This window comes from Onychomys torridus, chromosome X (genome assembly GCF_903995425.1).
Source record: "Onychomys torridus chromosome X, mOncTor1.1, whole genome shotgun sequence".
Lineage (NCBI taxonomy): Eukaryota > Metazoa > Chordata > Mammalia > Rodentia > Cricetidae > Onychomys > Onychomys torridus.
The window spans coordinates 106,541,766-107,695,198 of NC_050466.1; the positions used below are offsets into that span (position 1 = coordinate 106,541,766).

The following is a 1,153,433-nucleotide window of genomic DNA, read 5'->3' on the forward strand; positions in this document are numbered from 1 at the left end:
ATACCCTTACACGAAAAAGACAGAGAAAGATTTGCCTTCATGGTACCTACTTATAATAATTCTCAGCTGGTTAAGAGATCTTAATGGATGGTCCTCCCACAGGGAATGTTGAATAGCCCAATTCTGTGCCAATATTTTGTACAACAGCAATTGGAAGTGATACATAAAAATTTCCTAAATCTATAATTTATCATTATATGGATGATAATTTACTAGCTGACTCAAGTACAGATACTTTAGAAAGAACGTTTGAAGAAGTAATGAAAATTTTGCCTTTGCAAGGATTACAAATTGCTCCTGAAAAGATACAAAGAGGAGATTCTATTAATCATTTATAATATAAAATAGGGCTACAAAAAATTAGACCCCAAAAGGTGCAAATTAGGAGAGATTGATTACATACTCTTAATGACTGTCAAAGATAATTTGGAGACATTTCTCATCCAAAAACTATTGTTGGGGTAAAAAATGATGAACTGAATAATTAGCTCAAAACATTAGAGAGTGGCAAGGACTTCAATAATCCAAGAAAATTATCACCTAAAGCTGAGAAAGAATTGGCCTTGGTAGAAAAGAAAGTGCATGAAGCACACGTGGTTTGTATCAATCCAAAGCTGGATTGCATTTTGGTTATTTTACCCTCTAGGCATTCTCCTACAGGAATATTAATGTGGAGGGAAGATATTATATTGGAATGGATATTTTTACCTAATAAACTGAATAAAAAATTAAAAACTTATGTGGAAAAATTCTCTGACTTGATTTTGAAAGGAGAATTGACACTGTCAATTAGTAGGAATAGACCAAGCAGAAATTGCCATACCTTTAACTAAGGAAGACATTGAAAAATTATGGACAGAAAGTGAAAATTGGAAAAGAGATTGCAGTAATTTTGGGGAGAAATTAACAGCAAATATCCCAAAAGTGATAGAAGTGACCTTATAAAGAGAGCTGATTGGATATTCACTCGGATTGTATGGGGAAAAAAACCCATATCTGGAGTTTATACATTTTATACAGATACAAAAAAACATGGAAAGGCAGGTTACAAATCAGAAATTTTAAATAAATTGGGTCAAAGTCCTTATAATTCAGTTCAAAAATCAGAATTGTATGCTATTCTGTTGGTATTAATGAATTTTTCAGAACCTTTAAACATAGTTACTGACTCTCAGTATGCTGAAAGTGTGGTATTACAAACTCCCTGTATCATGCCAGAAGAAAGAGCCATCTTCTGATATGGGACAGGAGAAAAACCAAAATTATTAAGGCACTATTCTATTTCTACTAATCTCAATTGATTTTTAACTGCAGAAAGACATTTGATTGTAAAGGCTGGTCAGTTAAACCAATATGTATATTTAAAAGGTAACTTGACTTCAAAATTTGGATCTAAATATATGTTTCTTTGGAAAGGAGACTCTGCTTTTGTTTCCACAGGAAGCAAGAGGCTATGAATTTGTTCCAGATTAAGATACATGAGGTTTGACCAGCCAAGACTGCTGAAAGATCCCTCGATGACACCATGGCCTAGTTGATCCAACATCTATAACAGTTTCAAGGCAACTGGCTCAGACAATATAGCTTCACAAAATACTCTATAATCCTAAAATTTTCTTTATGTCCCCATAAGAATACAATGCCCTCATCTAGCAGGAAGTAGTATGAGAAACTATGCCCAAATTCCCAACTATACCATTCTGGCTTTGGAGATGAAATTAAATCACTCCTTCTCTAAATGCAAGCATATTGCTATAAGAAAAGGTTGAGAGACTCTTCTTTCCCATATCAGAAAAGCCCTCTGGTGTAGGGCAGAGAAAAAACAATGTTTTTTATTTAAAGCAGGATGATTATAAATACATCTCTTTGTAAACAAGGAAAAGGGGATATAGATATGATAGGATAAAAGGTTAGATTAATGAACCTACTTTTAAAGAACAACAACTTGTTTAGAAATATTTTACATTGCTATGGATTTTAGTTTATTCATACAAATTTAGAGTTAATTTTGCTATACTGTATATATATATTTCTACTCTTGTTTGGGGTATTATGTTTATTTAACTCATTTAGATTGTAATGGATAATTAGGAAATACAGATTAAAATTATTTTACTATAATATTCACTTATAGTCATGTAATTTTAGTTTTCTAGGTTTATATAGATATATTTCAGAGAGTTTGGTGGTCTTCAAACACTTCAAATCCTATAGTATATGACATTTAAAATATATTAAAAAATAGACTTTCTGGACAGTGAGACATGTCTGCTCTTGGCAGCACTGATTTACTTCAGAGAAGAGGATGGGCATCAAAGACACTGTATATGGAGATTATCTTCTTGGCAAAAATAGAAATTCGGACAAGAACCTGTTCTTGCCTAGACTGCTTGAAAAATGTTTCGACTGGACTTGCAGGACCCATAGAAAGGTGGCCGCTGAACTTTGCAAGATGAAATGGTCCTTGAGGTTCCTGCTTCACAGAGGAATTTGCCAGACATTCCACAGGACACAGAAAACAGTGATTGAGCAACTCTAGGCCTGTGGATTAAAGAGAGATGCCCCAAATTTATAGAGGAACTTTGGATGTCTGTCAAGGCTGCCAGATGCCTCTGTCTACTCACACAAGACTCCAGAAAGTTGCTTGTGTCTTCCCATTTCTCAGGTAATATTATATCCTTCCAAGTTGTTTGATGTAGTTGAAGCCTAGATAGTTATAATTTCCTTAGTTATGATAAAAGGTAAGTTAGATTTGAAACCTTATACTCATAAATATAGGATAGGATAACTTCTTTAATTTTGCCAAATACAAATAGACTAGATATTATAAATAGACTAGATATTGAAACTATATTTCTTTCTTGATAATTGTTTTGTTATATGTAATTTTACTATTTTAAAGTTAAAGTCTTCCTTTTTGAAAAAAGTAACATGGGAAGTGCTGGGAATGTCTTTGTATATGCTGTGAAGGTGTTGCTCTGATTGATTGATAAATAAAATACTAATTGGCCCATAGCAAGGCAGGAAGTATAGTACAGGCGGGATAAGGAGAGAAGAGAATTCTGGGAAGTGGAAGGCTGAGTCAGGACACACTGCCAGCCACCAGTGCCATGAGAAGTGAGATGTAAAGTACTGGTAAGCCACAAGCCATGTGGTCACATATAAATTAATTGAAAGGAGTAATTTAAGAACTAGATAGCAAGAGGCCTGCCATAACCATATAGTTTATAAGTAATATAAGTAATATAAGTAATATAAGCGTGTGTTTACTTGGGCTGAGTGGCTGCAGGCCCAAACAAGACTGGAGAAATCTCCAGCTACAAGGTAACAAATATTATAAATACTAAACTCAGCAAAAAGATACACGTCTTAAGAAATGGAAATCTTATAAATAAAGATGTATACATTTGAAATTAAAAAGGTTGAAAAGACTGAAAGATTAGATTGAATATAGAAAGACTAATATATGAGTTTGAATTTGGTCCTTGGAAAAAGGAGATTCAAACAAAATAAACACAGACCACTCTTAAGATACTTAGGATATGATTAAATGAACAAGTATTTTTAGTTTCCACATATTAAAGGAGGATAAAGAATAAAGACAGCATATTCAGTGAAATATTAGCTGAAAATGTCCCCAGTCTTAGAATAGAGCCAAATAGTCAAAAGAAGTATGTAGAATACTTTGACTTTGTCAACCTCGATCAGTCTAATTTTAGGCAAGTTTATTGTAGGCCTATTTAAATCATAGTACAATTTGAGAAAATGTTTCCAGGCAACAGTCATTCTAATTCCAGGTGCATAATAAAACTTAAGGTGTGACTACTAGGAACTCTTCTACAAAGGACATATGACTCTGAATATAGTTGGAGGTTTTCTATCCCAAAAGATGAAAATTTGGAGAGATGAATTACAGACTCCTAATGACTGTCAAAGAATATTCATAGACATTTCCCATCTATGAACTGTTGTTAGAGTAAAAAAGGATGAACTGAGTAATTTTTTCAAAACCTTACAAGGTGTCCAGGACTTAAATAGTCCAAGAGAATTATCAGCTGTAACTGAGAGAGAAAATTGGCCTTAATGGAAAAGAAAGTACAGGAAGGACATGTGGATCATTTGGAACCAAAACTTGATTGCATTTTGGTTATTTTACCCTCTAAAAATTTTCCTACAGGAATTTTAATGCAGAGGGAAGATATTATGTTGGAATGGGTATTTATATCATAAAAATGGATGAAAAATTAAAAACTTATATGGAAAATATCCAAGACTTGATTTTAAAAGAAAAATTGATACTTAGTCAATTAGCAGGAATAAACAGAGCAGAAATTTTAATACCTTTAACTAAGGATGACATTGACAAATTATGGGCAGAAAGTGAACCTTGACAAAAAGCTTGCACTAATTTTTGGGGAGAGATTAAAAGCAAATATCACCAAAGTGATAGAATTCAACTTTTAAAGAGAGCTGATTTGATTTTTCCTCTCATTATATTGTAAAAGCCTGTATCTAGAGCCCATAAATTGTATACAGATGCAAAAACAAGAAAACACAGATTACAAATTAAAAAGTTCAATAAATTGGTTTAAAGTCATTATAAATTGGTTCAAATATTGGAATTATATGTGATTCTGATGGTATTGGATTTTTCAAAATCTTTCAACATGGTTACTGGCTCTCAGAATGCTGAAAAAGTGGTCTTATATGTTGAGAGTGCAGAATTTATCCCTGATGAGTCAGAATTAACTTTCTTATTCAGTTACAAGATATAATCAGGAATAGGAAGCATCCCAAACATATAACTCCCCTCTGATCCCATATGGGTCTGCCAGGCCCTCTGACACAAGGTAATAATGAGATCAATAAACTATTGATAATATGAAATGTGCTGGAGGCCTCAGAATTTTATTAAAAAAAATAATGTCAATAGTAAGGGTTTAAAAAAGGATGTTTCCATAACCTGGAAACAAGTCAAAAATTATAAGGAAATGTCCTACTTGATCTTTTTACTGTCAGACTACACTACCAGCAGGATGTAACCCAAAGAGTACTCAGAGGAATGAAATCAGGCAGATGGATGTGTTTCACTTTGTAGAATTTGGAAAACTGAAATATATACACCATACCATTGATACTTATTCAGGATTTGAATGGGAAACTGCTCTGAATTTTGATAAAGCTGATTTTGTAATCATGTATTTGCTAGAAGTTATGGCTATCATGGGTATACACATGCACAAATTCATACTGACAATGCTTCAGCATATGTCTCCATTAAAATGAAACAGTTTTTTTTGTTTATTACAATATAAAGCATATTACAGGTACACCACATATTCCTACAGGCCAAGCAGTCATAGAAAGTACAAATCAAACTCTAAAGGATATTCTAAATAAAAAGAACAGGGTAACAAAAACCCCTAGAAATAGATTACATAATGCTCTATTTACTTTAAATTTTCTCAGTGCTAATGAGAAAGGAACAACAGCTGCAGAGAGACAATGCATAATGGAAAAAAACTACAGAGTTAAATCAGCCTACAAACTTTAAGCATGTGCTAACCTCAGAATTGAAACCAGGATATGTGTTATGTTGGGGACAAGGTTTTGCTTTTGTTTCTACAGAAGAAAAGCTATGATTACCATCAAAATTTATAAAGCTTCTATTTGAACAAGAGAGAAATCTTAATTAAAAGATGTGATAGTTCATCAACCAGCATGATCATTCAATTAAAATTAACTGACACCACTAACAAATGCTTTTTATTTAATCAGATATAACTTGCCAAAAGGGAACCGCCCCCCCAAAGTTAGGGTTGGGGAAAGGTTTTTGTTTCTGTTTTTCAGGGGAATGAAGGCTAAGAAATCTGAAGAAAACTGGACAAATGAGTCATCTGAAGAAAAGGGACATACCAATCAGAAAAAATACCCCAAGGAAAAGAGTAAATTGGCCTACTGGTATATCACAAATAAAATTTTGTAAGTATTTCTAAATGTTTGTTTCAGTTCTTCTCTACAGATATTTAACACAAATTTTCTATATGTAGTCCCCGTTCAATTAAAAATTAAAGCTGGGTTTGGAGTTTGAGAATGGCTCTCTCTCTAAACCCAAGAATATTTGTTAAAAGGAAAATGCAAAATCTCTATTTCATGTGTCAGAAGAGCCACCTGGTATGGGATAGAAGAAAACCAAAATTAAGGGACTATTCTATTGCCACTAATCAAAATTCTTTGGTTCTATTTTGATTCTTCAAACTTTCCTTAAATATGAATTTTATGTCAAACTTTTATAAGGTTAATACACACACACACACACACACACACACACACACACACATATATATATATATATATATATATATATATATATATATATATATATATATATATATAAACATTTTGCCATGATATTAATGGTCACATAGAATACTAATTAATTCTAGAAAAAAGCTTCATCTAGCTGCCTGTACATGTTTTCATCTTTTAGTCTCTATCAGTTTTCTGCAGGGAATCATGACCATGCCTAACAGCAAATTTGAAGTCTCCAAAAAGATGATGTGGCCCCACAATGGTGATCCCACATGGACAATAACATTACCACTGAGCTGACAAACATCACCCAAAATTCAGCTTTGGACTACAAACTGCTCAGGATAATTTCATGATGGCTAGCTGAGATGATCCAGGCTCACAAACTACTGGAGCAAGGACTTGAGATAAGCCCTGCACTTGTGCATTATTCAAAACATGGACAACAAATGATATAGCCACCTCTCCCAATACTTGACTATTAACCCAAAATTTTTCTTTTCAGGATTGCCTATAGATGCCTTTGCCCACAAACAGCAGGAAGTGATTTTAAAAACATGATGCCCATATTCCCAAGAAGTGGAGTTGGTGGTTTTTTGGTTTGTCAGTGGATTTTGTATAATTGTCATTGTCTGGGATGTTTAGTTACAAGTTTTTATTGTTAACCATCAGTAAAAAGACTAAACAAAGGAGATTAGATTTAAGGTTCTTGTTTGAACAAAATGAAAAAGAAAAAAAAGATATAGGTAAGAGGTTGATTACTGAATCTACTCTGAATAATCAGATATAGAAATAATAAAATAAAGGGTAGACTACTGAATCTACTCTGAAAAGAAAAAAGAGAGGATATAAATATATAGATAAAAAAGTAGATTATTGAATATACTTTTAGAAAGGCCACTAATGGTTTTACATTGGATTGGATTTTTATATATTGTATACAAGTTATGTATATTGATACAAATTTGAGATTGATTTTGTTAGAAAATTCTGTATATTACCAACTATTAGGATATAAAGAAATGAAAGTTAGTAGTAGTTAGTCATTACAGTCGAACTTGTAGTAATATCAGGAATGTTTTCAAGGTCAAATGGAGATATATTTTAGATAGGTAATCTTCAAACCCTTCAGATATGTACAGAATACGGCATTTAAGATATTTCAATAATATTTAGATGTTTTTCCTTTTTTATGACTATGAGACATATCTGCTCCTGGCAGCACCAATGTACTTCAGAGAAGATATGGGCATTGAAGAACTCGTCATGGAGTTAACATTCACTTTGCCAAAAGTTAGCCACTGGACAAGAAAGTGCCCTTGCATCAACTGCTGACAGTATGCTAACCAAAATGGACAAGCAGGACACACTCTTACACAAAAGGACTACTGATTCTTTCAAAAACAAGTGTGGTTGTAGCTTTGGCAACAGGCCTTCTCTGAGGCCAGGACAATATGGTACCATTGCTAAAGTGGCTTTGCAATCAGAAAAAGGTACAGTGTCCCCTTTTTTTGAAGGCAGTTGAGCAGGCAGTGGACTGATAGCTCCTGGTGTGCTGTGGAACATTAGCTGGGATGGTTATTCTTGAAAGAGTAACTAGGCTGACGGAGTCTGTCCTCTCAATTGTAGACTGGCATTTAATAAAGGAGATAAAGCTACCCACAGGCCGAGAAGAATGAGAAGCCAAATTCCAAAAATACCAGCAATTTCCAGAATTTAAAATCCTGACTCATGATATGACACTGTGGAATTGAGTTTATCTGGTACATGGAATACTTAAATACAATGTGAGGTTGGGGTGTAGGCCTTGTGTACATCTTGCTTCACAAATGAGTCTGTCAGATATGCTAAGCCTATAGGCTAAAGATAATGTTCCAATGTTGCATAGAAACCTTGGGGGGCTGTCCAGGCAGCTGGCTGTTTCTGTCATAACTCATTTTTTTGAAAGCCATTTGTTTGCACTTCCAGTTTAATTAGGTAAGATTATTTCCTTCTCAGGTGTCTGAGGGAATTGCAGATTAGATAGTAAAGAAAATTCAGAAAAGACACTCACTAAGAGGTGTAAAGTATATGAAATTGAAAGACATCACAAGAGAGTTTTCTATTGGTAGTATAACTTAAGATAGAGAGTAAAATAGGTACATTTTGGACTCACCAAAATAGGATAGATAATGGAATATTTTCAATGAATTTGTCAAACACAAATGGACTAGAATTTGTTGACATATTTATGCATGTATAAATTGTACAGTTATTGTACGTACTGTATATAGTTTTTCTTACATTAGTTATAACTTTTTATTTTTTATTAGACAAAAAGGGAGAAATGTAGTGATGTATAATGTCCCCCAATATACTTTGTCTCCCAATAAAATTTACCTGGGGATCAGAGGAAAAAGCCAGCAACTATAGTAAACAAAAGTCATGCAATGTTAGCACATGCCTTTAATCCTTTTTCTTGGGTGGCAGGGTTCCGTCTGGATCTATGTGAGTTCAAGGCCACACTGGAAACAGATCCAGGTGTGGTGGCACATGCCTTTCATCCCAGCACTAGTTAACCATGGGGGTCTAGACGTCTCTAAAGACAGATAGGATATGACAGAGCTGGGAAGAAAGAGGAAGTGATGTAGCTGGACTGAGAGAGCAAATCAGATAGCAGAATAGCAAGGCATATAGACATGGGTAGCCAGGAAGTCTCAGTTTTTGAAGCTGCAGAGTTGGTGATGTAAGTTGAGCTATGGCTTTCACTATTTCTTTGATGGCTTGGGTTTTCACCGCTACAAGACTGTTTAGAAATTGGTCACATCTGAGGGTAGATTCTGTAGCTAGAAGGCCTAGAATCTAATGTGGTTTGTGTTGTGTAACATAGAGACAAGCAAGTTATAAAGTAAATGTGATATCTCACTTAGAGAATGAATCATGATTCACTATTAGGGAGGGAAGAATTTGGAATCATTCTTGGGTATTAGTGTGAGGTCTGTCCCTACGGATAGCAAAAAGGTCACCAGATCTTTAGCAACCTCTACTATCAGCTTTGTGCATGAAATGAAAATATTGATTTTTACCTCCTCCATTGAGGAATCAATCCTGAGTGATTGACATTCCTGATTGTCTTAGGTGTCTCTTTGAGTATAAGGCCCTAATGTCCTCTATATATTCTATACTTAATTTTATTAAAAATAAAAGTAATACCTTTCTCTAGACTATAGTAGATCAGTAAGTCATTTTCAAGAAAATTTCCAATAGAATAGCAAAAGGTTTCCTACCACAGGTTTGAAAAAATTGGAGTAAGTTATTCTGATGGGTTTGCTGTGATTGAAAAAAGCACAGGGACAAATAGCCAAACCAGTAGAAAGACAAAAACTGTGAACCAATGGCTGAGGAGCCCCCCTGGAACTGGATCAGGCCTTCTGGATAAGTGAGACAGTTGATTAGCTTGAACTGTCTGGAGGCCCCCAGGCAGTGGAGCCAGGACCTGATCTTGACACATGGGCTGGCTTTTGTGAGCCTGGGGCATATGCTGGGACACTTTTCTCAGCCTTGGTGTAGGGAGGAGTGAACTGAACCTGCATTGGCTGAGTCTCCCAGGCTGGGCTGACTCCCAGGGGAGACCTTGCCTTGGAGGAGGTGGGAATGGGAGGTAGATTGGGGGACAGGACTGGGGGTGGGAGGAGGGAGGATGGGGGAATCTTTGGCTGATATGTGCAATTAAGTTAATTATAAAATAAAAATATTTTAAAAAATGGAGTAAGATGTTGTGCTATGAAATAACCTTTTGGTATACTGTGAAGATGTTTTCCTTTCATTGGTTTAATAAAGAGCCAACTGAGCAATAGCTAGATGGAAAGAAGCTAGGCAGGTAAGTTAGACTGAGAGAAAGCTGGGAAGAAGGAGCATGGTGTCACCAGCCAGAATCAGAAGAAGCAAGTTATGAACATGCCATTATACTGCCTAGTTAGTAACAAGCCTGAACTATTGGCCAAATATTTATAAATAATAATAGGTCTCTGTGTGGTTATTTTGGAGCTGGCTAGTGGGGCAGAATATCCAGCCCACAAATGGTACCCAACATCTGCCATCTACAGCCTCACAAGACCTTAGATAGCTTTAAAAAATTCTAAACACACAAAACTGTATCCAAGCATGGCTTCCTTGTCTGATATCTCTCCTGCCATCTGTGGTACAGAGACACATGTTCTTACTGGCTTGAACAATCACTGGAAGCCCCTCCAGCATGCCATGACCTAAGCTGTGTGGTAGCTTTAAGATAATTGATTATGTAGGAACAAAAGTTTACAGATACAAAGTAGAGACAAATCCAGTAAGACAAAATCACTACATAGGTTACAGTGTATTTAAAAATGTACATAGCCTTGGGAGAGAAAGAAGATAGACAGTCGTAGAATTTTTTTGTTTGTTTTTTGTTTTGTTTTTCGAAACAGGGTTTCCTCTGTGTAGCTTTGTGCCTTTCTTGGAACTTGCTTTGGAGACCAGGCTGACCTCAAACTCACAGAGATTCACCTGGCTCTGCCTCCTGAGTGCTGGGATTAAAGATGTGCACCACTACCACCTGGCTGAAAAAAATAGTTTAAAATAACAAAGTCTTTAAAGAGAAAAATTTAAAAAAATAAACCACATAGAAATGGAAAATAACAGTGAGTCTGGATACTGTATGCTATTATGATGTCCTTAATTTTTTTCATTGCTGATACAAAAACAAAAATTGCTTAAAGACATTGTATTATAAAAACTACTAAATTAAAACAACCGTGTATATTTTTAAAATGTCTTGACTTCAAAATGGAAGTCAAAAGATGTGTTGCTTTTGGGAAAAGTTTATGCTTTTATTCCCACAGAAAATGAAAGGCTGTGGAATCACTCAGGGTTAAGGAAAATCAGGTTTGAATGATGAAGACCCAATGAAAATCCTGACTACAGACATAAATAAATAAACCTAGAAAAACTATAAGATATGTAATATATATTTTACCTATTCTAACATAAAAAAACATTATCTTTGCCTAACTTGTGTACAACATGAAATCTATACTTGTATTAATGCAGATATATTTGTTACCTTTGAAAGTTTTTGTATTTCAGAGCAAGAGGACCAGACATCAACAGAAACTAATGACTCAAGTGATCCAACATCTCAGAGTACTGCTATTGCAGTTTCTTCAGAGTTCTGCATCCAGAACAGTTTCAAGGCTGCTGGTGAGATTTTTCAGACTCACAGACTTCTCCAGCCAGGACGTGGTAATTATCCTGAATTTCTCAAGGTCCCCCAAATGTTAATTGAATCCATAAGAATCTGTTAAGAGTATCAGTTGGTTTATTAAGATATAAAGTGAGGAGAAATACACTCAAAGAACAAAGAAAACAGCCATCATCATCCTTCATTCTCCCAAGGGGTGAATGGAACCAGCCATCTGGTTTCTGACCACCACAAAAGAGACCAAGTGTGCACCTCCTTCTCAACTTTAATCATTCATGTACCTAGAAAATACATGACTCTATGAGGCCAGATACTGCAAGATCTTTGGTGGAGCAAATTCCTATGACATTTTCCCTTTTTGTCTAAATAAGAAGGTTCTAAACCTAATACAAATCTATATACAATAAGAACAGTTATAAAATATTGTCTAGAAGAAAGAAAAGGTAATAATATATAGAAAATGTAACTACAACCTAAAAGAACATCATCAAGCAAAAAAAAAAAAAAAAAAAAAAAAACATATAATAAAGTCCAGGCCAAACGTAATTGGCAAGTCACAGAGAAAATTGTAGGATTATGGAGTAGTCCATCAGGGTAAACCTCTGAGCCAGTTGCCTTGAAACCATTCTGGATGTTGGATCATCTGGGCAATGGTGTCATCGGAGACCTTTCAGGTGGTCTTGGCTGATCAAACCTGATGTATCTTAATCTGGAACAAATCCAAAGCCTCTGGCTTTCTGTGGAAACAAAAGCAGAGACTCCTTTCCAAAGCAACATATCCTTATATCCAAATTTTGAAGTCAAGGTACCTTTAAAATTTACATATTTCTTTAACTCAACAGCTTTTACGATCAAATCTTTTTTTGCAGTTAAAAATCCCAAAGACAACATAAACCAGATTCTCTGTGTAATATCCATGTTTGTAAGACTGAAATGCTGCTGTGGCTGCTGGCTCCACCCACCTCAGCTTCCCAACATGGCGGTGATACAGGTTACTGCCAGCTCTGGGTCTGGAGCCATGTGTACCATCAACTATCAGAAGCAGTTCTATCAAAGCAGCGCATAGCCCAGAAATCTTTTTTTTTTTTTTTTTTTTTGTAACTAGCAAAGGCTAAATCCACCATGAAGCAGAGTAAGGTGTCGCTTATAGATTCCTCATTCCCGCCACACTGCAGGTCAGACGCACATGCCAGGAACCCGCCATAGTAGCTGAAACCGGCAGGCTGCCGCTAACTTGAGAGAGACAACTAGCAAGCTGTTTTTAGCTCCGTTTTAGAATCTTTTTTTCAGGTTTTAGGTGGAAATTCTTGCCCCACATTGGGCGCCATTTGTAGTTAGAGTTTTCCTGCCTGACCCAGTCAGGACAAATCTCTCTTACCCACCAGTCCCATAGTCGCTCAGACCCAACCAAGAAAGCACACAGAAACTTACATTGTTTAGAAACTGTATGGCCGTGGCAGGCTTTTTGTTATCTGCTTCTTCTATCTTAAATTAACCCATTTTTGTTAATCTATTCTTTGCCACGTGGCTTGTGGCTTACCAGTGTCTTTACACGTTGCTTCTCATGGTGGCAGCGGCTGGTGGTGTCTCTCTCCAGTCTTCTGCTTCCCAGAATTCTCTTCTCTCTTGTCCTGCCTATACTTCCTGCCTGGCCACTGGCCAATCAGAACTTTATTTACACAGAGCGATATCCACAGCAAGGAGGCCCCCAGGCAGTTGGACCTGGACCTGTCCTTAGTGCATGAGCTTGCTTGCTGAAACCTAGGGCCTATGCTAAGAAATTTTTTCAGCCTTGGTGCAGAGAGGAGGGGACTGGACCTGCCTCACCTGAATCTTCCAGGCCAAGCTGAATCCCCACAGGAGAACTTGCCTTGGAGGAGGTGGAAACGGGCTGGGTGCTTGGGGTGGGAGGAGGGAGGACAGGGGAATCTGTGGCTGATGTATAAAATTTAAAACACATAATAATAATAAAAAAAGAAAACCAGCTGAGACACCCAGCCTACAGGGACTGAGCAGATGCTTTGGCTTTCCATTCACAACTAGCCATTGTTGGACTGTAGCCTGTAAGTCTTTCCATTAAATCCCATGTGTGTGTGTGTGTGTGTATGTGTGTGTGTGACATGTAAACATACATATATATATGGAGAGAGACATTCATTCCAAAATTGTATGCCACTAGAGACCATGATAACAGGAACGAGAACAATTGAAGAAGCTCTTTATTGGTGATCTGAGCTTTGAAACACAGATGACAGCTTAAGAGAACATTTTGAGAAATGGGGCACATTTATAGAGTGTGTGGGAATGAGATATTCCCCAAACAAAACATGCCCGGGGCTTTGGTTCTGTGACCTACTCTTGAGTTGAAGAGTTTTTCATTAATTCTGTTGGCAGAAGAAATCTCATAACAGCCAAATATAGACTTTCTCCTATGGCTATTAATGGTAACTCTAATGAAGATTTATAATGAAAAGGAGCAAGCTGAGTGGGGTAAGTTTCAAAACGTAAATTTTGCAGAGGAAAGAGCACCAACAAGTGGAATGGAACTAAGTCCTGTGTTCAAGGAGATAAATGGATTCAGACATGGAATAAAGAGAATGATGACCTCACAACAAGATCCTACCCAGCTAAATTTCTAACTGAAGGAAAGCTTAGAGCTGGGTGTGGTGTGGCACACCTTTAATCCCAGCACTAGGAAGGCAGAGGCTGGTGGATCTCTGAGTTTGAGGCCAGCATGGTAAACAGAGCAAGTCTCAGACAGCCAAGCTTAGGCAGTGAAAGACAGAAAGCTGGTGAAGATGTAATTGAATGAGGGGTACATGTTTCAGCCCCAATGAATAGCAGAACATGGTAGCTTCGGCCACATGGCTCTGGCTTTAGAACTAAAGATAGAAGAAGGGAGTTATGGAATAAAGCCACTGAGGCCAGAAATGTGTCAGAGGTGTCCCTGAATGGAGGCCTAGTAGAGAGGCCATTGCATGAAGCTGTGATGTTGAATCCTGCATTGCCTTGGAGAACCCAATATGTTAGAGATGTCAGAGCCTAGGGATACCTATCAAGAAGAGCTGCTAACAGGGAGTGGAATCAGCCCAAGAGAAAGAAGTGTGTTGCAGTCAACAAAGCTGAATGGAGTTGGAGATATGAAGAACATTTTGACATCAGACATGGAGATGCAGAGTTTGGATTTTGACCAACTGGTTTTCAGTCTTGCTTTGATCCAGTATTTCCTTACTATGTTCCCTTCCCTATGTTTTGGAATGGTATTATAAATCTTGTGCCATTATATGTTGGAAGTATGTGATCTGCTTTTTGATTTTGATTTTTACAGGGGGATTACAGTCAAGAGATTGCCATGCATCTCAGAAGAGACTTTGAACTTTGAAACAAGTTTGAGATGGAGACTTTTGAAGTTGAACTGAGTACATTTTTCCCATTATTATTTAGTTCTAAGCCTTTGGGGCCCACAGAGTGGAATGTGGTGGTTTGAAAGAAAATGGCCCACAAAGGGAGTGGCACTATTAGAAGGTGTGACTTTGCTGGAAGAAGTGTGTTACTGTGGTGGAGGGCTTTGGTGTCTCTTTTGCTCCAGCTTCTTTCAATGTGATAGTCAGTTGACTTCCTGTTGCACTGTCAGCTCCAGCACCACCTCTGTACACCGTCATGCTCCCCATCATGATGATAATAGACTGAACCTCTGAAACTGTAAGCCAGCCACTTGAATTAAATGTTTTCCTTTATAAGAGTTGCCATGATCGTGGAGTCTCCTCACAACAATAAAAACCTTAACTAAGAAAAAAAACAACAACAAAAAAAACATACTTCATACTACTGTACAATAGAACACAAACACTATTTTGCACTAAGGATCTGTAATGTACTATCCATTAATCACCATTCCCTTTCTTCCAAAAAAATCTATTGTTGACAATTACAACTTTTTTGTGTATCTCTTCATGTCTTTATTTCTTGTTCAATTTCAAGCACAATTTCACTTGATACATAGATCAAAGTTGGTGAGTTTATTTTTCAATAAATGTGTTTAATATTTCATTATTCTTTATTCTATTCTATTATAGATTTTGAAAAAAAGCTTGAAGTGATTCTGTGATTATTTTATAATAGGTAAAGCCTATCCCTCTTGGTGCAGCATGTTTAGGCTGGTATATTCATATGCTTTACTTTGGTAGGCTACTTAAAATAGAAATCAGAGGCTGACATGATAGCTCACCCATTAAGTATTCTTACTGTTCTTACAAATTACGAGAGTTTGTTACTCAGCAGCAATATCAGGAGGTTCAAAACTATAAAGGTAGACCAAGGGGAATCCATATCTTTTTCTGTCCTCTGGAAATACCAACATATGTGTGCATATAAATCATTAAAACACATAAATAAAACTTGAATTAAATAAAAACTTAATTTCCACATTTCTTCAGGCTAGGAAACCCAACATTGAGATGCAAACATGTTCATTTTCTTTTGAGGTCCATTTACTAGTTCTACAGTATCATTTTTGTTTTGTGTCCTCAAGTCATATAAAGGGCAAATAAAGCTCCATTTTTGCCTATCATTTCTTATTCATGGGATCTCTGTCCTTGGAACCTAGTTGCCTTATAAATGCCTCACTCCTAACATAATGCTATTAGTAATTAGATTTTAACATTTGAAAAGGTATAGAAGACATGAAACTTGAACCCAAAATACATGATTTTAAAATTTTCATTAATTTTTCTTGTCATTTTATATAATATGATAATTTGTGCATATGTTGTTACATTTATTTCCCCTGCAGTTTTTGAATATTTAGTTTCATATTGTTTTGTGTTTTCTTATTATTTTTTAAAAAATCAAGAGTTGCTCACATATTCTTTTTCTTTTCTTCTTACGCAGTTCTGATTGCAAGGATGTTATACTTTTTTAATTATCCCAGGTTTTTTAGCTATTACGGACAGAAATTTTCCCTTTTTTGGCCATACATTCAAATTTGGAAATGGTTTTATAGATGCATCCTCAAATTCATTGATATTTTTATTTTAGATCTTTACTAATCATATGTTTATAATGAGTGTTATTTCTTTCATCTTTTGCATTTTCATTCTACTTATATTACTCATTATTTCTTGAATGTTATATATGTTTTCTAGTAATGTTCCAACCTTACTCATCATATTTGATTTATATGATTTATTACATAACGCTAATAATCAAATATTTCTCATTTATGCTTATTTTCACTCTTAATATTTTGTATGTAAATACCTAGCATTTGTTTTGTAGTCATTTGGTGAAATAATGTGCTTTGAGTAATTATAATAGGACTGTGATGGCTAAACTTGGTTGGCAACTTAACTACATTTGGAATCAAATAAAATCCAAGCATCTGAGGAATTTTCTTTATTAGATCATTCGAGGAGAGAAGATCTACCCTAAGTCTGGGCCACATCTTCTTTGGTAGCCCATATAGAGGAATATGGAAGAAGAAAACTTTTGTTATTTGTCTGTTTGCCATCACATTCATTGTCAGTATCAACTATCCTGTTCCTGAGTTATTCTTTTGCTGGTATGAGAATTTACTTCTTTAGGATTCCAATGTAAACTGAAGACCAGCATCTTGGATTTCTAGACATCCAGGATCATGGACTTAACAACTGTTTAAGGTGCTGGAACATCGGAGAATTAAACCAAAAAATGAGGCAGACTAAAGTCTCAAGCAATAGCCAACTTTATTCAGAGTACCATGTAATTTATACTCTGATAGTTAAGAAAGACTACCTATGAAAAGTTCTCATGAGTTAAAGATTTATATCGTAAGGACAAGCTACATGTGGCAAAAATATGTTTTTCTATAGAGGCATACAAAACAAATAACAAGAGCCAGTTTCAATGAATAATCTAAAAAAGATTCACTTCTATCTATTCCTGGGAGGAACATGAAAGCACATTCTAAGAACAACTCCATGTTTTGTAAAAAATGAGTCACAAGACTCTTGTCTTGTTTCCTTAGAGATTTCTCACATGCACTCAGAATTCTCCTTATTTGACTCTATTCTTGGAATGTGTTTCAACAAACAACCACCAAATACTTTGCATTTCCATCAGGAGACAGCCATTATTGAATGATTGGACCACAGCCTTTGAGAGATTCTAAGAAATCCATATTTTTTTCCATTCTATCAAATCTGTTTCATGAGAGATCCCTTACTAAACAGAGGTAAACAGTCCTTTAACAGAAGGATTTGTATTTACTGCATGAAAAATTATTCTGTGCATCTAATTGTATGTAGCTATAGTTGAATGCAGTAATAATTTTTATTTTATATAATTCCTTATAGTATTTGTCCTTTGTAGTTCTTTCATCTGTAATGTATTATCCATTATACAAGAAATAGAGTTTATTTTGGTAAGCTGTAGAGGGGCAGAATACATTCTGAACTCTTATTATTTGATCTCAGCTATTAGGATACATTTTAGATTGCAGTTCTCATAGTGGTTTATCACTTCTCCTTGGATGAGAAAAACACACAAACTTTATGTTTTTTTTTCTTTTTCTCATGACAATTGTTCTAATTTGAACATCCTGAGTCTTTGAATATGATACAATTATTTGTCTGAAATTTGATTAATTTCAAGCTGTCAACAAGATCTCCTAACACTTTGAGATTACTGTGGTGGTTTGAATAAAATTATCCCCCATTGGCTCACAGTGAATGTCATTATTAGGAGGTGTGCACTTATAGTAGAGGATGTGACTTTGATGAAGGAAATATATAGTTGATTCTTTTTAACACTTTTGTCTTTTCTCTTTGGTGGCCCACCACCCAGCTCCCAAATAAAGACACACACACACACACACACACACACACACACACACACACACACACAGAGAGAGAGAGAGAGAGAGAGAGAGAGAGAGAGAGAGAGAGAGAGAGAGAGAGAGAGACAGAGAGAGAGACAGAGAGAGAGACAGAGAGAGAGACAGAGAGAGAGAGGTTTATTCTTTCTTGTGAATGTTTGGTTTGTTTCTAGCCAGCTTTTCTTAACTTCAGTTATCCTGTTTATTGTTTGCCTTTGGCTTTTACCTATTCTTACTTCTATGTATCCTACTTTCACTCTTACTCCATGGCTAGCTGTGTGGCTGAGTGGCTGGCCCTTAGGGTCCTCCTCTCCTTGTTCTCTTGCTCCTTAAACCTTCTGCTCTTTTTCCTCTTCCATTTATTCTCTCTGCCTGCTAGTCACACCTATCTTTCTCTCTTGCCTTGCTCTTGGCCACTCCGCTTTTTATTAGAACAATCAGGTGTTTTAGACATGTACAGTAACACATCTTCACAGAATTAAACAATAGAACATAAGGAAATGTAAAACAACTTTACATCATTAGACAAATATTCCACAACATAAGCAAATATAACACATCTTAAAATAATGTTCTAGCTGGGCGGTGGTGGTGCATGCCTTTAATCCCAGCACTCGGGAGGCAGAGGCAGGCAGATCTCTGTGAGTTCGAGGCCAGCCTGGTCTCCAAAGTGAGTTCCAGGAAAGGCACAAAGCTACACAGAGAAACCCTGTCTCAAAAAACCAAATAATAATAATAATATTCTATAACAGAAGTGTTACTGGGGGGGTGACATTTGAGGTTTCAGATGCTCAAGCCAGGCCCAGTGGCTCATTCTCTCTTCCTGCAGCATGTGAATCCAGTTGTAGAACTCAGCATGCTCTCTAGCACCATGTCAGCCTGCAGGTTCCATGTGTCACAGTATGACAATAATGAACTAGATCTCTGAACTGCAATCCAGTCTCAATTAATGGTTTCCTTATATTAGTTGCTGTGGTCATGATATCTCTTCACAGCAACTGAAATCCTAACTAAGACAGTTGCAGTATTTCCTTTATGTGCATGAATGATTGTCTATCAGACAGTCTGACACTCAGATTACTAATTTCTAACATTATCCACTTCATTATATAAAATGGTATAATATTTGTATATCACTGGTTTACCTTCTTCTATACATTTTAAATCATGCCTAGATTATTTTATGATAGCACAATGGAAATGGTTGAAACAAATGTCTATATGTATCTTCAGTACAAGAAATTTGTTTCAGTTAGTTTTCTTCAGCAGTTGCAAGAATATTATATATAGAATCAAATATGTGTAATGTACAGATGTGGAAGATGTGCATATATTCCCAATTCTTAAAAGCAATTCATAATAATTATTATTATGAAAAATTATTATAAAATGTATTGTAGTGGGATTTTATTCAATTCTGTGTTTGAGTTATCACAAAACAACACTTAAGTTTAAGAGATCAGCAAATTTGTTCAAGTTCTCATAATTAGGAACTTTCAGAACATTATTGTAATAATTATCATTGCTGTAGGTTGTCTCTTAATTTTAATTTGAAAATTAACAAAAATTTTGTCTATCTAGGCTATTATTGAAAAATTTAAAGTGATTAAGTGATGAAACTGTGCATAAGTATACTATTTTAACAAGTAATTAATTCATAATTTATTCATCAAGTTATTATGAATATGCAATTTAATTTTTGATTAAGACATTATCTCCTAGATACTAATAACTTAATAACTAGCTAGAAATCAGCTATTGTATAAAATAAACTTTAGGGATTCGATGTATCTTCTAATGCTATTCCTCATCTTAAGAAACTAGTAAGACTCAGAGAAAACTTCATGAACAAATAAATATTTCAGAGACTTACATTATAAATTTGTGTTATCTATTATATGGTATCAAAAATTGGCTACCTTGATAATAAAATAACATGTAACATTTTATGTATGTGTACTAAAATGTGAGAAGGAGTTAAACAGAAAAATGAAGGCAAACTAGGCCAAGGGACTCATAATAAACTATAAAAGTCCATGGTATTACAATATAAATATTCATGTATAAAGAGTGAAGAGACAATTTTATTCATATTAATAACTTCTCTCTTTGAGAATTTCATAGCAGGTATTTTGGTCATATTCACTCCTTCCCCAAAAGCTTCTAATATCCACCCTTCTTTACTCAGCCGACACTGTGTACTCCTTTAAAAATACCTCAAGTATAATTTGTGATGCCTATATACTCTTAACTGTGCAGCCATCCAATAGAGTGTAGTGATCCTACATGAGATCACACACACTTAACAAAACCTGCAACTCATTCTCCCAACAGCCATCAATCAACAACAATATCTCTACTGGTGATGGACAACCACATGTTTACTTCCACTCTTCATGCAATGATTTTGTCTGGCTTGAGCTTGCTCAAGAATTGTGCATGCTGTCACTACCACTGTAGGTTAATATGTGCACCAGATCTCTTGTATATGGAAAATCCTTTTTTTCTTCTAGCCATTTACAATCTTTGGCTCTTACAAAATTTCTGACCCTTCTTCAGTAGTGCTGCTTTAGCCTTAGAGAAAGGGCAAGTGATGTACAAAGTGCATTTAGGACTGAGCATTTAGATAGCACTCTTTCTTTTATTCTCTGCACCTTGACCAGTTGAGTGCCCAGAGTTAAAAGCCATTTACTACAAAAAGGAGCTTATATGATAAGAGGTGAGATGTGCATTAAACTGTATGTATAATGAAAGATTATAAGGCATTGATTTAACATTATGTGTATTTAGCAAATAGTAGCAGTAGGTTCTCCCCTAGAGCATCCTGATAATGTCAGGTATGTGCTTTTGTTGAGATGACCTTAAATTCAATCAGACAGCAGTGAGTTACTCCCATGACCATGATTTGGACCACTATTGCCCCACTGGGTGTGAGTTTCCCAGCCAGTCATTATAGAGGCTTGCAGGGAACACAGCTGGGTAAGAATGATGATTAATTTTTCCCTTAAATACTATACATAGCATCATTCAGCCCCATGCAAACTAGCCAGTAGTGATGTGGCTTCTAGATAAGTACCACCTTGTTTTCTCCAATTTTTATCACTCAAATACTTAGGTGTCTTCAGAAATAGGATCTTACCATCAAATTCTGGATGCCAAGCAAGGGCATTGCCATAATGTAATGAGAACTATGGTACCTTACTGGCCAAGTACTACAATAGAAATAACCTATTGATGGAACTGGGTTTTTTATTAGGGACATCATAATCATGTTGTAGATTAACTCAATTAAAAATCTTTCTATATGCCTGTTTGTATATTTTAAGGAGGTATATATAATAGTTGATCTTCATGTGACTTCTTTGAAAGGTCTTAATAATTAATTATCTGTCCTTATAATTGTCTTTTCAACTATGCCCTCACATTTACCACACAATTTAACCATTTTCATTCAAATGTTGTCCTTTATCCTTTTATACCACTGATTTTCTCTCCTCTTCCTTAAAAGTTCCCCAATATCCTTGGTAATATTCTAATCTCTACAGATATTCTAAATGACACATGCATATCTGAAGATTCAAAGCTAATATCCACAAATAATGAATTTGCCTTTCTTAGTCTCAGATATTTCAAGCAGCATTATTATTTACACCTCCTTACAATTTTCTGTGAATTTCATTAATTTGTATTTCTTAACAGCTGAATAATATTACACTGTGTAAATGTACTGCATTTTCTTTTTTATTATATTTGTGTTTTAATTTTACACATCAGCCATGGGTTCCTCCCCCTCCCACCCCCACCTCCATTTTTGCCCCATCCCCTCCCCTCCATCCCCATCTCCTCCAGGGCCAAGACTCCCCTGGGGATTCATTTAAACCTGATAGAATCGGTACAGGAAGGTCAAGTTCCCTCTTTCCAGGCTGAGCAAAGTGTCCTTGTGTAAGCCCAAGGTTCCAAACAGCCAGCTCATGCACTAAGGACAGATCCTGGTCCCACAGACTGGATGCCTCCCAAATAGTTCAAGCTTTTCAGTTGTCTCACTTATCCAGAGGGCCTGATCCAGCTGGGGGCTCCACAGCCTTTGGTTCATAATTCATATGCTTCCATTCTTTTGGCTATTTGTCCCTGTGCCTCTCCAATCTTGGTCTCAACAATTTACACATTTACAGTCCCAACTTTTTCTCAACAATTGGACTCCAGGAGCTCCACCTGGGGCCTGGCTTAGGATCTCTGCATCCACTTCCATCAGTTATTGGATGAGAGTTCCAGCATGACCGTTTGGGTGTTTGGACATCTGATCACCAGACTAGGTCAGATCAGGCTTTCTCTCAACCATTGCCAGCAGTCTATAGAGGATGTATCACTGTGGATTTCTGAGGACCTCTCTAGCACTCGGTCTTTTCCTGTTTTCATGTGGTCATCATTTATCATGGTCTGTTATTCCTTGTTCTCCATTTTTGTTCTTGATCCAGCAGGGATCTCCTGCTCCCCTAAGCTTTCTTTCCCTCAAATCTTGTCCTTCATTACTCCCACTATCGTCCAGGTTGTTCATGTAGATCTCATCCATTTCTTTGTCATTGGGTGATCCCTGTGTCTTTCCTAGTGTCTTGTTTCCTAGGTAACCTCCCTGGAGTTGTGTAGCAGTCTTGTCATCTTTGTTTTACATGTAGTATCCTCCTATGAGTGAGTACATACCATGTTTGTCCTTCTGAGTCTCGGTTACCTCACTCAGGATGATTTTTCCTAGATCCATCCATTTGCCTGTAAACTTCATGATGTCATTGTTTTTCTCTGCTGAGTAGTACTCCATTGTGTATATGTACCATAATTTATTTATCAATTCTTCAGTGGAAGGGCATCTAGGTTGTTTTCAGGTTCTGGCTATTACAAACAATGCTGATATGAACATAGCTGAGCAAATGCCCTTGTGGTATGATTGAGTATTCCTTGGGTATATGCCCAAGAGTGCTATACCTGGGTCTTGGGGAAATTGGATTCCCAATTTTCTAAGGAAGCGCCATATTGAATTCCAAAGTGTCTGTACGAGCTTGCATTCCCACCAGCAGTGGAGGAGAGTTCCCCTTGCTCCACATCCTCTCCAGCATAAGCTGTCTTCTGTGTTTTTGATCTTAGCCATTCTGACAGGTGTAAGGTGGTATCTCAGAGTCATTTTGATTTGCATTTCCTGGATAATTAGGGATGCTGAGCATTTCCTTAAATGTCTTTCAGCCATTTGAACTCCCCCTGTTGAGAATTCTCTGTTTACTTCTATAGCCCATTTCTTAATTGGACTGTTGGGCATTTTGATGTCTAATTTCTTGAGTTATTTATATATTCTGGATATCAGACCTGTGTCAGATGTGGGGTTGGTGAAGACCTTTTCCCATTCTGTAGGCTGTCTCTTTGTCTTGTTGACCGTGTCCTTTGCTCTACAAAAGCTTCTCAGTTTCAACAGATCCCCCACTGATTGATTGTTTCTCTCAGTGTCTGTGCTACCTGTGTTATATTTAGAAAGTGATCTCTGGTGCCAATGCGTTCAAGAGTACTTCCTACTTTCTCTTCTATCAGGTTTAGAGTAACTGGATTTATGTTGAGGTCTTTGATCCACTCGGACTTAAGTTTTGTGCATGGTGACAGATATGGATCTATTTGTAGCCTTCTACACATTGACATCCAGTTATGCCAGCACCATTTGTTGAAGATGCCTTCTTTTTTTTCATTGTACATTTTTGGCTTCTTTGTCAAAAATTATATGTTCATAGGTATGCGGGTTAATGTCAGGGTCTTCAATTCAATTCCATTGGTCCACATGTTGGTTTTTATGCCAGTAATATACTGCATTTTCATTCTGTAGTCATCAGTTGATGGATATCTAAGTTTTTTTACATATCCTAAGTATTGTGAATAAAAATAACAGCAATGAGCTTGGATGACCAGGTATCATTGTAGTAGGACATAGAGTCCTTTGGTTCTATGTCCAAGCATCATATAAATAGACTATATGGTAAATCTATTTCATGCTTCTTTGAGGAAACTGCACTTTGATTACCATATAGGCTGTAGCAAATATTACCTCTCTAAGAGGTAAATGAGTGTTTTCCCTTGATATCTATGATAGCATTTGCATGTAATTGTTTTTGTGTGTTAATCATACCCAAACCGAAGATACAACAAAAAATAAAATTATAGATATCTCTGATGAATGTGTAAGAAAAGATTTTCAGTAAAACACTTATAAACTGAATCCAAGAACACACTGAATGATTATCCATCATGATCATGCTGACTTCATCACAGAGATGCAGGATTATTCAACACAGGTAATCAAAAATCTATCACATAAATATAATATAGAAGACATCATATAATCATCTCATTTGATGCAGAAAAGACCTTTGACAAATAACAACATCGCTTCATTATAAAATTCCAGAAGAATCTAGAGAGACTGGGGAACAGCTCAACATAAAGAAATATACAGCAAGCCCATAGCCAACATCTTGTTAAACAACAACAATAAAACTCAAAGCATTTTCACTAATATCCAAAGAGACTATTTTAGTATGAAAATTGTAAATTGTATTTGCGGAGGGTAGTAACAATGAAGGAGGCCAGATTGGGTGAGTATAGATGAATTTTTAAATGGTCTTATTAAAAAATAATGGAGCCAAACATAGGGGTAAAATTCTGGGAGATCAGGGAAATAGGAAAAGCCACCAGTCAACCTTAACTAACCAATTCTACAGCTTTCAAATGTGAGCTAATTCCTGTCTACCCACACCTTTATATGCCTTGCTTTTCTGCCCTCTTATTGGCTCTTAGCTCAGCTACCTAAATTCCTTGTTACTGTCTGTCAATACAGACCTCCAGATCTCTATGGTTGGTACTGGGATTAAAGGTGTGCATCACCACACTTGGATCTGTTACCTAGTATGGCCTTGAACACATAGAGACCCTGCATAATAAGTGACCTAATTAAGAGTGTATGCTGCCTGAATTTGTTTACTTTAAATGGTTGGCCTTTTCTCCTGATCTCCAGGAAAGTTTTATTAAAGCACAAATAAAATATCACCACATTTCAGCACAAATAAAGTATTACCACAACTGAGAGTAAAGCGAAAAGGACCTTGTGTACAAAGAACAGGCTATAGTTAAATTGATTAGGATCCAGTACATGTGTTCATACAAAAAAGGATTGAAATGTATTTTTGCTTTACATAGTCTTTTCCAGTAGCAATAAAAAAACATAGTTCAGGACTGAAAATTCCTATAGTTAAGACTACATAACTGAACAGTACATATGGGAGATTTTATTTAATTTATCAAGTACAATCAGAAGTCAAAGATGGAAGGTGTATTTAGAGGTTAAATAGATGAGTTAGAAGAAGGACTTAGTTTATATATTATAAAGAAGAGGTATAACCATGCATGACTTCATAGGATTTTCTTGGTGGTAACAATAAACATGAAGTTCATACATGATAGGAAAAATACTTTCTTTATATGTATTTTATCCAATTTATTTTAGAATAATAAACATTTGCTTATTTTATAGAAATCTATTGCATATCAAACTTCAAGTGACTTAAAATGCAATAGTAGTACAATTAGTGCAAATTCCCTGTCATAAATTACTACTAATCAGTTTGGGGTATTTTTTTTTATTTTCCTCTAATCTTATTCTAAAAGGGTTAAGTGACAGGTGTAGTGGACAACCAACTACTATGATTCTGCTTAATGAATGTATTAATAAAATGACTCATAACAATGTGTTAATATGTCCATAGATCAGTACATCATTCAACCCTCATCAGACAAGTGTCTTCTTGTAGTTGATCAAAATTAATGCAGAAATCCATAATTGGGCAGTTTGCAGAGAATGAGATTTTTTGAAGTGATGTGTCCTAAATGGGATGTCTTCATCAAAACTCTCTTCTTCAATGGTCAGTTGAAATACCATAAGTGAAATGCTAAAAGAATAAAATACAATGTTTGTGTTTTGATATTGAAATGTAGCTCAAGAGTCATATACTAATGAGATAATTTCCAGGTATTTGGGGAGGTAGTAGAAACTTTGAGAAGTGAAGCTCAATGGAGAAAGCTTATCTTGGATAACTGAAAGAATGCATCTGAAGGAAGTATCTAGTCCCTGACCTCTTCCTACATGTATCTTTGCTTCTGGCACACTATGAGATGAAGAGTTCTGTGATGTCATTTGCTCCTTGTAATCACAGTGCTTTACCTGCTGTTGCATAAGACTAGAAGCAACAAAACCAAATGACCATAGACTGACACCTCCAAACTCTGAGCCATAGTATATCATTTCACACTTCAAGATGTTTTATCAGGTATTTCTCACAGTAAGTGGTAATACTGACAACTGGGTCAATATCTTAACAACTTATCTCTGATAATCTTTTGTGAAAATGCTAAAATTCTGAAATTTAATAACAGTTCAGTTTGGTATGTATTAAGAAATCTTAGGTTGTTTTTTAAATCAAATACTGCTATGTCAAAATGATAAAATGTAACTTACTCAATATATAAATAGTGTTTCTGCACGTTCATGTGTTCATTGGTCCAATTACTTTTATATTGTTTAATTTTCCCCATGGTTACCATTTTTTTCTGACTTAAAACTTTTGATTTAGTAACTTTTATTAAAAACTAGGCTTCATGCTTCAACTCATATGTGTTTGAAAATTCCTTCTATATTTATTAGAAAAGAGTAGCATGTAGTAAAAAGCAAATGAATAATATATCCCATTTTAAAAGTTTAAATAACGTCTATCTGCCCCAGCATTTGGGTAATTTAGATGTCAACCTTGATAACTACAGAAAATGATATATGGCCAATTAAATGAAAATCAATATGCAATCAATATGTCATTGATCTCTCAGAATATTGAGGTTACAGAAGCCACTCCCTCCTTTCACACAGGAGAAGTGAAATAAATATAGAGAGTAACAATCTATAGAAAAAGAAGCCCACAGATTCCATGCTGGGAAATAAGTAGATAACTCAATGATAGGATATTTGTCTATCATACTCAAGGCACTGAATTTAATCCTCAGTGTGTGTGTGTATGTGTGTGTGTGTGTGTGTGTGTGTGTGTGTGTGTGTGTGTGTGTGCCTGAAACAGAGGAAGACAGAGACAGAGATACACACAGAAAAACAGAGAGAGACACACACATAAACAATATATTTTCACTTTGCAAGCCCAGGGTGGGTAAACTGTATTTAGTAAGTTTCAGAATATTTCCAATAAAATACTTGGAGTAATTATGATAAAATTTGGGGATTCCTTCTACATATCTACCCAAGTTTTATCTCTGATAATAGAAGATGATCAAAGAAAGAATAGAAAATAAATTTAAAAAACAAAAAAATGGAAAATCCTAAAATTGAAATTTAAAGGATGTAAATATGAAAATCATCAGATCAGAATTGCTACAATGTGTGGGAAAACAGTGATCAATTTTATATATTTGGTCTGGAGAGATAGCTAAGCTGTTAGTAGCATTTGTTCCTCCTACAGAAGCCTCAAATTCAGTTCCTAGAACACACATCAGGCAGCTTACACCTTCATATAACTGCTGTGGAGCTAATGCCCTCCACTTGTACTGCAGACAAGGGTGCATATATACATATACAGACAAAGACATAAATACAAAATAAACCTTAAGGAAAATTCTGTGTGTGTGTGTGTGTGTGTGTGTGTGTGTGTGTGTGTTTGAAGGCAATATTGGCAGAAAGCAAATGAAGATGGAACAAAAGAAACATTTGAAGCCCAAGGAAATAACATATTTTTAATTTATATATATATATATATATATATATATATATATATATATATATATATATATATATATATATAATATTTGAACTGGGAAAACACGAAAAGAAAAGACCTTTCTGAAAATCATTTTTCTTAGAGAGGAAAAGCAGTAAAAATTACATTAAAATATTCCCTAGGCAGTGTGAAAACACAATAAATACAGTGAAAGCACAGTGGATTAGGAAAAGTTGTGAGAATAAATATCAACATAGAAGTATGTATTCACCAAAATTATAATCCAAGAATGAAAGTCAGATTAGACTTTTAAGAAATTTCTTTTCAAAAATTGAGGCAACATATATCTCATGGACTTACTTTATATGATACTCCTTAAACTTTTTCAAACATAATGAATATAACATAGTTCAGAAAACTGGAATAAAAGAAAACATTTGGCCAGATATGATATTGCATGCCTTCAATCCTAGCACTTCAATCCCAGCACAATCGGAGGTAGAGGCATGCAGATCTCTATGAGTTTGAGGTTAGCCTGGTCTACAAAATGAGTTCCAGGTCATACAGGGCTATTATACAGGGAATCACTATTTCAAAAAAACAAACAAACAAACAAACAAACAAGCAAACACACACAAAAAAAAAGAAAAAGAAAAAGAAAACTAAAGAACAAAAAATAAACATTATAAAATAAAAATATAATGTAAGTTAAAACATGTAAGTATTCTTTTTGAGGCTTAAAGTGATGTGCTAAAAATAAAGCAAAAAGTACATTTCATTTGAGGAAGCTACAATGAATGTTCCATTTGAGTACTTGGAAATAAAGACAATGTAAAACACATATAAAATTATTATTCCATAATTGTTTTTCTGCTATTTTCAATCTAAATTTGTCTGTTTTTTTGGTTTTTTTTTGTTTTTTTTTTTTAAACAGAGGATGGCAAATATATCTCTGATAACACATGAGTATAAGCCTTACTTTTATGTTTTGCACCTGAAGATGTTTGTTTAAAATATTTAAGGACTAGGTGATAAAGATTTTGCAATAAGATAACTGTAGCAAAACAACTAGAACTATGTACAGAAACTTTGTGAGCAACAAGAACAGCAGTAATTTGAACAAAATAATATTGACCACAGCCACTTATTGTGAATTACATTAGAGATAACAGTTAGGGCTATGTTGCTTTGCTTGAGAGTGAAAAGAAGAAAAATAATTTTGCTTTTGATCAACCACAGGATGACAAAACTAAACTGCAACACTGACATATAAGCAAACACTATTAAGAGTATTTTGGAGCTGGGCAGTGGTAGCACATGCCTTTAATTCCAGCACTTGGGAAGCAGAGGAAGGTGGATCTCTGTGAGTTCAAGGCTAGACTAGTCTACAAATCAAGTTCCAGGACAGCTAGAGCTGTTACATAAAGAAATTCTGTCTCAAAAAAAAATTGGAAGTATGCCCAAATTAGTGAATTATTGTACAAAGAGGATGCTAAAGGCTGTCATTACAATTCTTTGTACAATAAATTGGAATAGTTCAAACATGGAATTGTCATCAAGCTTAGTGTAAACAAGGACTTGTCTATTGAAAATAATGGAAAGACTGCCTAATTTTTAAATCACTGAACATTAGAGGAGATGAATTTCTAGAGACTGTTTTCTGTATTTATATTATTGTACAAATGAGCTATGTGAATGCTGATAATCTAATCATATAAGTAATCTTAATGATCTAATAGGTAACAGCAAATTTGTGAAATAAGAGCAGTTCAAGCAATATTACCTCTGGATGTAATAAAATATAAAAACAATGAAATGGGAGAGATGAAAGGTTTTGTTCTACTTGTGAAATGGTATGGTGTTACTGGAAATGTAGGTGTTTAAATTTTTTAATTTATTTAAATTATTTTGAGATATGGTTCTATTCATATCAAGCTATATTTAAGTCATTACATAATAGAAGGAAATCTCAACTCATTTTTGATAGTAATAACTATAGCAAAATATTTATATAATTATATGTTTCTCAACAAGAGGAAAAATGAAATAATAAAATTTTACCCATACCTGAAAACATATTAAAAGACTTGAACATAGAAATAGATGAAAAAATTACAAAATAGTATAAAATGCCATAGCATTAATTCAGCCTTATTAAAAATCACAATAAACATCAATATTTAAAGTAAAACAATTGCAATATAGAGACTCTATTATTGGATAAAATAGTGTAATTGCATATGGCTTGCAAAAAATGCAACTTTAAATACATATGGAAAGAGAGAAGAGAAAGATATAGAAAAAGATGTCCATTTTGTGCAGTATTTTGAATTAGAGAACATCTCACTTGTAACTGTGGATGTCCTAGAACTATTTATGTAGAAGAGTCTTGGGGGAAAAAAGAGCTCTGCCTGCTTATACCTCTGATGCTGAAAATAAAGGCATGTGCAGTTAATCAACTATAAGAGTGCAAATAGATGCAGCCACTGTGGAAATCAGAGAAAACAGTCCTCAAAATGCTAAAAATAAATCTTTCAGTGCTTGGCATATGTCCAGAGGTCTTGGCATTGTACTTCATTGATAAGTGTTCAGTCATGTTTATTGTCACTCTACTCACAATAGCTAGGAAATGTAAAAATCCTAAATAACCTTCTGTTGATAAATGAATAACAAAATGTGGTACATATGTACAAAGAAATACTATTCAGCTTTAAAAAATATGAAATTTGCAGGTAAATTAAACAAAGTAGGAAGTATAACATTGATATAATACAGATCCAAAAAGACAAATGATACATGCTGTGTCTTATTTGTGGATGCTAGCTCTAAAACTTTAGATATGAGTACATAACCTAGGATATCAACGGATATTGGGAAACTGTAAAGGTACAGAAGTGGAGGAGCAAGAGCCTTAGAGAAAAAAAAAACTAGTAAGAGACAGTTGCTACAGAAAAATTAATAGGAAAAATGGGTTGGGGAAACTTACCTGGGAATGGGAAAAAAATGGAGAGGGAAGGAGGGGGGATAAATAACACTAATGCTATATGAATAATCCATAGAATATTATATTGTGTTATTTAAAATTACATACAAAATATATACATTTATGCATGCATACATATCAACATACATACATAACTTATGATACTTGTGGTAATAATGCTACTCACTGAAACCATAGACTATCTAAAAAAATAAACGTAGTTCCAGGCCTCAGGGGAAAACTCTTTTTGGGTTAGTAGTCAGGGAATCCAAATTATTCACCAGACTCCCCAACACTACAGGCTAATGGAATTTCTCTTGGTGCATTACAGAAAAGGACACAAGCCCCTATTGCTGAAAATGCCACACACTTCAGACACAGGACTTGAAGGAATTAGTCTGGAACTGACCTGGAAGCCTGCTCCTGGAGGACTAGCTCTCATAGTATTAGAAGGAGCCATGCACGCTGCAAGAAATAAAAGCAATAAATAGTTTTCCCTTGATATAACTGCAAGATGGAGAATTCCCTGGACTGCGTAGTGAGACATAGTCTTAAAAATAGAGAGATCACTTTCCTGTGACTTCAGCATCCCCCTGAGACACAGAATCCACCTGCTATGATTGGACCAAGAGGTGAGTGACTCTTCTCCCACCCAGAAAGTGCTACCTCAAGTATCCAGGCTCTGAGACACAACTTGTGTCCCCCCAACCCCCACCCATCTCTGTACCAGTTGCAGGCAAGCAGGGAAGACTCCTGCTGGTAGGCTTCCACACCAACATCCCCCATCAGACTCTACAATCTACAAGACCCACTCCTTACCCAAAATTCACCTATACCCCTGCAAACTCAGGGGCTCTTTGAGACACAGAATCTGCCAGCTCTGATTGGAACAAGGGCTACAATTTGACCAAGAGTGACTCTCTGAGATACAAACACAGCAAGCACAGATTGGACCAAGAGCAGCTCCCTCAGACACAGACACTTACTGCACCTATTGGAAAAAGAGACAGATAGATGCCAGTGCAAAAATACATACAACAAAATGAAGAACAATATGGCACTTAGCAGTTCTCCAACAGCAATACCTGAACATTTCAACATAGAAGAAGCAGAAGTAAGCGTCCTTAAAAATAAATTTATGAAGATGACAGAAGCTTTTAAAGAGGAAATGAAAAAAAAAGTCTCTAGGAATAAGTTACTCAAATGCTGATCTTTCAGAAAGAAATAACCATACATTTGTGTAAAGAATGAGGAAATATTTGTCATTGTGTCTTTCAACCAAAGTGTTTATATATGTATTAGAGAAGAATTTGTGGTTATCTCTGACTTTGCTTAACTTTCCAAATCCTTGAAGACTGATTCTAACTTTTAATTTAACTAAAAAGAATTAAAATTTTATTTTTGCAAAGAAGAAAACTCATTTCCAGATCTAAAGTATTCTGGCATAAAATTGTAACATATTGTGCATGATGGTATGTAGAGATCATGGTGTAAAATTTTCAGATCAGATTTTTATGACAAATTTATATAATGCAAAAGGATATTTAAAACTCACAGAATGAGTCCTCTTATTGCTGCCTGTATGTGTGCACACATAAATTTAGAAGGTAATTGTGGTAGGAGTATAGTTGAAAAATTAGAGAAGACTCAGCAGGGTGGATTTGATCAAAGTACATTACTGTATATATGAAATTCCCCAACAGTTAAAAATATATGGAGGCTAAGTGTTCAGGAGATGGCTCAGTAATAAATACTGCTTATTATCTAAGCATGAGGACCTTAATTCCATATACATACCACCTACATAAAGAGCTCCAATTTGGTCTATATTCCCCATGTTATGGTCAATATAAATATAAAATACCCTGGAGCTTACAGGTGAGCCAGTCTAGAAAAATTAAAAATATCTAGGTTCAGTATGTAATCTTGTGAGATAAATGAGGCAAATAAAAGAGAATACTCTGTGTCATCTTTTGGGTTCTGCACACTCAAGTGTGTAATATACAGAAATTAAACTTTATTTCTCCCTCTCTCTTTCTCTCACTCTTCTCTCTCTCTCTCTCTCTCTCTCTCTCTCTCTCTCTCTCTCTCTCTTGCTTGAAGAAGAAAAAAAGAATCTGTATCCTGCACATTCTTCTCCATTACTAGTCAATTGAATTTACCTGGTTCTACCCTCGACAAATATATCCCCACAACCAGACATAGTCCATGTCTCAAATCCAGTGACCTCACCTAGTCTGGACAATCCTGCTTGTTTCACTGCCAATACCTAGGCTTCTCTTGGGAACTTTCATATCTGCTTCTCAAACCACATATCTCTCTCACAGCAGTCCATCATCTACATTCAGCCTGATCGACCCACACGTTCCAGAATAGGACCAATATCCCCATCCTATAAACCAGTACAGCACCTTCACTCCACTTAACTTCATTTACCCAAGCCATTATCATCCTCTAGTCCCAACTGATCCATACCTTCTCTATTTGACCTTGAATGTCTCTGTCAATATCAGACACAGAACAAAATGAAAAGTTCACATTTCTAGATCTCTCCCCCAAAATACAAGAAATATGAAACATCAAGTAGTATCTCTCCTTTAAAACCTACCATTCAAGTAAAAATGTTTGCCCTTGAGAATTAACTAAACAAAGGCCAGTACACAGAATTTAAAAGAACATTCATAAACTTCATGACATAATTCAAGGTTTTTAAATAATACAGAAAGAAACAAATTAATGAGGTCATGAATAAGGAGCTTAAAAAGAATAAACACCTTAGCAGTGTCCAAAATAAACAAAAAAACAAAAACAAAACAAAAACAAAAGGATAAGACTAAGATAAATGATGTAGACAATCCAGGATTGAAAATGTAATTGAATAAAGAGATAGAAAGAAACATTGAAAACTATTCAAGCTGAAATGGAAACAGAATAAAAAATATGGAATAATCCAATTAGAAAACTCAAAGGAATATATTATGAGTAGAATAAACTAAGCAGAATATAAAATGTCAGGAATTAAAGATAAAGTAGAAGATGTAAATTAAAAAAACAAGGAACATGAAAGGAAAGGAAAATACAGGAACTGTGGGCCATCATGGAAAAAGCAAATCTTCAAATCAAAGGCTTTGATAAAGGAAAAGAATTCTATGTGAATGGCATAAACCAGATCATCAATAATCTCACAAGAAAATGCTTCCCCAAACAAAGGAAAAAACATGTGGATACAGACACAGAAAACACCACAAAATGCAAAACACACAAGACCAGAAAAGAAAATTACCATTGTATATGATAGTTAAAACACTAAGTATACATAAGGAAGAAAGTGTATTGAAAGTTGTAAGAGAAAAATCCCATGCCACACACAAAAACACAACAGAGTACTAGCTGATGTCTATGGAATTTTTGAAAACCAGAAGAGGTAAGAGCAATGGACTCCAATTTCTGAATGATCACAAATGTCAACCTAGATTAATATATCCAGAACATTTTTCCACCATAGTTGAAAGAGAATAAAATCATCCCATGATAGAAACAACCTAATCCATTGTATCCAAAAAAGCAGACCCAAAGCAAATACTATAATCAATATTTGAGGCTGAAAAGAGGAATTAGCATAGTTAAGAGAATGTGTAAAAATATGAATCCATAATTACTAAAACACAAAATACTACTAAGAACACAACAGCAAAAAATTACACCACAGTGAGTGCAATTATCAAAAGCTTTTCAATGATAACTTTAAATAACAGTGCCCTCAATTGATCAATAAAAAGACACAGGCTGACTCAACGGGTCATGAAACAAAGCCCATCCATGTGTTATCTATAAGAAATAAATCTTAGATTTAATGAAAGGTACTGCCTAGAATAAAACATTTCACAAAAATATTCCAATAAAATGGAACCAGGAAGCAAGCAGACATTGCTATTTTAATGCCTTGCAAAAAAGATTTCAAAAAAATCTAATTGGAAGAGATTAAGAGGGACAATTATTGCAATCAAGTTACAGTTACCCAAGGAGACATTACTTTCCTAAATATATATGCACCAAACTCTGTTGCATCCAATTTTATTAAAAATATACTACTGAATATAAAGACACAGATTGACACCAGCACATTAATGGTACATAAATTAAATACTCACTTTCTCAAACAGACAGGTTATATAAACAAAAAAGCAGAGAAAATTCAGAATTAAATAACACCATACATCAAATGGACTTAACAGATATTTATAGAATATTCTACTCAAAATGCAAGGAAAATGCATTTTGTTCAGCAGCACAGGAAAATTTATCTAAAATAGGTCACATCCAAAGTCAATAAACTCTTAACAAACTCAAAAAGATTGAAATTCTGTGTAACCTATTTGACTACAATACAAGAAAATACAATATCAACAGCAAGCAAGTATCTAGTATACACAGACACATGGACATCAATTAACACATTACTGAATGATGAATGGGTCAGAGAAGAAGTCAAGGAAGAAAAAAAGCTTCTAATAACTGAATGAAAATGAAAAGAGAACAAAATCTTTGAGATACATAGAAATTAGTGCTAGGAGGGAAATTTACAGCTCTAAGTGCCTACATAAAAAATAAAATAAAATAACATGGATAAATTAGTTAATAATGCAACTCCAAGTTTCGGGACAAACAAGAACAAATTAAATCTAAACTAAATTAACAGCAATAAATAACCAAAATAAGAGCAGAAACTAATGAAATGCAAACACACAAAATGATACTAACTGTGGTGGTATTGTGTTCCCCAAAATAGTGTGCACCCTAATAAACTTACCTGGGGTCAGAGATAGAACAGCCACATATTAAACATACAGAATAGGCAGTGGTAACACACGCCTTTAATCCTAGCGTTCCAGAGGCAGAAATCCATCTGTTCAAGGATATAGCCAAGCATGGTGACTCACACCTTTAATCCCAAAAAGCAAGCCTTTAATTCCAGAGAGTGATGGCAGAAAGAGAAAGACATATAAGGTGTGAAGACCAGAAACTAGAAGCATTTGCCTGGTTAATCTTTTAGGCTTTGGAGCAGCAGTTCAGCTGAGGTTCATTTGGATGATGACTCAGAAGCTTCCAGTCTGAGGAAACAAGACCAGCTGAGGAACTGGTGAGATGAGGTGGCTGTGGCTTGTTCTGCTTCTCTGATCTTCCAGAATTCACCCCAATACCTGGCTCTGGTTTGATTTTATTAATAAGAACTGTTTAATATTCATGCTACATCACTAACAACAGGTTCTTTGAGAAGATGAACAACATTGACAGACCCATGACACAACTAAGTAAATTAAATAGACAACCCAAGTTAGTAGAATCAGAAATTAAGAGAAGAATATTATAGCAAACAGAAATGAAATGAAGAATAATATAAATTTAAATACTATTAAAAACTTACACTCTACTGCATTGTAAACCTGCAAGAAATGAATGAATTTCAAGATTCAACCAAAATACTGAGATTAAACCAACAAGAATTCAGCAAACTAAACAAACCAATAAGAAAAGAGGTGACAGAAATAGAAAAAGGGATACAAATAGGAAAAAAAGTCAAACTACCAGTATTTGCAAATGATAATATACATTAGAGATCCCAAAAACTCTACCAGAAATATCTAGAAATAATAAACAAATCTAGCAATTTGGCAGAATATAAATTCAACTTTCACAAAATATTAACTTTTCTATACAACAAGAGCAAACAAACAGAAAGAGATCATATACACACTCCCACTCAAAATAGTGATCAAATTAACCATGGATGTTAAGGACTCTTACAATGAGAACTTTAACCCTCTGAACAAAGGCATACAGAAGTACACTAAGAAATGAACATGATCCCATGCTCACAGATTTGTAGAGATAATATTGTAAAAATGTCAATTTTACCAAACACTATTTGTACATTAAATACATTCCAAATCAAATTTCTATCTAATTCTTCTAAGAAATAGACAAAGGCTATTCTAGAATTCATTTTGAATCACAAAAGACACTAGATAGACAAAACAATCCTAAGGGATGTGTTGTGGGGGAGGGAGTCAATCTTTGAAAAATTAACATTTCAGATGTTCAAGACATATTACAAAGCCATTGTATTGAAAACAATAAGATACCCATACAAAAACAGAAATGTAGACCAAGGGAACAAATTTGATGATACAAACATGGTTATACTTTAGCCATGCCATTTTTGACAAGGATATCAAAATGTATGCTGGAGTAAAGAATGCAACTTCAACAAATGTTGTTGGGAAACCTGGATGTCTACATGCAGTTGAATGAAATTAGACCAATATCCACCACCTTGCACAGAGGCTAATTCAAAATGTATCAAAGAACTAAGTGTGAATTCTGAAATACTTGAAAAAGAAGGTATTATCTGTTGTTGGTTGTTTTTACTCTTTTGGGGCACCCACTACCCGGCTCCCAAATATATCATACACAAAGGCTTATAAATGTGTGGCCTTAGTTGGCGTGTTTCTAGCCAGTTTTTCATAACTTAAATTATCCCATCTATCTTTTGTCTCTGGGCTTTTAGTGACAGCAGAAAGCAGAAAGATATATAAGGTGTAAAGACCAGAAACCAGAAGCATTTGGCTGGTTAAGCTTTCAGGCCTTCAAGCAACAGCTCAGCTGAGATTCTTTCTGGATGAGGTCACAGAGGCTTCCAGTCTGAGGAAACAAGATAAACAGATGCTTCTCTGATCTTCCAGCATTCACCCCAATAACTTGTCTCAGGTTTGATTTTATTAATAAGAACTGTTAAGATTCCTGCTACATTTCTTTGCAGCTAAATAATCTACCAGGTGAAGAGGAATCCCACAGAATTTGAAAGAATCTTTAAAATCTATCTGATGGATGATTAATATCTATAACATATAGATAAATGAAAATTCAAATTGTGAGATAAAATGACCCATTTAAGAAGATGGCCAGGGACATGAACAGAGGGTTTTCAAAAGAAGAAAAAAAAGACTGAGAAATAACCCCTAAAATTTTCATTGTCCAAATTAATTAGAGAAAAAAATAAAAGCAAAAGGTGACTTCATCTTATTGTATTGAGAACGGCAAATATCAGCAATACCACTCACAACATTATGGGTAAGGTGTATGGAAAATGGAATTGTCTTTAATTCATGGTGGGACTGCAGTCTTGTGCAGTCACTATGAATGTCAGTGTGCAGAATTCTCAAAAGGCTAAAAATAAATCCACCGTATGATCTAGTTATATAACCAAAGGACTTGGTATTACACTTCACAGATACTTGTTCATGTTCAGTGGTGCTTTATTAAGAAGAATTAGAAAATGGAAACAACCTAAATGTCCTAAAACTGATAAATGGATAAATGAAAATGTGGTATGTATATATTATACACTGCAGAATACTTTTCAACTGTGAAGAAAATGAAGTCATGAACTTTGCAGGTAAATTATGGAACTAGAAAAGATTGTATTGGGTAAGGTATCCTGTAACTTGAAATTGTCTCTGGTCTAGCCCAGCACCAAGGTCCCACAACTGCTGTTAAAATTCCTGTGTCCCACCCAGTCCTACAGCCACTCAGACCCAAGTAAATACACAGATGCTTACATTATTTTTAAACTGTAAGGCCCACTGGCTCAGGCTTCACACTAGCTAGCTCTTACATCTTAAATTAACCCATTTCTATAAATGTATACTTTGCCACGTGGCTTGTGGCTTACCAGTATCTTTAAATCTTGCTTCATCCGGTGGTGACTAGCAGCGTCAGCCACACTCTCCTTTCTTCTCTTGGATTTTCTCACCTGGCTCCATCCTGCCCTGCCCTAGGCCAATGCAGCTTTATCTATCAACCAATCAGAGCAACACATATACACAGCATACAGAAAGATATCACACAGCAGTAACCCAGACCCAGAAAGAAAAAAAATGCCACATTCTGACTCATCTGAAGATCCTAGCTCTAAATCTTCAGATATAAGTGCAATTCTCAATTCACATCAAAGAAAATTCTCATTGCAACAGATGAACAAAAAATGATACCCAATAATAATGCAAAGCAATAGAGCCAAGTCTCAATGGAGAGATGTACAATACAAGTTGTGAACCAAAAGTTAAAAGATCATTATGAAAGAGGTAATAGAAAGACTATACGAGCCAAAAGATGAGGAAATTTTCCTTCGAATTGTGATTTCTAGTACTATCAGAAGTTACATCCAGAAAATATCATCAACACAATTTCCTAATTATATGCTAAACAAACACAATAACGTGCAACATTCAAAAACAGATGTGAGTAAGCTCAGGATGCTTCATTCCTATACAGAGGACTACAGGTAACTAAAGAATGCTGAGAGAGGGAGAAATACTCTTCCCCAGGGAAGACTATACCAAATGCTAATTCTGTACCATATGATCAGCCACCAAAACACATTTACAAGTAACTTTATACAGACAGAGATGTTTATACTCATGTATTTATAAATATGTATTATATTACATATATTATAACATACATATATAATAACAACAACTAATTTAATAAGAGTTCATGATTTGAACAAAGAGCAAGGCTTTGGATGGAAGAAAAGTGAAGAAAGAAATTTGGTAATTATATTATAATCTCAAATATAAAGGAACTAATTTAGAAAAAGGAAAAATAGAAAGTAAAATTGAAGTGATCACAATTAATAATAGTATTTGTTTAAGATGAATATTTCCTTAAGATAGAAATTTAGAAACTGAACTCCAAAGTATATAAAAAAAACTCAAGAAACTAGACATCAAAATACTGAACAATCCAATCAAAAAATGGGCTAAAGAGGTAAACAAAGATTTCTCAAAAGAAGAATCACAAATGGCTGAAAGACATTTAAAGAAATGCTCAACATCCTTAATCATCAGAGAAATGCAAATCAAAATGACTCTCAGATATCACCTTATACCTGTCAGAATGGCAATGATCAAAAACGCTAATGACAGTCAGTGTTGGATAGGATGCAGAGTAAAGGGAACACTCCTCCACTGTTGGTGGAAATACAAACTTGTACAACCACTGTGAAAATCAGTATGGCAGTTTCTAATGAAATTGGGAATCTATCTATGTCAAGACCCAGCCATATCACTCTTGGGCATATACCCAAGGAATGCACAATGATACCACAAAGATACATACTCAACTCTGTTCATAGAAGCACAATTTGTAATAGCCAGAACCTGAAAACAGCCTAGATGCCTGTCAACTGAAGAATGGATTAAGAAAATATGGAACATATACACAATGTAGTACTCCTCAGCAGCAAAAAACAATGACACCATGAAATTTGCAGGCAAATGGATGGAATTAGAAAATATCATCCTAAGTGAGGTAACCCCAACCCAGACAGACAAACATGGTATGTACTCACTCATACATAGATTCTAGATGTAAAGCAAAGAACAGTAAGACTGCAACCCACAGAACCAGGGAGGCTATATAGCAGACAGGACCCTAGGATGAATGTGCCTTATAATAAGTTTTGGTTTTCCTCAATTACTGGGCAAGCCTCAATGAAACATATCACTAATAGAACAAGAATTTATACTGTATCAAGCTGATATTAGAAAAAAATTAATTAATGATAAAAAATAAAAACGATAGAAATTGTTTTATCTATAATATAAAGACCATAATATATTAGCACGTTTTGTATCTTTCTCTCATATATCTCAACCAAAGTTCCCCCTCCTTTCACTCCTTTCATTTCCCCACTCTTGAACTCCCTTTCTGTAAGCTACTGTTTTATCCCGCTGATGGTGTCTTTTGCCTTACAGAACCTTTTCAGTTTCATGATGTCCCATTTATTAATTACTGGTCTTAGTGCCTGTGCAATCAGTATTCTCTTCAGAATGCCAATGTATTTAAGGATATACCCCACTTTCTCTTCTGTGGGTTCAGTGTATCTGGTTTTATGTTGAGGTATTCAATCCACATGGACTTGGGTTTTGTGCAAGATTATAAATATGGATTTATTTTCATTCTTCTACATGCTTACATCTAGTTAGACCAGCACTATTTGTTGAGGATACTGTCTTTTTTTCCAGTGTGTATTTCTTGCTTATAAATAAACAATCATGTGTACATGTGTATGTGAATTTATATCTGAGTCTTCTATTTTATTCCCTTGACCTACCTGTCAGGTTTTATGCCAAGACCATGAAGTTTTTATAACTATATCTCTGTAATAAAACTTGAAATCAGGGATGGTTATACCTCCAGAAGTTATTTTATTGAAAAGGATTGTTTTTGCTATCCTAACTATTTATTTCTCCATTTGAAGCTGATTATTGTCATTTTGAGAATAAGAATTGTGTTGTTATTTTAATCAGGATTGTACTGAATCTGTAGGTTGCTTTTAGTAGAATGGCCATCCATTTTTGCTGTGTTTATCCTACCAATCCATGATCATGGGAGATCTTTCCATTCTCTGATATGTTCTTTGATTTATTTTTTAATGACTTGAAGTTTTTATGATACAAGTTTTTCATTTGCTTGGATAGAGTTACCTCAAGATACTTTATGTTATTTGAGGTATTTGAGGCCACAGTGCAGGGTGTTGGTTCTCTTATTTCTTTCTCAGTCCATTTGACATTTGTATATAGGATGGCCACTGATTTTTTTTTAGTTAATCTCACATCCAATCACTTTGCTGAATGTGTTTATGAGGTATAGAAATTCCCTGGTAGAATTTTGAGGATCACTTATATATGCTATCAAATCATCTGCAAATAGCAATATTTTGAATTCTTCTTTTTCAATTTGCTTTCACATGATCTTCTTCAGTATTTTTATTGCTCTAGCCAGAACTCCAAGTATTATATTGAATAAATATGGAGAGAGTGGACAGCCTTGAGTTATTGTAATTTTTGTGGAATTGACTGTTTTTTTCTGAATCGAATTTGATGTTGGCTACTGGCTTGCTTTAAATTGCCTTTATTATCTTGAAGTATGTCTCTTGCATTCTTAATCTGCCAAACATTTATCATGAAGTGATGTTGGATTTGCCCAAGGCTTTTTCAGCATCTAATGGGATTATTGTGTGTGTGGGGCCATCACTCACTCCCACATTTTCCCACACTACTCTTGAGTAGAAGCAGCAGAAAATCCTAGATAGAAGGTTACAGGAGAGAGAAAAAGATAGAAAATACAGGATAGCCTCAAGAGGGCTTGGATCCTAATCCAGTGGACCCTGACTGTCTCTGCCCTAGGGTTTCTAAGAAATGCCAAGGGGTGGAATGAAAGAACCCCCCCAGCACAGTCAAATGCAGACCATAACAGACACCTGAAACTTGGGCCTGTGGTACAGTCATCCTCTTTATGCATACCTGTTGGGTAAAGCCTAAATGGGCTCCAACAGGTCCCCCTTTCTTAATATGTAAAATAACAACTCCACATTAAGAGCATGCAGCAATCTCCATAGTTGTCACACCTCCCAGTAGAGGAGCAGAGGATGATAAACATGGCATTTCTTTTTTGGAATGGGTATAAGGTGACTACAACAGTCTTAGCTACATCAAGCCCTTTCTAAATCAAAAACTATTGATGCAACTGCATCAAACTTAAAGATCCCCTTAGCTTTGTTATTAGCATTAACAGGTTAACATAATTTTTACATAAATATTGCTATACATCGTTAAAATTCCCTCAATCTTACATCTTAAAGCAAACTCTTAATAGAACTATTTGAATTTCTTGTTAATAAAACATAGGATAAACTTCTGTTGAATTCACATCAAACGTAAATACTTCCTTAACTTCACCATATGATAACTTTAGCATAAACAGTACAATTCACAATTATAAATCCTACATTCAACTTACACACCTACATTCAAAAATAATTTCTTAATAGAACTATACAAAATATAACATTAATTCACTCAAGTAACACGAAAGTATTTTTTTTAACTAAATAGACTGAGGAATATTAACATTTCCCCTTTTCTTTATAATTTTTGAAATTCAATCTCAAGCCTAGTTAGAAAAAAAACCCAAACTTCTCTATTTAAACAGTTCCATTTTTAAGACAAAATCAGTTTCATAAATCATCAGCATTGAGTCTATGTGCATAAGTAAATTCAAACTGTCCCATTGTAATGAAATCACTACTGTACATTTCATTTCTTAAGTTTAAAAATTCAAAAGAATAAATTCTGAGCACTCTAAATCAGGGCATGGCTTGTCAGATGCCCTTAAGTCTGTGTATAGCAAACAGTTCCAAATATTAGGAATCCCATAACCTAAACTTTTTCAATTCAAGCAAGTCTCTCTGAAATTTTGGTTTCAGCTACTGCTGCGTTTTTCAGTCTGCAGCCTTCTATAACTGGCCCACTCCCAGACCATGTTAGAGAGCTTCTCCTCACAGCCACATGGGTTCAAGGCTCCTTCAGCTGCCACAAGCTGAACTGTGGCCCTCCCATAGCAACCCCAGCTTTAGGAGGTTCCCATTACCTGCTTTGCTGATGGTCCAGGTGCTCAGCAAACTGAATCCTGGAGCATTCAGTGGTTTCTGTAGATTCCCAGTCTGGCTGTTCAGCCTGGAGCATGCTCTCACTTTCAAAGCTTCTTGGGTTCCTTTGTCTTTCAGCTGATCATCCAGCACTGATATCACTCAGCTCTTGGAAAGAGTTTGGTCTCTGCAGTCTCTCACAGCTCACAGCTGCTCACTGTTCACCTTTCCTATGGCATGGCATCTCTGCTGGGCTTTCCAAACTGCTACCAGCTGTTCGCCTTCCTCGTGGCATTGTGTCTCCATTTTGCTACTCACCATGGCTTTTTCACAGCAGACAGCTTGCAGACCCTCATCATTAGTGCTGGTTCTGCTTTTGTGGGTTCTTTGTGTCTGCTTCTTAGAATGTTTTGATGTTCTATGTGATCTCAGCCCTGGACACCTGGCTGCTACTTTCTGAAGCTGGCAGTCTCTGAAGTTGCTTTTTGCAGTAGTTATTGGTGGCTTTTGGGACTGCCAAGTTTGTAGTCTAGTATGGACACTGTTTTCTGCTTCCTAGGTTGGGAACTCCTACTCTAAATTACTTTTTTATTAAACCTTCATCATATAATCCCTCTATTAAACCTTGCTGTGTCCCAAGACCTAAAGCCTATATCCTACATTAACATATTATAAACACTTCTTATTTAAATTTACATTTACAACAAGCATGGCCATTTACTCAATTATTTACATTAAGCATTTAGACTCACATTTAACTTTTACCACAAACTCATATTCAATATATACTTATTTATACTTCTTACAAGCTTATACTCTTAAAGAAACTCTATAGGACTAACTTAGCAAATATATTTCTTATATTCATACAAGTTTATACTCTTAAATTTTATAGGGCTACCTTAGCAAATATACTTCGTAAATTAAAGAAACTCTGTAGATTTATTTTACTACTTATATTCATAAGAACTACTAAGCAACACCTTTATAGGGCTACCATTAGCAAATATCTAACTTAGCAAACACCTAAAAGATTTCTTAACACCTAGAAGAGATTTAAAAAAGATTTCTTAACACCTAGAAGTTATTTAAGAAAGATTTCTTAACATTTACAAGAGATGTTACATTATCTTCCAATAAGACAGAGAATAATTTTCTTTGGACTTCATTTCAAACCCAAAAGAGTATAAAAAGAGAAGAAAAAAACTTATAAGGAATATTCTGTTTCTGAATTGCTCAGCTAGTCATTCCATCACAGTCAACTTCCCATCAGGAGAAGATTTTTGTCTAAGTTGGAGTGGGGTTTCATACTTACATCATTCATCTGGTTCTCCTGCTAGACTATTTGTCTTGAAAGCATAATGTATTTCTAAGTTACTTAATTGTTCTTATAGGTAGCTCTTTGTACAACATAATATCATTGTTAAGATTGTAATCCTTGGGGTAAAGTTATTTTTAGCTAGGGACTGACCCTTTACCCAAATTTATAACAGCTTCCCTGTGCCATAATTCAGACTAACATTTCTATTATAACAGAAAAGTTACTAAAAAGCCTCATCTTAGGCTGAGGGTGAAATTCCCATCTTGAACGGCCATGAAACTCATTGCAAAAACCTATTGCACAGCTATTAAGCAATATAAGGTATTTTCTCAAAGGAGCCAAAAGCCACACAGCTTGGAGCTCTGTATCCTGTCAGCCGACATTCAACAAACTCTCAGACATTTTTTGTTCTATGTTCTGTATGTTTAATGCTTTTATTATTATGTGGCAAGGGGAATTTCTCTTCTGGTTCAATCTATTTGGTGCTCAGTAAGCTTTTTATACCTTCATGGACATTTTTTTTTCTTTAGGTTAGGAAATTTTTCTTCTATGGTTTTCTTGGACTTTGTGGTAGGATTTTCTTGTTCTTGTATTCCTATTTTGCTTAGGTTTGGTCTTTTCATAGTGTCCCAGATTTCCTGGATATTTCATGTTCATCAAATTTTTTATATTTAACATTCTCTTTGATGTGTCTATTTTCTTCTATTGTATCTTCAACACATGAGAGTGTCTCTTCTGTCTCTTTTATTCTGTTCATGGTGCTTCTATTTGTAGTTCTTGTTTGCTTACCAAATTTTTCAGTTCTAGAATTCTCTCCTTTTTTGTTTTCTGTTTCCATTATCAGGTCTTTGGGAGCTTTATTCATTTCCTTCAACAGTTTGCTTTTTCTGGGATTTATTGGCTTCCTTTAAGGGATTTATTTATTTCTCCAATGTTTTGTTTGTCTTTTCCTAAATTTATTTAAGAGATTCATTCATTTCTCTTTAAGGGCCTCTATCACATTCAGAAAGTTGGTTTTAAGGGTTTTTTCTTGTATGTTAGGTGTACCGGAATAGTCAGGACTTGCTGTAGTAGGATAGCTGGGCACTTCTGGTGACATATTGCCTTGGCTGTTGCTCATTATATTTTACACTGGCATCAATGAGGAGAGGTAGGATTGGCAGGCATTTAGAGGGTGTTGATTGATGATGGGTGACCTACCTTGAGATCTGGCTGCCTCTGTGGCCTCTGGAAAAGCAAGTGGCCTCTGCCAATCATTAGTATTTTTAATGAAATATATTAGTTATACAACTGACTTTTGGTTCAGAATAACTTAGAGTTCTAAGTTGTACTGTGTGAGAAACACAAACTATGCATTCTTTTATTTCTTTTTAAAATTTACACTAAGTAGTAAGTAATTAATAGAATATTCAAAATATTAGTATCTCTACTACATGGTATATTTCATATAAATGTATGATGAAATCAAGTCCAAAATAAAAGGCTTGTCTAATTAGTTTTATTTGCCTTATTGATGTGAAAGCACACATAAGTATGTTTTAAATATGTGCTACTGTAAATACGTGTTGAAACTAAATGCAAATTCCTGCTTAATCTTTGTAGGTTACTTTATTTCAATGAAAGTTAACAAGGACACAGAAATAAATATTTTAAAGTACATCTTTTAGAAGGCTTTCCACAGGATTTTGAGGTTCATCAAGAAAAGAAGACCAATGAACGAACCAAAAATAAGTACATGATGCACATAAAGAGGCATGACCGAATAGATTGGAAGATACTTATAAATACATGAAAGATATTTGAATCGACCAAAAAGTTAAGAAGATATTTCTGAATGTATCAAATTAAAAAAAAACATTGAAGATGAGTTTCAAAAGTAGCAGAAGAAAGGGATATCATTTTGAGGACATGGTAATATGTACCACATGCTGTTATGGAAACCAGTGTGAAAATTTCTCAAAAATCTAGGAATAGAATTACCATAACTCCCAGCTATAACTCTCATGGTCTTATACCCCAGGGATTCTATATTTGACCACAGAGATACTTGTACATCCATGTTTATTACTAATCTATTCACAATATCAAGGAAATAGAACCAGCCTAGATATATTATCAACAGCTGCATGGATAATATATGTGGTACATAAACACATTATTATTTATAAATATACTTAATATTTTACTCTTAAGCATAAATTTATAAAATAATATTTGTTATTATTTATATTATAAAATATTGCTTTATATTATTTAATAAAATAAATATAAATATATAAATACAGTATATTATTCATTTTTTTAAGAAAAAGTGATATTGCAGGCAAATATATGGTGCTGGAAAAAATATGCAGACTAAGGTAATTCAGATATAGAAGCACAAGTTTCACATATTTTCCCTCATGTGTGTCTTGGGTTTGAATTTTAAGATGTCTGGGTTTCGTTTGAAGGTTGTGTCTGTGGAGTAGAGGAGGAAGGAAGGGAGAAATTCTAAATGTATCTGAAGTGATTGGGAAGGAGATGTCTTATGGGAGGACATTGAAACACAACACATACTCACAACTGCTTGTAACTCCAGATACAGGGGATTCAATACCTTCTTCTTACCTCAGCTATGACTGTACTAATCTGCCTTCACATGCACAATCTTTATCTCCCTCCCCAAACACACATATAATTAAAAATAAAAGTGAAATTTACAAAAGACCCACAAAAATACCATTAAGTTTGCTTTGTGTTGGCCATCTACTGATCGACCTGCTCTTAAATATGGTTAATAACCCCAGTGACTCTCCATCTGTATTAATTACAGATATCTTCTTGGTTAGGGGTGGAAGTCCCTGTCCACTTTCCTCTCTCAGTACTGAGACATCATCTGACTGGAACCTGTGCATACTGTCACAGTCTCTGTGAGTTCATATGTGCATAAGTCATGTAGTATCTGTAGGATGTTTTTTTCCTTGGAGTCATTCATAATCTCTGTTTTCTAATCTTACTGCCTTTTTCTTCTGCATAGCTCTACAAGTGAAGTAAGTCAGCAGGTAGGGAGGCTATGTTGGGGGGCTTGAGGAGAGGGGAATCTATTATTAGACTATATTGTATGAAATAATTTTTTTCAATAATAAAAGGCATCAAAATCTTCTAGAAAATAGTTTGAACAGAAATAACCTGAATATATGAATAATACCACTCCCAGACTCCATATTTTTGTCAACCAAATTCACAGTATCAGATATGTGATAGCCTCCTATACATTGTTAGTTAGGAAAATATCAGAGGATTCTCAAACTGTTCAGGTTATTGACATTATTTTTGTTTTCACAGAAAAACTGGATAGTAAGATTCCATTGTTTAACAAGCACACTTTAGATATAAAACAAAGATGTCAAGTTTGAGCTGAGTTGGCATCTTCCTCTTTGCTAGCTAGTACTCATAGCACTGAACAAGACTATGTATGGTGTGGCTGGAGAGAAATCATTAATGGCTTTGCCTAGCTGCGGACATTTCATGCTATAGTTCTGAACTTCTAGGTACAATATTCCCATTGTTGAAATAATGGCATAAATCTTCTATGGCTAACAAAACTCTTTTTAATAGTATTTGAAGCCTACAACATGTGACAGAATATATATGGTCCACTACCTATGGCCATTGAGGCTGCAGGGGTTAAAAGGGAGTCTACCTCTGATGCTTTGTGGGATGGACATCATTCAGAAGTCAAATAGCCTTCTTTTTTGTTTGTTTGTTTTCATTTTTATTTAAAATTATTCATTTTACATAATAACCACAGATACCCCTTTCATCCCTCCTCACACTCCCCTTCAGGCTCTTCCAAACACCTGACCCCCATCTTCTCCTACAAAAGAATAATGACTCCAGTGGGGAGTGGGCAAGCCCTGGTACTTTTAGTTGAGGCAGGACCAAACTCCTCCTCCCTGCATCAAAGCTGAGCAAGGCTGATCCTGCTGCCAGGGGCCCCTCAAACAGACCAAGCTTCACAACTGTATCACCATATACAGAGGGACTAGTCTCGTTTCCCAGCTGTTGATCTAAAGTTCATGAGTTCCTACAAGCTTGGTCCAGTTGTCTCTGTGGGTTTTCCTATCATGATCTTGATCCCCTTGTTCAGATAATCCCTCTTCTCTCTCTTTGGCTGGACTCCTGGAGCTCAGCCTGGTGCTTGGTTGTTGTTTGTACATACAAAGCAGTTCCTTTCTCTTAGCCTTAGTCACAGAATCTTTTTTTATGGTGGGTGTTGGGTAAAGATTAATCGGTCAAAGTGTTAAGAATTAGTGGCTGTTGGGTATTCAACACTATTAGGAACACCTTTGTCACCTGCTCCAACTCTTATGGGATAACAAAGAATAGGGACATGAAAAGAATGTAAGAACCAGAGCATGGCAAAACTGCCATGAATCACTATCTTTCTGGATATGACATGGCTGCTATGATTATGATAACATGGTGAATGTGATTTCATATTCAAGATGTAGGTAAAAATTAAAAATCCATGAAAATTGGAGACTATAACAGTTTAGGAGAAGATCAACAGGATTGAGAGGGGATAAAAGAATGCACACAACATATGCATGTGTGAAGTTGTAAGAAATGTAAAAAGAATTAGTAAAGAGAGCTTTTAAGTCTTCCTAATGAGAAAAAAAGACAAAGTCACTAATTTTCTTAGTGATATTTGGTTTTGTTTTGTTTTATTTTTATTTTTTATATCTCAAGTAATCATTGCAAATACACTGACTGTACTGAGCCTTGGAACCAGAACAGACAAAAACAGTTTAGCAACAAAATGTATATAGCACCTTTATCTCTATGTTCTAAATTAGTATGAACTAGTATTCAAGCATGCACAGGAGTGGAACATAGTGAAAAATACAATGTACCTCAAAAGGGTGTTAGAAATCAAATTGAAACAGAGCTCATTTCAATTTAGAAGTAATATATGTAAACATTCTAATGGTCATTTCAGTATGATTGGAGCCACAAATAGGTAAATAAATAGACCAAGAGGAAAGTTCCTCATTAGTAATGAATAACTATTAGTCTTAATGGTACTTCAACTTAATGCAATTTAAGCAAGTGCCATTCTACTCTTAAGACAAAAGTTTATGAAAATAAATTAGAGGAAAATTGGAGTTACAATGAGATCACTTTAGTCAATTACAAGAATTCATATATCCTTTAAAAGCAACATAAGTAGACATGCCAAAGTGGAGAGGAACATACTACAAGATCTCATCAAAACACAAAGAACTATGAACAACAAAGGAATATGATATATATGAATGCAATAACAATAAAGAAAGAGGCCATTGATTTGAAAGAGAGCAAATTGGGGAATATGGAAGGGTTGGGAGGGAGGAATAGAGGGGATCAATATTTAATTATGTTATAATATTAAAATAAAAAAGAATACTAGATTAGATTAGCAATTCTATTTAAATTTCAATATCTTTAAATGTATTGTGTTTCTAGAGCTTAGGTATTACTCCAAATCAATAAGAAATATTTATGTTTATACTGTGATTATAAAAATAATGAATAATTTTACCAAGCTAATGACAATCACATTAATTTGAATGTGAGTTTTCTCCCCTGATCATTTGGATTAGTTTACTTTAAATTTCTGGAAGTTTTCATGTGGTCATTTATCAAGAATACTATTGAGGCTTTCTGATATCATTTGTACTACAATTAGTTTAAAGGGAACACTAAGGAAATACATAATTATAATAAAATACTAATATAAAATTTCATCATTTTATTAAGACAGTTTGGTTATGAAAATCCAGCATAACATATCATAATCATTCAAAAACAAATAGAAGAAATACAGTTTCATTTTATTATTCTGAAAGAATCTTCTCTTTCAGACTATACTACAAATACTAACCAATGGAAAAATACAAAGGAATTCAGAGACCTAATGAAAAGGGATGATATATTTAAACTGAAAAATATAATCTGTAATTATTATAACTACTATTATATATAACAAGATGAAATAAGATTGATTACATAATGTGTATTGCATAAAATATGTACATAGTGACTATTACATACTATGTAAATCAATAGGCAGGGATATTCAAAAGAATCCTACAACCTTTCACAGAATTTTATTGAGTACTAAGTATTCATATTTATATGATAGAGATTTGTGGATCAAAAACATTTGGGGGAAAGAATTTATATAATACTCTAAAAATATGAATGTAACATTAATTCATTTTCTTTCATTTGTATGTCAGGAAAAAAAGAATTTTTTTCTACATCATCTGCTTATTTTTAAATTTATTTTTTAAATCTATAGATAAATATAATTCATATTTTCTATTTTATGAGTTCAAATATTTTCTCAATTCATGGAAATTTTCATATATACCCCAACATTTTCCATAATCTCCTATCCATTTCAACACATCTCTGAAGTTTTCTCTTTTATTTTTCCCCATTGAGTCTAGTTTCTGTTGCCCAGTTAGTCCTGGGAGTAGAGCCTGTCCTGGTATGTAATGTACGTATAAGGTTTCACATAATTAGAAAAGGCTAATTCTCCCTCTCCTAGCAGCTACCAATTGTCAATATCTCCTTAGAGATATTGTCTTAAAAAACAAAACAAAAAAACAAAAAACTGTAGCACAAATTCTAATTGGTCTTAATAATAAAAACCTGCAGTCAGAGATTGGGGTAAATGATGAAAGATCAGAGAGATGAAGGAGCAAGCCACAGCCACTTACTACTTCACCAAATCCTTAGCCTGAAAAGGGCCAAGCTTCTGTCTCTGCCTTGCCTTATTACTTCCTCTCTCAGGCCAGCCATGTCACTTCCTGTATCCCCCTCCCAAATGCTGGGTTGAAAGGTGTGTGCCACCACTGCCTGGACTCTATGGTTAACTAGTAGCTAGCTCTGCCCTCTGATCTCCAGGCAAGCTTTATTTGTTAGAGACAAGCAAAACATCACAACAACAACAACAAAACAAAGAATAACTCTTAATGACTTGTTACTATAACTATAGATCAGAGCATCCCTCAACCATCATCAGAGAAGTTTCTCATTGTAGGAGCTAGAAATTAATACTGGGATGCCTCAATATTCAGTGTACAAAGAATTAGAGACTGTGAATTTCTCAGTTCTAAATAGAACATACATTTCATAGTCCTTACACCAAGACTCAAAGATCTTCAAAGAGTGGTGGACACTTCATGTTGGAGGTGGTGGATAACTTCAAGGAAACAGTATTTTCCAGGCATAACAGGAAAATTGCATATATGAATACAAAGCTATTGTAATAGCATGGAGAAGACCTTCACAAACTCCAGCCAGATATTTTAAGGTCTTCTTTTTCTTCAAGATTGGTTGGGCACCAGTCCATGAGGACAAAGGGTCAGAAGAGGTGATAGAGAGCTTTGTATTTGGCCTATGAACATGGAGTTATCTCTCTGGGAGCCAGCTTCAGTGAGTCAGCTCAACTTTATTCTAGAGAGAGGAGAAATTTAAAGGATGGGGACAATGGCTGGGGCATTACCTAATTTGCATTAAACAGCATACTCCTATCATAAGGCTCCTACTACACTCTTAGTTATCATATGTAGAATCATGGTCCTATCATAAAGCTCCTAGCACAATGTCTAATTACCATATGGGCAGTAGGGGGAAAGCTTCTGCAAGGAACTTCCTTTATACTAGAGTTAAGCCACAATGCTTCAACTCTACCCAGAACTATAGATAACCAAGGAAAGCTGGCATCCGGAAATAGGGTATTCCTAAGGAAAAAACACACCAATTATTTGTCCAATACCTAACAGACAACCCTGAAAACATACATTCAGAAACATTATAAGGACTTAACAGGTTATATTGAGGAATATATATGTATAAATATGTATATATATGCATAAATTAATAATTATTGAAAAAAGAGGCCAGGACTTTGAAAGAGTGGGGAAGGGTATATGGGAGGGTTTGTATATAGGGAATGGAAGGGAGAAATGTTTAAATTATAAACTCAAAAAAAAAAAAAAGAAAGAAAAGCAATCCAAACCAAACCTAAGTAATGATATGTGTTTTAAATTTCATGTTTTTGCTCATCCACTTTAAAAATTTTGATTGATACAAAGTAACTACTCTTCATATTATAGGCTACTATGTGAAGATTTGAGATAGCTATTCTCTCTCTTCTCTCTCTCTCTCTCTCTCTCTCTCTCTCTCTCTCTCTCTCTCTCTCTCTCTCTCTCTCTCTCTCTCAAGCGGGAAGTTACTTAGCAAGGTTCCGGGTTTCCTAGCGCCCCGCCCGCCCTGCCCTCCCTAGCAGAGCTATAAGATCTTGGTCCCTTGGTTTCTTGGTTGCTCTGTCTGGCAGGAAGCAACCCTTGTATATGGGTCCACACTGTGTTTGCCTTTGGCGCATCTGACCTCCTCTGCTGACTCCGCCCAGCATCTGTCTAGACTCGCCTCGCGTCAGAGCAGAACTACAGCACGGCTGCCAGTCAATCCCTCCGGACCTGCGGATAGCCTCAGACTGCAGAAATCACCGCGCCTCACTCGGTCCGTACCCAGTGGGCATCTTGGGGATCTGGGCGGTCTCCGGTTCCCTATGCGTGTGTCTGTGTGTCTGTCTCTCTATGTGATCCGCTCCCAGCAGCCTGCCTACCGAACCCAGCGCACCAAGTGTTTTGTGTGCCATTTCACTGACGCTGAGCGGCCTTAGTGAGCACACAGCATGCCTGACCCTGGCTGGGGGAGGAATATACACATTTGGCCCCTGCAAGGGATTGCTGGCATCTGGCATTTTAAATCCACAGGAGCTACGGGGCCTATGGTTTTTTTGTTTGTTTGTTTTTTGTTTATTGTTTTTTTCAGAAATCCAGTCCCAAGGAGGCCTCTGTTGCCAAAGCTGGATGTGGGGAGCCAGCCAGATCCTTGATGATTTCTTTAGTTTTAACGGGAAAGGGGATATTACATTCTTAATGCAGGCTTTTGAAACCAATTTGAAATCTGAAGGGGTGAAAACCTGTAAGTCCTCTTAGGGAGAACAGACTGCTTTTTGGGTTGCCTTTTTGTCTGATAACATTTATTCTGAGCCTGCTGACCAGCTGTTTCTGAACTTCATTTTCTCAGCCTCAGCCTCAACAGTGATCTGAGTCTGCTTTTAGCTTCCCTTCGCCTGCCTTGGTTTGTTTCTGTTCAAGAACAGCTGTTTGGCCCCTAGATTAGAGAAAGGCGCCACCTCCCCCTCTCCCAAGAGATCCTCTTCTAAGTGTTCAGAGATGGGGAGTGGGGAACCTAATACTGCTGGCAAGAAAAAGAAGTACCTCAAAGCTGCCCTGTATGTGGGTGACTTGGGCCCTGATGTCACAGAAGACATGCTCTATAAGAAATTCAGACCTGCTGGCCCTCTACGCTTCACTAGAATCTGCCGTGACCCGGTGACCCGCAACCCCCTGGGTTATGGTTATGTTAACTTCCGCTTTCCTGCAGATGCTGAGTGGGCCTTGAACACAATGAATTTTGATTTAATTAATGGTAAACCATTTCGCCTCATGTGGTCACAGCCAGACGACCGCTTAAGAAAGTCTGGAGTTGGAAATATATTCATCAAAAACTTGGATAAATCCATAGACAATAGGGCCCTATTTTATTTATTTTCTGCTTTTGGGAACATTCTTTCCTGTAAAGTCGTGTGTGATGACAATGGTTCTAAGGGTTATGCCTACGTTCATTTCGATAGCCTTGCTGCTGCCAATAGGGCTATCTGGCACATGAACGGAGTTCGACTCAACAACCGCCAGGTGTATGTGGGCCGATTCAAATTTCCTGAAGAGAGAGCAGCTGAAGTCAGAACCAGGGATAGAGCAACCTTTACTAATGTTTTCGTGAAAAACTTGGGAGATGACATGGATGACGACAAACTAAAGAAACTGTTCAGTGAATGTGGGCCAACTGAGAGTGTTAAAGTACTAAGAGATAGCAGTGGGAAATCGAAAGGCTTTGGATTTGTAAGATATGAGACACATGAAGCTGCCCAAAAAGCTGTGCTAGACCTGCATGGTAAGTTAATAGACGGGAAACCCCTATATGTAGGGAGAGCACAGAAGAAAATTGAACGCTTGGCTGAGTTAAGGCGGAGATTTGAAAGGCTGAAATTAAAAGAAAAAAGTAGGCCTCCAGGAGTGCCTATCTACATTAAGAACCTGGATGAGACCATCGATGATGAAACACTGAAGGAAGAATTTTCTTCATTTGGATCTATTAGTCGAGCCAAAGTGATGATGGAAGTGGGACAAGGCAAAGGGTTTGGGGTCGTCTTCTTCTCTTCTTTTGAGGAGGCTACCAAAGCAGTGGATGAGATGAATGGTCGTATAGTAGGATCTAAGCCACTGAATGTCACTCTGGGCCAAGCCAGGCACAGGTGGTGAGCTCTAGCTGTTGGGTACTTAACTTAAGCTCCTTTGTAACACAGGGTGATTTTCTGCAAATTCACAGGTGTTTGTTGTTTTTTGTTTGGTTGGTTTTGTTGTGTGTGTGTGTGTGTGTGTGTGTGTGTGAAACCTTATTTTGGAAAGGGTACATAGAAAATCTTGTTCATTTTAGTGAAGAACATAATTTTTTAATGTAAAATTGTCATTTTGTAGTTTTTTTTTTTTTTTACATAATCTCTATCCTTAGGAATTCAGAGAAAAGCTTATTCCTCTTCAATTTTTCTAAATTGCCTAAATGAGGCAATTCATTATATTTCTGTCTTTATTACCATAATATTAATTTAATTTCTTCCATGAACTTATTCTTAGCATTGTCCTTATTTTGAATTTAGCATAATGAAAAGTCACCACTTGCTTTTTTGAAAATTCATCAAAGAATGGGGAAATGTATATGAGTCACTTAAAATTACTGCATTTAAAATTATTACTTAAAAGGAATATTTTTAAATATTCTCTAAAATTATATGCAAATTCTTTTCTTTATTTATTTGTATTAGTTTTCCTTTATAAATATATGGGAACATACTACACATTTGTTAGTATCTTTGACTAATTATTGGAAGTGGTTTTTATTAATGCCATGCTCTTGTTTTGCAACCAGTGCTTTTAGGAACTGTTGCATTGATAAATGGCTCTTCAAAATCTGATGGTGTCTTAAAAATCTTTTCCAAGAGATTTAATGTTTGAAAATATTCTAAGAACTATCTTTAATAGTTGTTTTCCTAAATGCATATAGTTCATACCTACAAGTAGACTATGTTAAATTAGCAAGAAAATTTAATAATGCATTAACTCATTTTTACCTTTAAACATTTTCAGCTACTGCTGAAAAACTAAAGACCTGTTGTTTCTTGTAAACTTTGAATATATCCATGTGCAAGCATTGACATTTGTTTCATTAAGGAACAGGTTTTCTCTTGATTACATCATATTTCTTCATCCATTCTATGAGAATTTTAACACCAAATAATTCTCCTTTGCTGTTTCAGAACATTTAAAGTAAAACCTGCTGTTTCCAAACATTAAGGGAAATAAATTGTTCTGCAGCTTCTTCAAGAACCATACAATTTCTAAACTACAAATTTTCCACATTTCTTTGAAGTAACCTCTTTCTCATCACTTTCAGCTTTCAATCCATGTAACACTTATCATCAGAAAAAACATCTTTAAAAATTAGAAAAATTGCCAGGCGATGGTGGTACCTGCCTTTAATTCCAGCACTCAGGAGGCAGAGGCAGGCAGATCTCTGTGAGTTCGAGGCCAGCCTGGTCTACAAAGTGAGTTCCAGGAAAGGTGCAAAGCTACACATAGAAACCCTGTCTTGAAACAACCAAAAAAAAAAAATTAGAAAAATAATCAAATTGTGTGAAACTCGAAAAATTGTCTTAGAATATATGATTCACTAATACAACAGATCCAATCACAAGAACATGTTTGATGTTTCTTCTCAGTTGACTGTTTTTATTGTTTACATATGAATCTTCATTTTCATTAATAATATAAATTAATTATATAATTTTAAAACTTATCTTAGCTCTTTGATCATTAAAAGAAAGTAGGATATTTCTGTGTAATGATACCCAATTATGTGTATATACATAGCCTAGTATTTTCAAAATGAAAATCACTGATTTGCTAATTATAAATATAATACATAATCATAATTGTGAAACATGTAAACATATAGAAGAAGCCCATTCTCAATTTTAGTATGTACTTTTATATTTTTTCTTAGGTATGCACACATTTTTACAAAATACAATATGTACTGTTTTATATTTTTGTTTTACATTAAACTGTAGTCAACTTTTCATACCAATAAATATTGATATTGATATCATGATTTTAAGGACTTCATAATTTTCCTTAATATGGATATTGAATTAGATTTTTGATTCAATGTTTTTGAAAATTTGTAAACTACACTGTGCTGAACATCTCTTTCTGGAAACATAGTACATTATAAGTTTGACAAAACTTCTATAATGTGTATAAATTAAAATCTTCCAGAGAATTAAAACACAAAATAGATATGTCACCAAATTTTTTAACATACTCAACATGTATTATGCATATAAATTTATAGGGAAACAAAAATCAGAAGACAGTATTTTCATGTTTGATATTCCTACTTTATATTATTGCAACTGTCAAAATACAGAAAATTTTAAATAGATAAAATGGCAATTATATACCATATGCTGTATTCATTTCAAACACTATATTTTCTTGAAGATTTACCTATTTTTATTTTATATCATTGGCGTTTTACCTATATGTATGTCTGTTTGAAGTTTCAAGATCCCCTGAAAATGAAGTTACAGATAGTTGTGTGGTGCTATGTGAGTCCTGGCAGTTGAACCCTGCTCCTCTGGAAGAGAAGCGAGGGTTACCCGATGAGCCATAACTCCAGCCCCAAATATCATTTTAAAACCATAGGTATAAGCACAAAACATCACTTTTAGCCTGATTCTTTAAAAAGTTTAGATGTAATACAAATCTAGGAAGAGTTCTAGAAAGTAAAAATAATTAAATTTAATAAATGATTTTGAAAAATAATATTTAAAGTGTGACTATATTCTAAAGATCAACCTTTATAAATTACAGGCTAAATTAAGGAATTCTAGGAAAAGATACAATAGAGATAATGAGGATATAGGTAAACATTTGAAAAAATTGAAAATTCAATATCTGAAAACCATGAGGAAAATATATATTAAAGGTAATGTCTATTTGAATAGAAACATCTGATTGGTTTTTCAATCTTGTGCTTAAGTTTTAGCTACATATAATAGACTTCCAAAAAGCAACAATGTTGCCAAACATTTTGAAAGCTTATTGCCCAGTATTTTGTTAAGAATTGACTGTTTAATACAAGTTTTGTTTTGCTTAAGTGTTCAATGTTGTCACTTGGCCAAATTTTAAATATGCCAGGAAGAAGGAAATTAAGAATATTACTTTGTGATTACATGCCATCATCATAAAGTTTTGGGGAGGGGAATCTTTTGTACATGAGAGTTTACACAAACTTTTGCTAATTTATTACCAACGACTAAGGAAATTTTTGGCTTGGACGGGTAGAAGCAATAATAATTATTTCTTTAATTAAGAGGTTGGAAATGGATTAAATATCATCTTTCTTGCAAATAAATAACCTAATCTAATAGAAATGTGTCTGTAAATGACTGAGGAGAAATGAGTGTGTTTAACACCTAAAATACACTATTCCACAAACCATTAATGAATGCATTAATAACATAAGAGATACCCTTTCATCTGGTTACTTTTCAGTTCTCCTCTTGATATTTAATGAGTATATGGAAATGTAATTGAGAACTGAAAAAATATTTATATTGTTTTATGTTTTTGCTGTTGAATTGTCCTCCTTTTAATGTTAAGGTTTATCAATGATCTCTATTATTTTACCATACTGTGTATCGATGATTATTCACCATTTGATTGATAAGTATATCATGAATGTAAAGCCTGTAATAATTGCTAAAATTTATAAAATTATTTGTAGAGCAGTACTTTTTATATGTTAATGACATGTTGTATAAAGACCAATCAGACTCCACAAATTCTTACTTCTGTGCTGAAATACTTAATGACAGTAACACCTGAGTAAGTAGTACTTGCTCCTCTGAAATTAGTTAATCCTTATATAGTCACAGTACTGTTTACTTCTCTTAAATCATGCCCTAACAAATGATTTCTTAGATACTCAGGAGAGTTAGTGTATCCCAACATAGCTTCAGAAGGTCATCATCAGTAGGTTAGAAAAAGCCTAGCTATAAAAGTAAATCTGAAAATGTAAAGACTTGATGCAATCCATATACTGAAGCTTATAATTCTTGCTTTCCAAAGACTTATTTATTTTAATTTTGTGTGTGTGAATGTTTTGTCAGCATGTGTGTATATGTGCCACATGTGTGCCTAGTGGTTATAAGGGTCAGAAAAGACCATTATATCCTTTGAGATTGGAATTACAGATGGTTATGAACCACCATATGGGTGCTGGGAACTGAACCCAGGTCATCCACAAGATCAACAAGTGGTCTTAAGCACTGAGTCATCTCTCCAGCCTCCAGTCAACTTTCTGGGTTTTTCTTTTCTTTAAGTTAGTGTCTCATAGCTCTGACAGACCTGGAACTCTTTATGAAGACCAGGGTGGCCTTGAACTCACAGAGATCCACCTACCTCTGTCTCCAGAGTGTTAGAATTAAAGCTGTGCACCACCACGCCTGGATTTCTAATTCTTATAATGTAAAAACATAACTCCAAGTACTTTAATCCTCAAAATTCAGAGTCAGTTTTGTTAAAATATGTCTTATTTGACAGGGAAAATGACTTTTCATTAAATTTATCATACAAAATTTGGGGCCTTTTAAAAAATGTTCTTAGTTCTTTAGGGATCTCTAGTATAAAAGCATGAATGCTGATATTATATGGCATGATTTTCTCAGTCATCAGACTATTTTTTTTAGAACTAATCATTAAACAAAATATAGCATATAATAAAATATTATACCTTTAGGTATTAACTTTATGTTTCCAAAGGGGCATATTTTGCTTTTGAAAAATAAAGATCTTACTAAATCAATATCTGATACTATTTAAAAAATAAATTTAAGCTAATATATATAAAATGGCAAGAAATTTTTTTAGAGTCACTTATCATCAACAACTTTGCATATTCTAAATTCTTGAGTAAAACAGAGAAATTTACATCCTTTTCTGTTTTCTGTTTCAGAAAACCCCAAGTATTTAAAGTAATGGATATATTATACAATATATTATACTTTAATATTATTTACAGAGAAAATACTTTTATTGCAGTCATAAGACTAAGGTCATGTTAAAAAGTTGTTGTTTACATATCCCAAACAAGTCAATTAATTTTTTTCCAGACAAGAAAAACAGAAAAACCAAGAATGCATTTCTTTATTCTGTATAGAGAAAAAAGAAAAATTTATTAATTGGCAAAAATTAAAGGATACAAATAGTCATTTGAATATTATAAATGTAAATGGATATTGTAAGGACAATAAATTTCTGTCTATTTTGGTGTCTAAGATTAAACATCAAGAAGAGCTTCCATTCAATTTCTATAGTTATTCTTATTCTTCATGTAACTACTAACATTGATCTTAAACCTCAGGAGTATTTCTTTTATAAGTGAATTTCTTTAAAAAATGACTGGTGCTAATCTACTCTTCACTACTCTTTTACCTCCATTTACCTAACCTCATCCACCCTGCAAATTCTCAACGTTATATTGAATTTTTCTGGTTAATGTAGTTTTTCTAAACATGACCTCAATTTTTAATTTGTAGCATGTATGTGATACTGTGCACCTTTGCTGAGATGTTTTTTAAGATTTGCATGTTAAGAAACAGTAGATGCCAGGAAACTTGTCTACTGTTTATATGTGAATAATGTATTTAACTAAAGATGTACTCTTAAAAGAATGTATATTCAAAAATAATAACAATTAAAAAAATAGCAAATAAATGGGATCTGCCTTATATTGTGGTTTCATAATGCATGCATGGGATAGAATATCTGAATACCCAATAATATATTATATGTGCATATAACGTGTGAATTATTTAAGGCATGAAAGCATATACAAGAGGTGCTGATAAGGAAGTGTTCATCATGTTTTGTGATGTGGTAACTAGGCAGTGAATTTGCCTACCTACATGCAGGCTTTATTTGTTTTATAATGTCATAACATATTAATGTGATCCACTCAGACAAAGAATAAAAACACATGAAAAGATATTATTTTGAAACTTCTGTTACAGTTTGTTCCAACTAAAACAAACCAGAAAGGAAAGAAAGCCACATATTCACAAGGTATGTCTTTTTCTTGAATACCAAAATAAACAGTTTTACCTTAGGCAGTATGACTTCCTTAGATGAATGGGTTATGTTCACTAATTCTTAGTTCTGATACATGCCTAAATGTTAAATATTTTAATGCTAAAATACAAATATTTCTACATAATAACTTTTATAATGCATATACATTGAAAAAAAGTAACACAACTTTCTCTAAAGGCAGTATAAGTCACAGAGATAATTTATGAGAGACAAATAATTGGTTAATTGAAATATTATTTTCAATCTTTGGCCAAGAACTTTGAGTTTTTACTAACACTAAAACTGATCTTAGACTACATGTATTTATAGTTACCTTTTTTAAGAGATATTTATCTTGTATAATAAGTGAAGCATATCTGTCATTTGGGTTTCGAAAAGAAATTTAAAATGTCATTAAGTGAATTAAACAATGTGGAATCTGTCTTTAGAAGTCCTTGACTAGTTAAGGACACTATATAAATGACTTAGATAAGTATAAGGAATTCCTTAATTAAAAGAGGAGTTCCAGTAAATTTAATTTTTATGTATTGAAATCTCAAACCATGATTTTAGCATTGAGAAAATGTAAAACATAACTTTGTAAGGCAATAGTTGACATATTGTCCTCAAATGGAGAACATTCATAGAATACATGAAAAAAAAATCCACAATACTAAAGATGAGCCATTTGAATTTTTTATAACATCACCATAGCTGAAACGGTAAATAAACATGTAGTAAAAAAGAGTAAAAGAGAAAATATTAGATCCCTAAATATATGAACAGTTTGGCTGATATTTAAACCTTCATTCAAGGAGACCAGCATTTTACAATAGAATTTGTTTCAGAAGAAGTGTTATTTCTAATTTATTTATTTCCTAATCCAATGCTTTCTTGACTTATTATTGAGTTAGTCTACCAATAATTTCTAATTTCTAAAGACAATTCTGAAATTTTCTATCATATTATTTTTAATGAAAAAAAAAACTATTTTGTTGTTTGTAATGGGATGTCCCTAAACTTGCTCTTTCCAGGGTACATTGGCAAATGAAAAAATAGATGAGAGCAAAAATAGTATATTATGCTTATAGAAAACCCATATTTCAAGACAATTGGGATCAAAGGCAGTGTAGCAAATTTGAAATACATTTGTAAGGAAATTAGATGGACAAACAAATTGATGAATGAAACAGTTGGCAGATACGTAAAAACATACCTTCATGTTCTTTTTCTTAATCTCCTTATCTTTTTCAGGAATAAGCTTGACTCCAACATTACATTTCTGGTGTCATTTTTATTTCAAAAACTAAATTCTGTGTTTCTTTTTGCCATATTTATGTATTGTTTGTAGCCCTGTGTGGGTCAATATTATGGTGTTTAGAAATCTCCATTGAAGAAAACATTCCATCACATTTCAGTTTAGTCTCAGACAAATTCTTAGGTCAAAGGTAGAAGGCATCCATACCTTTGCCAAAATATCATAGAAACTGTCTCTTGTTGAGTTGTTAAAATTGTTTTTCTCTGAAACCCCTTGAACAGACCTCCACAATCTGTAAAACATGAAGTTGAGAGGAGGACCTATTGTAGGGCTCCAACAACTTGGAGAGGGTAAATGAGAGGTCAAATACAATAGGAATGCATGGCATACCTCTCTGAAATTACTCAAGAATAAATAAAAGATAAAAATGTTTTACTTTCTTACTGTAATTGTAGCTGTAGGGTACTCATTTTATAAGTTAAACTAAACAAATCTATTTACTTTTTATGTTTTGTAATAATAATAAAAGTGTTATAAACATTTTATATCACTATTCATCATATAAAAAACAAGAAAACTACAACTTACTTTATAAGTTTATTTTAGTTTACTAGTTTTAAAAAATTATTTACTTTTCTTTGTGTATGTGTACCTATGTGCCTTCATGCTCACATGTATTTGGTACTAACAGAAGCCAGAATAGAAAATTGTATCCCATGTAATTGATGTTACATATGGTTCTGAATGACCTGATATGGGTGATTGGAACTGACCTCAGGTACTGAGTATATGTTATTAAATATTGAACCAACTACAGGTTGCCTGCAAATCAAGATGTAAAAACTCCCAGCCCTTTCTCTAGTGCCATGTCTACCCACATGACACCCTGTTCCATTATGATGATAATATACAGAACCTCTGAACTGTAAGCTAGCCATCATAATTAAATATTTTCTGTTTTAAGAGTTATGGTCATGGTTTCTCTTAAAAGAAATAGATAACCTAACTAAGACACTTAGCATTCTCCTCTGAGTATTTATCCCTGAATTCCTCAACTGTGTTATAAACTATTTTCTTTTTATCTGATGCTTAGTGATGAGAAGTAGACTTGAGAGCAGTAAAATGGTGATGCCAGGGTGGCATTCTTGCTACTGAGTGTTTTGTGTGTTACAAACCACTTTTCTCTGATCCATGAAATTTCATTGTTGACTATCAGCACATTGTGGGGTCATAGTAAAGGAAGCACTTGTTTAGGTAAATCTAAACCACTTTAGATTACTGTTAGTCTTTGCAATCTTCTGTGTGGTTAAGGTTCTTCCTTGAGAATATTATGCTCTGCTGCTATTTGATCATTTTGGAATGTAAATACTTACATAGTTTGTGCCATCTCCCAGAAAGCAGTCAACTAGTGCTGCACATGTGTAGTCACATAAGGCACTCCAGTTATAAGGAAGTCACACTTAGTTTCAAAATGTAAACTCATTCTAAATAAAATATAGCTGGGGTGGGCATGATGGTCCTCACCTTTATTCCCAGAATTCCAAGGAATAGACAAGGCAGATTTCTATGAGTTTAAGGCCAGCCTTGTCTACATAGTGAGTTCCAGGACAGCCATGGCTGCTTAGAGTGACTCAGTCTCAAAACAAAAACCAAAAAAAAAAGTACATAAAATTGGATAAGTAAAATTAAAAAGTTAGTTAATTAGTCATGATGAGAGATCAAACACTCTGAATAACAACATTTGTTGCCTTCAATTACTTTATTTTTAATTACAATTTATGGGGTTGGTGGTGCAAAAATGCCATAGCACACGTGTGGACATCAGGGGGCAACCTTGGGGAACTGGTCCTCTCCATCTACCTTTGAGTTCTGAGGTTTGAACTGTGGTTTTCTGGTATGCTTAGCAAATGTTTTATCTGCTGAGTCATATTTGTGGCTCCCAAAATTTTTCACAGTTGAGATTATCAAGAAAAAAGGGGAAAACAGAATCAGTTACTAATATTCATATTAAAATTCAAAATGATAAGAAAGGTATAATATCAATGAGTCTGTTTTAAGTTTATCACATTGCAGCTTGCATGTTTCAGCTTACATTAGAATACTTATCTCCAAATTAAAATCAATTTTGGATAACTTGCCATACAGCTTTGTGTACTTATAAGGTTGAATGAAATTTGCTGATGAGAAATAATCAATGTAGGACAATCTAGTTTTTAAGACCCTTTCCAGTGAAAGAATCCCTAGTGGCTGAAAAAGAAAAAAAATGAATTTTAGTTAACACTGGTAATTTGATTGCTTAATTTAATTTCAAAAGAAATCTAGAATCCCGAGTTTTAAGTTAATCTACCTAAAATATAAGGTTGAGTGTTGCAGGTAATACTGTAAAATGTAACAAAAGTTTTCAGGGTCTTCACAGTTATATCTCATTGCAAAAACAACTGTTGTCTTTTATTTCACAAAGTATTTTAAGGTAAGATTACTAAATTGTAATGGAAAATAATTCTTTAACAATCTACATAAAATTTAGGTTTTTTTTTTATATGGCTTTTGATGTGAGCATTGCATCTTCCCAGTTAGCTCCAAAGTTAAGTAACAAAACCAAAACATAGTAATTACATTAATTTAGTACTCATTATATGTCAGGTTACTTAGGTTTTTATTTAACGTTAAAAATGTAGCTCTATCCTGCTCATCTGGTAACTCTGGCAACTCCCTTCCTCAAACACATCCAGCTGTAGACTTTTCAAAGCAGTGGTAGTAATCTAATTCTCACCTGGCAGTCCTCAAAAATGAATTGCAGTAATACATCTGTGAAATCTCATGGGTTTTCTTCTTCTCACCAGGTCATTTTAGAGGTATATCATACACAATACCCCATGCGACTGAGCCTTAGTCAAGCAATACAAAAACTTGCACATGCTCAATTCCTGAGTTAATTTTTCCCTCTCTCATACTTCCCCTACTCACTTGTGCTTCTTGGAATTAAGTATAACGTGACAACTTATATCCCAAGCAGTGTCTCAGGGAAATTTTGATTGAAAAACTGAAAGTGAGCCTGTACTTGGTTGTTTTTTACTCTTTGCTTTTTGGGGGCCAGGCACCAAGCTCCCAAATAAATACACGGAGACTTACTCTTACTTATGAATGTCCAGCCTCAGGTTACCTTGTTTCTAGCCAGCTTTTCTTAATCATCTCATCTACCTTCTGCATCTGGGCTTTTACATTTTTCCATTCTAGATGCCTTTCTTTCTTTCCCATTTTGTGGCTAGCTGTGGAGCTGGGTGGCTGGCCCATGGCATCCTTCTCTCCTTCTCCTTTGTTTTCACGCCTTGCCTGTTTCTGCTTCTTCTATTTAAACTCTAAACCCACCAGCCCTCCCATTTCTCTCTCTTGCCTAGCTATTTGATGTTCACCTCTTTATAGACCAATCAGGTGTTTCAGACAAGCAAAGTAACCCATCTTCATAGAGTTAAACAAATGAACATAAAAGAATGCAACACATCTTTGTATCATTAAACAAGTATTCCACAGCATGAACAAATGTAAGACATGTTCAACTAGTATTCCACAGCATTTGGCTTTGATTTTATTTGCCTCTAAATAAAAATGAGAGGTTTTAACTTTAATATAGTAAAACTATATACAACAAAAACAGTTATCAAGAGTTGCATTTACAATATACAGTTTAGAGAAAATACTCCATTATTAATCTTATCTTATTGATTCCAATGTTTTATACCTAATTTACTTTCTATCATAACTAAGAAAAGCAATAATCCTAACTATTTAGTCTTTTTTTAAAGACACCTAATCAACTGTGTATTCTACAGACAAAATAATTTAAGAGATCTGATGAACAAAAACGTTGGACAAGGTAAGTGAGACCACAGATATGGTTTAAAATAGATGAAGATTTTTACACTAGAAATCTAATTCTTTCTGGCACTAGCATGTATGATTAATTAATTTCATGCTTTATATAGAACTTTTAGGCATTCCCTAGTACCAGAAAAAATTGATTCATTTTTCCCAATAATATTGAAAATATATGAATAAAAATAACAGTTTAGTCCAACAAAAGTGCCCAAGTAAAGATGGTAGGTTCACAGTTGTGTCCTATCCTGGAATGAAGGGATTACTTTACTCCTAATGTGTACCTTGTGTTTTCTGAATGGTTAAGCAGAGAAATATAACTGTTAAATATTAGTTTCTGTTTTTCTGTGTGCATACACTGTTACTTACAGGTATAGCATCTTCTTAGAAACAAATATTCCAGCAGAAGCAACATCTGATAATAGAACCAACAAAATGAGGCTGCACATTCTCACACCTCCTCAAGCACAATGATACTAATGTCACTCCATAAGATACTACTGATGATGCCACTGCTGATCCTGATGATATCACCAGTGATGTTCTTGATGATGCAACTGATAATCCTTTTTTTTTTCTTTTTAGTTGCTGCTAAAGCTGATTATTATTCTCTGCATTTCCTTTTTCTTTAATTTGATGCTACCAGCTGCAAAAAATATACGAAGTAGGATTTCAGCTGATTGTGACAAAGCTTATACCTGGAAGAAACCAAGGGCCTTCCAGAGGTCAAACTGATGCTCAAGGAGTCTTGGTGATATCTCTCCAAGCTATCTGCCATTTTTTCTGCAGGATGGAGGAAATTGTGCTTGGTCACTAGGCAACCTGTGTATAGCTAGATGCCCCTGGTGATAGTTAAAGGGAGATCTGGAATTAGAGGTAAGATTTGGGAAAGGAAGAAGTTAAGCTTAATTGGCACATTCACCAGACCTTCTCAAATGGGTCATTTGGATGCATAAATCTGTTCTTAGAGATTACAGAGGTATCTCTGAGAAGGTGCTTTCCTCCATCTGGGCATGTAACTGGACAGATGCTGCCAATGATGATAATTACAATGAGGCTTGAACTGGGGTTCTGGCTGTGCATAGATGTCAGTGCACGAGGTTATCTAAATATTTCTTTATTAGAGGGGAAATTATGCCCAATAAATGATGGAAAGCTACACTAGCACACAAGAAACTCCTAGCAGGAAACGGTTGATAATCAAAAGCAATAATCCTAACTATTTTGTCTTATCTCCATCAAAGACTCCAGAAGCATGTACCTAACAACAGAGAAACCTGGATTCCTGGAGAGTCATGCAAAGATCTTCTGCAATGTTGAGGCATCTCTTTTTGGCTTAAAGGCCTAGAATACAATGCAGACTTTTTAGTGAAGCAAGAAATTTGAAGGACTGCCCTGAATTGTATTGGCAACTTCATCAGTTGCTTTCCTCTGTGTCCTGCAGATTATCTGGCTGATTCTTCTATGAAGCAGGAATCTTGAAGAATGGCCTGCATTATTTTAGCAAAGTGCAACAGTCTTTCTCTATGTCTCACTTTTCCAGATACAGCATACTGTCAGGAGTCAAGGCGAGAGCAGTTTCTTGCCCAAATGGCTACACTTGGCACATTGAAAGCAAACTGCAAATGGAGTTTCTTCAGTGTCTATCATCCCTTTATGATGTAAATTGGTGCAGCCAGGAGCAGGTGTGTCTCATTGCCATGAAAAAATTATGATATTAAACATCTTTAAATGCCATATTCTTTTGGCCTTTGAAGTGTTTGAAAATCATCTGTCTAAAATATACCTGTTTAAACTTCCAGACATACCTAAAGTGACTACAAGATAGATTATAATAGATTAACTACTAACCTCATTTCTTATTCATTGCATTTAAAAATGAACTGCATAAGCACAATACTCCAAACAAATGTAAAAACATATATACAATGTAATGAGGGTAACTTAAAATTTGTATCAATATACCAAATCTATGCCAATACAAAACATCTGAGATTAATAATTGTCTTTTAGTTCTATATTCCAATATTCCCCTAAATGAAAACAAGCATCCATAATCCACAAATAACCAACAACCACCTACCCCATCTCTTGGGAATGTGAGAATACTCTTCTTTAGACTGCTTCTTGTTGTCTGTGGGCAAAGGCATCTTAAGGTACCTGAGATAACTGAGATAATAACAATGTCCTGGGAAGACCAACTGTATGCTTTGTCTATATTGTCACTTGTCAAGATTCAGTTCCATATCAATCCAAAGGAATCCAGAGGCTCTCATTTCCTGTGGAAACAAAAGCATAATCACTTCTCCAAAACATTTTTTACTTCCATTTGACACATACATATTTTGACTTCCATTTTAAAGTTAAGGCATTCCTAAAGTATACAGGCTGGTTTATTTCTACAGTTTCTCTTTCAATCCCATGTCTCTTAGAGGCTGTCCTTTCCTTATCAGCAATCAAAAAATTTAAAATCAACATGATAATAGGAACCAGACTCCCTGTGAATTTTCCATTGTCATGTGGCTTTTCATCATTTATATTATTTTTACTCTCTTTAAAGACTATTATTTTAAAATGATTTATTTCTTTCTGTGACTATCTATATCCTCTCTTAAGCCAACATACATTTTTACCACACTGGAAACTGTTCTGAGGTATTTTTCCACTTCTGGACCACTTTTACTGCATATCTCCTTTTTTATTACTTCTTTTCCTTTTCTCTTCTCCTATTTATTTATTTCTTTACCTACGAGCCCCACCCATTTCTCTCTCCTGCCTAGTTACTGGCTGTTCCAGCTCTTTATTAGACCAATCAAGTGTTTCAGACAGGCAAAGTAACACAGGTTTACTGAGTTAAACAAATGCAACATAGGAGAATGCAATACATTTTTACTTCATTAAACAAATATTACATACCATAAACAAATGTCACACATCTTAAACTAATATTCCACATTAGCCAGTTCAAATAATTTGTCAGAACCTGCAGAACCAAAAAATGACATAAAATCAACTTGAATTTAGATCATTATAGTGCCCTAATGTTTATGTTCATTAAATCATGTCACTTTGCATCCCTTTTATAGAACTTGATTAAAACCAACATAAGACCAACCCTCAGCTCCCTTCTGCCCCAGAACTCCCATCTGGACCAGAGGTGAGTGCCTGGGGTTATAGTCAGAGAGGCAACTGCCCCTGGGTCCCACTGCTAGACACAGGGGATTCCTGGAGGACCTGACCAACTTGGCCCCAGTTTCCAGCCAATTGGCAGGCCCTGCAGGAAGGCTCGCCTTTTCCAAGACTGCAGGCAGACACAGCAGTCTCCACACCCAGCCCCCAAACTCATTTGCCCCAGGCTCCATCCACTTCCTGAGAATCAGAGACCAACCCCCAGCTCCCATGTGGAACAGAGGTGAGTGCCAGGGGTCATAATGAGAGGCAACTGCCCTTGGGTCCCACCAATGGACACAGGCCATCCCAGGAGGACCTGCCTAACTTGGCCCAAGTTTCCGGCCAATTAGTGGGCCCTGCAGGAAGGCTCCCCTTTTCTAAGACTGCAGGCAGACCCTGCAGACTCCAAACCCTGAGCCCACACCCATCTGCCAGAGACCCCAGCCACTCCCTGAGAATAAGAGACCAGCCCCAGCTTGCATCCTGCCCTGGAACTCCCATCTGGACCAGAGACCAGAGGAACTCCCATCTGGACCAGAGAGAGGCTCCCTAAATCTGCCAGCTCTCTCTGGACCAAGTACACTAATAAGACCAAGAATGAACCCACAAGGAGATGGGTAGATGTCAAGGCAGAAGTACATACAACAAAATAAAGAGCAATACAGCATCACAAGAACCTAGCCCTTCTCCAACAGCTAGACCTGAACATCACAGAATGGAAGAAGAAGAAGAAAACAACCTTATAAGTAACATCATGAAGAGGCTAGAGCCTTATATAGAAGAAATCAAAAATCAAGTAGAGGAACAGACAAACAAAAACTAGGAAGAATGCTATTAAAAAAAAAAAACTTGAGGAAAGGACAAATAAAGCAGAAGAAAACAATAAGTCCTTGAAAGAAAATCATGAAAAAGCAAGGGAAACAGTCCAAGAACTGAAGAGGGAAATAGAAAAAATGAAGAAGACACTAGCAGAAGGAATGCTGGAAATAGAAAATCTGAGTAAACAAACAGGAACTTCAGAGGAAAGTATAACCAACAGAGTGCAAGAGATGGAAGAGAGGATCTCTGGTGTTGAAGATACGGTAGAAAAAATAGATTCATCAGTCAAAGAAAACACTAAAACCAACAAAGTCAGGACCCAAAATGTCCAAGAAATTTGGAACACCATGAAAAGACCAAACCTACGAATAATAGGGATAGAGGAAGGAGAAGAATACCAACTCAAAGGCATAGAAAATATATTTAACAAGATCATAGAAGAAAACTTTCCCAACTTAAAGAAGGAAATGCCTATGAAGATAAAAGAAGCATATAGAACACCAAACAGACTAGACCCCACAAAAAGTCCCCTCGCCACATAATAATTAAACAACTAAACTTACAGAATAAAGAAAGAATGTTAAGGGCAGCAAAGGAAAAAGGCCAAGTGACTTATAAAGGCAAACCCATCAGAATAACACCTGATTTCTAAATGGAGACTTTGAAAGCCAGAAGGACCTGGACAGATATAATGCAGACACTAAGAGACCATGGATGCCAGCCTGGACTAATATACCCAGCAAAACTTTCAATCATCATAGATGGAGTGAACAAGACCTTCCAAGACAAAACCAGATTTAAACAATACTTATCCACAAACCCAGCCATACAGAAATCACTAGAAGGAAAATTCCAACCTAAGGAAGGCAGATACACCCATGAAAACACAGGCAATAGATAACACCACAGCAGTAAACCCCAAAGAAGAGAAGTATACACACACTACCACCAAAAAATAAAAATAATAACAGGAACGAACAATCACTGGTCATTAATATCCCTTAATATCAATGGACTTAATTCACCTATAAAAAGACACAGACTAACAGAATGGATATGAAAACAGGACCCATCTGTCTGCTGCATACAAGAAACACACCTCAAATTCAAAGACAGACATCTGCTAAGTATAAAATGCCGGGGAAAGACTTTCCAATCAAATGGTCTTAAGAAGCAAGCTGGTGTGGCTATAGTAAAGTCCAGAAAAACTAAAATCAATCCAAAGAGATGATGAAGGACATTACATACTCACCACAGGAAAGATCAACCAAGATGAAGTCTCAATTCTGAACATTTATGACCCAAACACAAGGGCACCCAAATACATAAAAGAAACATTACTAAGGCTTAAATCACATATAAAACCCCACACATTAATAGTGGGAGACTTCAACACCCCACTTTCACCTCTGGACAGATCAGCCGAATTGAAACTTAACAGAGACATAATGGTCTTATCTCATGTTATGACTGAAATGGACTTAATTGATATCTACAGAGCACTCCACCCGAACAAAAAAGAATATACCTTCTTCTCAGCAGCCCATGGAACCTTCTCTAAAATCAACCACATAGTTGGCCACCAAGCAAATCTCAACAGATACAAAACAAATGGAATAACCTCCTGTGTTCTATCGGATCACCACGGTTTAAAGTTAGATTTCAACAACAGAAAAAACTACAGAAATCCTACAATCTCATGGAAACTGAATAATGCTCAACTGAATCACCAATGGGTTAAGGAAGAAATAAAGAAAGAAATTAAAGACTTCCTAGAGATCAATGAAAATGAATACACCACATACCCAAACTTATGGAATACTATGAAAGCAGTGCTAAGAGGGAAATTCATAGCACTGAATGCACACATAAAGAAGCTGGAGAAATCTGAAGCTAGTGACTTCACAGCACACCTGAAAGCCTTTGAACAGGAAGAAGCAAAGTCTCCCAGGAGGAACAGACACCAGGAAAATACCAAATTGAGTGCTGAAATCAATAAAATAGAAATAAAGAGAACAATACAAAGGATTAATGAAACAAAGAGTTGGTTCTTTGAGATCAACAAAACAGACAAGCCCTTATCCAAACTAACCTAAAGATAGAGAGAGAGCATACAAATTCACAAAATCATAAATGAAAAGGGGGACATAACAACAGACAATGAGGAAATCCAGAGAATCATCAGGTCCCACTTCAAAAACCTCTACTCCCAAAAACTGGAAAATCTAAAAGAAATGGATAATTTTCTGGATAGGTACCATATACCTAAGTTATATCAAGACCAGATAAACCATTTAAATAGTCCAATAACCCCTAAAGAAATATAATCAGTCATTAAAAGTCTCCCAACCAAAAATAAGCCCTGGACCTGATGCATTAACTGCAGAATTCTACAAGATCTTCAATGAAGACTTAATACCAACACTCTTTAAATTGTTCCTCACAATAGAAGCAGAAGGTATATTACCAAACTCCTATGAGGCTACAATGACCCTGAATCCTAAACCAAACAAAGATGCAACAAAGAAAGAGAACTACAGACTGATCTCCATCATGAACACTGATACAAAAATACTCAATAAAATTCTGGCAAACAGTCTCCAGGAACACATCAAAACAATTATCCACATTGATCAAGTAGGCTTCATCCCAGGGATGCAAGGGTGGTTCAATATACGAAAGTCCATCAACATAATACACCATATAAACAAACTCAAAGAGAAAAACAACATGATCATCTCACTAGATGCAGAAAAGGCATTTGACAAAATCCAACACCTGTTCATCATAAAGGTCTTGGAGTGATCAGGAATACAGAGAATATACCTAAACATAATGAAGGCAATCTACAGCAAGCCAAAAGCCAACATCAAATTAAATGGAGACCAACTCAAAGCAATACCACTAAAATCAGTAACAAGGCAATGATGTTCCCTCTCCCCATAGTTATTTTATATAGTACTTGAAGTTCTAGCCAGAGCTATAAGACAACATAAAGGGATTAAGGGGATAAAAATTGGAAAGGAAGAAGTCAACCTTTCCCTATTTGAGGATGACATGATAGCATACATGAGTGACCCCAAAAATTCAACCAAGGAACTGATAAAGCTAATAAAAACCTTCAGCAACATAGAAGGATACAAGATCACCTAAAACAAATCAGTAGCCCTCATATATACAATAGACAAACAGGCTGAGAAGGAAATCAGAGATATATCACCTATTACAATAGCCACAAATGATATAAAATACCTTGGGGTTACTCTAACTAAGCATGTGAAGGACCTCTATGACAAGAACTTTAAGTCCCTGAAAAAGAAATTGAAGAAGATGTCAGAAAATGGAAAGATCTCCCATGCTCATGGATAGGCAGGATTAACATAATAAAAATGGCGATCTTACCAAAAGCAATCTATAGATTCAATGCAATCCCCATCAAATTACCAACACAATTCTTCATAGATCTGGAAAGAATAATACTCAACTTCATATGGAAAAACAAAAACCCAGGATAGACAAAAGACTCCTGTACAATAAAACAACCTCTTGAGGCATCACAACCCCGACCTTAAGCTCTATTATAGAGCTACCATAATAAAAACAGCTTTGCACTGCATAATAAACAACATGTGGACCAATGGAATCGATTGAAGACCCTGACATTAACCCGCACACCTATGAACACATAATTTTTGACAAAGAAGCCAAAAATGTACAATGGAAAAAAGAAAGCATCTTCAACAAATGGTGCTGGCATAACTGGATGTCAATGTGAAGAAGGCTGCTAACAGATCCATATCTGTCACCATGCACAAAACTTAAATCCAAGTGGATCTAAGACCTCAACATAAATCCAGTTACTCTAAACCTTATAGAAGAGAAGGTAGGAAATACTGTTGAATGCATTGGCACCAGAGATCACTTTCTAAATATAACACCAGTAGCATAGACACTGAGAGAAACAATCAATCAATGCGACTTGTTGAAACTGAGAAGCTTTTGTAGAGCAAAGGACACTGTCAACAAGACAAAGCGACAGCCTACAGAATGGGAAATGTTCTTTTCCAAACCCACATCTGACAGAGGGCTGATATCCAGAATATATAAAGAACTCAAGAAATTAGACATCAAAATGCCCAACAGTCTAATTAAGAATTGGGGTATAGAACTAAACAGAATTCTCCACAGAGGAAGTTCAAGTGGCTGAAAGACATTTAAGGAATTGTTCAACATCCCTAATTATCTGGGAAATGCAAATCAAAACGACTCTGAGATACCACCTTACACCTGTCAGAATGGCTAAGATCAAAATCACAGAAGACAGATTATGCTTGAGAGGATGTGGAGCAAGGGGCACTCTCCTCCACTGCTGGTTGGAATGCAAGCTTGTACAGGCACTTTGGAAATCAATATGGCGCTTCCTTAGAACATTGGGAATCCATCTCCCCCAAGACCCAGGTGTAGCACTCTTGGGCATATAAGCAAGGAATGCTCAATCATACCACAAGGGCATTTTCTCAGCTATGTTCCTATTAGCTTTGTTTGTAATAGCCAGAACCTGGAAAAAACCTAGATGCCCTTCAACTGAAGAATGGATAAATTATGGTACATATACACAATGGAGTACTACTCAGCAAAGAATAACAATGACATCATGAGGATTGCATCCAAATGGATGGATCTAGAAAAAAATCATCCTGAGTGAGGTAACCCAGACTCAGAAGGACAAACATGGTATGTACTCACTCATAGGAGGATACTAGATGTAAAACAAAGATGACTAGACTGCTACAGAACTCCAGGGAGGCTACCTAGAAAACGGGACCCTAGGAAAGACACAGAGATCACCCACTGACAGAGAAATGGATGAGATCTACATGAACAATCTGGAAAACAGTGGGGATAATGAAAGGCAAGATTTGAGGGAAAGAAAGCATAGGGGAGCAGAAGATTCCAGCTGGATCAAGAACAGAAAGGGAGAACAAGGAATAACAGACCATGATAAATGAAGACCACATGAGAACAGGAATAGGAAGAGTGCTCAAGAGGTCCCTAGAAATCCACAATGATATATTCTCTGTAGACTGCTGGCAATGGTTGAGAGAAAGCCTGATCTGACCTATTCTGGTGATCAGATAACTAAACACCCTAACCATCATGCTTGAATTCTCATCCAATAACTAATGGAAGTGGATACAGAGATCCTCAGCCAGGCCCCAGGTGGAGCTCTAGGAGTCCAATTGTCCAGAAAGAGAAGGGACTGCAAGAGTGTGAATTGTTGAATCCAAGATTGCAAAGGGCACAGGGACAAATAGCCAATTGAATGGAAGCACATGAATAATTAACCAATGGCTGAGGAGCCCCCAACTAGATCAGGCCCTCTGGATAAGTGAACCAATTGTATAGCTTGATCTGTTTGGGAGGCACCCAGTCTGTGGGACCAGGACCTGTCCTTAGTGCATGAGCTGGCTGTTTGGAACCTTGGGCTTACACAGGGACACATGCTTAGTCTTGAAGGAGGGGACAGGACCTGCCTGTACTGAATCTACCAGGTTTAAATGAATCCCCAGGGGTGTCTTTGTCCTGGAGGACATGGGAATGGAGGGGAGGGGCTGGAGGGAAGTTGGGGTGGGGGCGGATGGGGAGAGGACAGGGGAACTCATGGCTGATGTGTAAAATTAAAACACATAATAATAATAATAATAATAATAATAATAATAATAATAATAATATAATTAATAAAATATAAAATATAAATAAATAAAACCCACTTAAGCATAATGTTCTCAATTTTGTTCCTATAAAACACACACTGTATCTCTATATATTTATACATAAAGTAACAGAAGCATGGATAAAATGGATTTGGTGTTTTAGAAAGTGTGATGCTTTTGTAGCCAGGTATGTTGGCCCATACCTATATAACCAGACCTCAGAAAGCTGAGGAAGGAAGATTGAAATGAGTTCAAGTCGAGTCTAGTCTGTACAATAAGGCCCTCTATCAAAGAATACATGCATACACACACAGAACAATACATAATGTCATTATAATTATAGTTCAAGAGTGAAGAATTACTATAGAAAAAAAACTAGAGATATTTTTACTAATAAAGATATATCTTTATTCTATATATAATTAATATGTCTATATATTACCAGTTTCCATAATGTAACTGGTAGAATATTTTGGCCAAGCAGTATTATAACAATCCTTTAAACCCAGCATTCAAGAAGCAGAGGCAAGAGGATCTCTGAATTTGATGCCAGCCTGGTATACAGAGTGAATTCCAAGGCAAACAGTGCTATAGTGAGAGACCCTGTTTCAAAAGAAAAGAAAAACAAAAGAAATTTCTGTTTATAATAACATTACACATATTCATGCATAGAATTTCAATGAGAGAACTGAAAAAAAATATTTTAAGATGTATTGGATTCCTCATTTATATTCTGTCAATTTCTCAAACATCGCATCAATTATCACACTTGATATCTACAAAGGGTACAATTGTCCTCTAAAAACAGCATTTAAAAGTTTTGAGATTTCCAGTTTGTAGTCTAGGATGCAAGAAATTCTATCCTCTGACATGCCTTCTTAACAGCTAAATGAAACAAAATCAGAAAAATAAAAACAAAAAACAACCTAATCAAAATGGGAAGGCAATCATTCCTTTTGCTGCTGTTTTGTTTTTTGAAATTATATTTTTGTTTTTGCTTTCTGTTTTTAATTTTTGTTGATTTATGTATTTATATTTTGTCTGTTTATTTCTTGTTTTGTTTTTTAAAAACATGGTTTCTCTCTGTAGCCTTGACTTTCCTGTAGACCAAGCTGACCTATAACTCAGAGAACCACCTTTCTCTGCCTACTGAGTGTGTTTGGACTAAAATCATGCACCACTACCACCAGGCAATAAAAGCCAATCACTATTGAAATCACAAGAGAAATTAAGTCACTCGCATAAACAGTTCCCCCTCCAGTTGGAGGACTAAATAGTATGGGCTTTAGAGATAGCTCAGAAGTTGAGAGCACTCACTGATCTTCCAGAGAATAAAGGTTTGATTCCCATATCTACATAATAGCTTACAAATGACTACAACTCCAGTTCCTAGAGAATCTGATGCTTTCTACTATCCACTTAGGGTATCAAGTATGCACATGGTACAAAGGCATACATGCAGGCAGAATATCTATACACATAAAATGAAGAATATTACATTTAAAGGTAAAATAGGTAGAGAATCACACCTTACATGTGTAGAAATCAACCAGAAATCCTTTCAAGGATATCTATATTATAAAAGAAAACTAAAGTTATAATTGGCAAGTTGCCGACACTTTTGTATGTGCAAACATGAAAGATATTATTTTATAGGAACTCAGTAATAGGCACAAGTTTGTGTTCTAACATCCAGAACATCTCCTACTTCACCACAGTAAATATCAAAGGCATAAATATCTTAGACAAGGAAGGAAAATAATCATTCTGAAATGTATGAGATCTCTTGGTCATTTTTATTCATAAATACCACAGTCAGGAAAAATTATTTTATCAATACTGGACCTGCTGGACTTATTACAGAGTTCAATATGCTGAGGAAAAAGGAATTATCAATTTCAGCCAGTTCTAGCCTATCATTTAGGGAAAGAGAAACTCACAACTCTATATACATTCAACCATCCTGCAGACCTATTAGGAGGAAACTGAAAAGGCCTGTGTAGTTCACACATGTTTACCAAAAGATTGCTACTTTACTATAGGAGTAAAGAATACTTCCCATTTCTCTATTCATTTCTTCCTGCTGTATTACTGAAGGTTTACATCTTCTAGTTCATTTATCTAGTACATGATGGTGCATTTCTCAACACCAGTGAAAATATAGGCCAAATTAAAATGTAGAGGAAAAGTATATGTTGGAGTGATTTTAAAATTAACAAAGCCTACACAGAAAAGCAAAGAATTATTTTTTGAATAGTCGATGTTTAAACAATTTGGCATCCACTCCACAAAGATTTATTTGAGACATACATCATACACTTTTGACAAAAAATTGACACAAAATATATTATAGAAATAATGTAGAGGAGAAAATTACAATAGGCAATATAATAGAAAATAAATATAGCCACGGGCATATCAATGAGTTTTCCATATAAGACAAAATAAAAAGTGTGTAAAATATTTATTAGCTAGTTTCCATTCAAATTAAAATTATACATTTCTGCATTGTGCAAATCAATGTAGATGCAAGAAGAAACATAAGATGATATTTTCCAAGGAAACAGTTCATAAACAACTATTATTCAAATTTACAGAGAGAGAGACAGAGAGAGAGACAGAGAGAGAGAGAGAGAGAGAGAGAGAGAGAGAGAAACAGAGACAGAAGCATCCAGAGAGAGGGACAAAGAGACAGAGACAAAGGTTGAGACAGAGTGAGTGATAAGAGAGCTAGAGAGAGAGAGAAAGACAGAGGGAGAGAACAGTTTAAAAACATAATAAGAAAATTAACAGCATGAATTTAATATCTAAGGACTTATAGAACAGTCTCACAGATGATAGATACAGGAAGGTTGGTTTTACTTGTGGGAACTCCAACATAAAATGTCATTAGGGAATTGAAAACCAAAGTTAAAATGTATTGCTTGTACACTGAATGGCAATGCCAAGAGACAAGACAACAAAAAAATTTGGCAAGAATTTGGAGCAACAGGAATTTTCATTCATTTCTAGTGTGAAAGAAAATGACACAGCACTTTATAACCATTTTCACAATTATTCAGGATACATTATGTGAGAAAAGCAATTTGTTTCAATAAAAATAAAAAATGCCATAAATTTTTTTAAAAAAATGCCAGTAGGAGGTATCTGATGAAGACATCTGATTTAGGACTAAGTGTTCCAAAGTCTCTATCTACACACTGTCCAATTCTGAGTCTCTGTATTAATTTCTATGTACTGCAGGATAAAGGTCCTTTGTTGATGGCCAAGTGAGATAATGATCTATATTGAATGTAATTAGGGACAATGGTATTACTACATTTCTTTATCATAACAATATTATGTGATTTTTCAACTAGGTCAATGACCTAACTCATCTCAGGTTCTTGGCTACCCAAGTAGTGCCACCATGGATTCCATCTTTTGTGACCCATAAATCCAATAATACTCAGATAGTGGTTGGTTTCTCCCACAACTTTTGTGTTACTATTGCCATAGCATGTCATAAAATCACATCATCATTGTAGATAGAAAGGTTTGTAGCTGGGCTGGTCTTTTCCTTTCACCTTTTGTAGCATGCAGACTTCTTTCCAATATTGTGAACACTATTCACTGGGGGTGAAGATTCCAGTTAGGTACCAGCTTAAATTGTATGTGTTCAATGAAGATTGTAGGTTTTGTCTTCAGAAACATGGCATTATCATCAGTTTGTAGAAAGTAACCAATATACTTGGCAATAGATTGAGTTGTGTGGGGACATTCCTGAGGCCATTTTGACCAACAAATCAAATATAAACCATTCTTGGTACTGGAGGTTTCACTTTCTGGTGAGAGAAGTCTAATAGGTCTTGATTATCCCATTATTTGATGATTATTTTTAGATATCTTTTATGTACATTTTTTTCGGAAGCTTCTATTGTAGTAGGTTTCTGCATGACCCATCAAATGCTTCTTAGTTTTAAAACGATTATAAGAGCCAGTGGGGCTGGAAGACACCAAGGAAGTAATGCTTTTCAGACACAACAGATCTGCTACACATATGAATTCCCAGAGACTGTGGCAGCATGCACAAGGCCAGCACAGGTCCAAGCCAGATGAGGTCCTAGTACTGAAAGAGATCCCACCCCAACCAAGAAGCTTTCTCCAATCAGCAACTACTCACAAAGGGAAAAGCATTGTCTACGATGGACTATTGCTTGCCTAACAGTCCAATTAAGAAAGGGGCTATAGAACTAAACAGAGAATTCTCAACAGAGGAAACTCAAATGGCTGAAAGACATTTAAAGAATTGCTCAACATCCCTAACTATCCAGGAATTGCAAATCAACATGACTCTGAGGTACCACCTTATACCTGTCAGAGTGGCTAAGATCAAAAACACAGAAGACAGCTTATGCTGGAGAGGATGTGGAGCAAGGGAAACTCTCCTCCACTGCTGGCTGGAATGCAAGCTTGTACAGCCACTTTGGAAATAAATATGATGCTTCCTTAGAAAACTGGGAATCCATCTTCCCCAAGACCCAGCTATAGCACTCTTGGGCATATACCCAAGGAATGCTAAATCATACCACAAGGGCATTTCCTCAGCTATGTTCATATCAGCATTGTTTGTAATAGCCAGAACCTGGAAACAATCTAGATGCCCTCCAACTGAAGAATGGATAAAGAAAACATGGTACAAATACACAATTGAGTACTATTCAGCAGAGAAAAACAATGACATCATGAGGTTTGCAGGCAAATGGATCTAGAAAAAAATCATCCTGAGTGAAGTAACCCAGACTCAGAAAGACAAACATGGTATGTCCTCACCCACAGGAGGATACTAGATGTAAAACAAAGATGACTAGACTGCTACAGAACTCCAGGGAGGCTACCTAGAAAACAGGACTCTAGGAAAGACACAGGGATCACCCAATGACAGAGAAATGGATGAGATTTACATGAACAACCTGGACGAGAGTGGGAGTAATGAAGGGCAATGTTTGAGAGGAAGAAAGCTTAGGGGAGCAGCAGATTCCAGCTGGATCAAGAACAGAAAGGAAGAATAAAGAATAACAGACCATGATAAATGAAGACCCCATGAGAACAGGAAGAAGCAAAGTGCTAGAGAGGTCCCCAGATATCCACAATAATACATCCTCTGTAGACTACCGGCAATGGTCCAGAGAAAGCCTGATCTGACCTAGACTCTTGATCAGATGGCCAAACACCCTAACTGTCATGCTTGAACTCTCATCCAATAACTGATGGAAGTGGATGCAGAGATCCTCGGCTAGGCCCCAGGTGGAGCTCCAGGAGTCCAATTGTCGAGAAAGAGGAGGGACTGTAAGAGTGAATTATTGAGACCAAGATTGGAGAAGCACAGGGACAAATAGCCAAACTAATGGAAGCACATGAATTATGAACCAAAGGCTGTGGAGCCCCCAGCTGGATCAGGCCCTCTGGATAAGTGAGACAATTGAGTAGCTTGAACTGTTTGGCAGGCACCCAGGCAATGGAACCAGGACCTGTCCTTTGCGCATGAGCTGGCTGTTTGGAAACTTGGGCTTACACAGGGACACTTTGCTCAGCCTGGAAGGAGGTGACTGGACCTGCCTGTACTGAATCCACCAAGTTGAATTGAATCCCTAGGGGATTTTTGGGCCTGGAGGAGATGGGGATGAAGGGGAGGGGCTGGGGGGAATGTGGGGGCGGGAGCGGGAGGGGGAGGACAGGGGAATCCATGGCGGATACACAAAATTAAAACACAAACATAATAAATTAAAAAAAAAAAAACAACCTGAGATCTCAATGCATATGTGTTATTTATACATTAGGTCCATTTTTACAACTGCAAATAAGTAAAATTTAAATGTATAATATATAATAATAGAAAATATAGGAATAAATAATTCCAAGGAGGAGAATATACTAAAATTCATTGGTATTCATAGACATTTGAGGAAATATGAAATCACGTATACACACCATGGTATTCTGAATGAGAATGTCATCATGGGCTCATATATTTGAATATTTGGAAGCAAGTTGATAGAATTGTTTGTGAAGGATTAGGGGGAAGTGTGTTGGAGAAAGTGTGTCAGTGTGGGTAGGCTTTGAGATTCCAAAAGCTCCGCTGACTTTTAAATTGACTTGGTATCCTGAAAGAAATTAATACATATAACCATCAGGTGAGTGGATAAGAATGCAAACAGGCAAGGAAGATGCTTTCTACAGCCAAAGTATCAGCCATAAATCCTGGTTCCCTCATTTTCTGGCAGCACAAGTTTGAAGGAATTAATTATCTTTAATACATCAATACTTTTTATATGTTTAATGAAGATAAGAAAAAGTATTTGCTGAGAGGAATAACTTAATCTCTTTAAAAAGTCACAGACTAAAACTTAATATAATGTAATCATTCAAATCAATAATGGTACTTCATATGTGGGTTCAGGTTTCCATTGAAATTGCAAAAAAAGTATATTCAAAATTATGAGAAAAAAAGTAGAACTTTTAAAGAAAATATTGTTAAAATTTTTCCTATATTAATATTTCTGTGTCGCATGTAAATTCATAATCTATTCTCTCACCTTTTACCAAGATAAGTGTTTGATAATGAATTTGAACTGTTTAGGGAAACCCCAGGCAGTGAGACCAGGACCTGTCCTTAGCCCATGATTCGGCATTTTGGAGCCTAGTGCCTATGCTGAGACACTTTGCTCAGCCTTGGTACAGGGAGGATGGGACTGGACTTGCCTCAGCTGAATGCACCAGGCTTTTCTGACTCCCCAGGGGAGACTTTGCCTTGGAGGAAATGGGAATGGGGGGGGGAGTTGGGTGGGAAGGTCGGGGGTGGGAGGAGGGAGGACATGGGAATCTGTGGTTGATATGTAAAATAAATAGAAAAATCTCTTAATTAAAAGAAAAGAGAAATCGCCAGGTGGTGGTTGTGCATGCCTTTAATCCCAGCACTCAGAAGGCAGAGGCAGGTGGATCTCTGTGAGTTTGAGGCCAGCCAGGTCTCCAAATCAAGTTCCAAGAAAGGAACAAAGCTACACAGAGAAACTATGTCTTGAAAAACAAAACAAAACAAAAGAGAAATCTAAATATCATTCATGTATTTAGAAATGATATCAATATACAAAATTTGTATTATATTCCTCCTATGTATCATGGCTATTAAATTCTACAAAAAAAGAATGTTAATAAATTTTTATAACTGTGATTTGGGTGAGCTAACACAACATATTCGCAAATTCATGCTAAGTAACTAGGCCATTGAACATTAAATTTACTCAAAATACCATCATTTTTGTATGTGCTTGTGTGTGTGTGTGTGTGTGTGTGTGTGTGTGTGTGTGTGTGTGTGTGTAAGAGAGAGAGAGAGAGAGAGAGAGAGAGAGAGAGAGAGAGAGAGAGAATGAAAATCCACAGTATGTGAGTGCATTGTAAGTGAACAAAGGAGAAAATGTTTAAACTCAGAGTAAAGGTATATGCAGACGAGACATACAATCAAACGTGCGTTCTACAAATATTTAGTGACTATTTAATGTATAATATCTGACAATTAAGTAATAAACATCCAACCAAAATCCATGATTGGAAAAATTAACCTATTGCTTGTCAAAAAAGACAATGAAACATACAAGGCAAACCTATGGAATATAAACAATAAAACAGGGAATATTTGTTCACAATCTGAATTTTAAAAGTGTCTCCAAAATTGGCACTCTTATAAAAGGGGAAGAAAAAATATCCAAAGTTTCTGTGTAGTTTACTGTATTCTTGGTAGGAAATGTTTGATTATGTAGAGATTCAAAAAACATACAGCTTTTCAAGTTTGAGTAAACAAGCTACTTATATTACCTGAGTGTCTAATTTCAAGAGATCCATCTGGCTCCAATGTTTTTCTTTCTCCCTTTCATGTCTTCACTTCAATTTGAGAACTGTTTGCTTGAGCATGCACAAAGTGCTTGACATGACACTCAGCACGAAATGGTTGTTTTTAGAGATCACAGAGATGGCACGCTCCCTACCCAGGAGGCTGACTGTACCAGGAAATAACTTCTTGTCCAGATGTCAGCTTATGTGAAAATGGCTCATAGAATTTGTGTCATCATTTGGAGCTTTGGAGATCTGCTCCTCTGAATGTTAAGTAAGTCCTGCACCAGTTAAGAATCTCTATGGAGGGAAATTGTTCTAATTTACTTGAGAAATAAAATCAGTATATTTCAAACTCTGTATGTGAAAGTATGCTGAAACTACACAATTAAAATCAGTTTTGGAATAGAGGAAAGGAAAACAAGATAATAATTCAAATTTTGATCAATCTAACTCTTGTTTAATAAGTAAGTAATCTAAACAGAAATTTGAATTAAACAATATAAGCATAGAAAAAGGTATATAAAATTCATTTCTATGAACGAATACTTACATTGTTATTGTGGAGCACAATGAAAATTTCAGCAAATGTATTAAAAAACATGGATTTGCACTGAATGTTTGGCAGAACAGGTCATAGATTCTAAATGATCAAGATGGGACAAACCAATATTATGTTAAAGCTCAGATCTCAAATTGGAGAATACAGTACATGTGATTCACATTTACCTTAAAGCAGTGTCTATGTTATTCTTGCCTATTGAACCACATTTTCAAAACAGCACCATAGAAATTATGTTATTTGCTACTTTTCAACAAATACAAAAACTCCAAAACTACACTATTTTGTGCATATTTAAGTATACAATATGTGATAAGATACAATGTCTATGTATATTTCATAATAAAATCGCAACTGTAAGAGAATAAATTACACATATATTGCATCACATGTGTATCCATTTTTCTTCCAGTGTCAAGGACTGCTCTCCTGTACACATTTTAAAATTTCCTCAATATATTACCTATCCTCAAACACATTCATTTCATTTACTGTACTTTATAATTTTAAAGCTGTTTATTCAAGATGTTTATTATATTGCTTTGCCTACATTTTCCCATTTTCTCCTTCTGCAATAACTCTCAAATTACTAGTTTTATTCTCTATATATTTGACTTAAGAAAATGTCTTCTAGAAATTAGAATGACATCCTAGCCAAACTGTCCTGGAAATAAAATAGATCAGAGTACATATCATTATTACTAACCTGCCGATAATTGTCACGGTAATAAAGTCAAGATAATCTGTACCTCCTTAAGTTCCCTTCCACCTGTCTTATATCTGCATCTCAAAACAAATGTGGTCTTGTTTTCTACTTGTTTCATTAGTAACAACACAAAGGCCCATAAATTATCACTTCTCTTGTAATGCAGCTTTAGTTTAAAGAAAATAAAAATTGGTAATGAAATTTGCTGCAGAAAGTTCATGTCAAATGTTATATTGAAAATCTAAAATGAGTTTGTGAAATCTTCTTCAGTGTTGGTCCATGATATTCAGTTTCCAAGCAAAAAAAGATAAGCTGTTTATCTGTTGGGAAAGTTAAGAAAATGTTGCTCTTTCTCTTGGCTGAGTGTATGCCTTCAGAAATGTTGTATGCTAAAATGATTATTCCATTACAATTCTGCATTAAGATGAACTGAGCTATAAACATAGCTGTGTACATGCATTCATAATTGTAAATAGCCAATCACATTCATTTGCAAAGGGATGAGAGCATATTAATATAACATGAGAAGAGAAAAGGTATGCCTTTGCGAAATTAATTGGAAAATTATTTGAAGTTAGTGGTTGACAATTTTACTTAATATGAGGAATAACAAAGTAATTTGTGACACAACTGTTCTATTTTTCAGTGAAACATATTTATGTTAGACTAGAAGTGGAGAAATCAATTATAACATGTGATGATTATCTTTATTTTGAATATGAATAGATTTAGAATCACTCAGTACATTGGTGAAGGATTGACACGTGGGTCTACACACAAGTGTTTCCAGATTAACTAAAGTGAAGTTAAAATAGAATTCAAGTAGGTCGCACCATCTCATGGGTTGGAAGATGTCTGGACAGAACTAACAATGAGAATGGCAAAGTAGGCAAAGTACCCCCTACTCTTTATCTGTTCCACAAAGCCTTCCTTTGACAAGGCAGACTGAACTTTCTGAAAATATGAGTAAAAATTATGGGCCCAAAACTTTCTTCCTGTGAATTGCTTTTGTAAAGAATTTGGTCACAGAGATGGGGAAATTAAGTAATAGATAACAAAACAAATGTTTCTCTGAAATTATAAAAAAAAAAGTAGAGGGAGAAGTCACTGTATTGCAACATCTGTTTCAAGCAAGAACGTGGTTTTGAAAAGATACTGGATTGGGAAACTGGAGAGATACCTCAGTGGATACATGCATTTACTGGACATTCAGAGGACTAGCATTTGATTACCAGCACCCATAGAAGGCAGTTAACAATTATTTATAACTCTGCTCAGGAGACTCTAGCTCTTACTTGATTCCACAGACACACATACAGAAATACACATAAACAGATATTCTTTTTCTCGTTATCATTTTATAAGAATATAATTGTATCTTTTTCTCCATTCATTTTCCTCCTCCCAACTCCTCTCATAGCTACCACTTTGCTTCCTCCTAAATTTCTGCCCTCCTCAACAATTACCTAGGGTAAGGCAAAACACTACTGGTATAAAAAAATTCATATAAAATAACTCCTTGTGATATTCTACTATACTCATAGATCAATTCTTTATGCAGCAATCATGAGAGAAACTTCCTCCTACAGCAGATAAGAACAAATTCAGTTACTCACAGCCTGACATTACTACTGCAAGAGAATCCAAATGTTATTTCTCCATCAAATCCCTCCCCTCAGAGATCAGGGAACGCTATGGTGGAGGAATAAATAGTGTGAAAGCTAGAGGGGATAGAGGATGCCAGGAGAACAAGACCATGTAAATCAACTCTGCAAGACTAATATGAACTCATAGAGAGTGAAAAAACAAGAACAGGACCTACAATGATTGGCACCCGGTCAACTGCATATATTATAGCTTTCAGATTAATATTTTTATGGAACTCCTGAGCATGTGAATGAGTGGAAATTTGATTCTCATGTCTGCTATTTTCCTTCACTTGGGTAACCTTGTCCAGAATTGATGTGAAGGTTTTGCTTTAATTTAATTTAGTGTATTTTATTTTGTCATGTTTGATTGTTATCACTTAGAAGCCTGTTCTTTTCTAAGGACAAACAGGAATGGAGTGTAACTGTTGTATATGGGAGGTGAGGAAGAACTGCAAGGAGTAGAGGGAGAAGAACCTATGTTTAGGATGTATTTTATGAGAAAATGATCAATTTTAAAAAATGAAAAAAATAAATTCGAAATTACGCTTATTCAGTAAGGTGTGAGTTTGTTTTGTATTAGCCATCTACTTCTGGGTGTGAGCCTGGCCTTGAGACTGGTTTGTATAACCAGTGAGACTCCATTGGAGAAAGTAAATTTATTTGCTTTCAAGTGTTTATAAATTAGAGGCAGATTCTGGGTTAGAGACATAGTCTTGTATCCATGTGACTTCTTAACACTGGGACACCACCAATCTCAAACTGGTTCAAGATGCCATAGTCTCCATGAGTTAATCATTCATGTTCTGCTTAGAATGACATTCCTTTATGACTTCCATCTTGAACTCACTGACACAGTAAAATACCTGAATAGAACACAAATAGCATTGAGAACAGAAATTATTAAATATAACCTTGTGAAATTGAAAAGCTTCTGTATGATAAAGGGTACAATCACTTGGACAAATCAGCAGAATACAGAACAGGAAAAACTACCATATACACACCAGGTAAAGGGCTAATAACTGAAATATGTAAAGAACTCAAAAAACTTGACATCGATTAAACAAATGATCAAATTAAAAATGGGGTACAGATCTAAACATAGTACTCTAAAAAGAGGGAAAATGGCTGAGAAACACTAAGAGAAATGTCCAACATTCTTAGTTATAATGCAAATGCAAATCAGTCAGAATGCCCAAGTTCAATAAAATAAAGGCAGCTCATCCTGACAAAGATAAAGAATTAGGGGAAGGCTCATCCATTTCTGGTGGGAGAGCAAACTTGTGTAGTCACTATGGAAATCAGGGTGTAAGATACAAATCTATTTACTTCAAGAACCAGCTATATCACTCTTAAACATATACCCAAATTTTGCTTCATCCTACCACAAGGACACTTGCTCAACTATGTAAACAGTTGCTCTATTTATAATATCCAGAAATTGTGAAAAAAAAAAAAAAAACTTGATGTCCCTCAACAAATAAACGGATAAAAAATGTGGCACATTTACACAATGGAGTATTACTCAGCTGTTATTAAAAGAATGAAATTCTCAGATAAATGGATGGAGCTAGGAAAACATCATCCTAATTGAGGTACCTCAGACCCCTAAAATATGGAATGCATTCATTTACAGAGTATTCAATAATCAGGCTACCTACAATCCATATAACCACAGACCTTAGGGATAGAGAAGAGAAATAGACTGAGGCTTGTTTCACCCTGGGAAGGGGAAACAGAATAGGTAGCTATGGATAGATGGATGGTGATGGGAATGAAATGGGAGGATCAAATTGGGAGGGGAGAGAAATGGAAGGTTAAGGAAGAAATACAATAAAAGATAGCTAAAACTATGGACTGTTTATGGTGTCATATGGAAATCTAATACAGTAGAAGCTTCCTAAAATGTAAACATATATGCAGGAAATCTAAATGGAATAGCCAAAAAAGAAGGATGATAGGGCCCCAAGTAGAGCTCTCTTGTCAAAAAATGAAATCCACAGTTACAATAGTGGATAATATCTAATCAAGTTGAAGGACAAAGAGGCCTGCCTCATGGAAACCCATAACAATCCAGGCTATTTCTATGGCTTTTAGTTTCTCTCTACAAACTGATGCCACATTGCTGAAGATAACACCTACTTAGCTTATTGAATATGAAGAAGCCAAGCTTAAGCCCACATATAAATTTACCATAATCAGTTAGTGTTCACAGTGCTATAAAAAGCTCTACACATTACAAAAGGAGAAAGGTAACATCAATCCAGTTAGAAATACTTAGATCTCTCCAGCATAATCTGTCTTCTGTGTTTTTGATCTTCTCCTTCACTGCAGGTGGGAATGTAAGCTTGTACAGCCATTTTGGAAATCAATATGGTGCTTCCTTAGAAAATTGGGAATCCATCTCTCACAAGACCCAGCTATAGCACTCTTGGGCATATACCCAAAGAATGCTCAATCATACCACAAGGACATTTGCTCAGCTATGTTCATATCGGCATTGTTTGTAATAGCCAGAACCTGGAAACAATCTAAATGCCCTTTAACTGAAGAATGGATAAAGAAAATATGGTACATATACACAATGGAGTACTACTCAGCAGAGAAAAGCAAGGACATCATGAGGTTTGCATCCAAATGGATGGATCTAGAAGAAATCATCTTGAGTGAGGTAACCCAGACTCAGAAAGACAAACATGGTATGTACTTACTCATAGTAGGATACTAGATGTAAAACAAAGATGACTAGGCTGCTACACAACTCCAGTGAGGCTATCTAGAAAATGAGACCCTAGGAAAGACACAGTGATCACCCAATGACAGAGAAATGGATGAGATCTACATGACAACCTGGATGAGAGTGGAAGTAATGAAGGGCAAGATTTGAGGGAAAGAGAGCTTAGAGGAGCAGGAGATCCCTGCTGGATCAAGAACAGAAAGGGAGAACAAGGAATAACAGACCATGATAAATGAAGACTACATGAGAACAGAAAGAAGCAAAGCGCTAAAGAGGTCCCCAGAAATCCACAATGATACATCCTGTGTAGACTACTGGCTATGGTCGAGAGAAAGCCTGATCTTACCTAGTCGGGTGATCAGATGGCCAAACACCCTAACAGTATCAGGCCCTCTGGATAAGTGAGACAATTGAATAACTTGAACTCTTTGGGAGGTACCCAGGCAGTAGGTCCCAGACCTGTCCTTAGTGCATGAGTTGGCTGTTTGGAACCTTGGGATTACACAGGGACACTTTGCTCAGCCTGGAAGGAGGGAGCTGGACCTGCCTGTACTGAATCCCCCAGGTTGAATTGATTCCCCAGGGGATTCTTGGCCCTAGAGGAGATGGAGATGAAGGGGAGGGGCTGGAGGGAATGTGGGGGCAGGGGCAAGAGGGGAAGGACAGGGGAATCCATGGCTGATATGTAAAATTAAAACACAAATATAATAAATAAAAAAAAGAAATCCTTAGATCTACAATGGTGACCTTACTTATTGTTACAACAGAGGCACAAAAGTTGTAGAAGTAACCAATCACTATCTGTTTGTATTTAAAGTCTGCTCCATGAAATGCAATCCATCTGTTACACTGTATTTTTTCTATCACATGTTATATTCTCATATAAAGGAACATATAGATTTTACACATTTTATTGTATGTTTTAAACTCATGATATTTTCCTAAACAATGACCATTTTAAACTCATTTTATTTCTAATGATTTGCCTCATTATTCATCAATTAGGATTTGTATTACAACACTTTCATAATCCCTATAGCCCAATTGCTAACATGACTAAGTTTTCAACAATCTATATTGCAGCAGCTAAAGTTCTGCTTTAGCATTCACTTCATTGTCTTTATAAATGTCCTGGATTCTGACCTGACTTACTCGCATATCTTGTTTTTACAATTAGCATTAGAATTTCAAATATATCTAAATTTTCTTTATGAGAGCTACATGTTGAACCAAATTTTAATAAGCAGGTTTATTCAACAATTAGATGAATAGAATCAGATATTGTTACATAATTTTCTGTCACATACAACAATAATGAGAAATTTAAAATTTAAATGCTTTAATTTTCTGTACTTTAAAATTCCTTCCCTACTATTTTTTACTTATATAGCTCATGGACTCTGGCCTGTCAGCTGGGGAACATGCATTGGACCAAACTAGACCCCCTAATTGTGGGTGACAGTTATGTGGCTATATCTGTTTGTGTAGTGGAACCTGGACTTATCCTGAGTGAATGAAATGGCTTTTTAGAACACATTTCCTAAGGTGGGATACCTTGCTCAGCCTTGACACTGGCAGGAGGGACTTGGTCCTGCTTCAACTTAGTATGTCAGACTTTGATGACTTCACAAAGGAGGCGTTCCCCACTCTGAAGAGTGGATAGTGATGGGATTGGGGGAAGGTGGGCAGGCAAGAGTAGGTGAGGGAGGAGAAACTGGGATTGGTATGTAAAACTTAAAAAATAAATAAATTAATTTTAAAAAATAGAATCCTAAAAATAACTGAATAAATTTGTGTGTGCATGTGTGTGTGTGTGTGTGTGTGTGTGTGTGTGTGTGTGTACATGCGCGCGCGCAAGTGTGTGCATGTTCATGCGCTCTTGTGTGTATTCAGAAGAGCCAAAGATGCCTTGGGTTTGGACCCTAATCTGTTTTATCAAAGTACTTTCTAACAGAAATTGGAAAGATAAACCCAAATGTAAATATTCCTCATTTGGGATCATTCTTAAGGCTATAATAGAATCGTGAGGAGGAGATTCACACTATGAAGATTATGGAAAATGACAATATTACATATTTTATAAGAGTGTTTTCCATAAGCAATGTATTTTAAGGGTATGATAAAAATATAAACAAAAGAAAATATGAAATTCAAAAACATAAGAGAGAGTCATAGGACAATTTACAGAGCAAAAGATCATGGTTGAAACGTCAAAAATGTGGAAAAATAACACACATTGTACATATTGTATATGAAATAAAAGTAAAAATGATAGACACTTATTTATGATTCGCAATTTCATATAAATATAGCATAATGAATTCAAGGGCTTTGATTTATTTTGTATACCATTGTAGTGTATGTTAAACATGTGTAAAAATGATTACTTAAAACATACCATTACCTGATAACATCCATAATGTATAGAAATGTATATGGAAGAAAAACATTCTACACTCTCTGGTACTTTCAGTTATATTTTTAGTGACTCTTATTGGCTTTTAATGGAATGAAAATAAGAATGAAATAATTGTGTAAAATGTGTAACTACTCTACATTGATGTCTCTGTGAGGTTTTAAAAATATCCATTAGAATAATGTCTACAAAATAATGCATGAGGTAAACTAGAAGAAAGTTATTTTATTAAATACAAAAGATACATAGATAAATGTCATTATTTTTGTTTTGTGCATTTTCTATCCATTTATTTTTGTTCACTGGTATAGTAGAGAGTTCTATACTTAAGTATTTATGATCCAATTGTAAAAAAATTTTAACAAAATATATCTGACAGAATAGAAATATCCAAGTTGTAATAGGAATCAGATGTCAAGTGTAAAAATAATCCAATAGAGGCTGGGTGATGATTGTGCACACCTTAAATCCCAGCATTTGGGAGGCAGAGGCAGGTGGACCTTTGTGAGTTCAAGGCCAGCCTGGGCTACAGAACGAGATCCAGGAAAGGCACAAAGCCACACAGAGAAACCCTGTCTCGAAAAATCATATAATAATAATAATAATAATAATAATAATAATAATAATAATAATACAATAGAATTGAATAATGATATGAATAGACAATCAACAAACAAGTAAAATATATATTTTAAAAAGCTCCTTACTATCAGTCATCAGAGGAAAATGAAAAAAACACTGAGATCACCTTACTTAATTTAGAACAATTATCAAAACCAAAAAATGTAACAAGTGTTAGTAAGAAATCAGGAAAAAAAGAAGAAATCTTGTACATTATGAGTTGAATGTAAATTAGAATAGCTATTATGGAAAATATTATGGATTTTCTTCCAAAAGTTCAAAATAGAAGTACTATGTCATTCAGCCATCTCTGTATTTGGTATATAACCAAAAGAATTTAGTCAGTATGGTCAAACACATACACTCTCATTTTTCTGTCAGAACTGTATATAATAACCAAACTATGCAAATAATTATTTGATTAAATTATTTAGATATCAAATATTCTGAAACATAAAATCAAATCTTCTTTGAAACTCAACAATCAAATGTAGTTCCTATCTGAGTACAAACTGATTTTTAAATCTTCATCAAATTCATACTGAAACTTATTTACCATTGTGACGGCATTGGTAAATAAGACTTGTCAGAAATGATTAAATCATGTGAGCTACATTTTCTCGAATGTACTAAGACCATTATTGTGAACTGGGTATGGTCTTAAGAAGCAAGCTGGTATAGCCACCCTAATATCCAGCAAAATAGACTTCAAACTAAAATCAATCAAAAGAGATCAAGAAGGGAATTACATGCTCAGCACAAGAAAGATCCACCAAGATGAAGTTTCAATTCTAAACATTTATGCTCCAAACACAAGGGCACCCACATATATAAAAGAAACATTAATAAAGCTTAAATCATATATAAAACCCCACACATTAATAGTGGGAGACTTTATCACCCCATTTTCACCTCTGGACAGATCTGCCAAATCAAAACTTAACAGAGAAATAAAGGACTTAACAGATGTTATGACTCAAATGGACTTAATCGATATCTACAGAACATTCCATCCTAACAAAAAAGAATATGACTTCTTCTCAGCAGCCCATGGAACCTTCTCTAAAATCGACCACATACTTGGTCACAAAGCAAATCTCAACAGATACAAAATGATTGGAATAACCTCCTGTGTTCTATTAGACGACCATGGATTAAAGTTAGATTTCAACAACAACAAAAACTACAGAAAGCCTACAAACTCATGGAAACTGAATAATGCTCAACTGAATCACCAATGGGTCAAGGAAGAAATAAAGAAAGAAATTAAAGACTTCCTAGAGATCAATGAAAATGAATACACCACATACCCAAACTTATGGGACACTATGAAAGCAATGCTAAGAGGGAAATTCATAGCACTAAATGCCCATATAAAGAAGTTGGAGAAATCTCACACTAGTGACTTGACAGCACACCTGAAAGCCCTTGAACAGGAAGAAGCAAAGTCTCCCCGGAGGAAGAGATGCCAGGAAATTATCAAATTGAGAGCTGAAATCAATAAAATAGAAATAAAGAGAACAATGCAAAGGATTAATTAATGAAACAAAGAGTTGGTTCTTTGAGAAGATCAACAAGATAGACAAGCCCTTATCAAAACTAACCAAAAGACACACAGAGAGTATCCAAATTAACAAAATCAGAAATGAAAATGGGGACATACAACAGACAAAGAGGAAATCCAGAGAATCCTCAGGTCATACTTCAAAAACCTCTACTCCACAAAACTGGAAAATCTAAAAAAATGGATACATTTCTGGATAGGTATCACATACCTAAGTTAAATCAAGACCAGATAAACCATTTAAATAGTCCAATAACCCCTAAGGAAATAGAATCAGTCATTAAAAGTCTCCCAATCAAAAAAAGCCCTGGACCAGATGGTTTCAGCATAGAATTCTACCAGATCTTCAAAGAAGAGTTAACCCCAATACACTTTAAATTGTTCCAAAACAGAAACAGAAGGAACATTACCAAACTCCTTCTATGAGGCTACAATTAATCTGAATCCTAAACCAAGCAAAAATGCAACAAAAAAGAGAACTACCAACCAATCTCCCTCATGAACATTGATGCAAAAATACTCAATAAAATTCTGACTAAAAGACTCCAAGAACACATCAAAACAATTATCCACCATGATCAAATAGGCTTCATCCCAGGGATGCAAGGGTGGTTCAACATATGAAAGTCCATCAATGGAATGCACTATATAAACAAACTCAAAGAAAAAACCCACATCATCATCTCACTAGATGCTGAAAAGGCCTTTGACAAAGTTCAACACCCCTTCATGATAGAGGTCTTTGAGCGATCAGGAATACAGGGAACATACCTAAATATAATAAAGGCAATCTACAGCAAGCCAACATCAAATTAAATGGAGAGAAACTCAAAACGATTCCACTAAAATCAGGAACAAGTCAAGGTTGTCCGCTCTCCCTATATTTATTCAATATAGTACTTGAAGTTCTAGCTAGAGCAATAAGAGGACATAAGGAGATTAAGGGGATACAAATTGGAAAGGAAGAAGTCAAGCATTTGCTATTTGCAGATGACATGATAGTATACATGAGTGACCCCACAAATTTGACCAAGGAAATGATATAGCTTATAAACACCTTCAGCAACATAGCAGGATACAAGATCAACTACATAAGAACTGTACATGGTCCTTATATAAGTGTCATTGTTCCATCTTTTAGCTCTCTTTCACACTTTTTTACTATGTGTGGGTTTCTTTCATGTGACAAGATGTATACTCACTAGATTCTGGCATCATTATCTAGTCTCCAAAATAGAGAAAAATAAATTAATTTTCAAACTGTCACATATATAGTATTCTATTTTAGCATTAGACAATTGGATAACAATATGGGTTATTAACAAACTGATAAATATTTATTTGTAAATATGAAGTTTCAAACAAAGTTATGAATGAATCTACAAGTATAAAAAATTTTTAAATGTTGAATATTAAGATGATTTAAAAATGTTGAAATGAATTCTTATGTGACTTAGAGGTACAAATTTTGCCTGTCTTTATCAAAAAATAAACATCAGTTTGAGCAGCACTAATTGTCATATAGTCCAATGGTTTATAACTTGATTATTATTTAGCATTGTTTTACTGGACAGTTTATTTAGTTCTTGGACCACAGTTATTCATTCATAAAATGAGATTATGACAAATACTACTTAGTTCCCTGGGGTGTTATGATTAAACAGTTAAAGACCGTTGTAGGATTTACTTAAGCCTTAAGAACTACTGTGTAAATGTAATATGGCATTAATTCTATGAATTGTGTGTTTTTCAGAGAAAGAAGAATCAATCACAGATTTATTAAGAGAAACTGAGGTTTATTATAAGGATTTGATATACTATGGTATGAAGACTGAAAAAACTTATTATGTACTCATTATATGAGTGATACCTATGTAAATAGGGGGTATAAATTCTTGTCTGATCATGGAGGCATGAGCATCTGTAGTGCTCAGGGCAGCTGAAAGAAAGAAGAATAGTATTTTCATAATCAGAGAGAAACAATCCAATCTTACACTAACTTTTTGTACACATTGGTCTTCAGTGGTTATAAAATGTGTACATATCCACATTGAAAAGTGATTACAAATGGATACATTGTCCAGAAATATTCTTAGAGATAGGTTTAGTGGAATTATAGGGTATACTGTTCATCACACTTGTAGAGAGCTGCATACAGCCATGCCTCAAAGATGGCGCTGGCTTCTGCCCTCTGCCTTCCTGACGGTGAGCGCTCTTTGTGATAAACAACTCCATATTTGGCTAAGGCAAAGATTCTGGCTTGCTTCTGCGCACCTGGACCTATTGTTAGTGCCCATGTGGCATATCAGGGTTGGCTACCCAGTGATTACTTAAGGCTGTGAGGGGGTTTCTCTGGGGTCAGAAGATTGTTCAAGGTTCCTGAATAAATTGCTGAAAGAAGAGCCTGGTGTTGCGTCTTCCTTGCTGGTCGAGGTGGTCCCGGCAAGTGGTGCCCTGTATGGGGAATTCCAGTTGCTTTCAATGAGGGCTCAGAACTTTTTGAGGTCAGTGTGGTGCACCGGTAAGTTCCCAAGTAAAGTGGGAATCCGCGACAAAAGCGGAAACCTTTTTGCTCTTCTCTGTAGATAAAGAGAGAGCAGAATAAAGAGCTGGTCGATAGGCGAGCTAAAAATGAAAGTGAAAGGTTGTCCAAGAGGTCAGTAATTTAGCTATGGGTGCTTCTTCTTTGCACACAATTTTTTTGGCTCTTTACGAGCTACTGTATTCAAAAAAATTAAAACTAAAGAAGAGTACCTTAGAGAGATTTTTGCAGGAATGTGACATCGTTGCCCCATGGTTTGCCATTTCTGGAAGTCTAACGATATCCTCATGGGATAAATTGGGTAGAGATTTAGATTTTGCCTTTGAACAAGGAATGCTTAAGAGTGGGGTAAGACCAGTCTGGGAATTGGTAAGAGGCTGTCTTGAGGATCAGCATTGCAGTGAGGCAGTAGAAAATGGTCAGGCTGCTTTGGAGATGTTGCAGGAGGAGAGATCAGAAAAGGCAAGCAGTGAAAAGGGACAGAGCAAAGGGGGATTATACCCTGACCTTGCTGAGATAGAGATCCTGAGTCTACAGACACAGAGGAGGAGTTGATGTCACTCATAGAACAGATGAAAAGGACAAAGATAAGAAAAAGGAAAAAGAGGGAGGAGAAGGAAGATCCAGACAGAGGAGAATGCTGTGCGCCCCCAGAATGCCATGCCGCACCCTAGGCTCCTCCTCCCTATGCGGAGGGCCCCGGAAATGGTAGCTCCAGATGCTCTTTCAGCTCTGGATGCTCTTTTAGCCCGGAGGTATGGAAAGCAGTCAGAACTGAGTTGCGCCTAGCCTACCCAGTGTTTCAAGACCCACAGGGACAATGGTATGAGGAGCCCTTAGATTTTAAGGTGATAAAATCCTTGGCCGAGTCTGTGCGGACCTACGGGATGACAGCCTCTTTCACAATTGCCCAGGTGGAGGCCTTGAACAGGCATTGCATGACACCCAGTGGTTGGAGCAGGCTTGCATGAGCGTGCTTGAGCCCAGGCCAATACTTATATTGGAAGGCCTTCCTGATTGAGTTTGCTAATGAAGAGGCTTCGGCCAATCAAGCTGCGGGGAATGCTGCTTGAGACAGAGACATGCTGCTTGGACCGGGGCGATTTGCTAATCTACAGACGGGTTACCCTGTTCAAGTTTATGAACAGATTAATAAAATTGGCATTAAGGCATGGAAGGCCTTACCAAATAAGGGCAAAGTTAGCGGTAACCTCACAAAAATTTTGCAGGGCCCCATAAGGCCATTTTCGGACTTCGTCGCCCATATGGTTGAGGCCGCCGGCAGAATTTTTAGGTACCCGGATGCAGCTATGCCACTGATTAAACAGCTTGTTTATGAGCAGTGCACCAAGGAATGCAGAGCCGCCATAATCCCGTGTAAGAATAGAGGACTGGAAGCATGGATGAAAGTTTGCAGAGAGCTAGGCGGACCATTGACCAATGCTGGCTTGGCTGCGGCTGTAGTCCAGTTAGCTCAGAGTAAAGGGGGTCTGATGATGGTCAACCAAAGGATTGACCTGGTTCAAGAGCAAATTGACACCCTTTGGCAGATTGCCCACCTTGGCTGTCAATGGAAATATGCTGGGTTGTGTGTGACTAGTATCCAGTATGAAAACTTTGCCCATGCTACAAATCTATCTAAACAGTTGTCCAGTTATCTTTTAGGCAATTGGACGGGAGAATTCGACAACCTGATGGAACAGCTGGGGTGGCTATCATCACGGTGAACTCGACCCAGGTGGACACCGGACTGGTAGAGGGATTATCCTCGTGGATCTCTGCTGCCATGGACCATCTTAAGGAGTGGGTGGGTCTGGAAGCTTTGACAGGACTCCTGGTGCTGGCCTCCCTAGTATGCCTGTGGTGCATTTGCCAGATCAGAGGTTCTCAGCTTTGCAATGCAGCCATGATTATCCAAGTCTTTACAGCCATCAAAGCAGGACAGTCCCCTCATGCCTGGTTGGCCACCTTAAAAAACTAACCTTTTCTAAGCACAGGATGCGAGGCTTGAGCACTGCACTTGGGGTCCGCAGAGATTTCAGGCCCCAAGAAGAACATGCCTGATTGCATGTGGGTTGATACCTTGCATTCCCACCTCTGTAAAAAAGGGTATCGGATGGGTCTGGTCCCCATCGGATGGACGACACATGAATGAGGATCAGCACAATGTCCTTGGTCCACTCTACTCTTGCATGTTGCTTTATAATAATTAAGGAGGAACTGTAGAGAGCTGCGTACAGCCACACCTCAAAGATGGCGCCGGCTTCTGCCCTCTGCCTTCCCAACAGTGAGCGCTCTCTGTGATAAACAACTCCATAATTGGCTAAGGCTGAGAATCTGGCTTGCTTCTGCACACCTGGACCTATTGTTAGTGCCCACGTGGCGTATCAGGGTTGGCAACCCAGTGATTACTTAAGGCTGTGAGTGTGTTTCCCCGGGATCAGAAGATTGTTCAAGGTTCCTGAATAAACTGCTGAAAGAAGAGCCTGGTGTTGCGTCTTCTTTGTTGGTAGTTGTGGTTGCGACAACACTAGTTGGCACAAAAAAAAAAAAAAAAAAAAACAAAAAAAAAACAAAAAAAAACATCACATACCACATAAGTAGAAGATGAAAGCTTAATTAAGGTGGTGTGGAATATTAATTTAAGATTTGTTACATGTGTTTATGCTGTTTAACATTTGTTTGATGATGCAAAGATATGTTATATTCTTATATATTGCATTTATTTAATTCTGTGAAGCTGTTGCTTTGCCTGTCTAAAACACCTGATTTATCTAATAAAGATGTGAATATCCAATAGCAATGCAGGAGAAAGGATAAGCATAGCTGACAGGCAGAAAGAATAAATAAGAGGAGAAATTTGGGAATAGAGAGCAAAAGAAGAGGACACAATTGATCAGCCACCCAGCTTCACAGTAAGGCATGGAGTAAGAAAAAAAGAAAGGTATATAGAATAGAAAAATGTAAAAGCCCAGAGGCATAAGGTAGATGGGATGACTTAAGTTAAGAAAATCTGGCTAGAAATAAAGCAAGCTAAGGCCAGGTAAGTAAGAATAAGATTCTGTGTGATTTATTTGGGAGCTGGGTGGCTGATTCAAGACCAAAGAGTCAGGGTATTAAAAAAAAATCAACATTAAATAAAACTTTACTAAGTATCAATAAAAACAAAAATTAAAATACAAATATTCCACTATGCATTTTCCATAGGACAAATCTAACACAATGATGTAAGATTAATGTTAATGTATTACAATTCTAATTCCATGCAAAAATCAAGGATGCATCTGTCAAATTGACCTGATGTAGAAAAAAAAACTGTCTAACTACCACTCTTTACAATTCTATAAATGTTTAAACAAAAGTTATTGTTTCAGTATTCTATGGACAAGAACAAGGTACATTACATATGCCTTGTAGCATAATGAATTTCCAGTGCTTATTAATTTTTCTCATACATTTGTGTGGTGAATTAGAATACCAATAATGGCAATGCATACTTACATAGAATAGTGATTTTTTTCTTTTTACATGATTTCTATTGTTATTTTTTACATCATGACCACAGTTTCTCCTTCCTCCTCTCCTTCCAGTCTTTGCTCCATACCTTCACTCTATACACCCCCAATTCAACAACTCCTTCAGAAAAGGGTAGGCCTCCTGTGGATATCAACCAAACATGCCATATAAAGTTGAGGTAAGACTAGGCACCTCTCCTAGTATTAAGGCTCAACAAGGCAACCCACTATGAGGGATAAAGTCCCAAAAGCCATTAAAAGAGTCAGAGACAGTCCCTGCTCCCACTGTTAGGAGTCCCACAAGAAGACTAAGCTCCACAACTTTAATATGTATGACGAGGGCCTATGTCAGTCCCATGTAGGCTCCCTGGCTGTTGGTTCAGTCTCTGTGAGCCCCATGAGCCTAGGTAGTTGATTTTGTGAATTTTCCCATGCTGTCCTTGACAAGTTCTCTTTAATGTTTGGCTGTGAGTCTCTGCATATATTTCCATCAGGTGCTGAGTGAAGCCTCTCTGATGACAATTGAGCTAGGCACCAACCTCTGAACATAACAGAATATCATTAGCTATCACTTCACTGACTTTTTGTGCCAGTCATGTTAGGTTCTATCCTTGGTCTTAGGGCCATTCAGCCACCGGGTCCTGGCACACAAGGCAGTATCAGAGTTGGGTTCCCTCTCCTAACATGGGTCACAGGCTGGAACACTGGTTGGCCACTGCCACAATTTCTGTACCACCTTTACCCCAGCACATCCTGTAGATAAGGCAAATTGTAGGTAAAGATTATATGGCCAGTTTGATGTCCCAATCCCTCCATTGGAAGTCTTACATGGTTAGAGGAGATGACCAGTTCAGGCTACATATTCCTTATTCCTAGGAGTCTTATCTGGGGTCACCCTTGTAGATTCATGGAATTTTTCTTTTTATAATTTATGTGTTTTGTTAAGTACCTAAAACTTATTAAAAAGGCAACAGATTTCATTATTTTACCATAATATAATTTTAATGAACAGGGTATATCATGATAAACTCTAGTGGCAGACACTATGTATTTTATATTCTAGTGATAGATACAGACATATAACTATAGTTTAGAGTTAAATGTTATAATAATAAATTTTTACTACAAAGGGAAAACAAAGAAGGGACATCAAACCAAGACATCAAGACAAAAATGCCAAGGGAATTTTTATAGAACTGAAATTAAGGTTTTGAATGTGATAGCCACATTATCTGGACATAGATTCAGAAGAAAACAGGAATATTATTTTAAACATGTCCTCTAAGTTCATTAATTTGTAGAAAAGAAGAATAAATAAGAATGATGTATGAGTCAGATACATTCAGAATGACCAGAGGCAAATGGTGAGGACTGGGGAAAAGACAGGTTTTAAAGAATAAGTGGTTGATACAGGAAATATTAGGCAGATATTAAAGACCCTAATAAGTCACTGGACTTTATATAACTATAATGGGAAACACATCAAGAAATGAGTTATGTGACAAACACAAGAAAGAAGTAGTCTTCCATAGATGTTCTTGAAACTACTAATTATTCACTAATGTAGGGGAAGGGCAGTCATCAAGAAGTATTCTGAGGAATAAAAATAAGAAAGTTGGAGGAGAAGGAGTATATAATTAATTGGGACAAGAGAATAAATAATGGAAATGATGAAAAGGATGTGGCAGGCTGAGAAGTATGGTAAAAGAAATTGATGCAGGCAACTTGTGCAAGATAGACAATTTTATTTAGAGTCTGATGTCAAGTCTTGTAGAGACTGTGATAGCATGGACAGGATCTTCACTGGTTGAAACCAGACAAAATCTCAGCACAGAGAAGGGGAAGTGGAACAAAATTCCAACTATTAACCAAAAAGCTATTTGCAATTAATACCTGCTAGAAAAGGAAAATTAACTTTTTCCAATGGAGTGTCACTGAATATATCAATCACACTCCAGGAACAGCATCATCTAGAAATAGTTGACCAACACAAAAGGACTGCATATTTGTGTTTATGTGATTTTACTTTTTTTGTTTATGGGGGGGGTGGTATTTTTTGTCTTATGGGGTTTGTTCTAATATATTGTTGTTTTTGAAAAAAAAAACATACTGTTGGATGGTTACAAACATAGAGAAAATCTGGGAAGAGTTGGAAGAAAAGAATATTACCAAATATATTGAATGAAAAAAAACCTGTCTTTTCCAATTTTTAGTGTAATTTGTTCATGTTAATTTCCTCAGTTTAGATCATGTTTACTGAATTGTTTTATAATCATTTTGTTATGTATTTTGTTGATATAAACACTATATTTTGAATTTTGAATTAACTTCATAGATATTTTGGGTCTGACTTTAGCAAATTATTCCAAGAAATCAATTTTGTGGTAAATTTCCCCTCCAAAAAAAAGATCCTGTGTATATGATAATGTTTCTGCTTATAAAATGTTCTAAAGAACAAGAATATAAGTACTTTAGAAAATAACATTGTGTCATATTTTCTATGAATATTATGGCTTCCTTTTGTGTAAATTTCTGAATATCATACTTTAAGATGATTTGAAATTATTTTCAGTTAGGAAGATTTAGGCCTCGGGGTTTTGTTTGTTTGTTTGTTTGTTTGTTTTTTTCGAGACAGGGTTTCTCTATGTAGCTTTGGAGCCTGTCCTAGAATTCACTCTGTAGACCTGGCTGACCTCAGGTTTTTATGTTTCTTTGGTTCTCAGACCTCCACAGGCTTCTCTTTATATGTTGAACACAAATAAAATTAGATACATCTGTGAAATATTTGCTCATCAAGGTGAAGATAAAAAAGTTCCAAGTATTTCATATTTAAATGTTGGTGAATCATGTGCCATTATAAGACAACTGTTCATAATTCATATTCTGTAATTCATTCATGTTCTCTGACATGGTTCTTCATTAAATAGCACCAATCATCTGTAAAATTATTAAGCAAACAATAGACTCATTACCCTTTCATTCTGGAAATATTTCAATTTGAATTTATTTGTGATACTGTAATCAATTTCATACTTTGGCATTTTTAATTAAAAAAACCATAAGCATACTGTCTCTCCTGAAAACCAAGCAGTGAAAAACTAAATTTTGTTTCCTTTCCATGCTACACTATTTGCCACCTTAACTTCACAAATTTTTTGAAACTATACTTTATAACTGTCTTAATTTTCTTACAAATAATTTCTTTACTTCTCACTATGTATGGTCCATTCTGAATGAACTGATTTGTTAGCAACTGGCTGGGCAGTTCCAACAATTCTCATTCTTCATTAGACATTGGAGGAATGCCCACCTACAACCTTGTCCACATCTCATTTTAAAAGTTTTCTTTTGTAGTAATACTTCAGTCTTCTGATTACTCTTCTACTCATCTCCCATTTAGTTTAACCACGTGTAAACTTGCCCATCTCCATCTTTAGCTGTAGCGCTTCTTAACTCTTTGTTTCTATTCTGCTACACATTTTCTCCAGATGCTGTGAATTACCACATACAGACTGATGACTGCCTCTCCAATTTTTGGCCCTGCTGCCTCTTTCAAGCTCCAAACTCATTTTCACCATATGGTTTGGCATGTGTCTCCTTGTGAATATCCCACTAGGATCCTAAATGTGACATTTATAATATCAAACTGATCTGACTCACCCAACCTGTTTTTGCCTGGTTTCCGATCCTTATTTATTTAGTTCTTACCTTTAAAGCCATTCCATTAGAAATTACACAAATTTTAATTCTTTCCTTTCATTTAATCCCTCCTCAAGTTTGATAGTTTATATGTTTGTTTCACAATTACCTATCGATACATTTGTTCTATTAAGTAATACTTCACACCATTAATAATTGAAAGTGTCATGGAATTTACAATTATGTATTTTACTTTATCTTGGGGGACATTTCTCTACAGGTAATGTTATGCTGTCATTCAAATAAGAAACATTTCTGGTCTCTTCACTATACAAACTTTTCAGGCACTCCTTTTCAGGCACGTTAGGTATTCAGAACCTACAAATTTTCAGGACCCTTTGCTATTATATCCTTCTGTTCACTGTACTTTCTGACTACAAGTACCTCCTTTTTTATCCAAATTATATCTAATGCCAGGCATAGTATTTGGTGCTTCCTGAAGTGTACTAAACATTTATAATCCAGCCAAAATACCATCCTTCCCAATAAACATTCTGAGAAATTGTTATCCTATATTTCTATATTTTATAACATTTTGCTCCTACATCATCTATAATACTTTTACTTAAGTTTTGGTAGCTGTTTCATCAAGACAACATTTCAAATACTTTGGAGTACAACCTTATAGTGCATAACATTAAAAAGTATGGAGGTAGTAAAACTGCTACTGAAGATAAGAAAAAATGGAATGAAATATGAACAAAGTATAATCACTAAATTTATATTGAAAAAATTCTATTGTAAACAAGGAATTGAATAGCAGTAGGGAAAAATCAGTGTATCATTCATAGTGAATTCATGCCCCTTACCACAAAGCAAATGGCATTTCTTACCTCTCATTTGTGTCTGTAAGACAGAGGATATATATAATTTTTATTTTCAATCACAGTAATAGTGATATAGCTTCATGTAAATATAATTTAAGATATGGCTTGACTTTTGTTTTCATGATGTATTTTCATATATTCCAAAATGCCATGATGTTAAAAACTATTATTAAGAGCTGTTTGTATCATGGGAACAAGAGATACTATATGGATGGATAGACTACTGGGGAAAACAACTGGATTCAGAGGCCTCTTGAATGAGCTATAAATCTAGTGCAATGGAAATGCCCAGGAATCTATGACAGTGACCCTAGCTAAAAGACTCCTAGTGATGAGGGATACAGAGCTTGACCCAGACACCTCCTGTAACTAGACAAGGCTTCTTTCTCATACTGGGATTGGAACACCAACACAGACACAGAACCTTCAAACATACAATTTACCCTGCCTACAAGATATGCTTGGGGTGAAGGTGGGACAGACATTATGGTAGTGGCCAACAAATGACTGGTCCAGCTTGAAACCCATATCATGAGAGGGAACCCATCTCTGACACATCCTGGAAGACCAGGACCCAGAAGAAGGATAGCTAGGAGAACTAGTATAGAACCAAACAAGACTGGTTAAAAAAATCAATGAAATGATTTGTAATGTTATTCTGCTATATTCTTATTCTGCTATATTCTTAGATTGCTGCCTAACCCAACTGTCATCAGAGAGGCTTTATCCAGTGACTAAGGAAACATATGGGGAGACCCACAGGCAAACATTAGGCAGAGCTGAACTAATTGTGTAAAAGGGGAAGGAAGGATTGTAGGAGCCAGAGGGGTCAACAACACAAGGAATCCTACAGAAACAGCTAACCTGGCCTCATAGGGGTTCACAGAATCATCAACTGGAGAGGTTTGAGGACTGATCTATGCCCTCTGCACATATGTTACAATTGTGTAGCTTGATATATATTCCTGTAGGACTCTTACCAGCTGGAGCAGGGGCTGTCTCTGCCTTGGTTATCTGCTTTTGCAACCTTTTCCTCATACTGTGTTGCAGTGTCCAGCCCTAATAGAAAAGGAGGTGCTTAGTCTTACTGAAACTTATTATGGGAGAGCTGGTTAATAACCATGGGGGAGCTTCACCTTTTTGAAGAGAAAGGAGGAGGAAAGGATGGGGTTAGAATGGAGGTTGGGCAGAGGGACTGGGAGAAGAGGAGGGAAGGAGGGGAAACTGTTATTGGGCTTGAAAAAAAATTAATAAAAAAGTTATTGCTAATAATAAAAAAGAGCTATTTGTACTCTTAGAATCTCATCAATATTAGTTAGTCTCTAAATTTATTACTACCCTTGAGTGTTACTTCCTAGGCCTCAGATGTAATGCATTCAAAATAACTAGTGTGGGAGTGTGGGGGTGAAGAACAATTCTTTTGTCTTGGTTATGCTCCCTTGTCTATAAAGTCAGTCTTTACTGCTCTCTTTACCTATTTTCTTTCAAGAGTTTCTAATTATCCTGAGCCAGTGAGAAAATTCATAGGTATTAAATTAATAATTTGAACAATTCTGATCATAGTTTAGTTAGTTTCATCAAATAAAATTGCCTTTTAATGGCAATTTGCTCTCATGGCACATTATCAAAATATCTTTTTGGATCAAATATCTTATATTTCATCAACTGAAATTTTCCATTTGCCTTTGTATTCAGTAAAAGACTTAGCTGCTAAGTCTGAAAAGTCACAATTGTCTGTGTCACTCACATCTTTTCATGTATTACAAGGAAGGACACTGTCATCTGTCTTTTTGCCAGACACTCTTTTTGGGAATACTTGAGAGACACAAATGATCTCTCCACCTAAGGAAAAGGAAGACTTGCTTACTATCTACTATAATAAGGAAAATGTCTCCCATCTGTGCAAAGACCAGACAAGTTTATAAACTACAATAAAGAATTCACATACTCTAAGGTCAGTATTATTTTACTGTAATGCAACCAGTTCTATGTTTAGGTATTATGTGCATGTTTAAACAGCACCCAGGGGAAGCAAGGCTTAGTGATGTAGCTGTAGTGTTACCACTTTGGCTATTGTTATTGCCATTAGTGATAAATTATTTTATTGATTCAGAACCTCATTTGTGAAGCTACTCTCCATGAAACAGTATCAAACTAAAACATAACCTTCTAAGTTGAGTAAAATTTTAGAGTTCTCAGGTATCTCCATATCCATGAGGATACACTTCAGCAGAGAAAGGAAAGGAGAAACATCTCCTATGAAAGATTGTCATACAAAAATATGTAAACATAAATATATTATTTAAATTTTCCACTTTCAAAGTCCTTATCTATGGACAACTTACCTAGCTAGTATTATTCAAAACTTTTTTTGGGTATTAACTTAATGATTTGAATCATGATATAATTTCTTTTCAGTTGCCCTCTGCATTTTCATGCTATTTTAAGATTACTTGAAAGAAGATCCTGAAAGGAAAGAAAATCTACCTATATACCTGTATTAATAGGTTCATTGAGACTTGTCTGCACTTAGTATGTACTAAACAATTGTTTTCTCAGAGATTGTGCAAAACATTATTTAGCTCATGGAAAGAGATTAGAATTGTGTGCATGACCAATACTGTGGCAAACATACTTTCTGTAATTCCTTTTGTATGTGGCATGGCATTTTTTTGCAGGCTGTGAAATAAAACATAACAACACTAGGCCTAATTTCTGTACTCTTGGGTTTAACGTTGGAAGTACTTTTCACCTCCTGTCATGTTTACTTTGCAGGAATCTATAAACACATACAACCTGGTTTTCTGAAAGTGTCGCACTGTTAAAAAAAAATTGGGAGGAAATTGTTGAGGATAAAATCACCTGTCAAGCCTTTTACTGCTATCAAAATAATTGAGTAACTGTGTGTTACACTGGTGATGTTGTAGTTATTGCTGTGGCCACTATAGTTTTGTAAATATTCCTTTGTCAGTATGATGCCATCTAAACCATAAGACATTGCATTTCAATAGGAAAAGGAACACATAGTGACAACCGTAATTCTGAATTCACTTCATAAATATGTAAATGTCCAACTTAAGAATCAATAGAAATGATAAGTGAAGTCATATGCAGGAAATAAGTTAATTCAATGCTTTTCTATGATGACTTACTTAAACAATGACACATGTAATTGTCATTAAAATTTTGTTGATATTTGTTAATTTCATATAACTTAAAGTAATTTATTTGTAAAAAAACTTATGAAGTAATAGCTAAAATTTACATATTTAAAGATAAAGAGAATAAATTAATATGAAGGTGACAGGATTTTAAAGAAATAATTGTGTACCTATTAAGAGGAGGAAAACTTTCATATGAAAGTTTTATTTATATTTTCTATTAACATTCACATTGTATTCATTTGTTTACATATTACATAATTTCACTTATCTTACATATTTGAAACAGAACATGAACTTCTGAAGTTCTTATTCACTGGAAAGAAAACAGCTTTGATATTGTCAGACTCATTACATGAGTAAGTTAGAATACAGATGAAAGACCAATGGAGAGAAATATTCCAACTCCTCATTTTGCAAGGCCTTTATACTTAGGAAACCAGTTAGATGTAAGAGCTCATGTTCACATAAGCAGAGAGATATGGTTTTGATTTGCACCAGTGTAAATCACAATTTCCAAATTCACGACTTTGATGGTCTTTGGCTTGAAAATAGGGAAATTGTGTTGGTTAAGGTAATGCTTAACTTCCTTGTGTGCTTACAAAACTGATAAAAAAAACAAGTCTGTGCTTCAAAATACAGGAAATCTAGAGAGGAGAAATTAGCATTTTATTTTATAATCCATATCTGTTGGTTAAGAATGAGATAAAGGAAAGTATATTACGTATATCTATTTAGTAAGCAGTCATCACAGTTTGCAAAGGTTTGAATTTTAGTTACCCTTAAGTCATGTGGCAAAAGACCTCAACATTTTGATAAAATTAAACAATATATGCCATAAATTACACTGTATTTAAACATTAGTAATAAATTGCATGCATTTTATAAAAAAGCAGAAATCATTTAACTTTATTGACAAAGGGAAATCAACAATCAGAATTTATATTGATACAAATATATAATAATCAAACAATTAAAATATCAAAAATCTTATACAACATTAGAGCCTTAATATTATATACCCCAAGGGCTCAGGAGAGAGAACTATGAATGGCAAGAACTATTTTCGAGAAATAGAATCTCAGCACACAGAGCTTTTAGTCCAGTTATTTATTCTTCCAAATCTTCTTCCTCCTTTCTGTGCTCTTGGAGTCCCAGTATATATACATTTACAAGCAGTAATCCCTTGACAGTGCAAAGCTAGGCTTCCCAGGTCAAACGGAGGGGTGATAAGAATCACAGAGAGGGGCAGTAATTGTTAATTATTATTTGCAACCCAGAAGGGAAGTGACTAATGGGGAAATGAATTAACTAAAGGCTAAATTTGGGTAATATCTAAGAAGAGGGATCTTATGTGCTCAACTATAATCTTAAACATGATTGGTAGAAAATGTTAACAATCTGTAAGTTCCTAGGTCAATGGGAGAGAGAAAAACTGTCTTCTTTTTTCCTGTGGCTCCTATCTGTCCAAACTATCTGAAGTTTTTCTGCAGGGTGGGGGAAAGTGTGCTCAGTTGCTAGGCAACCTGTGTACAGCTAGATGCCTCTGGTGATAGTTAAAGGGAGATCTGGAATTAGAGGTAAGATTTGGGAAAGGAGGAAGTTAAGCTTAATTGGCACATCAGCCAGGCCTTCTCAAATGGGTAGTCTGGACACTTAAGTCTGTTCTTAGAGAGTACAGAAGTATCTCTGATAAGGTGCTTTCCTCCATCTGGGGAAGGACCTGGCCGGATGCTGCCAATGATGATAACTACAGGGAGACTTGAACTGAGGTTCTGGCTGAGCATAGCTGTCAGCGCAGGTTATCTAAATATCCCTTTAGCAGAGAGGAAATGGTGCCCAATAAATGATGGAAAAGCTACAATAGTACACAAGAAACTCATAGTAAAAACAGCTGATAATCAAAAGCCAAATATCACCAAGGCTCCTTGAGCCTCAGCTTAACCTCTGGAAGGCTCTTGGCTTCTTCCAGGCTTAAGCTTTGTCATAATCAGCTGAAATCCCACTTTGTGTGTGTGTGTGTGTGTTTACTTAATATTGTTACAAATAAATTTAAGCAAGAGAGTTATGACTTCAAATATTCATTAGATTCTGACTATGTATGAATGTATTTATAATATATTTAGTTGTCTACTAATCATCATTCATACCTCTGCATTGCTTAGTTTTCTTTCCTTTCCCTTAATAGAATAATAAAACTGAAAATCAGGAGGGACCCTAGAAGTTAGCTAAGTACACATGATTCTGCCTCTACTATGTGGTTATCCAACTTTTGCTTAAAGGAATTAAGATATTAGATTCAAACAAAGAATGAATGCAGAAATAGAGATTTTTACCTAATGTGAATTATTCTACAAGAAAGACACATTTGGTGAAGACAAAATAAATATTATGTAGAAATCATAAATATGCCCATTAAGAAAGGTAATGGGTGATGGATAATCTTGGCTGTAAACTTGATTACATCTTCAACTGAATAAAATACAAGCTGTTTGGTATTCCTTTAAGAAAATTTCTTGATCAGATTATATGAAGCAAGAGGACCCACACTAAATGTGGGTGATAACTGTTGGTAGTATCCTAGGTAAAAGAACATGGGAAAAGACACTGCTTTTTCAGTGTTTGCCCTTACTCTAACTGGCACATTCATCTATCCTGTTATATGGGAAAAGGTTGCAGAACCTGGAAGGCATCAAACTCTTTTCCAAAGCAACATTTTATGTAGTTTATAATGATTTGTGAGTGTTAGTTATGACACATTCTTGTCAGTGTGAACCAGTAACTCTCTTATATTCCAGCCATTGTATTGACTGGATAATAACAGTTCCAATTAGTACTTCTCATATACATAATGGAATTGAACACTAGTGATATATTTTATTTTATTCCATGTTTGTGGTTGTATGGATCCATCCCAGGATTAGAGAAGTTTTTGGAAACTTCACTATATATTAGAGTTCCTGGTAACCATACAATTATTTTAATACATCAATATAAAATAAAATGAGATGAATAATAAATATAGAAATGTGAATACATGTTAGATTCTACAAATTTATAACTTCAATTTTATTAATTAGAAGAAAAACTATATGCAATACTGAATCTCTCTTGTCTGAACCATTATTTTTTCAGAATATTCTCATAGATTTTGCCTAGTATTATTTCTCATACACAGTATGAATACCCATGCTCATATATAATTTTAACTTTTTATGTGTATGAGTATTTTAACCTGTATATATGTCTATGTATCTATCATATGCAATCAATGTATTATGCCGCAAGAAACCAGAAGAGGACATTGCACCCCATGGAACTGGAATTACACACAGCCACTATGTGGGTTGTGGAAATTGAGCCTAAGTCCTCTGAATGAGCAGCCAGTTCTTTCAACCACTGAACCATCTCCATATCCCTAGTCTATCACTTTTATATTTGTGTATCTGGGGGTAATTTATGAAAATATGTTTCCTATATCTTAAACAATTATCAACTTTTTAAAATATTTTTATTTTATAATGAATTTAATTTTATATATCAGCCTAGGATTACCCTGTCCTCATTCCTCCCATCCTCCAGCCTTCCCCTCCAACCCATCCCCCATTCCCACCTCCTCCAAGGCAGGGTCTCCCCTGGGGAATCAACTCAGCCTGGTAGATTCAACTGAGGTAGGTCCAGTCCCCTCCTCCCTACACCAAGGCTGAGCAAATAGTCTCAGCATAGACCCTAGATTCTAAAAAGCCAGCTCAAGCACTAAGTACATGTCCCAGTCCCACTGCCTGGGAGCCTCCTAAACAGTTCAAGCTAATCAACTGCATCACTTATCCAGAGTGTCTGGTCCAGTTCCATGGGGGCTCCTCAGGTTTTGATTCATAGTTCATGTGTTTCCACTAGTTTGGTTTTTCCAACCATGGTGTCCATATCTCTTGCTCATACAATCCCTCCTCTCTCTTGCTGATTGGACTCCCAGAGCTCCACCTGGGGCTTGGGTGTGGATCTCTGCATCTGCTTCCATCAGTCACTGGATGAGAGTTCTCTCATGACAGTTAGGGTGTTTGGCCATCCAATCACCAGAGCAGGTCAGTTCAGGCACTCTCTCACCATTGCCAGTAGTCTATAGTGGAGGTATCTTTGTGGATTTCTGGGGACCGCTCTAGCATTCTGCTTCTTCCTATTGCCACACGGTCTTCATTTATCATGGTATCTCTTTACAATGAACAATTTTTCACTCTTACCTTCAAAACTTTTGCTATTAGCAAATTGACTTATTAAATATTAATAATATTAATAATTATTAAAGTATTCATAGTCTTTACTTATTTCATCTCTTTTCCATGTTCATTCACACTTGCTTACAAGAAAGGAAGTATAACAAAATGAGAAAGTGAAACATTAAATATTTTTCTCTAGTTTGAGCAAAAAGAGGCATTTTAATATTCCTAAACAAAATCACATATATGTTCCATATTTCTTTTCATAAAACACTAGATATTATACCATGGAGAATTACATTAATTATACTCATGTTCTTAAAATATAAGAAATTAAATGTTAGCCAGGTGATGGTGGCACATGCCTTTAATCCCAGCACTTCAGAGGCAGAAGCAGGCAGATATCTGTAAGTTCAAGGCCAGCCTGGGCAACAGAGTGAGTTCTAGGAAAGGCACAAAGCTTCACAGAGAAACTTTGTCTCAAAAAATCAAAAAAAAAAAAAAAAAGAAATTAAGTGTTATCATTTTGGTTATCTATATATGGTAATACGTAGTAGGATTACTACTCCTCTATTCCATTTGAATTAAATCATAAAAGATACATTTATGAAATTGTAAACATAGTTAACTATTTAAATCTTAAGGCCTTTCCATACAATTTATGTGAATGTCATTATCTATGCCTGATCATGCAGTGATAGAAGAAATATAGATATGTAATGAAATATATGCTTGGTATGTGTAAGTAGAAATATAACTTGACTTTCTGATTATAAAGTGTTGACATTTGGGATGCATTATTTTTGACATTCAACATAGTATTACTTTCCTCTTTTGAGTATTCTGAACACAAAAAGAGACACCCTTCTCTTTAAAAAAAATTAACTCTAATAACTGCAGCTGCAGTATCTTATTGAATAAAGCACACTGATCTTTTATTTACTTACAAAGCATACACCCTACTTATAAATATAAGAATGTTACTACTAATGTTACCATTAGAGCAGTGTTATCCAATGAACTCAGAATTTTATAAGGACAAAGATATAGGTGAAAAAAATTAGTGACCTGAAAATAAGAATCAAAAACTACTGTTGATATTTACATATTATGCTTTCTTCTTTTTCAAGGTTGCCTTTCTAGGACACCATTAAGAATGAGTATTCTTTTTTTTCCCTTAATCCTAAATACTCTTATTTCTTCCTCTCCTTGTTATTGAAAGGAACAACATCTGTTCTCACTGAATTTTCTTGTTCATCATAAAGTTTAATATGACAGTTTCGAAGTCCAGACACAAGGCTGTATGGAGCAGTCCACATTTGGGTGTGTTAACTAATTAGAACATCTGCTCATCATGCTCCATTTCTACTATAAAGTGAACATAGTCCATTACATGAGGAAAATTTCCAGTTTGTTTGGCACAAACCAATATAGTTTGTGACTGAATACAAGTCTACTTGCACCCATGTAATGGAAATTGAATCAACATATATGTATTAAATGATTATTTTTTAAAGATAGTTTAGATTGGTTTAAAGAGGAAAGAAATTTCAAGATGTGATCTTGTGTCCTCCAGCTGTTTGTAAATCAGTGAACTATAAAAAAGTTGATGAGAACATCTACAATGTAAAGATGGGCAGATTTTTCAAGTAATATAAAATTGGTTTGGTGGCTTTTTATTACATTTTTATTTTCATATGTGTGTGAACATGGGGATGTTTTGACACACATGTAATAATCCAAGGAAAATTTGTATAAGTCACATCAAACCTTCCTTCCATGTGTTTTCCAGGAATCAGAGTAAGGTTTTCATGCTTCACAACAAGCTCAGTTACCTGTTAAGACATAGTCCTAGAGCTCAAAATACTTTTGAAGAACAAATCATATAAGGTATTAAATTTATACCTGAGGATACTTGGGAAAGTGGATTAATTATGTAACGAATGTTCCATTTTTAAGAAATTCATAGTTTAAACTAGTTGTAATGAAGGTATATAAGTGACAAGTATAACAGTTAAATTTGCTTGAAGTGTGATGCATATGTCAACATCCAACAGTGGAAAAACAAATGAACTTTTAATTTTGATAAGCATATATTTTTAACACACACACACATTTGTGCACCATATTCTCATTCTTCCATTTTCCTATATACCCACCTTCTACTTTCATGACAAATTTTAAAACATGTAGATTCTGTGTATGAGAAAATTTTCTAAAGTATTTGTCCCTCTGAGTCTAGCTTAGTTGCTTATTTTTGTCTTATAGTTCCTGAAAAAATCTCATAATTTTGTTCACTTTTATAAATAAATAATAATCTATTTAATATACACATAGAACATCTTCAATTTTATTTCTACAATACAACTGTCAAAGGCTAACTTCTTTAACTTATATAAAAAAACTATTATAAATAAAAATAGAAGTAAAAAGATCCTAAGAATGGACAGATGTGATTACCAAACACTACATAGTAAAATAACCACCAAATGGCACATAAAAAGAAGACAGATGATTGGGAACAAAGCTCAGTATGTTAGTGTTTGCCTTAATTTTAAGTGTCACATACTAAACTAGTATTAACGGTAATTATTGAAATAGTGTTTGCAACCCAGCCTCAAATTAGTCAATAAAAATTTGGTAAACTACACTTGTAAATTTTCTATATATTTGGTATCTTATTTAGGGTTTCTATTGCTGTGAAGAGACACCATGACCACAGCAATTTTTATAAAAGAAAGCATTTTACTGAGTGGCTTAAGGTTCAGTGTTTCAATCCAATACCAACATGGTGAGATATGGAATGGTACAGGGAGACATAGTGCTTGAGAGGTAGTTGAAAGTTCTATACCTTGTGCAGGAAACAGGAAGTTGTCTGTCTCAGTACATATATGAGACTTCAAACCCTGCCTCCAAAGTGACACATTTCCCCCAACAAGACCACGCATACTCTACCAAGGCCACATCTCCTAATAGTACCGCTCCATTTTGGGGACATTTTATTTCAAACTACTACATTTGGGACCAAATATATAGAACAAAGGTAACACTTATAAAAGAAAGCATTTAATTGGGGTTTGCTTATAGGTCAGAAATTTAGTTCATTGCCATCATATTGAGGAGCTTGCAGGGAGACATGATGCTCGAGTAGTACCTGAGAGTTCTATATCTGCATTTGTAGTAGGTTGTTTGGATCTCTTTAGTCTTTGGGGGCCTGTCCTCTGGCTCCCTAATAAATACATAGAATCTTATTCTTACTTATAAATGTCTGGACTCCACTTTGCTTATTTCTAGCCAGATTTTCTTAAATTATTCTGTCTACCTTTTGCCTCTGGGCTTTTATCATTCTCTATTCTATATACCTCACTTTCTGTCATACTCTATGCTGTGCAGCTGTGTGGCTAGGTGTCTGGCTGTGGTTGATATATTATGCACTCCAATTAAATTAACTGGGAGGGTCATAGAACAGAATAGCCACTATATTAAACATAGGTTTAGGCAGTCGTAGCACACACCTTTAATTCTGGCACTCAGGTGGCAGAGATCCATCTGGATCTTTGTGAGTTCAAAGCCACACTGGAAACAGCCAGGAATGGTGACACATTCCTTTAATCCCAGGAAGTGATGGCAGGAAGCAGAAAGGTATATAAGGTTTGAGAACCAGGAACTAGAGCCTTTGTTAAGCTTTTAGGCTTTTAGCAGCAGTTCAGCTGAGATCCATTTGGATGAGGACACAGAGGCTTCCAGTCTGAGGAAATAGGTTCACTGAGAAGTTGACAAGGTGAGGTTAGCTGTGGCTGGTTCTCTCTGATCTTTCAGAATTTACCCAAATACCTGACTCCCGGGTTTGTTTTTATTAATAAAACCATTTAAGATTAGTGCTACAGCCAGGCAGTGGTGGCACATGCCTTTAATCCCAGTACTCAGGAGGCAAAGCCAAGTGAATCTCTGTGAGTTCGAGGCCAGCCTGGTATACAGAGTGAGTTCCAGGAAAGGCACAAAGCTACACAGAGAAACCCTGTCTAAAAAAAAAAAAAAAAAAAAAAAAAAAACAACTAGTGCTACTACTGATAGCTTTCTCTCCTTCTCCTCTTCTCACTCTCCCCCCCTCTCTTTCTCCTTCTGCTTCTCTGTGTCTGATATCAAAGTGCTCTGCAGATCTACAACATCTTTCAGGTTTGGTGACCACAGCACACTTCATTTTATTGGGTTGGTTCCACACCTGTGAGCAGCTCTCCTTGTCAGGTATCCCACCCTTCTAGCATCTTGAGGTCTTCAAAACAATCCAGGCTTCATCTTCACAGCTTCACAGAGAGGCCTTTCTTGGCCTCCATGCAGGGACATCCCTGATCCATGCCTGGCCTTAGGGGAATTCATTATGAAAGGGGGGAGATTTGACAACCCCCTTTTCTTTATCCTTGACTCTAAAACCAGAATCAGGTAGCCAAATCTGCCAAGTCCTGCTGCTTATTTGGGACTGGAACATGGCCCTCTCAATCAATTCTATTTTAATTCTGGTTTCCACTGCTTGGTTTTCTTTAGTTCTTTTTCACTAGTTGGAAGTGCACTTGTGTGTAAGGTCATTAGGAAACTCCTCCTTTTGTTCCATTCATCATCCAGCTTTTCTTTAAACTTTTTTATTTCTCTGAGCATGTGACATATTTCAATGACACTTTCTGTTGTTCTTTTTCTCCTCAAACTGTATATTTGAATTTTTGCCTTGCTTGTTGGTACCTTTTCATTAGAGATCTGCTTAAGAGGAGCCTCTAAGAACCACAAGACATAGTCAATACTAAGCTGTCCAGAAATCTGTTCTGCCAATGTCATTAATCCAACTCTTCAATTTAGTCTCAGGCAGATATTTTGGACAAGGTCAGAAAGCAGCCAAATTCTTCACCAAAATATCAAAAGAATGGTTTCTATGTCATTTACTAATATTCTTCCCCTCTAAAACTTCTTGATTTCAAATTGCCCTCAGAATTGTCTGCTCTGCTTCTACTAATATGGTCCTGATTAAATAGTTCAATGACTTTCCTAATCCAAATTCTAAAAGTCTACATTCTGCCAGTAAGTTGTATGATCAGGCCTATCACAGTAATACCCATTCCCTGGTATTAACTTCTGTTTTAGTTATGGTTTCTGTTGCTGTGAAGAAACACCAAGATAAAGGCAATTCTTATTTTAAAAAGACAACGTTTCAAAGGTTTAATACATCATCATCATAATGGCAGGGAGCATTGTGCAAGCACGTAGACTTGATGATTGAAAAGTAGCTGTGAGTACTACAGATGGATCAGAAGGCAGCAGGAAGAAAGAGTCTTTGGGCCTGGCTTGTGCTTTTGAAACTTCAAAGCAAACATCTAGTGACATACTTTCTCTAACAAGGTCATACATCCTAAACTTTTAAAATAGTGTTACACTATAAATATCCAAATATACAAACCTATGAGGGCAATTTTATTGAAATCAAAGTTCTCAAATTTATATATTATTATACCTCTTCCTTACTTAGTCTTGTATACCACATGCGTAATTGAAGAAACACATAATTTTTGTGTAGTTGTTTTTGTTTGTATATTATTGTTTATTTATAGATTCTTATTTTGTGTTGCATGATCTTATTCTGTAGCACAGGCCTTCTTTGAACTTACTTTGTGGATGAGGCTAAATATAGACTCAGACTCATCACTTTCATGTCTCAGTCTCTTGAGTACTGGAATTGCAGGTAAGATTCACAATACCTGGCTTATGAAGCTGTTTTGAGAGTCTTTACTTCTAAAACAAGTTTTTGTTCTTGGAAAGTCACCAAAATGATGTTTTCTGCACATAAGACTGATTAATGAGTTGAAAAATCTCAGTTGTAGTGGCATTAAGTGACGCTACAATATAGTAACATTTTAAATAATTTCAAAAATCTGCACATAAGACTGATTAATGAGTTGAAAAATCTCAGTTGTAGTGGCATTAAGTGATGCTACAATATAGTAACATTATAAATAATTTCAAAGTAAAGAAAAAAGTAAATGAAAATACACAAGTACAGAATATTCAATACAGTCAAGATGATAAATCTTGCCTTGTTGTCACTGTTGATTCTCATAATATATTTATTTCACTAGACTAATTCAATATGTTTTTGCTAAGTTGCTAAGTGTCACCTTGATATTCAGGGGTTTTAATATTTTCAAATGACCTCAAATATAATTGAAATGTTTCTAAGGTGGTACCATGGGAAAGTTTAAAGGATTAGCTCCTATCTGAACATCAGAAAATGTACAATAAAAAGATATTGTCTGGTTCATTTCTGTAGCTGGCATACATTGTAAAATCCATATTTTCTTCTTACTATTAAAAGAACACCTGTTTTTTTCTTATATGTGGATTTTAGGTTTTAAGATTTAGAGAAGTGTGTCTCATCTAGAATATCCACAGATGTTAGATAGTTTGTAAGGGACTAGAGAGAAAGAAGGGCCCTTACAAGGAAGGGAAAATAGAATATAGTGTTCTAAAGGGATAAAGATTACATGTAAAAGAAAATATAAGAGATAAGGGGAAAGTGATCTAGAGGCCCACAGAGGTTTCCTAATGAGATCTGAGCTTGCCTTACCCAGCAGGGATGCATGAAAAGATGGCTTCACCACGTGCATGTGTGGTTACCAGATGATTGGGAGGGTGTGAATTTTGCTGTGCTAGGGGGAGGTCTTTTGCTCCACCCCTTGTCATTCCTATAAAAAGCCCTTTAGAAGAGACAGAAGGGGCTAGTGGATATTGATCCAGGTCCTCCCAAAGCCTTCCTGTGTTTCTGTCTGTTTCTTTCCCATATATATATATATATATATATATATATATATATATATATATATTTTACCTAAATATTTCTCATCCCTCTCTCAAGAGTACCCTGGGGAAAAAGTATGAGTGGTTATCCCACAAAGGGAGGTCAAGGGAAAGGAGAAAATATCAAGAGGGATTACAAACATCAAAGATGCTTTGAAATGCCATGTGGAAGCTTCCTAAAACATATAGAAGTAATTTAAATGGAGTTACCATGTAGTAACATGGGGAAAAACTTCTCCAACTAGATACCATATGTTACCAAGTAAAACACCCAGTACTTGACATGGATGCTGTTTTGGGGGTACCTGGATACAGTGGTTCTGTAGGTGTCCCCTAAACATTAGTGACCATTGCTGGTTCAACTGATTGCCATATACAAAGTTATTAAGAGGCCCTATTGCTGAAGACAGTACTTACTAATGTCATTAAATAAAGGAAAATCAATTTGGTGCCTAACTAGAAGCATCTTTACTACCTGGCATTCATAGAGGTGAAAGATATTTTAAATGCTACTAGTGGAGGAAAATAATCAGAGCTATGAATCCTGTGACATGCAACAGTGACTTGCCTGCAAAATATACTGGCATAAAAATCGATGCACATAGGTGAAGTTTTCTTGTCCCAACTTCTTGATCACAAATAATCACTCAGAGCCCTAATATTACTCAAACATATTTAGTTAATAGCTCAGGCTTTTTACTAGCTAACTCTCACATTAAATTAACCCATTTCTCTTAATCTATGCATTGCCGCATGGATCATGACTTGTTACCTCCTTTCTACATGTCCTTTTTTTTCCTTTGTTTTTTGTTTGTTTGTTTGTGGCTGGCTGGAATCTCCCTGACTCCACTTTCCTTCCCATCATTCTTAGTTTGGATTTCCTGCATGACTTCCTGCCCAGGTATTAGTGAGATTTTTTATTAACTAATGAGAGCAATACATATTCATAATATAGAAAAGGTCTGCACAGTATTTCCCCCTATTTTTCTAATTAAAAAAGAAGGTTTTAACCTTTACATAGTAAAACTATGTACAACAAAACCAGTTACTAAGAAAGAATTCCAGTAACAATATCCAATCCATTTGCATTTCACAAACTTAGAAAAAATACTTAATTTATCTATCTTATCTTGGAGTAGGCAGAAATTTCTCTTCCACCTGCCTCTTCCCAAATACCCAGAAGCTGCTTCCCAAATAATTGACTCAGAGACTTAATATTACTTGTAAATGCTCAGCTGGCATCTCAGGCTTATTGCTAACTACCTATTACACTTAAATAAACCTATAATTTTTATGTTTAGCTTCTCTGAACAAGTCAAATGTTATATTCTTATTTTACTTTTTCTTGTATGTGTATGTGATCACATGTGTGAATGTGAGTGTGAATGCTTATGAAGGCCAGAGGTCAAGGACAGGTATCTCCTTCATTGTCTTCATATATTTGATAAAAGGTCTCTCACTGAATCTGGAGCTCACCAACTGTCTCAGTTGGCTGAACAATAAGTTTCTGTAATCCTCCCATCTCTACCTTTCCAGCATTAAGGATGAAAGATCACATTTCTCTCTCTGGCTGTTTATGTACATGCTGTGCATCTTAACTCATGCTTGTATTGCAGGTACTTTACTGAGTGAGGTACCTTCGGAGTGCTTAAGCTTCTATTTACTGTGTTTTACAAAGCTATATAAAAGTTACAGAAAGTGTTGAATACACACACACACACACACACACACACACACACACACACACATACATATATATACATAGTTATAGTTATAGTTAGTTGTAGTTATAGTTATAGGCATGGTTTCCACATTTTTTTCTTACTCAATCAATATTATATAAAATCTTGGGACTTACGCAAATAGTAAATAATTACATTCTGTGATAAAAATTAAGTGTTTCATATTTCCTATTTTTACATTTTTTATTATATATGTTTAAAACATTTCTGTGTGTCCTATTTGTACATAGTTTTATTTGAGAAGAAGCTCGCAAGCAAATAAATGGATGTGTTCCTAAATAGCACAAATTAAACTTGTTGGGAAGTAAGAAATGACTGAGGACTGATGATATAGTATGTTGATGATTTGTTTCTATTGATAAAGAAAATATCATTGTACTGAAACTTCAACACATATTGCTTTACTCTACATTTTGTCAATAACAATAATTTTATACTATTGCATTTCTAACTCATATATTGAGAAATTGGCTCAGTATCATTAGTTATAATATATCAAAGTATATACTATATTAATATTGCTAGGAATAATAAGAATTAGACAAAAAGACACTGCTATCTATTCAAAATTGATGGTGCATAATTGGTCAGATGTATTCTCATGGCTTTTATTAAATTGACTCAGTATGTATCCAGAGGCACAAGTATCCTTACTTCAGAAGGGAAGAATCTCAGACTGGATGTAACCTGCTATAGAATTTGATGAAATAAAGCTGTATATGTGTATTTCTATGCAGATGCTATTGTTGTTGAGACTCACTTTTGCCCATACTAAACAGTACTCTCAGAGTAGGAAAATTATCATTTGTTGAATGCTGTAAAACTAAGTAGAAAAGAGAAGTAAATCATCCTGTGATTAAATTAATATGATTACTTCATGAATGAAGCATAAGTTGAATGCTTATATTCTAGTACAAATTTCAATAAATAGCTGTGTGCATAGTGGGTTGCTGTTACTAATTCCTGGTAACTTGTTTTATAAGTATTTTAATCTACAATTACAGTTTATGGTTCAATATTAATTTGAAAGAAAAATCTAAGTGAAATTCCCAAGTAAAAACTAGGGATTAAAAAATGATAGCTGGAAAATAGTCCCCTATATACCTGACTACTTTAATTTGCATGTTTTATAGGCTGTGGAACAAATCAATAGCCCATGATCATAATAAAGTACATTTTTATTTAACATAACTTCAGTGCCAAGGTGTTTTATTTCAAGTATACATAGGTGGGTTATTTACAATCATTCCTTGCAAATTAAACAGGCAACCAGCCATTCCTTTACATTGTTCAATAAAAGCAAATTGCACATTTGAAAGATTTGACTCTACCTTTCTTGTTAACATTATCATCTCATAATCAACCCCTGACCCAGGGTCTGTGAGCCAATATAGAGCACTATCCTCTAAGTGGGAGATACTAGCTCAAGCAAAGCATTAACAATAATTAAGTTTCAGGAAATTATTATTAGTTTACAATGTTGAGGCTTGAGCCAAGGTCTTGAGCATGCTGGGCAAAGGGCTATATTCTGAATACAGTAGTATTTTGATTATAATTTAAGCCTAACACCAAGAAAAGGTATTTTTCTCAAAAGAAGTTTATTGACATGGAATTAGTTAAAAAGATATCAGTTCTTGACAACTTTGTCATGTGAAATGACCTCCTTTAGTTGGCAGGACCTGGAAAGATTATAGTATGAAAAATAGGGCTTCTAAAAGAATAAGATTTTAAATTATTTGCTTTTACAACGTTTCTTTAGTGCTATTAATACTAATAACTGAATGTCACTTAAAACAATTTTAATAACACTTAATGAAAATCATGGCCAGGTGGTGGTGGCATATGTCTTTAATCCCAGCACTTGGGAGGCAGAGGCAGGCAGATCTCTGTGAGTTGAGGCCAGCCTGGTCTACAGAGTGAGTTCCAGGAAAGACGCAAAGCAACACAGAGAAAGCCTGTCTAAAAAATAAGAAAGAAGGAAAGAAAGAAAGAAAGAAAGAAAGAAAGAAAGAAAGAAAGAAAGAAAGAAAGAAAGAAAGAAGGAAGGAAGGAAGGAAGGAAGGAAGGAAGGAAGGAAGGAAGGAAAGGAAGGAAGGAAGGAAAGAAAGGAAGGAAGGAAGGAAAGAAGGAAGGAAGGAACATAGAAAGAAAGAAGGAAGGAAGGATAATAGAAAGAAAGTAAGTAAGAAGGAAGGAAGAAGAAAGAAAGAAAGAAAGAGAGAGAGAAAGAGAAAGAAAGAAAGAAAGAAAATCATGGATCTTGTAAATATGTGTTGGAAAAATTGGTAAAGTATAGCCATATAGTTTTAACATGAAATATTCACTGAACATAATGAGACGTAGCTCAAATTTACATACTATAACAGTTATATTCACATCCTCTAAACTACTTTCTAGTGTTATTCATGAGCATAAGCATTTTGAGATACATTTGGTTTCTTGAATATGACGTTTTGTATGAAATAATTTTAATTCAATTCAAAATGTATTAATATAAAAATGGGCCATATGGGTAGCATTTTAGACATAAATAGTTAAAATAAAATCATTGCTTAAGGATACCTAACAGAAGACTGATGAGAAATAAAAACAATGTCATCAGAAAATGATGGTTTTTTTCTCCTCTTTAAATTTATTATATTTGTGTTTTAATTTTACATATTAGCCATGGGTTCCCCTGTCCTCCCCCATCCCGCCCCCACCCCCACGTTCCCCACAGACCCTCCCCTCTATTCCCATCTCCTCCAGAGCCAAGACTCCCCCAGGAATTCATTTAAACCTGGTGGATTCAGTACAAGAAGGTCCAGTCCCCTCCTTCAAGGCTGAGCAAAGTGTCCCTGTGTAAGCCCAAGGTTCCAAACAGCCAGCTCATGCACTAAGGACAGGTCCAGGTCACACAGCCTGGGTGCCTCCCAAACAGTTCAAGCTATTCAATTGTCTCACTTATCCAGAGGGCCTGATCCAGCTGGGGGCTCCACAGCCTTTGGTTCATAATTCATGTGATTCCATTCATTTGGCTATTTGTCGCTGTGCTTTTTGCAATCTTGTTCTCAACAATTCACGCTCCTATATTCCCTCCATTTCTCACCTACTGGACACCTGGAGCTCTACCTGGGGCCTGGCTGAGGATCTCTGCATCCACTTCCATCAGTTATTGGATGAGAGTTCCAGCTTGACTGTTAGGGTGTTTGGCCATCTGATCACCAGACTAGGTCAGATCAGGCTTTCTCTTGACCATTGCCAGCAGTCTACAGAGGATGTATCATTTTGGATTTCTGGGGACCTCTCCAGCACTCTGTCTATTCCTGATCTCTTGTTGACTTCATTTATCATGGTTTGTTATTCCTTGTTATCCCTTTCTGTTCTTGATCCAGCTGGGATCTCCTGTTCCCTTAAGCTTTCTTTCCCTCAAATCTTGCCCTTCATTACTCCCACTGTCGTCCAGGTTGTTCATGTAGATCTCATCCATTTCTCTGTCATTGGGTGATCCCTGGGTCTTTCCTAGGGTCCCATTTTCTAGGTAGCATCCCTGGAGTTGTGTAGCAGTCTAGTCATCTTTGTTTTACATCTAGTATCCTCCTATGAATGAGGACATACAATGTTTGTCTTTCTGAGTCTGGGTTACCTCACTAAGTATGATTTTTTTCGAGATCCATCCATTTGCCTGCAAACCTCATTATGTCATTGTTTTTCTCTGCTGAGTAGTACTCCACTGTGTATATGTACCTTATTTTCTTTATCCATTCTTCAGTTGAAGGACATCTAGGTTGTTTCCAGGTTCTGGCTATTACAAACAAAGCTGATATGAACAAAGCTGAGCAAATGCCCTTGTGGTATGATTGAGCATTCCTTGGGTATATTCCCAAGAGTGCTACAGCTGGGTCTTGGGGGAGATGGATTCCCAATTTTCTAAGGAAGCACCATATTGATTTCCAAAGTGGCTGTACAAGCTTGCATTCTCACCAGCAGTGGAGGAGTGTTCCCCTTGCTCCACATCCTCTCCAGCATAAGCTGCCTTCTGTGTTTTTGATCCTAGCCACTCTGAAAAGTGTAAGGTGGTATCTCAGAGTCGTTTTGATTTGCATTACCCAGATAATTAGGGATGTTGAGCAATTCCTTAAATGTCTTTCAGCCATTTGAACTTCCTCTGTTGAGAATTCTCTGTTTAGTTCTATAGCACATTTCTTAATTGGACTATTGGGCATTTTGATGTCTAATTTCTTGTGTTCTTTATATATTCTGGATATCAGCCCTCTGTCAGATGTGGGGTTGGTGAAGACCTTTTCCCATTTTGTAGGCTGTTGCTTTGTCTTGTTGACTGTGTCCTTTGCTCTACAAAAGCTTCTCAGTTTCAACAGGTCCCATTGATTGATTGTTTCTCTCAGTGTCTGTGCTACTGGTGTTATATTTATAAAGTGATCTCCTGTGACAATGCATTCAAGAGTACTTCCTACTTTCTCTACTATCAGGTTCAGAGAAACTGGATTTCTGTTGAGGTCTTTGATCCACTTGAACTTAAGTTTTGTTCACAGTGGTAGATATGGATCTATTTGCAGCCTTCTACACATTGACATCCAGTTATGCCAGCATCATTTGTTGCAGATGCTTTCTTTTTCCATTGTACATTTTTGGCTTCTTTGTCAAAAATTATATGTTCATAGGTGTGCGTGTCAATGTCAAGGTCTTCAGTTTGATTACATTGGTCCACATGTTGGTTTTTATGCTAGTACCAAGCTGTTTTTATTACAGTAGCTCTATAGTAGAGCTTGAGGTCGGGGATGGTGATGCCTCCAGAGGTTGTTTTATTGTACAGGATTCTTTTGGCTATCCTGGGTTTTTTGTTTTTCCATGTGAAGTTGAGTATTGGTCTTTCCAGATCTGTGAAGAATTTTGTTGGTAATTTGAGGGGAATTGTGTTGAATCTGTAGATTGCTTTTGGTAAGATTCCCATTTTTACTATGTTAATCCTGCCTATCCATGAGCACGTGAGGCCTTTCAATTTTCTGATATCTTCTTCAATTTCTTTTCTCAGGGACTGAAAGTTCTTATCATATAGGTCCTTCACATGCTTAGTTAGAGTAACCCCAAGGTATTTTATATCATTTGTGGCTATTGTAAAGGGTGATGTATCTCTGATTTCCTTCTCAGCCTGTTTGTCTATTGTATATAGGAGGGCTACTCATTTTTTTGAGTTGATCTTGTATCCTGCTATGTTGCTGAAGGTTTTTATTAGGTTTTTGTCTTGGGCAAATGGGTGTGGGGGCAGGGTGTGGAGATTGCAGGGTCTGCCTGTGGTCTTGGAAAATGGGGAGCCTTTCTGCAGGGCCCACCAAATGTCCAGAAAATGGGGCCATGTTGGGCAGATCCTCCCGGGATGGCTGGTTCCCAGTGGTGGGACCCAGGGGCTGTTGCCTCTCTGCCTATAATCCCAGGCACTCACTTCTGGTCCAGATGGGAGTTCTGGGGCATATTGGGAGCTGGAGCCTGGTCTCTGAGTCTTAGGAAGTGGCTGGCGTCTTGGGCAAGTGGGTGTGGGGGCAGGGTGTGGAGACTGCAGGGTCTGCCTGCAGTCTTGGAAAAGGGGAGCCTTCCCACAGGGCCCACCAATTGGCTGGAAACTGGGACCAAGTTGGGCAGGTCCTCCCACGATGGTGCCCAGAGGTGGGACCCAGGGGCAGTTGCCTCTCCAATTATAATCCCAGGCATTCACCTCTGGTCCAGATGGGAGTTCCGGGGCAGATCAAAATTTATAAAATTTAAAAAAAGAAATTCTCGATCTTTTTAAACCATCTCACCTAGTCTAAGAATGAATTATAAAAATAAATCAATAATTCCTCAGCTATATAACTGTCATTGTTCTTTTAATATATTTAATAAAATCATAAGTACTATCCAAAATTGTTGGTACCCTAACATATTAATCTAAATAATTTTAAAGAAAAATTTTTCATATACAATTCACTAATTCCCATTAGTTTTTAATGTTGATAAACAATTGTTAATATAGCTGCTGTTGGGACTACACATTTTGTACTTGTTAATAGGATAATCAGTTATGACAGGCCACTGAGATTTGAAGATGGGTACATTTATGATTTTTATGTAGTAAGGATTACCTGTGAGGTTTGAGGGTTTATTTCACAAAAACTCACAATAATAAAATTACTTCCTGTTTTTAATGTAGTTGAAAACTTAATTATAATCCTTAAATAAACGACTTTAATAAAAATGACAGAATATTTCATGTTTACGTTGTAAAATCTCTTTTTTTTCTGATACAACCTCCATTATTTCCAGCGACCATTGATACTAAAGTTTCATTTGGCTAGAATACTACCAATGAGAGTGCCCCTAATGAGTGACAGTGTTTCAAAGCATCATAGTCATCCTAGCTTGGTTGAGTTCATAAAAGTCATTTGTGACCAGATAACATATTACATAGAAATAGTAGAAATTTTACTATAGCGTATTACTGACAGTGAAGTACCACTAAATAAACTGCTTCACAAGCAGTGTTTGACCTGTAAATGATCCAAATTATGGTCATGTGATAATAATGAGGCACCATCACTAATTCATATACTATAAGAAGATTTAAGATGGCAAAGAACATGGATCAAAACATAAAATTCCAAAGTGTCTGGAAGGAATTGGAGGAAGGTAGATTTAGAAAACTCATTTTTGGAAAGCCAACATCAAGCTATTTGTGTGAAGAAAAGTAACAGTGTTATATCAGTGTTCTCATCTAAAAATCCAAGTTCAAGATGAGTTGTTTTTTTTTTTTCAAAATCAAGAGAGTCAACCTTTCTTTTTCCTTAAAATTTTGTAAGTTGAAGTTAGTCAGGAAGCTATATTAATGTAATGGCAGAATTTGTCCTAGGCAAGAAGGTCATGAGACCAAGGCCTATAGTGGATTACAAAGAGAGAAACATAGAAGATTAAATTACAGAAACTTGTAGAAGTAGTGGTGTGTGTGTGTGTGTGTGTGTGTGTGTGTGTGTGTGTGTGTGTGTGAGTGTATGTGTGTGTGTGTGTGTGTGTGTTAGATAGAGAGATAACTAATGGATTTCATTACTCAGTAGTGGCATCTGAAGAAATAACTAATATGCAAAGGTAGGAGATAAAGGATATTTTTGGAGAGCTGCTGACATACAAAAAGACAGAAGCATAAGAAAGAAATATAATATATTGAAGGTTTTATGGAAAGTGTTTATTAGCATGTGTTCACAGAGGAATTTGCATATATATAGAGAGAGGCAGATAGATTATCACTGTGTAGCCCAGCCTTGCACAAAACTTGATTTCTTCCTGCCTCAGATTCCTGCAATCTAGAAGTACAGGTATTTGACACCATGTCAGGATTGGCAGAGATTTTACACGTACCTAAGAAAGAATACAAATCAGATTATATGAGCTATCATACACTAAGATAAAATGTTCATCATATGATTTCTATTTTTAAAAGTTCACTAAGGAATTAAACTGAAGAGAAACTAGAGAAGGCCAATATTAGAAACAGAGGAACTGGATACATGTGTTTTTTGCCTTAGTTAGGGAATTTGGAAATGTGAATGCAGATTGCATAAATCTTTAAATATAGAATTCATCAGTTGTGTTGAGCAGAGGTGAGGTGACAGAAGAAATTATTGAGAAAACAACTAGGTTTCTCTCATGAATATATGGTGAAATTAATATTCAGAGCAAAGATTATGTTTAATTTCAAACTGAATGCATTGAACTGTAAGCAGGTAGTAACAAGAGATGTATTGGAAATGGAAATACCACAAGAGAGATATCAGAATATCAACCACTTTAAGAGATATTAGAACATAGATTCTTGTTGTGGTCCTAGTTGAGGATGAAATGACAACATTGCACTGGTACCTCTGCTGTCGTAGATGGAGAGATAATCTTTTGCTGAACTGTTTTTTGTTTTTGTTTTTGTTTTTTTTGTCCCACAGATCATTGTCAGAACCTCATATATGACAGACTAATGCTATAGCACTGGACTGTATCCTAGCCCATAAATCATACTCTAAAAATTGATATATCACATATATCACACCCCCTCCTTCAAAGGCTCAGGGATCCTTTTGGAACAGAGTTCAGAAGCTCTGTAAAACCAGAAGCAGGGCGTCATCATAAGTACATAGAGTCTTCTGTACATATTAGTTCAGCTAAGCATATGAACTTGCAGAGGTTGTAACATCCTGCACAATATCTGTATAATCCCCAAACAGACAAAATCCTAGCATAAAGGGGTGGGGGAGTTTCATGAAAAATCTCACACTTAGCTTTGGATCTATTGTCAGTTGTTAGTGAAAAGGAAGAGTCAGATTTCTCTAAGAGTCTCTTCCTTAGTAAGTTGATCACACTCCCGTGAAATGCCACACATCTATGAAAATTCAGGCCTGTACATATTGGTCCTGATAGGGAAAAAGGAACACAAAGTTATGGGGGTGGGAAAGGATGATGAATCTGGGAAGAGTTGGGGAGTGACTATGATCAAACATTTTTTGGAAAAGCAATAAACATGAATATCTTCTACCATTTATTTATTTAAAATTTATATTACTTTTCAGTTATTACTTAGAGCATGTGCTCTTTATTTATTTACATTTCTGTTAACTGATTTAATCATTTGTGTGTGTGTGTGTGTGTGTGTGTGTGTGTGTGTTTGAAACATACATACTCTCTGTCTGTATCCTAAACTGGTCAGGATTTTGTGATTCTCCTTCTTCGGCCTCTGGTGTACTGTCTTTGTAGACTTCTAGTCCCACACATAGGTCTTCTAGTCGTTCATTCAATTTCTACATTCATTTATTTATTCATTGCATTTGTATATGTGCGTGTTTGTTGGCACAAGCCATGGCACATAGAGTAGGTCAAGGAAGGGTTTACAGAATTGTTTCTCTCCTTCTACAATTTGTGTCCCAGAGATTAAAGCCAGGCATTAAAGCTTGGCATAAAAACATTTACTGACTCAACCACCTTCATTCTATCTTTTATTTTCCCAAAGAAGACATTGATGTCACTGATTGGAAATTTCCCTTCATTTCTAATAAAATTTTAATTTTTCTTTTGGATACCTTACTATGTTGTCATACTTGTCTGGAACCCACTGTGCAGCAAAAGAAGACTGCAAACTTGTGTTGGCATGATGGGAATGGTTCATTGCATGCAACTGCCTTTTGTGGTAGAAAATATTATAACATATCTTAATTTATAAAAGAGACATTCAATATGAAATTGTTACTGCTTTGTTTTTTTCATATTGTACCAATATTTTGTTATAATAATTTAAGCCTACAATAACACTGAAAGAATTTGAAAATGAAAGCCCCTGTGAAGGTTAAATAATCTCCAAGTTCTATGAGTTTCATATGATCTGATTGTGTATCCACTGGAATGATTCATAATTAGCTCTTTCATACATTCAAAATCAGCTTGTAGAAACAATTAATGAAATGGTCAAAACTACAAGCTATATAAGATATATTTGCTTTTCATGTAGTAATTTTTAACTAGCTTTTTCTGCTATGATAATCAAATCATATCTAATAATTCTAATGCCTATAGTCAAGGGTGTAACCGAATATTTCCTGTGTCCTAGCCTGCTGGCTGTTGGGACAAATCTCTCCTACTTGTGTCCTCCAGTTAAACACACAGAGACTTATATTAATTATAACTACATGAACATGGCTCAAGTTTTTGCTTCCTAGCTCTTATATCTTAAATTAGTCCATAACTATTAATCTATGTATTGCCACATGTTCCATGGCTTCACCTGCGTCCCATTACATGTTGCTCCTTGGGTGGCTAACTGGCATCTCTCTTTGCTTTCTTCTGTCTCTCTCTTTGAACTTCCTACCTACCTCTAAGCTGCTTTGCCATAGGCCAATTGGATTTATTTATCAACCAATCAGAGCAACACAACTGGGAGTGGGACCAGAATTTACCCCTAGTGCAGGAACTGGCCTTTTGGAGCCCATTACCTATGGAGTAATACCTTGCACAGCCTTCATACAGGCATGATCCCGCCTCAACTTGATATAGCAGACTTTGTTGATTCTCCATGGGAGACCTTAGCCTCTCTGAAGAGCTAATGCAATGATGGAGTTGGGGGAAAGGTGGGAGATTAGCAGGAGGAAGGAATGGAAGGGGAACTGTGGTTAGTATGTAAAATGAAAAAAAAAATTAAAAAAAATAAAATAAATAATAAAAAACAAACACCCTCCTGTCTAGTGGAAGCATGCCAGGCTGAAATGCCTCCTCCAAACCTTGGTGGACTCCAGTGGGTGTCACTGCAAAGAGAGAAGAGGTGATGATAGATGGAAGTAATGGAGGAGTAGACATGTGTGTGTGCTGTGGAAAGAGGTAGTATTGGTGATGTGACAGTGGTGACAGGCACAAAAGAGGGCTGAGGTTGATGGTGAATCATGTCATTTATCAGTGGGGTCTATCAGATGGTGTGGAGTAGCCCAGAGCTTAAGCAGAAGCAGACTCATCTCTCCATTTCCACCCCCTCAACAAGCTTCCCTGATGCTAGATCACTCTAGCTCTGAGCAATGACTGAGGCCTGAGATAAGGAATAGTCCACTTTCTAGATGGCACCTGCTGGAAGAACCAACATACCACATGATGCAGCTGAATGTCACATATGGGTCAGTGGCCCTGATGTGGCCAGAGTCAAGTTAATGTCCAATGATCATATTGCCACCTAACGCCATACAGATGTTCATTACTTGCACTATAGCCTGAATCTATATCAATGTTCATGAGCCATGATGCCCATGGGGACCATACTGATCTAAGTGTCCTGTGCTGCCACCTGAGACCATGTTTACGTCCCTGCCCATGCTGTTGCAGTTAACTATGTCTGTGTCCATGGTCTTAATGCAGCCCGGTCTGTTTAGATCTCAGTGGCTTGTCCTACCACCAAAGTCCATAGAGATGACTACAATATGTGCTGCAACCTGATACTATGATGATTTCTGCAGGCAGTGCTGCCACAGGGGGCCACACCAATGTGGGTAGCCTATAATGCCACCTGGGACATGGTGATGTCAAGCCTATGCTGCCACTGAGAATCATATCTGGGTCAGTGGTCTTTTGTTTTATATCCCTATGGTAGTCTCCACTCCTTGCTCTCCTTCTAGTCTCTCCCCTTTCTGTTCCCATCCCCCCATCCACTCCTCCTCCCTTTCTGTTGAGGAAAGGGGAGGTCTCCCATGGATATCAACAAATATGTCATATCAAATTACAGTAGTACTAAGCATATCACATATATTAAGGCTGGACAAAGTGACCCAATATAAGGAGTAAGGACCCAAAAGCCAGTAAAAGAGTCAGAGACAGCCCCTATAGCCACTGTTACAAGTCCCTCGAGAGTACCAAATTATACAACTGTCACATACATGCAGAGTATGTAGGTCAGTCTCATGCACTCTTTCTGGTTTTCAGGGGACATTGGACTTACTGCTGTTTGGTCTGTTTATCTCTGGGGGGGGGGATGTCCTGTTGCCACCAAAGTCCAGAGGGATGTCTTTTGTCTAGCAGAGGCCTGAAGCTACTTTAATGTACTTAATTCCAGTTCCATCAGAGGGCCTTGTCTGGGTACATGGCCCTACTGCAAACCTGAACTCTTCAAATGCTTTCATTTGGAGTATTATAAATACTTGGAATATTTAGAAAAACTTATTATTGGCATAATTCTCTGTAGAATATTTTATATTATGATAAAATAAGGTAACTAACAGATTCAAAGGATTAGCCAAGGACATGTGTAACACCCATGGTCCTTGTGAGAAAATGCTGATTTCTTCCATACTTCAATAGATTTACTAAAAGAGAATTTATATATTAGATATTTTAGAATATTGGTGGCCATGAAAACAAGATGAACATAACTATTTTATAGGACAAGAAGTTGCAAAAAAATCTGGTAAAAATAACTACTTAACAAAAGGTTTTTATTTTAATATATCCATTTGTCACTCATACAACAAATAAAACAACCTTAAAGAATTGTTCTTTCAGCCAGGCCATGGTGGCGCATGCCTTTAATCCTAGCACTCAGGAGGCAGAGGCAGGCAGATCTCTGTGAGTTCAAGGCCAGCCTGGTCCACCAAGTGAAAGGTGCAAAGCTACACAGAGAAATCCTGTCTCAAAAAATTTCTTTCATATATCACATTAATCACTTGGTATAAAATATTTGGAGCATTCATAGAAAGGAGATTGGCACACTTGGTATGTAATTGATGGTCAATGAATATTTACTGATAAAATAAATGCAAGCATGAACATACTATCAATGTGATGATAGAGATTTATCCTGTTATCAGACTAGCATATTATCTCCAGTGGTTAATTATAATTTCATCCACTGTGAAACTCTTACAAAAATCCAAATAAATGAAGCTGTTTGATCCTGTACTTTCAGCCTCTAAGACTGCAAGTTTAAGGATTTCTGAGCAACAATTGGTAGTTTGAGGCTACTTAGGTAAGAAAGGATAGATTTACTTTTTAAGTGTGGCTATTAAACTCAGTGGATGACCACATACACATAAACACACACACACACACACACACACACACACACACACACACACACACAGCACTAATTGAAAATAGTGGGATAAGAAATGGTACTCATGGTTTAAAAAGATGTTTTGAGAAGTCACAGAGGGTGTTTAATGGGGAGTAGAAGTGACTGTTATAAAGATACAATATGTACCTGAATATATTTTTATTTTTTTATTTAATACAATTTTAAAATGTAAATATATTTGAGCATATTCTTCCCTTCCTCAAAATTCTTCCAGATCTCCCCTCCCTACCCACCTAACTTTAAGTTCTTTCTCAAAACAAAGACCAAAGCAACAACAAGACCACTCAACACCACGAAAACAAACTAAAATACCACCCCCCAAAATGAAAGCAACAAACAACAACAAAAATACCAAACTGTACCAAATAAAAGCACAAAACAACTGTGGAGGTCACTATACACTGATCAACCACTCCTGAACATGAGGCAGACCCTGGTTGCTATATCCAGCAGGCATAAATGACAGTTCATTTGTTAACCTTTACACTAGTGGCTAGGTTTTAATTCATTCTTTAAACAAAAATAAACTAAAATAAAATATAATGGGATAAAACAGAAACTATCATATCACAGTTTGAGAAGACAAACTAACAGAAGGAAAAGAGCCCAAGAGGATGCATAAGAATCAAAGTACCATTTGCTCACACATTCAAGAATCCTATAAATGTATGAAAATGGAAGCCATAATATATATGCAGAAGACACACTACAGAGCACTGCAGTCCTTGTTCATTCTGCTTCTATATCTGTGAGTTCATATGAGCTTTGCTCATGTTGATTTAGAGTGCCTTGGTTTTTTGGCATTCTCCATCCCCTCTGGCCTTTACTATCTTTCTCCTTTCTCTACTGTTTGGTTCCATGAGCTCAGCAGGAAGAGCTCTTGTGGAGACATCCCCATTAGAGCTGTGTTCCAATGTCTCTCTTTCCTTGTGTAATATTCCATTGTGGGTCTCTGTATTTTGTTCCCTCTGTATGTTGCTCCAGGAAGAAGCTTCTCTGATGACAGCTGAATAAGACACTGATCTAGCAGAATATCATTAAGGGTCATTTAATCCATACACTTTTTTACTTTTTAAGACCAATAGTATTTTGTTTTACCTTAGGTCTCTGATCTATCTAGTCTTTGGCTAGATAGTCTCTATCTCCCTCTCCCATCTCTACTTTATCTTCAAATTCAACCACCCTTCCATACATACCAATCTATTATATTTCCCTTTCCTAACAAGATCTATCAATTCCATCTAGTCCCTTAATCAAATGTTCATCACGCATAATCATCAGGAAAACTCAAATAAAAACTACTTTGAGAATTCATCTTCTAACTGTCAGAATGGCTAAGATTAACAAAGCAAGTGACATATCATGCTGACTAGAATATCAAGTAAGAGGAACAGCTATATACTGGGGATGGGAGTGCATACTTGTTCAACCACTGTGACAATCAGTATAGTGGTTCCTCAGAAAGATGGTATCTATCTACCTCAAGTTTCAGCTATACTACTGTTGGGCATAAACTCAAAGGATGATTGATCCTAACACAAGGACATTTGCTCAACCATGTTTATTGCTGCTTTATTCATAATAAACATAAGCTGGAAACCGTTTATATGTCCCTCAACAGAAAAACAGATAAAGAAAATGTGGTGCATTTATACAATAGAGTATTACTCAGCAGTTTAAAAAATAACATCAAGAAACTTGTAGGGAAATTGATGGAACTAGAAAAAAAAAAAAACATTCATCCTGAGTGAGGTATCCCAGATCCAGAAAGAAAAATATGGTATGTATTCACTTATATGTAGTTGGAGACCTTCTCTCCAGCCCCCACCAAGCCCTGTTATTCTGACAGCCCACTTATAAAATAAACACACAGACATTTATATTATTTAAACAGCTTGGCCATTAGTTCAGGCCTATAATTGTCTAGCTCTTACTCTTTTATTTAGCCCATTTCTATTAATCTGTACTTTGCCATGTTGCTCATAGCTTACCAGTATCTTACATCTTCCTAGTCATGGCATTGGCTGGCAGTGTTTTTCCCCAGCCTTTACTTCCCAGAATTCTCCTCCTCTTTGTCCCGCCTACCCTATCCTTCCTGCCTGGCAACTGGCCAATTAGCACTCTATTTTACCCAATCAGAGAAACACATTTGACATACAGAACATCCCATGGCACTTATATGTGGATAGACATTAGCCATTAAGTCAATGATTTAAAAAAAAAGCCATAGTACCTATTTCAAATTTTTAAAGAGTAAAAATTCATGAGGCTTAGTAGAAATAATGGTTTTCGACTGAGATATATTATTGATCTTATATTTGAGACTTTATGTATTTAAGTTACTTTTTGATGAGTGATTTGCCAATCTTCTTATAGTTTACAACTGTGCTCTTATGGTAGATTACAGATTGATGTTTAGGGATTCTACTGAGCTACTGCCTCACAAGAATATGCCACTGTTTTTGTTTGGCTCCCTTAACCTTTTTGCATTAATTTTTATTACAGTATATTTATATTTACTGTGTTTCCTCCAACTAGGTTTTGAGTGTTGAGTTCATTGATATTGGCAGATTCATCTTGATAATTCTAGTGCACATCACCACAAAATATTAACAAAATAAATGATTATCAAATAAAGTTCTAAATTTCAATATGATGCAACAAGCACAAACCAAATGCATATTAACTCATTTCAGGACAGTTTCTAATATCCCTCTTTTGTATTTCACATTGAGGAATAGAGTAAGATTCTGATTTTTTGGGTATATGGCTGCAATTAGTTGTTAAAAAAAAACACATGGAACAGAGTTGGCTATTATAGTAGAGGATTGTATGCGTTAAAATTAAACCATCACAGTGTAAAATTCTTTCCTTTAAAGAACTGGTTTTCCCTTAAAAGCCATTAAAGTCACTTTAAAAATTTGCTTTATGATATAAACATTAAAATATTTCTGTAGTATCAAAACTTAAAAATAAAGAAAAGTAATTTTTAAAGTAGATAAGTGTAACTAAATCAGTTAAGCAGTATACTACATTATTTAAAAACATTGTGTATATACATGCTTTTCTATGTTTTTCCTACATATTAGTCAAATACAAGGATATAGAGGATTCAAGAGGACAGACTACATAAGCACTAAACGCCATTCACATGCTATTCATCTTTTGATTTCAGGAAATCAAAGGTGTCCTTCATACCAGTGTTGAGTGAATGAGAATGTGGTCTTGAATAAATCACTCACAAATTCCATGCTAAACTAATCCCCCAATAGCTCCCAGTGGTCACATACATCTCTTACACAAATCTCTACAATGCTTGACTGGCCTCTTGGGCCTCCCACACCTTAGAAAATGGGCCAGTGGGACATTTTCCTATTTTTAAGAGAAAAAAAGAACTCCCCAAATTTTGACTAAATAGCATATTATCTCTGCCAGGCACATAAATGCAATAACTACTGCAGCTGAGCCAATGGGCCTATTCTTACTAGGGAAAGATCATTTATTTTCAACATTTCTAGAAGCTCAGGTTAATTACACCAGTCACACTGTCACATTTTTGTTACTAATTACCTAATAATAAATGCCAGAAAGATACATTAATTTTTTTACTGATTATAAGAAATAATAATACTTTAAAATTGACATGCTGACATTATTATTAACAGTAAACAATTTTTAAGATTAAACTTCCTAAGTGCATGTGAAAATAAAATGCTTTGGTAATTAAGAGAACAGTAAAGCAAATGTCAATCTTCTTGACAATTTCTATTTCAAATGCATAAATATGAAGTGAAGTCAGAATCTGCTAATATTTTTCAGAATACATGAAGAAAAAGAAGATATTTTCAGTTTTGTTTCTAAGATTTTCTTAATTTGAATGTTTGATATTATTTTGCATTTATACATTTTCTGTTTGTTTTCTATGTGTCCATTACCTTAAATACCTGAGTCATAAATGATATTCAGTATTCTATTTACTCTTAGCCTTTATATTGTAAATGTTCCTTATTTCTACTAAATGGCAGCATAAACATTGGAGAGTCTGAAAATTAATAAATTTGAGGAAAATTGCCTGAGGAATAAGAAGATAGAAATGAAAATTGGCCAAGAAGTAAACTGAAGCTTTGCTCCTCCCATTGGCTCTAGAAGTACTCTGAGCACAGGAAACAAATCAAACTTCTTTTGCTCAATGTACTCACAAATGAAATAGCCCTACTGGCTTCTCAATTTTCTGGGCTATAGAAGAGTTTAAATGGTTGATGGTTACTCTCTAGGGTTGGAAACTGTACAAAGTAAAAGAAAACAAGAGCCAATGACTTGATGATTAGTGTCAGAATGCAAAATTTAAATAAAAATGCATGGGAAATGACCAAAGTAAAGTAAAGAATAAGAAAGAATGGGCAGAAAGCAGGAAGTACTCCCAGATTAACCCTCAGATAACAAAGGGAAATTAGTGCTGCTATTTTAATGTATATTTGTATTTATGAAGGAAGCTAAGCTTACCTCCATTGTTTCTATTTCTGCCTGAGGATATTCTCAGTCTTAGAGTTTAAGCAATGTTTGAAATGTGTGTGTGTGTGTGTGTGTGTGTGTGTGTGTGTGTGTGTGTGTATCTTCTATAGGATCCAATTACATATGAAGGCAATCCTAGCAATAAAAACATGATAAAGGAACATTTTATTAGATAACAATATGTATATTAGATTTTAGGTTGTCTTCTTTTACTGTCTTTAAATTATATTCAGGACTGTAATGAAATCTTATTCCTGGAAAAAAGTAGATTTCAGTTTGGAGATTCTTTATTACTATCTTGGACTAAAGAATATCTTTCTGCCATGTGGTTTCAGTTGCTTTGTGCTGAAGAACTATTTTTTATGATGTTTCCAAATGTTAATACTTAATATCAGAGAAAGTTATACACTTTTGGCTTCTGTTTTTTTTTTTCCTAAGTATGAAGTGTATCTGTGGTGATACTGCGTTCCCCACCATATTGTGCACCCTACTAAACTTATCTGGGTTCAGAGAACAGAACAGCCACTAGATATAGAGGCCAGAAAATTGTGGCACACACTCCTTTAATCCTAGCATTCCAGAGACAGAGATCTGGATCTCTGTGAGTTTAAAGCCACACAGTACCAGCCAGGCATGGTAACAAGAGCCTTTAATCCCAGGAAGTAAAGACAGGAAGCAGAAAGGTATTTAAGGTGAGAGGACGATGAACTATGCTGGTTAAGATTTTAGGTTTTGAGTTCAGCTGAGATACATTCTGGATGAGGACTCAGAGGCTTCCAGTCTAAGGAAACAGGATCAGCTGAAGAACTGGCAAGGTGACATATCTGTGGCTGGTTCCATCTCTCTGATCTTTCAGAATTTACCCCAATACCTGGCTCCCTGTTTTGTTTGTATTTATAAGACCTTTTAAGATTCCTGCTCCATGTACCTAAGAATGATATATTTTATTGGTCACAATCCATGGATGAATATTTGATTTTAAGTAATTACTTCTACAAATCTCTACATCTTGCTTTCCTGAAAAATTATAAATGGATACAAACTAGTAGCTTTTCATTTTATCAATAATTAAAGCAGAGTCCCGGTTACCACTTTCATTGTGTCTTCTGACAATACCCAAACATGTATACCCAACTTGATACCTAAAAGTGGAACAAGTAAAGAACAATGCAGGTAGCTCTTCAATCTACATCACTCAAGATTATTTATTTACAACTAAATTGCATACCTACATTATTAAATGAACCATTCTATGATAAAACAATATCACAGAATTTGTTTAAAAATTGACAGTGAAAATCATGCTGCAATTAGTGTTTTATAAAAATATTCACAATTCTGTAGCTACTAAAATGTTCATTATTCTTGTTCTATTGAAATATTTCTCTAATAGAGCTCTTGAGCATATACATCTGTGTGTATACATAAAGATTGATACAGAGGGGAATGAGATTAAAATAATATCTTCATTGTATTGACATGAGTAATACTGGTTTTATTTTCATTGTGGCCTTCTTGACAAAATGGTAACATTTTATATGTACCAAAATAAATTTTGTGTTTTTAATAGATTTTTTTCTAAAAGGGATTCAAATAAAGACAGAAGAAAAATTTTTCATTTTGAAAAAATGTTATAGTACCAGATGTATAAATTTACAAAATAAATTAACCAGAGTAAAATTCATTATTAGTGGTAAAAAATGCAATTTTAACTCTCCTTGTTGAAGTATGTTCATAGTTATACTACCCAAGTGGTTCCATAGTAAAGTAAATACATTTTATTTTAGGGATGTCATAAGATATGTGCTAAATTAATAATGTATTAATTGTTAATCATATGTTTTAAAGAATCTACCAACAAGATCACTCTGTCCTTATGATCTTTATGTAAGACATCAGGATGTCTTTATATATGCTATGAATATGTGTTTCTCTGATTGGTTGATAAATAAAACTACATTGGCCTATGGCAGAGCAGGATGGAGCCAGGCAGGAAAATCTAAGAGAGACAGTGGGATGAGAAAGGAGAATGAAGTAGACTCTGCTAGCTGCAACCAGGAGAAGCAAGACGTAAAGTACTGGTAAGGCACAGCCCTGTGTCAAGGTACAGATTTATAGAAATGGGTTAATATAAGATATAAGAGTTAGCTAGCAAGAAGCCTCCCATGGCCATAGTTTAAAAATAATATAAGCCTCTGTGTGCTTATTTGGGTCTGAGAGGCTGTAGGACCACACAGGACATAGGAAAACTTCCAACTTCATGTAATTAACAGTTTAATAATTTACAGCAGGTCATAATTTTCCTGTCTTCAATGGTTTCCTTTAAAAGTTGTGTCTACTCAATTCTTTTTTCTATATACTCTGATTTAATGAGTACATGTAGGGCTTTCTTTTAACCAGCATTCTGTGATTAAATAATTTTATAAGGAAATTGAGTAAGATTATGCATCAGTCACCAAAACATTGCCTGATATTTAACTGAACTTTCATAATTCAAAATACATTGTTTGCTATGCAAAGTTCCCTAGCAAGCAGATATTAGCATCTACCCATGTTTGTAGGTCAGAACATGAGAAAAAAAAACCTTGTGGGACCTAAACTACTGGGCTATTTATTTAGAACATTTAAGGTATACCAAAGGAAACATTTGTTCCCACAGTTAAACATCTGGTAAGAGAAGCATTTAACTAGAATGTTAATGAAGGGACTCAGAAAAGTTAGAAAGGCTATAATGTAAAATACACTATCTTGTGGGTTACATTAATTAATATAAGAGCTATGAAGAATTTAAACCAATATACATATCAATACTACTGAATAAAGGAATATTTCACAGTGAAACAAAATGCTCAGACTCAGACCTATCTTCATTAACTTATTAATGTTTCCACCATGTGTTTTTACTACTAAATCAAAGTTGATACAACATGTACTCTCATACAAATGCGTTCTTCACAGTTTACCCTGAGGAGATTATGAACCTTGGATTACTAGGGCAAATGGAAATAAAAAATTTGACAGAGATAATCTGCTGGTTTTTTGTTCTCTCTCTCTCTCTCTCTCTCTCTCTCTCTCTCTCTCTCTCTCTCTCTCTTTCTGTGTGTGTGTGTGTGTGTGTGTGTGTGTGTGTGTGTGTGTGTGTGTGTGTGTGTTTGTGTGTGTGTGGGTATGTGTGAATTGTGCATATGTGGGGAAGGGTGCATCCTTGCTACAATATGGATGTGGAAATCAGTGCACAGCTTTTAGGAGCCAGTTGATTCGCTACTTTCACAATTTAGGTCCCATAGATTAAACTCAGGCCATCAGGCTTGATTATAAAGCACATTCAATTATTGAACTATCTTTAAAAACAAACATTTGTATATTTATTATATTTTATTTTAGACATGTGAGTGTTTTGCCTGCTCATGACTGGTTCTCACAGAGGTTAGAGGATGGCATTAGATCATCTGAAAGTGAAGTTATAGATGGTTGTGAGCCCCATTTGTCTCTAGGATTATGACAGTCACTATTGGTTGTAGGAGTGGTAAACCAATCCTAGAGCCTCTGTAAGAGTAACAATTGCTCTTAACTTCTGAGATATCTTCAGCTCACACTGAGCTGTCCTAATGTCCCATAGAATACTGAGATTTAAAATATTATGGAATTATGACAAAAATATATAGAGATAATGAAAATGGAAATAGATTATTGAACAACAGCTACTTTCATTCAATACACCACTCCAAGCTCACATTTTTTCATAGAAAGAACATGGATAACTAATATATAATTTCATAATTCACAAGTCTCTACACTGAGTTATGAATCCAGAACTTTACAATTATATTAAGTATATGACAGTCCATGTTTCTTCTACCTGGAGCAGAAATTTATGGCAAAATAATGTTCTTACTCCTATAGTGAATGTTCACTTGAAAGTACATTGGATACAATGTAATAATATAGAGATTTTTGCACTTCCTTAGAGAGTTTCTATAAAATTAGAGTTAGGCTGTTAGATTAAACAGTCTAGAGGAGCATGACAAACATTTTAAATTTAATATCAAATGATCCTGAATAATTATTCCAAAGAAATAAATCACTCCAAGTCTTATTTTCAAAAATTCCCTTTCAGAGTCCTGTTCACTATATACAAGTGGCAACTTGAAAAAAAATGGTGACCTAGTAGAAATTGTCAAAGGCATACTTCCTGGAAAACAGAAAGAAATCCATCAATATTTTGTATTCTATGAAAGAGTTTAACACAAAGAAATATATTCACCACATGTTTTGGGAAAAAAAAACTCATAGATGAGTATTTGTTTACCTTTGACAAGACAAGCATAGACTTGAGACTCCAGTTGGTGATGGTTAATCTTGGTTGACAAATTCATTGAATCTCATATCAATTAAGAGATTTCAGTATCTCCAGGGTGAAGACAGCCACTGTTGAACTACCTACCATGCACTGCATGAGCCAATCTACTAAATCTCTCTAGTAACACATAACCCATTGACACTATTCCCCACACTTTCTGCTGTAAATGATTAACTGATATGCATCTCTCTACAGAAAAGTTTACACAAAAACTCATTAATGTGGTGTAACAAGTATTAGCCTGTACCCTCCAATGATGCAACTGAATTTTGGACCACTCTCTTGGCTAGATTATTGTCACTGATGCAAACTAGGGTTATCTGGGGAAATATAATCTTAATTGAGATTTTCCTGTTAAGCAAGTCTATAGGGTATTATCTTGATCAATAATTTGTGGGGCCTAGCCTACTGTGTGTGGTATCAATACTAGCTAGGTAGTCCTAAGGTCTATAAGAAAGCTATATGATATATCCAGGGAGAGCAAGTCAGCAAGCAGAACTTCACCATGGCTTCTGATTCAGTTCTTTCATCCAGGTTTCTGACTAGATTTCCTACTCCAGCTTCCCATAGGAGTTTGACCTGTAAGATGAAGTAAATTTTTTATTCCCTGAGTTCTTTTGCTCATAATGATACCTTAAAACAATAGAAACCTTAGGTAAGCCACCTTACACCTAGGTGTAAAAGGCAAAAAGCAGAGTGACCATCTCATTTTGGCATAACCATCTCCTCAGCAGTCCTTTCCAAGGCAACCACAGTCAGATGCTTTTTGCCTCTTACACAGTGAAATCAACTCACCAGTTGGTTTGACAGCCTCACATTAGAATATATCCAGTACAGTTTTCTCACCCTTGTAAAAGAAAAGTCCCTGTGTTTGGCATTCGAAAGTTTCAGTCTTTCATAATTTTCCCTTTATTACAATAGTCATCCTCCATTCATGCATAAATAAAGTTTTCAAGTCTGATTTTTTAAAATTTGGTAATAATTACCCATTTCACTAAGTACACCTCACCCTTAATAATTAGTACTATAGACATGTGCTGAAAATCAGAAAATTCAGTCAACCTTGTAACATTCTGTATCTCATCATTTGGGCAAACTAGTATAATTCTGCTTAAATAATCTATCTAGAAAAATTGTTTATTTCTGTTAGATTCCTGTGAATATAAACAGTTTATAATTAAGGACTTGGCTCAACTCACATATGTGTGGTAGAAAAGTTAGCGATATTAATCAAATTATTGCTTCTGCATAGATGAGATGACACCTCACAAAGTATCAAAAATATTTGAAAATTCAAATAAAATTATATATTTTGTTGTGTGCTCATTATTTATAATTTGCTTTTTAATTTGTTATAATTTCTTATTTTATGTCACAAAATTATTTAATTATTTGATCAGGAAATAATCCTATGAATTAATAGACTGTAGTAAAAGTCTTTTCGATGACTAATACAGTTCTTGCTATTGTATTAATGTAAACATGAAAAAAAAAACAGTTGTTTAGAACTAAACTACTGATTGCTTTATTGTTGTAGTGTTTATTAAGTTTACAACATTGTTTGAGTATACTTAAATACTTGGCAGTGGTTTTCCAGAATTGGTGATTACAATATCCAGCTAAAAATGTGAAAATAAGAAGTGCAATTTTAGTTTTCATTTGTGGTCTATCACTGTAATTAAGAAGATAAAGCTGTGAGCCAGGTGTGCTACCTCACTTATATTCTTCAGCACTTCAGAGGCTGAGAACAAAAATCTACCTCAGTTTTGATACCAAGTGTGGCTAACTAGAATTGAGGCGATCATGATCTATAAAGTAATCTTAAGTTTCAAAAAACAAAAAACACAAACACAAAGAAAGAAAAATGAGAGAGAGAGAGAAAGTCAGAAAGAGAGAGAGAAAAAAGAAAGAAAGAAAGGAAGGAAGGAAGGAAGGAAGGAAGGAAGGAAGGAAGGAAGGAAGGAAGGAAATATAAGGTGTGGCTTACAACTAATAAAGAGAAGACATTGTAGGGATTGAATTTAATTCTGTCAGGTTTCCCAGAAATGTTCCCTACATCTTCACTGTTTTTTTAACCACATTAATGAGTTGAGAGTGGAGAAACAGATAGTGACCAAGAAATATTGAAGATATTTTACCATAGTTAGAGACAGAGAAGAGAAAGAAATATCAGTTATTGTGTGAATTAGAAAGGCCACCAAATGGAGCTTAGCAGGAAAGGCAACTTACATCCAGGCCTTAAAACCTGAGTTCAATGTCTTGAACACACAAAGCAGGGAAAAGACTATTCCTGCAAAGTATCCTGTGGTCTCCATATGCATAGGATGTTATGGGTCATCCTTCCTTTAAATAAACAAACAAACAAACAAATAAATACTCATATGAATGAATGAAAAACAAACAAACAAATAAATGTAGGGAACAAAGCAATGGAAAAAGAAAGACTAACAAAGAAAATGAAAAAGTAAGCGTAGACACAGTTTCTATTCTGACACATAAAGACATTGAAAATCATTATATGTCTTTATGACACAGTTACACTGTTCCTAAGAATGTGGTGCAACATTCCTATAATTCCAGCACATGGAAGGAAGAGGCAGAAGGTGTTCAACTGGCCATCATACTTGGCTATGTAGAGAGTTCGAGGGCAACTAGGCTGCATAGTGAGCAATAAAAGTGTAGCTCAAAAGTAGAGGTCTGGTCTAGCATTTGCCATATCCTGAGTTTGATTCATCAGAATTAAAAAAAAAATAAAGACAAAACATTCCAGCATTTAGACCGGAAACAGATAAAAATCCACTTACTTCATAACAGATTGTATTAAGTGTCTGAAGGCTGGGTCCTTAGCCAGGAGTAAAACGCAAATACAAAAATATAATTGAAAATTCAAAATACATAGGTTAGAACTGTTACTCAGATGATATAGTCCTCTCCTATCATGCACAAATCCATGGGCTCATGCCCCAGCATTCCACAAAATGGGTGCAATGAAGGGCATTAAGAAGTTCTAGATACTCTATTATATATGGGATTGAGGCCAGCCTGTAAATGTAGGTGATTTCACCTCATTTTAACCACAAAAAAAGCTACTGTGTAGTTATGACACAAGACTCAAATGATTCAAGTTGAATCTGACATAAAGTCCTCTTTCTTGTGGTCTAAATGCTGTGGCTTGAGAAAAATACTATGCAAGCTGCCAAGGGAAGAAAGCAATCAAAGAGTACTACCAATCTCTGTAACACCTGTGAACCGCAAAAATTACCATCATTAAGATATGCATAAAGATGCAATAATAGGCATTACATGTTGATGGTAATCCACAGCTTTCTAATTTGACTTAAGGGTCACACAGCAGGAGAGAAATAATGTCTACAACTGGAAACCTAGCCAACTTTCCCAGGGCAAGTGAGGCTATGGACCTCAGAAAAGCATCTACAACCTCCATTTAGCTAGACCAGCACAATCCATTGTGACATTCTAAATCTTATGCATATAGCCATAGATAAGTGTCATCAAAGAAGTCTCTCTTCACATAAAATGGAGACCATCACAGATAACCACAACTGGACAAAATGCAGCAATCAACAGAAAGTGGAAAACCCAGTCCTAAAGGACACAACTCAACACAGCTCCTACATTTCTAATGCCAGGAAAACAAAAGGAGCAGGAACATTCTAAGAGCCAGGATACCAGAAAGTCTTCTGTGAAATAGTCTTCTCTTAGAAATGGCTGCATGACCAAAACTAGAAAAATGGCACTATAAAGACAATTATTAATATGGAAGGGGGATATTTGCAATATCCCACCATAAAACAAAGAACTCCAATCAACTAATGACTGCTGGGAGAAGTAGAAATATTAGCCTCTCTCAGGTATAAGCTCTGTTATTGGATGTCTAATGCACAGTGGTCAGCTTTGAAACTATATATAGACCATCCACAAAACCAGACTCAGCAAGTTGTATTTATATAGTTATTTGTGCATACAAATGCATACAAACATAAATACAAACACATATGTGTGAAACAATTACATTATAGCGGCTATTAAAATTAGAACATGGATGAGCATGGAAATTATTTAAAGAGGGTAGCTGGGAGGGGTTAAAGTGAGAAAAGGAAAAAAAAGTGATGTTTTATCTCTCTTTGGCCAAGTGTGATTTTATGGTGTGTGTGTGTATTTCAAAACTTGTGTTTTAACTAAAACTTCTGTCCAAGGATAAAACCGTTTACAATATACAAATTGAAAACTATATTTCTTTCATATAGATTTCAATATAATTTTCTTAGTTCTCAAAACATGACATGTTTTCTCTAGGATACATTTAGTTATTACATTTTAGTATTTAAGATATTATTTTGAGGGTACAGACAGAAAGAGAAGCATGGTGAGGCATAACCCCACTGTTACTCTCAAACTTTAAACCAAAATAAAAAATTACATTATTATAAATAATCAAAAAGTTATTAAACTAAAGAATAGTTAAAGGCATAAAATAGCCCAAATGTAATGTTTGAAATTTCCAAAGAAGCTAGTTAGAATCTCTCCAGATGATATTAAGAACTCTGTGTAAATTTTCTTGAAATTCTAATAGTAATATTTTTAAAATGACAGTTCTAGAGTCATACTAACTCACTTTTGTTTCTTTAGCTAAATGCTAGAATGCTTGTATACAACACCTGGATTCATTAGCATTCCAAGCTGCTGTTCTTACTACATAAGAGCAATGCTCTGTAAATAACCAGTTTGTGTACTGATGTCTAATATAAACTTTAAAATAAAAAGTATGTTCATAACAAAGTACTATTATGTAAAGTTGTGGGTGTGGGTGTGTGTTTGTATGTGTGTGGTATTGTAACAATGGAGTATTTAGTGACAAAACCCAAGTTTCTCAGTTGTATTTAAAGTAAAGGGTAAAGATAAGGCAAGGTTCTTACTACAGACCACACATTGATTTTAGAAACAAGCCTCTTATACTTTAAAAGTTAGTAGTTTCTGTTAACAGGCTTCCTTTGTCAACAGTTATAAACTGCTTCATAATTAATTACCTGAAAGAGATATTTCACCTTCTAATCAGTATTCAATATTTGAGTGATACAGAAAGCTACTATCTAAAGCTCATATACACCAAATATTCAAAATTATAGCTCATTACTGAACTATCTCTATCAAGAGTACACATTTTATTTAACTTGCATTTGTTTTAGGTGTAATACTTCTTCCAAGTTAAATTTATTTTCTTAGAGATCTACCTTACAATTGGTTTTGTAAACATTAGGAAGAAAATATGAAACTATAAAGCTAGTAATCATCCTGATTGAGGTAACCCAAACTCAGAAAGACAAATATGGTATGTACTCACTCATAGGAGGATACTAGATGTAAAACAAAGATGACTAGACTGCTACACAACTCCAGGGAGGCTACCTAGTAAACGGGACCCTAGGAAAGACACAGGGATCACCCAATGACAGAGAAATTGATGAGATCTACATGAACAACCTGGACAAGAGTGGGAGTAATGAAGGGCAATGTTTGAGGGAAAGAGAGCTTAGGGGAGCAGGACATCCCAGGTGGATCAAGAACAGAAAGGGAGAACAGGAATAACAGACCATGATAAATGAAGACCACATGAGAATAGGAAATAGCAAATTGCTAGAGAGGTTCCCAGAAATCCACAATGATACCTCCACTGTAGACTACTGGCAGTGGTTGAGAGAAAGCCTGAACTGACCTAGTCTGCTGATCGGATGGCCCAACACCCTAACTGTCGGTGCTAGAACTCTCATCCAATAACTGATGGAAGTGGATGCAGAGATCCTCTGCCAGGCCTTGGGTGGAACTCCAGGAGTCCAATTGGCGAGAAAGAGGAGGGATTGTAAGAGTGTGAATTGTTGAGAACAAGATTGGAAAAAGCACAGGGACAAATAGCCAAACTAATGGAAAGATATGAACTATGAACCAAAGGCTGTGGAGCCCCCAGCTGGATCAGGCCCTCTGGATAAGTGAGACAGTTGAGTAGCTTTAACTGTTTAGGAGGCACCCACACAGTGGGAACTAGACCTGCTGTCCTTAGTGTATGAGCTGGTTGTTTGGAACCTGGGGTTTATGGGGGAACACTTTGCTCAGCCTGGAAGGAGAGGACTGGACCTGCCTATACTGAATCTACCATGTTGAGCTGAATCCCCAGGGGAGTCTTTGCCTTGGAGTAGATGGGAATTGGGGGAGGCGCTCAGGGGAAGGTGGGGTTGGGGACAGGATGGGGGGAGGAAAGTGGAACCCATGGCTGATATGTAAAATTAAATTAAATTTTAAAAAAGACAGAGATTCAAACAGAAAACTAGTTAATTAAAAGGTAAGAATGTGGTATATAGGAAGATTTGGATTGGGGGAAAGAGAGTGCAGAAAATGATATATGTCTATTATAATCACAAAAAAGTAAAAGAATTTGTCTTTTTTAAAGCCAAGAGTGTCTAGCAGGGTGTAAGTCAGAGGTTTCACCAGTTTTCATATTCAAGTGAGGAGCATTGGCTCAAAATGATTTGTATGTTCGTGGAATCCAGAACTGAGAAGGAAACTGTTGAAATGTAATATAGGACAACTGTGAAGAAAATCATTTCAAGACCCAGTGATTAGGGCTCTACCCCTTGAATAGATCACAGTTATTAATTCAGTCAATAGATCCATGGGATTTGTCAGGTGTGAGATTGTTTCAAAAGCCAGTGTTCTTAGTTCTCTTGAATATTCCATACGGCTCAGAACATAATTTTCTACACTTCCTAAGACTATACAAATAACATTACCTTTTTTACTTTGATATCTACTACCTAAACAAGCCTCCTTTCTTTATAATTAACTATGCTGCTTATTGTTTTTTTTCTAATCTTGAAACAAACTAGAATCATCTGGGAAGAGGGAATCTCAACCAAGCAAATGCCTCTATCAGATTTGTCTGTCTGTGGGCAGGTCTGTGGGCCATTTTATTGAATAATGATTGATGTCGCAGGATCCAGCTCACTGAGAGCAGTGACACTACTGAATACGGGGTCCTGGTTTTTAAGAAAGGTAGCTGAGAAAGACAGGGGGAGTGAGGCAGAAAGCACTGATCATCTATGGTCTTTTCTCCAGGTCCTGCCTCCTGGTTGTGCTAGAGTTCCTGTTCCAACTTTCCCCAGTGATGGACTGAGATGTGGAAGCCTAGGCCAAATAAACCCCTTCCTCCTCAGACTTTCTTTTAGGCCATGATCTTTATGGTCTTTCATCACTGCAGTTGAAAGAAAATGTGAACATTTTACCCTGTTGGCATCATTGTATTATTACAAAGAGAAAGTAGATTAATACAGCCCTAAACTATATTTTTAGTATCATTCTATCTCTCCCCTCCATATATTATATAGTTCAGCTAGCATTTTCTGCTACCAAGATCCATTTGTCTCCTCTCATGCTCTTCCTTATAACAGGTACCCTTGCCTCCCCCCTTTTTTTCGAGACAGGGTTTCTCTGTGTAGCTTTCCGCCTGTCGTGGATCTCACTCTGTAGACCAGGCTGGCCTCAAACTCACAGAGATCTGCCTGCCTCTGCCTCCCAAGTGCTGGGATTAAAGGCATGCACCACCACCGCCCACCATACCTTTGCCCTTTTATCATAGTGATTTTCAAAGGAATGTGAACTGGAATCTAAAGAGATGAGTTTACAAATAGAATTATTAGTGAAACAATTATCACTTTTATCCCAATTCATCACAACCAAAACCCAGCTTATCTGTGACTTTATAACATTTTAGTCATAAAGAACAATGTCATAAACCAGTGTTTTTCACCTGTGAATTTTCTAGAGAATTTTATATTCCATCAGAATACAATGTTATGGGCATCAGTGTTTGGAACGTTTCTGGAGGAGACATAAAGAAGTCTACTCACCTCATATAGGCAATTTATGATGAACCAAAGAAAAAATTCCATCAAAGTCCAACTTAGTTAACTAATTAAGTTACTAGAGTTACTTTATAGGAGTATGGGTCAAGGGTTGCTTACAGGGAGCATGTGCGACACAAGGGCAGTGGCATCACCAAATATCCCCCCTCACACCTGTTATGGGTGACAACACATAAAATATTTACTGCCGGGGCCCTCAGGTAGCTCTGCTGAATAGAAAGGCTCCTTTTCTCCAAATGATTTACTGCTCCTGTAATCGTGTATTATTTTGAGTCAGGTTAGTTTCAGGAATTCCCTCAAACTTTTGAGTCATTTACTTCTTTAGGCCCATAAGTCTCCTCCCTCCCAAATGGATGTTTCACATTACAGGAAATTGCTACGAATCATCTGCATATGGATCAGCATCTGACCTCTTACAAAAAAAAAAAAAAATGTCTGATAGCTTCTCAAAATTTTTTTTTTTTTTTTTTTTTTGGTTTTTCAAGACATGGTTTCTCTGTGTAGCTTTGGCGCATTTCCTGGAACTCACTCTGTAGCCCAGGCTGACCTCTGCCTCCTGAGTGCTGGGATTAAAGGCGTATACCACCACTGCCTGGCAGAATTTCATTTGTGAAGTAACAAAAATTGATTTCACATTAACATCAATTGAATATATCTCAAGGAAAATGTCATTCATAATCTATTCTCTTATTGAATATCATTACTTGTCATTTGGTTTCAAATTGTTAAAAGCATCTATTTTAAAAATGAACAGAGGTGTATTTAATATGAAATTATCAGTAATTAACACACTCACACAAATATTGTTTCACTAATCAGGACTTTATATGCATGAAACTGGTAGCATTCAAAAGTATAAAAAAATTAACCTGTGTTTGGCATGGTATGAGACTTAAACATTTTTGAATTCTGACTAATAATTATAAATATACATTATATTGTCTTTATTTATATATTAATAAATGGACATTTTGCAAAGTGAATTAAAGCAATAGGAAAGACATGAATATTCAATGATTCTACTTATTTACCACATATAGAATATTAAAAATTTGAAGAATTGAACGACCCCTAGGAACTGAGGGCAGAATAAAAGGAAAAATTGTAAACAAGACATAAAATTTCAGTTGTACAAGATTAATACTTTTAATATATAATATTATGCTTAGGTTAACATTATTGTGGTTTAATATTAAAATAAAATTTTAGTTAGGAAATTAAAACTCATATGAAGAATTATTAAAAATATTACTTCCATAACAGAAACTAGAAAACACTCTGCACATCAAAGGTATTATCATAAAGGCACATTATAATATTAAGAGTTTGGCTAATTGTATAGCATATGTTATCTCATTTCAAGTGTTTAACAAAACTACATACAGTAAATTTATGGTAATTTTACTCAAGAAATACAATGATATAATAGCACAATAAATAAAATAATTCATTTATTTTATATGCAAGAACATATATATTACAAACAGAGGCCAGAGAGTATGTTGAATCCATTGGAACTGATTTATAATGGTCTATGTACTATCATGTGTTTTCTGGGAACAAAACTCAGTCCTGTACAGGAACAGCATGTACTCTTAACTACAGAGCCAACAATCCATCCCCTTTTTAATTTTTTTAAAATATGTACAATAATTTTATCTGGAAACTACTAGTAGGCATGAAATATTTGTAGTAATTACTATTCTCAAAATAACAGAATTATTATTAGAGAAAATAAAATTGTAAATTATCCATATTGCCCTGCAAAAAAAACCCAGCTACATTATTTTAAATACAATAGTAATATTTTTGGAGAAATCAATGTCTGCAGAATGAAACTACTTACCAGATTCAAAGCTAAAAGTTAGAATAACCATGCTTAAGTATAGACAGGAAAAAGTGCACCTATTTTTCTTATTTCAATAAGGAAATATAGATCAGTTTTGCCACCTAAAATAAAAAAACCAACATTCACAGAAATCTCAGAATATGCAGATTGGTTGTTTGGATTATAAGAAGAATTGAGATATTAATGTGTCACAGAAAATGTTCAGTCACTGTGAAACAACATGTATCTGACTATATGTATTTGAAGGAATGTATTATTTAGATATTCTTAGATATTCTTAAATATAAATATATATATATGGTTATAAATGTAACATGTTTAGAAGTTTAAATTTTTTGTTACTTAAGATATTAGTTAGTGAAGAAGTTGAAGGTTTCTGAGAATCTTACTGTATATTGATTTAAAAACATTTAAAAGAAACCTTTGACAAGTCACTAGTGTGAGATTTGTCTAGCTTCTTAATGTAGGAAGTACTCTTGAACACATTGGCACCAGAGAGCACTTTCTAAATACAACACCAGTAGCACAGATACTGAGAGAACAATCAATCAATGGGACCTGTTGAAACTGAGAAGCTTTTGTAGAGCAAAGGACACAGTCAACAAGACAAAGCGACAAACTACAGAATGGGAAAAGGTCTTCACCAACCCAACATGTTACAGAGGGCTGATATCCAGAATATATAAAGAATTCAAGAAATTAGACATCAAAATGCCCAACAGTCCAATTAAGAAAAGGGCTGTAGAACAAAACAGAGAATTTTCAACAGAGGAGGTTCAAATGGCCAAAAGACATTTAAGGAATTGATCAACATCCCTAATTATCAGGAAATTGCAAATCAAAACGACTCTGAGATACCACCTTATACCTGTCAGAATTGCTAAGATTAAAAACACAGAAGACAGCCTATGCTGGAGAGGATGTGGAGCAAGGGGAACTCTCCTCTACTGCTGGTGGGAATGCAAGCTTATACAGCCACTTTGAAAATCAATATGGCACTTTCTTAGAAAATTGGGAATCCATCTCCCCCAAGACCCAGCTATAGCACTCTTGGCTATATACCCAAGGAATGCTCAATCATACCACAAGGGAATTTGCTCAGCTTTGTTGATATCAACATTGTTTGTAATAGCCAGAACCTGGAAACAACCTAGATGCCCTTCAACTGAAGAATGGATAAAGAAAATATGGTATAATGTTGTACTACTCAGCAGAGAAAAAACAATGACATCATGAGGTTTGCAGGAAAATGGATGGATCTAGAAAAAAATCATCCTGAGTGAGGTAACCCAGACTCAGAAAGACAAACATGGTGTGTACTCACTCATAGTAGGATACTAGATGTAAAACAAAGATGACTAGACTGATACACAACTCCAGGGAAGCTACCTAGAAAATGGGACCCTAGAAAAGACACAGGCATCACCCAATGACAGAGAAATGGATGAGATCTACATGAACAACCTAGATGACAGTGAGAGTAATGAAGGGCAAGGTTTGAGGGAAAAAAAGCTTGGGAGAGCAGGAGATCCCAGCTGGATCAAGAACAGAAAGGGAGAACAAGGCATAAAAGACCATGATAAATGATGACCACATGAGAACAGGAATAGGCAGAGTGCTGGAGAGGTCCCCTGAAATCCACAATGATACATCCTCTGTAGACTGCTGGCAATGGTCAAGAGAAAGCCTGATCTGACCTAGTCTGGTGATCAGATGGCCAAACACCCTAACAGTCAAGCTGGAACTCTCATCCAATAACTGATGGAAGTGGATTCAGAGATCCTCAGCTAGGCCCCAGGTGGAGCTCCAGGTGTCCAATAGTTGAGAAAAAGGAGGGACTGTAAGAGTGTGAATTGTTGAGCCCAAGATTGGAAAAAGCACAGGGACAGAGAGCCAAACAAATGGAAGCACATGAATTATGAACCAATGGCTGTGGAGCCTCCAGCTGGATCAGGCTCTCTGGATAAGTGAGACAAGTGAATAGCTTGAACTGTTTGGGAGGCATCCAGGCAGTGGGACCAGGACCTGTCCTTAGTGCATGAGCTGGCTGTTTGGAACCTTAGGCTTACACAGGTACACTTTGCTCAGCCTGGAAGGAGGGGACTGTACCTGCCTGTACAGAATCCACCAGGTTTAAATGAATCACCAGGGGAGTCTTGGCCCTGGAGGAGATGGGAATGGAGGGGAGGGGATGGGAGGAAGATGGGTGTGAGTGCGGGAGGGGGGGAAGACAGGGGAACCCATGGCTGATGTTTAAAATTAAAACACAAATATAATAAGAAGAAGTAAAAAAGAAAAAAATATATGAATATGGGAGTAGAACTGTGTACACAAAGGAATGGACTAGTAATAGGGTCAAGGAAAGATAAGTGAGTATAAGAGGATGAATATGATCAAAGTATATAATTACTTGCATGAAAAATCTCATAATAAAACCTATTGTATTATACAGTTAATAAATGTATCATAATTTAAAAAAAACATCGATCACAAAATAGCTGGTTAATTACTCAACTTTAGATTTCTCATGTTTTATTGTTTTGGGTCATAGTGATTGTGCACTTTGGTATTATTCACTTTGTTAGGCATATACCAAATTTTGAAGTTGATTGACTTTTAGTACACTGCTTAATTGTATACAACTAGTAAATAATGGAACCAAATACCTTTAAGTTGTGGTTTTTGAGAAATTCATTTTCCAAATATTTTCATATAATTTAATACGTTCAAATTTATCCTTTCAGAGTGTACAATTCTGCATATTTACATATATTCTCAAAGTTACTTGTTTGTTTGTTTGTTTTCATGACAGGGTTGCTGTGTATAGCCTTGCGCCTTTCCTGGAACTTGCTTTGGAGACCAGGCTGGCCTTGAACTCACAAAGATCCTCCTGCCTCTGCCTCCCTACTGCTGGGTTTAAAGGCACCACCACCTGGCGATTTTGTCAAAGTATATATGAGGACACAATGTTAATGGGTAGGGAGATGCGAGTGGATTGGATGGAGTGCATATATTACAGAAATAGAATTTATACAATTCTCAAAGTTTAATAACACACAAAAATTAAATAGAATTTCAAAAATATCCATCTTCTTTTAATCAACAATGTACATATGGCACATGAAATCCTTCTTGTGTAATCCGAAAGAGCAAAATGCTTGACTTTGATGTTATTTACATTAGCAGACATGCGGCTTTTTTTTTTACCAATTCTTGTTTTAAGTTCTTTTAAATAAAATGTTTCTGGGATGAATTAATAATAGTTCATTAAAATTTTTTGGTTGTTGAAATGATTCAACTTAAACTTTAGTATAGATGATTTAACAAAGTATGATCTTGCTGATGACGTTCTCCTACAGCAAACTATAAAATTGTTTAAAAGAAAAGATTCACTAAAGAAAAGCAAATCATGAAAATAATATACCTACCTAAATTTCTGGTGCAATTATAGATTCAATATAGATGCCTGTAGTTTTCTTATGTTGTTGTTATGTTATAAAATGCTATTTAATTCCAGAATATTTTTATGAGAATCTGAATCATGTGAATTCATTCCCTCGTTCTTCATTCTCTTTGCCATTGTTTACCACTAATTTAACTTCTATATCTGTAAATAATTTACATTTATATAATTAGTTTTATAATTTATAGGATCATTCATTTTGAGCTTCTCTTACATAACATAAAGATTTCAAGATGTATATACAGCATGAGTACTTTCTTCCTTTAAATACTGAATAAAATTTCATTACACAGATATTCCTTTTATTTATCTATTCATTACTTGATGGACATTAGAATTTTTCTGCTTTTGAATGTTGATTGATATTTCTATGAGCATAAATGGACAAACTTTTATATTGATTTATGTTTTCAGTTATCTTGCATATATATACAATATATCTTATATATATTTGTTGTATATATATCTTGATATGTATTTGGTATATATATAAATTTTTGGCTATATACAATATTGTACTTAACCCTTTGAAGAACTTGAAAACTGTAACAATCCAAAGTAATTTTTAAAACAGATTAATATTTATAAAATGTGTTATTTTTATAAAAAAAATTTGGTAAAATTAATATTATTTGCCAAAATATGTTGCTGTAGAAACAGGAAACATTTCATAATAGGACAGTTCACAGTCTTTCTTCCTTTAATGTGATGAAGCTACTTCTAACCAGAGAAACAAAAAAGGCAGAGATCATCTAACTGGTGACATTTGTCAGTTCTTTCCAAGGGAATAATTTTAATCCATCACTTTATAATTCACTAAGGGATCTCTTGCTATGATTGTTCAAGTTTTATTTCCTTATATATGAGAGTATAAATACAATTATTTTAGATTACAAGCTGTATGGACATCAAAGGAGCTTCACTGTATGTGTGGCCATTTTCTTTGTTCCAGTACATAGACATCTTAAGGCCCATTTACTCTTGTAGTACATATGTGTAACCCAGTCTTTTAGAGGGTAATAAAGGGTAAGCATGAGTTAAGGATTTTTGTCAGCTACACAGTGAGTTTGGGGACATCTAGGGCTATCTGTGGCACTGAATTAAAATAAAACAGATTTTAAAATGACCCCCCCAAAAAAAGCAAAACTAAACAAGCAAAATGACAAAATTTTAAGTAAATTGTACTAAATCCATGATAATCATTTTGTTCTTTTTGTATTTTTTTTTCTTTTTCTGCTCATGTTTTCTTTAAATGAACCTATTTAGCTGATAGCAAGTGACTAATTAAAACATGAGCTAATTTCTGGTTGTGAGCCTAGACTTTGATGGCTGAGTTATCCCTCCAGCCCATCCTCTGTAGACTGCTGGCAATGGTTGAGAGAAAGCCTGATCTGACCTAGTCTGGTGATCAGATGGCCAAATACCCTAATAGTCGTGCAGAAACTCTCATCCAATAACTGATGGAAGTGGATGCAGAGATACTCAGCCCAGCTCTAGGTGGAGTCCAGGTATCCAATTGTCAAGAAAGAGGAGGGACTGTAAGAGTGTGAATTGTTGAGACAAAAATTGGAAAAAGCACAGGGACAAATAGGCAAACGAATGGAACCACATGAATTATGAACCAAAGGCTGTGGAGCCCCCAACTGGATCAGGCCCTCTGGATAAGTGAGACAATTGAATAGCTTGAACTGCTTTGGAGGCACCCAGGCAGTGGGACCAGGACCTGTCCTTAGTGTATGAGCTAGCTGTTTGGAACCTTGGGCTTACACAGGGACACTTTGCTCAGCCTGAAAGGAGGGGACTGTACCTGCCTGTACAGAATCCACCAGGTTTAAATGAATCCCCAGGGCAGTCTTGGCCCTGGAGGAAATGGGAATGGAGGGGAGGGGAGGGGGGAAAGGTGGGTGTGGTGGTGGGAGGGGGGAGGACAGCAGAACCCATGGCTGATGTGTAAAATTAAAACACAAATATAATAATAATAATAATAATAATAATAATAATAATAATAAAAGAAAAGGTAGTACATATACACACTCAGCAGGAAAAACAATGATGTCATGAAATTTGCAGACAAATGGTTGGAACTAGAAAATATCATCTTGAGTGAAGTAATCCAGACTCAGAAGGTCAAACATGATATGTACTCATTCATAAGTGGATACTAGATATAAAGCAAAGGACAATCAGACTGCAACCCACAGATCAGGGAGGCTATGTAGCAAGGGAGACACTAGGATGACTGAGGCTAATAATAAGCTTTGGTTTTGCCCAATCACTGGGCAAGGTTTAGTGAAATAATTCACTATTAGGATAAAAATTTGTACTATATCAAGCTGATCAAAAATATGCTGACTGTACTTTCAGGAGGGGAGGCTAAAATATTTTTAGATTGTGGATTAGCCTATAGAAAAATGTCAACTGTAATCAAACAGTGAAGGGGAAGATGAATAGGAATCTCACTTACACAACTTAATTAAAACATATCTCTCTGAACAGATGAAGATAGGTTTCTTCTGAATCCCTGAATCTAATCAATATTTATATGTATAATTAATTCAGCTGTTATTTGACTTAAAAGGGCTCATTGAGAAATATTATCATTATTAATATTTTCTACAGAAGAAATATTTTCCAATTTCAAATAAAAAATATATTTGCCTGGTGGGGGTAAACATGAGCTAATATGACAATGTGAAAAAAAAATTCATGATAAGACTGAGATTTAAAAAACACTATCTTTTTTTTCTCTTTCTGTTTTTTTTTAAATTTTTAGTTTATTGGGTGTGATGGCATGCACCATTTACCCCAGCAGAAACAGAAAGATCTCTGTGATTTCAGAGCCAACCTGGTTACATTGTGAGGCCCAGGTAAACTAGAGCTATATTGTCAGACCAAGTCTCGAAAACATAAAATAACATTTTTCGTATTAAATCTTTATGAGGGCAATGCTGATCCTGGAGCCAAATTCTTAGTGGTCTTTAACAACACATGGCAGTTTATCAATATAATTTGCATTACAAGAAATATTAAAACCCACAACTGAATGAGATGTGGTAGAAAATTTTCAAAAACATATTTTCCCAAAATGCAAGGGACTCATATTTTGATAATCTATCCTCCAGTTTTAGTGTCAAAAATTTAATGTTAAATATACAAAAGAAACAGAACCCCAAACATTATGGACAAGTGTATGGGTGATCTAAAAGACTAATAGTTTAGAGTTTTTATCAGCATTCTGCACATGGAAAGAGAACTTATCAATAAAACTATTTCATCAGATATTATTGTTGTGTAACATGGGCTACTACTAAGTGTCATTAACTGCAGTGGTACAATAAGGTGTTTCTTAACATTGAAAAATAACAAACTGTTACACTTCAGTATGTCCACAACGATGCTAAGACCTCAGTGTGACTCAATTTTAAAAATAATTTCATTTTTCTAGTAAATTTTACCATTACTTTAAATGATGAAAAATATATGATAGAAATGGAACTCTATTAGTTCAGTAAATAATACCAACTTTACAGTGATAGAGTTAAATCAATAACAAGCCTACAGATGAGAATTATTTGCTAGATATATAATGGATAAATGATTAATACATACATACATACTTACATGCATATATATGTACATAATTCATATATGTACCAAAAAGACCTAATAATCTATTCAATCAATATGAATAAGTAACTAAAAGGAACAACTAGTTCTCAAATAATGAAGTACAAATGGCCAATAAACATAAAAATATATTCAATGTTAGTTTAGAATGCATTAAGGTATAATGTTGGTCTATATACTTAGTATTCGATTCTTTTCTAAGGTCCCTGATATCACTAGCCCCAAGTTTTTCACTACCAAGAATCATTTACCTAGTGCTTAGTGGTCCTTAAGTCCAATTACACAGCTGTTGGTTGCCATCCCCAAGTAAGTGACACTGATTGCATCTTTATGTGTATCTTAGCATGCTGGTCACTATGGTTCATAAGTTTTATACCTGGGTAGGACTATTTAATTGCACCCCTCTCTTGGCAGATTGCACAGGATTTTTTGAACCATGGAAGCTAGACTGCAGAAAAGAGTGCTTCCAGTCAGATCCAGTTTGAATCAACTGAGTCATGTACCCACAGATTTAGCTATCACCCCTCCTCAATGAAGCTTCTCTTAACAGCAAATGGAGATCAACACAGAAAAGCAAACCAAGATAGAATGCAGAGGTCAACAGATTGTGGGGAGCCCAGCCCCAACAATTACATGTACATCAGAACACTTGCTTTTATGGCACAGGGATTATCACAGAAAAGAGGGAAGAAAAATATTAATAGCTAGAATACTAGGAAGTCTACTGTGAAACAGCTTTGTAACAGTGTTCTGTGCTGTTGTTCCCTTTGGGGGAGTGGGTCAAGTAGGCACAGAGTCAACAACACATACTCTGGTAGAATTTTGAAACAACAAACTCACTTTATTCAGGAAGAGCCAAGCCTTTTATACCCTCCACCCCACCCTGGGGGAAGATCTGATGAATATACATCTGCTAGAGTGACATGGCTTCCTTTTATTGGTCCAGGTCATCTCCAGATCATGTTTCAGCTGCTGTTGCTAAGGTCCTTAGGCAGACCCCGGTTGGTTCTCAGAAAGTATCTTTTTTCTTTGTCTGGGCCGGTTGGCCCTCTAGCTTGTTAGGGATGAGTCATCCCATACAGCTTCTCTTAGAAATGGCTTCATAGAGAATACTGTAAAAATAGTAATAGCAATAGACATGTTGACAAGGAAGGATGGAATTTTTGTTGGGTCCCAACCCTAGACAAAGGAGTACTAGCAACTACTGAATGTTAGGTGAAGGAAAAATAGCATGTCTTAGTAAAATCCCTGTCATTAGTTATGTCACACAGACTGGTCAGCTTTAAAACAATTTGTACAACAAAGACAAAAATGGACTGATATATATATATATATATATATGTGTGTGTGTGTGTGTGTGTGTGTGTGTGTGTACATGTACAAATACTTCACACAAACACATAATAAATACAATAAAAATAAAAGAGGATATCAACTGAGAATGGGTGCATATGGGAGAGCTATACAGGAAGATACCTGGAAGGGAATGGAGGGAGAAAAAGGAAGAATGGAGTGATAGGTGATGTCATTCTGTATGCTGTGAATATGTGTTGCTCTGATTGGTTGATAAATAAAGCTGTTTGGCCAATGGTGAGGTAGAATAATGTTAGGCAGGGCATTCCAACTAGAGAGAAAGAAAAACGAAAAGAGAGAACAGAGGACACTCTGCTAGCTGCCACCAGAAGAAGCAAGATGTAAAGGAACCAATAAGCTATAAAATATAGATTTATAAAAATGGGTTAATTTAAGATGTAAGAGGTAGCTAGAGTGAAGCTTGAGCCATTAGGCCATACAGTTTGTAATTAATATAAGTGTCTGTGTGTTTATTTGTGTCTGAGTAGCTGCAGGACCATAGTTTGTGAGAGCCAGGAGGGACCAGAAAATTTTTCAGCTATAGGGGAGTGAAGTTATTATATCTCCACTAAAAATATTTTTCATGGAAGAAAAAAAATTGTGACACCATTTTACTGCACTAAGAGTTTCTGCTGACAAGAAAATAAGTGGCAAGAAAAAGATGATGTTAATGGTGAATATGAGAAAATGTAAACCTTGTGTGCTTCTGTTCAGAATCTTAAATGCTTTAGCCACTATGGAAGTCAGAATGAAAATATTTCAAAGAGTTACAGATAACAACTAAAACTGTTATATGCCTAAACTATAATCCTCATGGGTATTTACTCAAAGCACATTAAGTACCATGTCACAGATGTATCTGCACATTCATGCTTAATGCAGAACTATTCACAGTAGCCATGTAATGGCATCATCCTAGTTATTCACCAACAGGTTAACTGAAAAAAAAATGCTGTATGTACAAATGAAATTTTAGTCAACTGTGAAAAAACAAATTTCTGTCAGTCTTAAGAGAACTTATTCAATAGAATATCAAAATATTAAATGAATTAACTAGACTAAAAATAACTCTTTTTTTCTGTTTTTTTTTTAATTTTTTGTTGGAGTTAGGTTTTCTCTTTGTAGCCTTGGCTGTCATGGAACTCACTCTATAGATGAGACTGGGCTGAAACTCAGAGATCCTCCTACCTCTGAATCCCAAGTGCTAGAATTAAAGGCATGGAAATAACTCATACGTTTTCTCATGTTCATAGATTTTAGATTTTCTACACAAATGAAATATACATATATGCTTTTATATATGTAAAATATACATAACAAGAAATTAAAAGTAAGTGGAAAAGATGGAAAAAGTCAGGAGTGTACAGGTGTGAATTCTCTCAAAATGAATGGTCTACTTTAGTGAAATTACTTTATGAAATTCATCCTATGTATGATGCATATAGACCAGTAAAATAATTATAGACAGATAAGCAAGGTGATGATTATGATTAATAGATGTGGTTAGGCTTAATAACATGATTAATTTCTCTACTATTCATATATGTATTAAAACATCAAGTTGTATGACTTAAATGAACATAATCAATATTTTTTATGAATATTAGTAATGACAAAGAAAAGAAAAAAAATCTATAGAATTATAATGTAAACTTCATTGAGGACACAAACATATGGAACTTCAGCACATATAACAGTGTCTGACACGTGGTAAGCACCTAAATAAGCATTGACATTACAACATTATGCAAACATGAATCAGAAATTTTTTAACAATGATATATTAAGTATTTCTAGCATGAATCATTAAAAATTAGAGTGACTGGAATGAAATGCAGTATTTGAGCTGGATTTGGTGAAAATATCTGTGATTCCTGGATATGGGAGGTTTAGTTATGAGTTATTGTGAGTTCAAGATGAGCCTGTACTATATAACATAGCCTTGTCTGTAGAAAACAAAATTTTAATCCAACATCAAAGAGGACAATCCATAAGTTTACATAGGGAATAATTACATATTAAGGTAGAATTATGCTAAAATTGTTTTTTAACATGGATTAACAGCATTATTGGCAATATTTAAATATAAAAACACAATTAGTAGACTATGGTTCAGTTATAATGATGAAGTAATAAGATTGAGAAACAGTTTATCAAAGTCAATACTGTTACAGGATTAGTTTTATACTCTACTGTGAGAGCAGATGCCTTGGATATGAGTGGGTTCATATATTTTGACTATGCTTTAAAGATTTGTCTATTTCTCCACATTTTGATTCCCATTTCTGAAACAAACAGCCTAAAATCATCATGTAATGCTAATTTGCTAAATAATTCCAAGTTAATTCATTTAGAAAATATCTTTTGAGAAGAAATACCACTTTTTGAAAGTAGGAAATTTCATTTTTATGAATAAATATTAATAGTCCTTTCATTTGTAGAAAAAATTTCAGTCTGTAGAAGAGGTGTATACCTAGTATAGGTCCTGCACATGCATTGCTCTTTTTCCTATTGTTAAAAGTTTTAACACTGAGTTGTACATTTGTCAAAAGTTGAAAGTTGCCATTGGTGTATTAATGCGAACTAAATGAAATAATATTTTAATGATTGTGCTCATATTTTTTCATAAATACCCAAACAATTTTCTGAAGATTATGTCCTAAAAGTCAAATAACCTCAAAGTACTTAATAATTTAAACATTTGTTGCCTGACTTCCAGTGAACATTCTTTAAAATAATCAAATGCGCTGGACCAGAGGTGAGTGCCTGGGGTTGTAGTCAGAGAGGCAACCTCCTCTGGGTACCACCACTGGGCACCAGCCATCCCGGAAGGACCTGCCCAACTTGGCCCCAGTTTCCAGGCAATTGGCGGGTCCTGTGGGAAAGCTCCCCTTTTCCAAGACCACAGGCCCACCCTTCAGCCTCGACATTCTGCCCCCACAACCATCTGCCCAAGACCCCAGGCACTTCCTCAGACTCAGAAACCAGCCCTCAGCTCCCATCCTCCCTGGAACTCCAGTCTGGACCAGAGAGCCCCCAGCTACCATCAGCACCGGGACTCCCATCTGGACCAGACCTTCCATCCTGTCCTGGAACTCCCATCTGGACAAGAGGAGATCCTATCTTGACTAGATAAGGAGACTCAAGGGACATCCTGAGACTCAGAGTCCAGCTCCCCAGCTCCTATCCGGCCAGCACTCTCATCTGGACCAGAGCTCCCATTTGGCCCAGAGCTTCCATCTGGACCAGAGAGAGGCTCCCTAAATGTGTAAGCTCTGTCTGGACCAAGTACATTGATAACACCAAGAATGAACCCACAAGGAGATGGGCAGACATCAAGGCAGAAGTACATGCAACAAAATAAACAGTAATACAGCATCACCAGAACCTAGGCCTTCTCCAACAGCTAGACCTGAACATCACAGAATGGAAGAAGAAGAAGAAGAAGAAGAAGAAGAAGAAGAAGAAGAAGAAGAAGAAGAAGAAGAAGAAGAAGAAGAAGAAGAAGAAGAAGAAGGAAATAACCTTATAAGTAATATTATGAAGAGACTAGAGCCTTATATAGAAGAAATAAAAAATAAAGTGGAGGAACAGACAAACAAAAAATGGGAAGAATTCTATAAAAAAAAACTAGAAGAAAAGGACAATTAAAGCAGAAGAAAAAAAATAAGTCGCTGAAACAAAATCATGAAAAAGCAAGGGAAACAGTCTTAGACCTGAAGAAGGAAATAGAAAAAATGAAGAAGACACTAGCAGAAGGAATGCTGGAAATAGAAAATGTGAGTAAAATACAGGAACTTCAGATGCAAGTATAACAAAGAGAAAGCAGGAGATGGAAGAGAGGATCTCTGGTGTTGAAGATACATTAGAAGAAATAGATTCATAAGTCAAAGAAAACACTAAAACCAACAAAGTCATGACCCAAAATGTACAAGAAATTTGGAGCACCATGAAAAGACCAAACCTACAAATAATAGGGATAGAGGAAGGAGAAGAATACCAACTCAAACGCACACAAAATATATTTAAAAAGATCATAGAAGAACTTTCCCAACTTAAAGAACGAAATGCCTATGAAGATACAAGAAGCCCATAGAACAACAAACAGATTAGACCCCCAAAAATTCCCGTTGACACATAATAATTAAACAACTAAATTTACAGAATAAAGAAAGAATATTAAGGGAAGCAAAGGAAAAAGGCCAAGGGACTTATACAGGCAAACCCATCAGGATAACACCTGATTTCTCAATGGAGACTTTGAAAGCCAGAAGGACCTAGACAGATATAACACAGACACTAAGAGACCATGGATGCCAGCCTAGACTAATATACCCAGCAAAACTTTCAATCATCATAGATGGAGTGAACAAGACCTTCCAAGACAAAAACCAGATTTAAACAATACTTATCCACAAACCTAGCCCTACAGAAATCAGTAGAAGGAAAATTCCAACCTAAGGAAGGCAGATACACCCATGAAAACACAGGCAATAGATAACACCACAGCAGTAAAACCAAAAGAAGAGAAGTACACACACAACTACCACCAAAAAATAAAAATAATAACAGGAATGAACAATCACTGGTCATTAATATCCCTTAATATCAATGGACTTAATTCACCTATAAAAAGACACAGACTAACAGAATGGATACAAAAACAGGACCAATCTTTCTGATACATACAAAAAAAAAAAAAACATACCTCAAATTCAAAGACAGACCCTCCTAAGAATAAAAGGCTGGGGAAATAATTTCCAATCAAATGGTCTTAAGAAGCAAGCTGGTGTAGCCATCCTAATATCCAGCAAAATAGACTTCAAACTAAAATCAATCAAAAGAGATGATGAAGGACATTAAATACTCTTTGCAGGAAAGGTCGACCAAGATGAAGTCTCAATTCTGAACATTTATGCCCCAAACACAAAGGCACCCACATATGTAAAAGAAACATTACTAAAGATCAAATCACATATAAAACCCCACACATTAATAGTGGGAGACTTCAACAACCCACTTTCACCTCTGGACATATTGGCTAAATTGAATCTTAACAGAGACATAATGGTCTTAACTGATGTTATGGCTCAAATGGACTTAATAGATAACTACAGAACATTCCACCTGAACAAAAAAGAATATACCTTCTTCTCAGCAGCCCATGGAACCTTCTCTGAAATTGACCACATACTTGGCCACAAAGTAAATCTCAACAGATACAAAACAATTGGAATAACCTCCTGTGTTCTATCAGACCACCATGGTTTAAAGTTAGATTTCAACAACAACAACAACAACAACAAAAAAAAAAAACTGCAGGAAACCTACAATCTCATGGAAACTGAATAATGCTCAAATGAATCACCAGTGGGTTAAGGAAGAAATAAAGAAAGAAATTAAAGACTTCCTAAAGATTAATGAAAATGAATACACCACATACCCAAACTTATGGGACACTATGAAAGCAATGCTAAGAAGGAAATTCATAGCACTAAATGCCCACATAAAGAAGCTGGAGAAATCACACACTAGTGACTTAACAGCACACCTGAAAGCCCTTGAACAGGAAGAAGCAAAGTCTCCCATGAGGAACAGATGCCAGGAAATTATCAAATTGAGAGCTGAAATCAATAAAATAGAAATAAAGAGAACAATACAAAGGATTACTGAAACAAAGAGTGGGTTCTTTGAGAAGATCAACAAGATAGACAAGCCCTTATCCAAACTAACCAAAAGATAGAGAGAGAGCATCCAAATTAACAAAATCAGAAATGAAAAGGGGCACATAACAACCATGAGGAAATCCAGAGAATTATCAGGTCATACTTCAAAAACCTCTGCTCCACAAAACTGGAGAATCTAAAAGAAATGGATAATTTTCTGGATAGGTACCACATACCTAAGGTAAATCAAGTCCAGATAAACCATTTAAATAGTCCAATAATCCCTAAGGAAATAGAATCAGTCATTAAAAGTCTCCCAACAAAACAAAGCCCAGGACCAGATTGTTTAACTGCAGAATTCTACCAGATCTTCAAAGAAGACTTAATACCAATACTCTTTATATTGTTCCACACAATAGAAGCAGAAAGTATATTACCAAACCCCTTCTATGAGGCTACAATTACCCTGATTCCTAAACCAAACAAAGATGCAACAAAGAAAGAGTACTACAGACTGATCTCCCTCATGAACTTTGATGCAAAAATACTCAATAAAATACTGGCAAACAGATTCCAAGAATATATCAAAACAATTATCCCCCATGATCAAGTAGGCTTCATCCCAGGGATGCAAGGGTGATTCAACGTATGAAAGTCCATCAATGTAATACACCATATAAACAATCTCAGAGAAAAAAAAAAACAAAACACATGATCATCTCACTAGATGCAGAAAAGGCATTTGACAAAATGCAACACCCCTTCATGATAAATGTTTTGGAGCAATCAGGAATACAGGGAACATACCTAAACATAATAAAGGCAATCTACAGCAAGCCAACATCCAACATCAAATTAAATAGAGAGAAACTCAAAGCAATACCTCTAAAATCAGGAACAAGGCAAGGTTGTCCTCTCTCCCCATACTTATTCAATATAGTACTTGAAGTTCTAGCCAGAGCTATAAGACAACATAAGGAGATTCATGGGATACAAATTAGAAAGGAAGAAGTCAACCTTTCCCTATTTGCAGATGACATGTTAGTATACATGTGTGACCCCAAAAATTCAACCAAGGAACTGATACAGCTAATAAAAACCTTCAGCAATATAGCAGGATACAAGATCAACTAAAACAAAATCAGTAGACCTCCTATATACAATAGACAAACAGGCTGAGAAGGAAATCAGAGATACATCACCCTTTACAATAGCCACAAATGATATAAAATGCCTTGGGGTTACTCTAACTAAGCATGTGAAGGACCTATATTGACAAGAACTTTAAGTCCCTGAAAAAAGAAATTGAAGAAGATGTCAGAAAATGGAAAGGCCTCCCATGTCATGGATAGGCAGGATTAACATAGTAAAAATGGCAATCTTACCAAAAGCAATCTACAGATTCAACACAATCTCCATCAAACTACCAACACAATTCTTCACAGATCTGGAAAGAATAATACTCAACTTCATATGGAAAAACAAAAAAACCAGTATAGCAAAAAGAATCCTGTATAATAAGACAACCTCTGGAGTCATCATGATCCCAGACCTCAAGCTCTACTATAGAGCTACCATAATAAAACCAGCTTGGTACTGGCATAAAAACCAACATATGGACCAATGGAATTGAATTGAAGGCCCTGACATTAACCCGCACACCTATGAACATACAATTTTTGTCAAAGAATCATCTTCAACAAATGGTTGTGACATAACTGGATGTCAATGTGTAGAAAAAAATAAAAATCAAATGCAACTGTTATTCATGTAATACAAAAATTACAAGACAGGCAAATTATGAAGTTTTAAATTACATGAAATATTAATTTTGCCTTCTTTAAATTGTATACAGTTGCAAACATTTTTCAAATTTTAATTGAGCAATTTTTTTTTCTTTGTAAATTTGGAAAAATGAAGAGGAAGATACCAATCTTGTTACTACCTACATTTCTGTGCCTGCTTTTGGCAACATTTTGGGCAAGGCCCTATTGGTGCCCTTTGTGGGGCAGTGGTGCAAGCACAGGCTCTATACATCCCAACCACAGTTTACTCTAATCCCCATCAACCTTCCCTCTCCTGCATATCCATGCTTCCTTCATTTCCCTGCAGAAAAGATTAGATTTCCAAGAGACTACAGCTAGGCAGAACAAAGCAAGATACAATTATATACAGCAAAAGTGCTCATATTGTGGATGAGTAGGCAACTCAGTAGGAACAATGTGTTTCTAGGAACACACAAAAGAGTCAGACACCCCAACTCACAATATTAGGAGTTCTGTTGTTTGGTATTTTGATTGCATTCTGACAATACATTTGCTAGCTACTAGTTTACCAAAATTAACCATAGAGGTTTTGGAGGACTGAAGAAAGAGAAACAGGAAGTAGTAGGGTAGGACTTAAAGAGGGACTCAACCCCTGGCTTTGCAGTCACTGGAGCTGCCACCACCACTAACTGGCATTTCTTCCCTCACTCCAAGCCATCTGAGATAGTCTGGAATTTCTAACTTGCAGCCTCTTTACAACAGACTCCAGCAGCTGCTGGTTCCTGGTCCCAAACTCAACAATTGCCTGTGATATGGATTCATAACATGCCTCCATGGTTGAGCATGGTTGCGGGACCTAGTCACTTCTGCCTAGTCATTTCTGGGTCAAAATATCTTGTGTGACCAAGTCCCTGTGGCTTTGTGTGGTTGCAGAAAGTACAACCATGGTCTTTTTTGGCTATGGTCAGGCCCTATCACAGGCCTAAATTTCTAGCCATCTCCCAAGTCTGTAGTTTGAGATGGTGCATCCTGATGCTGTTTGAGAGCAGCACATTTTTCCAGCTTGACAAAGCAGTAGACACTGTTGTGGATTCCCAGGGAATCCTAGCCTCACATGGCATATTCTCCTGCTTTACAGCTTACAAGCCTTTTGGCAGCCTGTGCCTGGTGAAGATCTGTCCTTGGCCTTAGGGATGCCTGGGGCCTTGGCTCTGGATTGTGGGTTTTTGTTGTTGCTGTTGTTGTTTGTTTGTTTGTTTATTTTGTTTTGTTTTCTGCCTCTCTGCTCCACACATGGGAAATAAAGGTTCCAACCCCATTAGTCCTACCTTTCCCCTAGGCTGTCTTCTTGAGGCTTTATAACCTCTCAGCTTAATGCCTTACTTAAAGATTCCTAAGCTTATCCATCTCTGTACTAAGAGATGGCCAAAATATGCTTTAGAAAATAACAAAAAATGGCCACTGAGCAGCTCCTTAGATCCCAATATTTTATGGGAATTATCTAATTTCTGCCATTGAACAGGCAAATGGAAAGAGTTGCCCTATATCATAACTTTCTTCTTTCTCAGTTGTAAGCCTTCTCTTCTGGAGTCCTTCTCTCCTGCTCATGTGCTCCTAGCTATGCCTAAACTGGAGGATTCTCTGACTCCAGAATCTCTGACTCTAGATCCTGCTAACAAACCTCCACCTATCCAACCTCCGGCTCCCACCCCTACTGCTAGGGCATCTGTTCCTTCAGCTCCTCTTCTGGATTCCTCTTCCTCTAAAGCTGTTTCTTCCTCAGGATCAGCCATTTCCAAAGGCCCTGCCCTGGCTCCAGCCTTCATTCCTCCTGCCACTCATTATCAAACTCCAAAAGGGCCTGATTCCAGCCATTCGAACCTGTCAACTCCCCATGACGGTGGGCTCATTTTAAACTTGAGTGGAGGCATACCTGTTTTCTAATAAGCAGGCCCAGACAGTTGCAGGCCTCCTCTGAGAAATTATTCCTCGGTTTGGGGTTCCTGCTTCTCTTCAGTCTGACAATGGCCTGGAGGTCATCTCTCAGATTTCCTAGACACTAGCTAAGGCTCTTAACATTCCTTGGCATTTTCATATCCCATACAGTCCTCAATCCTCAGGAAAGGTGGAGCATACCAACCGGTCTTTAAAAACTATTCTTACTAAGATGTCACAGGAACTTCACCTCGACTGGGTAAGATTATTCCCTCTGGCTCTTCTCTGGCTCAGGGCTCTTCCTAAAAAGCCTCTTTCAATTTCTTCATTTGAACTAATGTACAGAAGGCCAGTTCTAAAAAAAATGTCTTTTATCCAACCCTCCAGCTGTTCCAGATATCATGTTAACTCCCCTGCTATGTCACCTAAGGTCTATCCAATGGAGCTTCACAGATCATTCCTTACCTCAGCCATGTGACAACACTTGCCCACCTCCAATCCACATTGGGGATCAGGTTCTTCTTTTCCCTCCAGGCCAGTGCCCTTCACCCCTTTCCCCTAAGTGGCAGGGACACTTCAAGGTAATTCTTGTGACTCCTACAGCTGCTAAACTCAAGGGCTTTTCCCACTGGGTCCACCTGTCTCATTTAAAACCTTTTATCTCACCTCTATCCCCAAAAAAGTCTCTCTTCATATACAGCAACAAGAACAGTGCCTTGTTCTCTCAAGCTCCAGAGGACATCAGGATCCACTGCCTTGTCACCATTTACAGAGGAATAAGATATCACCCTTCCTTTCCCAACTAGGGCCACACAGAGCCAGAGGCAAAAGGACCATCAGAAATATCCAGGCAGTAAGGAAAAAATGTATGTAACAGTCTATCATTGTTAAATACTCAGCAACTGATCACCTGTGTTTCCTGAATGCTAAACTAGTAAAGGGAACAGGTGCGTTAAAAGAACTACCTCTAATAAAGCTTGTCTCAGATAAAAAATTAAGCAGAGTACTAAAACACCATGTCATAATAATTACTAATTCTCTCACAGCTACTTCTTAACATGTCTCCATCTGGACAGGCTGGATTTACCTCAGATAAATGTCAACTCCAAAAAAATAAAATAATAATGATTCTTTTCTCACTAAGCTTTTTCTATGTCACCAGTATCTTGTTAGACAAAAGGTTCCCAGCCACACCATAAAGAATGGACAGCTGCAGAACAAGGGACAACAGAACTACATCCTAGGACTCCCACCATCATCCCAGGACTTCAGAAGCTACTCTCCCCATTTTCTCAAGATCCAACTGATGTGCACAGTTCAGCCAGAAGCAGTCTTTGAGAGAAACAATGCCCATACTCACTCATCCTCCATTTTTTTCTTTAAAAAAAAAAAGAGTCCGGGATGATATGGATTCACAACACGCCCCCATGGTTGGGCATGCTTGCACGTGCCAGGCAAGACCTAGTCACTTCCAACTAGTCATTTCCCCGTCAAAACGTCTTGCTTGACCAGGACCCCATGGCTTTGCATGGTTGTGTAAAGCATGCAGTGCAACCAGTTGATCTATGCACATGCATGGAATAGCCACATGGGCCTGTGTGCACAGGTGCAGCCTAGACTTTTTAAGCTGGCGCCATGAACCCAGTTCCATCTTTACTCAATTGTCTTTTCCACAGGTCTGTGCACTTCTCTCTTTACCTTATCTTAATAAAATTCTTGTTAGTGGATTCTGTCATGTTTTGTGATGTTTCCTCGCAAGGTAAGAGTTCCGCAAATAACCAACAGGATGTGCTCCAATTGCCATCTGAGTTAGCCACCCACTGACTGCCCACTCTGCCTGTAGGTGGCCCTTGTGCCCTCACTTCCTGCCACATATGCTACTTCCACAGGCATATTCCAGTGTCTGCTTTTTAGGTGGCTGGCTCCCTCTCTCTGTTGTTTGTGGGCTTCACTGGCACCCATTCATCAGGCCTCTGTCACACCAGGTCAGTCACCTCAATACCTGTTGGGGCTTCTGTTTTTTGCCCTGACCACCACACACTCTCTTCTCCCAGCTATGTGTAAGCAGCAGAAACTGCCCTCAGCCAGTCTGGGCACTGCCTATGTTCTCTGTCAAGCCATGCTTCAGAAACAGTCAGCCTTAGATTTCACTGTCATCATCAGAAGATCTGGTGAGACACCTGGGAATTCTTGCAGGGATTAGATTTTTTAAAAAAGCTTTTCCCTATGTTAAAAATGGGACATATTATAATACATCAGGTTAGGTCTCTATATAGTTCCACAATGGATGCTGTGAAAGTGGAACAATTAAATGAAGAGATAATCAACTTAGCTTAGATTGACATAATATCAATTATAATCACAATCATTTTGGTAATTCTTGTTTTATCCCATAAAAAGATGTTTGATATTAGTGTAAAATATGAAAAGCTGACTGATACGATATAATCTTTAGAAAAAATACTAATTAAATTAAGCAAAATATTCAGACATGTACAGAGGAATTTAGAATAGAAGCTATTGCATCATTACATTATGATACTGAAGAGGATCTTCCCAAAATTATCAGAAAACCAAACTTAATGTATCCAGTTACCATTCAAGAATGACCACCAGGTCATAGACAACTTCAAGGCTATTCAGTAGTTAACTGGGATCCTATAGAAATGTTTGATTTGAAGAGATTTAAGGGATAGATAGTTTAATATGGTACTCACTTACCTTTTGCAAAGTAGATATTAAATTCATGGACCACTCAGAAGAGAATTATTCACAGATTGGAAGATTTTAGATATAGCAGTATTGGAAGCTGGTCCTCAGTTACAGAGGAAAGCATGGTACAGAGACAAAACTAAGGTCATGGAACATCAAGGTTGAGCTAGAAGCTGTGAGATTTCCCAGTATCAAATCTTCCATTAGGGTCATTATGCTGAATTGGAAAGATAAATTACATTTGATGACCACACATTGGCTCTATGCCATACAGAAGCTTTGAATGTTTGGGCAAGATTGAAGAAAAGATAATTAAGCCATTTACAAAAATTATACAAGGCCCAAAATAAGTCTTCACTAACTTTTTACAAAAACTGACTTCAGCTGTAAATAGAATGATATAAGATCCAGAAGTTAGATTGGAGCTCATGCTTATGATGATAGATAGGATAGGAAATTTCTAAAAAGTTTAGAAAAATCAAAAGGTTAGTTGTTTTAATTGTGATAAACCAGATCATCTGAAGTGGGACTGTATGTAAGGCATTCTTAGGAACAATGTTTTTGTACAGGCAATCCAAACAGAAAGCCCCAGCCATCTGAAATATGCTGAAAGTATGGCAAAGGCTGACATTGGACTAACAAATGCAGATCAACATGAGGAAGACAAGGTAATCCTTTGTCATTGAGAAATGCCTTAGGAGGCCTCTAGCAAGCCCACATGTCAAATTTGGTTCAATCATTTCATGTTTACCATTGGGGAAACTCCTCCACAATGCAATTAAAAGACTTAATGCCTGTTCTGAAAAACTGTACTGTTCTGGAAGACAGAATACCTTTAGAAGATAAGACAAAATTTTCAATACAAATTTAAATCAAATATTTTGGCAAACTTCTATAAATGATCAAGGACTAAAGTTAAAATATAAATTAATGGCATTGAATTTGAGGGTTTGGTAGACACAGTTGCAGATGTAATAATAACTGCACCAAAATCTTATCATTAGAACTGGCCTCTCCAGGAGGTAAACATTAAGCTTTTGGGATTGGAACTTTATGGCAGGTAAAACGAAGCACAAGATGGTTTGAGTGTATAGCCAGAAGGACAGACAATAAAATAAAAGCCATATGTAGCTAACATAGAAATGAATTTATGGAGATGGGGTATGTTACAGTGATTGAATACCCAGATTAACATTCCTCTAATCTCAGAAACTAACCATAAATTAAAGTATGTTTCTGAGAAAAATATTGAAAGTCATCATAAAGAACAGTCAACAAACATTCAGGTTGTACATAAGCAGGGGACAACAGCTGTTGATCTTTCAAAGGTATTAATAGGCCTACATTTAAAATAGTTAAATGACAAGTCTTTCTGGTTGGAGCAATGGCTTTCAACATTAGAAAAATTACAGGTATTAGAACAGCTGGTATAAGAGCAACTAAGTGCTCAACATGTTGAAGAATTGATCAATCCTTGGAATTCTCCTATATTGGTCATTAAAAGTATCTAGACAATGGAGAAAGGTAACAGATATAAGAGCTGTTAATAAAGTGACTCAACCAGTGGGCTCTTACAGCCTGGAATTTCTTGCCATCTCTATTAATTAAAGAATGGTTCATTACAGTGATTGATTTAAAAGGCTTCTTTTTTACTATACCTTTACAAGTACATGATAGAGAATAAAATTCCCTTTATGATGCCTACTTATAATAATTCCAAACTTGTTAAAAGGTATCAATGGAAAATTCTTGCACAAAGAATCTTAAACAGCCCTACCTTTTGTCAATATTTATACAATAGCCATTGGAAATAATTCATAATAAGTTACTGCATCTATAATTTACCATTTTAGGGATGGTGCCTTATTAGCTGATTCAGATCCAGATACCTTAGAGAAAATATTTGAAGAAGTAAAGAAAATTGTGTTTTATGGGAAATAAAAATTGCTCCTGAAAAAGAAATACAAAGAGGAGACTTTAATAGCTACCTCGGATATAAGATATGTTTGAAAAAATAATCAACCCCAGAAAATATAAATCGAGATAGATCAATACTAACTCTTAATGGTTTTCAAAAATTACAGAAAGATATTAACTGGCTATGGCCCACAATTGGACTGACAACTCATGAACTAAGTAATTCTTTCAAACCTTACAAGAATAAAAGCACCTAAATAGTCCAAGAAAATTATCAACTGAGTCTGAGAGAGAATTGTTTTTTCTACAAAAGAAATTACAAGATGCATATGTAGATCATTTGGATCCAGAGCTTGAGTGTATTGGTTATTATCTGGTTATTTTACCCTCTACACACTCTCTTGTAGGAATTCTAATGAAGAGATAAGATAATACCTTAGAATGGATATTTTACCATCAACAAAGTAAAAATTAAAGGCCTATGTACAAGAGGATTCTAAATTGATTCAGAAAGGAAAATTAAGACTTCACCAATTAGTAAGAATAGACCCAGCAGAAATTGTAGTACCTTTTATTAATGTTGAAATATCCTCATTATGGACAGAAAATGAACATTGTTTGCAGTAATTTTGGGGGAGATTAGCAACATATATTCCAAATGCAAGAGACTTCATTTTATGAAAAGAACTAATTGGATTCTTCCTCATATTGTATGGGGAATACTGATTTCTTAAGCATCTACATTCTATACTGATGCAAACAAATCAGGATACGCAGGATATAAGTCAGGAAATTTAAGTAAATTGGCTCAAAGACCTTATGGTTCTGTTCAAAATCAGAATGATACACTAATCTCATGGAATTATGAGATTTTCCAGAACCTCTTGATATAGTTATTGACTTTCAACATGGAGAAAGAGTTATTGTTGTGACATACTGTGTCCCCCAATATATTGTGCATCTAATAAACTTAGCTGGGGTAGGAAACAGAACAGCCACTAGATAGACATGGAGGCCAGAAAATGGTGGCACACATGCCTTTAATCCTATCAGTTGGGAGGCAGAGATCCTTCCGGACCTCTGTGAGTTCAAAGCCACACTGGAAACAGACAGGCATGGTGACTCACACCTTTAATCCCAGGAAGTGATGGCAGAAAGCAGAAAGGTAGAAGGCATGAGAACCAGAAGCTAGGCTGGTTAAGCTTTTAGTCTTTTGAGCAACAGTTCAGCTGAGATCCATTTGGATGAGGACATAGAAGCTTCCACTCTGAGGAAACAGGATCAGTCGAGGAACTGATGAGGTGGCTGTGGCTTGTTCTGCTTCTCTGATCTTCGAGAATTCACCCCAATACCTGGCTTCAGGTTTGATTTTATTGATAAGACCTGTTAAGATTCATGCTACAAGTTATTTTTACATATTGACAGTGCAGAAGTTTTTCCAGATGATTTAACTTTAATTTTGTTATTCACTCAATTAAAAGAAATAAACAGAAATAGAAATCATTCCTTGCATATGACACATACCAGATTTCATATGGGTCTACTATGCCCTTTTTCGCAAGGTAATGATGAAATTATCAGCTATTGATAGGAAACATGCTAGAAGCCTCAGAATTTCATAATAAACCCCATGTTAATAGCAAGTGTTTGAAAAAAATATTTTTCTATCACTTGGCAACAAGCCAAGGAAATTATAAGGAAATGACCTACATGTTCTTTGTACAACCAAACTGCACAGCCTTAAGGAAGTAATCCAAAGTGTATTCAAAGAAATTAAATTTGGCAAATGATTGTGTCTCGCTTTTCAGAGTTTGGAAAATTAAAATATGTATGTCATACCATAGATACATATTCAGGATTACAATGGGCAATTGCATTGAGTTGAGAAAAGCCTCATTCTGTAGTTACAAATTTATTATATGTTATGGCCATCATGGAGATATTTGTACAAATTAAGACTGACAATGTTCTAGCATATGTCTCTAGTAAAATGAAACAGTCTTTGCATTTTACAACACAAGGCATATTATAAGTATATCACACAATTACACAGGGCAAGCAGTTATGGAAGGATATAATCATACTTTACAAGATATGCTTAATAAACAGAAAGGGGAAATAAAGATCCCACAGGTCTATATTGCACAATGTTTTACTAACTTTAAATTTTTGAAATGCTGATGAGAAAAGAACAACAGCTATGGAGAGACAGTGCATAATAGAAAAAAAACTGCTGAATCAAATCAGCCTATATTCTTTAAAGATGTTTTGACCTCAGAATGGAAAACAGGATATATGTTTTTTTTTTTTTTTTGGAGAAGAGGTTTTGCTTTTATTCCCATGGGAGAGAAATGCTATGTATACCATCAAAATTGATAAAGATTAGATGCAAACAAGGAAGATCTCTTGATTATAAGAAGTGATACTTAACCAAATGGCATGTCAATTAAATCTAATCTAACTTGTAAAGACTAATGACTTTCATTTGATCAGATATTATCTGCCAAAAAGGAAACTCCCTAAAGTTGGTGTTGGGACAGGGTTTATTTTTGTCTTTCCTGGCAAATAAAAGCATCCAACTAAAGAATATGAAGACCACTGGACAAATGAGGTTTCTGAAGAAAAAGGACAATTCATCCAGAGAAAAGGTCCCCCAAAATAGATTAAATTGGACTAATGTTATAGCATATTCCCAACAGAATAATTTTCATAAATATTCCCAAGTATTTGCTGCTGTTATTTACAGACATATAGGGCATGCAGCCTTTATGCAGTCCCAGTTCAAGTAAAATTTAAAGTTGGCTTTGGAGTTGGAGAACAGCTTTCTTCTTCTCCAAACTCAAGCATGCTTGTTTAAAGGAAAATCCAAATATCTGTCTCATATCAACAGAAACACCTGGTATGGAAAATAAAGAAAACCAAAATTAAGGGACTATTTTTCACCACTAATTTCATCATCTTTTGGTTTTATTTTGACTCTTTATAACATTTTTAAAGTGTAACTATTAGATATAGCTATAAGGTATAAATAAATGTATAAATATTATCTCAAAATTTATATATATTTAACCTTTTTTGTGATGTTAATGGTCATATAGAGTACTAATTCTCGAAAAAGGCTTAATATAACTTCCTATACATGATTTGGGGCTTGAATTTGAATCAGGTAACTGAAGTTTGTGTACACTGCATAGAATTAATAAATTGTGGTCCCTTAACCTCTCCTAGATCTGCTGCATATGACATTTAAAATGTTTAAGTTTTTTGCACTGAACCATGACTATTGCTCACAGAGATTTTTGAGGTCTTCAAAATGATGATGAGGCCCTACAAAAATTCCACCTGGATCATGTTAAAGCCACTAAGCTAATATATATCACCTCCAAATCAGCTTTGGACTCAAACTGCTGAGTACAATATCAAGGAGGCTAGCTGAGATGCACTACTCTAGCCACAACTTCAGATAAGCCAAATACTTTCCCATTATACAGAGGCTGGCAACGAATTACACAGCTAGCTCTCCCAGCACCTGACCATTATCTCAATTTTTTAGGGTTCCCTGGAAATGCTGTCAACCATCCCACCAGCAAAATTAGGAAACAATATAGAGAATACAATGCTCACATTCCCAAGAGGTGGGATGGGTAATTTTTGGTCATTCAATGGGTTATGGATATTTATCATATAGGGAAGTTGGTTACAAATTGTTATTGGTAATGGTAAAAAAAAAAGGGGGTTGACCAAAGGAGATCAAATTTGGGAATCTCATTCTGAAAAGAAAAAAGGGGGGATATAGAAATGATGGGATAAAAGCATAAATTATTAAATCTAATTCCAAAGCTGAGGAGCCCTCAAATGGATCTGTCCCTCTGGATAAGTGAGACAGTTGAATAGCTTGAAATGTTTGGGAGGCACCCAGGCAGTGGGACCTGGACCTGTTCTTAGTGCATGAGCTGGCTGTTAGGAATCTGGGGCGTATGCAGGGCCACTTTGCTCATCTTGGGAGGAGGATATTGGACCTTCCTGGACTGAATCTACCAGGTTGAGCTGAATCCCCAGGGGAGTCTTGGCCCTGGAGGAGATGGGAATGGGGGGGTGGGCTGGGGGGAAGATGGAGTCAGAGGCAGGAGAGGGTAGGACAGGGGAACCCATGGCTGATATGTAAAATTAAATTATAAAAAAAGCATCTTAAATATTTTACATAGTTATGGAATTTTTGCATATTGATACAAATTTAAGGTTATTTTTATTATACTACATATTATGTTCTACTCTTTTTTTCTTATTGAGAAATTTTCTATTAATTTTACATACCAACCACAGATCATCCTCTCCTACCTCCTCCCACTCCCAGCCTACCATTTCCCACAACCTACCCGCAATTCCCACCTCCTTCAAGGCAAAGCCTCCCATAGGTAGTTAGCAGAACCTGGTACATTCAATTGAGTCAGGTCCAAGCTCCTCCCCTTGCACCAAGGCTGCACAAAGTATCCCACCATAGGTATTGGGCTCCAAAAATCCCACTCATGTACCAGGGATGGATCCTGATCCTACTGCCAGGGGCCCCCTAAGCAATTCAAGCTAAACAACTGTCCTATGCAGAGGGCCTAGTCCAGTCCCATGGGGGTTCCACATTTATTGAGCCACAGTCCATTAGTTCCCACTAGGTTGGCCTGGCCATCTGTATATATTTTCTCATTATGACTTCAATGTTTCTTGCTCATAGAATCCCTCCTCTCTCTAATTGACTGGACACCTGGAGCTCTGCCTAGCTCTTGGCCATGGATCTCTGCATCTGCTTCCCTCAGTTACTGGATAAAGGCTCTATGATGACAGTTATTGTATTTATCAGTCTGATTACCGGAGTAGGCCAGTTCAGGCATCCTCTCCACTATTGCTATTATTCTAAAGTTGGTTCATCCTTGTGGATTCCTAGGAAATTCCCTAGCATCCTGTTTCTCACTATTCCTATAATGACTCCATCTTTCATGGTATCTCTTTCTTGGATTCTCCACTCTGTCCCTTTTCCAGCCCAAATATCCTACTCCATGTTTTCATCACCCATCCCAACCCTCTATTCCCACCCCACCCCTGCACCCTCAGTTTGCTCATGAAGATCTCATCTATTTCTTCTTCACATGGTGATCCATGTCCTCCTTGTTAGCTTGCTTCTCTAGAGTTGTGTGTTTTAGTTTGGTTATCCTTTGTTTTACATCTAGTATCCACTTATGAGTGAGTCTATTTCATGTTTTTCCTTCTGAGTCTGGGTTACCTCATTCAGGATGATATTTTCTAGTTACATCTGTTTACCTGCAAATTTAATGATATCATTGTTTTTGTTTTTGTTTTGTTTGTTTTTTGTTTTGTTTTGTTTTTTGCTGCTGAGTAGTATTCCATTATGTACATGTGCCAAATTTTCTTTATCATTTCTTTGGTTGAGAGGCATCCAAGTTGTTTCCAGGTTCTGACTATTATGAATAATGTTTTTATGAACATAGTTGAGCATGTGTCCTTGTGGTATGATTGAGAATTCCTTGGGTATATGCCCAAGAGTACTATAACTGGGTCTTGAGGTAGATAGATTCCCAATTTTCTGAGAAATCACCATACTGATTTCCAAAGTGGCTTTACAAGTTTGCATTCCCACCAACAGTGGAGGAGTATTCCCTTTGCTCCAAGTCTTCTCCAACATAAGCTGTCATCAGTGTTTTTGAATATAGCCATTCTGACAGGTGTGAGATGGTTTCTCAGAGTCACTTTGATCTGCATGTCCCTGATGACTAAGGATATTGAGGAATTCTTTAAATGTCTTTCAGCCATTTTAGCTTCTTCTGTTGAAAATTCTCTGTTTAGATCTGTAGCACATTTTTAATTGGACTGTTTGATATTTCATATCTAGTTTCTTGAATTCTTTATATATGTTGGTGATCAGCCCTATGTCAGATGTGGGGCTCTGTAGTCTGTTGTTTTGCCTTATTGACCATGTCCTTTGCCCTACAAAAGCTTCTCAGTTACAAGAGGTCTTATTTATTAATTTTTGCTCTCAGGATCTGTGCTATTGGTGTTATATTTAGGAAGTGGTCTCCTGCGCCAATGCTTCAAAGACTGCTTCCTACTTTCTCTTCTATCAAGTTCAGTGTAACTAGATTTATATATTTCTACTCTTGTTTAAGGTATTTTTGTATAATGATACAAATTTAAAGTTATTTTTATTATGCTGTATATATGCTTCCACTCTTGTTTGAGGTATTTTTATATATTGATACAAAATTAAGGTTATTTTTATTATACTATGCACATACTTCTACTCTTGTTTAAGTTATTTTTATATATTGATACAAATTTAAGGTTGTTTTTGTTAGAACATACTGTGCATGTGTTTCTACTCTTGTTTAAGGTATTGCCCCCATTCAGGTCATTTAACAATGTTATGTAAATTTCTAGTCCTTGAAAATTGTTATTACAAATTATTTGAGATAATAAAAAATGCTGGTTAGTTATTAGCCACCTATTACAATCAAACTTGTAGTCATGTTATATATGTTTTCAAGGTCAAACAAGAATGTATTTTAGACAGAGAGATGGTCTTTAAGTACTTTGAAGATCTTCTGAATATGGCATTTTACATATTTTAATAACAAAGTTTTTCATGACAATGAGATACATTTGCTCCTGGCAGTACCAATCTACTTCAGAAGAGGTCATAGGCATTGAAGAATCTCTATATGAAGTTTGCTTTATTTGTGGCAAAAGTTAGCCACTGGGCAAAAATAACCTGCCCTTGCCTTGAATGCTGGCATTGTACTGTCCAAATTAGACAAGAAGCACACAAAGAAAGATACTTCCAAACTTTGCCAAGACATCCAGAATAGTCCTTCAAAATTCCTGCTTTACAGGAAAATCTGTCCGATATTCCAGGCCTGTAGGCACAATATGTGGGCAGCTCTATGAACCGAAGAATGTCCTTTCCAGTTAACCATGTATGGTTTGAGCCTCTTCAATGCAGATCTGCTGGATTCTTTTGGTTTCAGCCTACTAATCTTGTCACTGCTTGTTCTGTCTGAATATCTCTCAGATATATAGTCAATTTCCAGGACTTCCTGAAAAGTTTTAATTATTTATTTCCCAAGTTTAAGGATCTTCTTTACAATATGGAATGCTTTATCTCCCCTTGGAACATCTGTATATTGAAGCATGCCCCTCCAATGAGGACAGTACTTCAGTGTAAATTGCAAAACAAAACAATACCATTTAGAGATTTGGGGAAAAATATTGCCATTGAATTATGTGAGTTTAGATTTTTTTGGTTTATCTTGTAGGGTCATCTTTTACATTTACAAATTTTATTTCTTAATTTGGTCATATAATGTGTTTTGCTTAATATTTTGTTTCTAATTATAAAAAGTACTAATATCATGTATGTATAAAACTGATCATGCCAGCCAAGATCAAAATCTGTTTCAAAGCAGATCAGAATTGTAGTCTTGTGAACCTTTGTAGTTAGAGCTTTCCTGCCTGGCCCAGTCAGGACAAATCTCTCTTACACGCCAGTCCCACAGTCACTCAGACCCAACCAAGAAAGCACACAGAGACTTATATTGTTTACAAACTGTATGGCCATGGCAGGCTTCCTGTTATCTACTTCTATCTTAAATTAACCTATTTCTATTAATCTGTACTTTGCCACGTGGCTTGTGGCTTACCAGTACCTTACATCTTGCCATGGCGGCGGCTGGTGGGGTCTGTCCTCCCCAGCCTTCTACCTCCCACAATTCTCTTCTCTGCTTGTCCCTCCTATACTTCCTGCCTGGCTACTGGCTAATCAACATTTTATTTATACAGAGTGATATCCACAGCAAACCTTGTTAATATACCCTTTTATGGAAAATATAGAAAAACTAAAATACTTTTGAAAATGGAAAAATTAAATATTAGCAACAGGTGTAAATAGCTAAAACAAAAACTTGTGAGAAGAAATCTCTGAATGAGAGATTCATTGACTATAAAATCAGATTGCTGCTTACCTCAAGTACTGATAGAGAATAAGAGTTATTTCTACTCTTTTGTAGAGTGATTAGTTGACAAGACACATTAAAATTCCAAATTAATTACAAAAGAGGAGTGTATTATTTGCAAAATCAGAAAAGATCATATTTTGATGAGGCAAAAATGATAATTACTCAGATTGTCATTTTCTATTGTGAACATGTATGTATTATCATACTATATCCCATAAAGATGTATAAACAATTACATGTCAGTGAAAGAAACCGTCCCCTTAAAATGGATGAGTAAATTTAAATTTGAACACCTTTTTGCTTGTTGAAATTATGCAAATGGTTAATTTGATGATATGATTATATCATAAGTAAAATAAATATGTTTCAAATTCCAAATGAGACCAAATTCTTTTTTCTTACTTGATAAGGAATTTTGACTGTGTGTTTGTGTGTGTGTGTGTGGTAGGTAGGAATTAATTTACACTTCAAAAGGAGTTGGCATTTCATTGTATATTGAGACAAATATTTTAAGACAAAATCTTCCACTCTACCACATTCATGGAAATATTGTTTAAGAAAATCAGCTCTCTTAACTTCCAAATATTGCTTAATTGTTCTTTAAACATTTCAGAACAGATAGCAAAAGTTTTTCAATTGTATGTTACAAAGTATACGAAAGAAAAGATGAACATCACCCAACTGGATAAGCAAACCAACTTTCTCATTTTTGTTAAAAGTTACTCCATATAATATGCATTGCTATTCCATCTGCTCATCTGTGTAGTGTGCTCTTTTAGAAAGTTTTGATAGTATTGATTTAGAGAACATTACAGATTCTCCAACTCACCAAAGGCAAAATATAGTTAAACAAAGGATTAGGATGGTTAATCTTTTTTTTAAAGTAGCAGTAAATATTTACTGGTGGGAGCTTTAGTTTCCTTGTTTTCAAGAGTTAGTACCTCTTGCCTATCTATACATTTTTAGAAAATGCATATCCAGTATAAAAAGATTACTTTTAAATTGCTGTGTATCTATTCACAAATTAATATAATAAATTATTTCAATTTTTATTTATATCACATGCTCATTATTGTCACCTATCTTACATAAACTATAAAATTCAGTGTTACAAATTATAATTCACCATCACATGGGATTTAATTATGTAAGATCCTGTATGGATAAAACAAAGGATTGGCTTAATTTTCAACCACTTCTCCATGGTAGCAGACAGAAACATATCTTGTATCATTTAACATCCATATTTTTTCCTGTCCAAAAAGGCTTGAAAACAGTAACTAGAGGACTCAATTATTGAATTGCTGAGTTATAAAGATTCTTTAGAGATATAAGCCAGTAGAATTCATAATTCCTCCGTGATATTAGTTTTTGTTTAAAACACATTTTATGTCATTGATAAAGCATAGGCCAAGAGATACAACTTCATTGTGAATAAGTAATCTCTGAAATAATTCAATGGCATTTTATTATAATGGTATTTTCTATAATAATTATTGTGTTAGATTTAAAACTTTGTAAAAGATTCTACATTCTTTCTTAATTTACTGGATGCTAAATATTTTCAAGATATTTTAGACTTTGATAGATTGAAATGACAGCATTGAAAGTTTAGGGAGCTTCAGTTCATGTGGGTTAGATCCCTTGACCATACAGGGGAGAGAGCAGCATGCAATCAGGCATGGTACTGTATCAGTAGCTGAGAACTTACACCTGATAGGCAGGCAGTAGGCAAAGAGAGCAAGTAAGACAGGGCCTGGCATGGGCTTTTGAAACTTCAAAGCTAGTGACACACCTCCTCCACAAAGACACCTCTCCTCCAACAAAGACACAACTCTTCCTTTCCAAATCAGTTCTGCCAATTTGTTACCAAGTATTCAAATATATCAAACGTATATATCTATAAACCATTCTCACTTAAACCACCACAACAGACTTTTAAAATGACATAAAAGTATAGCAGAAAATACTTATTAATTCAGTGAAAAAGAGAAACTGAGGAGGAGTTAAGAAGAGGTAATAGAGAGGGTGAATATGATCAAAATAAGCAATAGGCATGTGTGAAAATATAATAATGAAATGTTTTTTAAACCATTTTTGTGTGACAAAAAGGAAAAGCAACACATACTTTTGTTTAAAAGAAAACCGATGGTCAAAAATATTCTGAAAAATCTCAACATTCCTGTCAAATGAATACATTCAAAGATTATAATGGAAAAAAATGTAGGTTGTGTAGAAATGTTATTCCCCTGTATGACAACACTGTCTACATATATTATCATGAGAAAAAGAGAGAACAATTCCCAGTTACAATATTGTAGCCACTATGAGGAAAAATCTTTCTCAGGCTTTCCAGTATTTACAAAGGCAAATATAATACAAGTGTTGATGTGCTTGGCTCTTCCTCTTTGTGGGGTGTTAGGCTTGACTTTCTCTTTCCTTAAGTTTGTTCATATTATATGGTTTTCTTTTCCCAGTGGTACTCTTTGGCCTTAAACTCCTTGTGAAATACTGAGTGAATTTTCTGACACCTAATTTATACTCAAGAAATTATTCTTTTTTGTGGTAATTGGATTTTCATCTTTTTTTAAAAGGTACACAGTGTTAATATCAAGTTTTCATTTTTAAATTATGTAGAGGTGGTTATTTTATGTAAACATGACCATGAGTATGCTTAACATTTGAAATGATGGAAAATCTGTGTCATTTTATATTAGATGCCTCTGAGGGAAACAAGAGAGAGAAATTTAATAGTCACTTGAGACATTGTAAGTACACACACACACACACACACACACACACACACACACACACACTGATTTTGTGGTTATCTCTGGAACATAAATATTTAACACTATGCCCACATTTATGTTACATACTGTATTGAAAATTTTAAATGTTTCCCACATGTACTTAGATATTTCATAAAGCTTATAAATTTAGTTTTGTGCATAATCTCTTAATTATCAAAAATGCAAGACACGTTCCAGTGAAGTTTAATAAAATTAAGTTGTTTGTAGCCTTACAAATCAAAATAAGCACAATTAATTCTACTTCTCTCAGTACTGGATACTTTTCTTTTTATATACTCTTAGCCTTCTAGAAACTTTTTTGAACTTCCATAACATTTTAGTTTAAAATCTAGACATTTCTCTGGGTGCTATAATACAAGGAACCAGTTAATTATCCAGTAAAGATTAAAGGAGCTGTGCGATATGAAATTTAATTAAATTGCATATGATTGCTTAATATGTTGAGAACCATTTCTACAGGCAACCAAAATTGTAATTTTGTATAGATAATGCGGTATTGCTTTATCTTACATATCTGTATTTTGTACTGACTCATGAAGTCTTTACTCCATTTTAGTGTAATCTCTTCCCTGTCAACTGGTAATGCTATTTCTATAACCATCTTCTTTTTTACTTTAACTATAATACTTGTCCTGATGGTTTTAATAATTCAGAAGTAAATGTTTAATCATCAGAGTATTTCTAATGTAATTTGATCACCAACATTGAAAACTTCTCCTCATTTCCCTGATTAAACAACAGTACATTTTAGACATTTATGAGACTCAGTTCTCTATTAAAGTTACTGGTTGCTGTGAATTCTCCATCTACACATATACACTTGTTTGCACTGCCCTCTATCTATACTTCACAAAATGTACTCACCAACCACTGCCACATGTTTGCTAAACTGACAAAGTATACTTCAGGGAAAATTGGATAAATAGATACTTGTTATTGTGTTACTAGAGGCATGTTGTAGTTTTCTAAACTGTTCTCTCCTAGTGGCTCAGGTAAACCTAATACAAGTTGCCTGAATTTCAACTCATGAGCATGAAATAATCTGGTCACACTCAAATCAAACAACCTGACCACGTCAATTTTTTTTTTGTCTTTAAAGTAATTCTAGGCACTGTGTACAGTAACTTCAAGTACATTGCTGCTAACTTCATTTCAACTATTACTTAAAAATATACTAAATTATCAAACAATGAAAATATAAAATCTCGCATGAACCTTCTTAAAATATTATTAATTAAGCTCAAGATAAAACCCAAGGGTTTATAATACCTCTTTGCTATGCAGCACTTCTAGATATAATTTTTATTTTAGAATGATTATTTTATTATTTTGTAGTATACAGAACTTTAATCTGGATTCAACAATTTAATCACAATAGCAGAACCCTGTCCTGGTTTGAGTGACAATGACAACCACAGGCTCATATATTTGATTGATCAGTCCCCAATTAATGGAAGTGATTTGGAAAGATTATGAGATATGGCCTTTTTGGGAGAGGTGTGTCACTGGGCATGGGTTGTGTGGTTTTAAAAGCCCAGAAAAAGCCGTGTGTGTGTGTATGTGTGTGTGTGTGTGTGTGTGTGTGTGTGTGTGTGTGTGTGTGTGTTGTGCTTTTAAATAAGATGTAAGCTCTCAGCTACTGCTCCAGTAACATGCCTGCATGGTATGCTTCCTACCATGATGATCATGGACTCTAACCCTCTGAAACTTTAAGCAACCTCCCGTTTTAATGCTGTGGGATATTGTACTGTGTTCTGTGAATATTTTCAAGGTACAGTCCATCACTGTGGAGAAGTCAAAGCAACAGTAGCTTTAAACAATTTGCCACATCAATTCAAACCACAGGTAAAAGTAATCATTGGATACTTGATGTCAGTTCATTTTCTTCTTTTTACACAGTCCAGGATTCTAGCATACGAAATTATACTACCACTTAAAGGGTAGATCATCCCACCTCAACTAGTTTTGTCAAGAGATCTCTCACAGGCATTCTCAGAGGCCAACCTAAATTTGAAAATATGTCATTGATGTTCCCATAAACTTGCCCCTTAGTTGATTCTAGATCGTACTAAGTTGATAATTAAAAGTGACCATCATACAGTCAAGGGCTTCTCCCTTGGAGACAGAATGTTTTCCTAGTTTGGGTTTCACAAGAGATAGTGTCTGAAAGGGTTTCTCCAACATTTGCTAGCTCTATATATTGTATAAACAAAAATTTAGTCACATTTAGACAAATTCTTTTTTTTTCTTGACCATACTTAGCTGATTTTCCAAGAAAAATACTTTGTTTAATGCAAATTAAAATTACTAGCAATTTATTGATTTATCAAAGTATACATTTACCTTTTTCTGGGTTCATCCTAGCCATCTTTCAATTAGACTGATATGAGTTATAGTAATACTAATTCATGTTGGCATGGACTTTTCCTGACTTAAATCTAAGATTGAATGCTTCCCTTCTAAACAGATTCTAAATAATGCTAAAGAGATTGTCTTTTCTGTCTTTATAGGATCGTGGCAAGAACCAGAAAAAAAATCAGCATCTTTGAAACATTTTACATATCCATTCACAGACTTACCCATGAAATCATTCCAATTCTTCCACATTCCTTTTTGAATTTAGAGAGGGGAAAAAGAGACTATAATTTAAGATAGAAGAGAGAAGTATGAATTGAAGTGTTTTGAGCTATTCTGTTCATAGTGACAATTGGAAAAGTTGAGTTAAATTTTCCAAAAATGTACCTGAGATTTCCCACACTTCAAAACTCTAACATTGTATATATTGTTAATGATTTCTTTAAAATAATAAATTGGAAGATGCTTTTATACCTATCTAGTAAAACATGATGCAGTCAGTATTCATTTTTAACTAACTAAACCCAAATTTAGGACAAATTGGATTTGCTTCTCAAGGTCTCTATTCTTGGTTTTGTAAGTTGGTATGATTGATTGCATCTCATAACACCTAAGTACACACTAAGATAAAATACTTATAAAAGTTATAGATGTACTGTATGAGCCAATCTACATAAAACATTTTCTGAACTATTGAAGGTCATTTTAATGTAAGGTAACAAATTCATCATGTCTTGGGCCTTTATGATGGTGAATCTTGATTGTCAACTGGAGTGTATTTGGAATCACTATGGAAACAAATCTCTAGGCATTTCTTTTAAGGATTTTCGATGTAAGATTAGTTGATGTGAAAAGTCTCATCACAAATACGGACAAAACTGTTCGATGGTTTGGTTTCTACACTGAGAAAAAGAGAGAAATCAACCTGAGTAGAAGCATTCATCATTTTCTATTTTTATTTTTTGATTGTGGACACAATGTGACCAGCTGGACTTCTGCCACCATACCACCACCACTACGATTGGCTATATTCTCTTGTATTATGAAATAAGATAAATACTTCCTCCATTAAGTTGCTTTTGCTCATGAATTTTGTTGCAGCAATGTCTAAAGAGAATAATACAACTCTGCTTATATCTCCAAGTAGGTAATACTTACCTTATTTTCCTGCTTTCCTCCTTTAGTGCTTGCAGCACCTCTGCTCACTAAACACATAGATATCATTTCTGCCCCCTTCATTTTGAATAGATTACTTTCTCCTGAAATGTTCTTCATTATGGTCTTTATATAACTGGATTTTTCTTGCTGTATTTCTCAGCTTAATCAAAGTTAATAGAGCATGTGTTTAAGTGTTTTTGCTACCTAATTTCAAAATTATCCAAAGGTTCATTTACGTATTGATTACCTCAAGCTAATTGTAAATCTTTGTTTCCTTATTTATGAAATTTGAAAATTATTATTATATAAAATATTTTTTAGATTACTTTGTCAATATTCAGAAACAGAAAATAGTATATACAATTACTGATCTTGGGACCTGAGGCGATCTATGTACATGCTCAGTCAATGTGCTCTATCCTCAGCCATATATTTTAATTTTTAAAACTTTATTATTAAAAAGGAGTTGCAAATAAAAATTAGCAAACAAAAATTATCCAAAATATCTAATTCAACTACTATCAATACAATTATAGCACCTATTCAGACTGGAAGCTGTGGAGCTTTAAATCTGATTTTATACTTTGACTTCTATCTTAGTTAATGTTCTGTTGCTGTGAAAAGACACCAAAACCAAGGAAATTTATAGAAAGAAGCATTTAATTGGTGTTTGCTTACACTTTAGGTGTAGTCTATGACCATCATGGTAGGAGTTACTGCAGTAGGCAGGCAGACATGGCACTGGAGCAGTAGCTGAAGGTTTATATTATGATCCACAGGCAGGATGTAGAGAGACACCAGGACTGGACCTGCCATGAGCTTTTGATACCTCAATTCCCAATCCTTGTGACATACCTCTTTCAACAAGGCCATACCTCCTAATCTATCCTAAACATTTCCACCAGGTGGGTCCCAAACATGGAAATGTATTAGCTTGTGTGGTAACTTCTCATTTAAACTACGACTACTCCCAAATATATGTTCATGAGCTTATCAACCACCATGATCGAGTCAGGACTATAAAAACAGTGAGCAGTGAGTTTTTGTGGGAGACCTGCCCCCATTTTTTACAGGGTTCCTATGAGGAGAGAGGGAAATGAAATGTTAGGTAGAATGATAGGCCTAGTAGACTAGAGGAATGACAGAAACACAGAACTTTATTCAAAAGAGCTTTTTATAGCAATGCCACGGAGAAAGGAAAAAACTTCTCCCTTGCTAGATATAACCAAGTGTAGTCATTGACAAATACCTGGTACCCAGGTTCACGGTCCAATCATCCTCTTATTCAGTCCTGGTGAGACCTCTGCAAAATTTATATCCAAATGTGCACTGCCTGCATCTAATTCTTCCTCATCTCTTTTTAAATATCACTTCCTCTCATTCTTCAATAGCTCCCTATTCAAACTTTTAGTATATGTTTTCATTTCATACCTAATACTTATTATTATTCTATCTTACATACCTGTCGGCTTTAATATTCATTTTGTTAGTCTTTCCTTTCCAATAGATTCTGTGATCCAAGAAGTTATAGGAAACTTAAAATGGAGTGTCTTCATTCAAGACTTCAAAATAGCTAGGTGCTCAATAAACATAAATCATTTAATGTCTGTTCACTGTACCTTTCTGATTAAGAGTCAGAGAAAGTATTTTCTTCATTGAAACAATGTCACTTTGTGTCAAGGTTGAGGTTTCTTGTACTCTTAATGAGTCAAGGAAAAGATCATTGGTAGCAATGTATTAAAATGTCATTTCTTCTTCTCAGGCTTTTTTGATAACATAAAATTATTTTAAACAATTTAAACTTCATTTCTTTCATTTATCAGTCTAGGAAGAAAGTAGAAAAAACACCACATGGATAAAAATAATAGAGGACTTTTGCTTCAATAGCCCTTAGTCATATTTTTTCCTATAAAATTGGAATTCAAACTAAACATACCCAAAATATGAGCATTTAAAATCACAAAATATTATTAAACTTCTTTTATATGTACATAGCTTTTAATATATCTATTATCTTTGACAAATTTTCAAAATTTCTTAATTCCTGTGATGGCTCCATTACAGCTAACCATTGTTAGACAGTATATGTATATCAGCATAATTATCACTTATTTTCTGCTTTCAACATGGAGACTATCTGCATGTTTTGTTCAGTCATATTTCCTATCTTGAAATGTTAGATATGCCATTACTCTGTGATGGATTTGTAGTGCCCTTTGAGATATTGAGATTTATTTTTATACCTCTAATGCTTAAAATCTGTGACAATTACTTGTTTTATATATTTTGAAAAGTGTAACGGAGAGTCAAGAAATTGGAAAGATAATTACTCATTTTATTCATTAGTAAACATACTGTCTTGCCTGAATAAAAATATCTCCTGTAGCTATATAGGGAGTAGCATTATTGGAAGTGTGGCCTTGTTGGAGTAACTGTGCCACTAAAGGTGTAATTTAAGGTTTCAGATGTTCAAGCCAGTCCTAGTGGCTGAATATTCTTGCTGCCTGAAGATCCAGGTGTACAATTCTGAGCTACCTATCCAGCACACTATCTACCTGCACACCACCATTCTTCCTGCTATGATTATAACAGACTAAATCTCTGAACAATAAACCAGACTCAATTAAATGTTTTCCCTTCTAAGAGTTATTGTGGTCATGGTGTCTCTTCACAGCAAATAGAAACTCTAAGATACATACTGAACTAAAAACAGAAACATACATATATTTATGTTGTATTATGTGTATTTATTTTTTAATATAAAACCTATATTATCTACTATTAAATGTAAAAGAAAAAAATCTGAAAAAATAAATGACATAAAAATAAATGTTGAAGAACATATTGCTTACATAAGAAATTCAAAACCCATTTCATCTTGAATATTATATGATAATATACCTGCACTTCACAACCACAGTATTTTGAACACAACAACTTGAATCACAATTAATTACACAGGAGAAAGAAGTATGTGGTCAGATCCTTGGTCAGAATGAATCTTAGAACAAATTTTAAAATTATCTGTCATCCAAGGAATTGCTTTTACCATTAAGCAAGAAATTCAGGCTATGAGGTCAGCAAACTATAAAGTTATTATGGAAGTTGGAACATATAATTGTAAAATATTGAAAGAATGTTGCTTTTTCTTGTCCTCAGGAGTCCTGTAAATGGAAAATATACTTTTAAATTTCCACTAACTGTAGTACAATATTTTAAATATTTAAAGTTTAAATTTAAACAAATTACATAAAATAGGATGAGGAATTTTTTATTCTTTAATTATTTTGTACTCAATTAAGATGAAGCATAAACACATTAGCTTATTATTTTTAATGATAATTTCACAGGTTATACAAGATAACTGAGGAAATTAAGTTTATGTAGAAATTTATTTTTCAGATAAGGAGAAGACATAATCATTGTATTTCACTTTCCAGTTATAACTTTAAATGGGTAAAAATAAAAGAAGGAGAAATATAATGAAAATATGGAAATTTTTTTGAGTTATTAGCACTCTAAGAATAAAAAATAAATAAAACAATTATTTTGGTGCACTACGAAGTAAAAGTTATATTTGTGGCCTTGAGTTGAACAGGAGAAATTATATATAGCTCTGCATATGAAACTAAGTAACATGACTCACTTATGGAACATAAGAAACTCTTAAGTTCAAGTGGAATGCTTATTAGAGGAGACATTCCTGTTGCATAGACTAAATATTTGTAATGCTAATTATAAAAAGATTACTATTACTTTGACTATAATAGGACACCTGAAATCCTTTAGGCATTAAAAGTATGGGCTCAAAATGTGTATATCCCTTTGTTCTGATTGCATGGCTATATTTCATGTTTTGCTACAGGGTGACTATGGAAGATAGAATTGATTAATGTCTTACTTAGAGTTTCTATTACTGCACTGAAAACATTATTACCAAAAAGCACACTGGGGAGAAAAAGGTACTTGACTTCCACTTTGATATTGCTGTTTATCATTTAAGGAAGTCAAGACAGTAACTAAAACAAGACAGAAACCTGAAGGCAGCAGCTGATACAGAGAACATGGAGGGGTGTGGCTTATTGAATTGATTCCCATGGTTTGATCAGCCTGCTTTCTTGTGGAACCCAAGATCACCAGACCAGGGATGTAACCACCCACAATGGGCTTTGCCCTCCACTATCAATAACTAATTTAAAAATGCTTTGTAGCCAGAATTTAGGGAGGCATTTTCTCAATTAATTTTCCCTCCTTTCCGATACCTCTGGTTTGTTTTTCAAGATGACATGAGACAAGAAAGCATAATAAGATAGGAAGACTTTAGGAGATCTTATTTAGAAAAAAATTCTTCATCAAAATATTTCACAGATGTTGTGCTGCAGAATATTTGTTTAACTATGCAAAGATGTGTTGCAATTCTTTAACCGTGTGAAGATGTGTTACATTTGTTTATGGTGTGGAATATTTGTTTGACTATGTAAAGATGTGTTGCATGTAGACAAATTTCTAAGCAGTCTTATTAAATTTAACATAAAAAAAAAAACAACAACATGGAGCCAGAAATAGGGGTGAAAATCAGACAGAGATCAGAGGAATCAGGAACAGCCCGCTAACCTTACTTCACCATGCCTCAACTTCCAAAGTGTGAGCTACTTCCTGTATTACCTGTGCCTTTATTGCCTTGCTGTTTTGCCCTCTCATTTGCTATCTTAGCCCAGCTACCTTATTTCCTTGCCACTGCCTGTGTGTACAGACCTCCAGGATTCTGTGGTTGGTACTGGGATTAAAGACATGTCATCATGCTTGGTTCTGTTCCCTAGTATGGTCATGAACACAGAGATCTAGACAGATTAAGGGTATGTGTTAATATTTCATGACTTCTGTTTTTACTAATAGTGGCTGATCTTTATCCTCTGATCCTAAGATAAATTTTATTGGGGGATGCAGATAAATTATCAGCACAATTGCATTTGTTTAATTGTGTAAAGGTGTGTTGCTCTTTTACCTTACTGGGTTAAGGCATCCAATTGGTCTAATAAAAAGTTGAAAGGCCAATAACACAGGAGAAGATATAAGCAAGCTGGACTTCCAGGCAGGGAGAATAAGTAGGAGGAAGAATTTAGGTTTGAGGGATAAAGAAAAAGAGACACCAGAAAGATCCAAGGGGCCAGCCAGATAGACATGGAGGAAGCAAGAAAGCAGGGCATTCAGAATGAAAGAAAGGTAAAAAGCCTTGATGCATAGTTTAGATGAATAGAAACAGGTTAAAATTAAGTTAAAAGAACTAGTGGGACAAGGCTAAGCTACTGCTGAGCATTCATAAAATAATAAGTCTTCATGTCTTTATTTAGGAGCTGTTTGGTGGCCTAAGGAAAATGCCAACTACAATGTTAATGAATATATATATATATATATATATATATATATATATATATATATAATTGGTCAGTGTCTTAGAGTCTCTATTGCTATGGCAACATTTACAAAAGAAAACATTTAATCGGTACTGGCTTACTTTTCAGAGATTGAGTCCATTATCATCATGGGATAAGCATGGAGGCATGCAGGCAGACATGGTGCTAAAGAGGTACTTGGGAGTTCTAAATCTTGATCCACAGGTAGCAGGCTTAGACTGCCAAACTAGGCTTGATTTGAGCATCTGAGACCTCAAAGCCTGCCCCCATAATGACACACTTTCTTTAAAATGTAATACCTACACCAACATGACCATACCTCCAAATAGTGCCACTTTGTATGGTCCTATGGGGGCCATTTAAAATCAAAACAACACATTACTCTCCCTGGTCCCTATAGACTTGTAGTCATGTCATAACGTATATTGCTTTTAGTTCAACTTCAAAAGACCCTATAGTCTATTACAAAATCAGCACTGATCAAAAGTCCAAAGTTCAAAGTCTTTTCTGAGACTCAAGCAATCTCTTAATTTATAGAATTAAGATATATCATGTTAATTATATATATATATATATATATATATATATATTCTCTTAATTTATATAATCCTCTATAAATCAAAATCAAGAAAGCAAATCACATAATTCTAACACATAATGGCACATAATGAACATACATAACCACTCCAGGGAGCATAGTGAGGAAATACTGGACCAAAGCAAGACCAAAAACCAGCTGGGCAAACTCCAAACTCTGCATCTCCATGTATGATGTCAAAGTGCTTTTTAGACCTCCAACTACTTCCAGCTTTATTGACTACAGCACACTTTTTTCTCTTTGGCTGGATCAACACCTTTAGCAGTTTTCCTTGGCAGGTGTCCCACAACTATGGTGTCTCAAACATATTGGGGTCTCCAAGGCAATCCATGTTTCACCTTCATGGCTTCACATAATGGCCTCTCTAGGCTTTCATTCAGTAATGCACCTAACACACACCTGGCTTCAGTGGTTTTCCTTAGTCATGGAAGCAGATTCTGTAACCTCTTTCTTCTTTCCTTGACTGTGAAACCAGAACTATGTAGCTAAAGCTGCCAAGTTCTGCTGCTTACAGGGGCTGAGACATGGCCATCTCATTCAATTACATCTTCACCGGTTTTCTGATCTCAGTTGTTTCCTTCATTGCCTAACTTGGATGTCCTGACATTCAATCTGTAGACCAGGGTAGCCTAAAACTTAGAGATCTGCTTGTCTCTATCTCCAGAGTTCTGGGATTTTACCACACCTTTTTACACATTAAGCTTAGCTATGTGTGATCTTGCCCTGAGGTCACCACTTTTTTATTCAATTTAAAACTGTGCAATTCCTTAATCTGTTTATCTTCTTGAATGCAGGACATAGCTCCATTTCATTTCATAGTGCCCCATTTCTCCTCAAATTACACATTTTGTATTTCTTCTTACTCAGCTTGCTCCTTTTTCATTATAGATCTGCACAAGAGTAATCATTGATAACCATACAAAAGGTTCTATACTAAGCTGCTTGAGATTTCCTCTGTCAATGCAACTTACTCAAAACATTTCAATTTAGCCTCAGACAGATTTTTCAGACAAGGGCAAAAACAGCTACATTCTTCACCAAAATTTCCTAAGAACAGTCTCAAGGCCATATACTAACTTTCTTCACATAGTACCACATTCTTCTCTAAAACTATTTAGGTCAATGCCCCATAGTTCAATAAGCCTCAGCACCACTATCTTCCATGCTCTTCCTAGGATAGCCCACTAAGCCTTGCTTAAAGCATTCAACTGATTTCTGAATACTAAATCCCAAGGCCCACATTATTCCAAAAACGAAACACAGACAGGCCTATCACAGCAATACCTCAGTCCCTGGTACAAACTTATATCTTAGTTAATGTATGTATTGCTGTGAAGAGATACAATGATCACAGCAACTCTTATAAAGCAAAACATTCAATTAAGGTTAAATTACAACTCAGAGGTTTAGTCCATTACTGTATTGGAGAAAGCATGGACACATGCAGGCAGACATAATGCTGGAGAGGTAGCTGAGAGTTCTATATCTGGATCTGCAGGAAGCAGGAAAAGACTGCCACACTAGACCTGGCTTGAGCATCTGAGGCCTCAAAGGCTACCCTCAGTGACACACTTCTTGTAAAAGTCTGTACCAACTCCAACAAGGCCACACTTCCTAAGAGTGATACTCCCTATGGGCATATGGGGGCCATTTTTATTCAATCCACCTCAATTAGAGTGAATGAGTGGGTCCCTGCTAGTGTATGACAAGGAAATGAAGGACTTAGATATAGGCATGAAAGCCCAGTGCATATTGACTTTGTCATCCTGGATCAGACTTTCAGGAGTGTAATGCCAAGTGGTTCACTGCCAACATATTTAAAACACAGTACAATTTGGAAAAAGGTCTCCAGGCAATAATTAGTCCATTCCAGGTTCACAATAAGCTTAAGATATGATTACATGCAGACTCTTTTATAATATATGTTTGAATAGGAGGGCCTAGAATCTAATATGGTCTCTGACTAATAGCACAGAGGTCAGCAGGCATTAAGTATACATGACATCTTCCCTAAGGATGGGTAAGGAGAGAAGGGTCTGAGATAATCATTCTGGGGAAATTGGGTAAAGTTTATCTCCACAGTAAAATGTGGGCAAGATCTCCCTCCACAGACAACAAAAAGATCACCAGGTCACAAACAGCTTCCACTCTTACCTTTCTGGATGGAAAGCAAGTATTTGGTTTTTATCTCCTCCACTGAGGAGACACCTCTGAGTGATTAACATCCCTGTGTCTTTAGTGCTTCTCTGTGAGTGCAAGGCCTCTGTGCCTGCAAGAATAGAGGTCACGTACTCTGCAATCATGTTTGGCTCTGAGTCTAAATATGTGAGATCAATCTTCCCAAGTCTATGATATATAAAATTAAATAATACAATAAGTCTTTTTATTTCAAATATATATATAAACCTACTAAGCAAAATGTAAAAGGGAAATTACTGTTTATTTAAAAACAAATGCATAGATTGTATTCTTTAAATTAGGCAGGAATGTTTCTCCATGCATTTCACAGAAAGATAGCTAAAGTATCATTACAGTGTAAATCACACATTAATATTAAACATTACTGGACTCTTGCATGACTGATCAACATAGAGTGATGTATATGGCTCAGGAAAAAACTCACATGTTCTATAAACATTTTAAAGAAGTATTTCAACAAATAAACCACAAGAAATAGGACACTCTTCTTACTATTTCACACAGACTGATAGTGAATTTTATATAAGCTCTCTTATGTCTATGAAAGTCCATAATAGTAGCTCATGAATTCTATTGGCCAGGAAAATGGCATACTAGATTACTTTTCTTATAAATGTCAAATGTCAAGACTGAACAGGGAAAGAGCCAAATATATATATCACAAGAATGTCTATCTTATCATTGTTAAATATGCTAATGTAGCACTGCAATTCTCTTCTTACATTCAACCCTATTTCTTTATTATGAATATTTTTTTAAGAATGAAAGTTGCTGAAATGTTCTCTTTTTTTTCCTTTTTTTAAAAAATTTATTATATTTCTGTTTCAATTTCACACATCAGCCATGGGTTCCCCTGTCCTCCCAACTCCTGCCCTTGCCCTACTTTCCCCCCATCCCCTCCCCTCCATTCCCATCTCCTCCAGGGCCAAGACAGCCCTGGGGATTCATTTAAACCTGGTGGATTCAGTACAGGCAGGTCCAGTCCCCTCTTTCCAGGCTGAGCAAAGTGTCCCTGTGTAAGCTCAAGGTTCCAAACAGCCAGCTCATGCGCTAAGGACAGGTCTGGGTCCCACTGCCTAGGTGCCTCCCAAACAGTTCAAGCTATTCAATTGTCTCACTTATCCAGGAGGCCTGCTCCAGCTGGGGGCTCCACAGCCCCTGGGTCATAATTCATGTGCTTCCATTCCTCATTTTTCTGGGTTTGGTGTAGGGAAGAATCTGAGATAAGATTGTAAATTCATTTATTGATTTGATGTTCTTTTTTATATATGAAAATGCTTGAGATCATTCATTCTGTCAGTATTGCATGAGAATTTAGAATAGTAAAATTATTCATCCTACAGAAAAACTTCCTGGTGCAGTATATATTATATCTTAGATTTGGTAATTCTTCTAGGACAAATAAATTGACTTCACTATCTGACTAGTTTCAGTCTGGCTTAAAATTCCTCAATAGAGGCCAAAATTATTAAATAAAGTGAATATTAAATATTTGAAAAATGTTTATTTCTATGTATTTTTTATATTTATGAGTTAACAAGGAAAAGTTGTATTTGTTCCATTAAATTTAGGAGGAACAAAAAGGGAGGAATTTATGAAAGCATTGGAATTCTTGTGGCTCTTTTTTTGCACTTGTGTTACTATCAATGTTTTGCAATGAGCAACATAAAATGAAAGCTGAACATTCTAGCACATTCCTAAAATTTTGGGAACTAAAGACAAGAAGAGAAAGAGTTCAGGTAATATTTTGTGACACGGAGATTTTGAGGACAGCCATATGGAAAACTATTAACACCTCATAAAGAATCAGATAAAAGAACACATAATAATGTAGTCTTCTTGTATTTGTCTTCAATGAATACTCTCTCTCCAGGCCAATTACCACTTTGATGTGTGCTATGTGTGAATAATACTTAATGTATCATTTACAATCTACTTTCTCAGCTATCTATCTTAAAAGAGTGTTGATTGTGAAATCTCAACTGCCACAAGAGTCAAGAATAGATCCTAATTATTGTATCCTTTATGACTCAGCAAGAGGTTGGGCTTCTAAACTTAGACATAAACATTTGCAGATTGGTAATGTTCATGTTATGAGAAATATACCCTAGGCCATAGGCATATCTTTAGTTCTATAATTTGGCTCCCAGTCAAGTAGTTTTTATTATACTTTCATTCCACAAAGTGCTAGTTTTTCATTTCTCTGTCTCCTAATTCATCTTCATGTCCTGCTTGCTCAGGAAGTTGTGTTATAATACTCAGTGTGTAACATTCTTTTTACTAGAACTCTGGTAGTAATTATATCTGGGCAAACTAAGATTTATGAACAGTAATCAGTACAATGTTCAGAGTGAAGAGATGAATGAGGCAATACATTTTTTAAAAAGTCATCAATAAAAATTCTATAATTGTGGTTTTAAATTAAATATAACTAATATATTTGGAATTACATAATTTTTTCATGTATAGAAAAAAGTCCTTGAAAATCTCTAGCTTTTCTTACTAGAATATTGAGTAGATCTGAATCCTAGTTAGTTATAATTTCCCATTATTAATGCTTAAGCCAAGATTTCCTAGGAATACTATTGCATGCAAAATTAACACTTTATGTTTAATTTAGTAGTTTATGGGTGTGGCTGACTTGAAATCATGAAGCTGTTGAAATAATAATTTTAAATTGTTTCCTTTGATTATCAGAATGTCTTTATTATTTTGCATTATTTTTAGATACTCATGTTTAAATAATTACACCTGGTTACACGTATAGATACACATATAGAAAAACACACATAAACATATATACATATGCGTTGATATATCTAGTTCAATTTGTTTTTCTAAATTATATTTCCTTCTCTTATGTTAATTTTGTAATAGACAAATTACACAAAGCATTAGACTTTGATTACATTTTTAGGAACCATAAATTTTTCATTTCAAGATTGTTTCATGCTCTTGTAACATACCTGAGGAAGAGAATCTCAAAAGAAAAGAAATCCAGATTGTATCAAAAGATATAATTTACATGTTTAAAGTAACTCAGTGACCACATAGTCTTTCTGTTTTTAAAGAATTTATAGATTTGTTAATAAGAACATTTTTATAGTACCCTATGAGTGTGTTTCTTTGATTGCTACATCTCTGAGTTAAAGTGAACGCATTGCATTGTTTCAAATACTTTTTTTCTAAACAAATTTTAAGCAGAAGCATCCTTTTAAGAGTTTAGTTTCTCCAAATGGAAAAATTTGAAGCATAATCATTGGGCTGATTTTTTTAACCATTTTAATCAACTTCAATTATATATTCTGGATAGACTAAAATTAACCAATTATCCACATTTGTATAACTGTATATTCTTGAATCACACACAAGAACTTAACTCTGGTGAGATTTTGGATAAAATTAGTCCTAATCCAGTACATCTAAGTTCAAGATCTGAGGAAACAATACAGGATATAAATGCTTCTGCAGATGTTTTAACTTCACTTAGGAAATCTCTCTCTCTCTCTCTCTCTCTCTCTCTCTCTCTCTCTCTCTCTCACACACACACACACACACACACACACACACACATAAACACACAATATCCGTATTTATAATAAAAATGACAAGACTGCTAAACTGCATAAAGCTTCAGTAGTCAAATCTGGTTACATAAGACATTCAAGGCATGGTAAGATTAGTTATATTTTTTCTCTTACAGTCAGTTTAAACATAATAGGACAGCAAATTCAATACACTCTTAAATGACCACAAGAAGGATCAACTTGCCCACAATTTCCATCAATAGTTTAGTCTCTTTGAATTTAACATATATATATTTTAGAAAAATGTTCACTACACTTGCTGCCACAAGTTAAGCAGCTTTCTTCTGCTGTCATTTTATTTATATATTCATTCTCAAAATAACAGGGCAAAGACATCATGAACTAAAACCTCTGAAAATATGGGATAAAAAGCTTTCCACTTTTCTCAAATATTTTTTCAACTTTCTTTTTTATTTATTCTTTGTCACATTTACCTGATGCATTATCCTCCCATTCATTTCACCATCTCTGTCCTTACAACTTCCACCCAAAATAAAATAAAAAAAAATTAAGAGAAAAAAGAAGAAAAAAATCAATCTTGTCATGTTATAATACTGATAAACTGTAATAGTCATATTTGACAAAATATTTAAGGACAAATGTCTTGATTGACTTGACATCATCACCAAATTTTCAGCTCATCAGTTTATGGAGATGTTTACTGCACAGTACCATAATATTTTTACTGAAATAAAATTGACATACTGTATAATTAACTCTTTAAATGTAGAGTTCAAGCTTTTAATATATTCACAGATGTGTTTAGTCATGACTATAGTGAGTTAAAAATATTTACCTCTTAAAAATAAAGTACTTAGGAACTGGAGAAAAGGCTCAGTGGTTAAGGAGAGTTCTACTTCTCCAGATGTCCTTATTTTGGTTCTTGGTATCCACATGGAGGCCAAAAATCATCTATGTTAGAGAATCTGATGCATTCTTTTAACCTCAAAGTTTACTAAATGCTAATGGTGAACTTCCAACCATTTAGGCAATACATCAATGGTAACAACATAATAATAAATCCTAAAAAGACCTTACTTCACTAACAACCATTGTTTTTATGGTTGCATCCGTATTTACCACTTTAGAGATAATGGGACCTGGTAAAATAGAGCCAATCAATGAGGTGGACTAAAGTTTGATGAAGTTTTCAACTTTATTCAGAGCATAAGACAATGATAATTTGATGGTTAAGATGAGTCACATGATAAAAGTATACTAACACAAGGCCATGTGGTAGACAAGCTGCATGCTGTGCAATAATCCTTCTGTATGCTGTGTGGATATATGTCACTATGATTGGTTTAATAAAGAAGATAACTGGCCAATAGCTTAACAGGATAAAGTTAGGGAGGAAAGCCAAAGTGAGACTGATGGAATGAAGATGTTTGCAGTCAGATGAGATGCCAGCAAATGGTGGAAGAAGCAGGGCAGGTAGAAAATGAGGTAAGACATGAGACATGTGGAAAAGCATAGGAAAGAAATATGGATGAATTTAATTGTAGGAGTCAGGTAGTATCAATAAGCTATCAGCTGATCATTTGTAATTAATATTAATCCTCTGTGTAGGTTATTTAGGAGCAAGTAATCAGGACAGAAAAAAAAAAACTTCATCTACAAATGGCACCCACCATCTGGCTTAGATTCATATAAAACATAAAAATATTTTAGAAGGTTCTAAACACTCAAAACAGAGCCATATGCAACTTCTAAGTCTAACAGTCTCATGCCATCAACAATGCAGAGACCTATCACCTGTGAGATGGAGTCAGCCACCAACCACCATGAGCTAAGTGGTGTGTTGGGTTCCTGAAGTCTCTCACATAGCCCATGGTAAAGAGAGGCTTCTCCCAGCCACTTCCTGCTGACTTGAGAGCTCTGCTACATGGCAAGTTTAGGGCTTTTGCTCATGAAGTCAGAAAAGGTTAGAAATATGCATTAAAGACATATTGAGATTAAAAAAAACGCTAAATGGGTTACAGTGTGTTTTAAAATATACATAGGCTTGGTGAAGAAAAGAAAAATGTGTAGAAAAAGTCCTTAAAGAAATAGAGTGATAAAAAAATATAATAAGCTATGTAAAATGGGAAATACACAGAGAGTATGGATCTTGCATGTTATTTTGTGGTCTTTGGATATTTTCGTTGCTAAGGGACACTGGATTGCACAAACTGCTATATTTAACCAACCTATATATTTTAACAGTATCTTCACTTCAAAATGTAACTCAAAGGAGCTGTTACTTTGGGGGAGAGGTTATGATTTTATTTCCATAGGAAATGAGAGATTCAGTCTGGGTTAAAGAAAATCAGGTATGATCGAGGAAATCCTGACTATAGAATAAAGATATAATTTAGAAGAACTACAAGACACATGATGTATAATTTACATGCTCAAACACATAACAAAAAACTCACCTTTGGCTGACTTGTATACAATGCACAGTCTATACTTGTATTAATGCAGATATGTATGTGCTGTTTTTAAAAATGGTAGGAAAGAGATCCACCCTGGAACTCCTGTCTGGAACAGAGGTGAGTGCCTGGACTCACACCCAGAGAGGCCCTGGGCACTAGCCATTCCAGGGAAGACCTGCCCAACTTGGCTCCAGGTTCTAGCCATAGGGAAGGACTCCCCAACCCCACCAGGAAGGTTCCCCCTCTCCAAGACCCTCCATGGACACTACAACATCCACGCCCTGCCCCCACACCCATTGGCCTGAGACCCCAGCCACTTCCTGAGAATTAGAAACCAGCCCCCAGCTTCCATCCGGCCCCAGAACTCCCATCTAGACCAGAGGTGTGTGCCTGGAGTTATAGTCAGAGAGGCCCCTGCCTCTAGGTCCCACCCCCGGGCACCAGCCATCCCGGGAAGACCTGCCAAATTAGCCCCAGTTTCTGGCCATTCCTCTGGCCCTGCAGGAAGGCTCCCCTTTTCTGAGACTGCAAGCAGACACTACAATTTTCACACTCTGAGACTCAGAGACCAGCCTCCAGCTCCCATCCCACCCTGGAGCTCCCATCTGGACAAGATACAGAGATCCCAGCCACTTCTGAGACTCAAAGATTGGCCCCCAGCTCTCATCTGGACCAGAGCTTCCATCTTGCCCTGGTGCAATATTCTGGACAAGACATGGAGACCCTAGTCATGTCCTGAGACTTAGAAACCAGGCCCGAGCTCCCAACTGTCCTGGAACTCCCTTCTGGACCAGAGCTTCCATCCTGTCCTGGAACTCCCATCTGGACAAGAGGAGCTCCCATCTGGACAAGATACAGAGACCCCAGCTACTTCATGAGACTCAGAGACCAGCACCCAGCTCCCATCCAGCCAGCACTCCCATCTGAACCAGAGCTCCCATCCGACCCAGAGCTTCCATCTGGACTAGAGAGAGGCTCCCTAAATCTGTCTGCTCTATCTGGACCAAGTGCACTGATAAGACCAAAAACGAATCCATGAGGAGATGGGGAGACATCAAGGCAGAAGTACATACAACAAAATAAAGAGTAATACAGCATCACCAGAACCTAGCCCTCCTCCAACCACTAGACCTGAACATCACAGAATGGAAGAAACAGAAGAAAACAACCTTAAAAAATGACATCATGAAGAGGCTAGAGCCTTAAATAGAAGAAATCAAAAATAAAGTGGATAAACAGACAAACAAAAAATTGGAAGAATGCAATAAAAAATTAGAGGAAAGGACAAATAAAGCAGAAGAAAACAATAAGTCACTGAAAGAAAATAAAAAAAAAGCAATAAAAGAGATGAGGGAAATAGTCCAAGACCTGGAAAGGGAAATAGGAAAAAATGAAGAAGACACAAGCAGAGGGAATGCTGGAAACAGAAAATCTGAGTAAATGAACAGGAAATTCAAATGCAAATATAACCAACAGAATGCAAGAGATGGAAGAGAGGATCTCTGGTGTTGAAAATATGGTAGAAGAAATAGATTCACCAGTCAAAGAAAACAATAAAAGCAACAAAATCATGACCCAAAATGTCCAGGAAATCTGAGACACCATGAAAAGACCAAACCTACAAATAATAGGGATAGAGTGTGGTGGTATTGTGTTCCCCAAAAAATCGTGTGTTCCCCGAAATAAACATATCTGGGATCAGAGAACAGACAGCCACTAGATACAGAGCCACAAATGGTGGCTAGAAAATGGGTCAGAGCAAGCCATAGCAGAAGTTGGACAGTGTTGGTGCATGCCTTTAATCCCAGCACTTGGGAGACACAGTTAGCCAGATCTCTGAGTTCAAGGCCAATTTAGAAACAGCTAAGCATGGTGACACATGCCTTTAATCCCAGGGAGTGATGTAGAAAGTAGGAAGATATATAAGGTTTGAAAACCAGGCACCAGTGTTAGTTAAGCATTTAGTTAGTTAAGCATTTGGCTGGTTTAGCATTCAGGCTTTGGAGCAGCACTGTTCAGCTGAGAGCCATTGGGATGAGGACTCATAAGCTTAAGGCCTGAGGAAACAGGATCACCAGAGGAACTAACAAGGTGAGATAGCTGTGGCTTGTTATGCTTCTCTGGAAAGATCAGCAAATTGAAACTTAACAGAGAAATAATGGACTTAATTGACTCAAATGGAATTAATCGACAGCTACTGAACATTCCACCTGAACAAAAAAGAATATACCTTCTTCTCAGCACCCAATGGAACCTTCTCTAAAATCGACCACGTACTTTGCCACAAAGCAAATCTCAACACATACAAAACAATTGGAATAACCTGCTGTGTTCTATCAGACCACCATGGTTTAAGGAAGAAATAAAGAAAGAAATTAAAGACTTCCTAGAGATCAATGAAAATGAATACATCACATACCCAAACTTATGGGACACTATGAAAGCAGTGCTAACAGGGAAATTCATAGCACTAAATGCCCACATAAAGAAGCTGGAGAAATCTCACACTAGTGACTTGACAGAACACCTGAAAGCCCTTGAACAGGAAGAAGCAAAGTCTCCCAGTAGGAACAGACGCCAGGAAATTATCAAATTGAGAGCTGAAATCAATAAAACAGAAATAAAGAGAGCATTACAAAGGATTAACAAAACAAAGAGTTGGTTCTTTGAGAAGATCAACAAGATAGAAAAGCCCTTATCCAAACTAACCAAAAGACAGAGAGGGAGCATTCAAATTAACAAAATCAGTAATGAAAAGGGGGACATAACAACAGACAATGAGGAAATCCAGAGAATCATCAGGTCATACTTCAAAAACCTCTACTCCACAAAACTGGAAAATCTAAAGAAATGGATAATTTTCTGTATAGATACCACATTCCTAAGTTAAATCAAGACCAATAAACCATTTAAATAGTCCAATAACCCCTAAGGAAATAGAATCAGTCATTAAAAGTCTCCCAACCAAAAAAAAAAAGCCCAGGACCAGATGGTTTCACTGTAGAATTCTACAAATCTTCAAAGAAGACCTAATACCAATACCCTTTAAATTGTTCCACACATTAGAAGCAGAAGGAATATTACCAAACTCCTTCTATGAGGCTAAAATTTCCCTGATTCCTAAACCAAACAAAGATGCAACAAAGAAAGAGAACTACAGACTGATCTCCCTCATGAACACTGATGAAAAAATACTCAATAAAATACTGGCAAACAGACTCCAAGAACACATCACAACAATTATCCACCATGATCAAGTATGCTTCATCCCAGGGATGCAAGTGTGGTACAACATATGAAAGTCTGTCAATGTAATACACCATATAAACAAACTCAAAGAAAAGAAAAAAATACATGATCATCTCACTAGATGCAGAAAAGGCATTTGACAAAATGCAACACCCCTTCATGATAAAGGTCTTGGAGCGATCAGGAATACAGGGAACATGGCTAAACATAATAAAGGCCATCTACAGCAAGACAACAGCCAACATCAAATTAAATGGAGAAAAACTCAAAGAAATACCACTAAAATCAGGAACAAGGCAAGGCTGTCCCCTTTCCCCATACTTATTCAATATAGTACTTGAAGTTCTAGCCAGAGCTATAAGACAACATGAGGAGATTAAGGGGATAAAAACTGGAAAGGAAGAAGTCAACCTTTCCCTATTTGTAGATGACCTGATAGTATACATGAGTGACCCCAAAAATTCAACCAAGGAACTGATACAGCTAATAAAAACCTTCAGCAACATAGCAGGATACAAGATCAACTAAAAAAGTCAATAGCTCTCCTATATACAATAGACAATCAGGCTGAGAAGGAAATCAGAGATACATCACCCTTTACAATAGCCACAAATGATATAAAATACCTTGGGGTTACTCTAACTAAGCATGTGAAGGACCTATATGACAAGAACTTTAAGTCCCTGAGAAAAGAAATTGAAGAAGATGTCAGAAAATCGAAAGACCTCCCATGCTCTTGGATAGGAAGGATTAACATAGTAAAAATGGCGATCTTACCAAAAGCAATCTACAGATTCAACGCAATCCCCATCAAATTACCAACACAATTCTTCACAGAACTGGAAAGAATAATACTCAACTTCATATGGAAAAACAAAAAACCCAGGATAGACAAAAGAATCCTGTACAATAAAACAACCTCTGGAGACATCACCATCCCTGTCCTCAAGCTCTACTATAGAGCTGCCGTAATAAAAGCAGCTTGGTACTGGCATAAAAACTGACATGTGGACCAATGGAATCAAATTGAAGACCTGGATATTAACCTGCACACCTATGAACATAAATTTTTTGAAAAAGAAACCAAAAATGTACAATGGAAAAAAAGAAAGCATCTTCAACAAATGGTGCTGGCATAACTGGATGTCAATGTGTAGAAGGCTGCAAATAGATCCATATCTGTCAACATGCACAAAACTTAAGTCCAAGTGGATCAAAGACCTCAACATAAATTCAGTTATTCTGAACCTGATAAAAGAGAAAGTAGGAAGTAATCTTAAAAACATTGGCACAGGAGATCACTTTCTAAATATAACACCAGTAGCACAGACACTGAGGGAAACAATCAATCAATCAGACCTGTTGAAACTGAGAAACTCTTGTAGAGCAAAGGACATGGTCAACAAGACAAAGCAACAGTCTACAGAATGGGAAAAGGTCTTCACCATCCCCATATGTGACAGAGGGCTGATATCCAGAATATAAAAGAACACAAGAAATTAGACATCAAAATGCCCAGCAGTCCAACTAAGAAATGGGCTATAGAACTAAACAAAGAATTCTCAACATAGGAAGTTCAAATGGCTGAATGACATTTAAGAAATTGCTCAACATTACTAATTATCAGGAAAATGCAAATCATAATGACTCTGAGATACCACCTTACACCTACCTGTCAGAATGGCTAAGATAAAAACACAGAAGAGAGCTTATGCTGGAGAGAAAGTGGAGCAAGGGGAACCACTGCTGGTGGGGATGCAAGCTTGTACAACCACTTTGGAAATCAATATGGTGCTTCCTTAGAAAATTGGGAATCCATCTCCCCCAAGACCCAGCTATACTACTCTTGGGCATATACCCAAGGAATGCTCAATCATACCACAAGGGCATTTTCTCAGCTATGTTCATATCAGCATTGTTTGTAGTAGCCAGAACCTGGAAACAACCTAGATGTCCTTCAACTGAAAAATGGATTAAAAAAATGTAGTACATATACACAATGGAGTACTACTCAGCAGAGAAAAACAATGACATCATGAGATTTGCAGGCAAATGGATGGATCTAGATACAATTATCCTGAGTGATGTAACCCATACTCAAAAAGATGAACATAGTATGTATTCACTCATAGGACGATACTAGATATAAAACAAAGATGACTAGACTGCTACACAACTCCAGGGAGGCTACCTAGAAAAGAGGACCCTAAGAAAGACACAGGTATTGCCCAATGACATAGAAATGGATGAGATCCACATGAACAACCTGTATGAGAGTGGGAGTAATGAAGGGCAAGGTTATCGAGGTGTAGGGTCCTGAAACTCCCAGTTGGGTAACTGGCACCCTGCTTGATGATCTTGACCAGATGTCCTCCCTATGCTGATTCCCTGCCAGTCTCCACCCTCCTGAATGCTTAGGGGACATTCCTTCTTTGTGTATACTGCATTTGGTGTAAACAGCTTAGATGCAAGAATGTAGAACATTCATTAGCAAACTTCTGCCCTATGTGGGTCTTCCATTTTTCTGTAAGACTATATTTAAGATTTCCTCCCTCCTTCAATAAATGGCATTTGGCATCCTGCTGGCAGGAATGATTTGCTGTCTCTTGTCTCTGTTTTTTGATCCACAGTCCCTTGCTCAGACATGGTGAATGGGTGGTGGTAGAGTGGGCACTACAGCAACATCGAGGGAAAGAGAGCTTAGGGGAGCAGGAGATCCCAGCTGGATCAAGAACAGAAAGGGAGAATAAGGAATAATAGACCCTGATAAATGAAGACCAAAAATGAGAACAGGAAGAAGCAAAGTGCTAGAGAGGTCGCCAGAAACCCACAATGATGCATCCAACTGTAAACTACTGGCAATGGTTGAAAGCCCGATCTGACCTAGCCTGGTGATCAGATGGCCCAACTCCCTAACCATCATGCTTGAACTCTCATCCAATAACTGATGGAAGTGGATGCAGAGATCCTCAGCCAGGCCCCAGGTGGAGCTCCAGGAGTCCAATTGTGGATAAAGAGGAGGGAATGTAAGAGTGTGAATTATTGAGACTAAGATTGGAAAAAGCACAGGGACAAATAGCCAAACGAATGGAAGCACATGAATTATGAACCAAAGGCTGTGGAGCCCCCAGCTGGATTAGGACCTCTGGATAAGTGAAACAATTGAATAACTTGAACTGTTTGGGAGGCACCCAGGCAGTGGGACCTGGACCTGTCCTTAGTGCGTGAGCTGGCTGTTTGCAGCCTGGGGCATACGTGGGGACACTTTGCTCAGCATGGAAAGAGGGGACTGTTCCTGCCTACACTGAATCTACCAGGTTGAGCTGAATCCCCAGGGGAGTCTTGGCCCTGAAGGAGATGAGAATGGAGGGGATGGTCTGGGAGGAAGTCGGGGGCGGGATGGGGGAGGACAGGGGAACCCATACTTGATATGTAAAATTAATACACAAATATAATTTTAAAAAATAGAGTTATATGGGAAGGAGAAAAATAAATGAATGAATGAATGAGTGAGTGAGTGAATGAATGAATGAATGAATAAATAAATAAATAAATAAATAAATGAAATGATAACAAAATAAATTGTATGAATGAGTCACACCATACAGCAGGGCCCATGTAGGAGGTTTATTGAGGGGAATGGGAGAGAGAACTAGACAGGGATTGGTCCCTGAGGATGACGAAGGGAAAAAGAATGGAGATGGGAAGTGGGCAAGGCTCACCTCTTATAAGGAAACATAGCAAACGCACACAGAGGTGTTCTTAGTGGCTGTGGCTGAGATATATTCTGTCAGGAATCTAAGGGCAGTCCAGTACAGATGCCTAAATGTTAACAGTATGTTACCATTAAAAGTTCATGTATTTTCAGAGCAAGGGGACCAGACAGCAATAAAAGTACCCTAGGTAATGCAGCATCCAAAACAGTTTCAAGGCTGTTGACTGAGGTGATCCAGCCTCACAGAATATTATAACCAAGACTTAACAAGTATCGGGATTTTCTTAAGGTTTCCCCGAAGATGTCAGTTCCCCAATCAACAGGAAAGTATTCTAGAGAAGTACACCCACATTCCCCCAAAATGAGTCATAGGTGTTTATTATCATTTTAGGGGTGTTGGTTACAAGTTGTTATTGATCATGGTCAAGAAAAAAGCTAAACATAAAAGTTAACTTCAAAGATCTCTTCCTAAAGAAAAAGCAGCATATGTTATAGAAATGAGAGGATGAAAAGGTAGATTATTGAATCTACTTTAGTCCAAATAACAATTATTAATCTTAAATACTTTACATTTGTATGGATTTTGGTTTATTGATATTAATTTAAAGTTAATTTTGTTATAATATTTGAATGTTTCTACTCATGTTTAAGTATTACATTTAAGCAGCTCATTTAAAAATGTAATGTATAATTATTGTCAGGGTGCATCATGCAGCTTGAGCCAGTTGAAGAAAGAAGGCACTCCAAGACAAAATTTTAATACCTATGTGACAGCAGAAAAGTCTAGCTTTTTTGGTGACCTGAAACTTAAATCATCATACAAATGCATATTTACTGAAAGTTACAAAAGTATTTCTTCATACTAAGTTCCCTAATCTTAATTTACAACTCTTACTTAAGGAGAGCATCAAGCCCCCAAGACTCTAGTCCTTTATTATGTATTGTTTGCAATACACAATATTGCAAGAGCCTCAGGTGCCTGAGGCACCTTGTGACCAAAGTCATAGGATGATTGCAAAGGATCTTCAGCAAAACAATAACTGTTGTCCCCTAGGATTTTTCATGGTCAAAGTACTTTTAAATATAGCTGTTCCTGCTAATATCCTCCCTATACAGTGATTCTGTTAAATCTCTACAACAATTAACAAATACGGATTAATAGTCATTTATAATAGTCAAACTTATAGTCATGTTAGGTATGTTTTCAAGGTCCCACACAGATATATTTAGACAGATAGATGGTCCTCAAAACACTTCAAAGACCTACAGAATATGACATTTAAAATGTTTAATAACCTAAGGATTTTCATGACAAGGACATGTCTGCTCCTAACAGTACTAATCTATTTCAGAGAAGATGATGGGCATCAAATAAATTCCATATGGAGTTTGTTTCCTTTATGGTAAAAGCTAGCCATATGGATAAAAAAAAAATGGTCCTTGACTCAATTGCTAACAACATACTGTCCAAACTGGACCAGCAAGACACAAAAATGTCGACTGCTTAACTTTGTCAAGACAAGGTAAGGCAGTCCTTCAAAATTCCCTGATTCACAGGAAAGTCTGTCAGATGTGTTAGGACTGTAGGGCACTGTTGGATGCCACCACAATACATGACTGTCCAGGAAGTCTGATATACCTGTCATTAGATAGCATTTTATCTTTCTGGGGTCTTTGTTGTAGCTAAGGACTAAATAGTTAAACTTATAGTTTTCCTTAGTTATGATAGAAAGCAAGCTAACTATAAAACTTTAGACTCACCAAGACAAGATAGGTAATAGAGTATTTATTCTAATTTTGCCAAATATAGATAGACTGGATATTGTAACTATATTTCTTACTGAATAACTGTTTTTGTTATATGTAATTAGACTAAATTAAAGTGAAAATTTTCCTTTTTAATTAGACAAAAAGGTGGAAACACTATGGAATAATCCTTCTTTATATTGTGTGAATATATGTCAATTATGATTGATTTAATAAAAAAGGTGACTAGACAATAGCTGAACAGGATAAAGTTGGGCATGAAAGCCAAACTGAGAATGATGGGATGAAGAAGGTTGAAGTCAGAGCAGATGCCAGCCAGATGTGGAGGAATCAGGGCGTGTAGAAAATGAGGTAACAAGCCATGAGTCATGGGTAGTAATAAGCTTGAGTTATCAGCTAACTCGATTTATGATTAATTAATAATTAATTACAATTTATTTTATAATTATAAATTTAAAATTAATATTAATACTCTGTATAGATTACTTGAAGCAGGCAATTGAGACAGGTAAACTTTGCCTGTAGCTGCATGCAGCAAAAAGCAAATTTTGCATAAAGGCATATAAATATATAATAATAGCCAGTTGTAATGAATAATCTGAAGTAAACTCATTTCCTATCTGATACATGTGGGAGAGTCACAAAAGCATAATCAAAGAACAATTTTGTATTTTTGAAGAAACTGAGGTCACATGGGGCTTATTTTGATTTTTTGGAGTTTTCTCACAAGCATTCAGAAATCTCATATGACTCCATTTTTGTCCTGAAAATAATACTGTTCTTCTTTATCCAGGAAAATTCCATTGTATACAACAGACTATTTATTCCTTTGCTGTTGTTCACTTATATTGTTTATATTGCAACAATAAACATTAATATGCTAGAATGTATGTGAGATATTAATTTGGAGGTTTATGGATAAATACTCAGGTGTGACTATTAGTGCGTTACGTAGTGTTGCATTTTTTAAGGAACATCCATACTGAATTTCATAGTAGCTGAACTACATTCAGACAAATATCATGTGTTTTCTCTCATAAGTGGCTTCTATATTTTACACAGATACATTAAATCATGTATGTATTTATGACACTGAACAGAAACAAAACTGTCTAAAAAGGAAAGGGAGACTAGCAAAAGAAGAAAATGTTGAGAAAGGGAAATATAGAATAGCATGGAAAAATACACTCAACATATATATATATATGTGTATATATATATATACATATGTATATATATGTGTGTGTGTGCATACATATATATGAACTCTCCTTATATAACACTATATAATTTTCAATGAATATTTGACAAAATAAACATATCTCATAGAGGTTAAAAGATTAATTTGGTATATGTTCTTATGTAAGTGGCTTTTTTAAATTGCCATTATTTTATAAACATTTATTGATATTATATCACACAGTAGGCTTCAATTCCTTGCTTCATCTTAATATTTACTATTGCTTTCTTCTAATAGATTTATATTTTTATTTTCATCATTATAGTTTTACCTATTATTGAAAATATCATTTTTATCATATTATATAGTCTGGACACCCTCATGAATAGTCAGTCATAAGTGTGGACATATTTCTGCATATTCTTATTTATAAATATTCTGTGTCAATACTTGTGCCCATATCATACTTTCACCATCATCATTGCATTCTCATAAATTTTTGAAAAGGGAAAACTCATTACTAGAATTTTTATTTTACAGGTTTATTTTAGAATAATCTGGGTCTCAAGCCATCGCAGTAGTAATTTTAAGATTAGAATTTCTGATTCTCTGAAGAAGCCAGCTGGCAATGCAATTTGATTTATAGTATCTGTAGAACAATTTGGTTAAGTATTGTCACTATAGCAATGTTTATTCTTCTGAACAAGGAACATAGAATAGTTTTCCTTTTGTTTAGGTCTTTCTTGATTTATGGCATTAATATTCCATAGTTTTCATCATTTGAAATTTGTACTATCTTAATTTTTTCTCCGTAAGTTTTGGGTTTGTTTTTAATGTGAATTGAATTATTTCCTTAGTTTAATTTTCTGCTTTTAAAATTGACATTATATAAGAAGGTAACTTATTTTGTATACTGCTCTTATATCCTGTAGCCTAGCTAAGCTTCTAAAATTTTTAATGACTTCTTTATGATTTTCTTATCATCTGTTAAGAGAAATAGTATTTCCTTCTAATCTTAATGTCTTTTATTCTGTTTTCATTTTAACTTCCATGACTAGACTAGGTAATTAAATTTACTAGGGGTGGAAGAATTGGACATGTTTGTAGTGTTTTTGATCTTAGGGAGAAATATCTAGCCTTCAACGGCTAAATATGATGATACTTGGAGATTTTCTTCTTGATAATTTGATTAGTGTTTTTTCATGAAAGTTTTCTAAGTTTGAAAAAGTCTTGTGAATTTTGTTTTTAAATTAAATGGACATGCATTTTTTACTAGGTCATTTCCATATACAGAGTCATGTTGTGGAATATTTGTTTATGCTGTGGAACATTTGCTTTAAAACAGCAACTACAAAGTCATCAAAATTCATTCTCCCACTAATTCATCTACCATATCATGTCTAATTCTTTATTTATTTATTAGATTCAAGTTAATCTCAGTTTGTTTTGGGTTTTTACATCTACACTTATAGAATTGATTGACATGAATAAATCTATGATGCCTTTTGATTTCAAACCAAAGTAAAACTTCTCAAAAAAGTTCATAAATACATATTCCTATTACACATTTGTTAAGAATTAATAACTTTTGAACATCTACAGAATGCCATTGTGAAGCCATCTGGTTGTGAAGACTGTGTACTCTGTATGAATGAGCATCCATAACATGAAGACAGCCATGTCAATACCAGTGTCTCATACCAGTGGTAATGGGCACACCTTCACTGGATCAGGACCATGGTAATGGCAAGACTTTCCCTGGTCCCAATATGGATATTGATAGAGGGTGCCTAAAGCACTAATCACAGCTTCCTTCTAGATAACTGCATCCTGAGACTGTTCACCTTCAAAGACTCAACACTTCCTTCCTTGTTCAGCTGTATATAATAAATATGCAGAGTATTAGGGCTGTTGATGCATCACTATCGTAAATAACATTGTCCACCCAATCCCAGGTTTCCTCTCTGTGTGCCTGTCCGTTCTTTATTCCCTGTTGCCCAAGTCAAGTCAGTCCAAAAGCTATGTGGGTACTGAGTGTTTTCTTCATGGTTATACAGAAATTTAGAAAAATTGTCAAGAAGATAAAGATAAAGACAAAGAAAAAAAAGTGATTTTTTTTTTTTCTCAAGCAACCTTAGTTTTGACAATTCACCTGAATGATGTAGGGAATTCAGTGAAGTGTTATACTTTGGATTTATTTCAGTGAAATAATAAAATTTTAAAGCAGATAAGCTAGGGCACTGTTTTACAGAGTTCAGGAGATTTCTGAACTCATAATTTTTGGCCATCATATCCCTATAGAGCTGCAGTTCTCAACCCATGGTTCTTGACCCCCTTGGGAGACCAAATGGCTCTTTCACGGGGGGTCATATGTTAGAAATCCTGCATATCAGATATTTATATTACTATTTATAACAGTAGCAAAATAATAGTTATGAAGTATCAACATGAATAATTTTATGGTTGGGGGTCACCACAACACGAATAACTGTATTTGTTTGTTTGTTTGTTTTTGAGACAGGGTTTCTCTGTGTAGCTTTGTGCCTTTCCTGGAACTCACTTTGGAGACCAGGCTGGCCTCAAAGTCATAGAGACCTACCTGCCTCTGCCTCCCAAGTGCTGGGATTAAAGGTGTGCACCACCACCTCCTGGTGAATAACTGTATTAAAGGCTCGCAACATTAGAAAAGAGAACCACTGCTGCAGAGTATTGAAATTAATTCATTCTGAACAAACCTATAACAGCAAATACTTTATTTTCAAATAGGAAACACATACAAATATTTTTTTTTCAGTTCTTATTAGAGGTTAGTCACATAAAGCGCACTTACCACATTCTTAGGTTCTAACCCCTTTTGTTGTTTTAGCATAATATGATTATTCTAGAACTTTTGAAATTACAATTCACATTGTAAAGCATAATGCTAGACTGTGTGGGTGGCAAAAGTCTTTGGGTAAACTAAGATACACTTAACCTGTCCATAATGATATTACATGTGCCTAGAGATCAAAGACTAGTGATATCTGTCAAGGTAAGGTAAATTTTTCATTGTGTTTCTTCACAATTATTTTTATTGGTGTAATAATGTTAGCCTTCTCATTTTGTATTCCATTAATTTGAGCCACTATTCTTAATCTCTTATTCTAAGTAGATAAAATTTTGTCCACTTTGTCTCAATTGCCTTTCCATTTTATTGACTTCTTCATATTGCTTTCCTATTTTGGATGCAATTAATTTCGGCACATGCTTCATTATCTTATGCTTGCCTTATGGTGTGTTGTTCTTTGTCTGCTACCTTAAATAAAATAATTCATTTTATATTTTTGGTTGTGAGCATAGCCTTTAATGGCTGAGCCATATCAATAAAAAATACTCATTTTAGAGTTTTCTAGTTAATATAGTCATCAATAGTTATAAATCTCACTCCATGGATTGCTTCAGCTGCATCCTATAAATTTGATGTATCTTCAAGTTATTCTTATCCAAATATTTTGTGTTAACTGTTAGAATTACCCTTTTATGTATTATTTGGCAATGTGTGAGATAATTCCCATGTATTTGTGAGTTTTCCAAAAATTCCACAAATGGTATTTAATGTTATGTTCCTATGCAATTATATTTGATTATTTATATCTGTTTAATTTAGTAAGGGTGTTATGGGAAATTTGTAAACTCCGTGAAGATATATTTCTGTGATTGCTGTGATAAAATTTGGCCAATAGCGAGCTATGCAGGAGAGTATAGGAGGGATTTTCAGGCAGAGAAAGAATACTGCGAAGAAGAAAGGTGAAGTTCCCAGCTTGATGTGGATGAAGTAGATGAGCAGTATGAAGATAAATTAATGAGACTCAAGGAAGAACGTAGATTAAAAATATGGGTTATCTAAGTTATGAGAACTACTTAGCAATAAACCTAAGCTAAGGCCAAGCTTTTATAATTAATAATATGTCTATGTGGTATTGTTTGTGGGCTGGTAGAAAGTATTACTACATAAGGGTTTTTATAGCATCTAATATGTTTTATATAATAGAGACTCTGCCATATTTGCATTGAAATAATGTGTATTATATTTTAATGATGCTGTGTTGCTTAAATGTCTTTTGAATCTACTTGAACCTTTATCCTGTTTAAGTCTTTTACTTACTTACAAACCTTTTTTCCTTGTTAATATATCCATTACTGAAAGTAGTATAGTTTTCAAACTGTACTATTAAATTGACTGTTGCTTCTCCCATTTTTCTCAGTACTTGTTTTATGTAATTTGAAGCTATATTGTCATCACTTATAAGTGTATGATGATTTTTGCATGTGTGTTATAATGTGCTCAGTCTAATTTTTAGAAAGATTTTTGTATTTCAAAGGGTATGGTACAACATACATTTCTGTCATCTTATTTTCAATGTATTTATATTTTTTACATAAAATGTGTATAGTCTAGGCAGGACAAAATATATACGCTATTTTTATTTGGTTGCAATGTTTCCCTTTGGATTGAGTTAATTATTTCATTTATTCTCAGTGTTATTGGTATAGATAAGTTTCCATCTGGTATTTTACTGCACCCCCCCCAAACAAGTCTCTGTAGCACAGTATTCCTTTATAGCTATCTTTTCTATTGAGTGAATATTTATTATACAATTTAACTCCAGAATTGAATCCCAGCCCTTTTTTGATAACTTATTGATTTTCATAATTGATTCAACATTATACTTCCTTTTACTTTATTCATTCTTTCATTTAAGTCTGTGCATATATTTATAGCAGCTACTTTCAAATCATATGAGAAATTTGACTGTTTAAATATAATTTCTGTTGTCTGCTGCTTTTCTGGTATATATGTGTAACTTTTCATAATATAATCAATTGTGATATTTTACTTAAATATTTATCAGGTTATTAAAAACAGGGGACAAAAGTATGCAGATCGGCCATGAGATATATTAATATATATATATCACAGTTAGAGGTCAAGTGGCCAATTATGCCTCTTGAGAAGCAAGAAATCCTGGTGAAACTTATGGTGGAAAAATGCTATTTGCCTGAAGAGAAAGTCATCAGACTCTTAAAATTTTCTTTAAGGACATGCTTCTACTGACCATCTATGAATCCATGGGCTCCATCTCCTAAATATTCTACTACTCCGTGTATTGTCATTTAAAAAAAAAAACAAAAAACAAAACAAACAAACAAAGAAACAAGACTTTATTTATTGGACTTTAGAATGATACTTATCCATACCATAATTCTTCCAACACATCCTAGGCAGAGTGTTAAATTTCTGGTGTTTCTCTCAGGAACATGGAGATTCATGAATATTAGCACTCACCTTTATGATATTGACAAGGACAGTAGTACTGATTAGGCTTTTCTCTAAATCTCCCTGACTACATTACTGCATCAAATGCTGGCACTTACTTTACTGTTTTTCAGAGATATAAATTCTAATATGAATTGTTTCAATCTAAACTCGACTTACAAGGTGTTTTCTGAACTGCTATTGTTCTCTCACCAGGAGGGCTTACCCTGCTTATCTTATTTTCCTGTTGTACTGAAAATTAGCAGGCCTCCAGTCTTTGATTTAGAGTCATTAGGTCCATGAATCTGCTTCGAATTGCTTTTACCACACCTCCACTATTCTTCAGGGAGAGCACATTTGGGTTTAAATTTCACTAAACTGTGTTGCAAATGAGGTCAGTTCCTAGGAGAAGGGATTAGGAATCAACTGATATACAGCCTGCTTTCACCCCAGGCAAAATCTGTGAGCCAGGCTTGCAGAGCTGGGAATGGGGGAAATGTCAGCCTGCTCCATCTCTCAGCTATAGGGATAAAGTGTTCAGTTGAATGAAGAATCATAAGCTTGAAATTCTTTCAGTTTAGTCCTATTATAAAGGCAGTACTTCACTAGCAAAGCCAGAAGTGTGGCTTGCTAAGCTCTACCCTATCAGTAGATCTTATCCAAGTTAGAACCTGTGTTCTATTGGTAGAGAAGGCTAACTGTCATCTTTTGCTAAATTCATTTGATGTCTAATCTAAGTAACAAGCATCAAAGACAGGATGAAAATGCTGTATATGTTTTTTGGGGGAAGAACACCTTCAGCTGGCAATTGGGAGGAGTGATAACAAAGATTCTTTGCTGTTGACATTTACAACGTAATTTATGCCTCGTTCAACAGGAGTAAAGGAATAGAAAATGAGTTGTTGTGGTTTATATATAGTGTATTTTCACTATTTCCAGTTTTTTAAAAAATAGAATTATTTTCTCAGGTAGATATGTTTTTATTTGCTATTTGCTCATGGTATCCTTTCCAGTGACTTAAAATTAGTCTCTCTCTCTCTCAATATATGTATATTATATAAGAAATACATAATTTCTTGCTAATCAGTGTGACAAATAACTGATTAGAAACAACTTAAAGGAGGAAGGGTTTATTTTGTCACATAATTCTGGGACACAGCCTATCCTGACAAGGAAACCAGGGACCCAGGAACTGCTACCAGTTATGCCAGCTACAACTTGCTCAACTTCTAATAGAGCAGTCATCAAATAAAATTAAATGCAAACATTCGTCTGGCTTTGTCCCTCATCCATTTCCCTTCAGTCTGACACTTTCTCTAGCTTGTCTGATAGTGCTATTCATATTCTGCTCCTATCTTTTGTCTATAATTCTTTCTGGAAACACCCTTACTGACATACACAAGGTGTGCCTTCAAAGGCAAATTGGCAACGAAGATTAAACATAATATTACAATTAAATGATTTATGAAAATGCACTTCAGTAAGTAAGCTGACCATCTCATGCTATCATTTTCATTGTTAACCTATTTACTAGTGACTTTCACTGTATATAAAGGGAAAAACCAGTATGTTTTGATCATCATGATAGTAAACATGTACTTATCAAATTGTTGTGCATCTCATTTTTATTGTATTATCTTTATTGCTTTATTACAATGGACATAGACTGAAGAAAGGTGCAAGCCTTACCTTTTTCTTTAATTTGCAAAATACTATATTTATTATATATTGTTAACATATAAAAACATATGTGATGTTGTGAGGACTACAGGGATAGCTCAGTGGTATATATGGAACTAGTATGCATGAGGCCCTAGTATACATAGGCACCACAAACTAAGGGAAGCAAAGTAAAAATAAATATAAACACAGATATGAAATGAAATAATTTAAATATTTGATCATTATACTTCAATGCTCTTAAAAGTCTTGGAATCTTGTCTTTGAAAGGATGTTTTATATGCTAATTATAGGACAGTTTTTGTGGGTACCTGGAGTAATTCAGTATGGAGTTTGCTGTCAAGAGGACCAACAATGTAACTAGTAGGTAAAAACTTTCAGTCCTGACACCATGCCTTCAAGTGTATAGAAGGACAGATGTAAAGTGGATCAACATGATTAGTTATTTAAATAACAATACTTTCATAATAAAATTTCCATATCACTCCAAGGGAACAGAGTTTAAGGAGCTTAAGGTATCAGTATGGTAGCATGTTTTGGGAGTACCTAAAACATTCATGTGCCTTCCCTGTCCTCCATGACTTACCTTATCCCTTATTTTATCTGACAATTATTAGAGTGTACTAATTTTATACATCATTTGTGTTGTTCCAGTTGTTTTTTCACAGAAGTACAGTATAGAGTTTGAATAGTATAAAAATTTGAATTATTTTTTCCTATTCATTCTGCTCTCAATTCTGAGGTAACAAATTGTGTCAAAATAACTTCTACCACCCAACTTCGGTATGTATATGGTTTCTGCACTATAATGATTAAAATATGAATGCATAATAAGGATTTTTGTTGTTAATTACATTGTTTCACTGACAAAATATTTAGTGAATCTAATGAATATATATAAGATAGCACTGAGCTTTTGTACAAGTTGTTTTAACTTAAAAAGGAAAATAGACACAATTTTCGTCAGTAAAATCTTCAGTGGACTATTTGAAGAAATAATTTTATTATGTAACAGCATGATATAGTACTTTTAGACCACCAAGTGCACAGAAATGATGCCTAACTCATAATTTTCAAACAACTCACAGAGAGATACAAATGAAGAATAATAATTAATAATAATAAACATGAAATTTTAATAGTAGAAAGTAAATGAAAATCAAACTAATACATCATGTTCAAGCCTGGCTAAGATGATATAGATCTCTTTTACTTTTTCTCCAATACATACAACACTTTTCCCTACATATAATACAAAAAGACAGTCAAAGAACTGTGAAAAGGTTTTGAGAAGATGTATTGGTTTGAGACTCCAGACCTACTAGGAAAAACACAGCAGCATGGCATCACACCATTTTCTACAGAACACATGAAGAAGATTGAGTGTCTGGATTTTCTGACCTCAGAGATTACATCATAGATAGATCATCCCTTCACTCAACAACATAATAATTGAATCAGGCACCATCCCCCAAAGTCCTTAGTTCATAGATCCAGAAACAATATGTAGACAAAGGAAATAATTTTTATTTCTGCAAGTAAATATAAAATTCATGTTTATCTTCAATATAATTCATCATGTTGCTTAATATGGAACAGAGGGTCAATTGCTTTGAAATTTAACTGCTTTAATATATTTCCCTAAAGCAACAGTTTCATGGTAAGTCATATGCTGAGGGTAGGAATTGCCCCAATAACATCAAATGGCAGATTACAGAAAGTGGTTGGTTCCTCTCATCATTTTTGCGCCACTATTGTAGCAGTTGTCCCTGTCTTGTCAGATGATTCATTATTGTAGTACTCAGGGCTCACAGCTGATTACGATTAATTATTTTTCTCCTCTGATAGCATGCATAACACCTTACAGCATTATGAAAGTTAGTCCTTAGAGATGAAGCTCCCAGGTCAGTGTCAGTTTGATGTTTCCATGTTCTAAGATATAAAGTGCATGCTTTCTTCATCAATAAAATCTTGTCTTCAAGTTCTGTTGGATGGCAAATTACAATAGCCTATAATGTTTTAGGGTCTATGGGATCTCATTATCTAGCAGCCCACACATATAAGTAACCCACTTCTGGCTTTTTATGTGTTAGCCTCTGGTATATAATGCAGACATCATTGTCCAGTTATAAAGTAAAGCAATGAATGATTTTATAGTAGTCAGTTTTCATATGACTTTTTCAGAAAGTCTTTATTGTTATTTTTTTGTTCATAAAAGCTAATATACTTGATAAATTCAAATTGAAGCTTTTATTTGTATGAAAATATATTTTTTCAGAAAATAATTTTCATGATAATTTACCTTGAAGGTGTAAAAGATGATAATATGCTAGATCCATAGTAATAACATTAATATCATTAGCAAGAAAAAATTTAAAATATAATTGCATTACCAGAATATTTTACATTTTACCTCAACCCATATTTATCTGTGTGAGTTGTTCCTTATTTTTCTTTTTGTAAAACTACAAGAGAATATTGGATAAAATTTATTTCCTCAGCATGTTGCATATTTCAAGACTAATTGTCATGTCAGAGCCATCTGCTAGCATAATTATACACAACAGTCCAGCAGTTGTCCAGCTGTTCCTATCATGCAGTGTATTCAATAGTTCAATAGGCTGACAGTGAAATGGCAAAAGCAATCGAGACAGCTGTAGCTGTAATACAGTTGGGAGTAAGGAAAAGGCCATATTAGCTACTTATTGCCTTAGTATCAATAACAAAAATGTCATTTATGTTACAAATTAGTCTATGTTGCAAGTTTATAAGGGATGTCTGTTGTTTGTTCATTGTGAGATTTTTCACACATTTGTAATCACATTGAATTGATTTCCTATCCTATATACTGGCTACCATACTTCCACTTTAAGACAAGTCATTTGACACACTGAGAACAAAGTACTTATAGAAACCTCCCTAAAATTTCATGCAACAAACTCTCAATAATCCAAAATATATGGAGCATTGAGTATCATCCTTAGAACTATTCTGAACTAAAACAGAAATTCAAACTTTCGGGATACCTTTTTTAATAAATTTTTCTTTCATTAGATACAGATGTAACACATATTACTAGATGAAAAGGAGCATGATATGTCTTGGCAAGATATATGATAAGAGATGACTCATTTAGGACAACTATCTGACTAGTTTTTAATACAATGTCATGCCCTTCTGAACAGATGAGATCTAGTCTCTATACCACTATCAACAACTTTTTCCAGGAAGATCATCAGGCCTATAATAATGTTTGCTTCTTAGTCTTGTGTTTATATGAAGCAGAGTTTTGCCACAAGATCACTGAGAATTTGTCTATTAAGGAGAAGACTCCTGGCACACTTAATACAAGTTATTATTTGAAAGAGAAATGTATCTTAAAAATCTTGTGTTTGAATATTTGATCATCAGCTTATGACATAGCTTTTGGCAGTTATGAAAACTTTAGGAGATGAGGCCTGGCTGGCATAGGTGGCTTGTTTCAGACACATATTCATCCTGACATTACCCCTAGATGGATAACTTTCTGCCTTTGTTTGCAATTGCATGTGACAAAATACTTTACCTTCATGTTACTATAACTGCCATACACTTCCACCACCAGGGATTCCTTGCTGCTTTGAAGTATTTACTGTGTGTAATTAGGCCAAATCAAACATCTCCTTCCTTAACTTGCTTCTCTTAGTTGTTTGGTATCAGCAACCTAAAAGTATCTAATGCATAGGTATTTTATTCTAGACCAGATATTGGCCTATTGGCTGAAAAAAAATGTTTTCTTTGGCTGATCATTCAGAGAGATCAAAATTAGGTAATGATTAAACCATTTCTGCTAAGAATATGTAAATAATTTAAGGTGATCTACACAAATTCTTGCATAACAGAAGGTATTTTCTCCCAGAATCTGATATATATAAGAACTTACTCATATCCACTTATGAGTGAATACAAACCATGTTTGTCTTTCTGGGTCTGAATTACCTCACTCAGGATGACTTTTTTTTTCCTGTTCAATCGATTTGCCTGCAAATTTCATGATGTCATTGATTTGTACCACTGAGTAACTCAATTGTGTAAATGTACATTTTCTTCATATATTCTTTGTTTGAGGGGTATACTCACTCATAGGTGGAAAGTAGATTATAGCAAAGGATAACCAGACTACAATCCACAGCCCTAGAGAAACTAGGTAAGAAAGAGGACCCTAAGAGGGCCACATGGATCACCCTGGATAGAGGAAATAGATGAGATCTCCTGGGAAAACTGGGGGCAGGGGGAAGGGCGTAAAAATAGAGGATAGGAGGAGGGAACATGGGATTGGGAGGTTGAGTTGAGAGAGGGATAGAGAAGGAGAGTAATTAAAGAGATATCATAGTAGAGGCAGCCATTATGGGGTTAAGGAGAAAACTGGTGACAAGGAAAATCCCAGCAATCCACAAGGATGACCCTAGCTAAGGCCCATAGTAATAGTGGGGAGAGTGCCTGAGCTGGCCTTCTCCTGTAATCAGAGTGGTGACTGCCTTAATTATAATCACAAAAACAGATACAGAGACCTATAGCCAAGCATTGGGCTGAGTCCCAGGAGTCCTGTTGAAGAGAGGGAGGAAGGACTCTAAGAGGCAGAGGAGTCAGGATCATGACAGGGAAACCCACAGAGACAGCTGACCTGACCTTATGGGATCTCACAAGCTCTAGACCAACAGCTAGGGAACCTGCATGGCACCAACTTAGGTCCTCTGTATATGGGTGACAGTAGTATAGCTTGGTCTGTTTGTGGAGCCCCTAGCAGTGGGACCAGGACCTGTCCCTGATAAATGAGCTTACCTTTTGTAACCTATTCCGTGTGGTGGGATAACTTGCTCAGCCTTGATGCAGAGCTTAGTTCTTCCTCAACTTGATATGCCAGGCATTGTTGACTCCAATGGGAGGCTTTATCCTTTCTGAGTAGTGGACTGGGTTATAAAGATGGTGGTGGGAGGGGACAGAAGGAGAGGAGAGAGGAAAAATTGTGTTTGGTATGTGAAATGAATTTTAAAAATTAATGAAAAAGAACTTACTCATGAATATATAATTAAAATCTGTTGATATCATTGTGATAACTGGAGCTGACTCCTGAGAAGTCAGTAACATTTTAAATTATAGATTATTTTAATTAATTCTTTGAAAATTTCATACATGCATTTCATGTGTTTTGATCATTCTCAAATCCCCTAACAGACAAAGAAATAGAAAATTTTCAAATGTGGAAAACAGTGACTATAAAAACATGGATATTTCAAAGTACTAACACTGTACTAAAAGTCAGCATTTACAAACTTAGAAATAGTTTATAGCAAACCTTGGTTTTTACTTTAGCTCCTATCTCTGTCTATCCCAAATGTTTTTGTTTTGTTTTGTTTTTTAGGACATAAAGACTTTTATGAATGTTTATAAAATTGGTACAATAAATCAACAAACAAGTAGGATACTAGATTTAGAAATAAGAAATATTATTCTGCTAAATAACGATGAAAGCATATGATCAAAATTTAAAGGCATAATGATGAAAGATGTCTAGGGACAAGCCTGATATCTGTGATTTCAGTAACACAAAGCATGACTAATATAGGCCAGGTGTAGAGGGAAACATTATAAAGTAACAGGAAAACAAAATACATTTGAAGTATATCCTATAGAGCTCATTCTAAATCCTCAACAATAAAACCAGTTAATAATGTCAAGGTCCCCTTTGATTTAGTATGATACATACTAGATGAGGGACACTTTATTTGGTTATTTTATTTGATAAAATTTGGTGATTTCAAAGTGCTCAAAGACATAGTAGGGGTAATTTAGTCTATGGCACTGGCATAGAAGGTAATAAAATATGCAGTAGCCAAAAACTTCACAGACTTATGTCACCATAAATGTAAATTAAGACTGATAAAACAGAGCTCTTTCAGATATGAATAAAATAGCATTATCTCATATCTATGCTTTTTCTCTATTAAGTACAAAGGAAAAAGACAACAAAATGTCTATACAAATTAGAAAGATAATAAGTAGTTAAAGACTTTGGACTGACAAATTTTATCCCAAAGAAAGGAATTATTATAAATAGAATTTTTTCAGCTGTTCTCCTCAAATGTTTTCACACACTAATCTCTGAACCTGTAACTATGTTGCTGTGCACAAGTTTTCAGATGTGATTAAATTAAGATTCCAACAAAGTCCCTATATGAATGATACAAGTGGGCAAAACACAGAAGGTGATAGAGCAACAGAAACACAAATGGGAACAACATAGGACAATGTGTCAAGGAATATAGAAAATTCTAGATTCCAAAATAGAGGAGTATGCTGTCTCTTAGAGCCTCTATTGCATATGCAATTTTTTTTGAAAATTTCTTTTTCTCAGTGCTAGAGACTTAACCCAGGGCCTTTTATTTGCCAGGCAATCTAACCATGGAGCTAAATCTTCAATCCCTTGGTCTCTGCCATTGTAATCCATTTTATATTTCTTTTTTCTGTAACTGTAAGATAATCATTCATTGTTGCTATGTTTTTGGTAATTTGTTCTCATAATTTAGGAAATGTAATAGAGTGATCCAAAACCAGTATTTCCTAACCTTGACTTAGCTATGCAAGGCAGCCCAAGTAATCTGATCATTCTTCATTTAATAAAGCCCTTTTACAAAACCAAGTCTTTTGTGCATTTCTATATCAGAATGTAACAGATTGGGTAACTTATAATGAAATAATATTTAATCTCCCATAGTTCTGAAGGTTAAAAAGTCCAAGATTGAGGGGCTTGGGATCTTGCAAAAGCTTTATTGTTACATAATCCATCTATGGCAGAAATCAAAATGTAAGATGGAGGAAGGGAAGAAAGTATTGAGAAAACAATACTATAGTCTACTATGTTGAAGAAAACAAGAGATAAAGAGCAGAAGAGGCCGATTGTAAAAATCATGTTGGTGCATTTTGAAAGTAGACTGAACCCTTTCTTTGTACTACATTTTTATTTATTTTTTAGGGTTGTGCTTGTTGATTGAGATTTTTAAGTTCTAACAATGTATTTATTACTCTTAGAGATTTATTTTGACTGGACTATGACACCGAAGTAGAAGTTCTCATGAAAGACAAACTTCATTACTTGGTAATCTGTCCTTAGTGCTTTTCTCTGGTTTGCTTGGTTCTCTTGGTTCAAGAAAATAAAAAAAAATTCTTTATTCAATAACATATGTTGTGGATCAAGAAATCCTGCTTCACAGGAAAATCTTGTTTGTTGTTCCCACTACTTACTTGGATGATCTAATCCTTTTACTCTTCATGCAGAATATGAACAGCTATTTCTGTGGCCAAGCAATTCTTATAAAAAGCATGAAGTTTACCTTCATTTTACACCTTTTGAGAACCAGTGGATGGAAAAGAAATACTTAGTGAAAAAGATTTGTTTATTTATTTATTTATTTTTTTATTTTTTTAGGGAGAAGTGGCAAGCATGACCTGGTAGACCACCTCAATGACTGCATGATGAAACTTCACAGAAGGACCATGTGTAGATAGACGTATTAAACACATGAGTAGGAAAAATCTGGGTGTAGCTTGAAAGACATGTTTTGTAAATGAAAGCCAATGAAAATGAAAATGAATACCCTAAATAGAGTCTCTTGAACAGTAGTTTTCAACCTGTGGGTCATGACCCCTTTCAGGTCACATATTAGATACCTTGCATATCAGATATTACAACATAAGAGTAGCAAAAACTTATACTTATGAGGCAGCATAGAAAATAATTTTATGGTTGGGGTCACCACAACATGAGGAACTGTATTAAAGGATCAAGGCATTAGGTAGTTTGAGAACCACTGCTTTAAAACATCTCCATCATACTCTATCATAAATATTACAGAGGGTGAAAGGACCAACTGGACAATGTGGTTTGTGGAAATGAACATAACAATGTGCTTTAGTGAAAGCCACACCATCCAAGGCAATGAATGATAAATTCATGAGTTGACTTGGTACTTTATAGTGTTCTTCACAGCAAAAGTCTTAGCTGAGCAAAGCAGCATCTTTGTCACCAAGAACACCTGGATCTGCTGGGATGGCTACTTCCAGTATCTGGTTGAGGCAGTCATCATAGATGCTGGACTCTGTGAGACACAGCAAGAAGATGCTATGTTCTAGTTCCCTGTCAGGATTATGATAAAAAAGTGTCCTTTATGTAAACAGGAAATCTGTGAAGCAGGTAGATATATGCAGAGCATGTGGGTTGGTTGTTTCATTTTGACTTGTTTTGTCAGACTGACACAAGCTTAGATATATCTAGAAGAGAGAATATTAATTGAGAAAATATCTACAGGATATAGGCCTATACACAAGTGTATCTAGTGTTATTTTGATGAATGATTAATGTACTATAGTGCCCATCACATTGTGGACAGCATCTTCTCTGGACAGGTATACCTGGGTTATATAACAAAAGTAGTCTGAGTAAGCCATGAGGAACAAGTTAATAAGCTTCATTCCCCCATAGCAGATTCTCCTTTAGTTCCTGTTTCCAAGTTCCTACTTCAAATTCTTTCTTTGATGCAGGACTGTAATGTGAAACGATGAAGAAAATAAACCCTCTGGCCCCAAGTTGCTTTTGTCATAGTGTTTTATCACAGCAATTTAGTATCTAAGATAGTCTCTGTTGATATAACATTCTGAGTTATCAGTGAATTCCCAGCTATACCAGATCTCAGTGTCTCTTCTGATGTGGCTACCAGAAGGTATGTCATTTATAGCCACACTGAATTTTACAGTTTCAGTTCCTCCTGTTGCAGGGCTAGTTTTCTCTCTTCCATCAAGAAGTTTCAGGAAACTTTGTAATCAGTTTTCAGGGCTAGAAGTATGACAGATTATTAAGCTAGCTGCCAAGATAATCACCTGCCCATTTGTGTTTTCTACTCGGATACATTTCCTTTGACATGAGATAAACTATTTTAGATGACTAATGATAAAGTCAATCTTGAAGGAAAAACTGTCACTCATGTACTCAAGGTAAAATATCTCAAAACTAATATATTGAGTAAAGTTAGGTTTAGTATGTTTTAAGGCTTTGATGTCAATACTCAGGAGGCAGTGGCAGGAAGAGCTCTAAGTTCAAGGACAGCATTGACTATATGGCAAGACCCTGTGTAAAAAATAAAATTATATCACTGAATTCATAAATTGATTCACTGTACTTTTATTTTTTAAACACAACACCAATTTTGTAAGAATTTAAAAGAAAAATCCCAGGGTGAGGAAGCAGTAAAATCTCAGTGGCTGCACAAAGGAAGATAGAGGAAGAGCAAAGGGGAAAAAAGCCAAACTATTTAAGCTGATATGGAGGTCAGATACATGGCTAACACATAGCTACTTGTCAGGGTGGGAGGCTCTAGAGGAAGAAAGGTATGAGAACCTAAATTGATGTAGAAATTATGGTGTTAAGAAAAGCACTTTTAGAAAAAAAGAAAGAATAAAAGGACAAGTTACACTGTGATCCACAAGCTTCTGCATTCGAGGTAAGTATTCTGGGAAGGACAAGTACAGTATCTTATTAAAGGACTACTTATTCTGCCTACCTCTTTACCACAAGAATACCTTCCTAGGGATGGTCCTTTAGCCAGAATAACTGAACCAACTCAACTGGAAAGTAAGGTCTCCACCCAAGCCAGGGCACATATCCTCATGAAAAGCAGGTTAGTTTGTCAGTTCTTTGTGTCAATGTTTGTTTTTATTTTATCATTATTGCCTTGAAGAGGTAAACCTAAAATCACTTAAGAACAAAATCAGGGATTAGTGGTCTCAAACAATTTAGTCATCACTGGCCTCTGGCAAGGATGAGGCTCTCAAGAGACCCAAAGTTCTATCTGTCTTTTCACTAATAAATAAATAATATTTTTCTTTGGAGTCTTTTACCTATATTGCCAAAGGACTTTGTACCTCTTATTCTCTTCATTCCTCCCTTATATACAATTTGAAAAATTACTAACCAACACTTTTTCTTTCATTGTTGCTTTAGTTTCCTAAAAGGTAAGAATCTTATTTGTACCATCATTCTACCTCAGCCAGCAGCTAGCATAGTATTCCAACTTCTGTTACATTAACTTGTTTCATTTTTCTTGCTCAAATAAATTTTTTCAACCTAAAGTTTAAACTATATAATACTAAAAAGTAAGAAAATATAGGCAGGATAAGCAGACAAGGAGAATTCTGGAAAGAGGAAGACTGAGTCGGGAGACTCCAGCCCTCCATCCAGGGAGCAACATGTAATGGCATACAAGTAAAGGCATGGAACACATTGTGAGCTATAGATTAACAGAAGTTGGTTGAGTTTAAATGTAAGAGCTAGTCAGTAGTAGGCATGAGCTAATGGCTGAGCAGTTTTAATTACTATAAGCCTCTGTGTGTTTACTTGGGTCTGAGTGGCTGTGGACTAGACAGAATACAGGAAAACTTCCAGGTACAAATAGTGCCAAAACATGGGACCTAAAACCTGAGAAGGCTTTAAAAAAAGATTCTAAAATGGAACTAAAAACAGCTTCCTAGTTCTGTCTCTTAGGCCAGCCATGAGCTACAGTATGGTGGGCTCACAGTGGCATGTGGGTTTGAGTGCAGCATAGCAGATTTCCACCGTGGTACACAATTTTGTCTCCAAGCTGCACAGTGCACTGGGTCTTGACAGGTTTAACTTTTGCTAGTACAATAAAATAGGTTTCTGCGCTACACACTGCTGAATGGAAGCATAGACCCACTGCTTCCCATAATCAGAGGTGAGCCTGATTCCCAGAACTGGCAGTAAACTTATTTCTGCCATGTTGAGAAGCTGAGTTGGGCATAGCCAGCTGTCAAAGCTTCTATTTCAGTCCTAGTAATGCTGTAGTTTAAAACAATTGATTCACATTGCAAATTCAGATGAAAATAACTCCAAACAGTTTACAGTGTGTATGAAAATGTGCATAGGCTTGGAAGACAGAGGAAAATGAATATAGACAGTTATATAAAGAAATAGAAAGTCTAAAAAAATAAAGTCTTTAAAGAGAAAATAAAAGTAATATAAAATAAGCCACATAAAGATGGATATTACACAGGGAGTCTGTATTATATTGTCTTTGGGATTTTTAACTGCAGAAAGACATTTAATTGTAAATGCTGTTGAGATAAGTGTATACATTAAAGGTATCTGGATTTCAAACTTTTTGTCTAAGGTTACATTGCTTTGGAAAAGAGGTTATTCTTTTTGTTCCATAGAAGATGAGAACCTGTGGATTGCTTCCAGACTAATATGGTTTGACCAGCCAGGACCTGCTGAGAGGTGTCCAATGGCACCAAGGTCCAGATGAGCCAACAACCAGAATGGTTTCAAGACAACTGGCTAAGATAATATACCCTTACAGACTATTCTAGTCAGGAATTGACCATAATTCTCAATTTTCTCAGGATACCCATTAGATTGTCAGCATCCCCAAACAGCAGGAAGTTGTAAGAGAAGCCCAAAGTCCCAAAATATTGTTAATTATGTTTTTTATTTAAAAAAGGTTAATTATAAATGCAATAACTTTCTGTAGAAGAAAAAGGGATAGTAGAGATATGATAGTTTAAAGGAGTAGATTCAAGAACCTACTTTTAAAAAGCAACAACTTTTTGAAAATGTTTTACATTGCTATGAAATGTACTTTATTGACACAAATTTAAAGTTAATTTTGTTAGACTGTATGTATATTTTACGTACAATTTAAGACATTATGTTTATACAACTCATTAAAAATTGTAATTTATCATTAAGAAATTGATGAATAGTTAACCATCTGTTAATCAAAATGGTAGTCAAATTAGTTAAGTTTTCTAGATATACATAAATATATTTCAAATAGGTAGGTAGTCTTCAAACACATCAAAGATCTATAGAATATGGAATTTATTTTAAAAACTTAGACTTCCTGGACAGTGAGACACATCTGCTTCTGGCAGCATTGATTTACTTCAAAGACAAAGAAGGGCATTGAAGACACTCCACATAGAGTTTATCTTCTTGGTAAATGTTAGCCATTTGGGCAAGAACCTGATCTTGCCTGCACTGTTTGACAAAATGTTGTATTAACTGGGCATGCAGAAACCATGGAAAAATGACCACTGAATTTGCCAAAACAAGGTAAATGGTCCTTTAATTTCCTGCTTCACAGAGGAGATTTTCAGACATTCTACAGGACACAGAACAAAGTGACTGAGAGATTAGCACTATTGGCTGAAGATGGATGCCCCAGTGTTACAGGAGAACTTTGGATTATTGTCCAGGCAGGGAGCTGTCTCTGCTATTTCCAGAATTTTGGAAGTTGCTTACAACACATTTTCTGTTTACTTAGGTAATATTGTATCCTTCTGAGGTCTTTGATGTAATTGAAGACTACATAGTTATAATTATGGTTTTCCTTGTTTTTTCTCCTTTTTTTATTTATTATATTTGTGTTTTAATTTTACACATCAGCCATGGGTTCCCATGTCCTCCCCCTCCCACCCCTGCCTCCAGCTTCCCCCCCAGCCCTTTCCCTCCATTCCCATCTCATCTAGAGCCAAGACTCCCCTGGGGATTCAATTCAACCTGGTGGATTCAGTACAGGCAGCTCCAGTCCCCTACTTCCAGGCTGAGCAAATTGCCCCAGTGTAAGCCCAAGGTTCCAAACAGCCAGCTCATTCACTAAGGACAGGTCCCAGTCCCACAGCCTGGATGCCTCCCAAACAGTTCAAGCTATTCAATTGGCTCACTTATCCAGAGGGCCTGATCCAGTTGGGGGCTCCACAGCCTTTGGTTCATAATTCATGTACTTCCATTAGTTTGGCTATTTGTCCCTGTGATTTTCCATCTTGGTCTCAACAATTCACATTATTACAGTCCCTCCTCTTTCTTGAAAATTGGACTCCTGGAACTCCACCTGGGGCAGGGAAGAGGATCTCTGCATCCACTTCCATCAGTTATTGGATGAGAGTTCCAACACGACTGTTAGGGTGTTTGGCTGTCCTTACTTAGGTAGATATAAAACCTTGGACTCACAAATATAGGATAGGATATTTGATTTGATTTTGCCAAATACAAATAGGCTAAATACTATAATTCTCACTTGGTAACTGTTCTAGTCTATGTAATTTTACTATGTTAAAGTTAAAACATTCCTTTTTGATTAGACAGAAAAGGGGAGGTGCTGTGGGATGTTCTGTATGCTGTGATATGTGTTGCTCTAATTTGTTGATAAATAAAATGCTGATTGGCCAGTAGCCAGGTGGAAATTATAGATGGGATAAGCAGACAAGGAGAATTCTGGGAAGAAAAAGGCTGAGTCAAGAGATGCCAGCCTACAGTCCAGGGAGCAGCATGCAATGGCACACAGGTGAAGCCATGGAATATGTGGCAACATATAGATTAACAGAAATGGGCTGAGTTTAAGTGTCAGAGCTAGTAAGTAGTTAGCCTGAAACAGTTTTTAATGAATACAAACCTGTGTGTTTATTTGGGTCTGAGTGGCTGCCGACCAGGTAGGACACAGGAAAACTTTCAGCTACAGGAAAAGAGGAAATAAAGAAAGAATAAAAGAAAGGAAGAAAGAACATTCAGTCCTTTCCTGTGTTCTTTTGTCTATCTTAAATTACAACAAAGTTCAAATCATTCCTGAAATTTATTTTAATTTAATGTCACACTGATAGATAAAATAGTAAGTCATGTCCTAACAGAATTTCATGTTGAAGAATTTTTATATTTTCCTCTGTAAATACTAACCCAGCTTCAGTAAAGAGATGTGGCACTACAGATATGCATGGAGAAAAAATGGAATCATAAACACACCCCCTTTTGAAGAAAACAATTAGTTTCTTTTTAAATTGGCCCAGCATTTTACTGTGCTTCTACTGGTTGTTTTTGTTGTTGTTATCTTGTTTGGTTTTTTGTTTGTTTGTTTTCTGAGACAGGGTTTCTCTGTGTAGTTTTGTGCCTTTCCTGGAACTCGCTCTGAAGACCAGGCTGGCCTCTAAATGACAGAGATCTGCCTGCCTCTGCCTCCTGAGTGCTGGGATTAAAGGCATGCAACATTGCCACCCAGGTACTGTTTGGTTTTGTCTGTCAGTTTGACACAGCTAGAAACATCAGAGAAGAAGGAAACTCAGATAAGGAACCATGACATCTAGCTGTAATGCCTTTTCTCAGCTAGTGATCAATGGGGTAGGGCCAGGCAATGGTTAGTGGTACCATCCCTGGACTGCTGTTCGAGGGTTTTATAAGAAAACAGAATTAGAAAGCCAAAGAAAGCAAGCCAATAAGCATCTCCACTCTATGGCTTCTGAATAAGCTCATGCCTCCAGGATCCTGCTCTGTTTGAGTTTATCTCCTGACGTCTTTTAGTGATTAACAGCAATGTTGAGCTGTAAGCCATCTAAACCATTTCTTTCTCAACTTGTTTTTTGGTCAGGTATTTTGTTGCAGCGATAGAAACACTAAGAAATTGTTAACAGCATAGTGAGGTATTGCTATGACAGCCATCACTATGTTTTTGGAGGATTGTGATAGGATTTTGGAAATTTAGGCTAGAAGAGCCATTGAGTGTTAAGATTACTGTGGTATGTTTTGAGGGAACATGGAAGATAAAAATATTGAGAACAGGGTAGAGGATGGAGGCTGGCTTGTGAAGTTTCAGAGGGAAGTTTAAAGACTCTATCAGGGCCATTTGCTATTTTGAATTAAGATTCTGTGGTTCTGGTCAGCTGTAGTTGAAGAATCAGCTACAATTACCAAGATATCACAACCACTAATGCAAAACTTTGATGCTGGGATACTTGATACTGGCTAGCTGGAACTAAGAAATTGGCAATGTCTAAAAAGAAACCACCATCCTTATGAATTCCTGGGCATATCCCTAGCAACAAGTTTCTCCCTAACCCCCTAATGGTTTCCACTATCAAAATATCTCTTTCATTACTATTCCTCTCTGTCCCTCCTTCCACTCAGCCATCTCAGTCCCTCCTGTTCATATTCCCCACCCCAATAGCCACAGTGCGTTTCAATCTTACAAAGATGGATATTACACAGAGAATCTGGTTTATGTTGTCTTTGGGATTTTTAACTACAGAAAAAGATTTAATCATAAAAGGTGTTGAGTTAAATAAATATATAAATTTTAAAGTTACCTTGACTTCAAAATTTGGATATAAGGATATGTTGCTTTGAAAAGGAGTCTCTGCTTTTGTTTCCACAGAAAGCCAGAGGCTATGGATTTGTTCCAGATTAAGGTACATCAGGTTTGATCTGCCAAGACCACCTGAAAGGTCTCCGATGACACCATGGCCCAGATGGTCCAACATCCGGAATGTTTTCAAGGCAACTGGCTCAGAGGTTTACCCTCACAGACTACTCCATAATCCTAAAATTTTCTTTGTGTCTCCATAAGATACAGTGCCTCACTCAAGCTGGAATTGGTAAAAAGAAACTATACCCAATTTCCCAAAATTATCAAGCTGGCTTTGGAGATGGAATTGGCTCACTCCTTCTCTAAACCCAAACATATTGCTAAAAGAAAAGGTTAAGAGATTTTTGTGTCCCAAATCAGAAGAGTCCTCTGATGTGGGACAGGAAAAAATCAGTATTTTTATTTAAAGAAGGTTGATTATAAATGTGATCTCTTTCTAAAGAAGAAAAGGGGATATGATATATATATATATATATATATATAATAGGAAAAATGGGTAGATTAAGAAACTTACTTCTAAAGAGCAACATCTTGTTTGAAATGTTTTACATTGGTATAGATTTTAGTCTACTGATACAAACTTAAAGTTAATTTTGTTATACTGTGTGTATATTTCTACTATTATTTAAGGTATTATGTTTATATAGCTCATTTAAAATTGTAATGTATAATTAAAAATAGATTAATAATTAATCATCTATGATAATCATACTTGTAGCCATGTTAGTTAAGTCTTCTCGGTATACATAGAGATATTTCAGATAGATAGGTAATCTTCAAATAATTCAAAGACCTACAGAATATGGCATTTAAAATATTTTTAAAATTTAGATTTTTCTGGACAATGAGACATGTCTGCTCCTGACAACACCAATTTACTTCAAAGAGGAGGATGGGCATTGAAGACACTTCATATCTTATTTTCACCATGGCAAAATAGCCATTTGGGCAAGAAACTGTTCTTGCCTGGACTGCTTGATCAACTGGATGCAGGACCCATAGAAAGGTGACCACTAAACTTTGCTTGACAAAATAGTCCTTCAGGTTCCTGCTTCACAGAGAAAACTGCCAGACATTCTACAGAATACTAAAAAAAAGTAACCAAGAGACTCTTGCACTTTGGGCTAAAGACAAATGCCCCAACTTTACAAAGGAACATTAGGTGACTGTCCAGGCTGCCAGCTGTCTCTGTATACCCTGCAAGATTCCCGAAAGTTGCTTGCATCCTTCTCCCGGTTCTCAGGTAATATTATATCCTTCTGAAGTCTTTGAGGTGGTTGAAGACTAGATAGTTATAATTTCTTCCACTATGATAAAAGATAAGTTAGATATAAAAACTTAGACTCATAAATATAAAATAGGATATCTTCTTTAATATTGTAACTATAATTCTTGCTTGATAATTGTTTTGTTATATGTAATTTTACTATATAAAAGTTAAAACCTTCCTTTAAAAACAAAGAAAAGGGGAAGTACTGTGGATATTGCTCTGTATAAATAAAATGCTGTTTGGCCAGTGGCCAGGCAGGAAGTATAGGCAGGACAAGAGAGAAGAGAATTCTGGGAGGTGGAAGGCTGGGGCAGAGAGATGCTGCCAGCCACTGCCATGACAAAAAAGATGTAAATGGTAAGCCACGAGCCAGGTGGCAAAGTATAGATTAATAGAAATGGGTTAATTTAAGATAGACGAATTAGATAACAAGAAGCCTGCCATGGCCATATAGTTTGTAAACAGTGTAAGTTTCTATGTGTTTACTTGGTTGGTTCTGAGCATCTATGGGCCTGGCGAGTGAGAGAGATTTGTCCTGACTGTGAGTTAGGCAGAAAAACTCTAGCTACACTGGTTATCCTTTACTTTGTGTCTAATATCCATTTAAGAGTGACTCCTAGCAATAATGGAGAGAGTACATTACCTTACCTTCCCTTATAATCAGAGTAATGACTACCCTAACCTACATCCAGTAACTGATGGAAATAGATGCAGTGATTCACAACCAAGCACTGGGATGAGCACTTAGACTTCAATCGAAGAGAGGGAAAGGAGATCACAGGAGAAAGTGAGGTCAAGATCATAATAGGGAAAACCTCAGAGACAACTGACACTCACTGGTGGGAGCTCACAGACTCTGGACTGATATCTGGGCAACCTGCATGAGACCAAACTAGGCCCTTTGAATGTGAATGACAGTTATGCGGCTATATCTGGGGAGCCCCTGGCAGGGGGACCAGGACTTATCCCAGGTGCATAAAATGGCTTTTAGGAACACATTTCCAAGGGTAGGATACTTTGCTCAGCCTTGCCACAGGTGGGAAGGGCTTGATCCCTCTTCAACTTAGTTTGCCAGACTTTGTTAACTCCCCAAGGGAGGCCTTACCTCCCTGAGGAGTGAATAGAGGTGGGAAGGGGGAGGTGTGGTGGCAAGAGAAGAGGGAAAAGGTGGAATTAGGATTGGTATAAAAAATGAAAACATTTTTTTTAATAAAGTAAAAGAACACAACATCACTGAGATGAAATCTTCTGGGAAGGGTTTCCTAAGAGCACAGAGAAGTTGTGTTCCACAGTTGGCCATGTGTCTACCTTGTTTTGGCAGCAGGAATTGGCAATGTGTATGCATCACCCATATGGTACTGGTTTTGCAGGTATGAAGAGCTCATGAGGAGCAGCTGAGGCTTGACATTATGAGAGTCCAAGAGACAGGCCATTCATGAATGTGCAACCTAGTAGCAGTTGAAGGCCCAGGACTGAAGGGGTCATGCAAAGAAGTTGAGGTTTGGCTCCATGGAGAGAGCCTATGAGAGGTTATTGGTGAAGTACAGCCCAGTTGTAGCTAGGTATCCAGCAGTTTAGAGATGACAGTACCATGGGAATACCACCAAGAACAACAGCAGCAGTGGAATGAACCTAGTTGGAGCCTAGTGGACAAGCTGTGTGTGCTGCAGAAGGCAGAGCCAGAGAAGTGACACAAGCCCTTTGGGGGAGTCCAGAAGATCATGGGTCTATCCCGAATCATTGAACTTTGAGTTACTTATACTGTTGGAGTTTGGCTTTGCTTAGATTAGATTGTGACAGTAACCTGGTTCTTTCCTCTTGAAAAAAAAGATTTTAATTTTGATTTTTAAAGGAGCCCACAGCTGAAAGAATCTAACTTTTAAAAGATAGTGGATATTTAAGAGAATAAAATTTTAATGTGTCTGAATTTGTAGACTGTGGGTCTGTTAAGATTATGATTTTAATGTGAGATCTTAGGGAGGAGAAAGAAAGGGAGAGTTGTGGCTTAATAGTGATAGCTTTGTCGAGTTGGCAAAGGATCAGCTGTGCCAAATAGTTTTGGGTGTCAAACAGACACAAGCTAGATTTATCTTCAGTTGTGGAAAGGCTTCCATGAGATACAACTATAAGCCATTTACTCAATTAGTGATCAGTGTGAGAGGATCCAGACCATGGTGATTGGAGCCATCCCTGGGCTGCTGGTTCTGGGTTCTTTAAGAAGGAGGGCTGAACAAGCCAGGGGAAGTAAGCCAGTAAACAGCACCCTTCAATGGCCTTTGCATCAGATCCTGCCTCTGGGATTCTTCTCCGTTTGTGTTCCTGTCCTGATTTCCTTCAGTGATGAACAACAATGTTGAGGTGTAAGCCAAATAAACCTTTCATTCCAACTAGCTTTTAATTTGTGATATTTTGTTGAACCCTAACTAAGACAGTACAGTGTTCCAATTTAACCAAACTTGAACTTCTTTCATCAAGGAAATTTCAGAATGGTTTCTGCATTGGGTTTGGGATATAACAGAGCAGAAATCATCTTTCTCACTACAGTCATGCAGTATTCCAGAATCAGAATAGGAGAACTTAACGTAGGTCTTTCAAAATTCTTGTGCATTCTATTTTTCATTTCTTATTGAGTCAATCATCACTTATCCCTTCTTTTTCATAACAGATATCTAGATGCCTTGGAGCTTGAGGACTCATAACTTACTAACAGTTATTAAGGTGTTACTTAATAAAACAAAACTTGCAAATGGGTGGAGATATCAAATTCCGTACTCAGCACCATCAAAAGTGTATCCCTACCAGTATGTTGTTTCTGAAGTTTCCCTGCAACATTAATTTTACAGCAGAGTTGTGGTGGTATTGTGTTCCCCAAAATATTGTGCAGCCTGATAAATTTATCTGATGTCAGAGAACAGACAGCCACTAGATACAGAGCCAAAAATGGTGGCTAGAAAATGGGTCAGAGCAAGCCATAGCAGAAGCTGGGCAATGGTGGTGCACGCCTTTAATCCCAGCACTTGGGAGGCAGAGCTAGGAGGATTTCTATGTGTTCAAGGATACATCCAGCATGGAGACACATGCCTTTAATCCCAGAAAGTGAGCCTTTCATTCCAGGGAGTGACAGCAGAAAGTAGAAAGATATATAATGTAGTTAGAGTTTTCCTGCCTGGCCACTGGCCAAATAGCATTTTATTTATACAGAGTGATATCCACAGCACTTCCCCTTTTCTTTTTTTTTTTAAAAAGGAAGGTTTTAACTTTTACATAGTAAAATTACTTATAACAGAACAATTATCAAGCAAGAATTACAGTTACAATATTAAAGAAGATATTCTATCTATCTTATATTTGTGAGTCTAAGGTTTTATATCTAACTTATCTTTTATCTTAATTGAGGAAATTATAACTATCTAGTCTTCAACCACATCAAAGACCTCAGAAGGATATAATATTACCTGAGAACCGGGAGAAGGATGCAAGCAACTTTTGGGAGTCTTGCAGGGTAGACAGAGACAGCTGGCAGCCTGGACAGTCACCTAATGTTCCTTTGTAAAGCAAGAGAATTCTGGGAAGTAAAGGCTGAGGCGGAGAGACATTGCAAGCCGCTGCCATGAGAAGCAACATGTAAAGGCACTGGTAAGCCACAAGCCATGTGGCAAAGTATAGACTAACAGAAATGGGTTAATTTAAGATAGAAGAACTAGATAACAAGAAGCCTGCCATGGCCATACAGTTTATAAGTAATATAAGTCTCTGCGTGCTTACTTGGTTGGGTCTGAGCATCAATGGGCCTGGCAGGTGAGAGAGATTTGTCCTGACTGTGGGCCAGGCAGGAAAACTCTTACTACAATATAAAGCGTGAAGACCAGAAACTGAGGAACTGGTGAGGTGAGGAAACTGTGGCTTGTTCTGTCTCTCTGATCTTCCAGCATTCACCCCAAAAACTGGCCTCAGGTTTGATTATATTAATAAGACTTTTTAAGATCCCTGCAACATAGAGCAATGGGGTACATAGATTATATTATATCCTTGGCATCTGACCATGAATGCTGCAAAGTATTTCTATAACTTAATAAGAAAAATCCCATCCTAACCTCTTGAGTTGTTACAGCCCAGCAATATATGCATATATGGTCTGTGTTGTAGTGGTTCAAACAAACTCCTTCAATGTTGAAAGCTGTTATATCCATCAGCTGTAAAAGTACTCTGCTCTATCGAACATGTTAGTAGAGTGTTAGTAGAGCAGAATCTTTCACTAGAATATTCAATGACATCCAAAGAAAGATGATTTTACACACATTGTAAATTTACAGTTGATTATGCTAGATGAGTAGAAAATATAAAAGGGGTTTTAACATCTGTAAATGTTTGATTTTAATCAGTTGCTCAATGGGGGATTTGAAGTCTAATTACTTAGATGCATGTTTTATAAAAAAAAATGCCTATTTGGATACACAGTATACAATACATACTGTACCATAACCATTAAATATTGTTGATTACAGTTGCTATAGGCAGAAAAAATGATTCTAACTTTTTTATTTTCTTTTGTGTGTATGAACATTTCATAATCAGCTGTTTGTGGTGGTTTGAAAGTACATAGCCCCCAAAGGGAGTGGCATTATTATGAGGTATGACTTTGGACGAAGTGTGCCACTGGGGGTGGGCTTTTATATTTCTTTTCCTCAAGGTTCTCCTGGTGTGAGTCAGTCAACTTCCTGTTGCCTGCAAGATATAGGGCACTCAGCTATCACTCCAGCACCATGTCTGTTCACATCCTACCATGTTCCCCAAAATGTTGATAATGGGCTGGACCTCTTAAACTGTAAGCAAACCTCCTCAATTATATGTTTTTGTCACATATTGCCATGGCCATGGTGTCTTTTCACAGCAAAAACCAACCAACCAACAAACAAAAAAACCTATCTGAGACACAATTATTTTTTTGTATCTCCTATCTTCCAGTCATCACTGTGTGATATGGTACTAAAGCCACTAGAGCTATTTTGATTAATAATTGTGAAGTTGATACTTAATGCCATGAATATTGGTAGAGATAAAAATAGCATAAGCATATAATTTACCATTTTAATAATGTGAGTTATAAACTGAAGAGATTCAGATTGATAACAACATTTTAAAAAAGGATTAAATTGTTCAAGGTAGAGAGGAGTTGGACTTGGCCTTATTTTCAGAACTTCATTTACTTATTTATTGTGTATGTGGATTTGTGTGTATATGAGTAGGAATATCAGAGGACAGCATTGAAGAAGTTGATTCTTTCCTTCCACCATGTGTGTCCTAGGAATTCAACTCAGGTCATGAACTTAGGTGCCAATGAATTTAACCAGTGACCCAACTCATCAGCCTTTCTTAAATCACTTATTGCTTTTATTTCTTTAACGTGTGTGTGTGGGGGGGTACATATGAACACACATATAGAAGTCAGCATATTTACAGAAATCCATTGTCTCTTTTCTGGGGTGGATCCTGAAAATCAGGACTATCCATCCAGACAAAAAGTACCTTTAGCTGCTGAGCCATCCACTGGCCTCTATTTTAAAAGCAGGACAATTAGAAGCTTTACAGTTGGTTAGTAGACGTTAACTTTTAGATAAGTAACATAAATAATAAATAATAAATAACCATAACGTGAAAGGAAGACTAAGGGAAAAAATAGAGTAGTGGACTAGGGATTGGGAAGAGGAAGAAAACAGAGGGTGTGAGGTGAGTTGGGTCAAAATACCTGTTATACTTTATGTCAATTGTATCTATAAAGACTAACCATATTTAAAATGAACATATACAAATAAAGAAGACTAACTGTTTTTAGAATAAAAAATAAAAAAATCTTTCTATAAGTTTCATTTTAAAACATATACATGTTAATGAAGTAGATATGCTCTCATAGCAGTAGGTCATAGAAACATTGATAAGAGTGTAGGAAATAGGAGAGATTTAACATCTAACTGCATATTTATATACCCAAGGTAAATGCGAACTTGGTTATGAGAATGTAGGGAAAATGATATCATTTTAGGCTTTACAAGTCTCTTTGATTTAATTTTGTATGAGTCACTGTATTTTATCTTTGACAGATAATAACCCAATCACATCTCTCGTATTATCCAGGGAGGCTTCTAGATTTAGGATATTAAAAATGGAGAAAGTATTAAAAAAAAACTGGTAAGTAGATACAAACCCCTAATGGTTTAGCTTGTCATTTTTTTCCCTCTTTCCTGTCTGAGACAGAGATGCAACTCTGCTGCATTATCAAAAAATTAAATCAAAAATTAAAACATCAGGGAGTCTGAATGTCTGCTTCCAGGGACACAACACTTAGTCAATATGGTTTGGTTCTGCTCAGGGAGATTTTGCTTTCCTGCAATTTGCAACCATCTCTGTTACATTATATCTAAAATAAAAAGGGACCATATGACAAAAATGAGCTACATATCTTGGCACCTCTGTCTCAAGTTCTGTTTAATCTTACTATCAATTAAATATATACCATACAACTTTAATCTTTGTTGCCACCACTCTTTTAACAGCTTTACATTTAATCAGTCCTATAATATAATTTTAAGAGAATAAAGATGTAAGTATTAAAAAATTTGGGAAACTATGCAGCCAAATAGAAAATACATAACCAAAACATGTTTAAATGTATCTTGCAATATGATTTGTAATTTCTATAAGAAAGAGAATAATAGCAAAATATCAGTGTCAGGATAAAAATTGAATAAGAACTTCTAAACATAAAGGGTGCCTTAGTAACATACAGAAATAACAGATAACATAATAGAATATTCACCTGAATTGAGATTACCAGTAGAACAAGCAATTAACCACAGCAAACAAGAAGCACTGCTAAATATGTGCAAATGAACTCATTTTCATCTGTTTACATTGATAATTTTCCATAATATTTGCACTAAATGAGTATAAGAAATATTGTATAATTCTACACCTCAAGTCAATTTCATGTAAAAATAATCAGTTTCATTTAAATGTGAACATGATTTTCACTTTGTTGATATATTCTCTTAAAACACACCCACACATATAAAACTTCATTTGTATGCCTGTTCAAGAAGTTCTGAGTTCAAGATGTAAGCTTTTTTTTTTTTTAAATATCACCAAGTGCAATAAGACCTAATTTTCAGAATATGGCTTGCAGATTGCCTAAAGAGAAATACAGTGAACTCAAAGTTGAATTAAAAACAAACAGAATTAGTTAAGAATTAATTTTATAAAAAAGAATTCTTACTGATGCTATATTTTAAATATATTTAATTGTAATCTAACTACTTCTGAAAGTATATGTTATTAAGTGACAAGCATTTTCCTGACAATGTAAATAACTTCGTTAGTAATAAAAGATAGGTAGATATTCCTAACAAATTTAATAAGTGTTTCATTTATATACATACATTTGCACAAACACAAGCACATATATACATACATCAATTGAAGTAATAAGCATGAAATTTTAATATTATTTCCAACACATCACTTGTTTTTCTATTCTGATTTTTCAATTAAAACAATATAACTATATGCATTAATGATACTTACCATTAATGTACAATTATCAAAACTCATACGAGAAAATAAAATTGCTTGTAGGTTTTAAATAAATTAAAGTAAATGTATTTTGAGCAAAAAGTGAAGTAGACATTTGAGACTGTAGACATAGATTTACAGTTCCCAACATGTAGAAATCAGGATTCAATTAATCTCACTCTCCAACACACTTCCTAAAGATTTAGAAGGACGGTTGGAACTAGCCTCTACGAATACAGTGAATATTCCCTCTAATGATTAGTAGTGTTCTTGCTTGATGTTCTCAATATGCACCAACCCTAAGTTTTTTTTTTCTTTTTATCCTCAAGGGCTTGGGAGTTATAGCTGAAATACTTTATAAAATGTTATCCACCAAATTTATAAGCATATATACAAATTAAAAAAATATGGTTAACTCATGCACTAAGGCCCTGGAGGAGATGGGAATGGAGGGGAGGGGCTGGGGGTAAGGTGGGGATGGGGGTGGGAGGGGGGAGGACAGCTGAACCCATGGCTGGTGTGTAAAATTAAAACACAAATAAAATAAATAAAAAAAGAAGAAAAAATATGGTTAAAACTGTCCATATAAGGGTGGATAGTTTTATCTTTACCTGGAGTAGAATTTTCCTATTTGATTTACACTTGCCCTCAGTTCATTTCCTCTTTACAGCCCCATGTTCAAGCTATAAGTGATTTCATATAAAACTGCAACTCGATGTATATTAATTCCCTTTTATTTTTCTATGTTCTGAAGAAAATGGTATGTTGATCAATACAGAAATAAAATCACCTTTTTCAGTCTGATTTTTTTATTTTATAATTTAATTTAATTTTACATATCATCTATGGGTTCCCCTGTCCTCCCCCCTCCTGCCACCGTCCCTGCCTTCCCCCAAGCCAACCCCCATTCCCATCTCCTCCAGGGCAAAGACTCCCCTGGTAGAATCAGTCCAGGCAGGTCCAGTCCCCTCCTCCCAGGCTGAGCAAAGTGTTCCTGCATAAGCTCCAGGTTCCAAACAGCCAGCTCATGCACTAAGGACAGGTCCTGGTCCCAATGCCTGAATGCCTCCCAAACAGTTCAAGCTATTCAACTGTCTCACTTATCCTAAAGGCCTGATCCAGTTGGGGGCTCCTCAGCTCTTGGTACATAGTTCATGTGATTCCATTAATTTGGCTATTTATCCCTGTGCTTTTTTCAATATTGGCCTCAACAATTCACACTCTTATAGTCCCTCCTCTTTTTGCCAATTGGACTCCTAGAGCTCTTCCTGGGGCCTGGCTGTGGATCTCTGCATCAACTTCCATCAGTCATTGGTTGAGAGTTCTAACATGACAGTTAGGGTGTTTGGCCATCTGATCACCAGACTAGGTCAGATCAGGCTTTCTCTTGACCATTGCCAGCAGTCTACAGAGGATGTATCATTGTGGATTTCAGGGGACCTCTCCAGCACTCTGCCTATTCCTGTTCTCATGTGGTCTTCATTTATCATGGTCTGTTATTCCTTTTCCTCCCTTTCTGTTCTTGATCCAGCTGGGATCTCCCACTCCCCTAAGCTCTCTTTCCCTCACCTTGCCGTTCCTTCATTACCCCTACTCTCATCCAGGTTGTTCATATAGATCGCATCCATTTCTCTGTCATTGGGTGATCCCTTTATCTTTCATAGGGTCCTGTTTTCATGGTAGCCTCCCTGGAGTTGTGAGTAGCAGTCTAGTCATCTTTGTTTTACATCTAGTATCCTCCTATGAGTGAATACATACCATGTTTGTCTTTCTGAGTCTGGGTTACCTCACTCAGGATGATTTTTTTCTAGACCCATCCATTTGCCTGCAAACATCATGATGTCATTGTTTTTCTCTGCTGAGTAGTACTCCATTGTGTATATGTACCATATTTTCATTATCCATTCTTTAGTTGAAGTACATATAGGTTGTTTCCAGGTTCTGGCTATTGCAAACAATGCAGATATGAACATAGCTGAGCAAATGCCCTTAGGGTATGATTGAGCATTCCTTGGATATATGCCCAAGAGTGGTATAGCTGGGTGTTGGGGGAGATGGATTCCCAATTTTCTAAGGAAGTGCCATATTGATTTACAAAGTGGCTGTACAAGTTTACATCCCCACCAGCAGTAAAGGTGAGTTCCCTTTGCTCCACATCCTCTCCAGCATAAGCTGTCTTCAGTGTTTTTAATCTTAGCAATTCTGATGGGTGGTCCTTTTGATTTGCAATTTCCTGATAATTAGGGATGTTGAGCAATTCCTTAAATGTCTTTCAGCCATTTGAACTTCCTCTCTTGAGAATTCTCTGTTTATTTCTGTAGCCCATTTCTTAATTGGACTGTTGGGGATTTTGATGTCTAATTTCTTGAGTTCTTTACATATTCTGGATATCAGCCCTCTGTCAGATGTGGGGTATGTGAAGACCTTTCCCCAATCTGTAGGCTGTTACTTTGTCTTGTTGACTGTCCTTTGCTCTACAAAATCTCAGTTTCAACAGGTCCCATTGAATGATTGTTTCTCTCAGTGTCTGTGCTACTGATGTTATATTTAGGAAGTGACCACCTATGCCAATGTGTTCAAGACTACTTCCTACTTTCTCTTCTATCAGGTTCAGAGTATTTGGATTTCTGTTGAGGTCTTTGATCTACTTAGACTTATGTTTTGTGAATGGTGACAGATATGGATCTATTTGCAGCCTTCTACACATTGACATCCAGTTATGCCAGCACCATTTGTTGAAGATGCTTTCTTTTTTACATTGTCCAGTTTTGGCTTCTTTGTCAAAAATTATATGTTCATAGGTGTGCAGATTAATGTCAGGGTCTTCAATTCAATTCCATTGTTCCACATGTTGTTTTTTATGCCAGTTCCAAGCTGTTTTTATTACTGTAGCTCCATAGTAGAGCTTGAGGTTGGGGATCATGATGCTTCCAGAGGTTGTTTTATTGTACAGGATTCTTTTGGTATCCTGGGTTTTTTATTTTTCCATATGAAATCAAGTTTTATTCTTTCCAGGTCTGTGAAGAAATGTGTTGGTATCTTGATGGGGATTCCATTGAATCTTTAGATTGCTTTTAGTAAGATGTCCATTTTTACTATTATGAGCATGGGAGATCTTTCCATTTTCTGATATCTTCTTCAATTTCTTTTTTCAGGTACTTAAAGTTCTAGTCATATAGGTCCTTCACTTGCTTTGTTGGAGTAACCCCAAAGTATTTTATATCATTTGTGGCTATCGTAATAGGTGATGTATCTCTCATTTCCTTCTCAGCCTGTTTGTCTATTGTATATAGAAGGGCTACTGATTTTTTTTTAGTTGATCTTGTATCCTGCTATGTTGCTGAAGGTGTTTATAAGCTGTATCAGTTCCTTGGTTGAATTTTTGGGGTCACTCATGTATACTATCATGTCATCTGCAAATAGGGAAAGATTAACTTCTTCCTTTCCAATTTATATTCCCTTAATCTCCTTATGTTCTGGCTAGAACTTCAAGTACTGTATTGAATAAGTATGGGGAGAGCCAACAGCCTTGCCTTGTTCCTGATTTTAGTGGTATTGCTTTGAGTTTCTCTCCATTTAATTTGATGTTGGCTGTTGGTTTGCTATAAATTGCCTTTATTATGTTTAGGTATGTTCCCTGTATTCCTGATCACTCTAAAACATTTATCATGAGAGGTTTTTGAATTTTATCAAATGCCTTATCTGCATCTAGTGAGATGATCATGTGTTTTTTTTTTCTTTGAGTTTGTTTATATGGTGTATTACATTGACGGACTTAGGTATGTTGAACCACCCTTGCATCCCTGGGATGAAGCCTACTTGATCATGGTGGGTAATTCTTTTGATGTGTTCTTGGAGTCTGCTTGCCAGTATTTTATTGAGTATTTTTGCATCAATGTTCAGATAGAGGATAGGCATTCATATAAACACAAATAAAAATAAATATTAAAAAATATATTATGAATCCTAATGTTAGCCTCCCTTTATTAGGCTTAGTAGAACATCACAACCATATGAAATAATAGTATAACACTTTTATTTGAGATTAAATTTCAATTTTGTATTTGTTTGAAATTATAATGCTGATGGCACAGGCTTTTAATACCAGCACTCAGGAGGTGGTGACAGGTAGATCTCTCTGAGTATGACACCAGCCTGGTATACAGAGCTAGTTCCAAGACAGCCAAAGCTGCACAAAGAAACCCTGTCTCAGATGACAAAATAATAACAACAAAAAGTATAATACTGTCAACCTTTTAATTTTACTCCTACATACTTGGGAAGATGACTTGCAAATGACAAAAAATCTGAATTATTGGTTGATAATAATACATTCTGTTCTTGGAAACATTTTAAATTATAAAATATTCTCAGATTAACACAATAAAACATTAAAATGAACTATAATGTCCAATCATTTTTGATAGCTCTGTAAGATAAACACAGGCTTAGAAAATACATGTAACTTATATGATTTATATTAATATAGGATGTATTTATGTGCAATCAATATATTTCTCCCTAAATATGTATATATGTATGCATGTATGTATGTATGTATGTATGTATCTATCTATCTATCTATCTATCTATCTATCTACATTTTTGTTATGCTAAGAATAGTTCCCACACCCTTTCATATGCTATGTATGAGATCTACCAGAAATATACATAATCAGTTTCAGAAATTATATATTTATTATAATGACAGGTTTGTTGTTGTTTTTGCTCTTTTGGAGGCCCACCACCCATCTCCCAAATAAATCACACATGGAGGCTTATTCTTACTTATGAATGCCCAGCCTTAGCTTGCCTTGTTTCTTGCCAGCTTTCCTTAACTTAAATCATCCTGTCTGTAGATGAATTACTAAATGGTCTTATTAAATAAAAAACATGGAACAAAGTGTAGGGGTAAAAGACATAGAGAGATCAGGGAAATAGGGAAAGCCACCAGCTAACCTCACCTCACCAACTCAGCAGCTTCCAAAGAGAGCTACTTCTTTTCTACTCACATTTATGTGATTTTCTGTTCTGTTCTCTCATTGGCTTTCTTAGCCCAGATACACCACTTCCTTTTCCTACATATCTCTGTCACTTTCTGTCTTCTCTACAGACCTCCAGACCTTTATGGTTGTGTTATCACACTTGACTCTGTTCCCTAGTGTGGCCTTGAACACACAGAGATCCTGCCTACTAAGTGATAGGATGAAGAGCATGTGCTTCCACAGCCTCACTTGTTTGTTTACTTAAAATGGATTTCTTTTCCCTTTGATTCTACATACAAGCTTTATTAATTAAAGTATAAATAAAATATCACCACACCTTTTGCCTCTGGGATTTTCCCTTTTCTTACTTTTGTGAATCTTACTCTTTCTCTGTGGCTGGCTATGTAGCTGGGTTGCTGGCCTCTGGGCCTCCTTTTTCTCTGGGTGCTTCTTTTTTTCCCCAGATTTCTCCTTCCATTTATTCTCTTTGCCTCCATGCCCTGCCTATCTTTTCTCCTACCTTGCTATTGACCGTTCAGTACTTTATTGACCACCTGGTTTTTTAGACAGGCACAGTAACACAGCTTCACATAGTTAAACAAATGCAACAGAAACAAAAGTAACAAACCTTAAAATAACATTCTATAACACATTATAAATAATTAAGCACAATTCTTTTCATATACAGATCATATGGTCTCTCCATTATAAAACATTTTTCTGGAACAATCACTTTTAGCAGCATTCTCTTATTGTACAACTAACTAGCTGTACAACATAACTTCGAAATTGTACTTGGATTAATATGAATACAGCTTAACTGTGTTACATGCTATGCCTCAACCAATAAGTTTCCTGAAGCTATGCTTTAAGTGAATAGTCATTTATACTTTTGGAGTAATGAATATTTACATTGAAATTATTATTTTCCATAAAAATTCCTTCTCTGCCATTGTTGTAGGTCAGTTACTCTGAGGTTAGATTTGTCAAAACATACCAAGTAATACCAAGGAGAATTTAGAAGTTTATTACATGGTTGACCCATAGTCTCAAATGTTTACATTTCTGTGTCATTTGGAATAGCAAAATAGAAAATTAGTTATATTCTCTTCCTGCCCATTTTATTGTATGAGTACTAGTTCAGTATATAGCACAACCTACTGGTGAAGCTATTAAAACCAGTAACCAAACCCAACAAATGATTAATTTAAAATGCAAAAAGAGTACACTCAAGCCTCCTTCCTCAATTCCAGATTAATCTAGGCTATGCAGTAGCAATGTCCTGTCTCAAAATAATGGAAGAAGTAGAACTATAGCTGGGGACTTCATTTATTAGGTAGAGTGCTAGCTGCTTAGTAGGGAAATGGAGCATCTTTTGAATAGTATAATACGTAGGATAATAAAGTTTTATCATGAAAAATAGTATTCCAAATTAGGTTAATTCACCTTAATACCATAGGATATATTCATTCATGTGTTCACTCATACAATTACTTTACAACTTCCTATTAGCAAATGTTACTAACAGTGGGTGAAGTGGTTTCAAAGACAAAATGGGAGTTATTGCCTGTAAAAATGTATGAAAGATGAACTATATTTTTAAAAATACTCTGATAGTTTTGAGCCTGATTGGGATACCTATTATTCTATGTTGAGGGGTTCTCTGGTGGTCAAGTGACTAAAAGTTTGCTTTTGTTGAAAGTGGTTATAAATTAATTATTTACTTTACTTACCAGTCCCTTTCAGCTAATGCTGTACTTCTAAGTAAATATTTCATATAAATTCTACATTAAACATTATAGCAATAAAAATAATTGGTCTCAGATCAGATGTCATGGCCTCTATAATTTTTTAGGTCATCCCTTTATATTACTTGCCCTTCCCCCAATACACAATCATTTTCCTGGAAGTTTCATTTACTATTCAAATGATATTCAGTTTTTAAACTTATTCTTATATGACAAGAAAGGAAGACCTTCTACACTTTAATGTTTAGTTCTCGTAACATTGTATCTTATCAGTGAATACTGAAATGCTATTTGTATTTTGAGTTTCACATGCACTTTTGTTTATGACAATATTTTTTCTCTTTACAGTCATTCTCATTTTTTCACCAATGAAAAATGTATATTAATGTCACATTTAATTTTATGTCACAAATAAGAAGCCCTGTCAAATAAAAAAGGAGCAGGTAAAAAGAACATATTTCACTGAAAGCAACATTGAAAATAATAGAGTCCTAGTGAAATAGAAATATTTTCTTATGTGTTTTTTCTCCTGATTCACTGAATCATATAAGAGATATTTATGAGCACCTACTATATTTCTAAACATAGACTGAAAAACATGTCTTTATGAAGAGTACACACTTGAAGAAAATAATACAAACTATATATACATATATGCATTTATACATAGTCTACTAGAAAATATAAGTATGAAAAAAATGAAGCAGTAGAGAGGAACTGGGTGTTTAATTATAACACAGTGAGTAAAAATTTCACTGACATAATACGATCTGAGAAAGGATCATGAGGCAAGAAAGGGAGTTTTATGGTTGTTTGCAGGAACAGCATTTCCTGAAAGCATATCAGCTTTGTAAGAAAATCAAGGAATCCAGTAAAGATAGAGTGAGCAAACAAATTTAAAATTGAAGGGATTCAGAATGAAGAATCTTGTTTAGGCTTTCACTTTTGTGAAAATGAAAAATTGTTGGAAGATCTTTCACAGATAAATGATATGATCTTGCATGCTTCAAATGGTCAAAACAAAATTTAGAAAACCTTATCACTAATAGCACAGTTCTTTTATTTTTCAGTCTCACTTGTATTATCTGCCAATCCCCCTTTAATTGAAAATCAATTATTTTCTCATATATCTTGATTATAGTTTCCCCTTCCTCTACTCCTGGCAGTTCCTCCCACCTCCTCTCCAGATCACTACCTTTCTGTCTCTCATTAGAAAAGAACAGGCTTCTAAGGGATAATACCCAAACATAACAAAGTGAAATATAATAAGATGAAGCAGAAACCATCACATTTATGTGAAGGCAAACTAATGTAAGGAAAAGAGGTTAAGAGAAGGTATAAAAATCAGAGACACACTGGTTCTCATAGACAGAAGTCTCAAAAAACACTAAAGTGAAAGCTATAATATATGTGTACAGGACCTGGTGTAGACCCATGTCAGCCCTGTGCATGATGCTTCAGATTCTATGAGTTCATATGAGCATTTCTCAGTTGATTCAGAGGGCCATCACCTCCTGCTTTCCTCTATTTTCTCTGGCTCTCAGACTTTCTGCCTCCTCTTTAGAGGGGTTCCTTGAGCCCTGAAGTGAGGAATTTGATGGAGACATCCCATTTAAAGCTATGTGTTCCAAGGCCCCTCCCTCCTTCCTTCACTTCTCTCTCTCTTTCTCTCTCTCTCCCCCTCTCTCTGTCTCTCTCTCTCTTTCTCTGTCTCTCTGTCTCTCTGTCTCTCTGTCTCTCTCTCTGTCTCTCTCTCTCTCTCTCTCTCTCTCTCTCTCTCTCTATATATATATATATATATATATATATATACATATATTTATTTATTTATGTTTGTGTGAATGTGTGTGTGTGTGTGTGTGTGTGTGTGTGTGTGTGTGTGTGTGTAATGTTTGCCTGTGGATATCTGAATTTCTTCTGCCATCTTTTCCAATAAAATTGGAATCTTTGTTCATATATTTGTTGGGATAACTGTTCGGTCTCAAAGAAACCTGGGACAAGTCTCACCTAGTACCTTAGTTGCTCCCAGCACTTCTCACCCAGGCCCCTATCCTAAACTTCTTCCTCCTAGGTGTTGGGCTTTCACTTCCCTTCCTTCAGTCTCTGATCACTTTGTAACCTCAGCTGTGTAGATTACCTGCTCTCTTTGATCCTGGCATATTCCACTCCTCAATCTTTTTTGGTCCACTTGCCCCCTCTCTTTTTTCTCAGTCTCCCCTGACATTCTTTCATGGCTTGGTTTCAGCCTGGATTCTTCCAGATGCCTCTGGTTGTTCTCTCCCTCCTATCTGCAATAAACTTTATGCTTAACCATACCTAGGAGCAATCATGTCATCATTTTGTCATTCAATAACCACTGCATTTTCCTGACAGTTGAATTATGTTCTGGTATTTCAATTTTTCTGTTACTAGAGTATGCAAATTAAATACAAATACATAATAACATTATCAAAATTATGAATTCAAACCTTCTAATGATGTTCATATTACTACATTGTAAATTATGGCATAGTCATAGGCTTATATAAAATACAGCTATATATAGAAGAGAATTCAATTTCTTATCACCCTTATCATCAGCAGTGTGCACAGTGAAGCCATAAGAACTAATGAACCTAAGTTTATATTTACTAAAATGTTTAAGTATATGTTTTAGAAAGGGTAAAATAAAACAATTTTTGTTAATTTAGAGTTATTTGGGAACACAAATATATTAATGTTGCTTGTCTATGATTTTGAAATTTTGAATACAATGACAATAGCATATTTAACACTATAACAGCTATAATTTTAAAAGATAAAAACAATCTTTAATCTTTATCAATACATTTTAAAGGAAAAACAGGACAAAAATTATTGAAAGATCTGATGATATTCAGTAGAATTTTCTTGCATTCTTGCCTTTCCTTATTAGTATCAACATTAATTCTGATGTGCAAAGACATCTGCGGTGATATTTTATTTGTGCTGTTACAAATAAAACTTATCTAGGGATCAGAGGACAGAGACACCCACTAAATTAGACATAGAGGCCAGACAATGGTGGCCCACACCCTTAATCCTATCGCTCATGAGGCACAGATCCATCTAGATCTCTGTGAGTTCAAGGTTACACTGAAAACAGAACCAGAAAGTGGTAGTACACACCTTTAATCCCAGGAAATGCTGGCAAGAAGCAGAAAAGTATATAAGGTGTGAGGACCAGGAACTATAGGCTTTTGATCAGTTCTACTGAGACCTTTGTTCTGTTTCTCTGATCTTTCAGCTTTCACCCCAATATTTGGCTCCAGGTTTGTTTGTTTTTTTATTACTAGGACAGTTTAGCAATTCGTGTTACAGACATTGAGGTATTCCAAGCAGAGTAATACTGATTTATGCACTTGATGTATACGTTAGGGAAGAATTTATGAAATTCAAAATATGAGAGAAATATCTAAACCCACCATTATGAGAAAGAAATTTACAAATCAAAAAACTCTGAGATACCACCTTTCACCTGTCAGAATGGCTATGATCAAAAACACTAATGGCAGTCTATGTTGGAGAGGATGGACACTCCTAGACTGTTGGTGGGAATGCAAACTTGTACAACCACTGTGGAAATTAGTTTGGTGGTTTCTCAGAAAATTGGGAATCGATCTACCTCAAAACCCAGACATACCACTCTTGAGCATATACTCAAGGAATTCTCAATCATACCACAAAGATACATGCTCAACTATGTTCATAGCAGTATTATTTGTAATAGCCAGAACCTGAAAACAACCTAAATGCCTGTCAACTGAAGAATGGATTAAGAAAATGTTGTACATATACACAATGGAGTACTACTCAGCAGAGAAAAACAATGACAGCATGAAATTTGCAGGCAAATGGATAGAACTAGAAAATATCATCCTGAATGAAATAACCCAAACCCAGAAGGACAAACACGGCATGTACTCACTCATAAGTAGATACTAGATGTAAAACAAAGAACAATCAGATTGCAACCCACAGAACCTAACAAGGACTGTAGGGGTCCAGCCCCTTGATAGTCCCCTCCAAGGGTCTGGGAAGAATCTACAACCAGCTGATAATTAATCTTTGATGAAAAGAAATAAATCTATGTACACAAAACTCATTAGCCAATATACTTTATTATTCTGTTTCAGTTACTCTGCTCTCATATTTAGCTTATTTCTTGCCTGATTTCTCTCTACATTTATCTGTGGACCCTTCTAGGTTCTATCTTAATTCCTTCATCTAGTTCTGCCCTTTCTAGTTTCTCATCCATCTTGTTCTTTCCCATATCACCTCCTATCCCATCTCCTTCTCTCTCCTCATCTGGCTCTTCTTCATCTTCCATCTCATTCCCCTAGTACTCTCTTCTAGCCCTTCAATCTAGTTCTTCTCCATCTTAGTTTGTTCCTCTCAAGTTCTTACCCATCTTGTTCTTCCATTCTCTTTTCTTCTCTGTGTCCCCATGCCCTGGGAGTACTGGTATATATACACTTACATGGAGTAATCCCTTGGCAGTGCAAAGCCAGGCTTCCATGGTCAAATGGAGGGGTAGTAAGAATCACACACAGGGGAAATAACCATTAATTATCATTTGCAATCCCAAAGGGAAGTGACCAATGGGGAAATGAATTAACTAAAGGCTAAATTTGGATAATAACTAAGAAGAGGGATCTTATGTGCTCAACTGTAGTTTTAAACGTGATTAGTAGAAAATGTTGAGAATCTGTAAGTTGCTAGACCACTGGAAGAAAATAAAACTGTCTTCTTTTTTCCTGTGGCTCATATCCGTCCAAGCTATCTGTCATTTTTCTGCAGGGTGGGGAAAAGTGTGCTCAGTCACTAGGCAACCTGTTTATAGCTAGATGCCTCTGGTGATAGTTAAAGGGAGATCTGGAACTAGAGGTAAGGTTTGGGAAAGAAGGAAGTAAAGCTAAATTGGCACATCTGCCAGGCCTTCTCAAACAGGTAGCCTGGATGGTTAAGTCTGTTCTTAGAGAATACAGAGGTTTCTCTGATAAGGCACTGTCCTCCATCTGGTGATGGACCTGGCTGGATGATTCCAATGATGATAATTACAAGGAGGCTTGAACTAGAGTTCTGGCTGAGCATAGCTGTCAGCACAGAATGTTATCTAAATATTCCTAGAAGTGGTTAGGTAAGGAGTTAAAGGTCTATAAAGTTAGTAAGGCTGTGAGAAAGGAGGGTCCGAGCTAAATTAGGAAAAGCTATTAGTAAAGTCCACCTGACCTAGGTGATGTCTCCTTGAGAAATTTATGTTAAATCAGGAGACTTGCATTTGAACTGTTATTAAAGCTAGTCCTTGAAACTGGCCCAGGGAGATATCTGATTACAGAGAAAGCCTTTCCTGAGGCTGTTCTCCAAATACCTGGAATGTGTATGTCCAGAGAGTGATCAGTCCACACTGTTAGCCCTTCTTAGGGAAGAGTCAATTGGGAAAACAATGAAGGCACACATGATTTCCATAACAGAAGACAGCTGATATATAACGAGCCAAATAACACAAAAAACTACTTGGAATTTGGCTTCCTCTGGAGAAATTCCCTGATCCCTCCAGGTAGTGATTTAGCCATAACTAGCTGAGTTCTTATGATATATTCCTGCAGCCCACAGCAAAAACCAAAGATGCTATATAGCAGGGGGGACCATAGGATGACCATGGCTTATAATAAGTTTTGGGTTTAATCAATTACTGGGCAAGCCTCAATGAAACATTTCACTATTAGGATAAGAATTTACACTGTATCAAGCTGATAATAGAAAAATAAATAAATAAATAAATAAATAAATAAATAAATAAATAAGGAAAAAAATTTGAATATTATACTTTAACAAAAGACGGAATAGCCCTGATACAGGTGGAAAGACATGAAAAGAAGACAAAGAGGAAAGAGATCCACATTGAAGTCCAATTAAATCCTAAATAGAAACATTTAAAGCTAATTTATCTAAGGGGTCAGCTTTTGCGGTACATATGTTTTGGTCAACTAAAGGCTGTGTGACAAAATGAAAGGTGTTATATTAAAGTAGATAGCTTTAGCATATGCTTTATGTTAGTTTAATTTAAACTCTAAAAAAAGAGGTATACAAGAGTTTATTAACTGATAGTAAAATTTATTCAGAAGTGTCAATTAGCATGTATTTGATGAATACATATATGTGAATCTTAAGTGGGTAAGTCAACCAAGCCAGTCTTTTAACTTGCCTCTGTGTATAAGCAAGCTACTTCCTCTATTAGTTTTATTTATCAAATTTTATAGGTTTCAATGCTCATGGCCAAAAATTCAACATGAAAAGAAGCCAAAAATGTACAATGGAATAAAGAAAGCACCTTCAACAAATGGTGCTGGCATAACTGGATGTCATCGTGTAGAAGGCTGCAAATAGACCCATATATGCCACCGTGCACAAAACTTAAGTCCAAGTGGATCAAAGACCTCCACATAAATCCAGTTACTCTGAACCTGATAGAAGAGAAATTAGGAAGTAGTCTTGAATTCATTGGCACCAGAGTTCACTTTCTAAAAATAACACCAGTAGCACAGACACTGAGAGAAACAATCAATCAATGGGACCTGTTGAAACTGAGAAGCTTTTGTAGAGTAAAGGACATGGTCAACCAGACAACACAACAGCCTACAGAATGGGAAAAGTGCTTCACCAACGCCACATCTGACAGAGGGTTGATATCCAGAATATATAAAGAACTCAAGAAATCAGACATCAAAATGCCCAAAAGACTAATTGAGAAATGGGCTATAGAACTAAACAGATAATTCTCAACAGAGGAAGTTCAAATGGCAGAAAGACATTTAAGGAATTGCTCAACATCCCTAACTAGCCAGGAAATGCAAATCAAAACTACTCTGAGATACCACCTTACACCTGTCAGAATGGCTAAGATCAAAAACACAGAAGACAGCTTATGCTGGAGAGGATGTAGAGCAAGGAGAACTCTCCTCCACTGCTGGTGGGGATGCAAGCTTATACAGCCACTTTGGAAATCCATATGGCGCTTCCTTAGAAAATTGGGAATCCATCTCCCCCAAGACCCGGCTGTAGCACTCTTGGGCATATACCCAAGGAATGCTCAATCATACCACAAGGACATTTGCTCAGCTATGTTCATATCAGCATTGTTTGTAATAGCCAGAACCTGGAAACAACCTAGATGTCCTTCAACAAAAGAATGGATAATGAAAATATGGTACATATCCCCAATGGAGTACTACTCATCAGAGAAAAACAATGACATCATGAGGTTGGCAGGCAAATGGATGGATCTAGAAAAAATCATCCTGAGTGAGGTAACCCAGACTCAGAAGGACAAACATGGTATGCACTCATTCATAGTAGGATACTAGATGTAAAACAAAGATGACTAGACTGCTACACAACTCCAGGGAGGCTACCTAGAAAACGGGACCCTAGGAAAGACACAGGGATCACCCAATGACAGTGAAATGGATGAGATCTACATGAACAACCTGGACGAAAGTGGGAGTAATTAAGGGCAAGGTCTGAGAGAAAGAAAGTTTAGGGGAGGAGGAAATCCCCCTGGATCCAGAACAGAAAGGGAGAACAAGGAATAATAGACCATGATAAATGAAGACCATATGAGAACAGGAATAGGCAGAGTGCTGGAGAGGTCCCCAGAAATCCACAATGATACATCCTCTGTAAACTGCTGGCAATGTTTGAGAGAAAGCCTGATCTGACCTAGTCTGGTGATCAAATGGCCAAACACCCTAATGGTTGTGCTGGAACTCTGATCCAATAACTGATGGAAGTGGATGCAGAGATCCTCAGCAAGGCCCCAGGTGGAGCTCCAGGAGTCCAATTGTCGAGAAAGAGGAGGGACTGTAAAAGGGTGAATTGTTGAGACCAAGATTGGAAAAGCACTGGGACAAATAGCCAAATGAATGGAAGCACATGAATTATGAACCAAAGGCTGTGGAGCCCCCAGCTGGATCAGGCCCTCAGGATAAGTGAGACAATTGAATAGCTTGAACTGTTTGGGAGGCACCCAGTCTGTGAGACAGGGACCTATCCTTAGTGCATGAGCTGGCTGTTTGGAACCTTGGGCTTACACTGGGACACTATGTTCATCCTGGAAGGAGGGGACTGGACCTGCCTGTACTGAATCCACCAGGTTTAAATGAATCCCCATGGAAGTCTTGGCCCTGGAGGAGATGGGAATAGAGGGGAGGGGCTGGGGGGAGGGGGGGGGCAGGGACGGGAGGAGGGAGGACAGGGGAACCCATGACTGATGTGTAAAATTAAAATACAAATACAATAAATAACAAAAGAAAGAAAATATCTGTAGGGTACTACTAGCACTCTGAGATATTTTTAAATTTGAAGATGAACTTTAGGAACTTAGTGATATATGCTAAAATGAGTAGAATATTACTAGAGTGACATAATTTCAGAAATTTGATATGAGGATAATTCTATGTGTTTTGAAAGTCTCTAAATGTGCATTCAAAGTTACATACATCCAGTACAATGATGGTAATGTGTAAATTTGAATCTAATCTCAAAAACTGACTGTATGTCTAGACATTTTAGCTCACCTATGTTTTATGTAATGTTAATATGAAAAATGGGAGTTGAATCTACTTATATTTTTATAGTTGATATTAATGGGATATATATGTAGTTGAAAATTTTACTCTGTCCTGCCTATTCCCACAGCTACTGAGACCCAAGTAAATACACAAAGGCTTATATTACTTATAAACTGTATGGCCTAAAGACTCAGACTTCTCACTAGCTAGCTCTTTCATCTTAAATGAACCCATTTCTATTAATATATGTTTTGTCATGTGTTCCATGGTTTTACTGGTCTGCTGCCATCTTGCTCCTGGGCAGCTGGCTGGTGTCTCTACCATTCAGCCTTTTTCTTCTTGTCTCTCCCCTTGAATTTCCCACCTGGCTCTAAGCTGCCTTGCCATAGGCCAAAACTATTTATTAGTCAACAGGAGCAACACATATTCATAGCATAGAAAAAAAGAAATCCCACATCACTTCCCCTTTTCTGCCTAATCAAAAGGAAGGTTTTAACTTTAACATAGTAAAACTATATACAACAAACCAATTATCAAGCAAGAATTAAAGTTATAATATCTAATCTATTTGTTATTGGCAAAATTAAATAAAATATTCTATTGATCCTACATTTATGAGTCTAAGGTTTCATATCTAATTTATCTTTTATTATAACCAAGGAAAATTATTATAACTATCTAGTATTCAACCATATCAAAGACCCCAAAAGGATATAATATTACCTACGTAAATAGGAAATTCATTATAAGCAACTTCCAAAAATTCAGAATGAGAGACAGCTGGTTGCCTGAACAGTCACCCAAAGTTCCTCTGCCATGTTGGGGTATCCATCTTCAGCCTATATGCCTAGAGTATCTCAGTCATTTTCCCTTGTGTCCTGTAGATTATCTGGCAGTCTCCTCTGTGAAGCAGGAACCTAAAGAACCATTTCATCTTGCAAAGTTCAGTGGTCACTTGCCTATGGGTACTAAATGTACATTTTATGGAATATACTGCCAAGCGGTTGAAAAAAGGGCAATTTTTTGCCCAGTGGCTAACTTTTGCCACAAAGAAAGCAGACTCCATAATGAGTTTCTTCAATGCCTATAAGCTTCTCTGAAGTAGATTGGTGCTGCCAGGAGCAGACATGTCTCAATATCCAGGAAGTCAAAATTCTTAAAACATTTTAAATGCCATGTTCTGTAGGTCTTTGAAGAATTTTAAGATTACCTACCTAATTTAAATATATACATGTATAGATAGAAAACTTAACTAATGGGACTACAAGTTTGATTATTATAGATGATTAAATACTAATCTGTATTTCTTAATATATTACAATTTTAAATGAGTTGTATAAACATAATATCTTAAACAAGAGTAAAATGTACATATATTGGTGAAATTATTAAGGCCACTCTACATAGTTAAAAGGGAGGTTTATTTTGTGGCATAACTTACAAATGAAGGGATAGGTAGGTTGTAGGATCTGGCAAAGTTATGGCACAGTTGGCAGTGTTCTCTTGAGAACTCTTCTCCATCTACCTTCAGTGTCCAGGGTCCAGGCACCAAGAGCTCCTTCTCATTTGGATTCTGGGTCTTCAGCGTCCTCTCTCAGTCCCACCTTATAGGCATGACCATTACCGAAGCCTCAACGGGGTTTGGAACTTCCAGGCCAAGGCTGGAATGGCTACCCACTACATACATATAGTATAAAAAAATTAACTTTAAGTTTGTATTAATAAACCAAAATTCATAGTAATGAAAGTATTTTAATCTAGTTGTTGCTCTTTAAACGTAGATTCAATAATCTACCCTTTTATCCTACCATATCTTATATCCTATATTTCTATATCATATCCCCCTTTCTTCTTTTAGAAAGAGATTGACTATGAGCAATAACAATTTGTAACCAACAGCCTAAAAAAAGAAAAACATCCATAATCCATTTTTGGGAATGTAGGCATAGTGTTCTAGGCTACTTCCTGCTGATGGGGGATGCTGGTAGTCTTATGGGGATCCTAAGAAAATTTGAGATAATGGTCAAGTTCTGGGAAGATGGCTATAACCTTTGTTGATAAGTACCATCTGTTAAGGTTCAATAGGTATGGATTGATCAAATCTTATTCATTTTATCCTGGAACAAATGCATAGCCTCTTGCTTCCTGTAGAAACATAAAAAGAGCCTCCTTTCCAAAGCAACATATCTTTAGATCCAAATTTTGAAGTTAAAATACATACATATATATATATATATATATGTGTGTGTGTGTGTGTGTGTGTGTGTGTGTGTGTGTGTGTGTATGTGTATGTGTGTGTGTGTTTAACTGTGCAGCCTTTACAATCAAATGTCTAAAATTATCAGATGTTACTAGACAGATTCTCTCTGTAATATCCATTTTTGCATGACTTACTTTTTATACTACCTCTACTGTCTCTTTAAAGACTTTACTTTTTAAAACTATTTCTTTATACCACTGTCTATATTTATTTTCTTCTCTCTTCCAAGCCTACATACATTTTTACATACATTGTAAACCATTTACAGTCTTCTTCTATCTGAATCTGTCTTATTGTGAATTCATTGCTTTAAAATGCAGCATTACTAGGACTGAAATGGCCGCTTTGACTGCTGGCTCTGCCCACCTCAATTTTCCACTCTGGAAGTCCTATGTACCACCCACCCTCAGAAGTAGTGGGTCTATGCCTCCATTAAAGCAGCATGTAGCCCAGAAAACTTTATTTTTTTTTTTGTCTGTACTAGCAAAGGCTAAATCTACGACATACCATAATATGTGGCTTGGAGATGCGTCTGTGTACCTTGGCAAGAATCCTCCATGCTGCAGGGCAAGCCTGTATGCCATGAATCTACCATAGAGTATTTCAAGCCCACAGGCTGTGGCTTGTCTGATAGAAACAATTAGGAAGCTGTTTTAGCTCCATTTTAGAATCTTCTTTTTAAACCTTTCTCAGGTTTTAGGTAGAAACTCTTGCCTCAAGTTTTGGAACCATTTATAGTTGGAAATTTTCCTTTGTGTCATCTGGTCAGCAACCACTCAGACCCAAGTAAACACACAAAGGCTTATATTATTTACAAACTGTATGACCATTAGCTCAAGCTTATTACTGACTAGCTCTTACACTTAAATTAACCCATAATTCTTATTTATGTTTAGCCATGTGGCTTGGTACCTTTTCTCAGTTCTGCCTTGTCATCTTGCTTCCTCTGTGTCTGGCTAGCAACTCTTAACTCTGCTCTTCTTCTTCCCAGAATTCTTCTCTTCTGCTGGCTCCACCTATACTTCCAGTCTGGCTACTGGCCAATCAGTGTTTTATTAAACCAGTGTACAAGGCATTATTCTACAGCATTTTAAAAAAAAGAAAATGGGATGTGCTATGAATGTCTTTCTGTATGTTGTGAATAATGTGTTGCTCTGATTGGTTGATAAATAAAGCTGTTTGGCCAATGGTGAGGCAGAATAAGGTTAGGTGGGACATTCTAACTAGAGGGACAGGAAGAAGGCAGAGAGATATGTCAGCCACCACTACAGGAGAGCAACATGCCAACAGACTGGTAAAGCCATGGAATACATGATAAAACATAGATTAATAGAAATGGGTTAATTTAAGATATAAGAGTTATCTAGCAAGAGGCCTGCCATAGACCACAGAGTTTGAAAATGATATAAGCCTCTGTGTGTTTATTTTGGTCTGAGCTGCAGGACCTCAGGGTCGTGGGAGCCAGGAAGGACCAGAGAAAAACTGCAACTACAGTAGGTACTGTGGTTTCTTGTATTGTTTGCCTTTTTTAAATTTTTCAACACAAATTGTCTTTATAGTTCTGAGTACTGAAGCCATGGGCTCACACATTCTAGTCAAGTGCTTTAGCCATGACCCACATCTGCATTGTCCCCTTTTAATTCTTTAATGTAAGATCAGAAACATAGTAAGAGTTCAGCAAGTACTTAACAAACTTAAGAACTCTAAAAGCAGACATTATGTGTTGTTACTGCAAGTCCTTCCTAATACTGTGGTATGTCATGTGAAATAAAATAAAGTCTCAAAATAGTAACTAAAAATAGTGAGTTTTCATGGTAGAATAAACAGTGCAAACATTTTTCTTAGGAAAATATGTTTAACTCCCATTTTGTGAGTTTGTTTTTGTGGCTGTAGTAGACACATAATAAAACTATTCAAGCACATTCCTTAGCAGTTTACAATGTAGATGCAGATGAAGCTAGATTATGCAATAGTATGAAAAATATGCAATATGAAATTGCATGCTTTTCTGTGTATAGACTGAAATTTCCCTTAGTTGGATTTTTTAAAGATAGTCATTTAGATTGCTGGAGTTAAGCAAAAAATCTGCAAAAATCTAGAATATGCAATTGAAGCTATACTTTAAAGAGTGATGCTAGAAATCTAAATTTCAGAAAAAGACTCATAAGCCAAGATGATCAGAGTACATGCATAAAATAATGGAAGAACTAAATAAAGATTTTATACACAAATCTTAAAAGGTCTTAAAAAAAAATAAATGGAGCCAGATACTGTGGTGAAAGCTGAAAGATAAGAGAAGCAGACTAATCCACAGCCAACATCGCCTCACCAACACCTCAGCTGATCCTGTTTCCATGAATCCTCAGACTAAAAGCCTCTGAGTCCTCACCCCTGGAGATCTCAACTGAACTGCTGCTTAGTTTGTGTTTCCTCATGCCTTATATACTGTTCTCCACCAGCCATGTCACTTCCTGGAATTAAAGGTGTGTGTGCTTTACAAGCAAAGGCATGAGATCTCAAGTGCTGGGATTAAAGGCATGTGCCACCACTGCTTGACTCTGTTCATAGTGTGGCCTTGAACTCACAGAGATCCAGACATATCTCTGCCTCCTAAGTGATAGGATTAAGGGTGTATGCCACCACCGTCTGGCATATATATCTAATCTACTGGCTGGCTCTGTCCTCTGATCCTCAGATACGTTTATTAGGGTACACAGTATAACTCCACACCTATTAATCTTCTGCTCATGCAATTTTATCTGTTTTCAGAGTTCCATAAGCTCCATATTTTATCCCATTATTCCACTCATCCCCTCTTTAATGATATGAATGGAGCTATATGAGCATAATTATTTACATCATAATATTCCATAATATTTAGTTACTTAGTAAATCTTACATTAACATAACAAAACATCTATTCTAAACTTATCGAAAACTTATTTTTTGTGATACAGTGTTTGGACTTCAGTGAGGCCACATATCGTGTCAAGGAACACAAAAAATACCTTGTGGCAGGAATGTAAAAGAGAAAGTACAAGTGGCTAAGATACTGCTGTATTTCAGGCCCCATCCATCCCTCCCACTGCGTTTCTTCCCCCTTCCCTCAATTAAAGTATCCATAAGGTCCTAATAGTATCAAACAGGAGACTAAACCTTTATCAAGCAGGCCTTGGTGTACCATAGGTTGGTGGGGTGGGTGTCTTTAAGATCGAAATTCTAACAATGACTTTATTTTTTTTCCTTACCCATTGTAATAGGAAAAGAAATAATTGGCCCAAACAATTATTTTTCTCCAATAAAACATGAGATGAGATATTCTGATTAACTACCTGTTAGAGTAATTCCTAGTGTACAAATACATTTTCTATAATTCACAGAAATTCTCAAGGTTTTGTGACTTCAATGGATGAGTTGTCAGTTTTCTTAATGATGCATATAAATGATTACAGGTATAGTTCCTGTTTTTTTTTTTAAGCAGACCTTATAGATATTGGTGAAATTATTAAGGCAACTACACTGAGTTAAAATGGAGGTTTATTTGTGGGGTAACTTACAAATGAAGGGATAGGTTGCAGGGTCTGGGAAAGGTATGGCGCAGTTCAGCAGTGTCCTCTGGAGAACTCTGCTCAGTCTACCTCCAGCGTCCATGGCCCCAGAACCAAGAGAGGCCTCTCCTCTTGATCCTATGTCTTCAGTGTCCTCCCTCAGCCTCACCTTGTGGGCGTGACCATTACCAAAGCCTCAATGGGGGTTGGAACTTCCAGGCCAAGGCTGGAATGGCTACCCACATATCTTAGAAAGAAATTTATACATCACATCAGTGTTAACAAATGTGACATACATTCCTCACTCATCAGTATTGCTTTATGCTCAAACCATACATCAACTTGCTTCACATCAGTTTGGTTTGTTGTTTTTCTGAGTAATTGTTAGTCATGAAAATTTCTCTTAGTATATGTAAATCCTACTTTATTTTTATTTAAAGTGGATAAATTGAAATATAAAGCAGGTAGAATCATATAAGTCTTTAAACAATTCTATTAAACAAAATTTATAACTATTTTTTGCATTTTTAAATAAAATAATTCACCTTAAGGGAAAATTCATCATCAAAGACCCAGTTTCTCATAGATTTACCTTTGGCATACTGAATAATGTTAGAAATGAAGAAGAGGGAGGTAGAATTTATGTTTTAATTATTTTTTATGTTCCCATTAAAATGTGTTTGTTTTTATTATTTTATTGTGTGTTTATCATGTATGTGGGGAACACACAAACTACAGTTTGTGCATGTAGGTCAAAAGGCAAATTTATGGAGTCTTTTCTCTCCTTTCACCTTTAAGTGGATTTAGGATATAGAACTCTAGTGATAAAGCTTGTATGGCAAACATCTTTACCTGATTAGCCATCACACTAACCTAAGATTAGGATTTTAGAAAAAAATGCATTTGCCATCAAATTATTCTTTAAAATTCACAATTAATATTAATCTATGGAAATATTAAGAGGTAAAATAATTCAAAATTTTACTTTCCTACTCAGACACATAAAATAATGCTAAAACATGCTACATTTCAGTTTACTTTGGATGAAATAGATTTTCAATATCAAGAGAAGAAAACAATATATTTTCATGTATCTATATATCTAAGATAACTTCAACATTGTGTTAGACACTCACATTTCAAAAATAAAAGTACCACCCATCTGCCCCGGAACACCCCAGAGGTGAGTAACTGGGGTTATAGTCAGAGAGGCAACCGCCCCTGGGTCCCAACCCTTGGCCAAAGTTTCCAGCCAATTGGCAGGCCCTGTGGGAAGGCTCCCCTTTTCCCAAGACTGAGGCAGACCCTGCAGACTCCACACCCTGCCCTCACACCCATTTTCCCAAGACCCCAGCCACTTCCTGAGACTGAGAGACCAGCCCCCAGCTCCCATCCGCCCCGGAACTCCCATCTGGACCAGGGACCAGAGAGAACCTCCAGGTAGACACTAAAACCACGCCTTGCCTCCACACACAGCTGCTGGAGACCCCAGCCACTTACAGAGACACAGGGACCAGTGTCCAGTATTCCATCCTGTCACAGATCTCCCATCTGGACCAGAGAGCCCCCAGCTCCCATCTGCCCTGGAACTCCCATCTGGACCAGAGCTTCCATCCTGTCCCGGAAATCACATCTGGACAAGAGAAGCTACCATCTGGACAAGAAAAGGAGATACCAGGGACTTCCTCAGACTCAGAGTCCAGCCCCCCAGCTCCTATCAGGCCAGCACTCTCATCTGGACCAGAGAATCTCCCTAAATCTGACAGCTCTGTCTGGACAAAGTATACTAAAAAGACCAAGAACAAACCCAAAAGGAGATGGACAGACGCCAAGGCAGAAGTATGTACAACAAAATAAAGAGCAATACAGCATCACCAGAACCTAACCCTTCTCCAGCATCTAGACCTGAACATCACAGAATGGAAGAAGAAGAAGAAGAAGAAGAAGAAGAAGAAGAAGAAGAAGAAGAAGAAGAAGAAGAAGAAGAAGAAGGAAACAACCATAAAAGTAACATCATGAAGAGGCTAGAGCCTTATAAAGAAGAAATCAAAAATAAAGTAGAGGAACAGACAAACAAAAAATGGGAAGAATGTTATAAAAAACTAGAGGAAAGGACAATTAAAGCAGAAGAAAAAAAATAAGTCCCTGAAAGAAAATCAGGAAAAAGCAAGGGAGACAGTCCAAGACATGAAGAGGGAAATAGAAAAAATGAAGAAGACACTAGCAGAAGGAATGCTGGAAATAGAAAATCTAAGTAAACACACAGGAACTTCAGATGCAAGTATAACCAACAGAATGCAAGAAATGGAAAGGAGGATCTCTGGTGTTGCAGATATGGTAGAAGAAATAGATTCATCAGTAAGAGAAAACACTAAAACCAACAAAGTCATGACCCAAAAGGTCCAAGAAATTCAGGACACCATGAAAAGACCAAACCTACGAATAATAGGGATAGAGGAAGGAGAAGAATATCAACTCAAAGGCACAGAAAATATATTTAACAAGATCATAGAAGAAAACTTTCCCAACTTAAAAGAACTAAATGCCTATGAAGATACAAGAAGCCTATAGAACACCAAACAGACTGGACCCCCCAAAAAAGTCCCCTGGCCACATAATAATTAAACAACTAAGTGTACAGAATAAAGAAAGAATATTAAGGGCAGCAAAGGAAAAAGGCCAAGTGACTTATAAAGGCAAACCCATCAGAATAACACCTGATTTCTCGATGGAGACATTGAAAGCCAGAAGGACCTGGACAGATATAATGCAGAAACTAAAAGACCATGGATGCCAGACTAGACTAATATACCCAGAAAAACTCTCAATCATCATAGATGGAGTGAACAAGACCTTCCAAGACAAAACCAGATTTAAACAATACTTATCCACAAACCCAGCCCTACAGAAAGTACTACAAGGAAAATTCCAACCTAAGGAAGGCAGATACGCCCATGAAAACACAGGCGATAGATAACAACACAGCAGTAAACCCCAAAGAAGACAAGTACACACACACTACCACCAAATAATAAAAATAATAACAGAAACAAACAGTCACTGGTCATTAATATCCTTTAATATCAATGGACTTAATTCACCTATAAAAAGACCCAGACTAACAGAATGGATACTAAAACAGGACCCAACTTTCTGCTGCATACAAGAAACACACCTCAAATTCAAAGACAGACACCTCCTAAGAATAAAAGGCTGAGAAAAGACTTTCCAATCAAATGGTCTTAATAAACAAGCTGGTGTTGCCATCTTAATATCCAGCAAAATAGACTTCAAACTAAAATCAATCAAAAGGGATGATGAAGGAGATTGCATACTCATTGCAGTAAAGATACACCAAGATGAAGTCTCAATTCTGAACATTTATGCCCTAAACAAAAGGACACCCACATATGAAAAAAGAAACATTACTAAAGCTTAAATCACATATAAAACCCCACACATTAATAGTGGGAGACTTCAACACCCCACTTTCACCTCTGGACAGATAGGCCAAATTGAAACTTAACAGAGACCTAATGGACTTAACTGATGTTATGGCCCAAATGGACTTAATCAATATCTACAGAACATTCCACCCAAACAAAAAAGAATATACCTTTTTCTCAGCACCCCATGGAACCTTCTCTAAAATCGACCAGATACTTAGCCACAAAGCAAATCTCAACAGATACAAAATAATTGGAATAACCTCCTGTGTTCTATTGGACCACCATTGTTTAAAGTTAGATTTCAACAACAGAAAAAACTACAGAAAACCTACAATCTCATGGAAACTGAATCATAGTCAACTGAATTACCAATGGGTTAAGGAAGAAATAAAGAAAGAAATTAAAGACTTCCTAGAGATCAATGAAAATGAATACACCACATACCCAAACTTATGGGACACTATGAAAGCAGTGCTAAGAGGAAAATTCATAGCACTAAATGCCCCCATAAAGAAGCTGGAGAAATCTCACACTAGTGACTTGACAGCACACCTGAAAGTCCTTGAACAGGAGGAACAGATGCCAGGAAATTATCAAATTGAGAGCTGAAATCAATAAAATAGAAATAAAGAGAACAATAGAAAGGATTAATGAAACAAAGAGTTGGTTCTTTGAGAAGATCAACAAGATAGACAAGTCCTTATCCAAACTAACCAAAAGACAGAGAGAGGGAGCATCCAAATTAACAAAATCAGAAATGAAAAGGGGTACAAATCATGAGGTTAGCAGGCAAATGGATGGATCTAGAAAAAATCATCCTGAGTGAGGTAACACAGACTCAGAAGGACAAACATGGTATGTACTCACTCATAGGAGGATACTAGATGTAAAACAAAGATGACTAGACTGCTACACAACTCCAGGGAGGCTACCTGGAAAACAGGACCCTAGGAAAGACACAGGGATCATCCAATGACAGAGAAATGGATGAGATCTACATGAACAACCTGGATGAGAGTGGGATAAATGAAGGGCAAGGTTTGAGGGAAGGGAGGCTTGGGGGAGCAGGAGATCCCAGCTGGATCAAGAACAGAAAGGGAGAACAAGGAATGGTAGACCATGATGTATGAAGACCACATGAGAATAGGAGTGGTTAGAGTGCTGGAGAGGTCCCTTGTGGTATGATTGAGCATTCCTTGGATATATGCCCAAGAGTGCTACAGCAGGGGCCACAGGGATCACCCAATGACAGAGAAATGGATGAGATCTAGATGAACAACCTGGACAACAGTGGGAGTAATGAAAGGCAGGGTTTGAGGGAAAGAAAACGTAGGGGAATGGGAGATCCCAGCTGGATCAAGAACAGAAAGGGAGAACAAGGAATAACAGACCATGATAAATGATGACCACATGAGAACAGGTATATGCAGAGTGCTGGAGAGGTCCCCAGAAATCCACAATGATACATCCTCTGTAGACTGCTGGCAATGGTCTAGAGAAAGACCTAGTCTGGTGATCAGATGGCCAAACACTGTGATGGTTGGGCTGCCACTCTCATCCAGTGACTGATGGAAGTGGATGCAGAGATCCTCAGCCAGGCCCCAGGTGGAGCTCCATGTGTCCAGTTGTCAAGGAGGAGGGACTGTGGGAGCGTGAATTGTTGAGTCCAGGATTGGAAAAAGTACGGGGACAAAGGGCCAGACAAATGGAAGCACATGAATTGTGATCCAAAGGCTATGGAGCCCCCAGCTGGACAAGGCCGGCTGAATAAGTGAGATAGTTGAGTGGCTTGGACTGTTTGGGAGGCATCCAGGCTCTGGGACCTGGACCTGTCCTTAGTGCATGAGCTGGCTGTTTGGAACTTGAGGGAATGGAGGGAATGGACCTGCCTGTACTGAATCCACCAGGTTTAAATGAATCCCCAGGGGAGTCTTGGCCCTGGAGGAGATGGGAACGGAGGGGAGGGGCTGGAGGGAAGGTGGGGGTGGGGGCGGGAGGGGGAAGGACAGGGGAACCCATGGCTGATGTGTAAAATTAAAACACAAATATAATTTAAAAAAAGGGAAAATAAACAAATAAATAAAAGTACCTAAAAGTTGGTACTATTTGTATACTGCTGAATAGGTTGTTATTTTACTTTTAGAAACACTGAATAGGTTGTTATTTTACTTTTAGAAACACACATTCATATACTCTTAAACAAACTGTGAAAGAAAGAGAGATGAGCTTGAGAGAGAGCAAAGGACATGGAAGGAAAAAATAAAACGCAGAAAATAATCTGACTATATTTAATTTAAAAACTCAAAGGTGTTTTTGAAAAGATGAAACCTATGTTTTAGACACATTTGATGCCATTATTATTTGATATCACTATTATTGAACAATAACTTAAGTAACAGTGATATCTTTGATGTTCTAAGGCACTTACTAGAAAATTATTCCATTGTAATGGATATTTTTCAACAATCATAATAATACATCATAGTTCATAATATAAAATTATTCCTCAAAGTATATCAGCTTTTGTTTGGTATTTTTGAAACTTATTGTAATACTATCATTTTCTATTATACAAACATATAAATTACAAAGAAAATTCATTTTTCTATACTTCAAGCCTTCAAGTAGAAGCAATGATTACTTCAGTGATGCAACAAATAATTTCATACTTTAATTTTGTACACAGTAAGTTATTCTTGACATGTGGAAATGTAGGTCTTTACATTAACCACTACCTTCTTCAATAAGGTTGAGAGCAACACAAATCTATAGTTACACATACACACACACACACACACACACACACACACACACACACACACACACATTTATGAGAATTTATCATGACTATTTGACAAAACAATGTCAATAGGTTCTCTACTGTGGCCTGTGGCTTCCATAGCCAATTGCATCCAATTGAGAAAACAGATGTTACTTTGTAAAACAGTTATACTATTTTTGCAGTAATGGATACATTTTGATTTGCAAGTTGGTTTTGTAGCATACAGGGTCACATGTTAGGTAAGACTGTTGTGTATATCCTTCTGTATAAATAAAATGCTGATTGGCCAGTAGCCAGGCAGGAAGTATAGGCAGGACAAGCACAGAAGAGAATTCTGGGTACAGGAAGGCTGAGTCAGGAGACGCTGCCATGAGTACCAACATGCAAGATACTGGTAAGCCATGAGCCATGTGACAAACTATAGATGTATGAGTTAAAAATCTGTATAGCAAAAACAACTATTTTGTGGATGAAGAGCCAATCATAGAGTGAGGTAAACTGCTTTCAAACTATACATCTAACAGAAGATTGGTGTCCAGAATATACAAGTTATGAAAAAATAAAGAAGGAAAAAATGATGGAATGAAGGAATGAAGGAAGGGGGAGAGAGAGAGAGAGAGAGAGAGAGAGAGAGAGAGAGAGAGAGAGAGAGAGAGAGAGAACCCTAAAAACTAACAACCTAATTGAAAATGAAAAACCAATATGTACTATGGATCTTAACAGAAAGTTCTCAAAAGAAGAAATGCAAATGGCTAGTAAACATTTGAAAAAAGTGTTCAACATCCTTGGAAAAATGCAAAATAAAACTAGTTACTTTAAGAATCCAATTCTCTCCTCAGTCTTGGTCCTCGAGGACATGGGTATGGAGGGGAGGGTCTGGGGGGAAGGTGGGGGTGGGGTTGGGAGGGGGGAGGACAGGGGAACCCATGGCTGATGTATAAAATTAAGACACATAATAATAATAATAAAAAGAAAAAAAAAGAAAAGAAAATAACAGTGTGAAGCCAGTCTCACTGTCTTCTCTTATATCCTTTCTACCCACTCTTTCAAAGACTTCCATGAGGCTTGAGGGGTTGGCTCCAATGTCTTATTTAGGACAGAACCTTCAACACTTTTTCATTCTCAGCATTTTGGGTATCCACAGGTCTCTTCATTCACTTCCACCCTCTACCAAGAAAGTTTCTTATTAATTCCAAGAGTGACTTTTTATATGGGTCTAAACATAAACATACAAAATATGATTTCATGCTATATCAATTTAGCAACAGTAGTAGAATGCTTTCACTTCAGAACTAAAATTCCCTCACTCATTTTTTTAACAGATTTAGAATACTAAGCATGGATTGTCTCTCTTTGAGTGGACCTCAAATCCAATAAATGTGTCTTTAGTTATCTTCACTAAATTCTTGCTGCTATTGCTCTATTGCTCCAGCAGGCATACCATACCTAAAAGGTTGTTATTGTAGTTCATAGAGTTCACAGATGGGCAAGTCCTTCAATGACTTTACTCTTTAGCAATCTGAATACCACTGTCAGTCATCATGAAGACTATCTAACTCAGTTCCTGCTTGATATCTTTGTACCTTGATTTAAGTGTATGTGAGATATTCAACTATAGATGAATTTCTAAAGGATCTTATTAAATAAAAACTTGGAGCCAAATATAGAGGTGAAAGCATTAGAGAGATCATGGAAATAGGGAAAGCTACCTGCTAACCTTACCTCACCAACTCTGCAGCTTTCAAATTTGAGTTACTTCCTACATACCCACATCTGTATGCCTTGCCTCTGCCATCTGATTTGCTCTCTGTCCAGCTACATCACTTCCTCTTTCTACAAAGCTCTGCCACTTTCTGTCTGTCTGTACAGAACTCCAGACCTCCAGACCTGCATAGTTAACTAGTGTTGGAATTAAGGCATGTACCACCACACCTGGCTCTGTTTCTGGTGTGGCCTTAAACATACAGCAATCCTGCCTGCTAAGTGATAGGATTGAGGGTGTGTGCTACCATTGCCTGACTTCTTTGTTTATTTATAATGGGTGGCCTTTTTCCTCTGACCTCCAGGCAAGCCTTATTTATTAAAGTACAAATAAAATATCACCACATTCAGCAGTAACATCATATATGGTAGCTCTGGTGGGAAACCAAGAGTGATCACTAAAGCCTAATTTGTTTAGAGATGTCTGGGGCTTCCCTGACCAAGAACTCCAGTGGTGGTATTGATCATTTGACACTAGAGTTTTGATTTACTATCCATTACTAGTAGGACTAGCATTTTTTTAACCATATGGGGATTTGGCTTCAAATTCTTTATGTTTTTAATTGGGTTACCATATGATAGACTTTTTAGTGGTGTCTTTACATTCCCTTCATTTTTGTTAACCACTGTATCCTTGACTCTGACATATGCCCGCTCTTGTCTGTGTTTGAAGATTTCCACTATTCAGTATTCCTCCTCTCCCACCTCATTTTATTCAGGTACTATCATCTCCCCTCACTGAAGGAAACCTCTAACCCACAATGTTTCCTTTTTGGTTTTCTGGATTCCAGATTTACTACAAGTTATATACATAAAAACTGAATATGAAGCTATGATCCACATACTAGAGGAAAAAATGTAGTGTTTGTGTTTCTGGGCCTGGGTTACCTTGTTCAATATAATTATTTTAGTTTCACTCATTTATTTGCAAAAAAACATGATTTCATTTTTCTGCTAAAGTAAGTGATGTTTCATTGTACCACATTTCTCATATTGTTTCACTAGTTGATGGACATCTTGGTTAATTCCATTTCCTATTTATTGTGAATTGAGTCTCAGTGAACATGGATGTTCAATATCTCTTTAATATAATATAAAGTCCTTTTGAGTATATGGCCAGGAGTATTAGATCTGGAAAATACTGTATTTTATATCTAGTCTTTGTCAAAAATCAGGTGGTCTTGTAGCTGGACCTGTGATTTGTGTATCTATTTTTGGGCCAGAACCATGCAGTTATGGCTACTATTTTTTTAATAACTGGAAATTAGATATGGAAATGTATCCTATAGTATTCTTTTTGTTCAGTCTTTAGCTATAAATTGTATTTTGTTCTTCTTTATAAATTTTATTGCTATTTTCTAAGTCTGTAAAGAATGGCCTTGGGATCTTGATTAGTACTGTTTTGAATCAACGTATTTTTTGTTTTTACAATATCGCCATTTTCACAATATTTATTCTTCTAATACATGATCATCTTCTCATATCTTCCTCAGTTATTTTCTTTAGTGTCTTGAATACATTATTACAGAGATTTAGAAAATTACTTATTCTTCCCTCATACAAATCATCCCAGCCACAGCTTCCCCTCCCTCCACTCCTCCCAGTTACCCCCACCTTCCCTCTCCCCAAGATCTATCCCCACCCCTTTCTTCCCTCAAAAAATAGCAGGCCTCCAAGGGACATCAACCAAAAAACAAGATGCAATAAGACCAGGTACAAACCCTCACAACAAGGTGGAACAAAGGATCCAAGTACAAGTAATAGGGTCTTAAGAACAGTCAAAAGAGTCGGAGACACCCCCAGTCCCACTGTCAGGAGTTGCCCCAACAACAACCATAACATATACACAGAGAACCTACTGGAGACTCATACAGGCCCTGTGGTTGCCACTTTAGTCTCTGTGAGCCCCTATAATCCCTGCTCAGTTAATTGTGTTGTTGCCAACCCCTCTCGCTCCCACAATTCCTCCTCTCCCTCTTCCATGGGATTTGCAAAGCTCTGTAGGGAAAGGGTGATGGAGACCTCCAACTCTAGGCTCTTTCTCAAGCTAATATCTGACTGTGAATCTCTATACCCATTCCCATCACCTTCCAGAGGAAACCTCTCTAATGACAACTGGGCTAGGCTCCAGTACATGAATATAAGAGAACATCATTAGGAATCATTTTGTTCATTCAGTTGTTTGTTTATTTGTTTATTACAAGTAGTGTTTGATTTGAACATAGATCTCTGGACTATCCAGCCTCAGGTTCCTGGTCATCCAGGCAGTGTCAGGCATGGGCTCCTGATCACAGCACAGGGGTAAAATTAGACCAGTCAGTGGTCAGCCACTCCTACAAGTACTGTACCACCAGATGGCTCAGGGATTAAGAAACACTGTCTGTGCTTCCAGAGGACCAGCATTCAATTCCCAGCACCCACACATGACAATTCACAACTGTCTATAACTCCAGGAGTTCTAACACCCTCACACAGTTCTAAATGCAGGCAAAAATGCCAATAAACATTATGGAGATTTTTATTTCCTTAGTTACATTTATTACCAGGGGTTTTACTTTTGGATAGCTATTGTGAACTTGATTATTCCATTGACTTCCTTTTCAGCTTGATTAAAATTGGTTAATAAAAAATCTTTTGCTAATTGCTGTGTTAATTTTGTATCCTGCAAATTTATTGAATGTGTATATAAGCTCTAAGAATTTTTGGTGGCATCTGTAAGGTTTCTTATGTATACAAACCTATGTTCTTTAAAAACAATATTTTGGCTACTTTGTTTCCAATTTGTATACTTTTATTTGCTTCTCTTGTCATATTGCTCTAGCTTAGTCATTCTCAACCTTCCTAAAGCTGTGACCCTTAAATACATGTTTCTCATGTTGTGGTGATTCCCTAACCATAAAATCATTTATGTTACTACTTCATAACTCTGATTTTGCTACTGTTATGAATTGTTATGAATATCTGTGTTGTCCAAAGGCAACCCCTTTGAAAGGGTCATTTGACCCCAAAAAGGGTTATAATGTACAGGTTGAGAATAGTTGCTCTAGATAGTACTTCAAGCACTATATTAAATAAAAGTGGAAAGAGTGAACACAATTGTCTCTTTCATGATCTTAGTGATAATGCATTAAGTTTGCCTCCATTCAGTTTTATATTGGCTATATGTTTTTCATATATAGCCCTTATTATGCTTAGGTAGAGTCCCTCAGTCTTGAACCTCATTGTAGTTGTTTTTTTCACTCTTTGCTTTTGGGGGGCCTGTCACTCCACTCCTAAATAAATACAAGAAGGCTTATTCTTACTTATGAATGCCCAGCCTTAGCTTGGCTTGTTTCTAGCCAGCTTTTCTTAAGTTATCCTGTCTATATTTTTGCCTCTAGGATTTCACCTTTCTGTATTCTATATGTCTTACTTTACTTCTTACTATGTTGCTGGGTGCAGCTGGGTGGCTGGCCCCGGGAGTCCTCCCCTCCTTTTCCTTTTCTAGCTACCCTCCTTCTTCCTTCTATTTATTCTCTCTGCCTGGCAGCCCTGCCAGTTTCTCTCTCCTGCCTAGCTATTTGCCATTCAGCTCTTTAATAGACCAATCAGGTCTTTTAGTGAGGCAAAGTAACACAGCTTTACAATTATAACAATTATTTTATTTTCTACTTTTGTTATTCAGTGCCTCATTTACACATTAATAGTGTATTTCTAATCTGCATGTACTCCATTGCTCTCTCTCAAGTCCTTGGCCTCTCTGAGCACTCATAACTATAAATGTTCTCCTTAGGACTGCCTTAGAAATGTTCCAGAAGACCTAATAGGCTATGTCATGCTTTCACTTGTTTCTAGTTATTTTAAAATTTCCTCACTTAGTCTTAAAATGGACCACTGAGTCCAAGTGTGTATGTAGCTCCTGACATTTCTCTTGTTCTTGATCTATATTTTTATTCGTTGAGCTATAATCTGACAGGATATGAGGCTTTCTGTCTTTTGTTATTTTTCTCCTTTTATATTAATTATATTTGTGTTTTCATTTTAAACATCAGCCATGGGTTGCCCTGTCCTCCCCCTCCCATCCCTGCCAGCACATTCCCCCCCATCCCCTCCCCTCCATTCCCATCTCCTCCTGGGCCAAGACTCCTCTGGGGATTCAATTCAACCTGGGCAAGGTTCAAGTGAAAGAGAGCTTAGGGGAGCAGGAGATCCCAGCTGGATCAAGAACAGAAAGGGAGAACAAGGAATAACAGACCATGATAAATGATGACCACATGAGAACAGGAAGAAGCAAAGTGCTAGAGAGGTCCCCAGAAATCCACAATGATACATCCTGTGTAGACTACTGGCAATGGTCAAGAGAAAGCCTGATCTGATCTAGTCTGGTGATCAGATGGCCAAACACCCTAACTGTTGTGTGGAACTCTCATCCAATAACTGATGGAAGTGATTGCAGAGATCCTCGGCCAGGCCCCAGGTGAAGCTTTTGGTATTTGTTAAGGCTTGCATCATGACAGTTCCATAAGAAAAATATGTATTGTCTCAAAATAATAAGTGACAAGCCTGAAGCCCAACATTATCTTAAATGGTGGGAAATAAGAGAATTTCCTCTCAAATCTTGAATGAAACAAGGGTGCCTATTCTCTATACTTCCATTCATTACTGTACTGACCATCTTAATGAGAGCAATAGGAAAAGAAAAAGACATATAAATAATAAGAATAAGAAAGGAGGAAGTAAAGTCATCACTATTCATGATTGACAGGATTCTGTACTTCAAAGACCCCACAAGCTATGCAGGAAAATAGTTATGTCTAATAAATAATATCAATAAATTTGAAGGATACAAAATCAACCCGTAAAAACAAGTAGGTTTTATACATACAAATAATATACTTGTTGAGAAACAACCCAGGAAAATATTTCATTCACAACATATCAAATACAGTTACCAAGGACAAAACTTAACCATGGAAATGGAAGATCCCTGTGATGAAAACTTTAAGACATTCAAAAAAGAAGCCAAAGAAGAAAGCAGACAATTAAAAGACCTTCTATGATCCTGGACAGGTAGAATTAATACTGTGAAAATGGCTGTATTACCAAAAGTGATGGATGGATTTAATGAACTTGCCACCAAAATTTCAATCATCTTCAAAGACCGAGATAGTGATCCAATAATTCATAAGGAAACAAAAAGAACATGAAGAGCCAGAGCAATCTGGAATTGTTGCATTATTGTATCTCAAAATATACAGCAAAACTATACTGAAAAAGCTAACCTGATCTTGAAAAAAAAAATAAAGATGTGTAGTCCAATGGAACAGACTAGAAGACCCAGAAATACACACAGCTACAGCAACCTATTTTTTAAAAATAGTGTGAAAAATACACTCTGTGGGGGAAAAACTGTTCAAAAATTGCTCTGGCAAAATGTCCATGTTTATTGCTGCCCTTTTCATAAAAACAAAAACAAAAATAAAAATATTCCTAGATGTTGATCTAAAGATAAATTAGCAATAAAAATATGTGTTATATTCCTAACAAAATTTTATTTCAGTGCCAAATTACTGTATCCATGAAGTTTGTAATGAGAATTAACCTGGAAAGTATTATATTAATGGAAGAAACCCAGACTCTTTCATACTGAAACTCTAACATATAACATATGTACAATGGACTTTAGGCTATGAAACTAGTACAGATAATATGAGAGTGGAAAGATGTATTGTGGAAATGAGAAAAAAGAAATACGTTATATGAAATTAGAAATGAGGCTGTACATGCATGGAAGAGTATGGTGGGGAATGGTGTACCCACAGTAATTTTGAAATTCTTCTCCTCTCTGGGAGAGCTGTTACTTCTTTGCTCTGCTGAGGAAGTTTCCCCACAGAGAGCCATTACTTCTCTGCTCCACTCTGCTAAGGGATTTTCCCTGCAAATATGTAGCATTTCTGTTGTTGCCCCAGCAAAAATTGTTACACTCTATTCTACTCCACTCAGTTGAAGGAAGGTCACCCAAATGTCATTCAAGATATTCATTGGGAGGGAGGAATCCAGGAGAGTGGGGGCCTCTGCCAGGGTTTAAAAAATGATGGCCCTCAATTTAACAGGTACAGGGTTTATATGGGGGTTATTGGGGGTGGATTTTTTCCAGGATGAAGATTTTCAGGATGGGAATTGATCATATTTCATTCCCTTAGCTTGGACCAATTCAGAGATTGGCTGGATTTCATGTTCAGGGATTAGTTGGTTTCATGTTCAGGGATTGTTTGGTTTTCCTATTCAGTGATTAGTTGGTTTTCATGCTGAGTTGATCAGTGGAAGACTGTGTTTCTCTTGCTCTGGTTTCAGGGTCTAGGTGTGTTTAGTTCACTGTCCCCTTTTAACCTTTAGGATCTGGTTTCAGGGCTAATGAATTGGTTCTGGTCTCAGGGTCAGGTTGCGTTTCTTTGGCTCTGATTTCAGGACCAAAGTGTGTTTCCTGGGCTCTCATTTCAGGGTCAGGACATGTTTCTTTGGCTGTCCCTTTAACCCTACAATGCATATGCTAATTAAAACATTAAAATATTTTTAGATTTTTTAAAAATTATTAAGACAGTTTTTGAATGCATGTATGTATATGTAGCACTTGCATGCCAATTGATTGAAGAAGCCAAGAGAGGGCACCATATCCCATTGAACTGGAGTTACAGAGGGTTGTGAAGAGCCATGTGGGTGTGGGGAATTGAACCTGGGGCTTCTGAAAGACCAAAAAAAAGTGTCATTGTCTGCTGTGTCCACCTGGCTCCTGCAGCCACTCAGACCCAAGTAAACACATAAAGACTTATATTACTTATAAACTGTGTAGCCGTGGTAGGCTTCTTACTATCTAATTCTTATATCTTAAATTAACCCATTTCTATTAATCTATAAGTTGTCATGTCACTCATGGCTTACTGGTATTCTTACATCTTGCTTCTCATGGCAGCAGAGGCTGGCTGTGTCCCCTGACATAGCCTTCCAGTTCTGAGAAATCTCCTCTCTGCTTATCCCTCCTATACGATACTTCCTGCCTGGCTACTGGCCATTCAGCATTTTCTTTATTAATCAGTCAGAACAACACATTCACAGCATACAGAAAGACAACCCCAGCAGAAACATCTGTCCTATCATTAATTAAACCATTCAAGAAGAGAAACTTAGAAAGACTATACAAAGGCTTTTACAAGCACAAAAATAGAGATTGCATTTTAACAGTTGAAATCAGCTTCTACTGCCAGGTGGTAGTGGCACATGTCTTTGATCCCAGCACTGGAGAGGCAGAGGAAGGCAGATCTCTGTGAGTTCAAGGCTAGCCTGGTCTACAGAGCGAGATCCAAGATAGGCTCCAAAGCTACACAGAGAAAACCTGTCAAAAAAGCCCTGCCCCCCAAAAAGAAGTAATCAGCCTCCACATAGGGAATTTTGAATGCTACCAATGTCAATAATCAAACATACTCATTTAGAATAATAATGATAAAAATGTTTATCCTTTGGAAATTAAGCTTATAATCACTTAAAATATTTTGATATCATAATCAATGTTTTAAGGTTCCTAATGTGAGACATTTACTAAAAACATATTGGATAATTATTCATCTGTTATATGATAGAATTGATAAAATAGGCTTCTTGCATATATATATATATAAAGAAGTTTTAAAAATTATTTAACATGACAAAAATTAACATAACTGCTTCCCTCAAATACTTGCCCTTTTCACAATAGACAAAGCCATCTGTGAATAGATCTTTCTATAGTTTTATATCATTGGATAATTGGCAAAATTACAGAAACTATGAAATAAATACAGTTGTTAGAATCAAAAAGAACCTGTCAATTGTATAAAAGATATGGAAATTCTATCTTTAACACTGGGGAAATACTATACTCTGTGTTTTCAAAGCCAATTGAAAAATCAAAAATTGTTTCCAGGTCCTGGCTGTTATGAATAATGCTGCTATGAACACAGCTGAGCAAAAGTCCTTCTGATATGATTGAGCATCACTTGGATATATGCCCAAGAGTGGTATCTTTGGTTCTTGAGCTACATTGATTTCCAATTTTCTGAGAAACCACCATACTGATTACCAAAGTGGCTGTACATGTTTGCACTCCCACCAATAGGGGAGAATTGTTCCCCTTGCTTCACATCTCCAACATAAGCTGTCATCGGTGTTTTTGATCTTAATCATTCTAACAGGTGTAAGATGTTATCTCAGAGTCATTTTGATTTGCATTTCCCTGATGTCTAAGGATGTTGAGCAGTTATTTAAATGTCTTTTGGCCATTTGAGATTCTTCTGTTGAGAATTCTCTGTTTAGATCTTTAGCCCATTTATTAATAGGATTGTTTGGTATTTTGATGTCTAGTTTCTTGAGTTCTTTATTTATTTTGGAGATCAGCCCTCTGTCAGATGTGGGATTGGTGAAGATCTTTTTCCATTCTGTAGGCTGCCATTTTGTCTTATTTACCATGTCCTTTGCCTTACAGAATCTTCTCATTTTCAGAAGGCCCTATTATTAATTGTTGCTCTCAGTGTCTGTGCTACTGATGTTATATTTAGGAAGCGATCTCCTGTGCCAATGCATTCCAGGCTACGTTCTACTTCCTCTTTTATCATGTTCAGTGTAGCTGGATTTATGTTCAAGTCTTTGATCCACTTGGACTTGAGTTTTGTGCATGGTAAAATCTTCTATATGTTGACATCTAGTTACGCCAGCACAATTTGTTGAAGATGCTTTCTTTTATTCATCCAAAGAATGGATAAAGAAAATGTGGTACTTATCCACAATGGAGTATTACTCAGCTATTAAAAAACAATGACATAATAAAATTTGCAGGGAAATAGATGGAACTAAAAAATATCATTCTGAGTGAGGTAACCCAGACTCAGAAGTATACACATGGTATGCATTCACTCCTAAGTAGATACTAGATGTAAATCAAAGGATAGTCGGACTACAACTCAGAGCTCCAGAGAAGCTAGGAAATAAGGAGGACCCTAAGAGGGATTCGTGGATTGCCTTGGGAAGGGGAAACAGATAAGATCTCCATGAGTTAACTGGGGGGCAATAGAGGGGAAGTGATGGAGGATGAGAACATAAGGGAGTGGGATGGTTGGGCTAGAAGAGGGAATGAGTGGGAGAGCAATGAAAGAAATATCTCAGTAGAGGGAGACATTATGGGGTAAGAGGCACTATGGAAATTCCAAGGAATCCACAAGGAGGACCCCAGACTAGATTACTGCCAATAGTGGTGAGAGTGCCTAAACTGGCCTACCCTGGTAATCAGATTGGTAAATACCTTCACTGTCATCATAGAACCTTCATCCAGTAACTGATGAAAGCAGAACTAGAGATCCACAACCAAGGACCAAGCCGAGCTCTAGGAGTCCAGTTGAAGAGAGGGACAAAGGATTATATGTGCAAGAGCGGTTAAGACCAAGGTGGTAAAATCTACAGAGACAAGGGAACCAAGCTTGTAGGAACTTAGGAACATTAGAAAGACAGCTGTGGAAACTGCATAGGTCCAGACTAGGACCTCTGCATATGGTAGACAGTTGTGTAGCTTGGTCAGTTTGAGGTGCCCTGGCAGTGGGATCAGGATCTACCTCTGTTGCATGAGCTTGCTTTTTGGAGCTCACTAACTATGGTGGAATGTCTTGCTCAGACTTGATGGAGGAGAAGGGGCTTGGTCCTTCCTCAATTGAATGTACCAGGCTTTGCTGACTCACCATAGAGGAGGCCTTACCCTTTTAGAGGAGGAGATAGGAGGTGAGAAGGAGTCTGGGAGGGAGCAGGATGAGGAATGATAGGGATAATCTGTGGTTGATATGTAAAAATGAATAAAAATTTAAATAAAGAAATCAAAATTTGGCATTCTGAAATACTACAAAATAACAAGAAGTCTTCAAAATGGCATCAAGTTGTGATCATTTTTTAAAATAAAACAGGAATAATAATGAAAGAAAGTTCATTAAATATTTCATGTGTATAAACTCACTTAATTCTTACAATAGCCTTTTGATATTAATATGGCCATCATACCCATCTTTCATCTGAGAAAAAGAATGATCCAAAAATGTGAGATAAGACTCAAACTGGCTGTTTCCACATTCAATTGTTTAGAAACTGTAATTCTAACTAAAAATAATCATTTTAGAAAATTCAACTACTGAACATTTGTACAACAAAGTATATAATAAATATCTAGGAGAGTATAGCCAAAGGTATATTTTCTAAATAACTATATTCTAAGCAGTGCTTAAATCATGGCCTAGTATGATAAGGTAAAGCATTAAGTATGGTAAACATTCTCTAAGCTCCCACATTATAATCTCTCTTTTTTTCCCCTATGAGAAACCTAAATCACTTTTCAGTGTTGGCAAAAATACAAAATATCAATGACTTGATGCCTCATCAAGTTCACATAATAAATATGGCCTAATCAAGTAAGAAAATTGTTTGTAATATACTATTTTAAAATACAAAGCATTAGTTGTTTATATTTCCCTAGGAAAAGTCACTCAAAATGTCATCTTTCACTGGAAAGATTTCTCTGTATATAAAAACATTCACCATATAGATCTGTGGACCTGAATTCTATTCCTAGGATTGAAGATAGAAGACAGAACCAATACATGAACGTTGTCCTCTAATCTCCATATGCATACCATGGCAGACATATGTACACACTCATACACATATATAATATATACACAATAATAAAAAAGTATATATATATATATATATATATATATATGAAGAGAGAGATATTATTGAGATCATTATGGATTATCCTCTTTTAATGTGTGTGTGTATGTGTGTGTGTGTGTGTGTGTGTGTGTGTGTGTGTGTGTGTGAGAGAGAGAGAGAGAGAGAGAGAGAATTTGTAGGTGCCCAAAGAAGCTAAAGAGAGTATCAGATATCCTAGATCTAGAGTTACAGGCAATTTTAAGCTACCCAATATGAGGCATGTAAACAATTCCTCTGTGAGAATCACAAGCACTCTTAACAGATGAGACATCTCTCCATCCCCAGACAATTGTCTTAATTAAATTATAACCCAAAGGCAAAGAAGAATATAACCCAAATAACCCAAAGAATTATAACCCAATAAAAGAAGGATGGAAAGTATGTTATGTTCTCCAGATACAGAGGCTGCAAATTTTATTAGTGGTGTAGCCTTAGTAATAGCTGACAAGCAAATATTCACCAAAAGTATACTATTGAATAAATTATACTTATCATATTACAACATTGCAAACATTTGCACTGTTTCTGCATTCTACTAAATGTTTCACATTTATCAATTCATTTATTCCTCAGGGAAAAGCTCCCTATGAAATATCTCCTGTTATAATCCTGATTTTTGTATTAGAAAGGATAAAAACAGTATGTTTGCATAATTCAAGATATTTGAATAGCATCCTTTGTTTAGAGAGTCTAAATTATGTTATTTGGTATGCTAATATTTGTAACTATTTTTTCTGGGTGGTACATGTTGCATTTGTCCTTATGAAAGAATTAAAAATTAAAAGTATATTTATATATCATATGTTTGGATATTATGTATATAAAATAATATAATGCAATAATTACATATATATGAACATCCAAATTCTCAGACTTATTGAACTTACTTCATAGCTTTACATAGGCATTACATTGCTCAAGTGCATCCACTTCATCTTGTAATTAAGCATTTAAGGACTCCATGCTCAAGTAAATTTTTCTGTTATCTGCCTCAATGTAGAGTAGAGCTAAAGAAGTTCATGATTACCTGCAATTTTCTGGTGAGTTTATCTTGTTTATTCCACTTTTTATTTTTATTCCTAATGCTAGCACTCTAAGACATGTCTTTTATTTAATGTGATCAAATATGATGGTTTTACAACTAATCTTTTCCATTTTAAAAATGGTTCATTCAATGGGTGTTAACAGTGTGCTTACAAAGTGCCAGTGATGAAGATACAGTAATAAACTCCAGAATCATCTCTACATGTCCCTTTGTCTACAGAATTTAAAGATTGGGAATATCTCCAATTAAAACCTAAAACTTTTATGGAGAACATTGTAGTCCTGGTGGCATAACTTCCTTTAAACGTGTATGTGTGTGTGTGTGTGTGTGTGTGTGTGTGTGTGTGTGTGTGTGTGTGTGTGCATTTACATTTATATAGACTTATATATACATTGTATACACTTTTAAGTAAGTACAAAATACTAAGATCCCTTGATACGATATCAAACATCTGTAGCACGAATTTAAAAAGTCTTATTAATAAGAACAAATCTGGAGCCAGGTATTGGGGTGAATGCTAGAAGATTGGAGAAGCAGAACAAGACACAGGCACCTCAGCTTGCTAATTCCTTAGCTGATCCTGTTTCCTCAGACTGGAAGTTTCTGAGTCCTCATCTGAGTCCTTATCCAAATGGATCTCAGCTGAACTATGCTGGTCAAAAGCCTAAAAGCTTAACCAGCTCTAGATCCTGGTCTCCCACCTAAATACCTTTCTGCTATCACTTTTTAGGATTAAAGGCATGTGTCACCCTGCCTGGCTGTTTCCAATGTGGCCTTGAACTCACAAAGATCCAGAGGGATTTCTGCCTCTGGAATGCTGGGATTAAAAGCATGAGTGCCACCATTTTCTAGCCTCTGTATCTAGTGGCTGTTCTGTTCTCTGACCCCAGATAAGATTATTAGGGTGCACAATATTTTGGGGAACACAATACCACCACAAGCATCCCTGGTATTAGTTGTCTATCCTTCTCCTTCTATATTGACTGCCCACCTTTTTCTCCAAAGAGTCCCTCTCCCTATTTCTGCTTCATAACTGTATCTTGCTGCTGTCTTCCCAAGCCCCTTCTTTATCCAAGATCACTTGATACATTCCTGGAGTCTTCTGTTCCTCCATGATGTATACTTACACATGAACATTAGAAGCTAGGTATCACAGATGAGAGAGAACATGTAGTGCCTGTTGTTTCTGGATCTGTGTTTCCTATATCAATATAATATTTTCTAGATCCACCAATTTACCAGTACATTTCAGGATTTAAGGTTTCTTTACAGCTGGACATGATTCAATAGTGTATACTTTCCTAATTTTCATAATCCATTCATCAGTGGAAGGACTTTGGGTTTTTTATATTTCCTACCTATTGTAAACAGGGTGACAATGATCATGACAGAACAAGTATCCATTGGGTATAATGCTGAGTCTTATCTGAGCATGTCAAGAAGTAGGACAGCTGAATAATATGGTCTATTACTTTGTAGGATTTAGAGGAGTCTTTATAGTGATTTTAAGAATGCCTGCATCAATTTCCATTCGCACTAATAGAGAATGAGGCCACTCCTTTCTCCACAACCACCCCAGCAGTTGTTGTCATTTGCTTTGTTGATCTTTTCTATGTTGACTGGCGTAAGAGGAAATCTTAGAGTTGTCTTAATTTGCATTTATTTAATAAACTAAATAAAATAAAATAAAAGGAAATAATTTGGAGGAGAGAGGGAACTATCAGGAAAATCACAGAGGCATGAGAGTATAATGGAACTGAATAGTTAAATAACGTATTTGAAATACAAATACCATTATGTCATTATCACCTTGGGACACAAATATGTACTAACAATAAATTTTTAGAAATCTAAGTGAATAAATTTTCAGAACTATACACAGCTTTTATATATTTAGTGTGCTTTTGAATTTGCATTTTGTAGAATTGTATATACCTTTGAATTTAATGCATTTTGTTTTGCAGAAAGTGAAAAAATGAAGACACTTTGTTTTTGGTTGCTGATTTTATGATTAAATCATAATATCCATAGAATTAAACACTTTTAAGAAGTAAAACTATACCTCCTGTTTTCTTGTGCTTCAAAATTGGAGTAATATTTTAGAGACAACATTTAAGTCTAACATTTAACAAAACTCAGGCATTAAAAGTTATTTCAACATTTTAAATTGGAAACATATAGCTTTGAGACTCCTTAAAACCTTTCATTTGTTACTTGTGTGCATAGAATGTCTATGTACTCATCATATATTGCTTTGTTTTAGATACTCAATTCTTATTTTTTGCCTCTTATTTTTCATTTAATAACTAGATGCAACAAAAGTGACCCTGTAGATGAGAAGAAATTTTGCAGGTTTGTGCATTCTGGTAAGATATATTTAATAAATATGTAAATCAATCAATTTATCTCTCTCCTCAGGCAGAAAAATTGTATGAATTCATGAGCATCATTTTAAATTCTATTAAGTGAAGCAAAAGTATTTCTAGGGAGTATTGAAGAAAATGCTTAAATCTTGCATTTGTCCTATGGACATACACTATTGGTACCATCATATAAAGCTATTTATTCTAAATTCAGAAACAGCAAAACACACATAAAACCTCACATTATTTACTGTTTCTAGCAGATGATAAGCAAATGCAACAATATTTAGAATTATAATATGCTAGTTTAGTCTAGTCTGGCACATGCAGTAAACACTTAATATCAACTCTTTTCTTTGGATTTTAACAGGCAGAATATTTGTGTAATGTAATACAATTGGCAGGCTTACATATTTTGCATCATGTAAAATATAAAAACTTGTACAAAATATTTGTAAACTTTCAAACAAACTCTCTCTACATGAACAAAATATCTGAAATATTGATTTTGAACATATCAGTAAGAAACAAATGAGGTAGACAGCTAAGAAAAATGTACAAACTAAAAAAGCCTTTTCCTCAAAATTTCACTAGTATTTTAAATAGTCACAGTTATATGGCATGGATTACAGACATTTCTATGTAGTTTTTCAGGTCTTCTTTGAAAGGCTTGCTGTGTAAACATGCATGAATTCTATACATGAGGTTATGAATTCAATTATCTAACCTTGATGTTCTCTCATATTTTTAATAATGTGAAGACATAAAATTAAGTCAAGAAGAAAATTATTCTATGATATGGTTATTTACAAAATAAGAACTATGATCATAATGGATTAGATTGATGGTCTAGGTCAGTGGTTCTTGACTGGGTCATGACTCCTTTAGCAAACGTCTGTCTTCAAAAGCTTGTACATTGCAATTTATAACAGTAGCAAAATTACAGTTATGGAGTATTAATGAAAGTAATTTTATGGTTTAGGGCCACAACAATATGAGGAATTATAGTAAAGGCTTGCAGCATTAGGAAGATTGAAAACCACTGTTCTTGGTAGTTAAATATTTTATCAGATCAAAGCATGCTTTCTGGCATAGACAGGTTTCTAAGTACTACGTTTGTGGACTAGATAGCCAGAAATAATGCATTGTACTTGGAGGTGCATTATGGATATAGTGTGCTACTGAAAAAGTACTGCCCCACTCCTGAGACTTTACCAAAACTTGCAGATTTTAGGGCAATACAGATGATAGTAGTAGTAATAAGAAATAAGAATGATTTCTCTCCTTTTTTTGTTTACATTTGAGAACTTTGCCTTAAATTTCCAAGGCCAATAAATGGAAATCTGGAGAACTATCAAAATCTGGTGATTCTTGTCTTCACGGGCTTTGTATTTTGCTCTACATATTAATTTCTTAAAAAAACTTAACATTCAATTAACTGCTTAAATGTTTTTAAACTTAAAGATTATTAGATATTTGAGAATTTCATGCAGCATGTTTTGTTCATTTTTCACCTTCTCCCCAGCTTCTCCAAGAACCATCATCTCTCTCTACCTACCCAACTTTGTGTGCATTTTAAAAAATTTCATCAAGTCCAGTTTGTGCTGTGGATATATTCTTCGATGTGTGACAGTCTCCTGGATCATGGTCAGCTTACCAAGAGCTACACTATGAAAGAAAACTGCTCTCCCACTTTCAGTAGCTATCAGTTTCCAATAGCTCCTCTGCTAGGGGTGGAACCTCATATTCACTTACACTTTCCATGCTTGGATTTGGTATGAATTGAGTTGGCACAGCTCTTGTGGATGTTGTCACAACCTCTGTGAGTCGAACATCTGCAGATTCCCTGTTATGTCTGGAAACACACTGTTTTCTTTTAGCCACCCACCACCTCTGGCTTATAGTCATTTTGCCTCTCCCTCCTGTAATAATTCCTGAGCCTTAGAAGGAGAGGATATAGTATAGATGAGTAATTTAAAGCTGAGAATCCTTCAGTCTCTTATTTTCTGCACCTTGACAAGTTTTAAGCTTCTGTGCTAATTACCATATACTGCTTCTCAGATGAGGGTTGAGAATCGGTATATGGGTATAAATGTAAGTCATTACTAATCAGTTTAAGATTATATGCATTTAGAACAATAATAATGATACATTCTCCTGCATGACTTGCATAGCCATAGGTTCTTGGTCCAACAATAGTGCCAGGAATGGGTTCCAGCTTATAAGGCAGAAGTTAAACACAATCAGAAAGTGCTTACTCCTATGAACTCTGTGTGATAATCATATCAGAGGACATGTCTTACCAAGCTAGTCAATATTGTAACTTACAGGATACACAACTGTGTATTATCAATGAGTACTGTTTTCTTCTGGTAGCATATAAGACACCTTTCAGCACTATAATATCTAACCAGTAAGGATAAAGCTTCCAGGTCAGCCCCACTTTTATCTCTTCATATTCTATTGCTCAAGTATGTGGTGCCTTCAGCAGAAGGTCTTACTCTCACAGTCTGCAGGATAAATAATACCATTGGCAATGACATCTGTGGGTGTCACCGGCTAATGACTCCAAAAGCAGTAGCCCATTTCTAACAATATGCTTTTTATTTATTATCCTGTGGATTCTAGTGGGACATTATCACTCCTTTATAGGTAATTCCATTTTAATGATAAAGGGATTATAAATAGAAGAAAAAAGAATTCAAAATATCCTTATTTGCAGATCCTATGGTTCTATATATAAAACACCCAAAAGAGTCCATCAGTAAATTCCTATAGTTGATAAACACATTCAGTAAAGTAGTATGATAAAAATTAAAACAAACTCCAGTATTATTGCTATATAAAAATGGTAAACATACTCAGAAAGAAATTGGGGAAATAATAACTTTCACAATAGCCTCAAAAATATCTTGAATTCCAACGAAGGGAATGAGAGAATTGTACAATGAAAACATTAAGAAACTGAAAAAATATTAATAAGCTACTAGAAGATAGACCTCGTGGTAGTATGAATGTGAATGATCTAATAGGCTCAGATGTTCTGATACTTGGTCCACCATTGGTTGTGCTTTTTAGAGGTATTATAGGGGGCTTGGTATTTTGGGAAGGAGTATGTCACTAGAGGTGGAACTTGAGAATTTAAAGATTCACACCATCCCATTTTATTCTCTGCACCTTGCTTGTGGTTTGAGGTGTGTGCTCTCAGCTTGCTTCTGTAGTACCATGCCTATCATGGTAGTGACTTATTCTTATCCTAGAATCATAAGCCCAAATAAACCATTCCTTTTTATGTTGCCTTGGTCATTATGTTCCATCACAGAAACAGAAAAGTAACTAAAACACACTCTATACCCATTGTTCAGTAAGATTTAATATTGTGACAATGGCTATCATACCCAAAATACTGTACACATTCAATTTTTAAATTTTTTATGTGTTCTCTTTGCAAAAATGTAAGTTTTCTTGGCTTGAATGTTTGAACTTTTAAGAAAAACTGATTAATGTGGGACTGAATTCTATGATATAATCAAGTTTATTAACAGATTATCAAATAGGTACATTCATGACAGAAAACAGAACTGAGGCACAATACTGATTGAATTGTAGGTGTGCTGCCATTCCGCCCAGGAGAGCTGGAGCCAAACTGCCAGCCACACTTCTCTGCTGCTCCTACATGCCCAAGAGAGAGCAACACACTCTCCTCTTGAATTTTGTTGTTTGTTTGTTTTTGGTTTTTCAATAATAGGGTTTCTCTGTGTAGCTTTGCACCATTCCTAGAACTAGCTCTGTAGCCCAGGCTGGCCTTGAACTCACAGAGATCCACCTGCCTCTGCCTCCCAAGTGCTGGGATTACAGGTGTGTGCCACCACCGCCCAGCATCCTCTCAAATTCTTAAAGGGTCACATCAAAGAAAACCATGCCCATAGGGCCAAACTGTTCCCATAGGTCATTGGTCAAAATGACAAAATTCCCACACAACTGATCATTCTTAATGTGTTGAGCAACAATAATTGAAAATGTTTATGTATTAAATGAGATGTTGGCTGTGAGTAAAAATAGGGTTCAAGACATACTCTAGACCAAGTAAGCTCACACATACATGTAATCATAGGAGCACAAGAGGTTAAGGAAGGACAATAATTTACTGCTAGACTAGGTGATATAGTGAAAGAACAATATCCAAAGGGCAACTTGGTGAAATAAAAGGGTTATTCTAAAATATTTGTCATGATATGGGGGTAAGCAGGCATGCACATTGTACATAGACAATAGACATAAAGGTAGACAAGATACTCACGAACAAAAAATAAATTAAGAAGAAACAAAACATATCCAGGAAGTTATAGACCCTACAGGGATTTACTTCTGTTGTCTAGCAAACCTGATATAATAATGTGAAACTACTTCTAAATGTGTATGTTTATACCCATAGTCTACTAAGGCTACTCAAAGCTTTAATCAGAGAGGCTTCTCTTTACAGTAAAAAGTGGATAGCAGGCAGGTGAAGATGTAAATCAATGAGGGAGGTCATGTTCCAGACCCAGTAAACTGTAGTATTTGGCAGCTTTGGCTATGAAGTTCTGGAATCAAGGGTAGAAGAAAGGGGCTATGGAATTTGCCTCCTCAACTAAGGAAAGCAAATGAGGCCAGGCATGTTTCTGGGCGACTTCTGAATGGAGGCCTTGAGAGGTCATTGCATAAAGCTATGAAGTTGAAGGCTGGATTACCTTGGAGACCCAAAGATGTTGAAGATGCCACTGCTGTGGGATACCTGCAGAGGAAAGCTGCTAACAAGAAGCAGAAATAGCCCAAGAGAAATAAATTTTTGCAGTCAACAAAGCTGAAAGGAGTTAGAAGAGCTCTTTGACATCAGACATGAAAATGCTGAGTTTAGAGTTTGCCCAGCTTTTTTTCTGGTCTTGCTTTGATCCAATATTTCCTCACTATTCTCTCTTCCCTATGATTTAGAATATCAGTTTATATCCTGTGTCATGATATGTTGGAAGAATGTGATCTGTTTTCTTTTTTTTTAGTGTACAGGGGATTACAGTTAAGAAACTGATTGAAGTTGGGCAGTGGTGGCACACGCCTTTAATCCCAGCACTCAGGAGGCAAAGGCAGGTGGATCTCTTTGAGTTCAAGGCCAGCCTGGTCTCCAAAGCAAGTTCTAGGAAAGGCACAAAGCTGCACAGAGAAACCCTGTCTCAAAGAAACAAAAAAAGAAAAGAAAAGGAACTGAATGAGTCTCAGAGGAGACTTTGAACTTTGGATTTTAAAAATTGTTGAGACTCTGATAGACTATGGAGACTTTTGAAATTAGAATGAACACATTTTTCATTATGTTGTGTTACAAGCTTATGGGTTCAGGGAGTGGAATATAGTAGTATGAATGCAATTGGTCCCCATAAGTTCATAGAGAATGAATTATTAGGAAGTGTGGATGTGTCTGAGTAGGTATGGCCTTGTTGGAGGAAGTGTGTCACTGTGGAGGCAAATTTTGAGATCTCATATATACTTAACCCATGCCCAACACCTCAGACTAATTCCTGTTGCCTGTGTAAGATGTAGAACTCTTAGATAACCCATCAGTACCAGGTCTTCCTGCATACCACCCTGTCCCACCATAATGGTAATAGACTGAAACTCTAAACTGTAAGCCCCTCAATTAAATGTTTTCCTGTATAAGAGTGGTCAAGGTCATGTTGTCTCTTCCTAATAATAGAAACCCTAACTAAGAGACAATAAGATTGCCTTAAGAACAGAATGGGGAAATGAGCTGTGATTTTAAATTAGTTGTTTTCTAAACTGTGAGTCAAGAGATAGGTTAGATGCTTTTGTCAGGGCCTTGGAGTATTTTTATGGGCAGCAGACTTCCTGAAACTGTGAGACTATTTTATGGCTTTTGTTTTATGAGGGTTCCTTTTAGAGGGGGCCTTAAAAGGGATGGTAAGGAGACAGGAGATGGTATAGATGAGAGAAATTAGTATGTATTCTATATGTGTAAAGAACAAATTTATTTATTAAAGGAAGCACTATGTTTCCAAATCTTAGAATGAACATCTAAAAACATGCTGTTGTCCTACATGTCATTTTATAAAAATAAGGACATGCTTTCAGAGCTCAAGTCTAGACTGCAGTGCAGCTTTATAACTGCTTACATCTCTACCATGGTAAAATAGAAGGGGAAGCTCAAAGGGAGTGCTCGAAAAGTCCTTGTAATAATTATTTAACTTATCTGGCAGCAGCCAATGTCTTATATTTTTATTCGTGACCAATGACTTCTTATACTTGCACCTAGTTCTTTCTCTCAGAAAGAGTGCTAATGGACCTTCACTGGCTTAGGTACAACTTATGGCAACTTGACCATTACTGTAGCGTTAGGACCCTAATTATGTATTCTTCTTGTTGGCCATGAACAATCCAGACTGTGGTAATATTTGTACTTTTGACAAATTCATTCACTACCACAACAGAAAACAAGGCCACTTTTTTTAAGAGCATGTTAGTCACAGAGAGTACAATGAATAAAGAAGGCAGCATTCTGTCCCCAGGTCACATAAGAAAATAAATGGATTCAGTACAGGCAGGGAGTCCCTTCCTTCCTGTACTGAATCTACCAGGTTGAGCTGAATCCCCAGGGGAGTCTTGGCCCTGGAGGAGATGGGAATGGGGGGAACGGGATGGGAGGAGGGTGGGAACGGGGGCAGGAGGGGGGAGGACAGGGGACCCATGGTTGATATGTAAAATTAAAACAATATAATTTAATAAATAAACAAACAAACAAATAAATAAATAGATAGATAGATAAATAGAGACAGAGAAAAAAATAAAGAGAAAGGGAAATTGATAGCATTAACTAAACACACACACACATACACACAAATAAAATAAATTTTGGAATGTAAAGATCTTAAAGACTCATTTAAAAGAAGTTTTGGAAGGAAATTCAAGAGTTGAGATTAATGGTGTCATGAAAGGATTATCAGATTCACATTTTGAGATCTTTTATCAAAAAAATTAAAAGTCAGTAAGAACTAGAAAAGTTCTGAGAGTAACAGAAATAAGTTAACTTTCTTTGTTTGGGGGAAATTAAAGAAAATAGATGGCTAGATGAAGCATTATTTACTATTATTTGTTATTAGAGTAAAACAAAGAATATCATACAAAATGTATTATAATACATTTAGAGAATTCTTTACTTAGTGAATGTTAAAGATACATTATTTGATAATAAATTTAATGGACACCTGCTATAATTCTTTTCATATTTGCAGATAATGGTAAATATGTATTTGGCATAACCACAAATGTTATCTAAATTCATGGAGTATCAGTTTTTGTTCTGCCATGGATACAAAAAAATACTAGTAGTAATAACACAAGGGGTCATGTGGTTGATATATTGTGCACCTCAATAAACTTAACTGGGGGTCAGAGAACAGAACAGCCACTATATTAAACATAGGTTTAGGCAGTGGTAGCACACACCTGTAATCCTAGCATGCTGGAGGCAGAGATTCATCTGGATCTCTGTGAGTTCAAAGCCACACTGGAAATAGCCAGGCATGGTGACACATGACTTTAATCCCAGGAGTGATGGCAGGAAACAGAAAGGTATATAAGGTGTGAGGACCAGGAACTAGAGCCTTTTTAAGCTTTTATTTTTTAGCAGAAGTTCAGCTGAGATCCATTCAGATGACGATTCAGAGGCTTTCAGTCTGAGGAAACAGGATCAGCTGAGGAATTGGCAAGGTGAGGTTGGATGTGGTTTGTTCTGTTTCTGATCATTCAGCATTCACCCCAGTACCTGAACCTAAAGAACTCCTATATTTCTTTTTCATGTTCATAGAAGGGCCAGTTAATTAATACTGGGATTAACAGTCATGCATGTCTGGAAAGACTATTTTAAGAGATGACTTCTTTATTGATAAACCAAAACCAAAGATAACAAAGGATGATAACTACCAGCATAAAGCAAAAAAATATAACATCTAGTGTCCAAGAAAACATAGACATGTAAATTAATGTACAAAAACATTAAGAGAATAATTTTAATTCTACACAGAGAGAAAGGAGGAAGAATAATAACAATAATATATGACCAAATTAACATAGCAAAAGATTTTAAATTTATTTTATTGATTAATTTTCCCAGTCTGATCAGAGTTTCCCCTCCCTTCTCACACATTAGTCACCCCAAACCTCCTCTCATCACCTCCTCCACTTCCTTTCTCTTTAACAAAGGGCAGACCTCCCTTGCATATCAACTAGCCATGGAATATCAAGATGCAATGAGACCAGGCATCACTTCTATTAAGGCTGGATGAGGAATCCCAGAAAGAAATAATTGTCTCCAAAGCAAGGGGTCCTGAAAGGTAACAGAGTCAGAGACAGCCCCCTGATCCCATTGTTAGGAGTCACACAATAAGACCAAGCTTCACAACTGTAACATACATGCAGATGGCCAAGTTCAGTCCCAGGAAGGTTCCCTTGTTGGTAATTCAGCTTCTGTGAGCCCACATGAGACCAGGTTAGTTGATTCTGTGGGTTATCTTGTGGTGGCCTTGACCCATCAGGCTTCTACAATCCTTCCTTCCCCTTTTCCACAGGATTCCCCAAGATCTACCTAAGGTTTGTGTGGTGATATATTGTGTCCCACAACATATTATGCACTCTAATAAACTTATCTGGGGATCAGAGAACAGAGCCAGTCACTAAATTAGACAGAGAGACCAGGCAGTGGTGGCACATACCATTAATCCTATCACTCAGGAGGCAGAGATGCATCTGAATCCCTATGAATTCAAGGCCACATTGGAAACAGAGCCAGGTGTGGTGGCACACACCTTTAATCCCAGCACTTGAGATGTCCTCTCTTTGCTTGGGAAGGACACAAGCCTTCAATCCCAGGAAGTGATGGCAGGAAGCAGAAAGATATATAAGGCATGAGGACCAGGAACTAGAAGTTTTTTCGCAGCAATTCAGCAGAGACACTTTTTGGTGAGGACTCTCAGGCTGAGGAAACAGGATAAGCTGAGGAGTTGGTGAGGTGAGATTGGCTGTGGCTCATTCTCTGATCTTTCAGCTTTCACCCCAATATCTGGCTCTGTTTTTTGTTGTTGTTGTTGTTGTTGTTAATAAGTCCTTTTAAGATTTCTTTTACAGGTTTGGCTGTGGGTCTTTGCATCTTTTTCCATTTGTTGCTGAGTGAAGCCTCTCTGGTGACAATTGGGCTAGGCAACAATCACAGAGTATATCAGTGTATTATTAGGAATCATTTCATTGACTATTGGTTTTTTGTTTTTTGTTTGTTTGTTTCTTTGTTTGTTTTTTGACAGTCACAGTTGGTTCTATCCTAGAACTCTGAGCTGTCCAGTTTCTGGGTCATAACCCTTAGGGAGTGTCAGGGGTGGGCTCTCTCTCGTGGTATGGGTCTCAAACTGGACCAGTCATTGGTTGGCCATTCCCATAATTTTTGGGTTGCATTTACCCCTGCATATCTTGTTACCAGGGAACATTGTAGGTCAAAGGTTATGTGGCTGGGTTGAGGTTCCAATCCCTCCACTCTAAGTATTTCCCGGTTACAGGAGATGGCCAGTTTAGACTCCGTATCCCCCACTGCTAAGAGTCTTAGCTAGGGTTACCCTCATAGATTCTTCGGAGTTTCTATTTCAACTCAGAAATGTCCCTGATTCCAGTTGTCTTTCTCAGTACTCTCTTCCTCCATTCTCCTCCCAGCTGATTGCTACTGATCCCATGCCTGTCCCCCTCATCCAGAACCCTCTACCCTTTCCACCAGTGATGTCTATTTTATTTCACTTTCATAGTGGGATTCATGTTTCCAACCTTGAGGCCACCTTGTTACTTAGCTTCTTTGGAACTATGGATTATAGCATGGTTATCCTTTATTTTATGGTTACTGTCCACCTATAAGTGAATATGTACTCTGTATTTCTGAGTCTGGGCTACTTCACTCATGATGATATTTTCTAGTTCCATCAATTTGCCTTAGAATTTCATGTCATTGCTTTTAACACCTGAGCAATGTTCTATTGTGTAAGTGTACCACATTTTCTTTATCCATTTTTTGGATTGTTTCCAGTTGCTGGCTATTATGAATAAAGCTGTATGAACATAATTGAGGAGGTGTCCCTATGGTTGATAGAATATCCTTCGGGTATATGTCCAAGAGTGGTCTAGCTGGGTCTTGAGGTAGATAGATTCCCAATTTTCTGAGAAATCACCACATTGATTTCCAAAGTGGTTATACAATTTTGCATTCCTACACAAACAGTAGAGGAGTGTTCTGTTTGCTTCATATCCTCTCCAGCATGAGTGGCCACTTGTGTATGTGTGTGTGTGTGTGTGTGTGTGTGTGTGTGTGTGTGTGTGTGTGTGTATGTGTATGTTTAATCACTCTGACAGGTGGAAAACGGAATCTCAGAGTCATTTTGATTTAGATTTCTCTGACACCTAAGAATGTTGAACATTCCTTTAAGTGCGTATTGGCCATTTGATATTCCTTTGTTGAGAATTCTGTGTTCAGAACTGTATCCCATTTTGTAATTGGATTATTTGGTTTGTGAATGTCCACTTTCTGGAATATATATATATTGGAAATTATCCCTCTGTTGGACATGGGCTGTTGTTTTGTCCTTTTGACAGTGTCCTTTGCCTTTCAGAAGCTTCTCAGTTTCATGAGGTCCCATTTATTAATTTTTGATACAGGAAGGTGTCTCCTGTACCAGTCTGTTTAAGGGCATTTTATGCTTTTTCCTCTATCAGGTTCTGTTTATCTCACTTTGTGTTGAGGTATTTGATTCTATTGGACTTGAGTTTTGTGCAGGGTGATATACCTGGATCTATTTGCATTCTTTTACATGCTGACATCCAGTTATGCCATCAACATTTGTTGAAGATGTTTTCTTTTTCCACTGTAGAATTTTGGCTCCTTTGTAAAAAATCATATGTCCATAGGTGTATGGATTTCATCTGGGTCTTTGATTCAATTCCATTGATCCACCTATTTTTATACCAATACCATGCAGTTTTTATCACTATAGGTTTATAGTACAGATTGAAATCAGGGAAGGTAATAACTCCAGAAGTTTGTTTATTTGATTGTTTGTTTGTTTGTTTGTTTGTTTATTATACAGGATAGCTTTTGGCTATCCTGGGTTTTTTTGTTGTTTGTTTTGTTCCGTGATCATGGGACATCTTTCCATTTTCTGATATCTTCTTCAATTTTCTCCTTCAAAGACCTGAAGTTTTTGTCATAAAAGTCTTTCACTTGCTTGATTAGAATTACCCCAAGATGTTGGGAAATATTTGATCACATTGTGAAGCCTGAGTTTGCATTTGTGTTAATTCAATAAAAATAACCTTGAGTCAGTAGGCTGAGTTAGCAATTAGTTGACAGAAATAATCAAAGAGACTCAAAAGGCATCTGGGAGAGAGTCATAGGAAGTAGAATGGTGAGATTTGGATTGATGCAGCTTTTTCTGGTTTGTTGAAATGGAAGCAAGAGTCTTCTGTTGGTACTTGCAAGGAGAAAGGGTTAGGTAGTTTCTGCTCTGCCTATCTGAACTTGCAGGTTTTTTTCCCAGTCTTTGAATCTCAAGTCTTTCTTTCTGTCTGTCTTTTTTTTTTTTTTTGAGACAGGGTTTGTCTGTGTAGCTTTGCACCTTTACTGGAACTGGAACTTGTTTTGTAGACCAGGCTGGCCTCGAACTCACAGAGATCTGCCTGGCTCTGCCTCCCGAGTGCTGGGATTAAAGGTGTGTGCCACCAATGCCCAGTGAATCTCAAGTCTTATTCATAATTATAATGATACAACTTTAGTTGAAGCCACCTTTAGTGGCAGCCACAGGGCCTGTGCCTGAGGAAGCAAAATTCTCCCCAAGCTAAGGCCTCCAGCCAGGCCACTGCTAGGGAAGCAGGCTGGTAACTTGGGAGTTGCAATTGTTTGGTAAGCTAGTAGTAGCTTAAGGCACAGTCACTTAAAACAACACCAAGATATTTTATGTAATTTCTGAGTACTGTGAAAGGAGTTGATTCCCTGAGATCTTTGTCAGTACATTTTCCATTTGTGTGTAACATTGCTACTGTTTTTAGTTACTGTTCAATCCAGTTATTTTGCTGAAAGTGTTTATCAGCTGTAGGAGTTCCCTGATACAATTTTTGTATCTCTTATGTATAGTATTATATCATCTTCAAAAAAAGAAAAAAAAAAAAAACAACTTTGACTTCTTCCCTTCCAATTTGTATCCCCTTGAATTTTTTTTTGTTGTTGTCTTATTGCTCTAGCTAGAATTTCAAGTACTATATTGAGTAGATATGGGGACAGTGGACAGCTGTATCTTGTTCTTGATTTTAGTGGAATTGCTTTGAGGTTTATCTCCATTTAATTTGATGTTGGTTAAAGGTTTGCTATAAATTGAATTTATTGTGTTTAGATATATCCCCTGTATCCCTGATCTCTCTAAGACATTTCTGATGCAGGTATGTTGGATTTTGTCAAAGTTTTTTTTCAGCAACTAATGAGAAAATCATGATTTTTATTTCTTTCAGAATTTTTTAATATGATGGATTACATTGACAGTTTTTCATATGTTGAATCATCTCTGCATCTCTTGAATAAAGTCTACTTGATCATGGTAGATGATCTTTTTGATGTTTTTGGATTTGGTTTCTGAGTATTTTATTTACTATATATTTTCAAGATTGTTCATGAGGGAAGTATCTCCATAATTCTCTTTCTTTTTGAGTCTTTGTGTGGTTTGGGTATCAGGCTAACTGTGACCTCATAAAATGAATTTGGCAATGTTCCTTTTGTTTTGGTTTGGCAGAAAAGTTTCAAGAGTATTGATATTAGCTCCTCTTTGAATGTCCCATATAATTCTGTGCTAAAACCATCTGGCCCTGGGTGTTTGTTTGTTTGTTTGTTTGTTTTGAGTGGGAAACTTTTAATGAGAGTTCCTATTCCCTTGGGGTTATAGATCTATTTAAATTGTTTATCTGATCTTGAGCTCCATTATCTCTCTGTTTAAGTTTAATTTTTTTTGGATGACCTGTACATTGGTGATAGTAGAGTATTGAAGTCTTGCACTATTAATGTGTGAAGCCTCATGTGTCATTTAAGCTTTAGTAATGTTTCTTTTGCAGATATTATTGCCTTTGTTTTGGGGGTAAAGATGTTAAGAATTGAGATATACTCTTGGTGATTTTTTTTCCTTGATGAGTATCAAATGTCCTCCATTTCTTTTAAATGGTTTTGGTATGAAATAATTTTTGTTATTTAGAATAGCTACACCAGCTTGATTCTTAGATTCAGTTGCTTGGAAAATATGTTTTCAACCCTTTATTTTGAGGTAATGCCTATCTTTGGTGTTGAGGTTTGTATCTTATATGCAGCAGAAGGATGGGTCATGTTTTACTGTCCATTCTGTTAGCTTGTGTCTTTTAATTAGGGATTTGAATCCATTAAAATGGAGACATATTAATGACCAATGATTGTTAATTCCTATTATTTTGTTGTTGGTGGTGGTAAAGTAGTGTGTGTATGTGATTGTGTGTGTGTCCCTTCTTTGGATTTTACTGGTGTGAGATAATTTATTGCCTGTGTTTTAATGCATGTAGTTAACCTCCTTGGGTTTCAGTTTTCATTTTAGTACCTTCTGTAGGGATAGATTTGTAGACAGATGTTGTTTAAATTTGACTTTGTCATGAAATATCTTGTTTTCTCAATCTATGGTGATTGAAAATTTTGTTGGGTATAATAGTCTGGGATGGTATCTATGGTCTCTTGGAGTCTTCAACACAACTGGCTGTCCAGGCCCTTCTGGCTTTTGATATTGCTATTGAGCAATCAGGAGTAATTATAATAGACCTGCATTTATATTACTTGGCCTTTTTTACATAGAAACTTTCAATATTCTTTCTTTATTCTTTATGTTTAGTGTTTTGTTTGTATGATGAGGGGATTTAATTTTATTTTTCTGTTCCAATCTGTTTGGCGTTCTGTTAGCCTTTACCTTTACTAATTCTTTAAATTAGTAAAATTTTCTTCTATGATTTTGTTGAATCTATTTTATGTGCCTTTGATCTTTGATTCTTCTCCTTTTTCTATTCCTTTTATTCTTAAGTTTAGTCTTCACATTATGTCCTAGATTTTCCATTTCCACAATTCAGCCAGTTTGTGTTTTCTTTATTGATTATATTTCCATTTTCAGGTCTTCAATGACTTCCTCCACCTGTTTGTTTTTTCTTGGCTTTATGGGCATTCTTTAATGGATGTATTTATTTCCTTTTTTTTTTTATCTTTGCCTTAATTTCTTTAAGGGATGTTTGCATTTGCTCCTTAAGGATCTCCAGCATCTTCATAAAGCTGGTTTTCAGGTCATTTACTCATGCTTCTGGTGCATTGAAATGTTCAGGTCCTGCTGTCATAAGATAGCTGGGTACTGGTGGTGCTGCATTGCCCTTTCTGTTGTCAATTATGTTCTTACACTGTATTTATGCACCTGGATTTGGGATGATTATAGGCCTAGGTGTTGATTCCTGTGTTCATCTTTGTTGATAGGTGTTTTGTTCCTTGGTTTCTGGTCTTCTGGCCTAAGTGTCAATGGTTCTAGTGAGTCTTTACATCCATTATGTCATCTCCACTGAAGTTTTCAGCCCCTTCAAGACTTCTGGTGTTTTTGGTGCCGATGTTTCCCCTGTGGTCCCAATTGCTAATGTGGCCTCTGGGGTTTTGTTACATGGTTGGCTTTTGGGATTCCTGGTACAATGTAGTGTCCAATACAGCAGAAGTTTTCTGCAGAAGTGGAGGCCTGAATATGCACGCCATGGGACTGGGATGAAACCTGGGTTTATTGAGAGGGATTTAAGGAGTGTTAGTGGGTGGAGGGTGGTGTCTTGCCTTGGGTCCCTAGATCAGGCCTGGCCTCTGGTACAGCTGAAATTTTCTGTTGAGGATTTATTTTTAGAAAGAACACAGAAAAAAATTTGATGAATAATAATATAGGAGACCTATCAATTTTTGTTCAATCCTTTTCATAAAAGCCTAACTTGAATGTAAAGTTTCCTAAATAAGTTTTCCATTATATTACATTTTTTCAAACCTCATGTACATTTTCAACATTAAACCATTCATAATAAAATGCAATTAGTTTAAGATATGCACATAATTTTTAATTGTTTTATTTAACCATGTTATTTTTTTTAAGTTTGTACACAATAAAGGAAAAACATTAACAAATTCAGCAGGTAAAAAAAAAAGTAGTAATTTAGAGCCATTTTCTAGAGTTGTTTTTTTTTTTAACTTCTATATATATGTCTGTATTTAAATGTGTCCCCATGCCCAGTGAAGACAGAAGGAGGCATTGGATGTCTCAGCAGTATTTATAGGAGATCATGATCCAGTATAACCACTATACCATCTTTCTGACCTTTATAAACCCATTTTTTGTATTATTATATTTATGTTTTAATTTTATACATCAACCATAGGTTCCCCTTTCTTTCCCACTCCTGCCCACACCCCAACTTCACCCCAGCCCAGACCCTCCATTCCCATGTCCTCCAGGGCCAAGACTCCCCTGGGGATTCAATTAAACCTTTTGGATTCAGTACAGGCAGGTCCAGTCCCCTCCTTCCAGGCTGAGCAAAGTGTCCCTGTGTAAGGCCAAGGTTCCAAACAGCCAGCTCATGCAATAAGGACAGGTCCTGGTCCCACAGCCTGGATGCCTCCCAAACAGTTCAAGCTATTCAATTGTCTCACTATCCAGAGGGCCTGATCCAGCTGGGGGTTCCAGACCCCTTGGTTCACAATTCAAGTACCCCCATTTGTTTGGCCATTTGTCCCTGTGTTTTTTCCAATCTTGGTCTCAACAATTCACAACTGTTAGGGTGTTTGGCCATCTGATCACCAGACTAGGTCAGATCAGGCTTTCTCTCGACCATTGCCAGCAGTCTACAGTGGATACATCATTGTGGATTTCTGGGAACCTCTAGAGCACTCTGCCTGTTCCTGTTCTCATGTGGTCTTCATTTATCATGGTCTGTTATTCCTTGCTCTCTCTTTATGTTCTTGATCTAGCTGGGATCTCCTGCTCCCCTAAGCTTTCTTTCACTTAAACTTTGCCCTTCATTACTCCCACTGTTTTCCATGTTGTTCAGGTAGATCTCATCTATTTCTCTGTCACTGGGTGTTCCCTGTGCCTTTCCTAGGGTCTCGTTTGCTATGTAGCCTCCCTGAACTTCTATAGCAGACTAGTCTTCTTTGTTTTACATCTAGTATCCTCCTATGAGAGAGTACATACCATGTTTGTCCTTCTGAGTCTGGATTACCTCACTCAGGATGATTTTTTTCTAGATCCATCCATTTTCCTGCAAACCTCATGATGTCATTATTTTTCTCTGCTGAGTAGTACTCCATTGTGTATATGTACCATATTTTCTTTATCCATTCTTGAGTTGAAGGGCATCTAGGTTGTTTCCAGGTTCTGGATATTAAATACAATGTTGATATGAACATAGCTGAGCAAATGCCCTTGTGGTATGATTGAGCATTCTTTGGGTATATGCCCAAGAGTACTACAGCTGGGTCTTGGGGGAGATTGATTCCCAATTTTCTAAGGAAGCGCCATATGGATTTCCAAAGTGGCTGTATAAGCTTGCATCCCCACCAGCAGTGGAGGAGAGTTCTCCTTGCTCCACATCCTCTCCAGCATAAGCTGTCTTCTGTGTTTTTGATCTTAGCCATTCTGACAGGTGGTATCTCAGAGTTGTTTTGATTTGCATTTCCTGGCTATTTAGGGATGTTGAGCAATTCCTTAAATGTTTTTCAGCCATTTGAACTTCCTCTGTTGAGAATTCTCTCTTTAGTTCTATAGCCCATTTCTTAATTGGACTATTGGGCATTTTGATGTCTAATTTCTTGAGTTCTTTATATATTCTGGATATCAGCCCTCTGTCAGATGTGGGGTTGGTGAAGAACTTTTCCCATTCTGTAGGCTGTCACTTTGTCTAGTTGACCATGTCCTTTGCTCTACAAAAACTTCTCAGTTTCAACAGGTCCCATTGAATGATTGTTTCAATGTCTATGCCACTGGTGTTATAATTAGAAAGTGCTCTCCGGTGCCAATGTGTTCAAGAGTACTTCCTACTTTCTCTTCTATCGAGTTCAGAGTAACTGGATTTATGTTGGGGTGTTTGATCCACTTAGACTTAAGTTTTGTGCATGGTGACAGATATGGATCTATTTGCAGCCTTCTACACATTGACATCCAATTATGCCAGCACCATTTGTTGAAGATGCTTTCTTTTTTCCATTGTATATTTTTGGCTTCTTTGTCAAAAATTATATGTTCATAGGTGTGCAGGTTGTCAGGGTCTTCAATTCTATTCCATTGGTCCACATGTCAGTTTTTACGCCAGTACAAAGCTATTTTTACTGCAGTAGATCTAAAGTATAGCTTGAGGTCGTGGATCGTGATGCCACCAGAGGTTGTTTTATTGTACAGGATACTTTTGGGTTTTTTGATTTTCCATATGAATTTGAGTATTATTCTTTCTAGATCTGTGAGGAAATGTGTTGGTAATTTGATGGGAATTGTGTTGAATCTGTAGATTGCTTCTGGTAATATTGCCATTTTTACTATGTTAATCCTGCCTATCCATGAGCATGGGAGATCTTTCCATTTTCTGACATCTTCAATTTCTTTTTTCAGGGACTTAAAGTTCTTGTCATATAGGTCCTTCACATGCTTAGTTAGAGTAACCCCAAGGTATTTTATATCATTTGTGGCTATTGAAAAGGGTGATGTATCTCTGATTTCCTTCTCAGCCTGTTTTTCTACTGTATATACAAGGGCTATTGATTTTTTTGAGTTGATCTTTTATCCTGCTATGTTGCTGAAGGTTTTTATTATCTGTATCAGTTCCTTGGTTGAATTTTTGGGGTCACTCATGTATACTATCATGTCATCTGCAAATAGGGAAAGCTTGACTTCTTCCTTTCCAATTTGTATCCCCTTAATCTCCTTATGTTGTCTTATAGCTCTGGCTAGAACTTCAAGTACTATACTGAATAAGTATGGGGAGAGGGGATAGCCTTGCATTGTTCATGATTTTAGAGGTATTGCTTTGAGTTTTTCTCCATTTAATTTGATGTTGGCTGTTGGCTTGCTGTAGATTGCCTTTATTATGTTTAGACATGGTCCCTGTATTCCTTATCGCTCCAAGACCTTTATCATGAAGGGGTGTTGGATTTTGTCAAAGGCCTTTTCTACATCTAGTGAGATGATCCTGTGTTTTTTTTTTTTTCTTTGAGTTTGTTTATATGGTGTATTAAATTGACGGCTTATATATGTTGAACCACCCTTGCATCCCTGGGATGAAGCCTACTTGATTATGGTGGATAATTGTTTTGATGTGTTCTTGGAGTCTGTTTGCCAGTATTTTATTGAGTATTTTTGCATCAATGTTCATGAGGGAGATCGGTCTGTAGTTCTCTTTCTTTGTTGCATCTTTGTTTGGTTTAGGAATCAGGGTAATTGTAGCCTCATAGAAGGAGCTTGTTAATATTCCTTCTGATTCTATTTTGTGGAACAATTTAAAGAGTATTGGTATTAAGTCTTCTTTGAAGATCTGGTAGAATTCCGCAGTGAAACCATCTGGTCCTGGGCCTTTTTTAGCTTGGAGACTTTTAATGACTGATTCTATTTCCTTAGGGGTTATTTGACTATTTAAATGGTTTATCTGGTCTTGATTTAACTTAGGTATGTGGTACCTATCCAGAAAATTATCCATTTCTTTTAGATTTTCCAGTTTTGTGGAGTAGAGGTTTTTGAAGTATGACCTGATGATTCTTTTGTTTTCCTCATTGTCTGTTGTTATGTCCCCCTTTTCATTTCTGAATTTGTTAATTTGGATGCTCTCTCTCTGTCTTTTGGTTAGTATGGATAAGGACTTGTCTATCTTGTTGATCTTCTTAAAGAACCAACTCTTTGTTTCATTAATCCTTTGTATTATTCTCTTTATTTCTATTTTATTGATTTCATCTCTCAATTTGATAATTTCCTGGCATCTGTTCCTCCTGGGAGACTTTGCTTCTTCCTGTTCAAGGACTTTCATGTGTGCTATCAAGTCACTAGTGTGAGATTTCTCCAACTTCTTTATGTGGGCATTTAGTGCTATGAATTTCCCTCTTAGCATTGCTTTCATTGTATCCCATAAGTTTGAGTATGTGTTGTATTCATTTTCATTGATCTCTAGGAAGTCTTTAATTTCTTTATTTCTTCCTTAACCCATTGATGATTCAGTTGAGATTTATTCAGTTTCCATGAGATTGTGGGATTTCTGTAGGTTTATTTTTTTTTCTGTTGTTGTTGTTGAAATCTAACTTTAAACCATGGTGGTCCCATAGAACACAGGAGAATATTTCAATTGTTTTGCATCTGTTGAGATTTGCTTTGTGGCCAAGTATGTGGTCAATTTTAGAGAAGGTTCCATGGGGTGCTGAGAAAAGGTATATTCTTTTTTGTTTGGGTGGAATGTTCTCTAGATATCAATTAAGTCCATTTGAGCCATAACATCAGTTAAGACAATTATGTCTCTGTTAAGTTTAATTTGACCGATCTTTCCAGTGTTGAAAGTGGGGTGTTGAAGTCTCCCACTATTAATGTGTGGGGTTTTATATGTGATTTAAGCCTTAGTAGTGTTTATTTTACATATGTGGCTGCCCTTGTGTTTGGGGCATAAATGTTCAGAATTGAGACTTCATCTTGGTGGATCTCTCCTGCGATGAGTATGTAATCTCCTTCATCATCTCTTTTGATTGATTTTAGTATGAATTCTATTTTGCTGGATATTAGGATGGCTACACCAGCTTGCTTCTTAAGACCATTTGATTGGAAAGTCTTTTCCCAGCCTTTTATTCTTAGGACGTGTCTGTCTTTGAATTTGAGGTGCGTTTCTTGTATGCAGCAGAAAGATGGGTCCTGTTTTCGTATCTATTCTGTTAGTATGTGTCTTTTTATAGGTGAATTAAGTCCATTGATATTAGGCAATATTAATGACCAGTGATTGTTCGTTCCAGTTCTTATGTTTATTTTTTGGTGGTAGTTTGTATGTACTTGTTCTTTGGGGTTTACTACTGTGGTGTTATCTATTGCCTGTGTTTTCAAGGGTATATTTGACTTCCTTAGGTTGGAATTTTCCTTGTAGTGCTTTCTGTAGGGCTAAGTTTGTGGATAATTATTGTTTAAATCTGGATTTGTCTTAGAAGGTCTTGTTCACTCCATCCATGATTATTGAAAATTTTGCTGGGTATATTAGTCTAGGCTGACATCCATGGTCTCTTAGTGTCTGCATTATATCTGCCCAGGTCCTTCTGGCTTTCAAAGTCTCCATCGAGAAATCGGGTGTTATGCTGATGGGTTTGCCTTTATAAGTCACTTGGCCTTTTTCCTTTGCTGCCCTTAACATTCTTTATTCTGTAAATTTAGTTGTTTAATTATTATGTGGCTAGAGGCCTTTTTGTAAGTCTAGTCTGTTTGGTGTTCTATAGGCTTCTTGTATCTTCATAGGCACTTTCTTCCATAAGTTGGGAAAGTTTTCTTCTATGATCTTGTTCAATATATTTTGTGTGCCTTTGAGTTGGTATTCTTCTCCTTCATCTATCCCTAATATTTGTAGGCTTGGTCTTTTCATGGTGTCCCAAATTTTTTGGACATTTTGGGTCATGACTTTGTTGGTTTTAGTGTTTTCTTTGACTGATGAATCTATTTCTTATAACCTATCTTCAACACCAGAGATCCTCTCTTCCATTTCTTGCATTCTGTTGGTTACACTTGCATCTGAATTTCCTGTTTGTTTACTCAGATTTTCTATATCCAGCATTCCTTCTGCTAGTGTCTTCTTCATTTTTTCTATTTCCCTCTTCATGTCTTGGACTGTTTCCCTTGCTTTTTCATGATTTACTTTCAGGGACTTACTGTTTTCTTCTTCTTTAATTGTGCTTTAATTTTTATTGCATTTTTCCCATTTTTTTTTGTCTGTTCCTCCTCTTTATTTGTAATTTCTTCTATATAAGGTTCTAGCCTCTTCATGATGTTACTTATAAGGTATTTTCTTCTTCTTTTTTCACTCTGTGATGTTCAGGTCTAGTTGTTAGAGAAGGGCTAGGTTCTGGTGATGCTGCATTGCTCTTTATTTTGTTGTATGTACTTCTGCCTTGACATCTGGCCATCTCCTTGTGGGTTCATTCTTGGTGTTATCAGTGTACTTGGTCCAGACAGAGCTGACAGATTTAGGTATTCTCTCTGGTCCAGATGGAAGCTCTGGGCTAGATGGGAGCTCTGGTCTAGATGAGAGTGCTGGCCAGATAAGTGCTGGGGGGCTGGACTCTGTGTCTCAGGAAGACCCTGGAGTTTCCTTATCTCATACAGATGGGAGCTCCTCTTGTCCAGAAGGGAGTTCCAGGACAGGTTGGAAGCTCTGTTCCAGATAGGAGTTTCTGAGTAGATGGGAGCTGGTGGCTGGTCTCTCAGACAAATGGGTGTGGGGGTAGGATGTGGAGACTGCAGATTCTGCCTGCAGTCTTGGAAAAGAGGAGCCTTCCTGCATGGCCTGACAAATGGCTTGAAACTGTGGCAAAGTTGGGCAGGTCCTCCCAGGATAGCTGGTGCCCAGGGGTGGGATACAGGGGCAGTTGCCTTTCTGTCTATAACCCCAGGCACTTATCTCTGGTCCAGATGGGAGTTCCTGGGCAGATGGCAGCTGGGGGCTGGTGTCTGAGTCTCAGGAAGTGGCTGGGGTCTTGGACAAATGGGTGCGAGGGCAGGGTGTGGAGACTGCAGGGTCTTATAAACCCATTTTTAAATTACAACCAAGACACAATGATCTTATTAATTAAATTCCTCTATATCTTATATAGGTACTAGACTTGTTCCATTAGACCTTATGAATTTAAAAAAACTTCCCTATTTAATCATGTAGTTTCAAATAAATAGTTTTTTAGCTGTTTGTCATATACTTCTTGAAGTAATTCTCTCTCTAATACACTAAATTTATGCTCTCCATTACAGTCTCTCCAAACTTATCCTTAATCCTTATGCTATAGTCTGCCAGTCTAAGACTCTCTTACTTGCCCATCTCTGTCCCTTAGGGACTCAGCTTCCTGGTGTAGACCCAGAATCACCAGTGGTCTTCTCCAAGCCAACTTTAGCCATCTTCGTGCCTTGATGCTCTGCAGCAAACTGGCAATGTTGTACATTGTCATCACAGACATAAAAATTGGATATGACCCAGACCTCCTCCCTATCAAGAACCACATTGACACTGACACTACTCTTACCTTGGATTCAGGGACCCCCCACAGCCACAATATTGGCCTGAACCCAGAAAGGGCAACAACATCCAAAACATGGAACACCCATCCAACAGAGACCAGATATCCACAAGAAACCTGTCAAATGTCATAATTCCAGATTCTTAGATCTCAGCACAAAAACACAAACATGAACCATGGAGACAATAGGTTTCCTGCAAATGAAAGCAAGACTGTTGTAACAGTCCCTGAGAAAAGCAATTTATAATAAAGCACAAGACAAGGACTGCAAAATAGTAGCTATGTATATGTTCAATGACCTTAAAGAGGATATGAATAAATGCCTTAATGAAGTCTGTCCAAACACAAACATCTGAATAAACTAATGAAAACAATTTAAGAAATGAAACAAGACTTTAACAAAAAATAGAATCACAAATAGCCTAAAACTAAAATTGGAAATGAAAAACTTAGAATGCTAAACAGAAATTTTAGGGAAAGGGGATGGAAAAGGCATTCCAAGCAAATGGAAGCCATAAGCAAGCAAGTATAGGTTATATTAATATCTGACAAAATAGACTTCAAAGAAAATCTAGTTACAGAAGATATGAAGGAAACTACATATTCATTAATGGAAACACCCACACAGAAGATATTAAACTTCTAAAAAGGAATGCACCAAGCATAAGGGTATTCAATTTCATAAAAGAAGCACTATTACTGTTAAAATTATATATTGGCCTTCACACAGTAATAGTAGATGACTACATATATTACCTCACTCTTGTAACTAGGCAGGCCATCCAGACAAAAATTAAACAAAGTAATGCTAGAGATAAATAGCACTATAAATCGAATCGACATACCTGGCTACACATACCCAACAACTACAGAAAATTCCACCATAATGTTGTTTCTTTTCAGCAGCTTATTGAACTTGATCCAAAACTGAGAATACATTATGACACATACTATGACACCACAGATACTAGAAAATGAAAATAACATCCTGTATCCTATCTGACAACCATGAATTAAAACTAGTTGAAAAGAGAGATATTATAACAGACACCAAGGGAAATCATAGAAACATAATAATTGAAAATACTGCATGTTAAGCAAAACTGGAAGAACTAGAAAGAAGGTTTGATATATGAGACTTAACAAATTTAAATTAAGATGAAATAAACAGTTTAAGGAGACTACTATCCCTTAGTAAAATAGAAGCACTAATTAAAATCTCCCAATCAAGAAAGTCTCAGGGCCAGATGGATTCAGTGATAAACTCTACCAGAACTTCAAGGATGAATTAATGCCAATACTCCTCAAATCACTCCCTCATCAAGACAGAAACTAAAGGAGTAGGTACATATCCTAATTATTTTCATGAAGTCACTATTACCCTGTAAACCAAACTACACAAAGTTATAACAATAAGAAAATTATAGACTTATCGGTAAAGTTATTAAGGTGACTACACGTAGTTAAAAGGGAGGTTTATTTTGTGGCATAACTTACAAATGAAGGGATAGGTAGATTGTAGGGTCTTGCAAAGGTATGGCACAGTCCGGCGGTGTTCTCTGAAGAACTCTCATCAGTCTACCTCCAGGGTCCAGTGTCCAGGCGCCAAGAGCTCCTTTTCATTTGGATCCTGGGTCTTCAGCATACTCGCTTGGCACCACCTTGTAGGCATGAGCATTATCGAAGCCTCAATGGATGTTAGTACTTCCAGGCCAATGCAGGAATGGCTACCCACTACATAGATTAATCTGTGACTGAAAAGTGGACCAATGGAATTGAATTGAAGGCCCTGACATTAACACGCACACCTATGAACATATAATTTTTGACAAAGAAGCCAAAATGTACAATGGAAAAAATAAAGCATCTTCAACAAATGGTGCTGGCATAACTGGATGTCAATGTGTAGAAGGTTGCAAATAGATCCATATCTGTCACTGTGCTCAAAAATTAAGTCCAAGTATGTCAAAGACCTCAACATAAATCCAGTTACTCTGAACCTGATAGAAGAGAAAGTAGGAAGTACTCTTGAACACATTGGCACTGGAGAGCACTTTCTAAATATAACACCAGTAGCACAGACACTGAGAGAAACAATCAATCAATGGGACCTGTTGAAACTGAGAAGCTTTTGTAGAGCATAGGACACGGTCAACAAGACAAAGAGACAGCCAACAGAATGGGAAAAGTTCTTCACCAACCCCACGTGTGACAGAGGGCTGATATCCAGAATATATAAAGAACTCAAGAAATGTAGTATGAATCTTAAAGAGTCTTATTAATAAAACTCAAACCCAAGGCCAGTTATTGAGGTGAATGCTGGAAGATCAGAGAAGCAGAACAAGCCACAGCTATCTCACCTTGCTAGTTCCTCAGGTGATCCTTTTTTCTCAGGCTGGAAGCTTCTGAGTCCTCCTCCACATGAATCTCAGCTGAACTGTCCTCAAAAGCCTGAATGCTTAACCAGCCGAATGCTTTACTCACTACATGCTTTTTTCTCCTTAGTTCCTGGTCCTCACGCCTTATATACCTTTTTCTTTCTGCCCCCACTCCCTGGGATTAAAGGCGTGGGTCACCATGCTTAGCTGTTTCTAAAGTGGCCTTGAACTCAGAGATCTGGCTAGCTCTGCCTCCCAAGTGCTGGGATTAAAGGTGTGTACCACCACCGCCCAACTTCTGTTATGGTTTGCTCTTCCCATTTTCTAGCCACCATTTCTGGCTCTGTTCTAGTAGCTGTCTGTTCTCTGACCCCAGATATGTTTATTTTGGGGAACACACAATATTTCAGGGAACACAATAGCCACCACAAAGAAATTAGACATCGAAATGCCCAACAGTCCAATTAAGAAATGGGCTATAGAACTAAACAGAGAATTCTCAACAGAGGAAGTTCAAATGGCTGAAAGACATTTAAGGAATTGCTCAACATCCCTAATTAGCCAGGAAATGCAAATCAAAACAACTCTGAGATACCACCTTACACCTGTCATAGTGGCTAAGATCAAAAACACAGAAGACAGCTTATGCTGGAGAGGATGTGGAGCAAGGGGAACACTCCTCCACTGCTGGTGAGAATGCAAGCTTGTATAGCCACTTTGGAAATCCATTTGGCGCTTCCTTAGAAAATTGAGTATCCATCTCCCCCAAGACCCAGCAGTAGCACTCTTGGGCATATACCCAAGGAATGCTCAATCATACCACAAGGGCATTTGCAAAGCTATGTTCATATCAGCATTGTTTGTAATAGCCAGAACCTGGAAACAACTTAGATGACCTTCAACTGAAGAACTGATAAAGAAATTATGGTACATATACACAATGGAGTACTACTCAGCAGAGAAAAATAATGACATCATGAGGTTTGCAGGAAAATGGATGGATCTAGAAAAAAATCATCCTGAGTGAGGTAACCCAGACTCAGAAGGACAAACATGGTATGTACTCACTCATAGGAGGATACTAGATGTAAAACTAAGATGACTAGACTGCTACACAACTCCAGGGAGACTACCTAGAAAATGAGACCCTAGGAAAGATACAGGGATCACCCAATGACAGAGATCTACATGAACATCCTGGACAACAGTGGGAGTAATGAAGAGCAAGGTTTGAGGGAAAGAAAGTTAGGGGAGCAGGAGATCCCAGCTGGATCCAGAACAGAAAGGGAGAACAAGGAATAACAGACAATGATAAATGAAGACCCCATGAGAACAGGAATAGGCAGAGTGATGGAGAGGTCCCCAGAAATTCACAATGATACATCCTCTGTAGACTGCTGGCAGTGGTGGAGAGAAAGCCTGATCTGACCTAGTCTGGTGATCAGATGGCCAAACACCCTAACTGTCATGCTGGAACTCTCATCCAATAACTGATGGAAGTGGATGCAGAGATCCTCACCCAGGCCCCAGGTGGAGCTCCAGGAGTCCAATTATCGAGAAAGAGGAGGGTCTGTAAGAGCATGAATTCTTGAGACCAAGTTTGGAAAAGCACAGGGACAAATAGCCAAACAAATGGAAGCACATGAATGATTAGCCAAAGGCTGTGGAGCCTCCAGCTGGATCAGGCCCTCTGGATAAGTGAGACAATTGAATAGCTTGAACTGTTTGGGAGGCATCCAGGCAGTGGGACCTGGACCTGTCCTTAGTGCATGAGCTGGCTGTTTGGAACCTTGGGCTTACACAGGGACACTTTGCTCAGCCTGGAAGGAGGGGACTGGACCTGCCTGTACTGAATCCACCAGGTTTAAATGAATCCCCAGGGGAGTCTTGGCCCTGGAGATGGGAATGGAGAGTATTGGATGGGGGGAAGGTGTAGGTGGGGGTGGGAGGCGGGAGGACAGGGGAACCCATGGCTGATGTGTAAAATTAAAACACATATATAATAAAATGTGTTTTAATTTAAAAAGAAGAAAAACAAATTTCAATAAAATAGTTGTGAAGTGAATTCAAGAACACATCAATGAGGTTGTTCACTATTAACAAGTTGGCTTCGCTCCAGATATACAGGGATGGTTCAACACATGTAAAGCAATAAATGTAATATATCACATAAGCAGAATGAAATAAAAAAACATGATCATCTCATTACATGCAGAAAAGGCTTGTAACAAATACCAACATCCCTTTATGATAAACATCCTGGAAAATAAGGATAAGAAGGGCATATTGCAACAGAATAAAAATAATTTACAGCAAGCCTACAGCAAACATCATTCCAAATAAAGATAAAGTCAAAGTAATTCTACTAAAATCAGGAAAAAGACAGAGATGCCTAACCTCTCCATTTCTATTCATTGTAATACTCAAAGTCTTAGCTACAGCATTAGGCAATTGAAGGAGACTAAGAAGAGACAAAGAACACAAGTACAAATCAAAGTTTATGTGTATATGATATGATTTTATACATAAAATACCCTTAAATCTGAGGGGATAGCTCTACATCTGATAAACACTTTCAGCAAAATAGAAGGATATAAAATTCACAAAGCAAACATCAGTAGTTCCCTATATATAAATGACAAACTGACTGAGAAAAAAAAATTAACAAAATCATACTTTCAAAATAGCCTCAAATAAAAATACCTTGAGATAACTCTAAACAAACAGAAGACTTGTATAATATAAACTTTAAGACATTGAAGAAAACATCAGATGATAGAAATATCTCCCATTCTCGTGAATCAATTGACTTAATATTGAAAAAAAGACTCTCATACCAGAAATAATCAATAGATTCAATACAATTCTAATCAAATTTAAAGTTGCAGTCAAAGGATTTTCTACCATACCATTAGTAATTGTCAAGGCAAAACATTCTACTAATACTAGTACAGTAGAAATGATACCCTAAAGGCAACTTTACACCCATGAATGCTGTGAATTTGTGAAAATGCAAATTTATTTGAAAGCAGAAAGCCTGAACTAAGAATAGTGCTGAAGGGATTCCTACCTGTGAAACAATTGCCTTGGAAAATGTTCTTCTAGGATAAGTGTGATGTCAAAACAGGAACAACGTATCTTGGAACTTAATGGGAGGACAAAACATAGACCTTAAGGTTTCTGTTTGTACTTAAAGAATAAGTTCCTAACTCAGACAGTGATGGTACAGGCCTTTAATCACTCAAGAGGCAGAGCCAGGTGGATCTCTGTGAGTTTGAGGCCAACCTGGTCAACAGAGTGTGTTCCAGGATGGTCATGGCTACACAGAGAAACCCTGTCTTAAAAAATAAAACAAAACAAAAAGAATAAGTTTCTGTTTGTCTTTTGTTAATTCCTTGAAATTAAATTTTCTGTAGTAGTTAAAGAATAAGTTCTGGTTTCTTAGATCTGATGTAAACTGCAACACATCTTTTTCAACCTACACTAAACTTGCTACTCAATTTATGTAATTTGTATTCTTACCTTTGTGTATTTCCTTTTATAGTATTTTTCTAACAATGCATAACAGACAACTATCTCACTCCTTATCTCTCCCATAAAAATCACCTCAAGAGGCCAGCAGCAACTTCTCTTTCAAATTCTGACTTAGCAAGGGACAAGTGGCTGGCCAGTCCTGGGTGCACCACAAAATACAGTTTGCTTAAATTGGGCAATCATGAATTTGGTCTTTTCTCCTTGCAATTCTCAAATTTAACATTGGTTCACAAAGGGAACTACAATTATGGTCAAAAGCATACAGACTTTATTCCATGGTGACTGAAGACATGGCAGTATTAGCCATATTTATTTGAATGAATGATTCGGGATCTGGGATTCCTTACATTCTTATACCACTGATTCAGATAGTTACTAATGCCAGGCAATATGTAGTAGGGTCAGAGTCTATAAGTATGTACTAAAAGGCCATTTTATTACTTTTGAAAGGGAAATCTAGGCAGGAATGAAAACCCCAGGATGTTAGAAATGTCAGAGTCTTGAATTTACTTCTGAGGAATGCTGCAGGTCTGGAGTTGAGTCAACCTAAGAGACAAGATATTTGTCCTCTAGAGAGGAGTTATAGGTATGTCCAAACCATTTAGAAGCCAGACAATGTAAGCAGTACCAAATGCCTAGGAGGGGAGAGGTTATAGAAGGGAAGTATTATTACTTCGACTATCAGAAGTAGTAGTAATAATAGCAAGAAAAGCACAGGATAAATATTCTAATTTCAAAAGGGACTACTTAGGACATAGTAGAGAAACACTGGACTAAAATATATCAGGTCTATTATATATTTGAAGTATGTAATTTAATTTGTTTGTTTTAATTTAATTTATACAATTAAATAATTGTCTTGTACCTAAGAAGCCATTTTATTCTTTATATCAGTTTGAGAACAGTTAAAAACTAAAGAGACTTTAGAAGATGGAATGGAAATATTTTGCATCATAAATTGACCATGAGACTTATTTTGGGGGGGAGTCAGTGGCACAGCAGTGTGATTTTGGTATGAAATGCCCACCCACTATATTGCTCATGTGCTTGAGCACTTGGTCTGTCAATTGGCTCTGGGTGTGAAGTTTGTGAAACTTTAGGAAGGTAGAGTCTTGCTAGATAAATTGGGTCACTGAGAATAGACCTGTTGTTTTATAAGTTGACCTCATTCTTGTCACTCTGTACTTTTTGACTATGAAGGCAAAGTGACCAGCAATGTCATTCAATTTTTCTCCTGATTTTGTTGTGATCATGGATTGGATATGCTTGAAATATAAGCCAAAATATACCACTTTTAAGTTGCTTTATGTCACATATTCTGTCATAGCAATTAGAAAAGTAGCTAATACTAGAAGACTAGCATAGTCACCCTTTATACATAGACAAGGAAGAATTAAAAATAATAGCTAGTAGTACTAGCTCCTACAAAAATTGAAGTTATCATCATTTCTATAGTTATCATCACTGTTAACTCATATTGATTAATCCATTCATATTATTATATCAAAGTACCTAAGACATAGCACTTTCTAAAGAGTGTACATTTGCTTCTCTCAGTTTGGGAAATGGGAAAGTCTGATTGTCAATTAAAGGCTGATCTTTGCTTCCCAAACAGAACATTATTGGCATATTCTATGGAAGACAGAAATGTTCTTTCCACATTCAACATAACACTAAGTGGCAAGTATGCCTGATGATGAGTAAAGCCTGTTTCATAACAGCTTAATTTCATTTATAAAAGAGGAAGACATCATGTCCTAATCATCTGTTAACAGTCACATAGAATAATGCTATCATATTTCAGCAACTAAATTTTGGAGAAGAAGCATTCACATTACAATACTATATTTACTCATGCTCTGAATTCTATACATATCAATTCACTTGAACCTCAGAATTACCATTCTCATTTTTATGTAACATATATAATCTGAAGTAAATGAAGATTTAAATATTCAAAATTGCATTAGGCATGATAATAAAAGTATTGATCATAAATACTGCCAGTATAAACAGAAGAGATAATAAGAAACTGAGAGTCACATCACAATTTTCAATAAATACCACACAGATAGCCATTTTCATAAGAACAGGCCATATGATGTGGTAGATCACAACAGAACAAAATGGATGGTTTTATTCCTGTTGAGATGATGCAGATTGATACTATAAAAATAAGAAATATTTTAATTAATTAATTAATTAATTTTACAGGCTGGCCACAGCCTCCTCACCTCCCAGTCCCTCCTCCCCATGCCCCCTTCCATTACCAATCTCACTTTATTCCTCCTCTATTTCTGTTTATGAAAAAGCAGGTCTCCCATGATTATCAACAAAACATAGCATATCAGGTTGCAGTAAGACTATGCACCTCCCCATGTATTAAGGATTATGCAATGGGAAAAAAAGCATCTTCAACAAATGTTGCTGGTCTAACTGAATGTTGGTATGTAGAAGAATGCAAATCAATCCATATCTCTCACCGTGCACAAAACTCAAGTCCAAGTGGATCAAATACCTCAACATAAATCCAGATGCACTGAACCTGATAGAAGAGAAAGGGGGGAATAGCCTTGAACACATTGATACAGGTGACAAATTCCTCAACAGAACACCAAACGCACAGACACTAAGACTGAAAATTAATAAATGAGGCCTCATGAAACTGAAAAGACAAACGGCACAGTCAAAAAGTCAAATAGCCCACATGTGACAGAGGGATAATTTCCAAAATATATAAATAATACCAGAAACTGAATACCCACAAACCATATAACCCAATTAAAAATGGGATACAGATCTAAACAGAGAATTCTCAACAGAGGAATATCAAGTGGCAAAGAAGCACTTAAAGAAATGTTCAACCATGGTTGGGGATATAGCTTAGTGGCAGAGTGCTTGCCTAGCAAGCACAAGGCCCTGGGTTCAATCCTCAGCTCAAAAAAAAAAAAAAAGAAAGAAAGAGATATTCAACATTCTTAGCTGTCAGGGAAATCCAGATCAAAATGACTCTGAGATCACATCTTACAGCTGTCAGAATGGTTAAGATAAAAAACAGAAGTGACAGCTTATGCGGGAGAAGATATGGAGCAAGGGGAACACTCCTCCACTGCTGGTGGAACTACAAGCTTTTACCACTGTGGACATCTATGTAGTGGTTTCTCAGAAAACTGGAAATCAGTCTACCACAAAACCAGCTATACTGCTTTTGAGCAAATACCCAAAGGACGCTCAATTATACCACAAGGACACTTGTTCAACTATTTTCATAGCAGCTTCATTAATAATAGCCCAAGCAGGAAACAACCTAGATGTCCCTCAACAAAGGAATGGATAAAGACATTGTGGTACATTTACACAATGGAGTATCACTTGGCTGTTAAAAAAATGACATCCTGAAATTTGCAGACAAATGTATGGAACTAGAAAAATCATCCTGAGTGAGGTATCCCAGACCAAGAAATGCAAACATGTTATTATGCACTCACTCATAAGTGGATAATACATGTAAAATAAAGGATAACTATGCTGCAATCCACATACCCAGAAAGTCTAGATAACAAGGAGAGTTCAAGGGGGTACACACAGATCTTCCTGGGAAGGAGAAATAGAAGAGAGTTCATGAATAGACTGGTGTCAGATGTATATGGGAACATAAGCAATAAAATTGCAGGGTAACTGAGGGGGAGAGTACTGAAGGAGACTACTGGAAAGGGGAGCATTTCAGGGTCAGGTAAAAACCTGGCTCAAGGAAATCTCCCAGAAATCTACAAGGATGACTCCAGCTAAGACTCCTAGTAGTAGCAGATAAGTAGCCTGAATTGGCCATCTCCTGTGAACAGATTGGTGCCTATGTCATCCAGCAACAGAGGAAAGGGATATAGATGCACAGCTAAACATTAGGGAGGGTTCAGGGAATCCTGGAGAAGATGAAGAGAAAGAATTGTAGGAGCCATGGGGATCAATGACACAGCAAGAAAATTCACAGAATCAACTAATCTGGACTCATAGGGGCTCACAGAGACTGAACCAACAACCAGGGAGCCTGCATGTGACTGATGACCTAGGCACTCCATATATATGCTACAGTTGTGTAGCTTGGTCCTCTTGGGGGACTCCTAACTGTGGGAACAGGGGCTGTCTCTGCCTCTTTTACTGGCTTTTGGGACCCTGCTTCTCATACTTGGTCACCTGGCCCAGCCTTAATATATGAGGAGGAAAAAAATATTAAAGTTCATCTAGGAACAAAATGACCCTTTCCACTAACCACACATTATCTTATATATGTTTATATTAAGGAAATTCCAAGAGTTAGAAGAAATTACTTTGAAATGTCTGACAGAACCATAAATGCAACTAGATGGAGGACAAACAAAGTTTTTGTTTCTCAGAGCTACACAGTCATAATCGTGAAAAGTAATTTGAATGCTATGAACCCAACTGTTGGCCTCTTCCATGAAATAGTAAAATACAGATTTTTAACTTTAAATTACCAATGTTTCATCATTCCCCATTTCAAAAGGCATGCAAGCATATCCTAAATTGTAATTTTGTCAGTTTCATTTGCTTATAAAATTCTAGACCTATAACAGAACTCCATTTCTTAAAACATTTTCTAAATGGAAATATGCTACACTTATTTTAATTCTAATAAATTAAAACACAAGAAAGTTGATTGTAAATCTCATAGAAAATATCACCCCATAAACAAAACTGGCCCAAAACAATAAACTCATGAGGCATTTGTCACTCAAAAAGATATTAACTCAGTTAAACACCTCTGTTCTTCTAAAAGGAAAAAAAGACCAGAAAAGAAAAATAAGGAATCAAATCTTCCATCAAATTCTCCACTCTGGGAGAATTAGCAGATTATTATGTATTTCAATAATAGGTATTCATACAACAGCAATGATTTGACTAGTTTTATTTTGTTTATGTGGCATTTGTACTAAAAATATCAATATTTTATGCAACACCATAAAATATTAAAACAGCTTATTTGCTAAAGAAGTAAATCTTTCTAAATGAATGTCTACAAATCATAGTAGTGCAGCTTTAAATTGTGTGACTCTTTTGTTTCTTAATATCTTTTCTATATTTGTATAACTTCATATCATCTGCAATTCCTACTGAAGAGTTGATGTTTAAGGTATTAATTGTACTACCCAGAGGCATCATCCTGAAAATAAAGTCTGTAAGAGAGAGCAAAAAATAGTCTACTATGGAACAGTGAGGAGAAGAGCCTGGTTAGTGTTTAGGTACACAAAAGCAGGCTTTCATCAAGCAGATACTGAAGAAAATTTTTCATAATTATCTGTGTTCTTCCTCTTTTCCTCTCCAGCATAGAAATTTCTCATTTGTAACTGAAGCACCTTCCTCTCCACTCAGTCCCCACAAAGCCCATTTTTTAACAAACAACTTACACAGATTTATTACTATCATCATCTGAGGTATTTCACACACAGTCTTGCCCTGAAATTCTAGTTTTCAGAATTTGTTCATGAATATATATTGACTATTTCTTTTCCTGATATTGTTAATTATCATGCAAACTACTACATATAAAGTATGGACAGAAAACAGAGGGAGAATAAGTTAAAGCCTAACTGCCTTGAGTATTCAAGAAGGATTTCTCAGAGAAAGTGAAATTTAAAACTAGTCTTTGATGATTAAGAATGGTCTCCTCAATGCAAGAAACCCACAGGGACCTAAAATACAGTAAAGGTTGTTTAACATACTCTCCATACAGTATCTGAGACTGGACTCTTTTTTTGTTGTTTGCTTGTCTGCTCATTTTAATTCATTGAAAATATATTTTTTCATACAACATGTTTTGATTATGTTTTTCCCTCCTCCTCTCACATCCAGATACATATACTACACTTCCTGTCTCTCTTAGAAAACAAACAAGCATCTAAAGGATAATAACAAAATAAAATACAATAAGACAAAACAAAACAAACAAGTCTTAATAAGATAAAACAAAGAAGAAAATGAGCCATTGGAAAAAAAAAGGAAATATAGACACACACACACACACACACACACACACACACATTTGTACATACAGAAATCCCATAAAAACATAACACTGAAAATTACTGCATATTTTAAGAATAATGCATGGTGTGTGTGTGTGGTGTGTGTGTGTGTGTGTGTGTGTGTGTGTGTGTGTATGTATGTGTGTGTGTTATGTGTGTATGTGTGTGTATGTGTGTGAGTGTGTGTGTACACTATTAACATAACAGCTAATAGAGTGCTTTCTGGTTCTGCCCTTTACTCCTCAGATAGCATAATTGGCACATGGTCAAATGGAAAGAAAAATGCCAATTTATATGGGTATATTTATAACATAACTATTTGATTTAACACAGAATCATCTGATAAGCTATAAGAACAGTCAGAAGAAAGTGAGACAGCTCAGTTTAGAAAAATACAAAATAAACTGCTGCTTTTAATGATTTTTTTGTAATGTAATGTTTTAATATTTGTTCCCTAAAGGAAGAGACCTTTCTTCTTAGTTATTTTTGTATTAATGTGAAGGAATGTCATAACCAAGGCAACTTATACAGAAAAATTTTGAGAGCTTGTTTACAGTTTCAAACAATGAGACCATGACTATCACAGTGGGGAGCAAGGCAATAGACAGGCAGGCATGGTGCTTGACTGATAACTAAAAGTTTGCATCTTATTTACAAGTTGAAAGCAGAGAGAGAGAGAGAGAGAGAGAGAGAGAGAGAGAGAGAGAGAGAGAGAGACTGGTATGGGCTCTTGTTTATATTTTAAAAACTTAATAATTTACAGTATGTACTTTCAGTCCCTTAGTTCTTTGGGTGATTTAAATGATAATGGACTTTGCAGGCCCATCCATTTGAATACTTGGTTCCTACTTGGTGGAACTGGTTGGAAGGGATTAAGATGTGTGGCCTTCTTGGAGGAATTATATCATTTGGAGGTAGCTTTGAGGTTTCAAAAGACTCACAGCATTGCCTTTGTCATTCTCCATTTGTATACTACTTGGAGATCAAGATGTGACCTTTCAGCTGTTCCTGCTGTCATACCTTTGCTCTACCATTATGAACTCTAATTTTCTGAAACCATAAACCCAGTCAAATACTTTATTTTATATTTTACCTTTGTCAGGGTATTTTCTCACAGCAATAAAAGTTAACTAGAACATAAATTGTTACTAAAACAATCCACTGGTTTTTCTACATTCCTCACTATTGTGAAGCACCTACCTAAATAAAACAGTTGAATCGCCTTTTGAAGACACAGTTACAGCATCAACTAAGTGGCAGTAGGGTAGAAGGCTGGGGTAGGGTTCTCCAGAAGGCAGTATATGATTTGACTCAACATGCAATATATGGTTCAGTTTCTTCCACAATCTTGACTCATCAATCCAAGTATCAAGAGGTGGAAATGGGAATGAGGTTCCATTCATTATTACCTTTAGTGTAGGAAAACTTTTACTTACTGTTCCTGTGACACTAAAAGTCTAAGCAATCCTCAAGAAGCATTAACACCTATTCTGAAATACTAGTAGTTAGATATATAATGCATTTGAATTTGGAAATATCATAGTAATATTAGGCCAATTGTGGGCTAGTTATTGTTTTCATTTAGAAGCAAATCACAACATAAAGTTATATGATTGTATATCAAGTTGACAAGAGCTGACTTATTATGGCTAATCTTAATTGTCAACTGCACTATATCTGTAATCATGAAAAACACAAGCAAGCACATCTCTAAAACAATTCTTTCATTGGATCATTTGAGTTGGGAAGACCTACCCTAAATCTGGGCTCCATCTATGGTAGCAGGTCACATAAAAGGACACAAAAGAATAAAGCATTTCACTTTTGCTTGTTTATCCTCACTCTCACTGACTACCATAACGTAGCTATCAGAGCACTGAGCTATTACTTACTAGAATTTTCCAGACAGTAGTGGCACATGACTTTAAGCCCAACACTTGTGAGGCAGAGGCAAGCAGATCTCTGAGTTCAAGGCCATCTTGGTCTACAGAGCAAGTCCCTGGACAGTCATGGATACACAGAGAAACCCATTATCAAAAATATAAAAGTAGGAAGATGAAGAGGAAAAGAAATAAGCCAGAATTCAATGTGTGAAAAACTTTGGTTGCTTTCACAACATTTTTGAAGTAGAAATAAAAATGATAGCAAACATGATATTTTGCCCAAAAATATAGCCATTTCAAGTTTTTAATTAATAACAAGCATTAATTTCTATATTTAAATTATATGTCTTATTCATAGAGTCATGATACTACCCAGTACATGTCAGAAAGCTCATTTTTGGTTCACTCATAAGAAATTAATTCAGGAGAAGAGACAGAAAACTTTTATCATCAATTTTGCAAATCAAATCAAAGTATTGTACAAATAAATGCATAGATGAAAACTGTGCACTATTTCTTGTAATACATATCCAGATGTTTAATTAACTACTTGTGGTGTTTTAAATGAAAATGACCCCCACAGGTCCATAGGGAGTGGCACTATTAAGAGATATGGCCTTTTTGGAGTTGGTGTGGCATTATTGGAGGAAGTGTCACTGGATTGGGCTTTGCGATCTCAAATGTTCAAGCCAGGTCCATTATCTTACTCTCCTTCTGCTGTCTGATGATCTAACTGTATAGCTCTCAGATACATCTCCATCACCATGTTTGCCTGCATATGATCATGCTTCTGGCCATGATGGCACTCGGCTAAGACCTCCAAATTGTAAGCCAGCACCAATTAAATGCTTTCCTTTGTAAGAGTTACCATGGTCATGGTGTTTTTTCATAGTGATAGAACACTGACTAAGACACTAAATAAATGTCCAAAATATCTGCCTGACAATATTTCTAAACATACACACAAATATGTATGTATTATACACACACACACACACACACACACACACACACACACACACACACAAACTAGCCTCTTCCAAACAACTATTGAATTACTGAATTTATAAGAATTTAAGGGTTGGGGATTTAGCTCAGTGGTAGAGCACTTGCCTAGCAAGCACAAGGCCTTGGGTTTGATCCTCAGCTCAAAAAAAAAAAAGTCTTAAAAAAAAATCAAATAATACATGGGTTGGGGATTTCGCTCAGTGGTAGAGCACTTGCCTAGCAAGCACAAGGCCCTAGGTTTGATCCTCAGCTCAAAAAAAAAAATTAAATGTTTAAATATTTGCGTATAAGCTTTAATAGTCATTTTACTCTCTGTTCACTGAAAAAAAAAGGAAATGTTAATAATTGTTAAGTTAATGCTATAAACTTGAAAGATATATGATGGTAACACACGATCATTCCTGTTTTACTTATGAAGACATAGAAATTTCTTATGTGTTATCTACAAAGATGAACATGAGGCAACAATTGATTGAAAACTACTTTGTAATTCTCTCCTATCAGAAAATTACTTATCCAGGTAAAAGGGCCAACATGAATGTGAGAACAAATGTCAGGGACCAAGATGTCAGGAACCAAACATGAACCATGGAAAAGTACTAGCTAGGCCAGAGAACAAGTTATAAGACCACTGTTCTTCCCCAGAGCAGTAACACCTGTTTACTAACCAGAGGCTCCCAAAGATAAGAAGACATTCTACAGTCAGGTGCCATGACAACCAAACGTGAAGAGCATTCCATGGGCAGGTAGCCTAGCAACAGAATAAATGGCCCCTGACCAGTGACCTTAGCTGACATCCTACAGTTGTGCAATCTGCACGTCTCCCATGTTCTGTACCCCTTCCACATCCCTTCCCCTTCCCTCCTTCCTGCCCCCTCCCCTCCTATGCTATATAAGCCTTGTGGAGGAAAATAAAATTTGCAGCTTGATCTGAATCCTGTCTTGCTGTCGGCCCTTGTGTCCCCTGTTCCTTTCATTTCCTCCCACATGTGGGTTGCCCCCCTTGAAACCCCACTGGCCAGGACAACTAACAAGTTTTCTTAGGCCCATATAATCATTTAGCAATCTGTAATAGCATATATAGGAATCCAGTTATAAATGAGAATAAGGCCTTCTGTTGAAAATGCCTCAGAAGGCTGTCAAGCTCTAATTTCATCCATTTTTGCCTTCATAACATAGATATCCTACTGGCTACAAGGAATAGTGTTCATACTTTTCGGAGTGATTAAAAGACACAGAGACATACTTGAAGAAAAGATATTCTTTCATTCATGAATGAAAATCACTTGCTAGAATTAATAAAAAGCAGTAATTCTTATCATTGACATAATTAAAGCAAATATCTATTGATAAATTCATAATTCAAAAACCATGTTCATGTATATCACCTCACTTGATTTCCAAATAAATGTGTAAGAAAATAGTGTTTTCTTTTAAAGAAGTGTAAGTACACATCTCTTTTTTCTACTATACTTGAGCTACTATGTAATGTAATGAGGACCAAGGAACATGATTTCAAATCTGTATTTTAGGGGTTAAAAGTATACTGCCAGGCTGGAGAGATGGCTCAGTCGTTAAAGGCTAGGCTCACAACCAAAAAAATATACTGCCAAGAATCTATTAAATTTATAAATACTGCCCCCGCCTTTTTATAAATCTTCCATTTAACAAACTAACAGCTTATTTTGAACATGTACCCAATTGTCCTCTAAAGTAACAACTATGAATAAGTAGCTCTCTATTTCTCAAGCAATCAAAGCATATTACAGAGAATTTTCAACTGATGCTCCAATATCCTAACAATAAATACTATTTGATTGATAACACTTTCTTTGGATGTTTGTGCAAGATAAAGTTAGTAACTGATGAAGGGACCTTTGAGAACTCCAAAGCTTATTTGATTCCTATTTTATATTTGTCTCATAAAATCATGTCAGTTTTTCTAGTACTGCTATCAAGTTTAGTAGTCAGGGACAGTGTTTTACAATAAATCATTTTTAAGTTCTTTTTGAAATCCTTAGTTTTGCATCCAGCATAGAAACCTGAAATGGTAAAACTAGAATAAATCTCTCTCAGATGTCTTCTATTGCAGACCTGCAGCATTTTTGACATATAGGCACTCAGGTTACAATTCAGGAATTGTCCTCGGTTTAACAATTCTAAATTTATTCTAGCAGAGTATAGAGAGCAAAGACTGAATATTATATTTAAGTTTATTGCATACTTTTAAGCCTTTGTACATTTGAAGGCAATTTGAATTTAGAAAATACTAACAATATAAGAAAAAAAAGTAACAATGTAACAATAACCAATAATATTTTCCTGAGTGCAGAGTTTACGAAAATTTAATTATAGACAACTTAGACATTCAGAACTGCCAATAACAGTATAAATGCATTCATACTCTCTAATTAAAGAAGAAGAATGATTCAGTATAGGCAGGTCCAGTCCCCTCCTTGAGCTGAATCTCCAGGGGAGTCTTAGCCCTGGAGGAGATGGGAATGGAGGGGAGGGGCTGGGGGGAAGGTTGGGGGTGGTTGTGGGAGGGGGGAGGAGAGGGGAACCTATGGCTGATATGTAAAATTAAAACACAAATATAATAAAAAATAAATAAAGAAAGAAAGAAGAAGAAGAAGAATGAGGGGCCATTAAAATTGCTCATCAAAATTGAAAATAAATGATTACTTCATTCTCATTCTTTATGGTCAATGTGATTTTGTTTCTTTTAAAAAGTTAGAGATGAAACAATCAGTGTGAACATCCAGAAGTAAATTGCTAATTATCACATTATGACCCAACTTCTCCTAATACAATGAGTCTATAGGAAACCTTAAAAATATGTTGTAAATGAGACAGTGATAACATTTTCAAGGAAAATCCTTCTGTCTTGTGTTTTGAAGAGTTTCCTTCTGTGTGCATCATTGCTGTAGCTAGATATGTTGGTGAACCACAGAACACAAAGTATAAGCAAATGTGCATTTAGTGGCATCACAACAAAAGAGAACATATTTTCTCCTTTGAAATAGTACGTGTGCTAAGACTCTGAAGAAATCATTACAAGCTTAAATACATGTAAAAAGTGATACCTTAACATAAATGCCATTCATGATTCTGCTTCATTAGGAGCAACTGAGACTTTCAAAAGTCTACATTTCTACCAGAGACTGAAAAAAAATCAAGTAGTCTCTACTTATTTAACTGCTTCCTTAAGTGTGGGTAAAGCTCAGATCAGCTGCTTTATAAACTATGCTTCATTTAATGACCTATGTATAATTAGGCTTAGGTGGTTGGGAGGGTAATTCCATTTTAAAATTGGTACACTTTCAAAATATTGAAAATTTGCATGACATTATTTCTTTTTAATGGTTTCATAAATATCCAAGACTTCCTATTTTCAACATGGTCATATTTTGTCTATTATTACCAAAAAATAATGAAGGTGATGACAGCAATAAATATGTATTCAATAAAATTGGAAATTAGATTAAACAAATTAGTAATATACTGTTTTATTTTATATGAAAAGGCCTAATTTACTGATATGATGGCTAACCAAATAATTAAGTATAAAATATATTTATGAAAAATGTTCTGCAAAGGAAAAGTCATTTCTTATCAATTTAAAAAGTTTAATATTTTTTCAGCCATGCAATAAAATTATTCAAAGTTTAATGTCTACCAGACACTATTAGACATAGCTGTTTGTTAAATACACCATTCATCCTGGATTATAAAAAATAACTAGTTGAGATCTGATTCTTAGGCTTTAGCACCATTTCACTTTGAAATAATCTTTTCCATTTGTATCTTTTCAGATTTTCCCTCCTTCTCTTCTGTTGGTTCATTTTTATATCAAATATAAATCTTCTATAGTCAATAACAACCCTAAAATCATGTGTTCAACACAGGAAGGTAAGACCATTTTGTTCACTATTCGTTTGATGACATGGGAATCTCTATTTGTTCTTAGAAACTTCTGTGACTATTAATAGGAGGAAGTACTCTTGACTTTTGTATCATATCCTCCTAAGAAAGATTAGGCTCATTATTTCCTCCACTATAAAAAACAGTACAGGTTACTGAGTCTGAACTGCCTATCTTTTATAGCCAGGCAAGACTTCCGGTGGTGGCCAGGTTTACAATAAATCAAGTTCTTGGCTGAGAGGGTCCCACAGAGATTCCTGAACAACCCAGGCTTTTGCAAGAACAAAGGGTTGTTCTCTGACAACAGATAGTATGGCTTCATTGCCAAGGAAAACATACTACTCATTGAATGTAGAGAGGTAGAATTGGTGCCTGTATGAAGCTTTCACCCCTAGGTTCTAGTCTCTTTGGTGTGATAGGGTACTCTGTAGGCTACTGAAAATGAAACTTGAACACCAAGCCAGGCACAAAACTTTTGACCTATAAGCTGTCCTGTCTGCAAGATGTGCTGGGGCAGTGGTGGCACAGAACTTGTCAGCATGGCCAACCATTGTCTTGTTTAACTTGAGCATACTCCATGAGAGGGACTCAATGCCCCACATTACCTGGAAGGCTAAAAACAGGAGACTGGATAGTCCAGAGACCTAGGGTTGCATTAAACACAATTGGAAAAAAATCAATAGAATGAGATTTAATGGTGTTCTGCTATATTCACACTTTGGTGCCTTGTCCATTCCTCATCAGAGAAGCTTCCTTGGTCAGCAGATGTATTGGGGGATTTATTAAGGCAACACCATGTAATTGAAAAGGTTTATTTTGGGGTAACTTACAGCCAGTAAAGGGGCTGGTTACAGGATCCGTGAGAGGTGGAGTGTAGTCTAGTGGTGTCCTTTGGAGAACTTCGCTCAGTCTAGTATATAGCATCCAGGATCACAAGAAACCAACAGAGCCAGTGCATCTGGATCACGGGTCTTAAGGGCTGCTGTCTTGGCCTGCCTCAGAGTCAGGTCATAGGTAGGCATGTTAGTTACTGGAAGCCTCACTAGGGGGGCAGTACTTCCAGGTCAAAGCTGGAACAATTACCCACTACTACACAGATTGGAGCAGGAACAGAAACTCAAAACCAGCTATTATGCAGAGAGTCTAAATTGGAGGTCTCCATTGGGTACCTCTGAAAGCTTGGAGAATCCCTCAGAAGAGGGAGGAAGATTGTAGTAGCCTGAAAGAATGGAGGATACCAGGAGAACATGGCCTATTGATTCAACTAAGTCAGGCTCATATGAGCTCACAGAGACTGAGAGATGGCAAGCATAGGAACACATGGGTCTGCTCCAAGTTCTCTGCATATATGTTGTGTCTATTAACTTGGTGTTTTCATTGGATTCCTATCAGTGGAAGAGGGATTTTTTTGCCTGTTCTTGGAACTGCTTTCTTCCTATTGGGCTGTCTTGTCTAGTTTGATATGAGGGGTTTTTCCACGTCATTTTGTATATTGCTTTTCCTTCTGTTTGGTTGTTGTCTGTGGTAATATTTTATTTTTGCTCTAACACATTAAACTTATCTAGGGATCAGAGGACAGAGCCAGTCACTAGATTAGACACAGAGGCCAGACAGTGGTGGCGCATACCCTTAAGCTTATCACTTGGGAGGCAGAGATCTGCCTCGATCTCTGTGAGTTCAAGGCCACAATGGAAACAGCCAGGCAGTGGTCGCATACACCTTGAATCCCAGGATTTGAGATCTCATGTTTTGCTTGGGAAGAACACATGCTTTTAATCCCAGGCAGTGATGGCAAGAAGGAGAAAGGTATATAAGGCATGAAGACCAGGAACTAGAAGCTTTTTACCAGCAGTTCAACTGAGACTCTCAGGGGTGGGGACTCAGAGGCTTTCAGTCTGAGGTTTCATGGAAACAGGATAGCTGAGGAGTTGGAGAGGTGAGGTTGGCTGTGGCTTGTTCTGTTTCTCTGATCTTTCAGCTTTTACACCAGTATCTGGCTCTGTTTTTGGTTTTTTATTGTTTGTTTGTTTGTTTGTTTTTTTAAATAATAAGACCATTTAGAAATTAGTGTTAAAGTTGTCTCTGGAGGCCTGCTACTTTCTGAAAACAAACGGAGAGGGAGTGTATCTTGAGAAGGGTGGGATGGAGCTTGGAGGAGTGGAGGGAAGGGAATCAATGATTGGAATGTATTGGAATCAATTTTCAATTTTAGCAAAGCCAATAAACAAGAAAACAAACAAAAGAACAAACAAACAAAAAATACAGGAAATGTATAGCTCTTGTCACAAAGGAAACCGGTTGCAGAGACCAGAATCAATCTCCATCATTATTTTCCCTGATTAACTAATATCAAAAGCATCTTACTTTTCTGCCATACACATACACAATTATAGCTTTTAAAAAATTTATTATAGTAAAAATTGAATTTTAATACTAACAGTAAGTTTGCCCTTGTAACATATTCCATAGCTCATAGTTTACCCTAGCATTTGTTATAATAGTATATAATATGTAATGTAATGTAAATATGGTGAATTATTCTCATAGGCAAAAATAATAATTTTCAAATATGTGCATTTAAAGATAAGTAAATAACATGAGGAATTAACACTTTACTCTTAGTAGTGTATATTTAGAAATAAATATTTCCATGTCAGAATTGTTACAGCAACATCTATTTCAGAATCTTTCTCTTTTTTCCCCTGCCAGATGGATCCCACTGTTCATGTTTGAATCTGGGACAGTTTAAAAGCCTATCTCCCCCTTCCATCTGACTGTGATCTTTCCAGGAGGGAAGACAATTCTATATCAAGAACAGTAAGGCATCATATTTTCTGTCTTTCAAAACACTCTGGGATAGTAGAACAAAGGAACAGTTAGGTAGAAACAAATTAGTTCACAGGACTGAATTTTTTTTTATGAATTCTTAAATGCAAGAATGGAGTTTGGTTTTCACTGAATAATATATGGAACACATGCAAGGCTTTCCCCACACCTTTTGAAATCCCTTATCTTTGCCACTATAATGCTAGATAAATATTTGTAAATAGAGCATTTTGCCACGTAAGTGTTTTTCTCCTGAGTATAAGAATTCAAATTAAAGACTATTGAAAATGAAAGCATATTTTAAGTTTGGAGAATGTAATTAAAATATCAGATTACATATGATCTCTGCATTGAAATATAAGTAATTAAGACAATTAGAGTGTTATAGCCATAATTTTCCCCAGTAAAATTGAATTGATCATGAAAACACCATTCTACATACTTCCACTGTAGACTACTGGCAATGGTCGAGAGAAAACCCAAACTGACCTAGTCTGGAGATCGGATGGCCAAACACCCTAACTGTCATGCTAGAACTCTCATCCAATAACTGATGGAAGTGGATGCAGAGATTCTCGGCCAGGCCCCAGGTGGAGCTCCAGGAGTCCATTTGGCGAGTGTGAAATGTTGAGACCAAGATTGGAAACAGCATAGGGACAAATAACCAAATTAATGGAAACACATGAATTATGAACCAAAAGCTGTGGAACCCCCAACTGGATCAGGTCCTCTGGATAAGAGAGATAATTGAATAGCTTGAACTGTTTGGGAGGCACCCAAGCAGTGGGACCAGTACCTGTCCTTAGTGCATGCATGAGCTGGCTGTTTGGAACCTGGGGCTTATGTGGGGACACTTTGCTCAGCCTGGGAGGAGGGGACTACCTAGACTGAATCTACCAGGTTGAGCTGAATCCCCAGTGGAGTCTTTGCCCTGGAGGAGATGGAAATAGGGGGAGGCTGGGGGGAAGTTGGGGGCAGGGGCGGGAAGGGGGGAGGACAGGGGAACCCATGGCTAATATGTAAAATTTAATTAAATAAAAAAGGAATTACACTCTTTGCATGTAGATATCTAGATTTCTAAATATCACATATTAAGAATTATTGAACATTTTCCTATGTGTACTTGGTAATCAAGTGCTACTTTGAATCTAATAAATAAACAGAATAAAAACAAAAAGAAAAGAAAAGAAAATACCCTTTTACAAATATTCATATAAACCTTCACAGGGCCATAGTATAGGATTTGAATTAGCATCTTTTTCTAAATGGTAAAATACATCATGTTCACCATTTCTCAATGAGGAAATGTATTATTGTGTCATTTATTGTATTATTGTTGCTCAGAAGTTCTTGATTTCCTTCTACTGGTTATTGTAAGTTCACAAAGAAGCTCAAATTCCTCAACCCTTCCTAATTGCATCTTAAATAATTGACTTTTCAAGAGAAAACTAATAAAGTTCATTTACATTTAGTCTATTTTTTATTTAGTTATTGTTTCAGTTCTGGTAAGGAAAAGAATCAGTTCATTGGTTTAAATTACTTGTATAATCAGAGTAAAGCACAGAGAGAGCTGGAGTGTGTGTGTGTGTGTATCTCTCTCTGTGTGTGTGTGTGTGTGTGTGTGTGTGTGTGTGTGTGTGTGTGAGAGAGAGAGAGAGAGAGAGAGAGAGAGAGAGAGAGAGAGAGAGAATATGTATAAGAAATATTGTAGAATAACAAGGAATCAATTTTTCCAGGGCTCCACTTCAGTGTCCAAATAATATTTGGCAATGTGCTTAATTTAAATGCTCATTATATGTTTGAGATGTGTTTCAAATTATATGTGTTGCCAAATTACTCGAAATTTGCTTTTTAACTATCAGGTAGAAGAAAACACTTTCTCAGGTGAAAGAAGAAGCAATGTTTCACAATCAGTGAAAAGAACATTCTATTACATACCCTACTGCTCCAAGTCATATTAAAAGACAAATATGTAAACTAACATAGAATTAACACCATGCTTCTTAAATGGCAAACAGTGTAGACAAATTTTGAAATAGCCTTATTAAATAAGAAACACAGAGCCAAATACAGGGGTGAAAGACATAGAGATCAGAGAAATAGGAATAGCTACCAACTAACCATGGTTCACCACACCACTGTAGCTTTACTAAGTGAAACAGCTTCTTCCTGTCTAATGTGCGCCTTTATTGCCCTGCTGTTCTGCCTTATCATTGGCTCTTAGCCAAGCAAACTCACTTCCTCATCACTGCCTATCTGTACAGACCTCCAGGTCTCTATAGTTGGTACTGGGATTAAAGGTGTGTGTCAACAGGCTTGGCTGTGTCATTGAACACACAGAGACTCTGCCAGCCATATGATCTACATAAGGGTGTGTGCTACCAATGCCTGACTTTTGTTTATGGCTGGCTATGTTCTCTGATCTCCAGGCAAACTTTATTTATTAACATACAAATAAAATATCACCACAATTCAGCACAAATAAAAATATCACCACATTTCCCCTTTTTCGTCTAATAAAAATAAAAAATAAGAAATTTATAACTAATAAGAAAAACTAGATACAATAAATATAACAACATATAATATATACAAGCAATAAATACAATGTCTATTCCATTTGCACTTGACAAATGCAGAGAAAATATTCCATTATCTATTCTATTTTGGTGAGTCCAAATTATACCTAATTCACTTTCTATCCTAACTTGTATTACCAACAGAAAACTACCTTATGATGTCCTTCAAACTTATACACTTCACAACTCTTTAGTGAGTTTCTTTTCTAAAATTTCTTAACAAGAAAAACTATAACTTTATATCTCTGCTTAACCATTAAAACACCTAATGTGACTACATGTTTAATTGTAATGACTACTAACTTTCATTTTTTATTTCCTAATAGTTGTTAATGATAGCATTCAATGGTTAGCAAATTGCATTACATTGTTAAATGAACTGTATAAATACAATATCCTGAACAAGATTAGAAATATATGTACAGCATTTTTAACAATATCAATCTCAATATATATAATTTGTATATAATATATAAAAATCCAATCCAATGTAAAGTATTTAAAACTAGCAGTTGTTTTAAAAGTAGATTCAATAATCTATCTTTTTATTTATAACATATCTATATCCTCTCTTTACTTTTCAGAGTAGATTCAATAATCTACCCTCTATTCTATCATTTCTATCTTTCTTTTTAAACAAAAAAATTAAATCTAATCTCCTTTGTTTAGCCCTTTTCCTAACCATTAACAACAACTTGTAACCAACCCTCCTAAACAATGACAACTATCCCAAACCTGAAAGACCCAAAATTACACCTGCCCCACCCCATCTCTTTGGGAATGTTGGCAGCATGTTCTTAAAGTTGCTTCCTGCTATTTTTGAGCAAAAGTATCTCTAGGGGATCCTGAAAAGAAAAATTTTGGGTTAATTGTCAAGTCCTAGGAAAGGTAGCTATATCATTTGTTATTCGGTTTCTGCATAATGCCAAAGTTCAGGGCTTATATCAAGTCCTTGTTCAAGTAGTCTGTGAAACTGAGTCATCTCAGCTAGCCATCTCAAAATTGTTTTGAACAGCATTGGAGTCCAAAGCTGATCCTTGGGTGATGTTTGTCAGCTTAGTGGTATTATTACTACCCACATGAAATCATGTAGCCCCATCATCTTTCTGAACACTTCAAGTTCACTGTTAGGCCTGGTCATGATTCCCTGCAGAAAACTGGTAGAGACTCAAACACAAAAACATGTATAGGCAGCTAACTGAAGCTTTTTTTCTAGAATTAATTATTACTCTGTATACCATAGATGACCAAAGGATATTTGTCTTTGTTTAGGTTTTTGGTTATAAATTGTTATTGGTCATAGTCAATATCTTTCTAAAAGAAGAAATGAGAATATGATATAGATATGATATCATGGGGCAGTGGTGGCACATGCCTTTAATCCCAGCACTTAGGAGGTAGAGCCAGGTGGATCTCTGTGAGTTCGAGGCCAGCCTGTTCTAAAGAGTGAGATCCAACACAGGCACTCCATCTTGAAAATCAAAAAAAAAAAAAAAGGATATAGAATATAGATATGATAGAATGGAAGGGTAGATTATTGAATCTACTTTTAAAGAGCAACAACTTGTTCAAAATGTTATGCATTGCTATGGATTTTAGTTTATTCATACAAATTTAAAGTTAATTTTGTTACATTATATATATATTTCTACTCTTGTATAAGGTATTATGTTTTTGCATCTCATTTAAATTGTAATGGATAATTAAGAAATACAGACTAATATTAGTCTTCTGTGATAATCAAACTTATAGCCATGTTAGTTAAGTTTTCTAGGTATACATAGATATAATTCAGTTAGGTAGGTAATCTTCAAATACTTCAAAGTTGTACAGAATATGGCATCTAAAATGTTTCAAAAACTTAGATTTTCTGGACAGTGAGACACTCCTGCTTCTGACAACCCTAATTTACTTCAAAGAGAAAGATGGGCTTTGAAGACACTCCATATGGAATTTATCTTCTTGGCAAAAGTAAACATTTGGGCAATAAACTGCTCTTAACTGGACTGCTTGACAAAATGTTGTATTGACTGTGCATGCAGACCCATGAAAAAGTGACCACAGAACTTTGCAAGGCAAAATGGTCCTTCAGATTTCTGCTTTGTCGAGGAAACTTCAATATATTTTACAGGACACAGAGAAAAGTGACTGAAAGACTCTAGGCCTATATGGCTGAAAATGGATGCTCCAAAGTTACAGGGGAACTTTGGGTGATGGTCCAGGCAGCTAGCTGTCTCTGTCATTATAGATTTTTTGGAAGTTGCTTACAGTGCTCTTCCTGTTTACTTAGGTAATATTGTATCCTTCTGAGGTCTTTGATGTAGTTGAAGACTAGATAGTTATAATTTTCCTTGGTTATGATAAAAGATAAATTAGATATAAACTTTAGACTCACAAATATGGGATGGATAGAATTTTTTAAATTTTATAAAATACAAATAAACTAAATATTATGACTGTAAATCTTGCTTGATAACTCTTTGTTATATGTAATTTTACTATATTAAAGTTAAACCGTTCCTTTTTGATTAGACAGAAAAGGGGAGGTGCTCTGAGATGTTCTGTATGCTGTGAATGTGTTGCTCCGATTGGTTGATAACTAAAATCTGATTGGGCAGGAGCCAGGCAGGACATATAGGCAGAATAAAAAGACAAGGAGAATTCTAGGAAGTGGAAGGATGAGTAAGTAGACACCAGCTCGCCATCCAGGGAGTAGCACATAGGTACAGTCATGGAACACATGGCAACCTACAGATTAACAGAAATGGGCTGAGTTTAAATGTAAGAGCTAGTCAGGGGTAGACCTGAGATAATTGTCAAGCAGTTTTAATTAATATAAGCTTCTGAGTTATTATTTTATAAGTGGCTGTGGGGTCCATGGGGCTAGGCAGGACTGGAAAAACCTTCAGCTACAAAACAGACTCCATGAATAGCTCACATTCCAAGATAAAAATATAAATCCATACACCTATGCATACATGATGTTTTTTTTTAATAAAGCCAGAAATACATACTCTAAAAAAGAAAGCCTCTACAACAAATAATGGTTGAACTGGATGTCTGCACATAGATCCATATCTATCACCCTATGCAAAATTCAAGTCCAAGTGGATCAAAGAACTAAACTTAAAACCAGACTTACTGGACCAACCCCCAGCTATTGTCTGCCCCGGAACTCTCATCTGGACCAGAGGTGAGTGCCTGGGGTTATAGCCAGAGAGGCAACTGCCCCTGGGTCCCACTTCTGGACACAGGCCATCCCGGGAGGACCTGCCCAACTTGGCCCCAGTTTCCAGCCAATCGGCAGGCCCTGCAGGAAGGCTCTGCTTTTCTAAGACTGCAGGTAGACACTGCAGTCTCCACACCCTGCCCCCACACCCATCTGCCAGAAACCCCAGCCACTTCCTGAGAATCAGAGACCAGCCCCCAGCTTCCATCCTGCCCTAGAACTCCCATCTGGAACAGAGACCAGAGGAACTCCCATCTGAACAAGAGGAGCTCCCATATGGAAAAAATAAGGAGACCCCAGGGACATCCCAAGACTCAGAGTCCAGCCCCCCAGCTCCTCTCCAGCTAGCACTCTCATCTGGACCAGAGCTCCCATCTGGCCTAGAGCTTCCATCTGGACCATAGAGAATACCTAAATCTGTCAGCTCTCTCTGGACCAAGTACACTGATAAGACCAAGAACGAACCCAAGAGGAGATGGGCAGACATCAAGGCAGAAGTACATACAACAAAATAAAGAGCAATACAGCATCACCAGAACCTAGCTCTTCTCCAACAGCTAGACCTGAACATCACGGAATGGAAGAAGAAGAAAACAATCTTATAAGTAACATCATGAAGAGGCTAGAGCCTTATATAGAAGAAATCAAAAATAAAGAAGAGGAACAGACAAACAAAAAATGGGAAGAACGCTATAAAAAAACTAGAGGAAAGGACAATTAAAGCAGAAGGAAACAATAAGTCCCTGAAGGAAAATCAGGAAAAAACAAGGGAAACAGTCCAAGACCTGAAGAGGGAAATAGAAAATATGAAGAAGACACTAGCAGAAGGAATGCTGGAATAGAAAATCTGAGTAAACAAACAGGAACTTCAGAGGCAAGTATAACCAACAGAATGCAAGAGATGGAAGAGAGGATCTCTGGTGTTGAAGATACGGTAGAAAAAATAGATTCATCAGTCAAAGAAAACAATAAAACCAACAAAATCATGACCCAAAATGTCCAAGAAATTTGGGACACCAAGAAAAGACCAAACCTACAAATAATAGGGATAGAGGAAGGAGAAGAATACCAACTCAAAGGCACACAAAATATATTTAACAAGATCATAGAAGAAAACTTTCCCAACTTAAAAGAACTAAATGCCTATGAAGATACAAGAAGCCTATAGAACACCAAACAGACTAGACCCCCCAAAAAAGTCCCCTCGCCACATAATATTTAAACAACTAAATTTACAGAATAAAGAAAGAATATTAAGGGCAGCAAAGGAAAAAGTTCAAGTGACTTATAAAGGCAAACCCATCAGAATAACACCTGATTTCTCAAAGGAGACTTTGAAGGCCAGAAGGACCTGGACAGATGTAATGCAGATACTAAGAGACCATGGATGCCATTTTAGACTAATATACCCAGAAAAACTCTCAATCATCATAGATGGAGTAAACAAGACCTTCCAAGACAAAACCAGATTTAAACAATACTTATCCACAAACAGAACTCTACAGAAAGCACTAGAAGGAAAATTCCAACCTAAGGAAGGCAGATACATCCATGAAAACAAAGGAAATAGATAACACCACAGCAGTAAACCCCAAAGAAGACAAGTACACACACACTACCACCAAATAATAAAAATAATAACAGAAACAAACAGTCACTGGTCATTAATATCCCTTAATATCAATGGACTTAATTCACCTATAAAAAGACACAGACTAACAGAATGGATATGAAAACAGGACCCAGATTTCTGCTGCATACAAGAAACACACCTCAAATTCAAAGACAGACACCTCCTAAGAATAAAAGGCTGGGAAAAAACATTCCAATCAAATGGTCTTAAGAAGCAAGCTAGTGTAGCCATCCTAATATCCAGCAAAATAGACTTCAAACTAAATTCAATCAAAAGAGATGATGAAGGACATTACATACTCATCACAGGAAAGATCCACCAAGATGAAGTCTCAATTCTGAACATTTATGCACCAAACACAATGGCAGCCACATATGTAAAAGAAGCATTACTAAAGATTAAATCACATATAAAACCCCACACATTAATAGTGGGAGACTTCAACACCCCACTTTCACCTCTGGACAGATCGGCCAAATTGAAACTTAACAAAGACATAATGGACTTAACTGATGTTCTGGCTCAAATGGACTTAATCGATATCTAGAGAACATTCCACCCAAACAAAAAAGAATACACCTTCTTCTCAGTACCCCATGGAACCATCTCTAAAATTGACCACATACTTGGCCACAAAACAAATCTCAACAGATGCAAAACAATTGGAATAACCTCCTGTGTTCTATCAGACTACCATGGTTTAAAGTTAGATTTCAACAACAGAAAAAACTGCAGAAATCCTACAATCTCATGAAAACTGAATAATGCTCAACTGAATCAGCAATAGGTTAAGGAAAAAATAAAGAAAGAAATTAAAGACTTCCTAGAGATCAATGTAAATGAATATACAACATACCCAAACATATGGGATACTATGAAAGCAGTGTTAAGAGTGAAATTCATAGCACTGAATGCCCACATAAAGAAGAGAAAGTAAGGAATAGCCTTGAATGCATAAGCACAAAGATAACTTCCTGAACAGAACACTTATAGAGCAGGCACCAATATCAACCATTAATAAATGGGACTTCATAAAACTGAAAAGCTTCTTCATGGTAAAGGATACCATCATTTGTGCAAAGCAGCAGCTTGTGGAATGGAAAAACATTTTTTAACAAATCATGATTTTTACACAACTGATGAACATAGTGTCCAAAACTTGTAAATAACTCAAAATATTGTATATCTGGAAAAGAAATAACCAAATTAAAAATGGGGCACATATCTAAACAAATAATTCTCAGAAGAGAAAACTCAAATGGCTAAGAAACATTTAAGAATTGTTTAAATCCTTAGTCATCAAAAAAATGTAAATAAAAACTTCCTTAAGATATCATTTTACACCTGTAAGAATGGCTGAGAACAATAAAAATGATGCATTTTGTTCTATTAGCTGTGTTTGTTTTATCTTACTATATTTTATTTTATTATTATCCCTTAGATGCCTGTTTGTTTTCTAATGAGAGCTAGAAAGGGGATAGATCCATATGTGAGAGCAGGTAGGAAAGAACTTGGAGGAGAAGAAAGAGGACAAATCATAAACAGGTTATATTTGTGATAATATTTTTTTGAGCTGAAACATGGTGATATTTTATTGTGATTTAATAAATAAAGCTTGCCTGGAGATCAGGGGCTAAAGGCCAGCCATTTTTAAGAAAACAAGAAGTCAGGCAGCACGTGCCCTTAATCTAATCACTTGGCAGGCAGGGTCTCTGTATGTTCAAGGCCACACTAGGGAACAGAGCCAAGTGCCATGACACACTCCTTTAATCCCAGTAAAAACCACTGAGACCTGGAGATCTGTACAGACAGACAGGAAGTGACAGAGCTGTAAGGGAAGAGAAAGAGAGATAGCTGGGCTAAGATAGCCAATGAAAGAACAGAACAGCAGGGCAATAAAGGTGTGGGTACACAGGAAATAACTAACTTGCATTTGGAAGCTACAGAATTGGTGAGGTAAGGTTAGCTGGTGGCTTTTCCTATTTCCCTGATCTAAGGCTTTCACTTCTATATTTGGCTCTGTGTATTTTATTTAATAAGACCATTTTAGAAATTTGTCTACATGTATTGTATGAAAAAATCTATTTTTGATAAAAGAAAAATATCAAAAATATGGTATCATTTATTTGTTTGGTGAGCATTTCAAACCAGATCATACTCTATTCATAGTATATATAATCAGAATTGAGTTGGTATATGAATTATATGTTGTATATAAACAAATGTATGTTATATGTTTCATGTTATGGGGAATCATTCACAATAATCTGAATTAACAGTACAGTTAAAAAGTATGAAGCACTTATAAAAGTGTTTATACTTATGTTTTTCATTAAGACATCTGTAATTTTCTTCTTTACAACATGATTCTACAAACCAAACATAATCTTTGAAGCTAAGTTAATTTGTGTTAATCTTGGATGTGTAATTTCTATTATTAATCTCATAATTGGTAAGTCTCCTTGGTATTCAGAGTGTGTATGTTGAATATCAAGAGTAGAATCACCTGAGAAATCCATAGGAATTTTAGAACCTTAGATCTTATCCAGAATGAATAGAATCATAACCTGTCTCAGGTGATTGTTTGCCCTTAACAATGCAACAGAAAGATTTTCTAAGCCTGTCTTTCTGCATCTCTATCAAGTAATGATAGTTCTTACAGGACTGCCTCAGAGGTCATAAATCGGTGAAATTAGCTTGCATGTGAAAGTATCAAAGTCTTAAACAATGTTATAATGTATCTTAGTGATAGATTCAAGGGTGGAGAAATAAAGCAGTAGGAAATGGATTGTAGGTAAGTAATTAAGTGTGTCCTTAGTAAACAGCTGAAAGAAGGAGACTGTTGTACAGTTATTTTCTCTGCATTTAAAAAATTCCTTCCTGGAATGAGCCCCAGGAGGCAAACAAAATGTATAAGTTTCTGGAATTTCCTAAAACTTTCATGATTCACCAGGTCCTTGCTCAATGTTATATAAGCAATACAAATTGCTAAGGAAAAGATACTCTCTAACCTGATGAGTTTGCCTGCAAGTTATACAGGGATCTCCTCATCCATGCTGGAAAGGCCTTTTCACTGATATAGCTCTAATGATTCCAAAAAATTCACTGATTCACTAAGCTGGAAATGATGGGATTGTTACTCTGGTCTGTTCTCTATTTCCTATCTAGGTTGAATACATGTTTGTTCTTATCTCTCCAGAAAAGGTCATAAAATAAGGAAAATGGAAGAAAGTTAATTATAAGAATTAAGAAACTGTAAATTTGTATAATGGATACTTTGTTAGCATAAAACAAATCTTTGTAAACAAAAATTAATAAGGGTAACAAATTTGAAACACTATACAATAATGTAAAGTTTTTTGTGTATGTTAATAAATTCATTGAGGCTTTATCTTCATCCCCATACAAACAAAACCAATTGGGACACTTAAAATGTAAAACAAGTCTCAGGGACATGTTAAAAAAGGGGAGGAGGTCATTCTAATAAATATAAGTAAAACTGAACATCATACCTTAATGTAATACTTTCTTATTCTGTAGTAATAAATTAATGAAAACTTGACGACTTGAAACAAAATTCATAGTTGTGCTTCTCAGAGATAATCCATCCTTGATTTATGGCCACATCATTGTTTCCGTGGTCATATTGATTCTTTTTCCATTGGTCAACTGTCCATCCCTCTGTCTCTCTCTTATATGTATATGTTTTATTTCATTTAGATTCCATATAAAATAATCCATCATAATTTTCTTCTCTCAGAATCTTTAACTCACATCTTTTGCAAGGGAATACATTGTTCACTCTTTGGCCATGTAAGATAATATCCAGAGGATCTATGTATGAACATATGCATATTGTGGAGTCCATTGATTCAGCCTGCCATAAGGTACCTATAACAACCTTTGGACCTATTCTTTCCTATTAAATTAGAAGGATTCACCCTGGCCATAGTGCATTTGTGCAGTCTATAACATTTAAAACTGGTACTTGCTTTCTCTGTAAAGTATCCTGCGCCTCACTTTCCTTTATATCACATTCTCTTAGGTTCTTTCATGCTTTTCTTACAATTTTGGAGCTTGTATTACTTTAAACCTTTTTTTATATGTCACACATTTCCTAAACTAAGAAATAATTTGACAGAATAAAGAAGGGTAAGAATCATTATTATAACCATAATTTATTTATTTATAAGATTCACAGTTCTTCAAGGACCATTTCTTTTTATCTATGGCTTTATTTATTTATTTACAGTTTCTACACTATGATACCTAAACTTCAAACTCTCGTGTTACTTTCAAACTCTTAACCTGCATGTATCCACTTGTTTAGTATACATTTCTATCTTAAAGGTCAAAGCATACCAAAGCAGAGGGTGATAATATCCATTTCCCACTCCCTTGTTGTTTATTTTTTCCTATCTTTTCAATGTGAGTATATGCTACCACCAACTATGTTCACTAGCATTCAACTCTTCCTTCCCATCTTTACATCCATTACTATATTTGCCGATTTTACTCTTGCTATCATAAAGTACTCTGACAAAAGCAATTTAAGGGAGAAAGTGATTATTTGACTTATTACATAAGTCCATAATCGTGTAGAAATTACGGTATCAGGTGTTTGAGGCAGTTGATCCCATTGCATTCACATACAGGGAGAGAGGGAGATGAATAATCATACTCATTCTTAAATTTTGATTTCTGTAAGCTTTCTCTAGCTTCTCTTTGATAATCATAAATGCTCCCTCCCTTCCATTTCTGACATCTCATCCTAATTCACCTCACAGTTTTCTGTTTGTTTGATTTGTTTTTTTTTTCTCCATTTGGACAAAACAAAAATCTCCCTGTTGAATTTTGGGTCACTGACCTCTCATGTATCACTTTCATCAATCCACATATAGACATGTAGTGTAGATACTGTTTAAATGTGCTCTGGGAACGTACTGCAGGACCCTCAATATTATATAATCCACAACAATGCTGCTTTTTAAATTTCTTTAGTTCTGAAAATAGACTCTATTCCCATCATTTGAAGAACATAATAGGAGTATAAATGATATTTTAGCATGAATGAATAAACGAATAACTGAAAAATGCCAAACAGAAAATATTAACAAATTCCAAAATTTTTTAAATGTATCCTTTCTGACAGTAACCACACTAAGTTTATTTGCTATAGTATCTCAGATCCTAGCAAACACTCTTTGGTACAAACTTTGGAAGTTCCAATTTCATAGACTAATAAGCTGAGGCAATTAAGGGCAAAGTAAAAAGAAAATAAATATTATAACCATTATTGAGATATATGGAATGGCACTCTAAAATATAGATCTTTAACCATTATTTTGCAAATAGTAAATATCAGTAAAATTAAATATATCATACATCAGATGCTGGAACTCAGGGACATATTGATTCACTACATTTCAAAATAGTTAATGAACAACTGCATGATATATTAGTCCCTGCACTGCTTATATGTGAGGATAAGTTCTGAAGAAAATATGTTTCACCAGGGAATAATGTATTGTTTAATAACTAATGAGAGGCTAACAATTTGTGTTTGTGAATAAACTGTACTTAAACACTTGCACATACAAAGTGAACTCTTTTAAAACTGGAATCCAATAATTTAAAAATAACATTGGCAAGATCTTTTTCAAGTTTTATTTTATCTCATAAATGTGATGGTATATGACTCTATACCAAATGGAGGTCCACTAATAGATACCAAAGTGAGAACTTCCAAAAGAATTCTTTAGTCAGTAGACTGTGCATTTCAGAAGTTTTATATACTATAGATGTAACATTCAGTGTGACCTATTACAGTTCTGTTAGTTGTAATGATAAAACCATGAGATTCTTCTTGGAAAATCCCATTAGAATGCCAGGAGACTTGTCTTCTCCTTCTGTCTTTCCTGGAAGATGTATCTTTTCTTAGAGCAGAGATCATTTATCTGTGAGTTCTTAAGTCTAAATGCCTGATTCTGTAAAGTTACTAAGCACTGAAAACACTCAGTTTAATTATTTTCTAGTATCTCTTTCAGACAGCTTGACAAAAGCAATACATAATAACCTCTCTTTTCCTTGTTGTTAAGAAGTGGAATACTAAAGTGTGAGTATTGTTTACATAGAGTCACAGACTTGACAAAATAAGAGGATCTTGCCTCTAAAAGTCATAGCATTGAGTAAAAACCCCTTTTGGAATATCTGTATTATGCCATGTTTGAGCAGGAAATTACCAGTATGACATGAGTAGACAGTGTGTTCACAGAGTATTAATTATAAAGCAGTGCTAATTGAATAATACATGACAGTTATTAAGAGGATATTTTCAAGAGCTTATATGCCATGATTCAACTGCCAATCAGTAATAAGATATTATACTACACAGCCTCGGTAAAATGAATTGTCAGTAGCAGTGATCAGAATATGTTATGGTTATCTGGCTTCAAAAATCATGATCCATACAGGGTGTGAGCAAAGGATAATAAAGCATAAGCCAGCAGAAAGAAAAACAAATCTGTGCAGTTACAAACCACATTTCTGGTATGCTATTTGTGTGGATGTTGGGCACAGAGCTACAGAGGACAGAATAAAGCCTTGCCAAGAGGTCCCTCATATGATTTGTTCTTTCCTCTTCAGGCATTATGTAAAATAATAGGAAATATCAAATTTCAGAATTACTAACCAAGCAAATAACAGCTTGTGTACCTCCTGAGTGAAGGAGAATAGAAAAAAATGTTTTTAGAGAAATATGGTTTTGATGAATGTTAGTAAGCAAAAAGCAGTCAGGCATGCCACAAATTCAGGAAGCATCATATTTACTAAGTATTTATTTTTAGCTATGGCATCACTGAAATGAATGCACTAAAAAGGAAAAATATGAAACTAAAAATGGTATCATAGTTACATGCTTTATTCTTATCAAAAAAATTCCATTAACATCGACTTACAGTATTTCCCTGAAATATAAAACATCTCTCTCTTAGTTAAAGGTCTTTTAACCACCAAGGCCATGGCATAGAAAAGTTTCATCATAATGTTATTAAGGAACTGATACATTTTAGAATAGGTGGGTTATTAGAAATATAATGTAGGGGTTCTACATTAACATAATTAAGCAGTTTTGAAAATATATTCTAAAAATTGATTGATTAGTATAATTTCTACATTACATTATTTTTTTATTATCCATGATTATAGTTGTGTCACCAAAGGAGTTCACAGAAAAAAATACTGTGCTGCTTCCAAGAACACACTTCTTCACAAGGAAAATAAATTCAAATAAAAGACTGACTGTATGAGATAGTGAATCCAGGTTGCTTTGAAATGAAAAGGACGTTACAGATCTAGACACCCCTAGAAATTTTTCAAAGGGAGTAAATTTGATCTCTAGCATATATCCCATTTGTCCATTTAGGTAAAGCAGCAGTATCTTGGGGAACACAGATTTACAAGGTCAACAAAAACAAAACAATAAAAGCCATTGTCAAGTATGGGTTCCTGTCAGACAGTTCAGATTTCATAATATGAAGTTACAAATGTGATAGAGGTGTTAATGAAATAGCTTGTTGCCATTTGTCCAAAGCAGGAAGACGTTACTGATGCTTGTACATGAATAGACAAATCATGCATTATTACCATAGGATTATCCAGCAACATTTTTATAAGGGCATGAAACTGGTGCTTCTGAGGTAGGGAGGAGATATTCAATGCATAACATTTTATAAGGGATTAGTCACGTAACAAAAGGGAGTACATTTCTTTCCAGAAAGCTCTGCTCCATAAATATATCACATCCATAGGAGAAAGCAGAGCAAAGAAACCCACAAACTAGGTATGCATTGACAGTATATTACTAACAGTTGAGACATGTTTAATTTCTGGTCTGGCCCTTTAGTCTTACCTTTGATCCTGTCTTTTATGTTTACTTCTCTATACTTATTTAAGCATTAATATTGACCCCAACTTTTAATAAGGAAATTACTTTAGGAAAACCTAAACTATGAAAAATGTGAAATATAGCCAGGTAGTAGTGGTATACACCTTTAATCCCAGCACTCAGTAGGCAGAAGCAGGCAGATCTCTGTAAATTCCAGGCCAGCCTAGTCTACATAGTGAGATCCAGGACAGGCACAGAAACTACACAGAGAAACCCTGTCTCGAAAAACAAAACAAACAAACAACAAAAAAAAACAGTAAAAATGTAAAATATATTTACTTGGCAACTGTTTTTTGCAACTCAAATTTCACTTTCCTACCACTGCACCAACATACCCAAAACACACATAGACTTCATTGAAATTCATAGTTCGGTTTCTCAGAGATAATCCATCCTTGATTTATGGCCATATCACTGTTTCTGTGGTCATATTGCTTCTTTTTCCATTGGTCAACTGTCTATCCCTCCTCTCTCATATATATATTCATATATTCATTTAGGTTCCATATAAAATAATCTATCATAATTTTCTTCCCTCAGAATCTTTAACTCACATCTTTTGCAAGGGAATACAGTGTTCACTCTTTGGCCATGTAAGATAACAACCAGAGGATCTGTGCATACGTGGAGTAGCTTGATTCAGCCTGCTGGGATTAAAGGCATGCACCACCACCACCTGGCCAAAATCTATTTCTAAAACTATCACTGAAACCAGGTCCACCTCTAAGTTTTCTTTATTTTGTTTATAAGTATATAAAATACTACAAAGTTATGACTATCTGTATTTATTTGAAAAGTCACTGATGAGTTAATAAGCAATCATTCTCCAAAAGAAAATAAACAAATCTCTGGGGAGATAATGGAAAGTCTTTAGATCATAAGAATTATAAAAATATTTTGGGAATTGTATATACAGAGCACACCTCTTGTGATTTCAAGCTACAAGCTACATACTGAAGTTCAGAAATGGAAAATCAAAAAGTCATTATCTAGTACCCTCCCTTGACAATATACATAGTGCTCATATTTTGACAGGAGCTGCAAATACACAATTTTCCATGAATTGGTTTACAGTATATCTATAATGACTAGATATTTTTAGTAGGGTTACTAAATTACACTGATCTTGATTGAACATGGATTACCAGCTTTGTAAATACAAATTTGTAATGGATAACAAAGTAAAATTGAATATCTCTAGCATGTTAATTAAGTAAAGGCAAATACTATATGTTATATAAGTACATAATGTTCTAAATATTCAAATTGAAGACTTTGCTTGAGGAATTGGAAATCAGTTACAATGAAACTATGATAATGTACTAAAAAATAGCCAATGAAAATGAACAAGTCAAAGACTTCTCATTAGAAAATACATATATATTGATTATGCAAAGTCAATACTGTGATATCCATACTAATGAATGGGGATAATCACATAGAAGATTCACCGAAAAACACTTTAACCATCTTTGATTTTGTTTTCTTGCAGCTAGATTTGTTAAATTTATTTGATTTATTTCTGTCAATAATTTTGTTTGAATAAGGACTTTACTCTGTAAAGAAGACTGGCCTAGGTATTCATTATGTAACTCAAGATGGCCTTGAACTTCTTTCAACCTTTGAAGTTGTGAGATTATGCAAATGGATCATTATTCCAGACTGGAAGTAGGTTTAAATACTGTGACTCTACTATAAAACCTTTCCCTTGTAAATCAAGTTTGGAAAGCCAATCAACTTCCATATTTTAAATAAAATCCTCACAATTCTGTGCACTACAGTTTGGAAGGCACATGTTACAAACAGAACACTCTGCCCTAAACTGGAGGTCTCTATCAAACCCTCCCATCAGAGCTCAGGAAACTTCTGCAGAAGAGGAGAAGAAAGAAGTTTAAGAACCAGAGGGAATGGAAGACACCAGGAGGAAAAGGTCCCCTAAATCGACATGAGCAAAGCTCATTTGTACTCACAGAGACTGAAGCAGCAAGCACAGTGCCTGCAAGGGTCTGCACCAGGACTTCTGCTTATGTCCTATGGCTTCCAGTAAGGTGTTCTGATGGGACTCCTGAGTGAGTGGACAAGTGGCTCTCTGATTTTTGTGCCTTCATGGAGTGCTTTTCCTTCTGTTGGTTTTCTTATCTAATTTTGATGTGATAGTTTTTGTTTTATCTTATTATATTTTATTTTGTTACATATATTTTATTGATTGTTTGGGAATTTCACATCATGCACCATGATCCCACTCATTTCCCAGTCCCTCTGTATCTGTTCTCTACACTTGAAGCATCCCCCCTCAAGAAAAATTTAAAAAGAATTACTAAAAATAAGAAATAAAAAAATAAAAATGCAAATAAGAATATAAAAAAACAGAAACAAAAAAGAAAACGAGACAAAACAACAAGAAAACCATCTTGCTTGTCTATCTTTCCTGCCCCTCCACCACCTGTTCATTTGTCAAAGTGGCATTGGGAGATGCTGTGTATCATGCAGTATACCCTTTTGTCCAAATAGCTTTACTTGCAAATATTCATGTGTAATGTATTGTTGGTAAAGTTCAAGAACTCTGACTTCTGGTATACCATGAATACTGACAGGGCCCTCACTGAAACTCCTCTTGAATATCCTTCTGTTGACCCTAGTCTATCCTGAGGCTATGAGCTATGATTCTGCAGGACCAGTCCTTCCACATGCTCCAGCAGGTCATAGATGGGATAGATGTTGGGGAGTGCCAACTCCAAGCCCTGATGTGTGCCTGAGTAGTAGCTCAGTTGGTCAGTCCTGGCTGGTGGGACCATCCCCCTCAGATGAGTGACAGAATCAGCACTTCCATACCTGTGGAGAGGGGTAGGGACAGCTTTCTCAAGTGTGTGGGGCCAGCTCTCCAATGAAGGGAGAGCCAGCTTTCCTATACCAGGGTCATCAGGTCCCCTATTCCAGAGCTGAAATGGGTAGAATCAGCTCTCGGGGTGGGGGAGGGTTTCTCTTGGCCAGTTACGGGTAGGTCCAGCTCAGCATGGCTCTAGCACTTCAACACATGATTCTTATGGGCCCTTGTGGTAACACCGCAGACCCCAGTGGCAGCAGGACCATGGATCCATACATGAGTAGTAGCATAAGCTTGGGCACAGATGTCACCATGTCCCTGGGTAACAGCACAGGCCTCTTATATCAGCATGTGCCCAGCAGTATCATGGTCCCTGGACTCCAACATTGTCCCTGGTGGTGGCACAGCCTTTGAGAGTAAAAATAGCCATAGACATCAACTCAGACCCTGGCTATGGTAGTGCCATGGGCCCAGACATGGCCTTTTGCAGCAACTCAGGCCTGGATGACTCCATGGCCCAGGAAGGCAGTGTAGGCTACTCAGATCAGCATAGCTCTGGTAGTGGCTCATCCTTTGGACCCAACATGGCCACAGGTGCATCCTTGTGGCCTTTGGTGGCAACACAGGGCATGGACATCAGCACAGACCCCAGTTGTTATTTTGTAATATTTTTTAAATGAACAAATGAATGAAAGAAAGAAAGGAAGGGAGAGAGAGGGGGGAGGGAGGAGGAGAAAACCTAGCCACATGGGTAAAGGTTAGCAACTGGATTGTCATTTATACCTGCTGGGAGAGGGAAAATCAATTTTCTCCAATAGAGTGACACTGGGTATATAAACCACATGATTTTCCAACTCTTTTGATGAACTTACAACCTTTGATTTACTATCAATTTCATTTCCCCGCCTTTTGTCCTTGACTGCTTTTTAGGCTCACATTGTAGCATGAATCTTAAAAGGTCTTAATAAAAACAAGCCCGGAGCAGGGTATTAGGGTGAATGCTGGAAGATCAGAGAAGCAGAACAAGCCACAGCTACCTCACCTTGCCAATTCCTCAGCTGATCCTGTTTCCTCAGACTGGATGCCTCTCAGCTGAACTGTGCTCCTCTAAAGCCTAAAAGCTTAACCAGCCTAGTTTCTGGTTTTCACGCCTTATATACTTTTCTGCTATCATTTCCTGGTATTAAAGGCTCACTTCCTGGGATTAATGGAGTGAGTCACCATACCTGGCTGTTTCCAGTGTGGCTTTGAACTCACAGAGATCCAGATGGATCTCTGCCTCTGGAATGCTAGGATTAAGGGTGTGTGTGCAACCATTTTCTGGCCTCTATGTCTGTCTAGTGGCTGTTCTGTTTTCTGACCCCAGATAAATTTATTAGGGTGAACAATATTTTGGGGAACAAAATATCACCACATTCACATACTTTCTTCAGTATTTTGAAATCAATATTTTATTCTTCCCAGTGCATCCTACTCTCTTTTTTTTTCATATTTCCCCTCACAGATCTCAACCTACTGTGTGAATTGGATAGGTCACTCAATATGTCTGAGCCCCACTTTCATCAAATGAAGATTGGGGACCAAATTATTTATTCCCTAGAGTTATTAAAAAGTTTTAATTATTAAACATTCAAAGCAATTTGTACAGTGAATATAACCGAGAAAGAATAGGACTGCTTTCCAAATCTATGTTTACATGCTTTCTGGAGGACCCTCCATGCTGACAACTATTTTTTTAAGCCATCTTTTAATTAATTATTTTATTATTTGAAATTATGATATAATTACATCATTTACCCCTTTCCTTTTCTCTCTTGCCCCCCAGACATATGTACACTGCTCCTTTCTCTTCTTTTCTTTCCTTTCCTTTCCTTTTCTTTTCTTTTCTTTTTGACTTTTATTGATTCTTTGTGGGTTTCACATCAGGAATTCTGATCCCACTTATCTCCCTATCCCTTCAGATCCACCATCTACCCTTGCAACCTCCTGCACAAAACTCACAACAAATTTAAAAGAAAAACCAAAATCCAAACAAAACAAAGAAACAAAACAAAAATAAAAACAACAACAACAAAAATCTTGTCATGAAAGCTGCAGTGTGGCTGTTGAATCACAGTTTACCCTTTAGTCTGTTTATCTTGTCTTACAAACGTTCTTTAACAGGAGTCATTGGTCTGACACGAGGCCTCTGGGTTTTGCTACACCATCAATAATGGGCTCCACTGGGTTTTTCTTGAATATCCTGTAGTCCTGCTGTTTTGGACCTGTAGGTCCATCCCCTTCACCTGCTCCAACAGTTCAAAGATGTAGTGGATGTAGGTGTGGGCCAATTCTTAGGCCTTGTTCTGGGCCTGGGTGGTAGCTGGGTTGGTCAGCCTGCTAGATTTCCCACATCATCACTACCCAGATGAGCTCTCTAGTACTGCTATGGCACAATTTCCTTCTTGTTGATTAAGCCTTATGTCCAATTAAAGAGCTCTTGGTTAACACCAAGGTATACATGCCACTACTGAACCATTAGCTTTATCATGCCATGTCTGTCATTTTTGTGTTTCATAGACACCATACCTGGGTGTCTATGCTTTGTGCCTTCTGGTTCTAATCCTCCCCCTCATTCCTTTCCTACCGTTCCTCTATCATTAACCAGAATCTGCCTCCTCAAATATAATGATTAAGTTGAAGAATTAACCATTAATTAAGAAAAACAAATGAAGGAAAACTTACCTATTCTCATTAGTTTTGCTTAAAATAGGACATAAATTTAGAAAACAAACAAACTGGGGCTGGGGATTTAGCTTAGTGGTAGAGTGCTAGGCAAGTGCAAGGCTCTGGGTTGGTTCAGTCCTCAGTTCTTGGGTGGGGGGAGACAAAAATCAAACAAACAACAACATCAACAAATAATCCACAGCTTCTATTTCTCTGTAAGTATTAAAAGTGTTTGCTATTGAAGATAGCTTAAGACTCTTACAGCCTGGCAGTGATAATTGGGTAATACACATTTATTCCCCCCTACACATTCCCCTATAGAGACTCAAAAGTCCTTTTTATTGCCATAATAGGTCTCTAAATTTGTTTTTTACTTGTAAAGATGGTGTATAAACTAAAACTCAAAGCCATCCCTATGCAAACTAAGCTTCTTTTGATATATTCCATGGAAGAATGAAGTATAAACAATAATAAACTTCTGTTTTTCTTTTGTTAATCTGTCTTTTATAGCAAGGGTCCATTCCAACAAAGAACTGAAGAGGGTTATTTTTTTCCTTACTACAGATGCCATCCTTGCTCTGTAGTCCAGCTCTTCATCCTCAGATTTTACATTTCTGCTACCACTATTTTTTTTTTCTGGTTTTTCAAGACAGGGTTTTTCTGTGTAGCTTTGTACCTTTCCTGAAACTCACTTTGTAGCCCAAGCAGGCCTTGAACTAACTCATAGAGGTCCAGCTGGCTCTGTCTCCTGAGTGCTGGGATTAAAGGCTTGTATCACCACTGCCCAGCCTCTATTAGCACCATTACCACTAACTAGATACTGGAATTAGAGTTCCATCAACTTGTACATTCAATGGTGACTCAGATCTCAACTTATCGTAATTACCTCTTTTAAAGGAAAGTATTCATATAGATCCTTTCCTTCCCACTAGCAAATGACAAAAATCAAACAAGGTTCTTTTTGCCACTCTTATCTGAATACATTGTGCTAGTCACTACCAAATAATCTCCCAAAATTAATTTCATTATATAATTTTTATACTCAACATTTTTCAATTAACACCTACCATATGTCTTTATATTCTTTAAAATCTGGCTTTTACTTTTATAGTCATAACTCCAGATTTATAATATGAATTGTTATTTCTATAATTAGAATGGTATATTATACATTATAAATATAGCATCGTTTAAATTTTATGGTCTAATATAATAAACATAAATATTTAAGTAACTTGTAAATAATTATAATATATTGCATATTTTCCCTATACCAACTTACAATACACTGCACTGTTTATAGTGAATATCAGACTATTTTATATTGTTGCTTATGTTTTGATAGAGTAATTGATATCTTTAGCTCTGCACTTAATTTTATAAGGGATAACAATTTTATAAAATTGAATATTATCTAAAAGATAGTCTTTGAAAATAACATTTATGGTAATATTTAATCAAAATCACATACTAGATCATGTTACAGTACAAAGTACATACCTTTCTTGTGTAGTGCAAAATTATCCTTGTTCTTCATTCCAAACTCTCTTGTCAACTATGACATCAGGCTTGTATCTGGAATTCAGTGAGCATTTGCTATGCTCTACATTAGTAACTTTCAATTTAGGGAAATCTTGTTTCTCAGGGAACATTTGCAAGTTTTTAGTAGTATTTTAGACTGTTTCAACTGTGAGGAGGGTAAAGTTACTGGCATCTAGTGATGTAGAAGCATGGAATATTGTTAAATGTCACTCCCTGCTCAAAGTAAATCTTGAATGTGATTTTTCAACTCCACTTTAACAGAAATGTTGAAGATAAAAAATTTTTGTTTATACCCACTGGCCAGGAAAATTAGTTACTTCTTTGTTTCTGAATCAATAGAGATCTATTTTTCTTACTTAGATATAGGTAATTGTCCTCTGTCTATTGCATTCACCACTCTCTAGTTGTTAAGATAATTCTCTTCATTAGTTAGAAAGATCCAGTGTTGACTTGATGCCCTGGTAACTGGGATTTTGCCCTGAATTTTGTCTTGAGCACCACAGTGGTTCAAGAATTAAGAGTGTGTGCATGTTATTCATTCCACAGATGTTGTTAAAAGTTTGTAGAAGTAATTCTAAACAGTCTTATTAAATAAGAAACACGGAGTCAAATAAAGAGTTAAAAGCCCAAGAGGTCAGAGCACTAGCGAATAGCCTTTAGCTTACCAGTTGCTGCTGTCCTTCCCTTGAGAGAGAGACCTTCTCCTGTGTGACCCATCTTGTCATTGCATTTCTGTTCCTTCTTCTTATTGGTTGTAAACCCAACCACATGACTTCCTCATCACTGCCTGTCTATACAGACCTCCAGGTCTCTCTGGTTGGTGCTTGGATTAAAAATGTGTGTCACCTTGCTGGCTGTGTCCTTAAACACAAAGAGATTTTGCCTGCCATGTGATCAGATTAAGGGCATGTGCTATGACTTCCAGACTTCTGCTAAATGGCTTGCTATTAGCTCTGACACCCAGGCAACTTTATTAACAAACAAATAAAATTACATTTCAGCACAAATAAAATATTACCATAAAAGTTGGTCTCTAATATCTCAAAACTGACCTCACTGTTAATTGACACTTCTTTTATTATTGCAAAGTTTTGAAATTTTCATTTTTGTGCTGCACCCATCTTTAGTGTTTTTTTACTTGTTACTGGGATTTAAATTGTCAGTGTATTGAAAAGTTTTCATTAGAACATTTTTTGACAATTGTCCGCCGTATAATCATTATCTGGGTTAAATATTTTACTACAATGGAATGTTAAAAATCCTTTTCCCCACATTTATGATACATCTGATGTGAGTAGCTGTAATATCTTTGTTACTTTTTCAGCTACTTTCTTAAATGATGCAGAAGAGGGAAATGTAACAGAACATGTAGATTGGTTTGCATTCATGATTTGACATTTCCCAAATAAGTTTTTCAGTTTTTAAAAATAATGACAAATAATTACTTTGGTATTTCTATTCAATTGTAACTAAAGGGTAATTTTCTAAAGAAGTAATGGTAAGTATAAGCAAAAAGAAACCAAAGGGTAATAAATAAACAAAACCCTTGAAGTTCCATTAGCAAAATGAGCAACAAAATTTTCAAGAAAGAAATGTAAATTTTCTTTAACCAAACCATGTGCAAGTTTTGAACAGTTTTCCATTAATGCTTATTGAAAGCAGTTTATTGTTTTAGCTGTTGTGACTGCCCCACAGTGGTAAACTTAAACATCAATGAATATGATTTCAAAAATTTTGATTTTTGAGACAAAGAGGAATCATTTTTACTTTCGTTTTTGTGTCATATTTATCATCAATATGTATATAGGACTAAGCCAACATAATCCAAAATCACATTCTTTACAGTGGTTATTAAAGAACTGAAACATGCTCTTTTGAATGTTATGTTTTCCTTCTAAACAGCAGATTAGATAAAATGAAATAGAGACTTACAATAGCAAATGAGTATGATTTAGAGAACAAGTCAGTTATTGAATCTTATGAATAAGAATTGATGCCTACACATAAATTCATAAATGACAATGTTTTGGTGTGGGCGCCTAAATGCCTTTGTACAAATGTTATTTTAAATACCACCATAGTCTATCTAACTTGAGTGCAATGCTTTATGTATGTGTCATCGCTCCTATGTTAGAGTATAGTATAATTTAGATATATTGGCTTGTGATGACTGCATAACAGAACTGTCTTTGCAATAATAATACTTTATAAAATTTATCTCATCAGAGCACTTAGGATGTTTTCATTTTAGTGTATTCCATTAAAAATAGAATTTTCTTCTTCTTCAGAGTCTCTTAAGCAATAATGTCATCAAGTTATGCCTAGACTTGGGTTTGATTATGTTTTAAAACTATGCATAAGAATTTTAAAGATATGTTTAAAAGTTCAATGTGTTGTTCACCACAAGAGTTCGTATTTCAGGAGTTTATACCATAGTAGTATTTTCTTGGAAAAAGCTCAATTCTATATATATTCTTATAAAATAGTAAAAATAATTCACATGAAAAATCTGTTTGTAAGGTTCAGTACTATAGCTGGTGATATAGCTCAGTGGTATAGCAGTTATATGACAGGGAAGTTTGACAAAAATAAAAAAGTATTAAAAAGCAGTCATGCCATTATACTCATTATTATATTTAATTGTTTTCTATTTCTGTGTCAAAAGTGACTCTGAGGATGCTGAAAAGATGGCTGAGTGGCTAAGAGCCTTGGGGACTTTTGCATAGGCCCTGAGTTTTATTCCTAGCACCCACAACAAGCAGATCACAAACTACCTGTAACTCCAGTTCTAGAAGGTCTAACATCCTCTTCTGACTCATGAATATTGCCACTCATGTGCAGTGAGTTTACTGCAACACACACACACACACAAAAAAAAATTAAACATAAATTTTATTCTGAGCAGTAACTGAAAGTTTCAGTTAACTTTGAAAATACAAAATACCATAGTTGAATGGAATACTATCCCAGTTTTCAACTTAAATGCTGAAATACTGTGTTACTATAATACAGAGATACAAATGGGCAAATACAGATAATGATTCAAAGTGTAAGACATTTTATATTTGCCTATGTCCATGGTAGAGTAAAAATGTTGTGCTTTTATTTAAATGGAAAATTTTTCGGAAATATCCCCTTAGCCTCAGTTTTGCAATTTTCTTTTCTTTCTTTCTTTCTTTCTTTCTTTCTTTCTTTCTTTCTTTCTTTCTTTCTTTCTTTCTTTCTTTTTTTGAGTACTTTTAAGTTACAAATGACAAGAGTTATAGCCTCCCTTATTTTGTAAATAATTTAATTACAAAACTTGTGTTTATAGTTGATGAGTTTAGGTGTTAATCTAACCCCCTCTAGCTTTGATTGGCAAGAGCTAAAGGACGAACCAGTGAATTACCATCTCTTTTCAACAAGCAGAATGTTAGTTTTAAGAAGTACTTAAAGACATTTACAATTATAAACCTTACCTAAAAATCTGTTATGGAAGTGATAATCTCATTAACAGACTAGCAATGAAAGCACTCTTAATGATTTTCTGTGAAAGTGATTAGAGGAGAAACAAGAAGTAAAATTGCAAAGGAAAACAACCATGAGAACCCAGAAATTTCAAATAAGACTTGTTTTAGGTCAGTGGAGTCATTAACAGTTGTCCCAACTGCCCCTGAAATTAATGTTACTTGGATCAAACAAGGAGAATGTGATTTTTAATTTGTAAGACTATCCTCTGCTTTTTGGTGTATTGTCATAAGTTAGTAGAAGAAGCTACTATTGGATCCTAACACTTCCTCATATGATTTGTAAAAAAGTAAATAATCCCCCTTGAGTTTTCTGGTGCTCCAAAAAATTGTATCAAGATGGAAGTTAAAAATAATTCTTCCTTATAATCTGAGGGAAGTTCATTCAATTTGTTTCTGTGCCGATGGCATAAAATCTAGGTGCTGACCAGTCTGTACTATGGGGGAATGTCTGCCTTCAAAGCTCAATAGGTCATTGGTAGAATTCACTTCCACATAGCTGGAGGAGTGAGGGCACCAGTATCAGCGAAGGTTGTATCAGTTACTCATGTGTCACATATAACTACCTCCATTTTCAAAGCCAGAATAGTCATGCTAAATCCTCCCTGTTCTTCTGTATTCTCATACCCTCTTATGTGATGTGCAATTAAAATTTTCTGCTTTCAAAATAGTTTTGCAATTTTGTCAAGAACACCTACATAATTATTTTTATCATTTATTCAATTGAATTATGACATTAAGTATAATGGCAAAAAACAATTATTGTTTGAATAATTTGGTCACAAAGATCTTGAATAGGACTCAGAGGGTAAAAAAGGCCTCTTGGAAATTTTGATTGCTATAACCCTCCCTAAATCTAAAAATACACTTGGAAGGTGTACTACTTGATTTATTCTCCCACTTTTCCAAATTCTTAATTGCTTGTGTGATGAACAATTGCACAATTATACTCAGTAGCACTGAGGCGGTTTTAGAAACCTTGCACTTACTATTTGGCATTTTCTTTCCTTGAGATCGTTTCCTGCACCTCCCAACCCTATTCATTAAAGATATTCTATCCTTGCAGTACATCTCTTCACTTCCTTATAAATTCTAACATTCGTTTTACTTGACATCTTAATCTATACTTGATAATTTACAAATAATTGTTGCTGTGGAACTCATCACTGTACTTAATTTATTTCTACTCCTTAATACATATTCATCCCAATGAATTATGCCATTCGAATGGATCTTAGTTGATAATTTATTTATTTATTTATTTATTTATTTATTTATTTATTTATCTATGGTTTTTCGAGACAGGTATTCTCTGTAGTTTTGGAGCCTTTCCTGTACTAGCTCTGTAGACCAGGTTGGCCTCGAAGTCACAGAGAGACACCTGCCTCTGCCACCTGTGTGCTGGGATTACAGGAATGCGCCACCACCGCCTGACTAATTTATTTATTTTTTAAGGTACCCCAAAAGTCATTAGCACATAAGAATTAATTATATGCTTTTGCCTTATTTTTTCTATCCAATAAGAAAGATTGATTGAAAAACTATAATGCTGCTGCTAAGATTGTTAATATTTATGGAATTCTGTGACTGTGTATTAATGAGAAAAGGATAACCAGTCGAGAAAGAATTTGAGATATTAGTATCAGGACGAAGGACTCTTAGAAAAGCATAAATATTTTAATAGATGTAGAACAGTTTAAACCACATATGTGTTAAGGTAGTGTGATCTTTGTGGTTGATTATTCTGGGAATTAAAAAAAAATTCATTTAATTCACCTCTAATGTTGTTCAACTTACAGTTGACTTAACTTTGAAACATGGAGAATGCATCGTTTCTGGATGGAAGATAACATATATACTTTTTACTCATAAGAAATTGGTGAAGAATACTCAAATTACCATGCAAATGTTATATGATTATAATCCATTCTCATACAATGAACATTCCAATTTTCCTTTGAGACACTGAAATTCATAAATACAGATGTTTATGCCATCCACCTTAACAGGTTTGTTAAGTCTACTACTACAGCATCTTCGGTTATCTGTGACAGAGAAATGACATAATTAAAAACATACATTGAAAACTCTGGCAGCAATGTGCGTTTTCATTTCTGAACATATGTTACAAATTAAGAGTGTACTCTGGTCCAAAAAGCACTCCTTTACATTTAAATTTAGGATCAATCATTTATAATTTTGACCCTGTTCCTATAAACTCTGCTATACAGCAGATTTACAGTTTATTTATCAAGTAAACGAGGATACAGACCTAGATGCTTTTCAATATCTCAGTTAATATGGACTATGGTAACACAATCATGGCTGTTGATAAGTATTTTGACAAAAGTAACATTGTCATATGTGTGTAAAATGTTAAGTCAATAAAAAGAACATGGTGTGGTTTAGGATAAACTTTTAGAGTTAAAAGAATAGAATTGCTGTCCTAATTCTACCAGCAATGAAGTGCAATTCTGGTTCGTTTATCTCTTTCAATATAGTTTCCTTTTCTTGAAAAGTGGGGTAATATTTCTATAACTACATAATAGTGTTATATCTTCAGTATCAATTCAGGTAAGACATAGGTTCTGAAATGCTCAAAAGCAATAATAAATAAATCTTAGAAAGTTTTTTTATTCTGTCATTCACAAAATAGGCATGATGTTAAGAAGAATGAACCATATATGTATGTATGTATGTATGTATGTGTGTGTGTGTATATAATGTGATATATATATGCTATATATTCAATACATTAAAATATATTATGTGAAAACATGCCTTCTGTTTTGAAATATCTGTTTAAACTAACAAAACTAAAAAGTACTAGTCTCTAAATTATATTATATTATATTAATTTCTAAGGAAAAAATAAGTATGCTTCTATAGAAACGTTTTTATCTCATTTGAGTTGTTTGCCCTTTGACTTTCATAATTTAAAAGATAAGAACAATGAAAGTTGTTTTTGCAAAATGTATTTATTTTTTATTTCTATTTTAAAGCTTAGCAATCAAAGCAGCTAAATCAATCCTTCATGTAAATTATCATTATAGAAAACAATAACTTCTAGTGATCTCATCATATGAAGTTACTATTATCTCAATAAATGACAATGAATTAAATTAATTATTAATAAATATTTTAATAAATAAGTAATTACTAAGAAATGTCAAATCAATACTGATATCAATAAGAAGCTGTCAGTCAAATTATGTTTGCCTATTTCAGATTTAGTATTTTGTATCATTCTAAATTATAGAGCTAAATTTGTGACTGTGGACTTAATTGGATTGTGTAATACTCCTAAAATAAACTTTAAAATGTTTGATTTTAAATGAGATTAAAAATAGGTAATAGCATAATTCAAACAAGCTATGCAGTCAATGAATAAGCTCTTCTGATGAGCCCAGCAAATTTTGCACATAAATTCAGAATTTCAGCTTGAAAGAATTTTTATTTATTTATTTTTCTAATAAAACTATGTATACCTAAAAGGCACTATTCTATTCAATTAGAAACATAATTTAAAAACAAAGTGAAAAACTACTTCTGTGTCAGGTTACTTTTAGAAAAATAAATACATGTAAAATGTTTAAACAAGACTGATACTGTAAATTCCTTTGTTTTACAAGAATGAATTTTGTTAATAGAATAAAATTACAAAGGTCATTAATCTATTCAGTATTTTACTTCCTGCAGAAAGCTTAGTAAGAATACTAAAAATAAGTTTTACTTTCACTATGCTGAAAACTACAGTGGCTTAAACACATGACTTTACTAAGGATATTTACCTGTTGACAGCTATAATCACCTAGTACAACAATAATTTCTAAAACAAAATAAGTTTATGTGCATTTACTGAATTCATATGCTCAACTGTGTGGAATATGTTGTCATTTACCTTCATATCTGTAAATAATTTATTCTCTGAAAGAAACAAATGAAAAGAAAATTAATTAGAAAATGATGACCATATAAAATGAGTTTTACTTACACTGTGACTCACACCTGATGCACATCAGACTGTGGCCCCACAAAATATTCCACTTGCACACTAACAATATTTTGAGCCAAGAACACCTTAAAATAAAACAGACACTGGAGAATCTATCTTCCCTCTATTTGACAAGAAGCAGGGCATAAAATTCCTTTTCACAATGAGATTCTTCATGTGTAAATAAAATTTCCACTCATTGATTCCCCTTATTTTTCTGGACAGAAAAAAAAAGGAGCACTTTTATCACCACAGTTGGTATCAAGACAATCCACATAAACAGTTCTTTACTTCTGTTATTGTCTTGCATATGGGTGCTACTCCTTTTTCCCATACATTCATTCCCTGGAATGCAACATGCCAATAATCTCGGGAGTACAGCTTGGCAAATAAACAATATAACACAAGTTGATGGTGAGACTTAGGACGGGAAATAAATGAACAATTACATATAATGATATTATGAAAAAATTTAATTAGATTACATGTAATTTAAAAGTCATTACACTTTGACCAAGTAACCAGTATTGTAGAAGTAATCACAACAGATAAATTGTGTACATTTATGTTTGGAATTATTTATTTGTTAACATTCTTTTCTAGAATTCCATACTAGAATAATGTATTTAAATAATCACTACCAAATTTTTTCCTCATCCAACTCTTCCTGTGCCCTGCTCTTTCTCAGGTTTGTAACCTTTTCTTCTTTAATTTTTACTTTGCACACACACACACACACACACACACACACACACACACACACACAGCCTACTGAGTCCATTTAGTGTTACACAGATATGTATGTAATGTGTATAAGGTTGACCAATTGTGATTTGACAATCCACCAGGGGGCTTATCTCTGGAAAAGACTGATTCTCTCACTCACAGCAGCCACTAATTGCCTGTAACTCAGTATCTTGTCGCACTGTCTTATGAGATTCCCTTCCCATTCCTCATCAGCATGCCTAAAGTGTGGGGGACCAGCCCCTGTCTTTTACAGGGTTCCTATGAGGAGGAAAGAAGGTTAAGAAATATTAGGTAGAAAGAGAGACTTAGCGATAAGAAGGAAGATAGAAACACAGGACAGCTTCAGGAGGACCTGGGTCAATGGCTTAGGACTTTATTCAAAAAGGCGTTTTATAACAATGCCAAGGGGCAAGGCAAAAGGCCTCCCCTTTGCTAGATACAGCCAAGTATAGCCCCTTTCAAACATCCGGTACCCATGCCTGTGGTCTAATCATCCTTTTATGTAGTTCTGCTGGGTAAAGCAAACTCAGATCTCACTAGGAAAACCCTGTGGGCTCCCACACTAAATGTGTCCTTGTTCAGGTTTTATTTAGGCAGCCATGTTGTTGAGCTATCATGGTTAAAGCCAGGACACAATCTCACAATGAATTTCACAATCTTCTGGCTCTTGCAATCTTTCTGCATCTTCTTCTCCAATTTTCCCTGACATTTAGGTGTAAGGGGTTGTGTTGTAGATGTAACAATTGTGTCTGTGCACCCCACGATTAGCTATTCTCTACATTTTGACCAGTTGCGTTTTCTGTAATGGTCTCTGTGAGCTGCAAACGGAAGAGTCTTTGATGAGGACTGAGAGCCATGCTTATCTGTGCATAGAAGAGTAAGCATTTAGAATCTAGTTAGTAATTAGGCTGGTCTGTAAACTTGTAGTAATATGCTGTCCTCTACGATCCAAGACATAACTAGACCTGGAAAGCTGGGCAGATTTCCAGTACTAGGAATTTACCTCCTTTTGTACTAGCTTCAAGTCTAATTAGACAACTGTTGGTTATCATCAGGAGTGCCACTGATTACCTTTAGTGATATATTGCCATGCTGGTTATTGTTGTGCTTCATGGGCATCAAAGCTGGGAAAGACTATAGATTGCTTTTCTCTCTTTCTCTCTTGGCAGTTTGCTTTTAGGACAGTTCCAGAATGTCGAATTATTTCTTAATGTCTCCAAATTTTTCATTCTTATATGTGAACATCAATATTAGGAAATATATTATTTCAAGTGCTGAAATTCAAATTAAAATACTGCAGCTTTTATTAGATTGTGAACATTTGGAATAGAGCTCTTTGTTATGTATTAAAACAAGTGATTTACTGTTCTACTGTACACAATTAATTTTCTCCCAACATAGTAGCACCAGCTTTTAATTTCAGCACCTGAGAGGCATATCAGGCAGATTTCTGTGAGTTTGAGGCCAGCTAAGGATATAAAATGAGATCCTGTTTCAAACAGCAAGAAGACAGCTAAAAAAAAAAAAGCAAAACAAGTAATCTATATTTATTATTTTGTGTTCTTTTTCAATAGGAAAAGAAGTTACCATTTCATAAAGTGAGTTCAAAAGTACAATTATAGATTTCACTGGAAAAAAAGAGAGGATAAAAGACTCCTCAGGCAATTAGTTTGAAAAATTGTGAATTAGAAAATATAACTATATTTCTTTGCTATATATCTCACAGCCTTTACAACTAATGTTAATTATTAGCCTATGGAAAATGTTCCACAAAACATAATTTAACTGCATTGCTTAGCTAACAAGTGTTTATCAACGTTAATATGGTTGTCTGAATGAATACTTCATGAAACTTATAAAACAAACTGATTAATCTGCTTTAGTCTTCATCAGGTGGGTATAGATAACAGCAAAATGATCAATGAGCCAAACAAATCAATTTCCCAGTTTTTAATAGGTCCAAGTACAATTGGCAATGCTACATTTACTTGGCCTCTGATATGGAAACAAATATTTTAAAATGGAAAAAATTGATTAAATTCCTTAAGTTTTCCTTTTTTGGTGAACATAAATACATAGTATTTTCGCAATATTCATCATTTCTGGTATCTGTCATCCTTATATTTTGAGGTATTCCTAACATCTTTTACATTTATCATTACTATGAATACTTGACCAGTAGACTGCAGAATGCCAATTTATGATATTCTCTGAATCTATGAACAAGTGCCAGGAGAAATAAAAGAGAATTCTTTCTCCGATTGTCATTGTGATTTCAGAGAGTGTTAGCACATTTTCAGCATACTTGCTTAATAGTCTGCATTAGTTTTAACAAGCCAGGTTCAAGAAGAACCTTCTTGTTTCAAACTTAGAGTTTGTCATTATTTTGAGATTCATTAGTTTAATTAGTTATAGCATTGTACTAATGAGTCGAAGGCCACTGACTTCAGTCACATATAGGTCAGTTAATTCTGTACAAAAATAATATGTTTCCACCCACATTAGGCCATTTGCCATTAACAAAGAATCTAACGAACATGTATTATTTTTAATCATAAAAGATATCTATTACCACTCTGAAAAACAATAAAACATGGAAAACACACAGACATAAAGACACACACACACACACACACAGAGAGAGAGAGAGAGAGAGAGAGAGAGAGAGAGAGAGAGAGAGAGAGAGAAAGAGAGGTGAAAAATTTCCAGATTTGACTACCTTTCAACTGATGCTCTATTCTAATTAACACAAGTAAAGTTGCTTTTTCTCTTAATTTACAAGTCTAAACATTTTTAATTGTAATATAATATACACAATACTACAGCAAACACAAAGAGCAAAATACTCAAGGGCTAGTGCTGCTTTCTGAAGTTTGGTGACTCTATAGTTTTATAAAGGAGTTCCATACACTTTATTTTACTATACAAAGCATGATTTTATTCTCTTCTCAGAGCACATTGTAAATAAAACAAAACTGCAAGACTGTAACTGAAATATGGGAAATAATTGCAATCATTTTCTATTTTTGTCATTTAAAATATCAAAAATGACATCTGCTTTTGAGAAAAATTTTAAGCTTGACAAATACTCCTTTTGTGTTAATTACAATATATTTATCAGTTCAAAATGGAAAAATATCTAATCTGAGAGTGAATTGTCAGCATATATGTAAAAAAGAAGGACCAACTTGATAATTTTCAATTTTGTGTGCAAGATGTAATTACATTTCATTTTGTTTCTTAGGAATTTTATACATCTTTTAAATATGACATATACTTAAACAGTACACAATTTAAAGCATATGAATTATTTGTTTTTGGAAATTCCCACCTAATAGCGTCAGAACACAATGGTTCACAATTTACTGTAGCTACTGTCCATGGTGTAATTCAGAGTCATCATGGATACCAATCTCTCTCTGGATATGTGTTACCTCACATTAGGTACTTTATAACCATCCATTTTCAGATGGGACTGTTGTAATATAGTGTTTGTGCTTAAATGGTTGACATTTTATTTAATAATGGCTTGAATGAACAATGGTAGCAGCACAAATATGCCAAAGATATGTCATATAGTATTTCTTTTAAATAAAAAAGTTGATTTTGATAGCCAGTTGTAGTGATACATATTTATAATACTTGAATCTTAGAGGATGAATCAGGGCCATCTTGGATTACATAGTAAGGCTCTTTAAAATTAAAACAAGTATTTTGAGAGAGAAGGACCATATTCTAAGGGTTGTCATGAGAAACTTGTGTAACTTTTATTAAAAAATACGTTTTGAAATAGGCAAAGAGGTAATTTCTGTGAGATTGGTAAATTCTGTATTACTTGCTAAGCCCCATACTCTTTACATGTTAACCTGGTCCAGCTGTGGAGAGGATCATGTAACATTCACACGTTGTTTTTCCAATAAACAGGGAGTTCAGAGCCCTACTTTGTCTATCATTATCTTCTTTTTTGTCAGCTTATGACCTTAGCTAGCTGCTGGCCAGTTTTGCTACTCACTGACTGACCTTGCAGATATTGTTTGTCTCCACCCTTGGTTAGTGTAAAACCAGCTATTGATCAAACTATGCTCTCTTGTTCTCCCATCCTTGTAGCAAATTTGTAGTTTTTTCCACCCTGGTCATTGGCTCTTACAATCAACAGAAAACTATCTCCTTTGTCATTACTAAGACTCATATATTAATCAAGCACTACAGAAAAGTAGAAAAGATAATAGTACAGTATTTAGTATTACCTATAGTTCAACAAGTCAACTGTGGAAAGTAATTTAACACACAAACATAAAACACATATACACACACACACATACACACACAGAGAGACAGAGAGAGATGGGGGAGAGAGAGAATCATTATCATTGCTATTAATTTTGGACTTTACTAAAGATCCTGAAACTTCTCAGAGAAGATACACACAATCTTTTGTTTAAATGTCACTGAATACTTACATTCTGGGATAAATGAAAGTAGTTACTGATTTTTTTTCCTGTGGTTGTACTTAGCATATATAATCTAACAACCACAGCTATAAAGCATTGACTAAAAATTATTTTAGAAGAATACCTTGAGATCTCTGAAATGAACAGTATAATTATAAATATTGTTTATACAATAATGAATTTAATAAAGAGGTAATGAATGAACAATGCAGTTCTTTCCTACTCTTTTCACTCAGAGATTCCTTTACATTTTTTGTAGTGTTAAGGGATATTAAAATATTTCTGCAAGTTGTTCCATCAGATGTTTTTATGTTCAGTATCTTATTTACTCCCCCCAATAATTCTCAGACTAATTTTACTTATCACTATATATTTATTGAATTCAGACTTTAGAAAAATCTAAGTAGCTTACCAAATGACATACAGCTAGGATAGTACAGAATCATAAATTGGATTCGAGCTTTGTTAACTAGAGTAATACATACCAAGTATGCTCATGTTCCCTATGCTGTAAAACTATGCCCCACAAAGGGATATTGCTGTGGATATTGCTCTGTATAAATAAAATGCTGATTGGCCAGTAGTCAGCTAGGAAGTATAGGTGGGACAAGCAGAGAAGAGAATGCTGGGAAGTGGAAGGCTGAGTCAGGAGACACTGCCATGAGTACCAACATGTAAGATACTGATAACCCACGAGCCATGTGGCAAGGTATAGATTTATAGAAATGGGTTAATTTAAGATGTAAGAGCTAGCTAGCTAGAAGCCTGAGCCATTAGGTCAAACAGTTTAAATAATATGAGAGTCCCTGTGTTTATTTTATAAGTGGGCTGCGGGACTGCCAGAACTTGGAATCACAACTTCTAGACAAAACTACTATACATTAGTGCAAGACTAGTATCATTGGAACCCCTTATTATGCCACATGTAAATAATCCATTAGTCCATTTCCATGTACAAAATTTAGTCTTCACATCTCAAATGTTTTTATACTCAGTCTGGTCTGTTTTGGACAGCAGCACATCCAAAGTAAGATGAATGTTAACAGCATGGCATAGCAAGCTGCTAAGCATTTAACTTATTATAATGGGATGCCAAGGTTGAAGAGTCAAAAGCACTTTTAAATCTATCTAGAACTGTGGTTCTCAGTCTCCCTAATGCTACAACACTTTAACACAGATCCTCATGTTGTGGTGACCCCCAACCATAAAATTATTTCATTGCTACTTTATAACTGTAATTTTGTTACTGCTCTGAATTGTAATGTAAATAACTGGTGTGCAGGATATCTGATATGTGACCCCTATGGCTTATGTCCCACAGGTTGAGAACCACTGACCTTGAAGAATTTTCATACTATTTCAAGTAAATTCCTTAGGTCTGGAGAGAATCTTCAGCCCATAAATGTTAAGGCTCACAATCAAAGGACAAAAGAGTTCACTTGCTTTTGATGGAGAGCCATTATATACATATATATATATATATATATATATATATATATATATATATATATATATATATATAAAATAAAGAGGTGTCCCACTTAATAAGTGTGGTTATCACCTCCAAACACTACAATCTGCTGAACATCAATTTTGTACTCTGATGCCCCTTAAAGGTCCTTGATGACCATATAAACAACCTCATGTCTTCTTCCTTCTTAGTTCCTCCGTTTTATTGACCACTTCTCTACCTGAAGTTGGGACCAAAGAGATTAAGGTGTTTAGAAGTTTAAGGATAGAGTTTGGGCACCAATTGGATTTCTCCACACCTTGCTAAAAAAAAGGTAACACTATTTTTGTCTATCCAAAGTCTAATTATTGTGAAAGGAGAGGTTTCTTTTTCCAGCTAGCACTTCTATTTCTTCTCCTACCAGTCTCCAGAGGAATATTTTCCTACATTGTAGCATTTGTTCAAATTGAAAGTATCATGGGATAAGTTGTTACAATTGTGGTAGTAAAACTGAAGGAGAAAGAAAATAAAAGAAGTTTAAAGGATACTTACTCTATTCTTTCCCTCAGGACTCAGAGTATGCCTACTTTTTATGTTCCATTTTCTTGCTTTGAGACAGAGTAAAATTTACTAGATCTTAGATAAAACCCGGGGCAAAAGATTACCTTCTATTTTTCTTTTTATTTATTAAAAATTAACAAAATATAAGTCAAGTTAATTTTATTAAAATTTTATTGAACTATAATTTTTTAACTGAAATTATTGCTTCTGGTTAGAATAAATATATTTTTTAAAGTACACTCTATTTGACAATTGTGTTGGTCTACATTGAACATCGGGTCCACATAGTTCTGTAAAATACAGCAGGTGACATACTTCCAAGAAATTGTTAATTTATCTTATTTTTTAAATTGGCTGTGTATAAAGACATTTGAATAAAGACTAGCATGACACAAAGTTAGAAATAAAATTAAACTTAATAAATGTTTTAGTAATGTTTACTCCTTCATGAATAATTAGTTTATAACCTTAGTTGGAAAAATATGGATTAATATGTTCAATACTCAATCAAAAGTACATAATTCTTGAGGCTAATAACTAAAGAGAGAGATCCACATTATTTTTTCAATCAGTGGACCTGATTAAGAGATACCTTACAGCTCCTACACAACTTATCTTGTAAATGTTCTTTAAATAAATGTAGATTTCCATATTTGCATCCATGCTTGTCAGAACACAGTTAAAACATGTTGTCGCAGTTCTGTCTTCCAACTGATCCCTGTAAAAAAAGTCAAGATATTAATAATTCATAAGTTTAAGATGCCTGGAACCCTATGTCACTTTATAACTTTATGACTTTGTAATTTTAACTATATGTTATTTTATGTCTACTTTTTATGATTGGTAATTTTTCAAGTATTGTTCATGTTCATCTTTTGAAGAACAAATTATAATTGATAGAAGTGTGGGCATTAATTCAGTTACAGTGTTCACATGTAATTAAGAGCTTTGAGTAACATACTTTACTCACTATGATGAATGGCAGAAGTCATACCAGCATACTGATCTACATCAGGATCATACACAGAATATACTGTCCAAGAAAGCAAAACTGAAAATACGAAGCTAATATCACAGGATATTGAAGTTATTTGTACCCCTCTACTTAGAAATGTGTCCTATCAAGATCATAATCCTGAGGTAAGTAGAGTATTTTTGTTCCATCATTGAATTCAGGGCTTCATAGAAAGGGGCAGGTAGATGCTAGGCAGTTTGCCCATGCTCTGAGTAACAAAATATGATTTAGTACTAGATATTAGCATATGCTCACATTACTGATAGAGATAAGGGTGATAATTAATCTTAAATATCAACTTGCTAGGATTTAAGTTCAACATGGAAACAAATTCTGGCCATGTTCAAGGAAAGTTCTAGGTTGGGTTAATTGAAGTGGAAAAACCCATCATAAAATCACCCTTCTATGGGCTGAGGTTCTGTAATAATTAGAGAGAAAAAAGTGAAGCTGAAGTCCCAGCATCCATTGACCTCTTATTCCTGTCACCGATGCTCCAATCTGCCTGTTTATTTCCATTGTTTGATTTATCCCTTCCAATTGTTAGAAAACAGAACAAACCAAAACAAGCAACCAGACAAACAAACAACAAAAATCCTCTTTTTTTTTCTTAAATTGTTTTTGTCACAGCCATGAAAAAGGTAATAAATTAACTGTCTGACTGTAGAAAGTCAACAACTAGAGATAGTATGGACAGTAAAGCTCAAATTTGTTGAGTTTACCACAAGAAAACTAAACATTACATAAAAAAAAAAACAGTTACAAAAAGATGTAAATTTCAGAATGAATGTTGGCTCTCATCCCAGAACTAGCAAAGATGATAATAAATTGATATTAATATTCAAAGTGTAATGGATATACACAGCTTTTCATTTTCATAGTCACTTTTTTGTCATACATTTATCCCTAAAAAGATTATAATAATTGTCTATGCTCCAAATCCTTTACCTTTGCTATCTAGCCAGTCAAAGAAGATAACCACAGGAGTCTTAATACAAAGTCCAATTGCATTTGTGGATTCACTGCTCTTTAGTAAAAATTTAACACATCTTTCTACACAAAAATGAACTGAATCATCATTGTTTGCCTTTTGTGAAAAGAAATAGAAACTGAATATTTAAGACTAACTTCATTTTCACAGTTAGAACAAGTTTAGTTTTATGTTTTGGTTCTTACAGAAACTGACATTCAGCTGTTTTAATAGTGAAGAAATAGAAACTGTTTAATTTGAAATTAAAAACATTCTTGTGTTGCATGTGTTATCTAGTCATTTAAAATCTGGTGTCTGAACTACTCAATGAAAAACAGTTCAAAATAGCCATCCATTAATTACCCTTTTTTTGTCTAAATCACAGCCATAATTATTTTAGAAGGTATTTTGACCTTTTACATATTTTTCAGTAACACACACTATAATTGTTATCCTACACTATAAAATAGAAATAATTTCACAAGCCACAAAAAGTTAAACCTGCTTAGCTCATAGTAATATCATAGAAATAAAGAAACATAAGAAGTAAAGAAGGCTTGGAATAGTCTGGGATTAGTCTAAGAATCTTGATGTCTTTTCATCAGCCTCAGGATGCTGGTTTGGCAATGTGTGACTGTTTTCCAGTGTGTGTGTGTGTGTGTGTGTGTGTGTGTTCCTAAATGTAAACCATTGTCTGATACCCACTTTACTAAGGAGATAGCTAGGTCAGAATGTTGGCAAGATGAAAAAAAAAAAAAACTTCCCCAATATTAAACAAACAAAAAGAATAGAATTCAGTTTTACTAAACAGCCAAACTGCCTTGCATTTTTCTTTCTTTTTTACCTCATGACACTTAGCTAATGTCCTTCCTAAAGAAGTAAAGATAGAAGTTGTAAATAATATTCTGAATTTTTGACTCTTCAAAGAGACAATATTTTCCTGTGTTTCTGTACTGATAGCACAACTAATTACCACACAGAATTTGAAGTTGCATTTGATACAGTGTAGAAAAGTGTGAGTACAATACAAGAAATACATTCTTTAGTGGAAAACAGAAACCATTAGAATTCATTCTTACTGGCAATAATTAGAGTCTTGTGCTTCAGCAAAGTTCAGTTATACACACAAGGCTGTCATTTCCTGAGCTTAGGAGAAAAATAATCTAGGCTGCAGCTTTTGTCCACTCCAAGTGTCAAACTGTTCAGACCTGAAGGGAAGAGACTCTTAGATGACCTGATCACTCACAGTTATAGTTATATATATAACTATATATATATAGTTATAGTCGGTTATGGCTATATGGCTATACAAAGCTTTCTTCCCTGAGAAACCCATTATTGGATTTTTCCTTGCCCCTCCTACTTCAGCATTTTGTTTTTAGAATGGAGAACCGATTCAAATGTTTCCCACATAATTGCCCAAGTACTATTTCAAATGTGGTAGTGCCCAGAGAAAAGGAGGGAGGCAGGGGGAGAGAAAGAAAGAAGGAAAGGAAGGAAGGAAGGAAGGAAGGAAGGAAGGAAGGAAGGAAGGAAGGAAGGAAAGAGAAGAAAGAACCTTACAAGTTATATCCAGGAGGGAATCGAGAACTGTGAGTTTCATTTCACAGGTATGCCTTTTCAAATTCTAACAATCTGTAGTGGTGGAGAGGGGGATGGGTGTTAGAAGACGATTTTTCTAAGCTTTCACTAATAGCACCCTCTAGTGTCTTCAGTTAAGCTATGCATACGATTCATACGATTTTCAGCTATGTACAGAAAGGGAAAAAATTCTGCAGCTAAAACTACTAGCACTGTAGGGGGCTGTAAAAACAAGATTTCTTCCATATTTAAATTCAGCAGGAATTCACTTGCCTTTTTGTGTACTTGTACTGCTCTCAGCCTTACTTTGACTTGTAAAGTGTAAACAGTTTCTAAACTTTTCAGAACATTTGTACATACTTTATCATTTGTGAATATCACAGCTTTATCCTAATGCTAGTATGTATCTTTATTACCGGCATTTTGAAAAATGACAACTCCTTAACATAGTGTCAGGCAGTGCTGAAGATATTGGGTATATTATCTTTAAAAAATTACATATGTATATTTAGGTGGGTAATGTTATCCTCACATTTAAATGAATGAACAGAAACTTTTTAGAAGACAACTCTGCCACTAAATATGTTTTAAAAGTCTACATATATACTTTTAATTTTTTCTGCAGTTACATTACAATTATGAAAAAGCAATTACTTTGAATGATAGCTTCATTCAAACAATTACTCAGAATATGGGCATTGTATAGTGACATTGATATGCAATATTGAGATATTTCATATATGTATGTGAATGTTCACATTTTAAGAAATCTTCAAAATTGGCTACAAATTTTATGCTCCCAGAATATCTCAAATTGAGAATCACATTTCATGAGCTCAGCGGTCACATGTGGAAAGTGGCTATCTTGCTGGACAATACTGTCCTGGAGGTTAATTTGTTTGCAACCATACAGTTAGAAAGTGGCAGAGCTCTGACTACCTGTTTAGTCTACTACTAGTACTGTTCTTTTCTTAACCATTAAACATCATTGTCTGCTAATAATTGCAATTGTTACTGAATTAATATTAAGCATGGAAATATGGAGAATAATCTTGTCCTCCCTTATCTACTTTCCAAATAGCCATTATTATCTATTAACTATTATTTATGCACAATGTTCAGTAAGAGTTGTTTAGTACAACACAAAATGGCTGGAATTTTGTATAAAGCAGCTATCATGTAAGAGACACAATATGTTTGCTATGATTGATTGGAATGGTCAGTCAAGTGTGTTTTTCTCTGCATAGTGATAACATAGGAGGGCAAATTACTCAATATGCAGTGTTTTAATGTAAGGGAAACTGAAATAAAAGAAATTCATTGTCCTCACTAATCTCATATAAAAACCAGATTTTGCAGAGTGATTGACATATATTTTAACAGGCAGTACCAATAGTCATTCCTTTACTAGGAGAGCATGGCTGTTCAATCCTTCTTAAAATTAACATTCTTTCCCAGTATTCAATTCTCCCAGATCTGAGAAACAGCTTTACTCACTGAAGTTTAAAAAAGAAATCTCTTTGATTATCTATATAACCATACAATACTATAATGGCTAAAGTTAAGATAGTAAGCATCTTTCCATACTTGCAAGGTATAGATTATCATAATTACACTTTCATAAGCATAGCAGAATCATCATTCAGGCTTTTAATTGGAACACTGAAGAAATGCAATAAATATAACACTTGCTTTCTTTCATTTCCTTCAACAAAGACATTGGCACCGTATCTTTTATACTTTTGAAGACTTAGTTAATTATATGATTGCCTGTAGAATTTACAAGAAAATTATGAAAGCCTATAAGCACACAATCTGAAAACCATATGTGAGTGGACAGCACAAAGTACTGCAAACAGTATATTTTGGGTTTTACAACTCTAGATTCTATAGCTATAAAATATTAGGCATTTTATCTATTCTTATTTCCTTTCATGTTAAAAAAATATTTAAAAAAAAGAAAAGAAAAAGGAGAAGCTAATAATATCTACCTCACGGAGTAGTTTTTTGATGATTAATGGGGCTATTTAATAATGCAGTAAGTCCATCAATTCATTTAGAAAAGGAGAGCCCTTCTCTCTGCAGGCATAGCAAGGTCCTCATCAGTTCTTTCAGAGTTAGAATTCAGTTTGCTTTTGCCAGGTGTCCTAGCTTCTGCTTATTCCATTGCTCACTGGTGCCACCATCAGTCAGAATACAGGCAAAGAGAAAATGGGGAAATTTCTTTCATTATTTTCAGATGTGGATTTCTGTCAGTCTTGTCAATAAACTGCATTTTTTCTCAGATGATTTTCTGGGTTACTTAGTTCAACTTATAGGGTCTCCTAGGTCTACAAGCAATGCTTCTACTCCACAGAGATGGTTTTCTTTTGGACTGTCCACATAAAATAAAATAGTGCACTTTACACTACAGAAGAATACATATTAACTATAAAGCATTCATTTGGCCAAATGTAAGGATAGTCCACTCTGAACAGAATGCCAGAAACTAAGCTGTTCAGCTTAATGTCCCGTGAAAATTGCCTGTGTTTTATGAGTATCAGTTTAGGAATTATAAAACAGACTTATTAATATTAACAACATTATTCTGTCATGATGATAGCTTTAAGAACAGTGAATGACTAGTTCTCTCCCTTTACACCAAATTGAGATGGAAATCTTAAGAAACAAATTGATTGATATCTACTATAGGTGTTATGGAGAATTATTTGTGCTTTGAAAGTATGCCCATGACATAGCTTTTTCACATTCTTCTGGATCAGTGATTTTATTTTCACTGAGTTACTGCCATCCCCTATTACAGTGTCACCCAACAGCGCAACATCCAAGAGGAAGAACAGTAACTATTTGACAGCATCTGATTTCATCCCTACACATTTAAAAATAAATAAATAAATAAAGGAGCTAGATACTATGAATAATGAAGTCAGAGGTACAACAGGTATAAAATGTAACAGTAAAGTGTCTTCCTGGACCTGTACTTTCTTGTGTTTTATTTCATTTCATGCAGACTTCATTCAACTGGCATGCTAAGGCTTTCTCTTAGCAGAGGCTTTGGGTATGAGAAAAAATGCCACAGGAAAAATGATTTTTGAGGAATGTTTGACGCAATTTGTAAGATAAAAATAAAAAAAAAACTACAACTGGAAATTGGAAAAGGTTTAGGAAAATAGAGTAGGGCACAGTGGAGCAATAAAGATTTGTGGATTCATAAAGATTTGCCCTTAAGAGAACTTTCTTGGAAAAAAAAAAGCTGTTTTGAGAAAATCAACTAATAATAACTAGCAGACTATTTCCTTTTTTCATATTCTGTTCTTTTGCAGATGCAATCTCTCATGCTATTTTCCCTTCAGTATACAAAAGTAAAACTGAATACTAAGCTTTTAGTGCCTGAAAGCAGCGTACTTTTTCTTTCCTCAGAAAAAAAAAAGCAAAAAGAGCTTTCCTTTCAAAACCAAAGTAGAACCAGAAATGTAAGTTTTCTTCATATTAATCAAAGAAAGTAGATTATTTTCTAAAATGCACACTTTTGTACATAATAATACAGACAATTCACCTGTCTCATTCTCTCATATAAGGACTTTCTCCTTGAAATAAGAATCGGAGATGTCTGGGTGTTATTACTTGTTTTGATCCCAATCTATAGGTAAGGAATTAGCTATTGCTTCTTGATACTCATTATATTTCTGAGCCAATACCAGACAAGGTGTCTCTTGTTGCTTTAGTGCTCTTGGGAAATCTGACACCCCATGCCAGCCAGGCTTCACCAACTGGGCTGCCAAGCTTATTGGCAAGCACTGGGCTTGCAGCTCCAGGCCGGGATCTTCCTTGTCTGGTATCATTTCTTGCCTCTCAAACGTGCTGGTGTTCACAGTGTGATTCACCAACTACAGGGCAACAGACACTGACCGACCTGCTTAATGCTACTCTTAGTTGCTCTCTGGGATAGCCAAATGAGGATTTTTCTCCTCAGACATTCTATCTCCACTCCACCCCACCCCACAATGGAGGATGAGTGTGTACCTAGGCAGCTGAGGTATCAGAGACCGTTCACAGTTGAATATGATATAATTAGAAACAGGCACTTGGCTCAAACTGCAGGTTCTTCTGGCTCTTGCCCCTACTTCCACTAGTGTGCCCTAAGTACCTTTTGTATGAGAAAATGCTGCTGCTGGGTGCCGGTTCTCTAGCTGGACTCAGGGGAGCCAGAGGAATCTAGAGAAAAGCACACAGACCAAGAAAAAAAAAAAAAAAAAAATATATATATATATATATATATATATATATATATATATATATATATCAAACTTCTGTAAGATAATGTAAAGGAGTGAAACTTAAAGTGCAAGGAGAGAGGGACCACCCGCAGGCAGGAATGCATGCCCTTCTTATTTTGCTCTGTGCGTTCCACTAAGCCTCCTGTCCCATAAAGGAGCGTGTAGGCTGTGCGCATTTCGCTTTCCTCTCTGGGCCGCAAGCGTAACTTCCCAAGCTTACCTCAATCTCGCCCCCGCACCGCTCCTGGGGTTCAGCGTCCGCTGGGAGAGGCCGCCTCCTGTGCTGGAGTGGGATGCGGGGTGCCGGGAGTGGGGACAAAAGGGGGGTACCCAGCAGTTGGTGCTGCGCCATCCCCTCCCAGCAGGCGGCTAGGGCACTAGTTCACTCCTCTTCCCCCGCCTTCTATTCGCTCACCCCCCTTTTGTCCCCCTTCCACCCCTCCTGTCTAGTCCCTCCCCCTCGCCATTGAAAAGGGCTGGCTTGGCAGTGGCTCCTTGCAGTCGACGAACTGTCTGGGCGGGAGGAGCTGTGAGCCAGAGCAGCCAGCAGCGGCCCGCGCAGCAAAGCGGAAAGGCAGACTACCAGAGTGCACCGAGTGGCAGCAGCAGAGGCGACTCAGGCGACACCGGCAGCCCAGCTAGCCCGGGCGGCCCGACTAGCCTCACAACCAGCCTCCACGACAAACAGCTGCTCCGCGGACTGCGAGCTGTGGCGGAAGATCCCGCTACAGCAATCGCAGTCTACGTGGAGCAGGCGGAAGCCTTTTTTCTCCTTTTTCGTTCCCCTCTTCATTCTACTCAAGAGGAGTCTTAACAGGAGGTAAGTATTGGGTCCGGGTGCCAGAGCCGCTGATGCTGGGGATACATGGCATGTCCTGCACTTAGGACGTGGAGATTGCCTGTGCGTGGGATCTGGACAGTTGACCACAGCACGCTTTTAGAGATGCTGCTGGTGCCCTCCCTTCTGGGTTCTGTTTCCTAGAGGTAAGAGAAAGCGCAAATCCCAGAGGTGAGCTCCTTCAGAAAATCTTTTGGCACTGCCTCCTCTCCGTTTGGTTACTTTGCTAAAACTCTCACTTTTGTCAGAAAAGTGTCCGCGCATGAATTTCCTTGAGATTGGCTGTGCAAAAAGGTCTTTCACTTTAACTGATTCTGCCAGCTTCAACGAAGATGAATGAAACTCTGATCGTGAAAGTGTGGGGATGCAAAGTTGACGCCCCAGACTGTTGGAGGAGGGGGGTGTCCCCTGGAATGGTTCCAGATGAGAGGCAATGCCCAAGCAGCAAATCCACGGTGGACGCTGGAAGCAGGCTCAGATGCGCTCCTCTCTCTGGGGGCTCCAATTTGAGTCCCAGTTTGATAGCACAAACCCCTGGGGGCCAGACCCTGGCTGCAGGACTTGGGAAAAGAATGAGTGCAGCAGGGGGCTCAGGGTCCCCCTGGTTTGGTCTTCTTGGCGCTCTACCTATTCTGGGACCTAGTGGATGTGGAAATGGTAGATGTGGGAAATTCTGCCCCCTTTTTATAAACGCAACTTCTTATAAAGCAGCGTCTGAAAACCGGTGTTCCTTTCTCATTGGGGGAAATAAAAAGACTTCCTAAGTCAAGCCTAGCATAAAAGGTTTCCTTTTTCTCTAGAGAAATGACTTGGGATTCCTTAGCCAAAAGAACGCCCACCTATGTCATAAATACATGGCATTTTCCAAAAGAAACGCAAAAGCAGTTCCCTCCACAAAGGAACGATCTTCCAAGAGCATGTACAAAACGGCCCCCCTTTGCAAAAATGCCTTTTGCTAAGAGCGTCATTGGAAAAGGTGACTTTAAAAGGTGACCACATTGCTTTGGAGATTTTGGAAAAGCGCAGCGACTGTCTAGCTCAGGTTGGGGACACTACCTCCCTATGAGCAGAGTCACAAAGCGACTTGTCCCTGAGGTGTCAATGTCCCAGAGTGCACAGCAGGATCCGTTTCCCTGTCTCCCCTGAGGAAAGACTTTTTAGGGCTTAGTGAAGATGGCCCCTTTGCTGCCTGTGATTTATTCAGGGCTCTACTGGGTTAGCTGCCTTTGCAGCTTGGGGTTCAGGGCACTGGGATGCTATCCTGGAGTATGTGAGCGCGCGCCTGCAGGCGGGCACTCGCCTCTGTGAGCAAAGTGCCCTTCCAAAATGTTCTTTCAGGGGCTGGAAGTCCAACATTGCGCCACTGCGGCACCCACCCACAAAGTAAATCCGGGAGCGAAGTAGGGCTAGGACAAAAGAAAAAAAATAAAAAATAAAAAAAAAGAAAGAAAGAAAATTAAAGGACAACAGCAACACACAGTAAAAACAAAAACGTAATGCTGTTCTTTCCCCCATTATGAGGAAACTTTCCAAAGGCAGATTTATACTGGCCTAAGGGCTGTTTCTGTGCAGTGGACCTAGTGTAGAAAAAAGTGGTTGAGAATCTAGGCCATGTGCAAAGGGGGCTGGAAGAGGAGAGAGTGATGAGGACAGAGGAGCCCTGTGCTGTGGTCCTACCACTGCAACCAGGAAACAACCTGAGGAGCAGTCTGGGAATTTGAAACACTGAGCACAAAAGAAGAAGGCTCTAGGTGACTTAAAGAGACTGCTTTCCTTGTCTTCTATTTAGAAAAAAAAGATAAAGAAAAGAAAGGAAGGAGAGAGAGAGAGAGAGAGAGAAAAGAAGAAGAAGAAGAAGAAGAAGAAGAAGAAGAAGAAGAAGAAGAAGAAGGAGAGAAAGAAAGAAAGAAAGAAAGAAAGAAAGAAAGAAAGAAAGGAAGGAAGGAAGGAAGGAAGGAAGGAAGGAAGGAAGGAAGGGAAAAAGAAAGGAAGAAAAAGTAAAACAAGCATGACTTGGGACTGAAAAACTGGGAATGGGGGAAGGGTGCGCTTGCTGGCACCGCTACAACTTTGGAAGACAAGCACTTTTAATCTTGTTTGAAACAAATTCTCACGGTCTAGACGAGAGATAGCCTCAGGTCTGTCTTTGCCAGTGTGTGCTGGGGGAGGAGGTATTTGAAAGCCAGTGAAAGTAACTGATAGTATGTATCCATGTTTCACCTTTCTTGTCTTTGGTTTATTGGAGGCAGAGCATACAGTGTGCAGGCGGTTTTGAGAAAGAACCGGGAGATGGACAAGCCAGGGTCTAAGTCTACCTTTTTCCTGATGCTAAATTAAGAACTGCCGCGCCCAGCTCGAGTTCGGGTGCTGCCGCCAGGGCACCGAGTTTGCCAAGCGGCTAGCAAGCGCCTCCTCCAGAAAGCCGCAGGAACACAGTTCGTGCAGGGGTCCTCCTCATCCTGGCAGCCCCTCCTTTTCTGGCAATGATGTCAGCGGCCACGGCAAGGCTCCGGCTGAGACCAGTGCAAGCAGTAGTGCCGGTCGAGGGCTCAAGCAGGCCAATCTGCGGGTCGCGCTCCGCGTGATTAGCCGCCCTGAGTCCCTAAGCTCCCTTCCTGCGGAGCCTACCCCCACTCGCAGCACCTCCCAGAGGCACCCGGAATCCCTAAGGCGTGCCAAGGTGCTGCCTTGCCCGCTGCGCTTTTCGAAAGCAGGCTTCAGATCCTGGTGTGTGGGGGTTCCCCTCCCTCCTTCCAGCTGCTCTCTGTTCTTTCCAGTTTTGGGCTTTTATCTTTTTTTATTCACACCGAATTTCTGAATTTAATGGTCTAGTGGCAAGTTAGAGGGCAAGGTACTAGGTTTGAAATCTATGAATCTGTGCGCTCCCGCCCCTCCAACCACATTGGGTGATTAGTAAGGATGTAGGAATATCTTTATACCCCTCCCCTGGTGTCTGTCTCTGCCTGCAACCTAAGGAAGCGAGTTCGTGTGTGTGTGTGTGTGTGTGTGTGAGTGTGTGTGTGTGTGTGTGTGTGTGTGTGTGTGTGTGTGTAGGGGGGAAAGGGGGCTCCTTTTCCCCCCGGAGATGAGGAGATGGGGCGGTGGGGGAGGGGACCAAGGTGAATGCTCTGGTGCGGAGTCCGGTGACCGAAAATACTAGGCTGGAAATAGGAAGTTGAACACTGAAATGTTTTTGGCTCTGTAGCAGCACGCAAGAAGCCGCTGTGCTTTTTATTCTAAGGCTGTGGAGTCACTTCTGTGGACCAACGCGCCAAATTGGGAAGATTCCTGAATAGGATTTTTTACTAGACAGAAGCCCGCTGTAGCTTCCTTTTATAGCTTGCTCCAGTCCTTTTGAGGAACAACACCCCACTTTCCTGAAAGCAAAGCGAATGCCTTTTCCAAAAGATTGTGAACAATGTATTCTTTAGCTCCAAGAGAAGGGTCCTAGGGAGCATTTGGAGAAGGTCAAACAGGGCAAGAGGGAGGGGACACAGGCTGGGCTTGTGGACACTAACTGAAGCCTACAGCTGTCACATTCCTGCGGAAATCAGATTCCAGGGGATCACAGCAAACTGTTTATCTGCTGTATTTTTCTTTGGAGGCAGAAGGGAACTGTGCAGTAGCGAATTCGTCTGTTTTGTAAATGTGGGGTTTCTATCCCCCCTCCTTTTCTTCCTTCCTTAAATACAAAGCGTCCTTTACATGATACATTGCTTCCTCAAACTTAATAGTTGCTGTGCATTTTAAAAGCAGGAAGAAGGGAACTCATATCAAGCATTAAACCAAGTGTGTTTTCTAGAGCTAAATCATCTACTAAAGACCCACCATTCCTTTATCACCCAAGTGCTAGTCTGATGGATGTCCTTAATGTTGGCTTTCTGAAGCTGGAAGGCCTGGCTGAGAGGATTTCAGGTTTCATATTATCCCTTTCCTAGTACTCAAACATTTAGGAAAGATAGAAATTCCTGATCATAAGCGTCTTGAGTGTTGGTGGCAAGAAGATACATGGCAAGGGATTTTAAAAGCAGAGTGTTGTCCATTTTCTTCACGCAAGCAGTCCACAATGGCCTTCAGACAATATTTAGAAGATTCTTGGGGAGCACAAGAAGGCACACAGACAAGGAGACTTTATAGAAACCAATGGCTTTGAACTACACTGAGGAAATATGTATGGCTGCCACGTTTTCTATTAGTGGGAAAGGAAAATATTCAGGGGATAAAGACCTGAAAGCTAATTCCCTCCAATAATCTTGGTATGCATATTTGAAAGGAGGTGTCATCCATTTATTTATTCTTTGAGAAATTCACAAACATAAATTAGTTCAACTATTGTGCCAGACAAAGTGTCAAGCTCTTAGAATCCAAAAGAGATTATGAGTAATTTGCCCTGGGGCTAATTGATCTTAGGAGACTCTCATAAAGGTACAATACAATGTGATAAATATTCTAATTGTGCATAATGGAGGAAGAAATGGATATTTTTGCTAGGAGGTTAAAAGGTTTATTTAAAAAATATCTTCTTGACTATAAGCAAATAGCCATTGCTAGTCAGTGGCTAGCCAAGTAGATATGGATGGTTATACTGAACAAAGTAGTGAGGAAAGGGTGGTGGCAGTGATTTATGGCTTACTGTTGAGTTAACAAGTATGTATAATTCTGTAATTTGTAGATTCTGGCCTTTTTGAGTTTTTGTTTTTCAGGAAAATGTGCTAATAACAATAAAAGAAAGAACAAAATATCTTGCAGTGGGTGGTTCATGAATTGCTGCTTATTTTCTTTAAATTCTGATAAATAAATCGATGCATTTCAATAGCAAATGGAGACCAAAAAGGTGAGAAGCTTTTGTAATAGCCAGAGCACAGAACATAAGACGAGAAAAGAAATGCTCATATCATTTGACACATCACACTCTCCAGTCCCATTTTATATATTCTTCATCTTCTACCAAAAGGAAAGTACCTTTTGTTGTAGACATCAGCATTTCTTCACACACTTTCAAGTACAGTTTTGCCCAACCCTACTTACTCCATTTTTCACACACATTCTTGGATCATCTCAGCACCCTACATTATTTCTTTAGTTAACTACTTCAGCTTTCTCCCTAGTGCACAGTTTAGACTTTCTGAAATCTTCTTTCTTTTCCTTAGACACTAGCAAGCAATTATATCTTGTTTCCTTTTCATGTTTTCTTTCACTGCTTTATCTCTGTATTAATTAACACCCTAAATTCTCTCGTACCCTACTGCCCATTAGCTACCTTAGCATTTTCAGTAACCTAAAAGGAGCTTTATATAAATTAATAGTTGATTATTTACAAATTTGTCAAATTTTCTTCACTAAGAAGGTTTTTGTCTCCGTGTCTTTTGCTGCTGTAATTTCAAACAGGGTTTTTAGTGGAGTCCCTCCAATTTATTGTATTTTTATTATGTCTGCAAATACCTATTTTCTGTTGACTGCAATTAGGGATTTAATGGTGTGAATTAGGGAGTACTCCAACTTTTCTGAATTGTTCACTACACATTGTTCACACTGTTGCTTTAGGTTGTATCCTTCTGGTGTAGCCTTTTAGTTTTCTTGTGTGGGCCTTTCATTTTATTCATTTTAGTAATTTTTAAAAAAAATTTCCTGCTCCCTTTCCTTAGTGCAATTGTTGTAACAGCATAAGTTTATATATTTGGAGAGGGCATCATCATCTTCAGGATCCCAGACAAGATTTTAAAGCCTTTACCAATTTTTGCTTCTATCAACATATGCAGTTACCATGACCAGAAATAAAGGAATCCTTTTGTATATAAAAAAGACAGAAACAAAACACTATTCTTATAAAGTTTCTTGATATGTGGAAATAAAATGAAATAATTTGCATATTACTCTACATTGTATAAGTTTAGCTCAATGTTGTTGGGAATTAGTAGGGAAGAAAATAAATTGCCTTACAAACACTTTTTTTTTCAGAAAAGACATGTGAATTTTACCTTGGCTAAAATAAAAATATAATAAGTACATTTATTTATACTTATTAACTTTATATTATCACATTCCACATTACATGTCATCGTCTGAGCAGAGTTCTGTTGTTTGAAGACTTTATTGATCATTTAGTATCCAGAATGAAGAAAAATAGGTAAGATTCCCTGATATTATAGATTGCCTTATAATATTTAAATTGATCATACTTGAAAATGATATGATTATTTGGCTGAAGTTAATCACAAAAGGCATATCTCAAAAACATGGTTTGAGAAAGGAAAATGTCACTGACTTATATGACATTTTTCTTCAAGATTTATAACCTGTGCATTATTAATGATAAAGCACAGACTTAGCAATAGAGGAAAACTAGTTTAGTTTGAAAGTGTCTTTGAAGTTTCAGTTGCATGCATATAAAGATTGAATTTTTATAAACAGCCAAATAAAAATAAAAAGCTGGGCATCTTTCATTACAGATTAGAATTAAAGGAGTGAGTTGCCAAAATCATAAATGTTTCTATTATCTTTTACATTATGACAAGTCTTCAACTATTCAAGAATTTAAAGGGCCATTTTTATTATTTCTAATGGTATAAATATTGATCAGTATAATTTTTTAAACTAAAAATGATCATGACAATAGTTGTTCCTTCCAGCACAAATAGAAAGAATGGTTTCTTTACCTAATTCACACATCTCAAATGTTGACAATTATACAATAAAAAAGAGCAAGTCAAAAATAAGAAGAGATATGCTTGGAATAAGAATTTTCCTTATTGAATTTAAGTTGTTTTTATAATCTAACATATCTTTTAGATTGACAATAGTAAAATTAGTTTTAATATAAAATGAAAGCTCACTTCCTTTTTAACCCTTTAGTATTATAACGCAAAACTGAAATTCAAAATGATTTTGCAGTTCATTTGCTAACCTCACATAAAATTAAACTCAAGTATTGCTTTCTGCCACAAATTTGATTCATTCTCTTTGCTAACACCTTCAATATATACAGTATTCTGTATATTTAGTTATTCTAAAATAATTGCCCATTGTCATAACACATAAACAGAAGAGAAAAAGGAAGGCATGGTTATTCCCGTTTTTGCTGTCAGGTCAGACAGGTGAAATTAGTTAGAACTATCTTGTCATTCAAAGGTAAAGGGATTTCTGTTATTCGGTCTTCAAGCCAGGACTTTTTCCAGCATTTTCCCTTGCTTTTCCTATTTCCCTGAGTTTATTTTATTCATGTTCTGGTTGTAAAAAGCAAAAAGCAAACAAACGAACCAATAAAAGCCTTAGATTAAAAACTAAAAATCTCAAAAATGTGTACCTTCATGTGTATTAAAACAAATTTGTCACATGGCTGCTTCCTTTTTATTTTCAATCCAGTTAGTGCCTTGATCTTGTGAAAGTATATCATAAAATAGTAGGATTATTGACATGTTAATCATATACATTCCAGACATTTAGACATTCACTTCAATTTATTTATAGGAAGAATTGAAATTCTGACCCTTTGTAATACCACTACATTAAGTTTGAGTTTACTTAATGTGGCAAATGTTTAATGTTACATCTTAATTCACAGTGCTTATAAGACATCTGTATGTTTTCACGAGATTTATTTTTGGGGGAAGTTGTCAATGGTTTTTAAGTAGTGTTTTGCTTTAGACATGTCATTTTGAAGCCACATGAATGTTAATTACTTGTTTGTAGGTTTGTATCATATCCAACAAAAGACACTAAGCTTCAAGTATTCAAATCTATTGTTTTGTCTTCAGGATTACAAACATTTTCCTCTGGATTTCTATATGGTAAGTGAGAGTGGGATATTTACTTAAATTATGTGAACATCAGGTATTTTATAATCTATGAGTGTGTACAGGGTAGCTTTGAGCAAATAACTTCAGTTCCCTGAACTAGTTTCCTCCAATGGAAAATGAAGAAGTTGTAAATTACTTTAAGGGTCTTTGCAATACTTTAAAAAAAAAGTCTTGTGGTGTTTCCCAAAAGACAACATATACAACAACATTCCTTCTTGTTCTTTGGCTCTGTAAGCATTACTACCTTCACTGCATTGACTCTTTAACCATTGATAACGAAAGTGCTGTGACTTATTTAGCATTATAATGCATTGCATGCAGGAGATGGACAGGACTGCAAAGGATGATGGCCCTTAGATTTAAGAAATTAATGGCTTTGAGGAGTTTACATGGCAGGTCAGGAGCAATTAACATCGGCAACAAAAAAGTAATGAATAGTCAAATTAAATTGAATTAAACACACATTCATTGAATGTCACTTTTTACAGTATAAAACACCAAGCTTAGAACATGTTTCAGAGACTGGAAACGGTAAAGACCAGAAACACTGAATCCAAAACCTTCAGCATATGCATGTGGAATGAGTTCTCTAGGTGTTCATATAAGGTATTGCATGATAGACAGATGAATCCAGTTCTTATGCACATGTGTTTCCTACTTCCCTGTGGGTTTAGAATTCCAAAACACTATTGTGTATGAGTTTTTAATTAGCTTTGCTCAAATGCAATTATAAATTTGCTATCTTATCAGAAGTTAAATATCTGGCTTTATTAAGCTAGGCAATTTCCTATTCTGACTCAGATCTGTGTTCCACACTTTCTTTTAAATTGAGAACATTTATTGTTCTTGCATTGTATATATAATGTATTAAAAAACACTAAATGATGTCTTGACATCGAGGCCAAATGAGTAAAATATTAGCATATTAAAATATATAAATATTTAAATTAAACATGATAGGAAATTATTTCTTACAGATAGCTAAAATAATTGTTCCTGTAAGAATGATTTTATTTTTATAAGTGCATATTTACTACACAGTCATAAATATACATTTTTATGAAGTTTTGAATATAACTTTGAAGAGATTTTGAGTGAACTTTTCTAAAATTTTATCATTCAGTATGCCAAAGTGTACACTGAATGTTAGAGAGTATCTGTCAGGCAAAAACTTAGGCAGGCTAAATATTTCAAAGCAAAGTTTTCCTTTTCATCCATGAATAACCTTGAGCAGCTGTATTTTCCTTGGAGAATGAGGAGAAAGGGAGAGAAAACAGGAATTCAAATGGAGAAGAAAGATAAACCAGAGTGTTAGGTGATAGGCCTTGGATTTCAATCTAGTGTGAAATATGCAATCCTTTTGAAACTACATGTGTTGGATTCTCTGTTTCTCACTTTAAATATAACATGTTTAGAATGCCTTAAGTTTTATATGACCGTAGTTTACTAAGTTAAAAAACTTCCCAACATAAGATTACATTACATTTAAAGAGACGCTTAGGAAAAGGTACTAAACACACACACACACACACACACACACACACACACACACACACACACTCAATAGCACTATAGAAACAAGCAATATAAAAATTTTTAAGGATTTAAGAATACTGCATCCCCATTGTTTTTCTCTTTAGATCAGAAAATACTGCTCTCTTGAAGTGTTTTAGTCCTCCTTTGCTTTCAATTAGGACCAGTTGTAGAGCTGTCCTTGTCTGCAAGTTTTTTTCTTAGTCACTAGATACAGTAGATCTAACAATCACTAGACATAATAGTTAAACTAGACACTGTCCATTTTATGAAGTGAAGGAAAGTGAAGCATAATTATATAGGAGGTAGATTATAAATCCATTTAACATCACACACATTGTAAATGTCTCATAATTGTGTGCAAGAGTAAACAAATTTGGAATGTGTGGCTAATGCTCCACAAAATGTATAGCTGTAAAAGAGTAGCTGTAGCTGTAACAGCATTAAAATACTTTAAGAAATACAGCCAGTAGACAATTTGTAATCAATCAAGATCACTGCTAATGACTTGTTATTTTAAACTCCAGTTTCTTGGAAGGTATATTTTATTTCTGTTCTCAAACTTTAATGTGCAGACCAATTATCTAGAAATAGCGTTAAAATGCATATTTTGATTCAGTATCTTCTGGTTAAGACCTGGAATTTTGTATTTCTGAAGAACACTGTGGGCATGTTGATCCTGCTGCACCTCAGCCCACACAGAGTAGAAAGGAGCCAATTTATCATCACATAAACATGACAAAGGTGAAGCTAACCAAAAATAATATAATTTCAAAAATAGGCCATTTGAGTTATTTTTCAAAGGATCACACATTTAAAAATCAAAGAAATGTATGATTATTTGCATTTTTGATGAAGTTGATCTTAATCTTTGGTCTAAGTAATTTAGTTGAAGATCTCATCAGATTGCTTGTAGATCCTATGCTTAACTTTTCATCAGCTCCACATGCGTGCATTTATATAGCTTGGAAACTGAGAAGCATGGAACACACATTGTCAATTATTTGCCAATATTTTAAAAAATTCCAAAGGAGTCTGAAACCTGTAATGATTTTTTAGCAGGGTAGAGCTCCTTGAAATACTTATTGATTGTTATTATTTAGTGTGTGCATGTATGTGTGTGTGTATGTTTGCGTGTGTGTGTGTGTGTGTGTGTGTGTGTGTGTGTGTGTGTGTGTGTATGTTTTCATCATGTAATGTGTATACAAATCAGAAGACAGCTTTCAGGAATCGATTCTCTCCTACTATTTCAGTCTGGGTTGTGAACTTTGGTCATCAGGCTTCACAGTAAGTACCTTTACCCATATTTTCTATCATGCTAAAATATTTTAAATAAATGTTTCACTCAGTCATTTATGTTTCAGAGCAGCCAATTGAATTTTCATACCTCTAACTTAACACTTTTATTTCTTTACTTTTTAAAATCAGTATCTGACACTTTGTAGTCAATAGACACCAAAAGAGTCAGTGAAAGGATTTATATGCAATTTTCGCTATTTTCCCCCAAAAAGAAGAAAATCCTAAAAGCTGTGAACAAATGATAAATTAGACAAACATTAGTTTTGCCACAACGAGGCTTCTGTTTTAAAGCATAGCACATAGCTCCTGAGTTGAACCTTCATTCCTTATCAGTCTATAAAAGAAAAGTCCACAGTCCATTTCTTTATGTGCACCTTATCTTAGTACACAGTAGCAATGTTAAAGTGAAGCAACGGCAGTCATCACACCCTTCTAAAATAAGTCAAATATAAATGTTTAAGCTGTGTTTTGGGCAAAGCACAATGTGTTCTGGCAGTGTTTAAGAAAATGATTGAAAAAATTATCACTTCAAAGATGATGCTGTCTAATTTTATGACACCACAAGTCACCATCTTCCCTGTGAGACCATTTGTCTTTCTGGAGCTCAGATACTGTAATAACAACAGCAGAGCTTGTTTGTTAGCGACTTGAAGATCTCTGTGAACTATAGGGCCAATTGGATTAAAATGTTTTTTGCAAGTGCTAAATGAACTTGGATGTCTGCCAAAATCGCCTTGGATTTCATTACTCTTAACATTACTTAATAATGCTAAGAATAAACTGTTTCCATGTTTCTGCCTGGGAGATTAGAACAGCATAAATACCATATATCTTTTGTTGCAAATAAAGTTTAATTTATATATTTGACACTGTAAGAGATCACTAACAATGTTTAACTGAAGAGCAATTACAATGGCACTGCAATAAAAGTAATGATTTCTTTTCTGAAAAAATATTAATATATTGGACTTTGATTGACCATGGGTAACTGAATCCATGGATACCAAAACCATGGAAAAAAATAATACTGTTGTACTTGAAATAACATCTCTTTGTAACAAGAAATTACTGTGCTGACAGCTGGCTTAAACTGTATGAACAATTATATTATTATTTTAAAATAAATTTTAATTGATTTTATAGTATTCCAAATTTCATCTCATCTGAATCTCTCACAATAATTTTATGACACAGGTGTTTAAAATACTTTATATTTTGAGAAAAGTAACACAGACCTACTTTTTAAGACCCCATACTTTTTAAGTGTCAGAGACAGAGAATAATATTAATTCTTTCAGCTTATGCAATACTCTTTATGTCCAGATAAAATTAAGTAGCTATACATATCAAAAAAAATTACAATGTTCTTAATGCTTTGAGAGTTTTAAATTTATATAGAAATCATGAAGATAGTTAATTGATTTGTTTACTTATTCATTTTTTTTTTGAGACAGCATCTCAATCTGTAGCCCAGGACTGCTTGGGGACTCACTATATAACCCAGGCTGACTTTGAACTACAGGTAATCTTCTTGCCTTGAGTCCCCATGGGTCTGGATTTCAGGTATGAGTCATTCTGCCCAGAACCTTGAGTTTTATTAGGAGTAATTAAGGTAAGATCCCCAGCCTTAGAAATTTACAATATGTGCTAACGTAAGTGTATAATAAACTAGAAAATAAAGATGCAATCAAACTGAATGAGGAAAAATTGTCTAGTTTAAAATGGGTTCAGAAATCAACTCCTTAGTGTTTTTGTTCTTTGTAAAGATAAATTCATTTGAGAGAGTAGGTCTGGCAGACAGTATTTGGGAGGAAAAAATAAAGAAAATATATTACAGCTATGGATTAGTACACCATGTGTTTAAAACAAAACAAAGCAAATAACATGGTAGTGTGTGTGTGTGTGTGTGTGTGTGTGTGTGAGTGTGTGTGTGTGTGTGTGTGTGTGTGTGTGTGTGTGTGTGTATTCTAAAGCTGTGGTTTGGCAATGCCTGTAACCCTGAATACTGGGAGGTTTCACATTTTTTTTATTTTAGTTTAAACATGTTTAAGAATTGCCATTGTATAGAATTTCAGTCCCAATTGTTAACCATGTAGGGTGAATAATTTCACCCACTGGGAAATCATACTATGTTTTCCCTTGGAAGAACCAATTATTAGAAGGTTTCACAAAAATAACTTTTGTTGACAGAGAAGCAAGCCTTGTTTAGTTTCTTTAATGAATCTCATGAGATAATTAGTACATTTAGAAGTATAAATGATGGTGTATATTCTAAGTGCTATTAACTGCCTACCCCTATTATAAAGTTTCTTTAAAAGTACAATTCATTTAGGCAACACTGTTATTAATATTTAGTTATGAACATGTTCTTTACATTTTAAGGGCCAGTATATTAGTAATTAATATTAATATCCACCCCCACTTTTTTTCTGTTTCCTTTTTTCCAAATGAGGAAACAGGGTTTCCTACTCTGTCAAATATCTTCCTTAGTTCACTATGTGGCTTTAAGATAAAGCTGAAATTTATGTAGATGTTTGCTTTGCAATGCAGATTGTATTATAGGTTAGAGATAATTTATTCTTAAAATGTTCAGTGATGTAATTCTTTTAAAAGAAGAAAAGAAAAATAAAAGATATATTTAATATATAAAGAATGTAGGGTAGGTCTAATATTTTCCTGCAGAAGAAAACCTTCTAAATTGAGATATCAGGGTTTGACCAAAATAGCAGTGTTCTGAATTAATTCATAAATAACAATATTTTACGTTTTCTCTTCTCATTAGTTGTTGGCTCTGAATGGAGAAAATATAAACTACTTCAGTAAAAGGAATGTTTCTAGGCATCATGTAATACCTCCAAATCTCCAATTTATTTTATTTAATTATTTATTGTCTTTAGTTCAGTCATTGATGGGAGATTTTTGTCATTGAATACACTATGTGGTGTTTTAAAATAACAATAAAAATAAATATACTGTTTAAATGTAAGGAGGCATTACACTTTCTTAAGGTCTATGATTTTCAAGTAGGATTCATATATACCAAAAGTTAAAAAAAAATATCTCTTACTGACAGTCTGGAATAAATAAAATGGATAATTTTGCTTTTCAGTCTATCATAGTATCACCTCATTTACTATAATATATACAGTATGTAAATTAAAACAATTGAAGGTAGAATGATAATATAACCTGAAATATTGCCAAGTGTTATAGTAATTATAGGTACAGATTTGAATAGTACAGTTTATTAGATAGCATATAATGGGTGTTTTTAAACAAATACTTAAAAATGTTTAACACCCCTCTGAATAAAATCTAAACTGTATAAAGATACTATAATTTGTTTAGAGTAATTTTGATATTGAATGATAGATAAATTTCCCGAATTTTCTTTTATGTGGCAATTAAAAGTTTATTGAAATTTTCCATAGCTGCATTGTAATGTATAGTTCTTCAATGCATGAGAGTTTTGTACACATCCCAAACCAACTTTTTTAAAAAAGCTTTTGTTTCTTTGTTTTGGTTCTTTTTCTTTCCTTTTTGTTTGTTGATATAGGGTCTCCCTGTCTATTTCAGACCAGCCTGTAGCTCACTATGTAGACAAGGTTAGTCTCCAACTTGTAGCTGACGTTTTAGCCTTTTAAGTGTCTTACTTACAGACTTGTCCCTAACCATCACCATCATTCATCACAATTTTAATCACCTGCCTCTGTTACTTAAGACACCCTTAATATATTGGTTTAAAGTTTTAATCTACAGTATAAAAATTACTGTTCTTTCAATGTACAGATTTTATGTTTTGCTTATTTACAGAAAATTAAATATTTTCCTTATTTGAAAGGTGTTTTTCCCCTTGCTAAAAATGTCTAACACATTAGGCTTTTAATAGACGAAATGAACAAAGCTGCAAACTTTTGCTCAGCAAGCACACCTTCAAAGGTCATGCTTTATTTAAAATACAAATTCACATCTTTTGGTTAAATGGAAAACTAGGCAGCCTCGGTTATATTTTGTTCTACTTGTATCTGTTTGATTGATACTTTGTTTTACAGTTGCAGACATGTAGCTCAGTGTTAAACTGTTGGTATAAAATGAGCTCTACTCTGACTTCAGTTCTTAGACTTGGGGTAGCAGGTAGGGGTAGAAGAAAATGAAAAGAAACTATATCGTTATCAAAAATTTAAGGCGTTTTCATTATCAACATAGAGAATAGTAAGTAGAATACTTACTGATCTGTTTGCTGTCCTCCTCTCCCCTTCCTCCCATCACCTTCCCTGTACCCCAGGCTTAGATTTATTTTATATAGTATAGATTTTTTACAGAAAATTAACATTTTAAATATCTTTAATTTGACATTCAGAGAAAAAATTCTTTTATTTTCGTGTTGAAGTGGTAGGGCACTTACCTAGTGCAGAAGAATTTTTGATACATGAATGTTTTTAAATTTTATTAAATTTATTAAAGGCAAAATTTTACTATGCGGTGAAAAACATCCCTGGATGGATTTTCTTTTTTCAGAAACTACTGAAAATAAACAGGTAAAGTTAAAAAATGTCAGATGACTGTAAGGAAGTAAAAATTATCAATATCATTTTTTCTACTCACTTGATATGCGAGTTCTCAAAACAAATACTCAGAAACTGAAAATTAAATGTTATTTGATTACATTTCCAAATGTACTAAAAGAGATACTCTTCCCATTTTTAATATTACACACTTATGTATTTTAGTTGGTTCAAATTAATCACAAGCTTCTTTTGTTCTTTATTAGATCTTAGATGCCTATACATATGCCTCTGGTAGGAGAAGATTTCCTAATTCTCTTCATTTTATAAATAAGTACATTGAGACTTACCAAAATGTACAATGACAGTAAATGGCCATGTCTCAAATCCTTTTTACTTAATGACTTTGCTTTTAGCCAGAATAAAAAAATAAACGTTTACTTTTTGTTTACATAATAGATACAATTATTTGAATTTTTGACTATGGACAATGACACTCTATTTGTTTTTCTCTGGACACGTTTTATTTTCTGTTCACTTGTCATTCTATAGAATACCATGTCTTGAGGAAAAACAACCACATTGTTTATACTAAATATTCTTTTTCTTCTGAGTACCCTAATTGTAGAAGAAATATTCTGTCTGTAAAACCAATATGATTTAAAATTTTAGGAACAGTCTGTAAAATGTGCACACACATACTTCAATGGTCTAATGTAAAACCTAGATTTCTCCTTTCTTTGGTCTATTTTTGTTGTAGTTTGTATAATCATGTTGAGATAATTAAAATCATAGCTACCTTTTGATCTTTTTCAACAAAGATCATTGCATTTTTATTTCATTTGTGTTAGGAGATTGCCTTGTTTGATATAGGGGTGCTTAACTGTGTTTACTTCTAATGGGTTTACTTGGAAATTTTTAAGTTTTTTATAACAGATTTCAATTCTAATTCCTGTTCAGAAATTCTGATATACTACAACACTGGGATAAATACAGGAGGGACAAAATCTCTCATAGCATTAAATGACCAAGTAAGTAACATTCTCTTAAACAGTCCTTGTGCATAGTGCCACATCTAGTTGAATCAATTATTTTCAATGATTTTCTTTCAAGTTAATTGCTGGTTTTATTTTTATATAGAAATTAGACTTATTTTCCAAATACCAGTTTATATTTTACTTAGATCAAATATAATGCAACAAATCTTTATTGTTTAATCATATCCTTAAGGTTTATTATCTAGGAATGAAAATTGTGAGTCCTAGATACTAATCAAAGATTAGCTAATAAAATATCTTTTGTTTGCTTCACTTTATTATTATTTTTTAAATTATTTTTTAAGTTTTTCTTTTGTTGAAAAGAGGTTCTTTTTCTTATACAATATATCCTGATTAGTTCCCCAACCCCTCTACTCCTTCCAGTTCCTCTTCATCTCCCTGCACCTCTGGATCCACTTCCTTTCTATCTCTCATTAGAAAAGAGCAGGCTTCTAAACAATAGGTGTAACACAAATCTTAAAATGTCTTATAATAAATAATACAGAGCCAGATATTGGGGTGAAAGCTGAAAGATCAGAGAAGCAGAGCATCCAGCCACTAGCTTACCTCTAAGAAATCCTCAGCCTCAAGAGAGGGAGTTCCTGTTTCCTCATTCCTTACATAATTTTCTGCATTCTGCCTTGGTACTTCCTGGGATTAAAGGAGTGTGTCAGCACTGCTTGGTTCTCTCTCTCTCATGTAGCACTGTGTGGCCTTGAACTCACAGAGATCCAAATGGAACTCTGCCTCTTGAGTGATAGGCTACAGGTGTGTGCCACCACTGCCTAACCTCTATGTCTAATTTAGTGGCTAGCTCTGTCCTCTGATCCCCTGGTAAGCTTTGTTGGGGTACACAATATATCGCCAAAGAGGTTTTTTTCGTTTTAAATAATTAACATTATGATGCAATAATTGTTTAAAATGAATACAAACACAGATGAACACAGATGCCTCAGCTTTGTAATTACAAACAAGGAAACTCAGTGCTGTGAAATATTGTCCAAGTAGACTCTAATTCTGGATGTAAGCATTATATTTTATTTACTGTACTGATACAATAAAATCTTGGAAGAAAAATCTCCAGTGTCACCTTTTAAAATTTGTGTTACATAATTGCCTTAAAATTAGGTCTAGGAAAGTACTTAAAATTTTTGTTTCTCTTATAAATATTCTGTGTTTCTTTCGTACAAATTCTTTAATATACAATATATATGGAATTATATAGTAAAATAAAAAGCATGTGTATTAAGAGCAGATTTTGAAAAACATTTAGGTCCCATTTATTATATTTTTTCATCAGAAATCTCCAATGAATAGATTTTCAAAGCTTCTCTTGTGTCTTGGGCAACAGCTCAGAAATTAAGATCTCTTGCTCCTCTTAGGACATTTTTTTGACAATCCACATACACATTGGGTGACCCACAACCATCTCTGACTTCAACTCAGGTGATCCAATGACCTCCCCTAATCTCTCTTAGGCACCCACACTCATATGGTATGTAGGACACACACACACACACACACACACACACACACACAACAATAAAATCTGGAAAAAATACATCGCTTAAGATTTTGATTAGCTATTTTTTATTTATGTTTTTTTTAATTATCTGAAAAAGTTCTCAAATATGTGAGCATTTAAAATTGAATATTTAGGACAATATTTCAAACATTTTATAGATATTTGAGGTAAAGTCATCATCAAGCAAACATAAATCATTTTATTTTATGACGTTTAAACAGTTGTGATTTCTATTATTCTTAGGTTAATAATTTAATAATCTGTCATAAATCTGTATTGCATTGTTAAATAAAAGATCACATTTCTTTTGAGAACTATGCTGGCCTTTCAAGAATGTAAGAATGACTTACTAAATCAAATGGCTGCTCTTAGGAGTGACACACCTCAAATTGTTTGGTGTATGTGGTGAATGTGAATCTGACATAGCCCTCTAAAGATTCACATGAGAAAGGATCTTTTAGGCCTATCATATGATTTATTACTCAATAGCTATATATATTTTCCTAGCTAAAAAGGAAATCTACACTGGTCAGTAATGTAGTTTCTGATTAACTGTTGATATAAACACAAAATTTAAGAACTCAAATATATGAGTTTTCAATGTCTTTTGACATTTACTAGTCATGTTGAACACTGATGTGTTTTCATCAGTTAATCTCTAAATTAAGTGTTATATATAAAGTCTTTAAAAATCTGATGAGATATTATAACAGTTTTATATGTTTTTAAATAATTTTATAAGTACTTTTTTAGAGATATAATATGCATATATTAGATATTAGTATCTATGGATATATATATATATATATATATATATATATATATATATATATATCCATACATTTTTATACCCCCATACATTTTTACATTTTTACTTAGGCACATGGTAGTTACACACATATTTGTAAGTAGAAATTACAATTAGCATGAGTAAAAATCAAGGAATAACAAATTAATTTTAGTTAGCATCTACAAAATCGATTACAAATACCCTGTAATTCCTCCTCACTTGTAGCTCTCTAATGCCAGAGTAGTAAAGTCCACACATTATACACCAGGGGGAATTAAAATGCCTATGAATGTGACAAAAATGTACAATTTATATTATGTGCTTGGTTTTTTAAAGGAAACTCTTATTTCCCTATATTTTAAATTTGTTTCATTTTTTTCTCAGTCATTTTGCCGATACACACCCAGAAGACTGTTGGGAACACACACACACACACACACACACACACACACACACACACACACACACACTGTTATATATGCTTTTGTTAAAGCAAATATTATAGTGTATATATATGAACTAACAATTTAGAGATAAATGATATAAGATAAATGATTTATTATAATAAAAAAATGACTATGTATCATAGGCTAGAGTGATGGCTCAATGGTTAAGAGCACAAACTATTCTCCTAGATGACATTTTAGTTCCAAGTAGCTATGTTTGGAAATTCACAACCACCCACAGATCCAACTCTAGGAAACCAAATACCTCTGACCACTAATGGCACATAGACACACACAGGAGCACATATAGGCACTTAATTAAAGCAAAAGCAAATATTTATAAACAAATGGCTCTGTAATTTAATGTTTATGTTTCAATTCTTTCTTCATCTGCTATGAATGTACATGTGTGCACCATGTGAATGGTGTGTTGGTGTCATTGATAAAATAAAAGACAAATCCAGATAAAACATTGTATTCCAAGTGAGTGAAATAACTAATTACGATTTTCCAAAATAACTTTTGTCCTCTCTGTTACTTGGATAAGATAATTGGTTAATCATAGTACCTAGAATTAATAAAATTAAATTAAATTAAAAAATAAACTTTCATCAGTAAAAGTCACAAATTTCATTTGGAGTTTCATAAATACAATATTTTCTTCAAAGATTTGTCATAAGAATAGAGCCCAATGAGACAGAAATTCTTGCAAAAAATGTGGTTTTAAAATTAGAAATATTTGGACATATAATCTAAAGTTGGACAGATATTTTGTGATACATAACATTACATAAACAATTTTTTGTAAAAGTATTATACTTAGGTAAATTCATTGTGCTCTATTTAAACATTAGATTTAAAGAGTGTCTTTTTATTTATCTATTTATTTATTTTTTGAGCTGAGGATCGAACCCAGGGCCTTGGCTTGCTAGGCAAGTGCTCTACCACTGAGCTAAATCCCCAACCCAAGAGTGTCTTAAAAAAAAACATTCGTTCACATCCAGTGTTCCATCTAACAAATTAGGAAGCTTACAAAGCAATGAAAGTAAAAGGAGTTTAGGGCAGGCAAATATATGTGAGATCAAAACATGTTGCAAAACTTTATGTGAGTAAAACAATACATTTCTAATTCATTAGAATATATACTATCACATTAATCATAGGCTGCCTAGAAGTATGGATTCCTAGAGTAAACATACTTGTTGGAATTCAGATAATGGTCTTCCTTCAATTATGATAGGTACTCTGTCCTTCAAAGCATTCTGCAAGGGAAGTGAATGATGCAGTTATATTCATGAAATTGTTCACCCTGAATGCATACATTAGAAAAATATGGCGAAACATGCTTATTTAAATGTTATTGGCAGTCTATGCTCTACCACAATGGAAAGAAGCCAAGGTTTTCTTCTTTCTTATCTTTGTCATCTTTTAGTTTGACATGCTATATTCAGTTCAGACTAACATTTTTAATCCTTTTTATTTCACGATCATCTTTACCACAACTTTTATTTTGATTGTCTGTAATAAAATTTAGATAAATACTTTTTCTTTGCTTATATAAACATTAAACTTCTCACCTATATCAATATTACTGCATCAAGTAGGCTGACATATTTTGACAGTTTCCCCCATGTTTATTAACGAATACCTGTATTAAAATTTTGTCCTACACTTTTAGTTTGTGGATTCCTCAGCTATTTGGAACTAATCTTCCATAATTAAAATAATGATTCATGTAGGAAATTGAGTACTGAAAAATCTTGACTAATTATTGAGAACATATTGAGTTAAAACCTATAAAAATCATTTCTGATTTTAAAAAAATCTATTGTTCTGCATAGTTCCATCTACTAATTAAAGTTGTAGTTCAGAAGATTTACTGAAAAGAAGAAAAATCCTATTTTACTGTTGGCATCTAAATTATTGTAAGTTATCATTGGAGATGATTCTGAACATTCCACATACATGCAAAATTTCAAGGTCATTACATAAGGAAAATTACAACTAGGGAATTCTTTATGAATAATGCATATTTATGGAGAAAGTAAGATTTGTAAAGTTGATACTTTCTGATCTAATTTTAACACAAGTACCCCAAAACAAAACATAATTCTATCAAATGTTCTTCGTGAAAATGACTCAGTTATGGTACATCAATTTTAATGATGATTCCATTAAAATGAATACATCTGCTAAATATATTGTACTCTTTGTTCATAAGTTTTAAGAACAGATGTGTATTTCATTTGTATTTTATTTTAATAGGATTGATAATTACAGATATTTGCTATTGCCTCTATAATCTTGGTACCAGGATTTCATATAATCTTGAGTAGAAAACCATTGAATAGCCTCATTATTTTCTGCTATATATCAATAGCAGGGATATTAATAATGGGCATCATTTGCTGAACATAAAAAAATTAAACTTTTTGAATTGGTGACATATTGGCAACAGTAGTAAGTACAAAAGAAAGATATGCTTTCTTCACCGTTTAAGAAATGTTGGTGTAAGTCTGGTGTAGTGGTACAAGCATGTTTAATTCAAGCACTGAGTAGGAAATGTTAGATGAACCTTTGTGTATTTGAGTACAGCATGGACTACATAGTGCTTTATAGGCCAGCAAGGTCTCATATGGTGAGGCACTGTCTGAAAAAGGAAAGAAAAGAAAAGTAAGAAAGAAAGAAATGAATGGGAAGAAAAAGAAGTGTGATGTTTCTCATTTGGCAGAGTATAAATTTTTAAAAAAATATTTAGCAACTTCAAACATTTTACTTTTAAGTGAAAGCATTAAAATTATATTAAAAGTATGTCATGAAAATTATCATATTAATTAATATTTTTGTGGTAATTCAGAATATTATATATTTATAAGAACAATATTAAAGTTGAAAAACAGTTATGTTTTACAAGGTTCTGTTAATTTATTGTTAACTATTATTGATCTAGGAAAAAATACCGTGATTTTAAAGTGTAATTATTTTGTCAGAGTAAAATCTTGTAAGTCTTTATATTACTTTTACAGTCTTTAGCTAAGTCATATATTTATTGACTTATTGTAGGAAATTCTATTTTAAAAGAAGAATTGCTGCACCATGTACATGGGTTTAGAATTCCCTTCTTACAAGGAGATATTTAAACTTTAGAATAGAAATGTTATGTTCACTTCAGTGTTGCTTATTGAGTATATATATTTAGATGAATTTCATATTAAAATAAATGCTCATGACAAGTGATATAGTACAGAATAAATGGAATACCCCCTCCCCACAACAAAAAGGAGACACATGATTTGTTAATAGGAAAATGACATCGAGTAAGTGAATGGCTGAGAAAATTTTTCTTGAATAATTTAGAATGTTTTTTGTGAATAATTTAAGAAAATATAAAATACAGAGATCAGAAAGTGACAGGGAAAAGAAAGGGAGTTATTCAAATTTTATTTAAATTGATTGTGAAGACATATAATTGTGTATTTTGAATTACTTACCATGAATAGTTTAAGGGGTAACTAATTTTTGAAAATTCCTCACTTTTTCCTATTTATCATATGTCAAAATTAAAAATTGCTAGATGAATAATAAGGAGTATGAAATGGAGTGAACTACTTGTGCATGATGAAAAAAAATCCACTTAAAGGATTTTGTTTCCACTAAAAAAAAATCATTTGTTTTTCTTTTCTTTCTCTTATATTTTTTTAAAGAGCATTGGCACTTGGTGTTTCTCACCTTTTGTAACTACTTGTGCATGATGAAAAAAATCCACTTAAAGGATTTTGTTTCCACTAATATATTATATATATATTTGTTTTTCTTTTCTTTCTCTTATTTTTTTAAGAGCATTGGCACTTGGTATTTCTCACCTTTCGTAGATGTGACAACTCTCCCAAATATCTCCAATTCTCTAAATGGGGATGTATCATGATCTCCACAATACACTTGTTTAAAGATTGTAGTCCAAAGAAATCTGAAACCACAAAAGAACTATTTCTCAAGATAATAAGTAAGAAGGGATAGAAGTTTCAGTTTCTTCATCTGTGGGAACAATGTTCCCTAATATTAGAAACTATTAAGTCCCTGAGGTTATGGGAATTTTTATCTCACTGAAAATGAAGTACCCTGTGCAAATTACTTTTGCATATGCAATATACAATTTCACTTTAAAATTTATCTAATCTTGTAGAGAAATAATTGGCAATGTAGAAATTTGTACTCATTGAGTCCAAGAACAATAATAACAACAAATTACTCAGCAGTTTTTTTTATTCTTTATTCCTTTTGCTATTTTGTAAACTGTACCCATGGCATTGCACTTGATTGTCAAATGCCCTACTTTTGGGGGATATCGGCTGCTGAGAAACGTTTATACTTGTGACAGTCACAAGTCTCTGAGTAGCATGTAATTACCCCTAATAGGTTGCCTTTATTCTATCATACCACAACATCTAATCATGAGCACAATGTTTTACTGATATGCTCTATACAATGTGTGAATAAAGATGAAAACTTGTGATGGGTGGTGGTCGCGAGGCCAGCCTTGGCAACCCAGTAAGTTCCAGGAAAGGCATAAAACTACACAGGGAAACCTGTCTCGAAAAACAAAAAAAGGATGAAAACTTTCATTATCAATTTATCATTTTAAAAACTTAGGAATTTAAAGAATCAGAGAGAGGAGTAATAAGGTAAATTATCTTAGTTGAAAAATGTTCTAATACTTTAATTTTTAAAAATCTCTGTAAATTTTATCAATGGAGGGGCATTCTTTAACCAGTACTCATAGTAACCAGATTTAATAAATTAAGTTCAGATATTTGATTATACCACTGGAAGGAAGTATCTTTTAGCTGATAAGTTACTTTATTCTTTGCTCATTTGCTTTCTCTGATTTTTCTTCAGTTCTATTGGTGAAACCTTATTATACATATTTTGAGCTCTTTTTTTTTTTCTTGTTTTTTTGAGACAGGGTTTTTCTGTGTAGATTTGTGCCTTTCCTGGAACTCACTTGGTAGCCCAGGCTGGCCTCGAACTCACAGAGATCCACCTGGCTCTGCCTCCCAAGTTCTGGGATTAAAGGTGTGCGCCACTACCACCCGGGGAGCTCTTTTTATTGTTGAGAGTTTTTATTAACCTTAAAATCATAGAAGTAATTTTTTCATACACTTGGAAATACTTATGGATCTTTCTCTTTAAAAATAATTATCTTGTGTTTTATATAAATATTCTTTGTAAATATTCAGAATCTTGTGAATAAAAATAATAGAATTTCAATAACTGAACTAGTGAAAAATGTAACTCAAACAGCAAAAAGTAATTTACAAATATAGCCTAAACTTTCATACATTCTTTAGGAATACCACAGTTTCAATTGTTATAACTTTAAAATTGAATGATCTTTCCAGATTTTATATATAATATATAATATTTTTGATTATTTTCTCAACACTTTGCAGGAAATTTGTTATAATTCTGTACCTGATGTTCAGGACTTCATCTAACACGCAGAATTACAAACATAAATATGCATAATAAGTAAGTTATTTTGAGTCACCTTTCAGTTATACAAATTTACAAGTAAGACAACCAGTTATCAGGGCTAAAATATAAAAGGCCAAAACATTAACAATGTTTTCAATTCCACATATATTGCAATAAGATTTATCCAAAAGTAATCTATTCTCTAAAAAAATGTTAACAGTACTTTGGTTACTACTTTGACCAAATACAGTGCAACTTTGTCTTGAATTTCACATCAGCTATCATTAAATGTTATGTATGTATCTGGCTATTTGGAAATGTGTCAGTGGGTAAAGTGCCCTCTGCAAAAGTATGAAAACATGGGTTTTCATCAGATCACCAGGACCCAAAATGAAAGCCCAGCACTACAGTTTGTATCTGTAACACCAGAACTGGGGGAGCAGAAACAGTTCAGTGACATGACTCACTGGTCAGCCAGTCTAGGTAGCCAAAATGGCCCTTTCCAGTCTCACAAAGAGACATTAACTTAAATAAATAAGTGGAGAGCAGTAGAAGGCATGGACCATTGACCTCTGCCCTCCACATATTCATGCTTAGGGGAGCATATGCACACTTATTCTACACATATGCTTATGCACAAAACACATATATTTAAGGGATCATTGAGTTACTTACTCGTTAAAGTGATATTTATAGACAAATTTTTCTTTAACATTTAAAATGAAAAGCATTAATCCCATGGAAATGTTGCATTATGATCAACTAAAAGTAATTTAAAAGTATAAATTAGTCTATATTCATATATATGAAATTAAACATCTGGATGAAAAAATTGTATGTGTGTGTGTGTGTGTGTGTGTGTGTGTGTGTGTTGTGAAAACAAGAAAGCAATTAGAAATGTAGTATTTGAATTACCCCATCAACTAAAATAGATTTGAGTTTCCAAGTTCATAGAGATATATTTAGAGGTCAAAAGATCCAAAACATAAGAATCTACCAATAAAATGTACCCACAACCTCTTGTCATTCATACACCATTCTAAAAAGAAGATACCTGTGTAACAACAATGCCTAAGTTTCAAAATGACCTTCCTGACTAGTTCAAAGAATATTAAATTTAAAAGTTGTAAAAACTTCAGTTTGAGTATTTCATACATGTAGTAATGAAATACTGCATCTATGTTAGTCAAATATCATAAATGTCATGGTAATTCATAATTGCCTCCAAAGTAATATTACTAAATTGTTATTTATTCTCTCAGTCCAGATGTGCAATTTATCAGGAAAACAACGTTAGCCCATTACAAAAATGACTTTATTTAAAACAAAAAGTACTGGAGAGATGATTCCCATCACTTCCAGAGGGTGGGAATCCCAGCACCCATGTCAGGTGGCTCACAATCATTTGTAACTCCATTAGGAAATTTCATACCCTATTTTGGCCACTATGAATATTACACCTAAGCAGGGCATAGACATACATGCAGATAAAACACCTATGTATGTATCTTTTATGAATTAAATTTATTTATTTTATATCCCAACCATAGTTTCCCTTCTCCTCTCATCCCATTCATGCCCCCACCCCTTTTATGCCCCCATCCACGTCTCCCCCTTTTATGTTCATAAAGGAGTAGGTCTCCCATGGGAATCACCAGTCCTGGCATGTCTAGTTCACATAATACTAAGCACCTCCCCTTTTATTAAGGCTGGGTAAGGCAACCATTTACTTAAATAAGGTTGGACAGGTTATATCCACCTGTAATCCAGTTCCAGGGTTTTTGATGCCTTCTTCTTTCCGCTAAGGGCACTCACACACACGCGTCACATACAGAGACACAATTGAACATAAAATATAAAATAAAACAAACAAAAACCCAAAACTATTGTTACTACTTCCTACACTTTCACATAATGTTCAAATTGATGAGCGTATTAAATGGCACATTCTTTGATAAAATTCTTATTTTTAAAACAATGAAAATGTTCTTTTAGTTCTTATTTTGGAAGTGTTTCAAAATGATTTTTTATTTTCATTTGGTGAGCATTAATTTAATGAAGTAAAAGAAAACAACAATACCTTTTGCAGTTACTAAGGAATTCAAATATTTACATGCTAATAAATGTATTTGAAAACAATGCCTGAAAGAGCCAAGCATTGGTAAACAGAAACCAATGTTCTAGTTTATGATACTTGATTAACTAGTATCATAGATAATGTTATATTGTAAGAAACTCTACTTCCTCATAGTATTTTGGTCTTTGTTTTCTTTTAGATTAATACAGAACACAGTAATGGTTTTGTTTAAGTCATTCACTTAGGACAAACTAAAGCTGTTACTTTAATAATAATTACTTACAATAATAATCCTTTGTAGGAATTAAGATAATATATACATTTGTTTATGTTTAGCTACATGTTACACAACTAGGAGGGAAGGCTATACAGATGTAGAGGTCACATTAAGTGTATGCTACGTCAACATTTATTATGTTTCTTTATAGCAAAACTAAAATTGCTATGTAACATATGATGATAAAACTTTAATCATAATTAAGTTTATAACAGACAATTTCACTTTACAAAAGTCTCATTTGAAATATTCTCTTAGTTTTGATGTTTTTAAATACGCATTTATTTTCCTGATCTTAACATTAAAATTATTTTATTCATGTGTATGTTTGGGTCATGATTGTATGGGTGTTCACAGAAGTCAAAAGATGGACTCACATCTTCTGGATCCAGAATGGTAGGTGGTTGGGAGCCATTGAGTGTACCTGTTGGGAACTGAGCTCTGGTCCTTTGAAAGAGCAACAAGTTCTCCTGGCTGTTGAGCCAAATCTCCACCCCTCCTAACACTACTATATGCATTCTTGATATTAACATCTTCAACAATGTGGGGCTGAAAGTTTTGGCCTTTCCTTCTTCTTTGTCTTTCTTCAGAGTTAGATGCCATTCTCTTCTATATTGAAATCTTTTTTTCCTTCTAATCCCCCTTTTTGTAATTTTACTTACTTAAAAATTAAAAAGCTGGGCAGTGGTGGTACATACCTTTAATCAGCACTTGGGAGGCAGAGGAAGGCGGATCTCTGTGAGCTCGAGGCCATCTTTGGCTACCAAGTGAGTTCCAGGAAAGGCACAGAGAAACCCTGTCATGAAAAACCCAAAATAAATAAATAAATAAATAAATGAATGAATGAATGAATAAATAAATAAATAAAAATTCTCCATAAATGATCCGTTAGTTTCATTTCACCAAAATTTTCTCATTATGTGGTTTCTTCATTCCACTTTTCTCTTCTCTGTGCCACTTAATATATTTGTAACAGAAACTTAGTTAGGGTAATTAACATACCAGATTTTAGTAAAAATTGGTCCTATAATAGGTTGAATTGGTATTTCTGATAAAGCCTTCATACAACTATTGATTAACAGAGCTAGTAAATATGGATATTTGAATGATTTGTAAATACCAGAAATTTGATTACCAAGAATATATTTTAAATATTAATATTTATAATAAACTTGTGCATGTTGTTATATATTTCAAACAAATATTTTGTTATTTCTCCTGCAACAGAAACATGATATAACTCTTTGCATACAAAAAGGTGCTTAGAATGCGTAGATCAGCTGGGCAGTGGTGGTGCAAGCCTTTAATCCCAGCACTTGGGAGGCAGAGCCAGGTGGATCTCTGTGAGTTTGAGACCAGCCTGGTCTACAGAGTGAGCAGGACAGGCACCAAAGCCACACTGAGAAACCTTGTCTCAAAAAAAAGAAAGAAAAGAAAAAATGTATACATCATCAAGTGGATGGATGGATGGATGGATGGATGGATGGATGGATGGATGGATGGATGGGTCTGGAAGGAAGAGTATTAGCAAAGCTAACAAAACATATTTCCTTACATACATTCATGCACACTTCAAGTTAAATACAGAAATCAAAGTATCTCTGAACTTTACTATCCAATATCTTAGATGCAAGTTGTATATGACTTTGGAAATTAATTGAAAGAAAATTAAATCAAAAAAATCACCTTCTAAGATGTACTACTAAAACTTCAAGTGATTGAGTTAATAGGTACATGTGGTCATCATATTCAACTATGTAGACAAAGAAAGTTTCTGATTCCCGAAAGTTGTATTGGATACAAGTGCTCTAAAAATTTTAATGGAGCACAATATTTTTTAAATATTTGTCTATGTATCATCTATCTGTCTACCTATCTATCTATCTATCTATCTATCTATCTATCTATCTGTCTGTCTACCTACTTACCTACTTACCTACCTACCTATCTACTTATGTAGTACCTATCTAAGGAAGAGGAATGGCTGAGCATACCGCTGTGTATCAGTTGAAAAGCTGCAGTAGTTGGTTCTTTTAATCTACCACATGGATCCTCTGAATGAAACTAATGTCACCATAATTGAATCCATGTGCCTTTACCCTCTAGACCATACTTCTAGTTCTACAAATGAATTTTTTATGAAAAACAAAAGAATAAAACAATAAAAAGTTCTAATTTTCTAAATAACTATAATTTGTAAGCATTTACAATGCAAGCAATTATCCCTCCAAAGAGGAAGGGTTATATTAGTATTATTCTCCAAAAAATACTGTGGATTTTTTACATTCAAGGTCAGCCCATAGTAGCATTAAAAACAGTGTTTATACTAACTGCTTCTTTTTCCAAGATCTAAAAGTGGGCAAAAACTTTAACTTATTTTTTAAGTTCTGCAAATAAAACAAATTAGGGTACCCTACACTAAAACAATATCCCTCCATCGTGGGTTACTTACTTCTAAAATTTAGATTTTTGAGTTCATAAAGTCCAACCAAAGTGTTTGGCCTACAATGAGAAAATGCTTTGTGAGTGAGGAAGTTTCCACAAATCGCATAGAAGACATGTCTTGCCTTATCTGCTCTCAACTTTATAGTCTTGTGAGAAGCTGAGAAGCTTGGTTGATATGTTTTCCTATCCTCTTTAAATATATATACTGTCCTTCTCAGACAGTATGAATTTGTATCAGCAGACGTCATAAGTAAGAGGATTTTTGTGAGGGAATAAACTTGATATATAGATTGTTGATAATTCTTAGTGGCAAAATATTTGATTAATATTTAAGGAAGTTCTAACCATTATGTTGTAGAGGAGATGTAGTGCAACAACAATAAATCCCACAAGTTGGAGTAAATTTCTATGTGGACCTACACAATCAAATATAGCATCCTTTCTAAGGAGTTAATTATGAGAAAAGATTAACACTATCCTCTTCTTGAAGGAAAACAATGATGATGAGAAGATCCTTCTGGGGCATGCAGGGATGTCTTTAGGTCTATTAAATGTAGTGATAATTTCAAGAAATGACTGTTCTCCAAACAAATGCTTTGTAGGTTATGAGCATCTTCAATAGAAGAATTGTCCTTCCTTCTTTTTTCACTGATACCTGGCATATAAAATGCATTCCCTGAATGCATACACATGAGAATTGCCAAATATCAGGACATGATTGTACTGATGATTGATAATTAGAGAAAATGGGTAGAAAATACATTAGTAATTTATGCTCCAATCTAAATTAATAGAACATGTGTGGTGCTCTAGTTTTACTTTGAATTAGCATTAGCACTGTGTTTGAAATAGGATCTCATTGCTTAGCCCAGGCTGGCTTGAAATTCACAATCATTTCATTGCAGCTTCATGGATACTGAAATCAGAGGCATGAAACATTATGCCTAGGTGGGATTATACTAGATTAAACTACAGTTGTAAATTACATTCAGTACCATAAGATGTTATAAGTCATTCCAAAATCTTCTATATTTCTTAGAATTTGTAATTAATGATTCTTCCAGTGTACAATTTCAAATGTTTCACAATATTTATAAAGTAGTAGGTTCACATATTTTTGAAAACAATATATTTTACTTCCTTTTCACGAATCTCTATTTTTATTTTTTGTTTCAACCTGTTATAGGGAAGTGAATTATATGTCTATCCCTTTCTTATGATGTTTAGATTCTATGAAAACTCTAAACACTCTTAGTCATTTCAATTCTTTCCAAGTTTTTTCAAATAGCCTCTTTCATATCTTATGTTCCTCAATTTCTAGCATCATCATCCTTTACAAATGATTCATGGCCTGTCAAAAGTAATTGGAATATAAATTATAGCATAATGAGTATAGAAAAAGCAGATTGAAAGCTTGAAGCTTAATCATAATTTGGTTGTATTAATTTTCATTTCATTTCATTTCACTTAATCCATAAAACATTATATGGAATATGAATATATATATATGAATATATATATATATATATGAACATATATATATATATATATATATATATATATATATATATATACATAAAACGAAAGAGAAACGAAGTTAATAGAGGTGGATTGCAAAACTTTAGGTGTCATGGTGCTTATTTTATTAGTAGTGCTTTTCATTAGTATAGTGGATCCAAGTTAAAGAGGTAAGTTTTTCTTAAGGAAGTTAGGTCTATTAATTCACTTCAAAAGATATTGTATGTACATTTCAAGGGTTAAGGGAGAAATGATAAGAAAATATACCATTTGAATGTAAATAACATGCAGTAACTATTAATGAATTTTTTTCCAATTAAAGTTACTAAAACTCCCTTCATTGCTACAAGACTGCTGATTGCCTTCACAATAGTTGTTCTGTCTTAAATGCACATCTCTTACTCTTATACAATTACAGTTAACATTTTCTTTACTGTTATGATTATCCTGCCATTTTCCACATATTATTAACCTAGGGAAGACTATTAATGGAAGTGAGTTTTGAATTGAATTTAAAGAAATGAGGACTGTGAATCATCAGAATGATGTTGAAAAAGTCATGGCTAGGAAGTGTTGGCTAAGGTATAAAGGACAGACCATAGATTACAAACTAAAGAAGATGCTTATGTTTGTAAGAAGCTGATTAAGGACTTTGAATACTACACTGAACTGTGGATTTATAATTTTCAACAGGCAATAAATATAGTTACCTATCATCATTTTCTGTCATTTCATTTTATTTTATATAATACATGTAATATTTTGCAAATAATTGATATTTATTTTCCAGTATCAAAGGCAAAAATAGTTTGTAGAAAGTACTGGTTGGATAGGTAATCTGTTTTTGAATTGTTTTTCATAAAAAACTCTTTTCTTCTTATTAAAAAATGAGGTTGAGAAACTTCTTATGTCAAATCTGACTCATTTTAACAGTTCCTCTTAAAAATTAGCAGCTGTAATTAGTGGAAATTTTAAAGGTGTAAGATTGTAGCTGCTAACAGTTACAGGTTTTAATCATCTTTTTTAAATTTAAAGGGATCAACTTTATAAAAGTGGAATTCTTCCTCATCATTTGCAGTATAAATAATGATGACATAGCTCATAAATTGTTTGCAAATACTATTTCAAAAATCACTTCATTTTTATATTTTTAACACAATGCTATATCACTAAGTTTTAAGAAATACTAAAATAACCCTTTAAAACAATGTTTTACTCCTACCAACTTTCTGAAAAATTGAAAACTAAAATTATCCAGTGATCTTATGTATGTTTAGAGTTTCAATAATATAATAAGTAAATACAAGCATTTATAAACAAATTAAAATAGTGTTTAAATATATCCATTGAGAATGTATTTATTGAGTGATTTCAATCATTTTTAATGAGATTTCATTAACTCATTTAGCAAGAAATATATCTTATAAATGGAAAACAGTTATTAATTTTTTTAACATTATAAATAAAAGAAGTTTGACTAACACAATTTTTGATGGCAATAGTCTTAACAATACCACACATGTTCTGTCAATCCCCAATGCCCACAGCAGTGTCCCTTCATGATGTTTGTCATCAATAGCTCAGGCATATATAAAAGGGAATGATCAGAGCCTAGGATTGGGCCAGTCTTACTCTTTTATCACAAGCCACTTTAAGTAGTACAGGAAGTCTATCAGCTTCTTTTGAGGTCAGTTTCAATGACCCCACCCCTCATAAAGAACCCACTACCTCCCCGAGTCACCACACTGAGGACTAAGCTTCTTCTGTATGAGACCCAGGGGCAACAAACTCTCCCAGCCATTGCAGTTTGTCGAAGTCATTGCCTTGGAACTAATTTGGTGAAAGGAGAGGCTCCCATTCTTTTTATATCCATTATCTACATCTTCTGGATTTTCAGAGAGGTGCAGTGGATTCAGAGTATCTAGGTTCTAATACTGGTTGTTTTGAGGAGGATGAGCTTAATCATGTTATTTATGATCTTCCAGCTTCATTGTCCTTCTCTGTAACATGAGAATAATTGTCTTAAAACAGGCTCTTCATTCCAAATTACATGAAAAAGAAAAGTTAAAATAAAAAATGATTTTAGAACTCAACTTAAAATTACTATCTAAAAAAATTAATTCTTTAAATTTAAACATATTTTTATATCAATTAAGATTAAATAGGCAGCCAAATACAAAGTTTTCCGGCTTTGCATGTGAAATCATGAAATAAAACCTCTTAAAACTACAGCACTGTTCATAATATAGATCTGTTATACAAATAATAATATGATATTATAAAAGTATATTTCAAATGTAGACTGCTGCAATAAATAATTTTACACATGAATCTATACATTTCTCATCTTCAGTCAGAGTAGTGACACATTATTGGTGAAATTATTAAGGCCACTCCATGTAGTAAAAAGGGAGGTTTATTTTGTGGGGTAACTTACAAATGAAGGGAATAGGTTGCAGGTTTTGGGAAAGGTATAGCGCAGTCCGGCAGTGTTCTCTGGAGAACTTTGCTCGGTCTCTCTCCAGCATCCAGGGTCCTGGAACCAAAAGAGGCCTCCCCTCTTATTCCTGGCTCTTCAGTGTCCTCTCTCAGTCCCGCCTTGTAGGTGTGACCATTACTGAAGCCTCAATAGGGGTTGGAACTTCAAGGCCAAGGCTGGAATGGCTACCCTCTATAACACATAGCATGACTAAATGATTTATCCAAAGACATATATACCTAAATATATAATTAACAGAGACTAGGTAAAGTGGCTTTAATTCTCTAGTTGAGAGCAGAGACAGGTGTATCTCTGTGAGATCAAGGCCAGCCTGATCCATATATAGCAAGATCCATGCCAGCCAGGTCTATATAGTAGACCCTGTCAAAGCAAAGCAAAGCAAAGCAAAGCAAAACAAAACAAAACGAATTTACAACTTATCATAAAGGGGAGAGAGAGTTCAGTGGTTCAGAGCACTGGATGCATTTCCAGAGAACCTGAATTTGAGTTTCAGCTCCCACCTTGTGGCTCATAATCATCTGAATTTCAAGATCCAGGGAGTCTGACATCATATTCTGGCCTTCAAGGGAACCAGGTGTAGACATACAGGCAGGCAAAATACTAACACATAAAAATATAAAAATTTAAAAATACTATAGTTGACTTTTAGTATATGAATTTGAATGTGATTATTTCCCCCATGGAATTAACTTTGTTTCTTTATATATACTTTTTTGTTGTTTAATAAAAGCAACCATATTTTTATACTGCTGGAAGTTTTCTAATTTCTTTACATACATGAATTAGTTGAGTCTTAACAGTAAGGCTCTGAAGTAGATACTATTATTATATTATATAGTATCATTCTATTTTAAACAGAGGCACAGAAAACTTGGGTGACGTTTGAAACCACACAACTAGCAAGCAGTAGATATTGGATGCACAACCAATCAACCAACACAGCAATAGCAATAGTCTATGATGCAAAATCTCAACAGAAATTATAAATTTCATCTTCCCCCAGGGGTACAGGGTGTTTTTGGCTATAGTTTGTGTATAATAGAGTTAATAGTCTTCAGGTTTTAGGATGGAAAATTAGCAACTGTTTTGGTTTTAATGTCAGACACATTTAGAAGTAACTTTAAATGAATGGTCTTGCTACAACTCATGCAAATCCCTGAAGGAGTGTGTTTTGTCTATAGTACACAATAATGTTCCTAAGATAGTTACAAAAATTATATTATTATTGAGTCCTTTCCCTCATTGTATACAAAAAGAATTTTCATTTATTGTTAAAAATAAATTAACAAGTCAAAGAATATTCATAAATACATTTCTGAATTTACTTCCTTTTTATTTTTAAGGTGGAATTAGCTACCAATTGTTTTATATACTTAATAGTACCTGTGTAAACACAATTGATTTTACACTTTATCATTAATGTGACATATAACACAAAAAATCTTCATTTTCTCTATTTCTTTTTCCTTTTGCATTTGGATTCAAATTATAGTTTGGAAGACATATGACTAAAATTGTGCCCTATAAGAAAATGTATTTTGAACGATTGATGTATTAACATATTGATATATGGCAAATAAATTGTTAACTATAAATTAATCTGAGAAAAACATTATAGTATTATATATAGTAGATATTGAAAAGTTAAAAATAATTGTTCATATAATTAATGTAAATATAAATTTACAAAATTTCAGATAAAATTTCAATTAAAACTATTTTAATAACACATATTCCCCCAATTTCTTCTACATTTGTTTGTAATTTTCGAATATGAAAAATAAATAATTAGTGATTTGTATAAGAATGATTTCATTTCCAATTCAAACTGTGATATCTATCACTAATGATTCAATTAATTTTGTGTAAGTTCTTTAAACTCACTTAGCCATTTCCTCTATGAAATACTATAACCTGATGAAATAAGTCCATACACAATAAGACAAAAAGGGTAAATTATTGGTATTCATTAATATTGTATATACATCACTTGAAGATTTGGGAGGTTCTATCTGTGTAAAGGTAGAAATATGAAGAAACTGATAAAAAGAAGCAGCTACTTTCTGCATATTCAGAAAAGAAATAGACCATGTGGTCTCTGGGGTACAAGAGAGAGTGAAATTAAAATTGCTTATGACACAAATTAGTAGTTGAGTTTGCATAGTTCTATTTCATAGGTGCTTATTTATAGTTTGCAGGCATGTCTGAATCTGCACAAGGCAAGATAGTGATAAATTTATAGAACTATGTATTAGGATAACTATGGTGTGATCCTCCAATTTCCTACATGAAAGTTGGGAAGAACAGTGATTTGTTTATGCTTGCTTGTTTTTTATCCACTGAATGAGTTCCTTGACCATTTCATACATGTGTCTAATGCATTCTGATGACTCTCACTCCCTGTCTCTTTTATATTCTTCACACTTGTCATCTTCCCATCTCACTACAAGTACCTTTCCCATCCTTTGTTTTTATTCTTTGTGAACTACTGATTTTAACCAGCGCCTTCTGTGTGACTATGGTTTGGAACTGTCCTGTGAAGATTGGTGGGCTCAGTTTGTGTATAAAACTGAAGACAATGACTCTCTCTCCCACAGGGTTCATCAGTAGCTATTATTTCAGCAGGGAGCAGTATGGCTCCATGAGTACCCTCGGTTTGGTCCATGATTATCTATTGACTGGCACAGTCTCATGTAGTCCCTTTCAAGAACTGCTGGGGCCTACATTCTTTCTGTTCCTTCTTTGGTGGCAAGTTTCCCTGAACGTTAGAAAGGGTGGTATAAATCACTTGTTTGTTACTGAGTATTCAATGTCACTTTCTCTAAGCACATTGAACAGCCATATGTCTCTGCATTTATTGCCATTCACCTTAAAAGAATTAATGATGTCTATGATGCAACAATGCATCAATCATGTCCTTGGTGCTACAAATATAATGATTATGATGGTGGTTAATCAGAAGAAAATGGTTAGTAATTCATACTTTCATAGATTATAATAAATACACTAAAATGATTAGTTGTATTAGTGCATTACTTAGTAATTCTTTCTTTCTTTTACTTCTTTCTTTAGATTTGAACATCTCATATCACAATCTCATAGATTTTATTTGGATCAATAATATTTTATGAAATTCATTTTATTTTTAGCCATTATTTACTCATATCTATTCAAATGAATTTTTCTCTCCAGAGTAAGGCATGCAATATACTTTTATTTTCTTTATTTTATTGTAATATGATATATTCTGATTATGGTTTGCCCTCTACTTACTACTCCCCATTCCTCCTCACCTTCTCTCCTAGCTAGAACCACACATAGTTTGATTTTTAAACTGAAAATTAAGAAGAGTGTTGTAGAAAAGGGAAATTCATAAATACAATGAAAGTTCTGTCAGTTTTCCAGCCAATTGTAGTTAAACACTTACATTACCAGTACGTGCAAGGTTGAGACAGGAGAATTGCTGCAAGTTCAATGTCAAATTTGGCTACACAGTATGCTGTAGATTACCAAGGGTTACATAAGCCTTGTATCAAAATTTCTTAAAAAAATAACTTTTCCAAGGTCTCATATAACAACAAGTACTACTTTACAGCAGAAAATATCATGTATTAGAAACTTCTTTAAGCTGTGGAAGTTTCCAGGCCTGATACAAGTGAGAAAAAAGTCAAAAGAGCCAATCAAAAGTAATATTGTAAGAAATTAGGGTTATAGGTAATAACATAAATGTACCAACAGAGAAAGAAACTCCCTAAACATGCTTATTTGTGATGATGAATGGTAATTGAAAGTTCATATTTTTATTAGCATATATTAATTATAAAAGACAGTGGGTTTCATCATGGCATTTTCACAGATGTATACCATTTTTACAACTTTTACAAAAATGTGAAAGGCATTAAAGTTTCCAGAATTTTTCTCATGTGGAAATTCAGTTTTATTACATTTATTATTACATTTCAATTTAATAATTCTATATGTATGAATTTTAAAGGACATTAAATGTAATGGGGGATTTTACTCTACTGAATTAACAAGTTGTCAATGTCACAAAAAATAGTTCTCCCTAATACTTTCAAGATTTAATATAAGGAAAATGGTGCTCATTCCTACGTAAATCAACAGTTTTACTGTAGCATTTCAGTTTAGACTACATTTTGTTGCTCACCTAAGAATAAAGTGTCCTCCTTATCATTTTAATGTCCTGGGTCCATGCACAAAAAATGGTGACATCTTGATCTAAGAACTTTTTAGTAGAACTTTCTGTGATGGTAGAAATATTATATAATCCATATTGTACAATATTATAAGCCTTAGCCAGATTCAGCTAAGTGAAATAATTAATTATGAATTTGAGGAATATTGATAAATCAACAAGGTATTTGTTTTAAGTATTAACCTTGAAAAAGGGGAAAAAAGCTTAAGAGTAGATATACTAAAAATTTCTAAATTGTCTTTGTGTGAGAATATTTGTATGTACTAGGTCCTCTGCACAAATGCTGTGGGTGTTTCACTTGGGGGCATTTGTAGGACTCCTAACAGTGGGAATAGAGGGGTGTTTCTGACACTTGTGCCAGATTTTGGGCCCCTTTTCCTCCTCCTGAGTTGCCTTATCCAGCCTTGATATGAAGGTTTGTGTTTAGTCTTATTGGGTCTTGTTATATTGTGTTATGTTGATACCCCTGGGAGGCACGCTCTTTTCTGAAGGTAAACAGGGGAGAGGAGTAGTGGATTTCTGGGGAGAGGGGAGGTGGGTAGAAGATGAAAAGAGTGGAGGGAGAGGAGGATGCATTCAGGATGTATGAGTGAAGAACAAATGAACCAAAAAGATCATTATAATTGTATTTTATAGCTCTAGATGAACCCAGCATGTGCACTTATTTTACAAATAAAGAAGAGATAAGTAGTGTTTAACTCATAGTTGCTATACTCATTTTAAATGTAGAATTCTGATTAGTTTTATTCATAATTCAAATGTGTCATTATTGAAGATATAATAAAAATTTGTTATTAATGCTTGCATTGACCGTTTAATATTCTGTTTTTTACAATTATTTACTAATTAAAATAAAAATATCATCATTAATCAGCTTTATTTTTCAGAAGACACAAACAAAACAAAAACAAAAAACCTACAGAAATATCATTTTTAATGTTTAAGTGATTCAGAACTAATAGGAGAGTAGCTGTTACTGAATCTGTAATAGTTTATAAAAAAATGTTTATGCAGTTTATAAAACAGGCAGTAAGACTCATTTAAAAAGTGGCCAGGTCTTTTTTGACTAGTGGTATATTATGTTCACTTTCTGAAAATGGATAACATCACTCCAAAGTCATTTTGCTAAGGAGAGCTTCATTGTGTCCCCAGGGAAATAAATGAATGTGGAAATTAAAGATGAAATTCTTCCATCTATTGCTGGAAACAATCCCATGATAGATATTCCCTATCTCACTATCAGTATTTTAACTGAATTTGTTTCACATGCTGTCAGATGCAATTTTGCCTTAAATTGCCATTTCCAAAATTTTGGTAATACACTTCATTTGAATTTGAACTACTGATATTTTAAAATCGTGATTTTGAAAAATTAGTAGCTGACATAGAGAAAAAATATTAAGTCCTGCTGTAGTGTGCGAGTTGATACAGGAATAATCTGATAAAATACTTTGAGCAGATATTGTAATAAATCCATTGTGTTTAGAAAACTGTGCAATTAATAAAGAAACGTAATTGTTTTCTCTATATAGGTAATTTGAACACTGATGTACTAAATAAAATATAAACCATGTTTCTGTTCAGAACTATATTATTTTAATGATAAGTATCTAGACTCATTATAGGCTACTCAACAAACACCTAGTGAAGTACCAAATCTATTTCAAAAAAATCCATACATAACAAGTATCTAAAATTGTAGTGTCTGAAACTTTTTGTTGTTAAATAGTACTGCTTCCTACCGCGTGACTTATTGTTTGATATTCTATGATCATTATATACTTAAGAAACATAGGCCAGGTTTCAATTTTGTTTCTATTGATCTTTTGTTTTGCATGAAGGCATCTTACTTTTATACATGGAAGAATTATTAACCTGTACCCTTTTATTAGTGAAACAATTGAATAGCTTGAACTGTTTGGGAGGCACACATGCAGCGGGACCTGGACCTTTCCTTAGTGCATGAGCTGGCTGTTTGGAACCTTGGGCTTACACAGGGACACTTTGCTCAGCCTGGAAGGAGGGGACTGGACCGGCCTGTACTGAATCCACCAGGTTGAATTGAATCCCCAGGGGAGTCTTGGCACTAGAGGAGATGGGAATGGAGGGGAGGGCCTGGGGGGGAGTTGGGGGCAGGTCAGGGAGCGGGGAGGACAGGGGAACCCATGGCTGATGTGTAGAATTAAAAAACAAATATAATAAATAAAAAAGGAGGAAAAAATAAGGCAATCATTTGGAAAAGATTATCAAATGTGAAATAGATTTATAACTGTTTATAATATAGAAATTCTATTCTTATAAGATTTAGATATAGTATATACTTGTTATAAAGTTTAAATTAGTAACTGTTTGAAATCAGTCATGCTTCAATTAACTTAAATATTTAATTAGAATAATTAAAGTGGAATAAACTTATGCTATCATTTTTATTTTTAACTCAAAATTGATTTATTACAAAATATCTTGTACTTATTTGATACTAGAATGATCATAACAAAAATTCACCTCAAGAGTGAAGAAGAATGTAATGAATATTTGCTATCTTAAAATACATCTTCAATTCATCTGCAAAATGATATCTTAACAACTCTCCAATTCTGATATGAAATTAATATGGAAAAGAAATCATTATAAATTGTCCTGTAAGCACTGATATCCATTGATTTTTACAGATTTTTCAAACCATACTAGATAACATCATATTGACACTCAAGTGTTCAAATGAAACAATATTTGATAACCATTTTAGTGAAGAAAGCAAACATTATTGGAATCCATTTCTCAGAGAAAATTAAACCCAAGTGTGACAATTACACGTCTAAAGTGGAATACAATAAAAGATCATTTTATAAAATAAAATTTAATGAAAATATCATTTTATATAATTGTTCTTCAATACATCTTTCAAGTGAATGTATCAAATTTTAGAGTTATACATGAAACACTTGAGTCAAATAGAGCAGCTGAATACCTGACCCTACTTTGCAATTGTCATTCCCTTTGATACAATCATGTTTCTTTCTTGTTGCCATTTTACTTTATCTCAATGTGCTTACTTTTCTTCTCAATACTGAGAAACACTTTATTGTTTACTGAGTGTTCCAAGGAAGTTTTCTTGTTCATAAGAACATGAACAAATAAGCGATTACATCGTACCTTGTGGATTTTGAAGGGTATGTTTTGCCTTAAGATAATGTAAAAATAATGTGATTGATGGGAGCCAAGTAGAATTAGGAGAATTAACAACATGAGTATGTATGTTTTTTCTTTTAGGAGCTTTTATTTATACAATTTTAACAGCCTGTTACTATAGCAAGTAAACTAGTCATTCACATACAACTAATTAAAATATACTGAAAATGAGATTAACATTACAATTTGGGAAAATGTTTTATTCTAATAAACATTTGAAGAGTTTTGTTTGCAGGTAGGTGCTTGTAGACCTAGCCACATAGAGGGCTAAGACACAAGGTTTTATTAAATAAACAGAAATTAGAGGCCGGCTCACAGAACTTTAAAACCCTGGAATTCAGACCCTGTTTCCAAATAAAGTAAAACATGTTTGTATGCCACTTTGTGATTTATACTTTCTAGAATTGGGAAAATGAGTGGCCTTGTCCCCCTGTTTACTTTCTTTTTGGATTTGAATTCCTGAGACCTTAAAATGAATATTCAGTGTTGCATGTTGCATTACATTTTACATTTTTGAAAGTGCTTATTTAATTATGCTTTTGTTTGCTTCTCGGGATTCTTGTCTATGCACAACATTGCCAATACAACTACAATGTAGCATGTGTAAGTGACTATATATAAACAGCACAGGTACTGCTGTGCCAGGGAGAAGTTTGAAATTCTCTTCCTTATTTTGTTCTGCTTACCATATTAATTTCCAAGATTAACTTTAGTCTGTGGCATGAACAGTTTGGACGGGAATAAAAGTAAAATCTACGGCTGGGCGGTGATGGCACATGCCTGTAATCCCAGCACTTGGGAGGCAGAGCTAGGCAGACCTTTGTGAGTTGGAGGCCAGCCTGGTCTACAGAGAGAGATCCAGGAAAGGTGCAAAGCAACACAGAGAAACCCTGTCTCAAAAAACAAAAACAAAATAAAAAGTAAAATATAAGAATATATTTTCTTGAAGAGAGAAAACTACAGGCATATGTGTAAGCAAATATTTCCTGAGTATCTGCTTTAAATGTATCAAACTGAGTATCTGAGTTAAATGTATCATACTTTCCTAAATGTGGGCCATGTCTGACTCTTCATATGTATGTTTAGCCACAATGTTCCAGTAGTGGTCATTTCATGAATTATTAAATCAACCTTTTCAAGGAAAATGTTTAAATTAACAGTAAAATTTTCAATTATTAAATGTAAGTGGTAGCATGAAAAATTTGAGACTGAGGTTTTTAAACATGAGTATCCACACTCTTGTAGAGTAAGTTTTGAGTCCAGTATACCAAAATTGAAGACTTAAATAAAGATACTAGTAGGTTAATATTATTAAATATGAACTGTAGGAAAGTAGGAATATTGTCTGTTTTGTTCACACAAGTCTTCTCAGTACACATAACTATGTTTAGCATAGAAAGTTTAATAGTTACTGATTTAGAGAAAAACATCTCACAAGTTCGTATTATTAATTACTAACTAGAGAGTAGATATCTTCTTTAGGTTTTCTATTTTTTTCTTTACTAGAAGTACAGAAGGCTTATTTCAACTTGAATAAATTAGAGTCATAAGATGTAGGTTTCATTAAGATATAGAAGCTTATATTGGCTGCATTGGCTTACATTTTATTAGAGTATATTAATTATACTTAATTACACAATAATGGCTTTCATAATGACATTTTCATTATGTACATCCACTTAAGGTTTAGAAATTAGTATTGTCTTTTTTTCCTACACTTCTTTCTAGGTTTTAAAACCCATGAAAGAATTTCAAATACCTAAACCCATTTTAAAACGTTTAGTTTGACAATGATATTGTAGGTTACTTGAAAAAAGATTTAGACTGGATTGGGAAATTAGGAGTTCATGGAATTATGCCATTGTCTTAATTATTTTTTTTTCTTGTGTAGAGATAGTGCAACAAGTATGCAGTGCTTTAAAAAACAGTCTGTATCATTCTTCTGCCAATTGTAATAATGTGTAATATCTAGGGGTAGGATAAGAATAGAGTGGTATTCTTAATTCCATCTTCCACTGCCCCATTTTTATAGTGCTTATGTTTGCATAATATTTATAAAATCATCACTCAGACATACACTTTTAAGTGTCCTAGATTCAGTGTTTAGAGAATACATACATGTGGACCTGTAAGTTCATGGTATCAACATAGTGTTTTTAATCACACATTCATAAAAATATAAAAAACCAGTAGTTCAGAGATCAAATCTATATTGTGTAATTCAGTGCTCATCATTGACCAAATGATGCTAAAAATAGAAGAATGCAGACCATAGACTTTTACTGTTGTTTACTAAGATAGAGCATACCTTCTGTATTCATGGTGCTCAGTGTTATATATCAGTGATTTATAAATGATACCAACATCTAAACAAACAAAAATGTTAGATATATAATGTATATTTCAGAGGTTCTATGATTATAACTTAAAAATTATTTCTTTAAAACACACATAGTTGAAGTTAACTATTGCAATTGTTACAATATATTTGCATATTCTATTACTGATTGAAAATGGAAAAGATTCATTTTTCTCAGTTCATGTCATTCACCATTTGCATATGGTTATATATTTTAAATGCAGATGTCTAACCATGTAGCAGGAAAGGGTAATAGCACATTTTCTGGCTGTTCTATTCACACAAAAAGCTATTTATATCATGTCTTCCTGTGTTTCAAATCATTGCTGAAACATTGTTAATGTTGCTAATTCCTAATAAATATTGAGAACAGTATTAGATTCCTGCCTGCACCAGTATTTCCTGTAATGGAATTTTAAGTGTATCTGTCCACTGATCTTTTAAAACTGATGCATGCTCTAACAACAGCATTTACTCATATTTATTTATAAAAGTGTAATATTTGATGGTGTTTAGTGCACTGGTGTAAATATTTCCTATTTTATTACATAAAATGTCACTTAATATATAACCATTAAGATTATATCAAGGAGGTCAAATTGACAATAGAAAACAAGGACTGGGTGAAAAACAAAAAAAAAATATAGAAATCTAAATTAATTGTCAAATTTTATCAAAGAATTAGAGAAATGGAGACTGAGGAGATGCATAAAAGCCCATGATTGTTTGCCTTGCTGCTCTTCTAGAAGACCCAACTTTGATTCCCATCACCCGCATTCAGCAGTTCACAATCACCTGTTATTCCAGGACTAGGGGGATCTAATGTCTCTGACTTTTGAATACATCTACACTCACATGCAAATAAACACACACACACACACACACACACACACATACACACACACACACACACACACACACTTAAAAGTAATACAAATAAATACTAAAAATCAGAGAATTAAATTAGGTTTCAAGATTTTCCACAAGGAAAAAATGAAAGCAAGAAGAAATTATATGGGATTCACTTTTTTGGAAGATTTATTTCTCTTCATTTTATGTGTATGGATTTTCTGTCTGTAGTGATGAAGGTAGTGTCTGCAAAACCCAGAAGACTGTTTTAGATCCCTTGGGACTGGAGTTACACATAGTTGTGAGCTGCTGTGTGAATGCTAAGATAAAAAATAAACCCAGCTACTCTGTAAGAACAACAAGAGGTTAAGTGATCCTAACCTCTAAACCATCTCTCCAGTCTCTCATTTTTTTTTTTAAATAGTAAAACAAGATTAAAAAAAAAAAACCCAGCATACCTGAATTGGACAAAACAAACCAACAGAAGGAAAAGAGACCAAGAGAGGGCACAAGAAACAGAGACTCACTAGTTTGCATACTCAGAGAACCCATAAAAACACTAAACTGGAATCCATTAGTATATTCAGAGGACCTGGGGCAGACCTGAGTAGGCCATGTACATGCTACCTCAGTCTCTGTGAGCTCCTATGTTCTTTGATGATGTTGATTTAGAAGCGCTTTGTTTTCTTGGTGTCCTCCATTCTCTCTGGCTCTTATATTCTTTCTGCCTCCATTTCTGAGGTGTTCTGTGAGCTCTGAGGGGACGGTTTTGATAGAGATATCCCATTTAGTACTGAATGTTCCAAAGTCTCTTTGTTTCTGTCTCTCAGGACTGAATGTTACAAAGTCTCTGTCTTTGTTTCTGTCTCTCTCTGTCTCTGTGTCTCTGTCTCTCTCTGTGCCTCTGTCTCTCTCTGTCTCTCTCTCTGGCTGTGGGTCTCTATATTTGTTCCCATCTGCTGCAACAGGAAGCTTCTCTAATGACTGCTGAGCTGTTATTCATTTGTTCATTTAGCTGAACAATAGTACTTGGTTTTCCCTTAGGAAAATCTGGAGTCTACTCTCAGGTTCTTTGTCAACCAATTTGCACTGGGTATGCGTTCCATCTCATGGAGTGGGCTTTAATTTAAATCGAATATTGGTTACTGACACAAACTTTGTGCCACTGTTGTACCAGCTGGTTACTTTTGTTGCTCAAAGGCTTTGTAGCTGGGTTGGTGTTCACCCTTCTTTTTTAGCGTGTACAGATACCTTCCTATACCATGAATACTAGTCCGCAGTGGTGAGGTTTCTAGGTGGGCACCAGATCAAATTCTCTGTATTTAATGATTTGTGTAGGTCTTGGTAGAGTACAACTTACAGCCTTTGCAATAGTCTTCATTGTTTGGAGGTTCCCATGGTAATATTTAGGCCAACAACTCAATTTTATGTTACCCATTCCAAGTATATATTTTAGGAAGCTTCTGCTATTTTTTTTTTTTTTGAGCTGAGGATCGAACCCAGGGCCTTGTGCTTGAGCGCTCTACCACTGAGCTAAATCCCCAATCCAGAAGCCACCTTGGCCCTCATCTACTTTGAGCTCTGCTGCACTCTATTTTTTTTTTTTTTTTTTTTTTTTGAGCTGAGGATCGAACCCAGGGCCTTATGCTTGCTAGCAAGCTCTCTACCACTGAGCTAAAACCCCAACAGGAAGCTTCTACTATTTTAGGTTTGCAAATGACCTTTCAAATGGCCCTAATTTTAGTTTTTCCTCCCTGTATTCCCTTCCTGTTCCTGTTTTACCTCCCCATCCCTGTTTGATTCTCCTGTTTCAGTCTACCCCCTTCATCCATACATAATATTTGCTTTATGGTATGGAGGGATGAGCTATATATTATCAAAAGAAGATTTGATCAAACTGTGATTAGCATAAGTATCGTCTGATATTTTTTGTGGTTTACATAATCAATAACACTACTTTCTGCTATCTTTATATAAAAAGTACTTGTTTAATTTTCAAAACTTGTCCAGCTATTCTTTAGTTTGTCTATTCTTATGCCATTTTATAGCATAAATATTCATTTTCCAATGAAGAAATATAAACTCTCAAATTCACAACATATTAAACCCATATCTCTTATTAAGTATTTGCATGTTATTTAACAGGCCTATATTTCTAATCATAATATGTATTCATAAACTTTTTGTCTTATTCCTATATTCTCTCAGCATCCTCAAATGTAGGAGTTTCACTCTTCCATGAAATAAAAACAGAAAACAAAAAACTATTTTTCATAAATTCCTAAACGAACAGATATATTTATAGCAATCTGAAATTTTTATAACTGTAATTTATATTTATTGCTTTCTTCACCCCCAAAAATAATCAAAACCTCTTTACATGTAATACTTTCTCCCTTACATTTAGATATTTTTTACTTAACTCATTTTCTATCTTAGACGATTTTTGCTTTGAATTAAGAATCAAACAAGTCCTTCATGTGTCAATATATTTTGCCAAATTTCATTTGGACAGTTGTACATTTTTATGAATGGAACTGAAAATATGGAATACTATATTAAATGCTTATTGACAGTAAAATAATTGTGTTTGAAATCATGAGTAAAAAATAACAATGCTTTTATGTGATTCTAACAAATGCCCTTTTATTTTTCCTTAACTGTTGAATTAAATATTAAATTATTTGTATTTTCTTTAAATATCTTAATATATTAAAATATATACACATCTTCCACAGTGGACACAGATCTTAATAGCCCATCTCTAAATTGTCATAGGTAATTCTTCATTTATCTTTTTACTCTAGAAATGCATATTAGGTGATACAAATTTGCCATTTAAGTATCACTAGTGTTAATATTTCATTTAATGATCTGAACTTAAAACATTTAGTTAACATGAACATTTGTGGTTGGATTTGTGATCATGTCTTTTTTCTCTCTCTCCTTCTTTTGTCTCTCTTCCCTCCCTCTCTCCTTCCCTGTGTTTTCTTTGTCAGTATACTGTGGGCGGACAAACAGTACCTGTGCTATCGAGACTGGTATGGACTTGTTGTCCGGGACGTATATATTTGCGGTCCTGTTAGCATGCGTCGTCTTTCAGTCTGGCGCCCAGGAGAAGAATTACACGGTCCGAGAAGAAATGCCAGAGAACGTCCTGATAGGCGACTTGTTGAAAGACCTCAACTTGTCGCTTATTCCCGACAAGTCCTTAACCACTCCTATGCAGTTCAAATTGGTTTACAAAACCGGGGATGTACCTCTGATTCGGATTGAAGAGGGTACTGGTGAGATCTTCACTACTGGCGCTCGCATCGATCGTGAGAAATTATGTGCTGGAATCTTGTTGGATGCCCGTTGCTTTTACGAAGTGGAAGTTGCCGTTTTGCCGGATGAAATTTTTAGATTGGTTAAGATACGCTTTCTGATAGAAGATATAAATGATAATTCACCGTTATTCCCGACAACTGTCATCAACATATCAATTCCAGAGAACTCGGCTATAAACTCTCGATATTCTCTTCCGGCAGCCATTGATCCTGACATCGGAGTAAATGGAGTCCAAAACTACCAACTAATTAAGGTGCGTTTAAAAAAAACCATGTGTTAAAGATATTAACTTCCTTATAGAGTATAAGACCTTTTTGAACTAATGAGTAAATTTTCATCTTAACTTTTCAATATTTATGCAAAGCCACCTAGACAAAATTCACTAATATGCATTTTTCAGTCACACCATTTTTTTTAACCTGCTCTGTGTATATATTTGTAGATGTAATTCTGCCATGTTGGGCGCCAAATGTAGAGGTAATTCTAAACAGTCTTATTAAATAAGAAACACAGAGCCAAATAAAGAGTCAGAAGATCAGAACAGTAGCCAAGAGCTAAGACCACCCTATCTTACCGCTCCCAGTCGTACTTCCCCTGAGAGAGAGACCTTCCCCTCCTCACTTAAAATTGTGTGTTTAGGTGAAGTTTATGACAGAACCATGACTAGACAGATTCAAAGTCAGATAGCAAATAGTCTGTTGTTGTTGTTGTAGCTACTTCTCCCACAGAATACACACCACTTTCCTGACAGGATATTTTTTTTCAAGCCAAAGTGCATTCAGTTAATGCCACCCATGCCATAGTCATTTTTGTGCCAAGGGCATTATTTTTATTCCATTCTCATTATTTTTAACAAGCACAATGTCCTCCAATTAACCTCTATAATTTTGACATCTTTTCAAGTGCTAAGATTAAACTTTTTTTTTTACTTTCTTTAAAATTTACCATGAAATGGTAGATATAGTCTCACTATACAATTGCAGTAACTTGCAGAAATGTGTCATATAATTTCTTTCTGCTTCAGAACACATGACACAACAAAATAATTATATATTGTACCTAAAGTAATTGGGCATTTGCATAGGACCATGAACAAATGCTGTTTAGAGTTCTTGTTAAAAATAATGAGTTCTGATTCATCAATAAATTTTAGTAAATTTTACTGTTTGAAAGTAAGTAGGCCAACAATAATAAATTCTAGAAGACTTGCTGTCTTACAACATAGGTTGATATTTAATATTATTAGTGTTAATCTTATCTATTTTATTGAATACCAGAGTAGCAAAATTGCAGTTGGTCATAACTAAGGTAATATAAGATATATATGTAAAAGTCAAATATCAGAGAGAAAATAAAGAAAAATTGTAGGGAAATTAACTAACTGAAATTAAAAGTAATGATGAATATTTATTAAATGTAAAAATATTTATAGAATATAAAAATCAGCACAGAATGGTAGTAATACTTATGTAAATGTTTTATTAAAGTTTGGGTTTATATTATTCCATGATTTTATGTATTCTCTGGCACAAACCAGGAAAGTATTATTATTCCATCTTTATTTTATGTAAAAAAATGTGTCTTAGAATGGTAATTCTCCTACAAGTTGCAAGTAGAGTGTTTGATGAAAGCATGATGTTTTTCTGCTTGATTAAAAAAATTTTTTTCATTTATAGAATAACCAGTTTTAGAACTAAATTAGTTATTTAGGTGATATTGGTAAGGTTAATTTTCTATCTTTTAAACTGAACATAATAATTTTAAAGAAAATAAATAAATACAGGATTCTTTAGAAAAAATCTAAACGTGAAACTTATTTCTCTGCTTTAAACAATATAACGTCATTTGAATTCCCATGAATTTAATTTTCAAATATATTTTTCCTTAAGCTGCTTGAAAATTGCTATATCTATCTATCTACCTATCATCTATATGTGTGCATCTATGCAAAACATATGTATACTCAATCCACCAATAAAAGAATTAAGCTGGATCTAAGAAATTAAAGTATCTCTATCTGTTTAGGTTTCACTTTTTTAAAATTATAATACCTTTTATTCCTAAAACTCCTTTGCATTTTCTAGGTTTTATTGACAGAGAAGTCAACATTTTCACAAACAGTAACACCCCTATGGCGCCCTATCTCACACAGGATATGGACAAAAAACAGAGAGACACACTATTTCCTGTTTGAAACTCAGGAAATAGTGTGTGTGATGAAGTTACATATGTCTACATTTATTTTGCCTCTGATTTCCATTTTTTTTTTTTTTTTGGTAATGTGCCAGGAGTAAACAAACTTCTTATACAAGCCTAAGGCAGTGAGCTGATTGGTTCTCTTGACAGAAAATGACAGTGTTTAAACTACAGTTGTTTTTTTGCATAAAAGAGCATAAAGTCCAAATTTACCCCTGATCATCCCAATCAAAGCACAGATTGTTTATATCAATCTCTAAAGCATTGTAATTTTTTCTATCAACCCAAAAGAGTAGAGTCTGTTTTATGTAAAGCATTTAGGCTCTTATTTTTATGTATATATATCTTTCCCATTGATAAGAACCTTAACTTGCATGACTACAAATAACTATAGAGTTAACATTTACTGTAACATATGCTCTCTGAAGTTAAAAATTTATTTTCTGCAATAAGATTTAGTGATGTTGATTTAAAATTATTGATGAATCATCAAAATATGTTGTAGAGGTAAACATTCAACATTTATTTTTTCTTTTCAAAGAAGTAATTTTATTTAAATGTATCTCAATGTGTCATGTAATACCAAATGGGATAAAAGATTCACTAACGATATAATAGGCAAAATATACAACAAATGGCATGTGTAAATGTTTTTAGAAAACTTATAGATGTTATTTGCTCCTCAAGAGTCTCAGAAGAGTTTCAGTACAAATATATCCTCATTTATTAACTATAAAATAGTGTACTTCGACATTTATTCTTTCAGATTTAATATTGCTTGAATTCATATTCTTTAGTTCTATGATGTGTGGATTAACATTTCTGATCTCTGTTGAACAGAAGTAAAAGAGGGCTATTAAATGCTAATGACTATTAGGTCCCTAAAAGCTAGAGTTATTATCAAAGTGCACCTCCAGTGGGGAAAACCAACAGCATAAAATTCATTGTGTTCATAAATGGATCTTTATTAGTGCTGTCAGTTTTTATTGAAGGGAGAATGCAACACTGATAAGATCAAGTAACTTTTGACTTCATTGCAATTATCAAAGTCCTGGTTGGTATTCATAGTCCAATAATGACTTACATTAAATACACTTGTTATTAATAGTCCCACATGAAACCATATATGTTAGACAATCAATTCAGTAATTTATAAATCAAGACTTTGAAGATCAAATGCATTCGTAAATCTTTTTGGATTTCTCACATAATGATTTTTAATTTAGTATTAGTAAGTAAATATAAGAAACTACTAAATATTACTATTAGGTAAAGACTTTTTAATCTCTTATTCTTGTTCATCTAGTATATAAATGATAATTAATTTAGTGCTGAAATTGAGTATTAAAATATTTTAATATTAATTTTATTATTAAAACCTTAGAAGTAAAAAAAAAATTACCATTACCAAAATTAAACAGATCCAAACTGTGTACATCTTAATGTACAATGCTTAATTTTTAATGAATGCCAAAAGGAATCACTTATTAGCTAAGACACAAATGCACTGACACAAGGACTGAGGCAGTGGACTAGCTATTAAATGCTAAAACAACAGAAATAAAAAAGATATAACTATATTTAAAGAAGAAAAACCTTACTTGGTACATAATTCTTTAATTATAACAAAGTTTTTTTTATCACAAAGTCTGGTTAACACTCAGATTTGGTCAATGATAACAATTGGTACAGGAAATGTACCAATGTAGGTAATATGTTTGGTACAAATTATTCCTTTTGTTTACCATTCTAGCAGCTATAACAGTATTCTTCTGTAGAAATATGAAATGAAGTATGCTATTTTAGTCTTAGCTCAAAAAATCAATGTAAGCTGGGTGGTGGTGGTGCATGCCTTTAATCCCAGAATTCAGAGGCAGACCAAGGTGGATCTCTGTGAGTTAATATATTGAGTACAATTTTTATATAAAAAATTCTGAATTTTATATCACATGTGTATGTTTTATGCAATAAGATAATTCTGATAAAAGTTATGATTTCATTTATGCTTATTCTATAAAATGGTTGATATAAATTTGTGTTTTTATTATAATATGTGGGTTTAGACATGGTTTTGACAAATATTTTCTTTAGCTGAAAATATAAACTGAATGTAAAAAGCTCTCACTTAAAAATAAAACACTAGGGTCTTGAGAGATTGCTCAGCATTTAAGAGCACTGGGTGCTATTACAGAAGACCCAAGTTTGGATCCCAGCACCCATATGGTGTATCACAACAATCCATAACTCCAGTTCCAGAGGATTATGACACCTTCTTCTGACATTTGTGGGCACCACGAACATGGTGCCCAGACATACATACGGACAAAATACAATATACCTAAATCTAAAAATAAGAAAATAAAATAAAATCCTAGATCCAGAGCCTGTGGCTCATTGAATAAAGTGCTTGCATGCAAGTTTAAGTATATAAGTTGGAATTCCCAGACTTCATGTAAAGTTGGATTACTTCTATGATAAGATGCTCAGGGGAAGCAGGTGAATCCATGGAAACTTTAGGGCCAACCAGCTTGGCATGTACAATGCCAACCAAGTGACAATGTCCAAATTAAAGTGGAATCTGAGGAATGAGACCTGAGGTTTTCCTTGCACTTTGACACATGGATCATTGCATGTGCATTCCTTCATTCACAAGCACACCTACACATATATGCATGTGTACTAGCATACCCACAGACAAAAATTCTAAATACTAAATAAATTAATAGCCTTCCTTTTCATTCATTCATCTTGAGTTTCCTGAAACTAAATAAAAATATGAATAAAGAAATAGCATAATAGATCAACTTATCTGCATTAAGTATAAATATGTTTTAATACAGTTTTCTAGGAAGTGCCTTTTAGTTCACAGGTACAAGGCACACCCATAGAGGACAAACATGGACGTCAATTTATTCTAATAACATACAAGCTACTTTTCTTAAATAGTATTGAAATGTTGAATATTCACTGTTCTTTTGCTTGTGGAATGCACATCTTTGCCAATCTTACTCCATAGAAATGTTACAAAACACTTTATCTAGAAATGTTAACTCATCCTGAATAGAGAGCTATGTATATCAGAATAGAATACATGCATTCACATATTTTTGCAAAATGAACACATGTACCCTTACACTATAGCAACTAAATTACACAAACATAGATATTTAAATATTTTGCATTTATTGTACAACATTGCAGATAATTACATGTGATTAATCTTAAAAAACTGTTTCTTATTTTTAATATATTGGAAGACAGTTTAATGGTATGATGTTGTAATTGATACATGTACAGATCTCTATATTTATAGGTTAACTAAGAAGAATATCATGGAGTATGCATTTATATGATAGAAAGACATTAGAAACAAGAAGTATAAGTTTGGTTTCATTAAATATAGTAAGGTAAAGAGTGATTTTCATTATCAAATCTAACCTTGTCTTTAAAATGTCATTGAAACCTGGATTACATGAAGAGTACTAACAAGAATAATTGATATTCTTTTGTTTCTTATACATGTATAAGTATGTGTATATATACAGTTTATTTGATCACTTCAAATGAATGTATTTAAAAAGAGTATGACCACATATTCTGTCTTATTGTATCAATAAATAACCATAAATACCTTAGCACAATTCCAATGATATAAATTCAAACCAGTTAATGAGCATCTAATGCAAAAGTCTTGAGAGAGAAAAATAAGTTTGAAAATAGTCATTATCTCCATGGAGCTTAAATGATTTGCAGTATAGAAACTACTATCTTGTATTAATGATAAGTAGGAAATATTTATTTTAATGAATGAGTACTTTCTCTTGGACTATTCATACTGTTATGTTTGTAACCTTCAAAATCAAAAAATACATCAAATTTCCAAATCTACTTTTACCTATTAAGATTTTCACTAAGTATCTTCAGAAATTACTAGCTTTACAATTATAGTAGTGATATTTTGTTGACATATTTGTGAAGAATAATTTTGAGCTAAGACATAAATACTGTTTTGATGATAATAACAATACCTGTGACAGTATTAATAAGTAATTTAGCCTATTACCTTAATTTTCAAATTTATCTTTTACTCCAATTATTCTACCACATACTCAAGAAAAATAAAATATATTTACCTTAAAATAGTGATTAGTTTATAGTAACTAATAAAATAATATTATTTCAAATTTTCTGAATCATTTGAAGAAAAGTCTTCTCTCCACAATAGTTTTAATGTATCGCTTAAGATTAGCCATTGCTAACTTTTTCTGAGATTTGATGCTTTATATTCTTTCAAAAGAGTATTATGTAATCTAAATTTACTTTTTCATACATATTTTATGTATGTGTATAAAGAAAAATTTGACAGCATTGTTTTCATTCTCAATCAATGACACTGGCTCCACATTTACTTTTGGAACTAATTCAAAGTAAAAAAATAACTTCCATTTACCTCCTTTAGCTTAACTCTTGAATCAGATGTCTACTTCTCTTCGTTTGTCTCTTCCTGTCCTTCCTTGCCATATGATTCTGATGTTGTTAATATTAATACTTTTCCATAGACTGCTTCTATCATCTGGAACTGCTTTATTTACATCTCATTCATATGCCATGTTTTAAAAAAATCATATTTTCTCTCTTGTATTTTCTTTTATCACTGTGTGAACTTTTTGTTTTTGTTTTCCTATCTTTTTCCTTATAAGTCTAGTCACAATTATCTTTTCATAGTGTATTTCATGGAGAAGTATGTAATGGTGTGTTTGTATTTTATATCTCTGGTCACTCTCTGGAGCACCCTGGAAAGCAGCTGCAGCACCTCCCAGGTTTCCAACCCCTCGGGCTGGGCCAGTCTCTGGAGGCTTGTGCCTGTCAGGGCTCTAAATGGAAAACATTATGCACATTGTTTTTCAAAATTTGGCATCATCAGTACTACATTATGCTAACATTTCTTCTTGGTTTATGAGAGGACCACTGTGTCCTTGAGGATGATGGTTTACTTAGAAGGAGCCTCTTAAAACAGTCTGGCAAGGGAAACACAGATTAAATGTCCAGAACCAAACGTACAATAGAACAATCAAGGCTTTGTTGTCTGTAATGAAAATCGTAAAATAAATGGTGAACAGAAGAAAAAAGTGGTCTTCTAAATAACTCCAGGATACATAAATTTTAGAAAATGTTTTAATGGATTATAAATAAATTAAGAACTGTAGAATTTTATAGATTACTTTCATTTGAGAGTTATGTTTTAAGTTGCTGAATGATTATGTTAATGAATATGAGTCCATATAGATATAAAAATATGGAAAATAAAATTTAAAGTCTAATAAATATTCCATTAACTTCCAGAAACTCAACTCCCTTTACTAATACATAAATGTAAAATGAAGAAAGGCTAGAGAAGGTAGTTGAGTACAAAAAAGATTATAAGTTTCTGGTGTTAATTATTTCATTTTTTAGTGATCTCACCCTGTTTTTTCTCTTTGTAGTTAAGTATTTTAAAAATTTTGTTCTTCTAGAAACATTTAAATCTTTCAACTTAGCATGAAGAGAGTTATTACTATGGTAACAACTACAAATAGCCATACCATCCCACCAAACATACTGTTTATCTAAATTGCAGTTCCAATGGGGAGGGGAGCTTTTCAAGTGAATATAGAAATGACCACAATGTCATCTTTAATAGTTTAGGAAACATAGTAGTAGCATGAGAATATCTTTTAGTAGAAGCTCTTATGGGACTGGAAAAGTAAAAATGTCATTATTGCTGACAAAACATGTATTTCTTTCTTGGAACATTGCTATCTGGTTTCTGCATGAGCTAAAGCAGTGTATCCATCTGTATATTTAAGAATATGACAGTTTCTCTCAATTTATTTTATTTAAAAGCTTTCCATGAATTTTCACACGATGGAACTTTTGCTTTAAACCCTCAGTAGTGTTTGTTTAAGATCAAACTTCTAACCAGAATAAACAGAACATGTCGAGCTCTCATGAGGAAAACTATTGAAATTTGTATGCATGATAACTAAATTAATAAAACTAATGCTATTATGTCTTTAAGTCTTTGAAATCTTTTTTTGAAATTATTTAACAGATTAGACTTCTTGATAAATATTGGTATATAACAATATAATTATACTGTTGGATAACTAAGGAATTTCATTTATTCTCCAATTAGTGTATTTAATATGATATTCTTATCTATACCTATTTTTAATAAATCTCAAATGTAAAGATTTAGGATAACCATGCAACTCCTCCTTGTGGAATTATTTTATACATGTATACTTGTTACTATTTGTCAACTTGCCAGAAACTGAGACACCAGAAAAAGGGAACCCCAATTGAAGAATCGCCTTCATTGCATTGGCTTATGGGTGTATCTTCCAGGTACAATCTTGAGTGGTGGTGGATATTGGAGGACACAGCCCATTGTGGGCAATGCTGTCCCTGGGCAAGTTATCCTAGATTGTGGAAGAGAGCTGGCTAAGCATGAGACAGCCATGGAAAGCAAACCAATAAGCAGCATTCTTCCATAGTCTCTGCTTCAGTTCCTGCCTTCAGGGTCATGCCTTAGTTCCTTCCTTGGTTTCCTTTGATGATGGACAATAACCTATGAGCCTTGTAAAGCCTTTCCTCCCCTAAGCTACTTTTGATTGTGATATTTATGACAACAACAATAAGTCACAAAACAGTGACTAGCCTTACTTCAATAATGATAAATCTCAAGATAGCATTACAAAGTTAAGTTTTCATTACTGGACAACAATTCACTTTGTCAAAAAATGATTATTTATTATTCTCGTGTTCATCTTATGTAACAGCATCTCAATTAGAATGCATAAAGATACTAGAAAACACAAACTATTGTTTATATAACTTCATTAATTCTTACCAAGTATGGATGTGTTGACAATTATATTTTTAACTTTTTATTGATTCTTTGTGGATTTCACATCATGCATCCCAATCCTACTCATTTCCCCATCCCCTCACTTCCACTCTCTGCATTGCAACCTGAAACAAAATTTAAAAGTAGAACTAAAAATTAAAAAAAAAAAAAAAAGCAAAAACAAACAGACTAACAAAAAAACCTTGGCAAGGAAGATATAGTGTGGCCTAATGTGTCATACAGTATACCTTTTATTTTGTTACAGGTATTGTTAAGTTTCTTAGGTATGTGACTGCAACATGATTTCATGTTAGTTTATTCATCACTGTTAATGGTGCCATACTGCGTTAGTATTTATTTTTGCTGATTAGTAGCCTTTTTGTTTCCATTTACAGTGTATTATAGGGAGATTTCTTCAATGTTTGGCTTTCTAAGAAATATGTAGCTGTGTGCTTTCTTATGTGGTTAGTGATTGAAACTGAAAATAATAATGTGACTTCCTATTTGTAGTTGTCAGTATTTGTATTAAAAGATAACTGCTTATTTTGATATTTGGTTGGGAAGTACTTATTCTTTTGTTTAATTTTTGCTAAATGATTTTTCTGCAGTGTATTTAAAACAATATTTCTAAGAGAGTTTAGACTCAATGTGCAGACTAAAGAAATAATCAGTTTTATCCTTTGTATTTGTTTTGGTGTATATATAGTTACCTTTCTTTGATGCTCACTAGATTATCTGATATTCATTTGCATTCTGTAAAATAAGGATGACCATATAGTAGATCCTCTAACCAACTCAGCATTTTTAAATCTAAAATTAAACAGGAATAATCATAATATTTATTTAAAATATTTCAAATGCCAAAGTTCAGCACCTATTTCTGCTTTTCAGATTTACGTTCCATGAAGTCTTCTTTCTGATACTCTCATTTACTTTAAGGTAGAGAATTACCATCTCACATGGGTAAAATCAACTCTTGAACTAACTTCACCCATACCTTCATGTAGCCAGAAATTTTCCTGGTCCCACCTGGCTTACAGTCACTCAAATCCAAATAAACACACAAACGCTTATATTAGTTAAAACTGTTTGGCCTAATGGCTCAGGCTTCTGCTAGCTAGATCTTACACTTAAATTAACCCACAATTTTTATTTGTGTTTAGACATGTGGTTTTGTACCTTTTCCAAGTTATGCCTTCACATTTTGCTTCTCATGGCAGCAGTAGCTGGCTGTGTCTCCTGACTCAGCCTCCCACTTCCCAGCCTCCTCTTACTCTTATCTTGTCTATACTCTACTTCCTGCCTGGCTACTGGCCAATCAAACTTTTTTTAATCAATCAATCAGAGCAACACAATCACAGCATACAGATATCCACAACACTTTCATTTTATCTTAGAACTACAACACTAAGGCTGGATTATCTCCCATTAATAAAAGATTAGCTTGTGAAAATTATCTAGAAGCAAACAGGTTGTGATTGAAGTTACATAGGGTAAATCCTTTTATGAACTAACATTGTTCATCTCATGTAGTGCTCAAAATGCTAAATAGGCAAGAAAGTGACACGCAAAGCAGACATAATTGCATTAATAATTACTTTAGTTTATGTACAAGATTTTCATTCCCCTCATCATGATTCAAGCATACAAAGACTGTCTTGCTTCTATACACTGACTCACTAGACATCTGGCAGAGATCTAAACAATGATAATTTTCAGATGTTTAATGTAATTGACCTTTTCCTTTCCACATTTTTCTAAGTTGCTATTTATCATAAGAGCATTTGACTATAGCCCAAATAGAAGACAACTTACAGAATTGCTTGACCTTCATTTCCAAATAATAATTGCATATTGATCCAAGAGATTTGAGTAGTTTTTAATAGAAAAAAAGAGATGTTGACTTCATCATAAATATTTGTACAAATGATTTATATTTCTCCTCATTATGCTGGTTTGAAGATAATAGATATCACTGATCCATAACCAAGTTTGTATCAAAGTTATATTCAGTACTTTTTCTCCACTAATGGGCATTTCAAAATATGAGGTCACTGATACCAGTCACAATGCAATTCAATTTACATCATGTGTTTTGGTTTCCTTAGTGGATTTCCTCACATTTTCTCCCTCAGGGATTTGGATATTATACATTACACATATTACATAGATAATCAGCACTACACATAATACATGCATCTCATATACTATTGTCATTCTTAAAACTATTCCTTAGTGGTAAGTTTTAATTTCATTCCCAAAATGTTGTGTAAATTTTGACTGATTGAATGCAGAATTATATTTTAGTCACAAATGTTCCATGTCAATAAGATCTTTCCTCAGACATTGTTCAGAAGTTGAAATGATTAAGTGAATTTGTAAACACATTTCAAGTATAGTTACTTCAAATTCATCTTTATTCTTAGTGGCACTTTGACTGCTTCAATATAGTTCTCATAAAAATAATTGGATTTAGTTCAAGTACATGTCTAGCTAATATAGTTAATGGTAGTTACCACAAACCTAGATAACTCTAGTGATAATAAAATCAATTAAAGTACAAAAGGTGATAAAGAGTTCACTTACATTGATAATATAATGGCCAAAAATTTTACTTATTGTTAAGGTACTTAGCTTTACATCAATTATTTATTTTTCTCTTAGCAATTTTCCAAATTACAAAATGCATTTTTATCATGGCAGATGTTTATCATCTTTTTAAATATAAATATTTACTAAATATTTACTTATTCACTCTCATTCATAAGATATGCTACATTTTAAAACATATACCCAAGAATTGTAATTTTCTTGAGAATTTGTTATTGAATTAAATTAGCATATAGTAATCCAAACACAACCTCTAAGTTTGTCATATTCATGTTATTGTATTATGTAGATTTCCGTGTGCATGTGAATATGTGTGAGTAATTTAGCACAACACTGCATAATTTATGCATTCCAAGCATAATCAATTGCACCATAATTGAATGGCAAATAATTGTACATCAATGAAACACATCTATCTTCATATTTACTATCATTTAAAACAACTAAAAGATTCTAGAAATTATTTACTTCAGCAAAGTTAAGTGAAGATTAGAAGTTTTTGTTCAATTCACATCAGTGCTAGAATACCAATTTCTTTGGTTTTCATTATAAAAAGAACATCTTTTACAAAGTGTGGAGTTATTTTTGTGTAAGAGGTTAAGTCAAAAGAAATAGGTGTATTGCTAGTTAGAGCAGTAGTAACCTTTTTACTTAAATTATTTGTTTTTTGAGAATTTCATATGTGAGTAGTAGACACTTTTGAACAGACTTTTGAGTTGGACTTTGAATGGAGTCAAAATGTCAGTGTAACAAGGCAATTATAAAGAAATGACTGTTTTAGAGGTGTATATTACAACAGCTAAATATCCTTTGGCATATTCTTGATAATCTGGATACATTTGTTTAAACCATTTTTCATACAACTGCTGATAACTTATTAAGGCTGGATTAGTAATAAGAAAGTGTACTTAGCTACAGTTTTAACTTCTGCACTAAGTCCCAGTGGTAAAGTAGAAATGTTATTTTATTTTTATCACATTTAATACTTTAAACTACTATAAGAATCTTGTTTGTTAATTTTTTTATATTTCCAAATTTTATTTAATAAATTTAATACCATAAAAACTCTTCTAGACATTATGACTTAGAACTCCATTTTTGAGAACATGCTATTCAAGATATATGACTTTCCACATACATATCAGATACTTTCCTATGATGATGAAAATTACATTTCTCCTCTTTTAAATTAAGTCATGTATTACTCATTAATCAAAAATAGATTTTACTATTTATAACATTAAATTTGTAAACTTTATTAACAGTGGATCATAAAAGATAGAAAACTCTACTTCAATAAAGAGTTAAATTAAATATAATTTCCCTACTAACTTCATATTCTTAAAACACTTATTTTATAACCCTTAACTGCCAAGAGTTGTCACATTTTTTGACATTTTTGACAGCTCTTTAGTAGAATAAGGGAGAGTTATTGCTATAATAGGTAAAGGATGAACTAGATCAGCTTTGTAGATTTCAAAACAGTAATAATTCCACTGGCTTGCTAATGTCTTCATTATATTCTGTAGCAGATGAGTATTATTTCTCAAAAATTAATTAGGCATAATGTTAAGTCTGCAAAATTTTCCATATTTCATAAGTACAGTGCACTGACTGTATCTATAAGTTGTTCAGTAGTTCAAAATAAAATATAACCTGAAAAAATAAAATATTATAAAAATTAGATACAAACTGAGGTATTTAAACTATTGTGGTTTTTGTAAAAATTTTCACATTCATATGCATTCACTATTTTTTGTTGTGAAATAGTGTAAGTCAGGCATGGTAGTACACATTTATAATCCAAACACTTAGGAGGCTTAGGAGACTTCGACAAGCACCTGGAACTACAGAGTAACACCTTGTCTACATAAATGAAATAACAACAAAATAAATTAAGCTAATATGATATTTATCTTTAAAAATTATAAAATGAATATATTGGAGATTTGATCATGTACAGGGAAATACCCTCTGTGCATATATGCACATTCTTTAGTTTTCAGTTATTTTCTCATTTGATTCAGCTTTCCCTGAAATGGTCTAAAATTGTAAATAACTTTAAGTTTTAAAAATGTAGTTGAAATCAAGATACCTATATACTAAATCATTTTTCCCATTTTTAAAATAGGGTTATCTAATAAACTAATCAAATTTACTTGAATTCAATATTATATTTTACATGTGCAATGAAAGCCACCACACCTACTGTTAAGGTACCATGTTTTAGGACTTTTAAGTGGTATATTCTTTGGTCATGCAAATAAATTACTTTGTTAAAATAATTAGTTTGACTGGCATTGAAATGGTTAATAGGTAAGCACAATTGCTATCAAGCTGGATGACAGTCTGATTCCTAGACCCACATGTTGGCTAGAAAGAAATGAATCCCTCCCAAAAATTGTCCTCTGATCTTGTAAATTAGCAACATGCACCCATTCCAACATATACACACAGCAAAGTGAACATAGGTGAATAAAAATGAAAATTATTTTTTTTGTTCATTATTATACTTGTTATATCTTATCTTATATCTGTTAAAAATTCTCCTCCTAAAAGCCCATTTGCATGTTCATAAAATTATCACTTAGGTATGGTTGACTACAGGTTTTTCAAATGTTCTATTAATCAAAATATAAGAAAAATCTAAACAAAACCATGTTTGTTATAGTCTGCTTACTCTCCTTAAAATTTATGTTTGTACCAATAATCCTCATAAAAAATTATTCTCCACTTAATTTTTCTTGATTATCTCCAGTTCTGCATTAGAACCTACATTTTCAATTTCAGTAGTACAGAATTCAGAGTGAATTTGTCTTTAAATACAATTAAGTATTTTCTTCGGTCTGAAGTTCTTACTTTGTTTATTCAAGGATTTTCATCCTTGACATAATTGACATTTGTAACTTTGTATCTTTCTTTTGTATTGGGACACAGAATGTCTTTTGCACTGGACTAAGTTTAGCAGCATTGTGGACTTCTGATTACTGCATCCCAGCCACATTCTCTTATCCAGTTATGACAAACAAATGTGTCCAAGGTTTACAAAATATCTTTTGTAGGGAAACGTTTATAAAAATATCTTCCCATTTTTTGTGATATTAAAATACTTTGAATTTTATAGAAAAGGGGGCATTTGAGGGGTAATATGGAAACCCAATACAACCCCCCCCCACACACACACACACATATGAAGATGATTCAAATTACATCATCAAATAATGGGGAGGCAGATTCCCAACTGGCCTCTTATCAACAAACAAAATATTCAGTACCTGGATTTGGTTGCAGTAATTGAGATATTGGACAAAGGGTCCCCATGGAAATTCCCAAATAACCCAGGCTGTTGCCAAGACTACAAATGTCTTTTCACAAACTGATGGAAAGGTCCCATTGCTACAAACTACATCTCCACAACACAATGACAATGAAAGAACTGAGTCATTGTCTATACAGAGCCTTTACTTGTACATTCTAGTTCCATTGGTACAGGAAGGTATATTTATAAAATATCCTTTACTAATCTGTTTTCCAAATTTAGAAGACAATTTCAGAGAATAATTGCATACATTAGTGTATTTCTTTATATATGTGTTCAGTTCAACATTATAAGAGTTCAACTAGTAAAAGGAGGATTATTTCTTCATTAGGAAGTTTACTTTTCTAGTTTGATGTCATGATTTCACAAGAGTTATTGGTATTATTAAAATAGCAAACCTTGAAAAAGTTTCTTAAACTTGTTAATATGTTTAAAAAGTGAATTAGGCAAATTAAAATGTATCTGAAGATTCAGTATGTGAATGAAGCACATAAATTTATATCAGTGTGTAAAACAACCAATATAACTGTTTGCTCAAAAATAAACATTCATTAATCTAGTACATTTGAAACTATGTTTATTTAGGAAAATATACTTCACTTTAGAAGTTTTATTTTAAGTAATTTGCAGAAATTTCATGGATGTTATTATTATATTGGAGATTAAAGAATACAGTAAAATTAAGGCATAAATAATTTTTTGAGCAAAAAATAAATATTTGGCATTATAAAATATTACCACTGATAAGAATTCAAACCGATCATGATTATAAATTACTTATAAAAATCAGTGTCATACTTTATAGTGTTTATTGAAATTAAATACTTATAGTTCATTTAATGCATTTATGATTCTATAAACATGAACATTAGCTATGCTTCTAGACTACAGATGGTGTTTTTCATATTATGGTGTTGCTTTACAAGTCTAATACATATCAGAGTTAGATATTATCTGAGAAGATAGGAGACTTTTGTGGGTTTTATTTCTTGTTGCTCTGCAAGAACACCTGACATAAACAGTTATAGAAGGAAGGGCTTGTTTTAGATCATAATCTGTCATGGTTCAGTCATATGATGGCAGCAGATATATGTGACAGATGACCTAGTTCATGGTAGAAAGCAGATACAGAATGAGGATCTAGCATCTACTTCAAATGTTTGCATGAGTGACCAAACTATTCCAGCTAAGTATCACCTCCCAAAGTAGCAATAACAAATATGGAAAGATCATTCAAATCATGATTCCATGGAGGAATATTTCATAATAATACCATTGCAGTGCTTCCAAAGTAGTAAGAAACTGTAGATCATATTGGAGTAGTTCTTCTTTGCCCTGGATTAAAGCACACAAGAACCAGGAAAGGGGGTTAAAAAAACAAAAAACAAAAAACAAAAAACAAACAAAAAACTCTGAGAAATTCCTACTTTAATTTGCTATAGAATTAGAGTCACTCCATACCCAGAAAAAATGAATTTCCCATGCCAAGTATAATCTTTTTTTGAAGGAATAAAAAAGATAGATGCGGTACATCGAGCATATCAAATGCACAAGAAATTGGGTGAGTGGGTGAGTCTCTTTTCAATTGTGTAGAGGTGGAATCACTCAAGAGCTGAGTACAGTGATACAAATCCCAGAAATCAGAAGGTTGAGGCAAGAGGATGGACATTAGATCAAGGCTAGTCAGAGCTTCATAGTAAAACTGTCTTCACCACAATAAAAACAAATAAAACAAGCAAATAAAGAAAAACAAAAGCACGGAAAATGAAAGATGGAAGGAAGGAAACTGAACCCTGTGACTTTTAAGGAAAAGTATTGTGGTAAAGCTTTAGATCATGGAACACTATTTTTCCTACTCCTGAAAATATCATCTTATTGACTTTCTTAATCAGAAATTGTCTCTGACATTGTCTCCAGGCATCTTAAATGTTAACTATTCATTATTAATAAACAAACACTTAGTTCTACATCAAAGTTTATGAAGCTTATGAAACATTTTCTTAACAGACTTAACTTTACAATTTAGATAAAACTAATTCTTATATTAGTTACTGATTTAATGATAGTTCAAATTAAGGGTATTACACATGGAATGTTTCTAAACTATTTTAGATTATTTTAACTATTTTAGATTATTTTATATTATTTTGTATAATTTCCCAGTTGAAAGAAAAAATTTAAGACAAACAAAAAAGTGTAGTGTATAATTTAATTACCTAGCATAGTGAATAATATTTTGTGAATTTGACTCATCCACAAAAATGTTATAGTTCAGAAGTAATAGAGTAGTACTAAAGATAGCATGGAGGAGATCCTTAAAATATTTTATAATTCAAACTTAATTATGCAATTTCACTTCCTTCCTTCAAATTCTTCCTAAGTCTCACTCTACCTCTGCTCCCTCTTAAACTCATGGCCTCTTAAAATTTTTTTTTTTGTTACAAGTTACATACATGTTACATGTTACTTGTTTCTTATATGTGGTTAAATATATAAAGTAACTTGCTGAGTCTATTTTAAGTTGCATGTATGAATATGATTGGTAACCATTTATGATTCTCATACCTAGCGAATATTTTAGAATCTTATGTACCTCTCCATCTAGGGGTAAGGCCCCATGAGCTTACATCGATCCCATTTGGCATGACAGCTGTTGTCATTGTTAAGGTCTTGTTTAAAAAACCATATTGTTGAGATTCTACAAGTCTTATTTTAATTAAGAAAATTTTCATTCATTTTACACACCAATCAAAGATTCCCCCCTTCCCTCCTCCTGCCCCCCAGCTTCCCCTCCCATTCCACCCCTTATTCCCTCCCAGAAGAAGGCAAGGCATCCCATGTGGAGGCACATTCTGTAGACCCAATTTCAAGCCCTTCCCCCTGCCTCAAGGCTGCAAAGGGTGTCTCATCATAGGCAGTGGGCTCCACAAAGCCCTCTCATGCACCAGAGATGGATTCTGATCTGATGGCCAGCCCCCCAACCACCACCAAGCAGATCAAGGTACACAACTGTCTCACCATGAAGAGGGCCTAGTCCAGTCCCATGTAGGCTCCACAGTCATTGATCTGACTTTCATGAGTTGCTTCAAGTTTTGAAGTTTGGTTTGGTCTTCCCAGATGGTTTCCCCATCATGATCCTGATGCACTTGCTCATAGAATCCCTCTTCTCTCTCTTTGACTGGACTCCTGGCTGTGGATTTCTGTATCTGCTTCTATCAGTCATTGGAGAAAATTTCTGTGATGGCAGTTAGGGTATTTACCAGTCTCATCTCAGGGGCAAGCCAGTTCAGTTCAGGTACCCTCTCCACTATTGTTAGTAGCTCAGCCTGTGGTCATCCTTGGGGATTCCTGGCAACTTCCCTAGTACTGGGTTTCTCTCTATCCCTATGATGTCTTTCTCTATCATGTTATCTCTTTCACTGCAACCCCCTCCCTTCCTATTCCAGTTCAACCATCCTATTCTCTTATGCTCTCATTTGCTATGCCCTACCCTCCATTGCCCATCCCTCTTCCCCAGTTTACTCATGGGGATTTCATCTATTTCCCCTTCCCAGGGTGTTCCATGTATCTTTCTTTGGGTTTTCCCTGTTAGTTAGCTTCTCTGGAGTTATAGGTTGTTGCCTGATTACTTTTTGCTTTATATCTAGTATCCAATTATGAGTGGGTACATACCATGTTTGTCCATCTGAGTCTGGGTTACCTCACTCAGGATATTTTCTAGTTCCATCCATTTGCCTGCAAGTTTCATGATGTCATTGTTTGTCTCTGCTGCATAGTAATCCATTGTATATATGTACCACATTTTCTTAATCCATTCTTCAGTTTTGGGGTATCTAGGTTGTTTCCAGGTTATTGTTATTATACATAATGCTGCTGTGAACATAGTTGAGCATAGTCCTTGTGATATGATTCAGTATTCCTTGGGTATATGCCCAAGAGTGGTATAGCTGGGTCTTGAGGTAAATTGACTCCAACTTTTCTGAGAAACTGCCATACTGACTTCCAAAGTGGTTGTACCATTTTTCACTCCCACCAACAGTGGAGGAGTGTTCCCCTTGCTCCACATCCTCTCCAACATATGCTTTCTGCAGTGATTTTGGTCTTAGCCATTCTTACAGGTATAAAATGGTTTCTCAGAGATGTTTTGATTTTCATTTCCTTGATAATTAACGATGCTGAACAATTCCTTAAATGTCTTTCAGCCATTTGAAATTCTTCCTTTGAGAATTCTCTGTTTAGCTCTATAGTTCATTTTTTTATTTGGATTGTTTATTATTTTGATGTCTAGTTTCTTGAGTTTTTATATTTTAGAGATAAGCCCTCTGTCAGATGTGGCATTGGTAAAAATCTTTTTACATTCTGTAGACTGTCATTTTGTCTTATTTACTGTGTCCTTTGCCTTAGAGAAGCTTCTCAGTTTCAGGAGGTCCCATTAATTAATTGTTGTTCTCAGTGTCTGTGCTACTGGTGTTATATTTAGAAAGTGGTCTCCTGTGTCAACAAGATCAAGACTATTTTCTACTTTCTCTTCTCTTATCAGGTTCAGTGTGATTGGTTTTATTTTGAGGTTTTTGATCACCTTGGACTTGAATTTTGTTCATGGAGATAGATATCAATCTATTTGTAATCTTCCACGTGTTGACTTCAAGTTATGTCAGCATCGTTTCTGTAGTTCTAGATATTCTGGAGGCTAAATCAGGGGAATCTCTTGAGCCCAGGACTTCTGGACTGTGTCAATATGGTGAACTTCTTGGAGCAGTAAGAGGATAGGCCACCAGGTTCAAAGAAACCTGTGTGGATAGCTTAATGTTCTAGAATCAGGAAGTAGAGATTTATTGTTTTGTTTTGCTTTTTTTTTCATTTCCAGTAAAGTTTATTCAAATTACAAAGATTATCTATTGTAGGAATCAGTTTGACATCATCTTATTCTTTTCTTTTTATTATGTGTTTTATTATTTAAAACAGTTTTTGAATTTAAATATATCTTGATTATATTCTTACTCTACTTTAAGTCCTTCCAGATTCTCTCACGGTCCCAACCCACCCAACTTATAGTTCTTTTTTTAAAATTCACAACAAAATCTCAAAACACAATACAAAAAAACCCAATAAACCAATAAAACAATAACCCCTAAAAATATCAAAATGTAGCAAAATAAAGGCACACAAAAAATCGTGGCATTAATTTTTCTTTTCTTTTTTTTAAATAACAATTACCTGATATTTATCTCATGCTCAGAACTATTCATAATACAGAGTTCTTGTTTGGATTTCTGACAAAAATGTCAATTACCTTCAGTGAGTTTCAGTATCCTTTTTGGATAAAGAAAGCTATTACATACTTAAAGAACATTCAATTATTAGTGTTTAGTGATGTGACATATTATGTTTCTGTATTCTTGTAAACTCTGCTCATCTAACTTTTGAACAAGGGATGATATTTTAAAAGGAGCTGACTAGCAGCAATTAGGAATGGCATTTCATTCAATTAAACTATCTAGGGGTAAAAATACAAGCTTGGAGTTATATTCTTTAAGAGAAAATACTTTCAAGTAAAATGTAACAGTAAAATTTCTGGTTCTTGTATAATTTCGTATCAAATATTGACATAGTAAAATAATTTTCAGAGTTATGAGTATGCTTAACCTTTGTAATTCTTAGAGTCAGTGAGGAAAGAGTATAAGAGAGGCAAATATTACAAGCAAGAATTAGACCTTGGAATTAGCATACAAACTCATCAAATATTGTGAGTTTCCTTCTAGGTTCATTTCTTTTCTATATCTCACATTTGGTCATTTCCATATTTTCCCTTTTTCTGCTGTCCTGGGACTCAATATTTAGCTCAGGTTACCTTGGGATTGACAATCCTGCCTCAGGATCCCAAATGCTGTGTATAAGACATGCAACAACATGCCTAGATTTACTGATTTTCTGTAAGTAAACATCTATATTTCCAAAATTAAGTAAAGAATAAACAAAAAGATAAAGGAATGAAGAGGAATCCAATGAATGACTTTGTTAAATTTTTCATCAGGCAACAATATTCATTCCAGTAGCAGCATTGTGTAGTTGTTAATACATAAATAACTTTCAATTTGAAGATATATTATCAATCATATGTTTATTGGTTTAATAGAGTGAGCAGTGGTACATACCCATAAAATGATAGAACTTAAAAAATATTCAAAACTTTTTAAAACTACGTATTCACTTCCAAAAGGAAATTACAAGTCTTTAAAATAAATTTACAGTGAAAGAATTTCTTTGTAATAACACTAAAAGAGGTTGAATAATATTAAGTGAACATTTTGTTCATAATAAGCTTTGCTAAATACAGGTAACAAAATGATGATGTAGGTTATTATAAGCACTATATGACTTTACCCAAATTAGCACTATTACTATGAATATTTTAGCTCAAATTCATTTTGAAAAATAGGGATTTGTTTTCTTACACATTATTCTGTTCCCTTAACTCTAAATGTAATGTAAAAAGGACTTTGTGGTTTCAGAATTATTGACATATATATGACTAACAACTCAAGCTAATTTGTTTAAAATCCATTTAGCTGTATTTCTCTTCGCAGTGCTATAAATGAATGGTAAAAGAAAGACTCTAGAAATAGTGCATAGAATATAAATGGCAACATGCTATCGAATATTTAAGCAACAGTTATTATTATCTCTAAAAGTTTTAGATAACTTACAGAAAAACAAGACAATTATAGAGGAAGAAAAGGAATTTCATTATAGTATCCTCCATTGTAAATGAGAATGTTTAGTATATTTCCCTACTGTTTTTTGAAAGTGCCATTTCACTTTAGTTTATCTATTTCAAACTGTTCTGTAACCTAAAGTCATTTGTTCTACACAAAGATGTATTAGTATATGTAAGAAGAAAAAAAACAACTTTAAATTCAGTATATTTTTTAATAAATCTTGCAGTAGCAAAAGCTGAGGAGGGAATTTTTAGTCTTGTCACCACCTTTTCTTGATCTACAGAGTAAATTCCTTTATTTAATCAGTTTTAGAATCCAGTCTCTTTGGAACTATTTTTAGTACTTACTGGCACTGTATGCATTTTCTGGGCAACTGTACCAGATTTATGATACTGAAAGTGCTGGGTTATTTATTACCTTCCAATAAGCAATGAAGTGATGTTATGCACATGCATGTCAAAAATACTATAGTTTACCACAATGGTTGGGCTACTTCTTTCCCAGAACAGTAGGCAAAATTTGGTGTTTGCATCTATTACTTTTCAAAAGCAGAGGTATGTCTCTTGGGAATTTCAGTTCGGCATCAACTTTGAGTTCTCTGATTCTATAAGATTCTGCATAGAATTAAACTCACTCAAGTTTATCATTTTATTTATTTTAGCATGTTTTTTTCTGTTGGTCTGACGTGTATTTGCAACTCCAAAGCTCATTTTTTAAATCAAATAGGAAATATCACTCACTGATTAAATAAAGACTTTTTGTATTAAATGAGTTTTTTTTAAGACCATAAAATAAATGTTCTTGATCTTAATTAGAACTGGTGATTTTATGTACTTGAAATCAATGTAATTTATTGTATCAAAATCTAAAAACTCATATTAATTATTTCATTTAATGTCATTTTCTCTAAGTTTAACATATTGCTTGGACGTATAGTTCTTTAAAAGACATACACTTTAATATTTCATAAGCAATGCCCTTGCCACAAATTACAAATATCTGTCATAATTTCAACACAAATGTTTATAAAATGGTTTATAACTTTATTAGTTATTAATACTTTTGCATTTATTATACCCTTATCAGAAAACCAAAATTATTTCAGAGAATAGTGCTCTATATAATTTTAATAATGTAAAATGCATAAACATATAAGTATACACATAATGAATATACCTTTGTCTACATTGATGAGAAAATTATTTTGAAATGAAAATTAACCAAGGGCTGCTAGCTCTCCTCCTGTCTTTTAAAATAAGATCAATATTTAGAACTTACACGTTTATAACTAAAACAGATGGTTAATGTGTGTGTTATATCCTTACACATTGTATATATAAACAATGATTTTTTTAAATTTTACACTGTGCTTGTATATCTTAGTATATTAAGGTTTAAATAATTAAATAAGTGACTTAGTGATTCACTCACATGACATTTAAACATGAAGGTAGGAAGTCATATTTAGTCACTAAAATATTTGAGGAAAAGTATTATGTTTTCAGTAGATTTTATTTTTGTAAAGAAAACTATTTTAGAGGCTGGAGTGATGGCTCATCAGTTAAGAGTGCTTAATTAGAGTGTGCAAGTTCATTTCCCAGCAACCATGTCTGTTAACTCCAACTTCAGATGTATCTGAAGATCCTTGCCTCCATGAGTACATACCAACACACAGATACACATACATATAATTAAAAATATGAACAATATAAAAATAAAAGATTACATTTTTGAACCATATAGTTTGATGATGTAAATATGATGTCTGCATGATCCACCACAATAGCTATTAACCACATGGAGCTGTTGAAATCCCAAAATGATTTAAAATTATTGCACAAAAAAGGAACTGATTTTAAATTGTTTCTAATTTTAATGAATTAAAATTAAAATTTAATACTTCATTAACATTGAAAATTCACTCGTTAAGAAAAAAAACAGGAAGCCGGGCGGTGGTGGCACACACCTTTAATCCCAGCACTCGAGAGGCAGAGGCAGGTGGATCTCTGTGAGTTCGAGGCCAGCCTGGTCTCCAAAGTGAGATCCAGGAAAGGCACAAAGCTACACAGAGAAACCCTGTCTCGAAAAACCAAAAAAAAAAAAAAAAAAAAAGAAAAGAAAAAAACAGAAGAGCAATAGCCATGACAATGATATCCATCAACTAGTATGTTTATTTTATCACCCCAAACATTACAAAAACTTGTCATATGTATGTTATAATTTCATTTAAAATAAATAAATGACAGTAAGAATGTTCTTGGAAATTTAACTTCATTTAATCTTTATGAAAAAGGAACCCAACTCAAATTTTAGATAGACTAAAATCTAAATATATATGCAGAAAATGCATAAATATACAAGTGTAGTAATTAAAATTTTAATAGTTTGACCAGTGTATACTTAAGTTCTAAGTGGAAAAGTTGCATTTGAAATGCATTAACTTTGGAATATATTTTTCTTTGAAATAGCATTATATGTTAGTTATTCCTTATAATACTCCCATTAAATAATATTACTTTGTAATATAGCTTTATAACTTTTATTAAAAATTCAATAAGTGTATTATTTTTCTGAAATCAGTACCATCTTGTTTGTTTGTTTGTTTGTATAAGGCAGGGTTTCTCTGTGTAGCTTTGGAGCCTCTCCTGGAACTTTCTCTGTAGACCAGGCTGACCTTGAACTCACAGAGATCTGCTTGCCTCTGCCTCCAGAGTGCTGGGATTGAAGATGTGCATGACCACTGCCTGGACTCAATACCATTTTTAAATACTTTGAAAATCATTGATTATTATTCACTTTGTACATTAATTATTACTGTATTTTAATTATTTTTACTTACCACCATATGTCCCATACCCAGAAAAATCTCATGACCATTTTAGGGAATCACTACTGATATACCTACAATCAATAGAATAGAATTGAGAATCGAGAAATTTTATAACTTGCAATTATGAAGCATTGAGAATTTAAGCCTTTCTAAAATTCTTCTTGAATATCATCACAAAAAAATATTTACTAATTATCATGTGTCCCTAATTTTATCTTTGTTAATTATAATAATCTTTATAATTATTAATATATCACATTCTTATAAAACATTTTTATTAAAATGTTCCTGATAAATAATAAATTTAATCTTGCTAATTTTACACGATATATAAATAAAACATGAAAAACACTTTCTTTCCTATAACAAGAAATCTCAATAAAATGTAAATTGGATGCTTATTTTAATTTCATTTATTTTAAAATGTTGCATCAATTATTTTATTTAAATATGTGATTTAAAAACAAGACAGTCAATAATAGCTCCATTATCATGTGAAACTTCAGGGACAATCCTTGTGAAAATTCTGGAAATGTAAATAATTTATGTAATAAGTGACATTTACTATCAAAAGATGCCTTGTATTGAATATATTAAATAATTTATTACATTGTTTGTGTTCATAATGTTAACTGTAAGCCAAGTTGAAATTCAGAGCTATAATTTTCTGGTATTTGTTTCAGAGAATATCCTACTGTCCTATGGATCTTAGAAGTTGGAAATCATTTTCATTACATGAGTTAGCATATATTTGATTATAATTTACAATCATGTGATATTGTATATTAATATAATTCACATTGTGTGTCATTCCATGTTTTCCAGGGTCAAAATATTTTCGGTCTTGATGTCATTGAAACACCAGAAGGAGACAAGATGCCTCAGCTGATTGTTCAAAAGGAGTTAGACAGGGAAGAGAAGGATACCTATGTGATGAAAGTAAAAGTTGAAGATGGCGGCTTTCCTCAAAGATCCAGTACAGCTATTTTGCAAGTAAGTGTTGGTGATACAAATGACAACCACCCAGTCTTCATAGAAAAGGAAATTGAAGTCAGTATACCAGAAAATGCTCCTATAGGTTCTTCAGTGGCACAGCTTCACGCCACAGATGCTGACATCGGTGAAAATGCCAGAATTCATTTTTATTTCAGCAATTTAGTCTCAAACATTGCTAAGAGACTGTTCTACCTTAATAGCACCACTGGACTTATCACTGTCAAAGAACCACTGGATAGGGAAGAATCACCAAGCCACAAGTTGCTGGTTTTGGCAACTGATGGTGGATCAACACCAGCAAGTGCTATGGTGCTGGTCAATGTTACAGATATCAATGATAACATCCCATCAATTGACATAAGATACATCGTCAATCCAACCAATGGCACTGTGCTTCTTTCAGAGAATGCTCCGCTTAACACAAAAATTGCTCTCATAACTGTGATGGATAAGGATTCTGAACATAATGGTAGGGTGACATGCTTCACAGATCACGAAGTTCCTTTCAGATTACGTCCAGTATTCAGTAATCAGTTCCTCTTGGAAACTGCTGCATTTCTTGACTTTGAGTCTACAAGGGAATATGCCATCAAATTACTCGCCGCTGATGCTGGCAAACCTCCTTTGAATCAGTCATCCATGCTCCTGATCAAAGTAAAAGATGAAAATGACAATGCTCCAGTTTTCACCCAGTCTTTCATGAGCCTTTCTGTTCCAGAGAATAATTCTCCTGGTGCACAGTTGACAAAAATCAGTGCAACAGATGCAGACAGTGGACGCAATGCTGAAATAAACTACCTGTTAGGATTTGATGCACCACCTGAATTTGACCTGGATAGCCGTACAGGCATCCTGACTGCAGTGAAGAAACTAGATAGAGAAAAACAGGAAAAATATTACTTTACCGTCCTGGCACAGGACAATGGAATTCCACCCCTAATGTCCAATGCCACTGTCTTTGTGACTGTTCTTGATCAGAATGATAACAGCCCAATTTTCACTCACAATGAGTATAACTTCTATGTCCCTGAGAACCTTCCAAAGCATGGCACAGTAGGGCTAATTACTGTGACTGATCCTGATTATGGAGAGAATTCTGCAGTTACTCTCTCCATCTTAGATGTGAATAATCAATTCACTATTGATCCACAGACGGGTGTCATCCGGCCAAATATTTCATTTGACAGAGAAAAACAAGAATCCTACACTTTCTATGTAAAGGCTGAGGATGGTGGTAGGGTATCACGTTCTACAACTGCTAAAGTAACCATAAATGTAGTTGATGTCAATGATAACAAACCAATTTTTATTGACCCTCCTTCCAATTACTCCTTTGAATGGGTTTTACCATCCACCACACCAGGCACAGTCATCTTCAAGGTTGTTGCAACTGATGATGATATTGGCATGAATGCTGAGCTTCGTTACAGCATTGTTGGAGGAAACACAAAAGGACTGTTTACGATTGAACAAGTATCAGGCAACATCACACTGAAAGAGAAATGTGTTGTTTCAGATCTTGGTTTACACCGAGTGATAGTCAAAGCTAATGATTTAGGACAACCCGATTCTCTCTTCAATGTTGTAAATGTCAATCTGTTTGTGAACGAGTCAGTGCCCAATGCTACACTGATTTATGAACTGGTGCGCAAAAGCATCGACTCTCCTGCAACTCAAAATACTGAAACAACTAATTCACCCTCGCCAACAACCGACTATGTCAAGATTGTGGTTGCTATTGTTGCTGGCACCATAACTGTTGTCCTAGTGATTTTCATCACTGCTGTAGTAAGATGTCGTCAGTCACCACACCTTAAGGCTTCTCAGAAAAACAAACAAAATTCTGAATGGGTTACTCCAAACCCAGAAAACAGGCAAATGATTATGATGAAGAAGAAGAAGAAGAAAAAGAAGAAGCATGCCCCCAAGAACCTGCTGCTTAATTTTGTTACTATTGAAGAAGCAAAACCGGATGATGCTGACAATGACAGAAACAGTGTCACACTAGACCTTCCCATTGAGCTGGAAGAGCAAACCATGGGCAAATACAACTGGGGCACTACACCTACTACATTCAAGCCTGACAGCCCTGATTTGGCTAGACACTACAAATCTGCCTCTCCTCAGCCTGCGTTCCAGATCCAGCCTGAAACGCCCCTGAACTCAAAGCACCACATCATTCAGGAACTCCCTCTTGACAATACTTTTGTAGGCTGTGATTCCATCTCCAAGTGCTCTTCCAGCAGTTCTGATCCCTACAGTGTTTCTGAGTGCAGCTATACAGTGACAACCTTCAAGACTCCTGTGTCTGTACATGCCAGACCGGTAGGTAATCCAAGTTCCTAAGTAATATTTCTAACGTATTCTCGTACTTTTCACTTGACATAAAATTATGAATACCATTGATTTCTAGGAAATATCAAAACAGTCATATTACACACAATATTCAAATAGTAATATGAATTCGTTTAAATTTGGTAGACAAAAAATGAATGCTAAATTAGGAAGTTTTGGTACAGACTGGTGATTATAAGGGTAATTTTGTCTGTAGGTGGCAGTGTAATGCTTCTTGCTAGAGTGCATACTACAAAAATTGCATAATAAAGATTACAGCACTACCCCCTTTACCATCTTATTTGTGAGAATCAGAAAATCCTGGACGTCTTGTCCCCTAGGAAACCTTTTTCAAATCTGATAAGCAGCTCTCAATTCAAATGGTTTTGTGAATCATAGCTTCATGTGGGCAAAAATGTAGATGTCCAATGTATTTCAATGATACTAACATATCCGCTTCATCTTCACTTTGATATCATGCCACCAACTCTCAACAATGAAGAGTATCATATTCATAATAGGAATGGAAGATATGTGGGCTCATCAAATTTTCATTCACATGGTAAAGCTTTGAAACAGGTTTATAAAGCAGAAGAATGCTCATTCTCATCTTGCAGACAGAGAATGAGATAGGCAAGCATATTTAATTTAGATTACCAGTTAAATATTTGTATATTTCAAGATCCTTCAGGAAATATTCTGAGAAGATAATGACTTTTGGAAAATTGAATATGTTTGCTTTGCCTAATGGGCACAAAGGGATATAAGAGCATATTAAGAACCAAGAAATCTCTGCACAATAATCTAAAGGCCAATACATTTCTGAAAACAAGAGATAATACACTGCTTTTTAAATTAGTATTCCAGAGAGAAATAAGTACAAATTTAGCTAGAAATTCATGAGTAAATTAAATGGTTAAAGTAAGTTATATCCTTAATAAAGTTAAGTGGTGGAATTTATCTACGTTTTTTCTCTAAAAGTCATGATACTGTTGATTTTATTGTTTCAACTGGGTAACACAATAAGTTAGTAAGCTCATTTGCAGTTAATAAACATTTTTTAACTTATTCAGGCTTAATATAACGGTTACAAAATCAAAAATATATTATTTTTCATTGAAAGTTACAGATTCTAAAAGAAACCTACCAGATTCAAGAAAAACAGTGCAAATAATTGATCATAATTTGAGGAACAGTTTGAATACGAAAGATCATTGGTGATATATGCAATTGAAAAGTAGAATGATATTAATTTTTTTCTCTTAATAATACCCTGAAGGTAAGGTATTAATTACACAGTAGGTCTGTTTTTATTGCAATAGACCCACCATTGCATGATGTTACAAAGATAAGAGAACTCTACTCATTGTGTAGGATTCCTGTTATGGTTTGAATGAAGTTAGAGTGGTTTTATTATTTTGGATGAGTTCCATGATTCTTCACATCAATGACAAATGTACTAGATGGCTAATATCTTCAAAGTGTGTTCTTGCTTATATTTAACCATTCAAGTTGGAACTCCAGTTTTCTGGTTATTACCACTAATATTCTTTTTATTAGGATTATTAATTATTATCTATTATTAGTAGTACTTTAATACTATTTATTTTTCTACAGACAATTTTTTCTGAGCTAATTTTCCCACTTGCTTAGAAAAATGTATACTGAGTGATACATATCCTAATCATAAAACAAATGCCTTAGTGAATTAGGCAAAGAATAAGAAGTGCCATTGAAAAGGGATTATTGATTTTCATTAATATTTTACTAACAGAATGGTCTATCTTAGAATCAAATGACTATTGTGATTTTTTCACAACTTAAAAACTAAATTAACTGTGTATTTTATGTCAGTGATTACAGTTATTTTTTTCCTTAATGGATATCTTCCTCATATGACTTGGATCATTGCAGCAATTTAACTTAGACCATTAAACTCATCTGAATAGTTGCATTTTGTTCTACCTGTGCAATGCTTGTTGCACTTTTTGCATTTAATTTAGAACCAATGTCAAGAGAAGTGCCTTATATTCACTGGTACTGAAGGAAGATAGTGAGATAAATAAGCACAGAAAAATGAGCTTATGTAAACATTCACATTCCCTCAGTATTAAGAAAGACCAAATAAAGTTAGGAAATGTGTCAGGCTATAATTTTTTTTTAAAGAAATCACTGTTGCTTGAGAAAATTCTGGTAAAATGGATTAAAATATTTCTACCAGAAGAAGGCAGAACACATTGCAATTTATGTCACATAAATTGAGTAATATTTTTCAAAAAGAAGGCTTAGGGTGATACTTGCACTTAGCTGATTAGTCAACCATTTAGAAATACGCATGTGGAGAAAAAAGGAGTTCTAGTGGAATTTTACATTTTAAAATGAAAGTATACACTTTATTTAGCTTTATTCTGATTCCGGTATTTGAAAATATTTGGAACATTGGCTATATATCATTAACCTATTGAACAGAATCTCTTATATCTGAGAAATAATTTGTTTTGTTTGTCATCAATTTCCGTTTGGATTATGGAAGGATTTTTCTACATACATGTAGTAGAAATGTAGAACTTGAAATTGAAGAGATAAAAATTCTATAAACTATCTTCTATTAACATCATTAACCAGTTTTATATTGTCATTTTGGTATGATAATAGAAAATTGTAGGAATAAACAGTTATTTTAGAATCAGCTTTGTTAATTTTTACATAAAAAGATGCATTTGATAAGCACAGTATTGATTAATATAGCTCTCTTCTTCAAATAATACAGTAAAAGCAATAAATATTAACAATAAAGAGATGAACAAAAATAAAGGTACCATTTTCAGTGTCTTCTATATACCAATCTTGTCTTTTTATTTTTTATTATACATTTTTTGAGATATATTCTTTCTATGTAGTATAGGCCTGGCTGTCCTGAAACTTCATTTTTTTTCTACTCCCTCACCTGTAATGTTCCATGAAATTCTGTGATTTGAATTGAGATACTCTCAAACCCCAAACTTTTCCAGATAATATAAAGTGTATAAAACAGTGAGGGACAAGTGAGATGTTTCAGTGGATTAAGTGCCTATGGAGCAAATATAAGGACTCAAGTTTAGAACCCAGATCATATGTAAGAAACTCTACAATGCCACTTGCTTGTTACTATAGAACTGGGTTAGTGGATGGAGACAGGCAGATCATCAAAACTCTTTGGCCAATCAGTGTAATCAAATTGATGAGCTCCAGGTTCATTGGCACATGCTCTTTCACAAAATGAAAATGGAGAACAATAGAAGAAAGATACCTGATACCCCCATCTGGCTTTCACATGAATACCCACAAACATGCACGTGCACCCTCAAACACAGGTACAAATATCCACACTAGTAATTTGTGTAAAACATACACGTGCAGAATAGTGGAATATTTGGATAGCTATCATTCATAAACATATGCATGCTATAGATAACACATTAGACTAAGCCTGAGATAAGACTGCCAATCACTGTTGAATTCAGTGACATTGATTCTGTGTATCAGTATCTTAGCATGTCAATTATAGCCACGTAGCATGACTGACAATGGCAGTCATACAACACATTCATCTAATTTTGTTAACGTTATTTTTCTTGCCCTAGACTGATTCCAGGATAACAACTACTGAAGTCTGCAGTGAGATATAATTTTCTAGGAATAACATTATTCTATTCCTTTCACCAAATATTTCAGTGATTTGTGATTTCAAAATTTGGCCAAGATCATTAACTTTGTAATTTGTATTTCTTCACAAAGTCAAGCCAAACAAAAAAAAAGACCTTAAAAATTAAGTACCACATAAACATGAGCTTTATATAGCTGTAAATTGGAAGCATAATTTTAAAGGTAAATTAAAATTTCTGGAAGAAGAAATTCATTGCTATAGTAGATTTTCAATATTGCCTTTGTTTGCTTGCTCTGAATGATAATAATTGTGATGTAATGCAATGTCATATTTGTGTACATACTGGTGGGTATATATCATTTGTGAAATATGGAATTACTTGTCTTGTGATCATTGAAGACTTTAAACATCATCTCTTGGAGTTTGGAATTCAAAGTGAACTATTAATCCAAAAAATCCTCTGAAAGGTATCCATGGTAAGAAAAAAAAAATTAAGGCAAACTAAATCAAAACTACAACAACAACAACAACAGAAAAGTAATCTGTAGACCAACATTTTGAAAACATGTATTATCATTGTCACCAAGAAAACTGCTATTCTTATCTCTGCATTTAAAGTGAAGGAAATTCTGTGAAGATTGCAAAATTCTTTATACTCCCTATTTTTATGTTTCTGTTACTAAGAAACGTAATTCCATCCATATGAGAATAGAAACAAAAATCATACATCAAAATGATTGCATCTGAATTTTGAAAATCTCGAGGAAAAAATTGTGATACTAGACTATCATTTGAATGGATTTATTTTATTTATCTGGTATTAAATTATTGAATACACACCATTGCATTGAGTAATTTGCTATTAAAAGTTTGTCTCTTTTCTCAGTGATTTGATTAGCTACTGTTTTGCAAAAATAATTGAATGCCTCAGATGTTTTATACTCTATTTTTTATTTGAGAAAGAATGACAGGACATGTTTTTATTACATGTTCTTCAAGGTTCTTGTGAATTACTAACACTACCTACAGAATTAGAACAAAAGTTCAAAATCCCTCATTAAATTTTGGTATAAAATGGAAGTATAAAGGACCATATAGCATATAACATACACTTTTAAATTCTTCTTTCAAATTCTAAATTGTATATTTACATGGAAGGACATGAGTATATGACTATTATTCTTACATATGTACATTAAAATTAGTGTGTTATACGAAGTATTTCTTTTGTGATGATATTTAGAAGAGGGTAGTGCTCTATTTAAGGTTTCAGTTTAATATGGTTCTCAGATATTTAATATTTGGTTAGTAGTTTAAATTCTGATGATACTAGATTAATTGAACACATATTATATATGATTGTTTAAAATTTGTATTGTTGATTATAATGATGGGAAGCACAATGATTTGATTAGTAGTTTAAAATGTTGTGCTCATTATAGTATTATATTTACTTATAAATTATTTTTGACAATTATTAAATATTTGACAAATATTAAATTTTGTTTTATATAATAGAAAGTGAATTACTTTTGATGGTCTCTATGTTCTCATTTTACATATAATCAAGAGAATGACAGAAAGATAGGAAATATTAAAGACTAATTGCAATAAGTAAATATACTTTTTAACTGACTGCATAAATCATAGCCAGATTAATTGATAAGCTGAAATTTGAAGTATTTTTGGCACTGTTGTCATTCCAAGAAAGGCAGAAGTGAGAGGCAGGCAGATCTCTGTGAGTTCAAGGCCAGCCTGATCTACAGAGTAGGTTCCAGGATAGGCTCCAAAGCTATACAGAGAAATCCTGTCTCAAAAAAACCAAAAATAAAATAAAAGTAAATACTCTAAGAACTCTTTTGTTTAAAATCCATATTGTATAAACCAAAACTAAAATTTAAATTTGTTTATTTTTTAAAGTAAGATATTCAAGCTACTATATTTCTAAAATTATCTTGTGTTCCATATTGAAATACATAACTTACAAAATCATGTCAGTTTCCATTATTTATGTTTCTATTTTCCCTGGTAGTCACCCTGACCACCTTGCAAATAAAAGTGGATGCATTTTCAAGAAATCGTTTAAATTTAGATTTATTCAACCATTGTTTTGAACAATATTTACTAATATTATAATTTCAACACAAAATACTCCTGCCACATCTTCTATTTAGACATTCCCACTCAAGTGTCATTAGACATTTCACTTATTCCCATTCGACATTCCCACTTAAGTCACATTCTCATTAGACATCCCCACTCAATTCCCATTAGATATTCCCACTCACTTCCCATTAGACATTCCCACTCAATTCCCATTAGACATCCCCACTCATGTCACATTACCAATAGACATTACCACTCATGTTACATTCCCTTGGACTTCCCCACTCAAGTCCCATTAGACATTCCCACTCAAGTCATATTCCCATTAAGCAATTTGGACATTCCCACTCATCACATTTTATAAATACTTCCGATAGGTTTTCCTATGTAGTAGATCTGTCCTAGATTTCACCAAGTTGAGTTTCATATTAAATACTGTTTAAGTTTCAAACATATTCAAAGGTGCTGTAATGACAAATTTGTATAAAATTTGTTATTTAAAAGAGCTATTATGCAATTTTTCATAAAATATGGGCAGCTGCATATGACAGGTGTGATTCAATATGGTATTTATAATTAGTAGTGAGTTTTTAAATGCTAGCCATAGGCTTTTAAGTTTGTTTTCTGTGTAATACACATTTGTTTTAGACAACTGTACAGTTTATTTATTTATTTATTTACTTTATTTCTTTTTTCAAGACAGGGTTTCCCTGTGTAGCTTTGTGCCTTTCCTGGAACTCACTTAGTAGCCCAGGCTGGCCTTGAACTCACAGAGCTCCGCCTGGCTCTGCCTCCCAAGTGCTGGGATTAAAGGTGTGTGCCACCACCGCCTGGCAAGAACTGTACAGTTTAGATATGAATAATTTTATTTGTCTTTATTTCATACTATATCAGGAAGTTTATTACAGCTTACTTGGTATTTTACATCGAAAGTTCATTAAGTTTGGGAAAAGTGACTTTACAGTTATAATACTATTATCTGTGCAACTTTGGCAGCACATATACTAAAATTAGAATGATATAGCAAAGATTAGCATTGCCCTAGTATGAGGATGACACATAAAAATTATTTTAGTTAATATTATGAACTTTATATAGATGGTTTTACCACATTATAAATATTTCCTTATTTATACTTATAGGTATATGATCAAACTCAGTAGCTGATAGTGTAATATACAATCATGATAAATATCTCCTCCATGAAACTAACCATCCTTCAGTAGAAATACCAAATCTTGAAGAAAAACTTTTTTCAGTTAAAAAGAAAACCATGCCAATTTCTTGAAAAAATTCCCTTATTGTACACAACCAAATTATTTCCAACACATCTCATAACACTGTTTTAACTTTTCTATATTCTAGATATTTTCAATTAGAATTGTTTTAGCTCTCCATTTGTAAAGGTCTTATTAGTTTTGATGATGTACAAATTAACCATTCCCATCTAAGTAAGATTGATACTTGCTTTGTGACATAAAACAATTACATTGTATTAGATATCATGTAGTCAAACTGACTTAGTAATGAAAATAAAACCCTTAAATGGATTATCAGAAATAGTTGCACTGTTCCCACTTATTTTAGAAACATATATTATTCACTAATTTATTATGCAAAATGTTATTCTTTTTGAGATATGGTTGACTTTTAAAAACAATATATGCTTTTGACCATAAGACCACAAAAATAGGTTGCAAGGTTTTTTTTTTTTTTAAATAATTTCTCAATTGGGGAGTAGTTCAGATTGTACTGTGCTTTCTCCACAGTGGTTACTAAAAAAAAAAAAAAAATGTCAACTGACACAAGCTATAAGTTTTAAAACTTCATGAAACAAAAACATATTTATTATTCCTTTTATTATATGTCTGATATGTCCTTAATTACAAAATCAATGAAGGGATCATTTCAATATTATGTTAAAATTGAAGAGAATTGATCATAAACACTTTTTTATACAAAATATTGCCAGCAGTTCAATAGCTTTTCAGTTCCTTAACCTTGACGTAATAAGAAAAATCACCAGCTCTTATGTCAAGTAAACAGAAATGTTTGCTTATACTCATGGTTTGAATTAAACACAAAAATGTTACATACACTCTGCATAAACAGTTTGTGAGCTACTGAATTTCATAATATCTTTTCATTTTGTCACTCAATTATTCAAGATTATGTGTTAGGTAGCATCATTTATGATGTTCAAATATAATAATTGCATTTATTTTAGAGATTTATTTATTTGAGAGTGTATTGAATTCCTAGTTGGCATCATGGCTACATGTATATGCTAGCCAAGGAAAACTGAAGACAAAATACAATCAATATTCAGTACACAACGAGGTATTTTTCTCAACATCACATAATTTTTAACTTTATAAATACATGAAGTTTATATACAGGATTGTATAGTAATACGATTTTACAGATGAAAATATTTAGTATGCTACATAACCTTATCATTGTTTGACTCTAGAGTAATTGGTAATATTTAACAACAAAATTTCATATGGTTCCACAACTCAATTAAACATGTAAAATTTTGTTTTTCTTAAGATTAAAACATGTATTTTAAAACATAAAGTTGATGAAAAGCTTATGATTAAGTCTTCCTACATTTGAAAACTGATAGATATACATCAATCTTACATTTAGTAATTGATATACCTGCTTATGTGTCCAAAGGAAATACCATTTTATTTTGATACTTAGTAGTTCTAGTACACTATAATTAAACTAGCTTAGTATATGTATAAGCACTTATCTGTGTATGCATGTTTATTTTTTTAAGTTTCTAGGAGAAAAAAGTGACATAAATTCAGATTTAAGACAACTCTTCAAAGACAATGCATATACATTCATAATATTATTATCTTTCCAGATTGTTATCCCTTAGTTCCAAAATATGATAATCCTATTTCATTCACAGCATCCCATTTATCACATTATATTTCAAAAAGACTCATATGTTATTCAGTATTTTCTGAATATGTGTTAGTGTTTATTTTTCCTTTCATCTAAGGTACTAGAATTTGAAGTAACTGTAGTACTTTTCTCTATGAAGTTTTCCTCTTTAATTAAACATTAAATACTCAATAATAATTAAGTAGTATGAATAAAGTTATATTTTGATACCTAAATATTGAGGATTCAATTCTCTTATGCAAAACAAAGCTAAATTCACCTTTGTTAATGTCTAATTTCTGCTCAATTTAATGATTAAAATCCAAGTGAATTTTAACATTATTACTGTTATTTATATTAACCCCAAATTTAATGCAGTGTAAACAAGAATGTAGTAGTTCTCTGTACAATATTAGATTAGCACATTCATATGTCTATATTATTAGTGGTTTAATTTCTACCTTCTTCAATAGAGTGTGGAATCTACTTTTCATCATCATATACATGCTTTCCTCTGTATATACACATACTCATTTTTGTGTACATTTCAGCATGGGATATGGATTCACATATATTACAGGAATATTTATGAGGATATAGCTAGTATTCACATAGGGCAATGTGTATAATAATCGTCATTTGTGTCTTTTGCATGGAATTACTACTAAAAATGTCACTTGAAAAACTGTATGTTACAGGTGTGGAAATCAAATATATATTAGTATTCCCAAGTTTTAGTTTATACTTTATAATTGTGCTGTTAAAAAGAATAAATAGAATTGTATGAATATATTAAAAAGAGTAGAATAGAAGTTTCTTTAACTGCAATACTTTTAGATACTAATACTTTATTGTATTTGATGCAATTTCAGTAACTAAACTGTATGTAATCTTTACTGAATAAAATATCTATAAATAAATTTTTGTCTGCATTGCAATATCTCATCTTCTGATATTTTTTGATGCACCTGTTGCAAGCAAGAGCTAATTGTTTTATTAACATCACAATGAATTTTAAAATACTTTTAACATAATAACTTCTACATTCTTTATGATATGACTCATTTTCTGTGAAGAATTAATTGGAACTTTATGCATCAACATCTTTGTTTATCAGCAATTTGAGGTAATTGATCTGTTTCGCTTAATTTCAAACAATTATATTGATAGTATTAATTTGTATTTACTAGAATTTTACTTGTAATTTTTTTGTTATTTATTATATTTGTGTTTTAATTTTACACATCAGCCATGGGTTCCCCTGTCCTCCCCCTGCCCGTCCCTGCCCCCACCTTCCTCCCAGCCCCTCCCCTCCATTCCCATCTCCTCCAGGGCCAAGACTCCCCTGGGGATTCATTTTAACCTAGTGGATTCAGTACACGCAGGTCCAGTCCCCTCCTTCCAGGCTGAGCAAAGTGTCCCTGTGTAAGCCCAAGGTTCCAAACAGCCAGCTCATGCACTAAGGACAGGTCCGGGTCCCACTGCCTGGGTGCCTCCCAAACAGTTCAAGCTATTCAATTGACTCATTATCCATAGGGCCTTATCCAGCTGGGGGTTCCACAGCCTTTGGTTCATAATTCATGTGCTTCCATTCATTTGCTTATTTGTCCATCTGCTTTTCTAATCTTGGTCTCAACAATTCACGCTCTTACAATCCCTCCTCTTTCTGGACAATTGGACTCCTGGAGCTCCACTTGGGGCCTGGCTTAGGATCTCTGCATCCTCTTCCATCAGTTATTGGATGAGAGTTCCAGCACGACCATTAGGGTGTTTGGCCATCTGATCACCAGACTAGGTCAGATCAGGCTTGCTTTCGACCATTGCCAGCAGTCTACAGAGGATGTATCATTGTGGATTTCTGGGGACCTCTCCAGTACTCTGTCTATTCCTGTTCTCATGTGGTCATCATTTATCATGGTCTGTTATTCCTTATTCTCCCTTTCTGTTCTTGATCCAGCTGGGATCTCCTGCTCCCCTAAACTAACTTTCCCTAAAACCTTGCCCTTCATTAGTCCCACTGTTGTCCAGGTGGTTCATTGATTTTATTTTATTTATATTCTTTTGTGTTTTTTGTTTTGTTTTTTTTTGTTTTTGTTTTGTTTTGTTTTGTTTTTTGACACAGGGTTTCTCTGTGTAGATTTTATCCCTATCCTGGATCTCGATCTCTAGACCAGACTGGCCTCAAACTCACAGAGCTCTGCCTGGCCTGCCTCCTGAGTTGTAAGATTAAAGATGTGTATCACCACCCAGATTTGTTTATATCTTTAAATATTGGTAGAATAGTATCATATTTTTGAACTCTTTGTTTGATAAAACATGCCTAATAATTGAGTTTATCATGAGTTAAAGTAAAAAGAGTGATATATTTCTCAATAATTACTGGAATACAATGTGATGCATGTTGACCTTAGTGAAAGATAGATGATAGAAGATTTGAATATAGCTCAATGGCTTCTGCTGTTGTGAAGTATCCCCTGGTGTAGCCTAAGTTGTTTAACTGCAAGTATTTTAAAAGAAAAAGCAACAAAGCAAGACCAATCAATAATATTTTGTTTCCATTGAAGAAATATTCCAGAATAGAATAGGATTAAAAAAAACACAAAACAATTTTGACAAAATACAAAAGCAGAGTTTACTACAATAATTAAGTGTGTGTGTGTGTGTGTGTGTGTGTGTGTGTGTGTGTGTGTGTGTATAGTTAATTGCTTTGCAGTGTGAGTCCTGAACACCCAATGACGATCCCAAATTAAGAAGCAGCATATGGAAGCAATAGTTACTTCTCCTCAGTCACATGCAAGTAATAATTAAATCCTTTATGTCTTACCTCTAAAATCCATTCACATTTGTCCCTTAGTCACTTTCTTTTTCTATTTTCTTCACAAGTTACTCATTCTAAACCAACACGTGTTACTCATTGCTTTTCATTGTGCAATTTCTAGTGTTCCCTAATACTCTTTCTGTATCAGAAATACAATAAAATTGTATCTATAACAGACAGTTTTATCTTTCTCTTACATGAAGAGTGAAGATTAAACCATGTCTTTTCAAAGAATTTTGAAGTCTTAACTATATCTACATGGGCATACAATTTCCAACCACCTAGTGTATCTTAAAGTATTGACCCCACTATTCCATTTCCCTAACAATGCCATCAAATTTGATGACCTTATAAATTTGTATAGTTTTCAATAATTTCTTTGTGAATTTAGGTTAAGACAATTCTTCTGGGCAACTACAATAGCTTCATATGCTCAGTGAAGTTAATGTACAGTTTTATAGATTAAGAAAGTTACAAGTAAATTTAACAGCCTAGAGAATGCAATCAAAATTGTTACCTGAGAGTCAATGAAAACCAAAAATTTTAGGTGACACAATATCACTGCATGTCTTCATTAATTCTAGTAAGATTTTAATATAAATTTCCAATGTTTAATTCTTATTTCATGTTTTTGAATTATCCTCAGTTAGCATCAAATAAAAATATCCCCGTTTGTTTATCTGTATCTATTTCTTATCTGAAGGGATAAGAGAAGTATTTAATAAAAGATGCATCATTGTTTCTAATTTCTTCAAAGAAAATTATATTTAAGCAAATTTGTATATATGTATGTGATAATAATCTTAAATGAAGTTAATAGAAATTAAATTTATTTCCTCATTTAGAAAGCAAAAGTAGGAAGAAGAAAATTATATTCTCCTGTAAATGCATTTTTTACTTGGATTTAGAGAGATATTTTTCTTGAATTATTTTTAGAATGCTTTCTAGCCTCCGGGCTATTTTATACTGACCAATTTACATTTTACCTTTCAGGTCTGTCAAACACATATAATTTTTTATGAAATATATGGTCACATCTGTGATCAGCTGTGATTTCTGACATTGAATGGAACTTTACTGTCCCAATCTCTGACAAATGATTGTATCAGGCCCTGGGGAAAAAGATGCTTTCATTAAGTACCTCTTTTATGTAAGATAGAGGGCTTGTCACTTTCCATATGTGATTTTATTACTGTTAGTAAGCGGTGGAATAAGAGCCTTTGTCAAAATCATAATGACTCCTTTTTCCTTTCACAAGACCACATCACAGTTTTGGCAAAGCTGTACCTCCTAGATCTCTTGATTTGAAATCCAAAGGCTTTGTTCATCTTTTACTTTCTGGTTCATTTCTAAATTTTTTATAATCTGTCAACCAGTTCAAGCCGACTGTCTTTCTCTTCCTTGGCCTTTCTTCCACTTGGTCTCTTCCACTAAAATGTGGCAGGTGATATTGGTAATAAGTATTTGTAGTAGAAGTTTATAAAGTTCACAAGAACTAACTAATCTTAATTCAGGAATTAATATTATTAATATGTGACATGAGACATAATTAATAAATATCAGTTGATAAAATGCAAATAATAGGTAATATATAATTACTTCCACCTATTACCCCACTCCAGGGATGTACATTTTTTAATTTGATAGCTACCTAAATTATTTCATTGATCTTCACATAAATGCACTATTGAGAGACTCATCATCTGTCCATTGTACCTTTCCATGTATAAAGCATGATTATGTTTTCAAATGCTCTGAATTTCACAGAAATTAATGTAAAGCAATTTCATCCAGGAATTTGTAAAAGAAATATTTTAATGCATTCAATATAGCTAAGACATACAGGTACAAATAAGAAATGTAAATCAAATAAGTCATCATGAATTTATAAAGAGTATTATATCATTAATTCAAGAACCTGTTTTTTCTTTATACTTTAATAATTTTAAAATAGTTTAAAAAGTCTATTATAAACAGTAAATATTAACAGCACTCAATTATTCGTTTTTAGTATTTTATATTTTCTCTGTCCTGTTGTTTTACACAGAAGGCTGTATAAGCAACATTAGTAATTTAGAGCAAAAGTAATAATTGCACTTCCATCAATTTTCTGTATGATTTAACAAGTGTTGGAACTTTAAAATATTTTATTATCATATCATCAGAGCGTAATTTCTCTAGTAAATAATATGTAATTAATATGTAATTATTTATAATTTTCTTAGTGTCTATATAATACATACTACTTTCAAAAAATGAATTTTACAGAAAAACCTGTTAAAAAGTTTGAAGCTGCCTGCCACTGGTGGCACAGGCCTTTAGTCCTGGCACTCAAGAGTAGAGGATCTCTGTGAATTCAAGGCTAACCTGGTTTACAGAGTGAGTTCCAGGACAGCCAGAGCTACACAGAAAAGTCCAGTCTCAACAAACAAAACAAACAGACAGCAACTCATTATTTGAGGCTGGAGAGATGAGTCAGTGTTTAAGCACACTGGCTGCTCTTCTAGAGGACTTGAGTTGAATATCCATCCACGCACATGGCAGCTCATACTTGTCCATAGCTCCAGTTTCAGGACTTCTAACACTCCCACAGAGACATACATTCAGGCAAAACACCAATGAACATAAAATAAAAATAAATTTAAAAAAGAGAACAACACTCTTGCTCTAAACCTAGCTTTTAAAAAATAGTTTAGAATTGTAGTCATTAATGTAATTAAGATTCAACACCTAAATAAGAAATTATGTTTAATTAATAAAATACTTATTTAATACATGGTATTTTGACTTTCTTTTTAGTGAGTTTGTTTCTCTGTGTTAACTGTTAATTGTTTAATTAATACTATAAAATAGTCTTCTCAGGTTTTGAAAAACATGGTGGCTTCTTCTACCACATTTTTAAAAATTAGTTTAATTGTGGTACTACACAATTAAAAAAAGTAAAGAAAAAAACAACACTGGAAAAAGCCTTACCATTTTTAGTGGCATTACTTCTGAAATTTCTGTACATTGCTTATAATTCATTAATTCTTATTCACTATACATATAATTAATCTTGTGTCTGCTTATCTTAAAACTATTGTTTCAATAAATTCATATAGTAGAATCATATAGGTTATGATTCAATGTACATGCAGTATCTTTAAATTGTTGAGTCAAAAATTTGATACTAAAAAGTTAGCAATCAGAAAAATTATATCCAAGATGACCTAGGAACCCACAGGCCATTCCATCAAGGGAACTAGATCAGTGCCTTGCTCAACCATCATTAGAGAAGCTTCCTTCTGCAGCAGATGAGAACAAATACAGAGACCAATAGCCAGACATTATGCAGAGAATAAGAGATCTTGAAACACTGAGTCCTAAAAGGGATGTCTCCATCAAATCCTTCCCCTCAGGGCTCAGGAAACTCTGTGGAAGAGGAGGTAGAAAGACTGTAAGAGTCAAAGGGAAGGGAGGACACCAAGAAAACAAGGCCCTCTAAATCAACACTTACACCCGGTGAAAGACCTCCTCTAACAAGGCCAACCCTAATCTTTTCCAGAGTAGTTCTACCAGCTAGGAAACAAGTATTCAAACTTATCAACATATGTGGGTCATTTGCATTCAAACTACCACATTCCTACTTGACTCCACAAAATGAGAGTTATAAATCAGTATTGCCAGTAAATACAATTAGCATATTCACATAAAATATACTATTATATGCATGTGCACAAACTATTAAAATAACAAAGGCAAATATAAATAGAAATAATTTATTTAAAATCATCATTTCCAGTTTTCATAAAATTAATCCTTAAATATTAAGGTAAATTATAAAATAAATTTGATTCCTAACATTACTTGGGGGCCTTAACTATTTATTTACTTTGATATAATTTGTGCCCAAGAAGTATGGAATCCAAACTACAAGTTCTATTTTCTTAATTTATATTTTTTATTAACTTGAACAGCATTCTAATTTCATAAATATTAGAAGTACAATTATATAGATGATTTAAATCTTACAACTAAATAGAAAAATCTTACATGTAAGCAAATACAGCTGATTGGGTCTTCTGTGAAGTAAGTAACTCAGGAACAAGATTCAGGAGACTAGTAAATTCTCTCTCTTGGTGATCTTTTCTGAGTTACTATCATACATTCTCAATACATATTACTGAATTCACTTGTACTTAAACACTGGCATTCTCAAGAAATATATACAATCAGATATGTACTAATGTGCACATAGTTGATGCCATATGTGGAGGTCTATTTGCTTGAATTTGCTGTTAGCATACTTTAATAGCCTTTATTTGCCATTTCAAACAAATATGTTCTAACTCAAGCAAATGAAAGATTCTAGTTATGTCAGTAGCTTCATCTCTTCCTTAATAGGATTCTTAAAACTTCATTAACTTGAAGTGATACATTTTTAAATCCTATTTAAGTTGATTTTATATTTATTTCGCAAGTCTGTAAACACAAAGAGATTTTCATTCAACATGAAATAATGAAACTGCTAAGTGAGAAAATTGAATCTTACCTCCAGAGGTTGTTTTAAAAATAATTAATTGATTATATGTACAGAAAAGCTACTATAGACACCTAGAGAGTCTGAACCTATTAATTTAGGAGTCTAATGAGTTTATTACTGCCATGGAAAAAGGGAAGTGGTTTCACTTAATTAGGGAATGAAGTTGGAGAAAAATAATTCCCACATTAGACTATTTGATGATTTATGTTGTATTTCCTTGCCAATTTGTTGAATTTTAACATATTTTACTACTTGAAAAAAATATAATGTTGTGATATGTATTGATAGTTGTCAATAAAGAACTGTTACACACATGTACTAGAGAAAATGTGAATAATGACAAGAATGGTATATCATTTTGTTCATGGCTTAATTCCCTTATCTATGAAAAGTAAAGGGTTATATTCAGTTTCACAGTTTTCTCATAAAAATGTCCCTAACCTAGGAACATAAAGCTTAATTTTTATTCTCAAATTGGTAGGCTAGAAATCCAGGTAGGTTGAGCTAGATTCTGGGCTTAGGGTTTCACAAACACAGACTCAAGGTTTTGAATATGCTGCCTTTTACTGTAAGTGCAAGACTCAACTTATCGTGTTATTCATGGTTTTCTTGCTGGATGATGGCCAAGAGCACCCTTAGTTTCTAGAACTTATTGTTAGCTACATGGCTCCACTAATCTCAGATACTTAGTGCATGTTGAACCCTCTCACACTTTCAAATTCTGTGAAATCTTAAAACCAGAGTAAAATGATGCTTCTGAAATCTCATGTTACTAAGTTAAGCCCTTCCAAATAATCGTTTTGATAAGTGCTGATTCAACTGATTAATAATGTAATTGTATCAGCCAAATTCCTATTACCACTTAAAGTAACATAATCACAGTCATATTAGATTCACCAAAGCCCAAAGATTTGAACAGATATCAGTGTGAAGGGTAGGCATTTTAGAATTCTGCTTATCACAAAAGGATTGGATAACAATGATACTCTACCCTGATGAATATTCTGTTATTGTTTTTTTTTTTTTGACTAAATTGCCTTCTGTAAATAAAGTGAATTCTAGATAACTCATTGCATATATAACATTATTTTCTCAGGGGGTTCTGTTCTACTTTTGTTTCAGATAAAGAAGGCAGAAAATAATAACAAACAAACAAACTAACCTAAAACAAAAAACTGTATTACTTTATATATTTAGTGGCAAGTTACTGAGGAATTCAGTGTATTGATAAGACACAGGGACATAATTCCACGTACTCTATTAATAGTAAACATTTTTCATCCCCATGAAGAGTTCAGTTTGTTAAATAATTTTCCTTTGTGAGAGAGAGAGAGAGAGAGAGAGAGAGAGAGAGAGAGAGAGAGAGAGAGAGAGAGAGAAGAACTGGATATAGTGGTACCAGTGTCTAATTCTATCACGTGGGAAGGATCTCTACTTCAGGGCCACACTGTGCTCCATATAAGATCTTAATTCAAAATAATTGTTTAAAGGATTTAAGGAGAAGCCACATATTGCTTAGTCACATTTAGCTATATGGTCTCATGATTTTACTTACCTATTTTTATATGTTCGATGTGTATTACACAATGTTAGCAGAGTTAGGTTGGATGTGCTTATCTAAATATCCTTACATTTTATATTGTGCAAACATGAAACAGAAGGTGCATGCATATTGTAGCATTGCCTAGAAAGAGCATGTAATAACATTTTATGCCTTGTAGCTTCTCATCGGTATTGTGGAGTACAACTTGAAGTTTCTGGCTCTGCAGTAAGTGTCCATTCAAAGCTTCAGGAGTCTCTAGTCAGGTATAGCTGATGTGATGCATTGTTGCTGCATAAATTTCAGGACAAGTTAGATTCAAGAAAAGTTAATTAGGCTAATGAAGAAGATATATTTGAAAAAAATCATTTGTGTGATAGAAATGCTGCTGCAGCAGGAGATGTCTAGAAATTAGAGTGGTTTGGTAGTTACAATATTTAAAGGGAGAAATCTGTAAGGAAGATTGGGTGAGGTGAAAAAACTGATACTCTACACTTTTATCATATAATTATTTTATTAATAAAATTAGAAAATGATTTATGAGGGTATTGGAAGGAAGAAATGTGAACGCAAAATCATGGATCAAAAGTAATCAAATAAATCAAAGCAATTTTGCTGTACATAAGTGACCCAAAAAGGTTTTGAGGTATGATTTTATCCTCAGCATGGTTCACTAGCTGTTTTAATAACCTTGTCTGTGATCATTTTAGGAAGGGAGAATAGGTGTTGTATACAGTTTCTGTATAGGTCATCCTCAGGTCAGTTGTGTCAAAAATCTTGACACAATAAGCAAGAAAATTTAATCAGTTCCAGGTGGTAAAGGCAAGGGACATTTTCCTTTTTATGTCCCCTTAACCTTTTCCTATCTCTCTGGCATGTCTCAGTTGAGGTACTTGATTAGAGATAACATGTATTTTTACAGCAATATTTATCAAAATTACATAAAATTATATGAACAGATTTTATAAGGAATTCTGGAATATGTATACAAGTTCTTAACTATTAACGAATTTCTTGCTACCTGGTATGTCTATTTTTAGATTTTGTTCTAAATATTCTTGCACTTTCATTTAGCATTTTACATTTAATTACAACATGAAAATAAAATAAGTTAAAGTGTTATGAAAATGATTTTATACACCATAGTAATACCTACTAGTCTATCAAGAAAATTAATGAGAAAGAATCCTACTAAATATTAAATATTTTAAAGTGATGATTTTGAAGGCCTTTCTATACTTATCACAGAGTTGTTTGATCTGTTATAGATCTGTAAACATTTTCCACATGGAAAATTAGTTAATAAAATAAATTATTTTGAAAATGTGACTTGTTTTTCAAGTTATTTCACTTAGAGGTGTAACCAGGCTTTAGGACACCCCAATCAAATCATTTAGAAATTATCAGAGATTAAAATTGACTTTTGCAAAATATCATTAAACTGTTTATGGAATTTTTGAGTTTCCTCATCTTTAACAGTTGTCTAAAAACTACAGATCTATCTAACCTAGAGAAGAAATAGTGAAAAATACTTGTTTTTATCACATACCCTGTTTTTTTTTTATTAGAATTATTTGTGTTAATTTTGGACACTTATATACAACCAAAATAAGTTGTGGTGTTAATCTGGTGCATGCAAGGTAATTAATATGCTCAGTGCTTTTAATACAAAGGTGTAGTCAGAAGTTTTTCTATGACCTGTGGTAGGGACAAATCTCTCACTCACAGTCTTGCAGCCTTTTATAAAATAATCACACAGAGGCTTAATATTAATTACTACTGTTCAGCCATTAGCTTGGCCTTATTGCTGACTAGCTCTTACACTTAAATTAACCCATAATTCTTATCTATGTTTAGCCATGTGGCTTAGTACCTTTTTTCAGTTCTGGCTTCACATCTTACTTCCTCTGTATCTGGCTGGCGACTTCTGACTCTGCCTTTCCATTTCCCAGAATTCTCCTCACCCACTTACCCCGTCTATGCATCCGGCCTGGCTACTGGCCAATCAGCATTTCATTTATCAACCAATCAAAGCAACACATTCTCAGCACACAGAACGACATTCCATAGCACTTCCACATTTCTGTCTAATCAAAAAGGAAGATTTTAAATTTAACATGGTAAATTACATATAATAGAACAGTTATAAAGCAAGAATTATAGTTACAATATCCAGTCTATTTGTATTTGGCAAAATTAAAGAAAATATTCTATCTATTCTATATTTATGAGTCTAAAATTTCATATCTAATTTGTCTTTAATCATAACCAAGGAAGATTTTAAATATCTAGTCTTCAACTGCATTAAAGAACTCAGAACAATATAATTTTACCTAAGCAAACAGGAAGAACATTGTATATAACTTCCAAAAGTCTAGAATGACAGAGACAGTTGGCTATCTGGACAGTTACCCAAAGTTTGTCTGAAATGTTGGAGCATCCATCTTCAGGCTATCAATCTAGAGTGTCTAATGACAGCTATCCTAGAGGCCAAGGCATAATTGCAATGCAGAATGTGGTTTAAAGAGGAGGCTAAAACCATAGAACAATAATGTCGGACTAGAGGTGTGGAAGTTTCCCAGGATCAGTTTCTAGGAGAAGGCAAATACACTGATATACAAAGAAAATGTTTATATGATATCCAAACCTTAATTCTATGCCACATTGCAGCCCTGTAAAAATGGGACAGAATTGAGGAAGCAGGGAATAAAATTGAATCAGTTATGTAAGTTATACAAGGCCCCAAAGAATCTTTCATGGATTTCTTACAAAGGCTGTCTATAGCAGTAAATAGAATGAAACCAAAATCAGAATCTAGACAGATAATAATTGAATCTTTGGCTTTTGAGAACATGAATGCAGCATGCAAAAGAATAATCAGGTCATTAAAGACCAGATCAGCAGCCTTCGAGGACTGGATCAGGGACACAATAGAGTCTCATGACCATGAGATGTGGATAGGAAAGGTAATTTCAAAAGCTTGGAGGAAAAATAAAATCAGATGTTTTGGTTGTGGTAAACAAGGTCATTTGAAAAGAGAATGTAAACAGGGTGTTCCTAGAAAGATGTTTACTCAAGGAACAATGGCAACAGAATACCCCTCCCTTCTTGATTATGCAGAAAGTGTGGTAAGTATAAACATTGGACCAAGGAATATAAATCAACAAGGGACAGACAAGTTAATCCTTTGCCTCTGTCCTTGGGAAACTCCCAGAGGGGCCTCATGCAGGCCACCACAGCAAATTCTGTAGTTAGAGTTTTCCTGCCTGGCCCAGTCAGGACAAATCTTTCTTACCCGCCAGTCCCACAGTCTCTCAGACCCAACCAAGAAAGCACACAGAAACTTACATTGCTTATAAACTGTATGGCTGTGGCAGGCTTTTTGTTATCTACTACTTCTATCTTAAATTAACCCATTTCTGTTAGTCTATACTTTGCCACATGGCTTGTGGCTTACCAGTGTCTTTACATGTTGCTTCTCATGGCGGCGGCTGGTGGTGTCTCCCCAGCCTTCTACTTCCCAGAATTCTCTTCTCTTTTGTCCCGCCTATACTTCCTGCCTGGCCACTGGCCAATCAGAACTTTATTTACACAGAGCGATATCCACAGCAAAATTCAGTTTAGACCTTTCATGCCATCATAGAAGAAACCCCTTCTCAGAGCAATTAAATAACCAAATGCCTATTGAAATAAACCAGGATACTCAGGATGTTAGAACAGCTGTAACAGAGAGAACAAGAAATTCAGGAGAATCCATAAATTGAAGTTTTTGGTAAACTTCTATAAATGAACAAAGACAAAAATAATAATATGAATAAATGGCATTCTCTTGGAAGGTTTGGTAGACATAGGTGCAGATGTTACAATAATTGCACCTGAATTTTGGCATCCAAACTGGCCTCTTAGGAGGTAAATGTTCAGTGTTTAGGGATTGAAACATTATTTCAAGTGAAACAGAGTTCAAGATTGCTCAAATATATAGGACCAGAAGGACAGAAAGGAAAATTAAAGCGACTAATACAATTATGAATTTATGAGACAAGAATCTATTATAACAATGGAATATTCAGATTAACATTCCCCCAACCTCAAAAACAAACCATAAACTAATACATGTTTCTGAGAGAAATATTAGGAGGTATTATTGTTAAAAGTGGTCACTGGCCATCCAGATTGTACAAGAACAAGGCCCAACAATTGCTGGTCTTTCAGACACTAACTGCTCTACCTTTAAAATGATTAACAGACAAGACTATGTGGATTCAGCACAATGGCATATCAGTGTTAGTGCCTTATGGAGCGATTTATATTCCAATAGAAAACGAGAAAGTATAAGATATATTATGTTAATGTATTTTCTCATATATATAAAAAATAAATTATTTTATATAGAAATAAAAATATATAAATATATTTTTTCTCATATATATAAACTACCAATGCTAGTTTATTTTTAATTGCCCACAACTTCTGTTGATTTATGGCTTTTTATAAGTTAAAAATAGTGCCTTGAGACAGATTTCCTAAACTATTGCAAAATTAAGCAGCATTTTTGAATTAATATAGGAAGTAATATAAAAGCTTTTAGTTTCAGATACTAAAAAAGTTACGTGAATTAATTATAGGTAAGAGGCTTTAACAATTGAAATATATAGCCAAGGTACATTCACGCATATGGAGAAAGTTAATTTGGAACTCCTACATGTGTTTTGCTGTTGCTAAGATATATTTGGGTGTTCGTTTCTTGAATTTTATTTCATTTTTAAGAACTTATCCATGAGCCAGGTGGTGGTGGCACAGGCATTTAATCCCAGCACTTGGGAGGCAGAGCCAGGCATATCTCTACGAGTTCGAGACCAGCCTGCACCACAGAGTGAGTTCTATGAAAGGCACAAAGCTACACAGAGAAACTCTGTTTCAAAAAACAAAACAACAACAAAAACAAAAAGAACTTAACCATGAATTTAATTGATTTATGACACCACTGAAGTAATGCTGAAATGTGACTATTAGTGGCAAAGTGGACTCTCCTTCATATGCATCCTTCTGAGCTCCAAAGTTTTCTTTATTCTCAAATTAAAAATTCACATATTTCCAGTCCTAGTGCTGCCAGTTTAACTGAGTCCCAAGTTTGCTTACACTAATTTTCATATTTTTTTGTTCTTTGGCAATAAAACATATATCTCTATTATCTTACACCTTATTTAATAAAATGATTTCTCAAGAAGTTTCCCTTATTCCATGTGTCTTACACTTTCTATTGCTGTGAAGAGACGACTATGTTAACTCTTATAAAGGAAAACATTTAATTAAAGTGTCTCATTAATAATTTAGAGTTTTAGTCCATTATCATCAAGTTGGGAGGCAAGGTGGTGTGTGGGAAGACATGGTGCTGGGCAGGCAGCAGACATGGGACTGGAGCTAAAAGTCTGTACATCTTGATCCAAAGGCACCAGGAAATAAACTGTCTTACTGGCTGTGGCTTGAGATATATGAGACTTCAAAACCCATCTCCATGATGACACTGACACACTTCTTTTAACAAGACCGCAACTACTCCAACAAGGCCATACCTCCTAATAGTGCCACTCCCTTTGGGGTCATTTTCTTTCAAAACATTAGATTCCCCCAAAAGGCATTAGCCCCCAAAGGCATGTAACCATATCATAATGCATAAATGCATTCAGTCTAACTTCAAAAAGTCTCCATAGTCTATAAGGGTCTCAAAATTTTTAAAAGTCCAAAGTTCAATTCTCTTCTGAGATTCATGCAATCTCTTAACTGTAATCTCCTGTAAACTCAAAATAAAAAGGCAGGTGAATATCTCCAACTTATAATGACACATGATATATGTTACTCTTCCAAAATGTATGGAATGGAGAATAGTCAGGAAATATTGGATCAAAGCAAGACCAAAAATCAGCTGGGCAAACTCCAAACTCTGAATCACCATGTCTCATGTGAAAATGCTGTTCAGATCTTCAACTCCTTTCAGCTCTGTTGACTGCAACATACTTCTTCCACTTGGGCTGATTCCACTCCTTGTTAACAGCTTTCCTCAGCAGGTATCCCGGGACTCTGGCATCTCTAACATCTTGGAGTCTCCAAGGCAATCCAGGCTTCTACTTCACAGCTTCACAGGGACACCCCTGACAGATGCCTGGCCCCAGCAGCTTTCCATAGACAGAGAGGCAAATTTCATAATGACAGTTTTCTATCCTTAAAGTCAGAACCATGTGGCTGATGCTGCCATGTTCTGCTACTTGCTGGCACTGGACCATGGGTCCATTAATTTAATTACATTTTCAACAGCTTTCTGGATTCCTTCACTGCCTGAGCTTGTTTCTCTTTAACTTGATCTATAGACAAGGCTGGCCACAAACTCAGAGGTCTGCCAGCCTCTGCCTTTGGAGTGCTGTGATTAAAGACATGTACCACCATATACTATTTCAAGATTTTCTTTAGTTCCCTTTCACAAGATGGAAGCATATCTGGGTGGGATCTTGCCTTGCAGTCTCCACTGCCTTTATTCCATTTCTTAATTCATTAATCTCCTTGAACACATGAATTATCTCTATTCCACTTCCTGGTACCTCTTTTTTCAATTTGTACATTTAAAAATTTTATTTGCTCAGGTTGTTCCTTTTCATTATGAATCTTCATCAGAGTTAACACAAATAAACACATGAAAGAGTCTATATTAGGCTGTTTTGAGAATTCTTCTGCCAAGGGATTTAATTCAAAACTGTTCACTTTAGCCTCAGGCAATCTTTTCTGACAAGTGCAAAAAGCAGCCACATTCTTCACCAAGATATCACAAGAATTATTTCATGGCAGCATGCTCAAATTCATCTCCTGTGAATCCTCTTGAGCCAGGCCCTCATAGGTTAAAGACCTCTCAGCAAGATTGTCTTCCATACTCCTTTCAGTATGTCCCATTAAGTAGCACTTAAAGTATTCTACCGCTTTTCTAACCCAAAGTACCAAAGTCTAAATTCCTCCAAATAAAAACACACTAGGCCAAAACATACCCAGTCCCTGGTACCAGCTTTGGTCTTAGTTAAGGTTTCTATTGCTATGAAGAGACACTAGACCATAGGAACTCTTACAAAGGAAAATATTTAATTGTAGTGTCTCGCTAATATTTCAGAGGTTTAGTCCATTATCATCATGGCAGGAAGCAAGGCAGCATGCAGGCAGACATGATGCTGGAGCAGAGAGTTCTTACATCTTTATCCAAAGGCAAAAGTAATGAACTGTCTCACTGGTCATAGCTAGAGCACATATGAAACCTCAAAGCCTACCTCCACCGTGACACACACTGCTTCCAAGATTACACCTACTCCAACAAGGCCATACCTCCTAATAGTGCCACTCCCTTTGGGGGCCATTTTCTTTTAAACCACCACACCATGCTTTTAGTTCCTCAGCTTACTTAACCAAATGGAATCTCACTCAATCTCCTTTAGGTACACTCTAATAATGTCATCTACTCTCAGTTTCCTACCAGTCTGTGTTGAGATAGCAAACCTCATAATCTTGTACCTAAGGTATTTTTCGATCTGAAATTTTCAACTCATCTCTCAAAGTGAATTTAATTTCTGTAAAAAAAAAAACCTGACTAAAAGAGTGTCTGTAGAATTTCTTCAATCTAGATACTATTGAAACTATAAGTTTTCTCATAGAAGTTAAAGACTTTAGAGGAAATGTCTTTTCACACTTTTGGAAAGAGAACCTTGGCATGGAGACCTTGTCTGTCTTCCAATGGAGTTACCCCTAATAGACAGAATTCTGGGCTTGATGGACAGAGTATGCTTTGAGATATTTGACTAATTGTTAGACAAACTTGAAGATGAGATTTTTGAATTCCTTATACTTATTAATCTGAATTGAACACCTCTGATCAGATTTCTTTACAGTGTGCTTGTCACTTATTTTTACTCAGTATTTTGTATTATGATTTGTTGTCCATCCAATTTAGTCAGATTTTTGTTCTCCAAAAAGAAATTATGTCCTGGTAAATAGCTAATTTTAAATCTATGTCTAATGTTGAGTATATGTGCGAGTGTGACTGTGTGTGTTTGTGCGTATGTTCATGTATGCATGGATCTGGCAGCTATACTTGATGGCAATAGCAGGAAAAGCATAGTGGAACAGTATTAAAATCCCTCTTCAAAGACTCATCGTTGATGACCTAAAGACTTTTTATAAACATTTGAACTCAAACTCCACAGCAATGGGAATAGAGCCTCCTTTGTGACCAACACTATAATACAAGGGTCTTGGAGGCATACTTAATACAAACTATAGGAATTACTTTTGCTTAAAATTTCTATGTGTTAGGGAATCTATTTATCTTAAAAATGGTGTTGTATACAAAACACAGCATTAAATTTAGTTTCTTTTGAGAAAATATAAGAGAATAATTTGGTTTCTAACTCTTCTTCTAATAGCACTGCAGACTTGATTGAGTCTTTTAGTGTTGTAGATGGAGTATCTTTTTCTTGGCAGAAAAGTGCTTTTTACTATACTGCTTTAGTGTTCAACAGAGAGTATAAAAGTATTTTTACATTGGAGTGATAATGGTATAGGAGCATATCACCTATTAATTGTAATTATATTTTCTAATACTTATGTTAAGTATACTTTTTGCATCTTTAAATAATTTTGCCAAACTTCTATGTGATTGCATTTTAGTTAGCACCTAAAACAACCAACTCATAATGAATATCCATGTTAGGTCTATATCATGATGCAGCAGGGCATGACACTCTACTGCATCCTAAATCTGGAAAATATTGCTATAGGGATATTTACTCCAAGAAAAACAAATAACATTTTGTAGTAATGGTGACTTTTCCAATTTTGATAAGGGAATTCTCAATTACATTATAGAAATTTTATTTTTTAAAAATCTTCTGAATTTAACCAATACATGGTTTTGTGTTTGTAGTTTTCTTTTAATATTTTTCATGGCCAGATGATAAATATCTTCCTCAAACTATCATGGATAACCAAACATTACATGACTTCTATCCCATAGAATAAGGGGTAGAACAATAGAGACAAGAGAAGTTCATGTACCAGCAGTATTTCCCACTGGGACAGTCTAGATAGGATATCACCCACACAAAGGGACACAGCACTGCAGAGAGACTGAAAAACTGAAAGACATAAAATTAAGGGATATAAAAGAAGAGATTACTTTTCAATTCAGCAGGGGTCTGTAATTGGACACTGCTCAGGTGTAGATGAAAAGCACTCAGGTCAAAATGAAGTCATTTCAGTAAGAGATAGCACTATAAATAATGAGCTGTTCTCTAGTGAGTCAATCACTACCAACTGCTTGTTGAAATGTCGGAGCTGTCAAGGTCAGTTGCTGTTCAGTTGATGGCAGCAGTGACCTAGTGTCACTTACAAAGAGTCTATAAATTAAATTTGAAGACTCAGAAAAGATTATCTTTGGTTTAAGAGATAATATTAGAAACAATAATATTTGGGGTACTATACTGAAAGTAATATAAGTTGATTCGACTTCACAAGGTAGAGACAGTTATGCTTTAGAACAATTACATCAATGAAAGCTCTAAATCAGTGTCAAGGCATAGTCAAAATATTTGCACTCTCTTCTCTGTCATGACATATTCACTAAGGCTTTTGGAGATTGTTGTGGCCTTTGGGGGGGGGGGGGGGGGGGGTTGATGCATTTTGAAGTCACCATAAAGGCATGAAAAGGCAGCTGCTAAAGAAAATAGAATACTAGCAGAAAGTGAAAAAAAGATGGAAAATCAATAAAATACTGAAAATTCTAATACTAAGTGCAGGGACTTTTCAAGTAAATAACCGTTGGAAATGCAACTTTCTGAAAACTTTCTTGCTCTACTATTTTGATTGTTTTTGTCCTTTATGGGGTAAGTATAAAGTAGTACTAATTAAAAGCTTTTCTATTGAATAATCCCTGTGTATTACCTTCCAAAATTTAGCTTAAGGGCCTAAATTGAAAAAAACCACATTTAGCCCTATTGCTTAATTTCATTAGTGAAATTTCTGTAGCACTTTGTGGGAACATTTAGATTTTTCTCCAGAGCATGGAAGAACACAGAACAATTAGCAGAGAATTTGAAGTAACTACAAGTCAGTGATAATGGGAATGAACCCTAAAGCACTATACAAACACTTGGGCCATTTATAGATGTTCTGTGCAATGGTGGATAAAATGGGGATGCATTACATTGTACTAGAGGTATTTTCTCTAGAGCTTTAAACAGACCCCTTCTATGCTACATAATTAATGTATTTTGCATATAGTAAACAATTTAAAAATGGTAATAAATTTCCAAAAAAAGAGTTCCTCCTTAGAATAGTTCCTTAAATCTAAAGAGGAAGGTGGATGTGTAAAATTATTTCAAATTACCTCCTGAATTTCTACAAGGAAAAGTAGAGAAATATGAAAGTCTACAAAAAGGAAAATCATGATTTTGTCTTTGTTGTTATAATGTTCTTTTGTGATATTTTCATGTAACTGTTACAATTCCATACCATGTTGCTTTTGTCATTTTTGAATATTTCAATGATTAGAAAGAGGGTACTCGCATAGAAAAGCATCTATGAATGCCTGCTTCCTTATAACTTCCTTCCTATCAGTTATAATTCTTTTGTTAGTATTACCTGAAAAATATTTAAGACTTAAGTAATTATGTAATCATGTAGATTCTCCTGCTTATTTATCACCAAACCCAAAATTTTAAGAAACATTAGTTATGACCACATTAGGTAGTGATACTAAGTAATATACAAATTTATAATCTTAGGATATACAAAAATGACACTCTGAAATACTCTAGATTTATTAATATTTTATACTATATAAATTTTTAGGAAGAATCAAATGGTTACCCATAAAACCTGGGACAAAGCCTCCTTCGATGTTTGGTTTGTGGATGGATTCCACATCTATGTCTTTATTTCCAGGGCATCCTTGGAAATATCAGATTTGTTTTCTCTTTGTAAAGTTTATTTTGCTTTTATAGGAGATTTAGATTAAGGAGAAAAGTTTTTGGAATTTACATAGAAATTTTGTCTACCTCCTGCCCCAATATATGCAAGGGCACCAAGAGTGAGCACTGTAAACTTGTATTAACTGTCATGCCATGTATATCAGTACCCATATTAAATGTCATGGATGAACCACACTATTAAAATACATATATCAGGGTAGACAAAAAAGGCTAAAAAATCTTTTATTTGAAACATACACATAAATTAGAGATAAATGTGTTTCTAAAGTATAGCATGCTGACACTCACTATAACAGACAGAGTAGGAGTTTCCCAGGTAGGACAGATCTAAAAGTGAGGAAATGTTGGGCTATGTTTTTACATATGTCATATGCTGAAGTAATTAACACACATGTCAATAAAGATACAGAGATGGCAAATATACATATAAAAAGGTATTCCACATCAGATATTATCAGAGAAATGTAACTCAAATGAGATTTTATTAAGCTCCTAGTGGAACACCAATCATGCCAAATAATGACAATGATGTAGAAAACTCAGAGATCTTTCTTCTTCCTCCTGAGTACTGAGATTAAAGCTTTAGTCTACCATACCTGTCCTTAAAGAAGATAATTTTTATAGTTGAAAAAATCAAATCATATCTCTACACTTAGTTTTCAAGTTAAGATTTGTATTAAGAATTTGTGTTATTGCCATGCAGAAGTAACAAGAAGCTGTGAAAATGTTCTTTCTTTGTTTCTTATTCAATTGTTTATGATTGAGTTTCATATTATATCCCATGCTAGACTCAAAATGAAGACCATTACCTTGCTTGGTCTCTAAAGTGCTTAAGACTATAGTATATATATATATATATATATATATATATATATATATATATATATATATATATATGTGTGTGTGTGTGTGTGTGTGTGTGTGTGTGTGTGTGTTTGTGTGTGTGTGTGTGTGTATAAAATGTGTGTGTGTATCACTACAAAACTAGTCACGCCACACCACTTTCCCCATTATGTATATTAAAAGGATAATTTATTACACTTAAGGATTTGTAAAATAAAAATTTTGTCGTACATGGCTCTTATGCTGTTACTATTTATAGGAATCTACATCAAGATATCCTAAAAATATCATTCTATATAGCAACAATTCTCATTGTATGCTGCATAAAATGTGATTATTTTAAAGAAAGAAGATACTAAAAGGACTTTGATTAAATTTATCAAATATAATAAAATGTATAAATGTCAATATTATTACTATAAAGAAGGAAATATTTTTTCTTACATTTACTGCATGTTAAGTTTAATTAGAATTTATATAGACTATATATTTTCAGATGTGTATAAACTGCAATTCATCAACTAATGTTTTGATGCATAAACAAACATGATTGAAATGAATGGTACATCCCATCTGGGAATGTAAACATCAGAAATATGAGTGGTTAATGAATGAAACATACCCTGGAAATGATACAGATGAATGTTGATATGTTTTTGAGTATGGTGATCTAATGTAATGTCCTTGTAATTCATATTACAGAGCATATTTTCAATTTACAGAACTTACTTCTCTGAGATCATTGAATTAACTGAATGGCATGGATAGATTAAATGCACAAATGAATTGTGTGAGCATATAATCAAAAATACAACAGGAACAATGAGTCTTAGAATGCACTCTTAGATGTAGCATATGTAGATAAGCTTATGTTTTTGTTTTGTTTTGTTTGTTTAGGCTAATCCTCTAAATATCTATGAATTATGCACTTTAAAAAGTAATGAGTTAAAATCTTAATATCTGTAAACTGAACCTGATTAAATGACTTCTGTTCTTGGTGATCATAAACAATCAAATGTAATCTAGTAAATTTACTTTTTTCTCTTTAAATGTCTTTGTTTTGATGTTTGTTTGTTTTTTTAGACAAGGTATCTCTGTGTAGTCTGACTGTCCTGGAACTTGCTCTATAATCTAAACTGTCCTCAAACTCACAGAGATCCACCTGCCTCTCCTTCCTGAGGCTAGGATTAAAGGCATGCACCACCACCATCTGGCTTAAATGTCTTTTTTAAAGTATTATAACACATTGTGGGTTTCATGGTCATATTTCTATATACATATCTATCTATCTATCTATCTATCTATCTGTCTATCTATCTATCTATCATCTATCTATCTATCTATCTTAGCTATTATACATCCCTCTATTATTATACCCACATTTACAGGTTGCTATTCTCTTGAAATAATATGTCTTCTGCTTCCATTAGATAATTGATAATTAAGATGATAGATGACCCAAATTCAGATAAGTGGAAATGTAGAGCATTTGTTCTTTTTCCAACTAATTATTCTTTCCTATTCTACGTTCTCTCATACCTTAGATTTCTTTCCCCCAACATAATCATTTGTATTACATGTATGATATATATTATGTCGTGTAAACTTTAAAATATTAGATTCTATGCATATTAGATTTCATGTCATAAATTTTAGTTAATATATAAATATATAAACTTTAAGAAATTATGTTCCACAGTTAATTAAATAGTAAACATGAAATGAAGTAACATGTTTAAACTGTGGCATTCCATTTTTACTTTTTTTCAGAAAAATAAAATTACCATATATTTAGAAAAAATTTCACCCATTTTGAAAATATGAATTATAAATTGTATCTTCATTTATAAAGTGAGAAATACATTTATTGTGCACTTGGATATAGAAAACCTAGTGAAAAAAGCATTTATTATTACATTTTATGTACCAAATACTAGTTCAGCCATTTGAGTTTGAATATTACCTGTTGATATGTGAGATACAGTTATACAGTATTATCAAGATAAAAACTAAAATATGGAAATGCTAAGTAAATTTCTGAAGATCAAAGCACATGTAGTCTATCTCCAGAAATGTTTTCACTATTGATTCTTGCAGCCATATTTGTCAGCAAAAGACATAACATTTTTACTAGTAAGCTTACAAAAGATTTAGATGTGAAATGAAACTTCATGTCAGAGAAAATGAAGTGAAATAGAATAGGAATTATCACATTTAATTTCTTCAAAATGATCATGGGAGTTCATAGGGAAAGTTATATATTAATGGCTTAGTGAATTCTCTGGAATTTTACCTTCAGGAAGTTGATTTGTTTTATGAAACACTTACTTCTATTAATTCATAGTATATTGTCTACTGTAAAATCCAGATATTTAAGATTACCACAGAAAGTCTACTGAGAATACCAATGATTTCTATAAAAGAGCACACAAATACACACACACACACACACACACACACACACACACACACACACACACATCAGCAACAAACCACCAACACACCACCAACATTACCACCACCACCAAAAGCACAAAGCAAATTTAAATACATAAAAAAGTAGGCTGGTCTCAATATCTCTTACTCATACAATCCCTCCTCTCTCGCCTCAAATGGGCTACACCTAGGGCTCAGCCATGGATCTCTGCATCCTCTTAGGTCAGACACTGGATGAGACTTTTGTCATGACAGCCAGGGTGTTCGGCCATCTGATCACCAGAGCAGGTCAACTCAGGCACTCTCTCGACCATTACAAGTAGTCTGCAGTGGAGGTATCGTTGTGGATTTATGGGTACCTCTCTAGCACTCTGCTTCTTCCTATTCCCCTGGGATCTTCATTCACCATGGTATCTCCCTCCCATTCCTCCACACTGCTCCTGATCCAGCTGATACCTCCAGCTCCCCTAAGCTCTCTTTCCCACGACCCTTGCTCTCCATTACACTCGTACCCCCAGATTGCTCATGTAGATTTCACCCATTTCTTGGCTAAGTCTACCAGGCTTGGCTGCTCCTCAGGGGAGACCTCTGCCTTGAATGAGGTGGGAATGGGGGCTGGATTCTGGGGAAGGGCTGGATGGGTAGGAGGAGGGAGAACAGGGGATTCCTTGGCTAATATGTGAAATCAAGTTAAATATATATATATATTTAACTGGTTAATGATATACAATATGGCATGATCTTGCTGAGTAAACCCTGGAATTAGAAGAACAATAAAACAAATGGGCCCAAGTAACAGAAATTTCTTTTTGATAAAACACAATTTAATAACTCTTAGGTCAGCACAGATATTTGAAAGTAGATAGATTTGAAATACAGAATAATCAATGAATTAAGATGTTAGAGAATGTCTAGCAAGAATCTATTTTCAATGTAGAAATAATGACCCAAATTTGAAACTGTAGTAAATGTGTAAAGTTTGTATGTGTGTCTGTGTGTCTCTAATATAGAGGAAGAATCATATAAAAGAGCAAGTGAGGTTAAGTAATATATGCTCATATAATTGTGTAGCATAACAGATTAGCCAAAGAAGGAGGGGAGCAACATTGAGCAAAAGAGTAGTAGGAAAAGAACACATTCTCTTCAAAGATGTATTTGTTACTACTTAACCATATATAAATGGGAGAACATCAGGAACTAAATTATGGTCACTGAACGAGAAATGGTTCAACAAGTCTTTTATAAAATATAACAGAGCTTGCACCCATATCACAAACTCAAGCCAACTTAGGACTAATTAATAATACCCAATAGAATTACAACTATCAAGGTTGGCTTTGACCTACATTTGATGTATTTATTTAGTCCTTGATAACGGATCCAGACTTCATTTTAAGTAAGGTTTGAAAATATTCAATATCTTTTCACATATTGATCAGTACAATACAAATTTCATTTTAAGTATATTGTTCAAACTTGAGTTCGAAAGATAAATGTAGGGAGACAAATTCTACAAGGTTAATACTATGGTATTTTTAAACAGATTTCTGGCCAAATAATACATAATATTTAAAAATCCAAGTATTACTATAGAGAATATTTAGAAACATTTAGGAAAAGAATCAGATATTTACTCAGGCTTTAGGAGTTCATTGATGGTAATATTTTCTCATAATTGTTTTTGGTATGATTATTAATTTTGAATTTTATGTCACTATAAACTGACATGAAAGAAAACTTAAAAATAATATTTCTACTTTGTTTTATATAAATTATGTATAACAGTAAAATTCAGTACATATGAGTTTGGCAGAAAAATTCTGAAAAGTAAATTAATTATATTGAGAATGAAAACTATGCTTGGTTTATTCAAACATTTCAGATAGTAGCAAATAACGCATCTTGACTGCTAAGATTAACCTTGAGGTAGAGATTGAGCATCACTTTCAATAGGTAAGTTTTCTAAAATAGTGGGGAATGAACTGATTTATTAAATAAAATATGAAATGCTGTTTTTACATACACAGTACTTCATATAGTAAAACTTTATTGTTATGTAGGCAGTTCAAATACCCCAAAAAGCATTATTTCAACCTTAAAACAAAATTTAGCAAAATTATCTTTGCAAATATTTGAATATATTTTCACCCTTCACAAATTTTAAAGAAAATATCTTTTATCATGGACAAGGAAGCCAGATTTTATAGCAAAGACCACATTGATGTAACCTACTAATCCTGGTATATTTAAATGTGTTCTTTTATGAAAATATACACCATTTTCTTAGTTTGTTGATTAAACCAATGCATATTTATAAATTGCTTAGATCATAAGTAGCTATTTCTGAATTAGTCAGTGACTAAGAACTGCTAAATTGGATGGTTTGTGTGAATAGAGGACACTCACATGTCAGACATGCCTAGGCAAATTTTCATTTTGTTGTAAATCAGTGTTAAAGTAAACCTTCCTAAAGCTTCTGGTGAGAAAATAAAGATAATCATAAGGTGACCAATTAATAAAATCAGGTTTCTAAGTAGTGCCAGTCTGAATGGTCTTTTTATTGAGTGTGTGTTAAAGAAAGGGAGAGAGCATAACTGTGGTTAAGGATATGTCTGTTCAAAGAAAATATCTCAGTTGTTGATTAGGAGAAATATAGAACTAAGATCTCAGACAACCAGATTCTTTTCTTAAAAGATGGCTAAATATTTCCCCTCAGCTATTTAAACCTTTATTTCCTTTTAAATTGGGATTTGTGCTTTAAAAAAAAATCTTGACTGCTTCCATTGTTAATTGTCACCTAATCATGGCAATTTTATTAAGGAAGACTTTCACAACTCCACGTATTAAAAATCACTGACTCATAGCATTCAATTCTTATCAACATCAAGGGAAATAGTATTTTCTTCAGAGTTACAAGAGTTGGGTTAGAATGGCATTCATAATTAGGCACTTCTGTCAACTGATATGCCTCCAGTTTCAGCAACTTTTTTTTTTTGAAAAAGGTAACTTCCTCTTTTGAGAGAATAGTTTCTTTTTCTCTCAAAAGTACAAGTCACAAATCACTCCTTTTTTTTTTTTTTCCTTTTGGAAAGTGTACTTTCCTGGCACAACAATCTAGTGGTAGCTTTTTATCTTACCCTAACTGTAATGAAGTTTATAGAGTTTACTGTTATAATGCTAAGAAATAAATGAGGAATACCTTAAATAGTTCTTCAGAACACTATATAATTTAAGCAAGCATGATTTAAAACATCACTATTAAATACATTGCATTCAATTAATACTTTGACTAAAATGCTTATAACTTTCCCATTTCTCCCAAAGTGCTGTTGATTCCAAATTTGACACATTCACTATTGAATTAAATTTAAAGAAGCCTGAATTACCATTTTTTTCATATAACAGTCATAAATAAATTATTGAAACTACACTGGAAACTTACTGAATAGAGGGAATATTAGTGAAATGAATACAAATAAAATGGATTACTCTAAAATAAATCACATAAATCCAGAAAATAAATAGGAGTCAGTTCCTTAGAAAATAAGGATATCAGATAATTTTATAAAATGTAACACAAGAAAAAGGCCCCAAGCAATGTAAGTGAACATATATAGTTAAATGACAATAAAAAAATTTGAAAGAGAAACATGTAGTTTTCAATGTATGCTAATTCGGGTAGAAAATATCTCAGTAAGATATATTATCTCAATTATATACGTATCAAGGCTAAGAAATTAACATCTAATAAAATGTGATAAAATGAATGATTCAATAGTGAAAATTAGAATACAATTTCAAATTGTCATGGCTATAGAGATAAGAAATAACTTTTATTGAGCCTGGTACAAGTTTTATATAGTAAAGGAAAAATTGTTTCTGAAGGAATAAATCAAAGTAAACTCATGAAATTAAAAAAAAATTAAAGAAATACTTTGGTCTTCTTGGGTTTCAAACAATCAATTATTATGGACAAATAAATTCTGGGACTTGCCCTAACGATAATTTAGATTTGCTAAGCAGCATTCATCCCTAAATCGGTACACTAATTTATACCACGAGTGCCTTTCAGTAAATTAAATTTCCTTTTAATGATTCAACATTTAAAATTTCTACAAAATCTGTCATTTTTTGTTAGTATAAAACATTTTTTGAGAAATTTTATTTTATTTTGTTTTTATTAAGAAATAATTTTATTCATTTTACATACCATTCAAAAGTCTCTCTTTTCCCTCCTCCAGTCCCTCTAGCCTCCCACTCCCAACCCACCCACATTCCCTCCTAAAAGAAGTTAAGGCCTCCCATGGGGACTCAGCAGAGGCTGGTACATTTAGTAGAGGCATGGCCAAGCTCCTCCCCCTGCCTCAAGGCCATGTGAGGTGTCCCATCATAGGTAATGGGCTCCTACCAACCTCCTCATGCACCAGGGATGGATTCTGATCCTACTACCAGCGGTCCCCTTAAGCAGATCAAGCTACACAACTGTCTCACTATACAGAGGGCCTAGTCCCGTCCCATACAGACTCCAAGCTGTTTATTCAAATTTCATGAATTCCCACTAGTTTGGTTTGGTTGTCTCTGCATGTTTCCCCATTATGATCTTGATGCCCTTGCTCATAGAATCACTCTTCCCTCTCTTTAGACAAGGGGTATGTATTTGTCTGTGGATCTACGAATCTGCTTCCATCACTTACTGGATGAAGGCTCTATGACGACAGTTAGGGTATTCAGCAATCTGATCACAGGGGTAAGCCAGTTCAGTTCAGTCACCCTCTCCACAATTTCCAGTAGTCTAATCTGGGGTCATCCTTAGGGATTTCTGGGAACTTCCATAGCACCTGGTTTCTCTCTATCCCCATTATGTTTCTCTCTATCATGGTATCTCTTTCATTGCTCTACCACTCCATCCCTGCGATCATCCTGCTCCCTTATATTCTCATCCCTCATCCCCTACCCTCCATCGCCCCCCTCTCATCCCCAGTTTACTCATGGAGAAATGAAATTTTATTTGACCCTGAAAAGTTCTTATGTTCTTGAACATATATATCTATGTAATTCATAGCACACTGGGGTAATTTATTATGAATTGATTTTGGGGGACAAGTTTTCTCTCTTAATCTTCAATCATAGTGTGTAAAGAGTTGGAAATGGGTGATTATCAAGATAACCTGAGATGAAAATTTGCTTTCCCTAAGTAATATTATAGCCTTTTTCTCACAAAATAGATGCATAAACATAGATAAATGTTTTACTCTAAGACTCTCCTTATGAGTTACACTTGACCTTTGGCCCCAGTCTTTCTCCTCTCTAAAATCTATTGCTTGTCTTGACATCAAAACAACGGTCTGCTTATTTTATATTTCTAATGACATTGAAATCACTTTTTATAATATTCCATTAACTTGAAAGTTACAGTGCTGATTTTTGTGTAGTTTGTTATCTTTGAGACTATTAAATGATTTGTGAACCGTCTATGATTTAAGTTTAATTTTTATTTTATTTTATCATAGCCTTACAGCAAATATGAATGTACATCAGGCCACCTTGATTAAGATGATAACCTGTCACAAGGGCATAGCATAGAAGATCCTAGGTCCAACTCTTAAGACTATAAAGAAAAGGTATAAAAAAAAAATGGTTATAACCACATCTGGCCTTAACATTTTCTTTTTCTAATTTTTAGCATATCCAGGGAGGATACCTACTAATTTTGTTAGATTTATCTTCCATACTTTCAGTAAGTCCTAGATTGGTGCTATTGTGATTGTTTAGGTTACAGAATATGCCATTTTATTCAAATGTTCAACTGGGAAAATAAAACATTTATTTATTTATAATTATATATTTATTATTTTGCGTTTTTGTTTGAGAGGCCTTGGACTTGCCATTCAACACTATCTAGCAAATGCCTGGTACTCATCTGATTTCTAAATGTTATTCAAATAAGCATACATTTTTTTTTACAAAATATATTGAATTGTGATGAGTTATTTAACATCTTCATTCAAAGTATTTCTATATTTTCCCTTTACTGTCAGTCATTGCAGAAGACTTTCATTTACTTATACTTTTGTCATGCAATAGTTTTGGTCAATTTTTCTTTTCTTGTGCATTAAATTTTAAAAGCTTAAACTTAATTTCCTCATGCAAATATGACCTTCATATGTCAAAAGAATATTAAATCCTTTATGTGTGACTATTCGTCTTGTTTGTCCAATAATGTCACCATTAATTTTTAATTAATCATTTGCTATTACATACTATTTCTCACATTGAGAAAATATTAGAATATAACACAATGAAACAGACCCTTTTTGACATGTTTAACCTTCTAGTATGTGTACATCTTTATGATTCATCCCCAAAGAAGAACAAATGCATAAATGAATGTCATATTTTTTATAAATTTACTTCAATTTCCCTTTATATCTTAACAGTGGAGAAGTCGAAACAGCCTAAAATTTCTAAATTGAAATCTCCATATTTTCGCAATTACATAATTAGAAAGCACATATGTATCTGATAATCCACGATTGGAACTTGGAACTTTCTTTCTTCCTTTTTTTTTTTTTTTCAAGACATGGTTTCTCTGTGTAGCTTTGTGCCTTTCCTGGATCTCGCTCAGTAGACCAGGCTGGCCTTGAATTTACAAAGATCTGCCTCTGCTTCCCGAGTGCTGGGATTAAAGGTGTGTGCCACCACCGCCCGGCTGGAACTTTCTTTTTGTTGATGCATTTGTGTTTTTGTGACACAGACTACGAAAACAAGTGCCTTATATGGGTAAAGGAAGAATTTTTAGTTTGAATTGGATACATAGAACTCACAGTTTAGAATGTTGAGGTGTTGCCACAGCACGGTAATATATGGAATGGTAAATAAGAACTTGAGAACTCTGTGAGTTGAGGAGACAGATCTTAAAATTTGAGAGGACCACAGTAGTCAGATGTTATAGAAAAACAGAAGAACATAAGAAAACTGCACACAGAGAAAACTCAAGATCAACAGTTCTTGTATGGGGTATTCATTAGTCTACTGACTGGGGCATGTCAGAAGAAACAATTTGAAAGCAAGAAAAATCATCCAGCAATATAGAAGACTGTTGCTTAAACAAGACTAAGAATATGACCTATTTCTATGAAGCTACCTGGAAAATTACACTGCACAAGCACTGAGTAAAATAGGTAAGAAAAATCTTGTTCAGTATTAAGGAATAATTATTTTTAGATGAAGATTTCTTCTGAATACAGAAAAATGATAAATAGAAACCTATTTTCAAGTAAGTTAAATATATTAAACTGACAAAAGAATTAAACCTTTTGAAAGTAATGTGGATGTATTCCATATGAAATTTTGATCTTAATTATTAGAAGACAAAATTATCCAGAAACAAAATAATCACAATGAATGGCATAAAACGATTATTAAACACTCAACTTTTGTGTAAGTAACCACAGTGAAAGAATTGGAAATATTTGTTAAAATGACAACATAATTGTATATGTTGAAAATATTAAACAGAGATGTGTAAGCATGAAAAGACTTCCAAATTCTAGGTAAATGTATGCTGCAATAACAGATAAAAAATAGGATTTGATTACTAGCAGATAAGGAAAAAGAAAAGTAGGAGCTTACCAAAATGAAGTGCAGAATATGAATTTTAAAAATAATGGGATGAGTAACTAAACCGTATGACAATTTTAAGAAATCTTTAATACACACTCAGATGCATTGCCCAAACAGAAGCTATACAGGCATGCTGAAGACATTTGGATTGATACCTGTAGCACCCAGCCCCAATTCAATTACATCTGTAAAGATCAGGCAAATCAAAACATAAAGGTCATGAAAGAAAATGTCTTCAATTTTAGTAATATACATATATATATATATGTATATTACTAAATATATATATATGCACATATATGTAAATGTAACCAGAGAAACAAGACAATGCATATAAGTATGACCATAGATGGTAGCATATATTTTGTCTGAAAAATGTTGGTAAACAAAAACCAGAAAAATAACTTTAAATCTTTTTTTTAAAAACTTTAAAATCCTGAAAGAAAATAAAGCTAGCCTAAAATTTATTTCCAGTGGATATGTTTTTCAAAACAAAGTGCCAAATAATTTATTTAATGGCTGAAAACATCTATTACTAGTAGATTTGCATAACAAGAAATTTTATACTTGTCTATATACATAAGGGTCTCCATGTCAAAAAGGGAAAAAAATCAAAGAAATGTGGATGTCTACCAAACAATAAGAGTACCAGAAATGATAGACGTGGACATAAACGTTCTACATGGGCTCTGAGCAATGCACACTGGCAAACACACATGTGATACATGTTCACACATATTCCACACAGATAAAATACAGACACACAGAAAAAAATTACAACAAAGCAGAAAAACACAAAGGCATACTATAAGTTCAGATTTCAAAATTCTAAACAAGATCAAGTTAAATCTAACATAACATGCATTAGAAGCAAGAAGAGTTTATTCTGGAACACAGATATTATCTGTCCCTTAACAATCTATGAATGTTAGCAGTTAAATTTGTTATGAACCCATCAAGAAGAAAAATAAAATGCCTACTGTAAAGTGAAAAAAAAAGAAAATAGGAAAGGGCTACATAATGTGTTAATCCAACTACATGACACTCTGGAGTATATAAAACTATAAATTTATTGTTGCCCAGGAGGAAAGGATTGGATAAAGTGTTAAGGGAGGAAATGGGGTAAGGATAGGCAGAATTCTGAGCATTTTCAGTACAGTAAAAGTACCTTCTTTTCATCAAAATATATTTGTCCAAATGTACCAGGCTTTTTCTTTTAGGCCACATTCTAGGTTCCAAATCACAACATGGAGACCTCTATTTAGTTATGAATGCTCAGCCTAGCTTTGGCTTGTTTCTGGATAGCGCTTTTAAATAAAATTAACCTGCTTCACTTTATCTATCATTTGCCTCAGGGCTTTTCACTATTTTCTTTTCTTCTGTATATCTTACTTTCACTGCTTCTAGTGTCTGGCTGGTGCCTTGCTTCTTGCCTGGGGTATTTCCCTTGTTCTCTCCTCCTCCTCTTTCTTGTCTCATTTCTTTTCCAAGCTAGATTCCTCCTCCAACTTATTCCCTCTTCTGGCCAGCCCTGCCTGTCCCTCTTTTGCCTAGTTATTGGCTGTTCAGCTTTTTATTAGACCTATCAGGTGCCTTAAGTAGGTATTTCATGTTTACATAATTATGTTTAATTACATAACTGAACAATTTCAGCATAAACAAAAGTAGCACTCTTTTACACAGTTAAAGTAATATTCTGCAACATAAACAAATGTAACATCTTTGCTCAGTTAAAATAATATTCCACAGCATTCAAACTCATAAGATATACAATATCAACAATGCAGTTTGAATGTGAATTCTAGACTTTAGGTGATATTCATGAACCAATGTACAGTCATGAATTGTAATTAATACACAACTCAGATGGAATATATGGTTAATGAAAGGTTACACACTTAGGCAAGCGGGACTATGTGAACTTTCCTCTGAACTTTGTTTTGATAACTTAGTTGCTCTAAAAATGGCTTATTGAAATAAAAATCAATATATCTTACTAAGTTGAGTGGATAGACAGGAGAGTATATTTGAGAAGTTGGGGTGAATCATTAACAAAATGTGTTATATATAAAAGTTAAAATTAAAAATTAAACAATTAAAATAGGAAAACCCTATGATCAGTATAATAAATAAATATAAAAGATAAAGACCTTGACAAAAATGTCACCAGATATTTTTTAAAACTTCTTAGCTATATAATAATAGAAAATAACTATGTTAATCTAATACACAATAGTTAATCAAGAACAAGACAGCAAATATTAAGCAGCTGCTCCCAAATAATCACTCATAAATATAATATTAATTGTAAATTCTTGGCCTATAGCTCAGGCTTGTTATTAGCAAACTCTTACATTTGAATTAACCCATGTTTCCTATCTATGTTTTGTCATGGGGCTAATGGCTCATTACCTTATTTTCTCCATGTCTTACTTCCTCTGCACCTTCTGGCATTTCCTCACATCTTCTCAATGTCCTCTGTATCTAACTGTCCTGCCGATACTTTCTGTCTAGCTATGGGTCAGTCACCTTTTATTAAACCAGTCAGAATGACAAAACTTCACAGGCTGTAAAAGGATTATTTTGTAGTACCCAATGATGATATTTTTAATCATTAACTATAATACATATAGTGAGCAATGTAACAGTATTAGAGCATAATGTCAATTTGTTTTACTGAAATGATTACAGTCAAAACCGAAAGACTAAGATTTTTCTTCAGTTCAAAGAATAAAATATGAGTAATTCTACCCCTTACAATACTGTTAAATAAAAATACAAGTAAAATTTAAAATTTTAGGATATTCTTAATTCCAAAGTTCAAAGGTTGGTGTTATATTATATGATGAAATAGATTCAAAACAATTTGGTATTAATCTTGAAAGCACAAAATATTTTTCCTGTTGTAGCTATTTTTTAAGTCAAAACACAATTATATTACAAGAAACTCAGAGGTTAAGAACAGATTAGTATAGACTGCAATAATCTAAAAATTACCATATATTTATAGTATATAATATTCATACATTCTAAACAATAGCAGTTAAATTAAAACATAAAAAATGTATTTCTGTCACATGATTATATTACTACTTTGCAATAGCTAAAACTTCTCTAATTTTATGTTAAATTTTTACCTTTAGTAATTAGAAAATATTTTGGCGACAAACTTGTAATTCAGGAGATAGACATCTTTCAGTATATGGGTATGTTATCTACTTAATAGTTTATAGAGAATTATAACCAATGGAATTTAAATGAAAGAATATATATATATGCATGCTCATACTAAATTCTTTTCTGGGTGTAGTTAAGTGTTTGAGTCTCTTATTTAGTAAATTGTTCTGTGTTTCAAAGTCTGTTGATTCAACTTTGCAAAGTAACAGAGCATTAGCAGATAGATTCTGAAATCAGTTACATTCTGGGTTCTAAATCATGTGCATAAGGCTTTTTAGAAGTACATTTATTTTTTTATTGCTTCAGCTACTACTTACATTTACTTTTTTGTTGTTTTATTCTTGGATATATTACTGCTTATGCTTTAAGATTTAAACTACTAGCTGGATAGTGGTGGCACACGACTTTAATCCCAGTAATCAGGAGGCAGAACCAGGAGGATTTCTGAGTTTGAGGTTAGTCTAGTCTACATTTCTAGGACAGCCCTGGCTACACAGTAAAACCTTGTATTGGAAAAGCAAACAAACAACAAAAAAGTTTTATGCTACCAAATATTGACATTAAAGATACCTTAAGCATAACAGGCTCTTATTCATAACATATAGTTTTGCATTACAAAACTTAATTTAAAATAAATCATATTTGCTTGCAATGTAAATGGCCATGAAAACTAAGAAACTATTTTTCTGTAATCTGTTCTTGATTTTTGTATTTTGATTTTCAAATTTAGAATTGAATTTTAGATTTTGATGTACTTCTGATCTATTCCATTATCTATATTTTTCCTTATAGAAAAGTTAGTTAAAATGATGAGAATATAATACAGCTGGTAGAGTGTTTCTTTAGTGTACAAGAAACTCTGTATTTAATCCCTAACAAAACATAAAACTGGTATGGTGGTGTACATCTGCAATCCCAGCACTCAGGTGGCAAAGACAGGAGGATCAGAACTTTAAGGTCAACCTCAGGTAGAAGCATTATGAATTGGAAGCAAGTCTGGGCTACATGATCTCCAAAACAAAGATAGTAAAAATATAGATATGGGAGTAAATGTTTTATTCCTAATAACATTCAGATTGAAGGCATGTATTTCTTTAAAAGGAGAACATTATTTTGGTTGGCTTTTTGTTTGGATTGGCTGCTATTGTTTTAAAGACATTTTTTCCATGCATATATTATTCTTTTACTATTCACTATACTTCTCCCTCTCTCCTAGTTCAAAATGTAAACTTACTGTTGTTAAATACTTTGCTAGAAATATGATTATTTTATGTGATTTATTCTAATGAAATAAATTTAGAGGAATATTAAATTTATGGTTGTTTATAAAATTTTGTGTTTACTCATTTTAATTATATAGATTTTTTTCCACCTTATCCATAGACCATTTTATAAAAACAAGAGTTAAAAATAAGTAATTCAAGGGCTTATGGGAAGGTTTTATTAGCAATGTCTATGAACATGTTTCCTGGACACATTTCTGTGAAACAAATATTTGGAATGGAAAAGTAGCTGGTGTAAGGATCCCACTAACTTTCAAGGGGTAATAAACATAGAATGGGAGGAGGAAATTATTTAATAGAGCTGGTTTGGGGTCTAGAACTTGAAGAGTTTAGGAACAACCTGCATTATTATGTAGTATGTTCCCTTTGTTGTGTTTTTTTTCCTCATGCAAAAGTCACTCTTCCAATAAAGAAATAACTATCTTCCAACAGAGAAATTATTATCTTAGAATTATGAGTGTATTTTGTGTGACTCAATTCTTTATATTGAATTGTGATTATTTCCCCTTAAAGGTCTAGGGAAGTTTTTTGGAAATTTTTATTGATTTGAATTTTTGTTTATTTACCTTTCCTCTGTTCCATTTTGTTTGTGAGCCTTGTGTGTATGCTCATAATCCAAGTACATGTTAGGAAAAACCTGGAGGATTTGCTTCTTAGCAAGTTCAAGACCAGCAAAGGCAGGCCTTACCCCATCTGAGGAGTAGAAAGGGGGTGGGATAGGGTGAGGTACTGGTGGGGAGAAGCAGAAGGATGGGGGGACTAGGGGTGGTATGTAAAATGAAAAAGGTTGTTTTTTAAATAAAAAAGTTAAATACCAGCTTGAACTTCATTAAACACTGTCTAAAACAGCTAACAACAAAAAGGTGAAAAATAAAATGAATTATTCTTTTACCTGTATCTATAGATGCTATTCATATCTTTCTGCACCCTTTGTGACAACTTGTAACATTGTACATGTTTGTAAAATTGGAAGTTTTCCTGTGTCCTGGCCAGAGGGGGTCAGGACAAATCTCTCCAGCTTACATCCCCCAAGTAAAGATACAGAGACATATTATTTATAACTGCTTGGCCATTTGCTCAGGCTTATTACTGAATAGCTCTTTCACATAAATTAACCTATACTCTTATCTATGTTTAGCCACATGGTTTGATACCTTTTCTCAGTTTTGCCTTGTCATCTTGCTTCCTCTGTGTCTGGCTGGTGACTCTGACTCAGACCTTCCTCTTCCCAAAATTCTCCTCATCTGCTTGCCCCACCTATGTTTCCTGCTTGGCTACTGGCCAATCAGCATTTTATTTATCAACCAATCAGAGAAACACCTATTCATAGCACATAGAATGACATCCTCCAGCATGTTTGTATTGTCTAATAAATACAGGACACACACATCAAAATTCCTGAAAATAATTCAATATAATAATGTACATATTTGCTTTTTTAAATGACTATATGCCTCATTTACTTGGGTGGAGGTACTATAATTTAACTCTGGAGAATATAAGTACAGGTATTTCTGGAGAATAATAGACATAAAGCTTTTGTAACACAGTTAAAGACTGATGTTAGTGTTAGAATTTGAAGTTTAATAGAAAATAAGTTTTAGATAGGACAATGGTCATGAAGGCTTTTAATTTTATTTCTTTTCAAGGGGAGTACAGTATGGAACTTGTTAGTAGTTCTTTTTTTTTTTTTTTATAACCATTCTCCTAGGGGCACATAGAATGAATTTTGCCCAGGCTTTGCATAAGAAATGTACAAAAAAAATCAGTGAATAAAGTCATTTCTGATTTGCTGATTGGCATGTGAAATATGACTACCTTTAACCATATTCTGTACAGGTACATAGTCTCATAACTTGAGGAGCATACTAGTATGCTTCTGATTGGTTAAACTCCTGGGAATCAGAAAGCAATTTTATTTCTATTTCTAAAATCAATCCCAATCGGTAGGATGGAAATGCCTTCTAGGAATTCTTTTATGAATCATTCCACTCCACCCATGTCATCTTCTTGATCTAGGCTTCCCAAGGCCCCTGAAATAGTTAAAAGTTTGCTGCTATATGGCATTCTTTTGTTTTAGGATCTTTCACAGCTAAGACAAAAATGCATCAAAAGTAAAATTTAGGTCTTTTAATCTTTAGGGATTTTCTCAAGTAAAACATTTTAAGGATTCGTTGAAACAATAACAGCTTAGTAATACAAGGAAAAAGAAAGACTAAAATAGTCAGTTCTTAGTTTAATTAGTTCAACTTGCCTAGTGTATTTTTGTTAAGGCTTTGAGATTTTTTTTCTCCTTTTGTATTTATTATATGTGTGTTTTAATTTTACATATCAGCCATGGGTTCCCCTGTCCTCCCCCCTCCCGCCCCCCCCCCCACATTCTCCCCAGCCCCTCCCTTCCATTCCCATCTCCTCCAGGGCCAAGACTCCCCTGAGGATTCAGCTCAACATGGTAGATTCAAGATTCAGTACAGGCAGGTCCAGTCCCCTCCTTCCATGCTGAGCAAAGTGTCCCTGTGTAAGCCCAAGGTTCCAAACAGCCAGCTCATGCACTAAGGACAGGTCCTGGTCCCACTGCCTGGGTGCCTATTGTTGAGAAAGAGTAGGGACTGTAAGAGTGTGAATTGTTGAGATCAAGATTGGAAAAGCACAGGGACAAATAGCCAAACTAATGGAAACACATGAAATAAGAACCAAAAGCTATGGAGCCCCCAACTGGATCAGACCCTCTGGATAAGTGAGATAATTGAATAGCTTGAACTGTTTGAGATTTTTATACATTACATTTCATCACATCTCTTCTCCTCTCCATCTCTTTACCAAAACCAATATTGCTTTTAAAGAGCAAATCGGCCAGGTGGTGGTGGCATACGCCTTTAATCCCAGCACTCGGGAGGCAGAGCCAGGTGGATCTCTGTGAGTTCTAGGCCAGCCTGGTCTCCAAAGCGAGTTCCAGGAAAGGTGCAAAGCTACACAGAGAAACCCTGTCTCAAAAAAAAGAGCAAATCATAAGAAATCACTATGACTTTTCATCCTGAGAATAAGGTCATCATAGGATGAGGCATTTATAATGTGTATCTTACCAGTTTAAAACAAAAATTAGTGATTAGGAGAAAAAAAAACAAAATAAATAAGAAAAAAATCCAACCAAATAAACAAAAAGAAACAGACTTACTTGTACAAGAAATTTTGAAGATTGAAAAATACTTCACTATAGGTAAAGTATATAGCTTTAGCTCCATGCTATATTTGTACCCGGGACAACTAGAAGTAAACCACTCAGTTTCTGAGACTTAATTCTATCTGCTATAAAATGAAGTTAGATTAAGTGATCTTTAAAAAGTAATTTCAGATAGAATTAAAGGTTTTATATCTGAGAATTTAATCAGAATAGTAATATACTTGATTAATTGGTATTATAAAAATCAGAGGAAGAAAAAATAAGTAAAGGCAGGAATGATGGGGTATTTAGAAATGAGGTAACATCAAGCTAGGCAGATCACAGTTTCTTAAAAATTAGGCAGTGATTTTCATAGGCAAAGAGGAAAGTAGGAACAAAAAGGAGAAATCTGGTAATAGGAATAACCAGTGATGGGTAAGGATTCTGTGATTTATTACTTCATAATAACATGAATCTTTATAGAATGTATTTTAAGAGCTCAAACGTATTTCAAAGCACAAAATATTTTAAAATAATCACACAATGTGTTGCTGTCTCAATTAGGTTGTAAGATCCATATGATTATTTCATTTTTTTTTGTATTCTCAGTTCTTAGAACAGTGGCTAGTATATGATAATACACACTGTTCCTATTTGCTTTGGTGAGTCAGAAGAGCTGTTCACACCTTGATAAAATGGGTTGTCACACAGTAAAAGATCCTTGTAAAAACAGTCACATATATAGACAGAAAGAAAATACAACTACTGTGAGAAAACATATTATTTCTTCAAAAAGAGAACTAGACATTTTTGTAGTTTTTTAGGTGAAGGCAATTGTGACTAAATCCTAAGTATTAGTAAATATTGGATCTTCATTTTTTAGGAGTAAATGGTAGCTAACCATCCATCGCTTATTACTTTTCTCTCAGGATGTTTGTGTTTAATATGAATTTCCCTACATTATAAAATAACCTCTGATACAAGTAGAAGTGGAGCCATTTGAGAGTCAGCACACTACAATCATTTTTAGTTGAACATTTCAAGAGCATAATTTTAAACAGGTTGGGGCAATAAGGCAACTCTACTGATAACAGTAAAATTTCTTTGATTTGTTTGACCTTTTCAATCTTTGTGATAAGTTTTCAGATATTTTATGTGATTTTTTTAAAGTCAATTCTAAAACATAACAACAACAAGGGGACAGACATTTACTGGACGTAGAACATCATCATTGAGGATTCTTAATTTTGAAATTTCCACTTTATAGAATGTTATTTTTTAAATATCTTTGTCCCTGGAACACAAAATATTCTACCTCCCTAAAGTTCACTTTGGTGAAACATAATTTCCAATGAAACTAGGATGATTTCTAACTATTTTGTATTTTCTTATAACTATCTCAATTCAACATTTGCACAATAAACAGTAGATCTATGCATTAGTTTTTAAGCATTGAATTAATGAAACAATGAAAAATTGTGTATTTTGATGATTAGCTGATAAAATTTGTAAGTGTATTTTATTTTCATTGTTAAAAAATTAGGAAGTTCAGAGTGTGGAGGACTTTGCCTTCAAGTCTGAAAGCTGGAGTTTGATATTTGGAACCAATGTGATGACCTCCATCGGTACAGTGTGGTACATAAATGTCTACCCCCTCCCATACACACAACATACACATACATAGACACCTATACAATAAACTTTTTAAATGGAAAACAAAAGCATTGATAATGGAATAACTCTTCTTCAGCTGTGATGAAGAGGAATATATCCAGTGTCTTTATTAGGATTATCTAAATAATAACAGACCTATCACCTTCATCAAGCGCTGATCTTTATTGATGGATGTCCAGAAGAAAAGACCTCCTAATAATTGCCACAGCAACCTCTACTGATTTGCCTATACTTTTTCCCAGGGAAAAATGGACTTCATGGAAATGTGTGTTATTAACTTTCCAGAGTATCTATTCAGAATGAAAAATAATACACATTAAAAATGACTTTCTTATTTAAAAATATCTGTGGCTCACCTGGATTAGATATTTGTTGAAGGTTAGAAATGATTTGGCAATATAAAAGAATTTGAGTTCAATGTAAACCAGTATTTTAAGTGATGCTGAAACAAGTATTCTTTTGTGATTTTAAATTCAAGAAGACACAATGATTTTGTTTTTATGTCCTTTCTTTGGGTTAGTCTAAATGATTTCCGTGTTTAAAATAAGAAGACTTTTTTGAACCAAGTACCATTAAACTGCAAAGAATGAGCAAAGTTCAAAACTGATACTTGTTTTAGTTATATAAATATATTTGAACTTGATTCAACATACACATATTAATAAAAAATAATAAACATTATTAACATAAGAATAAAGAACTATGATCATTTTAATAAGTGTAAAAATCAACACAAATATTCTTTTTGTATGCATTCTTAATCAATATAAAATGTACCACATTTTGTATAAAGTGTATGACAACATGATAAAGGTCATATGTGGCAAGCTAAAGGTTAATTAATAGCATGCTCCACAGTAGAACACTGAAGGTTTTTCCTTTACCATGAAGGAAAAGAAAACAATGCATGCTCTCAACACTTTATTAAATACAGTACAGGAAGGTGAGAGCAATTATGTGTGAGAAAAGAATAAAAGGAATCCAAATTGGAAAGGAAGAAGTAAAATATACTCTATTTGAGGAAGACATTCTGTTTTACATAGAAAACTGTACATATTACCCAGAATTGCTATAACTAATAAATGAATTCCATAAAGTTGCAAGACAAAAATTCCACATAGAACAATTATTCACATTTTCATAAATGCTGCACTCTATGAACAAGAAAATGAGAAAGCAATCCTAATTTTACTAACATTAGAAAGATTAAATTTAGCAACAATTTTATCCAGGAGTTTAGAAGATCTGCATATTGAAAATTAAGATACTGATAAAAGAAAATGGAGGATACATAAGTAAATGGAAAGACATATTATGTTCTTAGATAGGATGAGTTAATATTTTATACTGTCTTTACTATTTTAACCATTCTATAAACTTAGAATAATTCACACAAAATTCTGGTAAATATTTCCTATAGAAATATGAACACAATACATTTGAATTTTGCATAGAATTTTAACATAAGCAAAATAACCAATACAATGTTGGGAAATAATATTTTTGGATAATACATTGAGTACAAAGTCATCAAAATCTTGCCCAGTAAATTTTTTTTGGGGGAGGGTTAGTTTTTTGAGACAGGGTTTCTCTGTGTAGCTTTGCACCTTTCCTGGAACTCGCTTTGTAGACCAGGCTTTCCTTGAACTCACAGAGATCCACCTGCCTCTGCCTCCTGAGTGCTGGGATTACAGGCGTGTGCCACCACTGTCTGGCAAAATTTTTATAACAGCATTTACCTAGCTTTTTTGCCAATAAAATCGTTTCAAAATTAAATGGCTATTATCCCAAAGAACAATATTTGTATCTAAAACTTGTTATTATGACTAAAAAGAGACCCCCTGGAAAAGAATCATAATAGTTATACTATCAAAGTTCATATTTCTTGAATTTCAATAATGTTTTACATCATATTTGAATTTTATTATTATTATTATTATTATTATTATTATTATTATTATGGTTTTTTGAGACAGGGTTTCTCTGTGTAGTTTTGTGCCTTTCCTGGAACTCATTTTGTAGACCAGGCTAGCCTCAAACTCACAGAGATCCTCCTGGCTCTGCCTCCCAAGTGCTGGGATTAAAGGCGTGTGCCACCATGGCCCAGCTCATATTTGAATTTTAAAGAGCTCATATTAGTGTGAGTTCTGTCCTCAACCTTACATCCATTTAACTTCCAGCTACCTTGTAGAAACAACTGATAAGTACTCCTAGAATAAGTTGATACATGTGTCTAAGTAGTAGAAATTAGACTCTATCACTTGTAGCTTTCTAAATTTCAATCTTTCTTGGAGATATTTTTATATAATGATGACAGATACTGAACTTTGTAACAGTTTTAGCTTTAAAGGATGTTTGAAAGATTAAAATGCAATATTTACTTTGTTCCTAGATGTTTAAAAAATATTCAGATATTACAAAGCTAAGAAAAAAATCAACACATACAGGAAATGAGCAAGGAAAAACATTAGGACAATATTCTTTTCTAGTGGATCATAATGAAATTAGGAAATGATATAATAATAACATACATGAGAAAATATAATATAGGATAATAGGGTAAATTATCGTGGCTATAATACCAATTTGTCATTCTCTTTTGTATGTATACTACACTTAAAATACACAATGAAGAAATGGAAGTTCACTCACTCAAATACACTGTCATTTTTATATACCAAATATGCTTATAGGCCTTGGCAACAATCAACTTTTGAAAACTCTATCTGCATCAATTAGAAGCCATGTACATCAGATGTTCAGTTTCCATTTCTAAATTTTTTACCCCAAATGTTACAGGGAATGACTTCAAGACCACTTGAATCTTTTAAGTAAGTCAAGGGCAAAATTGTTCAAGGATTTAAGAGAGAATACAAGAATATTCACAAATCATAAAACCTAATTTCTTTGTTTCTATTTAGAATTGAGGCTTTAATGATTTAGCTGCTGGTAATCTGCAGCCACAACTTTTAGCCATCATCTGGTGCTTTTAAAAGTAAATTGATTTACTTAAATATTGTTCTCAAATCCAGAGTAGAGATGATGCTCAACTGAATATTTTTCCCATTGGTCTTTTCCCTATGCTATTTACAGTTTCTTGGGTGAAAAAATTCAATTTAACAGACAGGTATTGGAAGGAACTGTTTTGATATCAGTCTTTCTGCTTCTTCCTTTATTTAATCTGATACCTGTGTGTGGTTATTAGAATGGTGTGAACAGACTGTGTGGGTGAGAATACTGTGAGAAAAGGAGATAAGTAGAAATATTTCCTTGTTTTGTAGTCAACTTTCAACATCACAAGACAATGGAAAAGATGCAGTAACTCTTAGAAATGAGAAATGAATTGGAATTGCTAATTTATGTGCATTACTTACATTTTCCCACATCTAGAAAGAATAGTATTTAGTATATCAAAAACTATGTTAAAATTTCTGCTTAGTACTTCCTTTTGTTTTTTTTTCTTGGTTTTTATTATAAAATAAAAAATATTTGTGGTCTAATCCATAATATTTTAAGATACATATATAAGTATAGAATGACTGAATCAAAGTGATTAACATGAATGAATTCATATGCTTTCTGTGGCTCAAACATTTAGAAATCTACTCTGTTAGAAATTTTCAAATGCATAAAACAATTTTATTACATTACAGTTATGTTGTAGAATAGATTTTTCGAACTATTATTTTACTTTCTACTTTAAAAAACATGTTTGTGCTCTCTTACATCATCAAGAAGCCTGAAAAGACATATTCTGATTTTTGCAATGATAAATTTATACTCAGAAGTTTTACCTTTTTATTAGGCCATGGATTAGTTCTGCATGTAGTATACTTGCTTTTCTTTCACCAATAATCTACAATATGTACCAAAGTACCTAGTAGTACAAATAATTGAAATATTAGCCTTAGAGATTATCAGAATGAAAAAAAATATAGAAACTTCACATTTATTTTTAAATACAGTAACAGTCAAGCAAGTTCATAGTGTTTATTTTTAGAGAATGAGTGTAAAATGAAAACTTGGATTTCTTTATATCCTTATATGTTATTTTAGTATTTTTAATACACTCACACTATTAATTATAATGTATATCCTAAACAGTAACAGTGTAGTGGAGTTATAATTATGTAAAGGTTTTTTTTTCACTTAGAACTAAAATATATATTATTTTACTTTGTGACTTGGTTAACTCACTTAACAAGAAAAAAACTGAGTCATAAACAAAGAGATTCTCCCTCGTGAAACAGGGCCTCTTTAGGAACATATTGTACAGAGGGCTAAGACAGTTCCATTAGTAATTAAGTTAGGATAGAAAGTGAATCAGGTACATTTTGTACTTGCCAAAATAGGATAGATAATGGAATTATTTTCTCTGAATTTGTCAAATACAAATGGACTAGACATTTTAGTTATAACTTTTTTCCTTTTTTTCTTTTATTAAAATAGAAAAGGGGAAATGTGGTGATACTATATTTGTAAAATGTGATTTTATTTGTATATTAATAAAGTTGCCTTTGGGTCAGAGCAAGCCATAGCAGAAGCTGGGCAGTGGAGTTGCACATCCTTAATCCCAGCTCTTGGGAGGCAGAGCTTGGTGGATCACTGTGTGTTCAAGGATACAGCCAGCATGGCGACACATGCCTTTAATCTCAATACCAACCATAGAAGACCTGGAGGTCTGTATAGACAGGCAGTGACAAGGAGGTCATGTGGCTGGGTTTACAACAATGAGAAGGCAGAACAGAAAGTCGATATAAAAGATAGGACACAGAAGTAGGTCTCTTGCAGAGAGGAAAGACAGCAGAAGCAGTGAAGGGTAAGGTTTTCAACTCTTGCTCTGACCTCGTGGCTTTTAACTCTGAAAACAAAAACAAAAACAAACACAAAAAAGTATACTACTTTTTAAAATTTTATTTTGTAAATCTCATTTGCAGTCTAATTAATTTTCCTAAGATGAATAGAACTTCATAATAGTGCAGGTTAGGCAAATTTAACAATTTACAACTTCATGTAATTATCAAATGTTCAGATGGTATACAAAAGGAGTTAATTCTTCACCAAAGTTGTATCCAGTCCCAGAAGATCTGATCATTTTGACAGGATCTAATTCTCTACAACACACTTAAAAATTATAACAAACTACTGAGACTTTGATGATACATTGTTACAAATCTAAGAGGGGATAACCTCCCTTCTTTATTATACAATGTGGGTCAAATGCAAAATATAAGCAGTACAGGACATTATTAGACTTTAATGTTGTTAGAATGTAGTGCAGTTTTAGAATTTAAGGACATTTCATAACATATTATGTCTTAGAAAAAGTGTAATCTTTTGTTGTAGCAATGGACCTTTACATTCTAATTTAAATATAAACAGAAAAGGCATGTGCTATTTCTCAGATTTTTCAATTTGCATAATGATTATAGATTCTGAAAGACACAGAATGGTTATGTATATAGTGATACGTCTTTTAATACCATATAGCACGTGTGTATAATATCCAGACTTCTGTTATTTACTCCAAAGAAAGTAGTTTGTATAAAAATAGACATTTCAAATGCGAGACAGTTGTGTAGTTTGATATCCTTGAGAGGCCCCCTGGCAGTAGGATCAAGATCCATCTCTGGTGCATGAGCTGGCTTTTGGGGGCCATTACCTATGGTGAGACACCTTGCACAGCAAGGTGCAGGGGGAGGGGATTGGACCTGCCTCTACTGAATGTACTAACATCAGCTGACTCTCCATGAGAGGCCTTACCTTGTTGGAGGAGAGAATGGGGGATTGTTGGTGGGGGAAGGCTGGAGGGGATGGAAGGGGGAAAAGAGGGGGATCTGTGATTGGTATGTAAAATGAATAAAAAGTTACTAAATAAATAAACAAAATGTGGTCATCTCAGAAATTGTAGCTAAATTATATGAGCATTTGTTGACTCTGGAGAAGACATGCCCATGCATGCCCATGGTTAGTGTGCACGCATGCGCACACACACACACACACACACACACACACACACACACACACACACATCCCATACATATGTCAAACAGTTTTCTCCTTACCACATTGCACTATAAAATTAGTATGCAAATTATACTTTGAACATTTTAAGTACATTACATGACAAGTTGTATACTATCAAATTAAAAATAAAAATTATTGTGCTTGTTTTAAAGCTGGGTATTACCTTTTAAGATTCAGGGCACATTGTTGACAGGTCAGGGAGGACACTGGTTGTCATCATGCTTGCTATAAAGAAAAGACTGTGGCCTTTCATTCTGGTCCTATATCATCCAGAGTAATTTATTTAATCTCAGTGAGTACCCAATTTCCCAATTCTAAATTAGGCATAAAATTCTATTATGCATAGTTTTAAATATGTTTTACACAAAGGAAAACTCATAGCATAATATCTAGTACATAGCTGATAAAGTTGATATGATAAAGTTGATAGTTACTTTATTTGCCTATAAAACGTGATATAGCCCCAAACAAAACAAAACAAAAGCTTCAGAACAGATTGCAATAAAATAGGACAGTGTATAGTCTATAAGCATGGTGAAAAGGTACATTTTAGAAATATCATAAGATTCTGACATTACACCTCTAATTAGTGATATGATTATATGTGATTCAATTGACTTTTTGCAACTCATTTTCTACATTTAAACTTGAGATCTGATGATAGTTATTTTATTGAGATATGTTATAAAACAATTACTTAACAATGTTTTGATCCCATAAGCTTGAAATAACTGTCAGTTACTCTCATAGCTTCAATAAATTGTGAAATCCAAATGCAAGTGAAGATTAAATGCATCATCAGCTACTTAATGTTATCATAATTTAAAATACATCGACTTTCCTTTTTTTCTAAATTGTCATTTTAAAAGGTGAATATGAGGACAAAAATCACAAGCTGTTCTTTCTTTTCAAATCCATTACATATATTTTTATCTTTGGCATGGAAAGCATACTTGTCATGACATACATGTGGAAGTCAGAGGACAACTGGTCAGAATTTGTTTTCTCCTTCCACCACATGGGTTTGGTTCCAGGCTTCTTTATAGGCACCTTTATCAGCAGAGCCATATCTGTTCTTTAGATATTTTTTTATTATTTAAGAAAGCATTAAGGAAACACAAAGACATGGTATTCAGCTTAAATAAGCAAAGGAACGTTTCTTTTTCTTTTGAATTTTGTACTTGGGGAATTTTCTTGATATTTCTCTTCAAAGGGAGTAGATAATCAATTTATATGAGCCTAGGGTCATGATTAGTATAAAAGAAAGAGAAATTGAACAACTTTGTATACTTTGGTAAAAGAAAATAATTCATTTGAGCTTACTCAGTACATCATAGCCATGTCAAAAAGTTGGAAGGGACATTTGATCCCTATTATTAAAGGACATTATTGACATTTTTATATGTATTCAGTTTGCAGCCTGTAAATAAACTCCAAATCACAAGTGTTGTCAGTTAGAAGACAATGTGTGTGGTGTGGATGTTGTTTTCTTACTGCAGGTTGGCTGATTTTCAAAAGTGGCCTCATAAACAGAGGGTTACTTCAGAGAGACACAGCTGCTGCTGCTGCTGCTGCTAGAAAACAGCTCCCCTACCTATAATGAACTGTTTTGCTTTTAGGTTTTACACTTTAGCCTCTTAAACAGCAATCCTTTGTTATAAATCCTAGTTGGCAGAATCTGACAATGAGCAAGACTTGTTGGCCAAGCATTTTGTATTTCTTTAGGTGCTGTCCTGTTCAATTTTATGCATTGAAAATTTAGGTGAAATTGTTAAAAATGCTCCCCTTAGTGTTTTAGCAATCATTTCTGCTATATTACTCTGTCAGCTATTATTTACATTCAAGATATACTTTATAAATAAGAACAGAAATGGTGATCATGGGAAGCAGTTATGGAGATGCATATCTACAGGTGGTATTTCCCATAGACGAAGAAACCACTCGAGTAGATCTGTGATATATCATGCTGAGTACAGCTAATAACAATGAATTGTGTCTTTAGAAATTTTTGAGAGTAGATTTTAATGTTCCTACTACAGAAAATGATTAATATGGTATGTAATATATTTGTTAATAGCTAGAATTAGGTAACCCAAATGTCAATAGATATTTACTGACAGTTAAAAAGTGTTAGAAATGCAAATTAACATGAATTTTTGGAAAGTTTCTATATTGGATGCTTACTTCCAATGTTTTATAATTTACTCATTATTAATTTTACTATAAGATAATATATTTGAATACACTCAAAAGGAACAATACTTACAATAATAAAAAATAAGCTTGGTAATTGGGGTACATGCCTTTAATACCATCACCCAGGCAGCAGAAGAAGGCAGTTTGAGGCCAGCATGGTTTACAGAGCAAATTCCAGGACAGCCATGGCTGCACAGAGAAACCATGCCTCAAAAAGAAAATCATAAAGATAATTATATAAATGTAAATCTGGATGTTCTTGATTAATTTTACATCAAATCTATAGCCAGGTTATATCATTAACAGCCCAAGATTTCTTTTTCTTTTTATTTTTATTTTGATATTGATTTTTTATTTTTTAGTTTGAGGTGGGCCTGAATACCTATCCACCAGCCCACAGCTTTATTCCAAAGGGCTATTTATAACAATGACAAGGGGTGGAGCAAAAATATTCCCCTTGCTACTTACAGTCAAGAGTAGACCCTTACAAATACCTGGTACCCAGGCCCATGGTCCAATCATCCTCTTTTTTTCTTTTTCTTGGTTATATATTATATTTGTGTTTTAATTTTACACATCAGCCATGGGTTCCCCTGTCCTACCCCCGCCTGTACCTGCCGCCACCTTCCTCCCAGCCCCTCCTCTCCATTCCCATCTCCTCCAGGGCCAAGACTCCACTGGGGATTCATTTAAACCTGGTGGATTCAGTACAGGCAGGTCCAGTCCCCTCCTTCCAGGCTTAGCAAAGTGTCCCTGTGTAAGCCCAAGGTTCCAAACAGCCAGCTCATGCACTAAGGACAGGTCCGAGTCCCACTGCCTGGGTGACTCCCAAACAGTTCAAGCTATTCAATTGTCTCACTTATCCAGAGGGCCTGCTCCAACTGGGGGCTCCACAGCCTTTGGTTCATAATTCATGTGCTTCCATTTGTTTGGCTATTTGTCCCTATGCTTTTCCAACCTTGGGCTCAACAATTCAGGCTCTTACAGTCCCTCTTCTTTCTCAACAAGTGGACTCCTGGAGCTCCACCAGGGGCCTGGCTGAGGATCTCTGCATCCACTTCCATCAGCTATTGGATGAGAGTTCCATCACAACCATTAGGGTGTTTGGCCATCTGATCACCAGACTAGGTCAGATCAGGCTTTCTCTCCACCATTGCCAGCAGTCTACAGAGGATGTATCATTGTGGATTTCTGGGGATTCCTCCAGCACTCTGCCTCTTCCTTATCATGTGGTCATCATTTATCATGGTCTGTTGTTCCTTGTTCTCCCTTTCTATTCTTGATCCAGCTGGGATCTCCTGCTCCCCTAAGCTTTCTTTCCCTCAAACCTTATCCTTCATTACTTTAAACCATGATGGTAGGACAGCCCAAGATTTTTTTGAGTTGTATATATTCGTTTTCCTAAAGAGCAAATGGGAGTTGTAGAAGAAAATTTAATTCTTGTTGAATAACAATGACTCTCTCATTGAAGACTGAAAGCTTTGTTTTGTAATTTGATAAAAGAGCTTATTATACATTCCTGACATAGTTGTCATTAGAATGAAACAGATTAATATTTTTATATAATGTTAACCCAGGGCCTGACACAGGAAAAACTTCATACATAGCTTTTATTTCAGCTTCCTTTTTATTATTTCTCACAGTGAGAGTAATTTCAGAATTCTGAAAATTAAAATAATACATTATGGTAATTCCCTTGACTTTATAATTTAGTAAATTATAGCAAATCAATTGCATATTTACACCCCTTTTTTGTATGTGATATGTATGACATGTTAGTAGACAAAAAACAGTAAACAATTTGTAGCTGAATACTCCAACAGTAGAAAAAAAATAATAAATATTTATTATAATTGATAATTTCAAAGGCTAATAGAAAGTCATGATATTTATATAGCATTGTAAGTAGTAGTAGTAGGTCCTGTGTTTATCATGATGCTTTTGTAGTAACCAAGGTTTGAATCACAAAAAGTGATATGTAAGCTAACATTTAATATGATGAAGAATTGTCATATACATACCAAGAGGAATTATTCCCTCACAAAGGAAAAATTACTTGTTTTACATATTAATATGACAATTAAATTCAAAGATGTCTATGAGGTTTAAGTACTTTAATGTGGGAGAAGAACATTAGCCAAGAATATTTCAGAGAAGGGATATGTGTGGTGAAAGTGACATGAAGAAGCCAGTGAGAGATAATACTTTAATTTGTAATAAGGCTATTTGTTTTGCTTTTGCCTAAATTAATGAAATGATTGCAATTGTATTTTAAAAGGATGACTTTGGTACCTGGGTTAATAGTGCATGAGTGGTAACTGTGTGACTAGAGACTTATTGCAATCATCGCCAGGACTGAAAAGCAAGATTTCAATTATGCTAGTGGTAATGGAGATGATAAAGTGTTCAGATTTTGTTTACTGAAAATTAAATTAAAGAGAAATTATAGACTAAAATGTAAAGCATGAGAAAAGCAGAGATGTCAAATTGATGCCAATATCTTTTACATTAGTAATTGTAAGAATAAATTTATCAACTGAGATTTGGAAAGACTGTAGGTGAGACACACCAATGGAACAGATGAGGACATTCGTTCCTAATATCTTATATTTGAGATGTTTATTAGACAGACATTCTTATGGACATGTTGAGGAGGAACCTGAATGCAAACAACTTTCAATTTCATGGGAAGAGAAGTCTGGATGTCATTAAAGAAATGAGTGTGTAGCTAGAGCTTTGGAGTATTCCAGTTTTGGTACAGCTATAAGAACCATGATAGAACTGTTTCAAAGACTAGTATGCAATGTATGGCAGCAAGGTGAAGAAATCAGTCAAGGAATAAAGAGGAGTCAAACTGCTTACATGCTGAAAGAGCATCAAGTAAGATGAGGAGAAAATCAACCATTGATAAAGTGCTTTACCAACCAGAGAAAAGTAATGTGAACAACCAAGTGAAACTAGTCACTTTAATGGCATTTTTAGTACATAACCAAGGGATCAGGGTGATTATTGTATGGCCCATATCAAGGTATATATGGGCCTTGATGGGCATTTTTTTAAAAAAGTGATTGCATGTGAATAATATTGGGGGCCACACAATCTTCTATGTGGATAGACCCTACCATCTCACATTATCTTCTATTCAACTTTTCACAATCTAGATTCATCTGAGAGAAGTCTCAACTGCAAAATTGCCTAGATCAGACTGAGCCATGGGTGTTTACGTGGAGGGTGGTCTTGATTAATATTGATGCAGTAGGGCCCATTACATATAAGGTGTGCCATGATTTGGCATGTGGTCAATGGCTATGGTGTCCAGAAGGAAAGAAACTGATAGCTTCCCTGCTGAGTTCTGGATTCCCTGCTGTGTCTGTAGCCAAACCTAGGTTTGCTGGAGGTCTTAGCTTGATGTACCCATGCGTCTTGGTGCCTGGGGGCAGTCAGCTGACTGGTTGTCTTTCTAGGCGGCACCTTTAACTATGCTGTTGATGGCCTGGCAGGGCATTCACTAGTCCATGGCCTTTTTCATTTAAAACAGGGAACCAACAGCTTTTGGGAGTCAGCGAGTGCCAGCAATTGACAATTTTGTTTTCAGGCTTTTATCTCTTCCCTGGCACATCTTAAATGCCACAAATTACTCTTTTGCCCATGGGGTCAGGAGCCTTGTTCTCCAGATACTTAACTTTTAGCCAGGAACAAGAGATGGATTTTACTCTGTGTCCTGAATTTTTTCCTGACAATTGGTGGTTTAAGGACAGCTTTTGGAAGATCTGCCAGTAGGCAGACTGTAAACCGATCCTTTTGGAAGACTTGCCTGAGGCTATAAGCTGATTCTTTTTGGCTTAGGAGCAATCCTGATTATTATAAACTTAATTGTTTAGATCTCAGCTGCTTTTAGACCTATCTGTGCTTCTCAAGGCAGTTTGAGAATGAGTGGATGGAGTTAAGGTGAGTTAGGGTGAGTCTTAGAAACAGCCCAAGACTGGGCATTTGAGCCCCCCCCCCCAATGCCGGCATGGAAGTCAGACAGAAAAGGTTACATGTGGCTGATGCAGAAGTGGGAAAGGAAAGAAAGGGTTTAGAGCTTTAGCAGAAAGCTTGGAGATGAAGCAATTCTTATTTTCTCATTCGCTGGCTGAAGTACCTGCCATACTCTTATGCAGTCAGGTTTACCGGTACTGCAAAGCTGTTAAGTGGCCAGATTTATTGGTACCCGCCGCATCCGCCAATGTAAGCGGGTGGTATCCACACTCTGTCCCATGGCTGTAGCTGAGTGGAAAATAAAAAATGAAAAAAAAAAAAACAAACCAGGATCAGACTTCAACTCAGGCATCCCCCAAAAATGGAGAGAGATCTAAGAATCAGCTCAAGTTCGCCATCCTCTTCATCAAGGGATGGGAAGGGCTGCGACTGTGCTGCAGTGGCCTACTTGGTAGACTCCAGATGACATTTTTGCTCCTTCTCGTCATGAGCAAAAAATGTGCCTGCAGTTGCCAGCACAGCCTGAGGACAACCCCTGGGGTTGTCTGTCGCAAAAATATAGTTCAGATTTCAGCCATTAGAACAGCAGACTCACTGTGAGACTCCAGCGGCGGCCAGCTGGAGGTACGTGCTGGTTGGCGGAAGAATCACAAGCCATAGTTACTTTTCTAGAGCTTTATTGAGAGAGAGAGACAGAGACCGAGACAGAGAGACCACATGGAGGGAAGAGAGAATTAACGTTGGAGCCAGAGTAGGGCCTTTGGAAATGGCCACTGCCAAGGAAGAAGAATCTGGAAGAGGAGCTGAAGGAACAGACACCCTAGGAGTAGGAGTGGGAGCCTGAGGGCAGTTAGGTGGAGGTTTGTTAGCAGGATCTAGAGTCAGATTCTAGAGTCAGAGAATCTTCCAGTTTAGGCATAGCTAGAAGCACGAGAGAAGGAAGAGACAGCTTAATAGTGAGAAAGAAAGCTAAGATAAAGAGCAACTCTTTCCATTTGCCTGTTCGCTGGCCAAAATTAGATAACTCCCATAAAAGATTGGGATTTTTTGTTATTTTCTAAAGCATACTTGTGGCATCTCTCAGTACAGAGATGGATAAGCTTAGGAATCTTTATTAAAGCTTCAAGAAGTCAGCCTAAGGGAGAGGAAGGACTGATCGGGTTGGAAGCCTTATTTCCCATGTCTGCAGTGGAGAGGCAGAAAAATAAAATAAAAAAAAAAAAATGTGATCCAGAGCCAAGACCTTCCAGAGACCAAGGACGGATCTCAGGCACAAGCCGCTTCATCTGCTGGTCAGCTGAGAAGCGGGGGCCCGAGTGTAAAGCAAGGATACCCCAGGAATCCTTAAAGTCCAACTGCCCTGACAAGCATGCAAAATGTGCCGGCTTCACACAGCCAGATGGTGGTGGTCCTATTGCAAGAAATATCTCAAGCTGCAGACATGGGTGATGGCTGGAAATTTAGGCCTGCGATAGGGGCCTACCATGCCAGTGAAGACCGTGGTGGGGGTTTCCCCCAGTTTCAAGAATAACCAGTGAGGCGCCGGACGCTCAAAGGTCTTTCTCAAGTATTCAGGAAACCATTTACGCTAGCCGAAAAGAGGAAAACTCACCAATCAGAGGACCTGTGTTGAGTGTGGATTTGTGCGGCCAGGCGAATGGACAGTGGTCTGTCACATATGGAGCAGAGTCCCTGGTCCCTGGGTTTCCAGGTGCAGGGTGCCCAGAAGCACTCGTTTCCTCACGGCACCAGAATGTTAGTTATTTTGGTGCTCTTACCCTTTGAGAAATCATCTTGAACACAACAAGACCACAAAAGAGTTTTTGTTGAGAAAGGATAGAGGGAAACGTGACAGGTCTGTGTGAAACACACACATGGTTAAGGGGACAAAAAGAGGGTCATGCAAGATGGCGTTGCCTTTATAAAGGTTTGGCTGCACATGTGTACAGGAACTCGTGTGGCTACTTCACACAAGCAAGTAGATTATGTGCGTGTGTGCACGCTTTACAAAACCATGTAAAGCCATGGAGTTCTAGCCACGCGAGATGTTTGACCCGGAAATGGCTATTTTGAACCGGAAATAACTAGGCGGTCCACTGGGAAAGCCCAACTGTGTGGACATGTTGTGGTTTCTTATCAAAGTGTGCTTTTCTCTGTCTATAAACCCTATAACTTACTCTTCTATCTGGAAGCTTTCTGATCTTTTAAGCCCCAAATCATAGAACATATCCTTTGTGAAGATTCTTTTGACAGGTGATTCTTTCTAGGGCTAGCAATCACAATATGCACATAGCTGTACTGCATCACTTACAACAATGTATTTTAGGATTCATGTGTCTGCTTAATTTTTTGCTATACAGAGGGCTCTGTGATAAGCTATGTTGGATCTAATTCATTTTTTTTTTATCACCAACACCCAGCATTAGTTAACAAATGATATGTATAAAAGAAGTTTTTTTCCTGAAATAGGTAAAAAGTGACCTTCATTCTCTGTGCAGTGGTTGTTCCCCTGTTTATCTGCTTAATCGTTAATCACTTTCTCATGTCTGCTCTCAAACTTAATCATGACATTTTACTTATTCACACAGCCCTACAATTTCTGATGTTGGAAACAGTGATAAAGATGAGCCTGGATTCTGTGATTGATTATGTGTAGACATTCCAGTTTGTTTTGGTGCCAGAATCAGTGACAGCAGCTGCCATCATTTTTCTGGTCCTAGGATTTCTTCCAATCTCAGGTCATAGATTAATTCTAGAGCTGCAGCTGATGATTTGAAGCATATAGTATGTATAATTCACTACTACCTATCTGTATTTATTATACATTGTCAAATTTTATAATGGTTGTTTGTCTTTAAATTTTTAAAACAAAATAGACAATAAATCACACACACATATAGTTATACAATTTCAAAACTACTGTAATGAATCCAGAAAATATTCATATAGAAACTTAGTATAGTAAAGTAAGTTAGCAACAAACATGAATGAAGTAGCATTTGTAAATAAATAACCCTAATAAAATTCAAGAGATTTTTTTTTTTTGTTTGTTTTTTATTTTTCCTTGAAAACGATAACATAAAATCTAGAAGGGAAACTCTGCTACTTGGCAAGGTATAGAATATTAAATTGACTTCGAGGACTTAAATTAACACATAATAATTTACAGTATGTAAAACATTAAAAACAACAATATTTTGCTTAAGTATAAATGCAGAAGCAGAAAGAATAATGGTAAGCCGTTACTTTTATAGCATATTCATCAATGTACTTTTCCTGCCTATCAAGGACACTCACATTACATTTTTTACCATGAAAACAGAACATTTGATTTTTATAAAGAAACAATCTTGGAAGAGCTAAGAGATTTACTTAAAGACACAGACTAATAGCAGGGCCAGGATTAAAATAAAGTTCTCTTTTCTCTCATACTGATTTAACTGTATTTTTATGCAGTTTCCTCTTGTTACCAGGAAACAGGGCCTGCATTTTGCATATTCTTAGTCCTCTACATAAAAGAATTTAAAAATGGACTCAGGAGCTATCCTAAGCTCATTTTATTAGAGGGAAAACAATAGGGCAGGCAAGCTGTAAATCTCAGCAGCTGACAGGAGGAGGGGGATAAAGAAAAGTAAGAAAAAAAAAAAAAAGTCTTTTGAGTTACACTCCCAAAAAGCAGGCACGCATAGTAATGAAGGTCTGTTAGCAGATGTATGGGGGTAGAAGGTCTTTACATAGAGTAAGAATTTCCAGTGTGTCAAATAAAGCTGACTTAAGATTTTGGACAGGTTTTGAAGAGATAAAAAGAGAGGAAATGAAAAGTTGAAAAGATATTTTAGTTAAGAACTCATAAAAGTCGACAGGCTTAACAGTGAAGATCTTGGATTGAGGGGGGAGATTCTGAGTTATAAACATACATTAAGATACTTGATCCCCCCCATCTTTTTGATATGTATATAGGTATATCACTTTTGTATAGGGGTTGTCTCCTGACCAAATAATTAACAGGCCCAGTTGAGTTTTTCTTAAATGAGGAAATATAATTATGATATGTGTAATCTTACAATCCTTTAAGGAATTTAGAATGTCAAATCTCTACCACTGGCTAGAATTATAACTCTTATTCCTACTCCTTTTTAGCAAATACCATGTAACAGATTAGACTGGACAAAATTAAATGCAAATCAAAGGGAAGTAAATCGGTAAAATAGCTTCTTTTACCAGGAGGAAGTAGCTTTTCTTTAATGGGTGTCATCAAAGCCTTAAGAACTTTACATTTCCTTTCATGAAGCTTATGAAGTTTTAAAGAACTCAATTGGAATGTTTTAGAGTTATGCAGAAACTAGAGGCTAGATCCAAAGCTGATCATGAGGGAGAGAGTCCATCATCAAAGACTGTTAATGCCTAACAATTTTTGTGATTGGTTTTTGTTTGCGTATTTCCTAGAATGTAAGCAGTTACATTTACTACAAAGAAGAGTTGTTCTGCTTCTCTGTAAAGTAATTACAAATTGTGGGGATCTGAAAACACCATAGTTGTTCCTACAAATGATTGAAATGCAAAACATTGAGAATGCTTATCTTCACTGCCAATGGAAATATGAGAAAATGGTAATTACTAAATAACAAAACAATCATAGAGCAACTAGCCTATATGTTTAGTGTTCTATGTATGGACAAGAATTTTAAATGCAATGAACTAATACAATTTTCCAAATCCTGCATCATCAAACACAAACCAAATGTTGAAGTAATCAGCAACTTGAGGATTACATCAGAAACTGGGAAGGCATTGATGAGATAACCAAATGCTATATATCTTATCCTTAATTGCCCTGGCTTAAAATTAGCAAGAAAATGCTTAGTCTCTAATTTCTGAAAAGTAAAGACAGCTGTGGCTGTTTACCCTAAGTTTAGCTCCGAATTGAGAACTGAACTGAATGAAAGCAAGAAATGGATTAAACGTGTTAGCATTTTAAAAGTTGACACGTTTAACCTGAAACAGTGAATTTATTCTCTTAAAATAAAATTAGAAGACTAGATCAGGTAATCTTTCCTTTTTGATCTGTACTTCTTGTAGCTCTCCACCAAAGTCACATAGCCAATTTCGCAAAGCACTGTCCAATTATCAAAACAGAAGTTTTCCATCCTACTTATCAATATTATTAAAGTTTTTTTTTCCCTATAATCATGTCTGTTCATGGATATCCGAGTAAAATTTTAATAATTGAATTTTCCAGAGCATTTTGTGTTTTGACATACATTTCAAAATCATAGAAACTGAATAACTATTTATTTTGTATTAAATAAAAACAAAAATACCAATTTAAATTTACTAACTTGTAATGCAAGAAATACTTTCCACTGCTCTTTGTGAAGTTTTGTACAAGAGTCTGTGTATTTTACTAACCAGGACTTTTTGCTTGCCTTCAAAAGCTTACTATATGCTACAATAAATACTAAAATTTTAATAGCTATCTCTCTAATACTGTTACTGACTGGTTACTTCTTGATCCACAGATAAATACTGGCAAATTGAGTAAGCTAAAAAACAAGGATCAGAGTTCTATTTAAAGAATAAATATCTTAACTGATTTTACCTATTAAATTAGCCTTTGATTCAAAGAAATCAAATATTTGACAAGGATTTAGAGTTGTGGTTTCTTAAATGCTGTGGAAGTCCACTGTAATACAAGATTGGCTAAATAAGCATGAATAGACAATTCTGTAGTCCTCCTCTGCTTGTAATTATAGTGAGTCCTTACCAAAATAATTTGCTATCAGAAATTGTAAGTTCTGTTTCCAACACTGGCAAAACCCAATTTAACTTTAGTTTGAGAGCTCTTTTTTTTTTTATCAGCAACACTAATTAATTCTTAAAGTTCCTTCTGTAACAATAGAGATATTTGATAGCCAGGCGGTGCTTTAATCCCAGCACTCGGGAGGCAGAAGCAGGCAGATCTCTGTGAGTTCGAGGCCAGCCTGGTATCCAAAGTGAGTTCCAGGAAAAGCACAAAGCTACCCAGAGAAACCTTGTCTCTAAAAAACAAAACAAAACAAAAAACAACAACAATAGAGATATTTGGGATGATTGCTGGTTTTTATTTTCTTTCGGGTAACAATTTTTTGAATTGGTAACCAATTTCATTTTTTGAATTCATAGACATTTTTCTTCTAAATTTTTACTTTATCTATAATTTCAAGAAGGTTTTTTTCAGTTAAAAATCTATTTTTGGGGGTTGGGAGTTTAGCTCAGTGGTAGAGTACTTGCCTAGCAAGGGCAAGGCCCTGGGTTCAATCCTCAGCTCCAAAAAAAAAAAAAAAAAAAAATCTATTTTTTATTTCTGTGTTTTGTCGTTTTCACAGTTTGTCATATGCTTTTATCTTTTATCTTTTGTTTGTTTGTTTGAGAATTTCACATATGGGCCGAATGAGTTTTGGTCACACCCACACTACATGCCTGCCCCTCAAATTCCTCACTTATTTTTCCTACTACTTTTCCCTCTTAACTTCATTGGCTCTTAAAAAAAAATACAAAACCTCAAATACAAACACTTAGTGTTTTGCTACCTGCATGTACACAGTTGTGAAGGAAATATTGGCAGCTGATGTTTGTTGGGAACAGAGTCTGTTTTCTTTATAGATATGGGTCCAATAGTCTACCCTTGATCTAGTAGATTGGTTGCAGAGTTTTGCATTGTGAATTTGAAACTATGAGCTGATCTTTAGATGTGATTTATTTTTAGAAATCTCATTTTTTAGCTTGTCTTTCTAGGTAAGTTTTGAGTTTACTACTTCAAGGCCATGATGAACGATCATCTGCTTGGAGCCCAGTTTTATTTTTGCTTTTTTTTTTTTTCCATTTTTACTTTGAATACTGTTAGTACCTCTGAACAACATAAATTGTGATTACCTACCTGTTAACATGTACATCATTTTGATTATTACCAAGGAGCCACATATGCAAAGCACAATTCTGTGGAATTTTGCTGTTATGATGAGTAATTTTTAGAAAATCTAAACTATGAGTAGTTTTGAAAAGGTCTTGACTTTGTCTAAGGACCTAATTTCTAACTTCTCACCTTCTATGAATCTAAGCCCAAATCTCCAGCACTTTCATTGTAAACCAAAGGGTCTGAGAAACTGTAAATCCCGGTTCCTGCAGTGTCAGCACCAGAGCAGCCTAGATATCAGGTTTGTTCTGCCAAATGCTACTTTCAGTTTTGTGATCTAAATACCACATGTAAAAGAATGCTATTCTTTTTTCTCCAGCGGTTCTATGAGTTTTGGGACAGCCTAGCTCAGGTTATATGTTCTATCATATTATCAGAAATCTATGTTTCATACTCCAGAAAATTTTATTAGTTTTGTGCACCACAAAACACACTCAACAACCTGTTTTCTCTCTGGAATATTTGCATTGTTGACAGAATATGGGTATATTTTAGCAGAGACCTGTTCATTTCTCAGAGACTTTTGTTTGTTCCTTATATGTGAACTTTGCTTTGTAAATGTCCTTTTTTACTTCTTTTCTTCCAACTTCACACCCTTAGTACTTCAGAAGGAAAAGATATGTTTGATAAAACTTGCAAAATTTTGGTTTTTGCCTGAAATCTACTTTATCTGAAAATTTAAATTAATTCAGCATAAAAATAAGCTAAATGCTAAGTTAAATGCTAGTACAGGAAAACTCTTTTTTAAATGCATCTTTTTTTTTAAGAGCCTGAAATGTCTGGTGAAGAAGCATAATTCTTTCATGGAAGAGTTTTATGAAGCACAGATGTTTTTCAGCCACCCACAGGGATATATACCACCACACTGAGGACAGCAGATGCCTCCTCTCCCACTTTCATATCTGGCTTCATTCCTTAGGAATCTATTTCTTTCGGTGATTAGCTCAAATAAGCTTATTTCAGCACAGTTAACCTCAGCCTCTTCTTGAAAGTAGATTTTATGGGATGAGGTAAGAAAAAATAGACCAACTCATCTAAAAATCCTGGCATTTCCAAGTGGCAGGTTTTTCTGTGAGTATCATTATAAATTATGCCTGCCAAAAAGTAAATATCTAAAATCTAAAATTCAAGCTACTTTAAAGAAATAAATTTAATATAGATTCAAATTAATTGAGTCTACTATCTGCAGAATTTATTTTCAGTTCAACATTTTTCCAACTCAGTCTTCATGTGATCATTGCTACAGCTAATATCAACATACAGCACCTGAATTATGTTTATATGTGTATTGGTTTTCTTCTGTTGTCACAGGTTATCACAAATTTAGTGACAAAAGATAATATAAATCTATGAAATTATAGTTTTTAAAGTTGAAGTTCCACACATATCTCAGTGGACCAAAATCATGGGGACAAATCTCTTATGTGCCTTTCTGCAGCCTCTGGAGGACAACCTTTGTCCTTGCCTTTTCCAGGTTTTCTGCTTTCCTTACCTGAATATCTGTTTAACAATGTTAAAAGCCCTGTCCTTAGTGCATGAGCTGGCTGTTTGGAACCTTGGGCTTACACAGGGACACTTTGCTCAGCCTGGAAGGAGGGGACTGGATCTGCCTGTACTGAATCCACCAGGTTTAAATGAATCCCCAGGGGAGTCTTGGCCCTGGAGGACATGGGATGGGGGAAGGTGGGGGTGAGGGCGGGAGGGGGGAGGACAGGGGAACCCATGGTTAATGTGTAAAATTCAAACACAAATATAATTTTAAAAAAAGCAACAACTTTGCATTCCTTTCATATTCCTTCTCCACACATTCCTTTAAATCTAATTTTTTTGCTTTTTAAACACTTACTCAATTTGGCTTTCTCGCATAATCTAGGACTATACATGTAACTATTTTATGTGTATGAGTGTTTGCCTCCATGAACTTCTGGGTACTATGAGCATGCTTGATGTCCATGAAGTCACAAAAAGGTTTCAGATTTCCTTGAACTAGAGTTACAGATGATTATAAGCCACCATGTTACTACGTTGGTGATGGGAATTGAATCCTATTCTGCTACAAGTGCAGCCTGCCCTTAATTACTGAACAATCTCTCTAGCCACCAAAATATTTACTCTTAATCACACTTCCAAAGTCTCCACTGGCATAGAAATATTAATGATTTGGGTTGTGCAATTAAACCTTAGTCACCTTTGTGGAGGATCATTTTGTTTTGGCTATGGTGTATCTAATTCAAAATATGTTTTAAATTCCCCATTATTGCTTCATTTTAATTTATCTTCAAGTAATGTATTTTAATTAGAATATAATTACCTCATTTCCTTTCTCCTTCCTCTAAACTTAGCCATGTTTCTATCAAATTGATAGTTGGTTTTTCTTTATTATTATTACATGTGCACAAATATATAAAAACAACTTAGTGAGTTCATTTTTGTTGTTTATGTGCATGTAATTTCAGGATTGACCCCTTTGTATGTGATGACTGATTAGAGGGCTTGTCCTTGGGAGAAGCTAATTCCCCCTCTCTCTGAAGTTATTAGGTATCTGCATTTCTTTGTTTATGTATGAGATTCTGAGATTTTCTTCCCTTTCCTTAGATGTAGATTGATACTATCATTGTTCAGGTCTTGCTTATAAAGCAATTTCTAGGAGACATAGTATGAATCTCGCAGCATACTTCTTTGTCCTCTGGCTTTTACACACCTTTTGCCTACTCTTCAGCAATGTTCTCTGAACCAAACATAAATGCAGGAGATGTGTTTCTGATGTATACACTGGGGGCCAGCACTCCATGATCGCTTGTTCTTTGCATTTTGTCCAGTTGTGGATTGCTCTAATGGTCTGTTGCAAAATCATATTATTTTGATGAGGAGTGAGAGCTATATCCACTTATCTATGGATGTAAAGATATATTTTTGAATGTAGCTAAGAATTAATCTGGCCTAGTAAAGTTGTGGTCTATGTTTTCTTTTAAGATCTATAACCTCAATTTTGACTAAACAAATAAATTATCTATATAAATAATCCAGTTCAATCACTGTAGTGTTGCAATGAATATTTGAGTGAAATATTTTATAGAGAGTGTAGTATCAATAGGAGAATTCTCTCCTATAAAAATTGATTTGAATATTCAATAAATATCTGTTCACCACCAATTACGTTTTCAATATTGGCTTTAATCAAAAGCATAAAATTGTTTGAGACATTATTAGAATTAATTATAGGAGGAAAGAAAATGTTTCAATGTTTAAGAGCAGTTGTTCCTTTTTGAGAGAACTGTTCAGTGCACATCAACCAAATCAATGGCTTTAAGGGATCTGAGACCCTCTTCTAGCTTTCGTGGGTGCACATAAACATGCAGAGACATAATAGAAGCATAGAATTATTTTTCTATTCTAAAATCTTGTATTTTTTCTTGTGTTCATATTAAAATGAGCAATGAATTCTATATTCTAACTCTCAGAACTATTTATGTGAGATCTTGAAACCTTACACACTGGTTTATATTTAAAATTTATAAAAATTGTAAAAAAATTATATACACTACTATGCATAGTTCCTATGTTATATTAAAAAGTAATTCGGAGTTGTTTTGTATTATAAAATTTCAGAGTATGTTCATTTTTATTAAATCCATTAGAAATTATAAGGACAAAATATTTGAAACACATACTATCAGGAAGTGAATTATTTGTCTCTCAAAATTGCATTGAATTTATTATGAATTCCACTTATGGCTTCAATAAATAAATCATTTGCCGTGGAATAATCCTCTTTTACACTGTAAAGATTTGTCACTCGGATTGGTTTAATAAAATATTGATTGGCAGTAGCCAGGCAAGAAGTATAGTTGAGGCGACCAAACTAAGGATGCTGGGAAGAGGAAGGATGGAGTCAGGAATCACCACCCAGACACAGAGGAAGCAAGATGAAAATGCTGTATTGAGAAAAGGTACTAAGCCACGTGGGTAAACATAGATAAGAACTGTGAGTTAATTTAAGTGTAAGAGCTAATTAGTAATAAACTTGAGCAACCACCTCAGTATTTATAAGTAATAATAAGTCTCAGAGTGAATTATTTGGGAAGGGGATACAGGGTGTTTGTGAGATGCTGACAGGGCAAAAACTTTGCCTACAATAATTGTGTATTCTTAATTAGACATATGGTGAAATAGAAGAGTTCTCTTTTTTTGGTTGTATAGCTTTGTCAACTTAATAAACCCTTTTATTAATTAATTAGCTTGGATTTCAATGGCATTGAGACAGGGATGAACCCACTTATTGATTGTCCAGTGCAGCATAGTGAGACATGAAGCTGAATACAAACAACAAAAACAGACTATTTATATAATTCTACATATGCATGCTTACAAACATACTTACATATATGTAACAACAGTGATCAAAGAAAAAGCAGCTATCAACTTGACAGTTTGTGTGGGGGGATGGCAAAGGTTAGAGTAATGTTACCTCTGCAGTGCTGGAAGGAGGACATGAAGGGGGAAAAGTTATGTGATTCTATTTCAATTAAAAACAAATTTAAAGACAGGCAGTGGTGGTGCACGCCTTTAATCCCAGCACTGGGCAGGCAGAGCCATGTGTATCTGTGTGAGTTCAAGGCCAGCCTGGTCTACAGAGTGAGTTTCAGGAAAGGCGCAAAGCTACACAGAGGAACCCTGTCTCAAAAAGCAAAAACCAGAACCAAAAACAAACAAAAATTAAAAAAAAAATGTTCTCTTTTAAATTCATAGCTTCTTTTTTCATTGTCTGTTGGCACATGAGTGTATGTGTGTATACATGTGTATTCTGAAATATAATCTGTTCAGTCCCTACAATGTTACCTGTCTATATATTCAGACAAAGAGGCTTAGCCCTGCACAAAAAATTATAGGCAAGTAAGGAATGATAATAGTGTAAGACATAGTCTTCCCAAGGAAACAGCAAACCTGTAGGTTATCCAATACCAAATCTTCTTTCTTTGCTTAAAAATATCATTAACATTTATTTTTATGCAAATAACAATAAACTAATTATAGTGATTTATATTCAGTAATCATATTGGCTAATATAATCATAATGTGTATCACCTGTCCTAGTTTGTTTAAATAGAAAGAGTCAAACTTAAGTAGGCAAAAGTATGAAGCTGATTATGTATTCAAGTGATCAGAATCAGGCAGGATTTGATTAAATCTACTGTGTGGGTATTATGCAATTACTTTGACCTGCAAAATAGAAAGTACTTATAACAAATCTAAATTAGAATACCTTAATTTGTTTTATTTTTGTTTGTCTATTATTACTTTCTGAGAGCATTAACCTGGTTTACATTTTCTTTGAACCTCCTAATGTCTCCATGCTAAATATAAGAGGGTATTTGAAAACAAAGATTTATGTTTAGAGAACATATTCACTTCAATGAACTATCCAGGGAAGTTTACTATTTTATAATTTTTTTTCAAAATTAAATGATTAGCTGTTGTCTTTTTTCCTACAGTTGTTGTTCTGTTTTAAATTTAAAATGATATATTTTATATAGTGAAATATTGTTGAAAGTGGGGAAAAAAATCCAGCATCAACCTCAGCATTGATTTGTACAAAGTTGAACCAGAAGAACAAGGAGTTTGCTGTGAAATGATTGTGCCTTCTAGAAATGTAATAGAAGCTACACTCATGAAGTTTCATCAATACAACTGCATAAACATGAGCTGAACAAGTAGGTAAAGTTTTCCTGTGTCCTTTTGGTCTACAGCGGCTCAGACACAAGTGAACACACAGAGGCTGATATTAGTTATAACTTCATGGCCATGGCTCAAGCTTTTTGCTAGCTAGCTCTTATATCTTGAATTAACCCATTTCTACAAATCTATACTTTGCCATGTGGCTCGTGGCTTACTGGTATCTTTATATCTTTCTTCTCCTGGCAGCAGCTCACACCATCTCTCCTGCCTTCTTCCTGTCTCTCTCTTTGAATTTCCTGCCTGCCTCTAAGCTGCCTTGCCATAGGCCAAATGGCTTTATTAATCAACCAATCAGAGCAATACAAATTCACAGCATATAAAAAGACATTCCCTCTTCAGAACAAGTACAGTAGCAATAGATACTTTAACACAGATCAGGGGAAGGCCAAGAGCTCACAAGCCTATACAAAGAACTATGGGCACTAAAGAATGCTGAGAGTAGGAGAAATAGTCTTCCCCAGGGAAGAGCACACCAATTGCTTATCCAATATAAAACAATCAGTTCTAGAAACATATACATACAAGTAACATTATACAGTATGAACAGGTTGTATTTAAGGAGATGGTAAGGAGATGGGACTTGGGGTGGGGAGCTGGGGGAAAGTGGGGGCGAGGGCGGGAGGGGGGAGGACAGGGGAACCCATGGCTGATATGTAAAATTAAATTAAATTAAAAACAATGGCTTACAGGATGCACATTCCTTGTTTCTTTGTGGTCTGTTGGCTCCTGGGCCCTGAGGGCAGAGAGGGCAGAAGTGGAAAGCAGGACCTTTGCTGACCTGGGGTACAATGGAAATCACCTTCTGGGATTCTATTTCAGTGTTACAGGTCAGCTTTATTACACTATGAAGGGAGATATAAAGGCTGGGAATAGTAGCTGCGACATCACCTAATTTGCATTAAACAACACACCTCTGTCATAAGGCTCCATAGGTGGCAGCAGGGTTCAATAGCAAACTCCTTACATGATGTCTGATTACTACATGGGCAGCAGTGGGAAAGCTCCTGCAGGAAACTGTATTAATGGTCACACTAGAGATAAAACAGACATGCGGTCCTAGAGACATTCTACAAATAAGGTCAGGTAGAGAGCAGGAAGTCCTGCACTGGGAGGGAGTCCTCCATGTTGCTGAGCTCAGAGAGAGCTGCCAGGCCATGGTATACTGCAACGTTTGACAAGCAAGGCCTCCCAACACAGAATATAGTCCAGATCATCCCAAATGCCTGTCTTATAATGGGAAAGCCTACAATCCAGCAGGTGTTCAGTCCATGAGGGTGGTTGTCTCAGGAGTCCAAATCTGGTGCTGGATTCCTGGAGGATTCCTAGAGAGCTACTGGTTCTCAGCCTATTTTGCATCCTGATAAAGTTGTATTTAATACTGGCCACAGCAGCAAGATAGATATTCTTGTCAATGAGAGTGAGAGGAAGCTAGGAACAAAAGCAACCTTTACTTATTCATTTTATGTGGTTGTCACCAAACAATGTAGCTCAGAAAATCCCTGAAAAGCATGTCCAGCAGCTTGGATTTTAGGTGATTCTAATTGTAATCAAATTGACAACCAATATTAGTCATTGGAGGTCTAAACCTTGCCAACTTGCCTTCAATCATATCTCCTTATGCTGTGACTCACAACACTCACTTCAAAATTTTGCTCACTATGATGTAACTAAAACAATGTACAACTGCAAATGCATTATATTTTTAGAATAGGTGGCAGCATTCTTTCAGGAATGCTTAGTCTTTTAGTGTCTCATAATGTAAACATGACAATATAGATGTATAACACCTAACCTCCAATATTATCCCAATGAACATTATATTACACAAAAAAGACACAGATGAAAAAGAATATAAATATCAGTTTAATGTAACTGTATATATACACAAACATGTTTTAAACAAAATACAGCAAAAATACTCATGTCAGTTACAATCCTTACTCTATAAATCGTCACATAGTCTTAGCTGATATTTATAACTCCCTTCCTCTACTACCCATTCTAGATTTCCTCTACCCTCAGCAAGCACCTCAGTAGGTCTTGGTTCTTTACTTGAAGGACAGAAAAATATCTTTATCCCTGAAGGACCTGGTCCTTTTGTCATTATGCCTGCATTGGGTTGTTGTAGTTTCTTATTATTGAATTATTTTTAATTTTTTTGAGATTATAATGTAATTGAAAATCTTTTTTGTAATTACAATTTTTTAATTACAATATCTTCCTTCCCTTTCATATCCCCAGACATCCCCACATAACCTTGCTCTTTCAAATTCACATTCTCCACATTCTCTTTTTTAATTAGTTGTTATTATATGCATATATATATATATATATATATATATATATATATATACATAAATATGGTTAAGTACAACATTAGTCTGTATCATGTTATCTGTAAGCAGGCTTTCGGGGCTATTTGTTATTAGACAACCAATTGGTGTGCTATTTGTTATTAGACAACCAATTGGTGTGCTCTTCCCTGGGAGAGGGTATTTCTCCTGCTGTCAGCTCTCCTTATTTGCCTGTAATTGCTTGTTCAGTGTTGAGGCCTCATCTAGTTTTTTAATTGGAAAATCACAGGACATGGTAGAATTGAAGAGAAGAGAATATTTTGTTTGTGTTATGACAAATAAAGCTTGTATGGAGATCAGAGGGCAGAGTTAGCCACTAATTAACCAAAAAGATCCGACAGTGATGGCATACACCTTTATTCCCAGCACATGGGAGGAGGAAGCAGAAAGATCAGGATTTCAAGGTTCCTGGGCTACAAGAGATTGAACCAGTCTAAAAGAGAAATAGAGGCAGTTGGTCGTCCCACATGCCTTTATTCCCAGGACGAGGGAGGTGGAGACAGGAATATAAAGCAAGTGAAGATAGGAGCTCACCCCCTTTTGGTTCTGAGGATTTGTAGATATACAAAGTCTCTAGTGGCTGGCTGCTGCTCTGCTTCTGTGATCTTTCAGCTTTCACCCTGATACCTGATTCCTGGTTTTATTTGATAATTAGGATCAGGAATCAAGAACCCCTAAAGGATTTCCTGTATTCCAGACATAACCTTCCTAATCTCCATTGTGGAGAAGCAATCCCAGGAAATCTGGATCAATCACCACTCCTAACACTGCTATTCATTTGTTAGCCTGTTGACTTAAGGGCACCATAAAAGCCCAATGTTACCAAGAATTCTGAGCTTCTACTACAATGGAATATTTATTGTGTCTCCTGGCAGGAGTGCTCCCCTTTCTGGAGCCAAACTTCTAAGTCATCATAATTTAAAGTCCTGGGAACAGGATATAAAACCACTCCCATTTCCCTCAGTACCCGGTCAGTCATACAGATTTGCTTTGAAAGAGAAATGGCCAGATGTGGAATTGTATACTCATTCATTACTGTAGTCAATGGTCTGGAAACCCTGGAAGGAAGAAATGTCTCCCTAGACACAAACTTCTGTGAGGCCAGGAAAGAGAGTACAGATTAAGAGATGAGTCCATCTGTAAATTGAGAGGGCAAGAGCACAGCCAGAATGAAGTAGTGAGTAGGTGGACCATGGGTCCAGAAAGGTAATAGGTATATGAGCAGATGGAAGTTGAGTAGCCTGAATCAACAACTGGGACTAAGTGAAACTGAATCCTTGGGAGTTCTCTGCTTGTAGATGCTTGCTGAATCATGTTTCTTATTCTGACAGGTTTATGATGCATTCTATGTTCCTCCCAAAATATACCATGATAATACATGGCATTGAGCCTCTTGGTGATGTCACTGGAATTCCTTGTCATCTACTGAGTATTGTTGTGAATAGTGTTCCTGTTTTTTGTTTTTGCTAATTAGTTTTTTTAGATTTTTTTAAGTGTATTCTAGTAGTTTAAAAACCTGGTAGTAACATTGGCTTCCCATATTCATTTTTATTTAAGATCTTTAGGATAACCAAAGTTAGGTTTAAATACCACAGCTAATACTGGGTGGAGAAAAGATTCATTTCCTTTCTAGTAACATTGAAAATTAGGTTTTTGACTGTTATAGATTACTCATCACTACTGGGGAAAATGAACATCTAATTTGGAGTACACCCTCACAATGGTGATCTAAGTTTTTCATCAATTAATTTATCCTTGTAGCAAACATTTAATGAAGTCCTAAAATATGCTAGACATTGAACTTAGCAAAGGAAATTCAAGAGTGCAAAATGTGTGGTGTGGTTTTTGTTATGAAGAAATTGTTTATACCACTGTTCATTTGCAGGAATTACTAAACACTTTGCAAATCAGTCTCAATTTTTTTTTGCAAAGACAAGCAGATTTAGCAAATGAAGGTGAAATTTGTTGAAGTTTCTTTTTTTTTCAGATTAAAAAGTTTGTCAGGTCTGTGTTCTTGTCAATTAATTTCATGGTGCTATGTGTTTAGAGTAGAACAGTTGTAATTTCTGTAATGTAATTCTGAATATACATTACCCACATGCAGTCTGACATCACACTAGGGCATCTTCTCTCAGGTTTTTCCTTGATAAATATTTTGATTTTTTAAAGATTAAAGAAAAGTTATCCTTTCACAGATGGGCAGCTACAAGTTAAGTAGATAATGAAAATTTAAATTTAAGAACTTTAATAAAACACATATTGCTACCTTGGCATTAAGTCTCCCCCTGCCTTTTTAAAAAAGAGAAGGTGAGGGATGTAGAAGAAGGAGGATGCCACTATATTGAAACCATGTTTCTGTGAAATGATGAAAGGAGAACAGAACATTTATGAAAAACCTAATTTTATCAGGGCTTGAAATATTTGCTGTAAGACCAAAAAACTGCTTAGCTAGGATGCTTCAAAGGAAATATAAAGAAATAGACCTGTGAGAATATTGTTCCCTTCTCCCTGGCTGAAGAAGCAAAGTTTCTGTCTGCTAATTGGTCTGGCTTCATTTATACTTAAATTCATTATTAATGTCATTACAAAAATTTACCTGCTGTGCTTGTTCAGTATAAACTGACTGTCTATAGCCTCATGTTAATTATTTTACCAGGCTTCAATTAAAAAATTTTTTTTCCTTATAAAGCTGCCAGAAGAATACTATGTCTATAATACCCCCTCTTTCTTTCCTTATGTTTTTCTGATTCAATAGGGTATGGCTGGAAAAATACCTACATTTAAGTTACCCAAATCTATAATTTTCCACATATGTACGTTGTGGTATGCTTACATGACCATGCTAATTGGTATACAAGTCACCTTTTATAGCTGTCTTTTTATTTCTGTGTGGCATGAATATATGAAGTCTGTAGTCTAATCAAATTTCAGGCATATCATACATAAGATACAGCCATAATGCTGCATATTAGGGTAACTGATTTTATTTAATACACAACAATATTTATGTCCTTTGACCAGTTTAACTGCTTTCCCTCTAATCTTCCAACACTTGTTAACCACTATTCTGCAAATTATTTCTGAGTTAAAATCTATGTTAGAAGATACCATGCACTATTTATCTTTATCTGTGTAAATAATTTCAGTTAGGAAATTATCTTCCTGGGTCATTTAGTTGTTTCAATAATCAAGACCCTTTCAAATATGGAGTGATATTTCCTTTTATATTTATATATAAACACATATGTATGCATATAAGCACACATAGTAAATTTTCTGTATCCATTTATCTGTTCATAGACAGTTGGGTTTGTTCAGTATCTTGGACATTGTGAATATTGAAACAATGGACAAAGGAATAGAGTTATATTTTTATAATACTCATTTACTATCCTCTGGACATAAGATACATAAGATAAAGATTGCTGGATCAATTGGTACTTTTAATTTTCATTTTGGTGTATGCATATGTGTACATGAATATTCATATATGCATGTACACATGTACTTGTGTAAGTGTGTATGTGTCAGAGGCTGATGTTAAATGTTTTCTACCAGTCTTCCCATTATTCCCATTATTATTTTTGGAGACAACATCTCTCATTGAACTTGATGCCAATGCATTGGCTAAACTATCTGATAAGTAAGCCCTTTGTGCACTTTTCTAATGCTGGCTCAATACCCATAAAAATTTATACTTTTAGAATGTTTTTAATTGAAGTAGAAATATATCACTCCTCCCTCCGTTTTCTCCCTTCAGCCCCAGTCAATCTTCTTGAGAGACTCCTTTACTTGATTTTATATATATACATATATGTGTGTGTGTGTGTATAAACAAAAGTATATAAATACAACCTGCTTAGGCTGTTTTTGTTGTTTATCTACATTGTGTAAGGGTCCACTATTATCATAGTCATCAGCTTTTGTTATTGTTACTCTTTTGCATATATACTTAATAACAGTATTAAAAAGTATTATATTGTCTTTTGTCATATATTGTCTTTTGTCATATATCCCATCTAATGTTTCCAAGGCTTTTTGGAAGGTTTCTGGGATATATATATACATATATATATGTATAGATAGATAGATAGATAGATAGATAGATAGATAGATAGATAGATAGATATAGATATAGATATAGATATATATTCTGTGTTTCTTCTTTCTTGTATGGAGAAAGGGAGAGGGCTCAAGATTACAAAGATTTTATTGAATATGCAAACGTGGGCAGACAATAATTCAATGAGAAAAATGTAAGCTTTTATGATTTTAGTATAGTTTGATTTGAGCAAAAACAATATATAATCATCAGACCCATACCTTTATTTTTTTCTACCACACAAGCTGGTAGATCATTTCTCATGGACAAATGTTTTTACTTAAATAACAAATTATTCTTTCAAGTCATATAAGGTGCATTTAATAAAAAATTAGTTCACACTCTTATTTTTTATATATTATTATACATACAATGTACCTAAAATACTGAGTTGTGCAAGAAAGTACACCAATAAAGATATGGGTTCCTCTTCCAAATGAATTTAACTAAACAGCTTGATTATTTTTTCCTAGCATATCCTTATTTTTTTAAATTGTATTTTGTGCATCTGAGTATTTTGTCTGCATGTGTATCTGTGTACCATTTGCATGTATGGCGCCCATGGAGAGTGTCAGATCCCCTGGAAGTAGAGTTGCAGTTTATGTGAGTCCTTGTGTGGGATCTAAGAATCAAGCTTGATTCCTCCGCAAGAGCAACAGTGCTCTTAATGGCAGAATCATCTCTCCAAACCTTCTATTATCACTTAATAAGGATCACTTTAAATTGAATAATAATAGTGAGGAATAAGTGAAACATCTGTGTTTGATTGTGAGTCTTTATTATATCTATCTAGTACATTTGTCACAATATCTAATATTTTATTCTCACAAGCCAAAAGATGAGAATGTCAATGTCTGTGCATGTATGACTAGATAAGAAAAATGTGTTATATCGTCATAATAGCAAATTTTGAGACACAGGAAGGAAGGGATGTAGTAATGATTGTTACTACTACTACTACTACTACTACTATTACAACAACAACAACTGCTACTACTACTACTACTAGTACTACTACTACTACTACTAGTGATAAGTACTACTGCATGTATGTACCTTGAAAACAAACCTTACATCCAAACGTAGTCCCAAGAGGCAACATATTATATGATTCTGTTTATAGGAAATATCAAAAATAAGCAAATTGGGCCAGTGAGATGACTTAAAGGACAAGAAATTAGCTGTCAAGCCTAATAAATTCAGTTCACTACCTGACACCTACTAGGTAGAAAGGAAAAATTGTCTGCTGCAAGTTGTCCTCTGTAACACGTTCCTGAGGCATGCACCCTTCTGAAATAAATGGTTTAAAAAGTAATAAAAAGTTAACAAAACAAGTGAAAGAAGTATGACATGTGGACACAGATATATTAGTACCTTCAATTAGCTTGAGGGAAGGAATAGGAATTGACTATCAAAAAGCAGTGAGCTTTTTATTTAAGGGCAAAACCAAGATAGTTGTGCTGACTGTATAAAATATTGTGAATATACCGAGTATTATTATGTTATTAATTTTTAGAATTGTCATTGAATAGTATGTCTTTTGTCATGTAAATTAAATATATATGTATATAAATACTCTGAATATTTTGTAGACTGTCAGTTTTTAGAATAAAAGCTTCTAACAAGCAAAATACATATATAGAAGCAGTTCCTTTTTCATAAATAAATAATAATACATATTTTAAATGATTTTTGTAGCTTTTTTACTATATTCATTATTGTTTCATATGCTCATGGTCATATTTGTTAATATTATTAAAATCTGACAGAATTCTGTCATATCTACTCTACATTGTTGCTACTTTGAATACATACAGATAATTCATTATTTTATCATAGGTTATATACCAATATTTATAAGCATATATTTATTTTTTTCATTTATTTTACCACTTCTTCCAAGGCATAAGAACATCAAATGATAGAATCTTGAAGGAGAGTTTTCTGAAGAATCTATTCCTATCACCATACTAGGCATTCATAGGTATTCAGTAAAGCTATTACCCAACTAATAACAGGTTTCTGTGGAAGAATATGAAAATTAACTTGTATTTTGCCTGTAAGTACATATAATGAATGAGTTTTCTATTTAGAAGTTTTTATAATTTTGTTCCATGTAAACATGGACGGATGGAAGGCCCCTGCCTAGAATATTGCATAACACTCAAATATATGTATTTATATATGTTTCTAGTTCTATTAATGATTTCTAGAAGTTTGCTTTATTCCAACAAAACATTAGAGAAAAATATTTGGCAATAGGCAACATTAAGGTACTCAAATTGTTATGAAAACTGTTACATTACCAGTATGAAATTAGCAGAAAAAAACAGAATATTTCTTCCATACTTCATATGATTTCAAGGAATGGCTAAAGGGTAGCAATGATTTTGTCAGATGTTGGAGACACTGGGAACAGCCGTATGAACAGGAGACACCTATTTGCAATAACTGAATTCTCATTGCTTTTATTTATTCAAATGGTCAGGTATGGTCTTATTTTCTTGTATTACTTCACTTTTATCCTCATCACAGCAGTGTGGTTTTGGATTATAGGAACAAAAGTAGCAGCCTTACTTTCTTCCAGTAGTTTCAAATAAGTAGATTTAAACTAATAGCATTAAAATTGTAATTTAAAACACATAAATCTAATATTATCTCTTATTATGTTAGCTGCCTAACTCTAGGTTCAGGGCTAAATAAATGGTTTTATTACATTTATTATATATTGTTAAAAACTTCCAGGTTAACAGGTTGTGATGTTGTCAATGATTGTAGCTGACTAAGGCTGGATTCTCATAGACTACCCTTGAAATAACTGACTGCTCATTTTCTTTCTCTCTTCCCTTTTTTCCTTCGTTCTCTATTCTCTTTGTTTCTTTCTTCTTCCTTCTTTTTTTGATCAGTGCTTATCAAACGTTGGCTACAAACTTAGTTTTTCACAAAACTTCTATGACAACAATCAACATGCAACTCATATGTTCCAACTTTAGTGTGCTAGTAAAGTAGGTATTCATTTGATAATTTTTGTGATAGCTTGTATGAAAATTTCAGATTGTATCAGTTCAACTTCAAATCTGGGTCTTTCTGTATTTGTCTAATTTTATTTGTTTCTTTTTATAATATAGATTCCAACAGAATGGATTCTCATTAACTGAGGTATTACATTATAAAATGGAAAACATTATTTAATATATCAAGGCGGGTCAGGATCATGATAGGGAAACCTATAAACAACTGAATCAACCTCATATGAACTCGGGAACTTTAGAATGACAGCTGTGGAACCTGCATGGGACCAGACAAGGCCCTCTGCCTAGGAGAGACAGTTGTGTCGCTCAGTCTGTTTGAGGGGCCCTTGGCAGTGGGATTAGGACCTATCCCGGGTGCATGAATTGGCTTTCTGAAGCCCATTATCTATGATGAGATGCCTTGTTCAGCCTTGATGCAGGAGGGAGGGGCTTGCTCCTGCCGCAACTGAATGTATCAGGCTTTACTGACTCCCCATGGGAAGTCTCACCCTTTGAGGAGGGAGTGGGTGGTGGGTGTGGGAGATGATAGCTGGGGGAAGCATTAGAAGGGATGAGAGGAGGATCATTTTATGAAAACCATACCAAACCCTCCTGTGTATATGAGAAAAATGCATGAATCTTGAATTATTATGCTACTAAATGAACTGATAGTCTAAAGTTCATACAGATTTCTTTCATGCACAATTTCATACTTACTGTATTTTTAAAGACGATAAATATAAAGCTAATTAAGAAAATTCTAGTGTCCATGCTATTATTTTCTTCAATGCATAAAGCTATACAAATTATATTTTAAAGTGAGAAAAAATTTTCTTTTTGTCTGTTAGCCTTAATCGTTAATGGCTGGGACATTTTCCATCACAATAATGACAATACTTTAAAAGTCAGCATCTATTGCCATACTTTATTCTATTGAGGGAATGCTGTAATGAAAGCTCCCCAAGTACTTAAGCATTTTAAATATAAATGGCATCTTTGAAATTTTATACAAAATAAACAGTGATGAAAAATGTTGACTTTTAATAAAATAAACATAAAATAAATATTTATGTAAATTCTCATTGCAAGTTACAATAAGTGGCATACAATTTGCATTACTTCTGAAATGTAAATGGACATTCAGATTTTGAACATTAACTGAAATTTAGACACATCAATCAGCTTATTAGCTTTATGGGGTGATTGTGAAATTATATCTTTTTATTCATTCTGTGCTTATAAATATAGTCAATGAATGTTTATGATGCTAAAATTATTATAAATTCTTCAAAACAATGAGTATATAGATAGTATTTTAGACTATCAGTTCTTTTATCAGCATATTAGTTCATGATCCACATAATTTTCCCATATAAACAGGAAGGTTTTTTTATTGTTTTATGTAAAATATTTGATTAAATTATTATACATATGCAATTTTTCTCTCATTTTTAAGATACATATTAAGAAAGGTATAACTTATTTGAAGATAATAAAATACTTTATTCAAAGTTCCTGATTATTGTTCACTAATTATAACATGTAATTTAGCTATTGAATATGAAAGATTTTTTAAAATAGATTTTAAACTGCTTGGCCAATTATTATATATCAATATATCAATCTCTCTCTCTCTCTCTCTCTCTCTCTCTATATATATATATATATATATATATATATATGTGTGTGTGTGTGTGTATATATATATATACAAAAGTATATAGAAGAGGAAGTTCATGGCCTTAAAGGCTCTTAGAAACTAGATCAAATTTTGTTCATTCCAAAAATTTTCATAATGAGTAACATATATTTATCTCCTTACCTCCACAATATCATTTCTTTATTATATAAGGTAAACTATTCCTTAACAGTTATGTCAATATTGCACCATTGAGACGCTTAGGAGTAATTGGACTCCATAAGTTTTGAGGGAAAATTTTTTGTTTGAATTTTTTAAATGTTATTTGTTTTATGTATGTTTGCTTGCTTGTTTTGATTTTCATTTTTTCATTTTTATTTTTTTAAAACTGTGACAGGAGTGACAGATCAGTAAGTAGTCTATGATAATGTGGATGTGAAGCATTGTTCAAAGCCACATGGATTTAGATATTTGGTCCCTATCTGAGGGTGATTTTTATGAAGGTTATGAAACCTTTAAGAATTGGAGAGTTATTGGAGGAAATTAGTTATTGGGGATGAGCCTTGAGGTTTTACAGACTGACTCAACTTCTTCATTTATTCTCTACTTTGTGACCTGTCTATTGTTTTCCTGCCATGATGCATTCCCTATATAAATCCATGCCTTCCTCACCATAATTGACTCTATTGCTTAGGAAATTTGTGAAATAATAAGCCATGTTGCCCTGCAGTTGCTTTTATCATGGTAAGTTATCACAGCAACATAAAAAAAAACAACAACTAAGACTTTTAGATAGATGGACATACAAAGCGATAAGTAAATAGGTAAATACATAAAATTCATTGATAAAAATGTAGGAGAAATGCCACTTGACTTTGAGAACCAACATTAAGAGGGACCCTAAAATTCATTTAGTGGAATACAATTTAAACATTAACATGTAATTAAATGGTAACTCTAACTCTTGTCATTGGGAGAACAAGACATTTCAGTATAACATTCCCTGTACTGTAATTCTACTACATGTTTAGCTTCCTTAGTGAACTCTCTAATATCTGTAAAATAATGATGCAGCCATTGCAGCTGCCTAAAAGGTAAACCTAGCAGATGTCTTTGCTCCCTGAAAACTTTAGAAACAACCTGCTTATTTGCATAATATAAAAATAGTGAAGTGGTAGTGAATATATAGAACAGCTGTGTGTTCATAAAGACCATGTGTTATTTTTGTTTAATGTAGAAATATTTTGATGTGCAGCTGAATGGCTTGTCTTTAGGAGATAGTAAAATGGCAGCTGGTTTTAATGTAGAAAATGTCTTACTAGAGAAATTCCAGCTGTGAATATATGACACTTCCTTAATTTGGCAAAGGGAAGTTAGCCCATATGTAAAGTAATACTGTTCTCCACGTCAGGGCAGCTTTAGGAAGCATATTCACTTTGCAATTGGTTTCTATAAGAGAAATTTCCCTAGAAAACATGAAATATTTATAAATAACTGAGCAAATATGTAAAAGTCACCTTTAAGTAATTTACTTTCTGAATGTATAATTTTTACTAATACTTGTTTAGTGATAAGTACAATTACTTATAAATTCTTATTTTTTTCTTTTTACTCCTTTTTTATTTATTATATTTGTATTTTAATTTTACACATCAGCCATGGGTTCCCCTGTCCTCCCCCCTCCCGCCCCCACCTTTCTTAAATTGACACATATTTTACGTATAAAATCACTCAGGAGTTTATAAATGTAGAACTAGTAGACCTCCATAATACCATTGAAGAAAATCTTCTGGATTCTTAAAATATTGTATTGCACCTCTTTAATGATGACAGTAAAATAGATATTCATACTTTACCAGGTTCTGAAATGTATGGGTACCAGCAATAAAACAAACAAACAAATAAAAAAAACAATTGTTATACTGAGGCATCTAGATATTTTGTTATTTAATTGCCATCTACTTTGGTTCATTCCTATTTTCTGTTATCGAAACTGGGACAAAGATAATAGAGTTTCTTATAGAAATTATTTGAAAATGAATACTTGAACCATTATGATTTGGTTGGTTCTCAACCACAAGTGGTACCAAACTTTGTTTTTCAAATAATGCTTAGATAAACAGATGCCATTAAAGTAGACAGATCTACATTTATTTTTAAAATATAAACATTTTAGAAGATAATTATACTAATAAGTAAATCAATTTTAGTAACTAGAAAACTCAAATTGTAATTAATGTGCAATGAATTATTACAAATATTTTAGCAAGTTTAAAGTAAATTTGAGATGACATATAGAGCATACAAAGTAAAATACTGTTGTCTTCATAGTTATTATTAAAAAATAACTTCACATCAAATACTCAAAAATGGTGTGAGCCTTTGAGTTACTAATATGCATAGCTACCTACAATTCAATAATATTTGATTAAATATTAGTGCTTAAGAAATTTGTTTTATTAATGTAACATAATACTTTTATTTGTTTGTACTTATGCTCATCTACTTTTTATTACTTTAAGAAATATCTGAGGAAATGAGTCTATAAACAGGACATGTATATTTTGGTTCATGGTTATTTGTTTTTGATCATATGGCAAGGCAGTGCATCTTGGCCTGAATGTGTGGTGGAAACAAATATGCCTATTTTTGGTGAGAACGTGAAATTGTGGTAATCAAGACAGTGTTTTGTACCTATTCCCCTTAAAATGTATGTCATCAATGACTTGAACATCCCCCAGGAGGCTTCACCTCTGGAAGTTTATGTCACCTTTGGCTATTTAGCATCATAGACCTTTCAGACTCATTCCAGGTCCAATATATAGCAAAATCTGATTACTATGTATGGTTCTGGAGTAGTGTGTGTGTGTGTGTGTGTGTGTGTGTGTGTGTGTGTGTGTGTGAAGTATGAGTTATTAGATTTTGAAAAGTCTAAAACAGCTAAAATGAGTGGCATTCTATAAAAATTATGTTAAATTTAAATTTGAGTGTCCATATATATTTATTTGAATAAAGCCTTAATCACTCTACTTTGAATTTTCAATAGTTGAATAGTTTAAATAGAAATTGTATGATTCAATAAACATAAATTATTTGGTGTCTTGCCACAGGAAAACAATGCACTGACCCTTACTATAGATTACCCACATTCAAAGGAATGTGAGGACAATGAAGGGATGCATTACCCATACTGTTCAAGTAACATTCATAGGGAAATATTGAGCTAAAACATCATGGATTGACAATGAAATGAAGAGAACAAAATATCTTCACAGGTTGCCCTTTAGGAATTTGTTGAAAATCAGTTTTTCAATTCTAGATAATAAACTACTGTGAGGATGTGTTTCTAAGTACTATGCCTTTCACATCAAATAATATAAAGAGTGTAACATTGTAGAAGAAAAACAATGTATGCTTCTACTCTGTTACCAAGTTTCTCTTTCTTCTTTTATAAAAGCTATAACTCCCTCTGGTTAATGTTTGGAAGACCTTGTACCTGAAAAGAAAACAGACACAGAGAAGGGAGAGACTCACACCTCTGCAATTAATCATGTGTTTCATAACTATTTGTGCTTTCACTTTTGGGAATGAAACTTTAATAAATATTTACTCAATACCTGATGGGAAGTTATATACTTCCAGTTTAGTGACTATTACCATTCTGTTAATGAACACATTTAAAACTTCTTCCTTGTGCTGGGGGTTTTATGTTCATGAAATTTTGTGTATTCACATTATCATCATAAACACAATGTTTGCCTACATATAGTGGGTGTACTTGAATATTTATGTATCCCATAGTAACAAGATAACTATTGTTATAATGTAATAATATTTGGTTTTCATATTTTTTGGAATACAATTATCAAGGGTCTTGTGGATTTGTGTAAAAAATGAATTGTATGCAAATGCCCTTACAGTAGCTAAATTTTCATATACCAGTTGTACAAATGCCAGATAATGTAGTACATTCAGGTCCAAAGCAATTTTCACTGATTATTCCTTAGCTGCAGGGTAAGAGAAATGCAGAACAAGTTTAATAGCCCCAGGGACCATGTGTATTACAGCCAAGAAAGATGGAAATGTGACGCATAAATTAGGTTTATTAGATCTTATATATGGCATAGCTAGAGAAGCATGAAAATGATAACCACATAGCTGCCCTTTTCATTCATCCATGAATATTCAATTTATCACTTGTACTTAGTGTTTAATCCATGCATGAACAAACCATTATAAAATCCATATAATCCTACAGTGTAGCTGAAAAAAATATAGTTAAGTATGTGACTCTCACTTATATAAAGCAAACTATAATAATCCCTTTGGAAATTACTGGACATTTAATGTTTCATTGAGGATATGAGATCTAAACCATTGTGATGTCACTGATTTTAACTGAAGTTCACTTTAATATATATATTTTCTTACTATCTAAACTATGTGCATCTAATTTTAAATGCTTTCTAATGAAATAAGATATATAGGTTTTCAACACTGACTAACTTTTTTTTTCAAAATTATATACATATTGGTTTTTCAACACAGGATTTCTCTGTGTAGCTTTGTGCGTTTCCTGGAATTCACTCTTTATATTTTATATTTTTGTATTTTGTCAAAATTTTCATTATAATCTTAAATAGATAGACTAGATCTCCCATCATATTGCCATTTTAATCCAAGGTCTGAGTTTTCTAAGAAGTTTTACTTAATTATCCATAGAATTTAGTGTAATCTTCCCTGAACAATCAAAATAATAAGAATTTCATTAACTAATTAAGTGTAAAACATTACAATTTATCTAAAGACCACCAGACATGAGATGTCTCTGAAAACATTTGTTGAAAGATCTTCAAAGATTATATGCAAGTAAATTCACACATTTTATACTATGGTGACAGTACTGATAAGGGTGAACACAAATTTATAAATATTTTATGCTTCTAATTTATGGTTAAATTCAGAACTAAAGTGTAGTGACCAACATTTCTGATCACTCTCACTTTTTTTTACTGTGATCACGTCCAAATTATCTCTCACCTTATTCATCCCAACAGCATCTATTCTTGCTTTCCCATACTCTGTTCTCATTACAGTTGATAATTTCTATTTGAAGGATTCCTGCTAATTCTTTCATTCAGATCTCCAGAGGATCACCTTTTTATTTCAATTAAAATCTAATATCTTTACAATTCTCTCCAAGGCCATATTAAATTGTCTCTAAGGTATAACTATATAAAAATATATCTATTTAATCTAATTTCTTACCCTTTTCTATCTCAATTTAAACTAGCCTCTAGTGTTATTCATAATTTAATATCTATGAGTTAAGTTCATATTTCCCTTTTAGAATACTAAGAAAAAATAGTCAAGAATTGCTTTCTGTTTCCCTTTAGACAAACTCCTTGGATTCCATAGGTATAAATAGTGGCACGGAGAAAGAAAATACAAAACCATAATAAAAACAGCAACAATAAGCTATCATTGTTTTCTTGAGATTTTATTCAGGGGGGGGGGACTTAAATTGCATATTTTACCTGGTTGGAATACGGAATCAATGAGCCATTGTGAGCAACCTACACCTGGTTGGTTTTGATATTTTCTTGTCTCTTTGATGGTCCATGAGGGTACTACTGAAAATTACTGCTTCAGTTCTTGAAAGAGTTAATTTTGCTTTTAGTAATGCGTATTGCACTCCCCAGGAGATCACAAGGCATGGAAAGGGAACCCAGCTCATTCTGTTGATAAAATACTCATCTGCTCCAGGACAGGGTAGTGACAACTGTGGATTAAAGAAACTTTTGGAGTATACTCAAAACAAGTTTACTGCTGTTATGTGTTTAAATACTGTATTCATTGTCCAGTGTAACTTTTGTCACCTCCCCCAGTCATTAAATCAATGCAGTTGACATTGTTTTAGAAGCTAGAACACACACACACACACACACACACACACACACACACACACACACTGTTAGTTGTCTTTCTTTTTTATTATTATATTTGTGTTTTAATTTTACACATCAGCCATGGGTTCCCCTGTCCTCCCCCGTCCCGTCCCCACCTTCTCCCCAGCCCCTCCCCTCCATTCCCATTTCCTCCAGGGCCAAGACTCCCCTGGGGATTCATTTAAACCTGGTGGATTCAGTTGTGTTGTGTTGTTAGTTGTCTTTCATCCAACTGAATTAGAACTGTTTCTAGTTAGTTTTTGAGCTGTCAAGTAAGGCTGAAATTTCTCTTCTTTCTAGTTAAAACTTAAAATATGGACCATCAAGAGCAGCAAGAAGAAATCAGACATTTGAATAGACATCTTTGACCTATTTCTTCTATACACAATTTATGAAAGATTACACCATCCACTTCTGTTAGATTGTCAATTCAATCCTACTGCAGTCTTTGATGATTAATGAATAAGATAGTATATGTTCAAATTCTTGGTGACTGTAGACAATATTAATAAATGTTTCTAGGGAATGAGGAAAGCATTTACATTTTTTAAGCATCACTAAATGTACATTTGATTCAATATAACTATTACATTTTAAAACATTATAGATATTTGCAGAGGAAAACATATTTTGTTTAACTTGTACTTATAGATAGAAACTGAAAAACCACACAAATCAATGGGTGTGATGTTTCAATATATGTATATATTATATAGTGTTTATAGCATGTTTAAACGTATTGTATACCCAAAGAATTTTCACCATCTTTTTATTTCTGGATTAAAGATTGATATATTTTAGTTAACACTGAAACAACAGTTTTAATTATAGCATTTCCTTCATATATATCATTGTGCTTTGCTCACATTATTCTCATACTGTTCCCCCATCTATGCTCCTTCCTTCAGTATATTATTGCTACCTATACTTATCATATTGCATTATCGCATACTAGAAGCATAATGTGGTGACCAGTGATTTTATAGAGAAATCTTAGCTTATATTTTTGTCCACTTCAGACAAGGGTTGTAATCAATATTGCAGAATCTTACTGTTAAGAAACAAATGTGAACAAAAATTAAATTAAAATCTTTTCAGTAAAGCTGTATTTATTAGTAATGAGGAGGATGTTTGGTTGTTTAAAAAATAATATTTGATGGAGACACACAGATTTTATAAACTGATAATGCATTTTAGGTGTAACATACATAAATCTATCATTGATCATTATTTTACATTATAAAAATTGCTAATAATGTTATTGGCCAATTCTAATTTATATATTTTTTGGGGAAATCTGACAATGATTGAAATTACAATAGTACTTGGTTTAGTTTGTCCATTCTCTATTCAGTGAAATGAATATTAATATGTATTTAAGCAAATGACACTTTTGAAGTGAGTTGTAACAGAAAACACCAAACCATAAGGCCTAATCCAATTATATTCTTATGTGATCAAAATTTTACTGTTATGAACTGTAGTTATATGATGAGAATTTTTCTATTCTTTGGCTGACATTTTACCTTATAATAACCTGGTTCACATCTTTAGATACATTCAAAACTTTGAGATCATTACACAGGATATCTACATCTCCCTTAATTTTTCATGTTAGAACAGACAATATATGTTGAGACTTTTTTGTATTAATCTCATCGGAGTAAATAAATCTATGACCCATTCTCTGATCTTCTATTGATTTTGTTTTTTTTGTTTTTGTTTTTGTTTTTGTTTTTTTGAGACAGGGTTTCTCTGTGTAGCTTTATGCCTTTCCTGGAACTCGCTTTGGAGACCAGGCTGGCCTCAAACTCAGAGATCTGCCTGCCTCTGCCTCCCGAGTGCTAGAATTAAAGGTGTGCACCACCACCGCCTGGCTTCTATTGATTTTAAAATATCATATATCACAATTGTGAAAAGGTAAGAGTACAATTTAAAAGATTATGTGTCCTCACTTTGTCTGTACCCTGAAGTCTGTAATTGTTCATCAACTGTAAAATATGATATTCTAAAGCAAATACAGCCTCTCAGTATGTTTTATATTTTCTCAGAGTAATTTATATCTTCTATGAAAAAACATATTAAAATATTGCAAATATTTCCCATGCAAACAATTTAAATATAGTGATCAAAAATCATGAAAAATAGATATAAATAATGAATTAATAGTTTGAAACACATAGAATCAATGAAAGATATTGACACATTGTTTACTGGACAATCAGTAAACTTTCAAATAAAAATATTTACTATTTTCATATACATTTATAAGTGTTAGTGAAAATAATTCATACAATCAGTGTATCTCTCTGGAGAATTGTAAAAATCACAAATCGTATGACTAAGTTTAATACACATATTTTTGAAGAACCTATATTTTTTGAGAAGTGCATTAGAAAAATTACATATATGTATTTTTTAAGGAATAACTATCACCCTTCTACATTTGAACACTACTAACTGGACCCAGAGCTGGATCAGGCCCTCTGAATAAGTGAGACAATTGAATAGCTTGAACTTTTTTTTTTGAGCTGAGGATCAAACCTGGGGCCTTGCGCTTCTAGGCAAGCGCTCTACCACTGAGCTAAATCCCCAACCCGGAATCATTTCTTTAACATATTTAACTTTTCTTCACTTAATTTCAGTTGAAATTGTAATGAAAATTCTAAAACTAGTGATTATAGAATCTACTAGATCTAATAATGGTAGGCACGTTGTCAGGACTGTTATTACACAAAACCCAGAATCATTGCTATAACATTTCAAAGGAACTGCTGTGAATTTTCTCAGTCCTTTATCTTAGTACTGGATGATCAAGTCCTTTCATACTTTCATGGACCATTGGTTTATAGTGATGGGGGTACAACTTGGAACTAAAAAAAGAAAATGAATATATGCAGATAATCCCTCAGCTCCACTTATACATAAGCAAGTGTCTGCTGTATAAAAAAGATATTGCAGAAATATTAAATTGTCTATTTATTAGTGAAAAAAACGTATAATCCTTACATATATTCAATTATATACAAATCCTGGTATAAAATTTTAATTTATTTTATGTGGTTTGGGATTTACTGACAAATGTACTGTCATGGGTTTGACTTTCTTGAGGTTTAAAAATAACCTCCTGAACATATTAGATATATTCTTACTTTATAGATGATGGATAGAGTTAATGAGAAAAATCCCAATTTATTTGAAAATCTTTATAACGCTGAAATGCTCAGTAAACTATATTTTCAGCTTGTCGATTTCATATAAATATGTTGTTGAAATTCCTAAGGATACAGTCTAGCAGTCTGGCAATGGATTGTAGTAAAATTAATTTAAAGTTCAATGAACTTGGGAAGTAGGTAATTTATTTAAATCCCCCACTTACAAAATCAGGATTTAACTTTTTAAAATATTTATTTTTTCTAACTAATGAAATGGTCATGAGAAGAATGAGCAAAATCTTTGTACAATTTTGACAGGGTCATCCTGATGACTATGCTGCCTATTAAGGTTTTCACTGAGTTGAGATGGCTACAATTTACTATTTTTTAGAATTTAGTTTGATTGTGTTTTCCAGAAAGCAATTAGTGCTAACTGTCTTATTTTTTTTAATTTATTACATTGTGTTTAATTTTACATATCAGCCATGGGTTCCCATGTCCTCCCCCCTGCCTTTGCCCCCAAAGTCCTCCCAAACCCTCCCCTCCATTCCCATCTCCTCCAGGGCAAAGACTCCTGTGGGGATTCAATTCAACCTGGTGGATTCAATATAGGCAGATCCAGTCCCCTCCTTCCAGGCTGAGCAAAGTGGCCCTGTATGATAAGCCCAAGGTTCCAAACAGCCAGCTCATCCATTAAGGACAGGTCAGGTTGCCACAGCCTGGGTGCCTCCCAAACAGTTCAAGCTATTCAATTGTCTCACTTATCCAGAAGGCCTGATCCAGTTGGGGGCTCCACAGCTTTTGGTTCATAATTCATGTGCTTCCATTAGTTTGGCAATTTGTCCCTGTGCTTTTCCAATGTTGGTCTCAACAATTCACATTCTTAAAGTCCCTCCTCTTTCTCGACAATTGGACTCCTGGGGCCTGGCTGAGGATCTCTGAATCCACTTCCATCAGCCATTGGATGAGAGATCCATCATGACCATTAGGATGTTTGGTCATCTGATCACCAGACTAGGTCAGATCAGGCTTTCTCTCCACCATTTCCAGCAGTCTACAAAGGATGTATCATTGTGGATTTCTGGGGACCTCTCTAGCACTCTGCCTATTCCTGTTCTCATGTGGTCATCATTTATCATGGTCTGTTATTCCTTTTTCTCCCTTTCTGTTCTTGATGCATCTGGGATCTCCTGCTCCCCTAAGCTTTCTTTCCCTCAGACCTTGCCCTTCATTACTCCCACTCTTGTCCAGGTTGTTCATGTAGATCTCATCCATTTCTCTGTCATTGGGTGATCCCTCTGTCTTTCCTAGGGTCCCATTTTCTAGGTAGCCTCCCTGGAGTTTTGTAGCACTCTAGTCATCTTTGTTTTACATCTAGTATCCTCCTCTGAGTGAGTACATACCATGTTTGTCTTTCTGAGTCTGGGTTACCTCACTCAGGATGATTTTTTCTAGATCTATCCATTTGCCTGCAAACTTTATGATGTCATTGTTTTTCTCTGCTAAGTAGTACTCCATTGTGCATATGTTCCATATTTTCTTTATCCATTCTTCAGTTGAAGGGCATCTAGGTTGTTTCCAGGTTCTAGCTATTACAAACAATGCTGATGAGAACATAGCTGAACATAAAATGGCAATTTACAACAAGCCAACATCCAACATCAAATTAAATGGAGAGAAACTCAAAGCAATACCACTAAAATCAGGAACAAAGCAAGTCTGTCCCCTCTCCTCATACCTATTCAATATACTACTTGAAGTTCTAACCAGAGCAATAAATAAGAAAACATAAGGAGATTAAGGGAATACAAATTGGAAAAGAAGAAGTCATAGTTTCCATATTTGCAGATGACATGATAGTATATATGAGTAATCACTAAAATTCAACCAAGGAACTTATACAGCTTATAAACACCATCAGCAACATATCAGGATACAAGAACAACTCAAAAATATCAGTAGCCCTCAAATATACAATAGACAAACAGGTTGAGAAGCAAATCAGAGATACATCACCCTTTACAATAGCCACAAATGATATAAAATACCTTTGGGTTACTCTAAGCATGTGAAGGACCTATATGACAAAAACTTTATCCCTGAGAAAAGAAATTGAAGACTATGTCAGAAAATGGAAAGATCCCCATGCTCATGGATAGGCAGGATTAACAGTAAAAATGGTGATCTTACCAAAAGCAATCTACAGATTCAATGCAATCTCCATCAAATTACCAACACAATTCTTCACAGATCTGGAAAGAATAATACTCAACTTCATATGGAAAAACAAAAAACCCAGGATAGCCAAAAGACTCCTGTACAATAAAACAACCTCTGGAGGCATCACATTCCCCGACCTCGAGCTCTACTATAGAGCTACCATAATAAAAACAGCTTGGTACTGGCACAAAAACCAACATGTGGACCAATGGAATTGAATTGAAGACCCTGACATTAACCCACACACCTATGAACATTTATTTTTTGACAAAGGAGCCAAAAATGGACAATGGAAAAAAGAAAGCATCTTCATCAAATGGTTCTGGCATAACTGGATGTCGATGTCAATGTGTAGAAGGTTGCAAAATAGATCCATATCTGTCACCGTGCTAACTGACTCATAATCTAGGTAGCCATTCACTCTCCAGATAGCATGAAATAATTGATTTTTGTATTTAGTGAGGAAACATTTACAAAAGATATTCTTTCATTATTCAATAAATGACACACTATCATTGTTTGTGTATATTAGAAGTCTTTCTTTAATAAGTAACCGAAGATCCAAACATTAGAGTAAAATTTGATATTTTACTTTATTTAAAAATTTATGAATTTCTCAATTTAAAAATAATTTATTACTTTTTATTTTACTAAATTATAATAATATTACTTTTGTAAGTAATATTATTTAAAATTAAACATTTAAATTGTTTATTTTTATATTTTGGGCATGGGATATTAAAAAAGTAGTATATTTAATATGAATTCATAATTATATATGGTCATGTGCTTTCAGCTTTTTCCTACTCATTCCTTTCACAGATGTATAGAAGAGATTTCTAGGGAGAAAACCACCTTATTCTTAAATTTGTAACAGAATTTATCAGGAAAAGATTAGCTTTAAGTTAAATACTGATAAAATTGGTTGGTAATAGTCTTTCTAAGGTAATAATACTTCTGACAAAATCTTTTTGTCTTTCATAAGTATGTCACTTAGGTACAAATGGAGTTTTCAAGAAATTCACAGTTTCTAAATAGCACCCAAAAAGAGAAAGATGAATCTGGTATCTGCCCTGAAGGATCACACTGTCACACTAAGAGAGATTAGAAATATAAGCATAGAGTTAGAAACTGAAGGAAAATATGGTTGATTTCAGTCAATAGACACAGAATTTACAGCCCAGGAACCCAGAAGAAATCTGTTTACAAGGAAGTATTCTAGAGCAAGTTCAAGTTCACACCTATCTGGTGTAAATCAAACAATTTCAAAGAGTTAAATATATGGAACAGTGGTGGAACTAAAATTGAGACATTAGATTTTGGTGCCAGAGAAAAGATTTGCAGTTCTGTTTTATTTTATTTTATTTTTTTAAATTTTAGTTTACCATTTACGTCCAGAGAAAATCAATAAGGATTCTGCATTCAATAAGTGTCACTACATATCAAAGAACTGTTACAAAAGACAAATCTGCAGTGGAGTGCTGAAATCGATGAATATGGGCTTGCAAGAACAAAGTATCATGTTCATTTCAAGGTCTCATATTAGCATGAAATAGATAATAGAAAGTATATTTATAACACAAATATGGGTAGCTACTAAAACACATTATTTGCTCAAAATAGTTTTTTATAACTAGACACCAACACCACTACACCTATAGATGGATAGTGCACTTTTGATAATCTTCTCTTTTTGTGATATTTAAGTATGCAGATTTTAATTTTCATTAGCTGTTTCAATTTAGAATGTCATTTAACAGAAAATATGGAGGCTATATTTCTTCCTTCATTATAAAGACTAATGATCATCTTTCAGACACTGAATTAATATTCCATCCTCTGTGGAAAGTAATCCTGTGAGAAAATTTAACTTTAAATACCACCAATTCCTTGAAGGAAGTTAACTAAAAATACTTTATTTGTTTTTTTACTGTTATTTACAATGTTTTATTTTTTTTAACTTTAACTTTAGATATCCTATGTGAGTTGGTCCACATATAATTGGCATGAGAGGGCTCCCAGGGGAAATATGGATTTTTTTTCTGAGATGATCCAATGAGCAATATAAATAAATGTCTACTGTATTATTAAAGTATACAAATATACTATCAAACTATTTTAGTTAAAATTGTATCACATTTATGAGAGTTACATTTGCTAATAAAATTTACAAAACACATATTAGTGTTAGAAATATAGACATTTTCATTTTTAATTTTTAATTCAATGCTCCACTCGTATATTATGTCTTCAAAGAAACTTTCCCATGGGATTGTGGTGTTGGCCTCGTACTTAGAACTTATTAAATAGATTTCCATTTGAGTCCACAAAATTAAATTAGTATATAACAATAACATGTGAGAACTATAAATATTAGTGTGTACATGCAAAAAATAAACCCAAGGAGAAAAAACAGAAATTACATTAATTCTTTTCTTAGGTTATATCTTTAAAATAGTAAGATATATTTCCAAATTATACATCTTAATGATTTTTAAACACACATACACGCACAAACTAACTTGTTTATATGCTGCATCCTCTGCTATCCAGTGGAGTTTTATGAATACATAAAATACAGTAAAATGATTATAACATTGCATAATTTCTATAATACTGTATAATTTCAATTGGGAATTAATTACTGTTTTGCTTTACATCTTTTTCTCTTTTGTCTTTCTCTTCTATGAAACTTAAACATTACTAGTCTGTGCCCTGTTTGTCTGACTTCTAGAAACCATGATTTTCCTTAAGTCATTCTCTTAATGTCTTGATTGGTCATCTTTTCTAGATGTGACACAAGTCACTGTGGAGCCAGAAGACTGCTGTAGCAATTTGCTACAGTTTGTCTTGATAATTGATGCATTTAAGATTAATATAGTTTGTATATCTTAACTTTGGTCATTTTCTGAGCAGTATCTTCATTTGTCTGGGACTTGATGCTTTTGCGCTAAATATTGAAATCGGATATACTTTACAGTGAAGCCTAAACGGAGTATATGTGTGGCTTACATATTCAATTTATGTATAGAGTAGTAAACAGTGTATTCAACTTTTTTATTATTGATTCCCAGAGGACAGAATAAATAGTTAACACTGTTTTCTTATCTTTCAGACAGAAATTTAAAGTCCTTTGTATTAAGAATAATAGAGATAGAGCGTTTTGAAAGCCTAACTTAAGAACATGCACACAATATATTGTTACACAGAAAGAAATGAAAGTTTTAACATCATGGATAAAAGCAAGCATTATCCAGCTCAATGAATTGTCAAAATCAAAGTACTATTGTCACAGGATCCACTTTGGCTTATCTTTTCCTTTTCTAGTTGAGCTTAAGTATGGATTTAAGAGAAGGATAAAAGGTTAAAGAACACAAGCATTCAGATATAAGTGACGACTACTTTTTAAGTAAAGCAAAAGTAAAGCCATTCACATTAATATTGGAATTAGATTCTTCACCTAATTATTTCTTTTATTTTTGAGATATCTTCCTCTATTTTCTTTGCCTTATGGAAATCCTCTCATACACCCCTCCTTGTTCTCTTTCAAATTCAAGACCTCTTTTCATACTAATTGTTGTTACATACATATTGCATAGGTAGATACATGTCTATTTTTAAATATATAAATACAGCCTGCTCAGTTTGTATGATGTTACTTAGATATGTATCATTAGGGCTGACCAGGTGTTGGATAAACAATGGAAAACTGTTTCTCCTGCTCTCAGTATTCGTAAGTTTCCCGGAGCTCTTTGTGTAGGGTTAAAGCTTCTAGGGCTTTCTCCCATCCATATTATCATGTCTATTTGTATTGTCCTTGTTCAATTAATGTTTAGTCAGTCAATTTGTGGAGAGTTTACAGGTATAGCTTCTGACATTCTTACTGCAGACTTCTTGATCTTCTGGCTCTTATTATCTACACACCCTTTTACACCTTGTTTCCAGATTCTTTGGTTCAGGGACATATATATGTGTGTGTGTGTGTGTGTGTGTGTGTGTGTGTGTGTGTGTGTGTGTGTGTGTGCATGTATTGATTGAGACTGCTTTTCACTATATATTCTGTATTTTAATTGGTTATGATTTTCTATAATGGTCTTTATGTGAGGCAAAGAGAAGTTTCCTTGATGAGGGATGAGGACTCTACTTATCTATGAGTGTTAATACAACTACTTACAGTAGATTTAGGGATTATGATGGTTTAGAAATGTGCCAGTCCTTGGTTCCTCACTAGTCCTGGGTAGTTGGCCAAGGTTTCCAGTAGCAGGCATGATTTCATTCTTCTTGAATATATCCTAAGTTCAATTACAGACCTTTTAGTTGCCACCATGATAGACATACTACTACTGTTGCATCCTTAGGGTTATATCATGCTTATCTTTGTTGTGGTTCATAAGTATCATAGCTGAATTAGGATTATTTGCTTCCCTCCAATGAAAACTTGGATGGCCGATACTGGTATCATGAATTTTAATTCTCAAGGAGGAGCAATCAGGTCAGTTCTAGCGTAGGAGTCTTTGGGTCCTATATCTGGAATGTACAGTGTCTTCAACAAGAAAAAACTACCTTCAAACTCTATGGAGCAGGGGCAATAGCAATAGACTGTAATGTTTTGGGAGTCTCTTGAACATCTCAACCTAACAACTCTAAAGAGTTTCCCATGCATGTTATTGGGATATTTGTTAGATTATCTTTTTTTTTAATCAAAAGTGGATTTAATAAATCCTTACTTTAAGAGGGAAGTACCAGGGCACAGTCACAATCAAATCAAAGCAAAACTAAACTCCAACACTATAAATAACTCAATGTCCAATATGTGGAATTCACTCACAATCTTCCTGCTCCTCCAAGTGGATTGGGTCACATGTTTAGCTCTGCCCTCTGCAGCACACACAGCTTGTATTTCAAGACTCCACTGGATCCATTCAACAGCTGCTACAGTTCTTAGTGGTCATCCCATGGAACTGGCATCTCCAAAATTGCTGGGATTCTTTGGTGAAACTTGGCTGCACTTTTACCAATAGCCTTACCTGGGCTCTCCTCAGGGACTCCAGTCCTGGCCCACACTGCCAAGCCTCAGTTGCTATTTATGACTCCTTCATGCCTTGAAAACCAGTACTACTTAGATGAATCTTACACTACCAAATTCAGCTGCCAGCACAAAGTACAAACTTGGCCATTTCTGGAACACTGCTCTATATGCTGACCCTGAGGAAACACTTCCCAGAATATTTCACCTCAATGATGCTAGTTACTTCTTTTTTAAAATTTAATATTATTATTATACTTGTGTTTTAATTTTACACATCAGGCATGGGTTCCCCTGTCCTCCCCCCTCCCCACCCGACCCCCAGCTTCCCCCTGTCCCCTCCTCTCCATTCTCATCTCCTCCAGGGCCAAGACACCCCTGGGGATTCATTTGAACCTGGTGGATTCAGTACAGGAAGGTCCAGTCCCCTCCTTCCAGGCTGAGCAAAGTGTCCCTGTGTAAGCCCAAGGTTCCAAACAGCCAGCTCATGCACTAAGGACAGGTCCAGGTCCCACAGCATGGATGCCTCCCAAACAGTTCAAGCTATTCAATTGTCTCACTTATCCAGTGGGCCTGTTCCAGCTGGGGGCTCCACAGCCGTTGGTTCATAATTCTTGTGCTTCCTTTTGTTTGGCTATTTGTCCCTATGCTTTTTCCAAACTTGGGCTCAACAACTCATGTTCTTACAGTCCCTCCTCTTTCTCAACAATTGGACAACTGGGGCTCCACCTGGGGCCTGGCTGAGGATCTCTGCATCCACTTCCATCAGTTATTGGATGAGCGTTCCAGCTTGACTGGTAGGGTGTTTGCCCATCTGATCAACAGACTAGGTCAGATCATGCTTTCTCTCCACCATTGCCAGCAGTCTACAGAGGATGTATCATTGTGGATTTAAAGGAACCTCTATGGCACTGTGCCTATTCATGCTCTCATGTGGTCTTCATTTATCATGGTCTGTTATTCCTTTTTCTCCCTTTCTGTTCTTGATCCATCTGGGATCTCCTGCTCCCCTAAGCTTTCTTTCCCTCAAATCTTGCCCTTCATTACTCCCACTCTTGTCCATGATGTTCATGTAGATCTCATCCATTTCTCTATCATTGGGTGATCCCTGGGTCTTTCCTAGGGTCCCATTTTCTAGGTAGCCTCCCTGGAGTTGTGTAGCAGTCTAGTCATCTTTGTTTTACATCTAGTATCCTCCTATGAGTGAGTATGAACCATGTTTGTCCCTCTGAGTCTGTGTTACCTCACTCAGGATGATCTTTTCCCATTCTGTAGGCTGTCTCTTTGTCTTGTTGACCATGTCCTTTGCTCTACAAAAGCTTCTCAGTTTCAACAGGTCCCATGGATTGATTGATTCTGGCAGTGTCTGTGCTGCTGGTGTTGTATTTAGAAAGTGCTCTTTGGTACCAATGCGTTCAAGAGTACTTCCTACTTTCTCTTCTATCAGGTTCAGAGTAACTGGATTTATGTTGAGGTCTTTGATCCACTTGGACTTAAGTTTTGTGCATGGTGATAGATATGGATGTACTTGCAGCCTTTTACACATTGGGATCCAGTTATGCCAGCACCATTTGTTGAAGATGCTTTCTTTTTTTCCATTGTCCATTTTTGGCTTCTTTGTCAAAAATTATATGTTCATAGATATGCGTGTTAATGTCAGGGTCTTCAATTCAATTCCGTTGGTCCACATGTTGGTTTTTATGCCAGTACCAAGCTGTTTTTATTATGGTAGCTCTATAGTAGAGCTCGAGGTCGGGGAATGTGATGCCTCCAGAGGTTGTTTTATTGTACAGGATTCTTTGGGCTATCCTGGGTTTTTTGTTTTTCTATATGAAGTTGAGTATTATTCTTTCCAGATCTGTGATGAATTGTGTTGGTAATTTGATGGGGATTGCATTGAATCTGTAGATGCTTTTGGTAAGATCGCCATTTTTACTATGTTAATCCTGCCTATTCTTGAGTATGGGAGATCTTTCCACTTTCTGACATCTTCTTCAATTTCTTTTTTCAGGTACTTAAAGTTCATGTAGGTCATTCACATGCTTAGTTAGAATAACCCCAAGGTATTTTATATCATTTGTGGCTTTTGTAAATGGTGATGTATCTCTGATTTCCTTCTCAGCCTGTTTGTCTATTGTATATAGGAGGGCTACTGACTTTTTTGAGTTGATCTTGTATGCTGCTATGTTGCTGAATGTTTTTATTAGATGTATCAGTTCTTTGTTTGAATTTTTGGGATCACTCATACATACTATCATATCTGCAAATAGGGAAATCTTGCGTCCAATTTGTATCCGCTTAATCTCCTTATGTTGTCATATAGCTCTGGCTAAAACATCAGTTGCTATATTGAGGAAGTATAGGGATAGGGGACAACCTTGCCTTGTTCTTTAGTGTTATTGCTTTGAGTTTCTCTCCATTTAATTTGATGTTGGCTGTTGGCTTGCTGTAGTGTGCCTTTATTATGTTCAGGTATGTTCCCTGTATTCCTGATCGCTCCAAGACCTTTATCATAAAGGGGTGTTCGATTTTGTCAAATGCCTTTTCTGCATCTAGTGAGATGATCATTTTCTTTTCTTTGAGTTTGTTTTTATGATGAACTTTAGCATGTTAAAACACCCTTGCATCCCTGGGATGAAGCCTACTTGATCATGGTGGATAATTGTTTTGATGTGTTCTTGGAGTCTGTTTGCCAGCATTTTATTGAGTATTTTTGCTTCAGTGTTCATGAGGGAGATCGGTCTGTAGTTCTCTTTCTTTGTTGTATCTTTGTTTAGTTTAGGAATCAGAATAATTGTAGCCTCATAGAAGGAGTTTGGTAATATTCCTTGTGCTTCTACTGTGTGGAACAATTTAAAGAGTATTGGTATTAAGTCTTCTTTGAAGATATGGTAGAATTCTGCAGTGAAACCATCTTGTCCTGGGTTTTTTAGCTGGGAGACTTTTAATGACTGATTCTATTTCCTTAGTGGTTATTGGACTATTTAAATGGTTTAACTGGTTTTGATTTAACTTGGGTATGTGGTACCTATCCTGAAAATTATCCATTTCTTTTATATTTTCCAGTTTTGTGGAGTAGAGGTTTTTGAAGTATGACCTGATGATTCTCTGGATTTCCTCATTGTCTGTTGTTATGTCCCGCTTTTCATTTCTGATTTTGTTAATTTGGATGTTCTCTCTCTGTCTTTTGGTTAGTTTGGACAAGGGCTTGTCTATCTTGTTGATCTTCTCAAAGAACCAACTCTTTGTTTCATTAATCCTTTGTATTGTTCTCTTTATTTCTATTTTATTGATTTCAGCTCTTAATTTGATAATTTCCTGGCATCTGTTTCTCCTGGGAGATTTTGCTTCTTCCTGTTCAGGTCCTTTCACATGTGCTGTCAAGTCACATTGTTCCAGCTTCTTAATGTGGGCATTTAGTGCTATGAATTTCCCTCTTAGCACTGCTTTCATAGTGTCCCATAAGTTTGGGTATGTGGTGCATTCATTTTCATTCATCTCTAGGAAGCCTTTAATTTCTTCCTTTATTTCTTCCTTAACCCATTGGTGATTCAGTTGAGCATTATTCAGTTTCCATGAGATAGTAGGATTTCTGTAGTTTTTTCTATTGTTGAAAACTAACTTTAAACCATGGTGGTTGATAGAACAGAGGAGGTTATTCCAATTGTTTTGTATCTGTTGAGATTTGCTTTGTGGCCAAGTATGTGGTCGATTTTAGAGAAGGTTCCATGGGGTGCTGAGAAGAAGGTATATTCTTTTTTGTTTAGGTGAAATGTTCTGTAGATATCAATTAAGTCCATTTGAGCCATAACATCAGTTAAGACCTTTATGTCTCTGTTAAGTTTCAATTTGGCCAATCTGTCCAGAGGTGAAAGTGGGGTGTTGAAGTCTCCCACTATTAATGTATGGGGTTTTATATGTGATTTAAACTTTAGTAATGTTTCTTTTATGTATGTGGGTGTCCTTGTGTTTGGGGCATAAATGTTCAGAATTGAGACTTCATCTTGGTGGATCTTTCCTGCAATGAGTATGTAATTTCCTTCTTCATCTCTTTTGATTGATTTTAGTTTGAAGTTTATTTTGATGGATATTAAGATGGCAACACTATCTTGATTCTTAAGACCATTTGATTGGAAAGACTTTTCCCAGCCTTTTATTCTTAGGAGGTGTCTGTCTTTGAATTTGAGGTGTGTTTCTTTTATGCAGTAGAAAGATGAGTCTTGTTTTCATATCCATTCTGTTAGTCTGTGTCTTTTTATAGGTGAATTAAATCCATTGATATTAAGCGATGTTAATGACCAGTGATTGTTTATTCCTGTTATTAATTTTATTTTTTTGGTGGTAGTGTGTGTGTGTACTAAACTTCTTTGGGGTTTACTACTGTGGTGTTATCTATTGCCTGTGTTTTCATGGGTGTGTCTGCCTTCCTTAGGTTGAAATGTGTTTTCTGTAGGGAGGGTTTGTGGATAAGTATTGTTTAAATCTGGTTTTGCCTTGGAAGGTCTTGGTCACTCCATCTATGATGATTGGAAGTTTTCTGGGTATATTAGGCTAGGCTGGCATCCATGGTCTCTTAGTGTTTGCATTACATCTTTCCAGATCATTCTTGTATCTTTATAGGCATTTCCTTTTATAAGTTGTGAAAATTTTCTTCTATGATCATGTTGAATATATTTTCTGTGCCTTTGAGTTGGTCTTCTTCTCCTTCCTCTATCCCTATTATTTATAGGTTTGGTCTTTTCATGGTGTCCCAAATTTCTTGGACATTTTGGGTCATGACTTTGTTGGTTTTAGTGTTTTCTTTGACTGATGAATCTATTTCTTCTACCGTATCTTCAACACCAGAGATCCTCTCTTCCATCTCTTGCATTCTGTTGGTTATACTTGCATCTGAAATTCCTGTTCGTTTACTCAGATTTTCTATTTCCAGCATTCCTTCTGCTAGTGTTTTCTTCATTTTTTCTATTTCCCTCTTCAGGTCTTGGCCTGTTTCCCTTGCTTTTTCATGATTTTCTTTCGTGGACTTATTGTTTCCTTCTGCTTTAATTGTCCTTTCCTCTAATTTTTTATAGCGTTCTTCCCATTTTTTTGTTTGTCTGTTCCTCCACTTTATTTTTGCTTTCTTCTATATAAGGCTCTAGCCTCTTCATGATGTTACTTATAAGGTTGTTTTTTTCTTCTTCTACTTCTTCCACTCTGTGATGTTTGGGTCTAGCTGTTGGAGAAGGGCTAGGTTCTGGTGATGCTGTATTGCTCTTCTTTTTGTTGTATGTACATCTGCCTTGGCATCTGCCCATCACCTCATGGGTTCATTCTTGGTCTTGTCAGTTTTATCATTGTACTTGGTCCAGACAGAGCTGATAGATTTAGGGAGCCTCTCTCTGGTCTAGATGGAAGCTCTGGGCCTCATGGAAGCTCTGGTCCAGATGAGAGTTATGGTTGGATAGGAGCTGGGGTGCTGGACTCTGACTCTCAGGAAGTCCCTGGGGTCTCCTTATCTTGTCCAAATGGGAGCTCCTCTTGTCAAGATGGGAGTTCTGGGACAGGATGGAAGCTCTGGTCCAGATGAGAGTTCCAGGGCAGATGGGAGCTGGGGGCTCTCTGGTCCAGATGGGAGTTCCAGGGCAGGATGGAGTGCTGGAAACTGGTCTCTAAGTCTCCAGGAGTGGCTGGGTTCTACAGCAGATGGGTGTGGGGGCAAGGCATTGAGGTTGTAGTGTCCACCAGAGGGTCTCTCTGGTCCATATGGCAGTTGCAGGGTGAATGGGAACTAGGGGCTGGTCTCTGAGTCTCAGGAAGTGGCTGGGTTCTGGGGCAAATGGGTGTGGGGGCAGGGTGTGGAGATTGCAGTTTCTGCCTGCAGTCTTGGAAAAGGGGAGCCTTCCCACAGGGCCCACTGATTGGCTGGAACCTGGGGCCAAGTTGGGCAGGTCCTCCCAGGACGGTGCCCAAGGGTGGGACCCAGGGGCAGTTGCCTCTCTGACTATAACCCCAGGCACTCACCTCTGGTTCAGGTGAGAGTTCCTGGGTGAATCTAGTTCATCTTTGTCTTGTAGATTAAATATTGCCAGTCAAGCTGGTAAAACTTATTTAAACTATGTATGCATATTTATACATCAACTTGCATGTATTGTAACTATTTTTAATTATTTTGTAGTTTGATTCTCTATGATTTTTCATACATTCTTACAGTCATTTTACCTACTTATCTCCTTCATGTATATTTATCTCCTTATTCCATTCCTAATTAGAGCCCACAATTTTTTCCATTTCCCCCATAAGATAGTTTTTACTATTCTGTTTTCTTTATGGCTCCCTCACTCCAGCCTCTCTTTGGAAATGGTCCTTTTTTACTTTATTGGTTGCTGAAGTTACTCTTGGATTATACTCACATCTGAAGATTTGATTTTTAAATATATACAGTGTTCATTAATGTCTCAAGGTGACATTTATTAATACTTCAGAATTAATAACTTATGACTGAACTTACTAAGCTTTGGAGGATATAATATTTAAAGAACACAATTGCCTCTAAGTACAAATAATTGTTAATTGCCAAGTGATATAGATATAATGGTCTTGTTAAATAAGAAACACAGAGCTAAATGCAGAGTTAAAAGTCCAAGAGGTCAGAGCAGTAGCTAAGAGCTGAGACTAAAACAGCCTTCAAACCACTCACCACAGGTGCTGTCCTTCCCCTCAGAAAGAGATCTACTCCTCATGTGTCTCTCTTTATATTGACTCTCTGTTCTGCCTTCTCATTGGTTGTAAACCCAACTTCAAGACTTCCTCAGAACTGTCTGTCTATACAGACCTCCAGCTCTATGGTTGGTATTGATATTCAACGTGTGGGCCTCCAAATTGTCTATGTCCTTGAACACACAGACTCTGCCTGCTATGTGATAGGATTAAGGGCATGTGCTACCACTGCCAGACTTCTGCTACAGCTGGCTATTAGCTCTGACCCCCAGGCAACTTTTTTAACATACAAATAAAATCACATTTCAGCACAAATAAAATATTGCCATAAATTGACATGAAATTTTCCAAGAAAAGTGTCTTTTCCTTTTACTCCAACATCTACATTCTCACTTTTGCTATAGTACAGTTATACTTTCTCTCAAATACACATTCCTGAAAATTTTGAGAACAGTGTTGCTCTATTTAGAGGAAATAGTTCAATGTCTATGGGACAAAAAGCTCTTTCTGTACATTTTCAATTCCTCTACCTTCTTTCTCTCTCCTTTGACTTTAAGAAATTACATGAAGAATCACTAACATTTAAAAACTGAACAATTAACTACCATGCAAGTTAAGGCTGGGTTGCATCTATTATAATACATGTTATACTGAGAGTTTTTGCATTTTCCTTATCCAAATAAGATATTTGTAACAAATAGCTGAATTTTAAGCAATAGATGTGATTGTCATAAATTAAGTAACTTTTTTTTTCATTAAATGTGAAAAGATCTACTGAAAAATAAGATCATTCTGTTAAACTTGTATTTAATAATTTTCCATAATAAACAGTTTTAAGGATATCCTTTGGAACTTAAGGAGACTCAAACACCAGTGATTTCAAATTTAGTAACACTGGATTGAATGTTTATTGATAAAAGGAATAGTTTGTGAATAAGATTTAAATAAAAATCAAATGTTATTAATATTTCAGTTTTGCTAAAATGAAGCTTCCTTTTTCCTATTTTTAGCTCCTGCTATTCTTTCCACGCTCCTTCATACAAAATTGCTCTTCTTAACACCACTACACAAAATACCTTGCTTCCAGTTGGATATTTTATTCATATAAAATGCTAATGTGGGTTAGAAAGGTGGCTCATTCCTTACGAACATTAGTTATTCTTGCAGAGGGCTCAAGTTCAATACACAGCACCCACTAGGCATCTCACAACTACCTGTAATTCCAGTTTTAGAGGATTTGATACCCTTTTCTGACTTTTGGTTCAAATATATGCATTCAAGCAAATACTCATACATGAAATGAGTAAATCTGAAGTAAACATAGACATGCTAATGTTTTGATGACTGAGAAATAAGTATTGATTCATCATTTCTTCTTTCAAATACTTGGATACATTTAATGAATTAACATTATAACACATAAAAATATATATTTTGAGAAAATTATTTAGGGGAAAATGCAACATACTGGTGTGAATTAAAGCCTGTATATTTAAATTACATGTGAAAGTGGTTACAAAGATTTCTTGGCAAAAAATTTATGCTTTACTGGAAGCATGTCCTTATGTTTTGTTCATTTATTCAATACTCATTGTAGACTGTCTTATAAGGACATTAGACTTCAAAAGTATATTTAGGAACAACACTGTATTTTATTTTATTGATGCATGATCCCTCTACTCTTACAATGTCTAAGACTTTTATTTTAAAATTTTTATGTTTAAGTCCATTTACAAGGTACTTTGTATTTATTAACTTAATACACATTGACCCATCCTGCATCTAAGGGACAAAGCCAATTTGGTCATTATTCTTTTTATATATGCCTGTATTTGGTTAGCAAGTATTTAACTGAGAATGCTTGCATCTGTGTTTATCAGGAAAAATGTACTTCAGTTTTATTTTTATGCTGAGGGTTCTGGTTTGGGTATTAAAGTGACACTAACATCATAGAATGTGCTTGTGGGGTATTCTTTCTATAACTTTTTTTAAAAAATAGTATAAGAAGCATTGGTTGCAGATGTTCATTAAATGTCTATTAAATACCTTCTGTGAATCCACTGATCCAGGGCTTCTTTTAGTTGGAAGATGGTTTTTTATTGCATCAATGTCATCACTTCTTATAGTTTTGTGAGGTTTTTCATCTATTTTGGTTTAAATAGGTGGTTTGGATGAATCAAGAAGTTTGTTCATTTCTTTTAAATTATTCTCTTAATGCAGTCAAGGTTTTAAAATTATTCCCTTGTAATATTCTGAATTCCATTTTTTTAAATTTGTTTTAATTATTTCCCCATCCACCTCTGATTCTGTTAACTTGGGTCCTGTCATCCTTTTGATTAGTAGGATCAAGAAAGAGTTTGTTGACTGTATCTTCAAAGTACCACTGCTTAAATTCATGGTTTATTTGTATTGTTTCATTATTTCTGTTTCAATAATGTATGCTATCTCTTTTTATTATTTCTTTTTTTTTTTTTTTTGAGCAGAGGATCGAACCCAGGGCCTTGTGCTTGCTAGACAAGCACTCTTCCGCTGAGCTAAATCCCCAACCCATTTATTATTTCTTATCAAAGACTGGATTTAGATTTGGTTTGTTCTTTTAATTCCAAATTATTGAGGATCATCACTAGATAATTTAATTCTATTCTTTTTTAGGTTTTTTAAAATTTTTATCTTTATTGTTATGTGTTTTAAATTTTATACATCAGCCATGGGTTCCCCTGTCCTCCCCCCTCCCGACCCCACCCTCACCTTCCCGCCAACCCCTCCCCTCCATTCCCATGTCCTCCAGGATCAAGGCCAAGACTTCCCTGGAGATTCATTTAAACCTGGTGGATTTAGTACAGGCAGGTCCTGTCACCTCCTTCCAGACTGAGCAAAGTGTCCATGTGTAAGCCCAAGGTTTCAAACAGCCAGCTCATGCACTAAGGACAGGTCCTGGTCCCACAGACTGGATGCCTCCCAAACAGATCAAGCTATTCAATGGTCTAACTTATCCAGAGGGCCTGATCCAGCTGGGGGCTCCACAGCCTTTGGTTCATAATTCATGTGCTTCTGTTCATTTGGCTTTTTGTCCTTGTGCTTTTTGCAATCTTGGATTCAACAATTCACGCTCTTGCAGACCCTCCTCTTTCTCGACAGTTGGACACTGGGAGCACCATCTGGGGCCTGGTTGAGGATCTGTGCATCTACTTCCATCAGTTATTGGATGAGAGTTCCAAGATGACTGTTAGGGTGTTTATTCATCTGATCACTAGACTAGGTCAGATTAGGCTTTCTCTCAACCATTGCCAGCAGACTATAGAGGATATATCATTGTGGATTTCTGGGGACATTGTGAGCTCTCTGCCTATTCCTGTTCTCATGTGGTCTTCATTTATCATGGTCTGTTATTCCTCATTCTCCCTTTCTGTTCTTGATCCAGCTGGGATCTCCTGATCCCCTAAGCTTTCTTTCTCTCAAATCTTGCCCTTCATTACTCCCAGTGTTGTCCAGGTTGTTCATGTAGATCTCATCCATTTCTCTGTCATTGGGTGATCCTTGGGTCTTTCCTAGGGTCCCGTTTTTCTAGGTAGCCTCCCTGGAGTTGTGTAGCAGTCTAGTCATCTTTGTTTTACATCTACTATCCTCCTATGAGTGAGTATGAACCATGTTTGTCCCTCTGAGTCTGTGTTACCTCACTCAGGGTGATTTTTTTTCTAGATCCATCCATTTGCCTGCAAACGTCATGATGTCATTGTTTTTCTCTGCTGAGTAGTACTCCATTGTGTATATGTACCATATTTTCTTTATCCATTCTTCAGTTGAAGGGCATCTAGGTTGTTTCCAGGTTCTGGCTATTACAAACATTGCTGCTATGAACACAGCTGAGCAAATGCCCCTGTGGTATGATTGAGCATTCCTTGGGTATATGCCCAAGAGTGCTATAGCTGGGTCTTGGGGGAGATGGATTCCCAATTTTCTAAGGAAGCGCCATATTGATTTCCAAAGTGGCTGTACAAGCTTGCATTCCCACCAGCAGTGGAGGAGAGTTCCTCTTGCTCCACATCCTCTCCAGCATAAGCTGTCTTCTGTGCTTTTGCTCTTAGCCATTCTGACAGGTGTAAGGTGGTATCTCAGAGTCGTTTTGATTTGCATTTCCTGGATAATTAGGGATGTTGATCAATTCCTTAAATGTCTTTCAGCCATTTGAACTTCCTCTGTGGAGAATTCTCTGTTTAGTTCTATAGCCCATTTCTTAATTGGACTGTTGGGCATTTTGATGTCTAATTTCTAGAGTTCTTTATATATTCTGGATATCAGCCCTCTGTCAGATGTGGGGTTGGTGAAGACCTTTTCCCGCTCTGTAGGCTGTTGCTTTGTCTTGTTGACTGTGTCCTTTGCTCTACTAAAGCTTCTCAGTTTCCACAGGTCCCATTGAATAATTGTTTCTCTCAGTGTCTATGCCAGGATTGTTACACAGAGAAACCTTATCTTGAGCCTCCCCCAACCCCCTAAAACAGAGAGTTTATGACCTTCAAAAAGTGATGTCAGGATGAGAATTTGATACAAGAATTCAAGAAACATAGGTTCCTGTCCAGTTTATGTGTTTTACAAACTGTCATTAACTGTTGAAGGTTCTTTGATAGTTGAGAATATTATCTGTTTCTAACTGTACCTAAAAATAAAAACCCAAAGGATCAGTTTAAGGTTTTGTTCTATGTTACACAAAAGATTGAATAATGTGGCTGTTATATATCTATTAAAAGATATAAATGTTGATTCTTTCTACTAGACTTTTGGCTGCATGACATAAATACATTAGTTTTGGTAATTAAAGGAAAATGGAGGAGAAGTTTTAAATGTCATATAATCATGGAATGACTTTGGTACATACTATTGGCAGTAAATATTCTATGCTTGAAATCTAAGTACAATAATGATAATGCTTCATTATTTATTAGAATTGATGCATGCTATATTATCTGTTCCTGACTATCCTATGAAATTTGGAGAGGTGTAATTTGTTCATTGCTTTTCTTTATAATTAAACTTGAAATTTTCCATAAATTACTATATCATTGTGAGCCTTTTTATAAATTATTCTTACCTAAGAAAATGTTTTACTCCTTTTTAATCAGTTATTTGAGATTTTCATACTGTTCTGATCATATGTACACCCACCCAACTCTTCCCAGAACTATCATCTTCTGCCTACCCAACCAAATTTGTGGCCTTTCAAAAACATTTAAGATCAATTTGTGCTTCTCAAATATTCTTGGGTGTGTGGTCTTCCATTGAATCACAGTCTTTTAAAGGTGAAAAGACTCAAATTCAAAGAAGCAAATGATTTCTATATGATGTAAGACTAGGATTAGTAGTTTTTCAATATAATATAGTATTTCTACATATTGAGAAGCTCAGTATTACCCTATATATGGTAAGGGAAAATTTCAAAGGGTTTATGTATGGTTTTGATATGTGATGGAAAATATGATGTGAGTATGATGGGAAGAAAAGTAAAATCAATGTTTATAAATATCAAATAAATTAAACAAACAAGAAACAATGAAAGTTTTAAACAATGGAATATCACCAATTCTTTATCTATTATCAACATTTAAGAACTACAAAAACATCAAATTTTACAAAAGTAAAACCCTTATCATAACTGTGTAGACATTTCTGACACATTGGCTTTTTTGCAGTATAACATGTCCAGTGTATTGAAATTATAAATGCATTCATTGATCTAACAGTGTTCAACTGTTTTGTTCCTAACTAAAGATTGTTTCGTGCAATAAAAGTATGTGCAAATAAAAGGGTTATCTCTAAAGTCATAAATTGTTACATAACACTTTGAGTAAATTTCATGCACAATATCATTAACTATTGTAAAAGTAAAAAATAATTTTAGTAATATTCTCTTCTGTATACAATATTGAAAAGATTATTCTCATGTGGAATAGAATAGTTTTTTTAGGTATTGTTATAATTTTAATTTTTTAGTTGAAAATTTTACAAAGAAATTATGTTACATAAATTTCAATTAATTCACGTATGATTAAATGAATTATATTACTTATATGACATATATAGGCAGGGGAGTTCATGATCAACCTTGTCTACAGAATAAGTTTTAGACTACTAGTACTTTGTCTATAAAAATAACTAATCATAAGAAATGAACATATAAAGAGAAAGTTGATGTGACAGAAAATTTGGAGCAAATCATGAATTTCATATTAAAGGATAAGTATCAAAGTATTTAGAATTATTTAATAAATTACATTTTATATTTTATAAGAAATTAAACAATGTAAGATGATGATATTGTGTGGAAATAATAGATATTGATGTTTTCAAGGGAGATACTTCTCATGTTGACTTCATTATTTTCCATAGTCTTGAAATATTCACTTACATTGTGTGGATTTCTGTTTTAAGAGCTAACTTATTGTGCTTTCTTTTGGAATTTGGAATTTTCACTCAAATATATGAGGAAATTGCAGTGGCGATTTATATTAAAATTAAAGTAATATTTAGAATTCTAGGAACACTATTCTTTGTTCATTCATCTAGAGGATTTGATTTGAATACTTACTTTTAAAATATTCTTAATTGACTTAATATTGTTGATGATTAACTTAATTCCATATATAATTTAATGTACACCTGTACTGAGAAAAATACAGTCAGTAGAAATGGTGTAAACTTACTGTTATTAGAAAAGTATATGGGATTAAATTTCATCTAATATCTCTGTGAATATCTCTCTTATAGTCAAAAGTTACCTTCTAATATTAATTAGTGAACTGATAGTATAAATATAAGAACTTCTGTTTGGAAACAAACTCCCTTTTCCCCTCAAGATCTTCCAAGGTATTCTTCTTACTTAGACATGATCTAAGTCTAATGCAATCACCTATTGTATTAATTTGTTGCATATAATTGCATGAATCTTATGCACAGAGTTCAAGTGAGTATGTTTACAGTCCTAAAATGACTGACAGTTGCATGTTTGGAGTTACTTGAATTTTTTTATACATAGTCAAATGTATAATAATTATTATAGTCACTTGATATCAAATGAATTGAATATAATGCAATACCACAACAAGAAATGTATTAAAAAGGTAGTAGATATTTCTTATCTTGGAGTAAAGAACTTCCTAATTCAGCATTTAATTTTAACGTGTTCTGTGGGTAATTTTAAATCAGATTGTTACAAGATCATGCTTCGAGAAAAGTACCTCACTGTTTTTATTAGTTGAGTTCTCAGTCTCCATTCACCATATTAGATGTGAGACGACTACCTTTATATATGTCTAATGCAATGGCTAAAATGTTCATTCATCAGGCTCAAATTGATGTTTCTTCAAAAATTTAACCCTTGCTTTCTCATGGTCCAGTCTATCCTGCCCTATGGTATCACTGCTAGTAAACTGAGCTTTTACTTTTTCTAAGTTCTGATTACTGGTGTTATATCAATGACTATATACTGTGCAAAGTCAGAGAATATTTGATACCAAGACAACATATGGCTCTGGTAAAGTGCACAGTATAACTATATAGCAGTGTATTTCATACATCCAGGTGTAGTATTGTCTAGAGATTTGAAGACTTTTGATACTAAAAAAAATACATTCTGTATGAACTTTTGGTTATATTTGTGTGTAACTAGGTAAAATAAAAATTTTGAAAATATTTAAAAATATTTTCCATCTTGGCCTGGTCATGGTGGCACACACCTTTAATCCCAGCACTTTGGAGGCAGAGGCAGGTGGATCTCTGTGAGTTTGAGGCCAGCCTGGTCTACAGAGCGAGATCCAGGACAGGCACCTACACAGAGAAACCCTGTCTTGAAAAAAAGCAAAACAAAACAAAAAACTCCATCTTACTTTTGTAAAACTATGTTCTCATATTATAATTTGTACTGTTCTCTGAGTCTGGCAGAAATATTAGTGTATACCACATCAAACATTAGAGATTATGAAAAGTACTTATATATGAAGAAAGTACATATGAGTTTCTCCCTCATAATGGATGTACTTTTACTACTAATTTTTTAAAAATTTATTTATTTATTTATTCCCTTTTTTATTTATTATATTTGTGTTTTACACATCAGCCATGGGTTCCTCTGTCCTCCTCCCTCTCACCCCTGCCCCTACCTTCCCCCCAGCCCCTCCTCTCCATTCGCATCTCCTCCAGGGCCAAGACTTCCCTGGAGATTCATTTAAACCTGGTGGATTCAGTACAGGCAGGTCCAGTCTCCTCCTTCCAGGTTGAGCAAAGTGTCCCTGTGTAAGCCCAAGGTTCCAAACAGCCAGCTCATGCACTAAGGACAGGTCCGGTTCCCACTGCCTGGGTGTTTCCCAAACAGTTCAAGTTCATTTTTATGAAAATAACCACTATTTGACTACTCATGGGAGATGTTAGAACAATTCTTTTGGAGAAGATGACAAAGAAAGGAAATTTGTATTCGTAACGATGTTAGTCTGCATCCTGAATAATGATCCAATAACAGCCAGGTTTATGTTCATGCACTTTTTCAGTTGAATTCTGCTTGTAACATTTTGCTTTGAGAGAAAAACCAATGAGAGACTGGAGCAATTATATGAAAATTATCACAATTAGATGAAAATGAGCCAAAATGGGATTTCTAATAACATGTGGGGAAAAGTCAATGTTTATCACCCAGAAAGGAAGAAATGGCCTCTGCTATCATTTATTCAGGAATGTTTCCTGTAAGGTCTGTGATCAATTAAGTGATTACTCTTGAATTTTACTGAGATCAAACTTTCTTGCTCATAATGAAGAACAGATGTGGAAAAGGGACTGGAAAAACATCAGTAACATAAAGACAGAATTATAACAAAAGGGACAAATAATTGAAGCCATGTATCCTTCATGGGACTGGGAGTTTCCTCATCAAATAAGTCCAATTCTCAAGTTACATTATTTCAGTAAAATCCAAACTGAGTCATTTATTTATTTATTTATTTTAGCAACATTTGGCTTTTTTTCTTTCCTGAAAGCTAACACAATACTCTGAGCAGAATACATACATAAAATAAATTTGACATCTGCCCAGCTGGATTTATTAAAAATTTCTTAGTTACTCAGTTTTTATTTTCTGGTCCAATAACATGCAAAAACCTTTGTTTGTATTTTCAAATTAATTCCTAAACAGTAAATTTGTTAGTGTGCTAAGTATGTGCTTAAAGTAATCTGGAATCAACAACCTTATCTCATAAACCAATCATTTTTACTTGAAATAATTAGATATAATTTTACAAGACCATGCTGATTTGCAAAATACTGATATCAATGAAATAGGATTATGGTCTTTCTCCTATAAATTTATTTCCCTCCATAGTTCATTCTTTCCACAAAATTATTTAGCATCCACCATGTGATAATCATTGAGCAAAGAAGTAGTTGTAAGCAAGGCAAACAAGATATTGGCCTTCATGAAGTTTAGTTGCTGTCTCAGAAAGGTTTCCAGAAATCTCTACAACTATTTAACGTTGTCTTCTTTTTGACAGTAACTGCTGTGATAACCAGAGTCTGTGTCTGACATATATAGCTAGTCATATATGGTTAGTTTTCTGGAAAGAAAAAATGTGTTTTTGGACTTGTAACTTTTTTGGAGAAATTATATGTGTATTAACTCATCTACATTTTTCTATTAATAGCTTAAATTTCTAATCACTATAATTTTAAATCATAATCTAGGACATATGACCAAGTCCAAAAATTAGAGTAAAGAGAGATAATTGCTGAAGATTTTTTCTGTACTTTCCATGAGATAGACAGATACCAATTGATTTTTGGTCCTTGAACAGAGACAACACAAGGCAGTTGAGTGAACACCTGAGCCTACTTAAGGGAATACTCAGTCTAGTTTTCATTCTAATATCAAATCAACATGTAGTTAATGTAAGATTTATTTTATTTAATGGACTTCAGTTTCTTCAAATATATAAAATCAGCATAATTGAGTTCATAAAATGTATCTCTCTATAGATCCATCAAAGTATAACTAAATGAAATTAAGAATATTATCTTCAGAATGCTTAAATGAAGCTAACTCTAATTGCATCCATTTCAGGCTGTATTGCTGTTGACGGCTTACAGTAAATGTTTCAAAAAGTAAAAGACAGCAGGATATGTACCTCAGTAGTAGGACATTTGGCTAGTATCCACTAGATCCTGGAATCAATACATAGAAACATCCCCCCCACACACACACGCACACTCATAAACATGAGTATTTACAGAAATCAAAAAGAAAAATAAGAGAATAAACCACATAAAATAATAAAAATAACAATAACACTCAGCACACAAATATCAATTTAATCTAAAGTGAACATATTTGCTACTCTTTGTCATCATAAATAAAAATCTGACAAGAAGCCAATTAAAAGTGGAGTGATTTATTTTCACTCATGGATTGTGGGCCCTGTCCATCAATGAAGGAGTGGTATGGCTGGAGTTGACTTCCACTGAGCTGGCAGGGTATGAAGATCTTTGCTCGTACCTTGACAAATCAGAAAGCAGAGTAAATGGAATACCAGTATTTTTTGGATTGGTCTCCTTTCCCTTTTTGTTCAGTTCAGGATCCTACATAATAAATGATGCTACCTAGCTTAGGTGGGTCCTCCTACTTTATTAATTTCCTATAGAAATACATTCAAAGACAATCCCAGAATTGTACCTCACCAATGACCTAGGAATTTAATGAACTAATTAAATTGACAAAATTAGACATCAAAGGACATTAGTCTATAAAAACTGAGAAACATCAAAGCATTTATTTGCTATTTTCTTGTGGAAATTTAAACTGAATTTCAGATATTAATACTGAAATGGCTTTATTTTGCTGGGACTTTATATTTCTAAATGTTTAATGAATAATTTCACATATTTTCACTAAAGTAATGGGACAGGTTGAGTTGATATTTTAATCATATTTAAACTGTCATATTTTGAGTGCATCTGAAGGGAAAATAAGTGATTTACAAATATTATTAGTTAGCATTAGTACTATTTGGTTTCCTAGAAACAAAGTAGAATAATATTTCTCTGTGGACTCAAAAATTATTAAAACGAATTTGGATCTTTCCTGAATACCTAAAATATTAATATTCTCATCTGGTGCTTGAGTAAAAATATATACATTAATGTGCTCTCACCTGAATTTATTCTAATTGTGTAGCCATTATAGTAAGTTATGAAAAATGCCTCGTATTTACAGAAAATTAAACTTCAAGATCAATTTCTTCTAAAAAATAAAGATACTGAGCATCTTGGCATCTTTACAATATTTCAGTTTAAACCTTCCAAGCGATCTGCTCACATTGTAAAATATTTACAAAATGTTTCATCTAATATAATTAAATCCCAGTAGCACAGAAAGCTTAAATCCTTCTACAGTTTTCTTTATATTTTATATGTTCTGATAGCAAATGTATTTTAGACAATTTTGCTATAATTTTTGAAACTCATTCTTAAATATATGTATACAACCATTGATTTAGGTAAGTTTTCTTAACTCAGGTACACAATATTTGCACAGAGTACCACCTTGTTTTAAGGCTACTAATGAATGATTCTTAGAATTTTTGGCAGAATGAGGACAGTTATAAAAAGGAACAGCAACACTGTACAGCATGGCACCAGTCTCTCGATTAACAGTACTTTACATTAAAACTTTTGCTCAGCTGAGCAGCTGACTATGCTAATTCTTTAGAGTTGCATTAAGCCTTGCTCATTTTTTCTTAAGCATACATGCCAGGAATAGCATGAGAAAAATGACAATTTCAGGATCAGTGAAAATGAGATCACATGGTATTGTTATGCCGTGTATACTTGTATGTTCATTTCTTGTTTATTTTTCAAAAGATTTGTGTCTACTTCTAACTCTTTCAGAACCACATGCCAAGATACATAGAATTATAATGGGTGGCTGTTTTTCTCCAATATGCGAGTATTGTTTCAAATCTGAAACAAAACACAAAGGCATGTATATCTTCCCAGAACCTAGAAGAGACAATTAGACAATCATAAAATAGATTTGATGGTTCTGATTTGTAGATTCTCTATTTGGAAATGTAATTATATATTGAATTTTCTTTTTCATTTCAAAACCACAGATGGTTATTTACAAATGTAAGTAGAATACCTTCAAATTGGAGATTTCTGTGAAAGTTTTTAGTTGAGCTCTATCTCGGATACATATTTAGTCCTTCAAACAGAGTAAAAAAGTGAAACAAGACACCTACACTATCACGATTTCATAGATGTAGCTTCCTTATCATGGCTAGAAGATACAAACAGCAGGTGTCATCCTCTGGCTCTTACAATCTTTATTCCCTTTCTTCTGTGATTTTCTGAGTCGTGTATGTATGGGTTGCACTCTAGATGTCTTTAGAGCTTCCAGAAAAGAAGGAAACTCTGAGTGTAAAACATACTTCTTATTTCTGGGTTCCAGGAATGTAAGCTTAAAACAAGAAAGAAAATATGTGTTTCTTTAAGCCATTTAATTTGTAGAGATATGATTCAGTAGCAATAGGTAACCAACAGAAGTCTTTAAACAGTGAATTAACTTATTTTGCTGTTGATTATGCTATTTCAATCAGTATATATAAAATTAATAACAGGCCTCAAAGAGTCAAATGAGAACATTTTAAATTGACTGTGGTAGTTCATGCCTGTATTCCCAGCATTTTGGAGGTTGAGACTTGAATCATCTCTAGTTGAAGACTGTCTTCTGGGCTACACAATGACTTCTAGTCATCTTAAGTGTGTTTGGGGGAGGAGAGAGACAGAGAGAGACAGAGACAGAGAGATAACAGAAATATATTAGCAAAATTAAACACCTGTGTGCCGTATGCAACTTTCCTCTCTACACGTATTCTCCATTGAAGAAAGGTCATATGACAATGATATATGAGCAATGATACTGAGATTAGGAACTGGTACCAAATACATAATTCATCTAGTGTTGATCAATTAAGCACTTACTATGTGGCTAATCATTATGCGCTGTAGGACAGATTTATGGATTACTCAATTTCACTAATAACTTTCAGTCTAACTGGAAAATTGAAACACAGAGAGACACATCATCATTAGAATGATGTAATATATAATTAAGCACTAATAAGTAAAGCACTATAAATTAGATAAAAACATTAAAAGGTACCACTTTAGCTGGGCTAACATGAAAATCTGCACATGTACATTCACACACTCAACTGAACTTCATACTGACCTCATATAATGGGTTCAAATGATACAACTATAGGTTGGTAACAAGCTGTTTTATGCATATTAAATTGTTTGTCTATTTAAGTAATAAAGATATGTGATAGTATTATTGCCTTAAGCCATGTATTTCTATTTGCCTCTCCATTTGTACTCCTCCAATGTGCATATTGTTCACTTTCTTTCAAAGATGAAGAAAATTATGTTTTGTTTGAGAGACTTAGAATGGAGCATTAATTTATTCAGTTGTTACATTAACATTAACAGGTAAGGATAGGCACTGTCAGACTCAGGTTGAAAATAACTGGAAGAAAACATGTGTTTTGATAACAAGTAGGTTCTGTTGGGTTCCTGACATATGCTTCATTTACTTTAAACACAATATGTCAATTCCACAAATATTCAAATGTTAGGTGAACAATTATCTCAAGATTGAATGAAAGTGCAGAGATATTTTATAGTATAAGTGAAATATGTAACAGTGGCAAGATGGGATGTGGTAGTATGCAACTATATACCAAAACCTAGACAGGGGGGTGGTATGTTCAAGAGTTTATTGTGGTTGTTGAGTTTTGTTTGTTTTGTTTTGTTTTTTTCTGTAGTGAGTTTGAGTCCACCCAGAATTACATATATAAGACCATATCTAACAAAAACAAGATAACATTATGTGTTTGGGAATTTTGATTTGTGATGAATTTGAGCTCATACACAAACTGACAGTTTTCTATAGGCATTTCTATGTGAAAGGAAATCGGTATGTAAGTTTTATATTTAAAATTTTGTATGCTACGAAGGCCAGATTTTCTCAGAATGGCTTATTCAACTGGTATTGTACATTGATTTAAAAATCTGAATGTTTGCTTATTAGTACCCCCATTCACCTTAGAAAATAAATATATAATTTCCAGTAGCATAATTTCTTCATCATTAAAATCAAGGGACTGATTAAGTTCTTAGTCCATCTTCTTCTTACTCTAGAATTGTAAAGTTTTTTTTTTTTAATTGCCATCGGTTAATATAATTGATGCTATGTTAGTATTCATTTCTGAAAACACTGTAAAGTGAACACAGTAATTTGTTATTTGTTGGTTAAAATGGATTCTCTTTTGGATCCCTACTGATCATATAATTCATGAACTATTTAGTACTTTTTGTTTTAGGCATAGCAGCACATGCCTTTAACCCTCACACTCTGGAGGCAGAGACATGGATATTTCTGTGTTCCAGGCTATCCTGATCAACATAGTGAGTTCTGGCTAGCCAGAGATACACAGTAAGCAACAATGGCAGAAGAAAAGGAGGAGAAGGAGGGAAAGAACTAAGAAAATAGAAAAATAAATTAGGAACTATTAATTGTAAGAGGAAAAAGGAGGGGAACTAGTGAGGAGATAATTGGTTCTCTAAAATATTCACTCTTGACATTCTATGATACATAAAGATAAAATAGTACTATGAACTAATTTTAGAGGACTAAAGATTTAAATGTAACATCTCAGAACAACTGTAATGTTTCAACAAGTTCCCAGTTGTGATTGAAGGCCTAGACGATTTTATTACTGTGGGTGACAATGTTTAACACTTTAATGCTGGTAAATTTAAATGAATGTCTTGTTAAGAATGATATACTTATGTCAGAAATACATGGTTGGATGGAACTATGTCATATTGGGCAGCGATTAGTAGACTTTAAGTAAAGAATGAGGCTCTATTATATATTTTATTTTAGAATTTCAGTAAGTGCTGACTCTGTGTCTCATGAACTTCCTACTGCAATAGTGTCTGGACTTAGTTTATTCGTTAAGACAAGTGTATTTCAAATTTGAATGTTTTATCTAAAACTTAAGTTGTGTGCCTATTTTAAAACAGTACAGAATAAACCCCCAAAATGAAATGAAGTAATTAGAAAAATTCAACTTCTAGGATTTCAGGACTTTGGAAATGAGACCAAATAATGTCTGGATGTTTTTTGACTTTAGAAAAATGACAGCACTTTGTCTATTTTAAATGCGTAGTATTATAAACTTTAAAGAAATGTATAGGATTTTGCATAGTTTCCCTCAATAGCACTATTTATTGAATATGTTATGAAAGATCAATACATCTTTTAAAGATTATCTAGACATTATCTTAAATTATGTTAATTACACCATTAGTTTAAAATTTAAAAAAAAATCTCCTTTTCAAAATCCAAATTAAAATTTCCTTTACTTAATAAGTAATTTTAAAATCTGAAATTAAATGACTATTGTTTCATAAAAGACACAATGCAAAAGATAGAAGCATTTGGTTGAAAAACAACCATTTGAAGAATTGACTTGCTTACACTGTTTGCTAGTGAATTTTTCATAAACTGTACTTTTAAAATCAAAGAGATTTTTAATAATTCCACTGGAAAAATTTCTGAAATAACTTACTATTAAGTACTACTTCAAAACCTCAAGTTCTTAGTTACATAATTGATATATAAATTAGAAAATTGTTAGTATAGTACTTATTGCACTGAGAATATTCCTTTACTTACAAATTTTTTGTAAGAAAGCTTTTTCTATATAATACTGCTTCAATAAATATACATGTGGTTGTTTTTAGCCATAGTTTTGATTACAAATTTTCTTAGGCTATTTTATTAAATACTGAGTCTATTATTCTTTCTTCTTTTAATGAATGTTTTTAATAGTATACCAAGTTATGAGTTTCTTTATGACATCTTAAAACATACTTTGTCTTTATTTATCCTCCTTTCCTACTGCTTTCCTCAGCCTTCTGTGCTCTTCTAGCTGGTCCCCTTTCCCTTCTTTCTCTAATAAGACCTCTATCTTTTGCTGTCACATATAATCTATCACCCTTTCTCCACCCTCCTTCTTCGTTCTTTAAAAATCACTTTTTTCCCTCCAATGATTTGCTTTCTAGTTTTACATCCTGCACATGCATGTATACACTTATATACAAAGTAAATCTATGTTATCCAACATGGGATTCTTTAATAATATGAAAAATATGAAATAAATGATTTGTTACATACATCTCTGATTGTTTGGGTTAAATTGTTTAAAGAGAAGTTAGACACATTAAATTTGCTAGAGTATATTTGAGTTATCAATGCTTCATGAAGTATTGCAAAAATCAGCAGCAAAAGAGACTCTTAGCAAAGAAAGCAGGAATCTCTTATGGACTGGACACAGAAGCCAAATAAATAATAATCCCATTGGCTACAGCTAGTAACTCGCCTTACTTGAAAATGATGTTGTGGTTGACTCCTTGTGATTGGATGAAGTTTAGTTTCTATGATTGGTTGACATTTACCTATTAAAAATTGACACATGCACAATGAGTTTCAGTTTGTTTCTAAAACAGTTAGGATGTGGTTCATTAAAATAAAATTAAAATATGGCAATAATCTTGTCAATAACCTTATATTTAAATTAGCATTTAACTGGTTCTAAAGATTCAGATTAAGCTTCTATGTGTCCAACTTTTCTTGTAATAGAAATTGTTTCTTGAGAGATACTTCTTAACTTGTTTTTTTAAAAAAAAAGCAACCCATATGCCAAGGCTGTCTGCATTCTCTTAAGCTGGAATTCTGCCATTACTTAGTGGTATGTGCTGAACTGTTTAAATCTTTTACAACCCAAACCCTCATTTTGTAAAAGCAAAAGGAATAAAGTCGCAAGAAACTCTACCATCTGGGATATCGGGACTTTGGAAACTAAAGAAGGAATGCTAATTTATGGCCCAAACAAGTTTTCATTTTCTCTCCCTAAATAGCATCTATGAAAAGAGTCTGAGGAGGGGGACAGGGAGGGAAGGAAGGGATGAACAAAAAGAATAACAGAGCTGGGACTTTTGGGACCCATGTCTGTCATGAGTAAAATAGCACTGTAGGAAGATTTTGTACCTTTACTATCTAGCACAAGGTCTTGCCAAAGTGTATGTCTATGAAACACTTGAAATACAGCTATTCTGAACTGAGAGGTACAATAAGTTTAAATATTTTTATCACAGTTTGGAAATAAAACATGAAATATCTCCTTAATCATTGCATAAAGATTGGTTGTCAAAACAAGAGCAGTTTAAACATAAGGACTTAAGGAGCAGTTTAATATCTTGTTCACTTAACAGAGTGGTAGTGTTAATATTTTCTTACTCCCAATTTTTCTTTCTGTTTCGTTTCATGAGCTAACATATTGTAATACATATATTATTCAGCTCAATTTACTTATTCTGTAACATGTGTGTAAAAATATATACTTCAAAATATGAGACAGCATTTCATAAACATATTTGAATTTACTTTCAATTTAAAAGTGAGACTGAAAATAGTGTCTTAAGCTTTGGGTTAAACAAAATACATTAATAAAATTAAGTTTATATAATTATTTTCCAAAAGATAGGCATCAGAAATTATACAACAGGCTTTCCTTATGTTCTTGTTAAATGGTTTTCTTCTATGTCAAAACATGTGGATTTTACTTTGAAGGTTGTTTGGTACCAATAGATTTGATTTTCATACATTTAGGACAGCTGATTAAATACAAAATACCGAGCAGGAGATGGTGACATATGACTGTAATCCCAGAATTTCTATGGTGGAGGCAATGATAGGATTTCAAGTACTGCCTCAGCAACTTAATTAATTAATCTGAGCCAGCCTAGGTTTATCTGGACCTCATTTTAAATTTAAAAATTATATTATGGGTATACTTATATATTTACATATAAATATACAATATATTTAATATGTGTGGTATAAGATATAAATATGATATAGTTATATAAATAATTTTATTGTTTATTTTTATTAATCTTTAAATTTTTGAATGTTTTTTGTCTTCAAGTTGAGGTAGGACTAAACTTCTCACCTTGTATTAAGGCTGGGCTAGGCAATAGTATGAGTAATAGGTTCTCAAGAGCCAGCCAAAGCATTAGGGACAGATCAATGATGATCCCTCTTATCTATCTATCTATCTATCTATCTATCTATCTATTTATTTTTCATTTTACATACCAAGCACAGGTTGCCCTCTCATTCCTCCTCCCCCCACCTCCTACCTCCTATCCCCTCCCCCAACAGGGTAAGCTCTCCCATGGGGGGGGCAGCTAAGCCTGATACATTCAGTTGAGGCAAGATCAAGCCCCTCCCCAATTTATTAGGAGTGAGATGTCTGACCATTGGTAATGGGCTCCAGAAAGCCAGTTCATGCACCAGGGATAGATCCTGTTCACACTGCCAAGGACCCCCTCAAACAGACCCAGCTACACAACTGTGTCCTGCTAGAGAAATTCCCAGAAATTCACAAGGACAACCCCAGATTAGACTATTAGCAACAGTGGTGAGGGGGTCTGTGCTGACCTACCCTGGCTGGCTTTTTCCTCTGATCCTCATGCAAGCTTTATTGGGGTAAACAATATATGACCACAGATTTCAATATCACATATGAATTCAATTTAAGAATAAATTAATTTGGATAGAATATAAAAACATCTATTCACAGATTATTAAATTTCTAAACCAGTCTTTCAAATTTATTTATTGTGTGCATATATGTGTCTGTAGACACTATTGTGCCATGACATTTTGGTTGAGGTCAGAAGAAAATTTGACAGAGTAGTTTTGTCTGTCCCTCCAGCATGTAATTCCTATGGAACCAAGTCAGATAATCAAACTTGGTGGCAAGTACATTTTACCTTCTGAATAATCTCTCTGTCTCATAAATCAGTGTCTCATAGTTTTTTAAACTTACTTTTGTAGGACATTTTAGAAAATATACTACATTTTGCATTTCTTGTAGGAAATTAGGTCATAACTAGCATACATAGAATATTTGAAGCACTTTTCTGATTATTTATAGATTCTTTGTTGCAACAAGTGATTTAAGAATAAGATTTGAATAAAGAACTATTACACTGTTCTCAGACTTTTCTGCATTTTTTGCAGCTATCATACTAAATGTTTTGTAGTTTGTTATGTTTTTCCCCACAGTATCAGAAATCCTATTTTAAAGTTAGTAAAGTCTTAAAGCTACTTTATTTAATTTTTCTATAGTCACTATTTTGATCCACATTTTTATGCTGTTAATATGTCCATTAATGAATGTAATTAAGTGGTATTGCTAAGAATCATAGATACTGGGTATGTCAACATTACTTGTATAAAGAACTACATACATGGGGTTGGATGCTTTCAGAGTCAATAAAGTTTATTTATCCTATTACCTTTTGTTGAGTACATAATAAGCTAGTACTAATGAAGAGTTTTAAAATACAAGCATTGCTTAATAACAAGGGCAGTGGAATTTGAGTAAAACAGGATTCCAACTCGACTTATTATCTCTAGCCTCTTTAATACTGTGGATAGTCGGCTGCTTTTACAAACACTTAAAATACTAAATTTTATTTATCAACATTTTAACCCTGGCTTCAAATTTAGTTGTTCTATATTTATAAATGGTAAAGGGATATTTCTATAAACTTTAATTAAATAAAACATGAAGAAATTGTTTCATGAATCAAACACACAAAAGTAGAGTCCAGGATTTCAAGTTTTACCAAACAAGCATTGCTGAGAAATGGAGACACTTGAGGCAAACTTTTAAATCCTGAAGCAGGAAACATGGCATGTTGGTTTATTTGCTAATGCAATTGTATTAACAGGGCAATCTATGACAATTGTGCCATCAATAATTTTTGAGATATAGTTATGGAACAGACAAAGTAACAACAGATGCTATTGCCAGACAAATGGAGGTCCGGTAATTGTCTGCAGTACCAAATACTTATGTATAATGACTTTGGAAAGTTGAGGTTTATGAGAGCAGCTCATTATGTATTTCAAACAAAGCTCTGTTTTGCTATTGTTCATCCATCGACTGGAGTAGAAGCATGCAGCCAAAATTGTACCCAAGGGAACTCATGTCTACCAGTTGGTTAACCTTGTGACATTCCACTAAAAAGCACCCGGTTCTTTTTAAATACATAATTCATGAACCTTTCTGATTGTTTAGCATTGATCAGCACTTGAATAAATTGAGTTGCTATCATATTAACATAAGTAGTACACTTTAGTGGGTCTTTTTTTTTTTTTTTCATTACTTTTCTGTTCTGAAGATGTCAATCAAATCCTTCAGGGATTTCTAGTTTGTAAAACAGGAATTCAGTTTAGAATATTGCAGAATCTTACTATCAATGTTAGCATGAGGTTTTGATGTACTTGTTGTAACTGTTTGCATATTCTACTTAAATTCCCAGATTAGGCTGGCATTATGGATTTGTGCTCAGACTTTGTGTCTTCTGTGTTGTCAGATAAGTCTATTTCTGCATTTTTCGACTCTACACATAATTATTCTCAAATCTAGGAAGGTTCATGTGGTTATAAAATTGCTCTATGTGCCAGGGGACAAAATATGTAATTTATATCATCCAGGCCTGAGAAACTAATGCACTCATGATACCAACCATCTTCTAAAGAGCAAAAGTGGATGCAGTAGTGATTTTGTATACATAGAGAAATGTGAGTACTGTGTATCTGGAAAGCAAGTATTGAAAAGAGAGATGAGAAAGCCATTTTAGAATGTTCATTGATGCATAAATTATATTTTATTGTTTTTCTTTTTCTTCACAATTTGCATGTCACATCTAAGGAACTATCTTAAAAATACAGAGAAAGCTTTACTCCTTATGGAATAGTTTAATATGCTATTTGAACAATACAATTTACTGTTATTCTAATTTGAGCACACGTCTTTAATCCCAGCACTCGGGAGGCAGAGCCAGGCGGATGGATCTCTGTGAGTTCAAGGCCAGCCTAGGCAACAGAGTGAGTTCCAGAACAGGCTCCAAAGCTACACAGAGAAACCCTGTCTCAAAAAAAAAAAGACTATTTCTAAATAAATAAATTCACATATAAGTAAGAACCTTCCACATCTGTGGTAAGAATTCCAAAAGTGAAACTGTGCTTACTGTTTTTAATGACTTCCAGTCATAAGAAATGGATAGTCATGAGTGTGCCATATAGTTGCATGTCTAATCACTGTTCTCTCTAGAGACTCATTTGGGATCACTCATCCCCTTATCTGGCAATTCTTCAGGCCCATGTCTTTATGAAAAGCAAGTATGTTGTTGGAGTATAAGTTGCAGAATTACCACAAAGAATGGCAATAGTCACATAGAGCAGAAAGAAGGCATACACCATGACCACAATCATCAGAGAAAGTAACTCAATTTCGAGTGTATCAGCATTTGTGGAAAGAAGTATATGGTGATATGTAAGAGGTTGACCTTCTAAACATTCTTAAACTGCAGTTTTTGACCTGTACATAAAATTTTTACACTTATGATTTAGTTACCTTATTACCTGCTATAAATAATTAAACATACATTTACTTAAGCACATTACTTCATTTCTTTTTTTTGTCCTGAATCTTCCTGTTTTGATTAAAGTTAAATTAAAGGTGAATATTTTATTCATAAACCGTCATTTCCCACATATTAACATTATGCTACTGAAATACATTCAGCATCTATGGATGATATCCTATATGTATTAAATATCTGGAAAACATGACAATAATATTTCAATAAGTGTTATTGTTTCAACTCTATTTGGGTTTTAAATAATGTAAGCAAATAAAAAATTATCATTCTATTTATAGAGTAAATAAAATTTTGAATTTTAATCTTCTGAAAGTACTTTATGTGTTAATATAGAGTTATAATTCACATTTAAATGTTTACCTTTAACTTGGGGGATACAGAAGAAGAGCTAAGTACAAGACTTTTTTTCCTTATTCTTAATGGGCCATAGAAAAGGCTAGGACCATTGAACAACAAAGCAGGGTCAGTATGCTGATGTGCAAAATCAGTCTACATTTGATCACACCTTGGTTCTGTACTGTACAGCAGCTTTGAATGCTTGAGACAGAGTTGAAGAATCAGGAAAGAGAACTGAGTCATTTACTAAAATTACACAAGTCCCAAAAAAGCCTCCACTGATTTTTTTTTAACAAATATTGACTTCACCTCTAAATAGTATGATATCAGATCCAGAAGTTAGATGAATATTAATTAAATATTTGGCTTTTGAAAATTCTAATTGAGAATGCAAAAATGTAATTAGACCTTTAAAGGCAAGATTGGTATCTATACATGAATGGATCCAAATACAGCTGATATTGGAACTTACACTTATGATGAAACTTGGATAGGAGAAGTGATTTCTAAAAATTTTAATGAAAAGATAAACAACTTATTATTGTGGTAAACAAGATCATCTGAAAAGGGATTATAGGCAAGGAATTCCTAGAAACAAAGTTTTTATAGAGATAATCCAATCAGAAGGCCCCAGCCTTTTGTAATTTGCAGAAAGTGTGGCAAAGGATGGCATTGGACTAATGAATACAGATCAACATTGGACAGGCAAAGTAAGTAACCCTTTGTCATCTGGAAATGCCTTGGGGAAGGGGAATCTCACAAGCTCCAATGTCAAATTTGGTTCAATTATTCACTGTCAGCACTGAGAAAACCACTCCACAGAGTAATTAAGAGACTTAATAGCTGTTGTTAAAAAACCATTCTGCTCTGGATGACAGAAAAGCCTCAGTAGATAAAACAACAGATATGAGAGAGAGATGAAGATTTCCAGTTTGCTGACCTATTGGTTCCCACTAAGTGAGTGCTGGGAATGAGGACTGGGACAGGGGAGATTTCAGGGGAAGATCTGTGTAAGAATGCGAGGCAGAAGCTGGTGGTCTGAAATAGACCTAGGGCTGAGACCTTTCTCTCCGTTCCTAGGATTTGGAGGAATGAGAGAGAGGTGAATATCTGCATTTTAGCTACCAGCTTCCCTGCGGGTTCCCAGGGAAGAGGAATTTGCCTTATGCACTTTCATTTTTATTTTGTGTACATTAAACACCATAATTCTTATTAAAATAAACATGCAGTTGGCAATTTAAGCCAAAAGCTGACCTGAAACACCATATTCAAATCTGCTCATAATTGCTTCCTTCCCTTAGGATATTTCTTATCTGTAGTTAAAGAATGGGCATAAATCTTGAACCTTTTTTTCTGTAATGTCAGAAATCCACTGAGCTGGCTTCAAATGCTCTCTTTTATTTACACATTTCAAACACACAGTGATATTTGAGTTACAAAACGCATAATGTCATTCTATGTTGTCCACAGCAAGCAGATTTACCAAGTGCAGGCTTGTAATTCATAACTAATTAAAAAGCCTCTAGAAACTGCTTCCTATTTTAATCATTTTTATGTTGGAATATTTTGCCTTTTTATTCTTTTTATTTAGTTGTTCATTCAAAGGTTGGCATAGTGAGTACTTTGTGTTATTATCAGTTCCATGTGTAGAGCTGTTTAGAGACTTTTCCTAAAAGTCTTTGTTTGTTTGGAAATGAATCTAATTAAGAAATATAAATGACATTTCTTTCCAGCTTGGCAGAAACTGACAGAGAAATATTAGCCAAAAGAATGTTGCTATGTCTTTTTTCAGTATGCTTTCTTCCAACATCACACTAGTAAATGTTGAAGAACTTGGTGTATCAGCCTTAGAGCAAGCTATGTGCCATGTGTCCTCAATTGCAGGTTTTATCTTAAGCTGCCATACTCATATTAATCTTTGGAATAAAGTTGCCATAAATTGAACAATTTAACCTCTGTAAAACCATGGCTCATGAGAGTGAGGTTTTACTTTCTTTTGTCTTGTTTTAATTTCTCTCAATCCTAGATTATGTTATATTTTCTGCTTTAAAAAGCTACTTATCTTTTGAATAACTTTAAGGTTTGCACCTTGAGAGTGGAGCAATGAATGTAGTTTTACCAAGGAGGGGGAAAAAGCTTGTCCATTGCTATGAATTCAGCTATTATTTAGTGAAAAAAAAATTTACATGCTAAGATTTTCTGGCAGTTTGTACTACTTTTGATAGTCATTAAAATGATATTTATTGTATTACATGCTCTACTTGTGGTGTTTAGGAAGAAAAAGTCATTTTTCTGTGATTAACCTGAAAATGATCTTTAGGTTTCTGCTAGCCAAGAAGAATAACTAATACTTGAACTCAAAAGATTAATGTAAATTTTCTTCAACAAAATTTGAATTGACAAACCTACCTTGTTGACAAGACTATTTTTAATCTAACAGAATGTGTAGTTATCATTCGCGAACGCGTGTGTGTGTGTTATATTTCAGCTTGTTAAAAGTTATTTTTAACAGGCAAGGTTGAAGATATATCTGAGTTGTTAGGGTGCTTATTTAACATGTATGAGCTTTGGTTTGATTACTCAGAGCCATGGGAATCTAGTGTGGTATTGCATACCTGCAATCCCAGTGATTGGGAGGTGAAGGCAAAATGAATCAGAAGTTCACTCATCCTCAGCTCCATGCTAGGTTCAAAGCCATTGAATCCTACCTTAAAGTAGTATATTTACTTTTGGGGGCTTTTGAATAGATGAATTTTTATAACTATTCAAAAGTCAAGACCCTATAATAAGATACAAATGAAAATCTTTATTTCATTCTGTAGCAATGCTCTTCCCTTCACAGGGCAAGTATCAGCCTTGTGATACTGAATGATATTTCCTGAAACGACATCCCATTTCTCATGATTCTTGTACATTTTGACCTATAATTATTCATAGACATTTTATCTTTTACAACATTTCTATTGCAAATATTCTCACACTCTTAGAATCACAATGACTGCAAAGGTAAGAAATATATGCAACCCAAAATATACACTATTAAATTCATAATGATGCAACATATTTATTTCTGAGTATAATTAATGATTTTTTCCTTTTACTAATCTTATGCTGTCAAATGCAGAAAAGATATTCCTCAAATATCTGCTGTTTAATATATTGTCATAACATTTCAAATAGGGAAAAATATAAGGAGCCATAAAAAATTTCAAAAATCTAAGCACTAAATTAACTCTATGGTTAACAAGATATCACTTATACATTTTAAGCTGTTTTCTGAGATTTCACTGAGACACCCTTTGATGTTAATAGGATCTATTGACTAAATCTCCGTGAGCAGCATGGAAAGTTAATATGTCTGGAAAGTATTAATGTCACAGCTGCTGTATTTTGCAGTTTTATTTATATATCACATTACTTTCATATTTTGTTTGTATGCACATAAGCATGTAATGATATATTAGGTATCTTTCATCTTTACAGCAGTTTTGAAGGTTAACTCTGATATATTTGTATTAGAAGTAGATAATTTTCCTCCATTTTAGTAGAATACATAGGTCAACTTATCAACAAATTGAGTAGAGAAGATGGCCATTTTAGCTATAGTCTTGCTTGCCAGAAGCATAGTCCATGTCTGAAATCAAAAGTTGAGACTGAAAATTAGTTTAGGAACTTGCAGATGATGTGGACACATCCAATTTTAGCTATTTATCACATAAATTACCCTGTGTGTCTTTGGACTTTTGCAGAATGTCTTAGCACTTAATGATATGAATACTGAAAAATTAGTCAAGATATAATTTGATATATTTCATACTATAAATTAAAAGTTTAAATCTATTCTAAGTTTTTCCACAAAATTATTATTCCACGAAAATGAAACAAAAATGTTTCATACTAATGATATGTTTTGATTTAGAGACAGGAGGTATTTACCCAAATTATTAGAAATTTCTATGATTATATGGAACAATTGATGGATAAGATTGTATACTACCATCAAAAAATAAAACATAAGTTATAATTTAGTTTCTTATATCTAGGATATTATGAGACTAATTAATTTATCAACTTACCCTGATAGCTGAAAATTTATGTCATATTAACAATAAAAAACTGGCATAGAATTCATATACATTTTCAGTTATGTAGGAGAATTTTTTCTAAAACCAGAGTAAAAATATTTAAAAGTAATGAAGTATTAGATATTATTTTATTTAGGTTGCAAACAGATGTACTTGAAGACCTGTCTCTGAAATATACCTGGTTCAAAACGTCTATTTCTACGAAATATCTGTCAGTATCACATAAAATACAAGGTGCTGTGGATTATCTAAACTCACATTTTAGAAATTAAAATTCTGCAATAAAAATAGAGGGAAAGTTCGAGTCCATTTGCAAGATTGCTTAGGAAAATACTTTTAGTTCATATCAGCACACATCGATTTTGAGTAAGTATAAAAATAAAATAACACTTAGAAATATTTCAGCACTCTAGTTTTCATAATTTTTCAGGTGTGTGGAATTTTTCTTTCACATATAAATATGGTACAATTTTTCCTCCAGTCTTGAGTACAGACTGATGTTTCACCATTATGTTACAATGCACTATTATGTCCCCCTTTGTGACCTGCACCATACAATTGGCTTTTTATAGCTAAGTATTAGAGGAAATTCTTTTGAAAGTACAATTCTAGTAATGCACCTGTAAATATAAGTTCTAATGCTTGTATCTACTAAGAGACAAACTTGGTATAAAATGTACAATTCATTGTGGTATTAAATTATTCATAAGAAGTAGACACATGCCTGGGGGTGGTGGTGCACGCCTTTAATCCCAGCACTTGGGAGGCGGAGCCAGGCGGATCTTTGTGAGTTTGAGGCCAGCCTGGTCTACAGAGCAAGATCCAGCAAAGGTGCAAAGCTACACAGAGAAACCCTGTCTCGAAAAACAAAAACAAAAAACAAAAAACAAACAAACAAACAAAAAGAAGTAAGCACATTAAACTAAAATGCAGTATGTTCAAATAAAAACAATTTTATTCAAAACTATATATGATTAACTTAAAAATGTCATTCATATTTATAAGCAATTTTATTATTAATATTTTGTGTGAATGTAAATTTTCTTTCAAGTTCCAATTGTTGGAAGAGACATATCATAAGCAAGTTATTACCCAAAAATTCATTTATTTTTCTCAGAAATTAAACTTTTCTTAAAATAATTGATATAGCTATTATTATATTTGTATTTGTCTCTAAATAAACATGTAGCAATAGTTTAAAAGAATATTGATTATACATTTTATTTGAAAGTATATGTATAAAGAAGATAAAATTTCAGCTAAAATGAGTTGCTCAACTAAGCTAAAGAATTCAGTGGGAATTAATGAATTTTAACTACTTAAAGATTATTATAACAATAGCAGGCTAAGAGTTTTCATTATAAGTGCGAATAAAGAACACTCACACACACACATACATGTATGTATGAAAGAAAAATGGATTCACAAGATATAATAGTCCTGAGAGCTCCAATATCAGTTTCCTTAGTGAGTAGTAAGTGCAAATAACATTTTAATGTAGTTAATTCATTCTGTCTATCCAGTTATTTTCTGAGGCATTCTGTACAATTGGTAGGTCAACAAAGAACAATTATATTCACTTTGCATAGATATCCAGCTCTTAGATACATTGGAAAAAATCCTGTTATGAATCTATGAATTTATTTTTATACATGGTCTCACTATGTAGCCCTAACTACACTGGAAATTACTAATCTCAAACTCACATAGCTCTAGCTTTCTCTGCTTTTGAGGATTTGGATTAAAGATGTGCATCACCACGAACAGTACAGTGTTTATGTGTGTGTATGTATGTGTTTGTATATGCACACACTGTATATGTGCTAGTGGTTGTAAGTTGCTCCATGGGTGCTGAGAAATGAACCCAGAATGTCTATAGGAACAGCAAGTGCTGGAATTGTCTGTGGGCTTAGAAAATATAAAAGTTATCTCTTTCATTCTTCCCCATTTTCTCAATCATAGTTTGATATCACTATTCTTAGTTTCCTGACAGTGAGTTTATAATTGAGAAAATATGTGATACTGATTTGTTCAATGGTTTTTCATTTGTTTTTATTGTGGCAATTGAATCCTAATTATAATTAATTGTTAAAATGGATTATTTGGATTCCTTGAAGAATTACTCAAGTTGTTCTAGCATAAATTATCTCTAAAAGAGACAGATTTCTTTCTGCATATTTAAATATATGAGACTGATACAATTGGTGGATTACATTTTATGTAAAATACTAATGAACCATAAATATTGAAACACAACTTCAGTTTACAAAATGTGCAATGAGATTTTTAACTTTATAATAATTTTGAGTTACAATATATTTAAGAAAAATGAATTATTACAGAGGACAGTTTGTATTCCTCTTTGGAACACAAAACTTTAGTTTTATCTTCCATTCCGTTATAAAAGTTTTTATTATGGTAATTCTCATGAAAAGATAAGGAGCTCTGCCATAAAATTTAACTTACAAGTATTTGAAAACATATCTTGAATGCAAAAGAAATAAATGAGAAATTGATAGATTTCATATCTTACAATAATAGTAATTTTATTGTTCTTATAATTTTCAGTCAAAAAATGAAAAATATGTATGTAGTTGCAAGAGGGTTCTAAATAATCTCTACTCTATATATTATAACCCCAATTGTATAATATACCTATACTTTCACATTCACAGTGTCTGTGGATAATAGTCATTTCCATTTGAAAATTTTGAATGAGCCCTTTGCAGTTGTTAGTATGAAGCATTTACAGATATGAGTGGTTTAAATTAGTCCTTCAATAATCTCTGTATTTTTAACAAGTAGATTATAATGCTTGAAATGGATTTTTATTTTTCATTTTTTAAGAGTTTCATTGATGAGTACACTGTATTTGCATCATTTCCTCACCTCTCTCTCTCCTTCTTCCCACTTATTCTCACATACTTTCAGAACTCAAGTACCTTACTTGTATAATTATTATTGTAATTTTTAGTTATTCTGGAGGTTTTGGTCAGTTTTGTGTTAATCCACAAAAATGTAATACCATCTAAAAATTGTTTCCCTGGGAGTCCACAACATTTGCATTAATTAAAATAAGTTTTTATCTTTAAAATTTGCTTATCATGTCTGGTAGATGAAATGATTGAATTTATTAGATATACTCAAGAAGTCAAAGAAAGACTTGCTTTGTTGTCTTTTTGAATGATGGGACTATTCCTTTAAAACTTCAGCAGATATAGAGTCTAATAGTATTATTAGTATGCTAGCACTAATGCAGAAAGAGATACATGCAGAAAGCTACAGTAGAAATATGTTTTATAAAGTCATAAGGTTTTTTTTTCTTCAGAAAATGTACCTTAACATTAAAAATGCCTGTTTTACGGTGAGAGTGTATATGTTACAAAGAATGCTGTATTACTGACTAGGAAATGTGAGAAGGTATCAATTCTTTAGCTTTGGAAATGCTGTTTCTTGGATTTCACCTGAACTTGTTGAAAATGAGAGAATCGAGCTTGTTGATTAATTATCTCGTCTTTTATATTCATCATTACAATTTACTGTATGCTGCTTTAATACACATAAAGTTGTGAGATAGAGGGAAAATTTCCTCAAAGGTAATACTACATATGCATATATGATATGTACATATATATACATATATTTTTCCTTCTGAAGATGAATTACAGATGATATATGTATACTAATGTAAGCATAATTTTGAAATTAATTCTCTTATATTTTCCTAAATGCATGTGACAGATTAACATTTATTTAAATAATGAAATGAAAATATATTTAAATTTAGTCTTTTTTAGGGTCAGTATAAATTATTCCATGCATTAAACTGATGAAAAAATACTTCCCAAGTACATTTTAATAGAAGTATATTTAATTTAACAGGAAAGACTCAACATCTTTAGCAACACTTGGGTCCCTTCAATGTAGTACTCTAATTTATAAATCAGAAAGAGAGGAAACATGCTGAAATTTTAAGGTCTAAAGAAATAACTCAATGATTCTATCACAATGTAGTTCAGCAGTTACACAGTCCACGAACTGCTCATTAACAAACTGAGGCAATATGTGTTGAGTATACAGGCTCACCTTTCCATACTAATGAGCACTGTGTAATAACATTTATGGCTCTTGCTGTTCTACATGCAGGGAACATTGAGATTAGAACTCAGCTACATAAATGTCAAATGGATTTATGGTCATGCATACTGCTGTTTTAAAACAGTAGTCTTTAACAGCCACAAATATTCCATTTATATGCAGGTGGTTGGCACCTACTTTCTATCTTGAGCCACAGGTTACATTTTGCTATAGATTTTGTGGACTTCAGCACACATCTACCACCAACAGTTTTATGAAGCCATATGCCCTTCAGGAATATTGCAATTTTGGTTTTCTTTCCATAATAGTGTACATTATCCTAATGTTTCATAAAAATCTTTCATTTAAAAGTGGCAAACTAATAAGTCAGAACAAAAATATCCAGCTAACATGTAACTAAAGAAGACTTTAAGTGTTTGAGTTAAAATGTAGCTCTCTGCTTTACTAGCATGGGATTACTTTTATATAAAAACTCTGCATTCAGATAAAGGAAAAATGAAGGTTGTCGAGATATTTTTCATTCACTTCAAAGTATTCCTAAATCTAAAATTTAAGATGGAGAATGATTGAGGTAAACTGCTAATGTTGACTTATGGCTTTGAATGGCAACAACTGCTAACTTTTCTAAGATTTGGGGGAAATGAAGAGATAAGCATAGTTTTTATGAACAATTAAAAGAGGTAACATTCTATTTTGATGAAGTATATTCAACATGCTTTTTATCAGTTTATACTTTACATTTCTGTTCATAAGCCTCTTAGTTTTATTTTGATGTTATAATGAAAGAATCCTGTCTTTTATACTCATAAATGAAGGTTGACCCATATGTTACTAGAAGCTATTGTTTACATGTAGAAACTGCCTTGTATATTACAGCGTAACAATCATGAATGTGACAGGTGATAAAAATAAAACAGATTTGTACATGGCACAAAGTATTTAAGCTAGACAGAGTTAGCATTATTAGTTTCTCTATTAACATTTATGAAGTATAATGTATATAGAATGGATTATGTTACATCTTAATCACAAATCTCATTAAAAATAATTTAGGGAACTGGTTGTGTTCATGTGTTGGTTTTCTTGTCATATTATACTCAACAATTATGTATATACATGCTTCTTTGATCCATATATGCATATGGTACTGGTCAACAAAGAAATATCTATGGTAATTTTTAATACATTTAAAATATTTGTTAATATTTTTTTTCAAGCAAGCCATTTGAAAAATTGTCCTAAAACTCCCACTGAATAACTAATATGTTTGTAAACATACTATGTCATCAGAAGGGTGCCTTGCACATCAATGTAGTTATCCTAAATTTAACATTCATGCATAATGTCACATAGTGCTTTTCTTACTTCCTTAGGAAAAGCCACATAATTTAGATACAGTATAATAATTCTAAATGAATAAGCCTGAATTCATTGAGAAATTACTAAGATTTATGCTTTCTATTCATGTTTTTCTGTAAATGTTGAGAAATAAAAGGAAGTGGAATGTTAATTCTTGAATGAGATTTATATGAATTAGTAGAACTTCTCAGTCGACTTTGTATAGATATATTTACAACTTCTAATTATAATGGGCAGAGAAGTGGCATGTGCCTTAGTAATCAGTAATTAAGCCCTCCATCTAGAAAAAAATAAATAAATAAAATGAAGGGAAACATAAATTAACAAATAAGAGAAAAATTTGCAATGAACGCAAAGGAGCAATCTGTGTTAGCAGTCCTCAAGGAGAAAATGAAGAAAAAAGGAATGGGATGTATATATCATGCTCATCCCTTAAAACTCAGGAATCCATGTGCAAGATAAGACAGAGTGACTATAAGATCTCAGAGTAGTGGGTACCTTCAAGGAAATGGCATTTTCTGCATACAAAGTGGGCAGGCAGACATATAATGTCACAGAGACTATGACAGCATGCAAAGATCTGCAAGAAGTCAAGCCAGAAAAACTCCCAATATGGATTATAAGCAGTGAAGAAGAATCTCCCAGCACATACCAAGAATTCATTCATAATTGATAGCTGCTGGAGAAAGAAAAACAGTTTTCTCCAGTGTAGTGACAAGGGATAAATCAGCTACAATCTAGAGTAGACCCCAGCCTCAGGAGTAGTCTGCCAACACAAACTGGACACCATGAATTTTTTTCTTTGTTTTTTAAGAAAATGAAAAAGCATGAAGTTGGGTGTAGGGAGGTGGAGGTAGATCTGAGAGGAGTTATAGGAGGAGAAAGGATGTGATCAAAACATATGAAATTCTCAAAGGATGAATAACAACATTATTTAAAAACTAAAAGAGAAACTACTACCCTTCAAAAAAAAAACTGCAATAAAACAACCACATCAGCCCTTTGCCTGAAATAAGAGGTATGAGATCATTTGCCTTTAATTATTTCTGTGTTTTTGAGACTAGAGTATAATAACATTATTTCTTCCTTCCAACTCCTTTCTCCAAAATCTCCCATGTACTCATCCTTGCTCTCTTGAAAATTAATGAGCTCTTACTGAAGTGTTTGATATTTTCTTGGCTTGCTGATAACTAATGACAATATAGTTATGTGATAAGGAGTCTTGGCCACAATCTCTTATACTTCTTTGGGTAAACTTTCCTTGACTATTGTATCTGTAAAACTTACTAAAAAATTCCTCTGGGAAGGAAAAAAAAACAATAAAAGGAATTAATGGTAGTTGCCCTTCATTTATCCCATGCCTTAACCAGTTAGGTGGCTTGCAATTCCTGACATATGAATAATGTAGTCCCGTATTACTTTGAGGGGCTTTATCTTATTTAATGTGCCTTCTGGTTCTATCAAGGCTTCATATACTCGATCATAATGAATAGTTTTTGTGGTTTCTTGTTTAAAGTCAAACCCAGTTTTCTTTCTTTTTTAAATATATTTATTTTATTTTTTTCTTATGGATATTTGTGTTTTAATTTTACACATCAGCCATGGGTTCCCCTGTCCTCTCCCCTCTCGCCCCCACCCAGGCCTCACCCCCGCCCCTACCCCCATTCCCATCTCCTCCAGGGCAAAGACTCTCCTGGGGATTCAGCTCAACCTGGTATATTCAGTACAGGCAGGTCCAGTCCCATCCTTCCAGGCTGAGCAAAGTGTCCCTGCATAAGCCCCAGTTCCCAAGCAACCAGCTCATGCACTAAGGACAGGTCCAGGTCCCATTGCCTAGGTGCCCCCCAAACAGTTCAAGCTTTCAATTGTCTCACTTATCAAGAGGGCCTGATCAAGTTGGGGGCGTCACAGCTTTTGGGTCATAATTCATGTGGAGCTCCAGGAGTCCAATTGTCCAGAAAGTTGAGGGATTGTAAGAGTGTGAATTGTTGAGACCATGATTGGAAAAAGCACAGGGACAAATACCCAAACTAATGGAAATCAATTTTCTTTCTTGAAGAACTCTGATTTTCTGATCTAGATAAATGTAACTTCTTCTTTGCTACCTCATTATTCTGCTGCTATTGCTCAGCAGATCACAATTTTCTGAGATTAGATATAGACAGATATAGCCATATCTATATGTACACAGTAAATTCCATGTAGCTAAGAACTATATAGTTTATCAGTTCCATAACATATACATGTACTCAACCTATAATGTTATATTTTGCTGGTCTCTATTTTAGGTTAGAAGGTCAACATCTACTTTTTATATAAGAGCTTCATTTTGTATAATTCCTATATTCTTCATATATTAGCTTTTTGCTTCCTTGAGAATTACATGCAATGGGATTTGATCTTATTTTTCTCACTTTTCCAAACTCTCACTGATTTTGTTCCTTTTATAATATATTTTTAAATCCTTCAAGACCAATTTGTGATATTGAAATGTTCAAATCTTTACCCATTTTTAAAAACTTTCTGAAATTGCAATAAACCACAGATTTCTTTCTTCTCTTTGGGGCTACACTCAAAGAGGAAACTGTTTCTCTCTCTCCCAACAACTAATAATTGCTTATAGCACCAAGGTTGGAAATTGTATGTACTGTCACAACTGCTGTGAGTTTATATGAGTAGCTGCCTTGTTAAGTCTAGAAGACACTGTTTGCTTGTAATAATCTACCACCTCTGGATATTATACTACTTATGTCACATCTTCCACTCTGACCCCTGAACCTAGAGAGGGTGGTATAGTATAGATGTTCCATTTGGGCCTAAGCATTCTTGATGGTGGTGGTGATGATGATGATGATGATGATGATGATGATTCTCTGCACCTGGGCCAGTTGTGGGTCTCTGTTAATTAGCATCTACCACAGTAGAATCTTCACAGATAAAGTTTGAGAAATTAATTGATCATCTTCTCTCTTTCATATCCTCTGTACCTGTGTGTGGTGGGAGTGGGGAGTTTAAATCTAGAGTATGCCAAATGCTGTGAAATTGGACTATCTTTCAGTCACACCACAACTCAACTAATGTTTAGACTTGTATATGTAACTGCCTCCTTTATACTGAAACTTTCATAAGTCTATTTGGTCTATACAACTGAGGTTTTAACTCTTGGGAATCAAGACAACACTAGAATTGCAGTATTGGAATGTGTTTCCTTCCCATGTCATCTTAATTTTACCTGTATTTCTTATCATCCCTCAAAATAAATAATTAAAATGAGTGTTGAAATGGTCAATTTGCCAAAGAAAGTTATTCATATATTGGTTATATGTGTGACATTAAAATGAAATTCTCAAAACCTATCATTGTTACAGACTTACTGTTGTTCATCAAATGCTAAGGGAAGAATTCTGTGTTTTACTAATGCACAAGATAAAATTCAATGAAATAGGGATGAATTTAAGTATTTTGTTGTGGAATTTTGTGCTATTGCTTTATAAGAATATTGCATATCCATTGTTAATAGTGATTAGTGCTGGAACCATAAATGGTACATCAGTTCTTTATCATTGTATTTATTTGATGTGTGTGTGTGTCTGTGTGTGTGTGTGTGTGTGTGTGTGTGTGTGTGTGTGTCTGTCTGTCTGTCTGTCTGTCTGATTATTTTGGTTAGGAAGAACTGCAAAGTAGAGAAATAAGAATTTTACTATTTAAATTCATTTATTTATTTTACATTCCAACTGCAGTTTCTCCTCCCTCCTCTTTGCCCATTTCCTCCCCCACTCTTTGCCCATTCTCTTACCCCCCACTGTCCTCTCCTCCTCTGTTTCTGTGAGAAAAGGGCCATGCTTCACATGGAATAACAAGTTGCAGTAAGGCTAAGCATCTCCCCTTGTATTAAGTCTGGGCAAGGCAACCTACTATAAATACTAGGTTCTCAAAAGCCAGCCAATGCATTATGGACAGCCTCTGCTCCCATTGTAAGGAGTCCCACAAGCAGACCAAGTAACACCACTTTCATATATATATATATATATACTTAGAATGTCAAGGTTGGTCCCATGCAGGCTCCCTGCATGTTGGTACAGACTCTGAGGTTCTTTGTGCCCAGGTTAGTTGATTCTGTTGGGTTTCCTTTTGATGTCCTTGAACCCTCTGACTTGTACAGTCCTTCATCCCTGTCTTCAGGATTCCCTAAGCTAGACCTAATTTTTGACTATGGGTCTCTTCACCTGTTTCCATCAGATGCTAGATGAAGCCTCTCTGATGACAATTGGGGTAGGCACCAATCTATGAGTAAAGTATAATGTTGTTAGATATCACTATGTTGACTCTTTGTTTTTCTTCAATATTGTTTTGTTCTATCCTAGGTCTCTGGGGCATACAGCCACCGGATTCTGGCATCCCAGGCACTGCCAGGGGTAGGGTATCCCTCACAGCATGAGTCTCAGTCATTGGTTGGTCGCTCCCACAATCTCTGTGTCTTACTTATGCTAGCATATCCCATAAGCAGTACAGACTGTAGGTCGAAGATTATGTTGCTTGGCTGATACCCCAAACTCTCCACTGGAAGTCTTGCCTGGTCACATGAATGGCCAGTTCAGGCTAAATATCTCCTATTGCTAGGAATCTTAGCTGAGGTCATCCTTGTAGATTCCTGGGAGTTTTCCTTGAACCAGGTTTCTACCTAAACCCTAATTGCCCCATTTCCCGACAATCTCTTTCAGTAATCTTCCTTTCTATCCACCCACAACCTGTTTCTTCATGTTCCTATTCCTACAGCCCTCAGTCTACCCAGGAGATCTCTTCTATTTCCCCTTCCCAGGGAGATCTGAACATCCCTCTTTGAGCCTCTCTTGTTACCTATTATCTCTTGGTCTGTTTACTGTAGCATGGTTATCTTTTACTTTACAATTAATATCCACTTATAAGTGAGTACATGCCATGTTTGTCTTTCTGGGTCTGGATTACCTCACACAAGATAAATTTTTCTAGTTCCATCCATTTCCTTTCAAATTCCATGATAACATTTTTAAACATCTTTAATTATACTGCATTTTGTAAACGTACCACATTTTCTTTATCCATTCTTTGCTTGAGGGATATCTAGGTTGTTTCTGGGTTATTGTAATAATGAATAAAACTGCTATGAACATATTTGAGCAAGTGTCCATGTGGTATGATTGAGCTTCCTTTTGTTTATATGCCCAAGAGTTGTATAGCTGGTCCTGAGGTAGATTGATTTCCAATTTTCTGAGAAACCACGATATTTATTTCCAATTTGGTGGTGGTGGTGGTACAAGTTTTTAGCTCCAAAGAGCAATGTGTCAGTGTTCCCCTTGATTCACATCCTCTCCATCATAAGCTGTCATTTGTGTTTTTGATCTTAGCCATTCTGATAGGTGTAATATGGAATCTCAGTCATTTTGATTTGCATTTTCTGATGGCTAAAGATGGTGAACAATTCTTAAGTGTTTCCTGACCATTTAAAGTTTCTCTGTTGATAAATCTCTTTAGATCCAAACCCCATTTTTTAATTGGATTATTTGGTGTCATTTGAGGCTTAGTTCCTTGAGTTTTTCATATGTTTTAGAAATCAGCACTCTGTCAGATGTGAACTTGGGGAAATCTTTTCCCATTCTGCAGGCTACTGCTTTGTCCTATTGACAATACCCTTTGCCTTACAGAAGCTTTTCAGTTTCATGAAATCCTGTTTATTATTATTATTATTATTATTATTATTATTATTATTATTATTTATTAATGGTTTATCCTAGTGTCTGCACTACTGGTGTTCTGCTCAGGAAGTTGTCTCCCATACCAATGCATTTAAGGCTATTTCCCAATTCTCTTCTTTCAGGTTCAGTGTAAAATGCATTTAGGTTGAGGTCTTTGATTTACTTGAAATTGAGTTTTTTGTAGGGTAATAATGAAGAATCTATTTGCATTCTATTACATGCCAACAGCCATTTAGACAAGCACCATTGGTTGAAGATGTTTTTTTTTCCTTGTATGTTATGGCTTATTTGTAAAAAATCAGGTGTCCGGAGGTGTGTGGATTTATATTTGGGTCTTTAATTCCGTTGATCCACATATTTGTATTTATGCCAATACCATGTAGTTTTGTTTTGTTTTGTTTTTTAATTGCCATAGCACTGTAACAGATCTTGAAATCAGGGATGGTGATACCTCCAGAAGTTCTTTTATTGTAAAAAATGTTTCAGCTATCCTATTTTTTTGTTTTTGTTTTGTTTTGTTTTGTTTTTTCCACATGAAATTGAGAATTGTTCTTTCATGGCTGTAAGAATTTTGTTGGGGTTTTAATGGTCATCGTATTAAATCTGTAAATTACTTTGGAAAGATGTCAGTTTTTTACTATGTCAAGCATACTAATTCATGATCATGGGAGATCTTTTCATGTTTTGATATCTTCTCTAGTTTCTATCTTCAATGACTTGAAGTTCTTGTTATACAGGTCTTTCACTTGCTTGGTTACAGTTACCTCAAGGTATTTTTTATTATGAAGAGTGTTGTTTCCCTGATTTCATTCTCAGCCTATTTATTGTTTGTACATGAGAGGGATATTGGCTTTTTTAAATTAATAATGAAGGCATTTATCAACTGTAGGAATTCCCTGGTAGAATTTTTGGGGTCTGTTATGTGTATTTTCATATCATCTATAAATTGTAATATTTTGACTTCTTCCTCTTCAACCTATATCCAGTTGATCTTTAGATATCTTATTGGTCTAACTAGGACATTAAGTACTATATTGTATAGATATGGATAAAGTAGACAGCCTTGTCTTGTTTCTGATTTTTGTGGAATTGCTTTGATTTTCTCTCCATTTAATTTTATGTTGGTTGTTGACTTGCTGTATATTGCCTCTATTATATCTATGTATCTTCGTGGAGATGACTTAGTTGTTAAGGGCAAGGTGCACAATAAAAAAATATAAGATAATTTAATTTTAAAATAGGGTAAATTGATATAATAAGTAGAAGAAGAATGTACTTATATTTTTGCTTGGAATATTTAAAAAAAAAATTATTGTTCATAGTGTCCATATTTCAAGAATGGGAAGCTGACTTGCCCCAAACCAAGACTTTCCTTAGTAAAAATATGATCTAATTGTAAAACAAGGTTTTATTTTAATTTTTTCCCATTTTTAAAATTTATTATATTTGTGTTTTAATTTTACATATCAGCCATTGGTTCCCCTGTCCTCCCCCTCCCGCACCCACCCTCACCTTCCTCCCAGCATCTTCCCTCCATTCCCATCTCCAGGGACAAGACTCCCCTGGGGATTCATTTAAACCTGGTGGATTCAGTACAGGCAGGTCCAGTGCCCTACTTCCAGGCTGAGCAATGTGTCCTTGTGTAAGCCCAAGGTTCCAAAGAGCCAGCTCATGCACTAAGGACAGGTCTGGGTCCCACTGCCTGGGTGCCTCCCAAACAGTTCAAGCTATTCAGTTATCTCACTTATCCAGAGAGCCTGATCCAGTTGTGGGCTCCACAGCTTTTGGTTCATAATTCATGTGCTTCCATTAGTTTGGCTATCTGTCCCTGTGCTTTTCCAATCTTGGTCTCAACAATTCACACTCTTACAGTCCCTCCTCTTTCTCGACAGTTGGATTCATGGAACTCTACCTGGGGCCTGGCTGAGGATCTCTGCATCCACTTTCATCAGTTATTGGATGAGAGATCCATCATGACCATTAGGGCGTTTGGCCATCTGATCACCAGACTAGGTCAGATCAGGCTTTCTCTCCACCATTTCCAGCAGTCTACAAAGGATGTATCATTGTGGATTTCTGGGGACCTCTCCAGCACTCTGACTATTCCTGTTCTCATGTGGTCATCATTTATCATTGTCTATTATTCCTTGTTCTCCCTTTCTGTTCTTGATCAAGCTGGGATCTCCTGCTCCCCTAAGCTTTCTTCCTCTCAAACCTTGCCCTTCATTACTCCCACTCTCATCCAGGTTGTTCATGTAGATCTCATCATTTCTCTGTCATTGTGTGATCCCTGTGTCTTTCCTAGGTTCCCGTTTTCTAGGTAGCCTCCCTGGAGTTGTGTAGCAGTCTAGTCATCTTTGTTTTACATCTAGTATCCGCCTATGAGTGAGTAAGAACCATGTTTGTCCCTCTGAGTCTGTGTTACCTCACTCAGGATGATTTTTTTCTAGATCCATCCATTTGCCTGCAACCTCATGATATCATTGTTTAACTCTGCTGAGTAGAGATCTACCACATTTTCTTTATCCATTCTTCAGTTGAAGGGCATCTAGGTTGTTTCCAGGTTCTGGCTATTACAAACAATGCTGATATGAACATAGCTGAGCAAATGCCCTTATGGTATGATTGAGCATTCCTTGGGTATAGCCCAAGAGTGCTACAGCTGGGTCTTGGGGGAGAATGGATACCCAATTTTCTAAGGGAGTTCCATGTTGATTTCCAAAGTGGCTGTACATGCTTGCATTCCCACCAGCACCTTTTTTGGGGAGTTAATGGATCAGGACCAAAAACAAGGCTTTGTATTTTCTAGGCAAGCTCTGAAACTACTCTACAAAATCCCCAAACCTGGTTTAAACATTTGAATTTGTTGTGTTAGATTTATTATATTTACAGCATTTAATTATAGTTATATAGTGTGGTTACAGATCATGAAATGTACCACACCTTCTATGTGCTTTTTGGAACAGGGTAAGATTTTAAATAATTATTTAAAAATTGCATTATGAGCAGCCACATAGTAATCATTCAATTTTTCAAAAACTTTCCTTGCTATCTAAATGTAAAATTCTAAGTCCAGGCAAACATATATGACATATGATATTTATTGAACAAATAAAGCTAAAAGGAATAACTATTTAAGGACTAAATAACTAGGAACAATGACAAAAACTATTCCCCTCTCTTCAGAAAGTTGACACAGGCAGGTTTTTTAATCTTAGGAACTCAAGACCAAACTTAGAAATACAGGAAAATTGGAGGCACATTTCATATATTCATATACATGTTTGTATATGTAATGTATACACATATATATGTATATAAAGATAGAGACATAAAAATAAGGAGCAAAATATTTGTTTCAATGTGATAATACATTATTTGATGTGTGAAGATTTTTAAAATCTGTACTCTTTAAATGAACTGAGAAATCTAAGTTGTTACAGTTAACATTACTAAATGTGGAAGCATTTTGAAATTTTAGTAAATATTATAATAGTTTAAAACACTTTTCTCATGGGATCATGAGCTAAGTAGTACTTACTGAAAGAGAAAAGAAATAATTGATCTAACATCTCTGAATTCATTCTCCAGGGGCTTCAGTCAGTCATTTAAACATTTTCTGGAAAAAAATATATATTCTAGGAATTGTGCTTTATACATAGAAGGTAAGTACAGATAAGTAAATAGGGACCTATGCTCTCTAAAATTAATTTTGTAAAATGACTACCGGCTAATTAAAGCATGTTTTCACAATTTGAGAGATAATTGCACAGAATATGTAATGGGTTCAAAATGAATTCATTTAACACTTTTTATTACAAATATTTTCTATTGATAAAATTGATGTTCACATGTGATGTGATTGGTACTAGACAAGCACATAGACTGAGGAAACATATCAAAGATTGTAAACACAAGCAGAATATTACAAATGATATCTTGATAGTTAAAACAGTTGGTCTTAATGGTCCAGAAAATACAGAAGCAAAACAATTCAGCAAAAATTATTCAGATTTAATACATAAATGCATACTTATAGAAAGTTTAAATTATACTTGCTCTCTTACAATTTTAGATAAAGAAAGGGATTTTCTTCTATTCTACTCATTATAGACTTATTATCTGGAACACATCAAATGGCATTGACAGAAGACAGATTAGCAAGAACAGCATACACATTTACTAAAAACATCATTAGATGACAAGGGAGCCATAATAAAGAAATGAGGAATAAACTAAATAGTCAAGAATGAGATTTACATATGCATAAAAATAAAAAATTAAAAGAAATTACTTTTTCATATACATCTGTTTATATATCTGTATATAGAAAATAATGGAAGATGTTTCTATATTGTAGACATAAGTATGAGCTTTGTTATGTAAGGGTCTTATGGCCTGATTCATGAGAGAGAGGAAGGTCAGTAAGTCCCTTCTGCATGTACCACTTTCAAAGTCCATCAGTTTAATTACTTTATATATCAAGAGCTTATATTTTCAGGTAACATATTCTAAGCCCCCAAAACATCATTTTGTGAAGTAACTTTGGGTTGCTGTAATGTGACTACTCTGTGAATAAATATCATGCATATATATATATATATTCGTGTGTGAGTCTGTGTGTGTAGTGTATGTATACCTCTAATATTAGAAAAAAATTAAATGCTGGTAAGTTATCCATTCAATCAATAATATGTTGCAAATATTGATTATACTTTTGTATTAATATTGTAAAGTATTTTTAATTATTTACATGTGTATCCATATTTTCTATAAAAATCATTTGTATTGGTAATGTAGCTCAAAGGTAGTTGGTTTACCTAGAATATATAAGGACTTAGGTTCAATTCCTAGTACTGAAGAAATCAATCCACATTTAGTATCTATTCTATCTATTTAGTACTTAGTATTTATTAATATTTAGTATTTAGTATCTATTCTACCAGTAGATGAAGAATTTACAGTTTATATATTTTACTATTAAATCCATATTATCATTAAAGAAAAATTAATGATGTTTTACATTTTCTTTGGAATGTTTTAATTTTAATCCTTATCAGATTTTGAAGAACCCAGCCAACATAATGTGATGAGAGTATATAGTTTAATGTTGATGAAACATTTATTGCCTCATAATGTTTGATAAAATAAGCCTTCTCTTTGAAGTGACGTTGGTAAAATTACATAGAACAATAAAAAACAAAAAAAAAAAACCCATAAAATTAAAGTAGTGTACAGATTCACTGTTACTGCTCCAAGAATTTGCCTAACTGGGTAAAAGACCTATATAATACCATTTTATGATAGCTTATTTGAAGATATCACCAACAACCCTAAGATAAATAAATAGTTTCCTTTGATTTATAAGAACTAATTAAAATTATGGCAATATTCATTTTGTTTATGAATTTCTAAGGATAAGTAGAGTGCTTGGCCTATTATATGCATTCTTAAAGGTTTCTTGAATGAATAAACATCTCCATTGTTTCCATGGAGGTTCAATAAAATACAAAACTATAGAATACTGATGTATCAATGAAGGAGCAAGTTTCCTATGGGAGAATTTAAAGCAATTTTTATATTTTATACCTTAAAATGGTAAGTGTTTAATTATCAAGTTAAAGTTTTTTTGTCTTGTAATAAAATTTGAAAAGGAATTTCAATGAGGGCTGCAAAATATATTCCATTTAAGAAAATGCCCTCATAATACTAAAATAATACAAACTGAATCCTGAGCTGTACTTAAGTCTATAGTGCTGAATTATTTACTGTACAAGATTATTTTCAAATGTTTCATACCACAGTATTTTAAAAATGAATAGTTTCATTTTATTATGTTAACATATGATTAATATTTATTGAGCTTAAAATATCTACATTGTTCATTTTAACTTTTAAAGTCATAAGGTCGGGCTAAATTTTTTATGGAACTCAATGTTAAATCAAGATTCAGAAAAAAATAAATAAAGGTTAAAGAGGATTTGCTTACCCAAGGCACAGAGCTCTATGCTCTTCTTTAGACTAGTGAAAGAAAAGTGTAATTTCCTGCTTCTTTGAAGTTCAATCCCCAAAATGAATAAACACGTTCTATGGGATTAAGAAAATTTGTCAATTAATAATTTACAAATCTGACATTTCTTAATATTTGAAAATGCCATGAACTTTGTAGGAAGGAAAACAACACCAATCCAACTTCTATGAAATTTCTTGAGGATTTCATGTAATGAAATTCGTTAAAATATAATTTCCTATGAAATACTTTGCTGGCTAATGATACTGTACATCAACTAGATTTGAAATTTTAAGCAATTATAATAATTAGCCTGCCTAAATGTTCAATACCTTTATGCTAACAAATTTTTATTTTATCTATGGATTGGAAATGGTTATTTTTGTTAATATCAAATATTAATGTTTTGTCCATATTAATCTTTGAAAAATTCACATTCTGGCAGTTATTTTAAAAATTTCCACTTTTTTGAAAAGCTTGATTTAAGTTTTATAAATATAGAACCTATATGCTGTAAAATATGAGGATAAATGATCTGACAATAGAAATGCATAAACTGAAAGTGAAGCACAATACATGTTTTAGCAATATATTAGTATTTTCACCACAGTGGAGTTATTATTGTAAGATTTTTTAATAAATAAGTTAAAATAAAAATATGCACTCTCAGTGCTTCTAGATATTACATTAAAAAGGGATTTGGAAATAAAAAATCAGATACTCAAGGTGGTTTCCTTTGCATCTATAAATGGTACTCTGCTGGGAGTTTTAGGAGCTTGTTCTTCTCTAAAGTAACAAAATAATAGTTTTAATGCATTTTACAAGAGAAATGTGTTATCTTATATCTTATGTTGCTTCTCTTTGTCTTTTCACTAAAACAAAGATTAGTATCATTATTTTTTTTCTTATTATGTCTAATTTTTCACAATGACAGCTTAATTAAATTCAATACTTTTAAGCAGGGGATGTTCTGTTCTGAAAGAATAATTTCTTCAAGTATAGTAACAGTAAATGTTCAGACATGAGTTATGGCAAATTTGTGTATTGAAGAATAAGAATATATACCTCAACAGCTCGTGCATGAGTAGTATTAATGCCTGGAAATATGAAAATTGCTTTAAATATTGACCAGGGAAATGTGCATATGTCTTTTCTGGGAAGAAGAGCATACTAATAAAATGAGTAATGCATTATTCCATATATCAGGCCTACTTATAAGTTCCACCTGTGCATGTGTTGTAATGTATAAAGTCAACTGGAGAATCATCATTTTATATATAATAATTCAAATTCAAATTATAATCTTGGTGAAGAAAATCTTGGTTGTTTTTATTTCACAATGAGAAAGTAATAACAGAGCTGGAAACATATTAATTATTTTGAAGACGGCATGCAAAAAATTATCAGTTTTAAACAGAAATATTTGCAATCCTTGTACATAAGTGGTACAGTCAAGAGAATCTGAAAGAAAACCTAGCTTAGGGATTGGATATATAAGCCCTTGTGCAAAAATATTTTTAAGAAACAATTACATGATATGTAGTTACAGTTTTGACTTTTATTTATTAAATTAAATAAAATAATTCATCATGTTACATTTTCCATTCACTTACCTAACATTAAGTCAAGATATGATTCGATAATAATAGTACATTTTATCTTGCCATGGCAACAATTTTGTGAATGACAAAGCAATATAAAATAAGATAAAGAATGAAAAATTTAAAAATCTATGTATATTTCTTTTCTGTCATAATGTATTCTAAATAAAACATATAAGTCAATATTGTCTCTTGCAAATAGCTTCTCTTAGAAGTATTCATATACTAATGATATAATCACACAATAAATATTTAAATATAGTTAAAACAGATTTAATTAAATTTTTACTCGGATGTTGAACAAAAACATCAATATTGATAATATAGCAGTTGAAATAATTATTCAACTCATAAAACCCTCCCCATATTTATATGTGTATATGTATAAGTTGATATCTATATTTTAAACATGGTAACTAACAAGTGGTTTCTCCATGTAATTCAAAATATATTCATCTGAACATTAAAATCTATTCTCTATATAATATATATTTATTCTAATTCTTACTTTCCTTCATATTCTTTCTTTGAGATAAAAGAAGAAAGTAAGACATTGGGATAAAGAGTGGATAATGTAATTATTTATTAAAATGATGTTATAGTTGCATTGTATTAAAACAAACATGAATAACTAAACACAACAGTTAAATTGTCCTCTCTGTTTTGGAATAGATCCTAGAGAGTAATAATAGTAGCATGGGGAATATATATATATATAATGTTATATATTACATATGTTATATATTACATGTTTATAATATATTATAGATAAAGAAAGAGATAGATATAGATTTATATTTTTTACCTTTGTGAATGAAGCTCAGCAGAGGTACTAATACATTTTTAATTATTATTCATTAATAAATTACTAAAATTTTGTGAAATAACTCACACAAATATGAATTAACTAATTCTCTGATAAAGTATTCTTATTTTCTCATGGTTAAATGATAGTTATTTCATCCCATAAGTAATGCATAATTTTTTTCTTTATTAATTTATACATCTTTTTGAAAATTTATCAGATAATATGTACAATTAATCTTAATATCAGACACAGGTAAACGAATTTAAAAAATCTAATTTTTTTGAAAGAATCCTATTTTCTGTATTTATATTATCAATCAAAACCAAGATGTGAAAATAATCTCTCTTTAAATGCCTTTTCAGGATGTATGTCCTTTTCCTGCCTTAGATAAATAGCTAAAATATTTTCATCCAGATTGAATATTCTCTTCTCACCAACAAAATTCAAAGGTCTTATTAATACAAATACTCAAGAGTCAAATATTGGGGTGAATGCTACAAGATCAGAGAAGCAGAATAAGCCAAACTTCTCAAGCTGACCCTTACCAACTTCTCAGCCAATCCTGGATCCTGTTTCCTCAAATTGGAAGCCTCTGTGTCCTCATCCAAATGGATCTCAGCTGTACTGCTGCTAAAAAGCCTCTAGTTTCCTGTCCTAATGTCTTATATTCCTTTCTGCTTCCTGCCATCACTTCCTGGGATTAAAGGCATGTGTCTTTCCAAGCAAGTAAAGGGATCTCAGGTGCTGGGATCAAAGGTTTGTGTCACCATGCCTGGCTGTTTCCTGTGCAGCCTTGAACTCTCAGAGATCTGGATGGATCTCTGCCTCTGGAATGCTAGGATTAAAGGCGTTATGCCACCACTGCCTAACCTCTATTTTTAATATAGTTGCTGTTCTGTTCTCTGACCCCCAGATAAGTTTATTGTGTGAGGTTCTAGTAGCATAATTCCACTTACTAAATTACACTATATTATACTATATTGCACTATATTTACATGAATATAAAGAGTAGACAAAACAAAACACATAAAATTGATATTAATTATTGCCAAAAGCAAGCATAGTAGGAATGGAACAGAAAGACAGGAAAATGTCTTATAACTGTTTTGTTGTATTTAGGAGTAAATAGCATACTAAAATAAATTGTAATGATGGCTGCTTAAAACTGATCATGCAGTAAACCAATGAATTGTGCCCTTTAATTGGGTGATATGTGTGGTGTGCGACAATTTCACTAAATAAATAAATATGTGTATCTATTCCCCAAAACAGTACTTCATAAACTAAACATATATACGAAAATACTTTATGACACTTTCCATTTTAGGAGAAGTCACTGTGATTTGTTGGCTGCTGAAACTAAGAATGACAGAATTTTAGTAATATTAAATATTACTATAACTATTACTTATACCATTACCTATTAACCATTAGTTGAAATTTTCTTCTGTAGACATTCTTGCTGAGATAATATTTTAAGGGTAAATATTCTCATTGAAATTAATATGCACACTACTAGTCTTGTAGCACATGTGCGTGCAATCACCTATGTGTATGTTTGATTACAGTTTAATAAAAGAAGCATGTAAAGGGTATTGCTGGAGGCTTTTACATTTTTTGAGGGGGGGCACCACCCAGCTACCAAGTAAATCACAAATGGAGGCTTATTCTTAATTATGAATGTCCAATCTTAGCTTGGCTTAGTTTCTTGCCAGCTTTCTTTATCTTAAATTATCCTGCCTACCTTTTCCTCTGGGCTTTTCCTGTTCTCTAACTTGTAAGTCTTACTCTCACTCTGTGGCTTGCTGTATAGCTGTATGGCTGGCCCTTGAAGTTCTCCTCCTTCTTTGGCTTTAGATCTTAGATCTCTGTTCATAGAATTCACCCTCTCTTTATTTATACTCTCTGTCTGCCAGTCCTCCCTAACCTTTCTTCTGCCTTGCTAATGGCCAGTTCTTTATTAGACCATCAGGTGTTTTGGACAGGCACAGTAACACACCTTCACAGAGTTAAACAAATGCAACACAGACAAAATAACACACCTTAAAATAATAGTCCACTATAAGAGGGGGAAAGAGGACCGTTTTACTAGTGAAGATAAACATTTTAGGGAAAATAAAAGGATGACTCAATTCAGATGGTTTGACTTATCAACATAGTTGCTAACACGCAAACTATCCTACTATTAAGTGAAACATACTCATATGATTTCCATACCGCTAACCTATAGAAGAGTCCTTGGCTCACCTTAACTAGATGGTAATCTTCAAATGGCCCACAAATCTCTATCCAGGAAATAGAGAAATCAAAGAACTAATATAAAAAGACAAGTAGTGAATATTATAGCTGTTCTGAAGGCCTAGCTATCACTAAGATTGTTCAGTTTAGCTCCTGTGTGGTGAAAATAGCCATAGGTAGTACAATGCACATGGGTGACTATGAAATACTCAACTTCAAAAAGATTTCCAAGTCAATATTAGTTTTTCTCAGTGTTTTTGGTGGCATTTAAAATTATAAAAAAAACCATTCTAGATCTGGAACTACCTAAAAACATATAAATTCCTGATATTATATTTTAATTTTTATTTATGTGGGGTATTATAATCTAATTACATTATTTCTCCCCTGCCTTTCTTCCCTCCAAACCCTCCCATATACTCTCCTTACTCTTCCATATTTATGGCATCCTTTTTCACTAATTGTTATGGTATTCATATGTGTATATACATATATGTTTATAAATATTACTTCCCGAGTCCATATAATGTTACTTATATATTTTTTTCAGGTTTAATTGTAGTAGTGATTATTTGAAGATAATCTAACACCAGTAATTTACTAACCCAGCATAATCCCTAACAGGACTCATTTTATTAAAATCTTTCCTCTTTTGCCACCTTCAATATTCAGATGTTTGAGGTTGATTTCTTAGCTCCCATACTTGTTTCATAAATCATATCTTGATTTCAAAAAGGGAAAGCAATACTTTAATTTTAGAAGGTCAAATTATATGGTACTTTGACATTAAAGTTTCTCATTTATCATATTTAAATTTGATAGTTTGTAAGACATTTGACATGAAAATTGGCCATCTAAACCTTTTAGTTTTTTAACTATTACTTTTCAAAGTCATGGATACATTATTATTTTATTCACAGTATAACCATTTGATTTAGTTATGCAAGTTAATAATTGCTATTTTGAATACTTTGAATTTTTATAATTTAATTTAGTTTTATATATCAGCCATGGGTTCCCCTGTGTTCCCCCCTCCCAACCTTCCCCCCGGCCTTCCCCCCAGCCCACCCCCCATTCCCATCTCCTCCAGGGAAAAGACTCCCCTGAGGATTCAGCACAACCTGGTAGATTCAGTCCAGGCAGGTCCAGTCCCTTTTAAAAAAATATTTATTTTTATTGTTTTTCAATTATGTACAATTGTATATATGAATGCGGGTGAATGTAGAAACCAGAAATGTCAGATTCACTGAAACTAGCGTTTCATCTAGTGATGAACCACCTGACAGGGGTGCTGGAGTTTGAACATAGGTCATCTGGAAGGATGGTATGCACTATTAACTGTTGAGCCATATCTCCATCCTCTGTAATTGTTTGGATTCTAGTATTTTTACAACATATCTGTTATATATAGCACTTGTGGCTGCTGTTTTACTGGACAAAATGCCGATTCTAAGGCCAGCCAACAGTGAATATCTAACCTATCTCTAAATTTATGAAAATATCTTGTTTATTTTAAATTTGCATATTCTTTTTTAAATAATTTTTAGGAGTTTTCAAATAAGACTATTCACGCAAGTTCTGCATTATAAGAAAGTATTATTACATAATCTTTTGTGCCTGATACTGGACAGGTAGAAGTAATTCATGAAATTATAAATTAAATATAGTTGTGTACATTTGACAATAAAATTTGGTAATCAAAAATGCAAGGAATAATTGTGTAAATTCTTTGCTCTAATATCGTCCTATTGAATATAGATTTCAAATAATGAGGTGCTCATTTATTTTTAAATAGGTTGTAAAGGCTTTAACGGAAGAAGTGTACTGTCACACTACATGATCTGTTTTCTCTGGTACATAGCATGTAAATCATTGACACGAATTCTAGAACAGCTGAAAAGTTTATTCTCAAGGAAGTCAAACATGCACATTTGTTACTCAGTACTGAAATCTGCTTCCTCAAAGTTTTGGAAAATGTATGGCATAATGGAATAAACTAAGGAAAAAAAAGGTGATTGAAAATCGAATAATCATTGGACTGCACAAGGGATATATATAATGTTCAAAGAAGCATTAATGTGATATGAGGGTGGAATTATAAGCCTTACTTCAAATAGTTATTCAGTGAACACAAAAAGACCAAGTGAAGAGTTGGTGAATTTCACCAAAATATCCTTTAAGCTCATGGAAAGTAATCAAGATATTCTCTATGAGTATAACAGCATAATACACACCTCAAAGTATTATTTACAGAAAAAAACAAATTGTAGCTTACTTGTATGAACTCCAAAATTACCGATGTCAGAAAACAACTTTGGTCAGCTGTAGTGGCATATTCCTGAAATTCCCGGAACTTATGAGACATATGGATAACGGCAAATTTAAGGCCAACTTGGTCTACTTGCTATGGGTATATACTGTGACAGTGTCAATAACCCTAATTAAATAAGGAAATATATCAATATATAATAAATACAAATGTCCCTCTATATAAATTGATAAAAAGTTATGCTAGATAATTCATTCAAGTTCTTGCTTGGTTTAAAAATTAATAGCATAAATTGATTCAGGTATTATATATCATATATTTAATTATATTATAAAGATTAATTTTGATTATTTTAATATTGAGTGTAATTAAATATGTTTGCTCTTACTTTTGTCATATGAGCAGAGCTTTTTTTTCTTTATTAAGAAATTTTCTACTCACTCCACATACTATCCACAGATTCCCCCTTCCTCTCTCCTTTTACCCTCCAGCCCTCTTTCCGAAGCCACCTCGAATCCCCACATCTCCCAAATCGAGGTCTCCCATGGGGAGTTAGCAGAGTCCAGCACTCTGAGCCTAGGCAGGTCCAAGCCCCTTCCCACTGCACCAAGGCTGTGCAAGGCGTCACACCACAGGCACCAGATTCCAGAAGCCTGGGCAAAGACCAGGGACAGATCCCAATGCCCCTGCCTGGGTGCCTCCCAAAACAGTCCAAGCCAAACAACCATCTTCCATATCCAGAGGGCCTACTTCCGTCCCATGGGGGCTCCACAGCCACCATTCCACAGTTCATTAAATTTAAATTAAGTTACTTTTGTTATATGAGCAGACATTTTTATATAGAATTAAAATGCTCATCAAAAATATGTCTTTCATCATTTAAGCTTCAAAAAATTACTACTGAGAGCATTAAAAAATCAGTTGACACCATTACAAACAATTTTCGAATCAAAATACCCATTGCTCTGCAAGGTCACACTCATCTGAAGGTGCGAATTATACCCTGACATTAATATTAATATTAAGTTTGTAAGATTCTGATAATACACACCAAAGACTTTAGAGAAACCATTTCTGCTGTCAAATAGTTATTTTTCCCCAATGGAAAAGGAAAACTGAGTGATGTTGATTTTATTGACTTCAAGAAGTCAATAAAATCTGATACAGAAAAAGAAAGTTTGTTCAGAGCATATTTTTGAACAACGATTTAGTCTAACAATTACAAGTCTTATGTTTGCATCTTGCTTCAGAAAAATAATAAGACTAATACATATGTAAATCATTTTACTTAATTTTCTAAATATTGTTTCTATAAATGTGTATCATGATTGTACTGAAAATAGTAAATTTTACAAATGTGATGAGATTGTGTAATAATCAGTTAGGCATAGATGGATATATATATGTATATATACACATACATATATATGTATATATATACATATATATGTGTGTGTATACTAATGTACGCATGTATATATATGTATATGTGACATGTTTACAAATATTTACAGTAGTGTATAAAAGTGGAATACCCAGAAGTTAATGTCAACAAAGAATATAAGTGTTTGTTATTTCATACTTTATTTTTATAGATATATAATGATCATTACTCAATGATAGCTAATCAAATCAATATTAAGATGTTGCTTTTATAAGCAGATTAGTCTCTCGGACCTCTTATAAAATAGGAAGAATTAGCAAGAATAGTCAAATGAAAGACAAGAGTGATTTAAAGGCGTGGTTTATCTCTACACTGAGCTAGTTTGCAGGATTCCATTCATTATAATTTCATTTATAATAGACTGGAAATAATATACTTACAGAGACAATTTTTTTACTGAAAATAATGTTTTTTTTCTTACATTAATATATCATGATTACAGTTTCCATTCTCTCTCCTCCTCCCAGTTCCTCCACACCTCCCCTCACATATGGATTCACCTCATTAGAAAAGAAACAGAAGGAAACAAGCCCCATAGAAGGCACAGGAAACAGAGACCCACTCTTCCACATGCTCTGAAATCCCAAAAAAGCACTAAACGGGCAGTCATAATGTATATGCAAAGGTAGATGTCTCATAAATGTTATTAAAGATATGCCACAGCTAGCTTTGGCTACTCTAGTAAAGAGGGTGATCATCTTATAGAGTTCTGTGTGTACTGTGAACCGCCAAAGCTGAAAAATATTTCACTTACCTAATACAAATGCAAACTAAACTAACAAACTTATAGAGCTTGTTTGAACAAGTGTGCTAAAAAAAAAAAAAATACCCGAATCATCTTGTGAGGAAAAGAAAGGGAAGTTTTTGATGGAGGTGCAATAGTGTTCTCTGCCTGTATATGTATCTTCAGCAACCCAAAGGACAGAGTGATTCTGCCTGTCAATTCTTTTGATTATTACTGACAATCAAAATAAGAAATCAATTGATAAGGAGCAAGATTAAATTTAGATTTAGGTGTGGTACCTGATAGAATATTTTTTATCAAACACACAGACATACTCATATGTGTGTGTATGTGTTTGTGTGTGTGTGTGTGTGTGTGTGTGTGTATGTGTGTATTATATAGGTATATAATTTTAATTTAAAGGCAGGTCTTACTTTATAATCTTGATTGGAAAGGAACTCTCTTTGTAGATCAGGCTAACCTCTGACTCACAGAAATATACCTGCTGTGGCCTCTCAAGTTCTGGGTTAATGGTGTGCTCCATCATACCAAGATTCAACTTTTTTAATGGGCTAAATAACTCTGTGGAAATGCGGGCCTAATACTGAAGAGAGTTGACTGTAAACTGCTCAGGTGCCTATGGCTGTGGGGAATATGAATTAATATAACTGTGAAGATAGCAAAGGGAAATCATTTATGTGGAATGATTCAGAGTATCTTAATGTTGAGGAAGCAAGTCCTTGGTGTTTTAAACTTGTCTATAAGTAACTATCAGTAAAAAAATCTGAGAAAGTAAAACAAAGTGTGTATTTGATTAGATTATGTGATGGTAAAATTAAACACTAAAAGCAATGTTATCTGTACCCTTTTTCCCCCATGTCTTTTGAGAATGGTAATGGCAAAGTCTTCTCTTGTTTAATAAAGTGTGATTTAAAGCAAAATATACATGCAAAGGACCTATAGAGTAACACACACACACACACATATATATATATACATACATGCATACATATATATATATATATGTATCTATATATGATAATACAAAAATTGAAAAAAGAAAAGCATTAATATGGCATCAAGAGACAAGGGACCTCCAAGGATGAAGGATGCCCTTGAGCTTGTTTTCTGTTGGCCAACCCACTGTTGGTCATGCAGTCTACCCCTAAGAGTATTTTGTTTCCCAGTGAGACTTCCTTAGAGAAAATTTACTTTTGATAGTGATTATCAATTGAAGATAACTTCTGGGTTAGGGATCCCATTCCTATCCACTTCTCCTTTCAACTATAGGACCCCAAGTGGACCCCAACCTTTCCAGGACCTGTGCATGTTGCCTAAGAGTCTCTGTGAGTTCATATGTGCATGTATAATGTTGATTTAGAGAACTTTGGTTTTTTTGTTGTCCCCCATCCCCTCAGGCTATTACATTGTTCCTGCCTTCTCTTCTGAAATGTTCCCTGAGCTCTGAAGAAAAGTATTTGAAGGCTACATTCCATTTTAGGGCTGAGTACTCACAAGACTCTAACACCCTGAACAATGTCTGGCTGTTGGTCTCTATATTTGTTACCATCTGCTGCAAGAGAAAGCTTCTTCCATGATGATTGAGCAAGGCACTGATCTATGAGTATAACAAAATGTCACTAAGAGTCATATTATTGCTATACCTTTTATTATTTCATTTTGTATGTCCTTTTATCCTAGGTCTGTGGGCTATCTACTCTCAGCTTCTTGGTTACCAAGCAGTATCAGATATGAGTTACATCTTCTCGAGTGTGCTTTAAAACTCAAATTAGATATTGCTTGATTACTCCTGCAAGCTATGTGCCACCATTGCTCTAGCATATATTACAGGCAGGACACCATTGTCAGTCAAAGGACTTGTGACTGGACTGGTGTTTACATTTCTCATTTGGTAGCTTGCAGAAAACTTTATAGAACATGGATTGTAGTTCTTAAGGATGAAGGCTCTAGCTAGCTATCACCTTCACTTCTCCATGGTCAATGAGTTCTGTAGGTATTATCTTCAGCAATGGCACTTTGCCATCAGTTTGTAAACAGCACACTATTGTTGCTAGAATCTTAGATAGTCTTTTGATAAAAATCCCAGATCCAGATATCAGGGTGAAAGCTGAAAGATCAGAGAAACAGAAAAACCAGTCACTAGTTTTTACCTCTAAGAAATCCTAAACCTAAAGAGAGTGAGTTCCTGTATCCTCACGTCTTATATATCTTTCTATGCCCAAACATCACTTGCTGGGATTAAAGGCATATGTGTTTCCCAGCACTGGGATTAAAGGTGCATGCCACCATTGTCTGACCTCTATATCTAATCTAATGGCTGGCTCTGTCCTCTGATGCACAGGCAGGTTTATTAGGGCACACAATGTATCTCTACACACTATATTCTTAGCAACCAACCTAGGTGTTTTTGTATTCCCATTGGGACCCCTTTGACCACCAACTAAATTAGATGTATTCTAATTCTGCTACTGTAAGCTTTATTTGTTGACAATGAGGGTCAGTTGAACTCTGTCTCCCACATTATTTGGCAATTCCATTTAGATCACTTTCACAAACACACACACACACACACACACACACACACACACACACACACACACACACACTCTGCATACACAGGGAAGCTTCTACTATATTAGGTTTCTGTACTACCCCTCAAATGACCCTTAAATTTAGCAGTTTCTCCCCCAATTCCTTCCTTGAGCCTCCTCTTGTATCCCCCTCTCCATTTCATCCTTAACTTCTAGCTCCACACCCATCCATCCATACATATATCCAGAACTGTTATATTTTCCTTACCTATGGAGATCTATCTGTTCCCCCATAGTGCTTTACTCTATACTTAACATCTGTGCTTCTATGAATTTACCTTGGTTATCATTGACTTAACAGCTAATACCCACCTATAAGCAAATACATATTACTCTTTCTAGATCTGGGATACCTCACTCAGGATGTTTTTACCTAGTTCCATCCATTTACCTGAGAATTTCACAGTTTTATTCATCTTAATGGCTCATACTCTATTGTGTAAATGCACCATTCCTTTATCCATTCATGTGTTGATAGACATATTAGTTCTTTGTATTTCCTTGCTCATATGAATAAAGCCCACAATGAACATGGTTGACCAAGTGTCCATATGGTAGGATGGAGTGGCCTTTAGATATGTGATCAAGAGTGATACAGCTTGGTCTTGAGTGAGATTTCCAACTTTCTGAGGAACCTCCTACTGATCCATCCACAAGGGAGATCTTTCTATCTTTAGATATTTTCTTCAATTTCTTTTTTCAATGTCTTAAAGTTATTGTCATACAAATCTCTCCCTTGCTTAGCTAGAGTTACCCTAAGATATTTCATAACTTTTGAGGCTATTGTAGAAGGTGTTGGTTTCCATTTGTCATTTGTATATAGGAGGGCTACTGAGTTTTCTGAATTAATTTTGTATCCAGCTAATTTGCTGGAAGGGTTTATCAGCTGTAGGAGTTCTCTGGTGGAAATTTTAGAGTTGCTTATGTGTACTACATATCATCTGCAAATACATTGACTTCTTCCTTACTGATTTGTATCCCTTTGATCTTCAGTTGTCTTATTTTTCTAGTGAAAGCTTCAAGTACTACATTGAATAGGTATGGGAAAGTGGACAACACTGGGCTGGATTGGATTTGGAGAAATGGAGCGAGACATTAAGATCTGTGTTACCCTACATTTTCCGTGGCTTGAGGGGCTTGTTCTCTGGGGCATGCCACCTGTTGCTATTGGGTGTTAGGCTAAAGCCATGAGCTGGGAGAAGGGAAGTTAGGAGAGGAAGATTTGTGTGATCTACTGGAGATAGGATTAGGGGAGAAGAGAGGACTCAGCAGGTTATCAGTTGCAGAGCTGTTTATGGACAAGAAGATTTGATTTGGGAGATCTGAAGGAGTGACATAAATCTGCTATTATTCTGTCTGCTTACCAGAGATAAATTTTAAAACAATGTACTAAGGAAGGTGAAGTATCTGCCAATCAGCTATTCTAAATTGCTGGTTTAGAAATCTTCACTATCTCATGCACATCATGTTTCTACCAGCTCTGATTGATTTCTATAATCAAAGAGCTCACTAACTCCTATTTTCAGTAAGTTCAATTTTACATTCATCCAGAATATTCCACTTTCTAACCTAGAAGTTCAGAAATATAAAATGTCTGGGGTAGAATAAACTTGGAAGTAGTTTGAAATGGATGAAGTCTATTTTGGTAAATATGGAGTAACAGAGTGACTGAATGAGTCAAAATGCTCAAATAAGCCTAATTATTCTGTGAAAATATAACATAAGCAATATGTACATTACAGGATTAATTTCGAGAACTTTTATTAGTTCAAACACAAAAGGTATCTTTTAATGTCCTTATAATTCATAAAAATATGAGATAGTTATGGATATTCTACTCTCTATCACTTTGACATTTTCAGATTTATCATCCAATTCCTACCTTCCTGGTTTGCTCTCAGTCTATTCTACAATCCTATGGAACTGGCGAGCCACCCAGTTGTCATCAACACAGTAATTTCCTGGGATTATATAACTCAGTTCTGAATTTTTCTTAACCACTTATAGAAAAATCAATGTACACCAAGGAGAGAAATGCATTCATATTTATAAGAAATTTAATCATTAACAATTTTCTACATCTACTTTTGGGCAATTGATTTAAATGTCTGACCTATGAACCAGATCTACAGAATTGTCTGTTGTATATACAAAACCTTAATGACATAGTATCTTTGGATTATAAGTAAATGTCTCTGGAGAAATGACAAACAATGCTATCATTCGATTGAACATTTCTTCTAAGTACTATTGATCCCTCTGTTTTGGTTGCTTTATCTATTACTCTATTGCATAATCATTCCCCTGTCAGTTTGGGCAATAGTCTTGCCTTTCAAATGCACATAATCTATACATAGTGAGTGGACCATGCAGAAAAATATTAGCTCCTTGTATTTACCCCAGAAAGTATACAATGACTCCAGTATCACATTAATTAAATATTAACATAAGAAATCAGAAGAATATGAGGACTGCCTTAAAGTGAATGGAAAAAACATTTAGAACTTTCAGAAAATTACTGTTATAGTCACTTGATGAATATTTATCACATGGATATATCTGCAGCTGGTAATATATATATTTCCTAGGCTTCATAAATATTAACATAAGCTCCCTTATTTAATATGACTCCTTTATTTTATAAACAATACATAGTGAAAAATCAATAAATTATCTTACTTTGAGGAAGATATAATTGTGGAAGATAGTATATCATTTTAATATTGGTGGCAAATTGAAATTTATTTACAATAGCATTTGCTGAACGGCCATTGCTATCTTACTGCCTAGGAGGTCAGGAAACCTCCAGACACTTAAAATTAGTGAATAAATGGACGAATGAACTGTTCTCTTTCCGTTAAACTACTAACATGAACATATACTACTTTTTTTGGAAATAAATACTTGGAAAGCAGAAATAGTTGCTTATATCTACAGAACTTCCCTCTTACACGGACGTTTGAGTATACTTCACGATGACTTAACTATGCTTTTTTTAGCACTTTCATAATCTCTTGAAAGTTGTTTCAGTTTCACATGCTTAGAAACTATTTTTCAAAGAAAAATGTCAAGCTGTTCCAAAGGTGTTTTTTTTTTTTTAATGTATAATATTTCCATTTGGAGAGTGCAAAAGCATTAGATTATTTTACTGCCTCTGGTCTAGTGCCTTGCAAATACGCTTTGTGCATAAGAGACAAACCCTGAATATTTTTTATCAAAATTGTAAGACTCTGGAAACATTACATAGAACTGTCATGAATAATATTTTTCATAAACAACATTTATGGGGTATTTTAGAATACGTGTTTCTTGTCTAGTATAAGAATAGTGCAATAAAAATTGAACTATTATTTTGAAATTTAATTTTGACAGCAGATAAACCTATTGACATTCTAGTCAGATTAACAATCATTTCTTTCACCCTGGGAGTCTATTAAACAGAAAAACTTTGCCACTGTATACAACTACTTGCTTTTTTATGGCTATGGTCAAAGGGGCAGTTTACAACCACTTTTTGTCTGTGCAACTTGTGCTGTAGCTAGGGTTAAAACATATCCTAGAAACAGCAGGGTAATACTGGCGTGTCTTCCATTAATTAATATCTGCAAATACATCTCTCTTTACTTTTATAGCAAAGCAATATTTAAGATTTTAGGAGTAGATTTCTGGTAATTTCTATGATCAAGTTGACAATTCACAGTCCCTGTGATAAATCTTTGTTTAATTCATCAGTACACTCTTAAACTTGTAATATATTTACAAAATGCTATTTAATATATATTCATAAATATATGAATATAGAATAAAATTTTTGGCTTAGATAATTTGAAGGTAAAAAAAAACTGTAATGCAATGTTGTTAGAGTTTTCCTGCCTGGCCCACAGTCAGGACAAATCTCTCTTACCCACCAGGCCCATAGACGCTCAGACCCAACCAAGTAAGCTTATATTATAAACCATATGGCCGTGGCAGGCTTCTTGTTATCTACTTCTTCTATCTTAAATTAAGATTTCTATTCATCTATATATTGCCATGTGGCTCGTGGTTTACCAGTACCTTATATCTTTCTTGTCATGGTGGCTGCTGGCAGGGTCTCTCTGCCCCAGCCTTCCACCTCCCAGAATTCTCTTCTCTCTTGTCCTACCTATACTTCCTGCCTGGCCACTGGCCAAACAGCATATTTTTTATACAGAGCGATATCCACAGCAATGCAATCTGAATAGAATTAGTATACGTAAGCACATATATTAAGTGGTGCATTCTGATTTCTCCTAAGCAAGAAAAATAGTTCTGTAAGGTATTGTTACTACTACTACTTCAAAAAGGAAGAAATTGGAATGGGAATTTCTTTTTCAAAATCACCAGCAGAAATGAATTTAATAGTGAGACTTTATACTACCTAAAAGCCAAAGTAATTTTTTATCTTTCAAATTATGACACATTCTGATAAATCTACTTCTTTTAGTTTATCACAAATTCTATTCATAATATTATCTCTGTAACTCAATACTCAGTTATGGTATGTTGTGTCTTCAGATTTTTTTGAAACCTTTTCAGATTTCATTCCCAGTGGCCTTCTGTTCAGTGAGCATCTGCAAACCTTGACAGAGCAATGACAAAAAAAAAAATTGAAAGTCTCTAGAAAAGTGAGACAAAGATGTCCATGTCAGTCTTAACATTGCTTAATCAATTTGCAAGATCTTCTCATGTCTTTGCAATATCTAACAGAGAGCTTGATTAGCAAAAAAATGACCAATATTTTATGCATTCATGTGCTAAGAGGGAGATGCCCAAGTTTTTCAAAGTCAAGTGTATAAGTTCTAAGCAAAACTTTAGTGTCTGACCTGTGATTAAAGATAATTAATTGTGTATTATAATCTTCTTTGCTTAGAAAATAATTAAAATACAACTCTTGATATAGCCAATAAAAAATAAAACAAATTCAAGTTTTCACTAATCAGTATACTAAAATGCTATCATTATACAATATTTCTTTTTTATTATATTTTGGTATTTTTGTCTTTTTACTGAGTTCTACGCTTTCTGTTTTATTTTTCTATAGCAACTAACATTTTTTTCTGATAGCATACAGACACAAATGCAAATATTTTTCAGTGTTTTTAGGACAGAAAGTATTTTAAAACATATAAATATGTGCAATACTTAATCACTAGCTATATGTAGCATTTCAGCATTTTAAATAGATTGAAAACTGTTTTAAATTTAAATACAAAATGAATATCAATGCCTTAACAGAAAATCTGTCATATACCTCATTAATAATTTTTATAACAACTACATTAAATATTTTATATATATTACATTAACTCAGACTATATTATTACAATAAATTTCACCAATTTTTTTAGTTACTACTTATCTTTTATTAGACAATGTGAAGCTATAAGTATGGATTTCTTTGATGTTTGCATTAGGTTTATTTTGCTGAGTGCTGATCTAAAGGGAAAGCTTAAGGAACTGTTCTAAAGAATGAAAGGTCAGGGATGAAAAAGGAAAAAAAAAACAAGGTTGATTTTGTTGGAGGCTGTTCCAATGTCACTAGCAGAAGAACCAAATATTTATTCACAAAAGGTGACTTAAGCAAAAGGTAATTTTAGAAATATTAATGAAAAAAAACTTTAAATGATCTTAAAGAATATCCAATCAGAAATTTAAATACCTGCTTAAGGCCATATAAGTGGGCTAATTATAACAAACTTGCAACACAGTTTTATTTTACTTTTACAATTTAAAATCTACCTTTACATTTTCTACTGTTTTGTGCAGAATCAGCAGTTTTGCATTCCTATTTTCTGTGCAAGAGACTCAGCAATTTGTTTGGGAGCTTTGCTTATTTAAATCTATTGAATATAGGCCAAATACTTATTCATTAGCACAGCAACCAATGACAGAGTGCCATTAATCTTGCTAAAAGAAACATTCAGATAATATTGTCATCTAAACTAATTTCAAATAACTTCCTTTAAAAATGATATATGCTCCCACAGAATAAATACTATTATGATTGTCCGTTTTTCCTTCCTACCATGCATCCCCACTACTTTACTGAATTTTACTGCGTTTCTTGCTAACATACAGGAATAGCATTTATGACAGAATACATTAGAAGTACCTACTCAACACAGCCAGGTAATGTAGGCATGTCTAAATTTACATAAAATATGCATTAGGAAATTATTACTTTATTTCAGATATATGTTCCTCAGCTGCATAAAAACACACTTTTCATTCTTATGTGGTATCATCTACAACCACAATTTTAGGGATGTGTCTTTGATAAATTCACATGCATATATGTTTTAAATAATGATTATAGTAGAAAATTGTAAGCATACAAAATCACCACCATCCCTTCCTGTGTCCATTTCACAAATATTATTGCTTTTGACAATTAGTTCTCAAGTGGTTAAAGAATAAGCTATATGTGTGATACATGGACCTGTGTGTTGAAGGTGCATAATAATCATAGATTCTTATTTCTCACCTAATATTTTGTGTGATTTATAGTTTTCATGTTGTGATGGCATCTTAGAATGTATGAAGGGCATTTCAATCTATAAAGTACATATTTAACTTTGCTAAACTCTTCTTCCAAAAACAAGAGTGTCTGCTATGAAATTTTGCATTATTGTCCTCAGTGTTTGAGAGTTCCAGTCATTGCATATTCTCCCCACCATTTTGTATACCACCTCCTTTTACTTTTAATCATTCAAGTACCAACTATATCTTAGGCTTATTTGTCAACACTTTCTATTTAATTGTGTTTACATTTCTTCATTGCGTTAACTTGTCACATTACAAAATAAAAAAAAAAGTTCTTATGTTCTTCTGTTTAATGTAGATATTATGATTTTTTCTAGCTATGGTTTTAATTTTTCTTTGATGTTAGTATTTAAATCAATCTCTTCCAATTTTAGTATTACTAGTTCAAGATATTTTCTTTAATATTTGCTTATATGTGCATGGACGCTGCTTAACTCAAGTTCACATAGATTGACCATATGGTAATATTTCTGGAAATTTAGTGACTTTATATTATATTTTTACATAGGTAATCCATTTGATTTTTTTGTGTGTGTGTGTGTGTATACTTTGGATAAATAGGCATTCATTTCAAACAAAATCTGTGGGCTTCTTCTCATTGTTGCCACTACATTTGTTAAAAGATTTTCCTTACTCATTGACTTGCTTAGCAAGTTTGTCAAATATCTTAAGGGTTCAGAAGTGTGATATTGAAATAATGTTGAGCTTCAGCTTAACTCACCACATTCCATTCACACATACAATCTTGAGAGAGAACAAGAAATTTTATATGGTGTAGTGGCTTGCTAAATTAAGATGTAAAATAAGCTGGGCACATTAAACATGTTCTCAGTTTATAATTTCAAACTGCCAGTTTTATTAGAAAGTAACACTATGATCATCATCTCTATATTTCTATATATTCAGATACCATTTAATCTCTCAAGGCAATATACTTATTGTATGGAAATCTTTGGCAAAAATATATTAGCTCTATTACTTAAGTACTTTATTTGAATTGACATAAGTTCTACCATTAAATTTTATTTTCTAGCTATTTCCTGTTAACTTAAGAATGAAACTACTGTGTGTATACATTATCACATAGCATACAATCTCAATAAATTTATTTATGGATGATTTTTGTTGTTCTGTGGATTCTGTGCACTGTTACATGTCACTAATTGGATAACTTGAAAATATAATATGTTGTAGTTCTCTCTGGCCCTTAAAGCAATAATGTTTGTCTGCTGATTCAGTATATTTGCTAATAATTTCTGAGCAATGATAAACAAAAGGAACAGGATGAGTATTGCTTTCTTCTCAATCTATAGCAGAAAGCATTCCATATCCCAACTCAAAATAAAGAATTAGCTATACATTTTTCTTGACATACCTCTCAGTTTGAGGAAGTTGTCTATCATTTATAATTTATTAAATTATTTATAAAATGAAAATTTTACACTTTTTCAAATGTTTTGTCTATCTTTATTGAAATCAAAGTCTTTTGTGTTAGTGCGTTAAATCGCATTTATTCAATTGCTTTTCCAACTCAAGTTTTCTGTAGATATAGAATTTGTTCTCATTCCAGTGTTCTGTCTCAGAGATAACAAGTAAATAGAAAACATTTGCCTTAGTATTGTAATGTGTACTTCATTTAATCACACTGTAGATCTATTTAGAGGAAAATAGTTTTTCAACAACAATAAGAAAAATTCCAGAATTTATCTTTGTGTTAAAATACACCCACAGGAGTCTTTGCCCTGGAGGAGATGGGAATGCAGGGGAGGGGCTGGGGGGAAGGTGGGGAAAAATAAGAAAAAAAAATACACGATTTTTAATCCATCCACTAAATTTCTTTGTAATTACTTTTTGTAGACTTGAATTTAGATGTCTTTTAATCTATACTTTTTAATGAAAATAGATTCCTCAGTCATACATCTCACCCATAGTTTCCCCTCCCACCATTCCTGCCAACAACCCCAAACCTCCCTCTCCAGCAGATCCACTCCCTATCCATTTCCCTTCCGAAAAGTGAAGGCCTCCAAGAGAGGCCAAACAGGACAAAATAACATTTGATGAGGCAAGATAAAAACATTCATATTGAGACTGGACAAGCCAAGCCAATAGGATAAGGAGTCCAAATAGTAGGCGAAAGAGTCAGAGACACTCATGCTTTCACAGTTAGAGTGCCACAAAAGGACCAAGCTAACAGCCTTAACATATACACAGAGACCTGGTGCAGATTGCTGCAGATCCCAAGCATGCTGCTTCTGTCTTTGTGAGCTGATGTGAGCCCTGTTTAGTTGATTTGATGGGCGTTATTCTCTTGTCCTCCCCCACCTCTCACTCCTACAATACGCCCTACCCCTCTTCCCTGGGGTTCCTAGAGCACTGAAGTGAGTGACTCAATAGAGACCTCTAATTTAGATCTCTGCATAATGTCTGGCTGTGGGTCTCTGCACCCATTCTCAACTGCTGCCAGAGGAAGCCTCTATGATGATTTTTAATAATACAACTCAAAATTTTTAGGTAGAAAATTTTGAGACAGTTGAGGATGACAGATAAAGGTATTTCAGGAAGACCCAAGAAAAGCTTATAGGTGAAGAAAACAGATTATTTGTGTAAATAGACTAAAATCACACCTAGGTTTGACACCTATACCTTTTGATTTCACCATTCAAATTTTCAGATGGGCACATTGCCATACTAACAGATGTGTTGATTGTGTAAACCTGCCAAAGAAAGCTGAATGAACAGAAAAATGGCCAAGGATTTGTGCTCTTTCATAAGAAGACTTCATTATCTTATCAAATTTCCTTGTAAATGTATGTTTGTATACATTTATATTAGAATGGCAGGAGCAACATATTTTGAAGATGGGATGAATTTAGGAGTTTCTATTGTTTCTACAATTATCATAGTAAATTTCACAAAATAGAATTATATCCTTTTTGTCTTTCTTCCTTTTCTTTCCTCTCTCCAGCCTGCAGCTCCTTCTATGTTACCCCTTACTCTCAAATTGGTACGATGGACAAATATATTAACACAATCTGCTGAGTTCATTTTGTTGTTTATGTGTATGTGGTTTCAGGGAAAACCAATTTTTTATTGGATAATAATTTGGGGGCTCATACCAGAGAGAGACTAATTCTTCCTTATCTCAACGGTCATGTCAGGTAGTACTTTTTCTAGTGTTGGAGCCCCTGAGAATCCCTGCTTCCAAATTAACATATCCAATTCTCTTCCCATTGTTCTGATCTGGTTTATGCAGCCGTTTCTGGAAGAGAATGTTTCAAAACAGACTTCCTCCTATTCTGGCTCTTACAGTCTTTCCAGTCCCAATTCCAAGATATTCCCTAAGCCATAGATACAGGAACTGTAATACAGATGCATCCATAGGGTCTAGGCTTCCCATGATTCATTCATCTATGTACTGTGTTAGGTTGAGCTTTCTACTTGCTGATGTGTCTCAACTTGACAGAAGTCAGAGTCATCAGAGGAAGGAGCCTCAGTTGAGAAAAGGTCTCAATGAGTTCCTACTGTAAGATATTTTCTCATTTAGTGGTCAGTGGGCAAAGGCCCAGCCCTGGTGCCATTCCTGGGCTGCTGGTCCTGAGTTCTATAAAAGATGTTGAGTTGAGCAAGTCAAGGGAAGCTGGTAAGCATCTCCCTTCCATGGCCAGCAAAATTCCCAATAAAATTCTCAATCAAAATTTATAACCATAGAATTTAGGATTTTTATGAAGATTAAAGATTATGTATATTAAAACCAGCAGTGATAGTTTACAATAAAAAAGATACAATAGAAATTATGATAAAACAATTTCATTTGCCCTTAATTTTTATTATATTAATTTTTATGGATAACATTATTATAGTGAAAAAATAACAAGGAAGAGAGCATCACTAACCACACACAACAACAACAATAAATTACAGGTACTAGAAGCAAAACTCAAAAAGTCAATGGCTATGTAGATAAATTACAGTGGGGAATTTATTAACATTCTAAATATAAGTCTATCAGAAAACAGTAGACATTGGAGAATTTACTAAAGATCTATGCAAGGAAAACCCACCTATAGGCTAACCTAAAACTATTCCAAATACAAATCTCACTAACATGCTCTTTTGGCAGTTGTCTTTATCTTTATAAATACTGACATAATCATTTTAAAGTTATCTTTTATTGTACAAACAATCAATCAAAAATTCTTGACCATATATTGTTTAATATACCCAAAAATACCCATTTACCACTTATAGAACCAACACTTCAGTCAAAGTTTCATTCAGCTGATGTCTTCATTACCATGCTTCATTCTTATCAAAATAGCTGCACTTCAAAACTCTATTTTTCATATAAAATTAAATCAAAGCCTTAGATTCTGCTTATGAAATGAAAAAATCCTAATGTGCTTTTCTAGAAAAAGTCAAAGACAATAGTGATACTTAGTTTTAGCTTTGGGATGAGTTTACGAATATTTCCATGAATGAACTTAGACGAAACTTTAAATTAACCAAGGCAGCTAATATTCATTTAACAAAAACATCACTACTTGCAACATTCTGTTCCTGGAGTACACAATTCAAGGGTTGTAATATGTTCTATAATAAGGCACAGTATTTATTATGTAGAAGGCCACTTGGATATATTTTCTAAATATAAAACTTAACAAGTTTTTTTCTAGTCCATGCCCCTTAGCTGTGGGAGTTATATAAGAGTCTTCATCCTGTGTCAGATTCAGGCTTTTATGTGCATTTCAGATAAAAGTTATTTATTATTAGTTATACTATCAATATTCCATGTAGTCTAAATAGTTTTACATAATAGAGTTAATTTAATTTACTTTAAATTGCTAAACAAGAATAGAAATGAAGAACTTAGATCAATTTATGGGAAAGGCTTGATTTATAAAAAAATAATAATTGTGAAACAAAGTTGCTATAATACATGATAAATTATTATATGAAAAGTATCTTGAGATATGTGAACACTAGATTCTATTAATACAGTTCATTGGTAGAATGCAGTTACAGCATGCATAATGCCTAGGGTTAAATCTCTTATATCACCAGAATTAATTATAGTCCTAATAAAATTAACAATAAAACAAAATATTTGGAGTACTATTTTTCTATGAAATATTTCTGTTTAAGAAAAGATCATTAATATACTAAAATATTCATAAATTTGTCACCATTGGTCTGCAAACAGCATTGTTTCTGAAGCTTAGTTTGAAATTAAATCTCTGATAGGATTTATATATTCATAAAACAGAATTTATTTAGATCATTTTTTATTTTATTTTTTCCTTTATAAACATTTTTACTGAAAATAGAGTCTTCTTTCATATAGCAGCCCACAGATGCCCCTCTGTCTAGTTCTCCCAACTCTCCCCTTTCTGCTAAATACACTCTAACTCCATTTCCCTTGATGAAAAAGCAGGTGTTAATTTTATGATACAGGTAAATATTTAAATAGTGTCAATTATAGTTTTCAACCATATTTCTTTAAGTAGAATAAAGTTTTGTTGATAACTACTTATTCAAATCCATTCTCCTGCTTGATTAATACATAGTAACTTATTGAGGCACAAAAATATCTTTGAGTTATCCTCAAAGATAATATCTACATACACACACACACACACACACACACACACACACACACACACACACATATATATATATATATATATATATATATATATATATATGATTTAAAAATACATATATAATAACTTTATGGGAAATAAACAAACCTTGTCCTTCTTTTGGTTTTATAGGATTAACATCAGTGTACTTGATAAAAATAAGATAATGGTTTTAAGTTACCAGAAATATATACAATTAGAAGCAATTCTAACACATATTGACTTTGCAGAGCTCTCTTTTACATCTTCAATTAATAACTTTGTTTAAAGGTGGGCTGATAAACAGTAATCTTTATGTATATTTTAGAAATTGAACATGAGTTAATATTGCATCCTGGTTTTCTGCTTGATTGATATTGTTGATGATGAACATGAACCCTTTCAAATACAGCAATCTCAGCAATGCTCTTATTAGATGCTCAAGCCATCTTACATGTGAGATTTTGATTTGATATCTATACAGCACAATTGTCATTTCAAAACCTATCTTTTTTTTCTTGTTCTATTACACATATTATGCCCTACTTAAGCAGAGTTAGGCAGCACACGATTCAGTTCAAGAGGCTCTTGGCTTTGTCGTAAAGTGCCATGGATGTACCATAATTATATACAACTCTGAATTGCTTCTGAGGCTAAGTAATTTTGACCAGTGATATATATTATTGATTTTAAAGCAATTTAGAACTGGTCCATGCTCAGAATTGAGTAGCTATGTGCACTGTAATTGCTTTGGTAATGTGTCTGTGTTATATTTAAATGTTTAGAGATGGTTTTCCAGCTAATGAAAAATCATTGTTTGGACTATTGCATTTCTAGCACTTCCTGTTATAAATGCATCTGTAATAACAGGAAATAATTTTCACAAAATTCCTAAAAGCGTTATGTGTCAATTAAAATAGACACAATTTGGATGGGGGAATTTAGCCAAAGCAAAATAAAACTGATAAAGATTTAGTATTTGTATCATATGAAGATTTAAACAGTCAACACATAACTACAATTCATCTGTCTTATTCTTTAGTATAAATAAGGATTTGTAAATTATTTTACTTCTATGGTATAAACTGATATGAAATGAATCTTCAATAATATGTTTCTAGATGAGTACCATTTTATGCTAATATTATTGTTTAAATGCAGTAAATTTCAAATTGTTTTGTACAATTAAATTTCTGAAAAATAATGACTATATTTTATCACATAATAATGGTATATATTTTCTATAAGGGAACAATAGTTCTCATGAGTACAAATTAGTATTCATGAAATTTTATTCAAAAGGTATGCATACTTTACTTATTTGTTAAACTAACACTTTTATCAATATACTTTATCTTTATTTACATAAAATTATGTGCCATTCCAGTGTCTTTCCAGATACTATTTATGATACAGATTACATGTTATAGATTTAGTAGTTACCATATTTTTGAGTAACAAAAATTATTTTCTAATTCTAACAATGAAAATAATAATAATAAACCCTAATTTGAATGTTTTACAGATTCTGCAAAAACTTTGCCAACAATACTATTTCAAATAAAAGTCTTGCTAATAATGCTCATTTCAATAAGAAGCCATATCCATATATTATGCCAAAGGACAGAAGCTTACATTTTTAAATATCAGTACACTGTAGCTCACACAGAATTTATTAAAACATGCCTGTTATAAGACATTCATCCTGACAAGAGAGACAATTAGTTTGCTGAATGACAACAGGATATATCACCAATGTTTGGTAATCGATGATTCAATTCATTATTATGCTAACAACTGTCCTTAATATGAACATTAAAATAATTGCTTTCCTGCCATTTAAACCTGCACCTGGATTTCTTTTTTTTCTAAATTTTCTTAACCTCAGTAATAGACTGAAGTTATAGCTCCTAATCTTTACTTCCTTTACCTCACACAATAGGAGGTGTTATAGTAGTCCTTCAAGTACATAAGGAAATAATTCCCCATAAACAGGAGGTTGGATTGATGACAGGGAACCTTCTCTGAGATCCTTTAAAAAAGACATGAATGAAAAATTTCAGTGTGGATGAATAATTTTGTGGTAGCTCAGAAAATAAGCAGCCAATAGACTATCAAATTGTAGATTCCTTAAGATAATATGTGTTTGGACTGAAAATGATGGTAGCTTTTTAAATAAAATATGTGTATCTGAGTGTCCATTGCATAGGCAAGTATTAAATCACCTTTAGTTTTAGGAAATTGTGAGGGTTTTGAAATAATTAAAAGCATAATTAATGTGACAGAAATTTGTTTTATTTATTGTTTGGCAATGTAATGATGAATTTTGTGTATTGATTGATTATGGATAAAAATAAAATGAAGCATTCCTAAACTACACATAGAGATTTATTTGTGTAGTTTTTATAGTTCAGACTAAGTTGTCTGGGTCATTAAGTTAAACAAGGTGAAGATCCAGGCTGTTTTGTTATTTTGTGGTTTCTTCTCGTGATGATTATATATTTATTTCTTGTCTTAAAAACAGAGTAACCAGAAATGCAGTGTTATGTACTTAGACAGACCTTTACAAAAGTGTGTTTAAAATAAAATTGTTCTTCACATAATTGAAAATATGTATATAGAGACTAAAGAGACAACACAAAAAAAGTGCTTGCTGCCAAGCCCTATGACCTAAGCTTATCCGTGTAACCCACATTGTAGAAGGACAGAACCAATTCCTAAGTGCTAATTGCGAAATAAATAATTAATTAAAAATAAATTCTAGAAATATGCATTTATATCCCCTGAGTCCTGATTGGGATTATTAGGGGAGTAAAGAAGAACTTTTTGATATGAGATGTTTGCAAGGAAATTTAGAGTTCAAATTATATTGTAAATTATATAAAGGACAAAATACTAGTTAAAAAACAATAAGCAAATGCATGATTCTACATTTTCTTTGTGTTTACAAAGATAAGTATTCAGTTTTCTATTGCTATAACATCCTTGAGTTGTAGTATTACATTTAATTTAGATGTCTTCTATACAGCAAACTCATATTAATCGTGGAAATAAGTGGCTAGGAAACCAGCTCTATTAGTAAATGTATGTATTACAAGTATGAGGACCTGAGTTTGATCCCCCAAGCTAACATAAAAAGCTGAGGATAGAAAACTCTTAAATCTTAGTGCTATGGGGACTGTGACAGGAGGATCACTGGGATTTTCTGCCCAGCCATCCTAGAGTACTAAGTGTGACATTCATCCAAGTAAGTGGCTTTGTCTTCAAAGAAGATGGATGGCATTTCTTAATAAGTCAGGAAATTGTCTTTTCATCTCCACATAATTGTATAAACACATGAGAATGTGTATCCTCATGAAAACGCACACACACGCACACACACACACACACACACACACTCACACACACGTATAAATAAATGTATATGTAGTTAACTTGGGGAAATAAAATTGCTTTCTGAATTCATAACCCTGGACATAGCTGAACTTCATGAAAATAAAGTATCTCAGTGTACTTTCTGCTAATGCTAGATCAACCTATAAACCAGCTTGGTGATATGGCATATATTTTTTGTCAATTTTTCCAAGTTTGTTATTAGTCACTTGCCATGAATTTACATGTATGTTTCATGAAATTATTATTGTAATCACATCATAATTTGGAAAATATATGTTGCAATCTGTAACCCAGCAGATAATGTTCTTGAATTTTTTCTGTGATCTGAAATGAATACACATCCAAATTTTTCTCAAGCAGAGTAGATGCACAACTCTTAAATGACATCTTTTCTTAGAATGCCTTAGGAATTAATCTGATGTTTAGCCTCTTTTCTTTTTAGTAGAAATCTGTAATTCATTTGCAATGCAGGTCTAAACTTACTTCAGTGTTTAGGAGTTCTTGAATTTGGAAATCAATATGGCACTTTCTTAGAAAATTGGCAACCAATCTCCCCCAAGACCCAGCTATACCACTCTTGGGCACATTTCCAAGGAATGCTCAATCATACCACAAGGACACGTGCTCAGCTATGTTCATAGCAGCATTGTTTGTAATAGCCAGAACCTGGAAACAACCTAGATGCCCTTCAACTGAAGAATGGATAAATAAAATATGGTTCATATACACAATGGAGTACTACTCAGCAGAGAAAAACAATATCATGAGGTTTTAGGCAAATGGATGGATCTAGAAAAAAATCATCCTGAGTGAGGTAATCCAGACTCAGTAAGAAAAACATGGTATGTACTCACTTATAGTAGGATACTAGATATAAAACAAAAGATGACTAGATTGCTACCAGAAAACAGGGCCCTAAAACAGACACAGGGATTGCCCAAAGACAGAGAAATGGGTGAGATCTACATGAACAAACTGGACAGGGATTGGGGGTAATGAAGGGCAAGGGTTGAGGGAAAGAGAGCTTAGGGGAATGGGAGATGCCAGCTAGATCAAGAACAGAGAGGGAGAACAAGGAAAAAGAGACCATGATTAATGAAGACTCCATGGGAATAGGAAGAAGCAAAGTGCTAGAGAGGTCCCCAGAAATCCACAAAGATACCTCCACAATAGACTACTGGCAATGGTGGAGAGAAAGCCCAAACTGACCTACTCTGGTGATCGGATGGCCAAACACCCTAACTGTCATGCTAGAACTCTCATCCAATGACTGATGGACACAGATGCAGAGATCCATGGCCAGGCCCCATGTGCAGCTCCTGGAGTCAAATCGGCAGGAAAGGAGGGATTGTATGAATTAGAATTGTTGAGGCCAAGATTGGAAAAAGCATAGGGACAAACAGACAAACTAGTGGAAATATATGAAATATGAACCAATAGCTAAGGAGCTCCCAACTGGATCAGGCCCTCTGGATAAGCATGACAGTTGATTAACTTGAATGGTTTGGGAGGCCTCCAGCCAATGGGACCAGGACCTGTCCTTAGTGCATGAGCTGGCTGTTTGGAATCTGGGGCCTATGCAGGGACACTTTGCTCAGCCTGGGCAAAGGGAGGAGGAGACTGGACCTGCCTAGAAGGATTCTACCAGGCTGAGCTCCTTAGGGGAGTCCTTGCCCTGAAGGCGATGGCAATGGGGAGTGGGCTAGGGGGAGGGGGGGGGGGAGGGGCTGGAGGACATAGGACAGGGGAATTCGTGGCTGATATGTAAAATTAAATTAAATTATAAAATGAATTAAAAAAATAAAAGTTCTACATCTCAAAAAAGTTTTATAAATATTTAAGCAAACAATGATACATTGTCTAATTTTTACATTTTACCAAACACTGTATTTATAAATGTATACAGAATGTTAATAAAAGGCTGAACGAGTTAGACACTTCTTTACTCTTCTAAATGTTTTTATTCACAGTATTACTCACAACATATGGACACTGAAACACTAGAAATTTTTAGTTTTGTAAGGAAAATGTTATTCTTCTTCTTGAATTAAGTTGTAATTCAATTGGCAAGCCATATCATATGGCTCCCAAAGCCCATATATTTTCTGTAGAAATCATCCATTCCCGAGATTGATCTTAATTAATTTCATAAATAATTGATTAGATCAATTTGACAAAACATTTTGCCTTATTATTTTATTTCTGTAGGAGTATGGTATATTATAATTTGTCCTCAAGTTTCACACTAGTTTTTTCTATGAGGCAAAAAATTGTGTTAAATATTAATTGCACTGATTTTCCCTCATTTAGCAATTTGTATGTAAATTATCAAAAAATTCCTGTGAATTTAAGATGCATTATTTAGTAAGACATAATCCCTATCTATAGGTCTATTTGAAGGAGATAAGAATATTTACATATAACTAATACTAATAGCATTAGCTATATTTCATGACATTTGGATTATGAACAGAGGTTAATGGACACAGTTTCAAAAAGAGACAATCATTTTCTTTCTTTCCAAAGAGCATGTTATAATTTCTTTAAGTAAGTTTCTTACCTGTATACTCTCATGTAAATTATATAAAAATAAATAAAAATTTACAAGCAAAATTTTTAATTTATACATATCTGAGCACGAAGTTGCTGCTGGTTAACTGCTGAATGCTAAATTAAGAAGTGGATAAGCTATAAACAAACTAATTTGCTTAGAAAATTATCAGTTCATTCTTTCAAAATGAGTGATTTATGGAAATGACATAGTCATTGCAAATTATATAACCATGGTTAGAGTAGTGAAAGAATCTGTCCCTATGATTATGGCCACTAACTTTATTTATTAAATATTTTTTAAAATGCCCCAGATAATTAATTAATATTATCTATACAGTGTCTTTGGTCACTTTAGCTTAGGATATGACTTTTATCTATACATAGTGCAATAGACAAATTATTTGGTTTGTGTGATGTTTCATGCTTAAATAGGTCATCTCTTGTCATTTTCTGGGTTTAGTTTCTTCACTAAAAATCCACATTTTTTAAATGCTAAGGAAAATATTAGTCTTTCATTTTAGGGTCCTAAACTATTAGGTAATAATATTGCCTTCAATTACATTGTGTTTAGTTCTCATATCCTAAGATTTTACCACTTATTGCAAGCAGATGTATCTTTTTTTCACTTTTTTGAGCTGAGGATCGAACCCAGGGCCTTTCACTTGCTAGGCAAGTGCTCTACCACTGAGCTAAATACCAATACCTTAAAAATTTTTATTTATTTATGTATTTATGTACACAATGCACAGTGTTCTGCCTGCATGCCAGAAGGGAGCACCAGATCTCATTATAGATGGTTGTGAGTCACCTTGTCTTTGCTAGGAACTGAACTCAGAACCTCTAGGAGAACAGCCAGTGCTCTTAACCTCTGAGCCATCTCTCCAGCTCCAAGTGGATATACTTGATAAGAGCTCTAAAGGCCTTCTCCACCACAGACTAGTTCGTGTTGTGTGATATTCTAGAAGAAAAATGAGAATACGGTCTCTTTCTCATTCTTTTTTTCTTGTCTTTCCTTTTTCTCTTCTCTTGTATTATTACCCTGTCTTCTTCAATTGCTTTTTTTGATTAACTCATTTCTTTATATGTTCCTTATAGCATTTTACTCTGTTAGACGTCAAATACTCATGCAGAAAATGGAATAAGGATACCTGCATTTTTTTTTATTGGCACAATGGACATTTTTTTTTCTTGGCCCATGACTGATGGGCAGTTTTAAAATCTGTGCCTTCTAAAGATAGTTTTTATCTTAGCCTTTAGGACTCAGTGGGGAACAGAACTCAGGAAAAATTCATCTAAACAAAATTATTTTATAAACTGACAATAGAATCAAAGCAGAATTATCATAGGAAAGATCATGTTAATAAAATGGTAGATCATACATTAGATAGGTAACAGATTGAAAAAGAAGCTCATCTTGTTTTATTGTCAAAGGTGGTCTTAAGACCAAAAGACTACATACGAAAGTGATGATAGTGAATACTACATTAAGTCATCTCTTTATCTTTAAAATATCCAAGAAAGATAAATTTGTGGAAACTGAAAACTGTTACTAGAAGATTACTATAGTCTACTGTTACTAGATGCCTTTACTATAGTCTTGATTTTGATTCCACAATTATCAAAAGGAAATTATCAAGGTGACATTGTAATTCCATGTTCATGAAACTAATAATGAGGTTTAAGGAAAACAGTGAACTGTGTTTTGAAGAACTGTGTTAAATGTAGCTTTTAGTATATCACATACATCATTGGTACATGCATGTAGGTGAGAATCTGCATGTAATTGGGAATCAGAGCATTTTGAGAATCAAACAGGAAAAAAAGAGATAAGAATTTGGAGACATAGAACTAAATTTGGAGACATAGAACTAAGATAATCACAAGCTTATAGCAAGAGAATTATTGTAAAAGAAGGTTAGCTCATTGTCTTAGAATGGCAGCTTTAGCACATCCTTCAAACATATGACACTTACAATGCATTTTTAACCCACTTTAATATATGCAGCTAAAGTGTAAGCTAAGTGTTAAGGTCCAGAGAATAAACTTCTTGCTTTACAAAGTATACAAAAATATAACTTTATAGATCTATGTACTTCAGTTTTGAAGGATGATAGTTTTCCAGTAGCTATTAAATGTAGTTTGCCACCACAGAGTAATTCAAAGAAATTTGGCTCCAACATAAAAGCATATAAAACATACAAAACATTTAAAATGTCAGTTAATCATTCAAGGAGAAGAAAGGTAGATATTGCACATCTGTACATTTTCCTGAAAAAAATCCACAATATACTATATAGTTCAACTTACAGAAAAATTCTGATTTTGCAAAATAGCTACATGGTGTAAGCTATAATTTTGAAGAAGTGGCTAAATAGCCTAAGTTACATAGCATTCGAAATCTAGGTACTTTTAGCTCAAAATTCTAAAGAAATGTTTTGCTTATGGCTGACTGATGAAGGTATTCTCACCTGGAAATTTAGCCATATCCACATAGTTGTGGCTGCATTCCCTAGATGAGGAAGTACAGCTGTGTGATATGACAGCATCTCCAATATATATGAACTTTTCACTCTATAATTCTAAATGATCATGAATGGTTCTCTCATTTTGAAAAATATCACAAATTCTCCATTTAAAAGTCAGAGTAATAGCAGAAAAGGCAAATGAGGGAAAAGAAGAGAATGAAACAAGAATGCCTTTTTATTTATTTCCTTATCATTTCACAGAATAATACAGGTGCATAGTAAGCTTAAAGAATGAAACAAAATGAGCAAGGACATTGATATATGGTTCTTTATTGCATATTACTTAGCTTTCTAGAAATTTAGGATTCATCTAAGTAATTGACTCCTCAGATTGAGTCTTAACAAAAATGAGTAGTTTTGGAGATACTTTTCACTTGATGCTTATTGTTCATTGTAATGGATTTGGCTAGGACTTTAAGATCCTCACTGAAAATGCTGTAGGACTTAATGGATTAGATAAATCACAGGCTTGTAGATATTTTCAGGCAATGTGCTGAGTTGTTTGAAAAGTAAATCTTCATTAATCTTACAAGTTTAACTTTATTCTCTTCCTACAACATCTGCCAGTGTATATATCCATTCAGTGTGCAATGTAGTGGGGAAATATTTTTTCCAGAATAAGATCCAGTTCAAAACACAGAAAGTATATCCATTTTAAATATTAACCTTTATATATTTGTACATAAAATCATATGCAGTTCTATAAGTCTAAGTGCCTGTAAGTTAATTCCATGATTTAAAATATTCAAATGCTTCTTTTGTACAAAGTTGTCTTGGCATAGATACAAATAAAACCTTTCTCTTTCTCAAAATCTTACTTTATTTTGAAGAAGAAAAGACTACTTCATTTTATACAGAAGAAAAGAAAAAATGTTGTGTATTATTATATTAGAATATCATTGCATAGATCCTTAGCTTCTGCTATGGTCTTTAATATTCTCACAGCTGTATATTACCAATGTTTACAGTAGGTTCCTGCACTTCCTTTCACATTGGTGGTAAAACAATGACTATAAATAGAAAGTACTTCAAGTTTCAAAATCCAAAGCAGTGATTCTTAATCCAAAGATAATCTGGAGCATGGTGACTTGTACTTAATTTTCTTCGTGGATGTTCTTGAAAAAGAAATGAGTAATTACAGGACAGAGGTTAAGACCACAGCAGAGTAGCCCATTCTGACTATATAACAAAAAAATCTTCCAAACCAGAATCAAAAATAAAATTTTCAATAATGTCTTTACCCTGAGCAGTCATATTTCTCAGAAGGTAGTAAAAAATGACAAGTCGGCTGAATGATGTTACCATTTTTATGTTCATCTTGATTTAGCAATATAATTTTTCCATTTTATGTCTGTCCATATAAAATTTGTAAGTTTTTTTCATGTGCTTAACTAATAGAATATGTGAAATATTAATCTCAAAAATGAAAAATAGTTTTGAAGATCCAATTTCAGTAAGTGATTTTAAATTGTGCATAAGGATTGTATTCTATACCAATCACTGAATTCTTATTTTTGGTTTTTCATATATATGCAGCTCCAATAAGTGTTGACATACATACAAACATTTGTGTACATATATAATTTTTATATTAGTTATTTACATGTTATATGCATGCCATTTGATAAATTATTAATTATTCATATTATTGTGCATACACACAAAATACAGATTTTTGTTAATGTATTTGACAGTAATTTGGTGATTTGTTTTGGTTTAGCTATTAATCACTACCAATATCATTTGCTTTTGATCCATAACTTTTCTGTCATGGAGACTTCATTTGCTTTTGAGAGTGCTGGGACTCTCATCCAGTAACTGATGGAAGTGGATGCAGAGATCCTTGGCCAGGCCCCAGGTGGAGATCCAGGAGTCCAATTGTCAAGAAAGAGGAGGGACTGTAAGAGTGTGAACTGTTGAGACCAAGATTGGAAAAGCACAGGGACAACTAGCCAAACTAATGGAAACACATGAATTATGAACCAAAAGCTGTGAAACCCCCAACTTGATTAGACCCTCTGGATCAGTGAGACAATTGAATAGCTTGAACTATTTGGGAGGCATCCAGGCAGTGGGGCCAGGACCACTCCTCAAATTTGGTCAAATTTTATCTCTTTCTATCTTGCCGAATAATTTGAGGAGTACTGATATTTGGTCTTTGAAAATCTGGTAGAATATTGTGTTAAAACCATCTGTCCTTGAGCTTTTTGTAGTTGGCAGACTTTTAATGATGCTTCTATTTCCTTTGGGATTATATGTCTATAAATTGTCTATCAGATCTTGATTTTACTTTGAAAATTGTTAGCTCTCAAGAAATCATCCATTTATTCTAGATTTTCTAATTTTGTGAAGTATTGGTTTTTAAAGTACAGTCTAATGCTTTTTTAGATTTCCTTAGTATTTATTTTTATGTCTTTCTTTTCATTTCTGATTTTATTACTTTGTATATTCTCTCTGCCTTTTAGTTCTTTTGGCTAAGTGTTTATCTTGTTGTTTTTCTCAAAGACTTATAGGATGTATATCATATTTATACATATATAATATATAGTTTAATAATGACAGATTACTTAATGTAAAGCCATAAATGTAAGTCTAAAATTCTGAAACCTCTAGTCATTCTCTTTTTAAAAAGGTAAAATAGAAATGCATGTCAGTGTTTTGCCTGGATGTATGTGTTTGCATCACGAGTGTGTCTTGTGCCAGAGGAAATTGTCAGATGCCATAGATTTAATGATAGCTGTAAGCCACTATGTTTGCTGGGAAGTTTGCTGGGTCCTCTGAAAAGGTTGCCAGTAATCTTCACCACTGAGTCATCTTTCTAAACACCTAGTCTTTCTTAAACATGGTATGTATCCATTAAAACACTGTAGCACATGGAAAAAAATGCATGCTTTTCCTTAAGTTTATAATGGAAATAGAATTGGGGAACCGGGGCTCTTATAATTGCGTTGTGTGTTTCTCTGTAGTTGTGTTGCATAGTTCTTTGTTGATGAATCTCTTGGTCTAGAAAATATACCTTACTTAATCAGTAGACTTTATTTTTATGTCAAGTACATTTCTTAAATTATGCATTTCTAAATCTATTTTTGTCTTTTTTCTCTTAATATTTCATTTAATAGCTTCATTTAACAGTTTAGATGGTGTTTTATATTTGTCATTCTCTTTATTATAATCATGTCCCTAAGGCACTGATTTATTTTCATTTCTTATTCTCTACACTCACTGTTTTACCCATGCCTAAATGTGGCTGAAAATAGCAGAGCAATAAATTCGCCAGGTTTTTCAATTTCCTCTTTTTTTTGTATGTGATATTGAATGTAAATACATTAATCATCATATGATCCACATTTAGATAGCTATTACATTTATTTTGTATTCTACATGTAAGTCTGAAACATAGTATCTGCTCAGCCAATGTATATAATGTTATTTTTAAGTCCCTATTCCTCATATCATATCAGCTTGCTCAATTCAATAAAATTCAGTCCAAGAATTTTAGTTATTTTTCTACTGTTGTGATAAAACAACATGATCAAGGTAACTTATAAAGGTAAGCTTTTAATTTGGCTTACAGTTTTAGAGGATCAGAGTCTATGATGACCAAATGCAGGAAAAACTGAGAACTCATCTTGATCCATATCCATGAGACAGTGAAAGAGAGAATTGTGAACTATAGAAGTCTTTTGAATTTTCAAAGACTTCCAGCAGTGATAACACTCCTACAAGGTTACACCTCAAATCTTTTTCCTAGAGTTCTAACAACTGGGGACAAAGTATTCAATATGTGAAAATTTGGGGACCATTCTCTTTCAAACTATGACATTCATCTCCCTGGCACTCAATTGTTTGTAGTCATGTCATAATGCAAAATGCATTTGGTTACTTCAAAAGTCCTTGCAGTCTTTTAGTTTCAACACAGTTTAAAAGTCCAAAGTCCATTGTCTCGTCTGAGAGTCAAGAAAATGTGTTAGTCATAACCCCTGTAAAATCAAAAAGCAAAGGAGAAATTAGCCTAAAAGGCACAAAGTAGAGAGAGAGAGAACATTAGGAATCAAAGGAGTCTTTTGAAATCTCAAAGACTGGCCACATTAACATATCACCTGCAAAAAGTTCATACCTCCTATTTTTCCCAAATGTTCCACAAAATAGAAAGTATTCAATATATGGGACTATAAGGGTCGTTCTCATTCAAACAACCACAACAAAGAATGAAGTCACTACATATAATTTTTCATGAAGGTGATTATACTGAAATTTAAATCAGTTAACTAGTATATGGTAGACCAAGTTACTATCTACAAATGGCACATGGATTCAGTGTTGTATGATTCCAAAACCATGTTTCATAAGGTATTTTGTTTTTATCTGCATTATTAAATAATTTGTAAAAACTAAATTAGAAATAAAAATTCAAACTAATTTAATACTTACAAATTATAATCACATGGAGGTCCTGAACTAAAAGAAAATTCATTTTTCATGTCCTCTAGAAATCTTTATTTATCCTATTATTTAATTCTGTCAAAAATAGGGTGAATAAAGCAGTATGAAATAATAGAAAATTTTGCTATTAACTTTTTTTTTATTTCTGTAATTCCTGGACCAGACAACACTATATGGAAATTGAACAAAATTCAATTAATCCATCCTCCTCAACCATTTCAATATTCTCTTCATATAGTGTATGACGGTGTACATTCATTTTTAAAGAAAATTCCAATGAATCACATAAATTAATTTGTATTTTTCCAAATGCATTTGGCAACATAGTTATAACACATACACACAGAATGGTGATCATGTGTTATTGGCTTAGGAAATGTTTGCTTTCTGAAAAATTCAAATAACTCATTTCTTTATAACTCCATTACTTTAACTAGTGCTTAGAAACTGCTTATTAAACACCCTAACTGTTGTGCTAGAACTCTCATCCAATGAGGGAAGTGGATGCAGAGATCCATGGCCAGGCCCCAGGTAGAGCTGCAGGAGTCCAATTGGCAAGAAAGAGGAGGAACTGTATGAGAGAGAATTGTTGAGATCAAGATTGAAAAAAGCACAGGGACAAATAGCCAAACTAATGGAAACATATGAACTATGAACCAAAAGCTGTGGAGCCCCCAACTGGATCAGACCCTCTGTATCAGTGAGACAATTGAATAGCTTGAACTGGTTGGGAGGCACCCAGGCAGTGGGACCAGGACCTGTCCTTAGTGCATGAGCTGGCTGTTTGGAAACTGGGGCTTATGCAGGGACACTTTGCTCAGCCTGGAAGGAGGGGACTGGACCTGCCTGTACTGAATCTACCAGGTTGGGCTGAATCCCCAGGGGAGTCTTTGCCCTGGAGGAGATGGGAATGGGGGATGGGCTGGGGGAGAGGCAGGGGCGGGAGGGGGAGGACAGGGGAACCCATGGCTAATATGTAAAATTAAATTAAATTAAATTATATATATATAGTTATGCATAGGCCAGCTTGAGTGATTAAGATCAGGCTTATGCCCATGCAGTGTAGATAGGCATAACTGCTATCCAATCACCATCCCAATGAATACATCAAGGCATAACTGCTATCCGATCACCATCCCAATGAACACGTCCTTCCTCAAATAAAATAGTTTGTAGCCCCTCTCCTTATCTTTTGGTTCTTACTTTATTTCTGTCCCTTGTTTTGTGGCATTTCAGGGGCCTTAGAGACAATAGTACAAATTTACTCTTTATGATTAAATAGTCAACTGACACTTATTCTCAGTATTCTGAACAGACATGAGTTTCTGTATCCACTACAGCTCACCAATAAAGAATACTTCTCTTGATGAGGCTGGTTGCACAATTTTACTATGAGTATAAACATATATATTTAAAAAGGCAGTTTAGTGCTTTAATTCAACAACTTTATGAGTTCCCCTCTAGGACCTAAGATCTATTTAACTATGCATATTTGATTGCTTTATAGTACCAAACACCATTTCTCTCCTGTTGAGCAGTCCACAAGCCCTATCAGAGAGTGATTATGTGCCACTGTAATATTTGTGGCACCAGTGGATGAATCCTGCCTGAAGGGTTGTTATTGTTCATAGAATTCACAGCCAGATAAGAACATGGATGGCTTTTCTTACAGTTGAGCCTTCATGGCATTAGCAAGCAATATTAATCAGTGTTAAAAAATAGTGAAGGAGTGTATTTGTTTTATAATGTGTATAATTATAATATATTTATCTGTGTCCATGGACTTACAAAATTAAGTTGTCATAGTAACAATGAGGACTTTATATGGTATAACCTACATTGTCAATAATTCAATGTAGGTCATTTCTTTCTCTTCAACTATGCGGTCCCTGAGACATTGATCATGCCCTAGTAGATAGTCCTACATATATCCAGCTACAGGGTAAACTAAGTTGACACAGAGAATTTTAATTTTTTTTTAAAGAACACGTTAAATTGGGAGGGAAATATGATTGGCAGAGCAAGGAGAAATATTGAGGGAAGGGAATGGGAGTAGATTTGGTGGCAAAACGTTAAATGCATGTATAAAATTCTCAAACAATAAAAAAGTTAAACAATTCAATCCAAATAACATCTTTGAATAAAGCCAATAATGTTCAAAACAGCAACTTCCCATGAGAGTTTTCCTTAGGACAAGAAATCAAATGAGGTTTCTTTATACCTAGTATGTAAGTATTGAAAGGATAAAACCATAGATGTTATATGAGTTTAATATTCCTTTATCAAATATTCATGGTTGAGAAGTGTCTTTTGTGCCTTGTCATATGAATCTTGTTCATTATGATATTCATTAAACAAGAGCCATTTTTCTTTACTTCTCCATGTGTCCTCACTGAGATGCATGATTATTGTGTAGTTCTGGAGGCTTTTCAGGATCAGAGCGCTTTATAGAAACAAGAAAGAGCCCCAAAATGTGAACTGTTCAGCATCTCTAGATAATCTTTGTGAAATGCATTGTTCTTCAGTGCTTGTATGGATGACCTCTTTGAATAGAGTGATAACTTTATTCTTTTTCACATCATTATGCTTGCTGGGGAAAAATCCTGCTGTTCTACACAACGTAATAACATGTAATCTTCTTGCTCAGTTTAGCTGTGACTTAAGGAGACTGTTCATAGAAGATGTTCTTGAAACCCTGATCTATAATTTTGCAGAATCATCCTAGCATAAGAGCAGAGGCTTTCAAAAAAGGATACAACCATTAAAACTCTTAAGTGAAGATTAGTTTCAAATTTTACAATCTGGTAGCAAACCATCTGGCAAATATTAGGTTTTGTTAAACCTTTTAGCTTCTTAGTGTTAAATCACAACCTTTCCCTTTTGTAACATTCCTCTTTCTCTAATAGCATAGACATTTACACACACACACACACACACACACACACACACACACACACACGCACATACACACAAACATGTGCATATGTCCACACTTGATGACTTTGATGACTAAGATAAAACTTCTAATTAAGTGATTCTAGAATATTGACTTCCTACCTGACAAATTTGTTACTCTTGAAGACAAGTTCAAAACAGCAGTTTGCTTTGGTCAGAAACTTCAGAATCCATCCAAATTAATCTTTAACTTTTAACACATTTGTCTTAGATATCTCTATATTCAAAAGAAAGTTTTGCATTTCATTTTTTAAGAAATACATACTCAGTTTTTTTTTTGTTTTTTTTTTTTTTGTGTGTGTGTATGTGTGTGTGTGTGTGTGTGTGTGCCGAAGTGTATGTATGGAAGTCAGAAGGGGTCATTGGGAGCCCTGGAAATGGAGTTAGAGATGGTTGTATGCTGTCATGTGGATGTTTGAAACTGAATCTTGTTCCTTTGCAAGAACTATTAGTGCTCTTAAAAAATAAGCCATCTATCTAACCCAATATGCTTTTTTTTTAAGATGTCATACCACTTCAGTGGAATTCAAAACTTGAAACTATTGGATAATCACTGGAGTAATCCATCTCCATTTTTTAAGACCTTATCTTTGTGGCTTTGATGAAGACAACTCTCCTAGAAATGTAGCATGAATCTTAAAAAGTCTTATTAATAAAAACAAACCAGGAGCCAGGTATTGGGGTGAATGCTGAAAGATCAGAGAAACAGAAACATTTATACATTGTATATTTTTTATCTGTCCTCCTTTCAAAAAATAAGTTTATATGATTATATTACTCTAGGTAACTTTAAATGAAGACAGTGCAATAAATGGTAAAAGGCATGGAAGAAGACTTTAAGAAGAAAAGGAATTGACTATTTTGTGCAACAAAACTTTTCTTGAGCAGTCACTGCACATGTATATTTACTCCAGATAGAGAGCTCATGACATTACGAAAGCCCAATTTGGTGAACCAATCAATGGGTTTTATTGGGTTTACTTACAGAAATAAGAATAAAGGGTTAATCACAGGAGCAGAAATTACTCAAAGACCTTTGCATAACAAAAGCCCATCCCAACAGAGGTAAGAGCTCACCAAAGCTGGGAACCTGTAGCACATTTCTCAGTCTCCAGACAGATCAACAGGCTGGAGAGTGTCCTTTCCTATTGGCTCTGTTAGTTTAAACCTTTTTCCAGGCAGCTTGAATGACATCTCCTTTGTTCTGGGGGATCTTCTATCTCAGAGACTTCACATCTTGGCTTTTCTAAGAGTGACTCTTAGCAGTCTATTGATAAGTCTTGGGAGGGTTGAACCTAGTGAATCTGATCAGTTTGAAGGAATTCCTGAAGCTATTTTGAGTTGTTTGCCTTCTGTCTTAACGGAGCTTACCTGTAGGATTAAATATTTCAATCTGGGATGAAAATGCTACACAACAGTGTTTGGGTGTTGTTGTTTGTTCTTTTGATTTTAGGAAATTTCTATAGTATATTTCCTACAATTGAAAAGCATGAATTGAAGTTTATGATAAAAATTAAAAGATTTTTGTAAATTAAAGTTTTTAGTATAAATTATTTGAGTAAACATTCTTTATATAAAAGTGTCAATTATGTTTTATATATCTGTTAACTTTGCCATAATTATGTATATAATGTTCATGATAAAACTAGTGACTTAATGATGGAGCTATATGTTAATTATAAATACATTTGTATTTATTCACATTATTTTATAAGTATAATTTCTACATTATTATATTAGATAGTATATAAGACCACCAAAATATGCCTGGTATGTTTGCTTTAGAAGATTTTTTTCCCATAATCTGTTAACATGTCAACTACATGTCAATAGAATAACAATAATGTTATCAGTTAAATTGATATAGATTCATTGGTGTCTAAAATAAAGTGATGACTGTGACAGTATAAATTGTCACATCTCTGTAAAATTTGAGATTCTTGGAGTGGGAATGATTACCTAGAAAATGACAACATGCTTATATGTCTAAGATAAAGACTACTAGAAATAATCCTAATCACTGACTACATTAAAACCTGTCTGAATTCTCTTTTTGCTATATTTTGAGAGTATAAAGCTCAGAATGCTATCAGAAATGTCATAATCTTATTTTGATCATGATTTTCTAATGTTATATTTAAGCAATAAAAATTCATAATAAAAGAAATGGTGTATTCTATATTTCTTAAAATATTTACAAAATTAACTTAAGGCTTCTGGAAGAACCATTATCTCCTATCTAGTATAGCACCATTTAAAATAAACTCACATGTGCACGTGTGTGTGCGTGTGTGTGTGTGTATCTGTGTTTGTTAATGGAGACTGATTGTTCAAAAATGACTACTAGTGTTAATTACATCTGAATAAATACCCAGTGCCAGTTGTGGGGTGCTTTCTCTTCAATTGTTGGTTAAGGATGTACCTGAGACCACAGAATAATATGGGTTATTGTAATTGTTCTTGGTTGAGTGCCAGAACTAAATACTAAGGCCGCATTGCTGAAGAGACTATTTACTTTGACCACAGGATATGTAGAACTAAAATTGATACTGAATGGGTAGCTTCTTTCTTTCCGGTTAACTTTCAGAATATTAAAGTTTGCCATTTTGGCTTCTGAGGAAGAAACATTAACAGTAACCTTACTCTGCTATGTATTCTACAAGCTAAAATTATATCTTGCAAGTTTGGTAAGATATCTCTGGGGATACAATAATAGCAGAAATATTATAGGAATGAACAATTGCTTCCTGATAAGATTTCAGACCTATTCCACAGAAGGAAATGTATGTTTGTTACTCAAAATCTGACCTACACTTATGGATGGCAAGTTTATGAAACTACTATTATATTTCATTAAGTGGACAAGATATCTACATGCCTCTAAACTTGTATTTCTGTACCCATATATATAGCTCTCAGATATCATTAGATAACTTTATTTATGTAGGGAATGACTGTTAATGCAGAAACTCACAACTGGTCCAAGTGTAGAGAATAAGTGTCTATGGAATGTTCAGCCACTAATTGGGTGTCTAAAACACATTTTTCTCATACAAGGCTCAGGAAATATGGATGTGTATACAGAGCACACATTTGACCCCATGTGTTTTTTTTTTAAGGACATGAATGTTGGAGATGATGTGGGGGTTGATCCAGGAATAATTAGGAGGAATAATGAAGCTAAATTATGAATAAAATATAGTATATGAAATGCTCAAAGATTAATAAAAGTATTTTAAAAATTGCAAAGTCAGTATGAATATATTCTGCCCAGTAGCTCTGTGATGAGTCAGATAGAGGAATGTAGTTAATGAATCACCTGACTAAATCCCAAATTCTAGGAAACCACAGAGAAGAGTAGCAAGACTTTCCAAATTTAAAACATTTGTCAAAATATCTTGCTTCTTAATTTCTGATATGTTGTTTTTATTTTGTTTTCAAGACAGTTCCTTTTAGTAAATTACTTTTTCTCATTTAGGCCATAGAGAACAGTTTCTTAATACTTCTCTGAGAGATTAAATCATTAGGATAAAGATTATATTTTCTTCATTTATCACAAAGCTATACATTTAGAGCTAAAACACAATTCTGTGAAGGAAAGCTGAGCCTAAAATCAAGTACTTGATAGGGGTGTGGTGGGTGGGAAGAGAGATAGTAGAATTTTGAACATTTATGCTAAATAAATTCATTAACTAATTTATCAATGAAAAAAATTACATAATATCTTAGTCAATTCTCTATTTTAATAAAAATACCATGGCAATGTCTACTTGTATATGGAGGAGTTTCGATTGGTCTTATGGCTCCAGAGAGCTAAAGTTCATGTGGACAAACCAGTGGTAGCAGGCAGCAGGAAGCCTAATCTGCACCTGAACACTCAAACCACAAGACAGAAACTGAGACCACAATAGAGATGACAGGAGTCTTTTTATTACTGTTATTATTAATTGAATTTATTCATTTATTTTGCATCCCAACCAGTTTTTTCTTCCTCCTCTCCTTCCATCCCATCTTTCCACCTGCCTTCTGACTCCCACCCTCATCCATTCCTCCTCAGGTTCTGTTCAGAAAAGGGCAGCTCTCCCATGGATATCAACAAAACCTGGTGTATCATGTTGCCCAAGGACTAAGCAGTCATCAGATAAATTTCATTCAGTAACTGATGGAAACAGACCCTGAGACCTACAGCTAACTATAAGTCTGTAAATGGGGAATCCTGATGAAGAAAGGGAGGAAGGATTGTATGAGTCAGAGGGGTTAAGGATATCATAAGAAACCCCAGAGAATCAACTAACCTAGCTCATAGGGGATCCAGGGAGCCTGCAGGGGACTGACCTAGGCTATAAATGTGTATATATATATATATATATATATATATCATGTACGTGTGTGACAGTTATGTAGCATGGTTTACTTGGAGGAATTCTAACAGTGGGAGCAGGGGCTGTCCCTAACACTTTGGCTGTCTTTTGGGAACCTATTCCTCATACTGGGTTACCTTGAAGAGCCTTAATACAAGGGACAGAATCATTTTGAAACCACAAATCCGGCCCCTGTTGTCATACTTCCAGCAAGAGGACACCTAATCCTCTCCAAAGAGCTACCAAGTTGGGATGAAGTATTCAAATGCCTGAGAATTTGTAAATTCCAGACCAATATTTCACTCTCGGAATTTCAGAATTTTGAAATGAGAGATTATAGAACCAATCACATTTGTTTTCATGTTTGTCTGTTTCTTCAGATAAAGAGGCTTTGCTGATGAAACAGTGATTTATGTTTAAGAAAACTAGTTCAGTTTTGCACAACATCAGTTTCTTTCCCAATGTCTAAGCTAAGAACTAGTGATCTCCAATTCAGGAGCAATAATAATATTCAATGTCTTCCCATCTTTCTCTTTGAAAATTTTATCTTTATTATTAAGAATAATGCCAAGAACACTTTTCAAAGATCACTGGCACTGAACGCTCTCTTCTTGTGAGCAGGATTAAAATGAGGCTTACATCTATGAAGACTGATTATTTTAAATCATTCCTCTTTTCTTGACAGTTTGACACTTAATCCCATAAAAGGAGAGATACAAATTAGTTTGGTACATGGTACATATAAAGAACAAAAAACTCAGGTCTGCATTTCATTTCTCAGGTGTCATGGATCAGCCATATTTAGTTTTCCTAAAGCAGTTAAACAATGCATTTAAGTACTATAGTTTTAATAACTGCAGTTTGTCTCATTTGCATTACAGAAAAACCTGCAGGGTTTTTTTTTTTTTTAAGCCATTCTGTGACATGCTTTCCTCATTTTTGGGAGCCTTTGCTGAAAGGAAAAAGAGTAGTAATAGAACATTTGCAAGTATGTGGGTCTTATTTGACCTTTATATTAGTATGTTTGCACAAATTGTTCTCAATAATTTTTTGTGATTCTTAAATACTAAAGTGTAATAAGTAATGTGCTAGGTTAACTAGACAATATATATTCACACATTCTGCTTTAAATGTTTAAACCCAAAATATGTCATATTTACTTAATTCAATGAACATTTTAATTTAGCATGGCATATTTAACACTTTACTGCCCAGACATATATTTAGGTACTAACAATCAGCAGATTTTGTTTAAATTAAATCTTTTAAATATGCATACAAAAACTCAAATACACTTGCTTTATTTTTTTAATTAAATGTGACTCCTGAGTGTAGATATACTCAGATTCTTTAGCCAGAGCTGATTTCTCAGTCATGAAAACTCTTTCTGGCCTATTTTGCAGTTCCATCTAAGGTACATACTTAGTTCATTTTTGCATACAATTGTCTTACCATTCTGGTACAGTTCTGGCATTATAATCATCTTCAACACACTGTTTACCTCCTTTTTTGTAATATACTGTCTTCTCTACAAATCAAAAAAAAAAAAAAAAAAAGAAAAAAAGAAACAAAATTCTACCTATCCTCTGCAGCTAAACTCTACAATCCTTTTTTGCTTAACTTATATACTTGTCCAAGGTTACAGAATTTCTTTCCCAGTTTCTTTAGTTGAGGGCTCTGCAATATTTCCCTTTAAAGGAGTGAACATATTTGTATGATCAAAGCGAAAAAGAATTTCCACCAAAACTTGTATTGGAGGCATGTGTGCAAGATTAAATAGAGCAAAATTTCACTGTGATACAGGCGGTGAATGAACTTGTTCATCTCAGCTCTAAAATGTCTTCATGCACAGATAACTAGAGTTGAACTTCAGTGTCAATGTATATTAATGATTTTAGTTCTTGGATGGCATATGAAAAAAAGTATTAGGTTATTTTCTTGATTTATCCACTTAGGTTATCATTACACTAAAGATTAATTGTTTCCAATTACAGGTTAGGTAAATGTCCTCAGTTGCACATATTCCATAACTCAGTTGAAATTTGTGTGGGGATGGAGATTTTTCTTCCTATTTTAAATTTTTGACAGCACTCGAGTCTATAAATGAATTTGACAAGACTTGTGATTTGAAGCACTTTACTTGTCAAAATGCCTTTACTGCAGTTTAAGTTTCATATATAAACAGTGTTTTATCTTGTACTTGTAGTTTGATTTATTAAGAAATGTCAAGAATATAGCAAAAATTATTTTGCAGTGTGATTCATTGTTTGGTAGTAATAATGAATGTTTTCTTCTCATTCAGTAAAATTTTGATCTCAGCATCAAGCTCAAAATACCAAAATAAATCTTTGTAGTTGCTAATTCATCCAAATGCTTGTTTGATATGGTGAGATGGGCTACACAAACTGCAATTTTGACCAAAATTTACAAAGTCATGATGATTCAGTTTACAGGAATGTTCAGTATTGATTCTACTGTTTCAATAGAAAATGACAGATTAAAATATGTCCAATAAAGTGTCTATTGATAAAGAAACTAACTACACTTTGAATACCATATATTTTCATAATATTCTTTTATGAAATGGACTCTATCCTACCCCATATATTCTGCCATTCCTCAGTCATAACAGTTAATGTTATTCATTATCTTTAAGTGTATTCTATACTCTTTTTGTTCATGGGAGGAATTAATATGGGCAAATATTTAATTATTTAAAATTTAGTGTTGCTTTATCACATAATGAGCAAATATTTATTTCTGGTAACATCTATTAACTGACGGAGAGACAATGAAACACAACCCAGTCATTTTTACATATTTTCCAAATTCCCCCTTGTACTTAATATCTTAATATCCATAACTTTTTGTGTAACTAAACTTACCAACATGCTAATCTCAAGTTTATTATTTCTAGATACATTTTATGAGATTCTGTAAGGAAACAGGCACTAATAAATAGTTTTTTGCTAGTTTATATATGAGCTTTTAAAATACATATTTTGCTGGTAGCCTTATATAGTTTACTTAATTTTATTTTTTCCTAAGAAAAATATGCTATGATGTGGTGCTACATTTTTGAATTATGATATTCATGGTTGTGTGTTTCTGTGAGTTGAAAGTGGTGATAACTGTTTAGTCTAGTAATAATAACTTCTTATGTGTCTTTTATGTGACAACAATAGTATCCCCTCATAATAAACATGAGTTAACCTTTAACTGATAATAAAATAATTCTTAACAAATTGCATTAAAATGTCATGATACAAATCTGTTTTTCTTTTCATTTTTTTGTACGTATATGAAGAGCATGGCATGGTAATGCAAAAAACAATATAATAAATAAGTTAAACTGTCACAGTGAATTGATACATATGGCACACAAAAACCTAGCAAGTAGTAGCACCATCATTTTAATTTGTAGTGTAGTATTCAGCATCACAAAATCATAAGACCGTGATATAAGAACTGTGACAAAATTCAGCTACACTACTTTTGAAAGTAAGCATCCACCAGACACTGGCTTGTATTATTTCTACTGATTTTACGTTCTTCTTCCTTTTCTTGATGAAACTATTACTTTTAGCCATCATTTTAATGCATGACCTAAAATCATACATAGAGAAAACATATATCATTTGCATGTAATGTTTTAAAGACAGAGCATATACTTTATAATATGAGAAAAACAAATTAAATGGATTACAAAGCTTCTATCTTTTCCAGATATTGGTCACTGTTCAGGCATGATAGATTAGGATTTGTCCATTAGTTCATAAACCCTTCTGGAGTTTATTACATACACTGCATACTTTTACATGACACAGGGCAGGTATACAGTTTCATAGCATACACAGGAGAGATTTTAATTTTAGACAATAGTAAAATCAGTTAACATAACTCTTGAAGTCATTGAATTACAGAAATACTAGATTGAAATTCTCTCCAACTTAAAGCTTGCCTTACTTTAACTTATCCTGCACACACTTGTTCAAATGCTGAGACTAACACAGATAAGTGCCTTACATCTGAGTCGAAGCTCTATGAGAGAAAAGTGCTGCCTGTTTCACACTTTATTTTTAGCACCTGGCAGAGTCTGCATGTTGTCACTCATAATAACTCATTGGTTATGGAAAATATTGTTTCTAAAAAGAGACAATTTTCTTATTTCCTTGCACACAATGCCTGTGTGTATTGTGTGCATGTAAGTGTATTTGTTTAATGTTGAACAAGTAACTTAAAATACTCTTTTTCTTCCTTTACAAAGACAATGAAGGAGGTGGTACGATCTCGCACCCCCATGAAAGAAGTAACAACTGTGGAAATCTGGACTCATCCTCATCCACAGGTATGAAAAAGGCATGCCTTTAATATTTACTCTCTTTGTTTTTTGCATACAAGTTCAAACTTTCTTTCCTAAGTTACAATATTTGGGTCTATTAAAACAATTTAACAATATACAGATAAAAAGACAGCATGAGTTGGCTGTTTGGAACCTTGGGCTTACACAGGGACACTTTGCTCAGCCTGGAAGGAGGGCAGTGGACCTGCTTGTACTGAATCCAGAAGGTTTAAATGAATCCCCAGGGGATTCTTGGCCCTAGAGGAGATGGGAATGGAGGGAAGGGGCTGGGGGAAGGCGGGGGCGGGCACGGGAGGGGGGAGGACAGGGGAACCCATAGCTGATGTGTAAAATTAAAACACAAATATAATAAATAAAATAGGAGAAAAAAAAAGAAAAAAATTGATGTACTAAGTGTAAAATAATGGAGACATTTAAGCCTTCTTTTTTAATTGATAGACCGCCCTAGACAATAAAATTTTATGGACAAAAAGATTCAGATAATTGCATCTCTTTGAAAAATATCCTCTAGAAAGATGCCTTTCCAGAGACTGGCAGGATAGGAACAAGATAATGTAAGATTGGCCATGATTCTTAGGCAGCCTTGATCCTTCCTTTCATTCAGTGTACTCACCTTGACAACCTTCATTCTAGTGGGATAGTTTTATTGACCCTCATCATCATCATCAATGATTTGATAATAGTATGAGGAATCAGTATTTTTCTATATGTGGTCCATCACCTTTCTTCAGGTATTTTCATGCTGGACTCCAGTGATAAAAATGAAATGGTAAATACATTCTTTCTAGTGAGATTTGATATTATTTCATCTGCAAAATCAGCTACAATTAATCTTCTAGAAGTGTTTGTTAAATGACTATCAGTTTTATAAATAAGTTTATTTCTAGGGTCATAGATTGAAAACTGAGTTGTTCTATTTTAAAATATGATTTAGCATTAAGATAGGTTTAGCAAAAGCATAGCATCATTTGTTCTAATGTTAGTCAATTTTTTTGTGGACACCACTCAAATTAATTCAGGGAAGAATGCATTTGAGCTTTTTTTTTTTTTTAAAAAAAATTTCTGTCAGGCGGTGGTGGCACACCCCTTTAATCCCAGCACTTGGGAAGCAGAGGCAGGCAGATCTCTTTGAGTTTGAGGCCAAGTGAGTTCCAGGAAAGGCGCAAACCTACACAGAAAAACCCTGTCTCAAAAAACATATATATATATTTCCAAGTGCATTTTTCTCATTTTAATCAGGAAAATTTTACAAGACAAGACAATTAATTCAAGATTTTTCCTAAGGGTAAACGCAAAAAGTAGGCTACAAAGAAACAGGTATTAACATCCTATGAAGTTCGCTTTTATCTGTCAGACTACTTTACTGTTAATAATATAAAGTCCTATGTGGAGGATACTTTACTTCAGTGGCAGATCATTTGTGTAGCAAGTAGATCAAGTCCTGGAGTCAATTACCAATACTACACATGAAATACTAAGGTAAAAGTCCAGAATCTAATTACCTGGGCACGAAATTTACCATGCATTGTTTTCTATTTAGCAATTTTCAAATGTCTTTTAGTTTATTCATGGAGATGTAAATTATGAAAATGTAGACATATAAATGCAAATCAAAGCCATTAGATAAAAATAATGGTTATTTATTTTTACATAAACATTGTAAATGTATGAAATCTATATGCTGTGTAATAATAATAATATCCTACAATATTTCTCATAGTTAAAATATACCTTTGTGAAGAGTTACAGAATTAATTTGGACACCATGGAAAGAAATGATTAATTTTAAATATAAATTTCAAATCAGTAACTGTTCAAATTTCCACAAAATTTAAATTACTCTGGTCTAAATTAGATGCTTTACCAAAATATCAGGTTCCAACTCTCAAATTTTTCCATTCTTCTGGTTCCATCTCAAGAAAATTACTGAAGATTGAGCATACATTGTGAACCTAAAATGACCTGGACTATATTTGTGTCCAAGAGGAATTACATAGTTGTACTATCAGTTTATTGACTACTTAAAGATATAACTGCCAGTCTTCAGAACAGAAACATTCAGAAAATGTGCACCTTATTTATCATTTATATGTTTAAAATTGATTCAGGCTCATGAAAATTTGATAAATATTCTCCAATTGATGCATACTTCCACTCCTACATGATATCAAAATGTGTCCTACAATTTACAAAAATTTGATCTGCCACTATGACATAAGTTACTATTGCTATGCACAGTTAAAAGTCAGAAAGAATAAGACATTTATCTTCCACAAATAAGAGACTTACTAAGAAGCATTTTGTGGTGCCAGGTAGTTACTATTCACGTTATTGCACTGATATGTTACAAAATACTGTGGCTTTAATTTGCTAACAAACACAAAATGCCTATATCAGAAGTAAGTACTTTTACACTGTTGGTGGTTTTTTTTTTTTTTTTTGAGTCTCTTTAATTATTTGATAGTCTTCATTGTTGTGTTGCTTGAGACTTCAATTTAAAATTACCAGGAAAATTGTATCATTTAAAATGAGATATAGCATGTAGTGGTAAATTACACACTATGTATAGTGTAACTTTATATTCATACTCCCCAACACTTTCCAGATCTACCCCCTTCCCCATTCAACCAATTTTGTGTCTTTTTGATCCCTATCCATACCAATTTGTGCTGCCCAAGTATTCTTGTATGTGTAGCTTTCCACTGGAGAGAGGTCTACTTATGGGGGCAGGGGCAATGTTAGTTGAGAAAACTGACTCTCCCTCTCCCAGAAGCTAGAAGGGCTGGGAGTCCATGTCCCCAATCCATGATGTTATTTGGTCTGAGCAGACTTGCACAGTTCTTGGGTATAATGTCACCAAAGCTGTGAGTTCATATGTGCAGCTGCCCTCCTGTGTCTAAAAGACGCTCTTTCCTTGTAATAGTCTTGCATCTCTGGATCTTACACTCTATCTGCTCCTTCTTTTACAATGATCACTGAGCCTTGGGAGGTGTATTTGTGAAAATTATGTTCTGAATAGGACTGAACGTTCTACATGTCTTAATTTCGGTGTGTTGGCCAATTATGGAACTCTGTGTTAATCAGTATCTACTAAAAATACAAATGTCACTAATAATAGATGAAAAAATCATTTTTAAGAATTTCAAATATAAGTATTATGCTTACATCATTTCTGATTATGACTCCTTGTCCCCTCAAACTTCTCCTGTGTCTCCCTCTCACTGTCTATTTTGTGTCTTCTTATTCTTTAATTATTATTGATATAATATGTATGATACACACATACACACATACTACTGAGTTATTTATTGTTTTTGTTTGCATATATGTTAGGGTCAACTACTAGAGAATGACTAATTATGAGGGGCTAATCCATGGAGAAAACTAATTCTCCCTCTTTCTGTTACACTGAATGCTTGTAACTCTTCATCATGGATTTGGGGCCTTTTGAAATTTTCTCCATTTAGGTTAGGATGTCAATTATATAGCTCTTGTTTATGCAACCATATTGTTGAAATTTCATGAGTAGTGCTTACCTGTCATGTCTAAGACATTCAATTACAGCTGACATCTTACTCCTCTGTCTGTAACAATCTTTCTACCTCTATTCTGCAAAGCATAAAGCTTAGACTAGACATTGGGGTTGTGCCGTACATGTCCCAATTGGTACTGAGCTCCCAATATCATTTGTTATCTGCATTTTGAGAAACTATAAATCCCTTTAGTAGCACACTCATTCTGGAAAAAAAAAACATGCTTAAAAAGAAATGACAGCTCTGTGTACATCTATGGCTACAAAGATAAATATATAGAAAGCCCATGGATAGTTTATAAGTTTAGCAAAATGGTGGTAGGTTATCTTCTAGGGTCTCTGACATATCCACCCATATGTAGTTGGATAGATTTACTAGGTTTACCCTATCAACCATGATTCCCCTACTGTTAAGTGGACTTTAAGTCTGATTAGATAGAATTTAGTTACCTCCAAGATATAGGTGTCAGTATTACATGATTATGGTTATCTTGCCAGACTGGCTATTTTTGTGATTCCCATGCATTCTTGAAATTATCAAATTATGACTAACAGGATCACTAATTCAATATGTTAACAACAAATCCCATTGAGGAAGGGATTACTACACTAGTCATTATTTTACCATAGTGCAGTTTATGAGATTCATAGGAGTGTGACTAATCAGCTTATTTATTTATTTATTTATTTATTTATTATGTGTTTTAATTTTATACATCAGCCATGGGTTCCCCTGTCCTCCCCCTCCCATACCCACCCCCCCTTAACCCCCCCTCCATTCCCATGTCCTCCAGGACCAAGTCACCCCTGGGTATTCATTTAAACCTGGTGGATTCAGGACAGGCAGGTCTTGTCCCCTCCTTCCAGGCTGAGCATGTGTCCCTGTGTAAGCCCAAGTTTCCAAACAGCCAGCTCATGCACTAAGGACAGGTCCTGGTCCAACAGCCTGGGTACCTCCCAAACAGTTCAAGCTATTGTCTAACTTATCCAGAGGGCCTGATCCAGCTGGGGGCTCCACAGCCATTGGTTCATAATTCATGTGCTTCCATTCGATTGGCTATTTGTCCCTGTGCTTTTTGCAATCTTAGATTCAACAATTCACGCTCTTACAGTCCCTCCTCTTTCTCGACAGTTGGACACCTGGAGCTCCACATGGGGCCTGGCTGAGGATCTATGCATCCACATCCATCAGTTATTGGATGCGAGTTCCAAGATGACTGTTAGGGTGTTTAGTCATCTGATCACCAGACTAGGTCAGATCAGGCTTTCTCTCGACCATTGCCAGCAGTCTACAGAGGATGTATCATTGTGGATTTCTGGGGACCTCTCCAGCACTCTGCCTATTCCTGTTCTCATGTGGTCTTCATTTATTATGGTCTGTTATTCCTTTTTCTCCCTTTCTGTTCTTGAATCATCCTGAGTGAGGTAACCCAGACTCAGAAGGACACACATTGTATGTACTCACTCATAGGAGGATACTAGATGTAAAACAAAGATGACTAGACTGCTACACAACTCCAGGGAGGCTACCTAGAAAACGGGACCCTAGGAAAGACTCAGGGATCACCCAATGACAGAGAAATGGATGAGATCTACATGAACAACCTGGACGACAGTGGGAGTAATGAAGGGCAAGATTTGAAGGAAAGAAAGCTTAGGGGAGCAGGAGATCCCAGCTAGATCAAGACTAATCAGTTTTTATAAAATAAAATCAGCTATATTATTCTTTTTTAACCCAAAGGGTCCTCAATTGATGTCAAAACAAGTAAAAGTGGTTGAGGATTTATGTTCTGATTTGTTTACAAGTATAATATCCAAGTGGACATGAACACACTCAAGTTATGAAGGACCCTATTATCTTACTTTGGGTGTTTCAAGGAATAACTACATGACAAGAACATCACTTTCCTAGAGTATGAATCACTAAGGATTAACTACCACACATAGAAAACATATAACTGACAAGGATAACTTGCTGCAACCTGGAAAGATTAAATTAGAGTGTGTGAAACTGCATAATATTTCCTGTTGCACACACTATTAATTTTATTTAAACTTCAATCAATTTCATATCACATGATATTTTTGTAAATATTTATTATATGCATTTATTGTTGAAAAAAATTTGATCCATACACTACTAATACTGAGATTGTTTTGTTTTGTTTTCTCAAAGTTCAAAACACAAAACATTAATGACTAAAAATTCAGGGTGTACTTTGATGATATCTTAGAGAAAAGTATGTGTTTGTGTGAAAATGTAAGCTAATTTTTTATCACAGAATCATTTGAGATTAGAATTTTACAAATCTGAACATGGGAACTTTTGAGAATTGATTTATTTTCCAGAGCTATTTTGTGAAAGTAATTGAATGTCAAACAAATTAGAGTGTTATTCTTTATACAAGAGGAAGCTTAATTTTATGATAAATCAGTGTGCTTTAATGTTACCCACATTATTTGTAAGTAGATTTCTTTTCAGTGTTTTAAAAAAACTCATCCCACTATCCAAGCAGAGTCATAAACTTTAAATTTTATTCATTAATCAATGTTCTTATATGTGATTTTGAAAAGTATCACACTAAATGTTTACAAGTGATCATTTTCTTTTTATGATTGATCCTTGTAAAACTATATTTGAACTATAGCCATTAAATCTTTTCTAAGTGAGAACTGGGAAAAGTTAAATAATAATACCTAACCTTCCATAGCTACAAATGTCAAATGGAGAAATTATGCATAAATGCTGGGATTTTGAGGTTCATGACTACCCCCTGAACCCACTTTCTATCACTATATTCATGTGAACCCTTCAGTGAACATGTATCCTTAGTATGACCAGCAGTCCTCTGATTTCCACAGACTGTTAGTAAATTTTAGTAACATAGCAGATGGGTTCCATATTCATAGATAAATGGCTTATGAGCTTCCACAGCAGTCAAATGCAGAGGACGACAGATGGGAATCATTCCTCTATAGATCTTGAACTACAGAATATTGGCAATCAACTTTGAAAAGAAGTTGCTAACTATGATATTCATATCATCTGGTAATTAGACTTTTGAAAATAAATATAGACTTTAAATATCATTCAGTATAATCATAATTCAAATGAATAAAACATAGATTTGCAGTTTTCAAATATAAGAAGGAAATCAAAGATACTATATCTATATTATATGAATCATTTGTTTGCATAGAATTTTGGATTATGACTCATCAGCCTGTGCATGAGTCTTCTAGCTAGCTATGCCTAACATCTATGTGAAAGAACTTCTGTTTATAATCATAGAGGGAACCTTGTTGATCACACTAAAATCAAGGAAATAAAGCTCATCAGTTCATTTATCATGTTGGATTCCAAGAAGGTCACATTGCAAGTGAAATGGAGGCCACTTGAGAAATGAATAAACCTCATGAATCCATCTGAGGACAGCATTGCTATAAAAGCATGATTCTGAACATGAAAGTGTGTAAGAGGAAATACAAATTTAGAACAATGTGGAAACTAGGGATCCTGTTTGCTGAAAAGGATTCTGTAAAGAAGAAAATGCATAAGTGGTTATACTAGTCATCAAGTATCTATCATATTTGGTTCTTTCTACAGTCAAGTTCTGTTAGGATTTTCCATTAATGATATGTGAGAACTGGGAAAGGTGACAAATTATTTAAATTTGTTTCTATACTTGTAAATTTGAGATGGTTATCTCATGAAATATTTACGTTTAAGATATGTCTGAGAGAGAGGGAGGAGATAGAAAGATTATTAGAAACTTATTTTTCTCTTTGAGGAATTATCATTGAATTTGCTAAGACATGTAGCAGTAAATTTTATATACTATATACATTATATACTATATATATATATATGTATATATATGTCACATTCTTAACACTTGTTGAAGTAATCTATAGCTACTTAACAATTATAAAGCAAGGCTGGGCAGTGATAGTGCATGCCTTTAATCCCAGCACTCTGGAGGCAGAGGCAGGCAGATTTTCATGAGTTTGAGGCCAGCCTGAGCTACAGAATGAGTTCCAGAAAAGGCTCCAAAGCTACACAGAGAGAAACCCTGCCTCAAAAAACCAAAACAATGAAAAACAAAATTATAAAACGAAACAGTAGCTTTTCAAAATCTCTACTATATGTCTATTAAATGTGTTACTCATTAGAATGTTTGTTGATTTCTAGGATTAATTGTAAGGCAAATTGTTATCTGGTTTGTAAAGGAGGCACAATGTCAAGGAGGTCTTGGGAGTGATATGGACATATTTCACATGGTATTCTGGCAAATAACTCAGTCTTAATATTGAGTCAATCATTCTGAGAGTTCTTTTCTTTAGAACATACACTATGTCCTGTATAACAATATCAGTTTTCTCATTTCATTGTTAGTGCCCACAGGTAAGTTGAAGCAGTGCTAGAACCATTCAGCAAGTGGTTACCTCTGAAACTTCACATTTTTCCTGTTATTTTGCTTTAGTTGCTGGTTTTTTAGACTTTGTTGACTTTAGTCCTACTCTCCTGTTATTTCCTTACTGATAATTCCTGAACTATCTCTAGTTGTAAGCTCTGCTCTATGATATGAAACTTTCTTTGATAACTAAAGTTATATGAAAATAGTTTAAGACAAATGAAGAGTTTCTGGTTACTTGGAAGCTTATCAGGTTTTTGCAAAGAAGCTCTGTAGTCAGGTATTATTAATTTATTATATTTGTGTTTTAATTGTACACATCAGCCATGGGTTCCCCTGTCCTCTCCCCTCCCAACCCTGCCCACACCTTCCCCCCATCCCCTCCCCTCCATTCCCATCTCCTCCAGGGCCAAGAATCCCCTGGGGATTCAGCTCAACCTGGTGGATTCAGTACAGGCAGGTCCATTCCCCTCCTTCCAGGCTGAGCAAAGTGTCCCTGTGTAAGCCCAAGGTTCCAAACAGCCAACTCATGCACTAAGGACAGGCCCAGGTCCCACTGCCTGGGTGCCTCCCAAACAGTTCAAGCTATTCAATTGTCTCACTTATCCAGGGGGCCTGATCCAGCTGGGGGCTCCATAGCCTTTGGTTCATAACTCATGTGCTTCCATTAGTCTCAACCATTCACACTCTTACAGTCCCTCCTCTTTCTCGACAATTGGACTCCTGGAACTCCACCTGGGGCCTGGCCGAGGATCTCTGCATTTGCCTTAGAGTTCAAGAATTCTTGAGAATGAGGTCTCAAATAGGTTCATCTGCATATTCCTCACACCAACGTTGCAAATCACACTAACATGGAAAGCTGTGGTGAAACTTTGACTCTCCTAGGCTTCTCTTTCTAGTTCATTCTAAAGTGATTACCATATATATCAGTCTAGATATCAATGGTAATTAAAACTTATCCTCTATTGAGTGCAGAATATGATAACTGTACAAGTTTTCAATTGTCTCTTACTGGATAGTGAAATAAGATTCATGGCATTCAGTCTTTCATTTTTGGCCCCTACGTTTCTGCTCTTTACTGTCCATTTTTTAATGCATACTTATATTGTAGTAAAAGCAAACACATTGCTAAATCTTTGTCTTTGATCATCTTTACATGTTAATTTATGTATTTATCTCTTCCTACTCAATGTTTCTCCCTCATAGCTATGGCTGCTTAACAGTGAAAATTTGCACTCATGTCCAGCTGACCATTTGTTGTATACTCTTTCAACTCATTGAGCCCCATGTTTACAGCTCATGTGGCTCTTCACATCTGGGCTTAAATTGCAAGTATCTGTGATCCTGCCTTATTACGCCCCCAAAGAATGTGAGATCCTGAGAACAATAAGGATACTTAGAAAATACCTCCATGTGTAGCAGAGTGTCTCTTATTCACTAGATGTTCTTCAGTACCATGTGTGATATTCATCCTTTGTCTCAGTACTAATATCCACCTATATATTTTAAAAGAGGCAATAGCCTATGCTAGATGAGAGCTTGGGTTTAGAAGTCATTTAGTTCTGCTTTTAAATAATCACATTGATACTGACTGGCTATGTTCTATTTATTACACTATTTGATGCCTATGAGTTTTGTTTTAACATTTGTCATGACAAATATAATGACACATTTTATTAAGAATTGATGAGCATTATATTGGATATCTTTTGTAAAGCACTTAGAATCATGCTTGGCACATAACTGTTTCACTCATTCGAGCTGTGTGTACCATATTAATGTTTTGAACTTTAGTGAATATTCATTTATTTGTCTATTCATCCTTTTTTTTTTAAAAAAAAGAGCCATACTTCATAGACTGTAAACACACGTCATCTCACAAATAGATTGTATCTTTTGTTGAAGTCTAAGAAAATATAAAGCTTTCAAAATTGAAATTGAATATGCCTTTCCTTACTTTGGCAAGGATAGAACAGAAGCACTTCACACACGACCCAATAATCAATACCGACAACTTGACTTTGTCATCTATAATTACTGCTACTGTCCTCAATTCCTTCAGTGCTTATAGTACATACAGGCTACATTTTAAACAACATATGAATCCTGTTGCATGGAGACATTAATAATTAACATCCTGAGTAAAACAACATTTACAAAATCAGATGTACCTCTTAAAGGATTCTATAAAAAAAAAAAAAAAAAAAAAAAATCCCGAGGCAGAGTCTTTTGAAAATCCCTTTTATATGTGAGATTTACTCATATTTTCTGTATCTATGTAAATGAAATCATGCTTGCATAGCATCCACACTGAAGTGAAACTAGATATTTAATGATTTTTCTTAGGTGTTCAAGAGCAGTGTTAAGTATATTGAAAAAAAAAAGCGAAGGAAAATCCTTCTCCTGGAAAACTGTCTGAGCATGGTGATGTGAGGAATAAGAGCTACAGCATCCTTTTCTTGTTCTTTCAACCTTTCTCCCCATGTTGGCATTTAACAATACTGAAGAAGTATCTACTTACTATGTGGTTGCAGTTAAGGCTACATGTACCTCCCATCACACAGCTGTACTGATGTTTCTTTGAGGTAGTGATACTTATTTTGGCAAATGCCATGAAAGGCAATAATGGTGACAGTTTGTTAACATAACTTACCTTCTTCATAATTGAATATTTGATAGTAAGGAGTGTATATAAAAGAAGGATGTTGAAAAATACAAGCATATTTAAGGTATCACAACACACTTTTGAAAGAAAATAATTCAATGAACAATTTTTACAACCCACAGATCCCCTGAACATGCTTTCTGTGTGTCATTTATACACACACTCTCTCTCTAAACTCTAAAATGATTATCTCTTGGCAAATTAAGTGTGCTTTGAGAATTTTGTCAGTGTTCTCCACCAAAGCAATTGCTTTTCTTACTTTTCCTTCTTGTAGCACCTTTGAGTGCTTTGTGCTGTTGTTTATTTGTAGTGTGGAAACATATTGAGCTTCTGTTGATGTTTTTCTCTAGAGCAACTGTTTTGAAATGCTCTCTCGTTATTGGTTTAAAAGAGAGTTTTACAGCATGTCAAATGCAAATTTTTCTTTTAATATTCTAATAAAAATGTCTTTGGGAGTAAGCTCTACTGAGGTGCTATAATTTACACCTACATAAAACACATTTTGTTATAAATGAAAGTAAATAAATTATTTGTGCCATATGTCCCACTCTCCTAGCTTGTTTAATACTTCCCCAAGTTAGCTTTTGTAATATGTCTACCTTACTTTATTGTCACTTAACACAATAATTAAAAAAAAAAGATTTCCTGAATGAATGTTTAGTTTGTGCTAGGGCAAATACTGACAGTTTAATCATAGAAAGAAAAAAGAAAAATATCATAAGCCCATCTTCTAAAAACTCACAGACTAGTAAAAATCAATGTTGTGCCAGCTACCAATTATAAGTCAAGATGTTAATTAATAGATGCTAAATGGAGACTATGTAACATGCTGTGATCATATTAGATGATTGCGTTTGACTACAAGTAGAGATCAGGAAAAGAGTTTAGTAATAATATTTAAGCTGGAAATTGAAGATTGGAACGATTTGGATAGGGTTAAGATTTGTGCAGCACATTGATATAATACAACATGTGTAATATTTATATAACAATGACAAAGAATGAATGTGGAACAGTTCACTGAAAAAAATCCAGTCATTTGATACTTGATTCACTCAGCTGTAATAGCTATTATGTCTCACACTCACTCAAACAAGCAGTCAGTGGTAGAGTTTAAAACAAGATTTCCTTGTTTACATGTTCATTCTCATTCCATCAGTTTGCTCTACTTAAGGAAATTACACCTTGATTATCAGAGTTGTGCCAATATCAGCAGGAATAGTTATAAATCAATTGGATTAATTTTTAGATTGATTTGTACTGTCTTTTTGAGATACATAAATATCCTTAATCACTTTACTGTCCAACAGGACAATAGAGATTCTTATTCTTATCTAATTGTTACTTACTGATCAATGTTCTTCATCTTGTTCTCCTAATAATTAATGGCTTGTAAGAAGTTATCATTCTATTCTGAAGTTCTGAGATCAGTTTTTTTTTTTCAGATTCAATATGAGTGGGGAAATATGCAGAACTTTAACTTCTGTTTCTGTACCTGACATGTTTTACTTAAAATAATGACTTCCAGCTCTGTCCATGCTGTTACGAATTATAAGATTTCATTCTTTTCTATCTATGTTATCAAAAATGACAGGATATTATTTCTTTTATGGTTGAATACTATATATTCTTCATCCATTGACCACTAATGGACAAGTTATATACATTTATTTGCTATTAAAATAATACTAAGCTCAACATTGGTGAGAATAAATTTTGTTGACATATTGATTTTATTCTTGTGAATATGTACTCAGTATATGTGTAGCTGGACTGTGAAATAGATCATGTTTTAATTTTCTAAAGTATGCTTAGTTTCAATAATAACTAGATCAAGTTACATTCCTAATAGCTTTGTGCAAAGGATCTATTTCTCCTGTTCCTCACAAGTCCTTGTTATCATTATTCTTTCTGGTATAAACCCTTCTTAATGATTCGATGTGGTCTCACCCCATGGTTTTGCCTTGTCCCAATTACTAATGATTTGGAACATTATTTTTCATATACTCAAAGACAGTTGCATGTCTTCTTTTGGGAAATGTCATCAAACTCACCTCCTGAACATTTGCTTCAGTAATCCTTGGTGTTTTTGAGAAATGTAAACTTGATGCCAATTTCAAAAAATAATGGTCATTTGGTTTCATTCAATTTTTTTTTCTGTTAAGAAATATATTTTCTAAAATATCATAACAGCATTGCTGGAAATGACTTATAATCCTAACGCTGCTGATTTTAACAGCATATGTTATTTTATTAATTTCAACAAACAATTCTGTGCCTTTTTTCTTTTGTTTAATCAAAAAAAAACCTGTTTCATTCATAATCCTATCAGAACTTAAATTATATTTCTGTGTTTCTTTAAAAACTAAAACCTCTAAAAGTATATTTCTGAGTTTTGTTTGCCTTTGGGAGAGAGACAGATTTGTAAGTTTGTTGGAGTTTTAATGATTCAGACCATGGATGCTGTAAAGATGCAATAGCCTATAGAAAAATTTTGCAAACCGTGATAATTTAGAAAACTAAACAAGCATATAAATTTAACAACAAACTTGAAGAACAGGATTTTATCAAAAAATGAAAACCAGATGGATGTAAATATTTTACCCAAATTGCGGTGTCCATGAAAGTGAAACATGGAACAAGCAGTTATATCTAGGCAGTGCCAGGTGGTGGTGGCGCACGCCTTTAATCCCAGCACTCGGGAGGCAGAGCCAGGCAGATCTCTGTGAGTTCAAGGCCAGCCTGGTCTACAAAGCAAGTTTCAGGACAGGCTCCAAAGCTATACAAAGAAACCCTGTCTTAATATCTAGGCAGTTAGGACAATAATAAAATGAAATAAAACTTGATCAAAAAGAGAGGAATGAATTATGTTCAGGCTGCTACTAACATTATCAGCTTATCTACCTTTTCATTTGTCTGCTCTGTTGTAGAGAATATAGACTTATCAACAAATGTTCCAAATCTACCTCTTTTTTTTTGGAGTTTGTTATTTGAAGATTTAAAATTGTATTTAAAATGCAATAGATTATACACAATTGTCATGTAATTCTCAACCAAAATAATATGCTGAATAGTCTAATTACCTAGTTATCTTAAAGAAGTAAATGTTATTCCCCAATTTCATCAAATGTACTTTAGTTGTATCTTAAATCATGGCACTACAAAATATTGATGCCCAAATTTGGAAAATTAACATAACAGGTGAAGATCTGAATACATAATTTAATATACTCTCAATTTTAACAGAAACCATCTTGCATTTTATTTGCTATCCATTGAGACCTGTTTTATTTTGATGGACAAGGCCGACTTGCTTTATCTCTGTTAACAATGAAAAGTACTGATTTTCTCATTGGTGAAACAAATAGTGTTACCACACACAATGTACACATATGTGGATTTGTATTCTTATGCTAAGGAATATTTAAGTATTCAATCAACCTTTTTCCTTACAATAAACCTATAGCATGATTGAAGCAAAATACTTCACCTTAGAAATCAAGACTCTCCTTTAAATTTAGGCTAAACTGTGCACTACAGATAGGACTTAAAGCCCACTGAGACTAAAGTAGGTTATTGTACTCATTAGAAAAGGAGAAATTTGAGTTGAGCTCTTAGAGACGGCTTTAATTCAGGTTAGAGAGAAATAATAGGTATAGAATTCTTTTGGGCTGTGAAGAGAAAACTTCTCAGAGTGAGCAAAGGCATAGGAAGAGAAACAAAGCTGTTATTCAAGAAAGTGAGGGTAGCAATCAGATTATAAGGACAACATGAAATAGCCATCAGAACTCTTAGTTTGTCAAGGTCTCATTTTTCTTTTTAGACAATTCCCAAAGACATCTGAGTAGTGGAATTGTTTGACAAAGAAGAGTTTAAATTTGTTTTTTCCCCTGCTAAGTGATTCTGAAATATAAATGCTAACACCTAGAGAGTTGAGTTTTCAGCTTACCGTGTGATTCCATAAGGGAGCCATTAATAATGTCAGAATACATTAACAGCCTAGAGAGGAAAGAAATTCTAAACGTGAACTTTCATGACAGCACCTGAAATAAATTGTTAGCTAATATCAGAGGAGTGACAGAGATGGCATGAGATTTTTCTAGGTATAACTATTTTATAACTGTTCTAATTTTATAGTAGCTCTTTAGCTATTTAGTCCACTGACACAACTATAAAAATATTTTAAGATTTATCGTTGATGAATTGTAATGAAAGAAAGAAAAACACTTACAAATATATTTCCTTAATTTTTAAAGTGTAATCAAAATTCCTATACAGCTGATGCCCAGATATTGTCACAATAAGAAAAGTTATAGGATTTTGGTATCACTTGCCTGAAAAATAATTTTCTGCTCACTCCCCCAAAAGGCTTGTAAATTCACAAATGCCTACTCTGGTATGTATAGTCTACAGTGCCTTATAAAACAAAGCTAAAACTATTCTCAAGTTTAGAAACCCAGATATGTCTATGACTTTATTGCTTAGAAGTAATGTACTGTGAATTACACTGGGTAATTAAAATCAATGAAGGACAGTCACTAGAAATCTGCATAATTTTAGTGAGATTACACTCCACCATTATATGTCAAAATCTTTGTGATATTTTAAAATACATTTTCTAAAATATTTGTAAAGAAAAATATCTACTTTTGCTTTAGGACTTGCTTCAGGAGAATATAAATGTACAAGAAACATCAGCTGTTTCTACATGTAATTTTCATTAAAAATAAAGTAAAAACATAACTTTAAGAGATTTTGGGGAAAAAAAAGTTTAAAAAATGCCAGGTGGCAGTGGCACACGCCTTTAATCTCAGCACTGGGGAGGCAGGGCCACGCAGATCTCTGTGACTTCGAGGCCAGCCACGTCTACAGAGTGAGATCTACACAGAGAAACCCTGTCTCAACCAACCAAAAACAAACAAACAAACAAACAAACAAACAAACAAAAAACAGGAAGAGAGATTTTGGACCTATCTCCTGTAATCAGGTATTTAAATTTTTGTCTTATGTTTATTATATACTTCAATTTTCCCTTTAAAAATTTCTCTATTAATATGATTATATGCCAATCTGTACCATTGAGAAGCAAGTGTTATTTTTTTCTTTACAAAATTTCACGTTTAAGTTTACAGATATTATTAAATGGCCAACCAAATTAATATCCTGGAAACATTTCCATTATTTCTCAGTGGTGGAAAGAAAGGGTTTCCATAGACTCTACCATACTTGTTGATAAATGTTCTTCTATTGTCAGTAAATAATCTAAAAGTCCATACACTGTAGGGAGGCTTCAGTTAGATTCTCCATTGCTCACATGGCACAGGAGAAAATATCAGTTAAGAAAGGTCAGATAATACATTAGCCACTGTTTCCATGCCTTACCACTTTCATGCCGCCACAACTACAGTGTGTAGTTGAAGAGCAACCGAGAGTTAGCAAGAAGATGATTGCAATTCTGCACTCACATCTGCAAATAAGAAGAGTAAAGAAGGCAGCATTGGGCAGTTTCCACCAGATATTTCAAGATCAAGTACAGAATTTGAATATATTATAATACAGATAAATTAATCCAAAGGAGAAAGAGGAAATGAGCTCACTATTATTTTTTGAAGTCTGTGTTACTGAAGAAGAAAATTTCTCCAAGTATACTTATATCAATGTACAAGAAGACAAGTTTGAAAATAAGCAATTTTTCATGATTTACTAATTTAATAAAAGTAAATTAATTGAAAATTGTAAAGTGTCAATAAGAGGTAAGTAGGTAGATGAAATTGGGAAATTTCCTACTGATACAGGGACATTTGTAAAGGAACCAAAGTTGTAGGAATATTACTGTATGGACTACATCTATAAAGTCATTAATGTATTTGTGTCTCAGTATTATTATGTTTAATTTTCTATAATATGAAATTAATTATTTTCATGACATGTTAGAATTATGGAATTATATTTTGCTTCATAGAACACATACTATTTATTTCTCTTTCAAAGGTGGGAATAGATAGCTCAGTGGTAACAGAAAGAAACAGAGGGTATAAGATTATTGAGGGGTGGTGATATGTGTCAGCAAGTTCAGCTACTTGGTACAAAGCATAACAACTTAAGTTTAATTCCTTGTACTCATATGGTGGGAAGGAATCCTAAAATTTGTCCTCTGACTTCCACTCATGTGTCTTGACACATGTACATTCCCACACATGCATGTGCACACACACACATAGACACACACACACACTATGCAAATAAATAAGAAAATAAATATAATTATATTATAAAAGGACACAAAGAATTAAAATAAAAAAGAACTCTTGTAATGTAAGAGTCAAGACTATTGTCATGTACAAGCCACTAGATGGTGCACTCTGCAATTTTGTTGATTTCATATTTTTCCAAATTTTGCAAAATATAACTAATGTCATGTACATATATGGTATTTTAAAATTACTTATTGCATTGTTAGAAATTTTGAATGCCTTCTAGCAAATTTATTAAATTCTGATGCATAATTTCTACCTACCAAATCATATTTTATTTTATTTTATTTCCTTTGGAGAAATTAGAATGTTGAATAAATACACAAACCTTTTTCTCAACAAATGTAGACATGGACTATGAATATAAATATGGGTATGTATTATAAAGACTTACAACAAAGAGGAAGTGTCTTAATTTTCATCCTTAAATAGAAATATAATTTACTATGAAATTTTGACTCTGTCACAACGTATCACCTCTGCATAACCATTGAATCTGTTGCTTCCCTACTTATTTAATTCATATAATGCCTCCCAGAACTTTGCCTCATTTAGTTTCATATAACAATGACTCCTGTGGAAGACTTCTTCCTTACACTAATTATATTAGCACATGAAAATAATGTTAGTAGTACATGATCTCATAAATCACTAACCTATGTTACATAAATCATGCGTTAATTGATGTTCTGTTGTCATATTTAGAAGCTGGTCATTGTGTAGTCCTTTCTTTCTTGCTTGAAAACACTACAAAGCTTGCATGATGCTGTATATAACATTTATAGAGCCATACCTCAATAACTGCAAGAACAATATGGCATGCTACATGTTTCTCTCTGTCATGGAATATCTGAGTTAAATTCACTGCTTAACTATAAAATTGAAACATCTGGCTTACAGTAATTTCTATGTCTCAGTTCCTGATGTTGTTTTATAATTATTTTATAAAATTTTATAACTTAATGTAAAATGATTTTGTAATGTGTTTTACTATGGAAGTTTAATTTAAATAATTGGAAAGAAAAGATAGATATGAGTGTTTGAAGGTGTATTTCAGTTCACAAAAATATTTTCTTCATAAATATAATTACTGGGAATTAACCTAAAACCATATGCATTAAATCTGTGGATGTTACTGAATGCAAAAAAGTTACATTGTCCTTTTGAATCTCAAGTGCATTTGAATTTTAACTAATAAAAACTGTTGTAGAGTTTTTGATAGAAGAGTACTCATTTTTTCAATTATAATTTTATTACATACATCTTATAGTGCAATACACTTACATTGTCATATCCATAGATCTTAATAAGGCTATTCTCTCAAATAAAAATATCTCAAGGTTTATGACTATAAAAAAACACAGTGATTCCAATTTTCAATAGATTACTAGTGTAGTTTTAGCAGCTTGACTTTGAAAGAATAATGAAATATTTCCAGATTGCACGCCTTTAAAATAGTCAGGGCAGTAAAGGTAACAGAGCTGGTACAAGTAGTGGCCCAAATCAAAGAACCACTTATTATTTTTCTATAAAATGCTACTCCTATTAAATGTATCTTCTGATTTTTATTAATATAAAATCATCAGTACTCAGTACTATAATCTTTATCTTTGTTTGACAAAGGCATGTCAATAATATCAGAACTAAACTTTATCAACACAAAGTCTGGCTAGTTAAAGCATTATGAAAAAAATAGCTATAGTGACAGATTCAAGTGAGAGGTTTAGTGGAGCTTTTGTCAGAGTGGGCAAAGAAAGAGGTCTCATGATTATACTAAAAGAAATATAAATAATACAGAGTTGGGCATTAATAAAGTAGGACTGCATATTATCACTGGAATTTTTAAACAAGGATACTTTCTTTTTTATTAAGAATTATTTTTTTTCATTCATTTTACACACCAATCAAAGATGCCCCTCTTCCCTCCTCCCACCTTCCTAGCCTCCCCCTCCCAACCTATGCCCACTCCCAACCTATGCCCACTCCCACCTACAAGAAGACAAGTCCTCCCATGGGGAGGCACATTCAATAGGGGCAAGTCCAGCCCCTTCCCCCTGCCTCAAGGCTGCAAGAGGTTCAAAACTAACTTGATAGTATGTGAAAACACATACATGCACATGTGTGCACAACATAGTGTCTTACGAAACAAGACATAGAATACAAAGCATATCACACCATTTTATTTATGTGAATGAATTTCTAATATAAATAACTATTTTGCTTGTATCTCTTAATCATTTACATTTTCTTTTTGTTTTGTTTTTGTTTTTGTTTAATTTCTTATATTTGTGTTTTAATTTTACACATCAGCCATGGGTTCCCCTGTCCTCCCCTCTCCCACCCCCGCTCCCACCTTCTCCCCAGCCCCTCCCCTCAATTCCCATCTCCTCCAGGGACAAGACTCCCCTGGGGATTCATTTAAACCTGGTAGATTCAGTACAGGCATCTCCAGTCCCCTCCTTTGCACTTACATTTTCTTATTGCCATCATTTATATTTGAAAACAAGTGTCATTTTTTAAGTGAGCCATAGAAATGTCAATTTTTGTTAATTACAGCATCAAGCAAATATTATTTCATAATCAAATAAATCATAACTTCATTATGATACTATGCATCAAAAGATACTAAAAGGCTTATTTTTTCATGAGTTGCTTTAATGATAAGAGGACAATAAATTATTTCTAAATTATATGATGTGTCCAAAGGCATTTTATTGTACATTTTAGGGAAGACATTAAAGAAGCATTATTTTTTCCTTTCAAATTTGAATTGTATACAAATACCATAAAAGTAAAAGTAATGATTATAGTTTTTATATAGCAATATTACAATCCACAAATTCTGTAGTTTATTGAGAAAAGATACTTCCTTTGTATTCATAGAGGATTTGTCTGATCATTAAGTTGAATTTAGAATACTGGGTATAGGTCATAATTTCAGTGACAGTATCATTGTTATCAATTGTCTCACTTATCCAGAAGGCCTGATCCAGTTGGGGGCTCCACAGCTTTTGGTTTATAATTCATGTGTTTCCATTAATTTGGCTATTTGTCCCTGTGCTTTGTCCAATCTTGGTCTCAACAATTCTCGCTCATACAATCCCTTCTCTTTCTTGCCAGTTGGACTCCTGGAGCTCATCTGGGGCCTGGCCAAGGATCTCTGTATCCACCTCCATCAGTTATTGGATGAGAGTTCTAGCACGACAGTTAGGGTGTTTGGCCATCGTATCACCAGATTAGGTCAGTTCAGGCTTTCTCTTGACCATTTCCAGTAGTCTACAGTGGATATATCATTGTGGATTTCTGGGGGTCTCTCATTTTGCTTTTTCCTGTTCTCATGTGGTCTTCATTTATCATGGTCTGTTGTTCCTTGTTCTCCCTTTCTGTTCTTGATCCAGCTGGGATCCCCTAAGCTTTCTTTCCCTCGAACCTTGCCCTTCATTACACTTCACTGTCATCCAGGTTGTTCATGTAGATCTCATCCATTTCTCTGTCATTGGGTGATCCCTGTGTCTTTCCTAGGGTCCCGTTTTCTAGGTAGCCTCCCTGGAGTTGTGTAGCAGTCTAGTCATCTTTGTTTTACATCTAGTATCCACCTATGAGTGAGCACATATGATGTTTGTGTTTTTAAGTCTGGGTTACCTCACTCAGGATAATTTTTTTCTAGATCCATCCATTTGCCTACAAACCTTATGATGTCACTGTTTTTCTCTGCTGAATAGTACTCCATTGTGTATATGTACCACATTTTCTTTATCCATTCTTCAGTTGAAGGGCATCTAGGTTGTTTCCAGGTTCTGGCTATAACAATGTTGATATGAACATAACTGAGCAAATGCCCTTGTGGTATGGTTTATGTGTGTGTGTGCATTTTGTCTGCAATGTATATTCTGTTTACAGTGTATTTGTGTAGTTCTCATAGAGGTCAGAAGAAGGTATTGGATCCCCTGGAATTAGAGTTTTATATGGTTCTAAATTCCCATGTGGGTGCTTAGAGTTGAACTCTAGTCTTCTGCAAGAGCATTCAGAGCTTTTAACAGCTAGATTATACCTCCATCCTCATAGTAACTTATATATTCATAGCATTGATGCTATTAGGATGTATATTTCGAAGTTTATCTTCCAGAGCTGGATTGCATTCACTTTAAACATTTTCTTGACATAAAGGTAAATAGATAAGATTCTTCCAGTATGAAAATAAAGGGAAAAAGAAAGTTTTCAGGCCTCCAATGTTGTATGACCTTTGTGTAAATTAAACCAGATGTTATTAGAGCACATTAATGATGTTCTGATTTATTATATCAAAGTTTGTGGCTGTAGTCAATTTTAATTTTATTTCTATCTCTGCAGAGTATTTATTATATAATATTTTGATTTCTGCTATCCTCTGCTTGTAATGATTTCTTCCTGTTCAAATGATGAATATAAATAAAGGGTAAAACTTGAATGTTCTATAATCATTTAATAATTTGAATCCATGGCTCAATTAAGGCTATATATATATATATATATATATATATATATATATATATATATATGAAGGAATTATATGGACTATTTTATTAATCATTGCATCCTTAGTGCTGACAATACCTCATTCTAACAAGTGCTCTAATCACTTCACCATGAGTTATAACTAGAATGACAATGATAAAGACCTCATCATCTGGGCCAAGACTGTATCCCATGAGCCTAGTACAGAAAGCTGTACTTTGCCACTGATTTAACATTAGAGGCCATGGATTAAATTATGTTTCTCCAGAAATTTGAAAAAATTATTTTTTGATAATGTTAGCTTTATACTTCTGGTTAATAGTCACTAGATGAATAAAATGTGTGATTAAAACATATTTTATATATAAGGAAAATTCTATTGGCATTATCTTCATTTCTGTAATTTGTTTTCCTGAGTGACTCCCTTGCAAATGTTTTCCACTTACAACCCTCTCCACCACTCCTGGTGCTTTCATATGTATCAACAATGATTCACTGTTAGTAGCTGATTGTGTCAATTACTAAGATGTTTTGGTCTATTGTCTATTTGTTTCTATTGCTATGAGGAGGTACCATTACCAAGGCAGTTTATAAAAGAAAGCATTTAATTGGGGGCTGTCTTACAGTTCCAAAGTGTGAGTCCAGGACCATCATGGCAGAAGCTTGGCTGTAAGCAGGCAGGCATGGCCCTGTAGAAGTAACTGAGAGCTCACATAAGATCTATTAAATTGCAGGCAGAAGGAGAATGAGACTGGGCCTGGCTTTTGTTTTTGAAACCTTAAAACCCATCCCCAGTGTCACACCTTCTTCAGCAAAACCATGTCTTAATCCTTCCTAAATAGCAACTGTGGACTGAGCTTTAAATATATGAGACCAAAATTTCTTTATTTCACATAGTATTTCATAGTTTCAAACAGTATAGTACTGTTAAAACAATGACAGTTCTAATAGCAGCCAGCATTTTTTAATACTTACTATAAAACTGCTTATTGACTTAATTAGATACCATAGCCACCTTGTCATGTAATTAGTATTATTACTGCTGTATTACAAATGAAGAGGATCAGTCACAATCACAAATAATTGTGGTTAAATAATTTACCAAATCACCCAAGCTGCAGAATTAATAACAGTAAAACTGTGTTTTAAGCTAAGCAATTTACCTTGTGAGATTAAGATTTTAGCTACTTTGCCTGTCACAGAGTAGATGTTCAATTAGTGGTTGTTGCTTTATAAAATTTCACAATTCAACTCTCTCTAAATTACAATTTTCTTAATCTTTCCAAACAAGTAATGATAATTAACCAATAATAAAAACAAAACTCTCATAATTATAGAACTGTGCTGAAAATAAACCAGACAGATAAATGGAAACATTGTCTGTTTTATGTTTCATTGGAAGCTGAAAATAGCAACTTCAACAAAATCAATTTTTTAAAAAAAGAAAATCTCCAAGATAGTTTCATATAGCAGTAAAAAAATCAACAAGCTTAAAAATATTTTAGATACTTTAAATGCTAAATACAGAGAAGATGCCTGAGGTAGATACACCTCTAGGGAATGAAATCACTTTTAAAATGAAGCTCAGACCTTACCTCATGCAGTTTTAATGCAAGTCTTTGACAATTCAAGACTTTATATACCACTCAGGAAGTGTGTTCTATGTTTCTTAGGAAATTCTGGCAGCATCATAGATACTGATTGGTACGGCTATGTTAAATATGAAGTTTTGCCTTTAATTAATATTTATCTTGCATCTCTGCTAACACTGTGGCTAAATATGTACAAATAATTCTCTGAGAAATTCTTAGTGAAGGAAATGGTTTATTGTTTGGATACTATAACTATTATATGTGTCTATGTTATAAACTCTATTCCCTTTTACAGAATCTAGTTTCTTAGGGAGCAAAGAAAACTGTGTTTATCTTGGCAGTAACTCCCTAACTAGCCTGGTAAATGAATCAGTGCATTACTAACTAGCCTTGACTGAAGTTTGTACATAAAGGTGGGAGACACTGTTGAGCCTTTGCTTTTATTTATATATAGGATAATTTCCTAATAGCTTATGCAATGGTAGGTTTTAGAATTCCACCAAGAAAAATACAAAGGCATTTGTCTAAGAATAAAGTCTATGCAAATACTACCATGTACAAATACATTTTTGAGCACTTCTTCTATCAGAGATATTTACTAGTTAGGAAATAAAGTAACAACAATACAGAAATTAAATAATTTTAATCTATTCACAAATTTTAATGAATAAATAAAATAACATACATCATATAATTTATCTTATTATAACAGTATAGCACATCTTAAATAAACATGTATAACTTTATATCCAAGTTATATATTGTATTACAGCCAACAGTATACTCAGGAAATTTGTGTAATATCCATGAAGATAATGTGTTTCTATACAGGAAATAATCTGTGGTAAAAATCAATATCAAAATACTATACATTAACTGGTGTTTACATGAAATTATCTTAGCTTTTAGCTTTCATTTGAGACATATGCTACTTATGAACTAATAATAGTGTTTTTAAACAATTTTTTACCTTAAACTTGATACTTATCATTTAAATTTTTTGTTGTAGATATAGTTTATCATTATTTCATCTAACATGAAAGCTAGAAAACCACAAGACTGAGCAATCAGATTACATTTTTAAAATTTTTTATTATTAAGAAGTTTACTATTCACTTTACACACCAACCACAGGTTTTCCCCTATTTTCCCTCTTCCCAGTGACCAGCCTTCCTCCCCAACCCATCCCCCATGTCCACATTTTCCAAGTCAAGGTCTCCCATGGGGAGTCAGCAGAGGTTGGCACACTAAGTTGATGCAGGTCCGAGTGCCGCCCCGCCACTCCCTGCACCAAGGCTGTGCAAGGTATCACACCCTAGGCACTTTGCTCCAAAAATCCCACCCATGCACCAGGGATGGATCTTGATCCCCCTGCTTGCCCCGCCCCCAAACAATTCAAGCTAAACAACTGTCTCCCGTATCCAGAGGGCCTACTCTAGTCCCATGGGGGCTCCACAGCTATTAGTCCACAGTTTATTGCTTACAACTAGTGAGGCTGGTCATTTCTGCACATTTTCTCACCGTGATCTGGATGTCCCCTGCCTACAGAATCCCTCCTCTCTTTCATCGATTGGATTCCCAGAGCTCAGCCTTGCTCCCAGCTGTGGATCTCTGCATCTGCTTTCATCAGTCATTGGACACAGGCTCTATGATGACAATTAGGGTATTCACTAGTCTGGTAACCAGAGTAGGACAGTCCTGGCACCCTCTTGACCATTGCCAGTAGTGCAAGGTGGTGACTTCCTTGTGGATTCCTGTGAACTTTCCCAGAAGCCTGCCTCTTCCAATTCCCATGTCTTCATTTGTCATGGATTCTCTTTCCTTGCTTTCCCATTCTGTCACTGTTCCAGCTTGACCCTCCCATTTCTTTATGTTCTCATCCCCCATTCTTTGCCCTCCATTACCCCCCTCCCCACTCCCAGTTTGCTCATGTAGATCTCATCTATTTCTCCTTCTCTGAGCTATCTATGTGTCCCTCTTAGGGTCCTCCTTATTAGCCAGCTTCTCTGGAGCTATGGGCTGTAGTCTAGTTATCCTTTGCCTTACATATAGTATCTGCTTATGAAAGAGTACAAAGCATGTTTATCCTTCTGAATCTGAATTACCCCCCTCAGGATGATATTTTCTATTTCCATCCATTTCCCTGCAAATTTCATTATATCATTGTTTTTTACTCCTGAGTAGTATTCCATTGTGTATATGTGCCACATTTTCTTTATCAGTTCTTTAGTTGAGGGGCATCTAGGTTGTGTCCAGGTTCTTGCTATTATGAATAACGCTGATATGAACATAGTTGAGCATGTGTCCTTGTGATAAGATTGAGCATTCCTTGAGTCTATGCCTAAGAGTGGTATACCTGGAACCTTAGGTAGATTAATTCCCAATTTTCTGAGAAACCACCATACTGATTTCCAGAGTGGCTGTACAAGTTTACATTCCCACCAATAATTGAGGAGTGTTCCCTTGCTCCATATCCTCTCCAACATAAGCTGTCTTCAGTGTTTTTGATCATAGTCATTCTGACAGGTGTAAGATAGTATCTCAGAAACATTTTGGTTTGTATTTCCCTGATGACTAAGGATGTTTAGCCATTCCTTAAATGTCTTCCAGCCATTTGAGATTCTTCTATTGAGAATTTTCTGTTAAGCTCTGTAGCCCATTTTTTAATTGGATTGTTTGCTATGTTGATGTCTAGGTTTTTAGTTCTTTGCATATTTTGTAGATCAGCCCTCTGTCTGATGTGGGATTGGTGAAGATCTTTTCCCATTCTGTAGGCTGTCATTTTGTCTTATCGACTGTGTCCTTTGCTCTATAAAAGATTCTCAGTTTTAGGAGGTCCCATTTATAATTGTTGCTCTCAGTGTCTGTGCTATTGGTGTTATATTTAGGAAGTGGTCTACTGTGCCAATGTGTTCAAGACTACTTCCTACTTTCTCTTCTTATCAAGTAATAATGAAATCTTTGGAGTCATCTGATTGCATTTTTAAACAGTGATTTTTTTTTTAGAAAATAAGAAAGATTAAAAAAAAAATAAGCCGGGCAGTGGTGGCACACGCCTTTAATCACAGCACTTGGGAGGTAGAGGCAGGTGGATCTCTGTGAGTTTGAGGCCAGCCTGGAATACAGAGTGAGTTCCAGGAGAGGTGCAAAGCTACATAGAGAAACCCTGTCTCATAAAACCAAAAAAAAAAAAAAAAAAAGAAGAAGAAGATAATTTGTATTCTTTTGCTCATTTTCATAATCACTTTATTGCTTTTATATTTGTTTTGCAAACATCTAAAAATTTTAATAGACAATACAACACCCTCAGGCAGATTTTTCCCAGTTAAAAAGTTAACATGTTAAGATGATCTGTAATTTAAAGTGATATCAAAGACAATTACATTCATCTTGGCAATAAACAAACCAAAAAAATCTTTATGTAAACAAAAATGAAAGCTGTGTTTCATATGACACACAGTATTTTCAGAAAGCAGATGTATCTGTCACATTACTTTTGTTACTGTCATAGATTAAGAAAATTTCAAAGCAAGATTGGAGTTTAAAATAAACCAAAAGGATTAAGTGTGACTAAGATGTATTCGAAATCATTCATGGTTCCTAGTGAGAAGGTAGTAATTTGTTATTACCTATAATAATTTACTCATAGGTCATATTAAGAAAATTTTGTTCTTGTTTAGGTTTTTTAGATTATATATGCATTGAAAAGGCTCTATTATTTAATTTTACTCTAATCTAGTACTTTATAAAATACTCCAATTTAAAAATCTTCATATCAGATTCATTTAGTACAGTTTTCTCATTTTTTTCTTTTTGCCAAGCAACTGCTGTGTCATTATTCCATGACTGCCCATTCCCTCTTGTATTTCTTCTCTCATGCATTGTATCCCAACTGTAGTTTTCCCATCCTTGCACTCCTTCCAGTTGCCCCCATACATACCCCTCCCTTATCTCCTTCAGGAAAGAGCAGGCCTCCCAGGGATACCGACCAAATATGCCATATCAAGTCATAACAAGACTAGGCACACACCCTCATATTAAGGCTGGATGAGGCAAGCTAGTATGAGGAAAATGATTCCAAAAGCACTCAGCAGTCAAAGACAGCCCCTGCTCCCATTGACAGGAGTCCCACAAGAACACCAAGACACACAACTGTAACACATATATAGAGGACCTAGTGCATACCATACTCTCTCTGTGGTGGCCTCTTCAGTCTCTGTGAACCACTATGAACCCTGCTTAGTTAATTTTTAGGGTCCTTTTCCTCCTGGTGTCCTTGACTCCTACAATCCTTCTTCCTAATGTTTGGCTGTGGGTCTCTTCATCCTTTTCTACTAGTTGCTAGTTAAAACCTCTCTGATGACAATTTGGCTAAACTCTGATCTATGAGTATAGCAGAATATAATTAGAAATCAATTCATTAACTTCTTTTTTATTTTGGCCAGTTGTATTTGATTCTATCCTGGGTCTCTGGGCTATCTAGCCTCTGGGTCCTGGCCATCTGCCATCCAAGCAGCATAGAGCATGGACTGTCTCACAGCAGGGTCCTCATGTTGGACAAGTCATTGGTTAGCCACTCTAAATTTTACTCTCTAGGATTTGTTTACTATGCTTTGTAGTACTTTATATTTTAATAGATAATAATTTTCATTTACCCTTTAAGAAGTTCTTAGTACATAAAATGAATTTGATCATGTCTCCTGCATATTTCCCTTTTCAACTCCCTTCATAAGTTGCCAACATGCTTCCCTACTAGTTTTATGTTTTTAATTATTTACTTACTTGTTTTTATTACTCTCTTAAGTCCAATTGATGCTGTTGAGCATGTGCATGGGTGTGGGGCCATCCACTGCAGCATGCAAACCCTGTTGTTGTAAACACTCAAGAAAGAACTATTCTCCCTTTCCCAGCAACTATTCAAAGCTAATTATTCCTCAGTAAAGTATAAGGCTTTTAGAGTTCCTCCTCCATAATAGAAAATAATAGAATAGTAAATATAGAAATGTTGTTTGCTTCAACCTGAATTTATTATTTAAATGTTTGTTTCAAATAATGTAAAAATCTGTGTGAGAAAACAAGTTACATTTCAATCTATCAAATATCATATCAAAATATGAGTAGCTTAGTAGCATATAATCATGTGATCAATATCAAAGAATAGTCGTGACACATAACTTAGAGCCAATTTTATTACTAGTCCATGATATTTAAATATTTGGGCAGAAATAATTAAAAAGGTAATTATTTAAAATTAAATTCTAAGATAGTGGAGGACAGATAAACTTCATATACTATTGGAAGCAACATAAATTAAAGCAACTGTTGTGGAACAATCAGGAGATTCCTCAAACAATTAAACAGAAGTATTATATGGCTAACATTTATACTTTAAATTACACATATATTTGAAAACCATATTATTTTAATTAAATTTTTGTTGCTGTAATAAAACACCATGACTAACATAAATCACGAAGAAAGAGTTTATTTTGGCTTATGAGTTCAGGGATGGAAGAGTCCATCATGGTGGGGTACCATGATGATATATAACATGCATGGTAGCAGGAACAGAAAGCTGTGAAATCATATCTTCAACAGGAAAATTGAAGATGAATGAGTGAAATGGGTCAAGTCTATGAACTCTGAGAGCCTGTTCCCAGGGATATATTTCATCTAGCAAGACTGTATCACCTCTACAAATTGTGATTCCACCAGAGAACTAAGTGTTCAAATACCTGAGCCCATGAGGAATATTTCTTATTCATACCATCTCTCATATGCACTCAAACCACCTTTATCTCTATATGTTCAATCAATTATATTATTCCTAACAACCATATGTACAGATGAACTAAATCTGATTCAATGCACAAATGTTTTGATGAAATACACTGAATTTTTATAATAGAGTATTAGACACAAAAGTAAATATATTTATTAAAATGTATAATTATAACTGAAACTTTAAATCATTATACTAAATTAAAGAATTAGTTAAACTATTAAATATAAAATGAATAATTAATATGCCATGACCCAAACTTTGAAATTTATATTTATTTATTTATTTATTTATTTATTTATTAATTTATTTATTCAAGACAGGGTTTCTCTGTGTAGTTTTGGTTCCTGTCCTGGATCTTGCTCTGTAGGTCAGGTTGGCCTCAAACTCAGAGACCTGCCTGGCTCTGCCTCTTGAATGCAGGCAATGGGACCCAGACCTGTCCTTAGTGCATGAGCTGGCTGTTTGGAACCTGGGGCCTATGCAGGGACACTTTGCTCAGCCTGGGCGAAGGGAGCAGGGGACTGGACCACCTAGATTGAATCTACCAGGTTGAGCTGAATCCCCAGGGGAGTCCTTGCCCTGTAGGAGATGGGAATGGGGGTGGGCTGAGGGGAGGGCATGGGGGAGCCTGGAGGACGGAGGACAGAGGAATCTGTGGCTGATATGTAAAATTAACTTAAATTATTTATTTAATTTAATTAATAAAGGCTCACACCACAATGCCCAGCCCAAACTTTGAAATTTATAACTTTTTTGATAAAAAGTTGATTAGTGGATATTTAAAGCAACAGAAGAAATGATAGGAGAAGAAAGTAGCAAAAATACCTTTATATTGCCACTTACAATTTTGTCCATTGAAGTAAAGTAGATTTTAAAAGTATTTCTAGTAATGTTGGTTCATAGTAATAGAGGAGATAAATTATATGAAGATTCATTTTCAGTGATAACAATATTCTAAAATTGACTTTTGCTTAAAGTAATATCAGTGCATGAACTTTTCAGACTTTTAAGTAACAGCTTGAGTAAAATATGTACTGTGTGACTTTTACATAAATAATTTCTCATAACAAATAACTAGTAGGTAGAATACCTGTAATTCTTAGAATGTGGTGGTTACTTTTTGAGGAACTAAACTTTAGTTCATTTTATCATCTGTAGCATGGTTTAATGCATTCCTGTTTTAGATTTCTCTGAGACTGGTAATAAGCCATTGTATGAAAAATGTAGACTATTTTTTCTCTCTCATAATATTGAATGCACTCCTCTATTTATTTATGCTTTCTATATCTATATTTCTGTGATTGTTGGCTTTCTAACAGGTTCTCTAAGGCACTTTTGCACTATTGTACAATGGACAGGGTACCAAGACAAAAGTAGAGAAAAGGGGACTTTGGAGATTATAATTACTTAGAAATGTAGATGTTTAGTTTATTTGTTATATAGAATCTATATCCTTTAAAATTCAGAATAAATTTGTAAAACTGAATAATCTAAAATTTTCTTGAGTCTTAAAGTGTTAATTAACATGCCTTCTGAGGGACATTCCAAAGAAAAATATCTTAAATAAATTGAACCCTGAATTCATCATGATAGTTTGTAAACAATTAGTTGAACTGAATTAAATTAACATGCCTCTTTTAAAAACCACCAAATTTATTGACTTAACATTTAGAAATAGTGTCATGATGACATATAAATATTCTGTATGTTGGTTTTAAAGTCAAAAATTTCCAATGAACTTAGTTCAACCTGTTTTAAATAAGAAATTGGTTAATATACCATCTAAATACCTGGTCATTCAAAATTTGGTGAGATATGTGATATCTAATGGAAAGAGTATGTTGGCTTTTGTGTGTGTGTGTTGGCTAATTTCCATATAGGTTAACTGAAGTTTTTAAAACCAATCAGTGTTTTATTTGGTTGTTCATATTGTTACATGAAGTTTACAGTGCTGTTATACTTGTTTGCTCATACTGTCACTGAGAGCAAAGCAAAACTGTATACTATTCAACTGGAAATATTGACATACTTTTGTAAAAAATAAAATGTATATGCAGTAATCAAATTTGAGCTGATTTTTGTCTTTGTTTTTGTTTTGTTTTCCTTCCCTTGCTTCCATTTTACCCCAAATCAGCGGAGATCTGAAGGAAGAAAGGCAGGAAAGGTAAGATTGCAGTTTTTAAAAATTATTTTAAGATATGTTGAATTTTTTATATAAATTGCTTAACCTCAGCTTTTGCTCTGTGGAGTTAAAACTATAAGTATTTAATATGACATATATTATGATTCTGTCTTAGAAGAGCTTCATATTGAGCTGTTTCAATATTCTGCATTACTTACATAGTTCTAGATCAAATTTCCAGGTCTTCTTTTGTTTTTCAACAATACTTTCTTTTCTCACTGTTCCAAATATAATGTACTGTTTCAATATTAGTTTGTGAATGTCTTGCTAATATAGGTTTTGTGTGATAAATTTTAGCTATAAAAGGGGGTAATCCTGTGTCAATTATCATAATAGCAGAGATCAAAGTAAATTAGCGACTATGAATCAGGAACCTCTTTGTAGTAGCATCAAGTAGAAGAAAATTAAAATTAACCTACTCATGGATAATCAACAAAATATTACTCTTTGAGAAACTAATCTGTAGAATATCAATTTTAATGTGAAAAGTTTTAATTCTGAGATAAGTATAAAAGTTAAGTCTTCTAAGTAGTGTTAGCTTTCCAGAATTCATAAAATAAAATAAAAAACTAATTTACACATCCTACTAAATTTTAATTCTCTCTCTAGTTAAATAGTATGACCACTAATATTAAATAACTTTTCTGTTTGATGACAAATTTCCTATCATTATACCTTGAGTTTCTTATCATGTTTTCTGATTGAATGAGTAATATTAACATTAAAATGCTGATAAATGAAATGTCATTAAGCCATTAACAACTGTTAATTTGAGGCACCAGCATATGGCTATTTGTACTAATAGATTGAATGTATATAATCTTCACAAAGAACTATTTCTTTGTAGTTTCATGGATCAAATTTGACATTTGAAGAACAACTTGCCAAAAGATGGCTTATGCTTTGCCATAAAGTCATCCGCTACATCAGATGCTCTTACATATTTTTATCAAGTTTAAGAACTTCCTAAAAATAGAATTTTACTAGAATGTCAATGTGAATTAGCATTAATGTTTAAAGAAAAAAGTAAAATAAGAGCATCAGAGTTATAAACCAATATACTTTCCCAAGAGACGTCAAATGTCTTTAGGAACTGTCTTTAAGATCACTATAACCTTAGAGAGTTGAAATTTTGAAAGCTCAAAAGACCTAAGTCCTAAAAAGAATAATGGAATTGCCGATTTAAAACACAAAAACAAATACAGTATTTAATGAAATGTCACTGGCTACAAAGCAGAGAAAAGTTACAGGAGAGAAAAAGTGGAAGCTTTTAGAAGTTTACAGGTTTGGGGTATTCTGATGTTCTCAACAATTCCTGTGAATTTGAAAGTAAGCTCATTGATCATTAATTTTAAATTTGTGATTTTAAAGAGTAGTAAGTGTCTTTGTAAAGGATATTTTGTCATGTGAAAACAAATAGGAACTTAAAAATGGAAAACATTATTCAGAGGAAAGAATGCTAGAAATCTGCATAGGCTTGGAAATCTCCACAGTCTCTACAAACAACAGAATCCTTTGTTCTTTTATTGGGTTAGATGAGGACCATAGAGATAAGCAGACACTTAAGAGGAAGCTGGACAAACATGAAACATATTCAGTGCACTCCAAGAAAAAGAATGTTGTGTCAGCTGATTGGCAAGAATTGGTGATGGGGACACATCTCACTTTTTTAGTGATTTCTAAGTATTGGGATCTGGGGAAGGGTAGGGTGGGTTCAATAGGAATGAGGAAATGCTAAGTTTGGAAAAAAATGCATAATCTTAAAAATGGATAATTATGAACATTTGGCCAAGGTTTTTCTATTAGCTTTCCCAACAAAATAAGAACGATAGAATAACCTATTAATATACTGATTTATTTCAAATCATTTTATATATATATATATATATATATATATATATATATATATATATACACACACACACACACACACACACACACACACACATATATATATGTGTCTGTGTGTATATAAGAAAGTATAGTGTATATATGAATCTGTACACATAGGTATGTATAGAGATATTATTATATAAATATAAAATTGAACTTATAATCCATTTTATGGGTGAGGAAGCAGTGTTACAAAGAGTTTTAATGACTAGTATATTGCTATTGGCTTACAAGACAAGATCCAGGGTTTGAATCTTGGCAATCTTTTTCTAGAAACCTGTCAAATGACAAATGGCAAAAACTTGGTATTGCTGAAAAAAAACTATTCATATAGTAATCAAGCAATGCTTTAATTGAATTTCAGTGATCGCATTTAATATATCCCTATGATGGCATTTTTATGTTATTCATGGAATAATGATTTTAAAATTTTTCTGAGGCTAGAGTCAGCAATTAAGAGTTCATATGGCTCTTTCAGAGGAACAGATTTGAGTTCTCAGCCACCAAGTCAAGTGGCTCCCAACTGCCATTAACTACAGCTCCAGAGAATGTTAAGCTCTAAGCTCTGTTGACAAAGCAGCAATGCAATCATGTACACATACCCACAAACACAAATACAGACACACCTACACATACCCCACACAGAGACAGAGAGAATTATATTTAAATTGGTTGGTAGTGTATATTTTTTGTCTGCAAGATATTTATAATGAATTTTTTTATTTTTAATTAATAAAAAATTAGAAATATTTCTGTTACTTATTCAGCCAGAAATGTTTAATTCAAGCTGTTTCACTAGTCTATTATACATATCTTGATATAATATGGTTAGCATACACCATGGAAGTGAGATATGTCCTCTGATGTCCTTTGTTTTAGGTCCATTGCATTTATGTATGCATCTTGAAGGGTATTTTGGATGTTAAATTTGAGAAGCTATAAACCTTAAATATATTAAGTGTCAGAATATTCATTAACTTTGAATTTATTGCGAATGCTTCCATAAAAGATTAATTAATCTCTTGCACCCCTGAACTTCACTTATTTAGATTTTTAATGAATTCTGAACTATATCTTTTATGTTCAATTTAATTCAGATACCACATTCATAAAAATTAAGAACAATACATTACCTTAGCTAAGAATATAGTGCCTCCACAAATGCTTTATTGTCTTCTAGATTCTAAAACATGAAAGGAAAAGAAAATTTTTCAATGACTTTCTTAGGTTTTAAATTTAAGTGGATCAAGAGACCTCACTAAATGGGACTTATTTTTATATGTCAAATAGAAGTTTAAGTTAAAGATAGGCAGTCTTTGCGTCAATTTTTAAATATGGTATTTCACAGATAATCTAGTGACATTCAAGCAGTGAAATAGAAGCAAATGCTATACTCATTCATTCTTTAGCTAGTTGATATTTGAGCAGCTAATACCTAATTAAGAGGAAAATGAATTTCAAATCACAGCCACTCTCACTGAATAAATAGGAGTACCACATATTTTCAACTAAATGAAAGGAATATAATTTCTTATAACCTGTTTGGCCAGTAATATAAAACCTTTCTTTGCATAAGCACTCACTGGTTGTTATATTTAAACTGCTGTTTTTTCTTCCTTGGTTATCATTAACATGGAATTTTTCACATAGAGATTTTTAAGGTCTCTCCCCTCTTTGGAAAAGTCTGTGTCTAAACTGCCCTGAGGCTTTGCACAAATGCCCTGACTTGTTAGAGTTTATGTTCACCAAAGTGCTAAACTGAAGATGGCAGAAACAGAACTGGCTGAAATTCTCAAAGGGATATGTTTCTGATTTCTTTATATCTGCCTGAGGTGAATTTACAAAGTGGTGCCTTTCTGACTAACTTCCTGGATAACAGAGCGCAACTATAGTCAGAGTAAAAGTGAAAGGCCTTCTTCCTCATCTGCCTATCTTCTTTCTCTTTCCTGTCATTTGTGTACTCATTTGCTCCCAGGATGAGTGAGGATAAAGGGGTTGAGTGACAACAAGGGTAGAGTGATTATGTATTCATCTATTCATTGTGCTGGGGTCTCCAAGGTACTTTCTCTGCAGATCAGCAAGCCAGGCCTATTTGTAAGGTTTTTCTTCACTTCAGGTATTCACCAGAAAGTTTAATTTTGGGATTTGAATAAAAAATCGGAACTTGATGTATTTTTATTTACTTTTTCCCCCAAATGCAATCAAATCATAGTCTATGCTTCTGAAAATATGTATACCTTGCCTTTACTGAAGGATTATTTTAATATGTGACCATTTTATACTATTATTACCTAACAAATGCATGAGACTAAAGCTACAGCAATTATGACTGCCAATTTTTTCTATTTATTTTACTGGTTTTCATTATTAAAATTTTATTTTAGTTCTAGAAGTGTTGTGAGGAAATTAAATAACACTAAAGGCTTCAATTTAGCATTTTTATTTAAGGAACTTGCTTACTCTCATGCTGCATACATTTCTTAGAAAGGAACAATTGCAAACACACTCTGAAACATTTTGCAGGATCATAATAAATTCTTTTTCTATGGACTATATTTGTTTTTATTAAATATAACGGTAACTGAAAATTTGATCAAAGGTCTAAAGAATTAGCTTTTCATACTCATCTTGTACTTCTTTAAAACATGTTTGAACATGATGTTGAGTGTCACAACTATCAATGTACTCATCACTATAGGTAAATGTTTTGTGTCATATTGTTACTTGCTGACTTCTTGATTATTTAGTCATATATATATATATGCATGTGTGCTTCCTGGGTTTGATTTTTAGCATGATTAAAGGATACCACGGTTTTGGACAGAGTTCTCACTTTCTATTTTTATTTTTATTGTATTATTCCACGTGGTTAACTTGAGCTTTCCTTTCATTTGAGTCTCTAAAATCTCTATTCTTCTCCATTTTGCCTATTTTATAAACATTCCTCTGTCTGATGTTATCATATTATTTCATCATTGTCTTTATTCACTATCAGTTTCCATGTGTAGAATAACTTTCCTTCTATATTCTTGATGGATTATGCCTGAAGGAATATAAATGTGAAATTATAGCAAAGGTTTAACTCAATGCATTTTAACAGTTTCAAGCTTGAGTTGGACTCTAGAATTGTTCACAAACCATGATGCTTGATTGTTATCAACTTTCTATCACAAACCTTAAATAATTGTCCAAACATTTTAACATTTTTATATTCTTTTTATAATTACCTCCCACTAATTTTTTAGGTTATTTTAAAACTTACTATCTGAAAACAGATACCACCTTTGTAACCACATTGTGCTTCTGAGTGCCTTATTACTCTATCATTTATTTCCTCTTAACTTTTGATATACTTAACAGTTTTGTAGCACAAATTCTAATTGGTCTTAATGCAAAGCTGGAGCCAGATATCGGGGTAAATGTTGAAAGATCAGAAAGACAAAGGAGCAAGCCACAGTCACCTTTCTCCTCCCCAACTCCTCAGCCCAAAGGACTGGGTTCCTGTCTCCTACCACTTTATATTCCTTTTCTCTGCCCAGCCATATCACATCTTTCCACCTGCCTAGGGCTGAGATGAAAGGCATGTGTATCTCCCAAGTACTGGGAGCAAACTCATGAGATTCCAAGTGCTGGAATTAAATGTGTGAGCCACCACTGCCTGGCCTCTATGGCCAACTAGTGGCTGGCTTTGCCCTCTGATCTTCAGGCAAGCTTTATTTGTTAGAGCATACACAAAATATCACTGCACAGTTTGTTTCTTTTTGGCTGACACAGCCCGTTTTGTCAAAGCCTTTGAGAATGCTATTTGATAAGAAAAATATATTTAATGTAAAAAGTCTTTCTATGCCTATTATGTTATCTAAACTAGCATGGTTCCTACTAATTTTTTATCTTTTTTCTTTAAAATTAAAACACAAAATTTTACTGGGTGGTGGTGGCTCACGCCTTTAATCCCAGCACTCGGGACCAGAGCCAGGGGGATCTGTGTGAGTTTGAGGCCAGCCTGGTCTATGGAGCAAGATCCAGGAAAGGAGCAAAGCTACACAGAGAAACCCTGTCTCAAAAAACAAAAAACAAACAAACAAAAAAAAAAAAAAATTTTTGGTATGACTTATGGTTCAATTTGACTTGATTAATGTAAGTCATCTGTTAACCCTTGTGTAACTTTCTTCCACAAAGTTCTCTGCAATCTCTCCATATACTTCAGGCTGATGAAGTAGCAATTTTTCTTGTAACTTCTCAGCTTTTAGCACAATGTCTTCTTTTCTTTTACCTAATACTTAGCACACTTGTTCAATTCGATTTCCAAATTTTCTTGAGCATTCAACTGAACTTCCTTAATTGAAAAGAAAATGATATCTAATTTTCCAGGATGAAATATACCAGTATTTACCAATACATATAATTTTTAATATAGATATTTTAAAATGTTCCTTTCTAAGTCATAACTCAGTTTCTTTTTAACATAGAAAAATAATTGTTGTTTATAACAAACTAGTTCTTAGCCCTAAATTCAAATGATTATTATGGTGTCTCTAAGATATTCCAAAAAAATCAATGTTGAATGTTATTTTAAAAAATAACTTTGATACTACAATATTATTCTCAAGCATTTTTCTGTAAGGTCCTGATTGAACTCTTCAATTTGGATTATTTCATTTCAAAAAGCTATTTGTTGATCTTTGACAAAAAAAAATGTGAAGACTAAATTATTATGCCCCATCTCTTTTCTTTTTACATTCTGAAAACTCTAAATCTCACATCAAAATTTTCTAATCCCTCACCCAGTCCAGCGTCTGACTTTGGAACATCAAAATCTGTCATTATATCTCTAAGAAACAGATGTTTTCACTCTGTGTGTGGCATAGTATTCAGGGCATTCTGAAATAAAATCATCCATATTCATTTCAGCTCTATTCCTGTTCTGAAATTACAAGAAACAATAGACATAAAACCTTAAGTAAAATAAGTCGATGTTTTAAAACGCTTGAAACTATATTTTATTCAAAGCAGTAGGAAAGAGGAAAGTATTTGTAAGTTTATTTGCATAGCACTTTAATATGCGTTAAACTCATTATTCCCAGGTCTTTAACTGTACAATAGTTTTAGGAGTAGCTACAGACTCAGTCTTTTACATATGGGATCTTTCTATTGTCACATATTGGGGAATTTTGCACTTCTTTTGTTATTTTTTTTTCTAGCAAATGTTGGTAGAAATTGATGTGGTTCAGTTAATGACTTCTAAATCTGAGTCAGAATATAGTTTAACAGCTTTGGCAATGGTTATGATGAACAACTGGTACACTATAGCACTCTGATTAGAATTTCTATCCTTAATATCAACAAATAATCTCTCAGATTTTCATTATGGAAATATTATCATGAAAGGGCTTGCTGCCCAGAGAACATAGAAACAAATACTATAGCACTGTGATTTTTCAAAAAGAGAAATATATATTGCATGGTTAACTGGTGAGGAGAGCAAAGGCTAACAATAAATTCAAATCTGCCTCTTCAATCATTAAGTAGGTAGAGAGGAATTTGGAGGAAGAGAGTGGGAAGAAGTTTCTTGTAGATTAGATAGCTAGGAATCTTAGAATTCTTTTGCAAGACATAAAACTCATCCTCAAACTACTTTACAGTTTTCATGTTTCATTTTGGGAGGAAAATTGGGTGATCATATTATATGGATATTAACTTGATCCTATGATATTAAACAACACTGACCAATGACAGTGGCTGGCCTCTTCTGCTACACATATTCTAGAACAAGGTTCAGGTTTAGAATCCAAAAAGGGTTACAAGGGCAGATTGTTAGTCAGAGGTAAGGAATTTATTAGAGGCATTATAAGCATCCTATATGGACAGACTGTAATTGTTTTTTGTTGGTTTTTGTTTGTTTTTACTATTTGCTTCTTGGGTTCCCTCTATCCAGCTCCCAAATAAGCACACAGAGAGGAGACTTATTTTTACTTATGAATGCCCAGCCTTAGCTTGGCTTATTTCTAGCCAGCTTTTCTTTACTTAAATTATCCCATCTACCTTTTGTCTCTGGTCTTTAACCTTTCTGTGTTCTATATTCCTTTCTTTCCTTCTTACTCTGTGGCTGGCTGTGTGGCTAGGTAGCTAGCCACTGGGTGCCCTTCTCTCCTGCTTTTCTCACTCCTCCCTTCTTCCTCTCTCTCTCTTTTTTATTCTCTCTGCCTGGCAGCCCCACCTATCCCTCTCCTGCCTAGCTATTGACCATTCAGCTCTTCATTAGGCCTATTAGGTGTTTTAGGCAGGCACAGTAAGACAGCTTTACAAAGTTAAACAAAAGCAAAAGAAATAATGCAACATATATTTAAATCAATAACAAATATTTCACAGATTAAATGAATCTAACATGTCTTAAACTAAGTTTCCACAACAGCAGGCATATATCAGCAAGGCATAGATTCTGAAGAAAGAACAGATTTTTATGGGTCTTATGGTAGTGGTAAAGTGAACATTCCTTCATGTACATTTAACAATAATTTTCAGGTTCTATGTCATCTAATAGATATCTAGTCATTAGCAAATACTTTGTATCAGGCTCTATGAATCCTGGGTAGCATAGGAAAGGAGGGAGTTTATTAGCCTAGAGACTATTTAGAGAATCAAATATGAAGATTGGGAGAAGAAAAATCTAGAATAAGTTAATAGAAGAGTTTTACAAATTGGACTGGCCCTGTTTAACTAGAATGTCTTTTTTGGGGGTAAATGTCTTATACTAAACATGTTGATGTATATTTACCATTTTAGGAAAAGTAAAATATTTTTCTCTTCTACTTTCATGAATTTCTAGCTATAAATCCCCAAACATAAGGAAAGATTAATGATAAAAAAACCAGAAGTGTACTATCACATTTCCTGTTTATTTACTTGATAATGCAGACAAGTGAGTGATCATTCACATAAATGTCAAGTAATAGGCTTTGAGTATAATTACCAGAAAAAAGGGGAATGAAAAGATGTAGAGCAAACATAGTTGAGACTAGAATGTCAATAAAATTACCATAAAAATGTAGTTTAGTTTGTTTCTGAAAGTTAAAGACTTGCCTGTTGACTGAGCCTTATGGGTTTATCATCCTCCTCTTTCTGGTTCTGTGAGGAGGACACCTTAAGATATGGGGATTTTGTTATAGTTATACATTTCTCTCATAAAAGGGGAACTTTATGAGCTTAACCAGTATATGCTGAATCTTAAAATAGTACCTCAAAATAAGCCTTATGCAAAGTAAGCATATTTAAGGGTGGTATATGTATTTGAATTCTTACAGTGTTACTTTGGCCTGAAATACAGCACCACCTCCATGGTCTTCTGTGATATGCCAATTGATCATTATCTCTAAAGGGATTTTGGAGGTCTTGTCATCCTGTCAGGATTTGAGTAAAGCAAAGTGATTCCTATAAGATGATTATTTTGATATTGGTCACAGGTTTATCATCAGTATTAATTGCCCTGATTTGGGGGTAATCATCACATGGGGTGATTTTTACTGCAAGATTTCTTGGGAGTAGTTTCATTCCTTTGTCATAAAGAGTTATTGATCAGTTCTGAAGTTCCTGGAATCCAAAGTGACTGTTTACTTTCAGCATAAGTAGGTTGGATCCTAATCAGTGGATTAAGTTTGGAAACCTTTGACAGTACTGAGTCAAAACTTTATCTTTTTCCATGCCAAAATGTGTGAATGCAAAATAAAACTCATGTGAAAAACACATTAGTATTAGCATAGAAGATTATCTCCTAACATGTACTTTACATTACAAAATTAGGATATTTTCTTTTGAACTCATTTCTCCAATAGAGTTAACAAGTTTCTAGGTCTACTATTGAGGGGGTAGTGATTTAAATTATCATTTCATGTACTTTTCCTTATCATATACTTGACTTTAAAGTTGGAAAATGTACTACTTAAATTACAGGGATAAAGAACCATTTGAATACATATTTCAATAGCATATCCATGTATACTGAGCTTTGGTTGATTTCCACCCCTCCTCATCTATCCCCTTCAGCCCTCAGTTGCCCCCTTTAAAATCAGTGTTCACTGATACTTTATACACAATAGCTAAAGAATAGAATCATCTGAGATGGTCATCAATTTATGTTTGGATAGTAAATATATGGTATGTGTACACAATGATATTTTATTCAGATCTAAGGAAAACTGGAATCATGAAATCTGAAAACAGATGAAAATAGAAAACATTATACTGAGATAACACAGACTAAGATAGAAAAATCATATATGCTCACTATTTATATTATAATTTCTCAATTTTATATGTATACATAACTGTGAGTAGAGGACAAGAAACTAGAAAGAGGTTTATGAGAGGGAACAAAGAGACTTTAAATAAGCAGGTTTGAAGGATAATAGAACATCTAATATGTAAGTCGAAAGGGGGCAACTAAAGGCTGAAGGGTATAGATGAGGAGGGGTTTAGAAATATAAGAAATTAGTTAGGGGTGGAAATCAGCCAAAGCTAAGTACACATGGATATGCTATTGAGAAATACGTTAATTTGTATGCTAGTGAAAAATAAATTTTGTTTAAAAGTTAAAAATGAATCAAAGAAACCTCATTGTGAAGCCTCTAGCAATTGGTGTTAATTAGTGTTATTTTATTAGAAAATTATAAATATACTAGTTAATTCTCAAATCTAATCCTTGAGTGTCACTATGAAAGTAGCAATCCACATTTATACATTATGTATTTAATTTTTTAGATAAATTTCTAGTCTTGATTTTCATACTTTGAGTCATTAAAGAAACAAAGTCTAACTCTAATGTTGTGATACAGAGAATTAATAATTCAAGATGTCTTATGAATTTCTGTAGTCTAACAAACCACTTGGAACCTAGTAAATATTTAATGAATGTTTGTTCTAAGTTATTTAATAAACTTACATAGTATGTTTTCTCTATGTCAGACTAAATGTACACTGATGAAAGTATCTGAAGGACTGAGATAGACTTTTTGACCTTAGGGAGAGTCATGGTCAAGTAAAATAAATATATTTAAATTTGCTATAATTACCTAAACTCTTTCTACCTAACCATCTAGACATTACCTCTTGCATAAAACTAGACTACACTTACTTACGCTCCAATCAGGCTTGGTAGTTCTGTGGTATGGGTTTCCATAAATTATCTAATGCTTGTTTGTTTGTTTGTTCTCTGTATTAAATCATCTATATTTTGTTTTCTTACTTGGCTATGTGAATCATACACAACAGTGCATTTTAACTTTGTTCAAATGGCATCCCTTTTCCAATTATACTTGATTCCTTTGGGCCTGTGGCAGTTATTAGATACCCCTTAACAGCTTGTTTTATTATTTATAAGTTAGAACTCTTGTTATCCAAATATACTTTAAACATTGATTTAAGAGTCATTTTTTTCTCGTTGAACTGCACAATGCTTCCTAAGTTGTATCTCATTACAACATGAATGATTGTCTTCCTTATTTTCCTGGAAACAAGATGCATATTAGATCAAATCTCAAATACTGACCTTCAGCATTTTCCATAGTAGACTGATGAATGTAATACTGTACATAATTACCATTGAAACATCTGCCTTTGAGATTTGTTTCATATTTTGTAAAAAAGACAATTGCTGAAAAGTGTATGTTGTATAGTTCTGAAATATATATGTGTGTGTGTGTGTGTGTGTGTGTGTGTGTATACATATATATAAATATATAATTTATCACAAAACAGTGTTGTAACATCTGTGTGAAATTGTCCAAGAGTTAAATTGATTTAAGTATGTTTCATATTAGCTCCAAAATTTCAGTGACTACTGCAAAACAAGAAACTCCATTTTCAGTATGAGAATGCAAATCATCTTGAATAGAAAACCTAATTAAAAATTAATATTAATAATATTAATAATAAATTACCAGTCCTGATAGGGAGTAATGCAATTAAACTTATTAAATAAAAAGTTTTTAATAGGCAAGATATTTGGTAATTACTTGAGGGTTTTAAACACGTAGATAGCTACTTTCAACGAGTCAAAATATTTCTGCTATACTTTGTTGTTATCAATAGATATGTCTCACTACATTGTATTCCTTGCTGTTCACTACATCGCAATCCTTACATGTAATGTTCTGGTACATTTCCCATGTTGTCTATTAGAATCCAAAATTCTGAAGAAAAATGATTAGCATAGGAGATAGCTAGATATATTTATAACAATAATGGATGGATGAGGTGAATTTTAAAAACTATGGTAATAACAGAAATATCTGCTCTAAAATCTGGATCAATCACCTAAATATATTTCAAATGAATTGTGTTTAAAAAATGTTATAAAATATGTCATTATAGTTTTACATACTACTTAATTTATTAGGAATCTCCATGAAACATTTTCATATGTTAATTATGTATTCTACTTTGATTGGGTTTTAACAGCTCTTCATCATTCATATTTTTTTCTGTTAGAAGCATACTACTGCTTTGATGGATACTTGCTAATACTTTAATAGCAAAGTGCTTGTCATTCAAACTTACTGGAATACTTTCTATTACCTTCTCAGCATGCTTTGCTCACCTAAACTCTCAAGGTAGAACAAATGATATCTTCTTTATATTCTACATGCTTTTGTTTAAATCAGTTTTCTCAAATTGCATGACTGTATGTTAGAAGTCTCTACAGATAGAAATCACTATCATGACCATAATATCCTAAAATTGTTCCATTTTTTTTCATTGCTATGCTTTCACTACCTTTGTTTAATTTAACTATGTGGAAAAATAATTGCAAGCAGTTATATGATTTTATTAAGAATTTATCAATTTGTGACCTTACAGCAAAGAGATCAGAGAAAAAATTCATTCAAATCTGGAAAAGCCTACCTACAACTTTTAAAATTTCTATTGGTGATGTATGACTTGAAATATTTGAGAAAATGGTTTTGAACGTAGGAAACGTACTCTCAACAATTGACTTAAATTTTTCTTACATGAGTAATATAATGGAGACACTAACAATTGAAAATTGTCAGAACTTTGTCAAAAAGTCACTGAACATCTTTATGAATATAAATTAACCTATATTTATTTCCTCAGGACAATGGCAAAACACACATGTGAAATAGAGCAATCTATTATTTGGGAATTTGTAATCAACTGTAATATATATGTGTATATATATATATATATATATATATATATATATATATATATATATATATATGTGTGTGTGTGTGTATTATATGTGTGTATGTATGTATATGTGTGTGTATATGTGTGTAAACATATATATGTGTGTATGTATATATATATATGTGTGTGTGTGTGTACATATATATGTGTGTGTGTGTACATATATATGTGTTGTTAAAATCTTAAATGGTCTTTTAATAAAAAACCCAGAGCCACAAATCAGGGTGAAAGCTGAAAGATCAGAGAAGCAGAACAGCCAGCCACTAGTTCTTTCCTTTATGAAATCCTCAGCCTAAAGAGAGTGAGTTCCTCTTTCCTCCCACCTTACATACCTTTCTCTGCCCTGCCATGTTACTTCCTGGGATTAAAGGTGTGCGTGCTTCCCAAGCAAAGGCATGACAGCACCAGTGCTCAGTTTAGGTGTATGTGCTACCACTGCCTGACCTCTACGTCTAATCTAGTAACTAGCTCTGTCCTTTGATCCTCAAGCAAGTTTATTAGGGTACATAATATATCAACACACACACACACACACACACACACACACACACACACACACACACATATGTGATATGTACACATCACATATGTACATATATTCTTAAGCCATTGGTGACAATATCATTTGTCTTAATTTTCATTTTACTCATTTTATATGTGAAACTGAATTACTCTGTTAACTGGGTTAACCTGGAGCTCAGTATACCCTAGGATAGCTTTAAAGTTAGTGCAATCCTGCCTCAGCCTACCCCAAGTAGTGGCATTTTAGATGTGATTCACCAGGCCTATCTTATACTTTACACTATTAATAACATTGTATTTTCTTCTTAAATATCTTATAGTATGAAATAAGCTTTCATTATATGCACTTATTTATTGTTTCAATTCAATGTACTGGATTTTTAGATAGATTTTATATAGTCTAAGTCAATGAGTTCTCCACCCTACCTAAAATACTATAGGTAACTAGGGAAAGTTGAAAGCAGGGAAGAATGTCTTCTACCTATTGATTTATTTTTCTATGTGACTGAGTAAAATTATAAATAGATTAAAAAAGTAAACATAAGACATCAAATTTCAATGCCACATTTCTATAAAAGTTAGTCAAATTTAATACTCTGTCTTCTCCAATCTTCAGCTCTTTGAATATGCAATTATATTATACCAGATAATTCTACTCATAGGCTAGAGATTGGAAAACAGAATGACCAAGAGTCTCATATACAAAATATTTTGTTACTTAAAGGAACAGCTATGATCCTAGTGTGATTACATACACCTGTAAAATATAAGATGTAAGACTGATGCAGAAGGTTCATAAATTCAATCCAACCTTGGTTACAGAGCAAACTCAAAACAAGCATAGGTTGTATAGGGAAAATTTGCCTCAAAATGGTTTAAAAAATACCAAAAAAAAAAAAGAACTCAGTTGTATCTGTAGTTGTCTTATTTTTGTTACTATTGTTTAAAACTAACCCTAAGTTCAGAAGTACAGAACTTTGTGTAGCAAAGTTGATTTATTTATATAGCAGCAATTAAGGAGAGCTATTGTTTAAAAAATTTCCTTAAAATGCCATACTTTTATGATCTTTTCTTAACTGTGTACATTATAAAACAGAGAAGTATATGTTATTAAGTTTACTAAATTCACAACAAACATGATTTCAAACTCTTTACAAAATTAATAAGATGTTCCATATGGATATATAAGTGACTGAAAGGAATCACAGTTACTATCAATATTTTCTCCATTAGCAAAATGAATTTTGATAAATTGAGGTTTTAGATTGACAGAATTACAGGCCAGTAATGATAAACACAATGTTATCCACAATTGTTGATGGATATTTTTTCTTTGTTTCCATTTATTGTGTTCTAATGGGAGAACAGACAACAAAGCACTATGAAAGGAAAAGAGCATTCTATATTGTAGTCACACTGCAATGGAAGAGGTGGAAAATGTTGTAACATGAATCTTAAAAGATCTTATTAATAAAAACAAACCCAGAGCCATGTTATTTGGGTGAACGCTGAAAGATCAGAGAAACAGAACAAGCCACAACTAACCTCACCACTACCAACTTCTCAGCTGATCCTGTTTCTATCAATCTTCAGACTAAAAGTTTCTGAGTCCTCACCCTAAAGGATCTCAGCTGAACTGCTGCTAAAACCTAAAAGCTTAACCAGGCTCTAGTTCCTGGTCCTCATGCCTTACATAACTTTCTGTTTCCTGCCATCACTTCCTGGGATTAAAGGCATGTGTCACCATGCCTGGCTGTTTCCTGTGTGGCATTGAACTCCCAGAGATCCAGATGGAACTCTTCCTTTGGAAGCTAGGATTAAAGGTGTGCGTGCTACCATTTTCTGGTCTCTATATCTAGTGGCTATTCTGTTCTCTGATCCAAGGTAAGTTTATTAGGGTGCACAATATATTAGGGAACAAAATGTCACCATAAAATGTCTTCCTTTTTTCCTCATATACAACTACAGAAGTCCAATGAAAATACTGTCCTAGAGTGATGAGAGAAATATTGAGGAGATGAGCAGTGAAAACAGAAATTTTATTTCATGGAGAAATGATATTTCACATTTGTAGCTGGAGAGCTTCTCTCCAGGTGCCAACAAGCCCTTGCAGTCCCACAACCCACATATAAAATAATCATTCAGATGCTTATATTACTTATAAACTGTATGGCTATGGCAGGCTTCTTGTTATCTGCTTCTTATATCTTAAATTAACCCATTTCTATTAATCTATAAGTTGCCACATAGCTCGTGGCTTACTGGTACCTTATATCTCACTGGTCATGGCAGCAGCTGACAGTGTCTCTCCACCTCAGCCTTCCACTTCCCAGAATTATCTTCTCTGCTTGTCCCATCTATACTTCCTGCCTGGCTATTGACCAATCCCTGTTTTATTTATTAACTAATCAGAACAACACATTTGACATATAGAACATCCCACAGCACTTCCCCTTTTCTTTTTTTCAAAAAGGATGGTTTGAACTTTCACAGATAACAATATAGTTACAGATAACAAGATAGTACAGATAACAAGATAATTATCAAGCAAGAATTATAGTTATAATATCTAGTCTATTTATAATAACTAGTCTATTTGGCAAAATTAAAGAAGATATCCTATCTATCATATATTTGTGAGTCTAAGGTTTCATACCTAACATATCTTTTATCATAACTAAGGAAAATTATAACTATCTCCAGTCTTCAACTACATCAAAGACCTCAGAAAGATATAATATTACCTGAGAAATGGGAGAAGGATTCAAGCAACTTTTGGGAGTCTTGCAGGGTTGACAGAGACAGCTGGCAGCCTAAACAGGCACCTACTGTTCCTTTGTAAAGTTGGGGCTTCCGTCTTCAGCCACAGGGCTGGAGTCTCTGGGTCACTTTTCTGTGTCCTGTAGAATGTCTGGCAGTTTCCTCTGTGAAGCAAGAACCTGAAGGACCATTTCACAAAGCAAAGTTCAGTGGTCACCTTTTTATGGGTCCTGCATGTCCAGTTCAATCAAGCAGTCCAGGCAAGAACAGTTTCTTGCCCAAATGGCTATTTTTCCAAGGTGAAGATAAACTCCATATGAAGTGTCTTTAATGCTCATCCTCCTCTCTGAAGTAAATCGGTGCTGCTAGGAACAGACATGTCTCAATGTCCAGAAAGTCTAAATTTTTAAAATATTTTAAATCCATATTATGTAGGTCTTTGAAGTATTTGAAGATTACCTATCTATCTGAAATATATCTATGTATACCTAGAAGACTTAACTAACACGGCTACAAGTATGATTATCATCGATGACTAATTATTAATCTATTTTTAATTATCCATTACAATTTTAAATGAGCTGCACAAACATAATACCTTAAACAGAGTAGTAATATACACACAGTATAACGAAATTAACTCTAAGTTTGTGTCAATAAACTAAAATCTATACCCCTGTACAACATTTTAAACAAGTTATTGCTCTTTAAAAGTAGGTTCAGCAATTTACCCCTTTATCCTTTCATATCTATATCATATCCTCTTTTCTTCTTTAGAAAGAGATTGTATTTATAATCAACATGTTTTAAATAAAAATATTTGTTTTTCTCTGTCCCAAACCAGAGGGCTCTTCTGATATGGGACAAAAGAATTTCTTAACCTTTTATTTTAACAATATGCCCGGGTTTGGAGAAGGAGTGATCCAGTTCCATCTCCAAAGCCAGCTTCGTATATTTGGGAATTTGGGTGTTGTTTCTCTTACTACTTCCTGCTGGAGGGGCCACTGTATCTTATGGGGTCACAAAGAAAATTTTAGGATTATGGAGTAGTCCATGAGGATGTATGATCTGAGCCAGTTGCCTTGAAACTGTTTTGGTTGTTGGATCATCTGGGCCTTGGTGTCATTCGAGACCTTTCAGGGGGTCTTGGCTGGTCAAACCTGATGTATCTTAATCTGAAACAAATCCACAGCCTCTGGAAACAAAAGTAGAGCCTCCTTTCCAAAGCAACATATCCTTACATCTAAATTTTGAAATCAATGTATCTGCTGAAGAGGGAGAGACCTGCCAGCTGCTGCCATGACAAGCGAGATGTAAGGTACCTGTAAGCCATGAGCCATTTGGCAAAGTATAGATTAATAGAAATGGCCTGAAGATAAGAGCAAGAGCTAGACAATGGTAGGTATGCTAATGGCCAAGCAGTTTCAATAATATAAGGGCTTGGTGGGGGCTGGTGAGAAGGTCGCCAGCTACACACATTATTTAAAAAGTAGTTTTTCCCTCTGAATCTCAAGTTAGACATGTGAAAAAATATATACTTTCAACCGTGGCCTTTGGGAAATTTTAAATTACCACAATAATTTTGATGAAATGTCTGTTTCTGATCTGCCTTTATGTCTGAAAATGAAAGCAAGGAAGACTGCCAACACATCTAGATGAAATGGTTGTTATGCTTACCTATGGTTTTGTCCACAGCAACTCTGTACTAACAGAACTGGCCCTGCTAGGCTTTTATGACTTTCTGGATTTGTACAATAGATGGGGATATAAGGTAGTGAGAAGTTTTAATGAAATCAAATTGAGGGATTTATTTATTTACTTACTTACTTACTTACTTATTTATTTGTAGTGTAAGCATCTATAGTGAGGACAATTTATAAAAAAAGAATGAAAGCCCATACATAGGTTCCTTACTTTATTCTCTTCCATGTTTTACCTCTTGCTCTTTTCTTTCTGGTTTTCAAAAGCATAATTACAAAATTTAGTTTTCTATTTTAGTTCTTTTTTTCCTTTCTTATGATGATAAATATATAATCTTATTGTGGAAAAATATTTTTAAATTTGTATAGATACAGAATTAATTATAAAAAGGAATAATGACTTTCATAATGAGGGGAATATACAAGATTGAGGAAAAATATTAGAAAAGGATGCCTGTTCTATGAATTGCTATCATTAATAACATGATAAAATTTTAAGAATTTTCCTTTTTTAACAAACAAGTTACTGAGGCATAGTAAGTCCATTTTAAATTTACACACACCCACAGCAAGAACAATGCTAAATTTCTCTCCTCTAGAATAACATCTGTTAGTTGACTTTAATTTCCAAAGTTTCAGTAATTAATTCTTATGTATTTGGAATAAATAGATAAGTGAGTATAGTGTTATATCTACTTTAAACCATATTTGAAAGTATTCATGTGAGTATATTTATTTTAAAATTTGTACTAGAATAGCTCCTTATTAAGCATTTGTCCATTTGTAAAAGTAGTTGCTGATTTAGATATGCAAAGACAGTATTTAGTGATTATAATACAACTTTGCTCTTAGAACTGATAATCATTTATCAAGTTATTTGATCTGCCATTTCAGAAATAAATATACCTCGGCAGGGAGGGATAGGGAGACAACATTGTCTTTTGATTAGAAAACTGAATAAGACAATTGCATGGGCTTCTATTAGTTTATTATTGTTTTAGAAAAATACAAGTACTGAAAAAAAGCAAAATGTAAAATAAAAAAAAGACTACCTAGCATGAAGATGAAGATTACTTTTAAAAATCATCTAAGAGTAGAAAGAAGGCTCACTGTGAAGCATATATTTACTGTCATTCTAAATTTTAATGTTCTCTCTTCTCAAAACCCATGTGTTAAGGTTTTATTCTAGCAGTGGTGACATTTGGAGGTGCTAGAATATTTAGGAAGTAGAACAAATTGGCAGGTGTTTAATCCATTCATTAGTCCCATGCATCAATGGCCAAAGTCATGTGTGAATCTGATATCTTCCTTATTCTTTTCCTCAGCCTGGCCTTTTAGTAAGCACCTTAGCAGTCTCACATGCTAGGAGTATACTGCGCTGTCCCAATGCAGGTCCAAGAGCAATAGGGGAGAGTGATCATTATCTGGAACTCTTCAAAGTTGGGAGCCCAATCAAATTTGTTGTCCTTATATGTTAATTATTCCATATATTTGTTCTACTGGTAGAAAATTGATAAACCCAACTTTTCTTGTTAGAAGGTAGCTCTAGAAATTCTAAGAAACCATGGACAAGTATAAACATATGTGTGTGTAAAAATTACATTTGATTAATATCAGCAATATAAAACAATAAATATTGTGTTTAATATGTTTTTTCCTTATTACAGACACAAATAATTGCATTTTAAAATTGATAACATAGTTTATCTTAATCAATGGGTGAATGTTTTCTACAGAAAAATCAAATTTATTTCCAAAATAATACTCAGGTCATATTTTATGAAAATAGCAATATATTTATGAATTAGAACTGACTGTAACTGATGGTTTCCATGATCCTGTATGCTTTACCTACACATCTTCCTTTGAATGATTCTACTTCACTTCTCTTTATGCAATTGTCTCAGAGAAGCAATTTAAATTTCTTTCTTTTTTTTTTTTTTTTGTTTGTTTCTGAAGATGAAATCCAGGGACTCATATATGCTAGCAAAGTACTATGCAACTGATTTACACCTCTGCTCAATTTCAATATGTGTATGTAATGTCTGCTAAACCAGATTACTTGTGGGTCTCTGTTGGCTGACATAATGCAGGAGATCTCATAAAGTTTTGTGTAAAGCAGATTTCATTTGAAAATGTCATGTAATGAAATAATACCTTCCCGAAAAGAACAATAAATAAAGGAAAAAAAGATATTTTAAAAAGATGACATCTCCTTAACTATTGCTATACAAACTTCCACTGGTATCCTGCATTATACTATCCCATTCTCTCTGCCTACACACACACACACACACACACACACACACACACACACACACTTACAAACTTTCAACTCTTTGTTATAAGGGATAAAGAAAATTGTTGCTTTATTATTTATTGGTGTTTAAATAACTAAGTGGCAGAGTCAAGAGAAATGGAGAGACCAACATGAATAATTCAGTCTCTTCATTTTGTTTACCTTAATGAAATACAAAGTGATTTGAACTAAGAGTAATTAACAAAAGACAGCCTGACTAATAAAACCAATAATGAGTCATATTTGTTTTATGAATCAATAACTGTCAGTGACTGAAGATCACAATACAACTGCTGGCTAAATGTACAGGGATGTAATACTTGATTTGTTAAACTGTCCAATACTATAGTTACAGGCAATGCTTTCCTCTGCTGTGCCTGCTGCAGTAACTAACAAACAATTTTAAGGCATTAATCAAATTAAAATGTGAATTCCCATTAAGAATTACTGTATATTTCCTTATAACATACACATTATATCTCATGCCTAAATGTTTTGGGGGGAGGAAAATCATTCTGTGTTTATAAAATGTGGACCTGAGTAGAAAAATTAAAATACATCCCATACGGTTCTCAATATATCATTTGGGTCCTTCAAGGTCCTTAAAACATTAACAATGATCAAGGCTGTAATTTCCTATGTGCTTCTAGCAGCTATGATTGTAATAAAGGAGAGTCTTCAATATCAAATAAAATAAGAATAAAAATGAATTAACATATAAAACACACACTCATACTCATGCACATATAAAATATAGTGCCTAAAATAATACAGGGCCCAGACTTCATCAAAGAAGCTTACAGCAGTGGGCAGAGGTTATTGTGGAAACCACTATCTGGCCAAAATACTGAAAATAAGCAGTGGTGAAAGGTTTGACCATAAGTAGGACAGCTGTATAACTCAATCTAAGGCACAGGAAATAAAAAGTAAGAAGTGGCAGAAAGAAATTCAGGACAGGAGAATAGGGTGAGGTACAGAAAATACTTCTGGACATGACATAGACCATGTACTAAACAAATTTACTAAAACTGCTTATATGTACAAGACCTGCATAATATTGGGCTCCTCAACAACATTTCGTTATAGATATAGGAGAGGCCTCGATAACTCATCCTTCCTGAGGGTATACTATCAGTTAGTGGGAGGGAGTCCCATTTTTTAAATAGTAGTCACAGATAAGCTGCCCTCACACTAAAATTTGAGGCAAAAACATCTAATTACACTCCATGCCTCCCATACAGAATGATGTAAAAGTAAGGGAGGACTTGTTAGAAAGCAGTAGTTCAGCTAGAGAAGGAAGAGAATGACAGAGGAGGATGAGAGGAGTGGTGAAAATGACTAAAATGCATTGTATGAGTGTGTGAAATGTAAGAAATACAAGTTAATACAGTAGAAGAAAAATTCCCACGAGTCTCTCATAAGTTCTTCACGGATCTCCACAATTGCACATTAAACAGATACTCACTCTATCATGCTAAATAAATAACTAAATGTAAAAAATTAAAAATAAATGACAAATATTACTGACACAGTAATCAAATTTTAATCCAAGTATAAGGATATATGTGTGTGTGAGTAACAAAATACTAAACAATTCCTCACTATATATAATATTGCAGGGTTGCTAGTAGTAAAGCTTAATGTAATATTAAATAATAATTAGCAGATGTATCAATTTGGAATTATAAAGGAAAAAGCAGCTTTGATCATTTTACATGTATACATAGTATGCATTTATTTAATTTTAAGGATATGGGACTATTTTATTGCTTTGTTCTCTCTTCAGTAGATGTACATAGAAATATGATATATTTACATTCAAAATGAGCAATGCAAGGCAAAATAGTTAGTAATTTTCTTTTGCCATCCAGAGTTATATTCTATTAGCAAGATGACAAATTAGTGAATAACATGTTGCCTGAAATATTTTCCTTGTAAATCAACTAGAAAATCTTTAACATTTTTAATGTTGAATCTATCACTACAATTTTATTAGGATACAATTAAAATAATGAAATGATAGCACTAAATTTATAATCATTTTCGATAAAGTAAATGTCATGATGGATTTGTTGACACATCTGAGAATCACTATTCAACATAAAATGTAATTACATATTCACCTCAGATTCCCTAATGTCCCCTTTTTCATCTACTCAATGTATAACATATTGTCATTATGTAACATAGTATCATGTTTAAATAACATGTAATGAAAAATTTTAAAAAGTAAAAAATTGGCATTATCAGCAAAGTTAGATTAATTGGAACATGTAGCTGAAGTTTTCCTGGTCCTGACTGGCTCCCATGGCTCTGCAGTCCTGCAGCCTCTCAGCCCCAAATGAACACACAGAGGTTTATATTAATTATGAATTGTATGGCCTAATGACTTAGGCTTCTCACCAGCTAGCTCTTATATCTTAAATTAACACATTTCTATAAATCTATACTTTATCACGTGGCTCATGGCTTACGAGTATATTTACATCTTGCTTCTTCCAGCTGCAGCAAGCAGTGTTTCCTCAGCTATCTCTCCAGTTAGAATGTCCTGCCTAAATTTATTCTGCCTCACCATTGACCAAACAGCTTTATTTTTCAACCAGTCAGAGCAACACATTTTCACAGCATACAGAATTACATCACCCATCATTTCCCATTTTCTTTCTATTAAAAAGGAAGGTTTTAACTTTAACATAGTAAAATTACATATAACAAAGCAGTTATCAAACAAGAATTATAGTTATAATATCTAGTCTATTTATATTTTGTAAAATTAAGGAAAATATTTTATCCATCCTATATTTGTTAGTCTAAAGATTCAAATCTAATTTATCTCTTATCATAACCAAAGAAAACCATAATTGTATGTATCTTGTCTTCATCTACATCAAAGACCTCAGAAGGATATAATATTATCTAAGTAAACAGGAAGAGCATTGTAAGCAACTTCCAAAAATCTAGGATGACAAAGGCAGCTGTCTGCCTGGACAGTCATCCAAAGTTCTTCTGTAATGTTGGGGCATCCATTCTTCAGCCCATAGGCCTAGAGTCTCTCACTCACTTTTCTCTGTGTCCTGTATAATGTCTGCCAGTTTTTTCTGTGTAGCAGGAACCTAAAGGACCATTGTGCCTTGCAAAGTTCAGTAGTTACCTTACTATGGGTCCTGCATTTCCAGTTGATACATCATTTTGTCAAGCAGTCCAGGCAAGAACAGTTTCTTGCCAAAATGGCTATTTTTGCCAAGAAGAAGATAAACTCCATATGGAGTGCCTTTGACATCCATCTTTTTCTTTGAAGTAAATTGGTACTGTGAGGAGCAGACATGTCTAATTGTTCAGGAAAAGTCTAAGTTTTTAAAACATCTTAAATGTCATATTCTGTAGGTCTTTGACGTGTTTGAAGATTTCCTACCTAATTGAATTTTATCTATGTATACCTAGAAAACTAAACATGACTATAAGTGAGACTATCATGGAAGACTAATTATTAATCTGTACTTATTAATTACCCATTACAATTTAAAAGGATTACATAAACATAATACCTTAATCGAGAATATATATATATATATATATATATATATATATATATATAAAGCATAGCAAAATTAACTTTAAATTTGTATCAATAAACTAAAATATATAGCAATGTAAAATATGTATCCTATATTCTATATCATATTCCCCTTTATTCTTTTAGAAAGAGATTGACTATGACCAACAACAATTTGTAACCAACAATGTAAAAAATGACAAACATCCATAAAAATTTATTGTGAAGGTGAGTGTTATTTTCCAGGCTACTTCCTGCTGATAGAGGGTGCTTGTAATCTTTTGGAATCCTGAGAAAATTAAGAATTATGGTCAGGTCCTGATTGGAGTAGTCTGTGAGGCTGTGGATGATTTGGGCCTTGGTGTCATTGAGACCTCTCATGGGGTCTTGGCTGGTCAAACAGTATTAGCCTGGAAATAATTGACAGGTTCTCATTTTCTGTGTAAACAAAAACAGAATCTCTTTTCCAAAGCAATATATCCTTAGACATAGATTTTGAAATCAAGATATCTTTAGAATATACATATTGGTTTAACTCATCAGTTTTTACAATCCAGTGTCTCTCTGCAGTTAAAAATCCCAAAGACAATATAATCCAGACTCTGTGTGATTTCCATTCTTACATTACTTATTTTTATATTACTTTTATTTTCTCTTTAAAGACTTTATTTTTTAAAACTATTTCTTTATATAACTGTCTATCATTTTCTTCTTTCTTCTAAGCCTACATACATTTTTACACACATTTTAAACTGTTTTGAGGTTTATTTTATCTGAATATGTCTTATTGTGATTCTATTGCTTTAAACTGCAGCATGACTAGGACTGAAATGGCAGCTTTGGCTGCTGGTGCTGCCCATATCAGCTTCCACACATGGCAGAACTATGTTTACTGCCAATTCTGAGAGAACCATGGTCATTGCTGACTCTGTGAAACAGTGGGTCTATGCTTCCATCCAGCAGCAAGTAGTCCAAAAACCTCTTCCTCCTCCTCTTCCTCCTCCTCCTCCTCCTCCTCCTCCTCTTCTCCTCCTCCTCCTCCTCCTCCTCCTCCTCCTCCTCCTTCTTCTTCTTTTTCTTCTTCTTCATTTGTACTAGCAAAAGCTATATCCAGCACACACCATTATGTGCAGCTTACAGAGGCCACTGTGTACAGTGGCAGACAATATCTGCCATGCTGCATCAAGCTCATACACTGTGAACCCACCATATTATGTAGCTCAGGTCCCACATGCCACATCATTTCTATACCTTTGCATCTCTATATTTCAACCCACATGAGACATAGTAGCAGGAATCTTAAAAGTTATTATTAATAAAAAACAAACCTGGAGCTGGGTATTGGGGATGGATTCTGGAAGATCAGAGAAGCAGAACAAGCCACAGCTACCTCACCTTGCCAGTTCCTCAACTGATCCTGTTTCCTCAGACTGGAAGCCTCTGAGTCCTTATCCAAATCAATCTCAGCTGAACTACTTCTCAAAAGCCTGAATGCTTAACCAGTTAAAAGCTTCTAATTTCTGGCCTTCATGCTTTATATACCTTTTTGCTTTCTGCCATCAATTTCTGGGATTAAAGCCTCACTTTCTGGGATTAAAGGAGTGAGTCACCATGCTTGGCTGTATCATTGAACACACAGAGATCCAGGTAGATCTCTGCCTATGGAATGCTAGAATTAAAGGTATGTGCTACCACTGCCTATCGTCTATGTTTAATATTGTGGCTGTTCTGTTCTCTGACCCCAGATAAGTTTATTAGCATGCACAGTATTTTGGGGAACACAATACCACCACAAGACATGAAGTAGAAAACTGTTTTTGGCTACTTTATTGTGTGTTTACAAGACCTTTTTAAACTATTTTAGGCCATATGGAAATTTGAGAGCCCCTAATTGGTACACCAATTGTAGTTGGACGTTTTTCTGGTACTTACTGGCTCCCAGAGTCCCACACTCCTGCAGCCCTTCAGACCCAAATGAACACACAGTGGCTTATATTAATTAGTAACTATATTGCCTAATGACTCAGGCTTCTTGCTAGATAGCTCTTATATCTTAAATTAACCCATTTCTGTAAATCTATCCTTTGCCATGTGGCTAGTGGCTTATCAGTATCTTTAAATCTTGATTCTTCTGACTTCAGCTAGCAGTGTCTACTCAGCTCTCCTTTCTTCTCTCCTATCTCTCCAGTTAGAATGTCCTGCCTAACCTTATTCTGCCTCACCATTGGCCAAAAGCTTTATTTATCAACCAATTAAAACAACACATTTTCACAGCATACAGAATGATATCAAGCATTAGGAACTTGATGGCACTATGGGTACAATATTAACACAAATATTTATGACTAAGAATATAATACAATATTATGGAAATAAATATTTTACATGATTATTTTCATTGTGGTTCAACAAAGTTTTCTTAAATTATCAAGAGAAAAAAGTAAACTCTAATAAGTTAAGAATTTTGATCAGAATATTATATTTTAATGCATATCTTGTTTTGCTAGCCTTAGAATATTTTCTTTTTTGTTATTTATTATATTTGTGTTTTAATTTTTTTTACAAAGGAAAAATTTTCTTTTTTTATTATGGATTTTTTAAATTTATTATATTTGTGTTTTTAAAATTTATAGTTTTTTAATTTTTTAATATTATTATTATATTTGTGTTTTAATTTTACTCATCAGCGATGGGTTTCACTGTCCTCCCGCTCCCGCCCCCACACCCACCTTCCCCCCATCCCCTCCCCTCCATTCCCATCTCCTCTATGGCCAAGACTCCCCTGGGGATTCATTTAAACCTGGTGGATTCAGTATAGGCAGGTCCAGTCCTCTCCTTTCAGGCTAAGCAAAGTGTCCCTATGTAAGCCCAAGGTTCCAAATAGTCGGCTCATGTACTAAGGACAGGTCCGGGTCCCACAGCCTGGGTGCCTCCCAAGCAGTTTAAGCTATTCAGTTGTCTCACTTATCCAAAGGGCCTGATCCAGCTGGGGGCTCTACAGCCTTTGGTTCATAATTCATGTGCTTCCATTCTTTTGGCTATTTGTCCCTGTGCTTTTCCAATCTTGGTCTCAACAATTCACACTCTTTCAGTCCCTCCTCTTTCTCAACAATTGGACACCTGGAGCTCCACCTGGGGCCTGCTGAGGATGGTTCCCCTGTCCTCCCCACTCCTACCCCCACCCCTACATTCCCCCCAGTCCCTCCCCTCCATTCCCAACTCCTCCAGGGCCACCACTCCCCTGGTTATTCATTTAAGCTCCAGCAGTCCAATTGTCAAGAAAGAGGAGGGACTGTAAGAGCATGAATTATTGAGACCAAGATTGGAAAAGCACAGGGACAAATAGCCAAACGAATGGAAGCACATGAATTATGAACCAAAGGCTGTGGAGCCCCCAGCTGGATCAGGCCCTCTGAATAAGTGAGACAATTGAATAGAATATTTTGATAAAATTACTTTTAAATTATTTCATAAAAGACAGAAAACCTCAATTAAAAATGATATAAATTCAACAATGTAATGGGAAGACATTCTAATCCACAAAAATAAAAGAAGTCATAAAAGAATGAAGTTTTTATTTGCTTTGGAATCTCAAGTGTCTTATCAGTCAATATTGTGTTATAAAGGCATATAATTGAAGAATGAAAATTTATACCACATATCTGGGTTCATTAAGAATGAAAACTAACAGTATAACAGTCTCAAAGACTAAGATAGCACACAGAATTTGTACATTCTGTTATGAAATCTAAGTTGAAAAACACTGTTTTTTCTTTTAAAATGAAGAATATTCTATAAAACCTTTGATTAAAAATATCTAACAAAACTATGAATGTCAAGGAAAGCATAGGCTGCTCAAAAGGGAAAAATGATATCTAAATATAATATGTAACTCTTGATGGGATTTTGGATAAGATAAAAGACATTAACGAAATAGAAACAACATAACATGAAAATCAATTATGGGCACATGCTGCTTCATTAATTATGACAAAATATATCACATTTTGATGAACCAGCCTGCCTCGAGCTTAGGCTTAAAAGTCATCTTATAGTAATGTCAACCTAGGCTTATTCCTGTTTAGGATTAAACATCTATTGCTCAAGGATTGGGCTACTCCCTACTTGAAACCTTATCTACAAATGCTTCTATACTGCCTGTTACAGTTAACAGCAAGCACATCATTGTTTCAAAAGGCTATTATGGTCAACTGTTGTTATGACCACCTGTTTTTAGGATTATCTTATGACCACTTTGCAATCATGTCTTTGTTTCAAAAAGTTGTAATGACTATACTTGCAATCATATCCTTGTTTTACAAGGTTGTTATAACTACCTTGTTGTGACTACCTGTTATGACTACCTGGTTTTGTTCTACTTCTGTAACCCTACCTATTTTGCCTGCAAAATCCCCCATTTGTAAACTCCCTACTACTGAGATAAAAATTGTTGTTTTCCTCAAGTCCAGTGTTGACCTCTCAAACCTCTCCTAGAGGTATGCAACCTGTGTACATGAATGAAAACGCTTGCTTTAATTAATTTCCTATCTTTGGGATTAATAATCATTGTAAAGTGTAAATAATTGAAAAAAAAGGTGTGTAGATTGTAGATTTATACAAACTGTAGTAACAAAGTGTTAATAATAGGAAAAATGGATGTAAAGTATAGAAGAATTATTATATAATCTCCAGCACTATTTCTATAAATCTAACATGATTCTAAGATAAAAGTTATTTTACAATGTTATAGAATTTTGTCCTTGTATGAACACTAGCAGTGCTATTGGCTTTTAAACTAGTTAGTTTTAGTGTGTATGTCCATTACCAAAGGGCACAGGTACTCTAGAAATTCCAGAATTCATTGGTAATGAAAAATTGAATATTCATACAGTTTAGGTGCTATAGAGATTGAAAGTAATACACCTTAAGTTACTGCAAAAAAATAATGTATGTCAAATGGTTCTAAGAGTGAATTTTCATGAAAATGCACTTTAGTGTTTTCACTTGTAAAACAAGGATATCTCAGAGAACTACTGTTTGAAGTTACATAAAAATAGATTGTTAATTGTTAAATTCAGGACTCTGGAGAAGCATATGTGTGACATCTTGCATGAGCAGTATGCTATTATTATCATGAAATTTGTGCAATGAAACTATAAGTGCAGACTTTTGATGTTATCTATTTCAACCTCGTTTATTTTTGGTCTCTGTCTCTACACTATAGCGTAAGACACTGAAAATGACATCAGGAATTATATTTGGTAATCAGAATAAATAAATGTAGTTTCATTATTGTTTAAGAAAACACTTAGTCAAACCAAAAATATCTAAGATATTAGAATGGACAGTAATATAAATTTTGTGCAAGATGAAGTAAATAAAATGTGAAGAAAAATGCTAAAGTAAACATGAGAATTAGGTGATCATAGGGGTCAGAAAGACTTTAAATGACAGAACATATTTTAAAATTTAAATATAGTATATTTATGCATAACATGAATTAAATTAAATGAATTAGAATTTATAATTGATTCCTACATTCTGATCTATCACAATATATCTTTGCCTAATAGTTTTACCTCAAATTTTTAGTAGATTCCTTAATAATTTCTTTATATTCATTGATGTTATCTGCACATAGAGTTCAACAATATAATACTTACTTCATTATACTGTGGCTAAATTTTATTTATTTATACATTTATTTATTGACTATTATTTTTATGACTTGCATAACAGCCTAAGATAAAGCTGTGCTCAATATTAGTGGCAAAAGAAAAAATCATTATTGTGTAATTTGTCTAAGTAAGAAAGCCTCTAGCCTTTGCTAATTATGTTGTCTGTGGGTTTTCCAAAATATCTTTTAATAATTTCATGATTTTTTTCTTTCTATTTCTTCACGACTTAGTACTTTTGCTACAAAGAAGGTTTGGATTTTGTTGTGTGCTTTTTTTATATGTCTTTATTTATAATCATTGCCTGTACATTCTCTGGTTTAATTGTCTAGAAGACGCTATTTCACAGTAGCCATCCTGCTATTCTTAAAATCTTTCAATTTTCTCTTCCTCCATGGTCCCTGAGCCTTAGGTGTAGGGGTTGTTTTGGATTAATCAGTTGGAGAATGCCACCACATTGTCAGTTTTTCTCTGCATTTTGACCAGTTGTATGTTCCTGTAGTGCTTTCCATCTGTTGCAAAAAGAAGCTTATGTACTGAAAAGTGAAAGCTATACTTATCTGTTGGTATAAAAATAAGTTTTTAGAATGATATTAGGAATTACATTGATTTTGTGAAGTGGCAGTAACAGGTTCTCTTCTAGGATCATTTGTCTTCTTAGACATGAATATTTTCTAAGTTGACAGTATGAGGTATTAATTTCCCTACTATTGAATGAGCCTTAAGTACAATTAGATGGCTACCAGTTACCAGAAAGATATTACTACCACTTATTGCTCCTTTGAGAGCAGAAATTTTTAATAAGAAACTGGAATATAATTTTACCACAGCTTATGAAGAGTCATATTATTGCATATTCATATATATTATATACATTATTTATATAATATGTCTATTTCTAAATATATAAATATAACTGTCTCAGTCTGTATAAAGTTATCTAAATGCATATTATCTCAGAGATAACTGCTTGGTTTTGGTAATGTAGATTTGTATCTTTTTTACTTGGTTATTCCTGTGATCAAATACCCTGACTGGGGCAATTTATTGAAGGAAGGATTTGGGGGCTTAGAGTTCCAGAGGAATAAGATTGAATGACAATCATAGCAAAGACTTTTTTGGAAGATAATATAGAGGAACAGAAGATAAAAAGAGAACATTTTAAGAAAAAAAATAGCCACAAAAGTTTGAAAGAAGAGTGTACAGCAAACAACAAATTATTTATTACATAATTGCAAGAGTGAGTGAGTTTTTAATATCTCCATCTATGATGATCTGTTATGTAGTACCTGAGAGAAATACTAACATAATTTGAACAAGATGTGTATGTCTACATAATCAAGAAAATACTATCTGTCACAGACTGAGCTTAGTAATTCTATGTCTTATCTATGGGTCTCATTGTGCATTTAAAAATGTGAATATATTTGTACCAGTTTGACACCTGCATCCACATGTTTAAATATTTCTCAGAGTACCAGATGTTTAAAAAGGGCCACTTAACAAAGTTATAAAAGAATAAATCTTATTCTCATTTTTAAGATTAATTTACATAGTATATTTTATTTTAAAAGATGCAGATTTCCCCTCCCATGAGACAACTAACAATAATTATGTACTTGAAATTTAAGTGATCATTTGTAAAGTCTTTGGTACTAGTATTTTGTAATTATGTCACAAATAAAAGCAGTAGTTAAGTATCTTCAGAAATTAGATCAGATATTTACTACAATGTAAAATGAGTTTTAAATGACTAAGGACTAAGTAGAAATTTCTTTCATATTGAAACTATGAGATATCTTAATTCCCATTAAAACAGTAATTCCCTATGAAATAATGTTTGAGAAAAAAATCAACTATTAAAACATAAGTAATGAAAATACTGTTTTATTCCTCCCTTTAACTTATGTTTCAAGTTACAAAATCAAACTGATAAAACCAATCAGATATCTATCTACTTATTTCTTTTATGTGTTTGTATTGATTTACTGTTGATCAAAATAATAAAATCTTCATTTATGTACACTATGTAACTATATGAATATACCTATTTACCAATTTTTGAGACACAGTCCATCACTGTACTTCAGCCTTGAATTCACAGGTATTGTACTATATAAACATCTTATATTCTGGAACTATAGGTGTGAGTCACCACACTTGGCTAATCTATTTGTAAAAACGGTTCTAGAGATCAAAACCAGTACTACTCTCATGCCAGGCAAGTTCTGTATGACTGAGCTACATTCCCAACCCATGAGCTATACATATTTGAAGTGAGATATAAATGTAGTTAGAGTTTTCCTGCCCAGCGCAGTCAGGACAAATCTCTCTCACCCACCAGGCCCATAGATGCTCAGACCCAACCAAGTAAACACACAGAAACTTATATTGCTTACAAACTGTATGGCCTTGGCAGGCTTCTTGTTATCTACTTCTTCTATCTTAAATTAACCCGTTTCTGTTAGTCTATACTTTGCCACATGGCTTGTGACTTACCAGTGTCTTTACATGTTGCTTCTCATGGTAGCGGCTGGCAGTGTCTCTCCCCCAGCCTTCCACTTCCCAGAATTCTATTCTCTCTTGTCCCGCCTATACTTCCTGCCTGGCCACTGGCCAAACAGCATTTTATTTACATAGAGCAATATCCACAGCATATAAAAGTGATCTTGACATCATTATTATCTAAACATTCTATACTAGAACTACTAAGGAAAGTGCAGAATACCTATATTGTAGTATTAAATGATATATATTAATCTCTTGAGAAAATAGTTGTCTAACAGTAGAAACATGCTACTTATAATGCCCATGTCTGCTCATTTAACACTGATATAATTCAATTTAAGAAAAATAGAGGGAGTACATTAGAGAAAAAAAACTTTCTGAGAACATATTATGAAAAGTTAAAGTGGGAGCTCCTTAAACATTGTCTAGTTTATTCATATACTTGGATTTTGCAAGTGAAAAAAAATGAAGATTAAAAAGTATTCTCTAGCTCTCAAAGCATAGTATATTATTAAGTGAACATTGTCTTTGTGGTCTGATCTTTTCTTATCCTACCAATATTCATCCTGACATACTTCTCCTTATATTTAAACTCATAATAACCATTGTTCAAATGTTAAATAAAACTGTTGTATTGAATGATTCTAATAATTTTGAGATCAAAATAAAATATGTTTAATTGAAATAACGGTGACTGTTTCCTAGTCCTCTTAAAGTTCCAATGAGAGTGCCTATGAATGTAATCCTGTAGACAACACACACACTCTCTCTTTCTCCCCTCTTCCTCTCCCTTACCTCTTCCCCCTCTATTTCTCTCTCTCTCTCTCTCTCTCTCTCTCTCTCTCTCTCTCTCTCTCTCTCTCTCTCTCTCTCTCTCTCTCTCTCTCTCTCTCTCTCTCTCTCTCTCTTGTCTTATAGGTTTTTAAGAGTGACCACTTGTTATAGGGGGCTTATCTCCTCTCAGCTATTACTAATTATCTGTAGCTCTTCATCTGTCAATGGAAGGGTGGCTTATGAGTTTTCCTTTATCCACATTGGCATATCAACTGATGTTGTCATTGTTTGTCTTCTTTAGACAATCTTATTGTTGAGATTTAATGAGTGCAGCATCTTTGCCATATATAGAAGACACAATCTGACAGTGGATGTCCTGGTTCTCAGGATCTTAAAATCATTTTGCCTCCTCTTTCCAATATTTCCTGAAACTTAGATGTAAGTGTTGATTTGAAAATATATCATTTAGGGCTTGGCAACCCATAGTCCATTATTGTCTCTGTTTTGATTAGTTGTGGCTTTCTATGATCTCTGTCTGCTGGGGGAAAAATTCTTTGTCGTATAAAAGCTACACTTGTCAGGTATTACAATATCTATTTAGAATGTAGTTAAATTATAGATTATACTACTTTGAGAAAGTGTCAGTAATAAGTTCTCCTCTGAGATCCATGGACTAAGCAGGTACTGGTTGTTGCCTAGGTTTACAATACCTGGCATGAATTCCCTCCAAGGAAGTAAGCCTTAAGTTCAATTATACAGCTTTTGTCACCAGCAAGATAGATGCAACATTTGCATTTTTAAGGATATCTTGCTCTGCTTGTCACTGTCTTGGTATGTAGACATCACAGCTGGGTAGGACTATTGATTGTTATTCTCCCATGGTAGCTTTCAAAAAAATTTGCAGTTCCATAAAAGCCTCAAGTAGGAGGCTTCTGTTTCAGTTCCTTTGATTCCTCAAAGTCCTGTGTCCTAAAGTCATTGTGTCTTTAGCAATAGAAATTTAACTTCAAATTTTGGCACACAACTAAGGGCAAAGGTAGTAGACTAAATTACTTTGGGAATTGCTTGGAATTTTCTGATTAACAACTAGAAAGGATGTTTCTCATGCCTGGTACTAGGGACTTAGTTAGATAGTCTATGTCTCTATGGGGGGGAGTATTATAATCCCAAGTGGCACAATTTCATTAAAACTATATATACATACATATTTGTATGTATGTATATATTTATATGTATTTATAGACATGTATATATTTGCAAATATATTAATGATTTTGGATAGACATTAAATTATATATCCTGTGGCCTTTTCAAGCATGCTTAGTGTTATTTATTCCCTACTATAACTTCTTTCAGGTCTGCTCTACTATCCAACCAGCTTTATGTCATCTTTCTTTTTCTTAATCCATCAACTCCTGTTTGTCTAGCAATTGCCTTTCCTCTATCTAGAAATCACTGTATCCTTGTAGTTATTCACTACTTTCTGGCTCTTTCCACTCCCTTTTCCAGAGTGGTCCCTGAGCATTGGTATGTAAGAAGCAAGAACTGATGTTCTATTAAAGGCTGAGAATTCCTCAGTATCATATTTTCTGCAACTGAGGAAGTTATATATCTCTGTGATAATAAAATATTAACCACAAAAGAAGATTCTCAGATGAGGGTTGAAAGATGGAATGATCAAAGGTTATAACTATAAGTCATTAGGAATTGGTTTAGTCATATGTCCTTTTAGCATAAATAGAAGAAATAGGTTATCCTCTAAGGCCTATGACATATCTAGGTTATTGGTCTGATAACAGTGCCATGAATGGATTTGATTTTGTGAAACAGGATGTAAACTCAAACAAAAGTGGTTGGTTGCTACCATAATGTTTCTTCACTACCACAGAAGTGAACATATATTGCCAGGCTATTTCTTATTGTAGCTTACCAAGTTCTCAACTGAGTAATATTGATGAACATTTTTTTTCTATAACAGTGTGCATAACATCTTCAAACACTATGAATGCTAACCAGAAGTGATGAAAGCCCCATGTCAATACCTGTCTAATATCTCTCTGTTGTTATTTTTTTCTCAAGTAGTCAAATAGGTATTATCTTTAAAAGCAGAGTTTATCATCAAGTTTTGGAAATTGACAACAGCCTACAATTTTAGGGCTTTAAAGGGACCTCACTTGCTAATATCTCCAAAAAATGAAGCCCTTTACTGACACTGGGGTTTTATTTTGACAGCCTGTTGTAGCTAGTGGAGATATTATTGTTCCATTATAGTATAATAACAATTTAAGTATATATTATGGAGGTCTACAATAGTAAGATTCCATATGACTTTTTCCAAAGGTCCTTAGAATTATTTTTATCACTCTCCATATTCCATACTCTATCCTACCCTCTAGTTCCTTACTTCATGTTAACCCTCCTTGTTCTATTAATCCCCATTAAGTTTTATACCAGTGAATTATTATGTAGGAACCTTCTGCAATACCAATTTAACAAAATACTTTTCACAAAAGCTTTTAATGTTATTTATTCTTCTCTTATGTGACAAGAAATCATGAGTTCTGTGGACCTTAAGACAGTATTGTTAGCTGTTTTCAGGTCAAATAAACATAATATTAGAAGGAATGAAAAAAGTTGGTCAAAGTCACAAAGACACTAAGTGCCTGATGGAGGTGACAAACCAAAAAAAAAAAAATCTGGGCAAAAAGCCTATATCTTTTAATGCAAGAAATGAGGATACTGGAAGGGGAAGGGCACTAATGTAAAACAGGTACACAGGAAAAGAGAGGGGGGGAGAAAAAAAGACAAAGTAATTTTTTTTGAAAATATCACCCTAAGAAAGACACAGGGATCGCCCATTGACAGAGAAATGGATGAGATCTATATGAACAACCTGGATGAGAATGGGAGTAATGAAGGGCAAGGTTCAAGGGAAAGAGAGCTTAGGCAGCAGGAGATCCCAGCTGGATCAACAACAGAAAGGCTCCAGGTGGAGCTCCAGGAGTCCAATTGTTGAGAAAGAGGAGGGACTGTAAGAGTGTGAATTGTTGAGAGCAAGACTGGAAAAGCACAGGGACAACTAGACAAACTAATGGAAACACAGGAATTATGAACCAAAAGCTGTGGAGCCCCCAACTGGATCAGACCCTCTAGATAAGTGAGACAATTGAATAGCTTGAACTCTTTGGGAGGCACCCAGGCAGTGGGACCCGGACCTGTCCTTAGTACATGAGCTGGCTGTTTGGAACCTTGGGCTTATACAGGGACATTTTGCTCATCCTGGAAGGAGGGGACTGGATCTGCCTGTACTGAATCTACCAGGTTGAGCTGAATCCCCAGGGGAGTCTTGGCCATGGAGGAGATGGGAATGGAGGGGAGGGGCTGGGGGGAAGGTGGGGGCGGGGGTGGGAATGGGAGGACAGGGGAACCCATGGCTGATATGTAAAATTAAAACACAAATATAATTTTTTAAAAAAGAAAGAATTCATTTTCTGCTAATAAAGCATATATTCATCCTCTGTTGGCCAGTGTTCTATTGCTGTGCAGTAACACCATGACTACAGAAACTCTTGGAAAGAAAAAGCATTGAATTGGCACTTACTTACCAGAGGTGTCATTCATTATCATCATATCTGGGAGCATGATGGCACTAAGGCAAACATGGTGCTATAGAACTAGCTGAGAGTTCTACAACTGAATCCTCAGGTAGCAAGGAGGGAGACACTGGGCATGGCTTGGGCTTTTAAAATCTCAGTGACACACTCTCTCCAATAAGGCCACACCCACTACAACAAGGTCCTACTTCCTATTTTTTTCAAAGCGCCACTCCCTAATGACCAAGCATTCAAATATATGATCCTATGGGGGCCATGCATACTCAAACTACCACACTTCTTGTTACCATACATTAAATATTAAAGACAGGATACCACTTAACTTTTATATTCCTTATATTTGACTACATGCTATGTATTTTTCTTTATAATTGTGTGATTTTTCTATAAATTGAGTTAATTCATAACCATCAAATAGTTTTCATTGAATACTTATTAAAATATATCATAGAACAATGTTTCATTTATACAAATTTTCAGCAATATCTGAACTGCCAAGGTAATACATAAATGTTCCTTATGTAAACAGTACATAATAAGACTGTTTACCTCTCTATGCAGATTTAAAAGTGCAAAGTTTGTAGACCATGGGAAATTAATATTTCCTTAAAACCCTCTACATATCTGTATTTCAGTATGTTTCAATTTGAGTGCTCCACAATATGCTATGATTTCTTTTCCTTTCAAGTACAAGCATGAATTTTGACAATCTCCATCCATGGCCCTGGGACGGGAATGATACAGAAAGAGTGCAATCAATATGTGTATCTCCCAGGGAGCCCCGAGCCAGTTGAATCCCTAAACACCTTTGAAGTGTTTGAAATGTTATGGATGTACATGAGTGCACAGTGATATTAGCCACACACTCCATGCCTCACTAAAATATTATGTAACATGAGTCATTTACTCAAACTAGGCCTATAATAGGACAAAGTGTCACTGAGAATTGGCAACTGTTTGTTAACATTTAATAACAGTGAATTGGCTTAGATATTTTAACCACTCTTTCCTTAATAGCTAGTTTTGAAGGTTGCTTGCTTAGTTGATACACTACCTATGAAATTTGTTTCCTAACTTGAGTAATCTGAATAATTTTATGTCCCCTGATAATTAAACATGAGCTGTAATATCTTTAAAGTAAATGGTGGATTATTTTCCATATGCAGTATTGTTCTTCACTAGCATAGGTATGTACCTAATCAAAATTGAATGAAGGATCAGAGAAGTTCTCAATTAATAAAGATTCAAGCAGCAAAATATAGAATGTATTTTATATGTTTTTTGTATTTAAATATATTTATTTATTTATTTTTTCATTTTACATATCAACCTCAGTTTGCCTTCCCTCCCACTCTACCCCATCCACTCCTCAGAATTTGTAAGGCATGGTAATCAACAAAGTCTGGCATAACAAGTTGAAGGAGAGCCTAGCCCCTCCCCATTGTATCAAGGCTGAGCAAGGTATCCCACCACAGGGAATGGGTTCCAAAATGTCAGTTCATGAACCTGGGATAAGTCCTAGCCCTGCTGCCCCATAAACAGATCAAGCCACACAACTGTCACCCACATTCAGTGGGCCTAGTTCAGTCCTATACAGGTTTCCAAGGTGTAAGTCCAGAGTCAGTGAGCTCCAACTAGCACTGTTCAGCTGTCTCTGAATTTTCCCATCATGATCTTGATCCCTTCTTCTTCTTCTTCCTTCTTCTTCTTCTTCCTTCTTCTTCTTCTTCTTCTTCTTCTTCTTCTTCTTCTTCTTCTTCTTCTTCTTCTTCTTCTTCTTCTTCTTCTTCTTCTTCTTCTTCTTCTTCTTGAATGCCGAAGCCATTTATTGAAGGAGGGAGGAGATCTTAAATACAGGCTTACAGCTCAATGGGAGATCCCCAGAGGGCAAAAGTTAGCTTCTGATGGTTTTTTGTTTGTTTGTTTGTTTTATTTTTGGAGCTGAGGATCCAACCCCAGGCCTTGCGCTTGCTAGGCAAGCCCTCTACCATTGAGCTAAATCCCCACCCCTACTCCTGATGTTTTACAATCTTTCATCTAAGCTGTTAACGCCCAATAGGCTGGATACACAGACAAGGGGCTTCCCTTAAGCATTCTGGAGGGTGGAATCTGGAAGGGAATTAGCATAGGGAGGATATCAAGGTCAAGGTCAGCAAGCAAGTCAACAGTTACCCAAAATGGGGTCTAGGGACTGGTCCCTGGCCCCCTTTTACTAAAAAAAAAAAAGAGCTTCTGACTTAGGTTGCCTGTGATGTCAGCAGGTCACCTTATCCGTCATGGAGACACCTGTCCAGGCCACACAGCATTCTGTTGTAGGTTGGTGAGCACCCCACAGGCATTACCTGTCTCTGAATACTCATTGTATTTTATATTTCTAATTTGATGGATTCATCAGAGGAATATAAAATAAATTCTGCTACAAATAATATAACAAATTATTACTCCTCTCCCAACATCAAAAGATATGTTGAACCTTATACATAGTAATAATCAGTTTTCTGGATACTTTTGTACCTACAACTATGATGCATCCTGTAGATTAAAAATAGGCTGGTTTCAATATTTTCTTTAGAAAACCAGTTTAATGTTGGAGAAAAACATATAAACTATGGGCCACACCATAATGGACTTAAAATTTTCCTCATAGTTTACTAAAAGCTAGAGAAATAGTACTGTAGGATTGAATCTGGGAAAATCATTAGACTGTAATAGCAAAAATGTAATAGTATAGTATCTTATTTGGAAATTGACTAAAATCCTGTTAGAACAGTATACAGGTATGTGGGGTAGGTTAGGAAGGAAGAATATCTCAAATGAAACACAGGTAGAGGAAATAAATCTTATAATATGTAGAAAACAGGAAAAAAAGTATGAACTTTAATTTTACTCCAATAGAATTAGTTAATAATTTTTGTCATGGAAAGTGCAATGTTTCACATTTTAAGCTAAAGGCATTTCAAAGAGTTTAATGGTCTATTTCTAAATCTGTTGCTAAATAAAAATTTGAAACTTGATTTGAACATGTGGTATTTATGAAGGTAGATATCTGGAAATATTAATAGAGACAGAAAAGTTCTGTCCCTTTCTTGGTCTCTTTCTCCAAATACACATCCATATGTGCTTGCTCTCTCTTTCATACACACATATATACTCACACACACATAATATATTTCATCTCTATAAATAGCCATACTAATAAACTAATGAAATAATCATTTGAGCCGGGTGGTGGTGGCACACACATTTATTCCCAGCACCTGTGAGGCAGAGCCAAATGGAACTCTGTGAGTTCGAGGCCAGCCTGTGCTACCAAGTGAGTTCTAGGAAACGGCAAAGCTACACAGAGAAACCGTGTCTCAAAAAAATAAACAAAAAAAAAATCATTTGAACTTTTCTAGAATAATTAAACTAATTTTAATCCATTTATTTTGGAAAAATTTTGATTTAAAAATTATTCATCAGTATATATCCCATGAAACTTTTACTTTATTCCTGCAGTGTCATATTTTAAAATAACAACATAGAAATAAGTACATGTCTTAGTGTGATACTCTGTCAGCTGACACATTGAAAGAATCATCGTTCTTTAATCTTATTAGAAAATCATTCAAGATACAGAGAAGTTTAAGGGACCACTTGAAATAAATAAATCTGAAAATGCCAAATTTAATTACTTAAGCAGTTAACAAAAGCTCTTGTTTTCTAAATTTAGTTTTATGATCAGTTTTTTTCAATGTGTTTAGATTTTTTTAAATAATGAAATAATTTTTCCAATAATTAGAATTTTATAGAAAAGACATTGCTTGTGATTATGTACTTAATAATTCACTAATTTTGAAACTTAGATGTCATTGGGAATTTTAGCTTCATTATGGATGAAACAGCTATAAGATAATGAAAATCGGAATGTCAAGGTTTTATTTTGACCATATGTTGACAGTTTCTTTAATTTACAGATCAATACAAATAATGTTGAGGAAAGTGAATGTTTTATATTTCACATTATAATGGATTCATATGAGTGGGTTTCATTAGAACCTCCTCCCACTAATATTTTTCTTTCATAGACAATTATTCTCCATACCCTTCTACAGTGAAAAACTCATTTCATGTTTTCAGTGTCAAAACTGAAATCAAAATGCTCATGTTTCAATAACAAATAAATATATACTAACAGAAACAATTGCAACAAAACAGGAAAAAAGCAGAAAATCTTGTGTAAAACAGTGTTTTAAACATTCATGTTTCACAGTAAAAATATGGTACAGACTAGTGTGGATAGGCTTACATTTCCTATGTTTGTAACTATCTCTCTCTCTCTTTCTTTCTCTCTCTCTCTCTCTCTCTCCCTCTCTCTCTCTCTGTGCTGAGAACTCTAAGGACATAATATACAGTAAACATTTGCTCTGCCCCTGAGCAATACTTCCATTTCCACAGGATATTTCAAAATTCAAGGCCAAGTCACAAAATTGAAGATCCTTATTTAAAATAATTTCTAGGACTCCCATAGAATATTATATCTATTTCTCAGTAGGAAACATAGAGTGGCTACTAAAGCAAGTAATAAATTTCTCCATAGTATTTTAAGTAGAGAGTTAAAATCTGCACCCAAACTGCATACTTTCACTGGATCTTCTTCTGCCAATACTTCAGTATAAGAAACAGGTTCAGAAGGGAGGGGTATTCACTTGCCAATCTTCCTTGAAAAAACATTGTTTCTAGGAATGCCCTATTTACAGTCCCTTTTTAGGTAATATTGTTTACTTCAATTAAAACATATGGCATTACTATTTTTCCTCAAACCTCTAGAAATCACCTCTCCTATCTAAGCATTGTCATAGACACAAGAGTAAATATTCATTGTATCTTGGATCCATTCCTCCAAGGGTGCTGATATTGCTTTTAATGACCTAATTACACTTTTGCATTGTACATTAGCATTTTCAAAGCCAGAGCTTCAATTATTACCTGTCTAGCTTCTGAATTTGGTATCATTGTATTTTCTGCTGAAGACAGCCTTTGTACGAAATCAGTGAAGGTTTCTTTTGGACCCTGTATAACTTTTGTAAATGATTCAGTTTTCTTTTCTACTTCTTCATTTCTGTCCCAAGCATTCAAGGCTGCCATTTGGCATAAAGCTAGGGTGTGGTCATCATATAGAGATTGCCTTTCTACATTAGCATAATCTCCGTCTCCAAGAAGTTAATCTTGAGAGATTCCCATACCTCTAGACCTACTTCACTATTCAATGGTCTTAGCCTTATATTTCCACCAGGTCTTCCATTGTATTTGAGGACCAGTCTCCAAAACTACTGTAACCAACTCTCTCCAGTCTTAAGTGATAATTCATTTACAAGTTGACCGCAAGTTTAACAACTGCTTCACAAATTGGGAATGCATACAATGTGATACTATATCTTCTTTGAATCTCCTCAAATCTAACATTTGCACAGGAGTCCAGTTAACTCTTACACAGCCTTGAGCATTTGGCAGTTCCTGTAAGGTTACTTGTTAGATTAAGGTTGGCTGTTTGCAAGCCTTAAGCTGTTTGTAACCATGTAATGCAATGCCCAGATTGGTTCACCTTTAAGTTCCTCTATCTGTGTCTGAATTTCTCTATGATCTTTTTACCAAGATTTTCTAAAATTTTTATCTTGGCACTCACATTAACCAACTTTTTAAATGATAAAACAGAAATAATAAAACAAATAGTTATCATTGACGTTACATAAATCTCATCTATTGTAATTGTCCTCTCATTTAATTCTTCCATTTTAGATTGTCAATTGTATTAGCAAATAGAGACCAAATTTCTTCCATTGTAAAAATGTTTCCCATTTTTTAATGTGGGGAAAAATTATCTTTTAACTAATTTCTCCTTTTAAGAACTCCCAATTGTCTCATCAAATCTGCCTACAGTGACAATTCAGACTTGAGGCTGACTGCTTCTGTGTAGTACAGTTGAAGCCCAAGGAAGTTTTAAGGCAACTATCTAGAGTGGTAGAAGTCCAAGATGGGAATCTAGGGAAAGCCCACAACCCACCAGGAGAGAAGCTAATGAGCCAGACATCTGCACAAGGGACTGCAAGAAAGCGGCTAACTCCTTTGGTTTTTGGAGCAACCCCCCCAAAACAACAACAACAACAACAACAACAACAACAACAACAACAACAACAAAACTATGGAGTTTTAGATGGTGTTATAATTTAAAAACCTAGAGCCAGAAATCAGGGTGAAAGCTGAAAGATCAGAAAAGCAGAACAGCCAGCCACTAGTTCTTAACTCTATGAAATCCTTAGCCTAAAGAATGTGAATTCCTATTTCCTCATACCTTATATATCTTTCTCTGGCCAGCCATCACTTCCTGGGATTAAAGGCATGTGTGCTTCCCAGTACTGTGATTAAAGGTGTGTGCCACTACTACCTGGCTCTGTTTCCAGTATGGCCTTGAACTCACAGAGATCCAAAAAGATCTCTGCCTCCTGAGTGATAGGATTAAGGATATGTGCCACCATTGTCTGGCCTCTATGTTTAATCTAGTAGCTGGCTCTGTCCTCTGGTCCTCAGGTAAGTTTACTAGGGGACACAATATGTCACCACATAGACATACTTACAGATTTGCCATCATAAATACTAGAATTTATTCCTAAAGAGATAACTTACTAGATACTTTAAACAATTTACATATAGTCTCTAAAAGTTGATTTGCTCAGTGGGAAATTAGAAAAATAGCAAACATCTCCTCATTAGTTTTGGGATAAATTGTAGTAATATCCGTGTAAAATTTTGTCTTACAGAAATTGCTACTAATGAATACTACTTCTAGTGAAAGTAGAAATGATAACACTAGTAACAAAATACAATAACTCTGCAACTGTAAGATAATTAACCACTTACACTTTTGAATTTCTTTGCTTCTTTCATTTTTGAATGTATAGATTTGTACACTAAGTTATGTAATCTTAAGGAGGAAAATTCAAGCAGTCTACTTTATAACACAATTCTCATGGATAAAATTCTGTTTGAAAATAACCAATCTATTAAAATTCCATCTAGATTAAAATATTTCCTTATGTTTGATTGCCTGGTTGCATTTCAAAATCAGCATATTTGATCCTTTAATTCAGAATTATCATAATCCTTAAAATTTTATATTTTGTAGCTGAAGTTGATGTTTACATTTTTGAAAGTTTCCAATAAAACAGATTAATTAAAAACTCATATAAGTGCAACTATACTAGGAGTACAATTGCCAATAGAAAGCTGTTTTGTACATAAATTTATTCACTATGTGATTCCATAGCCAAGCTTGAAATTTCTTTTGAAGTAGAGTCTAACTAGGTAGCACATGAGATAAGAAAATGAAGTACACAATTGTATAAAATTGTTTTCTTACATTAAACTGTCAGTAATTGGCATTGTCGTCAAAATACTGGTCAGAAACTTTATCAAGTATAATTTCAAAGAATAAAAGTTTAGGAATGGATTGGTTCAATATCAGATTACTGAAACCTCACAGAAGTCTTCTATTATATCTTGAATTATAGGAATGTTGGTTTTTCTATTATAAAACATAGGTAGCGTGAACACTGAAGACAAAGGAGTCTGAAATTGTCACTTTAACATCAATTTTGCTGACCACTAAGAGGTCAAAAAACAATGAAGAGTCATTCAAAGCCATGTTAGGCCATATATCATGAAAAATTCCCATATTTTAAAACTAAATAAAAGAGAAGAAAATACTCTTAAAACAGTCTAAAAATGGGGTCTTGAGAAATGGCTCAACATTTAACAGAACTAGCTACTATTGCAGAGGACTAGAGTTTGTTGCCAGATATTTCACAACTGACTGCAAATCCAGTTCAAGGGGATCTGATGCCCTTATCTGGCGTTTTCAGGCACCAGGCATACATATGGTATACAGACATATAACACTGTAAAATGTTCATACAAATAAAATAAAAAGTGTAATTTTGGAAACTTTGCGGATATCCAATTAAGGAAACAAAAGAATTGCTCAACCCTAAAGAATCTTGTGAATGTAGTTAAATAACTTAATAACCACCTGAATTGTGTGTACTTGTTTGGTTGGTAAAACTTTGAATAGTACTACTGATTATCTTAAAAGTGATAACAGTCACTATATATGTCTTAAACTTTTCATTCCTTATTTGTATAATGAAATATAACCATAGAAAATAGTTAGTCCTATCATTTCGTAGATGATTAAAACAACTTTGTGCAATGTAAAACAAATGGAGAAATCATGGAGCTGTACATATAGTTTGTGTCTATGGAATCCTTATATTTTATTTATCATAAATTGAATATATTTCTATTCATTTTAATATAACCATAGGTGACATACTATGCAAACTGGTCACACTAAATTAATCTCCAGACAAAAGCAATATAAGAATTTTTCCAAGGCAACAATCGAAATTCATTCATTATCACAATGCAATAAGTGTCCATACTTTTAACCAACAAAGAACAACATCATCTTTCTAAGGATTATATAATAAAAGAGACTATATCAAATAGTTTGATATCAAAGGATGACAGTGACTCAGAAAAGATCATGAATGTGATTACAAACACTCTTGCTTAGTGAAAATTTCAGGTCACTTTAAGTGATAGTTTGTCATTTTGTTTTCTTAAACAAGGTGGCCTTCTTTGCTGTTCCAGATTTTCATGTACTGGAGCCACCAGAAAACACTGGAATCTTGAACTCAAAGATTTTTCCATTTATTTGCTTATTAATGGCAGTATCCTCTCTAGGCTATCTGTTTGATTAAGCAAGAAGCAAACCAATTAACAAAAATTGCATCATAATAAGCAAACATGAAATAACAATGTCATAGATTAAAACTCCTTTCAAGTAATCCTATCTGTATGTATCTGATAAAAGAAAATCATGTTTTAGTTTGAAATAGAAATAAAGTGAATTTTAAAATATAGACTCAAACATATGATAAAATATTATGTTAATCTGAGTAGCAAGCAGGCTATTTTACATGATATTATATTTTATATATATATTATATATAACAAATGAGTTAATCTGAATAGAAAGCAGGCTATTCTACATTATATATATATATATATATATATGATAACATATTATATACAACATATATTATATATATCATATATAATAACATATAATAAGTTAACCTAAGTAGCAAGCAGGCTGCTCACCTATCACTTCCCCATACTGATAAATTAAGTAGGTTAGTATTCAAACAGATGCAAGGTGAAAAATGGAATTAGTTCTTATTATAAGATGAAAAAGGCATCAAAATATCTACAAATCCGTCTTATATCTTGGTTTCATACATGACTGTCCCATGTTCAGTACAGTTTTCTATGCTTATCTTCTTATCATATAAACTATAAGAAAATTTCAGACACTGAATCTACTGAATACAACCATGTGCATATGAAGAAAGGAATCTAGGAATCAAGATGACTCCAACTATTACACTTGCTATTAGCAGACATTCAAAATTATAAAAGTTGTTGATTTATTTCAATAAAGTATTTGATTTTTTCTACTTAAGGATTATAAGTAAAACAGGATTGTTTTATATATAAATTGTTCTGAGATTTAATAACATAATTTCTTATGAATCCAAAATAAAATAAGTAAGCTAAAAATAAAATTCAATTCTGAAACCAATTTTGGATCATGACGTAAATTCATCTCACACATTCTATATGTTTTTATTAAAGTTATCTTGCAAACAGTAATCAGCATATTTCTGCTTTAAGTTGGTGTGTTAAGTATGATTAGCATAGTGACAAAATCTCATGACATACAGATGATGGAGACATAAAATTTCCCTTCTAAACTTACTGTGATGAGTAGATATGTGGTATTTTTACTTACAGTTAAAGGTTGTGACAAGCTTCACTGAAGTTATTGATGCTTTCTTTGCCATTGGTAGAGTGTTCAGATCATGCATGAGGCCACCACAAAGTGTACAGCCTTTCATGTAAACCTGAAAACCTGTTGCTGGAAGGCAGTAAGTTAATTTAGAAGTGTCCACAGTGCTTATTAATCAACTTGGCAGTCCTTGTCTGTGGTGTCAATAGAGTGAACAATTTGACTTCATAGAGCAGATAAATTTACCTTCATTTATAGCTTCAGAGCTTCCCAGGACTCTGTGGAGTTATTGAAATAACTTAGTTGGTGACATTCTTCCATTTTTCCTTAAATGCCTTCAGGTAACACAGACAGACTGTCCTGAGAAATGTTTATATAAAATTTATTGCACAGTTAAAATTGCAATATAGATAAGATAACAATGTAGTACATAATATCATTTATCACTGTCACTTTGAATGCTGTCATTAACATGCTGTAATATTTGAAACAAATGATATCCAGTTGAAAAAGAGAAAATTGAAAATTATGACATCAGCTTGTGTATACTTCCAAACCTAGTGACATTTATCATAAAGAATTCTAGGAATAAGTGAATTTTCTTATCACATACTCTCAAATCACAAACAATAAAAATATAAAGGAAACAAAATAGCAAAGATCTCACAATTTTTCACATTCTTTATACATTTTAAAAATCAATAAACTCTAACTGGTAATAAAACATTAGTGGTGATGAAGATTAAAAATCATTGCTTTGTGAATTATAACGGTGGCCTCTCCTAGCAGTTTGAAGTTAAATGTTAGGTAGTCACTCTCTAAGAACTTACTCTAACATCAATAAAATAGTGCTCTAACAAACACACTAAGAAATCATTCATTCAAATTTAAGTAGCAAGTTTTGTTTAAAATTATAGTTTCATTTAACTGAGAGAAAACAGAAACTTGTCATTTTCTTAAAGTGTTCCAGTTTCTTTCCTGTGCTGTACAGAAGACAGATTATAACTGCCCATTGTAGCCCTTCATTTATGGCAAATTCCACAGTCAGCACTATCCTGTCTGTAGTTTAATAACTCCTCAATTGACCAATGTTTGTCTCTGTTCCCAGTCCAGCTCTTAATATGAAACCTGTTCCTATGTATTCCACATGTTGATCAAATATCATCATATTTCATTCTCACTCATTTCTTCTAAACTACCATAATTTGACTTTACTATCAAATAGTGTATGCTCCCGTAACTGACATCTGTTGTTAGCTTGTGCTAACAGATTTTAATACCATTCTATTACTGACCAATAATTTCTTTCAGGTCCTTGTATGTCAATCAAAGAAATAAATACTGCAGCTATTTCTATATAACAAAGGACTCCAAAATGTACTGACTTAAAATAACAACAGATACTGTATTATGTTTGTCAACATCTATGAGTTTGGAAGTTAGAAATGGATCAATGGGACAGTTCTACCTTGAAATCACAGTTCATTGCAGATTTTTCACATGATTAGTTAGAGACAGAAGAATAAATGACAAAAACAGCTGAAAAGCAAAGGGGAAACATACATTTTCCAACAGATTGAGGAGGTGGTGGCAGTCCTTGCAGTGTGACAACCTTAGAGTTGTCATCACTTACAGTGAACTAAAGGACTCACAATTGTTCACTCCTACAGAACTCAATACTTTCATGTCTTGGCTTGGGACTTATTAGTGTAACTGTTACTGTGCTGTACTAAGAGGATTCTGTACACAGTAACCTGTTAACATTCATTACTAGATAATAAAATAATGACATCTGATTATGGAGTGAAAAGTTTCTGGTGGAATATTAAGGATGGGATACATATTTCTAGAGTATTTGGAAAAGAAATTTTGCCAAAATCAGTAGTATGTGCATGTTGTGACTTAATTATTGTATGATTTAACCACTATAAATTCATATTGGCTGATAAATAATGATATAATGGAAATAAAATGATAGAAGACTTGATAGAGTGACACTTAAGAGCTTCATTTTCCTTATTTCTCCAGTTAGAAACCAGAAATATATAAGCTGTAATTGATTTTAGTCATGTTTATTATAGATTACATATGTCAAACTTAAAGAGTGAGGATTTATGGACTTTCTCAGAAATATTAAGCCTTCATCTCAGTGTTGGCAAATATAATAGTGAAGAAACATTCTTAAATGAAATCTTTAACTAGCCTCATGTTTATAGTCAGCAAATTAGAGCATATTACATATATAATATTATAACTATATTATATATATATGTATATATATACATACACACACACACACACATATATATATATATATATATATATATATATATATAATCTCCTACTCATAATTACATGCTATTTGAGGTAATATTTTTAGGACATTATTGTGGTTCAGAAATTTGAAAAACATCAATGTTAAAATTATACTATTAAAATTTTTTTGTCACCTTGGCTTGAATTATTGAGTTGCTACAGTTCAGCTATATAAGGCAAACTCAAAATTGTTTTATGAAAAACTCATGAAAAACTCATTTTAGATATCTTTTAAAGATTGCATGTACTTTTAGCTATTATTAGATAATAACATTTAATGTCTAAAATCTTTTAATTGTTATTTTGAAAATAAATAATTGATTTCATCATTTTATTTATGATCCTGGAAGCTTTGGTCTTAAAATTTTATGAAATTAAATTATTGACTACCTCTGAAGTTGTTAGATAGCATGAATATGATATTAGGCCAAATGGTTATATTTCTATTCAACTTATATACATCATTACAAGGTATTCAAATGCTTTTTAAGGAATATCTCAAAAAGATAGGGTCTACTTTTGATTATTGAAGACGTTGATAATTAAGGTACAAATAAATCAAACCTGTAAATATTTCATCCTCAGGAAAAAAAAAACACTAGGATACATAACTTAGATAATTATGGATCATTGAATTTATTTTAAAATCTGTTTTAAAAATTTTCAGAAGCCAATATTTTAATAGTTATATTTACAGAAAAGCAAGTGGTAAAATCACTAGAGAATTATTTCTTTTGCAAAAACTAAGAGAGTGATTTTTATCATATTTTCCTAAAGGAACAACAAAAACCCAAAATATATGAAATAATAGTTTTTAAAATACTATACCTAAAGTTTTAAGGCCAGTGATTGTAGTTAGAGTTTTCCTGCCTGGCCCAGTCAGGACAAATCTCTTACCCGCCAGTCCCACAGTCGCTCAGACCCAACCAAGAAAGCACACAAAAACTTATATTGCTTACAAACTGTATGGCCGTGGCAGGCTGCTTGTTATCTACCTTTTCTATCTTAAATTAACCCATTTTTGTTAGTCTATACTTTGCCACAAGGCTTGTGGCTTACCAGTGTCTTTACATGTTGCTTCTCATGGCGGCGGCTGGCGGTGTCTCCCTCCAACCTTCTACTTCCCAGAATCCTCTTCTCTCTTGTCCTGCCTATACTTCCTGCCTAGCCACTGGCCAAACAGCATTTTATTTGTACAGAGCGATATCCACAGCAAGTGATAAGGAAAAATTGAAAGCAAAGTAATGTCTAATATTACTTAAATTTGCTGCCTTAATAAGGTTATCAGCCAGGAGAATAGGAAAGAAGATCCAAGCAGAGAATAGTTTACTTTAAGTTCTCAAATTGTTGTCTCACTGGTAACTTTATTCAGGCAACAAACTTAGGCCGTATTGGGCAACATTACTTTGAGAAGACCCAGGAGAACTCTGCAGAAGAGGGAAAGGAAGGATTGTAGAATCCAGGTGGGTAGTAAACACCACCAGAACACAGCCCACAGAATTAACTAAGCAGTATTCATAGGGGCTCACAGAGACCGATGGCACAATTATGGACCCTATAGATATCTGAGCTAGGTCTTCTGCATATAAGTTATGGTTGTGCAGCTAGGGATTCTTATGGGACTCCTAACTGTGGGAGTGGGAGTATCTCTAACTATTTTGCCTTCTCTTGGGACCCTTTTCTTCCTACTGTGTTGTCTCGCCTAGCCTTGATATGAGGGTTTGTACCTAGTATTATTATAAATTTTTATGCCATATGTGTTGATATCCCTGGGAAGCCTGCTTTTTAAAAATTTTTTGAAGGGAGTGGGTGATAGGGTTGGGAGACATGGAAGCAGAGGAAATTGTGTTTGTGATCTAATGCATGAGAGAAAAAGAATTAAAAAGTTCTAGAATTGTGAATCCAAGCAGGTTTAATTATTGGGAATTTATGTATTATAGAAAAAATTAGCAGGTAATTATTGGAAAATTTATGGCATAAAATTCTTGTCTCAAAAATGAGAAACATGAATAATGATAGAAATTAAAGTAAAAGAAAATCAAAGTATGGAAAGATGTAATAAAAATAATAAATCAATATAATGAAAAATAGAGGAAATAAGGAAAATTAGTGAAAATAAAATCTAATACAAATGAGTTTTTTTAAGAAAATCAATAAATCTTTTAGCAGCCTTAGAAAATATAGAATACCTAAATTAATGTCAGGGGTTAGAATTGATGTATGATTATTTTCTATAAATAATAAAGTTATAAAATGAAGGCACTAATATTTATTGCTAATATACTTGATACCTGTGATGATGCTGATTATTTGAAAAAAATTTTCCAAGTGTACTAACCTGAAATTTAAAAAAAAAGAACTTTGAAGTCTCTTATTATAAAAGAAATAGAATTTATAATTAAAACAATTTTATTTCAGAAGGAATACTCCAAGGTTCCAAGACTGAGTGATTTCATGAGGGAGTTGTACAAAATACTTAATAACTAAATAAAAGTAATTCTATATGAACACTGAGACAACTACAAAATAGGGCAGATTCACCATCTCATTCTTTGATCTTTATATTTCTTTGATACAAATACCAGGAAACAACATTCTCAACAAAACATGTACGTTAACAATTTTCATAAATATTGATGAGAAAGTTCTTTATAAAAGTTTAGCCAGTCAGTCACATGCAAGCTCCCTAGCTGGTCCAGAGTCTCTGAGCTCCCAGGACCTAACGTCAGTTGTCTCTGTGGGTTCCCTCATATGCTGACCACCACCACCTGCACCCCCTTCTCTGATGCATACAATCCCTCCTCCCACTCTTGAAGCTTTGCTTAGTGCTTGGCTGTGGATCTCTGCATCTGCTTCCATCAGTTACTGGATGAAGGCTCTCTAATGACAATTAGGGTAGTCACCAGTCTGATTACAGGAGATGTTCAGTTCAGACACCTGCTAGTTTTAGTTGGGGACCCTTTACATGTGTGTGACAGTTGTGTAGTTTGATCTGCTTTTCAGGCTCCTAGCAGTGGTATCTGTGCCTATCTCTAGCACTTGAACTGGCTTTTGGGAACCTGTTACCCATGATGGGTTTCCTTGCCCAGAATTGATGCAAGAGGAGGAGCTATGTCCTGCCTCAACTTGATATATCATGCTTTGTTGATGCCCATGGGAGGCCTGTAACTTTTTGAACAGAGGTCGAGGTAGAGTGGATGGGGAGGGAGGTAGATAGGAGGCAATGGGAGGGAACAGCAGAAGAGGCAGGAGGGGAAACTGTGATCAACATGTAAAATAATTGAAAAAATTTAGTGAGTCAAATTTTACAATTTAAATTGAGGCCTAAACAAGTTGAATGTATCCCATAAAGGCAGGATTGGTTCAACATTCAAAAATCAACTGGTGCAATTCATGACACTAATCAATAGAAAAGGAAAAAATATAGGCATATCAATAAATGCATAAAAATATTCAGCTCTGACATTTATTTATTATAGTAACTTGGAGAAGACTATAAATAGAAGCTTTGTAAGATGATAAAATATGTATCCATTAAATCAAAGACTAATGCCATAATATCAGACACAAAGCAAGATGTGCTATCTTACCATTCCTATTCAATATTTCAAGGATATTAGCCATATTAAAGGAAAGAAAGAGAAATGATGTCTCAAAACCCAGTACTGAAGAATCAACCTAATTAAAATCTATCTGAATTCTGTGCAGTCATTCAGAGCCTCAATCTGTTATGATAGCCCTCATAGACTGGTTTATTATTTCTCCCCAACCTCCTTGTTTTAATTAATGGTCAAGAATGTGCTTATTTTTGTGCTAATTGCATTGTACTTATACTTAAAATATTTTAGTATATATTGAGAGACAAATCTGTATATAAAAGAAAAAAGTAATAGTTAATGCAACACAGTAGACACCCAAGTGCTAAAATATGTGCTGTAAATTGTAATTGAGAATTTCAAAGAGAAGATTACATTATTGCTGTGGATATCACTCTGTATAAAAAAAGTGCTGATTGGCCAGTAGCCAGGCAGGAAGGATAGGGTAAGCTGGACAAGGAAGAGGAGAAGGCTGGGAACAGGAAGGCTGAGAGGAGACACTGTCAGCCACTGCCAGGAGAAGCAACATGTAAAGACAACAGTAAGCCACAAGCCACGTGGCAAAATATAGACTAACAGAAATGGGTTAATTTAAGAGTAAGAGCTAGCCACTTAAATTTAAAAGTTTCCTTTTGTTAATCAAAACTAATCCATAATTTATAGGATGAAGTAAACAATTGAAATTAATGTTCAAATATTAGGCCTAAAAGGTATTGAATGCTTGATTTCCAGCCTTGCATCAACAAGGCATTATTTTCTATGTTATTGTAGTGATGAGATATAATCTGAACAAAAATAAGCTTGTTGCCTTGGATTAAACAAAGAATCAGAATTAAATAAATTAGAATGGAATGTAAAAGTAATCATGTTGGCTTTGTTTTCAATGTTATTTGAAAAATTAAATAGCATAAAAGATGTGTTCATTTATTAAAAAAGAAAAGAGTAAGAGCTAGACAATGGTAGGCCTGAGCTAATGGCCAAGCAGTTTAAATAACATAAGTGTCTGTATGATTATTTTATACGTGGGTTGTGGGACCATGGGGGCTTGGTGGAACCTGGAGAGAAGCTCTCCAACTACACATTACCTGATATTTTATTCCAATATTCTTCTTTATAACCATTTTTGTCTCTCTTTTAAAATCAATCCAAATTCATCCCCTTAATGAAATTCCCATTCAATAATTTCTTACCCCTCATTTTTGGACAGCATACTTATCCTTTAAAGTATGTTTGGTTTAGAATCTCTGTACTGACTTCTTCTGCTACAACTATAATTTAAATTATGGTCAAGAAATTATTGTCCATTTCTTTTCTTATTTTGCCTTGATTACTTTGGTGATATGTGAATAATTGGCATTAAAAGTGTTCAGAAACACAATTATAGTACATGGTATAAGAAAAAGTTATATTCTCAATGTTAAACTTGTAATAATGGATTATTAAAAGATTATCCAATATAGTTACTGTGAAATTATTGCCCCTTAAGAATAACTACTCTCTAAGAAATAGGGCTACTTAAATTCTTTAAAGGAAATGACATTAGAATGAGCATTATATACAAGAAAAGTAAGAACTCATATTTTCTAATGATTATTTCATTACTTTTGATAAAATTATTTTTGTATCACTAGACAGTTTCACTTTTAAGAATAGTTGTTTTTATAGATATTTCTCATTTTTTTAAACCTGGTGTTTATGTGGGAGTCTGTGGGGGTATGGAGGAGAGATGAGAAATAAATGTGTACATGAATACATGTGCCTTTAGGTGGAAGAAATATCAATATAAAATTGTGCATAAAACATGACATACCTTGAGTGTTTATTTTTGTAAAATTTTCTTAAGGTACCACTGTCACCACTCATGTTGAGGACAATCAGGAATAACAATCAATAACAATTTCAAGTTTTAATGTACAAAATATCTTATGAAATTTTTTAGCTAAATGCTAGAATTAGCCTTTATTATAAGCTTTCACAAAATATTCCACTTATTTATAGACAATTAATTGAATTAGAAAAGTAATTGCTTTCAAACTGCTGTTCCCAGAACATCAGAAGTAGCATCTGGGAAATGGTTGGAGGTGTAGATTCTCGCACACTCCTACAGACTTACAGAAACAAAAATTCCAGGGTTGGGCCCCAGTTCTTGGTATTTTAATAGACCTGCATGTTGAGAACAAGCCTAAGAAGTTAGAATAGATCAAGTGGAAAACAGTTTATCTGGATGTTTGTCTGGGCTCTCAGGGACATATGCTAATAAAATGCTGTCTTAGTAGTTCCTGATATAAGATAGAGTGAGGTTAGTGATGTTAAAAAAATATCTTTGCATCGTAGACATGAAAAACTTCATGAGCTATGCATTCAATACCCTCATGCCTGCTGAGACCATGAGAGTTCAATGGGTGCCATCACTATGAATTTGTGATAACAATTAAATGATGTAAAACCTCTATAATATGCAGTGCTTGTCTGTTTCTAACGTGATCATGATGATATAAGTACCTGACAAAAAGCACGGTTACAAAGGTTAAATGTTCAAGTAAATGCATATGAAATACTTGTGTATTTTAATCTTAAAACATCTTGTCTGAAAGAAAATTTTGGTTTTGCTTTTGTTGTGACTTGTGTTACTCAGCTGACAATCAATGTCAGCATGTGCATCCTGACATGATTAAATCATTCCTACTGGCTTGAGAAATTATTCTGTTCTGAAGAACTGTTTTTATGAAACAATCAATTTCCAAAAGATTGCTTTGAAAATAATTTTCACTATTCAAATTGAATTGCATTTCTTGCACTAAAGACATGTGCTGCATCATAAGCAGAGATATTGAAAGAACTCTTTTGAGACACTTTTTGACAAAAGTTGGGGTTCTGCAGATAGGACATCTGAGTGATGCTGCAGCCAGTCAGCACCAAGTATGTGCATATTTAGTTAACAGTGACAGACTCTTGTTTATTTTAACTATTTGCTGCTCCATTCAGTCTTTTGATAATAATTTAGCAATTATAAATGTTCTTATTTTAGAATGTAAAACCCAATGTATAAAGCATATGCATTCATGTATTTAATCATAGAAAAATAAGGGAAATTGTTATACATCTTAAAAATTTGAGTTGGAATCTATATTGATTTTCTGCTTTTGTAATTGCACTTTCTTAGAAGGCATCATTTTGCACTAGGGTGTGAAATTAACACATGCTTTCCAATTAGTTCATTCAAACACTAAGAATTAAGGATTGTTCAAGTCTAGGGTCAATGAATTTCAGGTAGGGAGAAAAATATAATGGACTCAATATATTCCCATGTTTCTAAAACTCTTTTCCAGTTTGAAGCCAAGAATTTATTTACTCAGCATTGGTTGATTGTAACCACCTCGATTATATGTATAATCAATTTTTTCATAGGCCCAAACCATAGAAATAACTGCTTTCAACTCCAAATGATTACCCAAAACCATAATTATAAACCTTGATTGACTGTTAATGCAACATGAGCGATTACTTTCCTATTTGCTTCACTTGTAAGTAGCTTCTTATATTTAAATCATACTTGCATCTATAATCAAGAATCCAAAAGCAATGTGCTGCAGGCTTTGATTCCAGCAAGTTGTCTGAAAATAAGCGAAAATCAAGGCATTTGTACAAAATCGAAATGTATTCATCTTGAACTGGTTTTGCCTGCATAGGCATGTTTTCCAATCCATTGTTGAACTAGAAGCAACAAAATGATAACAAATCTTAAGAGTGAAAATGAGCTCCCTCTAATATGCAACTATCAGATCGATAACACTCCATCTGTTAATGGAGCAGGCCAACACTCTTGAGTTTTCCAAACTGTGTGAAAATCACACTTACAATGAGTAACAGAAAGCATCTACTAGAAATGTTGTGCAGAGAAGTTTCTTTAAATGTACATTTTGGTAAAGCTGAGATTTTATGATAATGAGGTCATTATTTCTCCACAGTGTTTTATAAATATTTATAAATGTGTTTGTGTCTGTGCAAACAGATAAGGGTTTGGAGGGCATGTTTATAAAAAAAATTACAGTGTTCATTATTATGCCCAATTTCTCTTAAGTATTTACTTTGTGCTTTAATTAATCTCCCTTTATTTAGTCAACAGAATGAAAATAAGACTAGAATCCTCATTTATTGTGGGTTCAATAGTGGTAACAGTCTCAAAACTCAGAAATTAGTTGGGGAGTTGTGTTTTCAATAGAGGTAATAGAGCAATGCCTACCACAAAAGATCTACTTCAGTGTCTACTTCAGAGTTTTTGTTTGTGGTTATTATATTAAAGTAATAGTGGTTCTGCCATTTAAATGTAAAATACAACTTGATGCAACTATTTTTAGAAAAACTTTTTGATTTATCAAGACATTATTTCTAAGATGTAGGAAAGGTATTTTTTAAGTAAATGTATTGTGAACATGCATGAACAAAATTACCTGAACAAAAGTATCTTCAAGGATGCAATAAAATTTCATTTTGGATACTTCCTAAACTTAATTTTTATGCTAACATAGTTAACATTTATCACATAAGCCAAAGATATTTCCTGATTTTGAAAATAAATATATAAAATATTCATCTTATATACATGAAAATATATTCAAAAATTTTACTTTCTAATTTAGTATTCATAGTATCTTGATCTTGTAAATACAAAACACTAAATTTGATGATCTATGAAAAATTTCCTATTCAATTCAATAATGCCTTTCCTGTTTTGGGGGTGTTTTTGAAAACATCTGTGAATTCACTGAAATTTTCCATGTATGCTATAACAGAAATGGTACACTGAAAAGTTATTGCTCTTCAAACTTCGTCAGCATTCTTTTAAGTTCACAGAAGTTTGTCATTAAGTAATACAAAATACCTGAATAATTTTTTGGCATAATTATCGTTTTACAACTGATCCTCTTATAGCAAGATTGAAGAAAATTTACACAAAACTCATTTGGATTCAAGTCTCCATATTCCTTTCTTCTACTTTATTTTGCACATACAAGGGATAGCAGGTTCAAAATATATGATGTTACATCAAGGTATAAGTAGATTCCTTGAAAGAAGCAGATGTGAAGGGATAACTTTTTTTATTTCGTTTTCCTTTATTAAAAAAATTTCTACTCACTCAACATACCATCCACAGGTCCCCTCTTCCCTGTTCCCACCCCCCCCAGCTCTCTTTCCCAAGCCACCCCACATCCCCACATCCCCAAAATCAAGGTCTCCCATGGGGAGTCATCAGAGCCCAGCACACTTAGCCTAGGCAGGTCCAAGCCCCTTCCCACTGCACCAAGGCTGTGCAAGGTGTCACACCACAGGCACTGGATTCCCAGAAGCCTGCCCATAGACCAGGGACAGATCCTGATCACTCTGCCTGGGTGCCCCCCAAACAGTTCCAGCCAAACAATTGTCTTCCATATCCAGAGGGCCTAGTCCAGTCCCATGGGGGCTCTACAGCCACCAGACCACAGTTCATGGGCTTCTACTAGTGTAGCCAGTCATCTCTGCACATCCTTTCATCATGATCTTGATGTCCCTCGCCTGCAGAATCCCTGCCCTCTCTCAACAATTGGATTCCCAGTGCAGATACCATGATAGATGAGGACATAATGGGAATAGGAAGAGGCAGGGTGCTTGGGAGGCTCTCCAGAATCCACAAGGTTGACCCCACCTTGGTCTGACAGTGGTCCAGAAGGTGCCTGGAAGGGTCTACTCTGGTGACCAGCCTAGCAAATAACCTAGCTGTCATCATAGAGCCTTTTTCCAGTGACAGATGGAGGGAGATGCAGAGATCCATGGCCAGGCACTAGGCTGAGCTGCAGGAATCCAGTTGATGAGAGAGGAGGGATTCTGTAGGCAAGGGACTTTGAGATCATGATGGGAGGATGTGAAGGGATAACTTACTCATTGTGTGAATGATTAATTTGGTCAATTTAAACTATAATGTCCTAAGTGGTACATAATAGAATGATTCTTTTTATTTTGCTTTTATTAGCATATATTAGTTATACATAACAATAGGTCTCAACAAGACATTTTTGTAAATGTATATAAGGTATTCTTTAATATTCACCCATCCATTACCCTCTCAAGTGTCTCTCCCACTCCTGCCATTACCTTTTCTCTTATCAACTACTTAATCATGTCTTTTCATTTCTTCTATTCCTATGAACCAGTATGTTTAATTACAATTAACTTACAAGAACATGACTAAGAAATTTATGCCACTGCAGAAAGGTTCTCTCCTCCTAGCAACTATTAGCTTCTGATTGGTTTTCACTGATAGATAGAACCTTATGAGCTCCTACTCCCTACCAACTGCTAATTGCCTGGAAATTCTCAGGGAAACATGGACCACTGTGTGCTTCATTGTCATTCTATGCAGAATGTAGATGAGCTTAATTACGGGAAGTTCTTAGAGATCTAATCACAGCTCCTGGGAGTTCAAAAGAACAATGTCCATATCATACTTGGAAAACAGTATCCATCACACTCCACCCCTTTCCTCCAACTCCTTCATGCCTACCTCACATAATCTTCCTTAAGTTCTCAATATTTTGCCCAGTTACAAGTCTCTGCAGCACACTGTAAAAGAAGCTACTATAAGTCATAGATTATTTGTCATATAATCTATGAAATGAGTTGAGAACATTAGTCCATGATTATAAGTATAAATATATGGGATACAGTTTAACATGTGAAATATATCTATTTAGCCAAAAAAATTGTAACTGGGAGTTTTCTCTGGATCTGCCCATCTCTTGCAGCCCTACATTCCCACAGCTGCTTTTAAAATAATCACTCAGAAAATTATATTATTTTTAAATTATATGGCCTAATGGCTCAGGCTTCTGGCTAGGTAGCTCTTACATCATAAATTACCCCATAATTCTTATCTATGTTTAGCCAAGTGTCTTGTTACCTTTTCTCAGTTCTGCCTTGACATCTTGCTTCCTCTATGTCTGGCTGGTCACTCCTGACTTAGCCTTCTTTTTCCCAGAATTCTACTTGTCAGCTTATCCCGCCTATAATTCCTGCCTGGCTACTGAACAATCAGCATTTTATTTATCAACCATTCAAAACAACACATAGTCACAGCATACAGATCGACATTCCACAGCACTTCCACATTCCTGTGTAATCAAAAAGGAAGGTTTTAAATTTAACATAGTGAAATTGTATATTATAGAACAGTTATCAAGCAAGAATTACAGTTACAATATCTAGTCTATTTGTATTTGGCAAAATTAAAGAAAATATTCTATCTATCCTATATTTGTGAGTCTAAAGTTTCATATCTACTGTATCTCTTAGGAAAACCATAATTATAACTATCTAGTCCTCAACTACATCAAAGATCACAGAAGTATATAATATTACCTAAGTATACAGGAAGTACATTGTAATCAATTTCCAAAAATCTAGATTGACAGAGACAGCTGGCTGCCTGGACAATCACCCAAAGTTCTTCTGTAATGTTGGGGCATCCATCTTCAGCCAATATTTCTAGATTGTTTAGTTGCTTCTCCTTGTCTTATAGAATATCTGCAGTCTCCTCTGCAAAACAGGACCCTTCTTTTGGAAAATTCAGTGGTCATATTTCTATGGGTCTTGCATGTCCAGTTGATACAACATTTTATTAAGCAGTCCAGGCAAGAATAGTTTCTTGCACAAATGACTAACTTTTGCCAAGAAGAAGATAAACATCAAATTGAGTGTCTTTGAGGATCATCTTCCTCTTTGAAGTAAATTGGTGCTGCCAGGAGCAGACATGTCTCATTGTCCAGAAAGCCCAAGGTTTTAAAACATTTAAATGGCATATTCTGTCAGCCTTTGAAGTGTTTGAAGATTACCTAACTAATTGAAATATAACTATGTATACCTAGAAAACTTAACTAACATGACTATAACTTTGACTATCATAGAAGACTAATTATTAATCTGAACTTCTTAATTATGCATTATAATTTCAAATGAGCTGCATAAACATATTACCTTCATTAAGAGTAGAAATATATGTACAGTATAACAAAATTAAATTCGTATCACGAAACTAAAATCCATAGCACCATAATATACTTTAAGCAACTTGTTGCTCTTTAAAAGTAGATTCAATAATCTGCCCTTGTATCCTATCATAACTGTATCCTGTTTTTCTATATCAAATCCCCTTTTCTTCGTTTAGAAATTGATTGACTATGGCCAATAATAATTTGAACCCAACAACCTAAAGACAAATATCCATAGTCCAGTATTTGGGACTGTGTGCATGGTTTTCTAAGCTAATTCCTGCTGATTGTGGGTGCTGGTAGTCTTATGGAGATCCTGAGAAAATTTGAGATAATGGTCAAGTCCTGGGAAGACTGGCTATAACTTTTGTTGATAGATAGAATCTGTTAAAATTCAGGAGGTTTGGCTTGATCAAATCTGATCCATCTTAAACTGGAACAAATTCATAGCCTCTTGCTTCCTGTGAAAACAAAAGAAGAGCCTCCTTTCCAAAGCAACATATCCTTAGATCCAAAATTTGAAGTCAAGGTACCTTTAAAATACACACATTGGTTTAACTTTTATAAGCAGCTATTATAATATAATATCTCTCTCTAGTTAAAAATCCCAAAGACAATATAATCCAGACTCTGTGTGATTTCCATCTTTCTGTGGCTTATTTTTTTATATTACTTTTACTTTCTCTTTAAAGACTTTAATTTTTAAAACTTTCTATTTCTTTATATAAGTGTCTATATTCCTTTTCCTCTATCTTCCAAGCCTACCTACACTATTTCACACAATGTAAACTGTTTAGGGTTTAGCCAATCTGAATCTGTCTTATTGTGAATCTATTGCTTTAAACTGCAGCATGACTAGGATTGAAATAGCAGCTTTGGCTGCTTGCTCTGCCCATTTCAGCTTTCCAACATAATGGAACTATGTTTACTGCCATGCTCATCACTGACTCTGGGAAGCAGTGGATCTATGCTCCCATCCAGCAGTGTGTAGCCCCAAAACCTTTTCTCTCTTTCTCTTTCTTTCTTCTTTCCTTCCTTCTTTCCTTCCTTCCTTCCTTCCTTCTTTCCTTCCTTCCTTCCGTCCTTCCTTTCTTATTTATTTATTTTTGTACTAGTAAAAGCTATATCCACCATGAACCATACTGTGTGGCTTAGAGATGCCTCTGTGTACAGTGGCAGGAATTCGCTATGCTGTACTCAAGCCCATATGCTGTGAACCCACCATACTATAGCTCAAGTATGTACACCATGGCGTGTCTGTACCTTGGCATCTCAATATCTCAACCCATGACACATAAAGTAGAAAGATGATTTGACTCCATTATTGTGTGTTTAGTAGCCCCTTTTAAACTCTTTTAGGCATTATGGAAATTCAAGAGCCCTGTGTTGATATGCCAAATGTCACCTGGGCCACAGTCAGGACAAATCTCTAACCTGCAGTCCCACAGACTTTTATAAAATAATCACACAGAGGCTTAATATTATTTATAACTGTTTGGTCATTAGCTCAGGCTTATAATTGAGTAGCCCTTATAATTAAATTAACTCACATTTTTAATCTATGTTTAGCCACATGACTTGGTACCTTGTCTCAGTTCTGCCTTGACATCTTGCTCCCCCTGTGTCTGGTTGTTGACTCCTGACTCAGCCTTCCTTTTCCCAGAATTCTCCTTGTATGCATATCCTGCCTATACTTCCTGCCTGGCTACTGGCCAATCAGCATTTTATTTATCAACCAATCAGAACAACACACATTCACAGCATACAGAATGACATTCCACAGCAAAAATAATAGCATAACAGCAAATTTCCCACTAAGGCTAATGGCATTCCCAAACCAAGTGTTTTTGTGAGGATTACAATATCAGACATGAATTTCTTCTTGCATAGTGAGCTCCAAGTCCAGTTGTAAAAAAAAATTGTACCCCATAATTGTCATGTAACTGTTGCCACATTGGGCACATCTTACCTGGCAAGTTGCTTGTGTAGCACAGAGTCTTTAGCTAAGGAAGACTGTTGATGAGCATCCCTCAGCAATCTGAATGAAGAATTCCAAGAAGAAGCTTCCAGGTTATTTCCAGCTTAATTTCCCTATGTATGGCAACCAAAAAATATCATAATGTCAGGAGTAAGGTCATTCTCCTATAATTAGAGACCTTCTATTGTTTGGGAGACTTCAGGAACATAGTGAAGTAACCTACTACTGGTGCTGGAATTTTCATTTAAAAACTTTATGACATCTGGAAGGTGGCTTATCCACCCATACAGATACCTGAATTCATCATTTATTAGTGAATATATTTTATATTTAAGCACAATTATATAATTTTCCCCCTTCCCTTTCCTACCTCAAACTTCTTTATGCCCCTCCCTTCAGCCTCTTCCATGTCCCCTTCCCTATCTTCCTCTCAAATTGATGTTCTCTTTTCCTTTGATTATCTTTGTTATACACACATGCACATATACACAGACATACACACATATATGCACAAATACATAACTACAACCAGTATTAAGGTATAAAGTTTGTGGCTTGTGTGTATATAATTTCAATGCTGACCATTTTATGCTGGATAACAAAGAGTAAATTCATCCTATGAGAATATCTCAGGGATTTTACTTCTCTTTCAGCAGTCATTAGTTTCCTGTGGGTCTCTGTCTAGGAGTGGGAATTTGTGTAATTTCTTCTTCCCTATTAGCATGTCTATTGATATTAGTAGCATTCATGCCTTGAAATGGCTGCCTAAGTCACTTTGTTTTTGTTTCATTATAAGCTATGTGCATGTTTACATAACATATGTGGAACATATCTTGATCTCTTTATTTCCCAGGTGTGACAAAACATAGCTGGATATGATGGTTTTAGTGTTATAATACTATTTTCAAACCAACCTTTAAAGTGTCTGTTTACTGGGTAACTCTCATCTTCTTTTTTCAAAATCCAAATGGCTTATATTTCTGGAACTTGCGGGACTTCTTTTAGCTCTCAGAAGCAACTATCCCTATGTAATCATTTTGGTAAATATAAAAGGTACTGCAAACCCTGAGTCCATTTGAAAGTTAAAAGATACTCCTTTGATTGACAATCCCATTATTACTTTTAAAGTAAGTGCTTCATTGGAACAAAAAGATGAGATGCATATATCATTTATTTTATCAATGTTCATTGAATCAGTTAAATTGCTTACTGTTCTGAGTCCTGAAATGATGAGCTAAATAAGAAAAGGAAACAATTAGTAAAAAGTTCATAGTTCATTAGTAACATACATAAGTAAAATATTGCAATAATGTATTTGTTGTTATTGAATAAAGCAAATTAATTACCTTCTGCTGTTTGAAAAATATCAAGGGTTCATTTCAAAATGGTTAGCATAATCCATAGTGAAACAGCAGAGTACATATGAGGCTGTTATTGACCAGTATACTTTTTTGTTTTAATTGAGTAATTTGAAACTGGAGATAAAAAATAATTATCCACAAATGTACTAAAAGACCAAATTTAGGAAATTATACATATTTGAAGATATTCATTGTACAGAAGTACAATAGGCCCTTTACCAGGTGCTCTGAAAGCTAATGCATATTTGATACACGAATTTATGTTTGAGGTTGGCCCATTCATCTTTTGTTTTCTATTAGTGAAAATTTTGTTCACTTACTAAGAAAAACACTTCTAATGTCAAACAATATATTAGTATTTAAATAGCATGGACATATAGAAACACACAAGCACTGAAACGATTATAAATTAAAAATACCCAATAAGATTGAATTACTAGTTTATATTGTTAACAATTATTCTGCTAGAAGTAGTTGGTTTGTGTTATTTGATGTACAGAATCTTAGGTATTAAAGGTAATTTTGAAGTGCATGGTTTGCTTTCTTTCTATAATCACTGTTGGAGTTGATGAAAACTAGAAATCTGACTGTATTTATCTTGATAAAAATTCAATCAAAAGAAACAAAATTATGGTGGTTATCATATTTCATTTTTCTATTCTGATAAAAAAAATTGACATTTTACTATTTCTTGCACTTTCTTGCTAATCTGTAATATTTTCCAAAATAAATAGCTATCCACATTGTTTTATTTGACGGGAACCATTGTTATATTTTTAAAATGGCAGGAAGGAGTCGCACATACAAAGGGGCCCATGTAGGTGGGTTTATTGAGGTGAGGGGAGAGAAGAGAAGAGGCAGAAAGGGGAGCAGAGACTGGCCCCTTGGGATGAGAGCAAAGGAAGAGTAAGAGAGAGATGGCTGTTTCACTTCACTGTCTAGGCTCTGTGGAACCATCTGGCAACACTTGGACCTGGAAAGATGCTGTTCAGATGGATCTAAGTCTGCTCCCTGGAGCTCACAAAAAATCATGATGAGGTCACCAGCCAAGATGAAGGAGAGCCATGTGGTTTCTGTTAATAGTTACACACACACACACACACACACACACACACACACACACACACACACACACACACAATTAAACAGGAGCTGAGTAAATAGAAAAGGAGAACAAGTATGTACTGTGTAAAACAAAGTTGGCTTCTCCATCTCGGATTTGCACATTGCAGCAAAAAGAACATTTGGAAAGGAAAAACAGACAGACATAAACAGGTCTTGGAGCAAAGAAAAGGGAAGAAAGTGGAGAATTATTTCCCAGTTTCCCAACTGCCTGTCCAAGGAATGGTCAGTGGGTCTCCAAAAGACATCCTAATGGGAACAAGGAGATGTATGACACAGTTCCCAAGGATGAGGCAGAGAGAATATCATGTTGCTCAGTGTTCAGCCCAGCAAAGAGCAAGGGCTGAGGTGGTAGGTAGCCCAAGGAAATGGGCACAAGCTGTTCAGTGTACCCTCACGCAAGAATAGGGGCCATGAACTAAGAGCCCAAGAGGGACACAGTCGCCTGGTACAAGGACTTTGACAAAAGCCAGAAGGCAAGGAGAGGACTGTGCTTAAGAAATGAACCCCTCACATCCAGGGAAATGGTCAGAGGCAGATGGCCCCACCAGAGACCCAATTATTGGTATTGAATGTAAGGCAAATCTGTTGGAGAATGAGAAAGCAGATTTATTGCAGGTGGAAAAAGAGTAGATCAGAAAGCAGATTTTTGGCAGATGAAAAAGAGCAGATCTGCTGCAGGTTCAGAAGGCAGGGAGAGTCCTAGCATGAAGTGGATACATTTGGCAGGCCCTGGCAAGTACGCCACTAAGCAAACACAACACACACAACAGAGTTAGTGCAAAAGATTTGGCGGTAGGGAGAGCAAAGAGTGAAAAGGTGAAAGGTTACATCAGAGTAGGGACTTGATAAGAGAAAGATTGAAAGTAGTGTCCCCCCTTCCATCTATCCGATCACTGTTAGACGTTACAAAGGTCTTGTGAAATACCAGGATATGGGGTGCTGGTAAGCAGCCATTTTATGGAACCAAGTCTGACTGCAAAGATGGATAAGTTAAGCTCTTAAATGAGGTGCTAGATATGGAGGTAGGTACATTTTCCATGAGTGAGGTAGAGAAGGTCCAAGGGCTGGAATCTCTAGTGTCCCAGAGTTTCAGCAAGGACCACAAGGGAGGTACAAGATGCTCAGTAGACTGTCATCCAAAAAAAGCAGGGGTCGATGGGCTAGGAGCCTAAGTGAGACACAGTCGCCTGGTATCTGGACTTTGACAAAAGCCAGAAGGCAAGGACTGTGCTCAAGAAACAAAGCCTTATTCATGGGAAATGGCCAAAAGCAGAGGGCTTACCAATCATTGGTGTTGAATGGAAAAACCCAGGGATCAGTTAGGTGGGAAAATATGGCTGTTGTGGGAGGACCAGGATCCACAGTCCCCACATGTTTCAGACTGCCAGGAAAGCCCATTGATTTGCCAAGCAAATCTGAATGAGTCAGCTTTGGCCAGCTGATTCATGTGCTGGGCCAGGGGGTATAGCAGACACTAGGACAAACAGGAAGACTGACATCCCTCTGCTTGGCTGACAACCAAGATCAAACATCACAGCTGAATTTGTCAATTTGTGGGAGACCTTCCTGCTTTGAAAAATGGGAAAAAATAGAACCTGGGAGCATGAACCACACTTACTTAGAACATTGGCTCCCCTTTAGTATAGTGAGGAATATCCCCACCTGTCATGCAGGAAAATGGGTTTGATTCCTTGACTAGGAGCCAATGTTGTATTTTAAAAATGGCAGGAAGGAGTCACAGCTTATAAGAGGGCCCATGTAGGAAGTTTGTTGAAGGGACTGGTCCCTGGGGATGAGAGCGAAGGAGAGAGAGATGGGAGGCATACAAGACCCACCTTTTATAAGACAACAAAGCAAATATGCACAGGAGCTGCTCTTAGAGGCTGAAGCTGAGGTATATCTTGTCAGGACCCTAAGAGCCAGTGAAGGTGGCTAAATGCTAACAATCATGATGAATGTAGGCAGAGTATTCCTGTCCAGAAACTCTCCCAAATAATCACTCAGAGGCGTCATATATATTATAAATGCTTGGACAATAGCTCAGCCTTGTTACGACCTAACTCTTATACTTAAATTAACCTATATTTCTTATCTATGCTTTGCCATGTGGCTCATGGCTTATTACCTCATTTTCTACATGCCATGCTTCCTCAGTGGCTGACTGGAATCTCTTCGAATTACACCCTTCCTAATCCCATCATTCTCATTTTGGCTTTCCTGCCTAACTTTATCCTGTTCAGCTATTGGTCAGTCAGCTTGTTTATTAAAGCATTCATAGCAACATATATTCACACAGTGTACAGAGGATTTTTCCACAGCATATGGACGCAAGTAAAGTTGATTTGAGCTATACATGTATGTTTGAAATTCAGAGCACCATCTCTCTTTACATGTATTTTGGATATAGAAAAAGAGTCCATTTCCAAAAGAGACTAGCACTAAATGGACAGGACATTTAGTGTAGATTTTTGTTTACTTCGTTTGTCATATAGAAAAGTAGTATCTGTCATTTGTATCTGTCCTTTGATTTATTCTTTATCTCATCCCAATAAGTATATTAATTACTTTTTCTGGATATGTGAACATATCAAACATAATATTGATTAACTAAGCACTCACCCCTGAACATATATCAGAAAAATAACAAAAGGTTAGTAGACATTTTTTTTTCTGTTTAAATTGTGGCTTTTAATGGGTAAGCAACTACTATATCAAAAGGAACCTGAAATTATAAACCTAAGAAGAAAACACATAGAATTCTTTTTCAAAATAAAATGCTATTTTGAATTTCAAAAGATACATTTCAGTCTTTCCTTTATTTAATCAGCAAAAATCAAGTACAATTCATTAAAGATTGCTGATAGTATATTGTTAATGAATATATCAATTCATATGACAGATATAAGATTACATCTTATGCTTTCCATGACATTTTGATGGAGACCATTTTTATTATGTTAGGAAGAAAGAGGAAAAGGAAAGGTCATCAGATTCTTATCATACAGCCATTTTGTCCTGTAAAATGGAAAGGTTTGGTTAATGTCAGTGAACAACTCAGAAAGGGATTCATAGCTTATTTGCTGGAACAAAGCATCTCTGCCTCATTTTACATCTCAAGGTTTATAATCCTTTAAACTCTGCAATAACTGTCATTCACTTACCAAATGGTTCTTCTATGCATTGTAAGTTTTTTCCCCATCCCCAAAACCTTGTACTATAATAAAAGCCCCCAGGAAAGATTCAGGAACCTGAATTTTACATCAGTGTCATTTAAAAATGTATTAAAACCAGTAAGACAAAATTATGTTTAAATGAAAATAGTCACATATAATAGACCTACCAACATTCTACAGTAAATGCATGTGTATATTAAATCTCTAAAATTGTATTATATTACAAATAGAAACATTCTACATTTTTCAATTTGTTATTCAGTAATTTTAGTGTATTCTAATACAATTTCATCTTAGTCCACCTTCATAATAGCAACAACACTATAGGTATAAGCATACTTTATTACTAGAACATAGTTTCCATATGCAAATTTCTACAGGTATTTAAAGTTAAGGATTATCTAAAGCATGATTTTTCACCTAGGAAATGTTTTGCAATTATATTATTGGTAGAACTAGATTTCATGTTACTTAGCTTTATACTATTGTAAACAAATACATCCTAATCAGCTTGTAAAGATTTAAAAAAATGGGAATTTTGTTTTCCAATTAGGAATGTTTCAGTCTAGGACCTGCTAGGATAGTTTTGGACCTGTATTCAAGTAGCATGGTTTGGTAGCAATTACATAACTGGAACAAGTAGCTCATCTCATACCAGAGAGAAGGAGAAATACTAATTCAACACCTCATAAACCCTTCTTAAGAAAAAGCACCAGTAACATAGTCCCTACATTTGTTTCCACCTTTGAAAGATACACCACAACCCAATTTCCATGCTATATTTAATTAATAGAAAATCACTATTAAGAAACCAATTGGATTGTCTAGTCATGGGACTTTTGTGTTACAATGGTGTTTTCTAGTTATTCATATGTGTTATAATTACCTTTGATAAGAAATATGTATTGGCTAATATTTCATGGTACCTTATTAAGACAGTTTTAAACTATTTTCAAATGTGGACGTAGTCCTGTATTCCAAGCTTAGTCATATACCTAGGTACTATTGGTAAATAAATGCCAAACTGATCAATTATAATATGAATATCTTATTCATATACAAGTAACCAATTAAGTCATTTAAGAAATTGCAGAAAATTAGATGCCATTATAAAAGAATATAATTTGCTTTAATGAAATGTTTGATGTCAAACATAATATTAATATTGAATAAAGAAGATTTTTGACATATAAATGATTTTTGAATTCTTCTATCTAGTGCACTGAACATTTTATTGGAAGGTAAGGAAGAAAGCAGAATAGAGAAAATAAAAAACACTTGAAATAATTACAGTCTAGTCATCTTTGTTTTACATCTAGTATCCTCCTATGAATGAGTACATACCATGTTTGTCTTTTTGATGACAAGATGATTTTTCTAGATCCATCATTTTGCCTGCAAACCTCATAATGTCATTCTTTTTCTCTGCTGAGTAGTACTCCATTGGGTATATGTACCATATTTTCTTTATCCATTCTTCAGTTGAAGGGCATCTAGGATGTTTCCAGGTTCTGGCTATTACAAACAATGCTGATATGAACATAACTGAGCAAGTGCCCTTGTGGTATGATTGAGCATTCCTTGGGTATATGCCCAAAAATGGTATAGCTGGGTCTTTGGGGAGATGGATTCCCAATTTTCTAAGGAAGCACCATATTGATTTCCAAAGTGGCTGTACATGCTTGCATTCCCACCAGTAGTGGAAGAGAGTTCCCTTGCTCCACATCCTCTCCAGCATAAGCTGTCTTTTATGTTTTTGATCTTAGCCACTCTGACAGGTGTAAGGTGGTATCTCAGAGTCATTTTGATTTGCATTTTCCAGATAATTAGGGATGTTGAGCAATTCATTAAATGTCTTTCAGCCATTTGTGCTTCCTCTGTTGAGAATTCTCTGTTTAGTTCTATAGCCCATTTCTTAATTGGACTGTTGGGCATTTTGATGTCTAATTTCTTGAGTTCTTTATATATTCTGAATATCAGCCCTATGTCAGATGTGGGGTTGGTGAAGATCTTTTCCCAATCTGTAGGCTGTTGCTTTGTCTTGTTGACCATGTCCTTTGCTCTACAAAAGCTTCTCAGTTTCAACAGGTCCTATTGATTGATTGTTTCTCTCAGTGTCTGTGCTACTGTTCTTATATTTAAAAAGTGATCTGCTATGCCAATGCGTTCAAGACTACTTCCTACTTTCTCTTTTATCAGGTTCAGAGAGTAACTGGATTTCTGTTGAGGTCTTAGAGTAACTGGATTTCTGTTGAGGTCTTTGATCCACTTGGACTTAAGTTTTGTGCACGGTGACAGCTATGGATCTATTTGCAGCATTCTACACATTGACATCCAGTTATGCCAGCACCGTTTGTTGAAGTTGCTTTCTTTTTTCCATTGTACAGTTTTGGCTTCTTTGTCAAAAATTATATGTTCATAGGTGTGCGGGTTAATGTCAGGGTCTTCAATTCGATTCCATTGGTCCACATGTCAGTTTTTATGCCAGTACCAAGCTGTTTTTATTACTGTAGCTCTATAGTAGAGCTTGAGGTCAGGGATTGTGATGCCTCCAGAGGTTGTTTTATTTTATTGTACAGGATTCTTTTGGGTATCCTGTGTTTTTTTTTTTTTTTTTTTTGTTGTTGTTGTTTTGTTTTGTTTGTTTGTTTGTTTGTTTGTTTTGTATACTAGATGTAAAACAAAGATGACTAGACTGCTACTCACAACTCCAGGGAGGCTACCTAGAAAACAGGACCCTAAGAAAGACACAGAGATCCCCCAATGAAAGAGAAATGGATGAGTTCTACATGACCAACCTGCATGTGAGTGGGGGTAATGAAGGGCAAGTTTTGAGGGAAAGAGAGTTTAGAAGAGCAAGAGATCCCAGCTGGAAGAAGAACAGAAAGGGAGAACAAGGAATAACAGACCATGATAAATGAAGACCACATGAGAACAGGAAGGAGCAAAATGGTAGAGAGGCCCCCAGAAATCCACAAGGATACCTCCGCTGTAGACTACTGGCAATGGTCGAGAGAAAGCCCGAACTGACCTACTCTGGTGATTGGATGGCCAAACACCCTAACTTTCGTGCCAGAACTCTCATCCAATAACTGATGGAAGTAGATGCAGAGATCCTTGGCCAGCCCTCAGGTGGAGCTTCAGGAGTCCAGTTGGTGAGAAAGAGAAGGGATTGTATGAACGAGAAATGTTGAGACCAAGATTGGACAAAGCACAGGGACAAATAGCCAAACTAATTGAAATCCATGAATTATGAACCAAAACCTGTGGAGCCCCCAACTGGATCAGGCCCTCTGGATAAGTGAGATAATTGAATAGCTTGAACTGTTTGGGAGGCACCCAGGCAGTGGGACCTGGACCTGTCCTTAGTGCATGAGCTGGCTGTTTGGAACCTTGGGCTTATGCAGGGACACTTTGCTCAGTCTGGAAGGAGGTGTCTGGACCTGCCTGTACTGAATCCACCAGGTTGAGCTGAATCCTGAAGGGAGTCTTTGCCTTGGAGGAGATGGGAATGGGGGGGTAGGGGTTGGGAGAAAGACGGGGAGTGGGGAGGACAGAGGAACCCATGACTGATATGTAAAATTAAAACACAAATATCCATATAAAAATAAAATTTGAAATAAAAAAAAGAAATAATAACAGAATACGGAAAGCTAGTGATTGGGATGAATTCCTTCAATAGGGTATCAGTAATATTAAGCATCTGACTATGCTCACTCTAAACTTTTTCAAAACATATTTTCATTGCCTCCAGGTGCCCACACTTCTAGATGATACAGAAAAACATCTATATTCTTTCTTAGGAACTCATAGATTGTTATTTTCTCAAATAGTCTTCCTTCCAACAAGTTATACACTATGTTTGATCAGAAACACAGTAGATTTCACATATTTATTTTAATATTTCATATTAATAACATTTTATTATAATGTCCAAACTGTGAAATTTTTGTATTTATCATTAAAATGTAAACATTATTTTAGTTTTTAGATGATAGATACTGCATGAAAGAGGGGACATTATATATCAACAAAAGAGAACAAAATTTACTCTGGGGTGCAGGTGGGGAGACAGCTTCTTTGACAAAATGCTTGTTTTGCAAGAATGAGAGCATGGGTTCCATCTCTAGAACCACATAAAATTATTTAGGCTTCATCACTTATGCTTGTCTTCTCATCCTAAGTAGATAGGGATAATACATGTATCTTTAAAACTCAGTCTCATCAAAACAATAATGGACAACTATAGTATGGGGCATTGGTTCAGCACCATCAGGCTCTGTTTTTTATCTCACTGGTGAAACTGTTATTAACACATATCATTAGAAAAAGTAAATCACAATGTACACATCAACCAACCCTTCAATGAGGCAAAGAATAACAATTATAAATTACCACAGTGATTTATTTGAGATATATAAACATTAGTAGAAGAAAAAACTAGCTAATTCCTGTTTCCTTAATACATTTATAATAAGGTTTAACTTTTGAAAAATAATGTTCTATTCAAAGAAAGTTGTGACATGTCTTACAATGTGATCTTGGCAACAATATATATTATAATAAACTGTCATAGTGAGCCTTTAAAAGTCAAAGTTGCATCACAGCATTCTTCTACTACCTACCACATGCCACTTATCTCTCTCAGAGAAAGCAGATGTGTTACTCATGTACTTAGGATGCTTAACTATTTGCTCATTCAGCTTTACATTCTTTCTTTGATCTAGTGTTTTATTTATAGTTCCTGATCTCCCTCTTGTCTAGCTACCTTAGCTTGCTTACTATTTTATGAATGTAAGTACAACCATCATGAATTTGTTTATTGAATTTCTTTTTCCAATAACATTTTGCCACAAGATAAGTGTATAGCTATACCCAATATGCTGAAAGTAATTGATCTCCAAATAATCTGAGTTCTAATGTAAAAAGACAGTAAATATGCCATTTTACATGACAATAGGGATTTGGCAGATATTAAGATTATGGACCTTGCAATGTGAAATCTTTCTGAGTTATATGATGTCTTAGTCTATTTTGTACTGCTATAAAATAATAAAAGAATACTATTGAGTGGGTAATTAAAACAAATGTAAATTTATTGTCTTGTTTCTGGAGAATGGAAGTACTATAATTTGAATAGAACAATTTAGCAATTTATCCATTAAAAGAAATTGGAAAGGTGACAGAGAAAGGGAGAGAGACAGAGAGACAGTGACAGAGATTGAGAGAGCAAATGGATGAATTAAGAGAGGCTAACTCACTTAGGTAATAATACTAATGTCTTCAAGAGAACTCAAACTTCATGGTCTAAACATCACTTTTAAGTGCTTACTTATCTGTGCTATTGTAAGGCTAAACACATTTTAATATACATTTGTAAAAAGAAAAACATTAAAAATATAAAACAGTGAATGTGGGAATCCCTTAAAGTATATAAGGGAGGGTGATTATAACAATAAAAAATAATATTACTGCATATGAGGATGGGGACAGATGACTCATGATAAAGAAGAATGTGGAAGGAAGAGTTGAGGGTATTTGGGTTTTCAATAGAGCTTACAAAAAGAAATGAAGCTTGGTTGCCAGGTTTTATTAGGCTATTGATACACACGTAAGGATTCTAATCTGTAGAACACAATATAGTAAATATGTGTTTGAATCAACTGTGTTTGAGACTTTTTCATAGCAGTTTTCATTTGGCAATGGCATGTTTTCAATGAATATCATTAGCAATCATTTAAATTTTCATTAAGATTCTGAATGCCCTGTTCAGTCTTCTCATTGCAATTTTATTTTAGATACTAATATAAATATAAATGTGAAAAAGTATAAAACATTTCAATAGTGTCTTCCTTGACTGAAATTGATTTGTATCAGAACAATAAATACCATTTTTGAGGATTTTTAAAAAATATATACTGATATATCCTCACTTTATAGAACAGTTTTTAACACAAAGTAAGTGTCAGGAACATTGGTGAGTGAACAATGATCTGTTTTAATTGATGATTAAGTTAATAAGACAGTGATGTTGAAAATTAATTTCAAATAATATGGATTATATCCAAAGACATTTGCTGTGGCTCTCATAAATTTAGATGCAAAATATATTATCCATATTATTACAAACCTACATTTATAATTTGAATATGAATGAAACATTAGATCTTATTAGCATAGGTATGTGTAAACATTGCATGACTGTGACCATTCATTCTATTGTTAAGTGTGCTTTTATGTTATTGTATTTCAAAACATATCCATTTTAACAATATAGTCTATTATCTATACTTTTGTCACGGAATGTTTGTTGTCTAACAGTGAAAACTAGCATATTCTCTAGCTTTTCCATTTCATTTGTGGGAACTTTGAACTTACATAGGCTGGTTTGCAATTCACAGTGAATGAAAGAACTTGTGAGCTTATTTCAAACTTCTGAGTAACCTCTGTTCAGTGCAATGTTTACTTACTATGCTCTCCACTCCTGAGAGACAGTAATCCCCCATCACATGCATCTCTTTCAAAAGGCTAAAATTGCCTCTATTTCACAGGAGACACTTCCTTTGAACTAGTCTTTCAACAGAATTCCATTCCTGAAAAGGTTTTTAGGTATGTTGCCCAACAAAAATGAATTTCTTTGCTTTCTAAATTATTGGTCCAAGAATAGCTAAGAGCAGGATTTAAAAAACAAACAAACAAACAAAAAAAGAACAACCTGATTTTAACTGTTTGTAAACTAATAATGTTCACCTTCCTTTTAAAGCTATTTTGGGTCACTTAAAGCTATGGAGTGTATTTAGTAGTCACTTTTCATTCAAATTCAAGTTAGTTTCTAGAAGTGAAATCTGTTCTTCCACTACATTCATGGGAGTTTTCCCCATGATTTTCCAATTACTCAGACTCAACTGCCTGAAGTTAGGTCCTCATGGGGGTAAGAATAGGAGAGGTGCTTTCATCCTGATTTGTTTTGGATCCTTAAACCCATTATTGTACTTCTAAAATCTTCCTTACAAAGCATCCTACAGATCATAAAGAGTTTTGATAGTACATTCAAATAGAAATCTGTTTTTTACAAGTAGTGAAAAATTGGAAACTATAACTAAATCACATTAGGTATGTGAACCATCAATTGAAAGCATAAATTGTATACAGGTGACCTACATCTGAGAGAATTTTCTGCATTGTCTTGACAATATTCCTTCATATAATAGAAAAGTGCTACACCACCAGGTTTAAATGAATCCCCAGGGGAGTCTTGGCCCTGGAGGAGATGAGAATTGATGGGAGGGGATGGGGGGATGGTGGGGGTTGGAGCGGGAGTGGGGAGGACAGGGGAACCCATGGCTGATGTGTGAAATTGAAACACAAATATAATAATAATAAAAAAGTAAATGTAGCATACTTTGTATACCATCTGTTGATCTTGCACTGTAAATTAATTGAGGCCTGTGGCTAGACCTCAAATATTCTTAAAGAAGCCCTAGAGTTTAAACAGGAAAGGGATATTAGAAAGAAATTATGTATTCAAACCTCTGATTTGTTTAATGAAAAACTTCTGCAAAGTGAATGTTGAATTAGATCTAGAACTAGAATTTAGACCTCCAATTACAATCTGGGATATTTTTTGTTTCATTAAACTCTTTTCATTATTAACTGTGTATTTTAAATTTTACTGAGAATAGTGTTGACATAGACCCATAGGATCAAGGACAAAATAAAATGTTTGAGATTATACTGACACCAATAATCTTTTTTTAACTATAAAATGAGTTCAACTGGCTAGAATTATAAAACTCTGACAAATGTGAGCATAGTCAATACAATAACTATGTTTTCAAGCTTTTGTCTTATGACAACACTAATAACCAACCTGAACAAGAACCAGCAAGATGTGAACAAATAGCAGCACAACTGAAATAAGCAATCTTAATTATGCTAGCCTATAATTAATTAGTAAATTTTATTTGTTTTACTGTCTGAAAGGAATACATATTCTCAGAATCTCCCTTTTGGCATCTGATAACATTTAAGGTTATTGATTTTCCAAAAAAAGTGTTGAAACAATCTTTTATTTAAAAAATGGAATACTCATAGGGAAGAATGTGCTGATGGTTGTCTTGGGGGAAGGTAAGAAAGTTATAGTGCAATATATACCTCTATAAAAGCATCTGAACAAATTTAATAAATAAATTTAAAATAAGACATATAAAACTCTTTGCTGCGCTTGAAAGATACAATTTAAAAGTGAACTCTTTTCAAAATTAATATTTTTATTTTTTAAAAAAACTACCAAGGTCATCAGCATATCTGGTTTACTGTATTCATCACTTTTCTAATAATAGAACATTTAGAATGAGTGAGAAGCTGTTCTATTAGTTAGCAAATTCATCAAGGCATATATAGCAGTTCCAGTTAGGAGATTGGTCTAGAAACTTAAAAATTGTCTGAGATTGTCATTCTTCTGTCTGCTGTTTGTATCTGGTGTATGGTAAGGAAAAGAACAGGAATGAGGAGGCATGAGTCTACTCCCAGAGGGTCTACAACTTAATAATACTGTGATCAAAAGTCTCATCATAACAGAAATTGATCATGAAAATTTTAAAGCCTATCAATGTGCTTGTGATGGTTAGTGCTAATTGTCAATGAAATTACACACCTTTATATTGTAAAAAAAACTATTGAGTTCTACTTATGCTTCTCAAATGTTCTTGGATATGGAGCCTTCCACTGTAGAGTGGTTTCTATTTTAGGTTGATATTGGACTATAGATTTTCAACTATTACCTATCTTTTCTGATAGTTGTTATCAGTTGATATCTATGTTTCTCAAATATTTCCCCTGGATATATTGGACCTTGCATGTGTTTCCTCCAAGATCTTGAATCCTCTTCTTTTTTGATTACTCATGATCATAATCATGTGATATATTGTAAGAATAGATTTGAAATGAAGCAAAGATGGGCATGGACTCATGTTGTAATTACTTTTATATATTTGTAAGTGATCATTGCACTAAAGAAATGTGCTATCTTATCTTTTGACTATGTAAATATGAACTATCTCACAAATTTCCAAGTAATCATTGTAAATTAAAAACAAATACATAAACATTTTAAAGGGTTGCTCTCAGTGCATCCAAGCGCTGATGTTTCTATTGCTGTATATTTCATTTGTCCAAACAGTACATATATAGAATGAAAGAATAGCTCCTGTTATCTCTTTTGATTTAGACCTCCGGGAGTTCCTTCTATGTAAGTGCTTCTGGTAAATGTTTCAACATTTATTCCCTAGAAGGAACCCTAGGAGATAATTTGGACAGCAAAGCAATTGTTGTAATATTTTCCCCCTGATTGTGATACAGGAAGAATTCACTTACTTTCACAGACTTGCCTTGTTTTGCCAGTAAAGCAACTAAAATATATATTGCTTTATAAAAAGTACCCATTAATAACATTGAGATGTTCATGTCTCTAACAATGTGGTATGTAACTAACAATGAAATTTTTAAAGAAGAATAAACAGTTCTCAGATGCCTAGGTATATATCATATAAATATAAATATATATATATATATATATATATATATATATATATTCCATTAATTTAACTATTTATTCCATTTTATATATAATCTGCTATTTCCTGCAGTGTATCTTCCCACAAGTGGTTCATTTCTACTTTCCTGCCTTCCATTTGGGCAACAACTTAAAGACACAGGTAGATGATTTGATACTAGGACACATATATGAGAAAAAATGTGATGTTTGTATTTCTGGGCCTGAGTTACCCATGCTCTGGTAGATGGACCCACATCATGCACATGTGGACAATGCTAATTGAACTCAGCAGGTTATCAAAGAAGAATAAAGACAAGATAAAGAGGAACAATTAAGTTAGGAAAATAAGCTGTTTGACAGATAAAGGGAGTGAATGATATTTTACTTCATACATGTATGAAATTATTGAAAAACATGAAAAAAAAGTAGAGACAAGTATATGTGGTCTTAGGTAAACAGACTAATACTTCCTATCTTTGTTAGTTTTTCCTTTTATTTTTTCATTGTATGAAGAATGTGAGATCTGCAGATTCTTTATTCTTTTAGAGATATGCTCACATGAGGTCTGCTATTACTCATAATAACCAAGTGAATACATCTGTCTATACGATATTAATAAAGCAGAAATATTAATAGTTTCATAAATTATCACAAGCTTTGTCTTTTCAGCATGGTAATTTGATATGTGAGAAAAAGCTGTAACAGTAAGGCAGCAGCTACACTGTACAATTCTCTAGCAATCTAATATTACACGTGTTGCAGTTGTGATGCCTCATGCTCAGGACTCTCATTTCTTTTGTTCATCTTATCTTAGAAGTTTTCTTTTATGCCAATGGCTGTGTGTGTGTGTGTGTGTGTGTGTGTGTGTGTGTGTGTGTGTGCATTCACTTGATTAATTTGGAAAAGGAGGACAATAAATATGTTTTGTGTATGTGAGTCACCTCCACTACAGGCTGTATTCAAAAGGCTTGATTACTTGTGACCATCACTAGTATTTTCCTTTTCATTGTTTAATGACCAGAAGTAAAGACGAAAAGCATTCTGAGAGCTAACTCTAATTAAATGTCTATAAGTTACTATATTGCCTTCAAATATCTAAATTGATTCTCAGCAACCATAATTGAAAATCGTATCCCATGGTACAACTTGAAATGTAAGGTTCATATTCTTATCAAATATAATAAATAAAAACTAATAAAATTTGAAGTTTAAACAAAAGTCAAGCATCTATGAAAAACTTCAGCACATAAACCCAGTCTCTTCAGTATCTGATTCATTTTACAACACAATGTATTTGATTGGCTGTGGTGTTTAAGATAAGCAGAGCAAGCAATTTACTACAGTATGTATAATTCAGTGACTAAAAGCATGTGAAATCTCTTTATGCCATTATGTTTTTGGCTATGTGCATGGTAAGTAGTTCTTTGTAGAATAAACAAGCAAAATTATAAAAGCATCATGCTAAAATAATTATTCTACTGTTAATATAATGCAATAAACTAGATGTTCTGTCACAGGAAGAACTAGTTTGTCATTCTCTAAACTTTATAAATGACCACCGAAAAAGTATACAAAATCACTACATTGATAAAAAAAAAATAGTCATGTTCTCCTTCTCAATGAGTTTCACCAAGCCAGTAATAATGTCTTTTTAAATGAGTCGCCTACAAGAGCAAACAAGCTTGTCTCTGAATGTAAAGTAATTCCTTTCTCAAGTTACATTGCTAACATCTTAGCTTTTCACTTTTTAGGAATTTTGTTTTACAAATTATGTGAATATGAAAAACCTTGTGTTTTATAAAACTTAAAATATAACACAGTTCCATACTCCAGCAACTAGAATTGTTTCCTTTTTATAGAAGTGCTTGTATAGTACTTTTTGTCACTTTGTCAAAGTGACATATATCTTTATCTCTTGCTTTCATGATGTTACTTTTTCCTTACACTGAAAAAATTATTTTAGGGTGATATCATCATTTCCATTTTTGTATCTTCTGAAACACTGGAATATTTTAATGCTCAATGTATTTTGAATTTGCATATGAATTGTTGCAACTGAAATACTGCATGTGAATTGAAATATCCATTTCACAGGATTCAGATTATCTAAATTTTGATAACATTAAGTCAAGTAAATAATTATAATATGGGAAGTTATTACACATACATACAAGAATTCATTTCCTCTTTTATATTGTTTTTTAATACCAAAAAATGCATATTTAGCTTGTTTCAAAAAGATATAATATATTGTGTTGTATATATTTAAAATATTTACTAACAATGAGTTTAAAAATGATATAGGAATTTCATTCTTTTCAAATTTTAATTCTGATCTTATGCCTTTTGGAGTTCATGGCACAGTATATCAATGACTATTAAGTAGATGTAGATAACTTAGTCTTCCTTTCAATGCATTCTTTCTTTTCTGCTTTCACCTCTTGCCTATACTTCGATATATATTGGCATCTCCTTTCTTTGTATTGTTGTGATCTTGGAGAAAAAACATACCCTGTTTTTCAGTTCTTGAATTTCAGATTTTGGTGGTTTAAGGCAGGAATTCATAATGTAGCTCACGTTGAGCTGTACCTGTGTATGTAGACAAGATTTGCCACGTTCGCAAACTACTGAAAAAAATCTCACTACCACGTCCAGGAAATACAGGCATGAACCACTGTGCACAGCTACTTTTTCACGTCTTAATGTGTATAGTTGGTCACATTTATGGTTTCCATTAGAATAAACACTAAACATTTAAATCCCAGCTTACATTTATATTTTTAAGGTTATTAATTTTATTTCTATCACAAACTACTTTAAAAATCATTTTATATCTGCTTTAATTACACATTAAATCTTTAACTTCCTATAACTTGAAAAATCTTCATTTGAATTATATTTTTTTAAAAAAAGTTAGTATATATCAATTGTACAAAATAATATTAACGACATTTCCACACATGTGTATAATGTGTTTTGATCACATACCACAATTTTCTTTCTCATTCCAATGTATCTTACAACTAATGCTCCTCAAAAATAATCCCTCTTTGACTTTCATGGTTTGTTTGTTTGGTTGGTTGGTTGGTTGGTTGGTTGTTTTTTTGTTTTGGGGGGTTGTTTTGTTTTATTTTGTTTTGTTGAGACAGGGTTTCTCTGTGTAGCTCTGCAAATTTCCTGGAGCTCACTTGGTAGCCCAGGCTGGCCTCGAACTGACAGAGATCTGCCTGCCTCTGCCTCCTGAGTGCTGGGATTAAAGGCAGCCTTTTGTGTTTTATACTACCCCACTGAGGATTCCACATAGAGAAAACAAGAAATACTTGTCTTTGTTGCTCTCACTTATTTTACTTGAAATAATGATTGTCAATTCAGTGAAATTTCCTGTAAAGCAGGTATACATATTATAACTTAGGTAGGACAAAAAAAAAAAAACAGGCTTCCATGGAGTAATCAGGCTGTATAGAGTGTTGCAAACAGGTTCTTCCTATGTTTCTTTCTCTCTAAAGAAGAAATTCGAATTGTTTGGCTCACCCCAATTATGTAGGGTTGGAGAATGGCTTGGATAATGTCAGGTAAAACTATATTTTTGAAGTTTTCTACAATTTTAATTTTCAAGACCATTTTGTACAGCACAAATGTTCTTTGGTGTGTAATGTTTCCCCTGGACTTACTTCAAGATACCTTCATTGTTTTGTTTTGTTTTGTTTTTTGCTTTTTATTTGTTGTTCTGGTTTGCTTTAATTCTTTTGCTTTGTTTTGTTGCAAGTATGTTCTTCATATAATATATTCTCTTTACTGGCTTCCCTTTCCCATACCCTCCCAGATTGTCTATTCAATTGATATTCTTAGAAAAAACTGTCTCTTCCAATTCTGGCAGATAGTAGTTGTGAATAGCTCCATGACTATTCATTCTGAAATTTTTGTCTTGTTTTGATTTTTGTTTTTTTGAGACAGGATTTCTCTGTGTAGCTATGTGCCTTTCCTTGAACTCACTTGGTAGCCCAGGCTGGCCACAAACTCAGAGATCTGCCTGCCTCTGCCTCCCGAGTGCTGGGATTAAAGGTGTGCACTACTACTGCCTGGCTCATTTTGTTGTTGTTCATCTAGAAAAAATGCATTTTCATATTCCTCCCCTCCTTATTGTACTCTAACTTCACAGTAAAGAAATTTGACTCTAAACTTTTCTATTTTATTAGAGAATTTCCCCTTTTCCCCTTTAGTTTGATACAGGCCTCAACAAAGAAAGGTAGTTAATAACTAAGCATTTAAACACTGGGTGACTACTATAATAATCTATTATATATTTTATGAAGATCTGGGAAATAGAATTGTGAAGTCTCCAAACAAAAATATAAGGACAGGAAACTGTCTTTAGTGAACATTGCATGCATATATTGAGACAGTATACTGTATCCAGATTAATACATATAATAAAAACAGTGTGAGTAACTTTTAGACTCAATTGTAAGAAAGCAATGGAGAAATGACATTGGAAGGATTATTTGGTGATTATTTCACTTTGTTTTTCTAGTGGTACTATTTAATTCCCAAGTATAGATCATTTAAACTTACATTTCTTAGAATGAGTCTTCAAGGAACTTGACCAGATAGGAAATTAACTGGAGTTAGTTATGGTAAAGGCTGTCCTGAACACAATAGTTTTTAAAGAACACACTACAGGCCAAGATCTTTCAATGTAGCTTTGTGTTGCATACGTTTGAGATTGAATCATTATTGTCAGTGTCCTTCAAAAGAAAGGGTAAATAGGCCAGAAGAGATTATACAGCCTTATGGTCTACATTATGGTTTCCAGCATATTTGTGTTCTGAAGTAGATAGCTTGCTTGTTTGTATGTATGTATGTATGTATGTATGTATGTATGTATGTATCTATCTATCTATCTATCTATCTATCTATCTATCTATCTAACTAACTAACTATTTATTTATTTATTGTCTCATGAAGCCCAGGCTAACCTCAGATTTGCTATGTAGCTGAGGCTGTCCTTGTAGATGTAATTCTAAACAGTCTTATTAAATAAAAAACACAGAGCCAAATAGAGAGTTAAAAGCTCAAGAGGTGTGAGCTCTAGCGAATAGCTTTTAGCTTACCAGCCGGCCATCCTTCCCCTAAGCAAGAGAGCTCATTCTGAAATTTTGACTGGCTTGGGCTTGCATAAGTATTATTCATACTGTCCACAAGCTGTGAGTTCATGTGTGCTGCCCTACTTTATCCAGAAAATAGTGTTTCCTCATAGCCTCCCACAATTAGATGACTTTGTGATACCACGGGTACGGCCTCCATCTCATTTATAGAAGACACAATCTCATGGCAGAATTCCTGGCTGTAAGACTCTGACAATATTTCCACAACCTTTAGATATAAGGATTGCATAAGAGAAGTACCAGTCAGGGTTGGGCATCCTACAGTCAGTTGTTTTCTATAGGTTGTTTAGTTATGAATTTCTGTAAATTCTCTGTCTGCTGCAAAATGAAACTTCTTTGATGAGGGATAAGAGCTATATTTATCTGTGAATATAAGGATAAGTATTTTGAATGCAGTTTGGAATTATACTGGTTTAAGAATGTGACAGCAGCAGGTTCTTCTAGATTCCATGACCCCATCATCCACAGGGAGTTGGCTGGGTTCATAGTACCAGAAATAGATTTCCTCCTATTGAGTTTATTCTAATATCACTATACTTTCTGGTTATTAGAAATCAATATATATTAACATTTAAAAAGTTATTCCTGCCATACCACCTTCATTTAAAATTAACATTTTAGAGAGTACCCAAAACTTTTATTTTGAGCTACAGGAAGAATATATATATTTGCAGTTGTCCATTTTCTTCTCTGTCTGTATGTTAATTAAGAAACAGACTTAAGAAGGAAAAGAGAGTAATACTTTAATTATTTAATATTTAAAGTTAAAAGTTCATTGAAATAATTAAATTCTTCAGGAATGTCAGTCAGTCCAGTTCAGAAATTATTATGCTCTTTTGAAAACTGTAGCAGCCCTTGAAAATTACTAATTTAGTTTTAATTTAAATAGCTATAAACTTTAACCTGTGCTGTCATTGACACTGTTGTAGGCTTTGATAATATTAGAATTAATTAAATAAGCAAAAGACTCTGCCCCATGTAGATAAATGATGAAATGATGTGCATAATATGTAAATACAGTATATCTGAAAATACTTTTGTGCTATAACTATACTAGTGAGCTTTGAATGGGAACAGTAGTGTAAGTTGTGGATTGATGGCTTAAAAATTCCTAAATAAAAGGGTTTTAGTGCTTGGAAGCATATAAAAAAAAGATAATCAGACTTTCACCATAGTGTCACCATAAATCATGCAATCATAATCTCACTATGGTCAAATAAGGTTTAAATTATCTTTATTATAAAAGGATTGTATTTACATATTATTTAAAGGCTTACTGATACAGTAGTATTCATAGCAACTGATACCCCTCTGAGTAAGCCTCTTTCTTATGTACTAGTGCAATCAATGATAATGAAAAACAGAAATTAAACCATGCTCTGTACAGATCATTAAAGGATTAAAAGCTATTAATTTCAGAATCTCATTTGAGAAGGTCTCCAAAGTATATACCAGTGGACAGCATAAAGAAAAATAATAAATGATTTCTAGAGAATGCATTATATTTGGTGATATATCAATTTCTGTCTCTTCTATTAGATAGAAAATAATGATAGACCTCTCAATTTTAAGAGTCTTTGCCCTACTTACTGTATTTTTGCCTTTGAGACAAATATATAAAAATATTCTTTTACATCACACACAAGAAATCATCCATTCTTGTGATTTTAGAGTGTTATTTCCCTTCTAACACAGTGTATGAAAATATTTCTTAAAGACATGCAAAATTTTCCTTGATAATGCACTTTTTGAAACGAAATGAAGACAAGTCCTCAGATGAACATTCAAACTAAACAAAAGTGTAACATCACCACATCTATATTCTAGACATCCTTGTGGGACCCTGGTGTCTTTACGAACAATCAGAAAAATTGCAAACATTCATAGCTTTGTAGGCTGAGCTTAGGATTCTAACAGCCCCTCCAGGAGAAACCAGTATATCCTGACTTCAGCTTTCCCTCCTTTGCTCCTCCCAACACTCCCCACCTCTCCTCTCCCTTAGATCCATTTTGCTCCATTTCCTTTCAGAAAGGAGCAGGCACCCTAGGTATATCAGCTGAACATGGCATAACAAGATATAATAAGACTAGGCACAAATCCTCATATCAAGGTTGGATGCCTTAGAGAATTTTAAAATGTGAATAAATGGAGGGTCACATGGTTTTTCTTCACTGTGCTCTGAGAGAGGAGACCCTTGGTGTTGTTCAGATCTTAGATGGTCTGTTTAATAAAAACCCAGAGCCAGATACAGGGTGCAAGCTGAAAGATCAGAGAAGCAGAACAGCCAGCCACTAGTTCTTACCTCTTTGAAATCCTCAGCCTAAAGAGAGTAAGTTCCTTTTTCCAAGTGCCTTATATACCTTTCTCTGACCTGCCACATTACTTCCTGGAATTAAAGCTGTGTGTGCTTCCCAAGAAATGGCATGAGATCTCAAGTGCTGGGATTACATGTGTGTTCCACCACTGCCTGATCTGTATATCTAATCTAGTGGCTGGCTCTGTCCTCTGATCTTCAGGCAAGTTTATTAGTTTATTAGGGTACACAGTATATGAGTGCTTCTAAAAGAAAAGAACATTTAACCCAATTGACATTCAAATGACAACAAAGAATACTTATTATTTAGCAAGCAATATGGAAAGATCAAAAATAACAAAGTGATTCAAAGTATACATCTTAAAATGTATAATGTTTTATAACAATTATAATTAAAACTTAAGAGTATATTAACTTCTACTGTTTACTCATACTGCTTTAGTTTCTCTAGGACTATAGAGTTCAAATATTTTATACTAGCTTGCTTAAAAAATACTTAAAACATAACTCACATGCTCCTTAGCTTTTAAGAAACAAAGAAAAATTATATATTATATATCTTTATATAGTCCAGATTATTTATTGTACCCATTTTGCTACAGCACCCCAGGGATTTTGTAAATAAATACAAAATTAGCATGGAATTCTGTCCCCTTTCTAATTATGGTGTCTGGCAGCACAGTTACAGGGAACTGGTCCTTACGGGAAACCTGGGAAGGACACTAGGATGGGTCCATTTGTCACCATAATTAAGAGCTGTATGAAGGCAAATAGCCAAACAAGCTAGCAGTAAGGTCTTCAAGTATGGACTTCTAAACTGTGCATGCTGGTATGCAATGATGAACTATGAAGTAAAAAAAATCTTTCAGTTAAGTTCCTGGCGCTACCACAGTGAGTCATGGTACAACCTAGCTCTAATGGAGAAGGTTGGGAGTAGAGAACAGAAAAAAGATTCTTCAGTTTCAGTGAGTTACATCCTTAATAAATGAAGTCAGGCACACAGGCTTCCTTACTGAGAAAGGTCTGTGGAGCAAAGACCTCTTCCATAAGTGTGCCTGCTGGGTTTTTGCAACCTGTGCCCTTAGCAAGAAAGATGGTGCTAAGCTCTTCAGATTTTACAGTGGCTTTGGGAGAGATAGATATCACAAAATAGCCATTTTTCATATTTTGACATGGAGATGCCTGAGAATAGTTATGCTTTTCACATTCTTTGAAGAAATTTCATTCAAGAATGACATGGGGCACTTTTGTCTAAAAAATTATCTTCAGTCTGATGATCTGTAAATAACAGGGCACATGGTTGCCTTCCTGCACTACAAAAACTGAACTTCCTAACACAAGATAAAATTTATGGCCCACAAGTGATCAGTTTTGCTTCCATCCAATTTAGATTTCTGCTATCAGTAGCTCTTATCACCAACCTGGAACAGCAAAGTAGGTCTGTGTAGTTGATATATAGAATGCTTTTTTTTAAAATGTACTTATAGTTGACTTTTTTAAAATTATATTTGTATTTTAATTTTACATACCAGCCATGAGTTTCCCTGTCTTCCCCTCTCCCGCCCCCCCCCCCGCATTTCCCCCAGTCCCTCCCCTCCATTCCCATCTCCTCCAGGGACTGAATCCCCTGGGGATTCAGCTCAACCTGGTAGATTCAGTACAGGCAGGTCCAGTCCCCTCTTTCCAGGCTGAGCAAAGTGTCCCTGTGTAAGCCCAAGGTTTCAAACAGTCAGCTCATGCACTAAGGACAGGTCAGGGTCCCACTGCCTGGGTGCCTCCCAAACAGTTCAAGCTATTCAATTGTCTCACTTATCCAGAAGGCCTGATCCAGTTGGGGGGCCCACAACTTTTGGTTCATAATTCATGTGTTTCTGTTAGTTTGGCTATTTGTCCCTGTGCTTTTCCAATTTTGGTCTCAACAATTCACACTCTTACAGTCCCTCCTCTTTCTCGACAATTGGACACCTGGAGCTCCACCTGGGGCCTGGCCAAGAATCTCTGCATCCACTTCCATCAGTTATTGGATGAGAGTTCCAGCACAACCATTAGGGTGTTTGGCCATCTGATCACCAGACTAGGTCAGTTCAGGGTTTCTCTCAACCATTGCCAGTAGTCTACAGTGGATTTATCATTGTGGATTTCTGGGGGCCTCTCTAGCACTTTGCTTCTTCCTGTTCTCATGTGGTCTTCATTTATCATGGTCTGTTATTCCTTGTTTTCCCTTTCTGTTCTTAATCCAGCTGGGCTCTCCTGCTCCCCTAAACTCTCTTTCCCTTGAACCTTGCCCTTCATTAATCCCATTCTCGTCCAGGTTATTCATGTAGATCTCATCCATTTCTCTGTCATTGGGTGATCCCTGTGTCTTTCTTAAGGTCCTGTTTTTTAGGTAGCTTCCATGGAGTTGTGAGTAGCAGTCTAGTCATCTTTGTTTTACACCTAGTATGCTCAATCATACCACAAGGGCATTTGCTCAGCTATGTTTATATCAGCATTGTTTATAATAGCCAGAACATGGAAACAACCTAGATACCCTTCAACTGAAGAATGGATAAAGAAAATATGCTACAAATACACAAGGGAGTACTACTCAGCAGAGAAAAACAATGACATCATGAAGTTTGTAGGAAAATGGATGGATCTAGAAAAAATCATCCTGAGTGAGGTAACCCAGACTCAGAAAGACAACCATGGTATGTACTCACTCATAGTAGGATACTAGATGTAAAACAAAGATGACTAGAATGCTTAAATGAAGTACAGCCCTGCCTAATTTCACCTCACTTATAAATGTGATATCCCCATGAGATATTGGAATGTAACTCCAGAGTCCTACCCATCTGAGAGAGGCACAAAACATGAAGCAACCATTGCAGATAAGTATCACACACATTCAGGAGTGAGAAATTACACAAAATACCACTTAACATTTTAAAAGCCAAATACTTTGAAGTTCAAAAGAGAAAAAAAATTGAAAATAACACCTAAACACACAGGCTTGGATCAAAAGTACTTGATTTCTGCCTGGTGCTAAGGTTTGAAGTCATAGAGAGCACAGAGTTCTTTGTTCTGCAGGTCCAGAGGCTCTTACTCTGAATCCACATAGCTCTGCAGCCTTTTCCATCTTGCCTCAGGCAAAGCTCACTTCAGCAAGAAAATTGAACATCCACTTTAAAAAACTTCAAAAACAAAAGATCCTTGCCCCAGTTTTTTATAACTATGCATGTAATAATATTTTACAAGCTTCCTTAAATAAAAGCAATTTTGTTTCTCAAGAAAAATCAGAGAATTCGGGGGTCCATCCAACAGGGAAAGTGCCAGGAATCCTACAATAGTGTTCACCAAGGCATTGTAATCAAATATGATTAGGAACAGCTCATCTCTGGTCTTTTAGAACTGGCAAACGTTTAAAATAACACAGAAACACTTGGGGAGGTTCAACTCTACTATCCCTTTACAAATACACTTTAAATAAAAATGCCCAGTCAACAGCTTTGGGTGATTGTAAAGTGTTCTGAATATTACTATATATTACAGACAAATGTAAGCATCTTATGAAGGCTTCTAGGTAATTCTGGATGTGCCACTGAAATGTCCCATACTCTGCCTCTAACTGGAACCTGCTGGAAAGGAGAGCTATATTTCTTTGTAAAGAAATCAGCTCACATATCAGACAGACAAGTGAAAACAGATTTTATCATTGAGCTTTCTGGTAATTCAGGGTGAAAATGAGTGCTTAGAAGGCTCCCACAAAAGACAAAACTAAAAGCTAAATCTTACATTTTATCTGCCATGTCACAATGCTGTAAACAATGATCAGAGATAAAGACCAGGATTTTCCAGTAACTTGTGTGTTGCTCTGTGCTGCATACACAGAATCAAGAGAAGGAGGGGGGATGATTATATCAGCCACAACCTACTTATTTGATTTTTTTGTACTATTCAGAAATAAGCAAAATATATCAAAAGGTTCTACCAATTCTGATTTTTGAACTCAATTATAAGGACTTTGAACCACCTTACTTAAATTTTGTGATTTGTAACCTGCCTTTCCTTGTTTGTTGGTATCTGTATAAAAATGTCCGAACTCCAGATATGGGTTTTTCACGTACAATTCAAGGCAAGATCCAATCAGCTCTCTTTATAAAATCAATTCTATTGCTTTTGGAATATTTGCTGTTAATTTCTCCCAAAAAATTACTTCAAGCTCTTTGCCAAGATTCACTTTCTGTCCATAATTTTTCAGTGTCCTCTTTAGTTAAAGGTACAACAATTTCTGCTGGGTCTATTCCTGCTAATTGACGAAGTCTCAATTTTCCTTTCAAAATTAAGTCAGAGATTTTTGTCCACATAAGTTTTTAATTTTTTATTTGATTTTTTTGGTAAAAATATCCATTCCAAAATAATACCTTCTCTGTGCATTAATATTCCTGTAGGAGAATGCCTAGAAGGTAAAATAACCAAAATGCAATCCAGCTTTGAATCTATACGGTCCACGTGTTCTTCATGTACTTTCTTTTCTACCAAGGCCAATTCTTTCTCAGATTCAGGTGATAATTCTCTGGGACTATTTAAGTCCTTGTCACCTTCTAAGGTTTTGAACAAATTATTCAGTTCATCATTTTTTACCCCAACAATAGTTTGTAGATGAGAAATGTCTCCAAATAATCTTTGAAAGTCATTAAGAGTCTATAGTTGATCTCTCCTAATTTGCAACTTTTGAGGTCTAATTTTTTTGTAGCTCTAAGTTATATCCTAAATAATTAATAGAATCTCCTCTTTGTATCTTTTCAGGAGCAATTTGTAATCCACAGCAAAGCAATATTGTCTTTGCTTCTTCAAACATTCTTTCTAAAATATCTGCATTTGAGTCAGCTAGTAAATTATCATCCAAAAATGATAAAATATAGATTTAGGAAATTTTTTATGTATCACTTCCAAGGGCTGTTGTACAAAATATTGGCATAGGGTTGGACTATTCAACATTCCCTGTGGGAGGACTCTCCATTGAAATCTTTTAACCAGTTGAGAATTATTGTAAGTAAGCACCATGAAAGCAAATCTTTCTCTGTCTTTTTCTTGTAAAGGTATTGAAAAGAAACAATCTTTTAAATAGATAAGTATGAGAGGCCATCCTTTAGGTAACAGAGTAGGCAAAGGAATTCCAGATTGTAGAGAGCCCATTGGCTGAATTACTTTGTTAATTGCTCTAAGGTCTGTTACCATTCTCCATTTACCGGATTTCTTTTTAATAACAAATACAGGAGAATTCCATGGGCTAGTAGATTCTTCAATATGCTGAGCATTTAACTGTTCATCTACCAGCTCTTCTAAAGCCTGGAGTTTCTCTGTTGTTAAAGGCCATTGATGAACCCATATAGGCTTGTCTGTTAACCATTTTAAAGGTAGAGCTGTTGGTGTCTTTGGAAGATCATCAGTTTTTGTGCCCTGTTCTTGTATAATATGGATGGCTGGTGACCACTCATTAGAATAATACCTTCTAATATTTCTCTCAGAAACATGTGCTAGTTTATGATTTATTTCTGAGGTTGGAGGGATGTTAATGTGAGTATTCCATTTTTGTAACAGGTTCATAGCTATGTTAGCCACATATGGTTTAATATGCCTCTCTGTCCTTCTGGGCCTATACATTCGAGCCATCTTGCACTCTGTTTAACTTGAGATAATGGTCCAATTCCTAACTGTTGAATACTTACCTCCTGAAGAGGCCAAGAGGGAAGCCAAAATTCTGGTACAATTATGGTCACATCAGCACCTGTGTCTACCATACCAGACAACAAAACACCATTTATTTTTATTATTAATTTTGGTCTTTGTTCATTTATAGAAGTTTGCCAAAAAAATTTACTTTATGGTTTCTCCTGAATTTTCTGTTTTCTCTGTCTCAGTTGTTCTATTACTCTGAGTAGCCTGGTTTATTCCAATAGGCATTTGGTTATTTAACTGCTCTGAGTAGGGGTCTCCTCTACGATTTCAGCAAAGGTCTGAACTGGATTCACTGTAGGGGCCTGCTTGAGGCCCCTCTGGGGGTTTCCCATAGACTGAGGCCAAGTATTACCTTGTCTGTCCCTTGTTGATCTACATTTGTTGGTCCAGTGTCTTCCTTACCACACCTTCTACATACTACAGAAGGAAGGGGCATTCTGTTGCCATTGTTCCTTGAAAAAACATTGTTTCTAGAAGTGCCTTGTTTACAGTTCCTTTTCAAATGTCTTTGCCTTCCACATCAAAAACATCTCACATCCCTCAAACTTCTTGAAATTGCTTCTCCTACCCACATATTATCATGATCATGAGCCTCAACATTAACTGTGTCTCTAATCCAATCTTCCAAGGGTGCAGATCTTGCCTTTAATGGCCTGATTATTCTCTTGCATGCTGCATTTGCATTCTCAAAAGCCAAAGATTCAATTATTATCTGGCTAGCTTCTGAATTTGGGACCATTCTCTTTACTGCTGAAGTCAGTCTTTATAAGAAATCTGTGAAAGATTCTTTAGGGCCCTGTATAACCTTTGTAAATGACTCAGTTTTCTTTCCTGGTTCCTCAACTCTGTCCCATACATTCAAGGCTGCCATTCGACATAGAATTAGAGTTTGGATATCATATAAGCATTGTTTGTACTGCAGCTTATTGGCCTTCTCCAACAAGCTGATCCTGGAAGACTTGTATTCCTTTATCCCTACTTTGTTTTGCTATGTTTTTAGCTTCCTCTTTGAACCACATTTGCCACTGGAGCTGTTGTCTGGGTTCCAGAACAGCTTGTGCCAGTTCCTGCCAGTCCTGTGGTATAATCCTATTATAAGTTGACCAGGAGTTTAACATTTTCCTTACATATGGGGAAAGCATACCATAAAATACTATTGCCTCCTTAAACATTTGTAAGTCTAACATTTCAACTGGAGTCCAAATATTTTGTGTATTCACTTGACCAGGTAGCTGTTTTATGGTTACTGGATAAATTAAGGGTGATTGTGTGAAAACAGGCTTTCTTTCTGTAATCTTATAATCCAATCCTGAAACAACTTCACTGTTAATTTCTTCTGTCTGAATCTGAATTTCTCTATAATTCATTTTAACAGGTTTAACAAGTTTTTTTCTAAAATTTTTATCCTGGCACTTAAATTGACTATCTTTTTAAATAGTGAAATAAGAATAATAATGTACATAATTTGATCAACATTAATCTTCTCATATAGTTGTTCCATTATCAGACAGCCTAAAATTTCAAACAAAGCCCAATTTTCTTCCAATGTACACCTAAACCCATTTTTTTTAAATGTGGAAAAAAACTCTTTTAAATAGTTTCCTTTAAAATATCTGATATGATTGACTTACCAATTCTGCATAGAACAGTAGAAATCCAAGGGAATTTCAACACAGCTACCTAGCATCTGAGTTGGGAATCCAGAGAGAGAGAGAGAGAGAGAGAGAGAGAGAGAGAGAGAGAGAGAGAGCAAGAAAGCAGGAAAGCATTGCCACGTTCTGGCTAAAAGCTTGAATCCAACCATGTGTTATGCCAGAGCCAAGTCAAGCCTGGGGTTTGGCTTCCTTAAGCTCTTATTGACCATGTGCGCTGGCATTTTAGCCATCAGCAGCCTATCTGCAGTTGCATGTAGCTACTGAAATTAGCAGTAGCTCTTGCAGGCCTGAGTTGTTTGTAGCACTGGCTTTTTAAGCAAGTAACTCCAGCTGTGGCAGTAACCGCTTGTAGCTAAGGTAGGTTGGGCCTGAGTCCTAAGCCAAGCTAGGCCCAAGTTAGGCCTGAGCTAGGCCTGAGCTAGGTCCAAGCTAGGGAGCTGGGCCTACCCAGTCGGGAAGTTGGACTCACTGCCAAACCAAGCGGTTTTTTAATGAATTCTTGCCATGTTGGGCACCAGATGTAGATGTAACCATCTTGTTAAATAAGAAACACAGAGCCAAATACAGAGTTTATAACCAAGAGGTCAGAGCAATAGCTGAGAGCTGAAAATCTTACCCTTCACTGCTGTTGCTGTCTTTCCTCTCCCCAAGAGACTTACTTCTGTGTGTCCTGTCTTTTATATAGACTTTCTGTTCTGTTTTCTCATTGGTTGTAAACCCAGCCACATGACCTCCTTGTTACTGTCTGTCTGTACAGACCTCCAGGTCTTCTATGGTTGGTATTGAGATTAAAGGTATGTGTCACCATGCTGGCTATGTCCGTGAACACACAGAGATCCGCCTAGCTCTGCCTCCCAAGTGCTGGGATTAAAGGAGTGCACCACTACCACCCAGCTTCTGCTATGGCTTACTCTGACCCCAAGGCAACTTTATTAATATACAAATAAAATCACATTTCACAAAATAGTATCAACACACTTCTCCATGCTGAATGAGGTGTTTTTTTTCAGCAATAACACCTTGCTATCATTTTGTGGAGAAAAAGTTACCCCCTTGCCAAGAGTCTTGGTTGTTTGTGAGTTCCTATGAGACCTCTTTGGCCAAAAACTCAGTTTGATATAAAGCCTTACTGGTACTGGTGACAAGAGATATACGTTTGGGTCTCTGTCTGCCATTTTATTTTGTGATTTTATTTGTATCATCTTGATTTATGTATATATTTTGAGAAGCTTTTAATGTATTAGGTTTCTGTATCACCACATGAATGGCTGCTAACTTTAGTTGTCCTTCCCCATATTCTCTCCCTCATCTGCCTTTTCCTTCCCCCTACCCCCTTGATCCTTCCATTCCAGTCCCCCACTTTTTCATCCACAATTATCTATTCTATTTTTACTTCCTTAGGACATCCATCCCCTCCTCCTAGTCCCTTACTGTATACCTTACCTCTGTGGTTTTACAGATTATCATTAACTTAACAGCTAATATCCACATATAAGAAAATAGAACAAACACTAAGAAACCACAGCCAGATAATCTGTAGAAATAGACCTTGAAACACTCAGACATAAACAGGATGTGCCCATCAAATCTCTCCCATCAGAGGGAAACCTGTGGAAGGAGAGGCAGAAAGAGTTTAAGAGCCCAAGGAGATGGAGGACACCAAGAAAACAAGGCCTTCTAAACACATTACAATGCACACATAAACTCATAGTTAGGCAATATGTACAGGGCCTGCACATGTCTGATTTTGTGTTTTTGTGGGATGCCTGACTGTTGAATGCATAGCTCTCTGCATCTATATTTGTTTCATGTATTGTTTCTTGGCTTCTCTTATTTCCATTTGTTTTGTCCTATTATGATTTGTTAGTTTTTATTTTCTTATTATACTTTATATTATTATTATTCCTTTGATTTTTTTTCTCTAAGAAGAGATAGAATGATGGTGGATCTGGATGGCAGAGGAGGTATGAAGGAAGTGGGAAGTGTAGAAGAAAGAGAAAGCTTAATAAGAATACATTGTACAGTATAAAATCAATTAAAAAGAAGCATGGGGCTTGAGGCTCATGTGTCATCTCTGAGATAAACGTTGCTCTGAGTAGATGTGGATGGGAAGCAGCACTTACCGCCCCCCACGCCATACAGTTGTCACATACTGTACTGTATCTAGTGATTAAGGTGTCAATAGACTTTATCTACATTAAGGGGAATGTCATTTACTTTTTCATTGTTTTTATCTGGTAAAACTAAAAGAAATTAAAATTAATGAAAAACACATTGGTCCATTTAAATTTAATGACATTCATCTATTTTGAACATAAAATCTCAAATAGTTATTTCAGCCCCTCATTGGTTATGGGACACTGTGACATTGATTTTCTTAACTTTGGACACCACTTCACTAATTTTCAGTCACCCTTAAACTGTTTGGCAGGCATAATAATCTTCTGGACAGCAATTATTTGGTTGTACCTCTTATTAAAAATGAAATAATAAACATTAAAATTGCCAATGAATTATAGACTCCTTAGGGGTAAGGAAGCCAAATAGAAGACTATGAAACTAGTGAAAAACCTTATACCTCAGAATAATACAAACATCTGTCACAGAAAGTAATGTTGACATCTAGAGTGCAAACATATTCTATTGGGATGATAGTGTATTAACAGTATAATCACTGCTAGTTAGAATCAAATCCAAGCAAGGTATTTTTAATTAGTGTTCTCAAAGTTTTTCTTGAACATTTTTTTTATTTCTACTATAAATGCAATAACATTCATCTATTTTGCAAACTCTCATTATTCTTGATTATTTGCTAACACCATGTTGAAATCCATGCATTTTAAACTATTCATAACAAGATGTTCATATTTTTTTCAAAATTTAGATATATCACTAACTATTCAACCAAATATTATAGGTATAATGATAAAAATGCTTGTTTTAAATGTCAATAAATGGATATTCTCACAATTCAGAATATATTTCCATTATTGTAAAATTTCTTAATGCTTTGTATAGCATTTAGACTTAACTCCCAGTATGTTTCCAACTTATTGTTTATTCTAATAATTATTGCATCTATCTTTGTATTAATTGTTAGTATACTGAAATTAGCAAATGATAATACCTTAATGTTATGCCCAGATTTAGGGTACCCCCAAAAGACCACTACAGAGACTGAATCCTGTATGTAAAAGCAAAGAGCCTTTATTTCACTCTGTCTGTCCAACACAACAGCGAGAAGAGAGCTCAGGTGGGGCAGAGTTTTTTATCATAGCAGAGGTTGGGGTTAGAGCACTTCCAGGGTCCAGAACCCTGATTGGCTGACAGTTGTCTACAGGTATCTGTAAAACAAAAACAGGCATGTGCTAGACTCGGGGAAATATGGCCACCTTATCTAATTGTTGGCATGTTTGGGATGTTAGGTACTTCCCCATCCCTGGGTGGATCCCTGGGTAGTTAGTATCAGCTTAAGGCTTTTCCTGGATCTGGTTGTTGCCTGATAGTCAGCCTGTCACAGAAGCTGTGTCTAGGCCCCTAAGCCTGTCAGGGCAGCTATGTGGTCAAGCTGTTTTGGGGCCCTCCACATCCCCCATCCCCTTCACAAGTACCAATGATAGGACTCAATCACAAGTCCTACCTGTCCTAAGAACTATTAGCTAAGAGACTTTTTTTTAGGGCATCAACATCTATATCTATTGCCATTCTTTAGGCCCTGTAGTTCTGATCTTTGAGTACAACCAGATTATAATCGTATATAGTACCTCTTTGGTTCTGCACAAAGAAGGTCAAGTAAGTGTCTTATCTTATTGCAGAGTAACTTTAATATTTTTTTCTATTTGACAACTCTGAACCTATTTTTCTGATATGTTAATGAACATTATAGTTGGCCATCTTGCCTCTATGTCAGGGAGTTTCCTTTTGACCCAGCATTTCAGCCTTTTCTGAACAGGGAACATGGGACAATGTATTCTCTTCTGGAACTGCTTTGAGCTGGCATTGGGGTACCATTGTCAAGGCCCCAAAAAGGCTGAGGTTGGTCAAAGACTGGGCAATGGGGCATCTGGCAGAAGTATGTGCCTATCTGACCCTGCAGAGACAGGAAATAATCATATTAGCTAGGCTGGTCCACATCAGCTTTTAGCGAGTCTGGAACTCGTAGTTGTCCAGAGCAGCAGTGTAGTCAGCAACTGAAGCTTGAAGGTGTCTGTCAGCCAAGTGGAACTCTGTTGAGACAAGCTTAAACTAGGAACGGAAGTTAAAATTTATGAACTTATTTGGAACCCTTAGGCCTACTTTCTTAGTAACTGGGAAGAGCAGGAGTCCCAAGATTAGGAGAGAGAAAAATATCATCCTTAGGAATTGACAAGTGCGGAAAATTTAAGCTGTACCTATCTAGAATTCTTCCAAGCTCTGTGAAGTGGATCCAGATTTTATGACTATTTAATCCTATGAGGTCTATATAAATTATCTTATAGATGACATAAAAATTTTAGATATATTAGTATTACCAATCTGTATTGAAATCCATAGATAGACAAAGCAGGTGAAGGGTATCTGTAAAACAGCAGAAGTGGATGCATACATTTGAATCCAAACAAGAACTCCAGATTTGGGTTAAAAGCATATGCATTTTCCTTCTGTCCAGAGAGCCAGGTATAAATTAGACAGGGATTTTGGGCCCGATGAGAGCGTTTTTAGGTTTATAGGTGACAACTAAAATAAATCTAACATGTTGAGCTTGTGACAGAACAGTAAGTAGTCATTGCTCTACTAGCTTATCAGAACTCTATTAAATGTTAAGCTCTGGACTGTTATATCATAGAATGGGAGAACAATCTGAAACATTTCTCATAATCTTAATTATTTTCTGAGATTCTCAAACCTTATATAACCTTTCATATCCTCAGACCTTTCTTAGACCCATATTTAAGACTTTAAGATTTTTTTAAATTTTTATGTCTTAGAACATTCTCTTAAAATGAACTAACAATCTGGCTATATAGATGTTTGTCTGATGCCGCCAAGCTGACAAAGTTATAGCCAGCCTAACTATTAGTACTATCAGAGATATAATAAGGACAAATTATATCTAAGACCAAGCAGCTTTCAATTCTATAAATGACAGCAACCAGACCATACCCAGGTCTCCATAGCAGTGGAGGCATCAGTCAGAACAACATCAATCTTCTGTCATCAGGCCCATAAGGCAGAAGTATTTTTTCTTCCGGTGGAATAGGGACACAGAAGACTGATCTTACTTTGTCCAGGCAAAGGGGTGAAATCAATTCCAGTGTCCCGTTACAGTGTCTGGGCTGGGTCCTGGTGGCAGGCATTGTGTTGGGGCATCTTACCCTGTGGTCAGTGTTGCCTTAATCTAGGCAGAGATGCTGTGGTGCCTTGTACATAATCTTCTTTGGAGACCTTGCGTCACTGCTAGGATCTGGAAGTCTGTCTGTTATAATAAGCTTTTAGATCATCATTTAAATGCCATATTCTGAAGATCTCTGAAGTATGAGGTCTGTCCAGGCATATCTTAATAGACAAACTTTGTTTCTAGTTACTTGTTTTAAGCTCAACCCTAAAAGTGTATGGAAGGGACATAGTAAAGCTTGTCCCTATAATATTATATCTCTACTTACCCTGACTACAATTAAAAAACTTGATTATTTATGGCTATTTATGTTCTCTAACAATCTATAATAAGTAACCTTAAAAACAATGACTTTAAATTGAAGCTCTTCCAGCATCAAACACAGGTTCAGTAAAGAAACCAAAACAAAATATCAATATAAAACACAAACGTGAATCAGTTTGTCCAAATAGCTTAAGCTTAACAAACTTAGCAAATACGAGGAGGCTAGACAACATCCTTTAGCCTCACCGGTTCTCAACTTTCTCAATGCTATTTTATAACTGCAGTTTTGCCATTGTTGAATCTCAATGGAACATCTAACATACAGTTGGTCCTAGGCTACCCCTGAAAAAAGGATTTTCAACTCCCAAAGGGTCAAGACTCATGGAGTCAGAAGCTGTTTAAAAGACTTTGCCAGACTGCTTAGGTCATTGTCTTGCTGCATCACAAGAAATGAACATCTCATTTTCTCATTAGTATTTGGAGCTTATGGTTGTGACCCTAATTTTAGCCTTTTATTTTAAATCCAAATATTAATAATATAGAGCATTATATAGACTGAAAATGTCCCATAGCCTTATAAAATTAAATATTTTAAAAACTGTTCTTAAAAATATTAAGATCTCTCAAATGTCTTTCTACAAAAATAAAAATACCTTCTTTTATTTTAAGAGGGAGAAAACATGGCACTACCATAATCTGTATAAAGTAAAACCAAACTCCATAGTGCAAGCAGTCCCAAAGTTCAATGGAATTCATACATAATTATTTTGGTTCTTTTACTTAGAGATTTAGATTCTTTCTTTGGCCCTACCCTTGGCAGTATATACATAGCTTGTTCCATTTCATTATGATTGGTGCTTCTGGTGATCATCACCTGACACTGGCATTTCCAAAGCTACTAAGGTCCATCATTGCAACTGGACTCTCTTTGGAACTCTAGTCCTGCCATATATTTGCAGATCTCAGCTGTTCCCTATGATCTCTTCATGTCTTTAAAACCATTATCCTATTACATGAGTAAATCCAAAATTACAAAGTTTAGCTGCCAGAGCAAGGTATATTCTTGTGTACAAAAGCATTGAGGTGCAGCTTTATTATTTATCAAATATCTTATTTATTAAACATATGTAGCCATTTATTTACTCCAGAAGCTTATTGTTGAACACTGGGTAAAGACATAAGTACTTAGGTGTAAATCTCTAAGTTAGCTTTTGTTAAACTGAATATCTTTATAACCTTAGTAAAAGATGGTTGTCAGCCATGTGACTGCCCATGAGGTCACCAGCCAAGATGGAGGAAAGCCACGTGGTTGCTGTTTAGAGCATGTTTTTCTAAACAATAATTATTTGCACTCATACGCACTGTTAGATCCAAGTTACATATATATACCTACAGTTAAAGCTAGCTTACATTTACATATAGCTATATCCAAGTCATGTATATCTCCATATATATGCATATATAGGTATCTCTATTGTTAACATAAGCAGTTTGCAGAATCATCAGCTATTTTTAAAATGAAAACAAACTAGAATTAACTTTTAAATTCAGTATTTGTAGGTATAAGAAACCATAGTGAACATAGTTCATATCATATCTCCTGTGACTTTCTATAACCTTCTATGTACCTCAGTCTATTTCTTTAATCATTCAGATATTTACTCCAGACAAATTCCACAAATTCTGCTTTTCCTTTATTAAACCTAGAAACTCTTACCAAAGTCTTTCTTGTTATTTCCCTCAGTAGTCTAGAATATACTATAAAACTACAATATTTTAAACAAGAACAGAAATACATGCATTTACCATTACAAGAATAACTCTAAATTTGCATCAACACTGTACCACAGACAAGAAACTATTGGTTAGGGCCAGGTGGTGGCAGCGCATGCCTTTAATCAGAGAAGCAGAGGCAGGCAGATCTCTGGGCTACAGAGGAAGTTCTAGGAAAGGTGCAAAGCTTCACAGAGAAACCCTGTCTAGAAAACCAAAAAAAAGAAAAAAAGAAAAAAAGAAACTATTGGTTAGCCTTATAACCTAGTCATGGTAGCTTAGCAACCATATATAGTAACATTCCATTCCACTCTTGGAGCCAAACCTTGAACAGGTTAGAGCCCCATAATTTTATTATGTTAAAGTTAAAATCTTCCTTTTTAATTAAACAGAAAAGGGAAAATGTGGATAATGCTTTTGCACACTTGCTTAATAAAATACTGATTGGCCAATAGCCAAAAAGGAAATATAGGTGGGATAAGCAGACAAGGAGAATTCTGGGAAGAGGAAGGCTGAGTCAGGAGAGGGCAGCCTGCCTTCCAGGGAGCAGCATGTACTGGCATACAGGTAAAGCCATGGAAAATGTAGTGACATATAGATTAACAAAAATGAGCTAGGTTTAAGTGTAAGAGCTAGTCAGTAGCAAGCCTGAGCTAATGGCCGAGAAGTTTTAATTATTGTAAGCCTACGTGCATTTACTTCGGTCTGAGAGGTTGCAGACAAGGCAGGACACAGGAAAACTTCTGGCTACACCTTAAGAGTAAATGCATAAGTAAAACATGAGACCAGGAATAGGCAGAGTGCTCGAGAGGTCCCCAGAAATCCACAATGATATATCCTCTGTAGAATGCTGGCAATGGTCTAAAGAAAGCCTGATCTGACCTAGTCTGGTGATCAAATGGCCAAACACCCTAACAGTCCTCTTGGAACTCTCATCCAATAACTAATGGAAGTGGATGCAGAGATCCTCAGCCAGGCCCCAGGTGGAGCTCCAGGTGTCCAACTGTCAAGAAAGAGGAGGGTCTGCAAGAGCATGAATTGTTGAACCCAAGATTGCAAAAAGCACAGGGACAAATAGCCAAACGAATGGAAGCACATGAATTATGAACCAAAGGCTGTGGAGCCCCCAGCTGGATCAGGCCCTCTGGATAAGTGTGACCATTGAATAGCTTGATCTGTTTGGGAGGCATCCAGTCTGTGGGACCAGGATCTGTCCTTAGTGCATGAGCTGGCTGTTTGAAACCTTGGGCTTACACAGGGACACTTTGCTCAGTCTGGAAGGAGGAGACAGGACCTGCCTGTACTGAATCTACCAGGTTTAAATGAATCCCCAGGGGTGCCTTGATCCTGGAGGACATGGTATGGAGGGGAGGGGCTGGGAGGAAGGCGGAGGTGGGGGTGGGAGGGGGAGGACAGGGGAAACCATGGCTGATGTATAAAATTTAAAACACATAATAATAAAGAAAAATAATATTTATTAAAAAAAGAGTAAATTCATAATCAGAATCGGCATATTAGATGAAAATAAAAAACAAAAGTATCCTGGCCTTAACTTTGTATAAAATCAAGATTATTTCGGTTGACATTATTGCAATTGGTAATGTCTTACCACAACGGATCCCTTATAAATCGAGTAGAATCAGAAAAGTTCCACAACATTGAACCTAAATGATGAGAGCCAAATTTTAGATTTTCTAAGGGTTGAAATCATTTTCCAATTATATTTCAAATATTAAGTAAATGTTTTCCAATTTAACTCTTTCATATTTATATATGTATATATTTACTTATTGCCATAATTCCCTCCCTATATACTTCACAAACAAAATTAAGTTAGATTTATTCCTTAATTTTCAAGTAATATCACTTAACATTGTAAGAAAAATGGTAATTTGTATTCATCAGCACATTTATTTTTGCTGATATAATGTGATTACATAGGAAATTAAAATTAAGTTGGGGAATTTAACAGTCCAAAGCCATAGGCATATAATATATTTTTGTGTTAATATTTTTTGATGAAAAGAAAGTTAATCTGGATGTACTGTTGTACACCTTTAAGCCCAACATTGAAAAGCAGAATGTAAAGGAGAATAATAAATTTTTGGTCACCCTGGGATATACAGTGAGATCCTATGTCAGAACAAAAGTTATGTTGGATTAGGTGAGCCTCTCACAGTGTTTATGCTTTCACTATTTTTGAATTTTTTAAATTTGTATATTTACTAGGAAAATGCATTTGTTATCAAACAACTGCAGCATAAATGAAATCATTTAAAGACTTATGAACCTACATTATCTCTTGCCTTCTATTTTAGTGTTTTCATGTATTAGGACTGTTATAGGTGTACTTTAAAGTAAAATTTAAAACACATTTGATAACAAATGCAATTATCATTTTAATTAAGCATACTTCCAAGAAGGTGATCAAAGAGTTTTTGACAAGATGTTTACTTTTTAAATTTATGTTCCAAGAGTATAGAGAATATCTATAAATTTGTTAAATATCATATTCCATTTTTTATATGTTATTATTGTTAAAAACTATTACTATATATGTGTGAATATATACACACATACATAGGCATATACATTAACTATGTATTTTAAAGTTTTTAATTTTTATATTTTCATACACAAATAGGAAACATCTTGACCATACCCATCATATACTTTCCCTCTCCCCAGAACCCTCAATCACATTTCACTCCCATATTCATGTCCTCCTTTTAGAATTAATTTATTTCTCTTAAATCACTGAGTCAGTGAGGCCATTGTATGAACAGGCTTATGGTCACTCCAGGGGAAATTCTTTAAAATTTACAATTCTATACAATAGATTTTACTAAGACTATTTCATGTAGGTATCTCATCTGACACTGTTTATCTTAATTATTATTTGTATACTGCTAGTTAATTTTCAAAGATTAAAAATGGGGCATTTTGATTTTTTATTCTTTCTGTTCTATATTTTTAAATAATATACTTATGTGAGAATACTCAACAAAAATGTTTCTCCCATGATGAAACAATACTCTTTTTAATATTTTCCTGATAGTTTTAATATTACATCAGTATTTTATTTTAATTTCATACTTTATTTTACTTTTTGAAATGGTAATTATTATATCATTCCCCTTCACCCTCCAACCTGTTCCATGCATCCCCATTCTCTTTCAAATTCATGGCTTCCCCTCTTTGGTTTTCACATTATATATATATTTGACCTCCCAAGTCTGCATAATGCTTTTTGCCATATACATGATCTCAGGTCTCACCACCAATTTCCATATAACCTACTTAGTTGAGGATCTTCCTGCTCTTAGACTTTGCTAGTGAACTATAGTTTTTGTCTTTGGTTTTGGCCCATGTTAGTCTGTCCTTTGGTTTTGTGGTTTTCCTGGTCTTTTTTAGTTATCCATGCTGATAAGCTTTCATGGATGTAGGTTTTATGACAGCTCTAAGGGACACAATCTCACAGCAAATTTCTTGTTTGAGGGAGTCCCTGCAGGTGTCATACAGGGGAGCAAATCCCACAGAGATAAGAATGAAAACCCTATACAAATTGCCTTCTTCAATCTGGATCAGACTTCAGAGAGTCTAATAACAAGTAGCTTATTTCCAATGTATTTAAGCCCAGTATAGTTGAGAAAAATGTTTCTTGGTTTAATATTTGCACAATGAAGCATAATTACATTGAAACTCAATTCAGGATACATGACATTTCTTCCAAAGAAGTTAGTTATATGGATTTAAGAGCCAAAGATTTCTTTCATACAGATAGAGTAAAGGTCATTTGGGCTACTAGCCACCTCTGGTCCTGATTATGGGAGCTTGGGAGAAACTCAGACTGTCAAGATCATTTAGATTAATTATTAGCAACCTCCAGTCCTGGTTGTAGGAGCTTGATATGGCCTGGCCCAACAGATAACACAGATCACCAGGCTGTTAATCACTTCTAATTCTCAGCATTCTAGATGGAAGAACAGGTTTTCATCTTTTCCAATGGAAAGACTGTCTTGCATGCTTAACATTCCTGGTTTCTCTGGAGGTATGTGGAATCAAGGAGCTTCATACTATGCTCCCAACACTTGTTCTGGTTCTTAAGTATTTCCACCTTGTCTTCCATGATGATTTTGAGTGTTGGTTTAGGAACTTTATTGTAGATATATCAAATGTGTCTAAGTACCACAAGATCTCTTTGTCTGCATTTTCACCAATTGTTTTCTGTAATGATCTCTGTCTGTTACAAAGAGATGCTTGTTTGATGAGAGATGAGAATTACCTTTATCTGTAGGCACAAGAATAAATATTTAGAATATATTTAGTAATTTTGCTAGTTTAATTTTATTTATTTACTTAAAAGTTTTTTTTTTCATTTTACACACCAACCACAGTTTCCCCTCCCTCCCCTTCTCTTGCTCACACCCCACCTACCCCCCACTCCATTTCCCATCCACTCCTCAGAGAGGGTAAGTCTTTTTATGGAGAGTCACTAAGTCTGGCATATCAAATTGAGGCAGGACCAAGCCCCTCCCCCCCTGTATTGACGCTGAGCAAGGTGTCCCTCCATAGGGAATGGGCTCCAAAAGGCCAGTTCATGAAGTAAGGATAAATCTTGGTCCCACTGACAGTGGCCCCACAAACTGCCCAATCCACACAACTGTCACTCACCTTCAGAGGGGCCTAGTTCGGTCCCATGCAGGTTCCCCAGAAATCAGTCCAGAGTCAATGAGCTCCCATTAGCTCAGGTCAGCTGTCTCTGTGGTTTTCCCCATCATGATCTTGACCCCTTTGTTCATAAAATCCCTCCTCCCTCTCATTACTGGACTCCTCGAGCCCTGCCCAGTGCTTAGCTGTGGATCTCTACATGTGTCTCGATCACTTATTGGATGAAAGTTCTATGGTTTAATTTTAAATGTCACCTGTTATTAGCTTTGTTGACATTCCTACCCTGTGGATCTATAGGAAAAATTGGTCTTAAGTAAGCATGGTATATTGCTATTGTCATGCTTACCATTTCTTGTTTAGGTAACACATATTAAGTGTGGATTTAGTCTCTGTTCCTCCTAAAATTTACATTGTTTGCATATCATGAAGTTATATCTTTCAGCAGAGCTACTTAAAAAGGAAAGTAAAGGCAGGTGGTGGAGGAACATGACTTTAATCTCAGCACTTGGGAGGCAGAGCCAAGTGGATCTCTGTGAGTTCAAGGCCAGCCTGGGCTACAGAGTGAGTTCCAGGAAAGGCACAAAGCTACACAGAGAAACCCTGTCTCAAAAAAAAAAAAAAAAGGAAAGTAAAATAATGAGAGATTTGAATTGATGTGCAGAGTTGTTTTTGAAGAAATTTGGTGAAATTCTTGGGACATATGTGTCTTTAAGCTTGGGCTGATCATATTAAGTTCAACGATTTATGCTATATATTACAAATGGTATATAAATGATTTCCAAGCAGGAAGCAATTATCTTTCCAGTTATTATTTTATTGTATGTGTTTGAGGGCCACTAATTATAGCAAATGCTATTGATAAATCACTAAAAACTATATTACTAACAATGATGATGAATAGCACTGAGTTATTGGCATTATCAATATTTAAGATTTTTGCTGACTGAATATTCTAGACTGGGATTTTATACAGCATAAATCAATCAAATGGAATATATATCTATATTCATACATTGATAATGGTAGTTCCAAATATATTTGAAAATTGCTTCAAGGCCTATAAAAATTATTTCCAGTCAGGACCTTTCAGCTACATTTGCTACTTAGCCTAGCAAGAGAAAGTCATCTACATTTATTTAATACTAATTGTATACTATATTCCAAGGGCATCTTCTCCTATAGTGAACTGAAGATCCAAAGATAGCATTGGATCTATCTATACATCATTGTCTGTCTGTCTGTCTGTCTACCTGTGTGATTAGACAAAGAGTAATAAATTGTGAACATATGGCAGGAGAAGGATATATAAGATAAGCCTGTTAATTGTGTGATGTATGTAGAGAGAAAAGGATTAGTTGAAGTAGGCTTCTTTATCCAGATATCCTTCAGTCTGTCCTTGATGATAAGAATGTTACTTTCATTCTATCATAGAGAGGGCATCTTTCACATAGGAATTTGTTTCTTTCTTTCAAGAAATAGAAACAAGGTCAGAGTGATCTTGCACCTGCTGTTTTTCAAGTGGCTTTAGCTCAAAATAATTCTATGCCAAAGTGGCATATTTAGGAATGATGTGCTCTGAATTCTTTTATGGCATTAGATTTCAAGGAAGAAAAGTACCAGAGGAGGACACTTAAAGTCATGCTCATGAAACAATATCTCTGCCAGAAACAATGAAATAAGCACAGAGAGGTTATCTAGAGAGGTTAACAGACATCAACCATTTTCATTTTTCTAACTTCTCATTGACAGTCATCAGAAAGATAATTATCTTATACCTTTACAAATAGACTTATGTATTTTTAAGCCACGACTCATTTTCATAATGCCATGCTTTATTGAATCAACTAAATTTTTGTTTAAAACAGTGTTCATATAGGCCAAATGAACTATGTTCCTTTACTTTAATTCATCTAAATAAAATTGCAATTATTTTTCTAGTATATTCATGATATTCATTCTGTAATAGCATCCTTGGAATAAAACACCTCTGGAAATTAACATAAATTCTTTTTTATAGATATCGGAATACAAAATTAAACAGTTTATAAAATAAGATGTATGTGTGCCCACATGAATGCATAATGTTTTGAAATTCTAAGTTGTATGTTTATCATTGTTTGTTGTTTTACTTTTGGGGGGTTGCCACCCAGCTTCCAATTAAATCACACATTGAGGCTTATTCTTAATTATGAATGCCTGGTCTTAGTTTGGCTTATTTCTATCCAGCTTTCACATCTGTAAATCTTACTCTTACTCTATGGCATGCTGTGTGGCTGGTGCCTGGCCCCTGGAGTCCTCCTCCTTCTCTGGCTACGCCTTTCTCCTCCATTCCCAAATTTGTCCCTCTATATATTATCTCTGCCTGCCAGTCCCACCTAGCGTTTCTCTCCTGACTTGCTGTTGGCTGTTCAGTTCTTTATTAGACCAGCAGGTGTTTCAGAAAGGCAAAGTAACACAGCTTCATAGAGTTCAATAAATGCAACTTATACAAAAGTAACGCATCTTAAAATCATATTCTACACAGTTTTCCCCTTTTTGTATAAATAAAAATGAAAAGGTTTTAACTTAAACATAGCAAGACTATATAAAATAACAATTGTCAAGTAAGGATTACATTCATAATATTCTGTAGTTAGCATATTCAGAGAAAATAATGCATTATCTATCCTATCTTAGTGAATCCAAAATTTTATACCTAATTTACTTTCTATCATAACTAAGGAAAACTGCAAGTATAACTATTTAATCTTAAACTCCATTAAAAATCCAGAAGGATGTAATATTATCTAACAACAGAGACTTTTCACTGCCTATATGATCACCCAAAGTTCCTCTGCAATGTTGGGGCATCCATCTTCAGCCTACAGGCCCATAGTATCTGGCAGACTTTCCCTTGAAGCAGGAAATTTAGACTGTCCTGTCTTGTTTTTGCAAAGTTCAGCAGTAACTTTCCCATATGTCCTGCAGACTATCTGGCAGATTCTTCTGTGAAGCAGCAATTTTGAATGACTGTTCTGCCTTGTTTTGGCAGAGTTCAACAGTGTTTTTCCTGTGTGTCCTGCATGTCCAGTCTGCACAGCACATTGTTAGCAGTCAAAAGCAAGAGCAGTTTCTTTGCTCAGTGGCTAACTTTGCCACAATGAAAGCAAACTACATAAGGCCATATGGCCATGATCTCTGAAGTAAATTGGTGCTACCAGGAACAGATGTGCCTCATTTTCATGAAAAGCCCTAAATTAAGAAAACATTTTAAATGCCATATTCTGTAGATCTCGAAAATTTTGAATACCGTCTATCTGAAATACATCCCTATATGATCTAAGCATGCATAACATATCTAAAATTTTGATTGTTATAAATGACTAACCACTAACCTATGTTTTCTGATTATCATATATAGTTTATAATAACAGCTGTCAAAAACTACAACTTCACCCTACATTTCCAAATGAACTGTATAGGCATAGTACCTCAAACAAAAATAACTGTCTGGCTGAAACTCTTAAAGGATCTATATCTCTTTTTTGTTTTGTTCAGCTTTCTCGGGCACTGGATGGATATTTATGCCCCATGCTGGATGCTAAAATATTGTTCTTTATTTTTTTTTTTTACTCTTTTGGAGGGCCTGCCACCAAGCTCTGAAATAAATGACAAATGGAGGCTTATTCTTAATTATAAATTCCTGGCCTTAGCATGGCTTATTTCTAGCCAAGCTTTCATGTCTGTAAATCTTACTCTTACACTGTGGCTTATTTATATTCTCTATATATTCTCTCTGCCTGCCAGCTTTGCCTATTTTTTCTCTCCAGCCTTGCTAATGGTTGTTCAGTTCTTTGTTAGACCAGCAGGTATTTTAGACAGGCAAAGTAACACAGGTTTACAGAGTTAAACAAATGCAAAATAAACAAAAGTAACATCCATTAAAATAATATTCTATAACATTTATTAATGGAATTTTAAAGAAAATGGATGCATTTAGGGTAATTAACAACCATTTAATTTTCTTAAGATGTGCTCTATAGGAATGAATTAATTCCTGGTACTGTAACCCTAACAACTACTGTGTGATGTGCTATAGTCAATCAGTTGTTACTGACAGAGAGGAAACAATAGTATTTTCACCTCAAGGGATGAATACCTTGACAGGTTATCTAATCCCAAGTTGCCACCCATGAAGCCTTACATATGCCCAACACTAAACTACCTCTCTTTCTCTTTCCATGTGTGTGTGTGTAAATGTAACAATAATAAAGAAGTCAACATAAATATGACAGAGAGTAGGAGGCATGTGAAAAGTTAGAGGGGTGAGAGTAAGGCATGAAAATGATGCAAATAGAGAACATAAAGTAAATTTAAAAATAAAGACCAAGAATGCAAGAATATATGGCTCTAGAATATGCTCAAGGAATATTTTAAACAGTTGAGTTGTAATTGTCCTTCTCTCTTATTTTTCTTCTCTCATACAATGTATCCAGACTGCAGATTCCTTCCCTCCACTCCTCTTAATTTCCCCCATCTCCTTTCTCCTTCTTTTCTATTCCTCCTTCATTTGCCTTCAGAAATGAGCAGGCCTCCCATAATTTACATTTAGAACAGAAATTGCTTTTAAATTCAGTTGAATGTTTCTAATAAATAGAAATCAATATTATTCTGTATAAAATGTGATTTGTGTTCATTTGTGTATGTTTAAATGAATCATATAATTAATACTATTTTTCAGAGACTAAATTTTCAGAAATTGCCTTTTAATTATCGATGTAAGAATTTTAGTGATTTATGTTGATATTGTATTAATAAATGGATGAATAAAATTATAGGTGGTTGGTTGCTTAAGAAATTATTGACATTGCAAAAACTTTTCAAAATTGAAATTATGAAATAAATGTTTCTTCAAATATTTGAGGCAATTTAATATCCAAATAAACTTATACATTTATTTGATTGCTTATTTTTGAAATACTCCATTGGTTTCCATTTTTAAGGATTTATTTAAATGTATATTTCTTCCTTTTATTGAAAATAGAATCTTTGAGGGCATAATGTATCCTGATCACAGTTTCCCTTCTTTCTACACCTCCCAGTTATTCCACACTTCTTCTCCCATCAGGACCTGCTCCCTTTATGTCTTCCATTGGATAATAAACAGAATTCTAAGGGATAATAATAAAATAAAACAAAATATAATAAGTTAAAAACAAAATCTAACACATAAGATTTGGACAAAACAAATAAACAGAAGTAAAAGAGCCAAAGAGAAGGCATAAGAATCAGAGCCCCACCAATTCACGTACTCAGGAGTCCCATAAAAACACTAAACTGAAAGCCATAACATATGCAGAGGACCTGGTGCAGAGCTGTGCAGGCCCTGTGCTTGCTGCTTCAGTCTTTGTGAGTTCATATGAGCTGTGCCTTGTTTCTTGCTGTCTTCCATCCCCTCTGGATCTTATGATCTTTTTGTTTCCTCTTCCATAGCATTCCCTGAGCCATGGGGGAGGGATTTTACAAAGATATCCCAGTTACAGCTAAATGTTCAAAGGTTTCTTACGCTCTGCCTATATTTATTTTAAAGTATTACATTAATAAGACATTTGCTAGCAGTATCTAATTAGGAGATAATCTCAATTTGAATTTTTAGTTTGCTTATTTGGTATTTCATATGCCTCATTTCTTAAAGATAACATTTAGGTACAACCAAATAATAAATATTTGTTTTGAAAAACTTCCTCTGTAATTCAAGATACCATTTTTGTGTCTGTCACTCTTTTTATGCCTGAAAACATATTTTAAAGGTTTCATATTGAAACGTATCATTCCATAGTTTATATCCTAGTGAATATCTCCTACAAAAATGAACTGCACATAGCCTTTTCAAACTAATTTACAAAAATGAATTGTAGAAAGACCAATTGTTTTTAAATAATTTTATCTCTTCTCTTGTGACTAATTTGTTACCTTAGACTCAACTCTTTCACCTTCAATTTGCTTGTATTATTTTCTCAAAGTTATATAATTATTTTACATACCACTCAACAAAATTTGAATAAGTTTATGGATAATTTTCAAAGAGCATGCTTCTTAAACAAATAAAAGATTTCGAGATAGATTTTTCCAAGAAACTACTAAACTAAAATATTCAATGTCACTACTACATAGAAAATTCAGTTTTAAATAAGAGACATAAATTAATAATTTTTTGTCATAATTTTATATGAAAATTGTAAATAATTTTAGAATTTTGACTGCAAATGGTTGCAAAATGAAGCTGAAGTCTTGATTAGTAAAATCAATAATACTAATATTAGAACAAAAGCAAATGTTAGTATATGGTTCTTAGCTCTTCCTAGTATTACTTGTAAATAATTTTATTTACTTACTTTTAGGAATGACTAATTTTTTTTCTTGTAATCAAACTATTTTAATCCTGTCATTGGCTATCTTTAGGATTTATAGAACTTCATTTTTTTTTTTTTTTGGAGACAGGGTTTCTCTGTGTAGCTTTGTGCCTTTCCTGGAACTTGCTCTGTAGCCCAGGCTGGCCTCGTACTCACAAAGATCACCTGCCTCTGTGCTGGGATTAAAGGCGTGTGCCACCACTGCCTTTAATCAATTTTTTTTTAAGTATGAGGAAAGAAATCAAAGGCAACATTAAACTTTTCACTTCATTTAATTTTCAGTAAGTGACACATTTTACACAAATAGCAGTTGTATAGGTTATACTGATGAATACTAGGTAATAGAGATAAAAATTTTTATTTCAAACATACTAGCTATTCTAAAACATATGAGCAACATTCATAAATTCAACACAGTAAATAAAGAGCTAAAATTGTCAAATATGTACACTCCTTTTAAAAAGGTAATATTTTTATAATTAGTATTTTTAAACTGGTTTTTATTCTTCATCACATTTTTGTTGTGATATCTACTGACATTAAGCAGAGAATATTTTGATTCAAATGTTTATATAATTGATGAAAATGCCAGGTTTCTCCTCTTTCACTGTATGCTGCATAGTTATTCCAACCTATGTAATTCAAATCAAAAACCATCTGTTGCTTGAATGACATTTGGTTTATTTAGAATGCATCAATTAAGCAGACATGTTGTGTAACTATGGCAATGGGTTATATTTGCAAATATAAAGAAGTGACAGCACCACGTAAAACAAAATATAGCTTCTTTCACAGAAACAAATTTCACACTATTTAACAAGTTAAAAAAAAAACCCTGCTAACTATCATTCTTATAAATTGCATGATTATTGGCATCCTATATGATCTATAAACCCACTATATTTGGAGTCCATTTTTATCACAAACAATAAGTGACTTTAAGCTTTTTTGGCCTGTTCATGTTAATTATGCAAATATCATGCATGCAAATATCAATGTTATTAGGAAAGGGAATATTCTAACAGCCTCGTGAATTTAAGTTAGTTATTTTAGCTTCAAATATAAAAGTCTTGTAGAGTGCTGGGACACTTGTCATAGAATAGAATAATCAAACATGCTGATTCTTTGAAGCTATGGAAGGCAGATTTATGGATAATTGGTGGAAATTTCTCCTTCTGTCAATGTTTTAGCTTCTAAAAGGTGGAGAATGAAATCCTTGATTGTCCAAGTTGAATATAAAATCACCATAAGAGTTGTATGGTTTTTAGCATGAAATTGGTGAACATTCTTTTGTAAATTAACATATTCTTATCCACACACTTTATTGTATATGACAGTGTTTTGTATATTTGAAACGATGATGTAATTGATTTTGGTAAATGAAAGTGATCTAGTAATTTGGATCATTAAACATAGCTACAGTCAGTACCATATGCAAATTTTTCTTGCAATTTTTGATTGATATGTAAAGATGTTCATTGTGACCACAATTGGTATTAGTGTTAGTATTTAGCTATTGTTACTTACTCTCATTTTGGAGACATTAATCACAAAGCATCTGAAATTTTAATCTAAATGTGAGGCATCAATTGTATTTGCAAACATATTCATTTTGTTTCATTTTCAAAATTCATGCAACTCTGATAATTCCAAATTTATTAATGTGTCAATGTTCTTGAAAAAATAAAATTCATCCTTTCTTTTTATAAATAAATTTATTACATTATGGTTGATTTTAAATGAATCATGACTCAAACTATGATGCTCTTGGGTTGTGTCAATTATGTCTAACTCTGACCACAAACACACACACACACACACATATGTACAAGTACACACTCAAATATCATTATAAGTTTAATAGGACAGTCAGAGTTTAGAGAGCTCTTGCTTATTCTGGAACACTAAGCATAGTGGCAGCCTTCCTATAGAAAGTTACAATAGCAACAAATATAAAGATGCATGAAAACAATTAAGCAAAGGCTTGAAAGGATTAAACCCTCAGGATTATTGTGTGTAAGTGGTAATAAGATATGTGATTATTCCATTTTTCTGAAATACAAAAGAGAAACAAAAAAGGGGTCAACTTTAATCTGGCAATGTAAAAAATAATAATTTAAAAAGAAAAATAAAGCAGCCCACAAATTATAGTACACAATAGCATAGACTTTGCCTAAAATAAAAAAAAGGCTTCCTGTATCACTTATGATCTTGATGTAAGACAAGTGAGTTGATCATATAATAGAGATGAAAGATTTGAGTTTAAAAATAATTCATCTTCACAATTTGTTTCTAATATGTTGGGTAATTAAAGTTAAATTTTTCTTGTATTTTTTACTTAAAAAACTTTTATTCATTTTACATACCAATCACAGATCCTCCTCTCCTCCTGCTTCCTCCCAGCCTCTCCCACTCACCTATGCCCTATCCCCTCCTCCAAAAGGGAAAGGCCTCACATGGGGAGTCAGCAAAGTCTGGTACAGACAGTTGCCCACAGAATCCCTCATCCCTCTCTTTGACTAGACTCCAGGAGCATGGTATGGTGCTTGGATGTGGATCTCTGCATCTGTTCCCATTAGTTACTGGATGAAGGCTCTATAATGAGTTGGGGTAGTCACCAATCTGATTACCAGGGTAGGCCAGTTCAGGCACCTTCTCCAATATTGCTAGTATCTAATTTGTGGTCATCCCTGTGGATTCCTGGGAATTTCCCTAGCACCAGGTTTCTCCCTTACTCCATAATGCCTCTGCTCATCAAGATATCTCTTTAATTTCTCTCCCACCCTGTTCTTCCCTCAGCTCAACCATCCCTTTCCCTTATGTTCTCATCCCCTATCCTCTCTCCTTTGTTGCTCATCCCCCATTCCCAGTTTGCTCATGGAGATCTCATCTGTTTCCCCTTCCCTAGGCAATCTGTACATCCCTCTTAGGGTCCCCCTTGTTAGCTAGCTTCTCTAGAGTTGTGGGTTGTAGTCTGGTTATCCTTTGTTTTACATCTAGTATCCACTTATGAGTGAGTACATTCCATGTTTCTCTTTCTGAATCTGGCTTACCTCACTCGGGATGATATTTTGTATTATTCAGCTGTAAAAAAAACAATGACATCTTGAAATTTACAAGCAAATGGATGGAATTAAAGTTAAATTTGCCAAGATGTTTACCCATTGGGAAATATAGACACCCCTAAAATCAATAAAAAGTCTTTTCCTTATTGTAGAATTTAGGAATTCAAAAGTTTAGAATATGCTTACTAGTTGTACATTCACAATGTTTTATATATGAACCAACAGGATATAACTATCCTGTTGCATGGTAGTCATTATAATGCAAATGCACATTCTTAAGGCTACCCTTTCTAGTAAGGGTTACATGTGATGACAATGAATCTAGAGAAAGATTGTCCTAGGCTATATTAGAATTAGAATCAGGAGGAGTGTAAGGTTGTATGATAAGTTTGGAAACTTTTGACAGGTAATTCTAATGAGCTACTCAGAACATCGTACTCAAGCATTACATAATGAGAATCACATGCTTGTAGATTTTTTGGTGCCAGATTAACCTTTCTAAAATGTCAGTTGAATCAGATTATGGAAATGTAATGATATTCTTATTATCTGTAGTATGGAATTTAAGTTTTATGGGGTATAGAGTAGTGTTTTGCCTATGAATCATTCAGTTAAGCAACACCAGTATTATTTATGAATGAATATGTTATGAAAGTTTGATGTGAACTACAAACAAGGGATGTATTTTTAGGGAGTGGCATCCCTTCCCTTGTGATTTTTCCCTATTACTAAAGGAACATAACAAATTATAAAGTGCACTCATTTTTTTTCAGGAAAAATACAAAATTTATTTACACCTGATAAATCATTATTATAATCAAAATATTTGCTTCAAATTCTACACAACAGCTTTCTTGATTGGTTTCAGATGAATATATTAATATAATTATATTATTATATTTCTATACTGTGTAATTATATTGTATATTAATATAATGTGCATACTATAAAAATTTTCTGTATAAAAAGAAAAACTTATTTATCTTTTTTTGTGATAATTAAATGGGTATTTCCATGAAACAGCTAACAGTTCTATCTATTGTAGACAAGAAAAATAGATATTTTGAATGTTCCTATACTACGGATAGGAGCAGAAAAATGACAATAGAAACTGAAGATTCATTCATTTAAAAAGTGTAGAACTTGGAAAAAAAGATGGCAGAACAGAATGGCATGAGGAATAGAGAGAAGTGGAACCAGAGATTCAAGTGACAACAGAAATGGCAACCTAGCCACAGCAAGCCGAGGAACATTTTGTTGCAAAGTAGGCCCTGTTCTTTGGCCCACGGAAGGATCGGGTCACCTTTAGGCCCACCTGGACCCATAGCTGCCTGCCAGACCACTGCCACACCTTGGCCCAGAGGCCCTACTAACTGCATGGAGTCGCTGCTGCTGCTGCTGCTGCTGCTGCTGCTGCTGCTGCTGCTGCTCTTGTTGATTGTCCTGCCGAGAGACCAGAGCATGAGCCTGCAAACTGAAAATATGACCATCATGCACACGGTCCTGGAAGGTGGCCAGCAATGAGGGCAAGATTTACCAAGCCTTTTCCTTTTGGACCACCAACCTGCTCCCAAACCATGACAAGGACACATTACTTTGAACGCTTGGCCTAGCTTAAGCTCAATAATGAGTAGCTCTTTTAACTTAAATTAACCTGTTTCTCTATCTACCTTTTGCCTTGGGGCCTCTTACCTTTTCTTTCTGTATAACTTTCACTACTTCTCATGTCTGAGTGGCTGGTCGCCTGCCTGTCTTCTTGCCCCAGCCATGTCCCTCATTCCTCCTCCTCTAGTTATTCCTCTCAAACCTAGATTTCTCCTCCTATTTATTCTCTCTGCCTGCCAGCCTCATGTATCCATCTGTTGCCTACCTACTGACTGTTCAGCTCTTTATTAGACCAATCAGGTGCTTTAGGCCGGCAAGGTGAAACAAGTGCAACACATCTTTACATAACTGAACAAATGCAGCATAAACAAAAGCAACACACCTTTACACAGTTAAAGTAATATTCTGCAGCATAAACAAATGTAATACATATTTGCCTGGTTAAAATAATATTCCACAATAGCAAGGTCATGTACAATAGCCTGGAGTTCAGGTAGGCCCTACTTCCAGAAAAGCTGCTCAACCACATGACCAACCACCATGATCACCCTGACACGGAAACAAGATGAAGACTGGTTCATTTTTAGATAAAGGCTCCTCAAAAACGTCTGTGATCCATGCTGCTGCTGGAAACCATGTTGATGGTCATGATTCACGCTGCCACAAAAATCCTCCTTGATGTCCATGATCACAGCTGCCGCTGGATACCATATTGATGTCCACAATCAGTGCTACCACCAGAAACCATGTGCAAGTCATGTGCTGCTATGGCAGGGAAGCCTTTTTTGCAGTGATAATGGTGGCTTCAGACTCGTAACTAAGAATGAGAGATGGTGAATGCTTCTGTGCCATCAGAGAGAGAGAAACAGAGAGAGAGAGAGAGAGAGAGAGAGAGAGAGAGAGAGAGAGAGAGAGAGACTACAGACATAAAGCCATTTCAATGCTTCCTTAAAAATTGTAATAAAATGCAGAAGTATAGCTCTTCATAGTTGATGGCTTCTGGGGAGTGGGTAGGGAACGACTCAGTTTTCTTTAAGGGAATTTGACCAGGCTCCAAATTGGACTTGGTGTCTTTTTTCCCTTTCTTTTCTGGGGGAAATGGGGGTGAGGAGAGCATAAGGGTGTGAGGGTAGACCTGGGAGGAATGGGAAGTGAATGTGATTCAGACACATTGTATGAAATTCAAAATAATAATAAAAATATTATGTTGGAAATAAAAAGTAGAGAGTAGGTCTGGAAATATAGTTCAGCAAATACAACATGTGTGTATCATGTGAAAGGCATTGCATTTAAACTCCAGTAATTTAAAAAGTAAAAATTGATGAGCTGGCTGTTTGGAACCTTGGGCTTACACAGAGACACTTTGCTCAGCCTGGAAGGAGGGGACTGGACCTGCCTGTACTGAATCCACCAGGTTTAAATGAATCCCCAGGGGAGTCTTGGCCCTGGAGGAGATGGGAATGGAGCGGAGGGGATGAGGGGAAGTTGGGGGAGGTGGCGGGATGGGGGAGGACAGGGGAACCCATGGCTGATGTGTAAAATTAAAACACAAATATAATCTTAAAAAAAGTTTAAAAAAATGAAACAATCAGTTAAAAACATTTTAAAGGGAAAGAAGTTATGCCAAATTTGCAAGACAGGGGAATCCATGGCTGATATGTAAAATTAAATTAATTATAAAAGTTTTTAAAAAGTATGGAAAAAGAATAAATTAAATAAATAAATAAATAAATAAATAAATAAATAAATAAATAAATAAAGTCTTGTTTAGTGATTTTAAACTTCAAACATTCACCATCTATATGTTCTATAAACTATTATAACACTCTGTTCTTTGAAGAATACAACATTGTTTTATTAGGAAGCCCAAACAAGAGAAGTGAAAATCATAAGTAGTCCAAGAGAATGAAGCAGGAACTGGAGATTTAATTATACTGGCCCAGTCTAGAGTTTTTGGGTCCAGATGAAGAAGGTTGTAAAAACCAGAAAGTGAGATCCATTCAGGAATCTATCTTTGTATACTAGTTACTGTTTAAAATAGTGCTACTGAGAACTGAAATGATGCTGCATCTGGTCGGCATATTTCTATTCCTAGAATTCATAGACTTCTTACCTTCAAAGTCTTATGCCCCATTTTTCTATTTTAAATTATTTAGACATTGTATATTCTGCTGTTATCACTTATAGCTTGTCTTTATAATTGTCCTTAGCAGTTATCCATAGTATGTGGCTATTTTTGCTTTTATAGAATAGAGTCAAGTTAAATGAATACTAACAAAAACCTGACTAATAAATTTTTTCTGAAAGGTAAAAGTTTTAAAGTATATATTGTTAAATAAAGTCACTACTGTTTCAGTTCACTGGAATCTCACAGAAAAGCAAAGAAGTTGTGTTACAGTTATTCATTCTTGTAATTCAAAAGGTAGATGATTGCCAAATACTGCTAAGTGACTCTATATTAAAATGACGGTCAAAAATTTCTAGTGTGCTCAAATAGCACAAAACTTAATAGTTTCTTGCTTAGAAGATATTCCTGCTCATTCTGTCTTTTGATGTGCTCTGTTTATAAATATAATAGAGGCAACACTGCTACCAGGTGAAACTGGTTTGAAAACAGATCTGCCTGTTCACAAAAGCCTGCAATTGTTCACAGTGCAAGATAATTTTATGTGGCTTTACAAGATAGCTGAAATAATACATTTTATAAATTGGATGTATTAAGCAATTATTCAGAATATTGCTGAAACCCTGTAATTTTCTTTGTTCCTTTCAGTCCCAGCGACGTGTCACATTTCACCTACCAGAAGGCTCTCAGGAAAGCATCAGTGATGGTGGATTGGGAGACCATGATGCAGGCAGCCTTCCCAGCACATCCCATGCCCTGCCTCTTGGCTATCCTCAGGATGAGTACTTTGATCATGCTGCACCAAACAACCGCACTGAAGGGGATGGCAACTCTGATCCTGAATCTAGTAAGTGATCCTTTCCTAGTTTGTCAGTAGAAATGGATTAATTCTGTTTGCAAATTGGGTTTTCATAACTCTAATTATAAGGGACAATGAATTATGTTACTATGACTAGTATCATATTCTTAAAAGGTAAACCTAATATGGTGGGTTTTATGTATTTCAGCTTACACTGTTTGAAATACAGGAGAGTGGATACTCTAAACAAAATTTATTAGGAAAATTATAACAGTCATTTTCTTTAGGCACATGTAGGATAGTTCCATTTTTGCACATCTTTAAGTACAATCTGCCATTTTTCTCTCATTCACTTAATTTGTGCACATTATAAATGATACCTAATTTTTATATTATTTTATACTTTCTTTGTGTTTTAATAGAGATAAAATCATTTCTAAGTATTTCAGGAGAAATATGAATTCTAACTCCAATGGAGGGGAAATTAGACTGAGGATTTCAATAATACACTATCCTCACATTCCTGTGACATGTCATTGTTTTAAAGTCCCACCCTTAAACAAGAAGCTGTTTACAATTGATACCTACTGGGAAAGAGAAAAATCAATTTTCTTCTGTGGAACAGACTGGGTATGTCCACCACACTACGGGTCACGCTCCATTCTCAGGAGTAATGTGCCAGAACAAAATGATCACCGTGTGTGTGTGTGTGTGTGTGTGTGTGTGTGTGTGTGTCTGTGTCTATGTCTGTGTGTCTGTGTGTGTTCATTTTTTTCTGTAGTTTTGTGTATTTATTTTTTGTTTGCTTATTCGATTTGACTTCTTTTTTGAGAGACAGAAAAATAAAATGATGTTTGGTGGGTAGAGAGTTAGGTAAGCTCTGGGGGGAGTTGAAGGAGAAGAAAGATCATTATTAAAATATATTGTTTAAATTAAAAAAAATAAAACATTATAAAATAAAATTGTGGAATATTAGTTTAAGATGTGTTACATTTGTTTATGATATAGAATACTGGTTAAATGATGCAAAGATGTGTTGCATTCTTTTATGTTGCATTTTTTAACTCTGTAAAGCTGTGTTACTTTGCTGGTCTAAAACATCTGGTTGGTGTAATAAAGAACTGAACAGCCAATAGCAGGCTGAAGGGCAGAAATAATAAATAGTAGAAAAAAATCTAGACACAAGGTGAGAAACAAGAAAAGGAGAAAGAAAAGAGGAAATCAGGGGCCAGTCACCAAGCTACACAGCCAGCAATGGAGTAAGAATGAAAAAAAGAAAAAAAAGGCAAAAAGCCCAGGGGTAAAATGTAGTTAAAGAGAAATGGGATAATTTAAGTTAGAAGAGCTGGCTAGAAACAAGCCCAGCTAAGGCTAGGCATTCATAAGTAAGAAATAGTCTATATGTATTTATTTGGGAGCTGGGTAGCAGTCCCCCAAAGATTAAAAAAAAAACAAAGCAAAACAAAACAAAATTTAAGAAATAAAATTTCACACATTTGATCTCCAGACAGAAGACACTAAAAATAGGGTTTATTTTGCAAACCCTTGAGATGAGTAATTTTTTAAAAAGATTTAAGTTGACATTATACATTAATTTATTAATGATAATAAAACTATTTTGAACATATAGAAAACATAGTAAGTTTGTAAAATACAAAATTCAATAAGGTATGCATATGATAATATATTGTTAGATTTCCATAAATTTAAAATTTGCTCCTGATTTAAGTTTTATACATAAAGTTATGAATGGAAAAAACATTCTACATATGTGATAGAAAAGTATTATGAATATAAACAAATATGAATATAACAAAATAACTGATATAAGCATATTAAGTAAACTAATATAAATTGTAAATTTTGAAACGTCATTTAAGTATCATGGATACTGTGGATGCAGAATTTTAAACATATTTTATATATTTATTTACTCATTGTATTTATGTATTCCTCATCAATTTTAAAGATTTTTTTTTTTACATTATACGTATTTTCGTGTTCCTGAATGTATATGTATACCACATTTGTATAAATGGCCACAGAGACCCGAAGAGGGTTTTGATCTGGAATTTTTCAACAAAAGACACTTGTGAGCCTCTGATATGGGTGCTGGAAAAGAATCAGATCTTCAGGAGTGGTCGATGCTTTTAATCACTGAGCCTTCTCCCCAGCCTTTCTCATAATATTTAATCTCTTCCTTTAGATGATGTAAAATTAGGGGAAATATATTGGTTAAACATTAAGATGTAATGTAAAACTAGATATTCACAATAAATAACAACACAGTATCATTTTCCTCTCTGCAAAAACAGATGTTCAAACAAAGGTGTTAACAATGTGAAATAAATAGAAACAACGTCTTAAACACCTGATTTCTCCATTATATACTTCCAATTACACACTCAGAATAATTAATTAATATTAATTTGAAAACTATAAATTTTCAGGAAACATCTATAATAAGTGTATCTTCTTTTCCTTTCTGGGGATCATACATAGTTGTGAAAATATTCACTACTCTGATGAACAAGGATAAATTTCTCTTAAAACAGTATGATGATGAATGATATATACATTACATAGAAATATCTTTTCCACTCATAAATTATCATTTTAAGTATATTCCTGTCATATGTTATAGATTAATAAGAATACAAGGGTAGAAGAAATATCATTTTTAAAAGGTAGAGAAAAAGCTGATTTGTTTGCATATGTCTTGTTACTAATCCCTTTTCAAATAAGATTACTCAGAATGAACATCCAATCCTAACATAATCTTTTAAGCTGAATAGGAGAAGATGGGATATTATTTATAGTTATAGAAAATCATTACATATACTATACATTATATATATTTGAAATTATAAAACATTTAAAATTGCATATAGATATATCAATAATAATTTTATTTTTATTAAGGTATGTAATAAGTACAGATTAATTCATCATTCTTTAAATGAGTTTGTCTTATTTGTATTTAAAGATGCAGTCTTACATTCAATTGCTGATGTCAACAAACATAAAGACACAAATATTGATATGACTTTAGCTAACATAATAAGGTCTATGTAATATGCATTAAAATGCATGTACATGTTTATATAAAATCTTGTTTCAATTACTAGCACTGACCATTTCTCTCCTCACATAAAAATGAAACCATTATATTAGCCATTGAATGTTTTGTTCATGTTTATTCTACAGAATGAAACAACTGAAAATTCCAAGTTTTCAAAGTTCAGTAGACTTCATTTTAAATTAAATTAATCTTGATATTGGCTGTAATTTTAGCAAACATATACTATATTTGTGTTACATTTTATTTAATGAATCTAGGTGACATTCAGAGATATTTAAAAGTTAAATTTCATTTTTACACAAAACTAAATATTATTGCATCAGTACTTAAAACCTACTTTTACAGTGGGTAATAATAATGATTGCTTTTCCTACTGATCGAAGATACTCCTTTACATTGTGCTTCAAAATATGTTTGTGAGTTCCAGCTCACTTCTCATATTTTGAAATGTCCTACATCCTCAGTCTTTTTTCTTTCCTGATAAGGAATTGCTCAAAAGAGCATGTAGTTCTAAAAATTCCTTGTAGGTTCACAAAAACAGAAATACAGTTTACATGAATAAGATTTTTGTGAAAACTCCACTGCTGGTGGGAATGCTAGCTTGTACAGCCACTTTGGAAATCAATATGGCACTTCCTTAGAAAATTGGGAATCCATCTCTCCCAAGACCCAGCTGTAGCACTCTTGGGCATATACCCAAGGAATGCTCAATCATACCACAAAGGCATTTGCTCAGGTATGTTCATATCAGCATTGTTTGTAATACCCAGAACCTGGAAACAACCTAGATGCCCTTCATCTGAAGAATGGATAAAGAAAATATGGTACATATACACAATGGAGTACTACTCAGCAGAGAAAAACAATGACATCATGAGGTTTGCAGGCAAATGGATGGATCTAGAAAAAATCATCCTGAGTGAGGTAACCCAGACTCAGAAGGACAAATATGGTATGTACTCACTCATAGGAGGATATTAGATGTAAAACAAAGATGACTAGACTGCTACACAACTCCAGGGAGGCTACCAAAAAACGGGACCCTAGGAAAGACACAGGGATCACCCAATGACAGAGAAATGGATGAGATCTACATGAACATCCTGAATGACAGTGGGAGTAATGAAGGGCAAGGTTTGAGGGAAAGAAAGCTTAGGAGAGCAGGAGATCCCAGCAGGATCGAGATGAATATTTTTATAGATGCTATTTAATACGTAAAATGACAACTTTGACTATTTGGAGGCATAAAAAGATGCAGATCAAACTTAAGGTAATTCTAGTGGTTTCTTTGTGAATTTCTGTAAGCCATGTAAGGCACACATTAGGATATTATAATTATCTTGGAAAGAAGGCACTTGCAACTGCTTATGTCCTAGCTGGAAAAAACTTGACAATTTAGTTGAAACAGACAAAATGACCTATTTTGAAAATGCACTTTATTGAAAATAGCTATATTATGATTTTCAAATATAGTTTTATGGAAGCAGCATGTATTCAGAGAAATTAAAACTCCAATTTTGAATTTTGGTTACTACCTTGGAAGAGAAAATGACCTCAAAAAAACCCAGCATTGAGTCATTCCATTATGTGGAAAATCTACCCATACTCTACTATCTACTGTATTGCTAATCTGTAATGCTTGGTGAGTTAGGTGTATTAAATGTATTTGTGACAGAATATTTTTATTCAATATGGGATTATAGTGATATGGGTCCATCCATAAATCAAGGATCACCTGTTTCTAAAAACTGTATTCTTAGCCTAAAATAATGTCAGATCACAGAAGAAAAATATAATATAAAGCAGCTTACCAAATGTGAAATTATTTGAAATATCTATCCACTAGCATTGCTAAGCAGTGTTATGATTACCAGTGATACTATTTAGATAAGGTGCCTGAACATGGTGACTCTAGGTTGCTAAGTGTACAACAAAATGTCTTCATTTGTCATTGGTTTGTGAACAGAATAGAATGAACAGCTTTATAATTGTAATGGAATAATAAAATGTTATCTCATATACAATATCTTAAGGTAACAATAAAAAACAGAACCAATTTTTGGTCTAAAAGAAATGTATTGCAAACATTTATACTATTTATGACTACTGGCTTATTTTAGGGCCTGTTTTATAGTAATAATGTTATACTGAAAACATATATTGAAATTTATGGGTTCCCAAGATTTCTGCTAAAGAGCTAAAGGCATGTGACAGTCATATTTTTTTAACCTCAATGTGTTTAGGGAGATGGAGAAATTTTACCAATTAAGGGGTTTGTGATATGTCAGTTCCTTTCCATTGAAGTTTATTTAAAATGTAGACTTTAATAAAAATAAATAAAACAATTTTTTTTTGAGGGGAAGGGGTTTTGAGACAGGGTTTCTCTGTGCAGCCCTGGATGTCCTGAAACTTTCTCTGTAGACTGGGCTGGCGTCAAATTCAGAGATCTGCCTGCCTCTGTCTCCTGAGTGCTTGGAATAAAGTTGTATGTCCCCAGTAGGGTAAAATAATTATTGTAGTGAATGGTCTATCATCTCCAACTTCCCTAAATAAAATCTGCAGTCACAATGAAGACCAATTGAAAAATGGTTTTTAATTTGTAATATGTAGGCTTAGTGAAGGCAAAGGAGGATTTCCTACAAGAGACGATCTTAGAAAATATTACAAAGGTCATGGATCAAAATAAGAAATATATGTTTAAAGTTGGAAACTTGAAGACACTGACAACATTCCATTATGGTGACAGCCTAGAAGATGAGTGTTATCTTTAGTATCTTAAATCTAATATGGATTAGGTGGAGGTTTATCCCTTGAAAGCAGGCCTCTGTAAGTAAAGCAATCTGTTATCTTGTCTTTTCTCTTTGAAAATGACAAGCTCTGGGAGCTTGGCACCAGCTGCCACTGAAAGCCAATGCCATAAGGTCTGCAGTGTCAGTGAATTGAATAACCACCTTCAGTGACAGAGAATCGGTGGCCTTCTCTGCACAATAGGCCTTCCTGTGCTTCTAAATTTTTATTAGGCTACCTACACCATAAAATAAAGTTCATTTGACATTTATGTTTATATTATTTATAAGCCAAGAAGCAATTCATTTTATGACCTTCTTCTGTTTTTTTCTTCTTTTGTCTGACTCTTTCTCCTATTTTTTTTTCTTTGATTGTAAAACAAGGTCATTTTCCATTTGCTTATTTTGTAGTTTTTTGAAAGTCAGTATAATTAGAGGGACAAAATAGAACTGCTGAATGACTTAGACTATTTAGCAGTATTAGCCACATCCCAATTTCTTAAATATAATACATAAATTATAATGAATAAGGAGTACCACAGCAATATATTTTGATGCTTTTAAGTTGCAAAATAACTTGCAACTCTCACAACTGCTCACACTAACATGCAATATCTAGTGAGGATACCAATAAATTCATTATATAATGAATAACTATAGACAATCTGTCAGAGCACTCTTTGCAATTTTAAATTTACATCTTTATTGGATTTTGAAAATTTCCAATAGACTAAAGTAGAAGTGACAAGTGTGTGCTGAGTCAGTTTTACCCCTGTTAAATCAATAATCTAGGTAAACTTGTCTCCATATTTATTGCTTCATGATATTTATCTGACACACTTATTTTATTTATGTTATTTTGGGAAAGTTTTAGTTTATATGGAAATGTTCTTCCAAATAGTACATATGAAATTAGCCAGTAGAAGTTACTGTTTTCCTAGAAAATCACCTCAAAAGCTATGACAAGCTATTGGTTTTGCATACTACCTTTCATTATTTCTTTAAAATCTACTTTTAAAAATTATTTGCAATTTTTTGAAGCTCAGGATAATTTTCAAATTTTGTAATGAAAATGGAAGAACAGGCATGGTGTAAAACACAGCAGCTTTCAAAAGGGAGTTGGAGAAGAGGAAGAGAGAAGCTATGCCTTTTGAGCTGGCTGACATGTTGAGTAGTGGATTTTTAACAAAGTGCCACATTACAGACAGGCAGGGGAGAGGAACTTCAGACACTCATGTACACACTGCCAGCATTAAGTGACTTCAGTGAGTTATTAAAAAATAGTGATTGCAGTGGGTAAGGAAATTTGGTGGGGGGATTAGAAGTCATTTGAGGGAGGGGCGCAGGGGTATGTTTGATCAAACTATATTATAGGCATATGTAAAATCCTCAAATATAAAAAATTGAGAATAAGCCCCAATATCAGAAAGAAAGAGATAGAAAGAAGGAAAAAGGAAAACATATCTTCTGGGTTATAAAGCAGACAAGCAAGCTACATGGAAGCTCTGTAAACAACTGGCTGAATCATGCTTTCACAATATTGTATGTTAAATAACAATTTTCATCATACTTCTTCATTTTGTAATTACTATTAATGAAATCTTTTCACCACAAAGCAAAACAGATCACATCTTTTAGGCAATTATCTTGCATAATACAGAACTCTCACCTATGAATTGCAATTAACTAGCTCATCAACCTTGGATAGATCTTGTAACCCCAATATGTCTCCTTTTCCTTAGCTATAAAATGAAGGGATTATACTGACCCTCCACTTAGGGTTATCTTGTAACTATTAAGTCCCCAAAATATGAAAGTGCAGGTGTTGGCTTTTATATTGCCCTTGAATTTTCAGGATCTTTGTACTTTGGATGACGTCTAGTCTAAACTCCTCATAATGCAAACGAGAGAAATGAGATTTAGAACTTTTAACCAATAGCTTAATGTCCTAAACCAATAACTGATGTTTATCATGCTCTAAAATAGAAAAGTCACTAATGTTTGTAAGCACGTACTTTTTGCAATTTAAATAAATGAACTCATTGTGAGTAAACTAGAATAAAATTTAGTGATCATTCCCCAAAGGAAGTGTGGTAATAAAACCATATATATCCATTGTCATTTAGAATCTTATAAACATTTAAAAACCAATATAGTTTTCTGATTTCTGAAATGACAACTGGAGATAAGCAAAGAAACTTTTAGAGAAAATATTGAAATCCTACTGAGCCATAGCAATCATTACACTGTTAAGCACTACTTCAGAGCAACTTGGAATTATCAATGTATTTAGAATTTGTGTTTTCTCTGTGTTGTAAAGTTAAATATAATCTTAGGGAGGACAATCTCTGGATATACTACCTTTCATTCTGCTCTATGCTCAACTCTTCTTCTATTTTGACTGTCTCTTGTAACTCATTCTAAGGTGCTTTCATTTTGTATGAAAATGATGACATTATATTTAAGAAGTTTCAATTAAGTAGTTGAAATGACACTATCTTAATTGGGGTTTGTAACACGAATTCCTAAATGGTCTTATTAATAAAATCTCAGGAGCCAGGTATTGGGGTGAATGCTGAAAGATCAGATAAACAGAGCAAGTCACAGCCAACCTCACACCAACAACTCCTCATCTGATCCTGTTTCCACAAATCCTCAGACTGAAAGCTTCTGAGTTCTCACCCAAATGGATCTCAGCTGAACTGCTGCTAAAAGTCTAAAAGCTTAAAATGCCTCTAGTTTCAGGTCCTCACGCCTTTCATACCTTTCTGCGTCCTGCCATCACTCCCTGGGATATATGTGTGTGTCTCTCTGTCCCTGGCTGTTTCCAGTGTGGCCTTGAACTCACAGGGATCTGGATGGATCTCTGCCTCCCAAGTGATAGGATTAAAGATCTTTGCTACCACTGCCTAAAGTCTATGTTTAATATAGAGGCTGTTCTGTTCTCTGAACCCTAGATAAGTTTATTGTGGTGCACAACATATCAACCACAGGGGTTTCTACTGCTGTGATAAAGCCTGTAAAGGAACTCAAGGTAGAAACCTGGAGGCAGGAACTGAAGCAGAGAGCATGGAGGAGTGCTATTTACAGAATCTTTGACTTGCTCAGTTTGTCTTATCAAATTTAGGACCACCATTCCAGGGGTAGTACCTCCTACAGTGAGCTGGGCTCTTTCACATCAATCCTACACGAAGAATTATAGACAAATAAGGAATTCTAAGAGTGGAACAAATAGTCCTCCCTAGGAAAAAGAATGGTTATTCAGTGCCAAATGGTCAACCGTGAAAACATACATATAAATAACATTATACAGAAGACTGAGCAGGTTATGTTTTGTAGTATATATACATATGCATATATACATACACATACATGCCTATACATACATATGCATATACATCATCTATATCTACATATATGCATATAATAATGAATGAAAAAAGGAAGGCCATGAATTTGAAAAAGAGTAAGGAGGAGTAAATGAATGGGTTTAAAGGGGAAAAAGGGAAGGGAAAAATGATGTAATTTTATTTTAACATCAAAAATAAAATAAATAATAAAAATAAATAAATTAATGAAACTAAAAAGAAAATGCTTCAAAGGCATGTTCATAGGCTAGTCTAGTGGAGGCATTTTACCAATTGAGGCTTTCTCTTCCCTGATTACTCCAGCGTTTTCAAGTTGATTTAAAGTGAGTCAGCACAGATGTTACACTCATTAAAGATATTTATAAAATACAACACAACAAAGACTTCATTCATTGATGGATCAATTATCAAGATTTTCATTTAGTTGTTTGTTTTTATTTTCCCCACAGACAATGTTCTATAAAAGCTATGTCAAAAACTAAACTTTTGTTAATATTATAGTATTAGGAATGTTTTCTAATGTAATGATTGAGTCTTGTCCTCGTGTTAATTTTAGATGAATTAGTGAACAGAAAAAAAAAACTGAAAAATGTCACAAAATACCTGTTTTTCTCAAGTACAAAATTGAACTTTCAGGATTGAAGTACAATGAAATCCAGATATTGAAATCCCAAGAAAAAATTCCATTGCCTTGAACTATTAAGTCTTCCTTCCCCATTTCAGTTTTACAGAATGATTTGATGTATAACATATCATATCTGACATCCAAATACCATGGAGAAAGATCTTAACCACACTGAGCCCAATTTAATACCCATGAGGGTTTCGAGAATGCAAACTTGAACTAAGTTAAAAAAAAAAAAAAACAACAACTATTAATCAAAGCAGAATGTAGTGAATCTACCTATACATTTTGACTCAAAATAGGGTGAAAGCAGAATGCTTTGGGGGCAGAGAATGAAAGACCACTGAATAGGTACAACTAATCACAATCGTTAAACTGAATTTCCAGAGCTGCCATAGCTAAACAAACCTGCTATAGCAAATTCAAGCTTTCTTTACAATAGTATGTCTCCAAATGTAGCAGACTTTCTTTTTTAATGTACTCCCAGACAGACTTTTTCCCTGATGAAATTTTAACATCCATAAATATTTTAAAAATACATTATGATGTAAGAGGTACAAATTTTCAGGCTCTTCTACTTCTGTTTTAATTTCTAATAAAAACTAACCTAGTGAATGCTATCATAGTATGGTTCAATAATGAGTTATGAAGAAAAGCATGTCTAAAGTAGCTGAGGGAAACTTCCTGGATTAAAATCTCACCTTTATCTTCTTATTAATGTTTTGACCCATTAGTGTAACATTTAATCTTCCTGTATATGAGGTTTAGTTTTTCTTTTCTTTTTTTTTTATTTCTTTGAGTTTGTCCTTAAAATGGTTAAGTGGGCAACAAGTATCTATAGCTGGAAGTTTTCTTGTCCTGCTCAGTCCTGCAGCCATTAAGTCCCAAATAAACACACAGAGTCTTATATTATATTACAAATTGTTTGGCCTATGACTCAGGCTTATCATTACCTAGCTCTTACAATGGAATTCAACTCATTTCTATTGATCTATGTTTTGCTACGTGGCTTTGTGGCATTACCTGTGTTCCATTACATCTTGCTCCCCATGCAGTGCTCAGCATCTCCCTGACTCTGTCTTTCTTCTTCCTCTCTCTCTCTTGGATTTCCTGCATGGCTATAACTGGACATGCCTGTGGGGGGCCATCCCTCACTCCCACATTTCCCCAGAGTATTCTTGATTAGAAGCAGCAGGAAATATTAGTTAGAATGCAGAAGGGAGAGAAAAGAGAAAACACAGAATAGCCTTGAGAGTGTCTGGATCCTAATCCTTCAGGCCTCGACTGTCTCTGCCATAGGTTTTTATTTATTTTATTTATTTTTATTTTTTATTTTTTTTAAGGAATGCCCAAGGGGTAGAGCAAAAGACCTCCCCCCACCACAGCCAAGTGCAGACCATCTCAGATACCTGGTACTGGTGCCCATGGTCCAATCATCCTCTTCATGCAAACCTACTTGGTAAAAATTAAATGGGCTCCAACACTTGCCATAGGCCAGAGCAGCTTATTTATTAACTAATGGTAGCAACACATATTCACAGCATACATAAAGACCATCCCACAGCAGGTGTCTCCAAGTAGTGTGCTAAATGAATATACATACTACATATTTGACGCATATATACGCATTTTATAATTTAAAATAGTTTTTGCGGAAAACATTCTCTTACAGTTCTTTGTCACCTTATATAGCATAAACTTCATTGATATCTTCTTAAAAGTGAAAACATGCCAGTGAGTGTGGGGACTCAGTTTATGTTTTTTAACAACTTCCCAGTTGATATTCATGCTGCTAGTCAATTGACCACACTTTGGAAGCATAATTCTAACTAATGTGTTAAATGAAAAACCACAGTAGAACATGTGGCTTGATGAATTCAAATAACTCATGATGAAATGTAGGAAAGTTTTAAAATAAATTATTTTCTATTTATAAATAGTTGAAATTTTACCACACTGGCATTTACAACATACATGCTGAAGGCTGTGTCTCATAGTAATCCAGTAAAAAAAAAAGCATTACAAATAGAATCCACAGGTTAGTACATATTTGCGGATTGTTCTGTAAAGATCCTTGCTTTTTTTGTCTACCATTGCCTCACATACTTGTGTGCACATAAACATAAACATTCACAAATCATAGCTCTTCTCTTATCCAAAAAACAGCACATTCCAGTTGCATTTTACCCATGTCCTCCAAGAAAAAAATGAAGACTATTTTTTGTTCCTAGTGTACAAGTATTACAAAATTTCATTTCTAGTAAATTAATTAGGGCAAAACAGTAAAGAAAGCACATTACCAAAGTTAAGTACTAGCTGCACTGTCAACTAGTCAAGTCAGTAAATAATTTCTATGTATGTGAAGTTAGCAAAGTCTTACTTTTCTGGATAATCTTTAGGGTCCAGATTACTGAGAATAATTACTACAAGGTATTAAATGAAAATGGTACCCAAAAAAGGAACAGAAGTTAGATGAAAAGAGAATGATAAATTTCCTATTGGATGTGGGCCACACTGTTTTATTTCACTGCTTTTGCATGTATCCAGAAAAATCTATTTTTTTTTCTGTATGCCTACTGTTTCATAAAAAAGAAATGTCCTGTTGTTAAAATCCTAATAGTTTTGGGAAGCATATTTGCTTAGCAATTCAAAACAGATGCATCCTATGATAACAAATTTAATTGGGTAACTGCTGATTATGTGTGAATTTTATTTCTTTCGTTATCTTATTGCTTACTAATATAGCCTACTTTAGATGGAAAGAGTAAAGAATTGTTGACTGGTTATTTGTCTTGCATCTTGTTTTATTATCATCATTCATTGTGTTTGCACCCTCCCCCTAACAATATCCTTTAGGAGCCTTTGCACCTCAAGACTAATGAGCATAAAATGAAGGGAAGTTGTGTTTTTAGTATGCATGATGTTTTCTGAATATAGATGCTTAGGGAAATTGTAGGGAGATGTGTTTTCATCTCTCAGAGTATATGGCTTTGCCTATTCCCTGACAGAAATCATCAGGAGCCAGATCTATTCAGCATTATGGCTAGCTTGAATGAAAACTTCAGTAAGCTAAAAATGTCTTATTTCATTTATTTCCAATTAATTTAGAATTTTAAAACTTAACAAGTGAATATTTCATAGAGATGAATAATTGTCCTTAACAATAGCAACAGTAGTTAAAATCACATATTTAAAAGTAAAATGTGCATGTTTGAATTTACAGAGTCTCTATAAGTGAATAGACTGATATGCTAAAAGGGACAGATTTCATCATGTGCTACTGTAAATATGTAAATGTGGCTTAACCTTCACACTCCATAGTACAAGTGAAAATTTTCTAGGTGGGGAATTGAATCTATTGAAGGCAAGGCAAACAAGGACATTCATTGCAGCAATGAATAATTGGTGCCCTTAGCACTTTTATAAAGTCCTCACATCTTGTTAGAAAGAAAGTACCTTTCTCATAATTAAATTGTTCTTTTTTCAAAATGTGTCTCACTAGCTGTCTGAGACTTGCCTTGGAACTCATGAACCTCCACCTCTTCTGTAGGAGTGCTAAGATTATTAGCATGCACCAATATGTCCAGCCTAGTATTATGTACTTTTGAGATGCAATGACACAATTTATTAATTTTTGTCATTTTATCATGAGATAACTCAATAGTACTAAATTTTAGTATATTTAAAAATTTTTACTTATAATGGCTATATTATATGTTATTATCTTATTTGTTGAAATATTTTAAGATGACTTATTGCAAGTAAATCCCTGACAAAATGTCATTATTTTCTCTTAAAAAGTTAACAGGAAAACAAAAATTTATTTCAACCAATGATGCTTTACAGTGTCTCATTTCTAAGTCTATAAAAAAAATTACCATGAATTTATGCATACCAAATGCCCTTTCAGACTTCACCCTATGATTATTTTTAAGGAACAATTGTCTAATAAAGACAGACCTAGGCCTTGCATGATAAATGTTAAGACTATTATTCAGGGTTTTGACAAAATACTGTAGATCAAATAATATTGACTCATTTAAAATTGTCCCCTTTCTTAAATCTGGATTTTTAATCACTAAAGATGGAGTTTCAGAGTAAATGGCTGTCAGATTGCTACAGCTATCACTAACACCTCTTATTCATATCAAAGCTGAGCTTTCTATTGGAATAGAAATGATGGTTAGTAGGATTAAAAAATAATGTATAGGTGAAGATGAGAGACCTCAAATAGCTCAAAAAATCATCAGTTTAATCCTTAACAGGCATATCATGTGCAGTTTAAGCCTCAAAGTACAAATAAGTATAATATAAATTTGAAGATGTCAGAAAATATAAAGAATTTATTTACATGATTGCAAACATTAATAACTGTGGTGATATTTTCTTTGTGCTCTAACAAAGTTTGTTTGGAGATCAGAGTGCACAGCCAGTCACTAGTTAACCCTAGAGGACAGGCAATTAATTTTAGCACACACCCTTAATCCCAGCACTTGTTATCTCTTGCCTTTGATCTTGGGAGACACACAGGCCTTTAATCCTAACACTAGGGAGGTGGAGACAGAAAGTGATATGAATGGGCAGAGAAAGGAATATAAGGCAGGAGGAGACAGGAGCTCAGTCCCCTTTTCAGGCTGAGGAGTTGGCAAGGTAAGAGGTGGGTGTGGCTTGCTCCTTTGTCTCCATGATTTTTCAGCAAGCTTTATTTGTTAGAGCACAAACAAAATATCACCACAAATAAACCATTTTAAGTGACCATTAAAGTAGTCTACTTTGCCTGTTGACCCTGAGACAGCAATTCATAGGTACTGAAGCTGTGATTTATTAATTTGGAGGCATAGTATAATATAACAAATTCTGATAAAAGATACATTGTTTGAAGTAAAATATATTATTTAAGACAAATTATCATACCTTACTTGAATATTTCAGAGGGAGAAATAAATTATCATGCAAATATTATTTCCATGAACTATTTAATTTATGTAACAATTTAGTAGACATTCAAAACAGAGGAATGTTACTTCAAGTATAGAATAATATCCTAAACAACAACAAATATAGCATATATCTATAGTATGTACTATATAGTTACTTCATGAAGCATGCGATTGTAGTCCTGGCCATGGGGCACTATGAAACATACCTAAGCCTTTGGGATTTTTCTTTTGCATATTTTGATTACATAGCTCTTAAGTTTCTTGGAATTTTCCATAATTAGCTAAAATTCAAAATTGCTTCCTAGATAAATAAAAGATCAGTTATTTAATGGAAACACATGAATTATGAACCAAAAGCTGTGGAGCCCCCAACTGGATCAGGCCTTCTAGATAAGTGAGCCAATTGAACAGCTTGAACTGTTTGGGAGGCACCCAGGCAGTGGGACCCGGACCTGTCCTTAGTGCATGAGCTGGCTGTTTGGAACCTTGGGCTTACACAGGGACACATGCTCAGCCTGGAAGGAGGGGAGTGGACCTGCCTGTAATTAATCCACCAAGTTTAAATGAATCCCCAGGGGAGTCTTGGCCCTGGAGGAGATGGGAATGGAGGGGAGGGGCTGGAGGGAAGGCAGGGGCAGGAACAGGAGTGGAGGACAGGGGAACCCATTGCTGAGATGTACAATTAAAACACAAATCTAATAAAAAATTTTTAACAAAAAACATCAGTTATTACGATTGTATTTTCAGCTGATTCTGTTTTTCTTATATATGTGTTTATATATTCATATATTTAACAGTATATAAGTATAAGTAAATATGGATATATATGTGTATATCAATATTCAGTGAGCTTTATATTTTGTGAAGACATTAATTTCTAGTAATATGAAAGGAAGGAAAACAAAATCCCAGGAAAACTACTGCGGACTTATGCTTTCCATGAGTCAATGACAAGCCTTACCTCCCACTTGTGGGTGTTAAATAGAAATGATTATTTCATTAGAATTCTTTGATAGTGGAGAGGGAGGATATAGGTGGTTGAAGGCAAAGTTAATTACACACTGCTTTGTTTTTAATACACTATAAATAGACTTGCTTAGTTCAGCTTAGTAATAATGTTTAATGATTGTATTTTAGTTAGAGGATATAGTGTAGGTAAGAAAAGGTAATGAATTTGCTCTTGTGAATGTAGTCTCTCATTGGGAGCAATTAAGACTCTATTTATACCGCACAAACACAAACACATTTTTATTTTAATAATGCTGTATATGGGGGGGTGTATTTCGGGAATTATCCATAAGAGAAGCTCATAAAAATCTAATGTAATATTATATTAAAGACTATCATTACATAGCTGATGTACTCTTGACATATTCACCAATTTCGAGTTTAATTGTATATACATACACACACACACACACACACACACACACACACACACATATATATATATATACCTATATACGTACATGTTTGCTAAATTCAAAATTCATTTTCAGGTTTGTTACAGTTTAGAACACAATTTCTAATAGCCAATGCTTATCAATAAAAACAATACAGTAGTTATTACCTTTCTCAATGATTTATCTGTCCAATTTCATTTTCCTTTTCCTTTTTTCCCTTAATTTTTAGAAATGGTTTCTTTGCCACTTTGTCTGGTCTCAAACTTACTATGTATCCCAGGATAACCAGAACTTGCATCCTCCTGCTCTAGCCTTCAACGTACTGAGATTACAGGTGTACACCATCAAACATGGCTTATTTATTAACTTACATGTTGCTCGAACTCTAATAAAAGAAAAAAACAAAAAACAAAAAACAAAAAACAAAAAACACCTCAGAGCCAGATATTGGGGTAAATGCCGAAAGATCAGAGAAACAAAGCAACAGCCACTTCACATCTTACCTCTCAGACTCCTCACACTTTATGTACCTTTCTCCACCCAGCCATCACTTCCTGAGATTGTGTGTGTGCTTCCCAAGCAAAGGAATGAGATCTCAAGCTCTGGGATTAAAGCCATATGATTCCCAAGTAATGGGATTAAAGGTGTGTGTCTGGCTCGGTTTCTCTCCTAGACTGAGTCTCTTGTAGTCCAGGGTGATTTTAAACTCACAGAGATCCAGACAAATTTCTGCTTCCCAAGTGCTAGGATTAGAGGTATATGCCACAACTGCCTGGCCTCGATGTTTAATCTAGTGACATGTTCTGTTTTCTGATCTTCAAGTAAATATTATTAGGATATACAATATATCACCACATTTTTATCTTTAATATATTGAATCTTTAAAACATATTGGCTCATTTGTCATGTACAAGGTTTTTTGTTTTGTTTTGTTGTTGTTTTTTGTTTGTTTGTTTTTTGTTTTTTTGAGACAGAGTTTCTCTGTGTAGCTTTGCGTCTTTCCTGGATCTCACTCGGTAGCCCAAGCTGCCCTTGAACTCACAGAGATCCGCCTGCCTCTGCCTCCTGAGTGCTGGGGTGCTGGGATTAAAGGCATGTACCACCATCGCCTGGCATGCACAAGTTTTATAGAAAAATTTTCATGACATTTATATGGCAAATGAATTTTATTTTTTAAATGTGTAGAGAAATGTTATTTTATATAGAATAATTAATTTTTAACCAGAGTTCTTCATAAGAGGTATGTAATTATTACTTTCAAAAATCTCAACACCAAATAAAACAGCCTATTTCTGTTGTCAGGGTAATTTAAAGAGAGAAAATTAAATAATATGTCTCAAGACTTAAACTTTTACCAATGCCTTCAATCCCATTATATATAAATACTGTTATTCTTTTGCATATTTTTTAAAGTAAGTTAAAATTAGTGTCCAAGTTAAATATGTATCTGAATGGTAAAAACCTTTGCCCCATTTGTGAAAGGCCCTAGAAAATCCTATCAATCCTTTGACAAAGAAAGTTAAAGAATGAAAAGGAAAGAAGGAAAAAAAGAAAAAAAAGAAACTACTGTCAATTTAGTATTGTGAACCTGACAATATTCTTTATTAAAACATACAAGAAATAAACAGCTTGATTAGAAGCTTATTGTTAAGCGGAGAATGAATCCAAGAAAGTTCATATTTAAAATGTACTTTTTAAATAATTCAGGTTGTGTCCTTGACTTATTTTTTTTAATTTAATTAAAGAACCAAAGTTTCTTCCAAGAGTATAGTTTAGACATTCTAACCTAGATGAATATCTTATTATAGACAATGATCTAATGAGGAGAAATAATTTCAATAATTTACTTATGTGTGTAATAAAGCAAAACATGTTAAAAATTTGATGAATTAAAACACACACACTCAATAAAAGATAAAAATTCATTGAAAATATACATGATTCTTGTCTTGATTTTGTCTGGTTTCTCTAGGTAGACTGGATTGGCCTGGAATTCACTTTCTAGAGAAAACTGGCCTTGAACCTGGGGGGATCATCCTGCTTCTCCCCCCTGGCTTATAGTGCCATGCCCATGCCTACTCCAAGTTAAAATTAACATGATTCCATGCAACATAAGTAGATTATAGTCTGTCTTGAGATAATGACACTTCTCATTGCTTTAATTTTTCTGGGTTACATATGAACTCAAGTCAATGTGAATTTCTTCTGTGTGGATATTCCAAATCTAAAAAAAAAAAAAAATCCTAGTTAGTTTTTGTTCAATATGTGAATGTCATCCCATGAGTTGGTGTGTGCTGAGTATCTGTTTTTCTGAGTGTGCAAGGAAATGTATGTTGGCCTTTTATATTGTAGTATGACAATTTGTGTGTTACTTTAAGCCCTCTGCCCATCAGAGCAAAAATAAGTATTTTTCTGGATGCTAAATGAACTTGTAAATTTTTCATTTACTCAGCTACTAACAAGAGAAAGGGCTTTACCATATTTTATCTGTGCTCTCATAGTTTGTCAGTGACTGTTGATTACAAGTACAGTTAGTAAAACAGAAATCAACATGGAAAACTGTAGTTACATTTCAAATAAAGTTCTTGTTTCAGCATTTAGTTCCCCAAAAGGCTTTTAATCAAGGTTATGGGAAAGACCATAAACTTTCTATTGAATATTTAACAAGCAGGAGGTCACTGCAAACATATCTTAGCAAGGGCAAGTGAAATGAGATTGCAATCAGGAAAATAAAAGTCTGCATGATAAACAAAGCTATCTTCTAACTAAAACTGAACAAAATATCAAAGTGACTCATATTACCTAGTTACCTTCACAAGTTCTAATCTTCCTACTTTGAACAATCTCTTTTAAAAATCATAAATAGAACTAATTCATTTGATTTGATTTATAAGCTTATCTTTATGATGATGATTAACCTTAATTTTGCATAGTGATGATACTGGCAGAATTCATTTCTCAATGGCTCAGCATTTCATTTGATATTAAGAACATGACGCCTCTTTTTACTACATTAAAATTAAAAGAAATTTTATTAAATTTTAAGATATTCTGTAATAATTATACATTTTCTAACTTGGATCATTACCTAAACAAAACTAAGGGTGACATGAAACTGTGGGCTGAATGCTTCAATTAGTTTTTTTAATCTTTAGAGTTTGGAATATTTGCTGTAGTTTTCTGATGGACAAAGATGGCAGTTATAACAATTATACCCAAGATGGCTATCGCAATGTCAAACTGATTTCCTCCCCTGTCTTTCTGCATATATGCCTTTAGATCTCTTGTAGCTTGAGTGTTTTTATGGAATTGTTTCCCTACATCACATTTTGAGGTCCTATTCATCTCTATTTCAAATGTGTTGATAAATTCTGCCTGTTTGACTTAAGAGATACAACCATTTAAGAGGCCACAGAGTTTCTATGAATTTGCTTTTTTTGTCACTATTGATATTTTTCAACTATTGTATCACCATATGATTTCTTATGTTTATGAGTAAGATAGAACATCTTAGCATACCCAATAGATTCAACTGGATATGGTATCTTTAACAACACTGTTTTGAAAAAGTGAAGACTTACATTTTACAATAGATTATTGCTGAAAAAATAAATTTGGATAATTCTAACTACATTAGCCAGATGCATCAGAAATTAATTTACATTGTCAAGTTCATTTAGAAGGATGGGGAAATACACAAAACTCTAAGCCATAGTAACAAGAATTCATTTCAAATAGAGACATGCCTGATTTATGAGTATTACTTTAAAATGTACTTTTATACAATGCATTTATCTATGTGAAATAATGTTTAGCATTAAAATAAAATATTTTTAAAGAAAATTAGCTGGTTCTCTTTAGAGTGATTCAATTTAAGCTTAAAACTGCCAACATTGCATTAATATGTGAAGTATTATATACTTCCTGAGAATAGGGGGTTGAGACATTGATTGCTAATTTGAAGTGTTTTAAAGTGTTTTGGTGTAATTTACTTTGCTATCATGACTTCCTTTGATTGTGGCTATACTTATTTTAATCATGTAGCACTAATTTGTAAGATGTTATTTACAATATCAAATGGGTTCTTAGAATTAACATAAATTATGTGTTACCCAATAGTATGTCTAGTATCACCATAGTTGAGCAAAGGACAATTTTAAATAGTAACTCTATCATGTAGAAGTAAATACACCATAAAAAGCATAAGATAGATGTTTCTTGACATCTTTTTCTGGCACAAGATTTTTAAAAAAATTAGCTTCTTTCTCTCTTAATCACTTTATTAATCAAGAGAAAGAACATAAAATACTTTCATATTGATATACTAACAGTTTTCTCTATTTGTAAATAGGTAATCTGAATGATAAATAATTATAAAAGTATAATAGTATAATGTAGATATTAAAAGTAAATGATGGCCAGGCAATGGTGGTGCACACTTTAATTCTAGCACTTGGGAGGCAGAGCCAGGTAGATCTCTATGTGTTCAGTGCCAGCCTGGTCTACAGAGCAGGATCCAGGACGGGCACCAAATCTATGCAGAGAAACCATGTCTCAAAACAAAACAAAACAAAACAAAAGTAAATGATGATAAGAAAGCATGTGATTTCATTAAAATGACACAGCAAAAGAATATTTTCCTCCATGTTCAGAATCACAAAAATATCAAATTCTGTCACCCATTCATTGTAAGGGACATGTTATATTGAACATGGCTTGTTTATAAATGAATTAAAAGGCAATAATGGCTAAACTCAAGTCAAATTTAGTGTATTTGATTCACATTTTTCTTAGTTAATTGCTTTACTCAACTTCATTTTGCTAGTGCTTATTTTATTTCAATTAATAGACTCTTCAGATTCATACTTACTGAAGAATCAATTCCAAGAAATTGTTTATTCAAGACATATACTTTGAAGTGTGAAATATTTATCTTTCTTCAGCACTTTAAAGGCCCACCTTTTAACATTTTAAAATAAACATGTATTTGCATGTTAAGATGGCAATAGTAAAATTAAATCTAGAACTATGACAGTAGTGATATGATAGAAATATGATAATAGTTTTAATTGCCTTCCAAGGCATTAAAAAAAAAAAGAAAGAAAAATGTGCCTGAGTACAAAAATTTCTAGCTTGCTCATGCCCTCCCCTACAATAGAATCAGTGGATCAGTATAATTGTAATTCATTTTTAAGGAAACATCCTTTATGCATTTTTGGTTTTCTCCTATCATTGTCATTGAGTAAATTGATAGGAAGGAACATAATTAAGAAGGAAATCACACTTAGAAATTACCAAGCATGATTATATTTTCTTCCCCCTGTGCTTGCAGGTAGTCATCCCTCCAGGTGTTTAGTTGCAGATAGAGAAAATCCATTTTCTTAATGAATATAGGGAGTTACTTTGCTGGAGGACACATCATCAATGTCAAGAATTAGCTGCCCAGCAACAAAAAGTTGCTTCTTGTGATATTTTCAAGGTGAAATTGGCACTTGACTTCTATCTTTCCCATAGAATTGTGACTGTAGCACACAAAGTAGAGAATTTTAATGCTACAACTGCATAAAAAGGATAATAAAAACTGACTTGCAGAAAATAAAGCTTTCAGGACAGTATTAGACTCTAAATATAAAAGAAAATATTTGATATAAAGGAAAATCTGGTATGTTATTACATTGTCTTTTGCATAATTAGTTTAAATGACTTAATAGGCTTTAATCCAAAAACCATGCATTACTGTAGCATGAATCTTAAAGGTACGTATTAATAAAATCAAACCTGAGGCCAGTTATTGGGGTGAACGCTGAAAGATCAGAGTAGCAGAACAAGCCACAACTAACCTCACCTGGCCAACTTCTCAGCTGATCTTGTTTCCTCAGACTGGAAGCCTCTATTTCCTCATCTGAATGGGTCTCAGCTGAACTGTGCTGCTCCAAAGCCTAAAAGCTTAACCAGCTGAAAGCTTCTAGTTTCTGGTCCGCATGCCTTATATATCTTTCTGCTTTCTGCCATCACTCCCTTGGTTTAAAGGTGTGAGTCACCATGCCTGGCTGTTCCCAATGTGGCCTTGAACTCACAGAGATCCAGAGGGATTTCTGCCTCTGGAATGCTAGGATTAAAGGTGTTAGTGCCACCTTTTTCTAGCCTCTGTATCTAGTGACTGTTCTGTGCCATGACCCCAGATACATTTATTAGGGTGCATAATATTTTGGGGAACACAATACCACCACACATTACAGTTATTATTACAAAACTATAATTCTATGCATTTTATAAGCTTCTACTTTTAATCAACAAAGTCTAATACTAATAGATGGAAATAAAAACTTACTTTGGAGTTATCCCAAAATGGTCAACTGTTCCTTTATACAGTTAAGGGACAATAATTTTCTGTGAAGTAAAATCTGTTGCTCGAGGGTAAGAAAGAAGTATCTAGAGGCTCCCTCAAAACAAAGGGAAACCCATATAATAATAGGATGAAAAACTGTCATTCAAGGAATTCTGTTATTACTATTTAAGCAGAGACCAGAAGACTACTATTTAAAAAAAAATCACTTTAGGTGTTTGCTAAGTTGTTTTTTCTTCGCTTCTTGGAGATACCAGTACGAAAAATTCTGGTAAGATATGACAAAGAAAAATTTCACAGCACAGACAACTTGAAAGAGAATGCTGTAATACCATGTTTGAGTTGGATAATTCTCTGAAGATGTATACTCAACATATATTTCCATTCATGTTCAATACATTTATACACATATAGGTTTGTATATTTGAAAGAGTGAATAGGGGATAAAAGGGAATTTGGACTGAACAAGTTATTTTCCTGGGGAAGATAAACTAGGGATGCTCTTATGAAATTAGTGAGAGGGAACAAAATCTTCTCACTATTACAGATACTGCCTTTTGCTTTATTTGCATTTACTCTTCATGAAGCTGATATATATAATACAATACATACTATGAAATATGATCATATCCATACCCATATCCCTCTTAACCAATCACAAGATTCCTCCTACATCTCTTCCCCAGTTTTGAGTATTCATTTTTCTTATAATTTTTTTCAATACCTCACTGAATTCACTTAATACTATGTGCACAAAGCTGGGAGTCCATACATGGGAGCATGGGCAATGTACTAGTGAGCATTAACCATAGTTGATTGAGTCTCTCTCCTTCAGCAGCTGTCAGCAGCTAATAGCTCTGCAATTAGAGATGGGCCTCATAAACACCTCCTCTATTTGTACTGGAATTTTTACAGGGTTGATCTTGTGTTAGTCTTGTGCAGGTAATCACAGGTACAGTAAGTTAATGCGTATGATAATTGTGTCATGTTCAGTGATCAACCATTTCAGAGTGTCCCTCTCTATACATGGTTTCTGACTATTGTTTTGCCACTTTATCTTTGATTTTCTCTGAATCTTGTGATGGAGGAAAGGATTGATAAAGACATCTTATTGACAGCTTACGTCCTAAACTAAGGTATTTCTGTAGATGACCACCTTCAGTAGTTTTCTTCCACACTGGCTTACTGACATTGCAAATTTGACTTCATTATACACATACCTTTAATGTAACTGACTGTGTCAGAATCTGCAAAGGTATTGACAATTCAACTTCTGAAATTTAAATTGTGATGCTAAAAATAAAAATACATTATATTGTTTACACAGCATACATTATATTGTTTACACAGTGATGTGGACTATAGATGCAGAAATTGTGTGTGTGTGTGTGTGTGTGTGTGTGTGTGTGTGTGTGTGTGTGTGTGTTATCTGGGCATTGTGTTCTATTCCTTTACAAATATGCTCAAACTCTTGATGTTTAATTTGTAAACAGTGTCATTATAAAAAATAAAATTTTGGGGGCAGGGGTGGCTAGAAGTAAAAAGAAATTATTTAGTAACTAATACCCACTAACCCATTTTTTATTATTTTTATTTAATTTTAATACTTATTAATGATTCTTTTTAATTTAATGTCTATTAAAAGTTTTGATTTAGTTTATAGTACAGACTATGTAAATAAATTTATTTTAGGTAGACTGAAAGTACACATACTCATTCTTCATGACAGGCATGGAAAAGCTACACAGAATATATGTTCAGTACTTTATGAATGAAAAGAGCTGTTTCTTATGAAACTGTTTGATATGTCTCTTTTTTTTGAATTGGTAATATACCTTATTAGGTTTTTCTATTTGTTCTGCTTTTGGTAACGTACAGAATCAAAAATGTAGCCCATAAGAAGCAAGAAGACAGTATTGCTAACACTCCTGCATTTATATATGATTTTTAAAAATTCTTCCTATTAAGTTTATCTATTTCATTTTATTGAGTAATTGATATATTTCTTCTTTACCTATTTCATGCTGATATATGGTAAGAAAAATTTTGTTAAGTACTACATGAAAAAAATAGACAAATCATTAGTAAATGCAAAATATTGTTAGCACCTAGAAAATACAGGTCCTTTATTACTTTGAGCATTAAAATCCACTTACATGTAATTAAGTCAATCTAATTAATAATGATGTATACCTACCATGACAATTGCTCTCTTGTGTCATTGGAGAAATTGTTCACATGGTTGCTTCTCTTGCTCTAAACTTCTCATATTTCCTTTGTTGACAATCAATTAGATTTGAATGTTCACTTAATATTGAAAGAACAACAACTTAAAACTACCTATCACCTGGTTGTGGGAAAACACATTAACCCCAGTGCTGCAGAGGCAAAGGCAGGAAAAATCTCTGTAAGCTCAAGGAAAGCCTTGTTTCTATAGCAAGTTCAAGACCAGCCAAAACTACATAGTAAGACTATATATATATATATATATATATATATATATATATATATATATATATATATATTCACAAAACAGAAACAATAGCAAGCAAACAACCAAAAACCCAAATATTCTACAAAATAAAACCTACCCAATATTTTTGCAAATCTTTATCCAAGAAAAGACTGCATCTCTAAATAATTTAAAGAACTTACTTCTGATGATCTCTACTGCGGTATAAGTTCAATTTTAAAGAGAAAGATAATGGGGATATTGGGACTGTCAAAAAAGACATAGTTTACAGTCCCAACTTTCAAGAATAGCAGATAAAGTAACCAGATTCAAATACAAATTCAATACTACAAAAAAATGCTGATGACTTATTCTAGCATTTTACTTATTATGAAATGGCTTATTTATGCCAGTTCATTCTTTAGTGTGTATATGAATAACATTGTTCTAGGAACTGCTCAAACAAAGTGAAAATAAACATAAACATCTCTGAACCTACTATCTTTCTCTGCTTTTGTCTAGTAACTGAAAGTTGTAAAATATTTCCTCTATATTTATCAGTAAGCTCATGTTTATATTTTACTTGCTAACATAATTTATGTTTTAAAAATTCATGTGGCCATTGCTGCTTGTAGAATTTTCTATCACTCTTTACAAAAATATACCTTTAAATAAAAATGTATATAGAAGTAGTATGCATTGAATGAGTCTTAAATTTTTTAGCAGGAACACCTGATCAGAAGTTATTGTCTCAAAAGGAAGCATCTGGATTGCACAGTTTTGTAAAATATAAGCTTTGACTTAATAAAGTGTTTCATTATTTTCAATGAATGTTAACAATAATACACTGACCAATTGGCCTAGAGTATGAAGTATTTGCATTGCATAATATCAATTCAAATGCTGTAGTAGACAATCTGATTTTTTAATCCTTAGATAAGTTTAAACTATAAATAAGTCTTAGCAGTATAAATTATCATGGAAAATCAGGGAGACTCTATACACTCCATACTGAGTTTTGACAATGACTCTTTGCTAGACCCAACTTCTATTGGGCCCTTAAACCTTCCATGTCCATCAGTGCATTTTTGTAAACAATTAAATTTCAATAAAACCAATGACAAATATTTTGGTAAGAACTACTCACTCATGAGGTTTTAAAAGTATTCCACTATCTATTTAGCAATATACAGTAAAAAGTATAAGCAGAGGCATAGCTTCATCCCAAAGATACCATATAATTTTTTCCACAAGTTATTTATACTCACTGTTTTTGTTAAAGTAACGTTTGATATAATGTACTGACTTTCCACTTAAATAAATGTTTAGGTATTTGCTGTGATACATAAAATATGGTTAATTGATAATCTGTGGCTATGACAGAAAATTTTACATATATCTTATCTTTTGATAAACATGAATTTTTATGTGGAATAATATTAAACTAACTTCTAAGTATATAGAAATAACCTTTTGCACAATTGGGTATTATAAGTAATGCTAGCTCTTTGAGAACATACTAAAAATCACTTGAAGGCAAAAGAAAAACTCTGTAACATAACTTTCATTCATTCAAGTGACATGTTTACCAATATTTCATCTGTTGAGTTTTAAATAATAATATACGTATTCCTATTTTTATACATATAGCTAAGATCAAAGACTACTTTAGATAATCAGGATAATAATCTTTGGGAAGGAGAAAGCATTTCTTAACCTTGAATAACACAAGATTAGTCCTCAGAGATTTTTGTCATAAATTATTCATATTATCTACCTAGAATGGCATCAAATTACCTTGTGCTGTCTGCATAAGGGACTTGAATAAAAATGATAGCTATGTAAATTTCATTTATAGTGCAATGTGGCATATTTAGAATAGCAAGAAAATGTCACTAGCAGACAAAATTTTATGAGCTATTTAGCTGGGAGTTCATAGTTTAGCATTTGCTCTCCAATTGCAGTTTCTCTGCATTCACTTAAGGTCATAATTCACTTAATAATACGTTGACTGGGGGGAGGGGGCATGACAGACAAATTCCATTTCAAGGAAATAGGTTCCTTGGAGCAACAAGCCAACTTCTAATCAGTACAATGTCCCAACTGCCTACAAAGCCATTTGAAATTAACATGCACTGTATTACTGCAGTGTGACTATTCACTGACAGACTGAAGAAATTCCAGTTTGAGAGGAAAGTTCTTAGTTTTGTCTTATAGTTTCACTTGTAATACTCTCTGATGAAATGCATATTGCATTTTTTATTATCTTTTGAGACTTTTTATAAAGTTTATTATGCAGATTGACAGGTAGTGATCACCACTTAAATTACTGAATAATGTAGAATCAAGGCTTTTACAGTCATAATTTTCTACTCTAAATTGAAATAATATATATTTACAATAGCATCTCACCATATATTCACCAATGTTACATTGTCATTCTTTTGCAACCATTATGTTCATATTTTATTTTCTTGATAAAAAGAACCTTTACTTCTGAAACACATGAAGAGATATTGATGATAACACATTTTGTAAGCTAACGTGGCTTCTGAGATCCTGCCTCATTAATCAATATGCATATGCAAATATAGTGATTTTCATTAATTCTATAAAAGTAGAAAACAAAAATCCAACTGCCTAGGAAAAATCATAAGAAAACTAATACCTTGAGCATATTGCCTGTAGATTTGTTTTATATAAAGGAACAAAAATATTACAAGTAAACATATTTGTTATAATCCTATGTATTGCTTCTTTTGTTTTCACTCCCTCAGAGTATGCTAAGTCCCAGAGTTTTATTTGATCACTTTTTGCTATTATATTTATGAGTTCTATTTCATTAGGTCTTTCATCCCCATCCCCTTCTCTACTTGCTTGGGGAAAAAAAAATGTTGTTCTAGTTTCCTAAGCACCAATTTACATGAAAATTAAGAATTTAAGAACTAGCCACAGGTGGTTGTATATTCCTTTAAATCCCAGCACTCTGGAGGCAGAAGCAGGCGAATCTCTGTGTGTTCGAGGCCAGCCTGGGCTAGAGAGCAAGTTCCAGAAAAGGCACCAAAAACTACACAGAGAAACCCTGTCTTGAGCCTCCCGCCCCCCCCAAAAAGATTCTAAGAACTGTCTTCTTTTCTTTGTTTATAGTTGCAAATTTTATTTTGCTCTAACTACTGATTTTGAGCTTGAAAATGTGCAATATACATTGTTTCTGTTTTTAGATTGATTTATTTGCTATGCTAGGTTCAAACAATAAACCTTATACATGCTAGGGATCAAACTCTAGGCCTCACACATTGGAGGCAGGCAACCTACCACTGAGATATGGCTCCAACTGTTTATTTGGGAAAAAAGTGTCTCACTAAGTTGCATGAACTGGACTTGAATTTCTTCTGAGTATAGACTTGCCTTGAACATTAAATAAATCCTCCTGCCTTGCTCTCCAATGTTGCTACAGTAATAGGTCTCCACCACAACGTATGGCTCTGTTTTATTTTTAATTCTACTCAAATATTTTTTTAAATTTCTGTTGTGATTTACATTTTAGCCCGTGAATTATGTTCAAATGTCTTGTTATGTTCTTCTTCAAATTATTGCTCTTAGAAAAATATAAGACCAGGCTGGAAAGGTGGCTGAGCCATTAGGGGTTAGGCTCACAAACAAAAATACAAGAAAAACATGCGACCAAAATTTACATTAAATTTTGAATTATGACTGTATTTTAAAGCTCCGTTTTAAGACTCATGTTCCTGTAGGCCTATCAATTCTTGGTGAATTTGTCCTTTTACCATTGTAGAACTTTTCTGTTTGCTTTTGTTTATATTGCTGTGTTCAGAAATCTCTTGTTTTTTCAGTTTACTTAGCCATTTCCATTCTTTTTAGATTTTTGCTTTTATGGTATATTTTTCATCTTTGGATTTTAAATTATTATATCTCTATAGCCATATTTTTATTTATAGATATAAATTGGTTTCCTTTTTGTTTGACTTCATTTTGGCTTTTATTCAACACAATATATTTGTTACCACTACTTAGTGCATTATTGATATGATTAAGCTTAATTCTAGCATTTTATTATTTGGTATGTATCTGTTACTTTTCTTTCTCTATTCTTTTTGTAATTTTTAAATATTTTGTATTTGGTAAATATGTTTCTTTCAGAATCTAGTTTATGTATTCATTTTGGATATGTCTCTTCTGTAGATTCTTAGTGCTTGCAAAATATGCATAACATTTCTGTGATAATATATTGTGACCAAAATCAACATAGGAGAGAGGTGTCATTCTTTCAATTTATAATTCCATATCCCAGTTGGTCATTGAGGGAAGTCATGTCAGGAGCTCAAGGCAGAGATCTGAATGTAAGTGTGTTTGTTGTTTGACACAGCAATATATCCAACCAAAGAAGTTACTTCACAGCCAAAGAGATGCAGCATGAATCACAGGGAATGCTGATTGCTAGTTGCAGGACAGGTCAGTTTTTACTCAGAGTTCAGAACTACATGCCTAGAGATAATGCTACTTGCAGTTGGCTGGGTACTCTGACAACAATTAAACAATCAAGACAGTCCCCCACAGATGTGTTCACAAGCCATTATGATCAAGGACATTCTTCAATTGAGCAACTCCTCTCAGAGAACTGAAGCTATGTCAAGTTGACAGTTACTGCTAATAAAGACTAAATTTGTAGTGGCCAAAGTGCTAATTTATAATAAATAGGGCTTATTATAAATAATTGAAATTCATAGAGTGAGTTAGGAGGGTACTTTGTTATAGACATCAGGCATCATTGCAAGCAAATTAGGATGTTTCTGTCTTACCTTCAAAAGGATAATGTAAAGTGAGAAAATAGTCACTGATTTGACTAAAATGTTTTCACTACTTTTATTACAATTATAACTTTGTAACAGATTTTTGGATTACATATTTGATTTGAATTGATGTGTATATTTTTACATAAGGAAATATTTGCATAAAGTTGTTTTTGTTAGTTTTAAAAACATTTTTAATTTAAAAAAATAATATATATGATTTTTGTTTTAAAGTTATTAACATCTCAAGATATAGATTTTACATGATAATAGGACAGAAAGTAGCATCAAATCTTAAATATATTTCAAATAAATAATACTTTTCCACAGAATTAATACAAAATTAGCATAAATAAATAAATGCATATGAATGAACACATAGATAAATGCAGTGTGCACAGTTTGCTTTTGTTGTTTGTGTGTAAATATTTCAGGGCTGACAATTTTGTATTGGATAACAAATTAGGGAGCTCGTCCCTGGGAGATATTAATTCTCCCTCTCTCAGCAGTCATTAGTTCTAGGAATAGGAAGCCTTGAGATTTTCCACCCCCTTCATTAACATATCTTTTTATATTGTCAATATTCAGAAGAAATTTGGGAAGCCATTAAAGAAAGCGGGTCAATTATATATATATATATATATTTTGAGACAGGGTTTCTCTGTGTAGTGTTGCTCTTTTTCTGGAACTCACTCTGTAGCCCAGGCTGGCCTCGAACTCACAGAGAACTGCCTGACTCCGCCTCCCAAGTGCTGGGATTAAAGGCGTGTGCCACCACCACCTGGTGAAATAATATAATATAATAATATATTTTTGTTTTGATATTTGAAGTGGATTCTAACAATGTTCTAGCCCAAACTTCTTTTATTCCAACTGCAGAAATGAATAATGACTAGATCAAAATAATCCAGCTAATTTTGACATTTTTCACATATGTATGGTTTTGAGTACTCTTATCCACATCAGAGAAGAAATTTGAAGATATTAGGCAAGCATCATTATTTCTTTCTTCTCTCGTCCCCTTTATTATATAGCTTTCTCCTTTTCTTCTATTTCTTTCTTCTCTAGTCATTTACTTTCATTCTTGTCCCTTTACTTGAAGGACGACATAAGAGTATAAACAACCCATATTGTCCAAAATACAAAAAGAAATATCAGCAATGCCTCCAAGTTTAGTTCATGAACTCTGATCAATAATCTTTTAAGGATTTTGTTTTCTCTGGGCTATTGACCAATATGTTTAAATATTATTTGTTTTGTATGTAAACAGGCACACAAGTCTTGTTTTAAAGTGTACTTCTTGTAGTTAACAGTTCTTTTTTATTATTTTGTAAAAGATTTACTACATATGATCCTTGTTTTGTTAACATAAAATATAGAGATAATTATAGGTGCTTATTTTTAAAGCTATGTGTACTTTCAAATGACATACTTGGCATATTATAAGTTTTTATATGTTTTAAAATAATTATTTAAATTATTGATAATATTGTTAAATATTGATCATATTTGCATAAGTAACACTCTTTTAGTGGAAAAGATGTGCTTGGATATTCACAGCTATATTACTATCTATTTATTAAGAAATCATATCCAATTAAAACTGAAGCAGTATAGTTCTGGGAAATTTGTAGTTGAGTTGTTTGATATCCTTAATAAATGAAGACATGATATATACTCTAAAGTCACTTCAGATTTGCTTTAAGATTTCTGACACATATCCACATTCCGTTATATGAAATTCCATTCTTGGAATAATCATAATTAAGTTAAGATGCCATTAGCACAATTAACTGTGAGTTTTAGACTAAATTTGATAATAAAAATATGAGCATTAAAATAGTACTTAGTGATGTTACTGTAACTTTTCATGTAAGTGTACAAACAATGCAGCCATGTCTCTTGAAAGCACTGTAACTAGAATCATAATAAAACTCTTGTAGAACATGTGTATGAATAATAAAGGAAGCAGCAGTTTATAGTATTAGTGTAAAATGAATTTTAAATCTGTGACCATAACTCTCTTAGTGACATGGGAGTGAATAGCTTTGTAAATACTCCTGTACTTTTCATTCATTTTTGCCTACTGTGCCTTATTTTGTCTTCTATCATGCTGAATGAATATTGAAGTTTTCCCTTCCTTTATAACTTGGTGATAATGGTGGTAGATAGACATTGTAAAGGAGCATGTATACATTAAAATTAATTATCATAGTCATCCTTCTCTGGTAGCTCCTTTATTTGCTTCTGTACAATTGAAATTCTTTAGGTTTTCACTGAATGTTCATTCCCATATATAGATTGAATAGGTGGTTGAATGCCTAAGACACGCTGGTTTTTCTTCAGGTTTATTTTACAAAAATAACATGGTTTTCTTTTCATGTCATGAGATTTTCTACATTTACTTTCAGTGATCATGCTGGTACTATTGTACCATCTTAACTTTTAGCCTTTTAGCTTCTTTGATGGTATAATTAACATGAGCTATATAAATCCAGCTTGTACCACAATTGTCAAAGCACCTGAGAATTTATAGTTTCATTCTCACATTTGAGCAGGAGAGCTTTTTAACACATATGGTAGAGTGCATATGGAACAGATGGACTCATGTACTCTGCTTTTCAATAAATGTGAGTAGATACCACTGCATAAAGGCCAGCTATCATTCTATCAAGGTTGCTAAATTGAACCTGTTCTATATCACATGATTCTGTGGGACAATAAAAGTTATCATAGGTACATCAATTCCATGTGGTTTGAATCTGCATTTTAAAAATAAAATATAAACGATAATTTCTATGGAAAAATAAATTTCTTGCCAGTAGACAATAACATGAACTGGCAAAGATAGCTTTTTGACATATATTTAGGAGAAGGTAATTCAGAATGCAAAGTGACTTTACTCTTTCATGTATATAACAAACTTTTATTTGACAAATTATAAATTTATGAAAAAAGTTCTTTGAGGGTACAAAAGACAAACTAAAACCTGAAATTGGCTGTTATCATACTATTAATAAACATACAAGAAAATAAATTACTTGAAAATTTGTCAGCTCAAAAAGGGCAGAGACTGTCCTTCAGAATCACTGTCACTAAGATCCTTAGGTAACAGACATGTGATTTGAATGATGTATTTTTTGCCTTGTATGTTCCTTAATAATTAAAAAGTCTATTATTAAACCAGGCGTTGGTGGCACACGCCTTTAATCCCAGCAATTGGGAGGCAGAGGAAGGCGGATCTCTGTGAGTTCGAGGCCAGCCTGGTCTACAAAGAGAGACCCAAGACATGCACCGAAACTACACAGAGAAACCCTGTCTCGGAAAAAAAAAAAAAAGTCTATTGTTGAAAGCCAAGTTCAGAAGTTTAGTCTCTACCTGGACAATAAAAAGATAGGTTAAATACTGACTCCGATACTCTTCTATCCAAGCCTTTGCTCATAGTATTCTGTCCTATGGGAGGGAGTTCTATGAATTTTAAAGAAAGTCAGTCAGTAGAAATCTCTTTCCTATGGAAAAACACATATCCAGATAAGGGTTTGGCATTTTCAAATTACACACCTCTTTCTACATGTATTATCCAAAGCTTCATGTTATGGTGCATAACCTCATTGAGAATCAAAGTCTGGTGAGCTCTACTAACATGTTTTGACATGCTCAAATTTGCTGATGCAGATGAAAAGTTGAAAAGAAATGTACTGAATTTATTCCAACAAAATAAATTTTCTTAAACTTCTAGTATATTATTAAACAGCAGATAAAGTGCTTCTTTCCAATTTGGGAGTTTCAGTCTTTGTAGCATAATCAAGTATGCCTCATACAAGAATATTAGAGTTACCATCTGCTGTCTTTGGAGAACAGTGATCAGTGACTTCTTTCTAGCACTAAAATTAATAGATTTCAGTCTATTGTGCTACATGCATCTTTAAGATTTTGTCCATTGTGAAAATATTCTATGTGGCATTCTGTCAAATGTTAAGCTTTCTTCTGGAATTCTATGACAGTTCAACTCATTACACATAATATTTCTGTCCTGATTTCATTTTGGAAATTTTATGATCTATTTTTATCTGTATGATGAAAATAATGCTAAATGGGATTCAGCAGAAAAACACTAAAAATGAAAAAATAACAGCTATGAATTAATACAACACTATCTCCCAAAGCAATTGATTACATATTTATTCAGTAGTTTGGCAGAGTCGTTTGACTAAAAGTTTCGTTTCCAATGTCAACTGAACAGTTTTTACATTTTCTCAGAGAATGTTCATTTTGTATGACAATGTCAGTATTTCTGCACTAATTGTGTTCAAGGCTAAGGTACTGTGCTGACAAAGCAGCTTGATTTAAAGTAGTTTGGCGGTCTTATATGGTGTAAATAACGTGATGTATGTGTCTGAACTCTGACCATTTTCCTGAAAATAATTTGCAGCCTCCGCTGAAGTCAGTTGTAAAGCCTCCAGCTACTAAGAATGATTAGAAAATATGTCTATAATACAACTGAAGGAAGATAACAGTTATTTCTGTTGCAGAAGAGAGTTTAAAATATGTCTTAAGAATTTCTGAAAATGAGGCAAATTATGATCATATTGTGGTTTCTCATATGTAGTTCATTATTAGGCAGTGACATGATCATAGAGGTTATAATGTATATCATACATTAATAAAACTAAATCTGGTTTAAAACATTGTTTTAATCTGCCATGTATGATATGATAATATATATCTTTCATTGTTAATGGTAAAACGTAATCCCTGATTTTAAAAAAAAAAATATTTATTCTTCTCTCATACACACATCCTGACCACAGCTTCCCTTCCCTCCACTCCTTCCTGTCGATTCCCCAGGGTCCAGGGGCCTAGCTATGTCTGGTGTGGGATATCAGGGAGAAAAAAATCTACGTACACTATGTTTTTATGTCTGTTAACTTTATTTCTCTAAGACAAAATTCTATCATACAGCTGTAGCTTCACCATGCATTCAAGACAGGAACAACTCTAGACATACCAAGCTCTATATCCATCTACGTTATTTCTCTGGGGTGAAATCCTGTCTCCATAACTATAGTTCCATCCAGTTTCCCAGCTCATAGTCCTCCTAACACTGACTCATGCTTTCAGCCTCATCTTAGTCCTCTGTATTTCTCCATTTCAGCTGCTCTCTACTCCTGGCACTCAGAAAACTCTACTGGAGATTTGCTTATCCCCTATGGAACCTCTGTCATCCTCTCTTTTCTCTTGACATGCTGTTCTGTCCCTGTCTTCCTTTTCTTTTCCTGGGCACCTCATTCCCTGCCTCCTCAGGAATGTTGTTTTACCTCTCACCTTGATATGCAAAAACCTCTTCTGTTCTCAGTCAAAATGCTCTGGAGAACCATTACTCCTCCTCAAGAGAGGGGATGGTCTGAGCTTCATCAGCCCAGGAAACAAAACTATGTGTCTCCCCCAGCTTGTCTCCTAAGCTCAGCAGGGCAGTTAGTAACTTAGGAGGTTCAGCAGGTCTGGGGAGCTGAACTGTTTACCAATAGGTCTGGGCACACAAGGATTTCATAGCAGAAGACAGCTGGAATCTTAAAGGCTGGGTAACCTCAAATATTCATAGTAAATGGCTTTGCCTTTTGACAGACCCTTGGCCAGTCAAAGTTCAGCTTTAATACACAACTGAATCTCTATGATATATTCTTGTGGCCCACAAAACCTCCCAGTCCCCATCCCAACCTCACCTGTCCCTCACATCAATGCCTCCTCCTTATCCCCCAGAAAATTCCTCCCGAGGAATTTGAAGGAACACAGAAAGATATACAGTAATACCAGATACAAACCCTCACATCAAAGCTGATCAAGGCAACCCAGTAGGAAGGAAATGTTCACAAAAATAGGCAAGAGTCATAGACACTCCCATTCTCACTGTCAGGACTACTCTAAAAACACCAAGCAAAAACCATAACATGTGCAGAGAACCCAACACAGAACTGTGTAGGCTCCACTGTTGCTACTTCAGTCTCTGGGAGCTCCCATGAGACCTGCTTAGTTAATTTCCTGCTCTGCTGGTGTCCTCAACACCCCTCTTGCTCCCACAATTCCTTCTCTCCCTCTTCCATGAGATTCCTTGAGTTCCGAGGCAAGGGACCCTACCTCCAACTTGGATTCTCTCTCCACTTAATATTTGGCTGTGGATCTTTGCCTGCCTGAGTTTGTAGATGTCAGCAAGATTATCAATTATGTGACAGCTAATATCCACTTATAATTGACTATATACCATTTTTGTTTTTCTGGGATTGCTGCCTTACTCAGGATGATTTTTTCTAGTTCCATCCATTTGTCTGCAATTTTTTTTAAGGTGAGGATAGAACCCAGGGCCTTGAGCTTGCTAGGCAAGTGTTCTACCACTGAGCTAAATCCCTGAGGATTCCATTCTCAGCTCAAAAAAATGTCTGCAAATTTTATAATGGTATTTTTTTAACAGCTGAGAAACCACATTTTCTTTATCTGTTCTTCAGTTGAGGGATATCTAGGTTGTTTCCAGATTCTAGATATTATGAATAAAGCCACTCAGAACATACTTTTAACAAGTGTCCTTGTAGTAGGTTGGAGTGTCTTTTAGGCAAATACCCAAGAGTGATATAGCTGGGTCTTGAGGTAGATCAGTTCACAATTTTCTGAAAAAATAATGATTTCCATAGTGGCTGTACAAGTTTGCATTTCCACCAGCAATAGAGGAGCATTCCCCTTACTCCAAAGCCTTGACAGCATGAGCTCTCACTTGTACTATTGATCTTAACCATTCTGACAGGTGTAAGATGGAATCTCAAAGTAGTTTTGATTTGCATTTCCTTGATGGCTAGAGATGTTGAACATTCATTTAAGTATTTCTCAGACATTTGTGATTCCTCTTCTGAGAATTAACTGTTCATATCTGTACTCCATTTTTTAATGGGATTGTTTAGTTTGTTTTTGGTGTTGTCTAGTTTCTTGAATTATGTATGCATTTTGGATATTATATACAGAATGTATAAGAAATGTGGAGTTGATGAAAATATTTTCCTATTCTGTAGGATGTAATTTTGTCTTTTATGACAGTATCCTTTGTCTTATAGATTTTTTTCAGTTTCATGATGTACCATTTATTAATAATCAATCTCAGTGCCTGCACTAATGTTTTTCTGTTCAGGAATTTGTCTCCTGTACCTATGCACTCAAGGCTACTCCTCACTTCCTCTTCCGTTAGGTTCAATGTATTTGGTTTTATGTTGAGATCTTTAATCAATTTATACTTGAGTTTTGTGTAGGGTTTTAAACATGGATCAATCTCCCTTCTTCTATTTTTAGAATTCAGTTATACCAGCACCGTTTGTTGAAGATTCTTTATTTTTTCCAGTGTGTATTTCTGGTTTCTTCATCAAAAATCAAATTTCCATGTGTGTGAATTAATGTCTGGATATTTGATTCAATTTCATTGATCAGTGATTATGATTTTATGCCAATTCCTTGGGGTTTTTATTACAATAGCTGTTTAGTATATCTTGAAATCGGTAATTGTGATACCCTGGGCTTTTTGTTTTTTCATATGAAGTTGAATGTTGTTTTATCAAGTTATGAAATTTGTTGGAATTTTTATGGGGATTGCATTGAATACATAGATTAATTTTAGTAGGATGGCCATTTTTACTATATTAATCCTACTGATCCATGAGCATGTGAGATCTTTCCATTTTCTGATATCTTCTTCAACTTCTTTCTTCAAAAACTTCAAGTTTTTGTCATACAAGTTTTCCACTTGCTTGGTTAGAGTTACCCAAGATATTTTATATTATTTGTGGTTATTGTGAATGTTATTATTTTCATGATTTCTTTCTCAATAAGCATCTCATTCGTATATAGAAGGGCTACTAAGCTAATGATTTTTTTTTTTCTTTTTAGTTAATCTTGTATCCAGGCACTTTAAGAAAAGTGTGTATTAGATGCAGGCAATCCCTGGCGTAATTTTGGGTGTTGCTTGTGTATACTATCATATCACCTGCAAATACCTCTATTTTGACTTCTTTCCTATTTGTATCCTCTTGTTTTCCTTCAGTTATCTTAATGCTCTAGCTATAACTTCAAGTACTATAGTGAAAATATATAGAGAGAGTACACAGTCTTGTCTTGTTCCTGATTTTAGTGGAATTGTTTATGTTTCTATCCACTTAATTTGATGTTGGCTATAGGCTTGCTGTAAAGTGCCTTGATTGTGTTTACGCATGTTCCTTGTATCCCTAATCTCTCTAAGACTTTTATCATGAAGGAGTGATGGATTTTTGTCAAAGGCTTTTTTTAGGCATCTGATGAGATGATCATGAGGGCTTTGTCTTGCCATTTGTTTACATAGTGAATTACGTTTATTGATTTTTGCATGTTGAATCATCACTGCATCTCTGGCATGAAACCTACTTGATCATGATGGATGATCTTTTTGATGTGTTCTTGGATTTGGTTTGCCAGTCTTTCACTGAATATTTTTACATTTATGTTCATAAGGGAAATGGTTTGTAATTCTCTTGCTTTACTGAATCTTTGTGTGGTTTGTATATCACGGTGACTGTGGCCTCATAAAATGAATTTGCCAATGTTCTTTCTGTTTCTACTTTGTGAAAAATTTGCGAACTATTGCCATAGACTCTTCTTTGAATGTCTAGTAGAATTCTGCTCTAAAACTATCTGGCCATAGAATTTTTTGGTTGGGATCCATTTAATGACTGTTTCTATTTCCTTAGTGGTTATAGGTCTTTTTAAATTGTTTACATGGTGTTGGTTTAAATTTCATAAGTGTTATGTATTGAGAAATTTAACCATTTCTTTTAGATTTTCCAATTTCATATATCAAAGATTTTTAAAATACAATCTAATTGTTCTTTTGGTTTCCCCTTGTCTGTTGTTATGTCCCCTTTTTCATTTCTGGTTTGTTAATTTTAATATTACTTCTCAATCTTTTGGTTAGTTTGGAGAAGGACTTGTCTATCCTGTTGATTTTCTCAAAGAATCAAATCTTCATTTCATTGATTCTTTGTGTTGTTCTTTTTGTTTCTATTTTATTGATTTCGGTTCTCAGTATTATTATTTCCTGTCATCTACTCATCTTAGATATGCTTTGTTCTAGAGCTTTCAGATGTGCTGTTAAGATGTTGCTAGTATGAGACCTCTCCAGTATTTTATGTAGGCATTTAGCTGTGCACTTTCTTCTTAGCACTTCTTTCATTGTGTCCCATAAGTTCCATAAGTTTGGTTTGTTGTGTGTACATTATCATTGAATTCTAGAAAGCTTTTAATTCTTTTATTTCTGTCTTGACCCAGTTTTGGTTCGGTAGAGAGTTGGTCAGTTTCCATGAGCTTGTAAGCTTTCTCTTTTTGGTATACAACTCTAATCTGTGGTAAACTGATATGATACATAGGGCTATTTCAATCTTCATGTATCTGTTGAGACCAAGTACTTGGTCCATTTTGGAGAAAGTTCTGTGAGGTGCTGAGAAGAAGGTACATTCTTTTGTGTTAAGCTGAAATGCTATGTAGATATTTGTTAGGTCAATTTGGTTTATAAAATTTGTTAACACCAATATTCCTCTGTTTATGTGACCTGTCTATTAGGTGGCGTAGGATATTGAAGTCTCCCACTATCAATCTGTGAGGATCAGTGTGTGATTTAAACTTTAGCAATGTTTCTTTCATTTGAGGCATAGTTGTTAAGAATTGAAACATCATCTTGGTGGATGTTTCCTTTGATAAGTGTGAAGTGTACTTCCATTTGATTAATTTTGATTTGAAGTCTCTTTTGTTAGATATTAGAATGGTTGCACCAGCTTGCTTCCTGGTTCCTTTTACTTAATTTTTTTCCAGCCTTTTATTCTGAGGTAATATTTATTTTTAATGTTGAGGTACGTACTTATATGTAGCAGAAGAATAGATCCAGTTTTCTCATCCATTCTGTTAGTCTGTGTCTTTTTATAGGGGAATTGAGTTCATTGATATTGAGAGACATCAATGACCAGGGATTGTTAATTTCTGTTATTTTGTTGTTGTTGTTGCTGTTGCTGTTGTTGTTATTGGTGGTGGTGGTGGTGGTGTGTGTGTGTGTACATGCTTCATTCCCTTCTTTTGATTTTGATAGTTTGAGGTTGTTTATTTCCTTTATTTGTATGGATCTATATAGTCAAATTCCTTGGGTTAGAGTTTTCTTCCTAGTATCTTCTGTAGGGCTGAATTTGTAGACAAACATTGTTAAATTTGAGTTATTATGGAATATCTTGTTTTATACATTTATGGTGATTAAAGGTTTTTCTTGGTATAGTAGTCTGGGCTGGCAGCAGTGGTCTCTTAGAGCCTTCAAGGCATTTCTCCTTGCCATTTTGGCTTTTAGAGACTACTGAAAAGTCTGGTATATTTCTATTAGGTCTATCTTTATATGTTATTCACATGGAGGGTGGGGGGCGGGGGAGCGGGAGTCTGCTGGTGAGAGGCCATCTGTACTTGTATCCCTGATTTAAGCAATGCTTAAGTTATAACAACATAAACTTTCTTGTAGGTGATATTCTTTTTATTTTCCTTTTTCTAAATTTAAAAGTGTAGTATAAAAGAAATGTGGATTTACTGTTTTCAGATTATTGCTGAAACCAGTGCATTTTCTTCACATTTTCACTAATACTTATTATTTCAAGTCTGTAAAATTGTAATTAAAATACATTATGTTGAGTACTACAGTATTAATGCACTGGCTGCTGACAGAGGGAAAATCTGTATCCTGCATAAGTAAGTACCCACAGAAGGTACCCAATATCACATGGCCAGTCCTGGACTCAGTAGGTTGTATACACATGTATGCATGTAGAGATATATGTAAATAATAATGTATATAATTAATAACTGAAGAAAAGATCATGAACTAGTGAAGACTAAGACTGTGTTGAAAGGGAGTAGGAACAGTGGATGCAGTAAAAACAATTTATACACAAGAAATTGTTTCATAAAGTAGCTGAAGATTATAAATAAGTGTACCTTACATGGTTATTGTCACCATACATGTTAATACAATCCTTGAGTGAGTAGTATAGTGGCAAAAGAATAATATTAACATTTCATCAACTTTCATTAAGGTTTAAGACTTATAAGAAAACCCAACCTCTATTTTTGTAAACATTTGTAAGAAAATAAGAGGGACCAAACAGTAGGTTGAATGTAATTAAAGAGTTTGGGTATTTTGGAACTGAGATGTATATTTTAAGAGGAGTGAGGTTAGGGACAGTATCATCAATCTATTATTGACTATCATGGCTCAAAATGTGATGTTTTAGTCTGCAATATTTTTAGTCATACTTTCAAAGAGTACTGGAAAAAAGGTTTGGTTTTGTTTTTTGGTTTTTGTTTTTCTTTTCCTGATACCCTACTCAAACAATGGATGTGCAAAACACTTTCCATGCAAAGGACACTAATTTGGTTTGCTAAAACCAATTTAAATGTCTCATGGGCATGGCGGTGTTCTGTGATCTAATACTTGGGAAAAGAGACTAGGAATTCCCAACACAGAGACCCAGCAATCTGTATCCTATCTATATTCACAGCTCTGGATTCAGTTGAAAGACCCTGTGCCAATAAATAAGATAAAGAATGATCTAGAGAGACACAGGACATAAGCATAATTGGGCACATGCATGAACATGAGTGTATACCCAGACATTGGTGAACATTCATACACATATGCATGCACACCACAAGCATGAAAACATAAAAAAGATCATTATATTTTATTTACATTTGATTAACAGAAAAATGCATTTCCCAAAATATATTAATCAAAGTATCTTTAGAATAGTAATAATGACTTTTACTTTTTATCTGTGTTCATAAGAACTTTAAATCTTTTCATCAAGATTACTCTGATTATTTTCATTTTATCATCTTCTAGAAATCATTTCAGTTTTCTAAAAGTTCATTTGCATGTAAATTTGTATTTTATTATGGTGATATTTTTAGATTTTTATTAGTAGCTTTCAACAGAAAGATCATTTGTGTCACTTGAAAAGAATTTTTCTTTTGTTTGGGAGTATTTCGTAATAGTTTTGGTGCTTTTTTTTAATCCTGGTTTTGAAAAGGAGGGTCACTCTGAAGTCCATAGTGACCTGTTGTTCACTAGGTAGCTCAGGCTGGCCCAATCATCATGGAAATTTTCCCTTCTCAGCGTCACAAGTAGGAGATTACAAACCTGAGATTATAGGCATGAGCCAATTTGACTTCGTCAAAATTTCTGTTTCTAATATTGAAAATAGACTTCTTTTCATACAATAGATGATGGGTATGGTTTCCTGTAACTTAAAAGGTTTTATTAGAAAACCTGGAGCCAGATATTGGGGTGAAAGCTGAAAGATCCGAGAAACAGAACAAGCCACAGTCAACCTCACCTCACCAACTCCTCAGTATCTGAGTCCTCACCTGAAAGGATTTCAGTTGAAGTCCTGATTAGTTCCTGTCTCCTCAGGACTTATAAACCATTCTCCACCCAACCATTTTACTTCCTGGGAGTAAAGGCTAAAGATGTGTGTGCTATCCAAGCAAAGGCATGAGCAACTGCCTGACTATGTTCCCAATGTGGTCTTGAACTCACAGAGATCCAGACAGATCTCTGCCTCCTGAGTCATAGGATTAAGGGTGTGTGCCACCACTGTCTGGCCTCTATATCTAATCTTGTGTCTGGCTCTGTCCTCTGAGCCCAGATAAGTTTATTAGGGTACACAATATATTGGGGTACATAATCTGTCATCACAGTTTCTCCAAAGATTCCACCAACTAAAGTTTACATATTCAGTTCTACTTCAAATGGGAGATTTATAAACAATTTTCTATTTAAAATTATATTTCTCAACATCTGATATTACTAGATCAAAACCACTTCTTTGTAAAAAGTTCCTCTTCAGAATTGAGACCTTCCATCACATGGGCTGATAAATTCTTAGGTCAGAGGCCAGGGAAGTAGTTTAGTGTTTAAAAGCACTGGATATGCAAACCTGGTGACATGATTTTTTTTCCTAGAACCCACAAAAATGTAAAAGGAGAGAATTGACTTCAGAACATTGTCCTGTTACCAACCACATGTGTGTCTATACACAACACACACACACACACACACACACACACACACACACACACACCCACACACACACACACACACCACACTCAGATACCTGATGATAACAAACTTTTTTAAATCCTTTTTTTTAATAATTAAGGAAATGTGTAATTTTTTTTAGTCAGTCATACTAGTGGGTACTGATTTTAGCGCAAATATGTATGGTAATGCCAACCTCAGAAGACAAAGTTCAAAATATTTATCATCCATTATTTTCCTTTATTTCCTTTGGCAGGTTATTTTGTGTTTAATATTAAGTAAGAGTTGAATAAATAGTTGTAGAATATCCTTGAAAAACAGTTGTTAAAGAAATTTTACCAGAAAGTGACTGTTTTACATAGTTTCTATTCCTTAAAATAATGAGTGGATTAGATTTTTATTCAGCCAAGAATATAACAGTTATGTAAAGTTAAGACATTTTCACTTAGCAAAAATAACTCATTATTGTGACAGCATCACTGTGGTTTTATTACTTGTTATTATTTTTCTTTTCTTTCTTTTTATTTATTCAATGTGTCTTTCATATTATGAACCTTTTTTTTTTTTTTTTTGAGGGGGGTTGGTTTTTTTCGAGACAGGGTTTCTCTGTGTAGCTTTGCCCCTTTCCCAGAACTCACTCTGTAGCCAAGGTGGCCTCAAACTCACAAAGATCTGCCTGCCTCTGCCTCCTGAGTGCTGGGATTAAAGGCGTGCACCACCACTGCCAGGCTCACATCATGAATCTTGATCCCATTTATTTCCTGGTGCCTTTGCATCTACCCTCTGTCCCTGCTAGTCCTCCCCATAAATAAAACAAAATTTAGGAGAAAAAAAAGGAAAAAAAATAAAAATCTCATCATGGAAGCTGCTGTGTGACACAGTGAGTCACACAGTAAACCCCTTTGTCCATATATCTTTACTTGAAAGTGTTTATAGCAGTCACTGGTCTGGTTTGGGGCATATGGTTTCTACTAAACCATTGATGTTTGGCCCTCACTGAGACTCTTCCTGGATATCTTTTTTTTTCTTTTTTTTCTTTTTTTTTTTTTTTGGTTTTTTGAGACAGGGTTTTGTTGTGTAGCTTTGTGCCTTTCCTAGATCTTTCTCTGTAGACCAGGCTGGCCTTGAACTCACAAAGATCCACCTGGCTCTGCCTCCTGAGTGCTGGGATTAAGGCCTTGTGCCACCATCACCGGGCCTCTTCTTTGATATCTTATTGTTGCTCTGTGTTGTGGAGATCCTGCAGCTTTGGGTCTGTGGGTCAGGCCCCTTCACTTGCCCCAGCAGATTGTAGATGGGCTGGATGTTGGGGTGGGAGGCCTAGGCAGCTGCAGGGTTGATCAGCTTGCCAGTTCTCCCCTGTTCTCACAACCAGGGTGAGCTCTCTCTCCAACATTGCCCCCCTAATTCACCCTTGCATCAATAAGAAGGGAGTGGGGCCAGTTCTCTTGCTTTCACACCCTCAGGGGCAGCTCTCCTATACCATCAGTGCTACCTCTACTGTGTTGCAGGGGAAACTTCCTGAGTGCTGCAGCTGGTAAGTGCCAGGGACAGCCCTCCCATTCTTATGACCCTAGGATCAGCTCCTCCATCTGTCTCAAACATTGATTGATGGGTTGGGGGTGAGAAGGAGGGCATCTCTCCTATACCCATGCCACCATGTGTCAGATGAGTAATGAGAACAGCTTTCCCTTGCAATGTTGGGGCTGTGTCACCCACACCTCTAACAACAGGGCCAGGTCTGCCGTGTTGCCTAGGTGAAAAGCGGGGCCTGCTTTACAGATTGTTGCAGCTGGCAAGGGGGAAGGTCATCTTGCTTGTCTGTTGCAGGAAGTAAGGGGCATGGGTGAAAAGGGGCATCTCTCTCCTACACACCCTGCCTCATGACAGAAGAGTAGTGGGGACAGCTCTCCCATGCTTACAACTGTGGAACTGGCTTGCCCACACCTCAGCCAACAGGTTGGCTCTGTTGTGGTGTCCCAGTGAGATGTAAGTCTTGTTCTCTTGAGTGTTGCACCTGGTGGGTGTCAGGGCCAGCTCTCCTGCTCTTATGACTACAAGACCAGCTCTCCCACATGCCTCAGGTGTTGATGAGTGGTAGGGGGAAGGGCATCTCTCCCTTGCTGCCATATGGCAGATGAGGGGTGAGTCTAGGAATCCTGTGCTCACTATTCCAGGGCTGGCCCACCCACACCTCTGCCAACAGGGCTGGCTCTATTGTGTTGCCCAGGTGAGGTGTAGGGCCTGCTCTCCTGAGTGTTGCAGCTGGTGGGGAGCAGGGACAGCTGTCCTGCTCTTGTGACTTCAGGGCCAGTTTTCTCACCTATCTAAGTCATTGATGGGCAAGAGGGTGAGGGCATGTTCCACTCAGCTATGCCACCGCAAGACAGATGAGTAATGAGGACACTCTTCCATGCTCACAACCTCGGTGTTGGCTCACTCACACCTGTGCCAACAGAGTTAGCTCTATTGTACTGTATTGTTCCTGGCTAGGAACAGGGCTTTCTCTCCTGAGTGCTGCAGCCCATGGGGTCAGAGAAATTTCTTCCACTTCCAATTTCTTGTTACCTCAGGGTCAGCTCCCCCAGCTGCCTCAGGGGTTTATGGGGGGTTGTCTCTCCCCCGCACAAGCTGCCAGTAGTTGTTATTCCAGATGCACAATTTTTCGCAAGGTTTTCAAATCTTTATTTTTCTTTTTATTCTTCAATTCAATTAAGATATAATTTTAGCTTAAATCATCTTCAAGACATTGTAAATATAGTTTGAATTAACAAGAAATAGATAAAATGAACTTCCTTAATTTCTTCAATATAAAAGCATGAGGAAGGAACGTGTATTAGCATATTTTGCTGATTATTTTGCTTTTATTCATATTGTGATTAGGGACTCTAAGCCAACAATATACTTTTCTGGGGAAAGATGTATAAATCACTCGCTGTTTTAAAGCTTTAATAACTTGTTCCTGCACTTGCATGAACTCAGTGAATATATCTATCCAGGAAAAATAGCTGGGATATAAATAATACCTATTATTTACAGTAATACAAATAAATAATATTACACTTTCTTTTCTTATTATATCCTGAAGGTGACTTATATTTCAGAGACATACTGTAGAAGCCTTCTTCACTTTACATCATGATTAGTATAGGAATCTTAGGAATAGTTGTAGGAGATATAAGATACCTAGATGTCTCCAAATCTTGATTCTTTGTGTGCTCTGAGAACCTCTTTCAGGAATCAAGTACTATTAAAATGTCAATGACATGAAATTTTTTAATTGATTAAAAATGACTTTCACTTTAGAATAATAAGTATGCATTTTGTCTTCTATCCTGGAAGTGAATATTGATTTTAATGAAAATGGTACAGATCAATTGGCATAATGTATGTGAAGCTCCTTTCATAGTATTTGAAGCAAACTATCTGGATGTTAATGGTAATGTTTTTATTTTCTTCATTTATATTGAAGTTTCAAAGAGTTAAGACTACTGGAAAGGCATGATATAAAACATAGTTTTTCATGATCCCATAACAGCAGAGATGTGAATCTTACCAAAATAGTGGGAAAAAAAGGTGTCTGAATACATATCAAACTCATAAGAAGGCAGGGAATTCTAAACTCAAATTCAATTTACTTGGCATTAGTTCCATGTTTTGGGATCTAGAGAGAATTCCCCTTTCCTCTTATCACACCATAATATGTATTTCAGTTGCCTCTGATTTATTTTTCTGTCTACATATATATATTCCTCTAACGTATTTTTCTATTTATGCATTCATGCCATGTTGTACCAATAGACTTTTGTCATTTACCCATATGTTGCTTAACATTTGGTTTAACAAAAAAAGAAGCTGAATGAAAAAAAACACAAATGAATCCTATTCATAACTGCTAAAAAATATTCTTTAAATCACAACAGCTTCCTAATTAGATGACACTACTTTTGCATTGGCATAGCTTAAGTGAAATAAAAAGACAAACATAAGTGTCAGTGTTGGCACAGTATGATAAGCGTATTTACTCAGAGTAAATTGGAATATGAAAGAAGATTGATTTTCTAACAACACACATATTCATTTTTAAAGTTGAGTCTACTATCAATATAAAATCCAATTCAAAGAAATATTTTCTGATTTATATCAAATACCATCTAAGAAAATACCAACATCCAATAACTCAAATGAAAAGCCATTAATTATTAATAGCAAAACTTGGAGGCAATATTAAAAGATCTTCAACAATCTACAGAAAATGCCTACTTTATTAACAAAGAAAGAAATTTGTGTCAAATTTTTATTAATTTAAAAGAATGAAAGTAAGGTACTCCCATTCAAATACAAATAAATTCTTTATGCAAGGAGTAGATGACAAAAAATTAGGAACCTCTCAAAAGACAAGGAAAATAAAATTTAAAATATAAAAAAATATGTACCAGACATACTGTCTTTATAGTAAAAGTACAATTCTTGCAAAACACAAACCCAATGTAATTTTAATGCATGCCTTTAATCCCAGCATTTGGAAGGCAGGGGCAAGCATTTCTGAGTTTGAGGCCAGCCTTGTCTACGGTGCAAGGTACAGAATAGTCAAGGCTACAGAGAGAAAGAACCTGCAATAACAAGTAAGTAGAGAGTTATGGAAAGTATATTATTTTAGAAAATCTAAGTTTTCATAGGATCTTCAATATTTCTGAATAAATATCTATAACTGCCTTCATTATTCAGCTTTCCAATGAATCACTTCCCTTCCTTAGCTTCATGTTGATGATATTTAGGAAGCTGAACTCAGCACTAAGTCTCATCATTCATCTCTTTCTGTAATTATTAAAAGCATCATGGGCAAACAGATGACTCAGAAGTTAACAGTAATTGCTACTCTTGCAGAGGACATGGGTATGGTTCTAAGCAACTACTTAATTACACACCCATCTGTATTCCAGTTCTAAGAGATTCAACACTTTATTGTCTCTGGGGCTTCTTGCATGCATGTGGTAAACACAAACACACACACATAAACAAAAATAAATAAATATTATACTTAATTAAAAGAATATTATACCACTGTTCACTAACTTAGAAACCAGAAATGATTATGTGAATATATGAGTATATGGATCCACTGTGGTGTGTCATAGAAATACAATCATTGCATGACAAAATTACACATCATTGTATATATTTTTCCTGGTTTACAAATGTAAACTGTCTATATGGAGGTATTTTAGATAAAGAAAACCTGAATATAGTAAACTTTTAGTTATTGACAGAAGCATCAACCCTATATCTAGTAAAATATCATTTAATTTGGCTAAAATGCCTGAGATGTGATGCTGCATATCATTTGTTTTGAATCTTAAAGTAAATTTTCTAGAGCACTTCTTGTAAAATTTTTCAGGGAGAGCAATCATCAAGTAGTAGCAAGTGATTCTTTCATCTTAGTATTACATTATCACTTAAGAATTATAATTGTATTTTAATTTCACAGATTTGTGTTCATGACATGGAACAAAAAGTTGTTGTACTAAAAATTACTAATGAGTAAAATTAATTAATTGATTATAATTCTCAATAAATATGCTACATGTGCTCAGAATATTACATGGTAGATAACATTTACAAAGAAAATATATAGAAATATAAAAATTAAAGCATACTATATATGTGTATTTTTTATTATGTTGGAAGATCAGCAACAGGAACAAGTGGTTCACAAGTCACATTACTACTCCTAATTCAGATTAACAATAATCATGTAGTGATCACAGTGAAAAATCTAACTTATGTTCTGTGTCAGTAATTTTTTGTACTCTGAGCTTCAGTGCTTTTCTATTAAGGAAAGTGGAAATTTGAAGGGTAAATGTAAGTTGAGAAAGTCAGATTATGATAATTAGGGATAATTCACCTTACTTAAAATAAATACATAATTGACCTTAATAATGGAGGTATAAATATGAGTATAATTAATTTGTTAATGGCCCCTGTGTTCCCTAATTTCTCTCTGTAAACTTAGCATCTGCTCATTAATTAATTTCAGTGGCTTCTAGTAGCTGTATCATATTTTCTGGAACTATGCTTTTATTGCATTTGAGGCATTTAAAGAAGCTGAAGAGATGATTTCTCACATGAAATGGTTCATAGTTTTAGATAAAAACACATTTATTTTTCTCTTGAATGCTGTGCAATATGTTCTCATTTAAGTATCCCTATAAGAGAGAATTGATAAGTTCAAATTATTCAGAAAATAACACAAAGGTTAGAAAGAACCTTTTTTAAAGTATATGCTGTCACTAGGCATGGTGACTCACAACTGTAACCCCAAAACTCAGCATGCCTTGGCAAGTGAATTGCAAATAGTCTCAGGTTAACCAAGGCTACTGAGTGGATACCTTGATGCAATAAGAATCAAGGAAACAATTTTAAAAACACTATACTTTACAAAAATGGGGAAGAGGGCTAAAATAATTAGTTCTAAGTATAGGCAACCTGTGCTTGGCAATATAATTTAAAAGACTTGTTAACAAAAGAGAAATAAAACACTGCTATAAAATGAAAAATAACACTGAATAGAAATCACCATGCATTCAATGTCACAGCCAGAAATGGCCAGAAATATGATTTATACCTGATCTTACATGCAGTAAGATGGACAAAAGAATATTTTAAAGCCTATCAGAATCCAATATGGTAAGAACATTTAGAGGTCATATGTTCCACCTTCATACTCAGCCAAGCAGCCTAGTCTATAAAATATAATTTTTGTTACAAAAATTATTTAGTGACAAAGTTAGTCAAATAAAATGGAAACAATTTGTTAATTGCCTCAAACATGTCTTGTATATTGCATAAATAAATTGTGAGGATCAGGCTGTACCATGTTACACCATGTTATACAAAACAGCGACTTTAGCTGTACCTTTGTAGACAAATTCCTAAATGGTCTTATGAAATAAAAAACATGGAGCCAGAAATTTTGTTTAAACCCTTAGAGAGATCAGAGAAATATGGAAAGCCACCAGCTAACCTCATCTCACCAACCCTGCAGTTTCCAAAGAGCACAACTTCCTGTCTACCCAGGCTTATATGCCTTACTTTTCTGCCGTCTCATTGCCTCTTAGCCCAGCTACCTCACTTCCTCTTCCTACACAGCTCTGTCACTGTCTGCCTGTCTGTACAGATCTCCAGGTCTCTATGGTTGGTACTGGGATTAAAGGCATGTGTCACCATGCTTGGCTCTGTTCCCTAGTGTGGTCTTGAACACACCAAGATCCTGCCTGCTAAGGGATTAAAGGCATGTGCTTCCTGACTTCTTTGTTGAGTTAAAATTGCTGGCCTTTTCTCCCTGATCTCCAAGCAAACTTTATTTATTAAAGCACAAATAAAATATCACCACATTGCAGCACAAATAAAATATCGCCACATGCCTTCATGCCTTGCGTTGGATGAATGGTGGAATTTAGCTTCATTTAGAGTGCGAAAGCACAGACCGAATTTCTGAGTCTCATTAGTGCAGCAGGGGCACTCTGTGTCCAGAACCAAGCTGGAGGCATGGATTACTTAATAACTTACTACTAAAAGTAAAATGGTACCACCTATAAACTTAATTAAATCAATTAATATTGGAAAATATTAACACATGGGTGGATTAAAACCATATCAGAAAAATGTTACAATTTTCTTACCTGGACTCTGTAAAGATGACACACAACACTGTGATCTTGAGTGTCATGAGACTAACAGGCAAAGAACCTCCAAATGTTCCTGGAGCTTCAGCTCAAGTTGTACTTTGTATATTGTTGAGGCCCACTGTAACTGCTTTACCATCCATTGTCCCATCTGCCAGTTCATTCATCAGAACTGGACTAGACATTATCTCCAAGATCCTATACTACTGATCTTGACCATGTGACTACCTATCTAGACCTGTGACCATGCTTGTTTTGATATTTTGTGCACTATATAGCTTGTGTTCCTGACTTAGCTTGTAACTGTATCAACTCTTCTCTTGGCCTCATAAGGTATCTTTGAACTGTGAGGATTCTTTAACCCTTTGGTAGCAGTTCTATAAACCCACACTCATAAACCAATTTTTTTTTTGTGTGTGTGTGTGGGTGTAATTAACTAGACTCTAAAATAGTGGATTTTGCATGGATTATTCATACATCATTTGTTTATGTTAACACTCCCCACCTCTCCAGCTTTCTCCCATTCTCCTATTACTTTAGGATTCTCATTCTCACTACATTCATGTCTAATATATATGAATATCCTTCATTAGTATAGCTCCTCCATATCCCTTGTATTCTTTCTTGCTTCCGGAACTATATTCCAACCAAAATATAAATAGAAAATTTCAAAGATAGAGCCCAAATATTAGAGAGAACATAGAGTAATTGACCCACACTTAAGCAAAAAGCTAATTGGAATTATCACTAGCCTGCAAAGGTAAATTCCGTCTTCAACAGTGGACTATCACTAGGTATATCAAGTCCACTCCAGGGCAGGCCCCATGCTAAGGATTAGCTAGCTAACATAAATCTAACTCAATGAAATTTTTATTTTTATCAATTTTTTGTCTCACATTATTTTATTTGGATATTGTTGTTGGATATCTTTTTCTTAGGTTATCTACTTTCATGTTTTGATTTTGTGGGTTTTATTCTTTTACTTTTTTAAAGTAATGAGAAGATGAATTTGGATGGGTAGAGAGATGGAGAAGATATGGGAGGAATTGGGGAAGGGAAAAGAATATAGACAAAATGTATGAATATTATTATATTAACTCAGTGGGTTATATTTAGGAATATATATGTATATACAGTAAATATATACCTGCAATAACAATTAATGAAAAAAGAGTGCATGAATTTTAAGAAGAGCAGGAGGGGTACAGGAGAGAATTTGGAGCAAAGGAAGAGAGAGATGTACTTAAATTACAGTCTCAAAAGTAAGAAAAACAAAATATTGTATGAAACAGTTTGAATAAAAATAAAATGAAACAGTTGCATATAATAAATAAATTTGAAGAAAAATCATATAATATTATAGAATGAATATATTACTCTTGAACTATTTTGGTTTCCTTTTGGTTTGGTTTGGAGTTTTTGTCTTTCCTTTCTTTTTGAGACAAAGTCTTGTAATGTATCCCAGCCTGCCCTGGCATGGACCTCAGGCTTATTCTTCCTCAGTCACCCAAGTGCTAGAATTAAAATATTCTACCATGAAAATATACTAATATGTGGTCAGATTCAGAATGCCAACAAAGCAGAAGGTCTTTGACAGCATGTTTTCTAATTTAATATTGTCATGGAGTCAAAGGTTATGACTGAAACCATAATTCTAACCTAATCTACTTCTTAATTGTAAGACTGAATTTTAATCATTTATGACAGTGCTTCAAGTCTTATTTATTTATTTATTGTTTTTTGGTTTTTTTTTTGTTTTGTTTTTTGAGACTGTTTTTCTGTGTAGCATTGTGCCTTTCCTGAAACTCACTTGGTAGCCCAGCTGGCCTCGAACTCATAGAGATCCACCTTGCTCTGCCTCCTGAATGCTGGGATTAAAGTCGTGCACCACCACTGCCTGGCAGTCTTAGTTATTTTCAAGGTAGATGAATTCATATTCTTCTATTTGTCTGTCATACTAGTTGTTTTTCCTTATAGTTAGCATCATCTTTATCCATGCTTCAATGTTCTCTCCTACAGTTAATAAAAATAAGAAACAATGGATCTTCAAATATTATAATTTCATTAAGTACCTCCAACATTGAAAACAGTTTTAAAATCATGTTTGAACCTTTCATTCTCCCTGGTCATTTAAATTTTCTCATGTGTTATTATTATTATTATTATTTTGCTAACCTAATTATTTTCTTGATAATCTCTGAAAAACTGCTTTATGGAAAAAACTTTAATAATTCCATTGTGCTGAAACACTTTATAGTGTCCTAGTAATAAATTATGATGCCAAAGCTCTTCTTAAAGGAAGGAAATACTGGCCAGGTATATATATATTTGGCTGAGGATGAATATCTAGAACATACAAAGAACTAAACTTAAAGAAAACCTTCAGTTAAAACTGGGCTAAGAACTAAAAACAAAATTGCCAAATGAAAAAATACAGCCAACAAGGTATCAAAAATATAATTGTAGATATCAGAAATCTGAACCATATTTATTTCATTAGTCTAAATGCATGTTTGGCTAAAAGCACACACAGAACATGAGGATTTGATTTATAAGTACATGACTATATTTAATTCTGTAATGTTTAACAGAAATACAAGAAGCATATAATAATTTATTAAAATCAAAAAAGCTGTAAATAATTTATATTTACACACACACAAACACACACACACACACACGCACACACACACACACACACGCACACACACACACACACACACACACACACACATATATATTTACAGAGGCATGCACATATGACAGATACACAAATACTTTATATAAAGAAGTGTATACATAGCTCCCAATGTAATAAAGGGCTTTTACCTATTGCTAAATAATATGAACAAACATTATCACACATTAATAATGCATAGTTTGTGATTTATAATCAGGTCCTATGTAATGGGGTGTTTATTTGAATGTTTAACTAGCATTCTAAAATTGCAATGCTTCTAAATTATTTTCAGTTCATTTGCTGTGTTAGAATTTTGTGACATATTTTGGTAGGACTTTGCTCTTTAAAATTCTTTCTGAAAAATTCAATTTAATCTTTGTTGAAGCAATTGCTTTCATTTTCAAATTGGGTTGGTTACAATAAGATTGTAATGAAACTAAGTATATCAATAGTGAGTGCAACTGACATCAATATCTGTGAACACTCATTTAATTTTATCTTAAAACAACACTCATTTTGGCAGCACAAATAAGGGGGCATACTATAAAGTAGAACCTGTTGTAAGGTAGTTGACCATATACAGTTGAAGAAGATCATAAAATCACTATGTTTCAGTTGATGAGAGAACAATATGCTTTGTTTAATTCAATGATTTGATTGCATAGATATGTGTCAGAAGTTTCTAATTTATTAATATGGAGTATTTTGCCATATGTGAAAAGGGCATCCAACTAATGAAATTTTCACTACAATTTAGCACTGTGTTACAAACAGAATTTGGATGACTTCAACGTCTGAAGAATACTGTCTGTTACTTGAATGGTACCTGATAGTAGCAGCATCCTGTAATCATAGCAAGCAAATTATTAAATGAAAATGCAATACATGCAATTTTAGTGCAACTAATCTCAATACATATCAAATTTTCATTTGCAAAATAAACACATATTTTTGATTCAGTAAATTTAATGTTATGTATATTTTACCACAACAAAAAAGACAGACAATTCAGTGTCATTTCCTCCAATTTTAATTATATTCTTTGAAACTAGAAATGATATTTTTGCAAAGATATGAATAGAAAAAATAGAGACTCACTGATTTCAATGGAAAATCTTAAAATATCTTTCACTTATTACTTCAAAGAAAAGTGAAGTTTTATCTTTGATCCCATCAATTATTTTATCCACATGGGACAGAAATATGTTTCTTAAGAGGAACAGTCTCAAAACTTTATTATACTGAAAGTAATATAGAAAAGCCTTCCTAGAAACTTCAGTAATAGTATTGGTTTAGAGAGAGAACACAAACATCTGATTTATTTCTTTTTAGGGGTGGAATCACTTATAAAAGCATTTGTTTGATGATAACAAGATACATTAAGAGACATAGTAAGATAAAAATTTCTTTTTAATCATATGAAATTAATTTTTATTATTTCTTTGGGAATTTTTAAAAATGTGTTTTGCTTACATTCATACCTCCCCCAACTCACCCCAAATTCGTCCCCTTCTCTATCTATCACATTTCATGTTCTCATTTTTTTCCATCCAGCAAGTCCAAATTGTGCTGAAACATATATTCATTCCTGGATGTGTGGCCTTCCACTAGAGCCAAGTTACTTACTCCTAAAGAAAATTGACTTTCTCAGAACCAAGACTATCAGTTTCTTTTAGTACTTTGGCTAGGGATGGGACTTAATGTCTGCCTCCCTTTTCCATGCTAGGATTTCTGTTGTTATGATGAAACCCCTTGACAGAGGATATTTATGAAAGAATTTATTGTGGCTTATGGTTCCAGAAGGTACCTCACCGACCAACAAGTCAATATATGTCATATTGTCCCGAAACTGAACTTTTTATTAGCTAGCCTGTGCTATGTATTAGTGGCATTGTATGATTTTGGTGGTTTGAATGAGAATAACCTCTATAGAATTAAATGTTTGAATACGTAGTCTCCAGTTTATGGAATTGTTTGAGAAGGATTAGGATATTTGGCCTTGTTAGAAGTGATGTGTCATTGGTGGCAGACTTTTAGATTTCAAAAGCCAGTGACCTTCCAGCTAGTTCTCTACCTCATGTTTATGGATTAAGATGAATTCTCTATTACTATTTCAGTTCCATTCCTGCCTGCCTGCTGCCATGCTCCTCACCATAGTGGGCATAGACTCTAACCCTATTGAAACATGAGCAGTATATTAAATTATTTCTTTTAGAAGTTTCCTTGGTCACACTGTCTTATCATAACAACAGAAAAGTAATTAAGATATAGGATAACTGTATTTTAAATAGCAGTAGGTAGTAAGTAGTATTAGGTGGTAAGTAGGTTTACCTGTGACTTTTATCAAGACTTATTTAGTGTTATTTATCCCTCTTTGTGTTCCCTGTTGACCTCACTGGCTATCCACCAAAAGAGATAAATCATTTCTGGCACTGAGTTTTTTATTTGTTAGCTTCTGGTATCTAGTATGACCATTGTTGCCCTGTGATAGGGTAATTGCATTTAATTTCTTTGTTATATGTGTATATGTATATATTTTAGTAAGCTTCTACAGTAGTAGATTTACCTATGACTTTTTCAAAACCTCTTTAGTGTTAGTTATCCATACTCATATTCTCTCCCAAACACTCCTCTCCCAATTCCTCACCTTATTTAACCCCTCCTGTACTATTATGAAATCTTTGTACCATAGTATTCTATCTCCTATCTCTATAATCCTCTCACATATTCCCTTACTAACTTCATGGCCTCTATTTTTATTACTCTTTCATATTCCAAATGGAACACACAGAGCTGAAGATTCAAAACTAACATTCACAAAGGATATAAAACATGCAACATTTTTTCTTTCTCAATCTGGGTTACCTCACTCAGAATAACTATTTCCAGCTCCATTCTTTTCCTGTGTGTTTTATTATTTTATTCTTCTTAACATCTGAATAATACTTAAATATTTAAATGTACCGTATTTTCTTTATATATTTGCATGAGTTGCCTTTTGTGAATAGATCATCAGTGAACATAAATGAGAAGTTATCTCTCTAGAATGATATATAGTTATTTAGGTATATGTCCAATAGTGTATAGCTCACTTAAATGTAGATCTTTTTCTACCTTTTTGTGCAAGGTCCCCTCTGATTTTCATAGTGGCTACACTAGTTTGCACTCTCAATAGCAGTAAAGAAATGTTCCTATTTTGTCTACTAATACCATCATTTATCATTATAAAACAGTACAGTTCTGCAACAAAGCAAGCTTTCTGATCATTGTAATAGAACTAAGAGCCGTACATAAGCCCATAATCAAGTATCCAAAATACCAAAATTAAGTATCAAATAAATACCTGATTTTGAAAAAGAAGACTTCAGTACACACAAATTATATTTTCAAAGAACAGTGCTGATTAGTCTGGGTGTATACATGTAGGAAAATGCACTTTGTTCCTTTTCTGTCGCTCTACACAAATTTCAACTCCAAATAGACATGAACTTCAACATTAAACCTGACAGCTTGAATATAGTAGAGGAGAAAATACAGGATATGTTTGAACCCATGGTTACAAAAAGGACTTCTTAAAAAGAATCCTGACAGTGCAGACATTAAGTCCAACAATTAATAAATGGTTCCTTGCTGTGGCCAGAGCAGCTGTGAGCAACACATGGACCTGGAAAGGAGCATAATGATAGACAGAGATACAACATTCTGTTCACTTCAGGAATGAACCATTTTTGTTTCTCTACAACTACTTACATATCCTTCAGCTAGTTACTAAAGATAGCGTTACAAACAGAGCTTGAGCAAACAATCTCTGGACTCCCTTATCTGAGGTCTTCCTTCTGCACTTCCCCCAAGCTTGTGGTCTTGTTGCCTGAGGACATTCCTCCTAGGCCTTACTCATGGCTTCAGTTTTCCAGTGTCTGTAGCTTTCTGTGCTTAGGGCAACATCTGAGTCTGAGTTTGCGCCCAAGCAAGGAACTGCAGGTCATCAGGACTCCAATGGGGCCTCATGAACCTAAAAAGCTTTGGTACAGAAAAATACACCAGTATTTAAACAAAGAAACAGCCTACATAATGAGAAAAATAATTACCAACTAACATAAGAGGGGTAGTATCTAGAATATACAAAGCACTCAAAAAATTCAAAAAATTAAACATCAAGAAAACACCCTAATTTAACAAATGTGAGGTGTTCTTGAGCATAGAATTCTCAAAAAATGAAATAGAAATGGATGAGAAACATTTTTTAATATTCAACATCCTTTACCTTAAGAATAGTGTAAATTAAAACTATTTTGAGAATTCTTACTCCCATAAAAAAGACTAAGATAAAAAAGATAATGACATATCAAATTATTTTGATGTCAAATGCATTAATTTTTAAAGTGGAAAACTATTAATAATTATTCAAGGAACTAATAAAATTTATTAATGCGATATTTTAATCTGATGTAATTGATAAAGTTAATATGAAAAATATAGAATTGTGCTTATGATTGGAGTTTTCATATTAATACTACATAGACCATAAGGGTAGTAGATACAGATAGATCATAGAGATAGATGGAGATATAGATGATAGAGTGTTACATAGAGATAGATACAAATCATTTGGACCCAGGTACTAATATATTTGTAAATACAAGCATGAAAAATCCCTCATTTCCTGAGTTTTCTGTCATCTATAGTGAATACTTACTGAAAGAATGAAAAACATTTAGAACTTTCGGTGAAATAATAGATGTATATCTGATGTCATGGGCACAGAAATATCATCTAAGAGATGTAACGTGAAGTTGGATTTATCCAAAAGCAAATCAAACAATATGTATTTATATATGTAATATTATATAACAAGATATAAAATACATTTGGAATATTTATGTATTTTCCTTTTAATTATGTATATTGTCTCTTACAAATTCACTGATACACTTAGTAACTAGTCTATATGGAACCATAATTAAGTTGTCATTTTATGGATATGTCAATATTTAAAACAGTGTTTGTGGTACACAAGTTTCCTTTCGTAAATCTAACTTATAATGTGACCGGTAATGTTTCAACTTTTCAGTATTAAATATTAATTGAGAATTATATATTAATAATGTAAGCCAATTGACTTCTTGAAAGGCAGCCCAATGTAGACTATTAAAGTAGTTTATTTTGTTTATAAACTGGCAAAGGCTTCATTTAGGCCTTGAATTATAGAAAAATATATAGTGAGTATAATGGCCATGAGTGTCTATCTTGAATTTGATACTAATTGATATTATCTTGTGAAAATATAACAAGAATATTTTTTATGTTAAATATCTGAAGTATAGTGTTTCTACACCTCACAAAATACATTAGGTTAGGGGAAGCCATATGCTTAGTCAACTCTATAATGACTGATTTTGAAAAATCTTTTGTAGTTACTAGTCAAACTGAAAATTCAATTAAGTTGACTGTGTTGGTTAAGCAGCGGCACTTGTGACTGACTGCCACAGGCCGAGAGATGTGAGTGCTGGATATATCAGTGACAGAAGAATCAGGAGCCATGGTTACCTTTCTAGAGCTTTATAGGGAGAGAAAGGGAGGGAGGGAGGGAGGGAGAGAGAGAGAGAGAGAGAGAGAGAGTTCACAGAGGAGAGAGAATATGGAAGGAAAGGCGATACAAAAAGAGATCACAGAGAGAGAGCACTACTGCTTTTTAGGCTGGGACTTCTTTGCAGGATTAAAGATTTAATCCTTACAGAATGTACTCCAGTTCTAGGGGAGATGTGGACAAACATCTACTCATCTCAGGTAACAAAGGACAGGCCAAAGTAAAGTTATCACCAAATTTGGATTTGAGTCAATGGGCTGTATTGACATTACTTATAAAAGTGTGATTGAGGGGTTACTTATAGGACTAGATATGAAATCACTAAAATCTAGAGGTTAGAGGGTTTCTTTCTATATGTCTCTGTTGGTCTCTGCCTCCTCCTGGCCTCTCAGCTGGTCTCCACTTACTTTATTTTTTTTTTCAGGCTGTTTGGCCTGTCTTTGTCTCTTTTAGGCAGTTAGGCTTATCTGATCATTTCTTAAGGATTCTACTTGGGGAGGGAGTGACCTAATGAATCTGGACTTCCTGAATCCTGTGTTTACTTCTAGAGCTTAAAGAGCTTCTTTTCAGGATAGAATGTTTCACCTCTCTTTTAAATATACTGTGTGTTAATGAGCTCCCTTGAAGGATCAAATATTCCACCTTCTTTTGAATATCCTGTGTCTTACTTAGCTTTCCTTCAAGGTTGAGTTTCATCTTGCAGAAAATCGTTACACAATAGTCAACAGAATTATTTTTTTCTTTTTATAGTACTACTGATAGCATGATTGTTAATGCATCTTAATTATGCAATTAATTACTTTTGAATAATTGCTTCTACTCAGATAATTTATTTTCCTATGCCATTTGCAAACATAAAAATATATTTTGTCATTTGAAACTGTCTATAGACTTATTGCATTCTAATCCATAAATTGAATATCATTTTACCTGGATAAACATTTCTTCTTAAAGACATTTGTTATTAGAAAGTCTCAAAAACTTTGAGTTTTTTGAATTAAGATCATTAAGTTAATATTTTTAAGATTTTTTTTTCTAATTTTATGTGCATGAATTTTTTTCCTGTATGTGTTTAAGTACACTGAGTACATTTCTAGTGTCTGCAGAAGACAGAAGTGTGTGCTGGACCTCCTGAAACTGGAATTAAGAACAATTGTGACCCAACATGTGTTGTCTGGGAATGAGATCCAGGTTCTGCGAAAGAGCAACTAGTGTTCTTAACCACTGAGCCATCTCTATATGCCCAATTTTAAAAATCATTTCTGTATTTCTGTATATCTTTATAGTAACTAAATTCTTCATTTGGATTATATGAATAATTACGAATTGTATTTTCCCTGATATAAAATTCATACAAATTACTTATATTTTCTGGGCAAAATAGGGTCTCGTAATGCTATATATGCATGACTAAAGGGTCTCATTTTTACAAATGAATGGGTTTTCTGCAAATTTTTAGATTTCATTATTGTTTCCATGAACATTATATTCAGTAAAATGATACACTTGCTTTGTGTGTTTTAAATGGTACTCAATTGAGTATTTTAATAAGTAGCAAATATTTAATGGAAAACAATTAGAAAATGAATGTATATTTATTTAAAAATTGCTTGGCAAACTACTAAGTTCATATATGGAGACAATAAACAATCTAGTGGAAAAGATGCAGTTCTATCGGAAAAAAAGTTTTGTTAGAGTTTATTAAAGCAGATTAGAATATATTATATTATATAGAATTTTAGTTTGTTTTTATCTCTATTAATGTTTGAAAATCCTCAATAAAATTGAAACTATGGGCTGAAAATTTGTTATGTCTTAACAAACTCCCATAATGTTTTTTTTTCTTTTTTAGTATTTAATTTAGTTATATAATTTTGTTTCAATTTTTTTGAGAAAGAAGTGCATGTAGAACTTCAATTTAATTCAGCTAAAACTAAAGAACATCTGTTTGGGGCACATTTTTTTTTTCCAGTAATGCTGTGGATATCATTCTGTATAAATAAAGTGCTGATTGGCCAGTAGCCAGGCAGGAAGGATAGGGTAGGCAGGACAAGAAAGAGGAGAAGGCTGGGAACAGGAAGACTGGGAGGGGCCACTGCCAGCTGATGCCATGAGAAGCAACATGTAAAGACACTGGTAAGCCACAAGCCATGTGGCAAAGTATGGATTAATAGAAATGGATTAATTTAAGATAGAAAAAGTAGATAAGAAGAAGTCTGCCACGGCCATACAGATTATAAACAATATAAGTCTCTGTGTGCTTTCTTGGTTAGGTCTGAGGGACTGTGGGACTGGCGGGTAAGAGAGATTTGTCCTGACTGGGCCAGGCAGGAAAACTCTAACTACACAGTAAGATATAACCATACAAGATGAAGGAACAATAGTATAATCTCTGCATAATGCAGAAGAGGAACTTGAACAAAGTATGACAGGGTTGTTGCTAAGGGATAGGAAAACCATGGTGTTACAATGTTTTGTCTGAGAGTAAAGGGCAGTAGAGGACTAGATAGAACTGGCATATGTTCTAAATAAATGTACAAGTTGTTTATGATTATATGTCTAGTATAAATTCCAGTCAATTTCTTAGCAATATTAATCTGCAGATGTAAGCTCATTTCTACATAGATATCCCTTTTTGACTAGAAGAAATGCTAACATTTTATGTCTGAAGAAGCTAAGAATGTTAGAGATTAATACCTAGGAATTCAAGGAAATGCAGACACAAATTTACAGTGTATAAAAGATTTATATCTTCTTCCTTGTTATATAAAAAGTAGATCTTAGGCAATATTTTATCTCTTAGTGACATGCTTTCCTTTTATAAGTATGAAAAATATAATATTTATATTTTGAGCATCCAAAGAGCCATTACCTTGAATCTCTGTCTTTTAATCATGAAGTGTAGATGATTTCTAAGGCAGAAAGCATTTGGTTTATTCAAGAAACCTTTTAACATGTCTTGTGTACTCAGTTAATCTGTCAGGCTGATAAAATAAGTCCTTCATAGACCTTCTTCTTCCTGTGCATATAAGCTTTTATTTAATTTAGTTTGCAATAGCTTGCTTCTACTTTTCATTTCCACTTCATATTTGTGGCATTGTCTTTTATGCTTTGTTTTTTGCTGACATGAAATATTTATTAACATATCATCTAAGAATACCAGTTCCCTGCAGTACATACCAAATATGTCTCACCACATGGAAAATGTCTCTCCTTGTTTATCTCTAAAAATCTATAGCCAGTTTCCCATATATTTGTTTTAGCCACTGGTATTTAAAATGTAAAGTTAAATAATTCTGTGGACAGCAGTTATGCAAAGACACTTTCATTAACAATAAATTTTAAATTAATTTATGTCTAACTAAAATTATATGTACAATTGTTTGTATATCCAGCAAACAGATTTGAATATGTTTTTTCTCATTATATTTATAATGGAAAAATAAATGTTTTAGACTCGTTTTTGGAGAGAAAAACACTATAATATCTTAAATTGGTTTAAAAATAACATTCACAAGACAAACTATATTTGAGATTTAGTCTATCATTTTTCTGTTACTCATATGCATCTATTTAAATTGATAATTAAGAAAACAAAAAGCTTTCAATAAATCTACCTCAATGTATTTTTCATTTTGCATAGATTTTAACATTAAATTAACAGAACATTGCTTTGAGGAAACTATGTCCCATTTGTAATAGTGAAAGTTGTTGAAAGTTCTCAAAATTTTTGCAGACTATTTCTAAGTATGCATTCATATGTAAACAAATATACTTTGAAATAGTAGACTTGAAATAGGTTATTTGGGAAATAGTAATTATATTATGTATTTACTTTGTTGTTTTGCTATATTATATGCTACAAATAATGCAATAAATATAATTATGCTGTTTTATAATAATATATATAAATGTAGTTTTATATAATATATTAGAAATAAATCTTTCTAAAATGAAATCTCTTTGTCCTCAAACTGTACTCTAAACTGTGTGCAGATTCTAATGTTTTAGCAAGTTGTATCAGATGTACTTCCACCAGTAATTGACAACTTCAAATTATGTGACACACTCTCTCTCTAATACTGTGTCAACTTACATTACCAAAATGTTTAATTACCTACTGTTTTCTTTATATCAAAAAACATTTTAAAGGCAGCATGTGATAGAATAAAGATGTTGATGAAAATAAGATGTAAATGTTCAATTATTTCAATTCTAAATATAAAGTCATTTTTGAAAGATTTATTATAGTGTGTGCCTCTAAACATATTTAAGATTTGTCCCAATACTTTTCAATGAGCACAAACCAAAAAGATTTACTAACAATGCATCCAAAGTTCCTAATATTGGAGAAAATTATTAAAGGAAAATAGTAATTTAAATGGTTTAGTCATATACAGATTTTACATTTTCAGGTTTGAAGTATATATTTTGTCTTCATTCAACTATACAAAAGAATATGCTTAAAAATCAATCTCTCTGTGGACTTAAAGATCAGATATGGAAACTAAGTCCTATTTTAACAACATCTTAAGTTAGAATTCATCCACTGAAGAACAGATTGAATATTAAAAGCTGTGAAAAGGTTGAGATCTGTAATTGTTTAAAACATTTGGATTAGCGTGGAAACAGGTTTTAAAAATATTGATTTAATAATAATTTTTTTCCAAGTTAAAAAAATGAATCTAGCTCTTTAAGATTTGCTCTTGAAATTTCTCAAATTTGTTAACATTTGCATATTATCAAAGCTGTTTCATGTGCTTTTCCAAACAGCACTGTCATTGCCTCAATTGTCTTTTAGTAGAATATAAAATAATTTATGTTTTCACATTATTTGATTTGAAAAATTCAGTTTTTCAGATTTACTGTAAATTTAGATTCTCTTTGGAAATAAGAAAAATGTTTACAAAAGAGAGAAAATTATCTAGTGAGTGTCTATGTTAACCAAGAAAAATTGAAGATTTCACCAATTGATTAATGAAGTCATATTCTTTGAAGAAAAATAGTAGTTAAATAATATAGTCACATTATCTTATTCTTTTCTATAATGAATTCAGTTCTGTGCATCCCAGAATTATTCCTTTAATTAAAAATTTAAAAAAAAATCAGATTTTCTAAGTTTCCTCCATATGGCTTTGAATCATTAAAAATATTAAGGCTAAACTTTTGAAGCTGATTATTTTGTCTTACCATTTTTTTTAGGTTTCAAGAGAGGACTATTCTGTTTCTTTCCAAATATAGCTAATTGCTGATTACTGTTTTGAGTAGATGTTATCATTTTTTTGCCATAAACACTATTTTAATTCACAAGCTATGTTATTTTCTTCATTTCCTTTCAGTTGTTATGTGAAATGATAAATTATATTTGTATTTGTAGATGTTGATGTTTCCTAAAATACTAATAAAAACATTGGTATCTTGATACTACTTGCTATAAAGATGTTTGGAAATGCATGTTCTCATCTCTTGGATTTTTTTTTCTGTAATTATACATTATATCTTGACCACAGTTTTTCCTAGCTACACTCTTCCCAGTCCTCTGTCCCCTAATTCTCCTCTTTCCTATTTCTCTCTGCTCCCAGATCTAATCCTCCTCGATTTCCCTTTAAAAAAAAGCAGGCCCCAGGATATCAATGTAACATGGCATAGCAAGTCACAATGAGACTAGGTACAAAAACTGGACAGGGATGGCACATTCCTTTCATCCCAGCATTCAGAAAGCAGAGGCAGGCAAATCTCTTAGTTTACGGCTAACCTGGTCTACAGAGTAAGTTCTGGGAGACTAGGCACAAGTCCTCATAATAGGACTAGTTAAGGCAACCCAGTAAAAGGAAAAGTGTTCCAAACTTTTCAGAGACACACCCACTTCCACTTTTAAGAGTCCCATAAAAACCCTAAGCTAAATAACCAACATATATATATATATATATATATATATATATATATATATATATATATATATATACCCACATACATATATACATATATAAAGGACCTAGCCACAGACCCATGCATGCTTTGTGATTGCTGCTTCAGTTTCTATGAACCCCTAGGAGCCCTGCTCAGTTGATTCTGTGGGCCATATTCTCCAGGTGTGCTAGACCCTTCTGACTCATGCAATCCTCCCCTTAACTTGCTGGGTTCCCTTGGCTCTGCCTAGTGTTTGGCTGTGGATTTCTGCATCTATTTCCATCAGTTGTTGGATACTGCCTCTCTGATGACAGTTATCTAGGCACTGAACTGATCTGAGTTGAGCAGAATATCATTAGTCATCATTTCATTGAATTTTCCCCCCAGTTGTCTTAGGATTTCTGTGGCTATAAAGAGACACCATGGCCAATGTTATGCCCAGATTGCAGGGACTCCAAAAAATCGACCACAGAAACCAAATCCCACATGTAAAAGCAAAGAGCCTTTATTCTTTTTTCAAGCTCAAGCTTGGTCTCTTTGTCTGACATAGTTGTGAGAACAGAGAGACCTGGGTCCAGACATGGTAGGGTTTTTATCATTGTAGAGCTTAGAATGAGGGGATTTCCAGGGTTCAAGACCTTGATTGGCTGACATTTGTCTAAGTGTATCTCAGAAAAAATGGAGAAATAGGTGTGTGCTAGGCTCAGGGGTATCTGGCCATCTTATCTAACCTTATCTAATGATTGAAATGTTTGAGATGTCAGGTACTTCCCCAACCCTAGGAGGATCTTTGGGTGATGTCAGTTTATGGCTTTTCCTGGATCCCAGGATTGCCTACCAGTAAGTCTGTCATGGCAGCTGCAAGCTCAAGCTTTTTTTTTTTTTTTTTTTTTTTTGATCCTCCCAGCTATGGAAACTCTGATAAAGGGAAAATACTTCATTTTGGTTCCTTAAATTTTCAGAGGTTTAGTTCAGAAGTTTAAAATATCATTGTGGTGCAACATGGTGGCATGTAGGCAGACATGGTGCTGGAGTAGGAGCTGAGATTGTAGAAGAAGCTGCATCTTTAATGCAGAGGTGACAGGAAGAAAGTGACATACTGGGGATAGCTTGAGCATATATGAGACCTCAAAACCTACCTCCATGGTGACATACTGCCTCCAACAAAGCCATACCTACTCCAACAAATCTACAACTCCCAATAGTCCATTCCTTATGAGGTTATGTGGGCCAATTACATTCAAGTTACCACATTCCACTCCATGCCCCCATTAGCTTTTAATAATATCATGATGCAAATGTATTTATTTCAAAGTCAAAAGTCCCCATAATCTATCACAGCCTTAATAATGTTTTAAAGTTCAAAGTCTCTTCATGAAATCTCTAAACTATAATCTATAAAATCAAAATTAAAATCCAGATCACATACTTCAAACTTATAACGGCACAGCACAGGATATACCTTACCATTCCAAAGCATAGGGAAGGGAAAATAGTAAAGAAATATTGGACCCAAGCAAGACCATAAACCAGCTAGTCAGACTCCAAACTCTGCATCTCTATGTCTGATGTCAAAATGCTCTTCAGATCTCCAACTCCTTTCAGCTTTGTTGACTGAAACATACTTTTTTCTCTTGTGCTGGTTCCACTCCCTGTTAACAGCTTTCCTTGGCAGGTATCCTACCTCTCTAGAATTTTCAACATTGGGGTCTCAAAGGCAATCCAGGCTTCTACTTTACTGCTTCACATAATGTCCTCTCTAGGCCTCCAGTCAGAGACACCCCTGAAAATAGCTTGGTCTTAGAGGCTTTCCTTAGTCTCAGAGGCAAATTCCCTAGCCCCTTTCTTCTATCCTTAACTCCAGAACCACATGGCTGAAGATACCAAGTTCTGCTGCTTGCTGGGGTTGGACCATGGCAATTACATCTTACATCTTTCAATTACAATTACATATTGATCATTTAATTACATTTTCAGCAGCGTTCTGCTTCCCATGGTTTTCTATACTACCTAAACTTGGCTGTCCTTGAACTTGCTCTGTAGACCAGGCTGACCTGAAACTCAGAAGTTCACCAGCCTCTGCCTTCTGAGTGCTGGGATTAAGGTCATTACCACCACACCTGGCTCTACACTTTTCTTTAATCTCTTTTGACAATTTGAAAACTTAGCTAGGTAGCATCTTGCCCTGAGGTTACCTCACCATTTATCCCACTTCTCAATTTGTTTATCTCCTTGCACACAGGACTTACCTGCATTCAACTTTCTAGTGCTCCTTTTCTCCTCAAATTTTATATTTTGTAATTTACCCGGCTCAGCTTGCTCATTTCCATTGCAAATCTTCATTAGCCTTACCACTAATAACCACATAACAGTCTATACTAGCTTTTTTGAGATTTCCTCTGTCAAAGGAATTATTCCTGAACTCTTCACTTTAGCCTCTGGCAAACTTTTCAGACAAGGGTAAAAAGCAACCACTTTCTTCACAAAAATATCACAAGAATGATCTCCAGGCAACATAATAAAATTCTTCTCTTTGAGCAAGCTCCACACACTTCATATCATTTTTAGCACCATTGTATTCCATTTCCCTACTAGTATTTCTCATTAAGCAGTGCTTAAACCACTGCTTTCCTAACCCAAAGTACCAAATTCCTCCAAACAAAAATGTGATCAGGTCTATCACAGAAATATCCCAGTCTCTGGTACCAACTTCTGTCTTAGAGTTTCTGTTGCTGTGAAGAAATAGCATGACTACATCTAAGTCTTATGATGGAAAATCATTTAATTGGGGTGGCTTACATTTTCAGAGTTTTAGTCCATTAACATCATAGTGCAACATGGTGGCATGCAGGCAGACATGGTGATAGAGAAGGAGCTGAGAGTAGAGCTTGATTCAGAGGCAACAGGAAGGGGACAGAGACACTGTGCAGGTACAATGAGCACATATGAGACCTCAAAGCCTACCTCCACAGTGACATACTTCCTCCAATCATGCCCATCTACTCCAAAAAAGCCACATCTCTCAATAGTGTGATTCCCTATGAGCTTATGGGTTCAATTACATCCAAATTACCACACCAGTCCTATTTGCTTCTGTGTCTCTGTGCTGTCCAGCCTTTAGTTCCTGGCCATCAAGGCTGTCTCAGGCTTGGGCTCACTCTCTCATGGCATGAGTCTCAAGTTAGAGCTGTCGTTGCTTGGCCACTCCAGAAATTATGCACCACCATTACCCAAGCATACCATGGAGGCAGAACAGATTATAAATTGAAGGTTTTGTGTCTGGGATGGTGTCCCAGTATCACTGCTGAAAGACATGCCTGGTTATAGAAGATGACCAGCATAAGATAGCTTTCCAGAGCAAATGGTTTCTTTGACACCAAAGACATGCATTCAAATTCTAATTCCACTCTATATTGTTGTTTGAGTTTTGGAAAAGTCAATTTGTTTGTTCTAAACTTATTTCTTTATATGTGCTAAGGATGCTGAGCAGGGTAATACAATCCCTTGATACAATCTTAAGCAGTAATCTATTCCTAGTTCTCTTTCATATTACATCAGATATTTCTATTAAATATTGAATGTATAAATAGTAAAATTTGTGTAGTATAATAACATAACATGCATTTGTATTGTTCACATGATAAACTTAGAAATTTCTATGGACCCTGATCTTTGAGCTATACATTCATTTTTACTCTATTTTATGATTTATCTTTTGGATTTCTGAAGTGTGTAAACATTATATAACAAGTTCTTTTAAAGTGCTTCTGCCACAGCTGTTGAAAGAGTTTTCCTCAATAAAAGAGCAGAAAGTGCAGAAGATATCTGGGAGAGAAGCAAGATGTGAGAAATGAGGAAATGAGTTAATCTTAGGAATTTCTGTATATAGATTTGATCTACAGACATTTGATAGTATGCTATAGCATAGGTATGGTCAATCAAAATTTTGATAATGTGGGTAATAGTGGTTAGTTATTTCATGAAGTGAATTAAAAGTTTTTAGTGTTTTCATAATTAAAGGAAAACACTGAATTCATCTGTTTGCAGTCTTGAAATGAGTGCTTCTTTGAGGCCATATGCATCTAACATTTATGGAAAACAAATACAGAGAAACTTACAGTTTAAAAGGGATGAAGTACATGTATTTTCAACATTTCTTTCACAATAAATAGATGCTCCTTATATGAATGACCTTCTTCCAGTATTTGTGTTTGTAGTCTTAACCTTTCATACAATTTGAACAGAAAATCTGATTTGATCCCCGTTGCTTCTTGTTTGAAGTACTTGTACTCTAGAAAAGTTGTTAGTCATGAAATCAATATAAAAGATACAGGGGTGATTTGAACTATATGTCAAGAAGAATTAAATCTTTAGGGAAAATTTTTTACCATTTTTAAAATTAGCATTTTCAAAGATAACTAGATAATTAATATATTAATTCAGCATTCAAGTCTTTAAGTCTACAACTTTTTTTCACAGTTTTTATGCTACATTATGTGACCTTCAGTACTCACCTCTAAGAGGCTTGTCAGAAGAAAAATAAATGAACAACTTGTTTTCAAACGTTAGCTCATAAAAATTGAGAATATGCCATAGGTTTAACCTTGCATACATACTGATTCATTTACTTTTCCTCTATATTAGAAATTATTCTAAATTTTTAAATGTAATGTTTTAAGGATAACATATAATGCTATAAATGGTAATAAACACTTGTTTAAATATTATGTTTCAATTAACTCTATCATCAAACATGGTCAATTATTTATATAAAAATTCATTAAATTTTAATTTATTTCCAAAGAGATTTTATGGTATTTGTTTTAAAACTGCCTCCTTTAAAGTTATCTTTTTCTGTACTAAAACTTTTACATTCTAGAACAGCCCCATCTGTGATTACTTTATTGAAGTATTCAGAAATTATTAATTGATAAACTGACTAGTATTTGTGTACACCTTGCCCATTCTGTGATGACAACTGTTAGCTGGTTAAGGTTTTCTTTTGATATATAGCATATGGGAGCAATTTTGTTTTGCCATATGTCACTAAATGGACCTTTACAATGATTTGTGTTATCAGGTTTACTAGATCAAGATCTACTTCCTCCCACAATGCTCCACAGACAACCTAAAACTTTAGAACACATTGATGAAAATGACCTTCCTCAACAGAAGACTCATATCTAGAAGGATATAGTAGTAGCTGCATTTTGTTTCAGGCTATTCTATTGCATATAGAAAATGTAGCTATTTGTACTAGGATTATGACAATACATGTGCATAGTGTAATATACCATGTTGTGATATTATTCTTATGATAAACTATTAATATTTATATAATTTAATTAGGAGTTCCATTTTCTACCTTAAAATATGTGTTCCCTTAATTTTGAATTGCAGAAAGTCTATGTATTTCAATTGTTGCATTTAGGAAGTATTTATTTAAAGCATGCATTCAAAAATAAATTTTAAAACTTCAATTATAAAGGATTAGAATAACTACATGGTCGTATGTAGTCTAGGTATTCCATAGTATGTACAAGGCCATGAGTCTCATCACAAGTTCAGTGCAGTCAAACTAATCATGTATATCATCCTACAATTTTATATTATTGTTACATTTGTATAAGTAAAAATTATACCTGAATTATAAAACACTTCACAATTTGAAAACAGTCTTATTGTTAAAATCAATGTAAAAAAGTTAGTGAGAGGACTTGCTATGGAAAGTAAGCTTGGAACCAAACTTCAGTTACATTCCCAGAACCCACTCTCCTTGTGGAAGGAGAGACCTTACTTCTGCAAGTTGTCCTGCAACCATCTCACGTGATGTAGCCCATTTGTGCTGGGAACACACATGCACAGTCACCACAAAACGGAAAAAGGAAAGAAAATCACAACCTGCTACATTCAAATAATTTCTTAAACCAAATTTATATTAATAAATATATCCATCTTCACTATTATTTAAAATTATATTTACATTATAAATAAATAATGCTGTATACAAAATTGTTGATAAATATTTCATTTAATTACATTCATTAGGAAATTTTTTTATCCATTAATCATGTAAACTATAACATCTCAGAGGAAAAGTATCATGTTTATCTTTATACTAAACAATCTAAAACAAGCACTCAGGAGGCAGAGGCAGATGGATCTCAGTGAGTTTGAGGCCAGCTTGGTTTACAAAGTCAGTTCCAGGAAATCCAGAGCTGTTACATAGAGAAACTCTGTCTAGTAACACACACACACACATACAAACACACACACACACACACACACACACACACATACACACACACACACACACATATATATAATTTACAACAATGTAGATGATTTTCAAAAATGTGTATGACTAAATATTAATCTTATGCTAAGTATCATTCAAAAGAAACATTTCTTTTCTTCTTCAGTGTGTTACCATTAAATTGCATTACTTCTTTTTCAAATTTTTTTTATTATTATATTTGTGTTTCAACTTCACACATCAGCCATTGGTTTCCCATCCTCCCTGCTCCTGCCCCCCCCCCCACCCTTCCCCCATCCCCTCCCCTCCATTCCCATGTCCCCTGGGACTCATTTAAACATGGTGGATTCAGTACAGGCAGGTCCAGTCCCTTCCTTCCAGGCTGACAGAGGGCTGATATCCAGAATATATAAAGAACTCAAGAAATTGCATTACTTCTTAATGAAACACTTTGTTAGGGAAAATGAATGTGCTGTAATATACCAATGACACTGAAAAAAGCCACCAATCTTCTTTTATTAATTCATGTGATTGTATGAAAATACCACTTTCATATTTTCATGTGCATTTTTCATTTGTTTTTGACCTACTATTACTCTCTTATAATTTAATGTCTCATTTTAAACTACCTCAATTTTAGTTGAAGTATGTTTTATGCAATTTCATTCTGCTTGTATTTTAAGCTTTTATCCATTCATGAACATTTTAAAATATATATTAAAACACAGAAGTGATAAATAAGTAAGTTTTAGTGTAGATTTAAATTTTTCACAAATAATAAATTGGATAGTCATTCATACAGATTGATAGAAACCTAATATTTTATTAGTATAAATTATTTAGTTTAAATTTAGTCTTGATTACTTGTTCTTGAACATGATGTTACAGTATCTTTGAAAGAAAAGTAATTAAAAATTAATCCCTGTGTTTATCTAGAATATGATTATAATGTACTTGAATTGCCAACTTCTAATTGCGTGAAATAAAGTGTATGTTTAGTTATAAAAACCGCTATTGGAAAAAATTTTAAAAGTGTAATAACAATTCTACTGAACCACTGTCATGCTAGTGTCTATTGAGTTTTGGCAGTTATCTTTATTTTCATCACCAGAATTTGGATACAGAACACTCTAGATAAAACATACTGCTTTTTGCATGCTATGTTTCTAGTAGGAGGGTATATAAATGCAATTGACATTTTATTAGTTTACTGCATTTTTTAAATTTTTTTATTTTATTTATTTTTCTTTCTGGAGCTGAGGACCGAACCCAGGGCCTCGCACTTGCTAAGCAAGTGCTCTACCACTGAGCTAAATCCCTAACCCCGGTTTACTGTATTTTTGTTTCACAATCAATGAAGTTAGAAGTATACTGATTTCACACAAAATATTGAGCTCCTAAAAACTGGGTAAAAGTACATAGCCATTAGCTAAAGGAGCAATAATTGCTTGCTGAAAGTGTAACATATCAAATAGGTTTAGTTACATCCCAATAATGCAAACTACAGAAGACAAAATTAATGGATTTAAACCTTGTTTATATTAACATACTTTCTGTGAATGAAGTTGAGAATATAATGTAATATAATATAATTTATATATTATAATATATAATATGTTGGGAAGAAGAGAAAATATATATTGTTTAACTTTATACACATCTCTTTTTAGCTTTCATTCCTGGACTAAAGAAAGGTACAGTAGAGACAAATACAAAACTTCACTAAAATGCATGTTTCATTTCAAAATGAATTGTTTGTATTTGTTTTATGAATTTTTTATTCATTTCTCATAAACCCTTATAATTTTAACTGCTTGCTTCAGATAAGAAAAATGAACTGATATCTAAAAGAATATTACTTAAGTCTGTTATGTTGACTTTTTTAATGATTTTTTCCAATTTCTTTTTATCAATTTTTATGTAACAAAATTAATATAGTCATGTAGTCATTTATTTGACTTATAATAGTTGTTTCAGATTACCTATGGATTTAATTATTCCTTTCTTTCTCTGACCAGGTGAATATTTCAATATTTAAGTGAATATAAAAGATAGAATTTTATCTTTCAACATTTCTTTTCTAAATTGGCCTATAAATCTTTCATGTTATACACATGATTAACAAAATAGTCTAATTTTCCATGCTTGTAAATGTATGTAAGGTATACTTTTATCAATATTCATTATATAGATTATTTATGAAGCTGCACTAAGATAAGAATAAGAAACAGCCAACATTTTTAAACATGAAATTTAAGCAACCAGTTAAAAGATATATAATTTTAATTTTGTTCATAGAATTTAAAAATAGTATTGGATACTCTGAATGCCTCACATATATTTATGCTCATTTTCATTTCATATTTGAAAATGGTTTTCCTGTGATCTAAAACCTATAATTTATTTTGCTCTTAAAAATTTTAAAACTGTAATCAATAATGCACTGATATTTTGAGCAAACAGAAACCCTATTGTAGTTAGTTTTCCTGCCTGGCCCATTGTCAGGACAAATCTCTCTCACCCACCAGTCCCACAGTCACTCAGACCCAACCAAGTAAGCACACAGAGACTTATATTACTTACAAACTGTATGGCCATGGCAGGCTTCTTGTTATCTACTTCTTCTATCTTAAATTAACCCATTTCTATTAATTTATACTTTGCCACGTGGCCCGTGGCTTCCAGTACCTTATGTCTTTTTCTGTTATGGTGGTGGCTGGTAGGGTCCCTCCTTCCCCAGCCTTCCACTTCCCAGAATTCTCTCCTCTCTTATCCCACCTATACTTCCTGCCTGGCCACTGGCCAAACAGCATTTTATTTATACAGAGCAATATCCACAGCACCCTATCTTGAAAAACTCAAAAGGAAAACCCTTATCTTACAACCAACCTCATGTCCAGAATCTTTGTTTCCTTTTCTGCAATAAGATATTATTTTATGCATATGAAAATATGTGACAATTGTCTTTCTGTGCCTGACTTATTTTACTCAGCAATGTGTCTTGATAAACTCTACACAGATGTATAGTGGAATGAGAATTTGAATATAAGTCAGGACCACATGGATTCCACTGACAGTATTATGCCTGACTAGATGAGTATACTCAGTAAAGTCATTTAACATTAGAGAACCTATGTTTATCTGTTTCCTTTCTTTGCTTTTTTCCTTTCTTCCCTTCTGTCTCCTTTTCTTTTCCTCTCTTGCCTTCTTTCCCTCATAGCTCAGGCTGGCCTTGAACATAATATATACCTGAGTATTACCTTAAACTTCTGAAGGTGCTGAGAGTTCAGGCATATACTACAACACCTTATTTATGTAGTGCTAAAGAATGAAACCATTGCTATATGTATACTAGACAAGAACTCAACCAACTAAATAGATTCCCCAGATTAATTTTCTTAATTTTAAAGGTTGTAGTAAACATATGTCCCTGAAATATAATAATATTGTTAAAATACATAAAACTTGACATTATTTAGTATTTGTATATGTAATCAATTGTGTATTTTGTACAGCAAGCATTTGCCATTCTTGCCACACTTCCTGGTGTTTATTTTTATGAGATAGAAACTAAGGCAACCTAAAGTTGAATAATGTAGGACTTAAAGTCATAAAATTCAAAATTTCAATCCTGCATGTGACAATACCAATACTTAGAATTTTAAGACTTTTGTCAGTTCACTACTGAGCATTAGCTGCAACTAAATTAATTCTTCAAATTTTGTCTGAATAAATGTTGTATATTTAGTGTGTTCATTATATAGTTGAACTTAACTACATACTACATTCAAAAGCCACAGTATCTTTTATTCTTGTTTGTAAAATAATAGAATGTCATCTGGTTTGATTAAGTGTAGCCAATTTTTGCTGTCTGTAGTAATAAATTATTTTAGATGGTCTTTGGTACATTTTTGTGTTGTTCCTGCAGATAACCTACATATTTTGGGTCTCAATCATTGCTGAAGTGTTTCTTATATATCATCCAAGACGAATCTGTAATTATTTCTCATATAAAATGCTAAATTTGAGTCAATGACTCTTATTAAACAACAAGAATATGAGGAAATTACAAATTGAATTTAGGAGTGACAAGGAAATTAATTTTCTCTCTGCCACCTGAATTGGCTCACTTATTAAATACTTCATTGCTATGACTGTATAAACACAAAATATAATTCATCTCTATGAAGGGTAGGCATGTCTTTTCATAGAGTATCCCTTTTTCATAGGAAGGCATTGATGCAAATTTGTGTGCGTAATTTTTAAGTTACTAATTTATAATATGGGACATATAATTAATCTCTTCTATCTAATTTAGAATCTCCCTATATTATCATACTACAGACCAAATCAACTGAAGTTTAGCAGCTTTGTTTTTGGTTACAAACAGTCGACATAAATTGTCATAGAAAAATATTTGCAGAAGGAATTAAGTTTTATAAAGCATTAGGATGTGTAGCAGTCTAGTCATCTTGTTTTACATCTAGTATCCTCCTATGAGTGAGTACATACCATGACCCAGCTGTAGCACTCTTGGGCATATACCCAAGGAATGCTCAATCATACCACAAGGGCATTTGCTCAGCTATGTTCATATCAGCATTGTTTGTAACAGCCAGAACATGGAAACAACCTAGATGCCCTTCAACTGAATAATGGATAAAGAAAATATGGTACATATACACAATGGAGTACTATTCACCAGAGAAAAACAATGACATCATGAGGTTTGCAGGCAAATGGATGGATCTAGAAAAAATCATCCTGAATGAGGTAACCCAGACTTAGAAGGACAAACAGGGTATGCACTCACTCATCGAAGATACTAGATATAAAACAAAGATAGATAACTAGACTGCTACACAACTCCATGGAGGCTACCTAGAAAACGGGACCCTAGGAAAGATCCAGGAATCACCCAATGAGAGAGAAATGGATGAGATCTACATGACCAAACTGGATGAGAGTGGGAGAAATGAAGGGCAAGGTTTGAAGGAAGGGAGGCTTGGGGGAGCAGGAGATCCCAGCTGGATCAGGAACAGAAAGGGAGAACAAGGAATGGTAGACCATGATGAATGAGGACCACATGAGAACAGGAGTGGGCAGAGTGCTGGAGAGGTCCCCTGAGGTCCACAGTGATGCATCCTCTGTAGACTGTTGGCAGTGGTCCAGAGAAAGCCTGATCTGACCTAGTCTGATGATCAGATGGCCCTGAACACCCTGACGGTCAGGCTGACACTCTCATTTAGTGACTGATGGAAGTGGATGCAGACAACCTCAGCCAGGCCCCAGGTGGAGCTCCAGGTGTCCAGTTGTCGAGAAGGAGGAGGGACTGTGGGAGCATGAATTGTTGAGACCAAGATTGGAAAAAGCACGGGGACGAAAGGCCAGACAAATGGAAGCACATGAATTGTGAGCCAAAGGCTGTGGAGCCCCCAGCTGGATCAGGCCCTCTGGATAAGTGAGAGAGTTGAGTGGCTTTGACTGTTTAGGAGGCATCCAGGCTGTGGGACCTGGACCTGTCCTTAGTGCATGAGCTGGCTGTTTGGAACCTGGGACTTACACAGGGACACTTTGCTCAGCCTGGAAGGAGGGGACTGGACCTGCCTCTACTGAATCCACCAAGTTTAAATGAATCCCCAGGGGAGTCTTGGCCCTGAAGGAGATGGGAATGGAGGGGAGGGGATCGGGGGAAGGTTGGGTTGGGGGCAGGAGGGGGGAGGACAGGGGAACCCATAGCTGATATGTAAAATTAAAACACAAGTATAATAAAAAAATAGGGGAAAAATAAAGCATTAGGATTTTGGTATTTTTATCTAGTATAGTTTAACTCAGGTAATATAATGACAAGATAATTCTGCCATATTCATTTTATATTACATATTAACCAAGAGCTAGAAAAAATGTGTCTTCTAATAAAATTTGTTGCTTTTTAATGGTTTTTATAACAAAAGAAAATCAAAGCATATTTGAGACAATTTAACATACAAAAATAGACTAGAGAAGAAAACTAAGTTCATTTTGGAGACTTTTCATGTATTAAAGTCTAAGGTATTTGTAATTCTTTACTATTCTTATTGTGATAAAACTTTTAGTGGGGCATTGAATATATCCAGTTAAAAGAAAATGTTTTATTCAAACTTCATAGTTTGAATTTGTATCTTTAACTTTTAAAAACATGGATTTAAATGAAATAAGTAGCATTACTAATTGACATCTACATAATAGCACAATTTAAATGAGTCATAAACATTGTGAAAGTTCTAAATATGCCTCTAAAGTGTTTAAATCACTAAAAAGCATACACACAAAAACCCAAGAAATTAATAATAAATAAGGAACTTTGTCCAGGTAAATTATAGCTTTGAGTTTCTCCGGTCTCACCCAGCCCTGCAGTCCCATGTTTCTCCTAGCACTGTGGTCCCATAATCACTCAGAGGCTAGATATTAATTGCAAATTATATGGCCTGTTGGTCAGGCCTATTGTTAACTAGTTCTTATAACTTAACTCAACCCATTTCTATTACTCTATATGTTGCCATGTGGCTGTGGCATTACCAGTCTGCTGGCATCTTGTTCCTCCTTGGGTGGCAGCTGGTGTCTGTCCCGGCTCCACCCTTCTTTTTCTCATCTTCAGTTAGAATATCCCGCCTAACCTTATTCTGCCTTACCATTGGCCAAACAGCTTTATTTTTTAACCAATCAGAGCAACACATAGTCACAACATACGGAAAGACATCCCACAGCAGTTAAGTTTTGATTGAAGACCTGTAGCCAAAGAGTATTGAAATTTAGATTATATACTGTTATATATTTTCTCAACATAGTCATATGGAAATATAATGAGAGCTATTTTAAATTGGTTAGTGGTTGTAATTTTAAAGTTAAAAGACCTGGGTAGCAGTGGTGCATGCCTGTAATCCCAGCACTTAAAAGACAGAAGCAGGCAGATCTCTGTGAGTTTGAGGCCACCCTTGTCTACAAAGCAAATTCTAGGACAGCCAGAGCTGTTACACAGAGAAACCCTGTCTCACAAAGAAAGTAAAAAGAAATAGGCAAAGTTAATTTTGTAAAATATTTAACAAAATGTATCCTAAATGTTACCGTCCTAACACATAACTAATTTAAAAACTATAAATGGGAGATGTTTCCATTCTCTCTCACAGTACATATTGCAGGTATGTGATTTATGAATGGAAACTTTTCTATTTCAATCAGTCATATTTTGTGTTAGAATAGACATTTGTGGCTAACAGACACTAAATTAGTTTTGCATTGTTCTAATAGACTAAAGGATATACTTTGAGTTTGGGATTGGCACACACTGTTTTTTAAAATTTATTTTATAATTTAATTTATTTTATATATCATCCGTGAATACCCCCCCGTCCTCCCCCGCCCTGCCATCCTCCCAACCCACCCCCATTTCCATCTCCTCCAGGGCAAGGATTCTCTTGGGGATTCAACTCAGACTGGTAGATTCAGTCAAGGCAGGTCAAGTCCCCTCCTCCCTTCACCCAGGATAAGCAAAGCGTCCCTGCATAGGCCCCAGGCACCAGACAGCCAGCTCATGCACTAAGGACAGGTCCTGGTCCTGGTTCCTGGGGGCCTCCCAAACAGTTCAAGCTAATCAACTGTCTCACTTATCCAGAGGGCTTGATCCAGTTGGGGCCTCCTCAGCTATTGGTTCATAGTTCATGTGTTTTCACTAGTTTGGCTGTTTCTACCTGTGCTTTTTCTAATAATGGTCTCAACAATTCATGCTCATAGAATCCCTCTTCTTTCTCACCCATTGGACTCCTGGAGCTCCACCTGGGGCCTGGTCATAGATCGCTGCATCTGCTTCCATCAGTTATTGAATGAGAGTTCTACCATGACAGTTAGGGTGTTTGGCCATCTGATCACCAGAGTAAGTCAGTTTGGGCTTTCTCTCAACCATTGCCAGTAGTCTATTGTGGAAGTATCTTTGTGGATTTCTGGGGACCTCTCTAGCACTTTGCTTCTTCCTATTCCCATGGGGTCTTCATTTACCATGGTCTCTGTTTCCATGTTCTTGATCTCTGCTCTGTTGTTGATCCAGCTGGGATCTCCTGCTCCCTTAAGCTCTCTTTCCCTTGACCCTTGCCCTTCATTATCCCCCACCTCAAGTCCAGTCTTCTCATGTAGATATCATCCATTTCTCTGTCATTGAGTGATCCCTGTGTCTTTCTTAGGGTCCTCTTTACTAGGTAGCCTCCCTGTAGTTGTGAGTAGCAGTCTAGTCATCCTTTGCTTTACATCTAGTATCCACCTATGAGTGAGTACATACCATGTTTGTCTTTCTGAGTCTAGGTTACCTCACTCAGGATGATTTTTTTTTTCTAGGTCCATCCATTTGCCTGCAAACCTCATGATGTCATTGTTTTTCTCTGGTGAATAGTACTCCATTGTGTATATGAACCACATTTTATTTATCCATTTTTCAGTTGAAGGGCATCTAGGTTGTTTCCAGGTTCTGGCTATTACAAACAATGCTGATATGAACAGAGCTGAGCATGTGCCCTTATAGTATGATTGAGCATTCCTTGGGTATATGCCCAAGAGTGGTATAGATGGGTCTTGGGGGAGATTGATTCCCAATTTTCTAAGAAAGTGCCATGTTGATTTGCAAAGTGGCTGTACAAGCTTACATTCCCACTAACAATGGAGGAGTGTTCCTCTTGCTCCACATCCTCTCCATCATAAACTTTCTTTGGTGTTTTGGATCTTAGCCATTCTAAAGGGTGTAAGATAGTATCTCAAAGTCATTTTGATTTACATTTTCCTGATGATTAGGGATGTTGAGAAATTCCTTAAATGTGTTTCATCCATTTGAACTCTGTCTGTTGAGAATTCTGTTTAGCTCTATAGCCCATTCCTTAATTGGACTGTTGGGCATTTTGATGTCTAATTTCTTGAGCTCTTTATATTCTGGACATCAGCCCTCTGTCAGATGTGGGGTTGGTGAAGATCTTTTCCCATTCTGTAGGCTGTCGCTTTGTCTTGTTGTCTGTGTCCTTTGCTCTACAAAAGCTTCTCAGTTTCAAGAGGTCCCGTTGATTAATTATTTCTCTCTGTGTCTGTGCTACTGGTGTTATATTTAGGAAGTGATCTCCAGTGCCCATGTGTTCAAGCCTACTTCCTACTTTCTTCTCTATGAGGTTCAGAGTAACTGGATTTATGATGAGGTCTTTGATCCACTTTGACTTAAGTTTTGTGCGTGGTGACAGATATGGGTCAATTTGCAGCCTTCTACATGTTGACATCCAGTTATGCCAGCACGATTTGTTGAAGATGGTTTCTTTTTTTCCATTCTACAGTTTTGGTTTCTTTGTCAAAAATTATATGTTCATAGGTATGCGATTAATGTCAGGTTCTTCAATATATATATAATATTGACGGACTTTTGTATGTTGAACCACCCTTGCATCCCTGGGATGAAGCCTATTTGATCATGGTGGATAATTGTTTTGATGTGCTCTTGGAGTTTGCCAGTACTTTATTAAGCAAATGGTGCTAAGTTTTATTTATTTTTTTTTATCTTTTCTCCATGACCCTGCCTATCCATGCTGACAAAACAAGTACCACATGTGCGACACTAAGGTTGGCTTTGGCTTGAGGAATTTTTGTTTGTTTGTTTGTTAGCTCCTCTAGATCACAACTTCTGTGTTCTCAGCCAGAGGAAATACCTCTAAGATTTCATGTCAGTTATGCTGTTCTTTTTTGTTGTTTTTTGTTTTTGTTTGTTTTTGTCTTTTTTTGTTGTTGTTGTATGCTTTGAGACAGAGTTTCTCTGTGTATCTTTGGAGCCTGTCCCAAATATCACTCTGTAGCCCAGGCTGGCCTTGAATTCACAAAGATCCACTTGCTGTTCTCTTATTAATGACAGTTGATATTTCAGTCCTAGGTAATCAGCAGCGATTGTCCCAGTAAAGCAAAGATTTCTCTTCAGTGATGCTGATTGCTTGTTAAGCACAGCTGAGTCTTAAGCTCCATATGACCATGAATCACAGATTCTTCATGCAAAATATCACATGTATAGTCCCAATAGAATCTTTGGTGGGCTCTCAAACTTCCTTTTGAACCTATACAAACCAGGAATACACGTCTGCCTTATTTAGCATTCTTAGCTTTCAACACCACTGAACAACCCTTTAACCTCTATATACTCAGTAATGTTCCTTACCCAAAGTTTCAAAATTATCCAACTTGTGCCATAAAACATTCAAAGATATAGAAGCCATAGGTAAGATACAACACAGCAACCCCCTACTGCTAGTATCAATTTCTGTCCTAGTTTGATTTCTATTGATTGGATAGCCATCAGGACCAAAAGCAACTTAGGAAACAAAGTTTTTATTTGGCTTATAAGTCCAGTTAACAGGGCATGACTGAGAGATGTCATGGTAGAAATTCAAAGCAGGAATTTTGAGCAAAAACCATAAAGGCTTTCATCTTGGTTTTCTTGCCGTGGCCTGAACCACCTGCCCAGAGGTGGCACCCATCCACAGTGAGCTGTGCCCTCCCACATCAATCATTAATCAATAAATCATTTTGTACCATAGACATGCCAATAGACAAATCTAGTGGAAGCAATTTCTAATGAATATTTTCTGCACCCAGGTAAGTCTAATTTGTGTTATATTGACAAAAACTATGCAACACAGGCTCAACCCACAGGAGTGTTGTTAACCTGCCAGAAGGCACACTCTTAAAGAAAACTCCCTCTCCCAGGACTTTCCACAGTTCCTTAATTAAAGATGAACACAATCATCACAACATCAAGCAATTCAACATTCTATTACCTATGTTAACCAGATCATGCTTCACTTTTATTTCATGTGTATTCTGGATATCATCCATGTGTCAGAGGTATACCTTTTTGCTATTCATGCTAATATTAACTCACATTTTCCAGATTATCACTGCATTTTGTGGAGGATTTCCTTTACATTATAGACCTTTTTTAAAAATGTTATGACATCTATTTGCTTAGTTTTCCTTCATACTTTGTACTTTGAGATGTATCTTATTTTCACACTGTCAGTCATACATTTTTTATTGTTTTGTTGTTGTTGTTGTTGATTTTTGTAAGGGGTAAGAGGTAGGGTCTTGCTTGATTTTCTACATTTGGATATAGATGTTCTTTTCTCCAAAGCATGTTCTTAACAACTTTGTCAAAAATATAGTGGCTATAGATGTATGGGTTTACTTGTAGTATCGATATTATATTCCATTGGCCTTTGTGGCTGTTTTATTGCCAAAATCAGAAATCTGATTCCTTGTAGGGCACAAAATAATAGCAGACAAAAGGTTAAGATTGAAAGCAAGAACACAGAAATGCACTCTTTTGTAAAACAAGAACACGGATGAGTATAGCAGCTAAAGCCATGATTACATCTGGCATGGGGTTCACATCTCTTCTTTCCATGTTATTCCTGTGTCTCTTCAAGAGTGGGGGATCACAGGAAAGAGAAAGGTTTTTCTTAGAAGTTCAGTTTTCCTAGACTTGAATATGTTATAAATTGATATATAAGATGAATGACTATTTGTAAAAATATTTAAGTAAGCCTAGAGATGAAAAATTACTATGGGAAAGGGTAGGACCTCTCTGTACATGTTCCTTTGGTGAAGTTTATGAAGTATTTTTCTTTTTTGTAGTGATACAAGTTGACCACTACCACTCTGTGTTCTAGCCATCCAGTTCAGGAGAATCTGAGCAAATTTAAGAAGGATCAACCACAACAGCGCTTACATTCTGACTATTAGTGAACTAGCACTAGCATCTTTCTATCTTGTCTCAGGAACCCAGCTAGGCCCACCAACTGTTCCTTATGCCCTGTGATGTGTGGTGGGGTTCTTTTTCAGTTTTTTGATGAGATTAACTTCTGCCTAATCATAGTATCTTTTAAAGTCATGTGGCATAATTCCTCCTTTTTTCTTATTTGTCTTAAAGCAGCTCTGGCTTTTTGGGTATGTTTTACTGTTCCATATGATTTAAAAAACATTTCTGTTTCTGTGCAGAGTATCATTTTTATTTTACTGGACATGACACTGAACACATTGTTTTTCTTGGTGGTATAAACCATTAACAATAGTGATTCTTCAAACTCATAAACACAGGTTGTATTTTCATTTTATGTTTTGTTCAGTTTCTTCCATTACTTTATAAAAATAATTTTATTTGTTAATTTATTCCTATGCATTTTCCTCATTTATTTTTGGTTGCTGTTATAAATGAAATTATTTTCATTGTTTCTGTCTCAGATAACTCAATAATGCTAAATTTAGGCCATATTTGTAAAAATTTTATACTACTTCCTGGCCAGTAATTTTGTCAACATCTATGTTAGTTCTAATAGATTAGTATGGGTTTGAGAATTTTTTTTTTGTATATCTAAAATCATGCAATCTTGTGAGCAGTTAACATTTCACTTCTAATTTTCTTTTGTTTGAACTAGATCTTCCAACTTCATGTTGAATAGAAGTGGCAGTAATAAAAACAAATTATGTTTACTGAGTTGAAGGATAGTTTTATATACCTAATTCATTTGATTTACTTTATCATAAAGGAATATTAATTTTTGTCAAGTGTTTCTTCACCAATGAAGGAGATAATTTTCCTACCATTTTGTTGATATACAAAATCTATGTAGTTTTACAAACATTGACCCTTTGCTGGGTCCCAGATTAGAAATAAAACAAGTCATGTTAAATAATATTTTAATGTGATATTGGGTTACATTTCCTAGCATTCTTTTGAGTATCTGTGCATTAATTATCATCAATGTTATTGGATAATTGTTTGTCTTTAAATGATATTAACATCAGGAAATCTAGTGGTTTAAAAATGAATGTGTTTATGATATTTTTGAGAGCCATACCTACAGATCATTTAAAGGAAGATAGAGAAATTTTAAGTATATGTGGTAGTTAGGTCTTATGAAACCATGTATTAAGTAATAATTTATATTAATATTCACAAATATAATTTTCACTTTATCAGAATATCTCAATATATGTATATACACATTTTACTGTTTATGTGTTAGCAAAGTATGTGAACTTTAAAGAACATCAAGGAAAATATTTTCTCAATTTGACTTAGAGAATATAGCTTCTAGTCTAAGGGCTTTTCTTACCTTTTTAATGCTAAGTTCACATATTGCTAAGAAAACTATAAAGTTTTCTGTATCCCTTTTTATGGTATTGTTTGCTTTTTCACACTATTGTGTAGTCTGAGAAATTGACTAGGATCAGAAGACTGATCCAAATAAGTGGCAATCTTCTTTTCCTTTTCTTCTTTTTTTAATAAACTTATTTATTTATCTGTTTATCTATCTATCTATCTATCTATCTAATTTATTTATTTGTTTGTTTGTTTGTTTATTTATTTATTATGTATGCAGAAGAGGGCACCAGAATTCATTGCAGATGGTTGTGATCCGCCATGTGGTTGCTAGGAATTGAACTCAGTACCTCTGGAAAAGCAGTTGGTGTTCTTAACATCTGAGTCATCTCTCCAGCCCATTTTTTAAAAGGATTTATTTGTTTATTATATACAGTATTCTGCCTGCATGTGTCCCTGCAGGCCAGAAGAGGGCACCAGATCTCATTACAAGTGGTTGTGAGCCACCATGTGGTTGCAGAGAATTGAACTCAAGACCTCTGGAAGAGCAGTCAGTGCTCTTAACCACTGAGCTCTCCAGCCCATTCTTCTCTATTTAAATTATTTTTCCATTCTTTTGAGAATTTCATACATGAGTACTGTATTTACAACATTCAGACCCAACCCTCTGAGCCCTATTCTAGACTGTACTGTGTCTGATTTCCTTTCCCTCTCAAATTTATGACCTCCTCTTTAGTTATTATTGTGAGATATATATCCTTAAGAGTCTATTTAGTGTTGCCTGTGTGTGTATGTGCTTAGGGCCCATCACTGGCATTGGATAACCAATCACAGGGTCTCATCCCTATTGAAGACTTTTTCTTCCTATGTCAGCAGCCGTTGGTTTCCTGCAGCTCTTCATCTAAAGATGAGGCCTTATGACCAAGATCTCTGATGAGAGAGTACCTTCCATGTTTTCCAGGGAGCTATACCAATAAAATCTTGACATAGTTTCCTAAACAAGATCTGCATATTGATAACACAAGTTTAAATCCAAACATCAATGCAGAAAATCTCATAAGTACTTGTTTTTTTTTAATTTTTCAGATTATAATTTAACTGTATTTCTCCCTTCCCACTTCCCCCCTCCATTCACTCCCACAAAACCAATCATACTCTCCTTCAAATTCATAGTTTATTTCTTTCACAAGTTAAACTGTTCAGTCCATATAATGCTACTTGTATGTGTGTTTTGAGTGTTGACCATTTCCTAATGGAAAAATATCTCTTTCTAAACATTTAATGTCTATATAGATGACCAATCCTTAATAGAAACTCTTTTCAATAGAAGTGTTATAATAGTTATTATCTGCTTAAAACTTCCTCTATTCAACTATCAGATCTGTCAGGGAGGTGCTTTTGAAATAATGGTCTGCATTGTTGTGACTATTTCTAGTCATACTTGTTTAATGCTAGTACAAAGCATAAGTAAAAATGAGGACAAAATAAATTTACTTCATAGTGTTTATTGCAGTGTCTTCGCTCTGTGAAAAATTAGACATTAATTACACATACTATCAGGAATAAGATCACATTTTATTTTACTATTTCATAATTTATTCCATAAAATGAATTACTTCTTTAAAGAAAAAAAAGTTAAACTTCTAGAAATATTTTGCATTGGATATCTTTCCTATTCCAGTGTGAAGTTTTTTTCTCTCTAACTTTATATTGTTTCTGTAAGCAAATATAAACATCTGAAGAAACAGTGAAATAACAGTTAAAGCTATAGCAATATGCAACTGAGTATTACTACTTAAGGAAAACTATCTCTTTCATGTAAAATTGCTCATTTTTGTATCATAAAAAGCATTTCTATAAAAAAAGTAATTGTGTCATTATTAATATGAGTTGTTCTAATAATTTAATAGGATGACACAATTAGTCATCACAATTAAAAGCTATTTTTAAACCCTGAGAGAACAAGCTAGTTTCCTGAGTTAAATTATTATTTTTAATAATGAATAATGTTTCAATTACAACTGATAATAAAGTTAATATTTTCCCCAAAGGTATATGAATATATAATTGCAAAAAGATTGATGAAATGGCCAATTATATTAAACTTAAAAACAACTTTATTATTAGAGCAGAAAATCTTGTACTTTTGAAATTTGTTTTTTCCCATCAATGCAGAAAAAAAAAAAAACATCAAAACTACTCCATTAAAAGTAGTGCTGGATGACTTTTCAGGCCACCTATAGAAATATCAAACAAAATATTTTTTCCATGCATATTGCTCTGACAAAACTGGTCTATTCAGAGAGTTTGCATAGTTTTATAAAATGTGGTTCCGACAGTGAAAATAAGTGTTAATTTTATATCAGTTTGCCTTCCAGATTTACTTTTCCTTGTATTTAATTTCCAGACTGAAGGCTTCCATCTAAAAAAAGCCCCAAGAAACAAAACAACATAATGCAGAGCATATATATGTGTGTATGTATGTGTGTGTGTATCTATGTATATAAAAAATTGTGTATATGTATGCATGTATCAAATGTTCATTTAAATACCTTTTTACCAGTTTGACCAAAAAGGAATTAATTCACTAATATCATTTGCACCTTTCTTGGAACTCACTTTGGAGGCCAGGCTTGCCTCGGAACTCACAAAGATCCGCCTGGCTCTGCCACCCCAGTACTGGGAATAAAGGCGTGTGCCACCACTGCCCATTGTCATATGGAAAATTTAAGACAGCATAAATCATTTACTTTCACAACAAACTGGGCTCTGAAAATGCTGAGTCACCGATTTCATACAAAAGTCACTGTAGTTAATATATCCAGCCTTATACATTTAGCCATATTTTATTTATAGGCATCTACATTGTGGTTAGATTTATGAAAATAATTGTATATAAATATATTAAAAAATAAGGCATTCCAGAGTCATTATTTTATTCACAGACAAGCCTTTTATTCTTAGGAGGTGTCTGTCTTTGAATTTGAGGTGTGTTTCTTGTATGCAGCAGAAAGATGGGTCCTGATTTGTATCCATTCTGTTAGTCTGTGTCTTTTTATAGGTGAATTGAGTCCATTGATATTAAGGAATATTAATGACCAGTGAGTGTTTGTTCCTGGTATTATTTTTATTTTTTGGTAGTAGTGTGTGTGTACTTGTCTTCTTTGGAGTTTACTGCTGTGCTTTTATCTATTGCCTGTGTTTTCATGGGTGTATCTGACTTCCTTAGGTTGGAATTTTCCTTCTAGTGCTTTCTGTAGGGCTGGGTTTGTGGATAAGTATTGTTTAAATCTGGTTTTGTCTTGGAAGGTCTTGTTCACTCCATCTATGATGATTGAAAGTTTTGCTGGGTATATTAGTCTAGGCTGGCATCAAGGGTCTCTTAGTGTCTGCATTATATCTGTCCAGGTCCTTCTGGCTTTCAAAGTCTCCATTGAGAAATCGGGTGTTATTCTGATGGGGTTGCCTTTATAAGTCACTTGGCCTTTTTCCTTTTCTGCCCTTAATATTCTTTCTTTATTCTGTACATTTAGTTGTTTAATTATTATGTGGTGAGGGGACTTTTTTGGGTGTCTAGTCAGTTTGGTGTTCTATAGGCTTTTTATATCTTCATAGGCATTTCGTTCTTTAAGTTGGGAAAGTTTCCTTCTATGACCTTGTTAAATATATTTTCTGTGCCTTTGAGTTGGTATTCTTCTCCTTCCTCTATCCCTATCTATCTCTAATTTGAGAACATTTTATATGTCTTAAAGCTGAGGTAAGGTCATCTTTTCACATAAGGGTTTCTGTCTATCCTCTTAGAGATACTGCATTCTAGTTTTCCAACTGTCATATAATCCTGTGTTAGGGTTTTGACTGAAGTATTATATGGTAAAGCCAGAATATTCACATGATTGTAGATAAAGTGCTTCCAAAGCAGAGCTTCACCAATATGACAAATAGCAGCTTCTTCAACTCTGTCAAATATGCCTTGTTTTATGTTTAACTTAAACTTAAAATGACACTACATACACACACACACACACACACACACACACACACACACACACAATTTTCCAATTGGTTAAAAACAACTCTAAACACTTAAGAAATATAATAAAGAAACAATTATATAATAGAACTTGCTCAATGTTAATAATTTTCCTTACAGAGTTTAATAATTAGACCATGTTTGATTAATGTATGGCTATTATTGCCTTAACATATACAAAAGATCCTACAATTCAATAAGGACATGTTACTCCTAAAACTTCCATAAAACAAAGAAAGAAAGATAATTTATAATACCATTTTATTTACCAAATAATCCTCCAAGGTAGTAAAAAAAATAAACCTCTCTTTTTTTCAGTCACAGAAAAACACATGAGGGAACCACAAAGTCTTGCTAATGGTGAAACATGCAGGATTATTTGTATTTCCCTATTCTTTTTGCTGATTCTTCTGACAGACATGGGCAAATTTCAGGTATATGTTTGGTAACAAAAATTAGTGGTAGAATGTATAGTTAACCATTACAAGGTTTGAAATCAAGTATCTAGTTCTGATATTTCTATTCCTGCTTCATCAAAGTGGTAACCACTAGCTATATAAACCTGTTTTATTTCTGTGTGTGGTTAGTTTTAGCTGGTATGTCCTTTAAGTACAAAATGCAAATGAGGATTAAATAACATTACACTAAAAATAATTTGAAATGATTTACATATAATTTTATATTGATTTTATACTGAAATGAAAACATTTTACACATCATGTTATATGTAGTTTACCATTAAAAATAATTTTATCCATTCTTACTTTTCAAAAATGTGACTATTGTTGAATTTTAAATTACCTAGGCCAATGGTATTTCTGCAAATTCAATTTTAGAGGAAAGGGTCCTAAAGATCAGAAGCAGTTAATACCACATAATACAGGCCAAGCAACTGTCTGAATCTCACTGATCTCAGAGGTCAGTTCTTTACTCGGAAAAATAGTGAACATACTGATTCACCATACCATATCATCATTTCAGAATATATAAACAAATCACCTGTTTAATAGTACTGACACTACATCTTCAAGTTATGACAGTGAAAACTGTATCCAGCCATTGCTACATGAACAGTTGAAAACAAATATGCTTTTCTTTTTTGTTGTTTTTTTTTAAAGATTTATTTATTTATTATGTACAGTGTTATGCCTGCATTTATGCCTGCAGGATGGAAGAGGGCACCAGATCTCGTTATAGATGGTTGTGAGCCACCATGTGGTTGCTGGGAATTGAACTCAGGACCTCTGGAAAAATAGCCAGTGATCTTAACCTCTGAGCCATCTCTCCAGCCAAATATGCCTTTCTTTAGGATCACTTGTCTTACTCTTTAACACCCAGAATTTCTTCTTTGCATAGAAAAATAGCCCATAAATTTCATATTTTAAATATGAATTATAAATGGTATTAAATTCTTCAATTTAAAAACGTGTATGACAGTCAGGCAATAATAGTTCAGTTAGTAATTGTAAGTGCTCAAGTTTATTCCAGATATTATGTTAGGAACAAGGTTTCAGTGAAAAAGTATACTGCCATCTTTGATTTATGAAAAACAGTTATATGCATAGACATTTAAAGAACAGTATAGGAAATGAAGGTATAGGTGTGAATTTTTTTCTCATTTAGAGATAGAAAATAATATGGATGAGTAACAATTTTCTCTAAGGATCCATAATATTGGCAAATTAATGAGGTGTACACACTACTGACAAGAACATTTCATCCTCCAATGGATATCTTATAATGCTGTGATTGAATTGCCACCCAATTAATCTCAATTCCTATCATTAAAACTCAAGTTTTGTCACTTTCAATTACAGCTGTATGTTTTGACTATCTTCTTGGTTAACATGTTGGCAGTGGTAGTTTCTGTTTAAAGTCAACGAGAATTTGTAAAAGTAAGAAATGAAAATTTTACTTTATGTATTAATGATCATGAAAGACCTATGTATTTATAATGAACTTGCCAGGAGTAGAACTTAAAATGCATGTTAGAGAAGGAAGCCAGAAACCATAGCTTTCAATTTGACACTGAAGTTGTGTACACTGTCTCACCTCAATGATTGCTCTGGGGCCTTGCTATAGGAATGGCACACATTCCCTTTTTATTAAGCCATTCATTTTTGGCATATCTACTGAAATTGCAACTAAGAAAGGAATCAATGAAAAGTTTGAATTCTGATGCAGTCTTAAGGAATTCTACATGAAGATTTTTGATATCCTAATAACTACAATTAAAACAAATTATCAAAAAATGAAAACAAGCTGGGCGGTGGTGGTGGCACATGCCTTTAATCCCAGCATTCTGGAGGCAGAGCCAGGTGAATTGCTGTGAGTTCGAGGCCAGCCTGGTCTACAAAGTGAGATCCAAGACAGGCACCAAAACTACATAGAGAAACCTTGTCTTGAAAAACCAAAAAAAAAAAAAAAAAAGTCTTGTGATCTGTTTCTTACTTTCAATACTAAGTAAGTTGAATACAGTGTGAGTGAGCTCATTTAATCTATTCAATTTCATGTTAAAATGTGATATACCAGTCACTCTAAAAATCTCTAATCAAAATTCATTAAAACATTTTAAAGGAAAAATTGGAGGAGAAAGAAAGCAACAAGAATGCATACTTCAATAACTCCAGAGGCCCTTCAGTATATTTTGCTGAGTTGGAATAAATACACTGCTTTGTGGATTATGAGTCCAGAAATATGTTAAAATTGCTAACAGAAGAAACTGTATCTTAAGTTTCTATGTCCAATTAATTAATTAATCAAATTTACTTATTTTAGTTACATAAATTATACAGCCTATGAAAAGATTACCACAGTGAAGCAAATTAAACTGTTGAGAATATTTCAGACATACAGTTTTGTGTGTGATAAGATTCTTTAGAATGACTCTTAACATATTTCAGTGTAATATCATTAACTATGGTCCTCCTAATAGACATTAAAGCTTTACACTGTTTCAGCCAACATAATTAATCTTTGTGCCCTTTGACTTATATGTTTTTTTCTTCCCTTTTCCTTGCTAATTGTTACTCATCCATATTATTTTCTATCTCTAAATGAGAAAAATTTTCACACCTATACCTTCATTTCCTATACTGTTCTTTAAATGTCTATGCATATAACTGTTTTTCATAAATCAAAGATAAATCCCAACATACCATATACTTGTAGCTTGAATGCATTCAACATAATTTTCAGGTTCCATATGAGATCATACAGTAGTTGCTTATCATTATTTTACTTAGTGTAATGTTATTTAGCATCACACACATTATTGCAGTTGTAGTATATACTTCCCAATTCTGAACATTATTATATAAGTTTCTATTAATAGAATAAATTATATATATATATATATATATATATATATATATATATATATATATATATATATATATATATGACTGGTATTTGAATATCATTACATTTCTTTTTGTTTTAATTTTATATGGTAAAGTATGCAACAGTTAGAAAATTGTAATTTTTGGTGGTGATGAGTCATACTTCTTTAAGTTCACACATTATGCTCAATATATATCATTTTTGCTCTATGGAAGAAATAACTGAGTTATGATTAACAAGGTTTTTTGATTTTTATGAAAGTTTACTTTTATGTATATGAGCACTTGGTGGAATGTATGTCTGTGTATCACTGATGTGTCTGCTGGCTGTGAAGACTAGGAGAGGTTGTAGATCTCATGGAACTGGAATTATAGACCATTTTGTTGGTGCTGGGAACAAAACCTGGGTCCTCTGTAAGAGCACCTAGTGTTCTTAACCAGTGGGGTAACAACCCTTGCACTTTGATTTAAAATTTTTATTTGTCAATGCTTTGTTAATTGCCTATAACCCCTTGGGTAAATTGGAAGGATTAGAAGATACTTATTTATATTTCTACAAGTAAATAATAAACCATACATTCCATAAGGAAGACTTCATCATGTTCAGAGATAGTAATTCCATATTGACAGTCTACCCAAATAAGCTGAAAAAAAAAAAAAACTCACTAAGCTTGAATTCATAGGTATAACAACCTTTATTGTGACTTTATTTTCACTTTAGAATAGGTAGAGATGAAGTATGCAACTCGCTTTCTACATGTTGTTTTTCATTTCACATAATCATTTTATTTTGTCCTGTTGTTGTTTCTCAAAATAAAACATACTTGCTTTGGATAAACCTACCTTTGCTGTGAAGTTGTTGACCTGAATCCAAGCTATTATCCTCTCATTGATTAGCAATTCAGGTGGCAAAGTTTTTCCCCATCTGGACAGATAATTGCAGGGAAAGTGTGTTTCAGATCTAATTCTGTGCATAAAAAGGAATGTAAAGTACTTTGTTCAGATCATTAGAGTTAACTAAATAAGCTAGCACTGTTTGAGAGATATCACACACTCTTTCAAATCATTCTCACAGAAAACATGACAGATATGACCTGATCAATCTGTCTGTGCTTCCATTCAACCATGAGCTTTGTTCTTGATTAAAATCCATTCTGCAACCTTACTGAAAATAAACAAAGGTGTTTTAGCAATCTAAAGAAGCCATACATTAAAATCAATTAATTCTTTAATCCTAACAACACAGACTGGCAAGATCACTAAAACAGTTTTTTTCAGAAGCTTCAGTGTTCCTGAGGTTGAGAATATAGAGACATGTGCTGTAGTTCTTGCCTCTATATACTATATGTGGTGATTCTTTTGTCATATGGAGAAGAGAACTCTCCTCTGCTTAAATGTTCTAGCTGTGAGAATCATTCACTAAACTTGAAATCATTCATCACAAAATTTGAAGCTCTATGAACAAAACCTGTTACATTTCTTAGTTGTAAAGATAATTCGACTTCTTTTCTCTAAACTACACTGCCAAACTAAAAGAGTACTGCACCAGGTTCATTAACATGATGATAGGGCCCAAATACCAGGTCTTTATTTCTTATAATGCAACTTCCTTTCTGAAAATATCTTGCTTGCAACTACCTGGGGACCTACTATAAGTTACAATGGTGTCCCTGGAGTGGTTCCCTGGGGTGCTAGCTAGTTCAGTGGACCAGGCAGAATATTTAAATATTTAAATTTCAGGCTATGGTTAATATGTAAGCAACCTCCAAAAGGATCCTTAACTTGGCTGAGTATTACCTGCAAGGCAAAAAGAGCTCACAAAATGGCACTAAAGAAGTTGCCTTATATCTAGTATCCACTTTTGAGTGAGTACATACCATGTTTATCTTTCTGAGTCTGGGTTACCTCACTCAGAATAATTTTTTCTAGTTCCATCCATTTGCCTGCACACCTCATGATGTCATTGTTTTTCCCTGCTGAATAGTACTCCATTGTGTATATGTACCACATTTTCTTTTTCCATTCTTCAGTTGAAGGGCATCTAGGTTGTTTCCACATTCTTGATATTATAAATAATGCAGCTATGAACATAGTAGAGCATGTGTTCTTGTGGTATGACTGAGCATTCCTTGGTATATGCCCAAGATTGGTAAAGCAAAGGATAACCAGTCTGCAACTCACAACTCCAGGTAGGCTACCTAGTAAAGAGACCCTGAGAAAGACACAGGGATCGCCCAACTACAGAGAAATGGATGAGATCTACTTGAGCAAGTTGGCGAAGGGGGAGTAATGGAGGGCAAGTGTCGGGAGGCGGGGAAGAGAGCTTAGGGGAGCTGGAGGTACCAGCTGGATCAGGAGCAGAGTAGGAGAATGGGAAGTGAGATACCATGATGAATGAAGACCCCAGGGGAATAGGAAGAAGCAGAGTGCTAGAGAGATCCCTAGAAATCCACAAAGATACCTTCATTGTAGACTACTGGCAATGGTCGAGAGAGTGCTTGAGGTGACCTGCTCTGGTGACCAAATGGCCAAACACCCTGGCTGTCATGATAGAACTCTCATCCAGTCTGATGGAAGCTGATGCAGAGATCTACTGTGGAGCTCTGGGAGCCCAATCAGCGAGAGAGAGGAGGGATTGTATGAACAAGAGATATTGAGACCATGACTAGAAAAAAAAAGAGAGAGAAATAGCCAAACAAGTAGAAATGCATGAACTGTGAACCAATGGCTGAGGAGCCCCCATGGAACTGGATCAGGCCCTCTGGATAAGTGAGATAGTTGATTACCTTGAACTGTTTGGGAGGCCCCCAGGCAGTGGAGCCTGGACCTGTCCTTGGTCCATAGGCTGGCTTTTTGGAGCCTGGTGCCTATGCTGGGACACTTTGCTCAGCCTTGGTGTAGGGAGGAGGGGACTGAACCTGCCTGGGCTGAGTCTACCAGGCTGGGCTGACTCCCCAGGGGAGACCTTGCCTTGGAAGAGGTGGGAATGGGAGTTGGTTTGCCGGATAAAGCTGGAGGGTGGGAGGAGGGAGGAGAGGGAAGTCGTGGCTGATATGTGAAATCAAGTTAATTATGAAATAAAAATATATAAAAAAGGTGTCTAAAATAACATTTTATAAATGGCATCACTGTTTGCAAATATAAACATTATTCATAGAAATGCACTTATCAGTTATATGCTACTGTTAAGCAGTATATTTGAAAAAGAAAAGCATAGGTGTTTGGTAACAAATGGAACTTCTGTGCTACATACCAATGTAAAATATTTTGAGGTTAATAGTTTATTTTTGAATTAAAGTAGATTCAATAATCTACCATTTTCCCTATAATTTCTGTATCATACCCCTCTTATTTCCTTTTGAATGAGATCTTTGAATTTAACTCTTTTATTCAAATTTGTTTTAAACAATGACCATCAACAACTTATAACCAACCCCCCTAAGCATCACAAACATTCATAATCAATTGTATAACCAAAACCCACCCATCTCCCATTTATTGGGAATGTGGATGTTATTCTTTAGATTACTCCTATTGTTTGGGGAATGCTGGAATCTTCATGGGAACTTTAAGAAAGTAAGGATAATCTTTGATTCTTGGCTGGTATAGTCTGTGAGTCCGGATCATTTCAACCAGAAGCCTCAAAGCTGTTCTGGATGCAGAATTTTGAGGAGACTATAGCAGAAGCATTTTGAGATGTTGGATCATCTGTACCAGTCTCCTTACTCTGAGAATACATAATCTTTTAAAGGTATCATACAGGTCTATATTAATTCAAGTATGGACTGTATGTTGTACACAAGTTAACCAAAGATGATTTTTTTGTCTTATGTTTGAGCAAGTAAAATATCCATTATGTGTTTTGTAATTTTTCTAGGATTTTTTCTTTGTCTGTATCCAGGATTTTCAGGGGGTCTTTCCTGATAAAATCAGCCTTTAATATTCAGTAGAAATAAAAGCATTACCTCTTCTCCAAAGTAACATATCTTTTGACCTCCATGTTGAAATCAAGACATTTTTAAAATATGTAAATTGGTTTAATCCATCATTTTCCATAGTCCAATGTGTCTTAGCAGCTATCATTCATTCATCAACAATCAGAAAATTCAAAGACAACACCTAACATACAAGATCCAAACTCCCTTTCCATGGGGAGTAGCTTCTTTCCTTTATATTACTTTATTCTTTCTTCGAACACTTTATTATTTTTAAACTATTTATTTTTTTCTATGACTGTCTATATCATTTTCTTTTCTCTCCCAAGCCTATGTACATTTGGAAATATACTGTAACCTGTTTAGAGGTTTTATTTATTTGTTTATTTTCCCCAATCTGGATATGTCTGTACTGCTTATCTGTAACTTTTCCTGTCTGCATGAACAAAACTTAAATCTACCATACAACTTAGTTCATAGTGTACTTGCAGGGCCTGCTCTGGTGGCATTCATGCTGGCCTCTAAAGCCTGCAGGCAGCAGCTAGGAGACATGTCTCTGTACTGAACCCAGCATGATTGGCACTCTTTTTGTGCAATGGGTGGGAAGTTGTAGACCCTTTTATACTCTTTCTCATTACTTATGTGGACTTAGAAGTAAGAAGTTTGAATGCCATTTGTAGGTGGACTTTTCTGTCCTGCCAGCTACTCCCCAGATATCTACATTCTGCCATGTGGCTCATGGCTTGTTCCCTCATTTTCTACATGTCCTCCTTCTTCTGCATCTGGCTTCTTATTTCTCAGAATCCACCCTTTTTCTTCCCAGTTTTTCCTTACCCCCCAAATCCTACCTAGCTATCAGATAAGTAGTTTTTTTTTATTAACAATGAGAGCAACACATTTTCACAGTGTACAGGATTATTCCATAACATATCTCTTTACCTTCCTTAACACATTACTGTGAAATAGTTTAAAACTGAGAAAAATCTCTAGAAAATGTGCACATCTTCATGAAACACTCTGGAGAATCCTATTACCTGTTGTTCATATAAATAGATGAAAAGAATTTCTGTTTTCCTTCTGAATCGTGTAGAACTGACCTTTTGTAAGAATGCATTAAAAAAAAAACACTTGTTATGTGGCTATATGGATGTATATTATACATGAATTCTTACCTAGAGATCATGATGTATGAGAATAGAATTCAGGCAATATTTTAACTGGTGTGATAATTTGCACCATTTTAAAAGAAATATCAGGTTTTTTTTAAAATTTATACATATAAATGTTCATACTTTATCACTCAATTAAAACCTTAAGAGTAGATGTTATATGTTCTAAAAGATAATTTTTAAAACATGTCATAAATAACTAATAATCATGGAATTATAAACAAGTAATAATTAAACTCACTCATTTGTCTTGTTTTAGTCCTAGTAACCAATGAGTTTTACTTAGAGTACAAAATACATTTTAAGACAAATATTTGAAAAGCTTTGTTTTAGGGCTTTGACGGTGTCTAAAAGGAAGATATAGGACTTACCTAGCTCTTACATGTTCATACCTTTGATTATTAGTACAATTTTATGCCAAATTTGTTTGAAATATCTTTTATTTCAATTTACAAGATTAGAAAATGTAGTTCAAAAGAAAGTCTAAAATATCTGCTGAGGAGTCAAACACTCAAATGCATGTTTACCAGAATTTTTTATTTGGGGGTTTACCCACTAGCAGTTCCAAAAGGGGTTGGGTGGTCCTACTCTGAATCTATACACAATTCCATCATTCCCTTAAATACATTGAGGGTTAAAGTATTGGGCATGAAATGGTAGAGAGATATAAAATATTCAGAAGGTTTAACTTTAAAAATAGTCCAAAAGCTATGCAAATACAGTCATTCCCAAGTTGGTATCATGTTATTTGTGATTCAAAAACTACATTTTGTTTTGGCTTCTCAATAGGATATCAGTGAACTTTTGTCTTCTCTGCATGAACTGCCGAGCAGTTTCATAGATCAGAACATCTAGCCCCTGTTAGGAGTATTAAATGTCACTGTCAGTTTATCCTATGAAAAATGAAGTATATGCTAGTGGAGCTGTCAGGCCATATGTATAAACAGTTCACCTTTCACTTCGTTTCAGTAGAGAGAGGCTGACATTTGAGTTTTTTTTCAAAAATACAGTCTTGTTTTTTCCAGTGAATATTATAGGACAGAACCACTTTAATCCATCCTTTCTCACCGAGAATAATGAATCTATGTAATATACTCAAGAGAATGCACTGATCTACAGCCATATTTTCTTTTACGAATAAAATACAGCAGCTGTAAGTAGTGGCAGGTTTTTCTTCTAACAAAAGTACCAGTATATACAGAATGCTTATGAATAGTTGACCAGTATTATGAGTACAACAATTTTTGCATTGCTATGTAGTGTTGTTTTGAAGTCCCATTCCATTAGAAACAACTTTATACTAGATATAAAAAATGCTATTATAAGGGCATAGAAGTCCCAATACCTTAATAATCCAGCATCTCAATATGTAAACTGAGGCTCACAAATGTTAACCCATCTTATTTAGAATCATATAACTATCAAATAGAAGTTACATTAAACATCAACTTATAGTACTCTGTACAAGTTCACTTTTAATTATAGCATATTACATTGTAATAGGTTCCCTTAATATTGATGACATCTTTAAATATTGATGCAACCCTTCTACCTGGTTCTTGTTATCTTATCAACTAATACACATTGCTCATCATAATATTGCCTTACCTATAGCCTTTCCTAGATTCATTGTTTAACCACCCCTCATTCAAAATGCTTTAAGCAATCCAGATATTTTAAAGTTCACTCAGTGACACAAACTGCTTTCTGGTTTGACTGTATTGTAGTATTTGAAAGTCTGCTTTGAAAACAGTTCTTGCTGGGTGGTGGCAGCGGCATGCTCACCTTTAATCCCTGTACTCAGGAGGCAGGGGCAGGCAGATCTCTGTGAGTTCAAGGTCAGTCTGGTCTCCAAAGCGAGTTCCAGGAAAGGTGCAAAGCTACACAGAGAAACCCTGTCTCGTAAAAACCAAAACCAAAACTAAAAGAAAGGAAGGAAGGAAGGAAGGAAGGAAGGAAGGAAGGAAGGAAGGAAGGAAGGAAGGAAGAAAACACTTCTTAACCTTCCATATTCTGTGAAAGCCAACTTCATTGAGATAATTTCAGTTTGTTCTAGGTTGCTTTCTATTACTGTGATGAAGACTGATCAAAAGTATAGGTCCAAAAGAAACTCAGAAAAAATGGCTATCTTTGGTACTTATCAGCATACTAAAGCATATGCTAGCCTCCAGGCTCTCTTAGTATCACAAGTACCATGGCATCCTGGCTGTTCTTATCTCTTCTTATACTACCTGATATCCTAAACTTCTCCAAATCATGGGTTTCCCTCCCCACAACTTTGCATTCCCTTATGACCTTGCTGTTGTGACTATGTGCTCTCCTTGGTCTCCTCTCCTGCCCCTCTCTTTTGATCTCCTCTGCTCACATTCTCTCTCCTCCTCTCTCACTCTCCCACTCTCTCTTTTCTCAAGTATTCTGGCCATGTTCAGTGTACTATCTTCTCTCCCTTCCAGAGGCCTCTGTCTGTACTGTCCCTGATATCTACAACAAAAAAACTTCCTCACCCATTTCTCCTCCATCATTGGGTGATCCCTGTGTCTTTCCTAGGGTCCTCTTTACTAGCTAGCTTCCCTGGAGCTGTAAATTGCAGTCTGGTAATCCTTTGCCAAGTTGACAAAACATAACCAAGACACCATTACTCTTAGGAAGAATCCAGTACTTCTCCTCGTGTCCTCAATTCACCATATATGGATGACTGTTATAACAGCTAAGATATGTTATTATGTATTTGGGAAGATTTATTGACAAATAATTAATACCCTACTAATTTTTCTATGTAAAGCATATGAATATGATAAGTTTTGCTGTATGCACATTCATGTGAATAAAAGTATCATCACAAAAATACTTATGTTTTTTTCTTATGCTCCAAATGTTTCCTCCTATTCCCAGTACCTACTGCATTGGCTACCAGATTATACTTTATTATTTTATTGGTAAATAATAGAAGATGCCTAAATAACATTTTATAAACCATATCAATATTTATAGATGTAAATGAATAATAAATAAATAAATAAAGTGGATTTCTGAATTGTATGATACTTACTGAAATCAGATTCTTGGCAATGTAATTTATAATATATAGAGCAATGGTTCTAAACCTGTGCATCACTACCTCTTTGGGATTTGAATGACCCTTTCACAGAAGTCACCTAAGACCATAGGAAAACACAGATATTTACATTACAATTTATAACACTATAAAATTACAGTTATGAAGTATCAGTAAAGATAATTTTATAGTTGGGGGTTACCAAAACATGAGGAACTGTATTAAAGGGTCACAGTGTAAAGAAGGTTGAGAACCACTGATACAGAACTTAATTATTTAAAACATGTATTAGATCATTTTTAATAGCTAGAGTAGGTCATGTGTGTAAGAGTCTCTAAAAATAGTAATTAGTGGATAGATATTATTCACTTACTCTATACATCTTAAAAAACAGAAACTCCTTAAAAATCACAACAGTTGAGCCTTAGCTGAGAAGGTAATGTTTTTAAACAGACCCAGAATGGGACTGATTAATCACATTTTAATTTTATAACTAAAATGTGGTAATGAATATGAATTAAACAAATCCTTTGCTCATTGTATCAGAATTGTTGGTGGAAATTACATTATTAACAAAGCACAGGCTTTATCATAAATAAGAGACAGGGTGTAAATAAGTGAAGATGATTATTAAAGCTTTTCTTTTAGGGTTGTGTACTAGTTTACATTTGAACTTTGATCTTTTATAGTAAGATAGCAAATATCCCATGAAGATGACAAGAAATAATAGACTATGACAAGAAAAAATGCATTAATAGAAATTGAAGTAATTCCTCCTCTTTGAGAATAGGGCTAAAGACAAAAACTTTACTTATGCATCTTTCATTACTGTGCCTATGAAGTTTGACAGTCTAATTATTCTTAGTAACCAGAAATTATAGAAATATTTACATTCTCATCGTACATGATTTTTAAACAATATTCCTGAGACTGGTTTTCACTATCTCCCAATTTCTTTTTCTTGGTCTCTACTTTTGAAGTCGTCTTTTGTAAGAAGACATTTCTGGATGAACTGTTGGAGTACCTCAACTTTGTATTCCATAGCACTATGAAATTACATTATGAAGACAACTAGGGCTAGGTAATAGTTAAAAGAGAAAAAAAAATTTCATTCAACAACTATTTCAGAAGGGGCAAGAAAGCTTACTACTGAAATGGTCTTAGTCCCAAATAAAAGAATATCACAATTTATTTGTAAGGTATGAGCTATAGAGTGAGGCCATATAGACAAAAAAAGAAGTCATAATAAACGATAGGGGAAAATATTGCAAAACTAACATCACAAACATGAGTCAGAGTTATTAGAAGAAGGATGAAGGAAAGTTAGCATGAAGACTAGGTGTACCTAAACTGTGTATTATAGGAAAGGAAGAGTTTGACAAATTTGAGTCAATGTTTTTTTTTTTTTTTTAAATTAGTATTTGTTATAATCACAGCATTAATTACAAGGTACTGAAGCAACATTTTAAGATTTTATTTTTGCATGTTCCTCATTAGACTGAAAGAAAACTAATTCTGCATTCAACAGCATGTTCTTCTCAAATACTTATTCTTGGTAGACACAATCAATATTAAACAGAAATTATTATAGAACATTACACAAAATGTAAACTACTAAATTATAATGTATTTATAGTATTAATAGTGACAAGAAATATATATTTTCTCTTTTGGGGGACATTTTTATTATGATAATTCTTTAAAATTATTTCTGTTTTGAATTCTTATCTTTTTAAATTGTTATTTGAAAACATAGTATATTTGTATTATAGTCAGAAGTTTTTCTGTGTCCCACCTAGCCTATGGTTGGGACAAATCTCTCTCATTCTGTCCTGAAGCTGCTTAGTCCCAAGTAAACTCACAGAGGCTTATATTATTTTCAAACTGGATGGCCTATGGCTCAAGCTTCTCGCTAGCTAGCTCTTATAACTTAACTCATTTCTATTTATCTATAAGTTTCCATGTGGCTTCATGGCCTACCAGTACTTTCTCATCTTGTTTCTCCTGGCAGTAGTTTATACAGTCTCCTCTGCTTCTTCTTTCCTCTTCCTCTTTCTTCAGTGGGAATGCACCATCTAACCTTATTCTGCCTCATCATTGGCCAAACAGCTTTATTTATCAACCAATCAGGGCAACATATATTCACAGTATAAAGACATCCCACAGCATTGTATAAAGACTTAACTAGTCATTAAAAGAGTTCATATTACCTCAGTTATAGTTTGCTTATTGTTCCCCTCTGAATTTTGACATAAGGCAATATAGCTAATAAGAAAAAAACAGACTGAAAGTAGACCTACCTGTTTCACAGTTTAGATTTGATAATATAAGATGTAGTTAGAGTTTTCCTGCCTGGCCCAGTCAGGAAAAATCTCTCTCACCCGCCAGGCCCATAGACACTCAGACCCAACCAAGTAAACACATAGAAACTTACATTGTTTACAAACTGTATGGCTGTGGCAGGCTTCTTGTTATCTACTTCTTCTATCTTAAATTAACCCATTTCTATTAATCTATACTTTGCCACATGGCTTGTGGCTTACCGGTGTCTTTACATGTTGCTTGTCATGGCGGCAGCTGGCAGTGTCTCTCTCCAACCTTCTACTTCCCAGAATTCTCTTCTCTCTTGTCCCGCCTATACTTTCTGCCCAGCCACTGGCCAATCAGAACTTTATTTACACAGAGTGATATCCACAGCAATAAGAGATGTTTAATAACTGTGTGTTTTCATCCTTTCCCCTAGGTAAAGACTTGAATGACTACCCAAAGATCAAGTTCATAATAAATACAAACAACAAAGGAAAACATTGATAGAAAAAGAAAGTATTAATTTTCATATTGGTTTCTGATTTTTTTGATCTCTGTGTTCATTGAAACCTTGCGATCATTTCTTCTAATATGTAACACTTTAAGATAGGCAAAGAAATATTGTCATAATCTAGCTCTGACAATTATCATATTCAATGTAATGCAATATGTTCTTTCAGTCACTTTGATATGCAAGGTTATGTGTTCTATACTTTCATGGAGTCTTTCGCTTGATTAAAAATAGTTTTGGTGTGATTAGAATTATCTTATTGAGAAAAACAAAAAAGTATTTAACTAAAATGGGCCATCACCAGGCTATTACTAATAGTCTATAGAAGTTCACTAAACTGAATATTTTGTTAATTTTTGTACATGCCATGGAGTCTAATTTCCCTTATTCCTAAAAAATAACTTAGTAGTATGGCACTTAGGCTGTGCCAACATGGTTCTAAAAATTCAACACGACTATAGATGATGACTTAGAGGGTAAAGGCAATTTTGCTTTCAAGCCTGATGATGTCTCCTGAGACCATATGGTAGAACAAAAGGAGAGAACAAACTATTGAAAATTATCTTTGATCTTTTACTTTCACATACTCATTGTGGCATGTTATGCCCACACACATACACACACACACACACACACACACGTAAATATATGAAGTGACAACAGCCTTGTAAATGCTAACCTTGAATCATTTAAAGATACCAGCACCACAAATCTGGAGAGAAGTAAAACTTTATTGCAATGCTTATAATAATTGACCCAAATTTCTACTAAACTAAGGCCATTTAATACATTGCTGCCACTTTCTATGGAGTAGATCATCAAAAATAGGTCTTGAGTAGATGACTATGCCATCACAATGACCTCACTTATTTTCTAGGATTGGTTCAGATATTGGAATGAATTAGGCAGTATTATTCAAAATGCTTTCCTGTATCAACAGACTATAATTTAGTGGGTTGTTATAAAAGATGCACTTTCTCTTAATAAAATGCTCCTGCTTATGCATTTTAGTAGATTGTTAAGAAATTCAGTCTGTATTATCCTAACACAACTCTTCTTCAAATGCACCAAATTCACTGGGCTGTTCAATTACTGTGCATGAAAGGTATTCTTAAATTATGGAAATCTATTCTCAGGCTTTCAATTATCTTAAGTGTTTATCTTGAAGAAGTGCACATTTAGCAATAACTTTTCAAAGCTGCTGAGTGTTCAGACCTTAGACAGCAATACTGAGTGCTGTTGGTTGTACTGCAGGTCATTTTCCTTAGCTGTAATTTAGAAGTAGATAAAGATGGTTGGAAGTGATTGCCACTTTTCACTGAATGTTGTCTGCATGTGGCCAGAATACATACCTGTGAAAACTTTCTGGAGAGATGAGTGTATCTGAAAATTACTGCTATCTGTTATATGCATCTGAGAAGTTTTTCTATGGCAGCAGCGTGATTTGGGGATACCCACTAAATTACACTCACTCCTGGAAGAGACAATTTCTGAGTGCCATTACAACATGTCACTGACAATTGCTGACATAGGAAAGGATAGCCACGACTCTTAAATCTCACAATGCAGCTTGTAGGTAATAAATTTAGTAGAGAATGTTAATGGGTCTGGGAAGGCACAGCTATAAGTGTGTGTCTAGGTTTGAATATTGTTTTCATTAGTTGTTAGGCTAATGTGATGCAAACTGTAAAGTGGATATAATTCTACCAACTTTAATGAAATAATGTGTGTTAAAAAAACTAAGGGCAGTGCTTGTCACACCATAGTTTTCAATATTTATTACAGCTATTGATATTGTTGATTATTATTCTGCTAGTAGACAAAATAAGAGAAGAAAGTATGCTGAACTGGGTGAGTTTGAAAATGAATTTTAATTCAGTACATCTTTACTTTGAAAAGTTTAGTAACAGAGAATACAGGCAGAAAACTCTTATCAGATTTCCCTGTATTTTATTAGAAACCATTCAGCATAGTGGAAAGAAAATCTAAACTTTCAGATTGAATTCTTTGCTTCTTGATAGTGTGCATAGGGTTATCAAAAGTTATCAAGACACTTTCATACACCTGGAACATGAAAGGATGCCCAAGAGTGTGACAGCTCTTTTCCTTGATGGCAATCTTAGTAGAAATTTAATAACACCTTCATCCATGGCATCAAAAAGCAATATCTATTGCTTGTCTTTGCTCTGAGTAAGGCTATTCCTTGAACTATGGATCATTATAAAATGATGCTGTAAGGAAGCTTTTGCCATGTATGTGGTGTTACTTGATGTTGAGGAATGTATTGCACATCAGAACCTGGAAAATTCATTATCCATGAAGCTGATTTCACATACCATCTGTTATGTGAATGACATACTGACATAATCATCTGCTTCTCTGTGTTATCAGCACTTGCATGTGAATAGTCATCCTTTTACCTATGCATCAGGAAGCAAAATAATATCTTCCTGGTTCACTGAATTGAATCACTGCTCCTCCTATGATGAGAAGATAGATACATCACTGGAAACGGAACAGATTTGGTAACTGCCACATTCATACATTTGTAGAGAATAGTTCACTTGGTAATTCTAGGAACTGTGTGAGGGTTAGGTGTAATTGTATTAACTTCATCAGAATGCTCTTCTTTATGTTATAACATTTTTGGAGAGCTGACTAAAATGTCTGGAGGAAACTGATTTTATGAAATATAGGATTGAGTTTCTCCTGAGAATTACATTATTTAGCTAGGATGAAATTACTAGAGGAATGTTTAAATGATGATATATTAAAAAAAGAAAATGTTTAATTAAAGCCATAATTACTGTCTTTGAATCTACAGGCCATAAAATAGAACCATCATTTCACAGTGGGACTTTTGAGTACTAATGTACAACAAATGGAATTAAATTTTCTAAAATGAAATATTTTGGATTATTGTGGCATGTGAGCTTCAAATTGTAATAAAATGTAAAAGGTACCATTGTACAGCAACTAAGAGCATGGATCTACAATTAGACTAGTGAAGTTTTAATCCTTTATATATAATTCTTAGTTGTGCCTTTATAGTTAAGATATTGATCTGTACTTTGATTTTTCTTATCGGTAAAATGGAGGTAATATTAGTTCAGGAGAATGTCTAGGAGATTAAATAAGGGGTGATGAATTATGATGAGTTTAGAGAAGTGTGGGGCATACATTCAGCCTTCAGTAAGTGTCATCTGTATTTACAGTGGGGATTAATATAGAAGAGTTATAGTGATGCTCTTAGAAAGGAGCTTTATATTTACAAGTCAGTTCTTTCATAATTATAAATCATACAAACATGCCCATGTTTAATCTTGACAAAAATATTACTTCTCCTGATACTTCTGATAAAACCATAAAAATGAAAAGGATTAATCATGAATACATTTTGAATATCCATACAGATACTCAGCCACTACAGTTCAATAACATGAGGGGTTGCTACTTCTTTCATAAAACAAAAACAAAAATAAAAATAGAAAACTATGACAGGGTGGTGGAAGTATCAAGAAATTGTAGGTGCAGGTTTGGCATGTGATGTGAAACTGGAAATGAGATGAAAGTAGACATGCCAGGGGAGTCCTGGGGAAGACGTAAAGAGAGAAACAACAAAGCAGACTTGCCAGGAAAATGCCAAAATAAAACTCAGTGTTTTGTAAATGAATAAAAATTTAAAAATTTTAAAAATCCCTGCTTTATAAAGGGGAGCACAAAGAACCAATGTATAAGAAAATGACATTTATATTGTAAGAAAGCTAAATTATAATCCTAAAATAATAAATAAACACTAGTAAATAATGAAGATAATTTTATATAAAAGTGACCTTATAGATTGGTGAAAACATTTTATAAAGAGGAATTGTTTGATTTTTTTGTATTATAAAGAGTATAAATATCAATGTCTTGTTAATACATAATATAAACTTTCATAAGGTTTTGTAGCAGTACAAATATCTATTAGATGAATATTATCTATATTGATCTTAAATGATCAAACTACTTCTGTAGGTCTCAATAATTGAGTTGGTATTTTAATCTTTCTATTTTAAAAAGCATTGAAATACAATTTATTCAACACAAAATTAAACTATTTTTATTCAGTGATTTTCACAAATTTTGAGCATCTACTAAATTATTTCCATAGTAGTTGAACATATATATCCCCACAAGCTTATTATGACTAAAAAGACTATTGCAAGCAGTCAAAGCTGGGTTTTCTCAAAATGATCACCATTATTTAAGAACATCTAGCTGAATTAACAGGTTGAAGTGATAAAGACAATATTCATAAGTTTTCCTCACCTTAAAAATTATTTTTAACTCTTTCCAAGCTCATATTCAAGTTTTTTGTTGAATGATAAATGAAACTTTCAAATGACATTAGCAAACCATGATCTTATTTATTAATGATAATTTAGAGATTATTTCATAGAAATGCATGGAGAACATGGTTTTCAGTTAGTTACACTTACGTTTATATATAGAAAGTCTGTCCAAATATTTTTAATAATAAGTCCATAACTTAATATCCAAAGTTTTCATATTAATTTAAAGAAAACAGACAAATTGAAATTTCCTTATCAGAAGTGTCTATCCACTATACTGAAATTAGGATGATTCATTTATATATCATAGGAACAATAATAACCAATTTAAAGTGAGTATTACAATTTTAATTTTTAACATATGTATGCCCACTATTTTCCATTTGTAAATGTGTGTAGGAATAACAACAGACCAAATAAAAAGGTAAGTTTCTGATAAAATATTATTCTGTAATCATTAAAAAAAATCCTATGACTCAAATCACACTTACGTAAAAAGACTTAGCCAGGTGGTGGTGGTGCATGCCTTGAATCCAGGTGGATCTCTGTGAGTTCGAGGCTAGCCAGCCTGGTCTACAGAGTGAAATCCAGGACAGGCACCAAAACTACACAGAGAAACCCTGTCTTAAAAAACAAACAAACAAACAAGAAAGAAAGAAAGAAAGAAAGAAAGAAAGAAAGAAAGAAAGAAAGAAAGAAAGAAAGAAAGAAAGACAGACAGACTTGTGGACTTATTTTTGCTCATAAGTTCCTGTTTTTATTATATCAATTCTTGAACATCTCATCAATCTTAGGTGATTATTAGAGAAGTGGCTCCTTCACATTGTCTCAGATATGTGATTATAATTCTGTCTCTTGAATTGGAAGTTTATTAATTGTTGGCAATTGTGTTCCTGCCAACTTAATTAAGCTCAAAATATGTTTTGTACCTGGAGGATGAAAAAAACATGAAAACTTGAGAAAATGGAAAGGAAGAAGTATATGATTCTAAATAAAGAATCAAGAGAACCAAACACAATCTTAATGAAGAGAGTTTAGAAAACATTTTTTGAAGTATATTGGTGCAACTCTGGGAGTTGAAATAAAATTGAGATTGGGTGTTCTAGCTTGATGGAGTTTGACTTGTGAAAGTCCTTTTTGTTTTTCAAGCAGAAGTAGCTTGTGAGAAGAATAGAATTTACTTTGTAAGGGATACAGAAGTATTTTGGGGGGATAAATGCCTCCCAGTTCCTACAATTTAGCCAAAAGGGGGAACAAGGGTTGGTTAAAAAAAGTAAAAAAAACAAAACAACAACAACAACAAAAAAAACTAAAAACAAAAAACCAACTTGAGGGAAGTAAAAATATTACTGAATCACATTATTACACTGTATTTCACTAATAAGCTCATCACCAATAGTTTATAAATTTGATTTTTATCAGTGTTTAGCTTTTCAGTTTATGCTTTTGAATTCTACATAAGGATAACCAGTTTTTGACTCAGGAGAAGTTATATATACCCACTCTTTTCTTAAATCTCTCCTGGGATACACAGTAAAGTTCAGACTATCAGGCAAAAATGACAACCAACACCACATGCTCAACTATCTAGAAGTGAAGGGTTATTTCTGAATACAGTAGTGGTCCAATCTTTATTAACTGTGCTGTTCAGAATCAACAAAGAGAAAAGGGTCTAGTGTTTTAAGACCAGAGAATCTAATTAAGGCATGACTATTATCTGACAATGATTCTCATTGAATAGGGAACAAACTTTTCTGAAGAATTATGATAACTTAATCCAGGATTGCTTTATATGAGATATTGTCCAAGCTCACTACAAACTAATGTGTCACAATGCCTATGATGCTTTCTGTCTAGGGAGATTTGTAGAAGTAAAACTATCATTTGAATGATGTAAACTTTTCTTATCCTCTTATCCTTATAATGTCTAAAGCATAGTTTTGAAAAATCGTCCTTTCTTTTATAACAATACTACGTATTTTTAGTTCCAGAACATAAAGAAAAATAATTTGAACATTTATGTGTGCAATGACAGGTGTTTGTACCGAATCTGTATTATTATTTTTTAGCTGAGAATCAAACCCAGGGCCTTGCGCTTGCTAGGCAAGAGCTCTACCACTGAGCTAAATCCCCAACCTGAATCTTTTTTTTTTATTTGAAAAGAATTATTTTTGTTTTTCATTTATCTATGTATCTATCTATCTATTTATTTATTTTCATGAGCTGGGATATTGGTATGTAAAATGAAAAAATTATGCCAAATCTTAAATATTAATTCAAACAGTGTTAGATGTCTATTTACAGATCAATTCAGATTCTTAACATTATCATCGGTTAATCATGGTATACTTATGAAATCTGTTATGTGATGTTAGTCATGTAGTCATGTTATAGCTACATGCTCTGTTATATGATGTCAGTGATGGTACAAACTTACCTTCTGTGACAATACTATCAAGTAGTTTTATGCTTAATAAAAAATGAGATGAAAAACAAAAGATGTAGGCTCAGTTTCAAGGGAAATACACTGCTCTGGAACATTAAGAAGAACTAGCTTGGGACTGGAAAGTTGGCTCAGCTGTTAAGATCACTTACTGCTCTAGCAAAGGACTGAGGTTTGTCTCAAACACCCTCTTGGAGATTCACAGCAATTTGGTAACTTCAGTTCTAAGGGCCATGACTCCCTCTTATGTCTTCCATGGGCATCAGACACACTGGTGCTGCACATACTTGCATGCAGGCATAACACTCATGTATACTTTTAAAATGACAAAAATACAGAGCAATATTAAAAGAATTCAAAGAAAAAGAATAGCTAGTTATATAAAACTGACTGGTCATTTTAAGTACTGGTTGTGTCTTTCTTATATCAGATATTATAAGATTTTGTAGGTATTGCTCTAAATACAAGGACAATAATAAAATTACTCCTATTTCCTAAGGTATTTACTTAATTCAAAAATTTTCTGAAGCACTCCATCTTCTTTCCCCAACACTGCTTTCTGCTGTGAATCATTACAGCAATGAAATGTTCAAACTGAGTGTCTCTGAATAAATTAGTGTACATTTGGAACATTATTTTCTCATCTGCAAAATGAGAACCATAATAGTAGCCACTTCCTATTTATAATAATTCATAAAATAACACATGTCAAATGCTTTATACACTGTAATTACAGATGAAAAATGTGTACAGATAAATTGAGTAACTCAAAGAAGCAATTGATAGTTTGTTCTTTTATAATTGAATTTAAACTTGTATTTATCTTTCTGTTATAATAGGAAGTGGTTTCTTCATCATCTCAATCATTATATGGTAAAAATAATTCCCATATTGTACTCAAATACAATATAATTTATGTAATTTTTTATTTTATATTATGATTGAACTAATATTGCCTTCTGTCTTGCAAGTTGCTCAAGAATAATTATCATTATTTTATTTCTAGAGATAGATATATCAATTATAGAATTATTTATTAAAAAGAATATTATTCTATGATTTATAATTAGTTCAATTTATACATGGGACTTAGATGCAGGAATGGCATGATGGCATCAAATTATGTTTGTCTGTGTGTGCGTGCATGTGTGTGTTTTATTTATAAAAGGAAAATCAATTAAAGATATATGTATTTCATTATTTTTCCAAATTCTCAGTGCATTTGAATAGTATTCATCTTTTGTTAATTATGTTATCCTCACAGTGCTATACATTATAATAATCACTTTTTCTTTTTTGCCATCATTATATTCCCTTTCAGTTACTTTGGATAATTTACATAAAACTATTACATGTGGGGACTTGAGGGACTGGAACAAGAGACAATAGTAAAAACACTAGGCATATATCTCCAGATTTGTTTCTATCATTCTAGTTAGAATGTAATTCTGGCAAATATTGAGCATTCTACTCCATTTTTGAGACTAAATAGTATTATCTTCCAATTTAAAAAGAAAGGAGAAACATATTGTTATTGTATGGCTGTTGGGAAAATATAGAAACATAAGTTTAAAAAATAGACATTTTTAAAGTGACACAGAAGAAAAATAATAGTGAATTGATATTAACATTTTTTTAATGTAGCAAATGACATTTTATTTACAAGGTTTTGACTTGAGTAATTCTCTCTAGTGGCCATTTTCCAAATAGTCCTTCTAAGGTATAAGAATTGAAAAGTCACTCTAGAGCTGAAAGAAAAATGATACAGAATTCTGAGTGTGAAAATCATCTTTCCTCAGATCAAAAATTATAGAGTGACAAAACCAATCCCAGATCTAGCTGTTACTAATATTGTTGTTATTTCTGGAATTTGTCATCACATGAATGGAATGTATTCAAGTATTACTCTCAGCAGTTATATTGTAACACTTAGATATAAGATTTTTGGAGGAATTAGTCATTGATAGTTAAGTCAGAAAGTGAAATAAACTCATAGGAAAGAAAACCTGGGGCCAGGCCTTCTGCATCATTTTAATGATAACTAATTAAATATTGTGCTGAAGAGAAAAAATGGCTGAAAGTGGCAAAATAAAATTCTAACATTGTTTTGGAAAGTTGGAAACTTAGTGTTGACTTGGTCTAGCATACTGTTTAGTTCCTGCAAACATCTTGTTAATATGAATGTTCTTTAAAATACTTCCCCTCCAAGTAATATCACAACACATACAGTCCAGTCTCACTGCTGCTCAACGTCATAGCACTAGAATTTTACTAGTGATGCACTACTTTTTGATCAAAACAATGATGTTTATTGGTTTGGATGTCTTCTCTTTTTCTTGCTCTATGACCATAGGCTTTTTTTTATCTCATTCTAGAAATATACAGAAATACAACTGGCCTATCTCTAAAATTTCATATTATTACATTTTTACAAATTTTTTATCAATTCATTATTTTTCATTATTTTCCCTAAAAATGTTCTAGAGGGCATTGAGCTGTGTTTCATTTCTGTAGATATTAAAAGTGATGATAAATTTCTCTTAAGTTTCATATAAAAAGATATTTTGAATGAAGACTGGATTTTGACTAGTGATTTACAGTCTTAACTTTTTGAACACTGGACATTACTTAGAGAACTATAGGGCTCACTACAAGTTTCTCCTCTGTTTTTATTATCTTTCCTCCAGTGCTCAAACGGTATTTAAAAGAAGAATCACATGCCCCAATTAACACTTGTCTGCTTTTGAAGAGACTTCACTGACCAGGCATGTTTTTGCAGCAGTGACTCAGCTTCCTTTTCTGATACATCACTCACATCATCATCGGACACCTTGAAAATCATTCAAAATCCCCTTTTCTCCTTTTAAATACAGTACTTGCACTTATTTTCTTCCTTTAATTGTCTTTTCCCATACAATGTATCATACTATTTTTACATCCATTTTGTCTTTTTTAAGTGAATTTTTAAATTTTACTTCTTATTTTTTTTTTAATTTTACTTACTTTTCAAGTGCTCTGTTTCTTGTTCTCCCCAAGATTTTCTTCTTAAAAACCTTTTTTGCTAGTTCTTTGAGTGTTTCATACAACATGATTTCATAATATTCAGCCCCCCCTCCCCTAACTGTTCCCAGAACAACCCTCCTTCTCTATCCACATAAGAAATTGTGTTTCCCAAATACACCTGAGTGTATGTTATTGTACTGGAATGTGGTTAGCTTACCAACAACTACACTCAGAGAAATCTATCTTTTCTTCTATCACTAACTGACAATTGATAATAGCTCCATAGCTCAAGATGGGATTTCTTGACCAACTTACTTCTTTATAATGAGGTTCTTTCTGTCTTAGGATTGCAAAGATTTTATGCATACTGTCACAACTATTGTGAGTTCATACATGCAGTTACCTTGTGGTATTCATAACACAAATTTCTTTGTAGTCATCTACCAATGTCTTGCTCATATACTTTTTCTGGCCCCTCTACCAAAATAATCCCTGAGATTTGGGAGGAGGTTTTATGGAATAAAGATCTATTTTAGGCTGAGAAGTAATTGAATCTCTTATTCTCTGCATTTTGGACAGTTATGGGTCTCTTTGTTAATCACAATCTACTGCAAATAAAAGATTCCCAGATGAGAACTGAGAGACATGCTGATCTATGGATATGATGATAAAATCGTAGGGATCAGTTTAATACTGTATACACTTAGCAGAATAATAGTGGTAGATTCTCCCTCTTAATCCTATGACTTGCCTAGTCAGTTTCTTGGTCCAACAATGATGCTAGGTATGTGTTTGTGTAAATCCAAATAGAAAGTGGTAGGTTATTTCTATGATGTATCTGCTATTATTCTACCAGTGGAGCATATCTTGTCAGGCCAGTTGTTATTGTAACTCACAGATTTAGAAGAAGTGTCTGGTTGATGATTGATTTTTATCTCTGGTAGTATGAATAGCACTTCCCTACACTATGAAATCAAGAAAGTTGAGATAAAGTTTCCAGGTCAGTACCAGCCAATTTCCCCATATATTGTAGCTCAAGTATGTGATGCAATTGGGTCTTACCATCAAAATGTGGAGGGTAACAAAAATCAATAAAAATATTCTGTAATGTATGTGTGTATATGAAATTCTGTTGGCCAACAACTCCAAAAAAGTAACTCATTTCTGGCACTGAGACTTTTATGGTATCCTGCAAGGGTATTGTTGATCTATTATATGCTTTGCTGTTTTTTTAAACAACAAATCAGTTTTTTAAAATATTTTTTGCTAGGAAGGCTGGAAGGGATTTGACTAAACATTTAGAACAGAAAAAAAAAATTATTTGCTAATCTAGATCATTTGGTGTCTTCAAATGCAAATAAACATTGGAATAATCCCATTCATTTATTATAAATTATAAGAAGTTAAATGTTAAATAGCCTAGTACCTGTATTAGTCAGCTATAGGTTATGATAACAATTATCTAAGATAATCAGCTTTACAAAAAAAAAATATTTTGGTTGATTGAAAGCCCTAATTGACAATCAAGAAGTATCATTTGAGCAGAAACCACATGATTGTTTGGAATCCCAAAGATAATTCCCTTTTGGGCATGCACTAGTGACCTAAGTACATTGCACCAAACATACTTCTCAAAGCTTCCACCACCTCTGGATAGTGCCACAAAATTTAAACACTTACACAAACATAGCATGCTATCCATTGTGGTGATATTGTGTTCCCCAAAACATTGTGCACTCTAATAACCTTATCTGGGGTCAGAGAACAGAACAGCCATAATATTAAACATAGGGGTTAGGCAGTGGTAGTACACACCTTTAATCCTAGCATTCCAAAGACAGAGATCCAGACAGATCTCTGTGAGTTCAAGGCCACACTGGAAACAGCCAAGCATGGTAACTCACTCCTTTAATCCCAGGAAAGTAATAGCAGGAGGCAGGAAGGTATTTTGAGGCATAAGGATAGAGGAACTGGAGCTGGTTAAGCTTTTCGGTTTTGAGCAGCAGTTCAGCTGAGATCTATTTGGATGAGGACTCAGAGGCTTCCAGTCTGAGGAAACAGGATCAGCTGAGGAATTGGTGAGGTGAGGAAGCTGTGGCTTGTTCTGCTTCTCTGAGCTTCCAGCATTCACCCCAATAACTGGCACTGGGTTTGTTTTTATTAATAAGAAGTTTTAAGATCTGTGCTACAATCCATGGTCCCCAATAATAAACAGACATTTTGCACTAACTTCATGAGATCTTAATATCTTAATAGTTTGAATGCCGTTCCCTGTCTTTGTCCAAAGAGTTTCTGAGACTTAAGACAAACACTTAACTGTGGAGGTCCTGATAATAAATAAATAAATAAATAAATAAATAAATAAATAAACAAGCAAACAAACAAACAAATAATGTTTGCATTCTTCTATAGTATAATGATGGAACATGATTGTATCTAGATTATAACTAGATTATATCTAGAAGGAATAAATAGGAAAAATAATGAGAGATTACCAAAAAAGTGAAATTCAATAGTTCCATTAAATCAATGGTACCTAATATCAAAGGTTCAGAGCACACTGTGGCAGAATTTGTATTCCCAAGGACTTTACTTGTTGAAATTAACATGACTTCACACCATGGCAGAAACTGCATGTTGAAGTTGGCTTATCTTGAATTTTCCTTAACCTTGTATGTCTGATTTCCTGAGTCTTCACTAAAAGTTAAGTGTGGTGATATATTGTGTATCCTAATAAATTTATTTAGGGATCAGAGGACAGAGCCAGCCACTAGATTAGACATAGAGGTCAGGTAGTGGTGGCACACACCTTAATCCTATCACTCCGGCAGCAGAGATCCATCTGGATCTCTATGAATTCAAGGCCACACTGGAAAAAAGGCAGGAATCCCAGTACTGGAAAGCATACACGCCTTTAATCCCAGGAAGTAATATGGGCAGGACACAGAAAGGTATATAAGGTGTTAGGAAACAGAATGGCTCTTTTGTTTTGTTTTGTTTTGTTTTTGTTTTTCAAAACAGGGTTTCTCTGTGTAGCTTTGCGCCTTTCCTGGATCTCACTCTGTAGACCAGGCTGGCCTCGAATTCACAAAGATCTGCCTGGCTCTGTCTCCTGAGTGCTGGGATTAAAGGCATACACCATCAAAGCCCAGCTCAGAACTGCTCTATTTTTTTTTTTTTTTTTTGGAGCCAAGGATCAAACCCAGGGCCTTGGGCTTGTTAGCCAAAAGCTCTACCACTGATCTAAATCCCTAACCCCCAAAACTGCTCTCTTTAGACTGAGGATTTCATAGAGGTAAGCTTGTGGCTAAAGCAGTTCAGCTGAGATCCACTCTGGTGAAGACTCAGCTTTCAGTCTGAGGAAACAAGAGCAGGTGAGGAGTTGGCAAGGTAAGGATAGCTGTGGCTGGTTGTTTCTCTGATCTTTTAGCATTCACCCCAATATCTGGCTCTGTTTTTTAAAATTTTATTTTATTAGTGAGACCGTTTATCAATTTCTGTTACAAATAAGCTTCACTTCAAAAACCTCATGTTTAATTCTGTTAGGCACCATTTTTAGAATCTCTGACCATGTCATGCACTGTTAGAAACCACCATGCTTCTCTCTAAAATTCTTATTTTCTATATGACTGCTACATTGACACCATGTGAATGATTCCATGATATTCAGTCAAGAGAGAATCAATGCACTGGCTTGCCTGAGGCATGAGTGTAGGCCTTTGAGAATCTTGTCAGTTGACAGGGAGAAATGAATCCCCAGGTGCTTTGAGCTGGCAAAATTACTTTGTTTTCTAAACACCAAATTATTAAAACAGATTTGTAATTTATGAAGCATTTTTATAACAACTATTATAGTTTTTGAAATTATACTCTAATTATATAATTTCCTCCTTTTTATTTCTCCTTGCAAACCCTCTGATAAACACTTTCCCTTACTCCTTCTCTCTCAAAATCATGGATTATTTTTATTTCATTGTTATACACACATGGATATATACACTCATAAATCTATATATGTACTCCTAAATATATAAATATAATATTCTAAATCTATATCATGTTACTTTTATGTATATTGTTTCAGAGCTGATAACTTGGCCAACATTTGCAATGCTCTTCCCTAAGCATGACTGCTTCTCCAGTTCTCAGCATTCCTTAGTTAATTGTGGTCCTTTGTCTAGTAGTAAGGCCACTTAGTGAGCTTTTCTCCTTCTATGTTAGCATGTCTACTTCTATCTTCATTGTTAAGATATTGTTTAGGCTGTCATGTTGATAAGAATTGTCAGATGTAGCCTCTCTAATATTTTTTCTAGAAGACACAATCTCACAGCAATGTTTCTATGTCTCTGGCTCTGACAATTGTCTGAGCCTTCTTCCACAACCATTAAAAATTTTTAGAACAAGGGATTCTGTGTGGTGCCCAGTTTCAGCGGATACAGATAACACTTACAACACAACTCCAACTTTTGTGAAGCTTAAGTATTTGATGGACCAGATTGCAGATTCCTTTTATACCTTATAGGAATCTTTTCTGTTTTCTGTGCACAGGACTTGAAAGGTCTTCTGGATGTTGATAACTGCACCATCCCCTGCTAAAACTTTGTAATAACCTTCATTTTCTGAAAGAAAAAAACAAAACAAAACCAAAACTGATTCTGTTTTTTTAATGTGCTTAGTTATGTTGATCTTTCAATAGTGTTTTGCGATTTTGTGTTATACCATTTCTTTTTTTATTTTATAACTTAATTTAATTTTACATATCAGCCACAGATTCCCCTGTCCTCCCTCCTCCCACCCTTCCTCCCCCCAACCCACCCCCCATTCCCATCTCCTCCAGGGCAAGGACTCCCATGGGGATTCAGCTCAGCCTGGTAGATTCAGTCCAGGCAGGTCCAGGCCCCTCCTCCCTTCACCCAGGCTGAGCAAAATGTCCCAGCATAGGCCCCAGGCTCCAAACCGCCAGCTCATGCACTAAGGACAGGTCCAGGTCCCACTGCCTGGGGGCCTCCCAAACTGTTCAAGTTAATCAACTGTCTCACTTATGCCAAGGGCCTGATCCAGTTGGGGGCTCCTCAGCTGTTGGTTCATAATTCATGTGTTTCCATTAGTTTGGCTATTTGTCCCTGTGCTTTTTCCAGTCATGGTCCCAACATCTCTTGCTCATACATTCCCTCCTCTTTCTCACTGACTGGACTCCCCGGGAGCTCCACCTGGGGCCCACAGTGGATCTCTGCATCCCCTTAACCTAAGTTAACAGCAAGATAGAGTTTTGAGACACTATCACAATGTAAAATGTACATGGTATTACCTAAATTCTAAGGCAGGGCTTATACTTTTCCCTCTATATAGGACCTTGATTTTCTGCCATAAAGATTGTGATCTATAATTGATCCTCTACTTACCAAGCAAGTAAATTTGATGGCAGCACATTTCTTTGTAATGCTTTTTTTTTAATCCAGTACAAAAAAAGTTAAGAGTTCTTAAATAGAAACCAAGAATATTCATAAACTATTACATGTCTTCAATCAATCCACAAAAAAAAACTGAACTCAAACTTAGTGTCTGTGGTATTTTGATTAATATTAGCATATCCTTCTAACCCATTTTGAATTATCTTTTTATAACTGCCAACTTCCTTCCTGTGTTATGTCTTCATTTGCAACTTGATAAGAAACTGCCTGTTTTAGCATTTAAAGACATAGGCATGATGTCAAGGAAAAGATAAAAATAATTCAAGGTATTATAAAAATGGTACTTCATGAAATTTTAACACCTGTTTTTGGTTTTTTGAGACAGGATTTCTCTGTGTAGCTTTGGAGCTTTTCCTGGATCTCACTCTGTAGCCCAGGCTGGCCTCAAACTCACCGAGATCCACCTGGCTCTGTCTCTCAAAGGCTGGGATTAAAGGCGAGTACCACCACTGCCTGGCTTTATAACACTTATTTTTTTTTTGAGCTGAGGATCAAACCCAGGGCCTTGTGCTTGCTAGGTAAGTGCTCTACCACTGAGCTAAATCCCCAAACCTTATGATACTTTTTTAACATAGGTGATTATTAGTTCTTGGCTAACATGGCACATAACTACTTGTTAAAATATTAATAAATTCTTTATCAACTTTGGCTTGCAAAAAATTTATGATTATAATAGCATCATTTCTTGAAGATGATGTATTCTGTTTTGATTGATAAATACTCAAAAGAAAAATATTTCAATAACAATAAAACTTTCATGAGAGTAAAGACAACATTCCTTGGGTTATTACCAAATTTCCTATTGTGATTTATTTTTTTAAGAAGAAAATAGCTTCTTACAGAGTGACTTAAGAACTAGTTGGGATACAAATATTAAAAAAAAAATCTCAGTACTTGGGCTGCAAATTCCCTGCTTCTTAGGTGTCAGAATACAATAGGAGTGCATCTGAACTTTGAAGAGAATAATCTGTCCTTGAAATAAAAGACATTCTTAATTCATTACAAGAGGCTTATGTCCTTGCAGATTGACTTTAGCATTTCCTTCCTGTTTTTTGTTTTTTTTAAATCACCTTCAACATTTGATATATAGTTCCAGTTCTATGATCATTAGCAACTTTGAGAGGACTCTAGGTCATGGGCACCAAAGCGGAAGAGAAGAAACCAGTAATTCTTTTATGAAGCTGAATGTACATGAATTGAGTTTGTTGTAATCTATGCTCCACTTACTTTCTTAATAGCTATTAAGGAGTCATTATTTTCATCTATGTTTATTTTTTCAATTTTATAAAAGTATAACCATTACATTAAAAAGCAAACCATGCATTTTTTGAAATATGAAGCATTTACATTATAGAAGAAAGAGAGAAAAAAATTTGTTTTGTTTTGTTTTGGGGAAAATTCTGTTTATACATAGTAAAATTTTTAATTGATTATGGTTGATAAATAAATCTGTATATTTAGACAGAATAAAAATAAATCTATTTTTTGCTTGTGGTTAAAAAGGAGCTTCTATAAATTCATATGTGCTGTTTACCAATGTATCTGTACAATATTATAGAAATCATTATTTATTGAAAGAAACAAGCTGTTATGTTGCTTTTTATGTGCAAAAAGCTTCAAAAAGAAGTTTTTGATACTTGATTTTAGAGAGTACAAGGTGAAAGTATTTTTCTGTAAATCATAGAAATACTTTTGACAAATTACATGCATAAATGGTTATACTATTTTAAAAACTAACAGTATATAAAAGTAAAATAAAATTAGTGTCTCAATTTAAAAGTCTTATGAACACAACTTCCCATGATGTATATTTGAAATTACAGGATGCATTTTTCTCATCCAATTATACATGGTATCACTTACTTTTAGAATCCTTATATTTTAAAATGCTGATCAGTTGCACAAATGAAACTTGCATTATTTAATATGACCTGCAATGTTGTCTTTATATTTGGTTTACTTTAAATAATTTGTAGACTTTAAATTTTAAAATGTAGCATTTTAAAAAGAAACATACAAAATATATTTACCTATTGAGAATCTGCTCATGAGAAGGTATGCAATATAATAGAATTGTTCCTTAAGAACGCTATTCATTCTTTTTTTTTCTAAAGATACAATTATACTGTTTATCCAAAATATATAAATAATATTTTATTTATGGAACCAATTTATGGCCTTTCAGTCACTAATATCAGGCATATTTAAAATCAAATCATTCATCTATTATGAAAGAAAGAAAATGCATACATGAATTAGAAGACCAAGATTTCCAAAATAGCACCTTGTCTATTGCCAGGTGAAGAGCTGGAAATTAAAAGGTTTCACAACTATCTCAAAATCAAATTAATGCATATGTATCTGTTGGTAGTAATGGCCTCCGTCTTTAGTTATAGGAATTCAATTGCTTGAGAATGCAATGTTATGGAAGATACTGCTTTCCATTAACAAAATTAAAATTGCATACACATGCTGCAAGTTAATGCACATGCACACTTAATGTATATTTAGTAAACTTTAAGAATTGAGAGGAATCATTTGTGAAGTTGTGTAGTTAAATTTATTTCCATATAACCCGAAGAAGTGTTTCATGTCATTTATAAGAATTTAAACTATTATGTCAAAATTCCTTAAAAATAAAGAGATAATTTTTTACAGAACTTTTCAGGGTCAAAGAAAGTACATTCAGCTGTGTTTTTCTATAAAAACCCATCTAATAATGTGTATTTGTAATTCATTTGTATACTACAAGTATCAGTAAGGAATTTTAGGAAATGAGGTCTGATTTACATCCAAGTAGTATTGGTTTATTATTAATTGGTGAAGGACAAGTGTTGCAGAGATACAGGTCACACAGAGCATCACTGCAAGATATAATCAGATCTGCCTACCTTTAAACTTCGACTGTTGGCTGTTAGAAATGTAGAACTTTTTAATGTACTTTCTCCTGAATTATTATTATTATTATATTTCACATGGTGGAAAACGTCCCTGTCTGTGGTTTTATAGGATGAATGTATTTTAAAGAAATCAGAAGAAAAGAACACAGTAGGATTGATGTTTATAGACTAGACAGTGATTAGTGTGCAATTTGTGCTGATGTAACAAGCAAAACACAATTGCTTGTTTCTGCATGGTTTTTTCACAATAGATACATTAGTCAGGGTTTCCAGTGCTAATTCCACAGTTGCAAATGTTCTAACAGCAGAACAGGCTGTGATACCTTTCAGAGAAATGCTAATCACAGTCCACTGACTCTGCTTGTATTATTTAGTGTCATTACCACTCCCAGAGCTTCTCATTTTTTTATTTTTTATTTCCCTGTTATTTATTGTGTTCATGGACTTTGATAATATATTGTAGCCTTTACACTTTGATAATAAAGAACAACTGTAGTTCAGACACCTTCCCAGTGTAGCACTGGGCTGAGTGAATAGACAGAAAATGAAGAAATTAAAATAGTAAATAATTAGATATAAATATTCCACCATATATCACATGCCTTGTCACAAGGTTGTATAGCTTTAATTTTTAATTGATTTATCTTACTCAAAGACCTAAAATTTAAGAACTTCATAAAATATATTCTATGGACTACTAATTGAAAAGATAATTTCTGAAGTGTAAATGATTAAATGTAAGTTTGCCAATATATTATATTTGGGAGTTAAAATAGAAAGTTACAATTACAAGGGACTTTAATCAATAATGGAGGTCATCATTAACAATAATGCTTTTCTGGTTTGCTAAAAATAAGTAAATACTACAGTATGTAAAGAATATTAATATTAAGTGAATGACCCATTTACATGATATTGCTTAGCTATGAGTTTTATTCAGTTTCATTAAAGTCTTGTATTCTCATAAAAATAAAGTCAATTATCTTTTTCAGGGCCAAAATCCTGAAAGATCATGGCCTCTCAGTGTGCCTGAGGGACTAGAATTGAAAAGAAATTTGAGTTCATTAATTTTACTAACGTGTATAATATATTATCTAGCTTTCATTGGTGTTATAAGGATTAATGAGATGATTCTGTTATGTTACTGTAAGTTTTAGTAATGATACTGCAGAGCCACCTCAACATTCATGTTAACATGTTACAAGGGCAAAGAAGACACTAGGAAACTAAGCTCTACTACAAGGAAATTCATTAAAGAAACACATAACAAAACAAATAGAATATTAATTATGATGAACCTGTGATCTTTTGAGATAATTTTTTATATCCCTTTTTCCAGGTTTCACTGAAAAATTAAAATTGCCTGTTGGTACAGTGCTTTGTATATGAATTTCTCAACAGACTTATTAAATAAGAAACACATAGCCAAATACAGAGGTAATAGCTGAAGAGATCAGAGAAATAGCAAATTGCAACAACTAGCTTCTTCCTGTCTAAACTGCACCTTTATTGCCTTCCTGTTCTGCCTTCTCATTGGCTCTACGCCCAGCCACTTCACTTCCTTGTCACTGCCTGTCTATACAGACCTCCAGGTCTCTATGGTTCGTAATGAGATTGAAGGTTCGGGTCACCACTTGGCTGTGTCCTTGAACACACAGAAACTCTGCCTGCTATGTGGTTGGTTTAAGGGTGTGTGCTACCACCACCTGACTTCTGTTTATGGCTCACTATGTGACCTCTGATCTCCAGGCAAATTTTATTTATTAACATACAAATAAAATCAGATTTCAGCACAATTAAAATATCACCACATTTCCCCTTTCTATTCTAATAAAAAGAAAAAAGTTACAATATAAGAAAAACTATATGCATTAAGTACAATAAAAATATACAATATATACAAGCAATAAATACATCAACAATGTCTAGTCCATTTGCATTTGACAAACTCAGAGAAAGTATTCCATTATCTATCCTATTTTGGTAAGTAATGTAGCTGATTCACTTTTTGTCCTAACTTATATTACTAACAGAGAACTATCTTATAATGTCTTTTAAATTTATACACTTTACACCTCTTTAGTGAGGTTCTTTTTTAAAATTCTTAACAAGGAAAACTATAACTATCCAATATTTAAGTAACTATAACTATATCTATTCTTCAACTACCTCAGAGACTCAAGAAGGAAATAATATTACCTAATAAAACAGGAAGTGCAGACAAGTGACTTCCAAAAAAATGTGAGTTCACAGAAACAGCCAGCTGCCTAGACATTCACCTGAGGTTTCTCCTCAATGTTGGGGCATCATCTTCAGCCTCTAGGCTCATAGTATCTGACAGACTCGTTTGTGAAGTAGGATATACAAAAGGCCTACAGTTTGACCTCACATTCGGTGTGAGTAGTCCATGTATCAGATAAACCTGAATTCCACTAGTCACAAAGAAGCCAATTGAAAGACAAGGAATACATCAATTTGAAATTCTTTTGAAACAGTAGATTTGGACACTAGATATCCTAAAATTCTAGTACACTTTCTTTCTTAATAAACTTCAGATACGGTGGAACACTTGTTATTCACATTTAGAGGAGATCTAACTTTCCTTCATTTTCTGAAAACAGGTTTAATATCTACAATACACTAATAATTCAGTATCATTTTTATTATCATGGTGTATAGTACAATGAATCATATACGATGACAAACAAAATGGTTTCAATTAAACTTAAAATATCAAAATAAAAATAATAAGAATATTTTAGCATTTTAGAAAATCCTCTGTGGTCTGAAAAAAATATTATAGAGATGAAGGAAAACTGAGATTATACAAATAGGCCAGATTACAGTTTAAAGTTGATGGTCAGATTTGTTAACTACATTATATATATCTGAGATTTCTTTATGCTATACAAATTGAAACATTATCTAGTGAGAGCTTTTATGATTTGTGGAAGCCAAGAGAAAAATTATTTTGCTTTAAAACTTTTGAAAATATAATCAGAATTAAATTCTAGCATTTTAAAGAAAATTAGTATTTTATTCCCAAGACTTCTGAAGTTCTTAAAAACTACATATAATTATAAAATTGTAACGATTAGTAGCTATTTGGTAGGACACCAGTGATTAATGAGCAGAATTTTAGGTAAGAAATTGTACATTCGTTTATGAGAAATTTGATAATAAATGCTAGTTACTTCTTTTTATATAAAATATCTAAAGAACAGGTATTTTTTTCCTTAAAGTTTTGACCAAAATTTTACACCATACAAAAAAAATGAGTAAAACTACTAAAATTTATATTAACTGTGTATACTTTAATAATTTATATGAAGAAAGATTATGATAATTTTGACACTCAGCACAAGTATGTCAGTTAGAGATAAGATTTGTTTATCTTAATAGAAAACTCTTCTAGGAATCTTTGTTAAATATGGATGTGAGAATATTTTGGTTCATATGAAGTCACAAAATATTTAATATTAATGAGGTAATGTTGGTAAGATTACCCAAACCATTTTCTGAAACTACTAAACCAGCATCTTCTTTCCATATTTTATTTATTTTAGCTTCATTAGCAGTGAAGTTCATGGGGCTTAAACTTCGTTGGTTAAAACAACTGATATACTAATATTAAAAGAGTCTGAGGAGTAACAACTCAGTAGGTACATTAAAAATCAAACTTGGGCTGGTGAGATGGTTAAGAGCACTGGCTGTTCTTCCAGAGGTCCTGAGTTCAATTCCCAGCAACCACATGGTGCCTCACAACCACCTGCAGTGAGATCTGGTGCCCTCTTCTGGCCTGCAGTCATACATGCTGTATACTTAATAAATAAATAAATTATAAAAAAAATCAAACTTAATATAGCAAAATGATTTTTTAAAGTTTCACTTATTTTTATTTTATGTGTATGAGTGCTTTGTCTCATATATGTGTCCATACCACATGAGTGTCTAGTACTTATGGGTGCCAGAAAATGGCATTGGATGTCATTGAACTGAAATTACAGAAGACTTTGAGCTATTGAGAACCAAACCTCAGTCTTCTGGAAAAGCCACAGATGCTTTTAATCACCGAGCTAACTCTCATACCATAAACAAATGACTTATAATAATGACTGAATAGAAACTTGAAGGAATCATTTCTAAAATACATTTTTTTTTTTACTTTTCCAGTGTGAAACTTTTGATGATGTAAATGTTTTAAAGCATTTTGTTAGTTTCTCAAAAACAGTTACAAGTGAAGAAAGGCCTGAGGTATCCAGTGGTGGTAGAACAAGCTTTAATCCCAGCACTCAGGCAGGCAGAACTCTGTGAGTTCAAGTCTAGCGTGGTTTACAGTGTAGCCAGAGCTACACAGAGAAACTCTGACCTCCCACCCCACCATACCTGTAGATGTAACCGGCTTGTTAAATAAGAAACACAGAACCAATTGCAGAGTTAAAAACCATGAGGTCAAAGCAAGAGCGGAAAACCTTACCCTTCACTGCTTCTGCTGTTCTTCCTCTCCACAAGAGACCTACTTCTGTGTGTCCTGTCTATTTATAGACTTTCTGTTCTGTTTTCTTATTGGTTGTAAACCCAGCCACATGACTTCCTCGTCACTGCCTGTTTGTACAGACCTCCAGGTCTTCTATGGTTGGTATTGAGATTAAAGGCGTGTGTCGCCATGCTGGCTGTGTCCTTGAACACACAGAGATCCGCCTGGCTCTGCCTCCCAAGTGCTGGGATTAAAGGCATGTGCCACCACAGCCCAGCTTCTGCTCTGGCTTGCTCTGATCTCAAGGCAACTTTATTAACATACAAATAAAATCACATTTCAATACAAATAAAATATCACTATACATATCCTCCAAAAATCCCAAATAAAAAATCCTTAAGATTTTGATATCTTGAATCATTCTATTTAAATTGGTGTTTAAAAATATATATTATCTTTGCTATATTTGACCATAGAATCATATTTTCATTCTTTTCAGTTTTTATTTGATTAATACTTTATTACATAATCTAATTTAGTTGAATAATTTTTAATACTACAGTTTTTCTAACCTAAGAAGTCTATTTAATTAATTATTATATGAAATTTACTCATTAACATCACATGATAAAATTCTCTAGCACATTTATAATTACCATTGTAATTTTGTTTCAATATCACTAAAATTCTACTATGCATCTGTAATGAAAGGACCATGTCCCTTGGTGAATGGTGTATGTGGATGGCTCTTTATCATGCTTGTGAGAAAACTTATTCATTTGTGTATATTAGATTTTTTCTCATAATACAATCATTATATTCATATACACTTCCTAGTTTAAATATTATTCAAGTATTCATTTTCTACCTCGTGGAGATATCAATTTATAACTATTGTGAATTTGAACTTTTTGTTGTTGTTTGCTTTGTTTTGTTGTTTTTCAATACAGAGTTTCTTTCAGTAGTCTTGGCTGTACTGAAAATCTCTCTGTAGACCAGCCTGGCTTCAAACTCAGAGGTCAACCTGCCTTTGCCTCGGAAGTGCTGGGATTTAGGCATATTCATTTTGAACTCAACAACACATTTTCTATCAACTAATACATATTTGATCATTATTCTACAGGGAAGCTCCTGTGAGTTGTCTACAACTGCCCAAGAAAAGGCAAATCTTAATTCAAATGATTGCGAGCAATTAATAATTTTTTCATATGATTATACCATATATGGAGTAATTATACTAATAATGCCTTAAAACATTCATGGATTATGACATAATTACAATAATATCATATAATATTTTCAACTTTTCCTTAAAAACTCATAGTAAATGGAAAAGATTTATTGGACTAATACTATATTTTCAATATAATCATTAAGTATGATCTAGAAGGAGAAAAGGATTTGATATCAAATATATGAAATGCATGACATTCTCTCATATGAAAAAAATGAGACATTGTTTTCTGTGGAAGTAGACAACTTATCTATATTAAGTGAAATCCTGTTCACAGTAGAAAACACAGTCATTTATTTTCTGTTGACTGGAATATCACTGTAAAATTTCAAGTCTTTCTAGTGTCAGAGATCTATAAAGTTCAATGCAACTGTACTAAAAAGAATACATGATCTTCTTTTAAAATGCAATAAAGAAAATATCATTTTGCTCTCCTGAGAGCCATCTTTCTAGAGACTTCATAGTACAGAGAAGAAAAATGAAGTGCTTCAACCAATTCTGTTATCAATGGTCCTGAAAGGGATTATTCATCATAAGACATCACAGTTCCTCAGCACAAAATATTTTCTTCCAAAAACCTGGAGTACAGAACCACTCACTTCCATATTTCATTTATGTTTCTAGGAACTAGTGAAATTATCTCTTCTCTAGGTAATTAAAGAGACTATGTTTCTCTTCTCAAAGTTTCTTCTAAACACATTACTCTGATTATGCTAATGATAGTAGAAATCTGTAACCCTTTATCATAACATGCAAAATTTAGATTTTTAAAATAACTTTCAGAGCTTTATTTTTAAAATGTTTAATGATTTTCTGAATACATGTAAATTCTCCAAATTCTTCCTACAGGCAAATAATTACATAGAAGTCACTTGCATAATATCAAGATAATTCACAGTTATAAATGTAGCACTATGATACTTTTCAAGTCAACAGAGTTCATCAACCATTAAAAAATGAATTTAAAAATGTATATGAGAAAAAGTTTCATTTCTTTCAGTGACTTTTGAGTGTTAAAAGCCATAGATATGCTTCATGTACTTTGATCATTAATTAATTGGAGAGGAATGATTATATCCCAATATTTTAAGCACATAAATTTCTGTTCACACAATGTATTTGGTTTAAAGGTAACCTTTCTCAGTTATCTTTTTCTTCTAAATCACATATATAAAGAACAGAGTATTATCACTAGCCTTTAGGCACTGTGAACCTGCTTCTTTTATTTGGGAAGGATGTAACAGAAAAGGAGATACTTAATATTTAAGATATTATATGATGGCTAATCCTTACATAATTAAGTGTCTTTTAATTTCACCCTAACTGCCAAAAAAAAGGGAAGTAACTGGACTTTTATATCTAAACACAATTTAAGAATGGTACTATTAAATTATTTTGTAAATGATGAAACTGGGTGGTAGAATATTACTTATACTCATTTGTTGTACACTTGTGATATTTAAATCCTGGTTTCCAATATGATAAGACTGTGATACATCTAGTAAATTTGTAAACTACACTTCCAATTTTATCTGCAAGGGCATTGGTAAAGATGCATACATAGGGTAGGGAGACCTACCCTTAATGTTTGTTCTGAGGGTGCTAGTAGACAAAATAGGTAAATGAAATGCTTGTTTACCATAGTCATGCTCATTTCTGCTCCTTGGCCACTCTGCAGATACCTGCTTCTGTTTTGTTGTTCTATATCACCATGTCCCAAAAGGAGGGGAAGCAGAGGGTCATGGCCTGAAAATCTCTGACACTATGAGCAAAAATATAACCTTTTAAAGAAATTTGTATTGGGTTTAGATCCAGAGACAAAACTCATGAAACATGAAATAGAAATTGAAAGAAAAATATTGTTCACATTATTGTCTAACTATTAACATCTGAGTCCAATGCCATTAAACTAAGAAAACCATAAGAAGACTTTAGAGTTATTTTCTATCAGCACATGTAAATGTAAAATCTTGGAAAATTTGTATCATCATATATTTATTAATATTCTTTAAAATATTACAAATGATTAATAAGATTTTTCTTGTTATTCTCATTTTAACTGGGAAATAGTTATTTTCATATATTACACAAAGAAAAAAAGGAGATGGTGACAATTTCCTATATTCCCCTAGAGATTTTTGTCCAATTTATACCACCACACAATATTAATCCATTGGTGAGTTACGAATAGAAATTAATTTTAATTGAATGTTTTATTATAGCATATATAGTAAACTGTATAACTACTTTACCATTGCCCTACATTTATCCAGGCATTTTACTTAGTTTTGTAAACACCAAATTGTTTAACAATATAAAGAAGAAAGAATTTCTTATGTTTCACTGAATCATAATTTTCACCCCATAGTTCCTTGGCTTTGTGTGTTTGAGCACAATATGGAAGCAAGAACATGTACCAAAACAGCTTATTTTATTTTTAACCAAAAAGAAGTAGAAAAAGGTAAAGAAAAAACTAAAACTTAATATAAGTTTCAAAACTTACCCAGTGACCTAATTCCATGCAATAATTTCTGCACCCCAGTTTTCACAGCCTGGAAAAATATCACCACTAGATAGGAAATAAGCATACATATTATAAGCTTGTGGGAGATGCTTTTTATTCCAAATACCAAGTATTCTTATTTTAACTGGGAAATAATTGTTGCCATATGTTACACAAAAAGGGAGAGAATGTCAATTTTCTATCTTCTTCTAGAGATTATGGGGTATCAATTTATATTGCCTTAGACAGTAAATGACAACAGCTTATAGTGAAATGTCAAGAACTGTGAAAATTACTGGTTGAATTTTCAGTTGATTTACAACCATTGAAAACCTTGGATAAGTCTTTTAAAGTGGGAAATAAAATATGGGAGATACTAGTGATAAATGCAACTGGTCTAGTAAACCAATAGAAAGAGAATGTTTAGATGTTGTTTCATAAAATATTTATAATTCTTTTTGTCAATAGTTTTATAAATTCTACCTAGAGATAATAAAGATTATATAACTACTTGCAAAAAATTCTATTTGATCATAAATATATAGGCATTTCAATGTTCACAATATTTCTATAATTTTTCTTTAAAATGTCATTTTAACAGAAAATTTTATAATATGAATATTCTAATTATGTAAAGCATAAATAGATTCAGCATATATGAAAAAGTTATTAAAATCAAAAGCCTTTGCTAAACAATATATTTTCCTTTAAAATGAGTCAAATTTAAATTGCATATTATTGTATGTAAAATTTTTACAAAGAAGGTGCTTATTCCCTTCTTGCATTTCTGTTCTTTATACTTTTACCTGTCTATATCATACTATTAGTAGTGTTCAAAATGACCTTTAATTATGGTGTCAGCAACATTATGATATCATGATGACCATTCCATAATTAATGTACTTTAATTTTTGTACTTTCTGAAATATGAGCCAAAGTAAAATTGTTGTGCAATTTCAAGTTTGTCATACAAACCTTCTCTTATCTCTAATATTCTCAATTCTCATTGTCTTGTATGACTCATTATGACAAAATTTCAAGTATTAATAAGGCTATTAAAATTGTATTAGACAAGTCAACAAGTGAACCCAAAGTCACATTATCTAATGCATGTATTAATATGCAGAAAATGGAAACTTTTCTTTACTGTAAAACAAAAAGTATATAAATGACTATTTTTTATAAACATTCCAGGTATACAACAGGGTAAGTGAAATGGCATGGTAGATAGCTAGATGATCTGGGAACCTACTGAGTAAATGAAAAAATTGATTCTTATTAGTTGTCCTCTGACCTCCTCCCATGTGTCTATGAATGCACACACAGATACCCATCAACCCACAGACAGGTAAATGAATAAATAAATAAACAAACAAATAAATAAATGAATAGATAAATAAATAAATGAATAAATAAATAAAAAGTATTTAATGATGATTATACCAGATAATAAAATTCCTATGAAAGTTACCAGTTAATGATAAAACAAACCCTAGAATCAAATACTGATATGTGCTATGAGAAACAGAAAAAAAAATGTTAGAGATATCCACCATTGAAATCAATTAAAGACATTTTAACTTTTTTTTTCCATTGAGAAACACTTTGCAATATATTATGTGTTTTCACATGATCTATATCATTTTAATTATACTGGTAAATTAAATTCTGCACAAAATGTTGAGCATCAGTGAAGTCCCATTTATGTGCTCTTGTGTTTAAATGATCATTTTCATATTTTATTATGTTCAATAACATGATTTCAATATAGAAGTGTATAATCTTCTAGGCATACATTACTAGAAAACTTAGCTGTTAATCGATCAATTTTTATAAGATATAAATCTATTCTTATTGAATTATACATGTTAAGCCACAATAGAGCACAGACATCTAGCAAGTATCACTTGCCTGTGATAATTTGTTGATTCACATCTTCTAATTTTCTATAAACTAATGTTATTTTGAGCAATTAAATGCCTTACTGTTGATCAAATTGCTCCTTTGATGAACCCTTTCACAACTAAATTACTTTGTTCTATGTGTAATTAAAGCGGTGATCTTTATCATCTTGAAAGCTTCCCTGTAAGACTGGGAAAATTTTTAAAATATAATCCGATTTAGATTTTCATTCTGTTTCTGCCCCATTTTTTAACTGCCCCTACTACACAATACTTCAGCCAAACTTTTTTTTTTCCCAACTGTGAAAGAGCCCAGTTGGTGGGAAGTTTATTCATAGTCATATTATTCCTTGTCAGAATCTAAGTCTCTTTTTTAAAGTCAGATCACTTTTTATGAATAAATTCTGCTAGAAGCCTTGGGATATAATGAGTCAACTATAGACATACACATTTTATTTTTGGAGATGGCAGATTGGGAAGTAAATAAAGATAGAGGACAAGTAATAAATGCATAGATCACATTCCTTTGGTGGTTTTTCTTAAGATTTGCATTTTCATTGAATAATAAATGATAAAAATATCTTTGAAAAACTTCGAAAATTTGTATAAATTAGCTGGCATTTTCAAAATTGATTGAAGTTCATAAACAGGCTTTATAAACCCTAAATTAATCATTATGCTTTATTCCAAGGCATATATAGTGAATGAATCACAAAATGAGCCTTAAAAGTAAATTTGCCATTTTCTCTCATTGTTATAATTTCTCAGAGGAGTTTGAATAGAAGTTTATAATTTTGGCACATGTATTATAGTAAGTAACATATTAGTAGTTATACATCGTTGCTTTATGGCATTGACTAGTATTCACCAAACCCTTAAATTAAATATTAAATACCTCTTAACTTAGAATTCTATTAAATTAAATTTTAATTTATAAATTTTAACAAAATAAAAGAAAAAGATTATTAAGTAATAAATTTTTACTAGAGGCAGTTATCTGTCAGATAATTAGGAAGTTGATATCTGTTGTTATAGTAAGATAACCTGATGAATACATCTTGGTTCTTTATCAAATGCTATTTGATATATGTAAAAGAATGAAATTAAGATTTCAATTAAGCTTGACTATATTCATATAGGTACAAGCCAGCCTTACCTTATACATGGGTTTTGTAGTATTGTTTAAGGAATTCTCACTGGCTATGTATGGAGGACAGATGGAGAGAACTTACATGTGTGTTATCCTAAATATCTGAGAAATAAAGTTGGCAATTCATCTCACCAATGAACTTCTTACTATAAATTATAAATGGTCTTTCATTAGAGTATGTCTTGCTTTTATGAGAACTGGGAGCAATAACTACTAATCATGTCTTTCTTACACAATGTACATGAAATGTAGAGAACTGGCTAGAAATTGTGTGTGTGTGTGTGTGTGTGTGTGTGAGATCTGTATGTATTGTGTCCTTTCCTAACATGTATAATGCCCTGGGTATGGTACCAAGAATCACCAAAGCCGGAAAACTGGTGAAGTTTTTCTGTGATGACTTTATATATATATATACCTAAAAGAATAATGATAGAAACTGTCACAACAATAGAAATTTGTCTTCTTTTATGCTGACTATATTTGTGAAAATCAGTCTCTCCACACTTTAAAGGCAAAATCAGTTTGAATGCAAAGTAAGGACATTTCTAATGCTATTGTTAGGTACAATTCAAGTGTGTCATTTAAAACTTTAAAATTTGTTTCTAGATGTAATTGTAGGATTTAAAATGCAGAAATCCTTTTCCAAACTACAAATGTCATTCCATCTAAAACAACTTTATAGAATAGGAATAACATCTAATTTTTCTCATCATGTACAAAAAGTTAAGGTAAACAGGTTTCTCTTTTCCCTGAGAAAAGAAGTCTCACTTTGAAGTACTAAAAGCATTCTTGTGAGCCCTGGGAACTAAATTTCCAAAGCTTTTAACTGTCCTGTTACACTGCAAATGGAGATGTTGTTGTTTCTTAGGTCAGGACTGAAAGTTTCAATGAAATTAGTAAATCATGATAAACTATTTTGCTTCCAAGTTACTTTGGGTAGAAACTATTACAAGTTTTTGTAAGATAGAAACTCTTCACTGTGATGATTTACTTTCAATTCATCAAGACCCATAAATATAAAATGCCTTCATGACTCCCCGTTAGCTTGGCTTGATTATACCCGAGTGCCAAGTCAATTAAGGTATTTACTGGGATTTCATGAGTTGTGATATGAAAATCCTTCACCCAAATTCTAGTTATGCTTTTAGAATCTTCTTATATTTACTTTACCTTATGAACATCACACACACACACAAGCACATTTGCACATTCATGATGGGAGAGCAACTGATTCTCTAAAACTAATCTAGCAAGCCTTTTATCTAATTTTTTATTATTAAAATCTAGTTCAAGTTTCATTATCATCAGTTGCAACCATCTTTCTCCACTTATATATGTATTCATATAATATAAGATTATTGGATTTACATACTTCTGTCATAATTAACTTTTTCTTTATTTCAATGACTGCTTATATATTTATAAATATTTGTTTTTCTCAGTCTATTAGGTGATACACCATAATAGGCAGATTTTCTTTTGAAGATAATCACTAAATTATCTAATGATCTATTAATAATTATTTCTTTTCTTTGATTCATCAGCCATTGTGAATATTGACTTCAAACCCCAAAGTAATAGAAAATAACTTTAAGGGTATAATAATGCCTTCAACATTAATGTAAAAATACATTTTATGCTAAATATTCTATAATGCTTAAAATATACAAATGCAATAATCACTTTATATTAGTTTCCCTATTGTAGGTTTATTAGAGGATAAACTGTATATAAAGATACATATAAAATTTAAATTACATATATATATATATACATATGTGTCTAAATAATTTTATAAGATAGCTTTATGATACCTAACCATTCAAATAAATATCTTATTTGAAATCTTTATAGTTAAGTTTTCTGAACTACTTTATGCATGTCAACCTATCCATGTAATGTCACAGTTGTTGTTTTTTCTGTCTTATTAAGTTCTATGTTTTCATTCTTCCTCTCACCAAAACATCTTAATATTGACCAGGATTTGATTTTAATTTTTAATTATTTTAAATCCAAAAGAAATACTATATACTCTATTAGAAATTAGGTACCTTGAAACAAAACTAAACAAAAACAAAAAAGTAAAAATAAAAACAAACCCAGACTTTGTAGTCTTTTTCATTTTCATCCTTTAAACTTTAAGCTAGTGATAACTTTACAAAATCATATGTTAGCAGAGATCATCACTATGGTGTACTCTTAATACTTAGGAACTGAATTCTATTATTGTTTTTGTGCTGTAATCACTGAAATGGTTGCTCTATATTAATGCAATTCCAATAGCTAATATATTCAATTAATAACTCAACACTACCTCTCAAATTTGTATAATGTATCCTCAGAAAAGAATTTAGAATTAAACTTCTTTTAAGTATTTCCCCACTATCTGAATAATGAAGAAGAGGAAGAGGAGGAAAAAGAAGGAAGAAGGAAGAAGGAGGAGGAGGAAGCAGCTGCAGCATTTTCTATAGGCAAAGGCAAATTATAACACGAGTTTAGGCACAGTCTGGTGCAGTTCTTTTTATCATGAAACATCATAACAATACATTAAATATGGTGATTGTTAAGTATGGTGCACCAAAGTAAGCTGGTTGAGATTGCCAGAAATAAAATTTATGTATTGCCTAGGAGAGCTATACAATAGTATTTCTCAATTTTTTACATTCATCTAACTAACTGTCATTTCAGCTAATGAATTTTTTGATGTCACAAGCAGGATAACTTTATTCATTTGGTACTATTGCTAACTTTTTCATATTATAAATTATAAGTATTATCACACATGGTGATTAAGATGTATGTAACAGCCACATTTTTACCTAGTATAACTGGTCAAATCTTTTTTGGTCATGGAGCTTTAACCTTTTAATTTCTTCAGGCATTAGACATTCAGACATACCTATTTCCAATTATATTCATCCCTTTGCATAAATATATCTTCACAACTATTTAAACCCAACTCCTGTTACAGTTATATTGTTTTATAACTAAAACTATTTTTGTGCATTTTCATTAAAATATAATTGCATCACTTTCTCCCTTCCTTTTGCTTCTTCAAGCAGCCCTATTTTACCTCACACCAATTCTTTCCATGCCCTCCAACTTTCAAATCATTTGACTTTTTTCTTTACTTTTACTTCAAATGTATATACATTGTATAAGTATGCATAAATATGAATAGATCCTACTGATCCCATTTTGTTATTTGTGTGTATAGTTTTAGTAAAATTGTGATGAGTCGTACTTATAATATCTTTTTGGAAAAAGAAAATACATGAATTAGGTAAATTTAAGACAAATATATGTCACAGTGTGTACAGGTATTAACTTAAAAATAAAATAGACTCTAAAAACCACATGCTAATCACATGTACTAACTATGAAATATATATTAATAGTGGACTCACATGTATTTATGTGTATACATATGACATTTATTCATTAATTAATTCATTATTTGAAATAGTGTGCATATGTGGTGCAGGTGTCTAAGTGCTAAATGCATTCATTTTACAATAAGTATATTCATATTCTTTGGAGACAATGGAATCTAATAAAATATTCTAAAGTATTTGATTAGCAAAATGCACACAGGAGTTAAGAAATCAATTTCAATTATATTTTAGCAGCTATAATGTAAATAATTGGTGAAAGTTGCTTGCAAAAGAATAGTCCTATGCTAAAAAAACAATATTTTTTTCATTGTGAAGGGCATAAATCAGTATGATTTATGTACAAAATACAAAGAATATCTTTTAATATAAAATCATTGGAATATAAAGCATATTTTCCAAGAGGATATATACATATGTATATATAATAGACTATTGACTCTTTCTTTGTTTAGATAAAACCAATTTAAATAGTTTTACTAAATGAGTTTCCTCTAATAATATATGAAATGATATTGATATCAAAACATCTAATTAAAATATACATATTTTAGTAATATCATGATTTTTATATAAAATTCAGAATTAGAAGACTCAAAAGATGGAAAAACTATGTTCTTTCTTGGATAAAACACTTTAGGGACAAACATAAATTCTTAGGCTAAATTTGTACTTACAGACTTATTCAGGCACAATTTTTTTTTAGATAGCTTTGATGAGAATAACTAAAATAGAAAATAATCTATCACTTGCAAAAAATATATTTTGCACAAAGACTATAAATTTACTCTACAATTTGTTAATTTATAGAGTTAAAATTTCAAAATTTTATTAGTGTTTTCTTGACATATACTACCTTGATAACTGGCAAAGTAATAAAAGATAATTTATGTTATAATCTATGACTCAACTCAGAATAATTATTAAATCCTTAGACCACACACAATGATTTATTAATATTTCTAAATTAATATTTCAGTTTGATCACAAAACTAAATCTACTTTGATAAATAATTTTTGTCAGACATGAGGTGAAGAAGATTAGAAGACAATCTACAAACAGCATATTTATCAAAATTAGCCTCCACAAATATCAGAAATAATACAACCACATCACTATTAGTTTCTTGTTGTGCTTTTACTAAAATAATAGTATATATTTCCCAGAAAATATTAACTCATATTTCTGAGAATTGAGATGTGGTCTAATACAATGAGAAATAGTACTGTATGAGCATGTTTTCAAAGTATGAGAATTGGCAGGAATTACAATTAAGAATATCATAACTACCAAAAATAAAGTTTATATTGCTAGCTAAATGCAGTTCATAAGTAATCTATCTTATTGTTTTTCATTTTACAAAGTGATAGAGCCAATGGTGTTATTCTCCATCAATTTTTACAATATCTCCTTTGAGCTCTCCTTTCAAACAAGCTTTGGCTTTGGCTTTGGCTTTGGCTTCACCCTGCTAAGTCTACTCTTAACAGGAATCATTTTAAGCCAATTTGGAGACAGTGTCTAGCAGTGATATTGATCATGGTGTCCTGTATCCAGTGATAATTGTTTTAATTTGGTTTAGTAAGAATATCCATATGTCTGGTATCCTAGTTTGGCAATTCTCCATCCACCAAACTTACATTAATTTCACACAACACACACTGCTGCTTGGTTGAAGCATTATGAGTCAAAGAATTCACAGAATATTTCTGCACATTGTGATATACTATATACCAGAGTATAACTGAAATACATTTAATAAAATGACAGATTATTTGCCATTAATAGTACTACATTAATTTTTAGCAGATGATAAAGTACATATTTTATTTTCCACATCAATCATTAAAAAGTCAAAGTCAATTAGCCAAAATGCAAATAAATAAAATGAAAATGCAAAAATTTCAAATAATCAAAAATACCAGCTAAAATTTAAGTGATATTTAAAAAGTGGACACATAGAACATTATTTAAAATGACTAATTTAGTGAATTATTGAAATCATATGGAAGGTTGAATTAATTACTTCAAGTAAAACAGAAAGGAAGATGCAATTTGTTATCTGAAACTGATGTATATTAATCAAAAGAAGAATTTCAAAATCTATGAATAAAATAAGTGTATCAGATAAGCAGTAAATGTCAAGCTATTTTGATAATAATAAATATATTTTAAAATGCAGTTATACCTAAGAAAATTAAAAATACTTAGTAGTGATGAAGATGTTAATTTCTAAGGAAGACACACTGATTAAATGTATCCAAGTGCTTCAAAATAATTAAATATATATGATAGAACTGAAGTGTGAAACATTTATTGCGAGGTATTTTTAACATTTAAATGATTTGAATGTGGATGAGAAATCAAGAATCCATACAATACAACTAAACATCCTAATACTAATATACTGAATCAAATGTCTCTAAAATGCATAGGAAGATTTTTTTGTTTATTTCTATTGTTCAATATGATACATACTAAAAAAACTACTTACAATACATTAAAAATAATGAAGACACATAGAATCCATTTACTTCAGTGAAATGATAAATGCTAATAACACATTTAGTAAAAAATTGCAACATAAAGCAATTAAATTGTATAATTCAAAAGACAAAGAAAATACTTAAAAGTAAAAGAATCAAACTGATTTATAATAAGCAGACAAAACATTAAAATGTATAGATTACAGCTAAGTAAAGCCAGGCAGAGGAAAACTAAAGCTTTGCATCTTAAAATGCTCATAAAGAAGGGTAGTAACAAAGACTATTCCAAGATTCCACCTTAATAAGCTAGTGAAATTGATTCAAAGTAATTATAAAGTATGCATAATTGAAACGTCACAGTAATTTTGAGCAATGTTTTTTTCCAACATTTTAGACAAGGTAAAACATATAAATGAAGTTCTGAAAGAAAGAACTGTCGTAAGTCTCAAGACAACGCATATTCCTAACAGCTGTATTTTTCTATTAATTTTTGCACAAAGAAAACTCCTCAGATATTGTCACAAGTGGTTTCCAGCAAATATTTAAGAAAAGATTAAAATGTTACCTCAAATTATTTTAAGAACATTTTAGAGGAAGACAATTTTATAACTCATTTATGGCATCAGCATTAATGTGAAACAAGGCAGGAAATTATATGAGTGAAATAGAGACATTACACTACATGAATAGAGAACAAATAATAAACAAATTCATAGGAAATTGCAAATTAAATGCTATGATAAATAAAAACTACTGTGATACATATCACAGGAATTTATGGTAGTTTAACATTGAAAAATATTTTTGTAACTTATCCTATGAACATAGTAGAAGATACTTGACTTTGTGGTGATAAACTTAATATCATAAACCTGGCTCCATGGTGATTATTTTAAAATGTGCTGTTTTTGATTTGTTTGTTTGTTTGTTTTGAGACAGGGTTTCTCTGTGTAGCTTTGGTGCCTTTTGTGGAACTCACTCTGTAGCCCAGGCTGGCTTTGAACTCACAGAGATTGCCAGGCTCTGCTTCCTGAGTGCGAGGATTAAAAGCATGTGCCATCACTGCCCAGCTTAAAATCTGTTTTTAAAAACATACTAATTAAATATACTTGTAGAAACAATTTATATTATGATTGTCTTTAACGTTGACAAGGAATAAAACCTTTAAAGGAAACATTTGAATGATCCTGAAATTACCAACTCATGCTTACTAAAAGTAAACTCAAATATTGTTGCCAACACATAGCAATATGAAACATTGAGGAACAGGTGTGTGAATGAAATTCAATTAGATTACATTGGCCATTTCATTTTTCACATTTATAAATTGTATTTTAATGCATAAATGTGTTACATAAATATATATCTCAAAGAGTATTAGCTATCACTTTCTGTAGTCCAATTTCTAAATGGTCTTATTAAATAAAAAACATGGAACCATATATAGGGGTGAAATTCTTAGAGAAAGATCAGGGAAATAGGGAAAGCCATAGGTAACCTTAACTCACCAATTCTGGCAGCTTCCAAATGTGAGTTAGAAGGAAGTAGAGTCCTCTCTACTCACACATTTATTCCCTTGCTGTTCTGCTTTCTCCTTGGCTCTCTTAGCCCAGCTACCTCACTTCCTTTTCCTACATAGCTCTGACACTTTCTGTCTGTCTGTACAGACCTCTAGGCCTCTATGATTGGTACTGGAATTAAAGGCATATGTCACCGCACTTGGCTGTGTTCCCTAGTAGAGCCTTGAACACACAGATCCTGCCTGCTAAGTGATAGGACTAATGACGTGTGCTACCGCTGCCGAACTTGTTTGTTTACTTAAAATGGCTTGCTATTTCCTCTGATCATCTTGCAAACTTTATTTATTAAAGCACAAATAAAATATCATCACAGTTATCACCCTTCCCAAACACTTACAAACTGAGGTAGAGAATTTTTTTCTTATACTTTGAGTAAGTGAATAAAAAAATTAAGATAGTGAAAAAAGAAGCAAACACTGGCCCTGAACACCAGTTTTTTTTTTATTTTGCCTTTTATATACTGAATCAATAATGAAAAGAGTTATTATAAAGTATAAAAAATAGTTCCAGTTCTGAAAGAACTTATGAATATTATCTCCATTTTATCTCTCATTGGATGTTGTATTAATATTTTCCAGACTATAAATTTGTAAAAATTATCTTAATTACTCTGCCAGATAGATTTTCTATTAAGCGGAAAATATGATGAAAGGCAAGCCGAAAAACCAAAGGTCTTATTTTGACTTGGAGTTTAGCAAATCCTTTGGTAAATAATAACATAAATTTTTTGAAGATACAAAGGGATCATAGTGTTCTTTCCAATTTTAAAAGCTAAATACAAGTAGTGCTTTTTTGTTAAAAACAAATCACAATTGCTACCATTATAACATTTTATATCAAAATTATTATGTTCTCTTCATCAAAGTTGTATGCATTCTTTAGCCATACTAGAAATATAAAATGAAAGGGCCAAATAAAAGCTTGTTATTTATATACATTAAATTTTAATTTCCATTAAATTCAGATATTCAGATATTTTACAGCCCTGTGACAATGATAAAACACAATATTCATGTATTTGTCTTGACTTGAGGTCATTCAGAGGCTTTTTCCTTATACCATAGAAGAATTGCTACTTTTATTAAACATAAGTAATCTTCAATTATTTATTTGCCTACTTTGTTATTTTACTGTGTCAAAATATCAAAATCTCACTACATAGCTCAGGTTATCCTTGAACTCATAGTCAACCTACATTAGTTTAATGAATTCTTGAAATACAAATGTAAGACACCATTCAATTAGTATTTTTCAAAATGAATAAGGGAGAATGGTGGCTGAAGTGATAGCTCAGTGGATAAGGGCACTCACTGCATAAACCTGAGACTGAGTTAGATATCTTGAACATTGAAACCCAGGATAGAAGGATAGAAGAAATTCTTGAAGGATGTCCACGGACATCTACAAGCACTGTGGTGTAGTAGACCACTCTCTAGTAAAGAAAACAAAAATAAACAGTTAATCAACAAAATTAAAGCACATAGGATTTTCTTAGTGGCTATTGTTTACAAACAAGTGTAAAATTGCAAAATGTGCATAATTATTAGGTATGAATTACCAGATTACATAGATAGTTTTTTCTTGCTTTTGTTTTGTTTTGTTGCTAGCTAGTCCTCTTTGATTCTATCATAAGTTTTGGCAGTATCCTGTTTGTGTTTCCTGGCCATCCAGATAGTGGAGGGAATGGGCTCCCACTTGTGAGTTAGGCCTCAAATTAAAGCAAACACCGATTGACCACCCTACATGTTCTGAGCCACCATTTCCACAGTGTATCTTGCAGGAAGGACAGATAGTAGATGGGGTGTTTCATGGCTAGGCTGGTGTCTAGATTTCTCTTTCCATAGCTTTCAGAATATCTACTTTCTTGTGCCAAGAGACTAGAATGTAGGGTTGATAAATCCAAGTCCATACCAACTTTCTTTCTCTAGTTCAATGAGCTGAGTGGAAGAAGCTGCCTTATTCAGTGGGACTCCACTGTCTCATAGAGGAACTTTCTGTCCTAGCATCAACCTGGTATGTTTAGAGATCTCCACTGGACCTCTTTGGCTAACAATTGAAACAAATGTAACCCAATCCTATTGTTGGAAGCCTTGCCTGGCTACAAAAGATGGCCAGTTCATGCTTCATGGCCTCCATTACCAGAAATCCAAGACTACTTCCTACTTTCTTTTCTATCAGGTTCAGAGCAACTAGATTTATGTTGAAGTCTTCAATCCACTTGGACTAAAGTTTTGTGCATGGTGACAGATATGGATCTATTTTCGGTCTTCTGCATGTTGACATCCAGTTATGTCAGCAGTATTTGTTGAAGATGCTTTCTTATTTACATTGTATATTTTTGGATTCTTTGTCCAAAATCATATGTTCATAGGTGTACGGATTAATGTCACAGTCTTCAGTTAGGTACCAATGGTCCACGTGTTGGTTTTTATGCCAGTACCAAACTTGTTTTATTATTGTAGTTCTATAGTAGAGCTTGAAGTCAGGGATCATGACGCCTCCAGAGGTTGTTTTATTGTACAGAATTCTTTTGGCTATCCTGGGTTTTTTGTTTTTCCATATGAAGTTGAATATTATTCTTTCCAGGTCTGTGAAGAATTGTGTTGGTATTTTGATGGGGATTGCATTGAATCTGTAGATTGATTTGGTTAGATTGCCATTTTTACTATGTTAATCCTGCCTATCCATGAGCATGGGAGATCTTTCCATTTTCTGACATCTTCTTCAATTTCTTTTTTCAGGGACTTAAAGTTCTTGTCATATAGGTCCTTCACATGCTTATTTAGAGTAATCTCAAGGTATTTTATATCATTTGTGGCTATTGTAAAGGGTGATGTATCTCTGATTTGCTTCTCAGCCTGTTTGTCTATTGTATATAGGAGGTCTACTGATTTTTTTGAGTTGATCTTGTATCCTGTTATGTTGCTGAAGGTGTTTATAAGATGTATTAGTTCCTTGGTTGAATTTTTGGGGTCACTCATGTATACTATCATGTCATCTGCACATAGGGAAAGCTTGACTTCTTCCTTTCCAATTTGTATCCGCCTAATCTCCTTATTGATTATTGCTCTGGCTAGAACTTCAAGTACTATATTGAATAAGTATAGGGAGAGCAGGTAGCCTTGTCTTGTTCCTTTCTATTCCTGTAGCAATAACATGAGCTAAATAATTTACAGACACAAATATATCTTGAAAAATACATTGTGCTTTCCAGGGTGACTTTTCAGCTCTTAGTTAGACTGTCTCATTGCTGTTGGATCTTTGTAAGGCAGCATGCAATTGTGGGAAATGTTTTATGTAGAAAGCCTCTTAGTTTATGTTCTGAACATGAGCTATGGGAGAAAGAAAGAAACAATGAATCTGAGGCTGTAGTCCATAACAACAGTGGTTTTTAGGAGGAATTTCATGCCTTAATAAGATAGCTAAAACCTCTTCTTTTTAACAATAAGTAAACTATTTCATTTAGTGTTTATGTCACATATGAAGAAAACTCTACAAATATTGTACAATGTTACAATTTAACCTAAAATATAATTGTAGCACCATACGTTGATTACAACGCCTGGTTTAACACAAACGTTTTTTCTTGGTGACTCAGTTTGTTATCTTAAAATCCCAATAGATATTGTAGAAATCTTAGTTCAAAATAGCATCACTCTTGATATTGATGTTCATTGAATACCCTAAATATGTTGGCTAATTTATTTATATATAAATCAAATTAATCATTACACATTTTATACACAGCATCAATAATTTAATTTTAAATCACATAAACCTTAAGAGACTAATATCTGTTTTGAGATTTCAAATTCCTGTACTATACATTTGTATCATATTAAATCAAGCTCTAGTGTGTTGGTACAGTAGTTAAGCTCCCTATTTCTTAGATATTGTCTTGGGAAAACCAAATGAATACTTCAGAATTGGACTTTTGTTGAAATTATTGTACCAGCTATAATCTGATATTCCTCTAAAACACAATACAGATACATTCAGTGGTCCAACTGAAAAGCTTTAGAAAGAATAAGAGAAAGAAAAAATTAAAATTATATCTCATTCATTTTCTTGAAAATTCAGCTTTGAACATTAAACCAATAGTCTGTACAAGACCCATATCATATAAGATTTGCTATCAGAGAAAACAACTATATTAAATGAAACAGTTTGACACAAAATGAACATTTAATTCTGTTTGTGCATTGCATTAAAATGTCTATAAGGTCTGTATCTTTCTTCATTATTCACGGAGGTTAGAGGATCATACATTCTAAAACACATTTAATCAGATCTCTGAACTTGATATCAGAGCTTTAAAAGGATTGGATTTTCTACTCTGTTTCTTGAAAGCCATGTTCTATGTAAGCAAATTAAATATAAATATGAGTTAATAGATTGTCCTCACAAAGCATTTTAAAGTTTAAGTAACTATAACTATTTAGAGTATAGGAAAAAAGACTGTCCTAAAGAATTTAACATCATAATAACATTTAATCTGAGTCAAAAGGAATGAATTATATTCTGACAGTAATCTTCATTTTATTGTGCAAAAATATTTCAACATGCTGTTATTTTTCCTCACTCAATCTCGATAACTAAAGATGGTAACAGTTTATTTATAAATAGTTTTCTAGGAGAGATATTGAAGTAGACTTCTCTGAATGCATCCTTTGTGGTTTGCTGACTTTATTAACTCTGATGTATATTTTCTAGCTTACAAGTATATTGCACTGGTGTGCATTTTATTGCAATATTTGGTCATAATTTAAACCATAACTTTGGTTGAAGTTACTTTCTTCAACATGATGAAATGATCAACTGTACTACTAGATGACAATTTTCATACACAAAAATTACTGTGCTATTCAATGGGTATTTGGATGCTGTATGAGGATAATGTATTTCCCTAGGAGGAATGTTCACTTCATCAATGTTAAATGTTATTAATGAGTTTCAGAATCCCTCAGAGGATGTTGTTTTAAATGTAATTAATTTGAACCACACCAATTTGCAAAGCACTTTATTTTGAACTTGTTCTGAGTTAATCTGTGCTAGCCTCATAACTCCTCTTAGGGAAACAGCTTGTTAAGCTCATTAAATGATGTCAATAATATTACAAGAGACTACAGAGTTTACTAAAATAATATATATAAAATAGTATTTTGGCAGCATCAATTCACACAGAAGTACACAGAAAGTCAACTATATTTCTGTTTGATAATTTGTTTGAAATGTATTTACTAGTACTTAGAGTGTTTTTAAAGAAGATAAACAAATTACTAAGTTTATATGAAACTTATTTCAGTTGAAATTAATATTTTTCATCTTTGTATTCTGAATCATCAAGATTAAATATCTTTAAAGATGGATTATACAATTTTTAAAGATATATTTGTGTTCTAGAAGCTATCTTCTTCATCAAATCGGGAACAAAAATTACATTGATTCAATGTATGATTTCAATGTTTGATTTTACCTCCTTGTGAAAGACAAGCAAGAGTTTTCAAAACTTTGTATTTTTTAAAATACTGTCATGCCTATTATGTAATTGTGAAAAAGAGAAAATCATACCAATAAGTTTCAGACATTAATTTTATATATTGATACCAAATTGACAAATTAATTGAAATTTAATTAGCATTAACATGTATTTTTACTCATAATATATCACTTGTAGCTATATATTGGAACTTTAAAAGAAATATTTAATTAATGAGAGGGGAAACTTTTAAAAGTTTTGTTAAATAAAAAATATTCTAATTTTAAAATATTTATTTGTTATTATTGTTTTTACTTTTTTCTTTTATATCCTGACTGAAGTTTCTCCTCCATCCTCTCCTCCCAGTCTCCCCAGCTTTCTCTCTGTCCCTGATCTGGTCCTCCTCCAATCTCTCCAGAAGAAGGCTGGCCTCTCATGGATATCAATCAAATATGGCATATCAAGCTGCAGTATGACTAGGCAACTCATATTAAGACTTGATGAGGCAACCTAGTATGAGGAAAGGGTTATGAAAAGCCAGCAAAGGAGTCAGAAACAACCCCTGTTCCCTCTGTTAGGGGTTCTGCAAGAAGACCAAACTATACAACTGTAACGCATATGCAAGAGGGCCTAGGTCAGTCCATTGCAGGCTCCCTGGTTGTTGGTTCAGTCACTGTGAACGCCTGTGATCCCAGGATGGTTGATTCTGTGGATTTTTTTTTTTTTTATGTCCTTGCCCCTTCTAGCTCCTACATTCTTTCCTCTTCCTTTTCTGCAGGATTTTCCAAGCTCTGCCTAATGTTTGGCCATGACTCTGCATTTGCTTCCTTCAGTTGCTAGATGACGCCTCTCTGATAACAACTGGGCTAGGCACCAATCTATAAGTATAGCTGAATATCGTTAGGAATAATTTCTTTTCTTTTCTTTTCTCTTCTTTTCTTTTCCCTTCTCTTCTCTTCTCTTCTCTTCCTTTCCTTTCCTTTCCTTTCCTTTCCTTTCCTTTCTTTTCTTTTCTTTTCTTTTCTTTTCTTTTCTTTTCTTTTCTTTTCTTTTCTTTTCTTTTCTTTCCTTTCCTTTTCTTGCCAGTCAGGTTTGCTTCTATCCTGGGTCCCTGGGATATATTGCTTCTGGGTCCTGGCCATTTGAGTTTCCTCTTTTGAGAACTCTGTTTAGATCTATATAACATTTTAAAATTGGATCATTTGGTGTGTTGATATCTAGTTTCTTGATTTTTTATCATATGTTGTATATATTAGCCCTCTGTCTGATGTGGGGTTGGTGAAAATCTTTTGCCATTTTGTACATTGGCATTTTATCCTATTGATGCTGTCCTTTGCCTTACAGAAGATTTTCAGTTTCATGAGGTCTCATGTATTAATTGTTGATCTTAATGCCTGCAAGACTTGTCCTCACTTTTTCTTCTATTAAGTTCAGTGTATCTGGCTTCATGTTGAGGTGTTGAGTTTTGTACAGGGTGGTAGATATGGATCTTTTGAATTCTACAACTAGATATCCAGTAAGTCCAGGACAATTTGTTGAAGATACTTTCCTTTATCCATTGTAAAATTCTGGCTTCTTTTTTAAAAAAATCAGGTGTCTATAGGTATATGTATTTATGTCTTGGATTTGACTCAACTCTACTCATCAACCTGTCTTTTTTATGTGGATACCATGCAGTTTTTTATTACTACAGCTCTGTAGTACAGCTTGAAATCAGGGATGCTCTGATACCTCTGTGTGTTCTTTGTATGGAACTGTTTCAGTTTTCTGGGTTTTCATATGAAGCTGAGTATTGTTCTTTCAAGGTATGTAAAGAATTGTGCTGGAAATTTTATGGGAATTGCATTGCATCTGTACATTGCTTTTGGTAAGATGGTCATTTTTACTATCTTAATCCTACAAATCCATGAACATAGGAGATGATTCCATCTTCTGATATCTTCTTCAATTTCTTTATTCAAAGACTTGAAGTTTTCATTATACAAATCTTTCAGTTGCCTGGTTAGAGGTATCTCAAGGCATTTTATATTGTTTGTGGCTATTACTAAGGGTGTTTTTTCCAGATTTCTTTCTCAACCTGTTTGTCATTTGCATATACAAGGGCTAATGATTTTTTTTTTTATTAATCTTGTATTCAGCCACCTTGCTGATGGTATTTTTCAGATGTAGGAGTACCCTGGTAAATTTTTTTTTTCATGTATCTTATGTATACTATCATATCATTCACAAATAAACATGCTTTGATGTCTTACTTTCCAATTTGTATCCCCTTGATCTCCTAGCTAGCATTTAAAGTACTATATTAAATACAAATTCAAACTGGGAAATCTTGTCTTGTTTTTGATATTAGTGGGGTTGCTTTGGGTTTCTCTCCAATTAATGTGATGTTGGATATATAGCTGTAAATGGCCTTTATTATGTTTAAGTACATACTTTGTATCCCTGATTTCTCCAAAACTTTTGTCATGAAAGGTGTTAGATTTTCTCAAAAGCTTTTTCAGCATGTAATAAAATGGTTATGATTCTTTTCTTTCAGATTGTTTATATGGTAAATTACATTGACAGATTTTCATGTTAAAACATTCCTGCATCTTTGGGATGAAGCCTACTTGGTCATGGTGGATAATCTCTTTGATGTGTTCCTGGATTTGGTTTTCAGTATTTTATTGTACATTTATTTCATCAATATTCATGAGGAAATTTCTTTGTAATTCTCTTTCTCTGATGAATCTTTGTGTAGTTTGGGTATCAGAGTGACTGTGGCCTCATAAAATAAATTTGGCAATATTCCTTCTGTTTCTTTTTTTTTTTTGTGGAATAATTTGAGGAGTATTGGTATTAGCTCCTTTTTGAACGTCTGATATAATTCTGTATTAAACCATCTGGCCCTGGACCTTTTCATTCATTCATTCATTCATTCGTTTGTTTATTTATTCATTTGTTCATTTATTTATTTATTTATTCATTTATTCATTTATTTATTATTTGGAGGCATTTTATGGCTGCTTATATTTGCTTGGGGGTTATAAGTCTATTGTAGCATGAATCTTAACAGTTCTTATTCATAATAACAAATCTGAGACCAGTTATTGAGGTGAATGCTGGAATATCAAAGAGACAGAACAAGCCACAGCTACCTCACCTCGCCAATTTCTCAGTTGGTCTTATTTCCTCAGACTGAAAGCCTCTGAGTTCTCATCCAGAATGAATTTTAGCTGAACTGCTGCTCCAAAGCTTGAAAGATTAACCACCCAAAAGCTTAACTAACTTAGTTCCTGGTCCTCATGCCTTATATAACTTTTTGCTTTCTACCATCACTCCCTGGGATTAATGGCTCACCTTTTGGCATTAAAGGCATGAGTCACCATGCTTGGCTGTATCCTTGAATACACAGCGATCCTCCTAGCTCTGCCTCCCAAATGCTGGGATTAAAGGTATGAGTGCCACCATATTCTGGCCTCTGTATCTAGTGGCTGTTCTGTCTCTGACCCCAGATAAGTTTATTAGGGTACACAATATTTTGGGGAACACAATACCACCAGTCTATTTCCATTATTTATATAACTGTAAGTGATATGTATCAAGAAAATTGTTTCAGATATTCCAAGTTTGTGGCATATAGGTTTTTGAAGTATGACCTATTAATTTTTTTGGATTTTCTCAATGTCTATAGTTATGTGTTCCCTTTCATTTCTGATTTTGTTAATTTGGATATTATTTCTCTGTCCTTTACTTAGTTTAGACAAGGATTTATCTGTCTTCTTGATTTTCTCAAAGAACCAACTCTTTGTATTGTTCTTTGTTTCTATTTTATTGATTTCAGGCCTCAGTTTGGTTATTTCTTGCCATCTACTCCTCTTGGGTGTGATTGCTTCTTGTTTTTTTTCCTAGAGCTTTCAGGTGTGATGTTAAGTTGCTAGTATGAGATATCTGCAGTTTTTTATTGAGGGACTTAGTGCTTTGTACTTTCCTCTTACCACTGCTTTGATTGTGTCCTGCAGGCTTGGGTATATTGTGCATTCATTTCCATTGAATTTTAGGAAGTTCCTAATTTCGTTCTTATTTCTTCCTTTACCTAGTAGTCATTCATTAAAGAGTTGTTCAGTTTCCATGAATTTGTAGGCTTTCTGTTGTTTTTGAGATAGAACTTTCATCCATGGTAGTCTGATAGGAATCAGGTTATTTGAATTTTCCTTATTCTCATGAGATTTGCTTTGTGATCTGAGTATGTGGTCAGTTTTGGAGAATGTTGTGAGGTGCTGAGAAGAAAGTATATTCTTTTGTGTTTGGATAAAATGTTCTATAGATATCTGTTAGGTCCATTTGGTTCATAATGTCTGTTAGCTCCAATATTTCTCTGTATAGGTTTTGCCTGTATAACCTGTCCATTGGTGAGAGTGGAGTATTGAAGTATCCAGCTCTCAGTGTGTGAGGGTCAATGTGTGATTTAAGCTTTTGTAGTATTTAATTTATAAACATAGGTGCCTTTGTGTTTGGCGCATACAAATTAAGAATTAAAAAATCATCTTGGTGAATTTTTCCTTTGATAAGTGTGAAATGTCTTTCTCAGTCTCTTTTGATTATCTCTGGTTTGCCATCATTTTGTTAAATTGCTACACTGGTTTGCTTCTTAGGTCCTTTTGCTTGTAAAGTCTTTTTCCAGCCTTTTACTCTGAGGTAATATCTGTCTTTAATGCAGAGGTGTGTTTCTTATCTTGTATGCAGTAGAAGGATGGATCTTTACTTCACATCCATTCTATTAGTCTATATCTTTTTATTGGGGAATTGAGTCCATTGATATTAACAGATATCAATTACAAATGATTGCAATTTCCTGTTATGTTGTTGTTGTTGTTGGCAGCAGCAGCAGCAGCAGCAGCAGCAGCAGCAGCAGTAGTAGTAGTAGTAGCAGCAGTAGCAGCAGCAGCAGTAGTAGTAGTAGTAGTGTGTATCCCTTCTTATGGTTTTTATGATGTGAGATTATTTATTATCTGTACTTTCATGGCTGTAGTTAATCTCCTTGGGTTGGAGTTTTTCTTCTAGTGCCTTCAGTAGGACTGGATTCATGGACAGTAGGGTTGGATTCATGGCCAAACATTGTTCAAAATTGAATTAATTGTAGAATATATTGTTTTCTCTGTCTATGGTGATTGAGAACTTTGCTGGGTATCATAATCTGGCTTCAATCTGTATTCTCTTAGAGACTCTAGGACAACTGTCTAGAACCTTCTGGTTTTTAGAGTCTCCATTGAGTAGTTGGATGTGATTCTGATAGGTCTGCCATTATATGTTACTTGCCCCTTTTCTCTTGCCACTTTTAATATTCTTTCTTTGTTCTCTATGTTTAGTGTTTTGATTATTATGTGGAAAGGGGAATTTCTTTTCTGATACAATCTATTTGGTGTCCTGTATGCTTTAGACCTTTATAGGCATGTCCTCCTTTAAGTTAGAAAATTTTTCTTCTACAATTTTGTTGAAAATATTTTCTGGTCTTTTGAAGTTAGGATTCTTCTTCCTCTTCTCCTATTATTCTTGTTTGGTGTTTTCATGGTGTCCCAGATATCCTGAATGTTTTGTGTCAGTAATTTTTTTGTTTTAATATTTTCTTTGTCAAATGTATGTGTTTCTTCTATCATATCTTCAATGCCTGAGTTTCTTTCTTCCATCTGTTGGTGATACTTGATTCTATAGTTCTTGTTTGCTCACCTAGCTTTTCCATTTCCAGATTTTCCTCAATTTGTCTTTTCTTCATTTCTTCTATTTTCATTTTCATGTCATAAACAGTTTCCTTCAACTTTTTTTCTTGGCTTTCTTTAAGGGATTAATTAATTTCCTCTGGCTGTTTGTTTGTGTTTTCCTGGATTTCTTAAGAGATTTTTTTTTCATTTCCTCTCTATGGGCTTCTATCTCCTTTAAAAAGTTGGTTTGAAGGTCATTTTCTTGGGCTCCAACTGTGTTCGCCTATTCAAGGCTTGCTATAATTGCATGGCTGAGCTCTGATGTTGTCTATTGTTCTAGCTGGTGTTGATTGTCTTCTTATCTAGTGTTTATATATATGGGTTTGGGGTGGTTTTAGGCCTACTTTCCAATTTCTGAATTTGTCTTTGTTGAATGGATATTTTGTTCCTTTGTTTCTGTTTTCTCTCTGGTATTCTTGCCAAAGTGGCCTGTGGTAGAATAGAGGGTGTCTGCCCAAGTTGGAGGCTAGAATTCTGATGGCTGGATTAGCCTCTGGTTTAGTCTGGGGTCTCCTGGGGTTCTGTGTGCTTTGTGGCTTCTAGGGATTTGGGTGTTCGCATGACTTCTGGTGGAATAGGTGCTTCTGCTGCATGTGTTGCCTGAGGATCTTGGTGTTGGAGTAGCCTCTTTTGGAGCAGGGCAATATTGTAATTATTAATTGAAATATAATGATATCACTTTCTTCCTCTTTTGTCAATTTAGCTCCTCCCAAGACAACTACCTCTGTCTCTTTCTCAGATTAATAGCCTATTATTACTATTATTATTATATTTTTATTATTACAAGGTCCCATATAAACATATGTATTTATGTATTTGCATGTGTGTATGTGTGTGTGTGTGTGTGTTTGAATATGGGTAAATATGTAAATACAAACTGCTAACTCCATTACTTTGTGGTTTTCTGTGATGGCCTCCATTTTCTGTCAAGAGAGACTTGTTTCATAGGGAATGATAGTTGTAATTACCTGTAAGTATTAGTTTAATTTTCAGAATATAGTTATGGATTATGTTGGATTAGCAAAGTTGCAGTAGTAGATTCTCTTCTAAGGTTCATGACTGTACTAACTCTGGGCTAGTTTATCAGTACCAGGCATGATTTCCCTCCTGCTGAGTGGACTTTGAGTCCATTTAGACAGCTATTGTTCACTAGAAACATGTGAGTGCCACTGAGTGTACATTTATAAATATCTTTTAATGTTGGTCATTATTTTGTTTCATAGGTATTGCAGCTAGATAGGACTTTTGATTGCTTCCCATCCATGGCAAGTTACATAGTGTTTTCTCGTACCATAAAGGATATATATATACGTTTGTGTATGTGCACACATACATATGCATATGTATATGTGTATGGTTAGTTAATCCTTTAATTAATTAGTTTCATTTCATATTAGTGTGTTAAAATACCTTGAAGAAAACAACTTAAGGAAGGATCAAATTATTTACTCATGATATGAGGCTGCACCTGATAAACAAAAGAAGCAAGGTAGCAGGAATTAAAGCTGCTTCCTCGGTTAAGAGCAGAGAACAATAAATTACTATATGCCTGCTGCTGCTCAGTTTGATTTCTCCATTCATATATACTTCAGAATCCAAACCAAGGGAACAGTTCTACTAGGTCCTAGGATAAGATGTCCTACATAAAATCCAACCTAATGTAGACAATTCCATATTGCTTTAGATGAGAAATAATTTATCAAAAATGATGAATGTTAGAAGGGAAAATTACACAGCTATATGAAAAAGCCAACTTTTAACCAGTGATTTTCATCCAGTAATATCATCCATCAAAATTGAAAGTGAATGAAAAATATTCCTAGATATACAAAAATTGTAATGTCAATATGAAGGGATAAAGATTTTTTTTGTTCTGATAGAAAGACTCTCAAGACTATAAGTTGGTTCTATATTACAAAAGATTATCAGTATGAGAGAAATACACCTCTTAGGTATACTCATTTAAAAATATAGAATATGTAAATGTTAGTCTCAAGATCTTTTACTAATGGATTTTGTAAATGAAAAAGAAATGCTAATAAATAGCCATATTAATTAGAGTCAATTTTTTGTACACCATTCATTTGAATTAGCTGAACTTTATAATTTTTCAAGAATTATAGGAACATGGATCTTTATACTGATCTTTGCCATATACCTTACTTAAAGCAGGGTCTATTGTTTTTGTACTCCTGTTAATACAACTGTCTATCAAGCTGGCTGAAGAGCGCTTGGAGATTTTCTTTTTTCTATTTCTCATCAGGCTAGATGAGACCTGGCATGCCCATGCCAAACTTACCTGGTTTCTGGGGATGCAAACTCAAGTCTTCTGATGTGAATGGCAAGTGTTTTCTACTGAGCCACATCCCCAGCCCTTGTGTCTCTATTTTTTAATATTAAAATTGTTCATATGCAGAAGAATCAGAAATGCTAGCATTCGGCAAGCACACATATACAGAGGAAGAAAAGATGGATAGAAAGTTATTAATGAAAACAAATGCTATCAATTATTTTTGAAGTTAATAATAAATTACTCATTTTAATCTAACTAAAGTTACACTAAAATTATGATTATTATATAATGTAAATATTATTGTCATATCTAATTAATCAGTAGATGTAACTAAAAATTAAGAAAATAAGTAGACATCAATAGACAAATTCTATATCTAAGAATCTGAATTCTTAATCCAGTCTCTTAGTATTATGTACAGACACACACAAATAAAATCATCATTGCACATTTAAAACTACAACTTGGTAGAAAATCTGTAAGGGAATCTCAGTCCCCTATAAAACTCTAACTTAGAGTTTTTATTATGCGCTTTACAAATAAACCAATTCTATGGTCCTTTTTATAGGACTATATGATAGAATATCTGGTTCTTTTGCACATGATTAATCAGTTTAGTATTTTCTTCTGTTTATAAAAGTATGTTTTAAATCTGATCCCTACATAAAAAAATATTCCATAGTCTGGGGAAAATTTTTAGTCAGTAAAATCCCTTGCAAATGCCATATGAGTACTAGAATTTGAGTTCCCATTATACGTCCATACATACACAGAGAGACACACATGTACATATATTGGTGAAATTATTAAGGCCACTCCACATAGTTAAAAGGGAGGTTTATTTTGTGGAGTAACTTACAAATGAAGGGATAGGTTGTAGGGTCTGGCAAAGGTATGGCGCAGTCCGGCGGTGTTCTCTGGAGAACTCTACTTGGTCTACCTCCAGCGTCCAGGGTCCCAGAGCCAAGAGAAACCTCTCCTCTGGATCCTGGGTCTTCAGCTTCCTCCCTCAGCCTGCCTTGTGGGTGTGACCATGACCATTACCATTACTGAAGCATCAATGGGGGTTGGAACTTCCAGGCCAAGGCTGGGATGGCTACCCACAACATGCATACACAAAATAAACTGATTAACAAAGTAAAACTGAAAGAATACAAAGAAACAAATTGCTAGACATGCTTGAAACTCCAGCGTCAACTAGTAGAAAGGACACAAGTGATCCCAAGATTTCATTGACCAGCCAGAACAGGAGAAACAGTAAGGCTCTTTTTCAGTGAGAGACCCCGTCTAGACATTAAGATGGAGAGTAATAGATGAATATACTCTTGCTTTGGCCTAGGAATGACTGACTGCAGACTCACTTGCACATGTACTTGCTTTCATTACATCTATACCATATGCAAAGCATACATATTTTATTCACACAACACACAATATGTACACAAAAGAATTAATAAAATTTTAAAGTTAAAAAACCCCAAAGAATATGTTTACAATGAGAGTATGTATATTGTCTTCAGTACTCTTTCATTAGAATTATTTTGAAGTATAGCCAACTAGAAATGAATGAATCCCCAGGGGTGTCTTGGTCCTGGAGGACATGGGAATGGAGAGGAGGGGCTGGGGCGAAGGTGGGGGTGAGGGCAGGAGGGGGGAGGACAGGGGAACCCATGGCTGATGTGTAAAATTAAAACACATAATAATAATAATAATAATAATAATAAGAAGAAGAAGAAGAAGAAGAAAAGAATGAATTATAAACAATTATTTTCATGATATTTAGTAAATACTCATTTCTGTATTCTATATTTATATACTACAAAACTCATGCTGTATATTTCCATATACTCAGAAAAACGTTTCCTGTACAGACAAACTTCTTGTCATAGGTATGTCATCAGTAATAGCATTCCCTCCTGCTTCCCCTGTTAGTCAAGACTTCCTCCACTCCCAAGGACTAGAAGTCACTGCTCCGTTTATCATTCCTACAATTTTATACTTTGCATAAGGTTATATAATGGGACATGCACATATTGTAGACTTCTATATCCAACTTCTTTGCCTTAATATTCACTCATGTACTTTTACTTCTTTTCTATTGGGTTTGCTCATCCTTTATGCATTCAAATTGATAAGAAAGTTATTTGCAAATAAGTTCATACTGTTGCTTATCTCTTCATTTCTTACAGTGCCTTTTGCTGAACAAATATAATTATATAAAAGATGTCCCACCTAGTCATCCACTCTATGCTATTTATGTGACTTTAGGAATATTTCCTTATACATGGGGCACTAAATGTAAATCCACGAGAAGTCTCCAATGTACTTAAACAGACTACTATTTTTTTTAGTTATATATGACTTATTTTATGTACATGATAATAAAATTATTTCCTTTTGTTTTCTCTACCCTGACAGCTGCAGAAATAACAGTGCAGCCAACTCTGGAAGAAGCCTCTGACAACTGTACTCAAGAATGCCTCATTTTGGGCCACTCTGACTCCTGCTGGATGCCAGCTTCTCTGACCCATCCAAGCCCTCCACAGATACAGACCACTGCTCTCTGCCACAGCCCACCTAGGACCCACACATCTGTTCGGCGCTGCAGCCCTCCAGTGACACAGACAGTCGCTATCTGCCACAGCCCCCCTGTGACCCAGGCTATTGCACTGTGCCATAGCCCTCCACCAGTACAGGCGGGGTCTCTCCAGCACAGTCCTCCTTTAGCACAGGCTACTCCACCCCACCATAGTCCACCACCAGCACAGGGCTCTGGAGTCCGCTACAGCCCACCTCTGGCACAGGCTGTTACACTCCATCGTAATCAGGGTTTGCAGCAAGGATGGGTACAGGGTGCTGGAGCTGATGGACTGCATCCCCTCGATCAGGGAGTACAGGGTAGTACAAGAGCTCAGTTTTACACCATGGCTGAAAGACTTCATTCTGATGATGACTCAATTAAAGTCATTCCCTTGACCACTTTTACTTCAGGTCAACAGGCCAGATCGTCAAGGGGTGATTCTCCTATCATAGAAGAACACCCCTTGTAAAGCTTACCTGGATATTTCACATTTTCAAAAAGATGTATATATATATTCAAAGATTAACATGCAATTTTAATGAATATTCAAAATCGAGAGGTTTATAAATAACTTTGTAAATAGAAATAGATACCAGGATTAGACTAGAGCTAGACCCTTAGTCCAAACATGATAAATATAAAATGAAGATTTGTTTGATTTGAACTGTGAATTTTCAAAAGAAGTAATTTAAAATTTTATATCCCTATGTACAGCTATGCTTATCATGGCAGAAGTTAATATCTAGTGAATATTTCTGATATACTTTAATGAATTTTTATTTTTGTCACCATGTGCAATATTACTGATTTCTTTCATTCTGATTTTTGTGGACACAGAATATAGTTATTGGTAAACTGGCAAAGATCTGATTTTCCAACTTCAACTTTAGTTTGTCTAAACTTTTGTTCTGATAAAATTAGATGGCATAAATACTATAGCATTTTTGTTCATCTTTTTGTTCTGTTTATCTTCATTGTCTCTAGTTTCTAATTGTCCGTATTTCTGCCTTCAAACATGTACAGTGGGGGGTGTAAATAAGACCTTTTACAGTTTTTGTCTCTATTCCTGTTTTTTTATGTTTTCTACCTTTATTTCACGGATATATTGATATAATTTGTATATACTTTTTTTAAAAAAACATATAAACTGTACAGACCTAGGTTTCAACCTATTTCTCTACTCTTTAGTAGAGTTCGAGACACTGAAGTGCAATAGCTATGCCCATGTTAGGCAACAGTTAGCCAGAATGGGCCTGTGCTTTTTTACAATATACTTTTGTAGTGTAGTATAAAGTACATCAGAAATATTACTGTGTCTGTCATGATAAGCCTATATCCCAGAAAAAATTGGGAATTTATCTTCTGAAATTTGTATATAAAAATCACAAATAAGGTGGATTCAATGGTACTACAGCAACGTACTATTTACTAAAGATGATTAGAGTGATTCAAATATTGATTTGACAGCTCACCGGCTGTTATTGAAAAATGCTCAGTGAAAAGAACAACCAAATAATATTGTACATAAAAGCCCGTACTAAGTCCATAAGACTAAGGGATTTTTATAAGTCTAGCTCAGTGACTGAAGAAAACTACTGAAAACAAGATGAACGTCAAGAAAGAACTTTTCAAGAGACTTAAATCTAAACCTATCAAATATATTACAGCACAGAATTTTAAGGAGATGTGCAGAAGAAGAAATAAGGTTCATGACTGCTTCTTGGGGTAGATAAAAATGCCCCAGTAACATACACTGAAGAACAAAATCTCACATATGAGACTTATACATCCTAAACAAAGAATACAGTGCAGCCATAGGAAACATTAGTTTCCTTTGTTGCCTACACTTAATTTCTGTTTTTGTCTACTTAACTCGCCATTATCTTCTGTGTGCACATTTCATAAATTTACAGAAACACCACAAACTTAATTCCCCCCTCCCATAACAAAATCAAGAAAGTGTCTTGTTTTAGTATCATACTAAACAAAGAATCAATTAATGTTTGTGTTAGGGGGTGCTGAAATTTCCTGTTGATTAAATTAGATGTAGACTTTATAATGTGTAACTTGATGGTATGTAATTTATGATTAAACTGTGTGTAAATGTTGTAATATAAACTGTGGTCAATGTATAATTTCATTAATGATTTCCATTGAATGTTGATAAAAGTTTTCCTTTGTGTGCCCGGCAAGTTAAGTAGCGTTTTAAGAATATATTGTTGCCTGTGTGGAGTTAATTAGACTGTGTATGATTTGATGTACAGAATATCTTCTTAACTGTTAACACCTAGAGTCTAATTAGTGAAATTTCAAATTAATAATTACGATTCATTTTTTCCTTCTTTATATTTGTTAGTGTTTCCAGGGATTTGTAGCATTCTGGTTTTCCAGGTGCCCAAAACCCCAAAAATGATTGATGGTGGTTGAAACTTTAGTGAAATAAGATCACGTGCGTGTATTGATATTGTTGTTGCTATTGAGCTGTTAGTGAAGATTCTTAACCTGGGGAAGATAAAGAAACCCAGAATGACAAAATCAGTGCTTCCAGTAGAGTTAGACTGCTGTTTTCCCTCTCAACATGCATAAAAAAAGAACGAAAAAAGAAAGAAAAAAAAACAGGAATGATATGAGTGAGAAAGTTATGTTTTAATTATTTGCACATTATCTTTCCATAACTAGTACATTTATATTCATGCACATATACACAAATTTGAAAGGACATAAAAATAGAGGGTAAATTTTATTAAATAATACATCAGAAATCTGAATGCTTATTTTGCTAGTGGAAATATGAAATTTAAAAAATATCAGATATTTGAGAGTTTTTTTTTTCTGATCACAAAACTTACTGAATTACTAGGGAGGCTCTTATATCCTTATGTTTAACAATTTCTGAAGTGTTGATACCTTTCCTAGAAATATAGGAATGAACAGATATGCTTTTGTTGCCCTTTCTAAATCTGGTTTAATAATCAGACTTAGACAGTGTTTAGGAAATTAAATGACTGGGCACTCTCTTCTGGTTTTGTACCAGAGAGAAATTGAATGGAAGCAGGCTAGGATAGCCAAAGAGGCAAGGGGTGTGAGCCCAGTTACTCTCCCCTATGCATTCTCTTTCTTAGCTTCCACTAGGTATAGCCTTGGGAGCCTGGAACTTCCATGGCTTCAGATTTGATGAGATCTTTCTCATCACATTATGAATTCTTTGAATGGATGGACAGAGCTATAGGTTGACAAAGCTCACAAGTGGTTCTACTGAAAAGCAACATATATCATCCTTCATTTGAAAATGTTTTTGTTGACCTTCAGTCAAAAAATGTTTCCCTCAAAAGAAGAAAAATATTTGATTTATTTGAACTTAGAGAGTGATTTCGTATTTTCAGATGTCTGCCAGACTGGTTATTCTATATTGTGGCCATATTTAGTTTAAAAGTGACTATTAATTTTCTAGCTCTAGCTTAATATACACACTTGTAACTGTATTCAAACACTGTGTATCTCATGTGCTAAATATATACCATTGATTTCTCAAATTTTATCTACAAGTTTTAACTAATATTGTGTCAGTGTATTAAAACTAACTTTACATATGATACAACAATGTAAACAATTTAGAGAGTACATTTTATGTAGTCTCAAATAGTAATTTAACATTTTCTTAGTTATGCAAATTTGGTTAGAAAAGATTTTGTTAAATGATGAGTGCTATTGTGCAATGTTGACAGTATGAAGAGCTTCTGCCTTCTCAAACTAATGTTTGTCACACACTTTCATTAAAGTGGTAAAATAGTAGACTAAATAGATCATGAATTGGGCAGTCTTTAAAATGCAATCATGTCATATTCAGAAAGATCACTTTCAGTCCTGAATAAATTACCCCTAGAGCATATTTCAGCAGTTATCTTTAATTATTTTATTAAGTCTAAATGTGCAAACATCTAATATACATTTATGGAAATATGGTTTCTTTATACTCTTCTGTTTTATAATTCATTGTCATATACTTTGTCGGTTTTATTCTTTCATTTTTGTTTTGTAAGCCCAACTTTAGTTACATTGAAGTGAAAATTTTCTCACAAACGTAGAGTACTATTTTTGTTATTTCCAAGTGTCTCAATTGGCCTGCATAATATGGGAGCAGAGGAGCTGACTATATTTGGACAGAGACTTTTTTATATTATGTGCCAATCACCACACTAGAGAATCTTATGGAGCAACCTTAAAATATTCATCCACAGTAGCTTTCTTACACGGTTATACCACCCATGTGCTTTCCATAAATATGATTGTTAAAACTACTGCAAGTTTACAACAGTAAGACTAGAGAACAGAAGGCCACTCATAAAAATGTGTGTGCACAAATAAAAAGAAGGAAGGCAATTGTTTTGTGATTGTATATGCTAATTTTAGGAATAAAATTTGTGAAATTTATGCTGTCCCTGCTTAAAATATTTGAATTTTTATGAACTGTGTATTTATGTTTGTATTTGGGGAAGACTCCTCCTTTGTGACATCATACAGCTTCTGAAAGTGAACAGTATCCAAAAGTATGGGATGCTTTTAAGTGAAAGATTGGATACATTTGGACCAGTATGGCTGTATGTAGTCCAGTGACAACTGTGTATTAATTGTTCTATTTCAGGTTCTGTATTGCATGTTTTCTTATTCATACATAGAGATATTAATAAAGTAGTTATGAGAAATAATTATGTTTGTATTTTGTGTTTTTATGAAGCCAATATTCTAAAGCTGATTTGGGACACTTGCTTAACATGTATGAGACCCTGGGTTCAAAAACCAGCAATATGAAAACAGTGACAATAATTTTGTTTTTGTTTTAAGTTAAATTTGTGTCCAGATGTATATAGGTTAGAATAAAATGGTATAGTTGATGGTAATATATTTTATAAGTTTTCTATGATATAATAGGCTATATAATATTAATTTAATTTTGTTATTCTAACTAAGAATTTCACACATGATTCATTTCTACACTGTTTTTTTCCCACCTCTGATGTCTCTGGTATCCTCCCCACTCCCTTTTAAATTCATGAGTTCTTCTTTAAATATTGTTACACACAGACACACAGACATAGACACACACACACACACACACACATACTGCTTGTTGAGTATATTTAGGTTTATTCATAGAGATTATAGGAATTGGATAGCCTATCAGGAGGCTTTTCCTTGAAAAAGACTGTTGTTATTTACTTCAGCAGTCATTAATTGCCGGTAGATCTTCTAGAACTAAGTAAGATTTATTCCTTGTGCACTGGCATGTCAACTGGTGCTACCATTGTGCAATTCTTCTGTGGATGATTACAGAGGTGAGATTTCCCAGCTGCATGATCCCTGTCTGATATAGAAGTCATGATTCTATAGTAGATGTCCTTTTCTTTAAACATTATTCCAATCAATTTGAAAATTGTTAAACAATATTGAACTACTTTCAAACACTTACTTTGCTTTTTTCCAATAAAAACTATAGATACAACAATTAATCCAAATTATATTGATCATATTATTTTATGTAATAGCACCATCAATATTTCTGTGATCTGTGATTTGGCTTAATTGTGGGTGATCCAGGTTAAAACATTTATGGAATATTGTTAGCATTTGGGAAATAAAATGCTATGACTGTTGTTTCACTTCCAGTATAGTTAATTGTAAGGAAACCTATAATATTGCATATCAATGAATATAAAATCATTATTGACATTAATTTTCATTACAGCATAAGTATTACAGAGTTAGTGTAGTGTTATTGTTTTTCTTTTCATACAGGTTTTGTTAATCATGAAATTGCTTTATTCATTCTAGCTAAGTGCTACAAGTCAAAACTGATTTACATAATAAATTTAACAACAATGACACTTTCTTTAAAATAAATCACCCAGAACAAATTAAATTTATCCTGAAGCAATAGATTCAGAATTTTATGTCTGTAATGTGGCTAAGAAATTCATACCCAATTAAAGTATCTGATGATCAATAACTACATGAAAGCAACTAAAATTAAACTTGTGAGTTGGCTTAACTAGTTAATTATTTTTACAAATATGTAAACATTAATGTAGTTAGAGTTTTCCTACCTTGCCCAGAGTCAGGACAAATCTTTCTCACCCGCCAGGCCCATAGACGCTCAGACCCAACCAGGCTTACAAACTGTATGGCTGTGGCAGGCTTCTTGTTATCTAGTTCTTTTACAAAAAATTAATCCATTTCTGTTAGTCTGTACTTTGCCATGTGGCTTGTGGCTTACTGGTGTCTTTACATGTTGCTTCTCATGGCAGCAGCTGACAGTGTCTCTCTCAGCCTTCCTGTTCTCAGCCTTCTCCTATTCCTTGTCCTGCCTACCCTATCCTTCCTGCCTGGCTACTGGCCAATCAGTACTTTATTTATGTTAAGCAATCAGAGCAACACATTTGACATACAGAACATCACACAGCACATTAATGTGAGGGAAAGACATGAATAATATATATAAAAATAGAGTTTAGTTTTCTTTTTAAAAAATATATTTATTTTTTTCATACATATATTTGTGTTTATTTTACATATCATATCAGCCATGGGTTCCCCTGTCCTCCCCCCTTACACCCCCACCCCTGCTTTTCCCCCACCCCTCCCCCCTATTCCCATCTCCTCCAGGGCAAAGACTCCCCTGGGTTTCAGCTCAACCTGGTAGATTCAGCACAGGCAAGTCCAGTCCCCTCCTTCCAGGCTGAGAAAGTGTCCCTGTGTAAGCCCCAGGTTTCAAACAGCCAGCTCATGCACTAAGAAAAGGTCCAGGTCCTACTGCCTGGGTGCCTCCCAAACAGTTCAAACTATTCAATTGTCTCACTTATCCAGAGTGCCTGATTCAGCTTGGGGTTACACAGCTTTTGGTTCATAATTCATGTTTTTCCATGCTGGTGGGAATGCAAGCTTGTACAGCTACTTTGGAAAACAATATGGCGCTTCCTTAAAACATTGGGAATCCATCTCCCATAAGAACTAGCTATACCACTCTTGGGCATATACCCAAGGAATGCTCAATCATACCCCAAGGGCATTTGCTCAGCTATGTTCATATGAACATTGTTTGTAGTAGCCTGAACCTGGAAACTACCTAGTTGCCCTTCAACTGAAGTATGGATAAATAAAATGTTGTACATATACACAATGGAGTACTACTCAGCAGAGAAAAACAATGACATCATGAGGTTTGCAGGCGAATGGATGGATCTAGAAAAAATCATCCTGAGTGAGGTAACCCAGACTCAGAAAGACAAACATGGTATGTACTCACTCATAGGAGGATACTATATGTAAAACAAAGATGACAAGACTGCTACTCACAACTCTGAGGCTACCTAGAAAACAGAACCCTAAGAAAGACAGAGAGATCGCCCAATGACAGAGAAATGGATGAGATCCACATGAACAACCTGGATGTGAGTGGGGGTAATGAAGGGCAAGGTTCAAGGGAAAGAGAGCTTAGGGGAGCAGGAGATCCCAGCTGGATCAAGAACATAAAGGGAGAACAAGGAATAACAGACCATGATAAATAAAGACCACATGAGAACAGGAAGAAGCAAAGTGCCAGAGAGGTCCTCAAAAATGCACAATGACATCTCCACAGTGAAATACTGGCAATGGTCAAGAGAAAGCCCAAACTGACTGAGTCTGGTGATCTGATGGCCAACACCCTAACTGTCATGCTAGAACTCTCATCCAATAACTGATGGAAATGGATGTAGAGATCCTTGGTCAGGCCCCAGGTAGAGCTCCAGGAGTCCAATTGTCAAGAAAGAGGAGGGATTGTAAGAGTGTGAATTGTTGAGACCAAGACTGGAAAAAGCATAGGGACAAATTGCCAAACTAATGGAAACACATGAATTGTGAACCAAAAGCTGTGGAGTTTAGTTTTATACAATATAAATTGGGATTCAATCAATAATGTTATATCCCTTATAATCTTGTTTAGAATTCTTTTTATTCACACTCATAAAATGTTATAAGAATGCAGCTACCAAGTATTCAATAATATTTTTAACATTTTCACATGATATATTTATTATAATTGATGTAAAGTTACATTAGAATATCATTCTAAATTCAAATCCATGATGTATATCTATTTACTTTGTATTTATTTCATGACTTTCAAAAAGCTAAAATGCAAAAATGCATCCCTGGTTCCATATAACATTTAGTTGACATTTCTCTTTTAGACTCTTTAAGACTGTGATATGATCTCATCCTTTGCTTGTCAATAATGGCCTTGGCAAGTTAGAGGACCACTGACCAATAATGCTGTAGAATACCCTTCATTCAATTTTTTTTCTCTAATTATTCTCTCCTGGTTAGCCCAGGATTATGGATTTGGGGGTATAGAATTTCAAAGGAAAAATTTAATAACTTTTTTTCACAGTGTATTACATTAGAAAAGTGTGAAATGGTACAGTTTTACTCCACATAGTCAGTACATGGAGTGATTTCATGTTAAGATTTATATGTAATATTTTACCACTGAAGCAGATTAATACTACTGCTTCAAATGGTTGGTGTATTCAGGCTTAAGACGTAGCAACAACATGTACTTCCTTGATTTCTTGTGTCTAAGATGATTTAGGATATACCCATTTGTAGTTAGAATTTTCCTGCCTGGCTCACAGTCAGGACAAATCTCTCTCACCCACCAGGCTCATAGATGCTCAGACCCAACCAAGTAAACACACAGAAACTTACATTGTTTACAAACTGTATGGCTGTGGCAGGCTTCTTGTTATCTACTTCTGCTATCTTAAATTAACCCATTTCTATTAATCTATACTTTGCCACATGGCTCGTGGCTTACCAGTACCTTACATCTTGTTATGGCAGCGGCTGGCCATATCTCTCCTCCAGCCTTCCACTTCCCAGAATTCTCTTCTCCTTGTCCTGCCTATACTTCCTGCCTGGCCACTGGCCAATCAGAATTTTATTTACACAGAGCGATATCCACAGTACCCATTCTTCATAAGACATGTTGATACTACTATTGATATTAAGATATTTTATTTTAATTTGTCAATTTATATTTAACTAGAAAAATAAGCATATGTACATCTCTGCTCACAATTTTAGTAGGAAATTAGTGATATTCCAGTAACAAAAAAACTTGTTTCAGTCTAACAGGTTTTACTAGTTTCAAAATTATATAGAGGTGTCTATTTATGACAAATAATTATTATGAAAACAATTATTATTATTTACTGGTGATTTGAATTTAAGTTTAACTATTAAAGATATTGTCAGGAAAGAAATAATTTTGAAATTATGAGTTCAGATAGAATATTATTAGTCTATTATTTAACTAAATTTGCATATTAATTACTTGGCTCTGTGATTTCATACCTCAAGCAGTGATCAAAATCATTATCAATGACCAGTGAGATCAATCTATGTGTTCAAACTCTTGAAATGAAATCATGAATCCTCAGGTTTGGATCTCTAGTACACATATAAATGCTAGAAGGACCACAGATTTCTTGTAATCTCACTGTGCTAGAGTTAGAGATAGATGATTACAAAAACAAGCTATCTGACTTTAATCAGTCAGATCTATTGAATCAGTGACATATGGTTCATAAGAGTCCTTGTTTCAATATATGAAGTAAAAAGTGAGTGAAGAAGACATTTGAATTTGACCTTTGTCCTTCAAAACATATGTCCACATACATACATGTATGCACACACACTTATGCATACCACATACATTGACACACCAGATAAATCACTACTAAACAATTCATTTAATGTGGGAAAGATAACTGACTCTTAATAAACTAGAATGCTTCTATAGAATGGATCATAGTTATAGAACAAATTATAGTAAAAGAAGAGATTAAAACAAAATATTTACCAGTACATTATTTGAATTGTAAAAAAGCATGTAGTATGTAATTGCATTTTAGGTATAAAAATTTCAATGGATGTAATTGCAAATTTTCCTGTGAAAGCATGTATATGAAAAACAATGAAATTAACCACCTTATTTATATGCTACTCATTTCGTAGTAGTAAACTCCATTCTCCTATAGATTGCAACGTAAGTACATGCCAAAAGAAATATATATATTATATATATATAGGTTTTTTTCAAGACATGGTTTCTCTGTGTAGCTTTGCGCCTTTCCTGGAATTCACCCTGTAGACCAGGCTGGCCTTGAACTCACAGAGATCCGCCTGCCTCTGCCTCCAAAGTGCTGGGATTAAAGGCATGCACCACCACCACCTCCTGGCCCAAAAGAAATAATTTGATCAAACAATGAACACTTATCTCCCCTAACAATGCTCTCTAACCCTGGCTTTTCATATGAGGTAAAAATCTATTTTTGGTATCCATAGAAATATTTGTTTCTCAGTAATGTATTGCAAATTTTGTTCTTCCATGGTAAAGGATAAAAAAAATTACCTTGTCATATATTTTGAATCTTATCACTCAAGGACTGTGCGTTGCAACATGGTTCCTAGGATAGCACTATTAGGAAATACAGACATTTTGACAAATGTTGCCTAATCAAAAGTATTTATAGGTATTTAGATTATATGATGTTTACTCAGAAAGAAAAAGGACTATAGTTTTTGAGCCCTGGCTCATTATCTAAGGAAACTGACTGATCACAATTTTATCCACATACAGGAAGCAGAGAAAGAAAACAGGAAATGAGGTAAGGTAATAAACCTATAAAACTTATTTCAAGTGACAGCCTTCCTCCAGCAAAACTATACATCTTAAAAGTTCCCTAAGCTTCCCAACCTGCACAGTAAACTGGGAACCAAGTATCCAAATACAGAAGCCCATGGGAAATATTTGTTTTTTTTTCTTTTTTTTAAATTTTATAATTTAATTTAATTTTACATATCAGCCATGGATTCCCCTGTCCTCCCCCCTCCTGCCTCCACCCCTGCCCCCACCTTTCCCCCTGTCAACCCCCCATTCCCAACTCCTCCAGACAAAGACTCCCCTGGGGATTTAGCTCAACCTGGTAGATTCAGTCCAGGCAGGTCTAGTTCCCTCCTCACAGGCTGAGCAAAGTGTCCCTGCATAAGCCCAAGGTTCCAAACTGCCAGCTCAAGCACTAAGGACAGGTCCGGGTCCTACTGCTTGGGTGCCTCCCAAACAGTTCAAGCTAATCAACTATCTCACTTATCCAGAGGGCTTGATCCAGTTGGGGGCTCCTCAGCTTTTGGTTCATAGATACCTCCACTGTAGACTACTGGCAGTGATCGAGAGAAAGCCTGAACTGACCTAGTCTGGTGATCAGATGGCCAAACACCCTAACTATCATGCTAGAAATCTCATCCAATGACTGAGGGAAGTAGATGCAAAGATCCATGGCCATGCCCCAGGTGGAGCTCCAGGAGTCCAATTGTCGAGAAAGAGGAGAGACTGTATGAGTGAGAATTGTTGAGACCAAGATTGGAAAAAGCTCAGGGACAAATAGCCAAACTAATGGAAACCCATGGGAGAACATTTCTAATTCAAACCCCCACAATTGGCCTTATGGGCTCAAGGCCATCTCATAATGTAAAATGTATTTAGTCCTCCTTCAAAAGTCCCCATTGTCCTTAACAGTTCAAATATCCAAAATCAAAAGTCTCTTTTGAGACTCAAGGGAATTAACTGTGACCTTCTTTAAAATGAAACAAACAAATTATGTACTTAATATGCACAGTATATGCATTCCCATTAAGATAAAAGAATAGGAGCATAGTGAGGAAAGATCAGACTAAAGAAAGCCTGAAACAATGCTAAGCAAATACTCCCTGTGTGCAGGTCTCCTTGACAAAAAAGTCTCATGGCTCAAGCATCTTTAGCATATTCAGATTTCCATCACAATGCAGTATTCACATGTACTGCTTGATTCAATGGCCTCTGAAGGACTTCTTGCATGAGCTTAGGATCTTAAACACGTTTTCTGACCTCAGCCACTCTCTATGAAGAAATTATTCATATTTCATTAAACGTTTCTGCATTCATTCCTCCAAAACTTGCGCCACTTGGACTACACAACCAGGTTCAGTTACCAGCTTGGGATGGAAAATCTAGCCAAGTTATTAATACAGTCTTTGTTCTCCTCTGAAACCACTTGTAGTAGGACTCCACAATGCATATGGTTCTCAGGACTACTCTTTTCTAGACTCCTAATAGAAAGGCAATTAAGCTCTGACTTCAACCTTGTTTCTGTTTCCAAGTTTCTATTTCAAAATCTTCCACAATTTTTCCCAAAAATCAACATTATCAGGTTACTTACAGCAGAAAACAAAAACAAACAAAAAAAACAAAAATCTCCATATCTTTTTTTACAAAATTCTATTCAGGTTTGCTTTCTGTTTCTGTAACAAACTATCATGACTGAGAACAACTTACAGAAGAAAGACTATTTTCCCTTGTTGTTTCAGAGACAGAGTCCCTGACCAGTATGTTTATAGATGCAGGAAGCAAAAAATGACTAGGCACATTTCATTCACATAGGGGAAGCAGAGGGAACGAACAAAAAGTGGGACAAGGCCACAAAGTGTGGAATGCCAATCCCCAGTGATACACTTCCTTTAGAAAGGCCACACCTTCTAAAGGGTCTGTAACCTCCCCAAACTGGGCTACCAAATCGGGAACAAGTGTTCAAATACATAAGCCTAGGGGTAGGTGGCAGTTCCCACTCAAATTATTTAAATGAGCCACATAATGGTGCTAAGATTTGGTGGTGGTTTAATTTCAATGTGTCACTGTGGGTTTGCTGCAGTGAAGCATATTTATTCAGCTATGTCTTGATGTTTGTTTTTACAGCAAGTTTTAGAAAATAATGTTTTTTGAGTTGTGTTTTGGTTATCTTGCTCAGGGTAGTCTTGAAATCTTGAGCATAGCTATTAATTATATTTCAGTCTTTCAAGGGAACACAAGTAAATCGTACTTTGTTGAGATTCACTTTTAAATCAGTTGAATTTATACAATAAAATAACCTGCTTCAACACAAGATTCAAAGATTTCATTTCTGAGAAGTGTCAGAGAGGCTTCCCCCATAAAGTTTCATCAATGTGGCAGCCTAAACAAGATCTGAATAGAGACAACATCAATATAGATGCTAACATGGGAGGAAGAAATCTTATGGGGTCTTAACCCTAAACAAAGAACTTCAGGCAATTAAGTAATGCTAATAGGAGAGAAATAGTTGTTATCAGGGAAAAGCTTCTCAATTGGTTGTCCAGTACCAAGTGGTCAGCCCTGAAATCATATGCAAAAAAGTAATGCTTTAATGACTGAGCAGGATGTATTTAAATATTAAAAATACATGAAATAATATACAGATAAAGAAATAGAGGCCAGTAATTTGAGAGCAAGCAATGGGAGGGGTGCAATGTAAGGGTTGTGGGCAGGATAGGGAAGTGGGAGGACAAAAATGACGTAGTTAAATTTGAATTTCAAAAAATACAAAAATATTTAAAATAACTTAAGAGAAAAAACCACACTGATCTGTTTCAAAGAAGAGACATATCAGTCAATAGATTTCCTTCCAACTTGACACTTAAATTCAGCTCCTTACTAGCTTTGCTACCTGCTGGTATAATATTCAGATATATGGACTCAGTCCCTAAAACCAAACAAGCCACATACTCAAAGTACCTCCATGACAGAGAGAAGAATGTTGTTGCAGTATACACGGAGCAAATATAGGTTTCTGTCTCCAGTATCCTTCTATGACTGCTTTCTTAGGCTTTGAAACCATAACAAATGTCAATGCAGACCTCAGTTCTTCCACTTGAAACTAGATTACAATAGGGAACCTTTTAATGTTTGGACAATTGTTAATCCAAAAAATGTGACCAGTAATACAAATAGTCATGGGCAAACTAATTAAAGCAAAGCAAACAATTAAAGCAATCATATATACACACACACACACACACACACACACATATTTGTATATGTATATATTGCCTCCCCCAAAGTCAGGGTTCAAGAGGTCAACACTGGATATGAAGGACACAAGTTTTCTGTAGCTCAGGGATACTGGGATTTCAAATGGGGGTTTTGATGGGCAAAATACTCAGGGTTACAGAAGCTTAACATAAGCATAGCAAGTTAGTCATAACAACATCCTGAAACAAAGACATGATGGAGAGGTGGTTATAACAATATAGTTATAATAACAGGTAGTCATAACAACGTTGTGAAATAAAAGTAGGGCTGCAAGATGCTTATAAAAACGTTTTGAAACAAAGACATTGCTGCCTTTTCTGGAACAGGCAGCCTATTTGTAGTTAAGGGTACAGGTGGGGCATAGACTAGTTTATGGTGATATATTGTGTCCCTCAATATACTGTGCATCCTAATAAACTTATCTGGGGTCAGAGTACAAAACAGCAACTAGATACATATAGAGGCCATAAAATGGTGGCACACATGCCTTTATTCTTATAACTTGGGAGGCAGAGGTACATCTGGATCTCTGTGGAGTTTAAAGCCACACTGGAAACAGCCAGGCATGGTAACAAGTGCTTTTAATCCCAGGAAGTGATAGCAGAAAGCAGAAAGGTATATAAGGTGCGAAAACCAGGAACTAGAGCTGGTTAAGCTTTAAAGCTTTTTAGCAGCAGTTCAATTGAGATTCATTCTGGATGAGGACTCAGAGGCTTCCAGTCTGAGGAAACAGGATCAGCTGAGGAATTGACAAGGTGAGGTGGCTGTGGCTTTTTCTGCTTCTCTGATCTTCCAGCATTCACCCCAATACCCAACTCCAGGTTTGTTTTTATTAATAAGAACATTTAAAATTTGTGCTATACCAGTTCTTGACAAACACAGATTTAGTCATAGACAAGAATGAACCTAGTTTGTCTTTATTTAAGATGGCTTTTAAGCCCTAGATGGAGGCAGGCTGTTTTATCAGAGGTAATAAAGAAAAGACAGAGCCGGGTGGTGGTGTCGCACGCCTTTAATCCCAGCACTTGGGAGGCAGAGGCAGGTGGATCTCTGTGAGTTCAAGGCCAACCTGGTCTACAGAGTGAGATCCAGGGAAGACGAAAAGCTACATAGAGAAAACCTTTCTCAAAAAACCAAAAAAAAAAAAAAAAAGAAAAGAAAAGACAGAAAGATGGACAAATGGACAGCAAAACTATGATAAGGTGATATGGGAGAACCACAGCATCCCAAAAGCTCAGCGTGTTTATTACATAAAGTTGGAGAGAATATAGTTATTACATATAGCTGAAAAATGAGGTAGGGTCTATGTTATACATTTGGATTCATAAGACAGGTTTAACTAGTCTCAGTAGGAGCAGTTGTTGTTGGATATCTTTCTGTATGCTATGAATATGTGTTGCTCTGATTGCTTGATAAATAAACCTGCATTGGCCTATGGCAAGGCATCTTAGAGGCAGGTGGGAAATCCAAGCAGATATATGGAGAGAAGAAAGGAGAGGAGGGGGGAGACAGCAACCACCACCAAAGGAGCAGCAAGATGCTAGCAGACTAGTAATATCATAGCCACGAGGCAATTTATATTTAATAGAAATGGGTTTAAGAAGCCTGCCATATTCCATACAATAGATAATTAATATTAAGCCTATAAATGATTATTTTATAAGTGGCTGAGGGACCATGGGGCCAAGTAGGACCTGAGAAAACTTACAGCTACAAGCAGTTTCTGTAAGGGACCAATCTTCAGGCTATAAACACCTAGGAGGAGAAAGCTCAAGTGTAAATTTTCTGCACACACACTGTCAATACTCCTATTTGATACTCTGAGGAAGGCTTTGACATTACTGAGACTGACCCAGTGGGGTCTTTGACATGCCCATGCCCATGTCAACAGCATCAACAGAATACATTCACTCATGATTTCACTCACTCAGAGCTTTCACTGCTCACCACAATATATGCCCTCATGAGATAGAATACATAAAAAGACTTCCCTGGGTGTTACGTGGATTCCACCAGAGATGACCACTCAGACACAGTTTATAGCCAATTGGAAATATTTATTTCAACCAGCTGAGTCCATACTCAGGTATTCAGGGACTCAGGTGGAGCACTGAGTGTCCAGAGCATGGGGCTGTTGAAGGCTGAAAAACAAAACATCAACAAAAAACATGTCCTAGCATCTTGCTCCACAGCTGCAGGGGGTATTTCACAGAAGCAAGCAGCTTAACAGAAGCTAAGACAAGCAGTTAGCTGGAAGAAGTTCTGTATAAGTAGGCAGTTGTAATAGAAGTTAAGATAAGCAGTTAGCTAGAGGGGGTTACACACAAGCAGGCTGTTTAATAGAAACTAAGAAATATTAGCTTGGTAATCTTGGCCTAGAATAGAATTGGGTGATTTTCCAGGGGATTCTCCATCATAAGATCAAAATTCTAGTTAAATCTGAAATGGCCTCAGCAACAATACAAGATGGAGTAACGGTCTTGCACTGTCTTATCCATTTCATATATTATATGGACATTAAGTACATTTACAAGTAGAATATTCTTATGACCTAATTACCTCCTAGAGACTCCACCTCTTAATATTATCAAGGTTTTATAAAATATCAACTTATTAATTTTGTGTGATGTAAATTTTCAGAGAATAAAGTTCTGCTCCTGCTCCCTGCTGCCAGCTTCATATCCTTCTGCTGTGGCTATCGCTCTGTGTAAATAAAATACTGATTGGCCAGTAGACAGGCAGGAAGTATAGGTGGGACAAACAGAGAAGAGAATTCTGGGAATAGGAAGGTAGAGGCAGAGAGAGCTGCCAGCCGCCACCATAACAAGTGAGATGTAAGGTACTGGTAACCCACAAGTCATGTAGAAAAGTATAGATTAATAGAAATGGGCTGAATATAACAGTAAGAGCTAGACAATGGTAGGCCTGAGCTAATGGCCAAGCAGTTTAAATAATAAAAGCACCTGTGTGTTTATTTTATAAGTGGGCTGTTGGACCACAGGGCTTGGCAGGGACTGGTGAGAAGGTCTCTAGCTACATCCTTCTATTATGCAAAACACATGAATTACACATCAATATCCTTGAATATTTTATTTTCTTTCAGTATTATTTCAAAAGTTAAAGTCCAAAAGTCTAGCTTGAAAAAATAAATCAGATACAGGGGAGACTCAAGGTAAAACTAAATCTTTAAAAGATTTACTTCTATAAAAATATTTATGTGCATGAGTGTTTTGCCTGCATGTGTATATGTTTGTGTACCTCATGCCTCCCTGGTGCCCATGAGGGTAAAAAGAAGGTACAGAATTCCCTGGAGCTATAGTTACAAATGACTGTAAGCTGTCATTTGGCCTTATTGAATTGAACCTGAGTCCTCTACAAGAGTAACCAGTTAGCCCAACTGCTGAGCTCCCTTTCCAGCCCACTTCAAGGTAAAATTCACTTTAAGACACAGTGCCCTCTATATATGATTCTGTTAATCCTATAAGTCACTTGCCACTAAATTGTAATTGTATAAAATACACAGCAAAGAAAGTAAAAGTAAATAAATGAAAATAAAAGTCATAGAACAGACATTTGTATTTAGAATGGGAGAAATAGAGGTGAAGAAATGAAAATCAATTGTAAGTAAATTCCAAGAGGCCAAGCAACATAAAATATTAAGTTTTTATAAAATTCTTTTTTGACAATAGGCCTTCACTTCTGGTCTTACTGGAGTGGGGATATAACTCCACAGTGTAGGAAATACTGTATACTTCTATTTTTCTGTTAAAAACTATCTCATCTCTCAGTAGTTGCATTTCAGTGTTTATAAGTTTCATACCTAGAAACATGTGCCTTTGACTGCTTTCAGACCAAACACTCACAATTTCATTAGTAAAGATTCTCTGATGTGGCTTTCTCCTTTTCCTAGCTCTATGCCTGGGCCCCAAATTTCTCCAGTTCTTTGAGATCTACATGCAGAAAGCTACCTACTTTTTGTACCCCATGATCCCAAAAGATGGTACTTCATAAATAATAGTATGGCTTCCTAGCAAAGAGTGTGAAGGCATTATTTTACCTATATGAACCATGGCAGAGGTGGCACAGGAACTTTGAAATAGAATTATAAAACCAGGTACTTGAAGTCTTTCCTCCATAAGGCACTATATTTCTAATGGGTGAGGCAGCTCCAGAGGTAATTCTATATTTTGAACTTCTTTGCATGTGTTTCTCATTTATCAAATATTAGCAAATAAAGAAAAATGATATTGCACCAAAATCACAATCAGTACCATCAGTAATAAGACGCTCATTCTAGAAAACACTAGGGGCTGAAGTTTTAGAGTAGAACAGCTTTCTGTTTAGTTTCCTATAATGTGATTTCCATTTTTATCTTACACTATCCAAATTTCTAATAACATTCTGATTGTGATTACTTGTTCTCTAGGAGGTTTGCAATGTTTTTTCTACTGCTACTTTCTTCTAAATCCTCACCAGTCTCACTTTATAGTTGATACACAACAAGACATAAATTTTCAAACACAATTGTCAAACATCCTAGAGTAGCTACACATTACTCCTTTACAGTTGTTCCATAGCAACACCTCTCTTATTGGTACTAATTTCTGTCTTTTTTTAAAAAAATTATTTTATAATTTAATTAAATTTTACATATCAGCCACAGATTTCCCTGTCCTCCCTCCTCCAGCTCCCTTCCTTTGCCCTCCCCCCAGGCTACAACTCCCATTTCCAATCTCCTTCAGGGCAAGGACTCCCTTGGGGATTTAGCTTAACCTGGTAGATTCAATCCAGGCATGTCCAGTCCCCTCCTCCCTTTGCCCAGGCTGACCAAAGTGTCCCTGCATAGGCCACAGGTTCCAAACAGCCAGCTCATGCACTAAGGACAGGTCCTGTTCAAGTTAATCAACTGCCTCACTCATCCAGAGTGCTTGATCCAATTGGGGGCTCCTTAGCTATACTCTGATCCAATGACTGATGGAAGCAGATGCAGAGATCTAGGGCCACACCCCAGGTGGAGCTCTGGGAGTCCATTTGGCAAGAAAAGAAAGAAGAGGGATTATATGAGTGAGAATTGTTGAGAACATGATTGGAAAAAGCACAGGGACAAATAGCCAAACAAGTGGAAACACATGAACTATGAACTAATTTCTGTCTTATACTCCTTGACCCAATATAAAAAATACTCTGGGTTAATTCTTGCACAGTAAAATTAATTACTTGGTGCTATGGATGCTAGGAAACAGAGATTGAGGCATCAACAATGACTGTTTTCATACAATAGTAACTTTTGCATGTCCTCATGTGGCAAAAGGGACACAAATAGTCCATCAGCAAGCTTTTTCCATAACTCTTTACTTCTTTGCATAAACACAGAACACAGTCATTATCAAGTCATTTTCAACAGACCATAGTTCTGAGTACCATCAACTAGGTGGATAGGTTTCAACATGTAAATTTTGAAGATTTAATAAGTGTATACAATGTATCAAAAACTATTGTAGGCAAGAAGAAGAAATAAGGGTAAAGAAAACAGGGTTCCTGTTTTTAAAGAGCTCATTAGATTCTTATCTAATTATTATAATAAAATATACTGACAAAATAAATTTAAGGGAAAAAAAATTCTTGGACTTACAACTCAAGTGTCTACTCCACCATAGAAGTCATGGCAGCAGGAGCTTGGGACAGCTGGCTACATTGTAGTTTTAGTTAGAAAGTAAAGTAAGGTGAATGCTGGTGCTCATCTGGTTCTATCATTTCTATGAAATTCAGGATGGCTCCAAATAAAGTATGTTTCCTCCCAGTTTTAGAGTGGGTCTTCCAAATTCCATTATCTTAATAAAAAAAAAATCTCCCACAGGTATGACTAGAAGTTTGTCTCCTACCTGAAATGAGATCCTGCCAAACTTACAATAAATACTAACCATCAAATGAACCTTATGACCTAATGACACACAGTTGACAAGACAAAAATAATGAAGAGTATAGATACTTCCATAATAGAATTTGTGATATCATAAGTGAGTGTATATATTCATACATTTGTAAGAATTTTGAAAAAGTTGTGAGTTTATAAAATCAACAAAGTTAAATAGTAGAAGCTCAAATTTTTATGTAGGTAGTATATTAAGGTGGTTTTAGCGCTAGGCAACATAAAACTTGTCAATATAGGTAAGAGATGGGGAGCTTAGTTTTTTTACTTCCAATGAACTGTGTTAGGTAAGGAAGTTCAGACACAGTAAATCAGGTTCTAACTTTGTTTCCCTGTAACTCCATTAATTTTATTTAATATTCTTTGTATTCAACTTCAGAATGATAGTAACAAGAATGCTTTCATTTCACTGTCACATGTAGGCACATAGCAGTATTTGCCCTAAGAATAAAGGTAAAGTGTGTGTTTGTTTGTGTGTGTGTGTGTGTGTGTGTGTGTGTGTGTGTGTGTGTACAGCTGTCAATGCAAGACATTGATGACAGGTGTCTTTCTTTGACCACATTCCACTTATATTTTTGAAAAATTGGTTTTTAATAAGCCTAAAGCACATTGAATCTAATATAATTGTTCAATGAGCTTCAGGGATATGCCTGTCATTGCCAGAAAATTCTGGGATTATAGGAATATACTGTAATACCTAAAGTTTTAAATGGATTTCAGAGTTCTAAACTTCTAAACTTAGAGCCTCTTGCTTACAGAGTAGGTACTTTACTAACAGAGCCATTTCTCCAGCCCAGGTTCACTTTTTTAAAAAAACAGTATCTCACCAGGAGCTCTGACTGGTCTGGAACTTGCTACATAAACCCAGTCCGTCTTTCACTCACTGAGTACATTTGCTTCTTCCCTCTGAGTGCTAGGATTAAAAGTATTCTCTACCATATCAGAGTTCTTTTAAAAAATAAGGACAGTTTTTATTTGGAGTCTACCAGCTGACTATTCCTCAAAATTATATCACACCATAGTATTATTTAAACCAATTATTATTGAAGTGGATAAATTTTCATAATAAATTAAATTATAGAATAGATTTTTATAGCCAAACCAAAACATCCAGATAAGGCATATTAGAGGAGCTGAATTGTGAATGATAACAACAGGCAAAGAGAAGTGATGGCCATGAGAAGGAGGAAACAAGGAGAGCAAATTTCTAGCACCCAAAGAAGGAATGAATAACAGAAAAATATAAATATTTGTCCTGAAAAGTACAGAAATTCCTGTAGTTGTTCTCTTAGGATGATTTGTTCTTATCTCCCAGTGGTAGATTTTTATTTATTTTAAAAATTCATATAACTCTAAAAATGTAATTTGATTATATTTTGTGCCATCCCCCTCCAAGATCCTCATCACCCCCTTCACTATTCAACTAATTAGTGTCTATTCCCATCTCTCTCTCAAAATGACAAATGAAAGTAAAAACCAAAAATCAAAGCAAATAAAGTAACTAATACAAAAAAATTCCCAAACAAAAAAGCATATACAAAGAATGTAGTCTGTTTTCTGTTGGAAAACTACTGGGCATGATGCTTGCCTTGGAGCATGGTTGATATATCCACTAGCACTATATTGGGGAAAACTGAATTTTCCTATCCTAAAGGTATCAATTGAAAATAGTTCCTTGGTTAGGATTGAGATTTTGTGACCATTTCTCTCTCTCCTTAATGGGATTTTGTATGGATTGAACTCAGGCAAGATTTGTGAATGCTGTTGCAATTTCTGTAAATTTGTTTATGTATCAGCCTGCTGTGTCTGGAAAAAGCAGTTTTCTTGAAGTTACCAACCACTTTTGGCTTTTACGATCTTTCTACATCATCTTAGCATAAGTCCCTTATCCTTAAAGGAAAGGGAATGCTAAAGAAATCTCATTTGTGACTGAGTGCTCCAAGTCTCTTACTTTTTCCACATTGTCCAATAGTGTTTTTTGTTCTAATTCCTACCTTCTCCAAGAGGAAAGTTCTCTAATAAAGGATATGCAGTGCACTGATATATAGGTATAACAATATGATATTATAAATTATTTATTACTATGTTTATTTAGCAGAATGATAGTAATTGGTTTTTGCTTTTGTACACTAGTTTAATAAATTGCTGATTGGCCAGTAGCCAAGCAGGAAGTGTAGGCAGGATAAGCAGACAAGGAGAATTCTGGGAAGAGGAAAACTGAGTGAGGAGACACCAGCCTGCTGTCCAGGGAGAAGCATGTAATAGCACACAGGTAAAGCACAGGAAATGTGGCAACATATAGATTAAGAGAAACTGGCTAAGTTTAAGCATCAGAGCTAGTCAGTAGTAAGCCTAAGCTAATGGCTGGGCAGTTTTAATTAATATAAGCCTCTGTGTGTTTACTTGGGTCTGAGTGGCTGTGCATTGGGAGGGACACAGGAAAACTTCCACCTACAAATGGCACGAAAATGTGGAACAAGAGTTTCCACCTAAAACCTGAGAAAGCTTTAAAAAAAGATTCTAAAACAGAGCTAAAAACAGCTTCCTAGTTGTCTCTCTTAGGCAAGCCACAGCCTGTGGGCTTGAGCTTCTCTATGGCAGGTTCATGGCTTGTGGGCTTGACCTTCAGCATGCAGGATTCCCCCCATACACAGAAGTGTCTTCAAGCTGCACATTATGATGTGTGATGGATTTAGCCTTTGATAGTACAGACAAACAAAAAAAAAAAAAAAAGAAGAGAGGTTTCTGGGCTACATGCTGCTTTTATAGACACATAGACCAACTGCTTCCCAGAGTCAGTAGACAGCCTGGCTCTCAGAGCTGGCTGTGAATTATCTCCATCATGTTGAAAAGCTGAGATGGCCAGAGTCAGCAGCCAAGGCTGCTGCTTCAGTACTAACCACTGCAATTTAAAGCAATAGATTAACAATAAGGCAGATTTAGATGGAATAAGACTTCAAATGGTTTACAGTGTATATAAAAAGGTACATAGGATTAGGAGAAGAAAATGAATATAAATAGTTATATAAAGAATTCATTTTAAAAATAAAGTCTTCAAAGAGATAAGAGAAATAATATTAAAAATAAACCATGTAGATGTAGAAATCACACAGAGAGTCTGGATTATATTGTCTTTAGAATTTTTAACTGCATAGAAATATTTGATTGTAAAAGCTGCTGAGATAAATCAATATATATATATATATATATATATATATATATATATATATATATATATATATATTAAAGGTGTCTTGATTTCAAAATTTATGTCTGAGCCAGAGAAAGAAACACTTTATTCCCAAACACATAACCAAAGAAACAGGCCCTGACTCTGAAACCAGTACCAAAGAAGCACACTTCATCCCTAGAATCAGAGCCAGTGAAAGAAATATATGTCCTGGCCTTAGAATGAGAGTCAAAAAGCTAAGAAAGGCCAGTGAAAGAAGCATAGTTTGGCTCTGAAATCAGGACCACCTCTGTCCTCAACCCATAAAATTAACCAATCCCTGAGCAGAAAAACTAACCAATTTCTGTACAGAAAATCTTCTCCTTGGAGAAACTATACCCCCAATGGACCCTATATAAACCTCCCTGCCTGTTCAGTTGTGGGATGTTATTTCCCACCCTAGTAAAAGCAGCCACTCTCCTGGACTCCTCCTTTCCAAAGAAATCTCTTTCTCAAAAAAGTTTTGGGTGTGAAGATCTTCATTTGCTGGAGCAGAGAAGAACCTTGCTAAGACATCCCTTAGTGGACTGAGCAGAAAAAAAACTTGCAGAGATATTCCCTTGGGTATGGGGGCATGGGGGAGGGCTGAGCAAAGCAGAGCTAAACAAAAGAACCTTGTGGAGAAGTTTCCTTAAGGGGCTGAGCAAGGGGGAGCTGAACAGAAGAACCTTGCATGGTGGAGCAGAAAAAGTAACAACCTTTCCCCAAAATCTACTGCTCCTCCAATTACCTTCAGAAGAAAGCAGGCCTTTGTGATATCAAACAAACATGTCATACCTAGTTGCAATAAGACTAGGCATATACCCATCCCCTTATATCAGGGATAGATGAGGCTATCCAGTAAAAGGAATGAGGATCCAAAGAGCAGGCAAAAGAGTCAGAGATACCACCACTCACAGTGTTATGAGTCCCATAAAAACCCCAAGCTAAACAACCAAACGTATTTACAAAGGACCTAGTGCAGACCCATGCAGGCTCCATGATTGCTGTTTCAGTCTCCGTGAGCTCCTAGGAGGCCTCCTTTCCATTCTCTGGGCTGTGTTCTTGTGATATCCTCAACTTCTGAATCCTCTAGCTCCTACAATCCTTCTTCACTCTTCTCCAGATGGTTTCCTGAGCTCCATCCAATATTTGATTGTGAGTCTCTGTATCTGCTCCCATCAGCTGCTGGAGGAGGCCTCTCTGATTATCACTGAATAAGGAACTGATAATAAGAGTATAGGAGAATACCATTAGGAGCAATTTGATTGACTTTTTTTTTTTTTTTTGTCAGTCATGTTTGGTTCTACCCTAGGCCTCTGGGCTCTCCAGCTTCTTGTTCTTGGCCATCCAGGCAGTCTCAGGCATGGGATCTTTCTCATGTCTTGGGAACTCAAGTTAGACCAGTCATTGGTTGACCACTACCTCAAGCCCTGAGCCACAATTGCCCAAGCACATCTTTATGGAAGGATATATTATGAGTCCAAGATTTTCTGGATGGGTTGACATGCCAGTCTCATCACTGGAAACCTTGACTGTTACAGAAGATATGGAGTTCAGGCTCCATTACTAGGAGCCCTCACTAGGGTCACACTCATATGGTTCCAGGAAATTTCCAACTATGTTCATATATACTTTATTTATAATCACCAGAAACTGGAAAGTACCTAGATTTCTGTGAACCAAAGAATGGAAAATGTACATTTGCATAATGGAGTATTACTCAGATGTTAGATAAAATGACATGATGAAATTTGCAAGCAAATGGATGGAACTGGAAATGGATCATTCTGAGTAAGTCAGTCTAGGCCCATAAAGACAAATATGGTATACATTCACATATAAGTAAATATTAGCTGTTAAATATAATCACACTACAATCCACAGACACAAAAAGGTCTAAGTAACAAGTAGGGCTCTAAGGCAACTATGGATCTCACTAGAGTTGTGAAATAAAACAGATCTTTTGATTAATTTTGGTTTAAAGTCTAATTTGTTAGATATTAGAATGGCTTTACCTGCCTGATTTTTAGGCCCATTTGCTTGGAAAATCTTTTTTCCACAGTTTGCTCTCAGGAAATGTATACTTTTATGATAAGATGTGCTTCTTGTATGCATCAGAAGGATGAATACTGTCTTCCCATCTGTTCTGTTAGTCTATGTCTTATTATTGGGGATTTGAGCACATTGGTATTGACAGATATCCATACCCATGACCAATGACAGTTAAGTCCTGTTACTTTGTTGCTGGTATTGCTTTAGGTGGTGGTGATGGTAGTTGCAGTAGTGGTGGCAATGTGTGTGTCTGTCTGTGTTTGTTCTTCCCTTCTCTTTGTTTTGATCTTGTGAGATCATTTGTTTCCTGTGTTTTCATGGTTGTAGTTAACTGTCTTGGGATGGAGTTTTCCATCTAGTATATTCAGTAGGGCTGGATTTGTAGATAAATATTGTTTAAACTTGATTTCAATGGTTATTGAAAGTTTTCCTGGTTAAATTATTCTGGGCTGGCATCAGTGTTATCTTAGAGTCTGCAGGACATTTGTCTAGGCCTTCAGGCTTTTAGAATCTCCATTGAGAAGTTAGGTGTGATTTTAATAAAAATAAGTTTATTTCTTATATGTTCTTGTCTCATTGGAGCTTTCACTGTTCTTTCCTCATTATGTATGTTTAGTGTTTTGATTATTAACTTGAGAGCAGACATTATTTTCTGCTCCAAATTATTTGATCTTCTATATGCTTCCCTTTCTTCCATCTCCTATATTCTGTTGGTGATCTTTGCGTCTGTAGTTCATTTTCATCTATCTAGACTTTCCATTTCCAGAATTCCCTTAGTTTGTTTCTTTATTGGTTCTATTTTCATTTTCACATCTTGAACACTTTTCTTCAACTGTTTGTTTTTGTTTTTTTCTTGGATTTCTTAAAGAATTTACTCATTTTCTCCAATTGCTTGTTGTTTCCTCAATTTCCTTAAAAGAGCTATTCACTTCTTCTTTAAGGACCTCTATCATCTTCATAAAGTTGTCTTTAAGGTCTTTTTCTTGTGCTTCAGCTATGTAAATATATTTGGGGCTTACTGTAGTAGGATGGTTGGGCTTTGATGATATGCCATGGCTATTGTTTATTTTGTTCTTATACTGACATTTAGGCATCTTGGATGCCAATGTCTGGCTTTGTCTTTTTTATTGGATAGGTGTTTGTTTTTTTGTTTTTCCCTCTTGGTTTCTGTTTCCTCTCTTGCCTTTTGGTCTGTGTGTCCCATGGTGGAACAGAGTCTCTCCATCTAATTTATAGTCTGGACTTCTGTTGCTTTGTGTGGTCTCTTGTTTCAGGTTGTCTGTACCAGACTTAGAGGCTAAAGTTCTGATAACCCATGTGGCCTCTGATCTATCAGGGAGCCTCTGTCTGAGTTGGAGGCAGTGATATGGCAATGAGGAAGGAGGAGATTGCTGAAAGTTTCAGAGGAGGGCACTGTGGGAGCCTGTTTTCAGGTTCCTTGTGGCTTTACCCAGGAGGTCTGCATAGAGGATGATTAGGGCCACCGGCCTGAGTGCAGGTGTCAGAAATGGTCTGCACTTGGCTGTGCTGGGGGAGGAGGTCTTTTGCTGCCTTAAGAGGTTTATTGTTTTCCCTTAGAACTAATCACAGGTGCTCCCCATACTAATATCTTCAGGTGATTCTAATTTTTGTCTTCTTGAGAAGTTAAAGGCTTTAGTTTTCAAGTTTTTAAGAGAGAAAGATGAAAATTTTTAGAGAGATTTTTTCCCCCAAATTTTCCAAAAAAAGCTTTTTAGTTTAAGAAAAAGATTTTTTTCCCTAGAAGAGAAAGACCAACTTTCCCCAAAACTTCCCAACTTTAAATTTTGGCTTTTTACACCCGCATTTTTGCCTCAGGTAAAAATCACTTTCTCCTGCGGCTTGGACTTAGCACTTCAGCTGTCCCCAGGACAAAAGCTTCATAGGAACCTTTTTTCCCCCCTTAAGCTCAAAGAAGAGCTTTTTTACTACCTGTAAATCTCAAAGATTTTTTTTTCTTTCCCAGTTTGCATTCATAGCCCCCAAATTACAAAATTGAAGAGTTTTTCTCTCTAGTTGCTTTATTTTTTCTACATAATCTTACACTTCTAAGTTTTTCCTACACTATATTACTATCCTATACCTTATTTTTCACAGGTAGAAAATGAGAAAGGGATAGAAGATAGAAAATTTTGACAGAAGAGAATTTTGCACTCCAGCATTGGACATCCTTCCAGTCCATTTTCCTTTTCTCTCGAAGACAAAACCCCTGCCCCTCATATATATTATACATATATATTACACAACACTGGCATGCCACTTCCCACTGACAAGGCTGACTCACACTTTCGCCAAAAACTCTGTAATAAAACTATTATTTTCCTTTTTCTTTAGTCCCTATTACTTTGTCTTTAGTCCCTGTTCATTTGTCTTTAGTGCCCCCTTTTTTCTTTAGTCCCTTTTCTTTCTTTAGTCCCCCTTTTTTTCTTTAGTCCCCCTTTTTATGTCTTTAGTCCCTGTTCATGGCACCATTCTGTGGGGCGTTTACCCACCAACCCCACAGGGCACCAAATGGGTGAAGGAGGTCCACTGGTATACAGCCTAGCTGGTCTTCTGGCAGATGTGGCCTATATTTGGGAAGGGTGTGTTTGCTGTAATTGAAGAAAGTGACAGAGCAACAAGAGATACAACTGATTATTATGTCTGTTGGAAGTTAGTGAGTGGGGAAAATATTAGGGTAGAGAATAGGTGGCCTACTTGGTTTACTGGCAGGCATGGCCTTTGGTTTTGCAGGGGTTATCTGTCCAGGGGAACCAAGAAAGTAGGGAAGGTCCAAGGGAGGATGGTCTACCTCAATTTCTGTCCTGTTGAGTGAGACTTAAGTCCACATAACCAACATTTGGTTAACACTAGCATATACGTATCACTATTGTATCTATATGGACACATTGCTATACTGGTATCACTGTAATTCATAGGTGTTACAGCTATGTATGATTATTAATTTCCTCCCCAAGAAAGAAACATTCAGTTTAGAACTTGCTCAAATAATTTGCAACCTGCCTTATAAGTGTGTGTTGTTTTCAGCAATTGGGGCTTTCCTTGACTGTCTAAGATGTATTCAGGGGCAGAGCAATAGCCTACATTACTTTGAGAGTTGCATGAACTAACCAGATGAACTGCTCCAAAGAAGATTTCTTGTGCTAGGTGCTAGATTTTGTTAGTTAGTGGTTCTCATGGGGATTTTCATCATCCCAAGTGATGGAACACCATATGTAATATGTATAAATTTAAGGTAATATATAGTAATATTTCTTGAAGCTTTACAAAACAACTGTGATGGTATTTGTTCCTCCTCCCTCTTCTCTCTGTATTGAACTCTCTGTCCTCTTTCCAGTTGAAGCCCCCTCCCAATATTCCCATTTCATCCTTATTACCTGTATCCTGCTATTAGCCTTTCTGTCTTCCTTAGTTTGGTCCTATTAGACTTCCCTGACTTCTGTGGTTACTCCATTTTATATGTGCACATTGGAAGATTTAGAGCTAGGAATATCAGAGGAGAGAAAACATATGGTGGTTGTCTTTCTGGGTCTACATTACCTCAATTATACAATGGCCAAATCGGTCATGTGTAATTATTTCAACTCTTTCTGTATTTGTGTGTGTGTGTGTGTGTGTGTGTGTGTGTGTGTGTGTGTGTGTGTGTTTCATCCTGTGGTCTACCTTAGAGAATCTTCCACATGTTAAGTCCAGTGTATTTTATTTGGCATTTGAGTGGAATATTCTGTAAATATCTGTTAGTTTCTTTTTATGTAAGATATCACTTGATTCTGTGATTTCTTTGCTAATGTTTTGTTCAAATGACTGATCTATTGGAGGAAGTAGGATAGGAAATTGCATATAATTATTGGATTTGTTTTAATATTGACATTAATTCCATTTTTATGCTTTTTATAAAATTGGGTGCCCCAGAATTTGGTACCTAAAATTTAATATTGTTGTCATATTTTTCTTCAGAATTTAATCCATTGAATAGAATGATGTGGCCTTCTTTGGAAGAGTTTTTGTTTAAGTTCAATTTTGTCATATATTAGATTGTAAATACCTGATTGTTTCCTGCTAATTTCTTGGAACACTTTTTCCCTCCTTTCACCCTGCTGTGGTACCTATCTCCAAAACTAAGATGGGTTTCTTGTTGAAAAGAGAAAAACGGATTTTTTTTCTGAATCCAATCAGTTAGTCTATGTCTTTTTTTAGAAAGTTGAGGCCATTATTAAAACATATTATTGAAATATATGGATTGCAGTTGTTTCAAAGTTTTTACTGATATGTGTACTTAATTGTGGTTTGTTTTCACTAATTTATAATTTCATTTTTTTTCTAGATTATTTTAACTGCTGATTCTTGTCATCAGTTCAAAATACTGCTTCCAGTATTTTGTTTAAATTGTGTTGCTGTTGTTTGGTTTTAGATGTGAAATTTTTTAGGTTATGTATTTGGATAATTTTAAGGTTTTCTTTTTCCTTGCAGTGTGATAGACAATTATGCTGGGTACAATAGTCTAGGTTGGCAGTTCTGATTTTTTAGAATTTGGAATGCATTGCTCCAGTTTTATCTGTCTTTTAGAGTTTCCATTGAGAAATCAGATGTTGTTATTATGGGTTCATCTAGATTCATGACTTGTGTCTTTTTTCTTTTGCAGCAATCAACTATTTTTTGTTCCACAAGTTTAGTGTTTTAACTATGATATGCCATGTGGAGTTTGTTTTCTGGTCTTGCCTTGTTTGGTTGGATCATATTTCTCTATATGGATATGTATTCCTTTAGTTCCAGAAAGTTTTCTTATATCTGAATTGAAGACAGACTTGAAAAATTCAATATCACAAATCAAGAACTCAGAGGAAATTTTCCAAGTAGAAGACAGAGTATCAGGAATTGAAGTTAAAGTAGAGGACCCAGACAAATAAACAAATGCCATGAATAACTTTACAAAGCACAGGAAAGAAACATGCAGGAAATTTCAGACACCAAGGAACAAACCTTAAATTACTAGTGTATATTAGAAAAAAAGAACCCCAAGTCTATGGCAAACTGGATTCATATTGTGCTTTCTTCAATGTTTCTCTTCACTGAAATAAGCTTTCAAAATCCTGAATTATATTTATCATTTCAATCACCCATATATGTGCATTTTCTTGGACATCACTCAGGCATTTACTGTTATCCTATAGAGTTCAGTGTAGTATGTTTGTTTTTCTTCTTCTTCTTCTTCTTCTTCTTCTTCTTCTTCTTCTTCTTCTTCTTCTTCTTCTTCTTCTTCTTCTTCTTCTTCTCCTTCTCCTTCTCCTTCTCCTTCTCCTTCTCCTTCTCCTTCTCCTTCTCCTTTTTGTTTTTGTTTTTGTTTTTTCGAGACAAGGTTTCTCGTTGTAGCTTTGCCCCCTTCCTAGAACTCACTTGGTAGCCCAGGCTGGCCTCGAACTCACAAATATCCACTTGTCTCTTCCTCCTGAGTGCTGGGATTAAAGGCGTGCACCACCAATGCCCGGCATGCTTTTGTCTTCTTTAAATGCTTTAACACTTTGATAATGTTTATGATCATTGTTTTAAATTTTGTGTCCTAAAGTTCACTTCAATAGTTCTTTTTAGACAACTTTTGGCTTTGATGGAAGACACACTGTCTTGGAAATTTATAGTGGTTTTTTTTTTTTTTTTTTTTTTTTTTTTTTTTTTTTTGTGTGTGTGTGTGTGTGTGTGTGTGTGTGTTTATAATTTACTACTTGACCAATGTTTGTGTATTTTTTTCTTTTGTTGTATGGTTGTATGTCTGGTATAAGAATCTGGCATAACTTAGATTGGGCCGGTACAGGATTTATGTGAATGGAGGTAAACCTTGAGAATGAACTTTTGAATTGGAACAGGCAAAGATAGCTTGCTGCCACAGGTCTTGAGCTAGGCTCATGTGTGTGTGGAGATATCAACAGGTGGAGTGAAAGATGAGCCAGGGAAAAGTAGAGACTTATCAGGAAAACATAGTTCTTGAACAAACCTGGTTCTTAGGCTGCAGGTCTAAAACTGAGCTTCTGGTATGAAGCTGACCACAGGTGGGACAGAGAGGGTGGGAAAAAAGATGAAGAGACTTACCTTGCAAAGGTAGGTATGATCAGTGGATCTGAAACTAGGCAGTGATTGTCTAAGCTCTCTCTCTCTCTCTCTCTCTCTCTCTCTCTCTCTCTCTCTCTCTCTCTCTCTCTGTGTGTGTGTGTGTGTGTGTCTGTGTCTGTGTCTGTGTCTGTGTATCTGGCCACAGAGGCCAGAAGAGGGAGTAGGATCACCTGGAGCTGAAGTTACAGGTGATTATAGGCTGCCTGATATGAGTGGTGGAAAATGAACTCAGTTCTAATGGAAGAAGAGCAAACTCTCTTAACCACTAACCCACCTCATCAGCTTCCAGTGGTATATTTTTTTAACATGAAGAGAATCAGGGTTATTCATAGTTGAAGTCTGACTGTTAACTAACATGTGAGAGTATATACAAATTAAATAAACTGAGAAAAGCTTCAGAAATTTATAAAGCAAAATGACTTTTAGTAAACCAACTGGTTAGCTAACAATAAATTAGATTAATCCACAGTTGTGACTTATTGAAATTGAAATTATAAAATACAGTAATCATAATGAAATATGGTAATAATTTAATTTTCAGCATATATAAATATAAATATATATATATATATATATATATATATATATATATATATATATATATATATATATATACACACACACACATCTGTGTCTTGGCATGTGTACCTGTGAGTCCAAGTGTCCTCAACATCCAGATGAGAGTGTCACATTGGCTGGAGCGAGAGTTATAAGCTTTTTAACCCTACCCAATTTGTGATCTGTGACTCAAACTTGGTTCCTCTGCAAGGTAAGACAGGTCCTTAACCTTTTATCTATATCTACAGCCTCATACAATATTTTTATAGATAATTTATTTACATAATATTAATATTTTGAAATTACAGTGGATTAGGTTTTAACAGCATTACAAACTATAGAATAAATATTTACAAAAATATATAATACATGCTGAAACTCTTTTTACAAGATTCTGTGAATATGATCAAATATCCGTACCCATCAATTCAGTAATCATAATGTACCAATCAATAATACAAAAATGGAAATGATGTCACTATACCAGTAAAAAAGTTGACTTCTCATCAAGATATGTGGTCAATTTACCAGTAACTCATTGCTAAAAAAAATCATTTCTGAAAAATAATGTATCAATTCTATGTATATTTGTGAGTTGCTGTAATCTAATTTCTATTGTTGTGATGAAACCAAGACAAAAAGCAACTTGGGGTAGAAAGGGTATATTTGGTCACACTCAATTTAGGAAATCCAAGGAAGGAACTCAAAGCAGAAACTGCAGGATAAGCCATGGTGACATGCTTCTTTCTAGCTTGCTCCCCAAAGCTTGCTAAGTATAATTCCTTATACCACTCAGGACTACCTGTTCATGGGTAATATAATCAACAACAATGAGCTGAGACCTCTGAATTCAATCATTGATTGAAAAAATGTCCCATAGCCAGGCTTCTCTGAAGGCCAATCTTACAGAGGCATTTTCTCAATTGAGGTCCTTCTTCTAAGAAGATGATGAATTCTGTTAGTTTGATTAAAAAAAAAACATAACTAGAATATACTTCTATTAATAGAGCTTCAAGAAACAAAACCAGTTAGATATGCAAGGAGTAATAAATACATCCACAAATAAAGATAGATCCTATATTATATAGAAATTGACAGAACAAATAGAAAATAAGAAATCATATAGAATACTTAAACAATATCATCAATTTGATCAAAAGTGATGTTTGTAGAACATTTTCATAAGCATATGAGATACAAAAGAATTTATCAAATTGACATGAATAATCAGAAAATAAATAGCTAAAATCATATTTATATATGGAATTCTGAATAATTTCTCCCTAAAATTGGAACTACATTGTAGTTAACCACTTTGACAACTATTCAGTGTAGTACTATAAAATCTAGCTATGGCAATAAAGCACAAAAACAAACAAAAGTAACAGAAATTCAAAAGAATGAAATAAAGCTGTCTATAATCACAGACATATTGGACTATATAAAATTAACGAAGTGTGTGTGGCATCTGCATGCTGGAAATAAAATCCTAATGAAAAAAATTGAAGTGTATATAAATGAACTGAGACATAGCATGTTCACTGCTAGGAAAAGTGAGTATTATTATATCAATGCCCCCAAATTGATATCTAAATTCATAATCATCTAGAATTTTTCTACACAATTCTCAAATGTAATTTCCACATGGGATTTTGTTGTTGTTCTATATAATTAAAACATATGTATAGTTTATATAGCAAGAAAAAGTTTTAAAACTACCAAAACATTTTTAAAAGGGAAAAACAGTTTGGAAGATTAATTTGACATAATTTCAGCATTTACTGGAAAAGTACTACTAATCATGGCAGTGTACCATTAGCACAACAATAAATATGTAGGTCAATAGAACACAATGCAGGAACTAGTCAGTACAAAAATACACTGAAGTGATATTTTTTAGTCACTTGTGAGATCTATGAAGAAAATATAGACTTTTCAATAAATAGCAATGGAACAATTAAAGGTACACAGGCAAAACCAAAATAAAAAAATTGATCCATGCTTTTCAACTTATAAAAGCATTAAGTCAGAATCAATTCACAGTATAAGTGCAAAATGTGAAACCATAAAACTGCTAATAGGGCATGAGGAGATGGCTTAGAAATTGAAGTGTTTGTTGTGCAAGCAAGAGGACCAAAGTTTCGATCCACAAAATCTATGTAAACATAAATCTTGGGAAGGTGTTGTGTCCTGCCTGGAAATACCAAGTGGAAAGCAACTCAGAAAAAGGGATACTTCCAAGGAAGCTAGCTCCAGAAGACTAGCCATATTGGCAGTAAAGTAGGTTTGATTGAGAGATTTTGTATCAAAAAGAGAAGGTGTAAAAGTGTGGATGACTCACAATATCAAGCTTGTTCATACATATATATTCATATACATGCAAGTGCACCCATATACATGTTCACCTGTGCACACATGAACATATGTAGTAAACATATGTAGTAAGACAAAGTTGGAAGGTTAGGAAAGTAAAAGATTCAGCAGTAGGTTGGGAGGGGAAATAATATGATTAAAATATTATGTATGAAAACCTCCAAGAGTAAGTAAAAAGTTTTATCATAGGACCAATCAAGTATTATAATCCAGCAACAGTGAATGTATTTCTCTTTATATTTGGTCACAAAAATAATTGTTTCAATGATCTTTCTTATAGTTTTCAGAGTCCTAGTTTTATATATCCTGTTTTCAAATTTACTTCTTAGTATTTCATTCTTTTGGTGTAATTATAAGTGGCACTGTATTTGAACTAATTAACTTAATATAATTAATTTAATTTATATTGTCTTGTTAATTGTTGTGATGTTTCAAAAACCCTTCTGTGTATTACATGGATTTTACATATATGTGATCATGTTGTTTTCATATGGAAATATGACTATGGTTGTCTTCTACTAATATATTTTGTTTGACCTACCTACATTCATTTTCTTGGGCAGCCATCAGAAAAACAGAAACTTGGGTTTTTTTTTCTTCTCTCAACAATACATCCCTACTGCAATTTCCCCTCCCTCCACTCAGTCCAGTCCCCCCCCCCCCCCCCCCCCCCCCCCGCCAATACTGCCCAAACCTACCCCCCCATCCACTCCTCCTCCTCTGTTTCCTTTCAGAGAAGAGTAGACATCCCAGGGATACCAACTAAACACAGCACAACAAGATACAGTAAGACTATTCACAAACACTCATGTCAAAGGCTGAAAGAGGCAACCCAGTAAAAGGCAGAGGATTCTAAGAGCTGTCAAAAGAGTCAGAGAAAACCTACCTACCTCCCACTGTTATGATTCCTACAAACACTCCTAGCTAAACAACCACAGCATGTATGTAAAGGACATAGTGCAGGCCCATGAAGGCTCCATGATTGGCAGTTCGGTCTCTGTGAATCCCTATGAGCCCTGCTTAGTTGATTCTTTGGCTTTTCTTTTGGTGCCCTTGACTCCACTAGCTTCCACAATCCTTCCTCCATCTCATCTGTAGAGTTCTCCTAGTTCTGCCTAATGTTTGGCTATGGATAGCTGACTCCCCTCCCATCAGTTGTTGGATGAGTTCTTTCTGATGTCAATTAGGCTAGGCCCTAATCTATGAGCATAACGGAATTTCACTAGGAATCATGTCATTGCTTTTTTCTTTTTCTTTTATTTTTTGTCATTCATGTTTGGGCCTATCTTAAGTATAGAGAGAGATGACTGGAATTGGGGGAGTTGGAGTGATGATGTAGAAACAAAATGCAGTGGAAACTCCTTGGAATCTATGAGGTTGACCCTAGCAAAAACTCCTAATCATGGGGAAAACAGAGTCTGAAATGGGCATCTTCTGTAACGAGGCAAGGCTTCCTTCCAGTGGTGGGAATGTGACAACTGAGTTACAAAACCATCAACCTGCAATTTTGTGCTGCTTGCAAGAAGTACTGGGATAATGATGGCACAGGACATGTGGGAGTGGCCAACCAATGACTGGTCTAACTCTAGGCCAAATTCAAAAGAGGAATTCCATTCTGTACACTGCCTGAAAGGGCAGGAATCAAAGTTGGATAGAGAGATTGGTTGTTTTTAAATCACAACTATGAAAATAGAAAAGATAGCGAAAGTGTTAGTGGTTTGGGCTTCTTCTTGGACATCTCCTCTTGCATTATAAATAGCATTCCACAGCTTCCTGGATTTCCATATGTACTTTGGATATGATGCCCTCACCAATTTTTCAAATATTTTTCTCATTCAGCAGGTTGTCTTTTCAACTGATGTTTCTTTATAGGTGCAAAAAATCGTTGTGCTCAATTTTGTAGATTTTTTTCTTTTTTGTCTTTTGTACCTGTGCTTTTGGAACTGCATACAAGAAGACATTGCTAATACAACTTTGCCCTATTTCTTCTAGGAAGAATTTTGTATTTTAAAAATTTATTCTGTACAGAGAAAAAGATGACAATATCTATTTTATTTCATGAAGCCAAGAAAACAGTCTTCATGACTAATTTTGGAATCTAATAAGTTAGCAGACTGCTAGCTCTCTCTCCAAGACAAAAGCAAAGAATGCCATGACACAGCATCCTGAGCTTCTAGAAAAACTTCTCCCATCTTGCTGTCACTGCCTTTTTTCTCTAGCTATCATGTATTTTAAACTTACTTTTGTTTATGATTGTTTTTGGTTCTGAAAAACTACAGAAGTTCATGAAACTGATTCCATGTTGAAACATGGAATTTGGGGTAGATTAAATTCATGTTCTTGGGCTATGGTCATTTAAAATCTCTCTATAATAAAAATCTCTTATTCCCAAAGTGGGAGAAACTGTTCAAAGGAAGCTTTAAAGGAATTTAAAAGCACCATAAAGTACATAAACTTTAAGTATAAACAAAAACTAAAACAAATACATTAACCAACTTGAGTAGTAAACTATCAAAAAATAATGAGTAATGTTTTATTGCTTAAGTATAAACCATATTTTTCTTTACAAAATCTGGCCATGGAAATACTCTACATGTAAATTAAAGAGTAAACATCTATGATTTAACTATTATATGTTAAAATAAACATCCAGATTAAGTGCAATGTCAGGGAATAAATATTAGCAGATGCAGAAAACATGAAGTCCAATTGTTATCAGAGAGGCTTCATCTAGGAACTGATGGAAATATATGCAGAGACCTAGAGTCAAACATTAGGCCAAGCTCAGGGATTACTGTATAAAAGTGGAAGGAAGGGTTGGAGGAGCCACAAGGACATCACAGGAATACCAATAAGGTTAACTAACCTGTGCTCATAGGTGTTCACAGAGACTGAACACCAACTGGAGAGTTTGCATCGGACAGACATAGGTCCTCTGCACCTACGTTAAAATTGTGTAGCTTGATTTCTTGTGGGGCTTCTAACAGTGGGAACATGGGCTGTCTATTACTTTGTTACCTGCTTTTGGTACCCCTTCCTCAAAATGGGTTGCTTCTTCCAGCCTTAATATGAGAAGTGGTGCCCAGTCTTATGGCAGCTTGATATTCCATGTCTGACTGATATACACGAGAGGCTTATTGTTTTCTGAAGAGAAAGGAGGAGGAGTGGTGGGAAGAGAAGGTTGGGTGAAGAAACTAGAAGAGGAGGGAGGAAGGGGAAACTGTGAAACGATCAATTAATTGAATAATTGATTAAGGCAAAGAGAAATAACAAAAGGAAGTAAAATAAAATTGAGACATGTTTTCATATAAGAAGCATAACATCATTGAATGCTTATAACTTATAGGTTAATTCATTTATATATTTTATTTATTAATTACTCAAAATGAAGTTATTTGGAAAATACATGTAAGTTATATTAAATTTCACTACTGAAGCCCAGAATCTATTGAATATGTTGTACCACCACTACAGTTTATATACATCAAGTAAAACCTTTTTTTCTATGAATACAAATTTTTTATATGCAGACTCCATGTAGAAGATTTTCAGACAGAGAAACAATCTTCATTCCTATCTATTTCGTACTCATTGCTTTCTTATTTATTTATATATTTTTATTAATTCATTCATTTATTCATTTATTTACTTTGCAAGTTCTGGGTTACATTTGTTTTTTGTTTTTTTGAGAAATGGTCTGGTTATATATATCAGGCTGGCCTTGAATTCATGATCTTTTACCTCTGCCTCCTAAGCACTACAGTTACAGTCATTCACCATAGTGTCTGGCCTGAGGTCAACTTTGAACAGTGCTGCACAGAATGTTCACCTCTACTCCAAATGAAAAAACTCAAGAAAATAAGTTTCCCTTCCATTCCCTTCTCCTTTCCTCTCACCCCATTTTCCATCCCTTCTCCCTTTCTTACTCCTCCAGTTACCAGTTAAACACATCACATCCCCTTATTCACACTTGCTAGAAATATTCTCTACACTGAGCCCCAGTCACATTCCCCATCCTTTACCATCCAATAAGAATCTATAACTTTGATAATGATAGAAACAATACTAATTTTAAAGCAAACTAAGTTGCTCTTTAGAGGAAAAAGTGTTAACTCTCCCTTTCAATTTTTGAAAAGATTTATGTTTATTTTTAATGATACATGTGTGTGTATGTGTGTGTAGTGGGGGATATGTGAGCATGTGTACAAGTATCTGAGGTGATCAGACAGATCTAATGGAGCTGGGGTTGATGTTATTATAAGCTCCCTGACTTCGGTTTTGGGAATGGAACTCTAGTCTCCACAATAGAAGTGTATGTTCTTGATCACTGAACCATCTATTCAGCCCCCTTTTAATTTTGTAACAACATTTGTAGTATCATTACTGTTGCTCTTCATGACTCATATTTCCTTTGTTCTTAAGATCTGTCTTATTCTATGTTCTTAACTCCTACACCTGTTTCAACAACTTATTTCTCTGTGACAACTTCACCTTGAACATGAATGTTCAACATCTGCTAGCTGAGATAATTCCTCGATCTTGTCATCTTTAGGTAAATATATGAAACTGAGCTCCTGTGGGCATTTGATTTTGTGATAACTAAGAAGATGTTCTTAGTTTTCTAGAGGGTGATTCTAGGAAACTCTGTCACCAGTGGGACCAAACCTGATCTTCATCAACTTTGGTGACTGCTACTGTCTGTGGGGGCAGCTAGGTTTTATCAAGAAGTTCATGTATGTGTATCCTGATGTTCAGGGCACCTGTGTGTATTTTCCATTCATGATAGCTAAGCCTGGTTTGCACTAGCCTTGAGACTGTTACATGATGCAAAAGTAGCAACCAGACCTGTCTTAAGTACTTGATGTGGGCAACGAAAATATTACACAAACTGGAAACTTTAGGACCGACCAGAGAGCTGTTGTAGAATATTACTTTTACTATGTAAAGATATATTTCATTTGTTTAACAATGTAAAGATGTATTGGTTTGCCTGCCTAAGGCACTTGATTGGTCTAATAAAAAGCTGAACAGCCAATACCTAGGCAGAGGAGGGATAGGCAGGGCTGGCTAGCAGAAATAATAAAAAGAAGGAGGACTCTAGACTCTGGGGTGATGAGAACAATGGAAAAGGAGAGAGAGATGCCCAGGTTCAGCCAGCCAGGAACAGAAGAAGCAGGAAAAGTAGGACATATGGAATGAAAGAAAGTTAAATAAAAACCCAAGTCAAAACATAGATGAAAAGAAGCAGGTTAAAGTAAGTTATAAAAGCTAGTGTGACAAGTATAATATAAGGCTGGGCATTCATAATTGGTAATAAGTCTCTGTGTCTTGATTTAGGAGGTGGTTGGTGGTCCAAGAAAGCCTGTTGTAGAGAGCAATTTGTGTTATATTTATTTGTCTGTGGTTGCTATGAGTACAGAAATATCAGAAATAGTTGCTGAGTGATGTCTTTCTGTATGCTGTGAATATGTGTTGCTATGATTGGTTAATAAAGATGCTGTTCTGGCCTATGGAGAGTGAGGTTATAGTCAGACAGGAAATCCAAGGAGAGAGACAGGAAGAAGAAAGGTACAGGGAGGGGAGATGTCAGCCACCGCTGAAGAAGAAGAAAGATGCCAGCAGACCAATAATGCCATAGCCATGTGGCAAAACATAGATTAATAGAAATGAGTTAATTTAAGATGAAAGAGCTAGCTAGCAAGAAGCTTGCCATAGGCCCTACAATTTGTAAATAATATTAAGCCTCTGAGTGATTACTTTATAAGTGGCTGCAGGACTGCAGGGTCAGATGGGACTGGAGAAATCTTCTGGCTATAGATAGTTATTGCTTTCTTTAAAAAAGTAGGTATTTAGTGGGTTATGGAGTCCATATGTACATGTTATTATGTGAACAGAACTGATGACATGGGTTTGGTATTTATGCTTCAATGAAATAGTAATTAACATTTGCCTATTTATCTTTAAAATAAAAAAATTAACACAACACACTTTGGTAACTTTATGAAATTACTGTAAATATTTTTAGTTTCAACTACTAAAATGCATTCTGAATTGTGAATAGGAAGTGTGCTGTCAAATATGAATGCCTTCCTTTAACAACACAATTTCACCCTTTACATATATTACAAAAGAGCCTAAAAAGAAGAGACATCTTTTCTACAGTACCTAATATTCAACTAAACAGAAGTAATTCAACTATTTAATTACACCATACAGAGTTCTAGTGCTTAATAGCCATATGGAGGTGGAAATACAGGAACCTTCCATCTTTAAAATATGGCTTCCCAGACTCAGTGAATAGGGAAGCTAGCATTTGTCAGAAACTAGGCTAAGAAGTGTCTAGATGCTTTTAAAACCTAAGATACAATTAGTAACTATACATTATCTTTGGTAGTCAGGTCTATTGGGTTCTTTTAAACTGTAACATTTCCTCTACATCATGTTGTTTGTTCGTTTTTATATGGTGGTCTTTGTATCCCACAACCCTGAGGCAAATTTTTTTTCACCAATATGAGTTGGCTTATTGTTGTGAGGTATTCACCAAAATAGACTACTGGGACATGAGTTCAAGTCAATAGAAAACCTTTATTAGCCACCAGTACTATGATGGGTGTTTGGGACCTAAATGCACTCCTGAACCTTTTTCAGGATAAAATTTTAAGCCCAAATCCACATACTGGGTTGACACAACTCAGCAAGAACTGTTAGCCAGAAGCAGAATTACAGAAGCTAAGAAGCAAAGTTAGTACATTTGCAAAATTTCTCAGAACTATAGACTTTAAGGATTAGATTTTTGCTCTCATTTTGGCAGGTGTTGATGCCTACTTGTTGGGTTCCAAGGCCTGGATGGCACTTACATTTTTCCATTACTTGTGATGAGGTCTGTGTTCATGTCACATTATGAAAAGTTTCTTCCTTGATCAAAGCAAATGCAGTAAACCAGAGTAACACTGAATGTGACCCCCGAGACACTAGAAAGAGATGCAAATTTTTTCATCATTTCCAAGGCTGTTATATCATTTTGTTGGGTTTTATTTCTAATCATTTTGGGGGATCTCCTTTTCTGTTATACTCCAATACACTAGGAATAACCCCTTGGGGAGGACAAGAATTCTGACACTGTGTCATACTACCTAGAGGAGTTCTTTTTAATACTCATATATACCTTCATATAATCATTACTTCTTGCATTTTATGTTTTTTAAAGCTATAAACATATAAAGGATGTCAAAAGTCTTTGCTATACCTAGGTGCAGTTCAATTATTATATCTACTGAGTATTCAGTAGAAAGGCAAAATTCTTTCCTTAAATAATTGTAGCTGAAAATTTTCTTTTGTCTCACCTGGTACACAGCCGATCAGACCCAAGTAAACACACAGAGGCTTATATTAATTATAACTGCCTGGCCATTAGCTCAGGCTTACTACTGACTAGCTCTTGCACTTAAAATCAGCCCATTTCTGTTGATCTATATGTCATCACATTTTCCAAGACTTTATCTGTGTGCCATTACATGCTGTTCCCTGGACAGCTATCTGGCATCTCCTGAATCAGCCTTCCCCTTCCCGCAATTCTCCATGTCTGCTCATCCTGCCTATAATTTCTGTCTGGCTACTAGCCAATCAGTGTTTTATTAAATTAGTTTCCAAGAACATTACCCTACTGCAAACAATTCTGCTCTGCAAGATTGTTGAGATACCCTAATTTTCTGACACATTACACTTGGCTAATTTTAAATCCCTGATAATCTTTTAGTGAGAGGCCAATCTGCTTAACCCTCAGGACATATTCTCATGTGACTTTTTACTCTTTTACTGGTAATTGTGACCTTTCTTAATCTTCTTGATGTACTTCATTTTTCCAAACATATTCAATATAAAAGTGATTAACAGTGACTAATAATATCCAGGTTACATCCTGAATGCTTTCTTGTTTTGAAATATCCACCACTAAATAAACTATTTAATGACTTTTAATGTTAGCCTTCTATGAAAAGTCTTAGCGTCCAGAATCTTTGCCCTGGTTTAATAATAGTGTCCTTTTCTCCATTTTGAAATAGGATCACAATTTTCATCAGTAATATCTTCTTAATGGCTTTTAGGGTTTGCAATTCTACCAGACATGTGGTCTTCTGATTCCACGTCAAAGTCACCTGTCAAGATCCATTAAAGCATTCTAGATAGACAGACTTATTCAAATGGCCTCACTTCTGTTACCAGTATTTTAAATTATTTAGCCTTTCATAACTATCATTGAATATATGTCCTAGATTACTCTATGAATATAATGTTTTATGTAGTTCATAATTGTTCTGTAATAAAGCACGCCACTTGGTTGCAACATTTCTCAATAAGGTAAGTAATTCATGTTGAAGCAAGCAAGAGATAAGAACTTGACCCAGGAAATTTGGTGGTAGGATACAAGTAAAAGAGTAATATGTTATGAAATTTATATCTAAATAAGTGTTTAAAAATATTTAAGGGAATAAAATACAAGTTATAAGTAACAAAATGTAAACTAGCTGAATTGGCAGTATTATTTCTTTGTGGTACATTATATGATGGTACACATGAAATTGATGGTATTACATAATTCTAAATATAGTCAAATAATATATGCATAATAGCTAATAATAGTAATAATAAATTATGTTATTAACACTAGAGTTAAAGTAAAAATATTATTATAAATTTAGGGTGAGTGGAGAATTCATTAATCCAGTAAGTGAGTCTATGACATATCAAGCCAAATATAAATATTTTGTAAAGATGCCATAAAGAAAGCCAAGGTATTAATATTATATTAAGAAAAAATATTGGAAAACAAAACACTGCTAGACACTGAAGAAGAAAGCATATTAGATACATAAAATATACTGTTATAATAGGAGGCTGAGGAACTATTGATGTTCAAATAATATATTGGAAAAGATGAGACTGTCATAATTTCATTTTGTTTATGATACAATTTCTAGAATTTCTTTTAATTTACCAAGGCCATCATATTTCTATTATAGAGGATTAATATTTTAGCAATTATTTCACAATTTTGCTCTAATTTCCCTACATACATTAAATAAGACATACTTTTCTTAACTTTTGTTTGTCTAGAAAGCACAATCTCTGTCATTGTCTATGTTGTATTGCCATAAATGAGTTTCACAAACCAAACAACTCACAATGAACATGAAAGTATTTGGCAGGAAATTATTACAGCATACCCTAGACCTAGAGGCCAAGAGCTGGTTAGGGCCTTGTATTGTGTTATAATATTATAGAAAGTATTACACATGTGTGAGACAGAGCAAGGGTTCTCATTCATAACTATACAAGGATACTACTACTGGAATGAAAGCAAATATTCACTAATGAGGGCAAATGATATTATACATAAGAACCCAAATATCAACAAGTAATACCATCTTAAATATCCAATTTTTAACACTGTCACATCAGAAATTATGTTTCAAATGCATGAACTTTGGAGGACACACTCAAATAATAGAAATTGGTTCTATGAAATATTATATCAATTTAATATCTACTTTGCATGTCCTAGAAGGAACCTTCCAAATATGACTTCACATGAAAGGGCAAAAGAACTTTCTTATATGTGTGGTAGCTTTTTGTGAGGGCATTGTTTTAGGACCTTATTACCTTCTCATAGATTCCATATGATAATAACACTGTAAAAAGTATCTGTGGTCTCTATGGTTTTAATGGAGGCCTGAAAGAGAGAAACCAGTGGAAGGAATCAAGTTCTTTGAAGGCCATCCCTAAAGAAGATAAAAAAAAGATCCTTTACCCCTATTCTCTATCTCATCCTAATCTATATACAGATTAGCCATTATAAAGATGTTTTATAGACGATGGGGGAGTTACACCAAGATATTGAGCAAGATATTCCTACACTGAATGAGGTATTTCTCTCTAATATACTATCTCTGCCTTTGTCTTTTCTTTTCTTTTCTTTTTTTAAAGGCTGATCCACATTTTCTTTGAGGCAGCATCTGTATGTTGTGCTCAGGCAAATGAATTTCTTTTGTGTAAATAAAATAATGGAAACTGAGAGGAGCAGGGGCCAATAAAGGCCACACTTTTTCAAAGGGATAAGCCATTAAAAGATTAAGGAAATGAGATTAGAAAAAAATGAATACAATATTACAGAAAATGTTCAGGTGGGGAAAAATATAAATTCAATTCACCATCTGACATAGATATCATTTAACTATTCCAGGTAATCCAGGATGTCATGTCTGTCCTCCATGGGGCAGAGATATCACTTGGATCTCATCACTCTAACTGGTAATTAGTATTTTTCAGTCTTCATTTTGAAAAGTTATTGACACTAAGTAAGGAGGTTGGCTTTATTTCTCAATCCTACTGTAACGGTAGCATTTAGGTTCTCAAAATTCTTGCTTTTGTATTACTTCTTAAATCTATTCCTTTTTACTGTTTTAATTTCTTTTTTTAAATATAGTCAGTTTTAAAATTTTATAATTCAATTTAATTTTACATATCAGCCATGGATTAACTTATCCTCCACCCTCCTGCCGCCCCTTCGCCCAGCACACCCCCCATTCCCATCTCCTCCAGGGCCAAGACTCCCCTGGGGATTCATTTAAACCTGATGGATTCAGTACAGGCAGGTCCAGTCCCCTCCATCCAGGCTGAGCAAAGTGTGCCTGTGTAAGCCCCAGGTTCCAAACAGCCAGCTCATGCACTAAGGGCAGGTCTGGGTCCCACTGCCTGGGTGCCTCCCAAACAGTTCAAGCTATTCAGTCATCTCACTTATCCAGAGGACCTGATCCAGCTGGGAGCTCCTCAGCTATTGGTTCATAATTCATGTGTTTCCATTAGTTTGGCTACTTGTCCCTGAGATTTTTCCAATTTTAGTCTCAACAATTCTCACTCATGCAATCCCCTCTCTTTCTCTAAAATTGGACTCCTGGAGCTCCACAAGGGGCCTAGCCATGGATCTTTGCATCCACTTCCCTCAGTCATTGGATGAGATTTCTAGCATGATATTTAGGGTGTTTGGCCAACTGATCACCAGACTAGGTCAGTTCAAGCTTTCTCCCCACCATTGCCAGTAGTCTACAGTGGAGGTATCTTTTTGAATTTCTGGGGACCTCTCCAGCACTCTGCCTATTCCTGTTCTCATGTGGTCTTCATTTATCATGGTCTCTTATTCCTTGTTCTTCCTCTCTGTTCTGGATCCAGCTGGGATTTCTGCTCCCCTAAGCTCTCTTTCCTATGAACCTTGTCTTTCATTACTACCACTCAAGTCCAGGTTGTTCATGTAGATCTCATCAATCTCTCTGTCATTGGGTGATCCTTGTGTCTTTCTTAGGGTCCTGTTTTCAAGGTAGCCTCCCTAGAGTTGTGTGTAGCAGTCTAGTCATCTTTGTTTTACATCTAATATCCTCCTATGAGTGAGTACATACCATGTTTGTCTTTCTGAGTCTGGGTTACCTCACTCAGGATGATTTTTCTAGATCCATCCATTTGCCTGCAAACCCCATCATGTCATTGTTTTTCTCTGCTGAGTAGTACTCCATTGTGTATATGTACAACATTTTGTTTATCTATACTTCAGTTGAAGGGCAACTAGGTAGTTTCCAGCTTCTGGCTATTACAAACAATGTTGATATGAACATAGTTGAGCAAGTGCCCTTGTGTTATGTTTGAAAATTCCTTGGGTATATGCCCAAGAGTGGTATAGCTGGGTCTTGGGGGAGAAGGATTCCCAATTTTCTAAGATAGCACCTTATTGATTTCCAAAATGGCTGTACAAGCTTGCATACCCACCAGCAGTGGAGGAGAGTTCCCCTTGCTCCACATACTCTCCAGCATAAGCTGTCTTCAGTATTTTTGAACTTAGCCATCCTTATGGGTGTAAGGTGGTATCTCAGAATCATTTTGATTTGCATTTCCCTGATGATTAGGGAAGTTGAGCAAATCCCTAAATGCCTTTCAGGCATTTGAACTTCCTCTGTTGAAAATTCTCTGTTTAGTTCTATAGGCCATTTCTTAATTGGACTGCTGGGCATTTTGATGTCTAATTTCTTGTGTTCTTTATATATTATGGATATCAGCCCTCTGTCAGATGTGGGGTTGTTGAAGACCTTTTCCCATTCTGTAGGCTGTTGCTTTGTCTTGTTGACCATGTCCTTTGCTCTACAAAAGCTTCTCAGTTTCAAGAGTTCCCATTGATTGTTTCTCTCAATGTCTGTGCTACTGGTGTTATACTTAGGAAGTGATCTCCTGTGCCAATGCATTCAAGACTACTACCTATTTTCTCTTCTATCAGGTTCAGAATTAATGGATTTATGTTGAGGTCTTTCATCCAATTGTACTTAAGTTTTGTGCATGGTGACAGAAATGGATCTATTTGCAGCCTTCTACACATTGACATCCAGTTATGCCAGCACCATTTGTTGAAGATGCTTTCTTTTTTCCATTGTAGTTTTGGCTTCTTTGTCAAAAATTATATGTTCATAGGTGTGCGGGTTAATGTCAGGGTCTTCAATTCAATTCCATTGGTCCCCATGTCGCTTTGTATGCAAGTAGAAAGCTGTTTTTATTACTGTACTTCTATAGTAGAGTTTGAGGTTGGGGATCGTGATGCCTCCAGATGTTGTTTTATTGTACAGGATTCTTTTGGCTCTTATGGGTTTTTTGTTTTTCCATATGAAGTTGAGTATTATTCTTTCCAGGTCTGTGAAGAAATGTGTTGGTATTTTGATGAGGACTGCATTGAATCTGTAGATTGCTTTTGGTTAGATTGCCATTTTTATTATGTTAATCCTGCCTATACATGAGCATGGGAGATCTTGCCATTTTCTGACATCTTCAATTTCTTTTTTTAGGGACTTAAAGTTCTTGTCATATAGGTCCTTCACATGATTTGTTAGAGTAACCCCAATGTATTTTATATCATTTGTGGCTATTGTAAACGGTAATGTATCTCTGATTTCCTTCTCAGCCTCTTTGTCTTTTGTATATAGGAGGGCTACTGATTTTTTTTGAGTTGGTCTTCTATCCTGCTATGTTGAGGAAGGTATTTATAAGCTGTATCAGTTCCTTGGTTGAATTTTTGGGGTCACTCATGTATACTATCATGTCATTTGCAAATAGAGAAAGCTTGACTTCTTCCTTTCCAAATTTATCCCCTTAATCTCCTTATGATGTCTTATTGCTCTGGCTATAACTTCAAGTACTATATTGAGTAAGAATGGGCAGAGGGGACAGCCTTGCCTTGTTCCTGACTTCGTTGAAATTGCTTTGAGTTTCTATCCATTTAATTTGATGTTGGCTGTTGGATTGCTGTAGATTGCCTTTATTATGTTAGGTATATTCCCTGTATTCCTGGATGCTCCAAGATCTTCCTCATGAAGGGGTGATGGATTTTTGTCAAATGCCTTTTCTGCATTCTGAGATGATCATGTGGTTTTTTTTTTCTTTGAGTTTGTTTATAAGGTGTATTAGGTTGACGGACTTTCATATGTTGAACCACACTTGCATCCCTGGGATGAAGCCGAATTGATCATGGTGGATAATTGTTTTGATGTGTTCTTGGAGTCTGTTTGCCAGTATTTTATTGAGTACATTTGCATCAATGTTCATGAGGGAGATCAGTCTGAACTTCTCTTTGTTTGTTGCATCTTTGTTTGGTTTAGGAATCAGGGCATTTGTAGCCTCATAGGAGGATTTTGGTAATTTACCTTCTTCTTCAATTGTGTGGAACAATTTAAAGAGTATTGGTATTAAATATTCTTTGAAGATCTGGTAGAATTCTGCACTGAAACTACCTGGTCCTCAGCTTTTTGTTTTTTGGTTGGGAGACTTTTAATGACTGGTTCTATTTCCTTAGGTGTTATTGGACTATTTAAATGGTTTGTCTGGCCTGATTTAACTTAGGTATGTGGTACCTATTCAGAAAATTGTCCATTTCTTTTAGATTTTCCAGTTTTGTGGAGTAGAGGTTTTTGAAGTATGACCTGTTGATTCTCTGGATTTCCTCATTGTCTGTTGTTATGTCCCCCTTTTCACTTCTGATTTTGTTAATTTGAATTCTCTCTCTCTGTTTTTTGGTTAGTTTGGATAAGGGCTTGTCTATTTTGTTGATTTTCTCAAAGAACCAACTCTTTGTTTCATTAATTTTTTGTATTGTTCTCTTTATTTCTATTTTATTGATTTTAGCTCTCAATTTGATGATTTCCTGGCTTCTGTTCCTCCTGGGAGACTATGATTCTTCTTGTTCTATAGCTTTCAGGTGTACTGTTAAGTCACTAGTTTGAGATTTCTCCAACTTCTTTATGTGGTCACTTAAAGAATTTCCCTCTTAGCACTGCATTCATAGTGTCCCATAAGTTTGGGTATGTGGTGTATTCATTTTTGTTGATCTCTAGGAAGTCTTTAATTTCTTTCTTATTTTATCCTTAACCCATTGGTGATTTAGTTGAGCATTATTCATTTTCCATGAAATTGTAGGTTTTCTGTAGTTTATGTTGTTGTAGAAATCTAACTTTAAGCCATGGTGGTGTGATAGAACACACGAGGTTATTCCAATTGTTTTGTATCGGTTGAGATTTGCTTTGTTGCCAAGTATGTGGTCTATTTTAGAGAAGGTTCCATGGTGTGCTTAGAAGAAGGTATATTCTTTTTTGATAGGATGGAATGTTCTGTAGATATCGATTAAGTCCATTTGAGTCATACCATCAGTTAAGTCATTTATTTCTCTCTTACGTTTCAATTTGGAAGAGCTGTCCATTGGTGAAAGTGGGGTGTTGAAGTGTCCCACTGTTAATGTGTGGCATTTTATATGTGATTTAAGCTTTGGTAATGTTTCTTTTACATATGTGGGTGCCCTTGTGTTTGGGGCATACATGTTCAGAATTGAAACTTCATCTTGGTGGATATTTGCTGCCATGAATATTGCCCAAGCCAGCAGAGTTTCGAGGGGGGTGACCCACCTGTGGGAGTGAATGAAAGGAACAGGGGACATGAGAGATGACAGCAAGACTGGATTCTGATCATGCTGCAAATTTTATTTTCCTCACCAAGGATTATATATCACAGGAGGGGAAGGGGCAGGAAGGAGTGAAGGGGAACGGGTTGTGCAGAACATGGAAGGGGTGCAAGACATGGGGGATGTGCAGATTGTCCAACTGCAAGATGTCGGCTAAGGTCACTGGTTAGGGGCCATTTAATCTGTTGCTAGGCTACTTGACCATGGAATGCTCTTTTTGGTTGTCATAGCACCTAACTGAGGAATGTCTTCTTATCTTTGGGGGCCTCAGTTAGTAAACAGGTATTATTGCTTTGGGAAAGGGCAGCGGGCTTATGACTTGTTCTCTGGCCTAGCTAGCACTTTTCTATGGTTCATTTTTGGTCCCCGACAGAGTATGTAATGCCCTTCTTTGCTGTGGATATCGCTCTGTGTAAATAAAGTTCTGATTGGCCAGTGGCCAGGCAGGAAGTATAGGCGGGACAAGAGAGAAGAGAATTCTGGGAAGTAGAAGGCTGGAGAGACACCGCCAGCCGCGGCCATGAGAAGCAACATGTAAAGACACTGGTAAGCCACAAGCCATGTGGCAAAGTATAGACTAACAGAAATGGGTTAATTTAAGATAGAAAAGGTAGATAACAAGCAGCCTGCCATGGCCATACAGTTTGTAAACAATGTAAGTTTCTGTGTGCTTTCTTGCTTGGGTCTGAGTGACTATGGGACTGGCGGGTAAGAGAGATTTGTCCTGACTGGGCCAGGCAGGAAAATCTAACTACACTTCTTGATCTGTTTTGATTGATTTTAGTTTGAAGTCTATTTTGATGGATATTAGGATGGCTATACCAGCTTGCTTCTTAAGACCATTTGATTGGAAAGGCTTTTCCCAGACTTTTATTCTTATGAGGTATCTATCTTTGAATTTGAGGTGTGTTTTTTGTATGCAGCAGACAGATGGGTCCTGCTTTTATATCCATTCTGTTAGCCTGTATCTTTTTATAGGTGAATTAAGTCCATTGATATTAAGGGATATTAGTGACCAGTGATTGTTCATTCCTCTTATTTATTTATTTATTTATTTAGTGGTAGTATGTGTTTACTTCTCTTCTTTGGGGTTTACTGCTTTGGTGTTATATATTGCCAGTGATTTTGAGGGTGTATCTGACTTCCTTAGGTTGGAATTTACCTTCTAGTGTTTTATGAAGGGCTGGGTTTGTGGATAAGTATTGTTTAAATCTGGCTTTGTCTTGGAATGTCATGTTCACTCCATCTATGATGCTTGAAAGTTTTGCTGAATACATTAGTCTAGGCTGGTGTCCATGGTCTCTTAGTGTCTGCATTATATCTGTCCAGGTCCTTCTGGCTTTCAAAGTCTCCATTGAGAAATCAGGTGTTATTCCAATGGATTTGCCTTTATAATTATGTTACTTGGCCTTTTTCCTTTGCTGCTCTTAATATTCTGTTTTTATTATGTATGTTTAGTTGTTTAATTATTATGTGGTGAGGGGACTTTTTGTGGGGGTCTAGTCTGTTTGGTGTTCTATTGGCTTCTTGTATCGTTATAGGCATTTCCTTTTTTAAGTTGTGAAAATTTTCTTCTATGATCTTGTTGAATTTATTTTCTGTGCCTTTGAGTTAGTATTCTTCTCCTTCCTCTATCCCTATTATTTCTAGGTTTGGTCTTTTCAGGGTGTCCCAAATTTCTTGGACATTTTGGGTCATGACTTTGTTGCCTTTAGTGTGTTCTTTGACTGATGAATCTATTTCTTCTACCGTATCTTCAATGCCAGACATACTCTCTTCCATTTCTTTCATTCTGTTGGTTATACTTGCATTTGAAGTTCCTGTTCATTTACTCAGATTTTCTAATTCTAGCATTCCCACTTTGTGTCTTCTTCATTTTTTCTATTTCTCTTTTCTAGTCTTGGACTGTTTCCCTCATCTGTGTCATTGCTTTCTTATGATTTTCTTTCAGGGATTTATTGTTTTGTTGTGCTTTATTTGTCCTTTCCTCTAGTTTTGGTTTGTTTGTTTGTTTTTTGAGACAGGGTTTCTCTGTGTGGCTTTGCACCTTCCCTGGAACTCGCTTTGGAGACTAAGCTGGCCTCAAACTCACAGAGATCTGCCTGCCTCTGCTTCTTGATTTCTGGGATTAAAGTGTGTGCCTCCACACCCAGCATTCCTCTAATTTTTTTTTTTTTATAGAGTTCTTCCCATTTTTTGTTTGTCTGTTCCTCCATTTCATTTTTGGTTTCTTCTTTATAAGCCTCTCACCTCTTCATGATGTTATTCATAAGGCTGTTTACTTCTGCTTCTTCCATTTTGTGATATTCAGGTCTATTTGTTGGAGGAGGGCTAGGTTCTGGTGATGCTATATTGCTCTTTATTTTGTTGTATGTACTTCTGCCTTGACGTCTGCCCATCTCCTTGTGGATTTGTTCTTTGCCTTATCAGCAATCTTGGTCCAGATAGAGCTGACAGATTCAGGAAGCCTCTCTCTGGTCCAGATGGAAGCTCTGGGCCAGATGGGACCTGGGGGCTGGTCTCTCAGTCTCTGGGGCAGATGGGTGTGGGGACAGGCCATGGAGATTGCAGGGTCTGCCAGGAGGGATCTTGGAGAAGGGGAACTTTGGGTGGGGGATCTCGCCTGATGGCCAGAACCTGGGGTCAACTTGGGCATGTCTTCCTCAGAATGGCTGGTGCCCAGGTATGGGACCTAGGGGCAGGCCTCTCTGGGTATGACTCCAGGCACTCACCTCTGGTCCAGATGGGAGTTCCGGGTTGGATGGGAGCTGGGGCCTGCTCTCTGAATCTCAGGAAGTGGCTGGGGTCTTGGGCAGATGGGTATGGTGGCAGGACATGGAGACTGCAGGGTCTGCTGGGAGTCTTGAAGTCTTCCCAATGTGTGTGTGGGGGGGTCCTGCCCAATGGCCAAAACCCAGGGCCAAGTTGGGCAGGTCTTCACTCTTTTAATTTCTATATTTCTTCTACCTAGAAGGTTGACATTATACATGTTTTGCTATTAAAATTTGTATGAATTTTACAATAATGCTATCACCTAAAATTTAAAATACAAACATTTATATTTCCTATGGTGAAAAAACCTTTTAATCTTGGTGATATTAATCTGTTATTTTTTCACTGCTAATTCTTTAAAATGTGAAAGAAACTAAATTGTAGTATAAAAGTATCTTTATTCCAAAAATATGATAGTCTTAGGATAGTCATATGAAGTTAGATAACTCTGACTAAATCAACAATCCTAATATGTCAACTGTTTTGAACAACCATACATGAGGAGAGATGAGACTCCAAGTGATTCTGCAAAGGAACACTATGCTAATGGCTTCCTTACTATTCTATACCTATTGAAATTTTTGTACATTTCCAGTACTACAAGTCTTTACACAGTAGGATGATAGTGAAAGAATAAACTAGAGATAAGAAAATCTATTAAATATTTCTACTTGGTAAGAGATGTACAAACATTATTGCTGAATGCTATTTATGTGACCATGCACAACTTTAATACATGGTTTATAAATTTCTGCTACAACAATAAATATGGAACTGGTTGTTTATGAATAGTAGGAATGTCTGTCACAAAAGTTATTAAAATATCCTGATTTCATAGTTTAATTATAAAATTAGGTACTTTGTTCTTTTAAATTTAGAAATTATATATATATATATATATATATATATATATATATATATATATATATATATATATATATATATATATATATATATATATATCCTATTTCACTTTATGGAAATTGATTTAATCATGATTAAAACAGACACACATAATATTCAGATATTCATCTCTAATAAATTCAAGTCACTTTGGTAATTTCTTGACCAAACTAATGGATAATTTTGTTAGGAATTTGCTGGTAGATTCATCCCATATTTTCTCATATTCTGTTAGCAAGTGGAGGCTGACTGATGTATCTTAGCTCAGCTGAATTATAACTCAGTGACTATGATTCCTCAGCTCTTGGTCAAGTGATTTGTCCTATATGGCTGATTAATAAACTGAGTAGAATTTAAGAATGAGAATCCTAAGATAAACCAACTTATATGTTTTATGGCCTGTCCTTCAAAGTTTCATATCCCCATACCTAACTAAGACAAAAGCAAATGCAAAACCACAACTGACATTTTTTTCCATTTTTCTTTATTAAGAAATGTTCTGCTTACTCCACATACCACACACAGATCCCCCCTCCTCCCTCCTCCCACCTTCTAGCTCTCTCTCCCTAGCCATCCCACATCCCCACATCCCCCAAATCAAGGTCTCCCATGGGCAGTCAGCAGAGCCCAGCACACTGAGCCTAGGCAGGTCCAAGCCCCTTCCCACTACACCAAGGCTGTTCAAGGCATCACACCACAGGCGATGTATTCCCAGAAGCCTGGCCATGCACCAAGGACCAATCCAATCCCACTTCCTGGGTGCCCCTGAAACAGTTCGAGCCAAACAACCATCTTTCATATCCAGAGAGCCTAGTCCAGTCCCATGGGGGCTCCACAGCCACCAGACTACTCTTCATGGGCTTCAAAAATTGTGGTCGGTCATCTTTGTATGTCCTCTTATCATTATCTCAAAGTCCCTAAGTTATTTGCTAGACCAGTTACCAGAGTAGACCAGTACAGGCACCCTCTGGACCACTGCCACCAGACAAATATGTGATCGTCCTTGTGGATTCCTGAGAGCCTCCACAGCACCCTGCCTCTTCCTATTTCCATGATATCCTCATCTATCATGGTATCTTCCTCCTTGCCCTCCCACTCTTTCCCTGTTCCAGCTTGACCCTCCCATTTCCCTATGTTCTCATCCTCCACTCCTTGCCCTCTACAACACCCACAACACCCAGTCCACTCATGTAGTTCTCATCCACTTCTCCTTCACAGGGTCATCGACATATCCCTCCTAGGGTCTTTTACTGTTAGCTAGCCCCTCTGGAGTTGTGGGTTGCAGTCTGGCCATCCCCTCACATCTAGTATCCACTTACGAGTGAGTACATACTATGTTTGTCCTTCTGAGTCTGGGTTACCTCACTCAAGATGATATTTTCTAGTTCTATCTATTTGCCTGCAAATTTCATGACATCATTTTTTTTTTTACTGCTGAGTAGTACTCCACTGTGTATATGTGCCATATTTTCTTTATCCATTCTTCAGTTGAAGGGCATCTAGGTTGTTACCATGTTCTAGATAATACAAATAATGCTGATATTTACATAGTTGAGCATATGTCCTTGTGGTAAGATTGAGCATTCCTTGGGTATATGCCCAAGAGTGCTATAGCTGGGTCTTGGGGGAGATGGATTCCCAATTTTCTGAGAAACCTCCATAATGATTTCCAGGGTGGCTGTTCAACTTTCCATTCCCACCAACAGTGGAGGAGTGTTCCTCTTGCTCCACATCCTCTCCAACATAAGCTGTCTTCTGTGTTTTTGATCTTAGCCATTCTGACAGGTGTAAGATGGTACCTTAGAGTTGTTTTGATTTGCATTTCCCTGATGACTAAGGATGCTGAGCAATTCTTTAAATGCCTTTCAGCCATTTGAGATTCTTCTGTTGAGTATTCTCTGTTAAGCTCTGTACCCTGTTTTTTTTTTTTTTTTTTTTAATTGGATTGTTCAGCATTTTGAAGTCCAGCTTTTTGAGTTCTTTATAAACTTTGGAGATCAGCCCTCTGTCAGATGTGGGGTTGGTGAAGATCTTTTCAAATTCTGTAGGATGTTGTTTGTTCTTATCTTACTGACTGTGTCCTTTGCTTTACAAAAGCTTCTTAGTTTCAGGTGGTCCCATTTATTAATTGTTTCTCTCAGTGTCTGTCCTACTGGTGTTATATTTAGAATGTAGTCTCCTGTGCCAATGTGTTCCAGACTACTTTCTGCTTTCTCTTCTATCAAGTTCACTGTAACTGGATTTATCACAACTGGCAATTTTATAAGGTCCTATGGCTTGAGCTTATGTTTCCCATATACAAGTCAGCACACAAGATTATTGCCAAAATTGTATGAAATTACCTTAAAGTTTACTGGAAAATAACTTAATTCATACAAATAAAAAAATCATACAAATATTTAAACATGGAAAAACATAAAACTAAACAGTTTTACTTTTCCAATATGCTGAAACCATATGCAAAACAAACACAAAAACAAAAAACTCAAAAACAACAAAAAGTCATAGATAATTGGATCAAAGAGAGAAAAACAACCTAGAAGGAGAACCTAGTGTATTTGTATGTGTGTATGTGTATGTATTTTTGTGTGTATGTTTTGTATACTTATCAAAGCATAGACAATTGTTTTCAGAAATAAAAATAATTTATATGCCAATTTACATTAAAACTACTCATTATCAATTTTAGCGAAAAAAATTAGACTTCTGTAACATACCATGTCCAGAAATAAATACTAGATAGATGAATGTATTATTCTGAAAATTAAACAAATGTTATTTTTGATATATATATCCAGGAACATTTTTTGAGATAGGAAATTCTTATAGGAGCTGTAAAATAAATACTTGGTTATAATGCTTAACATAGTTCTGTGTATAAACACATGAAAAATTACAAAGCATTTGTTAGAAAAACACATATGAAATGTAAGAGTCAGGGAAAAATTGATTAAACAAACTTCAGTCTTTCAAATTTAAACATACACAAAAACATAGCTGTAAAAAATAAAAATTGGTATAAGTAAATAATTTATATGAGAAAAAAACCAGTGATAATAAATACATAAACTTATGCCTAAGAGCCCGTGTACGGAAAGTGAAATTAAAGAGTGAACTACACATTTAGCCTATTTGAATTACCAATAAAATTATAAATTGAGATTACTATTCTTGGAAAGAATATATGAATAAATGATGCCCTTATTCTTTGCCAATGTATTTCCAACTTAAAAAAAAAATCAATTTGGGAAAGCAATCTTGCACAAAATACAAAACTGAAAATATAACTTGGGACTTCACTGTTTTCATTTGGGGGGGGTTCAAGACAGGATTTCTCTGTGTAGCTTTGAGCCTTTCCTAGAACTCGCTTTGGAGACCAGGCTAGCCTTGAACTCACAGTGATCCACCTGCCTCTGCCTCCTGAGTGCTGGGATTGAAGGCGTGTGCCACCAATGCCTGGCTACTGTTTTCTTTTTTAATTTGAATGTTTCTTTCTCTCCCTTCCCACTATTTTATCTCATTATAATTCTCTCCATTTCTGCTCTACTTTTTTCTTTTTACCTTTTCCTTTTTTTTTTTTTTACCATTCTTACCTGTTATATACACTTACTAGTATAGAAAAAAGAAAGTATTCTTTGAAGAAGGGAAAATGGAAATGGCATTGGTATTAATATTAAAATGAATATATTGTGGCATTTAAAAATTAATTGATGACATTTTGAGGTACAAGACATGGTATTAAGTACATCATAGATTTTTCTGATCACTCTGATTCCTGGGTCACTTCTATTTCCCAGAGGAGCTGGTCCACCAGAAAGACACATGAAAGCATAACTTTTAAAGATAAAATAGAGATTCTTGAAGCCACAAGTCAGAATTCACTGAAACCGATAATTTGCACTGAAAGCAATACAAAATACATGGAGAAGATATGTACTGATTTGATCAGAAGTGCAAAGAAAAAAATGCCTAAATGTAAAAGGAAGCTCTCATGTCTACTCTTTCTTTCTTTTTTTATTATATGCCTTTAAAAAATTACATTTGTGTTTTAATTTCACATATCAGCCATGGGTTCCCCTGTCCTCCCCACTCCTGCCCCTGCCCTCGCCTTCCCCCTAGCCCCTCCCCTCCATTCCCATCTCCTCCAGGGCCAAGACTCCACTGGGGATTCAGCTCAAGACTCCCCTGGTAGATTCAATACAGGCAAGTCCAGACCCCTTCTTCCAGGCTGAGCAAAGTGTCCCTGCATAAGCCCAAGGTTCCAAACAGCCAGCTCCTGCACTAAGGACAGGGCCCAGTCCCACTGCCTGTGTGCCTCCCAAACAGTTCAAGCTATTCAGTAGTCTCACTTATCCAGAGGGCCTGATCCAGTTGGGGGGTCCACAGCTTTTGGTTCATAATTCATGTCTTTCCAATAGTTTGGCTATTTGTCCCTGTGCTTTTCTAATCTTGGTCTCAACAAGTCACACACTTACAGTCCCTCCTCTTTCTCAACAACTGGAGTCCTGGAGATCCACCTGGGGCCTGGCCAAGATTTTCTGCATCCACTCCCATCAGTTATTGGATGAGAGTTCAAGCACGACAGTTAGGGTGTTTGGCCATCTTATCACCAGACTAGGTCAGTTCAGGCTTTCTCTCCACCATTGCCAGTAGTCTACAGTGTAAGTATCATTGTGGATTTCTGGGGGCCTCTCTAGTACTCTGCCTATTCCTGTTCTCATGGGGTCTTCATTTATCATGGTCTCTTATTCCTTGTTCTCCCTCTCTGTTATGGGTCCAGCTGGGCTCTCCTGCTCCCCTAAGCTCTCTTTTCCTTGAAACGTGCCCTTCATTACCCCCACTGTCATCCAGGTTGTTCATGTAGATCTCATCCATTTCTCTGTCATTGGACAATCCCTCTGTATTTCTTAGGGTCCTGTTATCTAGGTAGCCTCCCTGGAGTTGTGGGTAGTAGTCTAATCATCTTTTTTTACATCTGTTATCCTCCCATGGGTAAGTACATACCACTTTTGTCTTTCTGAGGCTGGGTTACCTCACTCAGGATGATTTTTTTCTAGATCCATCCATTTGCCTGCAAACCTCATGACATCATTGTTTGTCTGTGCTGAGTAGTGTATATGTACCATATTTTCTTTATCCATTCTTCAGTTGAAGGGCATCTAGGTTGTTTCCAGGTTCTGGCTATTACAAACAATGCTTATATGAACTTAGCTGAGCAAATGCTCTTGTGATATGATTGAGCATTGTAGTTGGAGATCTTTTCTCCAGGTGCCACAAAAGCCCTGGAGTCCCACAACCCATGTATAAAATAATCACTCAGATGCTTATATTACTTATAAACTGTATGGCCATGGCAGGGTTCTTGTTATCTACTTTTTCTATCTTAAATTAATCTATTTCTATTCGTCTCTATACTTTGCCACTTGGTTCGTGGCTTACCTGTACCTTACATCTTCCTTGTCATGGTGGCTGGCAGTGTCTCTCTGCCCCAGCCTTCCACCTCCCAGAATTCTCCTCTCTTGTCCCTCCTATACTTCTTGCCTGGACACTGGCCAAACAACATTTTATTTATATAGAGCGATATCCACAGCACTTCCCCTTTTCTTTTTTTAAAAAAGGAAGGTTTTAACTTTTATATAGTAAAATTACATATAACAAAACAATTATCAAGGAAGAATTATAGTTACAATATCTAGTCTATTTGTTTTGGCAAAATTAAACAAAATATTACATCTATCCTATATTTATGAGTTTAAGGTTTTATATCTAACTTATCTTTTATCATAAATAAGGAAAATTGTACCTATCTACTCTTCAACTACATCAAAGACCTCAGAAGGATATATTATTACTTGTGGAATGGGAGAAGGATGCAAGCAACTTTTGGGAGTCTTGTAGGGTAGACAGAGACAGCTGGCAGCCTGAACAGCCACCTAATGTTCCTTTGTAAAGTTGGGGCATTTGTCTTCAGCCCACAGGGCTAGAGTCTGTTGGTCAACTTTTTCAGTGTCCTGTAGAATGTCTGGCAGTTTCCTCTGTGAAGCAGGAACCTGAAGGACCATTTTGTCAAGCAAAGTTCAGTGGTCACCTTTCTATGGGACTTGCATGTCCAGTTGATCAAGCAGTCCAGGCAAGTACAGTTTCTTGCCCAAATGGCTATTTTTGCCAAGGTGAAGATAAACTCCATATGAAGTGTCTTTGATGCCCATCCTCCTCTCTGAAGTAAATTGGTGCTATCAGAAGGAGACATGTCTCACTGTCCAGAAAGTCTAAATTTTAAAAATATTTTAAATGCCACATTCTGTAGGTCTTTGAAGTATTTGAAGATTACCTATCTATCTGAAATATCTCTGTGTATACCTAGAAGACTTAACTAACATGGCTATGATTCTGATTATCATAGGTGACTAATTATTCATGTATTTCTAATTATTCGTTACAATTTTAAATGAGCTGTACAAACATAATACCTTAAACAAGAGTAGAAATATACACACAGTATAACAAAATTAACTTTAAGTTTGTATCAATAGACAAAAATCTATACTAACATAAATCATTTTAAACAAGTTGTTGCTCTTTAATGTAAGTTCATTAATCTACCCTTTCATCCTATTATATCTATATCATATCCCCTTTTCTTCTTTAGAAAGAGATCACATTTATAATCAACCTGATTTAAATAAAAATATTGTTTTTTTTTCTGTCCCACACCAGAGGGCTCTTCTGATTTGGGACACAAGAATCCCTTAACATTTTAACAATATGTCCGGGTTTAGAGAAGGCATGAGCCAATTCCATCTCCAAATCAAGGTTGGTATATTTGGCAACTTGGGCATAGCTTCTCTTACTAATTCCTGCTGGAGGGGAGCGCTGTATCTTATGGAGACACAAAGACAATTTTAGGCTTATGGAATAGTCTGTGAGGGTATATCTTTTGAGCCAGTGGCCTTGAAACCATTTTGGATGTTGGATCATCTGGGCCATTGTGTCATTGATGCAGAGACTCTTTTCCAAAGCAACATATCCTTATATTCAAATTTTGAAGTCAAGGTACCTTTAAATTTACATATTTGTTTAACTCAACAGCTTTTATGATTAAATCTTTTTCTGAGTTAAAAATCCCAAAGACAACACAAACCAGATTCACTTTGTAATATCCTACTTTGTAAGAATTATATGCCTCTGTGAGTGCTGGCTCTGCCCATCTCAGTTTCCAAATTGGTAGTGGTTGCTACAGCTGGGTCTTGGGGGAGATGGATTCCCAATTTTCTAAGGAAGCGCCATATTGATTTCCAAAGTGGCTGTACTAGCTTGCATTCCCACCAGCATTGGAGGAGAGTTCCTCTTGCTCCACATCCTCTCCAGCATAAGCTGTCTTTTGTGTTTTTGATCTTAGCCATTCTGACAGGTGTAAGGTGGTTTCTCAGAGTCATTTTGACTTGCATTTCCTGGATAATTAGGGATGTTGAGCAATTCCTTAAATGTCTTTCAGCCATTTGAGCTTCCTGTGTTGAAAATTCTCTGTTTAGTTCTATAGACTGTTTCTTAATTGGACTGTTGGGCGTTTTGATGTCTAATCTCTTGAGTTCTTTATATATTCTAGAAATCACGCCTCTGTTAGACGTGGGGTTGGTGAAGACCTTTTCCCATTCTGTAGTCTGTTGCTTTGTCTTGTTGACCATGTCCTTTGCTCTACAAAAGCTTCTCAGTTTCAAGAGGTCCCATTGATTGATTTTTTTCTCTCAGAGTCTGTGCTACTGGTGTTAAATTTAGGGAGTGATCTCCTGTGCCAATGTATTCAAGACTACTTCCTACTTTCTTTTCTATTAGGTTCAGAATAACTGGATTTATGTTGAGGTCTTTGATCCACTTGGACTTAAATTTTGTGAATGGTGACAGATATGGATGTATTTGCAGCCTTCTACACATTGACATACAGTTATGCCAGCACCATTTGTTGAAGATGCTTTCTTTTTTCCATTGTACAGTTTTGGCTTCTTTGTCAAAAATTATATTTTCATAGGTGTGCGGGTTAATGTCAAGGTCTTCAATTTGATTCCATTGGTCCCCATGTCACTTTTTATGCCAGTAGCAAGCTGATTTTATTACTGCAGCTTTGTAGTAGAGTTTGAGGTTGGTGATCGTGATGTCTCCAGAGGTTGTTTTATTGTAAAGGATTCTTTTGGCTATCCTGAGGTTTTTGTTTTTCCATATGAAGTTGAGTATTATTCTTTCCAGGTCTGTGAAGAATTTTGTTGGTAATTTGACGGGGATTGCATTGAATCTGTAGATTGCTTTTGGTAAGATTGCCATTTTTATTATGTTAATTCTGCCTATCCATGAGCATGGGGGAATATTTCCATTTTCTGACATCACCAGCCATACAGAAAGCACTAGAAGGAAAATTCCAACCTAAGGAAGTCAGATACACTCTCAAAAACACAGGCAATAGATTACACCACAGCAGTACACACCAAAGAGGAGAACTACACACACGCTATCACCAAAAAAATTTAAAAAAAATAACAGTAATGAACAATCACTGGTCATTAATATCCCTTAATATCAATGGAATTAATTCACCTATAAAAAGACACAGACTAACAGAATGGATATGAAAGCAGGACCCATCTTTCTGCTGCATACATGAAACACACCTCAAATTCAAAGTTTGACACTACCTAAGAATAAAAGTCTGGGAAAAGCCTTTCCAATCAAATGGTCTTAAGAAGCAAGCTGGTGTAGTCATCCTAATATCCATCAAAATAGACTTCAAACTAAAATCAAGCAAAAGAGATCAAGAAGGGCATTGCATACTCATTGCAGGAAAGATCCACCAAGATGAAGTCTCAATTTGGAACATTTATACCCCAAACACAAGGGCACCCACATATGTAAAAGAAACAGTACTAAAGCTTAAATCATAAATAAAACTCCACACATTAATAGTGGGAGTCTTCAACACCCCACTTTCACCTCTTGACAGATCAACCAAACTGAAACATAACAGAGAAATAATCGACTTAACTGATATTATGACTGAAATGGACTTAATTGATATCTACAGAACATTACACCAAACAAAAAAGAATTTACCTTCTCAGCACCCCATGGAACCTTCTCTAAAATTGACCACATACTTGGCGATAAAGCAAATCTCAACAGATACAAAACAATTGGAATAACCTCCTGTGTTTTATCACACCACCATGGCTTAAAGTTAGATTTCAACAACAACAACAACAAAAAATAAACCCTACAGAAATCCTACAATCTCATGGAAACTGAATAATGCTCAACTGAATCACCAATGGGTTAAGGAAGAAAGAAAGAAAGAAATTAAAGACTTCCTAGAGATCAATGAAAATGAATACACCACGTACCCAAACTTATGGGACGCTATGAAAGAAGTGCTAAGAGGGAAATTTATAGCACTAAATGCTCACATAAAGACGTGGCATTGGAGAAATACCACACTAGTGACTTAGCAGTACACCTGAAAGCTATAGAACAAGAAGAAGCAAAGTCTCCCAGGAAGAACAGATGCCAGGAAATTATCAAATTGAGAGCTGAAATCAATAAAATAGAAATAAAGACAAAAATACAAAAAAATTAATGAAACAAAGAGTTCATTCTTTGAGAAAATAAACAAGATATAAAATCCCTTATCCAAACTAACCAAAAGACAGAGAGAGAGCATCCAAATTAACAAAATCAGAAATGAAAAGGGGGACATAATAACAGACAATGAGGAAATCCAGAGAATCATCAGGTCATACTTCAAAAACCTATACTCCACAAAACTGGAAAATCTAAAAGAAATGGATAATTTTCTGGATAGGTACCACATACCTAAGTTAAATCAAGACCAGATAAACCATTTAAATAGTCCAATAACCCCTAAGAAAATAGAATCAGTCATTACAAGTCTCCCAACCAAAAAAAAGCCCAGGACCAGATGGTTTCACTGCAGAATTGTAGATGTAACTGGCTTGTTAAATAAGAAACACAGAACGGATTGTAGAGTTAAAAACCATGAGGTCAGAGCAAGAGCGGAAAACCTTACCCTTCACTGTTTCTGCTGTTCTTCCTCTCCACAAGAGACCTACTTCTGTGCGTCCTGTCTATTTAAAGACTTTCTGTTCTGTTGTCTCATTGGTTGTAAACCCAGCCACATGACCTCCTTGTCACTGCCTGTTTGTACAGACCTCCAGGTCATCTATGGTTGGTATTGAGATTAAAGGCGTGTGTCTGCCATGCTGGCTGTGTCCTTGAACACACAGAGATCCACCTAGCTCTGCCTCCCAAGTGCTGGGATTAAAGGTGTGCCCCACTACAGCTCAGCTTCTGCTCTGGCTTACTCTGACCTCAAGGCAACTTTATTGACATACAAATAAAATCACATTTCAATACAAATAAAATATCACTATATTTTTCCCTTTTCTATTTTAATAAAAAGAAAAAAAGGAAAAAGTTATAACTAATGTAAGAAAAACTATATACAAAAGTACAATAACTATATATACAATATATACAAACAATAAATACCTAAACAATGTCTAGTGCATTTGTATTTGACAAATTTAGAGAAAATAATTCCATTATCTATCCTATTTTGGTAAGTGCAGAATGTACCTGATTCACTTTTTATCCTAACTTATATAGCTAACGGAACTGTCTTATAATGTCTTTCAAATTTATACATTTATAGCTCTTAGTGAGTTTTTCTGAAATCCTTAACAAAGATAATTATAACTATAACTAACTGATCTTCAACTCCCTCAGAGGCCCAAGAAGGAAATAATACTACCTAATAAAAAATAAAAACAAGAAGTGCATGCAAGCAGCTTCCAAAAAAAAAATGTGAGTTGACAGAAATAGCCAGCTGCCTGGACAGTCACCTGAGGTTTCTCCGCAGTGTTGGGGCATCATCTTTAGCCTACAAGCTTAGCGTATCTGACAGACTCTTTTGTGAACTAGGATGTATATAAGGTCAACAGTTTGACCTCACATTTGGTGAGAGCAGTCCATGTACCAGAAACATCTGAATTCCATTAGTGTCATGTCATGATTCAGCATTTTAAATTCTGGAAATTATTGATGTCTTTTTAATTTAGCTGTCCATTTTTTTTTGGCTGTGTATATGTGGCTTCATCTCGGCATCCTGTTCTTTTCCACATCCCTCTATTAAACACCAGTCTACTATTGAGAGGGGAGAGCTTAGTTATTCTTCAAGAATAACTGTTTCATCTGTTGTTCCATTGCACATCAGAAGCCATTGGCCCACTCCCTGTTCAGCTGCCTTCCAAGAAAAGGGCATGGTACCTTTTACAGATTGCAAAGGTCACTCACTTTAGGGATGGCGCCATATTGTCCTGGCTTTAGAAGATGCCTTTTGTTAAAGCCATAACCACACTTGTTTTGGCAAGAATTGGTAGTCCTTGGTTTAATGTCCTGTCTGTCCTGTTTGTCAGCAGTTGATTAGAGGATACTTTGTTGTCCAGTGGCTAACTTTTGCCACAATGAAAATTAACTCCTTATGTAGTTTCTTTAATGCCCATATTTTCTCTGAAGTAGATTGGTACTGTCAGGAGCCATTATGTCTCATAGTCATAGCAAAAAAGAAAAATTCTTAAGTTATTAAAACATTTTAAATGCCATGTTCTGTAGATCTCTGAAGGGTTTGAAGATGACCTGTCTATCTAAAATATATCTGTTTGATCTTGAAAACACACCTAATATGACTACAAGTTTAATTGTAATGTCTAACCATTAAATTTTATTTCTATATATCATAATAGTTGGTAATACTAACATTCAAGGATTAGCAAATTGCATTACATTGTTAAATGAATGGTATAAATACAATATCTTGAGAAAGATTAGAAATACGTGTATAGTATATTCTAACAATCTCAATCTCAATAATAATTTGTATACAATATAAAACAATCTAATTGAATGTAAAGTAAACTAGTAATTGTCTTTTTTTTCTTTTTTTTTTAACAAGCACCTTTTGCCTAGCCCTTTTCCTAACCCTTAACAACAACTTGTAACCAACCCTCCTAAACAATGAAAACTATCCCAGACCCAATACCCATAAAAAAGACCAAAAAATCACCCACCCCACACCACCCCTTTGGGAATGTGGGCGTCGAATTCTTAAAATTGCTTCCTGTTGGGTATGGGCGAAGTTATCTTTATTCTGAAAAGAAAAATTTTGGGTTAATTGACAAATTCTAGGAAAGATAACTATATTTTTTGTTATCCATAATGCCAAATTTCAGGGTTTATCTCAAGTCCTTATTTAAGTAGTCTTTGAAACTGGATCATCTCAGCTAGCCATCTCAAAATTGCTCTATGCACTTTGTAGTCCAAAGCTGATCTGTAGATGATGTTTGTCAGCTTAATGATATTATTTTCCATGTGGAATTGTCCTTGTGGGGCCCCATCTTCTTCCTGAAGTTTTAAGTTGAAGTTAGGCCTGGCCGTGATTTCCTGCAGAAAACTGAAAAAAGACTCGACCACAAAGACATATATAGGCAGCTAATCGAAGGCAAATGGTTTTTTAATGAATTCTTGCCACATTGGGTGCCAAATGTAGATGTAACCGGCTTGTTAAATAAGAAACAACACAGAACGGATTGTAGAGTTAAAAACCATGAGGTCAGAGCAAGAGTGGAAAACCTTACCCTTCACTGTTTCTGCTGTTCTTCCTCTCCGCAAGAGACCTATTTCTGTGCGTCCTGTCTATTTAAAGACTTTCTGTTCTGTTGTCTCATTGGTTGTAAACCCAGCCACATGACCTCCTTGTCACTGCCTGTTTGTACAGACCTCCAGGTCATCTATGGTTGGTATTGAGATTAAAGGCGTGTGTCTGCCATGCTGGCTGTGTCCTTGAACACACAGAGATCCACCTAGCTCTGCCTCCCAAGTGCTGGGATTAAAGGTGTGCCCCACTATAGCTCAGCTACTGCTCTGGCTTACTCTGACCTCAAGGCAACTTTATTGACATACAAATAAAATCACATTTCAATACAAATAAAATATCACTATACAGAATTCTACCAGATCTTCAAAGAAGACTTAATACCAATACTCTTTAAATTGTTCCACACAATAGAAACAGAAGGAATATTACCAAACTCCTTCTATGATTCTACAATTACCCTGATTCCTAAACCAAACAAAGATTCAACAAAGAAAGAAAACTACAGACCGATCTCCCTCATGAACATTGATGCAAATATGCTCAATAAAATATTGGCAAACAGACTCCAAGAACACATCAAAACAATTATCCACCATGATCAAGTGGGCTTCATCCCAGGGATGCAAGGGTGGTTCAACATACAAAAGTCTGTCAGTGCAATACACCATATAAACAAACTCAAAGGAAAAAAAAAGACACGTGATCATCTCACTAGATGTAGAAAAGGCATTTGACAAAATCCAACACCCCTTCATGATTAAGTACTTGGAGCAATCAGGAATACAAGGAACATACCTAAACATAATAAAGACAATCTACAGCAAGCCAACAGCCAACATCAAATTAAATGGAGAGAAACTCAAAGCAATACCACTAAAATCAGGAACAAGCAAGGTTGTCCCTTCTCGCCCTACCTATTCCATATAGTACTTGAAGTTCTAGCCAGAGCAATAAGACAACATAAGGAGATTAATGGGATACAAATTGGAAAGGAAGAAGTCAAGCTCTCCCTATTTGCAGATGACATCATAGTATACATGAGTGACCCCAATAATTCAACCAAGGAACTGATACAGCTTATGAACACCTTCAGCAACATAGAAGGATACAAGATCAACTCAAAAAAATCAGTAGCCCTCCTATATACAATAGACAAACAGACTGAGAAGGAAATCAGAGATACATCAACCTTTACAATAGCCACAAATAATATAAAATATCTTGGGATTACTCTAACAAAGCATGTGAAGGACCTATATGACAAAAAATTTAAGTCTCTGAAAAAAGATATTGAAGATCATGTCTACTATTTCAATGAATTACTGTAAGGACTATACCTAAACATTGCATTAATCATCTCCTCAGTAAATTTTAAAAACAGAAAACAAAGCAAAACAAAACAAAAAACAAACTTTTAAAGCTTCAAATTCTGTGGTATGTTCAGGCAAGGAAAATGACCTCACCACATTTATGTTTTGTTTGATATTTTGGTATGCAATCACTACAGAACTCGTTTGAAATACAGTATTCTGTGACAAAATTGTGAACATTAGCACTAAAATGACCACTAAACTTGTTGCTATCATTTGAATGTTTTTCTCCTAAAACTTTTTTTGATGTTGTTGTTTGTCTTGCTTTAATGGAACCATAATTTCAAATACAGTGTTCAAAAGCAAGGCCTAATGAGACGTTAGTAGGCTATGAACACTATAATTGTTTGAGTGTGGGAAATTAAGACAATAAAAGATGTTCACATTTACATAGCTTTCATTCATTTACCTATTTTTCCTTGGTATCACAATATTATAAGGCTGTTATATGGTGTTAGTCCCTTCATTTTGGAGTTTGCTGCCTTCAAATTATGACAAAATAAATATTCACTGTTTTATATCACCAAGTTTTTGATTTTTTTTCATAGAAGCAGAAAATCAAGACTAAGTTCAACAATAGACATAAAACAATCATCACTGCAGTATAACATTATTTCATAGAGGATATAGTGTCACTCACTTTAAAACAGAATTCTTTCATTTTTCTGTTTTCAGTAAAGTAATTATATTTTTCTATTGACCTTACTTTACCCTTTTATATATAGCCATAAGGTAATTTTCTTCAGATTCAACAAACATTAAATTTTACCTTAATTGCAACTGAATGTTAGCCTTTTTCATTGCTCAGCCAAGTATTCCTTCTGACAGACAGAGGCTTGTTAAGTGTTCACTTATACTAAAAATAGTTACACTTTGACCAAATTTTGGCAACACGTTGTGAAACATTTGTCACATAGGACTAAATGAGTTCGGTATATTAATTATGAAATGCACTGTAATTATTGCATTATAGATTTCCACTGGATATTTATTAATCAAAATGCAGGAAGTGGGCCTCTTTCCATTTAATGTGTCAACTAAATCATAGGAGGCTAGCCATGTTTAAAATGTTGGAAAGACAGAGTAATACTGGAAAGCCACTTTAGAATGTTAAGATAAACAGTAACTAAAAGGTATTTGATTAGATGCAATTATTGATGTAATCATGAAGAAAACATATCAGTGTAAATTCTTAAAATTGTATTTCTTCATGTGGCTGTGATATTCAGAACATTAATGTCCCTTGTCAAATTCACCAAGATTGTTCTTATGCTGTGGCTACCTGGAATTAGTGCCTTTGTGATTCTGAGAATTACTTTTACTGATTGTTTCCTACTGCTTTCCTAAAAGAAACAGGAGTGGGTGAGGTGATAAATTATTAATGCTGCATGTCATAAAGTAAAATATATTCTTATGAACTTGATTCACTAATCAAGAATAAATGAATGCATCTGAATAATTCAACGAATCTAAAATTATACAAATTGTACTCAAATTGAATATTTTGAATATTCTATTCAAAAATTTAACAAAAGGGATCAGTCTTCACATTAACCTGTGCTTTTACAAGGTAGCAGTTGGGTTCTTACATGAAACATTTAATGGTGTATCCTTTATGAATTAGAATGAACAGAATACCTTAAAAATTTAAAATTTGCATGAAATGCAGACTAAAAAGTCACCTCTCTTGACATATAAGGTTATTATATGAGGATGAAATTCAGGGGTCAGATTCCAAACATCTGTTCCATACCTACAGGCAAATTTCAATTATGGTTGCCATGATAATGTAATATATTTCCATGTTAAGTGATGTTTATTTTATTTTATTTTGGTGGTACTCAGTGATAACTTGAAAGTTTGTTATCTGAGAATGTAACACAAAGGAAAATTGATATCTTTATTTTACCTTCCATACTTATGAAAGAGGGGTAAGGTTTATACTGTTCCTACACTGGGATATTGCAATAAAATATTAGAGTTAAGTTTCTATTACAACATCTAGGATTTATTTCAACCCAGGATTAGACTATAAAATGAATATTTTGAATGTAACCCAATAGCGTTTATATTGTTATGGACTAGCTCATTTTCCAACAAATTTTGTTGAAGACTAAATGAACAATGGGATGGTTAGGGTTTATGTTATAGCAAAGGTAGTCTTATTGTAAAGATTAAATTATTTGAAATATAAAATTATAATGCTTTACAAGTAATAATGTTAATTTGCTATTACAAAAACAATGCATTTATAGAGTGTGGTGGTTTGAATGTAATGATCCCCATAAATCTTGGACATTTTAGTACTTGGAGCACAGTTTGTGGCTGTTTGAAGAGGATTAGGAAGTGTGGCCATGGTGAAGGAAATATTTCACTTAGGTTGCTTTTTTGTGTGTGTGTGTGTGTGACAGGGTTTCTCTGTGTAGCTTTGGGCCTTTCCTGGAACTCACTCTGTAGCCCAGGCTGGCCTCAAACTCACAAAGATCTGCCTGCCTCTGCCTCATGAGTGCTGGGATTAAAGGTGCACACTACCACCACCTGGCATCAATTTGTGTTTTTAAAAGAATCTTGCCATATAAAATGTTCTCTGCCCCTTGTTTATGGTTGGAGATCTGAGCTCTCAGCTGTTCTTGTCACTGTGCCTTACTTCTACCATCATAGACTCTAACACCCTTGAACTGTAAGTTCAATTAAGTGCCTTATTTTATGAAGTACCTTGGTCAAGGTGGTTTTATCACAGCAATAGAAAAGTATCTGATACATATATACTTACACAAAATTATTCATCATCCTTTAAAATGTCTACCATGTATATTAGTTATAGCAATATCCTTTTACACTATGCTTTCTGTTACACCAAACCCATCTCTCTGAGGGTTGTCTTTACATATTGTCATTTCTTTTACAGCTTATTTCCATAAAGTTTTTGCAGTGTCACTTAAAATATATTTGGGTGACCATGCTCAGTTATAATGACTGAAAGGAGAGAGTGAATTACTTTTAAAAATTAGCTTTCCTTTGGGTTATCTATAGTTATCCATTATAGAACTTGGCAAGTAGTAATGTTATTTTCCTACTACATAGGAGTGTTTTAGGAGAAATATTTTGTAGTTGATAGTTTTTTCCTCTTCTTCTTTATTCTTTTTTCTTTGGGGTATTGCTCTTTCTCTATTCTCCTCCCAGATTTCTCCATCTATTTATTCTGTCTGCCCACCAACCCTGCCTATTCTTTCTCTGGCCTTGCTATTGGCCATTCAGCTCTTTATTAGACAATCCGATATTTTAGACAGTCAAAGTAACACAGCTTCAGAGTTAAACAAATGCAACATAAAAAATGCAACACATTTTTCCATCATTAAACAAATGTTCCACAGCATGAACAAATGTAACACATTTAAAAATAATATTCTACAACATTTGCCCATTTTCGTCTAAATAAACAGAAGCACTTTAACTTTAACATAGTAGACACAACAAAAACAGTTATCAAGTAAGAATTACATTCATAATATTCTGTCCATTTGTAGTTAGCATATTCAGAGAGAATAATGCATTATCTAGCCTATCTTAGAGAATCTGAAGTTTTACACCTAATTTACTTTCTATCATAACTAAGGAAAACTATACCTATAATTATTTAGTCTTTAATTCCATCAAAGTCACAGAAAGATATAATATTATTTAACAACAATCATTTGGCTGCCTGGAGAGTCACCCAGAGTTGCTCTGCAATGTTGGGGCATCCATCTTCATCCTAAAGGTCCAAAATATCTGGCAAACTTTTCAGTGAAGCAGGAAATTTGAAGGACTTTCCTGCTTGTATTCACAAAGTTCATCAGTTGCTTTCCTCTGTGTCCTGCATAATATCTGGCAGACTCTTCTGTGAAGCAGGAATTTTTCAGGATTGTCCTGCCTTGTTTTTGCAAAGTTCAACAGTCTTTTTCCTGTGTGTCTTCCATCTCCAGTCTGCACAGCATATTGTCATCAGTGAAAGAAAAGAACAGGTTCTTTGCCCAATGGCTATCCTTGCCACAGTGAAAGCAAACTCCATAAAGAATTTCTTCAATGCTCATCATCTCTGAAGTAAATTGGTACTGCCAAGAGCATATGTGTCTCATTGCCATGAAAAACCTCTGGTTAACAAAGCATTTTAAATGCCATATACTGCAGATCTTTGAAGTATTTGAAAACTGTTTAATCTAAAATATGTGTATTTCACCTTGAAAACATACCTAATGTGACTACAAGTTTAATTATTGTACATTAACTACTAACCTCATTTCTTATTTATACATTTCATTTTTAGTTTTAATTTTCTTTAAAGTTGATATTTTTATTAAGAAATATTTTATTCCTTTTACGTACTAACCACAGATTCTCCCCTTTCCCTCCCCCGCCAGCCTTCCCACCCATACTACCTCTCATTCCCTCCTACAAGAAGGTAAGGCCTCCCATGGGGAGTCAGCAGAGCCTAGTACATTCATCTGAGGCAGGTCCAAGCCCCTTCCCCTGCATCAAGGCTGTGAAAGGTGTCCCACCATAGATAGCACAAAAAGCCATCTTGTGCACCAGTGATGGATCCTGATCCTACTGTCAGGGGTTCCTTAAGCAGATAAAGCTACATAACTGTCTTGCTTATGCAGAGGGCCTAGTCCAGTCCCATGCAGGTTTTCTTATTTAGACAAAAGGGATAGATATAGAAGATAGCTGTTATGTCTATGACCTTGAAACACTACTCAGAGAGATATAGCAGGTAACTATCCCACCTACCTATGACATTGAAGTACCTGGCCCTGCGGCATGGATCTGGGCTACCCTTAAGACCTGAGATTCGCTTAGGTTGCTCTCTTCACTCCCTCATGGGACTTTGTTGGTGGGATAGTCTCAGGCAGAAGAACAAAGTGGGAACATGCCTCACCTTTCCAGGACCTTGTGACAATTCCTCTGAAAGCAGCAGCTTAAATCCTGCCCACAGGGGCCAGTAATTTCTGCTACACCAGACACAAACCTGCTGAACCATCTAACCTGTGCCTGTGTTCAGCATTCCAGGGTTAGCTTCTTGTGGCTAAGTGACCTTTCTCAGAGCCACTGGGGTGACTCTCATACACCATGTGAGCCACCCAGAACCGGAGCTATTAGCATTCCCCAGACCAGCAAGAGTGTGCCCCAAACCAGGGATCAAGGCCCAGTGGCAGACAGATCACCTGCCCTCCCGACCACCTGCAAGGGTGTGTCACAGCATGTGAGCTAGGTGGCATTGTTGGGACTGTTTCTTTAAATTGTTTTGTTTGTTTGTTTTGTTTTTTTGAGACAGGGTTTATCTGTGTAGCTTTGAGCCTTTTCCTGGAACTCACTTGGTAGTCCAGGCTGGCCTTGAACTCACAAAGATCTGCCTGCCTCTGCCTCCCGAGTGCTGGCACTCCAGGTGTGCACCACCACTGCCCAGCTGTTTCTTTACTTTTAAAATGATTTGGTGTGCCAGGCGGTGGTGGCACACGCCTGTAATCCCAGCACTCTGGAACCAGAGGCAGGTGGATCTCTGTGAGTTCGAGGCCAGCCTGGGCTACCAAGCGAGTTCCAGGACAGCCTCCAAACCTACAGAGAAACCCTGTCTCGAAAAACAAAAAAAAAAAAAAAAAAAAAAAGATTTGGTGTGGCTGCTGCCAACAACATCTTTTGAAATACCCTTTCCCAGCTGTTGCTGTCACAATTTTGGCTCAGCTGCCTCAGTGTGCACACATGTGCAGCTAGCCCTGCAACACCTCCAGCCTCAGAGCTATCTGCAGGTGTCCCAGGCAACACTTCCAATGGTTCAGTGTATTGCTTCATTTGTTGTGATCCTGTTTTCTGTGCCCATTACTCACGGGTAAAATTTCCTGGGGTAAGTATTTGATTCACAGGAGTTCATTTAGGAGCTGAGTCAGCTCTCGCCACACCTGCTTTAGCACTATACCTGTGACACCTGTTGGCCAAACATCTCTACTACACTCAAAATTCTCACAACTTGGTTAATTATATCTGGAACAGCAGGACACTTAGGAGGATCTTATCTGAGGTAAATTACTTGATAACTTTATACCTTAAAATGCTAAATAAATAAGCTAATTATTAAATACATAAAAAACTTTTTATTTTACAGATTTTAACTCTTTCTCACGTCATGGCATATAATATATAACCATTCCAGGATTTTTATTTTATTTTATTTATTTTTTCAAGACAGGGTTTCTCTGTGTAGCTTTGCACCTTTTCTGGAACTCACTTTGTAGAGCAGACTGGCCTCAAACTCACAGAGATCCACCTGCCTCTGCCTCCCGAGTGCTGAGATTAAAGGCATGCACCAGCACAGCCTGGCCCATTCAGGAATTAAAAAACTTCTTTTATACTATGGATGAAATTTTACAACACATAGATGACCTTCTTGGAATGTATACAATTTTCAACACATTGGTGATTAGCTTAGTAATTAATATCATATCATTGAAAAAATTAGTTTAATAACAATGCCAAAAATGAGGCATTAATGGGACTGATACAGATTTTACAAAGTGGTAATGAGAATGTAAACAAAAGGATTCTTTTTTTTTTCTTGGATTCTACTCATTTACCACAAAAAACTTTGGTCCTCTAATAATAACTGGACAAGCAGATTTAATTCAATTGAAAATAAATGTGAATAACTAATGGATAGAAGAGTAAATATTCAGAGCATTCCTAATGCCATACAGATAATTTCTAATAAGTGATGATCATCATTAATTAATAGAATAAAGTCTTTGAAATCATGTGTTTCTGATGAACATAAAATTGTTTGATTCCATGAAGTCACTGGAATTACTTACAGTAAGAATGTCCAGACTCTAGAAAAAGCTTTGATTAGTCTATTTCATGCTTTGGAGGAGTGTGCTGGAACTGATAATAAGGGTGACAATAAGCAGAAGGTCAAGGCTATGGAAGTCATAACATCACCAGTACCTTAAAGAGTTAGAGATGACATACCAATGGTAATAACAGGTGGCACTCATGCTATGATTTACACCGTCAACATTTGTAAAAAGCTAACAAATGATAAACATCCTGAAGAATTTTTTAGAATATATTTGGCAGCTATTCATAATGAGAGATTTAAAGAATATCAAGGAAGCTGAAGTTACCTATGGTATACAATCAACATATGTGAAAAAGATGTTACATTTAACATCTTCTAGAAACAGGATCATGTCTAATGCTTGGAATAAGTTAATAGCCTCCTTGATAGAATATAGCCAGCAGTTACAGTGGAAAAGCTGGTTGAGAGAAAAAGTTAAGACCCTTGAGCAGCAAGATAAGATTAGAGGTTATGAGATCTCCCAAGATTAAATTCTTGGTGAGGCTTATGTCACTGATATAAATGTACAAAATGATGAACATACAATATCCATATGCAATACAGTAGCCTTAAATGCTTGGGGAATAATTCCAGAACCAGTAAAAGCAACTGAGCTATATACAAAGTTTTTCCAGGAGTCACAAGAACTGTTTCCTGATATTTTACAAAGACTGACCAAAGCTATAAACAATACAATATCAGACCAAGAAATAAGATGAATATTAACTCAATCTTTGGCTTTTGATAATGCTAATATAGAATATAAAAGGATACTTGCACTTTAAAGATAAGATCAGCATCCATAGAAGAATTGATCCAATACACAAGCATTATTGAGTCTCTAAATGTTGTGATGAGGCTTGGATAGGAGATGTAATTTCCAAGGGTAAAAGGAAGTGTCAAAGTACCAAATGTTTTAACTTTGGTAAATCTGGTCATATTAGTACAAATCGTATACAGGGAATTCCTAGAAGCAATGCATCTTCTAGAAATAACCCAAACAAGAGATCTCAACCTTCTGCATTATGCTGAAGATGATGCAGATCAACAATCAACATCTGAGGCAACCCTTTATCATTGGGAAATACCTCAAGGGGCCTCACATAGGCCCCGAAATTGAACGTGGTCCAGTCATTTCCAGTCACTATGCAGGAAATTCCTCCCTAGGACAATTGAATAATCCTGTGCTAATGTAAAGAACAATATTGCATTGGATGGTGTAACACCTTTGATAGATGGATCAAAAACTCCAAAGAAAACACCATAAAATGAATATTTTGGCTGACCTTCATAGAAGACAAAGACTAAAGCTTTGAGTATGAATTAATAGCATTATACTAGAAGGCTTAGTGGACACAGATGTGGATGTGTCTATAATTATGCCCATATCATGACTTCTGAATTGTCCTCTTCAAGAGGTAGATGTCCAAATTCTAGGATTTGAAACCTTATCTCAAGTGAAATAAAATATGAGATTGGCTGAATGAATAGGGCCAGAAAGACAGAGAAGAAGGCTGGAGCCATATGTGGCTAATGTAGCAGTGAATCTTTAGGGCCAGAATCTGTTATAGCAATGGAATACACATATTAAAATTCCTCTAGTCTCACAAGTGGGCAAAATACCAATTTGTGTGTCTGGGAATAATATTATAAGATGCTATAAAGAACAGCCACCAAACATTCAGGCTGTATATAAACAGAGCACAATCACAATTGAAATCTCAGAGGTACCAATGGCTGTACCTTTAAAATAGCTTACTGATAAATCTCTCTTGGTTGGACAATGGCCTATGACACAAGAGAAACTATAAGCCTTAGAACAGCCAATTCAGGAGCAGTTAAATTCTCAACATATTGAAGAATCTACCAGCTCTTGGAATTCTCCTGTATTTGTTATTTAAAAGAAATGTGGTAAGTGGAGATTTCTGATAGACCTGAGAACCATTAAGAAAGTAATTCAGCCTATGGGCTCCCCACAGAATGGGATGCCCTTGCCCTCTCTGTTACCCAAAGAATGACCTATTATAGTTATTGACTTAAAATATTTTTACCATAAATCTACAAGAAATGGATAGAGAAATATTTGCCTTCACAGAACCCAATTATAGTAATTTGCAGCAAGTCAAGAGATATCAATGGAAGGTCCTCGCATGGGGGAATGTTAAGTAACCCCATCCTGTGCCAATATATTGTGCAGAAACTGTTGGAAATAATTCATGTGCATTTCCACAATCTATAATTTACCATTATATGGGTGATAACTTAGTTGGTCTGAAGTCAGATACTTTAGAAAGCATATTTGAAGAAATGAGAAAGTTTTACCTCACTGGGGATTACAAATTGCTTCTAAAAATACAAAGAGGAGATAATATTAATTACTTATGATATAAGATTGATATACAAAAAATAGACCCCAAAAGGTACAACTCAGGAGAGATCAATTGCAAACTCTTAATGAAATATATATAAATATTTAGGAGGCATTTCCAACATACAGACTGTCATTGGAATCCTAAAGATGGACTAGTAAATGTAGCCAATACCCTAAAAGGGGACAAGTATTTAAATAGTACAAGAGAGCTATCAGCTGAGGCTGAGAAAGAATAGGCTCTAGTAGAAAAGAAAATTTGAGAGGCACATGTATATCATGTGAATACAGAACTTAATAGCATTCTGGTTATATTACCCTTCAGACACTTTCCCACATGGACTTTGATACAAAGGGAACATATTGTATTAGAATGGATATTTCTACCATGTAAACCAAGTAAGAAATTAAAGATATATGTGAAAAAGATCTCTGATTTGATTCCAAAAGAAAAATAAAGATTCATCAATGGATAGAAATGGGCCCAGCAGAAATTGGGTCCTTTAAATAATGAGGAAATTTTCTCACAATGGAAAGATAACAAATACTGGTAAAGAGCCTGCAGTAATTGTTTTAGGGAGAGATTAAAAACTGTTATCACAAAAGTAAGAGAACAGAATTAACAAAAAGAACCAAATGGGTATTTCTTCACATTGTATGGTATAAACTAATGTCTGGAGTCCCCAAATTGTATACTGATACAAATAAATTAGGGAAAGCAGGATACAAATCAGGAGGTTGTAAAGTGGTTCAAATTCCATATAACTCTGTACAAAAGCAGAACTGCATTCCATTCTTATGGTACTGATGGATGCACTTCACAGAATTTCTCAATATAGTCACTGACTCTCAATACACAGAGAGAGTTGTTTTACATATAGAAACTGCTGGATTTATTCCTAATAATACAGAATTAACCTAACTATTTATACAATTACAGGAAATCATCAGAAATAGAGAATATATATATATATATATATATATATATATATATATATGCTGGAAGTCTCAGAATTTCACAAGAAACACCCTGTAAATAACAGGTTTGCAGAGGGACTTTTTCATCACTTGACAACCAGCCAAGGAAATTGTATAAAAATGTACTACTTTTTCCTTTTGTAACCAAACTCCATTACCTATAGGAAGCAATCCAAAAGGTATACAAATAAATGAAATTTGGCAGATGGATATGCTTCATTTTGCAGAATTTGAAAGATAAAAATTTGTATACCATACCATTGACACTTATTCAGGATTTCAATGGGTGACTCCTATGAGTTCTGAAAAGGCTGATTCTGTAATTACATACCCATTATGTCCATAATGGGAATACCTGCACAAATTAAGACTGATAATGCTGCAGCATATATCTCAAGTAAAATGAAACAGTTTTTTGCCTATTACAATATAAAGCACATTACAGGTATACCACAAATCCCACAGGCCAAGCAGTCATAGAAAGATCTAATCAAGGGGTAGGAGAGATAGCTTGGCAGTTAAGAGCACTGGCTGCTCTTCCAGAGTCTTGAGTTCAATTCCCAGCACCCACCCACATGGTGGCTTACAACCATCAATAATGAGATCTGGTGCCTTCTTCTGACCTGCAGGCATACATGCAGACAGAGTACTCATATTTAAAAAAAAGATAAAAAAGAATGACCTAATTGAACTTTAAAGGATATGCTAAATAAACAGAAAGAGGTAACAATGACCCTTAGAAATATATTACCTACTTCTTTATTGATATTGAATTTTCTCAGTGCTGATGAGAAAGGGATATCAGCTACAGAGAGACATTGGACAACAGGAAAAAAAAACAAAAACAAACAAACAAAAACAAACAAACAACTCCTCAGCTAATCCAACCTGTTTACTTGAAAAATGTGTTGACCTTGGAATGGAAACCAGGATACAGCCTACATTGGGGAGTGGGTTTTGATGTTGTTTTTGCAGGAGAAGAAAAGCTATAGATAAAAAAAAGTAAAAATTCTATTTGAATGGGAGAAACACCTTGATGAGAAGAATGAGATAGCTCATTCACTTTAGCACGAATCTTAAAAGTTCTTATTAATAAAATCAAACCTGGGGCTAAAAATTGGGGTCAATGCTGAATGATCAGAGAAACAGAACAAGCCACAGCCACCTCACCTTACCAATTCCTCAGCTGAGCTCATTTCCTCACACTGGAACCCTCTGTGTCTTCATCCAAAATGAATCTCAGCTGAACTGTGCTGCTCAAAGCCTTAAAGCTTAACCAGCTCTAGTTCCTGGTCCTTACACCTTATATACATTTCTGCTTCCTGCCATCATTTCCTGGGTTTAAGGGCTCACTTACTGGGATTAAAGGTGTTTTTCACCATGCCTGGCTGTTTCCTTTGTAGCTTTAAACTCACAGAGATCCGGATGGATCTCTGCCTCCCAAGTGATAGGATTAAAGCAGTGTGCCACCATTTTCTGGCCTCTATATCTAGTGGTTGTTCTATTCTCTGACACCAGGTAAGTTTATTAGGGTGCACAATATTTTGGGGAACACAATACTACCACAATTCACCAATAAGACATTTCTAAACCTTGTAAGGCAAACTCAACAAACAAGGGTTGGAGCAGGGTTCTGTTTTTGTCTTTACAGGATAATAGAAAAACCCATCTTCTAGAAATCATAATACCTTGGACACCTAGATGTCAACACCAAAATGGAAGGTCCTACTGGTACCAATATACTCTACATGGTAATATGTCACTGCCTAACATCAACATCTCTTTAACTGCAGAATAGTTGTGGTCCTGATTCAATTAAAATCAAGCTGTCTTTGAAGTTGGAATGTGGCTCTCTTCTCAAAAATCAAGCATGTTGCCAAAAGAGAAATTAGGAGATTCTCTCATATCAGAAGAGCCAACTTGTGTGAGAAGGAAGAAAAGCAATAATCTTGGGATCATTGTTGTCAAGATTCTATTTCTTTCCTTGCTTATCCTTGATTTCTGGGTGTCCATCTTCATATATCGTATCATTTTATAACCCAAACTTTCCATTTTGATATTAATAATGTTCAAGTTCCCACAGTGAAAAATGAGTCTTTCTAATTGATATGAAGTCACAGCATGCCCTCATGGTTGGGCATGCCCAGCGGACCTAGACACTCCTGCCTAGTTAATTCTGGTTCAAAATAGCCATGTCCAGCTCAAAACATCTTGCATGACTAGGACTCTGTGGCTTTACATGGTTGCATAAAGCGCGCACAGCCATGTAATCTACATGCATGCGTGGAGTAGCCACATGCATTCCTGTACACATGCATGGCCCACCCTTTATAAAACTAGTACCATTTTTGCTCCCGTCTCTTCTCCTCTTGTCTCTCCTTTCTCTTGACCACATGTGTGTTTCCCACAGGCCTGCCATGTCGGTCTCTTCCTATCCTATAATAATAAACAATTCTTCTGTGGATTTTTCGTGTTCGGGACGTTTCCTTGCAGGGTAAGAGCACCAAATAACTAACACTCATAGCAATCTCTGATGTCTCCAGAAGGAAGATGGCACCCTATTACAACAAAACTACCAGGTCTATAATGATAGCATTGAGCCAAAAAAATAATAATAAACACTCAAAAATCAGCTTTAGACTGCAAACTATTCAAAACAGCTCCAAGATGAGATGGTCCATCATATTATACTGCTTGCCAGAATCTCAGACAACCTTACCCATTACTCTGAGACTGGCTACAGACTCTACAGTTAGGCCTATTGAGACTTAAACATTTGGCTTTCTTACAGGATCTCACAGAGAAATCATCATCCCCTAAATAACAGGAAGCAATTTTAAGAAAATGATGCCCCCCTCTCCCAAAAGTTTTCTTTTACTCAGTGTTATGGATAAATTGTTATAGGGTTAGGGGGACAATAAAACTTAGGTTCAGTATTCTTTTTTGGAAAAGAAAAAAGGGATTGCAGAAGTACAGTGTATTTATGTAGATTATTGTAGATACTAGAAAACTAATTCAGTAAACTATCAGCCTTAGATAATTTGCATTGCTATGGATTCTTGTATACTGATACAAATGTAAACTATTTTTCTACTCATATTTAAAGATAATTTGTATATTGTTACAAATTCAAATCTATAATTGTACATACATTCTTACTATTTGAAATATTTTGTATATTGATATAATGTAAAATTATATTCACCATACTGTATGTATATCTATCTCTGCTTAAGACATTTTGTATATTGATATGTATTAAAGATATTGTAATCATATTGAACTATACATTTCTATCTCTGTTTAAGATATTTTGTGTATTGTCACGATTTTGATGTCATTGCCTTTATACTGTACATCTTTTTAGAGATTGTTTACGCTGTTTAAGTGAACCCTCATTCCTTAGGTTATTTGGGTAAATTATACTTACAGATGAATAGTCACCCATGAGTGTCACATCCACAGTTATGTTAGTTATGTTTTTCAGATTTACAGAAACTTATGTCAGATGGATATTTCAAATACTTCATAGACCTATTGAATATGGGAATTAAATGTTTTGAAAACTTTGAATTCTTTTGACATGAGACATAATTGCTCTTGGCAATACCAATCTACTTCTGAGAGAATATTGGGCTTCTAAGACACTCCATTTGGCATCTTGTATTCTTGGCACAAAATGGCCTTCTGGGCAAAGAACTACCCTTACCTCTACTGCTGAGAGTATGATAGCTGTCCTTTCTAGATAAGCAGGACACAAAGAAAAGTGACTGGTGAACCTTGCCAAGACAGGGTAAGATGGTCTTTCAAAATTCTTGCTTCTGAAAATGGTCTGTCAGATATTCTAGGCCTGTAGCAAAAATGGATGCCCCAGTGTTGCTGAGAATCTTTAGGTGACTGTCTACACTGCAAGCTGCCACTGTCTATTCTCACAATTTTTCCAGAAATTGCTTGTTTGCACTTCCTGGTTCTTAAGGTAATATTTTCCTTCTAAAGTCTTTGATGGGGTCTTTGCAGACTAGATAGTTACAGGTATAATCCTCTCATATCTTAGCTAGGAACATTTCATAATAAAGTTAGATTCTTTAAGATAAAATAGCTATTAGAGTAATCTCTGTATCATGCCATTTACCTATATTCTGGACATTTCTGGATTTTCATACTTGTCTCTTGTTAGATGTTGTTCTTACTGGATGTATTTCTATTTTTGTTTAGGATATTACCTTTCTTCTTTCCTGGACAATACTTGTAAGTGTCCCTATTGTATATAGTTTTGTATTAGATTAGAACTTGCTTATTTAGACAAAAGTGATAGATAGTTGTTGTGTCTATTACCTTGAAACACTGCCCCTAGATATGTAGCAGGTAACTGTCCCACCTACCTATGACTTTGAAGTACCTGCCCTTGGAGCATGGTTCAGGGCAACCCTTAATACCTAAGATGCATGTAGGTCACTCTTTTTGCTCCCTCATGGGACTTTGTTGCTGGGACAGTCTCAGGTGGAAAAACAGCAAGGGACTGTGCCTCATCTTTCCAGGTCCCTGCACCAATTCCGCTGTTCTGTCTTGTGAATTTTTCCTTTCTTAATAAATCCTGTTGCCCTTTAAGCAGACTGTGGATTTCTCACTTTAGACTCACAGTAGTATGCTAAAATGTTGTTGATAGTTTTTCCTCTTACACTTTACTCTCTGTTGTTTGTGGTTTGAGCTTCTCTGCAGCCCCTGCCAAGCTCTGTTAGTCCAATAACCCACTTATAAAATAAGCATATAGACATTCATATTATTTAAACTGCTTGTCCATTAGCTCAGGCCTACCATTGTCTAGCTCTTACTTTTATATTTATCCCATTTCTATTAATTTATACTTTGTCATGTGGCTTGTGGCTTACCATTACCTTATCTCTTTCTTGTCTTGGCAGTGGCTGGCAGTCTCTCCCTGCCCCAGCCTTTACTTCCCAAAATTCTCTTCTCTCTTGTCCTGCCTACACTTCCTGCCTGGCCACTGGCCAAACAGCATTTTATTTTTACAGAGCGATATCCACAGCACTTCCCCTTTTCTTTCTTTTTTTCTAAAAAAAGGAAGGTTTTAACTTTTACATAGTAAAATTACAGATAACAAAACAATTATCAAGCAAGAATTATAGTTACAATATCTAGTCTATTTGTTTTGGCAAAATTAAACAAAGTATTTTGTCTATCCTATATTTATGAGTCTAACATTTTATATCTAACTTATCTTTTATCATAAATAAGGAAAATTATACCTATATAGTCTTCAACCACATCAAAGACCTCAGAAGGATATAATATTACCTGAGAACTGGGAGAAGGATGCAAGTAACTTTCGGGAGTCTTGTAGGGTAGACAGAGACAGCTGGCAGCCTGAACAGCCACCTAATGTTCCTTTGTAAAGTTGGGGCATTTATCTTCAGCCCACAAGGCTAGAGTCTCTTGGTCACTTTTTTCAGTGTCCTGTAGAATGTCTGGCAGTTTCCTCTGCAAAGCAGGAACCCAAAGGACCATTTTGTCACGCAATGCTCAGTGGTCACCTTTCTATGGGTCCTTCATATCTAGTTGATCAAGCAATCCAGGCAAGAACAGTTTTTTGCCCAAATGGCTATTTTTGCCAAGGTGAAGATAAACTCTATACGAAGTGTCTTCAATGGCCATCCTCCTCTCTGAAGTAAATTGTTGCTGCCAGGAGCAGACATGTCTCACTGTCTAGAAAGTCTAAATTTTAAAAATATGTTAAATGCCATATTCTGTAGACCTTTGAAGTGTTTGAAGATTACCTGTCTATCTGAAATATATCTATGTATAACTAGAAAACTTAACATTACTATAAGTTTGACTATCATATAAGACAAATTGATCTGTATTTCTTAATTATCCATTACAATCTAAATGAGTTGTATAAACATATTACCTCAAACAAGAGTAGAAATATATATACAGTATAACAAAATTAACTTTAAATTTCTATCAATAGACTAAAATCTATACCAATGTAAGACATTTTAAACAAGTTGTTGCTCTTTAGAAGTAAGTTCCTTAATCTACCCTTTCTTCCTATTATATCTATATCATATCCCCTTTTCTTCTTTAGAAAGAGATCGCACTTATAATCAACCTGCTTTAAATAAAAATACTGTTTTTTTGTCCCATATATTTCTGGGTTTAGAGAAGGAGTGAGCCAATTCTATCTCCAAAGCAAGCTTGATAATTTTGGGAAACTAGGCATAGTTTCTCTTACTACTTCCTGATGGAGGGAGGCGCTGTATCTTATGGGGACACACATAGGTCAGACACACAGGCCAAGAACCCTCAATAGTAGCTCAAACCAACAGGCTGCTGCTAACTTGAGAGAGACAACTAGGAAGCTGTTTTTAGCTCTGTGAATCTTTTTTTTCTCAGGTTTTAGGTGGAAACTCTTGCCAACACGTTGGACGCCATTTGTAGTTGGAGTTTTCCTGCCTAGTCCACAGTCAGGACAAATCTCTCTCACCAGCCAGGCTCATAGATGCTCAGACCCAACCAAGTAAACACACAGAAACTTACAATGTTTACAAACTGTATGGCCATGGCAGGCTTCTTATTATCTACTTCTTCTATCTTAAATTAACCCATTTCTATTAATCTATACTTTGCCATGTGGCTTATGGCTTATCATTACTTTATCTCTTTCTTGTCATGGCAGCGGCTGGCAGTCTCTCACTGCCCCAGCCTTTACTTCCCAAAATTCTCTTCTCTCTTGTCCCACCTAAACTTCCTGCCTGGCCACTATCCAAACATCATTTTATTTATACAGAGCAATATCCACAGCATGGTTTTGCTCTTTTTCCTTCTGTCTCCCAGATTTATTCTTCTATTTATTCTTTCTGCCTGCACCCCTGCCTATCCTTTCTCCTGCCTTGTTATTGGCTGTTCAGCTCTTCATTAGACCACCAGGTGTTTTAGATAGGCAAAGTAACATAGCTTCATAGATTTCAACAAATGCAACATGAAAACTGCAATACATGTTTCCGTTGTTAAACAAATGTTCCACATAATAAACAAATGTAACATATTAAAAACAGTATTCACAGCAATACTTGGCAATTATTATATTTATGATACAGGAAAATAGACTACACTTACATGCTTGTCAGAGGCAACCCAAAATAGAATAACATACATGAATAGTTTTGAAAACATTGAAATCCAGGCATGTTATAGTAGTAATTTATGAGAAATGTAAATAAATAAAATAAGTTTTCTGAATTCTTTAATTTACTCTCTGTTTAAAATTTCCTGAAAGAAAGAATCTAGACGTATCCTTGGAAGACTTCTACAGTTGAGATTTACACTAAATCTAAGGATAATGTGGTAAATGCAATCAATAAGCCATTATAACCAATAAATGTCTACAAAGAGAAAGAACACTGCAGATATCATAGTGCAATGAAGACCATGGGTGAGAATAAACTATTAAAAGCAAAAAAAAATCACAAGTAATTGCAGCAAATAGAAGATGAAATACAAGGAGCTGAAGATAAGGACAATAAATTGGAATATTTTAGAAGATAATGAGAAAAACATTAAGAAAGCAAGAATAGAACATAGATGACCTTTGGTATGCAATTAAAATACCAAACTTAAGAATTGTATGCTTAGAAGAAGAGGTACATGATAAAATCTAAAGGCCTAGAAAGCATATTCAATCAAATAACCAACAATTTGCCAAATATTTGTAAAAAGTTGAACATCTTGAATAACTATTTTAGGACACTAAACATGCATGGCAAATAAAGAATCTACACACATCATTTTATAGTTTAAACACTGGCCATACAGAAAAAGAAAGAATATTTAAGATATGTGAAATGACCATTATAATATAGAAAACCAAATAGAATTGCATATTTCACAAAATAATACTTAAAAAAATGGGATAGTTTCATATATTTTTTCAGGAAGCATTAATAAGACCAAGCTTATAAAAAGCTTGTAAAGATATGTACAGCTGCTATGAGTTCATGAGTGCAATGACCATGTGCCATGTGATTTTCAGAAGATAGTTTCTCAGAATTGCATCCTATCTTCTAGATCTTACAATATTTCTGATCCCCTTTCATCAATGTTCTGTGAGTCTTGCAGGTGTTATACAGGTGTCATATTTAGAGTTCAGTAATCAACGGTCACTTGTTCTCATCATTTGGACCAGTTATAGCTTCTGTATTACCAGCTGACCACTGCAAAGAGACATTTTGATGACCTAGTTTAAGAGCATTATGAATCTATAGATATAAATCTAAGTATAATCTAAATAAGTATTCTCAAGGCAGTTTTACTACAGGTCATTTCTTTCTTGGTAGTCTGAATAACTTTTTCTTGTTGAAAACTTATAATTTAATAAAATGATCCCAACTCAATTCCAGCAACTCTAGTTCCCCTTGATGTTTCTATGTCCTCTAACCAAAAATTGTGGATCTTTAGCAATAGTGCCAAGGGCAATGCCAATAGGGGCTCATTAAACAACAGCTCCATAGGAAATAACCAAAACTGAAATAAAAATTTTGCCAAACAAATATACTAACCAGGAAATATTTAATGCTTCACATTCAGAAAGAAAACAATGGTCAGCCTTTAGTAATATGTTGGCTGAAGCTGCCCCTTATTGTTTAGGGTGATATGAAAAACATCAATATAAAACTCAAAGTAACTAATTCATGATTACTAAGAGAACTTTGGTAGTTTTTTAAATGAAGAATACACAGAGAAAAGGAAAATAAATAAAACCATATATTGCTTGGTTTGTTTGTCCACTAATGCATTGATAGCAACAAGTGAATATGTAAACATATAATTAATTGCCTTTATATTGCTTCTCATTTTTCAAAAGAGAATATAAAACTAATTTTTGCTTGTATTAAAAAATGTAAATTCCATCCAAGAAAAACTTCCTTTGAAGTAGCTCTTTGCATTTTGTAACACATACCCATATTTAGGCTTCATAATCTAGATTTCTATCATATAAAGTGATTTTTAGATAATTTGTCTTATTTGCATTATTTCCAGAGATAAGAAAATTACTTTGATATGGAAATATTAAAGAAAAGTGAGGGAGCCTTCTAAATGAAAAAATGCAAATATTATGCTAAATTTTAGATTATTCAATAATAGTAAAATAGTTATTGTATACAGATGCAACTTTATCATGACCATATATTCTAGAGTCAGTTTTCACATTGGCATACACTTATATAGGTTAGAAAGGAATTATTAACTTTTATGGATTAAAAAAATATTTTTCTTACTCAATGCTTTTACATATTTTTGCTTTTTTTAAAAAAAACAAGAACAACTTTTTGGGAAAAGGTAGTTTTTCTTTGTAACATGGTAATTCTTGTGAAATTGAGAAAAGCATCAAATTATGACAGGGTAAGAAATAATTAATCTGTCCTCAACCCACCTGATCCTCTCCTGTTCGCTCCTCCATTCCCCTACAATTCTAATGGCAATGTCCATTCTATTTCCCCCTCACAATGAAAATAATGTATCCCCTCTTGATTCCTCATTGTTACTTAGCTTCTTTGGCTTTATGAGTTGTAGCATATTTCTCCTTTATTTTATAGCTAATATTCAGTTATGAGTGTGTACATACAATGTTTTATGGTTTTATTTTATTTGTGCTAAAATGTGATTTTTGTATGTTAATAAATAAAGTTGCCTGGGTGTCAGAGCTAAGAACATGCCATTTAGCAGAAGTCTGGCAGTGGTAGCACATGCCTTTAATCCAATCACATGGCAGGCAGAGTCTGTGTGTTCAAGGACATAGCCAGCTTGGAGGCACACACCTTTAATCTCAATACCAACCATAGAGACCTGGAGGTCTGTATAGAGAGGCTGTGACTGTATATGAATCTTAAATGTACTTATTAATAAGATCAAACCTGAGGCCAGTTATTGGGGTGAATGCTGGAAGAGCAGAGAAGCAGAACAAGCCACAGCTACCTCACTTCACCAGTTCCTCAGGTAATCCTGTTTACCTAGACTGGAAGCCTCTGTGTCCTCATCCAGAATGAATCTCAGCTGAACTGTGCTTCTTCAAAGCAAAAAAGCTTAACTAGCCAAATGCTTTTAGCTTCTGGTCTTTACACCTTATATATCTTTCTACTTTCTGCCATCACTCCCTGGGATTAAAGGCTCACTTCTTGGGATTAAAGGCATGTGTCACCACACCTGGCTGTTTACAATGGGGCCTTGAATTTACAGAGATCCAGAGGGATTTCTGCCTCTGGAATGCTAGGATTAGAAGTGTGAGTGACACCATTTTCTAGCCTCTGTATCTCCTGGATGTTCTGTGCCCTGACCCCAGATAGTTTTTTAAGGTGCACAATATTTTGGGGAACACAATACCACCACAAGTGACAAGGAAGTAATGTGGTTGGGTTTACAACCAATGAGAAGGCAGAACAGAAAATCAATAAAAATACAGACACACAGGAATTAGTTCTTTTTCTCCATGGAAGGACAACAGTGTCAGCAAGAGGTAATAAGGTCATCTTAGCTCTGGGCTTTTATTTTTATTTTATTTTATTTTATTTTTTGAGACAGGGTTTTCCTGTGTAGCTTTGCACCTTTGCTGGATCTCACTCTGTAGAACAGGCTGGCCTCAAACTCACAGAGATCCACCTGGCTCTGCCTCCCGAGTGCTTGGATTAAAGGCATGCACCACCACCAAGATCTCTGGGCTTTTTACTCTGCATTTGGCTCTGTGTTGTTTTTTTTTTTTATTTATTTAATAAGACCATTCAGAAATACGTCTACAATGTTTGGCTTTCTGAGTCTGGATTACTTCACTCAGGATGATCTTTTCTAGTTCCACCCATTTGCAAGCAAATGTCCTGATGTCATTGTTTTCAACAGCTGTTAAAATTGTGTAAATGTATCACATTACTTATCCACTGTGTAAGTGTTCCACACTTTCTTTATCCATTGAGCCATGTTGGTTCAAATTTCTGACTATTATTAATGAAGATGCTATGAACATAGTTGTATAAGCGTCCTGCTGGTATGGTGCAGTATCCTTTAGGTATATGCCCTGAAGTGGTGTAGCTGAATCTTGAGGTAGATGGATTCTCAATTTTCAGAGAAACCAACACATTTATTCCCAAAGTGGCTGTACAAGTTTTCATTCCCACAAGCAGTGGATAAGTGTTCCCCTTCCTCCACATCCTTGCTAGTATGAGCTGTCACTTGTGTTTTTGATCTTAGCCATTCTGACAGGTATAAAATTGAATCTCAGTGTCACTTTGATTTTCATTTCCCTGATGGCTAAGGATGTTAAACATTCCTTTCAGTGCTTCTTGGCCATTTTAGAGTACTGTGTTGAAAATTATCTGTTTATATCTATACCCCATTTTAATTGGCTTATTTTGTTTATTGATGTCTAATTTTTTGAGTTCTTAGAAAGAGATAACTGGGATCTGGGAGCATCTCTGGAATTAGCTGGAAACCTAGAGCAATACAAACCCAAGGAATCTATTAGGGTGACTCTGTCTAAGATTCCTATCAATAGGTGATACAGAGCCTTAACCAGGCATCTTCTGTAACAAGGCAAAACTTCCAGCTTACAAGATGTTCTGTGGTAAAGATGGCACAGAAATTGTGGAGAGAAACCAACTAATGATTGACACAACTGCAGACTTATACCTTGAGAAGGAGCTCCCCACTAAGGGCCAGGACTCAGAGGCAAGATACCTGAGAGACCTCAGATGGAAGCAAAAATGGATGGCCCAAAAGCTAGTGAAATGATTCCTAATGATATTCTGCTGTGCTCATAGATTGATGCCTAGCATAATTGTCATAGAGAGGCTTCACTAAACAACTGATAGAAAATGATACAGAGAACCACAGTGAAATATTGGGTGGAGCACTGGGAATCCTCTGGAAGAAAAGAAGAAAGATTGTAAGACTGAGTGGTATCAAGAGCAACATAAGAGATCCCAGAGAACCTACCAACCTGGGCTCATAGGGGCTCACAGAGTCTGAACTGACAATTAGCGAGCCTGTATGGGACTTACCTAGGCCTTCTTTTCATGTTTCAGTTGTGTAACTTAGTCTTCATGTTATACTCCCAACATTGGAAAAATAGGCTGTCTCTGAAGCTTTCACTGGTTTTTGGTATCCTATTCATCATACTGGATTGTCTCATCTAACCTTAACAGAATAAAAGATGCCTAGTCTCACTGCAACTTGATATACCATGGCTGGCTGTTATCCATGGGATGCTTGCCAATATCTGAAGAAACACAGTACAGGGGGAGTGGATGGGGCATTGGGAGAGGAAGTGAAGGGGGCAGGAACTGGGAAGTTGGAAGGGAGAGGAAATTTGATTGGGACAAATAACAAAAAGTAGTCATTCTTTCATTGTTTAAATAACTCTAAGAATTATCGTGCCCACTAATTTTTATGTTTTACAAAGAATAAGAGGTTCAAGGGAGCAGAAGCTAATATAACACTGTATTGTGTAATATTCCTATATATTCTGTGAATATATGTTGTTCTTATTGGTTTAATAACAATGCTGACTGGTAGGTAGCAAGACAGGAAGTATAAGTGTGACAACCAAACTAAGGATACATAAGAAATATGGGTTAATTTAGAATGTAAGAGTTGGCCTATAATAAGCCTGAGCATTTGTAATTAATATTAAATATATAGATGTAACTGTCTTGTTAAATAAGAAACACAGAGCCAATTGCAGAGTTAAAAGCCACAAGGTCAGAGCAAGAGCTGAAAACCTTACCCTTCACTGCTGCTCTGTATTTCCTCTCTGCAAGAGAGCTACTTCCTGTGTCCTGTCTTTTATGTAGACTTTCTGTTCTTTCTTCTCATTGGTTGTAAACCCAGACACATGACCTCCTCATCACTGCCTGTTTGTACAGACTCCAGGTCTTCTATGGCTGGTATTGAGATTAAAGGCGTGTGTCACCATGCTGACTGTATCCTTGAACACACAGAGATCCTGCCTAGCTCTGCCTCACAAGTGCTGGGATCAAAGGTGTGCACCACCACCGCCCAGCTTCTGCTATGGCTTGCTCTGACCCCAAGGCAACTTTATTAATATACAAATAAAATCACATTTCAGTACAAATAAAATATCACTATATAAGTACCCATCTTGGATTTTTGGGAACTGGCAGGCAGGAAAGAAACTTCCACCAACAAATGGTACCTGAACATTTGCTGACTAATTCCACATAAGAGCTGAGAGACCTTGGGGAAGGGTTCTAGACACACAGAAATGGAGCCAAGAGCCACTTCCTAGTAGCATGTCTCTCATGCCAGCTGTAGTATAGGGACATATCTCCTACCTGCTGATTGTGACTTAAGCAACCAATGCACCATGGTATAAGCTACATGGTGGGTTCCCACAGTCTCTCATGCCAGTTGCAGTACAGAAAACTGTCTCCAGGCAACTGCCTGTGGGAGAGAAGCAGCTGGCAAAACAATTGCAGAGGGCATAGCCATGCCATTTATCAGTTTAAAGACTTGTATAGTGAGAAAAAGATTACACCTATGCAATAAAGACATGAAAAAAGCTTCTGAATGGGTTACAATATGTTTAAAAATAGACATAGTCTTGAGAGAGAGAAGGTAAAGAGTATATATAGTCTTAGATTAAAAAAATGTAGTTTTAAAATAATAAAGCCCTTAAAAAAGAAAAAGAGTAATAAAAATTGCAGTAAGACACATAAAAATGAAAAATACACAGGAAATCTGGATTGTTTTTGTTATTAATTTGTTTTAGATTTTCTCATTGCCAATGAAGGAATGACAGCTGCTAAGGCACATTAGATTATGAAAACTGCTTGATTAAACCAACCTATATTTAAAAAATGTCTTGACTTCAAAATGTAAGTCAAAAGACATATTACTTTGGGAAAGAGGTTATGATTTTATCTCCATGAGAAATGTTGGTTCATTCAAGGTTATAGATAAACAGCCTTGATGAAGGAATATCCCCTGAAATCCAGGCTACAGACAAAAAGTAATAAACCTAGAAAAATTACAAAACATGTAATGTATATTTTATCTGCTCAAATATAAAACAATCATCTTTGACTGACTTGTACAGAATGCACAATCTACATTTGTATTAATATAGATATGTATGTTATCTTTAAATTTTATGTATTTTCAGAGCAAGGAGAACAGACACCAATGAAAACAGATGGCCAAGGTGATCCAGCATCCAAAACAGCTTCAAAGATTCTGGCTGAGTTGATTCAGCCTCACACACTATTACAGCCAAGATGTAAGAATTATCTTAAGTTTGCACAAGGTCCAAAACCTACCAGCTCGCCAAGCAAAATGAAGTAGTCTAGAGAACAATGCCCACATTCCAAAAATATTAGTTATAAATGTTTGTTATTATTTAATGTTGGTAGATTGCAAATTTGTTGCTGTGTTCCAGCCTGCCAGTGGTCAGGACAAATCTCTCTCACCTGCCAGTCCCGTAGCCACTCAGAACCAAGCAAACAACACAGAGACTTATATTACTTATAAACTGCATGGCTGTGGCAGGCTTCTTGCTATCTAGTTTTTATATCTTAAATTAACCCATTTCTATAAATCTATAGCTGGCCATGTGGCTCATGGCTTACCTGTATCTTACATCATGCTTCTTATTTCAGTGGCTGGCAGCATCTCTCTGCCTCAGCCTTCCTCTTCCCAGAATTCTCCTCTCTCCTTGTCCCACCTATACTTCCTGCCTGGCTACTGGCCAATTAGCACTTTATTTATCAATCAATTATCCACAGCACAAATTGTTATTGATAATGGAAAAAAATTAAAGATCATATCTCAGGGATCCCATTCTGAAAAGAAAAAGTGGGGATATAGAAATGATAGGATAAATGGTTACATTATTAAATCTATCTTTAAATTACAAAAGCAAATACCAGTCTTAAAAACTTCAGTGGTATGGATATTGGCTGGCATATCTATGTAAATTTAAAGCTAATTTTATTATACTGTACATATGTTTCTATTCTTGCTTGGAGTATTGTGTTCATGCAATTCAGTTAAAAATGTAAAGTATGATTAAGAAATATAAATTAAATATGAAACCTATAATAGTCACAATTATAGTCATTTTAGGTATGATTTTTAAGGTCATATACAGATATATTTTGATAGATAGATGGTCTTCAAACACGTCAGAGATCTACCAAATATGGACTTTAAGATACCTTAATAACATATCATGACAATGAGGCATGTTTGCTCCTGGCAGCATTCTACTTTAAAGAATATGATGGACATCAAAGAAACTCCATGTGGAATTTAATAAAGCTAGCCATTTTTGTAGAGAAACTTCCCTTGCCTCAATTGCTGACAGTATGTTGTCCAAACTGGAAGAGCATGATGCAACAGAAAGCATTTGCCACCAGACTTTGCCAAGTGAAGTTAGGACAGTCCTTCAAATTTTCCTGCTTCAGAGAAAAGTCTGTCAGATATTCTAGCCCTATAGCCTAAAGATGGATGTTCCAACATTACAAAAGAACTTAGGGTGATTGTCCAGGCACCCAGATGTCCCTGTCAGGTAACATTTCACTCTTCTGGGGTTTTTGATGGGTTGAAGATTAGATATTCATAGTTCAAGTTTTCATTAGCTATGATAAAAGATAAATTATATATAAAACTTTAGAGTCACACAGCTAAAATAAGTAATAGAATATTTTCGCTAAGTTTGCCAGATACAAATGAACTAGATATCTTAATTGTAATTCTTACCTGACAACTGTTTTTGTTTTATATAATTTTACTGTGTTAAAGTTAAAACATTTCTTTTTAATTAGGCAAAGTGGAGGAAATGTGGAAAATCCTATACACTGTGTAAATATATATTGTTTTTCTTTATAACTGTGGCAGCCTTTTAAGCAGTGGCTATTCTAATCAGCAACTGCAACTCTGCTGCTATGAGCAATGGTTAGGAAGTAAGACCCACAGCCTGAGGTACTGACTATTTCAAAGCTAAGATGGGAACTTATCTAAATCTCTGACCCCCTAAAGAACTCAAGATTCAAAGGTTGAGGTGGAATTCTGCTCACTCAGAGAGGCTGAATAGCAAATAGCTCAACTCCTCTCCTTGTTCATGTCTCCCCAAAATCCAGGTGTCCTTCTTACAGCCCCCACATTTATACACCTGGTTCCTCTCTACCACTTCTTGTCAGTTAGTTGCTGACTCAGCCTCCTGACCACAGGTTAATTTTATTTAATCAAACAAAGGTTAAACCTCTTTGAATCCTTAAAGAAATGTTCCAGAGCATAAATAAAATAACACACCTGAAAATGATATTCTATAACAAATATACATTTTTGTGATTGTTTTAATAAAAAGGCTGACTGGCCAATAGGCAGGCATAGGAAGTATGGACAGGACAACCAAACTAAGGGTGCTGGGATGAAGATGAACAGTCAGAGGAGATGCTAGCAGATACAGAGGAAGGAGAACATGCAGAAAATGAGGTAACACACTGTGAGCCACATGGCAGGAGGTAGCTTGTTGTCTTTGGGTTAAAGGGAAAACAAGAATTAATTATCTATTGCTCTAATTTTCAAGGCTCTTTAATTGACAATAGCAAATTCTAAGCAAATAGTTTTTGATTCATTTCAATCTCATTTTTAAAATATGTATATTTCACTATCTATTATACTGCCTCTACCAAATGTACATATGTTCCATCTGTATTATTTTTATGTAAAACTTTGGCTATTTTCTTAATAGCCAAAAAATAAAAATAAAAGGAGAGTTTTATGAATTTTATATGGTAATACTTAAATAATCACAAATCTCCTAGAGATTTATATGTGTGATTGTGTGTGTGTAAATGTGTGTTATGGTTGATATTTCTATAAACACTAATTCTATTTTAGGTATTATCTTAAAATATTGATTTTGATTTCTGAAGGTTGTAAATCAGTAATTTCTTAAACTCTGGGTTGTGATTTCTTGGAGTTCCAATGATCCTTTCACAGGGGTTGACAAAGACCATCAGAAAACACAGATATTTGCATTATTAGTTGTTGTTGGTTGTTTTTTACCATTTACTCTTTTCTCTTTGGGGGTTACCACCTTGCTCCCAAAAAGATCATACAAGGTTTATGGTTATTTACAAATGTGCTGACTTAGCTTTGTTTCTTACTAGCCACCTTTCCTTAACTTTAATTATCCTGTCTACTTTTTTTTTTTAAATTTTTCACTTGAATGTATTTTGCTTAGTTCTCAGGAAGGGAACAGAGCTGATACATCCAGAGGTTTTATTGGCCTTAATCTTCCTCATAGAAGTTTCCATTACCTAGAAGTTCTCAGAATGTCACAGTAAGAAGAGGAAAGAATGTGACTAAGTTTAGGGGGCAGAAGGGAAGCAGCAATGTGGCAACATTCCTTGGTGGGCCTCAGTGCTCAGGCATCCTTTTTCTGCAGTAAAATCTTGTGTAATTCATCTGCATCCTCGCTTGTCTTCACCGGAATCAGCATGGTGACTGGGACTGTGGGCTGCTTCTCATCGAATGGAGGGTTGGGGACACAGATGATGAGAACATTGGTTTTTCCTGTTCGGGTGCACAGCATATTGGGTGGAATCAGAACATTCTGCAGTATGTTAGAGTCCTCTTGGGTGCACTGAGGTTCTTGAACTTCTTTTTGGTCTCCCCTTTGTGGGGGATGTAGGTTTTCATATCTCTTTCATAATGAGCCTTGTTAGCCTTTGTCATGTCTTCAAATTTCCCCTTTTGCAGACATGGTCTTCCACCTTTCTGAGCGCTTCTTCAAGAACTCTGAGAAGTTGACAGAAGCATCTGGGTGCTTCTTGTGTTCCTCTTGGCAAGTTTGCTCAAAGAATGCATATGAGGACATTTTGCCTCTTCGGCTTCTTAAGATGTCCTTTGCCCATGTTTAGTCGATTTTCCTCTGTGAGGCACAGAGTCGCCCAGTGCCCATCAGGCTCTTGCTTGCCCTGGCGTTGTCTCTATGGAGCTCAATGCACTGCAATGGCTATGAGAGCAAGAGCCAGACGCAGCCTCCTCACTCTCTCTGCTCTGTAACATTCCCTGTCTACCTTTTGCCTCTGGGATTTTACCTTTCTTTATTTCTGTATATCTTTTCTTTCCTTATTATTCTGTGTCTGGCTGTGTGGCTGGGCATCTGGCTCCATCTTTTCTTGTTCCTTGATCCTTTCTTTCCATATTTTTCCTCCTATTTATTTACTCTGCCTGCCAACCCTGCCTACACTTTCCCTTGCCTTTCTATTGGATATTCAGCTTTTTATTAGACCAATCAGGCATTGAAAAGAAGTGAAGTAACACAGCTTCACAGAGTTAAACATATGAAACCTAAAAGCAAACAACACAACTTCTAATCATTAAAAAATATTCCACAGCATAAACAAATATACCACATTTTAAATTAACATTCTATAACATTTCCTCCTTTTTTTGTCTAAGTAAAAATGAAAGGTTTTATCTTTAACGTAGTAAAACTACAAAAAAAAACATAATTATTAAGAATCAATTTACAATCCTTATTCTATTTGCATTTACCAAATTCAGAGAAAATACTACACTACCTACTTGATCTTAGTGAGTCCAAAATTTTATACCTAACCTACTTACTATCATAACTAAGGAAATTATAACTTTAATAACTTTAAATTTGTATCAATATACTATATTCTTCTACATGATAACAAATATCCATAATGCATGAAAAAAACCAAAGACTATTCACACCACCCAACTCTTAGGAATGTGCATATCATTTTCTCTAGAATGCTCCCTACTGTCTGTAGGTGTAGGACTTTTCAATGTCCCATGGAAAATTTTGAGACAATGGCCAAGTATTAGGAAGACCAGCAATAACCTTTGTTGATATATATCACCAATGAAGATTCAGAAAGTCTCACTTGATCAAACTTGATACATATTAACCTGGAACAAAGCCACAACTTTTTTTTGTTCACTGACAATACTGCTTCTTCAAAGCATTGCATTTTTAAAGTTACATTTTATAAGTACATTTTTTGACTTCCATTTTAATGTTAGGCATTCCTAACCTATACAGGTTAGTTTACTTCAACAGTACATCTTTCAATTCCACGTCTTTTAGCACCTGCCATTTTCATTTCAGCAATCAAAAAGTTCAAACTCTGCACAATAACATACAGGATCCAGATTCCCTGTGTGTTTCCCATCTTAAATGGCTTTTTAAAATATTTGTTCTCTCTTAAAAGACTTTATTATTTTTTAAACTATTTCTTTCTATGACTGTCTAAACAGATATTCTTTCTTTATTAAGACTGTAAAACACACTAGAACATGTTTAGAGCTTTCCCCCATTTACACCTATTTTATTGCATATCTCTAGTCTTTATGACCATATGAGCAAAATTATTTTCCATATGACTCATTGATACTTAAAGTTTAATCTGTTTTGAGAATTTTAAGACAAAATATACATTTAAAATATTTTCTGTAGCATAATTTAGAGCCTGAAAAAATAATAATTAATAATTTAAAATTAACATACAATGCATGGGTTTCATTATATTTTCATTATAATTTACTCTTATTAGTCTTTCCCATCCTTCTTTTACTTTTTTCTGTTCCCTCCATCCCAAATATTCCTTAATTTACTTTCTATTCATTTCCTCTATTATGTTAATTCCCCCACTTTCTCCATCAGATCTCTTTCACTACTCTAAAAATTTCACTATCTACACATCTACACAAATATCAATCTACATTTGGATTTTATTACTCTTTTCTCCCTTTGTAAGGAATATCACTGGTATTTTCACATGAATTTTGTTGAAGCTACAGACAACATTTTGTAATAAAGCTTTTTTTTTTTTACAATATCAATTCTGACAATATAAGAGGTGCATGAAAATTAACTTTAAGAGAATCAAATTCTTCAATGTGAAACTTGAAACATTTAACCAATATTTGTGAGGATATAGAAAAAAGAGCAATGGTCATTCACTGTTGATGGGATTGTAAACTACAACAGCCCTCTGGAAATAAGTATGAAAAATTCTCAAAATCTAAAAATATATCCACTGTATGTCTCAGCTCTACCACTTGTTGAAATATGGCCAAGGGAATGGACATCATATTCTAAAGTGGTGGTTATTGATCTGTGGGTTAAAACCCCACTGGGGATTGCATATCAGATATCATGTATATCAAATATATTTCATTATGGTTCATAATGGTAGCAAAATTATTATTGTGAGTAGTAACAAAATAATTTTATGGTTGGCTCATTTAAAGTTTCAGAGGTACAGTCCATTGTCATCATGATGGAAAAACAAGGTGGCCTGTGGGTAGACACGGTGCTGGAGCTGAGATTGCTACATCTTGCAGGTGTCATAGGGTGAGGAAGGATTAAATACACATGAGATGTTTGATAAAGCTATGAGCAACAATTGTTATTTTATGTTTACCTGGACTTATACATACACATGTACACCCACAAATAAACATGTTCACACTAAAACACCCATGTACACAAACTAACATATTACATGCAAATACACACACACATACATGTGTGTGCATATTGATTTGTTTGATAATGATTTCCCATAAGAGCCATAGACTAACTAACAAAAAGCTGAGTACCAGACATACAGAATCTTTGGAATTGTTGGTCAGCCAAGTTCAAGAGACTCCTTAAACAACATCAATTATTTGTTGTGGCATATTTGTATGCTGGGTGATGATGTATTGCTGTGACTTGTTTAATAAAGAGCTGGATGGCCAATTGCTAGGCAGGAGGTACTGGTGAGACTTCTGGGCAGAGAGAGGAAGTAGGGAAGAATTATCAAGGTACATAGGAGACACCATGGAGATGCCATGGAAATGCAGGGAGTTTGACATAGAGAACAAAATAAAAGTAAAAGAACAACATGGTAACTTAGATTAATATAAGAAGGTTCATTTAAGTTATTAGAGACCCTGGGAAAAGTCTAAGCTAAGGCTGAGCTTCCATAACTAATAGTAAATCTCCATGTTGGCAATCCAGATGAACAAATACTGCTACAGTAGTTTCTGCTGACCTTGGTTACCTCTGAGAAGTTGAAGTAAGTTCCTATTTCTGAGGACACCATATACATAGGATACAGAAGTAAAAGGATTAAGTTGGATATAACTTGAATGCTACTCCCATGGATTAGTTTAGTTGTCCTAGAAGATGCTATGTAAATTTTCAACAGAGGATAGCAATCACTATTCATACCCAGTTGGGCCACCACAACAATGACCAGTATGGAAAGGTACTTTTAAAGTTGCAACAATGGGATTCATATCTTACCATTAACCTGCATTTGTCCAATTGTAATTAAGGCTTATTCAACAGGAGAGAAAACATGCTTATTACTGGAAATCTAGCCACCTACTCAGGGCTAGTGAGGCCATGGATCTTCCAGAAGAAACTCCTACCATCACTTTATTAAAGCAGTAGCATTCCAAACTATATTCTAAATACTTATGTTCACAAATGAGGGTAGCTGTAACCCCAATTAAAGAAGCTCCTCTTTGTTGCAGACAGAAACTGAACCCTTAACTAATTATATTTTATCAAAAAAATATCAATATTCAGATATTAGTATAAGATCCTGAAATCAGAGAAGCTAGTGACCAGCCACCAGTCACATCCCACCTCTTGTATTCTTTCCTACAAAAAGACTAAGATCTTCTCTCAGCCCTGCCTTACTACCTCCTTTTTTTGGTTTAAAAGTGGATTCAATAATCTATCATTTTATCCTATCATTTCCATATCCCCCTTTTTATTTTCAGAACAAGATCCCTGAATCTAATATCCTTTGTTCAGCTTTTACCTGACTACTGCCAATAACAAATTGTAACCAACACCACCCTAAATGATGACAAATATCCATAACCCATAGAATGACCCAAAACCACATAGCCTACCTCATGAGAATGTGGGCATTGTTTTCTTAAAATTACTTCCTGTTGTGTAAGGGCACAGGCAACTTTAAGGGACACTGAGAGAAAATTGTAATAATTGTCAAGTCCTGGGAGAGATAGCTGTATAATTTGTTATCCAGTCTCTATGTAATGGGAAAGTTCAAGGCTGTTTAGAATAGTCTGTGAGACTGGACCATCTTAGCTAGCCAACCTGAAATTGTCCTGAGCAGTCTGTAGGAGAAAAGCAATCTTTGGGTTGTATTTGTTAGTTTAGTGACATTACCACAATCCAGGTGGGACACCATCCTCCTTTGGAAACTTCAAAGGTCACTGTTAGGCATAGTCATAGTTCACAAACATTTTAAATGTCATATGAAGCAGACCTCAAAGAAGTTAAAAGAACATAATTTGTTACGTACATCTAGAGTACAAAACTTAATACCTAGTTACCTGATAGAGACTCAAACCCAAATTCATGACAGGAAGCTAGATGAGGCCTTTTTCTAGAATTAGTTAGTACTCAATATGACCATTATTATTGTGACCAAATTCAATATGTATTAATTGTATAAATTTTGGAATAATATTTATATCTTAAGAGAAGTTTTAAAGAGGGAAAATAAAACCAAAGTATTATGTGGTTAGTGGCAATAGAACAGTCTCTTAATTTTAGTTTTTCTTCTGTCACACATCAGGTAGCTCTTTTTAAGACAGAGATTTTGGATTTTCCTTTAACAAGTATGCATAGCTTTAGAGAAGGAGAGAGCCACATTCCAACTCAAAATTCATTTTTAATATTTAATTGAACTGGTACTGCAAAATACCATTTGCATTATATGTCTGTAGAGACCAGTAGAAACAAACATTTGGGAAGATTTATGAAATTTTATCCTGTTGGAAATGTGATATACAGGCCAATTTACTCTTTTCCTTGGGACATTTTCTCTGAATGATTCATCCTTTTGCTTCAGATGTCTCATTTGTTCAGTGGTCTTCAGATTCCTTAGTTGGATGCCTTCATTCTTCTGAAAAAAAACAAAAAACAAAAAACAAAAAACAAAAAAACAAACACTACCCCAACCATAACTTCAGAGAGTTTCCATTTTGGCAAATTGTATCTGATCAAATGAAAAAAAAAATGTTAGTTTCATGAGTTAGTTTAAATTGAAAGGTTACACTGTTTAATGAACTATCACTTCTTCTAAACAAGAGGTCTCTCTTGTTCAGACATAATATGTATTAATTTTGGTGGTATCCATAGTTTTTCTCCTGCTGTAGAAACAAAGGCAAATCCTTTTCTACAATGTAACACACATCCTGGTATCCACTTTGAGGTCAACACATCTTTAAAGTATATACACTGATTTAATCCAGCAGGTTATATTTTTTAAGCCAATGTATTTCCACAGCTGTCATTCCTTTCTCATTAGCATTCAGGAAATGTATTTATTTATTTATTCATTTATTTATTTATTTCTGAACTGAGGATTGAACCCAGGGCCTTATGCTTGCTAGGCAAGCGCTCTACCACTGAGCTAAATCCCCAACCTATTTATTTAAAGCTAAAAAAACATTGTGCAGTCTATCTCTGGGGGTCTTTATTACCCTTTTCTGTTTATTAAGCATGTGTTTTAGAATTCAATTAGATCTCTCTATAAATGCTTGAACTGTAGGATTGTGTGATATACCTGTAATATGCTTGATAGATGATGTTGCTTTGTTTGCTGTGAATGTGTTGCTTTGATTGATTGATAAATAAAATACTTATTGGCCAGTAGTGATGCAGGAAGTATAGGCAAGATAAGCAAACAAGGAGAATTCTGGGATGAGGAAGGCTGAATCAGGAGATGCCAACATATCGTCAAAGGAACAGCATATAATGGCACACAGGTAAAGCCAAAAAAGCATGTCAACATATAGATGAACAGAAATGGGCTGAGTTTAAGGGTAAGTGCTAGTCAGTAGTAAGACTGAGCTAATGGCAGCACCTTTATAAAAAAATAATATAGGCCTGTGTGTGTTTACTTGGGTCTGGTTGGGACACAGGAAAACTTCAAACTATATATGTTTTGTGTTGTAATATGAAAAATAAACTTCTTTTTACAAAGGATATACGCTGGAGCATTGCCATTCTTAAATTGTGTAGGTATCCTCATGATGGCCATAACTTCTAAAAATGTGTAATTATAGAATCAGCTTGGTTAAACATGCTGGTTATCTTTATATGTCAACTTTACATACCCTAGAATCACCTAGAAACACCATCTTAAAGAGGCAGTATAAAATTTGGGTTGGCTCATGATTACGTTTGTAAGGAATTATCTGAATGAAGCTAATCAATGTGAGAAGACCCAGCCTGCTGTGAGATGTCTTTATGTATGCTGTGAATATGTGCTATTCCTATTGCTTAGTAAATAAAACTGGGCCTATGGCAAGAAAGCTTACAGCCATATGAGAAATCCAATTGGAGAAACAAAGAGAAGGAGGGTAGAATCTGGAGAGATGCCTAGCTACCACCCAAGAAGAAGCAAGATGCCATGAGACTGTTAACACCATGGCCATATGACAAAACAGATAAATAGCAATGGGTTAATTTAAGAGAAAAGAGCTAGCTAGCAAGAAGCCAGCCATAGACCATACAGTTTGAAAATAATATTAAGCATCTGAGTGATTATTCTATAAGCATCTGTGGACTGCTGGGCTGGGCAGGATGGGAGAAATCTTCCAGCTACCCCAGCCTACTATGAATACCAGACATGTGGTAGAGGGTACCTGGTAGAAGGTACTGAACTGTATAATAACTAAACAATTGACCCAAGCCAAAGAAAGAATAAAAATGAGCATATATGCAGCATTTTACTGTGCTTGTGACTATGAATGCTATGGGACTAGCTGTTTAAAGTTCCTGTGTAGATGTAACCGTTTTGTTAAATAAGAAACACAGAGCCAATTGCAGAGTTAAAAGCCACGAGGTCAGAGCAAGAGCTGAAAACCTTACCCTTCACTGCTTCTGCTGTCTTTCCTCTCCACCAGAGAGCTACTTCTGTGTGTTTTTCTTTTTATAGACTTTCTGTTCTGATTTCTCATTGGTTGAAAACCCAGCCACATGACCTCCTCATCACTTCCTGTCTGTACAGACCTCCAGGTCTTCTATGTATGGTTGGTATTGAGATTAAAGGCATGTGTCGCCATGCTGGCTGTATCCTTGAACACACAGTGATCCACCAAGCTCTGCCTCCCAAGAGCTGGGATTAAGGATGTGCAACTCCACTGCCCAGCTTCTGCTATGGCTTGCTCTGACCCCAAGGCAACTTTATTAATATACAAATAAAATCACATTTTACAAATATAGTATCACCACATTCCTGCCTTGGTATTTGTGCAATGATACAATGTATCTTGGAATTGTAAGCTGAAATAAATCTCTTTCTCTCCTAAGTTTAATTTATTCAAAATATTTACTCATATCTTCAAAATAAAATTATGATAGAAATTGGAACAAGAGTTAGGGATTTTTCTCTCATAAACCTGTCAATATGGCTTTTAAACCTTGGAACTGTGAAAGGGATGACACAAGCAAAGTTTATTGGACCACTTTTCTCAGAGTTTGCATGGCAGTAATTTTAAGGGAAATAGAGAAATTAAAGGCCTTTCTCATGATGTTTAAAAAGGGAACAAAGACTAAATGAGAAATCAGGATGGGAGCCATTTATATGATATTTTGGCTATGAATCTGGCTTTATTCTTCTTCTTTCCTGAAACTGTGAGTGAAACTAAATTTAAAGATAATGTGTTGAATTGTTTAGTAGAGAAAAGTTCAGAATTAGAAAGCATCTAACCTGGTGTTGAGAGAGTAAATGTAATTGCTACAGAGATTAAAAACCACTGAAGTAGAATCTCCTGTTTCTGACCATGGCAACAGAGAAGTGTTGTAAAATATTATTTAAGGTGAGTTACATTTGTTTATGCTGTAGAACATTTGCATAATAATGCAAAGATGTGTTATATTCTTTTATGTTGCAGTTGTTTATATCTGTGAAGCTGTGTTATTTTGATCTGAATGGCAAATAGCAAGGCAGTAGAAATGATAGGTGAGACTAACAGACAGAATAAACGTAAGGAGAAAACAAGAGGAGCAAGAGAAGAAAGAGAAGTACATTAGGGTTCAGGCACCAAGCTACAAAGCAAGCCATGGAGTAAGAAGTAAAGAAAGGTATATAGGAAAAAAGAAAGATATAAAAGCTCAGTGGCAAAAGGTAGATGGGATAATTTAAGAGAAGCTTGCAAGAAATAATGCAAGCTGTGGCTGGACATTTATATTTGAGAATAAGCCTCTATGTGTGATTTATTTGGGAGCTGGGTATTGGGCACCCCCCAAAAAGTAAAAAACAACCAACAATAATGTGGCATGCCAACATGGGCCAAATTTCAATGTAGGTCCTGACAAAGCTGAAAAAAAAAAGAAAAGAAAAGGTTACAACTCCTTTAAGAGGTGCTGTTGTTCAGCTGGCAGCAATAAATAAAAACAGCAAGCTAAATAAAAACCACTTGTGACAACACAGGTACAGGCTTCCTATTGCTAGGGAAGTTGATTTCAGTTTGTTAGTCATACATCTCCAACAAAACTACGAGCTTTAGGCTTGGCTTTCCTAACCTGAGAAGTGGATGGAGCCAGCCAATAGACCTACTTGGAGGACCCAGCTATAGATTAGCAGTTCAAAGTTTGCTCATGGTCAAATAGGCTAAAAGACATGCAGTAAAGGAGGTCCAGATGAGAAAGCTTCTAAATAGTTTCCACTGTATTTTACAATTGTGGGCCTAAGACATAAATAAAAATAAAAAAATGTTCTGACATTCTTGTCTTACAGGTTGTGTTTCAAAATAAAATGACTTGACAAACACAAACCTTGATTTGATACTGAACAATAGCATCGCAATACAGATTTTTTTTTTTTTTGCAAGCTGACAGGTCACATCAGGCTTCTGCAGTTGCTAAGTTTCTTTTTCTTCCCATGCTTATCTTAGCTTCAGCTTCTCTTAGTATCTCTTGGTTTCTTAGGTTCTCTTAGCTTCTCTTAGCTACCTCTCTAACTTCTCTTACTTTTTGTTTCTCTTAGCTTGTCTTAGCTTTTGCTACAACTTTTCTAGCTTCTGCTTTTGCCCTGGTGACCTCAGTCTTTTATTATCATAGGTAAAGGGGGAACAGAAAGAAAAGGGGAAATCACCCAATACAAAATCTTCTCATGATTCCAAAGATATACCTCAAGGCATGCAAACTATTTGGGGATTGTAGATCCTTTTCCAATTAGGGAGTTTATTTTTAATTTGCTCATATTTTCTTTTAATTACAACATGGTCATTTGAAAATTTGGACAGCATATCACTCAGCAGTTACCCAAATGGAATCAAGAAATCCCTGTATTTGTCCCTATTCCTTTGAAAATTGGAAAACATTACAAACAGCAAAAATAGAGTCCAAACACTTGACTATTGCCATTTTGAAAATAATGTTAGATTTTCAAGGGCCAAGCAGCTGAAGGTACAAATATGTACCTAAAATCTTCTATTCTGTATTTCACTTTATTAATAACAGTGTAACAAAATTTTATTGGAAATTACTAAATTTATGCTCTTACCCCATTGTTTTTTACTTTTATTATAATTTATCATTTTAAAACATTTTTAAATTAAAAATGAAATAAAAATGGGTATAGGCAGTTATAGAAATAAATAGTGTAAAAAATCTAGTCTTTAAATGACAGTTAAAGTAATATAAAAACATGTAACAATGGGAAATACAAGGGAATTTAGATTCTGTATATTTTTGTGTCAATTTTGAATTTTTTGAATGCTGATGAACAAAAGACAGCTGCTGGGAGACATGGCAATGTGAATAATATTGCAAAACTGAAGCAACTTAGATACTTTATGGCTATCTTAAATTTTAAAAAGTCAAAAAAATGTGTTTTTTAAGTGGAAATAAAAAAATACTGTGTAGTTTTGTTCCCACAGAAGAAGAGAGGTTGTAGGTTTGTTCAGGGAATGATGTGGATTAGGTTTGATCAAGGGAGACCTCCTTAAACTTGATAGGTGTTATCTATCAACAAAGGTAATAGCTGATCTTCCCAGGACTTGGCCATTATCTCAAATTTTCTCAGGGATCCTAAAAAGGTCTTCACCCATAGACAACAAGAAGGAATTTGGAGAAAATGATGCCCACATTCCCAAAAGTTGGAGGGTATGGATGGTCTTTGGTGACTTGGTGAGTTATGGATGTTTGTTATATTTAGGGGAATATATGATATAGGATCAAAAGACAACTATTAATCTCAGATATTTTTCATTGGCATAGATTTAAGCATTTTGATACAAATTTAAAGTTAATTTTGTTACACTGCATATATTTTTTTTTGTAGATGTAACTGTCTTTTTAAATAAGAAACACAGAGCCAATTGCAGAGTTAAAAGCCACTAGGTCAGAGCAATAGCTGGGAGCTGAAAACCTTACCCTTCACAGCTGCTCTGTCTTTCCTCTGTGCAAGAGAGCTACTTCCTGTGTTGTCTTTTATAGAGACGTTCTGTTCTGCCTTCTCATTGGTTGTAAACCCAGCCACATGACCTCCTCGTCACTACCTGTCTGTACAGACCTCCAAGTCTTCTATGGTTGGTTGAGATTAAAGGTGTGTGTCGCCATGCTGGCTGTATCCTTGAACACACAGAGATCCACCTAGCTCTGCCTCCCAAGTGCTGGGATTAAAGGCGTGCAGCACCACTGCCCAGCTTCTGCTATGGCTGCTTGCTCTGACCACAAGGCAACTTTGTTAATATACAAACAAAATCACATTTCAGTACAAACAAAATATCACTATAGTTTTTACTCTTGTTTGAGGTATTGTGCTCATGTGGTTCATTTAAAAATGTGATTTATAAATGAGAAATGAGGTTAGTAGTTAATCTATAACAATCAAACTTGTATTTGCATTAAGTATGTTTTCTAGATTAAGTAGGTATATTTTAGATAGATAAATAGTCTTTAAATGCTTCAAAAACCCATAGAATATGGCTTTTAAAATGTTTTGTGAGCCTAAGGTTTTTCATGACAAAGAGACACATCTGCTCCTGGTAGTACCAATTTTCTTCAGAGATGATGGGAATTGAAGAAACCCCTTATGGAATTTGCTTTCATTGTGGCAAGGTTAGCACTGGGTGAAGAAACTATTCTTGTCTTTGACTGCTGATAATGTGGTGTGAAGAAAGGACATGCAGGACACCCAGGAAAAAGTGTTGAACTTTGCAAAAGAAAGTGGGGTGGTCCTTCAGGGATCACGCTTCACAAAGAATCTTTCTGATATTCCGCGGGACACAAAGGAAAGTGATTGACAACCTTTGCCAATACAAGGCAGAACAGTCCTTCAAATTTCTTGTTTCAATGAAAAGTTTTCAGGATATTCTGGGTCTGTAGACTGAAGAAGGATGCCCCAAAATTGCAGAGGATATTTGGGGGACTGTCCCAGCAGCCACATATCTCTGTCATTTCTAGAGTTTTGAGAGTTGCTTGCAATGCACTTCCTGTTTTCTCACATAATATTATATACTTCTGGTGTCTTTGATGGAGTTAAAGTTTAGATAGTTATAGTTGCAGCTTTCCTTAGGTATGATAGAAAGTAAATTATGTGTAAAACTTTGGATTCACAAGGGTGGGATAGATAATGGATTATTTTTGAATATGCTAACTGCAAATACACAGAAAATTATAAATGTAATTCTTGATAACTGTGTTGTGTATAGTTTTACTATGTTAAAGATAAAACCTTTCTTTTATTTAGATAAAAAGGAGGAAAAGCTGTTGAATATTATTTTAAGGTGTGTTAATTTGTTTATGCTGTGAACACTTGTTTAATGATGCAAAGATATGTTGCATTCTTTCATGTTGCATTTGTTTAACTCTGTGAATATGTGTTCCTTTGTCTGGAAATTCTGCTGGTCTAATATGGTGATATATTATTTGTACTGAAATGTGATTTTATTTTTATGTTAATAAAGTTGCCTTGGGGTCAGAGAAAGCCATAGAGAAGCTGGATAGTGGTGGTGCACACCTTTAATCCCTGGATTTGGGAGACAGAGCTAGGTGGATCTCTGTGTGTTCAAGGATACAGCCAGCATGGAGACACACACCTTTAATCACAATACCAACCATAGAAGACCTGGAGGTCTGTACAGACAGGCAGTGACGAGGAGGTCATGTGGTTGGGTTTACAACCAATGGGAAGGCAGAACAGAAAGTCTATAAAAAGGAAAAACACACAGAAACTAGGCCTCTTACAGAGAGGAAAGACAGAGCAGCAGTGAAGGGTAAGGTTTTCTGCTCCTAGCTGTTGCTCTGGCCTCTTGGCTATTAACTCTGTATTTGGCTCTGTGTTTCTTATTTAACAAGACAGTTACATCTACAGTCCAATAAAGAGCTGAATAGTCAACAGAAGAGCAGGAGAAAGGATAGGTAGGACTGAAACATAGAGAGAATAAATAGAAAGAGAAAATACAAAGAGGAGAAGGAAAAGAAGGAGAAGGCCATCAGGGGCCATCTACCCAGCTACACTGCAAGCAATGGAATAAGAAGTAAAGAAAGGTATATAGGAGTAGAGAAAGATAAAAACCCAGAGGCAAAAGGTAGATGGAATAATTTAACTTAAGCAAAGCTGGGAAGAAATAAGCCAAGCCAGGCATTTATAATTAAAAATAAGACTCTGTGTGATTTATTTGGGAGCAGGTTGGCAGGTCACCCAAAAGAGCAAAACAACCAACAATAAGGAAGTGTTTCTTTAATATCATCACATAGATATCAATATATGAGTTTGAAATAGGATGGTCTATATTTTGAGTTGGCATAAAAATCTGGAATTGTGTCATCCATTTTGTACAAGTTTTAAAAATGAAAGTGTTGCTAGATTGAGAGGGTCATGAATTAATTAGGGATTATATTGCTATGAAGAGAAAACATGACCATGGTAACTCTCACAAGGAAAACTTTTATCTGGGGATAGCTTACAGTTTCAGAGGTTTAGTACGTTATCATCACGGCAGGACATGGTGGCATGCAGACAGATATGATGCTGGAGAAGAACCTGAGAATTGTACATCTTGATCTGCTGGCAGCAGAAGGAGTCTAGGACATTGGGCATAGCTTGAGCATATAAGACTGCAAAGCTCACACCCAGAGTGGCACATTTTCTCCAATAGGGCCACGCCTACTCCAACAAAGTATAGTAATAGTGCTGTGGGGCCATTTTATTTGAAATCACCACATTCCACTTTCTGTTTTCCATAAGTCTGTAAACATATTATAGTACAACACTGCAATCAGTCCTTCTTCAGAAGTCTCCACAATCTATAATAGTCTCAAACTTATTTAAAAATCTAAAGCTAAAAGTCTGTTCTAAGATTCATGTAATCTCTACACTATAATCCCTTGTAAAATTAAAATAGAAAAGCAGATGACATATTTCCAACAAATAGAAGCATTGTATATACATTACCATTCCAAAATGTAGGGAAGGAGCATATTGAGGAAATACTGGACCAAAGTAAGACCAAAAACTAGCTGAGCAAACTCTAAACTCTCCATCTTCATGTCTGGTTTCAAAATGCTCTTCTGATTTCCAACTCCTTACAGCTTTCTTACCTGCAACATACTTTTTTTTCCTTATGCTGATTCTACTCCCTGTTAGTAGTTTTTTTAGGTGTGTTTCCCAAAGCTCTGGCAACTCTAACACCTTGGGGTCTCACAGGCAATCCAGGTTTCACATGCACAGTCTCTTTATGCCTCCATACAGTGACACCCCTGACACATACTTGGCCTCAGGAGCTTTCCTTAGTCATGGAGGAATATTCCATAACCCCTTTATTCTATTTTTGACTTTAAAGCAAGGACCATGTGGCTAAGGCTGCCAACTTCTGCTGCTTGATAAAGCTGGAACATGCCCCCCCCCCAGTTCAATTACATATTCATCAGCTTTCAGGTTTTGATGGTTTTCTTTACTTCCTAAATTTGGCTGCCCTTAATCTTGATCTGTAGATCAAGCTGGACTGACCTCAGATATCTGCATACCTCTGTCCCCTTAGTGCTGAGATTAAAGGCATGTAATATCTATCACTCCTAGACCTAAGCTCTTCTTTAATAATCTTTTCAAATAACGGAAGTTAAACTGGATGGTGTCTTGCCCTGAGGTCACCACTCCATTTATTCATATTTTAATCTGTTTATGTCCTTGAACACTTGTCTTAGTTATATTCCAATTCCTGGTGCCCTTTCCTTCTTAAATTGTACATTTTTTAAAATGTTTCCTTGCTTTATTTGCTCCTTTCATTATATATCTGCATAAGACTGACTGATAACAACCATACAACAGATTTAGTACTAGGCTCTTTTGAGACTTCCTCTGCCAATGGAATTAAAGAAGTAGCCAGAGAAGGAGGACTCCAGGGGCCAGCCACCTAGCTACACAGCAAGCTGTGAAGTAAGAAATAATGAAAGGAATACAGAAATAGAGAAAGGTAAAAGTCCAAAGGCAAAAAGTATATGGGTTAATTTAAGTCAAGGGAAGCTGGCTAGAAATAAGCCAAGCTAAGATCAGGCATGAATAATTAAGAATAAGCCAATATGTGTTATTTATTTGGGAGCTGGGTGGCAGAACACCCAAAAATATAATGAGAAAAAAATCTAATATTAAAAACAAATTGGGTGTACTACTATTTTATTATGAATGTTTGCTTGCATGCCCATCAGAGAGAACAGCCTGAAATTTTCTTTGTTATTTTTGTTTTATCCTTATCTGGTTTTGTTATCTGAGTAATGCTGGTTTCATATAAAAAGAGTTTGGAGAAGGACCTAATTTCATCTTTTTGCTGTGGTGAAATACCCTGAACAAAAGAAAATTAAGCTCAAAAGTGAGTTGACTTCACTTTATATATTTTTTTTTTTGAGACAGGATTTATCTGTGTAGCTTTGCGCCTTTTATTGAATCTCACTCTGTAGACAAGGCTGGCCTCAAACTCACAAAGATCTGCCTGGCTCTGCCTCCCGAGTGCTGGGATTAAAGGCGTGTGCCACCACCACCTGATGACTTCACTTTATAATTTAAGATTATAATCCATCATTTTGGGTAAGTCATGGAAGAAATACCAATCAGCTAGTAATATTAATCCACAGTCAAGAGCAAAGAGAAATGAATGTATGCATGCTCACTTGCTTGCCTGTGTTCAGTTTGACTGTTCCATTGTTACATGTTTTAGGATCCCCTCCTTAGGGATTGGTGCAACCAACATTGGTCTGGGTATTATCACAATAATTCACTTCAGTAAGACCCCTGTGGTAGTTTGAATGGTAATGGACCTCATAGACTCATATGTTTCCATCCTTCATCGCTTCATGAAATCATTTATCAGGGTCTTTCTATAGAGACTTTGAGATTGCCACACAGGGCTGGGCTTAAGCTATCTTCAATAACTTTGGTGGTTTAAAACATGGCCCTCCCTTGGAGGTTCGTCTTCCTGGAGTTGTGTCTATGCCAATGGATATGCACATGCTGCAGAAGAGAATTTGACATCACTGCTGCCATCATTGCTGTTATAACATTGATGACCACTGCTACTATTGTTTCTGGGATTGCCATTTCATAATTGGTTACTACAGCTAGCACAGTGGAGACCTTGGCAGCAAAAGTAGCTACCACAGTTAATTAATTTTTCATTCTATTGGGCATGACACATTTAAATCAATAGTTATGTTCATTTCGATTGGCTTTGAAAGTTATAAATTTACAAACTCAAGTTCCATTTGCTCTCAGGGTACCATCTTACAAGGACTCCAATTTGCAGTAAGGTTCACTAAGGAAGAGAATGGCTCAGCTGCCTTTAACCTACCGGCTATGGGTAGGTTAAGACTTCTGTTGGTCTTTTCTGTGTCGAACATACAGATTGCAAGCCCAGTGCCACTTAGAGATCTTAGGCAACCATTAACTCTGTAGCTCTCACATAATTGAGCCTGTATAATAATGAGTATTCAGAGATGGGTAATTCTTGGGGGGCACTCACAAACCTAAGACAGAATGCCTGTGTGGCCTGGACAGGTGTCTTCATGACGGGTAAGGTGACCTGCTGACATCCTATGCAACCTAAGTCAGAAGCTCATTTTTCAGTGAATGGGAGGGATCTGTAGGTCCCTGGCCCCCATTTTGGGTAACTGTTGCATTGCTTGCCAACCTTGATCTTGATATCCTCCCTATGCTAATTCACTACCAGATTCTACCCTCCTAAATGCTTAAAGGAAGCTCCTTGTCTGTGTATCCAGCATATTGGGTGTCAACAGCTTAGATGCAAGATTGTAAAACATCAGAAGTGGGGTTAGGGATTTAGCTCAGTTGTAGAGCACTTGCCTAGCAAGCGCAAGGCCTGGGATTCGATCCTCAGCTTAAAAAAAAAAAATCAGAAGCGAACATCTCCCCTCCAGGGTTCTCCCATTGTGCTGTAAGCCTGTATTTAAGACTTCCTCCCTCCTTCAATAAATGGCATTCAACATTAAGAAGAAGAAGAAGAAGAAGAAGAAGAAGAAGAAGAAGAAGAAGAAGAAGAAGTCAAGATCATGATGGGGAAACCCACAGAGACAGCTGACCAGTGCTAGTTGGAGCTCACTGACCCTGGACTGACAGCTTGGGAACCTGCATGGGACTGAACTAGGCCCATTGAATGTGGGTGACTGTTGTGTGGCTTGATCTGTTTGTGGGGTCCCTGGCAGCAGGACCAGGACTTATCCCAGGTGCATGAACTGGCTTTTTGGAGCCCATTCCCTGTGGTGGGATACTTTGCTCAGCCTTGATACAATGGGGAGGGGCTAGGCTCTCCTTCAACTTGGTATGCCAGACTTTGTTGCCAGACTTTGTTGACTACCATGGGAGGCCTTACCCACTCTGAGGAGTGGATGGGGTAGAGTGGGAGGGAGGTGAGGAGGCAGGAGAAAGGGAGGGACAGGGAACTGGGGTTGGTATGTAAAATGAAAAAAAATTGTAATAAATAAATATATTTAAAAAATGGGTCACACAGAAAAAAAATTGCCCTCAAAGCTAGTAGCACTATTAGGATATTTGATTTTGGTGAAGTAGGTGTGGCTTTGTTAGAGAAATGTGTCACTGTGGGTGTGGGCTTGAGGTCTTATATACTCAAGCTACAACCAGTGTCACAGACTCTTCTGCAGCCTGTAGGTCAAGGTTTAGAACTCTAAGCTCTTTCTCTAACACCATGTCTGCTTGCACACCACAATGCCTTGCCATCATAATTATGGACTAAACATCTGAAACCTTTTTAGAAATGTAAACCGTTTTTGATTGGAGATGTTAGGATTATAGAATGTCTGTGAAACAGAGATGCAATTACAGAGTAATGTGGTGATATTTTATTTGTGCTGAAATGTGGTGATATTTTATTTATGCTTTAAGAAAGCTTGCCTGGAGATCAGGAGCAAAAGGCCAGACATTTTAAGTAAATAAAATGTCAGGCAGCATATACCCTTAATCTGATCACTTATCAGACAGGGCCTCTGTGTGTTTAAGGCCATACTAGGGAACAGAGCCAAGCATGGTGACACACACCTTTAATTCCAGTACCAACCATAGAGACCTGGGGGTCTGTACAGACAGACAGTGACAAGGAAGTGGGGTAGTTGGGCTAAGATAGCCAATGAGAGGGCAAAACAGCAAGGCCATAAAGGTGTGGGTAAGAGAGAAAGTAGCTCTCATTTGGAAGCTGTAGAGTTGGTAAGGTAAGGTTGGCTGGTGGCTTTCCCTATTTCCCTGATCTCTTTAAGGCTTTCACCACTATATTTGGCTCCTTATTTTATTTGATAAGACTATTTAGAAATTTGTTTACAGAGTAGGGCCCCCTAAACCTGTGACAGAAACTGCATGTGCTGCAGGTGTCAGAGCTACCTAAACCTTTGGAGCCCAGGAGACTATTAAAACCATTTTTCTATCTCAAATATATCTCTATAAAATATTGAAAACTTACCAAACATATCCATAAATTTGATTGTTAGAAATGACTAACCACTAACCAATGTTTTTTGATTATCCTATATAGTTTATAAAAATAGCTTTCAAAACCTAAAACTTTACCTTATATTCTAAATGAACTGCATAGGTGCAATCCTTTAAACAAAAGTGGTAACACATATACAATATGATGTAACAAAATTAACCTCAAATTTGTATCAATATTCCAAAATGCATGTCAATGCAAACTATCTGAAATTAACAGTTGTCTTTTTATCCTATATTGCTATATTCCTATATCCCCCTAAATTGTAGCAAACATCTATAACTCACCAAATAACCAAAGACCACTCACAAACTCCCAAATCTTGGGAATTTGGCATCATTTTCTCCAAACTGCTTCCTAGTCGCTGTGGGCAAAAGCGTCTTTAGGGCCCTGAGAAAATTTTAGAAAACAACCAAATCCTGGGAAGACCATCAGTAACCTTTGCTGTCAGATAATCACCTGTCAAGTTTCAGGAGGTCTCCAGTCATCAAACCTTATCCATGTTAGTCCTGAAGGAATCCACAACCTCTTATCTCCTGGGGGAAGAAAACTCTAAAACATTTTTGATTTCCACTTGACAAATATATTTTTTGACTTATTTCATAAAGTTAAGGCATTCCCTAAAGTATCAATATTGGTTCAATTTAGCAATCCAGTTCACAACCCCATGTCTCTTAGTAGCTGTTGTTTTCTTGTCAGTATTTAAAAAAAAATCAAAATCAAGGCAATACTATATAGGAACCAGACTCCCTCTGTATTTCCCATTTTGTGTGACTTTTTTTCTTTTGTATTACTTTTACTATCTCTTGAGACTTTACTATTTCTAAACTATTTCTTTCTTTCTCTAACTGTCGATACCCTTTTTCTTTCTTAAGCCCAGACACATTGTAAAACACATTGGAACCTGTTTTGAGTTTTGTTCTTGTTTTTCCAATTGGGACCTCTTTTATTGTATATATTTTATCCTTTTTTGACTGCATGAGCAAACCTTTAACCTGCTAACCTACATCTATATGTTCAGTGCATAGCTCCTGGCTGGCTCTGCCTGCTTAAAAGATTGCTAAAACCAAGCACAAAGCTTGAGGCTCATTTGGAGGTATATTTGATTGGAACTGCATTCAAACCCCCAGCCATGGAATACTGGTGCCCTGTACTATGGTAGGCTTTTTTACTTAGATTTACTTAGTTTTTTTTTTTTTTTTCTATTAATCATGAAAAAAGTGCTCTGCTGTACAGCAGGGCTTCTTAAAGAAGCTGTAATTTTTTTCTTTTTTCTCAGTCTCTAGATGTATATTTGAACCTCACATTGGTATGCCAAAATGTTATTGTTTGCTTTTGCTCTTTATGGGGGATGCTACTCAGCTCCCAAATAAATCACACACAGAAGCTTATTATTAATTATAAATGTCGGGCCTTAGCTTGGCTTATTTCTATCCAGATTTCCTTAACTTAAATTAACTCTTTAACCTTTGGCCTTTGGACTTTTACCTTTCTCTACTTGTGTATATTTTTCATTATTTCTTATTCTGTGTCTTGCTGTGTAGCTGAATACCTGACTGCTGGAGTCCTCCTCCTTCTCTGGCTACTTCTTTTTTTCCCCCAGATTTCTCCTTCTATATATTCCCTCTTTCTGCAAGCCCTACCTATCCTTTCTCTTGCCTTGCAATTGGTTGTTCAGTTCTTTATTAGACAATCAGGTGTTTTAGGCAGGCAAAGTATTACAGCTTCACAGAGTTAAGCAAGTGCAACATAAACAAAAATAACACACCTTAAAATAATATTCCCCAACATCAAGTTTAATATCAGTTCAAAAGTATTATTCAGTATAATCAGGAGGGCTTTATTCCAGTGATGTGGAGACAGATACTCATGTGTAAATCAGTAAATGTTTTCCATCCCATGCACATAGAGATAGAAATTACATCTTTAACTCATTAGATGCAGAAAAGGCTTTTGAAATAACTCATTGAAATCTCAAAACTACCCCTACTAAAACAGTTCAACATCCCATCAGGATAAAAATAATGGGATGGACCCCTTGTCACCTGACTAAGGACCATACTTTCTGCACCTGCCTTCTGGTGTTCCAGTGTACCTTCCCATCCCCAGGTATGACTTTCACACTTGCCATTAATCTTATTCTTCCTTTCCCAGTTTCCTTGCCACTCCCATTTTAAGAGAGAGACGCTAGAATCCTTTCATCAACTATGTACAGCACTAAAAATTCTATCAATCCCCAAAGCACATACATAGCCTTTACTCCGGAGTAAAACATTGGGCTTTCTCTGAAAACTTTACATATTTTATATCCTTTCCAGAACTCCCTGCCAGAAAAGGCCCCAAAACTTAAACTGCTCATCCCAAATATTTCTTTTAAGTCATCTTGCTGTTCCCATCTCTAAGTAGGGAACTAGTATGCTGCCACCTACATCCATTTCCTCCAACTTCATATCCCCCAGATATTTACAACTGGCCACTTCTCTAAGCAGAAATACTTGCACCATCATCTCAACCCATTCCCACAGCTCAATCCACACACCTCTGCATGGCTAGAGATATAATTGTTACATATTTAAGTTATACTGAAGAGCTACAATAATAAATATAGCACAGAACAGGCATACAACGTACTTATTAACCAATGAAATAGAATGAAGATACACAAAATAAACCCACTCTACTACACCCACCTGACATTTTACAAAAAGCCAACAACAAACATTGGAGAAAAGACAGTATCTGTACCAAATGTTCAAACTATGTAACTAAAGACAGAACATACTTGAGTCACAGAATATGGAGAAATCAAACTTTCATGACCAAGATTCTTCATTCCTATTACCTAGTATTCATATTATTGTAAAAGGCTACATATGTTAGAAGAAGAGGAAAGTAATAATCAGTCTTACCCATTGTGAGCCCCATGTGTGTCCCCATCCTCCTATGACATGCTAAACTACTTTATGATTAGATTTAAGTCCCATTCCACAAGACAAAACTTCTGTCTGGCATGATTGCTGGGGCAAAAATCTATGGGCCTAGAAAAAAAAATCTACTGTTGTTATTCTGCTAAATGCACATAGTATTAACCATATTCCAATGATCTATCATTATAACACATAGATTAAGGAATCTCTCAGCTCTCATCCATGAAGCTTCTGTTCAGAGTAGATGATTAACAATACAGAGAAAAGTGCAGACAATAACAGAGGGCAAAATTTCCAGCCCTAAATAGAACATATGAATTGCAGCCCCATCCCTCTTCCAAATGCTCAAAGATCATTGTGTAATAGAGGATAGAAACAGTTTACAAGCCTGAAGTGGTGGATGGTTATAAAGAAACAAAGTTTTCTTGACATAGTAGGGCAACTGTACATATAAATTAACAGTGGTTTTAGTATCATGTACAAGGCCTATATTCTATAATGCAGAAGTGAATTGAGTAGGAGGTTCTGTCCCTAGTCAAAGCACTATTGGCAATTATTATATGCTGGAAGAAGAATGGTCAGTTTCCTCTAAAATTCTACCCACTGATAGATGCACTTTGTACTAATGGAATGACACACATCCAAAACATATTTGTGAAGCACAAGTTGGTTTTAATGGGGAAAGAGACACAAAGATTGGTGGGTAGACAAAGGAGATGGATCTTAGAAGTATTGGTAGAGTAATGATGAATATGCTCAGAACACATTATATGAACATTTGAAAGGATTAATAAAAAAAACACATGAAGTACTTATATTGATGCAACATATGAAAATGCAATTAGTGCTTTATACAACAAATAACAAACCTATATTCAAAATCATGAATATTGGAAAAATTCTGAAAACATTCCAAAATGGATAAATAAGCTAAAAAGTATATCCATTGTTTCTGTTTTTCTAATGTAGTGCTTAAAGTGTTAGAGATATAAGACAAGAGAAGGAAATTAAATTTATATAAATATGGAAATAAGAAATAAAAATATCTGTTTGCAGATTATATAATCCTATATATAATAGACACCAGGGAATCCATAAAAGCACTATTAGAACTGATAATACACACTTTCAGGAAATTGGAAGAATACAAAATTAACACACAAAGGCAGTTGCCTTCATTTATGCTAAGGATAAGGACTTCTGAAAATGAAATCAGGCAAGAAAATCAATTCACAGTAGCCATATATGCAGAAGTAATACACAGGAATAAAATGAAATAAGTATAGTAGGACAGGCCGATAGGGTTGAGGAAACTGGCCCAAACCAGTTGCCAAGGCATGCACATAATGTACTTCTTTATGACCCAACCTGAAGTCTGCCTGAGGGCTTAGAAACAGATGCTGTCAGAATTCCTGGTCACTGTCATGAGTTCCTGATCATGCCCAGCCAATGAGAGATGGCCACACAATGCCACCAGATTGAGGCACAGCATACATGCTGGGAGAAGGGTATATAAGGCCTTCCCTGTTACTGAATAAGCAAATTATTGTTTGCCTTCAACTAACTCCCATGTCAGTGTCATTGATGCCATGCCATCTCATACCCTCCCATGAGGGTGCTATCAGGATCCAGCAACATCTGGTGTCCAACATATGGCTTCTGTTACTTTCTCTTTCCTAGCACAGGTTCTGGTTATTTCCCTCCTTTCACTCATGGTGCTTGTCAGTGTCCCCAAGTGTGTTTTGGTGAGAAGGCCCCTCAGTGTTGTGTTCTTTCAGTCTATTTTGTAAGTATTGGGATCCACATTTCTTTCCTTCTTTTGTATTGTCTGACATGTTTGTCTGTTCATCCCATTAGGAAGGCATTTTTTTTGGTTCACCCAGTGCCTCCACATAAGAATTGATTCCCCAGGAGGTAGAACCAAGGCCCAGCTCCTGAATGCCATCATCCAGATGGCATCCTTCATCCAGAGACACCATGTGGGCTTATGGTCATAGCCTAAAAAAAACATATAAGTCCCCCACTAAGCATAACGACATAAGGGTCCCATATGAACTTTCCCCCCTGTTGTTTGTCATCTTCTCTCTGACTATTGTCTGCTAACTGTTTCCCTCTAAAAGATGGGTAATCTTTTTTTAAAAAAATATTTATTATTAAGAAATTTTCTATTCATTTTATATACCAAACATAGATTCTGCCCTCCTCTTCTCCCCCCCCCCAACCAGGCTTCACCCAACGTAGCCCCATTACCACCTCCTCTAAGTCTTTAGATACTGGAGACAGTTGTTTAGCTTGAACTGTTTGAGGGGCCCCCAGGAAGGGGCATTAGGATCCATCCCTGGTACATGAGTAGGCTTTTCGGAGCCCAGAGCCTAAGGTGTGACACCTTGTGCAGCTTTAGTGCAGGGATCAGGGTCTTGGACCTGCCTCAACTGAATGTACCAGGCTCTGCTGACTCCCCCATGGGAGACCTTGACTTAGATGGGTAATCTTTTCGTCACCCTCACCCCTTCCATGTTGGATATCGCTATGATATATGAGGAGGAGGAGACAGATAGTTTGGGCTCTGTGGAATCTGTCAAGGAGAATGTGAATGCATCTATCATTAAGTCATGTGCTGTTCCCCCCTCTGCTCCACTACCACCACACATGACTATGCCTCCACTGCAATATTCTTGGGATGATCTACCCCAGTATCCACCTTCCTCAGGAGGTGACTACATTCTTGCAGTGCCAGGTGTCTTACAACCCTCACAACATGCAACACTGTCAATCTGTAGGCCCATAGAAGCCTTCCAAGTCAATATGGGCCCAAATGCTGATGTCCAGCCCTGAATTCCCACCCCCATAGCTGAACTCTCTCTCATCAGGAAGGCAGCCAATGAGTCAGGCCCAGATTCTCTCTACTTTCAGGAGGTACTTGCTCAATGTTCCATGTAGTTACAAACTTATTTTGATTGGTATCATTTACTTAAATCTGTATTGGAGCCTGCAGTCTTTCTCAGTTGGAGATCACCCTATAATGATCAGGAAGAATCCAAGGCCTGAACAAACATCATACTTCATATGCTCACGGTGCAGGGAATATGTCCATCCTATGCAACAGGCATATATTGGCTTGAATGCCTATTTTCAACAGGATCTGGCCCTCAAGGCTCTACAAAGCCCTCAGCCTGGCCTACAAGCACTGGGCATCTCTGACAAATAACATGCCCTTACCCCTGATGATATGGAAATGTTCTTTCTCCCACCAATGGTTGCTGACAGCCCCTCTGTTAACACATGGGAGAGGGTATTCTCATGTTTTTCCTCAGATTGCCACTACGCCAATATTGGTCCTAGAAAGAGATGTATACTTGGCCATAGATCAATCTTCTTTGACCAAGGAGGAAATAACCCAGGATGGGTAATGTATGTACTTCACTTTCTTGATTTCATTGCCCCTTTAAAGTCTGAAGACTTGTTGGACCCTCACTTTTCCCCATTTGGTATGATGCCTTTTGAGATGAGGAACATGAGTTTAGCAGGCTGGGAACTAGCTAAATATATTAAAGGTTCATTGTTAGCTAAGTTTCTATATTATTCATTAAAGCTAACACACGAAATTTTCCAATTAAATAAGACAAGGGCAGAGGATACAGCCTTTGACTCTTTATTTTTTGAGGTTTGGCATGATATAAAAAGGCTGTTTGATCCCTCTTGGATTTTGACTTATATTTTAATTGGCAGGGTGGTGCTTTTAATCATTGTGGTACTTTTAATCTTTCTCCTTTTTAAGTGTCTCCTAAAGCACATCTTGAAACAATGGGTGGCCACTAAGGTGACTCTACAGGTGTTAATGGCTCTTAGACATCCAACTCACAGCCTTCCATAGGAGGTTATACATGCTTGGCTTTCTGAAATTCAAAAGACTACTGCCTGACCTTCTCTACGCCCCTTCCTCAGGAGGTGACTACACTCTTGTAGTGCCAGGTGTCTTACAACCCTCACCACTTGCAACACTGTCAATCTGTAGGCCCATAGAAGCCTTCCAAGTCAATATGGGCCCAAATGCTGATGTCTTGCCCTGGATTCCCACCCCCATAGCTGAACTCTCTCTCATCAGGAAGGCAGCCAATGAGTCAGGCTCAGTTTCTCTCTACTTTCAGGAGGCCCTTGCTCAATGGTCCATGTAGTTACAAACTTATTTTAATTGGATACCCAGGGAGACTTCCCAGAGATGGATGCTCTTTGTGGACTGATAATCAATGATGAGTAAGAGCTTTTTTGATAAGCCATCCTAAGATAGGCACAGTCCAGTTGCTGAGCACCCCTGAGGTGGGGTCACCAAGGCTGGAGCAAAGTTTTCCAACTCCTACTGAGTGCCCACATAATAAAATAAAAGGGTGGATATGCAGTAGGACATGCCCATAGTGCTGAGGAAATTGGCTCAAATCAGCTGCCAAGGCATGCACATGATGTACTTCCTTATGAGCCAAACTGAAATCTGCCTGAGGGTCTAGCAACAAACAGGCTCTGTCAGAATTCCTGATCACTGTCAGAGTTCCTGATAATGCCCAGCCAATGAGGGATGGCCACACAATGACACCAGATTGGCACACATCTTGGGTGTGGGGAGAAGGGTATATAAGGCCTTCTCCTTTATTGAATAAATGAGTTTGTTGTTTGCCTTGAACTGACTCACAGTATCTATGTCATTGATGCCATGTCTTCTCACCCCCAAGGGAGCTATTAGGATCTAGCAACAATGAAGGAAATGAAAAAGTTTTACAATGAAAGCTCTGGGACAGTAAAGAAGTAAATTGAACAAGACATTAGAAGACTATGGAAAGACTTCCCTTGTTCATAGATTTCAAGGAATAGTCTTTTGAAAATGGGCAATCCAACCAAAGCAATATACAGAGTTAATGCAATCCTAGGCTCATGTAAAGCAAAATACTCTAATTAAGTCAGCATAGTAGGATGACTTTATCTGAAAATCCTCTGTCACATTTTCATGGTTTGAATGAAAATGTCTTCCATAAGCTAGAGTATTTGAATTCTTGGTCACAAGTTCTTTGGTATTTGGTGAGGATTAGAAAGATTGGGAATGCTGAAGGAAATTTATCATTAGTGGTGGTCAGTGGGAGTGGGCTTTGAAGTTGCAAAGACATATGCCATTCAGAGTTATCTTTTTCTGATTCTTATTTTCACTTTAAGGTATGAATTCTCCTAGTGGAAATAGCAAACCAATGCCTTTTCTAACTTGAGGCCCACATCATGGCCCAAGCCCCACACTGCCTTGAATGCTAGAATCCACATGCTGATAGCCCAGGGACCCAGGGTAGAACCAAGCACAACAAAAAAAAGTCAGTGACATGATTCCTAGTGATATTCTGATATACTCAAAGGTATGTGCCTAACCCAATTATCAAAATGGCTTCTTCTGGTAGCTAATGGGAGCAGATGCAAAGACCCACTGCCAAATATTAGGTAGAGCGCATATAACACTGCAAAATAGGGCGAGGAAGGATTGTAGAAAACAAAAAGGTTTGAGGACTTTAAGAGAACATTTCCCACAGAATCAGCTAACCAGGATTCAGAGAGGCTCATGGACACTGAAGTGCAATCATAGAGCATGCATAGGTCTGTGATAGGTCCTCTGCAAAGATGTTGTTGTTGTTTCACTTGGGGTTTTGGTGGGATTGCTAGCAGTGGGAGTTGGTGTGTTTCTGACACTTTTGCCTGATTTGGGGATGCTTTTCCTTCTATTTATTTTCCTTATCCAGCCTTAAATATGAGGGTTTGTTTCTAGTCTTATTCATCTTGCTATGCCAAATTTGGATCATATCCCTGGGAGTCCTGCTCTTTTCTGTGTGGAAACCGAGGAGCATTGGATACAAGGGAGAGGTAAGATGATGGTGGAAAACTGGGAGGAATGGAGGAAGGGGAGAATGTGGTTGGGATGTATTGTATTACAGAAGAATGAAAAGGGAAAAAAAAGACAGGAGTGTTCAGCTTGCTGTTCCAGCAGCCATGTCTACCCGCTGCCTCATTTCTCTATTATGGACTTTTTGGACTCTGGAACAATAAACTCAAATAACTCTTTCTTAAATAACTTGCCTGTGTCATGGTATGTGATCACAGCAATGAAAAAAAACTGTTAAAGAAGTTGGTAACAAGAACAAGAATTAGGCTATCGCTATGACTGATCTGACTGTGTGGATGTATTAGAGGAATGTAGAAGACTTTTGTAATTTGAGAGGAAAAGCAATTGAACACTTTTTATCTTAATGGATACATCCAAATAGGAGCTTGGAAGGTAGTGATTCTGAGAGCTATATAGAATGAGTAGGTCCAAGCTTAAAGTTTTCACAGATGAACAATATTAGAAACTGGAATAGAGATTATTCTAGTGAGGTTTTGGCAAACAAACAAATAAACAAACAAACAAACAGAATCAAAACATGGTTGATTTGGCTCATACTCCAAGAACTTCCTGAGGCTAAACTTACAGGTAATACATGAAATTCTTATTTGGCAGAGACACTCAGAGACAAGTCTAAATGTTGATTCTTTCTCAGTGAGTAGTAATCATACTTATGCCAGTCTACAATGAAAAGGTGAAACTGGGGCAGAAATTAATACAAAATCTAATGTTCTAAGAGAAAGAGAGACCTAAGAAAATTAATGCTGTCATAATGGAAAGGGTGCCCCCAGGAAATGAGCTTATCACTACTTGTAAAAGGAGCAGGTATAGTGAATTCCAATCCAAGAAATGAACAACAAACAAAATTTTCTGCAAACGTGATTGAAAGAGTCAAGTTTCATTCCAAACTGGGGACTGACATTGGCAGTATTGTCCATATTATGTTGGCTTTAAAGTATTAAAGGACAAACAAGTAAAGGAGTTGAGTGCCAAAGACTGCATTGTAATCATTGCTACTTTGACAAAGTTCCAGCATTTCAACTTTGAAGATCCCAATTGTCCAGTACCCTTTTAATTTCATTTTTAATGATTCTCACTATATGTTATGGGAGTTCATTTATGCCTTTTTCTTTGGGGAATTTTTGTGCTGGCTTTGAAGCCTGAAAATGTAAAATGGCATAAAATAATTATTTAGAAAAAAAAATCCCCACCATCTTGGAAACATATATCATGATAACTCTGCCTACTCCCACACAAGTTAACACCAAACCGCTAGGATATTTAGGTAGGTAACATATGCTTGATAAATAAGGTATGTTTGATAATCAATATCAATAAATTCTTAAGTCTACTCAGGTTTAAAATAATATTTGTCTAGACTAGTCTTTGCTCACTTTTAAGCTTTAGCTATTTGGATAAACTAAGCCATACAAAAAATGTAATGTTCTATAATGGAGTATTTAGTTACCCCAGAAAGTTCTGTTCCCAAGGTCAGTCATTTAGATAAAAGACCCCATTCTCTCAGAGTCTTAAAGAAAGTCCCTGCTTATTAAAATGAGAGACATTCTTATCTCTGGCAGGAGGAACTTGTTGCCCATGCATTCATTTGACTGGTTCTTATTAATTTGTCAAGCTAAATGTTGGCTTCCTCAATCCTTGATCATGAACCATACCCCAGCTAATATGCTCTCTTTCTCCCATCTAATCCTTTGTGTAATTATTGAGTATAAAAGTTCTATATTTATTCCAGTCATCAGGCAGATGTCCAAATTTACCCTCAGATCCTGTCAGTCTCCTCCTTCCCCCTACTCACTCCACACCTATTTGGTATCTGAACCCCAGTGGAGCTAGTCTTTGGCAGTTGCAAAATGTTCATCTATGGTTTCAGAGAGCCACCAATATCAGTCATATGTCAGGAGAGGTCTTGCATGGAGGTCCTGAGAAGCCACTGTGTGAAGCTGTAGAGATGAAGCCTGGGTTGTAATAGAATCAAAGGAGAGATGTATATTGCAGGCAGCAAACCTAAGGGGAAGAGCCATCTATGTTATGAGAGATATAGGGCATGGAGCTAAAGGATTTTGCATTTGTGCTACTGGCTTATAGTTTTCCTTTGGCTAAGTACTTCCTCACTATGCCATTATTTCTCACTTTTGGAAAGATAATGTGTATTCTATTCTGTTCTATTGTATGTTGGAAGTATATAATTTCATTTTTTGACTTTAGAAGGAGGGAGGTAACAATTACATTGCCTTTAGTTGTAAGAATTTCTAAGTAGTATTGAAACTGAGAGATAATATTGACTTTTGAAGGTAGAATAACTGGATTTTGAATTATAAGATGTCAAGCAGCCTTTGAGGCCTATCAGTAGAATATGGTGGTTTGAAAAAAAAAAAAAACTGTCCCTAAGTAGAATATGGTGGTTTGAACATAACTGTCACCCATTGCTGGGGGCAATCTCTGGCAGTTGACAGGTCCCAGAGAGGAGGTAAGGGGTCAGTGAGGGAAGGAGTGATCCAGCCATAATGTTCAGGAGAATCTTGCAGCCTGATTTAGTACCAGCCACAGTATTTCTTTATTTATATATAATTCAGTAAGCAGGGATACATGTTGTTCCTAAACATAGATCATATAAGTTTTATTTTGGGACATGTGTTTCACTTCCACTTGCATATCTTTTGGTCATCATAGATAAACTGTGACAGAACAAAGTTCTTTTACAATCAGTTTCCTTCAAAGTAAATCATCATTGATAAACAATTATCTTTTATAACTATTTTACTCATTAATCTCATAACTCAATTTTTAAGAATCTAGAGGCATATGATAGCCTGTCCTCAGACTAGTAGCTTTTATGGCTTTGAGGATGCTACACCAAAACAAAATCTCCAAGCCAGACTAGGCAAATTGCCATGTCCCAAGTAGTATCTTATTAACTCTTAATGATCAGAGTGCCCAAGAAGAATCCTCAGGCCAAAGCTGCTGCATATTAAGCATAATGCAATATTTACCTTTTATATCATTATAGAATTTATTTATATATCTAATCCTGGCATTATTTCCTTTTTTGTTCATATGATATCACAATGGCTCTGTATGAACTCACTTTTCTAAGTAAGGGAGGCCCTGACATATCTTTTTTATTATCATTCTATATTATTTTTTACTCATCAATGTAAGTTTCTGTGTAAGGCAGAGGAAAATTAAGCTAATCAAACCTAACTTTGTTTGTTCCATATGTCGTGTAATTGACTGAGCATAGAGTGGCAAGGAGGCTTGTAATCTGATTTGTGTCCAACTCCTCTAGTCCACTGAATCTTACTGATCTTTTTATGTTTACTTTGTTTTGATTATGTTGTTCCTGAGTAAGTATAATTACAGATGTTTCAAGAATATCTCACAGCCTCCTAAAGAGACCTCTGGCTTCTTTATCTGTGTCACAACCTCCAAGGCATAAGGAAGACCTTCAAGTAGATAAAGTTATCTCCCTAAAAGCTGGAGAGGTAATATCTTCAGTATTTTCCTTGGGAAGCTTAGAAGTGGTACTCCTGAGTGAATACATAAATGATTCATAAGAAACTTTTCATCAATACAAATTCCCCCAAGTACATAACAGGTGAAGATGAAAACTAAAGGTGGCATGCTAGACATCATGTGGGAAAGCTTTGCCGAAACTTTGTCAAGCAGCCATCTTTTGCCATTTTTATCAGATATGGCTGTGCCCCCACCATGTGTTCAGTATTTCTTGTATGTTGGTGATATGTTGGACAGTATGTTCTTGTCAGTTGGTGGTGCTATTTGGAGATACTAGTATGTATGGCCTTGCTGGAGGACATGTCACTAAGCGGTGGGCTTTGAGGTTTCAATGCCATGCCCTGGTGTTACTCTCTGCTTCTCTACTGTGATTTAAGGTGATCTATATCAAGAACAGATAAACAATTTAAACAAATCTTTAACACCTAGCTAAATAGAAGCAGTAATTAAAGTATCCCACCCCCCCCAAAAAAAAAGAAAGTAAAAGAAAAAAGAAAAAAACAGGCCCAGATGGATTCAGCCCTGAGTTCTACCACATTTTCAAAGAATTAGTGCCAATACTGCTCAAATTATTCCACAAAATAAGAAGAGAAGGGCCATTGCCCAACTTGTTTTATGAGGCCACAGTTATATAGTTAATGTGTAACCATGTAAATACCCCCAAAAGAAAGATAATAATTACAGACCAATTTTCCTCATTAACATAGATACAAAAATACTCAATAAATACTTGCAATTGAATCCAAGAACACATCAAAAAGATCATCCACCAAAAGCATGTATGCTTCATCCCAGAGACACAGTGATAGTTAAACATATGCAAATCTACAAATGTAATCCATCACAAAAACTGACTGAAGGACCAAAAACATATGAGATCATCTCATTAGATACTGAAAGGCATTTGACAAAATCTAATACCTCCTTCATGATAAAAATCCTAGAAAGATTTGATACAAAAGGGACATACTTCAAAATAATGGAGGTGACTTACAGTAGGTCTATAGCTAATATCAACCTAAATGGAGACAAGCTAAAGGCATTTACACCATTTTCATGAACAAGAAAATGTTGTCCACTCTCTCCATGCCTACTCAATTAAGTATTTGAAGTTTTTGCTAGAGAAATGAGGCAATTGAGGCATATCAAATATAAGTAAATAGGAAGGAAAGAAGTCAAAGTGTCTTTATTTGTAAATTAAATTATAGTATAGAAGAGTGACCATAAAAATTCCACTGGGAAATTCCTACACCTGATAAATATTTTCAGCAAGGAAGTTCGATAGAAAATTAACTCACAAAAATCAGTAGCCTTCACAAGTGCAAATGACAGAGTGAGAAAGAAAACAGGGAAATAACATAATTCACAATATCCTCATAGAAAATAAAATATCTTGTGGTAACTCAAACCAAGCGAGTAATGGACTTCCATTATAAAGAAATTTTAGAAAGAAATTGAAGAAGATATCAGAAGATTAAAAGATCTCTCATATTCATGGATCCATAAATTAATATAATACAAAATGGTCATCTTACTAAAATCAATCTACAGAATCTCTGAAATTTCCATTAAAATTCTAATAGAATTCTTTACAGAGCTAAAAAGACAGTTTTAAGCTTCATACAGAAACACCAAAGTCTCTTGATTACTAAAATAATCCCAAATAATAAAAGGACTGCAAGATGTATCAAGATCCTCAATCTCAAATTGTACTACAGAACAATAGTAACAAAAACCGCATGATGTTGACGTAAAAACAGACATGTTAATAAATGGTATTGAATTAAAGACAAATGTAAGTCCACATAACTATGGGTACCTTATATGTCTGCATATAGAAGCATGTAAATACATATATACTTATCACCCTGTATAAAATTCAACTCTAAATGGATCAAACACCTCAACACATGGCCAGATACACTGAATCTTATAGAGGAAAAGTGGGGAAATTCTTACTCATTGACATAGGAAAAGACTTTCTGAGTAGGACTCTGGACTGACAGTTGTGGAACCTAAATAGGACTGAACTAGTCCCTCTGAATGCGTGTGACAGTTGTTTGCATGGTTAGTTTATGGATCCCTGGCCAATGGGACCAAGATTTATCCCTTGTGCATGAACTGGATTTTAGGACCCCATTCCCTATTGCTCAGCATTCATTCCAGAGGGAGGGGCTTGGTCCTGTCTCAACTTGATATGCCAGATTTTGTTGACTCCCCATGGGAGGCCTTACCTACTCTGATGAGTAGATCAGAGGGTGAATTAGAGGTTGTCGGGGGAGTGGGAGGAGGAGAGGGAGAGGAAACTGTGGTTGGCATGTAAAACGAAAAACAACTTTTAAAATATAAAATAAAAGTTTTTCATTCATGTGTGTATTTGCATGTCTCTTTGTTTATCCCACTCGTGTGAGTGACTGAGGCATCCAGAAGAGTCCATAAGATCCTTTGGAACTGGAATTACTTACAGTTGGATATAAACCATGCAATGTGGGTGCTAGGAACAGAACTTGGTCCGCTGGAAGATAAATAAGCAAACTTAACTATTCTGCCACCTTTCTAGTCCCAGTAATCCCTAAACTTATATCATATGAATAAAAGGCCAAGGAGTATGTGGAAAGATACTTAATATTAGTGATCGATAAAGCATAAATTAAAGCCAAATGAGAAATCACTTAAATCAGTTTAAAATGACTATATTTCAATATATAAAGAACAACAATTTTTGTTAAGAATGAATAGAAATGGGATCCCTTATATGTGTTTACTGAGAATCTAAATCTGAACTTATAAAGCTATTATTCATTATGAATAACATTGCAGAGGTTTTAAAAGTACTAATATAGAAATACCAGATGATCCAAATTGTTTATTCTAGGTAACAATCTAAAGTAAAAGCCACCAGCTGGTATAGGTACCTGTATTTTGATGAACATACTCATAAAAACCAAATCATGCTGTTTACCTCATAAGCAATGTACTAGGCATATTGCAGAGGCAGGAATTCTATCCAATGCTATAGGAATAGAAATTGAAACAGATACAAACATGGTCACATAGGAATATTCACCTTTACACAACAAAGAGACTCAGCCATTTTTTTGAAACAGGTAAAACAGATTAGGACTATATTAAAAAATAAACCAGGCAGACAAAAATAAAAATATTGAATCATAAGTACAAATTTTCTTGCATATAGAGAAAAAAAATAAGCTGAAAACTAATAATAAAGTAGAAATTTCTAAAGTTTAAGGTAACAGGGAAGTTGTAAGTAAAAAGGTATAAATTTCCAGTTATGAAAGATCAATAAATCTAGAGAGTATATGTATTGCAGGTACAACATTAATAAAGTATTTTATACTGGAAATTTTCTATAAAAATCAACTTTTCATAGTCTTATTATTACATACATGAAATATATCTATAAAAGATTCAGACATGTTAAATTGCTTTTTTAGTAAAATTAGTTTACAAAATCTATGAACAACAAAGCATAATTGTCTACAACTTGAATTCGCTCAATTAAGAAAACATAGTTCTTTTGTCGCAATAATCCTCTAAATACAAAATAGAACAACTTTTCGTTGTTCTAAATGGAGTAATAACACCAACTAAATAGTTTAAAAAATCTTAGGTATTTTATCTTGCAAATATATCAAAATTTTGTCCTAGCAAGGTTATAATATAATTCAGTTCTGGTCAATACAGTGGAAGTCCAATTTTAAAGCCCTTGTTTGCCTCATATCATTTGTAGCAGATATCTATGTTATAGCCAATTTAATCTCCTTTCCTTTGTCCAAAATTAAATGAGGTTATATCACCAATGTTTATTTTCTTTGATAAAACAAATGATAAACTGGCAGTTTCACTGTCTCATAGCTACATCTTTGTAAAAAAAATTGTTTCTGAAGTCTTCATTATGTAGATAATCTTCTAACATTTGCTAAATCACCTAAAGCTGCCTTTCATTGCTTATTTTACTCTATACAAAAAAAAGAAAGACAATGACTAGTATATTCCCAAGCAAAATGAAGGTTAATTTACAATGTTGATTAATAGTTACATAGCTACACAAAAGATTAACTACAAAGGAAAATACATACCAAAATAAATAATAGTCAATTATTGTATGAGTACCATTTCCCTTTGTTCTTTACTTCCCTACAACTAGTCCAAGCATTAAAAAAAAGTAAGAAGATTTTGAAACTTTCTGTTTTATATGGATTTATTGAATCTTAATAATAAGTCTTCAGTATTATAGCAGCATAGATATTCAATATTTGATAAGTCATACAAAGGCCAGTGATGGAAAAATTCTGCTTGTTCTTATCTTACTTTGTATATAAATTGCCCCATGAGTAATTCCACTAAATCAAAATTATATTTTTCAGCCCACAATGAAAATGATTAAATATATTTACATACTCACTTTTCTGTGACACAAATGCTGCCTAAACAGAAATAACAGTGACAAAATGTAAAGTGCTTTCTCTTGTGTCTGAGAAATTTAAATTTAGATACACCATGTTCATGTTTTCTACATAAGAGATATATAGATGAGATTATTTCTTGTCTTTCTAATATTTGAAAAGAAAATTTTACAATATCCCAGTTTACTACAAATGATTCTTCAACAAATTTGGAGGAGCTTAAGTTTTAGCAGTACTAAAAGTTTGTAAGCGGTCTAAGGCAGAATTCTCATATTACCTTGTTTAGAAAATTGTTTGTTTATTATGATAACTTTGATAGAGAAATGTCTCCCTTAATTTTTCTTCATTTGGTAAAGTAGACAATTTCAAATAGGCACATATTTGTAATTGTGATAGCTTTAAACATTTTTTTTTTTAAATTTTCAGTACAGAATATCTGGGTAGAGAATATCAACTGTTTCATGAATTCCTACTTCCCAGACCTATTTGTTTAAATTATGTGGGTATAAAGATATTATTTAGAATATAGTAAGGATCTACTTCAGCAGCTTTTCTAGAAAAACATAATTTCCTAGTAATTCTAAAAATTATTCTTATACCCACAGAGAATGTAGCTATCATGCCTCATCAAAGATGCTTCTCTTTACAGCAAATGAAGATCATCACAAAAAAACCACAACTAGACACATCAAAGAAATCAATGTATCTTGGGTGACTATCCCCAACTGATATATTTATGACACAGCTCCTGTATAAGAACATTTCAAGGAAGAGGAGGTAGAGAAATTATAGGAGTCAGAGTACCAGGAAGTCTGCTCTAAAACAGCATGTCCAGGAAATGGCTACATAAATAAGACAGAAACAATAACAACAGTAATAAACATGCTAAAATATAAGCGGGGGGTGGAATCTTATAGGGTCCTACCTCTAGATAAAGAAATATAGGTAAATAATGACTGGTGGGAGAAGGAAAATTAGACTCTCTCTGGGAAGAGCCTGATTATTGGTTGTTCAGCTAAGACTGGTAAGCTCTGAAACCATAAACACAAAAGCAGCAGAAATAGACTTAGCAGGCTGTATTTACACACACACACACACACACACACACACACACACACACACACACACACCCCAATTGTCAAATAAAAAGGCATGATCTACTTGAGAGGGGACATGAGAGGATTTGGAGGGAGGGTATATGGAGGGGGCTGGAGGGAAAGAAGGGAGGTTGTGATGCAATTCTATTTTAATTGGCATATTTAAAAACTGAGTTCTCTATGTTTTTCTTCTCTATTTTCTTTCTTTTTACAAAAGTTCGAAATGATCAATATCTGAGTCTAGCCATCATTAATACAAGAATAATTAATATCTAATAATGTGACAGAATTTCTCTATTGTTTGTTCTTTGTTTATTCTACATATACTTATATTGTGTGTCAAATAGTTCTCTTGCCATAAAGGATATAACAGTGAGATAAACACAGATTTTTGCTGCACTTTGGGGTTTCATTTTTAGATGGTTAATTGTTTGCTACTTCACATCCAGTGAATAGTGGGCAATGGAAATATCTGTAATGATAACCTAAGATGTCAACTTGATAGGGTTAAGGGATACTCACACTGTTGATAAAACATTGTGAGTATGTCTATTTGAATATTTCTGGAAGAGATTGCCATTGCAAACTGCAGACTTAAGAAAAACTCTCAACCAATTGGTTGGAAACCATTCAATACATTTAGAGTCTACAAAATTAACACAAAAAATAACTTTGTGACATATCTTATTCTGTGCATTGACCTCTGAATTTTATAATCTTTAGCCTTTGGCCTCCAGGATTTCTGTTATGACAACTCTTGCCCCATTTCCCAGGCCTTAACCTAAAATTATACCATAAGCTTCCTTCACGCTCTAACTTGCTCAAAATTTACCCTGAAACATCCCTACATGCATAACTGTATTAGACAATTCTATGTTATTTATATTTTTATATCTATATAGTCTTCAGTTACTCTGATGAGGTCTATGCAATATATTGATACTTATTTGGTCCTTTCAATAGCATCAAGGAATAGCAAGACATGACATACATGACAGATGTTAATTCTTACTCTCTAAGTGCACTAATAGATGGTTTACACCTGCAGCCTGTACATAAATAAGCCTGTTATATTTGAAAATTTAATCAACCAAATTATTTTACTAAGTGTGTTCCATATAATACATTAATCACTATAGGGAAAACAAACAGAAGAAGTAAGTCAATCTGTGTTTTCAATGCTCAGGTGTTTGCTTAGGTTGAATTGTAGAAGGGACTCTAAAGTAAAATTTGAGGTAGATAAGTTAAAAACAGCTAAAAGAATCAGGCTGTTAACAACTCCATATCGAATTCATACAATATGTTTTTATAAAATTTAAATAAAACATTTAGATAGGGAAATTTAAGATATTTCATAAAGTAGTGATAGTATATAACTAAAACATCTTGCCATATGAAATACAGGATAGGGACAGAGGATAGAGGGTACTGCAAGAAACTAAAGTGAAATAAAAAGGGAGGTGACAAAGCAAAGTCAGCAAGGAGCCCATTGATGGGCAAATGGAGACTTCAAGTAAAGACAAACAGCATGGTGATGTTTTTTTAACTTTTTAAAATTGAAAATAGATTCTTCTATTAGACACTATATCCTGATGACAATTTCCCCTTCCTCCATTCCTCCCAGCTCTCCATATTTCCCCTCCTCCACAGACCCACTTCTACAGAAATGAGCAGACCTTTAAGAAAGATAGTCAGAGAAGATAAAACAAGGTACAATAAGAAACGGTAAAAGTTCTCATATCACAAACTGTACAAAGTGATGGGAAAAAAAGAGGAAATGATTCCCCAAATCAGGCTATGAAAATCAGTATGGCATTTCCACAGAATGTTGGGATTTATCTTCTTTAAAACCCAGCTATACTGTTCTTGGACATATACCAAGGGACACTCCATCCAACCACAAGAACCCTTGTTCAGCTATGTTCATTGTGGCTTTATTCATAATATAAAGAAACTGAAAATAACTTAGATATCCCTGAAATGAAGACTTGATGACAAAAATGTGGTACATTTACACAATGGTGTATTACTTAACAGATAAAAACAATGTTATGAAATTTGCAGGCAAATGAATGCAACTAGAAAAAAATCTTCCTGAGTGAAAATGATGACAATTTTAAATGCAAGATATACCACAAATTGCTAAATGATCTTATTAAAAAGACCAGAGCCAGATATTGGGGATAAAACTGAGAGATCAAAGGAAAGGACAAGCCACAGCTAACATCACCTTACCAACCCTTAGCCTCTTGAGAGATATACTTCTTGTATACCCACACCTATATGCCTTTCTGTCCCTGCCATCTCACTTCCTCTCTACCCAGCTGCATCAATTCCTCTTTATGCCCAGCTCTGTCATTTCCTGTTTGTCTGTACAGACCTCCAAATCTTTATGATTACCTAATGTTGGAATTTAAGGCATGTGCCACCATGCCTGGCTCTGTTCCTAGTATGGCCTTGAACTCACAGAGATCCAGAAGGATCTCTGCCTCCTGAATACTAGGATTAAAGGCATATGCTACTAATGCTTGACTTCAGTGTTTTATATAGTGGCTGGCTTTTTCCTTTGATCTGCAGATAAGCTTTATTGGGGTGCACAAATAAAATATCACAGCAAGATTGAGTATTTTAATATTAATTCAATAGATTGTTTAATATTTTAAAAAGAATAATGGAAAATAGGAAGCTCAACTGATTATTTCAACTTCGGGCTAGGGTAACTTGTAGGTGGGGGAAGCTAAAAACATAGACACCAATTTAACATCTCTTAATGTGGAATGATACTACTAATGGAAGCTTATATTTCAGCAGCTTTAGAACCCATTAAAAAGAATGTATCCAAGTTACACCATAGAAATTAAAGTTTACAAAATTCAATGCTAGTTAACCATGGAGAATATGAAAGGGAAGGAATAAAAAATGCCATAGAAATTTTAAGCTAAGTAGTATTGTTGGAATAAATAAGACGTTATGGCAATAAATTATCTAGAGCAAGAAAATAGGGGATTCAGTTCCTAGAATATTGGCTTTGTATAGTCAGTGGGGTAGAAATATTAGCAAAACAGTTGGTTGTACAGTTCTTTTTATCAGAAGATACAAAGACAGGAGATATGGATACAAAGGTTTATATATATATATATATATATATATATATATATATATATATATATATATATGATGTTTTAAATTTTCAATGTAGATGTGTTTTCTAAGGAAGAGTTTTTAAAAAATGATTAGAATGATGTGAATAGAATAGTAATGATTGTATAAAAGTAGTAGTAGTGATCAGATGGAGGGCAAAAGTGATGTAGCTCTATCTTTAAAGAACTAACTATATCATTTGATGCGATGTGTGAAGCATTTTCTTGTGGGGAAATATGGAAAAGTAATTCAATTATAGTTAGATACATTCAGTGTACTGTTGAGGTCTTTTGATGGATATTTCCTGGCAGAAAAATTTTAAAATTTCATTTCTGTGTTTGGCCCACTAACAAAGCTTAGTTAATTTGGGGAGAGACAATCTGCTGTGTGAACTTTTCTTATGGAAATGAACAACTATCTACTAACTTGAAATGCAGCAGAAACAGACAAAAGACATGATTCCATTTAAGTCTAACTTGGTGAGACAGTTTCATTAGGAATTTGCTGAGGGGCACAATTATCACTACTACTGGAGAAAAAATTTCTTCTTCCCCCAAGAAATGTTAGTTGTCCATATATTCTTATGGAGGGACATGGCCTTGGTAGCTCCGCCCTGTAACTGTTCTCTACTGCCTATAAGACTTAGAGAAGTAAAGAGCCTGTGTGATATTTCCTTTAGTAATTATTAACCTTAAGGGTGTTTTGGAATTTGTGAGCCTTTCACTCCCTATGATGGAAAGTCAGCTCTGTGTTCCATAAGTTTCTTTCTGGTTATCCCACTTGCTGACAGATCAAGAGGGCAATGGTTACCTTATTCCTGGAGAATAGCATTTACAGCACAATCTGAGTAAATACTGGTCTTCTCAGGAGCTCTGAAAGCTGTTAATAGCTGGAGTTAAAAAACACAGTATATTGAACCAAAAATATGTAGGTTTAAAACTCTGTCACAGTAATTACTATTTGTGTGGCTTCTGGAAATCTTTCATAACTTTTCAATTCCTTATTGTCTTTACATGGATGACTGGTAATGCAGTAATACTGTGTAAAATTGTTGCAACAATCAAAGAAGTTATAGTAGAGTAAATATGTAGAACAATTATTAAACTCTATAGGTTCTTGATAAATAATTGTGATTCTATATTATCAGTGTATCTAAAATGCTAAGAACAAGAAAGAAGCCTTTGGACCAGGGATTATTTAGCTATTTTAAGTGTATAACATAATGTCTTGGTGCTTGGAAAAACTCCAAAACAAGTAATAATTTGTGTTTTATTTATACCTTATATACATGGCCAAAAGTTATTATTATTTTTTACAATATTTTCAGTAGATTTTTATTTAGAATACTGCCTGTCATGTGAGGTCAGTTGTGAAGATTTCTACTTCAATTTCAATTTGGCATCCATATCATTTCAGATTTTATATTCTTTTTATGTACTTTAATGTATATGTAACATGTGCAACTTCCTCACACCATACCAGGTTGATTGCTTGAAACCTATGAATAGATAATGGATTGTATGTACTCAAAGATATAGATAGACAAGAACAATTCTTTGGATTTGAATAGCAAACTATAAGACAAATTGGATGGAGTTATGCATCACACAACACTGGGAAATGGTAAGGAGGTGAATTTTTTGCCTGACATACCAAGTAAAAAAATATAACATACAAAAAGAAGAGAGGTATCATCAGTGAGAGACAGATATTTGGCATTGCAGAAACACCAACTGTACTAGGTAGAGAGAAAAGCATCAAAACCAGAACTACTTTTCCTACATGAATGGCCAGACATAATAGTGAAATGAAGTTACATCAAAAATATAACATGCATATGATATTACTTTTATTGCCAGAAAGAAATGTTCAGAGAAAAATGTAATAAACATTATCAGCAAATATTATACAAAGATTGCTGTGGATGTCATTCTGTATGCTGTGAATGTGTGTTGCTCTGATTTGATTGATAAATAAAATACTGATTGGCCAGTAGCCAGGCAGGAAGAAGAGTATAGGTGGCATAAGCAGAGAGGAGAATTCTGGAAACAGGAAGGTTGAGTCAGGAGTCACCAGCCAGACACAGAGGAATCAACATGTGAAGGTGAACTGAGAAAAGGTATCAAACCAAATGGCTAAACAAAAATAAAAATTATGGGTTAATTTAAATGTAAGAGCTGGTCAGTGGTAGGCCTGAGCTACTGGTCAAACAGTTTTAATTAATATAAGCCTCTGTGTGTTTTCTTGGTTCCAAACAGCTGCAGAACAGGTGGGTGAAAGAGATTTGTCATGACCATGGGCCAGGTGGGACACAGGAAAACTTCAGCTACAAAAGATATTACATTTTGGATTATCCATATTTAGTAGGCTGTAGAAATAAGAGAAGCTTACAAAGTATACATAAATGATCACTACATTAAAAATCAAAAATTGTTGGGGATTTAGCTCAGTGGTAGAGTGCTTGCCTAGCAAGTGCAAGGCCCTGGGTTCAATCCTCAGCTTAAAAATAAAAAAATTATTGCTATAAAGAAATAAGAGGATACATAATATCAACAGTATACAGTTGGCAACATCTACAAATAATGCAGAAGTATGAAGAAGAAATGTTTTGACTTATAAAACACAAAATTTTGTGTGCACCACAAAAACAGTCTCACTGAATAATAATGCTAAGAGACTGTAAGAAGTAAAATTGTGACTGGTTGGTGAGGAACTTGTGTAAATTCTTCTAAGAAGGAAGTATGAAAGAAGATATGTATGACAGTACCCTGAACGGGTGTCAAGAATAGTAATATTTTTGTGAATAAAGAAGGAAAACCTATCACAAGTAGACATTAAAATATATGCAAAGATAGAGTAATAAATGAAACATCATACAAAGAAGACTGGTGTGTAAGAATTATCTTTGTGTCTATTTCTTTTAATGCAAAAGACAGTTTTGCTTTGACTTAAGGTGTTAATCATTATTTATAGAAATACGTGCAAAAGGAACTTGTAGGATTTTTACAGAAACTCCCCAAAACCATCAGAGCACTAGGTATATTTCAGAGACAGAAATTCTACTACAGATCTGAGGGTATGGTTTCCATTGTCATAGACTATAGTACAAACCTCTGCAACAGGTATTAAATTTTAATTTAATGTTTGATGATTTATGTAAATAAACTATTACTTTCTTTTTGATATTTTCTTTAGTCCATAAATGAACAGATATATATTTACTTTCTTCTGTGCATTGTCAGTTTCACGTACTCCAATGCAGTTTGAATGTGAAATGTTTCAAATAGGCTCATGTGTTTATACAGAGGTCCTCAGTTTTTGGAGATGATTAGATGATTGTGTAACCATCAGGAAGCTGACCTTTATTAGAAGAAGTGGGTTACTGGACGAAGACATTTAGAGTTTGTAGTTGGGCTGCATTTCCTTTCCATTCTCTGCTTATTTACTTCAGAAGTTACATAATCAGATACTTCATGTTCTTATCATGTCTTCCCTACTTAGGTAGACTGTATCCTTTCTTAAACTATGAAATGGAATAAGGTTTCTCTTTTTAAAAATTTTATTATTTATTTATTTTACATACCCACTGCAGTCTCTCCCACCTCCTCTCCTATGCCCTACAACCCTGTCAATCCACCTCTCCATATCTACTCTGAAAGGTTTAGGCCTCCTATGGGCATCAGTAAAGCATTGTAAGGTATTACCTTGCTGCCCTAAGACCAAGTACCTACTCAGTCGGATCCTGCCAAAAGTCACATGGGTAGCATGTGGATTGTAGAAACAATGAAGAAGACAGAAAAGAGTCAAGAGGTCAGCCATTCAATGCCGGACAGCCCCGAGTTTATTTCACAGCCAGTTTATATACAGTTTTGAAGGACAGAGGTAGAACAATGCACAGCAAAGACATTCAACCACTATTTATCATGCCTTGCATCAAGGAGCAGGCAGTTTCATTTTTCTATCTCGATGTACCCCTGGCTGGCATCAGCAGCCTGTGTCTAGCTAGATAGTATGTTCCTTCCTGTGGGCAATTCAGTACTTTCTAATGGCACTGCAAGGAGACTCTTGGACTAATCAGCACTTTCTCACAGCCCTGGAGCAAAGAAAGCCTGAACTCAATATTGACCTAGAATAGAATTTAGATTCAAACTGGGAAACTGAGTCAGTTGTGGGCTCCCACACTACACTTGTATTCAGGTTGGCCAAGGTAATGCAGCATGAGGAATTGTTTCCCAAGAGCCAGCCAATTCATCTCGGAAAGCTCATTCCCATTGCCAGGAGTCCCAGAAATAGATAAAGCTACACAATAAGCTCTTTAGTCACAATAAGTCCCTTTAGTCAGGTACGTTTTCACATCAATGAAAGAAAAATAATTAATACAGAAAATTGGTATCTGTAGTGGGGTATGAATCTAAGTAAAGAAATGATTATGTATTGGAAAATTCTGAAGAGGACAAACAGAAATGTGAGTTGGAGTCCAGCCTGGCCTTCTTTCTTCCTCTTTTGATGCTTCTTATAAGATTTTGTCACCTCAAACTATAGTAGCTAATTTACCTTCTATTCACTATATATTCTCTCTGACTTGTTCTAATCTGGATTTGCACTTACAATGCACCATTATTTTCAAATTAATTTTCCCTAATTTCATTTGTGCATGATATTAGTATTCTGCAAAAAAGCCCTAAATATATTCATTTTTCTCCTAATTTTCACTGACTCCATTAATTTTAGTTCCTTAACTGATTTTCATGTGTTGACATTCATTTCCACTCCATTTTGTACTGCATATGCTTTCAACTTCGCTCTGCTACTATGTATGCCGTTGTATTGGGTCTGCTAACTTAAATTTCTTTAAAAGAAACAAATGCCTAGTTTATCATATTTGACTACAATTATTCCTGTCTTGTCATCTAATTCCCTAATGATAATTTAAGAAATGGTCTATAAATGGCCTCTTTATGGTAAGCAACTATCAACCCTCTAATCTGCTATAACTGTGTGAGTGCTACATAGAAACACGAGGTAGGATGTCATGTGAAAATAAATTAATTGAAATAATCAAGGGTTACATTCTTTAAAAGGATCATTGTGAGAATTATCTGTCAAATGGGTACTGTGATGGACTGATTAAAGACACCTGTTAATTAAATAAATCAAGACAGGCAAGTTTCATTTCTGACGTGATTATCAATTTTGTACTCTTGTTTCATTCTAATCGATAGAGTCTTCTATACATTCATCACTCTTGTCTGGAGTTTTGCTCCTCATATATTACTGCCTCCTATCTCTATTTCATACCATTATCTAACTTGGAAAAAGAGGTTTTTTTTATATTGACAGGACATTTGTAAGCCTCCTTTTCCAAAAAATAAATAGCTATTAGTATTCACTTTTATATATAAAGCTATTGATAATCAGAAAAGTTGAATAAAGTGATCAAATACATAAAAATACACAGAGGTAAAACTAGGATATAAATTAATATTTATTGATTTTAATATCCCTTCATTCTTTATGATACTAAACTTTATCCTAAACAACTGTCCTACCAGCAAAATTATTCTCAAAAATATTATGTGTATTATAGGTATTTTTATGTAGGTAATTAATAATATTACTTCTTATAACTTTTTCAGACAACGTTACAGTTATGTTACTCTCCTTTATTTATTTTTCTCTCTAATTGGACCTTCCCTATCTTAGTTACTGTTACTATCACTGTGATGAAACTCTATGACCAAAAGCTACTTACTCAGGTAGGAAAGGGTTTATTTGTCTTACATTTCCACTTGACTATTCATCACAGAAGCAACTAAGGGCAGGAACTGAAACAGGACGGGAATATAATGGCAGGAGCTAATGAAGAGGCCATGGAGGGGCACTGCTTATTGCCTTGGTCAGCCTGGTTTCTTAGAAAAAACAAAACCACCACCCCAGGGATATCCCACCTGTAATGGACTGGGCACTCCCACACTGATCACTATTTAAGAAAATGCCCTACAGGCTTGTCTGCTTGCACTCAGTTATACTAGAGCAGCAGTGATTCTGAACTTGTGGGTTTCTACCCATTTGGTGTCACATATAAGATACCCTTCATATCAGATATCTACATTATGATTCATAATAGTAGCAAAATTACAGTTATGATGTAGCAAGGAAATAATTTTATGCTTGGGGGGGGTCACCACAAAGTGAGGAACTATATTAAATGTCACCACATTAGGGAGATTGATAACCACTGTGCTAGAGGCATTTTCTCACCAGAGTTTCCCTTCTCTCACACGAATATAGATTGTGTCAAATTGATACAAAACTTGCTAGCACATCCCCCATGTTTACTATTCCACCCTTCAGATAGCTTGTTCCCTGCTCTTATCCTCTCTATTGCTCCTCCCCTGCATTGCCACATTTTACTCTCCTGGTTTCTTTAGTCTTCCAGGATATGTACTCACACCTGAATATTTAGAACTATGTACTTTAGATGAGAGAGAATGTATCTCTGCTACCTCACATGATATGATGGTTTCTACTTCCATTCATTTGCCTGTATAGTTCATTACTTCATTTATTACATAGCTGATTAGTATTCTATAGTGTGTATACCACATTTCATTTTGTCAGCTTAAAAAATTTTCAGGTGTTTCCTTTTCCTTGATATTGTAAATGGAGCATGAATGAAAGTAGCTGAGCAAGCATCTGTTGACTTTGAGTGTAATGTTGAGTCCATATGACATATGCCAAGATGAGGTAATTCTTCAAATTGATTTCCATAGTGGCTGCACTAGTTTTACATCCCACCAATGGTAAATGAAGATTTTCCTTGCACCACATCCACTTGATTATTTCTCATTTTTTTTATTAATCAGTACAATTCTGAAAGTGGTAAATTGAAATTTCAAAGTTGTTTTGATTTGTACTTCCCTAATTGCTAGGAATCAAGAACTTTTTGAGATGCTTCTTAGTTAATTTTTCCCCCTTGAGTAATCTCTACTCAGAACTAAGTACCCCCTGCACTCCCCTTTAAGGGATCATTTGGTTTTCTTGACTGTGTTTTGGAGTCTTCATATATTCTTGACATCAATCCTTGTCATGTATATAACTGGCAAACTTATGTTTGGGTCATTAATTTTGTTCCATTGGTCTACATGTCTACTTTTGTGGCATTACCATATTACTTTTGTTATTATGGATTAATAATATCTTGTGATATTTCTCACTCTCAAGGAAGAACAAGAAAAATAACAAAAAAGCAAGAGTAAAAATAGACAAGAAATACATGGAGTCCATTTTTTGTTGGTCAGCTACTCCTGGGTATGGGGGCTTCCCTGTGTGTGGTAGACATATGCAGTGATACTCCATTGGAAAAAACTCCAGATTTTCTCTTTACTATAGGAACTTAAAACTATGAATTTCCCTTGTAAGAAGTTCTATCTTAGAAATTTTGTTCTATAATGGTTTCATTTTAATTTAGTTTTGGGAATTTATTAAAGAAGTTTTTTCTATAGCCCATTCATCATTCAATAGTAAGTTATTTACTCTCCATGAATTTGTATATTTCCTAAATAAATGTTTGCTGGCAATTTGAAATTTCATTACATTATGGCCATTTTGGAACACAGATTTATTTCAATCTTCCCAAATTTGTAAATAAAAAAAAAGTTCCAGGATGTGATCTATTTTAGAGAATTTTGGTACACTTATGTGGGAAACAATTGGGTAACTTGCTCTGTTTGAGAGTCCCATGGAAGTGTGACCAAGATCTATCCCTGATGCATGAGCTGGCTTTTGGAACCTATTTCCTATTATGGGATTCCTTGTACCAGGCTTTATTGATTTTCATGTGAGTCCTTACCCTTTTGGAGGAGTGGATGGGGGCAAGGGCTGGGGGAGCTGGGCGAATGGAGCAGGAGGAGGGATGGGAAGGTCAACTGTGATTGGCATGAAAAATGAATAAAAACATTTCAAAAACGAAAGTATATTCTTTAATGCTTGGCTTTAATATTCTGTAGATATCAGTTTAATGTGATGTGAGATGTCATTTGGTTCTGGTGTTTCTCTGTTTACTTTTTATACATATTACATATCTATTGGAGAAATTGGGGTGTTATAATCACCTATTACTAAGGGGTTGATGTTAATCCATCTTCAAATGCAGGAGCATATTCATTTTTATGAAATTAGATGCACCAGGATTTGGTGCACATTTGTTTAAGATAGCAATGTTTACTTGATTAGGTGTTCCTTGGATTAGAATGAAGATTCTTTTTTATCTTGTGATTGATTTTACATTCAAGACTATTTTGCCTGATATTAGGATAGCAATATCTGTTTGCTTCTTGATCCATTTGACTCAAGTACCTTATCTATCCTTTAACTCTAAGGCTATGCCTATCTTAAAAGCTAAGATACACTTGTTGACAACAGTTGAAGCTGAAATTGGTCTCTTCAGTATTTTTTGAGGCCAAGCTCTCTAAAGTACCATCTTATATTGGTCCTCCTATCAGTTAATGCTAGGGAATCTTGAGTAGCTTATGTACAAAATTTCAAAAATTCTGTATTATTTTGAAACTTTGCTATTGGAAGATTAGGTCACTCTTCTGACTATAAGAATCATTTTTTGGGTGATCCCTGTGTCTTTCCTAGGATCCTATTTTCTAGGTAGCCTCCCTGGAGTTGTGTAGCAGTCTAGTCATCTTTGTTTTACATCTAGTATCCTACTATGAGTGAGTACATACCATGTTTGTCCTTCTGAGTCTGGGTTTCCTCACTTAGGATAATTTTTTCTAGATCCATCAATTTGACTGCAAACCTTTAGATGTCATTGTTTTTCTCTGCTGAGTAGTACTCCATTGTGTATATGTACCATATTTTCTTTATCCATTCTTCAGATGAAGGGCATCAAGGTTGTTTCTAGGTTCTGGCTATTAAAAACAATGCTGATAAGAACATAGCTGATCAAATGCCCTTGTGTTGTGATTGAGCACTCCTTACAGAAAAATGGATGAGATCTACATGGACAACATGGACGACAGTGGGAGTAATGAAGGGCAAGGTTTGAGGGAAAGAAAGCTTAGGGGAGCAGGAGATCCCAGCTGGATCAAGAACAGAAATGGAGAACAAGGAATAACAGACCATGATAAATGATGACCACATGAGAACAGGAATAGACAGAGTACTGGAGAGGTTCACAGAAATCCACAATGATACATCCTCTGTAGATTGCTGGCAATGGTCGAGAGAAAGCCTGATCTGACCTAGTCTGGGGATCAGATGGCCAAATACCCCAATGGTCGTGCTGGAACTCTCATCTAATAACTGATGGAAGTGGATGCAGAGATCCTCAGCCAGGCCCCAGGTGGAGCTCCAGGTGTCCAATTGTCGAGAAAGAGGAGGGACTGTAAGAGTGTGAATTGTTGAGCCCAAGATTGGAAAAAGCACAGGAACAAATAGCCAAATGAATGGAAGCACATGAATTATGAACCAAAGGCTGTGGAGCCCCCAGCTGGAGCAGGCCCTCTGGATAAGTGAGACAACTGAATAGCTTGAACTGTTTGGGAGGCATCCAGGCTGTGGGACTAGGACCTTTCCTTAGTGCATGAGCTGGCTGTTTGGAACCTTGGGCTTACACAGGGACACTTTGCTCAGCCTGGAAGGAGGGGACTGGACCTGCCTGTTCTGAATCAACCAGGTTTAAATGAATCCCCAGGGGAGTCTTGGCGATGGAGGAGATGGGAATGGAGGGGAGAGGATGGGGGGAAGGTGAGGATGGGGGCGGGAGGGGGGAGGTCTGGGTAACCCATGGATGATGTGTAAAATTAAAACAAAAATATAATAATAATAATAAATAATAATAATAATAATAATAATAATAATAAATAGTTTAAAAATAATAAGTAGTGTTTATAAAGAAAGAGTTAAGTAGTGTAAGGAAAATGTCACATATGGATGGGAAATAGACAGGTCATCTGTATCCTGTTTGGTATTTTGTTGACTTTAAATTTTTAAAAGCTAATGAACAAAAAAAATAGATGCTGAGAAATATTGGATTATGGAAACTACTAAATTAAACAAACCTATGTATTTTAAGGCTGTCTTAACTTCAAAATGGAAGTCACAAATATGTTGCAATGAGAAAGAGGTTTCACTTTTGCTTTCATAGGAAACAAAAAATGCTACGATTTCTTCAAAATTACTAAATACTATTTTTGAACAGGGGAGACCTCCTGAAAATCTTGCATACAGACATAAAGAAAAAGAAGAAAATCTGTAAGACGATAGATATGCTGATCCCTCTATATGGGAATAGCTCAAAGACTAGCTGAGACATTGCTGTAGATGTCTTTCTGTATGCTGCAAAAACATGTTGCTATGATTGATTAAAAAATTGCTGATTGCCCAGTAGCCAGGTAGGAAGTATAGATGGGACAAAGAGAGAGGAAAGTTATATAAAGTGAAAGGCTGTCAGGAGACACTGCCAGCCACCACCATGAGAAGCAGGATGTAAAGTACCAGTATGACACAAGGTACGTGGCAAGGTATAGATTTATAAAAATGGGTTAAGTTAATATATAAGAGCTACTTAGTGAGAAGCCTGAGCCATTAGGCCAAACAGTTTAATAATATAAGCATCTATATGTTTATTTGTGCCTGAGCAGCTGCAGGAATGGTGAGTGAGAGATATTTGTCCTAACCATTGGCCAGGCAGGACCGGGAAACTTCAGCATCAAGACATGATGACTCTTGTTGGCTATAGAGTCCTCATGACAGTTTGGTTATACAGTCCAAACAGACTTATAAATTTTGTTCTATTAATACAGAACAAAATATCATCTTTAGCTGACTTGTGTATACTGCAAATTCCATTTTTGTGTTAATACTGATTATATATATACATTTCGTTTAAAAGTCTGAATGTTTTCAGGAAAAAAAAAAAAAAACAAAAAACCAGACACCAATGAAGAGAAAAAGCCCAGGTGATTCAGCCTCTCAAAAATGAATCTGTCACAGTTCCCTTAAAATTCCTCATGGAGCTGGGAGGAAGGTGGGGGGGGGGGCGGGAGGGGGGAGGACAGGGGAACCCATGGCTGATGTATAAAATTAAAACACATAATAATGATAATTATTAAAAATATTCCTCATGGAGAACAACTTCAAAGCTGCTGGATAAGATGGTACAGCCTCACAGACTACTCTAGCCAGGACTTCAAATAATCCCTGTACTTTCCTATCACAATGAAACTAGACAAAAGTTGTCCCAGGACTTGACCATTTCCCTACTTTTATGAGGGTCCCCTAAAAATGCAATCATCCCTAGATACCAGGAAGTAATTTGAAAAACACAATGCCCACATTCCCAAAAGGTTTAATGGGTGGTTTTTGGTCATTTGGTGGGTGTTTGTTATTGTTTACTGGGGTTTGGCTACAAGATGTTATTGATCATAGTTGGGGAGGAAATGAAAAGAAAATCTGATTCAGGGACCTAGTTCTGAAAAGAAAAAAAGGAGAGATATAGAAATGAAAGGATAAAAAGGTAGATTATTGGTTATTATTTTAAAATGTAACATGAAGTTTTATCTTGGCAGCTATTTAGGATAATAAGGAAAGACAGGTTAGTAGTTAGTTGTCTATAATAATCAAATTTCGTCATGCTAGGTATGTTCTCAAGGTCAAACATATATTTTAAATACATTGATGGTCTTCATACACTTCAGAGATCCTCAAAATATAACATTTATGGTGTGTTAACAACCTAAGGCTTTTCATGACAGTGAGATACATTTGCTCCTGACAGTACTGATCCACCCCCCAAAAAATTTATGATGGGCATCGAATAATCCCCATATGGAGTTTCAATGTGGCAAAGCTTGTCATTTGAAAAAGAAATTGCCCTTACTTCAACTTGGGATAGTATACTGTCCAAATTGGACATGCAGGACACAAAAGAAGGTGAAAACTGAATTTGCCATGGCAAGGTAAGGCAGCTTTCAAAATTTCTTGGTTCACAAAATAGTCTATCAGATATTCTACACCTGTAGGTTAAAAATGGATGCCCAAACATTACAGAGGATCCTTGGATGAATGTCCAAGTAGCCAGCTGTTCTTGTAATTTCTATATTTTTGAAGTTGTTTTCTCTGCACTTTCTGTTTATCCAGGATATATATATATCTTTGATTGGGTTGAAGATTAGATAATTATAGTTATAATTTTCCTTGTTACCAATTTAAAAAAAAACTTGCAAAAGAGATGTAAAATGTATAATGTTGAGATACATACAAACTGAGGTTGTTTATGTAAGAAGATATTTTAAGTTCTAAAAAGATAGTCTTAGGATGGTAGCACAATTTATGATAAAATGTGGTTTAGGTATAAAACTTTGGACTCACTAAGATATCATTGATGATACAGTACTTTCTCCAAATTTGCCATATATATACTGGACATTGTGAACATAATTCATACCTGATAATTTTTCTTATTGCATATAGTTTTACTCAGTTAGAGCTAAAACTTTTCCTTTTTATTTAGACAAAATGAGGAAATGTTGTGGGATATTTGTACATTGTATGAAGATGTATTGCTGTGTTTGTTGTAACAAAGAACTCATTGTTCAACAGCTAGACAGGATATCCAAGAAGTGAAAAGAAGAGGAGGAGGAATCTAAACACAAGGAGTTCCCAGCCAGACATGGAGAAAGCAGGATGGGCAGTATGGAGATGAAGTAATGAGCCTTGAATAACAACATAGTTTGAAAAATACGGATTAATTCAAGTTATAAGATTTAGTTAGGAACAAGCCTATGCTAGGGCTGAGCTTTCTTATTTAATAATAACTCTCTGTGTTATTATTTGTGAGTTGGTGGCCCAAAGAAATATCTATTTACAGAAGAGTCAGGTTAGGAAATTTTGAGGTATTGGATATTATGAACAAACTTTGGCATGTAAGTTCTTGGATCCAATGTGCTACAGAGTGGCTATATTTAATAATTGTGTATTGTAGACTTCTTCATAGAGTATATCATAACTGTGTTCACAATATGCATATACACACTCACACATGGATTGAGGGAGGGGAAACATTTAGTAGCTTAATTCAAGTATTTAATTCATATTCTACATATGAACCAATAAATCACATTTTACATCTTAAATAGAAGCAATTTTATAGTTATGGCTCAGTGAAGCTCAGAGAAAATGTCAAAATAAACTCATAAGTAAAACTTAAACAGCCAAACCTGATGCCAATCTTGGTAATTGACACACAATTAAAAATTTAAAACTTTTAGCAGGCATCTTCACTGTGTTAAAAGATAGTGTTTACAAAAGTTAAAAATGTCTGACACCACTTCAACATAAAGTCATTAATATAAATCAATGAATGTATCAACCTTTTGATAAGAAGGTTAATAATTTTTCTGGTTTAAGGCATGGCCACAAAAAGATATTCCAATAATGCTGTTACATAGACATTGAGGTCCTTGTGTAACCAAGGAAAAGGTAGAAGATTAGAAGATGACATGGTATAAACTAATGGAAAAATATGAAAGACAATATAGTCTGACACAATTTTATTTAATAAAATTTTGAGCTGGATGGTGGTAGAACACACCATTAATCCCAGCATTGGGGAGGCAAAAGGAAAGATCTTTAAGTTCCAGGTCATCCTGGTCTACAAAGTACATTCTAAAACAGTCAAAGATACCCCATCTTGAGAATAAAAACATAATATGACATGATTATGACACATAATATTATAAACCTTCAGTTACTTATTTTTTAATTAACTAATTAATTAATATTTTAAGACAATGATTCTTTGTCTAAGTTCCCTATCTGTCCTAGAACTCTCTGTAGACCAGACTGACCTTGAACTCACAGAGATCCTCCATTGTCTATCTCCCCAGTATTGGGATTAAAGGCTCATGATTCTACCACCTTGCCACCAGTATTGGGATTAAAGGCTCATGATTCTACCACCTTGCCACCAGTATTGGGATTAAAGGCTCATGATTCTACCACCTTGCCACATTCACTTAATTATCTAAAATTTTTCTGAAATTTTCTTTTGATATGCTGTACCATACCATTTTAAGTGTATGAAATTGATTAGATATTTTAGGGAGTCATGTTTTGTATTTGGTCCTATTGGATAGGGATGAAAAGACATAAAAATTATGCCCCATTTGGTTTTAAGTATAACCCTATGATATCAACTCATATCAATAACTCAAACTGCTTTGTGGTTGGAATTTTCTTTGAACCACCAATCAGCTTCCCAAATAAAGACATGGAGACTTATTTTAATTATGAATGATTGGCCTTAGCTTAGGCTTGGCCCACTAGCTCTTTTAAGTTATTTTAAGCTGTTTGTTTTCGTCTAAGTTTTTCCTCAAGCCTTTTAAACTATCTTTCATTCTATATGTCCTACTTTTCTTCTTCCTCCATGTCTATCTGGTTAGCCTGTGGCATTTTTCTGCCATCTCCTTTTCTTTCATCCTCAATTCCAAATTCCTACTCCTACTTACTCTCTCTGCCTAGAAATGCCATCTATACCTCCTCACTCACTATTGTCCATTCAGCTTTTTATTAAAACAATCAGGTGCCATAAATAGGCAAGGTAAAACATCAACACATCTTTGCATAATTAAACAAATGCAACATATCTTTACAAAGTTAAATAAATGCAACATATTTTCACATAAGCAACACTGCTTATATAATACAGTTTGCACTTACTTGGAGTGGCCAAGCAACTAATCATTTTTTACTAAAATATCTCTGTTTTATTTGTGCTGAAATGTGATAATATTTCATTTATATATTAATAAATAAAGTTTGACAGGAGATCAAAGGATATAGCTAGCCATAAACAAAAGTCAGGCAGTAGTAGTACAAGCCTTAATCCAATCACATGGCAAGCAGAGTCTCTTTGTGTTCAAGGACGCACTAGGGAACAACCAAGTGTGGTGACACAGGCCTTTAACCCCAGTACCAACCATAGAGACCTGGAGGTCTGTGCAGACAGGCAGTGACAAGGAAGTTAGGTAGCTGGGCTAAGAGCCAATGAGAAGGCAGAACAGCAAGGCAATATAGACACAGCTTAGTCAGAAAGAAGCTCTCTCTCTTGGGAAGCTAAAACAGCCTGGTGAGCTAAGGTTAGCTGGTGGCTCTCACTATTTCTCTGATCTCTATGCCTTTCACCCCTGTATTTGGCTCTGTGTTTCTAATGTAATAAGACTGTTTAATAATTCCTCTACATATCTCACTATCTTCTTCTTCATTTTTTTTTTACATCTAGTATGTGGTTAGGCCTGGGGTTTACATGAGACTTAGGGAATATTTTTCTTCAATTTTCATGTAGCTCTTTGAGCCCTCATTATTGTCTCCAGATACCTGAAAAATTGGCTCTCTAGCAACATTTGATTTCTCAGGTGTAATGTGTTTGACCTATGTGTGGAGTTCATGTTCCTAGAATCTGATTTTAGTAAATTCTTTAAATGCAGTATGAGATTTCTGGCACTTAAATTGTTTCATCAGTCCTAATTTTTCATTTTGATTTCTGTTGTTAAAAATTTAGAAAACTGGTACCTTCACTTAAGGGTCATCAAACTCCTAATAATTGAATTTAAAAGTCATACCTCAGTCTTTGTGTTGAGTTCGGGGAGACAATATTGTTTATTTTCCTATCAAAGGTTATAGCCTCAGTCTAGAGCATCACTATTCCAAATCTTTACATTCATCTGGCCTTTCAGTCCTTTGCTGTTTGTTTTCATTTATAAAACTCTTGGTAATCTGATTTACTAATTCTTCATCTGTCTAAAGTTCTTCCTCTAATGTATTTGGACAAGAATGAGCTTGCTTTTCTTCTTTTATCCACCTTAGGGATACTATTATATGAAATTTTATATTAAACCAACCAAGCTTATCTCTTGATTTCTTAAATGGGAGCTAAAGTAATTTAAACAATCATTTCCTTCTCTCTGATCTTTAACAACTTTTCTCTTGTTAAGATAATTTAAGAAAGTCAATTTTGACACTCTGATTGAAGAAATTAATTCTGTTTAGAGTTAAGGAGACTTGCTTCCTGGAAGACTTGGAGAGGTAGAAGTTTGCAAATAAAAAGTGTTCAGTGAAAACAAGGATTTTGTGAACTTCCTTTAATTTTTCTATAATAAAATTTGCCAAAATAGAAAATTTGGAAAGTTTTTTCATGAAATCGAGCTGTTTTAAATGTTATTAAACAGCGCCGGGTGGTGGTGGCGCACACCTTTAATCCCAGCACTCAGGAGGCAGAGGCAGGTGGATCTCTGTGAGTTCAAGTCCAACCTGTTCTACAGAGTGAGTTCCAGGACAGGATCCAAAGCTACACAGAGAAACCCTGTCTCAAAAAACCTAAATAAATAAATAAATAAATAAATATGTAAATAGATGTTATTAAACCATTTAATTTCATATAATGAAAAAATGTGAAGGGCCATGATTGATTCCAAGTTTTGTGATTTATGTTAAATTATGTTACATTGGTGTATAATTACTTTATCAATATAAAAAGCCTTAATTAATCAGTTAGATCTTTAAGAAGAAAAATCACTTGTGATATACTAGAATCAAAATCTTAATTTATTTTGAAGTTAGCAGAGGATAGGTACTTCAAGTCCTTTCCCAATTGAAATGTTTATTATATGTTCTAGTAAGGATTCTCCTGATACTCTTAGAATTCCTAATTTAAAAAAGCACAAATTTGGACTGACATTTCAGTACAGATGAGTCTGTAGAAGAACAGGTTTATGTTTACCTATTTTCAGTCTTTCCCAGTGAGGATGGAATGATATCTAAGGAAGTGAATAGTAAAAGTTGTTCTTTGTATGTAGGCAGGACATCCTCACCCTAATTAAGAGAGGATAAGAGTTTCAGCCCTTTACCACTTAATCAGGTACAAGCAGGCATATTATTACATGATCAGAGACAATGATCAATAGTGACTTCTCTCTCTCTTGCATCAACTTCAATGAATAAGTTGATCTGAAAGGTTAATTTGATTCATATGTGTTTGGGAACATTGAAAATAACTATTTACCAAGCAAAAAGCAACATGTACACAACAGCTGAAGAAAAAGTACAATACACCTTCTTTCATCATAATTTTTCACTAACAAAACAAGCAACTGACTCAAATTATTCACATACAGAAATGATTTTTAAATTTGGAGGGATTTTATTTGGAAAACCTTAATTTGGAAGCAGAAATTTTGAGAACAGGAACTTTTTATACCTTTTCATTTCTTATCTACTCATTACATTCTTTCCTGTCTTTATCTTTAGTCTACCTTTATTGTGGCCCATAGACATTATAAATGAAGCACTTGGGTTTTTGAGACAAACAGATTATTTTTAAAATAAGAAACAAGGTTATACATATTTTTATATGCAAATGTCTTATGATATTCACATCAACTAAATAAAAGGAATAAATCCCTATAATTTGCAGTTGTGCTGACTGACCTGAGTGTTTAGTGTGTTTATTCACTTGTATGCATTTTACTTTTTGTTGTCAACTTCACACAACTGAGAGTCACTTGAAAAGAGTGAATCACATGGAGTTATCTAGATCAGGTGTGCCTGCTAACATACCTGTGGGGAGATTGTTCTGATTGTTAAAGATTCACTCTGAGCATGCAGTGCACCATTGCATGGACATGGCCCCGAGCTTTAAGAGTGAAGAAGCTAGCTGAGAATAAGCAGCAACAATCCGGAATGATAGATACATTCATTAGTCTGTCTTGAGTATAGAGATGCTATAACTAGCTGCTGGAGTTCTTGCCTTGATATCCCAAAATGATGGGTAGTAATTTGGAACTGTAAGGTAAAATAAAGCCTTCCTCCCCTCACTTAATTTTTGTCAGGACATTCTATCACAGCAAGAGATGAAACTTGTACAAGATGATATCCAGATTCTAAGTTTTCAGTAGTATCACTGATTTTATTTTTCATTTTTCTGCAAGTGCCTATCATTTTAATGCTTGTTCTAATATATTTTGTATTGCTCTCTTACTGTAGAATTTCTGGAGTACACAGTATTTCTGGCTTGAAGTCATCTTTATTTTGAATAGATAATCATGAAATTAATAAATTTAACATTATCTCTAATGAACTATTTCCCCTATCAAATCTGATGCTTATAGAAAATTGTAGAGAGCAAACAACTCAAAATTTATTACAATGTATCTTATTACTGGTGTTTTCACTCTGTCTAATTTTGCTCAATGTTACTTTCTCCCCAAACCATGTATAGATTCTAAGCAATATTAATCAAAGTCATAGCCATTTATTAAAACTGACAAGATATTTATAAAATCATACATATTCACTGCTATGGATATTGCTCTGTATCATGTGAATGTGTTGCTCTGATTGGTTAATAAATAAAATGCTGATTGTCCAGTAGCCAGGCTGTTATGTTGGGGACAAGGTTTTTCTTTTGTTTCTGCAGGAGAAGATACACTGTGGGTACCATCAAAATTGATAAAGGTTTGATTTGAACAAGAGAGACCTCTTAATTAGAGGAGGTGATAGTTCATCAACCAACATGACCATCCAACTTAAACTAACTTATACCATTAATACAAGCCTTTTAATTTAATCACATATAACTTGCAAAAAGGGAACCTCCCCCAAATTAGTCTTGGGGAAGGGTTTTTGTTTTTGTCTTTTAGGAGAATGAAGGCTAAGGAATCTGAAGAACACTGGACAAATGAGACAACTAAAGAAAAGGGATGAATCATCAATCCCAGGAAACAGAGTAAAATGGCCTATTGGTATATCATCTACAAAATTTCATAAATCTTTCTAAACCAGGCAGGATGTATAGCTAGGACAAGCAGAGAAGAGAAATCTGGAAACAGGAAGGCTGTGTCAGGAGAGGCTGCCAGGTGCTGCCATGAGAAGCAAGATGTGAAAGTACCAGTAAGCCACAAGCTATATAGCAACTTATAGGTTAATAGGAATGGGTTAATATAAGATATAAGAACTAAATAGCAAGAAGCTTGCCATGGCCATACAGTTTATAAGTAATGTAAGACTCTGTGTTTACTTGGGTCTGAGTGGCTTCAGAAGCCAGGTGGACACAGGAAAACTTCAGCTACAAATGGCACCCAATGGCTCAAGTTTCCACCTAAGTTTCTGCTTCATGTCTCATGTGGGTGGCAAGACACTGCAATATATGGGCTTGTGTCACTCTACGGAAAGTTCATGGCAATCAGGTTTGACCTATGCAACTTTACACAGAGAAGTCTCCAAGCTACACACTATGCTGCATGGTAGATTTAGTTTTGCTAAAAAATAAAAACAAAAACAAAACAAACAAACAAAAAATATTTCTGCACTACACACTGCTTTGATAGAGGCATAGTTCCACTGCCTCTCAGAGTCTGGCAGTGAGCATGGATCCTCCAAAGCTGAGGTCTTGTTGACCATATCCTTTGCTCTACAAAAGCTTCTCAGTTTCAAGAGTTCCCATTTCTTAATTGTTTCTCTCAGTGTCTGTGCTACTAGTGTTATATTTAGGAAGTGACAGCCAACATCAAAGTAAATTTAGAGAAACGCAATGCAATTCCACTAAAATCAGGAATAAGGCAAGGCTGGATGCTCTCCCCATACTTATTCAATATAGTACTTGAAGTTCTAGCCAGAGCAGTAAAACAACATAAGGATATTAAGGGGATACAAATTAGAAAGGAAGAAGTCAAGCTTTCCCTATTTGCAGATGACATGATAGTATACTTAAGTGACCCCAAAAATTTGACCAAGGAACTCCTATAGCTGATAAACGCCTTCAGCTACATATCAGGATACAAGATTAACTAAAAAAAATCAGTAGCCCTCCTATATACAATTGACAAACAGTCTGAGAAGGAAATCAGAGATACATCACCCTTTATAATAGCCATAAATGATATAAAATACCTTGGGATAACTCTAACTGAGCAAGCTAAGGATCTATATGACAAGAACTTTAAGTACATGAAAAATGAAATTGAAGATGTCAGAAAATGGAAAGATCTCCCATGATCATGGATAGGTATGATTAACATAGTAAAAATGGTGATCTTACCAAAAGCAATCTGTAGATTCAACACAATCTCCATCAAAATCCCAACACAATTCTTCATAGACCTGGAAAGAATAATACTCAACTTCATATGGAAAAACAAAAAACACAGGATAGCCAAAAGAATCCTGTACAATAAAACAACCTCTGGAGGCATCATGACCTCAAGCTCTACTATAGAGCTATATAATAAAAACATCTTGGTACTGGCATAAAAACCAACATGTGGACCAATGGAAATGAATTGAAGACCCTAATATTAACCTGCACACCTATAAAACATATAATTTTTGACAAAGAAGCCAAAATGTACAATGGAAAAAAGAAAGAATCTTCAACAAATGGTACTGGCGTAACTGGATATCAATGTGTAGAAGGCTGCAAATAGATCCATATCTGTCACTGTGCACAAAACTTAAGTCCAAGTACCTTAAAATAAATCCAGTTACGCTGAACCTGATAGAAGAGAAAGTAGGAAGTAGTCTTGAAAAAATAAAATCTTTTAAAAAAGGAAAATAATATAAAAATAAACCACATAACGATAAACATCACATAGAAAATCTGGATTGTGTTGTCGTTGGGAATTTTAACTACAAAAAGACATTTGATTGTGAAGATTGCTCACTTAAAATAATATGTATATATATTTTTTCCATTTTTATTAAGAAATTTTCTATTCACTCTACATACCACCCACAGATCCCACCTCCTCCCTCCTCCCAAGCTACCCCACATCCATACATTCCTCAAATCAAGGTCTCCCATGAAGAGTCAGCAGAGTCCCATCATCTCTGCATGTCTATCCCATATGATTACAATGCTTCCCCACCCCCTACAGAATCCCTCCTCTCTCTCAATTGGATTCCTGGAGCTCAGCCTGTGCCTGGCTGTGGATCTTTGCATCTGTCTCCATCTGTCACTGGACAAAGGATTTATGATGATGGTTAGGGTAATCACTAGACTGGTCACCACTGCCAGCACTCCAAGGTAGGGTCATCTTTGTGAATTCTTGAGCTTCCCTGGTACCCTACCTCTTCCTGTTCCCATGATGTCCTCATTTATCATGGTATCTCCCTCCCTGCCCCCCTTATTTATATGGAAAAACAAAAAACCTAGGATAGCTGAAAAATCCTGTATAATAAAGCAGCCTCTGAAGGCACCAGTATTCCTGACCTCAAGCTCTACTATAGAGCTATAGTAATAAAAACAGCCTGGTAATGGCATAAAAACTGACACATAGACCAAAGGAATCAAATTGAATACTGTAATGTTAATCCACATACCTATGAATATATGATTTTCAACAAAGAAACCAAAACAGTACCATGGAGAAAAGAAAGCATTTTGTGTTGCTGGATGCCAACACAAAGAAACTTGCAAATAGATCCATATATGTCACCATGCACAAAACTTAAGTCCAAGTAGATCAAAGACATCAACATAAATCCAGTTACACTGAAATTGACATAAGAGAAGGTAGGAAGTAGTCCCCAATGCATTGGCACAGGAGACCACTTCCTAAATATGTATATTTTAAAGGTACCTTAACTTCAAAATTTGGATGTAAGGATACGTTGCTTTGGAAATGAGGCTCTGTATTTGTTTCCACAGAAAGCACAAGGCTGTGGATTTGTTCCAGATTAACATACATCAGGCTTTACCAGCCAAGATCCCATGAAATGTCTCCAATGACACCATGTCCCAGATGATCCAATATCTAGAACAGTTTCAAGGCCACTGTGTCAGACAACACAGCCTCATGGACTACTCCATATTCCTAAAATTTTCTCTGTCCCCATAAGAATAGTGTACCCTCCTCCAACAGAAAATAGTATGAGAAGCTTTGACCAAATACCCAATTATACCAAACTGGCTTTGGAGATGGAATTGGCTCACTCTTTCTCTAAACACAAACATATTGCTAAAAAAAGTTGAGGAATTTTTTGTCCCATATCACACAAGGCCTCTGGTATGGGACAGAGAAAAAACAATATTTTCATTATTTTTATTTAAAAGAGGTTGATTATAAATACAATCTCTTTCTAAAGAAGAAAAGGTGATAGTAAAGATATGATAGCATAAAAGGGTAGATTAATGAACCTACTTTTAAAGAGCAACTACTTGTTTAAAAACGTTTTACATTGCTATTGATTTTAGTTTATTGATACAAGTTTAAACTTAATTTTCTTGTATATATATTTCTACTCTCGTTTGGGGTATTATGTTTATGTAACTCATTTAGACTTTAATGGATAATTAAAATACAAATTAATTAGTTTTCTGTGATAGTCAAAATTATAGTCTTGATAAGTTTTCTAGGTATACATAGATTTAATTCAATTAGGTAGGTAACCTTCAAAGACATCAAAGAGCTACAAAATATGACACTTAAAATGTTTTAAAAATTTAGATCTTCTGGACAGTGAGTCATGTCTGCTACTTGCAGCATCAATTTACTTAAGAGAGAAAGATGGGTGTTGAAGACACTCCATATTTAGTTTATCTTCTTCTTGGCAAAAATAGACATTTGGACAAGTAACAGTTCTTGCCTGGCTGCTAGATCGACTGTACATGCAGGATCCATAGGAAGGTAACCACTGAAGGTAACCATTTTCTTGGCAGAATGGTCTTTCAGGTTCCTGCTTTGCAGAGGAAACTGCCAGACATTCTACAGGACACCAAGAAAAGTGACTGAGAGACTCTAGTCAGATGGCCTAACTTTACAAAAGAACTTTAGATGACTGTCCATGCTGCCAGCTGTCTCTGCTTACACTTGCAAACTCCCAAAAGTTGCTTGTGTCCTCTCATTTCTCAGGTAATATAATATCCTTCTGAGGGCTTTGATGTAGATGAATACTAGATAGTTATAATTTCCTTAGTTATGATAAAAGATAAATTAGATATGAAACCTTAGACTCACAAATATAAGATAGATAGGATAACTTCTTTAATTTTGCCAAATACAAGTAGGCTAGATATTATAAATAGACTAGATATTGTAACTATAATTCTTGCTTGATAATTGTTTTGTTATATGTAATTTTACTATATTAAAGTTAAAACTTTCCTTTTTGAAAAAAAAAGGGAAAAGGAAAGAGGAAGTGTTATGGATGTTGCTCTGTATGCTGTGAATATGTTCCTCCAACTGGTTAATAAATAAAATGCTGACTGGCCAGTAGCCAGGTAGGAAGTATAGGTGAGAAGAGAATTCTAGAAACAGGAAGGCTGAGTCGGGTGATGCTGCCACCTGCTGCCATGAGAAGCAAGATGTAAAAGTACCAGTAAGCCACAAACCATGTGGCAACTTATAGATGAATAAGAATGGGTTAATTTAAGATATAAGTGCTAAATATCAAGAAGCTTGCCATGGCCATACAGTTTATAAATGATGTAAGCCTCTGTGTATTTACTTGGGTCTGAGCAGCTGCACGAGCTTGGTACACACATGAAAACTTCAGCTATAATTTATATTGGCTTAAAAATAAAAGAGTCAAGTACCATAATGGGCTTTGAGTTTATTTTTTCAGTCATAAAATTCTGTAAATGTGTAGAATGCAAAATGTAAATCTGTTCATATACAGGTGACAAACTATTTCCTAATCACTGTGTGAAGTATTGTTTGGTTAATTCTAGTGGTTCTAAAATATTTTTTTTTGTTTGTTTTTTGAGACAGGTTTTGTCTTTGTAGATTTGGAGTCTTTCATGGCACTCACTCTGTAACCCAGGCTGGCCTCAAACTCACAGAGATCCACCTGCCTCTGCCCCCTCCTGAGTGCTGGGATTAAAGATGTGCCCCACCACTGCCTGGCTGGTTCTAAAATAATTTAAAGAGAATAAAAGCCACTAATTTAAAAAAATAAAAAAAATAATAAAAAAATAAAAGAGTCTTGGGCGGGAAAGAATTGTGTTTTATTAAAATATCACAATAAGGATGGTACTTTTTATTAGAATAGTGCTGAAGAGAGAAAAAGAAATGCAGACTTCTGAAAGTGACTCAAAAAAGGATATCTGGTTTACTTCAAAGATGACATGTCAGAATAGTGGAAAATAAATTTACTATCAATAAATGGATAAATGGTGCAATCCAACTGGGTCTCCATATGGAAAAATATTTTAATTTTTCCCATAGACAATAGGATTTGAAGGGCATAAAGCCTAAAATTCTGTCTATAATATAAAATAGCAAAAGACAACTTTGTTCATTATTTAAGAAGACAGGCATAATCATTTCCAGTTAAAATGATACTGCAGTTCTTGAATTCATACTATGGCTATAACATGCCATAAGGACCACTTCTTTGACTGATTGTTTCTTCTTTTTTTCTTTTTTTAAAACTATTGAAACCTATGAGCTCGAATTTTCTATATGTATTTGTTCCTAGGGTTACCCAAAAGCTATGTTGTCCTCTAACAATTTCACTTTTTTTTCCAATAAGTCACTTTTTAATCTATGTGTCTTTTAATTCTTCCTCAGATACAACAACTACTGTAGTAGTGATGAATGCTTTCTGTAGATTGTCTACAAATCACTGATCATACATCTTAAAAATTATTTTCTTCATTTATCTTATTAAATGATAGTCTGTAAGTTGTCCTTCCTTGAAGTGCAATTGATATTTTCATGTTACAGTTTTTTTCCTATTAATCATTTTTTCTGTGTATGTGCTCATGTATACACATGTAAGTATTTATGTATGTATGTATGTATGTATGTATGTATTTGAGTGAGTTTTGTCTTCATCAGTTGCTCATTATCTTATCATATATATATATATATATATATATATATATATATATATATGTGTGTGTGTGTGTGTGTGTGTGTGTGTGTGTGTGTGTGTATGTATATATATATATATTCTTCCAATGAACCACAAGATGACTGATTTGGCTAGTTACTTGACCAGTGAGCTCTATGTATCTACCTGTCTCTGCTTTCCCAGAGCTGGGATACAGGCATTCAATGTTCCATCTGGCTTTCTATATGGAGGCTAGGAATTCAAAATTCATTGTCACCATACTGACGTATCAATACTGAATCATCTCTCCTATCTAGTAATTATGAATTAGAGTTCTAAATTTTTAAATGTGAAATGTAAAACTAGATTTTACTTTTTGTAACATTGTCTCCCTATATAGCTGTATCCATCATTGAACTCCTAGGATAACCCTGAACTTTTAGAGATCTACCTGCCTCTGTGTCCTAGGTCCTGGGAATAAAGGTGGGCACCACAATGTCTATTTTTTAATAGAAAAAAGTATTTTAATAGGACTTTATGGTAATAGTGATAAAAGCAAACAAGAAGGTAAACTACATTAAAATTAATAATTTCTAATAAAATTTTATGAAGAGAAAAAATGTTGGTGGGAAAAGTGATTTATTGGGATCTACATGTTATGAACATGTTTCGTCCCATAACACATAGAAAAATTTAAAACAGAAAAAGACATACAACCTAAGAGAAAAATATAAAATAGACCCATTGAGACATTTTGAAATGATATATTCACTAGTAAAACTGGAAAAGTTACTTTATCAAACTATTCATGATCCACTGTTAAAACTTAATATGTATAAGTTTTGAACCAGAATTTCTGCTAATGAGTAAGTAGGTAACATGTATGTGTTCATAGTTGTATTAGGGAGAAAGTATACAACTTTTCCTAAAACAACAATTGCAGATATCCAGAAGCTAGGGAATAAAAAGAAAGAAAATGGCTGCTGGCAGAGTAAGGAGAAAACAAAAAGTTCTTCTGCAAGATATGCCATAAAATAGAGTATTATGGATAATTAAAAGAGGCCAAAATAGTATCATGTAAAGTAAAAGTAACATGGTACTATTTCACTCAGTTTAAACAAACAAACAAAAAAACAAAACAAACACTATACTGTATATTTCAATTGATATGAATTTCAAAGTAAGTTAAAATAAGATAAAATGTTGAGAAGTAAAGTGATAACAATGCTCATTCTGGGTACAAAGAGGGCTTAGGTAGTAGAAAATAAATTGGCTAAACTGTCAGTTTAGCCACTTGAACTCTTATGATTTAGGGGTGTTGTAGTCTTCCTTTTTATTTCAGACTCATTTTACAAAAAGACAGGCAGATACTCACACAGTGGGAAATCCACAACTGCACTAAAAATGAAATGGTCAAAATCTGAGTGTGTAAAACACAGACAGATTCTAATTTCTAAAAATGCATTCCACAATTTCTTTTTGCTAACAGTCATACAAAAGAGGACTTTAAATGAGAGAGTTTTCTGGGAAGTGACAAGAATGATGGATTTTCCCTGGGAGATTTTATTTTTACTCATTACTGGGTTACTGGGTCATTTTGGATATACTGACAGAGTACGAAAGGAATAAATTGCTGAGGAGTTCTCTAGGATTGCACTTAATCTGTTGTGCTTGAGTTCGGTTTTTACAAGTTTGTCATTTGGAGAAACCATCTCAAAAGTCTAGTTGGCATAATCTTTGGTTGATTCAGTGATTTGTATCCCCATCCCTTAGAATACAAATTTACAGTCAAAGATTAACAGCTTTGGTTGGGGAATGACAGGAGCTGTGTCAAATCTATAAAATATGTATAAACAGTATAACAACATACAGCTGTGTTAGTTTCTAGGGGAACCATAACAAGATACCAGGTATGAAGTAACAAATATATCACTTTCTTATTTATCTGAAGGCTGTATCTTGAAGGTCAAAATCATTTTATGGTTTATTTCTTCATACATCTTTCCTTTCTGATTGATGGCTATCTTCTTCCTCTGTCTTTAGGTTTTGTTCCATTAGCAAAATATTTATAGCTTGATTTTATCTTTGTATGAGGATAGCATTTTTATCAAATTGGAGCCCACAAAAGTAACTTCATAAACCTTAAGTTACTTGTATATGGGCCCTGATATCAAATACAGCCACATTCTCCTGTACTATGAGTTAAGAATTCAGTCTAAAAGTTTTGGTTGTGGTACATTCTTCCCACATAAGCATAAGTGTATTTAATATAAAAAGACCTCAGAATTACTTTTAAATTAATTTTAACATTGATAAATGATAGTTATGTCTACAGAAGAAACAATTATCCTTTTAACAGAAAGGAGTGAGAACAACCCAAATGAGCACATACAATTGAGAGCTAATCCGTTAATGCTATGGACTGAGTCTTCTACCTTTCTCATGTTCTCCAAATTTGAATGCTGAAACCCCAACAATCATTGTGATCACATTTAGAATTGGAGAGACTTTAAAATAAGTAACTAAGATTTAATGAGTCCCTAAATTGTCATCTAAAGCCAACTACACTGTTGTAGAAGTGAAGCCAGAGAGAAGCATACAGAGAGAAGAAATATAGCCATGTGCGAACATTGCATGGAATTGGCCATATGAAAGAAAATGAATGCGACAGGGTATATAAATCCTTTAACCTTGGATTCTGAACCTTCGGAACCATCAGTAATAATTTTTGTTGCCTTTGCACATTCCTATTAGCATAAAAATAAAACATGTCAGAATGGGCACATTATAAAAGCAGAAACATTTTGAAGAGTTATAGAGACAGGGGAGTCCATGATCATTTTGATGTCTGTTAAAGGTCAACTTCACACTGATAGCATTTTCTCATAGCTTTTACACAAAAGAAAGAGATGTAGGACCACCAAGTAGAAGGAACAGAGAAAAGTAAGCAAAACTACTTCTTTAAATAATAATGTAAACAAAATCACTAATTCCACTTAGGAATGCAGAATATATATGACTAAATTGCTTCTTAAATAGCCCTAGCTCATATTACTTTGGGTGTTGTACTGTTCAGACATTTTCATCTCTGTACTAAAATGCTTGACAAAATAAGTTAAGGGAAGATGTATTTTGGCATGGTTTACAACATTTTGTGGATGATTTCTCAGCTAGTGTGCTTGGGCAGAACATTATGTGAATCGGATCATGTTGCACAGGGAGATCTTTGGATCCTGGAAGAAAGGAAGGAAAGAAACAATGCTTTCTCAGAAAGCTCATTCACCTTTATTCTCTCTACTTCCTTTGTTTCTGTCCAGACTGGGGGTGATACCACTTGCATTCAGAACAGAACATTTTTTTTTTTTGCATTAGTAAATGCTTTCAAGAAATTTCCCTAAAAATACTATCAAAGGTGTGGTTTACTTAGTTTCTATGAACAGCTCAATACAATGTAGTTGAGATTAATGTGATTCAAACCAAATATATGAATTTTGCAGAGTCACATACATTCAGACCACAGCAGTGTACCCAACCAGACACTGTATGCTTATCAATCCCCAGGGTCTGACAAGGGGAGTTCTGATACTCTCCTTCATGCACCCTATACAACTTCCAGATATAATTAAGGTTTCACTTCCAATGACCCAGAATAGTGGCTACACCTGATTGTACTACAACCAACATTATACTAATGTGGAAGAGGGAAAGCTCCCAAAGTCTCAAGTCTAGACAAAAAACTATAGGCGAATTAGAAATCTTGAGAGTGTAAGGAAAATTCTTCTTCAGAAGAGAGTAGACCAATTGGTTATGCAATACAAAATGGTAATCCCCCAAAACATATACATATATGCAACCTTATATAGAGTGAGCAGTTTGTATTGATACATTTAGAAACACACACATATGTCTATATTTATATATAAAACAACACATTTGGCAAAGAATAAGGTCAGGTTACATTTGAGTGTTAGGAGGGAAGGAAGGGAACAGGTGAATGATGTTATAATCTCAAATAAATATATTAAAAATTATAACATTGTTATGTTCTTATGCCAACATTATTGAACCAGTACTATTATCAAAATGTAAAGTTTTCCTTTATGAAATTATTTTTATTTATTGTTTGAAAACTTCATGTTTGCATTTGATTTGTCTTGATTACATCATCAATATCTCTCTATCAAACTCCTTCAGGAACTTCCCCAATACAACTCCCTCCTTACTGCCTGTTTTCTTTTTCTATTACCAATAGCATCCAATTAGTCTTTCCCATATTTGCATGGTATTGAAGTTATCAACTGGTTTATCAATGGATACTCTTATAAAGAAAAGTAACTCATCCTCTGTAGCCATCAATTGAAAATAGTGCCTCAGATATGAGTGAGGTCTTGGGATACCTTACCCTTATCAAATTAGAATTTAACTGGCTTGATCTTCTGCAGGTCTTGTTCACATAACCACAATTTATGAGGATTCATATGTCCAACAGTAATTTAATATCAAGAGAATAACATTTCACAGCACTCTTTCCCATTCTTCAGGTTTTGTATTATTTCCTGTCTGCACTGAAGCAATGTTTCCCATACCTTGGATACAGAGGTTTGATATAGATATAATGGCTATAGCTGATCATTCACAGTCACTAATTTTCTACACCTTGAATAGTAATGGGTCTCTGCCTAAACACTAACCACTGCAAGTTTTTTTTTTTTTTTTTAACAAAAACTGAAGCAACACAAATCTATGGATATAAAATAAATAATTAGAAGGTATTTTGATAATAAGATCACTTATGAAAACAACATCTATAGGTTCTAACTTTGGGCATGTGTTTTCTGCCCAGTGGGTTTTGACTATGTTTCTATTATCAGAGATGTATTCCCTCCTTTGGAGCAAGCTTCAAATCTATCAAAAGAGGTGTTATTTATCCTAATAAATATTCTTGCTACTATTTCACTGATGAGCACATTTTACCTGATAGGTGAACCAGTATTGTAGTATACAAGTTGCATTGTTGGGTATGACCACTGATGACTTTCTTTTCCCTGAGGACTTCAATGATCTTTCCAGTACTATGAAAGGGATCCAGCAGGGAGAGAGTTATCTGGTCAGTTAAAGGTTTATTTCTGTTTTGTAACTAAACTATGTGACAACTTCAGCAATAGAGTGTTAATATAAAGTTATGGTGGGTATGAAGACACAATGACAATAGCCTGTATTTTTTTTGGTGGGGTGCCTAATGAGCCTTATTTACAAATGACTCAGAGAAAGGTAATTTTTGTCAAGCACTAAAATTTTCAACAAAATAGTATCTGTAAGTTTTCCTGTTTCCCACCTGGCCTGCAGTCAGGACAAATCTCTTTCACCCACCAGTCCCACAGCCACTTGGACAAAAATAAACACACAGAGGCTTATATTATTTTTTATAACTGCTCTGTCATTAGCTCAGTCTTACTACTGACTAGCTCTTACACTTAAACTAAGTCCATTTCTGTTAATCTATATGTTGCCACATTTTTTTTTGTGGCTTTACCTTTGCTGCTCCCTCCCTGGATGGCAGGTGGGCATCTCCTCACCCAGCCTTCCTCTTCCCAGAATTCTCCTCTCTTTGTCCCACCTATACTTCCTGCCTGGCTACTGGCCAATCAGCATTTTATTAAACCAATTTACAAAGACATTATCTCACAGCAAAATAGTACTGAGAAAGCTCAACTTAAGACATGAAAAATGAAATAGACCTTCACTTCTCACTCTACAAAATACTGAACTGCAATGGATCAGGGAAATCAATATAATACATGATACTCTAAATATGATAGAAGAGAAAGTAGGGAATATTCTTGAATTCATTGGCACAGGAAAGAAAATTCTGAACAAGACTATATTTACACAGGCATTTAGACAAATAATTACTAAACTGGACCTCATTAAATTAAAAAAATAAAGCAAAAGGCAATGCCATTTAGTTGAAGAGGCAGCCTATGGAATGGGAAAAATATTTACCAGTTATACATGTGACAGAGGAGAGGAGTGGTATTTAGAATACACAAATTACTCTAAAAAATAAACATAAAGAAAACAACACAATTAAGAATTTGGCAGTGGAACTAAACAGAATGTTTATTTTTTAAATTAAAAGTAGTTTTTTCACTCATACAATACATCCCAACCATAGTTTTCCATGAACTCCACTCCTCCTAGGCCCCTGCCACCTAGCCTTTCCCCCAGACCAACTCCTCTATTTTCCTTCAGAAATGATTTGGCTTCAAAGAGACAACAACCAAACAGGACAATACATGATACATTAAGACAAGACATAAGCCCTCCTATCAGGGTCAGATGACTCTGGACAAGGCAACCCAAAGGGAAGGAAAGAGTCTCAAGAGCAGGCAAGAGAGTCAGAGACAGCCCTTATTCCCACTGTCAGGAATCCCACAAAATACCAAGCTAATAGCTATGAAACATATGCAGAGGACCTTGTGCAGACACATGCTCTGCCCATATGGCTTTCTTCCCTGTATTCTGAGGGGTTCCTGATTTACAGAATGAAGAACTCCAATTTAGACTCTCTTGGTATGTCTGTTTGTGGGTCTCTGCATCTTTTCTCTTCTGTTTTGGGATGAAGCCTCTTGATGATGACTGGGCAAGACACTCATCTATGTGCATAGCAGAATAGCATTAAGAATTTCATTTCATTGTCTTCTGTTTGTCTTTTTTATTTCTTTTGCATTTTTAATGACCAGTAGTGTGTGGTTCTACCCTAGATTTTGAACTATCCATACTCCAATTTCTGGTCATCCTGGCAATGTGGGGCATGGGCTCTGTCTTGTGCTGGGCCTCAAGTCAAACCAGATATTGGTTGGCCATGCCCTCAAGGTCTGTGTCATGATTGTCCCAGCGCATCTTACAAGCAGGATAGATTGTAGGTCGAGGGTTATGTGGCTAGGTTCCTCTTAAGGCTTCTTTTTTTGATGGCCTGAAGAGTACCTTCCAATACCAAAATACTTGAATATAGGGTTTAAGGCTCCATGAAGATTCTTAAATAAAGAAATACAGAGAGCTAGTAATCACTTTTAAAGTGGATAAACCTACAAAACAACTTCAATGTAGTAAATATTGTAGAAGAAGTTCAGAAAGACTGTAAGAGACAGAGGATCTGGGAATTTGCTGTGAGACTATGTCTTGCACTAATGTCAGGAATTACACTAAAAAATTCATATAAAAGTATCCTTGTAAATATGAGCTAACCAAGGTCAAGTACTGTACACACACACACGCACACACACACACAGAAACACACCACATGCAACACACACACACACACACACACACACACACACACACACACACAAACACATGAATGAATACACCCAGAAAAACAAAACAAAGCAGGAAAACAAACACACAATCTACAGAGAACTACAGGATGCTTAAAGTACAAGAAATAGTCTTCCCTGTGGAAGAGAATAAATGATTATCCATCACCACATGATCAACTCTGAAAAATATGCATACAAGGAACATTATACACTAATGAATTTGTGCTTACCACAACATATGTATATACCCATATACATATATATTCATGTAACAATTAATGATAAAAGATTCCATGAATTTGAAACTTAGCAATGAGAAAATATGTATGAGATAAACATAAATGACATTAGGATGTATGATAAAATCTTTTTGTAAATAAATGCTGCATTTGTGGTCAGAATGTGTCATAAAAATTAGTAAGGACAAATAAAAATATATAGTTGTTAAATGATTCAAACTTTAAAAGCTTGTAAACTGGATAAAATTTACTTTAGCACCCCTGGTTAGATTGGCTGTACTAAGTAATTTTGCTCCTTATGTATAAAAACATAAAGGGGATGAAAATAGTAACTGATAATTATAATTACGCTATTTTGGGCTTCTTTTTATACTGTTGAAAAACCTGGCCATCCTCTTGTTACTTTTGAATTAAAGTCAACCTGAAACCTAATAATTCTTATATGACTGATTGTGAAGTATCAGTCTTTAAGGCTATATCTTATTTCTCTCCTTTTTAGTATATGTTCACCACTGAAAATCAAATTTAAAATTATATTTGTGCTTATTATCATAGACAAGTTAATGTTAGATAATATAATGAGCATTAAATAATAATTTATAGTATAGATTAATTATGAATGAATAAACCAATTAAGAATTTCTATATAAAGAACATAAGTATAAAATAAGTAATTGATAATTCTCAAGGTATCTATTAACTAATTATTGAGAGCATATTAATAACATGCATTAGAACAAATCTATTTTAAAAACAGATTTGCTACTCAAAATTAATATATAACTAAGTATAATGTTCATGTGTCCCATCCATTGATAACAGTATCTTCTCCTTAGGTTTCTGTCTGTCCCAAAAAGATAGTGTTTGCATTAGTTGATTTTTTCTCACAATTTTATATGTTGTTATCCATAGAAAAATTATTTATCCATAGATAAATCATCTTTCTCAAATAAGAGGTCCCACAAATCCAAATATATACAGAAAATCATTTAATTCATGCAATTTTTTTCATTGTTAGTATTCATTGTTGTTCCTCTGCCTTAAACATTTCTTTTAATGGTCTAGAAAGAATAGTCAGGCTAATAATTAAGTAAAAATTGAGTACTTAGGAGAAGATCAGATGCTTGAAAATGTTGGTTAAAATAATTACCTGTGTAGATTAATTGTGTGCTCCCCCTGGACCCTATTATTGTAGGTAATCGAAAGTTGGCTCTGAGATTTCCCTTGCATAAGTACTATATGCAGCTTTTTAATCATGCTGTCAACTTCAATTTCTTCCTTGCTCTTAGAAAAGAAGCTTGTAGAAAGGCTTTGCTGTAATGTAATACCCCACTTCAGTCATGTCAATGCTTTTTCAGATGCAAATTTTTGTGATGATTTCTGAAGCTAGGTAACTCAAAAGAAGATTTTTATAATGCCGTGTCAAAAATTACTTAATGCTTACTTTAGAGTATAAGAACATATTGTACCTTGTTTATAGAAAAAAAAAGTATTTCTGAAACAAGTGCACTGATCATCTAAAAGCTTAGTTTGAACAAGAATGTTGATTTCTTAAACTTCCCACATTTATGTAAATACCTCAAAGATAGCTGATTTACAGCAAAGGATTAATGATATGCAGCTTTGTAGTCCCTTACAATTTATGTAACTCTAGTGATTTCAAATCAAAAGAATTTAATAACAGTTTCCTTGTTTCCAACTGTCAGGAATCTGGGAATAGCATGTAATAATCCTCCAATAAATATTGTTAAGAACGGATGAACCCAAACTTTCCTAGAACAGAAGTAAAACTTGCTTCATATTCAAGTTTTACTTATTTCTGTTCAAAACACCTGTAACAAGACACTAGCTGTTACTTAAATAACTAATTTATTACATTAAAAGTAGAGGGATACACATGGTCATAGCTAATCAATTTTCTTATTACCACTGAGTTTTATGTTATTCCTTGACATGTCTTAATAAAACAAATCACTTATATGCTAGAAAACCAGATATTTGTCTTTTTAGTTTTACGTAGTATTTTATTTAGAAAAGTAGAATTAAATAACTTAGATATAGCTAGAGAATCAAGAGATAGAATAGAATTTCTCCAGAAGCCATATGACAACCACACTGTATTAACTATATGTTAAATAAATTAATAAATATGACCATAGTAATAGAAAATACCATTTATTTACAAAGTATTTAAATTATAATTCCATTATGTTTGCTAAACCCATAAGAAAACTCTGTGTATGTGTTCACAGAAGTTGATGAAAGCTTGTCTCCTCTAATTACCAATTGTGTCATTCTCTCTCCATAATGTAGAATATACAGCAATATCTTAATGTCAAAAAATGGTTTTATTTTAACGTCTTTATATAATTTTCAGAAATGGCTTCCTTTGTCTCAGTTAACTATGACCTAAACAGCTGAACATGAATTAATTAAATTAATGAAAGAACAAAAACTATTTGTAATTAACAGCCCACTGAGAAAGAATGGAAAGTAAGGAAATACATACAGCAGTCATTAGAATTATGAAACGTGACACCCTGCCCCCACACCCATTTGACCGAGACCCCAGCCACTTCCTGAGACTCAGAGACCAGCCCCCAGCTTCCATCCTGCCCTGGAACTCCCACCTGGACCAAAAGTGAGTGCCTGGGGTCACTCCCAGAGAGGCCCACTCCTGGGTCACAGTCCAGGGCACCAGACACTCCAGGGAAGACCTGCTCAACTGGGGCCCAGGTTCTGGCCATAGGGCAGGACCCCCATCCCCACTGGGAAGGTTCCCACTATTCAAGACCCTATGGTGAACACTACAACCTCCATGCCCTTCCACGACACCCATCTGCTAGAGACCCCAGACATTCTGGAGACTTAGAAACCAACTCCCAGCTTCCATCCTGCCCCTGAACTCCCATCTGGACCAGAGGTTAGTGCCTGGGGTTGTAGTCAGAGAGGCAACCACCTCTGGGTCCCACCCCTGGAGGACCTGTCCAACTTGGCCCTAGTTTCTGGCCATTAGGCGGGCCCTGAAGGAAGGCTCCCCTTTTCCAAGACTGCAGGCAGATCCTGCAGTCTCCACACCCTGCCCCCACACCCATTTACCCCAGACCCCAGCCACTTCCTGAGACTCAGAGACCAGCCCCCAGCTCCCATCCACACCAAAACACCCATCTGGACCAGAGAGACCCTCCAGTGGACACTAAAACCTCAACGCCTTGCCCCCACACCCATCTGCCAGAGACCCCAGCCACTTCCGGAGACTTAGAGACCAGCACCCAGGATTCCATCCTGCCCTGGAACTCCCATCTGGACAAGAGGAGCTCCCATCTGGACAAGATACGGAGACCCCAGGGACTTCCTGAGACTCAGAATCCAGCCCCCCCAGGTCCTATCCGGCAAGCACTCTCATCTGGACCAGAGCACCCATCTGGCCCAGAACTTCCATCTGGACCAGAGAGAGGCTCCCTAAGTCTGTCAGCTGTCTGGACAAAGTACACTGATAAGACCAAGAACAAATCAACAAGGAGATGGGCAGACTTCAAAGAAAAGTACATACAACAAAACAAAGAGCAATACAGCATCACCAGAACCTAGCACTTCTCTAACAGCTAGACCTGAACATCACAGAATGGAAGAAGAAGAAAGCAACCTGATAAGTAACATCATGAATAGGCTAAAGCCTTATATAGAAGAAATCAAAAATAAAGTGGAGGAACAGACAAACAAAAAATGGGAAGAACACTATAAATAACTAGAGGAAATGACAATTAAAGCAGAAGAAAACAATAAGACCCTAAAAGACAATCATGAAAAAGCAATGAAACAGATGAGGGAAACTGTCCAAGACCTGAAGAGGGAAATAGAAAAAAATGAAGAAGACACAAGCAGAAGTAATGCTGGAAATAGAAAATCTGAGAAAATGAACAGGAACTTCAGAAGCAAATATAACCAACACAATGCAAGAGATGGAAGAGAGGATCTCTGGTGTTCAAGATACATTAGAAGTAATAGATTCATCAGTCAAAGAAAACAATAAAACCAACAAAGTCATGACCCAAAATGTCCAAGAAATTTGGGACACCATGGAAAGACGAAACCTACAAATAATAGGGATAGAGGAAGAAGAAAAATACCAACTCAAAGGCACAGAAAACATATTTAATAAGATCAAAGGAGAAAACTTTCCCAACTTAAAGAAGGAAATGCCTATGAAGATACAAGAAGCCAATAGAACACCAAACAGACTAGAGGCCCAAAAGATTCCCGCCACCACATAATAATAAAAAAACTAAACATACAGAATAAAGAAAGAATATTAATGGCAACAAAGGAAAAAGGTCAAGTGACTTATACAGTAAAACCCATCAGGATAACACCCAAATTCTCAATGGAGACATTGAAAGCCAGAAGGACCTGGACAGATATAAAGCAGAGACCATGGATGCCAGGCTAGACTAACATACCCAGAACAACTTTCAATCATCATAAATAGAGTGAACAAGAACTTCCAAGACAAAACCAGATTTAAAAAATACTTAGCCACAAACCCAGCCCTACAAAAAGCACTAGAAGGAAAATTTCAACCTAAGGAAGGCAGATACACCCATGAAAACACAGGCAATAGATAACACCACAGCAGTAAACCCCAAAGAAGAGAAGTACACACACACACTACCACCAAAAAAATAAAAATAACAACAGGAACGAACAATCACTGGTCATTAATATCCCTTAATATCAATGGACTTAATTTACCTATAAAAAGACACAGACTAACAGAATAGATACAAAAACAGGACCCATCTTTCTGCTGCATACAAGAAACACACCTCAAATTCAAAGACAGACACCCCCTAAGAATAAAAGACTGGGAAAAGACTTTCCAATCAAATGGTCTTAAGAAGGAAGCTGGTGTAGCCATCCTAATATCCAGCAAAATAGACTTCAAACTAAAATCAATCAAAAGAGATGATGAAGGACATTACACACTCATCGCAGGAAAGATCCACCAAGATGAAGTCTCAATTCTGAACATTTATGCCCCAAACACTAGGGCACCCACATATGTAAAAGAAACATTACTAAAGCTTAAATCACATATAAAACCCCACACATTAATACTGGGAGAGTTCAACACCCCACTTTCACCTCTGGACAGATCAGCCAAATTGAGACTTAATGGTTTTAACTGATGTTATGGCTCAAATGGACTCAATTGATATCTACAGAACATTCAACCCAAACAAAAAAGAATATACCTTCTTCTCAGCACCCCATAGAACTTTCTCTAAAATCGACCACATACTAGGCCACAAATCAAATCTCAAAAGATACAAAACATTTGGAAAAACTTCCTGTGTTCTATTGGACCATCATGGTTTAAAGTTAGATTAAAAAAAAAAATAACAACAACAACAAAAAAATACCTACAGAAATCCTACAATCTCATGGAAACTGAATAATGCTCAGCTGAATCACCAATGGGTTAAGGAAGAAATAAAGAAAGAAATTAAAGACTTCCTAGAGATCAATGAAAATGAATACACCACATACACAAATTTATGGGACACTGTGAAAGCAGTTCTAAGAGGGAAATTCATAGCACTAAATGCCCACAAAATGAAACTGGACAAATCTCACACTAGCGACTTGACAGCACACCTGAAAGCTCTTGAACAAGAAGAAGCAAAGTCTCCCAGGAGGAACAGACACCAGGAAATTATCAAATTTAGAGCTAAAATCAATAAAATAGAAATAAAGAGAACAATACAAAGGATTAATGAAACAAAGAGTTGGTTCTTTGAGAAGATCAACAAGATAGGCAAGCCCTTATCCAAACTAACCAGAAGACATAGAGAGAGCAATCAAATTAACAAAATCAGACATGAAAAGGGGGACATAACAACAGAAAATGAGGAAATCCAGAGAATCATCAGGTCATACTTCAAAAAACTCTATTCCACAAAAATGGAAAATCTAAAAGAAAAGGATAATTTTCTGGATAGGTACAACATACCTAAGTTACATCAAGTCCAGATAAACCATTTAAATAGTCCAATACCCCTAAGGTAATAGAATCATTCATTAAAAGTCTCCCAACCAAAAAAAGCCCGGGACCAGATAGTTTCACTGCAGAATTCTACCACATCTTCAAAGAAGAGTTAATACCAATACTCTTTAAATTGTTCCACACAATAGAAGCAGAAGGAATATTACCAAACTCTTTCAATGAGGCTACAATTACCCTGATTCCTAAACCAAAGAAAGATGCAACAAAGAAAGAGAACTACAGACCGATCTCCCTCATGAACATTCATGCAAAAATACTCAATAAAATACTGGCAAAAAGACTCCAAGAACACATCAAAACAATTATCCACCATGATCAGGTAGGCTTCATCCCAGTGATGCAAGTGTGGATCAACATATGAAATTCTGTCAATGTAATACACCATATATAGAAGCTCAAAGAAAAAAACCACATGATCATCTCACTAGAGGCAGAAAACGCATTTGACAAAAATCGAACACTCCTTCATAATAAAGGTCTTGGAGCGATCAGGAATACAGAGAGCATACCTAAACATAATAAAGGCAATCTACAGCAAGCCAATAGCCAACATCAAATTAAATGGAGAGAAACCCAATGCAGCACCACTAAAATCAGGAACAAGGCAAGGCTGCCCCCTATCCCCATACTTATTCAATATAGTACTTGAAGTTCTAGCCAGAGGTATAAGACAGCATAAGGAGATTAAGGGGATACAAATTCGAAAGGAAGAAGTCAAGCTCTCCCTTTTTACAGATGACATGATAGTATACATCAGTGACCCCAAAAATTCAACCAAGGAACTGATAAAGCTTATAAAAGCCTTCAGCAACATAGCAGGATACAAGATCAACTCAAAAAAGTCAGTAGCCCTCCTATATACAATAGACAAACAGGCTGAGAAGCAAATCAGAGATACATCACCCTTTACAATAACCACAAATGATATAAAATACCTTGGGGTTACTCTAACTAAGCATGTGAAGGACCTGTATGACAAGAACTATCAATCAATGAGACCTGTTGAAACTGAGAAGCTTTTGTAGAGCAAAGGACATGGTCAACCAGACAAAGCGACAGCCTACAGAATGGGAAAAGGTCTTCACCAACCCCACATCTGACAGAGGGCTGATATCCAGAATATATAAAGAACTCAAGAAATTAGATATCAAAATGCCCAATAGTCCAATTGAGAAATGGGCTATATAACTAAACAGAGAATTCTCGATAGAGGAAATTCAAACGGATGAAAGACATTTAAGGAATTGCTCAACATCCCTAATTATCCAGGCAATGCAAATCAAAACGAATCTGAGATACCACCTTACACCTGTCAGAATGGCTAAGATCAAAAACACAGAGACAACTTATGCTGGAAAGGATGTGGAGCAAGGTGAACTTTCCTCCACTGCTGGTGGGAATGCAAGCTTGTACAGCCACTTTGGAAATCAATATGGCGCTTCCTTAGAAAATTGGGAATCCATCTCCACCAAGACCCAGCTGAAGCACTCTTGGGCATATACCCAAGGAATGCTCAATTATACCACAAGAGCATTTGCTCAGCTATGTTCTCATCAGCATTGTTTGTAATAGCCAGAACCTGGAAACAACTTAGATGTCCTACAACTGAAGAATTGATAAAGAAAATATGGTACATATACACAATGGAGTACTACTCAGCAGAGAAAAAGAATGACATCATGAGGTTTGCAGGCAAATGGATGCATCTAGAAAAAATCATCCTGAGTGAGGTAACCCAGACTCAAAAAAGACAAACATGGTATGTACTCACTCACAGGAGGATACTAGATGTAAAACAAAGATGACTAGAATGCTACATAACTCCAGGGAGGCTCCCTAGAAAACGGGACCCTAGGAAAGACACAGGGATCACCAATGACAGAGAAATATATGAGATCTACATGAACAACCTGGATGAGAGTGGGAGTAATGAAGGTCAAGGTTTGAGGGAATGAAAGCTTAGGGGAGCAGGAGATCCCAGCTGGATCAAGAACAGAAAGGGAGAACAAGGAATAATAGACCATGATAAATGATGACCACATGAGAACAGGAATAGGCAGAGTGCTGGAGAGGTCCCCTGAAGTCCACAATGATACATCCTCTGTATACTGCTGGCAATGGTCGAGAGAAAGCCTGTTCTGACCTAGTCTGGTGATCAGATGGCCAAACACCCTAATGGTCATGCTGGAATTCTCATCCAATAACTGATGGAACTGGATGCAGAGATCCTCAGCCAAGCCCCAGGTGGAGCTCCAGGAGTCCAATTATGGAGAAAGAGGAGGGATTTTAAGAGCGTGAAATTTTGAGACCAAGATTGGAGAGGCACAGGGACAAACAGCCAAATGAATGGAAGCACATGAATTATGAACCAAAGGCTGTGGAGTCCCCAGCTGGATCAGGCCCTCTGGATAAGTGAGACAATTGAATAGCTTGAACTGTTTGGGAGGCATCCCGACTGTGGGACCTGGACCTGTCCTTAGGTTTGGAACCTTGGGCTTACACAGGGACACTTTGCTCAGCCTGGGAAGAGGGGACTGGACCTGCCTGTACTGAATCCATCAGGTTTAAATGAATCCCCAGGGGAGTCTTGGCCCTGGAGGAGATGGGAATGGAGGGGAGGAGATGGGGGGAAGGTGGAGGTGTGGGCGGGGGCGGGAGAGGGGAGGACAGGGGAGCCCATGGCTGATGTGTAAAATTAAAACACAAACATAATAAAAAAAATATCCTTCAAAAAAAAAAAAGAATCATGAAATGTATGGTAGCTGCTCTCTTTCTTTTATCTTTCTGAAATACTAATAAACATCTTTTTTTTCTTTCCTTTTCCTACCCCCATGCCCTCTATATACCCATCCTTGTTCTCTTTCAAATTTACTGACTATTTAAACATTAATAGTTTTTACATATTATATATATATATATATATATATATATATATATATATATATATATATATATATATATCCTGCTCAGTCTATATGATGTTATATATATTTTTTTTTTCAAGAATTACCATTTCTCACTGGAAATCACTGGAAAACATTGTTCTTTTCCATGGGGAAGTCCTCCTCCACGACTCTAACTTCCTTGGTTGCCTATAGTTTCTTGTATATGTTTGAGGCTTCCTGAATTTTCTCTTGTACAGTCAGGCAAGTACATTGGTTGCTGTTCTTGTTCAACTTGCCTTTGTTTGGTCATATTGCTGATACTTGATGGGTGCAGTTTCTTGATATTTTGAGGGACACAATATTATTACACTCTGCTTGATCTCTGGTTCTGACCATCTCTCTGTCCCCTCTTCCTCAATGTTCCCTAAGACTTAGGTATGAGAGTGTTTTTTAGATATATCTGTAGAGACTGGACTCCACTACTATGCATACTGATTTGCTGTAGTTTTCTGAAATGACCTCTGCTTGTTGCAAAGATAGGTTTCCTTGAGAAAAGGTGAAGAGTATATATTTTCTTTATAATGTCATTTACCTTTAAAATGTGGTCAAGACATTGAAAGGTAAAGCAAATAAATGTTTTTAAGAATGTAATTAGAAGCCCAGATTTCCTGCATAGCAGATCAGAGACTCAAAAGAGCTGAACTTTTAATTTTGAAATGAAAATATACGTAATATTTCATTTTCTATTTTTACAAATACGAATTTGGGTCATTTAAATAGAATTCAGGAGTATACTTAATTTTGCCAACAAATCAAAATTTAGAGAATTTGTACATCATAAAACATTAAATGCAATATATGGAAGTATGATAAACACATTAAAAATAGAATTGTAAAGAAATGACAGTATTTTATCAAGTGGCAATCCTTAGTGGAATAAAGGCTTGACACAATGATCATCAGTGAAACCTGAAACTATGATGTGAAAAGTTGATGGAGAACTTTATAATTAATGTATCAGACTGACACATATCACCTGATAATCATTTGTCTCATCACTATTAAAAAGACAAGAGGATTTTATGAATCTTTGGCTATGTTGTGGTCTAGGAAATGGTATTGCTATACAAATACATGTACCTAAGAAGGTTTTATACATGTCACAGTCTGTATGAAAAGCAGCAAATGGTGAGAATCAAAGAAATGATGCTCTGACAATGCTAAGGCTACTCCTCCTTGTGATGATTTTAAAGAATGAACTATTTCTTCTAGTATATGGAAACTATGTTTTAATATATAGCTAAGAATTTTGAAAACAAAAATATTTAGAACCTGAATTGAGTAAACAACTGTAAAATATGTATGAAAATTGGAGAAATAAGTTTTCTCATACATGGAAATTATAGCTAAATATTAATAAAAATACATATATATTTTCAGGTATGTTTAAATGTATTTTTTCTCCTTTTTTTCTTGAGCATTTCATGCATGCATATGTTTTGTTTTTTATTATTTATTTACACACTTGTCACAGTTTCCCCTCCTTCCTCCTCCCAGTATGTGCTCCTATATCCCCTCCCCCTGTCCTCACCCACAGTATACTACTCTTCCACTTGTGTTTAGGAAAGGGCAGTTGTCCCATGAGTATCAACAGAACATGACAAATCAAGTTTCAATAACCCCTAGCACCTCTCCATGTATTAAGGCTGGGTAACAAACCCAGCACATCCCATAAGCAGGACTAACTGTAGGTTAAAGGCTATGTAGCTGAGTTGGTTTCCCAATCTCAATACTTGAAATGGCCAGTTAAGGCTATGTATTTATTATTACTAGGAGTCTTAAGGATGGGAACATGAGCAATCATGTTATGGAGGTGGGAAGTAGGGTGGAGAGGAAGTATTGAAAGACAATAATGGAAAACAGAACATTTGGGGTCAGTAAAAAACATGGTACAAGGGGAATCTCCCAAGCATCTACAAGGATGATACCAGCTAAGATTCCTAGCATACATATATGTTTTGAAAAATGCACCTCCTATTATCTTCATACAATTCTGTGATTTTCCATCCCACTTTTCTCGCCTGACTTCATGTGTCCTATGGTTTTAAACCAATTGAATCTGCTTAGGGATATAAGTATGTGCATGAGTATAGGACAGTTTACTGGAATATGAATGTGCTCTCATGTCCAGCATCCCTGAAGCAAACTGATTAATTTCTAAGGGAAGATAGTGGAACTTTATTGCTCAAATGACATAGTGTATGTTGAACTCATTTTAAACATACAATTTATGATATATGATTGAGTTTTGTCAAACTTAAGCCTGGAATTTAAATCTTAGGGAACTGAAAAGATGACTCATCTATTTAAAGTACTGGCTGTTCTTCTAGAGAACATGGGTTTGATTCCAAGAATATGTATGGTAGTCCAAAACCATCTTTAACTCCTGTCTCAAGAGAACTGATTCCCTTTTCTGGACTCCATGGACACCAGGCATTTATGTGGTGTACAGACATATATGTAGTCAAAACACTAATTCAAATAAAATCTTATTAGCTATACCTCTAAATGATTTTTTTTCAAACACTACATATATTAAGTAAATTGATGCATTATTATTTATACAACTTTATTTCACTATATATTTCACATAATAAATTTATTTTAACTGCTATTTTGTATAAGTATCTCAATTACATGTGCATAAATATATTTATGTTTTAATGGGAAATGAAGGAAGAGAAGACCAACAGAAAGAGAAAAGCTGTTATCTTTTCTCAATTTGAAAAGAGCTAAATGTAAAGCTGTCAATCTTCCCTTGGAAGATCACATGTTTGCTGTGAATTTGTATATAGTTGCTTTATTCAGTTAAAAAGTTTTATTGGCTATCACACACTTAAAAATAAATTTTCCTGGATGCAATTTTAGTCAGATTAAATGTTTGACTTGGCATTGTTTCCACAAGCTTTTATCACTTTTGTCTTTTATGTTTAGAGCTCAGAAGTAGTAGTCTTTTCAAGTATTAAGGAATCAAGTTTCTTTTTTCCCGTTCCCCACTCCATCTTGTCTTTCTCCATCTACTCCCTTGCTTCCAACTCTTGTCTTTTCCACTCTACTTATTTCCAAATCATGTAGTCTTTCTTTCCAAAACTTTTTCAATCACAATTGACAACTAATATACTTTATTTATATATTGGTTATCTTATTTTCTTTCCAAATTCTTTTATTTGATATAATTTCATTTTTTACTGTTTCACAATTTATGAAAAATGACTATGTTTGCAAATGATTTTCCAGTTTAGAACATAAGTATCTATCATTTTCAGTTTCTATTAAGATGTTTTGTTTTATTCACTTAGCCACAGCTACTTTTCATCCAGATTTTTTTATTCTTGTTTTATTTTGTTTTGCATTCAAAAGAGTAGATTGGGATATGTGGAAACGTTCTATGGCACCAAAGATCCTCAGCAGTTAGGAGTTACAGCATCTTTTGGTTGTGAGCCTAGCCTTAAACGACTGAGCCAGCTCTCCAGCCAGGCGCTGGTGGGGCATGTCTTTAATCCCAGCACTCAGGAGGCAGAGCCAGGTGAATCTCTGTGAGTCCAAGGCCAGCCTGGGCTACCAAATGAGTCCCAGGAAAGGCGCAAAGCTACACAGAGAAACCTGAAGTTACAGCATCTTTAAACTACTTCATCTGGAATATGCAGGGGTTTTATTTTATTTTTTTCAAGTAAGTAGAAGAGAAAATATTATTTTGCCCAAATTATTTGCAAAAATGGTGTAAATAACACCTTACCTCATTGTAAAGAAAAGAAAGGTACAATTTTTCTGTCTAAAAAAAGAAAATCCCACTAGATATTATTATACACAAGAAGTACGTACCTTATGCTGACCTAAGTTATTGTAGGTTCCATATTATAAAACAGTGTGAAAATGATATGGACAAAGTGTGTAATGGAAACATTGTGGGTATTCAGGTACCATGCTGCTTTTGCCTGTTGAGCTCTTCATGTCATACTTTTGTGGAGAACATAATTTAAATTTATTGTTGTAGAATATTAGTTTAATTGTGAAAGATGTGATACATTTGTTTATGTTATGGAATATTACTTAAACTATGTAAAGGTGTGTTGCATTTCTTTAGGCTGCATTTGTTTAACAATGTACAGGCACGTTCTTTTATCTGTCTAAAGTAACCGATTGGCCTAATAAAAAGCTGAATGGCCAAAAACTAGGCAGTAGTGGAATAGACAGAGCAATCAGGCAGAAAGAATATGTAGGAGGAATCTAGCCTGGAGAGAAGGAGAAAAGGGAGATGCCCATGGCCAGCCAGGCAGCCACCAGCCTCCTAGATACAGAATAGGACATACAAAAGGAAAAATAATTAAAAAGACCTAAGACAAAATGTGGATGAAGAGAAACATGTTAAACTAAGTTATGAGAGTTAGTGGGACAAGCATAAGATAAGGCTAAGAATTCATAAAATATAATAAATCTGTATGTCATGATTTGGGAACTGGTAGTCTGAGAAAGCCTACTACAATTTATGCCACAAAAGATCCTTATATTTAATGTTGACCTCATTTCATAATTTGATATGGAGCCAAAGGTATATTACAAGTCAACTTCCTTTTGCACATGTAGATGTCTGTATTACTCAGAAATGATTGTATAAACATGTAACTATTGAGGAAATATATTTCTTGTGTGCTACATAAATGTGTGGCAGAAGTTACTAATATTCAAAATGTTCAATAGATACAGAAACCTTTTTGAAATATTAAGAAAGACATATCAACAATTTATGAATCTATGGCTTCAGTTGTTGATTCTGTATGCAGACAATGATGTCCTAGATATATATCATAATTCAATTTATTTTTATAGCTTAATTTGCATGAACTTTATATAATTTGTAATCAAAGTAGTTAACAAAAATACAGAAGGATAATACCAAGAATACTCTTGATTTTATTATGCACAGGCAAAAAGAGAAAAATAAAGTGAGAATGCACAAAAGGTCATTTGGTATAGCAAACTGTGTTTAAAGTTTAATGCAGCTCAGGAATCCAGCCCCCAGAACTGCTCCAGGGTTCTAAATAGGATGCCTCAGAGTAGCAGGGCTTTAGGAAACTGTTTTATTTGTGGGTCTTTAGGAATAAGTTTTCATCCATCTGAGGGAAAAAAGACACACACACACAATCTGAAGTTCATTTTCTTTTATTCTTCAGCTCTGATTCTCTTCATTTCCTTTTGTCCTCTTCCATAGCTCCAATTATTCTTGACAGCTCTAATTCTTTCTAACTTCTAATTCTTTCTAGTTCTCCTTTGTTCTACACAGCTAGATACATATTTAACAGGAGGATTTTGGCAATAAAATGAAGAGTTACAGAAGCTATATCTGAAGGTCCTAGCACATTCCTTGAGTAAAGAAAAGGAGTACAGTCATTTACCTTGACAACACATAGGTGGGAACATGGTGGCATTGTAACCATCCCAAACCTAAAAGTATATTAAAGCAAGAAATCCAAGGGAGTCTGCTTAAGGAGTATTAGGGAATTTATTAGGATATCAATTGAGGAAATACACTCATGAAGACAGAAATGAAGAGACAGCTCTGAAGTCATCCTCTGATCTGACTAGGAGCAAATCTATCTGGAGGTTCAAATATACCAGGAAGCAGGAAGCAGGAAGCAGAGAGATGGGACTTCACAACCCCTTTCCCTTTCCTTTTAAGATGTCTTGTACAATGGCAAGTATAGCCTCCTTCGGGCTATATAGCCCAATGTCATGAGCAGAGCAAGTACCACTACAGTATATTTTCTTACCCTATTTCTAACCCCAGATCTCAAGGAAGGGAACTTGTAACTCTTTATTCAAGACTGTGAAGCCAGGCCATCTTTGTAGCCCTGGCTAATTGTAAAACTTTTTTTCAACAAAAAGCTGTTTCTGGACTTGGTTAACTGGTTAATTGTTATTATTGTCTTCCATGTATATTTTAGGATTAAACATAAACAATTAGCTGAGACTTGAGTTTTATAACATAAACTGAGGTTAGAAATTTGTGCAGAGTATTAATTGCTAAGGAATTTAATTGGGAGTGCCTGCTGGACTCTTTTATCAGCCAGGCCTGGATAGAGAAATTGACAAAGTATGTTAGGTTGCTTTGTGCTAATTAACCTTGGTTAGACATCTGCAATTCTCTCTTTGTGTATATCTGTAAGGTTTTAACTTATGATCTGTTTACAGACATTTAGTCTAGTTTGAATTTGTTCTGAGGCCCAAAATTAGTCAACAGTATGTGGCTTATCTTTCAACTGAGAAGATATTGTTTTCTTTATGCCAGTCTGAGCTAGTGACAAAATACTGGTCCTAAGTGTATTATAGACCTTAAGGAACAATAGATCTAGTTATGAAACATATTCTAGAATATTTTCTATATTTCAAAATTATACAGCTTAATATGAAATCATCTTCCTGAACATTCACAGATATATGTGCCCATAAGTTTGAGATGTAATGATGAGATTATGTGTACACATTACATGAAAATGTGTGGTAATGGGGTAATTCCAGATATTTTTGCCCATGTGAAATCACAAACTAAAGCAACAGTTTTCAGAGTCAAGGGTTACATAAGCCTTGCTTGAATGGGGTTCTCCTCCATCAGAGAATTATTCATCTGGCGGGTTGTGGAGTCCTGCGCCACTGGGAACTTAGGTCACCTGTGAAGAGAAGGCCTGGAACCAAGGAAAGGTAAATGCACACCACTCACCCATTTTGCAGCCTTCCTCTTACTGGGAGAAAATCAGACACAGTGGGGAGTCAAGTCAAGCAAGAACTCATTTATTGTTAGGCAAAACCCTCAGAACCCTATGAGGGGGAGAAGGGACCAACCAATCATTTTTAAAGGTTAGCCTATTTACAGATTGTTTATGCACTGATATCATCTCCTGACCTTAGTATCTTATTTTACCAAAAACAATTTGAGCTAACTTCCCCCCATAACCATTTGTCTCTAATCTTCATATAAACAACCCAAGCTAACATCCTCTCAGCACCATCCTTGTATCTACTCTCTGCATAAACAGTTTAAACTAACTTCCTCTCCACACCATCCTTTGTATCTAATATCTGTACAAACATCTTAAACTAACTTCCTCTGGCACCATGTGTATCTACTCTCTTTGTAAAGAGCTTAAGCTAACTTCCTCTGGCACCATCTATATCTACTCTCTGCATAAACAGCTTAAGCTCTATTTGTGTAACTTCCTCTGGGCACCCTCTTTGTAGCCCATATATGCCCCACAGTAGGTTGCCATGGGAATTATCAATTGCTATCTGTTTTATTTTCATCATGGACCACAACAAAACTTATAACAAAACTTCCGTGAAAAGAGGGTGAAATACGGCATTGGTGTAGGAAGAAGAAATACCATGAAGTAAAGCTAGGAATAGCACTGATGGTTAGGTCAGAAACACTAATAAGGAATAATTACATAATTTTAACAGCTGTAATAATTAAACTAGTGATACATTCTCTTGCTTCTAGTTATCTTTTTCAATTCTCAACTTTAACATCTGTACACAAAAGAATGAACAAGTAGAATTGTGACACAGTGTGGCTTTTTTAAAAACATTTTTCTTTCTCTCTCTCTCTCTCTCTCTCTCTCTTTGTGTGTGTGTGTGTGTGTGTGTGTGTGCATGTATGCATGCATTCCAGCACTTACTATGTCTGTATTTTAATCTCAAGTATTTTTCTATCTATGCTTTTTCCATTCCTTCTATATTTCTTACTAACAGCAAGAAGACTTTGTTACTATTTTGAATTTCTGGTAACTGCAACTCCTCTTGCTTTCAATACACTTGGAAAGTAGAAGAATTTTAGAGGGAAAGGGACAGAATATTAAGTGTTTATCTTATTTATTGTTCATTTACCTTTTTCCTTAAACAAGTTGTATTAATGCCTGTTACCTGCTGACTTTGCTTGAAAATGAAAAAGGAGAAGAGAATATTTAGTTTGTTTTCTGTAGTGAAATGAGTTATGGTTCAAAAATATGAGAGGGAAAAACAAATGGCATAAAACTTATTTGGCAATTGTATCAATATTTAGTAATATTCAGGTTTCCTCTTGTCATATGCAAACCTACATTTTTCTAATTGAGGCTAGAAGCATTAAGAGACAGTTTGTGTTTTCTGTGCTGAAAATAAAAATATTTTTTGACACTTCTATGTTGAGACATGGAAATCTATACAAATCTTCAACCTAATGTCCTGCTACAATAATTTTGAAAGCATATATTGAGAAGGAGGGATGCAAAAGAAAAGTAATCTACATACGGACACACTGTATAGAAGACACTTATTGATTTAAATATCTTTCTTACACTAATAATGCACAAAGCTCAAAAGAAACAAATGTTTGTGGCTAAATTATTGAGCTTGTTTTTGTCATCACTATAATACAGTTTACTTTTATAGCCATTTTTAAGTGTTCTAAGCCAATTCTCCATGTAAATTGCTATATTAAAATATTTCTCACTTTCCTGTATCATGAAGGCATGTTTACACATTTTATACTACAGTTTTTGATATATCAATCTTCAAATTTTGTAATATGGACATTATGGATGTAGTTGAAGGAGTTACAAAATCATATTAGTCCGCCTTTACCTCTGTCCAGTGCTTTTATAACAATGCCCTATGGTATGCTAATACATATATAAAATTAAATAAAGTATACAACTCAGTGAAATTTAGCATACTCACAGAATATGGCAAAATGGGAGACATTGTAGCATGAATCCTTGTTCAAATTGAACCATTTTTAATTTTGATGGTATCCATAGATTTTCTTTTCCTGAAGAAACAAAAGCAAAACCATTTGCCCAATGTAACACATATTCTGGTTTCCATTCTGAGGTCAGCATATCTTTAAAGAATAAAGGCTAATTTAATTTAGTAGTTTTTTTTTTTTTAATCCAATGTCTCTCTGTAGCTGTCATTCTTTCCACATCAGCATTAGAGAATCCAAAGTTAAAAAACCATTATGAAATTTGTTTCTGGGGGTCTTTATTATCCCTTTCTGTTTATTTAGCAAATCCGTTATAGTTCAATTTGATCTTTCTTCTACTGCTTGCCCTGTAAGTTTGTGTGATATATCGGTAATAAGCTTAATATTGTAATAAGCAAAAAAAAAAAAAATGTTTCATTTCACCAGAGACATATGCTTGAGCATTGTCAGTCTTAATTTGTACAGGTATACCCATGATGATTACAACTTCTGGCAAATATGTGATTACACAGTCAGTCTTTTCAGAACTCAAAGCAGTTTCCCATTGAAATTCTGAATAGGTACCAATGGTATAGTGTACATAATTTAGTTTTCCAAATTCTACAAAATGACACACATCCATCTGCTAAATTGCATTCTTGAAGTACCCTTTCTGTTAGTTGCTGAAGGTAGTGGAGTTTTGCTTTATTAAGAACAAATAGGACATTTCCTTATAATTTCCTTGGCTTGTTGCCAAGTGATGGAAAAATCCTTTTCCAAACCCTTTTGTATTGACATCATGTTTTTTAATTCTGAGGCCTCTCACACTTACAATAAATACTTGTTCAGTTTCATCATTACCTTGTGATAGAGGGCCTGGCTGACACATATGGAATCAGATGTGTATTATATATAAGGGATGATTCCAAATCCTGAATATTTCTTGTAACTGAATGAATAACAAAGTTAATTCTGACTCATCAGGAATAAATTCAGCAGTTTCAATGTGTAAAACAACTATTTCTGCATAATGAGAGTCAGTATGTTAAGAGGTTCTGTAAAATGTATTAATGCAATCAGAATAGCATATAATTTTGACTTTTGGACAGAACCATAGGGCTTTGAGCCACTTCACTTAAATTTTCTGATTTATGACCTGCCTTTCCTAATTTGTTTACATCAGTATAAAATGTAGGGGATCCAGATATTGGTGGTATTTGTACTATGTGAGGAAGAATCCAGTGACTTCTCTTTATAGATTGAATTCTCTTGTTTTTGGATCTCTGTTGTTAACCTCTTCCAAACAATTATTGTAATCTCTTCACCAAGGTTCACTTTCTGCCTGTAATTTGTCATTTTCATCATTAGTAAAAGGTACTACAATTTCTGCTGTGTCTGCTTTTGCTAATTGACAGTCTCAATTTTCCATCTATAATCACCTCAGAGACCTTTTCCACATAAGATTTTAATTTTTTACTTTGTTAATGTGGTAAAAAGATCCATTCTAAGATAATATCTTCCCTGTGCATTAATTTTCCTGAAGCACAATGCTTAGAGACTAAAATAACCAGAATGCACTCAAGCTCTTGATCCAAATGATCCACAGGTGCATCCTGTGTTTTCTTTTACACAAAAGCCAATGCTCTTTCAGCTTCAGCTGATAATTATCTTGGACTATTTATGTCCTTGCTACCATCTAAGATTTTGAAACAAATTAATCAGTTCTTTTTCTGCTCTAATACTGAGACATAGATTGGAAATGTCTCCTAGAAATCTTTGAAGGTAATTAAGAGTCTGCAATCAATCTCTCTTAATTTGTACCTTTTCATGTGTAATCTTTTGTGGATCTATTTTGTTTCCTAAATAATTAATAGAATCTCTTCTTTGTATTTTTTCAAGAGCAGTTTATAATCTACAATAAAGCAAATTTTTCTTCACTTCTTCAAACATTTTTATAAAGTATCTACATTTGAATCATGTAGTAAGCTGTCTTCCATGTAATAGTAAACTACAGATTAAGAAAATTGCTTATGTATGATATCCAATGGCTATCATACAAAATATTGGCCTAGGGTGGGGCTGTTTATCATTCCCTACAGGAGAACCTTCCATTGATATCTTTTAACAAGCTGAGAATTATTATGACTAGGAACCATGAAGGTAAATTTTTCTTTGTCTTTTTCTTATAAAGGTATAATGAAGACTTTTAATCAATAACTATAAGAGGCAGTTTTTAATATAACAGAGAATGCCAGGGAATTCTAGACTGTAGAGAGCCTATTGGCTGAATCACCTTATTAACAGCTCTTAGATCTGTTACCATTCTCCATTTTCCAGATTTTATTTTTAATAACAAATACAGGAGAATTCAAAGAGCTGGTTGATTATTTAATATGCTGAGCATTATCTGTTCCTATACAAGCTGTTGTAAGGACTGCATCTTTTCTGATGTGAAAGGGCATTGCTGAACCCATACAGGTTTGTCCATCCACCATTTTAAAGGTAGGGTTGTTGGTGACTTTCTAGTGGAGACACATGAACTGTGGACCAATAGCTGAGGAGCCCCCATGCTATTGGACTAGGCCCTCTGGATAATTGAGACAGTTGTTTAGCTTGAACTGTTTAGGGGGACCCCAGGCAGTAGAAATGGGATCCATCCCTAGTGCTTGAGTTGACATTTTGGAGCCTAGTGCCTATGGTGGGACACTTTGCACAGCCTTGGTGCAGGGAGGAGGGGCTTGGGCCTGCCTCAACTGAGTGGACCAGGTTCTGCTGACTCCCCATTGGAGAACTTGCCTTGGAGGAGGTGGGAATGAGGGGTGGTTTTGGGGGAGTGCTGGGGGATGTGAGGAGGGATGACAGGGGAATCTATGGTTAGTATGCAAAATGAATAGAAAATCTCTTAATAAAAAACAAAACAAACAAACAAAAATATGTTTTAGAGATAAAATATCTGTTAATGGATATTAAAATAACTGAGGATTTCAACAACAATACTGAGTAATCAGAAGAATTAGAAAATTTAAAAATGGGTAACTCAAATAATTGAGTCTGATAAACAGAAGGAAAAAGGTATGAATAAATATAAATATACCATAAAATCTATATAGGATAAACATTGGTGTCAATTACTGTGATTTGCTTCATGAATTGAAACAAAACATATTATTTAAAGAAATTTGTAATAATATTACAAATGATGAAATCATTAACTTAAACATTCAAGAAATTTTATAAACTCCAATAAGAATGAAAATAAGATGATGTACACTAAAGCGCACAACTGAACATATGAAAGCCAAAGACACAGATGTTTTAAAACAGAAAGAGAAATCTTGACTCATGTGCTGTGGGATGTCTTTCTATATGCTGTGAATATGTGTTGCTCTGATTGGTTGATTAAATAAAGGTGTTTGGCCAATGTTGAGGCAGAATAAGATTAGAAGGTGCATTCCAACTGGAGAGAGAGGAGGAGGAGAAAGGAGAGTGGGGCAGACACATCAAGCCACTGCCAGGAGAAGCACATGGCAATGCATAGATCAATAGAAATTGGCTGAGTTGAGTTGTAAGAGAGCTAGCAAGAAGCCTGAGCTACTAGGCCATAGAATTTGCAATTAATATTAAGCTTCTGAATGATTATTTTATAAGTGGCTGTGGGACCAAGGGGATGGGTGGGACTGTAGAAACTAACAGCTATATTCACCACATTCAAGGAGCTTTCAACAAAATCACAGGACATATCAGAAAATTTGGAGGATAGAATGAAATAGATTAATGTACATAATATATAGAAATGCAAAAAAAAATCACCACTTAAGTGATAATTCTATATGTGGGAAACTTCTCCCTCAATATTGAGAAAGAAATTAAATGTTTCCAGTTATATCAGCAACAGAAGGATTTTTATCACAACTAGTTCAAAAAAGGCTAGCAAGGACACTTAAGTTAGAAATGAAAGAACATTATAAAGCAACTTAAATCCAGATAAAGATAAACATTTCTGACGAAGACATGGATATTAGTAAGTGAAAACTAGGAGCATTATAATGTTTCAACTCAATCTTTTAAAATATTTCATATGATATAAAAGATATAGCAACTAAAACTTTCACATAGGTTAGTGGATGTGCAAGGTACAAAGATTAAAGTTGTGGTAATAGAGGTTAGAGATATGGCTCAGTCAGTAAAGGACTTGCTATTCAAGATGGAAGACCTGAATTTGGATCACCAGCACCCACATAAAAGCCAGGTATGCTGGTACGTTATCCTTACCTCTCTGTCACTAAGATAAAAAACACTGACTAAAAACAACTTGAGGAGCAAAGGATTTATTTGGCTTTCATTTCCACATCACAGATCATCATAGAGGGGTGTTAGAGCTGAGAAAACTTGAGGCAGTAAATTTGGAGGAACAGTGTTTTCTGGAGTGCTTTTTTTGTTCTGATCACAGTATCATGTTTAGGTAGTTTTATTATATAGTCAAGGACATCTACCTTAGAAATGGAACCAACCATAGTGGACTAGGCTTTTCTATAACTATTAGTTACAAAGACAATATAATAAAGATATATGCACAGGACAATCTGATTTAAAATTCCTCATTTGAGGATCATCTCAGATGATTCTAGGCTCTGCCAAGCAAACAATTAATGGTAACCAGGAAATGGTGTTTGTTAGTAACGTCAGTGATGGATAATACAAAATAAAACAGATTAGTGGAGCTTAGTGGCCAGTCTGTCCTGCTGAAATGATGAGCTCCATATTCAGTGAGAGAGTCTGTTTAAAAGTTGAAGGAATATAGAAATTGAGGAAAATGACTGACATCAATATCCAAATGTTTACACCTACATGAACAAATACACAGATCTCATGTGTATGTGCATTTTTTGACTCACACTCCACCCCTGTACACACAAAGCTGTTATAACATAGCTTTAGAAAGTGATCAAAATTATGCTTGTATCAATTCAAATTACATGGATATTCTTTTAAAATGAGTCATAATAACCTTGGTAACTATAGAAAAAATAGAGTATACACAAATGAAAGAGAATAATATAGTAAATGAATGATCAAAAGTTCTTTGTGCATACATAAAAATAAGAGAATGGACAAAGTAACTTTTCTTTTTTAAAATTTTTTACTTATTATTATTATTATTATTATTATTATTATTATTATATTTGTTTTAATTTTACACATCAGCCATGGGTTCCCCTGTCCTCCCCCCTCCCGCCCTCACCCCTACCTTCCCCCCATCCCCTCTCCTCTATTCCCATCTCTTCCAGGGCCAAGACTCCCCTGGGGATTCATTTAAACCTGTTGTATTCAGTACAGGTAGGTCCAGTCCCCTCCTTCCAGGCTGATCAAAGTGTCCCTGTGTAAGCCCAAGGTTCTAAACAGCCAGCTCATGCACTAAGGACAGGTCCTGGTCCCACAGCCTGGATGCCTCCCAAACAGTTCAAGCTATTCAATTGTCTCACTTATCCAGAGGGCCTGATCCAGCTGGGGATTCCACAGCCTTTGGTTCATAATTCATGTGCTTCCATTTGTTTGGCTATTTGTCCCTGTGATTTTTCCAATCTTGGTCTCAACAATTCAAGCTCTTATAGTCCCTCCTATTTCTCGACAATTGGACTCCTGGAGCTCCACCTGGGGCCTGGCTGAGGATATCTGCATCCACTTCCATCAATTATTGGATGAGAGTTCCAGCTCGACTGTTAGGGTGTTTGACCATCTGATCACCAGACTAGGTCAGATCAGGCTTTCTCTCGACCATTGCCAGCAGTCTACAGAGGATGTATCATTGTGGATTTCAGGGGACCTCTCCAGCACTCTGCCTATTCCTGTTCTCATGTGGTCTTCATTTATCATGGTCTGTTATTCCTTGTTCTCATTTTATGTTCTTGATCCAGCTGGGATCTCCTGCTCAGTAACTTTTCTTTTAATTTTTTATTTTAAATATAAAAATTAATCACATGGTGTGGCCTTAATAATTTCACCAATATACTAGAGAGATGGCCCAGCCACTAAGAGCACTTTATGGTCTGCCAGATGTTCTGAGTTCAGTTTCCAGTATCCACGTGATGGTTCACAACCATCTATAACTCCAGTTTTAGGAAATACAACACCCTCTTCTGAACTATGTGAGCACCAGATACATATGTGTTTTATGTATGTATATACAACCAAATGCTCATACACTTAAAAATAAAATTAAGCACACACACACACACACACACACACACACACACACACACACACACACATGTATACCTCAATTAAATACTTTCTTAAGCATGTGGTTCACTAACATAGATGTAGCACTTGGAATCAGGTGGATCAGGAGTTTAGGACTAGCCTCAGCTACATAACAAATCAAAGCAACCCTTATTCCCTCCTTCAGAATATAGATTGTATACTTAAAGACACCAAATATTTGAAAGAGCATAAATTAAAAAAATAAATAAATTTAATTCAAGTAGAGGTGGGACATCTCTCCTAATTTCAAATAAACAAATTTTAAATAAATATATAAAAGAAGTAAGACAAAGAATAGCATTCTGATCTGAGAAAAGAGTAAGTTTATATAAGAAATAAGTACATGAAATAATAACAAAGATGCCTGCATGGGACTGACCAAGGCACTCTGCAAATACATTACAATTCTGTATCTTAGTCTTGCCTGCTGTGAAACTGCTGACAGTGCAAACAGGGACTGTCTTTGAATTATCATTGGCTTTTGGAACCCTGCTCTTCATACTGTGTTGACTTGTCCAGCCTTAATACGTATGGAGGTGTTAGTTCTTCTACAACTTCATATGCCATATTTTGTTGATATCCATGAGAGACCTGCCCTTTCCTGAACAGAAACAGAGGAGGAGTGTATTATGGGGTTGGAACAGAGGAGGGTTGGGAAGACAGGAGAGCGGGGAAAACTGCAGCTAGAATGCAAAACAAACAAACAAACAAAATAAATAAATAATTTATTAAGATACAAATAACAAATAATAACTATTATAAATATGTGTGAAACAATCAGCAGATTTACCAAATATATCCTAAAAATGGTGACAAAATCCAAAGAAACTGGAGTCCTACTATAATAGCATAGGAGTTTAATAATTACATCATGTATTAACATTCCAGACAAAAGAAAAAGAAGTATATGTCTTTAATATCATTTACTAGTTGTAAGAGTCAATGAGAAAAGCTCTCCATGGTAGTAGATGGGGAGTGATACATTAACCCACTTGAAAAATGTGCAGAGAATAAAATATTTTGGAATACTCAGTCCTATAAATTTATCAAATGCCTCTTCCTGAGCTCAAAGGGGAGGCAGAAAGGGATAGATGGCAGCAAGGAAAGTTCATCTTCTAGACACAATAGGACCAAAGCATATATGAACTTACAGAGACTGTGACTGCATGAACAAGGCCAGCAGAGAGTACTGGGAAAGACAACTGGAATCACATACAACTCTAGGATGAGCTACAAAACCTCGTGCAATGGAAACTCAAAAGAATCTATAAAGGTTATCCTAGCTAAGACTCCTAGCAATGGGAGATACAGAACCTGAACTGGCCACCTTGTATAATCAGGTGAGACTTCCAGTGGAGGGAATGGGACCCCAAACCAGCCACATAACCTCTGAACTATAATTTTCCCTGTTTACAAAATATACTGGAATAAAATTGGTGCAGAAATTATGGGAACGGCCAACGAATAACTGGTCAAAATTCAGACCTATAGTATGAGAGGAAGTCCTTTCTTGACAATGCCTAGAGGCCCAGGACCCAGAGGATGGACATCTCAGAGACCTAGGGTAGAACAAAATGTGACCAGTAAAAAAGACAGAAAAAATAGTCAATGAAATGACTCCTAATGATACTCTGCTATATTCATAGATTGTCACCAACTGTAAACACAGAGGCTTCCCCAAAAAACTGATGGAAACAGATGCAGAGACTTATAGCTGAATATTAGGTAGACCTTTGGGAAATCCCAAGGAAGAAGGGAGGAAGAATTATGGGAGCCAGAGGGGCAAAGGACAGCATACACACACACACACACACACACACACACAAAAAAAAAAAAAAAAAAAAAAAAAAAAAAAAAAAAAAAAAAAAAAAAAAAAAACAAAACAAAAAAAAACCCTGCCAGGCAATGGTGACACACTCAGGAGGCAGAGTTAGGTGGATCTCTGTGTGTTTGAGGCCAGCCTGGTCTACCAAGTGAGTTCCAGGAAAGGCGCAAAGCTTCACAGAGAAACCCTGTCTCGAAAAACCAAAAAAAAAAAAAAAAGAAGAAGAAAAAAAAACCATAGAATCAACTTTCTTTGGCTAATAGGTGCTCAAAGAGACTGAACCTCCAACCAGAGATCTTGCATGGGGCTGACCTAGGCTCTCTGCACATAAGTTACAGTTGTGTAACTTAGTCTTCTTGGGGGAGTCCTAACAGAGGGAACAAGGGATGTATCTGACTCTGTTACCTGCTTTTGGGACCTTTCCTCCTACATTAATAGGAGAGGAGATGCCCATTCTTACACCTAAAGCTGGCTGATATACGTAGAGAAAGGAGAAGGAGCATATGAAAGGGAGGGGAAAGGAGGGTTGGCTAGAGGGAATAGGAGGAGAGAAAGAAGGGAGGGGAAATTGTGATGGAGTTGGGAAAATTAATTATTAATTAAAGAGTGTCATGGGAAGACAGAGCTCTGAGAGTGGAATACATCAGGATGGATCAACTTGTTTTGGTATCTTGGTCAAATAATACTGCAGTATGCCTCTTTGAGGCCCTTTCCCAATTCAAATATCTAGTTTATTCTCTCTGTCTCTGTCTCATTCTATCTCTCTGTGTGTGAGTGTGATTGTGTGTGTGTGTGTGTGTGTGTGTGTGTGTGTGTGTATGTGCTCAAGGTACAGAAAGGGTTATTTAAAACAAGAGAAACCATGACTGCTATTATGACAAATATTGTTAATGGATGAGAGTTTAAAAACACAGTAATCTTAGAATTTCCAAAAAAAAGAATAATGTGAGGGTGATAGATATAATGGTCTATATGAGAAGGTGTTCCTCAATGAATAACTCTGCAGAGGAGGAAAGAAACTATGGAGATGAGGATCTGTAGTTTCAAACATGTGTGAACTAGCCACAGACAGTTATGATCTGTATCCAGAAAATACATATCAATACCAGGAACTTGAAAAATAAAAATCCAGGTTTGTTGGGTGATGAGGGAAAAGTGGTTAGCACGTATTTGGAGGAGTTGAGGAAGGGAGTGAACATAACCAAAATACATTGTATGAATTATTTTAATGAAGCCCACTATTTTATAGTAGAAAATGTTCTAATAAATCAATAGCCTTAATTAAAATGGCTAGGCTGACAAAACCAACAGAAGTTTTAACAATTTTATTTTATGTATATGGACTCTTTGGTAGTTAACCTTTGTTCTTTCTCATATAAATGGGCTAAGATACATTTTGTATTTATAAGTATGCCTCTTGCATTTAGGTAAATAAATATTTTTTTGGCATTTGCTCCTTCGTGTATACACATAAAAATTGTGTGTGAGTGGATTTTTCTCTGAACAATTCATAGCTCAGTAATTATATTAACAACAATAGATTAGTATTGTCTGAGTGAAGATGTCTGCAGAAGAATTTTCAAGTTCTATCCTGACTTATTGGGATAACATTTTTGGATCTATTCACCATGGCTGCCATGAATAGGATTGTGGAGAATTAGGTCAAAACCATGAGATGGAACATTAGATGGATAAACATCAGTGCAAATAGAAAGTAGAGTAACCTTTGATTTAATACTTAATCCTGGTACAAAAAACAATTGTGTTCATAAGAGTAGTGATAAACTATGAAACCAGTTCATGCATATCCAACAATTGAACATGGAAACTCAATTTTTCTTCATTTTGTTTTGGTGACTTACCTACTGTTGAGAAATAAGCAATCAACTTTGTCTAATCTGTCATTTTGCCTCCATATGGCTTGTTTAAGAAATTTGCTGCATATATGTCTATTTATATTTGTAATCATTACTGATGCTTTGTTTGTTATAAAGATCACTATCAAATATTGATCTTCTTAGTCATTTGATTTCCATGTGCTTAGAATAATATCTTGTTATTTTCACATTCAGTCTTTGTCTTTGACTGTGATATCTGATTCCTGAATGCAGCAGATAAATGTACATCACTGAAGATCATTAGTCAAAGCAAAATAAATGATACACAGAAATTCTTGTGGAATCTAAGAAAAAAATAAGGGACTTGGATGTTGAAGGAGGATGATTGGATTGGAGGTTAAGTGCAGCAGGAGTAGAAAGAGAGATAAGGAAATACAATAGAGGAATAGTACATGTAAAATTAAATATCAGAAAGAAACACATTATTAACATTTAATATGTATAGGTAGACAAAAATGAGTAACATATTTAAAAGAAGAGAATAAAACAAAATATCACATGATAACCTAAATTTTGTAGAAAAACAATTGGTAAAATAATACCCTGAAGTGTTGTTATTATACTCAGTGATACTCCATTGAATAAGTCTTATTTTTCCTTTGCAAGTGGGTACCAATTGCAAATAGCTTTGGAGTACATTTGGGAGCATAGGGTGGTGTGCAAAGGATCTGGAAGGGGATTGCAAAAGGGGTAAATCATGATTAGATTATATTGTACAAAAATGATTTCAATTTTTAAAAAGGCAAGAAATAATACCCTTTTAGTTATATTAACACCAAACAAATAGGGAATGGAAAGATACTTCCTGAAAATTTGAAATGCACTTTTGGCTTGGTAGTAGAGGCCTGTATTCCTAATTAATCTGGAGAGTGGTACAGAAAGGCTTACTGTGTTAGAGAGTGAGTTTAAGTCTCCTTTGGGAAGCTTAACAAGAATATATTTTATAAAGATGCAAAGATATTGGAGATGGATCTCAGTGTTAGACTGCAGGTCTGGTATGCATAAGATCCTACATGCAGTTGCATTCAATACCTAGTACTATAAAAGGGAAAATGTAAAGCTGATATATATATATATATATATATATATATATATATATATATATATATATAACAATTTTACTTCTAGCTACAATCCTAAAGAAAATGAAAGCACAGATTCAAAATGACAATTTGGGTACAATAATCAATGCAAGTTTATCCATCATAGTTAAAATTTGGAATTATTTCATCTTGCTAGCTGAATCAAAAATTGAGCTATAAAAACAGAATGGATACCTTATATATGCAACTTGAAGATTTAAACATATTTAATTAAACCAGATAAAAGAAAAGAATAAATGTAATATAATCCATCTACATCAGGTATAAAATAGGTAAATTAAAAGAAATAGAAATTAGTGATCACATATCTCAGGTTTTATGTAATAAAGACTTTAAGAAACTGTGGAGATTTTTATACACAGTATTAATGTTGTCAGTAGCATTAGTTTTTATAGTTAAATGATTAGAATATTATGCAAAAACATGAAAAATAGTTTAATAGCATAAATTTTGACATTGATTTTACATTTTTGTCTATTCTGATTTTAGATGACTTTAATTTAAAAAGTCATTGAAATACCATTTGGAAGTTTCTGTCATTTAGTGTATTAATTTCCTGATATTTCCCACAAGTTAGATAAGGATATCAATTATCCAGAGGAAGGTAGCAACAAGGGTTTGATTGTAAATAACACAGAACTCCCATGTGAAGTTTGAGATGACAACATTAACACTATACCCATTTTCTCTTAACTATAATATTTGGATTGTAGCCCATCTGGGCTACTGGCAGTGAACATGTGAATTTATGAGTTTATTTTGACTGCATATTTTTTGAGAACTCTGTAGTAGCAACTTTTACATCTAATTTGTATCTTGACAGAAAATCTTGTAATGTTCACATGAATGAATATTGGATCCTTCCATGTGATTTTAAAAGACAGAGGAACAATTACTTCTTAGAAATTTTGTGAAATTGAAGTGTACAAGCTGATGACAAAAAGTTACATATCTGTGTATTTATGGACACATTTTTTTGCAATGAAATCTAAGTAGAAATTAAAATATAAATTTAATTTTCAATAGACTTAAATGTTTTAAAGCTTGTTAATTCCTTTTTAAAATATCTGTTATTAATACTTTGAGAATTCTATATGATGTATCTTGATCATACTTACACCCAATTCTCTGGTTCCTCTAACATCTAACACTGCCTCATTAACAACCACCCAAATTTCTGTCCTTTTAGAATTTTTATTTAATTAACTCTTGACTACACGTTATAGACTGAGTTTGAACCTATTCAGTAGAGTATTGCTAACCTTCCAGGAATCTCTTGTTAACACAAATTTCTGTGTGCTGTGCTTACTTTTAAAACACAT

At 34.7% G+C, this 1,153,433-nt stretch overlaps 2 protein-coding genes and 1 non-coding gene across 3 annotated transcripts; all 3 read left to right on the forward strand.

Moving 5' to 3' along the window:
• The first annotated feature begins 53,428 nt into the window (after window positions 1-53,428).
• On the forward strand, window positions 53,429-55,471 carry Pabpc5 (poly(A) binding protein cytoplasmic 5). Its single transcript, XM_036175199.1, has 2 exons — window positions 53,429-53,533; window positions 54,107-55,471. The coding sequence occupies exon 2, from the start codon at window positions 54,256-54,258 to the stop codon at window positions 55,402-55,404; it is 1,149 nt and encodes a 382-aa protein (XP_036031092.1). The 5' UTR covers window positions 53,429-53,533; window positions 54,107-54,255; the 3' UTR covers window positions 55,405-55,471.
• Window positions 55,472-376,579: 321,108 nt separating this feature from the next.
• Pcdh11x (protocadherin 11 X-linked) lies at window positions 376,580-961,299 on the forward strand. Its single transcript, XM_036174137.1, has 7 exons — window positions 376,580-377,121; window positions 423,978-424,561; window positions 449,697-452,192; window positions 651,617-651,697; window positions 800,925-801,123; window positions 873,806-873,829; window positions 956,431-961,299. The coding sequence occupies exons 2-7, from the start codon at window positions 424,022-424,024 to the stop codon at window positions 957,060-957,062; spliced, it is 3,972 nt and encodes a 1,323-aa protein (XP_036030030.1). The 5' UTR covers window positions 376,580-377,121; window positions 423,978-424,021; the 3' UTR covers window positions 957,063-961,299.
• LOC118574876 lies at window positions 458,935-459,038 on the forward strand. Its single transcript, XR_004943762.1, has one exon. It is a non-coding gene; the product is annotated as a U6 spliceosomal RNA (small nuclear RNA).
• Window positions 961,300-1,153,433: the final 192,134 nt, after the last annotated feature.

Bases quoted from the DNA above. Each gene is read 5' to 3' on its own strand.
- Pabpc5 (XM_036175199.1), top strand. From the start codon at position 54,256: ATGGGGAGTGGGGAACCTAATACTGCTGGCAAGAAAAAGAAGTACCTC.
- Pcdh11x (XM_036174137.1), top strand. From the start codon at position 424,022: ATGGACTTGTTGTCCGGGACGTATATATTTGCGGTCCTGTTAGCATGC. The intron at 424,562-449,696 runs GTGCGTTTAAAA...CATGTTTTCCAG, and splicing joins AAAACTACCAACTAATTAAG to GGTCAAAATATTTTCGGTCT. The intron at 651,698-800,924 runs GTATGAAAAAGG...TGTTCCTTTCAG, and splicing joins GGACTCATCCTCATCCACAG to TCCCAGCGACGTGTCACATT.